The sequence below is a fragment of the Hyperoodon ampullatus genome (assembly GCF_949752795.1).
Source record: "Hyperoodon ampullatus genome assembly, chromosome: 3".
Classification (NCBI taxonomy): Eukaryota; Metazoa; Chordata; class Mammalia; order Artiodactyla; family Ziphiidae; genus Hyperoodon; species Hyperoodon ampullatus.
In genome coordinates this window covers 40,871,660-42,025,092 of record NC_136916.1, presented here as the reverse complement: position 1 = coordinate 42,025,092, position 1,153,433 = coordinate 40,871,660, and the positions used below count along the sequence as shown (strand labels likewise).

The following is a 1,153,433-nucleotide window of genomic DNA, read 5'->3' as shown; positions in this document are numbered from 1 at the left end:
TTGCAAAAGACATCCTGCTCCTTCAGTGGGCTTCCCTATCTCAGGAAAGGACAACTCAATCTTTTGCTCAAATAAAAACTCTTGGCACCATTCTGTTTTACCCTACCTCCAATCCGTGTCCAGTCCGAGCACTGCATACCACTTTATCTGCCACCACCAAGCTGGTCCAAACCAGCATCATCTCTCCTCCCCTGGGCCATCTCAGCAGCCTCCTGAAGCATTTCCCATCTCTGCTGCCTAGAGCCCAGTCTCAAAAGCAGCCAGAGGAGGCTTTTTATAATATAATCTGACTATGTCCATTGTCCCTGCAAAATCCTCCAATGGCTCCCACCTCACTCAGAATGAAGGCCAAATTCTTCACATTGGCCAACAGGCTTGACCCCATCTGGCCTGGACCACCCCTCACACTTCATCTTCCACCGCCCTGCCCCTCACTCACTCTGCTCCAGGCCCACTGACCCCCTTTTATTCTTTATAAACTTATTTACTTTATTTACTTTTGGCTGTGTTGGGTTTTGTTGCTGCATGCGGGCTTCCCTGGTGGCACAGTGGTTAAGAATCCACCTGCCAATGCAGGAGACACAGGTTCGAGCCCTGGCCCAGGAAGATCCCACATACCACAGAGCAACTAAGCCCGTGTGCCACAACTACTGAGCCTGCGCACCTAGAGCCCATGCTCCGCAACAAGAGAAGCCCCCTTCAATCAAGCCAAGCCCACTCCCACTGCGGAGGCCTCTGCTGACTCTAGCCAGGAAGCTCTTCTCCGGATGTCCACGTGGCTGTCTCCTGGCTTCCTCAAGTTTCTGCTCAGATGGTACCTTCCCTAAGGCCTCACTGGCCACCTGCTTCAAAGTAACCACATTCCCCATGCTGGCAGCTCCTAGCCCTCTCTATCTCCAAAGCACTTACTTCCACCTGAAGTTACGTATATATTATATACAGAGTGAGAGAGAGCTTGACAGAGAAGCAGCCTTGACATCTGGGAGCTGGCCCTGCACACACAGCTAGGCTTTGCTGTTTTCTCCCGTTGAATGGAAACAATTTAGTAGGACGTCACCATCAGACAAGGTCCCTCTGTGACCACGATGTGTCAAGACAAAAACAAGATCACTCCATTATCATGTCTGAATGCAGCAAAACATGAGCATTGTCCAAGCCACAAAATACCCAAATCTGTGTCTCCTGGGTAATAGGAGTGACTGCTGTTTCTTTATTAACTACAGCTTTGACCTCCATCTGGTCTCCCTCCTTTTAGATGAGATTTACTAAGATACCCTATCATAGACTCATCACTGCTTTCTGGCAGCACCCAATCCAGGTCAAAGCCTCACTTTCTTAGGCCCTCTCCCACACGACCCAGCCAAAGCCCAAATCCTGTTCTAGGTTCTTCCTGAAACCCTTGTGCTGAGGTGCCCTTAGTTCCCCTATGATGTGTGGGCTCCTTTGTTGCAACAAGTAATAAACCCAACTTGTTCATCTATAGGTATTCCTGGTTGACAGTACAAATACACAAATATTGGCAGTACAAACACACACACACACACATACACACACACACACACACTTTATTTGGTGTGGGAGGGTGTGATTGGCTGCCTGCTCTCCCAGGATGTAAGTTCCACGAGAACAAGGGTTTGTATTCACTGCTCCATTTCCAGACGTGGAACAGTGCCTGGCTCATAGGAGGCTCTCCATACATATGTATTCAATGAATTCAGAATGAATTGCAGGTAGTTTTAGGGGCAGTATTAGCCACCATTAAGTCAGTAGTTTCTGATCTCAGTGTTGGATAAATTCAATCAAATCTTCCATTTTTGGTCAAGCCCCCCCAAAATGGCGGGTCAGGTGGGGCCCGCCCAGGGCAAGGCTGTGGCAGGAAATGGCTTTGTCAGCTTTGGTTCCCAAGGGAGAGGCTGGGAGGCGAAGACTGCCCCTCTGAGGGAGCAGCTGGGATCAAGGTCACTGGTGAGTCATCACTTCAGCTCTGGGTGCACAAAGGAGCAGGGCAGGGCTGGGGCGGGCAGGGACAGAAGCTGTGGGAGGCAGGACGGTGTCCTGCCCTCGCCTGGTGGCAGTGTGGGCACTGCCTGAGGAAGAAGCTTTCCGGATTTGCTGCTCCTTCTATCCCAAGATGCTGCAGCCACTTGCCGAGCTCCATTCGGCAGTACCCATGAAGCCCCTTCCCCAAAGGCACTCTCCCCGCACTGCCAGAAACGCCACCATTAGCTCTTTACTCGACACAGGGGGACACTCATGCTACCGTACCAAGCAGTGCATCCTGGCAGTGTGGGAAGGGCAAAGAGGGTCACGGCTTTGGTCGGGCATGTGCAGAGCCGTCAGGGAGGACGTTCAGACGTCCAGGGCCCAGCAGGGATGGAGCTGGACCAAGAGGGGTGGGAATGAGCTGCAGGAAGGAAGCTAAGAGAACATCACGGAACAAAGGCCTCCTTTGAGAAATGTTGCCCGAGGCCTGCCCTACTCCCTTCCTTCCCACAAACCAGAGGCAAAACACAGTATGGAGCAATGGTTCATAAACAACTGTTGAAGATGCAAAACAGTGTGGAGAGTGTGCTACCTTTGGGGCCCGAATTGGGAGAAATCAGAAAGGACACTTGTCCATGAGTGGATGTAAATGAAGATGCCCTGGGAGGACATGGGGAAAATGAGCCCAGTGGTCCCCTGTGGGTGAGGAAGGAAGGTGGGATGAGGCGGGGCAGAGATGGAGACAGTGCTGGATAGTTAGAGAGTTTGATTTCTGAGCCGTGGGAATCTATCGCTTACCCCAAAAAAGAAAAAAATCATTTAAAAAACAATCAGACCCCATGGGGTGAGCAGGAATCCACACTTGTCTCTCACTGTCTCCGGACCAACTTCCACAATGCAAGTGGTATAGGAAAAGCTAGCACCCTTCATCACTAGGCTGTAGTCACCAGCCCAGCATCTGGAGCAGCTGAAGGAAGAGCTGCTTCACGCTGGAGCAGGTGCTGCAGGAGCTGCAGGCTGGGCTGCTGCCCCGCATCAGCATGAGAGCCGGCAGATCGGTGACTTCACATTTGAGTTGCGACAGTCCCAGAGCCCTGCACCAAACTTCCTAGCGTTAAAAAAAAAAAGGCAGCTGCTTTACTTCGGTTTTCCAAATCTTATGCAAAATGTCTCTATGGCTCACCCGAACAAGAACTAAGCAAGGAAGAAAATTCTGGAAAATAGAGACCTAAGTAGACACAGTTCAAATCCACCACAAGGTTTTAGCATCTCCTCAAAAAGCTCTTCTCCACCATCTAATCCCTGGTTAAGCTCCCTGTATCATCCTTATTCCTACATCATCTCCCCCAGTCCTCTGTTTGTTTCTTCCACTACATTTATTAAAACTTTTAATTATTGTTCTGCATGTTGATTGGCTTAATGGTTTATCATGTGTTTCCATACTACTTGTCTATCAGCTCCCTAAAAGCAAGGACTGTGGGTTACTTACTTCTGAATTCTCAGGATCTAATGATGATGATGATAAACATAATAAAGGCAGTTACTTATACAGCTCAAAAAAAAAAAAACAGTCAGAGGGGACTTCCCTGGTGGTGCAGTGGTTAAGAATCCACCTGCCAATGCAGGGGACACAGGTTCCATCCCTGGTCCAGGAAGACCCCACATGCTGCAGAGCAACGAAGCCCGTGCTCCGCCACAGGAGAAGCCACCCAGTGAGAACCCCGTGCACCACAACAAAGAGTAGCCCCTACTTGCCGCAGCTAGAGAAAGCCAGAGTGCAGCAACGAAGACCCAACACAGCCAAAAAACAAAAAGAAAACCAGTCAGAAGCTTCAAAATGAAATAAAGCCCTGTATTTCTATGCACAGATTAGGATGGGAGAAGAGGGAGGATCATAAAGATTTGTACTCTAGGTATATGGTCTGGAAGTTTAGAAAAATATATTCAGGTTTTCTTTGTATAATAAAAAATCATGTTTAACAGAAAGGGAGGAAGAAAAGAAGGGAGGGAGGGACAGAGGGAAGAAAAAAGGGCATTTGGAGACAGCACAGCCACCTGGGTTTGTATCCTGGCTCTGCCACCTACTGTGTGATCATGAGCGGGATGTTTTGCCTCATCTGAGCCTCAGTTTCTTTATCAGTAAAGTGGGGATACTGCTACTGCTACTGCTACTACTGGTACTGCTACTACGACTGCTACTACTACTGCTGCTGCTACTACTACTGCTACTAGTACTGCTGCTGCTACTACTACTGCTGCTGCTACTACTACTGCTACTACTACTGCTGCTGCTGCTACTACTACTGCTACTACTACTGCTGCTGCTACTACTACTGCTGCTGCTACTATTACTGCTGCTGCTACTACTACTGCTACTACTACTGCTGCTGCTACTACTGCTGCTGCTGCTACTATTACTACTGCTACTACTACTGCTACTACTACTGCTGCTGCTGCTGCTACTACTGCTGCTACTACTACTGCTGCTGCTACTAGTACTGCTGCTACTATTAATACCGGTACTGGTACTACTGGTGCTACTACTACTGCTGCTGCTACTACTGCTGCTGCTACTATTCCTACTGGTACTGCTACTACTGGTACTGCTATTACTACTGGTACTGCTATTACTACTGCTACTACTGCTGCTGCTACTACTATTGCTACTGCTGCTACTACTGGTACTACTACTGGTGCTACTACTGCTGCTGCTGCTACTATTACTACTGCTACTATTACTACTGCTGCTGCTACTATTACTACTGCTTCTGCTACTACTACTGCTGCTACTACTACTGCTGCTGCTACTACTGGTACTGCTACTACTGCTGCTACTACTAGTTCCTACTACATAGGGTTTTGAAAAGGTGAAATTAAGAAAAAAAATCTGTGAGGAGCACTTAACCCAGAGCCTTGGACCTAATAAACCCTAAAATATTAGCAGCTGCAAGTGCGACCAGGTGTTTGTCAAGTGCCAAGGAATGTCCCTGGGTTACTTACCCTAAGAGTTCAATTAATTGTAATTATTATTGGGGAATTCCATAACTTTACAGGCGGTCTCTGGTGACTCCCCAGCTAGAGGGGCAGGAGCCCTGTACCTCTCGCTTGCCACCCCTGAAAATCTGTCCCAATTAGGGGTCTGATCCCTTTGGGTTTTGGGGGCAGGGGCCTTCACCTCTCAGGCCCTCACCCGAGCATCCCTGAAAGCAGTGGGGGCCATGGCCAGGGCAGGACTGGAGGATTCCTGAGCCTGGCCCCTGAACGGCTTCTCCAGGAAAATAGACAGTGTGCCCTGTGGGATTTTATTCCACGCTCAGATGAGTCCATGCCTAGCCGAGTGGGAGTGGTCTCTATAAGTTGTTTAAAGGCTACAGGCTTTGTTCATTGATGTGCTGATTTAAAAAACTGTTGATTGAATGCCCAGCGGATTCTAGAACAATGCTGGGAGCTGAGTAGATCTGGAGGGAGATGGGGCACAGAGGTGAGTAAATCATAGTCCTTGGGGTGAGGAAAATTCAACACGGGTAGAGAAAGCTTCCCAAGGTATAAATAAAGAGCTGGCATGGAAAAACTGCAGAGACAGATTTCAGAAAAGAAGAGGAGCCCCGGGAGGAGTATGGTGTTTAGTGGGGAGGATGGGGAGAAGGGAGATGGGTGGTGTGGGGAGAGGAGAAAAGACCAGAAGGTAGGGAAGAGAGTGACTAACACTCGATTAGCTGTCCTGCCAACTGTTCGGCTACAGAGCCTACCCAGGCCCACAGAATAATGAAAACTTAAGACAGGAAAAACCAGGCATGGGAGTGGATAAATCGTTAATGTGTATTTACACAAAAGGTTACTGCACAGCAGTTAAAAGCAATGAGGTATCTTTATGTGTCAACATGTATACATCTGGAGAACATGATGTTGAGTGAGGAAAGCAATTTGCTAATGGATACATAGGGTACAATCACGTTTATGTATATTATAAAATCTTCCAAAGCAATACTATAAAGTATATATAGTTGTTTATATTATGTAAATATAAAAATACCTTGTATGCATAGACACACACAATATGCTTTGGGATAACAAAATATTTTGAGAACTTCAATGCTATTGAAGATTTTCTGGGAAAATATAGGTTATTAAAACTACCTCGAAGAGGTGTAGGAACCATGAAGGGCTCAATGACAATAAAAGGAGTTTAAAAAGTTATTAAAAAGGATCAATCCACCAGAAAGATAGAATGACTTTAAATGCACATAGGCCAAACAACAGACCCTCAAAATAGGTGAAGTAAAAACTGATAGAGCTGAAAGGAGAAACAGACAAATGCACAGTTATAGTTGGGGACTTCAGCACTCCCCTCTCAGCAACTTACAGAACTACTAGAGTTCTAATCAGCCTCTAAAATCAGAGATATAGGAGACCTGAACAGGATAATCAATCATCAGGCTCTAATTCATATTTATAAAACATCCCACCCAACAACAAAATATAAATTATTTTTCAAGTGCCCATGAAACATTCACCAAGATAGATTATCTCTTAGGCCATAAAATAAACCTCAACAAATTTTTTAAAAAATGAAATCAATTAAAAAATAGATAAATAAAATGAAATCATACAATGTTCTCTGACCATAATGGAATCAAACGAGGAATCAATAACAGAAAGACAATTAGAAAATTTCTAAACATGTAGGAATTAAACAACTCAGTTCCAAAAAACAATGGGTCAAAAAAGAAGTCTCAAAGAAAATAGAATACACACACACACACACACACACACACACACACACACAATCAATTTCAATAAGACATCTTTTCAATGTTAAAAGCCACAGAAGTCCAATTCCCTGAAAAGTGTTGTAAGCAGAGAACCCAAGGTCTTGCTAAGAAACTTTTTGGCATAATGAAAAGAGGATTGATTTGATGTGCACCACTTAGTAAATGCCCCATATTTTCTCCCTCACAGGAGCAGAGCAGATCTTCAGGAAATGCACACGTGGCCGGACTGACAGCGTCTGCTACACCCCCTTCTTCCCACATAAATTCTTACTGACTTTCCTCCAAGGTTATCACCATATCTTTGAATTGTTTCCAGATGCACACTTGACTTTGAGAGCGTTTCTAATTTCTGTTTGTTTGTTTTTCCTTTTTTACACCGGGCATGGCTGAGAACTGTTTGTAAACTGAAGTTCTTCATGGCATCATTTGTATAAGAGTGAATCATAGACAATGAATAAAGTACACTTCTGACAATTACTTGTTATAGAACTGAATGAAAAGAAAAAGTACAACGTATCAAAATATGTCGGGGTGACGCAAAAGTGGTGCTGAGAGGGACATTGATAGCGCTGAATGCTTATATTAGAAATGAGGAAAAGTCTCAAGTTAAAAACCTGAGTTCCTACCTCAAGAGATTAGAAAAAGAAAAGCAAAATAAACCCAAAGCAAGAAGAAGGAAGGAAGGAATACAGACAAAAGCAGAAATCAATGAAATGGAAAACAATAGAGGAAATCAATGAAACAGAAATCTGGTTCTCGGGGGAAAAAATCAATAAAATTGATAAGCCTGTAGGAATACAGATGAAGCAGAAAGATGGAAGACATAAATGACCAATAATAAGAATGAAATAGGGGACATCACTACAGGTTCTGTCAATCTTTTAACATTCAACAGAGTAACAAACTTTTTCCCCCCTTTTTGTTAAAAAAATAAGGGATGAGTTTCCAAAACTCAGTGTGGAGTGTTACAGAAATAATTAAAGGAAAGAAATGATCATCACAGAAGTTATAATTCTTGTTTGAGGCTCCAGAATAATAATAACTTTAAAAAAATCACTGATACCATGCTTACAGGGTACACACCTTGGTGTGCCTGTGAGCAGAAGTTTTAATTTTTAATACCAAACAATTCCAAGATAAAAACAATTTTGAATTATGACAGCACCATATAATACAAGGTGCTTGTTGGCATATGTCATCTTTAAACTGCATTCCACAATCTATAATTCTTTTGTAACATACAATAGAGTAGCAAACTCTTTCTCTTTTTTTTAAAAACAAGGGGCACTGTAGATCTTTTACTATGAGGATAATAAGGTTATACTATGAACAACTTTATAGTGATAAATTTGACAACTTAGAAGAAATGGATCATTTCCTCAAAAAAACCACAAACTACTCAACCAAGATGAAATAGACAATTTGACTAGTCTTGTAGCCACTAGAGTAGCCACTACAGTAATGGAATTAGAAATTTTAAAACTCCTGAAAAAGAAATCTCCAGCCTCAGATAGATTCACTGGAGAATTCGACCAAACATTTAAAGAAGAATTAATACCAATTCTACATAATTTCTTCAGAAAACAGACAAGAAGGAAGCACTTCCCTATTTGTTTTATGAAGTTAGTATTACCCTGATACCAAAAACAGTACCAAAAATGAAAACTATAGACCAGTATCTCTCATGAACTCAGACATAAAACTCTTCAACAAAATACTAGCAAGCAGAATTTAGCAAAATGTAAAAAGAATTATGTACCAGGACCAAATGGGATTCATTCCTGGTATGCAAGGCTGGTTCAACATTCAAAATCAATCAATGAAATCCACCATATCAACAAGCTAAAAAACAAAAATCATATGATTATAGCAATTGACATAAAAAGCATTTGACCAAATCCAACACCCATCTTGTGATCAAAACTTTCAGCAAGTTCAGGATAGAGGGGAAATAATACAACTTGATAAAATAGCATCTATGAAAATCCTACAGCTAACTTTAAACTTAATTGTGAAAGACTGGCTGCTTTCCCTCTAAGATCAGAAACTAGGCACGGATGTCCACTTTCACCACTCTTACTCAGCATGGTACTGGAAGTGCTAGCCACTCCACAAATCTAAGAAAAAATAGATAAAAGTCATACAGATTAGGAAGGAAGAAATAAAACTACCTTTATTTGTAGATGTCATGATTGTCTGCATAGAAAATTCCACACCCCCTCCTCCATTACAAACCCTCTGAGAACTAATAAGGATGTTCTCCGAGGATAAGAGAGCATTCATAATAATCAATTTCTATATAATAACAATGAACATGCAAAATGGAATGGAACACGATACCATTCACAGTCACTCTAATGAAAATGAAATACTTAGATTATACACTTAACCAAACATGTACAGGATCTGAATGCTGATAATTGCAAAATGCTGATGAAAAACATCAAAGAAGAATTACATAAATGGGGAGACATACTGTGTTGTCATTGATTGGAAGACTCTATACAGTAAAGATGCCAACTCTCCCCAAACTGATTGATAGGTTTAATACAACACTTATCAATATCTCACAAGGTTTTTGGTAGGCAAAGGCAAGCCTTTTCTAAAATTTATATGGAAAGCCAAAGAAAGTAGATAGCCAAAATAATTTTTTAAAAGAAGAACAAAGTGGGAAAAATCAGTTTACCTGATTTCAAGACATTATGTGGCTACAGTATTCAAGACTGTGTGTTAATGGCAGGGGGATATACTTAAGATCATAGGGAACCCAGAAATAGACCCACACAAATATGCCCAACTGTTTTTTGACAAACGTACAAAAGCCATTCAATGGAGGAAGGACGGCCTTTTTAACAGATGGTGCTAAAACTGTTGGACATCCAAAAAGAACCTCTTTCGACCTAAATCTCACACTTTATACAAAAATTAACTCAAAATGGATCATAGACTTTAAATGTGAACATAAAGCTATCAACTTTTAGGAAAAAATAGGCAAAAATCTTTAGGATTTAGAACTAGACATAGAGTTCTTAGACTTGACACAAAAAGCATGATCCATAAAAGGAAAATTTGCTAAATTGGACTTAATTGAAATTACAACTTTTGTTCTGAGAAAGTTCATGTGAAGAGGAAACATTACATACTGGGAGAAAATACTTGCAAACCATATCCAACAAAGGACAAATTTCTAGAATGTATAAAGAACTCAAAACTCAACAGTAAAAACAACAAACAATCTAATTAGAAAATGGGTAAAAGACATGAATAGACATTTCATTGAAAAGGGTATAAGATGACAAATAAGCATATGAAAACGTGTTCAACATCATCAGTCATTAGGGAAATGCAAATTAAAACGACAATGAACACCTGAAACTAATATATTATTTTATCTCAATTATATTTCAAAGGAAAATAAAAACCACATGACCTCTTATTACCTATCTATCATAATGACCAAAATAAAATATAGTGACAACACCAAATGCTGGCAGGGAAACAGAGAAACTGGATCACTCCTGCATTTGCTGGAGGGAACATAAAATGGTACCGTCACCCTGGGTAACAGTTTGGCAGTTTCTTATAAAATTGAATACGCACTTACCATACAGCCCATCAATTGAGCATTTATCCCAGAGAAATGAGAACTTACATTCTTACAAAAACCTGTATGCAAATGTTCATAGCAGCTTTATTTGTAATAGTCAAAAACTGGAAAAAACTCGGATATCCTTCAACAGATGGATGGTTAAACAAACTGTGGAACATCCATACCATAGAATACTACCAGAAATGAAAAAGGAACCAGCTGTTGCTACACACAATGACTTGAATGAATAGCCAGGAAATTATGCTAAGTGAGAAAAGCCAATCCCGAAAGGTTACACACTGTATGGTTCCATTCATGTAACATTTTTTAAGTGGAAAAAAAAAAAGAAATGGAGGACGTATTAGAGATTTCCAGGGATTAGAAAAGGGGAGAGGGAAGGGGTATCAGGAGTGTTGTGGGTCTGATTATAAAAGGGCAACGTGAGGGATCTTTGTGGTGTTGGGACTGCTGAGTAGCCTGATTGTGCTGCTGGATACACGAACACACACAGATGATAAAATTGTATAGAGCACGCACACATGCGCATGCACACACACACACACACACACACATACATACACAGAGTACAAGTAAAACTCAGGAAACCTGAATAAGACCGTGGATTACATCAATGACAATATTTTGGTTCTGGTATTATACTATAATTTTGAAAATGTTACCTGGGGTGAATTGGCCAAAGTGCACAGAGAACCTCTCTGGACTATCTCTTACAACTGCATATGAATCTACAATCACCTCAACAGAAATTTCTATTTAAAGGGTTTTCAAAAAGTTACTGACCCTTTCACTCTTCCGCCTGTTAAAAAGATCTGATATCATATGATTTTACAGAACAGATAATTTCCCATGCTATTTAAAGTGTCTCAGCAAATATGAACAGATTGAAAACCACCCAATTCATTTCACTCAAATAATGTCAACTCTAAAACCACACATGAACCCTAGTGTATAAAAAAGATTTTAAAAACGAAGCATCTCTGGTTGAGGAAGTGAGGAGAGCTTGTACTCACCTACTTGCTTTCCCCTCTTCCCCCCACCCCAATTCCTATTCCTCACCCTCAAATACATTTGGGGCCTCCGTGGAAACTAAGGGCCATACAACTCACTGTTTGAAAATCACTACTATTGTAATGCCCTAATTATTGAGAATCATAGCTGTGAAAATTCCAAACAAAACACTAACAAACTGAATTCAATTTAAAACAATTATCTGCTATGACAATGAAGTAGGGTTTATCTCAGGAGGGTGAAAATGGCATAAAAATAGAAAATATATTAATATGATATGGCATATCAGTAGATCCAATAAGAATTCCACATGCTAAGTTAAGAGATACTAAAAAATTTTAGTAAACTTAATGCTTATTGCTGATTTTTTAAATTTTTAATTTATTTATTTATGTAATTGAGGTATAGTTGATTTACAATATTGTGTTAGTTTCAGGTGTACAGCAAAGTGATGCAGTATATATACTTTCAGTATATATATATTTATATATGTATATACACATATATTACCTATACATATATACGTGTATATATATGTATACTTGTTCAGATACTTTTATAGGATATTACAAGATATTGAACATAGTTCCCGGTGCTATACAATAAATCCTTATTTCTGATTTTTAAAAATTGCTAATAGAAGAAAATTTCCTTAACCCGACAGACGATCAGGTAAGGAACTATTTCTGGCTCTTAATGACATGAACTTCGGCTTGGGAAGCATCATCTTTTGGAGTGTCTGGAAAGGACTTGTATGGATAGGGCTGCAGGTGGGGGGACCAATCTCAGGGCGAGGATTCACAGTAGTGCTTGCCGGGGAAAGGTAGTTCACTGGAGCGGTACCTGACATTGGCTTGAGCCACGAAGGTAGAAGAGATATTGAAAGTGACCGCAAGGTCAGAGGGTGAATTGAGGAGCAATTTCAGACTCAGAAATGGAGCTGAGGAGGAAGAGGAGGTTTGGTGGGTAGGGAAGAAAATTCCTGTTTTTGTCCATACTTCCACAACTCCACAGGTGATGTGAAGTGTGGAGAAATACTACTTCCTCAAAGAACAGCCATTGCTTTAGACTCAAGGTCTTCTAATACCCCAGGGAAATTTTTTTTAATCATGAGCAAAACTTGGATTAATCACATGTCCTCTAATAAATGCTAGAGTTTGAGAATATGGATTCTAAATTCCAAGTGGCTGCTGGAGAAATCTCAGATACAAAGTGCGGTCTTGCATCCCTGAAAAACAACTCTACTACACGAGGCTGCACAATCAGAACAGTGAGAAAGTTAGGACAATAATTATTAGTATCACAATTACCATTATCATCCTGTGCCCATGAACTAACGATAAGGAGAGAACATACTGCTTTTGCTGAAAAGCAAAAGTCAAAAGATAGGGAGGAAAAGGGAGAGAAACACACTTTTTCTTCAATCATGGAGGAAATTGGGAGCTAAGTATGCCAGGAACAGTTTAGGGGTAAAGGGAAGGGTTCCAGTAGGACAGATGACAATGGGCTAAGGGCACTGAGGAGACCCACTTGTCCCAAATTTGCCCCTATTAATCCTGGTTCCCAAATCTTCCTAAATCAATTGTTAATACTTTGGGCAAGGGTGGCATAATAACATTTGTGAGCCTTAGAAAAATCAAGTTTCTGTGGGGCACAAGAAATGACAGAGAAAATTTCCCTTACTTGGATTTTGTCTAGGCTCCAGTGGCAGATTTAGAGTGGGATTGGATTAGCGGGGGAAACAGGAGTAGGAGTTGGGGATGGAAGTGGCTCTGGGGAATCGTGACTCATTCTCTGATATTGGAAAAGGAGAGGATAAAAGAATGACAGAAGAGATCCTCAAAGAACCTAAAAAAATCTACTTTCAAAGTAGTTTATTTTCTGTGATCTCATTTAATCTTCAACTTGTGAAGTTCCCTGCAAGTCCACCTTGGAAATCCTGGAGGGCCATAGTATAAGACTTCACAAGTCCACTGAGCACTCCTAATTTTAGAGACAACACCTCCCCACAAAGTACATTAAAATCTATCCATGAGCCAAACAAAATGTAATTCATATAAAGCCCAGAAAGGGCTGAGGGGAGTTGAAACTAACTAGCTGCCTAGGTTCCATCTTATAGACATTTAAACACATATTCATATTGATGTTTGAGTTGCCTTTTTCTATTTTAGAGCCCATGCATTTCCCCTGGTTTCTAACATGTCAGTAGGTCCTTTAAAGCTCATCAACCTTAGTTAAGGAAACCAAAGTGCCTTGTGGATAAAATGACCAGGAGCTCTAATGTGCCAGCACAGGCTCCTGAATTCCCAGAGAATGTCCTGGCAGAATGCGACAAAAATGTGGGACCAATGGTGGCAACACCAAACTTAGAAGACTTATCTTAGGCAAACAAAAAAATGGGGCTGTTGGCAAAATGAGTGGAGGGTGAGAGGCAAGGGATTTGGGGGGTAAAGTGGGTGATGGTCCTCAAATAGCTTGCAACCAACCCCAGGGAAACTTCACCCAAATTCCTCAAAAAAATAGACAGTTTTCTTTTGCTGTGGGTGAGAAAAGCTCTTCTCCATTTTGACTGACACAGCTGTAGAGCAGATTCTCCCAACACCAGTCTGATTGGAAGGAAAGGAGGGTCAGAAGCTCCACCACTCAATTTGTAAAGTTTCTCACTTCTTCTTTCAGATTCTGGCCTCCAGGTGCACTTCCAGAGTCCAATCCCACCCAGGGAGCATCTTTGGCTTTTCCCAGGAGGCCTTCAGCATGGTAAAGCTACAGCTTTAGCTACAGCTACTAACTTTGGGTTCTGTTTGCTCTTCTTTCTCTAGTTGCTTTAGGTGTAAGGTTAGATTGTTTATTTGAGATTTTTCTTGTTTCTTAAGGTAGGCTTGTATTGCTATAAACCTCCCTCTTAGAACTGCTTTTGCTGCATCCCATAGGTTTTGGATTGTTGTGTTTTCATTGTCATTTGTCTCTAGGTATTTTTTGATTTCCTCTTTGATTTCTTCAGTGATCTCTTGGTTATTTAGTAACGTATTGTTTAGCCTCCATGTGTTTGTGTTTTTACGTTTTTTTCCCCTGTAATTGATTTCTAATCTCATAGCGTTGTGTTCAGAAAAGATGCTTGAAATGATTTCAATTTTCTTAATTTACTGAGGCTTGATTTGTGACCCAAGATGTGATCTATCCTAGAGAATGTTCCATGTGCACTTGAGAAGAAAGTGTAATCTGCTGTTTTCGGATGGAATGTCCTATAAATATCAATTAAATCTCTCTGGTCTATTATGTTATTTAAAGCTTGTGTTTCCTTATTAATATTCTGTCTGGGTGACGTGTCCATTGGTGTAAGTGAGGTGTTAACGTCCCCCACTACTATTGTGTTACTGTCGATTTCCTCTTTTATAGCTGTTAGTGGTTGCCTTATGTATTGAGGTGCTCCTATGTTGGATGCATACATATTTATAATTGTTATATCTTCTTCTTGGATTGATCCCTTGATCATTATGTAGTGTCCTTCCTTGTCTCTTATAATATTGTTTATTTTAAAGTCTAATTTATCTGATATGAGTACTGCTACTCCAGCTTTCCTTTGATTTCCATTTGCATGGAATATCTTTCTCCATCCCCTCACTTTCAGTCTGTATGTGTCCCTAGGTGTGAAGTGGGTCTCTTCTAGACACCATAAATATGGGTCTTGTTTTTGTATCCATTCAGTGAGCCTGTGTCTTTTGGTTGGAGCATTTAATCCATTCACGTTTAAGGTAATTATCGATATGTATGTTCCTATTACCATTTTCTTAATTGTTATGGGTTTGTTTTTGTAGGTCCTTTTCTTCTCTTGTGTTTCCCACTTAGAAAAGTTCCTTTAGCATTTGTTGTAGAGCTGGTTTGGTGGTGCTGAATTCTCTTAGCTTTTGCTTCTCTGTAAAGCTTTTGATTTCTCCATCAAATCTGAATGAGATCCTTGCTGGGTAGAGTAATCTTGATTGTAGTTTCTTCCCTTTCATCAGTTTAAATATGTCATGCCACTCCATTCTGGTTTGTAGAGTTTCTGCTGAGAAATCAGCTGTTAACCTTATGGGAGTTCCCTTGTATGTTATTTGTCATTTTTCCCTTGCTGCTTTCAGTAATCTTTCTCTGTGTTTAATTTTTGCCAATTTGATTACTATGTGTCTTGGCGTGTTTCTCTTTGGGTTTATCCTTCCTGGGACTCTCTGCACTTCCCGGACTTGGGTGGCTATTTCCTTTCCCATGTTAGGGAAGTTTTCGACTATAATCTCTTCAAATATTTTTTCGAGTTCTTTCTCTCTCTCTTCTCCTTCTGGGACCCCTAGAATGTGAATGTTGTTGTGTTTAATGTTGTCCCAGAGATATCATAGGCTGTCCTCATTTCTTTTCGTTCTTTTTTCTTTTTCTGCTCCACGGCAGTGAATTCCGCCAATCTGTCTTCCAGGTCACTTATCTGGTCTTCTGCCTCAGTTATTCTGCTATTGATTCCTTCTAGTGTATTTTTCATTTCAGTTATTATATTGTTCATCTCTCTTTGTTCTTTAATTCTTCTAGATCTTTGTCAACCATTTCTTGCATCTTCTCGATCTTTGCCTCCATTCTTTCCCCAGGGTCCTGGATCATCTTCACTATCATTATTCTGAATTCTTTTTCTGGAAGGTTGCCTATCTCCACTTCATTTAGTTGTTTTTCTGGGATTTTATCTTGTTCCTTCATCTGGTACATAGCCCTCTGCCTTTTCATCTTGTCTATCTTTCTGTGAATGTGGTTTTTCACAAGAAATGTTTAACAAAGATCTAGAAGAGCTGAAGAACAAAAATACAGAGATGAACAACACAATAACTGAAATGAAATATACACCAGAAGGAATAAATAACAGAATAACTGAGGCAGAAGAACAGACAAGTGACCTGGAGAATAAAATAGTGGAAATAACTACCGCAGCGCAGAATAAAGAAAAAAGAATGAAAAGAATTGAAGACAATCGCAGAGACCTCTGGGACAACTATAAATGCACCAACATTTGAATTATAGGAGTCCCAGAAGAAGAGAAAAAGAAAGGGTCTGAGAAAATATTTGAAGAGATTATACTTGAAAACTTCTCTAACATGGGAAAGGAAATAGTCCCAAGTCCAGGAAGCACAGAGAGTCCTATAGAAGATAAACCCTAGGAAAAACACATCAAGACACATATTAATCAAACTAACAAAAATTAAATTCAAAGAAAAAATATTAAAAACAGCAAGGGAAAAACAAAAACTAACATACAAAGGAATCCCCATAAGGTTATCAGCTGATTTTTCAGTGGAAACTCTTCAAGTGAGAAGGGGGTGACAGGATATACTTAAAGTGATGAGAGAGAAAAACCTACAAGCAAGATTACTCTACCCAGCAAGGATTTCATTCAGATTCGATGGAGAGGTCAAAAGCTTTTCAGACAAGCAAAAGCTAAGAGAATTCAGCACCACCAAACCAGCTTTACAACAAATGCTAAAGATACTTCTCTAAGCAGGAAAAGACCCACATAAAAGAGAAGAAAAAGACCCACATAAAACAAACCCAAAACAAGAAAATGGTAATAGAAACATACATATTGATAATAACCTTGAATATAAATGGATTAAATGACCCAACCAAAAGACACAGACTGGCTGAATGGATACAAAAACAAGACCCATATATAAGCTGTCTACAAGAGACCCACTTCAGACCTAGGGACACATACAGACTGAAAGTGAGGGGATGGAAAAAGATATTCCATGCAAGTGGAAATCAAAAGAAATCTGGAATAGCAATACACGTATCAGGTAAAATAGACTTTAAAATAAAGACTGCTACAAGAGATAAGGAGAGACACTACATAATGATCAAAGGATCAATCCAAGAGGAAGATATAAGAATTATAAATGTTTATGCACCCAACATAGGAGCACCTCAATACGTAAGGTAAATGATAACAACCATGAAAGGAGAAATAGACAATAATAATAACACAATAATAGTAGGGGACTTTAACACCCACTTACACCAATGGACAGATCATCCAAACAGAAAATAAATAAGGAAACACAAGCTTTAAATGACACAATAGACCAGATGCATCTAATTGATATTTATAGAACATTCCACCCAAAAGTGGCAGAATACACTTTCTTCTCAAGTGCACACAGAACATTCTCTAGGATAGATCACATCTTGGGTCACAAATCAAGTCTCGGAAAATTCAAGACAAGTGACATCATATCAAACATCTTTTCTGACCACAATGTCATGAGATTGGAAATCAATTACAGGAAAAAAACCTGTGAAAAACACAAATACATGGAGGCTAAACTGTGTGCTACTAAATAACCAAGATATCACTGAAGAAATCAAACAAGATATAAAAAAAATACATAGAAAGAAATGACAATGAAAACACAACGACCCAAGACCTATGGGACGCAGCAAAAGCAGTTCTAAGAGGGAAGTTTACAGCAATTCAATCTCACCTCAAGAAACAAGAAAAATCTCAAATAAACAATCTAACCCTACACTTAAAACAACTAGGGAAAGAAGAACAAAGAAAACCCAAAGTCAGTAGAAGGAAAGAAATCATAAATCAGAGCAGAAGTAAATGAAGTAGAAATGAAGAAAACAATAGCAAAGATCAATAAAACTAAAAGGTGGTTCTTTGAGAAGATAAACAAAATTGGTAAACCTTTAGTCAGACTCATCAAGAAAAGAAGGGAGAGGATGCAAATCAATAAAATTGGAAATGAAAAAGGAGAAATCACAACTGACACCTCAGAAATACTAATGATTATAAGAGACTACTACAAACAACTATATACCAATAAAATGGACAACCACAAAGGAATGGACAAATTATCGGAAAGGTACAATTTTCCGAGACTGAACCAGGAAGAATTAGAAAATATAAACAGACCTATCACAAGTAATGAAACTGAAACTGTAATTTAAAATCTTCCAACAAACAAAAGCCCAGGACCAGATGGCTTCACAGGCAAATTCTATCAAACATTTAGAGAAAAGCTAACACCGATCCTTCGCAAACTCTTTCAAAAAATTGCAGAAGGAGAAACACTCCCAAGTTCATTCTACAAAGCCACCCATCACCCTGATACCAAAACCAGAAAAAGATATCACAGAAAAAGAAAATTATTCATATTTCCTCCCTTCTTACGCAAAAGGTAACATACTCTAAACATTGCTCTGTACTTTGCTTTTCCCTCCCGTTAGCAATGTATCATGGAGATAAACTCATAGCAGTTTTTTTTTAAACTAATTAATTAATTTATTTATTTTTGGCTGTGTTGGGTCTTCGTTGTTGCGTGCGGGCTTTCTCTAGTTGCAGCGAGCAGGGGGCTGCTCTTCGTTGTGGTGTGTGGGCTTCTCATTGCAGTGGCTTCTCTTGTTGTGGAACATGGGCTATAGGTGCCTGGCTTCAGTAGTTGTGTCACACAGGCTCAGTAGTTGTGGCTCGCAGGCTCTAGAGCGCAGGCTCAGTAGTTGTGGCACATGGGCCTAGTAGCTTTGCAGCATGTGGCATCTTCCTGGACCAGGGCTCACACCCATGTCCCCTGCATTGGCAGGTGGATTCTTAACCACTGCTCCACCAGGGAAGTCCCTCATAGCAGTTTATAGGCAGTTTCCTCATTTCTCTTTATGGTTGTAAAGCTCCCCATTGTTCTGATGTACCAGTGTTTCTTCAACCCATTCCTATGGATGATATGTGGGTCCAGTCTTTTGCTATTAACAATACAGTTGCAGTGAACATCCTTGTGCATGTGTCTTCTTCATATTGTTTGGATAGATTCATGGAAGTGGACTTGCTGGTCAGAGAACAAATGCATGTGTCATTTTGCTTGGTGTTGCTAAATTCCCCTTCCTAAGGATTATACCCTTTTGCATTTCCTAGGTGAGGCTTCTCTAGGAAGATGATCAAGAGAGCTGTTGTCCATTATCCTGGGCCCTTAAATACCAGAACACAGAGTTTTTCCCCCCTGGAACATTCCATTTCTTTAAGGAGAAGTTGTCTGATTGTTTGCATGGAGGGAATATGTATTGCTTCCAGGGGTCTGTGTTTCCACATAGGTGTGTGTGAGGCAGGGTGGTCAGGAGATAGTGGCAGTGAGTCCACTGGCTCTCTATGTAATTCTTCAATAATACTCTATTTCAGCCTAACATTTCACTTGCACCAAGCATTTCTGAATCCCAAGCCTCTCTAAGTGTCTGCAAGACAGGCTGAGATCCTCTCAGAGTGTAATGCTGTCTAGGTTGCTCTTGCTTGGGACTTCTGCTCACCCAGTAGTTACTCTGGCGTCTCAGTGGGCTCACCATCTTGCAGGACTTTGCTAAGTCTCTTGTCTCTTTGTGTGCCACCTCTTAATCTCTTTTCTATTGAGTGTTTGAGTCTTCTAAATTAATTTAGTACCATCTTATTGGCTTGAGGATGGAAAGGAGATGCAGTTGTGGTATTATTTCACCACTGTGATCCAGAAGTGCACCAAAAATGTGTAGAGGGTGATGCTGAAACATTTGCAGGTTATGAGGGATAGGGTTAGGAAAAGAGAGGATTTTCTAATAAGGGCTTCTCTGGACCATACATTAAGCTGTACTTTATGGTTTCTGAGAAACACAAGTGAAGGATTTGACTTATTTTGAAATTGCTTTTGGTTGCCAGATGGGTGTATCATTGGCTGGGCCACCCGGGATCTCAACACATAAAGGATTAATGAACAACTGAGTTAATTCTGAAAATAGAGCAGATGGTATGCTTAAAATTTGGGACCTGCTGAAATGTTTGATGCAACCATCCTGTCACCTGACATACACAGGAGGCTTGAATTTTATTATAAAGCAATAAAACAACCCCCCAAACAAAAAACCACAAGGCATCTGCAGAATTCTGTTACACTTCTGACAATTTGCTTGGGCCCCTGCATATGCCATACATTTTCTCAGACAACTTGCTTCTTCTAAGACTAAGATATGAAATGAACATTTGTCATTATGGACAATGCACGCCTCATTTGCACAGTCAATGATCTAACTACTGTCTATCCAGGGTCATAGTTGTGTCAGCTTCTGTGCTAGGTACTGGGAACAAGACAGTCCTTGTTGTCAGGGAATTTACAGTCTGGTGGGGGAGGAAAGGGAGACAGGCCACAAAGAGATAATTATAAAATGTTGTGATATATGCTATTATAGTGGAATGTACAGAGGAATCCAGGATTTCATTAACACAGTTAACAATGTACATTTTTATACATGCTCACTTTGACAGTGCATCCATTAAAACTGGAGAAGTACAGAGAAAATTGGCTAGGTTCCTGAGCACAGATGACTTGGAAACTCATGAGGCACATATATTTTTGGGAAGCAGCCTGTTGTGGTGGAAACTTGTCTGTACTTAGTCTCCAAAGGTCTGGGTTTGATCCCCATTTCTACCTTTAGTTTCTATTAAACAAGTCCCTTAACTGTCTCTGGGTGTCAGTTTCCCCATTTTTAAAAACAAGGAGGAAGGTTAAATGATGACTGAGGCCCTTCCACGTTGAACATCCGAGGGATGAATTCCAACTCTTCCCTGATGTGAACCCAAAAGCCTGGTGAGGACATCACTGATTGCATCGCAGAGCTGGGCTAGATGTATCCAAATGACCAACCAGGGTCTTCGTTAGGTGTCAGTGTTAGATACACAAAGTACCTTTCTGGAGGATAAACTTGACAAGTTTAATGGCAGTGGGGTTTTGTTGCTCTTCATTTCTGAAGCCAGAGTTGCAAGGCTGTCTGGACCATACACGCAGAGCAGAGAAAGTGCACACTCCCCAATATTCATTGGCCAGGCCAGGTTACCAACTCCAGCTTAGGCTGGGGAATCAGTTGGTTGTTAAAACATCCTGATCACTCTAAATTTGTGGATGGAAGCTCAAAGAATGGTTGGGAACCTGGTACTGAATATGATTTAGCCATTTGAAAGACAAAATGTATATTTTGGTTTAAAAAATATTTTTGAAGATTGAGCATCTACCTTGCCCACATCCATGCTCAGGTTTATGGGAAACTCAGAGGTGAACCCAGGTCTATCTCATTTCAAAGTATATGCTCTTAACCATGCCTTAGTAGTCTAGTTGGGGCAGGAATTGGATGATGCTCTCAGTGGAGACTTATTTATTATTTTAAATTGTAGTAAAATACATGTGACATGAAATTTTCCATTTTAATCACTTTTAAATGTACAGTTCAGTAGTGTTTAGTGCATTCACACTGTTGTGCAAACTGTCTTCAAAAATCTTTTTATCTTGCAAAACTGAAACTCTATATCCATTAAACAATAAATGTCCATTTCTCCCTTCCTCCCAGCCCCTGACAACCACATTCTACATTCTGTCTCTGTGAATTTAACTACTCTGGTTACCTCCTGTAAGTGGCATCATGCAGTATTTGTCTTTTTGTGACTGGCCCAGTTTCCACACTGCAACAGAGAAGAGAAAAATCTGCAGAGACAAAGATTGAAGCAAGCACAGTTTTATTTGGCCACTTCTCGAGATCCCTTTTCTACAGGGCTGAATGCCGTCAATTCATCATTCCAGGCAGACAGCATGGGGTAAGGACCATCAAATTATTTACTTTATAAGATGTGCCATTATTCCTTCCAGGAACACTGGGGTCCATCTTCTCTTTGACATTGCACATTGCCAAAGTTTTCCATTGGTCAGCCTAGATTTCTGGCTTTTTAAGATTCAGTGTTCTTTCTCCATTTTTACCCCATTGACAGATATGCATGAAAATACTAAAGGACAGATGAACATGGTCCAGAGAAGCCAGTATTTCTGGAATAATGATTTAAGGGTATTTGCAGTGGACACTTGATACTCTAGAAATTCTCCTTTATCCCTCTTTCCCATGGCTACTTTGGGAGCTGCCATCCTGGTGCAATGTCACTTTCCCTGTGGCCACAGTGGATTGGTCTAGATTTATCTCCCAAGTTAAGCTGGGCCAGTTTGAGTTCTTTCCCAGAGAATTTCATTGGAGAGGCAGAAAGGACTGTCGCTCTCTCTCTCTCTCTCTCTCTCTCTCTCTCTTTTTTTCATGTGGACCATTTTTAAAGTCTTTATTGAACTTGTTACAGTATTGCTCCTGTTTTATGTTTTGGTTTTTTGGCCCTGAGGCATGTGGGATCTTAGCTCCCCGACCTACACCCCCGCCCACATTGGAAGGGAGATTGAACCCACACGCCCTGCACTGGAAGGTGAAGTCTCAACCACTGGACCACCAGGGAAGCCCCTGACTCTCTTATTTGAGGCTTGATTGACAAGTGTCCAATCTGCAAGCTATTGGCAGCTTGGTGGATTAAGGGGTAGAGGGGTTGATCTGTAGTGGCCAGAGGGAAAAGAGAAGCCAACATAAGCAAGAAGAGTAGAGGGTATATTTGTCTCCAAGGGCTGCTGTAACAAATTACTACAAACTGTGGAGCTTAAAACAATTGAAATTTATTTTTTCACAGTTGGAGGTTAGAAGTCCAAAATTGAGACGTTGACAGGGCCATACTTCATCCAAAGTTTCTAGAAGAGGATCCTTCCCTTCCTCTCTTCTAGCTTCTGTTGGCAATCCTTGGTGTGTCTTGGCTTGTAGACACATCACTCCAGTATTTCAATCTCTGTCTTCACATGGCATTCTCCACTGTGCGTCTTCACAACATCTTCTTTCTGTGTCTGTTCTCCATGTCTTCTTATAAGGACACCAGTTATTGGATTAAGGCTCACCCTAACCCAGTGTGACCTCACCTTAATTTTAATTAATCACATCTCAAAGATCTTATTTCCAAATAAGATCACATTCTGAAGTTCCAGGTAGACATGAGCTTTTGGGGACACTACTCAACCCAGTACAGAGTGGGTGGCCTGAGGGCATCTGGAACCTTGATTCCAATGTGTTCACAAGATCAAAACCACACTCCACGCTTTGGGTGTTGTCAGACAGGCCCATATTCTGACAATAAATTCTCATTTGTGTTTAAACCTTGTTCAATTTGGGTAACTGTTACATGCAACCAAAAGAATTTTTAACATGCATAAAATAATACAGACCCCCATTGTTACAATTCTATTAGCTGCCACTATAAATAAAGTAATAAGATCTTTTCTATGGGCCCCAGTAGGGGTGGGCACCATATTAATCAACTTGAACAAGCACACATAGTGTATCACACAGATGCCTGCATGCCCAACCTCAACTCAACCAGCGTAATAGGAGGGTCATAGGCAGGACAAACCCAGGGTGACACCGGGCTCCCGTTCTGCTTCTCTGTGAGTCTCTTGGCTTTGCACTTCTCCATGTGTCTGAACAGCTCCTGGGCTGGAGTCCCTACGTGGTCACAGGGCGGCTGAAGCAGGTCCAGGCATCATATTCAGGTACAAAGTTCTGAGGCAGGAAGTGGCCATCTCTCCCTTAGGTCTCTTTATAAGGCCAAGGAGAACTGTCCCAGGAGTCCCCAGCTGGGACAAGTTTCCCACCCCTGGCCTGCCCCTCCCCCAAGTGACTTCCCCCACCCCAGTCCAGAGGCCCTTGACCCAGCCCTGCAAATCACAGGAAAACTGGGCTGAGGCTCCCCCTGTAAGGACTGGGTCCAAAGGAGATTCTCTTCCTGCTGCCAGGACTCAATGGCTTCCCACAAATTGACATAACAAAGCCTGAGGTATCATTGTGGTGGCTCATTTAGAGCCTCATTTAGATGGAGACTGACCACAAAGAACAGACAGGTTTGGTGGACCTTTGCATGTAACAGCTGCTTACCACCTGATTTTATGGCGTTAAACCAACTGGCCTGATTGGAATCATCCTTTCAGGCCCTTTTGCCCAGCTGAAAAGGCAGTGAATGGGGCTTCCCTGGTGGCGCAGTGGTTAAGAATCTGCCTGTCAATGCAGGAGACACGGGTTTGAGCCCTGGTCCGGTAGGATCCCACATGCCGCAGAGCAACTAAGCCCGTGCGCCACAACTACTGAGCCTGCGCTCTAGAGCCTGTGAGCCACAACTACTGAACCCGTGCGCCCTAGAGCCCATGCTCTGCAACAAGAGAAGCCACTGCAGTGAGAAGCCCGTGCACCACAACAAAGAGTATCCCCCGCTCGCCACAACTAGAGAAAGCCCGCGTGCAGCAACGAAGACCCAACGCAGCCAAAAATAAATAAATAAACGAATTAATTTTTTTAAAAAAGGCAGTGAATGGGATTTTTCTGCTGAGGGGCCTACATGGAGGGCATCTGAGAGGATCTGGCCAAGGAAAGCAGCTGTTGAGCCCTTCAGGAGGTTAGGGGGTGCATTGTCTGGGTCCTGGTCCCTGGACTTACGGCCGGAAAGTGTGCCTCTTCTTTCATAGGTCTGCTAAAACCGTCTTTCACAAAGCCACTTCCAGAGTTATGCCACCATCAGGAAAGCTGACTGAGCTGTGTTTCATCCTTTATGCGACTGACATCAGAGGCACAGAGCAGAACACTGGTGGGACGCTACATTCTGGCACTTCCTGCCAAACCTTGCCTATGACACATGGATGGGTGTTTAGGTGTGATCTAAAAAATCTGGTGGAAGAGCCCTGCGGCCATACGGTATTTGGGGACCATAAGCTTGCCAGGTGTAGCTGATACTGCTCACTGCCCACTCGACATGCATTTCTCGCCCACCCACCTCCCCTCTGGATTCAGAACACGCATCTGTCCTCCTTCACTCAGCTTTGGGTTTCAAGGGGTGTTCATCTGAGCCCCAGCCCAAGGGGAAAATCCTGATAGGTCCAAGTCAGTCATGGGTTTCCAAACCCTTTGTTGGTGATGTGTGTGGATACGGGCATATGGCATATTTTGGGCCAAAAAGACTTGAGAGAACATCTGCTGGGGACTCCTGGGACAGTTATAAAGATGTAAAGGAGAGATGACCCCTTCCTGCCTCACACTCCATTATTGATCTCATGGAATCATCCTAACTGCCAATGATATGACCGTCCCGCCCTCAACCCCGCCCCACCAGTTTACATTTAAGGAGCCTGAGGTTCAGACAGGATGAAAGGTATACCCAGTTCACACTGCCACTGAATGAATTCAGAGCCCATGCGAGTCCTGAGGGAACGGGACATGAGAGACAATCACGTGATGGAAGAGGAAGGTCAAGGGAGACCTGGATGGCTACTTGGGAGGGCAGGCTGAGTGGTCCCCGAAGGAGAGGATAGCCTGGGGGCACAAGAGTTAGCAGGAGGCATTGCACTGGGAAGACAGAGGGACAAGGAGGTAAATGGCGCCCTCCGATGTTGGTTTCTGGGAAAACATGGCACCACCAAGGCTGAGCTCTCTCACGAGAGCAGCAGAGCTAGCTGGCTGGGATGGCAGACAGGAGGGGAACGGTTCTCGGGAAGCAGGAAAACACTAGGGGATGCTGGGGAGTGGGCGGAGTCTGGGTTGCAGTTACCTGCGGATGGGGGATGCAGTACTGGGAGGGGGAGGGGAGTCATGGCCAGGAGGAAGCCAGGCATGGTCAGGAAGATAAAAGCATGCATCAGATTTAAGGAGTGAGACAAGGACGGACTGGGAAAAGGAACAGTGAATTGGAGGCCCGGTTGAGGAAGAGTTGGGCCAGCCAAGAGGTGAAGGCTGGTCACAGGGGGCGTGGAGGCTGCTTGAAATCCCCTCAGTACCCTGAGCAGCTGGGCCTGAGGATGCTGCATGAATCAGTGAGGACCTGGGCAGCTCACAGAGGAGGGTCCCCTTTGCATGTTTAATTTGAAGAGGTCTCAGGATCTAGGGATCCAATTCTCCATTTTATAGCCAACTCTGGGGGTGTGGGAGTGGGCAATGGGGCAGGATCCCAGGGGCTCCCCCACATGGAGATTCCACATATGTACAGACGTGAGCCTGTGCTCACCCCATCCCTTCCCCCACGTGGGAACTCTAGGGAAAGCTGGTGGGGTCTTTGGGCCTAAGAAGGTAGGCTTCCCTTATGACTGAAGCGAAACAAAGAACCTCTGGGCCAGATGGAAACTCAGTTCCTTTTCTGGCATGGCCAAGGGACACCTTTAATTGCAAATTTCAAGACCAGCGCTTGATGGAAATTGCAACGAGGCCAAGGCCATATGGGAACATTTCTTGATGGAAATGAGCATCTGTTCTCTATAAGAAATGCAAATGATGCTTAATTGTGCCTTCAGAGGGATGTGTTCCGCCCCCAGCACGCTGCCCACAGGCAGGGTAATCTGGCTACCCTTCAAAGTTCTCAGCTCCTACCCACTAGACTGAGGCAGCACAAACCACACTGGACCAGGCAGCGCCCTCTGTTGATGGTCCATCCAAATACTCAGGGTACAGAAGGGGACCAATGCCTGCCGGGTTCCTACCACGTTCCAGGTTCTGGGCAAGGCGTTATTGTTTCATTTAATGTGGGCAACCCCTCGCTGTGGGATCTGCTGCTTTACAGACAAGGAATCCAAAACTCAGAAAATTTATGTAGTTTGCCTGATGTCATATACTATGTGGTGAGACAGACGCACAGGAAGGACTGACGGTGTGAAAAGCCCCACAGTGTGCTCTAATATTTACTGAGTGCCTAGGTCATGTCTTTAGCAAACGTTCTCTTAGTCTGTCTGTCTCTCTCCCCTCTCACTTTCCTGTGAATGGCTGAATAAAGGGGGTCTGCAGAGGCAAGCAGTATTCCTTCATAATGAACACCTCATTTTCTTCCCAAAACATTAGAGATGCCTTACACAAAGAGCACGTACAATAGGACAGGCAAAATGAAATAGAAAAGGGTTAAGACAAAGCAGCCATTCCCTGCAGGAAGATGAGGGATAAGAATTTCTGCATTATCATCACCATCATTAGATTTGATGGCACTGGAGTCAAGAATACTAACCTGTACTTAGCCTGTACTTCACAGGCTCCAAGGAGCTCATGGGACAGCTCAGCACAAGTCCTGGCTCCGGAGTCAGCTCATCTGTAAAATGGGATGATAGGTCCTATCTCAGGGGTTTGCTGCCAGAGTTAATGTGCTCATGTTTTTAGAAGAGCATCTGGCCCATGGTAAGTGCTTAATAAACACTAGCTGTTATTACTTTTCAAGATCTTACAGTTAGCCCTGCTCAGGGTTTGAAAACTCCCTGGAGGTCCTGGGGTGTGGTGTGGTTACTGCTCTTGCTTCTGCAACCAGAGACACCAGAGTTTTATCTTTTATACACAGCAAGATAGGCTGCCTACAAGATATTTGAAAACTACCTTGGATTATAGGGGTCATATAACCTCTTTGAGCGCCCAGAAACAGTAGGGAATTTTCCTTACTTAGGCAGTGTTATGAGCTGAATTGTATCCCCCCCCCCGCAAATTCATATGTTGAAGCTTTAACCCCCAGCATCTCAGAATGTGACCGTATTTGAAGATGAGGTTTTTAAAGAGGTGATTAAGTTAAAATGAAGCTATTAGGGTGGACCCCAATCCAATAGGACTGGTGTCCTGGAAGAGACACCAGCGTCGATTGTGCACGGGGGTGACTATGTGCAGAAGCAACCAGAAGGAGGCCGTCTGCAAGCCAAGGAGGGAGAACTCAGAGGAAACCAAACTGCCAATGCCTTGATCTTGGACTTGTAGCCTCCAGAACTGTGAGAAATGAATGTCTGTTGCTTCAGCCACCCAGTCTGTGGTATTTTTTCTGTGACAGCCTTAGCACACTAAGACATAGTACATCTTCAATACCTAGAAGATGTCTGGCACGAAGTAGATGCTCAATTAATCCACGCCGAATTGGATGCAACTCATTTTCCTTTTCTATGAAATGCAAAAGGACTCCTGTGTTCCAGGACTCGTGACCCCTATAAGAGAGACACCCTCCAGGAAAGTGTCTCATGCACATTCAGAGTCTCTGTGAAGATGCTCTGGAAAGTGGGCGTGAGACCCTCAATTGCTCCACTGTCCTGGGTTCTTCTCTACCCCCTATCCTCCCACCTTGGGCATGTTGCCTGGCTGAGGAGAGGAAACCAAGTCTTTCAGGAAAAGTAGACCCTGGTTGTGGCAAGGAAGCCAGAGGGAGTGGCAGGTGGGGCAGGAGGAGAGAGGAAGGGGCCAGTGTGCTCAGAGCGGGTAAATGGGAGCAGAACCTCCAGCTGGCTCTCAGGAGGACGGGCAGATGTCCCTGGCTGGTGCAAAATGCGATCACGCTAAAACAAGGGACTTTGTAGCAGCAGCTCCCGACCTCCCCAGCTTCATCCCACTGGCCACAGTTTGCAGGAGAAGAAATCATGGCGTTGAGGTTACTGCTCGTGATGCTACTCAGGGGTTTTCCTGGAGCTTTGAAGACTCTGTACTCAGAATGTCATTCCCCAGGGACTTCCCTGGTGGCACAGTGGTTGGGAATCCACCTGCCAATGCAGGGGACACGGGTTTGAGCCATGGTCTTGGAAGATCCCACATGCCACAGAGCAACTAAGCCCGCGTGCCACAACTACTGAGCCTGCGCTCTAGAGCCCGCGAGCCACAACTACTGAAGCCCGCGCCTAGAGCCCGTGCTCCACAACAGGAGAAGCCACAACAATGAGAAGCCCGTGCACAGCAACAAAGAGTAGCCCCCACTCACCACAGCTAGAGAAAGCCCGTGCGCAGCAACGAAGACCCAACGCAGCCAAAAATAAAGAAATAAATTAATTAATTTAAAAAAAAAGGAATGTCATTCCCCAGAGGAAGGTTGTGGGGATGTTGGAGGTCAGGGTGGATTGGATACATAGACCTCTCCTCCCCTTGTTTGCCCTGAGAAAAAGAATGCTTCTGTCTTACAGATGGAACCCAGGCTCAGAGACGTTAAGTGATTTGTCTAGGTCACACAGCTAGGAATTTCAACCAAGTCTGGATGAAACCAAAGTCTGGGCATTTTTTGTCTGGACACAACACAGCATTGTCTGCTCTCAGACCCACAGGTTTGTATTCTGTTTATCAGGCTCTCCCTTCATGGATAAAAACCACTTATAGAGTGAAGGCAAACCCTCTTCCTCCATCCTCATGGTCTGCTCTGGGGCTCCCTGGACTGCCTCATCATGTGGATTCTAGGCACTGAGCTCCCCGGCCCCAGACAGCAGAGATTCAGAGAAATACAGAACTCATGGGCCACAGGGACTCATCTGTCCACCTGTCCGTGATTGTGAAATGGGGCCACATTTACACTGATGCCCAAATGACAGAGGCCTCAGGCCGCTTATCTCCCCAAACAAGAGTGTTATCTGCTCTCTTCGCCCCGCCCCATCCAAGTGCCTTCGGTCATTTTGCAGAGACTCAAAGGGAGCTTCACTGGTGCCCAGGCTGTTGGGGGCACCGCCAGTCAGTGTCCACCCCTTTTTCCTTTCCTATTCTGGTTTCCACTTGCCCAATCCTTGCAGCTTTCCTGCTGTGAATTATTAATCATGTTATGGTTATAAGCACGTTATTACTAATCATGAAAGCAGACCACCTGAAGAGTGATGTTTGTGCGAATGTCTGTGCCACTGGGGCTCATACACTGCCTGGAAGGTCCTCGTTCATTGGCAGAATCTCACAATGACTCTCACGGGGATACTTGGAGCTCCCACCTCAAAGGTCTTGTCCAGAGGGCTAGGTGGGCACAGGTGCTCTGCCATTCTCCCATTAACCCCCAACCTCCTGATGGCATCTAGCTACAATCACACTCCCTCCCATGGCTGATCAGTGGATACAAAGAAATCTTAGGGGACACATTGTTATGGTCTACACAGGTCTCCAGAATTTTTTTAAATTGCACGTTCCTATCAGTACATCTAAGAATCATGTACCCCTCCAAGATGCAAATCTGTTTATTCACGTGTCACATACACATAGCACTGCATTTATATATAACATGCATTAAAACCATGCACAAAGTAGAAATGTACAAGGATGATGTTTCTTCATAAATTAGAAACATTTATGTATTTCTGTGCTATGTCCATGAAAACCATATGTAAAAATAGAAATGTAAAGGGAAGATGTAGAATAAATATAAAAAGAAGTTCTTATCTTTTCTTCCCCCCTACTCCCCATGCATCTGTTCCCCTCTGCACCCCAGGTGCATGCACCTCATTTTAGAGATTACACTCTGTCCACATCTGCACGCTTACCAGACGCCCATGTCACATGCACGATTCACTCGAGCTGCTGCTGCTCTCTGTTTTATGCATCAGATCAGAAGTCAGGCTCCAAGAGGCTGAGCCCTTTGGGACCCAGTGAGGAAGTTTGGAGCCTGAGGTTGACTCCTGCTCAAGCTGCTCTAACAAAATAGCTTAGACCAGGTGGCTTAAAGAACAGACATTTATTTCCCTTACTTCCGGAGGCTGCAAGTCCAAGATCAGGGTGCCAGCAGGGCTGGTTTCTGCTGAGGCTTTTCTCCTTGGCTTGTAGACAGCTGCCATCCCACTGTGTCCTCACATGGGCTTTTCTCTGTGGCTGTGCATCCCAGGTGTCTCTCCATCTTATAAGGACACCAGTCAGATTGGATTAGGGCCCCACCATTATGGCCTCATTTAACCTTATTACCTCTTTAAAGACCCCGTCTCCAAATACAGTCACATTCTAAGGCACTGGGGATCAGGGCTTCGATGTATGAATCTAGGGGCCAATTCAGTCCACAACAACTCCTAAGCCTGCGTTCTCTGAATCACTAGGCTGCCCTGCTTGACTGGTCTGGGTGTGTGACCTGGGAGCACTCATCCAGAGGGTAAGCTTGCTCTGACCCCCCAGGGGACAGCTCCAGCAGCATCTCCATGCTCCCAGTGGGAGCTCCTTCATGCCCACTTTCAGGATGCTGCTCCACCAATTCTTCTGCCTGGGATGCCCTTCCCTCTGTTCTCAACAGCCCCCTTCCACCCCACCTCCCCCATCTCCACCTATCAGTGTCCTACCTGTCCTTCCAACAGACTCGGGTGCTTCTCCTCCATGAAGCCACCCATAGAGAAGCAGGCTGAGTCCTGCACCGGGATGCCCAGCTGAGAGGATGAGGAGAAGGATGGTGTTAAAAGCCAGCTTGCTCCTTGTTTGCCAAACCCCGGGGCTGTTACGCAGTCCATCCTCCTGTGTGGCTTGCTGCACGACAGGCCGATAAATTGAGAGATGAGTTGCTGGGGCAAGGAATGGCGACTTTATTTGGAAAGCCAACTGAGAAGATGGCACACTAGTGTCCCAAAGAGCCATCTTCCCTAAGTTAGAATTCAGGCTTCTTTTATACTAAAAGGGGAGGAGGGGAAAAGTCCTGGTTCCAATGAGACTCCGGATGGCAAGGAGGGTTTGTGTTAATTTCCTCCCACCTACAGCCAATCACAGGTGGGCCTGGTCAGGAAGTTTCGTGGGAGTCAAACAAAGGTATTTTAGCTTAACACGCATTATCTGGGAGGCAGTGGTTCCCAGAGATGGGCTATTATGTATAATTCAAGCTTGTAGGCAACATCCCTGTAATAGAGTACAAAGACCCAGGGTGCTGGGCCTGTCAAGGTGGACTTCTTCCAATGTGCACCAAGACTCCTATGGGCTAGGAGGGCCCTGAAACCTTGCAAGAAATGATTTTTCTCTCTTTTTTCATTTCCATAAAATTTTATGGCACCTCTTATACACAGCTGTATCATAGGTGTTTTGCACTTGAATCATCTTCCTGTCTAGGTGAGTTCTGAGCATGCAGGGATTCTATTTGTCTTATCCGTGTCAGTACAGTAAGTCTTTTCCCTGTGTCTAGTCCAGGAAGACCCCTACATACGAACCTTCAAGCTGTGAACTTTCAAAGATGCGAACGTGCGTTCCATCAACGTCAGGCATGAGTGACATTGCAGCTTGCCCTCCGTCTCCTACTGCTGACGACCCTTCAGCTCTACCATCTCCCACCTCCTCCCCCTCCTACAGTCAGCAACTCTTCTCACCTGTTCACTCGATGCCAGCCCCTGGATGCCAGCTGTTGTACTGTACTACTGTACCTTTCAAGGTATTGTACTGTAAGATTCAAAGCGTTTACTTTTTGTGTGTGTTTATTTTTTATGTATTATTTGTGTGAAAAGTATTAGAAACCTATTACAGTTCAAGAGCCAATCTTGTTAGTTGGGTACCTAGGCTAACTGTGTTGGATTTATGAACAAATTGGACTTACAAATACGCTCTTGTAACGGAACTCGTTCGTATGTAGGGGACTGACTATACTTTGTCATTCATTCGCTCACCCACTCTATACATATTCTTGAAACTCAATTGTGTTAATTCAATTCAAGTTTGTTGAATGAACGGGTGAGTGAAATGTTTCCTCTGGAGCAGTATTCTTCCCGTGTCCCGCCTCCCCAATCCTACCTGCTCTTCCAACCTGGTCTCCAGGATTAGACCCCTCCCATAGAGCTGGCCTTAGGTGTGGGCAGGCAGGCATCTTCTGAGGTGAAAGAATGGCCATGCCCAGAGGCTCCTCTGGCCTCTTCGTGACTCTCAGGCGCAGGCTTTCCCCAAGCTGACCCGCCCTCCTCTAGGAGCACTCCGTCCCAATGCTCCACCCACCCTTCCCACCTCCTAGGGTAGGCAGTTTGGAGCAGGTGAGCTACATAAGGCCTATACAGTCCCTTGTTCCTTCAGAGGGGGGGCAGAAGCTTGTGGGAGTGGGAGCCACCCCTTAAAGAAAGGAAATAGGCAGAGACGTCTTGGGCTGGGATCCTGGCAAGGAACAGATGCACCTCAGCTATGACTGGGAGTTACTAGGAACTACCCCCAGCTGCTAGCCTTGGGGTGGGGGTTGGGGGTTGGCGGGGGAGAAAGGGGGGAGGGGGGGAGGGGGGAGAGAAGGAGAGAAGAGAATTGCACTCTGAGTTAAGAGAAGTGCGTTGAAGGTCCCCCATCACTCCCACCCTCCTCCCCAAAACCAAACAAAAAACAAACCAATAAGGAAATTGATTTTGTTCAAGCCATTGCAATAGGTAGAGTACCCCAGATCCAAAGAGAGTAGAAAAGTCCCTTAAACTTGTCTAGGAAGGAGCAGACAATTTATCCATGGGGTAATTGTACAGTCGGTGCTATGATCGGGGGGAGTGTCAGTCAACCAGACAGGAAATGTTCACTTCTGTGTCTAGCTAGTTTCAGGGGGACCAATAGTTTGGGCAATCACTTCTGAGACAAAGAACAGGAGGTTGGAGGGACTGTGTCTGGCCTCATCACAGGTAATTAGGGGGGTGTCTGCGAGTCTTATGAGGAGTCATGGGAGAGAGTGGACCGCAAGTCTTATCTAAGTCACATGGGGAAGGTGGTCCTTTGTGGTAAGCTGTTTTCCAGAATGCAAAAGGATAGACGGACTTTGGAACACATGGGTTTGTGGGGGGGGGGTTTCTTCACCATCTTTGTTGGAAGAACAGGGCTCGGGTAAATTTCAAATTGTCAAATTCTCCCAGTGACCTTGCCTGATGGGTGTTATCAGACTAATTTTATAACAGGCTTGGTAAGATTGAATAAGGCCCCCTAGATCTCTTCTCAGAAGTGCTGGGAAATCACTCTAACTGGGAAGAAGTAGGGGTGGGAAAACTTAGGTCTCAAGACACCAGTGGTCTGAGGGACTCTTTTCTCTCTGCTTCTGAGGAGAGGGTGCTGGTGGGGGGGAAAGTTCTGTGTGGTGTTGGAGATGGGGAGGGGAGGCTGTTATTAGGAGCAGACTATGAAAGAGGGAATTTGCAGACATGACGGCTTAGGTTGACTTATCTGCACATTTGTTTGAATTCTCCATTGACTTCACACTCTGTAGTCTTTTCCTTCATTAGCAAATAATTTTACGGAGAAGTGGAGTGAAATTTCTGTGCAAGAAATCATTTCTTGCCAAAGGAGCTGTAAAAAATTAATAAACAGAAACCTCAATTAAAATAGAGTCAGGAGAGCAGAGGGGAGAGCTCTCAGGCTCTGCGAAGAGAAAAGAACTCACTCTTCTTGTCTGCAGGAGCACAGCCAATGAGAGACAGTCACAACTCAGTCAATGAAAAGCCACAGACTCTGTTTACAGCCCTCCCACTTCCTTTTCCCTCTATAAAAGAGTGGTCCTGGGCTTCCCTGGTGGTGCAGTGGTTGAGGGTCCGCCTGCCGATGCAGGGGACACGGGTTCGTGCCCCGGTCCGGGAAGATCCCACATGCCGCGGAGCGGCTGGGCCCATGAGCCATGGCCGCTGAGCCTGCGCGTCCGGAGCCTGTGCTCCGCGACGGGAGAGGCCACAACAGTGAGAGGCCCGCGTACCGCAAAAAAAAAAAAAAAAAAAAGAGTGCTCCTCTCTGTTTTGCTGGGGACTTGCATGTGGCTCACCATGGTTGCAGACCCTGAACTGCAATTCTTTGATGATCCTAAATAAACCCATTTTTGCTGGAGAAATAACTGGCAGTCTATTTGTTTTACGTCAATGGGGCATAAAATCTCTGAATCTTAAATCAGACTTGAGAGAGTCTGGACTTGAGGGAGGATTCAAAGTGCATTAGAAAGAAGTTTATAAAGGCCATTTGTCAACAGGCATCAGACACCTTGGAAATCTGCACATCCTTCCACACTTTCATTTCTAGGAATTTATCTGAAGGAATTAATCAGATAATGTTCAAAGATGTTTGTAGTGAGGGAACTACCCCAGCATTGTTTATACTAATGAAGAATTAGAAGTCCAATAATAGTTTGCTAAATATATTATAGAAACATCAACGTAATAAAAATATGTGACCATTAAAAAGAGAACATGGGGCTTCCCTGGTGGCGCAGTGGTTGGGAGTCCGCCTGCCGATGCAGGGGACACAGGTTCGTGCCCCGGTCCGGGAAGATCCCACATGCCGCGGAGCGGCTGGGCCCGTGAGCCATGGCCGCTGAGCCTGCGCGTCTGGAGCCTGTGCTCCGCAACGGGAGAGGTCACAACAGTAAGAGGCCCGCGTACCGCAAAAAAAAAAAAAAAAAAAGAGAGCATGGACGTATATTTGTTTATGCAGTGTAGTGTTTATGTGTACCTCAGTTGAAAACTAGGCATTGTGTGGAGCACAGCCACCTGGGTTAGGTGATTCTGATTCTATGGGGTTCTTCACCTGTCATGGCCTTTGGGCTATTTTGTATCTCCACAACTGATAGCAATGCAAATAATTCTTTATAGACATGCAACTAAATTCTGTCTGGCGGAGCTTCATTTGACTAGCTCCTCCCCAGTGGAAGAAGCCACTTTTGTGTTCATTTGTAAATCCATTTCAGTATTCCTCCTCTCTTTTTTTTTTTTTTTTTTTTGCGGTACGCGGGCCTCTCCCGTTGCGGAGTACAGGCTCCGGAAGCGCAGGCTCAGCGGCCATGGCTCATGGGCCCAGCCGCTCCGTGGCATGTGGGATCTTCCCGGACCGGGGCACGAACCCGTGTCCCCTGCATCGGCAGGCGGACCCTCAACCACTGCGCCACCAGGGAAGCCCATTCCTCCTCTTTTGTAACCTCTTAATTGTTCCCTCGTTAATAACGAATTAAATAAAAATGTTAACATGTGTTCATTTTATACATGTAGGAGAGTCATACTTTCATCTTTAAAAAATTATCCTTTAACCATTGAAAGGTACTTGTGATCATTATTAAATAATAAAAACAAGTTACAAATAGTGTATCAAATAGTGTATCTTATATGGTTCAAAGAAAAATGGCATGTTTTAATTGATGCACAGAAATAAAAAGTTCAGTGCAATACACACCAAAATGTAGGAGTGTTTATCCCAGGATGGGTTCATGGCTGAATTTAATTGTCTTCATGCTCATCTTATTTCTTAGGCTTAACACGTACTATTGTGAATAAAAGTACTTAAACACCAAAGAAGCATTAATCAAAATCTGGGACATACCAGCCTTTCTAACCAAATTCCCGTGGGATTCAGATCTCCCCTTCTCCCAATCTGGCAAGTCTAAAGTCAGGAGGTAACTTTTCTGGCATAACCCTGCTTCCCTTCTAGGGGAGGATAAGGTGGCTGACATTTAAGAAGCCCCAAGGAACATTTAGGGCTGGGGCTCCCTGCTGGGCTACATGCCCAGAGGCTCTGGGTTGGTCTGTTGGGTGGGGACATGGGGTAGAGGCTTCTGAAGATAATATTTGAGACGTTTAGGCTGTGACTACGCAAAAAAGAAAATCTGAAGAAACTACTGGTTTGTATAGAGCGGCTTTGAATGATTATGATTGAAAAATACCGAGGGATTGATAATTTATGCCTGAATCTCTGGTGGCTAGGGTACCAGATAGTCTCAGAAAGTGCTTCTATTAGAGGGAGCTGTGGATGGTTTGAGCTGAGGAAGGGTTCAAGGTTAACACTCCCCACCCCCTTCCCCAGTCCCACAGGAAGAAGCTGGTGGGCAGATCTGCATGGAGTGGGCAGTCTCCTTGTAGATGCTGGGTGAGGTCGCCGGAAGCCACCACGAGGTGCTATCTCAGCCCAGGGGACACAGCTGCTCTGAGTCCCTTTGCTGGAGAGGGGTGGGGTAGGGAGGAAAGTTGTCCCCCGAAAAGCTGCTCTCCCCTCGGAGAACCAGGAATTCCCTGGGCAGTCTCTACCAGGAGTGAAATGTAGATCCTTTGCACTTCAACTCCTGTTCTATTTTCAGACTGATTCATAACTAAAACATGAAATAAATGATGGAAGGCATGGAGCACTGTCTGACACTTGCTCAACGCGCGTTACTTTCTTCCCTCCCTCCTTCTCTTCTTCATCAGAAGCTGCGGGGCCAGACTGTAGGCGCTGACTCTCAGACTGTCCTGTCTGAAGGGCTGTTTTCTGCAGGTAATTACAGAGACGGCGGGTCCCTGGGCTGATTCTGCTCGAGGGAAGGAACCTGGCTTCCTGCCGCGCTGTCCACGCCGCCTTTCGAGCTCAGGACGCCACGAGCCTGCCCTCTGGCGGCGACAGCTCCGCATGTTCTCAAGCGGCCAAGGCTCCGCCCCCCCGGGGCTTCACTGCAAAACTTCGTTCCTGACGCCTGGTCACTGTCACCGCACAGTGGACACATGTCCCGCTTTGGACCGAATTACTCGGCAGGACTGCAAGGTGACTTGCTAATGCCATCAGACAAGAAAGGAGAGCATGTGAAGCTGGAGAGGGAGGGGAGAAGCATTTGCAAATTCCTTAAAATACAAGTGGTACCTCTCCCCCATTCCTCAAAATTTTGTTACGAAAAGTTTTAAAGATACCTAAAAGTTCAAAGAATTTTACAGTGAAAAGACATATCTATCACCCAGATTCGTCCATTAACATTTTATTCTACTTGTTTCATCACATACCTACCCATCACCCACCCTCTCTCTCCACCCATCAAAACAGCTTATTTTTCTGATGCATTTCAAAGTAGGTTGCAGACACTTCCCTCTAAACATCTCAGCCCTCAGTTTTTAAAGAAACACATGGAAGAGGCTGATAATATTTATTTTCCTGCACAGTACATTTCTATTTTCATGTTTTGTTCTTATAACCCTGTGAATGAGTTATTTATTCATTAAACTGAGATATAATTGACGTATAACATTATTTTAGTTTCAGGTGCACAACATAATGCTTTGGCATTTGTGTATTTGTATATATTGTGAAATAATCACCACCCTAAGTCTAGTTATCATCCATTACCACACGTAGTGGTAACTTTTTTTTTTCTTGTGATGAGAACTTTTGAGATCTATTCTGGTAGCAACTTTCAAATATACAATGAGGTAGGAATTTTTAATCCCATTTTACAGGCGTGGAAACTGAGGGTCAAGATGGGTGAGTAATTTGATGGAGCTGTGATTCAATCTGTGTCTTTCACAGCAGATGTCCTCCCCTCCCTAATTTTGATGGCTTCACATTTTACTTGGAATAAAAGCAGAACTTCTCATGCACACGGCCATCCAGGACCCTGCACTGTCTGTCCCCTCCCTCCCTCACCAAAGCAGTCCAGTCTGCTTGGAGATGCACTCCCAGACCACCCTGTCTGAAGTTACCTCCCCTAGGGATGTTTTATTATCATCATATTTTATTTCTTTCTTAACACGTTTCACAATTAGGAATTACCTTGTTTTTACATTTGTTTGCTCATTATCTGATTCTCCGAGGAATGTAAGGATCTCCAGTACCTAGAACTGGACCCAGAATGAGTCAGCGCTGAAGGAATATATTCATTAAGTGGATGACTGTAGAATTCTGCTCAGCTCACTTAGTTGCTAAGTCTCTAAGATATGAGATCTTGGGACATTAGGGTGTCAGGTCTACAAGCACTGCTGCCATCTTGCTTCTGGTCTGAAGAAAGAGCTAGCCCAGGGAAGGGCAGACTCGAGCAGGAGGCCTGACTGGACCTCCTGGCCCCCACTGTCCTTCAGGACTTGCAGTTTTGTGAGAGTATTTTCAGTTATTTGCAGCTGAAGTCATCCTTTGCCGTTAGCTCACCACTCACCATGTACCCTCACTTTGCTTAGCATTTTAGAAATAGTATTTCTAGGCTTTGTAACATTGGAGGCTGGCATTAGCCCCAAGGGTGCCCTTGTGACAATTAGTAGCAGAGACCCCCTCTGAGCAGATGTAGCCGTGGGTCCCACTCACCTCCACCCAGGATGTCCCTGGTGAAGGCGCAGCCTGAACCCCATTACAAGGTAGCATAGGTGCCATTGCTCCCGTCTTGCAGTGAGGAGACCCAGGCCCAGAGCGGAAGTGACTTGCCCAACGTCACATGGTTTAGCCACAGGCAGAGCTGGGAATCAAACCATGTCTTTCAAAAGCTCATACCAACTTTTAAAAACAATGTTTAGTTTTGACTTTAAATGACACATTTGAATAGAATGAAATAAAACCAAAAAATAAACATTTAAAATTGAGCTGTGTTGGTGGATTCTTTCCTCAGGCAAAGCCTACGGAAATGTTTTCAGTATTTTGGGTTTTTTTTGGCTTCGACAATAGACAAAATATGGAATGTGTCATAGATGTGCGTGTCACTCTTGCACAGGGGCCGTGATGATGTTCCTTGTATAGTTCCAATTTTAGTATATGTGTGGCTGAAGTGAACACAGTATGTTTTTCTTTTAAAAGGCTTATTGAGATGTAAGTCACACACCATACAGCTTACTCATTCCAAGGGTACAATTCAATGGCTTTTGGTATATACACAGAGTTGTGCAACCACCACCATAGTGAATTTTAGAATTTTAGAATTTCATCACTCCAAAAATAAACTTTGTACCACTTAGCCCAGTCTTCCCTCCCCCTGGTTCCTGGCAACCACTAATCTGCTGTCTCTACGGAGTTGCCTGCTCTGGACATTTCACATAAATGGGGTCACACACCATGTGGTCCTTTGTGACTGGCATCCTTCACATAGCATAAGGATTTCAAGTTCATCTATGTGTAGCTTGTATCCATACTTCATTCCTTATCATGGCTGAATAATATTCTACTGTATGGGTATATCACATCTTATCTATTCATTCACTGGTTAGTGGGCATTTTGTGTGTTTCCACTCTTTTGGCTGTAATGAATAATGTTGCTATGAACATTCATGCCCAAGTTTCTGTATGGACATATGTTTTCATTTCTCTTGGGTACATACCTAGGAGTGAAATTGTTGGATCATATGATAAATCTATGTTTAATCATCTCAGGAACGTCCAGATGGTTTTCCAAAGTGGCTTCACCATTGTATGTTCTCACCAGCAGTGTCTCAGGGTTCCAATTTCTCCACATCCTCACCAACATTTGTTACTATCTGACTTTTTTTGGGTTTTTGTTTGTTTGTTTGTTTGTTTGTGTTTTTTGGCTGTGCCGTGCTGCTGGCAGGATCTCAGTTCCTCAACCAGGGACTGAATCCAGGTCATGACAGTGAAAGTGCAGAATCCTAACCACTAGGCCACCGGGGAATTCCCTACTATCTGACTTTTAATGACAGCCCTCCTAGTGGCTGTGAAGTGGTATCTTGTGTGGCTTTGATTTGCATTTCCCTGATGGCTAATGATGTTGAGCATCTTTTCATGTGCTTAATGGCCATTTGCATATCTTCACTGGAGAAATGTCTTTTCAGATGCTTTGCCCAGTTTTTTGTTTTTTTTTTTTTTGTGGTACGCGGGCCTCTCACTGTTGTGGCCTCTCCCGTTGCAGAGCACAGGCTCTGGACGCGCAGGCTCAGCAGCCATGGCTCACGGGCCCAGCCGCTCCGCGGCATGTGGGATCTTCCCAGACCGGGGCTTGAACCCGTGTCCCCTGCATCGGCAGGCGGACTCTCAACCACTGCGCCACCCGGGAAGCCCTTTGCCCAGTTTTTAACTGGGCTATTCATCTTTTTATTATTGTCTCAGTGTGGGTTTTATTAAGGGAATATGGGGCTGGCTGAATTAGCTCACTGTCTGAACCACCTGGATATAGTGTATTGGAGAGCACTGTCTCTCATCTTAGAAAATCAGATTTTTCACATACAGTCTCAAGTAGATCCCAGGTCAAATAAAGAAAATTGGAGTAGGATACGCCAAGCCTTGGTAACACTGAGGAAGAACGCTTTCTGGCTGTGTGATCTTGGGTAAATTACTTAACTTTCTTGAGCCTCAGGTTTGGGTCCATTTTATAGGCTGATACTCTTCCTCTCAATCTGTGCGTGTAAGATGATTAGGAAAGCAGCACCTCTCACTCAGCACTAGCCCTGCGGCAGGCAATGCGGTCAGTGCCGCTCCAGGATGGATAAATGCCGTTTCCCTTCTCTTCCTGCTTCTCAAAGCTCAGCTCCAGTTCTCAGGGCTCAGAGGCTCAGATCACTTGAAGGAAAGTCACAGTTATTTCATCAGATTAACCACAATAACTACAGCTCACAATGGTTGGAGGAGAGGATGACTATCCAGATCTGATTTGGCCATGAGAGGCACTAGGGCCCTAAGGATGTTTCAGCAACATTTTCTGAGAGAGGACACCTGGTGGGCAGAGCTTCCTGTACCAGGGTCTTTTCTTTCCACTAGAGGTAGCCTGCAGGGGATGCTGGCCGCCCTGGGGAAATGCTGGCCCCCACACCCTCCACCTAGCCTGTTGGAAGGAAGGGCAGAAGAGGAGGCCACAGGGATGTGCACAGCGTGTGGACACACGTCACCCTGTGCACTAGCACACACGACTCAGTCAATGCCCTGGAATCAGACTCAATAAGATTACCCCTTTGTGAGGAGCACTCAGGGAAGCAAGAGATGGGCAGGCATTTCCTCTGTTCCCTACAGACTGTTTCTCTCATCAACCCAGCCTGGATTAAACTCAGCATTCCTTCCTTCCTCCCTTCCTCCCTTCCTCCCTTCCTTCCTTCCTTCCTTTCTTTCTTTCTTTCTTTCTTTCTTTCTTTTCTTTCTTTCTTTCTTTCTTTCTTTCTTTCACATTTGTGTAGCATTTCCTCTGCACCAAGCATTGTTCTAGCCACTGAGGATTCAAATATCAATCCAGCTCCAATGTGCTCATCACCAAGGAAGGGAGAAGTAGATGTTTGTGTACTGAGGTACCAGGTGAGCTTGGATTTAGAAGCTGTGCCAGCATCTTCAATGTCTAGGCAGATATAAAAAATCACCTCAAGATGGGTTCTTCTGATCAGGGAAGAGCCATGGGCATAATTCCTATCGATATGCAAGGGGAGGGACAGTGGTACTCACATCCTGGGGGAAGAAGGGACAGGATGTTCATCTGACCCCCACCCCCGGTCTGCCTCCCCCTCCAAGCACAGGTCTGTGGGGGATGCAGCTGGGGCAGGGGCAGGGGCAGGAGTTGGGAAATGCACCAACTTGCCTTAGAAGCCTGGAAACCTTGCAGAAAAAGAAGGACTGACATTACAACCCTCCCTGGATTTCAAGGACAGGGAAATTGAGGAGGAGGGTCTAACAGGAGGTCCCGACCAAGGCCTGTGGAAGGAAGGACACCAAGGGTGTCAGAGTGGGAGCTCACAATGAGGGGAGGAGACACAGTGCCTAGTCCTGCCCCAGGCCCAAAGCATTTGTGAGCAGGCTCAGGCTGTCCCTGAATTGATGGTGACTGTGATCCAACCTCCCCAGTGTGTCCTTGTGCTTTGGGGGAACAGTGGTAGAGCTTGTGAGTGTGAACTAGGACAGCATGACCTTGAAGTTCAAGTGTGGAACCCCACTCTTTTTTATTTTATTTATTTTTTATTCAGCAGGTTCTTATTAGTTATCCATTTTATACATATTAGTGTATATGTCAACCCCAATCTCCCAATTCATCCCACCACCACCACCCCAGCCACTTTCCCCCCTTGGTGTCCATACATTTGTCCTCTACATCTGTGTCTCTATTTCTGCCCTGCAAACTGGTTCATCTGTACCATTTTTCTAGGTTCCACATATATGTGTTAATATACGATATTTGTTTTTCTCTTTCTGACTTTCTTCACTCTGTATGACAGTCTCTAGATCCATCCACGTCTCTACAAATGACCCAATTTCGTTCCTTTTTATGGCTGAGCATTATTCCATTGTATATATGTACCACATCTTCTTTATCCATTCGTCTGTCGATGGGCATTTAGGTTGCTTCCATGTCCTGGCCATTGTAAATGGTGCTGCAATGAACATTAGGGTGCATGTGTCTTTTTGAATTATGGTTTTCTCTGGGTGTATGCCCAGTAGTGGGATTGCTGGGTCATATGGTAATTCTATTTTTAGTTTTTTAAGGAACCTCCATACTGTTCTCCATAGTGGCTGTATCAATTTACATTCCCACCATGGAACCCCACTCTTGCTTGGACAGATCTGGGCTAGGAAGACCCTTAGCTGGAAACAGGCAAGTGTGCCTTGCAAGTGTGCACTGGGTCAGTGTCCAACAGGGACAGCAGGTGTCGGTCCAGAAGCCATTGTGCCAGTGGACCAGTCGGACTCTGCATTCTCTCCTCTCCTTTCCTCTTCTCCTTGTCCTCCTCTTATTCCTCCTCCACAATCACCTCTTTCTCCTCCCCTCTCTCTCTCTCTCCCTGGTATTAGAAGTAGAATATCCCTTTGGATCAAGTAAACCCTTAAGTCCTTGGGCAGTTTAAGCTGGGGTAAGGGGAGAATGGGGGTAAGCCTCAAAAGGAGATGTTGGAATTCCAATAGGATCAGGTGGATTCTTAAATGGGTCATTAGAAAGGCGAAAACTAAATATAACTGTTGTCCTTGTCATCTGTGAAATGATTTTGCCAGAAATCCAGGCCTATGATTGAGTAACTTGGCCACTCTATTAGTCAGGAAATGTTAATTTCCTTAACAAAAAATCCTCAAGTCAGTGGGGTTTAAAATATATATACATGTAATATATGACAATAGTGGTACAAAGAACTGGAGGTGGTTAATGGAACCATAATGTTGCAAGTTTCCCACATTTCATGTGAAACCACTAAAAATGTGGTTTTTAAAAGCCAATAGGGGAATTAAAATGGAATACTAAAAAATAATTGATTAACCCAAAAGACAGTAGGAAAGGAGGAATAGAAGATCAAAAAAGAGATGGGACAAATAGAAAACAAATAATAAAATGGTAGACCTAAACCCAACATATCAATATTTGTATTAAGTGTAAGTGGACAAAGCAGACCAATTAAAAGGCAGAGACTGGGCTTCCCTGGTGGCGCAGTGGTTGGGAGTCCGCCTGCAGATGCAGGGGACGCGGGTTCGTGCCCCGGTCTGGGAAGATCCCACATGCCGCGGAGCGGCTGGGCCCGTGAGCCATGGCCGCTGAGCCTGCGCGTCCGGAGCCTGTGCTCCACAATGGGAGAGGCCACAACAGTGAGAGGCCCGTGTACCGCCAAAAAAAAAAAAAAAAAAAAAAGGCAGAGATTGTCAGTCTGATGGAAAAGCAATATAGGTATTCCCACTTTTGGAAAGTTCACTTTACCCCATTTTGCTTTTATGAAAGCCCTGTATTAGTACATGTTTCTGCTAACTGAAAGAAAGCTGAAGAGGATTTTCGCTTTTATGAAAAAAGGCAAAAAGTGATAATAGTGCTCAGCATTTGTTCTGCAGTGAGAAGTTATAGAGGCAGCATGCACCCTGAGCAGTGAGAGGGGCACTGCCAAGCTCCTTCCCTGGAAACTACACTCAGCACCTCAGCATCAAGCTGCCACAGCTTTGAACTGTGTCTTTGAGCATCTGTGGTGGTTTTTTTTTTTTTGCGGTACGCGGGCCTCTCACTGTTATGGCCTCTCCCGTTGTGGAGCACAGGCTCCGGACGCGCAGGCTCAGCAGCCATGGCTCATGGGCCTAGCCACTCCGCAGCACGTGGGATCTTCCTGGACCAGGGCACGAACCCGTGTCCCCTGCATCGGCAGGCAGACTCTCAACCACTGCGCCACCAGGGAAGCCCAGCATCTGTGTTTTATCTCAATTTATCTTGTGCATCCGTTAGCAAGATGTGTCCTGAGGTAACTGCTTCTTTGCTTTATGCCATTTCAGCTTACAAAAGGTTTCATAGAAATGCCCTACTTTTGGATAGCAGAGGAAACCTGAATTCCTCTTTATGCTGTTTATGAGAGACACTTTTTAAATGGTTTATTACAGGGTATTAAATATAGTTCTCTATGCCATACAGTTGGGCCTTGTTGTTTATCCATTCTATATATAATCGTTTGCATCTGCTAATCCCAAACTCCCAGTCCATCCCTCCCTGACCCCTCTCCCCCTTGGCTACCACAAGTCTGTTCTCTATGTCTGTGAGTCTGTTTCTGTTTCATAGATAAGTTCAATTGTGTCATATTTTAGATTCCACATATAAGTGATATCATATGATATTTGTCTTTCTCTTTTTGACTTACTTCACTTAGTATGATAGTCTCTAGGTCCATCCATGTTGCTGCAAATGGCGTTATTTCATTCTTCTTTATGGTTGAGTAGTGTTCCATTGTATATATATACCACATCTTCATTATCTGTTCATCTGTTGATGAACATGTAGGTTGTTTCCATGTCTTGGGTATTGTAAAGAGTGCTGCTATGAACATAAAGGTGCATGTATCTTTTCTCACACTTTTAATTTAAAGAAACAGGCTGAAAGTAGAAGAATGGAAAACAATACCTTATGAAAACAGTAGTAAGTAGAAGAAAGCTGGAGTGCCTATAATAATAATAGCCAAAATAGATGTCAAGGCAAGGAGTATTACAAAAGATAACAAGGATCATTTCATAATGATTAAAGGACAAATTCATCAGGAAAACATACCCATTCTGTATGTGTATGTGCCTAATGACAGAGCATCCAAATGTATGGAACACAAACTAGTAAAATTGAAGGGAGAACTAGGCAAGTCCACAGTGACAGTTGAAGATTTTTAACACTCTTTTCTCAGTTGCTGATAGAACTAGACAAAAATATCAGTAATGATACAGAAGATTTGAACACTATTAATTGCCTTGACCTAACTGATATGTAAAGACACCACACTCAACAAGAGCAGAATACACATTCTTTTCAAATGTATCTGGAAAATTTCAATAAAAGTCAAAAGACTAGAACAAAATAAAAACTCAGCAGTGCAGGTTGCTGGGCTGATGTTCAAACAACTCACTGGGTCATGACCTCAAAGCAAGTGTGGGAGAGATATGTAATTGGAAAGGGACGTTTGCAAGTCATGAGTTGATTCAGGCAGCATTTTGCCTAAGAGATGAGTGGACATAGAAACTGGATTTGAAATAAATCCCTCATATTGTCCAGTCTGCCTGTTTCAGTCCCTGAGAATATTTGATCATTTACTTATCACTGATTTAGGAACAAAGGGGGCTTAAACTGGCCTGAACCTCAAATTTCCAGCTCTAGACTTTTCGGGGTTTTTTTTCCCCAGCGCCTGCGAAGAATACTAATTATTCATAAGGAATCAGTCACGTTGACACACAAGATTAAATAATATATGTTCTGTTGAAGGGGCACATTGGGTTATAAAATGTGACATTCCAGATCTCTCTATATGCAGACCTGATGTCTTATAACTTCTAGTCATGGTAAGCCTGCGAAGGTTAGTGATGGTTGATAACTGCCTCTCTTTCTCCCGGAGTGGGACTTATCTTCCTCAATTCCCACCCATTTCCTTATCTTTCTGTGCTTTAATATCATCATCAGTTGGACTGTGAAAAGTGCTTTGGTTGTTTTAGTAATAAAACAGCTCAGTGTGATTGAGGCCATGGAAACTAATTGTTAAGGTTACTGGAAATTCATAGGACCAGCTCCTTGGAGTAACTGTAAAGAACACTTTTATTCTGACACCTGAGCATCATATCCTGTCTTCTTTTTCTCCAAGTTTCTCTTTCTCCATCTATGCCCTTCCTACCCCCACCAGATACAGACTCCTCAGTCACTGTGATAATGTGGGAAAGTGATAGCAGGGAAAAGTAGAAGTTCAAAGATAATCTCCCACCTGGGGGTCAAGCTGTCTAGTACTGGGGAGTTTAAAAAGGTGGGAAACAAAAGGAGAGTCTGAGTGTCTAATATTTTTTTTTGCAAAAAGCTTTGGAATTTGCCTGTGGTGAGTGCAGGATAACCTCAGAATGTCAGCTCAGCTGTTCAGCCTTGGATCTCTTCTCTTAAAGATGCTTTCCCTGTAAAGTGACTCCACAGATGCCTTGTGTTTGATTCTTTGTCATTCATGGCACTGGTGTCTGAGAGGTACTTGTCTCTTCCATGACCTTTCTGAGTCTTATTCAAAGTCATTTGCAGTAGCTCTAATATGATCTATGGACTATTTCCAAATGTGCATAATTGATATCATGGTGGCCAAAGAATGACCAGGTTACCTCAATTATTCCTTTTCCACCCACACCCTTCAGGATCGTGTAGACTCTACCATTATTGCCATGTTAACCCAGACTTCAAGTATAGCTCCCTTTTGGAGGCTCCAGTAGTAGGTAGGAAACTTGCCTGTTATCACAATAATCGCCCAAACCTATTGTCCTACCTAGGCAATTTCTTATTTATTAGAATATATCACATGAACACAGGGCAAATTTTCATTATGTAAATGAAGTACGTGGCAAATGGTACAAATTAGACTATTAAATGAAATAAACTTCTCTCATTTTGTTTAAAAAAATAGCTCTCTTTTTCTGAGTTCAGGGCCAGCTTCTTAAGCTCAGATTGTTAAGGTGGTATTATCCTCATTTTACAGATGAGAAAATGGAAAGGCAGGGAGTTTAAGTGATTTGCCAAAATTCACCTAGTAAGTTATCAAGTTATCCAGACTCCTTGCTTTTTCCACCACACCATGCTGTCTCAAAGGGTTAAAGTGGGAGTTTGTAAGTTTTTTGATTATACAAGTCAGTTGACGTGGCCCTTGATGAATTATGAGTCATGAACTCTCATCTGGCAATTCAAGCCATGAAATGTTCCAAGATAAGATATGAATTGGTAGGGCCCTTACTTTGCAGTATTTGTGCATTTGATCTTCACTGATGTGCGCAGCACTGTTAACCCGTTTGTGACAAATACAATGAACCCTATTCAGTCTATGAACTCATGCTGTCCTGAACATCATTTTGATTGTTATCTGTAGATGGGGTTTCTTAAGCAGAACAGTGCAAATCCCCGAAGTTGCGTGTGATCTGACTCAGCTGCTCAGTTGACCAAGAGAATCATCCAAAGGTGCAGAGTTGTGCCTCTAAAAATGAACAGTGGTCCTTCCACTCCTTTTGCCACCTGCTTCAAAGCTTCACTGCCTTGATTCCATTTTAGTATTTAATCTTCCATCTTTCTGCATAAAGAAAATGCAAGCCAACAGTGTGATTTCCCCCAACTTCCTGCCCACTTCATCTCTACTCAAGACACATCTGCATCTCCACTCACTCATTCTTGCTTCTTTCTCTCTAGCCAAAGTGAAAGAGGTATCCCTCCTCCTCGATGCATCAGTAGGGTCCAGACAGGAAGTGGAATTCATTCAGATAGTTTAAATGAGGAGACTTTTAAGGAAGGGTCTAATTATAGAGGGCATTTGTGGACAGGGTTTAAAGGGACAAACAAAAGATGTTGAAACACCCAGAGCTAGCAAAAATGAAAGTCATCACTGCCCTAGGGTTGAAGACACCATGGGAGGAAATTTTGTTACTAGAGTCTCTGAGATCTGGAGTTCTGGGAGGGGTCATGGTCATGGAGGGATGGGGTGCTACCAGAGGGATGGGGCAGAGGCAGGTCGTGGCTGACATTGGCAGAACCCAACTGAAAGGTAGCTGTGTTAGTCAGAGGAACAGAACACTTATTTATCTACTATAGGAATTGGTTCGCACAACCATGGAGGCTGAGAAGTCCTGAGATCTATAGGTGGCAAGCTGGAGACCCAGGAAAGCTGATGGTGAAAGTTTTAGTCTGAGTGTAGGAGAGGACTGCTGTCCCAGCTCAAGCAGTCAGGCCGGAGAAGTTCCCTCTTATTCAGCCTTCTGGTTCTATTCAGGCCTTCAACTTGGATGAGGCCCACCATATTGGGGAGGGCAATCTGCTTTACTCAGTCGATTCATTCAAATGTTAATTTCATCCAAAACATACACACCCAGAATAATGTTTGACCAAAGATCTGGGCACCTCCTGGTCCAATCAAGTTGATAGAATTAAATCATCACAGTGGCCATCTTGGGAGACAATATGCTGCTCTCTGTAGGAATTAGTCTCCGGGAGCCCTGAGCAGAGCCAGGGAAAGACACAGGCTGGATCTGGGTGGAGAAGAACCAGCAAAACTGTTTTACTAAATGGATTGAACTCTGTAGACTGGTTTCTGTTCTCCTCATCACTATTTTCAGTTATGCTCCAACTGATCTTGGGCAAAACCTATTCTTTTTTAGCCACTTTGGGGTCCAATTAGCCTCATTTTCAGGTATTAAAAATCCAGTCCAATCTTAAACAGAACATTGATTTCTCAGGCTATTCAAATATTCTTCCTTCCCCTCCTGACTCAGCTTCATCAGCCACCAGGGGGAAGTGGGTTCATGCCTGTCCTTTCTCTCTCCTGTTCCATGTCACACCCTCTGCCTCATGGCTGGCTTTCCCAGGGTGGATCCCAGAGGGAAGACGAGTGGGACTCTGGTCAAAGGTCTTTTGACTTAGCTGAGCTTTTGTTCCTCCTTCTCCCTTGGCTGTTGAATGCCCTCTGTGAGTCACATAGCTTGTATGAGGCCTGTATTAGCTTCCTCTGAGACACCCCATGGTGGCCCTGGATCTACCATTTCCTGATGCAGACAATTCACCCTCTGAACTTCTTCTGACTCTCCCCAGCTCCTGTCCCCCCAGTGGTACACTCCACAGCCTCCTCTGTTGGGGTTTCCTCTCTGCAGCCGGCAGTTGATCAGAGCAGGGTCCCTTCAGCACTTCTCTGACCCAGCTCCTCCCTCCAGCCTACACCTGGCCTGGGGGAACCCATGTACCCCTGTTTCCCAAATGGTGGTGGAGAATGGGCCCCTCTGCTGCCCCCTTTCAACTGTTCCTTGGTGGGCTGCTGTAGCCAGGCCTGCAGGAGACTTCAGTCTCTTTACCCCCAAATACCGGGGCATACATGTCAAACTCTCCCTTCTACTTCCTCAGATTAAAAAAAAAAAATTCTCTCACCATAAGGAAATCCTCTTTGAATCTCAGCCCAGTCTCACACAGGCTGTTGAGGGTGATGTCAGCTGACTGGCATGTACTCTCTAGAACAGCAGCAGTCCCCTGCCTTTTTGGCACCAAGTACCAGTTTCATGGAAGACAGTTTTTCCATGAATCAGGGTAGGGGAGATTGGTTCAGGCAGTAATGCGAGCAATGGGGAGCGGCAGATGAAGCTTCACTCAGTGGTCCGCTGTCACCTCCTGCTGTACAGCATGGTTTCTAACAGGCCGTGGATGGTACTGGTCCACGGCCTGGGGGTTGGGGAACCCCTGCTTTAGAAGGTAGAGGAAGGGCTGGGGCTAGGATGAGGTGAGTGAGGCACTGTGTGGGTGTAAAATTTAAGAGAGCACCAAAAACTCGGTGATCCAGGTAAGTGATATGTTTTTATTTATTTATATATTTAAATTGAAGTATAGTTGATTTACACCATTGTGTTAATTTCTGCTGTACAGCAAAGTGATTCAGTTATACAAACATATATATATATATATATATATATATATATATATATATATACACTCTTTTTTTAAACTTTTCTTTTCCATTATACTTTATCATAGGTTATTGAATGTAGTTCCCTATGTTATACAGGAGGACCTGTCTTTTATCCATTCTGTATATAATAGCTTCAGATAGGTAATACTTTAATGCAGTTACAAAAAAATCAAAATTAATGCAAAAAATTCCATGATGAACAAAATAACAAAAATTTAAAAACAGGATCAGAATGGCTGATCTTCCCATTTGCCTCAGGCTCCAAGGTGGCTCATCAGGGCACCATAACTGATCCTGTCTTTAGTTAAAACTTTGATATTTTGGGTCTTAATTTTGAATTTTTAAATACTACCCTATTTTGATTACTTACTTATCTTGATTACTGAGTTTTGGGCACCCCCTTCAGTTTTGCCCAGAGCCAATACCTTGCTTGCTTCATCCTAGCCTCTGTTCTCTGTCCAGGGCACCTAGCACACTGCCCCGGGCTTTGAGGTTTGGTCAAATTCCTGAGAAAATGGTTAAATTTCCCTTGCATCGCCTGGTCCATGTAGCCATCCCTGCTTTAGAGCTGGGCTGCCATTCATCTTTCCAGACTCCTCTTCCAGCCTCCCCTGCCCCTGGGCCTGGTCACGCCACGGTCCTCCTAGTGTATGGGCACACCCTGCACTCCCCTGCCTCTGTGCCTGTGCTCATCCTTACCTGCTGCCTGGAATGCTGTTTGGAACTCCCCTGACTTCGAGACTTCTCCTTGGCCTTTGGGAATAGTTCAGTCACCTCCTCTGTGAGGTCTTCTGTGGCCTCCCCACAAAGAGAGACCCTCACCCTGTTCGTATTCCCTGAGTCACCCACATATTTCTGTTCCAGCAATGCTGACATGGGCGAGGGAGTGTTGATAGTTTACCACAAACTTAGGGCCTTACAACAACCCAAATTTATTCTCTCTTACAGTCTGGAGGTCAGAAATCTAAGATCGAGGTGCCAGCAAGGCTACATTCTTTCTGGAGGCTTCAGAGGAGAATCCATTTCGTTGCCTTTTCCAGCTTCTAGCAGCCACCTGCATTCCTTGGCTCACAGACCCCTCCCTGCATCCCTCTAACCTTTGTTGCTGTCATCACATTTCCTGCTACTGACTCAGACGCTCCTGCCTCCTCTCGTCACCTTTGGGATGACACTGGGCTCATCCTGATAATCCAGGATCATTTCCCATCTCAGGGTGCTAGGCTTACTCCCCCTCTGCAAAGTTGCCTTTGCCATGTACGATCACGTGGTCACAGGTTCAGGGAATTAGCAGGTGAGCATCTTTCGGGGACCCTGTTTTTCCTCCCTGAACTATCCATCCTGCCATGCTGGCCACGCCAGAATTGCAGTCATGGTTTCACCCTCCCTACTTAGCACAAGGCTGAATGTGAAGGTGGTCCTTCACGTGGTCTTGCTGCATTGAAGGGAATTCACAAAGCTGGAGCCTTCCTTCCTGGAAGCTTTGCTATTAGCGCCCAGGGGCAGCCCTGGGAGTTCTCTGCAGGCCACAGCCCAGTCCCTCTGAACTTGAGTAGATACCATCATAGAATCCTTCCCAGTTGGGGTGGCGGGCAGGGAAGCATCCCAGATTGACCATCTTCCTCCATTTTACCTCGGTTTCTTTTCCTGGGTCTAATCACTTTCATTAAAATCCACCGCACGTTTCCAGTGTTTAAATATATATTTGGTTTTATGCTGTGCGTGTCTTCAAAACCTGAGAAAAAAACCCACGTTGAACCGGTAATATGGTTTTACTTTCCCGCGGTTTGTAGGAAATCGAGTTCCCAGCAGTTCAGGGTGATTTATCCAACCTCAGAGAACAGACCTGTTCCAGAAATATCCCCATTCTGCTAGTCCTCCCCCAGCTCTCCGCATTGCCTCAGCATCTATTTACAATGCAGGGGGTGGTTTTGTCTGCCAATTTCTGAGCAGGCTGGGAGGCGGGAGCCTGAGCAGAGCATGGCCTGCCCCTTAGTCCAGGCAAGTCCTTTTGGGTCTTATATTCTGGATTTTGGATCCAGTCTTTCTGGGTAAGTGTGGAAGAAATACCGAAATGGAAGCCGCATTTAGCGATGGAGGGGTGATGAATGTTCGTGGAAGTGTTTGCATGCAGTGCCAAATGAATGTGTTTTAAAAGATTTATGGATCAGCTAAATATTTTGACAGAGAAGCAAAAATAACTGTGGAGACCCTTCCATCTGGCTCCCCCTGTTTACTGCATGAATATTTACACTGCTGCTTTGGGAGTTTCAGCAATCCGAGAATGAACGTACAGAAACAGATTCTGTCTCCTGGCCAGAGTAGGAGACAACTTTTAATCCTGTGAGTTGAGGATAAGCAGAGAAAAATACAAGCACAGGCCACCCTGAGGGGTTTTGTCTCCTCTCCCTTTCTTTTCATGCACAGGACTAATGTCACACCCTCAACCCTCCCCCCAAAATTCTTGATGCATGTGTTGCTGTTATTATCACTAGTTGCAGATGTGGTTGTACTTGTAGGGGTGTGAGTGGCTGTAACTGAAAAGCCTTGAATAGGTGTTAGAAGATAGTACCAAGGAGAGAAGATGTTGCTTGTGCTTAAGGAATTTCAGGTCTATGGATCAGAGAGGAAACATATGGAACTTTTTTTGGAATGTCAATGCAACTCACGTAGGGGACGGTGGGCCGTCAGGGAAGGCTTCCTTCCAAGGTGGAATTTTGAGGCAGGGCTGGGGTGTCCAAGAGTTGAGGATCTGGCTTGGGGTCCCGGCACACTGACTTCCCTGACATGCTGGGCTGCCCTCACCTGGGTGCCTGTACCTGGCCTCCCTCCATCTGCAAGGCTGCCACCTGGCTACCCGGCCAGCTCTCACTTCCTGATCTCACCTCAAACAAAAATTTTTCCTTTTTGATACTAAACCTCATTTGGTGGCAAATCCTTCCTGAGCTGCCATGAGGTATTTAAAGCTGTTGATCGTCTTTATTTCATTTTTACTCCTCCTGAGTTTTGCTGCAAAAATCGGTGTGGTTGACTGCGGGTGACATCCCAGACCCTGATGGAGACAGTAGGAAATATGCAACCTATAGACTGTTTACTTTCCTAATATCCAACAAATTCAGAATTCCAAACCTATCTGGCCCAAGCATTTTGATTAAGGGTTTGTGGACCTGGGTCCTCCTTACAGTAACTGCTCCGAGCATTCCTGTACTTTGTTGGAAAATCTGTCTCTCAAGGAGCCCATGGGCTTAAGAAAGGAGCCTAGTTTCTTCTTTATATACCAGGACCCCCAGATGGGTCATGCCCATAAGCATGATAAATATTGGTTGACAGATTATTAATTGGAGATATTCACTGAGGGTGTCCTTCTTTTACAGTACCACCAGGGAGGATGACAGGGCAGAGCTGTACGGGGTGAATTTGGCCATGAGATGTTGCACGGCTGGACCAGGCAGATGTAGCACGCTCTGCCTGGGGGGGTCACAGCCTGAGATGAGCAGGAAGATTGGGGTTTGGACCCTGCGGACCCAGCCCTACCCTGACCCTAGACTCAGGATAAAGTGGGGGCAGGAGATCCTGAATTTACTGATACCAACTCTCTGCTCCACGATGGGATGAGTAAGTTCATTTATAGAAAAACAGAGAAAACCTCCTTCTTGCACATCTACATTTGTGGAGTAGAAGCCACACTGGCTGAACAAATGAATAACATGATAAAGGAGGACTTGATCATTTACTTTAAATCCCCAATGAGTTTTGTTCTCCTACATGTCAGGCATTGGTTTATATATATTTGTCATTGTATGTGACATCCAAGGGACCTCCACAGCTGGTCCTGACTTATTTAGAGCTAGGTATGCGATAGTGGGGCAGAACGTCCAGAAAATGAGATGGAACGCTAGTGCCAGCTCTGACGTTGGAGTCTATTTCTGCATGTGGGAAGCAAACAGCTTCAAACAACTTGGTTGAACAAACAAACTCACAGAAAAAGAGATCAGCTCTGTGGTTACCAGAGATGGGGGTAGAGGGAGGGGGAATTAGATGAAGGTGATCAAAAGGTACAAACTCCAGTTATAGGATAAAGAAGTACAAGGGATGTAATGTACAACATGGTAAATATAATTAACACTCATGTATGTTACATAAAAGTTAAGAGAATAAATCCTAAGAGTTCTCATCACTAGGAAAGATACTTTTTTCTTTAATTTTGTTCCTATATGAGATGATGGATGATCACTACACTTATTGTAGTAATCATTTCATGATGTATGTAAGTCAACACCTTGAATTTATACAGTGCTGTATATATGTCAGTTATATCTCAAATGAAACTGGAAGGAAAAAACCCTTGGTTTAAATAGATATTGGTTTAAGAGATCTCTATAAATCTTGAAGGGGAACCCCAGATAGCTAAAAAAGAACAAATGAAAAAAGAAAAAGGAAAAAGGAAAAAAAATCATCTCTCATCCGACATTGTGGTTGGGGGACTGCAGGATAACCAGTAACCCACTAGGCGGCACTGCTGATCCACACTTGAAGCACCCTGGCGCCTGTCTCTATGGCAACAAGTTTACAAATTTATGGGGAGAATTGGCCTTGCCCTCTGGGTGTGTGCGTGTGTGTAAGAACCAGTTTTGAGTGTTCAGAAAAGTCAGCTCTGTGCAGCAGCGACTGTTGATATGTAGCTGTCAAAGAGATACAGAATCACCCTGTGCAAGGCAATGAGGAACGTGCAGAGAAATCGTTCCTTCTAATACACTTACAGCCTTTCTTACTAGCTTCCCTGACTCTGATGCTCTTTAATGCACGCAGCTAGGGAGCAGGGATCCGAGGCATGCTGGGAGCCTGGGGGTGGGCTGCAGGCTGGATTTGCTTTTGTGCAAGACAGCACTGCAGGAGCTCAGCCTGGGGAGAGCTGGGGTTGCTTGAACTGTGGGTGTTCCAGGGTGTTCTATCACATAAAATATCACATAAGGCCAGACATCCAGTTCTACGTGTTATTTTATGTCTGGGCTTTTATGATTGCTCTCTGTCGAATGTGGGTATCCCACACTCTCTGTATAAAATGTGTTTCCAGAATGCGGCTCTGCTAGCCCTCGAAACCCCTCTTGCGTGATCAAAAGCCCAGCTCCCTGATCTTTCTCTCCCTGGTACTGTACTTTATCACCGCAGAGTGCCAGGCGCTCCCTATTCACTATATGCTGTCAGGACTTCTTGGATTGTGGACCAAGATGGGGGGTGGCTCTTACACCTGCAGGGATGCAGAGATGCTTTACATGCTGACAGTGAGTAAATGCTGCTCTGGAGGAAATCCACCCACCCAAATACAGTTTCTTAGCAGCGAGGAAGTTTTTTTGGAGGTGCCTCCTGTGTGGGCCCTAACTGGTGCCCCACAGGTGACCTGCAGAGGGCTTGCTTGCCTCAGTGTAGAATTTGTGTTGGTTTTCAGCCGTAACAGCCTATTCAGTGGAGCCAAATTATTCTCTAATTTTAGTTTTCATGGAGAGAAGGGAAAGAGAAAAGAATGACAATACAGGACCTGAGCAATATTTTTGCAGACCTTTGCAAGAATATGCTCATCATTGGAGTTTTGTCTGGAGAGCTCTTTTGGATAGTTCCTAGAATATTTTTAAAATTGCAAATATTTTGAAGTAATTTCAGAGTTAGAGAAAAGTTATAACAGTACAAAGAATTGCCATATATCCTTCATCCATAGCTCCCTAAATTTGCCTACCGTCATGAAATAGATATCTAATGCATTTTTTAATACTTTTAAGGGTACGTTACAAACGTGATGTCTTTTTACCTCAGAGTTTCCTTAAAAACAAGGACATCCTCTCACATCACCACAGTACAATTATCAAAGCCAGAAATTAGCATCAATACAATAGTTATTTAATCAATGGACTTTATTCAAATTTCATCAATTGTTCCACTAGTGTTTTTCATGTCATATGGGAACATTTTTCACAGTTCAGGAGCCAATCCAGGATCGCACATACATTTAGTTGTCATGTATATATGTATCTTTAAAAATGATTAAAATTAAAAAAATGATTAAAGTTGCTTTTTACTTGAGAGTGGCGTTTGTTTTTTTCCTTCTCTTGCTATTGTGAGTCAGTGGCTTGCAGTTGAAAGTTGTCTACTTCGGGGAATCATGACCGTTTCTTAAGTGGCTGGCAGATGGAAAATACATAAATCCACACAAACCTGGATTCAAATTTCAAATCAGCCAGTTCCTAGCTGCGCTACCTGGGGAAATTTTCTTCATTTCTCTGAGCAGCAATTTCCTTTATAAAATGTAGATAATAATCTGAGTCTTGGAAAGTCAGTATAAGGATAAGTGAGATAGATAATGTCCAATAAAGACTTATCCACCACAGGTCCTGTTGGAGGAAGCTCTATATGCAATTTCCCCTATTCCCAGAGGAAATTCTTTTATATTAAAAATATTCAAGAATATTCAAAATACTTGAAGATGTGTTTTCATTTTCTTAGATTTAAACTACAAAGTAGTTTAAGTAAACTTTTTTTTTTTTTTTTTTTGCGGTACGCGGGCCTCTCACTGTTGTGGCCTCTCCCGTTGCGTGGCACAGGCTCCTGATGCGCAGGTTCAGCGGCCATGGCTCACGGGCCCAGCCGCTCCACGGCATGTGGTATCTTCCCGGACCGGGGCACGAACCCATGTCCCCTGCATCGGCAGGCGGACTCTCAACCACTGCACCACCAGGGAAGCCCTAAGTAAACTTTTAAAGACTGTTCGTTACCTCAACTTTTTCAACCATTGTAAACATCCAAAAGATCTCTAACTTTTTTTTTTTGGTATATATTAATCCCTCCCTCCTTTTCTCTTTGGTAACCATAAGTTTGTTTTCTAAGTCTGTGAGTCTTTTCTGTTTTGTAAATAAGTTCATTTGTATCATTTTTTAGATTCCACATATAAGTGATACCATATGCTATTTGTCTTTGTTTGGCTTACTTCACTTAGTATGATAATCTCTAGGTCTATCCATGTTGCTGCAAATGGCATTATTTCATTCCTTTTTATGGCTGAGTAATATTCCACTGTGTGTGTGTGTGTGTGTGTGTGTGTGTGTGTGTGTGTGTACCATTTCTTTTTTATCCATTCATCTGTTGATGGACATTTAGGTTGCTTCCTTGTCTTGGCTGTTGTAAATTGTGCTGCAATGAACATTGGGGTGCATGTATCTTTTCAAATTAGAGTTTTCTCCAGATATATGCCCAGGAGTGGGATCACTGGATTATATGGTAACTCTATTTTTAGTTTTTAAAGGAACCTCCATAGTGACACATTTTTTAAATTAAAGTTTTTATTTTGAGATAATTGTAGCTTCATGTACAGTTATAAGACATAATACAGAGAGAGCTCATGTATGCTTTACCCATGTTCCCCCATTGGGAATATCTTGCAAAACACTAGTACAACACTGCAGCCAAGATACTGGCATTGATGCAGTTGAGATGCAGAACATACCCATCACCACAAGCATCCCTCCTGTTGTGCTTCTATAGCTACACCTGCTTCCTTCCCTCCTCCATCCCCTCCTTCACACTGGTCAGCCATGAATCTATTCTCCATTTCTATAACATTATTTCAAAAATCTTATATACATGGAATCACACAGTATGTGATTTTTTGGGATTGGCTTTTTGCACTCAGCATAATTCTCTGGAGCTTCGTGTTGCATAGAGAAACAGTTGTTTCTTGTTTATTGCTTGGTAGTGTAGCATGGTGTACCACGCTCTATAGCTTCCTTTGTAGAGCTTAATTGACTTGAGTTTCATTAAGTTGGTCACACATTAAGGCACACAGACTTCTTCAGGCCAGAAAGTAGTCAGACTGGTGTGTATTTCCACCAAAAGTACAATACTTGAGAAAAAAAAATTTTTGGAAAAACTTTTCAAAATTTGAAATCAGGAATTCTAAGATGTTTATTATTTCCCAATAATGAGAGAATTAAAAATAAAAACAATTCTCAAGAAACAAGACTGTTGAAATATGAAAATTTCCCAACAATTGATGAGATATCGCTCTGGAGTGTCACCTCTAACAATATGTAACGTTGGGACATCATGATTTTTCTCAAAATTGCTGATTCTGTAAAATTAAGAAAAACAAACCTAGGGAGAATTGTTTGGCAAGTTCCACAAATCTATCTTAGGTTTTCCATTTTTGGTGCTTATACCTTGCACTTCCTTCAGCTACAGGACCTAAGAAAGACACCAACAACCCCAAGTATAAGTAGCTCTAAAGGAAGCTGTGATTGGCAGATGGATGAGTGGCCATGAAGGAGTTATGGCTCCAATTGCAGGCTTACATGATAATACATGATGTAAAAACTCCAGTTACGCCACTGCAGGACATTTAGCACCTAAGTGAATAAGTGAACTACTTGTAAATGCACATGTGACTCTTCCTTCCACATCCCTAGAAAGTTTGCATATTCAAGTTGACCCCAAACTTTTTTTTAATTAACATATTCTCATTAGGAAAATGGGAGATCACTTTGCATTTGGCTGTCAGGGAAAGGCTCCTGACCTTCTCTGCTCTGGGATAAGAATTTAACTACTTCTCCTACGGCCATTTAACTTCCAACACAGCCAAGGCAGCGCTAACAGAAATAAATGTGGAAGCAGGGCAGCAGGTTGGGAGCTGATTTACATTAGAACTTCCCTGAACACCCTGCGTTTGCAATTTTTAGGATGCCCTGAGTTGATCTGCAGGAAGGTAATTTGACTCTAGTTTGCTACCCATTCAAACCTCAGGCATGTTTAAGCTATACTTTTTTTTTTCCTCATCAGGATTCTAACAGTGTAATTTATTTTCTCCCTTAGTGTTCACTCCTGAATGCTGGTTCGGATGCTTCTTTCTCCACCCTGGGAAGATGGAGCCACTTGACAGTGTGGGTTTTGGCTTTGCCACTCATTAAATTAGTGGCCCTGGGAACCAGATGGTCTTTCTGATCATCAAGTTTTCCCATTTGTAAGAAGGAAGGTGACTGTACCCTTCAATATCACTTCAGGTGAGTGAGTTGGCGCATGTGTGGCAGGTGTGTCCTGGGCTTGAGCAGAGTCCCCAAGGGCCCATCACCTGTCCTTTGCCCGCAGACCTCTGGTCCCCACCCCGGGCTCTGTCTGGCCTTCCCTCCTGCTGAAGACTCACTGGCAGAAGGAGAAAGAGCTTATGTTTCTTAGGCCAGCCCTTTCCCAGAGTTCCCAGCAGGATGCGTGCATGCAAGGTGTGTGTGTGTGTGTGTGTGTGCGTGTGTGTGTCTAGTGGCTGTGTCCTTTCCTCAGAACCCAGTCCTCTTCTCCCCAGACTTGCAGACACTGCAGGTGCAGGTGGAGACAGTGACCATCTGGCCAGCCTCGCTGCACCTGGCCTGCCCACTCTTAGCACCCTAGCCCTGCTCTCAGCCAGACATCTGGTGCACCTGGGCTCATTTCTGCCTTGGGTCCCGAGGTCAGCCTCACCTAGGGGCACCCCCAGCCCCTACAGAAGAAGATCTGTAAGGGTCTGAACCCCAAATGTGAGACAGGCTCAAATCTTTTCCCGCAGGATGCCCAGAACTCCAAGCACATCAGGGGAGTGGCGGCCCCTGGGTTTCGTCTCCAGGGTTCAGTGAGTCCTCAGTTGACCTCTAGGGGGCAGTGTGGCCTGACTCCTCCTGCCGCCTTGTCCCCCTTGGCCCAGGCCCTCACGGCTGAATGCACTGGGTATTGCAGCTCAGATCCACAGGACAACAGCTGTGATCACAGGGGCCACAACTGCTACAGTTACTATTTCCTTCTTCTCCCTGATCCATTGCAATCACAGGTCAGAAACGCCTTCCTGCGTCTGAGCCCGGGAACCTCTCCTTCATTGGGACTCCATAGCGCTGAGCATCTGGAAATCTTGCTTGACATTTGCCATTTAGTTTTATGTCTCCGGAGGGAAGGAATGCATTTTCAGTTTTCTTTGATTCATCCCCGTCTCTGCCAGCCAACAGTCCCCCGCCGGCCGAGCAGCAGTTAGCTTGGCACTAGGTCCAAAAAGGGTCTCAATGCATATGTGTAGTGATGGGGTGATGGTGGCAGCAGCGGGATGCAGAAACTGTGAGGGCCAGGGCCTGTGCTCTGCCTGGTATTTCTGGGTACACCCAGGTATTCCTAAATCCATGGCCCTTCTGTCCTGACTCACACCTCACCTTTATTCCTCCACCCTTCTGTTTCCTCATCTATTGAATGCTAAGTGCTAAGTCATATTTGCCTCATTGCCCACAATTTGAAAAGGACATGCTTTCCCCATAACCTCTTCAGGGGCTGAAGGATTAAAAGAACAGTCAAACATAGGAGTTAGCAGTTGAGGGCCCAGGAGGCGACCAGGCATCCCTTTCGAAAGCCTCTTGCCTCCGGTATGACCACGTCGATGGGGTCATGAGCTGCGCACACAGCATGGCTCCTCGGCAAGTGTTGGGGGCTTCTCTGGATCACTGATGGTGACTGACGCCCAAGGGGCCCGTGCAGCTGCTCATGAGAGCAGGGCCCAGCAAGGATGCTGTGGGCAGCACGTTGCCCTAAACCTCCGAGCTGGGTCGTGGTTCTTTGGGCTTGCAGTGTGTCTCTGTTTTGTGATTTTCGACACCCCCTCAGATCTCTTTTTCTGTTAGCTGGTATCCAGCCTGTTGTGGCAGCTGGGAAGTTTGTCAGTGAGACCCGCCTGGAGTCACTGAGCTGACAGTGGAGGAATCAGGATGGGAATGGGAGCCTCTTGACACCTTCCATGCTCTTTCTTCTCCGTTTCACTCCCGCTCAGAAATGGACGCTGTCCTCAGGGCAGGAGGGCACAGTGTGGCAGTGCCTTGGGCACCGTAACAGTGCTGTGCCTGTGTCCCCGTCATCCACACGAGTGGCCGGTCGCTTCATCATTTGGTGCCTGCTGAACTGGCTTCAGTAACTGAAAGTGTGGTCCATGGACCAGCAGCACAGATGTCAGCTGGAGTGTGATAGAGCTGCAGGGTCCTGGCCGCATCCCAGGTCTGCGCCAGATCCTAGCCCTCCTGTGCTCACTATGCCTGCTTTTCCCAGGGATTGCCGTGCCGGCACGAGACCCGTGTCGTCAGAGCTGACTGTTGAGCGAATGGTCACCAGTCAAGGTATGCGTGTCAGTGGTCCAAGGGGCCCCCTTCCCAGGCACTCAGTGATTGAAGGGGGGACCCCCACTCAGGGCAGCCCTGTGCTCTGAGTGCAGGGGTCAGAGTCACTGCATGATACTCACCCTCCCCCAAGGGCCTCCTTAAGACCCATGGACTGACTTTAGGCCCGCATGGCAGGCACTGAAACCCAGTGGGGCCCACTGCCCTGAGGACACCGTGTCTGTGGCCTCTCCCCATTCACAAGACCACCTTTGACCCTTCGTTCTTCTGGTGACCCTGTCCTCCAGGTGGGCAGTCTTCCACAGAGCTGATCCAAGCCAGACACTCAGCTGAAAGCCTAGTCATTTCCCCTAATGCAAAGAGAAAGGAACCTGCTTTATTAATAGCATAAATTCCAGAGGGGTTCATCTTCAGGCTTAACGCCTAAGCACGGAGGGCCCAAGTGTTCTTAAAAATGCTCTCAAGAGGTGCCAGGAGTCCCTCTACCATTGGGGACATTCTCCTGTAAACACACACATGCCCAGGAATGGAAAGCATTGTCTTAGAGAAAATGGCGTCAGCTGGAACCCAAACTGAATTCAGCCTAATGCAAAATTCATGCCAAAGGATAGCAAATGAAAGATAGTTTATTAATCCGGCTTATTCAAGGCTCCTAAGAAACGCTCAGGCAGCAGGAGCAGCCCATGAATATTCTCCATGCTAATTGGAACTGTGCTTCAGGCCTCTGTTGGGCAGAGGCAGGAGCGGGCAGACGGTTCCAAATCCCCTTTGGAAGCAGAAGAGTGGCAGGCTTCTGTGCAGCCCACCTCCCGGTGTGTCCTCGCCCCGCCTGGACAACTGGATCTCGGGCCTCTGGGACACGCACTAGTCAGTCTGTCCCCTGGGCTCCCTCCTACAGCTGCTCACACGTGGGCAGGACCTGTATGGAGATGCTGTCTTGATGAGGATCAGGGACAGGTGTCCACGGCAGTGGGCTGGGCACTGGCGTCCCAGCTCTGTACCTACCAGCCATGTGGCTTCAAGGACATTGTTCCCTTGTTGGTTTTAGTTTCCTCATCCATCACAATGTTCTAAGGACTACATGAGTTAGGAGTGCAAAGTTCCTAGAAGGGGTCTGGTGAGTGCTCAGGATGTGGTAGCTGTGTCACATGAACTCCCATGATGGTTCCCACTGATTCCCTTTCTTGATGGTGGCCTAGGCTAGTCACTTGCTTTAAAACGTTTTCTTAGACTTTTTTTAAGTTTAGTTTTAAGGTCTCAGCAAAACTGAGAGGAAGGTGCAGAAATTTCCAGAGACACTCCCACCCCCCACCGCATTCATAGCCTCCCTATCAATATCCTGCACTAGAGTGGTGTATTTGTTACAACTGATGATCCTACACTGACATATCATTATCACCCAAAGTCCAGAGTATACAACAGAGTTCACTCTTGGTGTCGTACATTCTGTGGGTTTGCACAAAGGTGTAATGACATGTATCCAACATTATAGTAGCACACATGGTATTTTCCCTCCCCTAAAAATCCTCTGTGCTCCACCTATTCATCTCTCCCTCCCTCCTAACTCCTCACAACCACTGAAAGGATCTTTTTACTGTCACCATAGTTCTGCCTTTTTCCAGAATGACATACAATTGGAATAATACTGTATGTAGCCTTTTCAGATTGGCTTCTTTCACTTCGTACTATGAATTTAAGGTGCCTCCATGTCTTTTCATATCTTGATGGCTTATTTCTTTTTGGCATTGAATAATATTTCATTGTCTGGATATATCACAATTTTTTTTTATCCATTCATCTACTGAGGGACGGTCTTAGTTGCTTCCAAGTTTTGACAATTATGAACAAAGCTGCTGTAAATCTGTGTGCAGGTTTTTGTGTGAACATATGTTTTCACCTCCTTTGGATGAATGCCAAGGAGTGTGATTGCTGGATCATATGGTAAGAGTACATTTAGTTTTGTAAGAAATCACCAAACTGTCTTCCAAAGTGGCTGTACCATTTTCCATTCTTTTTTTTTTTTTTTTTTTTTTTTTTTTTGCAGTACGCGGGCCTCTCACTGTTGTGGCCTCTCCCGTGTGGAGTATAGGCTCTGGACACGCAGGCTCAGCGGCCATGGCTCACGGGCCCAGCCGCTCCGCGGCATGTGGGATCCTCCCGGACCGGGGCACGAACCCATGTCCCCTGCATTGGCAGGCGGACTCTCAACCACTGCGCCAACAGGGAAGCCCCCATTTTCCATTCTTACCAGCAATAAGGGAGAGTTCCTGTTACTCCACATCCTCCCCAGCATTTGGTGTTGTCAATGTTCTGGATTCTGGGCTTTCTAATAGGTGTGTAGTGGTCCTTTGTGTTGTTTTAGTGGCTCGATTTAATACATAGAACACCACAAAGTTGACAGGGTGCCCCTTCTGTGATTAGGTTACGAGAGACAGTGACTCCCATCTTGTTAGCTCTCTCTCTCTCTCTGGCTCTCTGTTCACCAGCTGCCCTCCAGAGAGGTCCATGTGGCAAGGACCAGGAAGGTCTCCAGGCAACAGTCAGTGAGGGACTGAGGCCCTCAGTCCAACAGCTTGAGAGGAACTGAATCCTGACATCAATCACTTGAGTGAGCTTGGAATCAGGTCCACCCCTTGGCTCAGCTACAGATGAGTGCAGCCCCAGCCATACCTTCAAGGCCGCCTGGGAGAGACCCAGACACAGAGGGTTCAGCTAAGCCACACTTGGATTCCTGACCCACAGAAACTGTGAGACAACAAATGTTTTTGAGACAGTAAGTTTGGGATAATTTGCTATGCAGCAGTAGCTAACTGACACAGTAGCCATTACAGTATGTTTATTATTATAATTGTCCTAACCCCAGTTAACGATATCAAAGGGGTGCATAAATAAATCACAGGGAAGGGGAATTTCTAGAATACTGATTCTCAGCCTCCATACTTATTTACTACACTTGGCTTGAGCCCCAGAGGAGGTTAACATGCATCCCCAGCAGAAAAAATGTTATTATATGTCACTGGCTGACTACTGAAATGAAGCAAGGAACTTTGAAAAAATGCTGAGTTCTGGGTCTCATTGGAGAAGATTCTGATTCAGTAGACTAAGAGTCAGACCAGTGACCTGAAGTTGAAAAAAATGGCCTCAGGTGTTCTTTTTTTAAAATTTTATTTATTTATATTTTTGGCTGTGTTAGGTCTTCATTGTTGCGTGCAGGCTTTCTCTAGTTGCGGTGAGCGGGGGCTACTCTTCATTGTAGTGCACGGGCTTCTCATTGATGTGGCTTCTCTTGTTGAGGAGCACGGGCTCTAGGCACAGGGTCTTTAGTAGTTGCAGCACATGGGCTCAGTAGTTGTGGCGCATGGGTTTAGTTGCTCCGCTGCATGTGTGATCTTCCCTGACCAGGGCTCGAACCCGTGTCCCCTGCATTGGCCGGCAGATTTTTAACCACTGCGCTACCAGGGAAGCCCCGGCCTCAGGTGTTTTAATGATCATTCTGGGTTGGGAACTCCTGGGTTAGGTGATATTTGCACTATTTAGCTAATGTGCACATTTCCTGAAGTGTCTGCCTCATATTAAAACAGTGGATTTTATTCCTGACTGCACATTACAATCACCAGGGGAGCTTTTAAAAAAATACTTTACCTGGGCCCCACCCCAGACCAATTAAATCAGAGTCCCTGGGGTAAGGGGGCTCTGGCACTAATATTTTTAAAAGCTCCCCTGTTGAATCTAATGTGCAGCTAGGGTTAAGAACTTCTGTGTTAAACCTTTAAAGAACACATAGAATTTACTCATCACCTGCGTTTGGAGGCTGCTTTTGATTATTGTCTGTTTTTAGTCTCTCATAGAGCTAATTTGTTATTCAGGATGTGAGTTTTTCAATCTAGCCTGATCCGTGTAAACCACTTTGGGTCTGTATCTCCCTTTGATCTGAAGGCTAGACTTCCATAAAGGTGGTTGAAGATGGCTCTTGCTTTAAAAAGGTTTTTTGGGGCAGCTTCACCCATCATTGGTTGATTCATTGGGCTTATGGAAGAACTGAGCCCTTAGGTCTTTTCTGCACACACTGCTCTTGAAATGATCTCCTCTACCAGGTGTTTTTGCTGGTGATCTTCTTGACCAGGGATGCAGTGGGCCTGGGTCCTGGAGAGCTGATGGGGTGGCCGTTTAGGGCAGGTCGATAAAACAACTGTGTCTGTTCCACTGGACTTAAGCCACCCATGCTTGGTCAGCAGAGCCCAGCTGGATTTCAGCCCCACTCACTCCCTGGACCACACACCTCTGTGTGGGGCATGAACTGTTCAACCTCCCATGGCAGGAGTGAGGCCCACATGAACCACAGGGACTGGGGTGGTGGGGAAAGAGGGGTTCCCTAAAGAGAAATTGAGATGCTGTTCCCCAGAGATGGGGACATGGGTGTTGGGTAGGCAAAACAGTGCTGTCTTAGACCTGAGCAAGAGGGGCCCACAGCCTGGTCCCTGTGCTTTAGAGGGCCCTTCTTAGGTCCTGCTTCAGGGTGGGGTTCCACAGGGTGGGGGCCAAGGGACTGCACCCTATACACCTGTGCCATACCACACTGTGCCTGCTGTCACCTGCCTGGTGGCCCAAGCCCACTTTCAGGGCCCATGTATGTCTCTTCCCTGGGGCCAGCTCCTGAGGGCAGACTGCACCTCTAGTGTGTATACCCTAGGCCTGTGGGGCTGATCTAGTGGTGACAGGTGGTAGAGGGTGCAGATGGAGCTTGGACATGTGGGCTGGGGTGTCCGCTTGCATGCATGCATGTGAGGCCCTTTGAGGAGCAGGGTGGGGCTGCGCTGAGCAGGGGTGGGCTGGGTGCTGTTGTGCAGGAGTTAGGGGCTGGATTTTCCCAGGTTGCCATATTCCAGAAACTAATCCTAATGAGTCCTGAGATTTGGAAGTCAAATCTGGCTTTCCAGTCAATATGAATGTGTATTTGTTAAGGCAGGAGGCTAGAACATGTCATTTGGTGGTTTGTTGGCTTGATTTATTTATTTTTTAAAAATATGGATCCTTTAGTATACTTTTTTTTTAGTTTATTAATTAATTAATTTAATTCAGCTGAGTTGGGTCTTTGTTGCTGTGCGTGGGCTTTCTCTAGTAGTGGTGAGTAGGGGCTACTCTTCGTTGCGGTGTGCGGGCCTCTCACTGCGATGGCTTCTCTTGTTGCGGAGCATGGGCTCTAGGCATGCAGGCTTCAGTAGTTGTGGCTCGTGGGATCTAGAGTGCAGGCTCAGTAGTTGTGGTGCACGGGCTTAGTTGCTCCGCGGCATGTGGGATCTTCCTGGACCAGGGCTCTAACCCATGTCCCCTGCACTGGCAGGCGGATACTTAACCACTGCACCACCAGGGAAGTCCATTGGCTCTTAGATATTTGTTTACATGAGGGGTGGCCTCCATTTGGACTCTGGATCCAGGTACTATACATGTGAGGGAAGGGCTTTGGCACAACCAACACATGGATCCAAAAGATGTCTATCCAGGAAGAACCCAAGGAAAGGCTATCTTGAACAGGAGGTCAGGGTAGAAATGAGGAATCATGCAGATGGTGGGTAAGTTCTTGGCTAATTTGAGGCAGGCTGCCATCTTCCTATGTATAAAACCTCCTGGAAGGAGCCTTGGCAACTGATCCTGCCAGAAACCTACAGTTTCCCTGGATTCTTGCTGATTTATTGGACCCCAAAGGACCATAGAGTTGGCCAAAAGTTTCCTTCCTTTCTCAACCCTCCAGCCTCACTCCCTAGTGAAATCAGCATTTACAAGAATTTAAGCCCTTGATATTCATCCCTATTGGCTGGCAGCTCTGGATTTCCTGTTGGGGGAAGATACAGCTGTATGCTGCATCATAAGGATGGACAGAAGGGTCTCTCATCGTGAACCATGTTTTCCTACATTCGTTTTCAGCTAAGACTGAAGTCAGAACCACTTTTCTCCTTTGGGCCTCAGGTGTAGGAAACTGGAAAAAGTTCAAAAAACAGGGATCCAGAAGGACTGTCTTGCTTTGTCTTGAAGATATGCTTCCACCAAGGAGATGGACCTGCCAAAGTTACCTTAAGTAAGACAAGCATCAGAAGAAAACTGTAGGGGGAGGTTTGACATGAACCTGGCTTTGACAGGAAGCCTCTCCCTCCTCAACCAATTAAAATGGATCTGACTATGGGCCCACGGATGGAACCTGGAGGCTGATGGTCAGTAAGGATTTCAGGGATAAATGACAGAGAGGAAAATGTACAGAACACTGAGGCAATGGGGAGGTTATCATTTATGGGTGGAACCCTCCTAGCATGTTGGAAGTGAGGCTGGATTTACAGAAGTTTTAAGAGTAGATCAGTTACCTGATGCAAGATAACTGATGTTACCACCATGGTTGTTACTTAGAGGGGCCAAATCATGTCCCCCCTGACATAGTTCTGCACATAAAACCTAACATTTTTTTGGATGCTCCCCCCCACCCCACCCTGGCCACCACCATCATTATGGAGGAGTTCTGCACCCAAATTGTCTCGGTGGCCGTCCTTTCTCCGTATCCGATAAACTGACTCTGGTTTCTCCAGATTTGCCAGCTCCTGGAAGGTGGGAACCTGCCACCTGTCTCTTTCTGCGCAAGCACAGAGTGACCTGCCAAGAGGGGTGGTCCACTTGGGATGGAGGTGAAAATACTAGTGAAGGTTAAAGGCGTGGAGACAAGTCATCTGGATGAGTAGGTCTGGGTTACACTCCTGTTTCAGGCTCCTTGGGGAAGGTGCCAGAGCTGAACCAGTCAATACTAAGTGTTTCTTCTAAGAGGCTGTGTATGAGTTTCCTTCAGCTGCTGTAACAAATGACCACAAACATAGTGGCTTAAAACAGTAGAAATTGAATGTCTCACGGTCTTGGAGGCCAGAAGTCAGAGATCAAGGTATTGGCAGGGACATGCTCCCTCTGAAGGCTCTGGAAGAGAGCTCTTCCTTGTCTCTTCCCACTTCTGGTGGTTCTTCGGGTTCCTTGTTTTGTGGAAGCATCACTCCAATCTTTACCTTTGTCTCCACATGGCTGTCTTCCCTCTGTGTATCTCTTTGTGTGTCCTTTTCTCTCCTAAGGACACTCTCATTGGATTTAGGAGCTGCTCAACCTAGTATTATCGCATCTTGGCCCTTACCTGAATTACATCGGCAAAGACCCTACTTCCAAATAAGGTCACGTTCCGAGATTCCATGTGGACATGCATTTTTGGGGGCCAGTAATCCACCCACTACATGTTGTGTAGTACCTTTAGGAAGAACTTTGCTGCATGCTCTTAGAGATGGCCTTGGTCTCAGAAATGCTTGTATCAACTCCAAGGTTGGAACAAGGGTGTGTAGGGTGGAGTGGGGTGAGATGTCAGGTAGACATTTTATTGCCTGTCAGTTTACCTGCTAGGTGTTCACCTGATATTTGTGGCGATTAATCCTTAAAACAATGGTTCCAAAAACATGGCACCAAGACCAGCAGCATCAGCATCACCTGGGAACTAGATAGAAATGCACATTCTACTACTCAGCCATAAAAAAGAATGAAATAATGCCATTTGCAGCAACATGGATGGGCCTAGAGATTATCACACTAAGTGACATAAGACAGAGAAAGACAAATACCATATGATATCATTTATATGTGGAATCTAAAATATGACACAAATGAACTTATCTATGAAACAGACTACAGACATAGAGGACAGACCTGTGGTTGCCAAGGGGAGTGGGGTGGGAGAGGGATGGATTGGGAGTTTGGGGTTAGCAGATGCAAACTATTACATATAGGATGGATAAACAACAAGGTCCTACTGTATAGCACAGGGAACTACATTCAATATCTTGTGATAAACTAAAATGGAAAAGAATATGAAAAAGAATGTATATATGTATAACTGAATCACTTTGCTGTACAGTAGCAATGAACACAACATTGTAAATCAACTATAGTTGAATAAAATACTTTAAAAAGAAGAAGAAACCACTCCTTCTTACACCTTGATCTTGGACTTCTAGCCTCCAAAACTGTGAAAAAAATAAATTTCTGTTGTTTAAGCCAAAAAAGAAAGAAATGCACATTCTTAGGCCACCTGGGATCTGGTGAATCAGAAACTATGGGGGTGGGCCCAAAGGTCCATGTTTTAACCCTCCAGGTCTTCAAGTTTGAGAAGCACTCCCTAAAACATCCTTGATCCTTTCAACAATCCTATGTGTTATCATCACCATGTGCATAACGAACCCTTAGGAAGGTAACATGTTCAAACTGACCCAAACGCAGCCTTGCAAAGCTTAAATACACACCCAAGTCATCCCAGCCCCGAAGTCCTCAGAGCTTGCACCACATTCACCCTGCCTGTAAAGAAAATCCAGAATCTACTTTTATTTCCAGCTACACCTAACACTCTTTTTTTCCAAGGCAGTCCACCCCTTCTCCCTCTCGTGGTCATCTCTCGATCAAGGGGAACCTTCCCATTCTTGTTTTCTGAGTTCTGTCTGTGAACTAGTTAAGCTTTGAAGAGGCAGTATCAAAAGTGCCCAGTATCATTTTGAGTAGCCTTCGCAAATAAGCAAACAATGCCAACAAGTCAATACAGTGTGCAAAGGGCAGTAAAATCCCACTAACTGGCTCCCTGGCTCAAGTTTTATACAATAAAATCAATGACTGAGGGGTTTCAAAATGGCGGAAGAGTAAGACACGGAGATCACCTTCCTCTCCACAAATACATCAGATATACATCTACACGTGGAACAGCTCCTACAGAACACCTACTGAACGCTGCCAGAAGACCTCAGACCTCCCCAAAGGCAAGAAACTCCCCACGTACCTGGGTAGGGCAAAAGAAAAAAGAATAAACAGAGACAAAAGGATAGGAACGGGACCTGCACCAGTGGGAGGGAGCCGTGAAGGAGGAAAGGTTTCCACACACTAGAAGACCCTTCGCGGACGGAGACTGCGGGTGGCGGAGGTGGGAAGCTTCGGAGCCCCGGAGGGGAGCACAGCAACAGGGGTGCGGAGGGCAAAACGGAGAGATTCCCGCACAGAGGATCGGTGCCGACCAGCACTCACCAGCCTGAGAGGCTTGTCTGCTCAGCCGCTGGGGCGGGTGGGGCTGGGAGCTGAGGCTCGGGCTTCGGTCAGAGCACAGGGAGAGGACTGGGGTTGGCGGCATGAACACAGCCTGAAGGGGGTTAGTGCGCCACGGCTAGCTGGGAGGGAGTCCAGGAAAAGTCTGCAGCTGCCGAAGAGGCAAGAGACTTTTTCTTCCCTCTTCGTTTCCTGGTGCGCGAGGAGAGGGGATTAAGAGCGCTGCTTAAAGGAGCCCCAGAGACGGGCGCGAGCCACCGCTAACAGCGCCGACCCCAGAGACGGGCATGAGGCGCTAAGGCTGCTGCTGCTGCCACCAAGAAGCCTGTGTGCGAGCATGGGTCACTCTCCACACCTCCCCTCCCGGGAGGCTGTGCAGCCCGCCACTGCCAGGGTCCCGTGATCCAGGGACAACTCACCCGGGAGAACGCACGGTGCGCCTCAGGCTGATGCAATGGCGCGCCTCAAGCTGATGCAACGTCATGCTGGCCTCTGCCGCCGCAGGCTCGCCCCGCACTCCGTACCCCTCCCTACCCCCGGCCTGAGTGAGCGAGAGCGCCCGAATCAGCTGCTCCTTCAACCCCCTCCTGCCTGAGCGAAGAACAGACGCCCTCAGGCGACCTACACGCAGAGGCGGGGCCAAATCCAAAGCTGAATCCCGGGAGCTGTGCGAACAAAGAACAGAAAGGAAATTTCTCCCAGCAGCCTCAGGAGCAGCGGATTAAATCTCCACAATTAACGTGATGTACATGCATCTGTGGAACACCTGAATAGACAGTGAATCATCCCAAATTGAGGAGGTGGACTTTGGGAGCAAGATAGATTATTTTTTCCCTTTTTCTCTTTTTGTGAGTGTGTATGTGTATGATTCTGTGTGTGATTTTGTCTGTATAGCTTTGCTTTTACCATTTGTCCTAGGGTTCTGTCCGTTTTTTTTTTTAATTACTTAAAAAATTTTTTCTTAATAATTATTTTTTATTTTAATAACTTTATTTTATTTTATCTTCTTCTTTCTTTCTTTCTTTCTTTCTTTCTTTCTTTTTTTCCTCCCTTTTATTCAGAGCCATGTGGATGAAAGGCTCTTGGTGCTGCAGCCAGGAGTCAGTGCTGTGCCACTGAGGTGGGTGAGCCAAGTTCAGGACACTGGTCCACAAGAGACCTCCCAGCTCCACATAATATCAAACGGCGAAAATCTCCCAGAGATCTCCATCTCAACACCAACACCCAGCTTCACTCAATGACCAGCAAGCTACAGTGCTGGACACCGTATGCCAAACAACTAGCAAGACAGGAACACAACCCCATCCATTAGCACAGAGACTGCCTCAAATCATAATAAGTCCACAGACACCCCAAAACACACCACCACACGTAGACCTGCCCACCAGAAAGAAGAGATCCAGCCTCATCCACCAGAACACAGGCACTAGTCCCCTCCACGAGGAAGCCTACACAACCCACTGAACCAACCTTACCCACTGAGGGCAGACACCAAAAACAGTGGGAACTACGAACCTGCAGCCTGCAAAAAGGAGACCCGAAACACAGTAAGTTAAGGAAAATGAGAAGACAGAGAAACACACAGCAGATGAAGGAGCAAGGCAAAAACCCACCAGACCTAACAAATGAAGAGGAAATAGACAATCTAACTGAAAAAGAATTCAGAATAATGATAGAAAAGATGATCCAAAATCTAGGAAATAGAAAGGAGAAAATACAAGAACGTTTAACAAGGACCTAGAAGAACTAAAGAGCAAACAAACAGTGATGAACAACACAATAAAAGAAATTAAAAACTCTCTAGAAGGGATCAATAGCAGAGTAACTGAGGCAGAAGAACGGATTAGTAACCTGGAAGATAAAATAGTGGAAATAACTAGTGCAAAAAAGAATAAAGAAAAAAGAATGAAAAGAATTGAGGACAGAGACCTCTGGGACAACATTAAATGCACCAACATTTGAATTATAGGGGTCCCAGAAGAAGAAGAGAAAAAGAAAGGGACTGAGAAAATATTTGAAGAGATTATAGTTGAAAACTTCCCTAATATGGGAAAGGAAATAGTTAATCAACTCCAGGAAGCACAGAGAGTCCCATACAGGATAAATCCAAGGAGAAACACTCCAAGACACATATTAATCAAACTATCAAAAATTAAATACAAAGAACAAATATTAAAAGCAGCAAGGGAAAAACAACAAATAACACATAGGGGAATCCGCATAAGGTTAACAGCTGATCTTTCAGCAGAAACTCTGCAAGCCAGAAGGGTGTGGCAGGACATATTTAAAGTGATGAAGGAGAAAAACCTACAACCAAGATTACTCTACCCAGCAAGGATCTCATTCAGATTTGAGGGAGAAATTAAAACCTTTACAGACAAGCAAAAACTAAGAGAATTCAGCACCACCAAACCAGCTCTACAACAAATGCTAAAGGAACTTCTCTAGGCAGGAAACACAAGAGGAGGAAAAGACCTACAATATTAAACCCAAAACAATTAAGAAAATGGTAATAGGAACATATATATCGATAATTACCTTAAATGTAAATGGATTAAATGCTCCAACCAAAAGACTTAGAATGGCTGAATGCATACAAAAACAAGACCCATATATATGCTGTCTACAAGAGACCTACTTCAGACCTAGGGACACATACAGACTGAAAGTGAGGGGATAGAAAAAGATATTCCATGCAAATGGAAATCAAATGAAAGCTGGAGAAGCAATTATCATATCAGACAAAATAGACTTTAAAAGAAAGACTATTACAAGAGACAAAGAAGGACACTACATAATGATCAAGGGATTGATCCAAGAAGAAGACAAAATAATTGTAAATATTTATGCACCCAACATAGGAGCAACTCAATACATAAGGCAAATATTAACAGCCATAAAAGGGGAAATTTACAGTAACACAATCATAGTAGGGGACTTTAACACCCCACTTTCACCAATGGACACATCATCCGAAATGAAAATAAATAAGGATACACAAGGTTTAAATAATACATTAAACAAGATGGACTTAATTGATATTTATAGGACATTCCATCCAAAAACAACAGAATACACATTCTTCTCAAGTGCTCATGGAACATTCTCCAGGATAGATCATATCTTGGGTCACAAATCAAGCCTTCGTAAATTTAAGAAAATTGAAATTGTATCAAATACCTTTTCTGACCAAAGCGCTATGAGACTAGATATCAATTACAGGAAAAAATCTCTCAGAAACACAAACACATGGAGGCTAAACAAAACACTATGTAATAACCAAGAGATCACTGAAGATATCAAAGAGGAAATCAAAAAATACCTAGAAACAAATGACAATTAAAACACAATGACCCAAAACCTATGGGATGCAGCAAAAGCAGTTCTAAGAGGGAAGTTTATAGCAATACAATCCTACATTAAGAAACAAGAAACATCTCAAATAAACAATGTAATCTTACACCTAAAACAATTAGAGAAAGAAGAACAAAAAAACCCCAAAGTTAGCAGAAGGAAAGAAATCATAAAGATCAGATCAGAAATAAATGAAAAAGAAATGAAGGAAACAATAGTAAAGATGAATAAAACTAAAAGCTGGTTCTTCGAGAAGATAAACAAAATTGATAAACCATTAGCCAGACTAATCAAGAAAAAGGGGAGAAGACTCAAATCAATAGAATTAGAAATGAAAAAGGAAAAGTAACAACTGACACTGCAGAAATACAAAGGATCATCAGAGATTACTACAAGCAACTCTATGCCAATAAAATGGACAGCCTGGAAGAAATGGACCAATTCTTAGAAATGCACAACCTTCTGAGACTGAACCAGGAAGAAATAGAAAATATGAACAGACCAATCACAAGCACTGAAATTGAAACTGTGATTAAAAATCTTCCAACAAACAAAAGCCCAGGACCAGATGGCTTCACAGGCAAATTCTATCAAACATTTAGAGAAGAGCTAACACCTATCCTTCTCAAAGTCTTCCAAAATATAGCAGAGGGAGGAACACTCCCAAACTCATTCTACGAGGCCACCATCACTCTGATACCAAAAGCAGACAAAGATGTCACAAAGAAAGAAAACTACAGGCCAATATCACTGATGAACATAGATGCAAAAATCCTCAACAAAATACTAGCAAACAGAATCCAACAGCACATTAAAAGGATCATACACTATGATCAAGTGGGGTTTATCTCAGGAATGCAAGGATTCTTCAATATACGCAAATCAATCAACGTGATACACCATATTAGCAAAGTGAAGGAGAAAAACCATATGATCATCTCAATAGATGCAGAGAAAGCTTTCGACAAAATTCAACACCCATTTATGATAAAAACCCTGCAGAAAATAGGCATAGAGGGAACTTTCCTCAACATAATAAAGGCCATATATGACAAACCCACATCCAACATCGTCCTCAATGGTGAAAAACTGAAACCATTTCCACTAAGATCAGGAACAAGACAAGGTTGCCCACTCTCACCACTCTTATTCAGCATAGTTTTGGAAGTTTTAGCCACAGCACTCAGAGAAGAAAAAGAAATAAAAGGAATCCAAATTGGAAAAGCAGAAGTAAAACTGTCACTGTTTGCAGATGACACGATGCTATTCATAGAGAATCCTAAAGATGCTACCAGAAAACTACTAGAGCTAATCAATGAATTTGGTAAAGTTGCAGGATACAAAATTAATGCACAGAAATCTCTGGCATTCCTATACACTAATGATGAAAAATCTGAAAGTGAAATCAAGGAAACACTCCCATTTACCATTGCAACAAAAAGAATAAAATATCTAGGAATAAACCTGCCTAAGGAGACAAAAGACCTGTATGCAGAAAATTATAAGACACTGATGAAAGAAATTAAAGATGATACAAATAGATGGAGAGATATACCATGTTCTTGGATTGGAAGCATCAACATTGTGAAAATGACTCTACTACCCAAAGCAATCTACAGATTCAATGCAATCCCTATCAAACTACCACTGGCATTTTTCACAGAACTAGAACAAAAAATCTCACAATTTGTATGGAAACATAAAAGATCCCGAATAGCCAAAGCAATCTTGAGAACGAAAAATGGAGCTGGAGGAATCAGGCTCCCTGACTTCAGACTATACTACATAGCTACAGTAATCAAGACAGTATGATACTGGCACAAAAACAGAAAGATAGATCAATGGAACAGGATAGAAAGCCCAGAGAGAAACCCACACACATATGGTCACCTTATCTTTGATAAAGGAGGCAGTAAAATACCGTGGAGAAAGGACAGCCTCTTCAATAAGTGGTGCTGGGAAAACTGGACAGCTACATGTAAAAGTATGAGATTAGAATACTCCCTAAGACCATACACAAAAATAAGCTCAAAATGGATTAAAGACCTAAATGTAAGGCCAGAAACTATCAAACTCTTAGAGAAAAACATAGGCAGAACACTCTATGACATAAAGCACAGCAAGATCCTTTTTGACCCACCTCCTAGAGAAATGGAAATAAAGACAAAAATAAACACATGGGACCTAATGAAACTTAAAAGCTTTTGCACAGCAAAGGAAACCATAAACAAGACCAAAAGACAACCCTCAGAATGGGAGAAAATATTTGCAAATGAAGCAACTGCAAAGGATTAATCTCCAAAATTTATAAGCAGCTCATGCAGCTCAATAACAAAAAAACAAGCAACCCAATCCAAAAATGGGCAGAGGACCTAAATAGACATTTCTCCAAAGAAGATAATCAGATTGCCAACAAACACATGAAAGAATGCTCAACATCATTAATCATTAGAGAAATGCAAATCAATACTACAATGAGATATCATCTCACACCAGTCAGAATGGCCATCATCAAAAAATCTAGAAACAATAAATGCTGGAGAGGGTGTGGAGAAAAGGGAACACTCTTGCCCTGCTGGTGGGAATGTGAATTGGTACAGCCACTATGGAGAACAGTATGGAGGTTCCTTAAAAAACTACAAATAGAACTACCATATGACCCAGCAATCCCACTCCTGGGCATATACCCTGAGAAAACCATAATTCAAAAAGAGTCATGTACCAAAATGTTCATTGAAGCTCTATTTACAATAACCAGGAGATGGAAGCAGCCTAAGTGTCCCTCATCAGATGAATGGATAAAGAAGATGTGGCACATATATACAATGGAATATTACTCAGCCATAAAAAGAACCGAAATTGAGTTATTTGTAGTGAGGTGGATGGACCTAGAGACTGTCATACAGAGTGAAGTAAGTCAGAAAGAGAAAGACAAATACCATATGCTAACACATATATATGGAATCTAAGAAAAAATAATGTCATGAAGAACCTAGGGGTAAGACGGGAATAAAGACACAGACCTACTAGAGAATGGACTTGAGGATATGGGGAGGGGGAAGGGTAAGCTGTGACAAAGTGAGAGAGTGCCATGGACATATATACACTTCCAAACGTAAAATAGATAGCTAGTGGGAAGCAGCCGCATAGCACGGGGAGATCAGCTCGGTGCTTTGTGACCACCTAGGGGGGTGGGATAGGGAGGGTGGGTGGGAGGGAGACGCAAGAGGGAAGAGATATGGGAACATATGTATATGTATAACTGATTCACTTTGCTATAAAGCAGAAACTAACACACCATTGTAAAGAAATTATACTCTAATAAAGATGTTAAAAAATATATAATAAAGATGGCTTCTCTCACACACACAAAAAAAATCAATGACAGTTCTGTTAGGCCTGGTAATTTTAAAGGCAAAAGACGCTGGGCATAAGGGGTTGAAGGATGGAGGTTGCGTTTCACTGGTGCTCATTCTGGAAGGAAGTTGACAGAAGTGCTTAAACCTTTAACCTCCAGCGAGTTGGCCCCCAGGAGGAGGAGCGCAGCTCATTAGCATAAGGTGACCCTGAAGGTTTGGCTTCCATCCTCTCCGCGACTCTGAGATCCACAAGATGGCAGCAGCCACTAAAACATTACACACCTTGTCCCTGCTGCTCTGGGAATTTCCAAATTAAAAAAAATCCGCAATCTGGAGAAGACCAAGAACGAGCCTTCATTCTGGTCCTGCCCCCATCCTTCCAGAACTGTCCACGTTAGAATCAATGTGAACACCCTGGTCATAGAGCTGTTAAGGAAATAAACTCCTCAGATCTCTCTTGTTTAATCAACTGATTCATTTGTTTACTTATTTCCCATCTCCCAATTTTTTATTCTAAAAAATTCAAACCTATAGACAAGCAGGAAGATTAACACCTGCTTGCTCTTCACTTGGATTGGTTGATTATTAACATTTAACTACATTTATCTTATCTCTGTCTCTGTCTGTGCCTCTGTCTCTCTCTGTTTCTCATTCTGTCTCTCTCTCACTCTCTTTTTTTGGCTGAAACATTTTAAAGTCAGTTGCAGACATCCTGCTGTTTCACCTCCCAGCAATTCAACATGCGTCTCCTAAAAATGAAGACATTTTTCCACATGAGCACGACATCATTGTCACCCTCAACAAGTTTATCACGGATACATTAATATTATGTAATATACAGTCCATATTTAAATAGCCTCTGTAATCCCAGGTATGTTCTTCGCAGGGATCTTCAAACCGCATCCAGACTCCATTCAAGAACTATGCACTGCATTTAGTGGTCATGTCTCTTTAGTCACACTTTTTTCTAGAGCTGTCCTCCAGAATTTTGAGGTTTTTTTTTTTAAACAGTCCAGTTCGTCTGTTTTGTAGAATGCCCATCACCCTGGATCAGTTTTGTTGTCTCCGTATGATTAGATTCAAGTTCAACATTTTGGCAAGAATGCAAGCTGGGTGATTTGGTGTCCTTCCTGTTGCGTCACTGCAGCTGGCACGTGTTGTCATGTGGTCCTGTTCCTGGAGATGCTGAGCTGGAACTCCTGGCTGAGGTACCACGCCTTGGACAGGGAACCCTTCCTGTGGTTCCTGCAGCTGAGCTGTACGCTTCCTAAAGTCTCTTCTCTTCCCACAGTGGTCAGGGGGATATTCTGACGGTATCAATCACGTCAGGACCTTCCTTTGCTTACCCCCTGTCCCAAGGCTTCTCATCACTCCCAGGAAATTCCAGACTCCTTGCCATGACCTTCTTAGTTCAGCACGGTCTGCCCCTGCCTACCTTCTGACCTTGTTTTGCATCACTCTCCTCCTTGCTTACTGTGCTCCAGCTGCCTGGTCATCCTTCTGCATTTTTGGAGACACCACCCCCTCTGCACCCTTGGTTCCTTCTGCCCGAGAAGCTCTGGCAGAGCTGGATCCTTCTTATCACTCAGGTTTCAGTTCAGATATCACGTTTCCATCCCTATCTTATTTTTTCTCCTTCTTTTTGTCTATGAAGCACTGATCACCATTTGAAATTATCTATTTACCTATTCATTCACTGACTAGTTTATTGTTTGCTCCATCCCACAGGCCCACAAGCCCCACGAAGTCCAATACCTGGGTTGTTTTGTTCACCACAGCCTCGCCAGCCCTGAATAAATCTCAGCACATAGTAAGTGCTCAGTTAACATTTGTGAATGGATGGATGGGTGAATGAATGAACGAATGAATGAAGTCAACATTACACCATATTGGGGCATTGTTTTAGATTCGGAGATGGAAAAATAAAGAAGATATGGTTCCTGCCCACAGGTGGCTGCTGGTTTAGTGAGGACAACTTACACGTAGAGAGACAGCTGGAGTCCTATCTGCTAAGTGCCATGTGCCCTGGGTGTACGGAGGAGAGGGTGGCTGATTATCCTCTGGGCAAGGGAAGCTTTCCAAGTATGATGACTGCAGAGCTCATTGGCATGTTTGTGGCACAGATTTTCCTCAAAAGTGCTGTGGTGGCCCCACTGGAGCATTGTGCTGGGAGGCACAAGACCCAAAGTGCGGGTCCAGCTGTGTGACTGCAGACCAGACGCTTAACCTCCTGAATGTGAGTTCTCTCCTTTGTAACGTAAAGGGCTTAGACTTGAGAATGTGTAGATTAATTTGACTCCAATGTTATCTGAAACCAAGTTCTACTGTTAGTGAGCAGCTGACCCTAAACAGACCTCTTCCCTTTGTGTCTCACTCACCGTGGCTGTAAAATGGGTCTAATAATACCTACCCCATACAATTGCTGTGAGGAGTGATGTGATGGTGAATCAAAAATAAGGGGTTGTTATGGAGAACAGTATGGAGGTTCCTCAAAAAACTAAAAATAGAGCTACCATATGATCCAGCAATCCCACTCTTGGGCATACATCCAGAGAAAACCATAATTCAAAAAGATACATGTACCCCAATGTTCACTGCAGCACTATTTACCATAGCCAGGTCATGGAAGCAACCTAAATGTCCATTGATGGAGGAGTGGATAAAGAAGATGTGGTGTACATACATACAATGGAATATTACTCAGCTATAAAAAAGAAAGAAATAATGCCATTTGCAATGACACAGATGGACCTAGAGATTGTCATACTAAGTGAAGTCAGACAGAGAAAGACAAATGATATCGCTTATATGTGAAATCTAAAAAAATGGTACAAAGGAACTTATTTACAAAACAGAAATAGAGTTGCAGATGTAGAAAACAAACTTCTGGTTACCAAGGGGAAAAGGAGGGGAGGGACAAATTGGGAGATTGGGACTGACATATACAAACTACTATATATGAAATAGATAACTAATAAGGACATACTGTATAGCACAGGGAACTCAATAATCTGTAATGACCTATATGGGAAAAGAATCTAAAAAAGAGTGGATATATGTATATGTATAACTGAGTCACTTGGCTGTACAGCAGAAACTGACACAACATTGTAAATCAACTATACTCCAAAAAATTAATTTAAAAAATAAGTAAATATGCTAACCACACACACAAAAAGAAGGGGTTGTTCTTATTCAGGGGCAGTTCTACTGAAACAAAAGAATCTCAGATTGCCTTTGTCTTCAGAACTTTCTTTCTGCAGCTGCCCCAGGAAGAAAAACTAGCATTTTAGTCCAGACTGCTTCTCTGGAAGCCTTGGCATTTTGAGCTGAAGGGTCATTAAAAGACCAGATGGCAGAGAAACCTTTTAGGCTACTGTTTCCAGAAGCTCCATGGTTCAGTTAGAAACCCTGGTGCCCTGGCAGTGCCCTGCAGAAATGAAGATCAATGATGCCACGTGCCATCAATGCATCTGTGCCTGTCCTGGACACAGCTGCCCACCTGCTTTGGAGACAAAGAGCAGAAATGAGGCTTGGACCTGTCACATGTCACCATGGCAACTGCTGTGTATGTGTGTTCCCTTGCTACCCACCAACCAGCTATGGGGCAAGAGCAGTGCCAGGGGCCTATGGAGGGGCCAATGGGGATGGCAGGGAGCTCTAGAGCAGGTGTGGGAGGGTCTGGGTGGGGAGCAGAGTGGCAACTTTTCCTTCTCTTTCTCTCTCTCTATTTTTTATTGAGACATAATTCACATAGTATAAAATCCATCCAATAAAATTCAATGATTTTTAGTATATTCAAAAGTGATGAAATCATCACCACTACCTAATTCCAGAACATTTTCGTCACGCCAAATAGAAACCCTGTACCTATTAGCAGTCGTTCTCCATTCCCACGTACCCCTCCATGGATTTCCCTACCCAGGACATTTCATATATGTGGAATCATGTAATATTTGCCCTTTTGTGCCTGGCCTCTCTTACTTAGCAAAATGTTTCTAGATTTCATCCCTATTGCAGCATGTATCAGTACCTCATTTCCTTTTTAATGGTTGAATAATATTCCATTGTATGAATATACCACACTTGTTTATCCATTTGTCCATTGATGACCATTTGGGTTGCTTCTACTTTTTGGCTCTTGTGAATAATACTGCTTTGAACACTTGTGTTCAAGTTTGTGTGTGAACATGTTTTCATTTCTCTTGGCTATACATCCAGGAGTGGAGTTGTTGGGTTCTCTTCCTTTTTTTCCTGCCACCCCACAATATTCTCATGTTTTAGCCCAGGTACATAAAGGATAAGGAGTATAAGGGGGGCATTTGGACCCTCTAACCACTGAGGGTCCTACTTAAAATATATTTTTTTATTGGGGTATAACTGATTTACAGTGTTGTGTTAGTTTCAGGTGTACAGCAAAATGAATCTGTTATACAAATACATATATCCATTCTTTTCCCACATAGGCCATTACAGAGTATTGAATAGATTTCCCTGTGCTATACAGTAGGTCCTTATTAGTTATCTATTTTATATATAATAGTGTGTATGTGTCAATCCCAATATTCCAATTTATCTCTCCCCACCCTTACCCCCTGGTAACTATAAGTTTATTTTCTATATCTGTAACAATATTTCAGCTTTGTAGATAAGTTCATTTGTAGCCTTTTTTAAGATTCCACATATAAGTGATATCATATATTTGTCTTTCTCTGTCTGACTTACTTCACTCAGTATGAGAATCTCTAGGTTGCAGCAAATGGGATTATTTTGTTCCTTTTCATGGCTGAGTAATATTCCATTGTATATATGTACCATATCTTCTTTATCCATTCCTCTGTTGATGGACATTTAGGTTGCTTCCATGTCCTGCCTACTGTAAATAGTGCTGCAATGAATACTAGGGTGCACTCATGCTTTTGAACCATGTTTTTCTCTGTATATATGCCCAGGAGTGGGATTGCTGGATCATATGGTAGCTCTATTTTCATTTTTTATAGGAATCTCAAGACTGTTCTCCATGAGGGTCCTACTTTTATGACTAATGAGTTCTGTAGGCAGAGGAGAGCTGCACAGCCAGCCAATGACCCATTTCCCATTCTGCTTTGGCTCACAGCTATATCAGCTGTATTTTCCTGCCTCCCCAAGGTTAGATTTCGGCAGGTGACTTTGATCCAGCCGGGCTTCATCACGAAGCCCACTGCCAAGCCTGGCACAGTTCTCTTCTCCTCTCCCCTTCTGTGTCTGTGACTGAGCACAGAGGACCCGGGGGGATTCTGCCCTAAAAGGTGCCAAGCCTCTCCTCAGAGGGGGGCCCATATCCCTGAATGTGGACCAGGCCCCCCCCTGCCAGCCCCCAGTGCTTTGTGATGTGAACAAGGAATAAGCATTTATCACCTTAAGCCACTGAGACTTGGGGACTGTTCGTTACCCCAGGGAGTCTATCATGCCTAGTATGGATTCTTCATGTAAGAAGTGACTGTTCAGTTTCTAGAACTGTCTGCAGAGCTTCTGGTCCTGCTTCCTACCTTAGCCCCCAGCTCACTCCGTGGTGGTGGCTTTTGTACAGGCCTCGTTGGATGTGATGTCATCTGCTAAGATGACCAACTGTCCTGGTGGTCACCTGGGACTGAGGGGTCTCCTGGGATTCGGGACTTTCAGCTTTGAAACTGATGCTCTCACCCTGTCTCTGATCTGGGACTCAGGCTGAACTCCACTAACTTTGGCCCAGCAGGACAAAATGCCATGTCTGTCGCAGGTAAAGTTTGGGAGAGTTGAGGCATATCTAGGAGATATTTGCCAGCCCTGGACCAGGGTTTAGAATCCCACCTGTACCCTCCCAGTGGTGGAATTAACCTTTCTCAGGCTGTGCTTGGGGTAAAGATGCGGGGCATGTGAGGTCAGCATGTCCTCAGCTAAGGCTGACATGTAGTGGCCCCTTAGATGTGGCAAGTGAGACTTGCTGTAAGCGGGGAGGAGGCTGATCAACATGTGGGAAATGAATCAGGAACTCTAAGAAGGGGGTGAATAGGGTAGACAGCATGTCAGCGGGAGGCATGGAGGAGGAGAGCGGGCAGGCATGAATGGAGGACCAGAAGCAGGTGCACGAAAAGGGAAGAGTCCAGACCTATGTCTGCAAATGTGTTCCACCTGCCACTGGGCATGCCTGTGGGGCTGGGGCTGTGCTCTCCTTCAGGCTGTGTATGCAGTTTTTTTTTGTGTGTGTATGGTATGCGGGCCTCTCACTGTTGTGGCCTCTCCCATTGTGGAGCACAGGCTCCGGACGTGCAGGCCCAGCGGCCATGGCTCACGGGCCCAGCTGCTCCGTGGCATGTAGGATCTTCCCGGACCGGGGCACGAGCCCACGTCCCCTGCATCGGCAGGCGGACTCTCAACCACTGCACCACCAGGGAAACCCTGTGTATGCAGTTTTGAGACTTCGGCCTTGTCCCTGCTGTGACTTCTGGGTTCAGTTTTGTTTCTAGTTCCTGAGGTCTTCCAGTGACCCCTCCCCTGCAGAATGACTCACCCTGGTTGCTTCAGCAAGTGGGACGCACACTTGTCGTCACGTGGTCAGAGCTCAGTGGGAACACACCAAGATGGCAGGCATGATCCCTGCGTGTGTGGTGTGCAGTGCAGCATCCCTGGCCTCAGCTTCCATCTGTGACCCAGGCCACCTCCTCATCAGTGCCTATCCCTGGTCATGGGGAGCCCAGAGAGCGGGTGGACTGGCCCTGGCCACCACCACGATCAAAAAACTGTCTCAAGCTTTCTTGTTCACAAGCCAATGGTACCGTTGTTGGGAATGAAGGTGAGCTTCTTGTCTGGCTCTGCTGTAAGTCAGAAAATGAGAACTAAACACTCATTAAGGTCCTCCAGGGATGGAGACAAGCTCTCTCACTGGCCATTCATTAAAGTGAATAAGCTATCCATAGAGTCAGATACTAGCCTTGAGTCCCTTTCTCTGAGTACCAAAGGGTTTTTTTTTTTCTGGATCATGAAAAATAAATGACCATTTTCCTTCAATCAAGTCAGCATGAGGGATCTGCAGGGGAGAGACTTGCTGTTCTTGTGATGGAGGATTTGCTGAATTTTCTGCAGCCAAATATTTCCAGGTTTGTTTCCACATGGCTGACTGGAGAAGACATTGCAGCTGGTGATGCAATGTGGGATTCTGTAGGAGGGCCGCCTTCTTAGTAGAATGGGCTGGTGGGGAAAGGGGGCAGGCCTGGATGGTGGTCTGGGGTAGAGGGGCCACCATAGTGCTGATTGCCACCAGGTATGTGCCTGCAATTGTGTCAGACACTTCAAATGCCTTCTTTCGTTTGAGTTCTCCTGGCAGCCCTGTGGGCCGTCTTACAAAGGAGGAAACAGAGACTCAGAAAATTAAGTATCTTGCCCCAGAATACAGACCTGAGATGCAAACACAGTTTTACCTGGTTCCAAATCCCAGCTCTGAAATGAACTGCTATTGTAGTCTGCCTCCTGGCTGTGGCGTAGTGGGTTGCTCAAAGGGATATTTTTTAGAAGCTGTCCAGTGGGGAAGAATAAAGCTAGGCTTGATTTGCGAAGTGGGTAGAGGTAAAAGGAACAGCCCTGTGGGTGCGGCCAGCCATAGGGATAGACCCAGACACAGGGAGCAGCGCTCTGTCCTGAGCACTCATTGCTTCAGAGCCGCAGCCAATGACAGGGTGGCAGAGATGGTGGAGAGGACTGGAGCAGGTGGGAAGGATGTCTGAGCACCAGCTAAGAGAGTGCAGAGCTGGGATTCCTTACCATTGGGGACTGAGAATGCTAACCAGGAAAGCATGACAGAAACTTGCTTGAGTAGACTTGTCAGCAGCACAGGGCTTATTAAAGCTGGGAATCCTGGCTCCACGAGACGCCAGGGCTTCACCTTGGCTCCCCAGACAATGGGTCTATGACTGTATGATTTGTTCCAGACAATATCCAATTATTCTCCCTGCTCTGATAAGGCCAGGCAGGGGCTAAGAGACTGAAGACAAGGGTTAGTTTTCTTCTGAATGTACTGAGAGCCAGAATTCTTGACCTTTGGTGAGCTCTGCAGGACCTTGCCATAATGATGCTCTCCCTCAGTCTTCTGTGTGGGGCCCACTGTCAAATCATGAACTTGGATCCATAACAATGATTTGAGACTGAGCTGACTCTAATGCATATGAATGGTGTGACCTTGGGTAAGTCACTCTCTCATTAGGCTTATTCATAGAAATCAACAAGCTGATTCTAAAATGCATATGGAAAAGCAAAGGAACTGGAATACCAAAAAACTCTGAAAAAAAAGCACTCAGAAAATAAATTTGGAGGACTCCCACTACGTGATTTTGAGACATACTATAAAACCACAGTAATCAACACCATGTGGTATTGGAAAAAGGATAGACACATAGATCAATGGAATAGAATAGAGTCCAGAAATAGACCACACATATATGGTCAATTGGTTTCGACAAAGATGTCAAGGAAGTGAGATGGAGAAAGGCTGACCTCTTCAACAAATGATGCTGGAAACACTGGATATCTATATGCCAAAAAATGAACTTTCAACCGTACGTTGTACCCTATGCAAAAATTAACTAAGATGAATCATAGTAATCGTAAAACCTAAAACTATAAAACTTCTAGATGAAAACATAGGAGAAAAACTTTGTGACCCAAGGTTAGGCAAAGATTTCTTATATAGGACACAAAAAGCATGAAACATAGAAGAAAAGAAATGATAAACTGGACTTCATCAGAAATAAAAACTTATGCTTTTTGAAAGACACTCTGTTTTTTGTTTGTTTGATTTTGTTTTTGGCCATGCCATGTGGCTTGTGGGGCTTGTGGGATCTTAGCTTCCCAATCAGGGATCAAACCCAGTCCCTCAGCAGTGAAAGTGTGGAGTTCTAGCCACTGGACTGCCAGGGAATTCCCAAAAGAAACTGTTTTTTTTTTTTTTTTTTGCTTTATAGCAAATTTAATCAGTTATACATATACATATGTTCCCATATCCCCTCCCTTTTGCGTCTCCCTCCCACCCTCCCTATCCCACCCCTCCAGGCGGTCACAAAGCACCGAGCTGATCTCCCTGTGCTATGCGGCTGCTTCCCACTAGCTATCTACCTTACGTTTGGTAGTGTATATATGTCCATGCCGCTCTTTCACTTTGTCACAGCTTACCCTTCCCCCTCCCCATATCCTTAAGTCCATTCTCTAGTAGGTCTGTGTCTTTATTCCTGTCTTACCCCTATGTTCTTCATGACATTTTTTTTCTTAAATTCCATATATATGTGTCATCATACAGTATTTGTCTTTCTCTTTCTGACTTGCTTCACTCTGTATGACAGACTCTAGGTCCATCCACCTCATTACAAATAGCTCAATTTCATTTCTTTTTATGGCTGAGTAATATTCCATTGTATATATGTGCCACATCTTCTTTATCCATTCATCTGATGAGGGACACTTAGGCTGCTTCCATCTCCTGGTTATTGTAAATAGAGCTTCAATGAACATTTTGGTACATGACTCTTTTTGAATTATGGTTTTCTCAGGGTATATGCCCAGGAGTGGGATTGCTGGGTCATATGGTAGTTCTATTTGTAGTTTTTTAAGGAACCTCCATATCGTTCTCCATAGTGGCTGTACCAATTCACATTCCCACCAGCAGTGCAAGAGTGTTCCCTTTTTTCCACACCCTCTCCAGCATTTATTGTTTCTAGATTTTTTGATGATGGCCATTCTGACTGGTGTGAGATGATATCTCATTGTAGTTTTGATTTGCATTTCTCTAATGAGTAAAGATGTTGAGCATCCTTTCATGTGTTTGTTGGCAGTCTGTATATCTTCTTTGGAGAAATGTCTATTTAGGTCTTCTGCCCATTTTTGGATTGGGTTGTTTGTTTTTTTGTTATTGAGCTGCATGAGCTGCTTATAAATTTTGGAGATTAATCCTTTGTCAGTTGCTTCATTTGCAAATATTTTCTCCCACTCTGAGGGTTGTCTTTTGGTCTTGTTTATGGTTTCCTTTGCTGTGCAAAAGCTTTTAAGTTTCATTAGGTCCCATGTGTTTATTTTTGTCTTTATTTCCATTTCTCTAGGAGGTGGGTCAAAAAGGATCTTGCTGTGCTTTATGTCATAGAGTGTTCTGCCTATGTTTTCCTCTAAGAGTTTGATAGTGTCTGGCCTTACATTTAGGTCTTTAATCCATTTTGAGCTTATTTTTGTGTATGGTGTTAGAGAGTGATCGAATCTCATACTTTTACATGTCCCTGTCCAGTTTTCCCAGCACCACTTATTGAAGAGACTGTCCTTTCTCCACTGTACATTCCTGCCTCCTTTATCAAAGATAAGGTGACCGTATGTCCGTGGGTTTATCTCTGGACTTTCTATCCTGTTCCATTGATCTATCTTTCTGTTTTTGTGCCAGTACCATACTGTCTTGATTACTGTAGCTTTGTAGTATAGTCTGAAGTCAGGGAGCCTGATTCCTCCAGCTCCATTTTTCGTTCTCAAGATTGCTTTGGCTATTCGGGGTCTTTTGTGTTTCCATACAAATTGTGAAATTTTTTGTTCTAGTTCTGTGAAAAATGCCAGTGGTAGTTTGATAGGGATTGCATTGAATCTGTAGATTGCTTTGGGTAGTAGAGTCATTTTCACAATGTTGATTCTTCCAATCCAAGAACGTGGTATATCTCTCCATCTACTTGTATCATCTTTAATTTCTTTCATCAGTGTCTTATAATTTTCTGCATACAGGTCTTTTGTCTCCTTAGGTAGGTTTATTCCTAGATATTTTATTCTTTTTGTTGCAATGGTAAATGGGAGTGTTTCCTTGATTTCACTTTCAGATTTTTCATCATTAGTATATAGGAATGCCAGAGATTTCTGTGCATTAATTTTGTATCCTGCAACTTTACCAAATTCATTGATTAGCTCTAGTAGTTTTCTGGTAGCATCTTTAGGATTCTCTATGTATAGTATCATGTCATCTGCAAACAGTGACAGCTTTACTTCTTCTTTTCCGATTTCGATTCCTTTTATTTCCTTTTCTTCTCTGATTGCTGTGGCTAAAACTTCCAAAACTATGTTGAATAAGAGTGGTGAGAGTGGGCAACCTTGTCTTGTTCCTGATCTTAGTGGAAATGGTTTCAGTTTTTCACCATTGAGGACGATGCTGGCTGTGGGTTTGTCATATATGGCCTTTATTATGTTGAGGAAAGTTCCCTCTATGCCTACTTTCTGCAGGGTTTTTATCATAAATGGGTGTTGAATTTTGTCGAAAGCTTTCTCTGCATCTATTGAGATGATCATATGGTTTTTCTCCTTCAATTTGTTAATATGGTGTATCACGTTGATTGATTTGCGTATATTGAAGAATCCTTGCATTCCTGGAATAAACCCCACTTGATCATAGTGTATGATCCTTTTAATGTGCTGTTGGATTCTGTTTGCTAGTATTTTGTTGAGGATTTTTGCATCTATGTTCATCAGTGATATTGGCCTGTAGTTTTCTTTCTTTGTGACATCCTTGTCTGGTTTTGGTATCAAGGTGATGGTGGCCTCGTAGAATGAGTTTGGGAGTGTTCCTCCCTCTGCTATATTTTGGAAGACTTTGAGAAGGATAGGTGTTAGCTCTTCTCTAAATGCTTGATAGAATTCGCCTCTGAAGCCATCTGGTCCTGGGCTTTTGTTTGTTGGAAGATTTTTTATCACAGTTTCAATTTCAGTGCTTGTGATTGGTCTGTTCATATTTTCTATATCTTCCTGATTCAGTCTTGGCAGGTTGTGCATTTCTAAGAATTTGTCCATTTCTTCCAGGTTGTCTATTTTATTGGCATAGAGTTGCTTATAGTAATCTCTCATGATCTTTTGTATTTCTGCAGTGTCAGTTGTTACTTCTCCTCTTTCATTTCTAATTCTATTGATTTGAGTCTTCTCCCTTTTTTTCTTGATGAGTCTGGCTAATGGTTTATCAATTTTGTTTATCTTCTCAAAGAACCAGCTTTTAGTTTTATTGATCTTTGCTATCGTTTCCTTCATTTCTTTTTCATTTATTTCTGATCTGATTTTTATGATTTCTTTCCTTCTGCTAACTTTGGGATGTTTTTGTTCTTCTTTCTCTAATTGCTTTAGGTGTAAGGTTAGGTTGTTTATTCGAGATGTTTCCTGTTTCTTAAGGTGGGACTGTATTGCTATAAACTTCCCTCTTAGAACTGCTTTTGCTGCATCCCATAGGTTTTGGGTCATCATGTCTCCATTGTCATTTGTTTCTAGGTATTTTTTAATTTCCTCTTTGATTTCTCCAGTGATCACTTCGTTATTAAGTAGTGTATTGTTTAGCCTCCATGTGTTTGTATTTTTTACAGCTCTTTTCCTGTAATTGATATCTAGTCTCATAGCATTGTGGTCGGAAAAGATACTTGATACAATTTCAATTTTCTTAAATTTACCAAGGCTTGACTTGTGACCCAAGATATGATCTATCCTGGAGAATGTTCCATGAGCACTTGATAAAAATGTGTATTCTGTTCTTTTTGGATGGAATGTCCTATAAATATCAATTAAGTCCATCTTGTTAAATGTATCATTTAAAGCTTGTGTTTCCTTATTTAGTTTCATTTTGGATGATCTGTCCAGTGGTGAAAGTGGGGTGTTAAAGTCCCCTACTATGCTTGTGTTACTGTCGATTTCTCCTTTTATGGCTGTTAGTATTTGCCTTATGTATTGCGGTGCTCCTATGTTGGGTGCATAAATATTTACAATTGTTATATCTTCTTCTTGGATCGATCCCTTGATCATTATGTAGTGTCCTTCTTTGTCTCTTCTAGTAGTCTTTATTTTAAAGTATATTTTGTCTGATATGAGAATTGCTACTCCAGCTTTCTTTTGGTTTCCATTTGCATGGAATATCTTTTTGCATCCCCTTACTTTCAATCTGTATGTGTCTCTAGGTCTGAAGTGGGTCTCTTGTAGACAGCATATATATGGGTCTTGTTTTTGTATCCATTCAGCCAATCTGTGTCTTTTGGTGGGAGCATTTAGTCCATTTACATTTAAGGTAATTATTGATATGTATGTTCCTATTCCCATTTTCTTAATTGTTTTGGGTTCGTTATTGTAGGTCTTTTCCTTCTGTTGTGTTTCTTGCCTAGAGAAGTTCCTTTAGCATTTGTTGTAAAGCTGGTTTGGTGGTGCTGAACTCTCTCAGCTTTTGCTTGTCTGTAAAGGTTTTAATTTCTGCATCAAATCTGAATGAGATCCTTGCTGGGTAGAGTAATCTTGGTTGCAGGTTTTTCTCCTTCATCACTTTAATTATGTCCTGCCACTCCCTTCTGGCTTGTAGAGTTTCTGCTGAGAGATCAGCTGTTATCCTGATGGGGATTCCCTTGTGTGTTATTTGTTGTTTTTCCCTTGCTGCTTTTAATGATTTCTTTGTGTTTAATTTTTGACAGTTTGATTAATATGTGTCTTGGCATATTTCTCCTTGGATTTATTCTGTATGGGACTCTCTGTGCCTCCTGGACTTGATTAACTATTTCCTTTCCCATATTAGGGAAGTTTTCAACTATAATCTCTTCAAATATTTTGTCCCTTTCTTTTTCTCTTCTTCTTCTGGAACCCCTATAATTCAAATGTTGGTGCGTTTAATGTTGTCCCAGAGGTCTCTGAGACTGTCCTCTGTTCTTTTCATTCTTTTTTATTTTGCTCTGCAGCCGTTATTTCCACTATTTTATCTTCCACCTCACTTGTCCGTTCTTCTGCCTCAGTTATTCTGCTATTGATCCCATCTAGAGTATTTTTCATTTCATTTATTGTGTTTTTAATCGATGCTTGATTCATCTTTAGTTCTTCTAGGTCCTTGTTAACTGTTTCTTGCATTTTGTCTATTCTATTTCCAAGATTTTGGATCTGGGAAATAGAATCTTGGATCATCTTTACTATCATTATTCTGAATTCTTTTTCAGGTAGACTGCCTATTACCTCTTCATTTGTTATGTCTGGTGGGTTTTTATCTTGCTCCTTCTCCTGCTGTGTGTTTTTCTGTCTTCTCATTTTGCTTATGTTACTGTGTTTGGGGTCTCCTTTTTGCAGGCTGCAGGTTCGTAGTTCCCGTTGTTTTTGGTGTCTGTCCCCAGTGGCTAAGGTTGGTTTAGTGGGTTGTGTAGGCTTCCTGGTGGAGGGGACTAGTGCCTGTGTTCTGGTGGATGAGGCTGGATCTTGTCTTTCTGGTGGGCAGGTCCACGTCTGGTGGTGTGTTTTGGGGTGTCTGCGGACTTTTTATGATTTTAGGCCACCTCTCTGCTAATGGGTGGCGTTGTGTTCCTGTCTTGCTAGTTGTTTGGCATAGGGTGTCCAGCACTGTAGCTTGCTGGTCGTTGAGTGAAGCTGGGTGCTGGTGTTGAGATGGAGATCTCTGGAAGATTTTCGCCATTTGATATTATGTGGAGCTGGGAGGTCTCTTGTGGACCAGTGTCCTGAAGTTGGCTCTCCCACCTCAGAGGCACAGCACTGACTCCTGGCTCCTCAATTTGGGATGATTTGTTGTCTATTCATGTATTCCACAGATGCAGGGTACATCAAGTTGATTGTGGAGCTTTAATCCACTGCTTCTGAGGCTGCTGGGAGAGGTTTCCCTTTCTCTTCTTTGTTCTCACAGCTCCTGGGTCTCAGCTTTGGATTTGGCCCCGCCTCTGCGTGTAGGTCGCCGGAGGGCGTCTGTTCTTCGCTCAGGCAGGACAGGGTTAAAGGAGCAGCCTCTTCGGGGACTCTGGCTCACTCAGGCCGGGCGGGAGGGAGGGGCACGGAGTGCGGGGCGAGCCTGCAGCGGCAGAGGTCGGCGTGACGTTGCACTAGCCCGAGGCGCGCCGTGCGTTCTCCCAGGGAAGCCGCCCCTGGATCCCGGGACCCCGGCAGTGGCGGGCTGCACAGGCTTCCGGAAGGGCGGTGTGGACAGTGACCTGCGCTCGCACACAGGCTTCTTGGCGGCGGCAGCCGCAGCCCCAGCGTCCCACGCCCGTCTCTGGGCTCCGCGCTTTCAGCCGCGACTCGCGCCCGTCTGTGGAGCCCCTTTAAGCAGCGCTCTTAATCCCCTCTCCTCGCGTACCAGGAAACCAAGAGGGAAGAAAAAGTCTCTTGCCTCTTCAGCAGCTCCAGAGTTTTCCCGGACTCCCTTCCGGCTAGCTGTGGCACATTAGCCCCCTTCAGGCTGAGTTCTCGCCGCCAGCCCCAGTCCTCTCCCTGCGCTCTGACCGAAGCCCGAGCCTCAGCTTCCAGCGCCGCCCGCCCCGGCGGGCGAGCAGACAAGCCTCTCGGGCTGGTGAGTGCCGCTCGGCACCGATCCTCTGTGAGGGAATCTCTCCGCTTTGCCCTACCCAGGTATGTGGGGAGTTTCTTGCCTTTTGGGAGGTCTGGGGTCTTCTGCCAGCGTTCAGTAGGTGTTCTGTAGGAGTTGTTCCACGTGTAGCTGTATTTCTGGTGTATCCGTGGGGAGGAAGGTGATCTCCGCGTCTTACTCTTCCGCCATCTTACCCGGAAGTCCAAGACACTGTTTTTAAGGAAATGAAAAGACAAGACAATCTTGGAGAAAATATTTGCAAAACTAATATCTGATAAGGGACTAGTATTCTGGTATTAACTTTGTGAATAAAGACCTTGAATAAAGGACTGTAACAATTCAAAATAAGAAAACAAATAACCCAGTTTTTTTTTTTTTAAATGGGCAAAAGACGTGAGCAGATACTTCACCAAAGAAAACATTTGGGTAGAAAGTGAGCACATGAAAAGTTGTTCAGCATTAGTAGTTACTAGGGAAATGTAAATTAAAGTCACAATCAGCTGCCACTCCAATACCCATTAGAATGGCTGACGATCCCCAGTCCCTGCCAGTCTGACCAAGGTTGGCGACGATGTGGGACTGGCACCCTCAGAAGCTTCTGCTGGGAATGCAAAGTGGAACAATCACTTTGGAAAATAGTTCAGCAATTTCTTATAAAGTTAAGTACACTTATTTTACCACCCTGTGACCCCTGCTAGGTATTTACCCAAGAGGAATGAAAATATTCACCCACGCAAAAACCTGTTTGCAAATGTTTATAGTGGCTTTATTTTTTTTTTTTTTTTTTTTTTTTTTTTTTTGCGGTATGCGGGCCTCTCACTGTTGTGGCCTCTCCCGTTGCAGAGCACAGGCTCCGGACGCGCAGGCTCAGCGGCCATGGCTCACGGGCCCAGCCGCTCCGCGGCATGTGGGATCTTCCCGGACCGGGGCACGAACCCGTGTCCCCTGCATCGGCAGGCGGACTCTCAACCACTGCGCCACCAGGGAAGCCCTATAGTGGCTTTATTAATAACCACCCCAAACTGGAAACAACCCAACTGTCTGTCCACTGGTGAAGGAATAAAAAATGTGGTGAATCCATACATTGGAATTCTGCTCATCAGTAAAGAGGAACAAACTGCTGATATCTGCAATGACATGGATGAATCTCAAGTGTATTATGCTAAGTCAAAGAAGGCTACCTACGTTATGACTCCATCCCTATGGCATTCTAAAGAAGGCAAATCTATAGAGATGGCAAACTGATCAGTGGTTGCAAAGGGCTGGGTGTGGGGGGAGGGGACTGATTACAAAGGGGCATCAGGGAATTTTGGAGGTTCCGACAATGTCTTATATCTTGATTGTGGGTGTGGTTATTGACTGTGCATTTGCCAAAACTTATAGAACTGTGTATAAAGAAGTTTGAATTTTACTGTGTATAAAAAAACCTGACAAGGGCTTCCCTGGTGGCACAGTGGTTGAGAATCCGCCTGCCAATGCAGGGGACACAGGTTCGAGCCCTGGTCTGGGAAGATCCCATGCCACAGAGCAACTAAGCCCGTGCGCCACAACTACTGAGCCTGCTCTGTAGAGCCCGTGAGCCACAACTACTGAGCCCACGGGCTGCAACTACTGAAGCCCGCGCGCCTAGAACCTGTGCTCTGCCACAAGAGAAGCCACTGCAATGAGAAGCCTGCGCACCACAACGAAGAGTAGCCCCCGCTCGCCGCAACTAGAGAAAGCCTGCACAGAGCAACAAAAACCCAACATAACCAAAAAATAAATAAATAAATAAATAAATAAATAAAATAAAACCTAACAAGAAATTAACACTTTTCTTGAAATTGAAGTTTTGGTGGATCAAACTAATCAAATAGCTGCAGTTTCATGTGGTCTAATAGGTAACATGATAAATCACATGGGGTGATATAAATAGCAAAGCTTCAGGTAACTGACATAGGGGAGAGTGTTATGTAGTCCATCGTATAAGAAGGATGACATGGGCAGAGCCATATGGCTGGAAGGGAATTCTCTGTTCATCAGAGTGACAGGGAAATGCTGTCCACGGCTCTGACTTTTCCTGAACTGAGTCTGGTCATGCAAACACATCTTCGAGTCCTTTCTCTGAAGTCAAGTCCCTCTCCTGGAGGTGGCCAGCCCTCACTGGAGCAGAGGCAGGAGTGTATTCTGGACAACACCGTTCCCTGTGGACTCTAAGCTTCACGTCTCAGCGCCCTTTTGTCTGCCAGCTGCCTCAGCTGCCAGTTATCACATAGCCATTTCCTCGGAGCTGACAAGTAAAAAGCCAATAATTCTCTGTCAGGCGGAGGCTATTCTCACAGCAAACCATTGAATGGTCATTTCAAAGGGGTAAAGCATAGGAACGATCCTTAAAGCTTCCCTGACAGGAGAGATTTAAGGACACGGAAGGGTATTCTTGGGCTGTCCCATTACTGGATGAACGTTCAATGACAGGTATTACATGGTTAGAGATAAAATCCCTAATATCTTCGTGCTTTACCTGCTAGTGGATTTGATTTTTCCACAGCAGACAAATTCCCTATCAAGAACTGTTTCCTTTCATGAGGGTAGGCAGCTGCAGAGAGTATGCTTTTGTCTTTAGAAAAATAGGTCCAGTTTTGAACTACTTTCTTCAACATTGATAAAGAAAAAAGCCCTTTTATCTCCCTTGAAGTCCTTTTCTGCTTCGAGCTCAGATTAGCTGGATTTGCAACATTCTCTGACCCCACCAAAACCAGGCTGCTTCCCGAGGAGTCTCCATCAGAAACTTAATATAAGGCAAAGAACAGACACAACCCAAAAAGCTCTCCCCGTCTTGAAGGAGTCTTTTTTCTAAAGTCATAAAAATATCTGATAGCCGTGGTCTCGGGAAATAGAAATCTGTTTTGGGAGAACATCAATTTTATCATATTTTAGGGAAAAATTGAGGAAGAGAAGGCATTTGCTCATTGCTTTTCTTTTCCATGGCTCTTGTTAATTTTTTACGAGGGACCTAGGACTTGAACTGATGTCTTATAGTTCTTTTTCCACCAACCTGGAAGTTCCTCTGAGGTTTATTTTTCTCTGTATTCCCACTGTACAGTGTTTGAAACGTAGTAGGGAAAGGGAAGGAAATTACTATTTATTGAGCATCCACTATACAGTTGGTTCTATGGGAGATGCTTTATGAGTGTGTGTTTATAGATACAAGTGTATCGGTTAGCTATTGCAGTAGTAATGCTGTATAACAAACCATCCCAAAGCTCAATAGCTTAAGAAAGCCTCAATCACTTATTCTTTCTTTTTTTTTTTCTGTTTCAGGGATGTTATTTATTTAGTTACTTTAACTTTTATTTTATATTGGAGTATACTTGATTTACTGTGTTGTGTTAGTTTCAGGTGTACAGCAAAGTGATTCATTTATACATATACATATATCCATTCTTTTTCAGATTCTTTTCCCATATAGCTTATTACAGAATATTGAGTAGAGTTCCCTGTGATATGCAGTAGTCCTTATTGATTATCTATTTTATATATAGTAGTGTGTAATATTACTCCCAAACTCCTAAGTTATCCCTCCCCCTCACCTTTTCCTTTTGGTAACCATAAGTTTGTTTTTGAAGTCTGTGAGTCTGTTTTTGCTTTGTAAACAAGTTTGTTTGTATCATTTTAAGATTAGATTATAAGTGATATCATATGATATTTGTCTTTGACTTACTTCACTTAGTATGATAATCTCTAGGTCCATACATGTTGCTACAAATGGCATTATTTCATTCTTTTTTATGGCTGAGTAATATTCCATTGTATATATGTACCACATCCTTTTTATCCATTCCTCTATCAATGGACATTTAGGTTGCTTCTGAGGAAGTTTACAGCAATACAATCTTACCTCAGGAAACAAGAAAAATCTCAAATAAACAACCTAACCTTACACCTAAAACAACTAGAGGGAGAAGAACAAACAAAACCCAAAGTCAATCATTTATTCTTGTTCATATTGTCTAGGGTTTGCTGATCTCAGTTGAGTGGGGCCAGGCTTGGTTGAGTGGTTTTTCTTGTTGAAGTTCTGTGAGTTAACCGGGACGGCTCTTTTCCAGGCTCTGGTCATGGGGGTGGCTCTGCTCCATGTGTCTCTCATCATCCTGGGACCAGGAGTCCAGCCAAGGCATGCTCTTCTCTTGGCTATGACAGGGGGACAAGAGGCCAAGTGGAAACACGCAGGGCCTCCATGACCTATGCTAGGAATTGGTACCCTGTCATGTTCACCTCATTCAATCTGTCAAAGCAAGTGACATGGCCAAACCCAAAGTCAAGGGGTGGGGAGTCAAGAGGAGGGGGTGGTGGGTGGATAGGGGGTGTTTCAAACTCACATGTCAAAGCATGAGGGAGAAATGAAGAATGAGGCCAGTAATGTAGTCCACAGTAATGTTTAATCCTGACATCAACCCTACATGCTAGATATGGTATTATCCCCATTTTACTGATGAGAAGACTGAAGTAGAGGGAGGCCAGACCGAGGTTTCAAAGCTTGTTCTCTTTCTGCCGTACCATGTTCCCTCTGCCTGGTGTTTCCTGGCACTCCATAAACACACGTTGCATACAGGTTAATAAATCAAAAGCCACAAGTCCAGCTGAAAGTTCAAATAGTTTAACCAAGAGCCTCTTTTCCTGAACTAAGTTCCAGTTTGTCTGCGGTTTCCCTCATGCACTTATTCTGGGTCTCTGTCATTCCCACATGGTGGTACTGTTTAGCATTTAACTGGCTGGGCTGTCTTAGATGTTCGGTCATGCCCTGCTCTCTCTGGAGCAGTCAGACCAGAAGGCACACAGATCAGGGGCTCCCACTGCAGGAGGGGTCCTCTGTCCACTTTTTTTTTGCCAAAATGACCCTGTTTGCTAGAGGACAATTTCAAGCCTGCTCTGGATGGATCTCTTAATCAAAATGGATTATGCCAACAAAAAGGAATGTATCTTTCTAGGTTAGTCCCAATCATTTCACTGAACTAGGATAGTCAGAAGTACTCCTCTGTGTCTGTCTACACCAGCTCAGCATCTCCTGGTGGCCTCTGGTGGTGGTCTCACTGAAGGGCTTGTCAGGGTCTGAGGAGGAGATTTTGGAGAGAGGCAGAGCCAGCTGGCTGGGACAGCACTGGTGACTCAGGAGGTGATATTCTCCTCTCTGAGTCACAGAGGAACTCCTTGAAGTACCCGCTGGGAGTCTGTGTTTTGCCAGATGCAGACATTGCGTTTTTCCTGCCATTGAAGTTGTTTCTCTGCCTACACGGGGTCATCAGCAGGCTGCTCTCAACCTAGATGCCCACAGAAAAGTGAACTGAAGCAAATGGTCCACAAGACAGCTCTTAAGGCTCACATCTCAGCTCAGCTCTGTGAGGGAGAAGCATATGGAAGTCAGGGGATGGAGGTACCTCACACGGTGCCCTGTCTGTTTGGGGACTTCTTGCATGTAACACTACAGCCATTGCCAAAGTTTTGAACGGTTACTTCTGACATCCTGGCTAGATCCCAGGCAAGTCATCATGTCCTACCTCTTCTGATCCTCCCCAAATCCCTGTGAATGTTGTTCCCTGTGGTGTCTTTGAGGCAGCTCAGTGGATGCCAGGTTTCTTACAGGGGGAATGGTGGAGATATCATTTCACAGATGAGCAAAATGCTTGTTTCTTGGGAGAGGGATGAAATGTGATTTTGGAAAAATTTCTGAGCAACTTTGAAAATGTTGGTGGATGAATGGGGCTATTGTAATGCCAGTCATCTTTATATACTTATTCCTCACCATTGCTTGTAATAATCCCTCGGAAGCTGAGGATGAAATTGGTTTCTCAACGATTTCTCTTTACACCCTGGATAGCTCCTATAGGATTATTTAGAAGTCCTCAAATCTTTGTCAGTTTTTTGGTGACATGCTTCTGGGGGAGGACAAATGTGGTCTTATTTCATTGCCAGTGCACTGCCTTCTAGGAGCTGGTTTGATGGAATGGGGGCAGGGAAGGAGGAAGGAAGGAGGGAGGGAAGAAAGGAAACAGCACTTTTTGATGTGGACCAGATACTTGTTACTTTTATGCCTGTTGTCCCAGTTTAATCTTCCCACAAATCTTTGGGACAGGTGCTTGGATTCCCATTTCACAGATGAGGAAACTGAGATTACATAAATGGAGCTAGTCAAAACTCGGGAAAATAACAAGAGTTGGGGTTCAAATCTAAGTGTCTCTGAATCCAAACCTGGTCCTTGCTTGCTCCCACCTGCAGAACACCTGTCCTCCTTACCAGTCTCCCTGGGCAATGTTTTCCTTCCTTCCATCATTGAAATAACCACAGCTTCGCCCCATCACCTCCCATACCAATAGCTGCGACTTTCTCTCCATCTCATCTGTGCTTTTCAATATTCCACTCACCAGATTTTCCCTGGACTTAGATTTGGCCTTAAACACACGAAAAATAATGATTTCTCACTGTAGGTGGCCAAAGGCTCTTCTTAACTAGCATCTTCCCAGCCCCTCAGATGTTTCCTTTGGCTGCTTCCAGCCCTTCATTAGTAAAATCTAAATGATGCTGTACAGTTCATGGGCTGAAACAGGGCCACACACAGCAATTTAACCCATAAGGTGGAGTACCTGACCTTGGAGAGCTTTCTGTCTGGGGCAGCATGGGTCCCTAAGCACAGGCCACAGGTAGACAACCAAAAGAAAGAGGCACAAATATGGTTACTAAATAAAACCTTTACACTATGTTCAGGTGAAGGAGTGAACCAAATGGAGTTTATTCTGGAAATAAGGTCCCAAAGCTGGTCATTCATATAGCTCTTTGTCTCAAGGGAGTATAACAATACAAAATGGAGTCATTGCATTAGAGAGTGCAGATTAAACTCCCTTGGCAAACTGGCCTTTGACCTGGCTCATTTTTCTACATACCCCATGTCCAACATCTATCTCCACTTGTTCTCTTATTCTGGATTTTTTATAATAAGAGTACCCAGAGTTCTGATTCCTGAGCTGAATCTCAGTGACTGCCAAGGTGGCCCCAGGTATCTCAAACCCTTCTCCTTTGGGCCACCTTTATGGCTGGCACCCTGAGTTCTACTGTCCTCTGTGGGTACAAGCTCTGCCTCCTCCTCCCTCCATGCTGAGACGTCAGTGCTGTCTCTTCCTCTGTCCAGCTTTCTGTTTTTCCCATCTTCCTTCTGATACTCCATTCTTATTTCAGTAGGAGACTTGAGCTGGGGGAAGGTTAGTGTTGTTCTATAGGCTACTGGGAGCCACTGAAGATTTGTGAGCATGAGACTGACTGTCAATGGGGACCTGGAGGTGGTGGGTGGAGTAGGGACCAAATCGGGGACATCATTAACCGTGCTATTGTAATAGTCGAGGAAAGGATAGTGAGGGTCCTAAGCTAGGAGGCTGGTGTTGGGAATGAAAAGGAGAGCGGGAATTGTGGACAGAGTTCCCTTCCACTTGGGATTCCTAAGTCCCCCCATGTTAGAAGGGAACCCCAGCCTTTACACTAAGAATATCCAGATTTTGGCTTTTGTATAAAGCTGCCAGCTGCCATGGAAAGGATCCACAGATGAAAGTTGTATAATTCTGGGCTGTGATGTGGGTAATGAAATAGAAGAGCTAAGAAAGGGGTCTCAGACAAAGGAAGGAGAGAAAATAACCATAATTATTATAAATGAAAGAAGTGATCTCAGAGTTAGATTAAGAAAATGGGACAAAAAGAGATGATGAAGACTCTTCAAAGGAGAGGACAGGAAGGCGGAGGGACTGTGTGCTTTAGTGGAGCAAAAACTCGTGCTAGTCATCTGTCTGTCTGTATGGTTTAGTTGACACTGGAATTACTCTTAGGAAAGAAAATATTTTATTTAGGAAAATATCCTGCTCGGTATAGAAGGTGAGATAATGAGGGCATACTCTAGTGAGAGTCAAGAGACAAATTTCTCTGCATTATAAATAAGTAGCAATTTGGTGATGGGTGGGGGCAGTGGGGGGGAAGAGGGGAGCAGAGAGAAGATAGGAGTGGGGTGAGAAGAGAGAGGAGAGAGTGTCGGGGCATCACGGTATGTTCTGAGGCTTTTAAGAATGGGGATGATGTTACTCAGTGAGAAATGATTTGCGTTTCTGAGACATATACCCCCTTTCCCAGGACATTTGGAAAGTCTGCTACTTCCAATGGGAGTTTTTTTTTTTTAAATCCACAGACACCACCAATGCGCTGGATCCCTCGTCCAGGTTCATGCTGTGGGGTTCAGGGGGCTGCATGCAAGGGTGAGTGAGGTTATCCATCTGCTGACCTGATTCAGCTACAGGAACTTGAACCTGGAAGGGATGCTGTGATTATGAACTTTTCAGGAACACTCAGAAATCTTGGGAGAGGAACCTGGATTTCTACAGGTCAAGGACTGAAGTTCTAACTGGTCATATCTGGTTCTTAAGGACAGGGAGACCCCAGCTGGATTACCTATCTTGGCTTATCTGTTTTCTTTCGGGGTCCAGCTTGCCTGAATATGTTACACTAGTTTGGATTGACCAATTACTTGATTCAGTGACCTCCACCCAGCTCAGGTGTAAAATTTGGGAATCTCAGAGTCAGCTAGGGAAGCACAAAGTTTGGATTTGATCTTTGTGGGTAAGTGTGTGTCAGGAGGCTGGAACAGCAGGAGATACAACTGTCTAGTGCCCGTGTCCTGGAACTTTCTTCCAGCAACAGTCAGGACAGCTTTCTGGAGATCCATCCATACTGCCTTGTTCCAGAATGCATAAGCTATACCCTGAATCAGTGCTGCTCAAAATTTAATGTGCCTCTCAGAGCTACCTGGATGGCTCATTCAGATGGTTTGCTGAGTCTCATCCTTAGGGTCTGGGAATGGGGCCTGACAATGTGCCTCTCACAAATTCTCAGCTGCTGCCGCTGCTGGTTTGGGAAGCAGACTTGGAGAACGGCTGTTCTCAACCAGCATTTCTCAAACTTTAATGTGCATGGGGATCCTCTGGAGATCTTGTTAAAAAGCAGGTCTGTGGTGGGTCCTGATAATTTGCATATTGACAGACTCCCAGGAGATGCTGATGCTCTTCAAGTAAGGACCACTCTTTGAGTAGCATTGCCCCTCCTCAAGCTGCCTTTAGCCTCTGACTGGCTGCAGGTCAAGGCTTCCTATCCATCTAGGAACAAATACCTCCACTCCCTGCCCAGTTGACTCCACCCCATGTCCCTGTTAGGAGCCTAGCTGCCCAATCAGCTGTTGGGACACCTGTTCCCATCCACAGCGCTAGAGGGACAGTTAAGCCTTGTCAGGCTCCAGTCTTGCTGGCTGCTGCACAGTTGCAGCCAGACGTCTGCTCCCTCTTGCTCCCCAGGGCCTGCTCTGCCCTCGCCAGTCTGGCAGAGGCCACCTCCAGTACCAGGAACCAGCCGTTCCTTTGTCCTTGAATCCAGCCCTGCTCGGCTTCTCTCTGGCTTTCCCACTGTCCTGCTCACTCCCGAATGACTCCAGCCTCCAAAACGGGCCTGCCACAGCTGCTCTGGTGAAAGGGCAGGAGGAACAGGGAGGTGATTCAAATAAGGAGAAGCTGCAAAGATAGAAACATAGGGGAGAAGGAAAGAGGAACGGGGGTTCATGCATGCCTCATATGAGTTTTGTTATTTGTAGGATTGGAATAACAAGGACTAATAAGCTAATAAGCACCATGATGGATTTAGGGAGGGTTTCTTGTAGGGTGAGGTCGTGGGAAGGGAAATGGTTTGGGGTTCAGGACACCCAAGTTCTAGTGCTTATTCTGATGCTAGTCAAGAGCCCCCTGGCCTCACTGTTCTCATTTATCAAAAGAGAGGGTTGTATGAAACCAAATCGGAGGTACCACATATCACAAAAAGTCACTTATTATGAGGATTATCTAGGGAGGCTGGGAAAGCCCTAGACTTTGGAATCAGAAAGACCTGAATTTATTTATTTATTTATTTATTTATTTAATTTATTTTCAATTTTTAAATTGAAGTATAGTTGATTACAATGTTGTGTTAACTTCTGCAATACAGCAAAGCGATTCAGTTATACATACATATTCATTCTCTTTTTTTAGACTCTTTTCCATTATGGTTTATCATAGGATATTGAATATAGTTCTCTGTGCTATACAGCAGGACTATGTTGTTTACCCATTCTATATATGAAAGCTCACATCTGCTAACCCCCAGCCTCCCATTGCATCCCTCCCCTAACCCACTCCTCCTTGGCAACCACCAGTCTGTTCTCTTACTGAGAAAGACCTGAATTTAAATCCCTGCTTGTCCTGCTCAATGTCTCAGAGCCACTGGACACATCTCAGTCACTCTGAGTTGCTTCTTTACCAGTGAGGATTAAATGAAATAACAAATAAAAAGAACCTAAAATAGCTGCAGGTATATAGTGAGTGAGCACTCAAGAAAAAGACGTTAATATTACGATAGTCACTAAAAACGTGAAAAACCTGTACCTTTCCACTGTGCTCCATTTTGTTAGACTGAAATGCTCAAACGTGTATTACTTTTTTCCCCTCTAGAAACACTTCAATTCTGTGCTTCCCATACTAACCCCTTAGGTAGTCTGTGTTTGCTCAACTCAGCCTCCAAGAAAATACATTCCAAAATCTTGCAACAAGAGGGTAACAACAATCAAAGCAGCATGTTGCCCTACTTAGCATGTTTTAGGGAATTATTTAAAACTGAATTGCAGGAAAACTGACTGAAACATAATCTGTGCCAACAGCTCCTGTGGGCCCTGTAACCTGAAGGAAATGTTTAAGAACAGGGCAGGTAGTGCAGGACAAAATGGTTTTTTATTGTCTGTTTCTCTGAAAATGGTTGTCATGGGATGCTGAACATAGTGGGTGCTCATTCGATGGTTCTTCTTTTTTTTTTTTTTTGCGGTACGTGGGCCTCTCACTGCTGTGGCCTCTCCCGCTGCGGAGCACAGGCTCCGGACGCGCAGGCTCAGCGGCCATGGCTCACGGGCCCAGCCACTCCGCGGCATGTGGGATCTTCCCGGATGGGGCACGAACCCGTGTCCCCTGCATTGGCAGGCGGACTCTCAACCACTGCGCAACCAGGGAAGCCTCAGAGGTCACTTCTGTCGGGAAACCTTCCCAGTTGGAGCGAATCTCTCCTTCCTGTCCCCTTTCATGGTATTTGTGTGTGGCTCTCTCTTACTTTTCCCATTTTAACTTTCATTCTGGATAACCTGCCAATTTTCCTCACTACATCCCAATTTTAATTTAGGTGACCAGACACTCAAGACAAGGAAATTCTGAGTTGGGGGGTTGCATTCAAAATCCCCCTTGGCATTACCTCCCTCATCCCGTCGATCAGCAAGTCTGCTATGTTACCTGTGAAATGTTTCTTGAGTTCCTCCCTTCCTCTCTGTTGTGATGATCAGGACTTAGGCCCTCATCACTGCTCTCAGAGGTCACTGCAATGGCTTTCCACCTGCGTTCCCTGCTGTGACCTGCTGGGCTCAAATCCACTGTCCTCACAGGGCTGGCAGTTGTGTGTTTCTCTCCCCTGTTAGTCCAGCAGCTTCCTCAGTAGCAACCACATCGTGGTTATGAAGACCTTGTGCCTATTAGATGCTTAATAAACACTGAGTGAATGAAGGATGAATAAGTGATGTAGTTATTGGGATTGGGGGGGGTGCCAACCAGCTCGGATGGGAGGATGCTACGTGATCATGGGTCCTTGACTTGCACAAACATCCTGCCTTCCCTCCCGGACCCCATTTTACTCATCTGTAAAATTACAGTGATGATCTTATTTCTGAGGTCCAATCATGGATCCAATTTACCCCCGATTCATTTACATCTGTCTCACAGTTAAGCAAACACCTTAAGTTAGAGTGATCTGAGGGGTACCTTGCAAGAGATCACCCTTCTCTATGAAAGAATGTTTTCCTTCTTATTTCAGCTTGTTCCTTATGTCTCTTGTGAAGTGGACATGGACTATTGCTGATGGGGCAGAATATAAGGGAAAAGCTTTCTAATCTGGTATGTGACTCCCTCTCCCTTTCATCACCTGGCTGGGTCTCTCAGGCTCCATGACTCAGATTCAAGTTAAAGAGTGTCCGAAAAATCTGCTTAGACATAAAAATCAATCAAAGAAAAGGAGGAAAGACTGATAGCTACAAATTACATAATTCAGGTGGTGGGTACACATGGCTCCCTCCCTTAAAGACTGTGGAAGGTGGAAATCTGAAGTGTTAATTCAACAGTTGAAGGAAACGACAATAATGATTATGCCAGGAAATTTCTCCCTGTGTAATGGTTGGGAAAATGTGCTCAGATCACAGATATAAAAGTTATATACTTTAACTTTTTTATGCCTAAGACCCTTCCTGAATTCAAATATTCTGTCCTCTTGCTCCCAGAAGTATATTTAATGGTCAGTTCAGTTGGGATAATATGGTCATTGCATGAACAGGTCTTGGAAAGTTTTGATAAATTCATACCAGGTTTCTCTTGCTTACAAGAATAAAGTAAGTATAATATTAATAATAATGTCTGGGACTTCTTAAATTCCTCCTATAAGCATATTTCCAGTTTCCTAATGGAAAAATCTCTGCTTGAAGGCCATCAATTATTCCAAGCTCCAAAGCCATAATTTTCCTGGAAAACAGAATCCTCTTATTTGGGATCCCATTTCTTTCTGTGTTGCATCTAAATGAGACTGGGTCATCTGAGCAGTGAGTAGCACTGGGGGAGTATTGGCTGTTGGTTAGGGTGAAACCATATAAAAATTGTTAAAGTGTGTTTGGACAAAGGGAATTGAGCTATCCATTGTTCACCTAATTATATCTGCCGGGGAAGTAAAGTGAGAGCACAGCTGTTTGGAACAGAGTAACACGGCAGACCAGGGGCTGCATGAGAAACTGTTATGGAAAGAGCATGAGTGTCATATGTGGGGATGACCCTTGAGAAGGTAGGTGGGGGTGGGAGCCTGCAGTCTATGTGTTTACTGTTTTGCAAGCTCTCTTATCTTCATTCCCTTTAGCCATTTTGTAGCTCTAGCTTCTCTGTTGCCTGTTACCATATCTTTCTTTCATTAACCAATATCTCCCCTTACCATCTTACTAATGACTATGTCATGGAGAATACTGAATAATCCATATGATGCCATACTATCCCTGCCCAAGGTGGAATGGGTGGAGAGGTTGAGGATCAGGGCAAATGAGTTGATGGAAGAAAGTCAATGATTCTGATCAGGAGGGTGGATCCATGGAGCCAGAATGTTGGGGGTCAGTGGGATGGACAGTGTCAGGCATCTATCGGGAGATGGGAGGTCAGAAAATGACTGAGGTCAGGGTAGTGTCCAGGTTAGGAAAATGCCTAAGCAACTGCCCCCTAGTGGTCAGGAGGTCAGGGGATAGCTAAGAGGTTAAGGATCCCCAACTGGGCCATCCAGAGACACGGTCTTGATGAGGTAGAGTGGGGCTCACAAGTCATTCATTGTAACAATAGTGAAAGAATCAATGCTTATCAATTTTTCAATAAATTGAACTAGATTCAAGATTATGTCTCTATGAAAACTTACTGACTTATATTCTGATGTACATTCTTGAACTGGAGAAAAATGGTCAGGGGTACAGATAACGCACCAGGAGCCGCAGGGACTATCTTACAACAGTCACTTCCCACAATGAAATTTCTTCTAATGTCTGCAAAAATAAAATATTGGGTAGCATTTTACTTCCACAAATTTTTTCTTATGATTTCATCAAAATTTGAGGGGCATGTTGTATATGGAAATAACAAATGTCGGGTGTGTAGCTGAAAGGAAAATGTTGAGAACTGCCAATTTAGTGTCCTGAACTGTGGCAGTGGAGGCAGACTGGGAGGCAGCAGGTACTTCTGCTCTTGGCTTTCAGGATTTTGGAGTTCAACATTGGTTGATATCTGGGTCATAGACCAGTCAGGAAGGTCAGCTACTGCACCACTGCCTTCTATTCCAGAACATACATCTCTCACCCTTGTCACTCTTTCATGCTGTAGACACACCTGGTTTCTGGGTTCTGTCATGCTTTCCTTCACTGTGGTCTGATGTTTTCTCTTCGCTGCCCCTTGTCCCTAAGCCTCCCACTTGAGACCAAGTCTGGAGCTTGGCCATCCCTTTCTTACAGTAGTTTCTCTACCGGCAGCCACTCCCAATTCCATTCCACCCTCCACTCTGCCGCCCTGCTAATCTTCCTGAACTGTCCCTGGCTTCCTTATGCTTCCCTGTTGAAAAAATTCAGCAAAACATGGTGAGATGGAAAAAGCCCCCACCAGGTACATCCCTGGTTTCTAACCCCTTTGCCCTCATCTTGCTGTGTCACTGAGCAAGGAGTCTCCTGTTTTGGGACCCCAGTGTTCTCCTCCATGATATGAAGTGATGCCATTAGCAGAATGTTACGAACCTTGGTTCCTCTGCTTAAAAGCTCACCGAATCTGCCCCACTGACAATTTTAATACAATATTGCCTGCAATTTTGTATACACCTTATGTGTTCATCACAGAAATTTTGGAAACGTAGATGAGCACGGGAAAAAATGAAGGTCATTGTAGTTAGAAAGGAAATGCTTGCTTTCAAACTAGGACAGGACACCATCTCTTTGTGCAAATCTCTTCCCCTCTTCTACCTTCAACTCCATTTTAGCCCTTTTGCTCTCCCCTTTGGCCTCTTGGAGGATGGTAACATATGGGAGACTGAGTAATAAAATATGGTGGTTAGAGAAACAGGCTTTCGAATCAGAGAGGTCTGGGTGATGCCTAATTTCATCGTGGCCTAGCTGACCCTTGGTGACAATGTTTCTAAGTGTATTTTACTCCTTTGTAAAATGGAGATAATAATAGTATCTTTCTCAAAGCCTGATGAGGAATTTACCATATGGCATGGCACATAGTAATATCTAAATAAGTGTTAGCTCTGAATAAGCTCAAGCTTTCTCTTTATGCATCTTTTTCTAGTCTGGTTCACAGGCCTCCCAATGACCTTACAGGGATTACTACGCTGTTTGACTTTTGGTTTTTACCTAATCCTGGGTCTTTTTTCCTGGCCAGCCAAATGCAAACTTCTTCAGTGGTGAACCCTGCTTCTATTTCTTTTGTCTTCTTAAGGAAACCAGACAAAATGCTCGCCCAATAATATTTTTGGAGCAATGAAATGTTAACACCAATTAGATGATGCTATGGCATTCTCCCAGCCATAACTAAAATCGTGGTGAAATTGTTCTTCCCAGGCTTTACCTCTTTGCCCGCTACTCTGCAGATACTTTATCTTGATAGACATCCTCTGACACCCGAGGAGCCCTGCGATTTGGGATTTGGTGAATCTTGAATTGGCTGCCTGAAATGTCAGATTTACCCCAGGCTGTCTCCCTTGGGGCCAAGAGATGTTTTCATCCTTCCAGCTCATGCTGAGTTTGGGAATGGCCATCCAGAGGCTCAGGAATGGAGATGCTGCCCTCAGAGAAGCTGGAGAGAGGTGATTTTGCAGTGTTGTCTGTGAGTTTATTTGCTGTCCATCGTTTGTCATGGCCACATGAGGGTATGATGGGCCATTTCACTGCCCTCAGCACACTGTGGGGAGATCTGTCTCCATGGGTTTTAATTTTGGAGAACAACCTCAACATCACACGTAAGGTGGAAAAGTTTTATTTATCATACCTGCTATGATAAAAAAATTCGAACTAATGTTTGTATAGAGGGTAACTATTTGGGGGCTGATACTGGAAGAAAGCATCTTCTACGCCCTCCCAGTGTGTCGAACGGACAGGGAAGAGGCTGCAACAGGAGCGGCTCGGTCTGTACTTAACTCTGCCAGCTGACGTTCTTACCCTAAAGGGAGAGGGTGGGCAAGGTGAGGGTTCAGGTGTCAGGAATGAGAGGGGAGGTTCTGGACCTGCATTCTGCAGCAGCAGCCTGAGCTCCACATTTTCTTTGCATCAGAGAAGCCTCCTCATTGGCTGTCTGCCTAAGGATCAAAATCTCCCCATGGAGATTTTCTCTTCCGTGTGCCCTTCATTTGGGTGTCCAGGCGGGAGTTGACCCCAGGCTCATCAGAACTGGAGCTGCCTCCGACTCCGATCTGGTTCTCCGACTGCACAGTTCCGCTCCACTCGGGAGGTTGGAGGGTGCCGTGCATTCATTCCACCTCATCAGATGGACTCTAGTTTGGGGGCCCATCCATCGCCCCACCTTGCTATGTGGAACCCAGAGCTCTCCAAATGCCCAGATCGCAGCTGTGACTGGGTATTTTCAACACTGCTCTGTGTGTACCGAAAATCCAGGGAGGGAAGCTACACAGAAAGCTTTGGAGAGTAACCAGAATGCACATGGAATCATTCATGTTTGAGGAGGGGATGGCGAGACTTTTGCTCAGGGTCTGAGCAGAACAGAACCAAGGGATACAAGGGATCTGGTCTCTTAGAGACCCCTCCAACTTTGTAAGGTTCTAAATCTAATTCAGAGTGAGAATGGGAAGGGGCAGGCTGACCGGGTAGAGATCTGCTCCTGTTTATTAGAAAGAACCGAAATCCACTATCATGTATGTGGAAGGAATTGTTCTCAGATCACAGTGGTCTCGCCCCATCAGGCAGGGGAAGGGGGTGCTGGGAGGCTGTGTAAGGCCTGGGGGTGCTGGGACAGGGGGGTGGCCTGGGGGTGGGCAAACCAGGGCTGACTCAAGGCTGGTGCTGCGAACAGATGTGGGCTCTGAGACACTGACACTTATTCTAGACTCCTTCACTGGAAGGTCCGAGGTCACCTGCCTACCCATGTCCTTTAGGGCTCAGCTCATGAGGCTGAGTTTCCAGGGAAGTTATCCAAGGTGGCTCTTGGCCACTGGTTTAACTCAACACTGCAGGGACGGCCACTATTCATCTTTATACAATGTTCTATTCATCCTTAACACCCCTCCAGTCCTCCTGGGTGCCACTTACAAGGTTTTCATGATCCTGTTAGATAAGATATTCATTTCCTTTCCTGACCCCCTCTTATTTGGATCATTGGATTTCCTTGCCCATAGAGAATTGTCTTGGGGTGAATGCTTGTGTCTGTTGCTTGAATGCACTACTGTCATAGACTTGGTGCGGGATGTGAGGGGCAGATTTATTTCCTTTGATATTTTGCATCAGCGGTACTGGCGTTATACAACAAAGGAAGCCTTAGAGAAGTGCTATCAGGGGAGCTTATACAAAGACACCCCCGGAATTCTGATATGTCCTCACTGAGTTGCAGTGCAGCAGTGAGGCACCATCACGGGTTGCCGAGGTGAAGAACATGGTTGGGGAATGTTGTTTAACCATCTCTGGGGTTAACTGGGTGTAAGGCCAGCCATGCATCACCCCAGATGCCTCTAGGACATGCTGCCACTGTATTTATCCCTCACAGTGTTCTCAGAGGCACAAGAACTCCAGTATCCAAATGAACATGAAGGTGGCCCAGGGCATGGATATTTTTTTTTTTTTTTTTTTGCGGTCCGCGGGCCTCTCACTGTTGTGACCTCTCCCGTTGCGGAGCACAGGCTCCGGACGCGCAGGCTCAGCGGCCATGGCTCACGAGCGCAGCCGCTCTGCGGCATGTGGGATCCTCCCGGACCGGGGCACGAACCCGTGTCCCCTGCATCGGCAGGCGGACTCTCAACCACTGTGCCACCAGGGAAGCCACATGGATATTTTTGCTGTGAGAGTAGGAAAGCTTGAACCGAGGTCTCAGGTGTCTTCAGGTGTCAGTTCCTGCCTCTCAAGTGATTAAACATTACTTTTCACGTCTTGTATATTTTTGCATAATCCTCATAATATAGGGGTCGGTATAATATTCTATAATCCTTATAAAATGTGTGACAGGTACAATTAGCCTTACTTCCTACATTCGGAGACCAAGACTCAGAGCAGAAAAGTGACTTTCTCAAGTCACAAACTTCATGCTGGCAGAGTCTTGGGCATGAGTTTCTATTTCCTGATTCTCAGGTACATGCTGTTTTTGCTAGACTCAAAGTATTAAAGAACTGAGACTCTTTATTTGGAAGTAATGAGGGATTCCAAAAATAGCCTTAGCAGTGCTTAACAGATTGGAAAGACCAAAGGAACTGAAGCCAAAGAAGATTGAGAGAGGTGAGCTGTTTCATTGTATAAATTTTCATTAACTTAGTTAATAACAATTGATGCTGCCTTTATATGTGTCTATATATTAATTAAAAATACTTGCGATTTGATACAAGGTCAAAAATGACTCATTGAATTGTTTCTCAAATTGTGCTAACCTCAAATAAGAATCTCATGGTGACCATGATTTTGCAAAATTGATTAGATAAAAAGAAATGCATCCAAGTGTCAAAGGCTACATTAGGAATGGTTGCTAATGAGCTCGATGTCTCAGAGCTGCCTGGCTGGGGGCACAGTAGGTGCTAAATGAGTGATGATGGAAGGCTCGGTTGGCCTTCCATCCCAGGGAGCATGGTGCTTTAATGTGTGAGCGAAGATGAAATTCTAAAAATGTATCAGCCTATAAATTTAAAGGCTCATTTGGAAAAATTTCAAACTTACAAAAGGTTAAGAGAAGAGTATAGTAAATCCCTACATATCCTTCCTCAGCTTCAAGACATCAATATCCTGTTATTTTCATTTTCTATCCCTTTAACACAAACACACACAGACACATACACATTCTTTTTTGGCTGGAGAGCTATACAGGAAATTCTAAGCATCATAACACTCACCTGTGAATTTATCTGTATGTATCTTCAATAGAAAAAGACTTAAAATGTATATATATATACATATATATATAACTAGAATATCATCTTCACCAAAAATAACAATTATCATATCACTTACCTGTGAATATATATGTATGTATCTTCAATAGACAAAGATTTTTAAAAAATAACCACAATATCATCATCACAACAAAAATAACAATCATTCCTTAATGTCATAGAATACCTCTTTCGTGTTTAATGCTCCATGATTGTATCAAAATGCTCTGATTCTTTTTTTAATAAATTTATTTTATTTATTTATTTATTTTTGGCGGGGTTAGGTCTTCATTGCTGTGCATGGGTTTCTCTTTGCAGTGGCTTCTCTTGTTGCAGAGCACAGGCTCTAGGCACGTGGGCTTCAGTAGTTGTGGCACGCGGGATCAGTAGTTGTGGTGCACAGGCTTAGTTGCTCCTCGGCATGTGGGATCTTCCCGGACTAGGGCTCGAACCCGTGTCCCCTGCATTGGCAGGCAGACTCCCAACCACTGCACCACCAGGGAAGTCCCAAAATGCTTCGATTCTTTTGGTTCGATTCTTCCAATTAGATTTCAAACAATGTCTTCACACTGCATTTCGTTGGTCCAGCTCTTATATCTCTTTCAATTTAGAATAGTTTCTCCTCCCTTCTAAGCAAAAGAGTTAGGTCTAGAGGCTTGACTAGATTCAGGTACTTTAACAAAAAATACTGTGGACTTCCCTGGTGGTGCAGTGGTTAAGAATCCACCTGCCAATGCAGGGGACACGCGTCCAATCCCTGGTCTGGGAAGATACCACATGCTGCGGAGCAACTAAACCTGTGTGCTCTAGAGCCCATGAGTCACAACTACTGAGCTCGCATGCCATAACTACTGAAGCCCATGCACCTAGAGCCTGTGCTCCACAACAAGAGAAGTCACCACAATGAGAAGCCCATGCACCGCAATGAAGAGTAGCCCCTGCTCTCCACAACTATAGAAAGGCTGCATGTAGTAACGAAGACCCAACGCAGCCAAAAATAAATAAGTAAAATAAATAAATTTATATAAAAAATACCGCATAGGTAAAATTTTGCACTTTCTTTAACCTACAACATTTAGAAAAAATTCTATGTTTCATTAGTATGCATTGATTCCAGGTCCTAATTCTTGGGCAAGATCGATCATGTGAGGAATGTTTTGGGAAGATGACATGGAGACATGGTCTTTTATCATACCTGATGGGTCAGACTTGTGGAAATCACAGCCATCCAGGACACGGCTGCTGGGAAAGGGAAGTAAACTACTATCCAGTATCCACCGGACATAACTGTCATAAAGTCTCTCAGGAAGGATTTTAGGGCAGAGGAGAGGCCCTAATTCAGGGCCTATTTTCTCTTGCTTTACACACAGTTCTAAGAAGTTGCATTTTATTTTGGCAACCCACAGTAAATATGAAATGGAAAATTAAAAAGAGCAGGTAGTCCAGAAACATGAAAAGAGCTGGATGACAGCTACATGATCAAGGAGAAAACAGAAGAACTAGAGAAGGCACAGAATCCAGGATAAATTGATATAGAGGCCAAAAAAGTTCATCTTCCTTTTAGTGGGTACATCATGCTTGTCTGTTTACTTGCATTGTCTATTTTAACTGTCACACTAACCTTCTGAGGTAGGTACTATTATGTTCTGTATTTCACAGATAAAAACATATTCAGAAATATTCCTCAAGTTACCCAACTGGGAAGAAAATCCCAAGGAACACTGTCTCATTGCTCTGTGATCAAGTACAAGGTGTGCATAGGTATGCCCGTGACCCTGAGAGAAGAAAAATTGAGGCCCTGTCTCTCTTGGTTAAGCAGGCAAGAAACCACATGATGTGTTTTGAAATGTACTGACCTCCCCACAAAATGGGAAAAATAAAATGTTTGTAATCACTTTAAACAGCTTCAGGTTTCTGGAAAATTTATACACACTGAAGTCCAGATATAAATGTTTAGAACTTGGCACTCCAAAAATTTTTACAAATCAGAAACACAGAGATGTTATACCAGTAGTTAAATTCATGGATCAGTTTATCTTAAAGTGTTACCTGGTAACATTTCAGTGATATTGATGTTGTCAGTTTTCTCTGTCAGCCTGGACTTTTCCTGTGGTTTTCTAGAATTTTCAGTGAGGCGTTTGACTGCCAGAGCCAGTAAGCTCTACTTGAGAATCTAATTTTGTCTTTTCTCCTCTGTAATTCAAGATTGGATTAGTTAGGACTGGGATTCCCCATCACACCCTGTAGATGATGGTGACTATTAAAGAAACGATCTCTGCAGGGGTTTCTTCTTGCAAAAAATAACATGATGGGAGCTTTTAGTTTGCATACATTCTACATGATGTACATCTTAACCAATTCTTACTGAAGATCAGGAATTTGGGGGAGGTAAATACTTCATCATCAGAAATGATACCTTGGACGTCACCCCAGCATCATGTCAACTGTCTGGGACTCAGTCTTCTAGAGCCCAACCTGAGAGTCAGGACACAGAGAATTCAGTTTTGAGGTCATCCTCGGGCACATCGGGGCAACTTAATGAAGGGACAAAAACCTTCCAATTCATAGTCCCTAGGCCTTCAGTAAATAATTTTCGGTGTTCATAGTGATGATTCTGAATGAGCAAGCCATGTTAATAGGGAAATGATTAAGATAAACAAAAAAGTTTGGTTACTTAAAGAACTTACCTTCAGGAACTTCCCTGGTGGTCCAGTGGTTAAGACTCCGCCCTTCCAATGCAGAGGGTGTGGGTTCGATCCCTGGTGGGGGAACTAAGATCCCACATGCCGCGTGGTGTGGACAAAAAAAACAAAACAAAAAACCTTGCCTTCAGCTCTCTGGACAACTTAACAATCCAGCAATGATTCATTTCCTGACCATCCCAGCTAACCAAAGTTTTATGCTATGGTGCTTTTTTTAAAAAAGCATCTTTTGTTTCACCAGCAGAGAAATTCTGAACTAGTCTCACCTGCCATGACATTTCTTCTGTGCTTTTGACAATTTTCACAGCATATGGATTCTTCATTTCATTCTCAGACACATCAGTTAGCTAATTTGGGTTTTGATTCACACGTATTAAACACCATCATTTTCGAGCACACAAAAACCCCCTTATGTGACATAAATGGCATTATGTCCAAAAGAATGGTGTTAGATTATCTTTTGCTTTGGAGGAAAAGACAGTAATTAGTTTTATATATATTTTTTCATTTGCAGACTTTAATGCCATTTTCACCACTGAAGGAAAGGTGAATGACCGTGGCCAGTCACTGCTCCTGTTTTTTGTGACTCTGACATTGTATGAAAGGAGTTTGGGGAAATGAAATGTAATAAAAGGGACTCAGTTGAATACATGGGTAAGTAGTGTTCTTAAGACTTCAACAAAATCTAAAAGAGTTTGCAATTCACATAGCTTTTCTGCCAAGAGGGATATTTTGAATAGTTGGCGGAATGAGGAATTAAATGTAGATTATTCTGGAAAAGACTGGAATTTAATATAACATTTGAACAGGTTAAATTTGTAACAATAAAATACCAGGGGGAGAATGAGACCATTTAATTTCCAGCACACAGAAGACACATAACGGTTCTAGAAAGGATGAACGCAGCATAGGCTGCTGTTTCAGGCTTCTGTGTTCATTTTCAAAAGCAGCCTGGGAAATTTCTGCCATTCTTTGGAATTCGAGGCAGTGGCAAAGCTACGGTCAGATGTGATGGATTATGCAGCCAATTTGCTTGAAGTTTGTGGTTCACTAATCCAGCTCTTTGAATTTCAAAGAACCGAGGTGATGGCATTTCGAATGTACATCACAGAAAATTAATGGGGTTCCTTGGTCAGAAGTGAGAACTAAGACAATGTGACAGGGAAAATGGGGACTGGTGTTACTAATGGCTGAGGAGTGGGACTCCTGGTTTCCAATGGGAAAGCCTGCCTAGCCATTCAGGGCCTCTCCCCGCCCCGATCCCCCTTGTAGGCTCTGAGGGAGCCCTCTTTGTGGGTCAGCCTCGCCAAGAATGAGAAAACACAAAGCACTACTTATTCAAGTGATTCCCAAGAATTCAGCAGCATCAGAAGCAGTTAAAAGTTTTAGTCTAATTCACTACAGTGGAACTGACTGGTTCCTCCCGTCTCCAGTTCCACAGCCTACCACCCCGTCTGGGTCACGTTGGCAGTGCTGGTGGGAGCCCGGGCCATCAGGGTGCTGTGCTGACATTGGATGCTTCCCACGGTGGACTGGACTTTGAAGCCTGAGGCGGAGTGGCAGAAAGGAGACTGAATAACTGCCAAAGAGGCAGGCTGGGAACGTGGGCTAGGAGGGGCTCTCAGGAAAGAATCCAATGAAATTAGTGAATGGGTAGTGAATGGCTTGCGCTCAGCCAAGATGGGTGCTAGGTACTATCACAGTTCATAGGATCATTACAGCAACTGTCTGTGATAGCAATAGAAATATAGCCCCTGGTGCAAAGTGGTTGCTCAACAATTTTATTTTTTGAATAAAAGCAAAAAAAGAAAGAAAAAAAAAGCCCAACAAAACCCAAAAAACCTAAAAACTCCCCAAAACTGTTCAGCTGGGTGATAATATTGTCCTTCCTTTTCAAATGAGAAAACTGCAATTCAGAGACTCGCTCAGATAGTAAGAGAGTTCTATTCTTTGTACCTTGTAAGCTGCAAAAATACGCTTCAAATGTTAGCTTCCATTACTGTGTCACGGAATATGCCCATTTCCTTAAAGCCTCTGCCTCTGGAAGTGCCTGAAACATCATAGCAATTCAATACCTATTTGCTGATTGAATGACTCATTGACCATTGGGCAAGAGGAGCTGATGGTATTGTAACTGGATTGTCATCTCACAGGAAAAGAGGTGAGGATTTCCACACACATATACCATCCACTGGGCAGGGTGTTTCCAACACTGTGTAAGAAAGTTGAAGCTAGATATCTATTAAGAAAGACGAGGTGAAATTTTTCAGGATGATTTTGGAAATCCTAACTCTGGCTTAGAACCCCTTGAAAACTCCATTAGGAATCAAAATGTACTAGTATTTTTATTGGGTAACGATATAATCTGAAAGAGTGAAAAATTTTCTGTTTGACAGTGCAGGTTGGGGTTCTATTTCATATTAATGGTCAAATCTAATATGGATAGTAGTTTTTGTTGCCTATATGTTTATCAACATTTGAGGGCAATTTGAACTTGATAGCATGTTTCATTGCTTCCTCAAACAGTAATTACTCTTTACTGTAAATACGTTTATGATATTACACATATATTTCAAGACATACTAAAAGTAAATTTGTTTAAAAAAATCTGAACTGCTTTGTGCATTCTTATTTCTAGCCTTTACTTCCACTTAGAGTCTGATAGTCTTGGATGTAGCCACTAAAAGTTGGTCAATAAATTGCAGCTTTTAGAATCCAGGGAGAGTAAGCTTAAAAGAGAACTCCAGGATTCTGTGTTCATTCACTCCTGGTGCCATTTTTCTGGGAGAAAACCCAGATTTTCTCTGTCCATTTTGGATTCTTATTTCCTGATTGGAGTTGGGGGTCCTCACGAGCACTGATAGGGTAGAAACTCAGCTGTAGGTAGAAAGTCTCTGTATGTTTTCAACAACAACAACAAAAAATTTAACATGGAAAATTTTGATCAGTACAAAATATAGAGAGAATAGTTAAAACATTTTTTTTTAAGTTGAAGTATAGTTGATTTACAATGTTGTGTTAATCTCTGCTATAGAGGGAATAGTTTTTTTAAACCCACACACCCTTACCCAGATCTAACAGTTATCACCATTTTGCCCATCTTGTTTTAATCTCTTTCCCCCATTTATTTTTTTCTGCATTATCTTTTTTTTTTTTTTTTTTTTTTTTTGTTTGTTTTGCGGTACGCGGGCCCCTCACTACTGCGGCCCCTCCCGTTGCGGAGCACAGGCTCCAGACGCACAGGCTCAGGGGCCATGGCTCACGGGCCCAGCCGCTCCACAGCACGTGGGATCCTCCCGGACCGGGGCACGAACCCATGTCCCCTGCATTGGCAGGCGGACTCCCAACCACTGCACCACCAGGGAAGCCCTTTCTGCATTATCTTAAAACAAATCCCATATCATTTCACCTGTAAGTAGTTCAACATAAATCTCTAACTGTTAAGGACTTTTAAAAAACTGCCTTGCAATTATCACGCCCCAAACAATTAACAATGGTTCCCTTCATACCATCTAATACCCAAATTAACATTTCCCTGATTGTCTTAAATATGTCCTTTGTGGTTGGTTGGTTTGAATCAGGATCAATCACTGAATATTTTTCCTGAAGCACAGACACCTCCCTGGGGCTACCTCCGATGTCTTTCTAGGTTGGGAGACTAAAACTGAGGTAACAAAGGTAAACTTGGGATCTAAGGCATTATGGCTCCATCTGCTAGTTGCGGCTGAGTGGAGGGAGAGTTAACTAGAAAAGACTAACCTGGCCTCTTGGGCTGCATTGGGACAGGACACCTGAATGGATTGGTCACAATCCCCAAGGGGCAGAGTGGTCTCATTCCTAATTCTAGAAGTGGACTGTGCCAGGTCATGCCATCCTGTGGCTGCAAAGACAGCAGTGGAATCCTCTAGAGCCTAGTGGGAAATAGCAGTCATTCCAGGAGAGTCACCGTAAGAAGACAACAAAATGTCAGGTCTTGTGGGTTGGGGAGGATGGCCCCAGGACCCCAGCCCAATTAGGAGTGTTTGTTGGAAGTAGAATAGCAGGCAAAAAATGAAACAGAAGGGACTGGGTTGGAGATGGTGGGTTTATCCCGTATTGGAGAGAAGAAAGAGTGTGACTGGTTCCACAGCTCTCCGAGGACACTAGCTATCAAGTGTGTTTGGAAACAAGACTATTTGGTTCATAGAGTAGGAGCCCAACAGTGGGATCTGGCCACTGGATGCCAGTTCGGGAAACAGGGCTTCATTTCATGTCCCACTGGGGGAAGGAGAAGTAGACAGGAGGCAGCCGTGCATACCCTGCCCATGCTGAGATTGGTCTGGGAGCATGTGTGAGCCTTCAGCACAAGCAGAACAGAGCACACAGGTGGAGTTCACAGAAGGTGGCATTTGGTACAGAAATACGTTTTCCAAATGACATGTTACTAATCTGAAAAAATTAGAACTTGTCTCCTCAGATACATTAAGAGATTTTGTCCATATTACTGATAATATAAGTAACATCACTAAGTGTAGAAATAATGAAAACCGGATACAGAGTGAAGTAAGTCAGAAAGAGAAAAACAAATACCATATGCTAACACATATATCTGGAATCTAAAAAAAAAAAAAAAGGTTCTGAAGAACCTAGGGGCAGGACAGGAATAAAGACGCAGACGTAGAGAATGGACTTGAGGACACGGGGAGGGGGAAGGGTAGGCTGGGATGAAGTGAAAGAGTGGCATGGACCTATATACACTATCAAATGTAAAACAGATAGCTAGTGGGAAGCAGCCAAATAGCGCAGGGAGATCATCTCGGTGCTTTGTGACCACTTAGAGAGGTGGGATAGGGAGGGTGGGAGGGAGACACAAGAGGGAGGGGATATGGGGATATATGTATATGTATAGCTGATTCACTTTGTTATAAAGCAGAAACTAACACATCATTGTAAAGCAATTATACTGCAATAAAGAAAAATAGTTGTAAAGTAGCAAAGAAAAAAAACTGGCATTTGAATAGTATTTCATAATTCTCAAAACATTTTCACAAACATTAATTCTTTCATCTTCACAAAAACCCTGTCCATTTAAAATTGGCTGATATTTACTGAGTTTTGACTATATGCCATAATCTGTGCTGGCTGATTTTTATATCTTGCATGAGCCTCTCCACCTATCCCTTTTTTAAAAGGGATTTTGCCCCTAAAGTCCCTTACTTGTTGTATTGGATGGGGTTCATCTCAAGAATCAGAATAAATAGATAATTCATGTTCTACAGGGACTACTTGGTTTATGTGATTAAAGACACTGGATAGGCCATCTCGGCAAGACTGTCTCAGTCCAGTGCTAGAACTTGAAGCCCCCAGGCAAGTGGTCAGGAAGGGGAGATCACAAGCAGGCTGGAACCCCATGTGCATAAGCTAGAATCCCATAAGGATGAACTGAATTCCACATCTGTACTTATTGCCTCTGACCTTGGTGATAAGGATATCCTGCAGGAGCCAGAGCCCTTCCTCATGGAGCTGGACAAACATATCCCCGGCCCAGGAGTCAGAGACAGGGAAGGAAAATTCAGGGGGAGAAGAGAGCAATGACAAGACCAGCTGCTGCTTCACATCAAAGAGGTGAATCAGCTGATCAGCAACAACCTCTGTGCTACAAAATAGCTGCCACTTCCCTTCTGTCTTGCAACTCTCCCTAGAGACTCTTTCTTGGAGCCCATGCTAACAGGAAACACACAAGAAAAAGGAATTCTGGGAAATGTAGTTCTGAGCAGGCACAGAGCCAGCACACCTGTTCTAAGATGTGCACAAGGTGGGGTGGTTCAGTGTTCGAGGCAGGGAGAGGGGGTTGACCTGCAGTAGGAGGGGTTGCTCTGCAGCACTCAGAGGGAAGTTAAGGTAAACTTAACCTCAGTGACCACGTTAAACCTTCCACTACTGCAACAGGAGCTTCGTGTCGTAGGACCCGCTTTCCTGATGTATTCTGCTAAATTTTGCGTGAAATGGGGCAGCGTGTCCTACACTTGAATAGTTAGCAGGGAAGCATGGAGTCCTGGCCTACTCACACTAAAGGGTCTTTCATTCATCCAGCAACTGTTTGTTGGCTCTGGTGGTGTTGTTCTGTTCCTTCTGCTTCTCAGGGGACCATCCAAGTTTACATGGAGGAACAGCTGAATCTTTTGCTGTCCCAGCTGTAAGCAGCTAATTGTCACCAATGCCTTACCCCACCAGGCCCGTGCCTGGCAGGCTGTTTGCCTCTACCAGATGGGCACCTGCCCTGTCATGGTATCTTCCCTCAGCCAAGCAGACACTTGGCTGTGGGAAGTGTCTTCCTGAGCAAATGTGGTCTCAGGTAAAGAACATAAGAGGGCCAGCCCAGCTCTCATCCAACTTGGTGCTCAGGCGATGTGCTCTTTGGGAATCTGTCACCATGCACCCTGCAGGGTGAGGGGAAGGAACTCTGTCTCAGCTGCTGTGAAAGTATGTGAGTGGGCAGTTGCTGACATCCCCTGTCTATCTTTGCTGGGATAGGCGAACTGGAGCCACCTTTGAAATCAAGAACAGAGACTAAACGGCCTGGCGGGCGTCCAGAGGGCCCCTGAAGATGCATGCAAGGACGCTTGAATCGCAGAGCCTATTACACGGCCCAGGAAGCACATCGGTGAGCTGGGCCTTGGGGGCCCAGGTGGCTCTGAGCACCTTGAGCAGGATTACAGGCCCTGCCAACATGCCTGGAGCTCGGAGTGCTGACATGGGTATGTTCCCTGGGAATTTCTTGCCATTTTTAATCTTTGTTCTTTGATCTTTGCTTAATGGAAAAGAAAGCTTCGCGTGCTCACTGGAGGGTCTGGTGTTCCAGGCTGGGAAGTGGAGCTCAGGCAGGCAAACCTGAAAGCAGCGCTGAACTGGTCCGGGGCTGCAAATTAGTATATTCTACTTTGCTGGCAGGCTTTATTGATTGGCCCAGGGTGGGTGATGATTTTCCAGGCATTTTACATAAATAAATCTAGATAATGGTATCTAATATCTCACTCTCTGTCCCTGTCACAGAGAAAGGTAGGGGGGCATTCTTAGAAGTTCAGACATATGCTTCAGTTGCTGACAAATAGGCTGAATCTTGGTGCCTGGGAAGAGGGAGCTCCAGACGCAGATGGGGCTCTTGGGAGGCAAAGGTGTCATCTTTTTAAAAAAAGGCAATTTCCTCTTTTGAGAGGATTTAGTTATTCTATGCATTACCTCTGAACTAATCAGTTGCGGCCCTGAGCACCAAGAGTTTGCATTGATCACCAGTGGGGACATTGTAGAGAATGAGTTCTTTTAGGGGACCTTGGATGGAGATGCTCTTCTAGTTCATTCCAGACAGCTCTTGTGAAGTCAAAGATGACCTGGCTTAAGGGTTTTACAGATCCTGGCCTTGTAGACCCTTTGCTGCTTCTGAGCAAGCCCACCTCTCCACCAACCAAAGACATTTCAATCCCTCAAGATCCAGTAAGTCAGATCTACTCTAAAAATGTGTGTGTGTGTGTGTGTGTGTGTGTGTGTGTGTGTGTGTGTGTGATAAACTGACCTTTCCTTTCCCTGGTGAGCAAGGAGGTTAGGACTTGGGTGTTTGGCATGGTGTTTTTAAGACCTGTGGAAGTATGCTCAAAAAGGAACACAGTGGGATGTACTCAGAGAGATGCACCTGAGTGTATTTGCCTTATCCTGCCAGCCCTGGAGATCCTGATACGGGATGTATTTTCAAAATGTGTTTTGTGAACCCACCCCAGCAGAGGGCTTTGGCTGAAGAGCCCTTGACTGTGGATCCGGTATGAGTTCCCTGTCTGCTGTGTGTCCTTCACTCTACTTTTCTCTGTGATTTAGACTTTATCTGCTCTTTCTGATGTTTGTCCTTTGCCCTTCCCCCATTTCTCACAGTTCTAGAGGCCAGAAGTCCAAACCAAGCTGTCTTCAGGATTGCTTCCTTCAGAACCTGGGAGGGAGGGATCTGTTCCAGGTCTCTCTCCTTGGCCTGTAGGTGGCCTCCGTGTGTCTCGTCACATTATGTCTTTGTGTCCAAATTTCCTCTTGTTATAAGGACGCCAGTCATATTAGGTTTATTTCAACCCTCATGACCTCATTTTAACAAGATGGCCTCCATAAAGATCTCATGTCCCAATAGGGTCATATTCTGAGATAATGTCAACATATGAATTTTTTTTGGGGGGGGACACAATTCAGCCTATAACACAGACCATGATTAGCTATCATCCCCCATCCTTTAGAGAAGGGGAGTGGGGCCCCAGAGATCTTTGAGGTAGCCTGGTTAATCAGTGGGGCCCTGGGAATGGACCTCAGGTTCCTGCTACCCTTGCAGGTACCAGGCTTCATCAGAATCCAGATGTGTGAAGGAGCTCCGAGGGCCCGGAGTGAGTGTGCTCCAAACGGGTGTAGAGTTGGTGTCAGTGTCCAGGTGTCAAGCTCAGCTCTCAAGTTTTAAAACCTCTCTGTTTTAAGAGGACACATTACTCAGATTGAAATGAGGCTGCTCCCTTCTTTCTTGTCTGCTCCGAGGGCAATAATGGTACTGACGGTCACGGTTACAACTACCACTACCACCTACATCTGGTGAGCGTCATGTACTTCTGCAAGCCTGTTCTATGCTTTACCAATTTCCATCCTTACCACCACCCCATGAAGTAGATTCAGGTTTAGAAGCCCTTCTGAAAGCCCCTGGGGCCATATGTATTTTAGAATTCAGAGCTCTGCAGACTTGAGAAAAGCAACTACAGTGCTTATCTTGCGTATGACATAACGGCCCTTGTGGGTTCAGGGGCAGCATTTGAAATCAGACAGCAAAACGTATAAATATTCACACAAAACTGGGTTAATGAGGATAAGCCATAACCTCTGATCCATTCAAGTCAGATTCTGCTGCTGTTGAGTTTGGAAAAACTTTCAGTTTTTTGCGATTCTTTAATTTCAGGTGTGTGGCTAAGGGATCACGAGCATGTTGCTATTTTGGTCCCTGTTCCCAGATGAGAAGGTGAAGTTGCCCACCTGCCTGCAGAGGTGAGCTGGCCTCGGCACTCAGCAGGAGAGGACTGATGGCAGGGCTCTGTCTAGAAGAATCTGGGTGCTAGTTCTGGGCCCCAGTGACTCATTCTGTGCCTCCAGGGCACATTGTTCACCCTCCCTGTAGCTCAGTTCCCAGTTTTGCTCTGATATGCCCACCTTGTGGCATTGCAGTGAGAATAAAACAGACTTAAGAGGGGACAGGAAGGGGTCTGGGTTTTGTGGGGCTTGAAGCTTGCGAGACTATGAAGGCACTCTTAAAGAAAAAGGACATAAAACAACAGACATAAAATTAGACACAGAGTAGATTTTTCTTTAGGATGAGAAATCACAACAGATTACACATTTTAAAAAGCTGCCAGATAAACTGGAGGTGGGAGTGTGTGAGGGGGAGCTCTCTGTGCTTTCTGTTCAATTTTTCTGTGGACCTAAAACCAAAAAAAAAGGAAAAAAAAAGGTTTATTAATTAAAAAAACAAAAGCTGCCAAATAGTTCAGACATCACACAATCTAGAAAGGGAACATGATATATTTTTTAAATCAATTATCTGCCCACTCTTTACCATACTTTTTTTCCCTACAAGTTTTGGGCTGTGGCTTCTTTGATTTCCTTTTCACATGACAATGATTTTGTAATATATTTATAGAGAGCCTTTAAAAATCTAATGTAAAGATGATGCAGTCTTCCTTCTAGCGTGGTCGATGAAGCTGGCTTTTTATAACTGAAAGCTTAGAAACGTTCCTCTCGGCTTTGCAACTGTTTATTGGTAACATGGTAAATTTTTAGGATGGTTGACCAATTTGAGATACCTTTGCCAAGTTTCTTCCAAATCTGTGCCTTTCTTTAGGCAGGAGGACAGTGTCGTGTGCCCACTGCAGGTGAGGGTTCCAAGCAGCCTGGGGTGTTAAGGGGCGAGGGGTCAGTTGCACTTTGTCTGGTTCTCACAGTAATGGTGATGCCGTGTGCCTCCCCACTGTAGGGTCAGCCCTGCTTTGGCTTCTAGAACAATCTTTAAGTAGGAGGATTTTTAGCAGCTTCGCCTTCCTGAAGCACTGGCTCTCATTTGGGTTCTAGACCCACTCCTGTTCTGCCAGCTGGGCCTCTGTTTGAATTGGGTACGTAACATTGCCTAACATCCCAGCCTTCTAAGAAGGCAGGCCAGTCTGGCTACTAAGCCCTCCCTCTCTATAGCCTCCACCTGGACACCCTCTTTGTGAAGGATGCTGTGAGCTGCCTGCCTGAATTTCTGAGTATGTTTCTCTCCCTCATATATGAACTCCTTGATGGCAGAGGTAGGTTTTTTGTGATTGCATGTTTGTGACCCCATCAACCAGAATAATATCTGGCATAAAATTGGTACTTGGAAAATGTAAAGGAATGAATGAATGAATGAATGAATGAGACATGGAGGGCCAGGCCAGCTTTACTGTCAAAGAGCATTTAGGAGCTCTTAGAGCAATAGGCATAGATGCTTCTGAGCTTGACGGGGAGGATTTGAGGGCTGAGCATGGGGTATGTGGATATCCCTGTATTTTGCTAGGGCTGCTGTAACAAAGTACCACAAATTGGGTGGCTTATGGAAAAGAAATTTATTGTTTCACAGTTCTGGAAGGTAGATTGATTTACAATGTTTGCATTGATTTACAATGTTTTGTTAATTTCTGCTGTACAGCAAAGTGATTGAGTTATACATATATATACACATATATATACATTCTTTTTAAAAAATATTCTTTTCCATTATGGTTTATCATAGGTCATTTGGGATTAGGATCCACCCTAATGACCTCATCTTAACTTGGTTAATTCTGCAAAGACCATATTTCCAAATAAGGTCATATTCTGAGTTTTACTGGGGGTTATAATTTTGATACATCATTTTTTTAAGGGGAAACAATTTAACCCATAACAAGCCCCACAAGCTCTCACCTGGGTGTTTTGGACATTTCCATGACTTTCAGGGGATGAAGTGGGGAGGGGATGTTCTCAAGGACAGGACAGCAAAGATCCTGGATGGAGTTTCTCAGTATTAGCTGGAACATAGGTTAGTGCTTATTCAATAATGGAAGAAAGAAAAAGAGAGTGAAAGAATGAATGAACACATTCTGCGGTGTACCATCCTATGGAGATATCCTTGTGACTTCCTCCTGGACACTCAGTGTCATGAGCTTGCCTGGACAGATGGTTTCTGGATGCTTTGGATATGCTGCTGCCAGGTTGAACTCTGGATGCCTACAACTGGGAACCAGATAGACCTGTGTTCAAATCCTGGCTCCACTATTTTCCCATTGTAGGTTGTAGGTCAAGTTACCTCATCTCCAAGAATCTCCGATTTCCCATGTTGAGATGAGAATGGCGATAGTAATCTTATAGAATTGTTCAGCATTAAATACGATCATATACATGATACATGTAGCTTAGAGTGGGCAGAAAGGAAATGCCTGGTAATGATGTGAAGTCTACTGTTATTGTCATATCTGGCTCTGTCTGTCTCTTCCATGGCTGCCCTCCTCTAGCTTGTTAATCTGGTTCTGGTTCCTTCCACACTGCCCCTTTCTTCTAGCTGGAGTTGATCAGGCTACGCCTGGCTATTCCCAGAAATAAGGTGATCAGATGCCCAGTCCCAAGTTAAGCAGGAAGCCTGACTTCTGGGCCAGATCTTCAATTAAGTGCCTCTATGGGGACTTCCCCGGTGGTTCAGTGGTTAAGACTTTGCCTTCCAATGCAGGGGGTGTGGGTTCGATCCCTGGTCGGGGAGCTAAGATCCCACATGCCTCGTGGCCAAAAAATCAAAACATAAAACAGAAGCACTATTGTAACAAATTCAATAAAGACTTTAAAAATGGTTCACATCAAAAAAAAATCTTCAAAAAAAAGTGCCTCTGTGGACTAAACTGTGCATTCTCTCTGTGCCCTGAGTGTCTTCATTTGTGAAATAAAATGTTGTTGGTCTAGTCCTCTCTATGACCCTATCAGTACCTAATTCATGTCCTTACAAATGCAGATGAGAACGGTTATTGGTGAGTATTTTTCTGCTGCAGGACAATATTTTTACTTGTTGTTGTTACTGGCATAAGCATGGTGTTAAGACAGCGATATAAGAACTCTTGGATTACAGCATAACCCAGAGGAAAGGGAACACAGTGTCTCAGACCCGACTGTGTTTCATGCACTCTGCTCTATGTTTTGTGTACAGTATCATATCACACACACACCAGAGCCTCTAAGGAAGGAGCAGGGAAGGAAACTGAGGTCTATGGAAGTTACATGACTTGCTGGAGGTCTCAGTGCTGGCAGGTAGGACAGCCAGAATTTGAACCTAGGATGCCTGACTGTCAGGGACCTCTGGAAAGGCAGCTGGACCCAGAAGAACTGAGAACAGCGAACAGCCACGTGTCCACACCCCCCACCCTTCCCCCGTCCCAGTCCCCGCACAGGCGCACAGGGGCGGGAGCTGCCTTGGGCTTGAGCAGTGGTCTGTTCAAATAAGTTCTTATGAAAACAACAGGCCGTGACTAAAGAACCAGACTCTCCAGTCGGCCAAGCTCCTCTGCATGAGAAAACAGGCTTTTAAGAGGATAATGAACTCAGCCTCTGAGGGAAGTGAGCAGGCAGCTGGTGGAAAATATTCCTGTGCAGATTTAGCCTTAGCTTCAAGGCCCCTTGCAGCCTGCTTCTGCTGGCAAGGAAATGGCCTCACACTAAGGAGGAAATATCCGCCTTCCTTCAACCCTAAACCCTGGGAGTCATTCTGGCCATCCAGCAAGGTTCCCAGGCCATTTTCCTTTAAGTATTTACACTAAGCAAGTGCTTTTTGCTCATGAACACTTTTTCTCTCAGAAGGATCTTAAAATGGGGCTCAACTCCTTTTCAGCTGAAGTTCAGTTAAGAAAATAAAGGCCAACTATTTCCATATTGCAAAGTGAGTTGGTAGTGGACTGACAAAGGATGTGATAGGAAACTAACTGGTTTTGGAGCCTTAAACCCATACCCACTGGAGAGCATCAAAAGGGGCATAAAGTCAGGACATGAGAAGTTGGAAAGGTGGGAAGGGAAGTGATTGGAAATTGGAGCATTTTTTGGAAAGAGCTGGGCAGTGATTTTTATCATTGATGGCAGAGGGTCAGGGGATACTTTCTGATCCCAAATCTATTGAGAGGGATGCTAGTGGGAATTCTCAAAGATCTCAGCATGCATCCCCTGGTTCTTGAAAACTACAGTGGACTGACATCTATCTCAAATTTGGGAATCTACAGAGCGAAAGGCTGTGGCTGGAGCTGTCAGCAGGTGGCTCAGTGAACAGAAGGCTGCCTTTGGGAAGTGATTCTACCCCCACTGACTGAGGGCAAATACGAGTTATTTCCTGTGTGGATCAGGGAGAGAGAGAAAAAATTGATAAGGGGCAGTCATCCAGAGGAGTGAGAAGAAAATGCTGAAGGTGTACCATGGTATGCCCAGGAGTCAAGGGAGAAATTGCAAGTGATCAGCCAGAAGAGATACATTTGTCTACATCACGGGCACTGTAGCAACTCTAAACAAGACCCTTATAATAATAATTCATACATGTATAGATCTTACTAAGGGCCGAGTGTTCTTATCACTAGTTTAGCCCTCAATAACTCTATGAAGCCCGTACTATTTTCATCTTTATTTTACAGATGAAGAAACTGAAGCACAGAGAGGTCAAGTGACTTGCCCAAGGTCACGCAGGTATAAGTGGCAGAGCTGGGATTCAAATCCAGGCAGTCTAGCTCAAGAGTTTACACTTTTAATCAATATGCTGATGCTGAATCTTCTAGTAGCAATGAAGCCATTACATAGTTCTGCTGGAGGAAAATGTTCAGTTTCTCTGCCAGGACTCCATGAAGGAAGCTGGGATCCTGGGTGAGCTCATCCTGGCTGCCCTCTACTCCCCAAGTCCCCGACTCGCCCTTCACTTGGCAACACCTCCCGCCTTCTCTCAACATGTTTCCCTAAAGGGCTGCGCTGGGGATGCTGTCCTCTCTCCTCTTGGCCCCCAGCCAACTGTAACCTCTGGGGCCTGCGGAACTCAGCACAATCTCCAGATGCTTCCTTGTGGCCCCTTCACCTACACAAGTCCAGTCTCAGTAAGAGCCCCTGGGAATTCTAGCTCCCTAACAGAGAAGCTATGGGTTCAAGTGTAATGCTTTTTGGTGCTAAAGTCAGGGGAGACTCGTAGCACTTTTCTATCAACTTTATCTCCTCTTCCACTGGCTCTGAGCCCTCAATAGCCTGAGGCAGGAGACAGCTCTGATGTAGGGGGAAAATGCTGCACCTGGAGTGGGATGATCTGGGAGAGTCCTGAGCTCTGTACCTGGTACTCAGGTGCAGGCAGATATGTCTCCCTGCACCCCCGCCGCCATGCCATGTGATGTCTGCTGGAGGTCCTCGGATAAGAGAAGTCCTTAATGAAAGTGTTTTTGAGACGACATAAAAATCTAAAAAAAATGCATATATATAGTATATACACAAAAATGTGTAAACATCTGCCTTCATATAAAGATTTATATTTATTTGTATACATGTCTATGTGTATATATATATTTATGTGTGTATATACATTCATATAACTATTTCTATATCTATCTCTATAGCTATCTTTTTTCTCTCTCCCTCCACCGCCCCCCCCCCCCATTTGCAAGATGAAACAGAGAATTTAAAGTCACGGGTGGTCCCTGAAGTTGTAATCCAACCTCTTATGAATGTGTGAGAAAACTGAGACTCAGAGATGCTAAGTGATTTACCCAACATCACACAGCCAGGCACTAGCAAGGCTGGGACTGGTCCAGGTGTCCTGTCTCCTCCCAGTGTGCTGCTCCTCCCCCTCGCCAGCTGCTTCTGTTTCCCAAGCTCTGAGTATGTTCTTGGCAAGGTACTAGGCACTTCTCCAGTGCTGCCTCAGCCAGCCTCTGTTATTTTTTTTATTCCTCTTTTTATTTTTATAAATTTAAAAAATTTTATGTTGGAGTATAGTTGATCTACAATGTTGTGTTAGTTTCAGGTGTACAACAAAGAGGTTCAGTTATACATATATATGTATCTATTCTTTTTCAAATTCTTTTCCCATTTCAGTTATTACAGAATACTCAGCAGAGTTCCCTCTGCTATACAGTAGGTCCTTGTTGGTTATCTATTTTAAATATAGCAGTGTGTGCATGTCAATCTTACACTCCCAATCTCTCCCTTCCCCCCCAACTCTTCCACCCTGGTAACCATAAGTTGGTGCTCTAAGTCTGTGAGTCTGTTTCTGTTTTGTAAATAAGTTCATTTGTATCATTTTTTTTTAGATTCCGCATATAAGCAATATCATATGATATTTGTCTTTCTCCGTCTGACTTACTTCACTTAGTATGGTAATCTCCAGGTCCATGCATGTTGCTGCACATGACATTATTTCATTCTTTTCAATGAGTTAGCCTCTGTGTTAAGAGGAGGATACTGAAGGGCAGAATGTTTAAGGAACCTAGAAATACAATGGTCTGTGATAGAGCTTCCAGGTTTTTCTAATTCTAAAGCCTGAGTGCTTCACAGGACACACAGGCCTCCACCATGTGTGCCAGCTCCAGTTGACTGGAAGTGGCTGCATGGAGTGCTTGGGGGCTGGGATCTTTCGAATGTGGCCTTTAGTCTCTGGGACCCTGGTCTGTATCCTGTTCACCCCACTCCTTGCAGGGAGCCATTTGGAATTCTCAGCTGAAAGACTGCTTTTCCGAGCCCTTGCTGCTTGGTGGGCTCTGAACTCCAACTTTACTCCTTTGAAGCCCTTAAGATGCCTACATTTTGTTCAGCCTTTCCCCTACCAGTCACTGCACTGGAATTGGCAAATGCTGCAGTGGGAGAAGAGCTCTCAAATGATGGCTCACCCTGCACTTCTCTTCACTGTGGGCTCTTGGTCCCTCAAGTCCCTGCTTCCTTGGCAGCTCTCTGATGCCTTCAAACAGGTATTTTAAATATCTTTTATTCCTCCAGTTGTTTTAGTAGGAAGGTCATTCTGCCACATGCTAATCCACTTTTACCAGAACTCCCCTACGTTAAGATGTGGAGAAAACAAACCTGGAATTTTGATGCTAATTGAGTCATTTGAGAAATTGGCCTCCTCCCAGTGACTCTTCCCTGAACTAGGCTGTACCTCTGAAACCTCTCTACCTTTCAGCTAAGTTACACTGGCACTTCCGTGGTGGAGCTCGGGACAGCTAGCATTCTCTTTACATGAAAGACAATGGACACAATTTCTCTGGTGTTGGGGCCTCTAGCCAGCAAAGTTGGGTGAGTGTTACAATGCAGTCTCCAGGCAGAGCTGGCCAACTCAGAGAGTAATTGCTTCCCCTTCTATCACGAAGCTTTACATCCCTGGTTCATAGCCAGGTGCCCAATGGCCACAGTGATGCTCACATGAAGCCTGTTAAGTCCACTTGGGCACAGTTGACCAGGCAGGAGTGTGAGCAGATCTGAGGATGGTAAATATCTGCCCCCATCATTCCACTGTCACCCTGTGAAATCTTCTGAGACACATACCATGCAAGAGGGGCTGCTGCTAGCTGTGGGCTGTGCTTCTATTTCTCAAACAGTTGGCTCTAAAAGGTCAGAGTAAGTAATGTTGTATAAAAGGAATGAAATGGTGACAAAAATGGACCCGTTTGCAAAGTTCTTGTACAGTATTTATGGCCCAGATACACCATTTAATGCTGTTTTTGGAGAATGATTGATGCTTTAGTGACCCCCAATGCTTTGCTTTGCAGGAGCTGGTGACACATAGAGAAGGCACACCCTTGTATTTGGGAGGGGCAGGATAGCCTTCTTCTCTGGGTGGCCAAGGGCAAAAGCCTCCTGGACTGTAGCCCTCACTTGTTTTTCTTGTGAATTTGCATCTTTGTATTTTTGCAGCTTCCTTTCCTTTCCTTCCAGCCCATGAAACATTCTTAGCACAGCCACTAAAGCAGAAAATCGGAGGAAGACAGATGTTGTCCGGGTGTGGTGAGGCTTTCCGGGCGTGGTGAGACTTGATGGGGCACAGATCACAGCTATGTCAATGACAAACAGGAGAAAGACCATGGTCATTGTAAAGTCAGACCTCTCTGGGTCGAATCCCAGCTCTGTGACTTTCTTGTCCTTGGCCTGTCACTTAACCTTAACAATTTATATTTGTTAATCTTGATATTAGAACATTTAAACATATCAAACTACATAAAAATATGACAAACAATATAAAATAGAAAGAAATTTGTTGACAACTTATTTCCAAAACATCACTACTTCTTATATTGCAGTTAAGCAAGAAGACAGCGTCCACAGCTCTCCAGAAAACATATAGTGTTCTTAGTGGAATGTTATCAACAAAAATCAGCACAGTCCCACACAATAATGTCTTCAATTTATTATCTTTTCCACAGTGCAAGTCTTTCACAAACCATAAATCCTTTGCAGTTATTGAGTCTATAAACAAGTGCCTGAATTCCCACATCCCCCCAGTTTAGTATATGCTTGTGAATGTTTTAAGTCTCTCCTTCATCATCTGTTAAAGGAGGGCAATCATGCCAACGCAGCAGCTTTGCTTCGAGAAGGAAATGAGAGACTGCCCATGAAGAGTGATACATCCACATTCCAGCTTCTCAATTTCTCCAGCTTCCAATCATCACCAGCCTTTTATCACATGGCATCTTAGCCAACCCTGCCTTGCTTACGCACTGCATCTTGTCACCACCAGAAAAATACCTAGAAGCAAACGACAATGAAAACACAACCCAAAACCTATGGGATGCAGCAAAAAGGAGTTCTAAGAGGAAAGTTTATAGTAATACAATCCTAACTCAAGAAAAAAGAAATATCTCAAATAAACAACCTAACCTTACACCTAAAGCAATTAGAGAAAGAAGAACAAAAAACCCCCAAAGTTAGCAGAAGGAAAGAAATCATAAAGATCAGATCAGAAATAAATGAAAAAAAAAATGAAGGAAACAATAACAAAGATCAATAAAAGTAAAACCTTGTTCTTTGAGAAGATAAACAAAATTGATAAATCACTACACAGACTCATCAAGGAAAAAAGGGAGAAGACTCAAATCAACAGAATTAGAAATGAAAAAGGAGAAGTAACACCTGACACTGCAGAAATACAAAGAATCATGAGGGATTACTACAAGCAACTATATGCCAATAAAATGGACACCTGGAAGAAATGGACAAATTCTTAGAAAAGCACAATCTTCTTAGACTGAACCAGGAAGAAGTAGAAAATATGAACAGAACAATGACAAGCACTGAAATTGAGACTGTGATTAAAAATCTTCCAACAAACAAAAGCCCATGACCAGATGGCTTCACACACAAATTCTATCAAACATTTAGAGAAAAGCTAACACTTATCCCTCTCAAACTCTTCCAGAATATAGCAGAGGAGGAACACTCCCAAACTCCTTCTATGTGGGCACCATCACAATGATACCAAAACCAGGCAAAGATCTCACAAAAAAAGAATACAGACCCATATCACTGATGAACATGATACAAAAATCCTCAATAAAATACTAGCAAATAGAATCCAACAGCACGTTAAAAGGATCATACACCATGATCAAGTGGGGTTTATCCCAGGAATGCAAGGATTCTTCAATATATGCAAATCAATCAATGTGATAAACCATATTAACAAACTGAAAGATAAAAACCACATGATAATCTCAATAGATGCAGAAAAAGCTTTCGACAAAATTCAACACACGTTTATGATAAAAACTCTCCAGAAAGTAGGCATAGAGGGAACTTACCTCAACATAATAAAGGCCATATATGACAAACCCACAGCCAACATCATTCTCAGTAGTGAAAAACTGAAACCATTTCCTCTAAAATCAGGAAAAAGACAAGGATGCCCACTCTCACCACTATTATTCAACATAGTTTTGGAAGTGTTAGCCACAGCAGTCAGAAAGAAAATGAAATAAAAGGAATCCAAATTGGAAAAGAAGTAAAACTGTTACTGTTTGCAGATGATGAGACACTATACATAGAGAATCCTAAAGATGCTACCAGAAAACTGCTAGAGCTAATCAATGAATTTGGTAAAGTAGCAGGATACAAAATTAATGCACAGAAATCTCTTGCATTCTTATACACTAATGATGAAAAATCTGAAAGAGAAATTAAGGAAACACTCCCATTTACCATTGCAACAAAAAGAATAAAACACCTAGGAATAAACCTACCTAAGTAGAAAAAAGACCTGTATGCAGAAAACTATAAGACACTGATAAAAGAAATTAAAGACTATACAGATGGAGAGATATACCATGTTCTTGGATTGGAAGAATCAACATTGTGAAAATGACTCTACTACCCAAAGCAATCTACAGATTCAATGCAATCCCTATCAAACTACAATGGCATTTTTCACAGAACTAGAACAAAAAATTTCACAATTTGTATGGAAACACAAAAAAACCCCGAATAGACAAAGCAATCTTGAGAACGAAAAATGGAGCTGGAGACATCAGGCTCTCTTACTTCAGACTTCACTACAAAGCTACAGTAAGCAAGACAGTATGGTACTGGCACAAAAACAGAAATATAGATAAATGGAACAGGATAGAAATCCCAGAGATAAGCCCAGGCACATATGGTCACCTTATCTTTGATAAGGGAGGCAAAACTGTACAATGGAGAAAAGACAGCCTCTTCAATAAGTGGTGCTGGGAAAACTGGACAGCTACATGTAAAAGAATGAAATTAGAACACTTCTTAACACCATACACAAAAATAAACTCCAAATGGATTAAAGACCTAAATGTAAGGCCAGACACTATAAAACTCTTAGAGGAAAACACAGGAAGAACACTGTCTGAGATAAATCACAACAAGATCCTTTTTGATCCACCTCCTAGAGAAATGGAAATAAAAACAAAAATTAAAAAATGGGACCTAATGAAACTTCAAAGCTTTTGCACAGCAAAGGAAACCATAAACAAGATGAGAAGACAACCCTCAGAATGGAGAAAATATTTGCAGATGAAGCAACTTACAAAGGGTTAATCTCCAAAATATACAAGCAGCTCATGCAGCTCAATATCAAATAAACAAACAACCCAATCCAAAAATGGGCAGAAGACCTAAATAGACATTTCTCCAAAGAAGATACACAGATTGCCAAACAAACACATGAAAGGATGCTCAACACCACTAATCATTAGAGAAATGCAAATCAAAACTACAATGAAGTATCACCTCACACCAGTCAAAATGGCCATCATCAAAAAATCTACAAACAGTAAATGCTGGAGAGGGTGTGGAGAAAATGGAACACTCTTGCACTCTTGGTGGGAATGTAAATTGATATAGCCACTATGGAGAACAGTATGGACATTCGTTAAAAAGCTAAAAATAGAACTATCATATTACCCAGCAATCCCACTACTGGGCATATGCCCTGACAAAACCATAATTCAGAAAGAGTCATGTATCAAAATGTTCATTGCAGCAGTATTTACAATAGCCAGGACATGGAAGCAACCTAAGTGCCCATCAACAGATGAATGCATAAAGAAGATGTGGCACATATATACAATGGAATATTACTCAGCCATAAAAAGAAATGAAATTGAGTTATTTGTAGTGAGGTGGATGGACCTAGAGTGTGTCATACAGAGTGAAGTAAATACCATATGCTAACACATATATATGGAATATAAAAAAAAAAGTTTCTGATGAACCTAGGAGCAGGACAGGAATAAAGACAGAGGAGTAGAGAGTGGACATGAGAACATGGGGAGGGAGAAGCGTAAGCTGGGACGAAGTAAGAGAGTAGCACTTACATATATACACTTCCAAATGTAAAATAGATAGCTAGCGGGAAGCAGCTACATAGGACGGGGAGATCAGCTCGGTGCTTTGTGACCACCTAGATGGTTGGGATAGGGAGTGCAGGAGGGAGACACAAGAGGGAGGGGTTATGGTGATATATTTATACGTATAGCTAATTCACTTTGTTATACAGCAGAAACTAACACAACATTGTAAAGCAATTACACTCCAATAGAGACGTTTTAAAAAATGTTAATCTCATCCTCCAAAACACCCTCCCAGAAACATCCAGAATAACGTTTGACCAAATATCTGGACACCGGGCCCGTGCCAGCTTGATATATAAAAGTAACCTTTAGAGTCGCCATGCTGAGCTTCTGAGCACAGGCAGAGGAAGTCACACGACAGCATTGCCTGGATTTACTTAAATCAGAATCTTAAAATGGCCTCTCTACAGCCTGTCCTATGTCCCAAGAAGAATGTAAACTCTCTTCTTGGACTGTCCACTCCCTTCTTCACTGTCATTCTCCCCCGGTGTGCCTACCTTGTACGTCCCGGAGGACACAGGGACTCAGATGTGAACTGGCCTCTCTGTCCACTGCCCACCTAAGTACCCACCTGTATTTGCACCAACGTCTTTGCTCTTGCAGGTGGTTACAATAAGGAAGCATCTCTCCTTTTACCAGAAGACGGTCCCCCCACTAGGGCTCTGGGTCTCCTCCCCTCTCTTCTTCTCAAGGACCTGACTCTTCTGTTGGCCCCTTCCTCTCCTCCATCATCATCAACCTCTCTCTACACAATCTTTCTCACCAATGTGCACATGGGCTTGAGGATTCCCCAATGTAAAATAGCCTCACTGGATGCCATCTCCTCCAGTTGTGCTCCATTTCTCTGCTCCCAGCATAACCAGACTTCCTGAAAAGCTTCTCTACTCACCTGTCTTCACTCCTCAACAGTTCCACTCTGGTTTCTGCCTTCACCCCTCACCCCCCCAAAAGAACTTCTCTCTGAGTCTCTAGTCATCCCCATGTCCCCATGGTGGGTGGCCTCCCTCAGCATCCTGCACAGCTCACCACCCACTCTCTTTGAAACATTTTGTTCTGGCTTTGGACTATTTTGGTTTCTTCCTACCTCACTGGCTGCTTCCCCTCCATCTCCCTTGCTCTTTTCTACCTTACCTCTAGAGTTTGGGAATTTGAGATTAGGCCTGGGTATCCTGTTCTTTCTCCCTTCAATATTTTCTTAGGTGGCATCATCTTTTCTTTTAGACTTAAATATCATCTTTCAGATGAAGATTCCCAGAAGTATATCTCCAGCCAGATCTTTCCTCTGAGCTCCAGACTCACATCCCAAACTATCCGAATTTTCATTCATATATCTCATATTTCAAACTTCATATGTCTGTATCTTGGTTTCTTCAAAGCCTGCCCCCATGCCCTAATTCTGAAAATGACACTACCAACCACCCAGTAATTGGAGTCACAAACATGTGGGGTGCTGTGATTCCTCTTTTCCCCTATTACAGCCCATCCTCCAAGTTTGTCGCATGGCTCAATTCCACTCGCTTTGCCCCATTCCAACTCCCACTACCTTAGTCCAGGAAAAGCTTCTTTGGAGGAGCCTGCAAAGCCACCACTCAGCTTGCTTCCACTCTTACCCTCTTACAGTTCATATTTAACACAGCAATGACATAGTTTTAATTATGTATATATGATCACGTCCCTCTTCTGGTAAAAATTTCCAATGACCTCCCACTGTAATGATGATAAAATTCAAATCCCTGACATAGCCTGCACAGGCTGATGCTAATCTGCCTCTCCCTGTTATCCGTGCCACTGCTTCTTATGCTCTGGCCACATTGGCTGTGTTCCCAGCTTGGGACCACAATACTTGAATCCTTTCCCAGCTCAGATTTTCTCATGCTCTTCCCCTTCTGGAAGGCTCTTTCATCGATACTTCAAATGGGTTTTTCCTTAGAGTGCAAGTCTCAGCTTAATTTTCACCTCTGCTCCTCTCTTTCCAAAGAAGACCCTACCCCTCATGGTCCTTCTTCTAACCACCTAGATTATTTCCATCATAACACCATGCTTTGTAATTTTTTATACATTTTGGGGAGTCCAAATCCTCCATTATAAAGTCATCTCTGTGAGAGCAGGGCTCTGTCTGTGTCGCTCCTTCCCGTGTTCCTGGAATCCCCGAGTGTCTGGCCCAGGGCAGGTGCTCACACATCCTTAAGAAGTTTGCAATTCAGGGCAGTGTTGGGGGTGCAGGAGGATTTGGCAGAAGGTGTGTCTTCCTCCAGGCTCTGTGCTGGAGGGCTGTGTCACCTTGGACAAACTACTTCCTTTTTCTAGGCTCAAACGTCTAAGTGTATGGCAGACACAAAACAACACATATCCTAAAGAACTGAGCAAATTGCAAGGAAGGGATGAGTTGTTCATGTGGAGAGGGGGCCTGTACTTTTTAATCTCCTTGACTTCCTTGGAATAATAGCATCTGAGAAGTTGACACATTTACTGCACTGATGCTACAGATATTCTGATATATGATATGGAAGAGATCTGTGTATCCTTGTAATACAGTCATCTGTAATCCCACTGTGTGCACTGGTGTTCTCCCTTTCTTATTATTGTAGTAAATTACAAAGATGATATTTGTGATCTTTTGGGACTGGCAGAAGCCACAAATATTTGTGCTTGTTTACTTTATCCCTGATGGTAATCAGTAGAAAACCCTTCCCAGGATTCTGGGCCCCAAATCCAAATGCACCAGGCTGTTCATATTTGTTAAAACTCTCCTCTTTAAACTTCACTAAACACAAGGTACAGAAAACTGATGGAAAGTTTTAGGGACAAGAGATCGGAAAAGCCAGAAGGACACCAAATAATATCATTGCTTAGAGAAAAGGAAGGATAATCTTCAGAAGTTTCTGAGAGACAGAATTAAGAATCAGGGAGAAAAAGACTTCGAGTGCTAAAGCAAATGATTTTAATTGAACCCTTTACTTCAGATATTCTTATTTCTGCTGGAGCTTATCAAGCTAAAGCAAGATGTTAAGCACATTCTTTAAAGTTTATGTAAGAGCTAAGCTTCCTTTTGGATTTTTTTTGGGTGTCATTCAGGATGAATGGGGTCAAGGAGAGGAGGGGTTTTGTTAAAGAGATGGGAGAGAGAGGTGTACTTGCTGAGAAAATGGGGTCAAATATCATCCCAGATTTTTTTTTGTCAGCCCAACAAAGATTTTCCCAGAGATCCTCAGCCTAGAGTTAAAAATGGGGTCACAATTTTGTTATAAAACAGTATTTCCCGGGATCTGCCTTCCTCTGCTAAATGGGAAATCCAGCCCCTCTCGAATTCCTGCAAAAGGGTATGTGGGGTGCCCACATGTGCTCTGGGAGTCGTTTGCTTGATTCCCTGATGCCTCTAGCATTTTCCTCCTCTCCCGCTGAGGCATTCTTATGGTTGCTGTACCTAAAGAAGGCTTAGACCTAAAAGCGATCCATCCGGGGAAGCCATTAGCTTTCCAAAGTCTTTCGAAGCATCCACGGTGGTTTGAGGCTGTATGTGGCCAAGACGTGGTGTTGTAGGAAGAGCACAGCTTTTGGAGTCAGATAGACCTGAGTTCAGGCTTACATCTGCCACTGACTAGTTGTATAATGACCTTGGGCAAGTGACTCAGCCTCTCTGAGACTCCATCGAACCTTGAAGGGTCTTGTCACCTCTTCCACCAAAGAGCTTCTCTGTTGCTGATTCACAGGGGTAGAAAGGAAACCCCCTCTCTCTGCCTTACACACTCCTTTATGGCAGCCCTTGTGTTCTAGGGCTCTGGCCCCCATGCGGGGGCTCGGTTACCGCACCTTCTGGTGACCAAGTCCAAGGAATATTTCAAATCATTTCCCTTTCTTTGCCTCTTTCAAGCCTGTATGCCTGCTCACTCTCTTGTCTGAGCGTGAGGTCTTCCTAGCAGGCTCCCGGCTCCTTATAAACTCTGGAGATGCTTCCTCCATTGATCTTCAAAACTCTCAAGTTCTATCTGCAACCCAAGTAAGCATCACTTCAGTTCAAGCTGAGGTCCCGCTCACACTAACACTTATATTTCTATTTCATCTTTCTAAGTGTGCTCAAAAGCTTTATTGAGCAAAGAGCAACAATGCAGGTATTGAATTAGCAGAGAGCAGCTGTGGTTACCTGAGCTGGAACTTATGTGCTCACAGGCCGATGTTGGAGATGACCTGAAGGGCAGACTAGGCCAGGTTCCCTCATAGCGCTGTTTGCTTCCTCTTCGGCGATGCTCCAATGCTGAGTTGGAAAGATCCCAAAGAGGAGGAGGGAAATTGGAGAAATGAAAGAAGAGTTTTTACATAAAATTTAAAAGATGTACAGGTACTTCAAGGCCACTCTTCATTTTCTGGATGCTCAGTGTTGAGTAGCACAAAGTCTTAAATTCTGTTGGTCCTACAGGCCAGGCAGACATAAACCTGGGAAAGGGGAAAGAGGGCCTTTCTTGTCTCAGGGCTGTCACTGAGCTACTGAGCTGGGTGATTGCACCACAGGAAAAGAGCAAGATAGGTCCCCCTTTGTACAGACCACCCTCGCACACTCCACACATTCCGTGTCCCTCCACTGCCTGTGTGGTATTGTAACCACTTCCCAACCTGGCCTCCTATTCTAGAGTATTTGGCCCCCCTGCTTTCTGCACACTCTCTCACTGCACACACAGTATCTGCAAACGTGTCCTGCTCCCTCACCTCTGTTCCCTTTATAATGACCCTGTTGTTCTTCCCTCATGGAATGAATGCCTTCCTCCTACCCTGTCTGTCAAAATCCGACTCATTCAGCAGGTGGCCCAGCTTAAGTGTGCCACAAAAGTGTGCCTCTGCGTAGCCAAAAGTGGCCTGTCATGTGTCTGTGTCCCCCCATAGCACCTTGTCCTCTTGCCAGAGAACCTGCTTCCATATGTCAGAGTTATTAGTACCATGTCTTGTCTTATCCTCTAGTTGTAAAGTCTTCGAAAGTGGCTATTTATCTTATTCATTTTTTAAAAATTGAAGTTTGGTTGATTTACAATGTAGTGTTAATTTCAGGTATACAGCAAAGGGATTCAGTTCTTCCTATCTCTCTATCTCTCTATCTATCCATCTATCATCTATCTATATCTATCTATCTATTATCTATCTATCATCATCTATATCTATCTATCTATCACCTATCTATATCTATCTATCATCTATCTATATCTATTTATCTATCTATCATCTATCTATTATCTATCTATCATCATCTATATCTATCTACCTATCTATCATCTATATCTATCTAATTATCTATCTATTATCTATTATCTATCTATTTATCATCATCATCTATATATATGTATCTATCTATCATCTATCTATCATCTATCTCTATCATCTACATATATCTATCTACCTATCTATCTATCATCTATCTATCATCTATCTATCTATTCTTTTTCAGATTCTTTTCCATTATAGGTTATTACAAGATACTGAGTATAGTTCCCTGTGCTATACAATAGGTCTTTGTTGTTTATTTTATATATAGTAGTTCGTATCTGTTAATCCCAAACTCCTAACTCCTCCCTCCCTCTCCCTTCCCCTTTGGTAATTATAAGTTTGTTTTCTATGTCTGTGAGTATATTTCTGTTTTGTAAATAAGTTCATTTGAATAATTTTTTTTAGATTCCACATATAAGTTATACCATATGATATTTATCTTTCTCTGTCAGTCTTACTTCACTTAGCATGATACTCTCTAGGTCCATCCATGTTGCTGCAAATGGCATTATTTCATTCTTTTTTATGGCTGAGTAATATTCCCTTGTATATATGTACCACATCTTCTTTATCCATTTATCTGTTGTAGACATTTAGGTTGTTTCCATGTCTTGGCTATTGTTTTTTTTTTTTTTTTTACATCTTTATTGGAGTCTAATTGCTTTACAACAGAGTGTTAGTTTCTGCTTTATAACAAAGTGAATCAGTTATACATATACATATGTTCCCATATCTCTTCCCTCTTGCGTCTCCCTCCCTCCCACCCTCCCTATCCCACCTCTCTAGGTGGTCACAAAGCATCAAGTTGATCTCCCTGTGCTATGCGGCTGCTTACTGCTAGCTATCTATTTTACGTTTGGTAGTGTATATATGTCCATGCCACTCTCTCACTTTGTCACAGCTTACCCTTCCCCCTCCCCATGTCCTCAAGTCCATTCTCTAGTAGGTCTGTGTCTTTATTCCTGTATTACCCCTAGGTTCTTCATGACATTTTTTTTCTTAGATTCCATATATATGTGTTAGCATACGGTATTTGTCTTTCTCTTTCTGACTTACTTCACTCTGTATGACAGACGGTAGGTCCATCCACCTCACTACAAATAACTCAATTTCCTTTCTTTTTATGGCTGAGTAATATTCCATTGTATATATGTGCCACATCTTCTTTATCCATTCATCCGATGATGGACACTTAGGTTGTTTCCATCTCCGGGCTATTGTGAATAGAGCTGCAATGAACATTTTGGTACATGACTCTTTTTGAATTATGGTTTTCTCAGGGTATATGCCCAGGAGTGGGATTGCTGGGTCATATGGTAGTTCTATTTGTAGTTTTTTAAGGAACCTCCATACTGTTCTCCATAGTGGCTGTACCAATTCACATTCCCACCAGCAGGGCAAGAGTGTTCCCTTTTCTCCACACCCTCTCCAGCATTTATTGTTTCTAGAATTTTTGATGATGGCCATTCTGACCGGTGTGAGATGATATCTCATTGTAGTATTGATTTGCATTTCTCTAATGATTAATAACGTTGCACATTCTTTCATGTGTTTGTTGGCAATCTGATTATCTTCTTTGGAGAAATGTCTATTTAGATCTTCTGCCCATTTTTGGATTGGATTGTTTGTTTTTTTGTTATTGAGCTGCATGAGCTGCTTGTAAATTTTGGAGATTAACGCTTTGTCAGTTGCTTCATTTGCAAATATTTTCTCCATTCTGAGGGTTGTCTTCTCATCTTGTTTATGGTTTCCTTTGCTGTGCAAAAGCTTTGAAGTTTCATTAGGTCCCATTTGTTTATCTTTGTTTTTATTTCCATTTCTCTAGGAGGTGGGTCAAAAAGGATCTTGCTGTGATTTACAACAGAGTGTTCTGCCTATGTTTTCCTCTAAGAGTTTGATAGTTTCTGGCCTTACATTTAGGTCTTTAATCCATTTTGAGCTTATTTTTGTGTATGGTCTTAGGGAGTGTTCTAATCTCATACTTTTACATGTACCTGTCCAGTTTTCCCAGCACCACTTATTGAAGAGGCTGTCCTTTCTCCACTGTACATTCCTGCCTCCTTTATCAAAGATAAGGTGACCATATGTGCATGGGTTTCTCTCTGGGCTTTCTATCCTGTTCCATTGATCTATCTTTCTGTTTTTGTGCCAGTACCATACTGTCTTGATTACTGTAGCTTTGTAGTATAGTCTGAAGTCAGGGAGCCTGATTCCTCCAGCTCCGTTTTTCATTCTCAAGATTGCTTTGGCTATTCGGGGTCTTTTGTGTTTCCATACAAATTGTGAAAGTTTTTGTTCTAGTTCTGTAAAAAATGCCAGTTGTAGTTTGATAGGGATTGCATTGAATCTGTAGATTGCTTTGGGTAGTAGAGTCATTTTCACAATGTTGATTCTTCCAACCCAAGAACATGGTATATCTCTCCATCTATTTGTATCATCTTTAATTTCTTTCATCAGTGCCTTATAATTTTCTGCATACAGGTCTTTTGTCTTCTTAGGTAGGTTAATTCCTAGATATTTTACTTTTTGTTGCAATGGTAAATGGGAGTGTTTTCTTGATTTCACTTTCAGATTTTTCATCACTAGTGTATAGGAATGCCAGAGATTTCTGTGCATTAATTTTGTATCCTGCTACTTTACCAAATTCATTGATTAGCTCTAGTAGTTTTCTGGTAGCACCTTTAGGATTCTCTATGCATAGTATCATGTCATCTGCAAACAGTGACAGCCTTACTTCTTCTTTTCCAATTTGGATTCCTTTTATTTCCTTTTCTTCTCTGATTGCTGTGGCTAAAACTTCCAAAACTATGTTAAATAAGAGTGGTGAGAGTGGGCAACCTTGTCTTGTTCCTGATCTTAGTGGAAATGGTTTCAGTTTTTCACCATTGAGGACAATGTTGGCTGTGGGTTTGTCATATATGGCCTTTATTATGTTGAGGAAAGTTCCCTCTATGCCTACTTTCTGGAGGGTTTTTATCATAAATGGGTGTTGAATTTTGTCGAAAGCTTTCTCTGCATCTATTGAGATGACCATATGGTTTTTCTCCTTCAATTTGTTAATATGGTGTATCACATTGATTGATTTGCATATATTGAAGAATCCTTGCATTCCTGGAATAAACCCCACCTGGTCATGGTGTATGATCCTCTTAATGTGCTGTTGGATTCTGTTTGCTATTATTTTGTTGAGGATTTTTGCATCTATGTTCATCAGTGATATTGGCCTGTAGTTTTCTTTCTTTTTGACATCCTGTCTGGTTTTCGTATCAGGGAGATGGTGACCTCATAGAATGAGTTTGCGAGTGTTCCTCCCTCTGCTATATTTTGGAAGACTTTGAGAAGGATAGGTGTTAGCTCTTCTCTAAATGTTTGATAGAATTCGCCTCTGAAGCCATCTGGTCCTGGGCTTTTGTTGGTTGGAAGATTTTTAATCACAGTTTCAATTTCAGTGCTTGCGATTGGTCTGTTCATATTTTCTATTTCTTCCTGGTTCAGTCTTGGCAGGTTGTGCATTTCTAAGAATTTGTCCATTTCTTCCAGGTTGTCCATTTTATTGGCATAGAGTTGCTTGTAGTAATCTCTCATGATCCTTTGTATTTCTGCAGTGTCAGTTGTTACTTCTCCTTTTTCATTTCTAATTCTATTGATTTGAGTCTTCTCCCTTTTTTTCTTGATGAGTCTGGCTAATGGTTTATCAATTTTGTTTATCTTCTCAAATAACCAGCTTTTAGTTTTATTGATCTTTGCTATCGTTTCCTTCATTTCTTTTTCATTTATATCTGATCTGATCTTTATGATTTCTTTCCTTCTGCTAACTTTGGGGTTTTTTTGTTCTTCTTTCTCTAATTGCTTTAGGTGTAAGGTTAGGTTGTTTATTTGAGATGTTTCTTGTTTCTTAAGGTAGGATTGTATTGCTATAAACTTCCCTCTTAGAACTGCTTTTGCTGCATCCCATAGGTTTTGGGTCATTGTGTTTTAATTGTCATTTGTTTCTAGGTATTTTTTGATTTCCTCTTTGATATCTTCAGTGATCTCTTGGTTATTACATAGTGTGTTGTTTAGCCTCCATGTGTTTTTGTTTCTGACAGATTTTTTTCCTGTAATTGATAACTAGTCTCATAGCATTGTGCTCAGAAAAGGTACTTGATATGATTTCTATTTTCTTAAATTTACCAAGGCTTGAATTGTGACCCAAGATATGATCTATCCTGGAGCATGTTCCATGAGCACTTGAGAAGAATGTGTAGTCTGTTTTTTTTTGGATGGAATGTCCTATAAATATCAATTAAGTCCATCCTGTTTAATGTGTCATTTGAAGCTTGTGTTTCCTTATTTATTTTCATTTTGGATGATGTGTCCATTGGTGAAAGTGGGGTGTTAAAGTCCCCTACTATGAATGTGTTACTGTTGATTTCCCATTTTATGGCTATTAGTATTTGCCTTACGTATTGAGGTGCTCCCATGTTGGGTGCATAAATATTTACAATTATTATATCTACTTCTTGGATTGATCCCTTGATCATTATGTAGTGTCCTTCTTTGTCTCTTGTAATAGTCTTTATTTTAAAGTCTATTTTGTCTGATATGAGAATTGCTACTCCAGCTTTCTTTTGGTGTCCATTTGCATGGAATATCATTTTCCAACCCCTCACCTTCAGTCTGTATGTGTCTCTAGGTCTGAAGTGGTTCTCTTGGACAGCATATATATGGGTCTTGTTTTTGTATCCATTCAGCCAGTCTGTGTCTTTTGGTGGGAGCACTTAATCCATTTACATGTAAGGAAATTATTGATACATACATTCCTATTCCCATTTTCTTGTTATTGTAGGTCTTTTCCTTCTCTTGTGTTTCTTGCTGGAGAAGGTCCTTTAGCATTTGTTGTAAAGCTGGTTTGGTGGTGCTGAACTCTCTCAGCTTTTGCTTGTCTGTAAAGCTTTTAATTTCTCCATCAAATCTGAATGAGATCCTTCCTGGTTAGAGTAATCTTGGTTGTAGGTTTTTCTCCTTCATCACTTTAAATATGTCCTGTCAGTCCCTTCTGGCTTGCAGAGTTTTTGCTGAAAGATCAGCTGTTAACCTTATGGGGCTTCCCTTTTGTGTTATTTGTTGTTTTTTCCTTGCTGCTTTTAATATGTTTTCTTTGTATTTAATTTTCGACAGTTTGATTAATATGTGTCTTGGCATGTTTCTCCTTGGATTAACCCTGTATGGGACTCACTGTGCTTCCTGGACCTGATTAACTATTTTTTTCCCCTATTAGGGAAATTTTCAACTACAATCTCTTCAAATATTTTCTCAGTCCCTTTCTTTTTCTCTTCTTCTGGAGCCCCTATGATTCGAATATTGGTGTGTTTAATGTTGTCCCAGAAGTCTCTGAGACTGTCCTCAGTTCTTTTCATTCTCTTTTCTTTATTCTGCTCTGCAGTAGTTATTTCCACTATTTTATCTTCCAGGTCACTTATCCGTTCTTCTGCCTCAGTTATTCTGCTATTGATCCCTTCTAGAGTATTTTAAATTTCATTTATTGTGTTGTTCATCATTGCTTGTTTCATCTTTAGTTCTTCTAGGTCCTTGTTAAATGTTTCTTGCATTTTCTCTATTCTATTTCCAAGATTTTGGATCATCTTTTCTGTCATTATTCTGAATTCTTTTTCAGGTAGATTGCCTATTTCCTCTTCTTTTGTTAGGTCTGGTGGGTTTTTATCTTGCTCCTTCACCTGCTGTGTGTTTTTCTGTCTTCTCATTTTGCTTATCTTACTGTGTTTGGGGTCTCCTTTTTGCAGGCTGCAGGTTTGTAGTTCCTGTTGTTTTTGGTGTCTGTCCCCAGTGGCTAAAGTTGGTTTAGTGGGTTGTGTAGGCTTCCTGGTGGAGGGGGCTAGTGCCTGTGTTCTGGCGGATGAGGCTAGATCTTGCCTTTCTGGTGGGCAGGTCCACGTCTGGTGGTGTGTTTTGGGGTGTCTGTGGACTTATTATGATTTGAGGCAGCCTCTATGCTAATGGGTGGGGTTGTGTTCCTGTCTTGCTAGTTGTTTGGCATAGGGTGTCCAGCACTGTAGCTTGCTGGTCGTTGAGTGAAGTTGGGTGTTGGTGTTGAGATGGAGATCTCTGGGAGAATTTCGCCGTTTGATATTACATGGAGCTGGGAGGTCTCTTGTGGACCAGTGTCCTGTACTTGGCTCTCCCACCTCAGAGGCACAGCACTGACTCCTGGCTGTAGCACCAAGAGCCTTTCATCCACATGGCTCAGAATTAAAGGGAGGAAAAGTAGAAAGAAAGAAAGAAAGAGGATAAAATAAAATAAAGTAAGATAAAATAAAATAGTTATTAAAATAAAAACTTATTAAGAAAAATATTTTTTTAATATTAAAAAAAAAATCGGATGGATAGAACCCTAGGACAAATGGTGAAAGCAAAGCTCTACAGACAAAATGTCACACAGAAGCATACACATACACACTCTCCAAAAGAGGAAAAGGGGAAAAAATCATAAATCTTGCTCTCAAAGTCCACCTCCTCAATTTGGGATGATTCGTTGTCTATTCAGGTATTCCACAGATGCAGGGTACATCAAGTTAATTGTGGAGATTTAATCCGCTTCTCCTGAAGCTGCTGGGAGAAATTTCCTTTCTGTTCTTTGTTCGCACAGCTGCCGGGGTCCAGCTTTGGCTTTGGACCCGCCTCTGCGTGTAGGTCGCCTGAGGGCGTCTGTTCTTCACTCAGACAGGACGGGGTTAAAGGAGCCGCTGATTCGGGCGCTCTGGCTCACTCAGGCCGGCGCGTGGGGGGGGGGGGGGGGGAGAGAGGGAGGGGCACGGAGGGCGTGGCGAGCCTGCGGCGGCAGAGGCCGGCGTGACGTTGCACCAGCCTGAGGCGCGCCGTGCGTTCTCCGGGGGAAGTTGTCCCTGGAACACGGGACCCTGGCAGTGGCGGGCTGCACAGGTTCCCGGGAGGGGAAGTTTGGAGAGTGACCTGTGCTCACACACAGGCTTCTTGGTGGTGGCAGGAGCAGTTTTAGCGTCTCATGCCCTTCTCTGGGGTCCGCGCTGTTAGCCGCGGCTCGCGCGCAACAAAGAGGGAAGAAAAAGTCTCTTGTCTCTTCGGCAGCTCCAGACTTTTCCCCGGACTCCCTCCCGGCTAGCCGTGGCGCACTAACCCCTTCAGGCTGTGTTCACGCCGCCAACCCCAGTCCTCTCCCTGGCTCCGACCGAAGCCGGAACCTCGGCTCCCAGCCCCGCCCGCCCTGGCGTGTGAACAGACAAGCTTTTCGGCCTGGTGAGTGCTGGTCGGCACTGATCCTCTGTGCGGGAATCTCTCCGCTTTGCCCTCCGCACCCCGGTGGCTGCGCTCTCCTCCGTGGTTCCGAAGCTTCCCTCCTCCGCCACCCGCAGTCTCCGCCCGCGAAAGGGCTTCCTAGTGTGTGGAAACCTTTCCTCCTTCACAGCTCCCTTCCACTGGTGCAGGTCCCGTCCCTATTCGTGTGTGTGTGTGTGTGTGTGTGTTACGCGGGCCTCTCACTGTTGTGGCCTCTCCCGTTGCGGAGCTCCAGACGCGCAGGCTCAGCGGCCATGGCTCACGGGCCCAGCCGCTCCACGGCATGTGGGATGTTCCCGGACCGGGGCACGAACCCGCGTCCCCTGCACCGGCAGGCGGACTCCCAACCACTGCGCCACCAGGGAAGCCCCCGTCCCTATTCTTTTGTCTCTGCTTTTTCTTTTTTCTTTTGCCCTACCCCGGTACGTGGGGAGTTTCTTGCCTTTTGGGAGGTCTGAGGTCTTCTGCCAGCGTTCAGTAGGTGTTCTGTAGGAGTTTTTCCACGTGTAGATGTATTTCTGATATCTGTGGGGAGGAAGGTGATCTCCGCGTCTTACTCTTCCGCCATCTTTCCCGCCCCTTCCTTGGCTATTGTTGATAGTGCTACTATGAACATTGGGGTGCATGTATCTTTTAGAATCAGACTTTTCGTCTTTTCCGGGTATATGCCTTATTCATTTTTTTGCAGGTTAACTTGTACATTGTTCCGCTCATAGTAGGTGCTTAAAACATCTATTTAGTTGAATAATTTGCCCCAGGCTATGAAAACACACTAATTAATGACTCCAGAAGGCTAGACCATGCAGTGCATCTGAATTTGCATTGTCCTAAGGGGTGGCCAAATTAGGGTGGGGACTCAGATTCTAGGGGCAGTTTAGACAGTAATACAAAATGAGTCTGGTTTGTCATAGTCACATAGAGTTAAGCTTGGATTCAATCCTTAAAAAAAAAATCAGAGAGAAGAGGAAGAAACTTTAAGATGTGTTTCAATCATTGATAAGAGTATTTGGGTTATGAATAATGATGTCCCAAATTGAATTGAAGGCTCATCTTTCATTCAATTAATCAATAAGCATGAACTGGACACATATTTAGTGGGTACCTCCTATGTGCTGTGCCTGCTGCACGTGGTTTGCAGGGATGACTGATGTGGGCACAGCCCCCGACCTCACAGGGTACACATAGGAGAATCTATAATGTACTGGGTACTTGTTGACTCTGGGCACATGACGATGATCAAAGCAAGTTCCAGCCACCTTGCTTCCTCACTTCCTGGGGGTGCCAGGGGAGAGACAGACAGATGACTTAATCTTTGATTTCACTGCAGTGTGACAAGGGCTGGGAAAAGAGTGAGCAAAGTTTGAGAAAGGGTGCTAACTGAGCCTAGGCTGTGGAGGGTCAGGGAGCTGCTCCTCAGCCTTGAGGGGCACAGGGCATTCCTGGGGGTTGATGTCCAGTGAGCTTGCAGACTGGGTAATAGAGAAAACACAGATGCAGATAAGCTTGGGTCCAAACCCCAGCTCTGTGAATGCTGGTAGCTATGACTAGTACAGTAAGTCCCCTACATACGAACCTCCAAATTGTGAACTTCTACAAGTGCTTGGGCTTTTGTGTACTTTACTGTACAGTACTGTATAGAATACAGTAGTACAGTATCTTTATTTCAAGCCCAGAATGTCTGGAAGCAAGCATCAAAGCAGCAGTGATGTAGCTGGCACTGCTAAGAAGAGATTCATGATGCAGGTAATGGCAAGGGGATTTTCTTTATTTGAGGAGGCACCGTTAGTTTGTTTTTGTTTGTTTGTTTGTTTTTTTGGTTTTTTTGCGGTACGCGGGCCTCTCACTGTTGTGGCCTCTCCCGTTGCAGAGCACAGGCTCCGGACACGCAGGCTCAGCGGCCATGGCTCACGGGCCCAGCCGCTCCGTGGCATGTGGGATCCTCCCGGACCAGGGCACGAACCCGTGTCCCCTGCATTGCCAGGTGGACTCTCAACCACTGCCCCACCAAGGAAGCCTGGCATTGTTAGTTTTTGAGGCACAGGACGCGAACATAAAATGGTACATGCAGGTTGCAGCAGCCGTTCAGAATGCAACCCAGTGTTACTGTGTCATCTATGACGAGAAAAAGAGAGTTACTGCCCAGACATCATTGGATCATTTTTTCAAGAGGGTAGATAGAATTGAATCTAGCAAGGAACCAGAACCTGTGCCATCAACGTCAGGCGTGAGTGACATTGCAGCTTGCCCTCCATCTCCTATTGCTGATAATCCTTCAGCTCTACCATCTCCCACCTCGTCTCCCCCCTCCAGTAACTCTTCTTGCCTGTTCACTCGATGCCAGCCCCTGGATGCCAGCCGTTGCACTGTACTACTGTACTTCTCAAGGTACTGTAGTATAAGATTTAAAATGTTTTCTTTATTTTTTGTGTTTGTTTTTTATGTACCTATTATTTGTGTGAAAAGTATTATAAATCTATTACAGTACAGTACTATATAGCCACTTGTGTTAGTTGGGTACCTAAGCTAACTTTGTTGGACTTAGGAACAAATTGGACTTACGAATGTGCTCTGGGAACAGAACTTGTTTGTATGTAGGGGACTTACTGTATTTTTATAACAACATGCTCAGGCGTATGAGTGAGCAGGCTACATTTGGGGAGTTCAGTTCAGCGTGATGGGGCGAAGAGTCTGAGGGGTTGGGATTGGAAATATTGCTGGAGAAATTTAGAGCTGCTAGTGTAATATTCTGCTTTTCTAACGTTTTATGGCAGTGACATCACAGTTTTGGGCCACATTGTTTTCTGTAGCATTAGCAGCATGCTGGGAAAGGCAGGTCCATCCTGTAAGAGTCCAGAACCGAGATCCCCTTGAGCCCCTGAGCTCCCATGGCTGTAACCTTGAGGAACAGTGGCCTCCCAGACTGGAGGAGGCCTCACTGAAAACACACCCCACGTGCTTCCGCTTTGTCCCTGGTCACGTGGGGCAGAAGTGATCTCTGCTTGGTGTGCCACCATCGCCTTTCAGAGCCTGGCTGTGATGGCCATCCTCAGGTGACCTTGAGGATACTGTGTTTCTCTTTAGCTGTTTTGTCTTGGCTGTTTCCTGGCTTTTGTTCCAAACTAATCTTGAGAGGGCCGGGGCTAGTATCACTGCAGGTTTCCTCCTCTCACATTACTATCTACCATAGCTCACGGGCTCTCCTCTTTTTTACACATCAGAAATCTCTTGGGGTCATTTGTTCTCTGGGGAGAGGCAGGGTGACATTGGGGTGCCAATGCCAGCCCAGGAGTACTGAAACCACAAACGAATCTCGTGGACTGAGGAGACCCCTGAGAGTTCAGGGAGGGAGTGGGGGATGGAGAAGGCAGATGCTCTTTGGTCCTGGCCACTGTGACAAAGAATTTTACATTTAGACTTTTGATGTGCTCTCCAAAGGAGGTTGTACTCATGATGATTTCTTCGGGATTAAAGTATAATCAATGTGTTGCTTAGTTTTTATTTTTTCATAGGTTTGCTCTGACCCCTCTCAGCTCCAAATGGAAGTGGCCCAAGTCTCTCCCAACCTATGCGTGGTTCCTTTTGGCTCACAGGTGGCTCTACTGAGCCTAATTCCTATCCAGGTGAGCGGTCACATGAGTACCCAGGTGAAACACCAGGAGGAACCTGATGTCAGGGTTGAAATGTTGGGTGAAGAAGAAAGGAAGAACAACCAGGATGAATGAGACATGAGGAAAAAATTTCCCATGCAGTTTTTTTCCTGCTTGTTTTTGCCTGAAGGTGCCCAGGCCATCTATCTTGGATGTCTGCCTCTGGTGTTCTCGAAGGATAGTTCTTGGGGCATCTGGTCTTTGCAGAGACCTGCTGAAGCCTAACAGAGCATTTGGCTCTTCACTAGACACTGGGTTTGGAAATCAGTGCATCTCTTAACCCTGCGTGTTGCCGAGGTCCAGCCTTGACTATGTATAGATTAAAGCTAAATATTTGAAATGGGTACAAAGTAACTATTCCACCAGCATCATTAAGAAAATGTAGTCTTGTCCCACACTGATGAACCCCGAATGCAAGTCATTCATTTTAAAAGAGTCCATCTTGGTACCAAGACAGCTAAGGGGAAGTTTGGCCTCCTCACTCTTTTGTTTGCAGGGGCTGCAGCTGGGAATGAGGATTGAGCAGCCCAGCCCTAGGATGAGAGGCCTCTCATAGTTGGCCAGAACCTAGGCTGAGGAAGGAACCAGGCTGACCAACTGTCCTGGTTTGTCTGGGACCAAGGGGGTTCTCAGTAGGCAGGACTTTCATGGTTAAATCCAGGGAAATCCCAGGCAAACCAGGACAAGTTGGTCACCCTCGGGGACTCATAGAGCCTAGTCAACTCTAGGGTGATGGGACATGACACTTGGCCACACTGGGTCTCCATTTGTAGGTGTGGGAAGTGCTTGGTTGCAAAGCATGGTGGACTCAACCCAATTTTCCAGAGAAAGTTATTTATGTCTCATACTTGAAATAGTTCTGATTGGTTTATGGAATGCATCAAGTTGCCTCCTTTGTGATTTCTTCCTCTGGTAAGATTGTTTCTGCTGACGAAATGCCTCTCTGGGCGTTTCTAAACAAGAATCCTTGTTGTTTTTCCCTGTCTGGACAGACAGGCAACCGCCTGTCATGCTCCTGCTTTCTGTCAGCCAGAATATTTCTGACTCTGTCTCCACTGACCTCCACCTTTACTGGGAAGAACATCTATTTAAGCCTTGGAGATAAAAAAATTTTTCCTTAATTTTCCTTGCCTTCCAGAGGAAAAGAGGGTGTTGAGAGAAAAATAGCTAGGAAGGGGAGTGAGAGAGAAAAGTGAGGTCAAGTTCTTCCAATGAGTGTGCACTGAGAGCCTGGCAGGACGAACACCCATGGAAGGAGGAGGCCTTTGGGAGACAGAGCCCAAATCCACATCAGAGGGTTGTTCTGGCATCCTTTCTTTGCCCTAATTCCTTCCTTCTTTCTTTTTTCCTTTCTTTCTTCTCCTTCCTTCCTTCCTTCCTCCTTCCTTCCTTCCTCCCTCCCTCCCTTCCTTCCTCCCTCCCTTCCTTCCTTCCTTCCTTCCTCCTTCCTTCCTTCTTTCTTTCTTTCTTCTTCTTTCTTTCTTTCTTTCTTTCTTTCTTTCTTTCTTTCTTTCTTTCTTTCTTTCTTTCTTTTCTTTCTCTCTCTCTCTCTCTCTCTTTCCTTCTTAGCCTTTAACTTCGACACACTTCCTCTCCCTTCCCTTTTCCTTCATTTGTCAGTTGTGAGTATTTTGGTTTGACTCAAGAGAAACAGACAGCTGGTGGAGCCCTCATTGATTCAATAACACCAGGCTGTTTATGTTCACACTTTCCATCCTGCAAGGGGAGCGGGTGTGCAGGAAAGCAGCTCCATGTTCTGAGTCTTTGTGCTTTGGTGGCTGGGCTGTGGTGCGAATGGCCTTCTCCAAGTTCAAGGTCAAATTGGTGAGCCCTAGGGAGGTGTGTGCCAGGGGTGAACAGAGTGTGTTGCAGATAAATGTATTTATGTGCCTAGTGGGGGATCCAGTATTATGAATATTAAAAACGGTGGCAATAAAAAGGGTATGTAAAATGTGTATGAAGAAAAGGTGTATAAAAATTTGCCCTTATGCACGGAACTCTCTTTCTAAATGTCAAGCACAGAAAGCTACTACATAAAATCTTTGCAGTTGTTTTCTGGGTGTTCGTTCATGTGGAAAAAGTAAGGAGCAGCTGATGTCTTTGCATTGTGCTTTACAATGAGCACAGCACTCTCATCTATTAAAAAAAAAAAAAGTTGGGGGGGAGGACATGGGGGTGGCAGACAAGCGAAATCATTTGATATCTGGGATCATGCCAGATGGCTACCTTCAGAGGAGGCCAGGCCACCATGATTCCTTAGTGTGGGTGATTAGGGAGGGTAATGATTTGGGGGAAACTTCCAACAAGGATAACGTCATTACGAAATTCACCCATCTCAGCAGCAAATCGAGACCCGGCTTTCCCCTCCTCACTATTCTCAGGACCTCTCATGACCCTTAGAGCATTGTTCTCAGCCTTGGCTACACGTTGGAATCATCTGGGAGCTTAAACAACTAGCATTGTCTGGAGTCCACCCCTGGAGGTTCTGATTTATTTGGTGTGGGGTGAGAACAGGGCATCAGGACTCTTGAAAGCTCCCCAGTTGACTGTAATGTAGAGCAGAATTTGAGAACTATTGTCTTAGAGTCTCAAAGTGTGGCCAGTCAGCCAGTACCCAGCATCACCTGGGAACTTGTTAGAAATGCAGGCTCTCAGGCCCCACCCCAGACGGAATCAGAATCTGCATTTTAATACAATTGCCAGGTGGTTCATGTGCACAGTAAAGGTTGAGAAAAGTGTCAGATCCTGTGTCTCTAGGCAGGTAGACTGGGCCAACAGCTTTGCTGAGCTGTTATATTAGTTAAAAGGTATAAAATGGTTAAAAGTGTGGGTTTTGAGGTCAGCTATACCTGGATTCAAACCCTGGGTCTTCTGCTTAATAGGTCTGAGGTATTGGGCAAGTCAGTGACCACTTGGTACCTCAGTTTCCTCACCTGTAAAATGGGGGCTATTTGCATACCTGTCTCCCAGGATGGCTATGAAGAGAAGCTACCTATGAAGTGCTTTCCATAGTGCCTGGCATGCAGCAAGGGCTGTGTGTTAGCTGTCATTGCTACTACGAAGATGTGCTGATTTGTTAGAACTGAGGATTTTTATCAAACTTAAGTTCCTTGGAAAATCATACAGTGAGTGGATCGGAGAGAGGGTCCACTTTAGTTAAGCTATAATAATATTTTGTTTTGATTTTCTGATCATTTCTGAATTTCAGACAAGTATTATCTGGGACTGGCCATTACTAAAAATGTAAACTTTCCTTCCCTGATAGTTTCAGAGATGTATTCTGGGAACTGGGTATTGGGACTTCAGAGAAAAATCACCTCCTTTGAGCTCTCCAGGTTATGGCCCCCTGGTGAGCCCATTCCCCCATCCCCAGGGCCAGCCAGCCTGCTTCTGGGAAGCTGCAGACATGCTTCTACTATATGGGAGCAGGCCCGGAACCAGCCTTGCGGTTCTTGGCCCAATAAAAAGAACGCAATCCTCAGCAGAGCCTGGCCTCAATGACTCACTGCTCTAAAAAATATAATTCATATATCTAGATGAGAGGTTCATATATTTGCTGGACACAGTTGCAATGAGTGGAGTGTTACTGACAGCCAATAAGAATCATTAGTCAAAAGTACGACCTCAATTCCAGCCAGTCAGGCTGTTCCCAGAAGACCTGGACCTTCCACAGGTTTCCTGTTATTTGTAACTCACTTGGAGGACATGGGTCAGGGACACAGGGAGAACAACCTGCTGGGGACTCTAGTTTCTTTTGCTTTGTAAACCTAGGGACATAACTGTTTGGAAAAGGGTTTTGCAAAGTGGAGCCAGGAGATACTACTTGGAAAAAGTGTTTTGTGTTTGCGGAGGTTGAGGACTGTTGCCTATTACATTCTTTTCATGGAGACCTAGCATGCAGTTAGCATATTAAAGACTTGGAGTGGTCATGCTATACAGAAAACTCTGCAGGGTTGTTTTACTCAAGTGTTTATAAAGATATGTGCTATGGATTCATATTTTAAAATAATGTTGATTGAACTTCTGGCTAATGTTTCACAGAACAAATTTTGGGAGCTGCTTAGAGAATTCTAAATTCTGCAGCAAGCAATGCCTGCTCTTTATATTGCCTTCAGTCAATCAGCCAGTCAATCACTTAAGTTAACTCTAGGTTCTGGGGTTACTTTACAGGTCGTCATTAAAGAAGGCATTTCTGAGGAGGCTACATTTAAGCTGAACCTTGAAGGATAAGAAGGAACAAGCCTTATAATGAGCTGGGAATGAGCACAGCGGCTGCAGGAACAGAGTGAGCAGGACAATGACAGGTATGTAGACAGGAACTAGAAAATGCAGGGCCTTCTGGGCTCTAGTAAAATGCCTGGGTTTCCCCCCCCTAGTGTGTTGAGAAACCATTGAAGGATTTCCAACAAGAATGTGACATGACTTGGTTAATTTTAGAAATATAATTTTGCCTACTCAACAGAAGATGGTTTATAGAGAAACAAAATTAAAAGGGAGTAGGACAGATTATGTGTTTCAACTATGGCTGCAAACAATAACTTCCATCTCACATGCTCTTCTGGATCCTTCACAGGCTCCATCAGGAGATGAAGTCTAACTGTCCCCCCTGGAACCTAGGCAGGGTTTGACTTGTTTGTAATCAACAGAATGCAGCAGAAGTCCGACTCCCGTTACCTCCCAGGCAGCCATGCTGTGAGGAAGTCAAAACACATGAGAAGCTCCATGTACGTGCTCCAGTTGGCAGCCCCAGTCTTTGAGTTCTCCCAGCCCAAATGCCAGACATATGAGTGAACAAGGTTTTAGATGATTTTAGCTTCTGGTTGTCAAGGTATCGTTGGCCTTTGCATCTTCCCAGCTGAGCCCCAGACCTCAGGGAGCAGAGACAAGTGTTCTTGCTGTGCCGTTTCCAAATTCCTGATCAACAGAACTGTGAGCAAATTAAAATGGTTGCTTTAAGCTGCTGAGTGTTGGGATAATTTGTTATGCAGCAATAGTAAGTAGAACAGGGGGCATAGGTAGGAGCCTGTTGCAATGTCTTGGGCAGGAGAAGATACTGTCTTGAATTGAGGGTTGTCAATTCTCATCAACTATAGCTCACCCCAGGAACACAGCTGTATTTTTAAAAAGTTAGATTTATTACTTGCTGCAGCAAGGGAGTCTGCACACCATGGGGAAGCATGGAGTGTCCCAAAAGAAAGCAGGTAAGGAAGGGATACTTAGAAGGTTTGGGGGGGCTAGAGTTAGTCATAGATGGTTTCAGCAGGAATTGACCAGAATTTTTTATCTTGGAAACTGCTGCAATGGTGAGTGGTCTTATCTTTAGAATTCATGAATCTGTACACAGATAGTATTAGTTTGTCTCTAAGATCAGTATCTGGTCTTAGAACATATGGGTCTGAATGGACTGGTGTTAGAAGGGTTTGTGGTTTACACAGTCTGGGATGTACATCATGGCTTGGTCTAGCACAGATTCTCTGTTTGTAAGTCAGGGTACATTTTGCAAGCTGTGGTTTCTATTTCAGTTCCAAATTCTCCTCAACATCTTTGCTGCCAGCTGTTCATTTTAAGAGTGAAATTGCAATTATGTTTAATAAGAGAAAGACTCCTGATCTTTAAGAGATACAAAGAGAAATATTGACAGTGCAAATTAGCAGTTCTCAAATGTTTTGGTCTCAGGATATCTATCTACTTAAAAGTTACTGAAGTGGTGGGATGAATTGGGAGATTGGGATTGATATATATACACTAATATGTATAAAATAAATAACTAATAAGAACCTGCTGTATAAAAAAAAAAAAGATAAAAGTTACTGAAGAACCCAAAGGGCATTGTTTTAATGTGGGTTATAGCTATTGATATTCCCTATATTGGAAATAAAAACTTAAAAAATTAAATATTTAATTAATAACATTTAATTACAGTTATTAATATATTTATAACACAAGTGACATTTTATGAAATATAATTATATTAAAAAAATTAGTGAGAAGAGTGCCATTATTTTACATTTTTTGCAAACCTTTTGATGTTCTGGTTCACAGAAGGTAGCTGCATTCTCATATCAGCTTCTGAATTTAATCGGTTGCAATATGTTGTTTTGGTTGGAATTTATGAAAAAATTTGACCTCATACAAATACAAAGTTGGCAAAGGTAGGAATATTTTAATAACCTTTTTCAGATTATTGTGTATATTCTTCTTTGATACCACATCAAATGTGGTAGTTTCTATTTGTAATCATCTCAATGAACTTTTTGTACTCTATTAACATTATAGTCCGCAGGTCTATCTTATACTGGATCTTTTATCCATGTGAGATTTTGTATTATCATTCATTGGTCCTTTGCAAATATTGCTTTACTGAATATTCAGATCTTCCAAATGTTGGTACATTTCATCATACAATATTTAAAAAATCACATTTGTTAATATCTCCTGTGATCTGGAAGCCATCAAACACATTGCTGGCAGATACATTTTTTTCTAAAATTCTAATTTTCACTTTAAGGTTTGAATTTTACTTTGGCAACAAATGCTATCTGTTGTTTGCCTTGAAATGACAGGCTCACTTTAATTTTGAGAGAAGTTGTGTTAAATACCTGAATCTGAATAACCAGTTTGTCTGTTAGTCAAACTTTCAAGTAAAAATGGTGTTCCTTGAAAAAAGTGGCTAGTTTAGCTGGTCGCTCAAGTATTTGCACAAGTGCTTTTCCTGAGACCACTATTATACTTTGGTGTGCAACATAAGCACTTTATGGGTACATGCATTTTGCCACACACAGTATTAAAAACATGTGAACTCAAAAGTTGAAGCTTAGGGCTTCCCTGGTGGCGCAGTGGTTGAGAGTGTGCCTGCCGATGCAGGGAACACGGGTTTGTGCCCCGGTCCGGGATCTGGTTTTCTTCTTTGATAAGTCATTTAGAGCTGGGTCTGGGAACTCTTGGCTGAAAGAATGGTAAGGAAGATCCAAGACCAATAAAACCAGACACTCCTAAAGCCATAAGGTCACCAGCATGAGTCACTGCTTCCTCTCTTCAGTCCATGTTACTGCTTGACATCAAGTCCACCAGACGGAGGGGCAAGGATAGAGTAAAGGGGGAAAAACTAACCAGTATTAGTCACATACTTGCTGTGTGCTAAACCCTTTGGATGCATTGCCTCAATTGTCTTCCATCCAAACCAGTGAAGAAAGTGCTTTTTTTTGTTCTCCGTATTTTTTGGTATTCTTTTTTTAAATTATTATTCTCCATTTTAGATTTGAGGAAATTAGGACTTGGAGGAGGTTAACAGTTTGCCCCAGGTCACAGGGCCAGGAAGGGGAAGAAGCAGGGATTTGAATCCAGGTTGATTGAATTCCTAGAGGTTAAGTTCTTCACCACGAGACTAGCCTCAGACATGACCACTTCTAAACTCTGGACCATTCCAGTAAATATTTTGGTGGGTGGAGTTTACAAACATTAATCAAAAGTAGGCTTAAAGAGTCTCTATGAATTTATATTTTCTTGTGATCCCTGTCCCTCCCGAGAACCCCCAGCATAACAGATGGAGAGGGAATGAGACCTTCTCAGAGCTTTTCAGGGAAATCTACAAGCTGCCTTCCTCTCCTCTGCCTTCCTAGTGCCCCCTACTCACAGGAGATAATCAGAGCACCAGGGGAAGTTGTTGAATTCCAAGGGGACAGTGCCAAGCATCCAGAGCATCCACGCAGGCTCTCAGAGTTGGAGGGATTTAGCCCAGGCTCGATCAGAGCATTGAGGGAGGCTGCTTAAATGGGCTTTCCCTTCTCCCCACACTCTTGGCCAGTGCCATGCCTTAAAACACGAGCTATATACTGGCGATTTCGTGCTCCAGAATCACATATCTAAAGTGGATACCTCACCGGCATCTCAAATGTAATGTGTCTTAAACAGAATTCTTAAATTGCCCCATCCAAACTTGTGCCTGCTCTCCAAGTCTTCCTCATTAATAAATAGCCCTATTGTCCACTCAGATACTAAAAGTAGAGTCCTAGGATTCAATCTTTTTCATCTCAACTTCTTATCACGGAAAAGTTCACATGCATACAAAAGCAGACAGATTAGTATAATGAACCCCTATGTACCCATGACCCAACTTCCACACTTACCAGTTCAAGGTCACTCTTATTTCATCATCCCTTTTCTTCCTCCTGTATTATTTTGAAGCATAGCCCAGACCTCAGAGGTTGGTCCATGGACTCTTGGGGGTTCCTAAGAAGCTTTCAGGAAATCTGAGAAGACAAAATTTTTATTATAATATTGAAACATTATTTGTCATTTTCACTGTATTGACACTCATGTTAATTGTGCAAAAGCAATGGTGAGTAAACTGCTGGTGCCTTAGCAGGATTCAAATCATCATGGCAACATTGTATTCTTTACTGAACTCACCCACATTAAAACAAACACCAGTTGCACTTAAGATGTCCTTGATGAAGTAGTAATAATTATTACTTTATTAAGCTTCAACTTTTTTTTTTTTTGCGGTACGCGGGCCTCTCACTGTTGTGGCCTCTCCCGTTGCGGAGCACAGGCTCCGGACGCGCAGGCTCAGCGGCCATGGCTCACAGGCCCAACCGTTCAGCAGCATGTGGGATCTTCCCGGACCGGGGCACGAACCCGTGTCCCCTGCATCGGCAGGCGGACTCTCAACCACTGCGCCACCAGGGGAGCCCACCTTTTAATTTTTGATTGTACCAACTCCTAGTGTACATCTTTTTGTATCTATATTTCTATTTGCTAAGAATATACTTTGTGACAGATTCTGACATAATCACTGAGAATACAAGAATGCATGTCACATTCCTGCTCTTCCAGTGTTCTCACTCTAGTGGTCTGGGCAGATAAAAGAGGGTTGTAGTAGGTGTTCCTGTTCAAATGTCTACAGGGGCCCATTAGTAACATAAGAGTGAGATGGGGCCAGTGTGAGCGATACTGTTCTCTTAACTGAAAAGGAAACAACAGTATGAGTATGGTGATGAATGCCAACTGTTTGCCCTCCTCCGTGTTAGGAGAAAATGGGGATGCCGGCACGCACCTTCTGAAACGGCAGGGAATTCACTCTGTTCTTCTTCACTCTAACAGCAGGACCCGGGGCAGGCTGGTCTATTAGAGGCACTCAATAACTTTGATCAATAAATGACCGAGTGTTTGATGGTGGTGAGCTGGAGAGCATATGCCCTGTTTAAAAGGACCTGCTGCAACTCAGCTTCAGTCCATTTTGCAGTGTAGAAATGTGGACCCAGTGTTAGCAGATCTTCTGATTTTTTTTTCCCCGAGCAAAGCCAGAAATTTTGATTTTTTTTTTTTTAGGTGAAATTGTCAGGTTAGAAAATACTGACAAAATTAAAATGTGGAAGCCGTCCAAGGGGTGGGCCAAATAAATTTGTCTGAAGGCCAAATGCAGCTTGCAGGCTGTTCTCAGGCTCTGCAGAGATACTGCTGTAACTAAAGTGCCAGCAAAAGAGGTGAGATTAAGAGCCAGACTGACAGAGGCAGGTTTGCCCCTGGCCCTGAGCTGGGGTGGGGAGCCTGGGCCAGGGTTGAGAGAAGCCAAGATCAGCTCTGGAGGACTAGGTTAGGTACAGAGACCACCCACAAGAAAATGGATCCTTTTGTATCATATGCCTTTTTTGTTTGTTTCTACATTAAGTCCCATTTTTCATGACAAAAAGACACCAGAGGTGCATTAAAAAAGTGTAATTTCTTATGATTTCAGCTTCGGGCTTATGTGTCTCAGGTGTCACTGGAGCCGAGGCAGCCTCAATGAGGCCCAAAGCATGCACTGCAAGGCTCAGATCAGATCCAGATGCATTTCTGTAGCATTTTGTAACACTCTAAGGAGGAGATCCTTAGAGATGGTGCCTGCAGGGCCGAGGTGGCAGGAAGAAAACCATAAAAATGCAAGCTGGCCCTGCTTCCAGAGCCCTTGAGTACTGAGCCCAGAGTGTGGAGCAGCTCCAAGTGGTGAAACCAAGTAGCATGTGAAGAGCAAGCTGGTAACGGGATACTGGCTCGCTGGGCTCCTCCTGGCTGCCCCAAGGGAACTATATTTACATCAGCCCTCACAAGGCAAGCTGTGCAGCACCATGGGACGAGCTGACTGAAGGGCTGTGGTGGGTGTCTGGGGTCGCTGGCCCTTAGCTGGGTTCCCAGGAAGGAGCATTTGTGCACTGCCCTCTGCTTAGCTGTCAGCCATCTGCAGGAAAGGGGGACTTGGAGAGTGTGCCCAGCCTGCAGGTACGAGAACAGAAATCAGCGCAGTGCCAGTATTCTGGGTCTAGGAGGGCTGATGACGCTGCTGGGATTTTCCTGAACGCCATGCTGTGTTAATTTCAGGTTGTGGCTTAGAATGGCGCAGCCCAGGGATGATGGAGATGTTCAAACTTGTCTCCTCTTATGGCCTAGGAAAGGGCAGCAAAGACGGGGCAGAAGCTCTCTGTGTTCTCGACAAGTCTGCAGGTGCTGCAGAGATCTCTGCATCCAGGGAGGCTGGAGGAAGGGCCCCCAGGGATGGCTCCTCTGACTGGGTTGGGCAAGGATGACAAGTTTGCAGCTGAAGTGTTGGCCCAACACCAGCAGGGAGACACGACCCTGACAATGATTCCCATCTCGATCACACCTTCTTGGGGGCTAATCTTAGATGCTCAACTACTTCCAGCCTTTTCTGCCTCAGTGCCTCAGAATCTGCCACATAGTTTTCACTCCTAAGGTGCTGAGCACAGGGTTTGCAACAATCACAGAGTGATTCTGCAACATTAAGAAAAATGGGGGCTTCCCTGGTGGCACAGTGGTTGAAAGTCCACCTGCCGATGCAGGGGACACGGGTTCGTGCCCTGGTCCGGGAGGATCCCACATGCCGTGGAGCGGCTGGGCCCGTGAGCCATGGCCGCTGAGCCTGTGCATCCGGAGCCTGTGCTCCACAGCGGGAGAGGCCACAGCAAGTGAGAGGCCCGCGTACCGCAAAAAAAAAGAAAGATGAACACAATTTAGTTTTCACCATGCAGCAGGACCTGTGGTTGGCACATGGCATCCCTTGTCTCCATGCTGCCCAACAGTCCTGGGAAGTAACTTATTCTCCCCATTTTACAGAGGAGGAAACAGAGGCTCACAGAGCTTAAACACGCTTTCATTGTGGTGAATTTTACCGATCCCTGAAAATAGCAAAGATTCAAAAGCCTCACTGCCTTGTCTCTGATTTACTGTCGGGTCAGGACACCTCCATCCATTCATCCTTGTTCATCCTACTTCCCCACACCTGGTTCTCCCCAGCCCTGTTCACTCCTCCTTATAAAAGCAAACCTCCTTCTCCTTAATCCTCGAGACATTTGCAGATCTCCTGGTTGGAATGTCCCCTCTATTGCAGTAGTCCTCCTCCTATGTCAAGAGTATCTCCACCCTCCACCCCCAAGTCCAGAGTTGTTTTATTTTGACTGTAGGTAACATTTATCAAGCACTTATTTAGGGCCAGGCCCTGAACTAAACACTTAATAAGCCATATCTTATTTTATTCCTTTTTTTTTTTTTTTTGCGGTACGCGGGCCTCTCACTGTTGTGGCCTCTCCCGTTGCGGAGCACAGGCTCCGGACGCGCAGGCTCAGCGGCCATGGCTCACGGGCCCAGCCGCTCCGCAACATGTGGGATCTTCCCAGACCGGGGCACGAACCTGCGTCCCCTGCATCAGCAGGCGGACTCTCAACCACTGTGCCACCAGGGAAGCCCTATTCTTAAAACTATGTGGTAGTTCCCCTACTGTCATTACATTTTATTTTATTTTATTTTTCTGCTTTATAACAAATTTAATCAGTTATACATATGTCCCCATATCCCCTCCCTTTTGTGTCTCCCTCCCACCCTCCCTATCCCACCCCTCCAGGCGGTCACAAAGCACCGAGCTGATCTCCCTGTGCTATGCGGCTGCTTCCCACTAACTATCTACGAAGACTAGAGCCCAAGGTGGCTCATCAGGGATTTCAGAACTGAAGTTGGTCTGGCTTTTCTATTTTACTCCATCATGCCTGCTGATAACCCACAGTGCATTCTTGGGTCCCCAGAGGGGAGGCTGATAAAGAAGAGGATGTGGCAAATAGGGGCAGGGGGGTGGTGGGTATTGTCCAAAGGTAAATTATCACTGAAATACAGGAAGTCCCCTACATATGAACGAGTTCCATTCTGATAGCACGTTCTTAAGTCCAGTTTGTTTGTAAGTCCAACAAAGTTAGCCTAGGTACCCAACTAACACAATCGGCTATATAGCGCTGTACTGTAATAGGTTTATAATACTTTTCACACAAATAATAGGTACATAGAAAACAAACAAACACAAAAAATAAAGAAAACATTTCTATTCTTACAGTACCTTGAAAAGTACAGTAGTACAGGGCTTCCCTGGTGGTGCAGTGGTTGAGAGTCCACCTGCCGATGCAGGGGACGCAGGTTCGTGCCCCGGTCCGGGAAGGTCCCACATGCCGCAGAGCGGCTGGGCCTGTGAGCCATGGCCGCTGAGCTTGCGCATCCGGAGCCTGTGCTCCACAACGGGAGAGGCCACAACAGTGAGAGGCCCGTGTACCGCAAAAAAAAAAAAAAAAAAGTACAGTAGTACAGCACAACAGCTTGCATCCAGGGGCTGGTACACATGTTTGCATCTTTGAAAGTTCACAACTTAAAGGTTCATATGTAGGGGACTTACTGTAACTCAGATCCCTAGGTGAGAGTTGTGGCATTTAATTAGCACTTAGGTGCCTCTTTGATGTAACATGACCTTGGCTGTGGGTTCGGCAGGCTTCATGAAAATTACACCCATATGACGGATATGATTTGTCCTTGATTCAACTACCTGCTGGGTCCATGTCTTCTTTTCTCCCATGACCCGTGTCATGTGGGGAACCATCTCGCCCATTTAACATGTATATGGGGAGAAGCAGGAAGCAGGAAGTTTCTGCCACTTGTGCCAGGCCAGTCCACAAGCTCTTGGAGGGGAAGAAGAGAGTTGGCCTGAGGCCAGCAGGCTGTCTGTGGCTTACCCCACTGTTCCACCAGTGCCTCAACTTGTGCAAACCAGGCACATTTCCAAGTTAGACCACAAGGCTTAGTTGAACCCTTCTGATCTCTTGGGGTCAAGGTCAGCCAGAAGCCCAACCTACCCAACAATGCTGAGTCTCCAGGGTTCATGGAGACAAGGAAGCAGGGTAGATAGCCTGAGCTTTGGGACTGAAGACCCCTGGGTTTGAAAGTTTGAATCCTAACTTGATCACAGCTATGTCCTGTAGATGAACTTGCATGAGGTGTTTAGCCTCTTTGAGCTTTATTTTCTTCATCTCTAAAATCAGGAGAGCACCACTGACATCGTGAGAGTCGATAGTTGAGTTATGTATGGCAAAGCCTGGAACACTATGCCAAACAGATGGTAGAAGCTCTGTTGGTGTTGCCTACTTCTCTGATTTGCCCACACTGGGAAGTTGGGTGTCTTTACCTGATGCCTCTTCCGTCTTTGTATAACATTTTCCTCTGAGGTTTTGGGGTCCACTCTCTATAAGCTCCCTGGTGACTGGAGCTTTCATGATTTTTTGAGTTCTTCCTATCATGTAGGCAATTGATGACATATTAATTCAAAATAAGTTTACATGGATTTAATGATTTAACCCTCCAAGTGGTAACTGCATTTTAAAAAGAAGCTACACATAGAGGAAATTTTTGAAGAGGTTCACCTGCAGAAAGCAAAGAAAATGGCCTTTCAGTATGGGAGATGCCCTCAACTTTCAACATGGGGCTCCATTGCCTCCAAGACAAAGATCTTCCCACAAGGAGATAATCCCCGTGGAAAAGCTCCATCCCGGTAGCTCGTTGAAACCTCACATCTGGTGGAAATCTCTGCAGCTCAGACAGGAGCTTATACTGTCATTCTCACTCACCCATCCTTGACAGTCACACTAACTCAAAACCTCAGTCATCTTTTAACCGATTCTCTCAGTGAGCCAATCAAACAAACCAATTAATTACTGGTTGACTCTTGCTTGGTGTGGTCCCTCACATCTATTTTTATTGCCATGAGCTTGGACTGGTTCCTTATCAATCTCATCATGCTCTCACTGGATTGAGTCCTAACTGCTCACTTTTCCAGATCAGATGCTGGGATGCTCAGCTTCAGAATCACACATGGTTTGACCCTCTATCACCAGGACACCTTGGACTCATTATTTAACCTCTCAGAGCCTCAGTTTCTTCTCTTGCACAGTGGGGATAATAATAGCATCTACCTAGCAAGGTTGTTGAGAGATTCAAATGAGGTTTGTAAAGACTGAGGAACTGTCTCAGAGTGAAGGACACTGAACAGACATGACAGCTAAATGCAGTGTGAAATTCTGAACTGGATTGATTTACTTTAAAGGGTATGGTGGGGATAACTGATGAAACTGGAATTTGGTTTGAAGACCAAGTAATGGTAATGATCAATCTTAACTTCCTGATTTTGAGAATTCTATTGTGGCTCTGTGGGAGAATGTCCTTTTGTATAGGAAATTCAATACAAAAGAATTTGGAGATGGTGGGGATTTTGATCAGCAACTTATCCTCAAATAGTTTAGGAAAAAACTGTACTTGCAACTTTTCTGTAAGTTTGTGGTTTTTTCCCAGATAAAACATTATTTAAGAAATTTAAAAAGAAGAAAGCACAAGGTCCTAAATGTAAGGCATCTGACATTGAGTTGGGACTATAGACACAGGAGCCACTTTGGTTTCATCTTCCTATACGTTCTGCACATGGAGATCATCCTCATGCACTGCTTCCTCATTTCCCTTCCTTATTTACACTCTCAGCATGGCTCCCCACAAACAAAGCCCAGACTCCCTAGCCTGGCTTTGAAGGTTCTCCATCATCATTCCTCAAACTGTTTTTCGAGTCTTTTCTCCCCCACATATCTTAGACATCCTTGCTCATCTCCATCTTGCTGCTTTTGCTCCTAATCTTGCCCTCCTGGAAAACCCTCTCCACTCGTCCTCCTCTGTCAAAAGCTTCTATCCTCTAAGGCACTGTTCCAGTGTCACCTCCTCCAGGAAGTCTTTCAGAGCTGGGTGATTGCACCTGGGATGGGTTCTAATACCTTTACCACTTGAACCTTTTGACAGACATTTAACTATTTGCTTTGGTCTATGGGGATTTCATTCTTTAGTTGTTGTCCTTTCCCAACCTGTTTTATAAGATGTCTGAGCCCAGGGCGCAGAACTATTAGAATATAGAAGCTCTATAAGGACTAGGATTTTAGTTTGTTTTGTTCACTGCTGAACCTCAGAGCCTAGAACACTAGCACATAGTAGATACTCAATAAATATTTGTTTATGAGTTTTGCATAGATGTCATACTCTTCATTGCATATCCCACAACATGGAGCACAGTGCTCTGCAAGTGGGTGCTCAGAAGGTGTGGGTTGAACCAATCAATGGATGGATTGGTCAGTATGAACATCACCAGCTACTATGGATAGTCTAGTGTCTCTGCTGCAGCAAAGTAAGATGAATAATGAGTCAGTAACCATACTTGTTTGGTAGCACTAGGATATTGACTATAAAATTCCTGCAGGAGGGTTGGTAGAACTTGTGGCTGAGGATGACAGCCCTCATTGCAGTATTCATGGGCCTCTCACATACTGTCCTTGGCAGGGTTTCCTTAGAAGTCATTTGTACATGATTAATTTCCTTTCCTTGAATAAGACATCTTCTGGCCTTAGCAGTGGCCTGCCTGATGAGATGAGATATCCATCCAGCAGGACCATGGGAGGTGAAAGGATGAGCAGGCAAGCCTAACAGGTCTATCAGTTTCCCCCAGGGCCAAGGTCAAGATAAAAGACTTTTAATACTAGACTCTGAAAGGGGGCCCTGACAAGTTGTCAGAAAGGCATCTCTGTGGAAAATGACTGATTAAATGCAAGTGAATTAAAGGAACAGGAATTTATATTTTTGAGCACCTACAATATTGAGTGCTATGACAGACCCCTTCACATACATTCTCAGAAAAACATTATAAGCCAACAATGAGCTATGAGCCATGTGAACCCCAAGCCCAGGTATTTTGTCCATACTTGCTGTCCTCACCTTCTCTTCCTCTAAGGCATTGTTCCAGTGTCACCTATCACTCTGCTCATTGTAATCAGGTTTCGTCCCTATCACTCCCTTAAACAGTCTTTATTAAGGTCACCAATGATATAACTTGCCAAGCTAACACCCCCTCCTTATGTAACTCCATTTCTCAGCTGCATCGGACCCAGCTGACAACTGCCTTCTTGAAACCCTTTCTTCCTATGCTTCTCGCTATCTCACTGGACATTTCTTTCTGAGTCTTTGTGGCTCCTCCCTTTGTTCTTAAATTCTAAATGTTGGAAACACCCCTGGGCCCTCTTCTCTCCTCTAGTTGCATTCTCTCCCCAAGGGATGTTATCCAGCTCCATCTGTTTATTGATGACTCCCAAGTTTATTTCTTCTACCCAGGCATTTCCCTTGAGCTCCAGACTTATATATTCAATTGCTACTTGACATCTCTGCTTGGACGTTGAATTGATGTCTAAAACTCAACATGGCCAAAACAGAAGTATTGGTTTCCACCTTGTTTCTGATACCCCTCCTATAGGGAATAAGAAAAGTGTTTGATCAGCTTTTACCACTTCTCTCCTGCTTCTCTTCTTCCCTTCTTCTCACTCAATTCAGTGCCATGCACTCTAAGCTTGGGGGCTTCCCTGGTGGCACAGTGGTTGAGAGTCCGCCTGCCGATGCAGGAGACATGGGTTCATGCCCCAGTCCGGGAAGATCCCACATGCCGCGGAGTGGCTGGGCCCATGAGCCATGGCCGCTGAGCCTGAGCATCCGGAGCCTGTGCTCTGCAACGGGAGAGGCCACAACAGTGAGATGCCCGCGTACCGCAAAAAAAAAAAAAAAAGAATCCTGAAATTGGAAGTTGTTTGGAGATTTGCTACTCAAATACCTTCATTTTACAGGTGAGGAAACTGAGACACAGAGAGGGGCAGTGATGGGGTCAACGTCTTACAGTTAATTGACAGCCGAGCTGAGACTGGAAGCAAGGTTTCCTGACTTGTAGTTTTCATTTTACTGACACTCTATTTTTCACTTTCTCTTTTGAGCACCTGCATGTGAGGGAAAAAATATCTTTGACTGCTTACTTGTTTAGTTGTCTTCTGGCCTCACTCATTGTCTTCTCCCCAGCCCTGCCAATTTCCAAACCTGACCTTATTTTGTAGAATCCCACAGTCTAGATCAGAGACGGTAAAGACCAGGCCCGTGTGCAGTTGCTTCCTCATCAGGGTCCATAGCAGACATCACTGATCGATCATGATACCTTATCCTGCTGAGCCCTAATACAACCTCAGAAGGCTTTGCAATATGGTGCTCCAGGCTGCTGCTATCAATTGATCAGAGTTGACTTTGAAGATGAGACCTATTTGTTATTCATCACCGGAATCTTTTCCTCTATACAACTTCAAACGTAATCCATTCCTCTCTGGTCTCATGTTTCCCCCTGAGTTTGCCTTTGGAGGCTAGGTAATTTGATCTAGGGTGTTAGAAAGTTCTAGTGAGATGTTACATTTTAGCAGTAACATCTGGAAACAATGCTGACCCAAAGATATAACAATTTAATGATAAAAATATAAGGGCCTGAGGTAGGCATTCTGTCTCTCTCCAGTAACGCCAGGCAGATGTATGGCCTCTGAGTCCAAGTTCAACCAAACTTACTAGCAGTGTGACTTTGGAGCTGAGCTAATCTCTCTGAGCTCCACTTTCTTCATTTCCTAAATGTGAATAACAGGTTATAGAAACTATTATGGTTGCTGTACATAAAGAAGGTTTAGACCCAAAAGTGATCCATCCGGGGAAGCCATTAGCTTTTCTGAGTCTTTCTAAGCATCCAGGGTGGTTTGAGGTTGTATGTGGCCAAGACGTGGTGTTGTAGGAAGAGCATAGCATTTAGAGTCAGATAGACCTGAGTTCAGTCTTGCATCTGCCATGGACTAGTTGTATAATGACCTTGGGCAAGTGACTCAGCCTCTCTCAGACTCCATCAAAACTCAGTGTCCTTAAAAGGTTTCAGTGCATAGTGGGTGGCATGTAGTAGATCCATACCAATAAATGAATAAATAAATAAATAATGAATGAATGAATAAATACATCCAAATAATATTTACTGAGCATCTACAATGGGCCTGGAATGATGTTGGTGATAAGGCAATAAATAAGGTAGATAGAAAAAGATCCTGTCCTCATGGAACTTACGAGGCAGCTTATGTTTATCTTGATGATTTAGTGATGGTCTCTCCCAGGCTGAAAGAGAACTCTTGCTTTATTTAGGGCTTCAGTCTCTCCCAGCATGCTCTGCCCCTGGGTAGGTACCACATCTGGGAGAGAAAGAACATGATATCTACTGTTCCTCTGCAGCATGTTCTCATAGAAGGATTGAGGAATTTACCCAGATGTCCTAGTGCTGGCCTGGGGCTGGGCTGCAGAGGTGCTGCCCTAGCCTGGCGAGAGGCCCAGGTCCAGCAGGCCATGTTACATCTGTGCCCAGCTTTGGCTGTTTCTTGGCTTCCTTAGAGGCACATGGCCCTGGGAATTTCTGCCAACTCGAAAGCCATCAAAGCAAAGGGCAGAACTTCCTAGGAACAACTGTAATTTCTTGGTGGGGAGCTGAATTGTGTGGCGACAGTGCAAGGTTCTGCAGAATGAATATCATGTCAATGCTATTTAATAATATGGTAACCACTGACCATTTAATTACATGGTAATTGTCACTTAGTGGCTAGGTAATTGCATAGTAAGTACCATCTAATTTCAGGGTAAAGGGTAAATATGTGATTATTTCAGGCTCCTTAGGCACAGTGTAGGTCACTCAGGAATTAGGTTTGGATTGACTAAGTATAAATTACCTAGAAATCTGTTCTTGTGTGATTGATTACTCCTGTCATCCTTGCCGACAAAGCCCCTAATGGTTACCATAAAATTAAAGAGAGATTTTGGGTCTCAGGAACTTAAAAAGACACTATTTCGTTCAAAATCAGTCATTACCTGTTGTATAAGAGATGTTGCTAGATTAGGGAGGAGAGGGAGGAGAGGGAGAGAGGGATGCTTAAAATTGGCAGCAGAATTTACTTCATTTGATGTGGGCGATTCAACACTTGGTGCTGAAACTTGGGACAAATTACATTACAAAATGTGAATCCAGTGTGTGCCTCCGTGGCCTCTTGTCAAGAGCCCTGGGCTATAAAGAGGGATGGTCTCAATTGTGGGCTAAATGGTAACTCCCCCCCAAAACATACGTCCTCATTATCATCCCCAGAACCTGTGAATGTGAACTTTCTTGGAACAGGTGTCTTTGTAGACGTGATTAAGTTAAGGATTTTTATTAAAGATAAGATCATCCTGGATTGTCCAGGTGGGCCCTAAATCCAATGACAAGTGTCCTTATAAAAGATAGAAGAGGAGGCATAGACCAGAGAGGAGAAGGCCATGTGAACATGGAGGCAGAATTGGAGTGATGCATCCACAACCCAAGAAATGCCTGGAGCCACCCGAGGCTGGAAGAGGCAAAGAATGGAACATCCCCTAGAGCCTCAGGAGGGAGTGTGGCCCTGGTGACACCCGGATTTCAAACTTCTGGCTTCCAGAACTGTGAGAGAACAAATTTCGGCTTTTTAAAGCCGCCCAGTTTGTTAAATTGTTCCAGCAGCTACAGGAAACAAATTCAGTCTCTAAGGGGCTGTGGGGAAGCAGGAGCTCCTGGCCTCACCAGCATCAGGTCCTTCTTCCAGTGCTGGTTTGGTTGGTGATGGAGAACAACCAGAGAGGAAAGAGGAGAAGTCTGAACAACTCAAGTCCTGTCTTGAGAGTGCCCACGAGAATGGGGCCACCAAAGACCCCAGGTGGCAATCAGGGCTCAACCCTAGATCTGCCTGAGGTCTCCTTTGTTCACTGAGGTGTCACGTAGGAAGGGAATTTACAAAAACAGGTTTAATGTTCATCATTATGAAAGAAATTTATGATCTTTCTGAACAAATACAAAACATTTTTTAAAATGCCCAGAATTCAGATATAATCACACCAATATATTTCCTTCTTTTTAAAAAACATATACATGTATCTATTCTTTTTCAAATTCTTTTCCCATTTAGGTAATTACAGAATATTGAGCAGATTTCCCTGTGCTGTACAGTAGGTCCTTGTTGGTTATCTATTTTTAAATATAGCAGTGTGTTCATGCCAATCCCAAACGCCCAACCTATCCCTCACCACAGCCCTTCCCCCCTGGTAACCATAAATTCGTTCTCTAAGTCTGTGAGTATGTTTCTGTTTTGTAAATCATTTCATTTGTATCATTAAAAAAATTCTGCATATAAGTGATATTATATGATGTTTGTATTTCTGATCTATTTCCTTCTAATCGTTTGTGTTGGCCATAGCTGGTTGTACTACACAGTGGGGAGAATGAAAGTGCAAGCTTTGGGGTCAGATAGGCAGAGGTGTAAATACTGGTGCTACCACTCAATCATTGGGCAAATGACTTAACTTTTCTCTCTCACTTTCCCTATCTCTCAGGTTGGGATGACATTGCTTGCACTGTAGGATGTTGGTTTGCTGAGATGATATATATAAAATAAGGAGTGGGAGTTTGTACTCAGTTAAGTGGAGCTGTTGTTTCTGTACGGAATATGCAGGGCAGTGTGGAATAAGCAATTCCCTTGTTACTATGAACTCTATAGACGTGTGTAAATGACTGCATCATAGTCAAATAGATGTGGCAGAGATCAAACTGATGTTGCCAGCTGCATAGCCTCCCCAGAGTTGCTTAATGAGCTTGCTGCTAATTGCACAGTTCTCTGCCTCTGCTACCTTCTTTCCCCACCCCTGCCATGACCTCACGATTTTGGAAGGCATAGAAATCAGCTACCTTGCCTCCACACTTTGGGTACCTTGGGCACTCAAGTTTACACAAACAAGTGCTTGGAGGCAGAGAATAAGGCCTCCAAATAGCCCATCCGAGATTGCACCTAGCTTTATGATCCTACAAGAAGGAGCTATCCAGCCAATAGAAGGATTAACCAATAAAGGATTTAAAAGACCCTCACTAAATAAAAATAACACGAACCATTCTCCAGGAGGCCTCCTGAGTCCTCACTGCATTTAAGTGCTGCAAGTGAAGTCAGGTTTATTTTTATAGGTTTTGAGTCATTTGCTCCCATAACCCTTCGCATTCTTGTAACAACAGTCTCCGCTCGGTTACATGTGGTGTTCTCCATACTTGCCCTTCTGTCTTCCAACCGGACTATGGGGAAGATGCCATTACCAAGGGCTAGTGGTCACCAGGGGACACCCACCTGTGGCACCTTGGTGGTCAATTCTAATTTGTGGTCTAGCATCTCAATGGTTCATCTTGCTATCAGCGATGGTGATGCCCTGGGATATAGTCACAGAAAAAGAGTATTTCCTAAAATAAAAGTAAGCAATGAAAAGCTTCCTTTATTGGATTTTTCTACCACACAGGCATTTTGCAAAGAGTGTCACATAGACTTTCTTGTTTCATCATCACCAAATTTATGAGGCTGGCCTTGTCATTCCCATTTCTCTAGGCCACATGCAACCTAGAGAGGTCCCCTGACTCAACTAAAAGCCACGTGGCTAATAAAGGGAAGGGTAGGGATTCAGACCAAGCCCTGAGTCCCATACTATTCCAGTTCCCTGGGCACATGGAAGGGTGGGTAATGAGTCACTTTAGCTCCAGAACACAATCTTTTGGGGGTGATCGGTTAAGTGGTTCTCTACATTTGCACACTGAAGGAACCAATAATTGGCTGGGAGTCTCACCTTGAGTTCTCTTTCATCCAAGAGTTATCAAAATCTGTACTGAGGGAAATAATGCTAATATATGAGGAGGCTTGCCTGAGGATATGCATGCTATCATCCTCTAGAAGAGTGGTCTTTAAACTTGGCTCAGCAGCAGAATTGTCCAGTGAATCAGATTCCCAGGGGTAGCGTCCAGGCATCTGTATCTTTTTAAAGGTGATCCCTGGATGATCCTGATGCATCTAGTCTGTGGACTAGCATTTGGGTACCACTGCCTAAAATATTGTAGATTTTATCTCTGGCTTAAGTTTCATCATTAGAGAGCTATAAACCAATTGACATCCATTTAGCTTTGAAAATCACAGCTTTTACCATCCTGCATAGTCATTGGTTAAAAATCAAAGATGTTATAAAATACAGCCCTATATAATTCAGAACTAGACAGTGTGTTTATGGGATGAAGGATATTGCTAAGCATATAAATTCAGTAATCAGACAAATCTTTTAATTAACTATCTCTTAGGCTTTCTATCAGAAATAACATTGTTTCTCCTGATAACTATTCTTCCGTCTGTCCATGTGGAAAGTGTGCTATGTAACTGATTGGGTTTTTTTCTTTAAATTGGTCACTAGGAAACCCAGAACAAAACTTACAATGCTTTAGCAAACCATAAAAAATCTTATGTGTTTTGTTTCTAACTTTACTTCTGGATTCTTTTTCCGCCTGTGCCTTTCTTTTTTTCTTAACATCCCCACAGTTGCCTCACCAAACATACATTTTTTTGATCTATATTTTGTGTTTGTTCACTCATGAAATGGAGCTACCTTTCACACTTTAGTTTTTCATAAATTGGGATAGGACCTGCAGTTAATGGATATATTTAATATGATAATGTGTTTGTTTCCTAGGGCTGCCGTAAGAAAGTATCCAAAACTAGGTGAAAAACTAGGTGACTTTAAAAGACGGGAATTTATTGTCTCACAGTTCTGGAGGTTAGAAGTCCAAAATCAACGTGTTGGCAGGGCCATTCACTCTGATGGCTCTGGGAAGAATCTTTCCTTTTGGCTTCTAGCTTCTGGAATTTTCTGGAAATCCTTGGCATTTTTCTGGCTGGTAGATATACCACTCCGGTCACATGGCTGTCTTCTCCCTGTGTCTTCACATGGTCTCCCTCTGTGTGAGTCCAATTTTCCCCTTTTTATAAGCACACCAGTCATTTTGGATTAGGACCCACCATCATGACCTCATTTTGACTACTGCAGTAAAGACCCAATTTCCAAATTAGGTCAGGTTCTGAGGTACTGAGAATTAGAACTTCTGTGTATCTTTTTTTGAGGGGGCACAATTTAACTCATAGCATAGTACTTCCTTTCCTTTCTATTTTTTCCTTGATCTTTTATTGACTGTTTTCCTAGTGGTCACTTGATAGGGAGAGAATGTTAAATGTCAATATCATTTTAAAACATTAAAAGGAGTTTAATTGCCCTGACTTTTCCTGGTCACCTATAGCCTGAATCATTAATTAATAATTAACTGTACACATATCAGAGGTTGGAAAGAAATCGAGTGGGTCAGGTACTTGGAGATCATCCAGAAAGGAAGATGTGACAAAATCACCAATTATTCTTGTGGCTCTTCCAGTTTTTTTTTTTTTTTTTTTTTTTTTTTTTTTTTTTGTGGTACGCGGGCCTCTCACTGTTGTGGCCTCTCCCGTTGCGGAGCACAGGCTCCGGATGCGCAGGCTCAGCAGCCATGGCTCACGGGCCCAGCCGCTCCGCGGCATATGGGATCCTCCCAGACCGGGGCACGAACCCGCATCCCCTGCATCGGCAGGCGGACTCTCAACCACTGCGCCACCAGGGAGGCCCTCTTCCAGTTTTTAATCTGTCTTAGACAGCTTGGGCTGATATAACAGAATACTATAGACTGGGTGGCTTAAACAAAAGACATATATTTTCTCACAGTCTTCGAGGCTGGGAAGTCCAAGATCAGACCTGGCTTTCAGACAGCTGCCTTCCTGGCTTTCAGACAGCTGCCTTCACACTGTGTATTCACACAGCCTTTCCTTTGTGTGTGAATGTACAGAGAGATCTCTCTCTCTCTTCCTCTTCTTATATGGACACTAAGCCCATCATGAAGGGCCCACCCTCATGACCTCATCTAATCTTGATCACCTCCCAAAGGCACCACCTCCAAACACTACCACATTGGGGGTTAAGGCTTCAACATAGGAATTTGGGGGGTGGGGCACAGACATTCATCCCATAATATTATCTTTCCAATGTTGCTTGCTTTGTGACTTCATTAGATTATCACTGTAAAGCACCCTTGTACCATTTTTACAACGAATATGTAGTTTGATTTTTTTTACAGGCTGAAGAGCTAGGCAAGAAATTGAGTTGCTTGAAAATTTTAAGTTCTCCACCCTGCATGCTTTATGATGCTAAATAAAAGTTGCCTTCATTGCTCGCTGCAGAATATAAACAAGTGTCAACCATCTTAGCAAAGAGGGATCACTTGATTTAATTGCAAATTAAAAAACATAAACCACCTTAAACGTGGAGCAAATGCTGCATCAAATCAATACAATAATTGCACCAGGGCAATTGAGAGGCGCACGGAGTTTCCGTACCTTGAATGCTAAAAGAAGCCAGTCACTAGGAGGGTTGGTAAGCTCTGCTGAATGATGGGCGATCATGGTAAATTGCACTAAACTGGCTGAGTTCTTCATTGTCTGTGGCAACACAAAGGAAGGGTCTTTGTCCTTGAAAAGCAGTTAATAGTTCTTTTTGTGTCTTGGGTTGGAGAAGTTCTTACAGTTTCATAGTGGCGGGTTGGGGGGTTGCGGGGGGAAGGAATGCTCCGGGCCCTTGCAACGCCTTGTGTTGAATGTTGATTCTCTTGGGACCCAGCAACTATTTCTTTACAGACCTGACATATTGTGGCAGCTAAATGATGCCAGTGGAATATGTCTGATTGACAGACCCCAAGTCAGTGGTGCTTTGTTGAGCCATTCAGGTGACACTGGCCCTTTGTTTAGCCCTGGAGTACAGAGCAGGCACTGGCAGACTCCATTCCAAGTTACTTTTGTTTCCTGAAAGTGGTCCTCAGTCTTATTCCAGGGACGACCTGGGATGAAAGATGGGTGAAATGGGTAATCCCCTTTGTCATGGGATTTGAAGGGTATGGAGAAGGTCTTCTGTCCCAAATAGCTCTCCTCTCGCATCCTGTCACAGTCCTGAAATAACTTCCCATAGACACACATTCCTTTGAGTGTCTGAAGTGCCAGTTAAAAGGCAGTCACCCCTGGGAAGGATGAACAAATTAAACAATTAACAGCTATTAATACTGCAACGTCAAGCTGATTCAAGAGGAAACATCCTATGTGCCCCCATGAGGTGTTCATGAAATAATGCCTGATTGTGTGTTTCAATTAATTTAACAAAGTAGCCAGTCACCTAGCAAGAACCTGAGGGAATGGGACATTCCACGTGCATGGACTGCAGGGTGCTTCGGTTGTCAGCTCCTTGGCCTTCTTTGCTTCCTGGCCTTTTGTGGGGAGATATGCTGTGTCTCTCCAGTAGACACGGAGGAGTACGTGCTTGTGGCAGCTGACTGTGCCTCCATGCCCAGGAGCCGTAGCCATTTTCCCTAGGCTCCCCTAGCGCTCTGTGCCCCAGTGTGAGCTGGGTCTGAGGTCCATTTCCCTACCTGTTCCCCATCCCTCTTTCTGCTCTCAGCTCACATGCTGTGCCAACAACTACCTAAGTAGCTTTCACCATTCTCTCCTGCAAGGGCCAGCCCCTGCTCTTTGCATTCCCAGCTATGGTTAGTGTCTGAAGAGACCCCTACCTGACCCCGGCCAGACATGCTTCCCTCCCCCCCACCAGATCGGAACCCTCCCTTCAATTCCTCAGGAGTCTAAGTGGAGTCAAATTGGTCACAAGCCTATTATTTCTAAAGATTTGATTTATTTATTGAATAGGTAATTTGTTAATATAGTACATACATCAAAAGGCACAGAGAATAGGCAGTGAAATGATGTCTTCTGGCCCAGTTGCCCAATTTCTTTTTTTTGAGGCAACCACTATTATTACTTTTTAATTTATCTTCTGGACATATTATATGCATATGTGTGTGTGTGTGTGTATGCATACAAATATACATATGTGTGTAACTTTCTTTCTTCCCTGCCATAAAAGAACACTATTCTGATCTTGCCCCTTTCTTTCTTCCTTCATTTTTTTCTTTCTTTCCTTCCTCCCTTCCTTCCTTTCCTTCCTTCCTTTCCTTCCTTTCCTTCCTTCCTTCCTTCCTTCTTTCTTCGTTTCTTTCTTTCTTTCTTTCTTTCTTCACTTATTTATTTATTTAAAAATAGACTTTACTCCTTAGAGTAGCTTTAGGTTCACAGCAAAATTGGGAGGAAGGTACAGACATTTCCCATATGCCCCCTGTACCCACACATGCATAGCCTCCCCATGATCAACAGCCCTCACCAGAGGGCACATTTGTTATGACTGATGAACCTACACTGACATGTCATTATCATCCAAAGTCCATAGTTCACATCAGGGGTCACTCGGGGTGTTATGCATTCAGTGGGTCTGGACAAATGTATAATGACATGTATCCATCATATAGTATCATACAGAGTATTGTCAGTGCCTTAAAAATCCTCTCTGTTCTGCTTATTCATCCCTCCTTCCCTAAACCATGCTTTTTCACTTAAAATTTTATCTTGGGCCTCATTCCATATCAGCATGCAGTGAGCTGCCTCATTGTTTTTAATGACTACATAGTGTTGCCTTACATGGAAGTACCATAAAGTATAGGCTGTTTTTAATCTGTTGCTTTGATAAACAATGCTGCCATGAATACCCTTTTCACATAGACCAAATGTTGGGTGAATATCTAGAAATAGAATTATTGTCCAAAGAGCATAGGTAGTTTAACTTTTTTTTTTTTTTTTTCCGGTATGCGGGCCTCTCACTGTTGCGGCCTCTCCCGTTGCGGAGCACAGGCTCCGGACGCGCAGGCTCAGTGGCCATGGCTCGGGCCCAGCCGCTTGGCGGCATGTGGGATCTTCCCGGACCGGGGCACGAACCCGCGTCCCCTGCATTGGCAGGCGGACTCCCAACCACTGTGCCACCAGGGAAGCCCAGGTAGTTTAACTTTTAATTGAAATATTGCCAAATTGTCTCCTGAACCTTATGATTTTTCAATGCTGTGCACACCAAGCCCATCCATTCCCAGACCAGATTGACATGCAGGTCATTTCCCTGCCTCTTTTGTTGTTTGGCTGTGATTGCCTCATGCCTATGGCTGAATCCATGGCTCAGCAGGCAGACAAGTGATATCTGAATAGGAGGCAAACATTTCCCCAGAGTGGGAAAGAGATGGGTCAGGAGAGGGAGGTGGGAAGGCATGAAGGGAGAGGAGAGAGGGAACTAATGTTCACTGAGCCTCCACAAGAAGCTTCCCCGTGAATCCCATCAGAGCATTACAGCAGCCATGGGAAGTAGGTCACAGGACCGTTTCCTTCTGCTGAGGAAACTGAGGCTCAGAGAGGTTAATCAAGTTAAGTAAAGTCACTCAGCTAGTGTTATGGATTGAACTGTATCCTCTCAGAAACATATGCTGAAGCCCTAGGTCTGCTCCCTCACATCCCCCAGTACCTCAGAATGTTATTCAGTTTGGAAATAGGATTGTTGCAGATATAATTAGTTAAGGTGAGTCTATCCTGAAGTAGAGTGGGCCCTAAATCCAATATGATAGCTGTCCTTATTAGAAGAGAGAGATTTGGACACAGACACAGAGGGAAGAAGGCCATGTGAAGACTGAGTCTGAGGCTTGGACTTATGCCACCACAGGTCGAAGAACCCCTGGGCTATCAGGGGCTTGAAGAGGCATAGAAGGATCCACCCCCTAGAGTTTTAAAGGGAGCCAACACCTTAATATCAGACCTCCAGCCTCCAGAACTGTGAGAGAATCCATTTCTATTGTTTGTGGGACTTTGTTGTGACAGCCCTAGGAAACTAATAGAACTAGTAAGTGGCCAAGCCAGAAATCCAACCTAAACCAATCTGCATTTAAACCCCAAGCTCACTCAAGTCTGTCACTCGGTGATTCCTGCTCACAAAACTTCAGTGGACTTGGAGGTCCAGGCCTTCCTCACAGCTGTGCCCTTCCATCCTCCATGACTCAGAAGTGGGTGAAGGGACTGGAAGCCGAGGTCCCATTCTGGCCATTTGGTGGCCCCTCAATTCATGGTGGGTGTATTTCGCAGGCTCCAGAAGAGTGGGAAGCTACTCTGTTTCAAATTCCTTCTTGGTCAGGACAGGACTCTCAATAAACAAATCCACCTGCTATGTGATGACATCAGGATTTTCAAACCTAATCCAGGCATTGCTAACATGATATGAGAACAATGAATGGGCCCTGGTTCCCACCGCCTGTCCATCAAGGGGAGGCTGTGTCCTTTACAGATGGGCTGCAGGACTGACAAGGCTGTTCTGTTACTCTTTACAAAGTTGTCAGTGGAAGAAAACAACTGCTGATTTTCTCGTTTCTGTGGCAACAGGAGGACGTGGTCTGACTTCAGAGGATGTTGCTGCCTGCAGTCATCCCTCCAGGGCTGCGGGAACAGTGAGGGGCCCTTGCTTGGGCTGCTTATTGAGAGGCAGGACTCAGCCCAGGAGGGGTCCTTGGAGGAGGGAAGGACAGGACCAGACAGAGGAGGCAAAAGAAACCAGCTTCCAGGGCTTCCCTGGTGGCGTAGTGGTTGAGAGTCCGCCTGCCGATGCAGGGGACATGGGTTCGTGCCCCGGTCCGGGAAGATCCCACATGGCGTGGAGCGGCTGGGCCCGTGAGCCATGGCCGCTGAGCCTGCGCGTCCGGAGCCTGTGCTCCGCAACAGGAGAGGCCCGCGTACCGCAAAAAAAAAAAAAAAAAAAACCAGCTTCCAAAGTCCTGGCACCTGATTTCAGCTGGCGTGGAGTTTATTGGCATATCAGAGATGACCCCAGCTTTTAAAGGGAGGGAAAATGGAGCCTTGGAGGAGAGGATCTGGGTTGGATGCACCTAGAACAGTGTTTGTAAAACAATCCTTTAGAGTGAAATAAGGAAATAATAGAACTTTGTTTTTTTTTAATTTGTTTTATTGACGTATAGTTGATTTACAATGTTGTGTTAATTTCTTCTGTATAGCAAAGTGACTCAGTTATGCATATAACATATATTCTTTTTCATATTCTTTTCCATTATGGTTTTTTTTTTATTAGTTTCTGCTTTATAACAAAGTGAATCAGTCATACATACACATCTGTTCCCACATCCCTTCCCTATTGCGTCTCCCTCCCTCCCACCCTCCCTATCCCACCCCTCCAGGCGGTCACAAAGCACCAAGCTGATCTCCCTGTGCTCTGCGGCTGCTTCCCACTATCTATCTACCTTAAGTTTGGTAGTGTATATATGTCCATGCCTCTCTTTCGCTTTGTCACAGCTTACCCTTCACCCTCCCCATATCCTCAAGTCCGTTCTCAAGTAGGTCTGTGTCTTTATTCCCGTTTTACCCCTAGGTTCTTCATGACATTTTTTTTTTTAAATTCCATATATATGTGTTAGCATACGGTATTTGTCTTTCTCTTTCTGACTTACTTCACTCTGTATGACAGACTCTAGGTCTATCCACCTCATTACAAATAGCTCAGTTTCGTTCCTTTTTATGGCTGAGTAATATTCCATTGTATATATGTGCCACATCTTCTTTATCCATTCATCCGATGATGGACACTTAGGTTGTTTCCAGCTCCGGGCTATTGTGAATAGAGCTGCAATGAACATTTTGGTACATGTCTCTTTTTGAATTATGGTTTTCTCAGGGTATATGCCTAGTAGTGGGATTGCTGGGTCATATGGTAGTTCTATTTTTAGTTTTTTAAGGAACCTCCATACTGTTCTCCATAGTGGCTGTACCAATTCACATTCCCACCAGCAGTGCAAGAGTGTTCCCTTTTCTCCACACCCTCTCCAGCATTTATTGTTTCTAGATTTCTTGATGATGGCCATTTTGACTGGTGTGAGATGATATCTCATTGTAGTTTTGATTTACATTTCTCTAATGATTAATGATGTTGAGCATTCTTTCATGTGTTTGTTGGCAGTCTGTATATCTTCTTTGGAGAAATGCCTATTTAAGTCTTCTGCCCATTTTTGGATTGGGTTGTTTGTTTTTTTGCTATTGAGCTGCATGAGCTGTTTATAAATTTTGGAGATTAATCCTTTGTCAGTTGCTTCATTTGCAAATATTTTCTCCCATTCTGAAGGTTGTCTTTTGGTCTTGTTTATCGTTTCCTTTGCTGTGCAAAAGCTTTGAAGTTTCATTAGGTCCCATTTGTTTATCTTTGTTTTTAGTTCCATTTCTCTAGGAGGTGGGTCCAAAAGGATCTTGCTGTGATTTGTGTCATAGAGTGTTCTACCTATGTTTTCCTCTAAGAGTTTGATAGTTTCTGGCCTTACATTTAGGTCTTTAATCCATTTTGAGCTTATTTTTGTGTATGGTGTTAGGGAATGATCTAATCTCATACTTTTACATGTCCCTGTCCAGTTTTCCCAGCACCACTTATTGAAGAGGCTGTCCTTTCTCCACTGTACATTCCTGCCTCCTTTATCAAAGATAAGTTGGCCATATGTGCGTGGGTTTATCTCTGGGCTTTCTATCCTGATCCACTGATCTATCTTTCTGTTTTTATGCCAGTACCACACTGTCTTAATTACTGTAGCTTTGTAGTATAGTCTGAAGTCAGGGAGCCTGATTCCTCCAGCTCCGTTTTTCGTTCTCAAGATTGCTTTGGCTATTCGGGGTCTTTTGTTTTTCCAAACAAATTTTGAAATTTTTTGTTCTAGTTCTGTGAAAAATGCCAGTGGTAGTTTGATAGGGATTGCATTGAATCTGTAGATTGCTTTGGGTAGTAGAGTCATTTTCACAATATTGATTCTTCCAATCCAGGAGCATGGTATATCTCTCCATCTATTTGTATCCTCTTTAATTTCTTTCATCAGTGTCTTATAATTTTCTGCATACAGGTCTTTTGTCTCCTTAGGTAGGTTTATTCCTAGATATTTTATTCTTTTTGTTGCAATGGTAAATGGGAGTGTTTTCTTGATTTCATTTTCAGATTTTTCATCATTAGTGTACAGGAATGCCAGAGATTTCTGTGCATTAATTTTGTATCCTGCTACTTTACCAAATTCATTGATTAGCTCTAGTAGTTTTCTGGTAGCACCTTTAGGATTCTCTATGCATAGTATCATGTCATCTGCAAACAGTGACAGCTTTACTTCTTCTTTTCCAATTTGGATTCCTTTTATTTCCTTTTCTTCTCTGAGTGCTGTGGCTAAAACTTCCAAAACTAGGTTGAATAAGAGTGGTGAGAGTGGGCAGCCTTGTCTTGTTCCTGATCTTAGTGGAAATGGTTTCAGTTTTTCACCATTGAGGACAATGTTGGCTGTGGGTTTGTCATATATGGCCTTTATTATGTTGAGGAAAGTTCCCTCTATGCCTACTTTCTGCAGGGTTTTTATCATAAATGGGTGTTGAATTTTGTCGAAAGCTTTCTCTGCATCTATTGAGATGATCATATGGTTTTTCTCCTTCAACTTGTTAATATGGTGTATCACATTGATTGATTTGCGTATATTGAAGAATCCTTGCATTCCTGGAATAAACCCCACTTGATCATGGTGTATGATCCTTTTAATGTGCTGTTGGATTCTGTTTGCTAGTATTTTGTTGAGGATTTTTGCATCTATGTTCATCAGTGATATTGGCCTGTAGTTTTCTTTCTTTGTTACATCCTTGTCTGGTTTTGGTATCAAGGTGATGGTGGCCTCGTAGAATGAGTTTGGGAGTGTTCCTTCCTCTGATATTGTTTGGAAGAGTTTGAGAAGGATGGGTGTTAGCTCTTCTCTAAATGTTTGATAGAATTCGCCTCTGAAGCCATCTGGTCCTGGGCTTTTGTTTGATGGAAGATTTTTAATCACAGTTTCAATTTCAGTGCTTGTGATTGGTCTATTCATATTTTCTATTTCTTCCTGAGTCAGTCTTGGTAGGTTGTGCATTTCTAAGAATTTGTCCATTTCTTCCAGGTTGTCCATTTTATTGGCATAGAGTTGCTTATAGTAATCTCTCATGATCTTTTGTATTTCTGCAGTGTCAGTTGTTACTTCTCCTTTTTCATTTCTAATTCTATTGATTTGAGTCTTCTCCCTTCTTTTCTTGATGAGTCTGGCTAATGGTTTATCAATTTTGTTTATCTTCTCAAAGAACCAGCTTTTAGTTTGGTTGATCTTTGCTATTGTTTCCTTCATTTCTTTTTCATTTATTTCTGATCTGATCTTTATGATTTCTTTCCTTCTGCTAACTTTGGGGGTTTTTTGTTCTTCTTTCTCTAATTGCTTTAGGTGCAGGGTCAGGTTGTTTACTCGAAATGTTTCCTGTTTCTTAAGGTGGGATTGTATTGCTATAAACTTCCCCCTTAGAACTGCTTTTGCTGCGTCCCATAGGTTTTGGGTCGTCGTGTCTCCATTGTCATTTGTTTCTAGGTATTTTTAAATTTCTTCTTTGATTTCTTCAGTGATCACTTCGTTATTGAGTAGTGTATTGTTTACCCTCCATGTGTTTGTATTTTTTACAGATCTTTTCCTGTAATTGATGTCTAGTCTCATAGCATTGTGGTCGGAAAAGATACTTGATACAATTTCAATTTTCTTAAATTTACCAAGGCTTGATTTGTGACCCAAGGTATGATCTATCCTGGAGAATGTTCCATGAGCACTTGAGAAAAATGTGTATTCTGTTGTTTTTGGATGGAATGTCCTATAAATATCAACTAAGTCCATCTTGTTTAATGTATCATTTAAAGCTTGTGTTTCCTTATTTAGTTTCATTTTGGATGATCTGTCCAGTGGTGAAAGTGGGGTGTTAAAGTCCCCTACTATGATTGTGTTACTGTCGATTTCCCCTTTTATGGCTGTTAGTATTTGCCTTATGTATTGAGGTGCTCCTATGTTGGGTGCATAAATATTTACAATTGTTATATCTTCTTCTTGGATCGATCCCTTTATCGTTATGTAGTGTCCTTCTTTGTCTCTTCTAATAGTCTTTATTTTAAAGTCTATTTTGTCTGATATAAGAATTGCTACTCCAGCTTTCTTTTGATTTCCATTTTCATGGAATATCTTTTTCCATCCCCTTACTTTCAATCTGTATGTGTCTCTAGGTCTGAAGTGGGTCTCTTGTAGACAGCATATATATGGGTCTTGTTTTTGTATCCATTCAGCCACTCTGTGTCTTTTGGTGGGAGCATTTAGTCCATTTACATTTAAGGTAATTATTGATATGTATGTTTCTATTCCCTTTTCCTTAATTGCTTTGGGTTCTTTATTGTAGGTATATTCCTTCTGTTGTGTTTCTTGCCTAGAGAAGTTCCTTTAGCATTTGTCGTAAAGCTGGTTTGGTGGTGCTGAACTCTCTCAGCTTTTGCTTGTCTGTAAATGTTTTAATTTCTCCATCAAATCTGAATGAGATCCTTGCTGGGTAGAGTAATCTTGGTTGCAGGTTTCTCTCCTTCATCACTTTAATTATGTCCTGCCACTGCCTTCTGGCTTGTAGAGTTTCTGCTGAGAGATCAGCTGTTAACCTGATGGGGATTCCCTTGTGTGTTATTTGTTGTTTTTCCCTTGCTGCTTTTAATATGATTTCTTTGTGTTTAATTTTTGACAGTTTGATTAATATGTGTCTTGGCGTATTTCTCCTTGGATTTATTCTGTATGGGACTCTCTGTGCCTCCTGGACTTGATTAACTATTTCCTTTCCCATATTAGGGAAGTTTTCAACTATAATCTCTTCAAATATTTTCTCAGTCCCTTTCTTTTTCTCTTCTTCTTCTGGAACCCCTATAATTCGAATGTTGGTGCGTTTAATGTTGTCCCAGAGGTCTCTGAGACTGTCCTCTATTCTTTTCATTCTTTTTTCTTTATTTTGCTCTGCAGCCGTTATTTCCACTATTTTATCTTCCACCTCACTTATCCGTTCTTCTGCCTCAGTTATTCTGCTATTGATCCCATCTAGAGTATTTTTCATTTCATTTATTGTGTTTTTAATCGATGCTTGATTCATCTTTAGTTCTTCTAGGTCCTTGTTAACTGTTTCTTGCATTTTGTCTATCCTATTTCCAAGATTTTGGATCATCTTTACTATCATTATTCTGAATTGTTTTTCAGGTAGACTGCCTATTACCTCTTCATTTGTTAGGTCTGGTAGGTTTTTATCTTGCTCCTTCACCTGCTGTGTGTTCTTCTGCTTTCTCATTTTGCTTATGTTACTGTGTTTGGGGTCTCCTTTTTGCAGGCTGCAGGTTCGTAGTTCCCGTTGTTTTTGGTATCTGTCCCCCGTGGCTAAGGTTGTTTCAGTAGGTTGTGTAGGCTTCCTGGTGGGGGGGACTAATGCCTGTGTTCTGGTGGTTGAGGCTCGATCTTGTCTTTCTGGTGGACAGGTCCACGTCTGGTGGTGTGTTTTGGGGTGCCTGTGGCCTTATTATGTTTTTAGGTAGCCTCTCTGCTAATGGGTGGGGTTGTGTTCCTGCCTTGCTAGTTGCTTGGCATAGGGTGACCAGCACTCTAGCTTGCTGGTCGTTGACTGAAGCTGGGTGCTGGTGTTGAGATGGAGATCCCTGGGAGATTTTCGCTGCTTGATATTATGTGGAGCTGGGAGGTCTCTTGTGGACCCGTGTCCTGAGGTTGGCTCTCCCACTTCAGAGGCACAGCACTGACTCCTGGCTGCAGCACCACGAGCCTTTCATCCACCCGGCTCAGAATAACAGTGAGAAAAAGTAGAAAGAAAGAATTAGTAGAAGAAAGAAAGAGAGAGGGAAAGAAAGGAAGAAGGGAAGAAAGGAAGGAAGAAAGAAAGAAAGGAGGGAGGGAGGGAGGGAGGATGGCAAGAAAGAAGGAAAGAAAGGAGGGAGGGAGGGAGGAATGAAAGCAAAAGGAAGAGTGAATGGAAGAAGGGAGGGACGGAGGGAGGAAGGGAAGAAAGAAAGAAAGACAGGAGGGAGGGAGGGAGGAAGGAAAGAAAAAGAAAGTGGAAAGAAGAAGGGTGGGAGGGAGGGAGGGAGGAAAGAAAAAGAAAGAAGGAAAGGAGGAGCGGAGGGAGGGAGGGAGGAAGGGAAGGTAGGGAAAAAAGAAAGAGCAGGTAAAGTAAAATAGAATAAAGTATGAAATATAGTAGCGTTATTAAAATTAAAAAGTAATTATTGAAAAAAAAAAAAAAAAAACACGGACCGATAGAACCCTGGGACATATGGTGGAAGCAAAGCTATACAGAGAGAATCTTACACAGAAGATTACACATACACATTCACAAAAAGAGAGCAGGGGGAAAAATCAAAAATCTTGCTCTCCAAGTCCACCTCCTCGATTTGGGATAATTCGTTGTAAAAAGAGGAAAAGGGCGAGAAGTCTGAAATCTTGCTAAGTCCACCTCCTTAATTTGGGATAATTCGTTGTAAAAAGGGGGGAAAGTCTTAAATCTTGTCCTCAAAGTCCACTTCCTCAATTTGGGATGATTCGCTGTCCATTCATACACTCCACAGACGCAGGGCACATCAAATGGACCGTGGAGCTTTAATCCACTGCCTCCGAGGCTACACAGAGAGATTTCCCTGTCTCTGCTCTCACAACTCCCGGGTCTCAGCCTTGGACCTGGCCCCACCTCTGCGCGTAGGTCGCCGGAGGGCGTCCGTTCTTCGCTCAGACAGGACGGGTTTAAAGGAGCTGCTGATTCGGGGGCTCTGGCTCACTCAGGCAGAGGGGAGGGAGGGGAATGCCCTCTCCTCGTGCACCAGGCAACAAAAGGGAAAAAAGTCTCTTGCCTCTCCGGTAGCTCCAGACCCTTTCCCCGGACTCCCTCCGGGCTAGCACTAACCCCTTCAGGCTCTCTTCCTGCCGCCTGCCCCAGTCCTCTCCCTGCGCTCCGACTGAAAGCCGATACCCGAGCCTCAGCTCCCAGCCCCGCCCGCCCCGTGGGCCGAGCAGACAATCCTCTCGGGCTGGTGTGTGCCTGAGGGCACCGATCCTCTGTGCCAAAATCTCTCTGCTTTGCCCTCCGCACCCCTGTTGCTGTGCTCTCCTCCGCTACTCCGAAGCTTTCCCCCTCCGCCACCTGCAGTCTCCGCCCTCGAAGGGGCTTGTAGTGTGTAGGAACCTTCCCTCCTTCACGGCTCCCTCCCACTGGTGCAGGTCCCGTCCATATCCTATTGTCTCTGTTTATTCTTTTTTTCTTTTGACCTACCCAGGTATGTGGGGAGTTTCTTGCCTTTTGGGGGGTCTGAGGTCTTCTGTCAGCGTTCAGTAGGTGTTCTGTTGGAGTTGTTCCACGTGTAGATGAATTTCTGATGTATGTGTGGGGAGGAAGGTGATCTCCGCGTCTTACTCTTCCACCATCTTCCTCTGTACCTCCTCCATTATGGTTTATCACAGGATATTGAATATAGTTCCCTGTGCTATACAGCAGGACCTTGTTGTTTATCCATCCTATATGGAATAGTTTGCATCTGCTAATCCCAAACTCCCAATCCATCCTTCTCCCACCCCCTTGGAAGTTTGAATTAGATATCTATCCTATCTCTTACTTTAAAATTTTTACTTTTTATATATTCTTTATAAAATTCATAATATAGGGCTTCCCTGGTGGCGCAGTGGTTGAGAGTCCGACTGCCGATGCAGGGGACACGGGTTCGTGCCCTGGTCCGGGAAGATCCCACATGCCGCGGAGCGGCTGGGCCCGTGAGCCATGGCCGCTGAGCCTGCGCGTCCGGAGCCTGTTGCTCCGCGGCGGGAGAGGCCACAACAGTGAGAGGCCCGCGTATCGCAAAAAAAAAAAAAAAAAAAAAAAATCATAATATATTAATAAACTCAGACATGTAGAAAATAAGCAGGTAGTATATTGGAGAACATACTCAATTTTTGAAAGCTGATAAAGGTGTATGATAAAAGGAATTTGGAGACATTATTTTAGAAGATCAAGCCATCAATCCATAGCCTGACATTCAGGGACCTTCCTCATCTTTCACACACCCCTTCCTCTCCAGTTCAAGTTCTGAGTCCACTGAGCCTCAAACTTAGCCTATGGATTTTGATTCATGCTGTTGTCCATTTGACCTGAATGTTGTACATACGTGTGCATAGTACAAAGCCTGGCTTTGGAGCAGAGATTTGAAGGAATGACTCTTGCCTCTACCACTTACTAGCTGTGGGACTTATGGAAAGTTTCCTGTTCATATCTCTGAGCCTCAGTTTTCTCATCTGAAAAGTGGGCATAATGACCTTTACCTTGTAACGTTGTTAGCAGAAGGAGATGTGATTGCAGCCAACACAAGGCAGGGCTGACTGCCAAAAGGAGATCTTCTGACATTCATTGTTTTTCTTAATCCAGCATGAGTGCTGTGTTTCCATTTGCACTGATCATTTTATTATGGTGCACATTCTGAAAGACACAGAAATGCATGCTTCAAAATGTTTGATTCTCATCATGGTGACTATAGCCATGTGTATTGGCTTTCAAATAGTAGTGATGACAACAACAAAACTAAAACCACGACCAACTTACCCTTCTATACAACCTTTCTTTTTAAATGAGCAAGGCCCTGTACCAAGCATTTTTCTATGTTAGCTCTTTTATTGCTTGTGACAATTTTACAGGGTATGTCCAATTATTAGACCCATTTTATAGATGGGGAAACTGAAGAACAGAGAATTTCAGGCTTCTCCAAGATCACAGATCACACAGTTTATAAATGATGGGTTCAGGAAAAATCCAGTCATTTGTCCAGGTGCTGAGGTGACAAGTATCTGGACATTTGAAACTGTTTGAAATTTCAGGTTCATGTACACATGTCTAGGAAATGAGAGTTATCCAGATTTGTGAAGGCCAGGACTAATTCCCTTGTAGCAAGGTCAGATCCAACCAACATGTGGCAGATACAGCTTGATGATAATGCTTCCGTGAGGCTGCAGTTTCCATAGTGCTGTTTCACTTAGCATTCTGCCTCATCCTGTATATTTTTGACTGAGAAAGCAATGCAAGTTTCAGGATCAAAAGTTATCTTGGGGCTTCCCTGGTGGCGCAGTGGTTGAGAGTCCACCTGCCGATGCAGGGGACACGGGTTCGTGCCCCGGTCCGGGAAGATCCCACGTGCCGCAGAGCGGCCTGGCCCATGAGCCATGGCCGCTGAGCCTGTGCGTCTGGAGCCTGTGCTCCACGGCGGGAGAGGCCACAACAGTGAGAGGCCCACGTACCACAAAAAAAAAAAAAAAAAAAAAGTTATCTTGCTATCTATTTGAAATGGAAATACGTGGGATGTCAGACGTAGTGATCATACCTGATCCTGTTCCAACTTTTCTCCCTCATGTTAGTTTAAAATGTCCTCTCTTTGGAGTTGTGCCCATCTTTGCAGCAATGACTGAGTTCCATGAATGATAAATGTAGGAGTTCAACCCTCTCTAAACACACTGTCTCAGGTTGACCTTTTTGATGATGGTGAGATAAAAGGGAAGTTTTGATGCTAAATAGGTGGGCCAGGGATACAGTCTGACCTTCAGACTTACTGTGTTTAGCCTGAATAGTGTTTTATATTTTAGGAATTTCACATTAAAATCTGGATTTCTGGCTTCTTTTGAAAAATCACATGAGCCAGAACTTGGGTCTGCCTCCCTGAATGAGTCTACCCCACTGTCTGAAGATGAATGGAAATAACTCTCTTAGGTGGAATCTGTAGCCTCTGGTTTCTCAGAGTCCCCACCATCCCCCCCCGCCCCCCATTCTCTTCCTCTGTGACAACTGCCTGACCCCTAGGGGCACTTGTATTTCCAATCTGTTTTAAGGAATATCTTGCGGATAGGAACTTGGTAGAAAGTTAATGAGCCCCTCATTACCCAAATAAGGCTGGAGAGGGACAACAGGGCTCTCTTAGCTCGGGCTGCTACAACAAAAATACCGTAGACTGGGTGGCTTTATGAACAACAGGAATTTAGTTCTCACAGTTGCAGAGGCTGGAAGTCTGAAATCAGGAGGCGGCATGGCCGGGATCTGGTGAGAGCCCTCTTCTGAGTGGCAAATGGCAAACTTCTTATAACCTCACATGGTGGAGAGCAGAGCAGGGGACAAATTGCTCTCATGACTCTTAGGAGGATATTAATCCCTTTCATCTCATCCTGATGACCTGGCAAAAGTCCCACCTCCTAACCTCATCACACTGGGGGTGGGGTAGGGTTTCAGTATATGAATTTTGGGGAGACACAAACATTTAATCCATACCAGGGAGCATGGGAGTGTTGGTGAGAATGTGGGGTGGTGGAGGCAGGAAAGGGGGAGAAGTGAGGAAAAAGTGGAGAGTTCTTCTTCGTGAAGCTCCTTGAAATATATTCTGCTTCAGACCAAAGAGGAGGATTTTGCACTGGGCTGTCTCCTGATGGGAACGGTAGATGAGAAGACTGATTCCAATGACAGATTTGAACTTGAGACATTCAGGGCTAGAGATGGTTAGGTTAGGTTAGGTTAGGCTGGTGAGGAGAAGATGACATGATTTCCTTGTTTCAAGGGAAATGCAGCTGTGTTCTTGAATGTTGTGAAGCAAAGGTGATAGAGCACCCACCACAAAGGTGAGGCCCCTCTCCCACGTCCCTCCCCAGCGCTTTCTGCCCATGTCCCTTCAGCAAGTTGAAAAGAGGGGAGCTGCCTCTTCTGATTGGTGTAGAGGCTGGGCGACCTCCTTGGAGTCTGGGAGCAGGGGATCTGGAAGTTTACTCTCCCCCTGCCTGGAATGAGCAACATTCCCCGCTACTCATACAGGTTCTGTTCTAAGTTTTATTTTGCTCCCTCAGATCCCAGAGACAAAGTCTTTGGAGATGCCACAGATGTAGATAAACATTGGGTTTATTTCCATGAAGGACTATCCCATGACCGGTCAGCCAAAGAGCAGCCCACACACAACGAGGACCCTTCTTATTATTACTGTCAGTGAGTCCTTCATGATACTTATAGGGCCCCATCTTAGGAGTTAGTGACCAAAGTAATTATAATATTAGAATAAGCAATGGGCATTTTTAGCTTACAGATTAGACCAAGTTTTATCAGATAGCATTTTGCCAGCAGAAAACTATATCTTGGCTCAGGCCTTTGGTCCCTTTGGAACCTGCTTAAATTAGGTTAAAATCCAACTTTGCATCCCATCCGTTTATTAGCACATTTTTCACGACTCCTTGCCACGGAACCTTTGCGTCTTGATGGCACTCTGTAGTTTGTGGGTGAAGCCGTGGTTTCTGGCATCACATTACAGCTTCTAGTTCTTTTGCTTAAATCCGCGGGAGTGGGACATTTATTTCCCTGAAATGTGTAAGGGAAGACTTTTTCTATGTAGCTTCTGGGTCTCTAAGCATGTCCTTCACTCCCTCTACAATTCTCTCCTCCATTCTGCACCAGGCTGACTCCTATTTGTCCCTCCAAAGTCCGCCCAGGTGCCCCTGCTCTATAAACCTTCCTGACCCTCCAGTGTTCCCCGCTTTCCACCCCGTGTTCCTCTAGAACCAGGTGTTTATCTCTATTTTACCATTTGTTCATCTCTAATTGTCTGAGCCTCTCCCCAACCCACCTGTCAGCCCCTGAGGGCAGGGCTGTGTCTTGTTCTTTCAAGAAAGATTTTTCTGATTGGATCCTTCCCTTCCCCACCCATTCTCTGCCTGGGTCAGATGCCTCTTCTCTGGGTTTTCCCTCAACTCTACTCACCTTGGATCAGAATCATCTGTTCAGGTTTCTCCATCCAGACCGCACTTCCTTGTATCTCTTTGTATCTGACCACCTTGTGTCCTAATGGTCAACACGTTGCTAGGTGACCAACTCATCCTGGTTTGCCTGAGACTTTCCCTGGTTTAAAATGGAAAGTCCCACAATTCCACTCCTGGGTATACACCTGAAAACATTGAAACGGGCACTCAGACACATACATGTACACCCACGTTCACAGCAGCACTACTCACAAGAGTCAAAAGGTGGAAACAGCCCAAATGCCATCAATGGATGAATGGCTAAACCACATGTGGTCTATCTATATTGTGGAATATTACTCAGCCATAAAAAGGAATGAAATACTAATACGTGCTACAGTGTGGATGAACCTCAAAAACATTCCGCTAAGTCAAAGGAGCCAGATATGAAAGATCACGTTCTGTATGATTCCATTTCTGTGACATGTCCAGAACTGGCAAAACCACAGAGATAGAACACAGTCTGGTGGTTGCTTGGGGCTGGGGGGAGGAGGGAGAATGGGGAGCGACTGCTTACTGAGGACAGAATGGCCTTTTGGGTGAAAACCTTCTGGAACCAGATGGAGGTGCTGGTTGCTCAGCGTTGTGAATATAGCGAAGGCCACTGAATTGTCCACTTGAAAATGGTGAATTTTACGTTATGTGAACGTCGTCTCGGAAAATAAAAGCCAACCAACCAATCAACCAACCAACTCTTGGAAACCCTAATTGTAGGGGTCTATCTCTTAAACAAGAGACAGGAAGGAAGGGAATTCTGCTTCCTTAGTGAAGTCAAACTCAAGACTTTTCAAAGCTTTTAAAAAATATATTTATTTTATTTATTTTTGGCCGTAATGGGTCTTTGTTGCTGCACACGGACTTTTCTCTAGTTGCGGAGATTGGGGTCTGCTCTTCGTTGCGGTGCATGGGCTTCTCACTGTGGTGGCTTCTCTTGTTGCAGAGCACAGGCTCTAGGTGCACGGGCTTCAGTAGTTGTGGCTTGTGGGCTCTAGAGCACAGGCTCGGTAGCTGTGGCGCACGGACTTAGTTGTTCCATGGCATGTGGGATTTTCCAGGACCTGGGATCAAACCCATGTCCCCTGCATTGGCAGGCAGATTCTGCACCACTGCGCCACCAGGGAAGCCCTCAAAGCTTTTCAAGTAGCATCTGCTAGTGGCGGAGGAAGGCCATGGCACCCTGACCCTCCCCATTGGGGTACCCTCCTGACAGGTGCTGTGGCCTCCATCCTGGGTCCAAGAAGCGTCAAGCCTCCTTTCACACTCAGGCCCACAGCCCAGCCAAGTAGCTTGGATCTTTAAAGACAGACGTTAGAGGATAATCAAAAGGAAACAAACCCCACGAGTACAAGAGGGATTTGTACAGCACAGGCTTCTGCTCTTATAGTTACCTCCTGGGGCAGAGTTGCAGGCTCATGCCTGCCCCATGTTATCCCAGGAAAGTAAGGACATGCCCCGAAAATTTCCAACACTGCATCCTGTAATCTAAGAATAAGCAAATTAGAAAAGCTTCCTTTTTCTGGCTGGATTTCCCCCACCTTCAGGAAGCAAGACCCCGAGGAAGACCTCCAAGGCAATTAGCATGTGTGCGGGGAGGTGGGTTGAGGGCACTGATGGCTCTTCGGACGTTTTGGAAACTCCCAGGAAGTTCCGGGGGAGGAGCCTCAGGCTCTCTTGAAAGAGATTTTACTTTACAGAATCTTACTTTCCAGCTTGTTGATTGTCTGGGAATAAGAGATAAGGACCCTGGAGTGAGGACTAGCGTGAGCCTGGTGAGTTCTAGAAGGAACCTAGTCTGCAGAGAACTGGGGTCTTGGGATTGGGGTGGCTCCTGCCTGCATGAAGGACTGTCTGGTCTTTCCGTTGCTGGTAAGGTCACAGGCATGGAGTCCTCTCTGTCCTTGATGTTGAACGAGTGCTGGCCTGGCCTGCCTTGTCAGACACCAGCCGGCAGGTGCAGCTGTCTCTCAGGGCCACCTCTGTTCAGGGCTCCGCAGCAACTCTGACTTCGGCGATCAGAGGAGGGGAAATAAGAGGGGTGGGATAGGGAGGGTGGGAGGGAGGGAGACGCAAGAGGGAAGAGATATGGGAACATATGTATATGTATAACTGATTCACTTTGTTATAAAGGAGAAACTAACACACCATTGTAAAGCAATTATACTCCAATAAAGATGTTAAAAAAAAAAAAAAGCGTATGCAAAGGAACCCAGGAGCTGGAATGGAGGCGTCTGCAAAACAAACAGAAGAGACACCTGAAATAGAAGAGGCTGGGAAGGATGATTTGAGCAAAAATTACCACCGAGTGTATTAGTTTTCAATGGCTTACATAACAAATCACCACAAACGTGGTGGCTTGAAATAATAGAAATTTATTCTCTCAGAGCTCTGGAGGCCAGAAGTTTAAAATCAAGGTGTCAGCAGGGCTGTCCTCCCTCTGAAGGATCTAGAGGAGAATCCGTTTTTGCTCCTTCGGCTTCTGGGGGCTCTTGGCAATCCTTGGTGACTTTTGGCTTTTGGAGGCATAACTCTAATCTCTCCCTTCATTGTCACATGGCCTTCTTCTATGTGCCCTCTCTCTCTCTGTCTCTCTGTCTCTCTCTCTGTTCTTTTTTTTTAATGAGGACACTAGTTCTTGGATTAGGGCCCATCCTAATCCAGTATGACTCATCCAAACTAATTATATCTGCACAGACCCTATTTCCAAATCAGGTCACATTCCGAGGTTCTGGGTGGACAGAAATTTTGGGGACACTGTTCAACCCACTAAACTATGAAGGAAGATTTTGGTATAGCAGAAAAAGACGTCTTGGCACTAAAAAAGTATAGTTTGCCAACTAAGAAATTCAAGAGATGAACTGAATGAGAAGATGAGGCCTGAATTAGTGGCCTGCGAGACCGAGAGGAAGAAATAACCTGAACAGAGCAGAAATGCAAAGAGAAGGCATTCCCATGGGACAAGATAGGAGCCATGGAGGATGGATCCAGGCACCCGATGTTAGTTCCACAAAGCAAAAGAGACACAGAGGAGAGTTAAAAAGAAAACAAATAATGCAAAAATAAAACATTGATTAAGCGAAAGCAAATTCTTTGACTCTTCAAAAGAGGTTTTGCCGTGCTCCAGAAAAGATTGTGGAACTGAAACAGACTTATGCATAATCTGGGAAAATTCCTGGTAAACTTCAAGGATAAAGAAAAAAATCCCACAAGCTAAGGGACACAGGCATTCAACTCAAGGACCATTTCCTCAGATATTTTCTATTCCTCTCTTGACTGGTTTGTTAAGCCATTGGTTGTTATATAACTTTCCATGTTTCTCTAACAAGTTTGCAAGTTCTTGATAGTAAAGATGGTGTTTTATTCATATTTCTATCTGTCTTCATATCTGACCATCCAAAAAATTGACGCACAAGACAAAGAGAACTAGGATACCCTAAAATTCAATTGACAATAGCCTAAGAGGTACATAGGCAACATTCAGAACTACAGATGGGGCTAGTGGCCTTGTGCTTTTGCAGTGGCCTAAAGGGTGTCACAGTTTGAGGCCGAGGAGTCCTAAGGTTTGGTTAGAATCTTACTGTGGAGATGGTGATGGAAGGGAAGAAACTCCTGTCTTTTTTTTTTTTTTTTTTTTTTGGTGTGGCATGCTGGATCTTAGTTCCCCAACCAGGGATTGAACACGTGCCCCCTGCATTGGGAGTGGGGAGTCTTAACCACTGGACCACCAGGGAAGTCCCGAGAAAGTCCTACATGGCAGAGCTGGGCCAGGGAAACCCACCCGCCATCCCCCAGTCTACTCAAGACTGGCTTGGAGGCGAACATTACCATGAGATACTGTATTACTGTCAGGCTTCACTCTCAAAGTCAAAGTCCAAGAGACAGGGTCCAGCCTCCTAAGAAGAGGGATTTTCAAGAGGTAGGCAGGGATGTTCAGCTTTCTGGCCTCCAAGGTATGGTCCCAGACACTGGTGTGATATGAGCTAATCAGGAAACGGGCACAAGCCCAGGCACATGGATGTGATAAAAAGTGTAAAAGGCAGGGTTTGGAAAAGACTACAGTTCAGCTGGCAAAGTAGGTATCCAGGCTCACCTCAGTTTGAGGTCAGGGCCTGGGGATCACGCAGGTCTGTGTTTGACCCCCTAGCTGCTCTGCCCACTAGCTGTGCAATACTGGGCAAGTGCCTACACACTCCAAGAATTGTCACAAGGATAAAAAAACTCGTAAATAAATAAAATATAAAATAAATCAAAGTTCTGGTGTAGTTATAGGTACATAACAAGGACTCAGTGAATGACATTGGTTTGTTCTTAGTATTTGTTTCTTCTTCTTCTTCTCCTTCTCCTTCTCCTTCTTCTTCTTTTCTCCTTCTTCTTCTTCCTCTTCTCCTTCTTTTTCTTCTTCTCAGTGACAAGGCTGTTTCTAGATCTCAGCTGGTGGGCTGGGATGACTCCTGTACCCTCCATTTGGGTTGGGGCTGACTTAGGACTGCATCTGAGGTTCAGGTTATGTGGGAGGGATTCGGGGGAGGGTCAGCAAGGTCTGACAATGGCCCATTCCTCTGAAGGCGCCCTCATGTAGCTCCATCACAGAGCAGAGAGAGGAGTTGGAATTACCACTCTTCATTTTTGGCTCTTTATTTTGAAATCACGATACTGGTCATCATCTTCTCCAAAGTTTTTATTCCCTGAAGGCCTTGGCAAACAATTCTGTCATCATGTCTCCTTTTCAAGAAAATAAATTTCAAGCTCACAAGTGATGTGAAAGTGCATGTTTTTCCCCATGCAAAATGTTAAAGGTGCCAAGTACCAATTTTAGTTTTCTTTCTTTCTTTTTTTTAAAAAAATCCATATATTCATTTAATAAATGCTGAATTTTTGCCCTGTGAAATACACTGAAGTTAGTTTTGTGGAAGACCCCAAAATGAGTAAGGCATGATCTTTACTCTCAGGGTATTCACTCACTGATTAATAGGGGGAGATAAGAAATAGAAAGAAAGTGCTGATAGATAGAGCGACTGATAGATGATAGATAGATAGATAGGAGGCTATGAAATGTACAAATATGTTGCTAAGGGACTCCAGAGGCAAAAGCCATCCCTTCCAGCTAAATAGAATCAGAGAGCTGTGTCTGATAATAATACTTGCCATATGCTTTTTGGGCTAGAGATTGGACTATTGCTGTTGTATTTATTATCCCTTTATTTATTATAGTAGCCCAAGGAGGTATGTCCTAAAACTAAGGCTTAGCGAGCTTAAGTAGCTTGCCCAAGGACACATCACTTGTGAGGTACTGATGGATTCACAGCCATGGTCATGTTCCTTCTCTCCTAAAAATCCCCCAGTTGTGTCCCTTCACACTCAAAATAGAATTAAAATCCCTCCCCCGCCCCGCCCCCAGTCTACAAGGTCTGACATGGCCAGGCCCCTCTCAAGCCTCACCTGCTCTGTCTCCTTCTAGCTTGATATGCTTCAGCCACCCTCACATCCTTCTAGTACTTCAGAATCTCCAAACTCATCCATTCCCTAAGCCTTTGCTGCCCAAGTTTTCTTTCCTTGAAATGCTTTTTCTTCAGAAGAGGAGGAGGTTGTCTCCTCGTAGGTCTCAGATGAAATCCCCCTCTCCAAGAGGCCTTTCTGGCCTGAGCTGCCCAGTTATGCTCGGTTGTCTAGACCATGTTTTATTTTCTTCCTGGCATATAGCATCCATGGATATTTTCTTTCACTACCTCCTTTTAGGATGACTGCCCCGTGAGCGCAGCACCTGGTCTGTCTTGTACACCATACTTAGGACAGTCCCAGCTCATGGTCAGCTCTGAATAAATAGATGCCAACTGAGTGAAAAAAGAAGTATCAAGTCCTAGAATTGGATGTGGAGGGCATTTAAGAGCAGAAAGAAGGGGTCGGGGGGGAGGGTGAGTAGAGACAGAGACAGAATTTACTGCAAAGATCAAATCTGCCTGGAGTACAGCAGCAGAGCTTGAAAGCTACTTTTGTTTTTTTGTTTGTTTGTTTGTTTGTTTTACGGTACGTGGGCCTCTCAGTGCCGTGGCCTCTCCCGCTGCGGAGCACAGGCTCTGGACGCACAGGCCCAGCGGCCACGGCCCACGGGCCCAGCCGGCCCACGGGCCCAGCCACCCCACGGCACGCGGGACCCTCCCGGACCGGGGCACGAACCCGCGCGTCCCCTGCATAGGCAGGCGGACTCCCAATCACTGCGCCACCAGGGAAGCCCAAAAGCTACTTTTGGAATAGGGGGTCAACTCTGCTTCTCTCTGAGCCGTAGTTTCCAATGTCAGGTTCAAGAGTTTGAACTTGATTTGCTAAAGTGCCATTTGGGCAAGGGAATTAAGCCTGTGAGGATAAGGTTTACACCATTTTGGCATGGGGTTAACTACTACCAGTGTTTAAAAATATGTTAGGAATCTTGATAGGAAGTACTGTTTTGATTTTTTAGACATTTTCATGGATCCTGCGCAATGGCTTTCTCTTGGTGGAAGAAGCAGGGCAAAGGGAAGGCCAGGCCTCCTCTAGTCCCCATGAGACAGACGGTGTGTGATGGGACCTTATGCTGCTTACGCGTGGTGCCCAGGCCAGAATTCAACTATGGAAAGCCATGCTCCAGAGAGGGCACCCAAATTTGACCTGGTTGTCCAAACCAGGGAGGGGAATCTAGAGTTTAATTAATAGGAATTAAAGTCAAGACCTGCCATGAAGAGGAGACCAGGATTATTTCTGGGGGTCATGGGACATTAAGGAAACTATTGACTTTGGAACACATACTGGTTATGGTAAAGAAAGGTGGGGCAATTCCGTGGGAGGGGAGAGGGCTTTCTTTCTTCCTTCCTCTCTTTCTTTCTTTCTTTCTTTCCTTCTTTCTTTTTTCTTTCTTTCTTTCTAAATTAGAGTATAATTGATTTACAATATTGTGTTAGTTTTAGGTATACAGAATAGTGATTCAGTATTTTTGCAGGTTATACTCCATTATAAGTTATTACAAGGTAATGCATATAATTTCTTATGCAGTAAATCCTTGTTGCTTATCTATTTTATATACAGTAGTTTGTTAATCCCATACCCCTAATTTGTCCCTCCCCACCTCCCTCTCCTCTTTGGTAACCACAAGTTTATTTTTTATATATGTGAGTCTATTGAATTAAGATGATATGGTATGTACAGATAATGGAATATTAGCCATAAAAAAGAATGAAATACTGCCATTTGCAGCAACATAGATGAACCCAGAGATGGCTTTCTTATGAGTGCAGTGGGCATTTGCTCTAAAAAGAGTCTTTCTTCCTACCTTGATTTGTATACAATTCTTCCAGGCTGTGGCAGAAAGATGGCAGCCCTGGCCTTGGAATAATTTCCCCTAAATCAGCATTTCTCAGACATTTGCACCAGAGGTACCATCCATCTACTGGGAAGAACACAATGCGGTTTGCTCGAAGCATAAAATTTCTGAGAATATTTTTGTTTAATTTGAATTTGCATTTTATAGTCATGTCGCTTTTCATATCAAATAATGTTTTAAATTATCATCGGGTAAAGCATATAACTAGCTGTGTTTTTTTCCTCACCAAATCATTGAATAAATATGCTCTGTGTGCCCAGAGGCTTTGTGACTCCATATTTCATAAGAAGAGTTGGCGTGGGGTAGCGAGAAGAATGACTCCCAGCAGCTGTTGGCTCCGGAGGTCCACAGAGCTGGGGGATTTAGGTTGCTAGGACTTGTCCATTGTGTTGATGAACAGACCCAAACTCTTCCCAGATGGAGAGGGCTCATTTCCTGGGAGTTGACAGCCGTGAAACGGCAATTGGAGAAACATTGGACTAAGTTGACTCTCGTTGGTGTCGTTGTTTATGAGTCTAGATGGGGTTGGCAGATGCCTTGCATTAGCACTATTTAGACATTAAGAGATTCTAATTGGAGACTCACATGCGTCCTCATCACCGTTGACCTTATTTATGGAGTGGCTGACATATGAATGTCAAATTTGCATCAGTGAATTCTCTCCTCTAATAACCACTTTAATATGTAAATAACTGATTTGCAGCAGGGAAAAATATAAGTAATATTCTGATGATTGCTTGGAATATGTGGCTTCCTTCCGTACACGGAGACTGAAGAGCTGGTAGGTTCCTCCCTTTAATTATGAGACATTGGTGAAAAGATGGAGCCAGAAAGAAAGATACACTTTACCTTAAATCAGCAGATATATAGAGAGTTCCTACTTTGCTGATCTCCTTGGCTAAGTATTGAGGGAGACCAAGGTGAGGGAGATAGGGTCTGTCCCCAGAAAACTTGAAGCTATTATGAGGTGGAATAAGAAAGGTGCACAAATCAGTACATTTCACAGTGTCATATGATAAATTCATAAGGAAGAAACATAAGCAACACTACTTTACCATTCTCTCATTTGCAGGGGGCTAGTAAGCGGACCTGGAAAGTTGTATTAAATAGGGATGATTAGCTCCAAAACCCAGCAAGCCCTATGACTGTGATTTAAGTGGATAGGCTGGAGTCATCTCATGCCACAAGAGGTCTTGTGTAGGTAGTCCAGGGCAGGCAACAGCTCCTTCTACCTTTTCTACTTCATCACTCTTTGTGTGAAGGTCTTAGTGCTATGTTTGTTGCCTCATGGTTGCAAAATGGCTGCTGCATCTCCAGACCTCAGGTCCACATTCTAGGCAATTAGAAGGAAGTGGGAGGGGCAAAGGGGAGAAAAAGGCCATCTCTTCAAAAGCCTTTCTTTTTTTTTTTTAATTCTGGAAGAGAAGCCCTTCTCAGCAGACTTGTGACTATGTCTTACTGACCAGAACTGTCACAGGCCAGTCCCAGTTGGAAGGTACCCAAGGAGGAGAGGATTGTGGATGAGGGTTGGGATGAACAGTGGTGTCTGCACAAGTACCTTGGAGGAAACAATGATGCTATGGTACAGGTGGAGATTTTGACAGATGTGTATGTGTGTGTGGGGAGGGGGGCGGGGATGAGCAGGAGGGAAGATAGAAAAATGTGATGAATAATTTAGAAAGAAATTGGCAGACTTAGGGATGAACTAGATGGCAGAGTAGGAGCTAGCTGACTTTGCGGTGCTCTTTGGGGGCGGAAAAGGAAGTGGGACTGCTCTCCGCTGTGTGTTGGGTGCGGGGAGAGGAGATGTGTGCAGGTGGACTGTGGAGCTGGGTCAGAGGGCCCTGGCATGGTCTGACTTGACCCCACTACAGGCAGTGTGGGCTTCTAGAAACTGTCTGCTTGGAGAGATTGATTGAGATTGCCTAGCCTGTGTGCGTGGTAGCCGGGTTCCCACTGAATTGTCACACTGTGTAGAGAGACAAAGCTCTCACCAATTTCCATCTTAAGCATCTACATTAGTAGAGACATGGGGCAGAGCTAAACAAATAGTATTAAGAGAATAACTCACATGGATCAAGGCAAGTTGACTGCTAACATATTCAGTTATTTGTTTAGCAATATTTCTGGAGTGCCTACTGTATGGACAGCACTGGACTTGGTGCTGAATAAGTGACATGAGAGGCAGGTCTCTGCCTGCCAAGGGCTGTCATTCTGATAGGGAAGACAAGACGGAATTAGGAAGCATACCGGGCAGCATGGAATAACTTCCTCAAATGGGTGGTTCAGACAGAATGTGTACACATGGGAGTTTAGAAGATTGGGTCACAGTGTCAGTCAGCACAGGTAGAAAGGCCTCGTGGAGGAGGAAGTGACATTTAATTTGTGGATCTTGAGAAGCTGGTAGACTTCGGGTGAAAAGTGGGCAGAAGGGGAGCATTCCGGGGCAAGGAACAAGGCTTAGGAAGGAGGTGATGGAGGACCAGGCCATCACCCACGTGGGGGAGTGTGAGGGACCGGTCCGGCTGAGCACTGGGAAAGGATGGGGTGGAGATAATGTGGGTGTGGAGCTCTAAGCCAGGTCTTGAAGGAAAGAGGAACATGGTGACGGGGTGGTCCTGGGATTGAATCCTGGCTCCACTTGTTACTGACCAGGGTTCTTGCCATCCTTAATCAACAGAAATTGATCAGAGGCCAGACAAGAAATTCAGGCAAGCCTTACTGGGGCCCCTGCTGCAGCAAAGGGGAGTGAGAACAAACAACAGGTTCCATTGCTTGCTGGCTCCCTGAAGGGGGACAAGCTCGTTCCTTATATGGGGTGAGGGTGGGAGTGTGTCCAGGGGTCGGGCCGGAGGGCTGGCTTAGGTGGATTGCCCACCCCTTATGTGGTGTTGTGTGCAGGGGGCATGCGCAGTACCCTGCTTTTGCTCCTGACCCATTGTTTTTTTTAAAAAAATATTTGTTTATTATTTTATTTATTTTTGGCTGCGTTGGCCTTAGTTGCGGCATGCGGGATCTTCGTGGAGGCACGCGGGATCTTTCATTGCAGCGCCGGACTTCTCTCTAGTTGTGGTGTGTAGGCTCCAGGGTGCGTGGGCTCTGTAGCTTGCTGCACGTGGGCTCTCTCATTGAGGTGAGCGAGCTCTGTAGTTGTGGCGCGCTGGCCTATTTGCCCTGCGGCATGTGGGATTCCTGACCCCCTGCTTTTGCTCCAGGATCTTCAAAAGTGGCAGTTGGGTTTTTTGGTCTCTTTGTAGCTTTTGTCCAGAATTTGCCCCAACTGCACATGCACGCAGTTATTTTTAGTCCCATACGTTTCTTTGTATTTTGTTGCTCAAGGAGAGGTGTGTCCACGTGCAAGCATTGCAGCACTACAGCAAAGGGTCCCAGGCCCCAGCCTGTCTCACACTAACCACCCACCACTTGTGTGCTCTTGACAATATGGTTGACTTTCTCAGAAGCTCGGGAGTATCTGTAAATGGAAGCAATACTGTTGACCTAGAGGGTAGTGGCATAGAAAACTGCAGCAGTGTTAAAGTAAGAGCTGGTATTCTGGGGTGAAAGGGACCTAGGTCTAATCCTGATCATTATATGACCTTGGGCAAGCAACCTAATTTCTCTGAGACTTTGTGTCCTTGTTAACAAAATGAGGATATTAACAGTATATTACATGGTATAATAATTTCATCTGCATAACTGATAGGGTTCTTAAAGTTCTTAAGAACCACAGAAATGTATTCTGGAAGTTCAGCCTAAGAGGAGTTTGTTAAAAGATATTCAGTAGCACCTGGCTTTCTCAGGAGGGCTAGAGAGCCAGGTTTGGAAGACAGGTAGAACACTGAAATAAAGAGAGATTTGAAAAAAAAAAAAAGAAAAGAAAAGAAAAAGAAAGGTCAACAAAGTAAACCACAACTTAAAATTTTAATTTTTTCATTTATGGCATTTTTTCTCCTTTGACTTGCATCATATGAAATTGATGCCATTCAACTGCTTTGACCTATAAAAAAGGAAATTTTATATATGATTCAACATAATACATTACACATTACATATAAAGTTTTATGGCCTATTCTGCATATACTGTTATATCTTAAACATTTCCCCATGTCATTAAATTTTCTTTGAAGGCACAGTTTTTACTGGCTGTCTTCTAGTAAATTGTATGTGTGGCCATAATTTCTTTAACCATTTATTTCATTGTAGGATGTTAGAATTTTTTCTCTTCCCTTCCTTCCCTCCCTCCCTCCCTCCCTTCCTTTCTTCCTTCCTTCCTTCTTTCCTTCCTTCTTCCCTCGCTCCCTCCCTCCTCCCTTCTTCTCTCTCTCTTTTGTTGCTATTATAAATAATGCTGACATAACATATTAATCTTTGTACTTATCTCTCATTATTTCCTTAGGATGCAAACTTAGAAGAGGGTCAAAGGGTTTGAGCAATTAAAAAGAATCTCAATACTTTAAAGCCAAAAGGCTTTCCCCAAATTGTGCCAATTTATCCTCTAAGTAGCAATGTATGAAAGTGCAGGTTTCACTGCAAAATTGTCACCAATGAATATTGCCTTTTATTTGTCTTTATTCTCTCCAGGTGCACTGGAGGAAAATGGTAGTGTCAGAGTGAGTTCATTTCACAATGTAAAGATTTGCATCAATGAATAGAGAGAAAAAAAATGAAATGAGATTTCTGTCTGAACCTCTATTCTGACCATCTGCCTTTGACTTCCATGCTTATTTCAAAAAGATGGGATAGAGCCCAAGTCACAGACCCATCGTCTAAAGCCATTTTGTGCCATCCCTCCACCCACAACTCACCCACCTTCCATGACTTTTCTGCCAACAATATATCAATGGGTGGCCCGAATAGGTGACTAAGCCTGTGGCCAGATGGCTGCTTATTTTTTATTTTGGCCATGATTGAGCTGAATTACTATCATTTGGTGTAGGTGACTCAGCGATGCAATCATAACTCATTGTCAGGAGCAGAAAGAACTGGTGTGGGTGGCTTGCAGGCCTTGGGCACAGGGCCCTGTCATGGTGCTCCAGCTTACTTGTTTCCATTTATTTCCAACTTCAATATATGACTTCTAGCATTGCCAAATCTGACTTTTTATTTCCACCTGTGCATTGGGCATGTGTGGGGAGGGGCAGGAGGAAAGGCAGGCAGAACAGGAAGAAAGGGACAGCAGTGTCAATCTGGGTTGGCAGAAGCAGAGTGAGAATATGGTAGGGGGTGGAGGGAGGAAGGAAAAATGAGATAATAATTCCTCCCATTCGGTTCCGATCATCAAAGCTGAAAACTCAAACTAAACGTGGGAGCCTGGTATTGCCTTGGTTCCACCACCAGTGAAGGGTATCAGCAGCTGATTGTGCAGTTAAGCCAAGAAAGGGTAGGACTGTGAGCTTTCAGTGAAGAAAGGGGTCATCCAAACCAGACTTCCCAACCCCTGATGGCCCATGGATTCATGAAAGGAATTTCTCTTTTTTGGCAATGGCCACTATAGCTTGTGTTTTCTGTTCTCTTGTCTCCAGCAGACAGTGGCAAGTGCTTGCTGTTCTATGACATAATCTGGGTGAGGACAGTCTGGCTAGACCTTGCTATGGTGACATGAGCACCTGCTGGCAGAGTCAGTCATACTGGGGGACACTAGAGACACTGGCTGGGTGAGTTAACTAATGTCTCCATAAACCAAGGGTGGTGTGACCACCTTATATGGCTTCTGTGAGGATTAAGATACCATGCTTCTTTAAAGCCTTTTGGAAATAAGGTCTAAATACATATGTTTTTTAGTGTTTGTTTATTTTTTATTGTGGTAAAATATACATTATATGAAATTTACTGTCTTAATCATTCCTGTGTCCAGTTCTATGGCATTAAGTGCATTCACATTGTTGTGCAACCATCACCACCATCTATCTCCAGAACGTTTTTTAATCATCCCAAACTGGAACTCTGTACTCATTAAACACTAATACCCTATTCCCTCCCCTTTACCGCATCCCCCCAGACTCTGGTAAAACTCTATTTTACATTCTATAAATTTGACTACTCAATGTACTTCACATCGATGGAATCATATAAAGTTTGTCCTTCTGTGCCTGGCTTATTTCATTTACTTTAATGTTTTCAAGGTTCATCCATGTTGTAGTGTGTATCAGAATTTCCTTCCCTTTTAAAGGCTGAATAATATTCCACTGTATGAATATACTCCCATCCTGTTATCCATTCATCCATCAATGAATATATGGATGTTTCCACCTTTGAGCTATTGTGAATAATGCTGCTATGAACATGGGTGTACAAATATTTATTTTGAGTTCCTGCTCTCAGTTCTTTTGGGTATATATCTAGAAGTGGAATGGTTGAATCATATGGTTATTACATGTTTATAAATACATATGTTTAAAAATGAGATGGTAGGGCAGTGTCTTAGTCTGTTTGGGCTGCTATAACAAAAATAGCATAGACTGGGTGTCTTATAAACAGAAGTTTATTTTTCAAGGTCTTGGAGGCTGGGAAGCCCAAGATCAAGATCCAGCAGGTTCAGTGTCTGACGAGAGCCTGCTTCCTCTTCCACAGACGGCTGTCTTTTCACTGTGTCCTCACAAGGTGGAAAGGGAAAGGGGGTTTTCTGGGGTCTCTTGTATAAGAACACTAATCCCATTTATGAGGAATCCCGCCTCATGACCTAATCACCTCTCAAAGGCCTCATCTCCAAATACCATCACATTGGGGATTAGGTTTCAACATATGAATTTTCATAGGGGACACAAACATTCAGTCTACTGCAGGCAGTGAAATTATTCTGTATGATACCATAATGGTAGATATGTGGAATTATATTTTTGTCCAAACCCAGAGAACTGTACAACACAAGGGTTGTAAAGAGTGAACCCTAATGTAAACTATGGACTTTAGTTAATACTGATGTCCCAATATTGACTCATTGATTGTAGCACATGTAGCACATCAAAGTGAGATGTTAGGGCTTCCCTGGTGGCGCAGTGGTTGAGAGTCCGCCTGCCGATGCAGGGGACACGTGTTCGTGCCCTGGTCCGGGAAGATCCCACATGCCGCGGAGCGGCTGGGCCCGTGAGCCATGGCCGCTGAGCCTGCGCCTCCGGAGCCTGTGCTCCGTAACGGGAGAGGCCACAACAGTGAGAGGCCCGCGTACTGAAAAAAAAAAAAAAGTGAGATGTTAATAATGGAAGAAACTGTTGTGGGGGGTGGGTGAGAGAGGTGGTGTGTGGGAATTCTCTGTACTTTGGGGTCAACTTTTCTGTAAACTCAAAACTGCTCTAAAAATAAAGTCCGTCACTTCATGGAGTCCTTCCCTGAGCAGTTCCCATGTAAATGCTTCTCCTTTTTTCTCACTCTTTCCTTTGCAGTCCCCCTGCCTTGTGGGACCATTAGGTGTCCTGGGCATGGCCCTCTTCCTAGAGGCTGTGACAGGTGCTCTTATGACAGAAGGGTGCTCCTGCTCACCCCCTCATCCTCTTGGGGTCCACTCTCTGGCACCCGGTGTCCAGTCCCTTTCCATCACTCCTAGTGTTGGACCTTTCCCCTTATTTCCAGAGACTTCTCTCAAATCCCGCCCTGTTGCTCATGTCACAGAGGGGAGGGGTTTTGCTCATTAGGGAAGAGGACATAGAGCTCTAGAGAATTCTGGAGAGCTCCTCAGGGTCCCAACGTGTGTTCAGAGCAGACCCAGGTCTAGCCCCGTCTCCAGGGCGCCAAGTGGGTGCTGGTTTCAAAGCAGACATTTTCCACTGAGCATCACTGTGAGTGAAGACGGTCACCATGGAAGATTGTAGGCCCCCTGCTTTCCTTATGAAAAAAATCAAAATGGTTTATTATGGTTTCTAAGTCTCTGTTTAGAGTTTCCAGCAAGTTGGTGCCAGTTTGTTTGCTATAAGACACATATTCTGTACAAAATAAAACAATAAAAAGTAACTGAGCTTGAAAGAAAGGAAAGGGAAACCCCCAGGTGCCATAACACAAAAAGTAGCTGAAGTCAGAATGGCAGAAAGATTTTACTGCTGGTGGTTGGCTGGGATGTTGGGCTGGACAGAGGCTCTGTGTCCTAGAGTCCCAGATGTTATTTCCTATTCAGTGATAAAAGATCTGGCTGCAGGCCTGTGAAAGCAGGAAGGGAATAGCCAGGAGCGACATCACCCCACCCCACCCTTCATAAAGCCCAGAGCCTCAAAGAGCCCCTTAGTCTACCGGACTAGGAAAGCTCTGCCCACCAGCATAAATGTTACTGAAGGAAAATTAAAACTTCAGATCTGCATCCAAACTGGGTGCAGGGTCCATATTTGCTGAAAGGCAAGGGATTCATATAAAAGTGGTCTAGACCACTGAAGCTCAAGTAGCCTAAAAAAGCAAACCCAGAGCTACACTGTAATGATGTTTTATAGTCCAGAGTACATCGAAATCCTAGAGGGTATACAGCACTTCTTGAAGATGAGCTAACAATAACAATAATAAAAAAAGACAAGCCACACAAGAAAACTAACCACTAAGGGGAAGAGTGCTGAAACAACAAACAAAAATTAGTATCCCAAGAGATAAAAATGATAGAATAAGAAGAAAGAAACCCCCAATCCTGTAAAATAATGTTTTAAATAATAAGCAAGGAAAAAAATAAGGGGTAACAGGAAGAAGAGAATCATAATAAATGAACACGACTTGCCATCTATTTTTTTCCTACCAGATGTGAGCACTTTGAGACAGGGTCTCATCTTATTTCATTTACTCTGTGCTCCCAGAGCCCAGGACCCAGTAAGACTCAGTGGACATTTGTGGAATGAATGGATGTCTCCTCCTCACTGTCTTTGGAAGAGGGTGGCTGAACACACCTGTTATGTATCTAGATCCTGCCCCATTCTATTCTGTGTGAGTCAAGGTCGGACTGGCAAGTGGTATGTAGGAAACAGTTCTAGGATCTCCGATCTGCACACCCTTGTCTTTCTCTGCCTTCAGTGGTGTAAGGGTGTCAACCACAGAATCAAGCACATGCCCATTTTGTAAGTTGGCACAAGGGTGAAAGAAACAGAGTAAAAGTAACTTCTCTAACCAGAATGACTATTGGTACCAGGAAGCCCAATTTCCTTCTCAAAAGACAAAGAACCTTGCAGAACTCTATGCCCGCATACACACAGAGCTCCCAGCTGTCTACACCTCCTTCCAGCTCATCCTGTGGGCAGCCTGTTGGTGGAAGGCCTTGGACTTGTACCAGATGACTTGGGTTAGAGTTATACCCCAGGCATCATTAACCTGGTCCTTATGTGAATTTCTCAACTTCTCTGAGCTTCAGTTTATATCACTTGTTGAATGGGGTGGATGAGACATGACCCACCCGTCTCTCGGGGCTGCTAGGAAGTTGGAATAATTGAGTGGAGACACTTTATAAAAATTAATGGTCGGGCTTCTCTGGTGGCGCAGTGGTTGAGAGTCCGCCTGCCGACACAGGAGACACGGGCTCGTGCCCCGGTCTGGGAAGATCCCACATGCCGCGGAGCGGCTAGGCCCGTGAGCCATGGCCGCTGAGCCTGCGCGTCCGGAGCCTGTGCTCTGCAACGGGAGAGGCCACAACAGTGAGAGGCCCATGTACCACAAAAAAAAAAATAAAAATAAAAATAAATTACTGGTCATGGACTTCCCTGGTGGTCCAGAGGTAAAGAATCCGCCTTCCAATGCAGGGGACATGGGTTTGATCCCTGGTCGGGGAACTAAGATCCCACATGCCATGGAGCAACTAAGCCTGCGTGCCACAACTACTGAGCTCACATGCCTCAACGAGAGAGCCCGTGTGCCACAAACGACAGAACCCACATGTCTTGTAGCCTGTGTGCCACAACTAGAGAGAGAAAACCCACGTGCCACAACTAGAGAGAAGCCCGCGTGCCGCAACGAAAGATCCCGCGTGCCTCATTGATGATCCCTCGTGCCGCAACTAAGACCTGATGCAGCCAAAAAGATAAAGAAAATAAATTAATTAATTAAAAAAAGTTAAAAGTCAATATACTTCAAGGGAGGTTGATCCCTGACACAAAGTAAATGTTTCACTCTGTAGCATCTAGTATGTGACAGTGTAAGATTGCAGCAAGGGGGTGCTATGATGTGTAGGAATGGCTCCCTGGAGGAGGTCACATCTAAGGCAAGATTAGAAGGAAGACTAGAACTAGCCAAGAAAATGGGGAAGGGGGAGAAAAACATTGCTCGTAGAGAGAAGAGCATGAAGAAAGGGCTAGAGGAGAAAGCGTATGGAATTTTGGAAAGAAGACGAGTGTGGCTGGATCATGTTCTGTTCTCCCTGGCTGCCTCCCTAAAGTCTGTGCATGGAAATTTCTAGGTCCTGTCCATGTACACTGTTGATCAATGAGTGCCCCTCCCAACCCCATTGTCTGCTTCAGGTATCCTGTACCCCTCCCAACTCAACCTCTCTGGTACTAAGCATTCTTTAACTTCACTTCAATCCTTTGTCACCTTCTTCCATTAAATTCAGATATACCCAGGCCCAGAGCTATATCTCTCCCCTTCCAATACTGCCCACTTTCTCCAGATGCCCCCAGACTTTCTATTCCTGGCTCTTTTTTGATCCTCTTCCCCATTCATTGATCTTCTTTCCACCCAGCTGCCATTTTATTTTAAATGATTGGTGAGCTAATATTAAACAATGTTATTTCACAGCCACTCACCACAACACATGTGGCAAATATCTGTGAAAGCCAGCATCTTAGGAAAGTTAAATAATGCTCAGAAAAGGACTTCCTAGGGGACATACAGTTTTTCGGGGCAGCAGCCCACTGTGTCCCCCTTTGCCTGGCAGAGCAATAAAGCTATTCTAAAAAAAAAAAAGAAAAGGACTTCCTAATATCAGGCTTGGAAGCATTGAATCTGGAAGGGGACAGAGATAACGAATCAAACCAGGACAAGAAAAATATCCTGAATTAGTCAGTCAACATGTTTTCTTACGCATAAGGCATAGCGTTGGAGGTTGAGGAAGACACTAAAATGCCTCAGATATGGTCCCTGCCAGAAGGATGTTATAATTTATTTTGGAGCAATAAGAGGAAATTAGAAAGAAAGTAGAAAGCTCAAACTGCCAACCTTTTCGACAGTTTATTAAGGTCCCTTTCATGCACTTGACTCCAAGCTAAAGAGATTATTTTCCTCAACCCTGCTGCTGAGCTTTGTTCAGGAAATAGTTGACCAGTATGTCATGGGCTGTGTTGACAATGTAGACTCACAGATGACATTGTGTATGGTGCTCAGAATGCCAGGACAAGAGGGGATTGGGTTTGCTGTGACTGGACGATCCTGCTTCTTTGGGGTTTGGTGGGTAGACCTTCTTACAGTCATCTGTGGGGAGATATTTACAGTGATAGAAACTTGGAGATTTAAGAGTCACTTGGTATAGCCTCCCACCTAAGGATGAAATCCCTTCCATGGTAACAACCCTCTCAAGGAAACTTTGGGTTTCCAAAGATAAAACTTTGGGTTTCCAAAGATAAAACTTTGGGTTTTAGAGTTACATGGATCTTGTCCAAGTCCCAGTTCTATCACTTATTATCTATGTGATCATCAGTGAGTTACTAAAATTTTCTAAGTCTGGAACTCTTGAACAATCAGAATTCTTGGCTGCAAGTAACAGGAAATCCCACTGCAATGGGTTTGCATGGTGTTTTCTTCTGACACCAAACATGAGGGTTTTTTCCATACGGACAACCGATTCTCCAATTCTCTGACACTAACTGGGTGTCCAATAATTCAATTCAATTCAATTCTGATACTAACTTCAGAATTAGTGTAGACCCCACAGATTAAGGGCTCAGTCTCACAAGACTGACATCCCACTTCAGATGCCTGTCACAACTGGCTATAAATTCAAGGGTTCCCACAACCCTCTCCAACTCAGGTTCAATAATTTGCTAGAATGATTCAGAGAACTTAGGAAAGCACTTTACTTACCACTACTGGTTTAATATAAAGGGATACAAAAATGGAACAGATGCAGTGTGTGTGTGTGTGTGTGTGTGTGTGTATAGATTCCATACCCTCTCCAGGTGTGTCATCCTCCCAGCACCCTGATGTGTTCAGCAACCCAGAAGCTCCCCCAGATCTTGTTGTTTGAGACTTGTCTTTCTTTTTTTTGAAAGAGCATAATCTCAAGCCATTTCTCCCTGAAGGTCAGTGGTGGGGCTGCAAGTTCCAGCCCTCTAATCACTTGGTCTTTCTGGTCTCCAGTCCTATCCTGAGCCCATCTAGATGTCCTACTCCAAGTTATCCCACTAGCATAAACTCAGCTATGACTAAAAGGGGTTCAGTATGGGGCATATACCCTGAGAAAACCATAATTCAAAAAGAGTCATGTACCACAATGTTCATTGCAGCACTATTTACAATAGCCAGGACATGGAACCAACCTAAGTGTCCATCGACAGATGAATGGATAAAGAAGATGTGGCACATATATACAATGGAATATTACTCAGCCATAAAAAGCAATGAAATTGAGTTATTTGTAGTGAGGTGGATGGACCTAGAGTCTGTCATACAGAGCGAAGTAAGTCAGAAAGAGAAAAACAACTACCATATGCTAACACATATGTATGGAATCTAAAAAAAAAAAAAGGTTCTGAAGAACCTAGGTGCAGGACAAGAATAAAGATGCAGATGTAGAGAATGGACTTGAGGACACGGGGACGGAGAAGGGTAAGCTGGGACGAAGTGAGAGAGTGGCATGGACGTATATATACTACCAAATGTAAAATAGATAGCTAGTGGGAAGCAGCCGCATAGCACAGGGAGATCAGCTTGGCGCTTTATGACCACCTAGAGAGGTGGCATAGGGAGGGTGGGAGGGAGGGAGACGCAAGAGGGAAGAGATATGGGAACATATGTATATGTATAACTGATGCACTTTGCTATAAAGCAGAAACACACCATTGCAAAGCAATTATACTCCAATAAAGATGTTCAAAAAAAAAAAGGGCTCAGTATGGATAACAAAAGTCACTCCTATCTCTCAAGAAATTCCAAGGATTTTCGGAGCTGTATGCTGGGAGCCAGGGACAAAGAATAAATGTATATTTTTATTATGGCACAGGGTTTAATGATGACAAAGGGTTTTGGGAATTTTTGGCTTACGTTGAATGGATATTGACATATCCATTGCTCGTGCTAGCTAGAGACTTGCCTACTTTTGGAGTTCATTTTCTCCATTTCTCAGCTTCAGCCTACCTTTGCATCGGCTACTTTCTTAGGCAGGCTCTCTACAAGAGAAAGAAAATGGATTGGTGATAGCCTGAGACTTGTCTTCTTAGAGCTTAGCAACTTCTACAGACAGAAAACTTTTCTTCCCCAATTATTTAAAAGAAAAAAAAATCTCAGAATTTCTCTCGTTGGTCTGGCATGAGCTACCTGTTTACCCCTGAGCTAATCATGTGGTCAGAGAGTAATGCACTCTGATTCAAGCATGAATCCCTGGAATTAGGCGTGGGCTCCACTCAAACTATAAGAACCAAGAGTGGAGAATAAGTGGTTTCTTGAGGAAAAGTAGAGGAATATGGTGGCTGGGCAGGAATAGCTACTCGGTCTCTTTTCATCTGTAAAGCAAGGATACTCATCTCTTCCCTCGGCTCTATAGTTTTCTGCAACTACCCTTCTACAATAATCCACACCCCTAGGACCTTCTGCAACATGCACAGGGTGTGTTCTTTGAGTCTTTGTCCAGCTATATGTGATAGAGCCTCCAGCAATTCCTTCAGGGAGATGAAACCAAAATTTAATAAACTTTCTCATTGGACAAAGTTTGTCCACATTTTTCTAGACTTAAATGTATCCCTTCCCCTCCTGGCTATACCATGAGAACTTACAGAGTGCAATATTCTTCCCAGGCCCAGATCATCTCACTACTTGATGTGTTTTTCATTTGAGCCCATGTTTCATTGGAAAATGTCAAAATACTGCCCACACATGGCCAGAGCCCAGCTGAGAAGAGAGAGTCATTTTATAAGACCTGCCAAATGGGGTTCGGTGCTTATCTGATCATGAATCATGAAAGCTTTTAGGACAGATGGTGTAATCACATCCAAGAAGAATGCCCTTTCGAGAGCGATGCTAATTGGATCACGTGGCATAAGAATTTCACATCTGTCACATGAGCAACACATGGCAGAGACGAAGCTTTCTTAAACTTTGGTTTGTTTCCGTTCTGGGAGTGGTTAGAGCTTACTTCAGGGTGTTCAGGAAACACCCGCAGGGTGCTAACTGCATTGATTGATCGATTGATTGATTCACCCAGTATATGTATTCTCAGTTCTTTCTATATGCCAGACAGTGTTTTACATGTTTTCACCCTATGAAGCTTTCCTTCTAGCTGCGGAAGGTGAGTAATCAGTAAGTAGACCAATAAATAAATAATATGAATGCAGCTAATGGTAAACACTATGAAGATAGTGTGATCTTGAGTGTGTTTGCATGTGTGGGAGATGGATGTGGGGCAGCTAATGGGGACTAGATAGTGACATTTTTGCTATGTCTGAATGATGAGAGGGAGCCATCCTGGAAGAGAGAACAGCAAAGGCAAAAGCCCTGAGCTCAAAGTGAACTTGGCTTATTTAAAGATCAAGAAGGTCATGGGACTTCCCTGGTTGTCCAGTGGTTAAGACTCTGCACTTCCACTTCAGGGGGCATGGGTTTGATCCCTGGTCGGGGAACTAAGATCATGCATGCCATGCGGGTGCAACATACATACATACATATATACATACATACATACATACATACATAGATCAAGAAAGTCAGTGTGGTAATTACCTCATGAGTGAGGGGCACACTGGATCGAAATGAGGACAGAGATATAGTCTGGGGCCACAGTAATGAGACTGGATTTTATTTTAATAAAACCTAATATCGGTGAATGTTTACCCTATGCCACTTGACATATAGTAACTCGTTTAATCCCCACTAAAATGGTATGAGATAGGTACAATTCCTGCTCATTTCACAGAGCAGGAAACAGAAGCACAGGAGAGTTAAGATTTGCACTCAGATCAGTACACAGGACGTGGCTGCAGAGCTGTGGTCTCAGCCACTATTAGTAAAGGGAAGCCGCTAAGTGGTTTAAAATAAGGATGACATATCTGCCTCCCATTTTTTCAAAAGTCTGTCTGGCTGGGATAGATTATAGAGAATCAAGAGTGGAAGCAAGGAGAACAGTCTGGAGGCTGCTGCCGCAACCCAGGTGAGGGCTGGATTTGGGGACGGCAGTGGCCCTAGAGAAGAGGTTTGGGGTGTGTTTTGGTGTCACCATTTCAGATGGACTGGATGTGTCTGGAGAGAAACAGAGAGAATCAAAAGTGACTTAGAAAAAAAAAAGTGACTTAGATTTAAGTGATGTCAGTTTAGCCCCTGCTCTCACAAAGCTTACAGTTGCATGGTCCAGACAAATGCCTATTTGTTTAGAGGGACTAATTCAGTGCTGTTCTTGGCTTATCCATTCATACAATCCTGGCAATGACTTTTCCCACAGGGAGAGGGATACATCTTCACCAAGGAGGGCTTGGGGGTAGAAACACACATGTTTATTTTACCTGATCCTTCCCTTCCAGGACTCTGGATCTCCAAATATATAGGGAAGCCATATTTATATCCTCTTCCTCTAGCCCCAGTGACCCAGAGATAATGTCCGGGACTGCATTAGAGTCTTCAGCCATGGCCCAAGTTCACAGAAGCCAGATGGAAGTCTGGCTCCCCTGTCTCCTGCATATGCCAGGCTCCTGGCCCCTCCAGCCCTCTTATCTGTGCTCTTCCCTTCCACCGAAGCCCTCTCTCCTCTGTTCTCTGCCCTCCTCCTCACTCTTTAGATCTCTACTCAGCACGTGACTCTTCTGGGGATCCCTCCTGACCTTCCCCAGAAAACTAGCTCTTAGCGCTGCTCCTCTCCTGTGTTCCCACTTTACTTTGGAGATAATTCCAGGTTAGCAATTATTTTGAATTCTAACAGTCCTCTTAGATTGCAAACTTCTCAAGGGTTGGATGTGTGTGTATGTGTGATTGTGTGTACGTGTGTGTTTGTGTAGGCACGCAAGCCCATGTGTGTGCGTGTTTGTGTGTGATCACATGGTTGTGGTTTTATGCATGTGTTTGTGTGCACTGGTGTATTTCATGTTGATATCCCTGCGTCTAGCAGAACACCTGTCATACAGGAGCAAGGGCTTCAAAGGAGGTTTTAGCTTTTGAACAAGGACGCCTAGGGAGATCAGTAAAGGAACAGAGAGGAGAGCCGTAAAGATAAAAGTTATTCTTCAGTACCTCTAAAAGGAGCTAAGACGCCTTCATTGTGCCCTTGGCTACCCAAGGAGCTAGATGTGAGGGAAACCAGAGGAAAGACATTAACCCTGATGAATCTGGCTCTTTCTCAGGGTGAAATCCCTGCATTCTGGCAGGTCAGGTCTTTGCTTCCCTAGTAGCTCACGGTGAACAGGCTTTTATAGTTGAAATGTTCAATCATTTTGCCTCCGTTATTTTTCTTTCCCCAGGCAATATACCTTCACACAATAATTACCTTTATTCAGATTCCTCCAAAATGTCATTGGGTTTGATAGCTGCAGAGTTGAATTTGCACTTCCTCATGTCAGCATCGTTGAATTCCTTCACCTGGGCAGACAGCAGGACTGTGCCAGTATTTGCTTTCCATTATACATAGTGGGCAGATTAGAGAAAAATGGGGAGAAAGTAGGTAGGCCTGGAGAAAAGAAAACTATGGTGGTTACTTGGCAAAAAGCAACACTTTTGAAGAAAAGAAAAAAGTAAGAGATTGAGTATGTTATTATTGAATAATTAGATGATTAAATCTTGTGTATTCAAATGCATTCTTCTTTTTAGCTATCTTTGTCCATTCATTCATTTATTTGTCCATCACTTTTCTCACTAGAATTTCATGGTACTTAGCCCACATGTTGTAGGAAAAAAGATCACAGACTTAGAATTCAGGAATAAGACTTTGACATTTGTGAGAACTGCATTTTTAGAAAAGAAGGGGGAGTGTGCTCACCAGCCAGCTCCCTCAAGCATGAAAAGGTCAGGCTTTCTTTTATTCCTGAGTAAAACTCAAGACTCCTTCCAAGATTTGCCTTATAATTCCTGGGAAATTGGAATCCCGTGACCATCAGGCAGGGAAGATGGAACATGAAGACACAACCCAGAGGAGAAGGAGGAGGACCTCGGGGGTCAGGAGTCAAACTTGAGAAAGAATATTTGGAAGGGGTACTGATAACCTGGATTTGGAAGAGGCCACCATATTTGTCCCATCAAATACTCATTAATAGAGTCAAGACAGTTTATAGTATTTGTGTAAAGAAAGCTATAGAAGAGTGATGGTGTTTGTCCAGGGGAATAAAGCATGACATATGACGTTCAGGATCTAGTTGCTGGTGAGATTTTTTAATTTTTATTTATTTATTTATTTTTGCGTTACGCGGGCCTCCCACTGTTGTGGCCTCTCCTGCTGCGGAGCACAGGCTCTGGACGCGCAGGCTCAGCGGCCATGGCTCACGGGCCCAGCCGCTCCGCGGCATGTGGGCTCCTCCCGGACCGGGGCACGAACCTGCGTCCCCTGCATCGGCAGGCGGACTCTCAACCACTGCGCCACCAGGGAAGCCCTGGTGAGATTTTTTTAAACTTTCCAACTAGGCAACTCAAAGGTCTAAAGTTACAGAGGGGCTCATTTTCTGGCCACATGCTCCAGCACTGTGGGAGCGTCGGAGATGATTTCAGTGGTCTCTGTCTCCCAGATGTTCCTAACCTGGTGGGGGAGACAGATGAACAAATGGACAGTGGGAGGGAAGTTATACGGTGGGAGGGAAGGAGAGAGAGGAGTGATAGAAATCACCTGTGATGGGAGGGTCTCGGGGGAATAATTTGCTTTGGCTGAGGGTATTGGGGTGTTTGCATAGAAGACACCATACCTGAGCTATGTTTTTACGGATGAGTAGGTATATTTCAGGCACATATGGATTGGTAATGGGATGGATTACCAAACAGGAAAGGATGTTCCAGTGGAAGCAATAGCACATGGAGGGCAAAGCATCAGCTCTGGGGCTGGCATGTTGGGGACCTATGAGAAATTCAAGGGTGCTGGCGTGGGGACCCAAAAGAGGGTCCCCCTGTTTTGGGGGACCATGCTGGAGGAGGTGAGGAGAACTTTGGAAGCCAAGCTAGGGCATCTGGGTTTGTTCCTACAGTCATACTAGTTAAACTGAAGATCTCCTTGGCTGTCTACCCCTCTTCCCCGTTTCCTACCTAAGTAACTGTGGGGTTTACTATCCCAAGCTGTAGCCTTCTATAGCAGTTTGCTAGGGCTGTCATAACAAAGTACTGCAAACTCGATGGCTTTCTTACTATCTCACAGTTCTGCAAATGAGAAGTCTGAGATCAACGTATTGGCTGGGGGCTTCCTTCTGAGGAATCTCTTCTAGGCTTCTCTCCTAGCTTCTGGTGGATTTCTGGCAATCTTTGACATTCCTTGGCTTGTAGAAGCATCACCTCCATCTCTGCTTTCATCTTCAAGTAGCGTTCTTTCTGTGTGTGTCTGTTTTTAAATGTCCCCTTTTATAAGGACATCAGTGACATTGGATTGGGACCCATCGTAATGACCTGGTATTTCACTGGACTTATCACTCAGGAGCAGTAGTGGATGCTGTTTGCATACCAGGCAGACCTGCACTTATATCTGGATACTCAGCTTCTAGTCTGTTTATCTTCCTGTGAGATAACCAACATCCCTTAATAATTCCTCTTCCTAAAAAAAAAAAAAAAAAAAAAAAAAAAAATTCCTCTTCCTGTTTAAATTAGCCAAAGTGGACTCTGTTGTTTGCAGCTAAAAAGCATGACTGGCACCCTGTGAGTGTAAACTACTTGATGCTAAATAAAAAGACAAAATGGAGGAAGGAAGGAAGGGAGGAAAAGAAAGGCCGACCAATGGACTGGGAATCTGGAGGCTCTGGTTTTAGAATTGGGCAGTGACTTTGGGCATGTTGTTTCCCATTCCTGATCTCTAGAGAATTCATAGTATTATGAGTGAGTTTTAAAGATCCCTTCTGGTTTAAACATCCTTTAAAACAATGTGATAGTTCAATGTTTATGTACTTACTTTTTTTTTTTTTTTTTTTTTTTTTTTGCGCGGTACACGGGCCTCTCACTGTTGTGGCCTCTCCCGTTGCGGAGCACAGGCTCCGGACGCGCAGGCTCAGCGGCCATGGCTCACGGGCCCAGCCGCTCCGCGGCATGTGGGATCCTCCCAGACTGGGGCACGAACCTGCGTCCCCTGCATCGGCAGTCGGACTCTCAACCACTGCGCCACCAGGGAAGCCCTATGTACTTACTTTTTTGAGTTTTTATTTTTTTGCCCTCAGATGGGTAGGGTAAAATAAGATTTAGACGGAACCACAGTTATTGATTTAGATCAATCTAATTTAAAAAACCCACACGCTTTCTTCTTGCTCTGGGAAACTGGCAGCAGCAGCCTCCCACTTTCCCCTGTGGCAGAGCTGAGGTTCAGGGGGCAGGCCAGGAGAGGAAGCGGGGCTGCTGCAGGCAGCGTTGCTCAAGCTCCCCATACATGGGGGAGCAAGTTTTGCACCATGAAGCAGCACAGTCCTGTTTTTCATTGTGTGATGTGAAACTCTATGAAATGAAAATATAAAGGAGCCATTTATCAAAATCCTCAGCGTGGTTAGATCCGTGAACTGTGCACCAGGCCACTTGTTCTTATTCATCATTGAAATGGCAGAATCAGTGATTGCCATTGTAACAGCCCAGCCCCATTAAAGTGGAAAAACAACAAAGTTTCCTTAAAGAAGACCACATGGGCTGGCCCACTAGGTGGTGCAGGGTGTATATCAAGATTTTGGGCCCTTGGTTTAGTTCCTTTTTCTCTGGATTAAGGTGCTGTCTCCCAGGCTGTGGATTCAACACCCTTGTTTCAGGGAGGGAGGTGGCCAGAGGAGCTGGCAGCCTTGATTGTGAAGAGAAACATTTCCTCCTGTCCAAATCCTTCCCCCAACCAGGAAGGAGAGCAGTGGTAGGCTAGAGCTGGGAGCCCAGCTGTGATGGTTAATTTTATGTGTTGACTGGGCTAATGGTTCCCAGTTCTTTGGTCAAATACTAGTCTAGATGTTGCTGTGAGGGTCCTTTAAAGATGTGATTGACATTTACATCAGTAGACTTTAGTAAAGCAGATTACCCTCTGTAATATGCATGGGCCTTATCCGCTCCCTTGAAGGCCTTAAGAGTAAAGACTGAAGTTTCCTGAAAAGGAAGGAATGCTCAAAACTGCAATATAGAAACCTGGCCAAAGTTTCCAGCCTGCTGCAACATCAACTCTTACCTGAATTTCCAGCCTGCTCTAGAGATTTCAGACTTGCCACCCCCTACAGTCTCATTAGCCAATTCCTAACATCTCTCTTTGTCTCTTTATAGATCTAATCTATATCTATATATTTCCCATTGGTTCTGTTTCTCTGGAGAACCCTTCTAATATACCAGCCCTGTTCCCCCCCACAATGAGATCATTTTCTCCCCCACTGTATTGCCAGTTTCCTCATCTGTGAAGTGGGTATACAATAACATCCCTATTATGTCCATTAAGAGTTTTTGAAAATATGTTCCATCATCTCCTGTGTTAGAATTCTCTTCCCAAGCTGCACTTCAGAATCAGCTTTGTAGCCTCTCAGTAATATGAATGCCTGAGTCCCTTCCCCTGAGATTCTGGGTCAGTAGAAGACTCACAGTGTTTAAAATGTGCCCCAGGTAAGGCTGATGCAGCTGAAGTTGAGCACCATTGGCTTGGTAATAACATCCTTAGCATCTTAATAATGTCACAGTCTGATATCTTTCACCATTTCACACCATGGTCTAGACACAAGGACCCTTCACACCTTTGTCTTCTGGTGTTTTGCATGCACTCTTACATCTGCCTGAAATCTACCCCACCATAAACGCACATCCCCTATTAAGGTTTAACTCTTAACTCCTATAAAGACTCAGTAGAAAGGCAACACTTTTCCAGGCCTCCGGATCCCCTGCCCATACGTCTAATATCTCTATTGTGATGTTGATCACATTAAATTACCATCCAACCACACTTCTCTATTTGACTGCAAACTTCAAAGCTGGGCATCACAACTTGTGTCCTCATTACCCAGCACGATCCTGACATATAGAGCTCAATAAGTTTTTGCTGAATTTAAATTACAAAACAAGCTCCTCTTGTATGGATTCCATGATCACCAAGCAACGTTTAGATACTTTGACTTCGCCAGTAGCTGCCACCGATGGAGCAAATGCATGTTCCGTCAGATGGATGTGAGCATCTGGGCCACATGACAGTGCATTCATTTCGAGCAGTAAATTAATAAATTGGAGTCCTGGTTTACACATACAGAGTCTGTTGAATAAATGGCTTGCTATGGTCATAGCTCAATTATCTAAATACAGATGATCCTCCTAGCCTATCATCTGCAGACTGGTTTTTATTTATTTTCTTGAATTTGCCCTTTTTCTGGCCCTAACTAGTCCCTTTCTCCTTCCTTGTGTGGATAGTTGAAAGCTGGCACTGAATGTGACCCCAATCAAAGAGACGATTTTATAAAGCACTGGTGGTGTTGTCATTAATGTCCCTGATGGCTTGGGCTACACATTTAGGACAGAATCAACCAGATGTTGGCCTGGTGGGTCCCCACCCCCTTCCTGATCTACTGAGGCCGCTGAAGCAAAATCTAGCTCAGGACAGCAGCTGTGTGAGTCTGTCAGGAAGACAGGGGCTCTCATTAAGCTGAGAGGTGGGTAATGGAGAGTGAGTCAGGCTGGCTTGTAAGTAGACACCGATGTGTCTTACATTTAGGTTAGACAGACACACCACCTCGTGTTTTTCGCTCTCTAGGGTAGTTCTGGCTGCTGACCTTTGCATTTTAGCCCAGGAGTACAGAGCAGGCTCTTTCTGGCAGCTGGCGAAGGCCACAGGTCCCTGGGCAGAGGACTTTTCCACGGAAGAATCCTGGAGTCAGTGTGGTACAGTAGGAGCTCTCCAACCAGAGATCAGTGCATGCGGGTCCCAGCCCTGCCTCTGCCACCACATGCCCAGAGCAAAGCAACAGGCAATCTCTGCTTCTTGTTGATTTCGCTCTGGACTGGGATTGGCTTCCCGGCCTCTGTGTGCTGGTATTTAAGGATGGGGATTAAGGATGCGGCAGCTGTCCAAAGAAAACAAGACAGGATGGGCTCAAATGGGCCTGTGGTTGGTCCCTAAAGCTACTTTCCTCAAAACTACCTCCTCCTTCAATAATTTCTTTCCTCTTTCCTGGTTCCATTCTCCACTTAGCCTGCAACAATCCTGGGATTCTGTAGAAAATTGGCATTCCCTGCCCCTCCTGTTCCAAGTCATCTTTGGACTGCTAGAGCGCTTTCTTCTGGGCCCAGGCGATGCCCCCCACCACCTGGCTGAGGGTTCTGTACCATCAGAGTGGGTCCCTGACCCCTGCCCCCATTCTGGCTTCTGTACTTTCTCATATGCTGGTCCTATGGCCCACTCCCCTTGCACACGCCACGGGCCTGCAGCCATGCTAAGCCCACCTCACAGCCTACAACTCTATACCACCTCTGGTTTTCATGTGGCTGCCACTCCGAGGAGTTACTGATCGTATGCTGGGGTCAGGGGCCAGAGCCACCAGCTTCAGGAGCTTGCTTAAGGCCACAGGATGAATTGACAGCACAGCTGCCCTGGAAACCAAGAAACTCCCTTCTAATTCTCTGCTTTCTCTTTCTGAAAGTTTGATTTTGGAGATGGGGCTGGGGTGCTGATGACTGGAACAGGCTTGAGCAGGGTCCTTCAGAAGCTGACCGTGGAGGGCTCTGCCTCCTCTGGGATGCTGAGAAGGTGAACTTGAGAAGCCAGAAGGGCTGAGAGGAATTGGGGGAAGCAGATGCAAAGCGAAGCCCAAACGCTAGATCAGGGGCATGATTGTGGGCAAAGACCAGACTGCAGAGTGAACACGCCCTGAGCTGGGTGACAGCGGGACCAGTTCCAGGACGTGTGAGGGCGGGCTGGCCACAGGGGACCACGCTGGGAAGCCATCTGCACACGGTGTTGGCAGTGAACGTGACAATCTACCATGAAGACTAGAGATGGCTCATTTGGTCCCTCAACCCTCAGGCCTCAGCCAGGGGCCGCCTCATCCGAGAAGCTTTCTTTAACTCTTCCCATAGCTCAAAGTCACAATGGAAGAGAAATAACCAGGAGAAACATCGGCTCAGTGATTCTCAAACGAAGAGCTTTATAAAATACAGATACCTGTGGCCCTGTCTACATCTACTGAATTATAATCTCCAGCAGAGGGGCCCAGGCATAGGTATTTTTTAAAAAAAGCTTTCTAAGTAATGCTCATACATCTCTCCAAGGGGGGCTTAAAAATACCATACTTTATAGCACTTTACAGCTTACCAAGAAGTCCACAGACACAGCCTCACTTTTTTTCTGGCATCACTTTGGATATAGTACATCCCCAAGCACCACATACTTTAAATAACTACCTGAGTCTTCTGTTATTTCACTCTCACCTGGGCCAGAGAAGCAGGCTTTGCTCTTTATTTACTTTTTATTGCTTATGGTACTTGCTTTCACAAACAGTGCTGGTGAAAGACCAAGAACTCTGTAAATACTTAATGATTGGTGCAAGGCTGGGGAATTAAAAGTCACAGTAAATGCACACATGGATGCACACACGCTCACACATCCTTCGTTACACAAGAGAGAAGTGTACATTGCAGGAAAATGAGAAAGTGCAAAGAAGAGTAAAAACAAAATGAAAACCACCTCTATTCACTCCCTACCATCAAACACTGTCAATTATGGTTGTGTGTGTGTATGTGTGCATGTATATGAAAATGGAATCATGCCCGTGTGGCTTTTTTATAACTACGTTTTGAAATTTAACAGGAAATCATCAACAAATTTTATTCTTTGAAAAATATTAACATAGCATTAGGTCCTAAGCAGAGATTTCACTAGGAAATCATTATCAAAAGTATCTCAAAGATGAGATCGTGGAATCCAAACTTAGAAATTTGGGGTTTTCCCCTCCCAATATATATTTAACATTTATGCACATCAGTACACATCCTCAAAATGCATCATTAGGGCTTCCCTGGTGGCACAGTGGTTAAGAATCTGCCTGCCAACGCAGGGGACACAGGTTCGAGCCCTGGTCTGGGAAGATCCCACATGCCGCGGAGCAACTAAGCCTGAGAGGCACAACTACTGAGCCTGCTCTCTAGAGCCCACGGGCCACAACTACTGAGCATGCGTGCCACAACTACTGAAGCCCATGTGCCTAGAGCCCGTACTCCGCAACAAAAGAAGCCACCATAGTGAGAAGCCTGCACACTGCAAGGAAGAGCAGCCCCCGCTTGACGCAACTAGAGGCAGCCCGTGCACAGAAACGAAGACCTAACATAGCCAAAACAAAAAGCATCATTAAAAATTAAGTATTTAGGGCCTCCCTGGTGGCGCAGTGGTTGAGAGTCCGCCTGCCGATGCAGGGGATACGGGTTCGTGCCCCGGTCTGGGAGGATCCCATATGCCGCGGAGCGGCTGGGCCCGTGAGCCATGGCTGCTGAGCCTGCGCATCCGGAGCCTGTGCTCCGCAACGGGAGAGGCCACAACAGTGAGAGGCCCGCGTACCACAAAAAAAAAAAAAAAAAAAAAAAAAAAAAAAAAAAATTAAGTATTTAATCTGAACACAGAGATCATACGTACTTTACATATATACATATGTATACATACATGTACTTGGTGTCATTTCTCTGCTCAGGGTCATGACTCTTTCTTTATGCCCTCTTTCTTCTCTGCCTATATGACTACCCCCTAATCCTATAGTAAACATTTTCCATGCCAATAAATAGGGCAGTGTTTCTGTTATGTCACTGTGCAGCAAACCTCTGCAAAACTTGGTAGCTTAAAATAACAATGTATCATTTCTCATGTTTCTTTAGATCAGCAATTCAGGCTGGGTTCTTCTGCTAAACTCACCTGTAGGGCTGTCAGATTTAGCAAATAAAAATACAAGACACCCAAGTTAAATTTGAATTGCAGATCCACAATGAATAATTTTGTAGTATAAACACATCTATGTGATATTCGAGACACAATTATGTTAAAATGCTACTCATTGTTTATCTGGAAAGAATATTTAACTGGGTATTCTGTGTTTTAGCTTTGCAACCTTACTCCCCTGGGGTCACTCATTCTGCAGTTAGGGGCCTTGTTTCTCCTCCATGTGGCCTCTTGTCCCCCAGTAAGCTGGATGCAACTTCTTCACATGGTGGGCTCAGAGTAGCACCTCAAAAGGGCAAAGGCGGAAGCTGCAAGGCCTTTTGGGACCTAGTGCTGAGCATCTTATGACATCACTTCCCCCTCATTCTATTGGTCAAACAAGTCACAGGGCCAGCCCACATTCAACAGACAGGAAATAAGCTCTAACTTTTGACGGAAGGACCAGCAACGTGGCATTGCAAAGGGGCGTGCATCCAGGGATGATTGGAATTGCTGCAGCCCTTTTGGCAAACAGAGTCAACATTCTTCTCTATCAGTTGAGAACATTGCCTTTTATTCTGTTGTACCACAATTTTTACCCATTGTCCATATTCGATGTTTAGATTATTTTCTTTTATGCTGTTACGAAGCTAGTTGCATAAAAACCAGGGAGTTTTCTGCATTTGTCCAATTTTGCATACCTTTTTCATAGGAGAGTTAGAAAGTACTGCCTTGATTCAGAACCCAACTTTATCACTTACCAGCTGTGTGGCTGGGGGAAAGTCACTTTGCATCTTTGTGCCTCGGTTTCCTCATCTGCAAAATGGAGACAAAAATATGACTCATCTCATCTCCTACTGGGAAGATTAAGTAGATTCTGAATATAAAATGATCCATAACTGTTGGTCATTGTTAAGATAAATTCCTACAAGTGAAATTATTAGGTCAAGAGGTGTAGAGATAATTAACACATTTGCTATACATATTAATAAATTGAAGGAACCATGTTTTGAATTAAGAAAAACAAGTCCAAGTTCTACAGCCTAGTGATTAAGAACCAAGATTTTAGACCAGGATTCAGAAACCTTGTTTCTATAAGTAAGGTTTTATTGGAACATGACTATGTCCTTTTGTTTATGTATCATCTGTCACTGCTTTTGAACTGCAACAGCAGAGTTGAGGAGTGTGGCAGAGATCAAATGGCCCACAGCACTACAGAGATTTACCATCTGACTCTTTATAGAAAGTTTTCCAACCTCTAATTTGGAGTAAGAGAGGCTTGGGCAGGAATCTGCCCTCTGCCCTGTGCCCTCTGTGTTGGTGGCACAGGGTTTAGTGAAAGATGGCACTTTAATTTTGATCTTCTACTACCTTGGTGGCTACTGGGCAAGGAGGCAGTCAACACTTTACCAGCACTGAACAAAAGGGCTCCGTAGAGTTGCAGCTACTTAAATACAAGGTTTTATGTGTGTATGTGCAAGAGTATGTGTGTGCCTGTGTGTGGATGTCTATCCGTATGTATGTGTATCCATGTGTATGTATATGTATACATGTATATGTGTGGGTATATGTATGTATATGTGTGTGTGTGTAGCCAGAGGACCAGGGGAGTGGTCATTGTTCATAAGCAGTTTAGAAAGTTTTCTGCATCTTAATAGTACTATTGACAGGACTGCTGCTGAGCACTGTTGAAAGCTGCCAGGGGAAGCAGTGCAAAAGCCTGACATGGGAAAGATGTAAAGAAGGTCGTCATAGGCAGGGGTCTTTCAATGTGCCTACTCACCCAACAACCAGCGGCACCAGCCCTCCCAGCTGGGCCTGACCCCTCCCAGCAGACAGCCCCACTATCTCCTCCCCACTCCTGATGCTGGAATGTACCTTCCTTCTGCACTCCTCACAATGCTCAAGTGAAATCACCACGTGCTGTCAAGTCCATGGACCATAGCAGGGGTACTTGGTAGGTTCTGCGCACTACCCTCTATGCTGAGCATGGGTAACCTTAAGAGACTCAAAGTGTGCTGGCTCCTTTCATCCCTACACCAATGCTGTCAAGTAGGTCTTATTATCTTCACTTTTTAGATTCAGACACTGAGGCTCAGAAAGGTCAAACAATTTTCATAAAGCCACACAGCCATGAAAGGACAGGAGCTGGGATTTGATCATTGTGACTCCAAAAGCTTGTTCTTTCTACTGCACTAGGGAATCAACAGTCTAGCAGAAAAGATGTTATGGTACAAATATTATAATTAAAGTCAGGATGAGATATATGCCATGTAAGTGGTAGATAAATGCTAGAAGGGTTCAGAAGAAAAAAGGGAAATCTTCTATAGATGGAAGCATTTGAACTTGATTATAATTCCATATGACTAAGAAAAAAATGTTTTTCCTTCAAATTCGAGGTTTCAGGTAAAATTAGGGGAAAAAAAAGATGTTATACTGGGTCAAAATTTGGGAGGTAATTGACAATCTTTACTTACCTGAAGAAAAGATGTTGACTTTGGGGTCCGTGAGGGGTTGGCCAGGTACAGCCTTTGCTGCAGGCCACCTCTCTGGAGGGACCCACATGTTACTGTCTTAAGTGGTGACTTTAGGAACAGATCCATCCTGGGCCCAGGAAAGTGTTTCAGGCAGATCCAGCATCACTTCCATCGGGTTCTTTTTCCTTGGTTCCCTAGTCACCTGGTCTCTGCTGCATTTGCTGATGGTGGAACCAGTTGCAGTACCAGGGTTGGGTTTTGGGAATTCCTCTGCCCGGTTCAGTCTTGTGAGGGAAGAATCGTTCCTCTGCACCACTCTTCTGAGAGGGCTTGAGAACCAGGGTCAACAGCACACCGATAGGTGTTTATAATTTGTCTGTGGACAGTGGACAGTCCCAACCTGTGCACCTGTTAGCCGAGGTCTCCCGGATCCACTTCTGTGGTTTAAATGAGAGCTAATGGGACATTTCCCCCTGAGCATCATGACAGGTGGTGAGACACAGGTCCGTGGGCCCAGGCCAGGCTCTTACTGTGGAGAAGAGCCGTGGAAGGGTCTGTTGGAGGAAGCAGAGAGTGAATACGTGAACACAGCTGAACGTTTCTGTCTTTAATTGCTGAGGTCACCACTGTGCAGATTTGAAGCATTTTATTTTCGAATTAAGATTCCCTGCTTGCTTGGGTGTTCAAACTGAAACTAGGTGAGATTCAAGACCCTTCAGCTTAGCCTCAGATAGTCTGATTTCACTGGTCTGGAAAGGAGCCTGGCAATGGTGTTTTTAAAACGTTCCCCAGTGATTCTGAAAAGCTGTCAGGACTGAGAATCACTTGGATGTAATCCAGTCTGAATTCTCCCAATTTGTATATGAGGAAACTGAGGCCCACAGACAGGCTTGCTATAGAAAGCCTTCTGCCAAAAAAGAAATTGGCAGAGGGCTTCCCTGGTGGCGCAGTGGCTGGGAGTCCGCCTGCCGATGCAGGGGACACGGGTTCGTGCCCCGGTCCAGGAAGATCCCACATGCCACGGAGCAGCTGGGCCCGTGAGCCGTGGCCGCTGAGCCTGCGCGTCCGGAGCCCGTGCTCCGCAACAGGAGAGGCCACAACAGTGAGAGGCCCGCGTACCGCAAAAAAAAGAAAGAAAGAAAGAAAGAAAGAAATTGACAGAAAATCTCCTTGGCTAACTGCATGCTTCTTTCATCTTGTGTTCCTCCTCCTCCTTCCTCCAAATGTATGAGACACAATTGAATGTGAACGTGTGGTCAGGACTAGATACCTGACCCCTACCGACCAGCTCCTTCCCTGGATCTTCTGTGACCCTGGGGCTACCTCCTGCCCACTTTCTGTTTCGCAAGTGACTTGAGTTCCATTTTGTTTTAATTGATACAATGTCCCTCCTGGAATGTCATGTCTGTTTCTTCTGTTCTTTCTCCTGGAAGCAAATGGGAAAGATTTATGGCTCCTTGTAAAACCCCAGTGTTGTTTAGAAATTGCTTGTGATTGATTAAGTAATAAAAATGCTTTTAAGACAGGGAGGTAAATCTCCCTGCTAATTGCTCTGTGCTTTACATTAGAACCTTGTTACACTGCCTCAGGCTCTCCAGGGCTGGACCACTTGGTAATTTCCATCACCCTGAAAAGTCACATTGGCATCATCGTGTGCAGCTTTTTTTCCAGGACTGATACTGTTAAAAGACGTAGACAGATAATTAATGGGCCAATAAACAATAAACAATGGGCCAGCAAAGCATTTGAAGCAAGAGAGCAAATCCCTCCTTCCCCCGGAGGGTGAGTTCCAGTGCTCATCTGGGTGTGTGGATGGGATCCAAGCCCTGGTGGAAGGGTGGTCCAGTTGGGAGATGGAAGGACTTTCCCAGCCTCCACCTGCCCCTTCCCTCTTTCTAGCAAACTAGCTTTGTGTACCTTGAAAGATGGATAGATTACTTACTGGCTTTGAGCCAGAAGGGGATGGAACTCGATCCCAGCGGGGAGGGCACATTGCTGGATGGGGAGAGAGGGCACAGACAGTGTGCAGTGTTTGGTGTAGCGAGCCTGGATTAGATGGGTGACCATCTGGTCCCTGAAGGACTACAGTGATGAAACCATTGCCAAGTTCATTCTCAGTCTCCATCAGGAGAGTTGTCATACTTTTACACAGTCCTCTGCAGCTTTCCAAACTTTTCAAACCCACAGGTAAGTGGGTATGAGATAGTTCAACAGTTCTTGCACCTCTTCTGACATGAGCAGGTTTCAATCAGTCTAGGAGGCCCAGGGAATGTTCCACGTGGAAGGCAGGAAACGGGTGGTATTATATTAAGTACGATATTTGGTCTTTGTCACCAGTTCCTGGTACAGAGCTTCTAAAATCCTTGGAGTTTCTTGAGTGAAGGGTGATAGGAATGCTTTTTGTTCTAATGGGGGTATCAGACCCTTAGAAAGCTTCAGGATGGGTAGTCAGGAATACCAAGCCTCGATTAGAAGCTTGGAACTTCTGGCCCCGCCTCCTAACTTTCTAGAAGGGGAGAGGGGCTTTAGGTTAAGTAAATCACCAATGGCGAGTAATGAAATCTGCATAAAAACCCTGGAACAGTAGGTTTGGAGAGCTTCAAAGTTGGAGAACACATCGACGGACTGGGAGGGTAGCACACCCCAACTCTAGGAAGACAAGGAATTTCTGGACCTTGTCCCAGGTACCTCTACGTCTGGCTGTTCATGTGCATCCTTTACTGTGAACAGGTAATAGCAAGAAAAGTGTTTTCCAGAGTTTTCTGAACCATTCTAGGAAATTATCAAACCTGGAAAAAGGGGTTGTAAGAACCCCCTGACTTTGTAGCCACAGAAGGGTGGATCACCTGGGGACCCGAGACTTAAACGCCTGGCATCTGAAATGAGGGCCATCTTGGAGGATGGAGCCCCTAGACCTCTGGGGTCTCTGCCAACTCTGGGTCATTAGGGTCAGAACTGAACTGAGCTGTAGGACACCCAGTCTGTGTCCAGACTGCTGGAGGATTGGTTGGTGTGAGACAAAAACTCCACACATTTGGTGTCAGAAGTGTTGTGAGTAAAACATAGCTCAGAAGGGTTTCTGAGTATGAGGGAAGAACTATCCAAGGGGCATGTGGGCCAGGAGACACTTCTTGTCTCACCCAGAGCCAAAGTGGGCTCACTCTCTCCCCCGCCCCCGCTTCTGCAGCAGCTACATTTTCAAAGCAGATTTGCCATGGGAGAGAGCTGATCACGTAGCATATTCTGCCTGACATAGATGTTACTGACAGCAAGTGATTGAAAGAAATAACCAAAGGAGGGATTCGTAATGGGTCCACAGATGAACTCAGGAGGTCCCCGAGTGCTCGAAAATTTGGCAAATTATGTGTGGTTGTGAGTATGTACTTTTCTGGGGAGGGTCCACTCCTTCATCAGAGTTTTAAGGATTCACCATGCAAAGATGATTAAAAAAAAAACCAAACAAACAACCCTAAGTTGCATTCAAATTATTAGAAAGGTGGATAGGAGAATTTATTCTGACTCAGAGGGTCCCCAGTTTTTTCTGGACCAGCTTCCATGGAAAGTCACTCTGTTGTAACAAGTTACTGAGGAATGATTGATGTCCCAGGGAAAATGTTCAGGTTTTGACTGTCACCCACTGGGAACTTCTAACTTGTCTTAAGGGCATTATGTGGGGAAAATGACAGGGACAGATCATGGGTATGAATATTTCATTATGCTTTTGTCACAGCATTTTTTAGCCATTCTATTTGGTGATGCCTAAGAGATACCCAAACTTTAAACTACAGAGAAGAGTGATTCGTTTCAGAGATGTGACTTCATTCAACCCCAGGCTTCCTGAGCATCCCGAGAAGTGGTGATCAAAGGGCCATAGCTCCTAGATCCCTCAGTGTCATAATAGGCTAATGATGAGAATACTCATTCAAGGAAAAGTCTTGGTTTTAGAAGTGCTGTCCCTTGGGTTATGCCTCAGGGTTTGTCGTGAAGAAACTCTGCTCAGGATAAGTCTTGGGATGAGCGAGAGCCTTCAAGCTTAAGACATAATTTCAAGTAGACGTGGAGCACACTTCCACCTCTGTCTACTCCTTCTGACTCATTCTGCTGGACTGGCTACCCTGAGGTCTTAGGCAGGGCTTTGAGTTCTTTCCAGGTAGTGGGTGAAGTTGTCACCACTATATCTTCCCATGGAAGGCAGAAACTGGGGAGACTTAAAGAAAGAGAAGGTCCCTGCCTTCCACGGTCCAGCTGTCAATATTTCCATGTCCAACAGAGTGAGGAATTCTAGTCTAATAAAAGAAGTAGTTAACAATTACTGAGTACATACAAGGGGTCACTGTGCTGAGTGTCCAACTGTTAGCTGGACTATCTCATTGAATCTTCCCTACCACCTTAGGGACAAGGCACTACAACTGTCCCCACTTTACTGATAAGAGAATTGAAGATTGGAGAGCAGGAGGATTACCTTGCCCAAAGTTCTACAGTTAGTGAATGAATAGTGGACCCAAGCCACCAGCCATCAGAGGACACACTCTTAGCCACTATGCAGTTTACTGCTTCCATGGTCCATTGCTGGCTGGACCAGTCTTTACTGGTACAGTCTCCTGTACATGGGGCAGGGTGGAGGAAAAAGGCTTCAGGGTGGCTATAATGTTAGATAAAAAGCGGATATAGAATAGGTACATCTGAGAGGTCAGAGTTGATGCAAGGGATAGTGGAAACATCGCAACCCATGGAGGGATGGTCTGGGCAGCAACCGGTGAGGTGCCAGGCCCCTGTCCAGGTGGCTTACATCCATCCCTGCTGCAGCCAATGAAGCTAGTCCCACGAGCTCTGCATTTCTCAGTGGATGTGTTAAAGCACAATAATGTTCCACAGCTCAAGGCCACAGCTGTTCCTTCAATTGACTTATTGCTGCTTATCTTAAAAAATAATTGTAGATGGAAATCAGTTGTGTTTGGCAGAAGAATAAATACATTTATTTGATTCTGACAGTTTAAAAACAAACAGGCCAAAAACCCAAAAACCTTGGCCAGGGCCTGGCACGCCACCCCCTCATCCTGCTTGTGCTCTGCAGTTTATTTTCAGATCTTGTTTCCTGGTAGAGAGGAAGCATCCAATTGGAGATCTAGGTCCTGTGGGCTGGGAAAGACAGGCAGTGGTTGACCACTTGGAGTGGACAATACTGTAGATTGCTGAGTGGGGCTGGAGGTGACAGAGCCCGCTTTGTTAAGGTCGTCTTCATCTGGAGGGCAGCTACTTCATCTCTTTGCCCACCTTTCTAGAATGTCAAGGAGATGCAAGGGCCCACATAGACATATAACTGTAACAACAACCACCAGCATATCAAGGAACTCATGGAAGTTTCCTTTTTTGGCCTGTATGGGTTCAGGTGAGCTCCCCCTTCCTCTCTGCCCAGATGTAGCCTGGCAGCCGAGCTGTGGTACTGGGTGAGGTTGGCACGATGGGGTGCAAATGAGTGGTAGAGTCTTCACAGCCCAACACACCCTCTGGGGCTCAACTTATTCAAGCCACCTTTGGAAGTGGCCCAACCATTGGCCTTTCCTGGAGTCCCTGAGGCCTTTCTGGGAAGAACCTCATGCCTCTTCCTTCCAAGTTCTGTCTTTGGCATCCAGTTTTGTATCAGAAAGTAAACACATCTCTCAAAAGTGTCAACTTAAAATGCATTCCAATGCAGACAAATACTGTTGGATTCTGCTTCTATGAGGTACCTACAAGAGTCAAATTCATAGAGTCAGAGAGTAATTGGTAGATGCCAGGGGCTGGGGCTGGGGCTGGGGGTGGGATGGGGAGGGGGAATGGGGAGTTAGTGTTTAAAGGGGACAGAGTTTCAGTTTAGGAAGGTGAAAAATTAGGGAGATGGATGATGGTGAGAGTTGCACAACAATGTGAATGTACTTAGTGCTGCTGAGCTGTACCATTAAATATGGTTAAAATAGTATGTTTTATATTATGTGACTTTTACCACAATAAAAAAACATTAAAAAAAAGTGTCAACTTAGAAAAGTTTAAAAGAAACGATATTACCCCTAGTGGAAAGGAAAATATGTCAGAGATATTTTTCTACTCCTCGCATGTGAGGGTGCAAAAGGTTGCACACCTGAAAGTGTGTATATGGATTGAATAATTTACAGCAAATATTTGTAACATTTCCTTTGGTAGATGGAGATCTACTGAAGGTGTGTAAGCAGGGAAATGATATGATTTGATTTGTGAATTTTTGGTCAACAACTGAGGGTTATAATTAGTGCTTTCTGCTTTATTGTGATGTCCTTGAGGGTAAGGAATGAAGCATTCTTTGCTTTTGCATCCCTAGCACTGAACATACAAGTGCCACATTCTTCCACATACTGCCACAGTAAATCTCGAATGAATGAACGAATGTGAAGGAAAGTGTCTGCAAGTGCAGGCAGGGGTGGAGTTGGCATGGGAAGTTATGATTTGGAATCTGGGAGGGCTAGAGTCAGGGGAAGAGGCCAGAGGACCTCAAACACAAGGCTGGGGGTGTGCATTATAGAAAAGGACTGTGGGAAGGGAGAAAAATGGGTGGATGCAGGATGTATTGTGCAAGCAAAATGGGCAATTATTTCTATGGTCTTGAGGGGACCTATGATGCAGAGCAGTGCTGTCCAATAGAACTTTCTTTTTTAAAAAATTTATTTTATTGAAGTACAGTTGACTTACAATGTTGTGTTAGTTTCAGGTGCACAGCAAACTGATTCAGTTGTACATACATATATACCTATTTTTTTCAGATTCTTTTCCCTTATAGGTTATTACAAAATATTGAGTAGAATTCCTTGTGCTATACAGTAAGTCCTTGTTAGTTATCTATTTTACATATAATAGTGCATATATGTTAATCCCGAAATAAGGATGGAAATGTCCCATATTTACATTGTCTAATATGGTAGCCATTAGCCATATGTGGCTACTGGGCACTTGAAATGTGTCTAAAGTGAATGAGGAACTGAATTTTTAGTTGAAAAAATTTATGATTACATTTAAATAGCCACATGTGGCTAGTAGCTATCATACTGGACAGTATAGTCTATTATCTCCATATCACAAGGAAAGGTTTTCTGGGTCCAGGAAAAAGATGGGGGAGAAATTGGAGGGAGGAATTTTTGCTATGCCAACTGGTAGTTTTGAAGACAACTGTAGCAGAACTATAGTTCTAGAAGACAACTATAGCAGACAACTGTAGCAGAAACTTCTACTGTGAAATCCCAGGTTTGTTGTAGGTGCAAACTTGGTGGAGAAGAAATAAAATGAGAGTATCCCAAAGATTCTCTCTCATATCCTGGACATATTAACTGACTCGTAGCTGGAGGCCTTTATTCATTAGTTTTATGGTCAAAACCTAAATAAAGTACCACAAATGCTCTCCGTTTGTTTGGCATCCATCCTGGTCCAGGTGAGGATGCTATCCATTTCCCCTTGCAATCCTTCACGCAGAGGTGTATGGATGAAGTAATCACAGGGGAGGGATAAGCCAAACCAGCCAAATTTAGCTGGGCTTTTCACAAGCACTTATAGCAAATTAACCCAAATTTGCTTTGGCAGGGGGAGGGTTTTATTTTGCTAGCATTATGTAGTTGTAATAAAAGTGCCCTTTTGAATAAAAATCAATGACAACTCTAAATGCCCAGTAAATGCTGTAACATTAATAAACCATACTATGCATTAAATCCAACTTTAATATGCAACGTGCACTATTTACCGCTTGCATTTCAGGTCTGATCATGCTTCCAGCGGAGAATGAAATGGCCTAAAACAGCTGCCAGATGGTGTGAAATGAACATAGATACAAGGTAAAGGAAACTCAAATGAACCCTGAATGTTCTTTCTCATCAGTGAGACCAGCCCTGGTTAATTAAGGTTGAGTGGATGTCATTCACTCTTCCTCCATCTCTCTTTCCCTCTTTTACTCCCTTGCTGTCTCTCTTCTCCTTTCTTACCACATGTGCAGAACTTGAGGAATAAAAGAAATTAAAGGTATCGCTTGCTTTCTAGGGCTTAATGTACCATTAGGAGATAATTAACTATACACATGATACAGTTCTTCACTGGCTTCCTGATGTTTCTAATTCATCATGGATATGGATTTCTAATTCATTCTGTGTGCTATTTCCTCTATGGGAATTGCCCTGCCTTGCCTTCTTCACAAAGAAAACTCCTACTTGTCCTTCAAGATCCAAACCAAATGGATCCTCCTCTGTGAAGACTTCCTTGAGCCCCCAGGCAGAGTCCATGGCTACATCTTCTGTGCTCCCACACTGTTTTTCCATTTTCCAATTATAGTGATTATCATGCACACTCTTCAGTGAAATTCCTTGTCTTTATTTCTGTGACTCCCATTGTGAGAACTTTTAAGGGCAGGAACTTGGATATGAAGAGTTTTGCAGCTTCAGTGTCTCATGTTGCCTTGCACATGGAAAGTGCAAATATTTATTTCATATGAATTTGGTAACAGATATAAGGCAATGTCAGTGTAGCTGAACTAGGTATGGGAGAATTTGGAGAAATGTGCTGATTATTCTGTCTGAAGTACTGTTCAGCCAGGAACCTTATAATGACCTCATTACTCAAAGTCATGGGCCTCTGTTGGCCAAGCTCCTTCTGTCTTGAGGCTCCATCTTAACACGTGGCTTCCAAGGTCACTGGACTTGACATTGCCTAGCTGACAGATGGGAAAGAACCTGGAGGTTTGTTAGGGGGTTGGGGTCGGGGAGAGTGGACCGAGGGACAAGTCCACACCACTTTGGCTCACATTCCACTGCCTATAATGCAGTCCCTGGCCACACTTGATTACAAGAGAGGCTGGGATCCACAGTTTAGCTGTGCGCCCAGAGGGAATGAGTTTGGTGCTCATGTAGCCTGTTTGGAGAGACACACACAGGCCTCAAATTCATGTCCAGACACTCTCCCCCTTATTCATGATGCCCAGACACACTGGCTTTCTGGATTTTCTTTGTGCCAAGCAAAGTCCCTCTTTTGCTGTTCCCTCTGCCTGGAATCTTTTTTCCCTTTGTTGTCTTTGCGGCACCTAGTACTTACTGTAGTTATATAGTCATTTACTTCCTGTAGGTTGTGAGCTCCAGGCAGGCACTGCCCTTCTTGCAATAGACCAGTGGCTGCTCCGGGTGCCTCTTGAGGTTCAACCCCTGAAGCCAGAAGCTCTGTTTCCTCTGGTGGGCAACCTGACAATCCATACTCCTTCACATTGTTGAATCTCAAAGAAGGGTCTTCCATCTTCCACTGGGTTTAGAGAACAATTGATGTGGGGCGAGGATAAGGCAGTGGAGATGTCAAAGGATCGGCCCCACCCTACATGCAAACTAAATGCGCTACATGTTCTATAAAAATGAACTTTAATAAACTCTGTCCTGAACAGTCAAATTGAAAATTGAGATTTTGGAGTCCCGCTACTTCTTAGCTTATGTGACCTCAGGAAATGACTTAACATCCTTGGATTCAGTTTTTGGTACAATGGGAATAAAGATGCCAGTGAGATCACCTTTATGAAGCAGCGGGGTAACCTCTGACTCATACTAGGAACTCAGTACATATTCCTCTTCTGCGTCCCCTTCCTCTTCCTTTTTCCTTCTACTTTATCTTTTTCTTCCTCCTCCATGATTTTTTCACAGCGAGGGGCTCGCATGAGTATCTAATCAGTTGCCTTCATTTGCTTCTCTCCATCTATCAGAACTCACAGACCCCTCTCCACTCACAGGACTCTTGCCATGACTTGATGGGCTGCACTTCCAGTCCAGACAAATCTTCCTAGGAGGCCACGTGAAAGCAAATTTCCAACACACGTAGTTAATAGGTTAATAGGTTTCAGGGGACCCAACTTGGCCCATATTTAGAAAGAAATAATGATTTGTGCTTTCATTGGTTTTCCCTCCTCTGGGGACCATGGGAACATAATTTCCTCTAATTCTCAGTAGGACCTACAGTTAGAGTAACCATTGAATTCTGCTTCAGCCAGACTGAATGTGAAAGGTCCTTCTAGGACAAAACCCAGATCTCTGTTCTTGCCCACAAGCGGGGACACAAGCAAAACTCCCCACATTCTGGCTAAACATCGAATCTGATTCTGAGGCATACTCTTTTAACTGAGCCACTGACAATTATTAGTTAGGTGTCCATGACAGAGTGTCTTTTTGGAAAATGCAAATACTATGCAAATCCCGGCATGTGGGATCCTCCTGGACCGGGGCACGAACCCGTGTCCCTTGCATTGGCAGGTGGACTCTCAACCACTGTGCCACCAGGGAAGCCCCCCAGAATTTTAAATCTGGTTACTGTAGCTTAATTTCAATGAATAGTAAAAAGATGCTCATATACAGCACTCTGGGGAGTGACATGAAGGCTTTTCTGCTTTCCAAATGGCTGAAAGGGACACAAACATAATTACTGGTTCTCGTGTGAGCATCCTCAGGGCTGGGCTGATGTCTTTTTTACCTTTGCCCCACAGAGCCACCTAACATGTAATAGATGCCCAATAGATACTTGTTGAAATAAAATGAAAAAACTCCCAGGGCATTCTTTAGGATGAGAAAAGACTGCTTGATATAAGAATACAGCTTGGATAACATTAAATACATTTTCTTTACTCCATGTCTTGGTTTGTCTTGAAATCTCTCCTCTCCTTTTCTGTGCTGATCATACCTAGATTGCATTATTTGAGTGAGATGGAGAAGGGGAACAGGGGAAGAAGATTCATGTTTTCTTTTCTTTTTGTTTTGGAGTGCCTACAGGAAACTAGTCCACTTTACCAGACACTTTTACAAATGTTGCTCTGGTTATTCTCATTTATAGATGTGGAAAACAAGGCCCAGAGAGGTTAAGAAATATGTCAATTCACACAGCTGAGCCAGCATTGAAACCATCATTACCTCCTTCAAAAATTGATGCTCTTTTCACTAAATTCACAAAGGTTGATGTGGGGATGGCAGGAGATGAGGGATAAATGGGGTACCAACTACTCAGATCCAGCATGTCACCTGGTCCGAGGTGTCTGGAAATCCTTCCAGGCTGTCTTTAATGAATGCTTATTTCTCTCCTCCCTGCCTTCTTCTGGCAGCCTCCGTGATTCACATTCCAGGTGATGTCATGGAAGGTGCAGGTAGACTTCAGCTTTTTAAATCCCCAAGAGAGCTGATAGCATAGGAAATGGATGGACCTGGTGGTTGCTCCCCTCCCACTTAGAGACCCAGGTCCTAGGAGGTCAGTGTAATTCTACTGGGATGAAGGAGGTGAGAGTTTTAGCTTCCTTTCCCCCTTAGGCAGTTGCTAAGGGACCAGAGGTGGTGATGGTAATATATGGAAGACCCATTCAAATTGTGTGTGCAGCCTCTGGCTTTAGCTCCCCAGACAGCTTGAGAATAGAGCTCCACCTTCTGTTCTCCTGAGTTCTTCCAATCCTCTTGACCAGAGGTTCTGACAGTCCTTGCACAGGAACTCATGTAACCTGCAAACCTAACGCATAGCAACCGTTCCTGCTATTCCATCAACCTTCTCTGGGCCATTAAGGTAACATCAGACCTGGACCATATGTAGCCTTCTGGGCCTGAAATCTGGTCCCTTTAGATTTATCACTGTCTTTTAGAAGAGGCAGCGTGGTTCATGGAGAAGCACATGGACTTTGGGCTCAGACAACCTGGGTTTGAATCCAATCTAGATCATGTTTTACGGAGACCTGAGATGTCTGAGTGTCAGCTTCCTCATCTGGGGAGCAGGGAGCTTGAATCCTACTCAGCAGAGTAGCAATGTCATATGTGTAAAACTTAGAGCAACACGGAAGGCCCTTGGTCAATATGATAATTTCTGAAAGACTAAAAGCCCAGGCTCTGAGGTTGGATGGACCTGTTTCGAATACTGAATCTGTTATTGACCAGTTGTTCAAGCTTGAATAAGGGTCTTAACCTCTCTGACTCTCAAATTTCTTACCTGTAGTTTAGTAATAACTACTAATCTATCCAGTAATAACTATCTTCTAGAGTCTATGTGAAGATTAAATGAAATGACGTTTGAGAGGGGTTAGCATAGAACTTGATATATGGAAGGCAGTCAATCTGTTCATTCATCAGATTATTAAATATCATTGTTATTACTATTGCAAGTATTGTTAAGGTCTTGTAACCTTTAGCAATGATGCTGTGCCATGCTGCCTAGACTCCTCATTCAGGAACGAGGATCTCAGCCCTCAGCTGCCAGGGCTATGGGCTACTGACAGCTCATGGCCGAGTCCTGCTGTCCTCCTTGGAAGGGAGCTGAGTTGTCCAAGGTGACACCTCCTCCCAGAAGCAGTTTGCAATCAGTGACTGATCCACGTGGAGGTACAAATCCCAGCCACCTCATCTCAGTTTGAGACAACTCTGCAGGGCCCTCTTGATACCGAGCAGGGCCCTATGGGGCTCCTGGGCACAAAGCCTTTCTGTGTCCCCCATTTCTTTGATTACAGGAAATAGCCTTTATTCTGCCTCCATGACCTTCCCCGGGTTCCAATGAGCAGATTCAAGGAGTTGTTAATTCAGGAAGGGAGGGGATGCCAGACAAAGGAGAAACAGTCAAGAGAAACAATAGTGCAGCCTTGGGGCAAGGTCCAGCTTCCCCATCAATACACACAACAATATCTTTGAGCTGTTTTGCAAATACTGAAACCTCCTCCAAGTAGGAGAAATTAACGATTAACGCTTCCCACAAGCACATAGACCCCAGACCAGTTGGAACCTGAAAGTTGATGATGCTGACTCCTACTTACCTCACCGTTCAGAAGTATGTCCACGAGCTGATCACGCCCTCTTTGAACCATTACTATAAAACTCCTCACCACCCCCTCCAAGTGGGGACATACAGTTTTGAGGGCATAAGTCTGCTGTGGCCCCTTTGCCTGGCAAAGCAATAAAGCTATTCTTTTCTACTTCACCTAAAACTCTGTCTCCGAGATTTAATTTGGTGTCCGGGGGCAGAGGCCAGATTTGGCTTCACTCTCAGCTCCAGAGCCTCTGTGGCTGAAGCCTCTCCTGTAACTGCAGCATAACTCCCCTCCCTACTCTGCCCATCCTGCTTTCCTCACCTTCACAAACACTGACAAAAATTCTTTCCTTGACTAAACTCTAGTCAGGCTATTCTGAATCCTCTCCCCAAGTAGGCCAGGACTTTTGGACTTCTGTGCTCATCTCTGTATTGTCCAGTTTGGGCAGGAATCCTGCTAAGGGGCTTCCCTGGTGGCGCAGTGCTTGAGAGTCCGCCTGCTGATGCAGGGGACACGGGTTCCTGCCCCAGTCCGGGAAGATCCCACATGCCGCGGAGCGGCTGGGCCCGTGAGCCATGGCCGCTGAGCCTGCGCATCCGGAGCCTGTGCTCCGCAACGGGAGAGGCCACAACAGTGAGAGGCCCACGTACCACAAAAAAAAAAAAAAAAGAATCCTGCTAAGTCAGTTTAGCCAGAATCCCGCATCCCTGATAGCTGATCACCTTTGATATCTGATCGGGTTCCTCACCCTCTACCATCCCCCAAGTGATGTCTAAACACCCTGGCCTGCCTTCAGCAAGAATCCTATGAGGTTGGTTCAGCCAGAAAACCTCCTTACCCCTCAGGTTTCCTTCCTCTGAGTAATTTTCTACCCACCAACCCCGCCCTGCTCCTTGACTGTTCTCACTTTTCCTGATTGAAACAGGAGTTGAGCCTCATCTCTCTCCCCTTTTACAAAACCCCATTGTAATAGCCCCCCTTACACAAAGTCTGTCTTACTGTTCTTTAGCAAGTGTCATGAATAATTTTTTCCTTAACAGTACCATTCTCTAGGGCACTTCCAATAAGGCTTTTGCATGAAAATCTCAGAATCTTTTTTCCCCCAAGACTTCTCGCATTTAATATTTGAAACTTCTTTTCAATAGAGTAAACCAATACCCAAGCCCTCATGAGACAAGGAACTCTCTCTACCATCTATAAGACCCAAACTCCTTTGCAGACAGTTCTAATAATTAGAAAGCTTTAAAAAATAATATCCAACATTTATGTAGCTCTTTATTCTTCACAAAGTATTTCTATAGATCTTATTTCTCCTGAGCCCCACAAAATCTTGCTAAGGCAAATCTTATTAATATCCCCATTTTACGGAAGAACGACTCCAGGAAAATCAAAGGTATTAAGCAACTTGCCCAAGATTACTTAAGAGACTGAAATTAGACACATACATCACTGAATTGGCCCACTGATAATTTTTTTGGGCTGATGCATGTTTAAGAAAACTGAGTTTGGGTAACTTTAATCTTCTTCATCATGCCACTGCATCTTTTTACTGGATTACTTCACACATTCCTATCTAGCCTTAGGAGACAATTTGAATTCAGGACAACTCACTTATAAATGGTAGAAACAGGATTCAACCTCTGGCATCCTCACTTTGGAGCCCATGGATATTTTAGTACACTGTGCCATCTGTTTTTTGATTCCTACATTTGTCCTATTTCTGGGTTAAATCACGAGTAGAAAATCTACCCTATGTATGACAACCTTTTAGTTATTCCAAAGCACCTACACCCTGCACCTTCTTTCCCCAGGTTAAACTTCCCAATCCTTCTGTTGTCCTTATGGGCTGGGTGTAATACTGTGATTTATAATAAGCAATATGTATTTGGTCTTAGTCCCCTTTCTGGCAGAGTTCCTCAAACCCTTGGAATTTCCTAAGTTATGAGAACAATAAAGGTGTCTTTTGTTATGTTAATGAGGTGACTTTTGGACCACACCTAAGGTGAGGGGCTGGTTGTCAACCCTGTGATTAGAGGATTGGAATTTCCCCAGGGGGAATGGTGGGCGGGAGGTTGAGTCAACTGCCAATGGCTAATGATGTAATCAGTCATGCCTATGTAATGAAGCCTCCAAAAAACCCCCAGAGGACAGGGTTCAGAGAGCTTCTCACTTGATGCACACAAGGAGATTCGAGAAAAGCGGAACACTCGGAGAGCACGGAAGCACCCTACCTTTCCCCCACACCTTGCCCTCTGCACCTCTTCCACTTGTCTGTTTCTGAGTTATAGCCTTTTATAACAAACTGGTAATCCAGTGAGTACATTAAAATGTTTCTCTGAATTCCGTGAGCTGCTCTAGCAAACAAATTAAACCCGAGGAAGGGGGCGTCGGAACCTCTGTTTTATAGCCAGTTGGTCAGAAGCACAGGTAGGTAACAACCTGGACTTGTTATTGGCATCTGGACTGGGGACAAGTGGGGAGAGGCTTGTGGGACAGAGCCCTGAAGGATCTGATACTATCTCCAGGTAGATAGTGTCAGAATTGAGTTGAATTGTCAAGACACCCAGCTGGCGTTGGAGAACTGTTTGGTAGTGTGGGAAAAATCCCCGCGCTTTGGAATTGGAGTCAGCATCCTACTGTGGTTATGTTTGCATATTACATTGGGTCCACTTACCTGGATGGACTCCAATTTGGTAATAATGCTCTTGAAAATGGTTCTAGAACTTGTTAAGATAGTCTAGATGTGATCTGATCAGTGCAGAGTAGTTTAACTGAAGCTTACTGAATTCCAAATTACCACAATCCAGGTTTTATGTCTGGTCACATAGCTTCACAGATCTCTGAAGTGTTTAAGAATTCTACTCAACCAGGAGAAATGAGGCTCATGCATGAGTCTCTACTTTATTATCTCTCTTAAAGTTTATGTGTTCAAATATGGTCTGGTTATGAGTTAACACTACAAGAACAATCAATACCAGACTCTGAAAAGGAGAACTCACAACATGTCTATAAAATGAAATTAGCATCATAAAACAATTATGTATTCACTTTTATTTATTTATTTTGCCTTGGCAAGGGGTGTGGTTAACTTCCTGCTCCTAAATTAAAATTGCAATGTTTTCCAAACCCATGTTACTTTGAAGGGAGGTGGGGTGTGCAGAGTTCTACCATTATTTGGGACCAGCTGCACTGGCTCTGTCTGCAGGAAGATCATAACAAGAGCTAACAAGTGTTTGGGACTTCCTGGGTGTCAGCAACTGTGCAGATACGGGTTATGGATATTTTCTCATTTTATCCTCGTGACAACCCAGAGGAGGGAGGTACAGTTACTGAGTAACTTGCCCAAGGTCACACAGCTCTTAGGAGGGACGGCCAGCAAGTGAGCCCTGGCAGTGGCCTTTCTCAATAATAAGGTGAATGTTTGCTCTTCCTCTGTCTGGTGTCTGAGCTTATCACCCAGTTGGTTCTGAACTTGAGCAGGGAACAGAAACTTTTTAGTTCCCCCAAAACTCACACTCTCAGCAGAAGAGCCTGGAGCGGAGCACGGGTTTAGGGATCTAATTCTGATTCCCCCCACCCCATACCTTTCTGCTTCCTGTCTGAGATACATTCTAAATTCCAGATGATTACGAACCCACCACCTGCTCTACTAAAGTCCCAGAATAAACATGATTAGCTGTTTTAAAAATTATAGGGAAAGAAGAGGAAGAGGGGGGCTGACTAAGGACAATGCTAGCAATCTAATTTTATCAGAATTAGTTTGTCGCTTCATTAAAATTTTTTCTTTCGAGGCACTAGTTCAAGAAATCTAGGCAGAGGCTCAATCTTATAAAGGAAAATGGCAGGGCCTTTGATTTTTAATATCCCATATATTACCTAAATCAGGTAATGACCAATTTGTCAGCTGCCTTAGAGGATGTGGCCAGGCAGACTGTTCGTGAAACTTGAAGTGATTCTTTCTGAAGTACATTTCCAAACACCTTTTTTTTTTTTTTTTTTTTTTTGCGGTAGGCGGGCCTCTCACTGTTGTGGCCTCTCCCCTTGCGGAGCACAGGCTCCGGACGCGCAGGCTCAGCGGCCATGGCTCACGGGCCCAGCAGCTCTGCGGCATGTGGGATCTTCCCAGACCGGGGCACGAACCTGTGTCCCCTGCATCGGCAGGCGGACTCTCAACCACTGCGCCACCAGGGAAGCCCCCAAACACCTTTTATAAATACCTGTCGAGGCTTCAGTGGGCTTGTCACTTGTAAATGCTTCCAATGCCATTCCTGTGGGAGGTGCCTTTTTTACTGTCTTGTGGCCCTAATGGAGAACCATTTCGAGGGATTCTTTCCCACACTTTGACAACTTGGCTTAAGGAGGAAAGGCCAGAAACCATTTAAAGCTGTTGACATACCTCTTTTTATGGAAGCAATAATACTTTTTCTTGAAATGTGATTGCACATGGTTTCCTATAGACAATAATTATACATTCAGTATGTGTACAGTTGATGTGATCTGGGGTGAAAGTCTTCACGGTGCCTCCTTCTCTTGGCCGTGGCACACTTCCTTTGGCCCTAGTTATGTTTCCAGAATGTTTGGTTATCTGTCTTCCACCTCCTGGGTCACTCTTCCTTGTGAAGTGTGACTGGGTGGGTGAGCGTTGCCTTTTATGGAGCAGAAAAGCATGTTATTCCTTTGGGTTCTTGTGTCCCTGTTCCCTGTGATCATTAGTGACTCGTTGTAGGAAAGCAGAATACGTCCTTCTTTCCCCAGGAGATTTGGGATGAAGGCAGAGGGCCCAGAATAAAGTTCAGGTGATGGAGAGAAATGAAATCTGATCGGGTCTCACTATGACTCTGCAGGAAAAAGCAGGACACGGTTTCTCTAGTGATAGCCTGATTTCTCTTGCTCCATCCACTCTTATTTCCATCATGAGAACGATTGGGAACCCATGGCCTTCTTGTCCCCGTCCAGCGATGTGGATGGGATATAAGTACCTGATCTCCTGCTCTCACCTTAGCATGCTGGGTATGTGGGTGGACCCTGGACCCGGATGGTTTGGGTTCAAATCCCATCTTCTACTTCCCTGTTGTGGCACTTCAGTCCCTTCACCTTACCCTCTCAGTTCCTTAATTTCCTTATTTGCAAAATAACAATTATAATAGGTCAAGTGTTAGAAAGTTCTAAGCCAGCAGCAGTGTAGTGAAATCAAACAGACCAGAATTTGAATTTTATCTTTGCCAGTGACTAACTTTCTGACCTCAAACGTATTTGATCTGTAAAATGGGTGTATTCATAATAACGTCCACAGGACGTTGAGGATTAATGAAGGTGAGGATTAATGAAGAATATATGCTCTGTACTTAGGACAGTGCCCAGCATATGTGCAGTCAACAAATAGTAATTTTATTTAATGATCAATATAATAGTCGTGTTTATGAATAGATAATGGGGTTCATGTTGGAAGCAGAGTCGGCAGGACCTGCTAATAGATTTGGCTAATAGATTACAAATAGTAATTTTATTTAATGATCAATATAATTGTTGTGTTTATGAATAGATAATGGAATTCATGTTGGAAGCAGAGTCGGCAGGACGTGCTAATAGATTTGGCTAATAGGTTACAAATAGTAATTTTATTTAATGATCAATGTAATTGTTGTGTTTATGAATAGATAATGGGATTTATGTTGGAAGCAGAGTCGGCAGGATCTGCTAATAGATAGTTATCCAATGTGAAGTCTAAGCTTGCCTGAATTGGGGTAAACTTCAGGTAAAACTGAGTAGACTGGTAAACGGAAGACTTCGGCTCTATATCCGGTTTGTCGTCTGTGTGGCTTTGAGCTATTATGCTACATTCTGGTCGTCAGTTTTCTCATCCATAAAATGAAAGAGTTGGTCAGGATGAATTCTGTAGTCTAGCCCAGACCTGACACCTCCTGAATCTGTGCGAGGGTTATAACTGCAAGCACATTGAACAAAGACCTTTTCAATATCTCAACATCTGGAGAACAGGTCACTTATTCTGATTCTTTCTTTTCAGAATATTTCTCTCACGGGCAGATCAGACTAAATTCGATAAAACGAAAAAATTCTGTACACCATCAAGAAAAAATATATCTATCATTGTTGTTCTAGTTTTAAGTTTTGTTTAAATCTAAGAGCATGGTGGTGGCATCCACTTTGACACCAGGGAGCTTAGTGGAGGAGGCACCACTAACCTCAGTCAAATAGAGGGGCTGCTGCCGGCCACTGTGGAAAACGGGAGTACGCAGGGAGAGGAAGGAGGCGGGGCAGCGGTCGCGGAGCTGAGCACATTCTGGGCAAGGTGCCGCCAGACCGTCTGCAAATAAGCACCTTCTGTGCGCCACCTCTAACCCAGTGACTTCTTAAAACCATAGCTGATCACACGGCTCCAGGTTGAAACGTGAGCCCAGGTTGAAACGTGAGCCCGTAGGTGTCAAGGGCATGTTCACAAGTCCCACTGGCCCCTGGCACAGGCTTGAGGTCAGAGGCAGCACAGATTTTGAGACCAGCTCGCAGGCTGTAACAAAGGCAGCTTTTTTTTTTTTCCTTTTTCAAATGCAATACCTTTTAATGCACAGTAATTAAGTACATGATACAAAGTGATTATTCTGACAGTACAGTTTCAGATGAAGACAATTCCCCATTTTTTTTTACATCTTTATTGGAGTATAATTGCTTTACAATGGTGTGTTAGTTTCTGCTTCATAACAAAGTGAATCAGTTATACATATACATATGTCCCCATATCTCTTCCCTCTTGCGTCTCCCTCCCTCCCACCCTCCCTATCCCACCCCTCTAGGTGGTCACAAAGCACCGAGCTGATCTCCCTGTGCTATGCGGCTGCTTCCCACTAGCTATCTATTTTACGTTTGGTAGTGTACATATATGTCCATGCAACTCTCTCACTTTGTCACAGCTTACCCTTCCAAGGAGCTTTAACTCCCATGGCTGCCTTTGATGCTGCAGAGCCTCCCCAGGGTCTGGGGAAAGGCAGTGTGCGTGCGCATTCGGTTATACACCGGCTCGTCTCACGTTGATAATGTGCCACCGTCTATCTTTCCAGGAGGAATGAATTAATAATATACATAAGGCATTTAATTAAAAACGTGTCATCACCTCATAAATGTCTTCTCCGAGGATGTATCATGATTCTCTTCCGCTAACAGAAGCGATGCGCCCGCCCACGCAGCCGCGCTCCGGCCTGTGGCTGCAGGTGCGGAAGGAGGGGTCTCCCGGGAGGGGGGCTGGGCTGCCCTTGTCTGACCCTTGTAGGTTCCGATCCACCGTGCTAAGGAGGACAGCCTTTTCCTCCGCTCTCCCAGTTCGGTTTCTTTCCCGTGCTCAGCCCTGTAGGGGTCTGACCTTGCCCGGCGGTGGGGAGCCAGGGTCCAGCCGCCTCTGAAGGCCGCTCGTCCTCCTGGGCAGCATCTCTCCGACTAGATCAAGAGAGGATGTGGAAGCCCCACAGCGGGACAGTCCCAGCCTCACGTTTCCTTTCAAATATAAGTACAAGGAAGCAGAAAGGGGCACAGAGGGGCCCCAGAAGAAGGGCCATGAATTATGCATCTCCTAGTCTGGGCTCACAGAGCCTCCTCTTTCGGTCCAGAAAGGCAGCCAATGAGAAAGGCACCTTATTCAGTGATTGAATTACTGCATATGAATGACTAGGGGATCCGTTTCAAAGCCGCACTTAGAATGTGCCTATTAAAAAAAAGTAGCCCAATTTGTTTCAGAAGCTACACTGGAAATGAATGAGGGCTCTTCCATCTCTGCTGGCTATTAAAAAAGCTTCACTTCTCACAGAGCAACTGTTTTAATTAAACCGATAATTATGTTTTACTGAATTCAATGCTCTTCAGCAAAAATAAGCACAGAGCCTCTCCGCCTTTAGAAAACTTAATTTAGGCCAGTAGTGGGTTGCCCGAGGGAGGGTGGCTGGGAGGAGTGAGGCTGGGGAGAGAATAGGAGAGGGAAATGGCTATTTCATCCTACCTGTTAGAATGCACCCTCCCACCCCCTCAGTCCGTCACCCCCTACCCCCTCTCCTCGGGGGGGGCCCCCCAGCCAGGGTTGAGAAAGGCACCACTGGATAACCAACAAGTACAGGGAACTCTGTTCAATATTATGTAACAACCTAAATGCGAAAAGAATTTGAAAAAGAATAGGTACATGTATATGTATAACTGAAACTAAGACAATGTTGTTAATCCACTATACTCCAATATAAAATAAAAAGTTAAAAAAGAAAAAGGCACCCCTGGGAGTCCCCCTTCAGTTCGCCGAGGAGCAGGTAGATTTCAATGCCTCAAGGCAACTAGGGAAGTGTTCCTCTCATGGCTCTTGCTGGCTCCTTCTAGCTGAATGCTGCCTCTAGCTTGTTGCTCCACATTTAATCATGGGTAGAGCCTCTGGTGTCTGCTTTTTTGTTGTTTTGTTTTTAAACTACATGCTTAGGCTAGATTAGGGATTACTGCAGTAACCCCCTAACTAGTGTTCCTCGCTCTGTTCTGGAGTCTCCTTCAACTTCAGACTCTCAAGTTAAACTGTCTGAAAAGTAGATCTGATCCCATCACCTTCCTCGTTGTCAACTGAAAAAAAAATGCACAACCTAAAAGTTAAGAGTTATGTCTTATTCGGAAGACATTCTGCAGACTTCAAGCCTGGGAGCCAGGACTGTCAGATCACTCTGAGAGCCTGCTCCGAAGAGGCAAGCGGGGAGCCAGGATATACAGGAGTTTTTGCAACAAAGACCAGGTAGTGGGGAACATCAAAAGACTACTGTTAATGAAAGAAAACTAGACGTCTCAAGTTAATGATATTGGTGCTTTTCTATGTATGGGAAGATGCAAGAGTCTGGGCTCACTGAAATTATTCCTTTGTTATGCACCTCAGCTATTTGGGGTCACTATCCTGTGTTTTCACATCCTGAGTTTCCTCAGGGCACACTGTCGGGGTGACTAGAGCGGCTGACTACTAGATGGGGAGGGGATCCTGCCTCCATCCCGAGTTTCATCAGGGCTCACCATTGGGGCGGCTGTAATGGGAGGGCTTGATGGCTGCAACATCCTTTGTTTACTGGAATGGCAGGCAACATTTTTCATTCACATCCTTCATCTCTTCAGTAACTGCCTGTTGCTTCAGGTTGCAAACTCATTGGCTTAATCCGAGCTGGGCAGGTAACATAAATGAGTGAGCAGTCAGTGTGGGAACTCTGACAAACTGGAAAGAAGCATTGCTTGGTCTAAAAGGTGTGGCTGAAGCTCAGCTCCATCTAATGGCTGCCCCGTGGAAACAGAGCCCCATGTTGCCAGCTATTTTTTTTTTTTCCAATAAAGCCTGGAAGTCTTGACTTTTTTGTGAAATCTGTGAAGTTTTAAATATTGGCTACTGTGGTAGATAAAATAATTTGTTGAAAATATTCACTACCCCTTCTTACCAGGCCCAACACATAGGAGGAACTACATTAACCAGTCCATTGACCTGGGGCTTTGTTACGTGCCATGTTTTGGCCAATGAAATGGGAGTGAAATTGACATGTACCATGGCCAAGCAGAAACTTGAAGAGCCATTGCCGGGGTTGTTCCATCGTTCTGTTCCCTCTGCTACAAGAATGCACATCCTAGACAGGCCCTGCTCCTTCAGCCTATGTGTCAGAATGAACAGGTTGTGGAGTAAAGCTGGGGTCAACCTTCAACAGACATGAACATGAGTAAGAAAGTGCAATGCTGTTGAAAGCCACTGAGATTCTGGGTCCTTTGTTTCTGTACAAAGAGTTACTGATACATTTACTAATTAAAAAATATTTTGGAAGCATGGTGAAAACTAAAAACCATAAATCTATGGGTTCATCAATTTTCAACCTCTGCTTTACAGGACAAAGTCTAATGTTCTGATAACGACACGGGGAGCACTTTCCTAGCTGTGCAATCTCAACTGCCTTGACCTTGGCTCTGCACTAGCCATTTCAACCCTCCTTGCGGGTCACTCTGTACAATGGATATTTTGCAAAAGCCTGCACACGCTGTAGCCTCTGTCTCAAATATCCTCCTTCTCTTCAGTTAAATCCTTACCTTCAAGATGCAGCTCAGTTTCGACCCTCTTTGAATCCACTTTCTTGCCCTTACTTCTCTCCACTCTTTGCTAGGTTTATGTCCCCTTGCACATACCTTCAGAACACACTGTTCAGATTTTTCTCTTCCATATCTCTTATGACCCAAGATTGTAATCACTGGGATTTTTCCCTATTTTGGGGTATATCTTTCCTGACTAGAATTGCAAGCTCCTTGATGGCAGGATCTGTGCTGCCCTTGTTTACAACTAACACTCAACAAAATGTTAAGTGAACGTGTGAAAGTTTCCCAAGAAGCAGAAAATAGACTAGTGTGTCTATCAGGGCTCTCACTGTAATTGCATATATTCCTGAATATAATAGGTAGTACCAAATCCTCAAAAGAAATCTGAGATGTTCTTAGGCATTGCAAGAATAGTACTTTAGGTCAACCCAGACGCACTTTAGGAGAGTGGATAGGATTTTAATTCAAATGGGGTACAGAGGTGTACTAAGAGTTTGAAATACATAGGTCAAGATAACATGGCTTTTATGTTCCTTCAGAAGTTCACACAAAGGACCGTGATGAATAGATCTTATAGGTGGGAGAAATATCTTATGTCCATAAAGAATGCATTACTTTTCCAGATAAAAATAAGGGTTGCTAGCGACCAGTGAGGCAGAATGAAAAATAATTTATTAAGAAGCAGATACCCCATAGGAATGGGTTAAGCCCCTTCTCAAATTTGGTGGCTCTCCTGGCTTCCATCCTGGACTCTTGATTATTGCTGTTAGGCAAGCAGATGGGACCATTCATAGTCTGTTAAAGGCTACCCCTTCCAATACCTTCAGTAATCAAAGCTGGTCCTGGAGAGGGATGGAGAGATGTATGTAAGGAACCACAGTAGTCCTCTAGGGAGAAAAAGGAAAAAGATGTGTGACTCTTCTCCTGGGAGGTTCTACAATTCTAGGTCATCTCTATTGGCTTGAGAAAGTTTCTATAGAGATTATTGGAAGGAAAACACTCGGGGTCCCTATAGAGCAGTTGATCACGAAGGCAGGGGCCAATAACCAGGGCTTAGATGTTTATTCCAGAAGGATGGGTCTTTGAAGCCTGAAGCTCTTCTGGACTTAGCCACCCTGATGGAGTGATATTATTTGGAGCTCAATGGCTGAGCATGTTCTTTAAAAAGCTGTAATCTTGGATATATAAGTCTGGGACTATTACAGAGTCTCTGGAAGGACCCAAGGACATCATTGCAACAGTGGATAAGGACACATCTTCCTGGAGAGAACCAGTTTTCAATAGTGACATTGTTCAGAAGCCATAGAAAAAATGACCACCCAAGCAAGATTGACACCTTCTAGAGAACTGACCACTGATAACTACTTCCCTCCACCTGGCATTTGGAACAGGACTGATTAAACTCTCTGGACCGAATGTGCTCCTAGTTTCTGAGCTGTTTCACAGGCAGTGGCCTGGGTGTGTGTTAAGAGATTGCTTTTCTTGTTAATATTTGCCAGACATGATTCCAGATACTTTACATGTAATTCTTATCACAATTCTTTAAGGGAGGTACCATCATAATTCCATAATTCCATAATCCCATAATTAACAGATGAGGAATTGGAGGTACAGAGAAGTTAAGTAACTTGCCCAAGATCACACAGCTGATAAGTTTTTTGCACAAGCCTTCAAATCTAGGCATTAACTGGGAAAATAGAAGTAGCAGTGTCTGTCCCTAAAGCTAATGAAAAGGGTCATGTAGGTTACATTAGATGTGAAATGCAATTCAATAATTCATCTCAATTCAATCCAGTCCAATTCAATGAACAAATTTGTACTGAGAAACAACTCTTTTTCAATTATTACAACGACTTAGGGATTCATAGAACAAACTACACAATTTTGCTTTTGGCCAAAAGCAATTCTGGGCTTTGTCTGTGTTCAGACAGCAACCTAAAACTGGTGGGGAAACTGCACTTTTTTAAAGGAAAACTGCACTGAGGAGAAGAGCAGCCCTTATGATGCCTCCTGCATAAGAAAACAAATAACAACCTCGCTGCTGACAGGCACCTGCATAAAAGGAAGCATCTGACAGGGTCGGGCCAGGCACCCCTGCAAGGAAGCACTCCACAGGGGCATGTTTAAAAGCTCCTTTCATTAAGGTGTTTTCAAACTGTGACCACTGCTGAGAGCTCTCCTGCAGCTCAGAAGCTTCCCTTGATGCTAAGTGGGTGCTCAGGAAAATCAGACTGATCCACTATTTTTATGGAGTACCATGTATATGTGTGTCTTTAGTCTGCCTGGGCTGCTTGAACAGAATATCAGAGACTGGGTGGCTTATAAACTACAGACATTTACTTCTCACAGTTCTGGAGGCTGGGAAGCCCAAGATCAAGGCGTGAGTAGATTCGGTGTCTGGTGAGAGCCCATTCCCTGGGATATAGAGAGCTGGCTTTTCACTTTGTTCTCTCATGGCTGAAAGGGTGAGGGAGCTCTCTGGGGATTCTTTTATAAGGACACTAATCCCCATTCATGAGAGCTCCAACCTCATGGCCTAATCGGCTCCCAAAGGCCCCACCTCCTAAAACCATCATATTGGGGTCAGGTTTCAACATATGAATTTTGGTGAGGGGGTGACACAAACATTCAGTCTAAGCAATGTGTGTGTGTATACTAGAGAGAGAGAGACAGAGAGATAGAGGTCTTGCTAGGGCAGCACTCTCTTACCCACAGCCAGAGGAAATCATTTAGCTTAGTTTTCCTAGAGTAGTAGCTGGTGGGGAAGGAGGGCCCAACTTACTAGGGCAGAGGTGCACAAATGTTTTCTTTAAAGGACCAGATACTAAATATTTTAGGCTTTGCAGGTCTTACAGTCTCTGTTGCAACTACTCAACTCTGCCATCGTACTGTGAAAGCAGCCATAGACAATATGTCAGTGAACTGAGCATGGCTGTGTTCCAATAAAATTTTATTTATAAACACAGGCTGTGGGCCAGATTTTGCCCGTAGCCCATAATTTACTGGTCCCTACTTTAGATCCTTCAGCTCCAGGCCCTTCAGGAGGAGGGGAAGGGGTAGAAGGGTCCAAAACTTCATGCAGTGGTGACTCAAGAAGAGTGACAATGGGAAGATGAGTGTGTTATAGAGGGTCACGTTTTATTTCTTGAATACCTGGAATTAGCCACTTAGAGGGAAGTGAAGGTATCACTTTGGACAGAGTTAGGGCAGATATGGATATATAAACAACATTTTATTTATTTATTTATTTTTTTCTTTTTTACATCTTTATTGGAGTATAATTGCTTCACAATGGTGTGTTAGTTTCTGGTTTATAACAAAGTGAATCAGTTATACATATACGTATGTTCCCATATCCCCTTCCTCTTGCGTCTCCCTCCCACCCTCCCTATCCCACCCCTCTAGGTGGTCACAAAGCACCGAGCTGACCTCCCTGTGCTATGCGGCTGCTTCCCACTATCTATCTACCTTACGTTTGGTAGTGTATATATGTCCATGCCACTCTCTCACTTTGTCACAGCTTACCCTTCCCCCTCCCCATATCCTCAAGTCCATTCTCTAGTAGGTCTGTGTCTTTATTCCCGTCTTACCCCTAGGTTCTTCATGACATTTTTTTTTCTTAGATTCCATATATATGTGTTAGCATATGGTATTTGTCTTTCTCTTTCTGACTTACTTCACTCTGTATGACAGACGGTAGGTCCATCCACCTCACTACAAATAACTCAATTTCCTTTCTTTTTATGGCTGAGTAATATTCCATTGTATATATGTGCCACATCTTCTTTATCCATTCATCCGATGATGGACACTTAGGTTGTTTCCATCTCCGGGCTATTGTAAATAGAGCTGCAATGAACATTTTGGTACATGACTCTTTTTGAATTATGGTTTTCTCAGGGTATATGCCCAGTAGTGGGATTGCTGGGTCATATGGTAGTTCTATTTGTAGTTTTTTAAGGAACCTCCATACTGTTCTCCATAGTGGCTGTACCAATTCACATTCCCACCAGCAGGGCAAGAGTGTTCCCTTTTCTCCACATCCTCTTCCAGCATTTATTGTTTCTACATTTTTTGATGATGGCCATTCTGACCAGTGTGAGATGATATCTCATTGTAGTTTTGATTTGCATGTCTCTAATGATTAATGATGTTGAGCATTCTTTCATGTGTTTGTTGGCAATCTGTATATCTTCTTTGGAGAAATGTCTATTTAAGTCTTCTGCCCATTTTTGGATTGGGTTGTTTGTTTTTTTGTTATTGAGCTGCATGAGCTGCTTATAAATTTTGGAGATTAATCCTTTGTCAGTTGCTTCATTTGGAAATATTTTCTCCCATTCTGAGGGTTGTCTTTTCGTCTTGTTTATGGTTTCCTTTGCTGTGCAAAAGCTTTTAGGTTTCATTAGGTCCCATTTGTTTATTTTTGTTTTTATTTCCATTTCTCTAGGAGGTGGGTCAAAAAGGATCTTGCTGTGATTTATGTCATAGAGTGTTCTGCCTATGTTTTCCTCTAAGAGTTTGGTAGTTTCTGGCCTTACATTTAGGTCTTTAAACCATTTTGGGCTTATTTTGTGTATGGTGTTAGGGAGTATTCTAATCTCATACTTTTACATGTCCCTGTCCAGTTTTCCCAGCACCACTTATTGAAGAGGCTGTCCTTTCTCCACTGTACATTCCTGCCTCCTTTATCAAAGAGAAGGTGACCATATGTGCATGGGTTTCTCTCTGGGCTTTCTATCCTGTTCCATTGATCTATCTTTCTGTTTTTGTGCCAGTACCATACTGTCTTGATTACTGTAGCTTTGTAGTATAGTCTGAAGTCAGGGAGCCTGATTCCTCCAGCTCCATTTTTCGTTCTCAAGGTTGCTTTGGCTATTCGGGGTCTTTTGTGTTTCCATACAAATTGTGAAATTTTTTGTTCTAGTTCTGTGAAAAATGCCAGTGGTAGTTTGATAGGGATTGCATTGAATCTGTAGATTCCTTTGGGTAGTAGAGTCATTTTCACAATGTTGATTCTTCCAATCCAAGAACATGGTACATCTCTCCATCTATTTGTATCATCTTTAATTTCTTTCATCAGTGTCTTATAATTTTCTGCATACAGGTCGTTTGTCTCCTTAGGTAGGTTTATTCCTAGATATTTTATTCTTTTTGTTGCAATGGTAAATGGGAGTGTTTTCTTGATTTCACTTTCAGATTTTTCATCATTAGTGTATAGGAATGCCAGAGATTTCTATGCATTAATTTTGTATTCTGCTACTTTACCAAATTCCTTCATTAGCTCTAGTAGTTTTCTGGTAGCATCTTTAGGATTCTCTATGCATAGTATCATGTCATCTGAAAACAGTGACAGCTTTACTTCTTCTTTTCCGATTTGGATTCCTTTTATTTCCTTTTCTTCTCTGATTGCTGTGGCTAAAACTTCCAAAACTATGTTGAATAAGAGTGGTGAGAGTGGGCAACCTTGTGTTGTTCCTGATCTTAGTGGAAATGGTTTCAGTTTTTCACCATTGAGGACGATGTTGGCTGTGGGTTTGTCATATATGGCCTTTATTATATTGAGGAGTGTTCCCTCTATGCCTACTTTCTGCAGGGTTTTTATCATAAATGGGTGTTGAATTTTGTAGAAAGCTTTCTCTGCATCTATTGAGATGATCATATGGTTTTTCTCCTTCAATTTGTTAATATGGTGTATCATGTTGATTGATTTGCATATATTGAAGAATCCTTGCATTCCTGGGATAAACCTCACTTAATTATAGTTTATGATCCTTTTAATGTGCTGTTGGATTCTGTTTGCTAGTATTTTGTTGAGGATTTTTGCATCTATATTCATCAGTGATATTGGCCTGTAGTTTTCTTTCTTTGTGACATCTTTGTCTGCTTTTGGTATCAGAGTGATGGTGGCCTCGTAGAGTGAGTTTGAGAGTGTTCCTCCCTCTGCTATGTTTTGGAAGACTTTGAGAAGCATAGGCATTAGCTCTTCTCTAAACGTTTGATAGAATTCGCCTGTGAAGCCATCTGGTCCTGGGCTTTTGTTTGTTGGAAGATTTTTAATCAGAGTTTCAATTTCAGTGCTTGTCATTGGTCTGTTCATATTTTCTATTTCTTCCAGGTTCAGTCTCAGAATGTTGTGCATTTCTAAGAATTGGTCCATTTCATCCATGTTGTCCATTTTATTGGCAAAGAGTTGCTTGTAGTAATCTCTCATGGTCCTTTGTATATCTGCAGTGTCAGTTGTTACTTTTCCTTTTTCATTCCTAATTCTATTGATTTGAGGATTCTCCCTTTTTTCTTGAGAAGCCTGGCTAATGGTTTATCAATTTTGTTTTATCTTCTCAAAGAACCAGCTTTTAGTTTTATTGATCTTTGCTATCATTTTCTTCATTTCTTTTTCATTTATTTCTGATCTGATCTTTATGATTTCTTTCCTTCTGCTAACTTTGGGGTTTTTTTGTTCTTCTTTCTCTAATTGCTTTAGGTGTAAGGTTAGGTTGTTTATTTGAGATGTTTCTTGTTTCTTAAGGTAGGATTGTATTGCTATAAACTTCCCTCTTAGAACTGCTTTTGCTGCATCCCATAGGTTTGGGTCATTGTGTTTTTGTGTTTTTTTTTGTGGTATGCGGGCCTCTCACTGTTGTGGCCTCTCCCGTTGGCGGAGCACAGCTCTGGATGCACAGGCTCAGCGGCCATAGCTCACGGGCCCAGCCGCTCCGCGGCATGCGGGATCCTCCCGGACCGGGGCACGAACCCGTGTCCTCTGCATGAGCAGGCGGACTCTCAACCACTGCGCCACCAGGGAAGCCCTGTATGTAAGTTTTGATAGTTTGATTAATATGTCTTGGAGTGTTTCTCCTTGGATTTATCCTCTACGTGACTCTCTGTCCTTCCTGGACTTGATTACCTCTTTCCTTTCCCATATTAGGGAAGTTTTCAACTATAATCTCTCCAAATATTTTCTCAGTCCCTTTCTTTTTCTCTTCTTCTGGGACCCCTATAATTCAAATGTTGGTGCATTTAATGTTGTCCCAGAGGTCTCTGATACTGTCCTCATTTCTTTTCATTCTTTTTTCTTTATTCTTCTCTGCACTAGTTTTTTCCACTATTTTGTCTTCCAGGTTACTAATCCATTCTTCTGCCTCAGTTACTCTGCTACTGATCCCTTCTAGAGAGTTTTTAGTTTCATTTATTGTGTTGTTCATTACTGTTTGTTTGCTCTTTAGTTCTTCTAGATCCTTGTTAAACGTTTCTTGTATTTTCTCCATTCTATTTCCTAGATTTTAGATAATCTTTACTACCATTATTCTGAATTCTTTTTCAGGTAGATTGCCTATCTCCTCTTCATTTGTTAGGTCTGGTGGGTTTTTGCCTTGCTCCTTCATCTGCTGTGTGTTTCTCTGTCTTCTCATTTTGATTAACTTACTGTGTTTGGGGTCTCCTTTTCGTAGGCTGCAGGTTCGTAGTTCTCATTGTTTTTGGTGTCTGCCCCCAGTGGGTAAGGTTGGTTCAGTGGGTTGTGTAGGCTTCCTGGTGGAGGGGACTAATGCCTGTGTTCTGGTGGATGAGGCTGGCTCTTGTCTTTCTGGTGGGCAGGTCCATGTCTGGTGGTGTGTTTTGGGGTGTCTGTGGACTTATTATGATTTTAGGCAGCCTCTGTGCTAATGGATGGTGTTGTGTTCCTGTCTTGGTAGTTGTCTGGCACAGGGTGTCCAGCACTGGAGCGTGCTGGTTGTTGAGTGGAGCTGGGTCTTGGCATTGAGATGGAGATCTCTGGGAGAGCTTTTGCCGTCTGATATTACGTGGAGCTGGGAGGTCTCTTGTGGACCAGTGTCCTGAACTTGGCTCACCCACCTCAATGTCACAGCACTGGCTCCTGGCTGCAGCACCAAGAGCCTGTCCTCCACACAGCTCAGAATAAAAGGGAGAAAAAAAAGAAAGAAAGGAAGGAAAGAAAGAAAGAAAGAAGATAAAATAAAGTTATTAAAATAAAAAATAATTATGAAGAAAAAAAATTTTTAAGTAATAAAAAACCAAAAACGGACAGACAGAACCCTAGGACAAATGGTAAAAGCAAAGCTATACAGACAAAATCACACACAGAAGCATACACATACACACACACAAAAAGAGAAAAAGGGAAAAAATAATCTATCTTGCTCCCAAAGTCCACTTCCTCAATTTGGGATGATTCGTTGTCTCTTCAGGTATTCCACAGATGCAGGTAATCAAGTTAATTGTGGAGATTTAATCCGCTGCTCCTGAGGCTGCTGGGAGAAATTTCCTTTCTGTTCTTTGTTCGCACAGCTGCCGGGGTTCAGCTTTGGATTTGGCCCCGCCTCTGCGTGTAGGTCGCCTGAGGGCGTCTGTTCTTCACTCAGGATGGGGTGAAAGGAGCCGCTGATTGGGTGCTCTGGCTCCCTCAGGCCTGGGGGTAGGGAGGGGCACGGAGGGCGGGGCGAGCCTGCGGCGGCAGAGGCCAGAGTGACGTTGCACCAGCCTGAGGCGCGCCGTGTGTTCTCCCGGGTAAGTTGTCCCTGGAACACGGGACCCTGTCAGTGGCGGGCTGCACAGCCTCTCGGTAGGGGAGGTGTGGATAGTGACCTGTGCTCGCACATAGGCTTCTTGGTGGCGGCAGCAGCAGCCCCAGCGTCTCATGCCCGACTCTGGGGTGCGCGCTGGGAGCCACGGCTCGAGCCCGTCTCTGGAGCCCGTCTCTGGAGCTCCTTTAAGCAGCCCTCTTAATCCCCTCTCCTCGCGCACCAGGAAACAAAGAGGGAAGAAAAAGTCTCTTGCCTCTTCGGCAGCTGCAGACTTTTCCTGGACTCCCTCCCGGCTAGCCGTGGCGCACTAATCCCTTCAGGCTGTGTTCACGCCACCAACCCCAGTCCTCTCCCTGGGATCTAAGCTCCGGAGCCCGAGCCTCAGCTCCCAGCCCCCGCTTGCCCGCCCCGGCGGGTGAGCAGACAAGCCTCTCAGGCTGGTGAGTGCTGGTCGGCACCGATCCTCTGTGCGGGAATTTCTCCGCTTTGCCCTCTACACCCCTGTTGCTGTGCTCTCCTCCGGGGCTCCGAAGCTTCCCCCCTCCGCCACCCGCAGTCTCCGCCCGCAAAGGGGCTTCTAGTGTGTGGAAACCTTTCCTCCTTCACAGCTCCCTCCCACTGGTCCGGGTCCCGTCCCTATTCTTTTGTCTCTGTTTATTCTTTTTTCTTTTGCCCTACCCAGGTACGTGGGGAGTTTCTTGCCTTTTGGGAGGTCTGAGGTCTTCTGCCAGCGTTCAGTAGGTGTTCTGTAGGAGCTGTTCCACGTGTACATGTATTTCTGGTGTATCTGTGGGGAGGAAGGTGATCTCCGTGTCTTACTCTTCCGCCATCTTCCCCCTCACTCCCAACAACATTTTATTTTGGAATAATTTTAGATTTACCAAAACATTACAGAGATGGTACAGAGAGTTCCCATATACCTGCACCCACTTTCTTTAATACCTTTTTTAAAAAACATTTTATTTTTATTTTCATTTTTTTGTTCGATAAATTTGACATATCACAGTTTGTTAATTTAAAGTATACAGCATGATACTTTGGTATATTTACATATTGTAATATGAATGCTATGGAAGCAATATTTATCCCATTATATCATTATAGTGCAATACTGTTGTCTGTATTCACTAAAGTGTGCATTAGATTTCTATAGCTTATTTACTGCTCATTATAAGTTTGTACCCTAAAACACCATCAGTCTTATTTCCCCATTCCCCACCCCCTGGTAACCACTATTTTACTCTCTGTTTTTTTTTTACGGGTTGGACTTTTTTAGATTCCACATATAAGTGATATCACATACAGAATTGGTTTTTCTCTGTCTGACTCATCTCACTTAGCATAATGTACTCAGGGTCCATCCATGTTGTTGCAGATGGCAGGATAGCCTCCTTTCTGATGGCTGAATAGTATTCTATTGTGTATATATACCACATCTTTTATATCCATTCATCTGTTGATGGGCATTTGGGTGGTTTCCATATCTTGGCTATTGTGAATAATGCTACGATAAACATGGGTGTGCATCAATCCTGTTTTCATTTCCTTGGGGTACATACTCAGAGTGGAATTGCTGGATGGCATGGTAGTTCTATTTTTAATATTTTGAGGAACCTCCATGTGGTTCTCCATGGTGGTTGGACCAGTTTGCATTCCCACCCACAGTGTATAAAATTCCCTTTCACCACATCCTTGCCAGCACTTGCTGTCTCTTATCTTCTTGATGATGGCCATTCTAACAGGTGTGAGGTGATTGCTCATTGTGGTTTTGATTTGCATTTCTGTGATGGTTAGTGATGTTAAACATCTTTTCATGTGTCCGTTGGACATTTTGAGGTCCTCTTCGGAAAAATGTTTATTTAATTCTCCTGCCCATTTTTAAAATGGGATTTTTTTTTTTTTTTTTTTTTTTGGTCATTAGGTTGTGTTAATTCTTTATGCCTTTTGGATATTAACCCCTTATCTGATATATGGGTTGCAAAAATTTACTCCTCTTCTCTGGACTGTCATTTCATTTTGTTAATTGTTTCTTTTGCTGTGCAGAAGCTTTTGGGTTTGATATAGTTCCATTTGCTGATTTTTGCTTTTGTTGCTTATGCTTTTGGTGTCATGTCCAAAAAATTATTGCCAAGACCAATATCGATGAGCTTCTTCCCTATGTTTTCCTCTAGGTGTTTTATGGTATCAGGTCTTATGTTTAAATGTTTATCCATTTTGAGTTAATTTTTGTGAGTGGTACAAGATAGGGGTCCAATTTCATTGTTTTGCATATGTTTCTCCAGTTTTCCCATAATGTTAATATCTTACATTATCATGGCATATTTGTCAAATCTAAGAAAATTATATTGGTCCATTATTGTGATATAAAAAAAAATGTATGGTTTTTGTCTTCAGTTCCTGGCACAGAGTCCCTAAAACCTTTAGAATTTCTTGAGTGATAGGAGTGTCTTTTGTAATTCATAATGAGTCCCTTTATGACCTTACCTAAGTTTATGCAAATAAGGTAGTTAATTGGTGGTGGTGGCCGGTAGCTTTAAGATGAGGCCTGTTGCCAGAGGACCTAAGCATGTGATTAAGGGATTGGGACTCCCCCCCAACTCCCCCCCACCGCAGGAGAGAGGGGGCTGGAGATTGAGTTCAGTCACCAACGGCCAGAGATTTAATCAATCATGCTTACATTATAAAACTTGGATGAAAACTCTTAAACAACAAGATTAGGGGAGTTTCTGGATTGGTGAAAAACAATGATGTGCTGGGAGAGTGACTTGCCTGGAGAGGGCATGGAAGCTATGTTCCATGCTCCCCTTGTCCCCCAAGAGTTTGCCCTATGCAGCTCTTCCATTTGGCTGTTCCCGAGTTCTGTCCTTTATCATAAACTAGCTTTTGTAAGTAAAGTGCCTTCCTGAGTTCTGTGAGTTATTCTAGTGAATTATCAAACCCGAAGGGGGGTGTTGTGGAGCCCTTGAATTTGTAGTTGGTTGGATGAGGATGTGAAGCCTGGTTACCCCATTTGCGGCTGGCATCTGAATTGGGGGGCTGTCTTGTAGGACTGAGTCTTAAACCCTCGGGGTCTGTGCTAACTCTGGGTGAATTGAAGTGAACTGAATTACAGGACACCTAGTTGGTGTTGGAGAATTGGTCATTGTTTGGAAAAAGCACACACGGTTGTTATTAAGCAAATTTCAGATTTTATTTAGATTTCACCAACTTGTCCACTAATGTCCTCTTTCTGTTCCTGGATCAAATTGAAGGTACCGTATTGCATTAGTTATCATATCTACCTAATCGTCTCTGATTTGTGACAGTTTTTCAGTCTTTCTTTGTTTTCCATGAGAGTTTTGAGGAATCAAATATTTTGTAATATGTCCCTCTACTTGGTTTTTTCTTATGTTTTCCTCATGATTAGACTGGGGTTATGAATTTTTAAAAAGAGTACTACAGAGGTGAAGTGCCCTTCTTGTCACATCATATCAGGGGGTATTTGATATCCATGTGACATCACTGGTGATGTTGTTAACTGTGACTACTTGATTAAGATAGTATTTGCCAGATTTCTCCACTGAAAAGTTATTATTTTTTCAGGTAGGCATATTTTTAAAGGACTTCTTTAAATAAAGTAAGTTGTAAAATCACAAAATAACCACCATACAGTAAGTGCTTACTGCAGTGTAAAAATTTGTAGTGTGAGTGAGAAATAGACCTTTGTGATTTAACAAACCGCCCGCCTATTGTCTATTACTGCCGCGCACCTGGGCTATCCTGCCTGAAAGAGGATAATAAGACTCAGAGAGGTTAAGCAACTTGTCTAAGACCCCACAGCTAGTAAGGGATGAAGCAAGGCTTTGGGCCTGGTCTGGTCAAAACCTGGCTTATTAGTCAGGCTAGGCTAGGTTATGCTGTAGTAACAACTTATTCCAAAATCCGAGAGGCTTAGCACAATAAAGTTTTATTTCTTACTCATATTAAATCCTCTGTGATCTGGGTGACTCTTCAGGACAGTGTCATTCACGTGGTGTCTCAGTGAAGCCGGGCCACTTTGATCTGTAGCTGTGCCATCTCATTGTGAGGCCTTCGTGTTAATTGTGGCAGGGGAACAGGGAATTACACAGAGGCTTTTCACTGCCCAAGCCTGGAGGATTACATGTCACTTCTACTCACATCTCCTTGTCCACTCTAGTCATATGGCCTCACCTAACCGCAAGGTGCAGGGAAGTGTCATTTTCTATACGTGCATTAAGGGAGAACAGATGCTGGGGATATCTTTCCACCAGGCTGTGTTGTTTCTGCTAAAAGACTCAGAACAGCCCTGAGCATGGAGGAAGGTTAAGAAGTGTGGAGTATCAGGCTTTAGAAAGGGAATTTTAATTAAGATCAAGGCATTCTTTCTCTTGGTCTTCCCCTGAGACCCCATGTGTTTGTGGGAACCACTGTGTAGCAGAAACCTTCAATTCCAGATCCCATTTCAGGACACCCAGTGGCCCTCTCCTGTTTCTTTACCAGCCTCTACCTTTCTTATTGGGCAAGTTTATCAGCAGAAATGTTCCCCTTGACTTATTCTAGCTTTAATGTTTACGAAGTAGGAATCCAGGTGTCTTGGGGCTTAAGTCATTTCACATTCAAAGATGCAGAGCCAAAGAGTGATCCTAATCGTCACTTGTGCCCTATAGGCATGAAGGGCTTCTAAGTACATAATCCGCAGTAACTCGTCTTGAAGTATCCCAACCATTCCTCTTCTTTGGGATGCAGGAGGTCCTGGGAGCCTCTCCCTTTCTGCACTGTTCTCCTGTCTACATCACGTTTGAGTTCTTGAAAGCTCCCCTCCCCTCCCTGAGCACCACTGCACATACACGATCCCATGTCACGTTCTCCCACTGCATCCAGCCCTCAGGGGTTCTGATGGCTTTACTTCCGAGAATTTGTCCAAAGTCGTTGATGTATTTTCCTCTTTAGTGGAAGGGAAGGGAATGCCACGTGCTCTTTGGGTACCAGGTTCCATGGGATGGTGTGTATCCCATTCCAGGGACTGGAGTGATCTCCCTGCCATACCTACTACCTCCCCATCCTACTCCCCCAACCCAAGACACCCAGGGTCTCCCAGATGTGACTTAGAATATAGACCCTGGTCTGGGCTTCCCACTCAAAAGATCGCTGGCATGAGCCTAGAACTGCTTTTCTCAAACTGTGTCCTGTGGGAAAAGTAGCCCAGAGAAATGTGCCATGAAAAAAAGTATTACATGGTCAAATAGATTTGGTAAAATTTGGGTTAAACAAGTTAGGTTTCCTTACTGTAGAACTTCCTAGAGCTGTTTAATAAGCAAACCTGATTGGGAAACTCCAAAAATTGATGTGGAAAACAGAGTCCCTCAACCTTGCCTGAACATATTTTTCTGAAGTGGCATATGAAGGAGTGAATGTTCCATGGATCCCACTTTGGGAAACGCTAACCCAGAAAATATCAAGCAACAAAAGAATATTTAAGAAAATTCTGCTCCTATTTTAGTAACTTTAAAAAAGGTTTTGGACTTCCCTGGTGGCACAGTGGTTAAGAATCCGCCTGCCGATGCAGGGGACACGAGTTCGAGACCTGGTCCGGGAAGATCCCACATGCCGTGGAGCAACTTAGCCCATGAGCCACAACTACTGAAGCCCGCACACCTAGAGCCCATGCTCCACAACAAGAGAAGCCACCGCAATGAGAAGCCCATGCACCGCAAAGAAGAGTAGCCCCTTCTCGCCGCAACTAGAGAAAGCCCATGTGCAGCAATGAAGACCCAACACAGCCAGAAATAATAAATAAATAAATAAATAAATTTTTAAAAAAGGTTTTCTCTCTACAAGTAATAAATAACCTTTGCATGCTTTTCAGTCCGCTAAGTCCTTCCACATTCATTAGCTCATGAGAATGATTAATTCATTTTTAATTTAATTTTTTGAAAGGTAATACATTCTCCGGGTTTAAAAACAGAGGGAATAAAACAATATTCTATTAAAAAATTCTCCCATCTCATTCTTGTCCTCCACATAGTGGGGTTCAACTCTCTTCCTCCCACCCCAGGAGCCTGCTGTTAATAGGCTATATGGTTTCCATACAGATGTTGTATATATACAAGACAATACAGTTTCTCAGCCTCCAGTTTTTTAACAGAAAAGTTTACAATACTTTAAAAAGGAGGTTTATCAAGGTATAACTTACACAGAGTAAAATTCACCTTTTTGTAGTATACAGTTCAATGAGTTTTAACAGTGTGTATTGGTGTGTAACCCCTCCCACCATCATGACATAGAACGAACAGTTCCACCCCTCCCAAATGTTCTCTCATACCCACCTCCTGTGCAGTCAAAATCCCCAGCACTTGGTACCCACCATTTTGTTCATTCTCCTAGTTTTGCCTTCTCTGTAATGTCTTGTAAATTCAATCATAAAATGTGTAGTCTTTTTTTGCCTGGCTTCTGTTACCATAATGCTCTTGAGAGGTGTGTATAAGACGTTCATCATTTTTGTTGCCTAGTCATATTCCATCATATGAATGAATGTGCCACCATTTGCTTATCCACTCACCAATGGATGGACGCCTGTGTGCTCCCAGTTACTGGTGATTGTAAGTAAAGTGGCTATGAACATTCAAGTACAGGTCTTTGTGTAGGTGTATATTTTTCTATATTCTGTGAGTTGTATCTTGCCTTTTTCCATTGAAGCAATATGTCTAAGAGATGTTTCCATATTAGTAAATGAAAAGCTTACTCATAGTTTCTGGAGCTACATAGGATTCCTTGGTGTGAATTTGATCCTGACAACAACCCCATAAGGAAGGTAACCTAATCACCTCCAGGTTAAACTAGACAGTCAGAGACTCACACAGGTTAAGTCATTTTTCCAAACTAGTAAAAAGCAGAAGAAAGAAAAATGGGCCTAGATCTGTCCAACTCCAAGTCTTATGTTGTCCGGAAAATTAAGTCTATTGTCCTTCTCTAGGGAGGCTGATGCCTTTGTCACAATTTGTCCTCAACGTTTTTAACCAACTCTTCCTTTTACCAGCCCCTCAAGAACAAATCCTCTGCGCTGGTCATGTGACTTCACATCTCTGAAGTGATCTTTTCACAGGGATTTCCATAGCCTGCAAATCTGGCTGCCCTAATAAGGCTTTCCATCTTGGAAGCAACAAGTTTCAGTGCCTCAGAGGAGGGCAGATAACTCCGAGAGCAAAGAAACCTTTGCTCAGCTTCAACTGTCAAATTAGATTTCAGTTTTAATTAGAATCAAGAAAATAAGCACCGTCCCACTGTCAGACTCCTGGCAGTTTTAACACGAGCCAGTCATGGCTGCAGTGAAGAAGAAGTAAGAAGGGTCTTGATGAGTTGGGAGAAGAAGGGGACATGCATCTTCCTAGCCTAAGGGATTTTGTAAAGAAAGAGAGAGCAGGAGGAAAAGCAGGGGTTGCGACCCTGGGTTTGGATCGCCCTAGTGGGTATGAGTTTGGATTGGAAGGGGAGCTTGGAGGGCAGCTTTGCTGTACTTCACGTTTGGGAGTGTGAAAGGACATTGCTTCCCAGGTTGCCCTGCCAGACTCTGTGAAGGAAACTCGCTTACCTAGCGCACCTAGATTTTTCTTTTTTTTTTTTTTTTTTTATTCTCTCTCTTTATTTTATTTTATTTTATTTTATTTTTTTTATTAGTTTCTGCTTTATAACAAAGTGAATCAGTCATACATATACATCTGTTCCCACATCCCTTCCCTCATGCATCTCCCTCCCTCCCACCCTCCCCATCCCACCCCTCCAGGCGGTCACAAAGCACCGAGCTGATCTCCCTGTGCTCTGCGGCTGCTTCCCACTATCTATCTACCTTACGTTTGGTAGTGTATATATGTCCATGCCTCTCTTTCCCTTTGTCACAGCTTACCCTTCCCCTTCCCCATATCCTCAAGTCCATTCTCAAGTAGGTCTGTGTCTTTATTCCCGTTTTACCCCTAGGTTCTTCATGACATTTTTTTTTTTTTTAAATTCCATATATATGTGTTAGCATACGGTATTTGTCTTTCTCTTTCTGACTTACTTCACTCTGTATGACAGACTCTAGGTCTATCCACCTCATTACAAATAGCTCAGTTTCGTTTCTTTTTATGGCTGAGTAATATTCCATTGTATATATGTGCCACATCTTCTTTATCCATTCATCCGATGATGGACACTTAGGTTGTTTCCATCTCCGGGCTATTGTAAATAGAGCTGCAATGAACATTTTGGTACATGTCTCTTTTTGAATTATGGTTTTCTCAGGGTATATGCCTAGTAGTGGGATTGCTGGGTCATATGGTAGTTCTATTTTTAGTTTTTTAAGGAACCTCCATACTGTTCTCCATAGTGGCTGTACCAATTCACATTCCCACCAGCAGTGCAAGAGTGTTCCCTTTTCTCCACACCCTCTCCAGCATTTATTGTTTCTAGATTTCTTGGTGATGGCCATTCTGACTGGTGTGAGATGATATCTCATTGTAGTTTTGATTTGCATTTCTCTAATGATTAATGATGTTGAGCATTCTTTCATGTGTTTGTTGGCAGTCTGTATATCTTCTTTGGAGAAATGCCTATTTAAGTCTTCTGCCCATTTTTGGATTGGGTTGTTTGTTTTTTTGCTATTGAGCTGCATGAGCTGTTTATAAATTTTGGAGATTGAGTTTGACTATTTTAGATTCCACATATGAGATCACACAGTAAATTTCTTTCTGTATCTGGCTAATTTCACTTAGCATAGTGCCCTTAAGTTTTATCCATGTTGTCACAAATGGTAGGATTTCCTTCTTTTTTAAGACTGAGTAATGTTCCACTATATATTTTCACCTATCTACCTGTCCATCATCTCGCACATTTCTTTATCCATTCATCTGTGGATGTACATATAGGTTGTTTCCGTATCTTAGCTGTTGTAAATAATGCTGCAATGAACATAAGAGTGCAGGTATCTCTTTGAGACCCTGAGTTATAATTCCTTTGGATCAATACCTAGAAGTAGGATTGCTGGATAATATGATATTTCTACTTTTAATTTTTCTGAGAAACCTTCATACTGTTTTCTATAATGACTATACCAATTCACTTTCTGGCCAGCAACTTTTAAGGTTATTGCTTTTGTGTGATTTTCTGAGGTATTCAACTTAGTTTCCATAGAAATAAAACCTTTTTGCACTCATATTTCATTGGTTTAGATCTTATTTAATAAAATTACTCAGTTACTATCATTGGCAAACCAGGCTTGCGAACGAATGTGGCTGACATTTGGTGACAACAGCAGTGAGTAGGCATGCCATCTGTGCGATTCAGTGGGCCTGTGGGCTCAGGATGGGTGTTTAGCAGAGGAAATGGAGAACGTCACTTAATCTGAAAAGTGATTTTCAGACCTTCCACCCTCAGTGGCAGCTAGCCCACAGACATCGTTTTGGGGCAGTGTAGCATCCTGCCATGTGCGAGGCTTGATAAATGGGTCTCCGGCAGAATTTCAGCCCCCTCTCCCTCTCTCAGTCAAAAATCCTTACGTAGAACATGACCTGAACATCCTTAGGTGGTGGCCCAGTCTATTTTATCTGTAAAATTTAGGTACTGCACCGAGATGCAAACAAGTTAAGTGAGTACCTAAAATTACCAACTGGGACTTGGACCAAAGCTGCCAAAACCTAATCTAGAGTGGACTGCACCACCTGGTCCAGATGTTTGGACACCTCATCTTGTCTTGTCTTGGTCCTAAGATAAGAGCTCCTTCAGTCTTGTCCCAGCATTTAATATACTTGGTTAAGCCATGTGCATGGCTGCTTCTGGGCCTCTGCCCACGTGGTTTTCCCACCCAATAGGATCTCAACCCCTGTACTCGTCCTTTAAAGACCTGCTCAATCCCTCCTGTCCACAAAAACCCTTTCCTTCTCAGGTCTCCTATTTCTACAGTAGTTCTCAACTCTGGATACATGTTTGGGTTGACATGTTTAAAATTCCCATGCCAGCATCCCATGCCCAACCAACTCAATCAGAATTTCCATGGATGGGACCCAGACATCACCCAGGTGATTGTAATGTGCAACCAAGTTTGAGGACCACAGAATTAGAAGGGTCTGAATTGCAAAATCCACTTCCTGATTATGTGAATAAGTGATTAATAATTCCATCTGTGTATACCTTACCATGTCAACAAGACAACTTAGAGGTTGGAGTCAGGAGCTTACTTTTCCTGCACATGAGGGATTCTTTTTTTTTTAAATTAATAAATTAATTTATTTATTTATTTTGGGCTGCGTTGGGTCTTCGTTTATGTGCGAGGGCTTTCTCTAGTTGTGGCAAATGGGGGCCACTGTTCATCACAGTGCGCGGGCCTCTCACTATCGCGGCCTCTCTTGTTGAGGAGCACAGGCTCCAGATGCGCAGGCTCAGTAGTTGTGGCTCACGGGCTTAGTTGCATGTGGGATCTTCCCAGACCAGGGCTTGAACCCGTGTCCCCTGCATTAGCAGGCAGACTCTCAACCACTGCGCCACCAGGGAAGCCCTACCAACTTCTTTATGCCTTGCTCCCTATGCCAGGGAGCCTTCCCATTTCCTCCCTGCCCACCCTGTACCCAAAGAATCTGCACCAGTATGAATTCATTCCCATCATTTGACTGAGATGGCTTCTCTTGGGAGGATCACAGGGAAGAGAGAGAGAGAGAGAGAGCTTGGAAGGGCCTTGTGCCTAGAAGGAGCTCCATAAGCCAGGAGAGGGTTGCAGGAGAGAGTACACAGTGGAGGAAGGAGTAACCAAGACAAAGATGAAGAGGAGAAAAAGGAAAATTCATTCAGGAGAAAGACATGAGACAAGCAACCCACTCTTGGTCAAGCCCAGTGGCTTGGAGGCTGGGATGGTGGACCCTCCCTGGCTGTTAAAGTACTGTCATTAACTCAGCAAGTATCTTACCTTCTCAGAGTGTCCATTTGCCCATCCTGAAGATGCTGACAGCCAAACAGCACACCTCACAGGATGATGGATTGATGCTTACAGGCAGTAAAGCTGCTGAGGTGTGGAGACACGCACATCAGAGTCAGTGGATGGATAATTTCACAAGGAAGGCAATGAAAGTCCTATTTACTGGCATCATTTAATCCTCCCATCTGCAGGGCACGTTTTTGGGGTTTTTTTTGTTTTTGCGATACGCGGGCCTCTCCCTGTTGTGGCCTCTCCCGTTGCGGAGCACAGGCTCCGGACGCGCAGGCTCAGTGGCCATGGCTCACGGGCCCAGCCGCTCCGCGGCATGTGGGATCTTCCCAGACTGGGGCACGAACCCGTGTCCCCTGCATCGGCAGGCGGACTCTCAACCACTGCGCCACCAGGGAAGCCCTGGAGGGCAGGTTTTGACAGGCTTCATAGAAGCTCTCCCAATTGTTCCCGCTCCTTCAGGAACAGGCCTCCTCCGAGGGACGTCAGGAGCAGCTGCGAGTCCACGGAGTTGGCTGCCTCCTTCGTGTGGTTTCTGAGTGTATTTATGCAGCCTCGGCTGCCCTGGGAAGACAAAGTGCACTAACCTTGTTCCCCAGATATTTTGTTCTGTTTCTTAATGACTTGGTTTGCTAGGATAATATCACACATAGTTATGGCTCTTCTGAGAGGCTGGGGGTGATGCCAAAAGCACTGGAATGGGAGTTAGGAGAAACGGATTCTTGGCTCTACAGCGGACCAGCGGGGTGACCTGTGGCAAATGACTTACCCTCTCTGGGCCTCAGACAGTTCAGACTAAATTATCTCTAAGGTCCATTTTGATCCTAGTATTTTAGGAGCCTAAGAAGACAATACTATAAGAGCAAAAGAGTGCACATTTCACAGTCAGATGGGCTGGATACAGAATTACAGCTCTGAGCCTTATTAGCTGTATGCCCTTGGGAAAGTTACTTAACTCTTCTGAGCCTCAGTTTTTTTCATATATAAAATATAATGAAGGAGATAAAAGAAAGTGCTTAGAATAATGCCAGGGACACACGTGTGTTTAATAAATGTTGGTTCCTCTCTTTACTTTCTCCTTTATGTATCTCTAGCAACTCAAGGAAGCCAGCTAATCTTCATGTAAGTTTTCCTGCCTTCCTCTCCCCCATTCCATCCTTTCTTCCTTTCTTCTACATACATTTCCTGAGCATCTCTGTTGTTCCAGGTCCTGAGTTAGGCACTGGAGATACACAGATGAGTGTGGTCTGGTCTGGGATGCTCAGCAGGGTATGGTCTGCTGTTGGAGATTGTGGTAAATTATATAATGGAGACAAGGCACACTTCTGAAGCTGCAGAGGGGAAGCAAAGCTATCTTTCCCCAGAGGAGGCCTCTGGGAATGCCTTGCACGGGTGTTGGATCTTTGGCTGGTTTCTGATGGAGCTTTGCAAAAGCAGAGGAGATGGAGAGTGTGTCCCTGGGCATGTGTGTATGTGCAAGTCGGGGAGGGGGCATTTGTGATGGGGCTTTGGGCAAAAGATTGGGGGAATGAACACAGGCACGTCTGCTGAGGCCAGAGGCTTTGCAGGAAGAGCTGGCAAGGCCAGGCTGGGGTTAAGACATTACCTTCCTAAGGCCTACTTCAATTGTTCATGTTTCCCAGGGAGGGCAATGGGGCTGCAATGGTCATAGATTAATTTCTCAGCGTAGCTAGTCCAAGTGGGGCTCCACGGGTCCCCCAAATCTCAAGCCAGACCATGGTGTCCGTGGCGCCATATCTAGTTTGGAAAATGCCTGTCATTCCCAGCAGGACAATTTAGGGGCCTGCAGAACTAGTGTCTCGAAGTCTCTTCTTTGCCTCTGCCTGGCCCTGGCCACCCTGCATAGCCTTGAGCTCTTGGAGAGGTGAACTGATGGTGTGTGTCCCCACCAAAGGTCAATGGGCATCGCAGCAAACTTGTAACCCGACCCAGGCTGGAGTGACAGAACCTGAGCCCCCAGCTGAGCCAGCGCTTTCCCTTTTATATGACATCTGAGCCACTGGCTCACTGCTAAGTAGTAGTAGCCTGAGGAGCCGGGAGGGTTCACCTGGTCCGAGTGTTTACTTTCCTCTGCTGATAGCCTCCCCTGCCTTGGGGTTGGGCACTGAGAGCTGTTCTTTTTCCCCAGTTTAATTAACTATTTTCCTCAATGATTTACACTGAGGCAGTCCCTGCTTTGGGGGGGGGGAGCATTAAGGGGGAGGGTTAATGGATTTTTTTTTTCTGCTATGAATATGCTTTGTTACCTACTTGAATGTAAGAGTGGATGAAAGCAAGCTAGAGTCATTGCCTTGAAGCAAACCGCCATTCTGCTCATTTAAGTGTTTGCCATTTTAAAGCTGGAAAATAATTTTACTTCATATGTAGGAAGCATTTCTCCTTCTCCTCCTCCTCTTTCTTCTTCCTTGTGATAAGAGGAGGAGATTTTTCTCCAGGATGGAAAGTAAGCTTTCATCTACACTTAGAGATGGTGGCTTTTCTGTTCTGGAGCAGAAGGTCACTGGGAGTGGAGGGGAGGGGAGGGGAGGGCAAGACCCAGGAACCCATCACCTGGAGCTGGAAGCAACCCAGACTCAAAGGACTCCATCTCTCAGTGGGGATTTGTGCTCTGATAGGGACAGCCGATCTCTCCCAGGACAGCGGTTCTTATTTTCCTCTGAAAATTCATGCTGCAGAAATTGATAGTTTCTCACAGCTTTCCTGACAGGTACAATTGTCGCCAGAAATGGAATAAAGAGACAATGCAAAATAGCTCCTCTTAGCTGCATTTAATTGGCTCATAAAGTCATTTTCCTGAGATGGATTAATCACATCACGACACCGTGTGCTAGTGCAACTCTTCAACCCTGTTTTTCCCGATCATTTTCCAGGGTGAGGGGGTATTCTGTGCCACTCTTGGTCCTTATATAAAATCCTGTTATTAGATTTTATAGGGGCCAGTTGATGGAGCACACCCATCCAGATTCTGGCGCTCAAAGTCCAGTGGACAGGTGTGGCCTAATCCCAGAGGCAGTCTTTCTTTCCGTTTTGAAGAGCACATCAAATTCTTTCTGCTTGTGGAAAATGACAGACTCCAAAACCACCATTCTGCCAGTCCTGGCAGGGGGTTATAGGTATTACGCAAACTCTTGCCTGGGATCTGCAGAGCTTACCATTAAAATTCTATTTCTTGGGCTTCCCTGGTGGCGCGGTGGTTAAGAATCTGCCTGCCAATGCAGGGGACACGGGTTTGAGCCCTGGTCCGGGAAGATTCCCACATGCTGTGGAACAACTAAGCCCGTGTGCCACAACTACTGAGCCTGCACTCTAGAGCCCGTGAGCCACAACTAATGAAGCCTGCGCGCCTAGAGCCCGTGCACCGCAACAAACAGTAGCCCCAGCTCTCCACGGCTAGAGAAAGCCTGAGTGTAGCAACGAAGACCCAATGCAACCAAAAATAAAATAAATTAATTTAAAAAATCTTATTTCTTATTCAAATAGGCATCTACGTGAGTATTGATGCTGCCATTTTCGTGTCAAGAGAGCATCCCAAGTGTAACTGGGCAGCCCCATTCCTCAAAGTTAGTGAATTTAAAGAAATCCATGGGATGTGGCAGGTCTTTGAATATGTTTTAAAGCTCTGTTACTTGGGGGAGAAAACGGTGGAGGCTCAGCTTCCATGAAGAATTTAAGGCTGAAATCAAATACAAACTTGCACAAGTTAATCTTAAACACTTAATGGTATGCAAATTTGAGCTCCTATTTATGTAAATTACTGTAATGAGAATTAGTTTCAACCAGCCAGATCAGATGTTGAGGTTTTTCTCTTCTTGCTTCCTTGTGTTTCTCGGTGTGAGTGATGTGCGGGCGTGCGATTTCCCTGGGATTCCTGTGAGGAAGGAGTAGATTGCTGGAGGGGCGGGGCTGAAGGACAGATGGGAGACTGGCTGGGCTGGATGGTCTGTTCACGGCCATGGCTTCCTCTACAAGACTTTGGTTTAATCCTCAGGCTGCCAGCATAACGGTGAAGAGTGCTGGGGGCTGGAGTCAGGCTTGTGGCTATGTGTCAGGGCTCTGGCTTCTTGCTGGTTGTCTGCCGGAGGCCACCCACAATTCCTTGTCACACAGGCTTCTCCACCTTGGCCACTTATGTCATCAAGCCAGCAGCAGGGAGAGTCTCTACAGCTAGTCTGCCAGCAAGGTGGAGTCATAATGTAACATGATTGTGGGAGTGCCATCTTACCATCTTTGTCATGTTCTGTTGATTAGAAGCAAGTTCTAGGTCCTGCCCACACTCAAGGAAAGGGGTTTGTTACACAAAGGCGTCACCATCAGCCGGTGGGGATCATGGATTGGGATGGGGCACCTTAGCGTCTGTCCATTCATGTCCTTATAAATTCTACTCCCAGGTATTCTAAAAGGGTTAAGCAATGTCAACTGTCATGTCACCTTGGAAGGACATCTGAAGCCATATCAAGATTACTGAGGGTTGGTCCTCCTTACCTTTTGAACATTTCCACCTGTTTAAGATGTTTAATAATTCTCTAAAATGAGCTGATGTCTTCTGTTGCTATAAGCTGATAGAAACAGAAGACCTACATTTCAGATGCTCCTCTGAGTTTACTCATGACTGAATTTAGTGATCTCAGCTGGTCACCATGGTCCTCAGGGCTAACATCAGATCATTATTTATTAGTATGGAAAGGAAATGGGGTAGAGAAAAGTTTCCACTGGATGAGGGATGGGATAAAAACTAAGAATGGGGACAAGGGACTTTGTCATTTCCATGGCTTTTGTTCCCTTCTTACAGATAGCTAAGCTGTGAGTAATGGTGTTTCGGCTCTGAACTTTTGCAAGTACAGATGGCTCAGTGAAAGCCTTGGATAATGACACAAAAGGGAAATCCATAGTCTCTGATATGTTCACAAAGTAATGGGTATCACAATATAATTCTATCAGAAGTTATTAATCAATTGTTTAACTGATAAAGAGAGCCTTTCATTGTAATGAACTTATTAGACACCAGTCTGTAAAGGTGAGAGAGGGGATTTGGAAAGGTCCCCTGAATCTCAAAAGACTTCCTTCATCTCTTAGATAGTGCCCTAGATTTTAATTGTCCCTTAGTAAACTGTAAGTTAGTTTTCTTGGTGAAGAATTGCATCATGCCTTACCAGTCATTCACAGCCTAGTGTGAATGAGAGAAGAGGAAATGAGTTTGCCGTATCCTTCACTGCATGTGGAGCCGGAGAAAGCTCACATTTCCACAGAGGGAAAAGAAATTTAAACATGAAAATGAACTTTTACCCGTGTCCCTTCCCTGTTTACAAACTTTCACTGGGATCTCACCCCGCATTATGGAAAACAGAGCTATCCTACCTGGCCTGGGTTACCTCTACGGCTTCGTTGTGAAGGCTCTGTCACTTGTACACCAACCCCTTATGATATCGAGTATCCTAAAGTCTCTTATACGGGTGTGCCTTTCACATACTCTTCTACCTAGAGTGCCCCTCTGCTCTCTTCATCCCGGAAGCCCTCTGAGGTCCAGTGCTAGGACCATACTCTTTGGGAAAATTTCCCCAACTTCTTCAAGAAGGAGAAGTTACTTTCTTTTTGGGGCTCCCATTCGGCAGCTGCATTGTAAAATCATGCTGGAAAAGGTTATATGCAGGTCAGTTTCTCCCACTATCCTAAGAGCTCTTTGAGGGCAGGGACTTAAGAATCTTTAAGATAGTTTGTCACCTTAATCTCTTTGATGCCATCCCAGGCCTGATGATAATAACTACTAACATCTATTAAGCATTTATTATATGTCAGACACTGACCTGCAAATTTTAAATGAATGACTCATTTCATCTTTACAACCGTTTGTGTTACTATCACTGTTTTAATCATGGGAGGTGCAGAAAATGTATGTAACTTGTTAGAAGTCACGTAGCTAGATTTGGCAGAACCTGCATGTGAATCTAAGTTGTCTGATTCCAGAGATTTTTGCTCTTAGCTATTATGTGATGGTATACTCCTTACTGTAGAACTCTGATGAGTACATGTTTGTGGAGTAAATGACTGAATGAATGTGTCACAATCTGGAGCATCGCCTCGTCCTCATAGCCCCTTCCCAATGAAGCCAGGCCCCTGTCCAGTTTGGCATTTGGTTCCTGTAGTCCTGGCTTGCAGTCTCCCCAGCCTTCAGTGAAGCAGAAGGAAACATCTGGACTTGTGGCTTTGATGGCTGATATCTCCATTTCTCCCCAGCCTCACTCTGGGCAGCCTGACCTTAGGAGCCCTTAGTTCCAGCTTGTTTGTGACCTGATACTTCAGCTTTGGGGCCCAGAAGCCATGAGCCTCTGGGCTGGCCCAGATGCAAGTGCCTGATGAACATTCCACACCTGTCAGCACTCCAGGTCTGGCCACTGATAGAACAAGACTGGGCAGAAGGGTGGGGATTATCTTGGCCCTCCCTGAAGAATTTTGTCAGGTGTCCATGGCAACAAAGCCTCAAGTGGATGCTGAGTAGTTGGCCCTCCACCTCATAGGACCAAGGATATGGTGACCTTTGAGCTGCCACTTGCTGACAAGGCTGGAATACTGGCATGCAACTAGTCCAGAGGTGGGCTTTCCCCTTCACTGGAGGCCACTGGAACCCAATATTTTCTGCCAACTACTATGTGCCTGGCACTGTGCTGGGTGTTATGAACATAGAGCGCTTCCCTGGCCACTGAAAGACTACAAGCCTAATGCCACAGCTGTCCACATAAACTAATTAATCTAACATATTTTCATCAGTACTATATTATATATGCATGTGCTTTGGAGACATAGAAACAGGAGTATTTAATTTTGCCAGCAGAAAGAGTGGTATTAGGGTAAGCTGCCAAAAGAAGAGATGGTATAATGTGAAATAAAGTAAGTAAAACTCCTGCACATTAGCTGGCACATAGTAGTATAAGCACAGTACTTGACAAAAAGTAGGTACTCAAGGATATCAGGTATCATTATCAGCAGCAACAGCAGTAGCATCCCTAGATCTAGAATAGGTGAGTGATCTTCAGGCACAGAAGTCAGGAAAGGGCTAGCAAACCTTTAAGAGCAGAAAATGTTATTCCCAAGGATAAATTTTTTAAAAGTATTGAAAAAGCAGTATGTTTTCAAGTTAAAAAACTGGGGAGACACTGAGCCTCAGCTCAGGGGATTTGGTTGTAGTTTCAGTTGGCCATGACTATCTGTGGGCATTGGGCAAATCATTTTTTCCCATAGATTCCTTTTTATAATTTGTAAATGCAGGAAAATGGACTACTTGTTATCCAAGAGTCCTTCTAATAGCAGAATCTACAATCTCCACAATATCTCAATGATGATGTCTTGCAGTCAGTAAAACATTACTAGACATGTATAGAAACTGAAAAATGTATTCCACAGCCAAGAGCAAGAGCAATCAATAGAAACTAATTCTGAGATATTAGCATGAGTGGACTAGGACTTTAAAGCATCTATTTTAAATATGCTTAAGAAATTAAAGAAAGACATGGTCACAATGAACAAACGGAGAATAACAGAGAAATGAAAAGTATAAAAAAAGAACCTGATGGATTCTTTACACCATAAAACTAGACTAGTTGAAATTTTAAAATGATGACAGGTAAGTGAACTTGGAAAATTAATAGAAGCCATTTAATCTGAAGGGCAGAGACAAAATGGCTTGACAAAAATGAGCAGAGCCTCAGGTGTACCATATCAGGTGATCTGATATCATATATTTAATTGGAGTCCAAGAAGGAGAATAGAAAGGAGGAAAGAAACGATATTTGAAAAAATAATGCTAAACGTGTCCAAAATTTGGTGGAAAACACAAACTTACAAATTCAAGGAACTCAAGAAATCAAGCAGGATATACATAAAGGAAGCCACATTTAGGTATTACATATTAAATCTGCCAGAAGTCAAAGAGAAAGAAGAATTCTTGAAAGCAGTCAAAGAAAAGTGACACATCACATACATGGGACATTGATACACATGATGACAAACTTCTTTAACAAGAGTGGAGGCAAGAAGACAGCAGAATGATGTGTTCAACGTGCTGAAAGAAAAGAAGAAAAACTGTCAGTCCAGTATCCCAGAATTCTATATTCTTTAAAAATGATAGCAAATAAATGCATTTTCCAATAAACAAAAATGGAGAGTATTTGTTGCCAGTAGATTACAACTTCAAAAATGCTGAAGAAATTTTTCCAAGCTGAAGGAAAATGATTCCTGAAAGAAAGTCATATCTACAAGAAAGAATAACAAGCACTGGGAATAGTAAGTGTGTGAATAAATATAAAAGACTATATATTTTTTCTTCTCGTAGTTTCTTTAATAGACTCGTGACTGTCTTAAGCAAAATAAATATTGTGTGGGATTTATAACAAATATAGAGTTACTATTTATGACAACGATATCAAAAGGATAGGCAGTGGAAGGCAAATGGAGCTATTCTGTTACATGGTTATCATATTTTACATGAAGAGGTACTATATAAACTCCAACCAGACTGTGAAAGGCCAAGGATGCATAAAGTAGTCCTTTGAACAAAAACTAAAATATAATGCACAGAGGTAGAGCTGAAAAGCCAATCACAGAACTAAATGGAATACTAAAAAATGTTTGATTAACCCAAAAGAAGGCAGAAAAGGAGGAGTGGATGAAACAAAAAGAGATGAGACAAAGAGAAAAACAATGGCATAATGATAAAACCAACTATATCAAGAATTACATGAAATGTAAATACAGTAGGTCGCTACATATGAATGAGTTCCATTCTAAGAGTGCGTTTGTAAGTCCAATTTGTTCATAAGTCCAACAAAGTTAGCCTAGGTACCCAACTAACACAATTGGCTATACAGTACTGTACTGTAATAAGTTTATCATACTTTTCACACAAATAATACATAAAAAACAAACACAAAAAAATAGTACTGTACCGTGAAGTACACAAAAGCACAACCACTTATAGAAGATGCATGCATGTGGCAATGTACACCAGACAAGTGAACTAACTTATGTGATTAGACATGCGAACGCATGTTGCCATCTTTGAAAGTTCACAACTTGGAGGTTCGTATGTAGGGGACTTACTGTAAATGGACCACTCCAGTTAAAAGGCAGAGATTGTCAGGCTGAATAAAAAAGCAAGGCACCAATATATTATTTGAATAAGAAATGATGTTAAGTGTAAACAGATAGATTGAAAATAAAGGATGAAAAAAGCTATACCAAGTAAACCATAGCATAAGAAAGCTGGAGTAACTATATTAATATCAAACAAAATAGACTTTAAGACAAAGAGTATTTCCAAAAATAGAAACATTTCATTAAGATAAAAGCGTCCATTTATCAGAAGGACATAGCAATTATAAATGTGTAGTTGCCTATTAACAGAACTTAAAAATCCATGAAGCCAAAATTTACAGAACTAAAGGTAGAGATAGATAAATCTTTAATCATAGGATATAGAAGATCTGAACAATACTGTATCTTGACCTAATTGACATTTATAGTATGCTATATCCAACAACTGCAGAATGTACATTCTTTTTATAAACAGAAAATTTTCTTCAAGATAGATCAAATGCTTGGGTCAAAAATTAAGTGTTAAAAAATTTGAAAAGACTGAAAATTTACAATCTTTTAGAATACATTTTCTCTATATACTGGAATTAACCAGAAATTAAATTTATAATAATAGAAACTCTGGTGAAGTTCCAATATTTGTATATTAAACAACACATGTCTAAATAACACATATGCCAAATATTAGAAATATTTTGAATAGAATGATAATGAACAAACATACGGAAATTTGTGGGATGTAACTAAAGCAGTACATAGAGGGAGATTTATAGATTTATATGCTTATACAAGCAAAGAAGACAAATTTAAAGTCATTGATCTAAGTTTCTACCTTAAGAAGCTAGAAAAATACAATCAATGTAAGTAAGTAGAATGAAGGACATTATAAAGAGCAGAAATTAATGAAGTAAAAAAAAAACAATAGGAACTATTACAGAGCCAATTATCCTTCTAACATTTTCTAATAGAAATAACTCAATTGAACTAGCATGTATTTGCTACTGGGACCAGTGATCCTTTTCGTGGCCATAACATCACTTTGGGGTTCTGGAATAACTTAAGAAAAGTGTCTGAGAAAACTTTGGAAGATTTTAAAAATGCTTATTATTCTTTTCTAAAAGAAAACATAATCAACATAAAACCAGGTAGTTATCCTTGAGCCTGTCTAAAAAGATCACATTGTAAAGCAAGGCTTTACCTGGTTCACAAGAAACTCCCTGTGGAAGCAGACCATTACATAGTCACCTTCCTGGGTTAGCTTACACTAAGTGTAATTATAATCCTTATCACTCCACACCAAATGGCAAAGGGATGCGGACTTGGGTGGTGGGGATGCATGGCTGGGGTGGGGGCAGGAAAAGCAGTATTAAGAGAAGGAGGATGAATCAGCTGCCAATGAAACCCTTTTCACTCTTCTAGAAAGGCAGATCCTCTAGTATGGCTTTGGTATCCCACCCTTCCCCATAGTTCCTGAAGGATCTGGATTTTGCTGCACATCAACCAGAAGGAAGGGAAGAACATTCTAAGACAATGCAGGAGAATTCAGTTATCACCTGGATGCCCTGTTTAGTAGATCAGGATTTACAGATAAGAAAAGTTAGTGATGAGTGTCTTTCAGTCTTGGACAGACAGGACTAAGGATTCTGATGATTAAGTTGAGTGAGGGGTGGTCAATGTTCTCCTAGTGCTAAGGGAAGCCATCTTATTGTTAGTTTTGAGCTTCCAATTTATGCCAGAAATATTCAGCAAGGATGGTCGTTCACCTGTTTTGTCCACTCTGGGCCCCAGAATCCAATAGCCAGATAAGAAGTGGTCCAGACTGTCAATATTTGAATAGTTCTCTGATTGTCTATGGGTTGGTGAAAAATGGCAAAATTCACGGTCAGTTGGGAACAATATACAATTTTTGACAGAGCTGTCTAGAACACTCTATACAGAGAATAGGGTAGATTCAGTTCTTCCCCATTTCAAAGGGTAGTATCTCCTTACTTGTACACCTGGGAGAACAGTCTTGATTTTGGTGCTGCCTGGAGATGTTCTCTCTGCCTCACTCTATCATGTCCTGTGCTGCTCTTGTCACCAGGTCTGGTGGTGGCTGAGATTCACCTTTAATGTCCGAATTAGTCCTTGCTCAAAGGGCAAAATACCCAGTGTTGCTGAAGCCATGTCTCCTGCAGGTTTGGCTTGCCTTGGGCCCCTGTCCATGGTAGGTGGTGCTGTGTCTCTCTGTCCCTCCAGCCAGAAGGACGCTGACATCTTGTCTGCATCTCCTTTGCTTTGTCTGGTATCTGAGCTCGGGCAGCTGCAGGCTTTTTTGGTGCCTGCTGTTGTGCAGGTGTCCTGTAGTGATGGGAGTTCATTTCAGAGATGCTTAGGGTTGATGAGAACTCAAAACAGTTTTCTTCATTGGGTGGAAATATGGGTGTCAAGTCACTTCCTCTACTCAGTACCCTTCTAAATTAGGAGTCCAGTGCATCAGTGCTTAATAATTTCCATCATTCATCACCTTACATTAATCATTTCCACATATTTTTGCTCATTTAATCCTCCTACCAATTATTTGAGGTAGGTATTATTGAATCTGTAACAAAGGTAATCATAATCATATCAATCACATCTGCATGTACAGAGGGCTTACTAGATGACACACACTGTGCTAAGAACACTGTGCTATTCCAATGAATCCTCCCAGCAACCCTATGAGGTAGGCATTATCATTCCCCCATTTAGCAGACGAGAAACCCGAGGCACGGAGAGTTTAGGTCATTTTCCCATAGTCACATAGCTAATAGGCAAGGGAGCAGAAGTTTGATCCCAGGTGTTCCATGTTTAGCGTGGAGAGAGGCTTGTCAGAGGGCTGGTCCCAGGTTGAGTGATGGAAGGAAGTCTGTTTTCAGGCCTCCGCTTCTGCCTGAGGTACCTGTATTCGTGTGCATCTAGGTCACTATGTCTTTCTAGATCAGCTAAGACTCCTGGGGGCTGCACTCACACGCTCACTGCAGGGTACGCCCTCCTCCTACCTACAGTCTCCTCTATGCTCAGGAAAGAATCCACATTCGTCATTTATGAATGTAAATTCATTGAGAACTTCCCTTCTGGGACTTCTGCACCTCCAGCCTCTCTTCTCGTTGGAGGGCAGGGCCATGGGGGCTAATGGACCCAGGATCAAATCCCTGTACAACACCCTCACGTAATTTAACCTTAGTTTTCTCATCTGGAAACTAAATCTGGAATAATGTCTGACTCAAAAGGGCTTGGACAAGGATTCCATTAGCTAATGTACACAGAACACCAGCTCTTGGACCCAGATTTCTTCTCCTCTGCCCCCACCCATCCCCCTTAGGAATTTCATGCATTAGAAGGGGAAGGAAATCTTTTGAGTGGCAGTAGGGACAATCAACTCTCTGATGTTTTGTCAAGGCAGCATTGTTCTGATTGGCAGAAGGTTGCAGACAGTGTGTGTGTCTACGTGTGCAGGCACCAGTGTGTACACACACGTGTGTGCTGGAGATAGGGCAGGAAAAATCAGGAAAGTGAAAATGAAGAAAACCAGAGCATGAACTGGAAAGCTTAAAGATAGTAACATTACATGTAAATCACCATGATAAGTAGACTGGTCACATGTGTGGGCTTGGGTAAATCTTTATATTAATCAGCTTAAAATGTGTCTGAGGAAGGAGGGTGTTAGCTATAATTTGAGGGAGATTTGGTCTCACTATAAGATTAGGGAAAAGATCATCTAAGCTGAATATTAGACAGGAAGGGTGGATCAATGTGATCCTTCTATAATTTTAGCTATTAACTTTCCTCCCTCTAGATTTTTGCTGTGTCTGAGAGCCATGTGTACTATTCCCTAAATGTTTTTCTTAACATTGACTCAGTTTAAAAAAAAATTATTGAAGTACAGTTGATTTACAATGTTGTATTAATTTCTGCTGTACAGCAGTGACTCAGTTATACATATATACATTCTTTTTCTTATTCTTTTCCATTATGGTTTATCACAGGATATTGAATATAGTTCCCTGTGCTATACAGTAGGACCTTGTTGTTTATCCATTCTCTATATACTAGTTTGCATCTGCTAATCCCAAACTCCCAATCCTTCCCTGTCCCACCCTCTTCCCCCTTGGCAACCACAAGTCTATTCTCTATGAGTCTGTTTCTGTTTTGTGGATAAATTCATTTGTGTCATGTTTTAGATTCCACATGTAAGTGATATCATAGGATATTTGTCTTTGTCTGGCTTTCTTCACTTTGTATGAGAACCTCTAGGCCCATCCATGTTGCTGCACATGGCATTATTTCATTCTTTTTTATGACTGAGTAGTATTCCATTGTGTATATATATACCGCATCTTCTTTATCTGTTCACCTGTTGATGGACATTTAGGTTGTTTCCATGTCTTGGCTATTGTAAATAGTGCTGCTATGAACATAAGGGTGCATGTATGTTTTTGAATTATAGTTTTGAACATTGACTCACTTTTAAACTTTAATCTTTATCATGAGAATGAATACCTGAGAAAACATGGTTTTATTGTGCTAATTAGATATTTCTTCCAATACAGGCTGAGATAAAACCTATCTATTGAAATGTAAACTGTTTATCCAAGTTCCACCCAAATCATTGCATGTGCCACCTGGGACAGTGGGCCACATTCTAAAGGGCAGCTTTGACGGGAGAATTAGTTCCAGCTTTACCATCTCCTGGCTGTATGACCTGGAGCCAGGGGACACCTCTCTTTCTCCTCACCCTATCAAGTCATTGAACAGAGGGCCTGTTAAAGTCACCCAGTCCTGGAATTCTCTCTGGAACCTTCTGACCAAACGGTCTCTCAGTCCCTGCTGGGCAGGGAAATAGCCCCTCGCGTCCTGAACCAGCTCAGGACAGTTCTGCACCCGCCCCAGATCAGGCTCCTCGTAGCTCCACCCTTTGCTTCTGTTTCTTGACCTCAGAACCCAGCCCTCCTCCACATCTTTTCTGGCCTTGGCGACAGCTGTCATGCATCTGGAGACCAAGCAGTGTTGAACAGGACTCGGGTCTCCTCTGTTGTGGTTATGACCCTTTTGTTGGTAATGTCCATAATAATAATAACACATAGCTCTCATTGATGGGCACTTCCTCTGTGCCAGGGACTGTGCTGAGCTCCTGCACAGGTGGGACCTCAGTGCAGCCTCACTTCCATCCTGGTTACAGATATAACGTTCATCCCCCTCTAAAGATGATGGCATTAGATTGAAAAAACACTTTGGGATAGGGGACCATGCTGACACTTATATGGTTCTCCTCTCTGGCTAAACTCCCAAGCCTTTCCTTGTTCAACACTGCTTTGCCAAGTATCTTACCTTATTTTTGCACAGTTGGTGTTGAGGATCCAGGGGAAGGAGCGTCCACCTGGCTCTGTTATATTTCATCCTGTAGGATCTGGTCCATCACTCAAGGCTGCTGAAATCTTTTTGGATCCCACTATGTAATCTGACATATTTGTATCTTTCTCAATTGGGTGTCATCAGAAAATCTGATAAGCTTGCAGTTTGTATTTTCATCCAAGTCACTGAGAAAAAATGTTGACTAGGAAGAGCCAGGGGAACTCTCTGAATGCTATTAGGAAACTCCCTCTGAATCAGCATCAATTTATTAATCACCACTCTTTGAGTACTGACATTCTACCAGCTATCTGGTCCTCCTAATTATACAGGCTGGTGCTTATTTCTCCAGCTTATTCACGAGATATTATGAGATTCTTGAGCCTGAGATTATGGGAGAAGAGGGCAGGTGTGCAGTAAAGGATTAACCTTGTGCAAATAAAGTTCTGGCTCTTGCCCAGCTCCTGAGAGGTGATCTTTAAGTCCTTGGAATGTGATGCCTAAGAAGAGTGTCTGTTTGCCTGGGGGACTTGGGCCACGCTAGATGGACTGTGTAAACAATATAATTTAGGTGGGGACCTTGGGCCACATGGTGTCAGCTTGACCTCTGGAGGGGCTGGAGACTAAGGTCAGTCATGTCTACACGACCAACCTCCAATGAAATCCCTAGACAGCCAAGCTCAGGTGAGCTTCCCTGGTTGGCAACACTCTGTGCATGCTGGAACCCACTGTTGCTGGGAGAAGTAAGCATTGTCCACACAATGTCCTGGGTGAGCATAACTGGCCACTCATGCCTGGTCTCTCTGGGACCCCGGCCTGTGTGCCTCTTCCCTTTGCTGGTTTTGATCTGTATCCTTCTGCTATAATAAATAATTAATTGTAGTATAACAGCTTTGCTGAGTTCTGTGAGTCCTTCTAGTGAATTACTGGACCAGGAGGTGGTGTTGGAGACCTCCTGAAACTGCAGCAGGAATCTCTGGACCACATTAAATGTGTCTTTCTTTGAAGCCAGAGGGCTGAGTTCTATCTGAGTTTCCCTAAATGCCTTCTTCAAAAGGTATGAAGTGAAGAAAGTAAGAAGGTCTTTCTATTCCACACAAAGTAACATCCTCCCTAAGCTTCCCTAGGGTCAGACCTTCCCCTGTTGGCTACCCCATGTGGGTAATGAGCGCTCATTTCAATCTACTCTGGATACCTGTATTGCCCAGGAGGATTCCAAGCTTGGGTATCAGCTCCTGCCTTTCAGGAAAAAGTCCCTGCTGAAATTCAAATACTAATGGGGATGTGCACGCTAAGCTACTATCACCCATTTATACTCCAGCCGGAATAAATCAGCCCACTCATGGAACTGGAGTCTCATTAAGATAGAATCCAGGAGAGGGAGGTTTGGATGGGGGCACTGCTGGGGTTTTCTCAAAGCTTGAGAGTAAAGGAGGTTGTGCTGGAGAGGGGAGCAGGGTTGCTAAGGTCTCTACGGGGCAATGATGAGGTGTAAGTGTTGGGGGAGCAAGAGAGGAATGTGCTAAAGGTATGATGGAGAGCTGAAACAAGCTAGAGGCGAGACCTAATTTTGTAAGAAAATCAGAGGGCAAAACCAACACTTTATTCCTTGTTTGGCATCCATGTGTATCCACATGGGCAAGTGGGTGATGACTCCCCAGAAGATGGAGCTTTGTCAGGGGTGATGGGGAAGTGCATCCAGGCTGGGCTTGTGAGACAGAGGGAGCCCACTCCTTATTTCTTACTGAAAATAGGGTTCATGGTGCTGCAGGGGAAAGGGGTCACTGAGTAGAAGAGAGTGATCGCTTTATGTATAAGGTTTTCACCTTGCCTCTGCTCTACACAATTCCAGCGAGCTGAACCAAGAGACCCTGTTCAAATGGGGCTGATTTTACGTCAATGCTAATATAAGGGCCTGTGACCACAAAAGTGCCTTTAGTTATGTCCTCAGAGGTTGTTTTTGTGAGTTCTCACTACAAAATGGCTTTTTTCTTCTTTTTTTTTCTAATTTTTATTGGAGTATAGTTGATTTCCAATGTTGTATTAGTTTCAGGTGTACAGCAAAGTGAATCAGTTATACATATACATATATCCACTCTTTTTTTTAAAGATTCTTTTCCCATATAGGCCATTACAGAGTACTGAGTAGAGTTGCCTGTGTTACACAGCAGGTTCTTGTTAGTTATCTACTTTATATATAGTAGTGTGTATATGTCAATCCCAATCTCCCAGTGTATCCCTCCACCCCAAGTGGCCTTTTTCTTTAAACTATTTTTGAGATATATGTTGGAAGGGAGGTTTTATTTTTCCTTCCTCCCTCTCTTTTTTCTTTACCCTGCAGCCGAGGGGCATGGATATCTGCCCTTAAGGTAATGACATGGGACAGTTCAGTCCTCCCTGCATCCCTGGACCTTAAAGGATCACAGAATGTGTGCCTTGAAAAGCTCCACACCTCACAGAAGGAAGAAAGCCTTAGGGGGCCTTTATTTCTTCCCTCCTGTCGTCAGAGGTGGTGGGAAGTGTAGGGATCAACTGCCCCCACCCCCCAAGCTCTATAAACATGAGATATTATAGTCCATTCCCTGCATGGAAGGTCTTCATATTTAAAGTCATTAAGGGTGGAAGTTTCTGGATGGCAGGAAGCACATGAATTTTGTCCTTGAATTTGAGGGCTTGCCAGGCTTAGCATTGAGAGGGAATAACTGAGATGCTGTCTGTCTCCTGACTTGGGAACATTTCAGCCAAGTAGGATCAGGAAATGTAAACTCCCTTTCCTCGGTCACCACAATGGGCTTGGGCAGCTGCCAGCTGGATGCTTTGATGCTCACAAAAGCTCCCTGAACTCTGCACGGGCGTGTTGGCTGTGAGTCCAGGCCCTCTTGCCTAGCTTGCTCTCTGTCGGTCATGAACTTCAGTGAGCTCACTCTCCAATTTCACACGCGAAAACTGTGCTTGGAGCTTGCTGGGTGCTAGGGATGGGGACAAAAATTGTCAGGCATCGAACACATGGACTGTTTGTGGCCATGTCATCAATGTGGTCAAAATCGGGGCTTCCTGAACTTTAATCCTCTAGTAATTTTGTTAACCAGCTATGGATCCCCTGGGGGTCTTGTGAAAATGCAGATTCTGATTCAGGAGCTCTGGGGTGGAGCCTAACAAGCTGCCAGGTGATGCTCCAACCACACTCTGAGAAGCCAGTACCTAAAGGACTACAAGACACCTAGGTGTTGACATGGGGAAGGGGGCTAGGTGGCCAAATAGCCACTAAAACTCTTCTGACACATTCTGAGCAGAAGACAGAGAAAGAGATGATGGATCCTGCATTGGTCTGGAGGAAATCAGCCAGGGCATCCACTCTCCCTGAAGCAGGGGACGGGGCTCCTGGCCCTCATTACTTTGATCAGTGCGTCTGCAGCAGCAAGAGGCAGGATGGTGTAATGGTCAGTGTTTGTGCCTTGGTACCAGTTCACCTATGGGAGGCCGGGCATACACTCCTAAGCTCTGCTCTTGTGGCTTAACAGCTCTGTGCCTGGGTTTTCTCATTTGTAAAAGGGGGTCAGGGGTGGTAAGAATAGTACCACCTCGATAGGGTTATTGTATAAGGGACCCAGTTAGTAGAAAACATCCAGAGCCGTTCCCTTCCTTCTCAGCCAGAGCTCCAGTCCCTAAGCCTGGGACCTCAGGGAGCCCTGGGCTCCTGTGCCCTGCAAGGCCACGGTTGTGCAAGCGCTCTCCAGGCTCTTGTTACCCGGGAGCCAGCAACACACCAAAATAAAGGAGCGGGGGACCAGCGGGGAGGGCCGAGCGAGCCTCTGCAGGGAGTCTGACCAGGTCAGCTGGGAATGCTGTCAGCCGTTCAGGGTGGCTCCTGCATGGGCCTGGAGGTGGGTCAGTGACTCACACCGGGGCCCTCTCCACCCCCGCGCCCAAATGCTCGGCCCTCCCCGGGCCGGGGCTCACCTAATCCCCACAGTGGGAGTCGGGGGGCACCCGCGCCTGGGCCGAGGGCTAGGGTTACAGTGCAGTCACTTCACACTCGGCAGCATGTGCAGCTGAGGCCTCCCCCCGTGCAGCAGTCTCCCGCCAGGCGGGCAGCGAGGTCAGCTTGGCAAGCCGCTGCCTCTCCAGCCCCGATCTGGCCTCAGGCAGCCGATTCCCCCGGACCCGAGGACGTGATGGCAGAACAAGAAGCCAGTGGGCTGCAGGTCCTGCTGCGCACGCTCCAGGTAGGAAGAGGCGGAGAGCTGCAGAACCCGGCCGGCTGGGTCTTTGCGGGCCGGGCCTGCCTCGGAGCCGGGCTCTCCCCGCAGTCCCCTCTGGCACCAGTGGCCTGGTTTGCTAAACAGCAGGAACACCGGAGTCAGCAGCAGCTCTCACCTTGAGGCTGACCTAAGTGATGCTGTGGTGTTTAAATATTAAACCTGACGGTGTTGATGAGTGCTGTGCTTCAATTATTGAACCCGGTGGGGCTAGATACTCAGGCGAAAAGATCCAGGTTTGCTCGAGATGAGAAAGATGGAGAAAAAGGCCGTTTGGCAAAAGTAAACCTGTTCAAGTTCTCCCTGAGCAGGGCAGGAGACTTGGGGGTGGGTACGTAGAACTGCCTAGGAGGGAAGGGGCAGCGGGGCAGAGGACTCCTCTGGGCTTCTGCTGAATGGCCGGTACCAAGTTCCCAAAGGGTGGTCTGAGTCGGAATTACCTAGGATGCCTGCTGACAGTGCATCTTCTCAGGCGGATCTGCCGGAAGGAACCGCAGTCACCAGGGACAGGGGCCCTGGAATCTGCCTTGCCCTCTGCGTGATTCTATTCACTCCTAATTTTTGAGAATTCCTATCCCAGAGCACGAGTTTGTGAACCTGTCTGCAGATTAGAAACTCCCGGAGGATGTTAAAAAATGCTGACGCCCACTTACCCAAATTTGGATTTAATTGATCTGGGGAGCAACCTGGGCACTGGAGTTTTGAAAACTCCCCGGGTGGTCTCAAAGTGCAACTAAAGTCAGTGAACCACTGCTCTATAGACTTGGGTAGATGCTTGCACTGAACCGGATGCAGGGAATGCCAGGGCTCAAAGGGAGCTAAGAGATCTTCTCCTCCAGGATTTTAAACCTGAAGTCCATGGACGGGTATCATAAGAGGATGGGCTTCAAGGGTCTCCATGACCCTCACCCCCTGATTTAGAATGTAAATGTTTTGCACTTATGTGCATACTTCCCAGCTTTGAAAAGCTTAGTTTTGCTCAGATTCTTAAGGAAATGTATATCCATAAAAAGTTGAAGAACCAATAAATACAACCTTCCAGTGCACAGATAAGGCAATTGAGTCTCAGAAGTGAAATAGCTTCCTAAGGTCACTTAACCACTTAATAGGGGAAATGGGACTAGCACCAAAGAACTTCAACATCCTTTGGACCTGGTGTCTTTGACTCATTCTATCTGATGCATCAGAGGCAAGAATGCCTCTGGGCTAGGAGTGTTGGGGGTGGGAGTGGACCTCAAAATTAATTTACATTTGGCCTGAAGTCACTGCAGGATGCACTCAATCTCCTGTCTTCCTACCCGTGGGGATTTCTAATTGATATTTAGAATGATTGTTCCAGGGCATTGCAAGATTCTCAATCATCAAAGAAAGATTTAATTATGTTCAATATACCCTGCTTAGTTCCCAATTAACCAGAACACTAAAATAACCAGAACATGCTTCCCCTGTGCGCTCTAGTTGATCTCAGAATCTGGTGGTGGAATTGACTTGGGTTCCTGGCTGAGCCCTGAGCCAGCCCTCTCCAAGTGCCTGCCTGAACCTGGTTTCTGTCTTGAGAGTAGAAGTCAGAGCCCTGACATAATTTTAAAAAAGAGAACCCGGAGCAGATATGCCGTGGAATGATGTTTCATGATGGGTTTCATGCCCCACTCCCATCCCCAATCCCCATGGACTAGACCCGGCAGAGTTTCTGAGAAGGGCTTAGCTGAAGTGCTTTTGATCGGGGATCCCAAAGGTCTTAGGGATTCAAGCCAGTCTTCCTTTCCTTGTGCACAAAGGTGAGAGACCGAAGGCTTTGTACTGCTACTCAAACCTCTGTGGAAGACAGTGGTTATGTCTGAGCAGAATGTGAGCTCAGGATATGAGTTTCCCATATCTTTCAGGAGCACCCCAGAACATTGCGAAGGGAAGGGAGAAAGAGATATCAGATGACCAGAAAGAGCAAGCACAGGGGTGACAATGTCCCCATGATATGATAGTAGAAATCCCCCTATTCCAGAGCATCACCACTCTGCCTCTTTGGGCCACAATGACAAAATAAACTAGATCATTAGGAAATATCAGTTTTCTGCCTATTATCTTTTCCTGTACCGATGGGAAAGGAGTAATTGATTTTTTTTTCCTACCCTGACTTAAACACAGCCTTATCTCTGTCCTGAAAGTATGAGAATCAGATTTCTACCCAGACATTTTCCAAGTCCCTGACTTTTATCATTTTAGTTGAGGGAGAAAATCAGACTGACTCATGAGGGCCTGGGTGAAGAGGGGGAGACAGCCCAGAGCACAGATGAGAGACAGGAAGAACTGGATCCCGCCCCATTTCTGGCACTTACCGGCTGTAAATCCTCAGGCAAGTCCCTCAACCTCTCTGAGCCCTCATTTCTAGATTTGTAAAAGGGGGGCAATAAAAATACTTTGCTCAGCCCTTGGTGCCAGGATTAAGAGAACCCATTTGAAAAGTGCTTGTAAACTATAAATGGCAGTTCAAATGACTCTGGTTTTTATGATTTCCCCAGTTGAGTACACAGTGGAGAGGCTGGGAACACTTGCCATCAACCTGCCCTGCTTTTTTCCTGGGTGGACTCCAATACACTTGGAAAAAAGGAAGGTGTCTCATTCGTCCTGCTCTCATTTCTCCATGTGGTTTGAGCTAATGGGGAAGATGGGAAGCTGCCAGGGTAGCAGGATGTGGGCTCCACGCCAGCCCTGATCCTGGGAGCCCTCACCCAGTGGTGTCCCACAAAATGCCAATTAAGTACCTTATCAAAACATGAAAAATGTATAATTTTCTGGTCAGCTTTGGCACACTCAGAGCTGTGATATGGGCACATTTTTGCTGCTTGCATTTGCACTTTATTATTTTATGTTATAGTTGCTCAAATTGAATCCCAGTTCTGCATCTTGGCCAAAATGTGCATAGCAAAGCTTCGTTTCTCAACTTGGGCTCCAGGAACATTATCTATTACGGATTGCCAACGAGGCTGCAGGATGTGGGGCTTCCTGTCTTGAGTTAGCATTGAGCTTACATAATAGAAAACCTGGAGGGGGTGACAGCTCCACTTTTCCCCTTGGACTTGTTCCTCCAAGGATATTTCCAAGACAACAGATGATTTCAGCCCCTGGGCTGTAAGGAGGGGATGGGCGGAAGAATGATGACTGATATGTTTCATTCATAGCACTTGAGAGTTTTGTTTTCAAAACATGTGTTTAAAAATTTCCTTTCTAGAATTTTCCACAGCGGATGTAGGATTATCCATCTATTGTACATACACGGGGCTAGGTGAAGCAGAAACTGAGCTTTCCCTTTGGACATCAACAGAAGGGTTTGGAAAAATCAAGAGAAGATTTTTCCTTTTAGATAGTAAACATTGTGCAGACCTTCTAAACATCACAGGATTCCTCTGCTGGTGAAATTTGAGGCTTTCTGAGGTTTTTATTTTTGGAGACTTCTGCCTCAACCTCAAGACAAACGTGGAAATAAACCAGGAGAGGGAGGACTTATTAAATTAAGACTGAAATCTGTCTTAATTTCAAGCACCAGTAGAAACAAAGAAAAAGAAAAACACCCAAAGGACAAGTGCCCAATGGAAAAGGGACAAAATTGGCAAGAAATAGCCTCTGTCAGTGTCTAAAGAATGACTTGGTGCCAGTCAAACTGGACGATGAAGGGGGCAATGGAGGCATGGAGCCCTGTGCTGAGCTGGGAGTGGGGAGATGACCTTATATAGTGTTTTGTTTTTTAAGACCTTGTTGCTTTCACAGTTTCTTAAACTCCTTGGTCTCAGAGATTGGAAAAAATAAACATTGATTCAGGGTCCACTCTACGCCAAATTTTCACGTTCATTACCTAACGTCACTGTCTGTGCCACCTGTGAGGGGGATGTGGCTGGTCTGTCTTATAGATGAGGACACTGACCCTCATAAGCCACTCAAGGCTCAATGGAAGAAACTTAATAAATCCCTAGAGGAGAGATGTGAAGAGGATCTTGTCACTCCAAGGTCTTTTCACTGGTCTCCGGTGCTTACATGACCTAGGGAATACCCACTCACTCTTTATTTTGAGGGTATTACCTTACCTGACTGAACCTGAAGACTGAGAGGTTATGGATTCTTCATAATAGAACTAAAATAATCTTCCACATCCTGTATTGATATTTGGGTAAATAACTCCTGATAAAGGAAGGTAACAGTTTTGATTTGGGTCAATTGGTTATTTTTAATATCTATTCTAGCCATCCATCCATCTATCTATCCATCCAACCCCTCCATAGCTATCCTATGTGCTAGAAGAGATTCAGAGTATTGGGTAGGATGATACATCAAGAAGAGCAAGGTCTTTGGATCTTGGTTCAGCCATTCAAAACTTGTGTGACTCAGGACACACTACTGAACTTCTCTTTGCTGAACTTTTTTCATTTGTAAAATGAGAATTATAGTATCTACTCATGAGCTTACTGTATGTTTGGAGAAAATGCATGTAAAAAGGTGTTATGTGCCTGACAAATAGCAATTATTATAATTAAACACAGTCCCTGCCCTCATGAAAATACAGTGTGCAAGGGATAAGGCAGGAGGATAAAAATATTTGTAGAGTAGGTTTGCATGTGATGAACGCCATGGTAAACGTAAACATCAAAAAAAACTCGGTGGAATTTGGGACAAGAGTCTCCTCCTCACTGGATATTCAGGGAAGACCTTGGAAAATGGGTCAGATTTCAGCAGAGGAAGGTGCACTTAAGAGGGTGATAAGGGTCCCCAGTGATCCTTCCTATGTCAGGAAAGTGTGGAGAGTATTCAGGGTATTTGCCATGGCACTGAGTTTGATTAAAACAGAAAATTCGTGAAGGGGAAGAAAGGAGATTGAAATGGGGGTTTGCCTAAATGCTAGAGAGCCTTGAGTGGCAAGCTTCAGATCCGATCATGCCCTTGGTGATGGCTGCCTATCCCTAAAGGTAGATGATGGGCGCTACAGGACATTCAACCAAGGTGATCGTTGCAAAGCTATTTGGAGGGGGGACGTTAGACATGACTGCATCTCTGCTTTTTATTGCCAAGGGATGTGATGTGTTCCCTGCAACCTCCCCATCCCTGACCTACCTTTTATCCTGATCCTCTTCCTATCCATTCCCAGCCTTTAGCCCTTTCCTGTCACTTAACTCTGCATCTCACTCCCCTCCCCACACCGCCTCAGCCACTGTCCATCCCTAGTCCACCTCCAGGGGGAAAGGCTGTGATGGATTAAGGCTCAGGGATTGGAGAAGCAGAACTATTTAAACTTTTTTTTTTTTAATGGAAGAAACACAAATTATTTTAGAGGCAGCATTCAAATGTCCTTGTGTCAAAGCAGCTCTCATAACATGTCTGCATTAAGATGACCAGAGTTGAGTCCAAAAGTCCCCTCCTCACTTTTGGGAATTGAGAGCACTCGGCGTTTCCGTCCCCTGAGCCCAGATTCTGGATCTGACCGCCTTGCTGAGCACCCACCTCCGCAGGGCAGCAGGTGAGGGACAGAGGCCTGCATGGCTTTGAGGTGTAATTGGAAATTTGCCAGTGCTGGGGACATGTTGAGGCAAATGGCCAACAGAGGGAATTTCTCTCTGTAGAAATTCATAACCTGGCAACATGTACTCCACAACTCAGTTGCTAAAACTGGAACTAGTCGGATGAAAGCCAAACATAGTCTGGGTTTGAGCCCTGGGAGCTCGGGAAGTACGCAACCAGGGAAGAGAAGCTGGTCTGGGTTACCAATCGCTGTACCATATCTGTAAGCATGGGACAGGCGGCTATGAATCAAACAGACAAGGTGCTTCTTCAAATTTCAGAAATAGGCACACAGAAATACATCCACTCGGATGTGACCTCCATATCCTTGTGCCAGACCTGAAATGTAGGAAGTCAAAGGTTGTGGGATCTGTACTTTTTCACAGAGTCAATACTGCATGGCTCCTTCAAAGTGATGGATTCGCAAATCAGACTCTCATTGGAGAAAAGAATGTGGTGTAGGGGGAGGAAGAGATCAACAGCAGAGATGCCAAGAATAAAAGAATGAGTAGAACAAAGAGTGTGGACGAAACAGAATGGCACAGAGTCTGCGCTCAATACATATTTTTTCCTCCCTCCCCCCTCCCTCCCTCCATCCCTCCCTCCCTGCCTTCCCCTCCCCCTTTCCCTCCCTCCCTCCTTCCTTATAAAATTTTGCAAAACGAATACACCCATGTAACCAGCACCCAGACGAAGTGAACTCCCAGCATCTCAGAGGACCCCTCACACCCCCACTTCCAGCCCTGCTCCCCCATTGTAACCACTGCCCTGATCTCTAACCCCGCAGACCAGTCTTGCATGCTTTGTGCGTCATGTGATTAGAACCCCACAGTCAATCTTCTTTTGTGTCTGGCTCCTTTCACTCAGCATTGTGCGAGTCCCCCTTTCGATACAGTTGTAGATTGTTCTCACTGTCATTGCTGAAGAGCATTTCGTTGCGTGAACGTTCCACGGTTTATTTATCCATTCTAGAGCTCATGCTATTTGGGGTAGTTTTCTTTTTTTGGCTATAACAAATATGGCTGCTGTGAACATTCCAGGGCATGTTTTTATGAAGGTAGGTACACGTGTCTGTTGGGTAAATACCTAGAGTGGAGTCGAGGGGTCATGGGATACATGTATGGTCAGCTGTAGTAGATAATGATATTTTTCAAAAATGAGTGCTCCAAAATAAACACCTATTAACCCTGTAAATACCATTAATTTATGAGCGTCTTGGGTACTCCACACCTTTGCCCTAACTTTCTTAATTCATATTTGTTAGTTGAAAGTGGCTTGAGCTGCTTTGCATGGAGGACTTTGTCATGTTTTATGTGTCTAATTCCCTCTACTTGGTCCCTTTCATAATAATGGTTCTAATGATAACTAACATTTATTAAACGGTTTCTACACGTAAGGAGCTGTGCAAAGTCCTTCACATGCATCATCTCATTTAATCCTTACAACAACCCAAGGAGGTGGGTGGTATTATTATCCTCATTTTAAAGCTCTCAAACAGAAGGTTGGAGAGGTTAACACACTTCTCAAGGTCACAAAGCGAGTTAGTGGCAAAACTGGAATTTGAGAGGAGGGAATCTGACACCAGTGGATGATTTCTCGCCAGGTGTATAAACTCTCTGAGGAAAAGGAGGGGCATTGAGAATATTCAGAACAGATTTTCCCAGGTGGTAGGTGTCTGCTGAGGAGAATGGAGACCCCCCCCTACTTGGCACATGCGGGGAAGACAGCAGCTGGCAGGACTGGCCAAGAGGGCAGAGAACAGGTGCCTAGAGCAGGGGTCAGCAAACTGTAAGGGCCTGATAGCAAATTTTTTAGGCTTTTCTGGCCACAGATCTTTGTCATACCCATTCAGCCCTGCCACTGTAGTTGTAGACAGTGTGCAAATGAATGGGTTTATGTTCCAATAAAATTGTGTACAAAAAACAGGGAGTAGGGGCTTCCCTGGTGACGCAGTGGTTGAGGGTCCGCCTGCCGAGGCAGGGGACACGGGTTCGTGCCCCAGTCCGGGAGGATCCCACATGCCGCGGAGCGGCTGGGCCCATGAGCCATGGCCGCTGAGCCTGCGTGTCCAGAGCCCGTGCTCCACAACGGGAGAGGCCACAACAGTGAGAGGCCTGAGTACCGCAAAAGCAAAACAAAACAAAACAAAAAAACAAGGAGTGGGCTGGACTTGGCTGTTGGTGGTAGATTGCAGACCCCTGGCTGGAGGTCCTTTGGGCACAGGCATGGTGTAGGGGTGGGAGATGGGACAGAAAGAGAGTGATAGAGCAGCAGGGACCTGTTGGGGCTGCCAACTGCCAAGTGGGAGCTTCCCTCATGTACCATGGGCGTCCTCCTCAACTCCCAGGCTGCCTTTCTTGCAAAGGCAGCACATCAGCTGATCTCTGAGTTCCTCTCGGGCAAGTCTTACAGAACCTGAAATGCACACTTCAGAATGTCATTTCCTGCCACTGCTACTGCCTCCAATTTTCTAAGTATCAGTGGGGGCAGTGATTGTGTCCATCAGCCCTCCAAGGTGGGATTTCAGGTCATTTTAGCAGCACTTACCAGTGTAACAGGTGATTGTCTTGCAGATATTGTCTGCATTCAACAGCGCTACCAGCACAAGACATGTTCAGTCCAACACTTCTCAAACTGGGTTCCACAGAACACCAGTGTCCCCTGGGATGCCCAGGAGTATTCTACTCACAAAGGGTCTTGTTGACAGATGGATCTGAGATGTCAGGGTAAATAAATTTACTAATTTCTTTACTGAAAAATAATCAATCTTTTAAAGGCTTTTCAAACATTTCTGTCCTACAGCTCTCAGTTTAAATGTCTTTTACTCAGAGGAATACTCTGACAGCCCAGTGAGCTACCCAGTCACTCTAAGTCCCACCTCTCTAGTTTGACTCTCTGCATAGAACTTGGCATTTCCTGCTTGTTTGTATCTTCTCTGCCTTCTTCCACCAGGGTAGGGATCTCATCTGTCTTGTTCACCTTTACCCCTACTACCTAAAGCACTATCTAGGACATAGTACGTGCTCAATAAATATTTATTGATTGAATAATAAGATGAATGTGCATGTATATTATCAAGTTGGGGATATACTATATGGCATTTCTAAACCATCTTAGAGATGGGATAATTTTTTATAGCAAAACCCCACTAGTATCCCACAGGACTCTAGGAATCCATGGAGCACATTTGGGAAACAATGGTTGTAGACCAATGCCATGTTAAATCACTGCTGGTCTGTGAGGGTTGAATTTCTCCTGATCTGGAAACTAACCTCTGGCTTGTTGAAACATTTCTGACCTGAGTTGATACAAAGTTAGATCTATTGGAGACCTAGGGTCCTTCCTTCCTCTGCTTGGTGAATTCCACAAACTGATGACTCTATGATCTATCTGTAGGCCTTGAGTTACATGAATTCTAATCCTTACTTGATTGGGAGAAAGGATAGAAGTGACAGATGTGGAGGTTTAGAAAAAGGTTCTTCCTAGAGACTCAAGAGAGCCGGTTCTGCTTCTGATCAGGAGGCCAGATGGTGATAAGAACAGCATTAGCCTCAGGTTTCAGATGAAAGGCAGGGTCAGATTTCAGAGTTGGGATATCTGATGAAACTTCCCCTAGGGAACTTGGAGAGAAGGCAGCTTCTTCAATAAATGGTCAGTAATGAATTCTCCCTCTACTCTTAAAAAAACCCAAACAAACCCAAGCTCAGTGTGTGTTAACATCTCTAATCTTCCGATCCCAGCAGTGAGTACAGCCCAATGCCCTAAATGTCTGACCCATAGGCATCCTTATCCCATTCCTCTTAACACTCAAGTTAATCCAGGAAAACCCCATGACAACGCAGGTGTTTTTTACTTTTCACAATAGGTAGATTAAGAAGTCACTATAAGAAAATTCCATTTTCTCCTTGACTTTCATTGTTAAATCATAAAATATATATCATATACCCTAAAGGAAAAAAATTCCCCAAACCACAGCTAAAATTTTAGACTAAGGAAGAGGCTAGAATGATAATATTTCAATAGGTATTACTTGAAAGTGGATATTAAAATTCAAGAAGTGTTTTTGCCATGAGCTGCTCACATTTGTTGAGCACTATGTGCCAGGAAGAAGTCGAAGCATGTGACGTGTTATCTCATGCAGTCCTCACAACAATCCTATGAGGTGGGTACAACTATTATCTGCAGTTTACAGATGAGGAACACAAGGCCCTTGTCAAGGTCACATAGCCTTTAAGTAGCAGGGTCAGGATGTGAACTCAGGCACAGACTGACTCTAGCTTGCTTATTACTCATTGCTATTACTCATCAGGCTACAGAGTCTCTTTTCCTTTTACCTGTCCTTTTCACCACTACACATTTTTTTCCTGATTAAAGAAGTAATACAAGCTTGTGATTGCAAAAATTTTATTAAAATATAGATATAGATTTTAGGAAGTAAAAATCACCCCATCAAATCTTGATCCCTAAGACAACCACACAAGTGTCTGCTGTATATTCTTTTATATGTTTACATACATATAGCAATATGTGTATTTCTATAACTATGTCTATGTGTGTATATCATTTTAACACACTAGTATTCAATTTGCTTTCCCTATATGTCAGTATAATTGCACATATTTCAAGCCAGCACATATAGACCCAGCTCAATCTTTTGTGGTATAACTTAAATAAATAGAAGTATAGTTTCTTCTAGCGTTTCACTTAAATTTGACTTGGCTTGTGTTTTATTTTCATTTTTAGATGTTTTATGTGTTGTATTTTAATAGTCAACTTTATCAAACTTTTCTTTCATGAATTATTTTTGGCCATGAAACATCTTCCCCAGGATCTAACTCTTATACTTAATGATGTTTGAATTTAACTCCATACCATTCTCTTTTTCTTAAGTGTTGTTGCTTTCATAGAACTTCCCTGCCATACCACACTTCACCAGTACATGGCAACAGTAAACAAATTTATATGCTTAAAATTTCTTTTACTGGAAGATCCCAGTTCTGTAACATCTAATAGACCTCTGCTTGATAGTGTTTGGAAATTTTACATTTGACATAAATGTTTATTTAAAATAAACATATATAGGTTTCTTGGCTGGACTTCAGGAGGCCAGAGTTGATTTTGGATGCTGCCACTGTCTTTCTGTTTGACTCGAATCCCCTGGGCCAGCATCCTCTGTTTTGATGGTTTTCAGACTTAAGTGCTAGGAACGTGCCCAGCAATATCATCTGTTTCCTTGGTATATTATGACTCTCTTGTTAATGGTTCATTCATTTATTGAATGCTTCCCTCGTGCCAGAGACTGTGCTAAGTAGTGGGTGGCAAGGTTCAAGAATCTTATTACTCAGATACTTTCCTACTGAAATTCTTCCAAATGTTAATGACTAATGTCAGGAAGAGAGAGATCCAGAATGCTGCAGTCACACCTGCCCTCCTTTGCTCCATGGACCATTTTATTCTGTGGTGACTGGCTGAGAACACAGTATTATCATTACTCCAAGTCCCTGGGGAAGATCTGAAGACTCAGCTGCTGTAATATGTTCAGCTATGCCTGTGTACTTACGTTAATTCATATGTGGTCTTTTTTTTTTTAAACAATTCTTAATCTTTTCATTCTTTTTTCTTCCAGGGAGTGGGGTGTCACAGATTCCTTTTTTTTTGGCTGCACCCTATGGCATGTGGGATCTTAGTTCCCCGACCAGGGATTGAACCCTCACCCCCTGCAGTGGAAGCGAGGTGTCTTAACCACTGGACCGCCAGGGAAGTCCCATAGATTCCTTTCTGATGCCATTGAAAGCTAAAGACACTTTCCCCAGATAAATGCTCACACAAATTTTTGTGAACAATTTCAGGGTAATAAGCCACACCATAAGATTTCACTCTCTCAAGGTATTTACTTGGGTTCTGTTTCATGGACTGGAGCTCTTTAATGTTGGAATAGTAGAGGTGAGTTCTAGTCACATAAAAGAAACCCCACAATTCTGTCCAATTGTGATATATCTTTCATGCCTCCAAACTGGTCACAATATTCTTTTTATATCCACATCCCAACTTTGCCTTGAACATCTTTCATATCTGATCTATACTTTTGAAAATTTTAAGTACCTTTGATGGAACAACTGTAATGTTACTTTTCAAAAAAAGCCTCTTTTGATAATTTGTGTAGGTGATATTTTTCTTTGTCTTTTGAAGTAGCATCTAAACATTTGTACCTTTCTCTTAAACCATCTATGCTTTGCTTTATTATAGTTGCTCTTTATTTTTCAACAAACCTTTACTGGGCAGGGAGAATCCCAAAATAAATATGACATGGTCTTTGTCCTCCCAGAGCTCACTGTATGTATCTAGAGGAACCAGATAAACATTTGAGAATCTCCTGAAAGTTACAGACACTTTCTCTAGATAATCATATATCTGCACTTTAACTAAGCACTTAAATCTTAGATTTGCCTACAGTTTGAATAAGAATCTATGCCATGTGATTGCTCGGGTTGACATATGAACAAATAATTATAAAGTATTATTATAAGTGAAGGTATGACAACATTCCCAGTGTATTCTTGGAAGAAGGGGCATCTCAAACAATCTCCAGTATTCCATGACCTTCTCTTCCTGAGTAATAGATTGATTAGATAATTCAGACCAATACTTGTGTTGGAGACAGTTTAAAATATAGATATAATATAAATAATTTTTTTCTAAAAAGCATCCATATTCTAGTGAGATAATGAACATTTAATGATCTGAGAACAGAAGAGGTGGGAAACCCAGAGAGATGAGCAAAATTCTGGCACTTCTGCTTTGGAGGCATTTACTATTTTGGAAGGTGTGGCTGGAAAGATTAAATCGTATGTTCTGTAGCTTTGCATGTCTAGAAGAAAAAGAGTTGGAATATAGGGCTTGCCAAGAATGGGGACCTTGGTAAACTACTGTCTGCTTTTGGGCTGACACCTGGAGGGATGCTCCCTAGAAATAAAGGTGAGCCATACATAAACTAATCTTTACACTGAGCCATTCTTCAACTCATCTGGGTGGCCCAGAAAATCCTAAGACTTGAATGGGCAGTCTCAGGTTCCTAGAGCTTCCAGGTGCCTGGTAGTAGCAAATTAAAATCAGTGGAATTCTACAAATTCTACAAATAATTTGGAAACCAGGGACAAGGGGAGATAAATCAATATGAGTAAACACCAGCAGAAACAGGGAATCAATAACCTGTGATAAACTATAATGGAAAAGAATATTAAAAAAATGTGTATAACTGAGTCATTTTGCTGTACTTCAGAGATTGGCACAACATTGTAAATCAACTATACTTCAATTTGCAAAAAAAAAGAAGAAAAAATGAAATAACAGATTTCTGTTGTACTCCAGAAATGAGAATTACCAGTCACAGAATGTAAGAAAGCTTTGGTTACTATGTTCAAAGAGATTAAAATCAAGTTTGAAAAATTTGGCATTGAACTATAATATATACGATGTGATATAGCAGATTTGAAAAGGAACCAAATAGAAATTCGTGAACTGAAAAATAAATAACCAAAATTAAGAACTCAATGGTTAGATTTAACTGCAGATTACACTTGGCTGAAGAAAAAAATTGAAAATCAGGTCATAAGAAACTATCTAGAATGAAGCACAGAAGGCCAAAAAGCTTAAATATGCAGAAGGGCAGGTAAGAAATACAGGGGATAGAGAAGGTCTAACATACATTTAATTGGAGTTCTGGAAGGACAGAAGAGAATGAAGCAGCAACAGTATTTCAAGAAATAATGATAGAGTCCTAACCCTTTAATATACTGCTCATTACTTGATAACAGAGGCAGTATCTTTCTCAAGCCTGTATTCTCTGAAATACTTAGCAGGACTTTATTAAGAGTTTGTTGAATTTGTTAGTTGAGGAAACTTCTGTATTATGTTCTATTCCATTTTATATTTTTAGAATCATGTCAGAAGTTCTCTTAAAATAGTATACTTTTAAAAACAATATTATAAAATTACTATCTGTTGTGGATATATATTCAAATATCTAAATCCCTGTATTTGCAGTCGTCACTTCAAAATTTAGAGCTAAATCTACAATTGACACTACAGTTGAAGATTAAGCTCTAATTTGCAATCTGATGATTCATTTTTGACCACAAAATATCCCCTTAAACTCATATATGCTACCTATGATTATACTCCATTTCTTTTCTTGTTTCGTAAGTTTTACAGCAGCCTTTGGCAACGAGTTATGAAATTCTAATCTGGTCACAACTAATTAGAATATTACATTTACTTACTTTTCCCCCATTCTCTTTAATGATACATATTCTGATAAATAACTTCATTTTTTTCCTTTAAAGTAGAGAGAAAACATGATATTTTATAGGTTCCCTGGGAAACAGATTTTGAGACAAAGATTTGCATTCAGGAAGTGTACTGGGGAGTGTCTCAGGTCCACATGCAGGGGAATGAAGGAAGCAGGATTGGGCAGTGGGAGGAGATGAAATGCAATGTAGTCACAGCAAAGGCTCAAGCTGATGGTCCTTTACCAACTGTCTCGTCCTGTGGTCAGGGGGTTGAAACTTTATACCTCCTCCCCCACACCACTGACCAGTCATTGGTTATAGGCTGCTTCCAGAGAGAGGACATGACCTTAGAGATCTTCATCTCGACAGCAGTTCCCAAAGAGGGACTCAGGTGAGAGCTGTCAGTCACTAATATTCCCTTTGGTTTGGGGGATGAGTGCCTCAGTCCTGAAGGGGAGACCCAAGAGGCACAGCTGTAGCATCCACTACAGGTGACAACTGATAAGACTGTGCATCAAGCCACCTAGGTTCAAATCCTAGTTTTGCTGCTAATTGACTCCGTGATCTTGGGCAAGCCACATAACCCCCTGGGTCACAGTTCCCTCATCTTTAAAAAGACAGGAGTAGGAATGAGATAATATTTTCCTCAAATTTAGTCATTTGTATGCTACTTTCATACTTTTTTTTCATATTTTGGATCAACGATACTATTGTTTACTTGACGTGATTTATTTCAGCAAATTTATTCATCTTAACTTAATGTAACTTAATGTGGCACTTTATATACAACCATAAATATAGTAGTAGTACTTAACAAAAATAGAAAGTAGTGACAAAAATAAATTTAATATAAACAATGCAATGCTGTTAAAGTCCAGCTAGACACTTGCCTGTAGAGTCTCTGAGCCTGCTCTGTGCTTTCTAAAAAGATTAGCAACTATTGGAAAATAATTGGAAATATACTAATAACTAAGACATTAACAGACATTCCCTAAAAGAAGAATAAACACTTTACTGGGAATAAACGTTTTTGTCTATGTGATTCAGTGAAATTCAATGCTATGTCTCCTGTGACATCTAAATCCGGGTCATATACGCTCAGTAGGAGATTTCTGACCTTCCAAGAAAATCTGGATTAGGTAGCTTTTAGGATGAAATTATGCTATTCCATGATTCTCTCCTTGTGGGAAAGGAATATTAGAGAGAAAATATTTATGAGTTATACTTTTTTTAAAGGTCATACATCTATTAGATTGAGTACCAACCAGAAGCTTGAGGAATTAAATTTATTGGATAGGGTTTCTAATATTATGAGCACACCATATCTGAATGTAGCCATGATGACTAGCAATGAGAATGCAATGCATCAGTTCTCCCAATACCCCTGGAAGAAAGAGCCTCTCATAGGTGGTAGACACTCCTTCCTTTGGTAGCCCAGCACAGCTCTACCCTACATCTAGCTTCCTCTCCTCTGGAATGACTGATCTGAAGTAGCACAATGTATGGTCCTGTCATCCTGAGACCACCAGTTTCTTGTTCAGATTCTGTTTCCATGCTGACCTGGAGTTAGCCAATTTATCCCAGGTCATTTAGGCATTAATAGGAGGCACCTTGAACATTCTTCCCGTGATATCCTCCAGATATTGGACACTGTACAGGGTTGCCCAAACCTATTGGCGTGCTTTCAGAGTTCTATCACCTCTGCCTATGTAGATCACAGTCAGGAATAGAACTCTGAGTCTTCTCTAGTATTTCAGCTGTATTCTAAGCTTAACTAGGGTTACTGTTTGGGATTCTTTACTCAGCTATGGTAATAAACAGTTCATCCTAGTCTTGGCATCCTTTCATCCCCCGATGTTAGGATTTGGCATCTCCTGTTGAATTGACCTGCAGTAGCCAACCAAAGGATGGCTGGAATTCTATGTCCATACCCATTTCCTCCATAAAAAAATCAGGAAAATTATCTTTCTTGAGGCTAGTAAAGGTGTTCACCTTAGTGGGGTCACCACCCTTCATTCAGTTAGTTCTACATTCTGAGTATTCACCAATAATTGAGACCATGAAGCCTCCTTGCTTCTATCATAAAACCAATTTATATCAATACATAAATAATGATGATAATGACATTATTATGATGAGGAGGAAGAAGGTGAGGAGGAGGTGCAAGAAGAGAAGGGGGAAGAGGAGAGAAGCAGAGGGGAGAGACCCTTATTGAGCATGTACTAGTTCCAGGCCTGATGCTCAGCCTTTCACAGAGGCAGGGCCGATACTAATCTTTGAACATAAATGCTTCCATGTGATGAATTCATCCCTTAAGTTTTAGAGCTCAGGTGCTATTGGAACAAACTAATATGTCTTATTCTCTCTGGACCAACCCAATCTTGGCTCTTTTTATGGATCTTTCTAACTCTTCTTGGTAGCAAGTCAGTTCTCGGACCCAATTCAATGAGGTCTGTGAAAGTGAGTTAGTTTTATATATACAGTTTTATTTGGTATAACTTACGAGTCTCATGGAGTATCCAAAGTTATGCTAGTATTTATAGAGTAACCTGCCAGCTCAGCCCTCCATCTCTTCAAATCTCATCTGAGAATCCCTTTTCTCTTTGCTTCCAAATGTCTTTCTTGCTCCCCATGCTGTTATTTAATTCTGAAACTGGCAGAGGCACAAAACTTATATGAATAATAATGTACAAATAAATGTGTGTTCAGCCTGATGTATGGATAACTTCTCTGCAGTATTGTAACCCAGTGTTTTTTTGTTCTTATTTATTTATTTATGGATTTACCTATGTATTTATTTATTTATTTTAACATATTTATTGGAGTGTAATTGCTTTACAGTGGTGAGTTAGTTTCAGCTTTATAACAAAGTGAATCAGCTATACATATACATATATGCTCATATCTCCTCTCTCTTGTGTTTCCCTCCCACCCTCCCTATCCCACCCCTCTAGGTGGTCACAAAGCACCAAGCTGATCTCCCTGTGCTGTGTGGCTGCTTCCCACTAGCTTTCTTTTTTCTTTTTTTTTTTTTTTTACATTTTTGCAAATCTCTTTAATGTTTGGCTTAATAAAAGAGAACTGGATTCCTAACCTGCTTCTTAATTCAATTGGCTGTGATATGCTGTTTTTTTTTTGCCCAGAGAAAATGAAATTTTTTTTAGCTCAATTTCATTTCTTTTTATGGCTGAGTAATATTCCATTGTATATATGTGCCACATCTTCTTTATCCATTCATCCAATGATGGACACTTAGGTTGTTTCCATCTCCTGGCTATTGTAAATACAGCTGCAATGAACATTTTGGTACATGACTCTTTTTGAATTATGGTTTTCTCAGGGTATATGCCCAGGAGTGGGATTGCTGGGTCATATGGTAGTTCTATTTGCAGTTTCTTAAGGAACCTCCATACTGTTCTCCATAGTGGCTGTACCAATTCACATTCCCACCAGCAGGACAAGAGTGTTCCCTTTTCTCCACACCCTCTCCAGCATTTATTGTTTCCAGATTTTTTGATGATGGCCATTCTGACTGCTGTAAGATGATATCTCATTGTAGTTTTGATTTGCATTTCTCTAATGATGAATGATGTTGAGCGTTCTTTCATGTATTTGTTGGCAGTCTGTATATCTTCTTTGGAGAAATGTCTATTTAGGTCTTCTGCCTATTTTTGGATTGGGTTGTTTGTTTTTTTGTTATTGAGCTGCATGAGCTGCTTGTCCCAGAAGTTTCTGAGAGTGTCCTCAATTCTTTTCATTCTTTTTTCTTTACTCAGCTCTGTGGTAGTTATTTCCACTATTTTATCTTCCAGGTCACTTATCCATTCTTCTGCCCCAGTTATTCTGCTTCTGATTTCTTGTAGAGAATTTTTAATTTCATTTATTGTGTTGTTCATCATTGTTTGTTTGCTCTTTAGTTCTTCTAGGTCCTTGCTAAACATTTCTTGTATTTTCTCCATTCTATTTCTGAGATTTTGGATCATCTTTACTGTCATTACTGTGAATTTTTTTCAGGTAGACTGCCTATTTCCTCTTCATTTGTTTGGTCTGGTGGGTTTTTGCCTTTCTCCTTCATCAGCTGTGTGTTTCTCTGTCTTTTCATTTTGCTTAACTTAGTGTGTTTGGGGTCTCCTTTCTGCAGGCTGCAGGTTCATAGTTCCCATTGTTTTTTGGTGTCTGCCCCCAGGGGCTAAGGTTGGTTCAGTGGGTTGTGTAGGCTTCCTGGTGGAGGGGACTGGTGCTTGTTTTCTGGTGGATGAGGCTGGATCTTGTCTTTCTGGTGTGCGGGACTGCATCCGGTGTTGTGTTTTGGGGTGTTTGTGACCTTATTATGATTTTAGGCAGCCTCTCTGCTAATGGGTGGGGTTGTGTTCCTGCCTTGCTAGTTGTTTGGCATAGGGTGTCCAGCACTGTAGCTTGCTGGTCGTTGAGTGGAGCTGGGTTTTAGCATTGAGATGGAGATCTCTGGAAGAGTTTTCACTGTTTGATATTACGTGGGGCCTGGAGGTCTCTGGTGGACCAATGTCTTGAACCCGGCTCTCCCACCTCAGAGGCACAGGCTTGACACCAGACCGGAACACCAAGACCCTGTCAGCCACACAGCTCAGAAGAAAAGGGAGAAAAAATAAATAAATAAAATAAAATAAAGTTATTAAAATAAAAAATTAAAAAGTAATATAAAAGAAAGAAAGAAAGAAAGAAGAGAGCAACCAAACCAAAAAACAAATCCACCAATGATAACAAGCGCTAAAAACTATACTAAAAAACAAAACCGAACAAAAAAATGGACACACAGAACCCTAGGAAAAATGGTAAAAGCAAAGCTATACAGAAAAAAGTCACACAAAGGAGCATACACATACACACTCACAAAAAGAGAAAAAGGAAAAAAAAAATCTATATATATAAAAAAATAGAAAAATTAGAGAAAAGGAAAAGGAAGAGAGCAACCAAATCAATAAACAAATCTACCAATGATAATAAAGTCTAAATACTAAACTAAGATAAACGTAAAGCAGAAACAATTAGATGCAGAAAGCAAACCCCAAGTCTACAGTTGCTCCCAAGTCCACCGCCTCAACTTTGGGATGATTTTTTTTGTATTCAGGTATTCCACAGATGCAGGGAACATCACGTTGATTGTGGGGATTTAATCCGCTGCTCCTGAGGCTGCTGGGGGAAATTTCTCTTTCTCTTCTTTGTTCACACAGCCACTGGGGTTCAGCTTTGGATTTGGCCCCGCTTCTGTGTGTAGGTCGTCTGAGGGCATCTCTTCCCTTTTGGGAAGTCTGAGGTCTTCTGCCAGCGTTCAGTAGGTGTTCTGTAAGAGTTGTTCCACATGTAGATGCATTTCTGATGTATCTGTGGGGAGGAAGATAATTTCCACGTCTTACTCCTCTGCCATCTTGAGGGTCTCTAACCCAGTGTTCTGTTGTGTTTGTCAAGTGCTTGGATCTACAGAGAGAACGGGATGGTTCACTATTCAGTGAATTTGGTGCTTATGTTACATGTACTTGGTCTTTGTGAGATTTGGTTCATAGAATTGTTTTCAGGAAAGCTAATTCCCCATTACTCAGGACAGAAGTGCATTTGGATGCACTCCAAGGTAACCGTGGTTAAAGCAATTTTCATACATGATATGTTAGGCTTGCATGAAGATGGAACACTGATATGATGCAGAAGACCTCTGAACCTATCTTGAGCCCTAATTAGAGTTAGGAAACCTGCATTTGATTTCGGGATAATACCTGTCTTTTCAATTGACTCCAGTGATTGTCAACTAGGGATAATTTTGCCCCTCAGGGGACATTTGGCAATGTCTGAAGACAATTTTGGTTGTCACAGTTGTGGGGGATGCCTCTGGTTAAACATCCTATAATGCTTAGCATCCTAATGCTGCTAAATGCAAAATGTCCTACAGTGCACAGAATCTGGCCCCCTCCTAAAGAATTGCCCAGTCCAAAATATCAACAGTGCCAAAATTAGGGCCCTGCTCTGTTCAATCAGTCCTTAATTCACTTTACTAATTGAGGCTGAAATTTAAGATGGCACAATACCTGATAGCACAGTGTAATTTGGTCCAAATAATACTTTCCCTGAGAAGAATAGTGATGCTGTCTTTGTTAATTCTTGGATTTGCTCATAGAAGAATCAGGCTAGTGAATCTCAGGACAGATGTTTTCTCTCCAGAGCCACCTCCTCCTCATTCCCACTGGCAGTGTGCTTTTGCACCCTGAACCAGTTGGCAGTGATCAATGCAATTTGCTTTGATGTATTCCTGAGGCTAGAGGAATTGTTGAACAATGTGAGTGACACATGCCTGGAGGCAAAGTGTATTATAATTCATAAATGGGAGAAGGAGACCAATTAGAGTTGATTAAAAACAGAACACACTGTGGGAAACATTTGGGGTCCAAAATCATTCAGCAAGCAAACTTATGCATGCCAAGATCCAGGCCTGTCAAAAATGAAGATGGCCAGTGTGCCCTATGGTTTACAAGTGCATAGGGGACCACAGGAGAAGATGAAAAAATAAAAGAGTTTTACAAACAACTTGGGTCCTCCATGACTTTTATCCTGTTCTTATTTCTTCTGCAGCATGGTTAGAGAGTGGAGAGCTTAATTTTGATCTTTAGTGGCCAGACACTGGGTTTAGCTCCAGAGAGAGCTGAATTTCAATCCTGGTTCTAGTACATATAAACTGTGTGCTCCTAGGCAAGTTATCTAGTTTCCTTAAACCTCAGTTTTCTCTTCAGTATAATGGAGAAAATGATATCTACCTGTTGTGAAGTTGAAAGGCTATTGATATCGTTTGTGAACATGCTAACACAATTTTGGCACACTTTACAAATGGTCCCTGATTTACAATGATTTGATTTATGAGTTTTCGACTTTATGATGGTTTGAAAGCAATATGCATTTAGAAGAATCCTAACTTTGAATTTTGAATTTGGATCTTTTCCTGGCTAGTGATGTATGATATGATACTCTGTCTTGATGCTGGGCAGCAGCAATGAACCTCAGCTCCCAGTCAGCCATGTGATCATGAAGGTAAACAACCGATACTTACAACCATTCTGTACCCAGACAGCCCTGCTGTTTTCACTTTCAGTACAATATTCAATAAATTACATGAGATAGTCAACACTCTATTATGAAATAGGCTTTAGATGATTTTGCCCAACAGTGGGCTAATGTAAGTGTTCTGAGCATGTTGAAGGTAGGCTAGGCTAAGCTATGGTGTTCAGTATGTTAGGTATATTTAATGCATTTTGTACTTACGATATTTTCAACTTAGAATCCCAAGATGTAACCCCATTGTAAGTTGAGGACTATCTGTATATGCTTGATGGCCATGCTTGATGGGTGAATATTCACCCATCTTCCCCCCATCCACACCTGAAGCAATGCCATGTCTCCCATCCCACTAAAATGTTGAGCTTCTCAGAAGTTCGTTTTTGGAAGAATTTTGGATGTGCTTCAGGGTGAAAGGCACACTCTAGAATTCCTCAGTGGATACAGGAGGATGGCTTACTACCATTGCTTTACTGTTCACATTTAACCAGCATTCTCTCTTCTTCTGTCACTGGTAGGGCGCAGGGATGGGAGAAAGGAGGATGACAAACACTTGGTTCAAGTCTACTCCATGGATTAGAAAATGAGAATCTCTAGGAATTGACTGGCTGTCGCTTTGCCCTCTCAATGTTTCTCAGAGCCTCATGCAACCATGTGGATTCCAATCCTGGTGGCTGTACAGTAACACCTCACTTTTTGTAGCTCAGTTCTCCAGGAAAATCAGATCTTTTGAAAAATAATTGAGAACCAAGACAATAACCAGTTAATGAATGGGAAGAGCACAAACTGATGCCGTGCTGTACAATCCATATATGGTGTTAGGAGAGCCCCATGCTACCATCACTAGAGTTGCCTTACTCTTAAATACTTTACATGCAGTTAAACACACCTTTTGATCTAATTTCAAGGCAATTGTCTCGCTGGGACCAGGTCAGAATGGCCATCATCAAATAATCTACGAACAATAAGTGCTGGAGAGGGTGTGGAGAAAAGGGAACCCTCTTGCACTGTTGGTGGGAATGTAAATTGCTACAGCCACTATGGAGAACAGTATGGAGGTTCCTTAAAAAAACTAAAAATAGAACTACCATAGGACCCAGCAACCCCACTACTGGGCATATACCCTGAGAAAACCATAATTCAAAAAGAGTCATATACCACAATGTTCATTGCAGCACTATTTACAATAGCTGGGACATGGAAACAACCTAAATGTCCAATGATAGATGAATGGATAAAGAAGATGTGGTACATGTATAGAGTAGAATATTACTCAGCCGTAAAAATGAACAAAATTGGGTCATTGCAGAGATGTGGATGGACCTAGAGTCTGTCATACAGAGTGAAGTAAGCCACAAAGAGAAAAACAAATATTATATATTAACACATATATGTGGAATCTAGAAAAATGGTACAGATGAACATATTTGCAGGGGAGGAATAGAGACATAGACGTAGAGAACGGACATGTGGACACAGCGGGGGAAGGGGAGGGTCGGACAAATTGGGAGATCAGGATTGACATATATACACTACCATGCATAAAATAGATAGCTAGTGGGAACATGGTATATAGCACAGGAAGCTCAGCTTGGTGCTCTGTGGTGATCTAGATGGGTGGGATGGGGGGAGGGGGGAGGGAGGTCCAAGAGGGAGGGTATATAGGTATACATATAGCTGATTCACTTCATTGTACAGCAGAAACTAACACAATATTGTAAAGCAATTATACTACAATTTAAAAAAAAGATTAAATTGGAAGACACTAGATATAGCTCCTTTGACACAAACAAGAAGTTGTAACTCTATGCCCAAGCAGGCCTAAGTTTACACATTGACCATAATAATTAACTTTCATGATAATGAGCATACATCCTCACCAAGATCTTCACCAAACAATTTTGTGTGTCTTCTTTTTAAAGGAGATGGGGAATTTCAAACTTTGTATATATGATGAAATAAAATGAAATAAAATGTGGCTTGAAATAAAGTGAAAAGGGATAATATACAAAATACAGCTCCTTGCTATGCTTAGTTGGTACTTGTTAAATGTTGCTATTAATATAAAATATTGTAATATGATAATCAGGAGAGGACCCAGGTTTTGTGGGGCCTGAAGCTTTTATAACTTTGGGATTCCTTGTTAAGAAAAAGAGTACAAAATTACAAATACAAAATTAAATATGAATGGGAATGTTTATTTAGAATAAGAAACCTTTACAAAGTAATGATTTTTCAGAAGCTGACAAATACCACAAGCATCACAAAACCCAGAAAAATAATGTATTTTTTAATTGACTTCCTGGCATTCCTTTGTAATCCTTTTTATCATAACTTTTTTTTGCTGACTATTCTTTGATTGCCCTATTCACATGGCATTTTATAATACCCTCTTCTATAGAGAATGAGGACAGTTCAACCTCTTCCTGGCATGGCTGATCAAAATTTATTTTTTACTATTGATAATTAAGGAAAAATTTCTTTCAGTGTCACAACTTGTTTTGGGGTCATATCAGGTAAACTTTTAGGATTATTGTCAAATTTGGGAAAACCTTTGTTGAGTTTCTTTTAAAAGAGCTGTAAGTTTTGAAAGAACATGTCATAGACCAAATTCTGGCTCTGTCCACTGATCCCTTCTTCCCCCTCCATTACCTACATCCAGGGCTGGATGCTGTAGGTGACGTTCCCATAATGACAAGACCTTCGTGTCATGATGCTGGTGAGTCTGCATAGGTAGGAACATTACTGGAAGCCATTGCTCCGCCAGGATGGCTAACAGTAACTTAACTGTACACAAGAGTTACTGTAAATCATAGGAATAAATCCAGCTAAATCTGGGTTAACTAGGTTCTCAACTCAACTCCAGTGTCATTCAATATGTGGGCAAAGTACTCGTAGGAAGTTGAAGAAGGAAGAAATAGGGGTCTTAATTGTGGTTGAAATATCTTCCTGCTGCAAATTATACAGAAACATATCGCCATGTAAACATGTAGCTAGGACACCTCTCAGGTCTTGAAAGAATCCCATGCAAATGAGGGACTCTGAAGCTTAAGCTCCATAAGATTCATGGTCAATCTCCCTCTGATAATAAAAAGCTCTGAGAAGGTAATGAGTAGACCTGGGCCACCATTTTGCTTGGGAACTAGCTATGTGAGCTTGGGTAAATCATTTCATTTTTTATGGACCTTCTTTCCCATCTTTAAAGTGAACATGGTGATGTGTAAGGTCCCGGATACCCACAGCAGTGGGCTACTCTGAGAACTGCTTCTGAGGAAGCCTAGTGGGGTCAGGGAAGATGGGAAAGAGCAAGAAGAAATAGTTATTGCATTAAGACCGTCCCTCCCTCCCTCTCTCCTCCAGCAAAATTTGCTTAGCAAACTAATCCTGAATTTTCCCAGCATAGCAGAGCTATGAAAACTGTACCACTGAGTATTGCTACAATTACTGGCTGTGACAGACCTATCTTTTATTTTCCCAGGAGTAAGACATAAGGAATGAATTGAGCTGTCTGAATGACTTACCCAGACATTCCTCTTTTGAAAGTCATCAGGGCAGGAGGAGAATTGTCTTGGAGGCAGCAGGGCTCAGGCCAATTCCCTGGGTGGTCCTGAGCAATTCTTGTTTTTGACATTGCCTTGGAGTCAGATCAGACTGTAAGTTTGGGAGGGTTCCAGTGCCTTCTGTCTTCACTTCTTGACCTTTAATCCCTCTCCTTTGATGGATGGACTGGGAGTGAGAGAAAAGTGGGTGGTGACCAGTCTTGCCTGGACAATATATACTTTGAATGTACTTTTGGTATTAAAACTCATTTTTAAAAAAACTTAAATTCATTCCAGTATTAGCCAGCTTGAACATACGTAAAACTCTTTTTCCAAGACTCCTTTTCCAGACACCTACAACTTTTTTGACATTTGTTTAGTTTTTGTCCTATGTTTTTTCTCTTTCTGGAACAACCTGTTACATTACCTACATTTTGTACACACTTGTTTCTTCTCACCCTTATTTTTCTAAGTAGTTTTAATTACAGACACAGATTGAACTTCTTAACTCTTAGAATCCTTTATTCCTAGTGAAAACTAAGAAGTAAGCAAGTGCGGGCTGTCTGTTACACTAGCATTCTGTGGACTGGCAAATGTATAAATACATTTCATAATTTCTAGAAATATATTCTTCCTCATAGTAAATTTTTCAATGTGGCACAAAACATGTTTACTAAAAGACCCAAATATCTTGTTCCTCTGTAAAAGGAAGCCAAAAGTAGATAAACCTGTGGTCAGTAATTAATGTTTCAGAATTTTATCTTATTTGTAAATGAATCAGATATTCAATGAACATCCATTATTTAACTTATCTCCATATAACTTTAAAGTTATTTTTTAAGTAGACATACCATAAAACATAATTATTGTTGAAAATTAACTTACAAACTTTTATCAAACTACATCTGTTTAATTTACTTGTTCTTAACAATTATGTTTAGATTTTTTATAAAAATTTCATGAGACATGAAAGAGCTAACATCACCTTAAGTTATCTTTCTTGCTGACGAATTCTGTAACACAGAAAACATGAGACTGTTTGACTTTTAGTAAATCTAGGTAGAATAAACATTTTATATTTAATGCTGATAATTCTAAAGACATGCCTGTTTTAATTAAGCCAAAAAACTTAAACTAGGTTTTATTAACCAAAGATTATCCTAGACCAAGTGAACTTGAAAAACATTTAGGTTAGTTTCTATATTTCTGAGAGTATACTTGATAAAATGCTTGTTTGTTTTTAAGCCAATTAAATAGAGCTCTTTACAAATTAATTTTGGCAATACAGTCTAGAGGTGGAAACAAAATCACACATCTATGACATGCATACGTAGACATCCAGGCAGATGCAAATGGAGATCTTATGGCTTTCCTTTAAAGATTTTAGTCATGGGACAGGTATGAGAATGCAAAACTGACTGGTTTATAAAAGAACAGTTGGATCCACACTATGTTTCTGGCAGATGGAATAAGTTAAGGTCACCTACTCAGATGGCTAAGCTAAAGCTTTTTACTAGTATTTGTGAAAGAGACTTTAAAGATTTTTCACAGGCTTAGTTTTCAAAATAGGCTTTCCTTTTTTTCCTCCTTCTGATAAGAATTACCTTAGTTCCTAGAGAAGACCAGGTAGATACTTGCATTTCAAAAGGCACAAAGAAAGGAGACAAGTTCTACCAAGAAGGATTTTTATTCCCTAAGTCCAGATATTTTACAATATGTGCAAGCCTTTTGAAAGAAATAGGAGAGGTCTGGGGATTGGTAGAGGGACAGGTGGATTTTGAATTTTTCTAGAGCTGCATTTCTTTTCTTGTAAAAACTCGATCTGTAAGACAAGTACAGCTGTTTTGAATTCCTCTAGGAATTGGGCTGCAATTCTTGAATGATATCAAGAAGCTGGTCCACCCTTCCAGCTATATTTTTTTCAGTTTGCTTTTTAATATCAGGGAGAAGATCTTCAACTAAGATGAAATTAAAAAGTTTTAAGTTCTAGATTTAGAATTGTTTGTCTTTGGAATGTTTCTTTGTGAATCCTTCCACAAAGCCTTCAGGATATTTTTCTTTCTCTTTGGGTACATAGTTTCATTTTGGCTTAGGGAAGAAGGCCTAAAAAAAGTTCCTATCTGGCTCTGATTATCAACTCCCAATCTGGCACACACCTCACCATAGAGCTACTTAAAAAAACAAAAACAAAAAATTCTTTCAAATATCTTGTCAGGTTTTGGCCAGGACAAACAGTAAATATTTTTGGCAGTATTGAACAATCCTGTGGATGCAAGAGGCATCCCCAAAGAGGGTGCAAAAGATACTATCATCCCAAGATCCAGAGCCACTCCCAAGGATAGCCAAAAGAAAGAAAAGAAACTCCCCTGAGAGTTGGCAGCAGTTGGTAGGACCCTAGCTAACTGCAAATGGGATGCAACCCACATTTCTGTCTGGCCATATTTTGGGGGCCCCAACCTGATAGTTGCCAAGTCAAGTTCTCAAGACACAAATGAGACAAACAAGAAGGCAATAGTTGTCCTTAGGAGAGAAAGAATCAACAACCACTGGGTACCCAAAAGCAAATTCACAAGCCACAATTGAAAGACCTAATTCTTCCACATGTTTCTTAACCTGCCAATCTGAATTTGGAAAGGAAGGGACAATGTAAAATTGTCCCTTCCTCTTTTGACCAGGCACCACAGATAGAGATCTGACTTTGGGAAGGGTTCTCACCCTTTGCCAGCTTTTGCCAGTTTTCCCACAATGCCATCTATAGGGTTTGGAGCTAGTGGGGTGTCCCAGCAGATCTCATCCTGGTCACCAGACACTGTAGAGGAAGAAAAACAATTTTCCCTCTATGCTTTATGGTGAGTGCTTGGCTGAGAACCCTTCTCTCTAGGGCACCTCCTAAGTGGATAAGCTTGTCTAGGTTAATATATTAAAAAAAAACTCCAGTAGGTTAATTAGGCTGCCAGTTGTATGAAGTAAATTTTGGTCAAGGAACAGCCAAGGTAGTAATGCAGTAATAAGTTATAAATGTGCTCACTGTGGTCTAGAGTGTCATGATTGGAATGCAAGAAATATGTGTAAGAAAAAAGACAAATGTTCAATATTAATGGTTGGATGAGCTGAATAAATTAGATGAATCTACTTTCAATTAAAATAAATAAATTAATTAATTAAATGTAAAGAATAATACCCCTCCAAAAAAAAAAAAAGATCTCCACTGTAACTCAAGATTATTTTTGGAAGGTTAACCCGCTTGCTCAGCCTCAAAACAAAATTTTATACACCTGAGGCCTCACACTCAGCCCAGTGCAGCTTAAGCCAAATCCGGTTCAACCCAGACCCAGTCCGCCCGCCCCCGCACCTATCCAGTCGGTTTCTGAGTCAGACCCCAGTCCAACACTGGCTGGTTTCCAGACCTAGTGTGGAAAAAGAAGTGTTCAAATAAAGTCTGAAGACTCGTAACCCAAAAGCTGCGAAGCTAGGATCCGAGGGGGGACTCACCCATCACCCCCAGAGGCAGCAGCGAGACTAAGGGATTCAGCAGGTACCGACACTTGCTTCCTTGTTGCTCCGGAAGACTGTCAGGCGTCTCCTTTGATTCCCTCTTCTGACACCAAAATTGTTAAAAGATAAACTGAGGTGGATTAAAAATGAGTTTATTTGAACAAAAATTGGTTTGAATTGGGCAGCATCCAATTGAGCAGATAGAAAGGAGCTCCGAGGACATGTACAAAGTGAAAGACTTTTATCGGCCCAAGGGAGAAGGAGCAAGGAAGCTAGTCTAGGCAAAAAGCAGTCTGGTTGTTGTAAAAAGTTACTTTCCTTTAGGGGGTGGCAGGGGTCTATCAGGCAGATGACCTCGCTGGTGCTGATCAAGTGATTCCTGACCGACTGGTTTAAGATGCCATTTCTGGGAGAGCTGAAACTATAATTAAGTCTTGGTTTGGTGACATGAGGCTTAGCATAACCAACTCCATTTGGGGCCTGTTGTCTTGTTTTTCACAAGTTACGTTTTGAAGACTCAGTAGAAGTTTCCTAGGAGATCAAGGCACTATAGAAGGGCAAAAGGCATGCATTGAATTGTCACAGGCAAATAAAGACTGTCCATGGCTGGAAAGGCTGAGAATAATGTATAGCTGTTTGTCATACCAGATTTTGCTCTGTGCATTTATCCATATATATATGCATGTTTAAACAAAACCCAGACATGCTACAACCATATTTTGTACATTTATTAATATAACATGAATATCTTTTTGCATTAATAAAAATGTCCTACAACAGCATCATTATCAATGATTGAATATTATTCCATTGTGTTATGGCAATTTATTTAATGTTAGACATCCAGAGTGTTTTCATTTTTTCACGATTAGCAACAGTGATGAAGTGATGAAGATCCTTGCAAATAGATGTTTGTCTCCAATCCTTAGGAATAATTGCAGTAGAATTTTGGTGTCAAAGGGTCTGTACATTTTAAAGGCTTTTGATTAAGTATTTCTAAATTGCCCATCCAGAAAAGTTGGAGCAATTTAAGCCTCTTCAGCACTGTAGAAGAATGCCCATTTCCTCTCACCCTCACTAGGGCTAGATTTTATCATGCTTCTAAATCTTTGCCCATTTGAGAGGAGAAAGATGGTAATTTGTTTTAATTTACATTTCTTTGATTACGAATGTGATTGAGCAGTTTTTTTTTATAATAAGCTTATTAGCCATTTGCATTTCTGCTTTTGTAAATTGCCAGTTTATTTCTTGCAGGCAAGAGAATCTTTTCCTTCAGGAAACTCTCCCTAAGATACTAGGATCAATTTTATAAAACATTGTTTTTCGTTCTCACACTTCAAAAACATGCCTCCCATTGGAAAAAGGAAGAGATGGTCTAAAGGAGGAAATGGTGTCCCTGTTAGCAAGTGGTGAGTCCAGCCGTGGGGTCAGGGGCAGAATTTAGCCTTCTTGCCTCAACTTTTAGCTCTTCCCTCTGACTTACTTCTTAGGTTAGTTGATTTCTTTCTTTCTTTTTTAAAAAAATTTAATTTTATTTATTCTTTTATATAGCAGGTTCTTTTTAGTTACCTATTTTATCATATTAGTGTATATATGTCAATCCCAATCTCCCAATTCATCCCACCACCACCACTACCCCCAGCTTTCCCCCCTTGGTGTCCATACATTCGTTCTCTACATCTGTGTCTCTATTTCTGCCTTGTAAACAGGTTCATCTGTACATTTTTCTAGATTCCACATATATGCGTTAATATACGATATTTGTTTTTCTCTTCTGACTTACTTCACTCTGTATGACAGTCTCTAGATCCATCCATGTCTCTACAAATGACCCAATTTCGTTCCTTTTTATGGCTGAGTAATATTCCACTGTATATATGTACCACATCTTCTTTATCCATTCGTCTGTCTGTGGGCATTCAGGTTGCTTCTATGACCTGACTGTTGTAAACAGTGCTGCAATGAACACTGGGGTGTATGTGTCTTTTTGAATTATGGTTTCTCTGGGTATATGTCCAGAGGTCAGTTGATTTCTATTCATGGCTGTATATTACGTCTCTTTTAGGAGGTAACTAAAGCCTGCCTTATAGTCTAGATATTTGAGTATCTATACCAAATAGATAAACTGATATACTGTATTATATAGTATAGCTTATATTAGGTAGTTTGTATTATGCTGTTGTGCTATATTAATTATCAAACTGATAATAGTTGGGGCATTACCCTGTCCTATCCTAGGTTATAAGCTCCTAAAAGACAAGGACAGTTTCTTCTTCAACTTTTAAGGTCCTGCCGCACCCAACACAGTGGCTTGTCCATAAAAGGTGCTCTCTAATGTGGGATGAATATGGATAATGCCACCTTCCAATAATGCCATTTTAATTCCAGCAGATTTTGAATTTTCTGGTCCTTCTGGAAACTTGCTAGGTTGTCTTAGAAAAATGACCCAACTTTATAGTGCTTCTCATTCTCCATGCCCCAAAGGAAAGACTGGTAATATTTGTTTATAAGGTTCTGTGGTTATATTGGCTCTTTGAAAATGCTGAGAATTATTAGAGTGGTAAAAAACAATTAAGAGAATTCTACACATAAGTCATTAACTACACTTGAAATAAAATATGGGAGTTACCACTGACATTTCAAGGACTATATTTGCTAATAACTGAGCCTTGACAAATTGAAATTATTTACAAGCTTGGCTGAAATGGGAATCCAATACTGCTTCTAGTCTTGTTGAACAATCCAATTAAGGAACTCTTTATATAGAACATGAGTGCCATTTTTCCATTTGAAATATTACGATAATGTTATATTTGAAATCTGAAACTTTTTTTTTTTTTGCCAGTGGTTTGATCTCTTTGGACTTGGGCTTGGTGGGGTCAGAGGAGGTGAAGGATGGGGGAAGCAAGTTCACACTCTGTCTAGGCTATGTGCATTTCTTCCAGTTCAGAAGAAAGAGCTCAGAGGCACCATTTCCAGTTGAACCTGGAGGAGGTAGCCTCCATCCTCTACCTCAGTCAGCTTGTGTGTGCTTGGTCTGCAGAAACACTCCCTGTCAATGATCCTGGAGCCCTGGGGATTCCTGGAGTGGGATTCCTGGAGTGGGATTCCTGGAGCCCTGCTTTTGTGAAAAGTCATAAGAACATAGCTCCTTATGGCTCAAAGGTTTTTTTTTTTAATTGAAGTATAGTTGATTTACAATGTTGTGTTAGTTTCATGTATACAGCAAAGTGATTCAGTTATACACACACATTTATATATTTTCATATTCTTCTCCCTTATAGGTTATTACAAAATATCAAGTACAGTTCCCTGTGATGGGCAGTAGGTCCTTTTGGCTATCTGTTGTATACATGGTAGTGTGTATATGTTAATCCCGAACTCCTAATTTATCCCCCCCTTTTCCCCTTTGGTAACCATAAGTGTTTTGTTTTAATTGAAGTATAGTTGATTTACAATGTTGTGTTTGTGTCAAGTATACAGCAAAGTGATTCAGTTATACACACACATTTATATATTTTCAGATTCTTTTCCCTTATAGGTTATTACAAAATATTGAGTACAGTTCCCTGTGCTAGACAGTAGGTCCTTGTTGTTCATCTATTTTATACATGGTAGTGTGTATATAGTAATCTCGAACTCCTAATTTATCCACCCCCCTTTTCCCGTTTGGTAACCACAAGTTTTTTTCTATACCTATCAGTCTGTTTCTGTTTTGTACATAATTTCATTTGCATCATTTTTTAAGATTCCACGGCCCAAATGTTGACTTGACCCCAATGTGGCATAGATATCTTTCTTCCATGATGAGATTTCCTTTACATGAGCTTGACTTCTGAAACAAAGAGAAAGTTGGAAGATTCCAGGAAGGGACTGTTCTTTTCACTGATGTCATGCTCAGCTTCACACATCTCGTGGACTTTGCTGGCTTAAGGATTCCACATACTGAAATATGGCCAGTAAGATACTGTGAGCTGAGTTTGGTGCAAATGGCAACTTGTGGCTCGCTTGCCCACTTCAGGATCAAGTGTCTGCCAATTTATTCTGTCACCTGTCCATACCAATGCTGGGGTCCTTCAGAAGTCCTCTTCTCAGTGAATTCACTGAGAATCTAGGCAGAGTGGCCGGAGCTTTCCAAGAATTTGTCTCTTCTTTTGAGTTCCATGATAATCTCTAGTGTTGTTACCGAGCCCAAGCTCGCTCTGTTCGCAGCACAACAGGCCAATAAATCAGGAGATGATTTGCTGGGGCAAAGGACTTTAATCGGAAAGCTAGCAGACCAAGAAGATGGCAGAGGAGAGTCTCAAAAAACCATCTTCCCTCAGTCCGAATTTGGGCTCCTTTTATACAGAGGAAGGGAAGGGGATGACTAATGGTCGCTTGCTTGGGGGAGGGGCCCACTGCAACGCCAACCAGTGGCCAAGAGGGACCGCTACTGGTCACTCACTAACAGCTGCATGCCTGCCCCATCCCTATTACAATGTGAAAAAGGGTAGGAAAAATTGCTGCCACTTTTCGGCTCACTGTTCACCATTGGGTGATGGGTAAACACCTGCCAGACATATGAAATGAGGGGAATGAGGGAGATAGAGATAATGTCTTGACTTCTAAAAAATAGCTACTTCTATCCAGAAATGACACAATGAGGCTACTTTTGCTTTCCCGAAACTACCTTTCTTGGAGGATGCTTCAGCCATTCTCTAGGTGGTGTTGTGACGTCCATCTTACTGCTAATCCCATGATCCAGATGAGCTCTGTGAGGTCACAGCAGAGGACTGAGACTGTAAAGATGGAATTTGAACAGTGGCATCTCTCTGCCCTAGTCTAGACCTGCCTGGTAAACACACTGCCACTAGGTTGTGCTAGAGTATAAACATAGCACTGATGCGCATGTCCTGGTAAATCTTCACTTCATTGGCTATTTCTTTCGTTCTTTCATTAAAAAAAAAAATTCCTTCTGCTCTTCATGGCTTGGAAGAACATATCAGAAACATAACTTTTCTTTGAAATGAAGGACTTTTGAGTGGCTCTATTGTGATTTCGTAAAAGCCTGAGGTAGTGAGATGCTCAGAATTATTTACTCTCATGCTTGGGTACCACTTAGCCACCTCCCAACATCTGGTGCTTCTCCTCAATTTTCTTACTGAATCCTCATTTTCGGCCTGACTTATCAATACTGGAAAGCTCAAGGCTCTACTTGGGTTCCTCTACCTTCTTTTCTCTGTATAGGTTATCTTCCTTAGTCACATACCACCTATATGTTGGCGATGCCCTGAGCTATAGCTCTAGTCCTGATTTTTCCACAAAACTCCAGACTCTTATATACAGGATGACCAAACATTCCAGCTTTCTGTAACAGAACCGGTTTATACTTGTTATCCTGTTATAATTATTAGTAACAACCCATCTCTCTCTCAAAAGGTACCATGTACGTCATCCTACACATCTCTGCCAATTTGACATCTTCGCTTGAATATCTTATAGGCATCCCAATTACTATGTCTGAAACTAGGCTCTTAAATTTCTATCCAATTCCCTTATATCTTCCCAGTTAATAGGCTCAACATCTACCAGTTGTTTAAGCCAGTTATCTAGTACTTTTCCTTGATCATTTAATTTCTCTGATCCAATCAGTCAATAAACTCTGTAGGCTTTCCATTTAAAATACATCCTAGACCTACCCAATTCTATCCCCTCCATTATAATTCCAGTCCACCCACAATCATCTCTTCCTTGGATAGATCTTAAAATCCATTCTCCATATGGTAGCCAGTTTGGCATGTAAATAAGATCATGTTGTTTTTTTGCCTAAAATCCTCTCACAAGAAGGGAAGTAAATAATTAGGAACAATAATAGAATTTATTATGCCACTAGAACAAGCAGGGAACATAGAATTTATTGAGCATCATTGTGCTAGGTTATTTGCATTTATTCTCTCATTTAATTTAAACTTCATCTCTTCTCTGTTTTGTGGGTATTATTCCAGTTTATTTCAGCTAAAACAAAGTAAAATAAAACAAGCAAACAAACAAAAAAGAAAAGTGAGGCTCAGAAAGACAAAAATAACTTGCTTGATGTCACACAACTGGTAAGTGTTAAAGCTGGATTTGAATCTTAGTTCTCTTCAGTATTCAAGTCCAGGGGTTATCTGTTTGTTTTTTCCAATCACTTTGTTGGCAAATAGTCATCTTCATCTGGCCTCAGGAATACTTTCTTAGAGATTTTTATATTACTTGGCCCATTTGCCTAATGATTTATCAACTCTCATCATTACAGTCTTATTGGAGATTTTCCATGGGTTACTGTATTGATTAAGATTAAATCTGACTATGCATAATAAAAACTGAAAATCACTGTTTTATTCTATCTCACATAAAGAAGTCTGGAGGTAAGTAGCCCTGAACTGCTATGGGACTCCATTCTCATCATGGCCCTGGCTTTCTTTCTGCCCTAATATTGCAATGCATGGTTGCCTTCCTTAAGATCACCCTATGTTCCAAGATGGTGGCTGGGAAATCCTACTAAAATTTGCTCTGTTACTAAGGAAGAAGGGGAGAAACCAGCAGTCTCTGCTGTGGTGACTGGCTTTGCTTTCCTTTATTTCTCATTATTTGGGATTCTTTTTTTTCTGTAGGAGTCTGAGTGTATGAAAAATAAAGTGTGGAATAAGGTTGACCTGGCTATAATTTCCAGGTTTCCCTGGGACTAACTTGCTAATTGAGCAAGTTATGTAGCTTCTCTAAGTGAGGTACTTTACACAATCATCTCATTTAAATCTTACTAAAGCCCCCATTATCTCTGTTTTACAGATAAGAAAACCAAGGCTCAGAATGTGTTAGTGCTTATCAAATAACGATCAATGTGTGATGATTAGCACTTCACATGGCACACAAGTTATTCAAAACTCTTATTTACCTTGTTTTAACCCAAAGTTTTTCTCTTGACTATCAAATAGGACTATTCGTCCTTCATTTTTCAATTTATCAAGGTTTTCACAGAAAAAAAACAACAACCAAAAAACAAGCTTAATGTGATCAGAGATAATAGGAGAATGTCATAAGATTCTATAAAAATTCATATGTCCGAAATCCAACTCTAGGGACTTCTAATTTAGTAGATCTGGATGGGCTTGAAGTATCTGTCATTTACAAAGTTGATGTGGGGGCTTCCCTGGTGGCGCAGTGGTTGAGAGCCCGCCTGCCGATGCAGGGGACACGGGTTCGTGCCCCGGTCCAGGAAGATCCCACATGCCGCGGAGCGGCTGGGCCCGTGAGCCATGGCCGCTGAGCCTGCGCGTCCGGAGCCTGTGCTCCGCAACGGGAGAGGCCACAGCAGTGAGAGGCCCGCGTACCGCAAAAAAAAAAAAAAAAAAATGTTGATGTGTATCTCAATGGGTGAGCTTCTGGCACAAGAAGAATAGCTTTCTGGAAATGTTTTGCTGGTCTTAATTTGGTGTCTTCTTCTTGGATAGAAAAGTCTTTGCCTATTCCAATGTTTGTGCTGTCATATTAAACAGCCATCTCTAAATTTCTTGTCACACTGACATTGTTATCACCCAGCTGGCAGTGTCAATATAATCTTTCATCTCAGATTTACCCTCAGGAATTCTCTTTTAGAAGACAGCTCTCACTTTTTTCTGGGTCAGGTCAGTTCTGTATTTACAGTTGCTCCCTAGGCTGTGTAAGAGTTGCTCTCATTTGAGATGCTGGGGACCCCCAGTTCATCTTGCCCCCCCCACCCCACCCTTTGCTTCTCTCTGGGGTTAAGACTGGCAGGGGAGAATGAGAAAAAAGTATAAACACTCCAAATTGGCAGGTTGGATTTCAAAGAACAAAATAATATTCAAAGCATATCTCCCCTCTGTTTATGCTGACAAAAGGCTGTCTTTGCAAGAACTCTGTGGCATCACGTACACTGTTGGCCCTCTGCAAATCAACACCAATGACAACATTATAATCATGCTTCAAAAACAAAGGCAGCGAGAAATGCATTTTAAATATCCTTTATTTGGTTGCTCTGGGGGTGCCTGTGTAAGTTCAGTGCTGGAGAGCAGGTGCAGAGATTAAAAATACACTCAGAAAAGTCTAGAACCCAGTGCCTCGCTTTCTGTCATATCCATTGTGAATGTGAATGCCTTCCTGGAGACCTGAACATTAAGGGGGGTGATGGGGCAGGACACGGGAATTCCTCTTCTCTTGGGTTCTGTTCACAATGCAGTAAAGATAAGGAAGACTAAAGCTTTTGGGGGAGCCGTGGAGCTAGAAAGCAAATTTGTACTCGTAACTAAAAATCAGTTTCTCATGTACTCAGAGAGTTAAGATTGTGTTGGAAAGGGTCTCCTATGGTAGGCATAATCGTAGCCACTCCCATTTTAGCATCCACTATTTGCAGGTAGGCTACCAGGTACTTTACTGCCATTTCTTGTTCCCACAATAAGATTGTGGGAGAATATTGTGTAATACTCTGGGAGTATCTGAGAGGGCACACAAAGGGGTGCCCAGCCAGTAAGCAGAAGAACCAAGATCCAAACCTGTAGGGTCTGAAGTCTTTGCTATTTGCTCTAGGTGGCACCTCACCTCTGGCTTGATTAGGGCTCATTTGATTGCAAGTCACTGAAGTCCAGGTCTGGATTCCATCAAACCCCAGTTAAACTACACTTTGGGTTTCATAAAATGAATTTAAACCCAACCCCAGTTTACATATAAAAGGGAATTTATTGTAGAGGTCCAGAGGTTTCTAACCAGCTGCTAAAGTGGTTCTGAGTCTCTGGAATGAACCAGAGCCAGTACTCAAATCCAGAAAGTACTCATGCTGTTCACTGTTTTTGCTTTTCTGTACCCCTCAGTTCACAGTTCACTCTTCTTTTTTTTTTTTTTTTTTTTTGCGGTACGCGGGCCTCTCACTGCTGTGGCCTCTCCCGCTGCGGAGTACAGGCTCCGGACGCGCAGGCTCAGCGGCCATGGCTCACGGGCCCAGCCGCTCCGCGGCATGTGGGATCCTCCCGGACCGGGGCACAAACCCGTGTCCCCTGCATCGGCAGGCGGACTCTCAACCACTGCACCACCAGGGAAGCCCTACTCTTCCTTCTTGCTGTTGATGGATTTCTTTCGGCTCTTTCTGCCGACTCTCCCCACATACCGCCAATAGTTCCGGAGTTTCACATGGCACAGTCATGTTACCATACAGTAACAGACACAGTCATGGCACCCGAGAGAGATACCAGCTTCAATAGCCCCCCAAAATGGATTGACTGGTCCAGCTGGGCCAGTGGGAAGGTTGAGTTGTATAAATATGGCTGAACCCACAGTGGCCAGTGGTTAGGAATCCCGTAGAAAATTGGATTAGGGTAGAGAAGATCTCAGAGGACTGTGGTGTGTGTGTGTATATATTTGTATGCACAATGCATGTATGTCTGTATGTAGCAACCGGGCAGACAGAAGTTGTCCAGTACGTCTGTACAGATTGCAGGTATCTTCTGGTTGTGGAGGTCTTGGAGGGGACGCGGTTTGCCACACTACCACTTTCAATTCTGTCCCCAAGGCTGGCTCCCCACAAGGGATAAGAGTGGAAGGGTTTGGGTGATGGTCGAAGGAAAGTCAGGGAAGAGAAGAATTTGTTCGTAATCTGTTCTCAGCATCAATTCTAAACATCCATTAACTATGAATAAACCAAGGCCAGTTTTGCAGATCATCTTTTACTTTCCCCCATGTGTACTTGGAGCTCTAGTACAAGTTGCAATGCCCTTTTGCCTTGTTTATATGATAAATGAACATAGTTGGTTTCAAGGCAAAGTTCCAGCATTACCTCCCTAACTTCTTCTCTGTAACACCCTCTCTTATATTGCCAAATGTTAGAAAATTGTTGTAGTAAGCATGCAAATATGAGCTGATTGTAATGCAGATGTATCCTTCAGACCTGAAGCCACTGAGCAGAACACAAACTGCAGGGCTGAATGCAGTGGCCACAAACCACCTTCCACTATGGAAGGAACAGCTGGAATCTATCTGCTTGCATGTCTGTCTCCACTCTTGTGCCATGAGCACAAATTATATTGCACTAATTGTGTATCCATAGTGCCTAGCAGAACTCTCAATAAATGTGTGTTGAATCAATGCAAAAGAAGTAAAGTATAAGGCATGAATGACTATAAGGCAAGAATAAGTGCTGTAGAGATATCGCTTCAGTATAGGTGTGATCCATGCCCTAAGGATATTAGAAGCTTTGGGGCCCATGTACTTCTCACTACCCACATCCCTCTCCTCTTATGTCCTCGTTTACTTTTGGCATTTTTTAATATGGAAGAAATCTATGGTCATTTTAAGAAAAGTTAGAAAATTGGATGAGCGAAAATAATTTCCAGTCCCATTGCTCAGGAATAATAATTGTTAACATCTGCTTCCCCAATGTTTTTCTGTGCAAAAAAAAAACAAACCCAAAAAATTGGTGTGGGATATTTTTAAAACAAATTTAATCATTCCTTTTAAATAGAGATTAGAGAGATATGTAAATGTGTCAGTTACAAAGAAATACCCGGACCCTAAGGATGACCTTTAAAATTAGAGTTTCAAACAGTGGTGTAAGCTGCTTTGGGAGATTCTGAGTTTCCTATCTCTGGATGTATTTAAAAAAAAAAAAAAGATGAGAAAATTTCTCATTTGTGTGTTGTATGAGTGATTTCATGCATTTGACAATAGTCAGATTAGAGAACTTCTGAAGTCTGGGATTCTGATCCATTGGGAGAATTCTCATGGATTCCAAGGGGAACCCACGTTTCTAAAAGTGTGCTGTGTTGAGAGCCAGAATGCGTAGTTTTCTGCAGCCGTGTCTCAACCAGCTTAAACCTCAAAGGCAGCCTCTCAGAGGTTAATCTTTGAATGCATTCTTAGGCTCATTTACACTTTTCAGGTTGACAGGTGAGTTTTTGTTCCACGATGTATCCTGTGATGCCTAATGTAGTCATTGCGCAATTAGCATTAAATTAGTTATAGGATAAAATGAAACAAATTTCGCTTTTTGAAAAAGGGGATTTTCATACAAAGTCCAACTTGAGAGAAAGAAAGCCAGAGAACATTTCAACTCAAAAAGCAATTAACTTTGCAAAAGGAAGTAGGAAAATTACAGCCCATCATACCTAATTACTGCACACATTTGCGTTTGAATGGGAGCTCTCCCTCCAAGGACTGTCTCCAAGTTCCTTACACTTCACATCTCAGCAGCCAGAATCCACTGCTGATGGCAAAACAGTCATTGGAGCAACATGATATTGTCCATTTCCTGACACGGTTGCAGGAGGTACTGACATTGAGTGTTGTAGAAAGTCCTGTTCCAAGCATAGTAATGGGCATGTGATTATGAAAAAGGGGTGGAAGAGGATGTAGACATTCCCATGAAAGCTGAATGCACTGAATGAATTTCTCCCTCAAGGTTAAGGATTCAAAGAATTTTTGTAGCTACTCTCCCTTCCAAGAGATAGAGCTTAATTTCACAACTTCTGCTCCAGTGTAGGCTAGACTTAGTGACTTGCTTCCCAAAAATGGAGTATAGAAAGGGAACCATAGTAACTTCCCATTGGAGAAACTTGACAAATGTCACTTTATCCAAGTGTTGAATCAAGTGATGTCATATAGGTATAATGCACCCCTCATATATTATGGGAAGACTCTGATGCACCCCCTCTGTAGACTCATAAACCTGGTCAATAATGAGAAAAAACTAAATAAAACCAGATTGAGGGGCCATTCTACAGGATACATTTTCAGTACTTCTCAAGACTGTCAAGGTCATGGGAAAAAAGGAAAGGCTGAGAAACTCACAGACCAGAGGAGACTGGGGAGACATGACAAGTAACGCAAAGTGGTACCCTAGTTGGGAACTTAGAACAGAATGAAGACATTAGTGGAAAAACTGGCAAAATCTAAGAAAATCTAGATTTTAGTTAATCATGTGCCAATGTCAGTGTCTTAGTTTTGACAAATATGCCATGCTATTATAAGATGTGGCAATGGGGCAAGAGGGTGATGGGTATCTTTACAACTTTTCTGTCAATCTAAAATTATTCTAAATTAAAGAGGTTTATGAAAAATTTCCAGGGATTTTTGTCTCTGTGCAAATTTCACTTCCATTTCACTAGTGGACTTGGTCCATGCCTTTGATACTGACCCATCAGATGGTTTTAAGAAAATCAATATATTCCTCACAAAGGGTGTCTGCATTTCCAATCCTATGGCTCAAACACCAGACTTCTGAATTGAATTTCTTAAGGCTAAAAGATTAGAGTGATCATTCAGCATCTAATGCTTGAGAATTGACCGTGGAGACTCTGAAAAGCAAGCAGAAGTAAGTCATTAATGCTTAATCTAATTATGTATAAACTTACAACAGTCTGTAGAATGGCATGACACAACTATAATTACCCTTGGTAAATGGGCATAAAACTGGTTGATGTTAAAATGGTTGACTTTATTTTGTGGAGAAATGAATAAAAGAGACTTTAGAACTAATTTGATCAAATATCCCTCCAAAGTGCAATAATGCCTTTATAGAAACTCTGATTGGAAGCTCCCTGATTTTGCTTATCCAACTAATTCTCATCGTCCTGATGAGAGAGAAAAACTTTGATTTTCAATCATGGCAAATCTGGTGCTTTACTTACATGATTGGTTGACTTCCTTCAAGATGATGAAAACCAAAACTTAAGACAGAGTCGGAAATAATTCATAAGGTTTTTAGAAGAGGTTTCCACCCTGAAATTGGAATAGTCATGGCTAACCAAAATAACTGTTGCCTCTATTTAGGAAGAACTTCCTGCTTCCTCATTGTACATCTGTATTCATTTTCTTTTCTTTTTTTAAACTTTTTATTTTATATTGGCGTAGAGCCGATTAACAATGCTGTGATAGTTTCAGGTGCACAGAAAAGTGACTCAGCCATACATAAACATGTATCCATTCTCCCCCAGACTCCCCTCCCATCCAGGCTGCCACATAACATTGAGCAGAGTTCCCTGTGCTATATAGTAGGTCCTTGTTGGTTATGCATATTAAATATAGCAGTGTGTACACGTGAAGCTCTTCACAATTAGATTTTCCTCTCTTCTCGCATACCTTTCCCTGAACTCCTGTTAATCATTCTCATATATTAAATTCAGTATGGACTTGGGTAACATGTCAGTATTTTTGTGTCATTTTTGGCTTGTTTTGCAGTTGGGTTGAGAACTCCCTCACTGGTGGCATCCTTTGGATCCTCCTCATCCATGGCTCATTGTATTAATGTATATCAAATAATTTTAATAAACAATTGATCGAATGGATGGATGGAAAGACGGATAAGTGGACATTTTGTCTAGTTATTGTTTGTGAAAGAAGTCATGACTCTGTGACTGTACTTCTCGGTGATTTTCAACCAGTAATTTTCATTTCATCCTTCTTCAACCTGGGCAGGGAGATGCGACTGCATCACTGAGTATTGGAGTACCAGCCATGTCTCTCAGGTTCATTGAAAGGATGCAGTCAAAAGCAACTTCCATTATCATGATATTTATTTGATAATTCAACATAAAGCTGAATTCCAGAAAAGCGAATTGAAACAAATATGTTCTCCTTAAGTGGGGGCATTTAACTACGAGCTTGTTGAGTATCTCCTTAGTTCTTAGAACAGCCCTGGCAATTAGAAGAGAATTGCCTGATGTCCTCTTTATGGGTTATGTGATCCTACACAGCTGCAGACACTTTTCTGGACTACTAAAATTGTAACTTAACTGGCTACTTGCCAAACATTCAGGGCTTGGTTGCTGAATCTCTTGATAGACCATTTTTCTCCCACTGTCCCATTACACTCTCTGACCCTTGAAGCCTTGATCCATAGTGGAACCATCACCTCTACCCTTTGTAGCTCTTTTTTTTTCTATTATCTTTCCCATTTATTTACCCTCTCAACTCTTATCAGTTTTATAACCCAGCCTTCTAACATCGTTTTTCTGGAATCTTCTGGTTTCTTGGACATGAGCTGTGAAAAAATAAAATATCAGTTTGTATTCAAGATTATCTTCATCTAACCTTCTCTCTCACCTGCTCCCTCTACTTCATTAAATACAGTCCGAGTGCTTGAAGAATCTCTTGTGAAAGTATCAACGACCAAGGTGAAAGTACAATACTTCAAGTAGGCACCATGTCCCTGGTAGAGTTCTAGGGTGACATTGGTGGGTCTTTATGACCCCAGTGTGGGATTTTACATTTCCAAAGAGGCCTCCAGGATATTCCATAAATAGATGGTAGAGTCTATGTGAATTTAACAATGCGTTAAACAGAAGTTCCTATTGGTGAGGAATGAACCTTCTCTGGGAGAATGGTTTGCAAAATACTCTCACCTGTACATGTTACCTAATGATTCCATTTTGAACACCTTCATTCACCAAAGAGATCAACAGGATCTGTAATAGGGATGCAGATGTAAAATATGCTATTAACTAAGTGTTTGGTCTTTGGGTGTCCTGGAAATGAAGCTATAGAGTATTTGGAAAGATAAATAGGATGACTAATTTATTTCCAAACTGCTTTTTGTTTAGCAGTTGCATTGTGGTTATAATTAATATAACAAACCTTATAACAAATTCCCATTGCAGCTGCCCACATAGCACTGAGATTCCTGGATATATTTGGTTGGGAGCATTTTGCTTCGAAGATGAGAATTACTAGGATGGAAATCACAGTTGAGGTTCCTCAGAGGTGTTCAGTATGGGCCAGCTGGTCCAATAGGCTCATGACGTGGCTTGAAATACTTCTGAGAAGTGCCTCATGAGATCAAGAGGGTATAATATTCAGACAGGATGAGTAATTGCTTTTCATAGAAACTTAAAGCTGAGTATTGACAGGCATTTTCTGAGGTGCTCACCAGCACTCCAGCCTTCAAATAAGGAGAGAACTACAGGAATTCTTAATGTTTAACCCTTGGTATTTTTGCCCTTAGATGTTGATGACTATTTTATATGAGGTAACTCACCCAGAAGTATAAGGGCTTTGTGTTTTCAACCTTGGCCATAGGTTGTGGGACATACTGACTCCTTCTTGTTCCTGTTTGTGTTTTTTCTTATATAATAATGTGCTTATTATTGAGCTTGAAATTTTGGTTCTTCGTGAAAGATGCCAGAGTAAATCTTTCATGAATGGAGTGGGTCCTCAAACAGGAAATAAGAATTGGAAAATTGCCTTAGATGGCAGGATGGTAAATCCAGTGCCTCCTGGTCTTGCTTACTTTGGCCTATAGTTTAGCAAGTCTAGACATAGTGGAGGGAACATGGCATCCCCCAGCATGAGGCCAGCCAAGGGCATGGTGGGAGATCATACCTCTTGGGAAACCCTAAATGGAGGATGAGGAGACTACTCTATGTCAGAGCCACACTAGCCATCTACCGAACCTACTTCTTCTCCTTTTAGCACAACAGCTGGAGTCATGTGCAAAGTTTATGTCCTGATTCTGGAATATGCTGTCCTAGCAGCTTTGGAGGAAGGTGAATACCCACGAGCAGAGAATTAATCTCTGAGATGCAGTTGCCCGTCTCCATGTAGTGGTTCCCCAACCCCTCCTTACAACCCAAACTTACAGGTTTGTGCGTTATTTTATTGACAGAGGCAGGAAGTTTCTATATAGTTTATGCTAACTCATCCATGTGCCTTTTTCTTATCTTTCTTTTTAGGCCAAAAGAGCTCATTTACTAGAGCTGGGGAAGCAATTTATACTTATGCAGCAGAATGAAAGGAACTGGGGCATATAACCATTATGTCTACTAATCTTACTATTACCAAACTTTAGTTAAGCAAACACTTTGTAGTCTGAGAGATCTGTGAGAATTGAGACCTTATTGGCTTGTTTACAGCTGCATCCCTGACGTGGAGTGGCCACCCAATACATATCTTCCAGTTATGTTAACTCACTGCTTTCAATAACTGAGCCAACCATGGGCAAATCAGGGAGAATACTGGAAAGAAAACAAAGAAGGAATCTTATTCATTACTTTCTAGAATGTGCTGGATGTTCTCTTTCAATATAACAGAACCAATGACTCTAGTGGGATGGTAATTAATAATCATTCAAAAACAGATGTAATGTCCCATGTTAGACCAAAGCCACACCTTTATTTTAATTCTTGGTTGGTTGATTTATTTTCAAGCAGTTGAATGGTTGGTGGAAATCATTATAGGATGAAGTCTGCTAAATTCAACTAGTTTGCTATTTAACCGTGTGTGTCTGCACATGTATGTATGAATCTGATCATATGTCTGATCCAGAAATCTAGTGCTGGCTTTGAATGAAAGAAGAAAGTAAACAGTTGTCTGGGAGAAGTAATTTGTGGGATGACTGAAAGGATCCAGGCCCCCAAAACTCTCTCTGACTTGGCTTTTCACTGATCCCTGAAACAAGGAAACATTTATTCCTTTGGTTTATGTCATTATTCTCATTAGATACACTGGGAGGGATACCGTGTTACATAGGAATTAGTCATTAATTCATTAGTATAGTGGTTCTTGACCAGTGCCAATTTTGAATTTGGCAATGTTCAGTTTTCACAACTGGGGAGCAGGGTGGGCTACGCACTGGCATCCACTGGATAGAAACCAGGGATACTGTTAAATATCCTACAATGCACAAGACAGCACTCCCACCCCACCTCAACAAATAATTATCTGGCCCCAAGTATCAATAGTACTGAGTCTGAGAAGCCCTGCCTTAGTGTAAACTAATTCACTGAAAGATCCTTTTGAGAAGATAGTTGGCAGAGTGAAAGGTTTTGAGAGAGAGTGGGCAGGATGGACAGAAAGGCATTAAAAGAAAATTGTGAAATTGGAAGTTAAATGTTGGGATATCTTCATGTCCCAGAGGTCGACATCTGTGAACTGAAAGGTAAAGAATTACTCCTTCCTGGGAAAAATGCCAAATGTAGAGCTGTTCTTTTAAAATGGCATAGCGCTGTCTTAAGTTCACAGAGGGGAGGAGAGGTCACGTGGTGAGGGCAAGAGCAGAGATCGTTGACCTGAAGTTAACACTGGCTTCTTTTACATGCCTCTCTGGATTATTCTGGATCCTGGGGGATGTCTTTGGAAGAGCATCATGCCCTATCTTAGGTCTCCAAGGGTACATCTGTCCTATGAGACTCTTGGGTGTGTTTCCAGCAAATGAACAGATACCATCTCTCTCTCTCTCTCTCTCTCTCTCATCCCTCATTTTCAGAGTCTGACTCACCTTTAAGCAGCCACTCTTGGCCCACAAGGCCAAAATTAGAAAGTTAACCTCTGAGCATGAGGATCTTCTCTTTGCCCCAGTCTGATATCATTGAATGCCACAGGATCATAAAGTTGGAAGGGACCTGAGAAATCATCTCTTCTTGTTCTCTTAGTTGAAGCATGAGGAAAGCAAATAAAGGCCAGAGAAGGTGAATAATTTATTTAAAATCATAATGGAAAAATTAGGTTAGAAGTAGGTTTACTCCTCCAAGTCTGATGTTTTCTCTGCTATCATGTAGTTTCTTGCAAAAATCAGTGAAAGAAGCTTGTAAAATCTTTGTGATGTTTTGCAATTTAAAAGGTCTAGATCCTTTTTTTAAACTGTTATACATTTCAAATTCAGATTTTAGAAATCAAATTTTCAATGCTTTCTATTGATCTACTTTTGAAATTGGTTTGCATTTCAATTAGTATTGCTGTATAACAAATGATCCCATTCTCAGTGGCTTAAAACAAACATTTAATTTTTCTCACAATTTGGAAAGGACTGTAAGGGTAGCTCTTGCTTTGTGTCTCTTGTGTGTTGCATTGCAAGTTGACTGGGGCTGCAGTTATCTGAAGGTTCAACCAGTCTGGACATCTAAGATTTCTCGCTGTTATGGTTCACAGCTGATGCTGAGTGATCCCAGTGTAGCTGAGTGCTGAATGGAAGCTGTCTGCTGGAGTATCATGTATGTCCTTCCACATGGTCTGGGCTTCCTTACATCATGGCTGCCTTAGGGTAGTCAGTACTTTCACATGGTGGGTCAGGGGTCCAGAGCCAAGATCCCAGTGGCCTAGATACTGCATCACTTTTTAAGGGCTGTCCTTGGAAGTTAAGCAGTGTCACTTCTGCTACAGTCTATTTGGTAATGAGAGTCACTTGGCCAAAATTCAAGGATATGGGCCATAAATTCCACCTGTTAGTACGTGTGATAAAGCATTAGCAGACATATTTTAAAATTGTCAGTCTGTTTTCTAGAATCAGAGAGTTTTCACTAAAGAAACATTAATTTAGTGACTTTAGAATGTCCTAAGATTTTTTTTCAAACTTACTAGCTTTCAAAACTCAATTCAGAAAATATGAAGAAAGGTTATTTTACTCTCAAGCAAATCATTCAACTTGTTTTGGCTTCAATCTCCTCACCAGGACAGTAGGAATAATGATATCAAAATTGCAAGATGGTTTTGAGGAATTCCCTGGCAGTCCAGTGGTTAGGACTGTGAGCTTCCACTGCAGGACTGCAGGGGCACAGGTTCAATCCCTGGTTGGGGGAACTAAGATCTCGCATGCCATGAGGCAGGGCCAGAAAAAAAAACCCAAATAAATATAAATAAACGTCACAAGACAGACGATGGTATCAAAAAAAATTGCAAGATAGTTATGAGGATTAAGCAAGTGATTTCTGAAACAAAGTGGGTATTCAATGGTAATATTCATAGTATTATGACCTACATGGGATGTCAATTCATAATCCAATGCCTAGTTCTTAATTTTCAAACTGCACAGAATATCTCTGAAAAGCGGCTTTTCAGAGTGGGTCGGGGAAGGCCCTTACCTACTAGATTAGAGAGGACCCAAGTGGTGGAGCAAGGCCATGAGACGATGGGGTCCCTGAAATGGGAGACACAAGGACACCAGAGTCAAACTTTTCTTGCTTCGTGATTGTGCTTTAGACCAGCTGGCTAAGAATTAGCTGGGTGGTTGACCTCGAAAAGGGCATCATCTTAGCGTTTTTGGAAACTGCTTGGTTCAGTGGCCTTGCAGAGGCAGGATGGAGCCTCCCTGACCCAGTGCTTTTAATCTTCCCTGTGTGTTTTGGAGGTTGATGCATTCAGAGAGGATCAAGGGAGTAAGTGGCAGCTGCTGATTGAACAGCAAGGCAGCAACTCACTTCCTCAGCATTGGTACTGAACCTTGGGTGGCAGACACCTGGAAGTGTTATTTACTAGCTGTGTTTAGAATTCATTCAGAAAAGTTGAAAACTGTTTGGCACTTCTTTTCAGTAATCCTTAATTCTAACCTGCAAGTTTTGTGCTGTCATTTGTCAACTGTGATTTGGAGAGACTTCACAGCCTTCCTAAAAATAGACAGTCTTCTTTCCAATGAACGTCACTTAAAAGAAATCAGAGAACATCTCAAGTATGTGATGCTGTTGATTGCTGTCATTAGTATTATGACTAAGAGTCTTTGCTGTTTACCAAGTGGCAACAAGTGTGCTGGGCATTGACAAAGGACTCCAAACTGTCTCTGCCCAGAGGACACAACCTCACCATTTTCATATGTTTTGGTTATTTTTCCCTCTTCTTTAAGAGCATCCTGCTAAATTAGGAACATCGTGATCTGGGTGGAAAATTTATCTAGGAAGATGCATTTCTAAAGATCTTCAGGTCTACTCTTATTCACCATTCATTAAGCATGGTCATGGCAATATTTATTTACCAACAGCCTATTGAACATTTATTGTGACCTGGCCAGAGAGCTAAGCATTTTACATCCATTATGGTGTTTCCAACCCAATTGTACCCATGAGCTGGGTACAGTGATTAGTCCAATAATGTGGGGAAGAAATTAAGTTGTACAGAGGTTATGGCAACCAAGGTCTATCTGAATTAAAAGTACATCCTTTAAAAGTACATCCCCCTCCCTTTCTGTACCCCAGCTTCACGGGCCTTCTTTATCTCCCTCACCTTTGCCACGTTTCTACCAGCCATACAACTGTATACTACTCTCCTTTGCCCTGTTTTGTCCTGAGCATTCTTCCCTCCAATATGCTTCTAGTTAATGCTTGCTTATTCTTCTGCTCTTGGCTTAAGTGTTACTTCTTAAGGGAATCCTTTTCTGATTCATGTCAAATAACCTTATTTTATGGTCATGTGGCGCAATAAACCTGGGCACTTATCCCCACTTGCAAGTTTACATTCCCTTGGGTGACTATTTCGATATCTGCATTTCTAACTAGCCTGAAAGTTTCATGAGGACAGGGACTGTGTATATTTATGCTACCCATGGTGTTCCTGGCACCTAACACAGTGCCTGGTACACAGAAACTACTCAACAATATTTGCCAAATGAATAAAAAATGGATCACATTCTAACTTTACCTCATGCTGGACCATGAATACCCTTTTACCCTGGAGGAAGAGTATTGGTATTCTTAACAGTTAATTATGTAAGACCCAATCTATGACTGGAGCATTTGTTAAATTCTGGGGCCCAAGAACTATGAGGAAAGATCCTAGTGGGATTGCTTATTCTTAAGGTTCCATCTAAGACAGAAAACATTACAGTACATAGCATTTTATTTTATTTTGTAATGTTCTAAAATGTTTATTTTATCTTGTAATATTATGAAACCACATCACCCAGCTTCTGTAATTACGGCAAACCTTGTCTATATGCCCCACTATTTCCAGCCCAACCTCCATCATACTGAAACAAACCTTATTTCACTTCATTCATAGGTATTTCGGTCCATACTCTTTTAAAACACCTCTCTCTTTTGAACCCATCTCAACACTGACGGGAAGTTTTTCCTTCTACCTAAACTAAATTTCTATTGATTCAGCCTCTGCCTATTTCCTCTTGTGCGAAGACAGAGAGCTGTTGGTCACGGTTTTTGGTAGAATAACCATTTTTAGTCATTGAAGTTTGTGATTAGAACCCCCTTTTGTCATTCATTACCAACTCCAAATTTAATAATGTCTTTTCTTTAGCCAATGGACCATTTCTAGAGAGTGTTCAAACTGCACAACTGAAGAACAAATTTATTTTTGGCAATATGGTTTTCTTGGGCTATGAGCTGTGTCCTGTGCTCCTGGCTCATGCATTTGGAAGAGATTCTGTCTTATTCTTTAGAGACCAAGAGTTAAAATTTCATGGGCTTGTTCTTTCCTCTGTGGGAACAGTTTAGCAGAGTGTAAGCACTCTATTTCTGTGATATCAGGGGTGTTACACAAAATGGGGTAGGGCTGGCATTTTTTTTCTGCCTGTTCAGTAAAATTGGGCCTAGACTTGAGAAAACTGGGCAGAGGGCCACAGGATGCTTATTTTCCCTCCACTTGTAAGTCTGGGATGCTATTGATGTTCCCTATTCATTAACACAGTGCTTGGCACATAATAGGCACACTATAAATGCTTGCTCAGTTGCTGGATTGGTAGAAAATTTGAGCTGCATACCTTGTAAACTTCTGTAACAATGTTCTCACTGGATTATACTTAGAGGTAAATCCTGTCATCGAAGAGAATTAGATAACAAAACTCTGGCAGATTACATATTAAGTTTCCATTCCATTCCATCTCATCCCATTTTATACCATTCAGAATGTTTACTGAATGCCTTCTTTGTGCAAGATGCCATGCTAGGATCTGGGTATACCAAGGGGAACAAGACAAAATACCTCCTCTAGAGGAGCTCACAGTCTAAAGGGAGTATGGAAGATTAAAAATGGCTGCAAATTCTTTTCTACTCCTCCAGTTGAGAGTTAGAGGTTAATTCCCTCCACTTGAATCTGGGCTATCATCGGTGACCTGATTAACCAATAGAATGCAGCAGAGGTGATGATTGGACTTCTGAGGCAAAGTCAAAAGAGGCCTTGCAACTTCCACCCAGTTCTCTTGGAATGCTTGGTCTGCCATGTAAGAAGTCCAAGTACCTTATGACTGTCATGCTGGAAAGGCCACACGAAGGCGTTCTGATCAACAGTCCATGGTGAGCTCAGTCCTTCAGCCTGCCAAGGAGACACCATCTTTGCCAGGGCATCAGACATGCAAGTGAAACCATCATAGATCCTCCAAACCAGTTGTTCCATTTGCCAGCTGAGCGCTACCCAGTGGCCTTAGTTGACACCATGGAAAGTAGAAGAATCTCCCAGCTAAGCCCTGCCCAAATTCCCTATCCACAAAATCAAGAGATATAATTAAAAGGCTGTTGTTTTAAGCCATTAGGTGTTGGGGTGGTTTGTTACCCTGCCATAGACAACCAAAACAGAGAGGCAAGAGAATAACCAGAATCTAGTAAGAATTCTAATAAAAGTATGTGCAAAGTGGATTGTGGGAAATCAAATGTTTAGAGCAAATAATTCTGTTCTTGGAGAAACTGGGCCACTGCATCACATCACTTTAGAGGGCACTGATTGTGTGATAGTCCCCGAGAATGGCACCCCCTCGAGTTATGCAGTGCCCAATGTATGCAGACATGTGGAAGTTTTGGGTAATGGGTGCCAGGAAGGCAGGTTATTTGGGAAAACTATAAAGAAAGAGAACTTGAGCTTGGAATTGAAATATAAGTAGGTTTCATGGGCTAAGGAAGAGGGAGGAGAAATAATACTCCAGCTGTGGAAGCAACGTGAGCAAAACTTTGAAGGCATAGGAACCCATGATGGACTTGGGGCATGGTGACTGGCCCTGTGTGGTCAGCATGCTTGGTACTGGGGTCGGAAGAGTGGATGGAGATGAGCCTCCAAAGGTTGAGTGATGTGCAGCGTCTTGTACCTTCACGGGGAGTCAGGAGGAGGAAGACAACAGGGAGACAAAGATTTCAAAGCAAGGGAGCAACAAATTCAAAACAATATTTGAGAAAATTGCAGTTCAAAACCCCACAGACTGTGAAAGACACTGTTTGTTCTTCCAACGGCCTGCCTCTCCCTGAAAGCTTAGGCAGACACATTTTTTTATAGGCAAGTCTTAAACAACAGGGGATTACTCAGTGATTCATTTAAAAGGATCATTAAAAGAAAATCGAGGCACGTCACATCCTGCCTTCTTTAATTGCTCATTTATTATTACTGCGGATGAGATAATGGCTTTGTGTTATTCTTCTAAATAGCGTAAAATATTTGTTGGTAAATATAGCAGTGCATATATTAGTGCCAGTTGAGATTTTGTGGAGCATTTTTTTCCCTCCACTGATAGCCATGATTTTTACTTAAAGAAATAAAATGTTGTGCTGATCCATTCTGGCTCAGAGCTGAGTGAGAACATTATGAACTCGACATTTGTATGACGGTACTGTCTCTTAGTGCTGACGGAATGGCAGGATTCCCTAGGTGGGCTGGCCCTAGAGTTTGTGAAATCAGTTTCTTTCCTGTTTATTAAGATTCTAATGCTTGGGAAGAGGGCAAGTGGAGGTGTAAAATTTTCTCTTCTCCCTCTTTGTGACAAACTACCCAACTGAAAATAGCTTTTATAAGTGAGGATATTTACTATTTCATGTATCTGAAAGTCTACAGGGAGGTGGTTTTATAGAGTTGGTTCGATGGCTTAACAATGTCACCAGTGACCCAGGGTCACGTCCTCATTCAACAATGTCCAAAACGAGGAAATAGAGTTTTTGGTTTTTTGCTTTGTTTTTATTTTTAATGTTTTCCTTTTTAAAATCCTGGAGGAAAATCTTCCCTGGAATCTCTCAGTCAACTTCTACTTGAGTTTCCTTATCCAGATCTGGGCTCATCCTCACCTCTAAACCAGTTGTTGGAAAAGGAGAAAGACTTAGAGGAGGTTAACTGAGACCCATTCCCTGGGCAGGGGAGAGTAGAAGGTGCATCTTTCATCAGCACACTGCTGCCCTGTGCTTGAAACAAATGGGGTTTTCTGGGAAGCAATTACAGAGGAACAGCTCGTGTGTGTGCAGCCAACTGTGTTGGCCACAGGTCAAACCAATTTAGGGGCAGTGATTTAGTACATTCTGTATGCCCAGATCTATATCCCTGCTGGCAGGTACAACAGAAGCCTAGAAGACAGTGCTTGTTCTCAGGGAGCATTAGTGGGCATTGTACTAAAAGCAGGCAATTCCTTAGCTGGATAAATTAATCCAATAAAATATACTGATTATCTATTACACCTTAGGAGATGGGAATGCAGAGATGAGTAAGACCTAGTTCTTGCCCACAGGCATTCGCAATTCCCTTCACCACCTGCTTCATGCTGGAAGCAATTTCATCCCCTAAGGTCGCCATGCTCCATCATGCTTCTCTCTGAGTATACAGGGCTATAACACAGCTGGAACACTCCCCCCACCCCCGTTCTGCCTGGTTTCCCAGATTTATCACTCATGAACCTGGCTGGGTTAAATGCTCCTTCCCTCGATTCTTCTAGCATCGATGCTTACCTTTATCACAGTCCTTAACCATCCTGGGTCCTAACTGTCTGCCAGCTGTTCACCTCAGCCAGGCCTGGAGCCCCATGAAGGCAGATTGTTTCCATCAGTTTGTTTCCCAGCCTGGTGACTGGAACATAGATGATTTCCAATGAACGTTTGCAGGATGAATGCATGAATAATTGAATGAAAGGAAATTAAACGTGGATCTTTCATCCCTCTTCAATCAGTTTCTACTTTATTGGTTTTTCTCTCTCCCTTTTTTCTTTCCTTCTTTCTCATCTCTCCGTTTCCTCTCTTATTTTCCCTTTCCTTGCTCATTATTCACAATTAACTAATGAATCCTGCATTTAACAAGTTACACAATATTGTGCAGCCTTGCTTTTATCGCTTATCCCCTTTTCTCTTAGAAAGAAGAGCAGTTATGGGGGGTCCTGCAGATGGATCCAGAAACATCAGTGCTGACCAGGGACACCATTCCAGGGACTTTGTTTTCTACTGTGAGCCATCCTTGGGTCCATTTTCAAAGGGCTGGAGTCCTGCTGTGATATTGTGATTTATAGTAAGAAATATATATTTGGTCTTCCTCCTGTTTCTGGCACAGAGCTCCTCAAACCCTTGGAATGTCCTAAGTGATGAGAGCAATAAAGTTGTCTTTTGTTAAGTTAATGAGTTGACTTTTGGACCACACCTAAGGGTGGGAGCTAGTTGCCAGGAGAATCAACCATGTGATTAGATGGTTGGGACTTTCAGTCTGTCCCCCTGGCTCCCCAGCACACCCCAAGTCCCCCTCACCTCCAGGATAGGTAGAAGACCCAGAAGTTGAATCTATAGACTATGTAAGGAAACCTCCATGAAAACTCAAAGGATGGGGTTTAGAGAGCTTCCAGGTTGGTGAACATGTGGAGGTGCTGGGAGAGTGGTGCTCCTGGAGAGAGCATGGAAACTCTGTGCCCATTCCCCATACCTTGCCCTGTGCATCTCTTACATCTGGCTGTTCCTGAGTTATATTATTTTATAATAAACTGGCAATCCAGAAAGTGAAATGTTTCTCTGAGTTCAGTGAGCGGCTTTAACAAACTAATCAAACCCAAGGAGGAGGTCGGTTGTGGGAATCTTTAATTTATAGCCAGTCGATCGAAGTACAGGTAAGACCCTGAGTTAGAGGGGACCATTGGAACCTCTAATATATAATGAGTTAGCTGGTCAGAAGGACAGGTAACAATCCAGATTTGCCACTGGAGTCTGAAGTGGGGGAGGGCAATCTTGCAGGACTGAACCCTTAACCAGTGGACTCTGATGTTATCTCTGGGTAGATAGTGTCAGAATGGAGTTGAATTATAGGACACCCAGATGGTGTCCAGACCATTGTTTGTTGATGCTCTGGAAATTGGAATTGGTACCAGAACCTAAGGCTAGCAAACTCCCCAGGATGATAGATCCATTGCTGCCCTGCTCCTTGGTTCCTGTTCCCAGATTTTGCGAGATGAAGGAGGGGCGGGGAGCACTGACATGGTGCACAACTAGGGATGACATTTGCTGGAGGGTGGCTCAGACTTGGGGACTCAAAGAATGTGCCTTCTCTTAGTGTCCAGTGCAGCTGTGATGGGAAGCACCAGAAAAGTATATGCTGAGCCTGCCCTCATTAGGCCACAGCTCCCAATGGAGAAGCTCTCAGAGCAAACCCAAGTCTCTTCCTGGATAAGTGTAGACATCAAGTGCCTAGGGATCCCCAGATGTCTCATCACACCTGGAAGATGAGTTAAAGTGTTAAATTTTGGTATTTTGTTCATCATGGATTTTTTTTGCCTTATTTGATGTGTAAAAATATAGCATTACACTATTATCTTAATTACTGCATTTTAAATTTAAAAATTTGTGCCCAAGCTAGTGTCTCACTTGCCTCACCCTGGCCCTGGCCTTTGCTGGGGTTTTAAAGTGTGATTTCTTGGAGGGTCTTAAGCCTGGAATTGAAGAAAGTATAAGCACCACTCTGCCTAGGGATGTGGTGTTGGACTTCATGGCTCCTTGGAGTCCTTTATGGTTCAGTTTGGTTCGATTCTGAAAAATATTTATTGCACACTTTTCTCTGGAACAGCCCCAGTTCCAGGTGCTGGGAATATAATATACACAATAATTGGGCCTTTCTTTAAGGATTAATATCTACTGAGGGTGGGGTGGGAAGCAAGATTGTACCCTGCTGCCAATGCCATGTGGTATGGATGCTGTCAGAATGGCACAGAATGATGTGGAGACAAAGCAGACTCCAAACCCAGCCTTGTGGGTGGGAATGGAATCTTATGGGAGTCATAGTGCACCTGAAGGATGAGTTGGCATTGACTAGGCTTCAGGAAAAGGGACTAGCATGATCAAAGGCACAGAGGCAAGAAATTACATGGTTTGAGTAGGAAATTATAAGTAATTCCATGTTGCTGAAGCATGTATTTGTGCAGGGGTGTTGTAATGAATAATGAAGCTGGAGCGATAACCAAGAAAAGATCATGGGGAGCTTTGGAAACCCCATCAAAACTATCAACTCTATCATGATAGAGTCATGACCTTTATCCTATATGTCATGGGGAGTTATTGAGGTCTTTGAAGCTGATGAGGAACATGAGACTTACTTATGGGAAGATTTAAAAGAAAGCTTTGCCTTAAATAAATAACATATCTAAAAAAATAGCATATTATCGTTCCTTTTTCTCCACATCTTTGCCAACATTTGTTATCTCTTGTCTTTTCCATAAAAGCCATGTAGCAGGTGTGAGGTCGTATCTCACTGTGGTTGTGATTTGCATTTCCCTGATGATTAGTGATGTTGAGCACCTTTTCATATAACTATTGGCCATTTGTATGTCTTCTTTAGGAAATGTCTATTCAGGTCTGTTGCCCATTTTTAATTGAATTATTTGCCTTTTTTGTTATTGAGTTGTATGAATTCTTAATATATTTTGGATATTAGTTCCTTATCAGACATATGGTTTGTGAATATTTCCTCCCATTCTGTTGCCTTTTCAATCTGTTGATTCTTTCCCTTGCTGTGCAAAACCTCTTCAGTTTAATGTAGTCTCACTTGTTTATTTTAGTTTTTGTTGCCAGTGCTTTTGGTGTCTTACCAAAGAAATCATTGCCAAGACTAATGTCGGGGATATTTTCCCTATAATTTCTTCTAGAAGTTTTTTTAAACATCTTTATTGGAGTATAATTGCTTTACAATGGTGTGTTAGTTTCCGTTGTGTAACAAAGTGAATCAGCTATACATACACATACATCCCCATATCTCCTCTCTCGTGTCTCAATCTCACCCTCCCTATCCCACCCCTCTAGGTGGTCACAAAGCACTGAGCTGATCCCTGTGCTATGTGCCTCCTTCCCACTAGCTTTCTATTTTACATTTGGTCATGTATATATGTCAATGCCAGCATCTCACTTCATCCCAGCTTACCTTTCTCCCTCCCCATGTCCTCAAGTCCATTCTCTATGTCTGCATCTTTATTCCTGTCCTGCCCCTAGGTTTTTCAGAACTTTTTTTTTTTTTTTAGATTCCATATGTGTTAGCATACAATGTATTTGTTTTTCTCTTTCTGACTTACTTCACTCTGTATGACAGACTCTAGGTCCATCCACCTCACTACAAATAACTCAATTTCACTTGTTTTTTATAGCTGAGTAATATTCCATTGTATATATGTGCCACATCTTCTTTATCCATTCATCTGTCGGTGGACACTTAAGTTGCTTTCATGTCCTGGCTGTTGTAAATAGAGCTTCAATGAACATAGTGGTAGCTGACTCTTTTTGAATTATGGTTTTCTCAGGGTATATGCCCAGTAGTGGGATCGCTGGGTCGTATGGTAGTTCTATTTTTAGTTTTTTAAGAAACCTCCATACTGTTCTCCATAGCGGCTGTATTAATTTACATTCCCACCAACAAGGCAAGAGGTTTCCCTTTTCTCCACACACTCTACAGGATTTATTGTTTGTAGATTTTCTGATGATAGCCATTCTGACTGGTGTGAGGTGATACCTCATTGCAGATTTGATTTACATTTCTCTAATGATTAGTGATGTTGAGCATCCTTTCAAGTGTTTGTTGGCAATCAGTATATCTTTTTAGAGAAACATCTATTTAGGTCTTCTGCCTATTTTTGGATTGGGTTGTTTGTTTTTCTGATATTGAGCTGCATGAGCTGCTTGTAAATTTTGGAGATTAATCCTTTGTCAGTTGCTACATTTGCAAATATTTTCTCCCATTCTGAGGGCTGTCTTTCCGTCTTGTTTATGGTTTCCTTTGCTATGCAAAAGCTTTTAGGTTTCATTAGGTCCCATTTGTTTATTTTTGTTTTTATTTCCCTTTCTCTAACAGGTGGGTCAAAAGGATCTTGCTGTGATTTATGTCATAGAGTGTTCTGCCTATGTTTTCCTCTAAGAGTTTTATAGTGTCTGGCCTTACATTTAGGTCCTTAATCCATTTTGAGTTTATTGTTGTGTATGGTGTTAGGTAGTGTTCTGATTTCATTCTTTTCCATGTAGCTGTCCAGTTTTCCCAGCACCACTTACTGAAGTGGCTGTCTTTTCTCCATTGTATATTCTTGCCGCCTTTATGAAAAATAAGTTGACCATATGAGCGTGGGTTTATTTCTGGGCTTTCTATCCTGTTCCATTGATTTATATTTCTGTTTTTGTGCCAGTACCATACTGTCTTGCTTACTGTAGCTTTGTAGTATAGTCTGAAGTCAGGGAGCCTGATTCCTCCAGCTCCATTTTTCTTTCTCAAGATTGCTTTGGCTATTCGGCATCTTTTGTGTTTCCATACAAATTGTGAAATTTTTTGTTCTAGTTCTGTGAAAAATGTCATTGGTAGTTTGATAGGGATTGCATTGAATCTGTAGATTGCTTTGGGTACTATCATCATTTTCACAATGTTGATTCTTCCAATCCACTAACATGGTATATCTCTCCATCTGTTTGTATCATCTTTAATTTCTTTCATCAGTGTCTTACAGTTTTCTGCATAGAGGTCTTTTGTCTCCTTAGTTAGGTTTATTCCTAAGTATTTTATTCTTTTTGTTGCAATGGTTATGGGAGTGTTTCCTTAATTTCTGTTTCAGAATTTTCATCATTAGTGTAAAGGAATGCAAGAGATTTCTGTGCATTAATTTTGTATCCTGCTACTTTATCAGATTCATTGATTAGCTCTAGTAGTTGTCTGGTGGCATCTTTAGGATTCTCTATGTATAGTACCATGTCATCTGCAAACAGTGACAACTCTACTTCTTCTTTTCCGATTTCTATTCCTTTTTTTTCTTTTTCTTCTATGAATGCTGTGGCTAAAACTTCCAAAACAATGTTGAATAATAGTGGTGAGAGTGGGCAACCTTGTCTTGTTCCTGATCTTAGAGGAAATGGTTTCAGTTTTTCACCATTGAGAGTGATGTTGGCTGTGGATTTGTCATATATGGCCTTTATTATGATGAGGTAAGTTCCCTCTATGCTTACTTTCTGGAGGGTTTTTACCATAAATGGGTGTTGAATTTTGTCAAAAGATTTTTCTGCATCTATTGAGATGATCATACGGTTTTCCTCCTTCAATTTGTTAATATGGTTTATCACACTGATTGATTTGCATGTATTGAAAAATTCTTGCATTCCTGGGATAAACCCCACTTGATCATGGTGTATGATTATGATCCTTTTAATGTGCTTGTTGGGTTCTGTTTGCTAGTATTTTGTTGAGAATTTTTGCCTCTATTTTCAGCAGTGATATTGGCCTATAGTTTTCTTTCTTTGTGACAACTTTGTCTGTTTTTGGTACAGGGTGATGTTGGCCTCATAGAATGAGTTTGAGAGAGTTCCTCCTTCTGCTATATTCTGGAAGAGTTTGAGAAGGATAGGTGTTAGCTCTTCTCTAATTGTTTGATGGAATTTGCCTGTGAAGCAGTCTAGTCCTGTGCTTTTGTTTGTTGGAAGACTTTTAATCACAGTCTCAATTTCAATGCTTGTGATTGCTCTGTTCACTTTTTCTGTTTCTTCCTGGTTCAGTCTCAGAAGGCTGTGCTTTTCTAAGAATTTGTCCATTTCTTCCAGGTTGTCCGTTTTACTGGCATATAGTTGCTTGTAGTAATCTCTCATGATCCTTTGTATTTCTGCAGTGTCAGTTGTTACTTCTCCTTTTTCATTTCTAAATCTATTGATTTGAGTCTTCTCCTTTTTTTTCTTGATGAGTCTGGCTAATGGTTTATCAATTTTGTTTATGTTCTCAAAGAACCAGCTTTTAGTTTTATTGATCTTTGCTATTGTTTCCTTCATTTCTTTTTCATTTATTTCTGATCTGAACTTTATGATTTCTTTCCTTCTGCTAAATTTGAGGTTGTTTTGTTCTTCTTTCTCTAATTGCTTTAGGTGTAAGGTTAGGTTGTTTATTTGAATGTTTCTTGTTTCTTTTTTTTTTTTTCTTTTTCTTTTAACTTTTTACTTTATATTGGAGTAGAGTTAATTAACAACGTTGTTAGCTTCAGGTGTATAGCAAAGCAATTCAGTTATACATATACATGTATCTATTATTTTTAAAATTCTTTTCCCATTTAGGCTGTTACATAATAACGAGCAGAGTTCCCTGTGCTGTACAGAAGGTCCTTGTTGGTTATCCATTTTAAATGAGAATTTTTCACCTCGGAATTGACTTACTAATACCGAAACCCACTAAGGAATGGCAGTAGTCCTTTATTTAAGATATCCGGCTAGTCTGAATCCTATTTTTCATCCAATTTTTTTTTCTTTTCTTTTCTTTTTATTAGTCTCTGCTTTACAACAAAGTGAATCAGTCATACATATACATCTGTTCCCACATCCCCTCCCTCCTGCGTCTCCCTCCCTCCCATCCTCCCCATCCCACCCCTCCAGGTGGCCACAAAGCACTGAGCCGATCATCATTAATCATTAGAGAAATGCAAATCAAAACTACAATGAGATATCATCTCACACCAGTCAGAATGGCCATCATCAAGAAATCTAGAAACAATAAATGCTGGAGAGGGTGTGGAGAAAAGGGAACACTCTTGCACTGCTGGTGGGAATGTGAATTGGTACAGCCGCTATGGAGAACAGTATGGAGGTTCCTTAAAAAACTAAAAATAGAACTACCATATGACCCAGCAATCCCACTACTAGGCATATACCCTGAGAAAACCATAATTCAAAAAGAGTCATGTACCAAAATGTTCATTGCAGCTCTATTCACAATAGCCCGGAGATGGAAACAACCTAAGTGTCCATCATCGGATGAATGGATAAAGAAGATGTGGCACATATATACAATGGAATATTACTCAGCCATAAAAAGAAACGAAACTGTTTCTTGTTTCTTAAGGTGGGATTGTATTGCTATAAAGTTCCAGCTTAGAACTGCGCTTGCTGCATCCCATAGGTTTAGCGTCATCGGGTTTTTATTGTCATTTTTTCTAGAGATTTTTTGATTTCCTCTTTGATTTCTTCCGTGATCTCTTGGATATTTAGCAGTGTATTGTTTAGCCTCCATGGGTTTGTATTTATTAGGTTTTTTCGTGTAACTGATATCTAGTCTCATAGCATTGTGGTCAGAAGAGATGCTCGATATGATTTCAATTTTCTTAAATTTACTGAGGCTTGACTTGTGACCCAAGATATGATCTATCCTGGAGAATGTTCTGTGCACACTTGAGAAGAAAGTGTAATCTGCTGTTTTTGGGTTGAATGTGCTATAAATATCAATTAAGTCCATCTTGTTTAATGTATTATATAAAGCTTGTATTTCCTTATTTATTTTCATTTTGGATGATCTGTCCATTGGTGAAAGTGGGGTGTTAAAATCCCCTAGTATGATTGTGTTACTGTTGATTTCCCCTTTTATGGCTGTTGGCATTTGCCTTATGTTTTGAGGTGCTCCTATGTTGGGTTCATAAATATTTACAATCGTTATATCTTCTTCTTGGATTGACCCCTTGATCATTATGTAGTATCCTTCTTTGTCTGTTGTAATAGTCTTTATTTTAAAGTCTATTTAGTCTGATATGAGTGTTGCTACTCCAGCTTTCTTTTGATTTCCATTTGCATGGAATATCTTTTTCCATCCCCTCACTTTTAGTCTGTATGTGTCCCTAGGTCTGATGTAGGTCTCTTGTAGACAGCCTGTATACAGGTCTTGTTTTTGTATCCATTTAGCCAGTCTATGTCTTTTGTTTGGAGTATTTACTCCATTTACCTTTAAGGTAGTTATTGATAAGTATGTTCCTATTACCATGTTCTTAATTGTTTGGGGTTGTTATTGTAGGTCTTTTCCTTCTCTTATGTTTCCTGCTTAGAGAAGTTCCTTTAGCATTTGTTGTAAAACTGGTTTGGTGGTGCCTAATTCTCTTAGCTTTTGCTTGTCTGTAAAGGTTTTAATTTCTCCGTTGAATCTGAATGAGATCCTTGCTGGTAGAGTAATCTAGGTGGTAGATTTTTCCCTTTCATCACTTTAAATATGTCCCGTGACTCCCTTCTGGCTTGCAGAGTTTCTGCTGAAAGATCAGCTGTTAACCTTATGGGGATTCCCTTTATGTTTTTGTTGTTTTTCCCTTGCTCCTTTTAATATTTTTCTTTGTATTTGATTTTTGATAGTTTGATTAATATGTGTCTTCATGTGTTTCTCTTTGGATTTATCCTGTATGGGACCCTCTATGCTTCCTGGACTTGATTGACAATTTCCTTTCCCATATTCGGGAAGTTTTCAACTATAATCTCTTCAAATATTTTCTCAGTTCCTTTCTTTTTCTCTTCTTCTTCTGGGACCCCTATAATTTGAATGTTGGTGAGTTTAATGTTTTCCCAGATGTCTCTGAGACATTTTATCTTCCAGGTCACTTATCCATTCTTCTGCTTCAGTTATTCTGCTATTGATTCCTTGTAGAGAATGTTTAATATCATTTATTATGTTGTTCATCATTGTTTGTTTGCTCTTTAGTTCTTCTAGGTCCTTATTAAACGTTTCTTGTATTTTCTCCATTCTATTTCCAAGATTTTGGATCATCTTTACTATCATTATTCTGAATTCTTTTTCAGGTAGACTGTCTATTTCCTCTTCATTTGTTTGGTCTGGTGGGTTTTTACCTTGCTCCTCCATCCACTGTGTATTTCTCTTTCTTCTCATTTTGCTAACTACTGTGTTTGAGGTCTCCTTTCGCAGGCTGCAAGTTCATAGTTCCCATTGTGTTTTTTTTTTTCCCCCCATTGTTTTTTGATGTCTGCCCCCAGTGGCTAAGGTTAGTTCAGTGGATTGGGCAGGCTTCCTGGTGGAGGGGACTGGTGCCTGTTTTCTGGTGAATGACACTGGATCTTGTCTTTCTGGTGGTAGGACCATATCCAGTGGTGTATTTTGGGGTGTCTGTGACCTTATTATGATTTTAGGCAGCCTCTCTGCTAATGGCTGGGGTTGTGTTCCTGTCTTGCTATTTGTTTGGCATAGGGTGTCCAGCACTGTAGCTTGCTGGTCGTTGGGTGGAGCTGGGTCTTAGCATTGAGATGGAGATCTCTGGGGGAGCTTTTGCCATTTGATATTACATATAGCCAGGAGGTCTCTGGTGGACCAATGTCCTGAACTCTGCTCTCCCACCTCAGAGGCATAGGCCTGACACCTGGCCAGAGCACCAAGATCCTGTCAGCCACACAGCTCAGAAAAAAAGGGATAAAAAAAGAAAGGTAAGAAAGAAAAAATATATATAATAAAGTTATTGAAATTAAAATTTAAAAAATTATTAAAAATAAAAAACTGAAAAAGTAATGAAAAAGTAAAGAAAGAAAAGGGCAACCAAAGCAAAAAACAAATCCACCAATGATAATAAGTGGAAAAACTGTACTAAGAAAAAAAAATGGACAGACAAAACCCTAGGACAAATGGTAAAAGCAAAGCTATACAGGCAAAATCACAGAGAGAAGCACACACATACACACTCACAAAAATAGAAAAAGGAAAAAACAATATATATCTATATAAAAAAAATAAGAGAGCAAAGAAATTGATAAACAAATCTACCAATGATAATAAACTCTAAATATAAAGTAGGATAAACATAAAACCGAAAACAAATTAGATGCAGAAAGCAAACCCCAAGTCTACAGTTGCTCCCAAAGTCTACCACCTCAATTTTGGGATGATACATTGTCTATTCAGGTATTCCAGAGATGCAGGGTACATCAAGTTGATTGTGGGGATTTAACCCTCTGCTCCTAAGGCTGCTGGGAGAGATTTCCCTTTCTCGTATTTGTTCGCACGGCTCCTGGGGTTCAGCTTTGGATTTGGCCTGGCCTCTGCTTGTAGGTCGCCTGAGGGCATCTGTTCTTCACTCAGACAGGACGGGATTAAAGTAGCAGCCAATTAGGGGGCTCCGGCTCACTCAGGCTGGGGGCAGGAAGAGGTACAAATGTGGGGTGAGCCTGTGGCGGCAGAGGCCGGCATGATATTGCAACAGCCTGAGGCGCACCGTGTATTCTCCTGGGGAAGTTGTCCCTGGATTATGGGACCCTGGCAGTGGTGGGCTGCACAGGCTCCCAGGAGGAGAGGTGTGGATAGTGACCTGTGCTTGTACACAGGCTTCTTGGTGGCTGCAGCAGCAGCCTTAGCATTTCATGCCCGTCTCTGGTGTCCGTGCTGAAAGTCTCGGCTCAAGCCCGTCTCTGGAGTTTGTTTGGGTAGTGCTCTGAATCCCCTCTCCTTTCACACCGTGAAACAATTGTCTCTTGCCTCTTAGGCAGTTCCAGACTTTTTCCTGGACTCCCTCCCGATTAGCTGTGGTGCACTAGCCCCCTTCAGTCTGTGTTCACGCAGCCAACCCCAGTCCTCTCCCTGGGGTCTGACCTCCGAAGCCCAAGCCTCAGCTTGCAGCCCCTGCCCGCCCTGGTGGTTGAGCAGACAAGCTTCTCGGGCTGGTGAGTGCTGGTTGGCACCAATCCTCTGTGTGGGAATCTCTCTGCTTTGCCCTCTGCACCCCTATTGCTGCGCTCTCCTCCATGGCTCCGAAGCTTCCCCTCCGCCTCCCGCAGTCTCCGCCCACAAAGGGGCTTCCTAGTGTGTGGAAACTTTTCCTCCTTCACACCTCCCTGCCACTGGTGCAAGTCCCGTCTCTATTCTTTTGTCTCTGTTTATTCTTTTTTCTTTTGCCCTACCCAGGTACGTGGGGGGGTCTCTTGCCTTTTGTGAAGTCTGAGGTCTTCTGCCAACGTTCAGTAGGTGTTCTGTAGGAGCTGTTCCACATGTAGATGTATTTCTAATGTATTTGTGGGGAGGAAGGTGATCTCCACATCTTACTCCTCCACCATCTTGAAGGTCTCCTCCCTTCTAGGAGTTTTATGGTTTCAAGTCTTAGATTTAAGTCTTTTATCTGGGACTTCCCTTGAGGTCCAGTGGTTAAGATTTCACACTTCCAATGCAGGGGCTGTGGGTTCGATCCCTGGTTGGGGAACTAGGATCCCACATGCAGTGGGACCCAAAACTAAAAAAAAAAGATATCCTTTGATCTATTTCAAGTTAATTTTTGTGAGTGGTGTAAGATAGGACTCATGGCTATATATACAAAGGAATTGAAAGCAGTGTCTGGAAGAGACATCTGCACACCCATGTTCACTGCAGCATTTTTCATAATAGCCAAGATATGGAAGCAGCCTAAGTGCCCTCAACAGATAAACGGATAAAGAAGATGCATATACATACAGTGGAGTATTATTCATCCATGGGAAAAAGCATATCCTGCCATTTGCAACAACACAGATGGATCCTGAAGGCATTAGGTGCAGTGAGATAAGTCAGATAAAGATGAACACTGTATGATATTACTGATATATGAAATCTAAAAAAGCTGAACTTGCAAAAACAGAGTAGAATGATGGTTACCAGGGGCTGGAGTGGGGGATTTGGAGAAGTGTTGTTTATGGGTACAAACTCGCAACTAGTAGATAAATAAGTTCTTGTGATCTAGAAAATTAGCATATTACAGCGTAACAAACACTGGCCTGATTTTTGGGAACCTGGCCTGGGCTGTAACTTTGGGTTTTTCTCTGTGGGTCACCATAGAGGACTTGAATAATCCTCCCTCCCTCTGAATCTCAGTGTCCTCTTCTGTATAACAAACGATAGAGTATCAAGCGTTGCAAGCATCCCATAGAGCATCTATATCATGTGATTTGGTGCTACCCTAGGTGTCTCTTGAGAAAATAAAAATTCATCCTTGTCAGTCAGGGAAGTCTTTCCATTGGAACATTTTAGTGGGTTTCTGTTTCTGCTGTTTGCCCTGCATTTAACAATAGTCTAAACCTCCTGAAATAAGTGAGAACTATGCTAACTTGGCCCACAAAGCCCCTTTCATTTGCTGTTTCTGTGTAAATTATCAATGTTTGTTCTCTTGCCCATCTTGCTGATGTTACTAAAAAAATGGGTCCCCAAAGAAGGGTCCTGAAGTCTAAATATGGTGGCAGAACCCCTGAGACCTTAACTCAGTGAATCCTCTCATAGTCATTATTTAAGGAACAACCCTTCAACCATCTCTTATGGCAGGAAATCTTTCTCAATAGTTGGAAGTACAACCCTGCCATTCCCATGTGTACCCTGACCATGCCGCCTCCTTTCTTTTGCCTGCCTTCTTTTTCTTAATTTTTATTTTATATTGGAGTATAGTTGATTTACAATGTTCTGTTAGTTTCAGGTGTACAGCAAAGTGATTCAGTTATCCACACACATTTATCTATTCTTTTTCAAATTCTTTTCCCATTTAGGTTATTACAGAATATTAAGTACAGTTCCCTGTGTTATACAGTTGGTCCTTGTTGATTACCTATTTTATATATAGTAGTGTGTACATGTCCATCCCAAACTCCCAATTTATCTTTCCCCCCACCTTTCCCCTTTGGTAACCATAAGTTTGTTTTCTATGTCTGCGAGTCTATTTCTGTTTTGTAAATAAGTTCACTTGAATAATATTTTTTAGATTCCACATACAAGTTATATCATGATATATGTCTTTCTCTGTCAGGCTTACTTCACTTAGCATGATAATCTCTAGGCCCATCCATGTTGCTGCAAATGGCATTATTTCATTCTTTTTTATGGCTGAGTAGTATTCCATTGTATATATGTACCACATCTTCTTTATCCATTCATCTGGACATTTAGGTTGCTTCCATGTCCTGGCTATTGTAAATAGTGCTGTAGGGCCTCCCTGGTGGCGCAGTGGTTGGGAGTCCGCCTGCCGATGCAGGGGGTGCGGGTTCGTGCCCCGGTCTGGGGGGATCCCATATGCCGCGGAGCGGCTGGGCCCGTGAGCCATGGCTGCTGAGCCTGCGCGTCCGGAGCCTGTGCTCCGCAGCGGGAGAGGCCACAGCAGTGAGAGGCCCGCATACCACAAAAAAAAAAAAAAAAAAAAAAAAAAAAAAAAAAAAAATAGTGCTGTAATGAACATTCGGGTGCATGTATCTTTTCAAATGAGAGTTTTCATCTTTTCTGGATATATGCCCAGGAGTGGGATCGTTGGATCATATGGTAACCTTAAGGAACCTCCATACTGTTCTCCATAGTGGCTGCACCCTCGCCTTCCTTCTTAAAAATGACTGCCTGTGCTTTCATTGCAGAGCTCCTCTGACAGGGAGTCCACCCTGACCATCCTCCAGATCCTCGGAGATCTGCTTTCCGTTGGTGAGTAAGCCATGCCCTCATCCCTTGTATGGTGGACATGGAGGCATGCAGCTGTGGTGTCTCCCAGGGACCTATGTAGCCTGGGGGTTTGCTCCAGCTCAAGTTTTCTGTGAGAGATCGAATCACCATGGGATGGTTGTACTTAGGGCTCTTCAGTCTTGTCACTCACGCTACAGTGATCCAAACTTAGGAGGGAATTAGACTCTTGGTGGTGATTCTATGATACTTCATTTCTGGGGCCAAGGACCGCCAGCCCTCAGCAATTCGACCTGTTGCCTCCCCTGCTTCCCTCATCGTGGCCCATTTAGAGAGCCAGGTATTGGCAGCTCCCTTCATATGTCCAATGGAGACAGGAAGATGAGGCAGGAGCTGGACTTAGCAGAGTGGTCAACCACTACATTTTCAGAGATAAGATGACAGAGATGACTGTATTGGCATCAACTGAGTTAACTGGGACACGCCTCTATTAGCTCATTTCCATGTGAGGGTCTTGGAAAACACAGCTTCTTGGACATTCCAACATTTACTCAGTTTTCACTTCTATGTAGCCAGTCACATTGCATTAGAAAGACGTATTATCACCAAACAGACAATACCAAAGTGAATGTCGCTCCAAAGCCACAAACCCTCAGATTACAGATTCAGGAGGAAGGGTCCACTCATTCTGAGGTTTTTCCATAGGCTGTGCTGCTCTCCAATGGCAGGGTGACTTCCCTTCTTCTGTGTGAGGTACCCTCTGTAGGTGAAGACCACTTGTGCTCTGTGATAGTTCGGCCTTCAATTTGTCCAGTGGTGTCTGGAACTCTTAGAATGAAACCTTGGAGTTCTCCTTCTGAAATAGATACTGATTATTGCCCCTTTAGTAGAGGATGAAAAATCAGAGGGTCTTCTTTGCTAATAATCTCCCACCCTGGTGGCCACCTTTGTCCAAGTGCACAGAGAGTCACGTGGGTCCCCTTCCAAGTTGAAATGTAATCACTGCTTTTGAGCTTGTCGTGGGGCAAGCTGTTTAAAACTATTCTTAGGTAGAAAGACCAATATACCTTACCCTAGCCCCAGACACTGTTCAAACTCCCTAGACATATGATTAGATGTTTGTTTCTCAAGGGATTATTCTGGTTGTTTCCATATTTACCACACATCTGTTACTGAAGGCCAGCACCAAATAATCATTAACACCATCCATGAAATTATTCCAGATAAGCTATCAAACCAAACCCTCTTGTAGATGATTCAAACCTATAGCTGAGGGGATACTGATCCCTCTTTAATTAAGTATATGATTATACATAAGCCTATATGCATATTTCTATACATGCAACACAAGTGCACACATACACTGAGACTTAATAGATTCTCAGGAAAGTAGATTTTAGGCTCCACTTATTACAGCTGCTGTAAGTTCTGAAATATTCCATTATTTCTGCATTTCACACCCCACCCCCACCCCACAACCCTGGCCCCTTACCTAATAGCACAACTTTACACAAGTTGCTTCAAGAACTCCACAGTTTTCGTTTCTGGGGTGAAATGAACCAATCCTTGCTCTGTCTCTAGCTGTGAGGTCTGCTTCCTGTTCCAAGGAAGTGAGGGTAGTTATTTGAGGCTCAGCGCTCCTCTGCTTTCCCCCTCAGGCACAGACCGGAGGATTTGCTACATGATCAGCAAGGGTGGTAGCGAAGCCCTTCTGCAGACCCTGGTGGACACAGCCAGGACGGCTTCTCCAGACTATGACATCCTCTTGCCCCTCTTCCGGCTGCTGGCCAAAGTTGGCCTACGAGGTACCACTGGGACCCAAAGATGACTGAAAGGGCATCTGGGGATGTTACCATGAGAGCAATTTGGGAAGCTTTTGTGGGGGAGTACAGGGAGGAGCAGCAGGGAGGTATAGGCACCTTGGTGGTGATGGCAGGACCAGCCTCAGCCTCACCTGGAAGGTGAGGGTCCAGGAGAGGTTTGTAGATGTCAGCAAATCCAAGGTACTTAGGTGCTTAGGAGAGGACCCAGAGCAGGCCTGGACTAATGGGGCATGAGGCATATGGGGGACAGAGGGGAGATACTCCAAGGAGGTTTTCAGTCACTTAAAAAATAAGTAGAACACTGGGCTTCCCTGGTGGCACAGTGGTTGAGAGTCCGCCTGCCGATGCAGGGGACACGGGTTCATGCCCCGGTCCGGGAAGATCCCACATGCTGCGGAGCGGCTGGGCCCGTGAGCCATGGCCGCTGAGCCTGCGCGTCTGGAGCCTGTGCTCCACAACGGGAGAGGCCACAACAGTGAGAGGCCTGCGTACCACAAAAAATAAATAAATAAATTAATTAATGGAACGTTTCTACAAATAACATCTTATATGGAGGTTCATTATGTAAATGCATTAATTTCCTAGGGCTGCCGTAACGAATTACCACAAACTGGGTGGCTTAAAACAACAGAAATTTATTTTCTCACAGTTCTGGAGGCTAAAAGTCTGAAATTAAGAGGTTAGCAAGATTGGTTCCTTCTGGAGGCTCTGAGGGAGAATCTCTTACATGTCTCTCTCCTAGATTCTGGTAATTTCCAGCATTCCTTGGTGTTTCTTGGCTTATAGACACATCACTCCAATTTCTGCATCCATCTTCACATGGCCTTCTACTCTTGGGTCTTTCTTTGTGTCGTCTCCTCTTATAAGGATGTTGGTCATTGGATTTAGGGCCCACCCAAATCTGTATGATCTTATCTTAAGTAATTAAGTCTGCAAAGACTCTATTTGCAAATATGATAACATTCTGAGGTTCCAGGCAGACATGAATTTTGGGGCATGGTTTTCAACTCACTACAGTATGTCACATAGAAGTGGAGCTTCCTTGGTTGAAGAGAAGATGGGGGTCTAGAATTCTTTCCACTTATGCCACACATCCATTTCTCTTTCCTCATAGAAGACTGAAACACCTCCCTACAACCCTAGGAATTTTTGGAGCACATTTTTTTTTTTTTTTTTTTGCTGTACGCGGGCCTCTCACTGTTGTGGCCTCTCCTGTTGCGGAGCACAGGCTTAGCACTTCACTTAGCATGATAATCTCTAGGCCCATCCATGTTGCTGCAAATGGCATTATTTCATTCTTTTTTATGGCTGAGTAGTATTCCATTGTATATAATGATTGAGACCCAGGCATCAGCCAGCACCTGCATGAGCATGTTCCAGACAAAACCAATAGAACCAATATTCACTGAATATTAACAGATTTTTACTCTATGTCTCCCAGGGCTGTGCACTGTTCTGGACACTGGGAACATCACTGTCACAAAGACAGATAAGGGGCCTCCTCACATGGGACTTACATTCAAGTGGGGAAGGGCAGAAAGTAAATAATTAACTAGATAATAGCAGACAATGATAATTAACTAGATAATAACTGGAAGGAAAAGAAAAGGTGATGTTCCTCTAAGATGGTGTGGACAGAGAGAGGTGACATTTGAGCCCAAACTTGAAAGATAAGAAGAAGTCAGCAAAACAAAGAGTGGGCCAAGTGAACTCCAAAAAAAAGACAGAAAAGACATGATATACACCCTGGTAGTAAATGGCAGAGGCTGGAACGTCAGATCTGGGTTTCAGGCCTGGCTTTCACATTTATTAGCAGTGTGACCTTGGGCAAGTTACCATTGGGCTCTCATCTACAAAATGGGTCTCAGTACATAATTCTTGGGTTGCTGTAAGGATTAAGCAAGGTTGTATGTTGCCTGCTTAGCATGTGGCACCAGAAGCTTGATGGACAAGAGTCATGTAGGTTTCATAGGAGAAAGAGAGATGAGTGATGCACCAGGGCAGTGATTTTCAAGTTATGGACCTTGATATTATTATTGTCATAATTACACCTTCTGCCATTAAAGATGGTAGTCCTTGATATTGACATTCAAGCTGTCAGGAGCTGACCTGAACAGAACAGAAATGAGATTGGCTGCTCATGAATGGAGCCAGATAGGTATCTTTCTTTTCTGATAAAGGAAATGAGTCATATGAGTTCAGTCACAATCTCTTTGCCGGTGTCTTTTGGTCCAGAGATAAATATTGGTAAATGAGGTTTAGGATGTTGTCTCTGTTTTACTTATTTCCACCTGCTATGAATCTGGTAGTGATTGTATTCTTGCAAAAACAAACATGGTGATTTGGGCATTGCAGTTTGGAAAGGACACAAACAAATGTGACAGGTGGCACAGTCACAGATTATCCTAGTGGGAGCCAGGAGCATAGAATTAAAAAATACTTTTCCCTTTATTTTTTATGCTATTACTAATTATTAAATAATATTAATAATTAATAATTATTAAAATAATAATGACTAACCCACAACACTGAATATCAGGTTATTTGGATCAATAATTTAGAGAAATTTGGGGTGAAAATTTTATTTTCTGAAATTATGTTTTCATGTTTTATTATAAAGTTCTCTACCATATAGAAAGATGACCTCTTCTATACTTATCACTTAGATCTAACCATTGTTAACATTTTGCCATATTTCCTTAACCTATTTATTTTTATTTGAAATATTCTAAGGAAAATTAGAGTTAGCATTACTCCTAAATACTTTTGAGTGCATTTCTTTGAAAAGAGATGTTTTCCTATATAATCATAATACCATGGTCATAAATCTAACAAAATTAACAATGCATACATATTTATATTCATTCCAGTTTCTTCAAATGTTCCCAGCATGCCTTTTACAGACATGTTCAGAGAAGGATCCAATCAAGGTTCACACAATGCATTTGAATGTTATGTAACTTAAGTATCCTTACTTCTGGAACTGTCTTAAAGGAAGAAATTTATACCCAGCTAAACTGTAGCTCATGTTTGAGGACAACCAGAAACATTTTTACATACAGGGGTGCAAGTCATACAACCCACAAGACTTCATGTAAATATTACTTGAAGAATAATGGACCATATGTATACCCTCAATTAGTTATTTTGAGTCATCTGGTTCCAGTGGGGACATACTTATTAGCATTTTCTACTAGACCCGAAAAGTCTCATTGGCCATGATAATCTTCACTCCACCATCTTTGCCTTCCTCTCCCCAACACATTATACAACCTTCAGAATTAATGTGAAACACAACTAAGATGGATTGATCTGTGTTCACAGATAAAAAGTTTGGACAGAAGGCACTGGAATTGGAAGCACTTGATGTGACACTGATTCTGGCGAGGAAAAACCTGTCTCACAGCCAGAACCTCCTCCACTGTCTCTGGGCTCTGCGTGTCTTTGCCTTTAGTGGTAAGCAACTCAATTGTGGCTCTCTGGGGGTGGCTTCCAGATCTGGGCTGGGACACCTGGAGACCATTTGGGGGTGTGGTTGGAAGGAGGGCATGGGTGGAGGACAGATGTAGTCCCAACAAGATAAATAAACCAGGAGGAGCCTCATGTTCTAGAGACTGTAGAGGTAAGAAGTTATTTCTTCATCTCCTTCTCAGCCATGGAGAACTCTTGAGCCAGTGCTTGAAGTGAGAGGTCCATATTGTTTTCCCTTGGGAGCTAAAACATTTTAGCACTCTACATCTCTCTGTCAGTACTACGAGATGAAAAAGACCTGTGGCAGGGGAAGGCAGACTTTATTCAGTCCTTATATCCAAGGCACAGAGCAATGTGTTACAGCTGTCAAGAGTGACCCTCACATCACAAGTCTCTCCACTATGTCCCTGAAGTCACTCATTGCTCATGACATCCTTTACCAAAGTTTATCTCCCAGTGCTTCTCAACATAGTCTTTCAGGTAACTTGATATATCATAGCAAATGGGTTGATGTTATTTGCCATCTCCTGATTTGGATTATTTCTGATAATCATAACCATCCTGTATGTAGACTCAGCATTTCATAACTAAGAAAAAAGACAATGAAGCTTAGAAGAATGAAGAAATTGCTTGAGTTCATACAGATAAGTCATGAGGACTAAGTTTCTAACTGCAAAATTCATGTTTTTTCCACTCTCCATACAGATACAGTTATTAATAGATTATATTCTGTACCACCTATTTCAGTGTAAAGAACACAGACTTTTATTGCTCCTTTCTAAGCCCCTTTCCTGCAGAACAAAAGTGACAACTATTTAGATGTAATACTCTCTAGAGAAAAGAACATGAGCTTAGAGCCGAGAAGATCTGGGCTTGACTCTGACTTCATTTCTTAAGAGTCATATGATGTGTGCACTTAACCTGTTTAACCTCAGCTTCTTCCTCTGTAAAATTACAGTTGTAATAAGAGCTCATAGACTTGGTGGTTGGGATAAGTAAGATCATGTTCACGGGTAAGCTCATCACATAATAGTTGCTAAGTAAGTGTTAGTTTTTCTTCTCTGCTCTAATCTTTTCCCTCAGTCCTTTGAAATAATAGGAATCACACACATAAGGGGAGTAAACAGGTGGTGACCTTTTTCCGTAACTATCCTCAGAACTAACAAAATAGTAGGGACATATTTCATTGGTTAACTCCATGAATAATCATGGAAGACCCATCAAAAGAAATCAAAAGAAAGTATTTCTAGGGAATAATGAGACAGATGCTTGACTCCGTGTTCACAGACAGAATCTCCACTCACACTCATGTATGTTGACCAGAAAATCAGAGAATATTTGAGAGAGGCTGAAAGAATCTGTCCAAACCCATCTCTAATAAAGGAAAATCTAAGTGAGAAGTTGTGGCTCTGTATAAAGGACAACTCTTATTAATGAGTAGGCAGAAGGTGTGTCACCCCCATTTGGAGCTTGCCAGCAGCACGAGATTTGAAGTATCTTCTTTTGGTTTCATAAAGAATAGTTAAGATGAATAACTTACTCTCATTATATACATTGATTGTAGAGATCTTAAGAATTCCTTCAGCAGGGAGCTCTGAAAAATGCTGAGATTCGCCTGTGGGTATGAGGAGGTGGCCATGTGTCTCCTATTCTGAGACAACATTTATTGTATGTTTGTATTTGTCTGTTTCATAAAATATTTAAAAAAATACGATCACTCTCTACACATTGACTTTACTGATGAGAGGCAAGCAGAGTTCATGAAGCCCATGGGTTGCTGTCGCTTTGGTGAATTGTTAGCTACTGTTGAATGTTCCAGCAAGTTTTCTAAACAGCTCCTATCTGCAGAAGGAATTGGCTGGAACCATAATGGGTCTGTGACAGCCAGCGAACCCTTCGGCAGCTCTCAGATAGCCAGTGAGGTTGCTTATAGAGGTGCCAGAGGTCTAACCTTGGGCAGGCCTCCAGCATGGAAGAACTTAGTGAGGACTTTTTATTGTTATCCTCTTTCAGTTCCAAGTCTAAAGTCTCCCATGCTAGAATTCATGCTCTTAAAACTATTTCCTCCCTAACTCTACTTAATACTAGAATTTTGCTGAATTATTTGCCAGGAGTTTACTCCAGCATGTTTTCCCAATTTAGAAGTAAGGACTGAGTTAGTAGCCATGGGAAGGGAAGATTGATGGGCAGGACTAGGATGCCAAACTCTTGAATTTTGATCCATTCAATGACTGCCTGTACTAGCCTCAGGAGGGACGAATGCATAGAGGATATTCCAGGAACATGCACTCCTGGTGATAACTAAGACATCAGCCTCAGTCTCTCTGGTGGACTGTACTGAGCTGAACTGTATTAGAGACTCCAGTTTTCCATTTTTCCTCCTTTCCTGAGGCTTGGAGCAAGCCAGTATAAGCCTCCCTTGTTTTTATCTCTTTGCTTCTCCCTGACCCCCTTGTTTCCACTCGTATTTCCTGGAACAAAGCTGGCCCAAAGCACAAGGCATTCATAGGTCTCTGTTTTACTACAACAGTACAGTGGAGGAAAGGAAAAAGAGTCACACCTTGGAAGATAACTTTCTTTCCTTCTCCCACTGAAAGTTTTGCCTTGGGCCAAGATTCCATTCTGTATCCTGGGGGTTCCTCTTATTTTTGACGTGATCAGAGCTCTTCCTAAAGTGCGCTGAGTGGAGTGAGGTGCTGGGAATATTGCAGAGTGGCTGGGGCCTCATCGGAGATGAGAGGTTTTGTATCCAAAGTACTCACCTGAAGCCACCAGGATGACCAGCTACCCCTTTTGGTCTCTTTCTATTATTCAGATCTATCACTCTGTTTTTATAGCCATCCAATTGGGCAAAAAGGCAAAAATTTCTGGTAGTTACCTCTGAGCAGGACCAACTGATTCTTCCTTTGCCATTCTAATAGATAGAGGTATAGTCAAGCCTTAGCCTTTTAGTGATGGGCGATCTGAGTGCCAAAGTTGTAGGGGAACTTGGAACCGGGGTGGAACAAAAAGGGCACTATCTTCTTTATTAGGTTGCTTCTTAAAGTTTTAAAGAAGTCAACCCAAGTTGGACTGAAACTTATCCCATCCACTTACGACTTTTCTTCATTGTGAAGTCTCCAAACAGCAAAATACGTCTAAGAAAGTGTTTTTTAAGATACTGGCTCTGTGTGTTTGTGTGTGTGTGTGTGTGTGTGTGTGCGCATGTATGTATGTGTGCATGCATGTATGTATCATATAGGAAGTCGGTGGTGGGTGGAACAGCTTGAACTTAAGTAGTTGCCAGAAACCCAAAGATCTGCTTACAGAAAAAATCTTCTGCTCGGCAATTGCCTTGGCTATTCTGATTGACTATACAGAGGAGTAGGGCAATGGGCCACCAGAAAATGAAAAACATAATTTCATGGCTTGGGACCCTTTTGAGAAAGAGATAGTGTGGGAAGATAATGTGTGCTTTTCAGATTATCTTTAACTTCCAAGCCAGGGATAAAAGACCATAGAGTTTCTCTGCTTTTAAGTTGCCTTTGGTAAGAAAAGTGACGGACCTCCCCTATCTTTTAGGCTCATTCTGTAATGCTGAAAATTACACTTGGTTCAGATGGGTCAATAACTAGAGTGCTTTTGTCTTTCTCAGTCACCACAGGAGCCATGCTGGGAATTAATGGAGCGATGGAACTGCTTCTCAAGGTCATCACCCCTTATACCCAGAAGCGCACCCGAGTAATCAGGTACAGAGCAATTTTTAGTACTTTTGCCTTCTTTGTAGTAGATACAGATATGGGAATGGTCTCAGAGATATTCGCTTGGTGCTTCCAGTTCACTTAGCGATGACTTCCCCCTTGTAGATATGGTACTATGATTTTATCCTGTCTCAACTCGCATCCCTCCCCACCCATGCATCATTTCCTCGGATTGTCACAACAACCTGAATGGATATAATATCATCTTCATTTTCAGATGAGGGAACTCAGATGTGGAGAGAGTCTTATCCAAGGTCACAATGCTAGGAAAAGGCAGAGTTGGGATTTGAATCCAGCCAGATCTGTCTGACTCAAAGGCCCTTGTTTTTTGCGTGAAGCCTTCAGGTATCTCTTTTAATCACAGACTCTACCATAGTGAGTACAGCCCTTAAAAGACAGTCCAGACATGATAGGGAAAGGTGATGCTCTCAGGGTTCCTAAATTTCTGATATGAAATTCTGATTGTGTGCTGGTTTTGAGATGTGTTTTTATGATTGGAAAGTGAAACTCAGCCTATTCTCCCTGGCCCTGCCTCCTGGAGTGGAGTGAATTGAATCACAAACTTAAAAAAAGGGAGATGGTTAAAGACGCAGGCTTCAGAGATATTTGGAACCAATGAGATCCATCATTTATGGGAGTGACTCAGCGAGGACCTTGAAAGAATATTAGAAAAAATTCAGCCAGTTTCCAAGATACATGGGGTCATTTGGCAAAGTAGCATTTCCATGACCAGCCATGAGATTTTCCGCATCCCAGCATCAATCGTTGGCTCATCTTCCACCTGATTATTTTTTTCTTGGGTCACCACAGTAATGCCATTATCATCCATTCTCACCTGCAGCTCTCTACACCAGCATTTCCTAGAGTGAAAAACATTATATCTTGGTAAAAAAAAAATTTCTCATCAAATATATTGAGAAGTACTGGGTTAAACAAAGTTAGGTATATTTCTTTAGTGTAAGACTTCTCAAAGCCTTCATAAAGCCAACACACATTCAGAATATTCAAGATGCGTATGTAGTATATACCCTTTTCCAAAACTAATTTGGTTAGGGAACTATTTTTGTTTGCAGACCACCTTTTTTTTGGGAGTCAGTGTTGCATGTGCCTCATTTGAGAAATCTCTTCTCTGAAGTGCAAATGTATTGCAAAATGGGATTCAACGAAATTCTGTCAAGGGATCCTCATTTAGTTAAGTATAAAACTTCAGAGTCACAAGCTCAGTGACCAAAAAAATTAACTTTCTTGGTTTTTCTGTATTTTATTTTATATTTTATTTTATTTATTTTATATTATATTTTATTTCCCTCTTAAACTTCCATTATTCAATTTGAATATGTTTGATTTGGATATTTCAGTTTTTATCATGGTGTGTAGGCCTTTGCTGCTGACATATGCAGTCTTAACATGTCCTTTGGTCAGCAATCCATGAGCCATATCTTTTTGCCTTACTCACCAGGACTCTTCTAATCTGCTGTTGTCTCCATGTATCTCTTTGGCAGCTCAGGAATGTTTGGTTTCTTACCCTACATCATGTGAAAATCTAGTGATGTCTCCTGGGCCCATCCACATACCAGTATCATACAGTACTCACTCGGGTACCATGTTGTTTGGAGAGCTCCTCTAGGCAAGCCCTTCCCAGCTTACCTTGGCACTAGGCCCTTCCCTTCTGGGATCCTGATAGCTTTTATTGCCTTCCCTATTCAGATTGAGCTAGGGGGAGTAAGCAACAAAGCACAGAAGCCCCCTTCTCAGAGACTCATGCTAGTTGCCATCTCTATTGCTTTTTTTCTCCTGGAAAGTAACCCCAGGGATAAACAGGGGTGGATGTTTCTGATGACAAAATGACTTTTCAGGGACCTCGGGCATATTTCTGCATTTCTGGTCTGTTCTGTAAAAGTTAGACAAGATGAGTCCCCTTCTTGATCCAAATGCCAAATTAAAACCAAACCTCCGGGCTTCCCTGGTGGCGCAGTGGTTGAGAGTCCGCCTGCCGATGCAGGGGACACGGGTTCGTGCCCCGATCTGGGAAAATCCCACGTGCCGCGGAGCGGCTGGGCCCGTGAGCCATGGCCGTTGGGCCTGCGCGCCCGGAGCCTGTGCTCCGCAACGGGAGAGGCCACAACAGTGAGAGGCCCACATACCGCAAAAAAAAAAAAAAAAAACCAAACCTCCATAGAGGAGAGGCTTTTCCACCAATCATTTTGAGAAAGCTGTCATTGCCGTGGCATTTATTATGTGCTCTGCCCCGTGCTAAGCTCTTAGCATGCATTATCTCATTTGATCCTCTCCTCTCTTCTGCGAGGCAGGTGCTATTACTCTCCCCAATTTTACAGGGAAAAAAAAAATTGAAGCTGAAAGAAGTTGAGTAACATGCTGGGATTTAAGTGAAAGAGCTGGAATTTAAACCCTGTCTGATACATGAGCCTTAGCTCTTAAACCACCACCGGAGTATCTTACACAGTCTATTTCCAGCATTTGATTTCTAAACCACCATATATAAGGCAATCACAAGCGGTTAAACTTTGTTTAAATTTCTGTTACCATCTAAACGCACATACTCATGGACCAGTTTGCTTAATGATAGAGGGAGTCTTTCTCCTCCATCGTATGGCTCTTTCCTCTCAAAGGCGAAATAAATGTCTGTTCCCTCTGCTTTTGAATTCTTTCTCAAAGCTGCCTTGTTTTCTGCCTTACCCCCAGCCTCCAGCAGCAAGACAAGAGCAAAGGTGCTAAAATCAGAAGACCTGCCTTGTCGCCCTCTTTCTAGCTGATTCCTTGGCGAGTCATTTATCCTTTCTTAACTAAACTGTTACATTTCTCAAAGTGGGAATATCAAGTCCTACCTCTTAGGTTTGTTGGGGGCATTAAGAAATATTGTGTCAAAAATCTTGGAAGCTTTGATGTGCTTTAATTATTGTTCCTCATTATGAATATAAATGCTATTGGGTACTTGGCTGCCTGCTTCAGATCTGGCAGCAAAGCTAGAGGCGAACATGCAGATGGGAAATTTCTGCCACTACTCACCTTCTCACATGAACTCCGTTTCCCAAATAGAAACTAAGTTGTACCCCAATGAGTTCTACTCAACTCCACTTGGATGCCAGAACCTGTGGGTTTGAAGGGGTCTTTCAGGGATGAAGTAACATGTCAGGGGACGTGAATAGCTTTACTGAGTGTCAGCCTCCAAATGCTAGCAAGCCCCGGGAGAGTTATTCTTGGATGCCTCTGTAGGAACAGATGCCCAGCGTTGTGTCACTATGACTCCTCCCTGCCCTGGAGATTAAACCTGCCCTATTTCTCTAGCACAAACCTAAAATTAGTTATGCAGCTGTCCTCCAATAAAACCCTGTCTCCAGATAGTATTCAGGGCAAGATTTATGACAGAGAAACAAACCGCACACCTTCTAGAGACAAGGGGCATGCAGAGCAATGTCACTCACCCTCTGTGGCCTTGTGCCAGCCCTCACTCTCAGGGGAGGTGGCTATTCCAAGCCTTCCTCACTTCCCAAATACCCACCGTGCTGGCAGAGTCTTACTGTCATAGATTTGTGTCGGCTTGCACCTGTTCCTTCATGACCATTGCTTTAGTCTGAGCAGTTTTCTTCAGACCTAGACAGCTCCTATAGCCCTCCCACTGGTATTTCGTGACTTCAAAGCAATCAAGATTGTGTCCCTATCTCCATCTCCATGCTTCCCTTTTAGTCCTCCTCTCATCTTTCTTTCTAGCCAGCTACCCCTGCACCTGGGATGCCCTGTCCTGTTCCAGATCTTTCCTCACGTGCTTCCCTCCCTCTGGACAGGCAGTCCTGCCTTATTGAATGGCAGAAGGTGCCCCCATTCTTCAGACCCCACCTTATGGTGCCTGCTCCACCTCACCAGACAAAAGGAATTTCCCCTCGTCCAGCACTTTGTTCATATTTTCCTGTAATATATATCAAATTTGACTCTGTACCATGTTGGCGTGTGTGTCTTCTCTCCCATATAAATTCTAAACCTCCTAAAGGTAGAAGTCAAATTATATTTATCTTGCTGTTATCCATTGGTCCTACCCAAGTGCTGGGACCATGGTAGGCTCTTAATTCAATTCAAAAGAAATTCTTCAATTAAAAAAGTTTTATATTTTGTGAATAACCTATCTAATGATGAATAAAAGCCAACATTTACTGAGTGGGTGCTACAGTAGGCACTTCATATTTATTATCTTATTATTCCTTGGTACCAAGCCAACTTCATATTTGAGGTTCTATCATGTCTAAACATGTCTGGGAAATGAAGTAGCTGGTCTACCCAGAACTCTCTTTCATGAGGAACTGAGGTGCCTTGCGGGAGGGGACTCATTCTAGAGAATGAGAAGCAGCAACCATCAGCTTGAAAGAGAACAAAGTCTCACTGGACAGGGTCTTTTGTCTCTTACTTAGAGTTGTCTGGGGAAACTGACTGAAATTGGCAGAAGAGAAAGATCTGCGTTTGAGGGGATGTGACGGGCAGCATTCACATTCAAATTTTGCTTCCTATTTGAGACAGCGCTAGGCCTCCAGTATTTGGTTTGATAATCCATTCGGCTGGAATTTATGGGGCTTTAGAATTTATGGGGGAGCTTTTTATAGAATCAGGGAGGGAGAAATGACACAGGGCCAGGGTGAGCTAGCTCTTGGTAGCTTGCTCTACTGTGAACAAGTTTGTTTATCTGCACCAAAGCTGTCTTTGAGCTTTCCAAATTCACTAAGTAGAAAAATTTTTTTGAGGCAAAGATGAATTGCTTGTCTGTGACTGACTCATCTTGTGACCTTAGAAGAGTCTGTGTTTGTTCCATGTCTCAACACCTTCTGTACCTTTGTGCCCTCATTTCCAGTGTGGACCTAAGGGTCTTGGTAAAAATAATGACAATTTCCACTGTCTGTCCACATAACTATTTCCAAAGCATGGCCACATTTTCACATGGTAATAGTTAACCCAACCTTTGAAGCTGAATTAGCAGCTGTTATGATTGGTTTATTGCCCAGGACTTTAAACTCTGTTGGCCTCTCTTGCCTCAAAAACATCAGAGTCAATCAGAAACGGGTTGAGTCTTCCTAGCAGAGGTTGGAGCTTGAGCTCCATTGTATTCCCTGACCATTGCACCGTCCTTTGAGAAAGGGAACTCAGGACATCCGTGAGCTGAGGTGGTTCCTTCATCCTTCACTTACAGTTTCTCTGGAGCTTTCCCAAGAAGACAGGAGGTCAGGAAATGTGTTGTTCAGGACCTTGCTGGTCTAACCCTCACAGAAGACAGCATTTCCAGTATTCACACCCCTTCAGTGTCCTCTCAGGCTTTCAGCAGGGTTCTCATGCTGTGAGTTATACTCATCAAGCTCAGGAGTTCCTGGGCGCCTGGGTTTCTTTGAGGTCATGGTGTTCAGAGGCTGTGTGCTTTACCTGGGCTCAAACACTTCGACAAGAGGAGAAGAGGGATGTGTTGGGTCTTTCGCAAGCCTCATAAGCAAATTCTTCAGCTTAGTCTCTTGTTGTCTGTGCGTAGAATAGTTTTAAGTGATCTTCTCCCTTCAGAGTCCTGATCTTAGGGCATCTCTGGCATTTGAGCTTTGCCTGAGTTCAGGATTACTAGGCCTTGCTTCGTTGACAGCTCTTTATGGTGATTTCATCTTCAGTTTGTAAGCTCTAAAATATGTCCTGCACCTCCTTTCCCTTCCCCCAAAATCCCTACTTTTTTTTTTCAGAGCCAGACCTTCTGGGCTTTCTCCGACCATCATACCATTCCACTTTTTGGATGAGTGCAGACTCAACCAAAGCTAATGCGTTCCCTGAGCTCATGAGCTATTGGGTGACTCAGCTACTTTGTCACTGAGACAAAGAAGCAAAATCTCCTGTTTTTCAAAATAGCTACTGAATTTCTCCCTGGGTGTTCATTTTCCCCTTCCCCTCCCATTAATGGCTCTGTGAATTTTGCTGCTCTCTGTTCAATATAATTAGACTCTGTGGTCTCCAGAGCAAGGGCTCACATTGGGGTTTCAGAAACCGTGTGCCCCCGATCACTTGGACTCAGATACCTTGGAACAGGAACAAAAAAATTCCACCCCAGCCCTACAAGTGCTTTTATTGGGAGTGAGCAGCACAGGCTCAACTTACTGACAGAGTGATTAGTGCGTTTGCCACCTGACTCCAAGCCTGTAGCTGATGGTGGGATGAATAGTTTCCTACATATATTAAACCTTAGTGACTAGGTTTGTTGGTTTAAATCCCTCTCATCTTTTTTGGGAAGCCAGTAATCTCTCCCTGATTAGGGCCAGTCATAGATATTCAAGTCATAGGATCTAAAGTTGGAAGGTCCTTAAGGATCTGCTGGTCCAGCTCCTTCATTTTAAGATGAGGTGACTGAAACTGAGAGATTGAACTAAGCCTTCTAACCTAATTTCAAGACACTATTCATTTCTCTAAGATGCTCTACTGTATAATGAAAATCAAACTTCCCTTGAAGTAGGATTTTTAACATTTATTTGACAACATTGTAAGTGTCTGTCTTGGTGCTAGGCATGGGGGTTTGAAAACAGCAGAAGGTGGACCCTGTCTTTCAAGTTGGTGACAGTCTGTGGCAACAATAACAGTGCAGTGTGGGAGGAACTTTCTGACCCAGTGTTGGGCTTATGAAATGGACTGACTTCCTCTTCTGTGGAAAGGTCCTCATCATGCCTTTATCTGGAAATGCCCTTAGAGCTGATTCAGAAGGGCTTCTGTTGTGGGCCCCGTTCCTTAGGAGGCCCAGGACTTTAGACAGCCTTCCTGGAAATGTGTAAAGTACTCCTTTAGGCCTGAGATGGGCTTGGGTTGGCAGTGTATCAACAGGACTCCAGTCTGTTCCTCCCCCTTCAGGGTGCTCTCTGATGCCCTAACACCTCAGTGAGGTGGACTGGATACCTTGAGGAGGAGAAGCTCTGGAACACACGCATATGGGGCTGTCCTGAGACTCCATGACCAGTCCTCGATTCAAGGGGGATGATCTGGCAAGGAGATCACTCTTGCGGTCTGGTGCAGTATTTTGTCCTCAGCATGACATGAGATGGTGCTGACATGCTGATTTTGAGTGCATCCAGTTGTTTGTATAGACAGGATCTCCAAAACAAAACTAAACTAAACTAAACTAAACTTGGGCCTGCATACCCTAGGACGGTCATACGTGCCCTGCTTTGCCCTGGCGAGGGTTCTCTACAGAAACTCCATTCCCATCTTTATCTGCTGAAGCCAGTTCTGCCCATATCTCTTCATGGATTTGCCTCCATTTCCCCTCTGTAGACTGGAGGCAGGCTCTTAAGAATTTTCACTTTCCGTAGAAATTAATCTTATAGCCCAACCTGACTCAGCAAGGAGCATTTGCAAAGAAGTTTGTATCTTCCTGTAAATCATGCCCTCTTCACAATACAGTAACTGCCCATAAATATATGGGTTAGGGAATTTGAAGAACTGGGGGGAGGTACAGAAAGACCTGTATCCGTAAAAACTCTTATGACCTTCACCCTTTGCTTTGAGGGAAGACATGCTTCTAATAGACCATTACCGAATTCTTCAGGGGTTGATTCCACACTCAGATAGTACAAATTATAAAGCACATGGGTGAAGGAAACTCACTCTGCTTTTCCTATGGGGCTGTGAGTGGGTGCTTTCTGGGGATGTGTTTATTTAGCAGAGATAAGCCAGCTCAATTAGTTGGAAAGGAAAGGGTCAAAAGGAAGCCATTAAGCAGATGTATTATCATCTAAAGCTAGCTTCTTTAAAGAATTTAGACAGAGATTGCAGGATGGGAACAGATTGGAGGCTCTCTGTCTAAGTTCAATTATAGCACTATTTTAATATTAGATTGCAAGTGATTGTTAATTATATTTAAAAGAGCCAATGAGGGAGCTTCAAGATGGTGGAGGAGTAAGATGTGGAGATCACCTTCCTCCCCACAAACAAACACATCAGAGATACATCTACATGTGGAACAACTCCTACAGAACACCTACTGAATGCTGTCAGAAGACCTCAGACCTCCCCAAAGGGAAGAAACTCCCCACATACCTGGGTAGGGCAAAAGAAAAAAGAAAAAACAGAGACAAAAGAATAGGGATGGGACCTGCACCAGTGGGAGGGAGCTGTGAAGGAGGAAAGGTTTCCACACACTAGGAAGCCCCTTCGTGGGCGGAGACTGCGGGTGGCGGGAGGTGGGGGGAAGCTTCGGAGCCGCGGAGGAGAGCGCAGCAACAGGGGTGCGGAGGGCAAAGCGGAGAGATTCCCGCACAGAGGATCGGTGCCGACCGGCACTCACCAGCCGAAGAGGCTTGTCTGCTCACCCGCCGGGGCGGGCTGGGCTGGGAGCTGAGGCTTGGGCTTCGGTCGGAGCGCAGGGAGAGGACTGGGGTTGGCGGCGTGAACACAGCCTGAAGGGGTTAGTGCGCCATGGCTAGCCGGGAGGGAGTCCCGGAAAAGGTCTGGAGCTGCCGAAGAGGCGAGAGACTTTTTCTTGCCTCTGTGTTTCCTGGTGCACGAGGAGAAGGGATTAAGAGTGCCGCTTAAAGAGCTCCAAAGACGCGTGCGAGCCATGGCTATCAGTGCAGACCCCAGAGACGGGCATGAGACACTAAGGCCGCTGTTGCCACCACCAAGAAGCCTGTGTGCGAGCACAGGTCACTATCCCCACCTCCCCTCCGGGGAGCCTGTGCAGCCCACCACTGCCAGGGTCCCGGGATCCAGGGACAACTTCTCCGGGAGAACGCATGGCACGCCTCAGGCTGGTGCAACATCATGCTGGCCTCTGCTGCCGCAGGCTGCCCCGCATCCGTACCCCTCCCTGCCCCCGGCCTGAGTGAGCCAGAGCACCCGAATCAGCTGCTCCTTTAACCCCGTCCTGTGTGAGCAAAGAACAGACGCCCTCAGGCGACCCACACATAGAGGTGGATCCAAATCCAAAGCTGAACCCCAAGAGCTGTGCAAACAAAGACGAGAAAGGGAAATCTCTACCAGCAGCCTCAGGAGCATTAAGTCTCCACAGTCAACTTGATGTGCCCTGCATCTGTGGAATACCTGAAGAGACAACGAATCATCCCAAATTGAGGAGGTGGACTTTGGGAGCAACGATATGCATATTTTTTCCCTTTTTCTCTTTTTGTGAGTGTGTATGTGTATGCTTCTGTGTGTGATTTTGTCTGTATAGCTTTGCTTTTATCATTTTCCCTAGGGTTCTGTCCGTCCTTTTTTTTTTTTTTTTTTTTTTAGTATAGTTTTTAGCTCTTGTTATCATTGGTGGACTTGTTTTTTGGTTTGGTTGCTCTCTTCTTTCTAATTAAAAAAATTTTTTTTTCTAATAAAAATTTTTTTAATAATTATTTTTTATTTTATATTTTAATAACTTTATTTTATTTTATCTTCTTTCTTTCCTTTTCTTTCTTTCATTCTTCCCTTTCTTTCTTTCTTTCCTTCCTTCCTTCCTTCCTCCCTCCCTCCCTCCCTCCCTCCCTCCCTCCATTCTTTCTCTCTTTCTTTCTTTCTTTCTTTCTTTCCTTTCTTTTCTTTTCTTTTCTTTTCTTTCTTTCCTTTTTTTCTCCCTTTTATTCTGAGCCGTGTGGTGACAGGCTCTTGGTGCTCCAGCCAGGATTCAGGGCTGTGCCTCTGAGGTGGGAGAGCCCAGTTCAGGACACTGGTCCACAAGAGACCTCCCAGCTCCACGTAATATCAGATGGGGAAAATCTCCCAGAGATCTCCATCTCAACAACAGCACCCAGCTTCACTCAACGACCAGCAAGCTACAGCGCTGGAAACCCTATGCCAAACAACAAACAAGACAGGAACACAACCCCATCTATTAGCAAAGAGGCTGCCTAAAATCATCATAAGGCCACAAACACCCCAAAACACACCACCAGATGTGGACCTGCCCAGCAGAAAGACAAGATCCAGTCTCATCCACCAAAACACAGGCATTAGTCCCCTCCACCAGGAAGCCTACACAACCCACTGAACCAACCTTAGACACTGGGGACAGACACCAAAAACACAGAAACTACAAACCTGCAGCCTGCAGAAAGGAGACTCTAAAAACAGTAATTTAAGCAAAATGAGAAGACAGAGAAACACACAGAAGATGAAGGAGCAAGGCAAAAATCCACCAGACCTAACAAATGAAGAGGAAATAAGCAGTCTACCTGAAAAAGAATTAAGAATAATGATAATAAAGATGATCCAAAATCTTGGAAACAGAATGGAGAAAATACAAGAAACGTTTAACAAGGATCTAGAAGAACTAAAGAGCAAACAAACAGTGATGAACAACACAATAAATGAAATTAAAAATTCTCGGGCTTCCTTGGTGGTGCAGTGGTTAAGAATCCATCTGCCAGTGCAGGGGACACAGTTTCAAGCCCTTGTCCGGGAAGATCCCATGTGCCGCAGAGAAACTAAGCTGGTGCACCACAACTACTGAGTCTGCACTCTGGAGCCTGTGAGCCACAACTACTGAAGCTCACGTGCCACAACTAATGAAGCCCAGGTGCCTAGAGCCTGTGCCCTGCAACGAGAGAAGCCACTGCAATGAGAAGCCCACACACCACAACAAAGAGTAGACCCCACTCGCCACAACTAGAGAAAGCCCACGCACAGCAAAGAAGACCCAGCACAGCCAAAAATAAATAAATTAATTTAAAAAATTTTTCTAAAAGGGATCAATAGCAGAATAACTGAGGCAGAAGAACAGATAAGGGAACTGCAAGGTAAAATAGTGGAAATAACAACTGCAGAGCAGAATAAAGAAAAAAGAATGAAAAGGATTGAGGACAGTCTCAGAGACCTCTGGGACAACATTAAAGGCACCAACATTCGAATTATAGGGGTCCCAGAAGAAGAAGAGAAAAACAAAGGGACTGAGAAACTATTTGAAGAGATTATAGCTGAAAATTTCCCTAACATGGGAAAGGAAATAGTTAATCAAGTCCAGGAAGCACAGAGAGTCCCATACAGGATAAATTCAAGGAGAAACACACAAAGACACAATTAATCAAACTATCAAAAATTAAATACAAAGAAAAAATATTAAAAACAGCAAGGGAAAAACAACAAATAACACACAAGGGAAGCCCCATAAGGAAAACAGCTGATCTTTCAGCAGAAACTCTGAAAGCCAGAAGGGAGTGGCAGGATATATTTAAAGTGATGAAGGAGAAAAACCTTCAACCAAGATTACTCTACCCAGCAAGGATCTCATTCAGATTTGCCGGAGAAACTAAAACCTTTGCAGACAAGCAAGAGCTAAGAGAATTCAGCACAACGAAACCAGCTTTACAACAAATGCTAAAGGAACTTCTCTAGGCAAGAAACACAAGGGAAGGAAAGGACCTACAATAACAAACCTAAAACAATTAAGAAAATGGTAATAGGAACGTACATATCGATAATTACCTTAAATGTAAATGGATAAAACACCCAAACCAAAAGACATAGACTGGCTGAATGGATACAAAAACAAGACTGGTATATATGCTGTCTACAAGAGACTCACCTCAGACCTAGGGACACATACAGACTGAAAGTGAGGGGATGGAAAAAGATATTCCATGCAAATGGAAATCAAAAGAAAGCTGGAGTAGCAATTCTCAAATCAGACAAAATAGACTTTAAAACAAAGACTATTACAAGAGACAAAGAAGGACACTACATAATGATCAAGGGATTGATCCAAGAAGAAGATATAACAGTTGTAAATATTTATGGACCCAACATAGGAGCATCTCAATACATAAGGCAAATACTAACAGCCATAAGAGGGGAAATCATTAGTAACACAATCATACTAGAGGACTTTAACACCCCACTGTCACCAATGGACAGATAATCCAAAATGAAAATAAATAAGGAAACACAAGCTTTAAATGGTACATTAAACAAGATGGACTTAATTAATATTTATAGGACATTCCATACAAAAACAACAGAATACACATTCTTCTCAAGTGCTCATAGAACATTCTCCAGGATAGATCATATCGTGGGTCACAAATCAAGCCTTGGTAAGTCTAAGAAAACTGAAATCGTATCAGGTATCTTTTCTGACCACAATGATATGAGAATAGATATCAATTATAGGAAAAAATCTGTAAAAAATACAAACACATGGAGGCTAAACAATACTATTTAATAACCAAGAGATCACTGAATAAATCAAAGAGGAAATCAAAAATACCTACAAACAAATGACAGTGAAAACACGATGATCCAAAACCTATAGGATGCAGCAAAAGCAGTTCTAAGAGGGAAGTTTATAGCAATAAAATCCTACCTTAAGAAACAAGAAACATCTCAAATAAACAACCTAACCTTACACCTAAAGCAATTAGAGAAAGAAGAACAAAAACCCCAAAAGTTAGCAGAAGGAAGGAAATCATAAAGATCAGATCAAAAATAAATGAAAAAGAAATGAAGAAAACAATAGCAAAGATCAATAAAACTAAAAGCTGGTTCTTTGAGAATATGTACAAGATTGATAAACCATTAGCCAGACTCATCAAGAAAAAAAGGAGAAAATCAATAGAATTAGAAATGAAAAAGGAGAAGTAACAACTGACACTGCAGAAATACAAAGGATCATGAGAGATTACTGCAAGCAACTCTATGCCAATAAAATGGACAACCTGGAAGAAATGGACAAATTCTTAGAAATGCACAACCTGCCAAGACTGAACCAGAAAGAAATAGAAATATGAACAGACCAATCGCAAGCACTGAAATTGAAAGTGTGATTAAAAATCTTCCCACAAACAAAAGCCCAGGACCAGATGGCTTCACAGGCGAATTCTATCAAATATTTAAAGAAGTGTTAACACCTATCCTTCTCAAGCTCTTCCAAAATATAGCAGAGGGAGGAACACTCCCAAACTCATTCTACGAGGCTACCATCACCGTGATACCAAAACCAGACAAAGATGTCACAAAGAAAGAAAACTACAGGCCAATATCAATGATGAACATAGATGCAAAAATCCTCAACAAATTACTCGCAAACAGAATCCAACAGCACATTAAAAGGATCATACACCATGATCAAGTGGGGTTTATCCCAGGAATGCAAGTATTCTTCAATATATGCAAACCAATCAATGTGGTACACCATATTAACAAGTTGAAGGAGGAAAACTATATGATCATCTTAATAGATGCAGAGAAAGCTTTTGACAAAATTCAACACCCATTTATGATAAAAACCCTCCAGAAACTAAGCAGAGAGGGAACTTTCCTCAAGATAATAAAGGCCATATATGACAAACCCACAGCCAACATTGTCCTTAATGGTGAAAAGCGGAAACCATTTTCACTACGGTCAGGAACAATACACTCTCACCACTCTTATTCAACTTAGTTTTGGAAGTTTTAGCCAGAGCAATCAGAGAAGAAAAAGAAATAAAAGGAATCCAAATCAGAAAAGAAGTAAAGCTGTCACTGTGTGTAGATGACATGATACTATACATAGAGAATCCTAAAGATGCTACCAGAAAACTACTAGAGCTAATTAATGAATATGGTAAAGTAGCAGGATAAAAAATTAGTGCACAGAAATCTCTTGAATTCCTATACACTAATGATGAAAAATATGAAAGTGAATTTAAGAAGACACTGCCATTTACCATTGCAACAAAAAGAATAAAATATCTAGGAATAAACCTATGTAATGAGACAAGAGACCTCTATGCAGAAAATTAAAATACACTGATAAAAGAAATTAAAAATGATACAAATAGATGGAGAGATATACCGTGTTGCTGGATTGGAAGAATCAACATTGGGAAAATGACTATAGTTCCCAAAGCAATCTACAGATTCAATGCAATCCCTATCAAGCTACAACTGGCATATTTCACAAGCACTGAAATTGAAATCGTATCAGGTATGTTTTCTGACCACAATGCTATGAGAACTAGAACAAAAAATTTCATAATTTGTATGGAAACACAAAAGACCCTGTGTAGCTAAATCAATCTTGAGAAAGAAAAGCGGAGCTGGAGGAATCAGGCTCCCTGACTTCAGACTATACTACAAAGCTACAGTAATCAAGACAGTATGGTACTGGCACAAAAACAGAAATATAGATCAATGGAACAGGATAGAAAGCCCAGAGAGAAACCCACGCACATATGGTCCCCTTATTTTTGTTAAAGGAGGCAAGAATATACAGTGGAGAAAAGACAACCTCTTCAATAAGTGGTGCTGGGAAAACTGGAGAGCTACATGTAAAAGAATGAATTAGAACACTCCCTAACACCATACAAAAAAATAAACTCAAAATGGATTAAAGACCTAAATGTAAGGCCAGAAACTATCAAACTCTTAGAAGAAAACATAGGCAGAACACTCTATGACATAAATCACAGCAAGATCCTTTTTGACCGACTTCCTAGAGAAATGGAAATAAAAACAAAAATAAACAAATGGGACCTAATGAACCTTAAGAGCTTTGCACAGCAAAGGAAACCATAAACAAGACGAAAAGGCAACCCTCAGAATGGGAGAAAATATTTGCAAATGAAGCAACTGACAAAGGATTAATCTCCAAAATTTACAAGCAGCTCATGCAGCTCAGTATCAAAAAAACAAACAAGCCAATCCACAAATGGGCAGAAGACCTAAATAGACATTTCTCCAAAGAAGATATACAGATTGCCATCGAACACATGAAAGAATGCTCAACATCATTAATCATTAGAGAATAGCCAATCAAAACTGCAATGAGATATCACCTCACACTGGTCAGAATGGCCATCATCAGTAAATCTAGAAACAATAAATGCTGGAGAGGGTGTGAAGAAAAAGGAACCCTCTTGCACTGTTGGTGGGAATGTAAATTGATACAGCCACTATGGAGAACAGTATGGAGGTTCCTTAAAAAACTGCAAATAGAACTACCATACGACCCAGCAATCCCACTACTGGGCATATATCCTGAGAAAAGCATAATTCAAAAAGTGTCATGTACCAAAATGTTCGTTACAGCTCTATTTACAACAGCCAGGACATGGAAGCAACCTAAGTGTCCATCATCGGATGAATGGATAAAGAAGATGTGGCACATATATACAATGGAATATTATTCAGCCATAAAAAGAAATGAAATTGAGGTATTTGTAGTGAGGTAGATGGACCTAGAGTCTGTCATACAGAGTGAAATAAGTCAGAAAAAGAAAATCAAATACCGTATGCTAACACATATATATGGAATCTAAAAAAAAAAGTGTTCGTGAAGAACAAAGGGGCAAGAAGGGAATAAAGACACAGACCTACTAGAGAATGGACTTGAGAATATGGGGAGGGGGAAGGGTAAGCTGTAACAAAGTGAGAGGGTGGCATGGAAATATATACACTACCAAACGTAAAATAGATAGCTAGTGGGAAGCAGCTGCATAGCACAGGGAGATCAGCTTGGTGGCTTGTGACCACCTAGAGGGGTGGGATAGGGAGGGTGGGAGGGAGGGAGACGCAGGAGGGAAGAGATATGGGAACATATGTATATGTATAACTGATTCACTTTGTTATAAAGCAGAAACTAACACACCATTGTAAAGCAATTATACTCCAAGAAAGATGTTTAAAAAATAAAGAAAGAAAATAAAGAAAATAAAAGAGCCAATGAGAAAATGGGTAGAAAACAATAGTCTGCCATTTATAAAATTGAGTTATTATATATAAGGTTTGAATTTCTTTCAAGTGGTACATAGTGGGTATTCAATAAATGCCAGCTGAATAAATGAGCACTGTTGTTTTAATTTGTCTGAATTGCACTCTTTTAACCATTTATTCATTCAATAAATGTCTTGGGTATTTATTATCAGCAGAGATGTGTGGGCATTGAGATGAAAATACATAGTCCTTGCCCCTTAAGGCACTTACAGATACATGCACAATAAAATAAATAATATAATGGCAGGGTGTTCAAAGAAGGAGGGTCTTAGTCTAGCCAGGAACTGTCAAGGAGGAACTCACTAAAAAGGCAGCTTTTGGTTTGAAATAGGAAAGAATTTTCAAAGACGTTAAGATTATAAAAGAAGAACCCTTGAGGCAGAGGCAGAAGCAAGTGCAAAGACAAAAAAAAGCGAGAAAAGATGGTGGGTTCATATGTGGCTGGAATATATTGCAAGAAAGTAGGGCAGGGAGCTCACCCAAATTGATTTTGAAAACTCCAATATCTTTTTTTGTTTTTAAAAATAATCCTCTATTTAAAAATTTTTTTTACAAATTTTATTTATTTATTTATTTATCTATCTATCTACCTACCTTTGGCTGCATTGGGCCCTCGTTGCTATGTGCGGGTTTCTGTAGTTGCGGTAAGTGGGGGTTGCTCCTCGTTGCGACGTGCAGGCCTCTCATTGCGGCAGCCTCTCTTGCTGTGGAGCACGGGCTCTAGGCACATGGGCCTTAGTAGTTGCGGCTTGCAGGCTCAGTAGTTGTGGTGCACGGGCTTACTTGCTCCGCGGCACGTGGGATATTCTCAGACCAGGGCTCGAACCCATGTCCCCTGCATTGGCAGGCAGACTCCCAACAACTGCGCCACCAGGGAAGCCCCCAATATCTTGATAGGAATAAAAGAATGGAAATACATAATTCACGAAGAGGAAATAGAAAAACCAATAATCTCATGAAAATATTCAATTTGCCAATAATTAGAGACAATTTAGATCAAGATACCAATTTCACAAATCAGAGTAGCAACAATTTTTAAAAATAATATTGTTGGTGAGGATTCAATAAGATGAGCACTCATATATGCTGCTAAGAATGTAGATTGATAAAACCTTCCTGAAGACAATGGGATGATGTATATCAAGTTCTTTTTTTAATTAAGTTTCCATTTTTTAAGCACTTCTTGAAATCTGTCCAGAATATCATTGAGAAAGGTGGATGAAGATTTGTGCACAAAAATATCAATCACAGTATTATTTATAATTGAAAATATTATAAACAGAAAAAGTCTGATAACATGGGATGCATAGTAAAAGTGATATATTTATACATCATAATATTATGTAACAACACAAAAAAAATAGATTACAAATGATGTTTGCCAGTGGTACTAGCTTATGACAAGAAAAAAAATAAGGTTCAAAATACAGAATGGTCTCAACTATGTAAAAAAGCATGCATACAACTTCTGTTTCAGGCCAAGATGGAAGAACTAGGATCACATTTATCTTCCCATCTGAAAAAATACTGCAGATAAAATATATTTTAAAAAATGTTTCAAAAGATACTAGATGTCAGGTAATGAATAACAGTGATCCCTGGGAGATGCACCTTAAATTATACCAGTTAATGTCTTAAGAGATTTCTGGTTTGCAGTGCAGGAAGGGGAACCTCAGGTACAGCCTGGTGGATGGCCTGAGTTGAGGAGACAGAGTTGAGGAGCTAGGGCTAGAAGTATGCAGAGACCAAGGTGCTTAGAATCATAGGCCAGAGTACTGGAAGAAAGAGAGCTGCACAAAAAGAAAGAACTCTGGAGAGCTTCAGAGGTTCTCATTCAAGTATTCAGCTGGATATTGGTCAGTATATATTATACTTGTTGGGAAACTGCTCAAAGCCAGGGAAAGACCACCTGAAAGGAATGGAGAAAACAATGCCTGGTGCTCAAACGGCTGGAAATAATGCTTGGTTTTACAAAGCAGACTGGAGAACTTCGTGATTTGTGGGGCATTGGGTAGAGTGCACAGAAGAGTATTACCTCAGTAGTGGGGAGGAGTGAGCTCTAAACTCAACACTGCTGTGACCCTACTTATCAAATATTAAAAGAAGACCTGGAAGGATAAAACTTTTTTTTAAAATTAGTTTCTGCTTTATAACAAAGTGAATCAGTCATACATATACATCTGTTCCCTCATCCCTTCCCTCTTGCGTCTCCCTCCCTCCCACCCTCCCCATCCCACCCCTCCAGGCGGTCACAAAGCAGTGAGCTGATCTCCCTGTGCTATGCGGCTGCTTCCCACTAGCTATCTACCTTATGTTTGGTACTGTATATATGTCCATGCCTCTCTTTCGCTTCGTCACAGCTTACCCTTCCCCCTCCCCATATCCTCAATTCCATTCTCAAGTAGGTCTGTGTCTTTATTCCTGTTTTACCCCTAGGTTCTTCATGACATTTTTTTTTCTTAAATTCCATATATATGTGTTAGCATACGGTATTTGTCTTTCTCTTTCTGACTTACTTCACTCTGTATGACAGACTCTAGGTCTATCCACCTCATTACAAATAGCTCAGTTTCTTTTCTTTTTATGGCTGAGTAATATTCCATTGTATATATGTGCCACATCTTCTTTATCCATTCATCCGATGATGGACACTTAGGTTGTTTCCAGCTCCGGGCTATTGTGAATAGAGCTGCAATGAACATTTTGGTACATGTCTCTTTTTGAATTATGGTTTTCTCAGGGTATATGCCCAGGAGTGGGATTGCTGGGTCATATGGTAGTTCTATTTTTAGTTTTTTAAGGAACCTCCATACTGTTCTCCATAGCGGCTGTACCAATTCACATTCCCACCAGCAGTGCAAGAGTGTTCCCTTTTCTCCACACCCTCTCCAGCATTTATTGTTTCTAGATTTCTTGATGATGGCCATTCTGACTGGTGTGAGATGATATCTCATTGTAGTTTTGATTTGCATTTCTCTAATGATTAATGATGTTGAGCATTCTTTCATGTGTTTGTTGGCAGTCTGTATATCTTCTTTGGAGAAATGCCTATTTAAGTCTTCTGCCCATTTTTGGATTGGGTTGTTTGTTTTTTTTGCTATTGAGCTGCATGAGCTGCTTATAAATTTTGGAGATTAATCCTTTATCAGTTGCTTCATTTGCAAATATTTTCTCCCATTCTGAGGGTTGTCTTTTGGTCTTGTTTATGGTTTCCTTTGCTGTGCAAAAGCTTTGAAGTTTCATTAGGTCCCATTTGTTTATCTTTGTTTTTATTTCCATTTCTCTAGGAGGTGGGTCCAAAAGGATCTTGCTGTGATTTATGTCATAGAGTGTTCTGCCTATGTTCTCCTCTAAGAGTTTGATAGTTTCTGGCCTTACATTTAGGTCTTTAATCCATTTTGAGCTTATTTTTGTGTATGGTGTTAGGGAATGATCTAATCTCATACTTTTACATGTCCCTGTCCGGTTTTCCCAGCACCACTTACTGAAGAGGCTGTCCTTTCTCCGCTGTACATTCCTGCCTCCTTTATCAAAGATAAGGTGACCATATGTGTGTTGGTTTCTCTCTGGGCTTTCTATCCTGTTCCATTGATCTTTCTGTTTTTGTGCCAGTACCACACTGTCTTGATTACTGTAGCTTTGTAGTATAGTCTGAAGTCAGGGAGCCTGATTCCTCCAGCTCCGTTTTTCATTCTCAAGATTGCTTTGGCTATTCAGGGTCTTTTGTTTTTCCAAACAAATTTTGAAATTTTTTGCTCTAGTTCTGTGAAAAATGCCAGTGGTAGTTTGATAGGGATTGCATTGAATCTGTAGATTGCTTTGGGTAGTAGAGTCATTTTCACAATATTGATTCTTCCAATCCAGGAGCATGGTATATCTCTCCATCTATTTGTATCATCTTTAATTTCTTTCATCAGTGTCTTATAATTTTCTGCATACAGGAAAAAAAAAAAGAAGACCTGGAAGGATAAAACTTTCCACGAAACTTAACTGCATCTCAGGACAAAGATTCAGAATATTTATAGGAATACAGAACTATTCAGCATTCAACAAGGTAAAGGTTATAATGTCCAGAATCCAGTAAAAAATTATCACAGGAAAATACTACTCATGGTGAAGAGATAAATCATTAAATCAAGAAACAACCCAGAACTGAGATAGATGTTAGAATTCTCAGGCAAGAACATTAAAAAGTTATTCTAACATGTTCAAATGCTAAGTAAAGATGCAGAAGATATTTAAAAAGACTCAAATTGAACTTCTAGTGATGAAAGGTACAGTTTGCAAGAGGTTAATACACTGGACTGAATTAAGGCAAATTGGACATGGCAGATGAAAAGATAAGTGAACTTGAAGATATAGCAAAAAAAGTTTCCAAAATGAAGTGCAGAAAAAAAAAAGAAGAGAGCACCAGTGAATCATGGGGCAATTTCAAGCAGCCTAATATACATATGATTGGAGTCCTTGGAGAGAGGAGAGACAGGTAAGAACAGAAAAGATATTTGAAGAAATGATGGTTTAAATCTTTTAAGTATCATGAAACTATAAAGTCAGAGATTCAAGAAACTCAATAAATCACAGGCACGAGGAACATGAAGAAAACCACTCTAAGACAAATTATAATCAAATTGCTCAAAACCAGTGATAAAGAAAAAAATCTTAAAAGGAGCCAGAAAAAAAGCGACACATTATGCACATAGGAACAAAGATAATAATGCAACTGGTTTCTCTTTGGAAACAATGCAAGTGGGGGGAAAAAATAAAGAACAGTGGAGCAGCATCTTTAAAATATAAAATTCTGTATGCCATTAAAGTATATTTCAAAAATGCAGATGAAATAGACTTTTCAAACATACAAAAACTGAAGAATTAGTCTCATGAAAAGAAATGTTTAAAAAAACCCTCATGCAGAAAGAAAATAGTACAAAGTAGAAGGATGTATTTACTCAAAAAACAGAATAGCATTGGAAATAGTAACTACATGAATAAGTATATTTGATTTTTGACTTGTTACTTTAATCTCTTTAAAAGATAGTTAAGTGCTTCAGTAAAAATAGTAATAGTGTAGTCTGGAGTTGATATACTATGTAAAGTTAAAATGTGTAACTACAGAGGCACAAAGGCCAGGATGGGAGAAATGGAAATATCCTGTGGTAATGGTCTTATAGATGAAATAGTGTAGCAACACCTGAAAGTACACTGTGATATATTAAAAATGTATACTAAAGCAACCACTAAAATAATAAAGCAAAGAGTTACAGCTACTAAGACAACCAAAATGAAAAAATGGAATAAAGATATTCAGTTTAATCCAAAAAAAGGTAGAAGAAGAGGAAAGGATGATTAAGCAACAAATGTTACATATAAAAAGCAAATAGGAAGACGATACATTTATACTTAACCACATCAATAAGATGTAAATGGTCTTAATACTCCAATTATCATACTGATAAGAAAGCAAGACTCAACAATATGCTGCATACAAGAAACACACTTTAAATAAAAAGGCACAAGTAGGTTAAAAGCAAAAGGATGAAAAAGATACACCAAGCTAATACTAATCAAAATAAAGCTAGTAGAGTGCCTATACTAATATGAGATAAAGTGGATTTCAAAGAAAGAAACAGCCAATATCTCTTATAAAATAGAGCTGCAAATATCCTTAACTCAGTTTTAGAAAACTGATATCAACAGTGTATAAAAGTATCAAGACCAATTGGGATTTATCCCAGGAAGGCAAGGTTGGTTTAACACATATAAACCATTCTCTATAATTTATCATATAAAAAAAAACCCTAATAACAGGATTATTTTACTAGACACAGAAAAAACATTTGATAAAATTCAGCATTACTTTCTGATAAAAATGCAACAAATTATGAATAGAAAGGAACTTAATAAATAACACTTAGGAAAACCGTTAGGTAGAATCATACTAAATGGTGAAAGAGTGCTGATCTGATGGTGATCTGAATGCTTTCCCACTAAGATCAGAAGCAAGACTAGAATGTCCACTCTCACCACTTCTACTCAACATTGAATTGGAGATGCTAGCCAAGGCAATGAGGCAAGAGAAGAAAATCGAGACATCCCGTTGTAAAACTCTTTATTTGCAGATGATATGATTGTCTATGTAGAAATTCTGATGGAATCTACACACACACAAAAGGTACAAGGAGTACTAACTGAGTGTACCAAAGTTCCAGGATGCAAAATCAATATACAAAATAATTCTATTTCTATAGAGTGCAACAAACCATTGGAAAGAAAAATTTTTCAAAATACAATTTATGATAGTGTCAAAAATATGAAATACTCCGGGATAAACCCAACAAAAGATGCAAAAGATCTGTACACTGCAAGCTACAAAACATTGCTGAAACAAATTTATGAAGACCTAAATAAATGGATAGAGTCCATGGCTCAGTAGACTCAATATTGTTAAGATGTCAATTTTCCTTAAGTTGATTTATAGATTGAATGCATTCCCAGTCAAAACTGTGAGGATTTTTTTGGGGTAGAAATTGACATATTGTTTCTAAAATTCATATGGAAATGCAAAGAACTTGGAGCAGCCAACACAGTTTTGTAAAAGAAGGAAAAAATTGGAGGACTAACAGTACTACATTTCAAGACTTATTATAAAGCCACAGTAATCAAGACAGTGTGATATTGATGTCAAGATTGACAGATACATTAGTGAAACAGAATAGACTGTTCAGAAATAAAGCCACGCATATAGAGACAATTGATTTTTGGCATAGGCAGATTCCATGGACAGTTAATCAGCTATTCAATATATGGTCCTTGAAAAACTTGATATCCATATGCAAAAGATGAATTTCAGCTTATACTTCACACAATAAACAAAAATTAACATAAATGGATAATATATCTAAACATGCAAACTTCAGCTGTAAAATTTGTGGGAGACAGTTGGGAAAACCTTTATGACCTTTGGATAGGCAAAAATTCTTTTAGATGCAACATTAAAAGCGCAATCCATAAAGTAACAAATGGATAAATTGGATTTCATCAATATTACCAACTTTGGTGCTCTAAAGGCACTATTAAGAGAATGAAGATACAGACTGGGAGACAATATTTGTCCATCACATATCTCAAAAAGGAGTTTTACCATGTATATAAAGAGCACTTAAAGTTCAATAAAAAGAAATGAACAATCCAACTAAAAAATGGACAAAAGATTTGAACAGACATGTCACCAAAAAAGATATACAAGAAAATATACATATAAAACATGATCAATGTTAAAATTCATCAGGTAATTGCATACTAAAACCATAATGTGATAGCACTGAATACCTGTTACAATTGTTAAAATTAAAAAGACTTACCATCACAGGGGCTGGCCAAGATCTGGGAGAACTGGAATTCACACACTTTACTGGTGAACAACTGAAAATGGTATAATCATTTTGGAAAACAGTCTGGCAGTTTCTTAAAAATTGTACATACACCTAAAATACAACTATTCCTTTTCTAGGTATTTACTCAATAGAACTGATGGTATACATCTTTACAAAGACTTGTACAAATGTTCATAGCAGCCTTATTTGTAATAGCCCCAAACTGGAAAAAATCCTAATGTCTATCAACTAATAAATAGATAACAAACTGTAATATTTCCATACAATGGGATATTACTCAGCAATAAAAAATGAACTATTGATACCTGCTACAAGATGAATAAATTTCAAAATGATTATACTGAGTGAAAGAAGCCAGACAAAAAAGTGCACGATGTATGATTCCAATTATATAAAGTTCTAGAAAATGTAAAATAAACTATAGTGACAGAAAGCAGATGAGTGGCTATCTGGAGACAAGAGTTGGGGTTAAAGAGGGATAAGAGAGAGGGATTCAAAAAACATGAGGAAACTTTGCAGGGCTACAGATTTGTTCATTATCTTGATTGTGGTGATGTTTCAAAGGGTATACAGATGTCAAATCTTATCAATTTGTGCACTTCAAAAGTGTATAATTTATTGTATGCCAATATATCTCAATATAGCAGTTAAAAACAGAAAAATGTTCTCTTTGCACAAAAATTTGCACAATAAAATCTTTAAAGAAGAATACCAATAACTGTAGCTATTTCTGAGTGGTGGGACTATACATTAACTTTAAAGTGTTTTCTGTAATTATTAGGCATTGCTATTGTAATTATGAAAACTAAAGCTAAATGAAAATAGTTGCAGTAATGTCTAGTCTGCAAAATATTTTATTGGATTCTCTGGCTACAGATACAAGCATTGAAACTAACAACACCATTATTGATCATTAGATTGTTCATTTATTCATTCGTTCAAAAAGGAATTGAAGAGGAGTTTTGACTGATGAGGAGGATTTAGTCCATTAGTATTAGGGATGGGGAATGGAGGGAACAAAGCAGAGTGTGTTTTTCTAGGTAGAGAGAAAAGCACTAGAAAATGCATAGAAGCAAGAAACAGACTAGTTTCGGTGGGGTGAACAATTAGTTGGATAGTAATATAGGTAAAGTTTGAGATGGTTGATCATGGGAAAGAAGGATATAAACCAAGGCAGGATCTTTTTTCTATATCTTGTCTTCTCTCTCACCCTTCTCTCCTCTCCCCTACCCGCCCTTTCTCACTTTAGTTTTTTTGTTTTGCCCTTTAGGGAAATTCTTTATGTTTGTATTCAACTTGAATAATTCAGTTTTCTGCTGTATCCTGTCTGCTGTTCACTGCCTCCGACAAAGTTTCACATTCATAACCATCTATTTAATATATATATATCCAATTCTTTGTATTGTTAGATTTATGGCCTTGTTCAGTTTTCTCTAGGGTTATAGACAAAAATGCTCTCTGGAATATTCTGAAGAACAGAAATCAGGTATTTTAGAATTCGTTTTCCTTTTCTATCTTATATTTACTCTGCATCATAGGGACGTAACCTATTTTTTTATCACTCTTTTTTTTAAATTTTATTGAAGTATAGTTGATATACAAGGTTATGTTAATTTCTGCTGTATAGCAAAGTAACTCAGTTATACATGTATATACATTCTTTTTTATATTCTTTACCATTATGGTTTATTCCAGGATATTGAACATAGTTCCCTGTGCTATACAGTAAGACCTTGTTGTTTATCCATTCTGTATGTAATAGTTTGCATCTACTAACTCCAAACTCCTAATCCTTTCCTCCACCACCCCCCTCCCCACTGGCAAACACGAATCTGTTCTCTATGTCTGCGAGTCTGTTTCATAGATATGCTATCATTTCATAGATAAGCTCATTTGTATCGTATTTTAGATTCCACATATAAGTGATATCATATGGTATTTGTCTTTCTCTGTCTGACTGACTTTGCTTAGTATGATAATCTCTAGGTCCATCTATGTTGCTGCAAATGGCATTAATTCATTCTTTTTTAAGGCTGAGTAATATTCCATTGTATATGTGTACCATATCTTCTTTATCCATTCATCTGTCGATGGACATTTAGGTTGTTTCCACGTCTTGGCTATTGTAAATAGTGCCGTTATGAACATAGGGTTGCATGTATCTTTTCTTTTTTTTTTTTTTTTTTTGGCGGTACGCGGGCCTCTCACTGTTGTGGCCTCTTCTGTTGTGGAGCACAGGCTCCGGACGCGCAGGCTCAGTGGCCATGGCTCATGGGCCTAGCCGCTCCATGGCATGTGGGATCCTCCCTGAGCGGGGCACGAACCCGCGTCCCCTGCATCAGCAGGCGGACTCCCAACCACTGCGCCACCAGGGAAGCCCATCTTTTCTTTTTTTAATACATCTTTATTGGAGTATAATTGCTTTGCAATGTTGTGTTAGTTTCTGAGTACAACAAAGTGAATCAGCTATATGCATACATATATCCCATATACCCTCCTTCTTTTTTTTTTTGATAGATCTTTATTGGAGTATAACTGCTTCACAATACTGTGTTAGTTTCTGTTGTACAACAAAGTGCATCAGCCATATGCATACATATATCCCCATATCCCCTCCCTCTTGAGCCTCTCTCCCACCCTCCCTATCCCACATCTCTAGGTCATTGCAAAACACCGAGTTATCTCCCTGTGCTATGCTGCTGCTTCCCACTAGCCCTTTTACATTTGGTAGTGTATATATTTCGATGCTCCTCTCACCCTCCTTCTTGAGCCTCCCTTCTAAAGTAACCTGTTAAGCAAAAGTCACCTTCTTCTTTTGAACTGACGAATAGGTTTTTCTTTTCTTTCTTCCTTTTTTTTTTCTTTTCAATTTCAGCCTTACAGAGACACTTATATTCTCTCTCAGTATTAGTTTGTAATCAGTAACCCCTGAGTGAGGACTATGCTGGAACTTGGTATAGGTCTCTACTCAAATATTTCATAGCAGGATCTTCAGGGTCAGATTAAAGAAAAAGAAAGGAAGAAAGGAGGAAGGAAGGAAGGAAGGAAGAAAGGGAAGAAGGGAGGGAGGGAGGGAGGAAGGGAGGAAGGAAGAAAGAGAGAAAGAAAGAAAGAAATCCTGGTAGTTACTATTTTGCCAGTTTAAAGATCTGGCAACCTAGAGAAGGAATGTAGTGGAACAATGCCATAGCCATAGCCACAGGTATTGCTGTTTTATTTCAGTGTCACTGAGATGATGCTCCACACCATGGCTAACTCTCCAGTGTGTCTGATCAAAAGCAGACCCTGGGGGCTTCTCACATGTGCTAGAAGGAAGGTGACCATGCTTGTGCTCATCCCAAAGATTGCCATGCTGCTTTCACCTTAAGCTCTTGCTTCTCTGGGATAGGGGCTTTCTCCAAGAGTTTACTAGGGTCTCTGTCCATTTTCTTCTGGTGCAGCTATGAGATTTTTAAAAAGTATTTTACTTTGGGAGATTCTCATTCCTGTTTCTCAGAACTGCTACAATTTTTGCAGTCTAAATATTTCTACAATATTTTTTAAAAAGGGTAAAACAATTTTAGACTCTGTGACAGCAATATTTTTAATTTCCTTAGAAGCTTTAAATGTTTTATGCAGAAGGGAAAGTAGAGGGTACTCATTCCAATACCCCCACCTGATAAACAGAGACTGTGTTCAAAATAGGTGATTTCCTGTAATTTACACAGGTAGTGAGGTAGTGGGTAGACGATGTAAGATAAAAATTCCAGTTTTCTTGATATGAATATCCAAGTCTATTTTCACCCTATCATGCTGTAGAGTGATGTTTTTTTTCCTCAATATTTAAAAGCAAAAATGTTTAAAAGACTAGAAAAAATAAATAAAATGTGCAGTGGACCATTTCACTAGAGCCTGAGGGCTCTAAAAAGGAAAGAGGGAACATCAAGTCTCTGTTTCCTTGTGGCTAAAATAATTTGTCTCTGAAAATGGCCTGCCCTAATCATAGTAATCATCATCCACATAATAAAATCCCATTCTATGTGGCATGTTTTGGGTCAAATGAATCCCCCCAAAATGCTTTTCAGAATTAATATCAGGGTCCCCCAGTTATATGATGCTCTTATGGAATTAAAGAATTCACTGGCAGAGTTATGATAATAAGGGGTAACAGGGAAAGTGGGAAATGATCAGGCAATAGCAATGGAAGAAAGCAGTGTTTCTGAAACAAGATCAAGATTCAATGAGGCAGAGAAACAGGAAAGGCAGTTCCAGACGTCAGCAACACACTAATCCTGAGCACATGTATAGCCCACCGCCATCTCTTGGTAGCCATGGGTATTACAGTTCCAAATTACCTCATCTACAAGCTGCCATGTATTTCTTAAGATATTAGGAGTATAAAGTGTTGTAATGAAATGACTTCATATTTATAGAGATGTTATTTCCAAGCCACTCAAAGAAAATAGCTTTTTGAGAAATTCAATTAATTATCTTATTTTTTCTGCTGTTTGGAAAACCTAAATGTTGCCTTCCTGAATTTTGTTTGTGCTGGCAATTAATGCTCAACCCAAGTAGTATCCTGTTAGTATTTTCTTCTGATCAGAGTTGCTAGTGAAGGCTGAAATGAGTTCATCAAACAGTTAGTCGCTGGATCAATATGAGACTGTTTTTTGAAGCAGAAGTATGAGTGTATTTTGGAAGCCAATTGTTGAATGGCTTTTGATTTTCATGGAATTTTGTACATATTCTATTTTTGTACTTTTTGTTTCAAAAGGGCAAACAGCTTAAAAAGTAGTCCTAAAATAATTTTTGGTGTCTTAAAAGGAGTTTCTAAAATAAAAATATTTTCTCTCGCTCAGGGTCAGCTTCTGTCCCTGAAAATTACCCTTTAAGGAGTCCTGTAGGGTGGGACTTCATGGCTAGAAGTGGTTTATGGCTGTCCATGCCTTGGACAATCCAAGTTCCTCAGATCTCAGACAGTTTATTTACTGAGAGGTTGGTACATTTGACACATCTCAAGATGGGTCTGAAAATATGCATACAAACACAAATCTCAACTTTGCATCATGGCCACTAAAAGGGAAAAATGGAGAAATTAATTACAGTGTAAAGATTGCTTTTTTTGTTATGGGCATTCCAAGGCTTTCCAATCCACCTCTTCAAGTGCAGGGCTAAATACGAAGGCAAACCTGCTGTGTGGATGTGTCAAAATGTTTGCTCTGGAGTAGAATTTTAATCTCAGGAGCCAATCTGATATGGAACACTGTGGCCTCCACAAAGACCTCACCAAAGTAAATCTCACAGAGAGTATCATTCCTCCAGGCTTTCAAGAATTTGAATCATTAGTATTAATAAAATGGAGAATTAATTGGGAACCTAAGATGTGTCAGAAGTTTTCATGTACATTATCTTATTTAACTTTCACAAAATCACTGTGAAGTTGGCATTTTTGCCTCCATTTTACAAATGAGGAACCGGAGTCTGAGACATGTTTAGCAACATGTCCAAGGTCGTACCAGAATGAAGATTCAGGTCAGAGTAACGGACTTTAAATCCAAAACTGTTTTCATTATACAATGCATACTGGCTTTTCAATTCTTTGAGCCCTAGTCTATGCTTATTTCCATCTATAATCTGAGGATCCCTAGGCTATTATTGATACTAATGCTGCATCTTATTGATACTAACGCTGTATCTTATTGATACTAACGCTGTATCAAATAAAGCTAAAGCACTTACACCTTCATCTACCTTTTTGCTTCTAAGCAAAAATATCTAACCTGTGCTGCAAACTCACAAGTCCCTATGAAAACCAATACATACCCACATCCACAAATTAGTTATCGAGGACTTACTTAAGATCAATTGTAAGAAAGGATATGGGGAAAGGAAAGACAATGTTTTACATTTTTCAAAGTCTGATTTCTTATGAGATTTTTCTTTTCATAAGTGAAAGATTTCCGCCCCCTTTTCCAAATGGGTTCTTACATGGAACTTCAAAATATAATACAGATAAGAGCTACCCTCTTGGCAGTGGTTGAAAACCTGGAGTTCTGCCTTCTCTTTGCATCTTAAACTTCTCTTCCTCATCACATTTCTGGGATTCCAGGACTTGAAAGAACATATATTAAAAACCCTGTAACCTATTGAAAATAACAATAGGTCAGCAGTCATGGATTAGGATTCAAGAGTTGACTCCCCTTTTTTTAGTGACCTTAAGCAAGTTTCTCAACTTGGTTGAGTCTCAATTTGCAGACTTTAAGAATGGGTATCATAGGGCTTTATCTCATGAAGCTGCTGAGAGATTTAAATGGGATAATAAACGTAAGGGCCCAGAACAATGGCTAGAACATAACAAACTTCAGTAAAGAATAGTACCCTTCATTGCTCATTGCCAGTCCCTCAAAAGTCCTTCTCTATAACCATCAAGATTATATACAGGACACATGTGACTAAAACTTTCACTGCTCAACAAATGCACTACCCCAAGGTGTATCCAATCCTGACCTTTGGTTTACAATGCAGCTATCCGTATTGTCATTTGGATTTACCATCTCCCCTAAGCATTTACTCAAAAGTGACTTCATTTTAGACTGCTCCATTTCCCTGTGACTTCAAGCATTCTTTTAGTGAGCAATTATTAGTGGTGTTGGGATTTGGGGCAAGATGACAGTTTGAGCCAGGGTGTTTACTGTGCTGCTCCAGGATCATTACTGACATGACAAAGAAATAGATAATTAAGGGAAAATGTTGCATCAGAGTTGGAAATTAGATATGGATGTCATCCACATGCTTCAAGGCATTTTTAATAAATATAGTAGAGAAGGGTCAAGATTGAGGAAAGGATGCAAAAGTCACCTCACCACTCCCATCCGCAGCAAAACTACTCTCATCCACTAATGTGGGAGGGTAGCTGCTAAAATGAAGGAGGATATGGCACAAGTGGAAATTAAACATTAAAAAAATTATTCATGGTGAAACTTTAAAATTACACACCAAAGAAATAGAGAACTAGGAGGATGTAAATTGATGTTAATTTACTCATTTTATATGTGGGAGGCATCAGTAATTACTTTTTAAAAGCCTGTTACAAGTTTTCTATTTTCTTTTAAAGAAAGTAATATATATATATATATATATATGAATATATATAATGAATATCTCCTGTAATTCTCCAGAGATAGCTTCTTTGAACATGTAAGTGCTTTCAAATTATTTTATGCATACATTAGCATGCATGTGTTTGTAACACATATTATTACTAGTATTATTTTACAAAAACAGGATTGTCCTAAAACAATCGTGCTTCTATTGCATTTTTTGTTTAATGAAACATAGTGAATGCTTTCTAAGTTACAACATAAACATCTCTTGGCATCCTTTTTTATTTTCTAATTGAGGTAAAATTCACATAACATAAAGTTAACCATTTTAAAGTTTAAAATTCATTGGAATTTAGTACATTCACAATGTATAATTATCACTTCTATTTAGTTCTAAAACATTTTCATCACTTCAAAAGGAAACCCCATACCCATTAAGCAGTTACTCTCCAGTTTGTCCTACCTCCCAGCCCTTGGCCTCCACTAAACTGCTATCTCTATGGATTTACCTATTCAGGATATTTCGTATAAATGGTATCATATAGCAAGTGACCTTTTGTGTCCTTTTTTTTTTGTTCACTTACCATAATGTTTTCAAGGTTCATCTATATTGTAGCATATATCAATACTTCCTTTTCTATGGCCAAATAATATTCCATTGTATTGGTATGCCACTTTTGTGTATTCATTCATCAGATGATGGACATTTGGATTGTTTTTCCCTTTTGGCTATTGTGAATAATGTGGCTATGAACACATGTGTTTATGTATTTGTTTGAGTATCTGTCTTTAGTTCTTTTGGGTATACACCTAGGAGTAGAATTGCTGGATTATAAAGTAATTCCATGTTTAACGTTTTAAGGAACCACTAAACTCTTTTCCATAGCAGCTGCACCCTTTTATATTCCCACCAGCCATGTATAAAAGTTCCAATAATTTCTCTTTATCCTCATCAATGCTTGTTATTTTCCACTTTAAAAATTATTATTATAGCCATCTTAATCTGTGTGAAGTGGTATGTTTTTGTGATTGTAATTTGCATTTCTCTAATGGTTAATGATGTTGAGCATCTTTTTGTGTGCTTATTGGCCATTTATATATCTTCTTTGGAGAAAGGTCTATTCAAGTTTTTTTTTAATCTATTCTGTAATTAGGTTGTCTTTTTGTTGTTGATCTTGCCAAAGTTTTAAGATGTGTGCACAGTATCCAATGATGGAATACACCCTATCTTTATTCCAATGTAAGATCAAAAGGAGGAGTAGATACTGGGTTGAAAAAACAACAAATGTCCACCATATTAGGAAAATACATAAGGCAAGAAAGATTCTCTGAGGAGCCCTAGATGACATTTCCCATAACCTTGCAGAATAATAACTCTGTAACCCAAACTCATCAGTTTTACTTAATATTTTTCTTTCTCTGGATGTGAAGTCATTATAAATGGCAGCTGGGGAGAAGTAAGTGAAGTGGAAAAAATGAACTCCTGGAGTTGATAATTTCTATTGGTTTCCATTTTCTATCAGAGGGATAATTAAAAGCTCAAATATTCTTCCTATGTGATTAATATATGCTTAGTCAAGTGTAATTAACTCTGTCACCAGATTTTTAATAAATCTCATAAGAAAGTTGACCAACCATCCTAGTTTGTGACACTCTCAATTTTTGCATTGAAAATCTGAAAATCTTGTGTCCTGTGGATCCCCTCAGTGAAATATGAAAGGTCTTGGTTTTAGGTGATGTGTGTGGAAAGTTGAGGGAAAAGTACAAAATTCATATGGTAACCCCCAAAATAGGGCCTGAAAGTAATATTGTTTTTAATGGCAATTAGATATGGTGTAGTTGGATAAATGGGTACCCTTTGTAGTCACCATTGTTTTCTCTGACCGCTGATGTTGACAATCATGATTTGTGGTTCACAATAAAGGACTATTGGGCTATTCATTATTGCACCATTCTGGATGGTGAGACTTAAGTGTGAATGTAAGGGCATTGTGACTGTGAACATTAACAGTCTGTATTTGTTAGTTTAATTGTAAACATTGTGAATAGATTTTCTGAGAGTTCGGATAACAAAATGAGAATGATCACAATACCATTGTGAGCACGACCCAGATATCACTGAGGAAGAAAGTCAAATGACCATGTAATTTTTTTGAAGTATAGCTGATTTACAATGTCATGTTAATTTCTGCTGTATAGCAAAGTGATTCAGCTCTACATATATACATTCTTTTTTTAATATTTTTTTCCATTATGGTTTATCATAGGATACTGAATATGGTTCCCTGTTCTATACAGTAGGACCTTGTTGTTTATCCATTCTGTATACAAAAGCTTACATCTGCTAACCTCCAACCTCCCGCTCCATTCCTCCCCCAATGGCAACCACAAGTCTGTTCTCTCTGTCTGTGAGTCTGTTTCTGTTTCGTAGATAGCTTCATTTGTGTCATATTTTAGATTCCACATATAAGTAATATGGTATTTTTCTTTCTCTTTCTGACTTACTTCACTTAGTATAATAAACTCTAGTTGCATCCATGTTGCTGCAAATGGCATTATTTCATTCTATTTTATGGCTGAGTATTATTCCATTGTGTGTGTGTGTGTTTGTGTGTGTGTATACACACGCTCATTTGGCAGACAGTGCTAATGTAAATTTTGACAAATCCTATTTACTCTATAAACTTTTTACCAAAGAAAATGAAAAGATCTTACCTGTTAAATGCCCTGCACACCTTGTACACAGAATTGCTAAAAAGGGGGTGATTTTCTTACCAGTGTTATTCACAATAAGAGTTTTCTTTTGTCACTTTCAAGTTTCCTCAAAACATACAGAAGCAATTAATAAAACTTTGACTTTATAGAAATGAAAGGAGATAGCATCCTACAGCAGGGTACATCTTGATACATTTTTGTTGACCATAAAAAAGTTTTTAAAATGTTGCCCTGCTATGAAATATTTTCAAGTGTGAGATAAGAAGAATCTCTTTCTCTAATTTGGAAATACCTTGAGGATAAAAATGGGGAAAAGGATTACTTTAAAAGAAAGATTTATATAGTGTTTCTTCAAAGCTTTTTGGTGATCTTTGAAGAGATATTAAGGAGCCCTAGAAAAGATGAACTGACAGCACTTGAATTGTTTTAGGCTGTAGCAAACACTTATATGGAAAAAAAAAAAAGGAAGACTCATTTTTAGGGGAGAAATAAGACTGCTTCAGAATTCATAAAAATGGGCAGCCAAATTAAACAGGACTTTCTCAGTTTATTTACTAAAACTGTAATGTATTTGGAATCCAACTTTGATTTCAAAAATTCAAACTACTTTTTTGTTTTAAAACCATTTTCCATGAAAGAGGTTTGACTTTGGATTTTTTCAAAATTATACACATTGTAGACATGGAAAATCTATTTGATAAATTTAAGGATGCAAAGGACCTGATGGACAGACAACTGGTCTACTGTAACAAGCTAGTAGATATGATATGGATGGACCTTTCTAAAGAACCGGAAACTAATTCCTACAAGTCTAAAAACCTAGTGTTGCTAGTAATTAAATCTTAAGTATTCTGTGTGCAAATGCTTTTGTGGAGAGGTTATTTAGTTTGACATCATCAAAACTAGAAACCAGTGTGATAGGGTTTTCTTTTTACAATGCATTATATCTGGGTATCTTCAGAATAGATATTAATATAGCATAATGTATGTATAGCATAACTGTTACATACAATAGTTTTAAAAGGTTTAAATAATTTCTCTATCAGAGGGCAGAAAGAAATTTTATAAAAAGATTACACATTTCTCACACATATTATTTGTTTAGACCTACTAGTAAGTACTACTAAGTGCTACTTTCTCTTATTTTTTTGTTTAAATATTAACATTTGTATAGAATAATTATTATTTCAAACATCCACTTGTCATATTTTATATTAAAATGATAACAGATATATGAATGATTATTGTATTTTATTATGATTTTTTGTTTGTTTGTTTGTTTTGATGTGGCTGTGTCCTGGTTTGGCTTTCTAAACAATTGATAATTCTACCCAGATAAATGCACTACAACTAGCTCTAGTCCCACCTGGGCTCCCCTTTCTTCTTCCTGTAGGATGCATGAAAGCAGATGTTACTGAGGCTGTGTAAAAACATATCTAACTTACAACATTCAGACCTCCAAGTGAAACTCTGAAGGGAAGCTAATCAGGTATCAAATAATGTGGGGATGGACTAATGGATAATTCAACCTCATCTTTATAGAGCAAATAAAATATACAAAAAAAGACTGTCCTAGTTAATATAAAAAGTAACAGTGTGGAGAAAAAAACCATCTAAAAGATGCAAGAAGGCAGGCATTAAAAAAAAAGAAGAAGAATCTAAGCTTAAGAAAACATGACCCAAGAAACAAATAAAAATTTCCTACAAGTGCTTTGCAGTGTAGAATTTAAAGCGAACATGAATCCAATGACTTAAGAGCTCAAAGATAAGTTGCTAAAACAACAGAGTGAGTGGAAAAGGAAGATTACTGAGGAAGAAAAGAAAAAATTAAGGGTACAAGTTCTCTTTTAAGTGAAAGAAACAGAATAGGAACAGAAAAGACATAGCAGAAAAGTGAATTCATGACAGAGCAAAGCCTTGTGATGATAACCCTGAATGAGGAAAAAAAATCAAAGGGATTAATGGAGTTAGAATGACAGTAATAGATAAAAAGGTAAGAGATGGTGTTTTTAACCAAGAATAATTGTTCTTCTTTTTTTTTAGTTTAAAAAAAAATTTATTCATTTTATTTATTTATTTTTGGCTGCATTGGGTCTTCTTTGCTGTGCGCGGGCTTTCTCTAGTTGTGGCAAGCGGGGGCTATTCTTTGTTGCAGTGTCTGGACGTCTCATTGAGGTGGCTGCTCTCGTTGCAGAGCACAGGCTCTAGGCATGCGGGCTTCAGTAGTTGTGGCTCGTGGGCTCAGTAGTTGTGGCTCGCGGGCTCTAGAGCACAGGCTCAGTAGTTGCGGCACATGGGCTTAGTTGCTCCAAGGCATGTGGGATCTTCCCAGACCAGTGCTCCATGTCCCCTAAATTGGCAGGCAGATTCTTAACCACTGCTCCACCAGGGAAGCCCAGAAACTAAAACAAATAGAATTGTTGTGAATGACAGAAAACCCTACAAGAGTGGCCTCAGAAGTCCTGGTAGAATGACAACCCATGTTATCAGGAATCAGGCTCTTTCTGTCTTTCTGCTCCACCATCTTTAGTGTGTGGCTACTGTGCCTTCATGTACTGACTCCACATTCCAGGCAGGAACATGGATGAAGGACATGGGGCCAATTGTTTCTACTAGTGAGAGTTAGTGCTTTTATTTCAGAAGGAATAAGCTCTCCCAGGGACATCTGACTATATCTCATTGGTGAAACTGTGTCACATGACTACACCCAGCTTCAAGGGAGTCTGGGAAGGTATTCTAGTTTTCCATAGTTGAGAAATGCAACACAGAGGTTAACTATGGCTTCTGGGAAACCAATCCAGAGCCATCTACCAAAACAGCAAGTCCACAGGCATTGTCTAAATTCGATAACTCAGTAAGCAACAGTGTCAGCATATTCTTTACAAGCTTGGTGGTAAATACTAGAATAAACAGCAAAAATATTTGAAGAGTTTGCTTCAGGCAGCAAGTTGTAAATATATGGAGAAGTATGGTGCTGTATAGCTATTTTCATATAAGTCCTTTAATTTTATCTGAATTTATACCCATGTACTTTTATTTTTAAGTTTTAAGAATGCAAATATCTTTGGGGAAGATATAGGGAAAAAAGGAAAATAGAGAAAAATCATTAGGTGATTTCCCTGTTCAACTCCCCATCCCTCCCCCCAAGAAAATCAAAAGTACACATACAAAAAAATTAAAAAGAAAATGTGTCTTTGTAAGTAAAATTCTTACTAAATACATTGTTAGGATATAATTATGTTCACTTAAAGTTCAAGAAAACTACTAGAAAAGTAGGAAAAAATGTCAAACTTTTAAACCATAGAGGGAAAAAAATGAAGCAAAGAAATTTTAATTAAATAAAAGGCAGGAAAGAAAATTAAAAGGAATCAAGGAGAAAGAATGCAAGTGGGGAACACAAAATAAGATGGCAGAAGTCCAACCATATCACAACAGGTGCAACAGAGATTAAAATCCAGTTATGTGATATTTACAGGAGATATTCTGAACACAAAGTGATATCTGAAACCTGAAAATAAACACATGAAAACAAGTAGATCAAGGAAATTCTAATGATGATGACTACAGGCACAGTAATAGCATCAACAGCAACCACAAAAAACAAAAAAAATAATCCCCCCCAACCAAAAAAAAACCCCAAAACCCTAGATGATGACCTGTTGACCATTTGTATGTCTTCTTTGAGAAACATCTAGTCAGGTCATTTGTCCACTTTTTAACCAGTTTTTTTAATTTTAATTTTTTTGCTCTTGAGTTATAGGACTTCCTTATATATTCTGGATATTAACCCCTTATCAGACAAATGATTTGCCAATATTTTCTCCCATTCTGTAAATTGCCTTTTCACGCTGTTGATTGTTTCCTTTGCTGTGCAGAAGCTTTTTTGTTTGATGCACTCCCATTTGTCAGTTTTTTAAAAATATTTATTTATTTATTTAGGCTGCATCAGGTCTTAGTTGCAGCATGCACGCACAACCTAGTTCCTGGACCAGGGATTGAACCCTGGCCCTCTACATCGGGAGCGCTGAGTCTTACCCACTGGACCACCAGGGAATTCCCACATTTGTCTATTTTTGCTTTTGTTGCTTGTGCCTTTGGCCTCATGGCCAAAAAATCATTGTCAAGATCAATGTCAAGAAGTTATTTTCTTTGTTTTCTTCTAGTATTTTAATGGTTTTAGGTCCTACATTTAAGTCTTTAATCCATTGTGAGTTGATTTTTTTCATTTCCCTGGAGTTCAGAATGATGCAACAGAGGCATTGAAGCATGTTTCCACATTAGAAGGTGGCAAACTGAGGCGTCACTCTGGTCTCTTATGGCTTTTTCTGATTTTGACCCACAGCTCACTTAAGGTGGGTCTACCACTCCATCCTGAGCAGCTTTTGCTTTATGGCAAAGTTGAGGTGCTCAAGACCCGCATGCAGGCACAGAGAGGGTGCCTGTCTCCATGAGCCTCTCCTGAGGGTGCTGGAAAAGCTTGACAACACAGAGAAGTAGTTAAACATCAGAATAAATCAGGGACTGTGTTTCTCAACACAGTGGGAAGACCTTTGTGCAAAGAGTGGTGCCTGGGGCTTCCCTGGTGGCGCAGTGGTTGAGAGTCCGCCTGCCGATGCAGGGGACATGGGTTCGTGCCCCGGTACGGGAAGATCCCACATGCCACAGAGCGGCTGCGTCCGTGAGCCATTGCCGCTGAGCCTGCGCGTCCGGAGCCTGTGCTCCGCAACAGGAGAGGCCACGGCAGTGAGAGGCCCGCGTACCACAAAACAAACAAACAAAAACAAAACAAAAAAAAGAATGGTGCCTGACATACTCTCTTAGGGTAAGCCAGCCTTTTAGCCACCTTTTGAAGGTTGATCAAGACCTATTAATTTTGGAATATTTTCTCTGTTTATTCTAACGACACCCCTATCATAAACATAAAAGCTGTTTGCATTCAACAATCGCACTGATTGGAAAGGACAGGGCCCTTCTGGCCAGCCAGTCAGGCCCAGAGTGGGGCATAGTAGGGAGGGGCCGGGGTCTGCTTCTAAGTCCTCTATCTGGAGATGAGGCTCCCGGGCGTGGGGAGAGATCTTTACAGAGTAACATATTTTCCTGTGAGGGATTTTGTCCTGACACTGGGTCTTGATTTCCCCGTTTTTTATTTCTTCCTTTTACTTGTATGCACATCCTGCTGAAAAAATTCCTTTTGTTCCTAACCCGCTCTGCTTCTAAGTGCAAACCAGAAGTACATCTGCACTTTCTCAGCAAACTAATCGTTTGGCTGGGTCGCTTCATAATTAGATTTTTAAAAGCTTGTCTCCTCATATATCAATGAATCCACACCCTTAATTATCCTCCTCAGTGTTCTCCATGATCCTACTCATTTGTCAAACTGTCTGGGTCTACACTTTGGCGTTTGCCGAAAAAGGAATGATAACATGCGAACAGGGTGCAGCGTCTACTTGGCTGCAGTCTTGGGATCTTTCTCCCACGTTTTTCCCCTTCTCCTTCCCATTTGCCTTGCCAGATGATAACATTGTTTTCTGTATCTGAAAAAGAAGGTCGCTCAATTAATGGGCTTTCGGACTTCTGTGAAGATGCTTTTAGAAGTAGAGCATTCTGGAAATCGATGCTCCCTTTTTATGTCCCTTTGTGTGGGAAGACCTAACTTCCTGAAGCACTAACCAGTTTTACAACTAATTAACCTATGGTAGCCTCGGTGATAACCCAACAGACAAGATGAATTATAGAACGAATTCCTGATGCCATATTGGGTAGTCGGTATGAGGGGAAGATGTGCCAGTGTGCGGGCAAAGAACAAGCAGTCCTCTGTTCCATCAGGCATGCCAGAGCCCAAAAATTCACTCCATGGCAATTTAATACTGGTCCCAACTCTGTCAAAATAGACATGAAAGGAGCAAGTAGCAAGGTCTTAGGCAAGAGACATAAATCAGGAAAGATATATATTTCTATTATTTGTCATTAAGGTTTTCTGCAGAACCTGATACGAATATACTGTCTTTGATAGACATTATTTTAAAATGGGAATGAATTTATTCTTTATGATAGTCACTAAGCATGAGGGATTCGCTTCTTCAGTTTATCTACCTGGGTTTTTAAATATCTCATTCACTGATGGATTCATCCTTTCATCACACATTTATTGAGAGCTTACTATAGGCTGAGTACTGTTAAGGTACCTGAGATGGGATGGTGAGTCGAAATAGATAATGGTCTCTGTCCTGATGGGTTTTATAAAGAAATAGAAAAAGACAGATGTTAATCATAACATCCCACAAATACTTGTAAAACAACATTAATGATAACTGGTAGTTGGAGGGTACCTCTGTGAAGGGCATGGGGATTGGATGTTCTGGGGTTCTGATTGGTTGAATAGGCTTGTGGCCATCCTGAACCAAATGAGACACACATCTTCAGATACAGCCTTCCCTGTGAGTGCTCTGAAGGTGAGGTCATGTTGCATTGTCTATTTTTTTTTTTTTTTTTGTGGTATGCGGGCCTCTCCCTGTTGTGACCTCTCTCGTTGCGGAGCACAAGCTCCGGACGCGCAGGCTCAGCGGCCATGGCTCACGGGCCCAGCCGCTCCGCGGCATGCGGGATCTTCCCGGACCGGGGCACGAACCTGTGTCCCCTGCATCGGCAGGCGGACTCCCAACCACTGCGCCACCAGGGAAGCCCGCATTGTCTATGTTTTTCAGAGGATTTGATAGTTTTTAATTGCACTTCATACATATTTAGCATTGCTTAGTTCATCAGATTCATCAGATGAAAAGTAATTCCCTCACCAAAAGGATGCATAGAAAAAATTTGTAAATATTGACCTACATGGGCAGCTTCTTGAAGGTCTGAAAATCATCTGGCTTGCCGGGATCACATGTTCTTCGGATGAAAGTGAAATTGGACTCCAAATTTGGTGGGAATTCCAGCAACCCTTTACCCCCAGCGTTCACCCATAAATGTTCACCTGGCAAGATTTACTGGAGACTTGGGGCATAAGGTGGTTGTGATGGTAATTGAACCACCGGGCAGCACAGCAGGAAAAAAACTGAATATTGGACATTCTAGATTTTAAAAGTCCCTCAAGCCTTTCCTCCCCTAGAGAATTTTTGCCCCTTTCTTCTTGAGCTCAGCTCTGTCATTTTTTCATATTGCTACATCTGTCCCAGCTATGCCCTGGGGGTGTCTTTCAACAACCGTCTTCTTTCGGTGAGGACAATAGGACTTAGGGAAGAGAAAAATAAAAGGATCCCCTTATCAAATAAATTTGGGGAGCTCCAGTTGAAATGCAATAGGACTTTTTTTAACCCTAGGATTTCTCTGAGTCTTTAATGCACCAATCTATGTTATAAATTGCTAAGAGAGTGATTTTTGAAAGTCTTTAACAAGATCTATTTTCATTATTTCTCAGAAACTGCATCATTTATGATGACTTTGGCTCCAAATAGCACAAACTCTGACTTACAATGACTTGAGCACCAAGAAATATGATCATGTCATGTGGCTGGAAGTTCAGATGTAGGATGGTTGATTTTGTGGATCAGTGATGGCACCAAGGGCTTAGATTTTTTCCCTCGTGGCCTCTGCCATCCTCAGTGTTGACTCACAGTAGTAGCACGATGGCTGCAGCAGGTACAGGCTTTAAATCTGTAGTGGCAGTATCCTTAAGAAGGGGAGTGGCCATTTCTTCCTAGGGCTTTTTCTTAGAGAGAAAAGACTTGTTCCAAAATCCCCCCATAGACTCTCTCTCACATGTCTTTGGCTGGAACGAGGTCTTAGCCTTATTCCTAAACTAACTCACAGCAAGGAGGATGGCTGAGGCTCCCTTAAGCACTTGGGTACACATGGGATGGGTAGATACCTGCACACAATTGAGGTTCTTTTTGGAAGGCGTTAGGTGGGAATAAGTGCTGGTCAGGCCATTAATAATGTCCATTAAAGAAGCACATTGCTATGGACTGAATTTTGTCCCTCCTAAAATCCATACGCTGAAGGTCTAACCCTCCATGTGACTGATTAGATTTGGGGATTGGACCTTCAGGAGTAATTAAGGTTAAATGAGGTCATAAGGGTAGAGCTCCCATCTGGTAAGACTGGTGGCCTTATAAGAAAAGGAAGAGAGAGATAGAGAGAGTACATGCACCAAGGAAAAGCCACGGGAGGACAGTGCAAGAAGGTGCTGTCTGCAAGCCAGGAGGCGAGCTCTCACCAGAAGCCAACCCTGTCAGACCTGCACCTGGGACTCCCAGTCTCCAGAACAGGGAGAAAATAAATTTCTCTGTTTAAGCCACCCAGTCTATGGTATTTTGTTACAGCAGCCTGCACTGACTAATGTACACTTCAGTGTGATAAGGAATGAAAATAATACAGAAGTTTCTGGAAAAATGATGAAATACTCCTCCTCTATGCCAACTCCATTGCCTCCCTGGAGATTGCTGCTAAAAACAATTTGTGGTATACTTTTTAACGCTTACCAAATGTATGTATATGTTCATGTGCCATAAACATACATATATCATTGTACCCACATATGTCTTTGTTGTTGACTTTTTATTTTTTAACCCTGACATTTCACTTACCATTATGCAAGCTTATTATCATTCAACAAAATATATAGCCTTAAATCATTCCTTATAAAGGTTGCATAGATATACCATCCAGATGTATCATAATTTCTTCAACCACCTCAGTATGGAAGGATGTTGTGTGAAGTGGGTCCCAAATGTATCTGAACATGGAGTATCTCCTGGGATTTGTATTCAGCACATTTGTGGATCTGCTGCTCTAGAATTACAGGTTCTCTCTGTTTCTCATCCTAAAAGAAGACAATGTCTTGAAGCTTTTACGATGTTTGACCACGGCAGAACGTAGTTGGCTGATGGTACCCAAAGGACATGATGACACAGGACGCTAATGAATGATTATGTGCTGGATAGTCCTCTTCTGGCCCCTGTGCATCAAAAATGCTAACTTCTCATTCTTTAGGTGACCAGACACTTTGTTCTTTCTTGCATGACACTGTACTGTTATGGAAATTGTGACATGACTCACCCACTGACTTATTCCATCTTGGATGAACTCTCCTTCAAGCTATGTAGCTCGAATAGAGTAAACCTGGCTAATAAATTTACAGGCAGGATTTTGGCAGCATGAAAGATTCTGGCCTCCCTGGAAAAGTTTTAAAAATTTGTCTAATGTTTATGAGGAAATTATTTTTCGTTATGTATGCTATTTGAATCTAATTTTAATAATCCACGAACACTCTGTAAATGTAGGAAACCCGCCCTAGTAAAGTCATTTAGTCTTTGAACCCATTTAATCCTACCAATGGGGTTGTTGAAGTTAACATGGGTGATTTCTAACATGACTGAGAGTTTACACAACTGCCCTGTTTGCAAGAGCTGAGATATTATTGTGTTTATCGTAGACAAAAGATGACCTTCACTTGGGGATTGGATTGAGTTCCAACAGCAGTGCCATAAAACGGTTGATGGCTTGCCTAGACTGCAAGGTGAAGAAATTCTTCTGTTTGCACAGTTTTGTTTCTTTTCCCTTTGGAATTTCTGAATCATTCATATCTTTAGTATCCTAAGCAAGTCTTTGCAGATAGGATGGATGGATACTTATCATATATAAGTATTCATACATGCTATATATAATTGAAATATACTTTAACATACTTTTGATTATTTGTTGTAGTCTAATCATACTTCTTATACCATCATTGGATGCTATGTACTTTTAAGATATAAAAGTGTTTACATGGGAGTTTGAATAAGAATATCATATTTTTTTCCAATTTAATGTATCCATGATTCTCTGAAACAACACTGTGATGGAAACTAATGAAAAAATTGGTGGCTACTACTCTAAAAAAATAATGGAATGGAACTAACAAGTGCTATAAAATAAACGCCTTTAAATAATGAAGCATGGGAACTATCTCAGCCTCCACAGTCTGAAATCTGGGTGATTTGAAAGTCACCCTTGTCTAGAAAGACACCACAGATGACAAAAATTAGGTGCTAAAGATTAAGCATATTTGGGAAAGATATTTTTTCTTATAATTCTTTTGAAATCAAGAGAGAAAATTCATTAAAAAAATATGTCTCTGATCCATCAATTTAATGACTCTAGTTCTTTTTCTTTTCCTCTACCTAAAATAAATTCAAGCCAAAACGAGGCTTTAAAAATGAAGAACGGAAAAATTAATTTGTTAGACAAACCTTCCAAAGTACTGCATGTGGACCTTCCAACAACTGAGTCAACAAACTGATATATGTGTATAACAATTACCCACAATCGTATGGGAATTAGGTTTACAGAATAATCTTTCTGTTGGAACTCAATCCAATCCCCAAGTGAAGGTCATCTTTTGTCTACGATAAACACAATAATATCTCAGCTCTTGCAAACAGGGCAGTTGTGTAAACTCTCAGTCATGTTAGAAATCACCCATGTTAACTTCAACAACCCCATTGGTAGGATTAAATGGGTTCAAAGACTAAATGACTTTACTAGGGCGGGTTTCCTACATTTACAGAGTGTTCGTGGATTATTAAAATTAGATTCAAATAGCATACATAACGAAAAATAATTTCCTCATAAACATTAGACAAATTTTTAAAACTTTTCCAGGGAGGCCAGAATCTTTCATGCTGCCAAAATCCTGCCTGTAAATTTATTAGCCAGGTTTACTCTATTCGAGCTACATAGCTTGAAGGAGAGTTCATCCAAGATGGAATAAGTCAGTGGGTGAGTCATGTCACAATTTCCATAACAGTACAGTGTCATGCAAGAAAGAACAAAGTGTCTGGTCACCTAAAGAATGAGAAGTTAGCATTTTTGATGCACAGGGGCCAGAAGAGGACTATCCAGCACATAATCATTCATTAGCGTCCTGTGTCATCATGTCCTTTGGGTACCATCAGCCAACTACGTTCTGCCGTGGTCAAACATCGTAAAAGCTTCAAGACATTGTCTTCTTTTAGGATGAGAAACAGAGAGAACCTGTAATTCTAGAGCAGCAGATCCACAAATGTGCTGAATACAAATCCCAGGAGATACTCCATGTTCAGATACATTTGGGACTCACTTCACACAACATCCTTCCATACTGAGGTGGTTGAAGAAATTATGATACATCTGGATGGTATATCTATGCAACCTTTATAAGGAATGATTTAAGGCTATATATTTTGTTGAATGATAATAAGCTTGCATAATGGTAAGTGAAATGTCAGGGTTAAAAAATAAAAAGTCAACAACAAAGACATATGTGGGTACAATGATATATGTATGTTTATGGCACATGAACATATACATACATTTGGTAAGCGTTAAAAAGTATACCACAAATTGTTTTTAGCAGCAATCTCCAGGGAGGCAATGGAGTTGGCATAGAGGAGGAGTATTTCATCATTTTTCCAGAAACTTCTGTATTATTTTCATTCCTTATCACACTGAAGTGTGCATTAGTCAGTGCAGGCTGCTGTAACAAAATACCATAGACTGGGTGGCTTAAACAGAGAAATTTATTTTCTCCCTGTTCTGGAGACTGGGAGTCCCAGGTGCAGGTCTGACAGGGTTGGCTTCTGGTGAGAGCTCGCCTCCTGGCTTGCAGACAGCACCTTCTTGCACTGTCCTCCCGTGGCTTTTCCTTGGTGCATGTACTCTCTCTATCTCTCTCTTCCTTTTCTTATAAGGCCACCAGTCTTACCAGATGGGAGCTCTACCCTTATGACCTCATTTAACCTTAATTACTCCTGAAGGTCCAATCCCCAAATCTAATCAGTCACATGGAGGGTTAGACCTTCAGCGTATGGATTTTAGGAGGGACAAAATTCAGTCCATAGCAATGTGCTTCTTTAATGGACATTATTAATGGCCTGACCAGCACTTATTCCCACCTAACGCCTTCCAAAAAGAACCTCAATTGTGTGCAGGTATCTACCCATCCCATGTGTACCCAAGTGCTTAAGGGAGCCTCAGCCATCCTCCTTGCTGTGAGTTAGTTTAGGAATAAGGCTAAGACCTCGTTCCAGCCAAAGACATGTGAGAGAGAGTCTATGGGGGGATTTTGGAACAAGTCTTTTCTCTCTAAGAAAAAGCCCTAGGAAGAAATGGCCACTCCCCTTCTTAAGGATACTGCCACTACAGATTTAAAGCCTGTACCTGCTGCAGCCATCGTGCTACTACTGTGAGTCAACACTGAGGATGGCAGAGGCCACGAGGGAAAAAATCTAAGCCCTTGGTGCCATCACTGATCCACAAAATCAACCATCCTACATCTGAACTTCCAGCCACATGACATGATCATATTTCTTGGTGCTCAAGTCATTGTAAGTCAGAGTTTGTGCTATTTGGAGCCAAAGTCATCATAAATGATGCAGTTTCTGAGAAATAATGAAAATAGATCTTGTTAAAGACTTTCAAAAATCACTCTCTTAGCAATTTATAACATAGATTGGTGCATTAAAGACTCAGAGAAATCCTAGGGTTAAAAAAAGTCCTATTGCATTTCAACTGGAGCTCCCCAAATTTATTTGATAAGGGGATCCTTTTATTTTTCTCTTCCCTAAGTCCTATTGTCCTCACCGAAAGAAGACGGTTGTTGAAAGACACCCCCAGGGCATAGCTGGGACAGATGTAGCAATATGAAAAAATGACAGAGCTGAGCTCAAGAAGAAAGGGGCAAAAATTCTCTAGGGGAGGAAAGGCTTGAGGGACTTTTAAAATCTAGAATGTCCAATATTCAGTTTTTTTCCTGCTGTGCTGCCCGGTGGTTCAATTACCATCACAACCACCTTATGCCCCAAGTCTCCAGTAAATCTTGCCAGGTGAACATTTATGGGTGAACGCTGGGGGTAAAGGGTTGCTGGAATTCCCACCAAATTTGGAGTCCAATTTCACTTTCATCCGAAGAACATGTGATCCCGGCAAGCCAGATGATTTTCAGACCTTCAAGAAGCTGCCCATGTAGGTCAATATTTACAAATTTTTTCTATGCATCCTTTTGGTGAGGGAATTACTTTTCATCTGATGAATCTGATGAACTAAGCAATGCTAAATATGTATGAAGTGCAATTAAAAACTATCAAATCCTCTGAAAGAAACAGACAGTGCAACATGACCTCACCTTCAGAGCACTCACAGGGAAGGCTGTATCTGAAGATGTGTGTCTCATTTGGTTCAGGATGACCCACACAGAGGAATCCTTGTACTGGGCCCCCCCATTCTCGGTGAAGCTGAACAGTTTGCCAGCATCATATTCCTTTCCCTCTCAGGGACTTCCTTGCTCCCTTGCCCTTCCTCCCACCATTCCAACTCACTCCTAGTAATCTATTTTGGATGACACTTACCTTGTGGTTTCTAGAGCTAGTGTGGGGTTCAGGTTGAGGTATATTTAAGTTTAGCAGAAGACTGTTGCAGCCTATTCACTTATTGACTTATTTCCCCACCAAACACATATTTAAAAATTACTATGGAGCAGGTCCTGTGATAAGTGCTCAGACTTCCAAGATCACAATATTGTTTCCATCCTCAAAGAGCTTGTAGCCTATTGTGGACTTAGATACATAAATAGATAATGTCCATGTTACTGTGAAAATGGTATAAAAAGGGAAAGTAGAAAGAGTGTTGAGAACTTGGAGAACTCAAGTAGTTGGAGAGCTGGAATTTGCGCTGGTTGCTGTAAGGTGGTTAGGAGTTTGATAGAGGGAAAAAGACAAAGGGAGGGAAGGATTTCTAGAGCATGCGAAAACTGCTTGTTTAGACCTGTAAAGAAACTCAAGACCATGATGTGTGGAGGGGAATTTCTAGTAGCATTATGGGCCTGGAGTTCTCTGGCAGATTTTGGCCTGTGTTGGGTTTTATTGGTAATAAATCCAATCCTTTAAAGAAGTGAGATTGGCATTTTTTCTCCTCTTCACTCTCACCGGAGCATTCGTGAAGATCCTGATTTCTAAAAGAGATAAACACTCCATGGATGCTGGGGATCATAGGCATACATTCTGTCAATCAAGGAATGAATACTGAGTCACAGTGAGGCTTTGAGAGAGACAAAAAGAAAAACTCCTCTGCTGTCTGGAACCTCAGACTCTGATTTGGAAAGAGTCCTCAAAATCTCATGGGTCTTTTTAAAGTTAATTTTAGTTAAGGGAGAGGGACGTTTAGGAAATCTTTGCTTGGAGGTCCATCAGTGATGATACTATGAGGAGGCATCGCTGAGAGTCTGGAGAATTTGACCTGAAAGAAAAATGGCTTAGGAGTACTCCCCACACCTCTTACTGAAAAAGCCCCTCATCCAAATCTCCTGAGTACCTCCTACCTAGCACTGCGTTTTGCAAGTGTGATTCATAGACCAGGAGCGTCAGCAGCACCTGAGAAATTGTTAAAAGTGAAATTTCTGGGGTCCCAAACTCAGGAGTTCTGGGGGTTGGCCCAGCACTCTGTGCTTTAATGAGACCCTCAGGGAGATTCTGATGCACCCGCCAGTTAAAATCACTGGTCTGGGTGGTGGGTGATGAACTTTTCTCTTGCTATTCCCATGTCCTTCCAAGTGGACAGTCTAAAGACTTTTTCACACTCTTTACCCCTCTTTCCTAAAAGACCTAAGCATTTTTTTTTTGGAAAAGAGATCACTCATCTTCAGATCTAATGACAACTTATTTCTTGGTAGTAAAATACAAATAACATAAAATTTTTCATTTTAGGATAAAGATAATGGTATATATACAATGGAATATTACTCAGCCTTAAAAAAGAATGAAATGATACCATTTGCAGCAACATGGATGAACCTAGAGATTATCATACTAAGTGAAGTAAGTCAGACAGAGAAAGACAAATACCATATGATACCACTTATATGTGGAATCTAAAAATATGATACAAATGAATTTACTTACAAAACAGAAATAGACTCACAGACATAGAAAACAAACTAATGATTACCAAAGGGGAAAAGGGGGTAGGGATAAATTAGGAGTTTGGGATTAACAGATACACACGACTATATATAAAACAGACAAACAACAAGGACCCACTGTATAGTGTAAGGAACTATACTCAGTATCTTGTAATAACCTATAATGGAAAAGAATCTGAAAAAGAATATATGTGTATATATATACATATATAAAAAACAGAATCACTTTGCTGTATGCCTGAAACATTGTAAATCAACTATATTTCAATTGAAAAAATTTACCATTTCAACCATTTTAAGTGTGCAGTTCAGTGGCACTGATTACATTCCCATTGTTATGCAACCGTCACCTCTTATTTATTTCCCAAACTTTTTCATTACTTGAAACAAAATCCTGTAACAATTAAGCAATAACTCCCCATTCCCGTTCCTCTCAGCCCCTGGTTACTTCTGATCTACTTACGTCTCTATGCATTTGCCTATTCTAGGTACCTCATATAAGTGGGAAGAATCCTACAATATTTGTCTTTTTGTGAATGACAGCCTTTGGAATTGCTGGTTGCATTCATGCTGGGGACTCTTAAGTCTTGGTACCAAGTGTGAAGCTCTGTTACATCTCAACCAAACAGGTCCAGTAATGGTCAGGCCTGTCTTTGCTCTGCCCTTCAGCAAGAGCAAAATCAGATACATTTCTGTTCATTCATTGAGTCAGCAAATATCCTCCGGGTGCCTCTTCTCTGCTATGCAATGAGATAGGATATCACAGCTTTCCTTTTGTGCTTCCAGGTATTCAAGAGTGGATGGTATAATACATGCATTAAACTTAGAAAATTTCAAGTAAATACGCAATTATTCTACTATAGTAATACAGGAGAAACTCTGTAACATTTTATTTTGCATGCATATGCATAATTATATACTGTGCTCATTATATGGTACATTTATATGTACATATTACAGTATAGGATTACAGTCACTCATCCATATATATTGTACTTTATAAATAATTTAAGGAAGCTCAAGGGTTACTGTCACATAGAGTTCTAACCCAAGAGTCACAGCCTTATGCAGAAAGAGACCGCCTTTTGTGAAAGCTTATTAGAATCCTCACTCTGCTCTCCCCTCCCCTGCATTAACCTTTCCCATCCTGGTCTTGGGGATTCTCAAAAGCTTTTTTTAAAAAAAATCTTTATTGCAGTATAATTGCTTCACAATGTTGTGTTAGTTTCTGCTGTACAACAAAGTGAATCAGCTATATGTATACATACATCACCATATCCCCTCCCTCTTGAGCCTCCCTCGTACCCTCCCTAACTCACCCCTCTAGGTGGTCACAAAGCACCAAGCTGATCTCCCTGTGCTATGCGGCTCCTTCCTACTAGCTATCTGTTTTACATTTGGTACTGTATATATGTCAATGCTACTCTCTCACTTCATCCCACCTTACCCTTCCCACTCCCCGTGTCCTCAAGTCCATTCTCTACATCTGCATCTTTATTCCTGCCCTGCCACTAGGTTCATCAGTACCATTATTTTGAGGTTCCATATATGGGTGTTAGCATATGGTATTTGTTTTTCTCTTTATGACTTACTTCACTCTGTATGACATACTCTAGGTTCCCCTACCTCATTACAAATAACTCAATTTCGTTCCTTTTTATGGCTGAGTAATATTCTATTGTATATATGTGCCACATCTTCTTTATCCATTCATCTGTTGATGGACATTTAGGTTGCTTCCAAGTCCCAGCTATTGTAAGCAGTGCTGCAGTGAACATTGGGGTGCATGTGTTTTTTTTTAAATTATGGTTTTCTCAGGGTATATGCCCAGTACTGGGACTGCTGGGTCATATGGTAGTTCTATTTTTAGTTTTTTAAGGAACCTCCATACTGTTCTCCATAGTAGCTGTATCAATTTATATTCCTACCAACAGTGCAAGAGGGTTCCCTTTTCTCCACACCCTCTCCAGCATTTATTGTTTGTAGATTTTTTGGTGATGGCCATTCTGACAGGTGTGAGGTGATACCTCACTGTAGTTTTGATTTGCATTTCTCTAATGATTAATGATGTTGAGCATCCTTTCATGTGTTTGTTGGGAATCTGTATATCTTCTTTGGAGAAATGTCTATTTAAGTCTTCTGCCCATTTGTGGATTGGCTTGTTTGTTTTTTTGATATTAAGCTGCATGAGCTTCTTATAAATTTTGGAGATTAACCCTTTGTCAGTTGCTTCATTTGCAAATATTTTCTCCCATTCTGAGGTTTGTCTTTTCGTCTTGTTTATAGTATCCTTTGCTGTGCAAAAGCTTTTAGGTTTCATTAGGTCCCATTTGTTTATTTTTGTTTTTATTTCCATTTCTCTAGGAGCTGGGTCCAAAAGGATCTTGCTGTGATTTATGTCATAGAGTGTTCTGCCTATGTTTTCCTCTAAGAGTTTTACAGTGTCTGGCCTTACATTGAGGTCTTTAATCCATTTTGAGTTTATTTTTGTGTATGGTGTTAGGGAGTGTTCTAATTTCATTCTTTTACATGTAGCTGTCCAGTTTTCCCAGCACCACTTAATGAAGAGGCTGTCTTTTCTCCATTGTATATTCTGGCCTCCTTTATCAAAAATAAGGTGACCATATGTGCGTGGGTTTATCGCTGGGCTTTCATCCTGTTCCATTGATTTATATTTCTGTTTTTTTCCAGTACCATACTGTCTTGATACCTGTAGCTTTGTAGTATAGTGTGAAGTCAGGGAGCCTGATTCCTCCAGATCCATTTTTCTTTCTCAAGATTGCTTTGGCTATTCGGGATCTTTTGTGTTTCCATACAAATTGTGAGATTTTTTGTTCTCGTTCTGTGAAAAATATCATGGTAGTTTGATAGGGATTGCATTGATCTGTAGATTGCTTTGGAGAGTATACTTATTTTCACAATGTTGATTCTTCCGATCCAAGAATATGGTATATCTCTCCATCTGTTTGTATCATCTTTAATTTCTTTCATCAGTGTCTTATAGCCTTCTGCATACAGGTCTTTTGTCTCCTTAGGTAGGTTTATTCCTAGGTATTTTATTCTTTTTATTGCAATGGTAAATGGGAGTGTTTCCTTAATTTCTGTTTCAGATTTCTCATCAGTAGTGTATAGGAATGCAAAAGATTTCTGTGCATGAATTTTGTATCCTGCTACTTTACCAGATTTATTGATTAGCCTTAGTAGTTTTCTGGTAGCATCTTTAAGATTCTCTATATATAGTGTCATGTCATCTGCAAACAGTGACAGCTTTACTTCTTCTTTTCTGATTTGAATTCCTTTTATTTCTTTTTCTTCTCTGATTGCTCTGGCTAAAACTCCCAAAAGCATGTTGAATAATAGTGGTGAGAATGGACAACCTTGTTTTGTTCCTGATCTTAGAGGAAATGGTTTCAGTTTTTCACCATTGAGAATGATGTTGGCTGTGAGTTCGTCATATATGGCTTTTATTATGTTGCGGAAAGTTTCCTCTATGCCTACTTTCTGGAGGGTTTTTATCATAAATTGGTTTTGAATTTTGTTGAAAGCTTTTCTGCATCTACTGAGATGATCATATGTTTTTTCTCCTTCATTTTGTTAAATGGTGTATCACGTCAATTGATTTGTGTATACTGAAGAAACCTTGCATTGCTGGGATAAGCCCCACTTGATCATGGTGTATGATCCTTTTAATGTGCTGTTGGATTCTGTTTCCTAGTATTTTGTTGAGGATTTTTGCATCTGTGTTCATCAGTGATATTGGCCTGTAGTTTTCTTTCTTTGTGACATCTTTGTCTGGTTTGGGTATCAGGGTGATGGTGGCCTTATAGAATGAGTTTCTGAGTGTTCCTCCCTTGGTTATATTTTGGAAGAGTTTGAGAAGGATAGGCATTAGCTCTTCTCTAAATGTTTGATAGAATTCGCCTGTGAAGCCATCTGGTCCTGGGCGTCAGTTTGTTGGAAGATTTTTAATCACAGTCTCAATTTCAGTGCTTATGATTGGTCTGTTAATATTTTCTATGTCCTCCTTGTTCAGTCTTGGAAGGTTGTGCATTTCTAAGAATTTGTCCATTTCTTCCAGGGTGTCTATTTTATTGGCATCTAGGTGCTTGTAGTAATCTCTCATAATCCTTTGTATTACTGCAGTGTCTGTTGTTCCTTCTCCTTTTTCATTTCTAATTTTATTGATTTGAGTCTTCTCCCTTTTTTTCCTGAAGAGTCTTGCTAACAGTTTATCAATTTTGTTTATCTTCTCAAACAGCCAGCTTTTAGTTTTATTGATCTTTGCTATTGTTTCCTTCATTTCTTTTTCATTTGTTTCTGGTCTGTTCTTTTTTTTTTTTTTTTTTTTGCGGTAGGCGGGCCTCTCACTGTTGTGGCCTCTCCCCTTGCGGAGCACAGGCTCCGGAGCACAGGCTCAGTGGCCATGGCTCACGGGCCCAGCCGCTCCGCGGCATGTGGGATCCTCCCAGACCGGGGCACGAACCCGTGTCCCCTGCATCGGCAGGCAGACTCTCAACCACTGCGCCACCAGGGAAGCCCTCTGGTCTGTTCTTTATGATTTCTTTCCTTCTGCTAACTTTGCCGGGTGGTGGTGGGGTTGTTCTTCTTTCATTAATTGCTTTAGGTGTGAGGTTAGGTTGTTTATTTGAGGTGTTTCTTATTTCTTGAGGTGGGATTGTATTGCTATAAACTTCCCTCTTAGAACTGCTTTTGCTGCATCCCATAGGTTTTGGGTCATCGTGTTTTCATTGTCATTTGTTTCTAGGTATTTTTTGATTCCCTTTTTGATTTCTACAGTGATCTCTTGGTTATTAAGTAGTGTACTGTGTAGCCTCCATGTGTTTGTAGTTTTTACAGTTATTTTCCTGTAATTTATATCTAGTCTCATAGTGCTGTGGTCAGAAAAGATAGTTGATACGATTTCAGTTTTCTTAAATTTACCAAGGCTTCATTTGTGACCCAAGATATGATCTATCCTGCAGAATCTTCCATGAGCACTTGAGAAGAAAGTGTATTCTGTTGTTTTTGGATGGAATGTCCTATCAATATCAATCAAGTCCATCTTGTTTAATGTATTATTTAAAGCTTGTGTTCCCTTATTTATTTTCATTTTGGATGATCTGTCCATTGGTGAAAGTGGGGTGTTAAAGTCCCCTACTGTGATTGTGTTACTGTCCATTTCCCCTCTTATGGCTGTTAGCATTTGCCTTATGTATTGAGGTGCTCCTATGTTGGGTGCATAAATATTTACAGTTGTTATATCTTCTTCTTGGACTGATCCCTTGATCATTATGTAGTGTCCTTCTTTGTCTCTTTTAATAGTCTTTATTTTAAAGTGTATTTTGTTTGATATGAGAATTGTTACTCCAGCTTTCTTTTGATTTTCATTTGCATGGAATATCTTTTTCCATCCCCTCACTTTCAGTCTGTATGTGTCCCTGGGACTGAAGTGGGTCTCTTCTAGACACCACATATTTGGATCTTGTTTTTGTATCCATTCAGCAAGCCTGTGTCTTTTGGTTGGAGTATTTAATCCATTTTCAGTTAAGGTAGTTATTGATATGTATGTTCCTATTACCATTTTCTTAATTGTCTTGGGTTTATTATTGTAGGTCTTTTCCTTCTCTTGTGTTTCCTGCCTAGAGAAGTTCCTTTAGCATTTGTTCTAAAGCTGGTTTGGTGGCGCTGAATTCTCTTAGCTTTTGCTTGTCTGTAAAAGTTTTAATTTCTCCATTGAATCTGAATGAGATCCTTGCTGGGTCGAGTAATCTTAGTTGTAGGTTTTTCTCTTTCTTCACTTTAAATATGTCCTGGCACTCCCTTCTGGCTTGCGAAGTTTTCTGCTGTAAGATCAGCTGTTAACCCTGTGGGATTCTCTTGTATGTTATTTGTTGTTTTCCCCTTGCTGCTTTTAATATTTTTCTTTGTATTTAATTTTTGATAGTTTGATTAATATGTGTCTGGGCGTGTTTCTCTTTGGATATATCCTCTATGGGACTCTCTATGGTTACTGGACTTGACTCACTATTTCCTTTCCCATGTTAGGGAAGTTTTCAACTATAATCTCTTCCAATATTTTTTCAGTCCAGTCCCTTTCTTTTTCTCTTCTTCTTCTGGGACCCCTATAATTCGATTTTTGGTGCATTTATTGTTGTCCCAGAGGTCTCTGAGACTATCCTCAATTCTTTTCATTCTTTTTTCTTTATTCTGCTCTGCAATAGTTATTTCCCCTATTTTATCTTCCAGGTCACTTATCCATTCTTCTGCCTTAGTTATTCTGCTATTGATTCCTTCTAGGTAATTTTTTATTTCATTTCCTGTGTTGTTCATGATTGTTTGTTTGCTCTTTAGTTCTTCTAGGTCCTTATTAAACATTTCTTGTATTTTCTCCATTTCTCCATTATTTCCAAAATTTTGGATCATCTTTACTATCATTACTCCGAATTTTTTTCAGGTAGACTGCATATTTCCTCTTCATTTGTTTGGTCTGGTGGGTTTTTACCTTGCTCCTTCATCTGCTTTGTATTTTTCTGTCTTCTCTTTTGCTTAACTTAGTGTGTTTGGGCTCTCCTTTTTGCAGGCTGCCGGTTCGTAGTTCCCGTTGTTTCTGGTTTCTGCCTCCAGGGGCTAAGGTTGGTTCAGTGGGTTTGGTAGGCTTCCTGGTGGAGGGGACTGGTGCCTATGTCTGGTGGATGAGGCTGCATCTTGTCTTTCTGGTGGGCAGGACGGCATCCATTGGTGTGTTTTGGGGTGTCTGTGACCTTATTATGATTTTAGGCCGTCTCTCTGCTAATGTGTGGGGTTGTGTTCCTGTCTTGCTTTTTGTTTGGCATAGGGTGTCCCACACTGTAGCTTGCTGGTCATTGAGTGGAGCTGGGTCTTAGCGTTGAGATGGAGATCACTGGGAGAGCTTTCGCCATTTGATATTATGTGGAGCCTGGAGGTCTCTGGTGGACCAGTGTCCTCAACTGAGCTCTCCCACCTCAGAGGCACAGGCTTGACACCTGGCTGGAGCACCAAGAGAAGAAAAGGGAGAAAAAAAGAAAGAAAGAAAGAAAAATAAATAAAATAAAATTATTATTAAAAATTAAAAAGTAATTTAAAAAGAAAGAAAGAAAGAATAGAGCAACCGAAGCAAAAAACAAATCCACCAGTGATAACAAGCGCTAAAAACTATACTAAAAAAAAAAAAAAAAGGACAGACAGAACCCTCAGACAAATGGTAAAAGCAAAGCTGTACAGCAAAATCACACAAAGTCCACCACCTCAATTTTGGGATGATTCATTTTCTCTTCATGTATTCCAGAGATGCATGGTACATCAAGTTGATTGTGGAGATTTAATCCGCTGCTCCTTAAGCTGCTGGGTGAAATTTCCCTTTCTCTTCTTTGTTCACACAGTTCCTGGGGTTCAGCTTTGGATTTGGCCCAGCCTCTGCGTGTAGGTCACCTGAGGGCGTCTTTTTTTTTGCTCAGACAGGACGGGGTTAAAGTAGCAGCTGATTAGGGGATCTGGCTCCCTCAGGTCGGTGGGAGGGAGGGGTATGGAATGTGGGGTGAGCCTGCGGCTGCAGAGGCAAGCATGACGTTTCACCAGCCTGAGGCACCATGTATTCTCCGCAGGCAAGCATGACGTTTCACCAGCCTGAGGCACCATGTATTCTCCGGGGGAAGTTGTCCCTGGATCACGGGACCCTGGCAGTGGCGGGCTGCACAGGCTCCTGGCAGGGGAGGTGTGGATAGTGACCTGTGCTTGTACAGAGGCTTTACGGTGGCTGCAGCAGCAGCCTTAGCATCTCATGCCCATCTCTGGTGTCTGAGCTGATAGCCGCAGCTCGTGCCCATCTCTGAAGCTGGTTTAGGCAGTGCTCTGAATCTCCTCTCCTCGCACACCCTGAAACAATGGTCTCTTCCCAATTAGGCAGTTCCAGACTTTTTCCTGAACTCCCTCCAGGCTAGCTGTGGTGCTTAACCCCCTTTAGGCTGTGTTCAAGCTGCCAACCCCAGTCCTCTCCCTGGGGTCTGACCTCCGAACCCTGAGCCTCAGCTCCCAGCCCCCACCCACCCCAGCAGTTGAGGAGAGAAGCCTCTCATGCTGGTGAGTGCTGGTCGTCAGGTGTCCTCTGTGCGGGAATCTCTCTGCTTTGCCCTCTGCACTCCTATTGCTGGGTTCTCCTCTGTGGCTCCCCACCGCCACCCACTCTCCACCAGTGACGGGGCTTCTAGTGTGTGGAAACCTTTCCTCCTTCACAGCTCCCTCCCACTGGTGCAGGTCCCATCCCTATTCTTTTGTCTCTGGTTTTTCTTTTTTCTTTTGCCCTACCCAGGTACGTGGGGGAGTTTCTTGCCTTTTGGGAAGTCTGAGGTCTTCTGCCAGCGTTCAGTAGGTGTTCTGTAGGAGCTGTTCCACATGTAGATATATTTCTGATGCATTTGTGGGGAGGAAGGTGATGTCCACGTCTTACTCCTCCGTCATCTTACCAACATCTCTCTCGCCGTTGGTTGTTTGATAGGGATTGCATTGAATCTGTAGATTGCTTTGGGTAGTATAGTCATTTTCACAATGTTGATTCTTCTAATTCAAGACAGGAATTCCATATGTTTTTATTATCTTTGATTTCTTTCATCAGTGTCTTATAGTTTTCTGCATACAGGTTTTTTTCCTCCTTAAGTAGGTTTATTCCTAGGTACTTTATCCTTTTTGTTTCAGTGGTAAATGGGAGTGTTTCCTTAATTTCTCTTTCTGAGTTTTCATTGTTATTATAGGAATGCAAGAGATTTCTGTGCATTAATTATGTATCCTGCTACTTTACCAAGTTCATGGATTAGCTCTAGTAGTTTTCTGGTGGCATCTTTAGGATTTTCTATATATAATATCATGTCATCTGCAAACAGTGACAGTGTTACTTCTTCTTTTCCAGTTTGGATTCCTTTGATTTCTTTTTCTTCTCTGTTTGCCATGGCTTAAACTTCGAAAACTATGTTGAATAATAGTAGTGAATTGGGCACCCTTGTCTTGTTCCTGGTCTTAGAAGAAATGCTTTCAGTTTTTCACCATTGAGAAATCATTCTCAGTTGGCTGTGGGTTTGTCATACATGGCTTTTATTATGTTGAGGTAGATTCCCTCTGTGCCCACCTTCTGCAGAGTTTTTATCATAAATCGGTGTTGAATTTTGTCAAAAGCTTTCTCTGCATCTATTGAGATTATCACATGGTTTTTATCCTTCAATTTGTTAATATAGTGTATCACATTGGTTGATTTGTGTATATTGAAGAATTCTTGCATTCCTGGGTTAAACCCTCTTGATCATGGTGTATGATGCTTTTAATGTTCTGTTCGATTCTGTTTGCTAGTATTTTGTTGAGGATTTTTGCACGTATATTCATCAGTGATATTGGCCTGTAATTTTCTTTTTTTGTGACATCTGTGTCTGGTGTTGGTATCAGGGTGATGGTGTCCTTGTAGAATGATTTTGGGAGCGTTCCTCCCTCTGCTACATTTTGGAAGAGTTTGCGAAGGACAGGCACTAGCTCTTCTCTAAATGTTTGATAGAATTCTCCTATGAAACCATCTGGCCCTGGGCTTTTGTTTGTTGGAAGATTTTTAACCACAGTTTCAATTTCAGTGTTTGTGATTGGTCTGTTCATATTTTCTGTTTCTTCCTGGTTTAGTCTTGGAAGGTTGTACTTTTCTAAGAATTTGTCCATTTGTTCCAGGTTGTCTATTTTATTGGCATGTAGTTGCTTGTAGTAGTCTCAAATGATCCTTTGTATTTCTGCAGTGTCTTTTCCTTTTTCGCTTCTAATTCTGTTGATATGAGTCTTCTCCCTTTTTTTCTTGATGAGTCTGGCTAATGGTTTATCAATTTTGCTTATCTTCTCAAAGAACCAGCTTTTAGTTTTATTGATTTTTGCTATTGTTTCCTTCATTTCTTTTTCATTTATTTCTGATCTGATTTTTATGATTTCTTTCCTTCTGCGAACATTGGGGTTTTTTTTCTTATCCTTTCTCTAATTGCTTTAGGTGTAAGGTTAGGTTGTTTATTTGAGATGTTTCTTGTTTCTTAAGGTAGGATGGTATTGCTATAGACTTCCCTCTTTGAACTGCTTTTGCTGCATCCCATAGGTTTTGGGTCATCATGTTTTCATTGTCATTTGTTTCTAGGTATTTTTTGCTTTCCTCTTTGATTTCTTCAGTGATCTATTGGTTGTTTAGTAGCATACTGTTTAGCCTCCATGTGTTTGTAATTTTTGCCTTTTTTTCCCCTGTAATTGATATCTAGTCTCATAGCATTGTGGTCAGAAAAGATGCTTAATATCATTTCAATTTTCTTAAATTTACTGAGGCTTGATTTGACCCAAGATGTGATTTGTCCTGGAGAATGTTCCATGTGCACTTGAGAAGAAATTGTATTTTGTTGTTTTTCAATGGAATGTCCTATAAATATCAATTAAGTCCATCTGGTCTATTGTGTCATTTAAAGTTTGTGTTTCCTTATTTATTTTCTGTTTGGATGATCGGTCCATTGGTATAAGTGGGGTGTTAAATTCCTCTACTATTATTGAAAAGCTTTTGTCTGTGTCCTTGGTCTTGATGATATTGCCCATGTATTTGGAAGTACTTCAAAACCAGCTCCCCTTTGCATAGTTTCTGCTTACAAAAAGTCAGGTTGGTGGGGTCCTCCCAGCCGTGACTGCAGTGCTGTGCTCCTGGTTCGCTGGCTCAGGCAGTAGCCACCCCTCTGTCACACTCTCTACTGAGTTTTACTAACCAAAGTAGTCTGAGGTCTGGGTTTCCATTGCTTTAGTAAAAACTTCCCACGATTGATGATGATTCCCACAAGATGTCTTTGACAGCATCTGGATAGAGTTGGGGGGAGGGGTACTTTTTCTTTTCTTTTTTTCCCAGGATAAAATGGACAAATTCCATGCTGGGCACAGGATCTGGTTCAAAGTTTGTACCATATGTCCACAGTTTTTCTTTTCTTTCACTGTGTAGGGGCCATCTCAGTTTCCATTTCTGTTTTCTCCTCTGTCTCTGAAAAATAGTGATTAGTAAGATCCATTTGTCATCCATTTTCCTTGGTAATTGGCTGTGTGTGTGTGTGTGTCTGTGTGTGTGTGTGTCTGCCTGCTTTTACCCATCCTCCTATTCCCTCTCCAGCCAGGCAGGAGGCTGGGACGGTACCAGATGGCATTCTGGGCGCCTCTGATCTGCAGGCAATGTGTTCTATCCCTTTTAAAGGTCCTCCTGCTTTATCCGCCTGTTATTTAAATAACTCCTTTTCCCTCCACTTTCTGTTTCTGCTGCTACAACTCCACATCCCATGGCCAATTCTAGAGAGGATCTAGGGTTAAATTCTAGGGCTACCTACTTCTTTTTTTCTGGAAACTGTTTTATTTATAGATGGTTTCATCTTGTATATAGAAAGTCTCATTGAATCCACTAAAAAACTATCAGAACTAATAAACATGTTCTGCAATTTGACCATGGTAAAAGATCAGTATTCAAAAATCAATTGTATTTCTGTAAACTAGCAATGAATGGGAAAGATCGCTGAGCCCAGTGCTCCAGGTTCTGCTGGGTGGCTGGCGTAATTGCCAGATGTTGGGGTCAGACAGAGTTGAGGCGAAGTTCCAGCTCTGCTGCTTTCTAATGTTACTTCAGGTGGGTTAATTTACCTTGAATAGTCCCTTCATCTATAAAATGGGAATTGTTATGGGAAATAAGTTAGCTTATGTTACTTCTCATAGCAAGTCGCCAAGAAATCCTATTATCTCCAAATTCAAGACATATCCATGTTCTTCTTGAGAAGATCCCTCTAGTTGTACCCTGAAGAACAGTTTGAAGGGACCTAGAGTGAATATGGATGCATCAGTTTTGGGGCTATAGCAGTAGTTAGGTGACTGCTGACATTTAGGTGATTTCTATTCATTTAGATTTTCTTTAATTTTTTAAAAACAGAGTTTTCTAGCTTTCAGTGTAAAAGGCTTGAGTTTCTTTTATTAAATTTATTACGAGGAATTTTATTCTTTTGCTGCCATTGTAAGTGAGATTGCCATTTTAAATCTCATTTTTGAGCTATTCATTGCTAGTTTACAGGAATACAATTGATTTTTGAATATTGATTGCAGAACTTATTATTTCTGATAGTTCTTTAGTGGATTCATTTACTTCCTACATACAAGACCCAACTGTCTATAAATAAGATAGTTTTACTCCCTCTTTTCCAATCTGCATGCCTTTCCTTCCTCCCTTCCTTCCTTCTTTCCTTCCTTCCTTCCTTCCTTCCTTCCTTCCTTCCTTTGTTCCCTCCTTCCTAAATGCCCTGGTTAGAACCTCCAGTACAATATTGAGCAGAGGTGGTGAAAATGGACATCCTTATTTTGTTCCTGTTCATAGAAGGAAAGCATTCAATCATCTTTCTCCATTAAGTATCATGTTAACTATTGGTTTTAAGTAGATCCCTTTATTAGGTGGAGGAAGTTATCTTCTATCCCTAGAGTTTGTTGAGTATTTTTATCATGAAAGCGTAATGGATTTTATCAAACGCTTTTTCTGTGTCTATTAAAATGATAATATGGTTTTTATTCTTTATTTTATTATTGCGGTGGGTTATTACATTGGTTGATTTTCAGATGTTCAACCAACCCTGCATTCCTGGGAGAAATCCCACTTGACCATTGTCTATAACATTTTTTGCTCATTGCTGTATTTGGTTTGCTCCACAAAGCTCTCTGCTGCTTTCTACTCTGGTCTGTCTCTGGTTTCTGCACTTGCTTCCTTAGAGTCCTTTTCTCTTTTGAAAAATAGAGCAGTCAGAGAAATCTTCTTAAAACATGTTAGATCATTGCTCAAAATCCTATAGTGAATCCCTCACTTGGAGTGAAAGGAAGGCCTTTAGAGTGCTTACCAGGCTCTACATGAATAGTTCCCTGTTACTCCTCACCCCAGCTCCTGCTCCTCTCCTCTCATCTGTTTTGGCTCCAGCAGCCCTGGCCAACTTGCTCTTCCTTGAACAGGTCGGGCCTATTGTCATTTTAGAGGGTCTGAACATGCTTCCTTCTGATATTCATATAGCAACTTTCTTCCCTCCTTCATGCCTTTGCTCAGAATTTCCCTTCTCCATGAAGCCTGCTGTAGCCAAACTTGCAAGCCAGCCCTGTGCATCTTATCTCTTTACCTTGTTCTTACTTTTCCTTTTTTTCCCCTCATAGCACTGACCACATTTTAGAATGCTAATTTAATGTACTCCTCAAAAATACTGATTACCTATTAACTATTTCTTTCACCCTAACCCTTTTTTTTTTTTTTTAAATTTTTTAAAAATTTTTTTTATTTTTATTAGTTTCTGCTTTATAACAAAGTGAATCAGTCATACATATACATCTGTTCCCACGTCCCTTCCCTCATGCATCTCCCTCCCTCCCACCCTCCCCATCCCACCCCTCCAGGCAGTCACAAAGCACCCAGCTGATCTCCCTGTGCTCTGCGGCTGCTTCCCACTATCTATCTACCTTACGTTTGGTAGTGTATATATGTCCATGCCTCTCTTCTGCTTTGTCACAGCTTACCCTTCCACCTCCCCATATCCTCAAGTCCATTCTCAAGTAGGTCTGTGTCTTTATTTCTGTCTTACCCCTATGTTCTTCATGACATTTTTTTTTCTTAAATTCCATATATATGTGTCAGCATACAGTATTTGTCTTTCTCTTTCTGACTTACTTCACTCTGTATGACAGACTCTAGGTCCATCCACCTCATTACAAATAGCTCAATTTCATTTCTTTTTATGGCTGAGTAATATTCCATTGTATATATGTGCCACATCTTCTTTACCCATTCATCCGATGATGGACACTTAGGTTGTTTCTATCTCCGGGCTATTGTAAATAGGGCTACTATGAACATTTTGGTACACGTCTCTTTTTGAATTATGGTTTTCTCAGGGTATATGCCCAGTAGTGGGATTGCTGGGTCATATGGTAGTTCTATTTGTAGTTTTTTAAGGAACCTCCTATATCGTTCTCCATAGTGGCTGTACCAATTCACATTCCCACCAGCAGTGCAAGAGTGTTCCCTTTTTTCCACACCCTCTCCAGCATTTATTGTTTCTAGATTTTTTGATGATGGCCATTCTGACTGGTGTGAGATGATATCTCATTGTAGTTTTGATTTGCATTTCTCTAATGAGTAAAGATGTTGAGCATCCTTTCATGTGTTTGTTGGCAGTCTGTATATCTTCTGTGGAGAAATGTCTGTTTAGGTCTTCTGCCCATTTTTGGATTGGGTTGTTTGTTTTTTTGTTATTGAGCTTCATGAGCTGCTTATAAATTTTGGAGATTAATCCTTTGTCAGTTGCTTCGTTTGCAAATATTTTCTCCCACTCTGAGGGTTGTCTTTTGGTCTTGTTTATGGTTTCCTTTGCTGTGCAAAAGCTTTTAAGTTTCATTAGGTCCCATGTGTTTATTTTTGTCTTTATTTCCATTTCTCTAGGAGGTGGGTCAAAAAGGATCTTGCTGTGATTTATGTCATAGAGTGTTCTGCCTATGTTTTCCTCTAAGAGTTTGATAGTGTCTGGCCTTACATTTAGGTCTTTAATCCATTTTGAGCTTATTTTTGTGTATGGTGTTAGGGAGTGATCTAATCTCATACTTTTATGTGTCCCTATCCAGTTTTCCCAGCACCACTTATTGAAGAGACTGTCCTTTCTCCACTGTACATTCCTGCCTCCTTTATCAAAGATAAGGTGACCATATGTCCGTGGGTTTATCTCTGGACTTTCTATCCTGTTCCATTGATCTATCTTTCTGTTTTTGTGCCAGTACCATACTGTCTTGATTACTGTAGCTTTGTAGTATAGTCTGAAGTCAGGGAGCCTGATTCCTTCAGCTCCATTTTTCGTTCTCAAGATTGCTTTGGCTAGTCGGGGTCTTTTGTGTTTCCATACAAATTGTGAAATTTTTTGTTCTAGTTCTGTGAAAAATGCCAGTGGTAGTTTGATAGGGATTGCATTGAATCTGTAGATTCCTTTGGGTAGTAGAGTCATTTTCACAATGTTGATTCTTCCAATCCAAGAACATGGTACATCTCTCCATCTATTTGTATCATCTTTAATTTCTTTCATCAGTGTCTTATAATTTTCTGCATACAGGTCTTTTGTCTCCTTAGGTAGGTTTATTCCTAGATATTTTATTCTTTTTGTTGCAATGGTAAATGGGAGTGTTTTCTTGATTTCACTTTCAGATTTTTCATCATTAGTATATAGGAATGCCACAGATTTCTGTGCATTAATTTTGTATCCTGCAACTTTACCAAATTCATTGATTAGCTCTATTAGTTTTCTGGTAGCATCTTTAGGATTCTCTATGTATAGTATCATGTCATCTGCAAACAGTGACAGCTTTACTTCTTTTCCAATTTGGATTCCTTTTATTTCCTTTTCTTCTCTGATTGCTGTGGCTAAAACTTCCAAAACTATGTTGAATAAGAGTGGTGAGAGTGGGCAACCTTGTCTTGTTCCTGATCTTAGTGGAAATGGTTTCAGTTTTTCACCATTGAGGACGATGCTGGCTGTGGGTTTGTCATATACGGCCTTTATTATGTTGAGGAAAGTTCCCTCTATGCCTACTTTCTGCAGGGTTTTTATCATAAATGGGTGTTGAATTTTGTCGAAAGCTTTCTCTGCATCTATTGAGATGATCATATGGTTTTTCTCCTTCAATTTGTTAATATGGTGTATCACGTTGATTGATTTGCGTATATTGAAGAATCCTTGCATTCCTGGAATAAACCCCACTTGATCATGGTGTATGATCCTTTTAATGTGCTGTTGGATTCTGTTTGCTAGTATTTTGTTAAGGATTTTTGCATCTATGTTCATCAGTGATATTGGCCTGTAGTTTTCTTTCTTTGTGACATCCTTGTCTGGTTTTGGTATCAGGGTGATGGTGGCCTCGTAGAATGAGTTTGGGAGTGTTCCTCCCTCTGCTATATTTTGGAAGACTTTGAGAAGGATAGGTGTTAGCTCTTCTCTAAATGCTTGATAGAATTCGCCTCTGAAGCCATCTGGCCCTGGGCTTTTGTTTGTTGGAAGATTTTTTATCACAGTTTCAATTTCAGTGCTTATGATTGGTCTGTTCATATTTTCTATTTCTTCCTGATTCAGTCTTGGCAGGTTTTGCATTTCTAAGAATTTGTCCATTTCTTCCAGGTTGTCCATTTTATTGGCATAGAGTTGCTTGTAATAATCTCTCATGATCTTTTGTATTTCTGCAGTGTCAGTTGTTACTTTTCCTTTTTCATTTCTAATTCTATTGATTTGAGTCTTCTCCCTTTTTTTCTTGATGAGTCTGGCTAATGGTTTATCAATTTTGTTTATCTTCTCAAAGAACCAGCTTTTAGTTTTATTAATCTTTGCTATCGTTTCCTTCATTTCTTTTTCATTTATTTCTGATCTGATCTTTATGATTTCTTTCCTTCTGCTAACTTCGGGATGTTTTTGTTCTTCTTTCTCTAATTGCTTTAGGTGCAAGGTTAGGTTGTTTATTCGAGATGTTTCCTGTTTCTTAAGGTGGGATTGTATTGCTATAAACTTCCCTCTTAGAACTGCTTTTGCTGCATCCCATAGGTTTTGGGTCGTCGTGTCTCCATTGTCATTTGTTTCTAGGTATTTTTTAATTTCCTCTTTGATTTCTTCAGTGATCACTTCGTTATTAAGTAGTGTATTGTTTAGCCTCCATGTGTTTGTATTTTTTACAGCTCTTTTCCTGTAATTGATATCTAGTCTCATAGCATTGTGGTCAGAAAAGATACTTGATACGATTTTAATTTTCTTAAATTTACCAAAGCTTGATTTGTGACCCAAGATATGATCTATCCTGGAGAATGTTCCATGAGCACTTGAGAAGAAAGTGTATTCTGTTGTTTTTGGATGGAATGTCCTATAAATATCAATTAAGTCCATCTTGTTTAATGTATCATTTAAAGCTTGTGTTTCCTTATTTATTTTCGTTTTGGATGATCTGTCCATTGGTGAAAGTGGGGTGTTAAAGTCCCCTACTATGATTGTGTTACTGTCGATTTCTCCTTTTATGGCTGTTAGTATTTGCCTTATGTATTGAGGTGCTCCTACGTTGGGTGCATAAATATTTACAATTGTTCTATCTTCTTCTTGGATCGATCCCTTGATCATTATGTAGTGTCCTTCTTTGTCTCTTCTAGTAGTCTTTATTTTAAAGTCTATTTTGTCTGATATGAAAATTGCTACTCCAGCTTTCTTTTGGTTTCCATTTGCATGGAATATCTTTTTCCATCCCCTTACTTTCAGTCTGTATGTGTCTCTAGGTCTGAAGTGGGTCTCTTGTAGACAGCATATATATGGGTCTTGTTTTTGTATCCATTCAGCCAATCTGTGTCTTTTGGTGGGAACATTTAGTCCATTTACATTTAAGGTAATTATTGATATGTATGTTCCTATTCCCATTTTCTTAATTGTTTTGGGTTCGTTATTGTAGGTCTTTTCCTTCTGTTGTGTTTCTTGCCTAGAGAAGTTCCTTTAGCATTTGTTGTAAAGCTGGTTTGGTGGTGCTGAACTCTCTCAGCTTTTGCTTGTCTGTAAAGGTTTTAATTTCTCCATCAAATCTGAATGAGATCCTTGCTGGGTAGAGTAGTCTTGGTTGCAGGTTTTTCTCCTTCATCACTTTAATTATGTCCTGCCACTCCCTTCTGGCTTGTAGAGTTTCTGCTGAGAGATCAGCTGTTATCCTGATGGGGATTCCCTTGTGTGTTACTTGTTGTTTTTGCCTTGCTGCTTTTAATATGATTTCTTTGTGTTTAATTTTTGACAGTTTGATTAATATGTGTCTTGGCGTATTTCTCCTTGGATTTATTCTGTATGGGACTCTCTGTGCCTCCTGGACTTGATTAACTATTTCCTTTCCCATATTAGGGAAGTTTTCAACTATAATCTCTTCAAATATTTTCTCAGTCCCTTTCTTTTTCTCTTCTTCTTCTGGAACCCCTATAATTCGAATGTTGGTGCGTTTAATGTTGTCCCAGAGGTCTCTGAGACTGTCCTCTGTTCTTTTCTTTTTTTTTTTTTTTTTTTTTTTTTTTTTTTTATCTTTTTTTTTATAGTGTTTATTTTTACTTGTTGACAGTTTGCTTTATCTATTTATTTATTTTTGGCTGTGTTGGGTCTTCGTTTCTGTGCGAGGGCTTTCTCTAGTTGTGGAGAGCGGGGGCCACTCTTCATCGCGGTGCGCGGGCCTCTCACTATTGTGGCCTCTCCTGTTGCGGAGCACAGGCTCCAGACGCGCAGGCTCAGTAATTTTGGCTCACGGGCCCAGTTGCTCCGCGGCATGTGGGATCTTCCCAGACCGGGGCACGAACCCGTGTCCCCTGCATCGGCAGGCAGACTCTCAACCACTGCGCCACCAGGGAAGCCCTGTCCTCTGTTCTTTTCATTCTTTTTTCTTTATTTTGCTCTGCAGCAGTTATTTCCACTATTTTATCTTCCACCTCACTTATCCGTTCTTCTGCCTCAGTTATTCTGCTATTGATCCCATCTAGAGTATTTTTTATTTCATTTATTGTGTTTTTAATCGATGCTTGATTCATCTTTATTTCTTCTAGGTCCTTGTTAACTGTTTCTTGCATTTTGTCTATTCTATTTCCAAGATTTTGGATCTGGGAAATAGAATCTTGGATCATCTTTACCATCATTATTCTGAATTCTTTTTCAGGTAGACTGCCCATTACCTCTTCATTTGTTAGGTCTGGTGGGTTTTTATCTTGCTCCTTCTCCTGCTGTGTGTTTTTCTGTCTTCTCATTTTGCTTATGTTACTGTGTTTGGGGTCTCCTTTTTGCAGGCTGCAGGTTCGTAGTTCCCATTGTTTTTGGTGTCTGTCCCCAGTGGCTAAGGTTGATTTAGTGGGTTGTGTAGGCTTCCTGGTGGTGGGGCCTAGTGCCTGTGTTCTGGTGGATGAGGCTGTATCTTGTCTTTCTGGTGGGCAGGTCCACGTCTGGTGGTGGGTTTTGGGGTGTCTGCGGACTTTTTATGATTTTAGGCCACCTCTCTGCTAATGGGTGGCGTTGTGTTCCTGTCTTGCTACTTGTTTGGCATAGGGTGTCCAGCACTGTAGCTTGCTGGTCGTTGAGTGAAGCTGGGTGCTGGTGTTGAGATGGAGATCTCTGGAAGATTTTCGCCGTTCGATATTATGTGGAGCTGGGAGGTCTCTTGTGGACCAGTGTCCTGAGGTTGGCTCTCCCACCTCAGAGGCACAGCACTGACTCCTGGCTCCTCAATTTGGGATGATTTGTTGTCTATTCATGTATTCCACAGATGCAGAGTACATCAAGTTGATTGTGGAGCTTTAATCCGCTGCTTCTGAGGCTGCTGGGAGAGGTTTCCCTTTCTCTTCTTTGTTCTCACAGCTCCCAGGTCTCAGCTTTGGATCTGGCCCCGCCTCTGCTGTTTGTCGCCGGAGGGCGTCTGTTCTTCGCTCAGACAGGACAGGGTTAAAGGAGCAGCCTCTTCGGGGACTCTGGCTCACTCAGGCTGGGCGGGAGGGAGGGGCACGGAGTGCGGGGCGAGCCTGCAGTGGCCAAGGTCGGCGTGACGTTGCACTAGCCCGAGGCGCGCCGTGCGTTCTCCCAGGGAAGCCGCCCCTGGATCCCGGGACCCCGGCAGTGGCGGGCTGCACAGGCTTCCGGAAGGGCGGTGTGGACAGTGACCTGCGCTCGCACACAGGCTTCTTGGCGGCCGCAGCAGCAGCCCCCCACCCTAACCCTTTTGAGTGCAGGAACCTTTGGTTTATCAGTTTCTCCCAGCACATAGTAAGTGCTCAGTAAATATTTGTTGAATGAATAGACAGTGTATATAAAGCTCCTAGGACCTGATATTTGGAAAAGGTTCAACAAATATTCGATGGTGTTCTGTTTTCAAATACTATTAAATGGTGGGGGTAGAATAAGGCAAAGCAAAATGTTTTCTCTTTTCTGGAGTTTGCAGACTGAAAGAGGAGACGGACATTAATAAAATAATCATGAAATGAGTGAAGAATTACAAACTAAATTGAGCAATTAAAAAGGGTGGGTTGCAAAGGATGAACACACCAATTAGAGGGCCTGGACCTAGGCTAGGGGTCACAGAAGTCTTTCCTAAGGAAGTGACACCTGAGTTAGGATGTGAAGGAGGAGGGGAAGGTCTAGAGCATTTTAGGCTGTGTCATTAGCAAGGACAAAGGACAAGTTATGGGAACATGTTCCAAAGCTTGGAAAAAGGCCAGAGGGGCAGAACCACAGAGAGTAAGAGGGTGGTATGAAACTAGGCTGGAGCAGGTGACAGGAGCCAGACTTTGTAGGGTCTCCTAGACCATGTTTTAGGATTTGGATTTTTATCCAAGAGTGAAAGGGGGCATGGGAGTGGCAATGTGAGGTTTCCTTAATCAGATGTTCTTGGGAAGATCACTCTAGTTGCAGCTGAAAGAACAGTTTGAAGGGGTCCTAGAGTTGATATGAAGAGATTCATTCTGGAGTTTCACAGTAGTTAGGTGAGAGATATTTGGGTGATTTTAATTTATTCCATTAACTTATGCTCAACTATATTTTCTTTTTCCTTTTAATGTTTGAATTTTATTTAATTTATTTTTATACAGCAGATTCTTATTAGTCATCAATTTTATACACATCAGTGTATACATGTCAATCCCAATCTCCCAATTCATCCCACCCCCACCCCCACCCCCACCACCCTGCCTCTTTCCCCACTTAGTGTCCATACGTTTGTTCTCTACATCTGTGTCTCAATTTCTGCCCTGCAAACCGGTTCATCTGTACCATTTTTCTAGGCTCCACATATATGCGTTAATATACGATATTTGTTTTTCTCTTTCTGACTTACTTCACTGTGTATGACAGCCTCTAGATCCATCCACGTCTCAATAATGACCCAATTTCGTTCCTTTTTATGGCTGAGCATTATTCCATTGTATATATGTACCACATCTTCTTTATCCATTCGTCTGTTAATGGGCATTTAGGTTGCTTCCATGACCTGGCTATTGTAAATAGTGCTGCAATGAACATTGAAGTGCATGTGTATTTGGAATTATGGTTTTCTCTTGGTATATGCCCAGTAGTGGGATTGCTGGATCATATGGTAATTCTATTTTCACTTTTTTAAGGAATCTTCATACAGTTCTCCATAGTGGCTGTATCAATTTAAATTCCCACCAACAGTGCAAGAGGGTTCCCTTTTCTCCACACCCTCTCCAGCATTTGTTGTTTGTAGTTTTCCTGATGATGCCCATTCTAACTGTTGTGAGGTGATACCTCATTGTAGTTTTGATTTGCATTTCTCTAATAATTAGTGATGTTGAGCAGCTTTTCATGTGCTTCTTGCCCATCTGTATGTCTTCTTCGGAGAAATGTCTATTTAGGTCTTCTGTCCATTTTTGGATAGGGTTGTTTGTTTTTTTAATATTGAGTTGCATGAGCTGTTTATATGTTTTGGAGATTAATCCTTTGTCTATTGATTCCTTTGCAAATATTTTCTCCCATTCTGAGGGTTGTCTTTTCGTCTTGCTTATGTTTTCCTTTGCTGTGCAAAAGCTTTTAAGTTTCATTAGGTCCCATTTGTTTATTTTTGTTTTTATTTCCATTACTCTAGGAGGTGGATCAGAAAAGATGTTGCTGTGATTTATGTCAAAGAGTATTCTTCCTGTGTTTTCCTCTAAGAGCTTTATAGTGTCTGGTCTTACATTTAGGTCCCTAATCCATTTTGAATTTATTTTTGTGTATGGTGTTAGGGAGTGTTCTAATTTCATTCTTTTACATGTAGCTGTCCAGTTTTCCCAGCACCACTTATTGAAGAGACTGTCTTTTCTCCATTGTATATCCTTGCCTCCTTGTCATAGATTAGTTGACCATAGGTGCATGGGTTTACCTCTGGGCTTTCTATCTTGTTCCATTGATCTATGTTTCTGTTTTAGTGCCAGTACCATATTGTCTTGATTACTGTAGCTTTGTAGTATAGTCTAAAGTCAGGGAGTCTGATTCCTCCAGCTGCGTTTTTTTCCCTCAAGACTGCTTTGGCTATTCAGGGTCTTTTGTGTCTCCATACAAATTTTAAGATTTTGTTGTTCTAGTTCTCTAAAAATTGCCATTGGTAATTTGATAGGGATTGCATTTAATCTGTAGATTGCTTTCAGTAGTATAGTCATTTTCACAATATTGATTATTCCAATCCAAGAACATGGTATATCTCTCCATCTGTTGGTATCATCTTTAATTTCTTTCATCAGTGTCTAATAGTTTTCTGCATACAGGTCTTTTGTCTCCTAGTAGTTTTATTCCTAGGTCTTTTATTCTTTTTGTTGCAATGGTAAATGGGAGTTTTCCCTTAATTTCTCTTTCAGATTTTTCATCATTAGTGTATAGGAAAACAAGAGATTTCTGTGCATTAATTTTGTATCCTGCAACTTTACCAAATTCATTGATTAGCTCTAGTAGTTTTCTGGTGGCATCTTTAGGATTCTCTATGTATAGTTTCAGGTCATCTGCAAACGGTGACAGTTTTACTTCTTCTTTTCCAATTTGTATTGTTTTTATTTGTTTTTCTTCTATGATTGCCGCGGCTAGGACTTCCAAAACTACGTTGAATAATAGTGGTGAGAGTGAACATCCTGATCTTACAAGAAATGCTTTCAGTTTTTCACCATTGAGAATGATGTTTGCTGTGGGTTTGTCATATATGGCCTTTATTATGTTGAGGTAGGTTCTCTTGAGACCCATTTGCAAGACAGACACTTCACTCAGCGTGATTTCTACATTTGTGCCCCTTTAATGGTCAGCAGTAGAATCAATGGAGTGCCTGCTACCTGGTTAATATTGGGGCAGTTAGGTGGCAGCAATGAGCCGGCCAGCTATGGGATCCATGGGCTGACAAAAAGACCATTGAACATTGACTTTTCCACTTTTCTTTCTCTTTCTCCAGGGCAGCCACTGAAGTTCTGGCAGCATTGCTGAAATCCAGTAAGTGCCTCTTTTGAAACGTGGTTATTACTTTCCCCTCTGAGTTCAGTGAAAGATGCTCTTCTGTCTCCATGGCTCATTTTCAACCTGGAAGGCAGTAGAGCCATTCCTGGATCTTTGGGGTGAGATGGAGGATATTATGGCTGTTCTAACTCAGGGCTGCAAAGAGAGAGTTAATCTGTCTCTCTGTGGAGGTGCCATTCATAATGCTGCCAGACAACTGACTCTAACTGGAGTATGTTGTCTACTGCAGACCCGAGGAACTCTCCAGCTCCTTCTAATTGGCCCAGCAGCTTTTAAGGACTGTTGGAATAAACTGCAGGTTCCAGTGGGATTGTCCTATGGAAGAAAGGTTTATGACAGTGGGTGGGAAGCATGATTCTTGCCTTTGATTCACAACTCAGCTAGTGACTATATTCTTGGGCAGATGGGGTATTGGAATCGCTTGGACAGAGTAGATGCTGGTAACAAATTTATATTAAAAAATTGGCTCTTTCCTCAGTTACTTGAGTGATTGCAAAAGAATAGCTCTGGGAGTCTGAATAATTTGAGAATTGTTTTTGTTTGTTTGCCTTGTAGCTCTGGTCTAATTACATTGGGAGTCAATTTCATGTGTGCAATATAGTAGAAGGCACCATGCACTTGGGAGTGAAGAAGTTTCAGCTTAATGTTTTTATTTTTTTCCCCTCCTTACCTCTTCATCTATTTTAATTTGGCATCTTGGAAACCAGCTGCTTCAATTGTGATATTTGTTTCTCTATAGGGAGCCCGAGGCATGTGGGTAATAGGTGAACTTTAATAAAACTTACAAATAAATAAATGAAAATCAAAACACCTTCTCCCCCAACCATGTATCTCTGTCAACTCTAAGTGCAGAGAAAGAGTCACATCACATAGTGCTTCCCTTTGTAGACTGAAAAAATAATTGAAGCTTGAATTCATTTGGTTTGTTGGAACTTGATAGAGTACACAAGTCTATCCACAGCTGCCTGACCTGCAGGGAGAGTGAAGGTGGTTAGAGCAGGTTGGGGAATGAAGAGTGAGGGGTTAGGAAGCCCTCGAGATAGGAGTGGGGGAGAAAGTGTTACCTGCGGGTTATGGGGAGAGAACGGTTCATTCTCCATACTGAACTTGACTCAGGTTTGGCGTCTGGGTTTTCATTACTTACCTGCTCACTCTGTCTGCTCACCTGATTATAACACCAGGTGTTCGAGGAAGCAAGGTGAGGAAGTTCTTGGATTGCAGGAAGTAAAGATGCTGAGAACGGCTGGGTAAGCCAGCCGGCGAGTGCTGTGCCTTAGGAAAGTAGCTTTCTCCTGGATCCTCCCTGCCCAGCTTTGGCAGTAGAGGCCTGATGTTTCATGGGGACAGAGCCCTGCTAGTGTTATCAAATGCAGGGGGTGGGGGTCCCGCTGCTTGCTGCTTACAAAATCAATTACATACTCGCAAATGTTGGTAGAAAGGAAAGATGCCTTTAATCGGAATGCTGGCAATCTGGGGAGATGGTAGACTCAGCCTCCCCCCAAAACCACCTCTGAAGATTCGTCCATGATACTTCTAAAGGGAAGGAGGGAAGTAATCTCAGTTAGTCATTGAGATAGGGGGTCAGAATCATCACCATCCCTCACTGTGTGCAGGCTTGTAGACTTCTGGTGATCTTTCTCTAAGATGTTACCTTGCTCATGAAGTTTGGTCACACAGTCCGTTCAGGAGATTACTGACGAGGAAGCTAGGGAAGAGATCTGGTCATCTGTTAATTACTTATTCTTCATTTCTACTTCTTTGATCTGTGGAAAGAACCGATGAGTTAGGCAAGGTATTGTGTTATTAAAAGATTTGAAAGGTGTACTTGGGCCGGAGATTGTAGAGAATTGGGGTGCCTGATTTAAAATTAGTTAAATGGTGCAAACGCACTTATTTACAAAAGTGATATAGAGTCACAGATGTAGAAGACCAACTTATGGTTACCAGCAGCGAAAGGGTTGGGGAGGGATAAATTGGGAGATTGGGACTGACATATACAAACTACTATATATAAAATCGATAACTAATAAGGACATACTGTATAGCACAGGGAGCTCAATAATCTGTAATGACCTATATGGGAAAAGAATCTAAAAAAGTGTGGATATATGTATATGTATAACTGATTCACTTTGCTGTACACCTGAAACTAACAACATTGTAAATCAACTGTATTCCAATAAAAATACAAAAAAAAAAAGTTAGTTACAATCTAGCTTTGCTAAAGTGAGGAGAAAGTGGCTTCCTGCTGAGAGCAGTTTCCTGCAAAGAGCTGTTTACACTAGCTGAGAAAGGCTGACTTATTTTTCTACCCATACACACACCCCCCTGAAGCTCAGAGTTGAGTGTCCTGATACACCATGTGTAAAAATCTGAATGTAGTCACATGACAGTTATTAACTATTTCTGTGTAAAACATGATGCATGGGCCCAGGAGAAACCAATAGCCAGTGCAAATACCGTCTGATTCAGGCTTAGAGTCTTACGTGGGTTTCCAACGTGCTAGTTGTGCTTAGCAAATGGAGTACACTGCACTAGGGGCTCAGTTTTAGAGTTTCTAACTTCTACTCTCCCTCCAGAGCTCAGCTCCGACCTCATTCCCTCTGAAAACACTTTCCCTGGCCACCAAGACCAGGCTGGATGCCCCTCCTCTATGCTCCCATAGGCTCTCCCAACACAACATTGATTATGCTGCATTGAATTTGCTGTTGCCCATCTCTCCCAGCAGATTGCAAACTTTTGAAGGCAAGGGTCATCTTTGCTGATTGTTGTATTACTTGCATCAGCACAATAAAAAGCCTCAAATAAATATTTGTGTACTAAATGTTTAAGTGAAGGAATGAGTTATAATATCTACATGTATAAAAAAAGGCAATACCGCCCCCTACTACCCTGTACTACTGAATCCAACGACCCATGCATAGAACCAATGATCTTAGTTCTAATCTCTGTTTAACTATACAAATGGACTGTCAGGGAAATGATAGCCTGCCATCCTCCACATATAAACCAAGTTTTATTGTCGCATTAGAAGGATGTATAGGCTTATTTGCTAATTCTGCTGAGCTGTCCACATAGACTTTTGTCTGAGTCTCAGGTTCATCCTAACACGAGAGAGCTGGATGAGAACTTCTCTTATGGTCTTTCTACCACTAAATACTCAGCCTTCATGTCTATCAGGGTTTCTCAACCTTAACACCCTTGCATTTTGAACTGGATAATTCTTAGTTGTTGAGGCCTGTCCTGTGCATTTTGGAATGTTTAGCAGCATCCCTGGCCTTTTCTCACCAGGTGACATTGCCAGTTATAATGACTAAGATTTGTCTCTAGACACTGCTAATTGTCCCCTGGGATGTGAAAATTGCCTCCTTCTGAGAATCACTGTTGCATATTTGATCACACATTAGCTGAAGCTCATTCGGGGTTTCAGATGATCCCTCCCAAATACTTTTATTGGTATTTCATTTGCATAATTGATCTTAAATTCCCCAGCACTGGTGTCATTCCTGTGGGTTCACATGAAGTAAGAATACGATGGCAGAAAGTCTTTATGAACATGCAGAAGTTACTTGGGAGGGAGGAGGTTCTAGAGATCTAGAGGATCTTAGAACAAGGACAGCAGAAATTTCCATTGCAGGGCTTCCCTGGTGACGCAGTGGTTGAGAGTCCGCCTGCCAATGCAGGGGACACGGGTTCGTGCCCCGGTCCGGGAAGATCCCACGTGCTGTGGAGCAGCTGGGCCTGTGAGCCATGGCCGCTAAGCCTGCGCATCCAGAGCCTGTGCTCCGCAAGAGGAGAGGCCTGCGAACCGCAAAAAAAAAAAAAAAAGAAAAAAAAAGAAAGTTCCATTGCAAGTGCCAACTCCCATGTGTGGGTAGGATTCTGAGATCATATTTGAGCTCAGCAGGCAAGAGGGCTGTTTTTTCTTTTTTAAGTTTATTTTTTATTGAAGTATAGTTGATGTACAGTATTATACAAGTCACAGGTATACAATATAGTGATTCACAATTTTTAAAGTTATTATGAAATATTGGCTATATTCCCTGTGTTGTACAATATATCTTTGTAGATTATTTTATACCTAAAAGTTTGTACCTCTTAATCTCATACCCCTATACTGCCCCTCCCCACTTCCCTCTCCCTACTGGTAACCACTAATTTGTTCTCTATATCTGTGAGTCTGCTTCTTTGTTTTTATATTCACTAGTTTGTTGTATTTTTTTTTTAGATTCCACATATAAGTGATAGGATACAGTATTTGTCTTTCTCTGTCTGACTTATTCATTTAGCATAATGCCCTCCAAGTCCATACAAGTTGCTGCAAATGCAAATTTTCATTCTTTTTTATGGCTGCATAGTATTCCATTGCATATGTGTATACCACATCTTCTTCATCCATTCATCTGTTGATGGACACTTAGGTTGCTTCCATATCTTGGCAATCATAAATAATGCTGCTATGAACATTGGGATGCATGTATCTTTTTGAATTAGTGTTTTGTTTTCTTTTTGGATATACACCAGGAGTGGAATGGCTGGGTCATATGGTAGTTGTATTTTTAGGTTTTTGAGAAACCTCCATACTGTTTTCCACAGTAGCTGCACCGGTTCCCACAAACAATGTAGGAAGGTTCAAGAGTGCTGTGTTTAAATAGCAAAGTCTTTCATGGATTTGGGGAGGAGCAGTTGCCATCTTTGTTCTACCAGCCTAACGAAAGTATTGTGTGACATGTAAGGTCTGGGTATGGATGGTACCACTGCACTTAGGCTGAGGTTGCTGTGGGGGAGATGAGTGTCACAGAATTCTCTAGTTGCTTCAAATGCCTTCATGCATAAGTAAGACTTGACATGGAATGTCTGTCAATTTACATCCCAGATGAGTTTGTGTCCACTGAACCTAAATGCAGGAAGTCAGTTCCTGTCTAAAATTCAAACCCTCACCATCTGGCACTGATATCTGGGAATATTTATGTGAACCTTTATCTCCTGAAAGCAAACTCTTTTTAGCTGGTGATGATTTTGGCCTTGATACTTATCAGTATAAAAGTTGGGCATTTTAGTATATCTCTATAATTGCATTACAAAAGGAGAACATTTCCCAGTTAAAATAGAGCCAGGAGGACATATCTACTACCTTGGGGGCAGTAAACATGGGTGGGCTTGTGAATCTTAGGTCAACAAGGCCCTATGACGTAGTGGGTGGTGGGAGGCAACCCTCACCAGTAACGGGGAGAGCAGGGCTGAGGGATCTGGGAGCCTTGGAGCTGCCCACCATAACAGAAAGAAAGGGAAAGAGCACCAGGTTGCATAAGAACAATTTTGTTATTTTGTCTCAGCCCTTTCTTCCATCAAGTAGCTATTGCATGAGAAGCCAATGTAGGAAAGGTAGATGGCGGACAGAGAGAAACGAACCAAAAGACAGCTCTCATCTCTTTCCTTTTCCGAGGAACAGCATGCAAAATAAAGCCTTGGAAGTCCTAGGCCTCTTTTCCAATTATTTCCGAAATTTAGGATCCTAAAAATTAAAGTCATTGCTCATTCAAGGGTCCTTTTTGTATGTATGTGGGCTAGAACGGTCTAATCCAGATTCCATACTTTTATTGTATCAGTTCCCCCTCTCTACCTACGCATGTGCAACACTAAATTTTCCTGTATTGAAAGCTTTGCCCTTTTATGCTTTATCCTGCACAAAAACATTTAGCTTTTTATTACCAAAACTTAATAAGGCTTTGAGTAATAAATAATGCTTCCATTGCAGGCAGTTTTTTCTCTAATTAATAAAAATAAGACATGGTCCTTTGCCCCTGTCCCTTTTTTTAAAAAAATTAATTTCTTTATTGAAGTATAGTTGATTTACAATGTGTTAATTTCTGGTTTACAGCAAAGTGACTCAGTTATACACATATATACATTCTTTTATTTATTCCTTTCCATTATCATTTATCCCAGGATATTGAATATAGTTCCCTGTGTAATACGGTAGGACCTTATTGTTTATCCATCCTATATGTAATAATCTGCATCTACTAACCCCAAACTCCCAGTCCATCCCTCCCCCAATGCCCCCTCCTCCTTGGTAACCACAAGTCTGCTCTCTATATCTGTGAGTCTGTTTTTGTTTCATATTTTATTTTATTTTATTTTTAAACCAAGTTATGTCTAGTTTATTTATTTTTAAACTTTTTATTGGACTATCGTTGATTTACAATGTTGTGTTAGTTTCTGCCGTACAGCAAAGTGAATCAGTTACACGTACACATATATCCATTCTCTTTTAGATTCTTTTCCCATATAGGTCATTACAGAGTATTGAGTCGAGTTCCCTGTGCTATACAGCATTTGTGTCATATTTTAGGTTCCACATATAAGTGATCTCATATGGTATCTGTCTTTCTCTTTCTGACTCATTTCACTTAGTATGATAATCTCTAGGTCCACCCATGTGCCCTTGTCCCTTTTTCTATCTGCATCCACTGTGCCTTTCTCTCTTTTATCTGTGTCTCTACCTGGACTTCTGTGTCTCTTTTTCCTTTTTTTTCCCTCATCTTCTTCTCCTTTCTCATTGGCCTCTCCACCTCTCCCTTTTTCTTTCTGCTCCCTAACACCCTTTTGTGAGCATTAGGTATAAATGCAGTTTGGAGAAGTGGTGGCCTGGCAGTGGTGCTTGGAATGAGCGTGCACCGTGGGATTCTGCCTGATCTGTACTGGCTCCAGGGATGAATCTTCACGTAACGCCTTGGTAGTAACCTTGCTGCCCAGCTTTAAAGGTCACATTCTCGCAACAAGGAAAGACCTGAAGCACTTTCTGGTTCAGGCCCTACATCTTATAATAAGAGGATGATGGGTCTACTTCAGACCACTCTCCAACTTCAGCATTAGCATTCAGAGGAGTCTGGGAGTTTGCATAAGTTGGGGCAATGGGGAGGGTGCAGGGAATGGGAAAGTGAGTTAGTAAAGGGAGGGAGACAGAGAAGAAAGAAGGGAGGGAGAGATGCAAGGGAGCTCGTGGGAAGTTCGGCAGGAAGAGGAGGTTCTCTGGTGTCTTCCTCGGTGAGCTCTGCCTGGCTGGCTCACGGGGTCAGCGCAGCCTGTTGCTGGCAGGGGTATAGGAAGGAGGGGACTTCTGGCGCCTAGAGTCCTGATCATGGACAGACACCTCAAGCTCTCAACGGTCCTCTACTATGGCCTGGCAATCAGCAGTGTAGGGACTGGAGGACTTGGTGGCCAGCTAGTTGCTCTACAGCAAAATGTCAGAGAAGGGGCCATGTTTGAAAAGCCGCAACTGAGGCTTTTGTAGGAATTCTAGGAGCTCTGAGGAGTTCTCAGAATGGCATCAGTGTTTTAGGATGGTTGGCAGTGTGATTCCTTTGAACTTCTGACATACACCAGTAGCCGTAGGGTGGCACAGACTTCACAGGGCTCACATGTACAATCTGTGTTCCCACGGGGCCTGGAATCTGTCCTCCTGGCTTCCCAGGCTGCCTGGACAAGCCTGGTGCCCCAGGGTTCTGCCCACGGAGTGTTTCCCCTTCAGTTTCCAGAGGAGGGCCATGGAGTCAGACCATCAGAGCTGGAAAAGACCTTCGAGGTTGTTTAGTGCAGTGGTGTTCAAACATTTTTTTCTTTGAGTAGAGAACTCAGAGCCCTGTCTGTCCATTTCCCAATGATTCTCCCCTAAGGTGGCCTCTGAGACACGTTCACAAAAATATAGGGCTCCCTGAGAACCCAGAAAACTACTAACCTTTCTAAAAATTGAAATATATTTGACATTTAACATTGTGTACATGTAACACATTTACGTTATAGATTTACATTCTAGATTTGCTATATCTATATTGCTATATTGCTATTATAGCAATAATTTGCACCTCTGTCACATCACATAATTATCATTTCTTTTTAGTGGTTGGAATAATTAAGATCTAGTCTCTTAGTGAGTTTGATGACTACAATACACATTGTTGTCTAGATCCCAGAAAACTGTTGGTCTTATCCACCCCTCTCTGCATTTTCACACAGGGAAAGTGAGGACCAGAGAGAGGGAGTGACCCACCCAGATCTCTGAGACTTAGAAGGTTTCCTGTCCAGCTAACACTGGTTCTTTCTTTTGTCTCAGCACAAATGTCTCTGTCAAGGGTATTGACAACCCCCCATCTCTGCCCAGGGTTAGGTTTCCAATTAAACCTTTTCACTATATTTATACTAACTATAAATATACTAAGTATAACTAAGAAGTAACTATACTGTAATCAGTGAGTCCTATATTTTTGCATTTGTTTGTGTGTATGCATTTTTGTGTACGTATGCACGTATTTTCCCTGCAGGGTCTACCTCCATGGGCACTGGGGTTCCTGTCATAGCCCGCACACCTCACATTGAGCTGTACCCAGAGAACCTCTAACACACTAACGTTAACTAAAGAAGGATTCCAGTTTCGTGACTTAAGCCTCATACATTTGCTTCCAATATGCCTTAATGAAGAGGCCAGCCCAATTCCTGTCCCCAGAAAGAATCAAACTGTGGTGTGATTATAGACCCGACGTCCTTTCTGCCATCATAACTTCTGGAGAAGCAGGCCCTATATTTCTGTGATGATCCAGAAATCTGCTTCAAGTAATATTGCTAGATTTTTGCATTTGTCACACTGGGATGGACTGCTGTGATCGACTTTGTATGAATGCAGACTAGCAAACTACATCCGTCACATGGTGGGATTGAAATGACAACACACATGTGTACCATTTATCGACTGCTTAGCGTGTCAGCCACTGTATATACCACTGCATGTACATGCCTAGTAAGGGGGTATCATCATCACCATTTCACAGGTGTAGGAACTGAGGCCTGGAGAAGTTGGGCTACAGAGCTTACCTGCTGTAGACCCTGGGACCTGAGCTCTGTGCACACCAAGGAGAGATGAACAAGGGTAGGTTTATTTAGCCCAAAGAAGATAAGATCAAAATCTGAAAGGAAGCTAAATAAATACTTTCTAAGTATTAGAAGGATTTGTGTGCGTGTGTGTGTGGTGGGAGCATCTGTCATTTAGTTTAGGAAAGAGCATCACACGGTCCATCCCATACAAGCATCTGAAGGGGACCCAGTGAGAGGTGCCAATACACCAACATGGCTGTGCAAAGGGCCAGAGTCTCTGCTGTGAGGCTGAGCATCAGGCGAGGCTGATGAATGACGGGGTGAGTGAGAGGAGAAGGGAACAGGGCCGGGAAGGATTACAGCTGCTAGTTCCCTTTCCCTGCTGGCTTTGTCCTGCCCCCGAGTTGGGGGTGGGTGCTGATGGTCCCTGGCCACAGACCGCAGCTCATGTACTTCCTCTTCCTGCCATGTGGTGGTGCTGTTCTTCTAGTTATCTTGGCCGCGCTAGTCCAATATTTATTTTCGGTGAGTAATTTGTTTATCAGGAGGTTATTTTAATCTAATTTTGGCCATATTTGCTATTCCACACTATCTGTGCTTCCCAGCGTTAGCAGCTTGCATGTCTTGAAGGAAATTAGCTGAAGATGGTCCCAGAGGCATTCGCTCAGCCATTATTTAAGGGAGCTGGGAGGAGGCAGGGTGAGCGGAGCCCAAGCCCGGTGTTGGAAAAGTTGCTGGAATTTGTTGCACTCCCAGTGAGGTTAGCGGGGTTGAGAGGGACTTACCGAGGGTAGGGAGCATCTCGCATCTCGCGCAGCTTTTTTGAGGGCTGCCTCTGGTAGAGAGCAGAGAATCCTGCAGTTACTTTTCCCCATCTCCCCTGAACCCTTGTGATAACCTGTTACCTTCTTCACCTTTGCTGCCAAGGCCAAAGGCACGACTTAAGGAAGATGCCCATCTGCCTTCCCATGGTTCACAGGCATCCCACATCCCATTTGATAATATGTTTCATGAACTGTTCTCTGCGATCCCTCAAGGAAGAGGGCAGGAAGGTGGGGAGTGATAAGAGAATTATTGTTTATGAGAGTACCTTCAGGGAATAATGATCATAACTATTAATTACAGAGCAGTGGCACTTGCCAGGCACGTTATATTCCCATTTTACATACAAGGAAGTTGTAGTTAGGAGAGGTTAATCATTTTTTCCCTAAGATCCCATGAATGGTAAGTGGAGAGCTGAAATTCAAACTCCGTTGTGACTGTCTTCAAAGCAGAAAATCTTCCTATTTCAAGGATGAGTCTCACCTTCCACATGGAGTCAGGAAACCTGGACTTGGCTGATGGGCATGGGACCTGAAATTAGTTCTTTGTCATTGTACTTGACTTCAGTTTGGTTTTCCAAAAATGGGAGGGCTGTACAGATTGAGTGGTTTGAGGATGCTTTAGTAGAAGAAACTTTTTTTTTTTTAAAGAAATCTTCTGAGGAGATGACACATGTAAAGCAGATAAAACGGGAGCAGAAGTGGGAGATCCCAGTGAATCACAGCCTGGCCTTTCCCTTTTCACCTCTTCTTTCCCTGGCTTGTGATTGATGCTGAGAAACTTCCATGGAAGTTCCTCAGGGTTCGAAAGAATCAAGTTTGAAAACCTCTGAAATAAGTATTCTCATGGGACACTTTCAGAGCTCAGTAAATTGTCAGAGATTATAATTTAAAGATGGGCTGATGCATCCTTTAGGAGGTTTGGAACACGTGCTCGTTTTTACTGTGTGGTGGTCCTAAGGAAGAGCTAGTCAAGTTTGACTCAGAGAGAGATGTAAAATTGTTATCTTCATCCTTGAGCCTTAGTCAAGTAACTTTTGAGTCTCTTGGGATTAAGACGCCTAATTAAACAATTAAACTGGACCTAATTAAATGAGAAGGGTCAGCTTCCGGTGGAAATGACAATGGTTGTTAGTATAGGCAAGATGGTGAACTACCTTCCCGAGATGGCCAGGATGTTCCCAGGCACCCACACGGGGTCTAACAGAACTGTGGGTGGTGGTGGTGTGTTTTCCTTGCCTGACATAAACTGTTGTCTGCAAAAAACATTGTTGTAATAAGGTTGCAGCCAATCCTGGTTCTCACAACTAAGCAGGCTGCTGTGTTTCAACCAGGCTCTCCTGTTTTCTGGCACTAAAGACCTGGTTCTATCTCTAGGGCTTTCCCTCTGGCCTGATTATCTATCTGCCTGTAGGTTTGGGCCATGATGTTGCTTTGACAACAGTGTGAATGTGTTCAAGGAAGCTCAGGCTCGTGTGTGAAGGTCGTGTGTGTTTGCTAAAAGCTCAAACCTCTTACTCTCTAGAAGTTTGATCCACACACACTTACGTACTTTGTTTTCATTCTGGGGAATCAGGGGTTAACATCCAGGATTGCTGAGCTCTAAATGTTCTGGGTTTCAGAATTTGTGTCACCCTGGCATAATGAATGACTGGCTATGGATTGACAAAGATAAGGTGTCACAAAGATTTAAAGAGATAGACAAAAAGATAAACATCTCAGAGCTCTGAAAGTGCCCAGTAGCTTCCTCATCCCATTCAGGATTGACTGTACAATTATTTGTTTATGTCAGGATGTAAGTCAGATGCTTCCAGCAGACTTCTAATAATAGCAGTTTGCAGAGCATTTTTTCACATATTATCTCATTTAATGCTCACCGTAGTCCTGCAAGACAGGTAAATATTTAACTCTTCTAGAGCAGCAGTTCTCAGCGTGAGTGATTTTGTCCCAAGGGAATATTTAACAAGGTCTGGAGACATTTTTCGTTGCTACATCTGCAGGGGGTGTGGGCGCTCCTGGCATCATGTGGGTAGAGGGCAGGATGCTGCTAAATATCCTACAATGCACAGGGCAGCTGCCCCCGACCCTACGACATAATATTCGGCCTCAGATGTCCATAGTTCCAGGCTGGGAAACTGTTCTATACAAAACATTGAGGTTCAGAGAGGTTGGCTGACTTGCCCAAGATTGCATGATGTGTACTTGGCACAGTGAGACTGAAATCCCACTTCATTTCACTACCAGAGGGTTTCAAATCTTTTATTTTTATTTTAAAGAAATAAATTTTAGGTATTAAACTTGAAATGAAAACCTTGGCAGAGCCATTGCATGTAAACAGCTGATGGTGGAGCTGCTCTGGTGGCAGCAGGGGTCAGAGACCCCGCTCAGCCTCTTCCTTAGCCCCTCCCCCTAATCCCAGGGACACCCAGGCTCCCTGGCAACTGCTACGCCCATACAAGGAGACCCAGAGAACATTAGGCCCCTGTTGGCATCCACAGATCTTCTGGATTTCCCTGAGCTGTTCCATTTTTCTGAGTAGAGGATGACAGCATCTGAGTGTGTGTTTTAGTGAGATGTGTTGGGCAGTGGAGGGGAGGCATGCGGGTCAAGTAGGAGGCTGCTGCTGGCACATTCCAGGCAGTAGGAAGGGGCACTCGGAGGACCACGGGGGATAGGAGTGGAGTTCAAACAAGGAAGTGCAAGGCTCACGCTTGCTTCGGGACTTTTCAGTGCTGTGCTACCGTATGACATCAGGCCAAAGGACAGCGGGCCAGGAGCACAGAGGCTGAGCTCTTTACCTTGCTCTGCGCATGCTCAAGGCCTGGAAGCATAATGCAGTGTGAACCAATTTGCACGTGATGTTTGCACGTGCAGATTTGTTTTCCTGTAGTCCACACTGCTTGTCTGCACTCTGGCCAGAAGCAGGCAACGCCACTGACGGACAGGTGTCTCCCTCATCCATTGACAGAGAAAGGCAGGCGGGGAAGTGCTCTGTTTTTCTTCTTCCAGGTATAAATCCTGGCTTTCTTCTTTAAGTGTTGCCTTCTGATGAGTAAACAGTGGAAATGGCAAAATGAAACTAGGAGGAAGGTTCTCTACAATAACCCAGAAGGGACTGGGGCTCGTCTTAGGGCTTAGCAGGTGCTTCTTTCCCTACGAAGAATCTAGACTCAAAAGAAAACTCTGGATGGATAGGAAAACTCCTGGGAAATTTTAGGTCCAGGCAAAGATGATCATTCCTAAGGGCTTTCTTGCAGAGATGTCAAAAACAAATAACAAAAAGGAGAGTGAGAAGATCTGACCGACATATCTGCCCCCGCCCCCACCTGATTTTGCACAACCCGCTGTGATGAATGTCAAAGCGGTGGGGGTCCCGCATTCTGATCTCTGCCCTACTGCTCTCCCCTCACTTTCTTCACCTGGCTTTAGCTTCCAGACTTTTTGTTATTTGCACTCAACAAATTCGGGCTTTTCTACTTGCTCTGCTCTCCAGATCTCTAGAATTTTCTGTCCCCAGATCTCTGCAGCCTGATTCTTTCCTACATTCCGGTTTCAGTGCTAATGCCCCCTCCTCAAAGAGTTGCCCCAGCCACCCAGTCTAAAGTAGCAGCCCCACCAGTCCCTCTAGAATCATTATTTGATTTTCACTGTAGCACTCGTCATTGACTGAAGTTACCTAATTTGTGTGTGTGTGTGTGTGTGCATCTATTTGGATCTGAGAGTCTCCCCAGCTCCCCCATGGGAATGCAAGCCCCTAAGAGTAGAGACTTTGTGCATCTCATTTCCTGCTCTAATATCCCCAGTGCCTACAATACTGCCTGGCACACACTAGCACGTAGTAGTTGTTAAGTGTGTTTGTTGAATGAGTGAATGGTTGTTCCTGGAGTTTAGGGGGTATGAGTATGGTTTTAGCTGATAATTCACCACATACCTAGACACAGCAAGATCTGGCTTTCAGGGCAAACTGTCTCTGCTTATTCCCATATGCTGAGCAAACCTCTCAAGGGATCATTTCTTGCTGGGAACAAGCTCCTTTTAGAGAATTTTCAAACTAAATATTGAAAAATTAATCCTACTTCCTCAAATCTAGGATGTCATTGACTATAAGATGCTCCAATTTTTATGTGCCATGAAGAGCAAAAAAATGCTGCCAGTTGTCATTGAAACATCATCATTGGTAAGAAGCATCTCAATTCTGGAAATGCTAAAATGTGAAAAAATATATGCCTTAGAATTGATAAAGTACAAGGTGAGGTTGATTCATCATATGGGATGCAGGGAAGTGGCAGGGGGTTCTGGTCTGGAGTATGTCCCTATTTGTTAGTGGTCCCTTCCCCTGTAGCACTGCAGCCTAATACCCTGGACATGGTACTCTCCAAGGACCAGAGGAAGAGCTGGGTGTGTAGAGGAAGAGGCAGATATGGCTTCTGAGGCTTTCTCAAGAGTGGAGAAACTTCTATGGCTTGGGAATGTATCTGTGGAAAGGTATCAGAAGCAGTTGGTGATTCAAAAAAACCCAACCAGCAGTAGGCGAGTCTAGATTTAAAACAATGCTATGAAGGATGGTTTCTCAGCCTTCTTAGCCACTCTTTCTGAAGCTTAGGAAAAGCATCTTTCATTTTCAAAAGGCAGTCAATGGCAAAGCAAGATTTGCTTGAAACCCAAATTTCCTTTAGAGCCAAGTTTACTGAAAAGTATCTATTTTACAAAGAGAAAAAAATACCTGCAAGCTAATTCCATATCATTATTCTTATTTGAGCTAATGATAATGGAGTGTAATTTCCATTACTGCTGACATTAAGATTAGTTATGTTTCGGTACATACAGCGCGGCTTCTCCTTTGTGAGGAGCGTCGAAGCAGCTGCCGGGGAGGCTGAGAGCGACTCCGCCTCGGCAGCCCTGCACCCACGTACTGGGCCTGACTTCCCGGCTGGCCTCAGGGGTCCCTGCCGGGCGTCAGGAGAGGTCCTGAACATCTCCTCCAGGGAGCCGAGGCACCATCGGCTGTTAATTTGGCTCTTTATTTATTTAGTTATTTATTTATTTTTGCTGTGTTGGGTCTTCGTTTCTGTGCGAGGGCTTTCTCTAGTTGCGGCAAGTGGGGGCCACTCTTCATCGCGGTGCGCGGGCCTCTCACTATCACGGCCTCTCTTGTTGCAGAGCACAGGCTCCAGACGCGCAGGCTCAGTAGTTGTGGCTCACAGGCTTAGTTGCTCTGCGGCATGTGGGATCTTCCCAGACCAGGGCTTGAACCCGTGTCCCCTGCATTGGCAGGCGGATTCTCAACCACTGCGCCACCAGGGAAGCCCTTGACTCTTTAAACCTTCTTGAGTCTCCTATTAAAAATCAACTTTCGCCACAATTTAGGGGCCTGGGAGGGAGCAGAGAAGACGGAGGAGGGCGACAGAGGGCGACTGGCCAGAGGGACGGTGCCAGGTTCCACTTGGCTGAAAGCCACGCCCCTCAAGCACCTCAGCTGTTCCGCAGACTTCATCTCCTTCAGCCTTTCGGAAACCCTCCTCAAGAAACTGGTTCTCCTGGTAACCATTAAAGGTCTTTATCTGAATGCAAAACAGTGTAATCTGTACAAACCGGCACTGGGGATAATGATGTGGGATGTCAGCTTTGGAGGCAGATGGGGGATTCCATTTGAATTCTCCACATGCCATTTATAAGCTCTCAGGACTTGAATAAGTTATTTAACTTCTCTCAGCCTCTGTGTCTTCATTTGTAAGAGGAGGCAAATAATGCTTATCTTCAAGCATTTCCATGAGATAAGTGAGATGATCATGTAAAATGATTAGCCCAATGCTGAGCACATAGGAAACATTCAGTAAATAAATACTCAGTAATTGTAACTGGTGTTACAGTGGCAAAACAGGCAGCTTATTGTTCATGTAATATGATTTAGAAGTCTTGGTAAAAGCCTGCTTTGTCCAGAAACATCTTCTAAATTGACTCCCTGAAAAGAGCACTGTTGCAGAGGCCAGTGGATTGTTTGCTGTAGTTTAGGTCACCATTATCTTGGGTTGTAGTAATGTCTCCAAAGGGAGATTTCTAGGGTGGGATATTATACAGTGCGAGTGCTGTGGCTCCAGGTGGGTATTTGCATGTGGAGTCCTGATGAAGATCAGGCAGTGTTTGTGATATAATTGCTCAGTTGAGGGATCCAGTGAGGAGAGGGTTTGGAGGCAAGCCTTGGGGAGGGGTGTTTGATAAGCCCAGCTGAGTGGTCTTCTCTTATGAGAAGGGGGCCACAGTCCTGAAAAAGGGCTAGCTGAATTGTCAGTAGTTCATATGAATGAATTTTCATGAAGTTCCTGAAACAGAAGGAAATAAATCTGTTTAATAAAACTATTTAATCTTCCTGGGCAAGAATTTCTTCAGATAGTAATGGCCCACTATGCTATGTGGCTGAAGATGATTTCTGTTCTTAAGAATGATGAGAGCCTCGAATCCTTGTATTTATTCTTACTCATGTATGTGCTTATCAAAAGCAAGGGTGAGTTATTAAACACTTAACCATTATCAATCAAGAGGCTCTTACAACACTACCCAGTCTTCTAAAAAAGCTTTAGTGTAATGGGACCCAACTCGGGTAAAGTTGGTCAGAGAGGGGAACTAAGAAGTTCTACATTATGGACATCATCTCTAAGGGCTCCTGGGATAACGTGGGGGAATGGTCCTGGTATATATGTTTGGGGTGTCTAAGGACAGATAGGCAGCTATGTAAGATGTGTGGGCATTTGGAGTGAGAAGTCGATTCCATTACATGGGGATTGAAGAACTGTGGTTATAAATTTTACTTATTTTGAAACTTTTCCTTGGGCAATTCTCACTAGTGAAGTGAATTTGAAGTTTGAATGTCATCCTTATGGGGAAGGGATTATCATTTATTGAGCACATACTTGATGCCAGCTGCTACACTATGCAATCATTCCTTATAATGGACTTGTAAGGGTGATGCTTTAGTTATCTCTCTTTTATCTTGCTTTAATATTTGCAGATGATGGAAATGTAGTCCAGAATGGCTTAGTAACTTAAACAAGGTTACACAACTGATAAATGATAGAGCCAGAATGCAGATCAGCAACTATGTGATCCTAGTGCTCCTATTCTTGTGTGAGGCTGTCCAAAGGAATCTGTTCATGTCCTGAGCATTTGGCAGTTTGTTGTCCAAAATTACAGAGGGGGAGTTGGAATAGTAAATAGATGATGCTTATCATGTTGATGATGACAATTATAGGCAACAGGTATTGAGTGCTTATTATGTTCCAGGCATCGAGCTATCTACTTTATATATATTATCTCATTTAATTTTCTCAACAGTTCCACAAGGAAGAGACTGTTATCAGTTTTGTTTGTTTGTTTGTTTTTTAGATAAAGACTTAGTGACAAGAGCTGTGAAGTAACATGCTCAAGGTCACACAGCTAGAAAGCAGTGGAGGTCACAGCCATGTGCAAGGACTCCAGAAAGAAAGCTGACAGCTGAAGGCTCTGCCCAGCAAGGCAGTGAAGGGTACACGAGAATAGTAAAGATGAGTTTGGAGGTCTGCACTAATTTATATGTCTCATTCCTAGAGCTGTGGTTGTGAAAGCATCCAGCTCATTCCTCTGCTGCAGGTTCCCACTTTTCCTCCACTTTAAGCTATCTCTTTACTCTAAAAGGGGTGATGAAATTCTCAGATATGGGAAACAAAGAGCAGTCATGGAAATTTCCTCTGGTTTTGCCCAATAAAAGTGGCAGAGCGTTGGGTTGCTTGCAGGTATTATAATCTGGGTCACCAAGCACTTCTCCACCAACCTGTCATGGGGCTGGAAATTCCCCATGAGAAATCCAATCTTTGAGTCTTGAAGGTGTCTGGGCTTTCCTGTTAAAAGACAAACATCTTTATAGAGATGATCATGCTCTCAAATACCTTCAGGGACAAGGTAGGTAATTCACTTTCGAAAGGGATGGGGTAAGGTGAATTGGTTGCTATGGCAACGTGGGGACTTCTTGCCCTGCCCACAGGCATTTACAACATGGCATGGCCTATAGACTACGGACTTCCTGTCAAAGGGTAACCTGTCTTTTTTCTACTTGATTGTCAAAGTTCATTGCAGAGGATGAGGAGAATAAAAACTACAGAAAAGTCTAAGTCTAGTCTAAAAAAACCCAAAGCAAATAGAATCATCAATCTTTTCCTCCCTCATAAGTACTATTGATATCTTGGCATATTCCCTTGCTCTTTTTATTCTTTCTTCCTGAATGTAAAAATCTGCTGCATCAGTGGGGTCTGCACTAAAGAAAACATTCGAACCTCTGTGAAGAAATACGTGGGGTAAAAATAAGGAGAGCGCGAGGTCACATTTTAGACTGAGAATTAGCTACAAGTAAGACTTCAGGAGGATAAAATCTGGAAAGGTAGGTAGAAAGAGTAGAAGTTAAGAGGATAAATTGGAGGTGAGGACAAGGATGCAGATTTGCCACCGGAAAACTGGCCAGATAAGAACTTCAGCAGGAGGCTGCCAGGGAGGGGCTGATGGAGACAAGGGGGCATGGAGAGCGCCTTTGGATGGGGAAGGGGGTGGAGGTGAGCTGTTAAATTAAAGGTCCTCAGAAGTCCTCTCTGTCCATTCCACCCCATCCGCCAACCAGTTTAACATAAACCAATCTGTTTCGGAAATTAAAAAAAAAAATTAAGGAACAGGAACTCTTTTTCCAAGGAAATCTTAGGAAGAAGCCATTTACATAAAGAGACTAAAGTACAGCTGGTCTGGGGATCTTCTCTGGCCTCCAAACCCTGAGCCCACCCAAAGGAATGTATGAAACCCCACATCTTCTCCTTCCTATTTGGCCTCCCTGGGAGAAGCACTGTCCTCCCCTCAAATCTTCTCAAACTTCTGCAAGTTGCAGATCCCAGTGACCCTCATTTCATTCTTCAGCTCCCCTCTACATTTGTTCAGCTTGATGGATCTCTTGTCGGGTTTCAGGTGCATATCGACTTTTGCAAAACCCCCAAGCCGTTCACGGAGAAAGATTGACTGACTTAGGGTAGGGGTTGGGGGAGGAGGTGTAGCTATTTTCGATGTTAGTAAACATGACAGGTTGTTGAAGATTAACAGGAAATGGTGAATAAAATCATTGGGATCTGATAAGGGATTTTTCTCTCAGACAATTAAAGACTTTTTTCTCGTTATCTCCCTCCCCCTCCCCCAGAAGCGGGAGATGAAGTCATGAGGATAACACATTATTAGTCTCATACCCTTAACATAGATAAAAGACAAAAGTTCTTAACCTCCCACTGCCCACGTGGCCTCCATGCACTTTTTTTTCCATTCTGTCTTTTTTTCAGCAGGTGATAGTTTCCTTTAGTACTTCCTACCTAATCCTCAATTTTCTTTTAAACATCAGATATTGGATAGGCTGGAACCTCATATAGGCGGTAAAGAAGTCCAGTGCTTTGTGGCTGGGACCAGCCGAGGAGAGAAATATTTTTGATACAAAAGAATAATTCATTAAAGGAGGTAATGAAGGTGATTTAAACCTTCCACAAACATATCATGGAGTAAATAAAACTCATGGCTCTCAATTTAGGGTCATGGCTGAATGAAATGTTGTAAAAAGTGAAAAAAAATATAAAACCAACTGCACAAATGGGTCAGAAATCTCAGTGGGGCTCAGTCAAGCCTGACAATTTAGAATTTGACAAACAAGTAGAAGAAAAGGAGAATTCCATTAATATTATGAGAAAACCCTTCTGGAATAAAGCACTGAATTTTCATGTTATCGTTTCACTCATGTGCACTTATATGGTCTTAGGAAAAAATCTGACTTGGAGCTGAAATTTTGCTTATCCAGTTACAGTTCAGGGGATCCCTCTCTCACATGCTCAGCCAGAAACATAGATTGTCTCATAAACCAGCATGAACGGTATGGATAATGGAGAAATGCAGTCGTGAGAGGGCAGAGCTGCAAGATGTGGGCGTTTGTTCCTGAGAGTCAGCCCGTTAGAGTTCTTCGGGGTACCTAGTCCACAGGGGTAGAGAGGACCAGGAGCCGGAGAGTATCTATCTCCCCATCTACTGGGTAGACCTGAACTGGTCTGTCCGCCAAACTTGTAGGCGAAGGAGTTTAACATGAAAAGTGGTGTATGTGGACTGTTGAGAGAGGTATCTTGGACCATTCTTCCCCCTTTCTTTCTTCATAATGGAAAAAGGAAGAAATCATTCACCCATCAGAGGGGTCTCATGGGAGGTCTCACACAGGGTCATTCAACTAACAAAGGGTAGTCATGGTGTGAAAGAGGGGAAGAGAACTGTAAGAGCATGCTATTACAGCTCCCTGTCAGACGTAAGGAAGCCCTGTCCTCACATCCCTGCTGGGTGGACTTCCAACCTCTTTCTGGATATTTTTGGTGCCACGTTACTCATTACCACATAGAGACCAGCTCCCTGTTGGGTAGCCTTGAGCCTGAGGAGTTCCTTTCCTGGACGGAACCAACCCCTTGCTGATCTGGCTTCCGTTCTCTTTAGGGAAAACACCCAACGCATCTGTTACACATGGCAGCCTTCCTGACATTATGTCTGTCACTCAGGGTCCTCTCCTTTTCAACCTAAGCCTTATAGTTTGCTCAACCCAAATGACAATATCCCAAGTCTACTGAGGCTTAGGAAAGAGGAATGGAAATCCTGTGGATTCCCCCCACCTCCTTTCTTCTCTCTCCCCACACACTATTATCCTTTTTCTGAACTATTTGAGAATGTTATAGACATTCACAATGGTGATTTTCATAAAAACAAGAATATTCACTTATGTAAACATTTAATAGTTTATCAAAATCTGACAATAAACATTTATACAATACTATGGGTTAATCTAAACACTATTCATATTTTACCAATTGCGTCACTAATGCCTTATGTAGCAAAAGAAAAAAAATTGTTTTCTGGTCCAGGATCTAAATTATAATTATATACCATACTGACATGCCATGTCTTTTTAGTCTCTGTTAGCTCAATTCCTGTTTTGTTTTTTTTTTTTTTTTCATGACCTTGACATTTTTGAAAATTATAGATTGGATATTTTGCATCATGTCCCTCATTTTGGGTTTGCTGATTTTCCTCGTAGTAACATTTAGGTTATGCATTTTGGGGCAGGAAAATCATAGAAGTGATGCTGAAAGGATGCTAAAGTGGTGCTTAAGTGATGCTAAAGTGATGGTGTGTCTTTCTCAGGGCATCTTATCTGCTGATGTCGACTTTGGTCACTTGATGAAGGTGATATCTGCCAGTTTTCTCCAATGGAAAGTTATTTTCATTCCCTTTATGATGAATTAGTATCTTGTGGGAGGTACACTGGGACATCCTCAGGCAGGTATGGCCAGCCTGTGATTGACATTGTCTTTTCCCATTGGTTTCAGAGTCTAACAGCCGCAGGGCAGTGAACAGAGGCTATGTCACCATCTTGCTCAGGCTGCATCAGGACTGGCACAGCCATGACACGACCAATTCCTACGTGCTGATCCGCAGGGCGCTTCTGCTTTGCCTCAGGCATATTGCCAACCTCCGGTCTGGCAGGGAGGCCTTCCTGGCAGCTCAGGGCATGGAGATCCTTTTCAGCACCACACAGGTAATCAGCATGGGGATTATCTTTGCAGTTGGATGACATCTGGATGATTCCTGAAGGCCGTCATTTAGGACTCACCTTCACTAAAGTTGGGAAACCTCAATACGTTTCTTGCTTCCTGCTCTGGGCAGATGTTTTGGACTCAAATCCTCATTCCTTCACTCACTCGTGTACTGATTGACTCATTTATCCAATACGTATTAGTTGGGTACACACTGGGTAGTGCAGTGATTAAGAGTGTTGATTTTCAAGCTAGAGAACCTGGCTTCAGATCCCAGCCCTAGCACCTATAGCTGTGCAACTTTAGAGAAGTCACCCACCTTCTCTGGGACTCAAGTTTCTTCTTCTTAAAAAAAATAGAAATGATAAAATCTAGGTTTTTGCGTGGCCTGAATAAGTTAACATAGACATGTCTGTGTTAGCAGGGTTCTTGCCATGACTTAACTGCTTTATGAGTGTGAGTGGTTATTGGAATAATGATTAGTTTTGGGGACCTAGTGGTGAATATGATAGACGAGACCCCTGATCTTTTGGGGCAAGCATTCCACCAGAGAGTTGGACACTAAGGAAGCAAAGAATTCAATCTGGAAGATAATTTCATATTGCTCTGTGAAATCAACAGAGGAAGGGCACAGGTCTACAGTGACTTTTACATATGCAGGGAGACTTGACCTTCTCTTAGAGAGGTCAAGTCTTCTCTGAGCAGGTGACACCTAAGCTGAGACCTGAATTATTGAAGGAGTCTGTCATGCCAAGTTTAAGAGGAAGAGCATCCCAGGCAAAGGGAGTAGCACCTATAAGGACTGTCACTTACCTGCACTCCAGTGGAATAAGTGTCTAGGGTTTCCTGGATTTCAACCAAATAATAAATTCCTTAATTTCACTTGATTAGGGCTAATTTAAACACCATCATGCGAGGCTACCTATACGTTCTCCATGGATGATGTGAGTATCTCCCAAATACCCATCATCTGCTCACCAAACCTCTCCTGGGGCCAAGGCAGCCGTGTTTCACACACATCATGTTCCTTGCTGTCTTCGTATTAGTCAGTCTCTGTACTACTTTCATTGGTCTCGTTGCTTCTCTCTGGACACTCTCCAATTTCTCTGTACCTGAGTACATCTGAGGTAATGAAGCGGTCAACGAGAGTGCCGTTTTCCAACCACGGCATCTGTAGACTAACCATTTTTTTTAAAAAGCTTTTTTCCCCTCCTCTAAACAATAACATAATACTGCACTGCAAACCAATATCTAATTTTCTGTCTGCTGTCGCCTCTGGGTTTCTCTCCATCATTACAGCTTTCAGAGCTTCTCGGTCATGAAATAGCTACATTTTCCATTCTATTCCTCTGGATGAGGAAGTGCTTTGAATTTTTTCAAGCTTCACCATCCTTTGTAAGCCTGTGTCCCCCAAATCTTGAATCTCTCCCAGCCTTTGTGAAACTCCCCCCGTATTGCTGATGCCTAGAATCCCCCAACTCTGGCTCGTGTGCTTTAGCCAGCTCCTCTGCCCCCTGCCCTCTGCATTATTGACTATTTTTCTGATCTGCATTAAAAAAAAAAAAAACAATTAAAAGAGTAATACAGGGAAAAGATGGTGATCCCAGAGGTACAGGTCTATGACAAGAAGAGAGTGGAGAAAATACCAAGTGAAGCACAGGCATGAAAGGGGCTGTGAGCCCAGAAGCAGGCTTTTAGAAGCAGTTTCTCAGCAGGACAATAAAGACCTCAACTGCTCAATTAAGCAAATTTATAATGAGCTCCCAGCCTCCAATTACTGTTGGGAATGGAAGCAGGATGTGAGCAGAGGCAGAATCTGCACTTGGTGGCCAGGTTTCTCCTGCCTGAAAAGCTTCCCAGCACCTGGGCTGAGTGCTCTGAGCACAGATGCCCTTGCAGCTGTTCTGGAGTTAGAGCTGCCCATCCATTCTCTCCCCTCTCCTGCCAGAGAAGATGCGTAAGTCACAGGATGGCCAAATGGGGAACCTTGGATCTAGTGATGTCATTTCAGTAGCTACTGCAAATTATGCTGCTTCTGCTGCTGCTGCTGCTGCTGCTGCTGCTGCTGCTGCTGCTGCTGCTGCTGCAACTGATGGAGATGACAATGAAAATGAAGGAGAAGAGGAGGAAGAAGAAGAAAATAAAGGAGGAGGAGGAAGAGGACGAGGGAATGAGATTTGTCTTGAATGCTTACTATGGCTTAGGGCTGGCATAGCAGTTCATGCAGACTTTCTGATTTCAACATTTCAAAGGATTTGAAACTGATGGTCTCATTCAACAGTCCGTATTTCTGTCCACTGGACCAGAGGTTCTCTAAGTTAACTGTGATCAAAGCCACCTACATGGCTGCAAGGGCCCCATCCTCAGAGTTTCTGATTCAGTAGGTCTGGGATGATCCTGAGAAGTTGTGTTTCTAACAAATTCCTAAGTGATGTTGATACTGCTGGTCTGGGTCACACTTTGAAAACCACTGTCCTTTACTGTTTTTATCGGTGCTTGTGGTGTAATTGCAAGCCTACTGGGCATGAGAGTGACTGAGAAAGAACTGTTTTTGAGTCCTTCCCACAGACTTCGCCCATCATATTGTTCTTTGCCTTCCTGCTGAGGCCACTGCTTGCCATGATTCTCTCTCAGTAACCCCACCTCTTTGTTTCCTGGGTCCCACAGCCTTGCACAGATCCTCTGAGCATCCTTTAAACGTTCAGAGGATCAGATTGTCTATAATGCATAATAATCCCACACCAAGTAAAACATTACACTGTTACCATCATCAGCAATAGTACCAATGGCAATCATAGACAGACCTGGCTTCCAAAATGCTGGCAGTTTTGACTGAGTTCCCTGGCTTGGACTTGGCTCACTACCTCCTAAGGTTGAAGCTTAGAGCATTATCTCTGATCAGTCATCTACCTTACCATTCTTCATCCTCCATGCTCAGTTCTCTCTTTTTCCAATACTCATACTTTTCAGTAAGCACTTAAAACTATTTGACCAGTCCCAGCGATAAAATAGCCTCAAGGAATTTATTTTCCTTGGAGAGTGCTTCCTGCTGTTGGTTCAGGATACCTGATTGGTATTATTTGAGTACATGGAAGGGGAAATAACATTCTTTTCTGGGGGGAGGAGGGGGCTAAGTAACATATTTATTTTCCTGTTTTAATAATAACATTTATTTATTTTTAACATCTTTATTGGACTATAATTGCTTTACGATGGTGTTAGTTTCTGCTTTATAACAAAGTGAATACATATACATCTATGCCCATATCTCTTCCCTCTTCCGTCTCCCTCCCTCCCACCCTCCCTATCCCACCCCTCTAGGTGGTCACAAAACACCGAGCTGATCTCCCTGTGCTATTTGGCTTCTTCCCACTAGCTATCGGTTTTACATTTGGTAGTGTATATATGTACATGACACTCTCTTACTTTGTCCCAGCTTACCCTTCCCCCTCCCCATATCCTCAAGTCCATTCTTAGTAGGTCTGCATCTTTATTTCCATCCTGCCCCTAGGTTCTTCATGACCGTTCTTTTTTTTTTTTTTAGATTCCATATATATGTGTTAGCATACAGTATTTGTTTTTCTCTTTCTCACTTACTTCACTCTGTATGACAGATTCTAGGTGCATCCACCTCACTACAAATAACTCAATTTCGTTTCTTTTTATGGCTGATTAATATTCCATTGTATATATGAGCCACATCTTCTTTAGCCATTCATCGGTCGGTGGACACTTAGGTTGCTTCCATGTCCTGGCTATTGTAAATGAAGCTGCAATGAACATTGTGATACATGATTCTCTTTGAATTATGGTTTTATTAGGGTATATGCCCAGGAGTGGGATTGCTGGGTCGTATGGTAGTTCTATTTTTAGTTTTTTGTGGATTTTTTTTTTTTTTTTTTTTTTGTGGTACGCAGACCCGTCACCGCTGCAGCCTCTCCCGCCGCAGAGCACAGTTTCCGGACACGCAGGCTCAGCGGCCATGGCCCACGGGCCCAGCCGCTCTGCGGCATGCGGAATCCTCCCGGACCGGGGCACGAACCCGTGTCCCTTGCATCAGCAGGCGGACTCTCAACCACTGCGCCACCAGGGTAGCCCTGTTTGTAGATTTTTTGATGATGGCCGTTCTGACAGGAGTGAGGTGATATCTCATTGTAGTTTTGATTTGCATTTCTCTAGTGATTAATGACATTGAGCATTCTTTCATGTGTTTGTTGGCAATCTGTATATCTTCTTTGGAGAAACATCTACTTAGGTCTCCTGCCCATTTTTGGATGGGTTGTTTGTTTTTTTGATATTGAGCTTCATGAGCTGCTTGTCAATTTTGGAGATTGATCGTTTGTCAGTTGCTTCATTTGCAAATATTTTCTCCCATTCTGAGGGCTGTCCTTTCATCTTGCTTATGGTTTCCTTTGGTGTGCAAAAGCTTTAAAGTTTCATTAGGTCCCATTTGTTTATTTTTGCTTTTATTTCCATTTCTCTAGGAGGTGGGTCAAAAAGGATCTTGCTGTGATTTATGTCATAGAGTGTTCTGCCTATGTTTTCCTCTAAGAGTTTTACAGTGTCTGGCCTTACATTGAGGTCTTTAATCCATTTTGAGTTTATTTTTGTGTATGGTGTTAGGGAGTGTTCTAATTTCATTCTTTCACACATAGATGTCCTGTTTTCCTAGCATTACTTAGAGGCTGTCTTTTCTCCATTGTATATTCTGGCCTCCTTTATCAAAAATAAGGTGACCATATGTACATGGGTTTATCTCTGGGCTTTCATCCTGTTCCATTGATTTATATTTCTGTTTTTCTGCCAGTACCATACTATCTTGATACCTGTAGCTTTGTAGTATAGTGTGAAGTCACGGAGCCAGATTCTTCCAGATCCGTTTTTCTTTCCCAAGATTACTTTGGCTATTTGGGTTTTTTTGTGTTTCCATACAAATTGTGAAATTTTTTGTTCTAGTTCTGTGAAAACTGCCAGTGGTAGTTTGATAGGGATTGCACTGAATCTGTAGATTGCTTTGGATAGTATAGTCATTTTCACAATGTTGATTCTTCCAGTCCAAGAATATGGTATATCTCTCCATCTGTTTGTATCATCTTTAATTTCTTTCATCAGTGTCTTATAGCTTTCTGCATACAGGTCTTTTGTCTCCTTAGGTAGGTTTATTCCTAGGTGTTTTATTCTTTTTGTTGCAATGGTAAATGGGAGTGTTTTCTTAATTTCTCTTTCAGATTTTTCATCATTAGTGTATAGGAATGCAAGAGATTTCTGTGCATTAATTTTGTATCCTGCTACTTTACCACATTCATTGATTAGCTCTAGTAGTTTTCTGGTAGCATCTTTAGGACTCTTTATGTAGAGTATCATGTCATCTGCAAACAGTGACAGCTTTACTTCTTCTTTTCCGGTTTGGATTCCTTTTCTTTGCTTTTCTTCTCTGATTGCTGTGGCTAACACTTCCAAAACTATGCTGAATAAGAGTGGTGAGAGTGGGCAACCTTGTCTTCTTTCTGATCTTAGAGGAAATGGTTTCAGTTTTTCACCATTGAGGACGATGTTGGCTGTGGGTTTGTCATATATGGCCTTTATTATGTTGAGGTAAGTTCCCTCTCTGCCTACTTTCTGGAGGGTTTTTATCATAAATGGATGTTGAATTTTGTCAAAAGCTTTTTCTGCATGTATAGAGATGATCATGTGGTTTTTATTCTTCAATTTATTAATATGGTGTATCACATTGATTTATTTGTGTATATTGAAGAATCCTTGCATTAGTGGGATAAACCTCACTTGATCATGGTGTATGATCCTTTTAATGTGCTGTTTGGTTCTGTTGGGTAGTATTTTGTTGAGGATTTTTGCATCTGTGTTCATCAGTGATATTGGCCTGTAGTTTTCTTTCTTTGTGACATCTTTGTCTGGTTTTGGTATCAGGGTGATGGTAGCCTCGTAGAATGAGTTTGGGAGTGTTCCTCCCTCTGCTATATTTTGGAAGAGCTTGAGAAGCATAGGTGTTAACTCTTCTCTAAATGTTTGATAGAATTTGCCTGTGAAGCCATCTGGTCCTGGGCTTTTGTTTGTGGAAGATTTTTAATCTGCTTGTCATTGGTCTGTTTATATTTTCTATTTCTTCCTGGTTCAGTCTTGGAAGGTTGTGCATTTCTAAGAATTTGTCCATTTCTTCCAGGTTGTCCATTTTATCGGCATATAGTTGCTTATAGTAATCTCTCATGATCCTTTGTATTTCTGCAGTGTCAGTTGTTACTTCTCCTTTTTCATTTCTAATTTTATTGATTTGAGTCTTCTACCTTTTTTTCTTGATGAGTCTGGCTAATGGTTTATCAATTTTGTTTATATTCTCAAAGAACCAGCTTTTAGTTTTATTGACCTTTGCTATTGTTTCCTTCATTTCTTTTTCTGATCTGATCTTTTTGATTTCTTTCCTTCTGCTAACTCTGGGGTTTTTTTGTTCTTCTTTCTCTAATTGCTTTAGGCGTTAGGTTAGGTGGTTTATTTGAGATGTTTCTTGTTTCTTAAGGTAGGATTGTATTGCTCTAAACTTCCCTCTTAGAACTGCTTTTGCTTCATCCCATAGGTTTTGGGTTGTCGTGTTTTCATTGTCATTTGTTTCTAGGTTTTTTTTGATTTCCTCTTTGATCGTTTCAGTGATCTCTTGGTTATTAAGTACTGTATTGTTTAGCCTCCATGTGTTTGTACTTTGTACAGATTTTTTCCTGTAATTGATATCTACTCTCATACCATTGTGGTCAGAAAAGATACTTGATACGATTTTAATTTTCTTAAATTTACCAAGGCTTGATTTGTGACCCAAGATATGATCTATCCTGGAGAATGTTCCATGAGCACTTGAGAAGAAAGTGTATTCTGTTGTTTTTGGATGTAATGTCCTATAAATATCAATTAAGTCCATCTTGTTTTATGTATCATTTAAAGCCTGTGTTTCCTTATTTATTTTCATTTTGGATGATCTGTCCATTGGTGATAGTGGGATGCTAAAGTCCCCTAATGTGATTGTGTTACTGTCCATTTCCCCTTTTATGGCTGTTAGTATTTGCCTTATGTATTGAGGTGCTCCTATGTTGGGTGCAGAAATATTTACAATTTTTATGTCTTCTTTTTGGACTGATCCCTTGGTCATTATGTAGTGTCCTTCTTTGTCTCTTGTAATTGTCTTTGTTTTAAAGTCTATTTAGTCTTATATGAGAATTGCTACTCCAGCTTTCTTTTGATTTTCTTTTACATGGAATATCTTTTTCCATCCCCTCACTTTCCATCTGTATGTGACCCTAGGTCTGAAGTGGGTCTCTTGTAGACAGCATATATATGGGTCTTGTTTTTGTATCCATTCAGCCATTCTATGTCTTTTGGTTGAGCATTTAATCCGTTTACATTTTAGGTAGTTACCTATATGTATGTTCCTTTTACCATTTTCTTGGGGTTGTTTTTGTAGGTCTTTTCCTTTTCTTGTGTTTCTTGCCTCTAGAAGTTCCTTTAGCATTTGCTGTAATGCTGGTTTTGTGCTGCTGAATTCTCATAGCTTTTGCTTGTCTGTAAAGGTTTTAATTTCTCCTTTGAATCTGAATGACATCCTTGCCAGGTAGTGTAATCATGGTTGTAGGTTTTTCCCTTTCATCGCTTTAATTATGTCGTGCCACTCCCTTTGGGCTTGCAGAGTTTCTGATGAAAGATCAGCTGTTAACCTTATGAGGATTCCCTTGTATGTTATTTTTCCCTTGCTGCTTTTAATATTTTTTCCTTGTATTTAATTTTTGCAGGTTTGATTAATATGTGTCTTGGCATGTTTCTCCTTGGATTTAACCTGTATGGGACTCTCTGTGCTTCCTGGACTTGATTAATTATTTCCTTTCCCATATTAGGGAAGTTTTCAACTATAATCTGTTCAAATATTTTCACAGTCTAGTCCCTTTATTTTCTCTTCTTCTTCTGGGACCCATATAATTTGAATGTTGGTGCCTTTAATGTTGTCCCAGAGGTCTCTGAGATTGTCGTCAATTCTTTTCATTCTTTTTTCTTTATTCTGCTCTGCAGTAGTTATTTCCACTATTTTATCTTCCAGGTCACTTATCCATACTTCTGCCTAAGTTATTCTGCTGTTGATCCCTTCTAGAGAATTTTTAGTTTCACTTATTGTGTTGTTCATGATTGTTTGTTTGCTCTTTAGTTCTTCTAGTTCCTTTTTAAACGTTTCTTGTATTTTCTCCATTCTATTGCCACAATGTTGGATTATCTTTACTATCCTTATTCTGAATTCCTTTTCCAGTAGGCTGCCTATTTCCTCTTCAGTTGTTAGGTCTGGGGGGGTTTTATCTTGCTCCTTCATCTGCTGTGTGTTTCTTTGTCTTCTTATTTTGCTTAACTTACTATGTTTCGGGTTTCCTTCTCACAGGCTTCAGTTTCATAGTTCCCGTTGTTTTTGGTGTCTGCCCCCAGTGGGTAAGGTTGGTTCAGTTGGTTGTGTAGGCTTCCTGGTGGAGGGGACTAGTGCCTGTGTTCTGGTGGATGAGGCTGTATCTTGCTTTTCTGGTGGGCAGGTCTGCATCTGGTGGTGTGTTTTGGTGTGTCTGTGACCTTATTATGATTTTAGGCCGCCTCTCTGCTAATGTGTGGGGTTGTGGTCCTGTCTTGCTTGTTGTTTGGCATAGGGTGTACAGCACTGTTGCTTGCTGGTCATTGAGTGGAGCTGGGTCTTGGTGTTGAGATGGAGATCTCTTGGAGATCTTCGCCATTTGATATCATGTGGAGCTGGGAGGTCTTTGCTGGACCAATGTCCTGAACTCGGCTCTCCCACCTCAGAGGCACAGGCCTGATGCCCGGCCGGAACACCAAGACCCTGTCATCCACACTGCTCAGAATAAAAGGGAGAAAAAGAGAAAGAAAGAAAGAAAAAATAAAATAAAATAAAGTAAAAGAAAGTTATTAAAATAAAAAATAAGAAATATTAAAAATAAGAAAAAAAATTTTAAAATAATTAAAAAGAAAGAAGAGAGCAACCAAACCAAAAAACAAATCCACCAATGATAACAAGCACCAAAAAGTATACCAAAACACACACACACACACACCAAAAAATGGACAGACAGGGCCTCCCTGGTGGCGCAGTGGTTGAGAGTCCGCCTGCCGATGCAGGGGATACGGGTTCGTGCCCCGGTTTGGGAGGATCCCATATGCTGCGGAGCGGCTGGGCCCGTGAGCCATGGCCGCTGAGCCTGCGCATCCGGAGCCTGTGCTCCGCAACGGGAGAGACCACAACAGTGAGAGGCCCGCGTACCGCAAAAAAAAAAAAAAAAAAAAATGGACAGACAGAACCCTAGGACAAATGGTAAAAGCAAAGCTATAGTGACAAATTCACACACAGAAGCATACACATACACACTCAGAAAAATAGAAAAAGTAAAAAAAAAAAAAAATATATATATATATATATATATATATATATATATATATCATGGCTCCCAAAGTCCACTGCCTCAATTTGGGGTGATTTGTTGTCTATTCAGGTATTCCAGAGATGCAGGGTACATCAAGTTGATTGTGAATATTTAATCTGCTGATGCCGAGGCTGCTGGGAGAGATTTCCCTTTCTCTTCTTTGTTCGCACAGCTCCCAGGCTTCAGCTTTGGATTTGTCCCCGCCTCTGTGTGTAGGTCGCCTAAGGGCGTCTTTTCTTCGCTCAGACAGGACAGGGTTAAAGGAGCAGCTGATTCGGGGGCTCTGGCTCACTCCAGCCGTGGGGGGAGGCAAGGGTACGGAATGTGGGGCGAGCCTGCGGCGGCAGAGGCTGGCATGACGTTGCACCAGCCTGAGGCGCGCCGTGCATTCTCCTGGGGAAGTTGTCCCTGGATCACAGGACACTGGCAGTGGCGGGCTGCACAGGCTCCCCGGAGGGGAGGTGTGGAGAGTGACCTGTGCTCGCACACAGGCTTCTTGGTGGCGGCAACAGCAGCCTTAGCATCTCAAGTCCGTCTCTGGTGTCTGTGCTGTTAGCCGTGGCTCACACCCATCTGTGGAGCTCCTTTAAACAGCGCTCTTAATCCCCTCTCCTCGCGCACCAAGAAATAAAGAGGCAAGAAAAAGTCTCTTGCGTCTTTGGCAGCTCCAGACCTTTTCCCGGATTCCCTCCCGGCTAGCTGTGGCACACTAGCCCCCTTCAGGCTGTTCATGCAGCGAACCCCAGTCCTCTCCCTGGGATCTGACCTCCGAAGCCGGAGCTTCAGCTCCCTGCCCCCGCCCGCCCCAGAAGAGGAGCAGACAAGCCTCTCAGGCTGGTGAGTGCTGGTCGGCACTGATCCTTTGTGCGGGAATCTCTCCGCTTTGCCCTCTGCACCCCTATTGGCTGCGCCCTCCTCCACGGCTCCGAAGCTTCCCCCCTCCGCCACCCGCAGTCTCCGCCCGCGAAGGGGCTTCCTAGTGTGTGGAAACCTTTCCTCCTTCACAGCTCCCTCCCACTGGTGCAGGTCCCGTCCCTATTCTTCTGTTTTCTTTATTCTTTTGCCCTACCCAGGTACGTGGGGAGTTTCTTGCCTTTTGGGAGGTCTGAGTTCTTCTGCCAGCGTTCAGTAGGTGTTCTGTAGGAGCTGTTCCACGTGTAGATGTATTTCTGATGTATTTGTGGGGAGGAAGGTGATCTCTGCGTCTTACTCTTCCACCATTTTGAAGCTCCTCCTCGGAAATAGCATTGTTGATTTTATTAAGAAATTTCTGTTTTGAAAGTTGGCTTACATTTTTTTTACTTTGGAGTCATTTGGGTAGCTTGAATCCATGGCTTAAATTTTATGAAATGTTTTTCCTCCATGTTCTTTCCTGTGGAGCAGCCCATAATGTGGGCCTGGAGGTACCATGCATGGCATAATTGTAGACAGTCACTGCCCTGTGGCATGTTCTAAGCATCCTCCATATCTCCTACTATGACTTCTTGGCCTTAGAGCTTAGTGGAAACCCCTTAGGAATACCAAACTGGAGGCTTACATTAGTCAACTTTCTGTATCAAGTCAGTAGACAAAACATTTACTAAGAGACTGCAGAAAATGGCCATATTTTTGCCAAAGACATACTGACTACTCCCAACTCTCTGTCTCTCAATTTAGTAAACTTGTTCTTACATTTTTCACAGTGTCTGAAAAGAAGGGTCTTGTCATGTTCCATCAGTATCAAAATGTTACATCTGCAAACCCAATTTTTCTTTGCTTTGTGTAGATACCAAGAGAGATCACCACTGTGGGCTTTGAGAAGAAGCATGTTATTTGATTTAGGTACTTGGGATTCTCTTAGTCTTTCTTCTGATTTCATATTTTATCTTTTTCCTTGATATTTTTCTCTTCAGATCATAGCTAAAAGAGAAAAGTAAGACTTCTATCAATTTAGCTACTCATTCTCTAATTTAGGCAATAATTCACAACAACACATGGATGGTTGAAGGAAGATGCCATTACCTCCTCTTCCCTCAGCTATTCTGGACAATGTTTTACCTTAGGTGCAGCATCCCTTGAAAGTCTCTGAAGTCTATTTTCAGACTAAATTCATTCCAGTAATATATTAGCTGTAAAAGAGAAATAAAAATGTAGATTACACACTGGACCAAAGCAGATCCTGTGTTAGACAAAATTCTACATTAGAATGTTCAGATTAGAAGTTCTACATTAACGCTATTACTGTCCATTTAGGCTGCGTGTAATCCATTACTTAAAATAACATTATAGCAAAGGGACTCCACACAAGATGTCAGTGTCTGATATGATCTTCTCTTTGTTCAGAACTGCCTGGATGACAAAAGTCTGGAGCCTGTCATCTCCCTTGTGCTTCAGATCCTGAGGCAATGCTACCCTAAGAGTCCACTTCCCTTGGTCACAGCCAGCAGTGCTTATTCCTTCCCAGCCCCTGGGAGCACCACCTCTGAACCTCCACGTGTTCTAACTGAAGGTAAAGTATGTGGGTAGTTCTTCTGTACTTATTTTGCTCATAGTTATGAGCTTTATGATGAACTTTCGCATTTGGATAATATTCCAGAGGAATGTGGATGAAAGTAGAAACAATTTTTTTAACAGATCAACTGTGATTATCTAATAAGTAATTAGAGACATGTATGAGAAAGCTAGTTTTTCATAATACCAAGCTTATTAATTTTGTCCTTAATTATTAACTGTTGGCACTTTGCCTGGTAGCTATGGAATGCCTGTAGAGTCATCTCAGCTGATTTTAAAAAATCTATTTGCAATCCCATGGTGGAGTCCCTCCACCATACAGACTGGTTCTGGAATTAATTTGCCCTCAGGATGAAATTGAAATCAAACTTTTGCTGTTTTGCTACCCCATGCAAGTCATTTTAGAATACTTGAAAGTATGATTATCCAATCTCCGAGAAGGTTTTGTTGTCAGAAGATACTAGTGCTTTTCAACCTTGTCCTCCTTCCAGGGAACAGATTTTCCATAGGCATCATCTTGTCACAATGACACTGGGTGCTTTCTGTGGACTTTTGTTTTAAATCAGTTCCTTCGTATTAAAATTAGGGAATCAATCAAAGTGCTGTCTACATTACAACAGCTTTGGCATCTATGTGATCACTAAACTCTGGCAATGTTAGTTGCGTAAATACTTCTACATTGGGTGAAGGAAGCCAGAATGGTATTCATGTGTCATTTTATTCTGCACTCATTTTGCATTCAGTGTGGGACAGCAGTTTAGACATCATGATATAGTGCTCTCACGTACCTATGTGCGCATGATTTACACATCTGATAAGTGTAAGCGTGTGTTGGGATCCTGTACACTTAATAATGGCCCCTTACTTGTGGGAAGTACTAAGCATTGGGTGGCAAGAATCTCAATCCAAGGCAAAGGGGAAGCCTCATCCATTTCACCTCTGTTTTTTTTTTTTCCCACTCAGAAGATTTTGAAGATGATGGAGACGAAGAAGAGGACAAAGACTCAGATTCTGAAGATGTGAAAGAGGAAGTAGGTACACTAGCCCTTGCTTCTAATGATCTCTACATTCATAATTCTACAAAGGAAAATGTCCCTTTCTATGTTCAGCTAAGCCCAGGGTAAAATTTTTTTTAGAATTTTTTATTTATTTATTTATTTATTTTTGGTTGCTTTGGGTCTTTGTTGCTGCCCGTGGGCTTTCTCTAATTGCAGTGAGCGGGGGCTACTCTTCATTGTGGTGCATGGACTTCTCATTGTGGTGGCTTCTCTTGTTGCAGAGCACGGGCTCTAGGCACGCGAGCTTCAGTAATTGTGGCATGCAGGCTCAGTAGTTGTGGCTCGCGGGTTCTAGAGTGCAGGCTCAGTAGTTGTGGTGCATGGGCTTAGTTGCTCCACGGCATGTGAGATCTTCCCGGGCCATGTCCCCTGGATTGGCAGGCAGGTTCTTAACCACTGTGCCACCAGGGAAATCCCGCCCAGGGTAAATTTTAAGGATGGACTTTTGCGTTTCCACTTTAAGTCCTGGCAGATACTGATGCTCACTAAATGATGGCTACTGTTACTGATTTCCAAGTTGTCATTTTTGTCTTGGTAGGCCCAGTACAATCCCATCGTCAAGTCAGAGGCTATCTATTATCAAGGCACTAATATTCCATCAGGATAAGCCTGAGGTAGACATTTAGGGTTGGTGTATTTAATGAATGTGAAGGATACTCAGGCAAAGAGACCATGGAAAGACTTCCTAGGAAACTTTTTCTAGTAGATCTCCACTGTCTTTGTAAGTCACTCTTCTTATCTACCCAATCTATACACAGGACCACTGCGTTGTACAATTCCATTTACCCTGGAGTATGTGAACTGTGCTCCTTTGGGTTGTATGGCACGTATCCTGGCCAGCAAGGAAGTAGTGCCTTTTAGTCTCTATCAATAATAACCTATGCTATAGAATGGAGATAAGCCAACTCTCTATGAAAGGTCAGATAATCATTACTCTACGCTTTGTGGACCATACAGTTTCTGTCACAACAACTCAACTTTGATGGTGTAGCACAAAAGCAGCCATAGACAATGTGTAAACAATAGGGCATGACCGTGTTCCACAAAAGCAGACAGTGGGGCATAGTTTACTGACAGCATTTCTAGAAAAAGGTTTCTAAACCTTGGCATTTTGGCTGGATAATTCTTTGTCATGGGGGGTTGTCCTGTGCATTATATGATGTTTAGCAGCAGTCCTGACCTCAATCCACAAGATGCTGGTGACATCCACCCCTTTGCCCCCCAGCCATGAATCAAAACTATCTCTAGGACTTGCCAAATATCCCTGCGGGGCAAAAATCACCCTGTGGTTAAGAACCACTGCTCTAGAATAATGATAATTTATCTATGAGCTATAATTCTGTCTCCATCTCTGTTGGTGGACATCGACTTGGACAAGTCCCTTCAAGTTATAGTTCCTTAGTTTTGACATCTGCAAAATAAGACTGAGAAGTAAATGCTACCTTTTATGACATTCCTGGAGATGAAATCTGGATTAAAAAATCTACCTGTCTATCTATCTATCTACTTGTCTATTTATCTATCTACTATCCATCCATCCATCCTCCTCTCCCCCTCCCTCTCTTCCTTTCTTTTTACATACCATTCCATCTACACATCTGCCTAGGGAGAAAGAGACTTTTTGCGTTCTCTGTCATAATAATCACTCACCTTGCTAATGGTAGTAGCAGACATAGAGGGACTACCTCTTAGCCAGGTCTCTAGGTTAAGGCTGCTGTTGCTATTCTGGTGTGCTCAGGGTTTTGTTGATAAATAGAATCATTTCTGAAGTCATCAGTAGCAAATTGGCTCTTTGCTGTGACTTGCCGATGCAGGCCTATGGAGAACGTGCTGAATTATTTGAATAATACTGTGCTGGTGCAGTCATTCGTCAATGCCACTTTCCCACCCCTCTTGCTGGCTCTTTGATAACTGAATGTTTGATGTGTAGCATCAGTCACCTCTTGTATCTGATGTGGAGGGACAAGCTGCAGGCTGGTGCTCGACTTCACACAGCATGGGGTCGGGGGAGAGCTTTCAGACCGTCTCCTTACCCCCACTCTGCAGGTGATGGTGGGTTGGGGTGGAGAGGAATCTAAACAAATAAATCAATCCAGCTGGGAAGGAAGCATAAGACAAATACGTGAGGGCCTGGAAATAATTCGTCAAGAGCCTTCGAGCTGAGGAGAAGGTGAGAAGTAAGTGTGCGAGCATGCCTTATAGAGAAACAGAGGAACATCAGAGTAAGGGCTTGATTCTGGGGTATAGCAGGAGACAGGGAACCGGGTTTTCCCTTGGAGAACCCAACAGCATTTGCTGCAAGTTATGTGGGCAAGAAGCCAAGAGTATTTATTTCTGGTCAGAGAATGGACGCAGGCCTTTAACTTGTGGCCTTTTCCTTTGAAAATCTTAGTTAACAATTGGGAGAAGCCTCTTAGAAAGAATGATTAAAAGGAACTTATATCTGTAAAGCGTCTTGAGAGTGTATAGTTGGGTGCTGTTCTTTGATTGAAAACTGTGAATGTCATCATAAGGAAAGAAACTTACAACGTATATAGACTAGAGGTTGTCCATGTTTGTTTGTTTTTTTCTTAATGAACACAAACATTAGATTTGGACAGACTCTGAAGAAGAGGAGGACAGAAAGGGTGAATTCAAGCTCTTCCTTGCTTTCTTCCCTCCTTTCCTCCTCTTAAACTTTTTATTTCTTTCAGGTATTTTCTTGGATATGATCCATATGTGAGGCAGCATGCTAAGTTCTTAGGGATGTTAATGTGATACAAAAGCAAATAAGACATAGTTTTTATCTTCAAAGAATTCAGTCTAGTAAACTTGGGGATTGTCTCTACCAGAGTTTGAATTGGCACCTTCAAAAGGGTGTTGAACTCAAATCTAAGGCTGGGGAAAGTCAATATTGGAAGGGTCGAACCTGAGGAGGGAGGGAGTTATCTGGGTTAGATGGGTACCAAAATCCTAAATGATGAAGCTTCTCTGGGTTGCTGTGAGGACAGAGAAGCTGGTCCACTCCTAAATAAATATAAGGGTATTTCTAAAAGGGTATTTATAAAATACAGAAGTAGTTGACAACCTGCTTGAGTGCCTGGAGATTCAGAGGCCAAGATTCAAGCTTTGAGGACCAGAGATGGTCTCTGTTACAAGTACTCCACTTTGCTGTTATACTGAGAAAGCCATCGCAGGCAGTATATAAATGAATGGGCATGACTGTGATCCGATAAAACTTTATTTACGAAAACAAGCAGTGGGCTATAGTTTGCTAACACCTGCTCTAGGGCTGAGTAGGTCACCTAGATAGGCTGAAGCTCATGGGTTACCTGACGCTCCTCATTCCAGACGTACCAACCTTACTTGCTGGTGGGGAGATGCTTCTCAATGCCTGGCAGGTTGCATTTCTATTGGTGCCACCTTGGGGCATGGCTGAGGCTGTAGCAGAGATGGTGAAAGGAAGGAAGATCTGACAGATGAAGCTGGAAAGGATAAGTGTTGGGATCTCCAATATCAGGCTAAGGAGTTTGGGCCTGGTATGCGCTGTATCTGAAAATATCATTATATCAACCTCATGGGATCTATATTTCTTTTAATTTAAAGCTTGGAGGAAAATTGCAGAAGATGGATGGAATATTGCACTCTATCCCCTGAATCAGGAATATAACATTTTTTTAAATGATTTTTAAAAAAATTTATGTTAACCCTCTTATTTATTTTTTTGGCTGCGTTGGGTCTTCGTTGCTGTGTGCGGGCTTTCTCTAGTTGCGGTGAGCGGGGGCTACTCTTCGTTGCAGTGCACGAGCTTCTCATTGTGGTGGCTTCTCTTGTTGAGGAGCACAGGTTCTAAGTGTGCGGGCTTCAGTAGCTGTGGCTCACAGGCTCTAGAGCACAGGCTCAGTAGTTGTGGCGCACAGACTTAGTTGCTCCGGGGCATGTGGTATATTCCCGGACCAGGGCTCGAACCCATGTCCCCTGCACTGGCAGGCGGATTCTTAACCACTGCGCCACCAGGAAGCCCAGGAATATAACATTTATTTTCCACATTTATTTGATTTCAGGAAGAATAAGCCAGGCTTTCAGGACTATCAGGTTTTTCCTTAACTAACAAAATAGATTCCTAAAATATAGGGTGGATTCCCCCCCCCCATTTTATTAGGGAAACTTGATCTGGGAGAGGCACAGAAAGATGAAGAGATGGAACTATGTCCTTTCTCTGTAACATTCTATAACCTTTGAAAAATACAGAAGTGTTTGGAGGAGAGTCACCATCACTGTTAAACTATTATGAAATGATGATCTAGAAGAAATAAAAGGTCTGGTATTATTCATCCCAGTGAAGAAAAGGCTGGTGGTGACTCGGTAAACTTTTATTTTTTTAATTTAAAAAAATTTTTTTGCGGTACGCGGGACTCTCACTGCTGTGGCCTCTCCCGTTGCGGAGCACAGGCCCCGGACGTGCAGGCCCAGCGGCCATGGCCCACGGGCCCAGCCGCTCCGTGGCATGTGGGATCCTCCCGGACCGGGGCATGAACCCGTGTCCCCTGCATCGGCAGGCGGACTCTCAACCACTGCGCCACCAGGGAAGCCCTCGGTAAACTTTTAAATGTACAAAGGGATACAGGTATAGTAGGAGGTTACGACCTCCTCCCCAGAGCCTGGAAGGCTCAGCATCATCCCTGCGTATGGAATCTTGACTCCTACAGTCTTCCTCTTATTCTTTATGCATCAGCCACTTTCTACTTAAAAAAATTTTTTTTAATTTATTTTATTGAAGTATAATTGATTTATAATGTGTTAATTTCTGCTATACAACAGTGATTCAGTTATATGTATGAATTCTTGTATATGAGTGTATACATTCAGCCACCTTCTTTCTGTAAGCAAATTTAAGTTGCTTTTTTTTTTTCTTTTTCTGTTAGTAATTTCTTCCCCCAAGTCTTTGCCTTTTTGGCCGTTATTGTTAAAATGTGTCCTCCGGGCTTCCCTGGTGGCTCAGTGGTTGAGAGTCCGCCTGCCGATGCAGGGGACACGGGTTCGTGCCCTGGTCCAGGAATATCCCACATGCCGCGGAGCGGCTGGGCCCGTGAACCATGGCCGCTGAGCCTGCGCGTCCAGAGCCTGTGCTCCGCAATGGGAGAGGCCACAACAGTGAGAGATGCGTGTACCGCAAAAAAAAAGAAAAAAAAAAGGGACCTCCTTAGCTTCTTTGTACCCCAGCCTCACTCACAATCACTTCACCACCTCTCATTCTTCCCATGACATTTATCACTGTTCGAAGTTACCTTGCTCATTTGTTTGCTTTCTTACTGTCTTCCTTTTCTCACTAGAAGGCAAGTTCTATGGAATCATGGACCTTGGTCTGTTCAATTATCAATGAGTCTTTAGTACCTAGGAGAGTGCCCACTCATAGTAGGGGCTCATTAAACGTTTGTGAAAAGAGTGACCTAAATAGGTAGATAGATGAATAGGTACAACAGTTACAGTTATGGCAAAGACAGTGGTGATGAGATAAAAACAATTCTTTGGTATTGTGCTTCATTGTTTACATAGTTCATCTCATTTTACGTAAATTATTTATGATGAAGGCTGATAAATACTAACATGAACACTGAGAAAAATTATAATCTTTCTTAGTATTTAAAAAATACAACCTTACATATTAAATTATCCTTGACTAGGCTAGCACTATAACTTGGAGGCAAGGAAACCATGTCCCAGGATTCTGAAAAGTCCCATCTGTAGCTTGTCTCGATATTTCTCAGGATGGCTCTCCTGATTGTAACATATTTTTTGAATGTGCCATTGTAGGATGATGACTTGGAAACAGATGTGAACAAGCTGAGCTCCAAACCTGGTCTTGATCGACCTGAAGAGGAACTGATGCAATATGAGGCGATGTGTCTTGAGCTCTCCTGCAGTTTTGAGGTAGAATGTATGCCGTGGTTCTACTCCTCGGTGATGCTAATGGGTTCTTTGCAGACCCTGGGCATCCAAACTGGCCTCCAGATGGAAAGCATTGCTCATCTTTAGCATTCTGCTTCTGGGATCTTTCTGAGAGGGAAGTAAAAGGCTAAACAAAAATATGAGAAGGTGGCAGAGATAGGATGCATGCAAGGGTCCTATCAATACAATCTGACACCCATCACCTCGGAAGGAAGTAGGATGAAGGTTCACATTGCTGCCTGTTGTCTGGTGGGCAAGGTGCCTTACTCTCATGTCCTGGGAAAGCAAGTGAAAATTCATGGTGATTTAATCGTTCTCTTGTGAGAGTGGGATGGTTGTATGAGATGGCTTTCTGAAGGTGACCAGCCTGATTCTAGGGTTTCGTTGTTAGCAGAAACAAATCAAGCACCTTATACCTGGTCATGTTAATCCAGTGGTTGGTTGCTGCTGCTTCTTCTGCTGTTGCTCCCACCAAAATTTAGACCTGCTTTTGGACCTCCATTATTTTCTTATGATTCTTAATAAACCATGAATTTGGCCCTATCTAAGGGTACACGCTAAGTCACTTATAGAAGGGAGCTGACATATTGTATTTCACTCTAGAAAGCAGAAAGGCATTGGTGGGTAAAAGTTTCAGGGAAGGAAATTTTAATTCCGAGTAAAAAAGAATTTTTCTTAAACAATCAGAATGATCCTCAAATAAAAGGAACCACCTTGGGATACAGGGAAGTTTCTGTAAATGAGTCATTCAACCAGGCTGTAAATGTTTGGGGGTGTTGTAGGAGGCTTTCATGTACTGCATAGACTCATACTAGACCCACCAAATGCCCCTTCCAAGTGTGCGTTTCTAGGATTCTGCCATTTCTTTGACTCTTGAAGCTTAGTCTTTCCTTGACTGACTTTGGAAAAAGTTTTCCAGTGCACAGGATTTATGCTTAGCTCTGTGCCCAGAGAGTGAGGACAGGGATCAGATTGTATTCTCTACTTGGAAAGAAACACTGACGTATTCTTTTCCACTTTTAACCTGAAGGAACTGGAGTCCAAACCTGGAGATGGTTTGAACTTTGACGAGACTCGGTATGCCAGTCACCACCACATTCTGACTGCTGCCTCCCCAAAAGGGCTTTGCTTGAATAAGGACCAAATCTCCTGGGGACAAGAAAGAGAAGTCCCTGTCCAGACCTCCCTTCTGAGCAGAGTGAAGATGGGGAGGTCCAACATACATCTAACCTCCGAAAAAGGACCTGGAATGAACCCATACCGAAATGCACAATCCAATGGTCTTGGGATAGGTTCTTCCGGAAGTGAAATCTCAGACGTTCAGGCATCCTTCAAAGAGGATGCTTGGGACATAGATGCGATTTCCTGCCCAAGGATAAGTGCCTCCTTTTCCAATTCCACTAGACCTAGAGAAACTGCTGAATTAATAGATAAGCTCCTGCAGACACATCGGACGCATATCGCCTTCCATGACCCCTATCTTTATATGGCCAAAGCTAGAAGAACCAGATCTGTGTCTGACTTCACAGTGATGGCATTTCCTGATTTCTGGGGGCATTGTCCACCTCTCTCTGCCCAGTCCATGTTGGAACGTAAATGTGGAGTCCAAAGGTGATGGTGCTACTAACTTGGGAGCTATATATATTTTTTCTTCTTTAGTGCTTTTGTAGGTGGAATGATTTGTACAGATAATTCTGTTATCTTCAGGAAAGTGAGCATTAGTCAGGAGCATGTTAAAAGCCTTATGGAGGGCTTCCCCGGTGGCGCAGTGGTTGAGAGTCTGCCTGCTGATGCAGGGGACACGGGTTCATGCCCCGGTCCGGGAAGATCCCACATGCTGCGGAGCAGCTGGGCCCGTGAGCCATGGCTGCTGGGCCTGCACGTCCGGAGCCTGTGCTCCGCAAAGGGAGAGGCCACAACAGTGAGAGGCCCACGTACCCCCCCACCAAAAAAAAAAAAAAACCTTAAGGAAATTTTCGCCAAATATACAAACTTGCCTCCCTACTAGGACATTTCAGAGCCAAGGATAGGGTGGTGGTAGACATGTGTTTCCACAAAAAGAATTTCTTAGACGATTCTAATGCAACCCCTTACCCTGTATCCATTGCAAATCCTACAAAAGGGAAAGATTATCCAGTTTCTCCAAATACTGGGATCATTCCTTAAGGGAAGGTTCTCAGGAAAAAACAAGTATGGATTATTTGGGATCACTTTTCTCATTTACTGCGAACTGGGATCTGATCTCTTGTTAATGAGAGGAGGTGGTGGACCTCCATCCCACAGTCCCAACCTTATAGAACCTGACTTGGCTTGGGGAATAGTTTTACTGCATCACTGAGGATTGTAAGGAAAAAAAAATGCATCCTGCAGGGAAGAAATGTTGTGTGATGGATTATTCCCAGGATGCATGAAACGGAGCTTTGCCTTTGGATAGGCATAGCGAGATTAAAAAGAAAATTACTGAACTCAAGGAGAAAACTATTTTCCCAGAAAATATACTAAGTATGCATACACTAAGTCTATGGAGCAAAGTGTGCATAGCAGTAAGTTTTCTTAACTGTTAGCAAGTTCATCAGCAAATTGATGGTGGATCCCAAGAACTGCTTCCACTTGGTCTCCTGGCTGACATCTCTAACCTCACCCCTCTGACCTTATCTCCATGCTCAAGTTCCTGAGAGACACACCACAGGGGCTGGCCCAGCAACAGCTCCCCACTGGACAGGACATCTTTCCCCTGAGTCTAGGCCTCATTTTGACCTTCCCTCTCCCTTCTCCTACCCCTCCCCGCCCCAGAGACCTGGATCAGAAATTCAAGGAGGGAATCTGAAATATCCCTTAGGTATTCTTCCTCCCTCTTACTTAAGTCTCCCAGATATTGGTGTTTCTCAGAGAGAAGATTGACCATAGTCTTCTGGAGCAAACAGAACCAAGGACTATAAATGACACAAGAATTCAAAGGCTTATTGGAGCCTCCCAGACCATCAGCAATCCTAATGTCTCCTTCAAAAGTGTCTTAGTGCAGAGGGCCCTCTTATTCACACAACCAGAGGCTTCAAAGTCCCTCAGCCCAAATGCTCTTGACAAAACTCCTTTGAGTAGAGAATCCTCCTAAAACGAAAATCTGGCATCACTGCTTCCTACATTCCTACTGCTCAGTGTAGTTTTATTTTTTGATAAAGAAGAAAAGGAAGGAGGGGTGGTGCTTTTTGTACTCATTCAGCTCAAGGTTGGATCATGATTACATTTTTCTTTCATAATTCTCTGATGAGTCCCAAGGCCCTTCCCACATGACCATAGGATGAGTGGGGTAAGGAGTGAGGGCCAACCCTTAAAATGTTTTCAATTTTCCTTTCCAGGATCAAAATATTTGAGGATGTCCGGAGGCTCATCCAGCCAAGCGATATTATAAATAAAGTTGTCTTCAGTCTAGATGAGCCTTGGTAGGTGGTCTTGAACATGAGTGGAATGAGGGGGGTGGGAGTATAGAATATCCTTTTAATGGCACGAGCATAAGAATATTTTAAGTTAATAATCCATTCCTTCTCCTAAAATCAACACAGTGAAAATTCGGGTTAAAGATCTGTAAGAGAAAGCTTACCTCTAAGAAATGTTAAACTGTGCCCAAGAATAGCAATAAGTCCTATGTTCAAAGGTTCTCTATTTCATTACAGGCCTTTGCAAGACACCACTTCTGACTGCTTACGGTTCTTCTCCAAGTTTGAGTCTGGAAATCTTCGCAAAGCCATCCAAGTGCGTGAGTAAGTAAGGAAAGCTGCAGGGGCCATACTCAGTATGGCTCAGCCCTGTTTTGTATCCCCCTCCAAGGAGACATTTTCGAAGTTTTCCCCTTTTGGGACGTGGTGAGTGGTAAGTCATTTTTTTTGGTACGTGAAATATTTCAAGGAAGCCCTACATATAACAAATACAAGTGGAGCTGTTTAGGATGGAGAAGGGAAAGGCAGGCATGTTAAGATTCCTCCTCAGCCTCCTTCTCTTTCTTGTTTGCTATCTCAGCTTCTTCTTCCTACAGCTCCCGCTTTTATTATTTATTCTCTTCATTTATCATGTTCCAAGAATCCAGGAGGGAAGACCTGATTAGGAATCTCCTAGTGGGAAAATGAGCAGTCCAGGACGTGCCTAAGCTCCTGGCCTTACTCAGGTCTTTCTCTTTATATCTGCCTTTGTCCAGAGTGTAGAATCCTAAACTCATCAGTTGTGGTCTGGGTGACAGAGTCAAATGACAGAAAACAAACCTACTTACAGGCGAGGATTTTTTATGATCACTTTTTAGCGAGAGCATTGTGGGCATAGCAGACAATTGGAGGGTCATAGACTTCCTGGAATTGTTCTCATGGGTGTCCCTATGGTGCCAACTATAGCTTCATTCATTGTATGGTGAGTTCAGTGGTTAGAGTGTGTTGCTTATAGTGACGGTGCGAGGGGTGGGACACCATCTGCTCTGCTACGGCTTCAACAAAGCTCTCCCCTTCCACAAATCTCACTATACACTGCCATTTAATCAGAGGGCCATAGTAGGAGAGTATGAACGAATCAGGGCAAAACCATTGCCCTTTCTAGAAGAGCAACTCAAAGAGCATGCCAAGGGGATGGGATAAGAATATTTTTGAAAATGAAATATCCTGATGATAATGTTTAAGTCAAAGCTTTATTGCTAATTCTGTTGCTCAAGCTTGAAAAAGTAATTTTTTGGAGACATAGTGATTGGGTGGGGACACATAAGGACTTTCTGGGGTGCTGGAACTGTTCTACATATTGATCCAGGGAGTTGTCACACAGGTGTATCCAGATGAATTTGCTTAAACTCGTTGAGCTGTACATTTAAGATCTGTGTACTTTACTTCATGTAAACTAAATCAGTTAAAAAGGGAAAAAACAAATAGACAAATCTTTCATTGCTAGTCTAATTCATGTTTGTTGCCTTGCTGGGGATTTACGTATATTATACTACTCAATCTTTACAAACAGTACTGCAAGTTTAGGCACCATTTCTTTTTTTTTTAATTAATTTATTTATTTACAGCTGTGTTGGATCTTTGTTGCTGCGTGCGGGCTTTCTCTAGTTGCGGCCAGTGGGGGATTACACTTCATTTCAGTGTGCGGGCTTCTCATTGCGGTGGCTTCTCTTTGTTGTGGAGCATGGGCTCTAGGCGCACGGGCTTCAGTAGTTGTGGCACGCAGGCACAGTAGTTGTGGCTCGCAGGCTTTAGAGCACAGGCTCAGTAGTTGTGGCGCGTGGTCTTAGTTGTTCTGTGGCATGTGGGATCTTCCCCAACCAGGGCTCGAACCCATGTCCCCTGCATTGGCAGGCGGATTTTTAACCACTGTGCCACCAGGAAAGTCCCTAGACACTATTTCTGTTTTTCATTTGAGGAGACTGATGCTCAAAACTCATGTCTAACATCAAATAGTAATGGCATATCCAACCAGATGTGACCTCATTTTCTCTGGGATATAGCACACTTGCATTTTTCCAGCTGGACAGAAACTTCATTACCATTTAATAAAAAGATAGGCTATAGTTGTATAACTGACTCTTCTAATACCAGGACACTGCTCCCCCCTCCTTAAGTTTCCAAAGCCTCTGTCCAACATTGTGAGATAAGGATGATAACTATAACTTACCAGCCAACCAAGATCCTGGATCTTACATCTATCATCCAGAACCTGAGATGTGTAGATTTCGCAGTATTGGAAGTTCTCTTAAAGGCTTTTAACCCTCTGATCTTGCTTCTGACTTTGCAGGTTGGAGTACGACTTACTGATCAATGCTGATGTGAATAGCACGCAGCACCAGCAGTGGTTCTACTTCAAGGTGAGCGGTATGAGGGATGCGGTCCCTTATCGCTTCAACATTATCAACTGTGAGAAGGCCAACAGCCAATTCAATTACGGTATGAGCTCTTGGGAAATAGAGACTTTCTCAATAACACCAAAAATGATGTCACTTTTGAGTGCTTGAATTATTATCAGAAGCCCTGCTTGGGTTGCAGAGGGTTTGAAGTTGGGCTGACATGTTTTGGTTGCCAGGTATGGCAAGACAGCCGCCAACCTATGGTAAATTGCTACTATGGGAGGGGAAGCTTGAAACTCTCCCTGTGCTATGAAATGTTAATACCTCACATAACTTTCCGCCGCTTCCTGCCTCCCTTGCCCCACCTTGAACTTTTTGAGGCCAGTGAGCCCTCTCATTTATTCCTTCTCTCCACCTCCTAAATCCCATAGAAGCAAATGTACTGATCTGTTGGTATTTGTCACAGACAGGCAAACGGCACAATTCCATTGGACAACACTGAGTTACACTCTCAGAAAACTCTGGAGAAAGTTTAAATTCTCCTGAATACCTGTGGCACTTTTAGAGGGGGCGTTCAAGGGACAGTGACTGACTAGTAGCCCATATTTATTTTGAATGTTTCTAGAAATGGGAAATTCTGTGTGTTATTGCTGGCTCACATACTAATGTATTAATGGCTCTGAGTAAGGAAAAAATATTCCCCGTAGCTCCAGGTCCGAGCATAGGACATTACCTCTATTTTGTACTGATTAAATAGACTCTTGCTGGTATAGAAAGAGAAAAGGTGAGCCTTGGCTCTTGTATTCACTTGATGCAGTGGCTGTAACAAATTGTCACACATTTTGTGGCTTCAAAGAAGACAAATATATTCTCTTACAGTTCTGGAGTCCACAAGTCCCAAATCAGTTTCACTGGTCTTAAGTCAAGGCGTTGGAAAGGCCATGCTTCCTCTGGACATTCTAGGGGATTATTTGTTTCCTTTCCTTTTCCAGCTTTTAGAGGTATGTTCCTCACATTCCTTGGCTCATGGCCCTTTCCTCCATCTTCAAAGTCAGCTGCATAACATCTTCAAATCTCTCTGCTTCGGCCACATTGCTTTTCCTCTGTAGTCAAACCTCCCTCTACCTCCCTCTTGGAAAGACATGTGTGATTGAATTTAGGGCCCACCAGGATAATCTCCCCATCTCAAGATACTTAATTTAACCATATCTACAAAGTCCCTTTTGTCATATAAGGTTGATATACAGCTTCCGTGGATTAAGACCTGGGTATCTTTGAGGGCCATTATTCAACCTACCACAGCTCTCCTTTTCTATTCCCCCCACCCCCCACCTAATGGATTAATCCTGCCTTTATTTTGTGTAGGGATGCAGCCAACTCTGTATTCTGTGAAGGAGGCTCTTCTTGGTAGACCTGCCTGGGTACGGACAGGCTATGAAATCTGTTATTACAAGTAAGTTAGAGTGTTGTTAGCTTCCTTTGCTCTTCTGTTCTCTCTCAGTTTCCTGCTTCTCCATGTTAATCTTACAAACCTGAGCAATCTGTGCTTGTCTGCTGTACGTGTCACTCTTCCAGTGGCAAACGCTCTGTCCTTCAGAAGTCTAAGCGTGTTAAATGGCACCCACAGTAGACCTCAAGAAATATCTTTTGGTTTTCTGAAAAGTCATCTATTCTTATTTAAACACCTTAAAACCTTTAGACCTTACTGTTGGATATTATTATATAGACTCAACCTATGATTAGTGCATCAAGCTTCAGTTCTTTTCCTGTTTCCATTGGTCCCAGTGAACAAAAAGTGTGAGATATTCTAACTTATTCTTATCCATCCCATGCTTCAGTTTTCCAAAGCAGATAAACATGAATATGTGAGAAATATACTTAAGTAACTGTTGCTCCACAGAAAGATACATTTTGGAAAAAATAGAAGAGAAAGGTATTTTCAGAATTCATCTTCAACTCTTGATCAGTAGCCACTTTCATCAATGTATCCTGTAAAGGTGTAATGAAATTTGAATTATCCATATATTTTGATTAAAAAAATGCATGCATTCCAGACCCATGAATTGCTTATTTGTGCACTTTCCTTTGCTAGAAAATAAAATACAAATTCATAAGACAAAAAAAGGATAGGGAGTGTGGACAGGTAGAAGCTATGTAGCTAATTATTATCTTGTTGCTGGTTTCTTATAAAAAACTGATATGCTAGTACTTATTTTCTTGGATAAAGTAATTTATATCTCTTTCTGAGATGACAGGAGGCCCCTAAAAATATTATCAGGCATTCTTGAGTTCAGGATAGTTGCAAATATCAAAAAGAAAGAGTAAAAATGCTTATGCCTCTTGGCTTTTGAGACTATAAGGACAGGAGCATTGACAGATAAGAAGGTCAAGAATCTTGTTGCTCTATCAGACACAAGGGCAATCATCACCATAGAAGTAAGGATAGTCTATAAAGCACAGAGATGGGCTAACAGTTTGTAATGAAAGAGTCAGCAGTCTTTAGTCTTGGATGTATTAGAATATGGACCTGGGTAGTATTTTCATTATATTCTTCAGAACAATAGCAAAGCCATACAATGTTGTTGGTTTTCCATAGCAATGACTTTCTGACCCACCTATCTACAGACTCTCAGGATCCTCTTATGGTCCAAAGAGATTGAGACTAAAATCATCTCAAGGTGACAGGGGCCACAGCTGTAGGGGAAAATAATGGAAGCATAAATTTGGACTTTGGTGTGTCAAGAATAACTTTCAGTGTCCTCGAGAAATAGTAATTCTAAATAAACATGAAAGACCCAGCTTGCAGTGGGCTTGGATCTGGAGGTTAGTAAGAGATTGGACAAACATAACATTCAGCATCCTTTGGTGGGGGGGGCAGCTGTCGCTGGAGGCTGCTTCCTTGGAGGTGGGGGATAAGGCGTGGGTGGGCTTAAGGGGATTTAGAATCTGCCAAGAGGAAAAGGAAGATATCAAACATCCCAAAGCGGAGCCTTGGCCTAAAGAATGACAGTGTTAATGTTAATAGCTTTTAGATTCATGAACAAGACAATTGTTATGTGATTAAAGAGTAACAGAGGGGTAACATGAAAACCATGAATGTGTAATGTAATTCGTTTTTCATCTTCTAGCCATGAATACAACAGAGATGAATGGATAAGATTGCTACATTATAACATAGTTTGTTTTACACCAATTCACCGCATTGTGTTAACATATTTCCAATAATGTGATCTAACAACAGGATAGATATGTTATGTGTATCTCTATTCAACTGCAAATCCGAGTGCCTTTCCCTACCGTAGAATGCTTTAGATTATACAATGTATTTATTTCTCTCTTTTACCCATCACAGTCTTTGAGTTGATCTGCTTTTGAAGATTTTTTGGCTTCATCCCTGACTTTATGCTCTCTAATGTATTAATTTGGGAGAACTTTACCTCCTATTTCTTTGTCTCCAATATGTCACCAGGAACTTAGAAGTCTTATTTCTATTACATTCTTATATTTAGTACCATGTTCTAAAGGGGGTGCCAGGGTGCTTATTGTGGAGAGAACCATGAGCCATGGTACCTGAGTATATCTATGGGAGGGTGAAAGAAAAGAGTACTCAGAAAGAATGGGGTATCCATTTCCTTCAAAAAGTGATAGCAACAGTGATCAGTTAAGGAGGTGGGCCAACTGCTTTGTGGGTCGGAGCATCATCACTTAGAAAGTGATCTCCTAACTATTTTGATAAGATATACTAATCCATGTACTTTTAATATAGAATTGTTCATAATTTAAAAAAATCAATTATACATGCCTTACTATACTAATATATTATGCATACTAGAAAACATGCAGAAAGTTTAGAATTTTTAGACATGGGGGAAAGATGAGAAAAATAATTTTCAATTTAAATCTTTAAATGTAAAATTGTTATATATTTTTTTACTATTGGTAACTCAGGGCATCCTATACCCTTAAGGTTTACCATGAAAAATATAGTTGTAAATTGCCTTTTGGCTAATTTTGAAAAATTGTGGTTAACTTCTCCAATCTAATTAGATAACTTTTACACAAATAAGAATTCTTGAGAAAGAGCTAATATTAAGGTAGGAAGTAGGCCATGTCAGTTCTTTCATTTTCTCGGTCATTTGTATTTAAAATGTAATATTATTATCAATCTCTGAATTCCAAGCAGAATTTAGAAAATACTAATTATCTATATTGCAGGGTTTAGTTTAATTTAGATAATATAATCTGTAAATCCACTAGAGAAGTCTTCTGCAAGTTTAAATACCTTGCCAGAAGCTGAAATCTAAAGAATGAGAGAGATGGTGAGCTATTCTCATCCCTCCCTCAGGAAGCCTACTGTACAGCAGTCGATACTAAACTACCTGACATATGAAAACCATAGATATAAAATGTAATGTATTTTTCATATTCCAGCCCTGGAAAACAACAGAGAAGAATGGATAAGACTGCTATCGTGTAATCTAGCTTGTTTTATAATTATTCATCATAGTAGCTTGACTTGGACAGCATAGGGGCAGCGTTGTCCATCCCCATATTAAACCTTAGACAACTTTCTTTCTTCCTTATTAGATCATAATAAATTTAAAGAGAAATTCTAATATCTTCTCCCTGTGTTCAGTAGATCTGATCTTCTTGCCCCTCCCCTGGGGTACCTGCTCCCCCCCATCCCACCCCCACGCCCACCCACCTGGCAGATCCCTAAGCCGGAAAATCAAAAGGGATCCTCCAGAGGGAAGAACAGAAATGGGCAGGCTTATTTTTCCATGCCTCTTGTAAAAGTAAGCAAGGACTGTTTTAGTTCCTGCTTTATTTACTTCCCTGCGGTCTGCTTCTCCCTCTAATGTACACAGCCTCACACCTTTTTGAATTTTCTCCCAGCTCTGGTCTAAAGTAATTTTGGTGCTGAAGGGCAGAGGGAGGGAAGCTGCATGCTCAGCGTGGCCATGTAATACACAACAGCTGATCTCTTCTGACATTTATCTCTGCTCGTGAGAGGAGATGGAACAGCTCACTCATGAAGATGAATGTCATACAAGAGCTCTGCCATCATGCATCCTTCCCAGGGATCTCAGGAGAGAGATTTGGTGCTATACAGAATATTAGAAACTCTGTAGACACAGGGTAGCCTGGTGACTTGACTGCCCTGCCTTATTAGATCCTGTTAAGTGAAATGATGCTCCCATGTTAAACAGAGCCATCGTCATTATAAGTTTATCTAATTCACTGTCTATCTTGGCATTTGCTTCTTTCATGCACACACAGAAAAAAAAAGATAAAATTAAAAGATAAAATTTTAAAAAATGACTTCCCAGCATATTTTAACGTACAAATGGAAGGAGACTGAGTTCATAACCATGCATTTGTGTACTTTGCTCCTTGCTTCATTGAAAGCTTTATGATTTTAAAATTGCAGACCCTTCCGAGGATAAATTGTTCAGAGAATGGAAAAGCAAAGGGGAGCCTTTTAACTGTGGAATGGCTGATCTATCCATATCATCTTTGACCCAACATGCATCTAGGATCTGGCATATTTGAGAGCACACTTGATTTTCACCAGGCTTCTTCTCCGCCTAGAAGAGCAGATCAAGGAGAGAAAGTTTCTGGAGTGAAACTTCTACCACTCATTAATGTGACCTTGGGGCAAATTATTCCAGCCTCTCTCAACTTCAGATTCCTCATCAGTAAAAGGGGATAATAATGGTATCTACTTGATAAATCTGTGCTGAGGATGAAGTGAAATGAGATAAAGCACATGGAAATCTTACAACAGTGTCTGGTGCATAGTGGATGTTCAGTGAGTGTTAGCAATTATTAGTAATTAGTAGAAGCTTCTTAGTGGCATCAAATACCAGCGACATAAAGAATCATAGTGGTATGAATAATTTTCTCACTAGCTATCATCTGGATTATTTTACATTCCTTCTGTTTTTTTTTTTTTTTTTTTTTTTTGTGGTACGCGGGCCTGTCACTGCTGTGGCCTCTCCCGTTGCGGAGCACAGGCTCCGGACGCGCAGGCTCAGCGGCCATGGCTCACGGGCCCAGCCGCTCCGCGGCATGTGGGATCTCCCCGGACCGGGGCACGAACCCGTGTCCCGTCCCCTGCATCGGCAGGCGGACTCTCAACCACTGCGCCACCAGGGAAGCCCCCCTTCTGTTATTTTAGACTTCAGGTTTATAGGTATCTCTGATTTATGAAAACCGAAAATTCTTACTTGCTGAATTAAACCAAAAGACCTCTTGTCCTTTTATCCATTCTTATGAGACAGGTGATAAAATAAAAAATAATCTTGTTTTTGGGGTAAGCCCACACCTAGGGTTGAATCCTGTTTATTGTGCTTGTTGCATGGAGTTCCTCAAGACACTTAACATCTCAATTTTCCCAGTCTGTAAAGTGTGCATAATAATACCTTGAAAGGATATAATTAGGATTAGAGATAAGATATGCCAAGTATTCTAATGATTACTTCTAGAGTCTTAGGTCCATTTATTCTACAGGCCTTAGTTGAACAGCTGCTAAGTCCAGGTACTGTGCCAAGCGTGAAGATATACAGACAAATAAGCATAATCTCTGCCATAAAGCATGGGCAGTGAGGGAGAGGCACAATGTGATAAGAATTATGTAAAAGGGTGGATATTGGGGAAGACTTCCTGAAAGAGGAAACACTTGTGTTGAGTCTTGAAGGAGGAAGAAGAGTTGGCTAAATGAGGAAGAAGGAAAGCATTTCCATACAAAGGAAGAACATGGGAACCATTTGAAATATAAAGGATGAATGTTACTGCCTTGCAAACATCCCTCAGTATGTTCATATCATAATTGGGAAAACAAAAAGAACTTGATAGGATCTCACTTCATCATGGACAGATCTAATTGTAGCAAGCCAAGTGTATGTTCATATCATAATTGGGAAAACAAAAAACTTGATAGGATCTCACTTCATCATGGACAGATCTAATTGTAGCAAGCCAAGTGTTTCAGTTTGGAGATTTATGGAACACTTCACTTTGAAGAAGGTGATCTTGGGAAAGTTTAAAGGTTTCTGAAGAGGAACACTTTGCTAGAGGTGGAGTCATCTCCGGGACTCTCCCACTACAGTGTAGCCACCAGGAGACTCCAGTGGGGAAGCCTGACATTTGCTTTAGTTTCACCTACAGCGTAGACCCTGGATTAGGGTAGCAAGTGAATCTCCTTTAGCTGAAACTCATCCTAAATGAGGTGATTTTCATTTTTCTTAAATTCCAGCCATCAGCAACCATCCTGAAGAGGGCTGGATTATTAGTGGGGAGCTTTTAGTCTTGCCCACGACAATATTGCCCATGAAGCTACAGCAAGGGTGTGTGTACAACAGGCGTGTGTGTGTGTGTGTGTGTGTGTGTGTGTGTGTTTTGGGAGGGTGAGGAGGTAGATTTTATAGCCCAAACTACCAACTTTCCTTAAATCACTAGAACCTTGGTCCACAGAAGCTCAAAAGCTAAAAATTATTCTATTTTATTTCTCTCTCTATTTCACTGTAGCTGTTCCCTGCCTGGAGTCCAGTTTTGGTTTGAATGGTGGAAAGAGCCTAGGGATGGGAATTTCATATCCTTTTTTTTTTTTTTTCAGAGAGAGCAGCAACTAGGGTGCATTTATTTCCTCCTGGGCCTGGCAGGCTGGGAGCAGAATACAGACAAAGGCACTGGGGCATGTGGCCTGTTATGGCCTGGAGTTCAGCTGCCTGGGTGGTAACTGAATGGGTGTGCCAGGGTGTGTAGAGACTGGAGTGATCCTCCCAGAACTGAGAGAAAGGCCCTTGGGGTATGAAAGCAACACCAACGTTGGGCTTGGCACAGATGCAAGAGAGGGGTTATGGAGTAGATGTGAGATGGGTGTGCTAGGGCAGGGTGTGTTGAAGCATGTTGGGCCCTGGCTGTTGACTGAGAATCTGGGTGCCAAGGGCTAGGAGTACAGAAAGGCCTGTGGGTCCGCAGGAGCCATGAAGATGTGACTGCAAACAGGATCAACCCTGGGGGAGACCGAAGAGTCCAAGGTGACTCCTACAGTGAGGCGATGAGGGGGCAGGTCTGGGACTCCCATTCAGGAATACATGGTCAGCTATAGCCACTCCTGGGTGTTCACCTGGATTTGTCCAGTGCCATCTTTGTCAAGAGATTTGAAGGCACGGAACATGGCATCCGGTCTGACCAGGCAGCTGATGAAGTTGTCAAAATCCATGTTCCCTCCCTCATCTGAGTAGTGTCGGATGATCATGTTGTAGAGATGCTCATTCAGGCGGAATCCTGCTGCCTCAAAGGCCCCTGGGAGTTCACTGCTGCCAATGGTCCCTGAACGGTCAATGTCAAATTGTTTGTATATGGCCTGCCACTTTTTTTTTTTTTTTTTTTTTTTGCGGTACGCGGGCCTCTCACTGCTGTGGCCTCTCCCGCTGCGGAGCACAGGCTCCAGACGCGCAGGCTCAGCGGCCATGGCTCACGGGCCCAGCCTCTCCGCGGCATGTGGGATCCTCCCGGACCGGGGCATGAACCCGTGTCCCCTGCATCAGCAGGCGGACTGTCAACCACTGCGCCCTCGGGGAAGCCCAGCCTGCCACTTTTTGATGTTCCACAAGTACGTGAATTCCTCGAAGCCCAGCTTGCCGGTCGTGTCACCACCATGCTGCGACATGTGTCAATGCCAATACCATCAGTCTTCAGATCAGGATGTCGGGTCACGACTTTGTTGAGAATGTTCATGAGTTCTGTGGCACTGACCTCCATGTCCTCTCCAGACAGCTGCGCAAAGAGCCTCCGGAACTTCCGTGCCTTCTCACTCTCATTGGCCTCGATGTTGGAGTAATGGGTGCGAGGGGGTGGGGGCTCTGGGTTGTACTGCGCAGCCGCCTCACTAAAGGCGCTAACGACCCCGCCCAGTATGCGCCCGGCAGTTCCGCAGCCGCCGCTTCCTTCTCTTCTCCCGCCGCCGCCGCCTCGGGCCCACTGACCAGGCCTCCGAGCACATTCCCTAAGGCCCCCGCCCAGGCCCCCGCCTCCCCCGCCGCCTCTTCCACCCTTCCAGACCGAGTTAACCAGGAACATGGCTGTGACTCAAGATTCTGCCTCGCTCGCGCGTCGGCCGGTCAGCTAGTCTCCATATTCTTATTTTTACTCTCTCTCTTGTTCTCTGTGGTGGCTGGTGGGTAGCATAGAATTTGCTTAGGATGAATGTGCCTGTGATGTGACTTCAGTGTACTTAGTACAGTGGGAAGCCTAGAACTAAGCAAGGCTCATGTCAGATGAGACCACCCCCACTGGCCTCGGGGGTATCTTATTAATCTTGAGGAAAGATGCAGGCTCTGTCTCCACTGCATGTAGGTGAAAAACTTGGGGATGGCAAGGCACTAGATGTATGTTTCCACCTGCTTTTACCTTCATGAATATATATGTATGGTGTGTGTGTTTTCACACTCATGCATGTGAAGCTCAATTCCACATTCTGATTGGTTGTCAAAATGTTGACCATTTGACCAAAATGTTGACTGGCTCATTTCACTTAGAAGAGAGGTGTAATTGACTAGGTTCAGCTAGGTGTAAACTGAATGTGTGCTTGCAGTGGAGCCTTGAAATCAGAATGAATAAAGGTAGAGCATATGTGGTTTGCATGCTTTCTGAGTTACCATCTGCTGCTTTACATACTTGCTAATAATCAGAGCCTTAGCTCCGGAGAAACTATAGAACTTTGGGGAAATCTGGAGAAAATAGACTGAATTAGGTAGCAAGATCCAGATGGCACCATGGGTAAAGATGCCTTTTTGGGGACTTCCCTGGTGATCCAGTGGTTAAGACTCTGCTTCCACTGAAGCGGGTGCAGGTTCAGTCCCTGGTCAGGGAACTAATACCCTGCATGCAGAGCAGTGCGGTCAAGGAAAAACCAAAAAAAAATTGCCTTTTTGAAGTTTCTAGTCCTGTAGTCGCAAAGGATATGGGTCCTATTAATAGGATGCTGAAAAGCTGGTTCATCGTTGGGGATCTCCTTCTTTCCCTAGGATGCCCAAGGATCCAGGGTGCCATATTGGCAGAAGCTGATGCAAGAGAAATGTATAGCCTGATAGGTCATAGTCCATGGAACGACCAATTTCTCTTACTCCCATTCTTAGTTTTATGAATATTGAAAAAACCCACAAAACCAGGCAGTAGATTTTCTGTTTTGTCCTTTCTTGCTCACTTGATCTTTTTGCTTTGGTGGCAGGTGTCATGAAGGTAGCAAAAAAGAATAATCCATATTTTTTATATTTGCAAGAACGCACAGAATAATTATCTGCTATTTCTTCCCTCTCCCCACCCTTTCCCCCAATGAAACCCCAAAGCACAATGGACAAGAAAGCCAACGTTGTAAATGTTCAAAGGTGGAATTACATCTTTTGGTGTCCTGGTGTATTTTGCATTATAATGCAGCCTTGACGATAACATTTCTCAGGAAAGCCTGCACAGCTGTCTCAGCATCAAGAGGCAAGGAGGGAGCGTAACTGGCAGCGTATGGGGAAAATATTGCTTGGAATGTACTTCTGGGTGCAAATTACTTTGATACTGTTCTCTGAAGTATCAGCATTGGTGCTTCATCTTTGACAAAGGAAAATGTAGATTGTCAGGCTGTAAGAAGCTGAACCACATTTGGGGTGACAAATGTATTCCTTTGGGAAGAAAGTCTTGTGTAGTGGAAAGAACAAAGGCCTTGCAGGCAGATCTGGGTTTGAGTCCTGTATTGGCCACTTATTAGCCTTTTGACCTCTGACAAATGGATTTTTCTAAGCTTTTGTTCTTTCATCCACACAATGGGTTGTTACAGTGATAACAAGATGACATACATTGTGTTGAGTTGGAACTCTGTATAGGGTAATGATTGCTAAGAAACCGTCTGGCAGGCTGAAAGGAAAGGAGGAGCTGGACTCTGTGTTATCTGGAGAGAGGCAGGGGTTGAGGCACCCAGATTTGGGTAATAAAATATATGTCTCTCATAAAATCCCAGGAAGAACAGAATTATTCACATTTTCCTCTGTTTTCTAGTTCAGTGACTCTATAGCCTTCATTTTCAGACACAGCAAGGAAAGGCCTATGGCATAGATGCCACAATTAGGAGACAGATGGATTAGCCTAGATGTTGGTGATTTGGGCTCATGACCTGGCAGTAAGCTCACTTCTCTATTTCTCCGTTTTCTAAATTTTGCACACCAGGTGTTTCAAGTGGAGGACGTTTTGCTAGTATATAACACCAAAGGTTTATGGCATCTCGAACCCTAAATGACTGTTTTCCCCACCTTTCCCTCATTCTCGTCTCTTCTCCTTTCTCTTGTAGAAATCATTATCGCCAGAGCGCAGCCATCACAGGGGCAGAGTCTGGGAAGTGCTATTACACCCTCACCTTTGCCGTCACCTTCCCGCATGCCGAGGATGTCTGCTACCTGGCCTACCACTATCCCTTCACCTACACCACCCTCATGGTAACTTCCTCTCTACAGCCTTATGGAGGCCCAACTGAAGGGGCTCTTGGAGGTTTTCCTGGAAACATTCAGGAGACCCTGTCATCCTGGTGGGGACTTCAGCCTTCCAAGGGATCCAGGGTTTGTTGTCACTAACTTGGTGGCTTTCTATTTGTCCCTTTTCCTTCCTTGGACAGAGTTCGAGGCTGAGGTCATGACCAGTGACGTTCTGGAGGCCCCAGTGGCATATAGTGCTCTTCATCTGTAGGTTGAGTGTGGGAGGTGGAGGGCAGGGGGACATTTCTTAGGGGCTCTATCTTTAAAAAGCCCTCAAATTAAGCAAGGATAAATGAGATTGGAATGAGATCATTCCATTGAAATGGGGTAAAACCATGCAGGTCAGCTGAGATGCAGATTTAAAGGACATAGACACATTGAGAGGAGTGAAGCAGAGGCTGAGGAGGTGAAGCTTGGAAAAACTCCCTGAGTTCACCTGACAGCTGCTTCCCCATTTCCAGTGGTTCCCACGGCCACGGGCTGGAGGCTGTTAGCAGGATCCAGGGCAGACAAGAAGGGTGGAACAATAAAGTATTGAATCACTGCAAATGAGGGTCACAATCTTTTTATGAGAGGAGGGTAGTGTCAACCTGTCCAAACTCAAAGTCAGCATTCCGATGTCCTATCAGACCCTGCACAGGGCTCATTTGACCAACCTGAGCAAACTGCTTAAACCATGCAGTTTCCTGTCATTTGAGAAAGTTGGCAAACCATCCCTTTTCCCCTAGCTATTTCATGAATATCCTGAGGATTAATGAGCTAAAGTATCTCTTATAAAATACTTTTACTCTCTGCATTAATGCAAAATGTTATTAGCATATTTATAATAATATGTGTATAAGCAAACAGATATATCACTTAGCCTGAAGGATGAGCATTTTCATTGCAAGTCTGTGATAGGAGTTGGAAAAGACGATAACCAAGAACATCTTTCCCCTCAGAAGGAATGTTCAAATATAAATACAATTTTTTCTGCATTGAGAAGGCGTACCTTAAACCACTTGGCTAACTGCTTCATAAAAGGACATCTGCCCTTCTCTCCATAGGTTGGTTTGTCTAAAGAGAGATTCTTTTTATTTTATTCTTTTTTTTTTTTTTTTTTTTTACTATTTCCCAGACTGCAAAAGATATACAACTAGTATTATTTGCGTACTGCACTTAGAGATCTCAAGAACTTAATCCAAGAAATGTGCATCACAACCTTTGCTGTAACAAGGCATGTTTGTTTTAAAACATGCTCAGTGCCTTTAGGGACTTACAACAGGCAAGATTCATGATCCCCTTCAACAGCTGTTCTTATTGTCTCGCCTGTGAAACCCTGCACGTGAAAAGTCTATTGGGGAAGGGGATTCCTTTTTGAATGCGTGTTTGCCTTTTCCGTCCGGGGGAATGATCCATGGTTCCAAGACACTATTCTTTACTCTTGTTAGAATATCTTTGACCTCCTGGAGAGTCTCGGTGGCAATTAGTATAAAAGTTTAGAATACAAAGGGGCTTGGGGAATTGTCTAATTCACCTTTATCATTTATAGATGGAAAAACTGAAGCCTAGAAATCTCACATTTAGCTAGTGGCCAAGCAGGGAACAGAGTACTGGCCTTTGACATCTATTCCTGTCTGAATAGAAAGTCTGAAACTCCTTCAGCCGGCCTTGACTGCATCTGGCTTCTTACTTTGAATTTCAGACTTTGAATCAACTTGTAGGCACTTAGCAAGGACCCATCAAAGCATCTTGGAATAAAAATGGGATCATGTTTGGGGAACAACACTCTTCTCACCTGAACCACATCCATAGCACCCAGAGATATAGACAAAAATCTTGGGTTGATGACTTGAACTCAACCTTTCGAGGTTATATAATCACACAACCTGATGATTATATGCACCTATAAAAGTGGGCTGCCATTGCCGTAACTACTGTATGTCATAGCTTTTGTCTTTGGGACCACTCAGTACTCTTGTCAGACTAAAGCACAAGGTCTAAAGTTTACAATCAACAAATAGTTTAGGAGCCACTGAGGTCAAGTTGGGGATAATTTCATATTGAGGGGGGACAAAAATTCAAGAAAAGAAGACCCCACCATCACTTGATCTCAGTGAGAGGAAGAGAGAGGGCTTGTTCATTGATGCTTATTGGCTTGTTACTTTGCCTACTGACTGAACCTCTTCCCACTAGGAAGAGGAGAGTTAATGAGAAAGAGAGACAGGAAAAGGGTAGCTTTTCATTTCTTCTAAATGAGCAGAACAGAATAAGAAAGACGATTTGTTCCTTGAAGTAAAAAATGTATATACTCAAATTTTAGGTTTTACATTTCCGGTAATGCATGGGCTTTGTCTTCTCCAGGTTTAAGACAATAATTGACTCTGTGACTTCTCTTAAAAAACTCTTCCTCCCATCATGAACAAAATAAGTACATTCTGTAATGCACAGTGGTCATTTTTATTTTTGGACATGTCCTAAGGAGAAACAGTTTTCTTCCAACAGATCAGTGATAAATGTGAATGATACCCCAAGGGCAGAATTAACTGGATGTTACTTGGGGGTTATGCTGAGGGGTGGAAAATATATTTCTGTGTGGAATTCACAATTGTGTAAATCACTTATAATATGGATTACACTTACTAATTATAGACATTTTTATAGCAGAGGACATGTATTTTGGAGGTTTTTCAACATGAATATAATTTTGCAACCTTAAAAGTTTTATTATTCTCTTGTAATAAGGGAATTAGTATTTGGATCTTTCAAATTGCTATCTTCCAGATGCTTGCCAGGAACTCTGTTGGATAATTGTCCAAATTATAGTATTAAAATAAAGCTGAAAGAAAGAAATACAATATTATTGTAATTATGAAGCAAGCAAAAGGAGTTCTATTTAATCATCCATCTCAAGGTATCAGTAATTGCAGTGATTGTTAAAGTGTTGTTAGCAATACTTGTTAAAGTATTTGGATTATGTTCTGGATTGCCCCTAGGTAGCCAGGAGTATTGGTTGAAAATGGCACCCCAAGAGAGTTTCTGATGGACATTTTAGAGAGTACGAAAATGGGACCTCACTGAGAACTTATAACTACATGAGTTGGCAAGAGATAAGAAAAGTGATCAGAAGTAGGATCCATGTGTTGGGAGAGCTTAAGGCTTTTGGAGGGTAGAGTAGGGTTTTCACCAGACGCATATACCCACTGTGGTAGATGCTACCAGCATGATCTTTAGAGATAAAATGGAGTGTACTGTGGGGAGAGTAAGGGAGGGGAGGGGGAGAGAGGGAGAGAAAAAGAAAGAATTGAGAATTAGAATGCCATATTCACAATCTCTTCTAAAGGGCTCACGTTTAAAATGTGTCCAGTAGGAAATATCGACTTACATGTGGTAGATCAAAGATGCAATGAGCAAGTCATAAATCAGTGTTGCCACTTAATCAATAGACAGACACCTGTCTTTGTATGGGCCAAAAGAAAGGACGGGCACCAGTAAGGGGTCCTGATGTTGAGGAGTTGAACACAAAGAGCCATTCTGGAGGAGCTGAGGTGTGTGTGGATGGTGAAGTCACTGACCACAGGAACCCCTGAATTCCAGGGTTTTGAGCACAATGTAAGAACAAGTTTTGGAGTCAGACAGGCCTGGATTTGGGTCTAAGCTCTGTATTGTCTTGCAGTGTAGTCATGGACAAGCTATTTAACTTCTTTCAGCCTCAGTTTTCACATCTGTAAAATTGGAACCATTGAAGTAGTTATTCTACAGGTTATCAAGATTACATGACTTGATACATAGCAAGTGTTAGCCAAGTGCCTACAACTAGTAAACAATATTAGGTGGTGACCATTAGAACGTTTATTCTCTCTTTTTTTTAAATTAATTTATTTTTATTAATTAATTTATTCTTTTGGCTGCATTGGGTCTTTGCTGCTGCGCACGGGCTTTCTCTAGTTGCGGCGAGCGGGAGTTACTCTTCATTGTGGTGCATGGGCTTCTCACTGCGGTAGCTTCTCTTGTTGCAGAGCATGGGCTCTAGGTGTGCGGGCTTCAGTAGTTGTGGCTCGCAGGCTCTAGAGAGCAAGCTCAGTAGTTGTAGTGCACAGGCTTAGTTGCTCTGCGACATGTGGGATCTTCGTGGACCAGGGATCAAACCCATGTCACCTGCACTGGCAGGTGGATTATTAACCACTGCACAACCAGCGAAGTCCCTATTATTCTCTTTTTTATGATGATGTGTGATTATTTTCTCTGTTGGACAGATTGGAAGATACCTATTCACAATACATAATAAAATTAAAATTATGTAAAAAAAAATATCCCAATAAAGGACCAAAAGAAATAAATACAAAATCTACTGATGGTTTTCTTAGGGTGGTTGATTATAATTATTTTTTCTTTGTTCTCTTTTCCAAATCATCAGCAATATAACTTGGTTTATTTTTAGTGGAAAAAGGGTATTAAAGTCACTAATCAGCAAATCTGTGAATACACATCTAGAGACTAATCACTTCTCTCAGTCTCAAAGTCAATCTATGTAACTTAGGGAGAATGGTATTGGCAGACTGGGGCAGTTTGAGAAAGCTCATTAGAACCTGCTTACAGGATGTTCTCTTGCTTTTTATTTAACTTAAAGGTGTCATTTGTTCTCTTGTGATGAGAAGCCTTCGATTCTCTGATGAGTGTGTTTAAGTGACAGTGGAGAACTAGGCAGTACGCAAATAAAATAGGCCATCTCCTTAGGGGTGAGCTTTCTTCTGAATTAGTGGGGACAGGGAGTGTAGCAGTTTAGGGGATAACAATGAGAAACAAAACGATTTTTGAGTGTATAGTGCTTCTTACTTTATCAGTAGCCACCAGCAGGGTAACCTGCTGAGGTCAAGTGAAGCCTTTTATGGAAGTTTTAAGGGAGTAGCTGATAAAGCAGAGGGGGCAGAAGACTCCTGCCGAGAGGCACCCGTGAGGCTGCGGGCTGAGTTATCAGCCGGATGTCTTTCATGGGTAGGTAGGATTTTCTTTTAAGACAGCCTGTCTGGGGGTTTCCATAATTGCCTTGAACTCATTCCCATTTTTATAAAGAAACCCACCCCTGTGGCTTCGCAGGGCTGTTATTACGGTTGGTTGTTGGCACACACATTCAGAAGCCCTGCTTCTCTCATCAGTGATCCCAACAATATCCAATTAGACACGGCCTTGCTGGACCTGAGATGGGGGCGTTCACCTAAAAATCATCTTCAGGAGAACACTACAAAGCCATTTTCGCAAAAGGCAAACCAACGGAAGTTTATAATTGGTTTACTTCTGGAAGTTGTCTGTGTGACTGGAGCTAGAATAATGCACTAAGCACAGAGGTGTCATGTATTCGGTGGCAGGTGGAATGGTCAAAGGGACAGAGATTTCATTGAGGGGCACAGGGAGATGGCTGCATGAACAAATTACAGAAAATGGGCTTAAGCTAAAAGATATTAGGCATTTGTTGAATTGTAATATTTATAGTAATCATGAAAAGTGTCATAATAAGAAATTAATAAAGAGCTCATAGGAGAAGAAAACTTTCAAACTTTGCTTCCTCCAGCATTGCCCGTTAACGTGACAGTGTTTTAAAGCAGTGGTCCCCAACCTTTTTGGCGCCAGGGACCAGTTTCGTGGGAAACAATTTTTCAATGGGCTGGGGGCGTGGGGATGGTTTCGGGATGATTCAAGCGCATTACATTTATTGTGCACTTTATTTCTATTATTATTACATTGTAATATATAATGAAATAATTATACAGCTCACCACAATGCTGACAGGAGGAGGAGCTCAGGCTGTAATGCAAGCGATGGGGAGCTGTTTTAATACAGATGGAAGCTTTGCTGGCTCGCCCTGCCGCTCACCTCCTGCTGTGTGGCCCGGTTCCTACCAGGCCACAGACCGGTAGCGGTCCATGGCCCTGGGGTTGGGGACCCTTGTTTTAAAGGATAATGTACGTGGGCAAAAGATGGTTTTTCTTTCTTTTTTTTTTTTTACTTTTTTCTTTTGTATCTAATTGTGTTGGATGACTTCTACAGACAAAACTGCTTCCAAGCCTCCTCCCCTTATCTGATTTATAGAATGTAGATTTTATTTTTTTTCAAGATTTGGCAAGAAGAGCTACGGCCTGTTTGTAACTTCTGTGACATCACAGAATGATGGCCAGTACTTTTCTGGAGAAGCGTCTCTATCTCTCCCCCATCTCCCCCACATCTTGTAGCCATAATAAAATGTGAAACAACTAGCTTTGATGGCAAGAACAAAACAAACAAAACAAAGCAAAACCCCTCCATTCAGCAGACAGTGTTTCCCAAAGCGTATTCTGCAACACTCCACGATCGATCCTGAGATCTTTAGAGAAAGAGGGTTGAAGAGTCACGTAAATTCTTGAAACACTGTTTGCTCGTTTTTCTTCTAAGAGTTCAAAATGTGTATTGGCATGTTAAAGAATCTGAACAATTCTGCAGCCATGAAAATGTTTTCATTTTCTTTAATTCACCATATTCCAGGTGCCTTGGCTATGAATCTCCACCCCTCTATACCTCAGCACTTAATAACATCCTGAAGATTACATTTTGGGAAATGCTTCAGGAAAGGGTATTGATTTCCTAGTTTGGGGGCCTGGAATCTTGATAGTAATTGTGAGGCAGAGTCTACTCAGTTCAGATTTCAATAATTAATATTGGGAGCAACTTTCACCCAGAAATGTATGAAAGTGATTAAAATAATTTGTTTACGATCACAGAGTATCATTTAAATCCAGGGTGATCTTGACTCTTTATGAGGGTGCTGGAATTTCCTTTTACCAGCGTGGCTGAGACGGGCCGACTTTCTGAAGGGATCATTTTCATTCTTGTCCTGTGCCTTCTCTCCTGGGATGCCAGATGGACACTTCTTCTATTAGCGCTTTCATTACACTGATTTAATATTTATTTTCTTTTTAATATATGAATTTCTTTCATGAGCTTCTTTTAGGAGGATGTTTTTCTATTCCTTAATGGTTTTATTTTTCCTGTTTTTAAAACCATTTTAAGTCTAATTTCATTCAATTATTGTCAGAAAATGTGGCTTGTATAATATCTGCTTTTTCAAAAAATTTTAGTGAATATTTTTTATAGTCCTGCATATGATTAATTTTTGTTATAGTTCCCTGAATGTTTGAGAAAAAATAAAGGATGCTCTCTGTAAAGACAGCTTGACATATATCTATAAAAAACAATATTGTTCCAATACTCTATATCATTTTTTTTGCAATTGGTTTATTCAAGACTGAGGTACTGTTTTAAAGCCTCCCACTCTTAGTACAATTATTTCCCTTTCTGCCATTTTTGTGCTGTACATTTCAATTCTGTGTTATTTGATTCTTAAGATTTATGAGCTTTTTATGTTCATTGTGAATTGTGCCCTTTATCAAAATAAGATTTTAAATCCCATTTAATGCACTTGGTCTTGAATATGACTTTGTCGTATATCACTATTGCCAGGCCTGCTTTAATTTATGTTTGCTTAACCATTTAGTTTCAATATTTCTCTTTTAAAATATTTTAGTGGAGGCAAACAGAACAAGAAGATAATTTAGGAGTGTTTTTCATACACATCATGGGTCTTTTTTTAATTCTCTTTGAAAGTTCCTTTTATATACAATAGGCAGTGGGATTTTAAAAAAACTAATCTGAAAGTTTTTGTCATTTAATAAGGCTGTTTAACCTATTTATACTCAAGACAATTTTTGGTGTTACTTCTGTCATTTTGGTTTTGTGCTATTTTCCATGCTTCACTGCTTTTCTTTCTTTTTTTCTCTCCCCCTTCCCCCATCCCTCCCTTCTTTCCTTCCTTCCTTCTTTCTTTCCTTCCTTCCCTTTCTCTCTCTCTTTCTTTCTTTCTCTTTTATGCAACATGGAGTGACCATATTTTCTTTGATTTATTTTTCTACAGTGTTTATAATTCTACTAGTGTTTCCCTTTTAGTTCTTAAAAAAATTTTGAACCTACATTTCCTCATCAAAAATAACAGCTAATATTGAGTGTTTCCTGTATGACAGGCACTTCTCATACACAATAAACTGCTAAATTATAGCAATCATTGAATGACATAGGTAATGCCATTTTATATACATTTTAAAGATGAGAAAACTGAGTTACAGAGAGGTTAAGTACAGAGTTTCCACGACTCTTCTAGAATCCACAACCAAACTTTGAACCCAGGCAGTCTGATTCCAGAGCCTGCCCACTTAGTCATCTTGCTATTCTGCCTTTCCATTTTCAAGAATTAAATAATATTATGTTCATGTAAGTTGAAAAGTTAGAATTTTGTTTTACTTTATTCCTTACTTACACATTTCTTTTTACTTTCATTTTAGAACCAGATGATGAGATTAACATTTGATAATATGTGTTTTCTCCCTCAAAAATTATTTTTTATATTTGTATTATGTAGTAACTGTGTTTTCCAATAGTCATTTAGACAAAACTTGTTTAACTGAACTGTCCCTTGATACCATTCTTTAGTTTGATTTGGGGCAGCTGAAATTTGTCTTCAAGTTATTATTGTCAATAAAGATAAGAAGATATGTTTTCTGAGCTCTTGCCTTAACTGAGCATGTATGAGCAGAAACTCATGAGCAAAACCTTGGCTGGTTATAGGTTTACTTGATTATAATCCTGTGTACTTTCAAACTCTAAGCAGGGCCTTTGTGTTTGTGTGTATACCATTAGTTAGCCTCCTTGTCTCCTCAGGGGTGTGAGACTACCACCTCATCTCCACTGCTGGTGCATCACAACAATGTGTGGCATTCATTAGCACTTGACAAACAACCAGAAGACTGAAGTACAAAGGTTTGGTCAGATAAATGGGCCTTTGCTGAATCTCATCTTGAACCTGGGGTAGCCATGATCCTTCTAATTCCTTTTCTTAGTATTGTGTCAAATGCTGGCTCCAAGAAATACCACCAGAACAACCTGTTTCTAACACAGACCTAAGTGTATTGTGTACCTTGGTGTTTTAGATAGAATAGTGCCCACCGCCCACACCAAGATGTTCCTATTCTAATCCCTGGAACCTGTGAGGATGTTACTTTATGTGGCACAAAGGACTTTGCAGATGTGATTAAGTTAAGCCTCTTGAGATGGGGAGATTATGTTGAACTATTAGACTGGGTCCAATGTAATCACAAGGGTCCTTAGCCATGAACGAGTGAGACAAAAGAGTCAGAGTCAGAGAAGGAGATTTGACCACGGAAGCCAGGGTAGGAATGATGTGATTGCTGGCTTTGAATGTGGAGGCAGACACCATGGGATAAGGAAAGCAGCTGACCTCCAGAAGCTGGAAAAGGCAAGGAAATGAATTACCTTATAGAGCCTCCAGAAGGAGCGCAGTCCTGCCAAGACCTTGATTTTTTGCACACTAAAACCCATTTTGGACTTTTGACCTCTGGAACTGTAATACAATAAACTCGTGGTGTCTCCATCCACCAAATTTGTGGTAATTTGTTACAGAAGTGATAGGAAACTAATCTATTTGATAAGGGAGAATGTGACAGAGTCTTGATAGTGTCTCAAAGGGGGAAGGGCAAAGCTGGAGTATTTGTTAAGACTTTAAAGTTTTGTTAAGGTCAGGTATTTTAATGTAGAGGCTTGATTAGCATTGGGTAAAGATCATGATAGAATGGTTGAAGATTGGTGGACACTGTAAGGCAAGAATCTTGAGGAGAGGGGTTCAGAGGGTCTTGGATCAATTCATTGATACTTTCTATTGAAGAGTTGATGAGATGTTCCTGAAAAATAATAAATTTATGAAAAATAGATTTATTTGTAATTTCTATTTTCCTGGGCAAGAGTTTCCTAGGACATTAAACTTATGTTGATGCAGACAGGGAATAATAAATTCATATTAATCTAGGAAACAGGCTGTGTGGAGGCAGATGATTTGGGGTCTCAGTGTACGGAGGATATGATTCAGGGTCAAATTTTCAGGTATCCCTGAAGCTGTAGGAAAGGCCACAGAATCATCTGGTAATCTTTTCTTTCCTTGGAACTTTTTCGTTTTCCTTGTAAGTCAAATGTTTCAATAGCATACAAGTAGATTTTAGTCTATTCCTACCCAGATGCTAAGATTTTTACTTAACTTAGGAAATTCTTTCTCTTATTTCCCAGTGTATTGGTTTTCTATTGCTGCGGTAACAAATTATCACAAATTTGGTAGCTTAAACAATTAAAAAAATTAACTTACAGCTCTTTTGGTGAGAAGTTCAACATGGATAAAAATCACTGGGCAAAAATCAAGGTATTGGGGCTGTATTCCTTCTGGAGGATGGTGGAGGAGAATCTATTTCCTTGCCTTTTCCAGCTTTTAGAGGACACCTCATTCCTCAACTTTTTACCCCTTTACCCCCCAGCATGGCAGGCTGAGTCCTTTGCATGTAGTTCTGGTCCTTTGTGGCTGGGGAATGTTCTCTGCTTTTAAGTACTTTTGATTAGATTGGCCCCAACTGGTTAATGCAGGATAATCCCCCCACCTCAGATAGACCTCAGTCTTAAACATATCTGTGAAGTCCCTTTTGCCATGTAAGGTAACATATTGACAGGGTCTGAAGATTAGGGCATGGACATCTTTGGGGGAGCCATTTATTCTGCCTAGCACCTCTGTAGTACATCTTTTTCACATGTAAACACTTCCTCTACCTTTTGAAGGCATTACTCCATTTGTCATAAAATATATTATGAATCTTTTATAAATATTTTCATAGGAGTCATGTTTGTTTCATTTGTCTAGCAGACATGTTATTTGTTAAATAACAAGGTGGGCAGTTTTTCCTCGGCCCTCTTAATACCTATTTGAATGTGTTAATACCTATTTGATCTTTAGCTGGAAGGACTATTGTGTGCACTGGCGTTCTTGTGTTAGAGAAGGACCGCTTCCCTTTCACTGGTTACTGAAGTCACCGAGTCCCTGTTGTTAGGCAACGCAGTGTGGTTGGGAGGCAATCTCTTAACACCTTTATGACTAATTCCACTGTTTGGGTTATGGAAAGTATCTTCAGAGGTCTTAAAGATTGTTGACCAAGAACCCTATTTTCAGTGGTTACCCCATTTTGGTATCTTTCTGCATTTTAAATGAGTGTTTAAATGGGAAGGTAGGGTAGGGAAAATCAGTTGCTACCAGTTAGTGGTTCTCTTTCCTTAGCATTCTCCCTGGATCAGTTGCTTTCTATTTTCCTTCAATATGCTCCCAGCTCTCCTTATATTGCTTGATTCTAAAGTAATCTGCACTGCTGAAGCTCTGTCTCATGTTCCCGAGTGTCCTGCGTGTACTCTGTCTTCATGGTAACAGCATTCTTTACATGCAACTGTCATGGGAAGAATGTTGTCTGCCCCTGTTCTTTTGCTTTCAGTGCAACTTGAAAACAGATATTCTACTGTGCAGACATAGGCAGGCATGATGCTTCCTGTTCAGCCTCACTGAACTTCTTCCGGGGAGTAGGAAGAGCACCCTTTTAAATCACTTAATGCCCACGGTCAGGCAGATTAGGTTAACAAAAATACTTCTAGGGGCTTCCCTGGTGGCGCAGTGGTTGAGAGTCTGCCTGCCGATGCAGGGGACACAGGTTCATACCCTGGTCCGGGAAGATCCCACATGCCGCGGAGCGGCTGGGCCCGTGAGTCATGGCCGCTGAGCCTGCGCGTCCGGAGCCTGTGCTCCGCAGCGGGAGAGGCCACAACAGTGAGAGGCCCGCGTACGGCAAAAAACAAACAAACAAACAAACTTCTAAACTATAAGGAGTTAAATGAATATAAGCTTTGTTGCTGGTTTCACCTATTGTTATTATCAAAAATCTTAATATGCACTTCTGTTTCATCTCTGCTCCAGACTCACCTTGACGTTCTGGAAAAAAGCGTGAACCCCAAGCAGGTCTACTTCCGTCAGGAGGTTCTCTGCCAGACACTAGGAGGGAATTCATGTCCATTGGTGACCATCACTGCCATGCCCGAGTCTAACAGCACTGACCACCTGGAGCAGCTCCGTGAGTAAACGGCAGACCCTCTTCTTTGAAGATTTGGTGGTGAGGGTGGGGGTCCTCAGAGTCTTGGAAGCACTCTGTCCCTTGGAGATCAGAAGCTCTATAAAGCATTGGGGACTGGTCTACCTTTATAGAAACCCAACTCTTCTTGATATGACAAAAGGGTAAATATTCATGTTGCTCTGTTATCAAAGGGAGAAAACAATAAATTGCAAATTGTCAGAAAGATGAAATGACTTGTTGGAATTGAGAGCAGTTTACAAGTGACAGTCACTTCTGCTAAAACAGAACCAGGACTGGAAAATGAATCACATTTTGCAACTTCTAATCCAGGGACTTTTCTCACCATGCTCACTCCCGTTATACTACACTCACGGTCAGTCAAGGTTAGGAAAGGAAGGAAGTTGAGGGTTGGAGGACTGGCTGAAGAATTCCCTTGATGACCTGGATTACAGTTTGGATCAGAAGAGCTGACAGTGTGGAGGAGGCTCTAGCCAAGAACTGTAAAACCAAACCAAAACACACAGGCATACACACACACACAGACACACTCTCACAGACACACAAATGCCCATTTAATATTAGAGTCCTGAGCACAAATGTGATTTGCTTGTAACCAACCAGCTTTTTCTTTTTTTAAAACATCTTTATTGGAGTAAAATTACTTTACAATGTTGTGTTAGTTTCTGCTGTATAACAAAGTGAATCAGCTATATGTATACATATATCCCCATATCCCCTCCCTCTTGCGTCTCCCTCCCACACTCCCTATCCCACCCCTCTAGGTGGTCATAAAGCACCGAGCTGCTCTCCCTGTGCTATGCAGCTGCTTCCCACTAGCTATCTGTTTTACATTTCATAGTGTATATATGACAGTGCTACTCTCTCACTTCGTCCCAGCTTACCCTTCTCCCTCCCCGTGTCCTCAAGTCCATTCTCTACGTCTGTGTCTTTATTCCTGTCCTGCCCCTAGGTTCATCAGAACCAGGTGGGGTTTTTTTGTTTTTTTTATTGCAGATATATGTGTTAGCATACGGTACTTGTTTTTCTCTTTCTGGCTTACTTCACTCTGTATGACAGACTCTCAGTCCATCCACCTCACTACAGATAGTTCAATTTTGTTTCTTTGTATGGATGAGTAATATTCCATTGTATATATGTACCACATCTTCTTTATCCATTCATATGTTGATGGACACTTAGGTTGCTTCCATATCCTGGATATTGTAAATAGTGCTGCAATGAACATTGTGGAACATGTCTCTTTTTGAATTATGGTATTCTCAGAGTATATGCCCAGTAGTGGGATTGCTGGATCATATGGTAGTTCTATTTTTAGTTTTTTAAGGAACCTCCATACTGTTCTCCATAGTGGCTATATCAATTTACATTCCTACCAACAGTGCAAGAGGGTTCCCTTTTCTCCACACCCTCTCCAGCAATTATTGTTTGTAGATTTTTTGATGATGACCATTCTGACCGGTGTGAGGTGATACCTCATTGTAGTTTTGATTTGCATTTCTCTAATGATTAGTGATGTTGAGCATCCTTTCATGTGTTTGTTGGCAATCTGTATATCTTCTTTGGAGAAATGTCTATTTAGGTCTTCTGCCCACTTTTGGATTGTCTTGTTTGCTTTTTGATATTGAGCTGCATGAGCTGCTTCTATATTTTGGAGATTAATCCTTTGTCAGTTGCTTCGTTTGCAAATATTATCTCCCATTCTGAAGGTTGTCTTTTGGTCTTGTTTATGGTTTCCTTTGCTGTGCAAAAACTTTTAAGTTTCATTAGGTCCCATTTGTTTATTTTTGTCTTTATTTCAATTTCTCTAGGAGGTGGGTCAAAAAGGATCTTGCTGTGATTTATGTCACACAGTGTTCTACCTATGTTCTCCGCTAAGAGTTTGATAGTGTCTGGCCTTACATTTAGGTCTTTAATCCATTTTGACTTTATTTTTGTATCCGTGTCAGGGAGTGTTCTAATTTCATTCTTTTACATGTAGCTGTACCGTTTTCCCAACACCAGTTATTGAAGAGGCTGTCTTTTGTCCATTGTATATTCTTGCCTCCTTTATCAAAGATAAGGTGACCATATGTGTGTAGGTTTATCTCTGGGCTTTCTGTCCTGTTCCATTGATCTATATTTCTGTTTTTGTGCCAGTACCATACTGTCTTGATACCTGTAGCTTTGTAGTATAGTCTGAAGTCAGGGAACCTGATTCCACCAGCTCCGTTTTTCTTTCTCAAGATTGCTTTGGCTATTCAGAGTCTTTTATGTTCCCATACAAATTGTGAAATTTTTTGTTCTAGTTCTGTGAAAAATGCCATTGATAATTTGATAGGGATTGCATTGAATCTGTAGATTGATTTGTGTAGTATAGTCATTTTCACAATGTTGATTCTTCCAATCCAAGAACATGGTATATCTCTCCATCTGTTTGTATCATCTTTAATTTCTTTCATCAGTGTCTTGTAGTTTTCTGCATGCAGGTCTTTTGTCTCCTTAGGTAGGTTTATTCCTAGATATTTTATTCTTTTTGTTGGAATGGTAAATGGGGGTGTTTCCTTAATTTCTCTGTCAGATTTTTCATCATTAGTGTATAGGGATTCGAGAGATTTCTGTGCATTTATTTTGTATCCTGCTACTTTACCAAATTCATTGATTAGCTCTAGTAGTTTTCTGGTAACATCTTTAGGATTCTCTATGTATAGTACCATGTCATCTGCAAACAGTGACAATTTAACTTCTTTCACGATTTGGATTCCTTTTTTTTCTTTTTCTTCTCTGATTGCTGTGGCTATAACTTCCAAAACTAGTTGAATAATAGAAGTGAGAATGGGCAACCTAGTTCCTGATTTTATAGTAAATGGTTTCAGTTTTTCACAATTGAGAACAATGTTGGCTGTGGGTTTGTCATATATGGCCTGTATTATGTTGAGGTAGGTTCCCTCTATGCCTACTTTGTGGAGAGTTTTTATCATAAATAGGTGTTGATTTTTGTCAAAAGCTTTCTCTGCATCTATTGAGATGATCACATGGTTGTTATCCTGTAGTGTATTAATATGGTGTATCACATTGATTGATTTGCATATTGAAGAATCCTTGCATTTTGGGGATAAACCCCACTTTATCATGGTGTATGATCCTTTCAATGTGCTGTTGCATTCTATTTGCTTGTGTTTTGTTGAGGATATTTACATCTATATTCATTAATGATATTGGCCTGTAGTTTTCTTTTTTGTGACATCTTTGTCCCGTTTTGGTGTCAGGGTGATGGTGGCCTCGTAGATGAGTTCGGGGTGTTCCTCCCTCTGCTATATTTTGGAAGAGTTTGAGAAGGGTAGGTGTTAACTCTTCTCTGAATGTTTGATAGAATTTGCCTGTGAAGCCTCTGGACCTGTTCTTTTGTTCGTTGGAAAATTTTAAATCCCAGTTTCCATTTCACTGCTTGTGATTGATCTATTTATATTTTCTATTTCTTCCTGGTTCAGTGGGAAGGTTGTGCTTTTCTAAGAATTTGTCCATTTCTTCCAGGTTGTCCATTTTATTGGCATATAGTTGCTTGTAGTAATCTCTCATGATCCTTTGTATTTCTTCAGTGTCAGTTGTTACTTCTCCTTTTTCATTTCTAATTCTGTTGATTTGAGTCTTCTCCCTTTTTTTCTTGATGAGTCTGGCTAATGGTTTATCAATTTTGTTTATATTCTCAAAGAACCAGCTTTTGGATTTATGGAACTTTGCTGTTGTTTCCTTCATTTCTTTCTCATTTATTTCTGATCTGATCTTTATGATTTCTTCCCTTCTGCTAACTTTGGGGTTGTTTTGTTCTTTCTCTAATTGCTTTAGATGTAAGGTTAGATTGTTTATTTCAGATGTTTCTTGTTTCCTGAGGTAGAATTGTATTGCTATAAACTTCCCTCTTAGAACTGCTTTTGCTGCATCCCATAGGTTTTGGGTTGTCATGTTTTCATTGTCATTTGTTTCTTGGTATTTTTTGATTTCCCCTTTGATTTCTTCAATAATCACTTGGTTAATAAGTAGCATATTGTTTAGCCTCCACGTGTCTGTATTTTTTACAGATGTTTTCCTGGAATTGATATCTAGTCTTATAGTGTTGTGTTTGGAAAAGATACTTGCTATGATTTCAGTTTTCTTAAATTTACCATGGCTTGATTTATGACCCAAGATATGATCTATCCTGGAGAATGTTCCATGAGCACTTGAGAAGAATGTGTATTCTGTTGTTTTTGGATGGAATGTCCTATAAATATCAATTAAGTCCATCATGTTTAATGTATCATTTAAAGCTTGTTTTTTTCTTATTTATTTTCATTTTGGATGATCTGTCCATTGGTGAAAGTGGGTTGTTAAAGTCCCCTACTATGATTGTGTTACTGTCAATGTTCCCTTTTATGGCTGTTAGCATTTGCTTTATGTGCTGAGGTGCTCCTATGTTGGGTGCAGAAATATTTACAATTGTTATATCTTCTTCGTAGTTTGATCTCTTGATCGTTATGTGGTGTCCTTCTTTGTCTCTTGTAATAGTCTTTATTTTAAAGTCTGTTTAGTCTGATATAAGAATTGCTACTCCAGCTTTCTTTTGATTTCCATTTCCGTGGAATATCTTTTGCCATCCCCTCCCTTTCAGTGTGTACGTGTCCCTAGGTCTGAAGTGGGTCTCTTGTAGGCAGCATATATATGGGTCTTGTTTTTGTATTCATTCAACCAGTCTGTGTCTTTGGATTGGAGCATTTAATCCTTTTACATTTAAGGTAATTATCTACATGTATGTTACTATTATGATTTTCTTAATTGTTTTGGGTTTGTTATTGTAGGTCTTTTCCTTCTCTTGTGTTTCCTGCCTAGAGAAGTTCCTTTATTATTTGTTGTAAACCTGGTTTGGTGGTGCTGAATTCTCCTAACTTTTGCTTGTCTGTAAAGGTTTTAATTTCTCTGTTGAGTCTGAATGACATCCTTGCTGGGTAGGGTAATCTTGGTTGTAGATTTTTCCCTTTCATCACTTTAAATATGTCCTGCCACTCCCTTCTGGCTTGCAGAGTTACTGCTTAAAGATCAGCTGTTAACCTTATGGGGATTCCCTTGTATGTTATTTGTTGCTGTTCCCTTGCTGCTTTTAATATTTTTTCTTTGTATTTAATTTTTGATAGCTTGATGAATATGTGTCTTGACATGTTTCTTCTTGGATTTATCCTGTATGGGACTCTCTGCGCTTCTTGGACTTGATTGACTATTTCCTTTCCCATGTTAGTGAAGTTTTCAACTATAATCTCTTCAAATATTTTCTCAGACTCTTTTTGTGTTCTTTTTCTGGGACCCCTATAATTTGAATGTTGGTATTTTTTTTTTTTTTTTTTTTGGTATGCAGGCCTCTCACTGTTGTGGCCTCCCCCGTTGCGGAGCACAGGCTCCGGACGCACAGGCTCAGCGGCCATGGCCCATGGGCCCAGCCGCCCTGCGGCATGTGGGATCTTCCCAGACCGGGGCACAAACCCGTGTCCCCTGCATTGGCAAGCAGACTCCCAACCACTGTGCCACCAGGGAAGCCCAGTTGGTGTGTTTAATGTTGTCCCAGAGGTCTCCGAGACTGTCCTCAATTCTTTTCATTCTTTTTTCTTTATTCTGCTCTGCAGTGGTTATTTCCACTATTTTCTCTTCTACGTCACTTATCCGTTCCCCTGCCTCAGTTATTCTGCTATTAATTCCTTCTAGAGAATTTTTTATTTCATTTATTGTGTTGTTCATCATTGTTTATTTGCTCTTTAGTTCTTCTAGGTCCTTGTTAAACATTTCTTGTATTTTCCGCATTCTATTTCCAAGATTTTGTATCCTCTTTACTATCATTACTCTGAATTCTTTTTCAGGTAGGCTGCCTATTTCCTCTTCATTTGTTTGTTCTGGTGGGTTTTTACCTTGGTCCTTCATCTGCTGCATATTTCCTTGTCTTGTCATTTTGTTTAATTTACTGTGTTTGGGGTCTCCTTTTCGCAGGTTGCAGGGTCTTAGTTTCCATTGTTTTCTGTGTCTGACCTCAGTGGGTGAAGTTGGTTCAGTGGCTTGTGTAGGCTTCCTGGTGGAGGGGACTGATGCCTGTGTTCTGATGGGTGGGGCTGGATCTTGTTTGTCTGGTGGGCAGAGCCACATCTTGTGATGTGTTTTGGGGTGTCTGTGAACTTAGTATGATTTTAGGCTGCATCTTTGCTAATGGCTGGGCTTGTGTTCCTGTCTTGCTAGTTGAGTGTCATGGGGTGTCCAGCACTGTAATTTGCTGGCGTTTGGGTGGAGCTGGGTCTTAGCGTTGAGATGGAGATCTCTGGGAGAGCTTTCACGGATTGATATTACATGGGGCTGGGATGTCTCTGGTAGTCCAATGTACTGTACTCCGCTCTCCCACCTTAGAGGCTCAGGCCTGACATCAAACCGGAGCACCAAGACCCTGTCAGACACACGGCTCAGAAGGAAAGGGAGAAAAAAAGAAAAAAATAATAATTAAAAAAAAATAATAAAAATTAAAAAAAGGAGAGAGCAACCAAACCAATAAACAAATCCACCAGTGATAACAAGCACTAAAAACTATAGTAAGATAAACATAAAAATCAGGAACAAATCAGTCATAGACAGCAGACCCCAAGTCTGCAGTTGCTCCGAAAGTCTACCGCCTCAATTTTGGGATGATTTGTTGTCCATTCATGTCTTCCACAGATGCAGGGTATATCAAGTTGATTGTGGGGATTTAATCTGCTGCTTCTAAGGCTGCACGGAGAAATTTCCCTTTTTCTTCTTTGTTCACACAGCTCCTGGGGTTCAGCTTTGGTTTGCCCCAACCTCTGCACGTAGGTCACCCTCAGGCATCTATTCCCACCCATACAGAATGGGATTAAAACAGCGGCTGACTATGGGGCTCTGGCTCACTTATGCCAGGGTGAAGGAGGGGTATGGTATTTATACTTGTTATGTGGGGCGAGCCTGCGGCAACAAAGGCCAGCATGATGTGGCAACAGCCTGAGGCGCAGTGTGTGTTCTGCTGGGGAAGTTGTCCCTTGATCATGGGACCTTGGCAGTGGCGGGCTGCACAGGCTCCTGGGGTGGGGGTGGGGGCGTGTGGATAGTGACCTGTGCTTGCACACAGGATTCTTGGTGGCTGCAGCAGCAGTGTTAGCATTTCATGCCCGTCTCTGGGGTCCAAGCTGATAGCCACAGCTTGCGCCCACCTCTGGATCTCATTTAGGTGGTGCTCTGCCTTCTGTGGGCAGACAGGTAAGGAATCCCCTGTCCTTGCGCACCCCGAAAGAATGGTCTCTTGCCTCTTAGGCAGTTCCAGGCTTTTTCCCAGACTCCCTCCCGGCTAGCTGTGGCGCACTAGCCCCCTTCAGGCTGTGTTCACCCAGCCAACCCCAGTCCTGTCCCCAGGATCTGACCTCCGAAGACTGAGCCTCAGCTCTCAGCCCCCACCCACCCCAGCAGGTGAGCAGACAAGCCTCTCGGACTGGTGAGTGCTGGTCAGCCCCGATCCTCTATGCGGGAATCTCTCCGCTTTGCTCTCTGCACCCCTGTTGCTGCACTCTCCTCCATGGCTCCAAAGCTTCCCCCCACCGCCACCCCCTGTCTCCGCCAGTGAAGGGGCTTCCTACTGTGTGGAAACTTTTCCTCCTTCTAGCTCTCTCCCAGAGGTGCAGGTCCCATCCCTATTCTTTTGTCTCTGTTTTTTCTTTTTTCTTTTTTCCTACCGAGGTACATGGGGATTTTCTTGCCTTTTGTGACGTCTGAGGTCTTCTGCCAGCGTTCAGTAGGTGTTCTGTAGGAGTTGTTCCACATGTAGATGTATTTCTGATGTATTTGTGGGGAGGGTGGTGATCTCTGCATCTTACTCCTCCATGTTGAAGGTCCCCCTGCTAGCCAGCTTTTAAAGTTGGCTCCTGATGTAGTTTTCAACCAAGCAGAATAAGGAATACTTTTCATTAAGGAAAAGTTTGGGAGATGAAAGGAAAGACTGGGGAATAAAAATCTAGCTAATTTATCCAGATGCAGCCTTACCTGATGAAGTGCTAACTGCATTAGGTGAGTCTTTGGTGGATAGGAAATGTAATTTCTCACAGTTCATCAGCATATGACAATGAATGCTTAACTATCTGGCTAATCAACAACCGATTATCCCATCTGAATTAATAAGGCCTTAAAATACTTTAATGAATGATATGGGATTTTCTAAAAATTCTCTTATGTGTTTTATGCTTCTGAGAGCAATTTCTGTAATCGTTGCCAAGTCCTTCCCTTGCAAATGAGAAGTTCTTGGAAGTTAGAGACAGTAATCCTTCCAGGGCAATCTTCATAGAACAGTAATTTATTTAAGAAAGTAGATTTATGTATGTCTTCATTGTGCAGGCTCAGTTTCTGAATAGGAGCTGAGTGGTACCCAATGTGTAATTATGACATGGAGCTGCCTCTGCTTTTGCATTTTTATTTATACTGACAGTGGTGCTTTTGTTGATATTATAACCACAGAGATCATTCTTACTATAAGGAGAGGACTTGAAACATAGTAAAAGCCCCTAAATAATTTGGCACTCCAAAATAGTTCACTTAAAAAAAAGAGAAAAAATATCTCTTAGCACACCTTCATATGAATCAAAGGAGGCTGTTTTCTGCTTATGGTCTAAGATTGGTAATAATAAATGTATACTCTTGATTCTGGTGTGGTGATTCTGGGTGGTGGTGGTGAGGTGGCTGGAAGCAGGACCTTGGTTCTTGTCATCTTTGAAGAAATGATTCAGTAAAGAGACCAAGATTGTGAAACAGATAAAGCACTTATTAGAAGCAAACCACACGGGCAAACTCGAGGAGTGAGTTGCTCCCAATAATGGTGGCTTAGATCGCTTATATGGGGGCAGTCTTCTGGGTTTGTCTCTGGCCAACCATCTTGTTTGTGCCCATATTTGGCCCGACTCGGGGTCCTTCCTGGTGGCATACACATCTCTCAGCCAAGATGGATTCCAGCATGAAGGTTTCTGGGGGGTTTGACAGGAGATGTTGTGGACTGGTGTTTCTTTCTCCCTTTGACCCCTTCGCTAGACTGAGGACCTTCTCTGTGCATGTGCAGGCTGGGAAATCCCCTTGACCACAAGAATGAAAAAAATGTGGTCGATTTGTCTTTCACCCAATCAAGACCTGATGCTCCTGCTAGTATCTTATCTCGAAGTGTCAACAGGGGACCGGTTGCAGCTGCTCAGCCTGGGGCCCACCTATCTTCTACCTCCCTCTCATGAATCATTACAGTGTTCTGTCTTAAACGTGTGCCAACATGTCAGCAGTTGTTCATCTCAAGATGGGCAGGCATGGAGAGGACCCAGAAAGTGGTGAAATGAATGCTGTTCATTTTCTTTTTGGCATAATTGACTTGCAAGTGACAATCGTTGAGCTGAATCCTGAGGAGAAAAGACTAATGAGGGATGTCATTATAGGTGTGTCAACTGTACAGTTGCACAGGTCCCATGCTTAGAAGGGCCTTGAACTTCGTTTAATGTTCTTCTGTCACCAACTTGAAAATCTTGAAAAGTTTTGAAGGAGGCTTTGCATTTTCATTTTGCATTGGCCCCTCACATTGAGTAGCCGGTCCTGGGACTAATCCAAGGTCATTTAGCTAAAAAGTGAAAAGGCTAGTGTCCTTCCCATGCTACTATCCTTTACTGCTAAGTATACAAGAAGAGTTCCAACCTATTTTGCACATACTCTGGAAGTCTTAATGTGTTATCGGTTATGTAGCTGATTGGTATCTTTCATAATGGGGCTGAATTCAGGACTCTCCGTTTTTACAAATGAGGTAAGTGGGGCTCAGGGAGGTTAAATACCACAGTCAGTGGTGGTGCCTGATTTCTGATTTTCTTTTTCTGATTCCTGGGTCCATACACACAAGAAATGTGCTAACGCAATCATCAGAACAAGTATTCAGCATCACTATTCAGGCTCCTCTGTGATCCAGAACTTCCTCTCCTCCCTGTTCTGTGTCCTCACACTATTGCAAGCTAGTTTAGTTGTTAAAGCAACTCACACTAAATTGACCACAAATGAATGTATTACCCTCTTCTTGCTCACGGTGAATTTTCTTTTCCTCTCCTAACCCAAAGGGAGCATTTTCATGGTGGATGTTTCAGACACTGTGGCAGGAAGGAAAGAGGGAGGGAAGGTTCAGAACCTCCAGACCCCTCAGATCCCAGCACAGAGCTGAGATTGCATGTCTTGGCCCTCAGTGCTGGGAACATAGTCCCAGACGGGCTGCAGAATCAAAAATTTGTTTAGCAGGTTTCAATACATACCTGAACCCAGGCCATTGCTGTGTTTCTTAAAAATAAATAAATAAATAAATAAATAAATAAAAATAAAAAAACACACAACATGAACATCACCTACCCTCCAAAATGCAATTATACATGCCTATAAATCAGAAATGAAACCACTTAACTTTCTTCGAACTGCAAAATATGACACATTGTTTTAGGATAAGAAAATAGCAAATGAGCCAGCAGCTCAAGACTCTCCTGCCTCCAAGATTCCCTGCAGGTGAACTTCAATTGTCTTACCCACTTCTTCCCTCCCAGGGACCAGGCCAGCTTCAGTTTGCAGTTGTATTTAGCTGTGATTTGGCTAGTTTCCGACCCAGTGACTGCCACTCACCCCTCATAAGGAGGTTTTGTTCACTGAAAGACTTTCTTTCCACTGTGCAGGATTATCACTTCAGTTTTATTTTAGAACCCCAGGAGATAAGAGCATGGCTACGGGGCCCTGGGAGAAAGCCCCTGCTGGAGACTGATTCCCTAGTGGTCTGGCCTAAAGTCTGACCAGGGGATTGTTCAGAACAGTTTATTGATTACTTTTAGTCCTTCCTAGGGTCTGGGCTCCAGAGAGTCTCCTGGAAGGATTCATTTGGTTTGATTTATTTTTCAAAAACATTTTTTAAAAAAGATATTTTCCTGGAAACATTTAGCCTTACCTTCTTGATAAATATATTTCCGGTTCAGTAGTACCCAGATTTGCCTGGCGTATGCTTTATCGTTCTCCCGAGAATTGAGGACGGGTACCTTCTCACAATGGTCCCAAGAGAGAAGGCGCAGTGTACACTTGGAGATCTGAGCCCTCAGCGCCAAAATGCTGGCAGGTCACCAAGAGCAGAGTGACTTTCTGCCCTTTTCAGTGGGACAGTGAAAAGGGAATTTCTCTGAGAGATCGTCATTGATGCCATAATGGAAGAAACATGATAAAAGGGAGATGTTACCAAAGGATAAACGGCTCATCCTAGCATCAGAGACTCTCAGTGGATGAGGCGTTGAGGAATTAGAAAGTCCAGGCCCTTCTTAACCGGTAGGATTCCAGAGGTCAAAGGAACCCTGGACTTTTGAAGTTTGCCGAGCAGAGAGTAAGTGAGGAGTGAATAGAATCCAGGAAGATGGGATACAGGCTCCAACAGGTTGGAATAGAAGGCAACGGATGAGCAGGTCTGGGGGTAGGTTTGGTGGGCAAGATGCATCCAGGATGTGGATTCTAGTGCTTTCTGAGACTACTCTCCATTGGTTAATGGTGTTCTGGCATAACTGCACTTAGCCTAGTTAAATCCTTTCACACGTTGTATGTCAAGAGGTACTTTGATTAGCAGAGCCTTTGAATATGCAACTTCCAAGTAAAGAGTTGAGAAGTCATATTTTCTTTAGTTTGTGTACTCTTCAGGAATGGTGTATGTTTGTGTGTGTGTGTATGCACGTGTGTGCTTTTTGGATTTGAACTGAGAAAAGATACTGAATTTACGCAGAACTAGAGAACAATTCAGAAAGAAAAAAAAGCCTTGGAGTGGGGAGCATTGTTTCCTTAAACCCTAGTGGAGGTGGATGAAAACCCTAGAAGGGAGAGTAGTTCTACCTTTACCAAGGCTCAGCCATTCTCCAACTCAGGCCTGCTTCCTGCTTTTGGCACAAGTGCTGCCTTTGCTGTCATGGGCCTCCATGTACTTGTCACTATCTCCAGTTTGCACGTGGCCAAGGTAAGCTTCACTAAGGGTAAATAACCAGCCTGAGGCCCCATGGTAAGTGATTACTCAAGGAGGAGACCCCAGGTCTCCACCCCACAGTTCCAGAATGTCCCCCTCCTTAGGGTCTGCTCTCACTGGGAAATTCCCCAGAAATGCACACAGTGCAAACACACAGCTTATTAAAGACCATCATTATTTTGTTAAATTTTCTATTTTTTCCACATTTCCCCCATCACCTCACATTTTCTGGTTTTTTTTTTTTAATCTTTTAAAAATTTTGGTTTGTTTTTTTGGCCACGCTCTGCGGCATGCAGGATTCTAGTTCCCCGAACAGGGATGAAACCTGCGCCCCCTGCAGTGGAAGCATGGAGTCTTAACCCCTGGACCACCAGCGAGGTCCTTCACAATTTCAGTAACCATTTCAGTCCAGGGAAAGTTGAGTTCCTTTTTAGTTTGGGGAACTATATCTCTGTGATGGATGCTTCATTTTTTTCTCAGGAGCATTTTTTGCTCATTCTTTTCCCCTTTGGATATCTATCCATACAGACCCTGTAGCAGTATTGTCTTGACCATCCTCAAGAACGACCTGAGAGGGGAGCTAATTTGTGGGAATTTTCTGACGGCAAATGTCATTCTCTTGTTAGAAACTCTCATTCTCCAGGTGAAGAGTGGCTGACCGACTCACTGACTGGTGAGAAGCCAAGAAACCACAAAGGTGGATGGAAGGGGGCTGCGTCTGCTGCTTTTGCCCTCATAGACACCTCCACCCTGCATTTATTGTAACCTGAAGGAGCAGAGTCTAACCTTCCTGTGTCTCAGGAGGTGAGGTGATCTCATGGCACTGCCTCAGCCTCCTATGGCTCACATGCTGTTCTTTCCAGGGGGCCTGAGGTGGAGGAAGCAAGAGGCTGCGTTTGCAGTTGTGAAAGAATACCTTTCTCTTGTTCTTTTTCTTAAAAATATTCTTACGAAAGCAGTGTTCTATTCAGCTTGACATTATGCTAAAAGCTTTTCCTTGGAAGACAATAGCTGTTCTCAGAAAAAAAGATTTACACGGAGTCCCGAGGGTGTAATGAGCTACCCCACGGCACCTGCCTCGGAGTAGGAGTTGTCACTTGTAAGTGGTTTTAAATTAAAACGGAATGGAAAAATACACAGTTACAGAATTCCCCTTTTGGCTTCTTTACGAATCATTTTCCATCCTCTCTGGCCTTTGTCTGTTTCTGAGACACCTGATCAGGTATGAAGAACAGAGCTTTCCCGTGGCGAGAGGGTGAAGGGACAGTAGTGATCCAAGGAAAACAGAAACCCAAAGTGGAAACCGCTCACTCGTGGGAATTCCTGTTTCTTTTATGCCCCCACCCCCAGAGGCACGTGGAGCCAAGTATTATTAAGGGATCATTGAATTCTAGAGCTTAAACATCCGTAAAGACTATGGAGTCCAGATTCCTCAATTGCTAGTGAGGGATTGAAGGTCAGGAGCATGAACTGACCTGTCTCGGTCACCTTGCTGATTGATGGCAGATGGGGTTCTAGACCTCAGACCTCTCATCTCCTGGTTAAATCATGTGCTTCTCTTTTTTTTGTAAAGCACTGCTTCTGAGAAATGTTAGAACTAAAAAAAAAAAAAAAACTACAAGAGTATGAAAATACCTCTGTATGGAAATTTTTAATAAAAGGATTTAGAATTAGAAAAACTGAATTGTACCCCTTTCTTGTTTTGAGATTTCCATCTCTTCAGGCAACCAGGGCTAGGAACCATGGTAGATATTAGGAATACAGAGATGAATAGTATGTGATCCTAGTCATTGAGACACCCATGATTGACATTGCATGTGTGTGTGTATTTGTGTGTGACAGTCATGTTAACAGGTCATTATGGTACAGCAAGTTATACCAGAACAAAGTTCAGTGGAAGCACAGAAAAGAGAGCATTTGTCTTCATGGTGGAATCAAAGGGGAACTGGTAACCATGAGGGGAAGCTGTGTAAATCCCATGTGCACAATGATCCTATATTGACAGCTTTGCTTTCAGAGAAACCTCAGTGGAGAATCCCAAAACCACTTAAAGAACTATTTGAATCTTTCTTCAGAAAACATGAAAGGGGGAGTATGTAAAACCAATTGAAACCATCGTAAATTCATCTTTCCTCCTCCTCTATCTTACTGTTATCCATCTGCACACACAAATAGTGGTTCACAGTAATCCCACCTTTTTTCAGTACAAACCCTCAGAGCTATGACATTTAGACCAGTTGAGTACCTCCTTTTTATTTCCCATTTTGGCCCAGTCACTCCAAGAAAAGGAAGGTTAAGAATTCTTTCTCCTTCCAAGGCTGGTTGGAGGGGATGGGAAAAACTGTAAAACCTTACAGTTGAATAGGTTTGCTTATACCCAATCACGTAGTTTACTCTTACAAAGTTTTTACATAATATATCATTTTGTCATTATAGTTCCCTTGTGAGTTGAGGAAGAGTGTAATTATGACGCCCATTTTATAATGGTGATACTGAGATTCAGTGCCAATGCCATATGATCTTCTTCTTGAAGTCAGACTGCTACGTGCAGAGAAATGGAGGAGTGTCTTTTCAAGTAGGAAAATAGCTTTTGCAGAGACAGGGAGACCTGGAAATGATGCTGTGAACATCTCAGCGTGCCAGGACTACAGGATGGTAGATTGATTATAGGGTCAGACCATAAGGTGGGAAAGGTAATTTGGGCTGAGTGGTAAAGAACCTTATTTTTCATGTTACTTTCTCCTGAAGGCAGTGATGAGCTAACAGGATGTTATTAAAAGGAGAGAAATGACAAGATCAGATTTGTTTTGGAGGAAGATTTTATGGCAGTAATGTGGGGGAAGTCTGGAGTGAGAACATGGTGACATGTTGCCCAGCACAGAGGAGTTCTTAAGTGCTTAGCCCCTAGATTCAGACTCACTGGGGTTCTAATCTTGACTCTGCCATTTAGCAGCTTCATGACCTTGGAAAAGATGCTTCAATACTCCACACCTAGGTTTCCCCATTTATAAATTGCAGATAACAGTAGTACCTTCTTCATGGGGCAATCTGAAGCTTGTAGAGGACTTAGAACAGTGCCTGGCACATAGCTGATTCACTTTGTTACACAGCAGAAACTAACACAACACTGTAAAGCAATTATACTCCAATAAAGGTGTTAAAAAAAAGAAAAAAATGATAACAACTGTTAGTCCTCTATCTGGACGATGAGGTTCCCAAGGAAGATAAGTCTATGGAAATGGGAGGGAAGGGTCTAAATATAGGTGGCATGTCTAAGTTACAAGTGAGAGGTGTTGGCGATTGATTGGGAGTACGGATAAAGGGGAAGGAGTTGAAGTATTTCTCCTTTGGGTGATGGGTGCATGGTTTCATGCCAACAGAAGAATATATGAGAGAGTAAGACTGTGGTGGATGGATACTGAGTTCAGTTTCGGTAATGTTCATTTCCAGAGGCCTGCAAATTATATAAGAACTCAGGCTAAACATAAAGCCAATATTCTATAAAATATAATCTATTTCAGAGGGAAATAAAACAAAGTTTGCATTACCTGAATAATTTTCTCAATTAACAAGGATACTAAGAATTGACTATAAGTGGTTACTGTAGCAGAAACATGTAATATATTTCATCAGAATCAATGCCAAACCTTCTGTCCTATAAATATGTTCATGAGATATAACAATTTATATCTTTTTAAGGGAATTAACTGTTTACAGAGTGTTTACATGTGATTAACTGTTCCACACAACAACTCTGAGGTAAAGAAAAAAAAAAGAACTGCGTTTATGGTCTCCAATTTTTGATGATAAAATTGAGGCCCTAAAAATTCCTATGGTTAGTAAGAGGAAAGCTCAGATTTATCCCCAAACTCTCTGAATCTTAAGCCTCATAATCCTAACCTAGGACCTCTTTCAGCTGTGTAGTAATGAGAGAAAATCCTTTATCTTTGAGATGCAATTCCCCATATGTAAAAATATTTCTTTAGGGCTTCCCTGGTGGCGCACTGGTTGAGAGTCCGCCTGCCGCTGCAGGGGACATGGGTTCGTGTCCCGGTCTGGGAGGATCCCACATGCCGCGGAGCGGCTGGGCCCGTGAGCCATGGCTGCTGAGCCTGCGCGTCCGGAGCCTGTGTTCCGCAGCGGGAGAGGCCACAGCAGTGAGAGGCCCGTGTACCGCAAAAAAAAAAAAAAAATTATTTATACTACAAGTAATACGTTCTAGGCTTCTCCAATGTGTGAGTACACATGTGGTCATGTTAGTATTAATAACCCTTGTAATTTTAGTAAAATCTAAATCTTACTGCCTCTGCAAGACCCTGCATGCCCCTCTGTTTTGTATCTTACCCCTTTACCACTTTGTACCCTCAACCACACTAATCTTCTTTCTATTCCTTGAACATAGCAACTTTATTATATCCCCTGGGCCTCTGCATTTGCTGTTCCCTCGAGTGGAATACTTGTCTTCCATAACTTGGCATGGTTGATTTCTTCTTGTCGTATATTATCCTAGCTCAGATTGAGGAAGCCTTCCCGGGTCACCATATGTAATGTTCCCTCACTCAGAACCTCATTATCACATACCTTGTTCTGTTTTCTTCATAGCCCCTATTACTGGTCTCCATGAGGGCACAGATTATATGCTGTATTTTTTCACTCTTGTATCTCTGGGAACGAACAGTTCCTGTGCAAAACTGGTGCACACTCAATATTTATTGAGGAAATAAATGAAAACTTTGCATCTATTCTTGCTTCTACTCACAATTCAGGGCCTTTAAACCTCTCTTGAAAAGTTACTTCTTTCCTAGGTATCTCTTGGGGTACCCACGCGTAGCCTCAATTGTACTCATAAAGTAGCCATTGGTTACAGTCACCCTTATGGGCCAGTCCATTCTTCCCTGACGCTTAGGCTTCTTTTGGTGGTTGTCTGCTGTCCTTGCAGCTACTAAAAGGACTCTTGCTACTGCCATTGCTGGGTTTTCAGAGAGTTGCTGGATTTCATGCAAAGATGGGGGGGGGGGATGGATTAGCATTCTCCAAAACCCTGTACCACACCTCAGTGTTGCTTGGCACCAAAGCTCCCTAAGTTTCCGATGAAAGAAGCTCCTTCTTCACAGCCTGGGCAGGGACCAGATGACAACCCATGTCTCCATTATTCAGATGTTTTTCTCTCTCAGAGTCCCTACAACTAAGACATGAAAACCTAACCCAAACTCCTCACTTGTCTTCTAGCCTCAGATGCAAAGGCTTCTCTACCTACCAACACATGCTCTCAAGTGTGGGTCACCACCAACCTGCCAGTTCCCAAAATAGTCAAACTCAGATTACCAGGCTGCGCTAACCAGATTGTACTCTGATTCATATATTTCATGGAAGCCTCACAACATGACCATGAATTTGTTATTAAAATTACCTATCATTTTAATATAACAGGACAATACATTTTCTTGTTTATGGATATTTAACGTGTATAGAAAAAGTATAAAACCGTGCTGAAAAAAGATAACACCAGATTCAAAATAGTGATTCTGTCTGAAGATGGAGGAGCAGAAAGGGAAATGGGTTTTAAATCTTTTGGGGAGTTTGTATTTCTTAAAGAAAAAGAGTTCTAGGGAAAATATAACCAAAAGTTAACAACGTTTAAATCTGGATGGGTAGGAACCTGAGTCTGTCCTATTATTTTTTGAGTGTCTCCAACTATATTCGTAATTCATGAGTCTTCCTACCCATGAACATGATATACCTCTCCATTTATTTAGGCCTTATTTAATTTTTCCCTTTAGTGTTATGCAGTGTTTAGTGTAAACTTCTTATATGTAATCTTTAGATGTATCCCATGTATTTCACTATTTATTTATTTATTTGGTTGCATGGGGTCTTAGTTGCAACACGTGGCCTCCTTAGTTGCAGCAGGCAGGCTCCTTAGTTGCGGCTCATGGGCTCCTTAGTTGTAGGTCACCAGCCCCTTAGTTATGGCACGCAAACTCTGAGCTGCAGCATGCATGTGGGATCTAGTTCCCGGACCAGGGATCGAACCCAGGCCTCCTGCATTGGGAGCAAGGGGTCTTTTCTTTTTTGAATTTTATTTTATTTATTTTTTATACAGCAGGTTCTTATTAGTTATCCATTTTATACATATTAGTGTATACATGTCAGTCCCAATCTCCCAATTCATCACACCACCACCACCACCCCCGCCACTTTCCCCCCTTGGTGTCCATACGTTTGTTCTCTACATGTGTATCTCTATTTCTGCCCTGCAAACTGGTTCGTCTGTACCATTTTTCTAGGTTCCACATGTATGCATTAATATACGATGTTTGTTTTTCTCTTTCTGACTTACTTCACTCTTATGACAGTCTCTAGATTCATCCACCTCTCTACAAATGACCCAGTTTCGTTCCTTTTTATGGCTGAGTACTATTCCATTGTATATATGTACCACATCTTCTTTATCCATTCGTCTGTCGATGGGCATTTAGATTGCGTCCATGACCCGGCTATTTGTAAATAGTGCTGCAATGAGCATTGCGGGGAGCATGGGGTCTTAACCATTGTGCCACCAGGGAAGTCCCCCATGTATTTTACTTTCTGATGCTGTGGTAAATGATAATTTTTAAATTTCATTTGTTTATTGCTAGTATATGAAAATACAATTGATTTTTGTGTTATCAACTTTGAGTCCCATGACTTTGCTGTAATTTTTACTTCTAGTAGCTTTTCTCGTGTTTCTTTCTTTTTCTTTCTTAATTTTAGCAAATAACTTATGCAAGTTGTCTGTGAATAAAGACAGGGATTTTTGCTTGTTAGTTTTACATTTTGTATCTTTTTCTTTTTTTGCCTTATAATACTACCCAAGAACTCTAATATAATATTGAATAGAAGTGGTAAGAGGAGATATTATTTACCCTGTTCTTGATTGTCCGGGAAATTATTTAGTTTTTACTATTAACTATGGTGTTATTTGTAGGTTTTTATAGATGTCCTTGAGAAAGTTGTGTTTGATTTTTAGTTTGCTGAGAATTTTTTATCATAAATGTATTATCCCATGATTTTTCCTTTTCAACCTGTTTGTATGATGAATTGTATTTGATTTTCAATTGTTGACCCAATCTTAGCATTTCTAGCTCCAGGGGCCAAGCTCTTAACCACTACCCCCCATTGCCTTGCCTCCAATCTTGGCATTTCTGAGAGAAACTCCCTTTGGTCAGGATCCATTTTGCCCTATGTTTATGAGGGATATTGGTCAGTGGTTTTCTTTTCTTGCAATATCTTTGTATGATTTCAATTCAGGATAAAGCTGGCCTCAAAAAATGAGTTGGGAAGTGTTTCTATGCTGTGGTAGACTGAATAATCGCTGCTCAAGATGTTCATACCCTAATCCCTGAAATCTGTGAATGGATACCTTATATGGCCAAGACTTTGCAGACGTGATTAAGTTAAGGGTCTCTAGATGAGGAGATTATCCTAGATTACCTGGGTGGGGCCTAAATGACATCACAACATCTTTATAAGGGAGAGGCAGACAGAGATTGCAAGTAGAAGACATCATGGGGCAGAAGCAAAGGCACAAAGAGAAGAAGTTACACTATTGTCTTTCAAGAAGGAGGAAAGGTTCATGATCCAAGGAATGTAAGGAATGCAACTCTAGATGCTAGAAAAGGCAAGGAAGAGGACTCTTTTCTAGAGCCTCCTCTAGGGCATCATCTTGGCAACATCTTGGTTTTGCCCCAGTGAAACTGATTTCGTACTCTGGACTCCAGTGCTGTGTAAGAGAGTAAATTTGTATTGCTTTAAACCACCGAGTTTGTGGTAATATGTTACAGTAACCATAAGAAACTAATGCATATTATCACTTACTTTTACCTTTTCTGGTCTATTTTATTTATTTATTTTAGATCCAATGTTTTACTTGGAATTTTTTGGGGGGAGGTTTGAACTTTAATATTTCTTGTATTAATAGCAGGTATGCAGGTAATAAATAAACTCTCTAAGCTTTTATTTTTATGAAAAAGTCTTTATAGTTTCTTTTATTTGGAAGACATTTTTTCCTGAGTATAGAATTCTAGGTTGACAGATTTTTTTCCTTTCAGTGTATTAAAAGATGTTTCTACAATGTCTTCTGGCTTGCACAGTTGCCAAGAAGAAGAATGCTATAATTCTTATGTTTGCTTTTACCTGTGTAATGTTTCATTTGTTTCTGGTTGCTCTCAAGATTGTCTCATTATCTTTGGTTTTCAGCAGTTTGACTATAATCTATGTAGGTGTGATGTATGTATGCATGTAAGTATGTATGTATGTATCATTTATTCTGCTTAGAATTTTGTGAGCTACTTGCATCTGTGATTTGTTCTTTTTCATTAATTTCTGAAAAATTTCAGCCTTTATCTCTTTAAACATTTCTTCTGCCTTGTTCTCTCTTCTCATTCAGAGACCCCAATTATATGCATGGGGTCCTTTTTGTATTGTCCCATAGCTCTTGAATGCTTTGTTCTGTTTTTCTTTCATTCTTTTTTTCCTGCTTGTTTAACTTTGTATAATTTTATTGATCTTTCTTCAGATTCACTGATTGTGCTGTTACCTGTCCAGTCTTCCAGTATGCCCGCCAAGAGAATTCATATCTAATATTATTTTTAAACATTTATAGCATTACCATTTGGCTCTTTTTTGTAGTTTCCTCCTTCCTGCTGAAATCCCCCAGCTGTTCATTTATGTTTTCTTTCTTTTGCATGAGATCCTTTAACATATCATATTTATTTAAAAGTCCCTACTTGATCATTTCCAACATTTGAATCTTCTCTGAGCCTGGTCCAGCCTAGTGGGTTTTTTTTTTTTTTTGATTGAATGGTGGATATTCCATATGTATAGAAGAATATCAGAGAATGAGATCAAGACTACTTATACTTCTTCTGTCAGTGTAGGGTGTAGTGAGTCTGGTCGAGAGTGGGTTTTGTTCTTCTCATACTCTTATTGAGCCACAGGCTTCAATTCCTTCCAGTGCTGCCTGCTGTTAGCACGTAATTAGTGTAGGGTCTAGGGTGCAGGGGGCAGTGGTTCTCAGTGTTCCTGCTCCACCATAAGCTTTCAACAGCATGTTTGCATTACAGAGGGCATATGTCTCCATGTTCATTTCTGCCCACAGGGGCAGACAACTTTTGCCTCTACTCCTACCCCAGAAACACGAGATATTAGTCTGGGTCCCGAGGGTGAGAGGGTTTGGTGCTCCTCCAACAGCAGTTTAAGGTTTTGTTATGTGTGAGGGGAGCTAAAGAAAGAGGTGCTGTTTTTGCCTGTCCATCAGCAGCAACTGAGCACCTTCTGCTAGCCTCTGCCTCTGTGTGTGTGTTTGTGGCCTTTCCTATGGCCAAGTTCTGCAACTGATCCAAGGAGAAGAGTTTCCAGAGTGTGAAATCTCCTTTTATATGATGGATTCTAGTTGATATACTATTGTTACCGAACACAAGTTCGTGTGCCTGACGCACAGTGAGGCCAAGCACAGTGAGTCCAAACAAACCGAAAGGTCAGAGTTTGGAGCAGAGAAAGGTTTATTACAGTGCCAGGCAAAGAGAACAGGTGGCTCATGCTTTAAAAAACTCCAAACTCCCCGGTGGTTTGGGGGGAGAAGTTTTTACAGGCAAAGTTTGGAGTGAGGGCTGGAGGGTATGTGACTTTCTTCTGATTGGTTGGTAAGGTAACAGGGTGGTGCTCCAGGAATCTTGTGTTCAGCCTGAAGTTACCATCCTCCACCTGGGTGGAGCCCTTAGTTCCTGCAGAAGAACTCAAAGATACCGTTATGTATATCCCTTGAGGAGGAACCATGATCCTGAATTAATTGCTGCACTATAGTTTCCTGGTTGTTCCTCCTTTGTTTCTGCATTCCCTTACTTCCCTGATTAGCAACTGTTTGAATCTGCTCTTTGGAATTCTGGGAAGGTCTAGGAGGCTGAAGCCTTTATCCTCCAAATAGGAAACGGGAAAGGCTTTTTTGTCCAGGAAGGGCCCCACAGGGTCCTGCTCAGTTTCACTATCCCACACAGGGCTTTCAGGGATTTCTTAAAATTTTAACTGCTTCTACAGCATCCCTTTCTCTCATACTCCACCAAAGTAGAAAAGTTTGTGTGTCTCTCCTTTTGGGACATACCACTCTTTGGAATTCGGTTCAGTCAGCTGCTTTGTGATACTAACCTCTGATAGGTTCAAGGAAAGTTATGATGGATATGAAACTGTGCAACTCAGATTGGGACTTGAACCCATGGCCTTTTAATTGAAATCACTCACCTGGTCTCAGGACTAATGAAGCTCAGTTTCTATCTATCTATCTATCTATTTATTCATTCATTCATTCATTCATTCGGGCTGTGTTGGGTCTTCGTTTCCGTGCGTGGGCTTTCTCTAGTTGCAGTGAGTGGGGGCCACTCTTCATCGCGGTGCGCAGGCCTCTCACTGTTGCAGCCTCTCTTGTTGCGGAGCACGAGCTCCAGACGCGCAGGCTCAGTAGTTGTGGTTCACGGACCTAGTTGCTCCACGGCATGTGGGATCTTCCCAGACCAGGGCTCGAACCCGTGTCCCCTGCATTGGCAGGCAGATTCTCAACCACTGCGCCACCAGGGAAGCCCAAGCTCAGTTTCTTGATGTCTCATCACAGAAAGAATTCAGTGAGAGACAAAAAGAGACAGGTAAGAAGTGGATTTATTTAGAGAGAAACACACTCCACAGACAGAGTGTGGGCCATCTCAGAAGGGGAGAGACCTCAAAATATGGGTTGGTTAGCTTTTATGGGCTGGGTAATTTCATAGGCTAATGAGTGGGAGGAGTATTCCAACTATTTTGGGGAAGGGGTGGGGATTTCCAGGAATTGGGCCCCACCCACTTTTTGATCTTTGATGATCGCCCTCAGAACTGTCATCGCGCTGGTGCCCGTGTCATTTAGCTTATGCTAATGTATTAAAGTGAGTGTATAATGAGGCTCAAGATCCACTGGAAGTCCAATCTTCCGCCATCTTGGACCTAGTTGGTTCTAACCAGTTTTTGTCACGTCCTATGGCTGTGCCATTCTTTCAAAGGCTGTGTTCTGCCCCCTTCCTATCTCAGGTAGATTATTATTCCGCTTTTTTTTTTCTCAGTTAAGATAAGAGCAACATTCTCCAGTGGGCTTCTACATATTTTCTTCAAGAAAGCTGTTAAAAGTATTTAGTCTCTTATTCTTCTATTAATGGAAATTCTCACCTCTTGAGCTCTCCATTCACATCCCTTTCTCTGTTGACTTTTTAGTTTCAATTGTTAGATTTTTCACTTCCAGAAATTTATTCCATCCTCTCCACATCAGCGTTTTGCTTTTAGAGGCTCATTCCTTGCTCATATCTCAAATTTCTCTTTCATTTCTTTAAACACTATCATTTATTTTCATATTGTTATTTTATATTGTTTCCCATAAATCTAATATCTCATGTCTCTGCTACTCTGGTGCTCCTTCCTATCTCTGCTGCCTTTCACTCATGGGACCTTGTTTCCTGGTTTGTTCTATAATTGTTGACACTAAGTCACTCATTTTACTTGGAATTTTATCTCTGGAAAACCTTTGAGGTCAGAATTGAGGCTGCTTTACTTAAGAAAGCATTTGAATTTGCTTTTGCTAGTTATCTGAGGATGATAGCAAATTGATATGACTGTATTACCTCCCTTAAACTCCGGGGACTACAGATGGATCATGAATTCAAATGTATGTGAAAATTTGCTTATAGTTATATACTTCTAGGGAAATTTTGAAATAAAAAGTTATTCTCGCTTTTCCTTTCTGTGAATCAAGAGTGAAGACTTTTGGGGGGGTGGTCTCAGCTTTACGTAAGAATCTCCTATTTGATGTCCCACCATGGGTGAGCCCCATGCTTCACTTCCCTGCATCTCCTGCAGCCTTCAAAGCAAAAGCTCAGAGACTCCAAGGCTTAGTAGAAACCCTTGGGTGAAAAGTATGCTTTGATGCTTGCTTACCTTCCAAGGTTTCTTTGGTCTCACTTTGTTTTTGGCATCTACAGATTTCTTTTTAGACCAGCTCAGCAATGCATTGAAAATGATTTTTGAAAAAGTTTATTTTAGCATTCTGGTTGTTTCATTTGGGGGATTTTTCAGAATATTTAGTCTATTATTCTGTTGAAAATGGAAGTTTTTCCACTCCTTGATCTTTCTACTTTACATGCTACTTCTTTCCATTAGAAAGAAAAATGACAGTCTATTTTTTGTTTACTAGTGTGGATAATATGAATTTGAAAGTCTGTTTGTGAATCTGAAATAGTATATCCGCTATTCTATATTTAGAATTTGACATTAGTCCTTCTGAAAGATGCTCTTTCTTTTCTCATTCTTGGGATACTTTTTTCTCCCCCTAGCAGAAAGTAGGGATTTTAGTGAAGAAGTATTTTGAAATTTTTAAATTAAGAATCCAACCAAAGACCAGGTTTGCTCCAATGCCTCCTGCTTATTTTGTTTGACATCCTGAATATCAGCAGAAGAGTGGTTTTTATTTGGTTTTGTTTTGCTCTTTGCCTTTAAGATGACTGGTGCACCTAGAGGAACCTTCTTTTCTCATTTCACTCCCCCGTTACTAACATCAACACCAGAAACCTCCAAAAGACAGGTTATTTAATCCCTCCCAGCTGTTCTGCTCTATGAAACTAACTTTAGGGACCTCCAGCTGTGGGAGGGATTGGTGGACAGTCTCTTGGTCCCCATAATGGGGTTTCTAAATTGCAATTTGCAGGGCAGGTATATTTAATGTAATTGGGGGAGGGAATGATTCTCAGCACAGATGATCAATGTTACGCATGCTCTCAAGAAGCCAGGATAGAGTGATGCGGTAGAAGCTGGGGATGGATCCTAGCTGTTCTTTCAATAACTAATGTTCATAGACCTACTGGGATCCTTCATTCCACTCCATTAGAGGTGAGTGATGAGTGATTGTGACAGCAGGGACTCCCTCCCACCCCAAAACAAAACATAAACAGTCACATTGCAAGCCTGACTTACAGAATGCTAAGATTGTGTTATAATACCCTTTCTTCTTCTTGAAAGTAGGGATTGAATTTAGTGGAGGAACACTGATGCGAATGATATGGCATTATCCAATTTGTTTGTGGTGGTTTGCTACTCCCATTCTCCAAAGTTAGAAAAAAAAGTAGTTTGGCCAGACAGGCTTTTGTAAACAAGAGCCTCTTGAGGCCATAGCTGAGATATCACTCCACTGATTCCAGTCGCAGGAGAGATTCAGGAACACAGACTTACGGGCTGAATCACTGGGCATATTAACTGCCTGAAATGTGATAATTGAAATGTATGTCCATAGCCACCCCGATAATGATCTCTTGATGGAGTTCTGCCCTCAAGCTGGTATGTGCGGTGCTGCCTTTACCAAGCAACAGATGAATGCGTCAAGAGCCTGCATGCCATAACTCAGAGGCAACTGGTGGTGCCCCAGTGTTGTCTGTGCACCTTCCCTGTAGCTGATTTTCTGTGGCTCATTGAGTATTGAGTCCAGGTGGCAGCTGTGGGTTTTGACATTCCAGAATTTTATAGGGCAAGGGCATCCTCAAAATGTAATGGTGCACATTGGGTTGGAAATGGCTATTCATGAAACTGACAGGGTAAAACCCTAATTAGAAAAACCAGCAGGCTCCCTGTACCCTGGGAGGATTCGACAGAGCTGTCACTGTCTCCCCTCAGGCAGGATCATCGGGCTGGAACACTGAGCAAAAAACATTTTGTTCAATGTTCAACATAAATAACTCCCATCATTAGCAACGTGACAAGCGAAAGGAGGACCTGCATGTCAAGAGACAAGGATTTATGCATTGTGGTTGTGATGGGTGATTCTGAAAACTTTTAGCTGCTGGGCAAGTAGCTTTCACCTTCTGAAAGATGCTACTGGAAACTCATAGAGTCAAATGGGTATGCCCCTCTGGTCTTCAGCAGACTGAAGCTTAATTCGAGGTTTTGGAAACACTTTAGGCTGGGAAAGGGATGGGGTGGGACTTGAATTTGAAGCACGATTCATCCCAGTATTTTGTAGGGGTTTTTCATTTCTTTAAAGCTCTGTTTCTTGGTCTTTAAAATGGAGGGTTGTAAGCAACTCTCCCCTTTGTTTAGGCATATAATGTAGCCCTGTTTATTAAGATTCTGAATTCTTTGGGAAAAAAAATCCTACACACCATATTGCACTCTGAATACACTTGTGCAAACAGCCTTTACTCTTACAGTTGAAAAGATATATTGCCAGATCGTATGGTAGTTTCTTAAGCTGTTATGAAAAGCAAGAATCCTTATCTTAAGTTCTTTTCAGTCAATAACAATTTGTAATTCAGTGGGAAGAGGAATAGAAACTGTACTCCTTTGAAGGAAGCTGTGATATGATTTGGTGGGCACCTTACATAGTTTAATTAAGCATCCTGATTAAATCAATATGTATCCAACAGTTCAGCCTGGCAATCAGCTTAATCTCATTAAATGTTGTTCAGGCCCCAATAATTGGTTAATAGTACATTATCGTTTATGAATTATTGGCTTCAAATTATTATAATTGTGCCTGCTTTTTTCACTGCACCTGCTGCCACATGTTAATTATGAAATGCTGAAGCACTTTTCTTGGAATAACTTTAGAGATAAAGCTGATGGGGCTTTTAATGAAGTAAGATTATCTTTCGTTCAGAGCTAGCCTCTCTCAACCCTGTATTGTTTAATAAAAGGGAGCAGACATTTGCCTTTTTAAGAGCCAGTGCTTTAAGAATTGAAAGACAGAGTTGGAAGGCATCATGCCCGAGTTGGATGGTGAGCCCTACTAAATAAGGCGGGTGATGTCAACCTCATAAACCAGTGGATTCTACTTATTGAGCAAGACCTTTCCTCACCCAGTAGGGGGTGGATTTCACCTGGAAGAGATGGGTGCCCCCATTGTCAGTCATCTGGGGGAAAAAATAGGACCTCAGAGAGGAAGACAGAATTGGCAGTGTGAAAGATGATCCTTAGAGCTTGGGAGAGGAGCAACTCTTTGGAACTTCTAACACCAAGGAAATGTATTAGTCAATCATCAGTTGACATTGGGGACAACCTTCTTTTTCAGCTGAGATCATACCAAAAAAGTTATTCCCCAAAACGACACCTATTATATGCCACTGACTGGAACAGGCACTGGATATATAGGCATCATTCTTGTTCTCCTGGAGTTTACTGATTCTGTCTTTGAAGTTTGGATATGCCCAAGGGTGTTTGAGGATTCTGGAGGAAGGAGCAGACATTTCCTGGCTAGAGATAGGAAGCGTGGGAGCTCTTCAGGGAAATGCCCTTTAGAGGGATCTTGGACTGAAAAAGAGGAGTTATCCCACTTAAACCGGGTTAGTTCCTTGCATACTATTTCTCTCTCCTAGCTCCACTTTTTTTTTTTTTCTTTTTTTGGCTGGTTAGCAAAATCTTGCTTCAGAGCCCCAGCCTGCTCTCAGCTATGCCAGAGGAATCAAGACAGGAGTTGAGAATGAGTTCACACTTGAAGTCAAGCATAAAAGGAGAGGACATGGTCAACTTGGTCATGTTTGATGCTCAAGGGGAAAGTAAAATTTTGGTGGGTGAGACCCAATTTGGCAAAGTCCCATGGCCCCTTCCTACATTGGGAGTCTCTTTCCATAGCCTTCCTTGAAGGACTGGGGCTTGATTTTATTGAAGACATCCTGGAAGGCATCACTATTGCCGCCTCTGGTTCTTAGCTCTGTAGGACCCTTTCACTCCAGGCTGAACACATCTGGCCCTCCTGAGATGTTCCTTCCCCAGTGAGATGCCTCTTTGATCTCCAAAACCTGGCCCAGAGTCCAGCAGAGTAAGAAATAACATCTGATTTCAGGCTCCATTTTTTCCTTTTTGTGAATGCCATTAAAAGCCTCATGTTTTCAAGTGCACATTTTCCAGGAAAGAAGATTTTGATAGAGTGGGAAAGCATAGCTTCATCATCAGACCTGGGCTGGCATCCTGGATTTTCTGCATGAATTTTGGAAAGTGGCTTAAATTCTCTGAGCTTCAGTTTCCTTATCTGTAGAATGGGGATGGTATTATCGCCCTCATAAGGGTGGTGAGGATTAGTGCAGTAAGGTATATTTTCCTAACAATGTCTAAGAGAGGGTACTTGTTAAATGGTCACATACATATTCTCTCACTCTGCCAGCCTTGATATCCTAAACTGAAGTGTCATCACCCATCTTACTTGGTGCCATTTTAACACTCAGGTTAACACACAGCCTTTTTTTTTTTTTTGTGGCACGCAGGCCTCTCACTGTTGTGGCCTCTCCCGTTGCGGAGCACAGGCTCCGGACGTGCAGGCTCAGCGGCCATGGCTCACAGGCCCAGCCGCTCCGCAGCATGTGGGATCTTCCTGGACCGGGGCACGAACCCGCGTCCCCTGCATCGGCAGGTGGACTCTCAACCACTGCGCCACCAGGGAAGCCCAACACACAGCCTTCTGAATTGAGGGGAAGGGGGTGAGACTCAGGTGGACAGACAAGCCACCCAAATGTAATATCAAGAGCTGCAGCCCAAGCACAGGTTTTGGAGCCATTGTGATCTGCACTCAACTTTGAACTTTCCCTCATGGTAGTTAGGTAGACTATTGTAAAACCAATGACTGTTGGGCAACCTCTGAATTGAACCAGCCTCAGTTTCTTCATCTGTACAATGACACCAGTAATATTTTTTCATATAACTGAGATAAAGTTGAAAAGAGTTAGTGCATACAAAGCACAATGCCCAGCATTAGGTAGGTGCTCAGTAAAAAGTAGTGCTCCATCCCCCCTTACTCGTTTTGTGTAGGCATTACTATAGCTAGTGTTTACTTCAAAGTGGCATTGGTCAAAGAGGAGAGTATAACCTTTCCCATCTGCAATCTCAGACAATACCACTAGGCAGGATGTAGCAAGCATTACCAAACAGCTCTTGGGGTGGAGGTTGGGGAAACTTGTCTATTTTTCATACACCAAATTAAGGAAAACTTTTGGCAGGGACTGAAGCACTATCTATGTTACTTATGTTTTCTGAATGAACCCAAATGTATCCAATTTTAGCATAGACCATGGATGTCCTTCTATCCCTTACTCCTTTCTTTATACCCTGCTGTCTACCATGAGTAGACCCATGGAGAGTGCCTGAAATCGTACTATTATGTTAGCATAAAGAGTTTAGACAAAATTACAGGGAAGAAGTGTCCTGAGTACTGAATTGTGTGGAAGAAATCTCTTACTAGATTCAACTGCTGTTCCTGCGTTGAAATAAATCCCAGTTCATCTTGAAGTGAAGTGCTCCTCCAGAGACCCCAGATAATTCCCTAGAACTTTTTTTTTTTTTGAGTCTTGCTTGATTCATTTTGGTTAGATTCTCCTTTCCCTCTCACTCAGTTTTTACTAAATAACTACACCTCTCTGTTCTGCAGGTGCATAGGCACAAGGATTAAAACGACTGCCCTGGTTCTCACACAGGTGTGACACTTTGGAATTTGAGCATCTGTCAGAGGTGACCCCAATTCAGAGGATTTGAAAATTGGGAATCAGTGGGTCCCTTACTTTCTGCGGGCCAATCTGCTCTTCCTATCTGACTAGATAGGGATTTTATCTGTGAAGTTGGGAGCCTGATCCTGGAAAGTAGGTAGCAGATCAGAGGATGTAGAGATGACAACGTTACATTGTCCATCTCGTTCTGCTTCTTGTCTTCCTTTACTCCACTGATAGTGCAGCTCTACCTTGTGAAGCTTGATTTGTCCCAGTCACTGTGCACTCACTCATCTCAGTTGGGTACTAGGTCCTGATCTCTGGCTTTATCTTCTTCCCTTGGAGGGAGCGACTGATCCTTGCTAGGATGATGTAGTCCCGAGAGAAGCAGTTCTCTCCTGTAGGATGATGACAGAAGCTTATACTGGGACTTTCAGGGCTATGAGCTGTCCTATGGACAAACAGAAAATGTCAGCCTCCGTGCCTGCCAGTCTGGCATCCTTCACTGTTGCCTTGTTCATTCACGATATTTATAAACATGCAATGTGGTACTTCCTGCATCTTATCTGTTTTCTGCTTCTCCTTCCCCTTAATTATTTCTTTCCAAGGAGATATGCATCAATTCAGGCTCTCAGTAGTTAAAGAAGTGTCCCTAAAACATGTGAAATCAACCTAGTTTCTAGTTCATTTGTTTCCATAGCAGCCAATCATGATGTCACAAACAGAAGGTGATGACCTGAGGGAGGAATTAGGTGGCAAGATGGCAGATAGGCTTTTTTTTTTAATCTTCTGGTTTTTATTGTTTGTAAGAGACCCATTTTTTTTTAACATCTTTATTGGAGTATAATTGCTTTACAATGTTGTGTTAGTTTCTGCTGTATAACCAAGTGAATCAGCTATACGTATACATATATCCCCATATCTCCTCCCTCTTACGTCTCCCTCCCACCCCTCTAAGTGTTCACAAAGCACCGAGCTGATCTCCCTGTGCTATGTGGCTGCTTCCCACTAGCTATCTGTTTTACAGTTGGTAATGTATATGTATCAATGCCACTCTCTCACTTTGTCCCAGCTTATCCTTCCCCCTCCCCGTATCCTCAAGTCCATTCTCTACGTCTGTGTCTTTATTCCTGTCTTGCCCCTAGGTTCTTCAGAACATTTTTTTTTTTTTTTAGATTCCATATATATGTGTTAGCATACGGTATTTGTTTTTCTCTTTCTGGCTTACTTCACTCTGTATGACAGACTCTAGGTCCATCCACCTCACTACAAATAACTCCATTTCTTTTTATGGCTGAGTAATATTCCATTGTATATATGTGCCACATCTTTATCCATTCATGCAGATAGGCTTTTGGAAAAAAGAAAAGGAAAACAAGATCCTCTTCACAGTTTTCCTTGGTAATAAAGAACAAGGGAAAGATAAATCAAAAAGCAGTAAGAGAAAAGAAGAACCATTTCCAAACAGTGTCAGAGAAAGGGGTGGAAATTAGCAACACTTGCGAGCAGTGTGTTTCCTTTCAGGCATTATGAATGATGAATCTGCACAACTCCCTTGGGATGATGAACTACATGCAAAATGAGGAAATTAAAACTTTGGGAGATTAGGGAACTTGCCAGAGGCTGTGAAACACAGGGACAAGCTTTGAGAGGAGGGTTGAGTTTGTAATCATAATGAAATAGAGCAGGGATAGGCATACTTTTTCTGTAAAGAGTCAAACAGTAAATATTTTAGGCTTTGTGAGCCATGTGGTCTTTGTTTTAACTTCTCAATTCTGACTTTGTGATGCAGAAGTAGGCTTAGCCAATACATAAACAAATGGGCGTGGTTGTGTTCCAATAAAGCTTTATTTATAAAAATAGGTTGTGGGCTGGATTTGGCCCAAGAAATTCTTGAAATAGAGGATTATAGAATATAAGTGCCACATTTAAATGGAAAGGGCCTTGATGGTAGTACTGACACCAGACTTCCTCCTGAGATTTATTGGTTCATGCATTATGGTATCATGAGTGGAAAGAATAGATGGGTATTGAATAGATAGGTCCCAGCTCCTCCGTTTATTCCACAAACTTTTGTTGTGGATCTGCCTCATGAAATACACTGTGCTGGTATTGGGAATACAGCAGCGCACAAATCTCTGTCATTGAAAGATTTTATGTTCTAATTAGTTGTGCTAGCTTGGGCAAGCCACTTCAACAGCATCAGCCCTGGTTTTTCTCATTTGGAAATCTAATTTTTTAAAATCATGAGCCATATTATGTGTACAATATAATCTATAATATGTATATGTAGAATATAAAAATTAAAACAAACATCTATTTGCCCACCACCCATGTTAAAAAAAAAATAGAATGCTATCAGTACCTAAGAAGTTTTCTGTGTGTCTTTCCTAAGTCTCATTATGCTTCTCTTTCCCAGAGAATTCTGTGCTACTTATTTCCTTGATTTTCTTTATAGTTTTGCTGCATATGTATGTTTCATTTAAAATTATATAGCCTAACTTTTTGCCTCTTTGATTTTTAAAATTATTAGAACCATACTGTTGTACTCTCCTTTGACATGCATTTTAAAATTAGGAGTGTTTTTTTTTGGGGGAGGGGTGAGTGGATTTGTCCACACAGATGTGTGTAGCTATTGATAAAATCTGGGGCCCAAAGAGCAGTAGAGCCAGACTTGTAGTCAAATAATGTTAGATTTATGAATTGCTATAGCGCAGGAGAATGGAGAATCATTGGGCATTTCAGAAGGGGATTTGCGGGAGGCTATTTATAGGTTTTGGTGGCTAGAGTTGGCCATAGATTATCTTGGTAGGGATTGGTCAGAATTTGTAAACCTTGTTGCTAGAAGAGTCAGTGATTGTATCTTTAGAACAAAACACATGAGTTCATGTAGTGACACTGTTAGATCAGTTTGTGGTTTTATCTTTTAATGTATGGATCTGAATAAATGGGTATTAAAAGAGTTTGAGCTTATGTGAGCTGGGTGCATGCTGCCAGTCATGGTTTCCAAATTATCAGTTTTCCCCTTAAAACCGTGATGCCAGAAAAGGCATTAAAAAAACTTTATCACTGTAGTTTATTTTTATTGCAATATAACATTCCATTGTATGAATACAGCCACGTTTACTTATCTCTTCTACTCTTGATACATTTGGATTGTTCCTGGGCATTTTCTGTTACAAGCAATGCTGCTATGAACATTCTTGATGTGTATAAAAGTTTCCCCAGGCTGGGTATATACCTGGAAGAGAAGTCATTGTATGCATCCCTACACAGATATTTAACTTTAGTAGGAAATGGAAAACTGGTTTCTGAAGTGGTTACACAGTTCTCTTCCTTACCAATTACCAGTTACCAGTTGTAGGTAAGAGTTACTGTTGCTGCACATCCTGGCTAATACTTGGAGTTGTTAAACTTTATGATTTTTGCCAATCTGATGAGTATGTGATGATATTTCATTGTAGTTTTAATTCGTATTTCTTTGATTATAAACAAGATGAAACATGTTTTCAAATGTTCCTTACGCCCTTTGGATTTCCTCTTTCGTGAAGTGTCTTGTTCGTTTTTTCCCTCCATTTTGCTATTGGTTTGTCTTTCTCCCACATTCTATAAGGAATAGTACTTTAAATAAATCTTGATATCTAATAGGGAAGTCCTGCACTTAGTTTTTCTTCTTCAAGAATATTTTAACTATCCTGGGCCTTTTTCATGTCTAAATAAATTTTAGTATCAGATTGTCTAATTGCAAAACAAAAATATAAAAGCACTTACTGGGATTTTTGTTGGAATTTTATCAAATTACATACATATCAGGGAAAAATGATATAAAAAATGATAGGAAATGCTCCTATGCATGAAGGCTCCAAGAGCATGTGTATTTCTCCATTTAGGTAAGGTTCTTCAGTAATTTTCATAAAATTTTATGTTTTTTGTATAAAGAGCTTGTTTATACATCATAATTTTATTCTTGATTATTTATATACTTGTGGGCTATTGTAAATGATATATTCTTTAAAAATTCCTTTTAAAAATGATTGCTACTGGTAAAGAGAGATAAGATTGACTTTTATATATCATTTTTGTATTTAGAAAATGGAATACTTTTAAAATTTTAATAATTTTTCTGCCCATTATCTAGGGTTTTCTTTATGGATAATCATATCATTTGTAAATGATAGGATTTTTTTCCTTCATTTCTAAGTGTTGTACCTTTTATTTATTGTCTCTTGCTTTTAATACATTGGCTTGAACTTTCAGAACAATAATAGTATAAATGGTGATAGTGAATATCTTTGTATTGCTCTTGATCTTAAAAGAAATGCTTTCAGCATTTTACCATTAAGTATGACATTAACTGAAGGGTGTGTGTGTGTGTGTATGTATGTGTGTGCACGTGCGCTCATGTTTGAATGTATTTCATTTATGAGGTTAAGGAAGTGCCTTTTTATCCCCCATTTGCTATAAGATTTTTAATATGAATGGATGTTGAATTGTATTAGATGTTTCTTTCCACCTTTATTACGATTATCAGATAATTTTTCCATTTTAATCTGGTATTGAGATAAATTACATTAATTGATTTTCTAATATTAACCTAAACTTGCAGTCCTAAGATAAACCTATTTGTCATAATATATTACCTTTTTATACATTACTTGTTTAACTTTGCTCTTATTTTATTTCGGATTTGCATGTATGTCCATGGTGCTACAGACTTGTAATTTTTCTCTCTTTTGCTGTCTTTGCTTTTGGTATGAAGTCTGTGCTTATTCCTTAAAATGAGATGAGGACATATTCCATTTTGTTTGGTTGGTTTTTTATTTGTTGTTCTTTCCCCTAGTCTCTGGAAGAGTTTGTATAACATTAGAATGAACTCTTTCTTAAATGTTTGGGAGAATTTTCCTCTACATTTCTCTGGGTCTGGTGCTTTCTTGCAAGAAGTTTTTAACCTATTGATTCAATTCCTTTTTTGATTCATTAGTGTTTTTGGTTTCCCTATTACCTTTTGAGACAACTTTGGTAACCTTTTAATCTTTTTATTTAATTCTTGTAATGTGTCTATTTAATCTAAGTTTTAAAAATTGCTGGCATAACTGTGATTATATGTCCAATTATTAATCTGTAAAATTTTCAGCTTGTGTAGTTGTCTTTCTTTTCATTGTTAAAATTTTTTATACCTCATTCTTTTCTGATATAAGCATTTAAAGCAACCCATTTCTCTTTAAATACCACTTTAGCTCTATACCACTGACATTTCTATGTCATATTTTCATTTTCTCTTAGTACTAAAATTTTTCTAAAGTCTATTATGATTCATTTTTGACTCATCAGTTGCTTAGTAGTTTAAAATTTTTTTCAAACATATAGAGTTTTTCTAGTTATCTATTTGATATTGATATTAAATTAACATTATTATGAACAGATAATGCCATCTGCTTATTATTCATCATTTGATAATTGTTGGGGCTATCTTTTATGGCTTGGTGTATAGTTAAGTTTTGTAAATATCTATACAAAAGGAATGTGTTTTCTTCAACTAGTAGGTGTGTAATTCTTTTTTTTTTTTTTTTTTTTTTTTTTTTTTTGCGGTACGTGGGCCTCTCACTGTTGTGGCCTCTCACGTTGCGGAGCACAGGCTCCGGACGTGCAGGCTCAGCGGCCATGGCTCACAGGCCCAGCCGCTCTGCGGCATGTGGGGTCTTCCCAGACCGGGGCACAAGCCCGTGTCCCCTGCATCAGCAGGTGGACTCTCAACCACTGCGCCACCAGGGAAGCCCTGTGTAATTCTTTATATATGCTTTAGATTGAACATGTTTTTTTTGTTTTGTTCGAATCTCCTATATCTTTAATAACTCCTGTTTTGACTGCTTGACCTGTCAATATTTGAGAGAATTGTGTTAAGATTTCCAGTTATAGAATTGTTAATTTTTCCTTGTTTAGTTAAAAAAGTTTTTGCTTTACCTATTTTGAGGCTATGTTGTTAGTTGCATATAAATTTAGAATTATATTGCATTTTCCTAATTAATTGAAACATTGCTCATTATGTAGTGATCTTTTTTTATCTCAAGTTCCTTAAAGAGAATTTTGTTTGATATTAATATATATACTTTAAGTTTTCAGGTTCATATTTGTCTGATATCTATTTTGATTAGTGTATGTATTGGGAATCTATTTTTCTTTAAGTCAGTTGCTTCTGTTGGTTTTCATCTATAGTATCTCATTTCTAGTATGCTTTATAAATATTCACTGTAAGATGGCCTTTTACTTAGAACTGCATCTGGGGGAGCACTTTGTAATTTGGGTTGAGTTTCCTCCTGAGAGAATTTCTTCTAGTCACCAAGCAGCACTCTCAACATAGATCCACTTTAAGTTAAATCCTGGGTTTAATGGCTTTCAAACTAGATAGGTAGTATAAATTTGAACACCAGCTATACATGGACACTTTCCCAGAGTAGCAGCAGAATCAAATCAGATATTTTTCTTGCTGTCTCCTTTGCAAAAGGACTTTGTTTCTGGTTCAATTTTTTAAAATTAATTAATTAATTAAGCTGCATCAGGTCTTTAGTTGCAGCATGCAGGATTTTTCATTGCAGCGTGCAGGCTTCTCTCTAGTTGTGGTGTGCAGGCTTAGTTGCCCCGTGGCATGTGGAATCTTAGTTCCCCGACCAGGGCTAGAACTCACATCCCCTGCATTAGAAGATGGAGTCTCAACCAGTGGACCACAAGAGAAGTCCCTTTTCTGGTTCAATTTTATACTATGTGTATAGCCCTTTAGAGTACCACATTTTTACAGTGGTCTCCTATTAAATTCTCTGTGTTGGCCAGACCTTAGGCTTCTTCTGTCTCCTGGGTTCTATGCAGTTTTCAAAGCAGAAACTCAAGTTCTTTAGGGATTGGCAGGAAACGTTGAAGGATGGCTTTACTTATTCTCATGGTTTTCTGGTTTTACTTTGCTTTGGAGCATAGCACATATCTTTTCTTCGGCCAGCATGGTGATGCTTTGTATTTTTAACCACCATTTTTTTTTTCTTTGGAATCCACCATTTCAGTTGCTTCTGTGGGGAAGTTGAATGAAAATATGTATCCCGTTTATCATGTTGCCAGAAATAGAAGTATACTTAACAAATATTTGTTGTGTATTATTCTCAGGTGGCTGTGGGGCTCAAGAAAGTAATATGTACCAAATAGCTTTAGAAACAACAAAGTATTTGGGTTTTCCATAGTTAGGTAACACTGAATGACATTAGTAACTGATGTAAAACATATAAAGTAGACTTCATGCTTAGAAAAAGAAATCAGATCAACTCACTTCATTGTGAGGCAGTTGTATGAACCTTGGTATTGACTACAGTTATGTTAAAGAACCATATGATAAAGCTCCACCTACTGTCAAGAAAGAGAATCATTTGATTGGCAGATGATGCTAAAGGTAATCTGACTAGAGGCAAGGGCATCAGAAGTTAAAGAACTGTGAGTGCAAAATCCTGATTGGATCTTTGTCCTAAATGTGTTTGCTCTCTGGGTTTAATAGTGATACTCCTTATCCAGGCATGGACTTAATGTCTAAAAGGCTAATGCCTCTGACTCCACCTTGCTGAGCAGTCTCTATGTTCAACACTGTCAGTGTGACCTCTGAAATTCTTTCTTTTTTTTTTTTTTTGTGGTATGCGGGCCTCTCACTGTTGTGGCCTCTCCCATTGCAGAGCACAGGCTCCGGACGCGCAGGCTCAGCGGCCATGGCTTACGGGCCGAGCCGCTCTGCAGCATGTGGAATCTTCCCAGACCGGGGCACGAACCTGTGTCCCCTGCATCGGCAGGCGGACTCTCAACCACTGCACCACTAGGGAAGCCCTGAAATTATTTCTTTTACTTGACTAGGATCATGGACCATAGGTGCTCAGTTTTGCACAGTATTTTGCAAATTAATGAACTTACTACTGACCTCTCTTCATGGTGTTTCTCCTTTTCTCTGCCCAACCTGACATGTCTTGCTTTTTGGAAAGGATGTAATTTACTAGGCATTAACCTGTATGTTGCACTATTGTACATCTTAGCGCTCCAGGTAATGGATGGTAATATGCACAGAGAAGAGCCTCTGATAATTTCTATGGTGGGATGTTTCATATGTTTAAAAAATAGAATCATAGCATGTCTCATTCTGTTTAGTGTCAGGCACTCTGCTAGGTATCAAGTTTACAATGATGATTAAAACATAGTCCCTATCCTTAAGAAATTAATGAGTTTTCTTAAGAGGAACACACAAATAGTACATTTAAGTGTTACAGGTACTATGATAGAAGCTGATACAAATTTGAGGTAAGGTATAAAGGGGGAGTTGAAAATTATATCTGGGAGGGAAGGGAGGAAGTCAGATGATATTTGAAGGAGCTAATGATGCTAGTGCTAAGGCATGGATGCAGTGTGGGTGTTCCTCAGGATGCTAAAGTGGACAAAGGGATGTCTCTAAGATGAGAGATCATTGTAGTAAAGGTCCACTTGTGTGAGGCTGCTGTGAACATCTCATAGCTTGCATTCATTCATTAATTCATTCATCATTTATTCAACCAATTTGTATCAGGCATCTGCTAGGTGCCAGGGACTATATCAGGTGTTAAGTATATAGATGTGGTCTCTGACCTTTTGGAGCTTTCAGACTAAGGGGAGACAGTCAATAAACCAGGAAACAAATAAGAGAATAGTCACATAATGTGATAATAGCCATAAGGAAAATAAGTAGGTACAGGGATAAAAAATAAGGTGGGATGGTTGTGGTAGTATATAATTTAGATAAGGATGGCCTCTTTGAAGAGACATTTAAGCCAACACCCTAACAAGAATTTTCCATTTGAGAACACGGGATGAGGTGGGATGGAGTTTGGGGAAAGGGTTAGAGGGTTACAGGCAGAGAGAACAGCCTGTGAGAAGCCATGTAGCAGGAATGAGCTTAGTGTGTTCCAGGAATGAACAGGAAGCCAGGGTGACTGCAATAAAGGGGGGAAGAGGGAGAGTAGCAGTAAATGACATTGGACAAGTAGGCAGGTGACAGATCTTGGGGGACACAGTAGACCAGGATAAGAAGTATTAGTGTGGAGCCTTTGAAGGGTTTTGAATAAAAAAAGTTAATGACAACTAGGATTTTAGCAATGCCATCTGCCACTTGTGGACAGGATAGGTTGGAGGGTTAGCTCATCAGAGAGAGAGGTAGGGAGGTCACTCGGTGATTTTTGTGAGAGTGTGAGTAGAAGCTAATGAGTATAAATGGGAACAGAGAAGAAGAAATGTTTGCGTAGGGAAAGAGGAGAGATGGCAAATGACATCCCTGGGTAGATGATGGTGGTGCTATTTTTTAAACCTCTAAATTCAGCAAGAGTAGCATGTATTTGGGGGAAGGCAAATGAATTACTATTAGGTGTTAAACCTATTAGGTATAACCTTTGAGGTCCTGAGAGTGTGTGGGAAGAGGATAGCATTTAGTGGACTTGCAGATCTGTTTGGAGCTTGTGACAGCAGCCAGGGCTTCTATGAGAGATGGACACCGGTTGTTGCCAGCCTGGCATTGCTTTGTTGCTGAGTTGGCCAGTCCCACAGTCCAATCTTTGCTGAACAGCCATCTCCCAACCTCCTAGCAAGATGAACACAGATGAGTTAATGTCCTTTTTCTTAGTACCTCCTGGTTCATTTCACCAGGCAAAACACTGGATTATAGTGGAAATGTAGGATGATATTTTTCTAATAGACTATATAGATCTCACAGAGTTACAAGGTGTGTGTTGGGGGAAGGGAGGAGATGTTGCTGTTTCATCTGGTTTAGTTGCTCTCCTGCATCCAGTCCAGATGGGAAACACCTGATGTAGATGTAGGTCTTTGACAGGATGGTGCCTCACATGAATACTTTCTTTCTTCAATTATCACTTCTTAATTTCTTCCATTTTTCTCCTGAATCTTTTACACTCAAGCCCCCGAAGGTAGTATCCCACTTTCTCCTTGAGAAAATTCCAGGCCTTCCTACCTGAGCAAGAAGTTTTGCTCCCTGAACTCCTGTATCTTCCAAACTTAATCACATAGGGTTCAGGTAGGTGCTAGAGAGTTTTTCTGAAATCCAAATGAGAAAACTGCGGTCTCACGGTTGAAAGCAGCTTGATGCTCCGATTTCCATTCATTCTCTCCACCAGCAAGTGCTATAGTTGATTTCCTCACTATTACATAGGAAGCTAGCACACTTTGTCAAGGTGAGCAGTTTTTCTTTTTTTTTTTTTTTTGGTCAGGGCAACACAGTTCAGTCTTATATGAACAATGGAAACCCCTTCTATTGAGAAGATAGTTTCCTGTCTCCTTGTGAAGCAAGAAACACAGAATTATTGGGTTACACCATCTATGAGTGTCTCTAGCTTAGACATCTAGGGCTAGTGAAAAAAAGTTCTGTGAAATTTATTTTTAGTTATGTATTTTCTTCCAAATAGAAGGGAGGGGGATATAGAGAATAGTTTTTGGTTTACTCTGCAACATAAAGTTATCAAATATTGCAGTGAAGCCAAGTTAAAGTTGAAGATGCAAGAGAAGAAAAGATTTGTTTCCTTGGTTAGGGAAGTTTGGCCAGTGGGAAAGAAGAAAATGGGTGTCGTCTTCTTTTGAGAAACTTGATTGTTAAAGGAAAGAGACCATTAAGGCAATAGAGAGGAGTGGTATACACTGACTTTTTGTTTTTGATTTTTCTTTTTTTTTGCTTGTTTCATTTAAAGGAGGAAGTGTTTGAGAAACTTCTAAAACACTTTTGGGTGGAGAAGAACCCAGTTTTGAGATAAACAAGATTTAAAGCACAGCCTAAACTTGGAATGAAATATTCCAGAGAAGCTAGAAATGGATTAGGATAGATTAATCATGAACGATTGGCAAGGAACCTCTGCCTTTAGACTGAAGGGAAGAAGGTGGGTTTTAGGAGCAAATGAAAATAAGTTTATGGATATGGGAAGTAAGAAGTTGGAGGAGGTCACTCCCCATAGCCCTGATAGTCTATGTGGAGTAATATGAGGCCATCCACTGATGGCTTGTAAGATGGGAGAATAATTTGAGGAGATTGGTCAAAGTGGAAATGGTCATTCAAGGGAATGGGAGAAAAAACTGACCAATGATAGAGAGGTGGATGACAGAGAGGGGCTTAAAGACCAGTGATAAGGGAGATCACGGGTTTCTGGGGCTTCAGTCTATGTGGATGGGTACTTCTCCCCAGCAGTACTCAGCAGGTCTCCTGGAGTTAAGAAAGTCAGTGGATGGACTGACCTAACATTGAGGGTGGTAGGACAAGGAAGTGGAAAGACTGGGGGATAAATGGAGACTTATGTCATAAACTTTTTGTTTCATGGAGCTAGAACCCACTGAGTTCTTATCTAACAGATTTGTGACATTCCAAACACTAAATTTGCCCTTAATATGTGATAGCTAGATGTGTTGTACTTTACTCAGGAAGCTGAAGTTTACAACACCTCTGACTCATTCTCTGATGATAAATTTTACTCTTCGGATGCAGAAATTCTGGTCTGAATGCAAATGTCACTGGAAATTAGTTTGGCTTTGCTTATTTATTCTGAGCAGTGATGGAATCCCCATAAGAGAAGATAATCTTAGGCATATGCACTCAGTAGAAATGTTTGTATACTAAGTGTTTGCTTATGTTTTCCTAGACCTGTCAACTGCTTTTTCTATACCAGTACCTTTATTGAACATATGGCATTTTGAGGTGAGTCATAGAAAATTCAGCTGAGTCTGTTAATTGCCAAAGAGACAGGTATAAAATTCAGAAAGGAGCCAGAATAATGTATCTACAAACGAACCTCAGGCAGGTGTGACTTGCCTAATTACTTGCTGATGGAAAAAGCACACCTATTCTCATTTATGTACACTCTGGTCATATGATAGGAGTCTTGGCAACTGTCAGATGTGGCGTGCTTCAGATGGGGTGTGTTGTGATTTGGCTCTCTGAGAATTCAGGCAATCCCAAAGAAAGAGGGATCTGGGTAGAATCCTGGCTTCATACTTACATGTACTTTATAGCTATGTGAACTTGAACAAGTGTTTACTTTTAACCTCATTTTTTTCTCTTTCTTAAAATTGAGGCTCATAATACATGATGTTTTATTATTCTGTAGACCAAGTATTTGAAGCACTGAGCTGAGCTCCTGGCTTGTGGATATTTGTACTCCTCATTTCCTCCCTCCAACCCTTACCCGTAGAACTTCTAGCCCTAAATATGGGAGACCAAGTTAATGCTTATTGTGGTTCTTCTCCAGAACAAGAACTAAAACAATGGTATCAAAATATCACAACTTAATAATCATATGTATATAGAGAGTAATAAAACAAGTGTGGTAAGATATTAAGAATTAGGGGAATCTAAGTGAAGAGTACCCAGGAATCTTTTGAACTATTTTGCAACTTTTCTATAAGTCTGACATTTTTTCGAAATATAAGTTTTAAAAAATCATAATTTAAAAGGAAAACAAATCCAAGCATGTGACAGAAATAAAGAAGAAATAGTTGGCCTGTTTGACTGTCTGGGGGTCAGCTTGTGAGAGATGTATGGATGTAAGAACAGAACTGGATTTACAAGTGGAGATCTATAGAGATGGGCGATGCACCCTGTGTTTGTGTGCAGTAAAGGCAAGTGTAGAGGCTGGTATATAAATAGGATGTGAGGCTGGTAGGGATGTTTCCCTCACTGACAGCACAAGTAGAAGGACCTGCCTTCTAGCTTAGAGAAGCAAAAAGGAAGATTCTCTCTCTTAGAGCTTAGTGGGGAAGAAAATAGTCTCCTGAGACACACTGAAGCCCCAGACTTCTGCTGCAAGTGTACAATACCAGCTAGGTATGAAGGAAGTACATAAATTAATTTAAAGACAGGTCCTGGTGAAACTCATTTTCTACCCAGAAGAAAGCAATGCAGAAGCACTCTGTTGTTGTTGGGTTTTTTTGAATTCTTTTTTTTGGCTGTGTTGGGTCTTCGTTGCCGTGGGAGGGCTTTCTCTAGTTGTGAAAAGTGGGGGCTACTCTTCGTTGTGGTGTGCGGGTTTCTCATTGCGGTGGTTTATTGTTGCAGAGCACGGGCTCTAGGGCATGCGTGCTTCAGTAGTTGTGGTGCGCAGGCTCAGTAGTTGTGACACATGGGCTTTGTTGCTCCATGGCATGTGGGATCCTTCCGGACCAAGGATCAAACCCATGTTCCCTGCAGTGGCAGGTGGGTTCTTAACATTGCAGCACCAGGGAAGTCCCAGAAGCACTCTTGAGCAATACTTTCATAACCCGGGAACACTGGACTTCTGCTGCTGCTGCTGCTAACATGTATACCCTACACAAGGAAATGATGCACCATGAAGGAAATCAAAATTCCAATAATCAGGACTGTTAGCCCATAAAAAATTTGAGATGATAGAACAATCTGAAAGATGCCTAAAATTATGGAGCTTTAAAATGACCAAAAATGAAAAAAAGAATCAAAACATGAAAATAGAATAGGAAACTATGAAAATCAACAGGTATATTTAAGAAAAAAAAGCAAATACATCTTTTAGAAATTCAAAAGAAAACATATCTATTGAAATGAAAACCACAGTAAGCAAGCTAAGCAGCAGTTTTGGACACAGTTGATGAATTTAAGAAAATTGGAAACATACTTGAGGACATAACCTAGGATACATGACTTAGAGAAAAGTGGACACCACAAAAGAAAGGCTGAGAGACATGGAAGATAAAAGTGGGAAGATCTAAGAAATTTCAGAAAGCAAACAGAGAGTTGGATGAGCCAATGTTCTAAACATATTGGCTGGTAATCTTCCAGAATTATGGAAGAAAGGAATCTTTAAATTGAGGATAATAATAACTTTGTATCCACTAAACTTTGGATCCACTAAAGTGAAACTGCAGAACACTAAATAGCAAGGGAAATACTTAAAAGCAACTGAAGAAAAAAATACATAAAATAATATAGCGCTTGATAATTTTTTAAAATTCAAAAGCAAAATAAAATAATATTATGAGAAAGTTAGAGAAAACTATAGAGGAAAGGGGTGAAAGAGAGAGAGAGAGAGAGAGGGAGGGAAGAAAAATGTAAGAAATAAAAGAGAGGGACAGCTACAAGGGTATTAAAAAGAGGATCTCCACAGGACTTAGATTCAGGAGACCCTATTCCAGGTCTGTTGCTGTGAAAATTTAGCTAAGTTACCTAACTTCTCTGATTAAGAACATACATGGGATATTTTCTGGGTTTGTTTTAACAAGCCTCAACCGTCAGCCATCAACTCATTTCACACAGTATTGTTATTTTTCAGCACAGAGCCCAGTGTGCCTCTGTTGTGAAAGTTGACATAGAGAAGTGGAAAAGTATGAGGTCAGCTCGCTATACAGGGAGGAGAAAGGGTGGAGAATCTGAGGAGCCAAGGAAGAGGTAAAAAACCAGTCTCTGCATGCTGCTTCCAAGGGCCGCACATGTTAGGGCCAACTGAAGCTTTGGGGTCCGTGGAGTTAGTTTGTACAGAGTGGCAGTGCCTTGGTGATCTCTCACTCCTTTTGCTCTGTCTCTTCATCTGCTCCAGGTTCTTTCCTCAGAGCTGCATTTTGCCTCGTGGAGTTGGGTTCTGTTTCTGGACGTCTCAAACATGCTTCTATTTTTTAGTTGCTGATCATCACTCTCTGTAACTTGTAAGAGACACCCCTGAGGTTTCGTGGGCTCAAGTAGAACAGAATCTAAACTTATTATGGAGAATAAAATGCGAGAGAATCAAGCTGAAACAAGTTCAGACAATAAATTGCATTTAGAGCTAAATGAATAATGTTTCCCACTTCTTGGGCTGACTGGAACAAGGTACTTGCCTGGAATAACAACTCTTGCCTGTGAGTTGGCATTTGACTATGCTTTTATTACCCAGCAGTCTGGCTTCAGCATGAAGAGAAGTTAGGGGTGTTCAGTTAGTACAGGACTGCTGGATTGGCTGGACATACTCCAGCTCTGATCCATGATTTATACCAAGATGGGAGCAGCAGGCAAGACTATCTTTGCAGATGGGTGAAAACCTATCCCCTTACACCCATGGGGCAGAGACTTAATGGGAACTTTTCATAGTTCTGAAAGCAGGGGTTTGAAAGCAAACATCAGACTGGCCTCTGCCTTCAGAGAGAGTCAGATGAAAGAGGGACCCGAGAAAAGCTCCTATTGTGACACATGATTTGTGAAAACTCATGACCTAAGTAAGAATTACTCGGCCACCTACCTCTCCATAGTCTTCTTGCACAGAGAAATTGTCTGAGGGTGGGGAGTCATGTACCCTCTATTTCTAGGCTGTTAGGAGGCATTCCTGAGGACTCTAGCTGTCAGGGAAAGGAGACAAGAATTATCATCACTCTCAAGAGTAAAGCATTACGTGGACATGCAAAATAATCAATTTAGAAATCTTGGGAGCTTTTGTGTTCCTGATGCCTCTCTGTTCCTTTCCTCTGCTCTTTTTTTTTTTTTTGCGGTACGTGGGCCTCTCACTGTTGTGGCCTCTCCCGTTGCGGAGCACAGGCTCCGGACACACAGGCTCCGTGGCCATGGCTCACGGGCCCAGCCGCTCCATGGCATGTGGGATCTTCCCAGACCGGGGCACGAACTCGTGTCCCCTGCATCGGCAGGCGGACTCTCAACCACTACGCCACCAGGGAAGCCCTCCTCTGCTCATTTTTATAGAAACTTGCACAGATTTAGAAACTTTTGTAAACTGAGTTGCTGTCTGCTTCTCATGTGATATTTTGTTTACAGGCCTGGATATTTGCAGAAAACTGACCTATTCACCCATATTTTGCAAGAATCCAGTGTTCTCCCCTGCATGACCAGTAGGCATTTTCACATTTATTTAAGAAGGGAAAGAAAAAAAGTACAGAAGAAAAGAAGGAAGGAAGGAAGAAAAGGAGAAAGGAAGGAAGGAAAGAACGAAGGTAGGAAGGAAGGAAGGAGAAAGACATATGTAAGGTATTATTTTAACTTATTTGTTTATTTAGCTAATGTTTACAAGTGTTTGGTACGTTCCAGACACTCTTCTAGGCAGTAGAGACAGAGCTGGGATTAGCAAACAGAACAGATAAGGTCCTGCCCTCTGAGAACTTACATTTTAAAGAGGGGACACAGATGATCAGTATGTAGCCTGGGATAAATGATGTGTTGGATGGTTCTAAGGGACATGGAGGAAAGGAAAGCAGAGTGGGGCATGGGATGTGCCAGGCGGACATGGGCTGTATATTTTAAGAGGTGGTCCGTGAAGTCTCCTTAAGAAGGTGCCAGCTGGAGGCTTGCAGACCCATTCCCGGCAGAGGAAATAGCAAATGAAAAGAGCCTTAGAAAAAAACATGTTTTAAAGCCCCAAGACAGGAGTGTGCTTGGTGGGTTCTAATCAGGATGGCCAGTGTGGCTGAGTGAAGTGAACAAGGTGATGAGTCAGGCAAGGTGTAAGAGGTGATGGGGGCCAGTTCCTGCAGGTCCCTGGAGTAGTTGTAAGAATTCTGGCTTTTCCTTTGAGTGATGTGGCACCATAGGAGAGTTGAATGATGTGGTCTGATTTATACATTAAAAGAATCACTTTGGCTTCTAAGGGGTAAAGGTGAAGGAGGGCCCCACTGGGGAATCTATTGCCTTGGTCTGGGAGGAAATAGTGGTAACTTTGAACAGAACAGTGGAGGTAGGGAGGTGGTTGTGTTTTGGATCCGTTTTGAAGGCAGAGCAACAGATTTTGCTATTGGATTGGATAAAGATGTACAAAAAAGAAAATCATCAAGGATGCTTCTCCAGGTAAACAATTTGGATAGGCTTCCAAGACTGGAGCCAAGGAGAGCAGGATAGAGGCTACTCTCAGTCACTGAGGTAGAGCTGGAGTTTCCAGCACTATGTTGAATAAGAGTGGTGAGAGTTGATATCCTTGCTTTGTTCCCAGTCTTAGGAGGAAAGCATTTGGTCTTTCACCATCATAGATAGTGTTAGCTGTGACTGTATTGTAGATTATTGTTAACTTGAGGATGTGACCTTCTGTTATTATTTTTCTGAGAGTTTTTATCCTGCTTGGATGTTGAATTTTATCAAAAATTTTTTTCCACCTTACTTTATAGAATCATATGATTTTTCTTCTTCTTCTTCTTTTTTTTTTTTTTTTTTTTTTTGCGGTACGCGGGCTTCTCACTGCTGTGGCCTCTCCCATTGTGGAGCACAGGCTCTGGACGCACAGGCTCAGCGGCCATGGCTCACTGGCCTAGCCCCTCCGTGGCATGATCTTCCCGGACCAGGGCACGAACCCGTGTCCCCTGCATCGGCAGGCGGACTCTCAACCACTGTGCCACAAGGGAAGCCCGATTTTTCTTCTTTATCCTATTAATACGGTGAATTACATCATTTGATCAATCTTTCTGAAAGATATCTTCACTAGGTGTAGGATTCTACTTGACAATGCTTGCTTTTAGTACTTGGAAAATATTGTGCTTCTCCCTTTTGGCCTCTGTAGTTTTTAAATAAGAGATCCACTATCATTCAAAATGCTTTTCCCCTATAGGTAAGTTATTGTTTCTCTCTCGTTGCTGTCAAGATTTTCTTCTTCCTTCAGTTTTCGGAAGTTTGACTATGAAATGTCTTGCTATGGATTTCTTTGGGTTTATCCTGTTTGGAGTTTGCTCAGCTTCTTAAATCTATAGGATGCTGTCCATTGCCAAATTTAGGAAGTTTTCAGCTATTATTTCTTCTAATATTTTTTCAGCCCTGCATTTTTTTCTCTTCTAATTCCGGGACTCCAATTATATGATCGTTGGGTTATTGGAAATCTTGTATTATTGTCTTACAGATCTTTAAGGATCTGTTCACCTTTTTCTTTTCAGTCTGTTTTCTTTCTGTTGTTCAAATTGGGTAATTTCTATTGTTCTATTATCAAGTTCATTGATTCTTTCCCTGTACCCTCCATTCTGCCGTTTAGCTCATCCACTGTTTTTTTTGTTTCGATAACTGTATTTTTCAGTTCTAAAGTTTCTATTTGGTTCTTCTTTATATCTTGTTTGTTGAGGTTTTAAATTTTTCATTGCTTTGAGTATGTTCATAATTGCTTACTGAAGGATTTTTATGATGATTTAAAAAAATCTTAGTCATAAAATTCTAATACCTGTGTTTTCTTGGTGTTATCTATGGATTGCCCTTTTTCAGGACAATCTTCCTGGTTTTCTGTATGATGATTAATTTTTGACTGAAACCTGGACATTTTGAGGTATTATGTTATAAGACAGTGAATCTTATTTAAACTTTCTGTTTTAGTTGATATAATAGGTCGAATAATGTCCCCCCCAAATTCATGTCGGTCTGGAACCTCAGAATGTGACCTTATTTGGAAATGGAGTTTTTGCAGATGTAACTAATTAAGAATATTGAGATTAAATCATCTTGGACTTAGCGTGGGTCCTGAATCCAATGATGCTCTCCTTATCAATAGAGGAGAGGATACAAAGAGACACACAGAAGAAAGCTGTGTGAAGACAGAGCCAGAGATTGGAGTTACATTGTCATAAGTCAAAGAACATATGGAGCCACCAGAAGCCACAAAAGGCAAGGAAGGATTACCCTCTATAGTGAGCCTTTATAGTGAGTGTAGCTCTGCTGGCAACTTGGTTTCAGATTTCTGGCCTCCAAAAGTGTGAGAGAGTAAGTCCCTGTCATTTTAAGCTACTAAATTTGTGGTCGTTTGTTATGGTAGTCCTAGGAAACAAATGAAACGGTTCCCTTTGGTATTGCTCTGGCAGGGGAAGGGGTGTGGGTACCACTTTGTAACTACTATATTAGTGAAGAAGTCCTAGTTCCCCACTTGGCTTTTGTTGACCCCTGAGGGCAGAAACCCTCCGCATTCCTGCTGATTGCAGATGGGAGTTCTGACTACACTAGGCATCCACTGATACTGTTTTGGCTGGGAGGGGTCAAAGTGCCTCATTACTGCTCCTGACATGGCTTCTTCTGCTACCTTGGGCGGCGAGGGTGACCGCATTACTCCTGGGCAGTGGTGAAAGTCCTGACTCTTATTAGGCTTCCACTAATGCCACCCGGGTGGGGCAGGATCAGGACATCTCATTACTGCTGGGGTAGGAGTGCAAGTCCAGTCTCCCCGTGTGGTCTCCCCGACTCTGCAGGTTCCCTACCTGGCCCTCTCTGACACACCACTGTGTGGGTGAAAGACAGGGGATTGGGGTGCCTTGTTAGGACCTGTCCAAGGTGGAAATCTAGGCTCCCCACTCAGCATTTGCTGGTGTGGGTGGGGCCTCAGTTTTTTCTGTGGTGTTTGACTGGAGCAGAGTGGTTATTATCTAAAAGTTTTCTGATCTGCTGAGCTCCACTTTTTCTGATCCTTTGACTAGACAAAGCAGGTTTTTGTTGGGGCTTTTTTTGTCTGTGCTTGTTGGCTTTCTGAGTTGCTGACTTTTTTGGCTCTAGGATTGGGAAGCATGAGGCAACCCCCCCCACAAAAACCCCAAAACCCAAGACCAAAAACCAAACCAAAACAAAAAAACAGAGAACTTACTCCTGTGTCACTCCTTTTTTTTTTTTTTTTTTTTAGTTTCTGCTTTATAACAAAGTGAATCAGTCATACATATACATCTGTTCCCACATCCCCTCCCTCATGCATCTCCCTCCCTCCCACCCTCCCCATCCCACCCCTCCAGGCGGTCACAAAGCACCAAGCTGATCTCCCTGTGCTCTGCGGCTGCTTCCCACTATCTATCTACCTTACGTTTGGTAGTGTATATATGTCCATGCCTCTCTTTCCCTTTGTCACAGCTTACCCTTCCCCTTCCCCATATCCTCAAGTCCATTCTCAAGTAGGTCTGTGTCTTTATTCCCGTTTTACCCCCAGGTTCTTCATGACATTTTTTTTTTTTTAATTCCATATATATGTGTTAGCATACGGTATTTGTCTTTCTCTTTCTGACTTACTTCACTCTGTATGACAGACTCTAGGTCTATCCACCTCATTACAAATAGCTCAGTTTCGTTTCTTTTTATGGCTGAGTAATATTCCATTGTATATATGTGCCACATCTTCTTTATCCATTCATCCGATGATGGACACTTAGGTTGTTTCCAGCTCCGGGCTATTGTGAATAGAGCTGCAATGAACATTTTGGTACATGTCTCTTTTTGAATTATGGTTTTCTCAGGGTATATGCCTAGTAGTGGGATTGCTGGGTCATATGGTAGTTCTATTTTTAGTTTTTTAAGGAACCTCCATACTGTTCTCCATAGTGGCTGTACCAATTCACATTCCCACCAGCAGTGCAAGAGTGTTCCCTTTTCTCCACACCCTCTCCAGCATTTATTGTTTCTAGATTTCTTGATGATGGCCATTCTGACTGGTGTGAGATGATATCTCATTGTAGTTTTGATTTGCATTTCTCTAATGATTAATGATGTTGAGCATTCTTTCATGTGTTTGTTGGCAGTCTGTATATCTTCTTTGGAGAAATGCCTATTTAAGTCTTCTGCCCATTTTTGGATTGGGTTGTTTGTTTTTTTGCTGTTGAGCTGCATGAGCTGTTTATAAATTTTGGAGATTAATCCTTTGTCAGTTGCTTCATTTGCAAATATTTTCTCCCATTCTGAGGGTTGTCTTTTGGTCTTGTTTATGGTTTCCTTTGCTGTGCAAAAGCTTTGAAGTTTCATTAGGTCCCATTTGTTTATCTTTTTTTTTTTTTTTTTTTTTTTTTTGCGGTATGTGGGCCTCTCACTGTTGTGGCCTCTCCCGTTGCGGAGCACAGGCTCCGGACGCACAGGCCCAGCGGCCATGGCTCACGGGCCCAGCCGCTCCGCGGCATGTGGGATCCTCCCAGACCGGGGCACGAACCCGTTTCCCCTGCACCGGCAGGCGGACTCTCAACCACTGCGCCACCAGGGAAGCCCCCATTTGTTTATCTTTGTTTTTAGTTCCATTTCTCTAGGAGGTGGGTCCAAAAGGATCTTGCTGTGATTTATGTCATAGAGTGTTCTACCTATGTTTTCCTCTAAGAGTTTGATAGTTTCTGGCCTTACATTTAGGTCTTTAATCCATTTTGAGCTTATTTTTGTGTATGGTGTTAGGGAATGATCTAATCTCATACTTTTACATGTCCCTGTCCAGTTTTCCCAGCACCACTTATTGAAGAGGCTGTCCTTTCTCCACTGTACATTCCTGCCTCCTTTATCAAAGATAAGTTGGCCATATGTGCGTGGGTTTATCTCTGGGCTTTCTATCCTGATCCACTGATCTATCTTTCTGTTTTTATGCCAGTACCACACTGTCTTAATTACTGTAGCTTTGTAGTATAGTCTGAAGTCAGGCAGCCTGATTCCTCCAGCTCCGTTTTTCGTTCTCAAGATTGCTTTGGCTATTCGGGGTCTTTTGTTTTTCCAAACAAATTTTGAAATTTTTTGTTCTAGTTCTGTGAAAAATGCCAGTGGTAGTTTGATAGGGATTGCATTGAATCTGTAGATTGCTTTGGGTAGTAGAGTCATTTTCACAATATTGATTCTTCCAATCCAGGAGCATGGTATATCTCTCCATCTATTTATATCATCTTTAATTTCTTTCATCAGTGTCTTATAATTTTCTGCATACAGGTCTTTTGTCTCCTTAGGTAGGTTTATTCCTAGATATTTTATTCTTTTTGTTGCAATGGTAAATGGGAGTGTTTTCTTGATTTCATTTTCAGATTTTTCATCATTAGTGTACAGGAATGCCAGAGATTTCTGTGCATTAATTTTGTATCCTGCTACTTTACCAAATTCATTGATTAGCTCTAGTAGTTTTTCGGTAGCATCTTTAGGATTCTCTATGTATAGTATCATGTCATCTGCAAACAGTGACAGCTTTACTTCTTCTTTTCCAATTTGGATTCCTTTTATTTCCTTTTCTTCTCTGATTGCTGTGGCTAAAACTTCCAAAACTAGGTTGAATAAGAGTGGTGAGAGTGGGCAGCCTTGTCTTGTTCCTGATCTTAGTGGAAATGGTTTCAGTTTTTCACCGTTGAGGACAATGTTGGCTGTGGGTTTGTCATATATGGCCTTTATTATGTTGAGGAAAGTTCCCTCTATGCCTACTTTCTGCAGGGTTTTTATCATAAATGGGTGTTGAATTTTGTCGAAAGCTTTCTCTGCATCTATTGAGATGATCATATGGTTTTTCTCCTTCAACTTGTTAATATGGTGTATCACATTGATTGATTTGCGTATATTGAAGAATCCTTGCATTCCTGGAATAAACCCCACTTGATCATGGTGTATGATCCTTTTAATGTGCTGTTGGATTCTGTTTGCTAGTATTTTGTTGAGGATTTTTGCATCTATGTTCATCAGTGATATTGGCCTGTAGTTTTCTTTCTTTGTGACATCCTTGCCTGGTTTTGGTATCAAGGTGATGGTGGCCTCGTAGAATGAGTTTGGGAGTGTTCCTTCCTCTGATATTGTTTGGAAGAGTTTGAGAAGGATGGGTGTTAGCTCTTCTCTAAATGTTTGATAGAATTCGCCTGTGAAGCCATCTGGTCCTGGGCTTTTGTTTGATGGAAGATTTTTAATCACAGTTTCAATTTCAGTGCTTGTGATTGGTCTATTCATATTTTCTATTTCTTCCTGAGTCAGTCTTGGTAGGTTGTGCATTTCTAAGAATTTGTCCATTTCTTCCAGGTTGTCCATTTTATTGGCATAGATTTGCTTATAGTAATCTCTCATGATCTTTTGTATTTCTGCAGTGTCAGTTGTTACTTCTCCTTTTTCATTTCTAATTCTACTGATTTGAGTCTTCTCCCTTCTTTTCTTGATGAGTCTGGCTAATGGTTTGTCAATTTTGTTTATCTTCTCAAAGAACCAGCTTTTAGTTTGGTTGATCTTTGCTATCGTTTCCTTCATTTCTTTTTCATTTATTTCTGATCTGATCTTTATGATTTCTTTCCTTCTGCTAACTTTGGGGGTTTTTTGTTCTTCTTTCTCTAATTGCTTTAGGTGCAGGGTCAGGTTGTTTACTCGAAATGTTTCCTGTTTCTTAAGGTGGGATTGCATTGCTATAAACTTCCCCCTTAGAACTGCTTTTCCTGCGTCCCATAGGTTTTGGGTCCTCGTGTCTCCATTGTCATTTGTTTCTAAGTATTTGTTAATTTCCTCTTTGATTTCTTCAGTGATCACTTCATTATTGAGTAGTGTATTGTTTAGCCTCCATGTGTTTGTATTTTTTACAGATCTTTTCCTGTAATTGATGTCTAGTCTCATAGCATTGTGGTCGGAAAAGATACTTGATACAATTTCAATTTTCTTAAATTTACCAAGGCTTGATTTGTGACCCAAGATATGATCTATCCTGGAGAATGTTCCATGAGCACTTGAGAAAAATGTGTATTCTGTTGTTTTTGGGTGGAATGTCCTATAAATATCAATTAAGTCCATCTTGTTTAATGTATCATTTAAAGCTTGTGTTTCCTTATTTATTTTCATTTTGGATGATCTGTCCATTGGTGAAAGTGGGGTGTTAAAGTCCCCTACTATGATTGTGTTACTGTCGATTTCCCCTTTTATGGCTGTTAGTATTTGCCTTATGTATTGAGGTGCTCCTATGTTGGGTGCATAAATATTTACAATTGTTATATCTTCTTCTTGGATCGATCCCTTTATCGTTATGTAGTGTCCTTCTTTGTCTCTTCTAATAGTCTTTATTTTAAAGTCTATTTTGTCTGATATAAGAATTGCTACTCCAGCTTTCTTTTGATTTCCATTTGCATGGAATATCTTTTTCCATCCCCTTACTTTCAATCTGTATGTGTCTCTAGGTCTGAAGTGGGTCTCTTGTAGACAGCATATATATGGGTCTTGTTTTTGTATCCATTCAGCCACTCTGTGTCTTTTGGTGGGAGCATTTAGTCCATTTACATTTAAGGTAATTATTGATATGTATGTTCCTATTCCCATTTCCTTAATGGCTTTGGGTTCGTTATTGTAGGTATAGTCTTTCTGTTGTGTTTCTTGCCTAGAGAAGTTCCTTTAGCATTTGTTGTAAAGCTGGTTTGGTGGTGCTGAACTCTCTCAGCTTTTGCTTGTCTGTAAACATTTTAATTTCTCCATCAAATCTGAATGAGATCCTTGCTGGGTAGAGTAATCTTGGTTGCAGGTTTCTCTCCTTCATCACTTTAATTATGTCCTGCCACTCCCTTCTGGCTTGTAGAGTTTCTGCTGAGAGATCAGCTGTTAACCTGATGGGGATTCCCTTGTGTGTTATTTGTTGTTTTTCCCTTGCTGCTTTTAATATGATTTCTTTGTGTTTAATTTTTGACAGTTTGATTAATATGTGTCTTGGCGTATTTCTCCTTGGATTTATTCTGTATGGGACTCTCTGTGCCTCCTGGACTTGATTAACTATTTCCTTTCCCATATTAGGGAAGTTTTCAACTATAATCTCTTCAAATATTTTCTCAGTCCCTTTCTTTTTCTCTTCTTCTTCTGGAACCCCTATAATTAGAATGTTGGTGCGTTTAATGTTGTCCCAGAGGTCTCTGAGACTGTCCTCTATTCTTTTCATTCTTTTTTCTTTATTTTTCTCTGCATCAGTTATTTCCACTATTTTATCTTCCACCTCACTTATCCGTTCTTCTGCCTCAGTTATTCTGCTATTGATCCCATCTAGAGTATTTTTCATTTCATTTATTGTGTTTTTAATTGATGCTTGATTCATCTTTAGTTCTTCTAGGTCCTTGTTAACTGTTTCTTGCATATTGTCTATTCTATTTCCAAGATTTTGGATCTGGGAAATAGAATCTTGGATCAGCTTTACTATCATTATTCTGAATTCTTTTTCAGGTAGACTGCCTATTACCTCTTCATTTGTTAGGTCTGGTAGGTTTTTATCTTGCTCCTTCACCTGCTGTGTGTTCTTCTGCTTTCTCATTTTGCTTATGTTACTGTGTTTGGGGTCTCCTTTTTGCAGGCTGCAGATTCGTAGTTCCCGTTGTTTTTGGTGTCTGTCCCCCGTGGCTAAGGTTGTTTCAGTAGGTTGTGTAGGCTTCCTGGTGGTGGGGACTAATGCCTGTGTTCTGGTGGTTGAAGCTCGATCTTGTCTTTCTGGTGGACAGGTCCACGTCTGGTGGTGTGTTTTGGGGTGCCTGTGGCCTTATTATGTTTTTAGGTATCCTCTCTGCTAATGGGTGGGGTTGTGTTCCTGCCTTGCTAGTTGCTTGGCATAGGGTGACCAGCACTGTAGCTTGCTGGTCGTTGACTGAAGCTGGGTGCTGGTGTTGAGATGGAGATCCCTGGGAGATTTTCGCTGCTTGATATTATGTGGAGCTGGGAGGTCTCTTGTGGACCCGTGTCCTGAAGTTGGCTCTCCCACTTCAGAGGCACAGCACTAACTCCTGGCTGCAGCACCAAGAGCCTTTCATCCACCCGGCTCAGAATAACAGTGAGAAAAAGTAGAAAGAAATAATTAGTAGAAGAAAGAAAGAGAGATTGAAAGAAAGGAAGAAGGGAAGTAAGGAAGGAAGGAAGGAAGAAAGAAAGAAAGGAGGGAGGGAGGAAGGATGGAAAGAAAGGAAAGAAAGGAGGGAGGGAGGGAGGAATGAAAGCAAAAGGAAGAGTGAATGGAAGAAGAGAGGGAGGGAGGGAGGAAGGAAAGAAAGAAAGAAAGACAGGAGGGAGGGAGGGAGGGAGGAAGGAAAGAAAAAGAAAGTGGAAAGAAGAAGGGTGGGAGGGAGGGAGGGATGGAGGAAAGAAAAAGAAAGAAGGAAAGGAGGAGCGGAGGGAGGGAGGGAGGAAGGGAAGGGAGGAAAAAAAGAAAGAGCAGGTAAAGTAAAATAGAATAAAGTATGAAATATAGTAGCGTTATTAAAATTAAAAAGTAATTATTGAAAAAAAACACGGACCGAAAGAACCCTGGGACATATGGTGGAAGCAAAGCTATACAGAGAGAATCTTACACAGAAGATTACACATACACATTCACAAAAAGAGAGCAGGGGGAAAAATCAAAAATCTTGCTCTCCAAGTCCACCTCCTCGATTTGGGATAATTCGTTGTAAAAAGAGGAAAAGGGCGAAAAGTCTGAAATCTTGCTAAGTCCACCTCCTTAATTTGAGATAATTCGTTGTAAAAAGAGGGAAAAAAAAGGGGGGAAAGTCTTAAATCTTGTCCTCAAGGTCCACTTCCTCAATTTGGGATGATTCGCTGTCCATTCATGCACTCCACAGACGCAGGGCACATCAAATGGACCGTGGAGCTTTAATCCGCTGCCTCGGAGGCTGCACAGAGAGATTTCCCTGTCTCTGCTCTCACAGCTCCCGGGTCTCAGCTTTGGACCTGGCCCCGCCTCTGCGCGTAGGTCGCCGGAGGGCGTCCGTTCTTCGCTCAGACAGGACGGGTTTAAAGGAGCCGCTGATTCGGGGGCTCTGGCTCACTCAGGCAGAGGGGAGGGAGGGGAATGCCCTCTCCTCGCGCACCAGGCAACAAAAGGGAAAAAAGTCTCTTGCCTCTCCAGTAGCTCCAGACCCTTTCCCCGGACTCCCTCCGGGCTAGCACTAACCCCTTCAGGGTCTCTTCCTGCCGCCAGCCCCAGACCTCTCCCTGCGCTCCGACTGAAAGCCGATACCCGAGCCTCAGCTCCCAGCCCCGGCCGCCCTGGCGGCCGAGCAGACAAGTCTCTCGGGCTGGTGTGTGCCTGAGGGCACCGATCCTCTGTGCCAAAATCTCTCTGCTTTGCCCTCCACACCCCTGTTGCTGTGCTCTCCTCCGCTACTCCGAAGCTTTCCCCCTCCGCCACCTGCAGTCTCCGCCCTCGAAGGGGCTTGTAGTGTGTAGAAACCTTCCCTCCTTCACGGCTCCCTCCCACTGGTGCAGGTCCCGTCCATATCCTATTGTCTCTGTTTATTCTTTTTTTCTTTTGACCTACCCAGGTATGTGGGGAGTTTCTTGCCTTTTGGGGGGTCTGAGGTCTTCTGTCAGCGTTCAGTAGGTGTTCTGTTGGAGTTGTTCCACGTGTAGATGAATTTCTGATGTATGTGTGGGGAGGAAGGTGATCTCCGCGTCTTACTCTTCCGCCATCTTCCTCCGGCTCCCTGTGTCACTCCTTGAGTCCTGAGGTTGCTAGCTGGTCCACCTTCCCCTCTTCCTTTCTCAGAATCATCTTATGTTTGTTTTAAACATCATGACCAGGTGGGAGGAAAAAGAAAGATACATCTGCTGTATACTGTACTCCCAGAAGTGGAAATCCTTATGTGCCTTTTAAAGATTTTTCATACCTTTACTCTTGTCAGATTGTAGAATTTATATTCTATGTCCTTTCTGGGTAAGTATCATCCTCAGACCTTATGGAGATCTAGGGAATCCTGTTAGAACTTTAATTATGAGCCCATACACCAATCAAGTCCCCCAGACTTAGGAGAGCCATGGACCTTAATATGATTTTGGTCAGAAATTTCCTTTGTCCTTTGCCTTTACTTGTGAGTTAGCCACTTGAGTCATTGCTTTAAGGAGTAAGGGAAATTGATAGTAACTCATTTTTTTTAAAGAGAGTGTCTTCATTTTAGAATTTTCTTAACCATAGAATTTCTCAGAAAAGCTATTCTTTCAAGAGTGAATGAAGTATTATTTAGTTTACATGAATGTTTTCATGAACACAAATGTTAAAATCAGTAATTGCTTATTGAATTCCTGGTTTGTGAAAGGCAGTGGGCCAGTGCCCTCCTCCTATGTGCATTTCTCATAGTAATAAAGGCTACCACCTTAAAACAGTCCCTTTCCCAATTTTATTCTCATCTTGTTATCTAATATCCTTTCTTTAATGCCAGTTCTCTGACTGCCCAGCACTTACTATGATTTTGAGCATTGCTTAAGTTTTTCTCAGCATGAGCATTTGGGAAATAGCTGAATTCTGGTCATTCTCTATATGTTATACATAGTTGTTTGATTATGAACTCAGTTCAAAACAACTCTTGACCTGTATGTGTTGCTTTTCTCAGAAATATAATAAACTGTGTGAGACCCAGGGCTACATTTCTTGTTTCTTTTTTACCTTTTTGGGGTGATTAAGAAAGCACAGGCCCAAAAATTGACTGTGAAATGAATTAATGAAGGAGATCAAGAGAATCTGGCTTAGGGGATAGTGATGGAGACTGAGAATTATGCTTTTATTCCATCAGACTATGTTCATCCATTCATCCAACAAACATACAGAGGCGTGCTGTGTATGAGGCACCTTAACTAAGGATTATAGGGATTTCAAAAATGAATGAGACAGTCTGACAAGGTAGCTAAAAGTTGAACTTCAGAGTCAGAAAGAATTGAGTTTAGATCTCTGATCTGCCCCATGTTAGCTGCGTCACGTTGTGAAACTTAGCTTCTCTGAGCTTTGATTTCCTCATCTATGTGTTTGTTATGATGATTAAATGAAATAACAAATAGAAAGGATACCCACCCACTGTAAGTAGGTACTCAGATTATGTTGGTTATTAACAAATCACATCTTTCTGTCTCAAAGGAGTTTATATTATAATAGTGAAGGAAGCATATACTCGAAGAAATTAGAACATTTTTAGAATTTGCCACAAGAGCAGCATTTTGTGAATTCAAAGGAGAAAGCTCACTTTAAACTGGCAATGTGTGAAGAACTTAAATTTAGTGTACTCTGCACACCACCCAGACTGATGCACCAGACAAATGGTCTTCAGTAAATTAGGGGGAGAACTGGGGGTCAAGGATACAGGAGGGTTTTCAGAATTTTCCTGGTGTACTAGACGTTTTAAAGTTATCCTTCCCAGCACCCCATATCTACTCTCTAACCCTAGAGAGTGACTTGAGAATTGGGAGGCTGATCTTTACGGTCTATACCAATGGGGTCCTTTGATGGAATGGCTTTGGTTTGGGTTGACCAATGGGGGACAGTACAAAAGATTGGAAAATGGAGAGAGCAAGATCTAACTATTTATTCTCCCAGCTTCCTCCTTGGTTGTGGGTTGGCTACATCCCTCCTCTGAAGGTCACAACTCCTGACAGGCTCCTCTCTCCATACCACTGCCCTTTTTGGGTACCAGTAATGGCTCCCTTCCCTTTTGCCTTCCGGCCTAGGAATGGTCACAGCTGGCCCTAGGATCCTGGACCTTGCCTTGCTAATCCCCCCAGATTCTTGTGCTGTTTCTTGCCAATGCCCTGGTACCCTGGTCTTCTTAGAAATTATCCTTGCCTCTGCATCTCCTCAAAGTTATATCTGAGCTCAGAAAAGCATGGAGTAAATGGACTTTCATAGATTATCATGGAGGAACAAAAGATTAGAAAAAGAAGGGAGAGATTAGGAAACAAGATGGTGGAGTAGAAGGACGTGCTCTCACTCCCACTTGTGAGAACACCAGAATCACAACTAGCTGCTGGACAGTCATCGACAGGAAGACACTGGAACTCACCAAAAAAGATACCCCACATTCAAAGACAAAGGAGAAGCCACAGTGAGACGGTAGGAGGGTTGCAATCACAGTAAAATCAAATCCCATAACTGCTGGGTGGGTGACTCACAGACTGGAAAACACTTATACCACAGAAGTCCACCCACTGGTGTGAAGGTTCTGAGCCCCATGTCAGGCTTCCCAACCTGGGGGTCCGGCAACGGGAGGAGGAATTCCTAGAGAGTCAGACTTTGAAGGCTAGTGAGATTTGATTGCAGGACTTGGACAGGACTGGGAGAAACACAGACTCCACTCTTGGAGGGCACACACAAAGTAGTGTGCTCATCGGGACCCAGGGGAAGGAGCAGTGACCTCAGGGGAGACTGAACCAGAACTACTAGTGTAGGTCTAGTGTTGGAGGGTCTCCTGCGGAGGCGGGAGGTGGCTGTGGCTCACCATGGGGAAAAGAACACTGACAGCAGAAGTTCTGGGAAGTACTCCATGGCATGAGCCCTCGCAGAATCTGCCAGTAGCCCCACCAAAGAGCCCAGGTAGGCTCCAGTGTTGGGTTGCCTCAGGCCAAACAAGCAAGAGGAAGGGAACCCAGCCCCACACATCAGCAGTCAAGCAGATTAAAGTTTTACTGAGCTCTGCCCACCAGAGCAACAGTCTGCTCTACACACCACCAGTCCCTCCCATCAGGGAACTTGCACAAGCCTCATAGATAGCCTCATCCACCACAGGGCAGAGAGCAGAAACAAGAACTACAGTCCTGCAGCCTTTGGAACAAAAACTACATTCGCAGAAAGATAGACAAGATGAAAAGGCAGAGGCCTATGTACCAGATGAAGGAACAAGATAAAACCCCAGAAAAACAACTAAATGAAGTGGACATAGGCAACCTTCTAGAAAAAGAATAAAGACTAATGATAGTGAAGATGATCCAGGACCTCAGAAAAAGAATGGAGGCAAAGATTGAAAAGATGCAAGAAATGTTTAACAAAGACTTAGAAGAATTAAAGAACAAACAAACAGAGGTGGCCAATACAATAACTGAAATGAAAACTACACTAGAAGGAATCAATAGCAGAATAACTGAGGCAGAAGAATGGATAAGTGACCTGGAAGACAGAATGGTGGAATTCACAGCTGCGGAACAGTATAAAGGAAAGAGAATGAAACGAAATGAAGACAGCCTAGAGACCTCTGGGACAACATTAAACGCAACAACATTCCTATTATAGGGGTCCCAGAAGGAGAAGAGAGAGAGAAAGGACCCGAGAAAATACTTGAAGAGATTATAGTTGAAAACTTCCCTAACATGAGAAAGGAAATAGCCACCCAAGTCTAGGAAGCGCAGAGAGTCCCATACAGGATAAGCCCAAGGAGAAACATGCCGAGACACATAGTAATCAACTTCGCAAAAAATTAAAGACAAAGAAAAATTATTGAAAGCAGCAAGGGAAAAATGACAAAAAAACATACAAGGGAACTCCCATAAGGTTAACAACTGATTTCTCAGCAGAAGCTGTACAAGCCAGAAGAGAGTGGCATGATATATTTAAAGTGATGAAAGGGAAGAACCTGCAACAAAGATTACTCTACCCGGCAAGGATCTCATTCAGATTTGATGGCGAAATCAAAAGCTTTACAGACAAGCAAAAGCTAAGAGAATTCAGCAACACCAAACCAGCTCTACAACAAATGCTAAAGGAACTTCTCTAAGTGGGAAACAGAAGAGAAGAAACGGACCTACAAAAACAAACCCAAAACAATTAAGAAAATGGTTATAGGAACATACATATTGATAATTACCTTAAACATGAATGGAATAGATGCTCCAACCAAAAGGCACAGGCTTGCTGAATGGATAAAAAAACAAGACCCATGTATATGCTGTCTGCAAGAGACCGACTTCAGACCTGGGGACACATACAGACTGAAAGTGAGGGGATGGAAAAAGATACTCTGTGCAAATGGAAATCAAAAGAAAGCTGGAATAGCAATACTCATATCAGATAAAATAGACTTTAAAATAAAGAATGTTACAAGAGACAAGGAAGGACACTACATAATGATCAAGGGATCAATTCAAGAAGAAGATATAACAATTATAAAAATATATGCACCCAACATAGGAGCACCTCAGTACATAAGGCAACTGCTAACAGCTATAAAAGAGGAAATCGACAGTAACACAATACTAGTGGGGGACTTTAACAACTCACTTACACCAATGGGCAGATTATCCAAAATGAAAATAAATAAGGAAACAGAAGCTTTAAATGACACAATAGACCAGATAGATTTCATTGGTATTTATAGGACATTCCATCCAGAAGCAGCAGATTACATTTTCTTCTCAAGTGCACATGGAACATTCTCCAGGATAGATCACATCTTGGGTCACATATCAAGCCACAGTAAATATAAGAAAATTGAAATCCTATCAAGCATCTTTTCTGACCACAACGCTGTGAGATTAGAAATGAATTACCGGGGAAAAAATGTAAAAAACACAAACACATGGAGGCTAAACAATATGTTACTAAATGACCAAGAGATCACTGAAGAAATCAAGAGGAAATCAAAAATTACCTAGAGACAAATGACAATGAAAACACGACGATCCAAAACCTGTGGGATGCAGCAAAAGCAGTTCTAAGAGGGAAGTTTATAGCTATACAAGCCTACCTCAAGAAACAAGAAAAATCTCAAATAAACAATCTAACCTTACACCCTAAAGGAACTAGAGAAAGAAGAACAAACAAAACCCAAAGTTAGCAGAAGGAAAAAAATCATAAAGATCAGAGCAGAAATAAATGAAATAGAAACAAAGAAAACAATAGCAAAGATCAATAAAACTAAAAGCTGGTTCTTTGAGAAGATAAACAAAATTGATAAACCATTAGCCAGACTCATCAAGAAAAAGAGGGAGAGGACTCAAATCAATAAAATTAGAAATGAAAAAGGAGAAGTTACAACAGACACGTAGAAATACAAAACATCCTAAGAGACTACTACAAGCAACTCTATGCCAATAAAATGGACAACCTGGAAGAAATGGACAAATTTTTAGAGAGGTATAACCTTCCAAGACTGAACCAGGAAGAAATAGAAAATATGAACAGACCAATCACAAGTAATGAAATTGAAACTGTGATTAAAAATCTTCCAACATACAAAAGTCCAGGACCAGATGGCTGCACAGGTGAATTCTACCAAGCATTTAGAGAAGAGCTAACACCTATCCCTCTCAAACTCTTCCAAAAAATTGCAGAAGAAGGAACAGTCCCAAACTCATTCTGTGAGGCCACCATCACCCTGATACCAAAGCCAGATAAAGATATCACAAAAAAACAAAATTGCAGACTGATATCAGTGATGAATATAGATGCAAAAATCCTCAACAAAATACTAGCAAATAGAATCCAACAGCACATTAAAAGGATCATACACCATGATCAAGTGGGATTTACCCCAGGGATGCCAGGATTCTTCAATATACGTAAATCAACCAGTGTGATACACCATATTGACAAATTGAAGAATAAAAACCATATGATCGGGCTTCCCTGGTGGCGCAGTGGTTGAGAGTCCGCCTGCCGATGCAGGGGACACGGGTTTGTGCCCCAGTCCGGGAGGATCCCACATGCCGCGGAGTGGCTAGGCCCGTGAGCCATGGCTCCTAAGCCTGCATGTCCGGAGCCTGTGCTCCACAACGGGAGAGGCCACAACAGTGAGAGGCCCACGTACCACAAAAAAAAAAAAAAAAAAAAAAAAATATGATCATCTTAATAGATGCAGAAAAAGCTTTTGACATAATTCAACACCCATTTATGATAAAAACTCTCCAGAAAGTGGGCATAGAGGGAACCTACTTCAACATAATAAAGGCCATAGAGGACAAACCCACAGGAAACATCATTCTCAATGGTGAAAAACTGAAAGCATTTCCTCTAAGATCAGGAACAAGACAAGGATGTCCACTCTTACCACTGTTATTCAACATAGTTTTGGAAGTCCTAGCCATGGCAATCAGAGAAGAAAAAGAAATAAAAGGAACACAAATTGGAAAAGAAGTGAAACTGTCACTGTTTGCAGATGACATGATGCTATACACAGAATCCTAAAGATGCCACCAGAAAACTACTAGAGCTAATCAATAAGTTTGGTAAAGTTGCAGGACACAAAATTAATGCACAGAAATCTCTTGCATTCCTATACACTAATGATGAAAAATCTGACAGAGAAATTAAGGAAACACTCCCATTTACCATTGCAACAAAAGGAATAAAATACCTGGGAATAAACCTACCTAGGAGACAAAAGACCTGTATGCAGAAAACTATAAGACACTGATGAAAGAAATTAAAGATGATACCAACAGATGGAGAGATATAACATGTTCTTGGGCTGGAAGCATCAATATTGTGAAAATGACTATAATACCCAAAGCAATCTACAGTTCAATGCAATCCCTATCAAATTACCATGGCATTTTTTATGGAACTAGAACAAAAAAATCTTAAAATTTGTATGGAGACACAAAAGACCCTGAATAGCCAAAGCAGTCTCAAGGAAAAAAAACGCAGCTGGAGGAATCAGACTTCCTGACTTCAGGCTATACTACAAAGCTACAGTAATCAAGACAATATTGTACTGGCACAAAAACAGAAATTTAGATCAATGGAACAAGATAACTTCAGCTAATCTATGACAAAGGAGGCAAGGATATACAATGGAGAAGAGACAATCTCTTCAATAAGTGGTGCTGGGAAAACTGGACCGCTACATGTAAAAGAATGAAATTAGAACACTCCCTAACACCATACACAAAAATAAACTCAAAATGGATTAGAGACCTACATGTATGATCAGACACTATAAAACTCTTTGAGGAAAATATAGGAAGAACACTCTTTGACATAAATCACAGCAAGATCTTTTTTGATCCACATCGTAGAGTAGTGGAAATAAAAACAAAAAGAAACAAATGGGACCTAATGAAACTTCAAAGCTTTTGCACAGCAAAGGAAACCATAAACAAGACAAAAAGACAATCCCTCAGAATGGGAGGAAATATTTGCAAATGAATCAACGGACAAAGGATCAATCTCCAAAATATATAAACAGCTCATGCAACTCAATATTAAAAAAACAAACAACCCATTCCAAAAATGGGCAGAAGACCTAAGTAGACATTTCTCCGAAGAAGACATATAGATGGCCAAGAAGCACATGAAAAGCTGCTCAACATTACTAATTATTAGAGAAATGCAAATCAAAACTACAATGAGTTATCACTTCACACCAGTTAGAATGGGCATCATCAGACAATCTACAAACAACAAACGCTGGAGAGGGTGTGGAGAAAAGGGAACCCTCTTGCACTGTTGGTCGGAACGTAAATTGATACAGCCACTATGGAGAACAGTATGGAGGTTCCTTAAGAAACTAAAAATAGAATTACCGTACAACGCAGCAATCCCACTACTGGGCATATACTCAGAGGAAACCATAATTCTAAAAGACACATGCACCCCAATGTTCATTGCAGCACTACTTACAATAGCCAGGTCATGGAAGCAACCTAAATGCCCATCGACAGACGAATGGATAAAGAAGATGTGGTACATATATACAATGGAATATTACTCAGCCATAAAAAGGAATGAAATTGGGTCATTTGTAGAGATGTGGATGTATGCATATATGTGGAACCTAGAAAAATGGTACAGATGAACTGGTTTGCAGGGCAGAAATTGAGACACAGATGTAGAGAACAAACATATGGACACCAAGGGGGGAAAGCAGTGGGGCTGGGGTCGGGGTGGTGTTGGGATGAATTGGGAGATTGGGATTGACATGTATACACTAATATGTATAAAATGGATGACTAAGAAGAACCTGCTGTATAAAAAATAAAATAGAAAATTTAAGAAGAAGAAGGGAAAGTTTGGGAAATTTTTCTTCTCAACTGCATTCACTAGCGAAATTTGTACCAACTTTTCCAGTGCCTGTGGGTTCTTAAGTTTCTTCCTTTTCAAAGAAATCCATCTCTTTCTCTAGAATGTGACCAGAAGGCCCTGCAGTGGCTGCTGCTTGCAGGGCGTTTAATCACCTGTGTGAACATTTGATAGGTCTATGAAATATGGCCCCTGAAGGCCCCCGCACTGCCTTTTCCCTTCCTCAGATGGTGAATAATCATTGAACTGCTCCACAGTTTCTGATATAACGTTCAAATCAAGCCATGAAAAAACCCATATTTCACAAGGTAGCATATTTTTGGTTCCTGGCAGTAAATTTTCCTCTATCTCACTGTACCGTGGGACATATTTGGAAAGGTCAGTTTGGCACTGTGTAAATTAACCAGGGGACCATTGGAGTTGAGTGAAATCTATTGTAAATGTGTATTGATGGGCATAGCACAGAGTGGGGGACATGGCTCCGGTGCCAGAGTGATTTGCTCAGAAAAGCAAAATTGTAACTTGGGCCTTAGAACCATTGTTATTGTCATGCTGAGTAACCACTGGAATGGAGTGATGACACAATGGCAGGGACGCTCTTTCCAAAGCTTCCTTTGGGAAGCGAGGGTTGAGCTTCTGCCAAGGAGTGAGCTGATCACTTGGTGTCCTGCGGGTGTATCACTTCAAGTGTGAGCACTACTGCCATATTGCACAAATCCAGTGGGCACTGGTCACGTTGTCATCCATTTGAATAGAGCACCCTGGTGTTGTGCAGTGTGCAGGCTGTGCATCCAGGCAGGGTGGCACGGGGTTTATAACACCCTGGGTCTAGGAGGCAGCATAGTCCAGTGGCTAAGACCTGGATGGAAGCACAGATCTTTTACTTGCTAGCTGTATGTTCTGGAGCATGTCTTTTGCATTTTCTGAGCCTCAGGATCTTCGCTTTAAATACAGTGATAATAACAACACCTTCCTGTGTGGTTTTGATTGTGAAATCAGATAATGTGAGTAAGGCACTTTGCTCAGCATGATAAGCAATTCCTAAATGGTAGCCATTATTGCTCTTATTATTTAAAATATAGGCCCTGACTGGGAGCCTAGATCCCAATACGGCAAGAAATGATAATGGTTAACGGGAGAACATGGAAGGGAACCTGATCTGCCACATGCCCTGTTCAGAGTCCTTAGTTCCTGCTTGACTCCTTTTCTTCCCTCAGTCACATAACGTCATCGGCGAACAGAGAGGAGCATGACTTTTCCATAATCAGTTAATTATTTAATCAACCTATTCATTCATTTATTCAAAATTAATTGAGTGCCTGCTCTTTCTCAGCACTGTTTTAGGCTCTGGGGAGCAGCAGTGAACACAGAAACAGAGAAGACAATACATAGGTCATGTCCAAAGCTCTTGACACAGCTTCTACTTGTCTGCCTGAGCATCTTATTAACTGTCTCCAGTGGCTCTGCTCACATTTTTACCTATGGGGAGACAGCTGATTAGGGGAGAGAGAGAGGGAGAGGGAGAGGGAGAGGGAGAGAGAGAGAGAGAGAGAGAGAAGAAAGAGGATGCGGAGGAGGGGGAAGACGACATTTAGAGAAGACATTTTATGGATAGTAAAGCCAGAACTATTAGTCAAAGGCCTTGACTCCTCCCTTTCAAAAGACTGCTGCTGACAAGCCATCCAGTTAGTGGTTGCCTCCTACAACCAACAGTGGCACCAACAGTCAATCAATCAGCCACAATTAATTGCATACCTACTATGTACCAGGCACTGTGCTAGGCATGGGGAATACCATGGTGAACACATTAGAAATGTACAGTTTAGTAATGAATACGGATACTAAAGAGGTTTGAAAGTAAGTACTTAAAAGATAGCAAATGTGCAAAGAAATACAGAAGGCTATGGCACTTATAACTTGGAGGAAACAGTCAAGGGAGGCTTTTCTGAGGAAGTGATATTTAATCTGAGACTTGAAGGTTGACTTTGAGTAGCCAACAAAAAGCTGGTACAGGGAGAGAAGTTTGTGAAATCTTTAACCATTCCTAAAAGAATCCTAAAAGAATAAAGATGTAGGGCTCTTTTTCAAAGTTGTCTTTCCCCACCCCCTCCTTTTAAAAAGCGCTCAATTGATGCAGGATGTGATCTCATTTTTTACGATTCAGTGAATAGCAACATCACTGACCTAACAAGCTTGCATGCTGAAAAGGAGTAAGCAGGAACTTCTGAAAAATGGACCTTGTTCAGTTAGTCGTGGTTCACCAGCCAGCAAGAAGCTTGTGTAAATGGTGTCATTTCCACTACTAGTGGAAGCTTTGAGAATCAGTGCTAACGATGGACCATACAGCGAAACTCTGCCTTTGGTTCTGAGCACTCGCTGTTTTGCCTTGCTCTATTGTGGGCCAAGTTAGAAGGCAATGAAAAATTACCCTATTTGGTAGCTCGTTTACACAATATGGATCCTGGTGGAGCTTTGAGAACTTCATTAAGAATAGCATCTGATGGTTTATTGGACATGTAGTGCCCAATTACGGGATTTGACAGTACAACGTATATATTAATGACTTATTAGGGTGGACCTGACTGGTAATTGATCACTAATGAGGCAGACTAGCTTGCATCTAGGCAAAATAAGATTTTGAAACTCTTTTAGCAAACCCTGCATGAATGCCTTAGGAGAAGTGATCTACTAAATGGGTGATAAATATTTCATGGCAAATATTTTACATCACCCATTTTACTAATTTTTTTTAAGGATAACTAGACGGTTGCCAGAGAGTCCCAGTTGCTGGTTGCCTTTGGTGTTCAAACTTCTTGATGTGCAAGATTCGCACAGAGTAATTGCAGACATTACTGACTTTATCTTGCTACCTATGATGACAGGGCCATGTCCAAGTGACTGAGAGTGTTTTTCTGGACTAAGTTCCTGGCAAGCTTTGTTTTGGGTTCACAAAGACAAAGCATAGTTTATGCATGTTTCTCAAATGTCATAAGAAGTGAACCATTTCAAGCTACAACTATGACTGCTCACTGATATGAAAGTGAAATATTTTCTTTCCTTTTAGACCCTGAATTAAATAAATACTTGCTTTCCTAAAGATGGTGCATGTATATTTTCCATAAAAATGCTCTGGATCTGTTTTACAAATTCCCATTTTCCATCTGACCCTTTTCCTCTTTATATTCATGAATTTCACCTAATTGAATCAGATGCCACAACTGACAAGTGCTCATTCTGAATTTGAGCTTCATCTCCCGAAGTAGGCATTTCCTCAGTAACACTTAGCAAAATTATATCTATCAAAAATCACTGGTGCAGTTAGAATTTAATTTGCTCTATCAGCTGCCATTGTCATGCTACTTAACCTTAAAAAAAGTAATTTTCCTCAAGACTTCATAATTCTTTTTACATTTCTCCTTTTTCTCACTGAATGAATTTAATAAACTCTTGAAAGAGAAAAGACTGGATAAGAGCCCTTCTTCACAGGGTGACAGGGGAAGTGAGCCTGTTGTGTCCCCTTTATTTCCAAGTCACCCCTACCAGCTGGCATTGGATACCTTTAATGGCATCTTTCATCCTGATGCTAGCCTACAGAGTCCTCTTGGGGAAGGGGAGAAGTCGGTCATGGCAGGGAATGGGAGAAAGTGGGGGGGATGGAGAAAAGGAGAGGCAATGAAGGTAAGAAAATGAGGAAAGAAAGAGGAGGAAGGAAGTAGCAATGTTGTTGGAAGAGAAATCAAGAGGGAGAAACAGCAGTGCAAAGCCAGAGATACCAGGCTCCCTTGACCCCTCCCTGTTCTCTTGAAACCTTTACTGAGTACTCAGCTCACATTAATGTTTTCCTTTTCTGATCTCTGTGGAGCAGTGGTTCTCAACTACAGGTGATAATTTCCCCCCAAGAGGGCACTTGGCAATACCTGGAGATATTTTCAATTGTCATAACTTGTTGGGGGGAGGGCAGTGTAGTGGATAGAGCACAGCTGTGCTGGTTTGAATCCTGTTCCTCAAAATTCATGTCTACCTGGAAACAATAAATGTGACATTTTTGGAAACAAGACCTTTGCGGATGTAATTGAGTTAACATGAGGTTACACTGGATTAAACTGGGTCCTATTCCAATGACTGGTGCCCATATAAGAAGAGGGAAATTGGAACACAGAGATACGGACACAGAGGAAAGACAGCCATGGGATGATGGAGGCAGAGATTGGAGTTATGCTGCCATGAGCCAAGCAAAGCCAAGGTTGCTGGGAACCACCAGAAGCTGGAAGAGGCAAGGAAGGATTCTTCCCTAGAAACTTTGGAGGAAACATGTCCTACCAACACCTTGGTTTCAGACTTCTAGCCTCCAGAAATGTGAGATAATAAGTTTCTGTTGCTTTAAGCTACCCAGTTTGCAGCCCTTTGTGACAGAAGCCCTAGGGTTGCCACTCAACTTCCTACAACACACAGGACAGCCCACCACAACAATGAATTATACAGTCCAATTGTTGGTAGTGTCAAGATTGAGAAAATCTGCTGTAGAGCTTAAGTCTGTAATTCTCATTAAACACTTTATTATATATGCTTTGAGGCAGCTTCTATGCTTGCAATTTTTCTTTTTTACCTGCTCCTTATTCTTTATTTAACTTTTTGTGCATTTGTGTGTCAGTACATCCACTAAGTACACTCTTGGATGGCAGGGGACATGTGTTTGCATCTTTGATGTCCTTCTTTGCTTAAGTGATATGCATATAATAGGAGCTCAACAAATGCTTTTTTTTTAAACAATTAATTAATTAATTTTTGGCTGCGTTGGGTCTTTGTTGCTACGTGCGGGCTTTCTCTAGTTGAGGCGAGCGGGGGCTACTCTTTTTTTTTTTTTTTTTTTTACATCTTTATTGGAGTATAATTGCTTTACAATGGTGTGTTAGTTTCTGCTTTATAACAAAGTGAATCAGTTATACATATGTTCCCATATCTCTTCCCTCTTGCATCTCCCTCCCTCCCACCCTCCCTATCCCACCCCTCTAGGTAGTCACAAAGCATCGAGCTGATCTCCCTGTGCTATGTGGCATGGACATATATACACTACCAAACGTAAAATAGGTAGCTAGTGGGAACAAATGCTTTTTGAATAAGTGAACAAAGGTTATCAGCCCACGATCTAGTTACAGTGGCACCTGTCCCCAGCCATGTCAGTAGAACATATTCTAAGGCCTTGAGGTTGTGCTTTCCCAAGTTTTGACTAATGTCCCTTAAGTCAGAGGAGTCTGGGTGGAACCAGTCAACCCAGTAAGGAAGGCCTGATGTGGATGAGATGTAGAGGAAGTATGGTCTTTCGGAAAGAGCTCCAGAATGGTGGATAGGAGAAGGGTTCAATTTCTAACTCCTGGGGCATCTCACATGTTCTCTCTGAACTATGTTTTCCCCACCTATAAAATGAGAATAGCAATACCTAGCATATAGAGTTGCTGTGAGAATCAAGCAGGTTACAATAGAAAGAGCCTGACAAAGGTATTAAATAAATAATTGATTTTTTATCCATGTAAAAACCAGGACAAGCATCTTTTCCTGTTTCAGGAAAATGGCGCAACCAGGAGATATCAATACATGCACGATGGGCCTGTGAGTTTTGCCTGAGAAGCAGAAAACAGGGAAGAGAGTAATGCTTAACGTTGGTGACCTCCTATGTGCCAGGCATTTTCACGCTTTCTCATTTAGTCCTTAGGACAACCCTCTAAGGTAGCAATTGCTATTCTCAGTTTGAAGTGAGGGAAGTAAGACTCACAAAGAGCTGAAGCCAGTAGGGATAGACTCAGATTTGATCTTAAAGCCCACAGTATTTCAGCTGTACTTGCTGCCTGCCAAACTTATATGAAAGGTCCTATTTCGTTGTTTGGTAAATCAAAGAAAGGTGAGGATCCAGCGTAGCACTGGAACAGAAGACATCCTGTAGAAGTCATGTGAAGTGAGCATGTGTTTATAGGGTATCATCTCTGTACAAAGACCGTGTTCCTGGATCACGCTTGCCTGGCTGTGTATCTGGGCTGTTTTTCTCTAGTTAGTCAGTTAGTGCTGACTATAGCTTGGTCTCCAGCATGTTCCTACAGTATGTCAGGTGAAGGTTAATAGTATTGTCCATGGCCACAGAATAAAGAGAAGGTGATGGGCCATGGCTTCAGGAGCTCCACAGGACACTCTGCTGATTTGGTTGGTCTCAGAAGTATCACTGTCAGAGCTAGAGTATGACAAGGTTAAAGGTCTGGGAAGAGATATTGAATAAGAATTGGCAATCCAAAAGAAGATTCCAAACTTTTGAGTTTAGGCTCATATGAGGAATTTATACCAGGCAACTCCTCTGAGAAAATGTCCATGTCCTAGTGGGCTATGCCCTGACAGAAAAATATGTAGATCCATGGGCAAGTTTACTGTGGAACATTTCAAAGAAAAAACAAATTTAACAAGTACATTTAAGTGATAGCTAAGTGAATAATTTTTTTATATGAGACCAGAATCATGGCAAGGGAAAACTTCACACCTTTCCTGATGAAAAAAAAGCCAGTTTTATATTTTACTTATATGAGCTAAGCATATTCTGTGTAGTTACACCATATCTGCTATCCAGGAAATTCATGTTGGAAGCCATGTGGATGGGAAGCACGGTCTTCCTGTACCATAGATAGAATGCCAGTAGTACCTGTGGTTGAAGGTCACTGTGGACTCACATGATGCTGTAAATCTCGCCTTTGGAAGACCCAACTTTCATCCCTCGGTTCATGTGGGGTCTGTAAACCTGATCATGTGTGGATATTGAGGATGACACTTGCACACTGATGAAGAATGGGCTCATTTTATGGTGATCATCATTGAGAGTTTTTATTAGTGTTTTTCTTTTGCCATGGTGCTACAGGAGCAGATATTTGATCATTAGAGGGAAAAAGGTTAACTTCCTACTACGCTATTATCAAATTAATTTAACCCTTGATGTCTTAACTGCAAAATTTTCACATTTCTGGATTTTTATAAGTTTATATTCAAAAGGGTCAAATATAAAACATGTTTTTAAATGTTCTTCCATTAGGGATAAGTGGCTTTTGTATTCTCCGTTTCTCTGTTATACCTTCTGCCTTCTATCCAAGCTGAGGCCATTGATTTCTATATGAGGGGTGACATCAGAAATATTTTCATTCTTTCTGGTTCATCTGGTTTTGACAAAGCACACACCAAAGGTGTTCTTTGAGTCTTTTAACTCATATTAGAAGTCAATTCCATTGTATTAGGCACAGGACTTTTCTTAGACATTCCTCTTTCTTCCTATAAGAGGCACTGTCCACCTCCTGCACAGTATTGCAGCCAGCAGGGGCTGACCAGTCACTTTCTCTGGGAAGGCCAATCCCTCCTTCTTACTGCTCCTGAGAAGGTAGTCTGACCAGTAGCAAGCCTGGAGTTTCTGGTTCTTCCAGCAATTTCTGGACTTGGATGAAAGCTCACAGTGAAGGTGTGGGTTGTGGCATTTCAAACCACTAAAGGAACCCAGCTATGAAGGAAGGTTTAATACCCCGTGAAGTGAACTCTCACCAGCTACAAACAGGAGACAGGAAGGAGGTGGTCAAACAGATTATCTCCCATTCTTCCCTTTCATTGACTCCTTGGACATAGAGTTTCTCTTTACAGCTTGTCTTTAGTTAGCTCACATGCTGAGTAACCTGGTCTATCTGTTCATTGAAGGCTGTGAGTCAACATGGCTGTTATGAACTGAATTGTGTTCCCCACCCACAATCACCCCAATTCATATGTTGAAGCCCTAATTGTCGATGTGACTGTATTTGGAAATAGGTCCTTTAGGGAAGTAGTTAAGATTAAATGAGATCATAAGGGTGGGGCTCTAATCCAGTAGGAGTGATGTCCTTACAATCAGTGTTTGCATGAGTAAGTGCAGAGGAAAGGCCATGTGTGGACACAGTGGAGGGTGGCCATCTACAGGCGAGGAAGAGAGCCCTCATCAGAAAGTGAATTTGTAGGCACCTTAATCAGGGACTTGTAGCCTCCAGAGTAATAAGAAAGTAAATGTCTATTGTTCAATCCATCCAGTCTTTGGTATTTTATTATGGCAGCCCAAAGCAGACTAATACAATGGTAATGCTATATTCTCATTGCTTCACACCTTTCCTGATGAAAAAAACTTTAATTCTCATCTGAGGCTCTGTTTTCCAAACCTCAGGCTAAGACAAACATCTTACATTGGAAAGAAAGTGCCTTAATAGTCATAAGAAGATGATGCATTGAACTCTGTTCTATAAATATGTCAGAAAAAATGTAAAGTTTTTATTTTATTTATAAAAAAGAGATGTTAAAAGTCTTCTCTTGGGGAGTGTGTCATTCTTTTAATGAAGCATCTGTTGCAGTATATGTCAGTTGAAAGAAACTCAGGGAGATGGAGAGATGGTTGGCCAAAAAGTTTCAGATATGATTTTTCAGTTATTGCTCCTTGGTCCGACAATACGTTATCCACTGTCGCTTTTCTACCATGCTTTGCAGAAGAGCTGAGTGTGGGAAATCAGTTGGCTTGGCAATGGGCTATTTGAAAATATGCAGGCTGTTGCCAGGACAGGAGTAAGACAGAGTTTCACAAAACTCTATTTGTGAAATTAAATTGGCCGGGATCAGGACAGTCTTGCAGCTGCAGTCTGGTTGCATGCCTCTAAACAAAGTCCACCAATACAAAGCCATGTTCTTTACTGTGAGGACGTATCTAATGGGCTGCCACTGAGGTCAGCTCTAGGTCAAGCTTCCTTTACTCATGAAAAAAAAAGAAGTGTGGAGAACGTTAATGAAACCCATCCTGGTTCTAAAGTGGAAGGCCCTGCCGTGCCAGGAGAATGAAATAAATGTCACTCTTATTTCTTCACATTTAGCAAGCTTTGCCAATTATTTTGCAGTGTATGAGATCTTATGATAAAATCATTTGAAGGGTAAGTGAAATATGAAACTGGCAGAGGAGTGCAGGTAGAAGAGAGGTTTATCTTGGAAATGACAAGACAAATCATTTGGATGAAAGCCATTGGAGTTCAGTTTTGAGTGGGAGGGAGAAATATATTAACAGTCACAGAGGAAAGATTTGATAGAATATCTAAACCGAGACCAGAGTTTTAGGGCAGGTTGGAAGTAAAATTAGAAGCCAGGGACCAGATGTCCCAACACATACCTGAAAGATGAGAGTCATATGAGAACCAGACCTTGAAGTTGTATTGGCGAGGAGATATTACAGTAGTGGTAGTTGTTGTAATAAACGTTGCACTCTTGACAAAGCAGCTGCTTTTTTTTTTTCGTTCATGCATGGCTCAAGACAAGAGTATACTGATTATATCACAGAGTGATACTTATATTCCAGAGTGTAGCTCTGTGAAGGACTCCAATGAGGCAGGTGATCTGCACTTAACTTCTCCATAGAGGCAGATGCTAAAGCGGATGGTTGTCACAACTTCCATATGCTTGAGTAGGGGGTATGCCCAGACCTGGCCTGTGGAACAACCAAATCTGTCCCTTATCCCAGAAGCTGGTTCCTGAGCAGCATCCAAGTATACTGAGGTAAAATTAGTCTAAGGTGTGGTTCAGGGAAGCATAAGTAAGAAGGATGTTCATTTGGTAATTTGGAAAAATATAGGGAGTACCCAGGGGAGGCCTGATACAGCCATCTGATTGACAGTATGATGATTCTGAGGCATTAGATAAGTCATGGTTGGATCTTTCCTAGTAGATGAGGTATAGGATATGTTGTCAATGTCCTGGATGAGAGGTAGACCAATGGCCACAGCCCACTCATGTTGGTTAAGTTGTAGCACAGGTCTGTGGTCTTTGCCATTGTCAGAAATGGTTTAGGAATTGAATGGGGCTGAGGGGAAGTCATTAGTAGGTAGGATGACCAAGGTTAAGTGGATTTAGAAACGTGAAATATGCTAACAAAGAGAAGATGCATTTTAAAGACCTTTTTAAACATTAATTAATTTATTTATTTTTGGCTGTGTTGGGTCTTCATTGCTGTGCAGGGTTTCTCTAGTTGCGGCGAGCTGGGGCTACTCTTCGTTGTGGTGCGCAGGCTTCTCATTGTGGTGGCTTCTCTTGTTGTGGAGCACGGGCTCTAGGTGTGCGGGCTTCAGTAGTTGCAGAACGCAGGCTCAGTAGTTGTGGCTCGCGGGCTCTAGAGCACAGGCTTAGTAGTTGTGGTGCACAGGCTTAGTTGCTCCACAGCATGTGGGATCTTCCCATACCAGGGATCAAACCCGTGTCCCCTGCATTGGCAGGCAGATTCTTAACCACTGCGCCATCAGGGAAGCCCCAGGAGACGCATTTTAGAGTGAAGTATTGATGTGTAGCTCTGGACAGTCAGCTAATATTCCTGAAATGTCAGTTGAAGTTTAGTATAAATAGGAATTTAGAGGCTAGATTCACTGTGGTAGGCCAGATAATGGCTCCTCCAAGATGTCTTTGCCCTAATCCCTTGATCCTGTGAATAGGTTACTTTACATGGCAAAGGAACCCTGCAGATATAATTAAGGTTATAGACCTTGAAATAGGGAGATTATCCTGGATTATTAGAATGGGCCAAATCTGTTCACATGAACCGTTGAACACAGAGAACTTTCAGTGGCTGGAATTAGATATGGTGGAAAAGGAGGCAGAAGAGACGTGTCATGAGGGAAAATCAGAAAGACTAGAAACATGAACAGAACTCAATGGACTGTTGTTGACTTTGAAGATGGAGGAAGGAAGCAGACAGCAGCTCCTAGATGATTGCCGGCAAGGAAATGGGGATCTTTGCCCTAAAACAGCAAGGAACATACTTCTGCTGACAACCTGAGTAAACTTGGAAATGGATTCTTTCCCAGAGCCTCCAGACAAGAGCACTGGACAGGTGACACCTTGATATTTGCCTGGTGAAACTTGTGTTGAGTTTCTAATCTATGGAACTGTGAGATAAATTGTTTTTGCTTTAAGTCTCTAAGTTTGTGGCAATTTGCTAGGTAGCAAAGGAAAAATAATACATTGTCATATCTGTGTTTCCATAGATATATGTATCATTATTTAAAAATTTTTTTTTTATTTTTGGCGGCGTTGGGTCTTCGTTGCTGCGTGTGGACTTTCTCTAGTTGCGGAGAGCAGGGGCTACTCTTCATTATGGTGCACAGACTTCTCATTGCGGTGGCTTCTCTTGTTACGGAGCATGGGCTCTAGGCGTGTGGGCTTCAGTAGTTGTGGCTCACGGGCTCTAGAGCGTGGGCTGTAGAGCGTAGGCTCAGTAGTTGTGGTGCACGGGCTTAGTTGCTCCGCGGCATGTGGGATCTTCCAGGACCAGGGATCGAACCTGTGTCCCCTGCATTGGCAGGCAGATTCTTAACCACTGCGCCACCAGGGAAGTCCTTTATCATTATTTTAATGTGTGTACACACACATATCTGAGCAAAAGTCCCATACACTATATAGCATACTGGAATAAATAGAGTTCATGGGAATATGCAGCCTTATGGTTGTTGCTTCTGGCACTCACTACTGAGAGCTGGTCTGGGAGCATGTGGCCTACAACTATTTTTAACTTCTTCCATGATTTATTAAAGAGAGAGACTCCATGTGGGAAATTATTGTAACTTCTGCTTTTGAGAGCTGCTGCTTCGCAAAGATTATCAGAAATTCAAACTCAGCTCCAGCCTTCCCCCACACCTTTGTCAAATTTGATAACTTTTCCAGACAATATACGTGTATGTGTGTATGGGTGTGTGTCTAGGGTATGTGTCGACTACATATAGGCAGATATATAACTCTCATTTCCAAAGCAATTTTCTAATGTGTTAAGAATAGAACTGGAAACCAGCCTTGCTGAAACATGTAGCTGGTGAAGGAGGATGGGGAGATTTGCTTTTTGTCAACACTGAACATGTCCTTTTCTCACAGTGACATCTCTCGCAGGATTCCCTTATTTGTGATTCCCTGTGTTTTGAAAACTCACCCATAAGTTTATGCAGAAACAAACATCTTCTGTTTCTTTCTTCTCAAACACCCTGATCATAAGAATTTAATGGAACTCTCACTGGAGCTACCACTCTGCTTGCCTGTCTCCTCTTCAGCACCAGCCTGGGATGGACAGCTTCCCTAGGAGGCTAGGTGGTTTGTGTGCATTTCTTACACAGTCAACAGAGCTACCCTCTGTGTTTTAAATCTAAGTATGGATACTGAAAAATGCTAATTTATGATAAGCAAGAGCTGGATTGACAGGAAGCACAATAGCAGAGGGAGAGGCTGTTTGGTGAGACTCGGAAGGGGGAAAGGGAAGGGAGTGAAAAAAATACAGACTGGGGCTTCCCTGGTGGCGCAGTGGTTGAGAGTCCGCCTGCCGATGCAGGGGACACGGGTTCATGCCCTGGTCCGGGAAGATCCCACATGCCGTGGAGAGGCTGGGCCCGTGAGCCATGGCCGCTGAGCCTGCGCGTCCGGAGCCTGTGCTCCGCAACGGGAGAGGCCACAACAGTGAGAGGCCCATGTACCTCAAAAAAAAAAAAAAATACAGACTGATTGGGAATAAAACCAAGGAGGTTAAAACAGAATTTTTTTGGAGTTAACCCAGAGAGGGACTGCAATAGAATAACTTGGAAAAAAAGACCATGTCAATTTATATCTAGGAAAATAGACTAAACATATTTTTCTTAGTCAGATAATAGTGATAAGGAAAAAAATATATTAGTTCAGGGAGTCACACACCTTCCTGGAAGATCAACTAATGTCCAAACCTTGGGTTTATGTCTTCTCGCCTTTGTTTTTCTGAAGGTGAGTGGCAACAAGAGGCCAGCTTGCTGGCTGTAAGCTAGAACCTAGGTGGAACTAAAAAGCTGAACCCAAGTTGTCTTGTAGGGTGAATCAGATGGACTCAGCACTGATGCTATACTGTGTCCCATGATGTTGATGATCTGCAGAGACTTTTTACCCTGGGAGTTTCACTGGAAGGATGTGAAAAGCAGGGCTACAGTTCTCATGAGCAAGACTTTCAGTCTGAGCAAGAGTCGGGGCTGACTTTACCCCAGGTCACATGAGGAGGTGTTCCTTCTGTCGCTTTCTCTGGCATTTTGTTTTGCATCCTCTCTTGCAGAGCATGATGGAGAAGTAAGGTGGAATAGAGTCTCACTTTACATTTGAGGCAGCTGAGTGCCAGATGGGTACCACAGTTGCCCAGCATCAAACAGCAGCATCCACACCAACTCATCCAAATACTCTTAATTTTTCTTGATTCCTAAAACCCTATTTCTACTCTGGTATTCCCTGAGGATAACCTTGTTTCATGTTTCTCTGCAAACAAACACTGAGACTATCAGTGTAGAGCTTATTCATGGCTGAGAGAACCTTTGAGAACTCAGGAAATATTTTAGCTAGAACCAGGTAACTCAGTTGGGGCATGATTGTTATCTTCGGATATTTGTCAGGGAGTCAGGTAAAAGCGGGATTTACCTAAACCCCTGCGGTCCCAGAGGGCAGATGCAAGAGTGAGGTGTAGTAGTTCCAAGAAAGCAGATTTCAATCTAGGATAATGAAGAACTTCCTTCCAAAATGTTCAAAAATGGAATTAACTAATTTATGCAATAGTGAGTTCTCTGCCTCCTGAGGTAATTAAATAAAGACTGAATGTTTGTCAAGGATGCTGTACAGAAAATTACAGAACTGGCATGAGAGTGGAGTGGGCTTGTGCTTGATAGCTCACATCTTGAAATTCAATGTTTCCATCAAAATTAAAATTACTCTACCTGAGCTTCTTTACCTTCCTTTCCCTATTTTTCAAATTTACTTTTTTATTTTTAAAAAAGGTTATTATTTTTTATTTTCATTGAGGTACAGTTGATGTACAATATTATATACATTTCAGGTGTACACCATAGTGATTCACACATTTTAAAGATTATATTTAAATTTATATATTTTAATTTAATAAAACTTATTTTAAATTAAAATATATTTATATATTATATTTAAATAATATTTAAATTTACTCTTGATTTCTACTCTTCATCTAAACTTTTGTCCCCACGTAGGTTTAGCAGAGACCACCTCATCTTTCTGGACTCACTCCTCTTTCTCCCATTTCCTTCTCAGTGTACTCATCAGTTTATCCCTTTCTCTGATTTAGTTGTCTATCTTCTTTGCCAGTGGCACTTTCTTTCCTTAACATACCACATGCTCCTTTACCCTAAAACGATATTCCCTTACCTGTACTACCCCTCATATTTCCATTCTGAACCTTTTCGTGAAATAATATTTTGTTGGTGCCAATTCACTTACCAATTCATGCTCACTCCATAAACTCTTGATGACTCTTGTCTTATCATTCTGCTCAGTGGTGGGTATGGAGGTGTTTGTTCCAATATTCTTTTTTAAAAGGCAGAACGGCAGAAATAGAGACAGATGTAGAGAACAAATGTATGGGCACCAAGGGGGGAAAGTGGCGGGGGTGGGGGGAGTGTGGTGGTGGTGGGATGAATTGGGGGATTGGGGTTGACATATATACACTAATATGTATAAAATAGGTAACTAATAAGAACCTGTTGTATAAAAAAATTAATTAAATAAAATTAAAAAAATAGTTAACGTATGAGTGTTTACTCTGGGCTAGGCATTGTGTTAAGTGATTTTAATAACCCTATGAAGTAGGTACTCATATTGTAATTTAATTAATTTGCCAGGGGTCACAGTTAGTAAGTATTTGAGCCTGGGAGGGGTGATTCTAGAACCTTTAACCATTCTGATGTCCTGTTGGCTTATCCTCTATTTATACCATATGTAGCTTTCATCTGAAATTTGAATGCATCTGCCCTACCTCCCTCTGATTGAAATGTTTTTCTACATATTTTGTTTTAGAAACTATCTATTCTCCTAAGGACTCTTTACTGATTCCTGCCCCCTACTTGAAATCCCACATTATTTATTTTGTACTTTTATGTACAACTTCTTTAAAAATTTTTTATACTAGTGTATATCCATAGCTTCTTAGCTCTGATATTTATCATCTCCTTAAAGGCAGGGACCATTTGTCAATCACGTTTTTTATTAAGTTACTTAGCAGAGCACACCTTCCCTACAACATAGTAGGATCTTTGTCTAAATTGAATTAACTCACAGCACATTAACTATATATAAGAGCTTGTCCTAATTCAGTACAGTGACCCCTTTCATGCTTTTATGATTATTACTCCTAGCTTTAGGGTTTAGACAACCAGAAGTAGCATCAATGATTTATATGTCACTGATATACATAGCACTGATTTATTTACACTTCAAGAATTGCCCTTCTAAGTGAAGGAAAGAAAAGTCTCATTTCTACAAGAGACAAGTGATAATATCTGAAACAAGGGCCACATCAATGTCCAAATGGATGGAAAAAATGCATTAATTAGAATTAATAGCCTAATTTTGACCTCTTAAAACAGAAAAGATTCATCTAAGCTATTCTAGTTGACATATAATGGTCTGAACTTTTTGACAGAGGAGTTCATTTTGAGTTCTCTGAATCCTTCTGATCCCCTTGAGTGGGAAAAGCTGGGAAAGAGGATGTGATGAGCACTTAGTACTTGTGGTAGATCTGTGTCTCTGTTACCCAGGATGGAGGGATGTGGTTGTCTCAGCAACCGTCTGCATGAGTGAATTGAAATTGACCATTTGGGTAGCCCTGTTTCAGAGAGTGGGTGATGGAATTTTTGCCTCTCATATGTGAAACTCATCCTTACAGTCTCTCTCTACACCCATTTTTCTCTTTGCAGCACTGCCTGAGATTATTCATATTTCTGATTTTTTTCTTTATCCCCTTTTCTCATTCAATCCTTCGATTTTCTCTCAGTCACACCTGTTATTTGTCAGTTCTGCTTTCCAAGAGCCTTTACGTTTGTTTGGTGTGTGATGAATAATTTTTTTTTAATGTTTTGAGACAGAACCTTTCTGGGGTAAAGGAGTGATAAATATCAAATCAAGTGGAGGCCAGAAATTTAATTTTCCCTATCAGGGCCAATCTGTGCTTCATTTTATCCTGACAAAAATTGATATTTTATCCCTGTGATAATGGAAGACTCTGATTGCAATGCCTTTTCATAATTTAAAAAAGAAAAACCTTTTTCTTCCCCCAGAGAAGCTTGAATCAAAGCAGAGCAGATTCCATGTACATTGTGAAGAAAGTCACCTTATATTCCTGCCCTTTGTGTCCCCCTGCCTGGCAGCAAGTATTTCCATAAAGTTGCTCAAGCTCTTGATGTAATGTGTGGCTTTCAGGTTTTCTCTCTGGTTCTTCTCAAGAAATTTATTTAGCCATGGCAGAGACAGAAGCCTCCCCCACTTTCTTTATCCAGCCCCACTTCATAAATTCAGGAGGATTTAAGAGCTCTGAGATTATGTCTGAGAACTGTCCTTTCCAGTTAACTCATTAGAAGATGATAGAGTGGGACAAAGCAGTACTTATTTAACAAACACTCATATGTCTGGATCAGACAGCATTCCAGGGGCTCTTTAAATATTAATTCATTTAATGGTCATAACAACCCTATGATGTCGATCCAGTTTTTTACACATTTCACAGATGGATAAACTGAGGCACAGACAAGTGAGTTAACAGGACCACAGTTACTAGCATGTAGTGGAGCCAGGATTCAGATGTGGCTGGCTACCAGGATCCATGCCCTTAATCATTTTACTGTGCTGCCACCACATTAAATTGTTCAGTTTGCTTTGTGTCTTCCCTAGCATCATCCTTCTCTCACAGACACTTTTCCACTTCTTCTTTGGTGAGTCCCTGGATTACTCCTTTAAAAAATGTTGCACACTACATTCCTTCACGTTTTCCAAACTATGCCAGAAGCATTCAGGAAATGTCCAGATTCCCAAATCTTAGAATAACTTCTTCCTGAGAGATGCAGTCTCAGTTCTGTCAGAAACTAACTATATGGTACTGGGGAAAACAGCTACTCTCTTACCCATCTGTAAAATAAGGTGAGGCTGGGCTACGCAATTGCTTCTGTTCTAACAGTGAAGTGTTAGGATCCTAAACTTGACCCATATTCTTTGGGGGCACCCAGGCTGTGTGGACTATGCTTAGAAATTGATCTCAGATTCAAAATCTATCTTCTAGGGGGCTGGAGTCAGATTAAAAACTTTGCCCCAAGGCTGCTCTGTAGAACCTATTAGTATTAGTACACTGCCCTGGTTTTGCAGCGTTTTAGGCTATTCCTTATGTCCTTTCGACAGCCTCTGTTATGATGCATAGGTACAAATGATAGCATATTCCATGAGGACAAAGAGATAAATGCTTTATGCAGTCAACAGAGACTAAATTAGCATGAGACATGGAAGTCTTCTGGGGGAAGCCACTAATAAGTTTTTTTTATTCTCTAATTTGGACAAAATACATGGTATGCAGGATGGTCTTAAAACATAAGTACCTTTTTAAAAAATTAATTAATTTTTATTTTTGGCTGCGTTGGGTCTTCATTGCTGTGCCTGGGCTTTCTCTAGTTGTGGCGAGCAGTGGCTACTCTTCATTGTGGTGCATGGGCTTCCCATTGCAGTGGCTTCTCTTGCCGTGGAACATGGGCTCTAGGCAAGCAGGCTTCAGTAGTTGTAGCTCACGGGCTCTAGAGCACAGGCTCAGTAGTTGTGGCATATAGGCTTAGTTGCTCCGCAGCATGTGTGATCTTCCTGGTCCAGGGCTCAAACCCATATCCCCTGCATTGGCAGGCAGATTCTTTACCACTGCACCACTAGGTAAGTCCCCAAACATAAGCACCTTGAATGGGTACTTCAAGTGTTTTTTGTGTAAGAACTATGTAGGTCTGAGGTTCATAGCATACAGCTTACGCTATGCCCCCTGGTGGCATTTTCTGAGGGATCCCCACCCACATAACTTCGTATTTATAGGCTTTATAATCTGGAGTAGGACTTATGAAGAGAAAATATGTTCTTAAGACTCATGACTCCTCATTTCTGATTCCTATGCCACATTCTCATAGATCTAAGGGTCCTTATGCTAGAGATTTTAGATCAATGGGGACCATGGTTGGGCTTCATTCATCTGTGAGTGCCTGGAAATTATATATATATATACTGGGGACTTGCACATGGTGGTGTACATATAGTAGTGTACAGGCTGAGTACCAAGTTGATCGTGAAGGCATGTACACATTATCCCTCTTGTAAAGAATTTTGGGTCTGTTGGTCTGGAATTCAGAGCAGAGGTCAAGGCTGGAGACATGATCTTGAGCATCATTAGCGTTCAAATGGTATTGAAAACACGGGGATGGGATAAGATCATTTTGGCACTGACTAGTGTGGGCAGAGGAGAAAGCCTGAGAAATGACATATGGTGCGGGGGATTAGGAGGGCTGAAGTGGAGCAGCCAGAGAGGCAGGAGGAAAATGAGCGTGGTATCTGCAAACTGGAAAAGAGCGTGCCTTAAGGAGAGGTGAATTGTGCCAGATGATGCTGGCAGGTAAAGAACAATGAGGCCTGAATAGATTCCACTGGAGTAAAAGCAATGGGTGTCATTGGGGACCTTAAGAAAGGTCAGTTTTTAGGAAGTGGTGTAGCAGGATGCTAGACTGGAGTGAGCTGTCTGCATGACTTCCCCCTGGAGTTGCTCGACCTGGAGTGCCTTTTCCTCCACTCTCTAGACTGGCTCACAGTAGCCCATCCTCTGTATGTACTTCATATGTTAAATATTTGCATATATTTCATATATATGTAACATCTGTATGTGTATAATCTTCATTGCATTGCACATCTGATATGCATAAGATATACACACATATGTGTGTGCATATATATGTTGAATACATATATATGTGTGTGTATATCTATCTATCTATATATATACTCCAACACTTATCACATTGTATCATAATTATTTATATATTTAACTCCCACACATCATCCTTGCCAGGAATCTGAGAATTTGGGTCAAGGACTACTTTTTTTTTCCTTTGTGTCCCAGGTTCCAACACCGTGTGGAGTCATCTGGCTCTGCAGTGTGTAATCTTTCACCCAGTAATAGAAAAGCTTTTTGTGCAGGTGATGCCATTCCAGGCAGGGGATGCAGAAGGGAGGTGGTGTGGAAGGGAGGAGAGGTGAAAGCAGTGGATGCTGCCTCTTTCCACCCTTCCCCAGTTTCAGCCTATAAATCTGATTTAGCGTGACCTTGGTTGGGTGTGTGGGAGAAGCAGACAGGGTCTGAGTGTATGCAGAGTGGTAAGAGGATAGGGGCGCAGAGCCTCTTTGTTGGAGTACCACCTACCTACACACCTGGCAGTGACCCTTTCCACTAAGGGAAAGAGTCCCAAGCATCCTTCAGACAGTACCTATGCTGGGCCCGTGAGCCATGGCCGCTGAGCCTGCGCGTCCGGAGCCTGTGCTCCGCAACGGGAGAGGCCACAACAGTGAGAGGCCCGCGTAACGTGAAAAAAAAAAAAAGAAATAAAAAAGAGTGGCACCCACTCGATTTGCCTGCTTCTTGGCCTCAAGTGAGGCATAAGCCAAGGACAAATGTAAATTTTCTTTGTTCTTTTATCCCTCCTTCCCTCCCGCCCTCCTTCATTCTCTCCTTCCATTTCTCCCTCTGTATCTTCTCTTTCTTTGAGTGTCTATCTTCTTTCTATCTCTTTCTCTCTCTCATTCATCTTCTATCCATTTCTCCCCATTTACATGTATGCGCACACTTTATAAATGCAGCTATATGCATGAGGAGTTCACTCAGCTTTGGAAGTATAGACCTTTGGCTCTTTCTCTCATGATTGTAATTTTCCTGGCTACCCCTGCACTGTCAGCTGGGACCAGATCTGAGAACCTGTCTCCACAGGGGAGGCTGCTCTCTGCTCACCACACTCAGACTGGCAGGCTGGTTTCTAGATGCTGCAGAGGCTTCTTTGGAGAAATTACAAAGCCGAGCACTAGGGTCCACAGGGTTCTGAGCAGAGAGTAGCAAGGTAGTAATGGTGGGAGAGGGCCCTCCTGTCCCTAGGGCCCCCGCAGACCCAGGAATCCGGTTGCCATTGGGTGGTGAGAGTGAGGCTGAGAGCCCAGAAGAGCAGATTTTGGTCAAAGTACTGGCGTGACTGACCTAAACCTTCTAACCCCTCTTTCTCTTCTTTCTTTTCTTCTTTTTTTCTTTTCTTTCCTTTTCTTGTCATGTCTTTTCTTCTTATTATTTATTTATTTATTCTGGTTAAAAGTCTCTGGCATGTCATTTAATAGTCCAAGTTTTGAAACAGGTCCCACATCCATTTCAAATAGCATGCAGCCTAAAGGATCATTACCTTTATAAATATACCCTATCAACCCTCATCTAATTAAGTCAGTGTGGTTTAGTCCACACATCCTGAGGAAAAGTTTGGTGATATTCTGCTTAAAATTCTCTGGGCTGAATTTCCACGTGCAATTTGCTTTGAGAGTGTGTGTCCCTTATAACGTGATTACTTACTTCCTCCAGGGAGGCCTTGGCACCCTTCCAGCATTTGGAAGCCCTGCTGCTGTGGACAGAGAAAATAACCTTGACATGCTGGGGCATGAAGAGTGACAGAACAGAAATGGCCCAGAGGGGGGATGGAGGTGGGGATGGTAATAAGCTTGCCCCCAAAGGCCAGGGCCAGTGGTTTGGCTGTATGGATTGGGGTGTCAGGAAGTCCTGTGTGTCAGAGATGAAATATAAGACACTTCACAGTGCTGAGAGGGGGCTTCAGGTAGACAGGTGGACAGTGACGCAAGGATTGCTGTAAGCAGAACAGGATTTTAGGCCAGAAGACCAGGCACAAAAATTTAAGACACAGGTGGGGATTCTCGGCATTACAAAGTCAGGAGCCTTCAGTCGAAAATGTTGGTAACAGGAAAATCCCTAGATGAGGCACAGCATGGCATGGAAAGACCAGAGGCTGCTAGGTTTCACAATCAGGTCTGGGTTTAAATTCTTCTTGTGCTATTTATGAGAAGTCTGTCCATGAGCATAATTAACATCGGTCAGCCATTTATTTTACTTAAAGTGGTGCCAGTAAAACTCTTTTGCTTTGTTGTGGTGAGAATTAAGTGAAATGATGTGTGCAAAGTGCTTAGTACAGGGCTTGCTGCAGAGAAGCTCTGAATAAATGAACGTTACCTCCCTCCTGACATAGGCAAGGCCCTCTGGCATGAGCTGTTAGAATGGAACTTGACTCCCCATCAAAGGTTTGCACGGGAATAAGAGTAGGGTCTCCTACTCAAGCTTGACTTGATTTCAGATTAGGACAGAGACTATAGTCCACGGTGGTTACTTGACTTGGTGAAGGTCCCAACAGTTCTTAGAAGCAAAGCCAGAAATATAACTCAGCATTTCTAAATTCTAACCCATAGGCATCTCCAGTTAAGCATGTAAACACTTACTGATACCAACAGAAATTTGGGGTGAAATAAGATTTGCATCTTAGCGAGGAAACTTTTGTTGATTTATTACAAAGCCTATGAAGATAAGTGTAATTTTATGCTTCATGGATCCATTTTTATGAATGCCCTGGGGGTCTGCATATTTGACTTTAATGCTTGCATTTATCTAAATGTCCTAAAAGTAATAGTAAGAACATATAAAGGAGACAGTGTGATCCAGGCAGCACCTTCGTCAGGGCATGTGACTTGTTTATGCACTGCTGGTGATGGATTGTTCTGATTTATCCACTTTTCCATCCTAGACCCTCTGGCAATGACAATAATGATTGGAGTTTGAGAACAGTCTGATGTGGACTGGAGTGAGCTGGGCAGTCTTAAACCTATAAGCTGGGGTCACCAATCATAATCAGTTGCCTCTTGCATCTGTCTGGTCAAAAAAGAGACCCTCAGAGTCCTTGACTCTCTTCAATTCCTGCCTTGCTCCTATGGCAGTGTACCCTCAATCATGGGTATACCTCTCACGAGACTATTCCTTTGGAACTGGACTTGCACCTAATATGTAGCAGAGCTTAATTAAGAACATGGGCTCAGGAGCCAGTCTGCCTGAGTTGAAATCCAGCCTCTGTTACTTGCTTTCTGAATGACCTTGGGCCAGTCATTTAATTATCCTGATCCGTAGGATGGTGATTACAATAGCACCTTTATTCTGAGATACTTTTTGAGGAAAATGTGTGTTAAAATAAGCAAAGTGCATAGTCAGTCATGGATAAATATTTAATACTCCTTAGTCTACTATTATTATCTGGTTCCAAAGCTACTTATTCTTGGTTTCCCTTCATGGAATCAGCCATACCCTCCTGCTACTCAGCCACTTGGGATTCAACCCTTGCTCTTGTCTTTTGGCCAAATCTGAGGCAACCTGTTCTACTCCTGATGAGATCAAAGTTGGGCAGGTGTTTGCCTTGAAAGGTATGGAACTTGTAATGATGATTTATAGAATCATGTTGAGTTCCCTGAACTCCACCATTCCCAGCTCGTGTCATCCTTTTCACTAGTCTATCTGTAGAGCCCTGCACGGTGCCTGATGTAGGGAGAGTAGTACGTGTGTGCTGACCACAGGAAGGAGAACATATGTGTCACTATTCAGTAAAGAAATGCAGTCTCTTGTGCAGCCCTGAGCTGGTCCTAAGACAGTGTACTCAGCATTCTGGCTTATTCTCTGTGTTACCCCCCTATTTTATAGCTTATAATGTGACAGGAAAGGGTAGAAGACTTATGTATAGGGGTTATAAGTGAAGGGGAAGGGGAAGAACACCATAATCAACAAGGAAGTGTGCTAGTTTGAGCCCTGGCCAATGGTAAGGTCAAGTGCATGTTGGGAACAGAAGGGTGGAGTCTTCTCTGTTCAGAGAAGGACTCATCACATTCTGAGTATGATTACATGAGGTGGCTACACTGCCTGGGACAAGGTGGTGGGTCCTGCATCAGGTTGGATCTGGGCAGGTTTTAATCTAAGGTGACCAACAGCTATGTGAGCAGATGGAGAATAGAATTATGCTAGAGAGGTGCCATGGTTTTACCTGAGGATATGGTATGTGTTTTAAACTTAGATGCTGAGCTAGGAACTCAGTGGGGCAAAAGATAAGGAGAATGGATGTCAGAATGAGGGAGTGTTATAAACAGGATGGGAAGTGGGTCAGTGCTTGGTGAATGTCATCACTCAGAGTTAGTGCAACTTCCAAGTCTTGAGGAATAGTCCCCACAAAGCTGTTCTCACTTCTGACACCAACTGCAAGTTTGGGGTTTCTCCAAAACCACCTTCAGTTTTGATAATTTGCTGGAGGACTGAAAGAACTCACTGAAAGCTACTTCCTGTGATAGTTTATTACAGGGAAAGGATATAAGTTGGAACCAGCTGAAGGAAGAGACACATCAGGCAGAGTCCAGAATGGGTTCAAATGCAGAGACTCTGCTGGTCTTGGCCCCATGGAGTCATGGACAGCAGTACCTTCCCCCCAGCCAAGATGTATGAAATACACAGGAAGGACTGCCCACCTGGGAAACTCACCCAAGACTTAAGTGTCCTGAGTTTTTACCGGGGTTTGATAATGTACTGTACATTAGGCTGACCTGTAATCTCAGTTCCTCTGAAAGTAGGAAGTGATTCAATGTGGCCCAAAGCCCCCATCATAAATCATATTGTTAGACTGTCCAAAAGGCAAAATCCCAGGGCAAACAAAGACACTCTTATCAGGAAGTACATTCCAGGAGCCTAGGGATGACCTCCATGTAGCCAAGGGAAAAGACCAGACTCTCTTCAGGTAAAGTTAATTTTTCATTTCATAGTTATTAAGTCTTGAGTTGCCCTATTCTGAACTTACCTTGTGGATGGTGACAAAAGGACGGGAGTAGGTTATAGATGATAGAAGAACTAGGCCACAGGTAACTTGTAATCATCTCAGTACGGGAAAGCCAGATAGGGTGGGCCTGGTCCTTAGAGTAAGAATTATAATTATTATGTTATAAGAATTATACTGGCTGGGTTTTTCTGGTTGAGCCTAATGGGCTAATTCCACTCTATCCATTCATCTAGTTGGATGGGATTTTATGGACCAAAGTCCCAAGAAATGGATTTTAAAAAACCACTATCAAATTTACTAATTTATAATTAAATATACACACTCATGTATTTGTGCATACTTCTAAGCACCAGAAGAGGTCATCACCCTGAGGGGGTCACAGTGCTGGTGAATCATCCACTCAGGACACCAAAATATACCCTAGAAGGCAGCTTGGTCAGCACAGAATTGGAGCAAACAGAGCTGGGCTTTAAAGATATGGCAGTTCTCACAGCCTGATGGACTGGCCTTTTCTCTCCAGCAGCATTTTCAGTATAAATCACTGCACCAGACTACTAAAATGTGAGCAAAATTTCTCGTGGTCAGTGCTGACAAGTCCTGAATTTCCAAGTCTCCATTTTCATTATTTCTTATCGGGTTCCAAAGGCTTCTCTCATTACATTATTTTATATTACAATTTACAAGCTTATTTTATACAGGTGACATTTCAGAGTAACTGGTTCCTGGAATGTTAATCTCACTGATGAGCCAGCTCTAAATCACCACGTGCAGTGTACTCGTGCTGCATTTCCTCTAGCGGGAGGCTGCCAGGCTTGCTAGTTCCAAGGAGCTACTTTCCCACCCTCTCCAGATTTCAGGACTTGGTGATTTGGGGTCCAACTTTGAGCCCTCCATCCTCATCCTCCTTAGATACCCTGGCAGGTGAATGCTTTGTGTAATTGCCTGGGGGAGGAACTCACACTCAAAACCCCTCTCTTCCTTCCTATGGTAGAAAAGAGGCCATGAAAAAAATAATAATGGTAGAAAAAAAAAAAAGATGGTTATTTGTGGGTGAGAATTTCAAATTCTCACGTAATATCTAGGCTTTATATACCTAGGCTTCACGCTTCACTTTTCCTACAGACAGACTTTTCATTTAAATGGGGTTCACACCACAGTGTGTACATATGTATGGATAAATAAATACTTAGTGCTGTACATAATACAGCAAAGAAACAGGGCAAATTTCAGAGTTTAAAATACAGTATTGTCATATTTTTAGAGCCGGAGTCACCTTAATGTGCTGTCTGCCTCACTCAGGCAAACTTTAAAATAATATCATATTTCATAAAACCCTATTAAACTGTCACATAAATTCCCCTTATTTCCTTTTCCCGTCAGTGCTGATTACCACAGAAGATATTTCTGTGTCAGTGGAAATTCTCTCTTTTCCCATCAGCCTCCTCCTCTTGCCTTGTTCTTTTGGGGGTCTGTCTCCAGGGAGCAGTCTCCTAGGGACCACTTTGCTTCTCCAGAACAGAGGGAAATGCAACCTGGTGACCCAGTGCCGGGTTTCTCATAAGCTGTAAGCAGTTTGAACTTCCAGCTGGGCTGTGTTGAGAGAAATGGCTGACTTCACAGGGGCTTACAATAGTTATCATTTATCGAGGGCTTACTAGGGGTCTGGCTCAGGCTAAGCTGTTTATGTCACCTCCTCTAATTCTCACAAAAACATAATGAGGTGGGATTATTATTATTCTCCTCTTTTGACCACTAAAGAAATTGAGGCTGGCTGTAAATAACTTATACAAGGTCAAGTTAGAGGTGAAGTGGCAGGATTAGAATTTAGGGTGACCAGTTGTTCTTGTTTGCCCGATTCTGAGGGATTCATTGGACTTTCAGTGCTAAAACTGGAACAGTCCTGGGCAAATCACTATGGTTGATCACCCTAGTTCAGATCCTAGTTCATCTGACTGGCTGAAAGCCCTTCATCTTAACCATTATGGTCACTACCCCACCTGCATGGAGAAGAATATAATACAATAATATCACATGAATTAATACAATGTTACTCACACTTCTCTATTCCCATCTTTCTATATTGTGTTTTAGACAAAAGTTTTAAAAGTCAAATCTGGATGGTTCTCATTCAAACTAGATGTGGCTACTCCAACACTTTATTCATTCATTTGATTTACTATAGCCTGAATAATACTATAATGCTCCTTAATTAATAATTATACAATTTAATTAATTACATTTACTGAGCAATTAATGTGTGCCTTTTACTTTGCAAAAATGCTTTACTTGAATTATCATATTTAATTTGGACAACAATCCTATGAGATAGGTACTATTTATTTTCAGTTTTATTGAGGTATAATTGACATAGAACATTGTGTGGGTTTAAGGTGTGCAACATTATGATCTGATACATGTTGCAAAATGATAACCACAATAGATCAGTTAACACAGCCATCATACAGTACTATTTTTTTCCCCAGTTTTGCAAATAAGGCCTCAGAGAACTGAAGTGATTGACCACAAAGAGCATGCAGAGCTGCCACGCTAACCCATTTCTGAGGCCAGAGAGCTGGCTGATTCAGGACGTAGGGGAGCACGGTTTATCTGCCCTACTCCATACAGCCTTAGGGCTGTCTTCAAGTGCTTTGCAGCAGTCCAATCTTAACCCATGTAGCTGTGTCTCACTTCAAAAAATAACTGCAGGGGGCTTCCCTGGTGGCACAGTGGTTGAGAGTCCGCCTGCTGATGCAGGGGACACGGGTTCGTGCCCCAGTCCCGGAAGATCCCACATGCCCCAGAGTGGCTGGGCCTGTGAGCCGTGGCCGCTGAGCCTGCACGTCCGGAGCCTGTGCTCTGCAACGGGAGAGGCCACAACAGTGAGAGGCCTGCGTACCGCAAAAAAAAAAAAAAAGAAAGAAAAAATAACTGCAGGAATTCTAACTTTTCAAAAAGATTCATAGCAGTGGGCTTCAAAATTGAGAGCTCTCCAAGTAAATTTAAATGATGACTTGATTTTTAAAATATCCATTTACATGCAATCTGTAGGGCCCATCTCTGACACAGTTCCTTGGCATGGCCTAAGGGATTGTTTGAAAGCAGAACACTAGTGGGATGTCATTTGGCTTATGTTAAATGGCTTTCTGGGGGAACTTTAACTCTATACACTGCTCAGGAATAACTGATGACCAAAGACTCTCACATGATAGAAGCTTTATACTATGGGCACTTGGTCGCCTCCCTCCCTCCTGTCCATCTGTCTATGTCTTTCTCTCTGTTTCTTTGAGTGTCTGTCTTTCTTTCTGTCTCTAAACCCCCAAAGAGGAAAAGAAGTATTTCATTAACTTCCTCTTAATTTACAAGGCCATGCATGTGAATGCATGGTTTAGAAATCTATTTTATAAGCCTCACCTTTCAAACTGTGTCCTTTTAAGGCTACACATCCTCATCTAGTTCTGCTTCGAAGGCATGTCTCAAAGGATACCCAGTAGAACTTTAAAAATTCTTGCTTTTAGTCCTTATGTGACTTTCAGACAGGATGATGTTCCTCTCACTAGGCTTTGTTCTTCTAACCCATGTTTTTTTAAAGTATGTGTATGTGTGTGTGCACGCGCACATGTGCACGCACACACACACACACACCCCAGTCACTATGCTGATTCCTAGTTTCTGGGGAAACAAAATTGAATGAAATATACATACTCAGGGCCATTTTAAGATCTTTTAAGCCGAGGCACTTAAAGAGTTTGAGGCCCATCATCATATATCGTATTAAACATAATAAAATGCCCTCATATCCCACCTTATCTTTTTTTAACTGAATTTGAAATAATTTCATGTTTGTTTTTGCAATTATTTGGCTATGGGTGATACTTAATTTATGGTTGTCTGTTACGCCTTAGCCATCATTGTCAGCAATCGAGAATTCCTGCCAAGTGAGGAAATCTTACCTACCAATTACTTTCAAAGATAATAAAGTTTTTATGAATACTAAATTTACCCATTAATGAAGTTGACATTCTATTTTTGGGGCAATTAAACATTTATTTCCATAAATTATTTCTTTTCATATTTTGGAGCCAGTATATATCTTTTTTTTCAGGTCTCAAATACTTTTCTGAGTTTTACAAAGCCTGTTGGCTCCAGGCACCGTGGCTAGGGGCCCATGGGGTAAAGGATTGTGCACGTCCTCCCTGCCTTGAAGTGTGTTCCAGCTCGAGACAGAGAAGAAAAGCAAGAAGTGCAAGGCAGGGTGGACTCAAAGCTTTGATGCCATGGTAGAAATATGAGCCAGATGGCAGAGGAGCACAGGCTCCAGAGTATTTAATTCAGACTCAGAAGGAGGTAAGAAGGAAGGTTACCCTGAAATGAGTGAAACTTGAGCTGAACTTGAAGTTCAGTGGAGCCAGTCAAGCAGAGAGGGCGTGAGAGGGCATTCCATCAGAAGAAAGAGCCAAAGTCGTGGAGCAGAACAGAGCCTGTTGAACCAGGAGGCTACTCTGTGTGGGTACCTGTGGAGTGCCAGTGCAGGTGTGGCATGGGGGGAACGTCCCTCCCTTGGGAAGGCCCATTATGAAGGGCCTTGTGCCCCAAAAAGAAGTCTTTTTTTTTTTTTTTTTAGTTTGGCAGTTTGTTTATTTATGTATTTGTATTTATTCGTTTGTTTATTTTTATTACAGTATAGTTGATTTACAATGCTGTGTTAGTTTCAGGTGTACAGCAAAGTGATTCGGTTATACATATAGATACATATATGTATATAACTATATTTTCTTTTTGCTGATCCTTTTCCATTATAACTTATGACAAGATATTGACTGTAGTTCCCTGTGCTGTACTGTAAATCCTTGTTGTTTAAGAAGTCTTAATTTTATCCTAAGGGCAGTGGGGAGGGGGCACTGAATATTTTGTATGAACAGTGATGGGGAGGTCGTAAAATACCCAAAAAGGTATTTTGGAGGCAGAAAAGACAGGACTTGGTAACTCTCTGCAGGTGGGGTAACTCGCTGTGATGTGGGCGTCCGGTGAGACCTCCCTCGTTCCGGTTGAGTTGCCTGGAGGGACCGGGATGCCCTGCACCTTCACCATCTCAGGCCACACAGGGCAGGGCGGGGCCGGGGCAGCTGAGCTCGAAGGCCCGAGTGCGTGGGGACTTGTCCGTGGGCAGTTGTCTCAGGCACCTGCTGCCCATGCCACAAACACTGGCAGGAGGGTGTCAGGAAGGCAGAAGGAAACATGAGAAAGATGGGCCACAAATAAGTCTTTGATCCTGATAGCAGCCTGGTTTGGAAGCAGCGAAAGATTTTGTATGCTGAGCTCAATTTCTCATGTTCAGGCCTAAATGTGTCACTAATACTCTGCGAGGCTCACCGACCAGACCCACTCCACCCCACGCTGTTGATTCCACACATCCTGGGAGCTCTTGGCCTGCCAGGGGCTCTTTCTTATTGCTCAGTCGTCTGTGAATGTACCTAATTCAAAAGGTGAATACATTTAAATGGCTTAAACGTAAAAGCCAGGTTGCCAGGCAACTGGGAATCCGAAATACCCTTGTCAGGTTATGTAAGTGAGGAACTGGCAGGTCACCACTGTAGTTGTTTTGATGGGAACAGCAGCAATAATAATCCTTTCTTTCTTTCTCTCGTATTTCTTCTCGCGCTCCCTCCTTTCATCTCTTACTGTAAATCAGCAGCTGAGCCTTAGTTTTGAGGTATACTAGCTCTATTCCGACCAAAGTGTGCCTGGGAACAGCTCTGGGTTCTGTTTGTGGAGTAACTAAGCAGCAAGGTTACTTTCCTATTGCCGACTTCCCCTGGTTCCTCAAACACCCCCAGGTTCTTGAAACAACCTGTACCACACCAACCATTGCGAGAGTAAAAATTTCCACATCTCAAAGCAAGTAACGCAGCTATTGAAATTTCCTGGCACGATTTCCGTTTTAAACTGCTCTCCTCCAGTGTCAGGTGGTGACATATGTTTTGGGCTTAAGACTCTTAAATTTTCTCCTCCTACCTTAATGGTCCTTATGACTCAGGCCTGTAATTTATTCATCGTGTAGTTTTCACTTGGTTGTTTCACTTGGTGTCTTAAATAGCTGGAACTAGCAAGGGTTTGGGGACAGTCTAAGATTCCTGAAAGGTACTGCAGGAAAGAGAGCAGGCTTTCAGTTTGTACTTTATAATTTAAAAAGAAAATCATCCTATTTGCCTATTTTAAAATGTCCATTGCACAGGAGATCACATTTCCTTCCCACCCCTCACTCTTACCATTTCCCTTCCCTTCGTCATGGATACCTAATAATATCCTGCAATAAGATTACCCAGCAGCCCATGGTAACACAGGCGTACTTTGCTTATGGAGGAAACTTTGGCTTTGGAACTGAGAGCCTGTGCCCTCGGGGACTTTGGATTCTTTTCTCGTTCAGATATGGTCAGGCAAATAATGTGGGTAAGAGCAAAGCGAGAGACCCATTGTATGTGATCTGGGAGCAGAATTATTCACTAGGATATTTCAGCGTTTTCTGAGCAAAGCCAAAAGCTCTTTAATCTCTTACTTCAAGATTCATATCTGTATCTTTCACTGCCTTATAATATGCCTCAACTTGGTGAAATGTAATCTAGCGTAACAAGGTGAGCTGTGTTGGGTGAGTCTTCATGGAGCCTGAAAAGGTCTCCTTCCAACTCACTTCGGTTATTTTACGTTTCTCGAGGTTACTGTGATGCACGGCTATGCCGCGATTGTACTCAGGCCAGGAGCTCTGGCAGGAGGTGGTTGGAGCCTTGGTTTTGTAGTGAAACACACAGAAACAGCTGGTAGCGATTTAGCCCCACCCTCATGGTCTGTAGGTGACAGAGCCCTCCTGGGGACTTCTGGAGCTTGAGGGAATTATAGTGCTTTCCTCGGCCAGAATTAATTCTAATAGGGAGGCCAGGGGTAAAGGAGCCAGTGCCCTGGGGTACCAGTGAGCCAGCAGATCCCAGGCAGAATTGCGAGCATCCCTAACCAAGATCAGCTGATGGGTTCGTGGGGGGGTGGAGTGGGGGCTGCAGCAGCATCTGTCTGCAATTTTCCTGATGCGATTACACGCTTCTCCCAAGTGACTGTCGTTTCTGTGTGTAGTAAATCTCTCAAACCCAATCCAAATACTCTATTATGATACTGTATATATTATGTATCATTATAGCACAGAAGTATTATTTTTATTTTCAGCATATTAAACAAAATCTCCAGAAAAGTCTGTACAGTTTGATGCAGATGAGGAAATGCAGATGCCTTTGCTCTTATTTATGCAGAGTCTAAAATTGTTGTCTCAGCCTCGACTACACCACTTCCTCATAGTTATCTGAAAATCAGGAATAGATTTCCTGATTTTCTTTTCATTTATACCTATTATCCAAACCCACTTTCTTATAGTCAGAGATAGATAGGAACAAAATAAGAAGGCGAGATTGCCCTTTGCAAAGAAATATGAGTTTGTAATATTTCAAAATTGGATTGTTTCATGAGAAAGAAGGCAATGAAACAGAATGTTTTGTTTGGAGGGGGCTATTATTTTATTCATTTTCTTAATGCCTTGACTATATTACATTGGAGTGTAGTAAACTTTTATCATTGAGTATGGTGAAGGGTTTCAGTTAGAGACTTGAAAGAGGGTCTAGGGCTGTATTGATCAAGTTAGTAGTCACGAGTCACATGAGGCTATTGAGCAGTTAAAGCAGTCCGAATTGAGGTGTGCTGAAAGTGTAAAATACACACCAGACTTCTGATGACTAAGTACAAAAAAATGTAAAATATCATATTAATCGTTTTTTGTATTGATTACATATTGGAATGGTAATGTTTTGAATCTTTGGGGTTAAATACAATTTACTATTAAAATTAATTTTTTAAATTTAAAAAATGTAGCTACTAGAAAAATCTAAAATTTTGCATAATATTTCTGTGGCTTGCATTATATTTCCGTGGGACAGGGAGAGCTTTGCTGCTCAAAGTGTGATCTTTGGACTAGCAATCTTGGCATCACTTGGGAGCTTGGTAGAGATGCAGGACCTCAGGCCCAGACCCCAGAGTCACTGAAACAGAATCTGCATTTTAACAAGTTCTCCGGAGGATTCACATGTAAAACACAGTTTGAGAAACACTGCTTTAGTTGAGGGAATTTCCTAAAAGGCCAAAATTCTTTCACTCCCAATAAATAATCTATTTCCCATGGGGAAACTGGGAGTTCTTTTAGGACAGGGACTCTGCCTAAAACTGCTTTTTTACCCTCAGTGTTTGATACGTCCTTGGCACATAGAAGATAATAAATGTTGAATAAATGAATGGGCACATAATCGTCTCTACCACTTTATGGATGTAAACTTTCATAATGGTCACGTAAAGTGGAAAAGCCTGGTGAGTGACCACTGTTGAGGGCAAATAGTTTAAAGTGGTCGGTCTTCTATGGCATCATTTTGGTATCAGAAACACAGAATAATGTGCTATTGTCACATGTGATGAACTTAATTGGCTTCCCTTCTGGACTTTGAAAACCTTATCCTGATTGTGGTACAGAAAATTATCTTAAATGGAGCAGAAGTGCAAATTAGATCATGGTACTGCCCTGCTCAAACCTCCGTGATTTTTCATTACAACCCAATCTTTCTCTGTAAGACTCATAGAATCTGGCTCTTGTCCATTCTGTCCACTTCACACACTCTATTCCAGCTCTATTTAACTTTATTTCTTTTTTATTTCTTTTTTTTTTTTTTTTGCGGTACGCGGGGCTCTCACTGTTGTGGCCTCTCCCATTGTGGAGCACAGGCTCCGGACGCGCAGGCTCAGCGGCCATGGCTCACGGGCCCAGCCACTCCGCGGCATGTGGGATCTTCCCAGATCGGGGCACGAACCCACGTCCCCTGCATCGGCAGGCGGACTCTCAACCACTGCGCCACCAGGGAAGCCCTAACTTTATTTCTTGAACTGGCTAAATTTCCTCAATGCAAGGAGGTCTCTGCTTAGATGCCAACTCCTCAGAGAGACTTCTCTTCATCATCTTTTCTAAAATGATGACCTCCACCCCTCCTTTGAATTCTCTGCTGCGTCTCTGCTTTATTTTTCTTCACAGTACTTACATGATGATACTGTTTGCCTTCCCCACTAGAAGGTAAGCTCCTGATGGCAGGGACTTTGACTCTTTCCCTGTTACAGCTCCAATTTGTAACACAGTGCCTGGTGCGTCTTAAGCACTCAATAAATACTTGTTGAATGAATGAACAAATGAATGAATGGATTCTGAAAAAATTAGTGAATTTGTATGTTGTGACACAGCTGGGCATGGAGAGGTTAATTAGAGGTTAATTACAGTTAATTACACGCATCTACTCAGCAAATATTTTCTGAAAACCCCCAATGTACACCGCTTTAGGAACAGAGAATTAAGGTATAGGAAGCAGGCTGGATAGTGGAAGAAAGCGACCAAATGATAAAATGGATGATAAGTTTACTTGGGGAGTTGTGTACAGATGTATGGCTAATGTGCATCTGGATAATACTAGAAATCCACATATGTCGTAAGACCTAGGAGACGGAGACTACTCCCTCTTCCTAGGTTGGTGGGGGTGGGGGGGATCAAGAAAAGCTTCAGGGTGAAGGGCAATAAGAATTTTCCAGGCACGGAAGTGGGGAAAGACTTCTAAACAGAGGGAAGAGTGTGGGCAGCACCACAGCCAAGGAAGGGAAAGGACATGTATTTTGGGAACAGTAAAAAGCAGAGCGAATACTATTTGGTTCAGGAGGAACAGGGATTGAGACCAGACAGTCTGGCTGAGGCCAGCTGGTGAGGACTTTCAACTCTATAAGAAGTATAGATTCTACTATATTTATTATGTGGAAGGTGATGCAGTCAGATCTTTTTTTTTTTTTTTTTTTCTGTTTGTTTTGGATCTCTTGGGATGCTGTGTGGCTGGAACAGATGGTGAGGAAGAGGTTGTATGCATGCGGTGAAGAAGCAGGAGGGATGTATGATGGAGAGAGGAGGAATTAGAGAGGGTAGGGCCTTTCTGGTCCTGGGCATTTCCCTCCCTGTTATGTGTATTGCTTACAATTCGTGAAGAAGTTTTAAAGAGTTAAGAAAATGATCATGGGCTGCCAATACATGATCATGATCCTCCAGTCAATTTCTATAGCTCATCAGCTGTGTAGGGTATAAGGTCAGCCTTTGCTCCACAGCTACCTCCCTGCTGCCCCCGCGAATCCTCAGAGAGGCAAGTGGGGGCCGTGAGCATCCTCTCTCTTCCTTCTGTCAGTGCAGGAGCCCCTATATATCTGGTGAAAATTAAGTAATCTCTTTACAGAGAGAAGTCAGAGCTTCTCAGGCTGTATGCCATTCTGGGGTATGGAGGTCATTTCTCAAGCTTTGAAAGGAAGGTAGATTACAAAGTTCTGGGAGGGACAAGATCTGAGGCCACTTCTTGCCTCTTCCAGTGGGAGTGAAGATGATCAATTTGGGGTGAACTGAGGTTTTTAACCTCACCATTTGGAGCAACCCCAAATGAGACTAGTTCGGAAACTGCAATCTGGTCAATTTCTTATTCTCATGGCATATGGGCCAGAAAGCTCATAGCTTAAGAGTTTGTAAAAGAGGGCATGTGAACAGAAGACCCTGCTCATCTGGAAAGGAATTGTGCCCCAGCTGTCAGGAGAAGCAAGAGAGATCCAGGCTACACTTGATTGTTCAGAAGCTGATTACGTACCTGCACTACTTTCTTCTGCCGCCACCTGGCTTTTGACTTCTCTACTTATTAGCACTTGCACCTGAATATTGGAAAAAGAGAAAAAAAGAGATGAAGCCCCATGTAATTTTGCTTCTTCTTAGATGCTCTATTAAAAGAATACAGAAGAATATAATAGAATCAAGGGGGATTGAAACCACTGGCTAAAAAGTTTTATTTTTATCTACTGTATTTCACATTGCCATTGATAATCATTGAATTTAGTCCTGCAAAGACCTGAGAGAGCCTGATTTTCTAGGTCAGGAACTGAGGTTTCAAAAGAGTTTAATTTCCCCAAATACATTCAGTTAGTATGAAGCAGAACCGGGCCTCAAACCCTGCTTCCCTGATTCAGAATTTACATGGTGCTTGTTTTACCCTCAATGTATCATCATGGTTTATCTCAAGAGGATTAATTTTAGCCGACCTCTTAAGTATACATACAAAATAGTACATGGTCAAATGAAAAGAACATTGGATTTTGTTTCAGAACACCTAAATTTTCCTCTTGCTTTCTCTCCTTTCTAGCTTTATGAGTGAGAAGAGAATAATACTTGTCTTACCTACTTTACCATTTACTTTGAGAACTAAAAGGATAATGTAGGTGAAAGTGCCTTCTCAGCTGCAAGTTTCTATAGAAATGTCATGAATGTGTTTACATGTAATCCCACACATTTTAACAGAGCTGGCACAAATTATTGGTTAATCTGTCAGAGAGCCACCAGCTGAGATAACATTGAATTGCATTAAAGGACTCTTATTTCACATCAGTGAGGAAATTCTAAGAAATTAGAAAGGTATGCGGAATAAGTGATATAGACTTTGGAGAGAAAGAAATGTTTCATTCTTTGTAGATGTTAGGATTGTCTGCCTGGAAATTTCAATATAATCAACAGAAATTTTTAAAAGACGAGTATAAGAAAGTTCAAGAACTTGGAAATTCCATTGAAGACATTCTCCCTTGTTTTGGAAACCGCATAAAAAAAACATGTATGATAGAAAACAAAACACATATTCCTATTTCTGGAAAATGAGGAGACAGACTTCTAAGTACTTGTAAGGGGTGTTGAAAGCAGCCAAGTTCTAACAGGATCTTGGTGGAAGGAACATGGAAAGAAATGGAAAACAGAGTTCAGCACCAGGGGTGAGATACGATCCAATACTCAGCAAAAGTAACTTTTAAACCTGAAGTTGGGATGAATTCATTTTTAGACAAATGAAGAAAATACAAAAAGGGAGAGTATTCACTGCTAGCAGACCCATGGTAGAAGAAATAATGATGGGTGATTTTTCAGGCAGAAGGAAAATGAAACCTGATGGATGCTTGTAGATGGAGTAAGGAATGAAGAAGAATTAAAAGGGTAAATATATAATTTAATTTAAATTAACATCAACTTTATAACACAATAAATGTGTTTTGTGAGTTTTAAGATTTATGGTATGATAGATCAAAATGTAGTAGATTATATTTACTATGATAAGTTAAATGTACATACTTTAATCTTGAAAGTAACTAATTAAAGAAGAATAAAAGGATGTGTAACTACTAAACTAATAGAGCAGAAAAAAGGAACAATAGTAAAAAAAACTACCCAATCATTCTAAATGAAGACAAGACAGGAAAGAAAATAGATTATACAAAAGTTAAAATGAATGGAGAACAAAAAATAAAATGATAGCATTAAACACACATATGTCATTAGTTGCATCAAATGTAAGTTGACTAAATACTCCATTTAAAAGAGATAGAGAATCAGAACCAAGATGGCAGAGTAAAAGGACATGATCTCACTCCCTCTTGCGAGAACACCAGAATCACAACTAGCTGCTGGACAGTCATCGACAGAAAGACACTGGAACTCACCAAAAAAGATACCCCACATCCAGAGACAAAGGAGAAGCCACAATGAGAAGGTAGGAGGGGTGCAACCACAGTACAGTCAAATCCCATAACTGCTGGCTGGGTGGGTGACTCACAGACTGGAGAACACTTATACCACAGAAGTCCACCCACTGGAGTGGAGGTTCTGAGCCCCACATCAGGGTTCCCAACCTGGGGGTCCAGCAATGGGAGGAGGAATTCCTAGAGAACCAGACTTTGAAGGCTAGTGGGATTTGATTGCAGGACTTGGACAGGACTGGGAGAAACACAGACGTCACGCTTGGAGGGCACACACAAAGAAGTGTGCCCATCGGGACCCAGGGGAGGAAGCAGTGAACCCATGGGAGACTGAACCAGACCTACCTGCTACTGTTGGAGGGTCTCCTGCAGAGGTGGGAGGTGGCTGTGGCTCACCGTGGGGACAAGGACACTGGCAGCAGAAGTTCTGGGAAGTACTCCTTGGCATGAGCCCTCCCAGACTCTGTCATTAGCCCCACCAAAGAGCCCAAGTAGGCTCCAGTGTTGGGTTGCCTCAGGCCAAAGAACCAACAGGGAGAAGGGTACCCAGCCCTACCCATCAGCAGTCAAACGGATCAAAGTTTTACTGAGCTCTGCCCACCAGAGCAACAGTCAGCTCTACCCACCACCAGTCCCTCCCATCAGGGAATTTGCACAAGCCTCATAGATAGCCTCATCCACCACAGGTCACAGAGCAGAAACAAGAAGAACTACAATCATGCAGCCTGTGGAGCAAAAGCCACATTCACAGAAAGATAGACAAGATGAAAAGGCAGAGGCCTATGTACCAGATGGAGGAACAAGATAAAACCCCAGAAAAACAACTAAATGAAGTGGACATAGGCAATCTTCCAGAAAAAGAATTCAGAATAATGATAGTGAAGATGATCTAGGACCTCGGAAAAAGAATGGAGGCAAAGATCGAGACGATGCAAGAAATGTTTAACAAAGACTGAGAAGAATTAAGGAACCAACAAACAGAGATGAAAAATACAATAACTGAAATGAAAACTACACTAGAAGGAATCAATAGCAGAATAACTGAGGCAGAAGAACGGATAAGTGACCTGGAAGACAGAATGGTGGAATTCACTGCTGTGAAACAGAATAAAGAAAAAAGAATAAAAAGAAATGAGCAGCCTAAGAGAACTCTGGGACAACATTAAATGAAATGACATTCGCATTATAGGGGTCCCAGAAGGAGAAGAGAGAGAGAAAGGACCTGAGAAAATATTTGAAGAGATTTTAATCGAAAACTTCCCTAACATGGGAAAGGAAATAGCCAACCAAGTCCAGGAAGTGCAGAGAGTCCCAGGCAGGATAAAAGAAAGGAGAAAGACACTGAGACACATAGTAATCAAACTGGCAAAAATTAAAGGCAAAGAAAAATTATTGAAAGCAGCAAGGGAAAAACGACAAATAACATACAAGGGAACTCCCATAAGATTAACAGCTGATTTCGTAGCAGAAACTCTGCAAGCCAGAAGGGAGTGGCATGATACACTTAAAGTGATGAAAGGGAAGAAACTACAACCGAGATTACCCTACCTGGCAAGGATCTCATTCAGATTCGATGGCGAAATCAAAAGCTTTACAGACAAGCAAAAGTTAAGAGAATTCAGCACCACCAAACCAGCTCTACAACAAATGCTAAAGGAACTTCTCTAGGTGGGAAACAGAAGAGAAGAAACGGACCTACAAAAACAAACCCAAAACAATTAAGAAAATGGTCATAGGATCATACATATCGATAATTACCTTAAACGTGAATGGAATAAATGCTCCAAACAAAAGACACAGGCTCGCTGAATGGATACAAAAACAAGACCCATGTATATGCTGTCTACAAGAGACCCACTTCAGACCTAGGGACACATACAGACTGCAAGTAAGGGTAGGGAAAAAGATATTCCATGCAAATGGAAATCAAAAGAAGCTGGAGTAACAATACTCATATCACATAAAATAGACTTTAAAATAAAGAATGTTACAAGAGACAAGGAAGGGCACTAGTAATGATCAAGGGACCCATCCAAGAAGAAGATATAACAATTATAAATATATATGCACCCAACATAGGAACACCTCAATACATAAGGCAACTGCTAACAGCTCTAAAACAGGAAGTCAGCGGTAACACAATACTAGTGGGGGACTTTAACACCTCACTTACACCAATGGACAGATCATCCAAAATGAAAATAAGGAAACAGAAGCTTTAAATGACACAATAGACAAGATAGATTTAATTGATATTTATAGGACATTCCATCCAAAAACAGCAGATTACACTCTGAAATGTGCACAGAACATTCTCCAGGATAGATCACATCTTGAGTCACAAGTCAAGCCTCAGTAAATCTAAGAAAATTGAAATCATATAAAGCATCTTTTCTGACCACAACTCTATGAGATTAGAAATGAATTACAGGGGAAAAAACATAAAAAACACAAATACATGGAGGCTAAACAATATGTTACTAAATAACCAAGAGATCACTGAAGAAATCAAGGAGGAAATAAAAAAATACTTAGAGACAAATGACAATGAAAAAATGATGATCCAAATCCTATGGGATGCAGCAAAAGAAGTTATAAGAGGGACGTTTATAGCTATACAAGCCTACATCAAGAAACAAGAAAAATCTCAAATAAACAATCTGACCTTACACCTAAAGGAACTAGAGAAAGAAGAACAAACAAAACCCAAAGTTAACAGAAGGAAAGAAATCATAAAGATCAGAGCAGAAATAAATGAAATAGAAACAAAAGAGTAGCAAAGATCAATAAGACTAAAAGCTGATTCTTTGAGAAGATAAACAAAATTGTTGACCATTAGCCAGACTCCTCAAGAAAAAGAGGGAGAGGACTCAAATCAGTAAAATTAGAAATGAAGAAGGATAAGTTACAACAGACACCGCAGAAATACAAAGCATCCTAAGAGACTACTACAAGCAACTCTATGCCAATAAAATGGACATCCTGGAAGAAATGGACAAATTCTTAGAAAGATATAACGTTCCAAGACAACCAAGAAGAAATAGAAAATATGAACAAACCAATCACAAGTAATGAAATTGAAACTGTGATTAAAAATCTTCCAACAAACACAAGTCCAGGACCAGATGCCTTCACAGGTTAATTCTATCAAACATTTAGAGAAGAGCTAACACCAATCCTTCTGAAACTCTTCCAAAAAATTGTAGAGGAACGAACAGTCTCAAACTCATTCTGTGAGCCCACCATCACCCTGATACCAAAACCAGACAAAGATACTACAAAAAAAGGAAAATTAGAGACCAATATCACTGATGAATATAGATGCAAAAATCATCAACAAAATACTAGCAAACAGAATCCAACAACACATTAAAAGGATCATACACCATGATCACGTGGAATTTATCCCAGAGATGCAAGGATTCTTCAATATATGCAAATCAATCAATGTGATACACCTTATTAACAAATTGAAGAATAAAAACCATATGATCATCTCAATAGATGCAGAAAAAGCTTTTGACAAAATTCAACACCCATTTATGATAAAAACTCTCCAGAAAATGGGCACAGAGGGAACCTACCTCAACACAATAAAGGCCATATACGACAAACCCACAGCAAACCTCATTCTCAATGGTGAAAAACTGAAAGCATTTCCTCTAAGATCAGGAACAAGACAAGGATGTCCACTCTCACCACTGTTATTCAACATAGTTTTGGAAGTCCTAGCCACAGCAATCAGAGAAGAAAATGAAGTAAAAAGAGTACAAATTGCAAAGCAAGAAGTGAAACTGTCACTGTTTGCAGATGACATGATACTATACATAGAGAATCCTAAAGATGCCACCAGAAAACTACTAGAGCTAATCAATGAATTTGGTAAAGTTGCAGGATAGAAAACTAATGCACAGAAATATCTTGCATTCCTATACACTAATGATGAAAAATATGAAAGAGAAATTAATGGAACACTCCCATTTACCACTGCAACAAAAAGAATAAAATACCTAGGAATAAACCTATCTAGGGAGATAAAAGACCTGTATGCAGAAAACTATAAGACACTGATGAAAGAAATTAAAGATGATACCAACAGATGGAGAGATATACCATGTTCTTGGATTGGAATAATCAATATTGTGAAAATGACTATATTGCCCAAAGCTACCTGCAGATTGAATGCAATCCCTATCAAATTACCACTGGCATTTTTTACAGAACCAAAACAAAAAATCTTAAAATTTGTATGGAGACACAAAGGACCCTGAACAGCCAAAGCAGTCTTGAGGGAAAAAAACACAGCTGGAGGAATCAGACTCCCTGACTTTAGACTATACTACAAAGCTACAGTAATCAAGACAATATGGTACTGGCACAAAAACAGAAATTTAGATCAACAGAACAAGATAGAAAGCCCAGAGATAAACCCATGCTCCTATGGTCAACTAATCTATGACAAATGAGGCAAGGATATACAATGGAGAAGAGACAGTCTCTTCAATAAGTGGTGCTGGGAAAATTGGACAGCTTCATGTAAAAGAATGAAATTAGAACACTCCCTAACACCATACACAAAAATAAACTCAAAATGGATTAGAGACCTAAATGTGAGGACAGAGACTATAAAACTCTTAGAAGAAAACATAGGAAGAACATTCTTTGACATAAATCACAGCAAGATCTTTTTTGACCTACCTCCTAGAGTAATGGAAATAAAAACAAAAATAAACAACTGAGACCTAATGAAACTTCAAAGCTTTTGCACCACAAAGGAAACCATAAACAAGACGAAATGAGAACCCCCAGAATTCGAGAAAATATTTGCCAATGAGTCAATGGACAAAGGATTAATCTCCAAAATATATAAACCGCTTACGCAGCTCAATATGAAATAACAAGAACCCAATCCAGAAATGGGCAGGAGACCTAAGTAGACATTTCTCTAAAGAAGACATACAAATGGCTAAGAAGCACATGAAAAGCTGCTCAACATGACTTATTATTAGAGAAATGCGAATCAAAACTACAATTAGGTATCACCTCACACCAGTTAGAATAGGCATCATCAGAAAATCTACAAACAACAAATGCTGGTGAGGGTGTGGAGAAAAGGGAGCCCTCTTGCACTCTTGGTGGGAATGTAAACTGATACAGCCACTATGGAGAACAGTATGGAGGTTCCTTAAAAAACTAAAAATAGAATTACCATATGACCCAGCAATCCTACTACTGGGCATATACCCAGAGAAGACCATAATTCAAAAAGACCCATGCACCCCAATGTTCATTGCAGCACTGTTTACAATAGCCAGGTCATGGAAGCAACCTAAATGCCCATCGACAGACAAATGGATAAAGAAGATGTGGTACATATATACAATGGAATATTACTCAGCCATAAAAAGGAACGATATTGGGTCATTTGTTGAGACATGGTTGGATGAAGAGACTGTCATACAGAGTGAATAAGTCAGAAAGAGAAAAACAAATATCGTATATTAATGCATATATGTGGAACCTAGAAAAATGGTACAGATGAACCGGTTTTCAGGGCAGAAATTGAGACACAGATGTAGAGAACAAACGTATGGACACCAAGGGGGGAAAGTGGCTTGGGGGTGGGGTTGTTGGTGTGATGAATTGGGCAATTGACATTGACATATATACACTGATGTGTATAAAATTGATGACTAATAAGAATCTGCTGTATAAAAAAATAAAATTAAAAAATTAAAAAAATTAAAACAAAAAATAAAAGAGAATAAAGTTTGCTAGACTGAATAAAATATAATAGTCAATTATATGATACATCCAAGAAATGAATACCTACTGAAAAATTATAGAAAGTTTGAAAGTAAAGGGATGGGAAATGATACACATTGTAAATACTAACCTAAAGAAATCCAGCAAAGGTATATTAATACAGCCAAAGGAGAAGCTAAGGAGGAATGTTTTAGTAGAAATAGAGAAATACCTTATAACAATAAAATGTCCTGTTAGGACAACATAGCGATGCTAAATCTGTTTTCATTTAAAACATAGCTTTAAAATAAAGAAATAATTGACAACATTATAAGAAGAAATAGAGAAATCTAAAAGAGTCTTTGGAGACTTTTAATATACCTCTCTCAGTAACTCATAGAGTAAGGAGACATAATATCAAGCAAAAATATAGAAAATATGAAGAATATAACTAGCAAATCTGATCTAATTGGTATATATGGAACGTTGCACTCAGTGGCATTCTTTTAAACACATGGATAACATTTATAAAATTCCATCATACACTGGGCCAATGATGTAAATACCATTTTAAGTTCTTTGTAAAAGAACAAAAATATTGACACCAAAGAAAGTAGAAGGAAGGAAAAATGAAATTTAGGAGCAGAAATAAATGAAAGAGAAAACAACTATAAAATAAAGAGTTCATTTTTGGAAAAGACTAAAAATGATATGCTCTCTTTGAGAATGATTAAGAATAAAGAACTCTATATCAGAAATAAAAATAAGGACCATCACTAGAGACTCTTAAATATAATAAGGGGGACTTTAAAATAACTTTACACCAACATATTTGAAAATATACCTTTAAATGTAAAATTATTGAAAAGTAGAATTACCAAACCGACAAAGGAAGAAATAGAAATTCTAAGTGGTTGGATTTTTTTATTACATGAAATGAATGCTTTTTAATATTTTGATTTTGTTATTATGTAATTTGGGTTGTTATTAAAATCTTCAGAGAAAATAATTCTATGCTCAGATGGCTTCACTAGGAAATTTTACCATAAATTTAAGGAGGAAATATTTCTAATTTTCAAAAATCTTCCACAGAAAAGAAGTGGTAATGATTTCCAACTCATCATAACCTTGATATAAAAGTCTGAAAAGGACATTACAAGAAAGAAAAATTATAGACCAACTTCTCTCATGGGACATAGGTGCAAAATTCCTGAGAAAACAACCAAATCCAGAATTACATAAAATGATATATGATATATCATAATCAATGTATTTCAGGAATGTAATGTTGATACAACTTTCAAAAATTCAATGTTAAAGTGATGCCTAAGACTTGTTTCAAAATAATCTTGAGAGAGGTAGAGAGAGGGAGTATAAATAAAACAAAAATGGCTGGGAATTGATAATTGTTGTAGCTGGGCAGTAAATATATTTGTGTATATTCAAAGTTTTCTATAAAGGAAATAAAAATAAATAAATCCATGTAATTCATCACATTTACAGAATAAAGGAGAAAATTATGTATTCATTTCAATAGAAGCAAAATATCACTTGAAATAATTTGACATAATTTAAGATCAAAAGCTCTTAGCAAGTAGGAATAGAAGAAAACTTTCTTAATTTGATAAACGGTAGTTTCAAAAGCCTTAATGGGGAAATGTTGAAAGCTTGCCTTCTGAGACTGGAAACAAAAAAAAAGATTGCCACTATCACCAGTTCTATTTAATATTGTATTGTAGAGTATAAGCCAGAGTTTTTCATTCTCCTCTCTGTTGACATTTTGAACCAGATAATTTTTTGTTATGGGAGTCTGTTCTGTGCATTACAGAATGTTTAGTAGCATCCTGGGCCCCTATCCAATAGAGACCAGTAGATGCGAGTAGCATCCCACCTTCCAGTTGAAATAGATGCTTTCAGGTTTGGAGAGGAAAAAATAAAGCTTGTTATTTGCAGAAGATAAGACTGAATGTGTAGAAAATCCTAAAGGATATCATAGGAAGAAAAACATGAATCTCAACCCTTATATCATATCATAATCCAAAATTAACTCACTAGACCTAATATTGATTGACTTAAATGTAAAACTTAAGACTATAAATCTTGCAGAAGAAAATCATGGTCACATTGAGTTAGGCAAAGATTTCTTAGATGGAACACCAAATACTCAAACTATGAAAGAAGAAGAATGGAGAAGTTTGACTTTATCAAATAAAAAATGTTTTTGCTTCAAAATACATTTTCAAGAAAATGAAAAAGTAAGCCAAAGAGTGGGAGAATTTACTAAACCTATGTCTGTTAAACTGTTGTATTTAGAATATATAAAGAACACTTCAAACTCAATAATAAGACAAACAACCTGATTTTAAAATAAGCAAAAGATCTGAAAAGATACTTCCATTAAGAAAGTATGAAAATGGCTTAAAAGCACATACAAAGGTTCCCAACATCATCTGTCATCAGGGAAATGCAAATGAAAACAACAATTAGACACCACTACCTCCCCATTAGAATGACTAAAATTAAAAAGTCTTGACAATACTAAGGGTCGGTTGTTCTCTGGATTAACTGGAACCCTCAGACACTGCTGGTGGACATGCAGAATAGTACAGACTCTTTGGGAAACAGTTTGGCAGCATCTCATAAAAACCTACCATAATATTAACCCTACCAAAGTATGCAGAAATTCTGTTCCCCCAAGTATTCACTTTGAAGAAAAATGTATACACAAATGACTATAGCAGCTTATTTCATAGTATCCCTAAACTGGAAATAATACAAATGCTTATCAACAGGTGAGGGAATAAACAAATCGTGGCATGTCCATTGCTCTGTGGTACACTGGAATGTAAGTCAGTGGCTAAAAGGAACACATTATTGATTTATGTAGCAACATGGATGACTCTCAAAAGCATTACACTAAGGGAAAGAGGCCAGACAAAAAGGTTATATGCTGTATGAATCAATTATTATGAATTTCCAGAGAAGACAGCCCCACAGAGCCAAAAAGCAGATCAGTGGTTGCCAGAGGGTAGGGATGGGGTGAGGCAACTGCCTGCAAAGGGGAGTGAGGGGAATTTTTGTGATGATAATCATGATCTTAGTGGTTTTACAGCACTGCATACATTTGTCAAAATTCATTGAATTGTAAAATTAAAATTGGTAAAATTTATTGTATGTAAATTGTACCCTAAATACAACTAATTAAAAAAGAGAGATGGAAGAATCTTTATATATTGATGTGGAAAGACCACCAAGATATATTAGTAAATGAAAAACACACAGTGCAGAAAATTTTCATAGCATGCTACCTTTGGTGGTAAACATTAGTATCGTGTATATTATATAATGTATAAATTTTTTTCCCAGCACACATCTTTTCAAATTTTCTCTTTCTCAGAATCTTCTTTCATTGACATTTTCTTTTCCATTTCTGTTTCCTGGTCTCCTTCCTCACTCCTTGCCCTTCAGTCAGGCCATTTTTATCCACTCTCTTCCAGAGTTAAGGTCAAGTTAGCTGACTGGACCTTAAAATCACAATATGCTCTTTTGGCCATTTCTCCTATCTTCAGCTCCAACAAGAAGCCCCATCTGATCACACTCTTGCAAAATGATTTTCCATGGTGCTTCCACAGCCTATAAGATTGTTTCCAAACTCCTTAGCGTGGGCTAAAAGGCCTGTTTAAAAGAAACAGGTACAGACTTAGCTTGTAGCATCACTCCCCTTCTTACCTTCCATATAGCTAGTGTTCTAGTCACATAAAATCACATCACTCTTCTTCAGACACTCTGTGCTTTATGACCTCATTATCTAGCAATTACATCGACTTACCCCTTTCCATCATCTCCCTCCTTTCTTTTCTTCATCTGGCAAACTCAAACTCCAGTGGGACAAACCAGATCATATGTCATGTCTTCTGTGAAAAAAACTTTTTTTTAATCTTTCTCTTCTGTGGTTTACTACTCCTGGAAAATATTTTGCCTTTATGAAAACTGACATATGATTGTTATTTTCTGGAGACACAAACATGCTAGATCAGGATAAAGACATAGAAATGACCCAGGTAGCCTCCACTAGCAGATGTGTCTCTGTGTATAGATACCTTTAAGTATCTACAGTGACACAAATGGGATCCATTATGATGCAGTGCTCTTGCCTACATTGTTTTCACTCATCACTGTGTGACAGATATCTTCCAGTGTGAGATCTATGTGCCATTTTTAATGGTTGCATAGTATTCTGTTTTACGTATCATTTCTTTAATGTCCTGTGGATGTATGTTTAAGTCACTTCCATTTGCTCGCATTACCATAAATAACGTAATGAGCATTCCACTGTGCTTTGAAAAATGTCTTGACAAATGTCCCTGATCATTGGATCATAATTATCTGTGTGCCTGTCTTTCTCACCAGACTATTATTAGTTCCCTGAGGGCAAAAATCATTATTTCTTTTGGAATTTCCAGAACCTTACAGAGTGCCAGTAGGAGCTTAATATATATTGTTAAAAGAAAGAAGGAATAAATGAATGGATGTTTATATAGTTGGGCGTACATGTGTATCATCACACATGTCTTCTGTTCTTACTCAGCTTTTCATTGTCCCTGAGCCTGATATCTCTCAGGCATTATACCACCCCCTACTTGTTTCTAATACAGATGTCATTACCACTGACATAAATTCAATATGTTGCTTTCAGAATTACAATATTGCCAAACCATGACTCCCCCATAGATTTTGGTGGCCTCTGGAATAGATTTTATAAATTACAGAGGAAAAAAAAAAGACATATACTTGATACTCTTTGCCCTACCCTAAGCAAAGATGAGTTATTAAAACTGAAATTGTCAATTACAAGAAAAAACACATAGTATGTATGTTGCATACTATTTACAGCTGTTGTCTGTTATGGGTTCTCTGGAGCACCATTTGCTGCTACAACTGAATGGTCCCATAAGTTTAACTCACCAATACGACTGCAAAATTGCCTTAAATCACGGAGAGGAAGGAGGAAAATCAACTAGAAATGGCTAAAATTCTGCTTACACTTATTTCTTCATGAGAATCCACAGTTTTCCCTGTTTGCTACTTCAGGATGCTCAGAACAGCCTGGCAGGTTTTGTGGTGTATTACAGTCTAGCAGATTATCAACCTGACTCTCCAAAGGGAAGAAACATCATTGACATTTCTTTGCAAGAGCTGCATTTGGCTTATTGAGTAATGCACTGCATTGCACTGGTTACCAGGCAATGGGACTCAAATGGCCCAGACAATGAGAGTGTTTAGTTGGTGCTGAAAATTTACATGAGCTTAAGCTACCTTTTTTTTTTTTTTTTTTTTAATCTTGCTGGGCTGGGAGCACTTACTATTGTTGTTCAATATGCTGTAAATGAACATAGTTCAAAAACCACAAAGAGAGTGATATGGAATTATAGTACTGAAAATAAGCCACTGATTGGGTACAAATTCGTCAAGCCTCTTTATTACTCAACAAGCTTTTTATTGGCGTGCCAATACAGCTTGCTTTGGAAGGAGTGAAAAGTAATTGTGAGCAAATGATATAGTGGGAAAGTTTACCTTCAACTAATTTCAACTGTGCTCAGCTAGCTAACTATATACCACCCCCCACCAATACTTAGTAAGTTCCAGTTAGCAAATCACTAGGCTTACATGCAGAACATCCAACCCAATACTCAATTTCTTCAGAAACTTACATAATTCATCTCAGGTAGAACATGGTGGGGCTGGAATTTGAACTCTGGAAATATGGCTCTAAAAGTTGTTCTCTGCTCTATAACCCCACCACTGTCTATGGTTAAACAAATGTACTGTCTTCATAAATGTCAGAATTTTTTTGAAGCAGTCTTTGGCATGTCTTTCTCCTGTTGAAAAGCCATCATTTACTTTCTATTTCTTAAAGTAGACATTCTCAACTGTTGTTTTCTGGGACACACATAACAAATATTCTTACTACAACTCTCTGCCATTCTTTTCTCCCCAGTCCAGAAAGCACACTTGGGTGCATGTTATTCAAAGTAACCTTATTTTAAGGATGACCTTAAACCTGCTCTTATATCATATAAGTTAAACTAGAGTCTAATAAGATATAACAGAAACATGATTACATTTGCCCAGTCAAATAGTGGTTTATTGGTCTCAAACATCCGGAAGCATTGAAGAAGCTAGTGAAGGTGCAGGGTAGCTGCTTAAGGGATTTTTCAAGAACCTGTAGGCTCTTTCTACCTTTACGGTAACATCTTATCATGTGACTTTGATTCTCAAGTTGGCTTCTTCACCTGAAAGTATCAAATCTATGTTCACGGAAGGAACAAGAGACAAAGATGAGAGATAAGGGACAAAAACCAAGAAGGCATTTGCCAGGTGAAACAGTGCCCTTTGATCAGTTTTCCAGAAAGACCCACCCCAGGCTGCCATTTACATCTCATTGGTCTCGACCCTGTCACATGGTCACTCCTACCTACAAGAGGATCCACAAAGCTGGGTGTTTTGATCTGGGCACTTTTTAAACCCCCCAAAATCAGGGGTCTGGTAGTAAGAAAGAAGGGGAGAAAAGCTATTGGGAGGGTAGCCAGCATTTTGTGTGATATGTGTATGTGTGTGTGTATATACATGTATATGTCTATGTATGTATATTTATAAAGTATATGTATACATATATAGTGTAGTGTATATGTGTGTGTGTGTATATATATACACATACATATATATATATATATATAACAAGCATTTACACTTTTATTACTAACCAATGATTCTTCAGTAGATCTCATCACAGATCATAGCGTATCAGGGAGACACTGACTCCATGGTTGAGAACTTCTGATCTACAGAATAAAGTCCAAATCCCTAAACAAAATATATGAGGAAGGATCTTAACAGTTTGACACCAAACTGCTTTTCTAAATTCACAAGCTACTACCTCTAGTCCTTTGCTTCAGCCATTCACAACTTTTCTTTATTCTTGAATGCACCAGTTTTTCTCTTCTGTGTTCTTTGCCATGTATCTTTTTCTTTGCTTAGAAGGCCCCTCCTCACGTTCTTTCTCTAGTTAGCTGATACTTATCCTGCAGCACCCAGTCTAAACAACATCACATCGCTGGAAATGTCCTTTCCTCTCTGACTCAGATCTATGTTTGGTGCTTTATATACACCTCCACTAGCTCACTTGTCATTATTTGCTTGCATGTTTGTCACTACCGACAAATGCTTTGGCCTGTTACAGAACAAGAACTATAATATATTCAACTTTTTCTACCCAATGCCTCCTGCAGTTTCTGGAATATGTTCAAAATACCTGCTTAAGCAAAAACATAACTGAATATTATCCACAATATATAAAGGATCTACAAGAGAAGTAACATGCTCTCACCATAGTCAGTAAAAATGTACCAGTATATGCCCCTTAAACCTGCGTCTCATTGGCTGTTGACAGAGGGTATTTTGTTTGTTTTAATTAATGATAATAGTAATATAATTAGGGAATTAATAGTTTATTTCTCTGTATCTTCCATTACTTGTTATTTAGCTGTAATTGAGAGTTATTCAGTTTTGTCTTTCTTTGTACAGAATTAGAGACACAGTTTATTCCCTCAAAAAGATTACTGCTAAAGGGAAGAAAAGCCATATTTAACTCACGATTTGAATGATCAGGAAGAAAATGACTGGTTTAACTTTTAGGCTGTTTAGTGGCTAAGGTATTGATACTTGGCAAATATTTAGTTCTCATCATTAGAATGGGTTTAGGAGCAATAAGGAATTGGGTGAGGATACAGACAGAAGAGTCAAAAAACCCACACCAAATTAAACAAGGGCTTAGAGCAGACACGGTGAATTGCTTGTATGATACCACATGTTCCCCACTTCTTCCTCAAGTGTATGGGGACAGACATCACCAATCAATCAAAAGACATTTACCACCTGAGCTCACATGTGGTCTAAGAATACGTCTCAACACTACGATACTCCATGTGTCTTCTGTCAGCAAAGAAAGGATGATAAGTCTCTCTTTCATCAATGCATTCTTCATAAGATCTATTCATGTCAATACACTCCCTGTGATTGGCAGAGAGTGTGTTCCTGATTTCTTCTGCAAAGTGAAGGAAGTATTGCAACTCCAAGATTGAGCTTCCAGGTGCTTCCCTCTTTTGTGAAATCTCTCCAGGATTGGCTTCAGTGTCATAAAGTCAGTCATAAATTTCCCAATTCAGTTTCTGTACCTGACTCCTGTTGCTACTGGGGAATGTGAGGCACCATCCTAACCACAGACTTTATAATTGAGAAGGGAAAGAGCTAACAGGTACATACTGAACAGCAAGCAATATGCCAAGTTCTCTATAATCACATCCTTTAGTTTTGTTTTTTTTTTTTTTTTTTGCGGTACGCGGGCCTCTCACTGTTGTGGCCTCTCCTGTTGCGGAGCACAGGCTCCGGACACGCAGGCTCAGCGGCCATGGCTCACGGGCCCAGCCGCTCCGTGGCATGTGGGATCTTCCTGGACCGGGGCACGAACCCATGTCCCCTGCATCAGCAGGCAAACTCTCAACCACTGCGCCACCAGGGAAGCCCAACATCCTTTAGTTTTTATAACAGCTGCAGGAGGTCAGTATTATTGTCCTCATTTTACAGATGAGAAAGCAGCCTTGGAGAAATTAAGTCATTTGGCTGAGGTCTTACAACTGGTAAATGATGAAGATAAGATTCAATCTCAGATCTGGGACACCCATCATCATGCTGTTAGACTCTGAAGAGTAAATTATTTCTTTGGTGGTCTTGCTAAAATCTGATTCTTGGTTGGTTTTGATGCCACTAAGTACTTATGCTTTGGATAACAGCCTTGAGCTTTAACTTTATACTCTCTTGAGTCTTGCAGACCATAGAGGAAGATGGAAAATGGATACATGTACATTAGATGTGTATTAGAAACAATCAACCTATTTCAGGCTTCATGCCAGTCAGGTGTAATACTGGCAGCCTGGAGATTATCTGGGTGGAAATCGAAAATGTACTTAGGTTTAATTTTCTTGTGTCTCTTTTTCTGCAGGGCAGCGCCCATACCAGGTGATTACTGCTCGAGTTCACCCAGGAGAGAGCAATGCCAGCTGGGTGATGAAGGGGACCTTGGAGTTCCTGGTCAGCAGTGACCCTGTGGCTAAGCTCTTGAGGGAAAACTTCATTTTCAAGATCATCCCCATGCTGAACCCAGATGGTGTCATCAATGGCAAGTATGTCTGGCACCTGGCTCAACCTAGCCCGCATTCATGTTATCATGGTAACATGTTGTTGTTTTCCTCAATGGGCTTGACTGGAGGGGTCTTGGTACTCCGGCAGGAAAAACTTCTCTTGGGTTCTGTTACCTGGTACAAATAACAGGGTAATCTCCATATACATTAATGTCAATCTCATAGTTCCTTTGAATAGAAAGGTATAGACTCATTGGCAGTTAATAACAGAGGAATCCTTAGAAATAATGTCATCTAACACTCTCCTTTTTAAAAGGAGGGAATTGGTGTCCACAATAATCCAATGACTCCCCCTGGTTACTTGGTTAGTGACAAAGTCAGGGCTCAAATTGTGATTTCCTTGAAGTTAAGACCAATGCTTCACAAAAATAATCTCAAAATGGATTAAAGACCTAAATGTAAAACCAGACGCTATAAAACTCTTAGGGGAAAACATAGGAAGAACACTCTTTGACATAAATCACAGCAAGATCTTTTTTGACCCACCTCCTAGAGTAATGGAAATAAAAACAAAGATAAACAAATGGGACCTAATGAAACTTAAAAGCTTTTGCACAGCAAAAGAAAACATAAACAAGATGAAAAGACAACCCTCAAAATGGGAGAAAATATTTGCAAATGAAGCAACTGACAAAGGATTAATCTCCAAAAGTTACAAGCAACTCATGCATCTCAGTATCAAAAAAACAAACAACCCAATCCAAAAATGGGCAGAAGACCTAAATAGACATTTTTCCAAAGAATTTGTACAGATTGCCAAAAAACACATGAAAGGATGCTCAACATCACTAATCAGTAGAGAAGTGCAAATCAAAACTACAGTGAGGTATCACTTCACACCAGTTAGAATGGGCATCATCAGAAAATCTACAAACAACAAATGCTGGAGAGGGTGTGGAGAAAAGGGAACCCTCTTGCACTGTTGGTGGGAATGTAAATTGATACAGCCACTGCGGAAAACAGTATGGATGTTCCTAAAAAAACTAAAAATAGAATTATCATATGACCCAACAATCCCACTACTGGGCATATACCCAGAGAAAACCATAATTCAAAAAGTCACATGAACCTCACTGTTCAATGCAGCACTATTTACAATAGCCAGGTCATGGAAGCAACCTAAATGCCCATCGACAGACAAATGGGTAAAAAAGATGTGGTACATATATATAATGGAATATTACTCAGCCATAAAAAGGAATGAAATTGGGTCATTTGTAGAGATGTGGATGGACCTAGAGACTGTCATACAGAGTGAAGTAAATCAGAAAGAGAAAAACAAATATATTTGTCATATATTAATGCATATATGTGGAATCTAGAAGAATGGTACAGATGAACCGGTTTGCAAGGCAGAAATAGAGACACAGATGTAGAGAACAAATGTATGGACACCAATGGGGGAAAGCTGTGGGGGAGGGTGGTGGGATGGATTGGGAGATTGGGATTGACAAATATACACTAATATGTGTAAAATAGATAACTGATAAGAACCTTCTGTGTAAAAAAAAAAGATTAAAAGAAATAAAAGAAAACAAAACGAACAAACAAACAAAAAAAGACCAGTGCTTTGATTTGCTTCTATTTCCTGCAGATAAATCTTTATTCTCAGTTGTATTTTACTGGATTCTGGATACAGCTATAATAAAGGTGTCACTTTATCTAAATGGAATGGCTGAAATGGTTGAAAAATGGCTGTGGAATGGCTAAAATTGAAACGACTGAAAAATGGTTGCCTGCAAGAGGGAAGATTGGGGTGGTGCTTCTCCTGGCCTAGCTCCTCCATGCCTTTCAGAATGTATAATAGGAAAGGTGAATTCCAGTGTCATAAGGGGTCAGCATTTGCAGAGTTGTGAGCTGAGGCCCAGATAGAAGAGCAGGTTCCCAAGATCACTCAGTCAGTGGGTGGGGGTGAGAGGATTAACATTCATACATACTGCCTCAAACTGTGGAAAAAGACTTAAAGCCCCTTCCTATGGTAATAAATGATTCTTTTTTACTATAGGATTAGACATTGGTATCCTATGGAAATAAACAATACAAGATAAACAGAAAAATTGAAAGGAAAAATAATTTTAAAAGCTAAAAATAAAAATGCAGAAGAAGTTATAATTTAAAATATCAGTTTTAAAGAGGCAAAAGCATACATTTAGAAACTGGGAAAATAGAGCAATACTGAAAAGGTGAAATGAGGTAAAATGAGAATTATAAAGAAATTTAAAAAGAAAACAAAAATTTCAGAGATAAAATTACAATGACTTAAACTTAATAAGATAATGTTTTAAGAAATATAAAATAATAATTTCTTTCAGGAAATAAAAACCCAAAATAAATGTTAAAAGGCTGAGAACAGACTAGCTTCAAAGGAGAAGCACTAAAAGAATATTGTTAAGTTAAAAAGGTTAAAATTTTAAAGATGATAAACTAGAAAAAGAGGATGAGAATAAATTCCAATGATAAAGTATGTTAAATTATGCCAAAATGCAAGCAAGTTAGAGCTAAAGGCTGTAAAACTAAAATTTCAATAGATAGTACCCCCCCAAAAAAAAAAAAAAAAGATAAGTAGGTAAGGAAAGCATCCATGTGTTCTAACAAGATTCCTAGTTTTGTAGCTTCCAGATTTCTTTTTTTTTTGATGGAAGTTTTTGGTGGGCAGAGAGGAGGGTCCTTCCTCTTTGCATATGGTGACTGGTTGGTCTTCAAGCACATGTGAGGCTTGGGAGGCCAAGTCCTTCAGGAGGTGGCATCAGTCAGGCCTCTGGCAGCAATCAGGCTTCCTAGATCTCAAGCTGGACAAAGCACTAAAGCAGTGTCCTTCCCTGGTCCAACAGAACTCAGCTGGCTCCTACCACATGTTCCTTTAACTCTGGAGATCAGCTCCAGGGCCTCAGTGCATGGCTCCTCCCTGCTTGAGGGGCTAAGAGTTTTACTAGCAGGCTTACTGAGCCTAAATGGATGGAAAACAGCTCTGCAAGCCATCTTGAGAGACATGACCTCTTTTCAACATTTTCTCATCCAGGCTGGCTCTCTCCTGAAGTTACATGTTGCATTGAATTGTCTGGGGTCTGATAGAGGATGGAAAGAGCATGGGGTTCAGAGTCATAACTCTAGTCTGGAATTCTGGCTCTTCCCCTGACCTACTCAATTTTTTCTTCTGTTGGAAGAGGAAGCTCCCTATTGACCTGTGTTGGTAGAGGTCTTATAAGTCCAAAGTAACATTCACACTCTGGAATAAATACTGTAGTTTTTTCCATTTCAGATGCTCACACCTCTGAATCAGAGGCTGGATCCAGGTCTTTGGTTGAAAGGTTAACATGGTCTCAGTCACTGAATATCCTCCTGGCCTGGGCACACATTATTTCCAGCTCACAGCTGGTTGCTTTAGGCTCCTTAATGGCAGGGCAGCTTCACTGTGACACCACCATCCATCGTCATTACCGTTATTTATTATGACTAAATTACCCTTTTTATTTATATAGCATCTTTCATCATGGAACTCAAGGCACTTTGTAGGTTACTTGGATCACCCAAACAATTTTGGCTGAAAGGGATTTGGAAATCATAGCATTGTTCTACTGAAAAAAAAATCCCCAGGTCGTTGCACATCATTACCAGAAGACTTGAGGCTGCCATGGAATCTTAACATCTTACAATAAGTGGGCTTAAAAGTTTCAGCTCAGGGCTTCCCTGGTGGCGCAGTGGTTGAGAGTCCCCCTGCCGATGCAGGGGACACGGGTTCGTGCCCCGGTCCGGGAAGATCCCACATGCTGCGGAGTGGCTAGGCCTGTAAGCCATGGCCACTGAGCCTGCGCATCTGGAGCCTGTGCTCCACAACGGGAGAGGCCACAGCAGTGAGAGGCCCGAGTACTGCAAAAAAAAAAAAAAAAAAGTTTCAGCTCACGAACCCTTAGAACACACCTAACATATGGTTTATCTAACTTCCACTTAAATGCTTCGTTGACATTCCGTTTCAGGACATACGCATTCCATAGTGTATAATTAGGTGGATTTGTTTTTCTTTGTTTTGATCTTTGCCTTGTGAAATGTGTAGAAACAAGGATAAGATCTAATCACCGTTTTACATGCCTTAACTTCCTCAGGTGAAGCCCAATGTTCACCTAAACATTGCTTATGTGGTATTGTTTCTGATGTTCTGATTGTCATTGATTTTCTTTGGACACATTCCTATTCATAGGCTTCTAAACATTAACAAAACTGCCCCGTGTGTGGTCTGACCAGGAAAGAGGCAAGCTTTTTGCCTAAAGATTAGAGAGCCTGAACCTGAACTTGGCTCTTAACCTACCACAAGATGCTTTTCTTTCTCTCCCTGCTAGTATCATGCAAAAGAACTTATGAAAAAATCCATAATATTTCTGTGTACCTATCATTATGTACTGTATTTTAAAATCATAGCTGCCTTCATTTAAATGCTATGACTGAAAGTTAAAGGTATCACAGAAGGCCTTACAAAGGAATTCAGGTTTCATACTTTGAAAATTATTTGAAACTTCAGGAAATCACTGTATTAGAAGACTCAGCTTTTAAATAAAAAAGATTCTACCAGCCTCAAAAAAAAAAAAAAAAAGAAAAGAAAAGAAAGCATGGACCCCTGTGGAGTTTGCAAAACTGTGTAAAGGTGGAGTAGTTTCCTTGTGTGGTGATGTTAATGAGCCTCTGAGGATGGCTGGGAGGTTTTGATAGCAGTGGTCAGGGAGACAAAGCCAGGATTTTCTAGCAAAGATATAGTGGGTCTTGCCAAGCCAAAGATTTCTTAGCAACAGATGTCTGTAACAGGAAAACAAAATACAAAGATGGTTTCCAAAAGAAACAATTTACCATCTTGTTGGCCTGGTAGTTTGTATTGAACTGGTCTGAGTTCAAAGTAATCCAGGAGGACTGATGCAGTGATCCCTTGTTTCTTATATTTCTTTCCAACATGGGATAAAAGGACAAGGAGAGGGCTTCCCTGGTGGTGCAGTGGTTGAGAGGCCGCCTGCCGATGCAGGGGACGCAGGTTCGTGCCCCGGTCCGGGAAGATCCCACATGCTGCAGAGCGGCTGGGCCCGTGAGCCATGGCCGCTGAGCCTGCGCGTCCGGAGCCTGTGCTCCGCAGCGGGAGAGGCCACAGCAGTGAGAGGCCCGCGTACCGCAAAAAACAAAAACAAAAACAAAAACAAAAAAGAACAAGGAGATAACAAGTTGGGTTAGAGCAGAAGTGATAATGGCTGCTTGATTAGAGTGGGGAGTGGGGAGAAGACAAGTGATGACTTAAAAGGTCAACATGACAAGTAAGTGAAGGAGAGGAAGAAATATAGCATGATTCCCAATTTTTGGACTTTGGTTTTTGGGTGGAGGCTAGTGACAAATAATTTTTATAAAATCAACACCCAGGCCAACATTTTATTCCCAGGAGAATCAGAGTATATTTATTCTTAGTATATATACAATGCTGCAAACGATTACTTTTTTCCAAGGCCATTGTGGAAGAGAAGTAAACAACCATAAAGAGCAAAAGACATGCTATAAGTAAACACACCAAGGTATTAAGAAGTAATAGGCTGAATGCTCTAGTGGAAACACATGAAACTATAAAAATCAGATAAAAATCTTGACAGTTTTAACTATCTGGGACCATTAAAGTTTAGTATCGATAGTCTTTTACTCTGTGGATTGTGAAGGCTTTATTTTACTACAATAAGAGCACTCACAGACTTTATCAAAAAAATATTTAGCACATTTTATAAGCCAAGAAAGAACCTTGCTCTTTTACAATATATTTTCTTATCTAATAGTAACTATGGCCCAACCAAGGTAGATTTTCCATATAATTTTCAGGTGCAAAAACTTGAGTATACAGGGGTGAAGTCTTCAGTGCAGTTTAAATAGCTCGTATTACAGAGCCAGGACTAAAACTTCTGTCTATTCTACATTCCTTTTCTATAGAGATTTAAGGGAATTAGAATAAAAGAATCTTAAAATGTTGTAGCTGGGTGGGTTATTGTATATTATTTAGTCCCAGTCCTTCAAATGATAAGGAAATTGAGACTAAAGAGATAAAATGAGTTATCACATAGCCTAGTTCAAGGCAGAAATGGCATGAAAAATTGTCTAGATAATTAAAACACTCAAGCAAATACACAGACACACACAGGCACATACACACACACACACACACTTTGGCACACACATACCCATGTCTACCTCCAGAGCCCATGTTGATTTTAATCTATCAGCTCTTCCCAAACTTGAATGGAGATGCAAGTAAAGCCTCAGCCCCATCAGCAGATGGTCTCTGAAATTAGTCTTGTTGACCTCAATCTTCACATCCAGTGTGACAGGGATGAAAGAAGGCATAGCCTTCCCTGCTTTCTGCAGTCTTGGCCCAGGATGAATGAATTAGTTCATCCTCAGTTTACCTTCATGGAATTTGAATTCCTGGCGTGGCTTGGGCCTCAACACTCTACCGCGTCCTGCCAGCTTTCTCCTCTGGAGAAGACATACTTCCTGTTGATGCCAACTTCTGGCTGTAAACAGCACCCAGCTGACTTTGAACAGTTTGGCCACAGGGCTGCCATTCCACTGCCCATTCTATTGTACGTTTTCACTCAAGTAACTATTCAGGATCACAAAATGCTTATTATGATTTATCCCCATTGGGTTCACTTCACCTTTGGGCTGGGCTATGCCTCTTTCCTCCTTTTTTGATATGTTCAGGGCTTCCCTCTTTTTTTTTTTTTTTTTTTTTTTTTTTGCAGTACACGGGCCTCTCACTGTTGTGGCCTCTCCTGTTGCGGAGTACAGGCTCCGGACACGCAGGCTCAGCAGCCATGGCTCACGGGCCCAGCCGCTCTGCAGCATGTGGGATCTTCCCGGACCGGGGCACGAACCCGTGTCCCCTGCATCGGCAGGCGGACTCTCAACCACTGCGCCACCAGGGAAGCCCTGGGCTTCCCTCTTATGTGACCTCAGCTCTAACTTTTAATGTATTTCAAATCTCTTCAATAAAAAAACATGGAGCAGTGATTCTCAGACTTTCGGATTTCTCAGATCAGTTACATTTGAAAAAAAATGGACTGTAATAAGTATATAATTTTTAAAAATTATGCTCAAGGGGCTTCCCTGGTGGCGCAGTGGTTGAGAGTCCGCCTGCCAATGCAGGGGACATGGGTTCGTGCCCCGGTCTGGGAGGATCCGACATGCTGCAGAGCGGCTGGACCTGTGAGCCATGGCCGCTGAGCCTGCGTGTCCGGAGCCTGTGCTCCTCAACGGGAGAGGCCACAGCAGTGAGAGGCCCGCGTACCGCAAAAAAAAAAAAAAAAAAAAAGTATGCTCAAGAAAGAATGGAAGATACTCTCTGAGCTCCCAAACAACAGACTGGTGAGAAATTCAACATTAGTTGTTTCTTGGGCTGCCTCCTCACCTACCTGCAATCATACAAGCAACTCAGGGGTTTTTGATGCTAGATCTTTAGATCATGGCAGTAAGCATTCTTGCCCTTCATACTATGATGCATTTACTACTGGCCTTGAAGACTTCCCTGTGGGCAGAGAGCAGTGTAGTCATTGAATGAATTTGTTATTCCCATTGTCAATCTTCCTGGAAAGGAGTAGATCCTGGAACAAGAAAAGATGCCTGACAGATGGACCTTTAGAGGGAAGAGATACTTCTCTGGAGCTCGAAAGTGAAGAAACTCTGGCCTAACCAGAGGGTCCCCCTAGGTCACTGAGGAAAGGTGGCATCTGCTATGTGGAAGAGGCTGGAAGAAGCAGTCCCTCACATGGCTGCTTGAGAATGAGAACAGCTATAGCAATAATCAGTTTTAAATTTTCTGTGAGTAGTTATCATCTGTTATATCATTTATTCTTAGTAAATCGTTAATAAGCCTTTTCGTCTTGTTTCAGCTGTGTTATTGAGATTGAAAGAAAATGTCTGTGCCTCAGATTGGTGAAGAGGGTCAGTAGCAGTCATAGTTGGAGAAATTTCTAAGGGAACAGTGAATAATAAGTACAATGGCTAATATGTTTTAAGAGTCGTGCTCCGTATAACTGGGACATTTAAAAAATAAAATAGCTTCATTGTCTTCTAATTATAAAAATGCTACATGATACAGTCAAGATAATAGGTGTTAAAGAAGAAGAGATTTGATTCACACTGGTGGTAGAAGTCTGAAAGTTCAAAAAGGGGATGCAGAAGAAGCCAGGAGATTTAACATTTGCAGAGGCGGGCTCTGCCTACAAGCACGGGGAAGCAAAGGGAAGAGGTGGAGTTACCAGAACCCAGGGGTGGAAAGGCTCCATGATGCTGGTGTGTGGAACTCTGAGAAGGGAGTCTGACTTGGCAAGGGCTTCAGTGGACCAAAGGGCGCAGTTGAAAGGGTGAAGGAATGAAAATATCCAGATGGCAAGGGGATGCATCCCGCCTGCTGCTGGTACCCGTGAGAAGATGCAGTGATGCTAGTGCTGTGCGTCTTAAGATGGAGGAGTTCAGCCAGTCCCCTGCTGCTGCCCTAGTCTCATTAACTGGAACTGGGAACCATAAAGGGTATCCTTTTCTTCCTCTTCCTGCCTTCCTATCTCCTTCTAGTGCCTCTCGTTGGCAGAACTTAGCAGGAAGCCAACTGGCAAGGGAGTCTGAGCGTTGCGATCTGCAGAGTTTTAGCTGCAGTGTGACAGAGCAGAGGATAGAATTGTGGGCTGAGAGCTCAGAGACAATTGGTGAAAAACAAGCACAAAGCATTGGTTTACCGAGTCTCCAACACGCACTTGCATCAGGCTTATTATTGTTTATATGTGACTTCTTTGTTTCCAAAAAATAAAATGGTTTTATTGTTTCCAATGGGGGAAAAAATGAGACATCATTATTGTAGAAAATCCTAGTGTAGAGAAAAAGCTTAAAGAAGAAATTAAAAAGCACCCAAATTTTGGGCTAATACATTACGTTAATCCAAGGGGCATTGTACACATTATCATCCATGATAATTACATTTTGCCCACAGAATTTTGTAACCTGGAGGTCCTCCCTGGATCAGGCTGCCCAGAGAGAAACACTATTAGCAAGCTGAAGAAGGTCCATTAGCCATTTGTTTGTAAATTGACAGCTTCAGGTATATCAGCTATTTCCTTAAATATATTTCTATATTCATACCCATGTTAACTTTCATAAGGTAATGTATTTTGTAGTATAGTTTATAAACAGATAGCTTCTTCCTACAACAAAGAATACAAACGGCATTTATAGTTTTTAAAACAGCAATCTCATGGTCTTGATGGGCCATAATTGATTTAAACAATTCTCCATTATAAACAACAGACAGGTGAAGAGTCTTGTTAGTCTCTGGGCAAATTTCTCCAGTCACTTCCTTAAGATAAATTCTTAAAAGTAATCTGTTGAGTCAAATGTTATGCATATTTTTTATTTGATGTATGTTATTGCCAGATTACTCTCTATAGAAGATACACAGATGTATAGTCCTACCACTGATGGATGAAAGGGCCTGGTCCCCATACCTTGCTAACACTGCACATTATCACTCTTTTTATTCCTTGTCAATGTAATAGGATAAAAATATTTTAAATTTAAGTTTTTTATACTTATGAAAAAAGTAAATATTTTACTCCCATTTTGCAAATGAAAATAAAAATCTGAGGCAAAAGACTGGGTGACATATGTAAGGTCAGCCACACAGCTGAGTCAGGAATTAAACTCAGGTTTGTCAGGTTGCAAAGCTCGTGTTCTTTCCACTTGACTGTGCAGCCCCACTTATGTCAAAGCTTCCAGAGAGTCATCTGGTGACTCTCCTTTTGAATGTTGTTAGCGTAGAACTTGGGAAGTGGTAAGTGCCTAACACATATTTGTTGAGTCTAACTCGGGGTGCCTGACCTTTCTAAATTCTTTTTAACGTGTGACCCTCCAGGTATATCATCCCAGGCCAGAACAAGGGCTCTAAGGGGCCTTGAGTTACCTCCATCAGAAATGAGCTTTTGGATACATCTTCAGTTAAATATTAGCACTTAAGTATTGGTGTACCATCGACACAATGTTTTACTACAGGTTTGCTTGGAAGGGAAAATTTGTATCCTGTCCATTTGAGGTATGATTTTTGTTGAACCTGTGGGCATGATACTTAACCTTCTCCATGTCCTTCTCCTCCTTTTAGCCACTGTCTTGAAAGAATGACAGAGGACACATCAGGGAGTGTGATTTTATGTCTGGGTAGTCTCCAACAGGCTAAGGTTTAATAAGTATCTTTCAAGCTGGGAAGATTTGTGCCCTTAGGTCTCCTGCTGGATCACATAGGGAAGTGATTGGCTTTTCTATGGACTCACCATCCATGTCTGGCTTCTGAAGCATAGAATTTCTGTATGCCTGTGGATGAGTTCTGCAGTACATCCTGAAAAGCAAGAACAGCAGAGCACACTCCTTCATAGTGGGGAGAAGGAGAAGCAGGAAAAATCAGGGGAGACCAGCAAAGGCAGAGGGATATTGGCTGTCAGATAGTCAGCCTCCCCATGGGTCTCTTTCTCTTTCTCTCTCTCACTCAGCAAGGCACTGTGTCCTCCTGTACAAAGGCCAAAATGTCACAGGCTGAAGAGCCTATAAGGAGAAAGTTTTACATTCTCTGTGGCCTTTGGGAAGATGAATGATTGAGTCCACGATGTCTGTAGAAATGGTGCTGATGGTCATTATGACATGACATGACATGATACAACATGAGGATGATACTCCCCTTTGAACTCTCATTCCAAAACTTCAGCTCTAAATTTTCCTTTCAGTGAGGCCAGGCAATCCAGTGGTCCTGCTGTGGAATCTCTCTGTGTAATGTTTGCTGGCCAAAGGTCATATTTCTTAGCAGTTAAAGCTTAGCCTACAGCAGTCATCTGTCCTTCAATATAGAACCCAACTGCTCTGCCTGGGAGCTGACAAAGGAACTTAAACTTGGCAGTCATGGACTTTTGAAATTTAGATTGTTTTGCTATTTTGTACTCTTTGGAACAGAGTTATCAATGGATGGATATTTGTGCTTTATTCGTTTTTAGGAAATTTTTAATTTTTTGGACATGGAGCAAAGGTTGGCTATTTGGATGGAAATGTCATTCTGGGTCTGGTTCTACCCTGTTTGCGGGTCTCTGTGTTAAGGGGCTCTGGGAAGAGGTAGGCAAGGGGTATTTAATCTCTTTCTCTTTGCTTTCCTTTCCTTATATTTGAAAATGGGGGAGAATGTTATTCTGATCCAGAAGGAAGAACTATGATTCGATAGGAAGAACTATAATTTTCTCCATTTACCTCCTGCCCTCACAGAAAAAAAGGAAGAATGGAAGTCTTAGTCCATTTTGAATGCTAAGATACTCTCTTAGGCACAAAAAGGGAACATTTACAGGAATATTTTAACCTCACAGGTTTTGAAGATAACTACAAAATAAAAGACAAACATGCATTTGAAATTGTTTTAAAAGATGCAAACGTAACTGTTTTCTGTCTTAAATACTTTCCTTGCAAATGTCTGTCAGTAATTCTCAAATCATGGTCTATAGAGATTTTGCAGGACATCAGTGATGTTCCTTCTAAGAGATGGAAGGAGGTAAAGAGATCCGTGAAGAGTGTAGCATTTGGTACAACTGTCCAAACCTCTGTGCATACCCCGTAGGAAGAGTGTGAGCTCAGGGAACATTGAGGGTCTTGGTTCTAGAGGGAAATGTGACATGAACTTGTTCTTAGAGATCAAAATGAAAATTATTTGCTCTGGGAACTGTTAAGGTCCTGCTGCTAAGTCATTTGCATAGTGTTAAATGATGCATAGTGCTGGGTGGAGAGTTTTGGGAGCACGTTCCCAAGGGCTCCCTTGCTCACACCCGTTCCTACCACAGCCTGCACACCGAGAGGGAGTCAGGAGCTTGACTACTCCATTTGCCTTCTTCAGACATTGCAGTGCTGAATAAATATCACCATTTATTATTCCTAAATTTAGGGTCATTAATTATATCAGCATAAACCTAATTTATGCCATCATAAACAGTGATAATAAATGCTACCAAATGCTAATACCCAGCTCTTGCCAACTGTGCCTGTAGTTGATGGGTTCCCCCCTTTCTTCCCAGAAGCATTAAATTAAAAATGATTCAATGTTGCAGAATCATTGATCAAGTTGGAGCTGAGGCTCTTGGGGAAATGCGTTTGTTTTGTTAAATGCTTTTCTCCCTCGTTGGCTGGGCAACTTTTGATATCTGTCTGCACTCCAGTTTTTCTCTGTTCCTTCCCCTATACGAGGAAGAAATGGGGTCAAGGATGCAGGCAAGGAGGGAGACAGATGGGCATCTATTCTTCTTTCTTGATTTCCCCTTTAGACATCTCTCTTTTTATTGTCCCCACTCTTAACACCTTCTTTCAACATGCACTTAGAAGTCTTTATAAAGCAAACCCTTGAGTATAATATAGATATGTTATTTCACAATTCCCATCACATCTACCACATATTTAATGATGTATGTCACATGGCTCCCTAAAATTCATGAAAGTTTATAACTGGAAAATAGGAAGCACAGACCTGACAGCTCCTGCCAATACTGAGGGTGCTTTTTCTTTTGCCATTTACTCTTGGGGAGACTCTGCTTTTATGAAGGAAGAGGGAGAGCCTGTTCCCTTGTTATCAGAGCTATAAGAAGATCTCATTGCTTTGCTCAAAGGAAACTATTTTGTACTTTTTCTGCCTTCTCCCTGGCTCTTTCTTCTTTTCCCATCTGGGATGACTGTGATTGTGGTGTAGTACAAGGAATTCCCATCAAGCGATCAGAAGACTCTGGTTTAGGTCAGAATTGTGTTCTTTCCATCCATGTGGCTTTGGACAAGTTACTTAACCTCTCCACTCCTGTTTCTTCAAAGTATTAAGGGGCTAGTAAACTCTAACCAGTGCGCCTCACCTAATTATTATCATGGTCAAATACCATAGTACTTTTTTTTTTTTTTTTTTGCAGTACGCGGGCCTCTCACTGTTGTGGCCTCTCCCGTTGCGGAGCACAGGCTCCGGACGCGCAGGCTCAGCGGCCATGGCTCACGGGCCCAGCCGCTCCGTGGCATGTGGGATCTTCCCGGACCAGGGCACGAACCCGTGTCCCCTGCATCAGCAGGCGGACTCTCAACCACTGCGCCACCAGGGAAGCCCACCATAGTACTTTGAAACTGTTAAACACTGTATGGAATTATAAAAGTAAGGGTTCCTCTCATGGTGTTCTTTCTTTTTTTTTTTTTAACTGGAGGAAAGAATATTTCTTTTTTTTTTTTTTTTTTTTGTGTGTGTGGTACGTGGACCTCTCACTGTTGTGGCCTCTCCTGTTGTGGAGCACAGGCTCTGGACGCACAGGCTCAGCGGCCATGGCTCACAGGCCCAGCCACTCCGTGGGAATATTATTCGTTTCAGTTATTGTATTCTTCAGTTCTGATTTGTTCTTTTTTATATTTTCTATTTCTTACTCTTTGTTGAAGTTCTTGCCAAGTTCATCTGTTCTTCTCCCAAGTTCATGAGCATCTTTATGATTATTTTTTTAAACTCTTCATCTGGTAAATTGCTTACCTCTTTTTTGTTTAGTTCTTTTCCTGAGGTTTCGTCTTGTTCTTTCATTTGGAAGGTATTCCTTTGTCTCTTCACTTTGCCTAACTCTCTGTGTTTGTTTCTGTTTATTAGGTTTATCAGCTACATTTCCTGGTCTTGAAAGAGTGATCTTATGTAGAAGTGATCACCACACAGGTGCTCCTGTGTAGGTGGTGTGTGCCCTCCTCTCATGGTTGGGCTGCAAGCACACTGGTGAGTGGGGTAGGCCCCCAGCCTAGCTATCTGCAAGGCCCGGCTGTGACTGTTGCAGGTGCCCTGGTGGGCAGGGCTGCTCCTTGGCAGGTCTGTTTCTGAGGCCTGGCTGAGACTACTTCAGGTGTGCTGGTGGGCAGGTCTGGTCTCCCAGAGAAGGAACCACTTTGGAGGGGCTGGCTTGGGTGGGTGGGTTGGGTGTGGAGCATCCTCAGGGGAATGCTGGGGCAGTGTGCATGGTATTAACTAAATTGACGGAGAGGGGCGGAGATAGTGCCCACCAGCACCAGGCCAGCTAGGTGGAAGGAGAATAAAAAATAAAATAAAATGGCGTCCACCAGCACTTCTTTCCCCAGAGAAAGTTCCACTCGGTCCCAGCCCCTTCAGCACATACTATAAAATTAGTTGATGAATCTCCTTGTAAGACCCAGGCACTTTTCAAGCTGATGACTCTGCACTGGGACTTGGAGTGGGTGAGTTTTTGCAAGGTCTTCAGGAGTGGAGTCTTGGGTTGCCACAGCCCTCTGGCTTTCCTGAATGTAAGCCGACCTGATCTTCAGAGGCAGACATTATGGTCATTCATCTTCCTGGTGCACGTCCCACAGGCTGGAAAGCCCAGCACTGGGCTTGGACCCTCACTTCTCAGGGGGGATCTCCATAATTGTGATACCCCTCCCATTTGTGAGTCACCCCATGGGGGTGCGGTAGGCTCTGGCTGGGTGACATCTCTGCTACTCCTGCCTTTCTTGATATGATATTTTCTTTATGTCCTTAGTTGTAGAAAATCTGTTCTGCTAGTCTTTAGGTCATTCTCAGACAGATTTGCTCATATGTGGTTATAGTTTTGGTGTATCTGTGGGAGGACGTAAGCTCAGGATCTTCCTACTCTACCATTTTGATCTGAACCTTCTTGTTTTCTGTTGCCTGAATTTCAGTGGTGGGACATGCAAAGTTCTTCTCAATGGCCAAGCCAAGCAGGCTCTTTCCTGCTTCCATTTCTCAGTTTCTCAAAGAGATCCAGGATAAGATTTGGCAGGGATAGATGAGATAGGTATTCTGCAGAGAATGGGATAAGGTCAAAGGTGAGAAAACCTCCTTTAATATATATATATTTAAATATATATATATACAATTACATGTATATGTATACAATTTATTCAATCCTACATGCACTCCATAATTTTAAAATCACAGTCACAAGGACAACAACCTCTTTAGTTAGAGCTTTGGTTGTCCTTGTGATTATGACTTAAAAATTATGGACTGGGTATAGGGTTGAATAAACTGTATAAAATATACAGCAGTAGAGAAGTTTAGAGCTGGAGGAATTCAGCTAATGCCCGTTTTTCTCCTCATGCTTACTCTTTTTTTTTTTTTTTTTGCGGTGTGTGGGCCTCTCACTGCTGTGGCCTCTCCCGTTGCAGAGCACAGGCTCCGGACGAGCAGGCTCTGTGGCCATGGCTCACGGGCCCAGCTGCTCCGCGACGTGTGGGATCTTCCTGGACCGGGGCACGAACCCGTGTCCCCTGCATCGGCAGGCAGACTCTCAACCATTGCGCCACCAGGGAAGCCCCATGCTTACTCTTTAAATAAATTTAGTTGTCCCATTGGAATGGACAAAAATCTGGCTTCTTGTCTTTCAGAAGCCAGCCTATAATCAGCCTCAGCCTCCATCAGGGCATCTCCAAGGGCGTTTCAGGATGTCTGTAATGAGCAGTGTCTGTGGTTGGTGGAGTCTGTCTCCCCCAGCCTAGGGACTGCCTCTTTGGTATATCCAGTCTCAGCATCACAGCCTCATTGCCCACCACCCACAGAAGCCTGGATTCCTAGGAAAGTGCACCCAATCAAGAACCAGAAAGAATTGCACCTCTAAGTATGGCATTGGGGAATTGCCGGGAGGCTTATGCTTTTAGATTCTGGGTCCTTCTTCCTGGCTAGCCAGAATTTATAAACAGGAAAGTCAAAGGCAGCACATAAACCTTGGTAATGCGGATCCACCCTCCTTGCCCTGATTTCCAGGTTGTCTTTTCCTTGCAAAAGGTTATTTATCTCTCTGAGCCACCTAGCCCTTTTGAATTATTAGTCTTATTCCTTTATTGCCCTGCTTCCTTCTTACAAATATGCTCCTATACATCTGCACTGCGCAGGAAACTCTTTTGTATTTACAGCTTCTCTCTGTTCCTCACCCCTCCCCCTGGCCCGATAACAGCCAAGGAGATAAATAAGAAACATAACTCTTTTTGGCTATTATTTTTTTTTCTTACCCTGCACAGTAATATATATATAATAACAAGAAAACAAATCTTATTACTAAAGTAATTACAATAAATAAAAAATAACCGAGAGTAGGGCTTAAGAAAGGGGGCATGTCACGGGAGTGATTGCAACAGGATTTTTAAAATTTAATTTACTAGCTCCAGTCTCACTGTTCTGTTGATGCCTCACATAGGAGATTGTGTCTAATTAGAGAGTGTTGTTATTGCTCTTTGAATACACCCGCCCCTATCTGACTTGTACCTTGGGTCTTTAAAGGGGAAATTTGGCTCAAGGAATTCCTCGAGAAATTTCCTTGTTGGCAGCCCTATGTTGAGAACAGCAGCATTTTGCATGCTAAGTTGTATAATCTTCTAAACTTGGGAACTGCAAAGAATTGCATGGCATCTTTCCCTCTGACTGTAGATAATCTGCAAAGAATTGCATGGCATCTTTCCCTCTGACTGTAGATAATCTCCCCCTTAATCACCCAAATAGATGGGTATTTACCCTGTCATTTTGAATTTCTGAGTAGAGGTCACAGTGCCTCCCTTAGTAAAATGTGCTGGTGCTGACCAGTTCTTAGAGTTAAAATGTTTTTTTTGTTGTAGCCAATCTAATTTTATCTGAAAGCAATTTATGTCCCTTTGTTCTTGTATGGTCCAGAGTGGAAATGGGGAACAGTTATTTTCCTTCATTAATTATGGCTATTATCTCATTTATGATAGCCATCTTTCCAAGTACTTTTGGCATTTGAATCACTTCTCTTCTTTAACCTAAGTCCTTGTATGGGCTGCACTTAGTATCTTTTAACTATAATGTCATTGTCACTGTTGGGTTTCCTTAGCCTTCTTCAAGTTACTCGTGGGTGTGGAAGGCAGATTAGGCACGGCATAATAGCTTTATCATGCCTCTTGGCATCATTCTTCAACATCAACGTCACAAGAACAACAATCACGTTTATTAATCCATTATGTGTGCATGTGATCTTCTAACTTACTCTGGCTGATTGGTCTTAGTCATCCACACAGTTGAAATCCAGGAAAAATGAACAGTTTAAACACATAATATACCACCTTCTCTCTCAACCATCACTGCTACCACCATCATCCCTATAAACACAGCCAACATCAATGATAAGAAGATAACAATTATATTGAGCATTTAACATGTGCTTGACAATGCTAAACATTTTACATGCATTATCTCTTTTAATCTTCACAACAATCCTCTGTGATAAGTACTGCCAGTATGACTTAATCATGACAAAACTAATATTTTAGGAGCAAAAGGGCATACAGAACACAGATAATAATTGAGTGAAGAGGATGTAGAATCTAGGTTTCTGTACGAGTGTGTGTGTGTGTGTATGTGTGTGTGTGTCTGTGTGATTCTAGAACCTGCCTACTTAACACTACATTATACATTAAATTGAAAGTTAAGAAACCCTATAATGTTAGCATTGGAAAGGCTCTTGCATTTCAACAAATCTAGCCCTGCTCTCACTTTATAGAAGAGAAAAAAGATGCCTGGTCAAGTTCAGTAGGTTTTTAAATCCATACAGTATTAGACCTGAGTTTACAGGCTAGGTTTAAAATTTCCCCCACTGAATGGCCATTTCGTGCTAGGATAACGCATTTGCAACCTATGCGGACATTCGTTAATAACCTCATGTGTAATCTTATGACATTTAGGCATGTAAAGCAAAGGTAAGTACTTTCTTAAGGCAGAAAATGCAAAGAGTTTTGCACAGAAAAGGACTAAATGCTAGAACTCCCTCGGCCTGCCTAAGATGGCATCCCAGAAATAAAGAGACAGCAAAGGGAGTTTAAAAAGGGGAAGCAGAAGTTTCTTAGAAGAAAAATGAAGGTTTTTTTCAGGCCAGCATTTCCCAAACTGGGTCTGAAGGACACTAGCAGATTGGTGCTAATAGATATTTCATAAAATAGGGTGTTATGGTTGGAAAACATATTGCAAATTTCATGTAAAAAGATTTCTTTGTTGCAGAACCTACCAGTTCTACTGGAATATTAACATGCATGGAGACTATCCAATAGGGGGCAAATTACATGGCATTTACTGAATTTATTCAAACAGGGTCAGTTTTGTTGATATATACCTAGAAGACCTAGAGGAGTATTAGTTATCCCTCAACTTGGGAAGTGTGGCTCCAGGCTTTTAACTGAGATGCAGACATAAAATTAAGCTTATTACTTATAAAGAAGTGTATTAGTATAGTGGCTGAGAATATGCATTCTGGAGCTGGATTGCTTGGGTTTGCCACTTACTGGCTGTGTGATCTTGGACAAGGAACTTTCATAGGTTGGATTATGTGGGAAACATATTCTGAGATGGAGATTTGCTACAGGAGGTTTATTGTAGCATGTTCTTGTGAATAACACCTGTGAGGGAACAGGGGTAGCTGGATCAGGACTAGGGTAGAGATGAATTGTGATGCAGTTATGACAGAAGCCTCAGATGGTGAATGGGAAACTTTACAGCTGGGGTAGCCTTTGAATATCCTGAGTTAAAGCAAGTGGACTGAGCCTTTCCTTTGTGTACCTGACTAATGACTAATCACTGAACGTGGGCTGCCTCTGGGGAGTGGGTGCAACCTTGGGCAAAGAAGATCCCTTTGCCTGAGGACAATTCCTAGAGGAGGTGCTCAACCATGAACCAGTAGCCAACAGCAGCTGAGAAATGAGTTTTTCAGCCCTAGACGGGTACTCTGAGGGACACACCACAGTATCCACTGTGCTTCACTTGTCTCATCTGTAAAAAGGACAAAATAGTTGTACCTTCTTAATAAGATCATTTTGAGTTAAATGAGTTGTACAATGTGCCTAATATTTACTAGGGCTAAACAAATGTTCAAATAATTAAGATAACAAATAATACTTAAGATACATACCAGTTGTTTATCATGGAATTCATAGTTAGAGTTAAGCCCATGAAAACCAAAAGAAAAAAAAGAGAATATATTTTTTACTCCGAGTGAATTAAAAACAATTTTAGTCCCTCTGTGTTATCATATATTCACACCAGTGGGCCTCTGTATAGCTTTCTTAGGTTGGGACGGAAAGGCATCTTCCGGTGTGTTCTTCCTCTAGTAATGTAGGTCTCTGTGATGAGAGCAGTCTACTCCTTCAGAAGCCATTCCCTTGGATAGTTCATGTATTAGGCAAACAACAAACAAAAACAAAAAATTTTAAACCAGACCAAGAAGTAAGTTGAATAGAGATCACTAGATATTGACTAGTACCTAGGAAGTTGATTGTGGTGTTGACTTGATCTAAAAGGAACTATATCCATGGAAGAGATGGCCTATCCTAAAATGATGTCCAGAGATTTGATACTAGATAAGCTGAGGTCTTTCTCTAAATGCAGTGTTAAGTGAAAATGTCCAAAGCTTGGGCTGGACTTTCCAATGTCAGGGCAAAGAATTACAGTGTTTGAAGTCCTGATTAGGCTGGGCCTCTCTCCAGAAGGAGACTGCAGCACATTAAAGCCCATCATTTGTGGTAGTAATTCTGGAAATTCAGACAGCAAGACTCCCTTCAAGAGTAATCGAGGCCATTGAAGTCCATCTGATCTAATGTGGGGCAGAGTTTTAAAAAAATGGAATATGACATATAGCTATTAATCTAGCCATCTTGACAGTGAATTATTGGGTGTTCTAACTCAGTGGTTTTGGCCAGTGAGAGACTTAGCATATGATGCATGCAATATAATGGATATTCTCTGAAAAAAAACAAACAAACTTATTCTCCTTGGGTAGGGCATTTAAAGGTGATTAATAGCATTATTATATATATATTAATAGCATTATTATATATATATACTATATATATATCTGGAAGAGTTCAGAATTATTGGTTCAACCATTTAAAGTCATTGAATAGCATAAAATAGCATATATATATCCACACAATATATATATATATATGTGTGTGTGTATCTGGAAAAGTATTCAGAATTACTTGGTTTAACCCAGGATTCCATTCTACTGATAAAAAAAAAAATAAGCTTGGAGATTTTATGTTACTTATAAAAGTTTACCCAGTTCTCCAGCATAGATAAGATCAAGTCAAAAGACAATTGAGGGGCTTCCCTGGTGGCGCAGTGGTTGAGAGTCCCCCTGCCGATGCAGGGGACACGGGTTCATGCCTCGGTCTGGGAAGATCCCACATGCCGCAGAGTGGCTGGGCCCGTGAGCCATGGCCGCTGAGCCTGCATGTCCGGAGCCTGTGCTCCGCAACGGGAGAGGCCGCAGCAGTGAGAGGCCCACGTACCACAAAAAAAAAAAAAAGAGAGAAAAAAAAAAAAAAAGACAATTGAATTCCATTCTGCTGATATTTCCATGAATGTAATTTCTCTCCGACAAACATCTTATTCCTGATGGATTAATTCACAGAGGAGGATAGTGTGAATTATAGATGAATATATTTCTGTGACTTAATCATCCAACCATGGAATATTAAGGAACTTAGCACTTAGTCCAGCTTCCCATCTCGTGTTTGATATTCCTTTACGGCCTTCCTGCCATGTAGCCAAACATTCTGTGCTTTAGCAGGTCTGTAGTGTATGAACTTATTTTATCTCATGGGAATTTATTTTACTGCTATATTCCTTTAGCAAGTCATTTCTTGAACCATTGCTAAAATCTCTCCTTGAAACTTCTGTTCTCGATGCCATGTAGAATAAGCTGAATCAATCCTCTTCAGACCGTTACCTCATTGAAAACTGCCCTCATATCACTCCCATGAGGCTTCCTTTCTCCGGGGTAAGCATCTTTAGTTCCTTCTAGTTCTCCTGTGATGTGTGTTTTTATTCTTCCACTATCCTGATTACTCTCTGAATTACCTCACTCATCAATTCACTAAAAGTTTATTGAACATCTGGTAAACCTGTGATGTAACAATGAGCAGAGTAAGCTGTTCATGGTGTAGAGGTGGAAAAAGACAATTAAACACAGTATAATTCAGTGTTAGATCTGATAGCTGTTAGCTGTAGGGATGCTCAGAGGAAGGGGGCGTAACTTAATCTCGGGGTCAGGGACAACTTCCTTTGGCATCTACATTGAGAGCTGAAGGAAGAGTTAGCCAGGAGCAAAGCATGTGTGGGACAGTAGAGGTAGGAGAGTGTGAGAGCTTTCTATAGGAGAAGCCAACATGCTTAGAGTCTAGGAATATTTAGGTCTCTATTACAGTGGGATTCCCGGATAACCACCATTATCATTCTGAAAACCCAACTGCCATTAAAGAAGTCTGAAGCATGAAGTCTTAAGGTCTTTTGATGGCCTAATCATATTGCTAACTCATTTTCAACTTAGTGTCAAGTAGAGTCTCCAACTCCTTTTTTATACTAATTGCCATTAGCATGAATGCTTCCAGCTACAACACCGTGTAGTGGATCTGGATGGACCAAGTGCTTGAACTCACACTTTTTCCAGTTTCATCTGATTAGATTCCATTCTTACGAAACCACTTTGGATCTTGAACCTGCCATCCATTTCATTTGCCTCTGTTCTAATTTACATGGAGCCTTCAGTGCCGACAAGAATTTCTTTTATCTTTTTACCAGCTATTGATACATTTGTTGAACTTGAGTGAATACATATCACCCAAAACATAGATCCATTTAGTTACGATCATTCAACCACATTCTCATCTATTTGAGCGCTGCCATTGAACCTATCTTTCTTTATATAACGTGCAAGGGTATCTTGAGAGACTCTTGCAAATTCCTCACTGAAGGCCTCTTAAACTCTGTCTCCTTACCTAATAACCTGTCAAAGTGTGAAATGAAGTTGGGCTGGCACAGCTGGAATAATTTCCTAAGTTGTTCTTGGTGATAGGCTCTGGTTTCTATGATTTCTGCTTCCTTTTCTGGGCAGCCCCAAACTTCCTTGTTAATGTGTCCCAGAAGTTTGCTGAAGATAAAGTGTCAGGCTCGCTGACTTCATCTGCCATTTTCTCCTTTTCACAAATGGAAGGGCACTTGTCCATCTTTGGTTTTGTTCAGAATTCTCCATAGATCACTGTCATTGTCTCAGGCTAAAGGTGGGCTCAGCCAGAGCCTTTGAAAAGTGAAGAGGGGACCTCAGCTCCTCTTGACTTAGGGTAACTCAAACTTAGAGGCATCTCTAGGTACTGCAGTTATTTGTTTTCCCTGTCCCCAGAACAGACCATGCACTATGCTTATCAGGATGATTATTTAGTCTAAGGGCATGAAAACTGCAATTCTTTTGACCTTAGGTCACTGAACTGAATGATACACATGGGTCAAAAGCATTGTGGCTTCAGGTATTTTAATCTAGAAAATTCTTTATTTTACTTCTATTGACTTAATGCTCTTTAGTACCAATAGAGCTCCTTCTTGGATACGATTAGATCATAGACTGTAAAGATTGTCTGAACATTTTTTGATGTGTGACATGTTATAAAATATATGTCCTGCATATCTTAGGCACTTTTTTTTTTTTTTTTTTTGCGGTACGCGGGCCTCTCACTGTTGTGGCCTCTCCCGTTGTGGAGCACAGGCTCCGGACGCGCAGGCTCAGCGGCCATGGCTCACGGGCCCAGCCGCTCCGCGGCATGTGGGATCTTCCCAGACCAGGGCACGAACCCGTGTCCCCTGCATCGGCAGGTGGACTCTCAACCACTGCGCCACCAGGGAATCCCATCTTAGGCACTTTTTAATATGAAAATGTTGACTACGTGTGGTAAGCTTGAGGGAGGTAAACAGCAAAATTCCAGACCATTAATATAACTTGGGAAGCAACTTAAAATCAATGATTAAAGTCATCGTGTGAGAGACTTTTTCTACCAAAAGTGTTTCCTACTCCAGTTAAAATTCTGGTAATTTATATCAGTGATTTAAAAATGTGGTTGATCATCAGAATGCCTTGAGGAGCTCTCTAAAAGCACAGAGTCCAGGGTCACCTCTTTAGAGTTTCTGATTTCTGATTCAGGAAGCATAGGTGGGGCCTAGGAGTTTGTGCTTTTAATAAATTAGATAATTCTGAAAATAGGTCAGTAGTATGCTACTTGTCTATATAACCTTTGTGACGGTCATACTATCAGAGGATTATGGAGAGAGGTTATGAGTATGGGCATATATACGTGTGTGTGTGTGTGAGAGAGAGAGAGAGAGAGAGAACAGAAACATAAAAATAATATATATGACGAGAACTCACCAAAAGAGACAGGAAGAAGCCATCTCCATGTGAGAGGCAGCAAACATTTTTTTCAAAGCATCCACTAGAGGTGAATTTGACCACATCTCTAGTATCCAGTAGAACATATGTAGCAGAACAGATGTAGTAGAAAATAGGAGCCAATATAGAAATAAAGCTAAGACTTTGTACTTAGAGCTTGAACATTGAAGATTTGTAACCAGAAAGACTGAGAAATCTCTGAAGTTAATGTCAAAGACATCATATAAGGGAATATCAGTTTTGCCACAGGTGGGTGGGGGACAAATCAGCATGGGGTCCAAAAAAGTTCAGTGGACAATCTAGGGCCAACTTCAGCTTCACCAAGGAAGGGGATTCTGAGAGATCCAGGGCAAAGAAAATATCCTTAACCAGACCTGTCAAAGGATTTTACTTATTCCTTTGGAAAACTGTCTGGAAGTCATCTTAATTAGAGAACTATATCATTGTGCTTGTGTGTGTGTGTGTGTGTGTGTGTGTGTATTAGATCATAGATTGTAAAGGATGCCTGAGCAGTTTTTTTTAATTTATATCATTTCTTTTAAGGAATAGTAAATTATCCAAAAATGGGAACGGAATAATGCTTACAGATTATTTGTATCCCATATATAAAGATAGAACACAAAATCAAAATTTATATTATGGCAAACATAAAGATTCTAAAAGAATTTTGTTGAAGTATAGAAGTAATTCATTTGTTAACAGAAGTCATAATTTTTTTTGTTATTCAAACAGAAAGTCACAAAAATTATAATCATCCTCATCAGTTCACTCAGTCCCATGTAATTAATTTTTTTTATCTTGATCTTTCGCTAGCACTTTTATGAATTCATCAGTTTTCCATTAGAGTTCTGAAAATGCTTATTCATTCAGTTCAGCAATATAGTCAGTTACCAGAAACCTGTGCTTGTCAGAGTCTTTTCCATGAATTCCTTGAAGATGAAACCCTTTTGTAGGAACATTTTTTCAAAAGCATCAGAGTACACCTAGAACTGTAAATGTCTGTAAATGACAAAAGACTTAAAAATGACCATGGTTAAAGATGCCTGAGTATTTTTGATAGTGACATGTTATGAAAAATGTATCCTGTATATCTTAGGCAGTTTTTGGCTGTTATATATATATATATATATATATATATATATATATATATATATATATATATATATATATATAGTCAGCCATTTGCTTAAGTAAACCCAAAAGTAAATTGCATGTGGTTCCATAGTATGGGTTCATCCACACATGAACAACATTGTATACCTTCCTTTAGTCCTAATTAAAAGGATTCCTTCAGGTAACTTCAACCTCAGCCAGCTGGACCAGCTGACAACTGAAGCCTCAGATATGGTAGCCAGAGCGAGCAGTGGGAATGAGTTATACCCCTGCTAAACGCGGCCTGAAGGAGGCCTGTTCTGCTCGGAGAATGCAATACAATATAAATGCACACATCAGTTGAAATCCTCATGGATCCCGTACTAAAGCTGCCCAAGTGGGGCTACTCAGTTATTTGTTTTGTCTGTTTTGCTATGTTCTTTGTATTTATTTCATTTACTTTGGGTCACATGGTGATCGTTTAAGGAAAGAAATGTACTTCATGTTTTCCTTGTCACTGTATTACTCTGTTTTTGACTGAATTGATAAATCCTTCCTGGGGTAGATACTCCATAGAAATATTTTTCATGGGAAGAAGGAAAAAGAGGAACAGTTCATGGAATGAAATTATAAAAGCTTCATTTTATAAGGGTGATGACAAATGTGCTAGACCTTTTTGTAATATCCATAACCAAGAAGCAGAAATTGTACAGGGATGAATATTAGTGTCTTTCATAAGATATATTTGTACATACTGGATGTCATTAATTGGGCAATATTTCTATGAGTTTCAAACCAGGACATCTCCAGAGCCCTAAATGACATTTCCAGCTTTATACTGCCATTCAGTGTCTTTTAGTTTGTTTTACTTTTTTTTCAATACATGTTAAACATTTAGACCCATCATTTATTATAAAATATGCTCTGCAATTTTTGTGCATGGTTTTAAGAAAACCCCCATTAGCATTTAGCAAGGGTAACTATTTATATGGTTTTGACAATTTATACCAGTTTTCCAGGGCAATCCCTGTTTATACCTGATTTCCCAGTGTGATTACTCAACAGTATACCTTTTTACTCTCAAAAGTACGGATGACATATTTTGTGGCCACATAAAAGGGGCTAATAGAGTCACAACTTATTAGACTTTAGCACTGGCAGTTTCTGCGTTTGATTGGGCCAATTCTTACTAGCTGAGTCTTCTCCAAGAGTTGAAACTCACATTCCTAAACTTTCCTTGGGATCCAAACATGGTGAACATAATAATAGAAGTTGGCAAAGCATAAGGACAAAGACCGTCTCCCTTTTCCCTTCTTATTCCTGACCTTATAGACAGAAGTAAAATACAAAGTAGAAGGGGTCTGAAATACTCCAGGGATCTCTGTCCTCCATTTTATGGGTGATGATACTGGGATCCAGTGTTGCCAGTAGCCATTGGATAGCTTGTCCCCTAGACCAGCATACTTTTCAATTCTATCAGCATAAAAGGGGTCCTAGATAAACTCATTAAAAGGGAGGGATCTGAAAAACTGAGCTAACATGAAGGTAGAATTGTCCACAAATCCAAATGAAACTCTGGGCATTTGGAACTCTCATCAAGGGCAGCTTTGGGTAGAAAACTGTACAACAGAGTCGCACAAAGAGGAAGCTTTTGGTGCCCCTCAGTGCCAACAGCAATACCTTGGCTTGAGGGGCCGTATCCATTACGATTAACCTCAAAGTAGGGCGGAAAATGTTAAAGAGAAATACTCTACGGAAGGTCAGATCTAAATCTTCCTTTTAACATTCTCCATTTTCCTTCTCATCTTTTTTCTATATACACTGAGTGCTTAAACTGCTATACTTGGAAATAATCTACTGCTTAGTGTCCTGTTCAGGGACAGTGTTGAGTAGAAGATACACTTTGTGTTTTTAATATGTGCTTAATTGTTGTTCAATGCATTGATTTGAATTCTACCTTTTCTCTGAGAAAATGAAGCAAGAGAAAATCTGAAATGGGGAAGATTATGACTGGAACTAAGGACTCATATATTCACCATAGGCATTGCCACTCATGAGGATGGGTTAATAGCAGAGTTCACAGAATAACAGCTGAAGGTCTTCAAGAGTACTTTGGATTTCTACCTGCCTGGGATGTTAGGGATGAACTAAGTCTTTCTAAAAGCAGCAAGGTACATGAAGCCCTTTCTTTTTTCTACATTTTTAAATTTTTAATTTTTTATTGAGATATAATTGATTTACAATGTTTCAGACATGCAACAAAGTGATTCAGTTATACATACACACACATATATGTGTGTATATATATATTCCTTTTTCAGATTATTTTCCCTTATGGGTTATTACAAAGTATTGAATATAGTTCCCTGGACTATACAGTAGGTCCTTGTTTTTTATCTATATAGTGGTGTGTATCTGTTAATCCCAAATTCCTAATTTATTCCTCTTCCCTTTTGGTAACCACTAGTTTTTTTCTATGTCTGTGAGTCTATTTCTGTTTTGTAAATAAGTTCATTTGTATCATTTTTTAAAATTCCACATATAAGTGATATCATACGATATTTGTCTTTCTCTGACTTACTTCACTTAGTATGATAATCTCTAGGTCCATCCATATTGCTGCAAATGGCATTATTTCATTCTTTTTTATGGCTGAATAATATTCCATTGTGTGCGTGTGTGTGTATACACACATATAAAACAACTTTATCCATTCATCTGTCAATGGACATTCAGCTTGAATGAAGCCCTTTCTTGCCTTGTGATTAAATGACTTTGCACATTTGGAGGCTCATGTTCTCAGTGATCACTGAAAGAAAAAAGCATAATTGAAAGATTTATCTTCCTGATTTTCTTAGTGTATTCCAGAGCAGGTAGTCTCAGAGAATGAAGCCATGGACAAGTGAAGACTGAGAAACAGAACAGACCTAGGAGGGGAACTATGGCTGCTGACTTCACAGAGGGTTAAGTGTTCTTCTGCTTCACTTTGCCCCCTCACAAAGGCATTAACAAGGATACTCATTCCCTGGGTCACTAGGTCGTGAGAACCTTAGGTCTGGAATAGAAGGCAGGGTAGTCTCTTTTGGGAGGTTTCTGTTGTACTCCAGAGCCATGGGAAAATAGACATGTACTTGTATCTCTAGTGCTGTCAAACTTGGGAGCTTTGCCTCTGCCTTCCTCCAGGGCCAGCCTTGTGGCAGAGCTGTATGGAGTGGGTTATTCTACCCCACTGAAATTGAAAAAAAATTCTAAAACTTTACCTTGAAAATATATGTATGATAAATAGAAAAGAGTAAGAAAGCTGTGATTTTTCTTTGAAAGTAAAAGTTTAAAAAAATGCATTGAGCATAATAGACTGTCAACCACACTATCAAACTGAAAATTATAGCTAGACTCAGCAGACTTACAACGTAAATTTGACAGATAGGGCAACAGCCAAGTGTTGCACAAATGCTGCCTGGGATCGTAACTTCAATTCATCTCTGAGGAATCAACATGAAAGGTTTACTCTCCCAGATACTCATAGCCCTATAATTTCAGGGTCTGTTCTCACTATGTGGGTGAATGCAACCTTGAACTATGTCTACATTTTTCATTTTATTTCAGGCAAATGAATTCCTCACAGGACATGTTGTTTGTGCAATCAGGCATCCTTCTTTTTTTTTTTTTTTTTTTTTTTTTTTTTTTTTTTTGTGGTACGCGGGCCTCTCACCGTTGTGGCCTCTCCCGTTGCGGAGCACAGGCTCCGGACGCGCAGGCTCAGCAGCCATGGCTCACGGGCCCAGCCGCTCCGCGGCATATGGGATCCTCCCAGACCGGGGCACGAACCCGTATCCCCTGCATCGGCAGGCGGACTCTCAACCACTGCGCCACCAGGGAGGCCCAGGCATCCTTCTTATCATTGCCTTTGCGCTTTGCTGTGAATAATGCCAAGATAGCCAGAGACATAAATAAAATGGAACCTAAGAAAAATCCATGTTGCAACAAATAACAATACTGACTTTGATGAATATTCTTTCCTCTTGCCCACACTGGCCTGGAGTTCAGTCAACTCTTTAGCCTTCAATGACTGAGTTTGGGGTTGTTTTTCTGGGAGATCAGTGCAATGAAATCTAGCCTATTTTGATTCCAGCATTTCTTTCTTGGAAATAGAGTGTCTGCTTTGACTTACCAAATCTTGGAATTTGTAAGACTCTGAAAACTAAAGCATAATATTTACGTTGTTGCATATTGGGAGAATGCCCACAAAATGCAGGTCATTATTTCAGTGCATAGGTTTTAGTTGTGATATATTGGATTTTCTTGACTCAGGATTTGCTCAGCACCCCAAGGCAGAATTTAGAGATTGAAGAAACATATATATATATATTTTTTTCAAGTGCTAGACACTGGTCTAGATCTTAGGGAAGCACAGACATAATCTAGTCCTAAAAAGCACATAATCAAGCTTGAGAGACAGACCTAGAAGAGCTAATCATTAATAACCACACATCATAATACACATTTTAATGTCTGCATCAGTAAGTTGTTGTGGAAGCAGAAAAGAGGCACATAGAATTAATTTTGTTTAAGAGGAACAACAGAAGTATCACAGGCAGCAATTAGGGTTTCAAGCTGGACTTTGAAAGAATAAGGATTTTATAGGATTTGTGAGGAAGTAAGGTTGGATTATAGTTTAACTTTGAGTTACATATTTTTAAAAAAGGATTCTTTTATTTTTTAATTTTTTTATTGAAGTATAGTTGACTTACAATATTGTGTTAGTTTCAGGTATACAGCAAAGTGATTCAGTTTTATATATATATAATACATATATATTCTTTTTCAGATTATTTTCCATTATAGGTTATCATAAGATATTGAATATAGTTCCATGTGCTATACAGTAAGTCCTTGTTATTTATCTATTTTATATATAGTCGTGTGTATCTGTTAATCCCAATCTCCTAATTTATTCCCCCCACCCTTTCCCCTTTGGTAACTATAAGTTTGTTTTCGATGTCTGTGAATCTATTTCTGTTAAAAAAGGACTCTTGGGCCTCCCTGGTGGCGCAGTGGTTGGGGGTCCGCCTGCCGATGCAGGGGATACGGGTTCGTGTCCCGGTCTGGGGGGGTCCCATATGCCGCGGAGCGGCTGGGCCCGTGGGCCATGGCCGCTGGGCCTGCGCGTCCGGAGCCTGTGCTCCGCAGCGGGAGAGGCCGCAGCGGTGAGAGGCCCGCGTACCGCAAAAAAAAAAAAAAAAAAAAAAGGACTCTTAATGTCAGTGTTTATTATGTGACAGGAATAGTGCTGGACATTTAATATTATAAAAGCCTATTTAATTATGATAACAACCCTATGGGAGAAGTAATATTAAAATCCTCTGTGCAGGTAAGGAAATTGAGATCCAGAGAGGTTAAGTTACTCCAGGTCACCCAGCTACCAAGTAGTGAAGCTGGGATTTGAACCTGGTCTGTTTGACTCCAGCATCCCAGTTTGTAATGACAGCTCTGCAATGAAGACAGAGTTATTTCAGTCAACATATTTAAATTATCAGTATTTTAATGGGACCTATTTGCTTACAAACCATGAGACCCTGCTATGAACCCACTTGCCTGAACTGGGCCTGGCACAGAGTCAGCACAGTTGGTATCCAACTTGGACTCTGGGACTCTCAGTTTCAGTGTCAGCTTCACTACTCAAGTGATCTTGGAAAAGTTACATAAAACCAGGTAGCCCTGTCTCCTAGTCTGTAAAATGAATATACCAGCTCCTCCATTATGCAGTATTTGGTAGGATGAAAGGAAATGGCACATGTGGATGGCTTAGCACAGTGCTGGCATGTAATGAGTCATTCATGAAGGTATGGTTACCATATATTTACATTTCTCAGTAATTTGTGATCTAGCAATTCCAACTCTCCCCATCTTTACATCAAGACCATGCTCAAAGTTTGCTTTCTACTCAGTATTAGAAAGTAAAACAACTGCATGTAAAACTTTCTGTAACTCAGACTGACTTTCATCCTAATTAGTATTAACTAATAAGATTTTGTTTTACTTTATTACTAATCCTGGGTGTTTATGTGGTGTCTGACAGGCCGTAGGAACCCACATGCATTTTATCTTATTTTAATTTAATTTAATTTAATTTTACTTTATTTTATTTTTTATTCAATGTTTTTAAACTAAAAAAAAAAAAAAAAAGTTCACACATTTCTCCCTCCCCACGCCCACCCCTTATCTCTTGCAACCACCAATCTTTTCTCTGTGTCTATGAGCTTGGGTATTTGTTTGTTTGTTTGTTTGGGTTTTGTTTGTTTTGTGTTTTTAGATTCTACAGACAGGAGAGATCATATGGTATTTTCTTTTTCTGTCTGACTTATTTCATTTAGCATAATGCCCTTGAGGTCCATCTGTGTTGTTGCAAATGGCAAGATTCTTTTTTATGGCTTAATAATATTCCATTATGTGTGTGTGTGTGTGTGTGTGTATATATATATATATATATATATATACACACACACATATACATATAAAATTTCTTTATTCATTCATCCATCAACACACTTTGGTTGTTTCCACATCTTGGCTGTTGTAAATAATGCTACAAAGAATATGGGGGTGCATATATCTTTTAGAATAAGTTTTAATTTTCTTTGAATAAACACCAAGAAGTGGGATTACTGGATCATATGGCAGTTCTATTTTTAATTTTTTGATGAACCTCCATACTGTTTTCCATAGTGGCTGCACCAATTTATATTCTCACCAACAGTGCACAAGGGCTCCCTTTTCTCCACAATCCTCACCAATATTTCTTACTTGTTGTCTTTTTGATAATAGCCATTCTAACAGGTGTGAGTTGTTATCTCACTGTGATTTTGATTTGCATTTCCCTGATGATTAATATGTTGTGCATCTTTTCATGTACCTGTTGGCCATCTGTGTGTTTTTTGGACAAATGTCTATCCACATCTTCTGCCCATTTTTTATACTCTTTTTGTTTGTTTGTTTGTTTTCCTACTAAGTTGTACAAGTTCTTTATATATTTTTGTTACTAGCCCATTATCAGATATATTATTTACAATTATTTTATCCTATTCAGTAGGTTACCTTTTTATTTTGTTGATGGTTTTCTTTGCTGTGCAGAAGCACTTCAGTTTTAGTTTGTTTATTTTTGTTTTTGTTGCCTTTGCTTTTGGTGTCAGGTTAAAAAAAAATCCTTGCCAACACCTATGTCAAGGAACTTACTGCCTTTGTTTTCTTCTTCTTCTAGGAGTTTTGTTGTTTAAAGTCTTACATTCAAATCTATAATCTATTTTGAGTTAATTTTTGTGTATGATGTAAGATAGTGGTCCAGTTTCACTCTTTTGCTTGTGCCCAATTTTCACATTCACCATTTATTGAAGAGACTGTTCTTTCCCCACCATATGTTCTTGGCTCCTTTGTCAAAAATTAATTGACCATATATGCATGGGTTTATTTCTGGACTCTCTATTCTAGTCCATTGATCTATGTGTCTGTTTTTATGTCAATGCCATACCTGTTTTAATTACCAAAGCTTTGTAATGTAGTTTGAAATCAGTGAGCTTGATGCCTCTAGCTTTGTTTATCTTTCTCAAGATTGCTTTTGTGGTTCCATACAAATTTTAGGATTGTTTGTTCTATAACTATGAAAAATGCCATCGGAATTTTGATAGGGATTGCATTGAATTTGTATATTTCTTTGGGTAGTATGGACATTTTAACAATATTAATTGTTATAATCAATGGGTATGGACTATCCTTCCATTTATTTGTGTCCTTCAGTTTCTTTCATTAATGTCTTGTAGTTTCAATACACAAAACTTTCACCTCCTTGGTGATGTTTATTCCTAGGTATTTTATTCTTTTTGATGCAGTTGCAAATGGATTTGTTTTCTTAATTTCTCTTTCTGATAGTTTGTTATTAGCGTAAAGAAACACAACAGGGGCTTCCCTGGCGGCACAGTGGTTGAGAGTCCACCTGCTGATGCAGGGGACGCGGGTTTGTGCCCCGGTCTGGGAAGATCCCACATGCCGCGGAGCCGCTGGGCCCCGTGAGCCATGGCCGCTGAGCCTGCGCGTCCGGAGCCTGTGCTCCGCAACGGGAGAGGCCACAACGGTGAGAGGCCCGCGTACCGCAAAAAAAAAAAAAAAGGAAAGAGAAACACAACAGATTGTCTGCTGATTTTTATCCTGCAACTTTACTGCATTTGTTTATTAGTTTTAACAGTTTTTTGATGGAGTCTTTAAGGTTTTCTATATACAGTGTCATGTCATCTGCAAATAGTGGCAGTTTTATTTCTTCCTTTCTAATACAATTTCCATGTGCATTTAAAAATGTTAGTGCTTACCTAATAGACTATATCAGCTTGGAGACTGAATTGTAATAATTACATTAGAACCCTACTGTGGTGCTGGTCGATGTGATCTCCCTTTTTGACTTTCTGGAGCCTACCTTTTATCATATCTTCCGTTGAGACTTCTGGTTGCCCTGACATGGGGCAGGCAGTTTAAAATAACCTCAAATGCTTCCCCTTCTTTCAGCAGAGCTGAATATCCTGGGGCTCTAGGACTGTGCACTGAAATCCACAACAGTTCTGAATCTCCTTTCCCATCATACAGCCCTGGAGCCCAGGGACTCACCTCTTATCCTCCCCACCTTCTCCCAAGTTGGGGTCTTCAGTGTTGTTCACCTCCCAGAACTGAGCTTCAGCTTGTGGCTCAAGATTCTGTTTGTCTAGGACCCAGCTGAGGGGCTTGTGAGTAGCTTGCCCTGGCATCCAATCTCATGACAAACAACTATGCATGCGTCAAATTACAATTAATATAACCCAATATTAATACATTATTATTAACCAAAACCTACTTTATTCAGATGTCTTTAGCTTTTACTTAATGTACTTTTTTTTTTGGTCCCAGGACCCCATCCATGACATTGCATTATATTTAGCTGTCATATCTCCTATGAGTTTCTTGGACTTTGTTTTTCATGACCTTTATAGTTGTAAGGAGTACTGGTCAGGTATGTTGCAGAATGTCCCTTAATTGGGATTTGTCTGGTATTTTTCTCATGATTAGATTGGGGTTATGGGTAAAATCCATAAAAAGTCATTTTCATGGGTAAAGGTCATGGGTAAAAAGTCATTTTCATCACATCATACTAAAGGTAATTCTATTAACTGACATCCTGCTATTGATGTTGACCCGGCTGAGTTGGTGTTTTTCAGGTTCCTCCACTGTAGAGTTACTATCTTTTTTCCCCCATTTCTATACTGTACTCTTTCTGACCAATGTCATTCACTTAAATAATATCAGGTCACCACCAAAGATTGCAGAGATAAAGAAGAGCTTAGTTAGATAAAAGCCTGAAGGAGGTCAGGAGATCTAAGGCCTGAGACTATTCTGTTTTGGGTTTAATTTGTTCCTGGGTCTGGTGGCAGGAAAAATTGAAAGAATTTTCTTTGAGAACAATGAGGAGAGGGCTTCTGGCAGATGTAAGCCAATATGTCAGCATAGGGACAGGCCCCACTGATGGGAATGACCCCTTTCCCCACACTCCCTCAGGGTGCTGGCGAGGGGCCAGGCTGCAGGGCCACCAGGGGCCACGCTGGAGGTCTGTCCTTGTGCTCTCATCAAGGCTGACTTTGACAATGTGCAGAACAAAATGGCCAAGGGTGGCTCACGCCAAGGGAAGTCTGACAGGCACCAGCTAAAGCTGATGGTCAGCAGCCTGGTAGCACTGAGGTGGAGTGACCCAGCTGGACTTGGAGAGATGAGGATTCTGAGTGACTTCCTTGAAAGGAAATGCATTTCCTTTCACTTTCTTTTTGGCCATTGGCCACTCTTTAATGGATGGTTAGAGGACTTTTATACAGAGTCAGGATGGATAGCATCTTTCTAAATAGGCCTGTTTAGCTCCTTCTAGAAGGGGATGGTGGCAGATCCTGCTCAGAAATGTTCCATGGAAATTAAATCAGTGTTAGATTGGGAGCGAGTCTCAGGGAAACATTAAATGGAATATATTTATCTGAGGAAACCAGTTACTCCAAAATCCTCCCCTTGACACATAGATGTGTGAAGCACTTTTCTTGGAGAGAGAAGTTTCACCCTGTGTAGGGGTCTGACCTGTGAAAACTCTGGCATATGCTCTGTGGTCACTGGCACCTCCAGGAGGGCATCCCTTAGCCTATGCTGCCAGGAACAACACACACTCAAGTCTCTGAGCTTCAGCCTTTCTCTGTTAGATTTGATGAATTCACTAACATATATACTAGGACATCCAAAAACCAATATTGAGGGAGTGGGGAAGGAGGGGATGGGGATATAGAGAACATCTTTCCTGGATAACTCTCTTCTTTCCCTTTCTGGTACCTTGAATTTATCTCTGCAGCCCTTTCCCCTAGGGACAATGCTTTATGAAGCCTAAGCTATGAGACTCAGTTTGTAAGACTTTCCTGGCTATTCCATCATCCCAAGCTGGGGCAAATGCAAAGAATTCTAGTTGATCCAGACAGTGGAGGAATCTACAGGCATCTGAAGACCTGTCTACACATCCAGCCAGTCTTTTTACTGCAGCTGAAACATTTGATCCTTCACTTACCTAGTCATTCCAGCTTTTAAACAAAATGGAGTCTAGGTAGTTACCTGACCAAATTAACCTTTTTGATGACAGTACTAACCATCTGGGTTAATCACCCCTGTGAAGCCAGTTGTCCACCCAAGTGGAGTTTTATGACTCTTATTTTCTTTGACCTTTATTCTAACTGTCCAGTTATCTGACAACATGTGTCCAAAAAGTGAAAAAGATCCACTTGCTTTACCCTGAATTCAATAGCTGACCTTGCTCCTCAGCTGTCGAGTATATTGTTTAGATCATGAAATTGATGAGGTGAGGAGAATCGATGCTGAGAGGAGAATAAGCGAAGTGCAGTAGGAGCACAGGAAAGACCTCACAGTGCAGTTTGCTTACATTTAAATTAACTCATGCTAATTTATTTACTTATTATATTTATGGGATACACCCACTGCTTATTAGCCCCTGGATACATTTTAAGAGGATCATAAAAAGAGACACTTCTTGTCATTATGGCTAATTAACATTCAAACTGACTAACTAACATTTAAGCGCTAAGAATAAAATCAGTCATGGGCCAGTCAACATTTTCATCAAATGTTCTTAAATAGAATTCATTAGTTGATTCTCTCTCCTCTACTTTTCTACCTGCTGCCAAAATATCTGGCATCAGAAAATGTTGGAATTGAACAGGGGAACTATATTGTTACCTCTGTGACAATTAATATCTGATGTGTTTCTGGGCTCATACAAGGTAGTATGCAAAGCTTGATTAAATGGACAAGGCTTCCTCCCAGTAGTGGTTTATAATCCAGCTATAATAGATACAGAAGAAAGGAACACGTAACACTCAGTCCTGTTGTTCTGGATTTATTTTTCTCACACAGCCACAACAATTACTGAAGCTTATAAATTAGGGTGTGTGTCCAATAGTAAGCATTCTTGATTGAATATGTGTGCTGAAAGACCCTTGAGCTACCGTAAATCCATTCGGTTGAAACATATGAAGCACAGGGAAAAATACTGATTGGACAACTCAGATGGTTATTCTTGTAATTTCTAGGGGAAGAGAAAGGGAAGAAAATTCATTTTTTTGGTCATTAATCTACCCAAGTAAATCTCTATATAAGCACATATGAGTCCCACATTAAAAACATGTTGACATTAAAATTTTCATCCCTGTTTTCTTTTTTTTTTTTTTTAGAAACTGTCCTACATGTTTTGTAAACAGATGACATTTTTGCCACTGGAGGGGAAGGGGGAATGGAGAGTTAGTTTTTAATGAGTACACAGTTTCAGTTTGGGAAGATGAAAACATTCTAGACATGGTCGGTGGTGATGGTCGCACAACAGTGTGAATGTATTTAATGCCACTGAATTGTCCACTTAAAAATGGTAAATTTGGGCTTCCCTGGTGGCGCAGTGGTTGAGAGTCCGCCTGCCAATGCAGGGGACACAGGTTCGTGCCCCGGTCTGGGAAGATCCCACATGCCGTGGAGCGGCTGGGCCCGTGGGCCATGGCCGCTGAGCCTGCATGTCCGGAGCCTGTGCTCCGCAACGGGAGAGGCCACAACAGTGAGAGGCCCACGTACCGCAAAAAAAAAAAAAAAAAAAAAAAGGTAAATTTTATGGGAGTTCCCTGGTGGTCTAGTGGTTAGGACTCAGTGCTTTCACTGCTGTGGCCTGTATATCTTCTTTGGAGAAATGTCTGTTTAGGTCTTCTGCCCATTTTTAGATTGGGGTTTTGTTTTTTTTTTTTGATATTGAGCTGCATGAGCTGCTTGTATATTTTAGAGATTAATCCTTTGTCAGTTGCTTCATTTGCAAATATTTTCTCCCATTCTGAGGGTTGCCTTTTCATCTTGTTTATGTTTTCCTTCGCTGTGCAAAAGCTTTTAAGTTTCATTAGATACCATTTGTTTATTTTTGATTTTATTTCCATTTCTCTAGGAGGTGGGTCAAAAAGGATCTTGCTGTGATTTATGTCATAGAGTGTTCTGCCTACATTTTCCTCTAAGAGTTTTATAGTGTCTGGCCTTACATTTAGGTCTTTAATCCATTTTGAGTTTATTTTTGGGTATGGTGTTAGGAAGTGTTCTAGTTTCATTCTTTTACATGTAGCTATCCAGTTTTTCCAGCACCACTTATTGAAGAGGCTGTCTTTTCTCCATTGTATATTCTTGCCTCCTTTATCAAAGATAAGGTGACCATATGTGTGTGGGTTTATCTCTGGGCTTTCTATCCTGTTCCATTGATCTATATTTCTGTTTTAGTGCCAGTACCATACTGTCTTGATACCTGTAGCTTTGTAGTAGAGTCTGAAGTCAGGGAGTCTGATTCCTCCAGCTCCATTTTTCTTTCTCAAGATTGCTTTGGCTATTTGGGATTTTTTATGTTTCCATACAAACTGTGAAATTTTTTGTTCTAGATCTGTGAAAAATGCCATTGATAGTTTGATAGGGATTGCACTGAATCTGTAGATTGCTTTGGGGAGTATAGTCATTTTCACAATATTTATTCCTCCGATCCAAGAACATGGTATATCTCTCCATCTGTTTGTATCATCTTTAATTGCTTTCATGAGTGACTTATAGATTTCTGCATACAGGTCTTTTGTCTCCTTACGTAGGTTTATTCCTAGGTATTTTATTCTTTTTGTTACCGTGGTAAATGAGAGTGTTTCCTTAATTTCTCTTTCAGATTTTTCATCATTAGTGTATAGGGATGCAAGAGATTTCTGTGCATTAATTTTTTATCCTGCAACCTTACCAAATTCACTGATATGTTCTAGTAGTTTTCTGGTGGCATCTTTAGTATTCCTTGTGTATAGTGTCATGTCATCTGCAAACAGTGACAGTTTTACTTCTTTTCCAGTTTGGATTCCTTTTATTTCTTTTTCTTTTCCAATTTCCATGACTAAAACTTCCAAAACTATGTTGAATAATAGTGGTGAGAGTGGGCAACCTTGTCTTTTTCCTGATCTTAGAGGAAATAGTTTCAGTTTTTCACCATTGAGAATGATGTTGGCTGTGGGTTTGTCATATATGGCCTTTATTATGTTGGGGTAAGTTCCCTCTATGCCTACTTTCTGGAGGGTTTTTTATCATAAATAGGTGTTGAATTTTGTCAAAAGCTTTTTCTGCATCTATTGAGATGATCATATGGTTTTTCTCCTTCAATTTGTTAATATGGTTTATCACGTTGATTGATTTGCATATATTGAAGAATCCTTGCATTCCTGAGATAAAACCCACTTGATCATGGTGTATGATCCTTTTAATGTGCTGTTGCATTCTGTTTGCTAGTATTTTGTTGAGGATTTTTGCATCTATGTTCATCAGTGATATTGGCCTGTAGTTTTATTTCTTTGTGACATTTTTGTCTGCTTTTGGTATCAGGGTGATGGTGGCCTCGTAGAATGAGTTTGGGAGTGTTCCTTCCTCTGCTATAGTTCGGAAGAGTTCGACAAGGATAGGTGTTAGCTCTTCTCTAAATGTTTGATAGAATTCGCCTTTGAAGCCATCTGGTCCTGGGCTTTTGTTTGTTGGAAGATTTTTAATCACAGTTTCAATTTCATTGCTTGTGATTGGTCTATTCATATTTTCTATTTCTTCCTGGTTCAGTCTCGGTAGGTTGTGCATTTCTAAGAATTTGTCCATTTCTTCCAGGTTGTCCATTTTATTGGCATAGAGTTGCCTGTAGTAGACTCTCATGATCCTTTGTATTTCTGCAGTGTCAGTTGTTACTTCTCCTTTTTCATTTCTAATTCTGTTGATTTGAGTCTTCTCCCTTTTTTTCTTATGAGTCTGGCTAATGGTTTATCAATTTTGATTATCTTCTCAAAGAACCAGCTTTTAGTTTTATTGATTTTGCTGTTGTTTCCTCCGTTTCTTTTTCATTTATTTCTGACCTGATATTTTTTATTTCTTTCCTTCTGCTAACTTTGGGGTTTTGTTCTTTATCTAATTGCTTTAGGTGTAAGATTGGGTTATTTATTTGAGATTTTTCTTGTTTTTTGAGGTAGGATTGTATTGCTATAAAATTCCCTTAAATCTGCTTTTGCTGCATCCCATAGGTTTTGGGTCGTCATGTTTTCATTGTCATTTGTTTCTAGGTATTTTTTGATTTCCTCTTTGATTTCTTCAGTGATCTCTTGGTTCTTTAGTAGTGTATTGTTTAGCCTCCATGTGTTTGTATTTTTTACAGCTTTTTTCCTGTAATTAATATCTAGTCTGATAGCACTGTGGTCAGAAAAGATAATTGATACGATTCCAGTTTTCTTAAATTTACCAAGGCTTGATTTGTGACCCAAGATATGATCTTTCCTAGAGAATGTTCCATGTGCACTTGAGAAGAAAATGTATTCTGTTGTTTTTGGATGGAAAGTCCTATAAATATCAGTTAAGTGCATCTGGTCTAATGTGTCATTTAAAGCTTGTGTTTCCTTATTTATTTTCATTTTGGATGATCTGATGATCTGTCTATTTGTGAAAGTGGGGTGTTTAAGTCCCCTAGTATTATTGTGCTGCTGTCAATTTCCTCTTTTATGACTGTTAGCATTTGCCTTATATATTGAGGTGCTCCTATGTTGGGTGCATAAATATTTACAACTGTTATATCTTCTTCCTGGATTGATCCCTTGATCATTATGTAGTGTTCTTCTTTGTCTCTTATAATAGTCTTTATCTTAAACTCTCTTTTGTCTGATATGAGAATTGCTACTCCAGCTTTCTTTTGATTTCCATTCACATGGAATATCTTTTTCCCTACCCTCACTTTCAGTCTGTATGTGTCCCTAGGTCTGAAGTAGGTCTCTTGTAGGCATCATATATACAGGTCTTGTTTTTGTATCCATTCAGCCAGTCTGTGTCTTTTGGTTGGAACATTTAATCCATTTACATTTAAGGTAATTATCGATATGTATGTTTGTATTACCATTTTCTTAATTGTTTGGGGTTTGTTATTGTAGGTCTTTTTCTTCTCTTGTGTTTCCTGCCTAGGGAAGTTCCTTTAGCATTTGTTGTAGAGCTGGTTTGGTGGTGCTGAATTCTCTTAGCTTTTGCTTGTCTGTAAAGGTTTTAATTCCTACATCGAATCTGAATGAGATCCTTGCTGGGTAGAGTAATCTTGGTTGTGGGTTTTTCCCTTTCATCACTTTAAATATGTCCTGCCACTCCCTTCTGGCTTGCAGAGTTTCTGCTGAAAGATCAGTTGTTAGCCTCATAGGGATTCCCTTGTATGTTATGTTATTTGTTGCTTTTCCCTTGCTGCTTTTAATATTTTTTCTTCGTATTTAATTTTTGATAATTTGTTTAATATATGTCTTGGCATGTTTCTTCTTTGAATTTATCCTGTATAGGATTCTCTATGCTTCCTGGACTTGATTGACTATTTCCTTTCCTATTAGGGAAGTTTTCAACTGTAATTTCTTCAAATATTTTCTCAGACCCTTTCTTTTTTCTTCTTCTTCTGGGGCGCCTATAATTTGAATGTTGGTGCATTTAATATTGTCCCAGAACTCTCTGAAACTGTCCTCAATTCTTTTCATTGTTTTTTTCTTTATTCTGCTCTCTGACAGTTATTTCAACTATTTTATCTTCCAGGTCACTTATTTGTTCTTTTGCCTCAATTATTCTGCTATTTATTTCTTCCAGAGAATTTTTAATTTCATTTATTGTGTTGCTCTTCATTGTTTACTCTTTAGTTCTTCTAGGTCTTTGTTAATGATTTCTTCTGTTTTCTCCATTCTATTTCTGAGATTTTGGATCATCTTTACTATCATTACTCTGAATTCTTTTTCAGGTAGACTGCCTATTTCTTCTTCATTTGTTTGGTCTGGTATGTTTTTACCTTGCTCCTTCATCTGCTTTGTGTTTCTCTGTCTTCTCATTTTGCTTACCTTTCTGTGTTTGGGGTCTCCTTTTCGCATGGTGCAATTTCGTAGTTCCTGTTGTTTTTGGTGTCTGCCCCTTGTGGGTGAGGTTGGTTTAGTGGCTTGTGTAGGCTTCCTGGTACAGGGCGCTGGTGCCTATGTTCTAGTGGGTGAGGCTGGACCTTGTCCTTCTGGTTGGCAGAGCTGCGTCCAGTGGTATGTTTTGGGGTGTTTGTGAACTTAGTATGACTTTAGGCAGCCTCTCTGCTAATGGGTGGGTTTGTGTTCCTGTCTTGCTAGTTGTTTGGCATGGGGTGTCCAGCACTGGAGCTTGCTGGCTGTTGGCTGGAGCTGGGTCTTTGTGTTGAGACAGAGATCTCTGGGAGAGCTCTTGCCGATTGTTATTACGTTGGGCCAGGAGGTCTCTGGTGGTCCAATATCCTGGACTAGGCTCTCCCACCACGGAGGCTCAGGCACAACACCTGGCCAGAGCACCAAGACCCTGTCAGCTTCATGGCTCAGAAGAAAAGAAAAAAAAGAACAGATAGAACCCCCAAAAAAATGTTATAAGAAAACTAAACAGACAAAATCACACAAAGAAACATACACACACACACTCACAAAAGAGGAAAAAGGAAGAGAGCAAACAAACCAATAAACAATCCACCAATGATAATAAGTGCTAAAAACTAAACTAAGATAAACATAGAACCAAAAACAAATCAGATACAGAAAGCAAACCCCAAGTCTACAGTTGCTCCCAAAGTCCATCGCCTCAATTTTGGGAACATTCGTTGTCTATTCTGATATTCCACAGATGCAGGGTTTATCAAGTTGATTGTAGGGATTTAATCTGCTGCTCCTGAGGCTGCACGGAAAGAATTCCCTTTCTCTTCTTTGTTCACACAGCTCCTGGGGTTCAGCTTTGGTTTTGGCCCTGCCTCTTTGTAGGCCAACCTCAGGCATCTGTTCCCCTCCCAGACAGGAGGGGGTTAAAGCAGCAGCTGATTAGTGCTCTCTTTCTCACTCAGGTCGGGGAGAGGGAGGGGTACAGTAGTCATAATTGGAATGCGGTACGAGCCTGTGGTGGCAGAGGCTGGCATGACATTGCAGCTGCCTGAGGCATGCCATGTGTTCTCCCAGGGAAGTTGTCCCTGATCATGGGACCCTGTCAGTGGAGTGCTGCACAGGTTCCCAGGGGGGCATGGGTAGTGATCTGTGCTTGCACACAGGATTCTTGGTGGCAGCAGCAGCAGTGTTAACAGTCCACGCCCGTTTCTGGAGTCCAAGATGATAGCTGCAGGTCGCGCCCATCTCTGGAGCTTGCTTAGGTGGTACTCTGCGTTCTGTGGGCACATGGAGTAGGAAGCCCCTCTCCTCGTGCACCCCGAAACAATGGCCTCTTGCCTCTCAGGCAGGTCCAGACCTTTTCCCGGACTCCATCCCAGCTAGCTGTGGTGCACTAACCCCTTCAGGCTGTGTTCATGCAGCCAACCCCAGTCCTCTCCCTGGAGTCTGACCTCCGAAGCCAGAGCCTCAGTTCCCAGCCCCCATCCGCCCTGGCAGGTGAGCAGACAAGCGTCTCAGGCTGGTGAGTGCTGGTCGGCACCGATCCTCTGTGCGGGAATCTCTCCACTTTGCCCACTGCACCTCTCTTGCTGCGCTCTCCTCTGTGGCTCCGAAGCTTCCCCACCACCACCCCCCACCACCCCCATCTCTGCCAGTGAAGGGGCTTCCTAGAGTGTGGAAACTTTTCCCCCTTCACCTCCCTCCCAGAGTTGCAGGTCCCATCCGAATTCTTTTGTCTCTGTTTTTCCTTTTTTCTTTTGCCCTACCCAGGTATGTGGGGATTTTCTTGCCTTTTGGGAAGTCTGAGGTCTTCTGCCAGCGTTCAGTAGGTGTTCTGTAGGGGTTGTTCCACATGTAGATGTATTTTTTGATGTATTTGTGGGGAGGAAGGTGATCTCCATGTCTTCCTACTCTGCCATCTGGAAGGTGACCTCAGTTTCTTTCTCTAGGATGGTATTCAGAGTTTCCCTGGGGTAACTGCTATGGATACTTCTTAATTTTTTCTTCCAACCCTTTCCTCTCTCCCCTTTGCTGGCCCATTTCTTATTGAACGCCTTAATTCTGAGCCTTATATGCATATAGATGACTCTTGACTTACCCCTCTCTGTAGTGGTAGGAAGAGTGGGTGTAGGAGGGGTCTAGTGTCATCCTGTTGTGACTAAGCTTAGTGGAAGTTCCATCTCTGGCCCAAACTATGCATCACTAGAGTCAGATGGAGTGGAAGAGAAAGGGGAAGCCAGCCACATAGGACAAGCCAAAGCGACATTCAAAATAAGTAATAAAATAGGCAAATATGGAGTATCAGAAATTTAAGAAAAAAAGTAGACATAAAATGGAATAAATGTGTCCATTGGGTTTGTGAGAGCAAGTTCCTTGGTGAGAAAGATGGTCTGGTCCAGGGTTGGCTTTTTGTGCAAGAAGAGTTTGGAAGCAAAGAAATTCTAGCTATTTTGCATCCATTCAGTAGATAATTGGCGTGCTCCCACTAAGTGACAAGTGCTGGGCTAAGCCTTGTATAGAGTGACAAACACCAGAGACGTGGCCTTTGCTCCAATGGCAGTTACACTAAGTTAATAGGAAGAATTATATTATAAATTAATATTAGTTGACAACCATGATCTCAAAATTATTATTTTACAAATAAAGAACATCAGTGGTGTTAATACAGAGTAGGTACCCAAAGTTAATTATTTGGATCAGCTAAAGAAAGACTGAGGAAAGAAGGTATGAATAACATTCAGAGACACTGAGGATCTGCTTATGTTTCTGGAAAGTAACTATGGGGGAATAAAGTATAGGTTATCGCCAAAGTTAGGACTTCTAATCTTTTTCAAGACTCTGCAAGTCCACAAAATAAAACAAACCGGCTTTGCCAAATCTTGAAAATCCATCAATCTGCAGAGAGATCTGAACAAGTTGGTTTTTAAAGAAAATTTTGTTTATATCAAATGACTCTGGACTTCTTAGGAATTTTCCTCAAAACCATTTTTCCCCTAGTTACTATTGCCAGAAAGAGGAGTTCTGAATGGACTATGGTTTTCATAATTTTATAAATTATCTCAATTTGATGATACTGAGTATGTGTATTATGGCATGTTCTAGAGAAGTTAAGTGAGAAACATTGATAGTAGATGTTGATGTCAAATACAGAATTCTAAGTATTCGGTGCTTTGACCTAATCTCTCCTCTTCAAGGCCTGGTATTTATAAAAATAGTATTAGCTTTTTGTGGAGCACTAGCCCAGTGATCTGCTACTTCCTTTCTCCAACAGAGACAGGAGAGGGGGCTGTAAATCAGATGGCGGCACCATTACTTCTGCTCCAGGGCTGCAGTGGGTTGTCATTTTGAGACATTTACTGAGCACCATAGTTTCAAGAAACAGGTTGAGATGCAGTCCCTTCTCCACAGTCCTGTGCCTTCATGGAACCGCCTTATTCTGTCCTTTCAATTCCTTTTTCTCCCAGTATTCATGTAATTCCCCCAACTTAGCTGGGTCCTGCTACCTATTCTGGCACAGCTTAGATGATCTCAATCCTGGTAAGTGACTTATGTGGCTGCTCACTTTACAAGAACATCAGTAATAATTTCAATTATTACTAACTGAGCACTGTGGGGTAGAGCTTAGGGGTCAGGTGGTGAAAAGTTGAAAAAAGTACAAATCCTACTCTTAAGAATTCCCAGTCTCTCTGACTGTCTCCTTCTACCCTTCCATTCTTATCATGGGTGGCTGTAGATGAGCTTGAGACATCTGTGGTCAAATCTGGCCTCTCCCAATCACCAGGTGTCATTGAACAAAGTATATAATTCAGCCACGTCTCACTTATAGATGGGTTGTGGGGAAAACATAAGCTAATCTAGGTAAACTGTTTTGCATGGGATCTAGCCCCAAATGCCCAATATAATGCCCAGTATAACAAAGGTCTTATTTTTTTTATCTCACTATCTCCCAGTACTCCCTAGTCACATGCTCTGAGCAGATTGGAACACTCCTTCACTCAGGGACTTGCTTTGTCCCTTTCCCTACTTTTTTATACCATTCACTTTATCAAGAATGACCTCCCCAGCCCCCCTTACTCCACTCAAGTCATCCAGGGTTACCAGATTTAGCAAGTAAAAATACAGGACACCCAGTTAATTGAATTTCAGAAAAGCAACAGATAATGTTTTAGGATAAGTATTTCCCATGCAATATTTACTGGGATATATTTCTTCTAAAATTTTATCTATTTGTCTAAAAGTTAAATTTAACTGACTCTATGTTTTATCCAACAACTCTCTCCCTCCCTCACTGCCTTTTACCTACCAAACCTTATGTGTTATTTAAGTCTTGCTTAGGAGTGGCACCCTGAAATGTCTGTAGTGGCCAGGCTGGGAATGCTGATAGGTGAAAGGGGCCTAGTGAGGATGCTGTAACTGGAAAGCACATGTAGGGCAGTGGCATCTCACCTCCAGCCGGTTGTTTCTATGTGTGATGTGGAACTCATGTTGCTAGATGTTACTAATTTCCAAGAGTAGCTGGAAATTTAAAAAAGGAAGCATGTGTGATCTGCTAATATTTAAATGTTGGAACTAGTTAAATATCTTAATAATTATCCATGGGTCACAAATTTGAAAACTCTGGCCAGGATAATTACCTTTTGTTTCCTCCATGCAGACTTTCTCTGAAAACCCACACTAGATATGGCATCCCTTTCAGATGAACTCCATGAGTGGCTTCATTCTGATGGCTCAGTATTTATGGCCCTGTATGGCTGATCTTGATTTTTTTCCAAGAAGACTATCAACTCCAAGAAAGTGGGGAAATGTTCATCTTTTCTTCTCTAGGGTTTAGTATTTAATGCATTATCAGTTGAAAGAATGAATGAATAAGTGAATACATGAATGAATGAGTAAATTTCAGTGTAGCCAGATTCAACTAAGATTATCAACAAGACCAAGAATAGGAGTTAAAAACCAGCAACACTGAGGAAAGCACAGACATCTATAGATTTTCAAACTACGACCAGACTTTACTACGTACACATTCTTTTCAGGCATCATGAAATGAGTTGCATTCCTCATGCCTTATTCATTAAAGCAGCCATGGCAGAGAGGTTGTATAAACAGAAGCAAGTCCAGTTTACATAGGGAGGATTTTTACATCGGTGCACACAGCCCAGGTGAGAACAGTCAATGGGACACTGAAGGGGCCTCTAATAGGTGCCCTAGCCAGCTTTATCTCTGGAGTTTCAGCAGTAAATCTTGCTTTAGAAAGAATTTAATTTTAAGTTCCTCAGTATTAATAAAAGCATTAAGGACTGGTATAATAAAAGTTTATTGACTCATTTTCCGCCATAATTTGCCCGTGATTCCTGTGTAGCCATATTATATTTTTATGAAATGGAAACACTGTGTTCCTAGGCTGCATAATAATGACAGTAAAAGAGCAAAAGATACTTTGAAAATCACTCATCAGGATCTGAGGCATTTTGGGTGAGGAAATTTAATACTCTTTTCATGGGGGATGCATAGGGTAATTTAAAAAAATAATAAGGGAATTTGCCCAATTGCGGAAATGCTAAGAAGAACATAATACACTCATGATTGGTTCATATATTATTTGGTTATGCACAAAAGTAGATCTCTTTGTAAAAGTCTTCTTGATCACTAAGAAAGGAGAAATTTAGATTATGGTCAATAACCTGTCATCAAGGGCTGAATTGACATGTGTGATTGTCCTACCCCTGCTGTGGGATGGAGAATTATAAAAATAATGATAACAGGACTCATAATAGTGAATGAGAGTTAAACGTTTACATTATTTCAGTCAGTGTGTGAAGCATTTTATAGACCATGATCTCATTTATTCCTCATGACCACCCTGTAAGATTGGTTTTCTTATTAGTGAGGAAATGGGTCCAGTATATTGCCCCAAGACACAAAACTAGTGAACAGCATCATTAATACTCTAAACCAAGATGGAGACCCTACTCACCATGTATTTAACATGGCCTTTTGCTATAACACCATAGCATGGATGCCTTAGGAATGGACCCAGGGAGCAGCAACCAACCTCCAAAACACTTTCATGTGTGAGAATGAAACCAAGGGGTTTTGGAATAAAGTACCTTTCATCAGGACATGAGATGCCAAGAGTTAAGTGGAATAATCAGGTATGGGAAACAAGCTCAAGAAACATCATGATCAACACAGTGATGGGAATGGACAACAGAGTCAGAGTTGTACATTAGAGTGTGGGTCAGGAACAGATGGAGTAAAGCCCTAACCTTTACAATTAGAGATATAATTGATGACCAAGGCCAGCCACCATCTGACTACATGAACTCAAGAAAGATGATGTGCTCCAATCTAGCAGATGGAGGCTTGCTGGCATGGACTTGTTTTGTAAAGGGCTATCAATGTGGTCACTGTGTCATGTGACTGTATTAAGTAGCTTTGAGACTGATGGTTGTTTATATAGGTTATTGGGATATTTGAATATGGATGCCACTGATCATTGATCCTTTAAACAACTGAAGTCAAAATCTGACTTTTTTTTCATATTGACCTAGTATTTTATCTTTGGAGCTAAAATTTTTGACATCTCATGCTACAAAAAGGAAAAAAAAAAATCCAACCACTCTCTCCAGTTTCTGCCCAAATAAGGTTTATGGCCTTTGGAGCAGAGACAGGCACATAGAGTCGACTCCTTCCAATGGCTAGTTCTGTTTAATTAATGATTTGAGAACCATAGAAGATGATAGGAGGGTAGGTGTGCCAATAATGTAGCTTGTAGGAGACTATCCAGGTACCTGTGCCAACAGGCTCCATCATAAACCCTGAAAGGACCAAATGACTAAATGGCAAGGTTCACACTTGTTAGAGGGGCATTGTATCTCTGTCATTGGAAGAGATGGGGCAGCTTCCCTTCCCCAGAATATAAACATGGCAGTTGTCCAACCAAAGGGTCAGCTCACTGTATTGAACACCTCATGGTGGAATTGGCAGGGGGAGTTAAGCCAGCCTCTTCTGCCTGTGGAGAGACACGCCCAGCAGGGCAGCAGCCCAGCAGCCAAGTGTCCAGCAGATGGTGGTGAGATCAGTCCTTGGAGAGGGGCAAGATCAGAAGAGGTTAAGGAAAAGCTCAGGTCATGCTCTGAAGAGCTCTGAGCATCAAAAGGAAAACAGTCAAATCCACAGGATCAGGGACAGATGATAACATGACAGATGAAGCTTGGAACATTCCAGTAGCCTCAGGAACTGAGAAGGGAACAAAGAGCAAAGGTAATGGGGCGCAAAACCTAGTTTAAGACAATTGGTGGCATGAAGCCAGGAGGCTCTGCCTGGTTTTAATTGGGTACCGCCCATGTAGTGTGTAATACTCAGCTGGATTTAAAAGCACATGGTCAGGTCAAGGGAAAAAAAAAAAATCTATCTTTGAATAGGCAGGAGCAGACTGGGCCAGCACCAGAGCCATCATGCTTTAGTTGATACAAGCAGCCCACACTTATGGATCCAGCCAGCCCTCTGCAGCCCAGGGACTGAAACAAGATCAGAGGCCCTTTGCTCCCTATGCCTTCATGGTCCCCCGATAACCAGATTCCATCCTGGGGAAAGGAGAGGGGAGGGAAAGAGCTCTCGTATAGAGTTAAATTCTGAATTGATTGAGTTTTTTCCCCAACAGAGTTGTTTTTAACCCCTCCCCCAAAAGATAATTTAAACCAGAAAAATTTGAGATACCCCAACTTGAAAATTTAAGCCCAGGGAGATCAGCTCGGTGCTTTGTGACCGCCTGGAGGGGTGAGATAGGGAGGGTGGGAGGGAGACGCAAAAGGGAGGGGATATGGGAACATATGTGTATGTATAACTGATTAAATTTGTTATAAAGCAGAAAAAAAAATAAAGTGCTTTTCTCAGTGCTGTTTAATTTCAGTGAGTCAAAGACAGCAGGTGAGTGAAGATGATGAGAGAGAGAAAAAAAACATTTAAGATTTTCCTTATCCAGTGTGATGGCAGGGAGTTGGGGGGGGCAGGTGTCTTTTTAGGAGCAATGTCTGAGCTGAAGGGTGAGCTAATTTGTGACTCTGCTCTGTGAGTGTTATTGTTACTGTGGGGATCATCCTGTCTGCTTCCCATGGGGGTGGGTGGGAATCAAAGGCCTGGGAGATCAGGAACAATCACACTGGTGCTCCTCCTGACTTGAAGCCCATCACTCTGGGGAGATGTGATCCCTGGCAAGCCGACAGAGTAGCAAGTCCACCATGGGGATCTGGAGAGAAAGAAATCCATAAAGCGTGTGAACTTGTGATAGCCTTTGGTGCTTGCAAAGATGTGACTTGTTGCTATGGCGATACTTCTGGGATGAATGCATTATAACAGGAAATACCTCAAAACCCTTTTGCTTCAGCCAAAGCAGGAGCATCCATAAGTGGAGGCTTGGTCAGGGGAACTTCCCTTCTGGCTGATGCAGTAAACTCTCTTCCCTTTGGGGACACAGCAGGGTACTCCCATGTCAGTTGGATTTATAGTTCTTCACCACTGAAAGCTACTCATTGTCAAGCATGGCAGACAACCTATTCCATAGAAAGTAAGCAAGAGCCTGCCAGGGAGTGTGGTAATATACTACAGGGTGCATTTTCTGCCTCCCACTCCAGACCGACTTCCCTTTTTCTTCCAACCTGGTGCACAATTTTGTGGTCAGTTTTCTCCTCTGCCTGGCCTCAGATGAGTCCCCTCACCCATTTATCAGGATCAGGAGCCAGTTGAAACAAATAAATAAGGTGGAAAGGAAAAGGACCTCAGCATCCCAAACCCTTCCACTGAGTTGTGACTCAGGAATTATAACACACTGTATTAAACCATTTCTCCTTGATGCATTGGGACCACTCAAAAGCTGACAGTGACATATGGGAAAGGCCCTGTTAGTGGGATCGGGGCTGTTGTGTGATTAATGACACAATATGTCAAAGAACATCTGTTATCCATCATGCCGGCTTCCTCAGAACACTTGGATAGAGAGAGAGAGAGAGAGGGGCTGGTGGGGAGGGGACTGAGAGGTGGGTGAATTAGGAGGAAGCAGGACTCTACACAGCTGGAAGAAGATAGGAAACGAGCCCCCTAACCTTGGGAGAGCAAAAGTGATTCAGGAAGATGAGCGAGCCAGTGAGTCCCTCCAGCAACCCGCCACTCTCCCTGTCCCTTTCATCTCCTTTCCCTTGATTTTATTTTTAAAAAATGTAATCGGTTGAGGGCTGAGTGTATTAAACCATCATGCAGGCAGGTGAGGGATTGGAGCTGGCTGTACCATTGTTCTGTTCCTTTCATTCTCCAGATGCACCGCTCTGGAGGTGGGTTGGATTTCTCAGGGGCCAGACAGACTCAGTCGAGCATTCTGCAACTTCATTGGCATGACAAGCTGTACTAGAATTGTCCAAGTGAATGCTCTGAAGCCCGTGTGTGAGAGCAGGTTTTGTGCCAGGAGGGATCTTTCATTTTGGATTTCTTCACATTTCATCCATCTAACGTTCCTATCATAGTAATGCAAATGCCTGTCTTCCCTATCTGGATGCAAAGTTTCTGATTATTTTGTGTCAGGAGAGAAAACTTCCATTTGTTTTGGATTGCTCTTTGTGATATTATTAGTGCAACTTTTCCAGGATGAGACCAGGGGCACCCAGGAGGATAAATGGATTTCTCACTCCCTTCAAAGATGCAACTGCTCATCATGTTATCTAAAAGAATAAATCTGTATTAGTGAGTCCAATAGATCAGGACCAGACATCCCTGGAGCTCATCTGCTTTTATTTTAGATGAGATTGGAGGCAGAAATGCTTGTTGAAAATAATTACACTTTCATATTTACAGAGTCACTTTCCTTGGTACTCATATTTCTTTCTAAGTGTTATTTTATATCTCTTTAATATATATCTGGATTACTTTCCTGTGTGTTAGAGGTAAGGAAAGGCACAGACAGGAGTAAGATACTTGATCCCCTTACCTGGGATCACTGGAGGAGGTTTCATAAAATGCATTTCCCAGGCTCCGTTTGGAACTTTTTAGATAAGGTTCATAAATCTGAAATTTAAAAAAATGTATCCAGTTGATTCTGATGATCAATATAGTGAACAAATCAGTTGCAATCTAAATATCAGTTTTCCCCTTTTCCTATTACTAGTACCCAAATTTCCCTCTGTGTATTTATCTCAGCCACTTCTCCATCACGCAATTATTTTGTGACATAGACCTACCCTTATACCATTCAGGCCAGTGGGAGAGAGTGAATCTTAAGACCTAGAACTATTACAAAAGACCCTTTTCCTCTGCAGCAGTGGGTGAAGATGTGGGCCCTGGAATTGCAGTAGGATTGCAGTTTCGTTTGCTCTAGCCAGGGAAAGCCTAGAGCTGCTGGAGCTACTATGTACATCCTGAGAATGAAGCTGATACCATGGAAAGCAGGCAGAGAGATGGAGAGAAAGTTGTATCAATTGAGTTTCTTGATCAGGCCTGTCTGACTTGCCATCTATGTCTAGATGTTTCTGTAACATCAACCAAAGTGTTTAAGCCAATATGAGTTGGGTTTTAAATCACTCAACACCAAAAGAGTTCTACCTGATTCAAATGGCCAAATTTAGGAAAACCTGCTCTAAATCTCCTTCCAGATAGGTAGAGAATCCAAAATTAACGTCAACCACACACTTGATCCTAATAATACTTACCGAGTACCTGCCAGGGCCAAGCATGATACATGTAAAATTCAGGATGGAATACCCAGAGTGGTGAAGCTGAGTTCTTATCTTCAAGAGGACGACTGAAGGGAAGAGAGGAAGGTACGCCTTAAGAAAGAGCTAATGATATGAGACAATATAAAATTGTCAAAAGAGAAGTACAATCAGCCAGCATAAGGATGTCCAAGGTGGAAGAGCTCTCTCTGAACCAGTGAGTTGAAAGCTACACACAGGAAGTACAATTTGAACTTCTTATTCTTGGCTCCCAAGGACCATTCAGCCAGTGTTGTTTACTTAAAAGGGTTTCTGACTTCTTTCTCCATCACACTTGGGTAACTTCTGTGACCAAAGAGAGGATAAGGGAAAGCTCAACTCCATTTCAGCAGGCACCACCACTCTTGAGTTAAGCGAGCTGACACAATTGAGGGCATGACCATGGTTTGGTAACTGGTACGAGGATGAAGGTAGTTAATTACTCATCTGAATTACTGAATTTAAACACCCAACCTCCCACACTTTGGCCATTCAGGAGCAACACTGAGGATATTTACCCATGGAGTGATGTCCTGGTGTATCTGAGAATAAGAATGTGGCAGTTGTGTCTATGGTGTATTAGAGAAAGTGAATCTTTCAGAAGAAAGGAAGTTCCACCAAGTGTCTAGGCTAAAATCTCTACAGTATCTGATTAAATGTGGGAGCAATCACATGCAACTCAATAACAAAAAAACAAGCAACCGAATCAAAAAATGGGCAGAAGAACTAAATAGAAATTTCTCCAAAGACGTACGGAAGGCCAATAGGCACATGAAAAGATACTCAACATCAGTAATTATTAGAGAAATGGAAATCAAAACTACAATGAGGTATACAATGAGGATACAGTGAGGTATCACCTCACACCAGTTAGAATGGGCATCATCAGAAAATCTACAAACAACAAATGCTGGAGAGGGTGTGGAGGAAAGAGAACCCTCCTATACTGTTTGTGGGAATGTAAATTGGTGCAGCCACTATGGAAAACAGTGTGGAGATTCCTTAAAAAACTAAAAATAGAACTACCATATGATCCAGCAATCCCACTCCTGGGCATATATCCTGAGGAAACTCTAATTCAAAAAGATACATGCACCCCAATATTCATAGCAGCACTATTTACAATAGCCAAGACATGGAAACAACCTAAATATCCATTGACAGATGAATGGATAAAGAAGATGTGGTACATATATATATACAAGAACACTACTCAGTCATGAAAAGAAGAATGAAATAATGCCATGTGCAGCAACATGAATGGACCTAGAGATTATCATACTAAGTGAAGTAAGTTAAAAAGAGAAAGACAAATACCAAATGTGGGAGCAATCAGGTTGGTAGCGAGGGGCTTGGGGTCAAATAGACACAAGAGTAGTTAGCAATTGATTGGTTGTGGAGTGTAAGAGGGAGAAGGAAGCCAGTTGTGATTCTGAAGTTTTTAACCTGAGTGAATAGGGAACTGACTGTTTAAAATTTAACTCAGAAGCAAACACAAAAAAAGTTAGGAGAAGCTGATTTTTGGAGGACTAGAATACTTTCAATTTCAAATATTTTGAATTTAATTGGCTGGCAAGTCATTTGTGTGGAGACATTTCTGGCAGGTACATGGGAAATGAGGGGGTGGTAAAGCAAAGTGAAATTGAGGCTACAGATGCAGCTTTTGGAGAAACACACAACGTTAAAACTGTGGGAATAGATTTAAAGTCCAATAAAGAGAATATACAGAGAGAAGATATGAAGGTCAATGACAAAATATGAGCAAATTTCTGGAGTAAAAGGAATAAATGGACTCAAAAATAAAGATGAGTTAGTCAGTGATGTAGTAGTCATAACAGAAATAACAACCATAGTGATAATAACTAGTTGCCAGATGCAAGGCTATAAGCTCTACATAAATATATTTTTTAAAAATCAACAGCATCTTTTCATTCAAGCAAAGAAGAAAGTGTCAGAGGACAGATCTAATTATAGAAAAATCTAAGGCAACTGTATTGACTGTCTTTGAAGGAGGTGTGAGATCTTTCACTGGTAGAGTAGAGGTTCTGTTCTTCAGAAGCCTGTGCTAAGGAGCCAGAAAGACCTGGGATTGAATCCCTGCTCTGTACTTACTAGCCACGTGTTCTTGGACAAGTGGTCTAGTTTCTTCTTCTATAAAAATGTGGAGAATATTTATTGTTATGGACTGAATGTTTGTCTGCCCCATCCCTCAGATTCATATGTTGAAGCTTCAACCCCCAATGTGAGGATACTAGGTTAGGATATGGGGCCTTTGGGAAATAATTAGATTTAGATGAGGTCACGAGGGTGGATCCCCCAAGGTAGGATAAGTGCCCTTGTTTAAAGAGGAAGAGAGAGCAGAGACACCTCTCTGGCATATGAGGACACAGTGAGAAGGCAGCTGTCTGCAAGCCAGGAGGAGAGGCCTCACCAGACACCAAATCTGCTGACACCTTGATCTTGGACTTTCTAGCCTGCAGAACTGTGATAAATAAATGTCTATTGTTTAAGCCATCCAATCTATGGTATTTGTTAAAGCAGTCCAAGCGGACTAAGACATTTACCTACCCCACAGGCTCATAGCAAGGATTAAATAATGAATACTTGGTACAATGCTCGATATAAGACATCTATTCAGAGTGTGGAAAAGGTGAGAGACCCCAGCTGAGACTAGGCAGAGTCGCCATGTTGTGTATCCAGTTAAGGCAGCCTCCTGGTCCTCAGAGAGGCAGATTCCAGGATGCTGTACACATGCCTATGAGGGGAGCTGCTGAGAAAAGGAATACCTGTCCTCACACGTGGGAGAGCTGTACTTTGGTTTGCTGCCATGGTCAGGGACATCTATGGCTTCATCTGCAGAATGCTAAGCTGCAAATAACTCCCTTTCTCTTACATTGGCCTGTTACAAAACAACAACAACAAAACAATCCAGAGGAAACCTGGCGTATAGTGTGCCTTTTTGTGCACCATCTCGTCACCTATCTGTGATCCTCAATGTCATCTTACCCCAGCAGCTCACAAATACTGTGGCTGTGGGTCCCTAGTGCACCTCTGACTCCATGAACTTTGGCCTGATCAAAGTCAGCTCTTCTCCATGGCTAGACAAATGGATTGTGATGTGACAGCCACTCGGTTCAGCCACCTCCTGATACCTGGGGCCCATTTTCATGATGGATTTGACTGTTGTATGTCTAAGTTATCAGTGCTCATCTTTGTCCAGGAGAGTCTCCCTGGTTTTTTTTTTTTTTTTTTTTTTTTTGAATTTTATTTATTTTTTTATACAGCAGGTTCTTATTAGTTATCCATTTTATACATATTAGTGTGTGTATGTCAATCCCAATCTCCCAATTCATCCCACCACCACCACGCCCCCCGCCACATTCCCCCATTGGTGTCCATATGTTTGTTCTCTACATCTGTTTCTCTGTTTCTGCCCTGCAAACCGGTTTATCTGTACCATTTTTCTAGGTTCCACATAAATGCGTTAATATACGATATTTGTTTTTCTCTTTCTGACTTATTCACTCTGTATGACAGATTCTAGGTCCATCCACATCTCTACAAATGACCCAATTTCATTCCTTTTTATGGCTGAGTAATATTCCATTGTATATATGTACCACATCTTCTTTACCCATTCATCTGTCGTTGGGCATTTAGGTTGCTTCCATGACCTGGCTATTGTAAACAGTGCTGCAATGAACATTGGGGTGCATGGGTCTTTTTGAATTATGGTCTTCTCTGGGTATATGCCCAGTAGTGGGATTGCTGGGTAATATGGTAGTTCTATTTTTCATTTTTTAAGGAACCTCCATACTGTTCTCCATAGTGGCTGTATCGATTTACATTCCCACCAACAGTGCAAGAGGGTTCCCTTTTCTCCACACCCTCTCCAGCATTTGTTGTTTGTAGATTTTCTGATGACACCCATTCTAACTGGTGTGCTGATTTTTTTTTTTTAACTACACAATTTTTCCTTTTTGTTAAATCTCTATCCTAGACCCAATGCATGTGAATGTCTAGGGATGGGGTTGAGTCGTGTGTACTTTTACAAAGCTCCTTGGATGATTCTGTGGAGAAGTCACATATTTAAGGAGAGAAACCTTTGAAAAATTGAACTGGATTTGATTTTTTTTTTGGTTGTTTGTTCTGGAATGAAACGTTTGGGGCCACATGTTTCTTGTCTCCTAGATTAAACAAACATTAATTTTAAACATTATTTGTCCTTTTATTAAGAGTTTTTATTAAGACTGGAGGGTGACTCCTTGCTTATCTAAAACTTAACTTTTTGATTACAATTATTTTAGAATAGAATTAAATAGAATAGAATTAAAATGATAGATTTTGGGTTAGGGACACCTGGGTTCAAATTTCAGTACAGCTGTGTACTAACTGTGACTTTGGGACATTATGTCACCTCTTTGAGCCTCAACTGTAAAATGAAGGTGATGTCCACCTCACAAGTTAGGTTTAAAGAAGATACTGCACACAAATTCCCCAGCTCAGTACCTGGACATGGAAATGTACTTTAAACCATAGCTATTATTATTAATAATTTAATTATCTTAAGTAGTTACTGATTAATCAATAGATATTCTTACTGCACTATCCTCATAATATCCCATATATTTGTAAATTCAAATTGGTATTTTTCACCTGGGACTTGTCAGAAAATAATAAGATCTTCTAGGACATGTTTTAATGAATAGCCATCATTTCGTTGAAAACATTCATTTACAGACATGTACATGTATGCACAGACTAGTCATAGCTATTAGTAATTGACTACCTAGAGGCTCATCACTGAATATTTTTTACCTGTTTTGAGATTGTGTTTCTGTACTCTAACTCAACTGGTTGGATGCTTTCTTTCCTACCCACTTTGACTTTCTTAGCACTTTTTTGGTGTCTTGCTTTTAAAAAATACTTGTTGAATTGAAATTATGTTAGACTTTCCTTTTACCAAAATCCCTTGAAAAACAGCCTTCCTAGGTTTCTGAATCTTTAATTGGTTAATCCTTGGTCACACATGTGGGTATCTCTCAACCTTTGGCCAGGGAGGGCTTGGAATTTTAAGAATTGTGTTAAGATTGCATACCAGGCAGTAGAAGTAATTCCTCCAAAGGAGGATCCAGATGCAGTGGTAGAGGCAAAATAATTCATGTCTCCTCTTCCTCTTCCATTACTTACCAAAAATTGCCTTCTTAATGTCTTTCATGTTTCCCATTGTCTCTAGGCTTTGGTCTCTGTTCTAATATAGTTTCCTAACTACTTCTGCTTTCTCCCAATTTTAATATGTTTTGCACACGTCTATAAGATTAAACACTTTTACCATATATTGAAACCTTCAACGACTTCTAATCCTCACTTTACAAAGTTTGAACTCCTCTGCCTGACATCCAATGCCCTACAAAATCTGTGTCTTAACTAATATTTATGATTTTATCACTTAGAAATCTCTATGTGGACTAACCTTTCAATGAATTTGCTCTTTTATCCTGAAGATGGCCTCTGTCTATTGGCGGAGGAGCACTATCCCAGCCAGGGTAGCTTTCCTGAACACATCATATAGATTCATTAGATTTCTTAGGAATGATCTGAGCATGATCTCCAGACTCATCTCCTACCATTCCTGGAATTCTCCCTTACGCTCCATCCCCACCCTATACACCCATCATGCTAAAAATCTTACAGGTCTCTGGGCTGGGCAAGTTGTACTGACTGTTCCCTCTGCCTGGAATGCTCTTCCCCCTAATATCTACATAGCTTCTTCTGCTCAGATGTTTTCACTCAAATGTCATCTTATTAGACAGGGCTTCCCTGACCAATTGCTGTCGTGATGCATGCCCCGCATGGCCCTCTCTCTCTGCCTTATCCTTCTCAATTGTTTCTACAGCCCTTAGCATCATCTGACATGATACATGTTCAGTGGTGTGTTTATTACGTGTCTTCCCCTCCATATGGTAGTTCCATGAGGATAGGGACTTTGTCTTGGCCACTGTCTATCACCAACTTCTGGAAGGGCACCTAGGTGCTCAATTACTATTTGTTAAATAAATGAATATGTGCTAAAGACTTGCAAAGACATAAGGGACCACAAAGCATGTAAAATGACTGTGCTCAGTGTGATCAAATATAGGCAAATGTTCCCACCAGCCATTCATATTGTCCTTTCCACATCAACAGACAGACACCTAAATTAAATACAGATGCATGTTCCTGAATCTTCAAATCCAATATGGGCACAATGGTATTCATAATACAAAATCCATCATGTCTGGCATCGCTTTAAGGAGATCGGGAGAGGAGAAGGCCTGAGCGTTTCTCCCTGCAGCAATTCCATACCCCTCTTAATGATATTTTGGTAGCTTGATAGAGGCATTTTATCCCAGAAAGCAGTCTGACATTTATCCCGGATAGCCTGAATTTACTGCTGCAGTTACCAGCAAAAAGCCGTCAGGTTTTAGAGTTTTCTCATCCGTGGGAAGCTGGTCAATTTATTTTATTAGAATCTTTTCCAGTGCCTGACCCTAAAATAACCGATTTCAGTGTTTACATTCTTAGAGGCAAGCTAATGAAGAGCCCTTGGCAGCTACGGCCAAGCCCTAGATGTCTGAGCAAAACCTAGTAATAACGGCAACAAAAACCTCCCAGTGGAATCCACTGGAAAAAGATCTCTTATCTGGTTTTTTTTTTTTTTTATATCTTATTGTTTTGTGAATAGACTATTGATGAAAACAATTCTGTAAATGTGGAGCTTTGCTTTCCACCCTCTGCTCCACATTGCTACTTGATAGCTACAACTTGCCTTTTTTCTAAGATAGTCTATTTCTCACTCTTCTTTTCCTCACTTTCTTCCTCCAATCTATGTGTCATTTGCTTGCTTTCTTCACTTAGTCCTGAAGGCTCTTTGGGATTTTTGAGTCTATGGGGAAAACCTTAGCAAAGTTACAGGCACACACAGAGAAAGGATCCTGAGGGCATCTGAGAGTCCTATGTATGTGCCCATGGAGATCCCTTCAGCCTTGTCACCAACAATTCTGCCCATTAAAAGTGAACCCAAGTTTGGGCAAGAATGTAGAGCGGTTCAGACTCTCCTAGGCGTCTGGTGGGAGTGCCACTTTGGAAGACATTTTTGAACTTTCTTTCAATTAAACACACTTCTATGATTCAGTAATCCCATTCATAGATATTTACCCTAGAGAAATGAAAACACATGTGCACATGATTGCTCATAGCAGCTCTAGTCATAATTGCCCCAAACGAAAATCATCCAAATGTTTATCAACAGATGAATAGAAAAGCAAACTGAGGCATATCCATATGGTGGAATACTATTCAACAATACAAAGGAAAAAATATGACACGTGCTGTAATATGGATGAATCTCAAAAATGTGCTTAGTGAAGGAATCCAGACACAAGAAGACTACATGCAGTGTGATTCTACTTTATGAAATTATTGAACAGGCAAAACTAATCTGAAATGAAATAAAGTAAATTGATAGTTGCCTGGGGACAGGGGTGGGACTACTGACTGCAAACAGGTATGAGGGAACGTTTTTAGGTGATGAAAGTGTTCTATATTTTGATTGAAGTGGTATTAATGTGGTTATATACACTTGTGAAAATGCATCAAACAGTTCCCTTCAAATAGGTGCATTTTGTTGATTTAGAATAAAAACAGAACAAAATGAAAACAAAATGGACTCATGTTTAAAGTCTGTTCTCATTCACATCCTTCACCCGCCAAACCCTCTGTCCAAAAAGAACTCTTGCCTCCCTGAAACTCTACTGACCATTTACCCATTAGGAGAGCTTTAGAACACTTCATTAAGTTATTATAAAAAAAAACAAGCTCTGAATTCAAGATCTGGTTCTGCTAGCCTCTTCCTGTGATATCTCAGAGACAGCAACTAATGATAAAGACAATGAACATGATTAAAATGTATTGACTGCTTGCAATGCCTGGCATTTGTAGTGCTCTACCTCCTTGTATCAAGTTCTTAGCACAGTGCCTGGTGCGTAAGAGGCACACTGTAAATATTTATTGAATAACAGGACAAACCTTATAACAATGTTATAAATATGTCATCATTTTGTCATCATTTTATAGATAAGGAAACTGAAGTTAGAGAGGTTAAGTGACTTTTCCAAAATCTCTGAGTTAACTAATTGGCAAAGCCAGGTTTTGAGTCCAGGTCTCTAGCATTTGTTTTTCCATTAAGTTAGTCTGATTTAATACAGGGTATATTACCTCCCAGTTGGTTGCTCTTATGTAAAATTGTTATTATATCTACATCTTATATCTGAGTCACGTGCCTGTACTGATGATCAAACAATTTAAAATATGTGAACAATCTTTGTAAACTCTAAAGCTTTGTAGAAATACAAGAAATAAGCAATATGATTTAATGTAGAATTTGGCTTTCTTTTTATCTATCACAAGAAAAGCTAACATTTCTTGAGTGCTTACAAGGTACCACATGTTATTTTAAGTGCTGTATAGCATGTTTAATCACTCAGTTCTCACCAAAACTCTATGGGGTAGATATACTATCACCATCATCATCATTATCATCAACTCCATTTTATAGATGAGAAAACGGAGGTTCATGCAGGGCTTCCCGGTCACAGAGGCAGTAAGTGGCAGAGCTAAGATATGAATCCAAATAATCTGTATACAGATATCTCATAATCATTACCTTGTACTCTCTCATCCATCCATCTGTCCATCCATCTCCAAAACAATGGTTCTCAGCATTTTTCCTCGAAACATATCTGACAATTAATGTTCATTCAGTGATATTCTCACATCATTGTCATTCATGTCAGTTCACCACATAGATTAACAGACTGCAAGTTATGCAGTTTTCTGTGAATCAGTTGAAATTTTCACTTTTTTTCTTATTCAGGATGAAAACTGATGCTCTAGATTAAAGCAACAACAGCAAACAAATAAACAGTGGCAGGGCATAAATTCAGCATTAGTAATTCATGACATATTTATCTGGATAATGTCATCTTAAATTGAAAAAACACAAAGGGCTAACTCCTCCAAAAAGCTATCCTGCTTATTCCGTCTATAATGTCTTTTTTTCCCTGCTATTGTAAATCTGTTGGCCAAGTCTGGCATGTGATGGCTGAATTTTGACTCTTCAGCTGAACGGTGAAAGGGCTTACGCCCAGCCGTTTGTTAGCATTCTTTCCAAGGACTGTACAGTGCTGGGCACAGTAGGTGATGGTGATGGTGTCTTCCAGAGCAACTTACCAGTGTGGTATTCAGAGGAGAAGCCCTCATAGGAGCTGAGTGGTTTATTCTTCAGTTTGCCATCCATGTCTGTAGGCTGGATCTCACATTTGGGACAAGAGACCTGGATAAAAATAAGTTCAGAGGAGGTCTGGTCAAAGCCACAGTTGGATTAAGATGTTTCAGGGAGCTGGATTTCCCTGGCCGTCCAATGGTTAAGACTCCACGCTTCCAATGCAGGGGGCGTGGGTTCGATCCCTGGTTGGGGAACTAAGATCCCACATGCTGCGTAGTATGGCCAAAAAAAAAAAAAAGATGTTTCAGGGAGAGAACTGTGATAAACCATGCCTCTAGAGCAAATAAAATTTAATCTGTTTCATGACTGTTTTGATGCTTCAGTTTAAGAAAGGAATTGTCGCATTACTAAATGGATGTCAGTTTTACCCGATTGGTTTTATAAAACGGAGCCTATCTAAAGTGCTTTAACGTTCAGTCTTTATAACCTTTGCTATTGTATTGACTGAGGTGGTACAGGCAACATTTGAACGTCTCAAAAAAGGACTGCCTGCACTCTGCAGACTGATACATTTATTAGCTATTCATTACTGATTTATTAAATATATATACAAAGAGAGAGAGAGCACACACTATATTTTGTCTAGTTAATAAACTAAGTAGACAAAATCCCTTTCATCAGGGAGCCAAGCCAAAATTACTTTTTTTTTTTTTCTGGAAAGCTGTGCGACGGGACAGAATGAAATATCTCTCTATAGCTCCATCTCTATTATTTATTGTTACTTAAATACATTTTTGTTAATTTTTTCCATTATAAAATTAACTTCTTCCTTATAGGCGAAAAACCAGAATAATCATTTTATCTATTAGATATGCAAGAAACTTTGATCTTTTGTGGGTGTGCACAGAGAGCTTCTTATTTGTAATGGGGTTATAGTTGACACACTAGGTTTTTGATTCTATCAGGTGAAGAGGAGGGTTACTCAACAGGTTTGTGGCAGTCTCCTTACTTAAGATCCTTCTGGGAACAATTCCAACAGCTGAAATCTTTACTTTCTGAAGAGGACAGGACACCCAGGGCATACTCAACATAAAAGGGATCATTATAAAGATTTGTCTTAACTCATTCAGGAGAATTCTAGAATCAGGAATGTATGATTAGGGTATCATGTCTAGGGGAAATTATCTCTACTATGCTTCAAACTTCAAATCTTATAGAAAGACTTAAAACCAGTTTTGAAACCAAACAAGATTAGAAGCCTTCTGGGGACCACCTGCAGGATATGTCTGCCTGGCAGTCATATTATGCAGGTTATGCAGGTTTGTTGGCTTAAAGGGTGTCAAAGGATTATATAAGTCATCCTCTTTCATCAAGTTCAAAATAAAATTTATTTTCTGCCAGTAGAGTAGAAAAAGGACAATGTTAGAAACACATACTATGATCATCAGTTCTCCTAATACCTCTGAGATTTTCTGGGTCTGGGATGAGTGGGGATCCCAGATTTGTCCACGTAGGGTTCTTGGTCTCTTTCAACTTTCAGTGCCTTCAATCACATGAGTAGTCTGGTGTAAAGGGAATAGAAGTGTAATAGAAGTGGAAAGAATGAGAGATAAATAGTAGAAAAAATAGTCCTGCTTTTCTTGTTGGAAAGCAAATCGACTGCCCCCTTCTATTACCACTTTAAAAAATGAGTTAAATCAACCCAATAACAAGGCTCAGCAGCCTGGCTGAAATGAAGTCAACTGGTACGACTAGAGACCAATCTGAAGAAACATGAAGATCAAGCCAGTTTTCCCCAACACTTAGAGGATGGGTTTCTTTAAAAAAATCAAAACTTTAAGAAGTAGATGACTGAGACTTCCGGGGAAGATGGCGGAAGAGTAAGACGCGGAGATCACCTTCCTCCCCACAGATACACCAGAAATATAGCTACACGTGGAACAACTCCTACAGAACACCTACTGTACGCTGGCAGAAGACCTCAGACCTCCCAAAAGGCAAGAAACTCCCCACGTACCTGGGTAGGGCAAAGCGGAGAGATTCCTGCACAGAGGATCGGTGCCAACCGGCACTCACCAACCCGAGAGGCTTGTCTGCTCGCCCGCCGGGGCGGGCGGTGCTGGGAGCTGAGGCTCAGGCTTCAGTCAGAGCGCAGGGAGAGGACTGGGGTTGGCGGCGTGAACACAGCCTGAAGGGGCTAATGCGCCACAGCTAGCCGGGAGGGAGTCCGGGAAAAAGTTTGGACCTGCCGAAGATGCAAGAGACTTTTTCTTCCCTCTTTGTTTCCTGGTGCTCGAGGAGAGGGGATCAAGAGCGCTGCTTAGAGGAGCTCCAGAGACGGGCGCGAGTCGCGGCTGAAAGCGCGGACCCCAGAGACGAGCGTGGGACGCTGGGGCTGCTGCCGCCGCCGCGAGGCCTGTGTGCGAGCACAGGTCACTGTCCACGCCCCCCTTCCGGGGAGCCTGTGCAGCCCGTCACTGCCGGGGTCCCAGGATCCAGGGACAGCTTCCCTGGGAGAACGCACGGCGCGCCTCGGGCTGGTGCAACATCACGCCGGCCTCTGCCGCTGCAGGCTCCACCCGCACTCCGTGCCCCTCCCTGCCCCGCGGCGTGAGTGAGCCAGAGTCCCCGAAGCGGCTGCTCCTTTAACCCTGTCCTGTCTGAGTCCGGCGACCTACACGGAGAGGTGGGGCCAAATCCAAAGCTGAGACCCGGGAGCTGTGAGAACAAAGAAGAGAAAGGGAAATCTCTCCCAGCAGCCTCAGAAGCAGCGGATTAAAGCTCCGCAATCAACTTGATGTACCCTGCATCTGTGGAATACATGAATAGACAACAAATCATCCCAAATTGAGGAGCCAGGAGTCAGTGCTATGCCTCTGAGGTGGGAGAGCCAACTTCAGGACACTGGTCCACAAGAGACCTCCCACCTCCACATAATATCAAATGGCGAAAATCTTCCAGGGATCTCCATCTCAACACCAGCACCCAGCTTCACTCAACGACCAGCAAGCTACAGTGCTGGACACCCTATGCCAAACAAGTAGCAAGACAGGAACACAACGCCACCCATTAGCAGAGAGGCTGCCTAAAATCATTAAAAGTCCACAGACACCCCAAAATACACCACCATACGTGGACCTGTCCACCAGAAAGACAAGAGCCAGCCTCATCCACCAGAACACAGGCACTAGTCCCCTCCACCAGGAAGCCTACACAACCCACTGAACCAACCTTAGCCACTGGGGACAGACACCAAAAACAACGGGAACTACGAACCTGCAGCCTGCAAAAAGGAGACCCCAAACACAGTAACATAAGCAAAATGAGAAGACAGAAAAACACACAGCAGGAGAAGGAGCAAGATAAAAACCCACCAGACCTAACAAATGAAGAGGAAATAGGCAGTCTACCAGAAAAAGAATTCAGAATAATGATAGTAAAGATGATCCAAGATTCTATTTCCAAGATCCAAAATCTTGGAAATAGAATAGACAAAATGCAAGAAACAGTTAACAAGGACCTAGAAGAACTAAAGATGAATCAAGCATCGATTAAAAACACAATAAATGAAATGAAAAATACTCTAGATGGGATCAATAGCAGAATAACTGAGGCAGAAGAACGGATAAGTGAGGTGGAAGATAAAATAGTGGAAATAACTGCTGCAGAGCAAAATAAAGAAAAAAGAATGAAAAGAACAGAGGACAGTCTCAGACACCTCTGTGACAACATTAAATGCACCAACATTCGAATTATAGGGGTTCCAGAAGAGGAAGGGAAAAAGAAAGGGACTGAGAAAATATTTGAAGAGATTATAGTTGAAAACTTCCCTAATATGGGAAAGGAAATAGTTAATCAAGTCCAAGAGGCACAGAGAGTCCCGTACAGAATAAATCCAAGGAGAAATATGCCAAGACACATATTAATCAAACTGTCAAAAATTAAACACAAAGAAATCATATTAAAAGCAGCAAGGGAAAAACAACAAATAACACACAAGGGAATCCCCACCAGGTTAACAGCTGACCTCTCAGCAGAAACTCTACAAGCCAGAAGGGAGTGGCAGGACATAATTAAAGTGATGAAGGAGAAAAACCTGCAACCAAGATTACTCTACCCAGCAAGGATCTCATTCAGATTTGATGGAGAAATTAAAACGTTTACAGACAAGCAAAAGCTGAGAGAGTTCAGCACCACCAAACCAGCTTTACAACAAATGCTAAAGGAACTTCTCTAGGCAAGAAACACAACAGAAGGAAAAGACCTACAATAACGAACCCAAAACAATTAAGGAAATGGGAATAGGAACATACATATCAATAATTACCTTAAATGTAAATGGACTAAATGCTCCCACCAAAAGACACAGATTGGCTGAATGGATACAAAAACAAGACCCATATATATGCTGTCTACAAGAGACCCACTTCAGACCTAGAGACACATACAGATTGAAAGTAAGGGGATGGAAAAAGATATTCCATGCAAATGGAAACCAAAAGAAAGCTGGAGTAGCAATTCTTATATCAGACAAAATAGACTTTAAAATAAAGACTATTAGAAGAGGCAAAGAGGGACACTACATAATGATAAAGGGATCGATCCAAGAAGAAGATATAAGAGTTGTAAATATTTCTGCACCCCACATAGGAGCACCTCAAAACATAAGGCAAATACTAACAGCCATAAAAGGGGAAATCGACAGTAACACACTCATAGTAGGGGACTTTAACACCCCACTTTCACCACTGGACAGATCATCCAAAATGAAAATAAATAAGGAAACACAAGCTTTAAATGATACATTAAACAAGATGGACTTAATTGATATTTATAGGACATTCCATCCAAAAAGAACAGAATACACATTTTTCTCAAGTGCTCATGGAACATTCTCCAGGATAGATCATATCTTGGGTCACAAAACAAGCCTTGGTAAACTTAAGGAAATTGAAATTGTATCAAGTATCCTTTCCAACCACAACGCTATGAGACTAGACATCAATTACAGGAAAAGATCTTTAAAAAATACAGACACATGGAGGCTAAACAATACACTACTCAATAACGAAGTGATCACTGAAGAAATCAAAGAGGAAATAAAAAATACCTAGAAACAAATGACAATGGAGACACGACGACCCAAAACCTATAGGACGCAGCAAAAGCAGTTCTAAGGGGGAAGTTTATAGCAATACAATCCCACCTTAAGAAACAGGAAACATCTCGAGTAAACAACCTGACCCTGCACCTAAAGCAATTAGAGAAAGAAGAACAAAAAACCCCCAAAGTTAGCAGAAGGAAAGAAATCATAAAGATCAGATCAGAAATAAATGGAAAAGAAATGAAGGAAACGATAGCAAAGATCAATAAAACTAAAAGCTGGTTCTTTGAGAAGATAAACAAAATTGATAAACCATTAGCCAGACTCATCAAGAAAAAAAGGGAGAAGACTCAATAGAATTAGAAAAGAAAAAGGAGAAGTAACAACTGACACTGCAGAAATACAAAAGATCATGAGAGATTACTACTAGAAACTCTATGCCAATAAAATGGACAACCTGGAAGAAATGGACAAATTCTTAGAAATGCACAACCTGCCAAGACTGAATCAGGAAGAAATAGAAAACATGAACAGACCAGTCACAAGCGCTGAAATTGACACTGTGATTAAAAATCTTCCAACTAACAAAAGCCCAGGACCAGATGGCTTCAAAGGCGAATTCTATCAAGCATTTAGAGAAGAGCTAACACCTATCCTTCTCAAACTCTTCCAAAATATAGCAGAGGGAGGAGCACTCCCAAACTCATTCTACGAGGCCACCATCACCTTGATACCAAAACCAGGCAAGGATGTCACAAAGAAGTAAAACTACAGGCCAATATCACTGATGAACATAGATGCAAAAATCCTCAACAAAATACTAGCAAAGAGAATCCAACAGCACATTAAAAGGATCATACACCATGATCAAGTGGGGTTTATTCCAGGAATGCAAGGATTCTTCAATATACGCAAATCAATCAATGTGATACACCATATTAACAAATTGAAGAAGAAAAACCATATGATCATCTCAATAGATGCAGAGAAAGCTTTCGACAAAATTCAACACCCATTTATGATAAAAACCCTGCAGAAAGTAGGCATAGAGCAAACTTTCCTCAACATACTAAAGGCCATATATGACAAACCCACAGCCAACATCGTCCTCAATGGTGAAAAACTGAAACCATTTCCACTAAGATCAGGAACAAGACAAGGCTGCCCACTCTCACCACTCTTATTCAACTTAGTTTTGGAAGTTTTAGCCACAGCAATCAGAGAAGAAAAGGAATCCAAATTGGAAAAGAAGAAGTAAAGCTGTCACTGTTTGCAGATGAGATGATACTATACATAGAGAATCCTAAAGATGCTACCAGAAAACTACTAGAGCTAATCAATGAATTTGGTAAAGTAGCAGGATACAAAATTAATGCACAGAAATCTCTGGCATTCCTGTACACTAATGATGAAAAATCTGAAAGTGAAATCAAGAAAACACTCCCATTTACCATTGCAACAAAAAGAATAAAATATCTAGGATTAAACCTACCTAAGGAGACAAAAGACCTGTATGCAGAAAATTATAAGACACTGATGAAAGAAATTAAAGGTGATACAAATAGATGGAGAGATATACCATGCACCTGGATTGGAAGAATCAATATTGTGAAAATGACTCTACTACCGAAAGCAATCTACAGATTCAATGCAATCCGTATCAAACTACCACTGGCATTTTTCACAGAACTAGAACAAAAAATTTCAAAATTTGTTTGGAAAAACAAAAGACCCCGAATAGCCAAAGCAATCTTGAGAACGAAAAACGGATCTGGAGGAATCAGGCTCCCTGACTTCAGACTATACTACAAAGCTACAGTAATCAAGACAGTGTGGTACTGGCACAAAAACAGAAAGATAGATCAATGGAACAGGATAGAAAGCCCAGAGATAAACCCACGCACATATGGTCAACTTATCTTTGATAAAGGAGGCAGGAATGTACAGTGGAGAAAGGACAGCCTCTTCAATAAGTGGTGCTGGGAAAACTGGACAGGGACATGTAAAAGTATGAGATTAGATCATTCCCTAACACCATACACAAAAATAAGCTCAAAATGGATTAAAGACCTAAATGTAAGGCCAGAAACGATCAAACTCTTAGAGGAAAACATAGGCAGAACACTCTATGACATAAATCAGAGCAAGATCCTCTTGGACCCACCTCCTAGAGAAATGGAAATAAAAACAAAGATAAACAAATGGGACCTAATGAAACTTCAAAGCTTTTGCACAGCAAAGGAAACCATAAACAAGACCAAAAGACAACCCTCAGAATGGGAGAAAATATTTGCAAATGAAGCAACTGACAAAGGATTAATCTCCAAAATTTATAAGCAGCTGATGCAGCTCAATAGCAAAAAAACAAACAACCCAATCCAAAAATGGGCAGAAGACTTAAATAGGCATTTCTCCAAAGAAGATATACAGACTGCCAACAAACACATGAAAGAATGCTCAACATCATTAATCATTAGAGAAATGCAAATCAATACTACAATGAGATATCATCTCACACCAGTCAGAATGGCCATCATCAAGAAATCTAGAAACAATAAATGCTGGAGAGGGTGTGGAGAAAAGGGAACCTTCTTGCACTGCTGGTAGGAATGTAAATTGATACAGCCACTATGGAGAACAGTATGGAGGTTCCTTAAAAAACTATAAATAGAAGTACCATATGACCCAGCAATCCCACTACTAGGCATATACCCTGAGAAAACCATAATTCAAAAAGAGACATGTACCAAAATGTTCATTGCAGCTCTATTCAGAATAGCCCGGAGATGGAAACAATCTAAGTGTCCATCATCGGATGAATGGATAAAGAAGATGTGGCACATATATACAATGGAATATTACTCAACCATAAAAAGAAACGAAACTGAGCTATTTGTAATGAAGTGGATAGACCTAGAGTCTGTCATACAGAGTGAAGTAAGTCAGACAGAGAAAGATAAATACCGTATGCTAACACATATATATGGAATTTAAGAAAAAACAATGTCATGAAGAACCTAGTGGTAAAACAGGAATAAAGACACAGACCTACTTGAGAATGGACTTGAGGATATGGGGAGGGGGAAGGGTAAGCTGTGACAAAGCGAAAGAGAGGCATGGACATATATACCCTACCAAACGTAAGGTAGATAGATAGTGGGAAGCAGTCGCAGAGCATAGGGAGATCAGCTCCGTGCTTTGTGACCGCCTGGAGGGGTGGGATAGGGAGGGTGGGAGGGAGGGAGATGCAAGAGGGAAGGGATGGTGGAACTTATGTATATGTATAACTGATTCACTTTGTTATAAAGCAGAAACTAATAAAAAAGAATGGTTTATCTTTCAAAAAAAAAAGTAGAGGACAAAATAAAAATAATTATAATTACCTTTAGTACGTGAAATACAATGTCATAATTAGTATACTATGTCCTATATAATATTCCATATTATGCTGTATGGTAGTAAGTTCCATTTATGTGCCAGGCATTGGACTATTCATTTTGCATCGGTTTTCTATTTCTCCCAATAATTGTATGTGAACCATAGTCTTATTGTCCCTTTTAAGAAATGAGAACGTTGAATCAGAGAGAGGTTAAGAGCTCATCCTAGGACACACCAGCACTAAGTTCCTGTTGCAGGTTGATTATCCTAGCTTGCAGACCTTGGGGAGAATTTTTAGGTTTATAGTAGGCTATCCCATGTATTTCAGCATTATAAGGAAAGTGAGGTTGGTAAGAAAATAGATGGGAAATTGCAGTTGATTTGTGGTAGAGGCAAATAGACATCTCAAAGTCCCACTGAGGGCTTCCCTGGTGGCGCAGTGGTTGAGAGTCTGCCTGCCGATGCAGGGGACACGGGTTTGTGCCCCGGTCCGGGAAGATCCCACATGCCACGGAGCGGCTGGGCCCGTGAGCCATGGCCACTGAGCCTGCGCATCCGGAGCCTGTGCTCTGCAACAGGAGAGGCCACAACAGTGAGAGGCCCGTGTACCACAAAAAAAAAAAAAAAAAAAAAAAGTCCCGTTGAGCACTGCTCAGTTAAAACCTTTATGAACTAATTATGTTACAGAATTAGTTAATCATGAACTTATAACTGTTTTTTGTTTTGCCTTAAATGCTTAGTAAAGTCTCATACATATCCCTAAGTGAACTATTACTCCTCAGTATGCTTGCTCATAAATGATAGTTTGACTCCAAAAAAGTGGAACTTTCTACTTCTTTCTGAGTTGTATTCATTTATTTTGGTACATAGCTTTGCCTTCTTAGCCTACATATATACAATAATCACGTGAGTATAATAGGCACCCTGTGAAAGCGCCCACCTCGAGGAGCTGTTCTCAAGATCAGACCTATTATTACTGTTTTCACCGAAGGTTCACATTTTTTGGAGCTTGCTGCCAATTCGGTAAGATGAATAGTAATTGCATTTCTTCTCTTCTTCTGATTTTCCTCTGGTCTCATTTCATTTTGACCAGGGGGCATGCACTCAAATACATGGAGGAAACAGAAGCTACAGTTGGTGCAAGTGTTCATTTGTCCCCAAGATCTATTCTCCGTAGTCTTAGTTTGCCTGAAAGTATGTAGCAATGGAATCTTCATTCACTATGCTTGTATCAAACCTTGAAAGTAAATTTCTCAATTCTCGTTCTTGTACTTAATTGGGGTGAGAAGAAAGACAGACGTGGGGATATAAATTTGAGATCCTATGAAATTTTGCCCCAATTTAAGCCTTGATGTTATTATATAATTTTGATCTTCTTCCTTAGGAAGCAATCCTTATATTGGAATCAGCTTACATAGCTACATTGCCTAGTGACTTGCTACATGTTTGAAACCCTAGAGGATTTCAAAATGAGGAAAGAATTTAGAATCAAGGCTTGAGCATAAATTGATGACAAAAGATTCCTGCTTCTGCAGAAGGTAGAGGAAAGAACTCAAAAGGTGGACTATTGTGTCAAGGTCAGGCCAGAGTGACTCAGAGATACAGGAGTATTTACTGGACACTCAGTTCAACTTGGTCTCCTTGTCTTGGCTATCAGTTGCAGCTGCTTAGACATAAGTGGACAAATTGTGCATTAAAAACCATAAATGGGAGCTTTTGAACATAGAGCTTCCCAGGTATCTCCCTTGGAGACTGGGATTCAGAGCGTCTGAGATGTTGTTTGGGAATTAATATGTTTAACAAATATCCTAGCAGATCCTTACTATTAGAGAAGTTTGAGATAATCTGCTGAGGGAAGAAAGATGTAGGCCAGCAGAATTAATTGTACTACCCTACAACTTTTCCTTGACACTTCCCCCGGATTTCCTGGGTCCTTACTGCTGGTTCTGCATCACTGACTTTAGCTCAGCTCTGCCTTCATGGGGCTCCCAGCATCTTCTCGGGCTCTCGTCTGCCCACCATCCTGCCTCTTCTGTCACAGCCATTTGCTATTTCTACTACTAACCCTAAGTTTTATCCCTGTCATTGCGACCCTGTGAGAGATTTGGTGGTTTAGTGCCCAAAAAAACCATTTCCAGCCCAAGAGGTTAAAAGATGATATGATCTTATTTTCTTATTTGTTTGTTTTTGGATTAGTGTGCTAGGTAGATGTATTCTGGGTCAGAGGACCTCAGCCTGAAATGGGGTTCCCCTGGAGAGCTTTACAGATCATACCCCTGCCCTTTTTAAGGCCCCAGGTACCTTTAATGTGTCTCCAGAGTAGAAACCCACTGCTCTAGGAAGACTTGCAACTCTTGCACTGGCCCACAGAGGAGTGGAAATGGGTTTTTAACGAACTTCACTTTAACGATAGAAGCTTCTAAAGGAATCAACCAAAGTAGCATCTTGCTCACCCAAACTCTCTTTTCTAGGAGAGAAGAATTTTCAATGCACCCTGTTTATGCCTAGCCACACTCATCCCCAAGCCCCATCTGAGAAGAACTTGTTACAATATCCAGTATTTATATAGTACTTGTCTCCCTGGAGCACACATGTCAGGCAGATTTGTTTTAAGATCTCATTAATCCTCACAGATTTTTTATTTAGGATTTCACAGGAGTTTCGTATCAATATATAAATGGTGAAAACACTATTTAAAATATATATAAGTGCCGTATGATTTTTTAATTTAATATTTACGTCCCATAACCATTCATGCATACATGTGTGTCTATATGTGTATATAAACATAAAATATATGGGGCATATATTAAACACAATCCCTCCCCCACAGTGTACTTAATATTTATTAGCATTGTTTTCAAAGCCTTCTTTTAATCTTTAGTGCCCCAGTTTTTCTTTCCCTTCCCTTTGCAGGAGTTTTCATCTCTCTTTATTACTGAAATTCCCATGGCTGCACTTCCGGGTAGCTCACTCATTGTGAATGATTATTTCTCATGCGCTCCTAGGGGCAAAGTTGTTTCATAGTGATCACATGATTGCAGCATCCACTGCTTGAAATCTCCCATCCAGTCCCTCCCCGCCTCACTCAGTCCATACACAGTCTTTCCCGTCTGGGATTCCTTTTCTTTAGTCAATTGCCTGCAAAGTCTGAGTTGCTCCATTATTTGAGAAATAGATATCGGTAGCCCTCATTGCCAGCATCTATTTCAAAAGGCAGTGCCACATAGGAGTTGAGAATATACAATGAAAGGTCAGACAGATCTGGGTTCAACTTCTACCATTTTCTAACTATATGACCATTCTGAGACTCTTTTGTTGGGTGGTTGTGAGGATGAGTTGAGATAATCATGCATTGTGTGGAGTGCAGTGTGTCTGGTGCATGATAGGTGATCAATAAATGGTGACATTCTTATTATCATCATTGATTCTGCCAAGCCTTCAAGTTTCAGCTCAAGCTTTTCCTCTTTTTAAAGATCTTTTCTGACTCCTGTAGGGAGACTTCATGACTTGTTTCCCTATCGTATCATTTCCACTTGTTTATACCACCTTTATGAACATTCCTTGATATTGGTTTTTGTTTTGTTTTTTTTTTTGCTAGGATTTCTCTACCCCACCCCCACCCCTAGACTGTAAACTCTTGAGGGTAAAGATGTGACTTAAATCACTGTATCCTACTGCCAGACACAAGTATATCATGAGAGGAGGGGGACAGGCAGGGAACTTGCTACCTACAAATACTTTGATAAAAACTGCTTGTGAATTTCTTCACTGGCTGTGTGAGAAGAAAGCATTAGACACAGCATTCAGGGCCTTTTTCCAACTGGTCTTAAATTGGACTTTCACACAAGCCTTGCTAGGTCTGGCGTTTAGAATGGAAATCTAGAAACTCTGTTCATGGCAAAAATTTTGGCATTCTGAAGCTCAAATTGCTGAGTTCCTCTAGAGAATAAGGAACACAGTTAAGCAGATGGTGTAGCTTCTCAGATTCACCGCCAGAATCTGTACTCCAGGCAGCTGGCCTCCCTGCTTTGGTTCAGGTTAATTTCAGGGGCAGGTCACTTTCCACAGAGGGGCTTGAAAACATCTATATGGACATCACTGCGGGTTTGCTTGCTTTTTCTCCACTAAGGAGAGAATCATTTCATGTGACCGGTAAAAAGTCTTAAACCGTCTCATTATCAGCCTTTGCAGGCCCTTTAGTAGCACAGCTTCCATTCTGATGGAAGCTTCCATTCTGAATTGGGCTGAAACTCTTACTAATAAGACTCCTGTACTTACTTCTTCTAAATTGCAGGTTCATGTTTATGGCTGTTCCCTTCATCACCAAGGAATAATGAGCAGGGTTTGCAAATTCCTTAGCTAATAATTCAGTGATCATAGTTATTAAAAGAGTGTTGTGTTCAATAGATGTGAGAAGGGCATGGGGGAATTAGGAAAGATTATTTATCAATCTTGAGACTGAATGAGAACAGAATTTTTGGTCTCCCCTCCTTGAATCTAATTTGCCTAAATGAAGCGGGGAAGGCAGAGTGGATTGTGATTGATATTTTAAAATCATGTTTCCAATCCTTGATGAGGACAGAAGGGTTACAGTGCTGGTGGCTTCTCTGTGTAAACTTTGCCCTCTTCAGGGCATCCCACTGCTTCTATTTTAAAGAGTGGAGCACAGAGAAAAACTGGGGAGCATTTTAAGGGTGATATATAGTGTTGAATGGAGACCTGCCGAAAGAGATATGTGTATGTCTTAACCTTAAGAGCCCACGATTGTTTGGAAAGAGGGTCTTTGTAGATATAATTAAGGATCTGGAGATGAGATCATATTGGATTATGATCTCAAGGAATGCCAGGAGTCACCAGAAGCTGGAAGAGGCAAGGACGGATTCTCCCCCAGAACCTCGAGGAGGAACACAGCTCTGCCCAACTTGATTTTGACATTGTGGCCTCCAGAACTGCGAGAGAATAAATTTCTGTTGTTTTAAGTAACCAGGTTTGTGGTAATTTTTTATGGCGGCCACAGAAGATGAATACGGGTGACTAGGATTTATATCAGGGAGGCAGATCTAAAAGACTGGTCAAGCTGTAAGTTCTCTTACTACTTATTAGGTTGTATGGCATTGGGCAAAGATATTCTCTGATATCTGATTGGTTGGTTCACTGATACATTCATTTATTCATTCATCATGTACTCAGTAATCTATTCAATAAATACATACTGACTTCCTCCTGTGCTCTAGCCACTGTGGTAGACATTGTGGTGAGTGGAGGTGTTTCCTAACATTAAAAAATATTACATCTAATGAAAAGAAATCAGCTATTACAGTATATGTTTGTGAAATTTGCTTTATCTGATTATACATATTCTAATGGGAGAAAATGCTAATTGGAGAACATTTAGAAAATGTAGATGGGCAAAAATAAAAGTAACCCATTATGCCAACACCAAGGGATTAATCACAGTTAACATTTTAATAGATTTACTTCCACCCATTTTATAAACAGTTGTACTTCTATGATAATTTGAATAGTGTTCCTACTTTAACACTACATCAAGTATTTCACCATGATATGAAATATTACTTTAAAATATCATTGTAATGACTTTACAAAGTCCTTTGTATTGTCCCCTGATAGGGTAGCATTTAGTTTTCACCTGAATTTTTTATATGCACAAAGGTTTGTACCCTGGGAGTTAGCTCTAGGACCCCGGAAAAGGGACCCTTGACCCAGCTTGAAAGACATCAAGGAAGGACTGAATGTGATGGGCATAATGAAGCCACCTCACAGGGCCATTGTAAGGATCCAGGCAAAGCCTTCTTGTTTGGTGCTTGGTGCTCAGGTGAATTTCTGTCTGTCTTTCCCTTAGCTTTGATTTTCAGTAAATAAAAAGTAAAAAAGAAAACCTGAGTGCCTATAGTATCACTTCTGTGGGATAACCACTGTTAATATTTTGGTGAATAAACTTTCATCATTTTGTATGTGTATGTAATACACATACACATATATATTTACATATATGTTTCCACATATATAAAAAATATGGAAGTGAATGTATACATATAATATTGTATATTGTAATATTGCAATATAATATATATATTAGCTTCCCTGTATTTTTTTTTTAGAAAAAAGATTATGTAGTACACACTTTGTGTTACTCTCTTTCTTTTCCTCATGCCAAAACTATTCTTCTGAGACATCATTTTTAATAACCCGATTGTAAATATTTTGTTCCAAAGATGGAAAATAATTTATTTGACCACTATGCTGTCACTGGAATTTCAGTTAGTTCCACGAATGCTATTGTTAGCAATCTTTACCATACCATTAATTATTACCTAAGGATTAATTCCCATACGGGAACTGCCGGGTCAAGCATCTTACCATTTTTCTTGCTTGTACTAAGTTGGGGCAAATTGCTCTTGGAGAAGTGTCCCAACTTGTACTTTTACTTGAAGTGTGCGAGGGTGCCCATGTCCTGAGTCTGTTCTGAATGTCATGAGGAAGGTCGTGTGTTGCCAACATTCAAAGTTGTTTTCCTCTTTGAGTGCTTATGTCAGAGTTCAGGTTGGTGGTCATCTTTATCAGGCTAATGGACATTTATAAAGAAAAATCTCATTAAAAGAACTTGTGGCGGAAATGATTCCATGAAATTCTGTTAAGCAAACATCTATTAAGCATCCATTATGAGCATGATACTTTTGTTGTGTCTGGTACTATGCAAAGATGAATGAAATATGATTCATTTAAAAAGCACATAGAGGGGTAGAACTTACACATTCTTATAAATGAATACACATACGTATGACAAGGAAGAAGGTGATACATACACTAATATGGATGCAAGCAAAAGGGGAGATGGAAGTCAAGTTTTCTTGGACGATATGACATGGACGTGAGCCACCAAGGCAAGGCAGGATTTTAAAAGATGGAGATTAGAAGGCCATAAGATCAGCAGGAACAAAGGTCATAAAAGGCTAGGAATATTTAAGTAATGGTCAGAAATCTAGTTGGAGCCTAGAAAGAACGTGAAGGACTTTAACCAACATTGAAACCAACTTTGAAACTTATTGTAATGGCAAAAGTACTGTCTGGGTATTCCTGCTTTTTTTTTTTTTTTTCCGTCATTAAGTGCTGGAGACTGTTTCAATGGGTAGGATTTATCAGTCCAAAGTCCATATTATGAAAGATGAAGAGGAAGAAAAAAGAGTATAATATTTTTTGGTGAAATGGAACTTGAACATTACAGCTGAAGGACAGAGGAAGAAAGAAAACGCCATTCTCCTGTCTTGGTCCTTTGACACATTTAGAGAACTTCTTGATGGTTTTGTGACAATAACAATAACCATCATTTATCAAGGACTTATTATGTGCTAGATGCATTTTGAGCCATTGATTGACTCTCCATAACAATTCAGGTATGTATTTTAAGCCACATTTATGGATAAGGAAGCCAAAGTCTAGTAAGGTCATGTGCCTTGCCCAAGATCACACAATCTGTATATTATAGCACTGGGAATAAAGCTTACATTGGTTTTTTCCAGATCCCATGCTCTTACTACTTCCCTCTTCTGAATATGTAGAATCCATGGGCAGGACTTTCTTGGTTCTCTTATTAAGTCATATCTCTGCACCCTAGGGCATAGAGAACTTGTGTTATCATATGCAATGAATGTCCAGCAGATTACCTGTTTTCATATTACAATATTTTCTGCAGATTCTGCCAAACCATCATCTTAGAACTACAAATCTTATGATACATCCTGATAAACCCATCTTAGTTGAAAATATAGTTTAGTAGAAAGTGCACTTAATACCCCTAAGCTACTTAACATTATAGCTTAGCCTAACCTACCTTGAAAGTGCTCAGAACACTTACATTAGCCCACAGTTGGGCAAGATCCTCTAGCACAAAGACTGTTTTCTAATAAAATGTTGAATATCTCATGTAATTTATTGAATACTATACTGAAAAACAGCATAGTTGTATGGGTACAGCATGGTTGTAAGTGTATCAGTTTTTACCCTCGTGATTGCCTTGCTGACCAGGAGCTGCGTCTCATTGCCGCTGCCCAGCCTCAAGAGAGAGTACTGTACTGTATATCTCTAGCTCAGGAAAATATCACAATCTGAAATGTGAAATACCCTTTCTATTGAATGTGTAGTGCTTTCACACCACCATAAAATCAAAGAATCATAAGATGAACCATTGTTAAGTTGGGGACCATCTGCAGATTGAAATTCAGTGGTCATCTGGTTCACCGTCCACTCTACTGAAATCCCCATTTGGCATCTCAGATAGATATTTTCTGCTTCAAAACTTTACTGCATTACATTGGAATGACTCATTTAATATAGTTGAGAAGTGGAATGAAGGAAAGTCACGTTTACTTCTAGAGAGGTTAAACATTGAATAGAAAAAGTAATGGTTAGATGCTGCTAGAGATAATGTCCAAGAGTCTGCAGTGTTGATTTCAGCCTTACCCACCTTTCACAGTGTAGGAACTCCTGTGCTAACAAGAAAGAAGAGATGTATTCCTGACCCATAACTGTGATGAGTTAACCTACTTTGGTAATATATTTATAATCCTTTTGAGCTCCTTGGAGGAAAGATGCAATATGAATATAAAATAATAACAGCGCTAACCTTCAAGCACTTCCTGAATGCCCAGGTGTGGTTTGAAGCTTAATGAATTTGTGTTAGTAAAAATATTCTGAGATCCCAGTTGAAGGGAGCTAGAGAACACAAGTGGTTATTAATTATTATTTTTATCAACTCCTGCCCAGAGTTATGGAGATTGATGGTCTCTGCCATGTTTTATCCCCAGGAGTGTAGCTGCAGGTATCAGTCCAGGGCACAATAAATGTCTAATCCCTTAGAAGGATTTAAAGAAATAATGATTCTCCATAATCTATTCTGAATGAACTGCTTCTTCCCCCTCCTATTTCATTTGGTGACTCTTGGTATTTATAATGGAAACAGACTACACTAAAATCCAGGCTGGACCCTTTGTGTTTTATATTGCGTAACAGTGCAAAGAAACCTCACGGATTTTTATTACCTCTGTAATATGAGAAGAAGAAAAAGGGGAAAAGAGTTTTGTTTTATCTATGGCATATTTTTCAACCCTTGTGTCATGTGGGCCAGTTCTTGTGACCCAGGACATCTGCACTAGGTCTAATAACAGTCCACCTTGACCAGAGGTTTTCTTTTATCAGTCCTCTTATTTGCAGTAGTCTTAACCATTGTACAAAGCTTCAGCAGCCAAGCCAAAATTTGTTTCCTGTTTCACGCTTGCCCCAAGGAGGCACGGGGAAAAGTTGGTGGCTGAGTAATTCTGCCTTAATCACTGTCTATTGTCGCTGATTGAGAAACACAATGGAAAGATTTGGGCAAATGGAATGGTTCAAGTGCCTCTCAGAAGTGATTACAGAAAAGTTTCACTGGTTTTCCAGATACAAACATGTAGCTGTGAAAATAAACAAACTTCTGCATCCCTACAATTATTGCTTACCAATGCAGATGCAGCTTCAGTGAATCCCAGCTCATCTTGAATGCTCTGATGATGTCTCCAAACGAAACTTCTTGCTATCTTAGCCAGAGAGGGAGCAGTCGGGATTCAGCTAAACAATCTCGTGAAAATGTCCTCCTTGTTTTCCAGTGGAAATTTGAAGGACATTTCCAATCAGGTTAACGAGGACCTGCTGATTCAGTGCTGAAATGGGTTTATTTACATCTTTCCACTTATCTATCCATGAAGAGCCATTCTCCTTTATCTCCCAGCCAATCGCAGCCTGCCAGTGTAACATCTGGCTTGAACAGCTGCCAAGAGAGGAAACACACGTTCTGTCCCTTCCAGCAAGTAGCAAGTGTAACTGAGAACCTGTAATTGCAAGAGTGCACAGAATTTGGGCAGAAATCGTGAGGTGAGATGAGAGAGGAGATGGAGGGTGCAGAACCAGCCCCTGTGTAACTTCCAAGGGAGTCCCAGGTGGAATGAACCACAGAGGAGAGTAATGATTCATTTTCATCTGTGCAGATGTGAACATGTATCCGATGATGCCCATGCCACTTTTTGATTAGACAAAAGTAAGGAAACAATATTTTCCCAAATTGAAAATGCAAGGGATCATTTATGAATCTGGGAGGCATTGTTTTGATTCTATGACTAAGTCTCCCCCGAGCCCAAATGTATTCTTAAGGAGGCATGGGCAAGTTAAGATAGAAACTGGTTTGCTTCTGCATTTCCCAGCAAGATCACTCCCCATGGCACACTGATACGCTATTGCCTGAGTAGGAGATGCACTGAAAGGACAGCCTGTTATCAATTTATTCCATATCTTGTCACGGACTTCCAAAACTTTTCTCCCCTCTTTTAGGGTCTATTTCCTCCAGACTCTATGACTGTGGTACTCAGTGAAAATGTATGCTATAAAGTTGCTCTGAGAACATTTTCAAAGCTTTTTATGACACCAGATAAGAATCACTGGAGGTAACTGAAAAAGTTTGAAAAGTTTCCTAGATTGTTCTAATCTGCCTTCCTTTCTCCACACCCTCACACCTTCCTTAGAACCACTGTGTTCATGAGTTTCCACCTGCTTATGGCTTATAAAGCTCTTGGGCAACTAACTTGGAAGCTCAGGGATGTTCTGAGAGCTCCTGGCAAAGAGCAGAGCAGAGCCCAGGTGAGGCCACGTGCAGAGTAACAGGCAAAGTGAACTGTGCCAAGTACTACAGTCAAAGCATACTGAGCGAGGTGTTGGCTAGTATATTGATGACCCTGCCAAACTCTTGGCTGGGCCTGATGACAACATGCCCAGGACAAGGACAAGAAAATAATATTATTCTAGAAAATTGAGATTTCAGTTTAGCATTTCATAATACGTTGTTTTTAATGTGGTGTTTAGGTCCAGGTATCCAACAAATGTTTACTAAATGCCAGGGACTTTGCTATGAATTGAGGATACAATGGTGAAAAAAGCAGACGTAGTCTTCATGCAAAATAAAATGTGTTCTGAGGTTAATAGCAATGATTTCTGATGGAGAATAACCTCTCCCAGGAGGGGATATGTGAACTGACGTGGAGGATGACGAGGCAGGGCAGGCATGTACGGTCCCATTTCATAGAATAGCATGTTCAAAGGCCCTGAGGTGGGAAGAGAATGCAGCATGTTTGAAGAACTAAAGAAGACAAGAGTGGTCTTCAAGCAGCAGGTGTCTTAGGTTGGGTTCCCTGAGAAGCGGACTGTGGGACAGAGCTTTGTGGGCAGGAAGTTTACTGGTGAATGTGCTCAGAATCAACACGTGGTGGGGGAGTAAAGACAGTAGGAATGGACAAAGGGAGGAGGGGAATGAACTCTGAGGCACTAGCAACAGAGACCTCAGCTAGTCCCTTAGATTGTTCTGCAGCTGAGATACTCTCCAGAGCCCCGAGACTAGCGGGGCAAACCTTTATACTCCTGCATGAACAGATCTTGTAAGTTGCTCCCAAAAAAGAGAAAGGTCCTTGGATAGGGTTGATTTTTTTTTTTTTTTTTTTTGTGCGGTACGCGGGCCTCTCACTGCTGTGGCCTCTCCCGTTGCGGAGCACAGGCTCTGGACATGCAGGCTCAGCGGCCACGGCCCACGGGCCCAGCCGCTCCGCGGCATGCAGGATCCTCCCGGACCGGGGCATGAACCCGCATCCCCTGCATCGGCAGGCAGACCCCCAACCACTGCGCCACCAGGGAAGCCCCAGGGTTGATGTTTTGGGTGGAAAATAATTCCCAGAGAAGAACCCAACTAAGAGCTGTCAGCCACCAAGACTCCCATCATCTGGGGGCATGACGGCCTCAGTGCTGAAAGGGGGATCTGGGTGAAGTACCACAGTACACACTACAGCAGGCGAAAGGGAAAAGGGCATGATTGGAGGTTGGAGTGGGTGGCAAAGGCTGCCATGCAGCAGCTTATGGGTCATGGGAAGGAGTTTGGGTTTTATTTTAAGGGCAGTGGAAAGACATTAGACGCGGTTTAAGCAGGGTTTTAATGACTAAACGTGGCTTTTCAGTGTGTTCTCCTTTGATATTTACACACGACAGAGAACATAAGAAAAAGAGGGGATAGCACTATGTCGCCATTTATAGAATAGAATATTAGAATTTATAAGCTTGGTTATATTTGCCAAGGTAGCATAGTTAATAAGTGAGAAAGAAGGGTTCAGGTCCATGCCTGTTTGGGTCTAAGATTTAAAATCTTTCCACCACATCATGCTGAAGATTTAAACTTTGTTATAACAGAAACTATGGAGCATCTGTAGTTTTTGTCCACTGTGTGCATGTGTGTCTGTTTAATGATGAACAGACTCTAGGAAATTTCACGTTTAATCTGGAAGCACTAGAAAAGGTGACAAAGCACTTTCCTGGTGACAAATTAACAAGAACACAGGAGGACAGAATCCGAGGGAAGAAAGTGATGCCGTGCTTAAACCTTGGAAACCATTCCCTCATCCAGATTCTAAGATCTGTCTGTATTGTTTGATTTCCTTTAGTAGTTTTGAAGTTTGAAGGTTGGGGTTGGTGAAGGGTTTTAGGAGAAAGGATACTTTAGCCGCTAAGGAAGAAGGCTAGGCAGTAGCAAGGTAGAGATTACCCTCTCTTCTCCATCACAGAGCAAAAATAACAAGTGGCTCACCTAGAAAAAAGTAGATGAGGTACAGGATCCCTTGGGAAGATCTACTTACCTGTATGTTCTGTTTAAAGGAATCTCTCTGCAATTCTTGGTTTATGTCATTTGTGCTCTAGAAAGGTACCTCTGAAGGGGTTATTGTATTCCCTAAAGAATTCAGAGACAGAGTCAATGTAAAGACAGAGTCAGAATCAATTTTGTATGAATGAATCTGCATATAGAATGAAAGCTAAATACAGTTTATCATGTAACATACAGGTTTATTGTGTAGGGCTGATAAACTCTGGTTCAAGGGCCAAATCTGACCCATAATTTGGTTTTGTGTAGCCCACAAGCTGAGAATAGTTTTTACATTTTTTTACAGGGTTGAAAACAATTGGAATAAGAAGAATATTTTGTGATATGTGAAAATTATATGAAGCTTAAATTTTAGTGTTCATAAATCCAGTTTTATTGGAACATAGCCATACCCATTTGTTTAGATACTGTCTGTGCTTGCTTTTGCCCTGCAATAGCAGAGCTGAAGAGTTATAACAGAGACTGTATTGCCCTCAGAGCTTCAAATATTTACTAACTGGCTCTTGACAGAAAGAGTTTGTTAATGCCTTTTCTTATTCAGATGTGGCTTTGAGTAGTGCTCCTCAAGCTTTGTCCAAAGATGGCTGGGGATTTTGTTAAAATGCAGATTTGAATTCAGTGGGTCTGGGGTGAGACCTAACAAACTTCAGGTGATGCTGATGCTACAGGCGCACAGACTACACTTTGAGTCATGACAGCTTCGAGGATGCTCTATGCCCTTTGATTCTGGTATCATCTAGGTCAGGGGTGCCCAACCCCAAGGCCTCAGACCAGTACTGGTCTGTGGCCTGTTAGGAACCGGGACACACAGCAGGAGGTGAGTGGTGGGTGAGTGAGCAAAGCTTCATCTGGAGCTCCCCATTGCTCACATTACTGCCTGAACTATCCCCCTGCCCCCCCGTCCGTGGAAAAATTGTCTTCCATGAAACCGGTCCCTAATGCCAAAAAGGTTGGGGACTGCTGATCTAGATCATTCATGGATTGATGCTGCTTCGCCCTGTGTCATTTTTGTTCTAGGGCTTGCAGTACAGGGATGTGGTAGAGCAAATGTAGGCTCTAGAGTCATCATTCTGGGTACAAATCCTAGTTGTTTCACCTCCTAGCTGGGTAACTTTGGGCATGCTCTTTAAACCATCTGTGCCTCAGTGTACTCGCTGAGAATATTGAAACAAATTAAGTTCTTATTTTCAAGTGTAGTTGTGAGGATTTAAAGAGAAAAATCCACGGGAATTCCCTGGCGGTCCAGTGGTTAGGACTCTGCGCCCAGGTTCAGCCTCTGGTCTGGGAACTAAGATCCCACAAGCCCTGTGGCATGGCCAAAAAAAAAAAAAAAAAGAGAGAGAGAAATCCATGTAAGGTGCTAACAATAGTGCCTGACACATAAGACATACTCAATTATTGTTTACTCTGTTTGAACAATTGATACTCAAAAAATATAATTCTTATTCCCTTAATTTGCAATTGCTAAAAAATCTTATTTTTAAGTTTAAAGTTTTAATTTTATATCCAAGGACAATTTTTTCTGTCCTTCATTCTGCTCTGTAAAATTTCCATTACTTTCTTTATGGAATTGTCTATTTTCCCATCATTTCTGTGTAGCTCTGTTTTGGTTCTCTGTTTCATTTGCCTCTTCTCTACTGCTTTGCCAAAGAGGATTTATAATTCGCTGTTTTAACTTCCAGGTTGAACAAAACTGTAAGAGTATGTCTTTGAGAAGCCATCAAGATGATAACGGTGCCACTTCAGTAAACTTGCTGAAGTCACAGGTTTTGCTCTTTAATATTTGACATTCATTTTCATGCAAGATGGCACAAACAACTCACAAGTATATGTGCAATATTTTGTCATCTATTACAATGCATGAACAAGAAACATATTATTATTTTTCACACTGCCAGGTCTTAAATCTGTGGTCCTTAATTTCTTTTGGATCTTGGATCTCTTTGAGGATCTGATGAAATCATCTCACCCAAGATAAATGCATATACACAAGCATTTTTATACACAAAACTTCTGGAGTCTGTTACCCAACATGGACGCTCCATGAACCTCAAGAACCCCTGACTTGTCACTTTTCACCGGCAGAGATTAGATCTTATCTTTATACTTATATCACATCTTTACAGAGCCTGGCACAGAGATACCCAATTAATACCTGTCTATTTGAACTTGACTTCTATGAAGGTGACTTCAAAAGGTCTCCCTTCAGCCAGGAGCTTTATTTTAAGGACCAGATACGTATACCCAACTGTCTTTCCATCTCAACCCAGTTCTCTCTTACCTATCTCTACCTCAGAATATCTAAAATGCCAATCTGCTTTCTCTATGAGAGAGTATGGCTTTGGAGACAGAAATCAGTCCATCTAACTCAGCTGACATTGAGTATCATGCATGCATCTCTGTTTCCTTATCTGTCAAGCAATGGTAATAATGTCTTCCCCAAGGAAGTGTTAGGAACTGGAATCTCCTGCTCAGGATCTATCAGTCTGATACTTCTAACCCTAAACTTCTCAGAGAAGATTTCCTTTCCTTTATGAGACTCAGAATAATATTAAAGATTCTTCCTGGGCTTCCCTGGTGGCGCAGTGGTTGAGAGTCCACCTGCCGATGCAGGGGACACGGGTTCGTGCCCTGGTCCGGGAAGATCCCACATGCCGCGGAGCGGCTGGGCCCGTGAGCCATGGCCACTGAGCCTGCGCGTCCGGAGCCTGTGCCCCACAACGGGAGAGGCCACAACAGTGAGAGGCCTGCGTACCGCAAAAAAAAAAAAAAAAAAAAAGATTCTTCCTCTGGAAACACCCCCTTGAACCTCCAGCCTGGCTCAGTCTCCTCTTCTGAGCTCCCACTGTGCTGTGGACACATCAATCTCACCTGTTTATCTGTCTGTCTGCCCTCTCCTCAAGCAAGGAGAGTAGGAACTCTTCACCTTCATACTCTCAAGGTCTTGCCTAATTTCCGGTTCATAATAACATCTATTAAATACAAGGTAGCATTTACAAAATGCGTTATGCTGTCTGACCTCTACTGAGTGCATTCCCATCTCCTGACGGCATTAGCCTATATCCGTGAATCCAAGTTGGAAACCTTAGTGTCATTTTCAACTCCTTGTTTCCGTTATCCCTATTTTAATTAATTATCGAGCCTTAGTGATTCTACCTCTTTCATATCCTTTCTTTCATTTTCATTCTTGCCTGGTTTAAATTTTCCCCGTCTATTGCTTAAATTTTAATACCACTCTTCTAATCAGCTGGGGTTTTTTGCCCCTGGTTTTCCATTCTGTCTTTCCACCAGAGGTTATTTTCCTTTGATCCTAAAACACAGATATGAATGCATTACTCCCTTGTTTAATGGTTATCAACCCATAGGTTTAATATAAATATTCATGAGCCTAACCCAGACCTATTGAAAGAATCTGAATCCCAGGACTCTGTATATTTACCAAGGTTCCTATGTAGTTTGGTACATCCTCAGATTGAGGAAGTCCTGACCTAACCTACTGTTTCTCAAACTTTCCCTCAGATCCCTCAGTAGTGTTTCTTCAAATGTAAATTCCTGGGCTTCCTCCCAAAGGTAGGATTCAGGAGATTTGAGGGAGGCCTGAGGATCTGCCCAGTAACCCCTTCCCCAAGTGGTTCTGATTCAGGTAGTCTATAGAATTACCCTTGAGCAGCCCTGGCTGATAGGTCTAAAACTTGGAATCACACACAAAGCTCTTCACAAACCTTGGCTTCATTTCCTCCTTCCCCTTTCCCCCGCCCCCATATATTAGACCCTCAGGAAGGCAGAATTGCATAGCAGCTAAGAGGCTGAGCACCAGCGTCACACTTCCCTGGGTTCAAATCTAGGCTTTTCTATTTACTAGGTATGTGAGCTAGTAAAGTGCTTAACCTCTATACACCTTAGCCTCCTCATCTTTAATTTGGAGGTAATTATATAATTGCTGCCTGACATTTTTGTGCCAAATGTTAAATGAAGATAAAATATACAGAGTTCTTCATATAATGTAATGCACATTATACATCCTCCATAAGGGCATCTGTTATTATTCACCAGTCCTGATCTACACTGTGGATTTGGATGTCTGTCTTTCTTTGCTTATACTGTTTCTTCTAACCAGTTTGCCTTCTCCCCATTCTTTCCCTTCTGTTTCCATACCCTTCTAGGCCCAGGATATACATGACTCTTAACATCTTTCTTAACCCATTCCACTTCTTCAGTCCCCTACTTAGGTAATAGTCCTTATTCACTACCTGTGCTTTGTTAATCACGTCATCATAATTGCTCTCACATTTCATTACGGTCATGTGTATGTTTCCCTCACTGGCAGGATGGTGAGACCCTTAGACGTGAACTTTGTCTCATTCAACTTTGTAACCCAGGCACCTAGCACAGTCAGTTTCCCAGAGTGGGCATGCAACAACTGTTTGCTGCACGAATGAAAGTGATGAATATATGGCGAATATAGTTGTTATGAGTAAAGAACTTGAGGATAGCTATGAGAATACATTTTTAATATTATTTGGAATCTTTATTACAATTTGTTTTCAACTTCATTCCTATAAGTGAGATGTTGGTCAATACAGTTCATCTCCATGTGTCATTTGGAATTCAAACATTCTTCTTCTCTCCTTATGTCTCCCTGCTTGTGGGTACTTGGGTCTCAGCTCTGCCTGTCTCTATTGACCCTACTCCTTCCTGTGTACTTTTATTCAACTTGGCTACTGCACACTGAATGCTGGTGACCTTTGACATCTTTACTGGGTGGTCGAGTTCCCAGCTCAAGTCTAGAAAGCCTCCCTTTATAGCTTTCCATATTTTCTCTTCACATAACCTTCTAGATGTTTATCTTCATTTCATTTCAGCCCATAGGACTCAAATAATAGTGCACACCCCTTCCATGGAACTGGCCAGGATCTGCAGATGCCCTGTGCTCTGTGGTTTTAACCACTCTTCTAGCCCTTGGGGCTGCCTGCTCTTTCTTGCTCCGATCTGTAGTCCTTCCTGACCTTTTAGAACTGTCACCAGAGGGTATTCTATAATCAGAAATGAAAGAGTGGAAAGGTCAGGTCACAGGGGGATGGCAACAAGGTGCAACATTTATCCAGAAACACATTTACTCCACCTAAAATCGTCTCCCTTCCTGTTATAGCTCTTTGCTTGAAAAAGGAACTTCCTTCCTCCAAAGGCAGCTGCTCCTCAGCCCCAGGACAGCTGAAGTGAAGTCCCAGTCCTGTGGTTCTGACAGTGCAGTTGACACCGTTGCCAGGAAACAGAATGATGATGGAAATAATAATTAATAAATGATGTGACATTATGGACTCATCAGAGACATTTTGTACTAAGCTGGATGGATGAAGAATATGGGTCCCATAAAGACTTTTTAGAAACCCAGAGGCCCTTGTTAATGACATAAGCTAAAAATTTGAATAGGAAAGGCCCCTTATTTCTTTTAAAAGGAAAGTGGCTTCAGTTTAAAGGGAGATGAAGGCTCAGTTAGCAAGGAATCCCAGACCCATGCCAGAGTGCAAGGCTAATGCATTTAGGTAGCCCCTCCATCTCATCTGTAAAGGACCTAACTGCTGGATTAATATGATTTTTCCTGCAGTTGTCCAAAGACTCATCCAACAACACTACCCTAAATGTTGTATATTGAATGCATTCTTTCTCTAAGCAGCCGAACTTATTTGTTTGGAATTAAGTCTCTGAACTGGTAACCCCAGGAAAGTGAGAAAAACCAGAAACCTGCCTAATCGGATGGCACGTGTTGGACTTGAATAATCACTGGGAGAACACTTGTTTGCAGAGCCAGTCTGTTTCATATAAAGGATTCTCAAAAGTTTCTGGATGAGTTTCAAGTCCCCTCCTCTGCTTTCTTCTAAATGAGTGGGTTTCACCTGGTCGAAGCAAAGAATTAGACTAAACATCGTTCACTAATCCTGAACATTTTTTTTTTTTTTTTTTTTTTTTTTTTTTTTTTTTTGCGGTACGCGGGCCTCTCACTGCTGTGGTCTCTCCCGTTGCGGAGCACAGGCTCCGGATGCGCAGGCTCAGCGGCCATGGCTCACGGGCCCAGCCGCTCCGCGGCATATGGGATCCTCCCAGACCGGGGCACGAACCCGTATCCCCTGCATCGGCAGGCGGACTCTCAACCACTGCGCCACCAGGGAGGCCCCTGAACATTTTTATTCGCTCCCAATTTGGTTTCCGGTCATATTTGCCCACAATTTTAGCTGTGGCGTTTCAGCTAAACAACAGCTGGGGGTTGACAGCAAGCCAGCTGCAGCCTGCTAGAGCAAACACTTGAGCTCCTAAATGTATAAAAATGATGAAATGACTAGACGTATAGGTTTCTAATTGCAGCCAGGAGTCTGCAGCTGGGAAGTCACCAGAAGATATATATTCTGCGCTGTAATCCAGCAATCATGCACTCCACCCCAACTGAAAAGCACTTCCCTTTCTCCCACCCCCAAGGTTGCAGCCCAAATGTGAAATCTAGTTCCAGCTTGCAAACGATGTTCACTTCTTATTAAGGACCTGACCTAGCTCTAGACTTGTAAATCCAGCCAAGGATTGAGCCAGGATGATAGATCAGTTGAAGTTTGAGAGGGACATGATGATAAGGTGATGCTGGAAAATAAGACTCAGATGCAGGCCTAAGATGAGATCTATGGGATCACAAAGGTAGCCCCCCAATTCAATACTACCTGCAACAAACAGCATATAAAAGATTCAGAGCACAGCCTGTTGTTTCCTCTCTTCGACTTTCCATCGTATCTCCTTCCCTCCCCTTTCCTCTTCTCCCTCCCCACCCTTATCCCTGGTCTCCACAGACATGCCCTCCTTTCTTCAAACAACTGCTGTAACTTACCACCCTTCTCTGTCAGCCCTGGCCCAATGATGGGGGAACATTCATCTTACTTGAACTTCTCTCCAAGCATTGAGAGGGCAAACACTTCCCTTATGTCAAACATCCTTCCATCTCTAGAGTTAACCTTCCAAGCATTTGTTCTTGATTTTGGGAAAAAATAACCAAACTTTTATAGTTAGTTTCCTTCTGCTTGAAATTTAGCTTTCAAGACAGTCATTTCACTGTGGATTTAAAAAGCTGAGCAATTTCTTTGTTTTCTCCTTCCCTGGAGTACTGATCTTCAGCCTGTTGGACTAACTAGTCTTAACAGCAGAAAGGCTGCAGGGCAGGGGGAAGAGGATGCGTGTGTGACAAAGAGGCCAAGAAAAGAAAGTGCATCTGGGATATTCTAGAACATTTTCTGGCTATGTTGTTGGGCCCATGGCTCTACACTGTCCTGGCTTGTTTGCTTTTTGTACCAGGGCAAAAGCACTTTAAAAGAAGGGGTCTTCTATTTTCCTTTGTATCTTTGGGGTTTTACACAGTACCTGGTCTCTGACATATACTTAGAAAGAACGCTTATGGATTGAACAGTGAATGAATGAACTCTAGTCAAATCTGGTTGGATCTGTTTGTGCTAATAGTAACGCCCCACATTTGTAAGATTTTCCGAAGTGTTTCCACATATATCATTATTCTTGCTGTGACTGTTAGCAAGTTGTCACTTTTCTCTGCACTTCCATGAGTAAGCCAGAAAGCATACAAATAAGCAACCGATTTGAAGCTGAGAATTTAACCAGAAGAAGCCATGGCACGGAGGATTGGATAGAAACACCTCCTATCTAGCCTTGGGGTCTAGATCAGAACCACAATCTGTGAGGCAAATCTGGCCTGTGGACCACTGTTGTAAATAAAGATTTATCAGAACCACAGCCATGCTCACTCATGACCTCATGTCTTTGACAGCTTTCTCACTACCAGACAAGAGGTGGGAAGTGTGAGAGATGATCAGGCCCTCAAGGCCTAGGATATTTACTCTCTGGGACTTGGCAGAAAAAGTATGTTGACCTCTGGTCTAGATTTCAATAATAGCAGGGTGCACAAGTCACTTTGAAAGATGTCAGAGAAGGTAGGGAAAATTCTATCCACCTTTGGAACCCCTCTTGATTGTTGGGTGGTATTTTCTGATCTATGATCTAAGTAATATGCTTAAAAAGAAAGATCAGGGGGTAAGCATGGGAAAGTAAAGAAATAATAGCATGGAATCATCCTTTTCAGCCAACACATGGGTAAAGACAGTCTGGAATACCCAGTGTTTTTTACTCAAGTTTGTTGTGAAATCTCAAAAAGCTCAGTGTAAGGCACTTCTGAGGGCCCACTGTTCTACAAGGCAGCTGTGATATCCCATTAAGCCATCCCAGTTCCCTCCTTATCTTACACTTTCTGTTATCTTTACACTTGAGAAGTCACTCCAGATGCAGCTCTGCTGAAAGTAACATAATTAGGTATGGGTGTCTCCTCTCTCCCCTTGCATCATCTGTGGAGTGGGTGCAAGCTGCCTTCACTCTGAGAACTTAATTTTTTTCCCAGTGGATTCCTGAGTAGACTGAACATATGGTACCTCTTACACCTGTAGGCATTTTAGCAATTTCCTCTGATGAATCCATTTGTAACCCTCTGTTCAGTTACACCAAAGGGTTCCTCTTCATTTTTTTGCAGCCTCTGAAAGATTTTGCCACTTGCAGGGCTGGGAAGTCATGAGCTATCTGGCTAGCTCTGGGGAAACTTCTGCATTTGGATGATGTTTTTTACTTTGATAAATCGCGATGGATTTTTCCACAGGCAGATGCTTTACATTTATCTGCATGACAACACCAATATTCTAGAACAAATCCAACGTGAGAGTTTGCAATTTACCTCTTTATCTTGGCAGCTATCATTTAGCCTTACTGGCTTTTTTAAAATTTTAATCACTGAATTATAGATAAAGAAACTGATTGCAAACTGATTAAGTGACTTCCAGATCAGAGTGAAATCCTGCAAATAGAATACTGAAATATCCTGTTTCTCAGAGGCATCTGCTATATTAAAATAGCATAGACTTTGGAATAAGAGGGCCTGGGTTTTAAGCACAGCTCCACCACTTACAAGCCCCAAGACTGTGGTTGATTTACTCTGTAACTTCTCTGAGCCTCGGTTTCCTCTTGTATGAAATCTGGGTGATCACAGTATCGTGCTCCTCATGGAATTTAACTCCGCTCCATTCAGTTTAACAACACTTTATTGAGCATTTACTCTTTCGAGGCTCTTGGCCTAACACTGTGGTTATACATCAATATAATCCTCTCTCCTTACCAGTTTAATGTGTATTGGGGATTCAGATACATATGAGGATGGCTTCAATATAATTTGGTATGAATCATATGGGATATGGTCTGGGTTCTATAGAGATATTTTGCTCAGCCTGAGTGTCCAGGAAAACTTCCTCTGAGACATAGTACCTGAGCTGTGATTGAATTAGTGTTGTCATGCTAAGGTAGAAAAGAAGGGTTATTTAGATGGAGATCCTAGCATGAGAGAAAGCAGGGGAACCTGAAACCACCTTGTTTATGTGGAAAACTTTAAGAGATTTGGTAGGATTTGATCACAGAAAGAACATTTGTGGCAGGACATGTGGCTGGAGGTACATTTAGGAACCAGGCCACTAAGGGCCTTGTAAGCCTTGCCAAGAAGTCCCAATTTTACCCAGAGAGCTCTGGGGAGCCAGTGAAGCTTTCAGGCAGGGATGTGACACGATAGTGCATATTTGATTAAACACTTTGGTTAATATGTGTGGGTACTACTCCAAGGGGAGCAAGTTTTAAAGCTAAGTGATAACATTTTCAGCTTCCAGTGAAAGGGATACAGCAGATCTGTGGCAGAAGAGACAGAGAGAAGGGCGGTGGTTTCCAGAAGTCATAAATATAATTGTTAGGGGGAGAGAGGTTGATTGGATGTGGTCGGTGAAGAAAAGGGATATGCTTATACTAGTGATAAACTCAACTAACGTGAGTAAAAGCATTCTGCAAACTATAAAGCACTAGATAACGTTAACTTTGGGGGCATCATTCAGAAAACATTTAATGAGGAGTTTCTAGGCTCTAGGCTAGTTTCTGGGTATATGTGGGAGATAGGAGTACAGAAAAGAGAAGAGAAATAATATTTGCAAAAAATATTATATTCTAGGCCCTGACCAAATACCATATATTCATGAATTTTCTTTGTTTTCACAATAGCCCTTTGAGGTGGATTTTATTTCCATTTATGCCTGAGGGATGGAGACTTAGAGATGATTCCATGTTCTCAAAATGCTCATGGAAATTTGTGTAAGTGGAATTATAACTCACAGTGAAAGAAGTCAAGACAAAGACATACATGGAGTGATGCAAGTGTACAGAAGAAGAGTGCTGAGCTGTATTTGGAGAAACTTCACAGAGGAGGTCATGCCTGTGAAGAGGAGTAGAAACTGTCCAGGAGGCAGGAGGGGGCAGCAAAAGGAACCACAAGTAGAAAATGTGAAGGACTGTGTTCTGGGAACTGCAAATGGTTCAGTCTGGCTGGTGAAGTGTAGAGGGGAGTGGCATGGGATGAGACTCTATGACATGCTAAGTGTGGGCTTTATGATAAAAGCAATGGGAAAGCATCCATGAGCTTTAAGCAAGTGTGGGTCAAGATAAAATATGTATTTTAGAAAAATCATTTTGGTGGCCCTGTAGAGAGGATGAAGAAGATTGGAAGAAGGCAATTTCTAGATAAGAGTTGGTGGAAGCTTGGACTAGCATGGTAGAAGTGGAGATGAAGCAGGACTAACATTCAGGAGACTAGAGACAGCATGCTGACCAGGGGTTATAAGGAAAGAAGGATATAAGCAGTCACTGAGTTTTCTGTTTGGGGGCTGGGTAGAGAGTAGAACTAAACAAAGATGGAGACTACAAGAAGAAGAGTTTGTGGGGAGGAAAGAGCTTTGAGGGAAGGCTATCGAGAGACATTTAGAAGGCACATGGAAGACGATAGATGGGTAGAATATGACTGGTGAGCAAGAGAGCAAAACTGAGGACGCCTTGAGTATGGCGCAGGATGACGGCATCATTTAAAGAGCAGGGTAACCTTTTGTCAGGTGGAGTCTCCTAGCTCCTTGAGAATCAGAAAAGTGCCTTGAGCCCCCTTTCCTAACTTGCGGAAGTTTTAAAGTCCCCCAGTATTTCCAAGATTTCATGGCGCTTTAAGTTCTCATGATTTCTTGAGTCTACACACTTTCTTCTATAGTGCTGTGGATTTTTTTTTTTTTTTTTTTTTTTTTGCGGTACGCGGGCCTCTCACCGCTGTGGCCCTTCCCGCCACGGAGCACAGGCCCCGGACGCGCAGGCTCAGCGGCCACGGCCCACGGGCCCAGCCGCTCCGCGGCATGTGGGATCTTCCCGGACCGGGGCACGAACCCTTGTCCCCTGCATCGGCAGGCGGACCCTCAACCACTGCGTCACCAGGGAAGCCCAGTGCTGTGGATTTTTAACACAATATTTAAACATATGTGAAACTGTTCCTTTCACTGGTTCTTGCAAAACACATACTCCCCCATGGCCTCTCCCACACGCAGGCAGAGCGCTTGTTCCTTATTCTCAGAACCCTTGGTGCTTACTGACAGCCAGCCCTTTGTGACTCTGGGACAGTGGGTGAAGGGTGGGGAAACATCACCTTTTACTCAGTGTGTATCAAGTATTTTCTTCCAAAGATAGATTAGGTACTGGCTGTAAAGGGATTATAGTTTACCCACTTCCTTGCGTGGTAAATACAGGATGAGTTTGGGGGAGGGGTCATGTTTGTAACAGAGAATGACAGATTTTATTTTAAGCAAATTTCATTTGACATGCCTCTGGGACATCAAGGTTACTCTCATGGTTTCAGGTAATCTCACTTCTCCTAGAAGATGCTTCCTATAAAGAGTAGAATTTTGTAGGTCATTCTGTCCTTTCCCTTATATTCACACCTAAAGAAAGTTGACTGTTGAGTATGGTCATTTCCCTTCCTCCACTGGCTTTTTCCATGCTGTTTTTTTTTCAGTTCTGCAGGACAGTAGTGTGCTAGAGTGTTTGTGTCTCAGTTCTGGGCTGAGGATCTAAGCTTGTCCTAGTGAGAATGAGACTGTGGGTCTAATATGCAGGGTAGGTAGTTCACGCAATTAAAAATCCCAGTTCCACTGCCACAGGCTGCACTTTCATCCTGCTAGCTGTCTCAGAGTTCTATGCCACTGATCACAAAGTTAAACAGGTATGACCCTGAGAAATCTATCACCGCCATGGGAATGTCAGCCTGCTTCTGCATCAGTGCATTCATTAGCCATGAAAATTCTTGAGTTTTGGTCTGATTCTTGTGGCTGGGATAATAGGGTCAGGAACCTTTTACTCATAACAAAAACTCATGAAAACTAGTTTAAGTTAAAATGAGACTCAATGCTCATTTATCAGAAAAATACAAGGGGACATGGGACTTCCTCTCCTCTCTCATCCCTCTGTTTAATCCTCTCCCCTCTCTCTTTCCTAGTTATGCTTCCTAGATGGTAGAAGATGATCACCACAAGCTTCAACTATACATAAACTTTTGGTACTCATGATTTCCAGATAGGGTTCCTCTTCCTTGACAATTTCAACAGCAGTCCTGAGGAAAGCTTTGATTGACATAGCCTGAGTCGTTTGCATATCCATAAACCAGTCGGTGTGGATGAGGGAACATGACACTCTGATTGGTTGTACCCAGGTCAGGTGTGCAGCCTTGGGAGCTGAATGTGATATGAGCCTCTCCTGAAGCATCAGGATTGACCATGAAGAAATAATGGTTCACCCAACACATACTGGATTTATGCTTGGTATTCTGATAAGCAGGATACAGTCCTGGTAGAGGTGGGACCAAATACTCAGCTTCTGTAACATCTTGTCTTAGGCAGTGAACCCTGATACCATATCCCCAAGTAGCTGAATGGGATCCAGAAATGAGACTGTGTACAGATACTGTAGTGTCATAGCTACCTGAGTATAGACATCCACACTGCATGACTGCTGCTGTAGGATCTCATCATCCCACTCAGTTAATTAGTTTATTTGGAACTATCCTTGCTTTTAAAAAATACATACTTTGTTCTTTACTCTGGTGCACTTTTAAAAAGTAAGTCTCAGTAATTCTCATTTCATGTAAATATAGCAGAAGCCACAATTACTCATGTGTTTGTTTTATTTGTTTTAGAAAATTCAAACATAAGTAGTGCACAGAAAATGATGTAAGGAACGCACTTCAAGCTAATGTTACTATTTAATGAATTTTAGCACTTTTACATATTTGCTTCACGGTTTTATTTTTAAACAAAGGCAATATTGTGGATAAGGGTTAAAGCCCTCCTGTATCCAGTCAAAATCTAATTTCCATCCTTTCTTCTCCAAAATTACAACTAGTGTTGGTCTATCTATCTATCTATCTGTCTATCTATCTTATCTGTCTATATCTATCTATCTATCTGCTTATGCTTTAGGGTTTTCTCTTTGCTTTCTTTGGTTAATTTTTCTATATCTGTGTATGGCTAATTTACAGTGTTTTTATAGAAAGTGTTAATTAAAGTTCCCTATTAATTAAAAGCAACCACACACACACACACACACCCTGCCCAGAAAAACACCCTAAAATTAAAAATTAAAAACAAAACACCTGTATTATAATTTTTTTCAGGTTGAGCTACAGCTTTTGTGAGATGTTTGTTTAAAAAAATACCTCCACTGTGATTGAGATCTATCAGTTTCTGCTTTTAAGTATTTTTGCTTTTGTATTTGAAGTGATGTTGTCAGAGGTACACACATTCATGGTTGTGAGAATTTCTCAGTGCAGTGTTCCTTTAAGGATTATATTGTGTTTCTCTTCATCTTGATTAATAATTTTGCTATGAATAATTTTTCATGTAGTAGTTAGAGATTTGTCTAATTTATTAGTCATTTTTTTCCTATGTAATTTTGGGTTTGCTGATCATTTTTCTTTACCCATTTCATTATTTTTTTTCTTGTTTTTTTGTGTGTATTCTGTTCATCTTCTTTCTTTGGACTTATTCCATACTCCCCTACCCCCTTGACCCTTGATTTCAACAAAAGTCTTTTTATTATTTTTTTTTATTTATTTATTTTTTTTTTTTGCGGTATGCGGGCCTCTCGCTGTTGTGGCCTCTCCCGTTGCGGAGCACAGGCTCCGGACGCGCAGGCTCAGCGGCCATGGCTCACAGGCCCAGCCGCTCCGCGGCATGTGGGATCCTCCCAGACCAGGGCACGAACCCGTGTCCCCTGCATCGGCAGGCAGACTCTCAACCACTGCGCCACCAGGGAAGCCCAAGTCTTTTTATTTTAATTCACCTTGTTTTTTAATACAAAAGATATTTGATAAGCATTATTATATTTGTATATAGTTTAAAATTTACATCATTATTTCTTTAACCCGTGAACTGATTAGATTCTGTTTTTGGGTGCCAGACAGTGGTAGAGGTGGTTATCACTGTTGGAATAATTGTTTTTGTAAATTTTAAGCTGACCCTTTTTTCTATTTCATTCTCACTCAATTCCATGGTGGTCAGGGAACCTGGACTCCGTGGGGATAATTCTTTTTTTTTTTTTTTTAACATCTTTATTGGAGTATAATCGCTTTACACTGGTGTGTTAGTTTCTGCTTTATAACAAAGTGAATCAGTTTGTGGGGGTTATTCTTTAATATTTATTGAGTCTTCTTTATGACATAGTCCTTGACAAATTTTTATAAATATTCAATATATGGTATAAAGATGGGCATATTTTCTGTTGGGAACATAATTATTTAATTAAGAAGCTTTTTGATCATGCTATTTAAATTTTATTCAACTTTCTCTTTTCTCTTTTACTATTTGATCTAACAGTTTTTTTTAAAGTTTGTTTAAAAAAAACAATATTAATTTTCCTTGGAACTCTTTTGTCCTGTCCAGTGTTTTTGCCTTAAATTCTCCCCCCCCCCATATTAGTATTGCTAAATCAGATAAAAATAGGTTTAGTGATTTTTTTCACTAAATTTTTGTTTTTAATTTTTCTCTGGTAATTTGTTTTAAGTGTTCATTTTCTAAAGATTATATAGCAGCGTTTTTTGGTTGCTTGTTTTTAGAAAATTCAATAATAGTACTGCCTTTTAGTAGATTACTTAATTTTATATTTATTGTGAGCATTGATCACTTTGGATTAATTCCTTCCATCTTATTTTGTGCTATTTATTAAACATTTTTCCTTTGCTTCCGTTTTTTTAATCCCACATTTCCTACCTCTGTTGGCTTAGCAATTTTAAAATATTCCTTTGTTTTCCCCCTTCACCAGTCTGAAAACTACTAGTTATCTTTTTACTGTGTTTGTAAATTTCTCCTAATTAAAAAATATTGAAGTTCAGTATACATACAGAAAATTGCACACAACAAAAATGAAATTATCACAAAATTAACATTCATGTAACTGCCATACAAGAAATAAACATTTCCAATATTTCAGAATTACAAAGCATTAATGCCTTTAAAGTTAATTAAGTTTCTTACATCAGCTAAAGTTATGCCGTATCTCTGTACTTTCTCAAATGAGGTGAGGACATTAGCAAACTTAACTAGTCATTAAACACTCTTTCCCACCTTCATTTATGTTGTTTTAACTTTAGTTTTACTCACTTGAGACAGAGAAAGTCAGCTGTTTTATATCTGCAGTTACATAAATTTTCCAAATGCATCTTACTTCCTTATCTGTGTGCTTGTTTTGTTGTTGTTTTGCACTAAAATACAGCCTTTAGTGGTTCTTTCAGTACTGATTTATGAGAACTAAACTCTCAACTTCGTTTTAGGTCTGAAAATGTCTTCATTTCATCTTCACTTGAATGATACTTTATCCAAATATAAAATTCTAACTTGACAGTTGTTTTCCCTTAGCATTTTTAAATTTTTTCTCTGTTGCCTTCAGGTTTTCATTATTAATCATGTTAAATTTACTCACAATATAATTACCATTCCTTTGAAGGAAATTTGGCTTTTTTATTTGATAGTTTCAAGAATATTTCTTTTTATTTTCACTGCATGAAATAGCAGTGTCCTCTGGTTTTTAGTATGGCATTGCACCCTACCGCTAGCTGTGCCTGATGTCCCTATGTTTGGGGCCTGTATAGTTTAATCATTTGAGAATAAATCTCTAGTCTTCAGACATAAAGGAGTAAGGAAAATTGCTTAGTCATATAACCTGGGGCATGGATCTGAGGGCCTGATTACTTTTTTTTTTTTTTTTTTTTTGCGGTACACGGGCCTCTCACTGCTCTGGCCTCCCCCGTTGCGGAGCACAGGCTCCGGACGCGCAGGCTCAGCGGCCATCGCTCACGGGCCCAGCCGCTCCGCGGCATGTGGGACTCTCCCGGACCGGGGCACGAACCCATGTCCCCTACATCGGCAGGCGGACCCCCAACCACTGCACCACCAGGGAAGCCCCTGATTACTTTTTATAAAGACTTTCAACCAATACTGTGTTTAGACATTTTCTGTATGTCTCACAGGAAGAGATACTTTTTGCACACAGTTTCTGATTTTTTTCTCTTGTAAATTGGCTTGCATCCTTTTGGTATATAAGTTTGAGGGATCTCTGATCTGTTAAATCACATACCACTAGACCATCTGCTTTCCATCTCTCAATATTTAGATATTTCTTGTCTGTCATCTCTCCTACTTTCTGTATGTTTGAAGATTTATAAATATTTTCAAATCCTTTACAGTAATTTTTTTTGGGGGGGAGGTTCTTGGAGATATAATGGATGACTGCGTATATTCAGTCTAATGTGTCTAAACGAAAATCCTTTCCATTAAGATTTTGCAGACACTGGAAATTCTATTAACAGAAGATAGAGTCCTTCATTTCATAATTAGAAATATCCCAGGGAGACATAGCACATTAACTTATAATTATAAATGGCTGTTATGCTTTCGTCTTTATAATTGACCCCTGATTCAGAATTAATTGCTTCCATATCCCTGTTATATCTCCTTCACGTATTTATGGTTTTTGGTAGGCAGGCCTCAGTAACTAGACTGTGAACTAGTTAGGATTATGTTTAAGGCACTTTTGCATTTGAGTATCATTAGTACCTATCACAGTACTTGGTACAAAGAGATTGCTTCATAAATGCCTCTTCAATAACACTGAATAATTTAGAATCAGAATTAACACAAAAAACTTTCAGCTATGACAAGAATATTTCTCACCCATTGACAAGAAATTTTTTTTTTTTTTTTTTTTTTTTTTTTTTTTTTTTTTTTGCGGTATGCGGGCCTCTCACTGTTGTGGCTTCTCCCCTTGCGGACGCGCAGGCTCTGGACGCGCAGGCTTAGCGGCCATGGCTCATGGGCCCAGCCGCTCCACGGCATGTGGGATCCTCCCAGACTGGGGCACGAACCCGTGTCCCCTGCATCGGCAGGCGGACTCTCAACTACTGCGCCACCAGGGAAGCCCTGATGAGAAATATGAACCAGATGATCCCAGACTTTTCTTCCAGATTTCTCCCACGATTTGATTGATTATTTGGTTTAGAAACTGGTATTGTGAGGAGATTAAACCTTCAAGTAATGATAAAATAACAGTATTATTTTATGTTTATATAATTTGTTTATTGTTTAAGGCACTTCCATACCCATATATATTTTTCTAACCCTCACACATCCCTGAAATATTGGAGAATTGCAAGGTGTATTTTACTTTTATTTATTCTTTCAAAGAATACAAGATACTGGTGGGGGAATTATAATCAATTTGGGATAATTCAAGAATATCCCCTTATTTAACATCATTTTCTGTAAAACTATCAGAAACAAAGGAACCGAGGAAGAGCTTCTTAAAGGGATAATAAAGCATGGAGCAAATGTCGATTGTCAAAGTAGAACCTGTAGTTTTTCTTTCCATATTACTCTGCCCCTAGGGAGTGCTTTTGTCAAATAATCACTATAAAGGCCGCAAAGAACAAAGAGCTTTATTTGGGGTCTTGAGAATTGCAACTCAGGAGACACAGACTCAGGTAAAGCTGGAAGTGTATTCCAGAGAAGAGAAAGAATCAGGGGTTTATAAAGGCAAAAACCACAAGGCTGTAGTCTGACATAAGAAAGGAAATATTTGTTCTTAAGGGATAAGCTGTCACGAGTAATTTTAGACTAAGGATCCAACAAGTATCTGGAATTTCTGGAACTTTGGGTAGATGTTCTAGATGCCTGTATTAGGACAATAAGCGGTCAAAAGGTCAGATTCCATGCGGGCTGAGATGTGCATAAATCACACTTCCTCAATGGCCTCCTGGCTCCATTTTAGAGAACTCCCTTAGCAATACTGACTCTATTTTGATTTTCCTTTTACAACACCACCATGAGGCAGCTCATACCCTCTGTTTTTTGAATGGAAATAGGAAAAGACTTGGACCAACATGTCTTCATCCTCAGAAATGCTCTCCTGGAGCCCCCGCCCACACAGACACAGACACACCTCTTCACCCAAGCCCCTCATTCCCACCAGAAAAATGACTCCAACTTTGAGCTTCTCTTCTCTAATTTTTTAAAGGGAGAAGGTAAAGGGACCACTATTTTTTTTTTTTTTTTTTTTTTTGTGGTACGCGGGCCTCTCACTGTTGTGGCCTCTCCCGTTGCGGAGCACAGGCTCCGGATGCGCAGGCTCAGCAGCCATGGCTCACGGGCCCAGCCGCTCCGCGGCATATGGGATCCTCCCAGACCGGGGCACGAACCCGTATCCCCTGCATCGGCAGGCGGACTCTCAACCACTGCGCCACCAGGGAGGCCCCACTATTTATTTTTATACATAGCAAACAAAGTTCTTATTTAGTACAAACATTTAAACACAATTATAGGAATCCTAGAAATTCTTGCCCACGGAATAGTTGACAGTGAAAAGGAGTAATGATCATTTTTGCCTAGAGTAGAAAGACTTACCCTTGTTAGTTCTGAGAATTGTCTAATCTACTCTAAAAGAAGCAGGAGATCTGGGGATATGGGGTGGGCTGGGATTCCAGGAGAGAGGAATGGTATAGGTTTTAGAAGGGTTGAGGTCTCTGGCTATACAATTTAGAACAAAGTGAAATGGAAGTGTGAAGCCGAGATTAGACAAGGGAATGTTTTAAAAATTGAGGAAAAGGTCCCAGTGCAAGATTTCTGGGTAGAAGCTTTAAACAGTGCTGCTTCAGAGTAAAAAGAAGGAGTGCACATTGAATGGAAGCGCATTTATTGTGAAATGTCAGACATAAAATGCAACCTCCACTAACTGGTATTGTAGTTCATTTCTTGACTAGTCCCATAGAATGAGTTTTTTTGTTTGTTTGTTTGTTTCTTCATTTAACTTATTATTAGAAAATAATTATAAACTCACAGAAAGTTGCAAAAATAGTACCCTTCACCCAGTTTCCCCCAGTCATCATCTTACATAGCTATAGTGTAATGAAACACACATAAACAATTTACCAGACAAAGAGTTCAGAACACTGGTAACTACAGTGTGATATCAAAACCAGGAAGTTGCACTCGTGTGTGTGTTTGTGTGTGTGTGTGTATAGTTTTATGAAATTTTATCACCTGTGTAGATTCATATAATCACTACCACAATACACAAGATACAAAACTGTTTCATCACCATCAAGAAACTCCCTCATGCTACTTCTTTTTAGTTGCACTCACCCGTCTCTAACCCTTGGTTACCGTCAATATAATTTTGTCCTTTTGAGAATATTATGGAAATAGAATCATGCTGTATGTAACCTATTGAGGTTAGCTTTTTATTTATTTATTTTTTACATCTTTATTGGAGTAAAATTGCTTTACAGTGGTGTGTTAGTTTCTGCTTTATAACAAAGTGAATCAGTTATACATATACATGTGTTCCCATATCTCTTCCCTCTGGCATCTCCCTCCCTCCTACCCTCCCTATCCCACCCCTCCAGGCGGTCACAAAGCACCAAGCTGATCTCCCTGTGCTATGCGCTGCTTCCCACAAGCTATCTACCTTACGTTTGGTAGTGTATATATGTCCATGCCTCTCTCTCGCTTTGTCACAGCTTACCCTTCCCCCTCCCCATATCCTCAAGTCCATTCTCTAGTAGGTCTGTGTCTTTATTCCTGTCTTACTCCTAGTTTCTTCATGACATTTTTTTTCTTAAATTCCATATATATGTGTTAGCATACAGTATTTGTCCTTCTCTGTCTGACTTACTTCACTCTGTATGACAGACTCTAGGTCTATCCACCTCATTAAAAATAGCTCAATTTCATTCCTTTTTTAGGGCTGAGTAATATTCCATTGTATATATGTGCCACATCTTCTTTATCCATTTATCCGATGATGGACACTTAGGTTGTTTCCATCTCTGGGCTATTGTAAATAGAGCTGCAATGAACATTTTGGTACATGACTCTTTTTGAATTATGGTTTTCTCAGGGTATATGCCCAGTAGTGGGATTGCTGGGTCGTATGGTAGTTCTATTTGTAGTTTTTTAAGGAACCTCCATACTCTTCTCCATAGTGGCTGTACCAATTCACATTCCCACCAGCAGTGCAAGAGTGTTCCCCTTTCTCCACACCCTCTCCAGCATTTACTGTTTCCAGATTTTTTGATGATGGCCATTCTGACTGGTGTGAGATGATATCTCATTGTAGTTTTGATTTGCATTTCTCTAATGATTAATGATGTTGAGCATTCTTTCATGTGTTTGTTGGCAGTCTGTATATCTTCTTTGGAGAAATGCCTATTTAAGTCTTCTGCCCATTTTTGGATTGGGTTGTTTGTTTTTTTGCTATTGAGCTGCATGAGCTGTTTATAAATTTTGGAGATTAATCCTTTGTCAGTTGCTTCATTTGCAAATATTTTCTCCCATTCTGAGGGTTGTCTTTTGGTCTTGTTTATGGTTTCCTTTGCTGTGCAAAAGCTTTGAAGTTTCATTAGGTCCCATTTGTTTATCTTTGTTTTTAATTCCATTTCTCTAGGAGGTGGGTCCAAAAGGATCTTGCTGTGATTTATGTCATAGAGTGTTTTACCTATGTTTTCCTCTAAGAGTTTGATAGTTTCTGGCCTTACATTTAGGTCTTTAATCCATTTTGAGCTTATTTTTGTGTATGGTGTTAGGGGACTGATCTAATCTCATACTTTTACATGTATGTGTCCAGTTTTCCCAGCACCACTTATTGAAGAGGCTGTCCTTTCTCCACTGTACATTCCTGCCTCCTTTATCAAAGATAAGGTGACCATATGTGTGTGGGTTTATCTCTGGACTTTCTATCCTGTTCCATTGATCTATCTTTCTGTTTTTGTACTGTCTTGATTACTGTAGCTTTGTAGTATAGTCTGAAGTCAGGGAGCCTGATTCCTCCAGCTCCGTTTTTTGTCCTCAAGATTGCTTTGGCTATTCTGGGTCTTTTGTGTTTCCATAAAAATTGTGAAATTTTTTGTTCTAGTTCTGTGAAAAATGCCAGTGGTAGTTTGATAGGGATTGCATTGAATCTGTAGATTGCTTTGGGTAGTAGAGTCATTTTCACAATGTTGATTCTTCCAATCCAAGAACATGGTATATCTCTCCATCTATTTGTATCATCTTTCATTTCTTTCATCAGTGTCTTATAATTTTCTGCATACAGGTCATTTATCTCCTTAGGTAGGTTTATTCCTAGATATTTTATTCTTTTTGTTGCAGTGGTAAATGGGAGTGTTTTCTTGATTTCACTTGCAGATTTTTCAAATGGAAAATGGGAGTGTTTTCTTGATTTCACTTTCAGATTTTTCATCACTAGTGTATAGGAATGCCAGAGATTTCTGTGCATTGATTTTGTATCCTGCTACTTTACCAAATTCATTGATTAGCTCTAGTAGTTTTCTGGTAGCATCTTTAGGATTCTCTATGTATAGTATCATGTCATCTGCAAACAGTGACAGCTTTACTTCTTCTTTTCCGATTTGGATTCCTTTTATTTCCTTTTCTTCTCTGATTGCTGTGGCTAAAACTTCCAAAACTATGTTGAATAAGAGTGGTGAGAGTGGGCAACCTTGTCTTGTTTCTGATCTTAGAGGAAATGGTTTCAGTTTTTCACCATTGAGGACGATGTTGGCTGTGGGTTTGTCATATATGGCCTTTATTATGTTGAGAAAGTTCCCTCTATGCCTACTTTCTGCAGGGTTTTTATCATAAATGGGTGTTGAATTTTGTCGAAAGCTTTCTCTGCATCTACTGAGATGATCATATGGTTTTTCTCCTTCAGTTTGTTAATATGGTGTATCACATTGATTGATTTGCGTACATTGAAGAATCCTTGCATTCCTAGAATAAACCCCACTTGATCATAGTGTATGATCCTTTTAATGTGCTGTTGGATTCTGTTTGCTAGTATTTTGTTGAGGATTTTTGCATCTATGTTCATCAGTGATATTGGCCTGTAGTTTTCTTTCTTTGTGACATCCTTGTCTGGTTTTGGTATCAAGGTGATGGTGGCCTCGTAGAATGAGTTTGGGAGTGTTCCTCCCTCTGCTATATTTTGGAAGACTTTGAGAAGCATAGGTGTTAACTCTTCTCTAAATGTTTGATAGAATTCGCCTATGAAGCCATGTGGTCCTGGGCTTTTGTTTGTTGGAAGATTTTTAATCACAGTGTCAATTTCATTGCTTGTGATTGGTCTGTTCATATTTTCTATTTCTTCCTGATTCAGTCTTGGCAGGTTGTGCATTTCTAAGAATTTGTTCATTTCTTCCAGGTTGTCCATTTTATTGGCATAGAGTTGCTTGTAGTAATTTCTCATGATCTTTTGTATTTCTGCAGTGTCAGTTGTTACTTCTCCTTTTTCTTTTCTAATTCTATTGATTTGAGTCTTCTCCTTTTTTTTCTTGATAAGTCTGGCTAATGGTTTATCAATTTTGTTTATCTTCTCAAAGAACCAGCTTTTAGTTTTATTGATCTTTGCTATCATTTCCTTCATTTCTTTTTCATTTATTTCTGATCTGATCTTTATGATTTCTTTCCTTCTGCTAACTTTGGGGTTTTTTAGTTCTTCTTTTGCTAATTGCTTTAGGTGCAAGGTTAGGTTGTTTGTTCGAGATGTTTCCTGTTTCTTAAGGTGGGCTTGTATAGCTATAAACTTCCCTCTTAGAACTGCTTTTGCTGCATCCCATAGGTTTTGGGTCGTCGTGTCTCTATTGTCATTTGTTTCTAGGTATTTTTTAATTTCCTCTTTGATTTCTTCAGTGATTACTTCGTTACTGAGTAGTGTATTGTTTAGCCTCCATGTGTTTGTATTTTTTACAGCTCTTTTCCTGTAATTGATATCTAGTCTCATAGCATTGTGGTCAGAAAAGATACTTGATACGATTTTAATTTTCTTAAATTTACCAAGGCTTGTTTTGTGACCCAAGGTATGATCTATCCTGGAGAATGTTCCATGAGCACTTGAGAAAAATATGTATTCTGTTGTTTTTGGATGGAATGTCCTATAAATATCAATTAAGTCCATCTTGTTTAATGTATCATTTAAAGCTTGTGTTTCCATATTTATTTTCATTTTGGATGGTCTGTCCATTGGTGAAAGTGGGGTGTTAAAGTCCCCTACTATGAATGTGTTACTGTCGATTTCCCCTTTTATGGCTGTTAGTATTTGCCTTATGGATTGAGGTGCTCCTATGTTGGGTGTATAAATATTTACAATTGTTATACCTTCTTCTTGGATTGATCCTTTGATCATTATGTAGTGTCCTTCTTTGTCTCTTCTAATAGTCTTCATTTTAAAGTCTATTTTGTCTTATATAAGAATTGCTACTCCAGCTTTCTTTTGGTTTCCTTTTGCATGGAATATCTTTTTCCATCCCCTTACTTTCAGTTTGTATGTGTCTCTAGGTCTGAAGTGGGTCTCTTGTAGACAGCATATATATGGGTCTTGTTTTTGTATCCATTCAGCCAATCTGTGTCTTTTGGTGGGAGCATTTAGTCCACTTACATTTAAGGTAATTATTGATATGTATGTTCCTATTCCCATTTTCTTAATTGTTTTGGGTTCGTTATTGTAGGTATTTTCCTTCTGTTGTGTTTCTTGCCTAGAGAAGTTCCTTTAGCATTTGTCGTAAAGCTGGTTTGGTGGTGCTGAACTCTCTCAGCTTTTGCTTGTCTGTAAAGGTTTTAATTTCTCCATCAAATCTGAATGAGATCCTTGCTGGGTAGAGTAATCTTGTTTGTAGGTTTTTCTCCTTCATCACTTTAAATACGTCCTGCCAGTCCTTTCTGGCTTGCAGAGTTTCTGCTGAAAGATCAACTGTTAACCTTATGGGGATTCCCTTGTGTGTTACTTGTTGTTTTTCCCTTGCTGCTTTTAATATGTTTTCTTTGTGTTTAATTTTTGACAGTTTGATTAATATGTGTCTTGGCATATCTCCTTGGATTTATCCTGTATGGGACTCTCTGTGCTTCCTGGACTTGATTAACTATTTCCTTTCCCATATTAGGGAAGTTTTCAACTATAATCTCTTCAAGTATTTTCTCAGTCCCTTTCTTTTTCTCTTCTTCTTCTGGAACCCCTATAATTCGAATGTTGGTTTGTTTAATGTTGTCCCAGAGGTCTCTGAGACTGTCCTCAGTTCTTTTCATTCTTTTTTCTTTATTCTGCTCTGCAGTAGTTGTTTCCACTATTTTATCTTCCAGGTCACTTATCCGTTTTTCTGCCTCAGTTATTCTGCTATTGATACCATCTAGAGTATTTTTAATTTCATTTATTGTGTTGGTCATCATTGTTTGTTTCATCTTTAGTTCTTCTAGGTCCTTGTTAAATGTTTCTTGCATTTTGTCTGTTCTATTTCCAAGATTTTGGATCATCTTTACTATCATTATTCTGAATTCTTTTTCAGGTAGACTGCCTATTTCCTCTTCATTTGTTAGGGCTGGTGGGTTTTATCTTGCTCCTTCATGTGCTGTGTGTTTTTCTGTCTTCTCATTTTGCTTATCTTACTGTGTTTGGGGTCTCCTTTTTGCAGGCTGCAGGTTCGTAGTTCCCGTTGTTTTTGGTGTCTGTCCCCAGTGGCTAAGGTTGGTTCAGTGGGTTGTGTAGGCTTCCTGGTGGAGGGGACTAATGCCTGTGTTCTGGTGGATGAGGCTGGATCTTGTCTTTCTGGTGGGCAGGTCCACGTCTGGTGGTGTGTTTTGGTGTGTCTGTGGACTTATTATGATTTTAGGCAGCCTCTATGCTAACGGGGGAGGATTGTGTTCCTGTTTTGCTAGTTGTTTGTCATAGGGTGTCCAGCACTGTAGCTTGCTGGTCGTTGAGTGAAGCTGGGTGCTGGTGTTGAGATGGAGATCTCTGAGAGATTTTTGCCGTTTGATATTACGTGGAGCTGGGAGGTCTCTTGTGGACCAGTGTCCTGAAGTTGGCTCTCCCACCTCAGAGGCACAGCACTGACTCCTGGCTGCAGCACCAAGAGCCTTTCATCCACACGGCTCCTCAATTTGGGATGATTCGTTGTCTCTTCAGGTATTCCACAGATGCAGGTACATCACGTTGATTGTAGATCTTTAATCCACTGCCTCTGAGGCTGCTGGGAGAGATTTCCCTTTCTCTTCTTTGTTCTCACTGCTCCCGGGGCTCAGCTTTGGATTTGGCCCCGCCTCTGTGTGTAGGTCGCTGGAGGGCGTCTGTTCTTCGCTCAGACAGGACAGGGTTAAAGGAGCAGCTGATTCGGGCGCTCTGGCTCACTCAGGCCTGGGGGAGGGAGGTGCACAGAGTGCGGGGCGAGCCTGCGGCGGCAGAGGCCGGCGTGACGTTGCACCAGCCTGAGGCGCGCCGCGCCGTGCATTCTCCGGGGTAAGTTGTCCCTCGGTCCTGGGACCCTGGCAGTGACGAGCTGCACAGGCTCCCTGGAAGGGGGGTGTGGATAGTGACCTGTGCTCGCACATAGGCTTCTTGGTGGCGGCAGCAGCAGCCTTAGCGTCTTATGCCCGTCTCTGGTGTCCGCGCTTTTAGCTGCGGCTCGCGGCCGTCTCTGCAGCTCCTTTAAGGGGCGCTCTTAATCCCCTCTCCTTGCGCACCAGGAAACAAAGAGGGAAGAAAAAGTCTCTTGCCTCTTCGGCAGGTCCAGACTTTTCCCCGGACTCCCTCCCGGCAAGTTGTGATGCACTAACCCCCTGCAGGCTGTGTTCACGCCGCCAACCCCAGTCCTCCTCTCCCTGCGCTCCGACCGAAGCCCGAGCCTCAGCTCCCAGCCCCGCGTGCCCCAGCGGCCGAGCAGACAAGCCTCTCGGGCTGGTGAGTGCTGGTCAGCACCGATCCTCTGTGCGGGAATCTCTCCTCTTTGCCCTCCGCACCCCCATTGCTGTGCTCTCCTCCGTGGCCCCGAAGCTTCCCCTTTTGCTACCCGCAGTCTCCGCCCGCGAAGTGGCTTCCTAGTGTGTGGAAACCTTTCCTACTTCACGGCTCCCTCCCACTGGTGCAGGTCCCGTCCCTATCCTTTTGTCTCTGTTTATTCTTTTTTCTTTTGCCCTACCCAGGTACGTGGGGAGTTTCTTGCCTTTTGGGAGGTCTGAGGTCTTCTGCCGGCGTTCAGTAGGTGTTCTGTAGGAGCTGTTCCACGTGTAGATGTATTTCTGGTGTATCTGTGGGGAGGAAGTTTATCTCCGCGTCTTACTCTTCCGCCATCTTCCCCTCGTCCCTCTAGAATGAGGTTTTGAGCTTGGATTTAGCTAGTAGGAAGTGTGCATCTTAAATGCATTGAAGGAAGCTAAAATTGTAAATAAATCATTCTGCCATGTTAAACTGACAACAAGGTGTTCAGTGAAAGTAGTGATCTGGTTAGCAGCGGAAACAATTCAATTGTTATGTAAATCATGCGGAGCAGGGGTATGTTCCTTGTTCTTCTGAGAGATCAAATTAATTCACATCATATCACAGCACCAGGGATATCATCTGCTAATACCTAGCAGCTTTTCAGGTGTAACTCCCTAGGTGATCTCAAGAGTTTGTCAGTCGCCACTCTGAGCAGTTTTTCTGTTAGTCATGAGAAAGCTGGATAATTAAGAAGTTTGGGGCCGTGCAGACTGGCCAAGCAAAATGGACGACTGAAGAAAGTGACATTGTTTTCTTCTCTGAAGAATAAACAGATAAACGTCCATCACGCAGGTGGGACTTAAGAGCTTTATGGAGCTGGCTGATGGAAAATCCTTTTATGATACATAGGTTTGTGGAGGGAAGCTTTGTCTTTGTCTCATAGCTTCCTGATGGTCATTAGGTTTCAAAAAACTTACCAACACATTGTGATTGACCTCTGAAAATGAAAGTTGGAGATTCACATAACAGCCAATAAATTTGAGGGCAAGTCGAAACACCTGACATAATTAAAGCAAGACCCTCAGTAATAAACAGGTAGAAATAAGATATACAAAATTGATGTCATTCTTAAAATAACTGTATTCAGTATGTTAGATGTATTGAAAAGCATCATCACTATGACTTTGGTATATATGAGAAAATTTGGAAAGCAAGCTGTAGTTAAGAATTTCTAACATTATTCATAAGGCTCCTCTATATTTAGTTTTCAAATAGATTATTAATAAATTTTAAAAGGACAGGTTATTCCAAGTTTCAGTATGTAAATACATAGACATAGGCTGATAGAGTAAAACCTCAGTGATTAAGGAACTAATTAATGGAGTATCTACAATACGTAATACATTTTTCCACAATTTTTATAATTGCATTTTAAAAATTGGGAAATAATTCACATATACAATTCAGCCATTTCAAGTGTACAATTAAATGATTTTTAATATATTCACAAAGTGGTACAACCATCACCACTATCTTAGTCCAGTACATTTTCGTTACCCCATCAGCGGTCACTCCCCATTCTCCCCTCCCTGTGGTCCCTGGAAATCACTAATATAATTTCTGTATCTATGAATTTGCCTATTCTAGGCGTTTCATGAAAATGGTGTCATATGATATGTGGTCTTTTATATGTGGATCTTTCACTTAACCTAGTGTTCTCAAGGTTCATTCATTCGTTCCTTTTTAGCACTTCATTCCATTTTATATCTCAGTATTTTTCCATTGTATGGATATATGACATTTGTTTATCCATTCATTCACTGATAGGTATTTGCCTTGTTTCCAGTGTTTGGCTGTTACTTATAACACTGCTATGAATATCCACGTACAAGATTTTATGTGGAGATATTTTTTCAGTTCTCTTGGGTGTATACTTAGGAGTGAAACTGCTGGGTCATATGGGGAATTTATAACATTTTAAGTAACTACAAGACTACTGCACAATAGGTAAAAAAAATTTATTGCCCTAGAATGTGTAAGAGTTTCAATTTGTACACATTCTCTAACATTTTTAAACTTGTTAATTTTAGCCATCCTTTTTAATTTAGTGTGTGAAATGGTATCTTATTGTGGTTTGGGATTGCATTTACCTAATGACTAATGATGGTGAATATATTTTCATGTACTCATCGGTCATTTGTGTATCTGTTTTGGAGAAATGTCTATTCAAATACTTTGCCCAATTTTTAATGGGTTTGTCTTATCAGATATATATGATTTGTGAAATTTTCTCCTATTCTGTTGGTTGTTTTTTTACTTTCTTGATGGTGTCCTTTGATACTCAAGAATTTTAAATTTTGATGAAATACAATTTATTTTTCTTTTGTCACTTTTGCTTTTGATAATATAGCTATGAAACCATTCCCTAACCCAAGGTCACAAAGATGTAATCCAGTGTTTCTTTCTAGTTTTGTGATTCAGTTCTAGTATTTAGGCCTATGACCCATTGTGAGTTAATTTTTGTGTCATATGAGATAGGGGTCCAAAATCATTCTTTTGCATTTAGGTATTCAGTTTTCCTAGCACTATTTCTTGAAAAGACTTTTTTTTTTTTTTCTCATTTGTAGTTATTTTGAAATTGGGAAGTGTGAGTCCTTCAACTTGGTTCTTCTTCTCTTTCAAGAGTGTCTAGTCTATTCTGTGTCCTGAGGATTTGCATGTGAATTCTAAGTTCAGGTTGTCAAATTCTGAAAAAAAAAAAAAAAAAGTAAGCTAGAATTTTGATAGATATTGTATTGAATCTTTGGATCTATCTGATGAGTATTGCCATTTTGACAATATTAAGTCTTCAAATCCATGAACAGAGGATGTTGTTCCATGTATTTAGGTGTTCTTTAATTTCTTTCAATAATGTTTTGTAGTTTGCAGTGTATGAGTCTTGCACTTCTTTGGATAAATTTGTTCCTAAGTGTTTTATTCTTTTTGATGCTATTCCATTATAAATGGAATTGTTTTAATATTTTATTTTCAGATCATTCATTGCTAGTGTATAGAAATACAGTCAATGTTTGCGCATTGATCTTGTATCCTGTGTCTTTGCTGAACTGTTTTATTAGCTCTATTTTTTTTTTTTTTTTTGTAGATTCTTGAGGATTTTCTATATACAGGATTATTTCATCTGCCAGTAAGGGTAATTTTACTTCTTTTCCAATCTGGATGCTTTTTATTTCTTCTCACCTAATTTCTCTGGCTAGCATTCCTTGTACAATGTTGAGAACATGTGGTGAGAGCAAACATCCTTGGTTCATTATAGAGCTTTGGGGAAATATTTCAGTCTTTCACTGTTAAGTATGATAACAGTTGTGGGATTTTAATAGATATTCTTTATTATGTTGAAGAATTTCCCTTCTATCCTTAGTTTTTTGAGTGTTTTCTATCATGAAAGGATGATGGATTTTGTAAAATGGTTTTGTGCATCTACAAAGATGATAATGTATTTTTTTTGTCTCTTATTTTATTAATATGGTGTATTACATTGATTGATTTTTAACATTGATTTTCCAAGATCAATGTACATTTTCCAAGAATCAGCTTTTAGTTCACTGAGTTCTCTGTTGTTTTTCCATTCTTTATTTCATTGATTTCTGTTTTAATCTTTATTATTTCATTCCTTCTTTTTGCTTTGGGTTTAATTTTATTTTCTTTTCTAGTTTCTTAAGATGGAAGTTTGAATTATTGACTTGAAATATTTATTTATTTATTTATTTATTTATTTATTTATTTTAATATAGGCACTTGCAACTATATTTCCTCTGAGCAATGCTTTTAGTTTATCCCATAATTTTGGTACATTTTGTTTTCATTTCTTTTAATGATTTTTCTGATTTCCCATGTGATTTCTGCTTTGACTGAAATAATGAGTACATCATTTAATTTTCACATGTTTGTGAATTTCCTCAAATTTCCCTTTGCTATTGATTTCTAATTTCATCTGCTTTTGATCATAGAACATACTTTGCATGATTTGAATCTTTTAAATTTATTGAAACTTATTTTGTGGCCTATCATGTGATCTGTTTTGGAGTATACTCCATGTGCACTTCAGTAGAATGTGTACAGTTTGCTGTATTGGACCAAGTGTTCTATAGTTGTCTGTGAGTCTAATTGGTTTATAGTTTTATGCATGTCTTATGTGTTCTTGTTGATATTCTGTGTAGTTGTCCTATCCATTACTGAAAGTGAGGAATTGAAATCTCTAAGTATTATTATAGAATTGTCTGTTTCTCATTTTGGTTCTTTCAGTTGTTTTTTTTTTTCATATATTATGCCACTCCTTTATTTCGTGCATGTGTGTTTACAAGTTATATCTTATTGATGAATTGACTCTTTATCATTATATAATATTCCTTTTTGTCTCTTGTAACTGTTTTTGAGTTTAACTCTATTTTGTTTGATACTAGTATAGCCACTCAGTCTCTCTTTTGATTACTATTTCCATGGCATATCTTCTTCCATCCTTTTACTTTTAACCCATTGTGTCTTTGAATCTAAAGTATGTCTCTTGTAGACAAGTTATAACTGTAACATTTATTTAAAAAACAATCCACTGTACTCATCTCTACCTTTGGATTGAATGGTTTAATTCATTTATATTTAATGCAATTACTGATAGAGAAAATTTATATCTGCCTTGTTGCTATTTGTTTTCTATATTTCTATGTCCTTTTAAAAATTCTTCCATTCTTCCATTACTGCTGCCTTTTGTGTTAAATAAATGCTATCTACTGTAACATTTAAATTAATCTGTTATTGCTTTCATAATTTTTTTTGTTCTTTTCTAAGTTTTTGCCCTGGGGATTATAATTAATATCTTGGTTTTTAACAATGTAGTTAAGATTAATACAGACTGAATTACAACAGTACATAAAATTTTTCTCTTAAAGAACTTCATTTCCTCCCCCTTTCTTCATGCTGTTATTATACAAATTATATCTTTATACATTGTTCACACATCAACACAGTTTGTAATTATTACTTATGCAGTTGTCTTTTAAATTAGATATGAGAAAAAAAGTTAAACTAAAAATAGGTTTATACTATCTTTTGTATTTATCTATGTAGTTACCTTTAACAGTGTATTTTCCTTTTTTGTGTGTGTGTATTCTTGTTGTTATCTAATCTGCTTCCATTTCAGCCTGAAGATCATCCTTTAGAATTTTAGAATTTCTTGTAGGGTGCATTAGTTAGCAATTAATTCTCTCAGTTTTTGTTTATCTGGTACTGTCTTAATCTCTCCTAAATTTTTTAAAGGATAGTTTTGTTAGATATAGGATTCTGCTTGGCAGTCTCTTTCAGCATGAGCATGTTTTCTCATGGCCTTCTGACCTTCATTGTTTCTGATAAGAGTAATCAGTTTTTAATCTCACTGTGGATCTCTTGTATAAGATTAGTCACTTCTCTATTGCTGCTTTCAAAACTTTTTTTATCTTTTGACATTTTGACTATAACTGTCTAGGACTGTCTAGGTGTGGCCTTCAAGTTACCTGTCCTGGAGTTTGATGAATTTTTTTTTTTTTTAATATCTTTATTGGAGTATAATTGCTTCACAATGGTGTGTTAGTTTCTGCTTTATAACAAAGTGAATCAGCTATGCATATACATATATCCCCATATCTCATCCCTCTTGCATCTCTCTCCCACCCTCCCTATCCCGCCCCTCTAGGTGGTCACAGAGCACCGAGCTGATCTCCCTGTGCTATGTGGCTGCTTCCCACTAGCTATCTATTTTACATTTGGTAGTATATTAAGTCCATGCCACTCTCTCACTTCATCCCAGCTTCCCCTTCCCCTTCCCCGTGTCCTCAAATCCATTCTCCATGTCTGCATTTTTATTCCTGTCCTGCCCCTAGGTTCTTCAGAACCATTTTTTTTTTTTTTTTTTTTTTTTTAGATTTCATATATATGTGTTAGCATACTGTATTTGTTTTTCTCTTTCTGACTTACGTCACTCTGTATGACAGACCCTAGGTCCATCCACCTCACTACAAATAATTCAATTTCATTTCTTTTTATGGCTGAGTAATTTCCATTCATCTGTCAATGGACACTTAGGTTGCTTCCATGTCCTGGCTATTGTAAATAGAGCTGCAGTGAACATTGTGGTACATGACTCTTTTGGTACATGACTCTTTTTTTTTTTTTTTTTTTTTTTTTTTTTTTTTTTTTTTTTTTTTTTTTTTTTTTTTGTGGTATGCGGGCCTCTCACTGTTGTGGCCTCTCCCGTTGCGGAGCACAGGCTCCGGATGCGCAGGCTCAGCAGCCATGGCTCACGGGCCCAGCCGCTCCGCGGCATATGGGATCCTCCCAGACCGGGGCACGAACCCGTATCCCCTGCATCGGCAGGCGGACTCTCAACCACTGCGCCACCAGGGAGGCCCCATGACTCTTTTTGAATTATGGTTTTCTCAGAGTATATGCCCAGTAGTGGGATTGCTGTGTTTTATGGTAGTTCTATTTTTAGTTTTTTAAGGAATCTCCATACTGTTCTCCATAGTGGCTGTATCAATTTACATTCCCACTAACAGTACAAGAGTGTTCCCTTTTCTCCACACTCTCTCCAGCATTTATTGTTTGTAAATTTTTTGTTGTTTTTTTTTTTTTGTGGTACGCAGGCCTCTCACTGTTGTGGCCTCTCCCGTTGCGGAGCACAGGCTCCGGACGCGCAGGCCCAGCGGCCATGGCTCACGGGCCCAGCCGCTCCGTGGCATGTGGGATCTTCCCAGACCGGGGCACGAACTCACGTCCCCTGCATCGGCAGGCAGACTCCCAACCACTGCGCCACCAGGGAAGCCCTGTAGATTTTTTGATTGATGAGTTTCTTGAATGTGTAAATTAATGTTTTTCATCAAATTTAGGAAGGTTTTGGTCATTATTTCTTTAATCATTCTTTCTACTTCTTTGTCTTTCTCTTTCCTCTCTTTCTGGGACTCCTGTTATATGTATATTGGTGTGCTTGTGGTGTCCTAATCGTTTTTGAGACTGTTCATTTTTTAAATTCTTTTTTATTTTTGTTCCTGAGATTGTATAATTTCAGTTTAACTATCTTCAATTTCACTGAATATTTCTCCTGTCTGCTCAAATTTTCTACTGAACACCTTTAGTGAGTTTTTCATTTCAGTTATTATACTTTTCAACTCCAGACATTTTATTTGCTTCTTTTATGTAATTTCTGTGTCTTTATTGATAATATCTCTGTGTTGAGACACAGATCTCATACTTTCCTTTAGTTCTTCAGATCCAGTGGACTGTTTTCCTTAGTCCTTTAAACATGTATACATACATATAATAGCTGATTTGAATCTTTCTCAGAAAGTCTGATATTTGGGCTTCCACAGGGACAGTTTCTATTAACTGCTTAATTTCCTGTGTATTAGGCATACTTTTATCTTTCTTTTCTTTCTTTTTTCTTTCTTTTTTTTTTGCATGACTCACAAAAAGGAGAAATTTTAAATAGCATTAGTTATGCTTCAATTCTGGAAATCAGGTTCATCCTCTATGCCAGGGTTTGTTATCATTTATTTAGCAACTTTTTTGAATTAATTTTGTAAAGCCTATATTATTTGTAATATGTGGTCACTGAAATCTCTGCTTGGCTAGCTTAGTGGTCATTTAATTATTAGGTAGAGATGTTCTTATTTGCCTGGAACTAATAAGTCCCATAGCGTCTGCTGGGGGGCTTGTGGGCATGTTGGGGCGTGCCATCAATACTCAAGCTAACAACTCTGCTTTACTCTTTACTTCCTGCTTGTGTAGAACCTCAAGGTTAGTCACAGGTGAGAACCCAGTGCCTTTTTAGGTCTTTTCTGAGTGTGAACACTGGGATGCACAGAGGCCTGGGTATTCACACAATCCTTTGCATTTATATACCCAGAATAGGTTGGAGATTTTTTTCAAATTCCCCTATGGACATTTCTTTCCCCAGCTTTTAGTTTTAGATTTTGTGGTTAGTTCACTGTTTACCCAACTGCTGTCCACTGCCTCAGACAGCCATGATGTTCAGCAATTGCCTCTGGTTGTTTTTTAGAAATACCCCTGGGAAAAAGGCTGTTTCCACAGGACAAGCTCTGAATTAGGTAAAATAAAGACCAGTGCTACTTATTCCTTTTGCCTATCATCAGGAAACAGAGCTAACACTCCTCCAATGGCTTTTCTACAAAACAGCCTTATTGAAGAATCTTGACACAACTTTCAAGACATCACTAATTAGATTTCACTTGCCATCTGCTACACTATCCTTGTCAGAGACCAGTAAAATGTAAATTAAGAACAGATGACAGAATGAAAGGAGAAAATGACACCTTCCTGTTGATTGTGGCTACCCAATCTGGATCCTGGGGAAGCGATGCAATATTATCCAAAGGATTGCTTCTTGTCTTAGGCTAACAGAATTGGCACTGAATGAATAAATGTGTCCATTTTATTTCTTTAAGTTTTATTTGAGGTTTTCTTACCTTGGAAGAGCGGTGAGGAAGAAGGAGAGCAAATATTATCTTATATAGGAGAATTTTTCTTATAAAATATAATTTTGATAATTATTCTCTTTGATAAAGAGATGTAAAAGTTATATTAACTATGTTTAGCTTGAAGTGTATGTTTTAGTTTAAAATATACAGTAGATCAAAGATAACTTTTTTTTTCTGGTCCATGAGACCTAGCTATAAAGATATTTTGAATTTTCATATTGCTAAAATAACTCCCTGAATAAAAGGATGAAGTCAAGCTACTAATGAGAAACCTGTCTGATTTTATTCTGCATCTTAATGGAAATAAGCCAAAGTAAAGTAACTTCAAACTTTTTATGAAATATCTTTGAGGGAACTAATGGTGAGTTGTAGTCAAATTCTGTATATACATTTTAAGGCAGAGTCTGTACAGTTTGCTGATAAGTGGGATTAGGGGTATGAAATGAGGAGGCATCAAAGATGACTATAAGATATTTGGATTGAGAAGCCAAAGAAATGGGGGAGCCATTTACTGAGGATAGTGAGAAAGTAGTTGGTATTTCCTCCTGCTTTGTTTATAAAGTCTAATAAATAGTTCCTTTGCCTTTCTAAGTTCCTGGCATGGTATGTGTGTGTAATTTAGCTGAACAATATACAGTAGTCCCCTCATCTGTTTTTTCTTTTCCCCCCACGGTTTCAGTTACCTGAGGTTAACCACAGTCAGAAATTATTAAATGGAAAATTTCAGAAATAAAAAATTCATAAAATTTAAATTGTGTGCCATTCTGAGCAGTGTGAAGAAATCTCAAGCCGTCCCATGCCTACCCTCTTGGGACGTGAATGATCCCTTTGTCCAGCTGCTCCACAGTGAACACGCTACCTGCCCATTAGTCATTTAAGTAGCCATATCTGTTATCAGATCAACCATCACAATATCACAGTGCTACGTTCAAATAACACTTTTTTTACTTAAAAATTGCCCCAAAGCACAAGAGCAGTGATGCTAGAAAAAACATAGTATATATTGGGTTCAGTACTACCCATGGTTTCAGGCATCCATGGGGGTCTTGGAAAGTGTCCCCTGTGGATAAGGCAGAAGCTACTGTAAATGGCCTGCAGAGGAGCAGGATAAGAGTCAAGCCAGCACCAAACCTTTCTGCATGAAAATAGAGCATGTGAAGTGAAAATGAGGACAAATTACAATGAGGTATCACCTCACACCCATTAGAATGGGCATCATCAGAAAATCTACAAACAACAAATGCTGGAGAGGGTGTGGAGAAAAGGGAACCCTCTTGCACTGTTGGTGGGAATGTAAATTGATACAGCCACTATGGAGAACAGGACGGAGGTTCCTTAGAAAACTAAAAATAGAATTTCCATATGACCCAGCAATCCCACTACTGGGCATATACCCAGAGAAAACCATAATTCAAAAAGACACATGCGGGGCTTCCCTGGTGGCGCAGTGGTTGAGAGTCCACCTGCCGATGCATGGGACACGGGTTCGTGCCCCGGTCCGGGAAGATCCCACAGGCCGCGGAGCGGCTAGGCCCGTGAGCCATGGCCGCTGAGCCTGCGTGTCCAGAGCCTGTGCTCTGCAACGGGAGAGGCCACACCAGTGAGAGGCCCGTGTACCGCAAAAAAAAAAAAAAAAAAAAAAAAAGACACACGCATCCCAGTGTTCACTGCAGCACTGTTTACAATAGCCAGGTCATGGAAGCAACCTAAATGCCCATCGACAGACGAATGGATAAAGAAGATATGGTACATATATACAATGGAATATTACTCAGCCATAAAAGGGAACGAAATTGGGCCATTTGTAGAGATGTGGATGGGCCTAGAGACTGTCATACCGAGTGAAGCAAGTCAGAAAGAGAAAATCAAATATTGTATATTAACGCATATATGTGGAATCTAGAAAGACATTACAGACGAACTGGTTTGCAAGGCAGAAATAGAGACACAGATGTAGAGAACAAACGTATGGACACCAAGGGGGGATAGTGGGCTGGGGGGTGGTGGAGGTGGGATGAATTGGGAGATTGGGGTTGACATATACACACTAATACGTATAAAATAGATAACCAATAAGAACCTGCTGTATAAAAAAATAAAATAAAATAAAAATTAAAAAAAGAGAAAATGAGGGCAAACAATAAAGAAGAAGATATCAGAAGATTGTGCTTTAGGTAGATGAATTTCCAGACTTCCTCTGTGCCACCTATTATTCAATTTGGTGAAAAACCTTGGTTCAAATTCCAGCTTGAAATATGTGACTATGGATAGTTATGTAAACCTTCTGAACTGCAGTTTCTTCAGATATGAAATGGAGACTGTTCTGAGGATTAAGTGAAAAATATAGTTTTTTTCCCCTGTTTTTTTTTTTTTTCTTCTCATGCTTTACTGAAAATCTAAAAGAAAAAGTAAGGAGAACAGTCCTATATTTATAGTCTAATTTGTCTCTAAGCTTTTATATAACAAGTAGTTACTGAGACCCATTGAATGTAGGGCACAATGGTAAGGATTGAAGCAGATTTATTAAACACACAAAGTATAGTTCATCCCCCAGTGATTTATAATCTAAGTACAAGCACACATAGCTTAGTTAAATGAAAGTTCAGGACAGTATTTGAGGTTGATGCAAACATGAACGCTGTAAGTAATTGTTTTAAAAATTTTAAACTGAGCATTTACTAAGTATTTTGCTAAGTGCCTTCAGTATGTTATGTTGCTTAATTCTAAGAGACAAACAACAATCTGTGAGTTGGATACTACTACTTCCTTTAGGTAGAGATTGAGAGGCAGGAATACTTCTTATCTGATATTATGGAGTCTTAAATTTAGCAAGGTTAAATAATTTAGCTAAATTTACCCAGCAAGTTGCAGAACCAGACCTGACTCTTATTGACTATACACATAAACTTTTCACTATTTTGTTTTCCTACGGGAGTTTAGAGGTTGGAGAAATTGTTGCTATACATTGGAGCAGTCAAAAAAAGTCTCATGAAAGGGGCAGGGTTTGAAAAGTTTCCTGAAGGGTGGGTAGACTAAGAAAAAAAAGAAAAGCATCCGATTTCAGACAGGATTCCATCAGCAGTTGAGAGGATTTGATAGTTGGGAACGCACAAACTATTTTGGAAACAACAAGGACATCTGCCTTGATTATAGCACTGGCTTTGTGTTGCACAGTAATAAAATTACTGAGAATAAGGATGGAAGCAAATTTTTAAAAAAAAGTTTATCCTTAAATGATTTATAATCTAAGTATGTAGTTTAGTTAAGTAAAAGTTCAGGACAGTATTTGCTGATGATGCAAACAGGAATGCTCACCAAGAGTTGGATTGGTGAACCGAGACCAGTTTGTAGAAGATCTTGAATGCCAGAGTAGTTTATACATCCTCTTGTAGGTAATGGTAAGCCACTGGAAGAATTTGAATATCAGTTTGGAATTATGTCAAGTTGGGAGAGAAATGTTATGAGAAAAAGAAGATAAGAAAGCCATTGTGGAGGCAATTGCTCCTATCCATGTATTAGGTGATAAATCTTGGACAATTTTTCTCCTTAGGAATCTGTTTCAAAGAGTAAAACCATATAGCTCTCCTCTCTACCCTCCTCTCCTCTTGTGTATCTCTTTTTCTCTCTTTCCCTTTTCTTAGAAGTCTTTACTTAGAGTAATGGATTTTTAAAGGAGAGTTTCCTTGGCTAAATATCATGTGTCCTAATTTGTTTTAAACAAATGACAACTCTGATTCAACAAAATTAAGGAGCTTGTCTAAGATCATATGAAAGCAAGTATCAAAGCCAAGACTAAAACTCAGTTTTCTGACTTTCTCTTCAGCACTGTAAGTGGTATCATTCCTATCTTTTTACTTTCTCCTGCGAGGACTTCAAGAAGAAGAAACACCAGATTTCCTGGATGGTATCCTTCATTCCTTTATCTAGGATGGTACTGGCAGTCAGTATTGCTTTCAGGGGATGAGGTGAATGTTTCCTAACTACTGAAACTCCCAATCAGCAGAAATTATTTTTCTACATCTCTGTTTCTTTCCCCAAGAGACTCATCTGGATTTTATTATACACCAGAATTAAACACATTGACATCCTCTGGAGAAAGCAGAGAATCGCTTTTCTTGCTACCTCTAATAGTTAGCTGGAAAGGGAAGAGTTTTACTCTCTAGAGAAATCTTTTGGCTTACAGAACACCAAGGAATTGTAAATGTCCAGTATACCTTCTGGTCCATAAAGAAAAATTACCTTAATATGAAAGAAGCCTCAGAGGCATAGAAAAAGGGAACAAGTAAAGAGCTATGATTTTATTCCATTCAGGAAGAGAAACATGGGGTGTTATTTGGTGTTACAGTCCAATAAAGGTCCCTAATTTCTGGGCTTCTTTGGGAGATCGCAGCTGTAAACTTACCAACTCTCGCATTAAGGATAAGAGAATGAAACTCACATTGCAATTTTAGAAAAAGAATTTAAAAAATTTTTCTCAATGTTAATGGTTTTGAGCTTTACATGGAATTTTTTCATCAAATGTTTCTCTCTAAGAAGGAAAGTACAGAGATTTTTAGACTGTAGCAGTATGGAGACCCCTACCAAGACAGAGATGATCAGGAAAAATCAATATCCCATAATTAAATCTGTTGAATTAACAGTTTAAAAAAAAAGTTGCAGTTTTAATTTAGATATTGGCTGCCCAGAGAAGAAATATTTTTCAGCAGTAGAATGGAGAGTTCCTTGGATCATGATGAATTATTTGCCTACCATGTGCTGGTCACTGTGCTGAGTTGGTGCTGAAAAATTAACAAACAAAATGGGCATATGTCTGTCTTTAATTACCATGCGATGATAATCCCCAGAATGCAGATTCCTAGTAGGGCTTGTTCACTGCTCTATTCCTCAGGATAAGAATAGTATCTGACACACAGTAGATGTTGTAACAATAAATATATGGTGAATTAATTACTAATATATGTTTTTATACAATGCTTTTGTCTTCTGAATATAATTTTATACCTTACACCAACTGGTCAAGTATGCAGGGGAGTATTAATTTTACATATGAGAAAACTGGAGACTAAATTGTCAAAAGACTTCTAAGGCTAGGTCGAGTAATGGCACTGGACTCACAGGCCATCAATTATGAACATATTAAACGTTGTAATCCTTTCTTCAAAGTTTGACTCTAAAGTTCAATGTGCAAATCAGATGGAAGCTGAGACACACTGGTTCATGTAGGTATGGGAGGCAAAGGTCATCCATTTCTGTAGGTTTCTTCCCCATCTTTCATCCCTTGAGGACATTGGGTTGATATGTCTGTATGGTGGTTAAGACTTTTAGGCATCTTGTAAGTAACCTGCTTCTGTATTATGCAGTCTGCTCTGGATTCAGAAGCTAATCTACTCGTGCTAATTTAGACAAATTACTTAACCTCTCTAAACTTCTATTTCCTCATCTGCAAAGTGGCAGTTATAATAACAAATGCCTGTAGGGTTATTGTGAAGATTAGTGGAGATAATGCATAGAAGCAGTTACCAAAAGACTGGCACTCAATGAATGTTAGTTATGATGGTGATGAGGAGAAAAAACAGCTTTTATAATCATCTGGCCTGGTGTAAAAAGATGAGGTGGACCTTATTTGTTTTTCATGTAGTGATGGGATCTTTCAATATTAAATGAAATATAAGTATTCATTTTATTTAACATCACAGACATGACAACTAAGATAAAAATAAACACTGGGAACAATGTGTTTTTGCTTTTGTGGTGTCAGAAAGCATTTGAAGGTCTTAAAACTGTTTTGCTTTGCAATTGATTTTGCTTTAATAAACATTTATTTAAGCATACTTTATTTAGGACATTAGAAATTCAATTTAAATTACATTTTATTCACATTAATATACATTCATTAAATAATTTCTGTAGGCCAGGTGCTCTTCCGGGTTCTAGAGACTCAGAGATGTGATAAGACCCAATCTTATCTTCAAAGGGATGAACTTCTGGTGGAGTGAACTATTATAATCATGTAAAACAAATTCTGTGGCATTGGTATCCACAGGTTACTTTACAAAAATTGAAAATGTCCATATCTCTCTGGTCGTTTTGGTTATCGGAGTTTGTTGTCTAATATATTTCTCAGGACAGGATCATGGGAATCATATTCCCTGGGTTCTTGAATATTAATAACAATGTGTCTGTCCCTCTTTGTATTTGAAGATCAGTTTTGTTGGATACAAACATCTCTGTCTCATATTTTCTTTCCTTAAATGTCTTATTTAATTCTTTGAATATCACTATTCAATTTTCTTCTGATGCATTGCTGTCAAAAAGGGATAACCTAATTTTCCCTTTTTAAGTCCCCTGCTTTTATTGCCTAGCTCCCCAATGAGTTTTTTTTTTTCTTTAATATCCAGTAATATTACTAGGTTATGTCTTGATGTTGATTCTGGATCAAGATTATGTATCTCAGACACATAATAAATTATTTCAATATGTAGTTTTACTTTTTGATTATTTTATGTGAGTTTTCTCAGTATAGGTTTTTTAGTATTTTTAGTATAGTATTTGTTCTGATCCTTAGCTTTGTTTTCTTTCTTACCTGCTCGTATTACATTGGTCACTGTTTGCCTATCTTCAGTGTGTCATTATGTGTCATTTTCTCTTAAATCCTTTTCATCTCTGTTTCCTTAGGATTAAAACTTTTTCTTTTCACATTTTTCTCATAAGGCATGATTTGTATTGATTCACTCATATTCTTTCTAGTCTAGGTTTCATTTACAAAATTATATTTTCTTTTTCTAACTGTTTATTGAGTTACCTCATTTCTGAGTTTTTAAAATTGTTACATGTATTTTTTTTCATGAAGTATAGAACTTCTTCCCTTTTAAAATTTTAACTTTTAAAAATCTTTTAAGTGTTTATTTTGAAATAATGGGCATCTGTCTGAATAGTTCTAATAATTGTACCAAAAAACCCTGTATAGTTTTTACCCATCTTCCCCAGATGCTAACGTCTCTCATATCCACAGTATAATGATGAAAATAACATCAAGACACTAGTATTAACTACTCTACAGACATTATTCATATTTCGCCAATTGTGCCAATAAAGTCCCTTTCCCCAATCATAACAATGCATTTAGTATTCATGTCTTCTTAATCTACTCCAATCTAGAAGAGCTTCTCATCCTTTTTTTTTTTTCTTGATCTGGACATGTTTTATGAGTTCTGGTCTGTTATTTGGAGAATACACCTTAATTTGTGTTTGTCTGATGAGTAAATTCATATCCTGTATTTTTGGTGAAAGCATCACATAGGTGATGCTCTGCCCTTCTCAGTGCACCGTATCATTGGATATTTGACGTTGCTATGTATTTCTAATGGTGATGTTATCTTTGATCAGTTGATTACAGCAGTATCTGCTGTGTTTCTTCACCATAAATTTGGTATTTTTTTCCCTTTGAAATTAAGAAGTATCTTATGGGGAGATATTCCAAGTCTATGTAAATATTCTGTTACTTATAATACTTTCACCCACTAATTTTAGCATCCATTGATGATTCTTGCTTGCAACAATTGCTATTATGATATTTACCAAATAATAACTTTATTTTCCTTCACTCCTTCTGTATTTACTAATTGGAATTCTACTCAAATGAAGAGCTATTCCTTTATTTATTTATATCAGTACAAACTTATAAATATTTACTTTATTAATGGATAATAATATATTATTATTACTTTTATTATTATTGATTTTATTGTTCAAATCTTACCACATTTGGTCATTGGGATTCCCTTAAAATTGATTCCTCTGTCATTTCAACATGTTCCCATTATTTTTGAGTACTTTTAAAATTTCAGGCATCATAATACATTCTAGACTTATATTCTTTTTGGTACGCGGGCCTCTCACTGTTGTGGCCTCTCCCGTTGCGGAGCACAGGCTCCGGACGCGCAGGCTCAGTGGCCATGGCTCACGGGCCCAGCCGCTCCGCGGCATGTGGGATCTTCCCAGACCGGGGCACGAACCCGTGTCCTCTGCATCGGCAGGCAGACTCTCAACTACTGCGCCACCAGGGAAGCCCTAGACTTATATTCTTCTTTCCTCACCCAGGCATTACTTCAAGAAGCCCTGATTTCTTTGATTAAATAATGATACTTAGAAAATGTGATCTGAGCATTTTATATGTTCATTGCTACTAGGAGGTTATTGTTTCTAGGTTCTTCTAGTAGACGGAGCTAGGAAATAAATGCATGAACACACACACACACACACACACACACACACAATACACATACTTTTGTATCTATTTCTTTATCTACCTGTCTCTCTATGTGAAACCATGAGTTCATGCTGATACTTCTGATTCCAGTACAACACCACAGGGTTAATTCTTTATTTATAACTCCTTTTTGTGACTATGAGAAAACTGATTGTTATTACTCATAATTAACTTACTTGTTTACTCAGTTCTAGAATACATCCAAAGCAGTCTTAGAATTGGTAGCTCAGAATTGAATACTGCTGTGAAAAACACACTTGTGTACTATTGTTTTTGTCTTTAGCTTTAGAGTATATAGCAACAATATTTTTTTCTAAAGTTACTTGAGTCAGTTATTTCCTTCCTACTTCCATAAGTGTTATTTATTTGCCATAGAGTTTATTTGTAACTAATCCATTTGGAGTTCTATTCCTGGTTTTCTCATTATATTTATTTATTCATATAAGTATATGATACATTAACATGATTCTGAAAGTTGGAACAATACAGAAATGTATGATCAGAGAGGTGTCACTTGCCCTTTATTCCTCCTACACCATTCCCATTCATCCATACTTTATATCCTATTTCCATCTGCCTTCTGTAAGTAATCAATCTTATTAGTTTCTGATTTATCTTGTATTTTTTGCACAAACGAATAGATGTATGTGTATTGTCTTATGTCTCCTTCATTCTTAACTATGCTTTTATATTTTACATAACTTTTTATCATTTAACTTTATACCATGAAAATCACCATTCCATATTAGTTCATAGATACCTTCCTCTTCATTTAATAGCTGCACAATACTTCATTTTTTAAATGCACCAAATTATTCAACCACTCTCTTATATGAGCATTTTCTTCTGTATTGTAATATTATATCCTGTTACCTTACTGAATTATTTGAGTTAATCATTGGTTTTCTAGGTCATAATATAAAAAATATGTTATTATATTCATATATATATGTAGAAGCAGAATTGATGCATACTTTTTTTTTTTTTTTTTTTTTTTTGCGGTACGCGGGCCTCTCACTGCTGTGGCCTCTCCCGTTGCGGAGCACAGGCTCAGCAGCCATGGCTCACGGGCCCAGCTGCTCCGCGGCATGTGGGATCTTCCCGGCCCGGGGCACGAACCCGTGTCCCTTGCATCGGCAGGGGGACTCTCAACCACTGCGCCACCAGGGAAGCCCAATGCATACTTTTTAAACACATACGTATGACACAGAAAGTATCCACCAATTCCTATTTTCTGATTGTCTTTCTCAGGAATGAGTGTTGGATTTTTTCAAAAGATTATTTTTTAATTTTTTAACATTGTGGAGATAATCATTAGTTCTTGGTTTTTGGAAATGCTTTTTATAATTTCCCATTCTGACAACTTTTTGTGAAGATTATTAATGTATTTAAAATTTCATAAATTAAATAAATTATTCTTACTCATATCTGGTAAATAATATTATGTGGTCCAAAATGTCAGCCAGTTGCAATAGGTGACCTCAAGTGATTACTGACACCCTGGCTGGTCTCAGAATTGTTGGCACAGACAAAGGTCTCAAGACATAGCTTTAGAAACTTTAACCTTAGAGTATTAACTGTTTCAGTGGGAGTGATACCTATTTTTATTGAGTCAGTTGTATATGGGATCAAGTGCTATGTAGAAATGTGAATTAACTGGTTACATATTCCTGATTTATACAAGTGATAGTGTAGGGCTCACCTATATTTGCCCACCCCTTAATCCGGTCTGACCTGATTTCAGCTTGTCCTCACCTTGTTATCTTTTGAATTGTTCCATTGGATGTTTGAATGGTATTATGAAACCAGACTTGTCAAAATAACTTGGAGAAAACACATTTTCATCTTAACGCTATATTGGTTTTCAAATCAAAACATGGAAAAGACTAATAGTGGGGAAAATGAGGTGGGAAGGTAGGGGGGATGTCTCTTCAAACATTTGGAGCTAGCGCTGCTGTAGGTCAGATGCTAGTGATTCTAAATAGCATATGTTCTAGGTTCTTGGAAGTGTGGTGGCAATAAAGTCCTTTATAAAGTACATGTTCCTATGTAAGTGTTAATTTTCTTTCTTTCCTTAAAGTATAGTATAAGGCACTTTCTTTTTGTTTATTGCTGTTGGCTTTTTAAAATAAATTTATATTGGAGTATAGGTGATTTACAATGTTGAGTTACTTTCAGGTGTACAGCAAAGTGATTCAGTTATACATATATATGTATCTATTCTTTTTCAGATTCTTCGAGTAGAGTTCCCTGTGCTATACAGTAGGTCCTTGTTGATTATCTATTTTATATATAGTAGTGTGTGTATGTTAATCCCAAACTCCTAATTTATCCCTTTCCCCAACCTTTCCCCTTTGGTAACCATAACTTTGTTTTCTAAGTCCATGAACCTGTTTCTATTTCATAAATAAGTTCATTTGTATCATTTTTTAGATTCCACATATAAGTGATATCATATGATATTTGCCTTTCTCCGTCTGACTTACTTCACTTAGTATCATAATTATCTAGGTCTGTCCATGTTGCTGCAAATGGCATTATTTCATTCTTTTTTATGGCTGAGTTATATTCCATTGTACATATGTACCACATCTTCTTTATCTATTCACCTGCTGATGGACATTTAGGTTGTTTCCATGTCTTGGCTGTTGTAAGTAGTGCTGCTATGAACATAGCGGTGCATGTATCTTTTCTAATTATGGTTTTCTCCAGATATGTGCCCAGGAGTGGGATTGCTGGATCATTAGGTAACTCTATTTTTAGTTTCTTACGGAACCTCTACTGGTGTCCGTAGTGTCTGTACCAATTTACATTCCCACCAACAGCGTAGGAGGGGTCACTAAATGTGCGTACAGATTCCCTCGAGCTCTTGTTAAAATGCAGATTCTGGGCTGGGACCCAGGTTTCTACTTATCTAACAAGCCCCTGAATGAGGCTAATGCTGTGGGTTTGTGACCATACTTTGAGGAACAAGGGCATGAAAATGACTAGTTTAGGTTTGAACTAACCTAGGTTCAAATGTCAGCTCTGGATAATTTATTTAACAAAGTTGACATTTGAACCCTGGTCAGTTCTCCGGGCCCATCTTTTAAAGACCTCAGCTTTCCTCTACCTGAGCTCTGGGGTGACCAGTCCTCTGGTGTCACATTGCTGGGTTCTTGGAGGGGTTGAGGGACCCCTGGGTTTGATCTCTTCTATTCCCCTTCTCCCTAGATTATTGCCTCTCTGAGCATTTTGCATGACAAAAATATTTTGAACTTAATAATATGTCTCTGGTAACCCTGATCGTTTGAGTTGTATTAACAACTGTGGCCTTAAGATGAAACTGCCTTTTGTTTCTCCCTCTTTCCTCCCTTTCCTGATCCAAGTGATCTTTATTTGGAAAGCTTTGGGTGCAGTGTCTGGCCCATAGTGGCCCGTGCTGTTCTGTCGTGTTCTTCCATGCATCTCTTTACCTTGATAGTCTCCTCCTGCATCCATGCCACCTCCTGTTAATAGGATGTGCAGTGCGTGGTGACGCACTTACTAAGTCTCAAGCACGCTACCTCTCTTTAGACTTCAGAACTTGCTGTGCCTCAGGCACTTGTATCAGCAAGCCTGGCATCACTCATTCAGTCTGATGGGCCCCATCTCTCCTTTTATCAGGCACGGATGGATGGGAGATTTTTGAATCATTTTATTGTCTGACTGCAGCTTTATAGATGATCTTTCAGGAAACAACTCACTTTTCCTCTTTCTTCCTCTGACTTATGGTTCTTTCTTTGTTTCAGGGGTCCTGGTAGGTCAGGGTGTGCTTGTCAAGGCCTTTGGTTATATGGTTTATTTCCCATTCTCTGGTCAGGATAAGCCCTGTTCTTAGCAGATACATAAAATCCACACTTAGTCTTAAGAGACTGGTTTACAGTGACATCATTTCCCTTTAGACTGTCTGACCTTTAAGGGTATCCTTAGGTTACCATGAAGTTGGTGGCTTTTATTCAGTGACCTCTTAGGACTGGCCCTTCTGATTCATTTTTTATAATTTTGACTGAGATTTTTTTATATTTCAGGAAATGAAAAACCTTTTTTTTTTTTTAAGGGAAGGAATTTGTCCTACCAAAACCTGCAGGTTTAATGGTTAGAGAGACATCCTAGACACGGGCTGCAAATACCTAGAAAAAGCAGGCTCATAATATGTACATAAAACACTCAGAGGTAAAAATAGGGAGTGAAGGTGCCTGAGGTGGGGAGAGTGTACCCCAACTAAAACATTCAAAGTCAATTAAAACAATCAAACCCAACTGTGGTCAGGGATCCTACCTTTGAAACCCCTCCGTTCACCAGGAATTGAGGGGTTTCTTGGGAAATATAGGAATTTCAGGGCTGTAACTGCAACATTCCAGGACAAACTGGATGGTTGGTCACCTTAGACCTGGCATGCTTTGTGCATCTAAGCTTTATCTTAAACTAGACTGTAGTTAAACCAAAGCTTTTCTTCTAAGAAATGAGGACTATTTGGATCAAATGACTTACCCCTGTGAAAACCAAAAGGAAGTGCTTTTTTCCCCTGCTCTGTAAGTTTGCAATTTTCAGTGGGGAAAAAAATAGCAATGCTCACCATTTTATTCTCCTTGTAAGCAAAGCAGGACTTCAAACTCTATTTGAGGGATGACCCCTTTTCAGAAATTAGAGGCACTGAATTTATTGCCAACCAGTCATAGCTGTCCATCTGCTAATTCTCTCCACATAGAGGGAGCAGCTGTCATTTCAGAAATGCTACAGTAGATAATAAGATGGGGTGCATTTCCTCTTCAAATGCTTAAAACAAATCCCCAGGAAGAGTGGCAGCAGTTCCCCTGACTGCATGCATCTCTGATATTATTAACACAAAATGCCAAATTGATTTGGAGATTGGAAGAAAATGTATTTGCTTTAAAAGGAAAAGCACTCAAGTTAGGTGTAGTACATATTGTAATAATCTACAATTGCCGAGATCTAGGAACTGCAGAAGCCATAGGCACACACAGAGATACTCTCAAAATCATAGCCACGCACAGAGCGCTGAATACAAATACACATATATGGGTTTCCCAAGTTCATACAATCTACATATACCAAAGGAATGCATTGTTGTCTCCACCACTGTGAAACAAACAAAATTTATCCCCAACTAAGAGCTTGCCTAAGTCTCACATTGGCCCAATTTCTCTCCAAATCCATGTACCTAGTCAATCTTAGATGCCATCCTCCTCTTGGTACTATTTAATGGCCTGCTTGGTATATTAAATAGTCCATTCAGCAATTTATATTGTTATATCCTTGCATTTTTTCCTTAGATAACTTCTTTTCTCTTCAGTCTCATTGCTTCCACCATTAAAAGTGCTCAAGTCGACTTGAACTTAAAACTAACCACAACCTCTGGTTTGGGGTTCCTAGCCAAGATTCTACTCCCCTCCAATCGACCTGCATATAGCTCTCTGATTATTATTCATAAGGAAAAATATTAGGATGAGATAAGGAACTAATGAACATAGTCCAAGTGGTGCTATGTGTCCCTGAGTATTGTAGATGTGGATGAGGATGTAGATACAGCTATAGATGGAGACGTGCATGTGTATATAGGTGTGGACATGACATGGACATAGACAAGGGTGATGATAGAGTTATGTAGGTATTTCTCCATGGAGATATCTAAAATAGAGATCATTTAATTTAACCCTCAAAATAGTCCTGGGAGATAGGTTATACTTATATTCTTCTGCATATGACAATATTGACTCTCAAAGGGGCCCCCAACCCCATATCTGGTGGCAGAGCTGGGAGTTGAGACTTGATCCCCTTAACCAACACTCAGGCTCATTCTGATTGCAACACAAAACTTTTTCTTTCCTATTTTTTGAAGAACTGTAATCTAGAACAGTATATCTGCTGTTTGGTAACTTCTGAGTCTTTTCCATGTGGACATTGCTCTTGGACTTGGTCTTTGTGGAACATACGGAAAGAAGAGGTAGAGAGAGTTGCATGGAATTGCTGGCTATTGCACACATATAATGCTTGCATTTTCATTTCTACAAACAGAAATGCTTTTAAGGGGCCTTCACTGATTTCATTACTTTTGATGTTACAAAGAAAAAAGAAATCTCCAGTGTTGATGAGAATCCAGGTCAAGGCAAAGAGAATCACAGAGCAGTTAAAGAAAATCCTGAGGCTCTGGGATTTTGTGCCTGCAAGTACCTTGATTTGAGAAAAGAAATTCATTTAAACTCAGCAAATAAGCTCAGGAGAAAGTCTGGGACACTGGCTTCTTTCCATTGTTATTTGCTTCTTTCCAAAAATCTGCTTTGTATTTTACCTTCATCCTTGGTCGTCAGGCAGAAACCGTATTTCTAGATGTCATTGCTATTAAAAAGAGGAAGTGGGGGGTGGAAAGCAAGAAAAGAACAAAAAAGTCAGAGAGGTAGATGCAAAAACCCTCCCATTTCTCAAGTCAAAATATGTTAATGGTGAAATCGGGATAAATGATTAATCTAATGATTTTCAGTTTCCAGTGAGCTGTAAGAGGGGCTAGCAAGCAGCAGGAAACTAATATTTAAAGATAATTTCAGAAACATGAGATGAAAAAGTGGTGAAAGGAGGAGGCTGAACCTCCAAGGTTTATTGAAAATAGCGTTTTTTCTTTAAACAGAAAACGTATGTGATTCTACATTTAAATCTAGTACATTTTTTTTCACTCCAAATTATTTACTGAATACTAACTCTGACACAGTTACTATATTAAGGTTTTGATGGTAACAAAGAAACTGTTTCTGCCTCCGGGAAGCTTACAGTCTAACTGCAAATGTAAGAGAAATAAAAAGAAATTTTTAAAAAAATCTAAAAAGGTTGAAGAGTTGAAGAACTCTGATGAAGGTTGTCCCAGGATGCTATTGCAACAGATAGGAGCAGAATGTAATGGCCTGGTGATCAGGGAAAGTTTCCCTGCAGGGCTGATTGTTGAATAGGTGGGAAGGGATAGAGCTTTGGATAGTCCTGGAAATAAGACCAGTAGGCACAATTGCTCAGAGAACTGTGTGCAGTTTGATCAAGCTGAAGTATGGACAGACAAGAGCGGCAGGAGGTGGCGATAGGGATTAGGGTAGGGGGTTGGGAGGACTAGGCGATGGAAGTACTGTACTGCTTCCTCCTTATCTGTGGTACCTTGATCCTTAGCCCTATTGAATAAACAATGTCTCAGCAGGACTTCTGGTTGCCTCCCTGGAGAATGGGCTGTGCTTGGTAATTTCTGGTCGTCCTTGGCTTTTAGGATGACCTTACCTGTCACTCAGCAACTCAGCTTCCTTCCCTCTGAATTGCAGTCACCGTTCTCACTCACCATCTGTGTCACCTTTGTAAAGCGACTTGATTCTTTCAAACATGAACATCCCCTTTTCCCAGATGAGGAGATGTATGATTTTAAGCTCATTTCTAGAGCTAATATTCCATGATGATGTCTCTGAAAATGATAGTCTGGCTCTCTGAGTAAATGTCAAGCTTTCTGTGTCATCTATATGGACAGGGCGGGCAGAAGCAATGTGATAGGAGGAAGAGCCTTATGCTTTTTTTCAGAGGGAAACAGACCTGGATGAACAGCCTAACTCTAAATTATGTGACCTTGGGCCATTTATTTAACCATTTCTAAGTGTCAGTCTCTTCATTGGGATGCAGTAATATCCAGAGTTATTGGGCCAGCTAGAAATATCATATGTAATATGCCCAGCATGATAGATTGAGCTCAACTTAATTATTTGTAGAACTGAAGGTCCCAGAGCCTAGAGAAATTTATTGAATTTGTTCTCCGTGGATGTGTTGTGTAGCGGGGAACATTTCTCAAACTTTGCCTTCAAACTCTGGTAACCCCAAATCAAGTTAAATATGGTTTCTAAGTTCTTTTAGGGGCTGTGAATAATCACGACACATTGGGAGATTAGAGGCCAGATATGCATCTTTCTGGACAACTTCAATTGATGTCAATTGAGAAGAAAACGGAAGGAAGTTAGATTCATTAGTTTAATTGTTTGTCTTGTCGAGCTTTATTTTCTCAAGTTATTTTCTTCTAAACGTGTATTTATTTGCTTGTTGTTTGTTCCTGCAGTCACAGATGCTCACTGAGAGGAGGGGATTTGAACAGACAGTGGCTCTCTCCTAGTGCTCATCTCCAGCCCACAATTTACCACGCCAAAGGGCTCCTCCACTACCTGGGCAGCATCGGCCGACGTCCCATGGTGAGTTACTTCCTTCACTTCCTTCTGCTTCTACACTCTTGCTTGGTTCCTTCCACCTTCCAGGAGGCAGAAGACATTCTGTCCAGGCAGGAAGACCAGACACAAGCCAAAGACCTGTGTGTGACAAGCTGTAAAGTGTGTGTGTGTGTGTGTGTGTGTGTGTGTGTGTGTGTGTGTGTGTATTCAGTTCCTAAGGCTGCCATAACGAAGTACCACAAACTGGGTGGCTTAAAACAACAAAAACATATTCTCTCACGTTTCTGGAGGCTAGAAGTCTGGAGATTAAAGTGTCAGCAGGCCCTGATCTCTCTGAAGGCTATGGGAAATAACCCTTCATTGCCTCTTCCTAGCTTCTGGTGATTGCCAGCAATCCTTAGCATCCCTTGGCTTGCGGGGGTGGGGCACAATTCCAATCTCTGCCTCTGTCTTCACATGGCCATCTTTGCCCTCTGTGTGTCTGTGCAGAAATTTCCCTTTTCTTATCAGGATAGCAGACACTGGACTAGGGCCCACCCTAATTCAGTATGGTCTCCTCTTAACTTGATTACATCTGTAAAGAATCTTTTTCCAAATAAGGTCACATTCCTAAGGACTGGGAATTAGAGCTTCAACATATCTTTTTGGGAAACAATTTAACCAACAATAGGAGCAAAGCAGTAGTTCAATACTCATTGGTGAAAACTGGGCAAAAAATTGCATTTCATCCCATTTCCTGGGTCTTTTTTTTTTTTTCAGTTATTGTTCAAGAAAGGAAATGGTATTTTTTCCAAATGGTACTTTTTCCAAATATTATTTGAAAAAAACCCTCTAGATGTTCAGATTGACATTCAACTAGTACTTATTAAATTCCAACGATGATTCTGGCACTATGCTAGGCACTTTCATGTGTAGGCTTTTCTCCCAAGCCTATAGTAACTTAGCAATTGATGAAAAACAGACTATATGGATCCAGAGGCTTAGGCTCAAGATAAGATAGGAGGCAGTACTAGCTAAGTAACTGTATGAAACTGATCATTTATTTTATTTTTATTTTTTTAACATCTTTATTGGAGTATAATTGCTTTACTGATCATTTATTGACTACAAACTGTGAACATATCTGTCTGCAAAAGTGCAGAGGAGCATATGTCCAAATTTAGAGTGCTTACCTAACCTAAGGAACTTAAACTAATGTGGAAAAGCTCACGGAGGAACCAACTCAGACAGTTCCCTCTACCATTAGCCAAATTTTGACCATGTACTATGTCATCAAAACAGTGTCACATTCAATGACTATCTGGTGAAACAATGGGTGAATATCTAATATAGAAGCTTATTTAACTCTCAAAAAGATTAAGAGGTCAAGTGATTCCCTTGGCATCACCAGGAAGCGTGCGGCAGAGTTGAGATTCAGTTCTGATCTGGTTTTCCACCCAGAACCCCATCTTTCTTCAACACTTACTCTTTTTTTTTTTTTTTTTTTGCGGTACGCGGGCCTCTCACCGCCGTGGCCTCTCCCGTTGCGGAGCACAGGCTCCGGATACGCAGGCTCAGCGACCATGGCTCACGGGCCCAGCCGCTCCGCACCATGTGGGATCCTCCCAGACCGGGGCACGAACCCGCGTCCCCTGCATTGGCAGGTGGACTCTCAACCACTGCGCTACCAGGGAAGCCCAACACTTACTCTTTGAGAGGATGTGTTGGCGTGTCCCCAAGACTACCTTCAGGTTCGGTGATTCCCTGGAAAGACTCACAGAACCCAGAATAGTTTTTCTGCTCATAATTACAGTTTATTACAGTGAAAGGATACAGATTATAATCAGCAAAGGTAAAAAGCACTGAGGACGGAGTCAAGGAGAGACAGGTGTAAGTCCAGGTGTCTGCTCCCAGGGGAGTTGTATGGACCGTGCTTAATTCTCCAGCAATGATGTGTAATAACAGGTAGAGTGTTGCTAACCGGGGAAGCTCCCCTGAGCCTCAGTGTCCAGGACTTTTTATCAGGGGTTATTTTGTAGCCATGGTGTCCCACATGGCTGATCTTAGTTACTCAGTCTCCAGACCCTTCAGAGGTCAAACTGACACTTTGCGGCACAAGAACCCCACCATATATCACATTGTCAGCATCAACCTTCTCACATTGCCTGAGACCCAGGTAAAGAAAGACACTTTGATCTAGCAGAATATTCCAAAGATGTCAAGGTGTTCTCCCAGGAGTCAGTCAAGGGCCAGACCTTTCTCTGGAGTGTACAGGGTTTAAACACTTCAGACTTGCTGAGTCAACACTTTATTGCAAAGAGGACAAAGCACATCCTTTTCCCTTAAGAATGCTTTTTCTACACTGGTCAAAATGTGCAATATTTTCATGCTAGCTCCCACCCCACCCCACCCCCCCTTCCAAGGAGATGCTGTAATCTATGCTGTCTACCCTGTAGAAGCAAGTTCATGGCCTACATAGCAGAGCACCAATATCACAGTCAAGATCTTGAAAAGTATGTCTCCCTGAATAGAAGGCCTAAGAGTATGTCTCTCTGAATAGAAGTATGCCTCTCTGAATAGAAGGCTAAGCCTCTGGGAGGAGAGAGAAAGACTTACAGAGAAAAAGGTTCCAACCTGATACACAGTTCAGCATACACACATTCAACCCGCAACAAACAGGATTCCTCTCTGTTCTGACAGTCTCTAATTGAAGAGCAGAACATTTATTTTAAAGCGTGACAGGTGAAAGCCTTGTTTAAAAATATAAATAAACATTAATTAACTGTAAACACGACAGCCACAGACTTGTTTCCTGCTGGGACCATCTGAGAGGTGGGTGAGAAACAGCTGAGCCCTAGATGCAATTCACAGTGTCACAAAGCTCTCCTACAGGCTCAACATCACCTTTCAGCTACCTATGCAACTGTATTTAACTGGCCTCCTGCTGACAGCAGAAGCACTGTCACTCATTCAGTACCCAGGCCTGTCCTGTGCCGGGAAGATTTCCACTGAGTCAAGATTACCTCTTGGGCTAGTTGTAGGTTAACTGTGACTCCACTCAAACTCTGACTCTTATGAAGATATTTCTTAAAACATTAGGAAGCCAGTTTCTGGTGGCTAGAAGATTTCACCTGTTCTAGATGATACTGAGACATTTGCCTATTGGCAGGTAGAATAATATAAACTCCCAGAACCAATGAGAATGCAAGACAGTGAGAGAAAGCAATGCCATGATACTTCTGGGGGTTGCTAAAGACCAGATAATTCATTCAGTTTATAAGCAATATGGCATTATTCACAAATTGTTTCATCCATCCACCCATTCATTCATCCATCCTTCCATCCATCCATCTGTCCATCCATCCATCTATCCATCTATCCACCCATCCATCTGGGCAGTCATCCACTTGTCTACTCATTTACACCCTGTGTGTAATCACTGTGCTAGATGCCAGAAGGTACGTTTTCTCTGAGGAGTCCGTAGTTTCCTTGGTAGAAAGTAGAGTCAGGTCTGCAAAGAAACCAATGTAGTAAAAGATGGTAAAAACTGAAACCAAGGCTCGTGGGAGTTGTAAGAACACAAACGAGAGGTTGAGCCACTTTCCCTCAAGGTTATGGAAAAGCTAGAGACTGGAGATGCCATTTGAGCTAGACTTGAAAGATGAGTAAGAGTTTTTCTTGTACTAGTAGTAAAGTAGAGACGTAGTCTTTTTTTATTGTAGTAAAGTAGAGAAATATTCTTTCTTCAGAGGTCTACAGGCCTGATTATGGACTTTTAGATCTTCTGCCTTGTGAAATTGATTAACTAATGGCATAGTTCTCACATCACACTGATCTTATGGTCTCTTTCCCATCTTCTTGAACTTCCATTTTCTGTCTCTCTTGTTTGTTAGAAGATCAGGAAATCTGCTCCAGATGTTGGAGCCAAAAGCCCAGAAACTTACAAAATATTGGCATATTCATACATTGGAATACTATTCAGCAATAAAAAATTAAAGACAGATCTTCCCTGGTGGCGCAGTGGTTGAGAGTCCACCTGCCGATGCAGGGGACACGGGTTCATGCCCCGGTCCGGGAGGATCCCACATGCCGCGGAGCAGCTGGGCCCATCAGCCATGGCCGCTGAGCCTGCGCGTCCAGAGCCTGTGCTCCGCAACGGGAGAGGCCACAACAGTGAGAGGCCCGCCTACCACAAAAAAAAAAAAAAAAAAAGATAAAAAAATAAAGACAATAACAATAAACTACAGATATACTCAGCAACATGGACCAATTTCAGGAACATGTTTAGTGGAATAAGCTAGACACTGAGAAGCACATATTCTGTGTTTCTATTTATGCAAAGTTTAAGTAAACCAGAACAGTGGTTGCCTCTAGAAGGGGATTAAATAAAAGGGGCCAAGAGGGAACTTTCTAGGTTAGTGGAAATGTTCTATATTTTGAATGAAGAGTCAGTTACACCAAAACTCATTGACTCAAAACTCATTCAAGTTCTGTTCATGTACGCATTTACATTTATATTTACTTAGAATTAAAGAGAAATCAAAGCAAAGTCACAGAGCTTTGAAATGCAGCTAGGAGGTAAAGGGGGCTGTCCCAAATTAAATTGACCAGCATGGAAGCATGCAAGTCAAGCCAAGGAAGATTATCTTTGCCAGAACACAGAGAAAGACTGAGAAGATTTATTAGAAATCAGTAAGCTCTGGCCAGAGAAAATGTATGTAAGCGGAGAAGCCCAGAGGAGCAGACAGGCTTGACAGTCAGTGAGTAGCAAGCGTTGAAGTGTTCCTCTTTGCGGAGCGAGTGCCCCATAAGGGCCAGGAGGCACAAGGCTCAGGGGCAGTAGGGCATGGCTTGGGGGAGTGGGTGAAAGCTCTCAGGCTCTAGCAGGCTCCCAGGAAGCCAGATCAGCAGTCTCTTCTGAGCTGCTGGGTTGTAGCTACCTGGCCCCTGTGTCGCTGCAAAGGGTCTGGGCTTCACAATTAGGAGAGGTATGGATTCCCATCCCCTTGGCTCTTGCTCTGTGAGTGCGTGTTGGTAAAGGGATTGCAGTGCTCTCTGAGCAGCTCATTGATTTCCGTTTACCACTCACAAAAACTAGGGCGCCTTCTGCCAGGGGCCAGGGAGGGCATATTTTGGTTTCATCTTTCTCTGGGGCCCAAAGGAACAGAACTTTTAGCTGCTTAAATGATTTTCCTGGTCTTTTCTGTCCCTCTGGCATATGTTTTTAGTTAATCAGCTTCTTTTTGAAAAAAAGGCATGAAAGGAGAGGGGGAAAAAGGAATGGTATGTCCCTTCCTGAAATCTTGTCTCCAAGGACCTCAAGATACTCTATACACATAATTTATTTTATCTCCACTTTACTCCTCAGAAGTGTTAGAAGAACAGGTGTTATTGTTACTTATTTTCATTGACTCAGGCTAAGGTACTGAATCTAGAATTCTCCCCTTTTTGTATTTGAGGATATAGTAGGGAAAAAAAAGAAAAAAATCCCCAAACCAAAAAAAAAAAACAAAAACCATGGAGGTCCTGGGTAAAAATAATAATAATTTGATTCCATATTTTTTTATTTAAAATTGTTCCCATGCTATCAGAATAAAGATTGAACAATGCTTCTTTAACATACCAGAAACCATGTTTTGTAGGTGTTTTTTTAAATGATAAAAAGAGAATGCATACAATTTGTAATTTTTATTTTTTTAATTAATTTTTATTGGAGTCTAGTTGATTTACAATGTTGTGTTAGTTTCTGCTGTACAGCAAAGTGAATCAGTTATACATATATTGACTCTTTATTTTTATTTTAAAATTTTTAAAAATAAATTTATTTATTTATTTATTTATTTTTGTCTGCATTGGGTCTTCATTGCTGCACGTGGGCTTTCTCTAGTTGCAGCGAGTGGGGGCTACTCTTTTTTTTTTGCGGTACACGGGCCTCTCACTGTTGTGGCCTCTCCCGTTGCGGAGCACAGGCTCCGGACGCGCAGGCTCAGCGGCCATGGCTCATGGGCCCAGCCGCTCCGCAGCATGTGGGATCTTCCCGGACCGGGGCACGAATCCGTGTCCCCTGCATCGGCAGGCGGACTCTCAACCACTGCGCCACCAGGGAAGCCCGGGGAGGGGGCTACTCTTAATTGCGTTTCATGGGCTTTTCATTGCGTTGGCTTCTCTTGTTGCGGAGCACGGACTCTAGGCGCACAGGCTTCAGTAGTTGTGGTGTGTGGGCTCAGTAGTTGTGGCACACGGGCCCTAGAGCACAGGCTCAGTAGCTGTGGCACACGGACTCTAGAGCATAGGCTCAGTAGTTGTGGCACACAAGCTTAGTTGCTCCGTGGCACGTGGGATCTTCCTGGACCAGGGCTCGAACATGTGTCCCCTGCATTGGCAGGCAGATTCGTAACCACTGCACCACCAGGGAAGTCCTTCACTCTTTTTTAGATTCTCTTCCCATATAGGTCATTACAGAGTATTGAGTAGAGTTCCCTGTGTTATATAGTAGGTTCTTATTAGTTATATATTTTATATATAGTAGTGTGTTATGTCAATCCTGTAGGTGTTTTTACAGATGTAAATACTCTACATTTAAGTGAATCGCTAAGGTTTCTTGGATAAACTTATGTTGGAAAGTAAACGGAATATTCCCTTCTCTCTGACTAGTATCTCCAATGAAATTTCTATGTATCACAGGGACTGGAAACCTGGGGTTCCCCATATGCTACAGGGAAGGCCAGTTAGATTTTTCAAAGAAGTCTGAGAAAATTCCCTCTTCTTCATTTTTTGCAAAATGGACTGAGGTTAGGAGGTGAGGTATAGGGGAAAATTGGAGGATGTTTGCCTGGATCAGTGTTTCCCTTCAGCCTAGTTGAAGGTGCCTCTGCTCCGCACTGGTGGAAATGGGATGAAGGCAAAAGACAGGACCAGATGGACTAGTTTTGCTATAAAGGTATTCTCTGTGAGGGTGGGCTGCAAGTCAGAACAGGCTTCAGATGAAGACATGGCGAGACCTGTGCTTCATCTGCTAAATATCTATGTCCAAGGAAGACTCTAGTGAGAGAGCAAGGCAGGGATGATCATGGCCAATGGCACTGGGCATAGAGCTCAAAGTTCTAGTCCCAGAAAGTAGGGTTTGCCAAGACTAAAGCACAGTCCAGCCTAGGGTCCAAGACAACTAACAGTCCTCCAAGATAGGATTGCAAATCAGGAAATGGAGGCAAGCTTCCTTTTATTGACTGGCTAGGCATGGTGGTGGGTCAGTGTTCATACCCCATTCCCTAGGTTTATCCAGACAATTTGGAAATCTGCCATGGGTCAAAAAGACTAGTCTAGATCCCACCTTCTGGTGAAGACAGGGTTCCCGATAAGCTATCTACCCTAACTGACATTGTCACACAAAGTGGGTAGGTTAATCCTTCTACCTTGAGAGCTTTAGTGCCTGCAACTGAGTGAGATGGATGGCAGAGGCCTCACCCAGGCTGATAGGTTGCAGGCACTGTGTCCAAAGGTGGCGGCCAGACTGCTGCTTCTCTCCCTTCAATGTCTAGAGCTGGAGAAAAAGAGCAGTTTTAACTGCTGGGGAGCCTGCCAAGGCCTCACTGCACAAGTACCCTCTTGGGGTGTTAAGCTCCCTCCTCACGTAGGGGCAGCTGGCCAGAGAAAGCGAGTAGAAATCAGTTTAGGCAAGAGCTCAGGGTAAGCCTGGTTATTCACTCTTAATTTTGCTAATTGACAGACTTGTTATACTGTGCTTTATCATTGTTAAATCCAATGTTTTATAATATTTTGTTCTGGAAAATCTTTGGAGCCAGACCAATTAGAGTTTGAGATAAACCACATGGGTTTTCAATGGGAGGCCATGTGCAAATCACTTAACTTCCTTTAACCTTAGTAAAAGTTGAGCCTCATATGTAAATGTGAATGATAGCCTCCTTTCAGGAATTTTATACTGATTAAACATGTATGTAAAACCTTAGCAGTGTGACAGGTACGTATCAAGCATTTAAATAAACAGCAGAGATTAAAATTATTATTACTGGGCGGAAGAGGAAGATGGCGGAACAGTAAGACGCGGAGATCACCTTCCTCCCCACAGATACATCAGAAATTCATCTACACGTGGAACAACTCCAACAGAACACCTACTGAACGCTGACAGAAGACCTCAGACCCCCCAAAAGGCAAGAAACTCCCCACATACCTGGGTAGGTCAAAAGAAAAAAAGAATAAACAGAGACAATAGGATATGGACGGGACCTGCACCAGTGGGAGGGAGCCGTGAAGGAGGGAAGGTTTCTACACACTACAAGCCCCTTCGCGGGCGGAGACTGCAGGTGGCGGAGGGGGAAAGCTTCGGAGTAGCGGAGGAGAGCACAGCAACAGGGGTGCGGAGGGCAAAGCGGAGAGATTTTGGCACAGAGGATCGGTGCCCTCAGGCACACACCAGCCCGAGAGGCTTGTCTGCTCGGCCACCGGGCGGGCGGGGCTGGGAACTGAGGCTCGGGTATCGGCTTTCAGTCGGAGCGCAGGGAGAGGACTGGGGCTGGCGGCAGGAAGAGGACTGGGGCTGGCGGCAGGAAGAGAGCCTGAAGGGGTTAGTGCTAGCCCGGAGGGAGTCCGGGGAAAGGGTCTGGAGCTACCGGAGAGGCAAGAGACTTTTTTCCCTTTTGTTGCCTGGTGCGCGAGGAGAGGGCATTCCCCTCCCTCCCCTCTGCCTGAGTGAGCCAGAGCCCCCGAATCAGCAGCTCCTTTAAACCCGTCCTGTCTGAGCGAAGAACGGACGCCCTCCGGCGACCTACGCGCAGAGGCGGGGCCAGGTCCAAGGCTGAGACCCGGGAGTTGTGAGAGCAGAGACAGGGAAATCTCTCTGTGTAGCCTCGGAGGCAGTGGATTAAAGCTCCACGGTCCATTTGATGTGCCCTGCGTCTGTGGAGTGTATGAATGGACAGCGAATCATCCCAAATTGAGGAAGTGGACTTTGAGGACAAGATTTAAGACTTTCCCCCCTTTTTACAACGAATTATCCCAAATTAAGGAGGTGGACTTAGCAAGATTTCAGACTTCTCGCCCTTTTCCTCTTTTTACAACGAATTATCCCAAATCGAGGAGGTGGACTTGGAGAGCAAGATTTTTGATTTTTCCCCCTGCTCTCTTTTTGTGAATGTGTATGTGTAATCTTCTGTGTAAGATTCTCTCTGTATAGCTTTGCTTCCACCATATGTCCCAGGGTTCTATCGGTCCGTGTTTTTTTTTTCAATAATTACTTTTTAATTTTAATAACGCTACTATATTTCATACTTTATTCTATTTTACTTTACCTGCTCTTTCTTTTTTTCCTCCCTTCCCTTCCTCCCTCCCTCCCTCCGCTCCTCCTTTCCTTCTTTCTTTTTCTTTCCTCCCTCCCTCCCTCCCACCCTTCTTCTTTCCACTTTCTTTTTCTTTCCTCCCTCCCTCCCTCCCTCCTGTCTTTCTTTCTTTCTTCCCTTCCTCCCTCCCTCCCTCCCTTCTTCCATTCACTCTTCCTTTTGCTTTCATTCCCCCCTCCCTCCCTCCTTTCTTTCCTTCTTTCCATCCTGCCTCCCTCCCTCCCTCCTTTCTTTCTTTCTTCCTTCCTTTCCTCCCTTCTTCCTTTCTTTCCCTCTCTCTTTCTTTCTTCTACTAATTCTTTCTTTCTACTTTTTCTCACTGTTATTCTGAGCCGGGTGGATGAAAGGCTCGTGGTGCTGCAGCCAGGAGTCAGTGCTGTGCCTCTGAAGTGGGGGAGCCAACCTTAGGACACGGGTCCACAAGAGACCTCCCAGCTCCACATAATATCAAGCAGCGAAAATCTCCCAGGGATCTCCATCTCAACACCAGCACCCAACTTCAGTCAACGACCAGCAAACTACAGTGCTGGTCACCCTATGCCAAGCAACTAGCAAGGCAGGAACACAACCCCACCCATTAGCAGAGAGACTACCTAAAAACATAATAAGGCCACAGGCACCCCAAAACACACCACCAGACGTGGACCTGTCCACCAGAAAGACAAGATCGAGCCTCAGCCACCAGAACACAGGCATTAGTCCCCCCCACCAGGAAGCCTACACAACCTACTGAAACAACCTTAGCCACGGGGGACAGATACCAAAAACAATGGGAACTACGAATCTGCAGCCTGCAAAAAGGAGACCCCAAACACAGTAACATAAGCAAAATGAGAAAGCAGAAAAACACGCAGCAGGTGAAGGAGCAAGATAAAAACCTACCAGACCTAACAAATGAAGAGGTAATAGGCAGCCTACCTGAAAAAGAATTCAGAATAATGATAGTAAAGATGATCCAAAATCTTGGAAATAAGATAGACAAAATGCAAGAAACAGTTAACAAGGACCTAGAAGAACTAAAGATGAATCAAGCATCGATTAAAAACACAATAAATGAAATGAAAAATACTCTAGATGGGATCAATAGCAGAATAACTGAGGCAGAAGAACGGATAAGTGAGGTGGAAGATAAAATAGTGGAAATAACTGCTGCAGAGCAAAATAAAGAAAAAAGAATGAAAAGAATAGAGGACAGTCTCAGAGACCTCTGGGACAACATTAAACACACCAACATTCGAATTATAGGGGTTCCAGAAGAAGAAGAGAAAAAGAAAGGGACTGAGAAAATATTTGAAGAGATTATAGTTGAAAACTTCCCTAATATGGGAAAGGAAATAGTTAATCAAGTCCAGGAGGCACAGAGAGTCCCATACAGAATAAATCCAAGGAGAAATACGCCAAGACACATATTAATCAAACTGTCAAAAATTAAACACAAAGAAATCATATTAAAAGCAGCAAGGGAAAAACAACAAATAACACACAAGGGAATCCCCATCAGGTTAACAGCTGATCTCTCAGCAGAAACTCTACAAGCCAGAAGGGAGTGGCAGGACATAATTAAAGTGATGAAGGAGAGAAACCTGCAACCAAGATTACTCTACCCAGCAAGGATCTTATTCAGATTTGATGGAGAAATTAAAACCTTTACAGACAAGCAAAAGCTGAGAGAGTTCAGCACCACCAAACCAGCTTTACAACAAATGCTAAAGGAACTTCTCTAGGCAAGAAACACAACAGAAGGAATATACCTACAATAACGAACCCAAAGCAATTAAGGAAATGGGAATAGAAACATACATATCAATAATTACCTTAAATGTAAATGGAGTAAATGCTCCCACCAAAAGACACAGAGTGGCTGAATGGATACAAAAACAAGACCCATATATATGCTGTCTACAAGAGACCCACTTCAGACCTAGAGACACATACAGATTGAAAGTAAGGGGATGGAAAAAGATATTCCATGCAAATGGAAATCAAAAGAAAGCTGGAGTAGCAATTCTTATATAAGACAAAATAGACTTTAAAATAAAGACTATTAGAAGAGACAAAGAAGGACACTACATAACGATAAAGGGATCGATCCAAGAAGAAGATATAACAATTGTAAATATTTATGCACCCAACATAGGAGCACCTCAATACATAAGGCAAATACTAACAGCCATAAAAGGGGAAATCGACAGTAACACAATCATAGTAGGGGACTTTAACACCCCACTTTCACCAATGGACAGATCATCCAAAATGAAAATAAATAAGGAAACACAAGCTTTAAATGATACATTAAACAAGATAGACTTAGTTGATATTTATAGGACATTCCATCCAAAAACAACAGAATACACATTTTTCTCAAGTGCTCATGGAACATTCTCCAGGATAGATCATATCTTGGGTCACAAATCAAGCCTTGGTAAATTTAAGAAAATTGAAATTGTATCAAGTATCTTTTCCGACCACAATGCTATGAGACTAGACATCAATTACAGGAAAAGATCTGTAAAAAATACAAACACATGGAGGCTAAACAATACACTACTCAATAACGAAGTGATCACTGAAGAAATCAAAGAGGAAATTAAAAAATACCTAGAAACAAATGACAATGGAGACACGACGACCCAAAACCTATGGGACGCAGCAAAAGCAGTTCTAAGGGGGAAGTTTATAGCAATACAATCCCACCTTAAGAAACAGGAAACATTTCGAGTAAACAACCTGACCCTGCACCTAAAGCAATTAGAGAAAGAAGAACAAAAAACCCCCAAAGTTAGCAGAAGGAAAGAAATCATAAAGATCAGATCAGAAATAAATGAAAAAGAAATGAAGGAAACAATAGCAAAGATCAACCAAACTAAAAGCTGGTTCTTTGAGAAGATAAACAAAATTGACAAACCATTAGCCAGACTCATCAAGAAAAGAAGGGAGAAGACTCAAATCAATAGAATTAGAAATGAAAAAGGAGAAGTAACAACTGACACTGCAGAAATACAAAAGATCATGAGAGATTACTATAAGCAACTCTATGCCAATAAAATGGACAACCTGGAAGAAATGGACAAATTCTTAGAAATGCACAACCTACCAAGACTGACTCAGGAAGAAATAGAAAATATGAATAGACCAATCACAAGCACTGAAATTGAAACTGTGATTAAAAATCTTCCATCAAACAAAAGCCCAGGACCAGATGGCTTCACAGGCGAATTCTATCAAACATTTAGAGAAGAGCTAACACCCATCCTTCTCAAACTCTTCCAAACAATATCAGAGGAAGGAACACTCCCAAACTCATTCTACGAGGCCACCATCACCTTGATACCAAAACCAGGCAAGGATGGCACAAAGAAAGAAAACTACAGGCCAATATCACTGATGAACATAGATGCAAAAATCCTCAACAAAATACTAGCAAACAGAATCCAACAGCACATTAAAAGGATCATACACCATGATCAAGTGGGGTTTATTCCAGGAATGCAAGGATTCTTCAATATACGCAAATCAATCAATGTGATACACCATATTAACAAGTTGAAGGAGAAAAACCATATGATCATCTCAATAGATGCAGAGAAAGCTTTCGACAAAATTCAACACCCATTTATGATAAAAACCCTGCAGAAAGTAGGCATAGAGGGAACTTTCCTCAACATAATAAAGGCCATATATGACAAACCCACAGCCAACATTGTCCTCAACGGTGAAAAACTGAAACCATTTCCACTAAGATCAGGAACAAGACAAGGCTGCCCACTCTCGCCACTCTTATTCAACCTAGTTTTGGAAGTTTTAGCCACAGCAATCAGAGAAGAAAAGGAATCCAAATTGGAAAAGAAGAAGTAAAGCTGTCACTGTTTGCAGATGACATGATACTATACATAGAGAATCCTAAAGATGCTACCGAAAAACTACTAGAGCTAATCAATGAATTTGGTAAAGTAGCAGGATACAAAATTAATGCACAGAAATCTCTGGCATTCCTGTACACTAATGATGAAAAATCTGAAAATGAAATCAAGAAAACACTCCCATTTACCATTGCAACAAAAAGAATAAAATATCTAGGAATAAACCTACCTAAGGAGACAAAAGACCTGTATGCAGAAAATTATAAGACACTGATGAAAGAAATTAAAGATGATATAAATAGATGGAGAGATATACCATGCTCCTGGATTGGAAGAATCAATATTGTGAAAATGACTCTACTACCCAAAGCAATCTACAGATTCAATGCAATCCCTATCAAACTACCACTGGCATTTTTCACAGAACTAGAACAAAAAATTTCAAAATTTGTTTGGAAAAACAAAAGACCCCGAATAGCCAAAGCAATCTTGAGAACGAAAAACGGAGCTGGAGGAATCAGGCTCCCTGACTTCAGACTATACTACAAAGCTACAGTAATTAAGACAGTGTGGTACTGGCATAAAAACAGAAAGATAGATCAGTGGATCAGGATAGAAAGCCCAGAGATAAACCCACGCACATATGGCCAACTTATCTTTGATAAAGGAGGCAGGAATGTACAGTGGAGAAAGGACAGCCTCTTCAATAAGTGGTGCTGGGAAAACTGGACAGGGACATGTAAAAGTATGAGATTAGATCATTCCCTAACACCATACACAAAAATAAGCTCAAAATGGATTAAAGACCTAAATGTAAGGCCAGAAACTATCAAACTCTTAGAGGAAAACATAGGTAAAACACTCTATGACATAAATCACAGCAAGATCCTTTTGGACCCACCTCCTAGAGAAATGGAATTAAAAACAAAGATAAACAAATGGGACCTAATGAAACTTCAAAGCTTTTGCACAGCAAAGGAAACCATAAACAAGACCAAAAGACAACCCTCAGAATGGGAGAAAATATTTGCAAATGAAGCAACTGACAAAGGATTAATCTCCAAAATTTATAAACAGCTCATGCAGCTCAATAGCAAAAAAACAAACAACCCAATCCAAAAATGGGCAGAAGACTTAAATAGGCATTTCTCCAAAGAAGATATACAGACTGCCAACAAACACATGAAAGAATGCTCAACATCATTAATCATTAGAGAAATGCAAATCAAAACTACAATGAGATATCATCTCACACCAGTCAGAATGGCCATCATCAAGAAATCTAGAAACAATAAATGCTGGAGAGGGTGTGGAGAAAAGGGAACACTCTTGCACTGCTGGTGGGAATGTGAATTGGTACAGCCACTATGGAGAACAGTATGGAGGTTCCTTAAAAAACTAAAAATAGAACTACCATATGACCCAGCAATCCCACTACTAGGCATATACCCTGAGAAAACCATAATTCAAAAAGAGACATGTACCAAAATGTTCATTGCAGCTCTATTCACAATAGCCCGGAGCTGGAAACAACCTAAGTGTCCATCATCGGATGAATGGATAAAGAAGATGTGGCACATATATACAATGGAATATTACTCAGCCATAAAAAGGAACGAAACTGAGCTATTTGTAATGAGGTGGATAGACCTAGAGTCTGTCATACAGAGTGAAGTAAGTCAGAAAGAGAAAGACAAATACCGTATGCTAACACATATATATGGAATTTAAAAAAAAAAAAATTGTCATGAAGAACCTAGGGGTAAAACGGGAATAAAGACACAGACCTACTTGAGAATGGACTTGAGGATATGGGGAGGGTGAAGGGTAAGCTGTGACAAAGCGAAAGAGAGGCATGGACATATATACACTACCAAACGTAAGGTAGATAGATAGTGGGAAGCAGCCGCAGAGCACAGGGAGATCAGCTCGGTGCTTTGTGACCACCTGGAGGGGTGGGATGGGGAGGGTGGGAGGGAGGGAGACGCAATAGGGAAGGGATGTGGGAACAGATGTGTATGTATGACTGATTCACTTTGTTATAAAGCAGAAACTAATAAAAAAAAAAAAGAAAAAAAAATTATTATTACTTCCCAGGAGGGTGCTACATAGAAAACAAAGCCTCATACTAGACTGCGTGATTTTGCATTAAGGTACATGTGCTCTTTCAATGTAATTGAAATATTTTGGAAGGCAGGCCATTATATTATAATACATAACACTGGAATGGCAGAAAACCTCCTCCAGCATTTTGTAACATGTAATAAAGGGTCCCACTGTGAGAAATCTCCTAACCGGTTAGTTACTAATACCTTCTGCTGAGTGAAATGTGAAAAATTTCACCCCAAATTAGACATTGGAGGGGGACAAAACTGATTTGTAAGTAAAGGCTGCTTTTCTGAGGCCATGTTGGAACTTTGGCCCACAATGATGCGATTTAAGTGAAAGTCTTTCACTTTAGGAAAGGGAAAGCAGCATCAACTCTTCTTTCAGGTAGTTTTAGGAATAAGTGCTGCACATGCCCTCTGTGGTTAGCCTCAACCATGACTGATGTTGCTGATAACTCAGATGAAACACTAGCTAAGAAGAGAGCATGACTGTCAATAAAAGGACTGGGAAATGTGGTCTTGCAAACAGGGTTCTTGGATAATTGAACATGCCACCCATAGCATTTCCCTCATAGAAAGGTTTACGCTACTCAAGAGCTTGGGCTGAATGTTGTCTGCAAAATATTGTGCACAGGCTGGCATCTCCAGGGCTTTAGTGAGACTTGGTTGGTTTAATTGGAAGCATTGCTGTTTTGGGTTTCCATCACATTCCCCAGAATTAGCCTCCTTTGAGCTCCAGCCTCGCCTTCATTTTCTTGTGGCGATGGAATAAATAAATGCAGAGGTCTTGCTGCCGGGAAGCAGGAACAAGACCCAGATGTCAGGAATGGAAAACACAGCAGCAGCTTAAAGCTGGCAAAGCAGAGCAGTAAACAATCAGGAATAGGTGAGCTGTGGGAACGGGCGAATGGCTAGGGGAGGTGTGTTTGAGATGGGGGTGGGTAACCTCTTGAACAAGGTGCCCAATTAGCTTACAGAGGAACCAGGATGGGACCAAAGAATGGAGGGGAAAGATGGTGAATGCATGTGAGTAGCATAGTAATGTGGCCCTGAACGGTCTCTTTGCTGAGCAAGAAATGATGGAACTCATGTTTGCGTGAATTAAATTAACCTTGCGATTTAACTCAGACAGTAATTCACTGGGAAAGGCACTAGGGAGATGCATGAGAGCCTGATTTCAAAATCGTAATCCAATCCACACTATACACCTCGCTGATGAAGAAAGTGAGACACAGGGGAATCAGTTTAGCTCAGGGTGAACAAGTTCAAAACTAACCACTCCAGCTCAAACAAAACAAAACTTAACTGAACTAAACCTTCAAATCTGCATCTCTTCCCATGTGCCTTGCCTTGGGGAAAAGCACATCATATTGTCTATTCACTTAATCCGGAAATCTAGGTATTATTCCTAACCTCTTCCTCACTGAGCCCCTACATCCATAGATGTTACTTCCTTACTCTCTCACCAAAAGTCCTTTCTCTCCATACTTACATTTGCTGACTTAAACTAGGCCCTTGTCATTTCTCTTGCCTGGTCTCAGTCCTTGTAATCCATTCTTAACACTCCTGTTCTGGTGATCTGATCATGCCAGTCCTCTTTGCTCCAATACTTTGATGGCTGCTTCACCACCTTCGGGGAAATGTCCAGACATCCTGGAATGGTGTGCACGTGCATTAATGATGTGACCACTGTCCACTTCTGCCTACACCTAAGGCCCACTCTCTTTCCCTCTGTAGTCTTATTCTAAATTATTGCAATTCTTCATATCCATAGTCCTTTCTTCCTCATTTTCCGTTTGCTTGGACAGCCCTCACTCAGCAAGACTCATCTTAGGCATCATCCCCTAGAGAACCCCAGGACCACCACATCATACACCTTCAGGGGTGCCATTCCTTAGAGTGCAGTGTGAATGATGCCCCATGAGTTGTGCAGCGTGTCTGTGTGTCCTTATCTGTGTGTCTCTCTCCTCTCACTGCAATATGATCACCTATTCACTTGTGGGATCGTCCCAACAAAACAGCTCCTGGAAGATGCAACATAGACCCAAAAAGTGTTTTAAAACATGGAGTCTGGATGAGAGCAAACTCAGGTTCAATTACTTGCTCACATACTTAATAGCAGTGCAAACTTAAGCAAGCCTAGGCAAGTTACTTATTTATTTTTTTTGCTATTAAGTTTTCTCAGCTGCAAAACGGGGGATAATTATAGCACCTACTTCATCATGAGATAATCTACATTAAGTGTTTAGCACAGTATCTGAAGCATCGTAAGTCTTCAATAAATTAACTACTGTTGTTCTTGTCATTGTTATTGAGGGCAGTACTGCCTTATATTAAAATTTTAATTTCTCCTGCCACACCACAGGCACCCAGCGAATATTTGTTGACTCGATGAATAAGCAAGATAGGGCCATTGATTAACCCACGGGTGTTAGAGTGCCATGACTGGGCACACTTCCTATTACAGAATTTTACCGAAAGGAAGTAGACAAGTGTAAAGTCATCCGTAGGAAAGAGAAAGTTTCCTCAGCTGAAATAACTTGATAATTTGTCTTGTAATTGCCCCCTGCAATTTAGAGGAACACATGTTTCTTATAACAGGCATTTATTTTTATGGATGTCATTTGAGCAACAAGTAGAACAATGCCTCCTTTACTTTGAATTTTCAGAGGCCTCTAGAACTCCTAAGCCTTCTTCCCACAGTTGGGGATGTCTATAATTTGTTGTTTACCTCAGCTTTCAGAATCTGTTAAGAGTCAGAAAACAATCAAATCTTTTTTTCCAGTTGAATTTGGCAGCTAAGGAGCACCTGTCACCACGTAGGCCTAGCTTCTGGCTTTATTGAGGAATCTGTTGCTAAGACACAGTCTTAATTTGTTTGCGCAGTTTTCATAAGAATATGGGTGTTTATTCACAGAGAGAAACTGAGGCATGAGAGATAAAGGTTGGTGGAAAATTCATGATGGTAGAGGATTAAACCTCAAACAATGATTTGATTGGTCCCTTTAGAGGCTTTCAATGCATGGTCCCGGGCCCAGGGGCATCAGCGTCACCTGGGATTGTTGAAAATGCACATTCCTGGACCTCACCCAGACTTGCTTGCATCACAGAATTGCTGGGGAGTGGCCCACAGTCTGTGATTTAACAAGTCCTCTAGGTTATTCTGATGTTTGATAACATGTCAGATCCACTGCTCTAGACCCTAGACCCATACAAGTGGGTTTCAACCCTGGCTGTACATTTAGAATCACCTGGAAAACTTTAAAAAATCCCGTCAGCCTGGTGTCACTGCAGACCAATTAAATCAAAATCTGTGGAGATGGGTTCTAGGGATTGATATTTTAAAAATCTCCTCAGGAGATTCTAATGCACAGACAGGATGGAGAAGCACTGGCCTAGGGTATATTTTTGTTGCACATAACAGAAACCTGCTAAAGTAACCCAAGGTGGACATTTTGAAGGAAAAAATTCAAATAAGTTCTAACCAGAGCTGGAAAGCACCAAAACCCCAGACACTTCTTCTGTCCATCTCGCATTTTTCTCCTTCTGCGGCCATATTTTCTGTTTTCTGCTTTTCTCTGCACATTTAATTATCTCACCCTTTACAAAACAACTTCTTTTTCTCATTCACTGTTTCTGCTCTGCTTTTTCATTATTTGTCTTGTCATTGGACCAACTCCCTCCTCCCAACTCTGTGTGACCTTTTGGCTTGAATACCCACAGCTCTAGATTCCAGAGAGATTTATTTTCTCATAAGATTTTTAACTTTAAACTATGAACTAAGGATTCCCCCCACCAAAAAAACACTTTTTTTTTTTGAAGAGAAAAAAAATACTTTTCTGCTAACAGGAAATTTGCAATGTAATTTAAAAATCTCCCCACCCACCCAATAAAATAGTAGCTTTCTATTATTGACAAGAGAGAGGGGGAGGAAAAGAAGGGTAAATTTATGGAGAACAGTTTCAATTCCTTTAGTTCTTAAAACTTTCATCTCACAGATGTTTGTCTGACAACCACCTTGATTCCAGAAATTAGTCTTGACATCGCTGAATTCTTCCCTGCTTGCATAGCCCAAGCAACACACCTATCAGTTCTAACCTGCTATTCAAGAGTTTTCATCTTCTCCCATTATGACCGGGCAGACCATCTACCTATTTACCCTTTTTAATTTTTCTTACACATATGTGTTTATTTATGGCTCCATGCGTGCACCTTGCGTATCCCGGGACATTCCTGCTGTCAGTGGATTCCTATTCAATCAATGAACTATAGGACTTCATCAGATACCAGAAAGTAGCCTCAGCCATCATCTCATCTAACTTCTCAACCAACAACATCGTTGATAACAATTTATTTGGCTTTTGCTGAAGTATTTCCAGAAAACGGAAACTTTTAAAAGTGTGACACAGCACTGCAAGACAGCTATAATCATCGAAAGTTATTTCTTGCTGGTAATAAATATTCAACAACTGAATTTAATATGGAGCTGGAATCTACGTCCATGGTACGTATCCTCCTTCCTTTTGCCTTCCTCTGCTCTTTGAAATGATAGCAAATATATTTATTCATGTTTCAAATGGGAAAATTTGTAAATTTGGAGGGCTGCTATCAAGACCCCACTGAGCCTTCCTTTTTTTCTAGGATAAGCATCTCCAGTATCTTTAGGCAATCTGTGTTTATAAACATTCCCATTTCCTTGGCCTTCTGATTCCTCTCTACTGAGGTACACTAGCTTGTTTTAAAAGGCCACACTCAGAATTAAAAAACACTATATGAGATATAAGTTGACCAGTATGAGGTACATTGGACTCATTGTTCTCCTTATGTATGACCACTTTACTTCTCCAGAAGCAATTTATGATTAATTTTGACATCCATGGCTACTGAGTCATTCTGACAAACTGTCATCTAAAACCTCCAAATCTCTCATTCAAAACCTACTTCTTAGCTAAATGTCACTTTTACTTTTGCCACTGTTAGAATCTAATTGTAGGAGCTGCGTATTCCAATTTAAGCTTTTCTATTTCCAAGAATTCTGCTCTTTTTGGCCCTTATAATTTCTGCTCTTAACTTGTTTACTCTGCTATCAGTTGTCCTCAATTCTGTATCATTAGCAAATTTGACAAACACCTTCAGTTACCTACCCTGTGGGCTTAACTAACTACACAAAGACTACATTTCTACAGACTAAGGAACAAATGTGAGGAAATACCAGGACTTCTATCTCTTTGAAACACACAAATGTGTATGTATCATATATTAATTTTAAGTACACAGATCACACCTCTACAGCTTGATAAATTCTCATGAAATGAACACACCATGTAACCATCAACCAAATCGAGAGACAGAACACCACGGGCAACCCAGACGTCAGACCATAATGCAATGTCCCCCTTCCCCCGAACATAGACATTATCCTAATTTCTATCACTGCATTAGTTTTGCCTGTTTTTGAATGTCATATCAAGGAAATCATATGGATGTACTCTTTTGTATCTAGCTTGTTCTTTCATTCTTAATGCTGGACAGTATTCTGTTGAACGATTATACTACAATTTATTAATCAATTCTACTGTTTACAGATTTAGGCTACTAAAAATAGTGTTGCTGTGTATTCTTGATATCTTCTGGTGCCCAGTATATGCATTTCTGTTGGGCAGGTTCTAGAATATGTGTATATTCAGCTTTAGAAGACACTCCAAAATTGTTTTCTACAGTAGTGGTATAGATATAGTCCCACAAGCTGGGTTCAAGAGTTTCACTTGCTCCATATCCCAGCCAACGTTTGGTGTTGTCTTTTTTTTTTTTTTTTTTTTTGCTGTACGCGGGCCTCTCACTGCTGTGGCCTCTCCCGTTGCGGAGCACAGACTCCGGACATGCAGACTCAGCGGCCATGGCTCACGGGCCCAGCCACTCCGTGGCATGTGGGATCTTCCCGGACTGGGGCACGAACCTGTGTCCCCTGCATCGTCAGGCGGACTCTCAACCACTGCGCCACCAGGGAAGCCCCTGGTGTTGTCTTTTCATGATGTTAGGAGTCCTGATAACCCATTAGATGCAGGGGCATCTCACTGTGGTGTTTAAATTATATTTCCTTGATATTGATGAGGTTGAGTACATTTTCATTTGCTTAATAGCCATTTGGAACTTCTCTTTTGTGAAATATCGATTCAAGTTTTTGCCCATTTAAAAATTGAGTTGCTTCTTTTTTTCTTATTGATGTATGTGTACATTCTCTCTATGAATCATTTGTTGGATATATGTACTGCACATATGTTATTTCACTCTTTGGTTTGCCTTTTCACGTTCTTCCTGGTGTCTTTGGATCAAAAGAAATTCTTAAATGAAATATATCTAGTTTTTAAATATTTTCATTTATTTTTAGTTCTTTTTTTAAAGAGGTTTTTTTAAAATTAATTATTTATTTTTCTTTGGCTGTGTTGGGCCTTCGTTGCTGAGCACAGGCTTTCTCTAGTTGTGGTGAGTGGGAGCTACTCTTTGTTGCAGCACACGGGCTTCTTACTGGGGTGGCTTCTCTTGTTGTGGAGCACGGCCTCTAGGCACGCAAGCTTCAGTAGCTGTGGCACATGGGCTCAGTAGTTGTGGCACATGGGCTTAGTTGCTTCGCGACATGCGGGATCTTCCCGGACCAGGGATCAAACCCATTTCCCCTGCATTGGCAGGCGGATTCTTAACCACTGCGCCACCAGGGAAGTCCCAAGATTGTGTATTATTTTTTAATCCATTATGGCTATTGAATTTTATCAAACGTTTTAATGCATCTATTATGATTATCATATTCGTTCTTTCTTTAGTCTGTAAATGGAATGAATCACATTGAATTATTTTTGACGTTGAAACAACCCAACTTTGCATTCCGATTTTAACTAAATATTATGATGCATACTTGTTTCATTTTTATGAAACAATTTTAGAAAAGTTCCAAAAATAGCACAGAGTACCCATATATACTTCATCCAGTTTCCCCTAATGCTAATGTTTTGCACAATTATGGTACAATTATCAAAGCTGAAAAATAATATTAAAGCAATAGCATAAATGATACTAGACTTCATATGGATTTTACTAGCTTTTCTACCAGAGTTTTTTTATTTGTTTCAGAATCTAATCCATGATCCCCATTGTATTTAGATTTCATGTTTTCTTAGTTTCTCCTCTATGAGAGTCCCTCAGACATTCTCTGTCTTTCATGACCATGATGATTTTTAAAATATTGGTCATATTTTTACTTTTCTTCAATATGAATTTTGTCAATGTGTCTGTTACTGGTGATGTTTACCTTGATCACTTGGTTAAGGGTGATGTCTGCTGGGTTTCTCCATTGTAAAGTTACTATTTTTCCTTCTGCAGTTAACAACATCTTGGTGGAGATATTCTGACACTATGCAAATAATCCTTTTTCTCCACAAATCTTTCTCACTAATTTTGGCATGCATCAGTGGATCTTGCCAGCAACAATTATTACAGAGGCGTTCTAATGGTGATTTTCTATTTACTTCATTTCTCCTGTATTTATTAACTGGAGTCTGTCTGTAAGGAAGAACTATTAAAGCCTATTTCTTATTTCCCCTTCCAGTTTTGGCCCTGTGTCCTCCCCTGTCAGAAGTAAACTTGTCAGAAGAGCTACATGTGACTCATATTTCCTTTTATCCTGTTCAACCCTAAGCACCTTCCAATCTACCTTCCTTCCTGATAATTCTACCAACAGAACTCTTGCTAAAGTCCCCAGTGGTCTTCGTGTGCCTGGTTCTGCCAAGTAAACAGTATCTACCTAAGAAAGTTGACATTTTAAACATGTAAGAAACCAATAGATTTAGTTTCTCCTTTGTTTGGCCATTGTAGGTCTTCTGTGATTTCCATGGTCACTCCCAAAAGAGGAATGTGTTCCTTTACGGTTGTAGCATCAAAGAGACTTTGTGGCAGTCAGAGTCCACTGTGAGCACATCCAATCTCTTGGAAGATGTCAGCTACAGGGTAAGTCATTATGGTGGATGATACCAGATATTTTGTGTCCATATGCTTGCCTTTGAGACATGCTTCAACCATTATTTTCCTAAATAGGCATTTTGATTATCTTAACTATAGGATTATAGTACAAGCAGGTTGAAGGCGTGTGTAACCTCTCCATGTTTTTGATGAATAATGGCTTCTTGCCTGGTTACTCTGAATTTGTTTTTTCTATATGATATGATATGATACAGTGCATAGGACGTGAGAATTGGAGACAGGAAACCTCATCTTAATACCTAACTTTATAATGATCAACTGTGTGACTATGAGCCATTAACACTCCCTCTCTGAACCCCCATTCTTCACCTGTAAAACGAGGATAGTGAAAATACCGTCCTTGTTAGGTATTATATTTATGGAAGGAACAAAATGATGCCTGATTGGAAAGGATCTTCAATAAATATGAAGTGATGAAAAAAATGTAAGGCATTAGACCATCCACATTCCTCTGCTTGAGCATACTATAAAAAGTAGAACAGTGACCCGCTGAACCTAATTCTATTATTTCTGGGTTCCAGTAGTTGGAGCTCTGCTATCCCCACACTGAACCCAAGAGGAGATTAGGGAGAGGTAAGGAAGGAAGGACTCCTTCCTGTCAGGATAAAGTAAACAGGCTGTTGCTTGCTGAATATTAGGAAGAGGTAGAAGACGTCAAGTTATCCAACCACAGAATAAAAACTGGCCTTTGTTTCAAATTTATATAGGAAAAAGAGAAAAATCATTGTGTTGGAAAAACCTAGTTCTCCTCCTGTGTCTTTCTCTTTTACTTTTACACAGAACACTTCATTTATGACACTTCTGGGGACCAAATATTTGGATTTTTCCCTCCACCAAGCAATTCTTTGACACCAGCTGGATATCTTACAATTTAACTCAGTTCTGACACTATCTACCTGGAGATAACATCAGATCCCTCAGGTTAAGGGCTCAGTCCCAGGAGACATGCCCCCATTTCAGATGCCAACTGCAAGTAGTAGGTCCTCAGGTTACCCACAGCTTCTGTCTGACTTGGCTACAAATCAGAGGTTCCCATGATCTCCTCCCCGTTGGGTTCGATTATTTGCTAGAACAGCTTACTGTACTCAAGGGAACACTTACTTACATTTACCAATTTATTAAATGATGTGATAAAGGATACAGATGAACTGTATGGAAGCTTCTTATGGAAGCTTCCTCACATGGGCATGATCATTTATCAACTCCACTTCCAGCCCCTCTCTCTTTCCTAGAGAAGTGATGATCTGCCCTGATCCAGGAACCATTCAGGAGCCCACCCAGAGTCACCTTATTAGAACAAAAGATGCTCCTACCACTCTTATCACATAGGAATTTGCAAATGTTTTAGGAATCTCATGTCAGAGCTGGGGGTGAAGAACCAATATATATTTCTTACTACAAATCACGATATCACAGTTATGATGTTACCAACCTCTTCTAAATCCCTTATTTTTCTGGATATATGAATTTACTGTGTGTGAAATACCTTCATTTACAGGGTTAGTGAGTATTAAAAGAGGTAAAAACCCACCTATTTCACCTACTATTTCACCTGGAATTACTTCCCCTGTGTCCTGAATTTTTTTTCACCCTCTTCATTCATGTCTATTAGAAGCATGACTGCTACTGATCAGTAGAGTTCCCCCAAGGCTATTAAAGCTGAACCAACAGCTTATCCTCAGTGTCCTTAATGTCCTGTTTACACTAAGGCTCAGCTAGAGTACTGGCAGTAAACCTCAAGAAGCTTAACTGCTTTATCTTACTTAGGAAACTAGTTTAGTAAATTAAAACTTTCATCTGGGCAGGTCATGATGACCTTTATAAAATTATCTATTATGAGTGGTACATCTTAAACTAAAAGAATCTATACTATCCAATCTTAAATATAGAGTCACCATGAGTTTTAGCTCTCTTTTTCCAAAAGAAAGTTAACAATATTCATAGATAATAATAAAGCTTACCCCAAAGACTTGTGATGATTAAATGAATTAATGCATGCAAAATACATAGTAAGCATTCAGTGAAAAGATATCTATTATAATCTTAATATTTGGGAAACTGAAATTAAGTTTAAGGTACAGAGCAAGTGTCAGGGGAAGAGTTGAATGTCCCAAGCCTTCTTGCCCCACCCAAACCGGGCGACCCCAGGAAACATTGAAGCAGGTCTCCAGTGGATCAATTCATATGTAGAGTTCATCAATTTCCTATTCATTTACAAAACAAAACGTAACAAACAAACAACCTCCAGTTATCACAGCTATTATCATCTTCATTGCTCACTCTGACATAGATGTATTTGTGTGAAATCAAAAGGGAAATGCAATGAGGACTTTACTGTAAATGAGATAGTTTGGAGCCCATTATTTAATGAATGGATAAATTGCCGCTATGGAGGTGTAAGAGGGTACTGCCACTGCACTTTGTAAATCTCACCTCCTCCAGGCTCCAGTGAAGGGATCATAGCTCATAGAGCTCTCCAAGATGCACGCCATTAATTTGAGTGTGTGGTTATTTGGAGAGGGGCCGTACTAGCTAAGAAAACAAGGTTCACCTAAGTAAGAAAGCAAAGATCATTTAAATTATGTCAGATTAAGTTTTCACAACAAGGTAAAACATTGATAAATTATAATTACATTCATGTATTCTTGATCATATTATATATATATATATATAGCAACTAAAAAATATATATATTTACTTATATATATATATATATATATATATATTCTATTTATGTCTGTTTAAGCAGTTCTCTAAAGGCCTGGACTAGCAGATTCCATTTATTTCAGTGAATAGTTATGAAGTACCCTCTACAAGCAGCATAGATTCATGTGCAGAGATTTTCCTGTGAACAAGACACAAACTTCTAGGCTGCAGAGGAGATAGAAAATAAACAACAAATTACAGACACAATAATTTAACTGTAATTGTGATGAGTACTCTGAAGGAGAAAAATGGGGAGAGGGATCGCAGGGAGAGAGGGACAAGAGTGGATAGATAAAATCAATTAGGAGGCAATTGGAGAAACTCTGAGGATAACATTAGCATTTCATTTCCCTTAAAATTATGATGCTTTAGGTCTGGAGGCTATGTAAGAACTTAGAGCTCATAGTAGGTTATGTTAATAATTACATTAATATATATTTATATCATATATCATATAATAATTATATTAATCCTTATATTAATATAGTTAATGGTTATGTTAAACATGACAGTAAGAACCACAGATACAATATTAAAAGATTTGCTCTATGTTCTAGAAATGAACAAAACTGCATTTCCTTAACAATAATTCCTTAATTTATGTTCTCATCAATTTGTTCTGCTTCTCCATCTTGTCCCTATAATTTGTCCAAAGACCCGATGCTATACTGTTTCTTATCTAATGTATATAGTTTTATATTATGTTCTGGTTTTTGGAGATTCTGTCAACACTGAAGTGAGAGAACCCTTCTCGTTCATGTCACAGAAGTTCTGAGCTAAGTGTAGTATTTCAGCTGTCCCAAAGACTTGGTGTACTTTCAACTCTGAGACATCATCTTTGGGGGATGGAAGGGTCCAGTGACTAGAAGTCCCCTCTCTGTCAATCGGAGAGTGGCAAGGGTCTACTGATGCCTTCTAAATGGAAATTAAGTGATCTCACATAAAGCTTTTCTACCCTAGGAAAAGATGGTATATATGAATCCAGAGAGTGTGAATTTTTAGAAGTTTTATAATTGGTCCAGCTTCAGATTTATGGATCAGAGAATGAGACTGAAGTGTTCATTTTGGCAGTTCCAGTCCCTCAGGAAACAATATGTGCTCCTGCTCAAGAATCATCAATGGCCTGTATGTCTGAGATAAGGAAAGTTCAGCTAGAAAACAGTGAGGCTTGATGGAGCTACTCTCTAAATTTCAGTTCCCTGTGAAGTCTGTGGCTTTCCATGAGACTCAACTCAGCAATGTATGAGGCTGAATGTATGTTGCAACCTTGGTCCACTGTGATGCAGGAAGATGGGATTGAAAGATCATACTCTTTGGAGTTGGCCATATTGGCATTTGGATCCCATTCCAGTCACTTTGTAGTTGGACTTGAACTATTTCTTTCTAACTTTTCTAAGCCTCAGTTTCCTCATCTTTAAAAGTATTAAAAAAAATTGGTGTCCATTACTCAGGATAGATAGAAGATTTATAGTTGCACATATTAAGTGTTTAATGTATTGAGATGCTTAATACATACTGAGAAGTTGTTTTTTATGATGCATAGCCCCAATCACCGGCAACTCATCATAATTTGATTTTTTTTAATTGTAGACTCTTCCCAAAATCCTTGATAAACTAGCACCAGCATTCACCTTAAGCAGCTGCAGCTTCCTCGTGGAGAAATCCCGAGCCTCCACAGCACGGGTAGTGGTGTGGAGAGAGATGGGGGTGTCCAGAAGCTACACCATGGAGAGCAGCTACTGTGGCTGCAACCAGGGCCCCTATCAGGTATGTGAGGCTGCGAAATATCCATGCTTTCTGTCTGGCAGCAGTACACTGTGATGCGGAGCTATCACACACCTCTTGTTCCTGCTCTCTAGCCTGAAAGAGGAAGGAGTCTCTAGGTAGAGTCTGGCCCAGCTCCCTGATCTTGCCGAAAAACTAGTTCAGTGATTGTCTTCCCTGGCAGCACAATCTGCGTTGATCCTGGAAGCAATTTGTGCATGCCTGCTGATTTGGTTTCTCAATCATCTGCCCTCGCCAGCAAGTGTCAGGGGAGCCTCCCTCAGACAGGCACCCCCCCACCCCGGCTTTTATGGAACCTCTGCCTGGCCCTGTTTTATGCATGAGAACATTTTCTTTCCTTTTGCAACAACTGGGACCAGTCCCCTATACATCGTAAAAAAGACATAGGTCAGCATGTAGATATTATCAAGACGTAGATTGTGTTTCTCTGTCTTCTGTGCTTATCTAAATTAGCGGCTCTCTGTTATCCTGCTATCACCAGAGCAAACAGAAGCATGTGCATGACGTGGGTCTCCCCAAGATGAGTGGGGCTAGGACTCAAGTTCTAACATCGAGGGAAATGGCTCATATAAATCGTTTTCTTTCTACAGTTATATTAGCTCTTACAGTGGGCTGTTCTAGCTGCTTGTCCCACTCCCTCACTAGAGGAGCATAAATAAGGGACATTGTGACAGTGCCAGGGTAATAGACTCTTTTAAATTCATTAGGCAAACTGACAGACTACTCCTTGGTGACTTCTATTCAACCTCAAGAATACCTGGACCTCACCAGCCTTAAAGCTCATTGTGTTGGCTTTGATACTTTCCTGGAACTGCTAGGAAGTGCTTGGCATCTCCATAATCTGGCGCTTGCGGAAATCTGTTAACTATCAAAGGCAGTCCAGGGAGTGACAGGTGATAAACATTATCTAACTTCCCACCTGGTCCAAGAGATTTTTCGACACAGGGTTACTGAACCACCCATTTTGACCTATTAATTCTGTTAAATAGCCAGTTAGTTTGTCTACACAGTGGCTTGAAAGAATTGTTTTTATTACTGAATTAATAAACTGTTAGACTGAATTAATCCATATTTATCCACATTAATCCAATGCAGAGTAAGAAGAGTGAGCTTGTTGGAGAGACATGGGATTGGGCATCCAAAGACCTCACTCTTCCACTTACCAGCCGTGCTGCAAAGTGCTTACCTCTATTGAACCTATACATTTCATATATCAAACGCAGATATTAATAAGGATTCGTCTCCTTCCTACTAGACAAAATTTTTGTAAAGGCCAAAAGAAAATACGTATACAAATATAATTGGAGGTTATATCATCAGGAATCTGTTCATTCTCTTGACATTCAAAACCCATAGGACTGGAAAAAAAATAAGCCTGGAATATTGTGACTCTAAGACCTTATGGCTATAGACTTGTGCCTCTCTAGCTGTATGCTTCTTGGAGACAACGCCACACATCCCTCACAGATTTACTGGATTTGTGACTTTCATTGACTTTGTTTCTCCAAGCACCAATTCAGGCTAACAGCTTCTAGTCACATAAGTATCAGTGCCATTCACAGTAAATCAATCAGACACTCAAAGGCCCTTGAAGCTGTCATTTGAAAACTAAATGACTCATAGGTTCAGGCCCTCACCAACTCTTCGTCTTCCATGCAACATACATACTGGCTGTTGGAAATGACAGTGAAAGAGGCTTGTCCAGTGGGACAGCTTTCAGATATGGGCTCAGCATTTGCCCTGGGAAATTTTCCACATGGCCTTTGCATGGGGTCTCTATAAGGAAGAATGGAGAAGAAACTGACTAGAGAAAAGCCCTAACAGTGCCAGATCTGGCTTTGCTTTAAAAATCCTATTCTCTATATGAAACACCTCTCTGAACCGGATAGGTTTTCCCCTTCCCTTTGTTTTTCTCTCCTTACAAACATTGTCGAGTAACTGAGCAGAATTGCAGACAGTGACCAAGAGGATGGTGAGTAATTTTATATATGGGGGTTGGAGGGGCACCCTGGGGAAATGAAACCAGCCCAGAGTTGGATGTTTTGGTGATTTTTGTTTGAGGTATATAATGAAGACTACAAGCTATAAAGCAGTATAGAAATTTCCATCCTCAACATACTGCAAATGATTTTTGTACATTGAGAAGCTGAGTCCCAGTTGGGTCCTGAGGTTATTATTCTAAGGTCATCTTTCCATTTTTTGTTTAGCATTACCATTTATACAAAAGATGGAAAATACTTAAATATACCCACGAGGGGCATTCCTTCCTGCCTTCACAAGAATATAAACATTTTTGCAGTTTCTCTGGTTAATGCAGCTTTAACGTAGTTCCGATCATTTCTCCCAGCACACTAAGTACCTGATCTGTTAGTACTGAAATGAAATAGCATTTCTTACAGTGACATTTATGTTGGAACTGCATTAAAGAATATAAGCTATCAACTTCAAATAATTATTGTTAATATGATATTTTCCCTTCTGTTTTCCAGTCTATAGTTGGCTAATTAAAAAAAAAAAACTTCTCAGCTTTTGTTGTTTGGAAGATATAGTCTCTACTGCTAGGTTATATGCTTTGATCCATAATTTGTGTTTAATGTGCAAGTCCCATCTGCTGAGAGATTTACTTTCTGTATTAGGGACTGGCCCAAAGCTTTGGAGGCTGTTGAAGGGAAAAGCCAAAATGGAATGATGTGTCCTTTGGGGGCTCATTTTTTAGAGTCATTTTTCAGACTCTACGTGGACAGCTGTGTGCTTCGCACTGAGTTGAGTGTTTGCGACCTGGAGTCACATGCATGGTGTGTTTGCACATGCGAAGGCATGTGACTGGCTCCCGTGGGCTGCTTGTGGCTTAGGAGGATAATGTAAAAGCTGCCACCCAAGCAGGCTGTTAACATGCTCCTTGACAGTGCTGCTGACTCATGGGACGGCAAAGAGGGTCTTAGAGGAAGGACAGAAGATGGGTGACTCAGCTGAGGTTTGAAGAGTGACTCAACTGGGTGTTAATATTCTCTACCTGCAACTGCTTGCCTTGTATTGTGGACCCTCAAGCAATCCATCCTCTTTACCACCAACAGACGGATCTTTCAGTAACCCAAACCTATTCAAGTCAAGTACTGCCCATAACCCTCATTATGTCTAGAGAAAATCCAACTCCTCATCTTGACGTGTAAGGCCTTTGACAATCTCCTCATTCATTTTTCTGTACTCAGTGCCTTCTTTAGTATAGAATAGTTGTTAGGTATCTGTGTTGACTGACCAATGACTGAATGGATAAGTGAGCAAATGAATGGTGATTTCCGGGTAGGGTCAGATGATTTTCCTCTGTCCATGGATAATTAGAAAAAGGAGAAGAAATCACCATGGTCCAAATATGACTAGAAGCCATTCTAAAATGGAGATTTTTAAGAGTTGCTGTAATTGGTGGAAATGGAAAATACATGGGTGAGAGAGAGAAATGAGTAAGAATGCAACTCTGAGACCTCTTAGGCCGGTCACTATATACATGATTTGAGAGCATCTAATGGATTCTTTCCCCGAGTAAGGTGACTCCAGTCCAGGTGTGGAATTTCACATGGCCACATTCTAATAACAGATGATGATTAGAAAGGAAGACATCCGCCGTGCATGTGAGAGATGCTGGGATGTACCTCCTAGATCCCCCTGAAGAGGTGCTCATTTCCCCAGTGGCTCACAGCTGTGTCCATCACCAGAAATTACTTGTAGCTGGCAGAAACTGCCTTGACCAAAGCCATGGCTCCTCTGTGTGAGCCTGCATCCAATGGCTGGTCTATATGGGGTTACAATGGCCTGGCCTCCTAGCCTTAGTTGGGAAAACTCCAAAGTGGGTGCCATTCCAGCTCCAGAACTCCCTGTAGGATCGGTGGGGACCTCTGTTGCAATTGCACTGAGGTTCAACCTCCTCCTCTGCCCAATTCTGCTTTCCTCACCACTCATAGGTGTTGTTATGGTGAGAGCTCCCCCAAAACCCTTCTGCAAAACAAATTATAACAGTATTTCACAAAGGCTTAACTTAGAAAACATAAATGTTGGAACTAAGCACTTGAGCTATTAAAGATGGTTTGATAGGGACAAATTCATAGAAGAAATTAAATCATCTCAACTTGGCTTTCAAGCCTCCCGGTGCCCTCTCATTCACATTCTGCTCCCCTTAGCTGTTTTGGGAACACGGCCCACACAGAATGAGAGACTGCAGCTAGGTACAGGGCCTCTTGCACTGGTGCTCTACTGCTGTTGTGGTCCAGAAGAGAGATTGAGTGTATTAGTTTCCCACGGCTACCATACAAATTACCACAAATTAGGTGGCTTAAAATTACTCTGTAATGGTTCTGGAGGCTAGAAGTCCAACATTAAGGTGTTGGTAGCACCACATACTCTCTAAAGGCTCTAGGGGAGAATCTGGTCCAGGGCTTTCTCTTAGCTTCTGATGTGTCCTGGCTTGTAGATGCATCACTCCAATCCCTTCCCTTTGTCATCACATGGCCATCTCCACTTGTCTGCCTCTGTCTCTGTGTCTTCTCTCCTCTTCTTATAAGGACACCAGTCATATTGCATTTGGGACCCACCTATTCCAGTATGGCCTCATCTTAACTAATTATATCTTCAACACCCCTACTTCCGAATAAGGTCAAATTATGAAGTTCTTGGAAGGACACTAATTTTGGGGAGACCTATTCAACCTAGTACTCTGGTCCAGGCAAGAAAGTACAGAACATTTAGATCCAAGAACCAAAAAGAGGTTTTTATTTCTGTCTCCATATTTCTGTGCTGTGAATCCCCAAACAAATGATAACTACTCTTGTTTTCTCTCTACCTCATGATCAAGAAATTAAGAAGTTTAGATTTTCTTGGAACATTTTGGAAGACAAATTGGAGAGTCATGCCGTAATTAATGAATGCTGATTAGCGCTGCTTGAGTATTATAACATGCAGTGCCCCTAAATAAGCAATAGTAACAAATACGTCTATGGTATTTACTGTGTGTTAAACCTTTTGCAGCTATAAACTTATTCCATTTTTTGCTACCACAGGACAAAAAACTGCAAAGTTGTTTTTATCATCATCATCATCATCCTTATTTTACAAATTGGGATACTTAGGCAGAGAGGTTAAATAACTTACTCAGTGCCACATGGCTAGTAAATTTTAGAACCAGGGTTTGAATACAGGCACATCTGACCCCTCCTGCCCCTGTTTTCTGCCTAGTTGAATGTCATTGGTGAAAGGAGCCCTGGGCTTTGGAAACAGGAGACCCAGCTTCTGCTTTTGGCTACCACTAAGTAAATCTGCAACAAGGGGTTTCTTGACTCTAATAAGAATGCATAATTAGAGCTGAGAAATGGGCATAGTCTCTGGTAAATTATGTTTGAAATAAGCTGCCTATTTGGGTATCCATGGGGCTTATGGGCTACCTAGATCAGGGTTAACTGGCATGATTCTGAAACCCCTAAAAATCTTCTGCAGCCACTGCTGGGTATGTGGTTTTTCCAAGGAGAATGTGCTCTGCTTTTAGCACCAATTAGCTAGTTGTCAGGAGGCTTTGTTCATCCATCCCATCTTGTCACACCCCTTCATCCAACTTGACCTGTTTCTTTTTTGACCTTTCCAGAGTAAACAAAGAAGGATTGGAGGAATGTAATACTATCAAGTAGAGGCTTTCTAGCAGCAGGGAAAATGGGGGGAGCGAGCGGAGCTGGTCTTCAGTGAAACAACCTATTGAAGTTTGAATTAGGCAAGTTCCTACACTGTTTCCTACACTCATTTCACTTCCTAGTGACATCTCTCCTTTTCCCCTTAGAGAGCTATTGCTCTCACACAGCTCTTTGGACTTGACCAGTCTTTATTTGAGGACACTTCTCTTCCTCAAATGTCCCAAGTTGCAAAATTGCCCTTCTGCCAGGGTCTACACACACATTCTTTGACCACACACACATTTTATATGTGTGTATCACACATGTATGCACAAACATATGTACCTACCAACAGTTCTCCATAGATTTATACAGGAAGTACGGTTTATTGTTTAGTGTGGGTGTCTGTGTCAGACATAGAGTTCCAGGGAGAGCTCTGCACTTAGCAGTCATCACTTTGAGACCTGACCTCTATGAGTTTTAGTTGTAGTAGTGGTTTCCTCACAATTCCTGCCTATGGAGATGCTGTTAAGACTGAGTGAGCAACTGCCTGTAAAACATTTATCATTATGTTCATAATAAACACTCATACTTACTTATTGTTTGTACCATTATTGATGGTATATAAGAATTTTCAATGGTTGTTTTCTTTTTTCATTTTAAATAAAGACACTGAGACTCCAACTTTTATCTATAATTGTCTTACTCAGATCTTCTTAATTAGAACCTTTGGGGTTAGAGTTTAGGTATCTGTGATTTTATTAACTTTACTATGAAGACAGCGTTGAGAATGATAGACTTTGACTTTTACTGAGGCTGATATCCATATATCTGTATTTATAAATTTAGCTATATCAAAACAGCTTCTGTCTGTATTATCTAGACGTTTCCTCTATTATCTACCCTTTATTCTATCAAACTTCGTATGCAGTCTAAGCTATATAATAGTCAATTAATAGCTGAGGTTCTAGAGAAAGGGAAGGGGAATTTGTGAGCCTGCTTCTAGGGGAAGAGTGAGGTGTGGAAGACAGGACAGGAAACAGATTTAAATTCCTCCAAAATTGCTGAATTTAAAAGCCTATTCTGATCACAAGCACAACTCAAGAATATATTTTGGATCATTATTCGCTTGGAAGTCATTTTCCTGTTTTATGGGCAGCCTCATATTGGAATATAACTCTTTCTGAGCTCTGAATGGGAGTTGGGGGTATCTTAATTTCATTAATGTAAACTGAGGAATAGTATTTCTCAAATGTTAATGTGAGTAAGAACTACCTAGGGATCTTATATAATGCAGATTTCTGAACCATGTCTCCATTTGACCTGGGGGATGGCCCAGGAATCTGCATTTCATCAAGCACCCCTGGAAATTCACATTCTAAGTCACTGAGAGATGAGGCAGGATACCCAGAGGTAAAAGGCGAGATGGTTTTGAAACTAGTTTTTGTGGTTTCTGTTTTTGTTCTCTTTCTCCTGATTTGCTCTGGCCTATGGAGAATTTTCCATGGCTTTTATTGTAAAGTCTCAAATTCTCTGCCTCCCCCCAACCTTTAAAATTTTTTTTTGGTGTGTGCGTGTGCGTGTGTGTGTGTGTGTGTTTCATCTGTACTTTTAGGTAACTGACTTAGTTCTCCCACAGAAGTTGTATTTAATAAATGTCTAATATCCCAGTGAGAGTTGAAAGACATTTTTGGTTTTGTTTGTTCATTCGTTTTTCTAGCTTCTGAGACACCACCAGGTTAAAGTTTCTTAAATTGCCTGTATAACAAAAGTGTCTAGGAACTGATATAATTATATACAAAATCTTTTGCCTATGTGTACACTTTTCTGGGGAGAGTGGCTACAGTTTTTAAGATATTTTTAAAGGGTGGGCAACCAACCCAAAAGATTAAGAGCTCATGCTTTAGTTTATTGAATCCAAGATCTCCAGACGGCCCATCACAGCTTCCCAGTGTCTGCTCTTAAATCAGCTCTAGAAGTGCTTGGCTTGACTTTGTGAAAATCAAGTAGAGTCTGAATCGCTATTTCTTCTACTTATCAATTAGCACAAGAACAGTGATGCATCTCATTAAGTGTGTATTGGAGTAACTTCAGTCTAAATCTTCTGTGATTGCACATAGGACACTAATCTTTTCAGGATGTTGCTTCTCACAGGTGGTCATTTAGACTGAGGAGCAGCTGCCTCAGCTTCACCTGGGATCTATGCAGAGTCTCAGGCCCTACCTATTGCTTCAGGATATGCATTGTAATAGGATCCCCAGGTGATCCGTGTTCCCAGGAAAGCACTGATTTAGAGCATCCTTGGTCGGCAGGGAGGTGAGAAAGGATTAGGGGTGAAGAAAGGGAAAAGTTAGGGAGTTTTAACTTTTCTGGTAGGCAAGGACATAGTTCCCAGAATTTTTGTGCGCTAGACTGAGATGCTGTATGTGGATGTGATTTAAAAGGTGAAAGTAATCCCCAATATGAGACCTTTTGTTGATCCGTGGCAACATTTTAATGCTAGATGAGTTTGTTGTTTTTTCCCCCTGCATCTCTATTCTTTAACAACCGTCCCCATTCTAGGGCTTAGAAAAGAGGACCATTTCCCAAACGCCTGCTTTACCATTGAAATGCAGCTTCAGTCCTTTGTTGATACAAATATGAAATCCAGATGCTAAGGTATCATTTTAGTATGAACCTCTATTTGAATCATTCATGTCAGTCCCCTTTTTCTTATTAACTGTGATTCAACAAGTGTTGCCTTAGTGTTCCGTTTTTGTTTTTGTTTTTTAACCTCTTTGTATATCTCAAAGCACATGATGAGCCATTTATTAACCTACTGCAGGCTTAATGATGTAGTGAAATATTGTCCTCATTCTGTAGCCCTCCATTCCAAAAAGTCTGTCAGCATTATGATAAAATGTTAAAAGGAATTAAATAAAAATCAAGAGGCAGAGATGCTAATAAGATTGCCAGCAGGGGCCTTTCCTGGGATTTCTAAAACCCTGGGAGCAGTGAATTTTATATGCCCGTTGTAGAAAATGGTTTATTGTATCAAAAATAAGAACAACATCTGGCACGTGGGATAATCCAGTGAGCCTCTGATGACCTCTGTTCATTAAAAATAATTTGGCTTCAAAGGACAAGGGAGAAGAAAAGATGGTTTATCTCTAAATCTTACTCTCTTCATGTGATTAATGTAAATGCAATAAGCCAGATGCCCTAAGGGAGCAGCTATAAAACCAAAGAAAGGATTCATTTAATATAGGGTTTTTTTTGGTTTTGTTTTCATTTTGCGTTTTTTTTTTTTGTTTGTTTGTTTGTTTTTAGCTTGTAACATAGAGGAAAAGGATTGGCCAAGCCCGAGATGCATTTCTTTGGTTCTTGGTACATGACTGAGTTCTTTGGACTAGCATCTCCTTATAAATGTGCTGAGAAGGGAGGGTTCAGGCTATGAAAGTATTATCCACAGGGCATTCTCTACGAAATGGAGTGGACCCCAGACCACAGTACCCTCCTTGACTAGGAGGGGCAGGTAATGGTTCTGTTCCTCCAGCCAGTTTTTTGATATTCTCTACCATGACTTCACTTCAATGGAGCAGCCTCAGAAATTTCTATTTATAAAACTAAGCAGTGATTCTCTTTATACACCTGCGTTCCCTGAATGTAAATGAGAAGAGAACATTTTAGAATACTTTGAACCGTGTTGTCAGAAGGTAGGCATTAGATATTTTTATATAAATTTATCATTGTTTCATCAATTACTTAACACATATTTATTAGGTATCTACTTTGTTTTAAGCTGAAGTTTGGGACTTGGGGATATATATAGAAAACTAAAAACACTTAGCCAAAGTCAAATACATGGTCAATTCATCTTCATTCTTCATTCATTCTTTCTTTCTTTCATTCATCATTCAATAAGCATTTAAAAAAATCCAGACAGTATGTTAGGTGCTAAGAATATGACAGAGAGTGGAACTGACAGCTTCCTACCCTCCCAGAGTTTATAGTCCAGCCAGAAAGGAAGTTAATTAAGTAAGCAATAACAACAGAGAGTAATATAAAACAACTGGGTGCTATAAGGGAACACAGAAGGAGATAATTTAGGCCTTCCTTCAATTTTGGTTGAGTTGAATATAAATTATCCACAAGTTAATTTTTTGTGAAATTGGGGAGGATAACTTATGTGACAAGGTAGAAGATAATAGTTTGAAAGTAGGGTAGGGTCAGGGAGTGCTTGACTTTTCTTTCATCCTAGTTTCCTTTCATGCTACTTTTTTCTCATTTCATATTTCTAAATCTCCATGGAATTCCATGCTGGGGGTGTGCATTAGGCTAGACCCGGGTACACTGGAGCACTCAAGTATAATATCCTACTCCTTTCTCTAGCACGCCTGCCTTCAGGAAGCACCTGAAATGTTCTGCAGGTGTTTCTATGGAGCTCATAGTTTACTACACCTCCCTAAAGGCACACGTCAAATCAGAAAGATCAAAAATATCTCAAAATCCTTTTTAGACTGATAATAAATGATGGAATGTAAATAAGGGTAATCTTGATTATTTTATGAAATGAATTTCTGTATACCCCCAAGTATTCCTGAAAGCAATAAAAATCACAGCAATAAAAATACCCTCCCTTTGCATAGTCGTTTATAATTTGTAAAACACTTTCATAAACTTTATTATCTCAGAGAGCCAGAAAACCACCGTAGACCAAGTGTGAGAGAAAATGAAAGTGGGAGATAAGAAATGTGAGCCAGGAATGAGATGGAAAGTAATGCAAAGTGTTGCATTTCTGGTCAAAGCAGGCAGGTAGGTTTGCTCAGCTATGTGGGGTGCGTCTGGATAGGCTTGTGCAGAACAATTTCCCAGAGGGGTTGTGGAGAAGGAAGAAGGAGAGATTTATCTGCCTGCTGCACACAGCTCCCCTTCCTGTTTCCCATTAGTCAAAGTGTGAGCCCAGAGAGTTGAACCATGTGGCCCTCTTTGCAGCCACTCATACAAGTCCAGAGATGGTGAGAGAAGCCAGAAATTCAGGGTGTGAGGCTGGTGGGCCTGGCTGTATAGTAGCAGCAGTGAAGGAAGTTCTCCTAGGAATGTAACTGGTCCACCCCAGGGTGTGGAGCTGTGAGGGCCCAAACAGACCTGGGGGCACTTAAGGCAAAGTTTGCTCACTACTGAGGGTCCAGCAGCTCATGTCACCAATGGAATCTGAGGAGGCACCTAAGATATGTCCTATATAATTCCCAAGAAAATCTTTTTATATTTTCAATCATAAACATTATAAAATACAAATTGACAATATTCAATAAAAATATTCATAACCTTTGATCCTAAAGTTTCACTTCCAGAAATTTAATTCCAGAAGTGCACAAAGATACCACATACGAGGATATCACTACTTGTTAATAGTGAGAAAATGGAAACAACCTTAATTCCCATCCGTAGAGGACTGATGAAATAAACAATTGTCTGTTTAACAATGGATGACTCAGACAAAAGAAAGAAGATAATTACATTCACATGGCCTTTAGCATGTCTATACACTAGCTCCATCATGTATTGATTGTTTTTTGGGTGCATTATTTATTCCTTTTAACCTTTAGTGTACTCATCAGAAAAACGGAGATAATGATTATACCTTCTTCAGCATATTTGTATGTAAAGCGCTTAGTAGACACAAAATACTAACTAATCTTTGTCTTCACTGTCATCCTCCTAACTAACTTCTCCCATAAATATATATAATATATATAATATATAAGTGTAATAAATATAATAAATATATGTATATGTACACACACACACACATATATATATTTAGATATATATAAAATATAGGACTTCCCTGGTGGCGCAGTGGTTGAGAGTCTGCCTGCTGATGCAGGGGACACGGGTTCATGCCCCAGTCCGGGAGGATCCCGTATGCCGCGGAGCGGCTGGGCCCATGAGCCATGGCCGCTGGGCCTGCGCGTCCGGAGTCTGTGCTCCGCAACGGGAGAGGCCACAACAGTGAGAGGCCCACGTACCGCAAAAAAAAAAAAAAATATATATATATATATATATATATAAAATATATATATATAATATATATATAATATATATTTTATAATATATATTATATATATTATATATATATTTTTTCAGGTTGGCCAAAAAGTTCGTTCAGGTTTTTTGGAACATCTTATGGAAAAACCCAGAATGAACATTTTGGCCAACCCTATATAGATAGAGAGCAGATAAAGGTTTACTGCAGGAGCCAAGTAAGGAGAACAGGTGGCTCATGCTCAAAAGACTTGAACAGCCCAATGGGTCTCAGGGAAGAGTTTTCAAGGGGAAGGTGAGGTCACCTCCCTTATATATTGCTAGACTCAACCTACTGACATGAAAACAAAGATGAAGAAAATTTAAGTGGCATTCCAAGTGCTTGATAACTTGTCAGTGGTGGAATTAGAATTTAGGCTGTGTTCTAATTAGAATTAGAATACACTAAATCCTGTGTTCTTTAATTATACCATGTTGCCTCACTTTGAAGAAATTTTCAGGTGTCACAAAGCTGGGATAAGCAGTTATTGAGTTACAGGGCAAAATTTGTGTCTAAAAAGATCTTAGCAAAATGGAATCTTGGGCATAATATCAAAAGAGGAACTTAACATGGATAATTGGGAAGTCCAGCATTTGGTTAAAACCAAAAGAAATCACTCCAGTACAAGAAAGTTTATAAAAAAATATTTAGGGATTTTACTTACTGGTAATGTAATATGATTAAAATATGAACTATGACTGTTAAAAATGTGAATATGATATTCAATTGCATTAAAATTATCATAATGCTTAGAATGAGAAAGCTGATATTTCTGCTTTCTCTAACTCGGTCTAATTGCGCTGAGAAAAATGTGTTCCATTCAGTAATATGACTTGATTTTCAGACACTTAAGGGAGAATTGTAGTAGAAGTATGCAGTGGTCAGGTAGTTTTACTTTCAAAGTAAAGTTTGAGTTTACTTTCAAAGATAAAAGGTGTCCATCAGTATGATTTAAGAAGAGAAGTAATGGGATCATATCTGTTCTTTAACAGCTGTGTGCTGACTGGGACTGGGGACAGGGAGACTAGTCAGGCTATTGTAACCGTCCATGGCTGGAAGGAGGGCAGAGGTCTTGGAAACAAACAGGAGAGACAAATTCAAGAAATATTCAGGAGGTGGACTTGACCAGAGCTGATAATCGGCTGAATGAGGTAGTGAGGGGTGAAGAAGTGGGAAGACTCTAGGATGACTCCCGGGTTTCTGGACTGGATTCAAGATAGGAAATGTAGGAAGGGAAATCATCTTGTGGGCATGTGTGAGAGAGAAAGGATGATCATATACATAGGCAAGGGAACTCACTACTACTTTGGATATTACAAAAGAAACTAAAGAAACAGAGTTTGGCTTGATGGATAAACTCTATAGCCAATTCCCTTTGTGAAGTTCTTGATCTTGTGATCAGACTATTAATGGAAAAGAATGCGAAATTGCTGTATTGACTTTATGAGAAACTTTCTAACATACACTCATTACTGCTTCAACACCACTGACCTTACCCTCATTGTGGCTTAATTTAGATTCTAATGTTTATTCCTCTATATACTCCAAAATTCTTAGTATAGTTTTCCTTATTGCTACTAACTTCCTAATGTAAATCTATATGTTTGGTATTATTTTGACTGAAGAAAAGAGCCCTGGGTCAAATTTAACTATATATACTTTTTTTTTTTTCTAACCATATTATAGAAAAGTTTACGGGAACAAAATAAGAAAAGTAGTATGGCTCATAAATATATGAACCTGTGTCTATGTCTTCCATTTGTTTTGTCACTTTGATATTTCTTTCTAGACTTTGATCATATGCACATATTTACGGACTTGTTATCAATCAGTACATATATTTGTGAATTATTTATTTTTAATTAACATTGTATCATAAGAATTTCCCACATTTCTCTGAAAACATCGTGCTTCTAACAACTGCATTTTTTCCAATATTACATCTATTACACTACAATTTACTTAGAATTGTTAGACATTTAGTTTGCTTCCAAAATTTTGGCTGTTTTATGCAACTCTAAGAAGAAGATATTAATCTATAAACTTTTCCCTACTCACCACCAATATTTTCAACTAATAGTTTAGAGTTCCAAAGCAGAATTTCTAGGTCTAAGTGCTTAAAAAAAACTTGTTTAATTGGATATTACAAAATATCTTTACCAAGTTAAAACCTGGCTTGGCCTTGACTCCTTGCTTATGGTCAGAGTGAGAAGTTGTATTTCCACTTGGGCTTTTTAATTTAACCATGTATATAGCACATTTAAGCTGAATGCACAGTCAACTCGGCATAGGAGGGAAGGCAGAATAGAAATATAATGACCACTTTTATTTTTTAAAAAATTCTCAAATTCTTGCATCTCACAATTTTGATAGGCTCCTTCTTACTTTTTTTCCCCCAGACCAGCTAATGGGAAGATCAAGTGGCAACATTTCTTACGTTTTCTCATTCAGATATATTGTCATAGAAAGGAATTCATAGGATTGTTTGTCAATTTATTTTTTTAGCTTTTGTGAAATGATGTCCTAAAAGAGGCCATTGAAACAACCATAAGGTTGACTTCCAGATTGGATCATCATTTTATCATTCAATTGAAATCTCATTTACCACTGAAAAGCATTGCCAGTTACCATAACAAATCAATTTTTGTGTCCTAACACTCCTCAGACTCTCCTCCGTCACTCATGAATGGGTTGAGTACAGCTGTTCATGATCAACCCCAAAATATAATCCAGAAATAAAATATTTCTCCCCCCAAATCTCCTTGATATAGATACCTCCTCACTGGCTCAACATTGGCACAGAAATAAGACCATTTGTAGTCTCAGGAAACATTAAAGAGATTGCCAAAGAAAGTGGTGAAATGGAAACCAGAAGGCTTCATCAAGGACACAGGATATGAGTTTAATTTGGATTATGAGTTTCTTAGGAAATGATTCTGGATATATGTTAGCGTGAGACATTAGACAGATTACTGAGGCAGCAATCTCTCTAGCTCAGAGTTTCTCAGCCTCAGTACTACTGACACTTAGGGCTGGGTTATTCTTTGTCGAGGGGCTGTCCTGTGCATTGTAGGATGTTTAGCAGCATCCCTGGCCTTTCCCACTAGATGCCTGTAACAGATTCTAGTTGTGACAACCAAAAATGTATCCAGACATTGCCAGTTGTCCCCTTGTGGGTCAAAACCACCCATAATTGAGAACTATTGCTTACCTGCAGTTGTTTAGTTTCCCGTGTCCCCTCTTTGAATCTCAGATTCCTTACCTACAAAATCAGAAAATTGAACTAGATGATATCCAGTTATCCTCTAACTCTACAGGTGTTTGAACATGCCACAGCCAGAGAAACAGATTTACTGTCTATATGATCTTTCAAACCCTAGACTTCTGTGATTCCTGAAGTTTAAAAATTGCCACAATGTTCTGAAAGTGTTTTAAAAGAAACACTATGGTGTTATCAGTTGGGGAATGTAAACAAGATGGGCTACTATTTTCTCTAAGAAGAAAAAAAATTGTTAGAGACCAGAACTAGAAATTTTATTTGTGCTAATGTCCTAAAGTTTCGAGATTAGAAGCAAGCTGGAGTATGATGGAACTGGAAGACAGGAGAAAAGTGACCAAATCTAACGATAAAATAGAAGTGAAGGCAAAACCAATAAATTTCAAGTCTGAAAATACCCACATCACTTCTTTTAAACATAAAATAATCAGATAATAAGAGGAAAAAGCTTCAAGGAATCCAGGAACTGATTTCCTAAGAGCATCTGTTTCCACTGGAAGGCTTCTTTCATCACTCGGTTACTTAAGTTTCATGGGAGACTAGGTGTGAAATCCATTAATTGCTTTTCGAGTAGATTGAAAGGAATCACTAGTAATTATAATACTAGTACTATAACACTAGTAAATATAATAGTAGTATAATACTAGTACTATAACACTAGTAATTATAATAGTAATTATAATACATTCAGAACACTGGTAAGAAACAGAAATTCCGAAGTTCTAGAATGGCTGTGAGGGTGGAGCAGGAAGGAGGTGATGAAGAATAGCAAGCCATGCTCCACATTTCACTACCGTCACCATGGAAAGAGCTTTTGTGATGCTCGATGTCTATTTGGACACACAAGCATGCTGCCTGTCAGCACGCCCCATGTGCCGAATAGAACCAATGGATTTGGGTCCAGCTTCACAGGCAAGAACATTCTCATCTGAGAGATAACACTGGACAAAATTCACTCAGAAAGAAGAAGAGGAAGTGATATTAAATCTCTCTCTTTTGCTTGGTCTCTCACTCTCTCTCTCTTTCTCTCCTAACCCTGCACTTCCAAACTATCTAGCAGGGCAACTTTCACAGTCATACAGTAAGCATTCATGACTTTGAAGGATAACTAGTAATGTTATTTAAGTGCTTGCCATGAACTTGAAACCTGACTTGGCCTTGACTTCATAATACATCATGATACTTATTAGGGCTTACTATGTACTCTTATGTTTGCATGTGTTAGATTAACTGTCAATATAAACCTTTAAGGTCGTTGTTTTTTCACCTACCTCTTTAGATAAGGAAATTTGAGCAGAGAGTAGTAGTTGGGTAACGTGTCCAAAGCCACACAGAGAGTAAGTTGACAGAGCTGGGATCTGAACCCAGTCAGACTCGCTCCTTGAGCCTCTGCTCCTTGCTACCATGTCCTACCACTTCCCTGGGTGTGTTATAGCATGGTCTTCATTCTAACTGCCACCTTATGAGTAGTTATTATTTTTATCTTTTTTCCACAGATGAGGAAACTGAGGTACAGGGAGGTTGAGTCATTTGTCAAAAGTCACATAGAAACGAAGTAAGGAATTCCAATCCAGTTGGCCAGCTCTCAGTCTTTGCCCTTGCCTCTGTGCCTTCTGCCCCCTGTGGAGGAGCTACAAGGACGTGTGCTAAGCTACTGCCCAGTGAGGTAGATGTCATCGGAGTCACACATAGGGTGACATACTTTCCTTGTTCAGAGAAGGAGGATGTTACATTTTGCTGCTCGGAAAGGGGTGTCCAAGAAGACTTCATGGAAGGGGTGGTATTCGCTAGGGCTTGGGGAAATGGGCTAACTTTACAGGCAGAAGTTGAAGGGAGGGAGTTCTAGGAAGGTAAAACAGCATAAACAAAGGCACAGAGGTTGAGTTTTGCAGGGTGTTCCTGAAAATGTTCTTCAGTTGGTCATGGAGAAGTTGAGGGCAGTGAAAAGGGTGTCGCCTTTCCTGAAACAGATAAGCTGTAACTTTCTTGAAGATTTGCTTGAAAGTACAGCAATTCAGGGAAACTCAGAACTCAGAAAAAAAAATTGGGGGTTAGAAAGAGATATGGGCACACTGACGAAAGCGAGTACCAAGGAACAGCCTTAGAAAATGACCAAGAACAAGGCAGATGCTGCCATGGGGACGTCTGTGGTAATCACCCAGCAGTGCCTGGGCTGGGTTACCTTTAGAAGTGGGGATCATTCCAAAAAATCACAAGACGAGAATCACAGCCCAGTAGGAAACTTCTTACTCTTCCACAGGCCCTGAGGACTCACTAGAAATCCAGTTATCTTTCAACACCATCCTTTTTCTGAGACAAATTACTAGTGTGTAAATGTATCGATATGGAAAGTGTTACGAACAACTAACATACGTATGCTGGGCACTGTTGCCAGTGATTCTAAATATTAACTCCTTTAAAGGTATCAATAATGTTTAAGTAACTGCACAATTAGCAAATTACACTTACAGTAAGAATAAGGTTTATGAAGAGAATTTTAAAAGTCTGCATTATACCTTCATTAATTGAATACTGTTATATTTGAGATCACAGTGAGTCTGAGTTGACTACTCTACTGACAGGCAATACAGTTTCTTTAATGAAAGTGAATAAAGAATCTAAGCTTAGGGGGCCTCAGGCTCTTAACCATGTTACCAAAGACTCTGATGCAGTTGGTCTCCTCCAGTTATCACCAAGAAGAGGATACAGCCAACAGGAACCCTGCCGGCCCAAACAATGGGGCGTGTCTGGGTAGAAGAACATTGACAGCAGTAGCTATTGAGGACAATTCTGTCTCCTGTGCCCTGCATGGGGGAAGTTACTGCAGGGAGGGCTGAGATCTGTCAGATTCAGCTTTTCAACATTTTTAATAAGGCTGAAGCTCACATAGACCTAGATCTCATTTGCCTGGGGTCAGGCACCACGGCAAGCAAATCTGATCAAATTCAGCCCCTGGAGCGTCAGGCCCACTGAGATGGAGCACAGCGGGCTCATCTCCAAAGCAGAGAAATACTACTCCTGTAGTATTCTGTTTGCAGTCCAAATAAGCTTTGTTTTTTGTTCTCCTTCTCAGGCAAAATTTTCACCTGACACTAGGCAGCATAACTGAACAAAGACCCATATTTGTTGCGAGTGGCTCCTCCCTAGAGAAAACTAGAGCGAGTGTCTTTTACTTTTTGTTAAACCTTTATTAATTTTTGATTGTGAATAATATGTGTTATCAATGTTCACTGAGATAACTGAGAAAATACTGATTGGGGAACAATATAAAAAATATTAAACATCCCTCATGCACTTTTACCATTTTCATGTATATCTTTCCAGAATCTTTATGCATATATTTGTATGCTAAGTACATAAGCACATATAAACAAGTATTTTCAAAAATATGAATAACCTGTAATTGTTGTTGTGAAATCTATCATTTGGGGATATCTGTTTTATTCTGAAATTATTTCACTTACAGAAATGTTGCAAGAACAGTATAAACTACTGATCACCCAGATTTACCAACAGTGTGCATTTTACCCAATCTGCTTTATAATTCTCCCTTCCTTTCTTCCCTCCTTCCCTCCTCTTTCCTTCCTTCCTATCATCTATCAATCTACCTTTTTATTTCTCTAATCTATCCTCTATCTATCTGTCCATGTATTATTCTGAATCATTTGAGAGTAATTTGGAGACATCATGCCCTTTTGGTTTGTGTTTCCTGAAAACAAAGACAATCTCTTATATAGCCACAGTAAAATATTCTCTTACATACTATTATAAATTATGAAATCAAAAAATAAACCTTGATGCAGTACTATATCTAACCAGAGTCCATCTTCAATTATCCCAATAATGTATTTTATAGCTCTTTTCCCCTTGTTTTGGATCCAGCCCAGGATCACATATTACATTTAGCTGTCATGTCTCTTTCATTTACTTTAATCTAGAACAGTTTCTCATCCTTTATCTCTCTTAACCTTGACATTTTTGAAGGAAATGTCCCTCACGTGGATCTGTCTGATTTTTCTCCCATTGTTAGATTCAGTGTATGCATCTTTGACAGGTATATCACAAAAATGATGCTGCATCCTTTTTGGTGCATATCAGGAGGTACATAGAGTATGTTTATCCCAGTATCAATGATGCTAAATTTTATCACTTGATTAGGTGTTGTCTTCCAGGTTTATCCATTGTAAACTTACAATTTACTCCCATTGTATTAAATAGTTTTCCCATGGGGAGATATTTTGGGACCAGGGAAATGCCCCCTAATAGGCTATTTCTCAACAAACCACTAGCTTAAGATCTACTTAGGTTTTTCTCACTGCATCATTATTTTTTGTCTACTAGTTAGCTTTCTATGACAAGAAAAAACTTTCCCTTCCTATCTATCTGTGTATCTGTCTGTCAGTTTGGTAGGGATTCATGGATTTGTCAATGAATTATAGGCCATCAGTGTCATTTATTTTGTAGCTCAAATTTCTCCACATGTGGTAACAGGGAGCCCCTTCATGCCGTCTTCTTCCTTTTTGGATATATTCTCATCGTTCTCTGAACACTTTGTTAGCTTCTGGCACCACAAAGTATTCCTTGCTAATTTTGTACTTTCTCCATCCTGGCTGTGGGATCCAGCTTTTCCTTCATGAAACAATGGCTATTTTCACAGAAGAAAAGCATTTAGAAACCACTGTCTGTGGACTAGGTATGCTCATTGCTACTGAAGTTTCTCATCAGACAGACCTAGGAGCTAGGAGATATATATATATAGCATATAGATAGACAGGAGGACATACAGATTTCTCCAGTGCAACACCAAAGAATATATTCTAATCTTTCTTTTTTTCATATTTTTAGTTGTCTTTTCCAACAGTGAGAAACCTGATGAGATAATTGAAGAAATTTCTGCATTATTCAGCTAACATATGAATTGCACTGACTAATTTTAAAATCAACTTTATTGATATTTAGTTTATATACAATAAAATGCACCCATTTTACCTGTCCTGTTTGAAAAGTTTTGTCAGTGTATATACCACTGAAACCACCAACCACAATCAGGATGTAGAATATTTCTTTTTTTTTTTTAAACATCTGTATTGGAGTATAATTACTTTACAATGTTGTGTTAGTTTCTGCTGTATAACAAAGTGAATCAGCTATATGTATACATATATCCCCATATCCCCTCCCTCTTGAGCCTCCCTCCCACCCTCCCTATCCCACCCCTCTAGGTGATCACAGAGCACCAAGCTGATCTCCCTGTGCTATGCAGCTGCTTCCCACTAGCTATCTAATTTACATTTGGTAGTGTATATATGTCCATGCCACTCTCTCACTTCGTCCTAGCTTCCCCTTCCTCCCACCCCATGTCATCAAGTCCATTCTCTATGTCTGTGTCTTTATTCCTGTCCTGCCCCTGGGTTCATCAGAACCATTTTTTTTTATAGATTCCATATATACGTGTTAGCATACTGTATTTGTTTTTCTCTTTCTGACTTACTTCACTCTGTATGACAGACTCTAGGTCCATCCACCTCACTACAAATAACTCAATTTCGTTTCTTTTTATGGCTGAGTCACTATAAAACCCTTAGAGGAAAACATAGGCAGAACACTCGATGACATAAATCACAGCAAGGTCCTTTTTGACTCACCTCCTAGAGTAATGGAAATAAAAACAAAAATAAACAAATGGGACCTAATGAAACTTAAAAGGTTTTGCACAGCAAAGGAAACCATAAACAAGACAAAAAGACAACCTTCAGAGTGGGAGAAAATATTTGCAAACGAAGCAACTGACAAAGGATTAATCTGCAAAATATACAAGTAGCTCATGCAGCTCAGTATCAAAAAAAACCAACAACCCAATCCAAAAATGGGTAGAAGACCTAAATAGACATTTCTCCAAAGGGTACAGAATATTTCTAACACCCCCCCAAAGTTTCCTCATACTGCTTTGTAATTAATCCTCCACTACAGAGATCAGCTCTAGGCAAACACTGAGCTCCTTTTTGTCACTGAAGATCATACTTCCCATTTCTAGAATTTCATATAAATTGAATCATAAAATAAGTGCTCCTGTTTCTGCTTCTTTTACTCAGTATGATGTTTTTGAGGTTCTTCATCTATGTGACACTGATTTTTGAATGATAAAGCAACCTTGCATTCCTAGGATAAACCATATTTGTTCATAATTTGTTAACTTTTTATATGCTTCTAGAGTCATTTTGTAAATATTTTGTTAAAGATATGTGCATGTGTGCTTTTGCAGTATATTTGTTTTGAATCTTCTTCCTTATACTGTTTTTGTTCAGTTTTGCACACAAGGTAATGTTGGTCTCCTAAAATGTGGTGGAAAATGTTCTTTCTTCCTATACTTTATTAAATAGCCTGGAGAATATTGGTACTATGCGTTCATCAAATATTTGATAAAATTCACCAGTGAAATCATCTGGTCCTGGGATTTTCTTTGTGGGAATGTTTTTTTGTAATGATATAAGGCTTTGGTCACACTCTAGTAGCTTCAAATATGTATATATTTAATTTAGTCCAATACTGAAATTTATAATCTGGGGGCAGGTTAGTATGACACATAATGCTTGCTCATTACCAGAAGTACAACAAAGTAAAATATAATTTTTTAAACTCAATGATATATTGGGGCAAATTTCTACATCAACGAATACACACAAGTACTGTAGAGTATTTCATTTCGTGCATGTATTGCAATTTTTTTACCTGATTTTTCCACTTGTGTATTCACACTCATTTTCTTTAAACCCACTCTTTTGAGGCCTTTTTTACTCCAATGACATTGCTAATGCCAAGCTAATGAATTACCTCCATGTTGCTAAATCCAATAAGTTTTTAGCCCCCATGTCACTTGACCCATCAGCAGTGTTTGACTAAGTTGATCACTCTCTCCTCAGTATACTTTCTTCACTTAGCTTTAAGGACACCACCCTTTCTTGGCTTTCCCTTACCTCACTGGTTCTAGTTTTTTGTTTTTTTTTTTTGCGGTACGCGGGCCTCTCACTGTTGTGGCCTCTCCCGTTGCGGAGCACAGGCTTCAGACGCGCAGGCTCAGCGGCCATGGCTCACGGGCCCAGCCGCTCCACGGCGTGTGGGATCCTCCTGGACCAGGGCACGAACCCGTGTCCCCTGCATCAGCAGGCGGACTCTCAACCACTGCGCCACCAGGGAAGCCCCAGTTGCTACATTTTGATGTGTTTTGATGGTTGCATTTCCTGTGGAAATTCCTGTCCACTTCCTGAACTCTTAATGTTAAAATGATCCAAAGCTCTGTTCTTAGTCATCTTCTCATCTCCTTATACCTTAAATCCCTTGATAATCTCAACCAGACTTATAGCCTGAAATACCATTGCTGCTGATTATTCCAAATTTATGTCTTCAGCTCAGATCTGTCTTATAACCTCAGACTCAGAAGTCAGACAGACATTTCAATCTCATGTTCTACACTAAATTCTCCAAAACCTGCTCTGCCCCCAGCCTTTCTTATTTCACTTGATGTCAATTCTATCTTTCTGGTTATTCAGTTCCAAATACTTGGATTCAGTTGTGACTCATATTTCTCTTATATTTGAACAAACTCCAGATCATACTGGCTTTACTTTTCTCATACATCCAGAATCTTATTACTTTTCACCATGTCATTGCATTATCTATTATTACTGCCGCTCATTCCTCCTATCTCGCCCACCCCTTTCAGAGTGTGAGCCACCATCATCTCTCCCCTGGATTACTCTATAAATCTTCCAACTTTACAGCTATTCCCAACACACTCATAATAGGATCACATTAATCACTGGACTTTTAAAATTTAAGTTTAATTATGTCATTCCTCTACTCAAAGCACTTCAGTGTTTCCCCAATTTACTCATTCTACAATCTAAAGCCCTTACAACAGTTTATAATTTCCTACGCTCCCTGCTCCCTGGTGTGTCTCCTCCTTATTCCCTGCTCCAGACACTGTGGTTTCCTTACAATTCTTTGAAATCTCCCGGTGCATTCCTGCCCAAGGGCTTTGTCCTAACCACTCCCTCTTTTTCTGGAGATCTACACAGCTAACCACCACCTTCAAGTCAGCACTCAGCTCTCATCGTCCCAAGGCTGCCTACCTTGACTGTCCTTACCCTCAGAGCTCCCAGTTCCATTTACCCAGTTTTCCTTTTTCTTTTTCCTGTATCACACATCACCTTCTAATATAAAATGTACTTACTTGTTATCTTTACTCTTTATTGTCTGTACTCTGTTAAAATTTAATCTTCTTAAGAGCAGAGATCTTTGTTTTGTTCACTAATATACTGCGCACCAGAAAGAAGAAGCAACACATCGTAGATATTTAATTAATTTATCTTGAATGAGTGATTTAGGCAGGTTGTTCCCATTTTCCAAAACAAGGTGGATCTAGCTATCACATATCTATCTGTCTGCTGTCCATTCAATCAGTAATCCATCTATCATTTATCTATATCTATAGCTATAGCTATATCTACATCTATATCCATAGCTATATCTACCATTTTTCTATCCATTTGTTTTTTTAATATTTACCTGTTTTGGACAGTGTTAGATACTGTGGGAAAAAATAGATAAATATACACTGATGATGGGGCTTCCCTGGTGGCTCAGTGGTTAAGAATCTGCCTGGCAGTACAGGGGACACAGGTTCGAGCCCTCGTCAGGGAAGATCCCACATGCCGTGAAACAACTAAGCCCATACACCACAACCACTGAGCTTGCGAGCTAGAGCCCATGAGCCACAACTACTGAGCCCGCATGCCACAACTACTGAAGCCCATGCAACTAGAGCCCGTGCTCCGCAACAAGAGAAGCCCCCGCTTGCCTCAACTAGAGAAAGCCTGCATGCAGCAACAAAGACCCAATGCAGCCAAAAAATAAATAAATTAAATAAATAAATAAAGAAACACTGATGCACTGGAGCCACTCACATTAGCTTGCTAGAACTGATTGTTAAATATTCAGGAATTTTACAATCCGGTTGTTAAAACAGTGGTAGCTTGAAATTGGCCATGGTGAGAGCTTTTACATTATATAAATTGGAAAATGCTACAAACCAGGGCTTTTCTCATCACCCCTCAGCCTCAGAGCCCATTTATCGGTGTCATTGGAAGTACAAGGCTTATTCTTTACCATCAAGCAGTTAAATTCCTAAGCATACAATTCTTAAATATAGTATGTAATAGAACATAACGGTACTTAAAATTGACTCTTGCCATACTTGTGTTTTGTGGAAATAAATGAGAACAGAGAAGCAATTTATTCAGAGCTTGCTATAGGAAAGGAATCAGGCACCATCACTTGTGTTTAGCAGAGACTCAGAGGCAATCAGGTAGTTGAAAAAGCTTTATAGTGAGAAAAGGGGAAAGCTTCAAGTTGGAGGTTGTTGGCTTGGGGAAAGTGGATAAATAGCAGAGGGGCACCTTATGTGATTGGTTTGGGAAGAATATTTGGCTTTCTCTAGTTTGTCCTGAATTGGATGAGAGAGGGGTGACAGCTGGGGGAGCTGGTCATCATTGACCCAGTTCTGGCCATTCTGGCTGATTGCTGCAGAGGTCGCAGTTGGGTATTCTAGGCTTCATATGTGGATCAGAGTCCTATTGTCATATATGGTCTGGCCATTGTCTGTTTGTATATTCAGTCTCCCAAGCCTCTGTTTTGGTCATTCCCTTGCTTGTGAGAGACTGACCAATTCAGAGAAGGCTCAAATTCCAGATCTTCATTTCTCAGTGATTGTCACCATTGTCAACTGTATTGTGAGATCTTCTTGACCTGGTTGTTGTATCATGGTGGTTATCATTGGGTGAGAGAATATCTTTGCAGAAGCATTTAAAAATCTGGACAGGGCTTCCCTGGTGGCGCAGTGGTTGAGAGTCCGCCTGCCGATGCAGGGAACACAGGTTCGTGCCCCGGTCCGGGAAGATCCCACATACCGCGAAGCGGCTGGGCCCGTGAACCATGGCCGCTGAGCCTGCGCGTTGCGTACCGCAAAAAAAAAAAAAAAAAAAAAAAAAAAAAAAAAAAAAAAAAAAAATCTGGACAGAATGCACTGGACCAGTGTCATTACTACTGTGATAAAGACAACAATTACTGGTTCCTGTAATATGCTTCGGGCTCAAGAACCCCAATTGCCAAGAGTACAAATCCCAGAGGTTATGGGGATCAACCTTGTAGATCTAAGTAGTCTTTTCCATAATGCAAGGTATAGCCTGTTCTACCTTGCCTGTTTGATCCAAGTACAAAAAAGTATTAGCAATGACACAGATGCCACCATGAGCCCACAAGAAATGTAGAGCAAGGCGATTGTACATCACTATTCATGTCAATGAGTGAGACTGATCTATATTTCACCTAAGGCAGAGTAGTATGCATAATGACTTCTGTCAGAGTCAGTGATAAGTTTTTTACTTCCACTGTTTGGAATACTGCTCTGACTGTTCTCATATACGATGAGTCAGTTTAAAACATGGCAGCATCTATTCTAAGGATATTATATTGAGATAACTTATTTAGACATGTTAATGTATTTACATGTAAAAATTCAACTTAGACTTTGTTGCTTTTGGGCAGTAAAACTACGGGGTCCATTGTTGAAAGTCAATATAAGGATGAATTTGGTATTAATAAGAACTGTGAAAATGGAGCAGACTGTCTTGAGAATGTAGTGGACTTCTTGCTATTTAATGCTTTCAGGCAGTGGTTCTAGCTTTGAATGGGAGTTTGAAATAGATTAACTTTAATGTCTCTTTCAATGCTAAGGGTCTGTGACTCAGAATGATTCTTGAGAGATGCAGATTAATGACTAACTGCTATAAGAAAAAGAGAATGACTGATTTTAGGGTAATCACATAGAGGAAACAGAGATTTGTTTCACACTGAACTGAGTTTTGCTTAGTTTCTGAGTCAGAGTTATAAAGGGAAATTTACTAGCTTTATGTTGTTTCATCTGCCATACAGAGTATTCTATAGTCAGATGTTCTTCTCCTAATAATTTGGTGTCTTTTCTCCTTAAAGACTATGTGGATCATGTAACTGAAGATGTTCCCATTTTTATTTTAGTGGCATGAAATCCAGGGGCAAATTTTCAGTTAAACATTTTAACTGCATATGTTCAGATTGCCTCTATATTTATGGTTTTTCTTCCTGGTCTCAATCTCCTATTCTAAATGATATTGTGTTGGCTCTTTATTTTTATGTTTGGTATTTACATACATCATACATTCTTCTAAGTACCTTAAATTCTTTGTGCAATGAGATGGAAAATGGATGAATGGATGGATAAGTGGATGTAAGGATAATGATTTGGCAAATCGGTGTTCTTTCTGGTAAGTTCCAGTAAGTAGTGATGTCGTCATGTTCCATAATGATGGAGGAAACTGTCAATCACTATCATTACCAGCAGTTTCCTCCATTACCCAACATCCAAGTATCTTTTTTCCCCAATAGGTTCCCATTTTGATAACCACCAGCCCTAACCTAATACTTACTTGGAATAGTGGTGATATACAATGGGATCAAGTTGGCTAATAACAAATTGATTGATGATGTTTTAGGATTTATTTTGCATAGCGTTATTAGGGTTCAGTATATGCTAGATATATATGAGAAGGCTTCTCATAAGTCCCATATTGAAAGTAAAACAAAATAACAGCTGACTTTTATATAAGCTATTTTTGGGACCCCAAATGGTGGTACATTTGATCTGTCATCTTTGTTAGATTGAACTTTGAAGTACTTCTGTTGTACAGTAGTAAAAAGTGATTGCTTCTCTATAATTATTACTGATCTGAGCAGGTCTAGAATGCTGTATTCAGTTCTGGGCCACATCCTTGGGAAGGACACCAAAAACCTGAAATGGGTTCAGAGGAAGTTAACAAATTGATGAGGGGTTTTGGAAGCACCTCACGTCACACTGCTGGAACTGCGAATGCTTAACCTGGAAAAGTGATTACTCTAAATTCATATGGTTACTTCTTTCTGATATCAGACTTGAATTTGTCCACTGTTTAATAAACTTTGTACATAAATGGAAGTCTTCCAGAAATACAAATATACCTATGCATTATGGCATATGTTCATTGTACTACAGTGTACTTCATGAAGTACCCACAAGATGCTAAAAGATCTTGCAAAAGGTCTGTATGATGTGGTTTTCTGCTTACTGCTACGTGGAAACCTATCTGTCAAGAGCCCTTTGTACATGCCTCCTGGACCACGTTCTGGGGAAAGTCACCCACTGGCAGTACTGGAGAGGATTTCGTCTGTCACTCAGTCTGCTTTTTGTTTCTTGCCGAAGGCAGCTGAGACGGATAGATTCGGAGAGATGCCTGCAGCCTGGCAACTGGTTTCTAGGACAGGAAGCTGAATCCAAAAGATCCTTGGAGGGGTGCACTGCTTTTCCTACGCTTGCCTTTACCCCTAAAGTAACTCCTGAATCTACTTTTATCAGTAAGCAGTATCATAATGAGCAAATGTAAGAGAGTAATTGGGCTGACTTGCTCTTTCAGTGGCATAGAGTCTCAAGGAATTTTATATCTTAGACATTCTGGACACTCCTGTAGTAGATAGAGCAGGGCAGGCTGATGCTAATTTAATCAGGGTAGAAGAGGAAGTCTCTAACCAGTATTCCCTGTAAGCTCTGACACTCTCCAGGGGTCCAGAGCCTGCTTGACTTCATTTGTAATTTTTGCAGACCTCCTTTAGTGAAACTCTACTGGATATTAAAATGTCCTAGGATTCGTGGTAACTGAAACCATTTTTTCCCATTTGCTTATTTGCGTTAAGCTTCAGACAGAACCCAGGGAGCAAACAGCCTAGCAGGAAAGCCTGTTGTCAAAGGAGATGGTGGGGATAATATGGGGACCAGGTCTGATCACTGACAGTCATTTGATTGAAAGAGAGGTTGCATAGATTTGATTATTAATGAACAGATTCTTCTGTAGACAGCCAGCTGAGGATTTGAGGGATATCAAATCCTTAAGCCAGGTATTGTGAAAATTGTTGGACAATACATTATTTGATTTTGTTTTTAGTATATTTACCTTTCGAATTATGCATCGCTTATGTCAATAATACAATTAATTTGCATTTCTTGACATTTGCATTACTTGCATTAGAGTTGAGGGATTGAAAACCTGAAGTACATTGGACAGAAATTTTGCTGTGACGTTAAGCATCAGTCACGCTTTTTAGTTGGGTGTAAGTGGATTAAGTAATACAATGAGAGAATAAATGAATGATCAAATACAGAATTTTTTTGAAAAAACACATGATTAAGGTGCTTTCTGTGTCTGGAAAGATAGACAAATGTTTTGCCAGGCCAGTTAGGAAGAAGTCATGAATGGTGTGCTGTGGGAACAAAAGGAAAGAAAGAGAGGCATTTTTACTGGTATTTTAAGCAGAATCATCAGTAATAACATATTCTACTTAATAACAGTTTTAATTTCCCAAAGCCCTCTACATTCACCATATCATTTTATTTTGAGGTAATTTAGGCAAATTATCATTATTATCCCATTCAATAGATAAAGAAATGGAGATAGGCAGGGTAAATAATGTGCTTAAAATAACACAGCTGGTTAATAAATGGATTGAAGCCAGGACCCAGGCCTCTTAGCTTAGCCACTTAACTCTTTCCACTTGATCACTTTGCCTCTCAAAATTTACAAATGATCTCCATCCAATTTAAGCCTCCAGTGGCTGACTATACCTTGATTCTTTCCTTCCGTCCTTCCTCCCTCCCCTCCTTTATTCCTTCTTTCCTTCCTTCCTTCCTTCTTGTTTTCCCGTCTTCCCACTTCCTTCCCTCCCTTACTTGCTTTCTGTTTTTCTTCATCTGTAACACCATGGCATTAGTAGACATTAGCAATCTCTTTGTTTAGGACCTCTAAAACCTTTTCATCCCTCCTTTCTCATTCTGAATGGCAGCATGGCTACCTAGCAGAGGCCTTAAGTTATTTATGTATATAAACACACACACATATATTTGGCTTTGAATACCAAACTCCTAAACCCACTTACTCATAGTAACCCTGAGCTTTACATTCTTAATTCATCTCATGAGGTATGGTGGGAGTTGTTATAAAATAACTCCTTTATAGAATTATTTTGATGATTAAGCTTGATCATCATGTGAAGCGCTTAGCTCAACTTCTGTTACACTGTGAGATGTATGTACTCAATAAATGGTAGCTGTTGCTGTTGGGTTGTTTTGCTCACGAAGCAACAGTGAAACTGAAATTTTAAGAAAAGACAAAAAGCCATCCTCATTTCAAAGAATGGGGATGGAGTCACAGAATACACAGCACTGATTTGAGATCAAACCCAGGTATTGTATCAGTTGGTTTAGGGCCTTTTCTGGCTAAATCCCAGTCAACTTTCATATTTTCTTTGCATATGAAAGATATATAATGGGTTGAAAAAATGCACAGCCAGTGGGGAATGCATGAATGATGGAGTTTACAATATGTTTGTGGAGTCATAATCACAATTTACCAGAACGGGTAGCCTCTATATTATCAACAGGTGGGAAATTATTCAAAGATCAGGACTTGACCGGAGAAACGTCTTAGAATTTGCAAGTAAGAATGCTAAGTCAAATGCATTAGTAGGAAAAAGAAACAAGGTCCTGAGGGGGCGGGAGACTTTAGTCATGGTTTGGTCTCTTGGAGTCAACATCAAAAGTGTTCCTTCTAAGAGGAATTCTAGGATCTCTGCTCCTCCAGCCATGGACCAGTGCAGGCCCTATTCACAGCAGTGACACATCTTAAATCAGGCCTCTCACCCTGGCTGTTGACACATTGCTGGGTGTGGACCGGCCGAGTAATTGGATATGAAGCCCCATGCCAAATGGTTCCATTACAGTTCAGTAAAAAGCAGTGTGACAGGGTGAACGCAGGAGAGGTCAACAGCCATTTCCTTCCAAACACAGGTTTCCTAAGTTACAGCATAAATCCTCCCCTCTAAAAGATCCAACATCTGATGTGCATTTTAACATCTCACTTCTATATGTTAATTATCTTACTCAGGAAATAGTTGGAAGCCGACTTAGTAGTCAGCTTAGACTTAGGGATATAAAATCCATTTAAGATTTCTCCTAATGTTGTCATTTCCCCCAGCCTTCAGAATCTGGGCACTTGGCTAAGGGCTTAGTGTAATATTGCAGCGATGTGTGCTGCCTCTCTCTGTTAGCCAGTGCCCCCCACCCCGCCCCCAGTTTCCCATGCCCAACCATTTTGCTTCCAAGATGGACATCCTGCCTAAGAATGGGATCAGGCTGGCACAGTACCTACCAGAGGAGGAATCGCTGCTTTCAGAGGGAAGCACTGAATCAAATCTCTCAGAAGGGGAGCCTGACCCCTTCCCTCTCTTCCCACCTCCTCCATCTGGAAGAGAAGAGATTTGGAAGTTGCCAAAGTTTAATTACTTCTACTGAAAGTGACAAAAAAAATGTGAAAGCTTATCCTTTAGTGAAAGTAACTCAGAGGGCCCTACGGACATTTGCAGCAGTCTGTTTGCCATTTGTTTTTTCTCTTTTCTTCTTTAGCCGCGCCCCCCCCACCCCGAGGAGCAAATTTCCATTTTTCCTTTCCAAGAAGAAAGAGGACAGATTGTCCCTTAGAGACTTCAAAGGGGTGTTTTGGATTCTGCCACCAGAGACAGAGCTGTTGAGACGTCCTCAAATACTTCTGCATTAAGATTCACACAACGTGAAACTCAGGAGAGCATTTACTTACACCATTAGCTCATTGTGTCATCTATCCACCCAGGCAAATTGTATTAAAATGACATCCATCTCTAACTAACCCATAGGGGGCCACATCAGCAGATATTAAAAGAGATGATTTTGAATTTTTGTGTGGGAAGGGGGGCAACAAAAACTTAAACAACACAGGAACAACAATTAGAAAATTGTAATATGAAAGTGTAGGCAATTAGATAACAATTAACATTCTCATTAAACCCCAGTTATCAAGTGTTTACCATATGTCAAATCTATACACTTTCATGGGTATTATAATTATTTCTTACAACATCCCTGTGAAAAAAAGCTAATATTTTCACTTAATAGATTCAAAGAAAGCTAAATTGTCAGTGAAGATAGGGAATTTGGCCAGTCACCCAACTAATAAGGGGCAGGGCTGCAGTTTCAATTCATGTCTTCTGATCCCAAGACCAGTGAAGTCTTAATTAGGCAAAGGCTGATCAAGCTTGCAGATTGCCTGCACTTGATTTATCTGCCTTTTCTCTCCCTGTGGCATATTTTCTGTATGTTTTACCTTTTAGCAATACTTGTACACTTGGATTGACATTTACCAACCCAAAGGCAAAATTTTCTCTGCTACTTGTGAGGAGGTTGAGGGGTAAGTGATCGTATCAAGTAATTAAAATTATGTAAAAATAATCAGTGAATCACAATGATTGTTATTTTCTAGCTTTTATATCAAGAAGTCGAAACTGGTGACATGCAGAGAATAAGTTTATTTCAAAGAACAAATTAGGAGATTGAAGACAGTAAACAACATTGCTTGAAAGAAATAAAGCTAATGCTCTTTCAGCTTTTAACAGTAAGTCTTTTCTTACGAAGGAAAGTCCTTTTCATTACAAATGGGACATTGTAATATTTCCATCTTGTTGGTGACCCTTTAAAGAGCCAAAGAAAATCTCACATCTTTCTCTGTTTTCTGTGAAATCAGCGTGATTTGCTTTTTGATTAATTCTGTCTCTTTCTTATAAATCTTTTCCTTGTGGATTTATTGCACAAATCTGTGTAGCATCTAAAAATCATCTTTTAATACAAATGCAGGCACTAAGCACTAAATTCTACATTTGAGGAAATTTGTATGGAAGATCATGGCGCAACTGGGGACTTTCTATTTCAACTCCTTTTTTCTTTTCAAATCTTTGATGTACCCGATCCCTTCCTAACATCACATGGAATATAGAAATTGCCCTTAGAAGGTAGGACATGGGTTTTGCTAGTCCAGTATTAGTCTCTAGTTGAAGCTCAGGTCTTAATTTTTCAACATGTGTCAGATAATTCATATTGTACTGAACTGGGCTCAGAGGTTACGTGTGTGATGGCTGGGATTGGGAAGACAACATGAATGGTAAGAATAAGAGAAAAGAAATCAACTGATAGCTTTATAGGGGTTCCTTTGTAACTAACTCTATGTTTTTCTCTTGCTGCCTTTAGAATCTTTATATTTAAATTTTGCCATTTTAATTATAACATGTCGTGGGTTTGGACAAATGTATGCAACATTACAGTATCATACAGGATAGTTTCATTGCCCTAAAAATCCTCTGTTCTCTGTCTATTCATCTCTCCCTTGGCAACCACTGATCTTTTTACCGTTTCCATAGTTTTGCCTTTTTCAGAATGTTATATTGTTGGAATCATACAGTATGTATTCTCTTCAGGGCAGTTTTTTTCACTTAGAAATATGCATTTAAGGTATCTCCCTCCATGTCTTTTCATGGCTTGATAGCCCATGTCTTTTTAGTGTTGAATAATATTCCATTGTCTGGATTTACCACAGTTTCTTATTCATTCACCTACCGAAGGATATCTTGATTGCTTCCAAGTTTTGGCAATTGTGAATATAGCTGCTATAAACATCCATGTTCAGGTTCCTGGGTGGATAAAATGTTCAACTCCTTTGGGTAAATACCAAGAGCATGACTGCTGGATAGTATGGTAAGGCTATGTTTAGTTTTGTAAGGAATCGTCAAACTGTCTTCCAAAGTGGCTGTACCAATTTGCGTTCCCACCAGCAATGAACGAGAGTTCATGTTGCTCCACATCCTTGTCAGCATTTAGTGTTGTCAGTGCTTTGAATTTTGGCTATTTTTGTACGTGAGGAGTAGTATCTCATTGTTTTAATTGTAACTCTCTAAGGACATAGGATATGGAGCATCTTTTCATATGCTTTTTTGCCATCTGTATATCTTCTTTGGTGAGGTGTCTGTTTAAATTTTTGCCCCCACCCCCTTTTTAAGATTGGGTTGTTTTCTTATTGATGAGTTTTAAGATGTGCTTTGCTTTTGATATCTGATGTCTCAAAGGGAAAATCTTATAGAGAAATAGTTGCTATTATGCAAATTTCATGTTTTTCCAATGGAGATAAGAAAAATCGAGGCAGTACATGGATATACTTTCAGAGGCTTACAAATTATTATGATATTTGAGATTATGTCTGTAAAGAGAAGCATGAAGTGGATAAGGTGGAGGACCAGCTTATAACCAAGTGCTATCATTCACGTTTGGTACCTGCATTTCCATTGGTATTTACAATTGCTTTAACACCAATGACATAATTCATTTTTTTTTTAAAAGAATTGTATTGCATTCTTTTTAAAAATTATTTATTTATTTATTTATTTATTTTTGGCTGTGTTGGGTCTTCGTTTCTGTGCGAGGGCTTTCTCTAGTTGGGGCAAGTGGGGGCCACTCTTCATCGCGGTGCACGGGCCTCTCACTATCGCGGCCTCTCTTGTTGCGGAGCACAGGCTCCAGACGCACAGGCTCAGTAGTTGTGGCTCACGGGCCTAGCTGCTCCGCGGCATGTGGGATCTTCCCAGACCAGGGCTCGAACCCATGTCCCCTGCATTGGCAGGCAGACTCTCAACCACTGCGCCACCAGGGAAGCCCCCCATAATTCGTTTTTAATGCAGTACTTTTGAAACCAAGGTCAGTAGATGCCTGCTAATCTGTGGATATATTATCTGGAATCCAGAAGAGTTTTAACCCTTTATTCAGTAATGAGGAACACCAGAAATATCACTACATGTCTTTGATCCCAAACTACAATAATTTCCTCGATGCTATCAGAAGACTTTTTTTGCTTTGGCTAGAGACAGGCTTGGGCAGGTGAGGGGCCCAGCTCCTTGTCCTTTCCCTCTAATTCACTTCTCAATCTCAGATTTTTACATCAGGGATGCAAGAACAGGGAAAAGTGTGTGTCCAAACACAACCTTGTCTTTTTCCCTATTGACAAGACGACCTAGAAATGTGGCTCAAAGTCTGTGGTCTTGTAACTTCTCACTGGGAAGTAAAGTGCTTGCGTACTGAGAAATATAAAGGAGATGGAAGAAAAGCAAAGAAGACCTTCAGCTGCCTTCCCAATATATGACCTGAGGCTGAACTGCAGGATTCATAGAAGGCACCTGGTAGGTATTCAAGCAGGTGATGGTAGCAAACTGGATAGTATTGCCCACTGGCAAGGGCAGCTTGGTCATTGCATGCTGGAATGGAGACCTGAGTCAAATCTGATTTTTCAAGGGAAGCTGTGAATCTGATTTTAATGTGAAATCTCGTAGTTTTCAAATATTGGCAGTGAATTCATATCTGTTTTAAAGCCCTGTGACCTTAATGAAATATATCTGTGGATGAGATCTGGCCCACTACAGGGCTTCCAGCTGGTGACGTGTGCTCTATGTGGGTTCACTTTGCTGGTGATTTGCTGATGAGAAATTGCACTTTGACAAACACAAGGTGGCTATATAGAAAAATACACAGAAAGGACCCTTAGTTTAATTTTGTAAGCACATTACTTTGTTTTCAAACATATTCACGCTAAAACATCTTGGTTTCCTCTCCTGAATGTGTAAGGTTATGCTCCCTTTCTGCATGCTGCCTGATCCAACACTCACCCACATGGAGAGATACATTCTTGAAGTGGTTGCAGTCTTTACCGAGGTAAAGATGTATAAAACTGGCGTTCCTCATGTGGATGACTAGATCTCAGGCTTTGCGCAGCAGGCACAGGTGTAAGGAGTAGAATTATAAAGAGAGCGAGGTGGAGGAGGGGCTAAGAACAGAAATCCCAGGAAGCAGAGTTGCTAGGTTGCAGAGACCTGAAGGTTAGCCATCAAATGATGTTACAGATTTTCGAAGCTCTGTAGAAGATAAATGTGGTCACCTGAGAAACATTCCCTGGTCAGAAAAGTCTGGTGCCTGGGCTTACACATACTTCGTTTATACGTAAGTAGCTGTAGTAGGGAATATAGATGCCTATGGGGGCAGGGGTGCATGGAATTGATTTGTATTTACCCACTCTTGGGCTTAATACTGCTTCAGTGGTCCCAGGTTACAGAATTCATGGAGCATGCTGTATGGTCTCCTCCAAACACCTCATCCTCATGCAAAGCTTCTTGTTTAAAAAAATCCATGTGTTTCCGGCAGGGGGCCCGGCGGCAGGCAGCTGCCCAGCACTAGCGGGGCCCTGGGCCGGGGCGGGGGTCGTCCAAGATGGCGGCCGGCAGCGCGGAGGGCGGCTCGGGCCGGGCCCCGGCGCTGCCATGGGGGGTTGTGCGGAGGTCAAGTCGCAGTTCCGCAGCCGCGAGGGCTTCTACAAGCTGCTCCCCGGCGACGGCGCCCCTCGCAGGTCGGGTCCGGCTTCCTCCCAGACCCCGGCGCCGCCCCAGCCGCCGCAGCAGCCCCTGCCCGGCACTGCCTCCACCTCCGGCCCCGGTGCTGCGGGCGCCGCGCCGTCCCCTCCGCCCGCAGGCCCAGGGCCCGGGCCCGCGCTGCCTGCGGTGCGCCTCAGCCTCGTGCGCCTCGGGGAGCCCGACGGCGCCAGGGCCGGGGAGCCTCCCGCCACGCCCGCAGGGCTGGGCGCTGGGGGAGACCGCGTCTGCTTCAACTTGGGCCACGAGCTCTGTTTCTACCTGGGCTGCTGTCGCCGCGGGAGCCAACGGGTGAGTGGCCCGCATCGTGGGGCCCTGGGTGCTGGCTGAGAGGATGGGGATCCCTGAGGTGATAAACAGGTGACAGGAGAGTCCCTGAATGATAAGGGGCCCTGAGATAGGCATCCTACATGTGACGGCCATCTTAAGGGGAAAGGATTCTTGGCGGTAATACAGGATTCTAAAAGGTGATGGGAGGCTCCCTGGGTGCTGGACACCCTGGAGGTGACGGGAGACCTCGAGATCATGTGAGATCCCGAGGTTATGCGTGGGGGTCCTGGGATGGTGACTATTCTGGAGGTGATGGGGAGTCCGAGATGGTATGGGGTGCTCCAAGGTGCTGGCTGGCAGGCATTTTGCAGGTGATGGGAAATGCAGGCTCAGAAGTGATGGAGAGCCCAGGGGTATTGCTGTCTGGGGGTGTTGGGGGGACTTGGGGAGCCCAGAGGTGAGGAGGATTCTGGAAGTGATGGGGGCTTAGAGGTAATAGGGATCCTGAAGGTGACTGGGATCCTAGAGAAACTTGGGGTTCTGGAGGTAGTAAGGGTGCTGGAGGAAATGAGAATCTCGGAGCTGATGGGAGATCTGGAGATAACGAGATCCCAGAGGGAACATCCTCAGGTGTGATGGGTGTCTCTAAGTGATGTCAGTCCCAGAGGACATGAGACCCTTGGGGGAAAAAAAAATCCATGTATTCTAATAAATGACTGAATAGTAAACAGGACTCACGTGAGAATCTTCATCACGATAGTAGCCATGTGAACAAATCTTACTCTCAGGACAGCGGGGAAGAGGATTTTTAAGTGGCCTACTTTTGTAGAAAAAAAACAAAGCAAAGCAAAACAACAACCTACCTCTAGTGGAGACCGTAACGACGTATCTAGATTTACCCCAACTACTTATTAAATGCCAACAATATGCTGGTGTTTGTGTTGTGTTTAACAAACCCTATCTCAAATGTTTACTTTAACTTTGATTATACCCATTTTATAGATGAGATCAAGCATCAGTGAACACGCAACTTGTACAAGTTCACAGAGCAAATAAGTGACAGAGCTATAGATCAGAAAAGACCGTGTGCTCCCTCTTTCCTCCAGTGGTGCACCAAACCTTTCATGTCCCTTTGGGGCACACTGATTTTTTTTCCTATTAGAAACTTAGAGTACTGGTTTAATAACCAGGTGATCTCTCCTTTCTTTAGCATAGTCAATTAACTGAAGACAGTCATTGCATCTCTTTTGCCACAATAAAACTGTGGTTATGAAAAGTGTGGGTAACCGGATTTCACCAGGGCCATGCTGTCAGGTTAACACTGTGTGAAAAATGGTCCAGCACAACTGCCGGGAAAGAAGAAAACTTAGTCAACCAACTGGTTCTTTGGTCCACGTGATACTACACAAAAGTTTAAGATCAAGCAACCTTGAATGCTTAAAAAAACCCCAGAATATTCAATATGTAGCAGGTGGGTTTGAAATGTCTACCTTTGGGTCCTCAGTCATGAAGACACACTTTCTTGGATGGGAATGAAAAATGTAGCCTGGTAATAGCTAAGAAAACTAGCTTGTTCTGCCCCAGAGGGAAATAGATAAACTAACAATGTTTCCTAGACTAAGTCATGCAGTTCTTGAAAATTTCTGCCTCTCAGAGTGAATCCTGGTCTTTCCACCACCCTCCCCCGCTCCCATTTGCTGTCAGTCAGTGTTTAAAATGGGAAACACTCGAATCTGGTTCCTAAACCATTTCCAGCAAATCTGTGAGGGAAAGAAAAGGATCTCTGATTTATACTTGACTCTAAAGTTCCATTTCGCACTCTTCTGAGACATCCCAAGAGGCCTCCAAAGTCAGCTCTTATCCCATTTCCATAAGCACACTTTTTTATTTTTCTTCTTCCTTCTCTTCCTTCCATTCTCTTGCTTTTTGCCTTTCATTATGTATTTGTAGAGGTCATGATATAAAAGAGACACTGTACTATGCTCTAGACCAGTGGTTCTCAAAGTGTAGCCCCTGCACCAGCAGCAACAGCATCATCTGGGACCTTGTTAGACATTTAGATTCTCAGGCCCACTCCAGAGAATGAGTAGGCCTCATTCTGACTCATTTGCTGAATCGGAAACTCAGGGGTGTGGCCCAGCAATCCGTGTTCTAACATGACCTCAGGTGATGCTGATACATAACGCTCAAATTTGAGGACTACTAATCCAGACTACAAAATTGCATGGGACTAGTATCTGCCCTTGGCAGCTTCCAGTTTGGTGATGGGAACAGCATGAAAATTAATGGTTATGATGAATTATGATATAGATATGCACAAAGTATGGGGGAGAAAAGGAAGGACAAAGTTAAAATTAATATTTTGAGAGAAACTCCAATGCACTCTCTTTTTATTGTCCAGAGATTGTTGTCTGTACATTCACATATTTTCAGTATGTGGTCCTTCCTAAATTAGTAGGCACCCAGCCATTGCTTATCTGTAACACCAAACCAGGAGAAAATCCTAACTCCCTTTTGAGGATTTTTTAATATAGAGGATACAAAACACACCTTTGATGTTTGTATCCATTTGGAAGCCATTCAGTTTTTCTTGGGCAGAGAATCTGAACCCAAGTAAAAATCAAAAGAGAGCTAGAAAGAGGAATATTCAACAACATGGTGGCAAAAGGCTAATCTCAGATGCTGCAAGTTACAGTGTAATGCACAAGGGAATGTGGAAATCTCTGCAGATTTGTTGCAGCCCCTTCTGCCAAGGGGTTCCTCCCCACCATCCTGTAATCTAATCAGAAGGCGGAAAGCCAATTTACATTTCTGTGGGGGTTTTCCTGTCATTATGTTATTTTTAAAGTATGGTATTCAGCAGGCTACAGCAGCCAAAGAAGTGGCTCTTATTAAGAGAGGCAGCCCATTTGCAAGATACTGTGAAAGCAGCAGCTACATGAAAAAAAGGCTCAGAGGCAGAAGTTTACTGTAAATTCAGGGTGAGTCAACAGAATGACAAGATTGTCAAGAAATTTAATTTGATCTTGTGCTGCCTCAGTTTGTAAGCAGCTTGTATTTAGAATGAGGGGCAGACTGGGGGTGCTGTCCTCTACAGGGGTCAGAACACACCTGGACTATTGTGAGCCTTGTCCTCTAAAAGAATATACCAAAAGTAAACCCCAAATCCCAAACCCGAATTAGATTCTTGCTGCTCTGCCTTCGAGTGTGAGGGATAAAATCTTCACCCTGCTCTTTACCTCTTAGAAAGTTGTGTGGGGAGGGGAGAAGGCAGAGCCTGGAGACAATGTATCTTGACCAGAAGGAGACCAAGTCACCTGCAAGGGTCTTTGAATATGCAAATAGAAGCCCCCAGAGCTGAGTCTGAGAGAAGGAGCTGAAACAGTCTTTGCTCAAGTCTCTGCCCAAACATCTCTCCCCAGGAGGTCTTCCCAGATCTTCTGATTTTAAAGAACATCCACCTCCCCCCACATTCTACCTCCTCCACTTTTCTTCAATTTATTTTTTAATTGAGATAATAACCTTGAGGTTTATAACATTCTATAAGTTTCACGTGTACAACATTATATTTCTACTTCTATCTACCCTACTGCGTGCTTATCACCAAAAATTTAGTTTCTACCTGTCACCACACAGCTTATCCCCTTTACCTATTTTGCCTTCTCTCCTGCCTCTTCTGCCTGGGTAACCACTACTCCTTTCTTGGTATCTACATGTTTGTTTTTGTTTGGCTTGGTGTGTTTATTTATTTTGTTTTTGTTTGTTTAGATTATTCCACATGAGTGAAATCACACAGTATTTGTCTTTCTCCATCTGACCTAACTCTACCCTTTTACTAGCTTTAGTGTTCTTCTTAACACATAACAGTACTTGACAACACGTATTTATTTGTTTCCTGTTTGTCTCCTCACCTGGGCAGGGGCTTGCCTACTGCCTTCATTGCCTTATTTCCTCCTAGAGCTGTGTTTGACACAACCCAGGGATGTGGAAGGTAAACCAGAGAAGAATTTCAGGAGGTGGGAACAGGGAGATTGTGATCTTGGGAGGCCTCGGCCTGCAGCAGCTTGAAGCAGGATTTCGGTTCCCAGCCAGAGATTGAAGTCAGGCCACGGCAGTGAGAGCGCTGAATCCTAGCCGCTAGATCCGTGGCCAGTGACAAGGCCCTGGCCTGTCAGCTTTGGAGAAATGAATTTCCACAGAGAGACAGAAAGTAGTGAAGCAAGTAAAGTGTTTATTAGGAGGAAAAAGAGTACATGTGGATAGACACACAGGTGGGCTCAGAGAGAGAGTCGCACTGTTGTGGTAGTTTGGATCACTTTTATGGGGCATTTCTTCCAGGTTTCCTTTGGCCAGTCATCTTGCTTTGCCTGGTCCTGAGTCCATATTTGGTTTATCTCAGGGTCCTCCCATGTATGTGAATGCATCTCTTAGCCAAGATGGATTCTAGTGAAGAGGCCTACGGGTAGGTTGACATCACTTAACTATGCGGTGGCGCCTCCTCCCTTTTTGACCTCCAAGGAGCCTTTTTGCACATGTGTAGTCTGGAAGGTCTCCTTGACTTTGAGAATGAGGAATACGTGGTCTTCTATCTCTTATTTGGGCAAGGCTCAGCTTCTCCTCCCTCCTGCTATTTTGGAGTATCTGTCCACAGAGGACAAACTCCAGCTCTTCAGCCTGGGGCTCATCTATCTCCTGCCTCAGTTGCATTGATTAGAGTATCAATTACCACAATATAATAAGAGCAAAAAGAAAACTAGTCATTGGATTGAATTGGTGGTCACCGTGAGATGTTTCTGTGAAGGTTGGGAATGTGCAGATTGCAGAGGGTTAAGTGATAAATGGGAGACGAGACAGGAGTGGGCAAGTAGAGGACAGTGTCTCAAAAATGCCTGACTGACGGGTGAATTCAGAACTCATACCTCTTGTCTCATTTTTTTATTGACTTGACTTGCTGTTGACCCTGGGAAAGCTATATCATATGTTTCCATAATGCCAAGTCATTTATTATTTCTCCAAATTCATAGATTTAGGAACATTACCGTGCTTGACTTTATATAGACAAAAATAATCAGTTGATTAATGAATTTTTACCCTTCACTCGTAAATGTGTCAGATTTTAGACATTTACATTGGCTGTCTACCTCCACCCCAATTTTCCCACATTCTTGTAAATTATACTTAAAGTTGATTTAAGAAGGAGAAAAAGAAATCTAAAGGGCTAGTCATATATCTTTAGATCTTAATTGTCAGAAACGACTATCTCTTCTGTCTCCTCCATCATCAGGAACAATTGCTAGCTGGTAGGAATTTGTGTTGTAATACTTTACTATTAATAAATATTATAATCACTTTCTAAGTTAAGCATTGCTTCATTTAATCTGTCTCTGCTCAAATGTGAGATTAGCTCAGTCCCTTCTTAGCCTTGGCAAGCTGCCTTTGGCCTGCCCTGCCCTTTGATCTGTAATTTCTAATTGCATTTCATAAGGGGTCCTGCTTTTACACAATTTATTGACCTTTGACAGGAATTTGGGTAGTGTCATTTGACAGAATGGACGTTTCTTGCAATTTGACAGCTGTTTGGATTTCAGTCGATAGCTGAGAACAATATTCCTGTGACCTTTCAGAGCCACTTTTTTCTTTTGCTTTAAGGACCAGGCACAAGAGGTTTGAAAAAACTGCCCAAACTGACTTTGACAGCTGGAAAAATGTTGCCTCTGACTAAAGTATGAAGGACTTTATGTTCAAAATCTAAAACTCTCTAGAAAGTTGAGGTTGAGAAACTGCATGGAATTCTCATCTACTAATTGTATAAGTGTTGATACCCCATAATTTATGGTAAAGTCTGACAATTGGAGGTCCAATTAGTAATGTAAAATTTCAGTTGGGTTGATGAGAATATGGTGTCATCGAAATCATAACTGTAGATATTTTATACATTAAGTGAAATTGTATGAAATTTTTGTTTTCAAAGATTGAAATGATTGATAACATCAATTGTATATGGTTCAACTTTATATCACACACATGTGAGCCTGGGGTGGGGTGGGGAGAAAGAGAGAGAGAGAGACTGTGGAAGAAATTAATTTACTGTTTCAAAATGCAAGTACTTGGCAACAGAACTTTGATAGTAAAGTGTTGTTTTGCCACTTAAAGCATGTTATTGCTATTGGATCCATGATTATACAATATTAGTGGAACTAATATTTACTGAGGACTTCCTATGGGTCAAATATTTTAAACATTTCATTTAATCACAATATTTCTGGGAGGTAGGTCTTTATATCCTCATTCTGAAGATGCAGCTCAAAGAGAGGGAACAAGTGTCACAAAGCTACAAATTGATGAAGCAGGGCTTACCCTACAGGATGCTTCCACCTAAGACTGACTCTCCCTCATGCACATCTTGGAAACTGGTCTTGATAGAAATTCAATCGAGGGAGCAGATTATGAACCACAGAATCACTCTTCAGTTCCAAACTGTTCAGGAGGCTAAGTTTGATGCCAGAGAGGAGAATTTAAATAAAAAAGCAAGAGATTAAAAAAAAAGTTTGCATTGTCTTGCCTTTAAATAACTGCAAAACAGGATTAGGCTAAGGTGATTTAAAAGACCCTTCCCCACTCTGGATATGATTTATTGACTCTAAGATGACATGCCAGATCTATTAAGGTCATGAAACAGATGGAACTAAAACATCTTCCTCCAGGTTTGGTTCCAGGACCACCCTCATTAGAAGCACGTGGGTCTTTTATTAAAAATATAGATTTCTGGGCTCCAGCTCCAGACCTACAGAATGAGAATCCTTAGGGATAGAGCTAGAGAATCTATATTTTGACTATCTTTTCCAAAAGCCTGGCATTGAGTAACTGCTGTATAAATGAGTATTAATACTATAATATGAATACTGCTAATGATTCTTAGACACCTTACATTTGAGAACCACTAAACCAAAGAGTGTAAAGAATACATTCAGGTGTATTTGATACAGAACACCTGTCCTTAATCAGAAAACGGTAAGTGGATCACATCTTGATCTGATGTAATCTCTGGCAGAGAGTTCAGAGTTTATTCTAAGAGCTCTTATTTTGTTCTCCATGGATTCTGCTGCATCTTGCACTTCTCTGTTTCACTGAACCTCTGACATTAACGCTTTCCCTTGGGCTATAAGTACTGCCCTTATTTTATAATTACTCCTCCCCTTGGACCTGAGAACAAATGCAGGCAGTAAATGTCATTAGAAACCATTTAGAGGAGTGGTCCCCAACCTCTTTGGCACCAGGGACTGGTTTCGTGGAAGAAAATTTTTCCATGGACTGGAACAGGGGCGTGGGGATGGTTTTGGGATGATTCAAGCACATTACATTTATTGTGCACTTTATTTCTATTATTATTACATTGTAATATATAATGAAATAAGTATACAGCTCACCACAATGCTGACAGGAGGCAGAGCTCAGGTGGTTATGCGAGCGATGGGGAGCTGCTGTAAATACAGATGAAGCTTCCCTCACTCTCCCACTGCACACCTCCTGGTTATGCGGCCCGGTTCCTAACAGGCCATGGATGGGTACCGGTCCGTGGCCCAGGGGTTGGGGACCCCTGATTTAGAGCTTCAAAGATTAAAAAATATGACTTCAAGAGTCAAAAATTTTGTGGACCCTTCTGTTATTAGGGCCCAGATATCTGTGGCCAGGGAAAGCCCTGATCTAGTTCAGACCTCTTCATTCATTCATTTATTCATTGCAAGGCCAATATATATTGAGTGCTACCATGAGCAAGGCACCACGATAGGACCAAGAGATATTTATTATCAGTTATAGTGTCAAGCACATAATAAGTACTCAGTATATCTTTTTAAAGAGATGTGACATCTGTCTTCAGCAAACCTACACTGTCTTCCGTGTATAAAGACTTGACTATACTTTATGTCTGGCCTAATATCAAAGATCACCTGTGAATGGAATGGAAGAGCCTCTTAAGATCTAACTAACTCCTGACTTCCAGTTTTTCCCTTTCTCCATGCTTCTCTCTCTTTTAATATACTAAAACAGAATGAAAAGTTAAGTGGAAAATGATAAAGTTCAGATTTCATTAGCTTTTGATATCACTATTTCTTGAGGAGAAAAGTCACATTTTTGGGTGACCGTTTTAGTTAATTCACAGCTGGGAGAAAATCATCCTTAGTGTCTTTGCTATTTGTAGGTAATTAGACTCTGCTGGTAAGCATGGTCCTATGCGGTGGGCTGTGCTATGGGGGTGAACGGAGGTGGAATATGGCTCTCATCCTTTTGACCTCTGATTCCCAGACCCTGGGCCACAGCAGCTAGTAGAAGAATGACAGCAGACTGTGACAAGCACCAAAATAGCATCCAGAGGAGAGAGGGCTTACTGCTGACCTGAGAATCAGGGAAGGCTTCTCAGGGTAGGAAACATTTGGATTAAGCCTTATATTTTATATGATCAGGACTTTGACAAATGGAGCAATGGAGGCCATTTCAGGTGGCAGATGCCACATATGCAAAGCAACTGAGATGTAGACTCAGATGCACATGCAGAGAAAATGGGCAAACTCTTGATTTCTACAAGGGTCTACTCCTGGGTAGTTCTGTACAGAGTTAAGTCGCTTTTATTTGATCAGAACCCAGTCTTTCCTGATCGAGGGTTTTCCAGACTCAGCAGTCTTGGCCACATAACTATTCTTCCAGACAAGCAGGGTCACAACTGACCTTAGAGTGTTTTTATTAAAACAGTGTGGTCTCCAGGAATATCACTTATTTGTGAATTTCCCAGATGGAAAGGGCACACCAAATTGGTGGTGTCAGGTAAAATTCCCATCAACAGAAGATGAAAAGAAAGGTCCACGAGGTCACATGCAGTCTGTCTCTTGAGGATCAGGGCAGGAGGATTCCGGAATGTATTCAATTTCTTGCACTCTGTTCAGCGCAGACTTACGTGTTTACATTTGTATAGCACCTTTCCTCAAAGGAAATGACTTCACTTGTGGAATGGCAAAAGGTCACTTGGAATCTGAGTTATGTGGAGACGCAGTAAACTTCATGCTGTCAGGAAGTTTTCCCTGAGGCTCCTCTATGGTTTCCTCCCACTTAGCCACTTGCCTGCGTGGGATTATTCTAAGCAATCTCACCCTTGCCTCCACGCTGGCCTCTCCCCCGCTCCCCCCCCCCCCCAACCCCGTTTCCTCCCAGGGCTTCCCCAGTGACCTTAATTATCACCTCGTCAAGTGCACACATTTATCGCTTTTCATCTGTCCTCAGAAATCAATCCATCCGCTGCACTAGCCCCTTGGTTTAACCCTTTCGTCAGTTTCCTACCTCGCGCTGGTGCATTTCCACGTCCTAGTTTGAAAGGACTCGAGAAAATAATCTATCCTCACATTAGATCCTTGTAAAAAGGGACTTCGCAACCTACCAGCTGTGTGATTTTTCCACTTCTGAAGCTGAACTTCGAAATATAAGCTCTTTTTTTCCCTCCCTGCTACAGCATTGCATGACCAGTCGAAATCCCACTAGCTGCCCGTGCCCATGTGTCTCTTCTCATGATTCTTGATTCTTTTTCAAGTTTGCTTTGTGCTTTGAATATTTCTTTTCAAAGGCAGCCGCTGCTCTTTCCCTCCAGTTAAGTCTCCTTTTATTCTACTCTGCTCTCTGGTTGCTCTTGCTGCTAAGTTCCCCTGCCTGCCTCTTCTTTCCTTCCTGGCATTTGCAACCCTTTCAGTTTGGAACCACCGGAGAATTTCCTTCGTGTGAGGTCATCTTTTGCACGTAGGGTATGAATATAGATGATAATACGACTAAGGGTAGCAACCATACTTGCAGATTTTATTTAGTTATGGGGCTCTGCTTTTAAATCTTTCTCTATTGTTACGCTGTGCTCAGCAAGGATGGCGCTCTGTTGTAGGATTCAGGGAAGTCAACTGGGCTGCTGGGGCAAGTGCAGGATTTGGTTTCACCAGATCCAGGTTCAAATCCTTGCTCTGCCACTTACCGCCCAGGGTTTCGTGTTAGTTAAACAGGTTACAAACGATCAAAAACTGGACAGCTTAAAATTGTTAGCGTAAGTTCGTGTGCCCAACACACAGCGAGGCCAAACAAACCGAAACGCCAGTTTGGAGCAGGGAGAGATTTATTGCAGGGCCAAGCCAGGAAACGGGTGGCTCATGCCCAAAAAACCCCCGAGGTCCCTGAAGGGTTTCTGCAAAGCATTTTTAAAAGCCAGATGAGGGAGGAGGGTCACAGGGCATGTGATCAGCTCATGCACAGTTCTCTGATTGGCTGAGGGTGAGATAACAGGGCCGGGTCAGAGGGGTTAACGTTATCAGTCCTTAGGCTCCAGGAGGCCTGGGACTCTGTGCTCATGGTCATCAAGTAGTTAACATCTTCCATTGGAGGGGGGGTTTCACATCTGTAAAACAACTCAGGAAATATGCATGGAATACTGTTTTCTGGACACTTCAGGTAGGAGCTAAAGCAGAGGATATGGGAGAAGGGCCTGTCCCCCCCCCCCAAAAAAAAGAGCCCCATAGAGTCCTGCTTGGTTACAAAATGAAAGAAGTGTATTCTCTCATAGTTCTGGAGGATAGAAGTCCCAACATCAAGGATTGGTTCCTTCTGGAGTCTGGGAGGGGAAATCTCTGCCACGCCTGCCTCTTTCCCAGCTTCTGGTGGTTACCAGCAATCCTTAGCCTTCCTTGGTTTGTAGACACATGACTCCAGTCTCTACCTTCATCTTTTCATGGCTGTGTCTCTGTGTTCTCCCTTCTTATTGTAAGAATGTCAGTCATTGGATTTAGAGCCCATGCTAAATCCAGTATGATATCATCTTAAGACTTAATTACATCTGACAGGACCCTATTTCTGAATAAGATGACACTCACAGGTACCTGTGGTTAGAACTTGGGCATGTCTTTTTAGGGGACACTGTTCAACCCACTATAACCTTAGTCAAGCTTTTAAATCTCAAACAGTTTTGAGCCTGTTTCCTCATCTATAAAATACGGATAATACTGCCAACCAGAAGAGTTGTTGAGGGAAGTAAATCATAAAATGTCTGGAAATCTCCTAGCGTTATAGTGGGCATATAGTAAGTCATCAGTAAATATTAATTTCCTTTTCTAAAATTCCAATAACTCTTTTGGTATGGCATGTTAGAAAACATATGTGATCTTATTTTACAGATTGAAAAATTAGTTGTCTCAGATCTAGTGCTATATGACTATAAGAAATTGAGAAATAAGTTTCCCTCTAATAATTCATCTGCAAGACAAAGTTGGAAATTTGGGGGAAGAAGAGGTTCAGACAAAAGCCAGGGAGGCCTAATTCTTTCAGTCAATAAATATTTATTGAGCACCTACTAAGTACTAAACACTGACTAAAAGAGACAAGAGCACAGGCATCATGGAAAAAATGGTAATAAAGAATAACACAATAAATATGCAATGCAAGGTAACTCCAGGTTACTATAAATAAATAGAGAAAATAAAGCAGGACAAAGGGATGGAGCATGGTGGAGGGCAGAGGGGAAGGTGAGTTTTGAAAAGGTAACAATGAAGGCAAGTTCTGAATGAAACGAGGAGTCATTCCATGCAAGGGGTTGGGGGGACACACGTTCTCAGCAGAGGGAATAGCAAGTGCAAAGGACCTGTGGCAGAAGGAGGAAACAGACAGCCAGGACATCTGACGCCGCAGGAGGTGGGGTAGAATTTGGAGGAGGAAGATTACATAGAGCCTAGGAGGACAGGGTTGAGACTGGACCTGTCACAGGTGCTGAGTAAGATCCAGTATGGCTGGCAGCACAGTGTCCAAGGGCAACAGCTACCATTGGCTGCAGTTTGGAAAGATAGCCAGCAGTGTGGACGGAAACCACCAGAGCTGGTTCTCCTGGCATTGGGTCATTGTCTAAGTTACATAGAACTCTGCCCTCCTTCTCCAACTCTAGTCTCTCTCCTGTCCAAACTGTTATCCAACTGTGGGAATATCACCATCTCTGGATCATTGTTCATGTTCTTTTTATTTTATTTTAATCTGATAGAGGTAGACGGTAATACTCCAAGACACTTGGAGAAACCAGCATAGAACAAAAGATGCTTTTCAGACTGTCAGTTCCTCCAGTACAAGCGACATGATATAGTGCCTTTCTAAATAAAGAATTACAAATCCTGTTAAGTGAGTTTACTTACACTGGTAGCTGTTGTGTCTCTCTGCCTGAAGCTGCACTCTGTTGTGTTTTGTTGTGTACTTCACCGGGAAGAGGCCAGAGTTAGAGTTAATCCCATTCCAGCCTCATGTCCTGCGGTACTCAATTATTTAATAAAAAATACTTTCTCAAAAGATAAAAGCAAGCATGAAAAGATAAAATTGGAAGTAGAGGTCTTTCCAGAAGGGAAAGAAAGGACACTGTGAGTATTGGGAGGAAGAAGAGAGAGTGAAGGAAAGCTGAACAAAGGCAGGGCGAGTCTAGGAAAGCACACAGGTATGTGAGTAGTGAATAGCACTGTCTCCTTGTGGTCTAATGAAATTTCCTGCATCAGTGCACACAGGTGAAATCCTGTCTTCTAAACTTCTCTAGAAAGGCACTGAGAGGTAGGGTTCCTTGTTCCTGCTGTTGGAGACTGACTATATAGCAAGAGCAAGTCAAACTGTAATTGTATTTTATTTTATTTTATTTATTTATTTTTTAATTGTATTTATTTTTTATTAGTTTCTGCTTTATAACAAAGTGAATCAGTCATACATATACATCTGTTCCCACATCCCTTCCCTCATGCATCTCCCTCCCTCCCACCCTCCCCATCCCACCCCTCCAGGCGGTCACAAAGCACCGAGCTGATCTCCCTGTGCTCTGCGGCTGCTTCCCACTATCTGTCTACCTTACGTTTGGTAGTGTATATATGTCCATGCCTCTCTTTCGCTTTGTCACAGCTTACCCTTCCCCCTCCCCATATCCTCAGGTCCATTCTCAGGTAGGTCTGTGTCTTTATTCCCGTTTTACCCCTAGGTTCTTCATGACATTTTTTTTTTTTTAATTCCATATATATGTGTTAGCATACGGTATTTGTCTTTCTCTTTCTGAGTTACTTCACTCTGTATGACAGACTCTAGGTCTATCCACCTCATTACAAATAGCTCAGTTTCGTTTCTTTTTATGGCTGAGTAATATTCCATTGTATATATGTGCCACATCTTCTTTATCCATTCATCCGATGATGGACACTTAGGTTGTTTCCATCTCCGGGCTATTGTGAATAGAGCTGCAATGAACATTTTGGTACATGTCTCTTTTTGAATTATGGTTTTCTCACGGTATATGCCTAGTACTGGGATTGCTGGATCATATGGTAGTTCTATTTGTAGTTTTTTAAGGAACCTCCATACTGTTCTCCATAGTGGCTGTACCAATTCACATTCCCACCAGCAGTGCAAGACTGTTCCCTTTTCTCCACACCCTCTCCAGCATTTATTGTTTCTAGATTTCTTGATGATGGCCATTCTGACTGGTTGTAATTGTATTTTAAAAGTATGAGATTAACTTGTATTGATAGATCAGATCTAATACAATAGCACAGTTATTAGCCCTTGATCAAGCTGTTGGACATGGCCATATTCAACATTCGGTAACATTTATAGAGCACCTACAGTATACAGTGAGCTTGATGGGCTGGGTAGGGAGCTATGGAGAGAAGGACATTGGCCCCTGCCGACTGGAGGCATTAAGTACTGATTCTGAGTCATTTCCTGTGGTTTTCACCTCTTTGGTTCTTTTCATCTCCTCTCTCTTGGGGGGTGTTCTGGATTAACACCAAAAGGCCAAAAAATCTAACTGGGGTGGAAGTGGGGCTGGGCATTGGAGGAATACTGAGCATGAGCTGAAGTCAGAAGGCTGAATGTTCCACAAACTCAGGCCAGCAGCTCTCACTCCGCCTGTACCTACTCCCACACGCTCTTGGTTTTACTAAGGGACACTCTGCTGTGATGAGCCAGCCTGGCCACAGGGTGTCACAACTGCCCCAGAGACTCCCAGACATACTCAGGAGAGAAGGTCTGAAAGGTCAGACTGCAGCTGCCTGTAGCCCCAACGCCTGCTACATGAGTCAGCCCTGAGTCCGCCAGCTGCTGCAGAAACCATGCAAAACGTTTCTTATTGCTGCCAGGGCCCTGCCAAAATGGCTCCAAAATTGCTCCCTAGGCCTTGAGAGGCTCCCTGTATAACAAGAGGAGGGGATCTAAATGCTGGCTTCCCCCATGGGTGGGGTGAGGGTATGGGACCAGCCCAAGGCCTGCTTAGGACTGTCTCCCTCATTGGCCTGCAGTTAATCAGACCCAGTTGACCCCTGGAGGGATTTGCATCATTTACCTGGAGAAGATCTGGCAGGGAGCCAAGAGACAACAATTTCAGGGTTGACTCTGCTTCCTTCAAGCTGGTGATCACAGAGCCGGGCCTTGGTTTCTTTATCTGTAAAATGAAAGCAAATCTTTTCAATTCCAAAGCATTAGAGAATGACTTGTCATGTGTTAACGTTGTTAGATGTTTCAATTTCGTTTTCTTATTTGGCCTTGATAGCTTCTAAGGTAAGAAGAATTAGAGTAGCCCCTTTCTACAGACACAGAAACTGAATTTCTGAGAGACTAGAAAAAGGTAATGGAAAGGTCATATAGGGGAGACATTTCATCCAGATCTGCCTGGGTTTATTCCACCATAATTAAGATATTAGTCGACAAACCATATCCAAACCTCTTATGAATTCTGGGAACCAAATGTAAGACATGATGAAATAAAAGGCACGGAGGATAAATTTGAATTAGGCTCTGTAAGAGGTAAATTCTGGATCTTTGGGATAGAAGCTAAATTTGATTTGTGAATCAGATGTTAAGAACAAAACAGGATTATGTGTGTAAAGGAGAAACGGGCGAAAGGAAACTAATTTCAATTACATTCCACCAATACTTAATGAGTTTCTCTCCTGAGAAACTTACTGGTTAGGGCAGCAAAAGACATGCATCTCTTGAGGGCAGGTGATAATCCAGCCACACCAATATCCAGGTTCAAAGGAGAGTAACAAAGGGCTGGCGAAGAACAAGCAAGGCATTTTGGGAATTCGACGGAGAAGGAAACCATACCCATTGGTAGAACTAGGTCAGCACCATGGAGAAGGTGTTACTTCAGTTGGACCCTAAAGAAGAGCAGGATAGAGCAGGTACAAAGGATGAACTAACTGAAAGTTTAAAAAAAAAAAAAAAGCTTGCATTTGGAAAAGTTTTATTGGTGGTCTCTTTTTTTTTTTCTTTTTTTTTCCTCGGTACGTGGGCCTCTCACTGTTGTGGCCTCTCCCGTTGCAGAGCACAGGCTCCGGACGAGCAGGCTCAGCGGCCATGGCTCACGGGCCCAGCCGCTCTGCGGCATGTGGGATCTTCCCGGACCGGGGCACGAACCCGTGTCCCCTGCATCACCAGCGGACTCTCAACCACTGCACCACCAGGGAAGCCCCCGGTGGTCTCTTTTATTGAAGTTATTGGGCACATAGGGGAGATAGACCTGGAAGAGCTAATTTGGAATCATATTGTAGCAAGTCTTCTTAAAAGACGATTTTGACCATAGTGGATGGATTCTGGAGGCTGGAGATGAGGCGGCCAGATAAATGTTTAGTGAAATAACCTTTGTTAGAGATAAGGAGAGGTTGAACTAATTTCGTGGCAGTGGGAGTGAAAATGAGATGTTAGATTCACCAAGGTATGAACTTGAGGACTTGGCTTCTGATTAAATACAGGTTGGGATATTGGAGAAAGGGTAAAAAGAGGCTGAGGTTTTGAGCTTCCGTGGAAAATGAAGTTGCTGTTAAGAGAGAAAAGTCAGGAGGAGTGAGAATCTTCGAGAAAACTAACAGGAGGAAGTATATAAAGAGAAAAGATGGATACAAATGAAACACTAGGGAGAACTTATATGATGGAATGAACGTGAGACAGTAACGCTAATGGAAAAGACAGAAACCACCAGCTGAGGCACAGAGTTACAAAAGAAGAGAATTCCTAAGCAAGGAAGAAGCAAGGTCAGTAGTGTCAGGTGCCTCGGGGATTCAGGAGGACTGAGGCGAAGCCCCTAGATGCGCTCATGAGAAAATCACAGTGGCTTTCGATGAGGGTTGTTCTAGCACCACTGCCATTCTCTCTGAACATAGAGAAGCTCTGTTTGAGGGTTTACATTGATAACATCCTACGCAGCATCCCGCCCATCGAATGCGTTCAATGAATGCTGAATGGAGAAAGGAAAACACACAAACACAGTGCTGTGTAAGAAAGCTGTAGGCATGGATATGAAGTTGTTAGGGAGGGAGTGGCTTCTGTGTAAGAGAGGGCAGTGGGCCTCCTCTGTCTTTCCAAATAGTTCTGAAGGGGGAGACAGAGGCAGCTTGGGCTAGCACAGTCCTTGAACTTGACAACAAATTGCCTGTGGGGTTGTCACATGGACTGCTGGCTCCCACCTCCAGAGCTTCTGACTCAATAGGTCTGGGATGAGTTGCCCAAAATTTCATTCTGACAAATTCCTGGATGATGCTGATGCTGCTGGTCCAGCTCCCACTTTTCGAGAAGCACTGAGCTACTGAGAAGATCCCTGGATACTTAGTTAAAAGACCTAGAGTAAATCCCAATTCTTCTCTTATTTGCTGTTTGATGTTAGACACGTCTCTGCTGATTTCCTCCTATGCAAGATGAAGATCTTGCCTGCAACGTAGGGCTAATAGGAGTGTTAAGTGAGATCTGTCTCAGAGTATGTACTTAAAACAGATTTGCTGAACTCAAATTATGAGCAGTTTTTGGGCTTCCCTGGTGGTGCAGTGGTTGAGAGTCCGCCTGCCGATGCAAGGGACACGGGTTCGTGCCCCGGTCTGGGAAGATCCCACATGCCGCGGAGCGGCTGGGCCCGTGAGCCATGGCCGCTGAGCCTGCGCATCCAGAGCCTGTGCTCCACAACGGGAGAGGCCACAACAGCTAGAGGCCCGCGTACCGCAAAAAAAAAAAAAAAAAAAAAAAATTATGAGCAATTTTTAATAAGAGACTCGCTGGAGCTTAAGGAGGCAGCATAGAGGAGAAAAATATTTTTATTTTGCTTATTTAAAAAGAAATGGAGAGATCTGTGCATGTTTGTGGGCAAAAGATTTCGTCTGAATCAACTTATCTCTTTGAAATAGCAGGTGATTTCAGAGCTGGCATGAATCTTGCATCAGTCTGTCTGTGTGAGCAGGACGTATAAGCCTGAAGGCAGCTGTATAGTTTCGCTGGTTCAAAGTTAACTGAAGCGCCTGAACTACACACATTCAGAAGGGGAAGGATAAAAGGAAGCACCCTCTGAGTCATACATAGATGTGTAATTTGTTTCCAATAAAAATGGAGATGAGGCTGGAGCTGGATAACCATTAGCTTGGTCCAAGGTACAAAGGTTTAATTTTTTTATGTTTGTATTTAGTCATTTTTATGATACTGACTTCCCAGCTCACTTCTGGATAAATCCGTGCAGCACTGAAACAAATGCCAAAGAAACAAAAAACCCTCTTAGAATTTCCCGTCCATATTTATAGTGAGTTGACAGATATTACGTTTGCTTCCTTTCAGGCCCTAATCAGTTCATTGTTAAAAGGAAAAAAAAAAAAAAAAAAGAGAGATAGAGAAAAGAAAACAGATGAAGAATAATTTGTATGGGGCTTCTGGTCATTACCCTCCTGTTATAACTCTCATTAGTAGAATGAATTAGCATTGCATTAATACATAAAGCGATAGAGGATGCTGCCCCACACACACACACAAAGATGCTTATTCTGCTTGCAGATACATTGCTACCATTTGCTTGCTAAATTCAGCTTCTTTACTTTTTTTTTAAATTTAGTGCTTTTAAGAGACTAAAAGGCTCTCCTTTGATGGATTCTCTTTCTGTGTGGTCAGGATGCAGGCCCCAGGGTAAGAGAGTGGCTGTAGGTCTGTCCAGCTGTGTTGTGTGTAAGGGGTATTCTGTGCTTGCTTGTGCACTTTGGGTATTACAAATCCAAATCCTTCACACCCTTTCCTTGTTCTTCTCTTGGCTGTTGACAAGATAGTGGCCCAAGCGCAGACAGAGAGAACCAGCCTGTTCCTTGAGAGTTTTGGTGTAATTCAGCTCTGATGGATTGTGTCACTGAACTACCAGGGACTCCTGAATGGCTCTGCCATGGATAATGGATTGAAATGGAGACTGAGGGCAAAACAGAAGCTCCCCACACTCCATCCTCTACTGAGACGAGGGAAGTTAGAGGCAACAGTGCCAAGGTGGAAGAGAGGGTGTGCTGTGTTTCTCAAACATTCATCTGGGTACACCTGAGATATTGTTACAAAGCAGATCTGCTTCCACAGGCTCCCATGGATACGGATGCTGTTGGTCCGCGAAACACTTGGAGTCACCCTGACCAGTGATGGATTTCAGCTCCTTCGATTTAACTCTCTGTCTTCTGTGACAAAAACAACTAGAATTTTGCTCAGATAGCTCCAGAGGGCCATGTAGTTTTTCTATCAAAGAAAATGAATCAACAGGGTTGAAATCATATAGGAAAATCCCCTTGATAGTTTCCCCCCAAGGTGTAGAGGTAAGTGAGAGCATGAGGTAGTGAGAACTGTGTAGAGATAGCAGTGGAGTTTGCCTCAGTTTTCATTCTAACCCTAGTTATTAATTTTTAGGAAGGGTATCCTTATGTCACAAGTTCCTGAAAGGAAGCGGGAGCAGACCTGGGTTTGGGAGAAGAAAAAAAGTCACATTTATCAGCACTCTTTGTGCTAATCTTAACAAACATTTCAGGTTTTAATCTTAGCAACAGCCTTAATGAGTAGGTAATGTCATATATCAAAGATAAGGAGCTCAGAGGGGCTTAGAGAGATTCAGAGAGATTGAGTGACTTGCCCAGAGCCAAGTTACTAGGAAGACCTATAGCCCATGTTCCTTTATTTATAAAAAATACTGCTTCTGACTTATTCTTTGAGACCTGTAGTTTGGTTTGAGGGCTACTAGTATCTTTTATTTATGGCTTGCATCATTTCCCATGAGACATGTGTGGCAGCCTGAGTGCCAAAACTTCCTGGAAGGCTAAGCACACATCCCTCATAGGATGCTGGGAGGTTTCCTAGTCTCACAAGAGTCCCCAGGAAGATGTACAAAAAGGCTTGGAGCTAGGGGCTCAAGTGGCTCCTCCCACCTGCCCCCAGCTCCTGGACCTCTTCCTCTCTGAACTGCTGTCCTTCCACAGAGCTGATGGCCTCCTTCTACTGCTTCTGCCTCCACCCACTCCTGTTCTTTCTTTTGCTGAGGATTTCCAGAAACTAGCAGTCTTCCCTTGTTTCCATTGGGTTCCCTGCTTTTCTAGTAGTTTTGAAAGTTAATGGGGTCCATTTGAATTACATAGTTGCCACTCAGGACAAAGGAAGGAATTTACCTGGATCTCACAAATCATTCAGATTGCTCAGATCTTGCTCCTGGATGTCAAGATTCCCCCACGTCCATCCTCAGAACCGTGGCAATAACTACATCTCATCATATTTGTTTGCACAAGGGCTGCCTTCATTGTGAGTTCAACTAGCCTGTGATATTTAGGTGAGGTTGCCTACAAGTTACAGGATCTGAACAAGTGTATTAGTTACCTCTACTCTAAAGATGCATGCATAATATTGGGGTTGTTCTCCACCAGCATCATTTTGTTTTCACAGTTACTTTAAAATTATTTTATTTTATTTTATTTGCTAATGTTATTGCTGATTTCTTTCTTATCCTTCTTGTCATTATGGAGATGATTTTGATTCAAACTAACCATTCTCTGCTCACTTGCATTGTTCAGTTGTTAACCAAAAAGCCTACAAAAAAACCAAAAGCAATATTTGAAGACAATACAGATGAGAACTTTCTATATTTGATAAACATAGTGAAACTTAACAGTAGGTAGACACAGTCAGTCCTTCACACAATAAGTAAAAATAAATCTTAACACATTGTACTTAAACACATTGTACTTAAACACATTGTAGTAAAAATTCCAAACAATTAAGAGGAAAAAAAATATCTTGAAGACAACTAGAGAGAAAAGATAGCAAACACCAGTTAATACTTATAGAGAAGAGGTACATATGTACGGAAGGAGAGCTAGGTTGTGTAACACTAAGTTGATGAAATTTAGGTGAATCATTACCTTTCATAGCTTCTTACATACCCATTAATTATTGTCTGTATTATTAAGATATGCCAGATTGGTTTCACTGTGTTTGATTGCACCATGAATTATTGTTTATGTAATCTGGTCACATGCTCCAAATTTAAAAGAAAGAAATATATATCAAGAGAAACTTGGTTATGGAATAAATTAGACTGTGACATCTGACATCATGGACATTCTTCTATGTTCTTTATATCCTGGAAAGTACTTAGCAGAATGCTTCACATGTAGTGAGTTCTCAATAAATAAACACTGCTGAAAGAACGTTAGAATCCTTGATCTTCAGCAAAATTCTTATTTTAAATTTCCCTCATCTTTAGATAGATAGTTTCCAAGTGGGTTGTATTAACCCCAGGAAAGTAAAAAGAACCATTCTGTGACACCTTGGAAGAAAGTCTTAGGACTTCTTTCTCGTATTTAAAACATATTTTTAGTGGATGTTTTATACAATATATCCTACATTTGTACTGTACTGTATGTAAACAACTTCATAAATAATCCATTACACTTAAAATAGGTGAAAGTGCAAATGCTAATATGTATGCAAAAGCAAAAGTATTTGGAATGCAAATCAGTACCACCAGGAGATAGCACTTCACGCTCATTAAGATAACTAAAATAAAAAAGACAGACAATAACAAATGTTGACAAGGATGTGGAGAAATTGGACCCCTGGTATACTGTTGGTGAGAATGTAAAATGATACAGCCACTTTGGAAAACAATCTGACAATTCTTTATTTTTTTAAATTTTTATTTATTTATTTATTTTGTGGTACGCGGGCCTCTCACTGCTGTGGCCTCTCCCGTTGCGGAGCACAGACTCCAGACGCGCAGGCCCAGCGGCCAGGGCGCACGGGCCCAGCCGCTCAACGGCATGTGGGATTCTCCCGGACCGGGGCACAAACCCATGTCCCCTGCATCAGCAGGCGGACTCTCAACCACTGCGCCACCAGGGAAGCCCATGACAATTCTTTAAATTGTTAAAAATAGAGTTACCATATGACCCAGTGATTCCACCTCTGGGGATATATGCAAAAGAAATGAAAACATATGTCCACACAAAAACTTGTACATGGATATTTATAGCAGCATTATTCATAAGAGCCAAAAGGTAGAAACAATCTAAAAGCCCAACAACTGATGAAAGAATAAATAGAATGAGATATATCCATCCATACAGTGGATATCATGACGAGGAATGAAGTACTGACACATGCTACAACACAGATAAACCTTGAAAACTTTATGCTACATGAAAGAAGCCAGACACAAAAGGCCACATATTTTATTATTCCATTTATTTGTTATATCCAGAATGGTCAAATCCACAGAGACAGAAAGTAGATTAGTTTTTGCCTGGAGCCGGGGGGAATGGAAAAATGGGTAGCAGCTGCTAATGGTTGTGAAGTTTCTTTTTGGGGTGATGAAAGTGTTCTAACATTAGATAATGATGAGGGTTGTACAATTCTGTGAAAAACAAAACACTAAAAAACGGTTAAAAAAACAAAAAAGAAAAAATGTTTGAAAACCACTGCTGTAGATAAACTCACACAAACTGGTTGAAGCCAGTATAACTTAGAAAATCATGAGAGTAAAAATATTCAATTCTATTTACATTAGGTTGCCACATTTTTTCTCTTTTTAAATAGCCCAATCTCTAAAAGATGTTTTTCTTTAAATTATCCCTATAAGCTTTGATTTAACAAGAGATGTCATGTTTCATTTTGTGTATGCTCACAGTGGTCTAAAAGGAACCCCACTGGATGTACATTGAGGAATTAGGACATGCTGCATAAAATTGTTCTGTGAATTAGAAGAAAAACAATTTTATTAGATTTGTAATCTGTTCTCATTTAAGGGACTGTGGAGAATAGAGAAGAATGAGTTCTTCATATTTTCTTCTATTTAAGGCTGGAAGGCTCAGAGTTTACCCATTATTCCACTTCTTGACCTGTTTTTGGATGGCAGGGAGTTCCCCCCCACCCCTTTTTTCTCATTTCTGAGTAATTATCAAGGGCAAAGTACTGTTGGCTTGAATTGTCATTCAGATTGCTGTAGATGGCACTGTTTTAGCTCCCTGGTTGGAGGCTAATCTAATAAATAAATCCAGTCTAATATCTGGTATTCTTTCCAGAGAGATTACTTAAGGATCCTGATGTGTTTGACAGTTACCTTGGGTTCTTACTCTGGGAAAAGTAGTTCTGTAGGTATGCTGGTGCTGGAAGTAAATCCAGCTTTTGTGGGGACTTCAGTTGAATTTGGGAGATCCTCTATAAGAAAAAGATTACAAATTTTAAATATAAAAATACTTACAAAAGTGAATTTCTGTTTAGAGAGACAAAAGACATAACAAATCACACAGGTAGAATGCTGCCAAACCCCACCAACATGAAATCTAAAAAAACCCAACTCATTTCAAACTTTATGTCTCTCCCCTCCTTCCCAACTCTCACTGCCAGCTGCTGTAGGATGTATTTGGAACACAGTAGAATTCCTGGCCCAACTTTCATGTCACATCATTGGGTGAGTCAGCAAGTTGGAAGTAGGAGAGTTATTGGAAGCTCTTTCTACACCAGGATGGTAGCTATGACTTAACTATACAAGGGATTCACTATGAACCTTATAAATGGGTACCACTAACCAGAAAGTAAATATATCCCAACTCAACCCCTCCTGAGTGTGATGCCCAAAATGCCATGGGCACCACCTTACCACACCACAGAAGGGGAAGTGTGATGGAGGGAAGTGGGAAGGTGACATTATCAGAAAGGAGACAGAAGGCAGTGTTAACTCATGGCTATTAAAATTCCCAGTTCTGTAAATTTTATGACAATAGGGCTGTGGAAGGAGTCTGTTAATGAGAGGTTTGAAGCTTAAGCTTCTTTAGCTTCATGGTAAATACGTCTCCGCTGATCTCTCCTTTTCAGAGACATTTTGCAGATATCCATTTATTTTTTTTAATTTTAATTTTTAAAATATTTATTTATTTATTTATTTATTTTGTTGCACCAGGTCTTAGTTGTGGCAGGTGGTCTCCTTAGTTGCGGCTTTCAGGCTCCTTAGTTGTGGCTTGCTGGCTCCTCAGTTGTGGCACATGAGCTCCTTAGTTGTGGCATGCAAACTCTTAGTTGTGGCATGCGTGTGGGATCTAGTTCCCTGATCAGGGATCGAACCTGGGCCCCCTGCATTGGGAGTGCAGAGTCTCAACCACTGTGCCACCAGGGAAGTCCCCAGATATCCATTTAAATGAATCTGTTTTCCCCATTTTATCTGGGCAATTTCATAGCAATAACAAGTTCATAGGACACTTTGAAACATTACAGTTTAAAATTGAGGGACTACAGAAAAAGAGGCAGCATGAGAAAAGTATTCTTTAATATATCAAGATATATTTTCCTAGAATATCTCCCATTTGTAGTACAGAGATGAAAACTTTCTTTCCCCTCATAAAATACATTTAAGAAAATCCCAAATCCTTTGTAATGCCCTCACTATGGGAGTATTATTAGATTACTGAGTCATTATGAGTCAGCAAATCTAAATCTTATCATACTGGCTTACAGCATCCCATGGAACCATCACTATTATATATTTAAAAAGACAGGAAAAGATCACATTCTTTAATATATTTAACCAGAACGCTGTAAAACCATCTCTAATGACTCATAGGCACAATTCAGTTGTTTCATCTGTTTAAGACATATATATTAGTGCCAACTACATGTAGGTCTTTGCTAGGCCTGAGGTGAATTTAGAGATTTATAAGACACAGACTCTGTCCTCGAGGAGCTCCTAATTCTTTTTAAGCAGAACAAGGCATATATTCAGGTAACTATAATAAAATGCTGGGTAGTAGGCAGATATGAAAAAACAAATAAACAAAAAACAAAACCCTGTGGAAATTCCTAAGAGGGAGAATATCATCCATTTATTTGAAGATGGAGGGGTGAACAGAATACATCTGGTCCCTGACCTCCCAGAGTTTATAATCTAGTGGGGAAGACGTGCACTAAATAACTCCACACGCTCATGACTATCTCACTGTAAACTGCAGTGTGTTATGAAAAAATAGATTTGGGAGACAATGAAAGAGGACCCTGGTTAAGATTGGAGCGTCATAAAATCTGAGAAGGTGACACATCAGAGAGAGCTGAGTGCTGAGTGTGAGTGACTGAGGTAGAGGGGGTAGAATATTCTGGGCAGAGGGATGCACAAGTGAGAACTGTTCTAAGGCGGGGAAAGCTTGGTTAGTTTAAGGAACTGAAAGAAGGTGAGTGTGGCTGGATTACAGTGCCTGGGCGAGAGCAGCATGAGGTGGTTCAGAGAGCAGGAGTAGAAGCTAAATTCTGAAGGGCCTTACAGGCATGTTAACAGTTCTGTGCTATGGGAATCCTTTGGCGATATTAAACAAAACAAAACAACAACTCGTGAATGATACAGAGAGTGGATTGGAAGCAGAAAAAGTACTGGCAAGAGGTTGCTGGAGTCATTCAGGGAGAGACTGTGGTGACTTGGACTAGTGCAGAAGCAACAAGGTGGAGGGTAAGAAGTCATCGATTTTGCCGGTGAAGTTGAAAAGACTTGGGTATGGATTGGGTGGGGAGTGAAAGAGAAGGATCATACTAGACTGCTTGTTTTAATATTATAATCTTTTTAAATTAAAAAGATTTCATTGAAGTATAGTTAATTTACAATATTGCATTAGTTTCAGGTATACAGCAAAGTAATTCAGATATATATGTGTATATATATAAATATATACATATATATACACATATATACATATATATACATCTGAAAATATTTTTCAAATTCTTTTCCATTATAGGTTTCTGCAAGACATTGAGTGTTATTCCGTGTGCTATGCAGTAGGTCCTTGTTATTTATCTGTTTTATCTACAGTAATGTGTATATATTAATCCCAAACTCCAAATTTATGTCCTCCTCCCCCACCCCCTCACCTGCCTTCCATCCCCTTTGATAACCATAAGTTTGTTTTCTATGTCTGTGAGTCTGTTTCTGCTTTGTAAATAAGTTCATTTGTATAATTTCTTAAGAGTCTACATATAAGTGATATATGATATATATTTCTCTGTCTGACTTACTGCACTTAGTATGATGATCTCTAGGTCCATCCATGTTGCTGCAAATGGCATTATTTCCTTCTTTTTTATGGCTGACTAGTATTCCATTGTATAAATGTACCACGTCTTCTTTATCCATTCATCTGTCGATAGACATTTAGGTGGCTCCCATGTCTTGGCTATTGTAATTAGTGCTGCTATCAACATTGGGGTGCATGTATCTTTTCAAATTAGTTTTCTCTGGATATATGCCCAGGAGTGAGATTGCAGGATCATATGGTATATATTATAATCTTAACTTTGTGACAAGACTGTGAGTACATTTAGTCAGTAGACATGTTTTCTGCTGATTTGTAATCTCTACAGCATCAAGATTGTAGAAGGTGATTAAGAAATATGATTTTCCATTTGTTGTACTGGGTAGAGAATCTGGTTCCCCTCGCCTTCTGCTTCTTAGGGTTTTCTTGTCTTCTTTCCATTACTGTGTATTTGCTTCTTGCTCCTGACCTTGGAGGAAGAACAGGAAAACCTGTCCCTCACACCTTGCATTTCAGGGCTACTTACCATCCTCTTTCAACGTAGCACAGGCTAGAGACACAGAGCTGTTCTTGCTCTTTTGGATAAATACTGCTGGGACGGCCACTCTAGAAGGGCTATCCAGCATAGCAGCTGGTAGCCCAGCTGAGATAAAGAAATGTGATGCAGCAGTCAATATTTACTCTGTTTTTTGCATGGTTACCAGAGGAACATGGTTTTAAAATGTCCTTATATGCATCTTAATCATTTCTATGCATACTTCAATGAAAATGGTGTGGGATCTGGCACTTTTAAATGATCTTCAAAGGAAGTGATGCCCTGGATTTTCACGGGCATCTGCATCTCCTGGCCTTTCTTGGAATTAGGAGGGTTGAAATAGGGCTGTAGTCATTTTGTTTCTTCATCTTGTGGGGAAGCGGGTATAGGTAATGAGCTCTGGGGGCAGAGCAGTTGCTCTGGAGGGTTTGTTGGACTTGGTGGGTGGCCATCACCGACATGGCCTTTTCCTCTACCTTGGAGGCCTATTTCAGCCTGACACATTGTTTCTCACATTCAGCTTTAGTGTCTAAGCAATCTGAATGGGAAACTTGCATTAGAAAGAGGATCAGGATTTGGAGGAGATTTGATTTGGAGTAGAGATGAAAAATGTCTGAGAGAAAGAACAAAATGAAGGAAGAGGTAGATAGATGACTGGCTTAATCATCTATTGCTGAGTTACAAATGACCACCAAATTTAGAGGCTTAAAACTACACACATATATTACCTTAGTTTCTGTGGGTCAGAATCGGGGCATGGATGACTGGACCCAGTGCTTCAGGGGTCTCTCACAGGCTACAATCAAGGGGTCAGTTGGTCTGTAGCCATCTTGAGGCTCAACTTGGTAAGGCAACGCCTCCAAGCTCACTCAGTGGCTGTTGGCAGGATTTAGTTTCTCACTGCTGTTGGCTGCCCTGTGTTCCTTGCCATGTGGGTCTCTTGCTTTACTGATGTTGCAGCTGTACTATATGTATGTGACTGTGTGAGAAGGCAGTAGAGAGCATGCAAGCAAGGTAGGAGTCACTGTCTTTTGTAACCTAGTCATAGAATTATTATCTCGTCACCTTCGCTGTATTCTATCGATGAGAAGCAAGTCACTAGTCTCAGCTTACGCTCAAGAAGAGGGTATTATACAAGGGCACAAATACCGGAGATGGAGCTCATGGTGGGGGGTCATCTTAGAAGTCCACCTACCTCTCTGACCTCGAATTAGAATCTGTTGCAAATATTGAAACTGTCACGGCAGAGGGAGGGAAGAGGAGTTTCTTTGGTAAGTACTTTCCCCTCTACATAGAAAGGACTCCAAAGTGTTACTCTAATATTGAGCTCAGATCTAGGCTCAGATTAATGTGGTGGTTAAAGAAACAGTCTGGTAGCCAAAAACGATTTCTCCTTGACTCAAGTTAATGTTTATTACAGTTTCTCAAACATCACGGAGGACAGGCATCTTCTACACTACACCATCTCTGAAAATCCCAGTTTTTTCTTCCACCCACTTAACTCATACACAACACCATGGTTGTGCTAAACTTGCTCTCTTCCCATCTCTCTAAACAATCTCCCAGATGGTTTATCTTTTCTTCCAGTTCTAGGTTTACAAAAGTCCAGAAAAAAGATTCAGCTACAGCATAGAAATGTCTGGCAATCACTGAACCCTCTTTGGAGAGTGGAGAAGGGGAATAAACAAAGCAGGCAAAGCATGTTCTCTTTAGCAGGCAGGGGAGGAGAGAAGCTGGAAAACCCACATATATTAATATTTTCAGTCTCATCACATAGCATTTATTGGGTGCAGGTTTTATTTCTTTAATCAGACTGCAAACTCCTTGAAAGCATGTTCTTATCTTCTACTTTCTTGTTTTCCCCCATAGCAAATGTTGGGCTGGGGTGGGACAAATGGATGGTATGTGTGCTGGGCTGTGACAATTTTTCCATTAGACTGAGAGATTAAAAGAGATAATGTGCCTGAAAGTGCTGTGTAAATGGTAACACTCTGTCTACATGTCACTGTTATTTTTGTTACTGTCATCACCATCATCATCATCCTCTAGCACATCTTTTAGGCACCATATGCAAAAATAGACGCTTTCCTGGATAGATGCTCCATCTTGACCATTAGAATTTGAGCTCAGCAGAAGAAACAAATCCCTTCCAAAGATAAATTTGTGCATCAATTCTCTGCTTTAAAACTTAGGATGATAAACATTATAGAGTGGGACTGTCACATATAATGTCAGTCAGGTTTCTAAATATTATATTTTTCTGATTATAAAAGCAATCAGGTTTATTGTATAGAATTTAGAAATAAAATGACAACATAAAATAGAAGACACCACTGTTAGCATTTTACCGTATTTCTTTTCAGCCTTTTGTATAAATGTGTGTATATGTACGCACCTAGATACGTGTGTGCATAGCTATCTGTACACATACAGGTTTTATATCTTGCTGAATTTATAGTCTATTTTGAGAAATTTCTTTATTATTAATTATACTTCTAAATATCAATTTATGGGTGACATTATTCCATTAAAATTTTAGTTATAACATGTGTAACCATTTCTATACATTTTAGAGATTTAAGTTTCTTTCCTAATATGAATAATGTTCCAGGTATTATTTGGTAATATGCCATCATCTACAACTCTAGTTATTTCCTCTGGAGTCTTAAAAGTTGAATTACTGGGTCAATGGCATGACCTTTTAAAATATTTTTTCTAAATTTGGCAAAGCATTCTTCTGGAAAGAGTTTGCCAGTTTATATTCCTCCAGGAGTCTAGAACATTCTTACCCTCAACTGCATCAAATAATATCATTTGAAAATTTCTGCTGATTTTATAGAAATATACTTGCATTTTACTTTAATTGTATTTTTTAATTACTGAGGTGGTTTTTTTCCTGTTTTTTTTTGTATTTATTCTTCTGTGAATGGTTTATTCATGACTTTTGTCCACTTGACTTTGATGGGTCTTAACATTTTCCTTCTCGATTGATAAAGTACCTTTGATAGCTTACTTTAACGTTTTGACTGTTGTATTGCAATCATTTTTAAGATGTCCTTTGCTGTTAAGATTTTGTATATGATGTTTTTGGCATCTAAATAAATTTATTCCTTCTGTATACCTAGTGCACCATAGTCAACTGTTTTTCCAAAACTATTAATCATGTCACTTATTTACTTTTGTTTTAAGATATTTTCTATGCACATAAGAATATATAAAACATATTCACAAAGAATGTGTAAAATGTATGTGAACTGTTTAAAGAATAATGATAAACACTCTAGTCTCCACCACTCAGTTTAAGAAAAGGAACCAAGGCCACTACTTGGCCACCCAAGTGTGACTTCCCTAATCACACAGCTCTCCCCCACTCCCCAAGGTAACCAGCCTTTTGACTCTGGTGATCGTCACTTTCTTCCTCTTCTTTGCAAGTTTGCAAATATGTGTGTATTCCTAATCAATACATTGTTTAGTTTTTCTCGTACTTGAACTTTATGTAAGTGTCAAACCACACTGTGCTTTTTTGTCATTAATTTCTTTCATTCAACAATATTGTAGTTTTAAATTATAATGACAGGTGGATGCATATCATAATTCTTTTGCTCTGCGGTATAGTGAGTATTCCATACTTTATCTGTTCATTATATCCTTAATGACTGTTTGGGTTGTTTTCAGGGTTTTTGTGGTCGTTTTGCAATTACAGGCAATATTGCTTTGAACATTCTTGTAGATGACAAGTCTCCTAGAACAAATGTGTAAAAATGTCTCTAGGGAATATATTGAGAAGTCAGGTTGTTGAGTATTGGGATACGGATGTATTCAGTTTTACTAGATAAACACCAAACTGTTTCCCAAAGTATTTATTCTAGGCTTCTTCCCCTCCAGCAGTGAACAAAGTTTTCTATTTCTTTCCTTGCACAGCACTTAGGATTTCTGACTTTTTAAGTTTTACTTACAGCGTGAATATTAAATATTATTTCAATGTGATTTTAATTATAACTTTGCTCATTACTAAGTGAGGTAAAGCACTTTTCACACGTTTAGAGGTTATTCATGTTTTCTGAAAAACATTCAAATTCTTTGCTCATTTTTCTGTTTTTTAGGAAAGCTTTTTCTCATTGAATCACAGGTGCTCTTTTTTTTATTCTACTTTTTGTCATTATAAATGTTGCAAATATATTCTTCCTATTTATGGTATGACTTTTTACTCTCTTTGTGATGTATTTTCATTGATGAACTCAAGTTGTTAATTTCACATAGGTTTATCAATCTTTGGCTTTATGGTCCATTATTTTTGTGTTTTATTTTTTTAAATCTTTCATTATTTTCTGAAAGGAGAAACTCTATTTCTTCTACACACTGACACCACTCCACTTCTGATACCAGATGCGTGTTTTTTTTCTCACACCAACAAATTCTCTGACACCAGCTGGGTGTCCTACAATTCAGTTCAATTTTGACACCATCTACCTGGAGTTAGCGTCAGATCCCACAGGTTAAGGGCTGAGTCCCATAAGACTGCCCCCAGCTTCAGATGCCAATTCTAAGTCTGGGCCTCCAGTATTTGTAATTGACCAGGTGTAAATCAGGAGTTCCCACAACCCCCTCCTCAGGTTGTATTATTTGCTGTGATGGCACACAGATCTCAAGAAAATACTTACATTTACTAGTTCACATAATAAAGCATATAATGAAAGATATGAGTGAATGAACAGCCACAGGAAGAGATACATACTGTGATGTCTGGAAGGGTCCCGTCCATGTGGAGTTTGGGTGTGCCATCCTTCCGGCAAGGAGATGTATTCACCAACTCACTAAGGGATTTAACCAGCATTCAATTTTTGTCTTTAAAATTACTGTGGTGATTAGCTTTTAAAATTTTACTTATAGTCATGAAATATTATATTAATACATTACTAAAAGTAAACCATCTTTATAATCTTAGCCTAGGTCCCATTTAGCCTTAGTGAATTATCCTTTACACCATATTGAAATCTATTTGGTAATATTTTATTTAGGGTTTTGCATTCTACATTAGCAATTTCAATTTGTTTTCTTTATTCAGTTTTATAATTAGGGTTGTACTACCTTCACCAGAAATGCTGAGTAGCTACCATCTTTCTCTGTACTCTAGGAGAATGATTTTTATCTTATTTTTTTATATTACACACAACAGGAAAACTGACAATGTTTTGTTCTGTTTTATTAATAGATGTGTTTATGTGCTTATATACAGGAATGGTAAGGAGGATGGGTGGATTTGGGGCTTGCTTTGATTCACAATGATTTGGTTTCTTTTCACTTCTCCACTCTGCATTCTGGGGTGACAAACTTTTCAAGCTGGCTCCCTGCATGGCATCACATCTTTACAGTTCAGAAGAGAGGGGGCTGGCTTCTATAAGTTCTCATAAGATGGAGGTATCTTCTTTGAGAATTTCATAGAAAAACTGTCTGCTTTATGTTTCATTGTCTTGAATTGAGTCAGTTGTACTTTCTGGCCATGCAAATACCATGAATTGATGGGCTTTTAGATGGGTCACCTGATCCACTCATGGTAGTAAAGGAACTTTTGCCTTGATTAGTTAAAATAGAGTCCCACCCTGGATATACTGGATAAGCCACTCCTCAGGGCTGTTGATAGTGAGGGAGGGAAAGATAAGATGTTGGTGAGACAACCTCAGTATTCACTAAAAAGACATCCTTTAATAAATTATCTAACTTTAAAACCATTTAGGGTTCTATGTTTCAAACATCTTTTTCCTATTTTTCTATTGATCTGTTTTGGTTTCCTATGTCTTATTGAGTCCATTTTGTAATTTGTTCCAAGTGTATCATTCATTTTGTCCTATCTTAAAAATATGTTAGCCAACATTTTGTATAGTGTTGCCATATTTTTAATCTCCTATGTGCCCCTATATCTATTACCATAGCCTTGATTTTCTTTTTGAATAATAATAATAATAGTGATGACAGCTTAGGTACTGTGCAAAGAGTTTTATATATATTATCTTTTTTCTAATTGCTCTCATAAGACTTGTTACAATTTTTTTTTGTTTTTATCTATTTCTTTTTAAAGAACTAGCTCTTAGATTTGCTTATGTCTGCTGTTTCTCAGTTTTCAATAATTAATTTTTGCTGCATTTTATCATTTCCTCCTATTTTCCTTAAGACTGCTTCTATATTCTTTTTCTAAATTCTTGATAATTAAAAATTGTTTTTCATCATTTAATAACAAAGTATTAAGGATCCAGATTTATGTATGCTTATATTTATTATGTGGATTTATAATACTTTTATTTAAGAGAGTTTCTAAGTAGTTTAGTATTTTATTATGTATTTAAACTTTGACTCAATGGGCTCTTAGAATAGCAGCTTTCAATTTCTGTGGTTAGGGCTTTGTAAAGTTATTTTTGAAATTTCTACTCTCTGAATCTTTTTTTTTTTAATTTATAAATTTATTTATTTTTGGCTGCATTGGGTCTTCGTTGCTGCGTGTGGGCTTCCTCTAGTTTCGGTGAGCAGGGGCTGCACTTCATTGCTGTGCCCACGGGCTTCTCATTGCGGTGGCTTCTCTTGTTGTGGAGCACAGGGTCTAGGCACACGGGCTTCAGTAGTTGTGGCTCGCGGGCTCTAGAGCACAGGCTCAGTAGTTGTGGCGCACGGGCTTAGTTGCTCCACGGCATGTGGGATCTTCCCAGACCAGGGCTTGAACCCGTGTCCCCCGCATTGGCAGGCGGATTCTTAACCCCTGCACCACCAGGGAAGCCCCTCTCACTGAATCTTGAACAAATAATGTTGGTCTGTACAGTGACTAATTTGCAGACCTTAATGCAGGTTTGTGTCCCAATAGACACAATTTTTAAGCCATTCCTTTCAGGCTTAAAAAGAAAGACTCATTTTTTAATTTGTGGTATATAAAATTAAATATATGTCTATTCACACACTTTTGTTAATTATGTTAATCCAGTCATTACTATTCATATATATTTTTGACTACTTCATTCATTATACAGTGAAGGTAGGGAGTTAAAGCAACTCCATTATATTTCTTTCTATTTCTTAATTAATTTTATAAATTATAATTTATAAATTAATTTTAATTAATTTATTTTAAAATTTAAAATAAATTTTAATTTATTAATGACAAATAATTGCTTAGTTAAATAATTGATTTCCTAAGTAACATGTGAACACACACTTATATAATTAGCACCCAGGTCAAGAAATTGAACATTGATAACTCAGTCTCATGTTTCCTTTTAGTCACTAACCCCTACAGGTAACTGCTGTCCTTAATGCTAACAGCAGAGATAGGTTTTGTCTGTTTTTGTACTGTCTCATGTCTGGCATCTTTCACTCAACATTGTATTTGTGAGATTTGTTCATATTTTTTGTGTGGAATGTTTTATAATACCATTGACTTGAATGCTTAAAAAAAAAAGTCAATATCATGAGGCACTAGAGAAGCAAACAGACACAAAACTGAAGGATTATTTTAGAGTAAAGGAGAGTCAGTAGCTATGGCAACCAAATGTATGATTAAACTGGAGAGTTTTGAATATGCACTGTATATTAGTTAATACTATTTTATCAATGTTAAATTTTTTGAGTGTGCAGTGGTCTTATGGTTATATAGAAGAATGTCTCCTTGCTCTTAGGAGATGATGTGATGATATATTTGAGTCAAATATTATAGGGTCTGCAAGTTACTTTAAAATGGTTCAGTAAAAGTAATATACATACACATATATTTTGTGTGTGTGTGTATGAAAATAGCAAGGACATGTGGTAGGATGTTAAACATTGGTGAAGGATGTAACAGTGTCATATTATTCTGTCAACTTTTCTATGGAGTTGAATTTTTCAAAACTAAAAAAAAAATGTGAAAAGATAAGCGTGCGTTATGATTTAATCCTAACTTTTAAAATCTGAGAAGTACCTTTTCCACTGTGATTCCTTTTCACATATGGGGAAACTGAGGCTCAGGAGAGTTTGGTAGATTGCCTAAAGTATGCTCTTTCCACGAAAGCCACAAGGATACTGTTGACTGACAGTTCAGAAAAATGAAAGCTACAAAACATCCTGGGATTTTATAGAAGATATGAACCTGTCTACTCAGATACTCTAATCTTAGAAATGATGTTGAGAGAGTTTAAGTATTTGGTTCAGGGGTGTCAGAGCCTGTGTTAAAATCTTGGTTTTCTGATTTTTAGGTCAGTGTTATTTTCACTGCACCACCGAAAACTGAAAGTATTTGCAGGAAGAATTCTGGGCCGTGACAACAAAGTTTTAAAAAAGAAAAAGAAAAAGAAAAAAACCCCTCAAATTCCTCCAATTGCATTTCAGGTTTATGTTTGACATGTGACCACATGTCAGTCAGGTGTTTCTATTGCTTGAGTCAGGAACGTTTTGTCTAACTCCTCTGAATGTGTAAGATCCTCGCTTTCTTTCCCTGGCCAGGTTGGGAACGTATCTTGGCATGTAGCAGAATTCCTGGATGTTTATTTTCCTGTCTTATGTAACAACAGTTTGCTGAATCATTTACTTTTTCCCTTTGACAGAGTTTCAATGCTGTCAGTAGAGTATGCATCAGGGCAGAAGGGAATTTATCATGGTGTCAAGCATTATGGGCAATTCCAAAGTAAATAGTTCTGCAGAGAGCCATGCTGACTTGCCTGAAGGCAGTAAAAAATCCAAAGGGAGGGCTTCCTTCTGTCTGGCTTTGTTAATTTCAGTTTAGTGTCTATTAGCAGGCTTCTTGGAAATAGGTATGTTGGACCCTTGACAGTCCTCTTGAATTTGAGAGCCCTATCCAGTCTCCTTCATCCTTTTCTCACAGAAAAGGTTTTGTTTTCAATTTCTTAGTTTCCATTATCCACATCTTTCTGTTTACTTTTCCTTGGCCCCAGCCTTCCCTGAGAGGAAAGAGATGTTTCTGTTGTTTCCTTTCCACACTGAAACTCAGAGCCCAGAGTTTGGGTTAGTCATTTTTTTTTTTTTTTTTTTTTTTTTAATGAAAGACCATCCACAAAAATATAGCTAATCTCACCAATGAGAAATTTCCCCCATAAAGTCCTGTGTGATGTTATAGGAATCCGGGGATCACCATCTCAGTTTTGAGATTAGTCAGTGCTATGACCTGATCATACCATTTTTCATCACTAAATAAGTAACAGTGAAAAACATGAAAAGATTCTGCCTTAATGTGTGCTTGATAGGTGTCAAGAAATTAGATTTTACTTGTTCATTCTTAAAATATAAAAATACATTCTAAAAGAGACATTTAAAAAAACCAAACCTTAATTATCCAGTAGTTGGATACAGATACAGTTTATATATTTGAACATTGCTTTGTTGCCTTTTCTTACATGATCTTCTTCAGCTCAGATAACCAAAACTAATACCCTTAAAAGATAAAAACTAAGTGAGATAAGTTAATTGATTTATCTAATATTAAAAGTCTAGTATTTGATTGAGCTAGAAGTAAAACTAAGAATTTAAATATCTCAATGTCAATATGCCATTTTTTTCACTATATAGATAACAAAATGATGCATTAAAGATAATTTGTAAAGTAGAAAATATTTAAAATATGAAAACATTACAAAAATATCACCCATGTCTCATATTTGTTAATTCCCTAACTATATGCCAGCCATTGTTTTAAGGGTCAAAACTGCATCAATGAACAAAATAGAAAAAAATCCTTATTCTCATGCAGCTGACATTATAATTTGTTCAATTTTCAATATACATTGTATATTATATACATGAATATGTGTAATATAGGAATCATATTGATTATATAAAGGTGATAAATGTTATTAAAATAAGTGAAGGGAAAGAGGGTTTGGGATTATCTGGGGAGAAGTAGGTGGGGGGTACTGTTGAGAAGGTGATATTTGGGTGATGATTTGAAGACGTGAGATAGTGAGACATGCAGATATGTGATGGAAGAACATTCCAGAAAGAAGAAGAGTCAGTGCAGTGGTGAGAGCATGTCTGGAATTCCTGAGGAACGCTAAGGTGGCCAGAGTGACTGGAGGGGGTTTGGTAGAGTGACGGGGTTGCTAGAATAAAATAGGAATTGGAGTTTTGTTGCAAAGAGGAACAGAAAAATGGGAGCATAGTCTGGGTCCTTTTTTTTTTTTTTAAGGTGACACCAAGAAATCTTTTATTTTTATTTATTTATTTATTTTAAAAATTTATTTATTTTATTTATTTATTTTTGGCTGCGTTGGGTCTTCGTTGCTGTGCGCGGGCTTTCTCTAGTTGCGGTGAGCGGGGGCTACTCTTCATTGCGGTGTGCGAGCTTCTCATTGAGGTGGCTTCTCTTGTTACAGACCACGGGCTCTAAGCACGCCGGCTTCAGTAGTTGTGGCTCACGGGCTTAGTTGCTCCATGGCATGTGGGATCTTCCCGGACCAGGGCTCGAACCCATGTCCCCTGCATTGGCAGGTGGATTCTTAACCACTGCACCACCAGGGAAGTCCGAAATCTTTTATTTTTTAAGACAGAGTAATAATATCATTTTTATGCTGATAGGAATGATCTAGTAAAGAGGAAAAACTGAGAATGTAGAAGAGGGGCAAGAATTGTTGGATGGATGTCTTTGCATGGGGGTGAAGACAGGGAATCTAATGCATCCATGGAGGGATTAGCCTGAGGCAGGGTCATGGAGAGTTCATTCATAGTAACACGAGGAAAGCAGCATGCATGAAGATAGATTCTGGAAGATGGGTAGAAGGGATCCTGAGGATTTTTGGAAGATTGCCTTTGATTGCTTCCATTTTGTCAGTGAAATTGGTAGAAAGATTATCAGCTGTGAGTGAGGATGGGGAAGACTTGTTGGAGGTTTCAGGTGAAAGGAAAAGGTGAGAAATGGTTCAACAGGAGTCTGAAGGAATAAATGGGCAAGAGAAACATACTCTGATCATTTGGCAGCATTTCAGCACTCATGAAAGTTTTGGTCATGAGTTGAAAGTAATACCGGACAGAAGGGTGATGTGTTTTCCCTTCCTACGTTCAGTGACTTGGAAGGAAGCAGGTGGGGAAGAGGTGGTAAGGAAAGCAGAGCTGAAAACATCTGCAAGTGAGTGATTATAATGGTTGGTCATAGGATTTAGACTCAATAAGGAAAAATAGATATATTCAGAAAATTGACACTTTGTTACATTTCCTTCTATCTTTTTTTTTTTTTTTTTTTTTTTTTGTGGTACATGGGCCTCTCACCGCTGTGGCCTCCCCTGTTGTGGAGCACAGGCTCTGGACGCGCAGGCTCAGCGGCCACGGCTCACAGGCCCAGCCGCTCCGCGGCATGTGGGATCTTCCCGGACCGGGGCATGAACCCATGTCCCCTGCATCGGCAGGCGGACTCTGAACCACTGCGCCACCAGGGAAGCCCTCCCTCTATCTTTTTAATGTACAGTATACATCAGATTTTTAAAAGTTACAACAGTTATTCTGGACTGTGTTTTTTCAACATATTTTTCATGGGCATTTTAACATACTCTGGTTTCCCAATAGACTAGAGCAGGGGTCCCCGACCCCTGGGCCGCAGACTGGTACCAGTCCGCAGCCTGTTAGGAACCAAGCCGCACAGCAGGAGGTGAGCGGCAGGTGAGCCAGCGAAGCTTCATCTGCCGCTCCCCACTGCTCCCCATCACTCGCATTACCGCCTGAACCACCCCCCCACCCCCACCCCATGGAAAAAATTGTCTTCCACGAAACTGGTCCGTGGTGCCACAAAGGTTGGGGACCACTGGGCTAGAGTATATGTACAATTTCTCTTTTGGGGGCATTGAGTTTTGTGAAAAAGACTGCTAGTTTTCCTTAAATATTCTCCTATTCTTTAATAGTAATAGAATCCCTTCTCCCACTTTGAGCTTGGTACACAGCCACAGGAATAAAAACTGTTTGCCAGCTTCCTTCTAATTAAGTATGGCCATGTGACCATCTTTGGATAATCAAATGAATGTGCAGGGCATGTGTCAATCATCTGGGACCATAACCTTGACAGTGGACGCTACATGCATTTATGTTATTGAGAACCTGGGTCTCTGTGACACCATGGAGGTAATACCTTTAGCTAGAATAATTATGAAAGGGAATTAACTTTTTGTAAACCAATGTCATTATGAGATATTTGGAAACAGATGAATTGCAGCCTCCCCAGAGTATGAAAAGGCAACATACCTTTTTTCCAGCTTGAGCATCCTGTTTCTTGTTTCTCTTTATTCCACATGAGATTATCTGAAAACAAAAGCAAAACAAAAGGCCACTACTTTAAAAAGGGCAAAGAAAAAAAGCACCTGAATTTAAAAACTCTAAGGCAAGATGCCTGTAAAGTTCAGATTTATGGCCCACCAATAGTTAACATTGAGTCACAGATTGGCAGGCGTATGGATCAGCACACTATCTGGATTCTTCTTTCCCAAGTCCCCTCATCTTTCAGACCTATGGATTCCGAATACAAGTGTCATCTAGTTTTCTGTAGCCTTCCGTTAGTCTTACCCATACTGCTATCTGCCAAGGACAAATCCCAAGTAAGTCAGATTTGCGGATTTTATTGACTTCACAGTTCATTGGCAACACAGTGATTCGTGAAAAACCTTGTAGTTAGTGAATCCCCTAGCACTTCTTGGTTCAAATCCTCAAATCGGCTTGCTTCTGGGAAGGAAATTCTGATATTATTCACTCAAGTATCTTCAAGATTCCCTTTCCTATCTTTGCTATGTCTCTCCAACCTACAACCCAATTAAGTAGCTTTCACATTTTAATGAGCATAAAATTATCTTGGTAAAAATGCATCTCATCAGACCACAGTGTTGGGGTTCCTGATTTGGTGGATCTGGTGGTGAGGCCCAGGATTATTTATTTTTAACCAGTGTCATCCCATGGCTCTGGTGTGGGCTCTGTGTGGATCACATTTGGAGAATTTTGTAGACACCTTCATGGAAATTGACATTCTCTGACTCAGTTGTACTCTAATTGCTTAGAACAGTTTCATTGTGTGAGATAGTCTAATAAATGGCTGATCTTCACTATCTTTCCCCATTTTTTCCCCTATATGATAAAAGAGAAACCTCTGCCATAAGAGTAACTTGGACATCTGTGCTTAAACCAAAGTGCACTTCCAGTTTAAATGTTATTTTGAGGTCAAAAGATTGGCAGAAAATATTTAGAGGAAACCAGTTTCCTCACGTGTCTTGTTCAACTCAAGCAACCCGGGAGATTTAGTAGCTGTGACATGACTCCACTTAGTGAAAAAGGGGACAAAATCAATGCCCACTTCTGTGGTTCTTACAGAGAAACGTAAGGGGCTCTGCCTCCTAATTTTGTTGTTGTTGAAGTTCTGAAGATATGAACCAAGCTTTAATGTAAGGCAAAATGAAAACAAAAACAAAAATGTTTTCTGGCTCCTGGAGGTTTTTATCCTTCTTGGCTTAGAACTTCTAGAAAGATGTTGTCTCGGGATCAGTGTAAACACCCTGGGATGCAGTGTAAGTGCTTCGTATTTCACAGCTCAGGTTGCAGATGGAAGCCCTTTTTGGGGTAAGATTTACCTACAGCTAGAGCTCTATTGACTGCTTATTTGCTTTCCTTTCTTAAAAATCTCCCAACTTTAATTTCTGGGACCCCATTCTGAGACTCATTTTGATGGAATTAATTATAATTCTTGTGTTTGGAGTTTTCTCTCTGAATTTTATGAGTAACTGCATTAAATCTCCCCAACATGTGCACACGCACGCACACACACACACTTTAGTTTGTATAAAGCAGAAGTCTAAACAGGGTAAAATTTTGCCCCTCACCTGACTCTTCAACGCCAAGGACATTTGGCCCTATCTAGAGACATTTGGGGCTGTCCTCACTAGGTAGGCATATTACTGGCATCTAGCAGGTGGAGGCCAGAGATGTTGCTAAACACCTTGCAATGTACAGGACAGTCCTCACAACAAAGAATTTTCCAGCCCACATGTCAAAAGTGCTGAGGTAGAGAATCCTTGGTGTAGAACCTACAGAAGTTTATCCATGAGAATGTATTTTCATTTTATTTTTATTAAAGGCTCGTTCCCCCATCAACCAATTGGAATATTGCCCAGTGGCCTTTTCACATGCTCCTTCCATAATCCCCCTCAGTTGCAAACCAAATGAGTTAAATCATCACAAATATCCCAGGGGTCCATGATTCACAAATAAGGAATAGTTAGCACTGGCTTGGTGGGCTCCCTCCCCGTCTGTTCAGTGACCTCATCTTAAATTATGGTCCATACACAGTGCACTTTAGCGACTGCTCATTTCTCCTTTCCCTGCCACCCAGAGCGTTGCCACCTACCACTTGTTCCCACATTCTGTAATACCACAAAGCCCCTTCTCTCTATATTATTCTCAAGGCCTAGCAGGACTTTTGGTGTTCAGGCAAATAAACACCCTACCAATAATCCAATAAAACTTTTACAGACATCGGATATAAAACATAGCGAGAAGCAGTACACAATCTCTAACTGCTTGCTTCTTTTTTATAAACCCTGCACTTGAGCCCTGGAAGCAACACAAATCAAAGCTAATAAAAGTGCCAAGGTTTTACCCTTATTGTTCCTAATGGGTTGATTCACCCTTCCTGTGCTGCTCCCCTAGTGACCACAGGCTGCCTGGGTTCCCAGATGGAAGAGATGCATGCTGGCATGTCGAGTATGAGGGAGGAGGAACTAATTTCAAACACTTCTTTCATCAGGTTGATTTTCCTTTTTTTTTTTTCTTTTCGCGGTACGCGGGCCTCTCACTGCTGTGGCCTCTCCCGTTGCGGAGCACAGGCTCCGGACGCGCAGGCTCAGCGGCCATGGCTCACGGGCCGAGCCGCTCCGCGGCATGTGGTATCTTCCCGGACCGGGGCACGAACCCGTGTCTCCTGCATCGGCAGGCGGACTCTGAACCACTGCGCCACCAGGGAAGCCCGATTTTCCCTTTTGATGGTCATCAGTTGCAGATGAATAAGTGCCATCACCTTGAGCCAGAACTAGCCAGTGTCTGAGGCTCCCAGAGACAGAACGCAAAACAAAACTAAATCCTGGAGCTTATTTTTTTTTTCAGCTGCATTTCCCAACTCTTACTTTATGAGGGAGCTGCAATTAGTCTATGCTATAAATGAAAACAGATTAGAACCGATAAATGTGAGCTGTTTGATAAAAAGCTTGTCCCAAAGCGGAGGTAAGAGGAAACCACAGTTAGAATATTAGTCCTTTCATAGGGAAAAGTTTATCATTGGCAGAATGACTGCTGGGTTTTGCTGATAATCCAAACGCCAACATTTTCTTCGGAGCCACAGCTCAGATGTCTCTAGGGGCCAAGTAGATGACATGAATGAGTGAAAAGGAGGGGATAAGGGGAAATGTTGTGTAGGGGTCTTTGGTCATCTAGATATATGCCTTTCTTGCAGTCTCCAGCCCTCTGCCAACAGCTCAGCCAAATTGTTGGCAAGGAGACATGCGTTTTCAGATCTTCCCATTTTTCAAATATATAAGATAAATATCTATTTTAACGTAAAGTCTTCAAATTTTTATTACATGAGTAAGTAATTTCATTTAGGAAAAAAATGTGTGGGCCAAAACACAAACGAAAACATATCAGTGGGCTGGCTTCCCATGATCTTGTATTCAAAGTTTCTTCCTTGAAAAGAAATCGCTTATGACGTTTGGTGTTCATTAGTCCCAGGACCCTGATCGAGGCTTTATAGAGCACATCATAGGGTTTTAGTTTTGTTTTTGTTTTTGTTTTTGTATTGGCTTTTTTTTTTTGCTTTCACTGTAGGACCCACTTACATTCTTAGAGGGCAGGAGATGGTATGGGTCAGGGTAACCTTTTGGTGACCCCTTCCATTTCAAGCCTTCTCCTCTAGGTGTCACTGCAGCTCTCCTTTGGGGGGGGGGTGGACAGTGGTCTTTGACCTCCTGGTCCCCTTCACGGTAAGGCTTTCCTAATGACCTGGCCTTGCCAAGTCAGCCAGCCATGGAGAAATAAACATTACACACAGCCTTCCCTTGACTAAAGATGCCAGTAACCATCAGAATCAGACAGGAGCTTCATATAGCCACGGGCACCAAGAGATTGCCACTCTTGAATCTCTTTCATCTGGTTTTGCTCTGTTGGAATGTAACATCTTTTCAACAGCTTTTCCATTTCAGAGCAGCATTATAGTAAAGCAGTTGACGGTGGCTTGTGTTAACCAAAACTCCCACTAACAGCCTGCCAGGAGAGGTGATACCTTCATCCATAAGGGAAGGTGCAGGCAGGGTGCAGAGGCAAGGGCTTACTGGATCAATTGACAGTCATTCCGGATGTATCTGGTGGGACAAATCTGGGGCTGATCCCAACTCTGAAATGCATTCTTCCCTGGAAAAATCATGAGCCAGCAGGTATAGGTGTTCAGAGAATGCAAACAAACCTTCCTTTCATATTTCTTTGAACTGTGAGCACCTATTAGCAGCTTGCCCTCCCACTGTTTCCCAGCAGTTGGAGCATAACTGAATACACATTTGGAAGACAGAAACCAGAGTAGCCACCTGACTCTGGATTCTAAGTACCAGTATAGGCAATTACATCTTCACTAGTAAGTATTCAGTGGAAAATATACAAACATTAAAATAAAGAATGTTCAGGTTTCTTCAAACTAACATTGAGAGGTACATAATCAATATTCCCCCCCGCTTTTGTTTTCTTTTTTCCTCCTCTTCTCCCCCCCCACCCCCCGTATTTGTGAAGCATCTTCTACTGTGTACAGTTCTGGACACATCTAACTTTTATCTTTTTTTTTTTTTTTTTTTTTTTTTTTTTTTTTTTTTGCGTTACGCGGGCCTCTCACTGTTGTGGCCTCTCCCGTTACGGAGCACAGGCTCTGGATGCGCAGGCTCAGCAGCCATGGCTCACAGGCCCAGCCGCTCCGCAGCATGTGGGATCCTCCCGGACCGGGGCACGAACCCGCGTCCCCTGCATCGGCAGGCGGACTCTCAACCACTGCGCCACCAGGGAAGCCCCACATCTAACTTTTAGGAGGTGCTGTCTTACCATCAAGTCCATATATATGTTGAGAAAAAGAACATACACCATTTGGAAAGTTAGAAAGGGCACTTGTGTTCTTAGATATTCAGGAAATGCAGTTGCTGCTGCTGTGATGGTCATTCTTGTTCCTGGGGAGAGGGAAAGTCATCGTTACCTTGTAGTGGTCAGGAAATACTGCAAGAAGGTGTACCATTTGGACAGTTAGGAGGAGAGGTCATTGAGTAGGGAGCTGCGGCTCGGGTTGAGATAAACATCACGAGGAACCTATGGCTTAGGTGTCGTGTGACTGGAGCAAGAGATTCCTATAGGCCCTAAGTATTATATGGAAGAAAGATGAGGGGACAATTCAAATAATGGACAAGTCGGTTCACCTTCCTGAGCATCCATAAAATGGGCACAAAATGCTTACCCCCATTGGGCTGCTGTAAATATAAATATATGTTATATAATGTGTTATACATCATATATAATGTATAATAGATCATGTATATCGTGTTATATATTATGGATACAACTAAGGTAAGTAGTGGAATATCGTACAGAGCATGAAGCTTGGTGCCTGGCCCGTTTTTGCACTCTCAGTGTAATAGATCAAATCACGGAGGTCTTTGTTTGATGAGTTTGGGTATTTTTCTGCTAGTTTTTGTTGGTTGCCTGAACCTTAAGTTGTTTCTTTTGAAGATCACTTGATTCCTCTCATACCAACTGTTGCTGCTTCTGAGACCGTCACCTTCCTCATTTGTCAGTTTGATTTCTTTTGCTGATACGCTCAACTATCCATCCTAGCCCTTCCACTAAGGCCTAGGTAGCCTTTTCTCTGGTCCCCAGAAGTATTTCGAGAAAGGGAAGCTGAGCTAGGACACAGACAACTGCACAAGCCCCAAAGGCCAACTGAGTTCCTCTGGCCAATTGGTTTTCCAGCCTCAGTAAATGCTGGTTTCCTCCTGCTTCTTGACACAAGCTTCTCTCATTTCATGAGACTTTGTGATTAGTATTCAACAAGAACCTTCTCTGACAGCATTTGTGGGAAACCAGACTGTCAATTTATTTATAGCCAGCCTCAGGGCAGAACCACAATGCCTGTGTAAAGCTATTGAGATGCATAAAATACGGTGTGTGTGCATATATATATATATATACGTATTGACTAGAGGTGACATTTAGAGTGGAAATCCATTGCCCCATGGGTTGGAAAAGTGACTAACAGTAGGATATAAAAATGCCAAAGAAAGACTTGGTGTTATTGCTAAATGGAGGTCACTTTTTCAAATTCATGGTTAATAGTTTCCTCCAGTAATACTCCATTATATATGGGTAAGTACAGTGTCATCTGCGTGTGGTCTTGTTCTGCCCAAACTGAAGTTGGTGACCTGGACTTCATATCATAGAAGAAAACACATCTTTGTTAGATCTCCTACTTCTGGGATTATAAAATGGGCCAGTGACCTGGGGCATATAACACAAAGGGAAATAGGGAGCAAAGGCCTCCAGTGAGCTAGCAGCTATGATGTCCTGGTGGGAAGCATCCTAGGCGTAGGGTCAGGGGACCTGGTTATTGAGGGTTCAGAGATAATCTTACCTTAACCTTCTTTAGAATTGTTTAAGATTAAACTTTATCACTATTACTATTTCTATGTCATTTCTATCTATCTATCTATCTATCTATCTAGTTTATAAATGTAAATAGCATATATATGTCTATAGTATATTTATAGATATAAGAGAACATCAGTATAATTATTCAGGTTGGGTTAGAGTCCCTTTAATGTATTCTCATAGAATTCTGCATTTTTTGGTCACAGCACTTTCAAAACTATAATAAAGCAATTATTAACATAACTTCTCTACACTAGGTTCCCTGAGGGGGGCGGGGCTGTGTCCTCAGCCTGAGAACAATGTAACAATGTCTGGCACTGGGAAGGAATTTACTATACATTTTTGAATGAATTACTGTTAAATCTTAGCATTTGTTAAGTCTGAGTATGAATGACCCTAGTAGTGTTTTTTTTGTTTTGTTTTTGTTTTTAATGACTAACGTATACTGACATGTCTATTGGTCTGTTCTGATCCTGGACTAAGTAATATGATTCAATAATATCCCAGATGCTTCTATCACTAATTATTCTTATCTCATTTGAGTTTTTACAGCTTCTCACAAAATGAGATTATGAGTCCCATTTTATAACTGTAACTCTTGAGGCCTCCTGGAATTTGGTTCTAGTCAGTGTTTCTCATTTGTTGACTTACTCTTACCTTGAATCATAAGTCTTGACCTTATCCAGGATTGTTTAATTCAGAGTTTATGTGGGTGTGTGGTTACAGAAACTCCATAGATAGAGGTCAGAGGCTGAAGTATATTTCTGACTTCTGCCTTATCACCCCCACTAATAATCTAATCATTTGGCCATGGGTTTGGGGTTTGATTTTTTAAATGTGGTCATAGAAACACTAAGGAGAGCAATTTTCCATGTGGGCAGGGCGAGGTGACTCCTGGAATGTTAGAATGGGGAGGAGTATTAATTAGAATTGGCCATTAGAACTCAACTTCCAGCTGTATCTTACAGATGTGGTAACTGAAGTCTAAAGAGAAAGTAGAAATGCCTCAAATCACCCAGGAAGGTTTTGATGGGACCAGAATTATAATCCAGTTCTTCTTATTGCTAGTGTAACAGAATTTTGATTGGGACTTCCGTCTGAGAATTGGAGCTAGCAGATTGCAGTACAAGTCATTCCACACTCCATATCCAAAAAAAAAAAAAAAAAAAAAAAAAAAAAGCCCCCATTGAGCAGGTAAGTTCCCAGGGCTTACTAAGAAAAGTCAGATTTGAGCCTACTATGCCTTGCACCACACCCCACTTCAACATATAGGAAGAGAGACTGGAGCAGGAGGTGGGGAAATAGTCACCAATAGCTTCACGCAAGGCCGTGCTCATGGTGAGAGGGCTTCCTGCTTTCTCTGTCCTCAGTAGCTAGGGTAGCTAAGAGCTCCAAAGTAGTTGGTGGTAGACACTGAAGATGGCTCTAAGCAAGGAAAACCAGCCTTTTATTTTTCCAGCTGGATGGATGCTTGCTGAGATGTAGAGGGTGTAGCTGCAACCTGCAGTGAGGCATCTGGGAGGCAAGAATTGGTCAGTGGTTGGAGACTGGGCTGACCAAAAGAGTATGCCATCCCCCACCCTGTCCCTTAAACCTCCCTCCGAAGAGAGAATACACATCTTGCCTCCGTCTTGACATCTAATTCTTACTCTGTTAGGCAGAAATTTCATATTTCACCTCCGAACTGCATGTCTTGCAGTTAACATCATTTCACAGGAAGACTGCTCTTTTCTTCACTGCCTATTTCATAACATTTTTTCTTATTATTTGTGCAGTGTCTAAGTAGGAAGGGATACATTAGGGTTACAGACCTTCTGGTAAAAGAGATCTCAAGACTATGCCTAAGCTGACAATAAGTGCCTTTATTGTGTGGGATTGGACCCTAAATAATCTGCCACAGTGCTCACTAACAGTATGATGAAGGTCTAAAAGAGTAAACAGTGAATGAACAAATGAATAAATGAATGAACCCAACAGGAACACTCCTTGTTACCGAACTCAGGTTCGGCTGCTCACTGCTGGCAAGTCCATACTTGAGAGACAAGTGTTGGTAGGAAAGGAAAGCTTACTTTATTCAGGAGGCCAGCAACCTGGGGAGAAGGTGGACTTGTGTCCAAGAACCAACTCCTAACTGCCAGTCAGTGGGCAAGAGCTTTTAAAGGGGAGTGTCAGGGGTGCACAGGCAGGGGGAGGGGGCCACGTGCAGAACAGCACAGTCAGCTCTAACAATCACCTTGAAGTTGGGTCACATGTTAGTCTGATCAGTGTTATCTTGATTATTTTAAGTACAGTTAGTCTTCAGTTCCAAGGTCAGTTTGTTCCCATTTCCTTGAGGCTAGTTCTTACGTCATGGCTACAGGTTGGTCATTATGTAGTTAACTTCTTCCACCAGGGGGTTGGGGAGAGGGTTTCAGTATCTACAAAACAGCTCACAGGATATGGCTCCGAATGTTATCTATAGCCCTTGAGGAGGAACTAAAGGTTATTTACTTTGTTTAATGACTAAACTATTATTATTTTGTCTTGTTTGACTATTTTCCTTTGTTTCTGCATTTTCTTACTTCTCTGATTGAATTTTCTCTTTGGCTAAAGTTTTTCTATAGACAAGAGGCAGGCAGAGGACATGGGGGTGTCTGTCCCAGGAAGACCCCACAGGGTCCTGCTCGGTTGCAATCCTACAGTGTTTCTGTCAGTGAAGAACCTAATACCTAAATTGACCATGAAAGGTATTGTTGTTGTTACACTTGGCTTCAGAGTCAGACAATTATGGGTTGAAATCCCAGGTCTGCTACTACCAACTGTGTGATTTTTGGCTGGATATGTGATTGCTCTGTGCTCTAGTCTTGGTAGTAAAATGGAGATGTTAACACCATCGTTTATGCGGTTGTGATGAGAATTGGAGATAATACCTAGAAGGTTCTCAGCAAAATGCCTGATAGAAGATGTTCAGTAGAAGCCTCACTTTTTACTCAGCAAATATTGATCAGTGTCTAATCAGTCCCAGAGTCTGAGTGAGGGGCCAGGCACAGACACATTCATAGGGTATAACCCCTTTCCCAAGAAGGTCACAGTTTATCTGAGTAGGGAAAGAACGAGCTGGTCCTACCTAAGGAACTTAGTTTGGAGACCAAGGGAATGATTACTAAGCCTTCTCTTTTGAGGTGATCAAAGTGCTCTACATTGTCTTTGCATGGAGGCTTTAAAATGTAATATTTACACATATATTTGTCCACACAATTATCATTGTTTAAAAAAACACTCAACCTTTTATTATATGAGATAAAGAGAGTAAAAGGAGAATTAAAATGAGCTACATCTGCAAGTGCTCTGTAGACTGGGGTTTGTCTGCACAATCGTTTAGTCAATGGCTAGAGGAATAGAGATAAGCAATTGTTTGTCCAGTCATCCTGAAAAATCATAATCTTGCTTCCATTTGATCAGAGACTGCGGTCTTCAATATCATTAAATACTACATTTTTTATAAATAAGTTTGTGCAAGAGACTGGGAAAATCAGTGCAAAGCCCTTTCTGTACTCTTGTGTAGAAAATACAAAGTATTAGAGTGGATCCATTGTGTAATTGGGTGTGAAAATTACCTCTGAAGTTTCCAGGTATATATACTACCCAGTGCTAAAAAGAGTGGCTGAAAAAAATAGGAATTTTCAAAGGAAATATTTACCATCCTATCCATGACTTTTGATCCCGTTAGCCAGATCAAGAATGTAGAAAGAGGGGCTTCCCTGGTGGCGCAGTGGTTGAGAGTCCGCCTGCCGATGCAGGGGACACGGGTTCGTGCCCCGGTCTGGGAAGATCCCACATGCCGTGGAGCGGCTGGGCCCGTGAGCCATGGCCGCTGGGCCTGTGCGTCCGGAGCCTGTGCTCCGCAACGGGAGAGGCCACAACAGTGAGAGGCCCACATAACGCAAAAAAAAAAAAAAAAAAAAAAAAAAAAAAAAAAAAAAAAGAATGTAGAAAGAGGCCAGAGTAGAAAGAGAGTTGATCTGGATAAAATCACATGGACTGCATCCCATTTCCCTTTACCTGCCTCAAGCCTGGAGGAGTAGCTTCATTGAGACCACTGGGATAGCCTGATATGTGACCCCTGGAGTTTGGGAGCCATAGTGCATTGGGGTTGTATTCCCATAATCTAGAGGAAAAGCAATATGCTGAATAACTATTTGATGGTGAGTCAGAAACCCAGTTAGGTTGGGATCATTTCTCTGGGCAAAGGATGCATATGTGTTTCCTCAGAGATGAGTGGCTTGTGCAAGAGGGAGACAGTAAAGGGCCGTCTCAGGCCACATCCAACTGAGCCATCCGGAACAGTAGAGAAACACCAGCCACCATGTGGGAAAGGAAATGCTCTCTAGGGACTGTGCAGCAGGCTCTCAAGCAACCACCTGGAATGGAGACCTATCTGTCAAGAAAGTGAGAAGACCCCCTGATAGGAAAATCCAAAGAACAGCAATTGTACATCTGCCCCCAGATGGCCTCCACATCAGAGGGTAACTGCACCCACCATATGAGGCTGGATCTTTCTCCTGTATGACCTTTCCTTGCATCTAACACTGGAGGTACCCAAAATAGCAGTAAATGAGTTGGAAGGAAGCAATGCTTTGTACCTCCCTCTCCAAGTTCCAGCCTCATTCGAGTTTCCAATCCACTACCAACCTCAACTAGAAAAAGACTTGCCTTTGAGTAAAGATTAAAATATCTATTTACATATTTCACAGGATATTTCTGATTTGAACTTCTATGGCCTAAGAGCCAGAAGTCATGAGATCTGCCTAGTTCATTGCATTCAATGAATAAATCTGGAGGAAGGTGTTTGGGATGTAATCCCAATTATCGTGTGGATTCAATGAATGGGTTATGGTAACGTTCCTTTTGTACAAGCAGGACAGGTAGGCAGTTTATACTACACAGAAAGCAAAGGAGAATGTGTATAAAGGCAGAAGGAAGTCAGGATTTTTCTTTTTCTTTTTCTTTTCTTTTTTTTTTTGCGGTACGCGGGCCTCTCACTGTTGTGGCCTCTCCCGTTGCGGAGCACAGGCTCCGGACACGCAGGCTTAGTGGCCATGGCTCATGGGCCCAGCTGCTCCGTGGCATGTGGGATCTTCCCGGACCGGGGCACGAACCCGCGTCCCCTGCATCGGCAGGCGGACTCTCAACCACTGTGCCACCAGGGAAGCCCAGGATTTTTCTTTTTTAATTAAGAAAATTCCTGGGCCTCCCTGGTGGCGCAGTGGTTGAGAGTCCGCCTGCCAATGCAGGGGATACGGGTTCGTGCCCCGGTCCGGGAGGATCCCATATGCCGCGGAGCGGCTGGGCCCGTGAGCCATGGCCGCTGAGCCTGCGCGTCCGGAGCCTGTGCTCCGCAACGGGAGAGGCCACAACAGTGAGAGGCCCGCATACCACAAAAAAAAAAAAAAAAAAAAAAAGAAAATTCCTTGCCTCATTTATTGCCAATCCCTCCTACCAACTCCTGCCCTCAAGAGGCTCAGAGAAAACCTGAAGATTTCCAGATTTCTGATTCTTTTTCCAGAATTGACCTGCTCTGTATCTTATTCCTGTCAGCCCCAAACCTCCACTGAATGGCCAGATAGCAGTGAGGCATTCATAAGCAATGTTAAGACTTGGTGTTATTTTATGTATGAATGGATATTATTTTAAAGTTATTAATAAGAGGCATCTGAGTAATTGTCAGATTGATGGAGATGATTTGAAGCAGGGAGACTTTTAGTTTTCTTAAAATAAGACCCTGCTGAAGTCCAGGACTCTGTGATCTAGTCCTGAAGGTGGATGTGGTATATATCCTCAGCTACATGCCTAATATGTGTTCTCTCTCCTGAGTATGGCATCTGCCGCCTTCTCTGTGGAATTTTAGCAGCACGCGCCCATCTCCTGCTACCTGCTGCTGCATCTTGAACTTGTAAGTCTCTCTGCCTGAGGACACATCCCAGTTCTTTTGCCATCAACGGGCTGTAACCTGAACACTCCCCCTCATGCAAGAACGAGATGGCTGTAGGAGGTTGGAGGCAGGAAGGAAGAAGACAAGACTGACAGGAAGAGTTCCATTAAAAAAAATAAAACATTTCTCCCCGTTTGAAGTGAACAAAGTCTGCTAACATGTAGGCTGCTTGCTGGGATTTCCAGCTGTTCCCTCCTGAGCAGTTGGGTATCAAAGCCGCATGGGCCGACGGGAGGACTGTTGGCTCTGATGCCAGAGCAATTATAGCCTGATGGTGCTCAGCTCTGTTACTGTTTTTATTGCTCTTATTATTACTTCTCTGCTCATGGATTCTGAAGGCCTTTCTACACAGACGCGAACCCTGGGGAATCACAAAGCCACAGGCACACCGTTTGCAGTCACCGCTCGGCAGCTCTTGGATTGATGTGGTTTTAGCATCTTCCCTTTATCTGGTGAGCAGAACCAGAGATGTTTAGACTTACACCCACAGGAAAGAGAGGATTCCCTGCAGAAAATGTCAGTCTCTACTCTAGGCAGCGAGCAGGATAGAAGGAGAGTGGCTTCTTAATTTTCATCTAAAAAGATCTCCAAGTATCAGTAGACTAGGCGCTTCCCGCCTGCCTCTGGGCCAAGAGGCATATTCAGGCCAAACTGTCTGGGGCCTAGACTTGAAGCTTTGGACAACGGATTCTGTCAATGCTTTGCACACAGCAAAAAGAATTTTCTTGAATAAATTTACCAAAGAAACAAATCTCTCCATGCATTCTCATTATGTACATGTTTTAAAAAACAACATTTGCACATATCAGCTTTTCAAATATATTTGCAATTGGGTGGGTGTCATTTGCTGAAAAACAGTGAAATTCTAGAAGGATGAAGACATAATCTTTTTTCTTTTTCCTTTAAGGTTAATTGTATTAATAATCCAATGCTGTCAATAAAATTTTCTTACTGATTTTTTAGTTAAAACATTCTAATATTAACCATTATTAATTTACTGATTGACTCAATATGAGAGTTTTACACAGCAATCTCACTTCTTTTAAGCCCTAAATGATGATTTTTCTCTGCATTTGGTCAGGCTTCATTTGCTGAGTTGAATGTAAAGTTGTTATATTACTTTTGGTCATATGATATCTTTTGGATGATAACATCAACTTCTAGCCACACATAAATCTTCAGGCCCTAATGGATATTAACCCCTTTCTCTGCTTATATTGGTTTTCTCCCTACCCTGTCTCTCCTGAAGTATTCAGTCAAGCAAAACTTGAAGGGGAATAATAAAAAAATAATCAAAGAAGGACTGTTAGTGACTAGAATTGCTCAGAACTTGAGTGTTACAGGAGCCAAGCAGGTAACATAAATGCATGGGGCTGGGAAAGTGTAAAACTGTGCATTTAGCTGCTTATGTTGCTACACTTGTTTTGTTAGACCACCTTTAAAATGCTGTACAAGGCACACAAAGTCCGTCCAAAGCCAGAGCAGTTATTTTTTCCTCTGAACATTCAAAATGTTTCTCATTACTATAAGTTGTGCCTTTTCTAGTAGGCTGTAAGATCCTCGAGGGTTGACATCTTCTTTGAACTCTTTTGATCTTCTGATTGGCCACCCTGCACTCTAAAATGATACCTTGCATCATACTCTCTGCTAGAGATATAGAAATGGAGGTGGTCTTTTGGAGGTGGCAGGCACATAAGTCACCGTTGAGGTGGGATCATACCTCTTTTTTCATGACTCCCAGCACAGCATCACATACTTAGTGAGAGTTAAATAAATTTCCATTACAGGTGTGAGTGGACAGCTGACTCTCCTAGTTATTTGGTGATGATGAATGCTGACCAAACCCAGTTGCCAGCCTTCGGAAAACCCTATAATTCTTCATGAAGCCAACAGCACCTCCTAAAAGATCCCCCCGCCCCAAGCACACAAATCTGCATGCAAATTGAGGGGAATAATCAACTGTCTCCGGATCGCTATTGTTCAGTGAAACCCAGTTAGAAACCTCTTGGCTGGAACAAGTAGACGGTCCCCACATAAACTGTGGTCTAGGGTTCTGGGAGATGGTGTTAAGAATGGTGATGGTGCTAAGGTCTCATCAGGGTGTAGGGTTCCCCAAGAATTCACTCTGGTCCCCCAGACTGTCACATTGTTTCAGGTCACTTTCTGATCAGTGTGCTTGATTCGTCAAATGAAGCTTTCTTTGGGGATGATTACTCTCTTTTTCTGCTCAAGATCTGAATTTCTTTTTTCAACTTCCACTTTGTGTAAGAATTGTATACCAGCATATTTCATTTTATGGCACTTTGCTAATATTGTGTTGTTTACAAATTGAAGGTTTGTGGCAACCCTGTGTAAAGTAAGTTTATCAGTGTCATTTTCCCAACAGCATTTACTCACTTTGTGTATGTATGTCACATTTTGGTAATTCTCAAAATATTTCAAACTTTTTCATTATTATATTTGTTATCTCCGTGATCAGAGATCTTTGATGTTACTATGGCAAAAAGACTCACTGAAGGCTCAGATGATGGTTAGCATTTTTTAGCATAAAATATTTTTTTCTTTCTTTTAAATTTTATTTTATTTATATATCTATTTTATACAGCAGGTTCTTACTTGTTATCTATTTTATACACATCAGTGTATACCTGTCAATCCCAGTCACCCAATTCATCCCCCCACCCCACCCCTGCTTTCCCCCCTTGGTGTCCATACGTTTGTTCTCTACATCTATGTCTCTATTTCTGCCTTGCAAACCAGTTCATCTGTACCATTTTTTGAGATTCCACATATATGCATTAATATATGATATTTGTTTTTCTCTTTCTGACTTACTTCCCTCTGCATGACAGACAGTCTCTAGGTCCATCCATGTCTCTACAAGTGTCCCAATTTCGTTCCTTTTTATGGCTGAGTAATATTCCACTGTATATGGGTACCACATCTTCTTTATCCATTCGTCTGTCAGTGGGCATTTAGGTTGCTTCCATGACCTGACTATTGTAAATAGAGCTGCAGTGAACATTGGGGTTCATGTGTCTTTTTGAATTATGGTTTTCTCTGTGTATATGCCCAGTAGTGGGATGGCTGGGTCATATGGTAAGTCTATTTTTAGTTATTTATTTATTTATGTATTTATTTATTTTGCGGTACGTGGGCCTCTCACTGCTGCGGCCTCTCCCGTTGTGGAGCGCAGGCTCCGGACGTGCAGGCTCAGCGGCCATGGCTCACGGGCCCAGCCGCCCCACGGCATGTGGGATCTTCCCGGACCGGGGCACGAACCCGCGTCCCCTGCATCAGCAGGCAGACTCTCAACCCCTGCGCCACCCGGGAAGCCCTATTTTTAGTTTTTTAAGGAACCTCCATACTGTTCTCCAGAGTGGCTGTATCAATTTACATTCCCACCAACAGTACAAGAGGGTTCCCTTTTCTCCACACCCTCTCCAGCATTTGTTGTTTGTAGATTTTCTGATGATGCCCATTCTAACCGGTGTGAGGTGGTACCTCTCTGTAGTTTTGATTTACATTTCTCTAGCATAAAGTATTTTTAAATTAAGGTATGCACATTTGTTTTTTTAAAGACATAATGCCATTGCACTCTGTTGGGGCCCAGGGAAGTCCACCCCAAAATATGACTCAATGGCATATTGATTATTTTGAATTAAAGTAACTTGGGAAACACCCTGTGGAGGTAAAAAGATATTAAAAAACATTCTGATCCCCGTCTTTCTCCCTAAAAGCAGGAAATAAGTCTCCCATGTGAAGGTATTTTCCCTATACCAGGAGTATAGAAAGCATCCTTATCACCAGAGTTAGGGAATTCAATGCTAAGAAAACTGTGTAAACAAACTTTGTTACGCCTTGATTAGTCTGATACTCCAAGTACAAGCCCCTTTGTTTTCTTAAATCTTCACATATAATTGTTTCTTTGTCTAACAATGACACACAAACAGCCCGTGTTGGTCACTTTCAGGGGTCCCGTTTTCTTGAGCCCTCTGTGCATACAAACTTTTTTTTTCCTCCTGTTAGTCTGTCTGTGTCAATTTAATCATTAGACCAACCAAAGGAACTCCAGAAGGGTAAGGAAGAAATTTCACCTCCCCCAAACACATGATAGACAACACTACAGTGTAAACATAACTTTTTTTTTTTTAAAGGAGATGTTAGGGGTAGGAGTTTACTAATTTATTTATTTATTTTTGCTGTGTTGAGTCTTTGTTTCTGTGCGAGGGCTTTCTCTAGTTGTGACAAGCGGGGGCCACTCTTCATCGTGGTGCGCTGGCCTCTCACTATCGCGGCCTCTCTTGTTGCGGAGCACAGGCTCCAGACGCACAGGCTCAGTAGTTGTGGCCCACGGGCCTAGCTGCTCCGCGGCATGTGGGATCTTCCCAGACCAGGGCTTGAACCCATGTCCCCTGCATTAGCAGGCAGATTCTCAGTGACTGCGCCACCAGGGAAGCCCTAAACATAACTTTTATATGCACTGGGAAACAAAATAATTTGTGTGATTCACTTTATCTTGATATTCACTTCATTGCAGTGGTCTGGAACTGGACCTGCAGTATCTCTGAGGTGTTTCTGTACACGAGGAATATGATTCTTCTCTCTCAGTTCATTCAAAACTTTACTTATATAGATGGATAAAAGCTCTAGCTTCTCTTGAATGCCAGTGCTCAATACTTTGCCTCTTTGTTTCTTATCCGCATCAAATTGACCAGGTTAAATTGGAAGAAAAAGAAGAAAGAGAATGAAAATTGATCAAAGATGAGTGGCATTTATATATGCATACATACGTACATTTTTAAAAATTAAAGTATAGTTCATTTACAATGTTGTGTTATTTTCAGGTGTACAGCAAAATGATTCAGTTATCTATAACTAAATCACTTTATATATATATATGTGTGTGTATATATATATATATATATAAAATTGTTTTTCAGATTCTTTTCCCTTATAGATTATTACAAGATAATGACTATAGTTCAGTATACTATACCTACCTATACAGTAGGCCCTTGTTGGTTATCTATTTTATATATAATAGTATGTATCTGTTAATCCCAAACTCCTAATTTATCCTTTCTCCACCTTTCCCCTTTGGTAACTACAAGTTTGTTTTCTATTTCTGTGAGTCTATTTCTGTTTTGTAAGTAAGTTCAATTGTATCATTTAAAAAAATTCTATATATAAGTGATATCACATGGTATTTGTCTTTCTCTTTCTGACTTCCTTCACTCAGTATGACAATCTCTAGGTCCATTCATGTTGCTGCAAATGGCAATATTTCATTCTTTTTTTGTGACTGAGTAATATTCCATTATATATTTATTTATATATATATATATATATATATATATATATATATATATATATATATATATATCACGTCTTCTTTATTCAGTCACCTGTCAATGGACATTTAGGTAGCTTCCAATGTCTTGGCTATTGTAAATAGTTCTTCCAAGAACACTGGGGTGCATGTATCTTTTCAAAATAGAGTTTCCTCCAGATACATGCCCAGGAGTGGGATCACTGGATCATATGGTAACTCTATTTTTAGGTTTTAAGGACATACATACATTTACATGTTATGTATAAATGTGATTTATACAGATTTCTAGGCCCGTGTGTGTAATAGTGCATGTAGAAAAAAACGCCTGAAATTCGCATTTATGGAGCATCTACTCTGTGCATCTGTATGGTACATGTGCACATTATATTTCATTTAATATTCATAGAAACACTTACGTGATATATAATATTTTCCCATTTTAAGGAAGAAGACCTTGAACTCAAAGAGGTTACATAACTTGAACATGGTCATTGGGATAAGAAGTGGCAGAATTGAGATTCAGATCCCAGAGAGTTGGCTCCCAAAATATTCTTTTTGCATTGTTCAAAGCCGAGGCCTTGTTGGGGAGTTTATTCTAGAGCAGTACTACACAAACTATCTGGTCCCTGAACTGTTGATTCATCGGTTGCTGCAAAGGTATAGGAAACTTGTACCAGAATATAAATAAACACAATCACAGTGCTCCCTTCCTTGGAAAAAAACAATCAGATGAACTAAACATGTGTACTTAGTCACATGATTGATTTATATTCAGTCCCAGCTCTCTTATTTCATCACAGATAAGTGTTCCAAACATTTCACAGGCAAACACTAATCTGGGGACCATGCTTTGGGAAGTGCTGGACTTGAATATTGTTATGGTGCTCTTACCCTCCCAAAGCCACTGGCCATCCAACGTGACTAGTGAAGGCAGGTCTGGTGGGCCACTCTCCTGGGAGAAGCTATATTTATGGAAAGTTGGGGGCTGCAGCTTCATCTTAATGTTATTTCACCTTTTGAAAATAGTTTTGGTTGGTGTCCCATCCCCCTCACCAGACAGGGAGACTGGGTGTACTTGGACGGACTCGTGTGGAGACTGGAGACCTGGATAAGGGTTAGGATTGGTATTCCACTGTGTAGGGAATTGAAATACTTTCACATCTGTGCGTTAATAGCCACTGCTTATGCCCTCCAAGTGAAACTCCCACCCACCCCTTCACTATCCTGTTCTCCCTCACTCCTCTTCCATATTCCTCCAGGACCATATCAAGATTCAGAAACCACAGGATACAAACCTGGCAAAGCAGAACTCTGCTCCATTGCTATGACCGGCATCTGTTCTGATTGGTCATTGTCTTTTTCAGACAAGTTTCTCAAAATATTGTATATAACTCTTTTTTTTTTTTTTTTTTTTTTTGCGGTATGCGGGCCTCTCACTGTTGTGGCCTCTCCCGTTGCAGAGCACAGGCTCCGGACGTGCAGGCCCAGCGGCCATGGCTCACGGGCCCAGCCGCTCCGCGGCATGTGGGATCTTCCCAGACCAGGGCACGAACCCGTGTCCCCTGCATCGGCAGGCGGACTCTCAACCACTGCGCCACCAGGGAAGCCCTGTAGACAGAGGCAGGGGACCTTCTCCCACCCTCCCCGCCAATCTGTGACACTGGAAGGAAAGTTCAAAACTAGATCTCAGAGCACCTCTGGGGACCCAGGGCTAGAGAGATCGCTGCAGCTAGTCATCATAAGGCGGGCTAGGGCAGGTTTCAGGAACCAAGGGCAGAGCTAAGGGATCAAAGGGCCAGGGAAGAGGAGTGCCAGGGACAGTGGGTGGAAATAGAGAAGGAAGGTGACAACCTAATTGCTTATGATTGAGCTTGTGCTTGTTCCTGCTGAAAGGTAAGACTTATGGAGGCACATAACCTCTAAGAAAAGATGAACTCCAAATCTTTTATTAAACAGGAATGTGAAGTTTGAAGCCTTGTGTATTGACATGGACATTTGATTAGTGTCAAGGGAACATTTATTGTAAGCACGTTTCTACTGGCACTTAGCTACATAACTTTGTATAAGGCATTGTCAGTTTATGCATCTATAAAACGGAGAGTTAAGCTTGCTAAGATTCCTCTCTGCTCAAATTCTAGGCTGTCTAAGATACAGTCTCTGATTCATATTTACTCTCATATGCGTGGTCCAGAAAGACATGGAAATGCAATCACAGAGGACTTAGCTGTCTGCTGTGTCATTCATGGCTTAAGCACACATTTACCAATAAAAGACCCAGGGAAGGTCCAGCATAGAAATAAAGGACACATTTGAAATCCAGCCCTGCTGTTTCCATGAATATAGGGCCTTTTTGCAGTTACTAAGGAAACAATTGTCAGTAATGGATTAGGAAGCCGGGGCTGAAAGGATGGATACAGAGGGGCTTTGTACACAGGAGCCCATCAGATGGAGTCTGGCAGAGACATCAACATGCTTCGCGATTGATTTGGTCTTCAGTGTGAAAGCATTAGAGTCCATCTGATGGGGTCGATAAGCAAGGAAGCCGAGGAGCCCCGTCCACCGGCTTTCTCGCTTTCTTCTCTGCCACCTATTAGAGTTCACAGATCTGCATGGCTGGATTGGCTCAGTTTTAACTTCTCTGCTGGGTGCATGTCAGGACAAAGGATGTACAAACTTAATTCATCTCACAACCTCTCCAAACTCATTTAAAACTCTAAAAGTCACTGTCTCTCAACTCACGCTGGCAGTTTGTAAAGATTCTGAGAATGTTTCTGGGGACAATACCAAGGGAGTAGATTTCTTGTTACTATATTTTTACTAGACCTTAAGATGTTTAACCCCAAAATGAAAATAGGCACAGGCTCAGTGACCCAAAGGAATTAAGGAGAATCTAGAGGATACCAGGTAATGTGTGTGAAGGAAGAAACAGGTACTCAAGAAAGTTGATGTGACTAACCAGCTTTATTCTTTGCCTTTTGTCCTGATTAAATATTTAAATTCAAATATTTGATTTAATTTTAACTTAACTAAGGAATTATTAAAATGAATTTTAATTTTACTTATAAATTTAAAATCACATATAAAATAATATTCATTCAGATATACTACTCTTTCCAGGCTTAGGTGCATTGCTTAAGGAAATATGAGTGAAAAAGCAATTACTTATTTTTATGACTAAAAATAAAATAAGGAAAACGAACAAAGAAAAAAAATTAAAGTGGGTACCCTCATCATCATGCATTTCTAACTACTTTTAACATTTTTGTACATGTAAATTGTTTAAAAAATTTTAAATAAAATTAGGATCACAATGGATATACTACACTGTAGTGGATTTATTTGTAATACTATATTGAATTAAATAATGCCATTTGCAGCAACATGGATGGACCTAGAGTTTATCATACTAAGTGAAGTAAGTCAGACAGTGAAATACGAATGTCCTATGATATCACTTATATGTGGAATCTTAAAAAATGATACAAATGAACTTATTTATAAAACAGAAACAGGGGCTTCCCTGGTGGCGCAGTGGTTGAGAGTCCGCCTGCCGATGCAGGGGACACGGGTTCGTGCCCCGGTCTGGGAAGATCCCACATGCCGCGGAGCGGCTAGGCCCGTGAGCCATGGCTGCTGGGCCTGCGCGTCCAGAGCCTGTGCTCCGCAACGGGAGAGGCCACAGCAGTGAGAAGCCCACGTAATGCAAAAAAAAAAAAAAAAAAAAAAAAAACCAGAAACAGACTCACAGGCTTAGAGAACAAATTTATGCTTAACAAAGGGGAAAGGTTGTGAGAGGAGGGATAAATTAGGAGGTTGGGATTAACATACACACACTACTATGTATAACATAGTTAATCAACAAGGACCTACCTTATAGCACAGGGAACTCTACTCAATATTTAGTAATACAGTAACCTATATGGGAAAAGAATCTGGAAAAGAATAGATGTATGTATATGTATAACTGATTCACTTTGCTGTACGCCTGAAACTAACACAACATTGTAAATCAACTATACTCTAATATAAAAAATTAAGGCTTCCCTGGTGGCGCAGTGGTTGAGAGTCCGCCTGCCGATGCAGGGGACACGGGTTCGTGCCCCGGTCCGGGAGGATCCCACATGCCGCGGAGCGGCTGGGCCCGTGAGCCATGGCCGCTGAGCCTGCGCGTCCAGAACCTGTGCTCCACAATGGGAGAGGCCACAACAGTGAGAGGCCTGCATACCGCAAAAAAAAAAAAAAAAAAAAATTAAAACAAAGAAATTAAAGCATTCCACAGATAATTAAAACAATACTATATTGTGAAATTATCCCCATGGTGTTGTCTCTTCAAAGCCCATCATAATATTAATATTCCATGATGTGAATATACTCAAGCTTATTTGACTAGTAATATACTGGTGCACATTTAGGACTTTCTTGTTCATCTTACGATTATTTTCTTAATAATGATTTCTGGAATTTGAATGAACTCCAAGAACTTAAACATTCTTAAGGCTTTTGAAATATATTTTCAAATTGTCCTTTGGAAATACTGCAACTATATGTACTTCCATTGGTAACAGACTATGATAGTGCCTTTTTATAGCTTTGGACCAGCTGGTCAGTACAATTTAGTGATCAAGGCTAAACCTGAATTGAGAAGCAAATCATGATATTTTATTGTTATAGTAATTTGCACTTTATATCAAGTGAGGTTATTTGTCCCTTTATTAAAATTATGTTTAGTTTGTTTTTTCATTTGTAATATTTTAGGCAATTTAGATATATTTATATTTTATTTATCCACTCATTAATATTTTCCTTTATGGTTTCTTCTTTGGGGATATGCATTGAAAGACCTCCTGGTTTGGAGATGATAAAACATATAAATCTGTATTTTGTCCTTTATTATTGCTTGATTTTTAAATATTTAACCCTTTAATCAAAATTAAATAATTTTGTATTTGTGTTAAGAGTTTTACCTCAAATATTAACCCATTGTTTTTGTTTTAGCTCCATCATAATCCATTTCTTGGTGAATTGAAAGGCGTTTTTATCATATGCAAACTTTCACATATTCGAGGGTTTTGGTGCTTTTTGTAGTCTTCCCTTGATCTGCTGCCATATTTTGCATCAGTACCATAATAGCAAATTATTGTAAATGTGTAAGATCTTTTGCCTATTTGTAAAGGAAAACCCTCATTATTTTTACTCTTCATTCCAAAATTATTCTGGGATATTTTTGCCATGTATTCTTCTAAAGTGGATTTAGTTTGCCAAGTCTGAAAATCCCCATTGCTGTTTTTTTTTTTTTTTTTTTTTTTGCGGTTCGCGGGCCTCTCACTGTTGTGGCCTCTCCCATTGCGGAGCATAGGCTCCGGATGCGCAGGCTCACCGGCCATGGCTCACGGGCCCAGCCGCTCCGTGGCATGTGGGATCTTCCCAGACCGGGGCACGAGCCCGTGTCCCCTGCATCGGCAGGCGGACTCTCAACCACTGCGCCACCAGGGAAGCTCCCCCATTGCTGTTTTGATTTCTATGCTTTTATAGACTGATATGAGGAGAATTGATATTGCATGCTATTGGTCGCTGCTTTCCCAGAATTCAGCATATTTCTTCATTTATTTAAATTTTACCTGTTATCTCTTGGTAAAGTCCTGGGATTTATCATATAACCCTTAGAGTACTTTTTTTTTTTTTTTTTTTTTTTTTTTTTTGCGGTACGCGGGCCTCTCACCGTTGTGGCCTCTCCCGTTGCGGAGCACAGGCTCCGGACGCGCAGGCTCAGCGGCCATGGCTCACGAGCCCAGCCGCTCCGCGGAATGTGGGATCCTCCCGGACCGGGGCACAAACCCATGTCCCCTGTATCGGCAAGGGGACTCTCAACCACTGTGCCACCAGGGAAGCCTGGAGTACTTATTATTAATTCCATTTCTAAATATTTTAGAGTTGTGTTGCTATTGTAAATGGAATTTTTATTATACTTAATTTATCTTGCTGGTTCATAGAAAGAAAATTGATTTTTGCATATTTAATTTGTTACCTGTCTACTTACTCAATTCTTGCCTTATATCTAATAGATTTTCTGTTTCAGTTGATTCCTTTGGTTTGTTTTAGTACATAGTCAGTTTTCAGATAATGATAATGTGATTCCTTCTTTCCATATGTATGACTCATTTTTTCTTATCTTATTGAATTGTTTGGAACCTGCCAAATAATGGTAAATAACAGTAGTGAGAGTATACCATAGTTTTAGTAAGGATTGGGTATGCCAAGTATAATTTTGACTTTTGGTTTTATATAGGCATTTGCTATTATTATTGATAATAATAAATACTTGTATAACGTGAAATGGGCCACGTACTAAATTAAATTTTTATATATGTTAACTCACTGATTAGCTCAGCAGCTCCATGAGTTAGATAGTTGTATTATTATTATTATTATTATTATTGTTATTATTATTATTATTCCCACTCTACAGATAAGACAATTGAGGCACTGATACGTCAAATGATTTCCCCGATGGCCATACAGTTAGCACAGCACTGGGATTGAAACCCTAGCAATCTGGGCTCCAGGACTGTGTTTACACCTACCATGCCATGCTGCCCTCTCAGGTTTAGTAAGTTCTTTGTGGGCTCACATACTAAGACTTGTATCAGAAATGGATGCATACAGAAGGTCCTGGTTTTTTTTGTTGTTGTTCTCTTTTCTCTTCTGCCTTTTGATCTCTATGTGTTAACATTTGTATTAGTAGATTTCCTAATAAAACCAACCCCATGTCATTCTTAGAAAAATACTCTCTAGACCATGCTGTATAATTATTTGTCTTGCTGCTTTATTTATGTGCTATAATGATCAGTTTTTTGGTTTTAGGGTTATGCTAATATTTTCCCACTTTTTATTGAGTTATAATTGGCATATAACATTACATTAGTTTCAGCTATACAACATAGTGATCTGATAAATGTATATATTGAGAAATGATCATCATGTTTTGTTAATATTCATCACCACACATAGTTACAACTTTTTTTGTGATGAGAACCTTTAAGATTTACTACCTTAGCAACTTTCAAATATACAATACCCTATTATTAACTATAGTGACTATGCTGCACATTACATCCCCAGCACTTATTTTACAGTTGTAAGTTTGTAACTTTTGACCACCTTCACCCATTTTGCCCACCTTCCACCCGCCCGCCTCTAGCAACCACCAATCTGTTCTCTGTATCAATGTTTGTTTTTTTCAGATTCCACATACAAGTAAGATCATACAGTATTTGTCTTTCCCTGATTTATTTCACTTAGCGTAATGCACTCAAGGTCTTTCCATGTTGTTGCAAATGGCAGGATTTCCTTCTATTTTATGGTTGACCACTGTCCTAATACATCTATCTATATCTATACCTATATCACATTTTCTTTATCAATTCGTTCATTGATAGATACTTAGGTTGTTTCCATGTATTGGTTATTATAAATAATAGGGTTACAACAATATTTTAAAAGAAATTCTGAAATTTTCCTTCTCAACGTGTTGTCTGTGTTTAATTCTTTCTCTTCCTTGGGTTTATCTTCCTAAGGCCCTCACACATAAACAACATTTTTCAGGCACAGTATTTTCTCCTCAATTCTGTAAGTTGTTGCTTCGTTGTCTTTGGTATTTAGTGGTGTGAGCAAATTTTACTATTTAATTTTGATTATTTATAGGGCTCTTTATACTTTTTTTGTTCCTTTTCATTAATTATAACACATGTATTTGATTAGCTTGTTTGATCTGCAGACTCAGATTTTTTTTTTTTTTTTTTTTGCGGTACATGGCCCTCTCACTGTTGTGGCCTCTCCCGTTGTGGCCTCTCCCGTTGCGGAGCACAGGCTCCGGACACGCAGGCCCAGCGCCCATGGCTCACGGGCCCAGCCGCTCCACGGCATGTGGGATCTTCCCGGACCGGGGCACGAACCCATGTCCCCTGCATCGGCAGGTGGACTCTCAACCACTGCGCCACGAGGGAAGCCCAGATTTTTTTTTAATGTAAGGAATTTCTTTCTTCTTTTCATCATGCTTTTTCCCCTCTTTTTTCCCTCTTTTTCTTTTTCTTGACTTCTGTTATGACTCCCATACTACCTAGTCTGAAAGTCCAAGAAAGTCCAAGATCAAGTGCCTGAATCTGTTCTGCAGTTCTTATTTATGTATTTAGCTTGTCTTGTTTATCTAGTTTTCCCTTGAGATACTGGAAAATTTCTCAGAGCTGTCCTATACAAAATGAATTTTATTTTCTGCATCAAACAGTTTGTTAACTCTTTCCAATGGCTTTTAACTTAGAAATTGTACTTTCCATCTCAATAGTACAATTTCTTCTGTGCTCTTATTCTCTCGTCATGCCTTTTGCTACACTTTCACCAATGCAGTATACTCTTGATTCTTTCCAAGAATATAAACAAGAAATGTCCCAGATTTTTCTCATTTCTAGTAGTAAATGTACTTGTTTGGTGTCCTTTGAGTGCCACCCTTTTTAACTGCAGTATTTCTACATAGGTGTAACGTCTTCCCTCTGTGTATGTTTATAGAGGGTGTTCAATGAAGCCTAGTTTTGTTAAAAAGATAGGCTTTGCCAGACATTGTTGTAGGTCTTTGGGCCAGATATTAATCCCTATCCACGTATGACTTGGGTTTTGGGACACAAAGAGAGGCCCATGCAAGATGTGAGGACTAATTGAAGACTTAATCACACAAAGCCAGAACCTCCAAAAATGACATTTGCAGTCAGTAAACCAGTGAAACCACAATCTGTGAAGCAAGTAAGTGGGTTTGCCTGACTGTCTTGGCCATTGCTTTGGGTAGAGCAGGAAAAAAATGGAAAAGTCTTTTATTCATAATTTCTCAACACAAACCCTCCTTCAAGCAGATTTGGAGTCATATTTCAGTGGTACAGTGTAACCCAAAAGGCCTCAAGCCAAAACTTAAGCCTATAATGGTCGTTGATTTGTTGTCCCCAAGTGCCCAGGGGAGGAAAACACACTTTCTTTCTGGAGGCAAGAGCATTAAAATCAATCCACAAAGACTTTCTTTGAGTGAAAAGAAATATAAATTTAGAATTTTTGAAAAACCATAAAATATTTGAGCAAACAAGCCTACATTATTGACATTAAACAGAAAAATCAAACCAACAAATGATGCACGCAAAGACTATATTCAAGAATAACCAGGTAGAGAATATAAATAACTGTGTTTTTAGTGTTTTAGAGACAGTTTTTGAGATGGATGAGTTAAAGAGATGGTTCAATGAAGCTGGAGAGAGAATTATTAAAGTGGAATATTTATATAAAATATTCAGAATCACAGTGATAGAAAGAAATAAAAATATGAAAGTAGAGCTAAGAGTTATTGAGGAGATAGGGAATGGGGGTGATAAATTATTCCAAGAGATAATGGGTGACACTTTTCTAGAACTAATGAAAGACACCAATCTTCAGTGTCACTGAATTACACATAAAAGAAATAAATCTAAATATACTTCAGAATATAAAAGATAAAGAGAAGATCTTACAGCTGCTAAATGGAATTACAATAGTTTATTGGCATACTACATATAGCTTTTTAAACATTTTTCTAGGGAGCAATAACTTTAAAAAATATTTCTTACATGGATGTTTTATTGATATTATAGAGCCCCCTCCCCCAAATGTTTGTGTAATATTGGCAAATCATAGCAATGGTGTCTGAAAGTGTATGTGAGGGTTTTTTTTTTAATGGCTTTTTTTAACTTTTTATTTTATATTGGAGTGTAGCTGATTAACAATGTTGTGTTAGTTTCAGGTATACAGCAAAGTGATTCAGTTATACATATTCATGTATCTGTTCTTTTTCAAATTCTTTTCCCATTTAGGCTGTAACATAATATTGAGCAAAGTTCCCTGTGCTATACAGTAGGTCCTTGTTGATTATCTCTTTTAAAGATAGCAGTGTGTGCATGTCAATCCCAAACTCCCAATCTATCCCTTCCCCTGGTAAAATAAAATATGGAATGCTTCACGTATTTGCATGTCATCCTTTTGCAGGGACCATGCTAATCTTCTCTGTATTGTTCCAATTTTAGTATATGTGCTGCCAAAGCGAGCATGAGGAATTTTCATTTCTAAGTCTTCACCAGAAATCACATCATTATGTGCTTTGGATTTTGCTTTTCACACCTATCATTAAATCATAAACATATTCCATATTGTTAAATTGTTCTAATTATCATTTTAGTGACTTCATTATATGTCATAAAATTTATTCCATTATAATTTCCGTAGTCATTTTTTCCTTATTAGATATTTAGACTTTTATTTCTCTCAAATTTTAATTATTATATATAACCTTGATATAATATACAGTTTGTGCATATGGCTTCACTTTTATTTAGAATCAGTTCCTTAGGAAAAGTTCCCAGAAGTGATATTATCATGTCACATAGTCAATGCATTTTGATATGTGCCAGCTTTTATCATGAGTCAGCACTAAATATTACAGATCTGAATATATATATCTACCAATATGCTGGGTGTAAGAGGCATTTTTACTTAGGTAATAAGATAGAACATTTTTCCATGTTTGTTTTTAAATTATTTTTCCTCTTTTGCTCACCAGTTATCAGTATTCATGCTTTATAAACTTATCTTTTGTGGATTCTATGTATATCTTACCAATATGTAATTTTCTGCAATAACATAAATATTAAAATAAGTAATTTTCTGTAATAACACAAATATTCTTCCCATATTAATATTTAAAAATTAAGTGAGGATGAGGTTGGTAGGCAATTTTGGGTTCAAATGTACTTATGAATTTGACTTATTTTGGGGTAGATTATCAAGAAAAGTTAATGTGTGTGTATATATATATAAAGAACTGTGCTAGTGAGTTTTGCTTACCAATGTGATGAAAAGATAGGCACCTATACTTTCTGACAGCATTGGTAACTGAATATTGATATGACAGACATTGTTGGCTCACCCAACGCTTGTTTCTAACACTCTTCTGTCTTACATGTCTTTATTAAAGAGGATGAACAAGCTAAAATGTTCAGTTACCAGACCATTTAAAGCTGGAGTTTGCTTTATTATAATACACAGTTCTGGCCAGTAAAGTGTAAGCAAGAGTATGCTGTCGCCTCCTCCCCCTCACTTTCTCTTTCTCCTTCCTTGAATGATGATGTGCTGGCTGGAGCTACAGCAGCCATCTTGTAGTCATGTTGAGAAAACCAGGAGAATGGCAGATAAAGTGACCCTGATTTTGTTAAGACACTGAAATAATGCCACAAACTTCATACCCACCAAAACTTTTAATATGCAAAAAATAAAGCTCTATTTATGTTTAAGCCACTATAGTCAGGCTTTCTGTCATCGGCTGTGAAAAGCAAATCCGAATTAACACAACTAAGCTGGGGGAGAGGAAAATTGGGTCTCTGTTTTATTAAGATGCGCTTTTAAACTAACCCAAAGCCTTGCTGCTGTGAGTATATGGTAACTAACCAAAGTATATAACAGAATTTCTAAATTTTATCTACCCGTTTTCCCAAACATATCCAGGGAGTGAATGCACTTCCTGGAGCAAAAATAAAATAAGAATTTAAAAAATGCTCATGACCTTTAACAATGGGAGAACATAATTTAAAGGCATTCCTCTATTCATTACTCAGAGAAATGAAGTTTCACTTAACAAATACAATAAGTATCCAAGAGACACTCCATCCATGCCTTTCTATACCCACCCATTTATAACCATTACTTATCCATTTTTAATATATGGACGACATGCCATATGACAGGCTATGTATTCCATGCCAGGGATGTAAAAAAAACAGATACTGCTCAGTCCTTGCCTTTGAGGATTTCACTCCAGGCTGGGTGTGGGAGGTAAGAGGAGGCCGTTTGGATAAACAAATGTTTTTGATAACTGTGTGAGAGTAAAAAGTATAGAGTACTCAAGTGAGATTCATAGTAGAGGGTGAAATAGAATAAGCGTTACCCAAGACCCCACAGCCAATAAATGGTATAAGTTCCTTTATTCAAGGTCTTCTGGAATAGTCGTTTTATAATACCAACCATTGGCTGAAATAAACAAAGCAATATCGGAGATATGGGACTATTTTTGCATTATGAAAACGCTATCATTTTGTCTGCTGTTGTACAGAAGTTGACTTGTATGAAGAAATTGCCCCTGACCTGGCAATATGGTGCATGCTGTGAGATTTATTTCCCCCAGGACTCTTGCTTCTTTTGGCCTGTTGTCTGTTCAGCGGGATGCTGGGGTAACACATGTAAGAGGAGGCCTCCTGCTTCTGACTGAGGAGGAGGGTGTGACCCAAGACAGCCCTTCCAGAATGAAGAAAAGCAGCCAGGAAAATGGGCAGAGGAAAAGTATCAGCCCTCAGAGCTGTGGCACATGGAAAGAGACTGAGATTCTTCTCTCTCTGTAAAAAGTGATCTTTTCCATTGACCTAAGGAAAATAACTTGTTAAACACGTCTTTCCCTTCCCACTGCCGTTGTTTATGGAACAACAGACTTCCCTTAACTCTAAAGTAATGTCTCCTTTCTTCAGGAAAACAGGTGTCCAAACATGCAGCAAATCACATTTTTAAACAGCTAAAACAAGCTGGGACAAAGAGAGAGTGGCATGGACATATATACACTACCAAAGGTGAAATAGATAGCTAGTGGGAAGCAGCTGCGTAGCACAGGGAGATCAGCTTGGTGCTTTGTGACCACCTAGAGGGGTGGGATAGGGAGGGTGGGAGGGAGATGCAAGAGGGAGGAGATATGGGGATATATGTATATGTATAGCTGATTCACTTTGTTATACAACAGAAACTAACACATCATTGTAAAGCAATTATACTCTAATTAAAAAAACAAAAAAAATTAATAAAATAAAATAAACTTGAGGACTTTACACATTTCTGTATCCTTTTACGTAGAAATTCTTTTGTGACACTTACAATTTCCCGGCTTGGAATTTTTTTTGCCTTGGGATACTTTTGGCCAATCTTTTCAAATTTTTACTATCACATCCCTGTCTTCTTGATCACTATTCTTTGGATGGAAAATCTATTTCTTAAAATATAATATTCAACAATTGATTCTTTTTCATTTAAGTCAAATGTACTTTATAAACATGAAGACCTCAGGACCACATTGAATTCTGTCATATTAGATATCTTTATAGGATGAAGGAAAGAAAAATTGAGCTATTACTGATCAATATTGGGGGACTTTGAAATATTCCTATCATGACTTGTCTAAGTATATGGAGGGAAGAATTATAATCCTTTTTTATGAATGAGAAAATCAAGGTGAATGTTCATATATCTAAGATCACACAGAAAATAGTAAAATCAGGATTCAAATCCAATTTTTATCTGACTTCAAAAACCATGCACTTTCTACCTCACCATGTAACGGAGTTCCTCCTAGACTACATAAAGCACTTTGTTGAGTAGTTAAGTCAGAAGTGATTTATGAGGCTCTATTATGTACTAGCTGGGAGGGCATGGATAAAGTATCAGTTCTATGGGTCTAAATCCCCTTCTCTGTGGAATGGATACAGTAACAATATCTACCTCATAGGATTTTGTTAAGGATTCACTGAGTTAATGCATGTAAAAGGGCTCAGAACAGTACTGGATATAGTAAATGCTCAATAAAGTTGTTTGTTCATTGTTATTATTATCTGTTAACTTCGTGAATAATAGCATAGCATGAATGTCATGACTTTGCTTTCATGTGTCGTCTTAGTACAGCTGAATAGGTGGTTCTAAATAAATGGTGAATGAGTTGGTTTTTTTTAAGTTTTTAGTGTTTGTATGTGAGAGATCGCCCTCATTCTTCTCCGTTGGTTGGCAAATTTATGGGAGAAAAAGGGTATCTCTTAGTAATATTGTTTACAGACTTTTGTTTCAGCTGTGAAACCCTTTTGTAAAATACAGATAGAAGTACTGCTGCTTTACCTAAAGTGGGGGGAAGTGACTCCTGGATCTCCACGCACACCTCCTGCCCTCTAGTACCCCTACCCGGTCATTGCTGTCTTGGGAGTACTTCTGGGAAATCCTGAAGGTTGAAGTAATGCAGACTGAGAACCACTAAGCCACAAATCCCACAACAAAACACATTGGGCAGTTACTGATAAATACTATTAATTCTTAATTTCTGTGATAGGCCTATGTCCAGGTGTCCTTCCTCTTAATCTCAGATTGTCTTCACTTGGTTTCCATCCTATACTCACTGTTGAGTGCTTTGTTTAATTGACAGGGTCTACAGTTTGGTACCAGTGAACTGGAGGAGATGGGATCTATGTTCTGCTTGGGCCTCCTCATCTTGGAACTCAAATCTGTAAGCTGCAGCCATCAGCTGCTGACCTGTGCAGCAGCTCTGCTGAATGCTGAGGAGTCGTCTCTGGAACAGCACCTCCAGCGGTAAGTTGCTCACTATTTGAACCTTTGTGTTTCTACTGGAGAATATCTGGGAAATGAAAGTCAGGCGGACCTATGGGTCTTTGACAAAGAGAAAATATGGAGAAGCTGCCAGATCAAGGTAAGGTAGTAGTGCTCCACTGGAACCAGCCTCGGGGCATCCTTACTTCCTGCTGAAGACAAGGAGGATGTTGCTTACTTGTACATAAATGCATATATAAAGCTACATACGTTTATAAATATGTATTTTTATTAAGTTTTGCTCATGGCAAAGAAGATGCAGCTTAGCGACACACGTGCACATTTACCTATGCTTATGTTTGCCAGTTATGTGTTTATATGTATACTGATGTCACTTTGGAGTCATTAGTCAGCTAAAATTGGGCAATCTCACTGCTAATACCCAGGCACTTGGGGACAAGAAATGTTTTAATCTTCCCATTCTTAAAAAGCAATGTTCTATCTCAGAATACATGATGGTGATGAATACGCTGGCCCAGAGAAATTGACTCACAGACATGGCAGGGAAAGGATGGATCTCTGAGAACAGTGAGGATCTTTAAAGAGTCAGGAGAGGGAGAACTGTTATCCACAGAAGCCCTTTTGATGCCCTGTACTGTAGACAAGTTGTATTCGGGGGCAAGAAGGGAACATACAAAGGCCATGGGAGAGAAGAGAGATCAGGAAACGTCAGAGGAGTCAAAGAACGCTAAGTCATTGCCCACATTTTGAGCAGAGCATTGGAGCGGGGGATTGTGCTGTTGGGTGAGGAAGTATGTGCCGGTAGATGAGGAAACATCTTGTCATGCACTTCATGTCCCAAGGCAGAGAGAAAACCGCTAATACTGGGGCCTCCTATTGCTAGCTCACTTTTGTTAATTTTCCTCCTGCCACTGTTAGGCTGCCGTTCCAGTGTGACTTCTCACCAAATGGCCAATCAAGCCTAGAAAGATCTGGCAGTGTAAATTAATACTGCTTTGGAAGGCACTGGTTTCTCTGAGACTTAATTACCTAAGTGCAATATTTAACGTGCTCATCACACGATGCTATAGATCATAGACTATGGAGACTTAAGTAAATCCAGACTTCTTCCCTCCCTAAAGTCACTGTGCCAATCTCGTTTTGACATCACAACCATTTCCGTCTGTCCCAGCTCCTTCAACACCCCTCAGAGCCCGAAGGCTTGGTGTGCTTGGCATCATGGTTGGTGTTTCAGCTTCTCCCTCTGACAGCAAGCGCTTCCATCTGCCAGGATATATATTTCAACTTGTCTTTTCATCTTTGCCTTTGCTAAGCTATCCTGGGTGAAGGCATGCCTGCATTTTCTTTCTTTCCATCTCCCCACCCCCCCAACTCCTCTGCTGCTCATTGAGGGAAGACTGAGCAGACCTGGCATTGCTTGCTTTCCCTGAATTGATTGTGCCCGTCTGTTTGATCCAGTGCAGTGAGGATTAGTTGCCTGTAAACTGGAACAAGAAGAAATCTGTCAAAGAAGTGCCTTTTCTAATTCAAGTCTAAAGAATTTGGTGTCAGGCTCCAAATGCAGTGGCCGCTGTGTGGGTTCTCATAAGAACATAGTATTACCTGCCCTCCAGGCCATCCCACACAACTGACTAGTAATTTTTCAGTTACAACCAGTCCGAGGATACTGAAGGTTGAAGTCTTCCCGTGACCTCTGACCCTTCTTAGGCTGGTACAGCTTCTTAAGGGCAGGATACCTACAAAGGGTGTGATTAATCTGTGTGTTTTGAAAAGATTTCAATTAAATTTGAGAGGCGTGGAGCTTGGTGGAGAGCAGCAGGGTGAAAACTGCCTATTTCACCCAAACGTTTGTATCATAATACATTTTTCTACTCATGGAGGCAGGTGATCCAAACAAATCATGGTTCCTGCCCAAAGGACCTGAGAACTAATGGTTGAGAGGGAAATTACGCTGAAAATGTCTTGACCCAGAAAATATTCCTGCCAGTAAGTGTATAATCATTAAAGGCTGGCAGAGGGAAACTTAATAAAATGATATTTATTGGTTTGAAACCAGCAGCAAGCTGTTTGAGTACCTTTGATTCGTTTCTGATGAATAGAACTAAATCATGAGATATAATAATCAGCAGAGTGAATCCTAAGAATTGTGTTAGCAACAGGGGTTCTTACTATAATACAAAGGATGTAACTAATGTTTGTCAGTACAACTCTCCATAAGCTTTAGAGAGGAGACCTCTGCTACCCTCCCCCCGACTCTTGCCTCTTTTCCTTGGGCGTGTGGCCTTTATTTGACATAACAGGGTTATATACTTGAGGAAAATTCTTCTCTTCTTGCAGAGAAGGAAATACTAGAGAAAAAAGGGGGGCTCTGACCTGAAAGTCTGCCTTAAAGAAATGCGAGCACATGTTATTTTGAGGGTCCCTCCGCCAACATTAACCCCTGGGAGTGATCTACTGGGAAGATAAAGGCTGGCTGTACGCCATGGACATCATGTTTTTTGACAATAGGTTTTATGCCTCACTTACCACAAAAACAATTAGAGTGTAGTCAGCATCCACAGAGCACGTCACCATTTTTCATGAGCAGAGAAAGTGCAGAATGGTGGTGGTTTGCCCAGTGGCTGAAGCTGAAAATGAAGTACTTACACTCTTTGTTTTGGTTTTTCTTCTATAGCTCTCTTCTTCCCAGTTGCTCACTTAAGAAATGTCTGCAGACCCATTAAGGCGTCTTTAGACCTTCTTGCCGTTCCTCTTTCTTTCTCCTTCCTGTCAGTCTCATCCCTGGAAATAATTGTGTGTGCACTGCAGGAATGCTAAGCTGCTTCTTCAGGAGGGGCCGTTTATCCATTGTGACAGGTCTTTTGCAAAGTCATTTAACAGTTTTGCCGAGTCAGCCACCTTTCATCTTGATTTGTATCTCTCCAGTGCCTTTCCGCTCTTCAGCTCAGCTCCCCTCTCTGCATTTGTCCTTCCATTAATAACAACAGAAAGCTCAGAGTTTCCGACCTGAGCCTTAGCAGTAGCTTAATATCTCGCCTATTCTCCCAAATTACAGTCCCATTGCCTTAACCAGGGCTCCCCTTAGCATCAAGATAAATTAGTTTAATCCTCTTTTCAGTTTGATGAAACAACACAGAAAACATAAAAATCTTTCATAGACTTTAGAAAACCTAATTAGACTTTTTAATAATTAAAGACACTTGATTTTCCTTTAAAACATATACACTTTTGTCTTTCTGAATAAGAAAATATAATTTGGAAATCAAACAACAAAAACACACCCCTACTCCTGTCTTCAGTCACACATCATCCATCTACCTGTGGATAACCATTGTCAACATTTTGGTGAAATTAGATTACTTTTTCACCTATGAATAAATAGATTAAAAACCCCTCAAAACCATGTATAGGAGTTGCTTTCCTTGAAACTTTATAAACACTTTTTTCAAAATAGACTTTACTTTTTAGAGAAGTTTTAGCTCTCAACAAGATTGAGAGGAAGGTAGAGATTTTCCATATACACCCTTCTCCCACACATGCATAGCCTTCCCCATTATCAATATCCTCTGCTAGACTGGTAGATTTGTGACAATTGATGGACTGACATTGACACATCATTCTTACCCAAAGTCCACAGTTTACATTAGGTTTCACTCATGGTGTTATACATTTAATGGGTTTGGACAAATGTAAAATGACATGTATCCATCATTATAGTCTCATACAGAGTAGTTCCACTGCCCTAAAAATCCTCTGCACTCCCTTTATTCATCACTTCCTCTCTGCTAACCTTTGTTAACCACTGACCCTTTTACTACCTCCATAGTTTTGCCTTTTCCAAAATGTCCTATAGTTGGAATCATATAGTATGTAGCCTGTACAGATTGGCTGTTTCTCTCTTAGAAATATATGTTTAAGTTTCTTCCATGTCTTTTCATAGCTTGATAGCTCATTTCTTTTTATCACTGAATAATACTCCATTGTCTGGATGTATCACAGTTTATTTATCCGTCCACCTACTGAAGGACATCCTGGTTGCTTCCAAGTTTGGGCAATAATAAAGCTGCTATGAACATATGTGTGCAGGTTTTTGCGTGGACATAAATGTTTAACTCCTTTGGGTAAATACCAAGAGCATGATCACTGGATTGTATGGTAAGCGTATGTTTAGTTCTGTAAGAAACTGTCAGACCGTCTTCTGTAGTGGCTGTGCCATTTTGCATTCCCACCAGCAATGAACGAGAGTTCGTGTTGTTCTGCATCCTTGTCAGCATTTGGTGTTGTCAGTGTTCTGGATTTCGGCCATTCTAATAGATGTGTAGTTGTATCTCGTTTTAATTTGCATTTCCCTGATGACATAGAGTGTGGAGCATCTTTTCATATGCTTATTTGCCATCTGTATATCATTTTTTAGTGAGGTGTCTTTTAAGTTGTAGATCCATTTTTTAATCAGGTTGTTTCCCTATTTTGATTTTGAAGAGTTCTTTGCATATTTTGGTTAACAGTCTTTTATTATATGTGCTTTTTCAAATATTTTCTCCCAGTCTGTGGCTTGTCTTTTCATGCTCTTCATAGTACCTTTCACAGAGCAAAAATCTTTAATTTTTATGAAGTCTACCTTAACAATTCTTTCTTTCATGGATTATGCCTTTGGTGTTGTATCTAAGAAAATAATTGCCAGAGGAACCTAGGGGCAGAACAGGAATAAAGATGCAGACATAGAGAATGGACTTGAGGACACGGGGAGGGGGAAGGGTAAGCTGGGACGAAGTGGCATGGACATATATACACTACCAAAAGTAAAATAGATAGCTAGTGGGAAGCAGCCACATAGCACAGGGAGATCAGCTTGGTGCTTTGTGACCACCTAGAGGGGTGGGATAGGGAAGGTGGGAGGGAGACGCAAGAGGGAGGAGATGTGGGGATGTATGTATATGTATAGCTGATTCACTTTGTTATACAGCAGAAACTAACACAGCTTTGTAAAGCAATTATACTCCAATAAAGACGTTAAAAAAAAAAATAATTGCCAAAACCAAGGTTGTCTATATTTTCTCCTACCTCATCTTCTAGATACAATGATTGTTTTTGCATTAAAAGCTTTGCAATTTATGGGTGAAAATGGGGTGCTGTTTTAATTTATACTTTGACCTTTTCTGAAATGGGTTACATGCTTCTATTTCATTAGTATTCTTTTTTAAAATAAATTTCCAAATAATATCTTTTCTTTATTTTTTAATAATCATTTTAAAATTTACATTTAAGTTTAATTTCAATTTCTATATTAAAGATATTCTACTTCTGTTTGTCTTGAATATTTTGAATATTTTCCCATTAACCTTTCATGTTTTTTACATAGTTTATTGACTTTGGATGTATTTGTTTTTACATAGATATGTTTCTCAGTCTTCTTCTTTGTTTCTTTTACCTTTGTTAAAATTATCTGCCTCAGTCTAATAACAAATTATTCACATGCACTGTAAGAACGTGTTAATTCAACTGAAGTAGGTAAGTTTATAATGAGTATATTTACATATTGTAATTCCTCTACATTTTTTCACTATTGAATAAGTCTGTATTTCTAAATTGTTAACCATTTGCTATAGCAATTACTTAATAATCCATCCTTTAACACTGATTAATAATTTCAGCTTATTATGCAGTATTTACATGTTCATGTACCTGGTATATACGTATATATATATATTTTTTTGGTTTTATATTCTGTTCCATTAATCTATCTGCCAGGAACATATAGTTTTAATGTTGTAACTGTGTAATTTAAACCTATGATGTTGCAAGCACCACCTCATTAGTACTGTTTAACACACATATACATTTACATATACTTAATTTGCCACTTAATGTATTTATGTGTGTATTTGTTTAAAAATGTGCTTTGCTATTTTCCTTTTTAAATTTTCACCAATAAACTCTATAATGAGTTGTTACCTGCCCAAAGTGAAAGCACTGGGATTTTAACTCAAGTTGCACTAAAATTATAGGTTTTTTTCATCTATTGACTATTTGCCTATATGACTTTTTCAAAACCTGATATTTTGTTCCACTTATTCAGATCTTCTTTGATGTTCACAAAGTATTGTAGGGGTTCTTTTGTAACTTTTTTTTTCTTCATGTACTTCCTTGATGTATTATCATGAACTTTTAATCTTAACATTTAAAATTTTCTTGTTACTCAAAAAGAATCTTTTTCATATTTTTGTAAGTGGTTGTCTTAGTTATACAGGAACATTCTTGATTATTGATATGCTTATTAGTAACTTCACTGATCTCTGTAGTTATACCTAAGTGTTCACCTAGATTTTTCTGTTTTTCTAGATAAATCATAGTATCATTTATAAATTTTGACAATTAGCTTTGCTTACTTTTTTTCTTTTTTTTTTTTTTTGCGGTACGTGGGCCTCTCACTGCTGTGGCCTCTCCCCTTCCGGAGCACAGGCTCTGGACGCGCAGGCTCAGCGGCCATGGCTCACGGGCCCAGCCACTCCGCGGCATGTGGGATCCTCCCAGACCGGGGCACGAACTCGTGTCCCCTGCATCGGCAGGCGGATTCCCAACCACTGCGCCACCAGGGAAGCCCAGCTTTGCTTACTTTTTATTCTTTTCTATAACCTGCTCAGTTTTGAGAACATAGTTTAAAGATCATGATGATGATTTTATGGGCAACTTCATTGTGAATCTTGCTTCAAAATGAGAATGACTCTAAGTATTTAAGAATTAAGTAAAATGTCTGTTGGTTTGGTATTAACATTCAATGTCTTCTTTATTAATTATTCATTTTTCTTAGCTTAGTAACTAAAAAATCAGGATTGGATGATGAGTTTTTTTGGTATCTAAAAAAATGATTATTACTTTAAACTAATAGTCTTAAATTATGTTAATAGGTTTTCTAATATTCACCCATCCTTGAAAATCAAAGGAAAATGTATTTGGCTATGATCTAAAATATTATTTTATTATAGATATTGATGGTATTTACTGTGAATATAGGAGCTTTTTTCCTATGTTTGTGAGTGAGTGAAGTGTGTACTTGGTCTGTATTGTTCAATCATCCACAACACTTTACATTTCCTAGGATTTTTCCTGGAACATATACATTTTGAAATACACATATTGCTGATCCAACCATCTGTGTCTCATTTATTTTAAACAAAAATATTGTTTTCCACTTCTTATTTTCTCACATAAGACATATCTGTGGCATTTGGATTGTCTAAGAGTCATAGTCAGATCATTTTAAAATTCAGTTTTATGTTTAATTACTTGCATTGCTTATCTCTTTCCACTGTGTGCAGTCATGTCCTCATTCTTATTTTTATGTTGATTCATCTCACATTTTTGTTAGAGAACACCTTAATTTTTTTTTTTTGGTAAAGTAAATCAGTGGTGTACTTTTGGTATATTAGTATACATGTGGATATCTTCCTCTTTCCTTTACGTCGGAGTTCCACTTTGCCTACCTAGAGATTTCATTAAAACAATATAGGCTTGGTTCAGTTTTCTCTGATATTTAAGCCAGTAGTAATCAGCCTAACTTTTCTTTCTTTGTATGTACCTTGTTTATTTCTGCCTTAACAGTTTTTCCTCTTTCATTAACACAAATATTCTTTTTCTCCTACATCAAAATTATTTCTTTTCTTTTTTCTTTTTAGGTTTAGGTCCTTTTGATTCATTTGGAATTTGAATACCCCATCCTTTTCTGACATGTCTTTCAATTATACGACAGCAGTGTTTCCATTCTAACTCTTCATTCTCTTTCTCTGGAGTGTTTGATATCTGCTTTCCAGCCTCCATACCTGTCATGTCTTCTCCTCTCATCACTTCTACTTTGTAACTCTTTTTTTCATATTTAAAAAATATTTTATTTTGTAGTGCAGCATAGTTGATTAACAATGTTGTGTTAGTTTCCAAAAAAGTAATACAAATGAACTTACTTACAAAACAGAAACAGACTCACAGACTTAGAGAACTAATTTATGGTTACCAAGCAGGAATGATCGGGGGGAGGGATAGATTGGAAGTGTGGGATTGACATGCACACACTGCTATATTTAAAATAGATAACCAACAAGGACCTACTGTGTAACAGAGGGAAAGCTGCTCAATATTCTGTAGTACCTTGTAACTCTTAACACTAGATTCTGGAAGTGCATCTAACGTTTGTCCTCATAGATTCAGTTTTCTGCAGCGTGGACTGTCCTCTTTGCTGATGTGTTTTATTTTCAGCCATTTTACATTTAGGTTTTATTGCACCTATTTCTTTCTCTCTCATCAGTTTTTCTTTTATTCATGCTTGCTTGCAATATAGTCAGCTCTCTTTCCATTTGGATATGCTGTCTTTTCATGTACTGTTTCACGGATGTCATTTTTCTTAAATTTTCCTGATACCTGAACAGGGGCTACCTAACGCTGGCTTCTGTTTCCTGTGCCTAATCATTTCCCAAAGAGCACCATTGCTCTGTGGATTGAGTAAGGCATTCATCTCCTTATACACTGCAGAACGTTTCACCTTCTGGGTTGTTAAGACTCTTTCGTCCTCCTCTTTCAACTTCTGTTTCATCATTGTTTTGTTTATTCGTCTTTGAATCATGAGAGCTCTATTAAGGCTTAAAATTGCTCAATAACCCAGGGTTTAGATGCTCTTTAAACCTGTTTGTAGTCTAGCTGGATGCAGATAACTCCTCCTGTTTTAGTGTGAAGTAACTTGATTTAGATGGTGCTTTTTCTTCAAGAATTCATTATACTTTGGCTTTGACCTCAAAGTATAGATCTGATTGCACTGGGGAAGTTAAGGAGAAAGGAAGAGTTATATCTCTCTCTCTGGAGACTCTCTGAGTCCCTCAAGATGGTCGGTTAATATTTACTAAATGAATATGTGAATTACTTGAGATATAATATTATCAATGAACTTGTGTTCAAAATAAGTTTTGGAATCCTGTAGGGGGAAATTAATGACAGTTATGATGATGGTGATGGTGATGACAGCAAATATTTATATCAGTGACATGCAATCTCCTAAGTATTAATTTACTTGTATAATCTCATTTAAGCCTCTCAATAACCTTATGCACTAGATATTATTATCTTCGTATTGCAGATGAGTACATTGTGATTCAAAAAAAAATATGTGGCTTGCCTAAGATGACAGAATTGATAAGTTGTAGAGCTGAGATTTGAACCTATACAGTTTTGCTAAAGAATCAGTACTGTTAATCACTATGATGCACTACCTCATAATAGATAACGATAATAAGAGCTAACACATAGTAAGAATTTACTCTTTGTCATGTCCAGTGCTCTGTGTTTTGTATGCATACCTCATTTCTTGCTTTATCTTTTAAACCAGGGGTTGACAGACTTTTTCTGTAAAGGGACAGATAGAAAATATTTTAGTCTCTATGGGCCATATGGTCTCTTTTACAACTACTTAGCTCTGCTGTTGCAGCGTGCAAGTAGCCATAGCCAATATGCAAATATATGGGCATGGGTACATTTCAGTAAAATTTTATTTACAAAAATAAAGAGTGGGCTAGATGTGTCCCAGAGAGCCAAAGTTTGCCAACTCCTGCTTTAAACAATTCTTTGAGGTATGTACTATTATTATCTCCCTTATACAGATAATGAAACTGGAGGTCAGAGAAGCTATATAACTTGTCTTTCACCCAGCTAATAAGAATCACATAGGAGTTGAACCAAGCAGTATGACTTTGTATCCTTGATGTTTAGTGACTACAGATACTAAGCTGGGTGGGGTTTTATATGACCAATGAATGACACTTTTTTCTTCTCTTCATGAATTCTAAACCAAATAAGAAATAGAACACAGGAGCTGGATAGGTTGAATGGAACATACCTGTTTTTTTACTGGTTATAAAGAATTAGAGTGCATGGACCCACCAGAATTGAACTTCCTTAACTAGAACTGTAGGAGCAGAGCTGGCCTTGCTAAGCTTATCATGCAGAGGAGCAATGAGGGCATCTTGAGTTCAGGGAGAGAATGAACACAGGGGGCCACCAGCAGCTCATGCTCACTCGGCATCTCCCCCTGAATCATCAACTTCATGACACTCTTCCTCCCTTAGGGAGAAGCAGATGAGGGCAGGAAGTGGAGTACCAATGTCTGTGGGCCAAAATGAGACATATGGGAATGGGGAGAATTGTTCCCCAAAAGGTGCATCGTATCAAAACAAAAGATGGAAACTCAGTGTTTCAGATTGCAAATTACACTCTGTTTCCAACAATTCCAACTGTTGCTACATAGCAATTATGACAGTATTTCTTTTTGCTTGTCTTTGGTCACCCTAATTTTATTTAAATTAAAAAAATTAGCCCACAATATCTAATATTCGAGAATAGTCTTAGCTTCACTCCGTAGTTGCAGGCAAAGAAATGTCCAGTGGCTATGAGGAGGGAAATGTTGGAACGGAACTCAGCCTGGGGATCTTTTGAGACTATAAGTTATCACATGTAGCTTTTTTTTTTTTTTTTTTTGCGGTACGCGGGCCTCTCACTGCTGTGGCCTCTCCCATTGCGGAGCACAGGCTCTGGATGCGCAGGCCCAGCGGCCACGGCTCACGGGCCCAGCCGCTCCACGGCACGTGGTATCTTCCCGGACCGGGGCACGAACCCGCGTCCCCTGCATCGGCAGGCGGACTCCCAACCACTGCGCCACCAGGGAAGCCCTCACATGTAGCTTTAAAACATTAAATGGCTCTCTAACGGATCAGGGAAAATGAGTTGATTAGCCAGGAAGAAGTGCTAATCTTAGCGGGAAACAATAACAACAAAAAACCCTGGTCCATTAGTAAAGAAAGGCTAATTCAAATATTTTTGGTATGATTCTATGCTGATTCTTCTACAATAAGCGAATAAAAATAATGAAAACTCAGTGTTAGTGCATCTATGAAGAAAGAAGTTTAATAATATCATACTCTGTAAATTGGTTTACTTTCCTCTGGAGAAGAATTTGGCAACTTTTAAGAATGTCCGTAAAAGCCTCCCGTTTAATTTTGTTTCCAGCTAGAATATCCCTCAAGAAAATAAACTTATCAGAAAACAGAATTTACTATGTAGATATTTATAGCAATGAGACTTATATCCCCAAATAAATTTAACCCAAATTCCTAGTAGTAAATAGAGAAAAAAGAAAGAACATGGTTGATTAATTTTCTAGAATACCATGAAACCATGAAAATAATGTGTCAATGCGTATATGAGATGATAATAAGAGCAGACATTCATTAGAACCTTACCATGAACTCGATGCTATGCTAAGCATTTTGTTAGTATTATTTTACTTTATCATGTAAATAATCTTGTGTGATAGATACTATTATCAGAGTCCCCTTTTACAAAGAAATTGTTCTATAGAGGTTAAGAAGTCTGCCAAATGCCATGAATCTTATAGAAGAACTGCTAGCTTTTGAATTCACTTCTGTTTCATTACAAGGCTCAATTTCTTCTCCTTTATGATGTTCAGACTTTCAAGTAATAAATGGGAAAAAATCAGGATAATTAATACTCTACACATGCTGATTGTGACTTTGCAGAACCACTGACAGAGGTGAGGGCCATTAAATGGATAATCTAAAACTTATTTAATCATCTTAGTTTCTTTTTCTCTTCAGTCCCTAAAAGTATGTGTTGGGTGAATGTACGTCTGTGTGTGTTTATGTGTAAGTTTTAAAATCTTAACGTCATGTACATATTTTGGCCCAGAAATATCCCTTGATTGTTTTAATACTATTCAGGGAAGATTAATGTATATCATCATAGGTGGAATGTGTGTCACCATGGGTTGAATATATTGCAATTCATGGGGATAAGAATTCAAAAGAGAGAGGTGATAGAGATTGCAGACAGAAAGGAGTTAAAGTGAATTTTCTTCATATTGCATATTTGTTACTTGTAAAATATTCCTACCTAATAACAACCATGAATGTTAACCTAAAAGAATACCTATTTTACAAATGATTCCACGGGAGCCCAGGGAGTCTAAGTGACCACTAGGTGTGGTTAAGTGTTTTACCCATTTCCAGTCTACACTGGGGATCTCATTCACTTCTGCCTCAGGCTCAACCAAATGAAAGGCTGGTCTCTTGCCTATGAATCTATAAATACCTGGAAACAGAATAGGCTGTCAGGCCCTGGAAAAAATTTTCAATCAAGAAAACTCACTCTTTCCACTCTCTATTATCAACAGCAGCCTTTCGCAGCCTTGTCTTTTGTTGTTGTTAATTCTAAAAATGGAAGACAAAAATCTTCGAAGTTTTCCCAAACAGGAGAGGCTATCTTTATATAGGAACGCTTCAGATAGCCTGGTATGGGTGGTCTAAGTTAATTCAATAGCATTTCATTAATTTTTAGAGTAATACCTTTTTCTCTTTATTTCTTAATACTGGTTTTCTCTTTATTAAGAAACCCCATGAGCCCCTGTGGCTCTTACAAAGAGCTAACCCGCTAGTATTATGGTTCAAACCATTTTACCTATAAGAGTTAGTCTACCAGATGGTATAGAGGAAAGCAAAACTATGGATGTGACAACAAAGGCAAAAAAAAAAAAAAAAAAAAAGGAAAGAAGGAAAGCTGTTTTACAAGAGAAGAAATCAAGGTCATAATATTCAAACTAGAGTAGCCTTATGATGATAAAAAGAAACAAAGTTTATGTTTTTGGTTTGTAAGCTTCTGAATTTAGATGACTCTGTTGTAGAAGAGAAATGCGAGGTGAGTTTCTGTGAACATTTCCATGTTTTGTCCTTTTTCTTTATTCTGGCCATTTGTCCAATTCCCCCCTCTTAGAAGGGAATCAAGTAAAGAAATCTAGACACATCCACTGCATCCAAGATGAAATAATCTGTCATGGTTTTTTCTGTTCCACAAATTTCCATGAAGCCCTCACTTTGGTACCCAGCACAGTTTTTACCAAGGACATGTGGCTTAGTTTCACGGAAGCTCAGTTCTGGTTCAGAATATTACTGCTGACAACTGGCTCTGTGACTATGGGGAGGTGGCTTAACTTGTTTACTCTCAGATTTTTTAGCTTTAAAATTAAAGATCTTTAAATTCCTTTCATCTCGAATAGCCTATGTTTATTCTCAAGGCTACAGCCATTGACATCCTCTCATTTCAACATGGGCAGTAAGGTTGCAACACGGCATTCAAGATATAAAAGGCAAGGCAGTTGAATTATGCTAAGTGGCACAAAGCTCGTATTTGGTTGAATGAAAATTAAATTTTATCTCCATGCCTACTGAGTAGATAATAAAGGGACAGAAGCTTAACAGTACTTAGGTAACAGAAAGGAGTTATAAATAAATGAGAAGAAAAGGAGAGGATAAAATGAAGAGGTTTGTTCAGAAGTGGATGTCACAAATTTAGGGGCAAAACATGGTGAGGAATGATGCGTTTATGATGACTTGGTATTCATCATTTCATTATGTGGTTTTGAATCAGGGAAGCTGACTAGTTCCTTGTGTTTTGCCAGTGTGTGACAAAATAAATACAATGAGGAGTAGAATGGTGACAGGTCATAGGGCTGGAAGTGTGATAAAGGTTTGATATGTGTTATCTTAAATCAAGCAAACCCTAGGAAATCTTTATTATTATTAGGAACTCTTTATTACTATTATTAATTGTCACCTTATAGATGCACTAAATGGAGGCTTAGGATGCTAAATGTTTGGTAAAACCCAAGCTACTACTACATGGCTGATCTGTGATTCAAACACAGATCACTGATTCCAAATTTCTTATTTTTTTCCTGAAATGTACTGCAAATAATTCTTTAAAATTTTATTTATAAAGCAGTTTCCAACACAAAGGGGAAAGCTTAGACCATGAAAAATAACCTATATAAGTTGATGTTCTTAACCAAAGAGCTGGTTCCTCTACATTCAGTGCAAAGATCACAACATCCTCCATGATAAGGAAACATACATGCAAATAAGTCTCAACATTCTAAACCTTTCACTCACTGAATGTTCAAGACCATGAAGGAAAACCAGTCAATCTAACTTTGTTGTTTTTCTTGTTATTCATATATTTAAATATTACTTGGGAATAACCTAGGAAAAGTCAAAGGAACTTCTTCTTTGTATTCTAAGGAAAAGATGTAAAATTATCTTTTAGGTCTACTTAGGTATTGAAGGTTTGCCTTAGAAAGGATGGATCTGACTTTTGGAAAGAGGGCCTGAAGAAGCTGAATTGACTCTGTCTCTTATCAGTGAAGCACTGAGGGCATAGAGATGATTTGCATTCCAGTCTGAGCTACAGTTTAACCACTCAGCCATTAATATTGTGGGAAAATAGACACTGGGGAATTGAGTATACTCATCAGAAAAGCAGGAGTTAAGGACACCACTGATGATAATAACCAATGTTTATTTATTGCTTAACAAATGCCAAACACTATTCTAAGTTTTTATTCATATAAGCCTTTTTAAAAAAAATTTATTTTATTTTATTTATTTACTTTTTTTTGCTATGTTGGGTCTTAGTTGCTGCGCGCGGGCTTCCTCTAGTTGCGGCGGTGGGGGGCTACTCTTTGTTGTGGTGCGTGGGCTTCTCATTGCGGTGGCTTCTCTTGTTGCGGAGCACAGGCTTTAGGCACACAGGCTTCAGTAGTTGTGGCACTCAGGCTCAGTAGTTTTGGCTCACAGGCTCTAGAGCACAGGCTCAGTAGTTGTGGTTCACGGGCTTAGTTGCTCCGCAGCATGTGGGATCTTCCCGGACCAGGGCTCGAACCTGTGTCCCCTGCATTGGTAGGCGGATTCTTAACCACTGCACCACCAGGGAAGCCCCATATAAGCTTTTTAAATTCCCTCAAATAGTCCTAAGAGGTAAAAAAATATTTTGCCCCCATTTTAAAGAGATGAAACCGAGATACAGGGAATTTAAATAACTTGCCTAAAGTTACTCGTAAGTGATGGAGCAGGAATTTGAACCCCGGAAGCCCTCTCCAGGACCAGCATGTTTAACCACGATACCAGTTTGAACAGCAGAGGTGGTTTTGTAAAATCACAAATCTCTTGTTTCTAACTGGATCATATGTGTGTCTATACTTGTTTACCTTGTCAGGAAAACAAGTTGCTCTTTATGAATTCCAGGTCAGAATGTTGTGTAAAGGGAAGGAGAGGCTTATTAAACCATTGGAAAGACTGTGGGGGGGCAAAGGCAAGGACTCTGTGGCAGATTAACATTTAGTGCCAAAGTTAGTGGTTTTCAAGAGCCCAGTCAGAAGCTGCTTTGAATCTCAAGATTTTCTAGGACACCCCCTCCATGCATCTCCATCTGCTGGAGTCCTCCTGAAGGAACTGCCCTCAACTACATCTGAGGTCTGTAGGCACAAAGAAGGTGGCTGGCTAAGGTTTGCCTGAAAGCTGATGATGTCTGATGTCTCCCCATCCATCTACCACAAATGCTTGCCCGGGGATAATGGTCTCTCCCCTTCTGCCTCCAAATCTGATAAACAGATTGGCAGAATCTAACCCAGAACCTTAAGAAGAACTAGAGAGAAATGACGGAATTATTATACCGCTAAATACCAAGTCATGTTTTTAATATAATCATGAGTGATTTTGAAAAATCATGGCCTGCAAGTAAACAAATCTGTGGCTCCAAAGCAGAGGTATGAGTGCCATCAGAATTAAGCAGAAGCTAAGTCGGTTTCACTAGTCCCCATGGAGTAGAATGATGGTAATTCTTAAATCTGTACATTTTTGTTGAGTTCCCAATGTATACATGAAGATTACAATAATTTTAATTTGTAAAATTCATATTTTAGGTGTTCCTTTTTATGCTTATAACAACTCTATGAAGGCCCCCAGGTAGAAACTGGAATGGTGAGAGGGTGAGAGGTGCGTGCACCCAGGCAGCCAGGTCTGCACAGTCACCTCTTTGGATTTGTACAGATATTCCAGGCAGAGTTCTCGTATATCCAATGGCATAACTGTTAACTAACTCCATCAACAACACAGAGTTTGTGTCTTCCCTAAGACCCCAGTTTTTGTTAGCAGCGGTAATAAGCATAGGGTCAGGGACACTGAATTTCCTAAAGAGGTTGGAATTTATAAAACCAAAGGAGAAACAAAAACATACCTAGTTATATTTCAGGCAGGAATGCAGCTAAAGGGAAGGCACAGCGGGGAAACCTTTGTTCCATGGCATGTTTTGTCTTCACTACGTAAAGAATGATATTCAGCCTGAGAAGGAAGAAGAGGAGGAGGCAGAGGAGGAGGAAAATAGAATAAAACCTGCCAAGAAGGAACAGATGTCAAACGTGGGAGAGGGAATTTTAAAAAAATATATGTATTAGTCTAAATGAATTCAGGGTTTCTGGATTGGCTGTATTAAAAGGCAATTCTGAAATAATACCCATATGATATTATCTAATTCCTGTCCAAGATCTTTGAGGAGGCATGTTTGCAAACTGAAGTTGGAAAAATATCCTTTTACTCTCCAAAACCTAGAAAGAGAGTCTCTCAAACTTAGGCAAATGAGTGTGATGTAGATATCAGGAAAGCACAGGTTGAATTATTGAGGAAGGTTTATTAAGTATTTAGAAAATGAACTGGGCATGACTGGAAACTACTAAATATTCCCTGTAAAAGAAAATGCTCAAACAAACCTGATTTTATTATAGCTTAATTGAGGCATTATTGATGTACAATCAACTGCACATATTTAAAATATGCAATTTGATTGGTTTTGGCATTTATACATACAGTCATGATACCATTACCACAATAAAAATTACAACTATTCCCATCATCCCCCCGCAGACATCTTTGAGTCCCTTTGTAGTACATTTCTCACTGAGACAACCACTGATTTGCTTTCAGTCCCTAAATTTTTGTCTGTATTTTTAGAATTTTATATAAATGAAATCATATAGTATGTACTCTTTTCCCCCCCTTTGGCATTTTCACTCAGCATAATTATCTTGTGATTTTTCCATGTCCTAATCTGATTATATTTTATTTTTATAAGGTTAGTAGCTAGTAGATCAAATAAATGTAGAAGAAATTGTTTACCTGGACTTCAACCACACATTTCTGTTTCTCTAACAGTCTGAGATAGATCAATCCTAACTCAAAATTTTTTCACTGGTTGTTCCCTCAGACTGATATGCATTTCCTACAGATCATTGCATAGCTGGCTCCTTCTTGACATTCAAGTCTCAGCTTAAATGTCATAATCTCAGCAACATTTGTCATGACCACCTTGCCTAGAGTAGCATTCCTGGTCTCTACTACTATGACACCTTTAATTTAATATCATCTGTCTTTCCCAGCTAGCATGTACAACCCATGAGAGAAGGAACTTTATCTGTCTTGTTCAAAGCTGTATTCCTAGCACCCAGAACAGTGCGTGATGCATAGGAGGTAATCAATAAATAAGTGAACAAATAAATCTTTGCCAAGCCTTTCATCTCTGTTTATGGGAAATTACGGAGACCTATGGGCTGAATAATGGTATAATTCAATGTAATTGTTATTAGTTGAAGTAATATATTCTAAGTATGCTGATTAATGGATATTTTTCAGTCTGACTTGGGATTTATATTCACAGCTTTGCCTTAAGTCCTGTCCTATTCCACAATTTTTACACATTAAAAAATAAAGCACTTAGCTGTAACTATAGAAACAGTGGCATTTCTTTCTGTATAATGTGAAGTTACAACACATAATAATGATGTAATTGATATTCTAGAATATATTTACAGATGGAAATGATAGATGGTGCTGAAAAGATGAAAGTAGATAAGGATAAATTCTGCTCCCAGACAAGGACACACCCCCTTGGAAGAGTACACAGCTGTCTATGTGGGGTTGTAATTGACAGTGAGCTTAATAAAGCTCAGTGTGCTAAACCTGCCAAAGTTCTAATGACAACTTAGTGGCTTTAATGGAGTTATAAAATACAGAATTGGAGAGGCATGAGTTTCCTTTTGCTTTGCCCTTGACAACACAAAACCTAGAGTATTATAATTTGTTCCTGAACCACAAAAATGGAAATGGTTTCAATGGATTGCATACATAATAGAAAGATGAGTAATGTAAAAATAGTACATATAATGAATAGTAGAAGAAATGGGCAGTGTTTATTTTGTCGGCTGTCTTTATATATTTCCCTAATGAAAACAAATTAAGGCTAGTCTTGGTCTGACATCAACAGTGAACTAATATCTATTAACATCTGATACTACCTGGTTTGCTCAGTCAGAGGTGCCCACAGATGGAGTGACTTCAGGCTCTTACAGCACTTGAAAAAGGCTTTGTAGGTCAGACTTAAGACTGTGAATTGTTACTTGGATGATAGCATATTTAGAATCTGTACTAACTCTGACTTATAAATTAAACTGTATCACAATATTAATAAAGCTGTTCATTTTCATTTAGTTTATTTGGTATGAGATGTAGTCCATTCACTTTTTAAAAATAGATGAAACCACGAATTCTTCCCTTAATTCCTTATTGATATGAATAATCCACTGCAGAGGTAAGTTTGAGGAGTGGCTGCTTGGCACTCTTGTTTGAAATTTTATCTTGCGCTATTAGGGGACAAAAAAGTGTTTGTTTTGTTTTCGCATTTTACTTAAACCAGAGAATAGCAGTTTTTAATAGGGTGTGGGGGGGATATTGAAAGCTTTGGTTTCTAGGTCTTAGTCACCACACAAAATCATTTTATATTCCTCAATTTCCATTCAATTGGATGGTTTTGTGTAGATGCTTGCTGAGGTGGTACTGTCCAACGGTGTGGGTGCTGAATTGTAGGGCTCTCGAGGGGAAATTTTCTCAGCAGTCTCATTAGTAAAATGAGACTGCAGGCAAAAAGATAAGCCTGCCCAATTTATTTACTTAGGCATTCTATTTTTCAAAATTGTATTATTACCCAGGGAAAAGCATTAGTTATTGCTGTATCTTTCTTTTATGTAGACATTTATTTCAAATTGTAAGAAGTACAAAATATAGTAATCCATATTAAGTTGCGGGTTGCATTTTTCCTGGACAATTTTCTCTATTAACAAGAAGTGGAGACAAAGGAAGAACAGAGACATATTTATTACGTGATGTGGAAACAAAACTGTTTCTAAATGATACTGTTGTGTGGTGTATTCCTAGAGGTACTGACAGCTCCTTATAAGGCAAATGAACATTTCAGCTGAAGTTTGCAAGCAACACACGAGGCTAATTACAAAATATTTTTCTGTCTCTCAGCAAACTGCAGGGGGCAAGAGTGAGCTTGTGTAAGCCCTAAGAACCTAGATTTCCCTGGGTGCTGTCTTCTCACATGTGTTTTTAAATCTTCCAACTTGTGATTATTATTTTTCAGAACTGAATTAGTGAATCATTTTACATAGTACCATTATGTAAAATAAAATGATACTTTGTTTCTCTGCATTCACCAACTACTGGGTGGAGAAAATTGGACTCCTAAAAGACACATGTGTATATAGTTTGCCAGATTACAGGAAAGCCTTGTAAAATGCTCCCAGATGTTTGATGTAAGAGAGAGAAAATGCCAGGAACAAGGAACAAATTGAGGTGGGTTTCAGATATTATACAATCTATTGAAGTAAAAGCTAAGAAAATAAATAAGATCATAGACATGAAATCCCTCTGGGAGGTCAATACTCATAGAGTTTAACTATATTAAACCCATTTTCTCCTTACCTTTCTCCCCTTTTGCCTGATACTATTGTAGAAAATATTAAGGCATATTATTGCTAATCCTTAATAGTACATTAAGCATGAATTACCTTATCTTTTCAGCACAGAGGCCACAGGACTGAAAATGAACAAAATCTGGACTGTTTTATTTTTCAGGGACCAGACCCCCATATCCAATCATCAAGATTGCCTTTCATTTAAGGGTTGGTTAGGTGGTTCTTGATAAGAATTTTGCTGTGAAAGAGTTGAAGCATCGTAACTAGAGTCTCCTTTCAACCTCAAAGAGCAAATGGAGAGCCTGTCTGTCCCTTGGTATGAAGTTTCTTAAACTTGGCTATAGCAGAGCCAGATGAAGTAAGGATTGTAAAACTGGCCTTCTTCGAATGTCAGGATTGTTCTTGAATCAGTCTATGTTCTAGCAGCAAACAGCTGGAAGATGGCAAAGGGGTAATTGAGAAGATATCAGTGAAGGGACTGTTTTTGAAGGCAAGATTAAGGGAACCATTAAAGGATGGTGAAGCACTCTGGAAAGGGCAATAGTGGGAAGGTATTATCACCTTAGTGAGGTAGAGGGGTAGAACCAAGGAAGAGTTGCCCTAGTCTGTGAGAGATGTATCTGCATGGTAAGGAGTGTCCGACAGGGAAGAATATTGGAGCCACTGCCAAACAATGTTTTCATAGGGAGGGACATGAAGGAATAAATGCCATACCTTTTTCTCTTACTAACTCCTGATCTCCTGAATATGCCACAGTTTGTCCAAACCCAACCAAGGCAAGAAAGCTTGGTTAAACCAGTCTTTGAGGTCAGTTTCCTAGGACACAGAGCAGGATGGAGCAAGATGAAGAAGACCTGGAGGGGAAAATGGAGAATATATAGCACATTCCACATTTTAGCTTACTTATTTTTGGAAATATACCCCAAAATTATTAGTTTCCATGTTTTCATAGATAAGTATACTAAGATTAAAGTCCTTAAATAATTTCCCCCAATTTAAATAAGGATCTCTCTGACTTCAAACTCTTCAACCTCTTTCTGCTATACCATGCTGCTACTTTTCCTTTGTTTCCAGAGATCATCTTTGGGGGAAGATAATCCACAAAAGGAGAAAAATATATCGTTATATCACATCTCCTCTTTATTGTAATTCTACTATATATAAAGTGCTGATCCTTGTTTTCCAAAGAGACCAGCAGGATTAACAAAAGTAACTCATCAGAATTTCTCTAGCAGGGAATCTCAATCTTACTGTTTTCCATCTTGCCCTTTATCCATGGCTGTAGTTTCTCTGGGTGCTTAACAGGAAAATTTGAGCCAAGTGTTCTGGGCAAGCCCTAAAATGCCATTCTGGGAACTTGCTGCCATTAGTAGTAAAATGGATCTCGAAGGCACATTGTAAAGTTTGAAGACAGACCACTGTCGCCAAATTACAGATTTATTTAATGTGTTTGTTTTGTTGTGTATGTAATTTAGAGTTCTTGTGGATTCCTTTTAGTAAGATGAGACAGAATCTCAGTTTTTAGACTTCACCAAAAGACTGTAAAATTTTCTTTTAAAATAATAAAGTTGGGGAGGTCAAATAATCGAATCTTTAAAAGCAGGAAAATACAGTATCGTCAATCTCATGTGACATACCTTTCATATATATTTTTAACTTTTTTATTTTTAAGCTTTTATCTTTAAATAATTTCAACTTTATTAAAAAGTTGCAAAAACTATCCAAATACCTTCACTGAGAGTCCTCAAATGTCAATATTTTACACATCTGCTCCCTCTTTTCCTCCCTCCGTCTCTCACACACACACACATGCACACAGACACACACTATTTCTTTTTCTGAGCTATTGGAGAGTAAGTTGCTGACATAATGCAAACTTACCTTTAAATATCTCAGTGTACATTTCCTAAAAACAATGGTATTCCTGTATATAACTACAGTACAATTATAAAAATCAATAATAATTGATACAGTAAAACGATCTACAGGTCTTATTAAAAAATGTTTGATTCAGTAATGCCCTTTAAAACAAAAAGATCTGAATTGACTGTAAGATCCAATTCAGAACAATACGTTTCATTTAGTTGTCAAATCTCGAGTCTTCTTTAATCTAGAACAATTCCTTGATCATGCTTTACGTTTCATGACCTTTACATTTTTTAATGTAAATTATTTTATTAAAATTAATTTGACCTGTTTCTTTTTACTTTTTTTTTAACATCTTTATTGGAGTATAATTGCTTTACAATGCTGTGTTACTTTCTGCTTTACAACAAAGTGAATCAGTTATACATATACATATGTCCCCATATCTCTTCCCTCTTGCATCTCCCTCCCTCCCACCCTCCCTATCCCACCCCTCTACGTGGTCACAAACCACCTAGCTGATCTCCCTGTGCTATGTGGCTGCTTCCCACTAGCTATCTATTTTAATTTGGTAGTGTATATATGTCCATGCCACTCTCTTACTTTGTCCCAGCTTACCCTTCCCCCTCCCCGTATCCTCAAGTCCATTCCCTAGTAGGTCTGTGTCTTTATTCCCATCTTGCCCCTAGGTTCTTCATGACCACTTTTTTTTTTATTCCATATATATGTGTTAGCATACGGTATTTGTTTTTCTCTTTCTGACTTACTTCACTCTGTATGACAGACTCTAGGTCCATCCACCTCACTACAGACAATTCAGTTTCGTTCCTTTCTATCGCTGAGTAATATTCCATTGTATATATGTGCCACATCTTCTTTATCCATTCATCTGTTGATGGACACTTAGGTTGCTTCCATATCCTGGCTATTGTAAATAGAGCTGCAATGAACATTTTGGTACATGACTCTTTTTGAATTATGGTTTTCTCAGGGTATATGCCCAGTAGTGGGATTGCTGGGCATGACCTTTACATTTAAAAAAATTTCAGGCCAGTTATTTTGGAGAATGTCTCTCTCAATCTAAGTCTGCCTGATGTCTTCTCATGATTAAATTTAGGTTGTGTACTTTTGGCAAGAATACTACAGAAATGATGGTTTTTTTTTCTTTCTCAGTGCTTCATTTTAAGAACTATATAATATGTATTTGTCCCATTACTGATGATGTTACACTTTGATCACTTGTTTAAGGTGGTGCCTGCCAAGTTTCTCTACTATAAAGTTACATTTTTCCTTTTTAATTAACAAGTATCTAGTGGAAATATGTCCTGAGACTATATAAGTGTTGTGTTTTTCATCAAACATTCATCTATCAGTGCTAGCATCCATTGATGATATTTTGCCTGGAACATTTATTATTATGGTACTATTATGGTGGAAGCCAAATGGTTATTTCCCAATTCTGTTATTTCTTCTACATTTATTAGTTGGCATTCCATTGTAAGGAAGAACTATTCTTTCTGATTGATTTAAATCTCTATGGATTCATTGATTAGTTTTTTCATTGAGTTATAATTAATTACCATTATTATTTATTTTGATGCTAAAATTGTCCTTAATTTGGATAGTGGAAATTCCTTCATACTGGCTCATCTATCCCATAGCCACATCCCCATCATTCTTTGAGCATGTCATTATTTCGGGTACCGCTATATGTTCTAAGTTTGTTTTGTACTGTACCTGATTCATCTTTAAAATCATCCTTTCTTCCCAAAGAGATCTGATCTTATTTGAAGGTGGTATTAGAAACTAAGATCTAAGTGTCAGGTGTGCATATTACTTTTTTAGCAAACTGAACTAATATACACACACACACACCTTTCTTGAAGTGGTCTTACTGTCGAAAAAGAATAGTTTAAACAATAATATAGAGCTTTTCTTTAGGAAAAACATAGACTTTTGGCATTAAGAGTCTTTGAGTTATAATTAGAACTGGCAGTTTTCAGCTGGGGGAATTTAGGACCAAGAAAAAACGAATGACACACCATGGGTATAGGCAAAGTTTTTGCTGCCTTGATATTTCATAGTCTCTCAAGTACTACTAACTTTCCTTCTCTCCTGATTCATTGTTTTCAGATAAATTTCTCCATGAGGTCTAGTTCATCACCAAGAAACTTGATGTTATTTGATGTCAACAAACTTCCTATTAGGTTTAGGTTAAATGGGTTTTTCCAAGTGAACACATTAGTGTTTGAGATAGTGTTTTATCAGCCACCACATAAAACCCCAAGAGACATTCAGAGTCAGCAGGCTTAGGAATCATGTGGGATACTGTGATTCTGAGTGCCCACCCCCATCCTCACCAAGGGAATAAGGTGCTAGAAGAGCTGCTCCATAACTGGTCCATTGCTCATTCCCCAGATGATTCCAGGTGCATATTAACAGTTTAACTTTGTTAAGAAGGTGTCAGCCTTGGCATCATTTGCATTCTGTTACCCACAATGCCTTTTAATTTAGTGCCTGCTTTGAAAAGCAAATGATGACATTCTGCTGGGAAAATTTCAGCCCGTGTGTGCTCTTTATAAAGTAAGGAAGTGGAATAATTATCACTGATAAGGAGGAAAGAGAATGTTTTTCACATTTGGTGTCTTAGAGAATGTGGGGTGTGTGTGGGGGCGGGGTGGTCTGTGTGTACTGGGAGGTTGCATTGGGGAGAAGAGATGGAAGATGGGGAAATAGTGATTCTGGTTCCCTGTACTAGTAATAGTGAACCAAGAGTCGTCAGTAATTCTGAAAATCCTTCTAAGTAGGAGGAAATCCAAATTTATTGTTAAAAATGATCAAGCAGACTTGTGCTGAGTGTGTGCTAAGGTACATGTCATCAGAATCCTGGGTAAACCAAGATTAGATCATGAAACAAGAGGCTTAGACTCAAGGGTTGAAATTTCCTTGGTCTCATGAATGGTCCAAAGATGAGATGGGGGAGGAAAGCAGTTGAAGGAAACCAGGTAGAATGATAAAACACAAGTCTCTTCTCCCCTCCCCTCTTTCCCGTTTTTTCTCATTCCTTTTTTTTTCTTTTTCTGTTTGATCTACCACAACAAATGATCAACAGAATCCTATTATTTCTTCCTCCAATACATATTTTATATTAAATAAAGTCAAATATCAGAGTGTATTGGAAAGAGATATAGAAATGAATAAAATAAATAAAGTGAGGTTTTTTTTTTTTAATTTTGGGAACTTAAATTGTAGTAAATAAGCTAGGACAGATATAAAACTAGTACAATAGAAGTAGGAGTTAACAAGCTGTATGCATTTTACATACAATATCCTTCATAGACTAATAGCAATATTTACTTTTATCTGTCCATCAGAATGGAACTCTAGGAAGATAGGGCTTGTCTTTTGTTTTGTTCACTGCTGTGTACCCAGTTCCTTGAATAGTTCCAGGCATATAGTAGATTCTCATTAAATACTGAATGGATAGATGAATGGTAGTGTTCACATCTTTTATCATCATTTATTCCCTTCTCCTCTCTTTTGCAAAATTACAGTGGACTCCACCTCCTCCTTTACCATAAACTCCTTAACTCACTCTACCATACTCTGGGAACTTCTTGCAGCAGGGATGACACACTGCTGTCAAATCCACTTTTCCCCTTTTCGTCCTCACTGCATTTTCTGCTTTGCATCAAGTGCAGTGGCTCATTGCTTCCTCTACTTTTAAACTCTCCTCTTCCTTTACTTTTCTCCCACACTTTACTTTTTTTGCATCTCCTCTGGCTTTCCTCCTATGAGTCTGAGTTGTCAGTAATATCCATTCATTTGGTCTTCTTCTTTTTTTTTTAGTTTTTAAATAAGAATTTAGATCTTTAAGGTATACATGATGATTTAATATACATAACACACTGAAATGATTACTACAGTCAACTAACTAACATAACATCTCACACAGATTTCAGGTACTCTTATCTCATATACACACACACATCATTTGGTCTTTTTTTTTTTGGCTGAGCTGGGCGGCTTGTGGGATCTTAGTTCCCTGACCAGGGATTGAACCCAGGCCCTTGGCTGTGAGAGCACAGAGTCTTAACCACTTAGCCTCCAGGGATTTCCCTGGTCTTCTTCATCTCCTAGTTTTTCCAGTTCTTTAGCTGCCTTTTCTTTTCTTTTTCTGCCTGTTCCTCTGAGGTGATCACATCAAGCTCCATGACTTCGATTATGATCTTCATGCTTAAAAAAAAAGAAAACCTTTAAGGAAGTGAGTGTAGAAAGAAAAGTAACCCCAGCCTGAGTCCTGGGGTGCTCCATCTTTTAAAAGGCAGGGAGATGAGGAGAAATTACCAAAGAGCAGTGAGAATTTGTGGCCAGAGGTGTTGGAGGAAAATCAGGTGGTTTTAGTGTCCTAGAAGCCAAGAGAAGTAAGCATTTTAAGGAGGAATATTGAAAGGCTCTTACCAACTGAGTGACAATGGATTGGTGTTTCCAACCATGATTGCAGTGTTCTGGTAAGTTCACACTAGTGTAAGTGGTAATAGCATTTTTGTTTCATTTGTTATTTTTTTAAATGCATAGATAAATGGATAGATAGATATCCATTAAACAAAGGTTTGGATAAACCTGATATGAATACTGGTTCTGCCTTCTATGAATATAGCATGGCTGTAAGAACTTGGACTCTGAAGTGAGATGGCCTGACTTTGGCTGTTTTTATCAGCAGATCATATGATTTTAGATGAGTACACTGCTTAAGTCTCAGTTCCCTTATTCATAAAATGGGAATAATAATAGTACCTATTTCATTAGGTTGCTCTAAGGATTAAATAAGAAGACATATTTAAACAACTGAGAATCTGAGTACCACAGAGTAAGCCCTCAGTGACTATTGTTCCATGAGCTTGTGTTTCCTTGTCTGTTGAATGGGCATCATGCGTAGTTCCAAACTCATAGAATTACTGTGAAAATCAAACTAGACTATCCATGTGAAGTATTTTGTGCATAGTAAGCTCTCCATACATGTTGATGGAATCACTGTTGAATATGTTCATCATTTGGTATGAATTAAATGACCCAGCCACCCAGTTTATCCCTCACTTGAGCACTGCTAGTGGTTATGGGGATGGAAGCATTACACAGCTTTAAATTGTTTTATTCTAAGTCATATGTTGTTTAATTCATGCTTATAAAGTGCTGCTGGTTGAAGACAGGAAGCGTGAGCATCACTGATGCGCATGCAGTTTCACAGGATTTTAAAGATGCATTCATCTGATCAAAATTCTCATAGAGCACATCAAGGTGATTCTAGTGCTTTGAAAACCAATGTTAAAAAGAGAAAATTTAGTGATGATTAAATCCAATTTGACTTTCATATTGGGGGAATAAACAGAATCCTCACGAACATGTTATATGTGAAGTGCTTTCAATTGGAATACTGAAACCACCTCTTTTAGCTCATCTTTTGGAAACAAATTTAAAAATAAATAAATTGTTTTTTAAGTAGGAAATGCAATAATTCCACACATTAGGTCTGAAAATCAATGTTTAATTTCATGGCTTCATTTCAATCTAAAATCAAATATTAAGTAACCCATGTCAGTTATTAAATGGGACAGTAAAATTTGTCTGTATGGTTTATGAGTATTCTTGGAGGCTATGATAAATTAACTTTATATTATAGTATATCATACATCATTGGTCAGATATAAAATGCTGCTTTTACCTCAATCTACTTTTTTTTTCTTTTTTTTTTTATTAGTTTCTGCTTTATAACAAAGTGAATCAGTCATACATATACATCTGTTCCCACATCCCTTCCCTCATGCATCTCCCTCCCTCCCACCCTCCCCATCCCACCCCTCCAGGTGGTCACAAAGCACCGAGCTGATCTCCCTGTGCTCTGCGGCTGCTTCCCACTATCTATCTACCTTACGTTTGGTAGTGTATATATGTCCATGCCTCTCTTTCGCTTTGTCACAGCTTACCCTTCCCCCTCCCCATATCCTCAAGTCCATTCTCAAGTAGGTCTGTGTCTTTATTCCCGTTTTACCCCTAGGTTCTTCATGACATTTTTTTTTTAATTCCATATATATGTGTTAGCATACGGTATTTGTCTTTCTCTTTCTGACTTACTTCACTCTGTATGACAGACTCTAGGTCTATCCACCTCATTACAAATAGCTCAGTTTCGTTTCTTTTTATGGCTGAGTAATATTCCATTGTATATATGTGCCACATCTTCTTTATCCATTCATCCGATGATGGACACTTAGGTTGTTTCCAGCTCCGGGCTATTGTGAATAGAGCTGCAATGAACATTTTGGTACATGTCTCTTTTTGAATTATGGTTTTCTCAGGGTATATGCCTAGTAGTGGGATTGCTGGGTCATATGGTAGTTCTATTTTTAGTTTTTTAAGGAACCTCCATACTGTTCTCCATAGTGGCTGTACCAATTCACATTCCCACCAGCAGTGCAAGAGAGTTCCCTTTTCTCCATGCCCTCTCCAGCATTTATTGTTTCTAGATTTCTTGATGATGGCCATTCTGACTGGTGTGAGATGATATCTCATTGTAGTTTTGATTTGCGTTTCTCTAATGATTAATGATGTTGAGCATTCTTTCATGTGTTTGTTGGCAGTCTGTATATCTTCTTTGGAGAAATGCCTATTTAAGTCTTCTGCCCATTTTTGGATTGGGTTGTTTGTTTTTTTGCTATTGAGCTGCATGAGCTGTTTATAAATTTTGGAGATTAATCCTTTGTCAGTTGCTTCATTTGCAAATATTTTCTCCCATTCTGAGGGTTGTCTTTTGGTCTTGTTTATGGTTTCCTTTGCTGTGCAAAAGCTTTGAAGTTTCATTAGGTCCCATTTGTTTATCTTTGTTTTTAGTTCCATTTCTCTAGGAGGTGGGTCCAAAAGGATCTTGCTGTGATTTATGTCATAGAGTGTTCTACCTATGTTTTCCTCTAAGAGTTTGATAGTTTCTGGCCTTACATTTAGGTCTTTAATCCATTTTGAGCTTATTTTTGTGTATGGTGTTAGGGAATGATCTAATCTCAAACTTTTACATGTCCCTGTCCAGTTTTCCCAGCACCACTTATTGAAGAGGCTGTCCTTTCTCCACTGTACATTCCTGCCTCCTTTATCAAAGATAAGTTGGCCATATGTGCGTGGGTTTATCTCTGGGCTTTCTATCCTGATCCACTGATCTATCTTTCTGTTTTTATGCCAGTACCACACTGTCTTAATTACTGTAGCTTTGTAGTATAGTCTGAAGTCAGGGAGCCTGATTCCTCCAGCTCCGTTTTTCGTTCTCAAGATTGCTTTGGCTATTCGGGGTCTTTTGTTTTTCCAAACAAATTTTGAAATTTTTTGTTCTACTTCTGTGAAAAATGCCAGTGGTAGTTTGATAGGGATTGCATTGAATCTGTAGATTGCTTTGGGTAGTAGAGTCATTTTCACAATATTGATTCTTCCAATCCAGGAGCATGATATATCTCTCCATCTATTTGTATCCTCTTTAATTTCTTTCATCAGTGTCTTATAATTTTCTGCATAAAGGTCTTTTGTCTCCTTAGGTAGGTTTATTCCTAGATATTTTATTCTTTTTGTTGCAATGGTAAATGGGAGTGTTTTCTTGATTTCATTTTCAGATTTTTCATCATTAGGGTACAGGAATGCCAGAGATTTCTGTACATTAATTTTGTATCCTGCTACTTTACCGAATTCATTGATTAGCTCTAGTAGTTTTTCGGTAGCATCTTTAGGATTCTCTATGTATAGTATCATGTCATCTGCAAACAGTGACAGCTTTACTTCTTCTTTTCCAATTTGGATTCCTTTTATTTCCTTTTCTTCTCTGATTGCTGTGGCTAAAACTTCCAAAACTAGGTTGAATAAGAGTGGTGAGAGTGGGCAGCCTTGTCTTGTTCCTGATCTTAGTGGAAATGGTTTCAGTTTTTCACCATTGAGGACAATGTTGGCTGTGGGTTTGTCATATATGGCCTTTATTATGTTGAGGAAAGTTCCCTCTATGCCTACTTTCTGCAGGGTTTTTATCATCAATGGGTGTTGAATTTTGTCGAAAGCTTTCTCTGCATCTATTGAGATGATCATATGGTTTTTCTCCTTCAACTTGTTAATATGGTGTATCACATTGATTGATTTGTGTATATTGAAGAATCCTTGCATTCCTGGAATAAACCCCACTTGATCATGGTGTATGATCCTTTTAATGTGCTGTTGGTCAGTCCACTTTTTATTGCCACAACAAAAAAGTACAAAATATTTTGAAAAATCTTGAGTTTTTACAAAATTGTATATGATTATGAAATGAGTGCCTGAGGGGAAAAAGCTCTATTTAATCAATAATTGTAGAGGAAGGACTCAGATTCTTAGAACTGAGACGTTAACTTGGGGGAAAATTTAGAGTATAAATATTATGTGTTTGATTATAGCACTTAATTATGAAAATCACCGCTAAAACTCTCCCTCCACCGCATGCTCATCTCCTAGATAATATCCTCTTCAGGGGAACCTGAAGTTTGTTATGTACAACTTACTATTACATGCTATTAATCGCAATTCCTTAAGCCTCATTTATTCTTTAGTAAAGAGTCTTAAAACTTTAACGTGTGGTTCACATATTCAGTTAACACACTTACCACCTCCCTACTGGGCATCCCCAAACCTTGCTTTTCTCCTCTGGACAAACACATCTCAATGTGTGTTCCAAAATTTTCTGGTATATTTTGTTACAATCTGTTTTGAGGATTTCACAAAATAAGCATATTCAGTGGAATATGCATTTCAACTAGTCCCAATTCGAATCCAGCACTTGTACTAATTTGTTGTGAGACATGAGAAAAACCTACTTAATTGACTTGACTTTTCTTAACCTCAGGCACTTGATCTCTAAAATTATATATTTCCTGCAGAGAGAAAAAAGGATAAGAGTGGAAAATGTAGTGAGGGGGATAAATGAGTAGACACAAAAGAGAGGGACCTTGCACGCAACAGTGAGAATAATGCACCATGAAGCAAGGAATGTGGTTAACTTAATTATCTGTCCTTGAGCTTTAAATCTCTCCATCTGTCCATCTCTCTAGCTTTGCTAACTATCTGCTAGAGCCTAGAACGGTAATTCTAACAGGTAGGTACATAATATATGGGAGTTCCTTTTTCTCCTTCCCCAGCTCCATCTTTCTACTCACACCACCAAATCACCTTTACATCTGTGCACACCACTGGAATAGGGAACAACGATTCACTCCCACCAGTGAATTAAAAAATGAGAATAAAAATTAATACACATGTACAGCAAGTTATCATTTTCTAAATTGTGTATGGAAATGATTCCTTCTTTATAAGTTGGCAGTGTCCCTAAAATTATTACTTCCCACTTAAGCAAAGAGGAAAGACTAGGTTTTCATGAAATCACATAACTCTGCTCTTTTTTTCTACCTGCTCTGTATGGAGGAATCATTAAACAAAATGTGGGCATGTGCGTGCACACGTGCACGCACACACACACACACACACCACACCCCTCGTAAACTCTAAACATAATACATTGTAAAAATGTAATAGGATATTACATGCCTTCCTCCAATAACTTTTTCAAAATTTGGAAAAGATGCGAAGTCAAATGGATAGAATTTATAGGAACCTCACTAAAGAAAAGATAGTCCCAAGAGGTCAATGAAAAGCTCTTTTCTGGACTTTCTGTATAAAATATTGAAGAAATATTGAATAAGAAAATAAGCATGTCAAATTTCTTTCACAACAAAAAAATATTACCTGAAAGAATATCATGAGTTCCTCTGAGAAGTTTCCTGGAAGTAGAGGTCAAAATTGACTTTTCTTTTTTAATGGAAATGAAGAGCTAGAAATGTGTGATCAGTTTTAAAGGGTCATACATGATGAGACCATGAATGATTGTTCCTTTAGAAACTGAAGTTGGGGGCTTCTCTGGTGGCGCAGTGCTTGAGAGTCCGCCTGCCGATGCAGGGGACACGGGTTCATGCCCCGGTTTGGGAAGATCCCACATGCCACGGAGCGGCTGGCCCCGTGAGCCATGGCCGCTGAGCCTGCACGTCCGGAGCCTGTGCTCCGCAACGGGAGAGGCCACAACAGTGAGAGGCCCGCGTACCGCAAAAAAAAAGAAACTGAAGTTGGATGAGGAGGGTTAATAGACAGAGATAGGAAGCATTGTTCTGACATAGACCACAATCCCTCTAGCCACTCGTGTTCAAAACTTCGACATTCCATTTATTTTGTCCCCTTTCTTCATTTTCCTTCTCTGGTTAGTGGCTACATCTGGCCAATTTCCATTCTCAATATTTTCCATGCCAATTCTTTCAATGTCGTGGGCACAAACACACATAGGCTGCTGTGGACTGAATTGTGTCCCTCCAAAATTCATATGTTGAAGCCCTATTCCCCAATGTGATTTTATTTGGAGATAGGGACTTTATGAAAGTAATTAAGGTATAGGATTTGTGTCCTTATAAGAAGAGACACCAGAGAGCTTGTTCTCTCTCACACACATGCACTTAGGAAAGGCAACGTGAGGGCACAGTAAGAAAGATGTCTGCAAACCAGAAAGAGAGCCCTCAACAGAAGCTGAATGCTGTCGCACCTTGATCTTGGACTTTCCTGCCTCCAGAACTGTGAGAAAATAAATCTCTGTTGCTTAAGCCATTTAGTCTATGGTATTTGTTATGGCATCCCAAACTAAGATATAGATTAATTACAGTATTCCAGAATCAGTGCTACTAAACCTTGTCTCAGGTTTAAATAAATCCTCACAAAAACCTTATGAATGAGGTTTTTTTTTTTTTTAAACATCCAGCTTATTTATTTATTTATTTATTTATTTAGATGTTGGGGGTAGCAGTTTATTAATCAATTTATTTATTTTTGCTGTGTTGGGTCTTCGTTTCTGTGCGAGGGCCTTCCCTAGTTGTGGCAAGCGGGGGCCACTCTTCATCGCGGTGCGCGGGCCTCTCAGTATTGCGGCCTCTCTCGTTGCAGAGCGCAGGCTCCAGACGTGCAGGCTCAGTACTTGTGGCTCACGGGCCTAGTCGCTCCGCAGCATGTGGGATCCTCCCAGACCAGGGCTCAAACCCATGTCCCCTGCATTAGCAGGCAGACTCTCAACCACTGCGCCACCAGGGAAGCCCCATGAATGAGGTTTTATACAGATGAGCACTTCAATTTTCTAAGAGGTTAAATTATTTTCCCCAGTACACAGAGCTAAAGATGACAGCAAACGATTAGAGCCCTGTTTTATTTTTAAAGTGTGTTTCTTCCATGCTAGTACCAATATCATTACCGTAAGCCAGGCCTTCCTTGTTTAGGTTTCCAGCATCTCCCAGAGCTATCCAGCACCTGTGCTAATTTTGTATACTTATCAAGTCAAAGGCATCTATTTTGTTATTTCACCTTCACCTTGTGCTCATTTAATGCACCTCTAAGAGTTGCCAAGACAAGCCCCAAATCCTTAACCTGTCTTCTCAGGTGTGTTCAAAATCTGAGCCTGCTAAATTAAAATGTATCACTGCTTTCAAGCTCATGTGTCCAATCTCTGATTCGCCATACTATACTGGAATACACCACATTCAACTTTGTCTTTATGATCTTATTATTTGTGGCATTCCCTCTCCTGGGAAACAGTTTCCTCTCCCATATACATACAAAAATTCTACTCATCATTTGAGGCTAAACTCAATCCAACTACTTGTATACATTTTTCTTATGTCAGTCTGTATTATCCCCCTGCTTGGAACTCTTCTAGTTTGTGTGTGTGTGCTTTGCCATGTATTTTTTTTTTTTTTTTTACTATTTGGTTATGTATTCTTCCATTGTTGTCTTATGTTTATGAGAATTTTTTTCAAAAAAAAAGAAACAAGAAGTAGTTACTGATCAGTTACTATATGATCTAGGCTTTGCAAAAACTAAAATGGCATTGCATAAGAATATACTTTATTCTTCCTCTGTAGTGTATTTCATATCTAAGCCTAGTGCTCCAAAGATACTCAACAAATAGTAGATCGATTGATTGAATGAGTGATGGTATTACTGCTATGTGCTCTAAAACTCAAAGAATATCCAACACAATCTCATCTTTGCTCACCAATAATACTGAAAAGGGATCACGAATGGAGTGGCTGTTTAATAGACAGAAAGACAGCATGGTGTGATGGAAGCTGTATGGACTTTGTACAGAACTGAGTTTGAATCCTATCTCCATCCACTTCCTTATTTTATTACTAAGGAAATTACTTAACTTTTCTCAGCCATACTTTCCTTATTTAAAGCCCCCATCACAGAACCTGGCTTATAATAAAAATGGCGGAATCTCCTAATTGCTATTTGTGGCCGTTGGAAATCACTGTGTAGAGAATTTTGTTATTCCTTCATCCACACTCTTTCTATGCCTATTGCTGCTTCAACTTTACCCTGCTTCAAAGATGAGCAATATGTATAAGTAGGTCTAAAACATAGCCAGATTCCTGGACTGGCTTTGAATGGGGGCAAAGGGAAACGTTTAGAGGAGCGTACTATAGCAAAGTTATTAGTAAAGAGAAATAGTTATGTACAATCACATTTCATCATAGTCATCTTCCCTTGCAGGAAGCAATATATTTGCTCAACTTAAAAAGAAAACATAAAACAGTCAGTCCTATAGATGCATTACAATGCTCTAGAAAGGATATAATTAGACAAAACACCTTGTATCGATGGATTGCCTCTTGGGGGGATGCACCTGATTAGAGAATCCATCATTTCACTTAGTAACACCTGTTATATACCTGTTTTAGAAGTAAATTATAAGATATAATGAATAATTATAAAATTGAAAATAACATCCCATTATTTTCAGTAAAGAATGAATGACTGTGGACCAACGTAATTCTGTTATTTCTAATGGGAGGATAGTTTGAGCTGATACTTAAGGCTCTGCTCAGCATTACATTTGGAAAAGTGCAATTTAATTGGTATGAGGCAGCATGGGTTTGGGAAAATAAATCGTGTCAAACACAGTTGATTACTTTTAAAAATTAAATTGCTATTGGACTAGATAGAAGAGAAAACAAGTAAATTCAATACGACTGGATTTTTTAAAAAGCCGCCTGACAACATTCTTTTTTAGTGTTAAACACATAGATTAGTTTCAGGTAGGTTTATGAGTAAAAAGTAAAGTGGTGATGGACAACGGCTGCTGGGGTTGAAGATCTAGAAAGAAACATAGCTGTTCTTTGGAACAGTTTGAAAAGTACAAAATGCCAGAAGTGGAGGGCTTTAGAGGCAGACAGATTTGAGGTCAAATATTGGCACTGCTAACTACTGGCTTTGTGATAAGTCACAACCTTTCTGAACTTCAATTTTCTCATCTATAAAAATAAATCATAATAGTTACCTTCCAGGCTCTGTTGAGAAGAGCAAATTTGAGGTTTTTAAAGTGTGCAGCTCAGGGCCTGGCATGTAGCAGGTGTTCATGTGATATTTCCCACCTACTTCTAGACCCCTTATGCCACAGTGGCTTCCCCTAATCACACAAAACTCTAAGAAATTTAGGGAGAGAACTGCTTCAATATTCAGTCAAGACTCTGGGTAATATTAAGATCCAAGCTCTATTGTGTCCTTGATCTCTTGATACCTTATATATGTTTTAACTATTTCCCCCTATGTAAACACCTATTTAAGAGATCAGTACTGTAAAGCCCAGCTTAGTTCTTTGGAAATAAGAAACTCGAGAAACTTGAAAATCTTTGCAAAAATTCTAAGATAAAAGCTTCAACAAAATCAGTGAAAGCCTTTTAGGAAAGTCCTTCTTAGTACTTTATGCTCCATGGTGGGATGTGACAAGAAGCCCCATGTATCCACCAAGCCACTGTCTTCTGTTAATAATTCTCTGCATAGTCTACATACTATCGGAGGCTTTTCTCATTTACTTCCTCTGTGTTCCTGCTTATTCATTGCCTCCTCTCCCAGGAATGTAGGTAGGCCATATGAAAATAACATTTTTTTCCTATCCTGTTTATTGCTCTATTCTGTGAGTCGTAAACCCTTCGAGTTGCTAGTCCTGTTAGAGTTGCTAATCTACCATAGGCACCCAAATAAATATTTTTTTAATGAATTAATAGTTCGTCTAAAACAAATGGTTCTGAAGAACCTAGGGGCAGGACAGGAATAAAGACGCAGATGTAGAGAATGGACTTGAGGACACGGGGAGGGGGAAGGGTAAGCTGGGACGAAGTGAGAGAGGGCATGGACATATATACACTACCAAATGTAAAATAGATAGCTAGTGGGAAGCAGCCACATAGCACAGGGAGATCAGCTGGGTGCTTTGTGACCACCTAGAGAGGTGGGATAGGGAGGGTGGGAGGGAGGGAGGGAGACGCAAGAGGGAAGAGGTATGGGAACATATGTATATGTATAGCTGATTCACTTTGTTATACAGCAGAATCTAGCACAACAATGTAAAGCAATTATACTCCAATAAAGATGTTAAAACAATAAAATTAAAAATAAAAAAACATTAATAGCTGATGGCAAGAAGAGGAGTCGGCACACTGTGGCCACCAGTCAGGTGCAGCCGGCCACCAGTCAGGTGCAGCCTGCCACCTGCTTTGAACAGCCTACAAAAAACACAGCTATACTTATCATTCATGTGTTTCCTATGTCTGCTTTTATGCTGTAGTTGCAGAATGTGTGGCCGGGTGACCTACAAAGTCTAAATAGTTACTATCTGGAATTTTAGAGAAAAAGATTGCCCACACCTGGTTTAGAAGATAGGCATCAACAATGTGATATCATCACCATCAGCATCATCAACATCATCCTCATCGTAGCTCTCAAAAATGTTTTAATTGGACTAGACATTTTAGGTGCCATTATTTGGTCTCTTAACAGCATTTGCAAGGTGGGTCTTATTTCCTCTGTCTTGCACATGAGGAAACTGGCACTCAGAAAAGTCACAGCTAAGGATATGGATGGAGCTCAACAGTGTCTGAGCTCAGACTCACCCCTCCCCAACCTCAACCTGTCTGACTCCAGAGCCTTTGATCTTCATACTATACTAAGCTACTCATATTTTTACCACAGGCATTTTTTTTTTTTTTTTTTTTTTTGCGGTACGCGGGCCTCTCACCGTTGTGGCCTCTCCCGTTGCGGAGCACAGGCTCTGGGTGCGCAGGCTCAGCGGCCATGGCTCACAGGCCCAGCCGCTCCGCGGCATGTGGGATCTTCCCGGACCGGGGCACGAACCCGTGTCCCCTGCATCGGCAGGCGGACTCTCAACCACTGCTCCACCAGGGAAGCCCCACAGGCATTTTAAGTAACCATGAGAAGTCATTTAAATTCTCAGTGTCTCCATTTCCTTTTCTTTCATGGGTTTTGGGTCTAAATGATTTTTTAAAAACCACCGAACAAAACAAAAAAATAAACAAAGTTTCTGAGCCTTGTTTTATAAGTTTGGTTGCCATGAACTGTCACTTTCTCTTCATTATATTTCTTTCTTGGTTTGCTTGTTTTTAATGGAAGGGATTACAGAGGTGACGTGCATTATTTTTTACACTCACTGCTGACATTGAAATAGAGGAAATGTTAAGAAACCAAGATAGAACCATTTCACAGGATAAACTCTGAGAGATTAGGCAAATGGGCTTCAAAGTGGAATAGGAAATTTAATGTGACTAAGTGATGCACTTGGGTAGAAATAATGCCCAGGCTAAGTACAGTTTAAATGGCGCTTAATTCGTTAATATGGCAGAGAAAAAAGATCCATGTGTACTCAGAGAATGAGCATTTGCATTCCGGGTTCAGTGTGCAGCAGAGATGGAGTGAGCTAATGTGCTGTCAGCTGGTGTGCAGAGGTCCACTCTATTAGTCCTGGGATGCCAGGCCTTTTGTAAAGTGCTGATTAGAACACACCAAAGCATCTGGTCTAATTCTAGACTCATTAAGTAACAAAAGAGATGGGAAGTCTATTTCCAGGAACTAGAAATGACTGCCAAGATTTTGAAGCCTCTTTGGTAGTGAAGAGGGCCAGTGCAAGGGCCAGAGCTGAAGCTGAGTCTCCTGGACGAAAGCCCCAAAGATCCAGTGGGATGGGGCCTCCTGCCCCCTTCAGCCTCCTTCCATGCTGCAGCCCTGCGCTCATCACATGAGTTCAGTCACATTTGCAGGATTCTAACAGATACTGCCCTCCAGTGTAATAATGCTGTGTATGATAGCCCATCATACAGACAGGACAAATATGCTTGCGTTTCTGTCTGTCCATTAGAAAGTAGCTCGTTGAGGTCGCGGGGTCTCTGTCTCATTTACTTGTGCATTATTGGACCCTACACTTCCCCTCCTGCTACACAGAGTCTTATTTTTGCCCTCTGCTTTCTCCTTTTCTTTCTCTTTGGGAGGGAGGGAGGCTAAGTATAGCTACATCATTAATTATGAAAGAGATTGCAGAAGGGCAAAGACAGAAAATTCAGGCAGCATGTTGATAGAGAGTTTTTATTGGGGAAAACGTGTGGGGGGAGGAGCAGAAGAGAACACTGGAATGAAAGAGAAGTGTATGTGATGAAGCATTGTGGTGGATTATGAATGGGGCTTTCCTAATTTCTAAAGTATATAAACACAGAGGTTAAGCTGCTTTTTACTTAATTATGACTATTGAAATGCATTTCTTTAAGCGTCATCCCACTCCGGGTCTGGACTGGATGAATGATTAGAATTATAAGCATTACCTTGGTATCCTTGGTGCCCCGTAATGTGCTAGACAAGTTGTGGAGATTAAAGAATGTCTTGAATAAACGAATGAGGGAGAGGGAAGTGATGACAGCTGCAGAGTGATCTGATAGGAGATAGAACTGTGCTCCAGTACTCTTCAGTGTGTTTCAGGTCAACATAATAAATTAGTTGTGGACACTTAAAGCACCTTCAGAGTATATATAGCTCACCAGGACATGATCCGGAAGCTCATTCAGCCCTAGAATAAGGCAAACACTAAGGTGAGCAGGGTGGAGACTGAATTTTTCTTTTTGCTTTTTTCTCTTTCTCTCTCTCTCTTTTTTTTAATGCTTGTTACTTAGCTATTTTTAAAAAATTAATTTATTTATTTATTTTTGGCTGCATTAGGTCTTCATTGCTGTGCCCGGGCTTTCTCTAGTTGCGGGCGGGTGGGGGCTACTCTTTGTTGCGTTGCACGGGCTTCTCATTGCGGTGGCTTCTCTTGTTGTGGAGCATGGGGTCTAGAGCGCAGGCTCAGTAGTTGTGGCATGCGGGCTCAGTAGTTGTGGCTCACGGGCTCTAGAGTGCAGGCTCAGTAATTGTGGCGCAAGGGCTTACTAGTTGTTCCGCAGCATGTGGGATCTTCCCCGACCAGGGCTCAAACCCGTGTCCCCTGCATTGGCAGGTAGATTCTTAACCACTGCGCCACCAGGGAAGTCCCCTTCCTTCCTTCCTTCCTTCCTTCCTTCCTTCCTTCCTTCCTTCCTCCCTCCCTCCCTCCCTCCCTCCCTCCCTCCCTCCCTCTCTCTCTCTCTTTCCTTCCTTCCTTCCTCCCTCCCTCCCTCCCTCCCTCTCTCTCTCTCTTTCCTTCCTTCCTTCCTTCCTTCCTTCCTCCCTCCCTTCCTTTCCTTCCTTCCTTCCATGAAACTACTAAAAGAAATCCACTAGAATTAAATTAATCATGAAAGAGCTACAAAGTACACACAGATTACTGGAGAGTTTACTAATTAATTAGCCTGCATTCAGCAGGCCCTTGTTAGAGCAAATTATGCAATGTATATACACTGTGTCTCTCCTCTAGCACACACACAAAAGCTGGAGGCATGGGCAACAGAAGAGAAGAATAACCTATGCCAGTAGCTGGGTTTTTACTCTTTCTAGTCACAGAATTTATACTGAACACCGGTTAGAACGCATAGGAGTTATAAATATTGCTGTGACTTCCTCAGAGGCACATAGAGTGTTGAGGGAGGGGTGTATGCAAACATCGTATTAATTATGAGACAACAATAGGGGGCCCAATAAATACAACACATGTGCCATTGAGTTTCAGAGGAGAGTCAAGACACGTTTCACTGGTGACAGGGATAAAGGAGTTCAAGACTTAGGCGATATCTGAATCAGACCCTGAAGTGTAGTTGAATGTCAGTTGGCTGAAATGAGGGGGGAAAGAAGCAGTGTGAGCAGAAGACAGGATGAGAAGCACAGCATAGATTCCAACCCATAATACAAGTAAGTTATATGTGGGGAATTAGACTAGAAGAGAAAAGTTGAAGTAGTTTAAGCTCTGGGGAATTTGGGGCAAAGGCTGCCTTATGAAAGTCATCAGTGGGTATAGATAACCAGGGGCCTGAGAGTTAATACCAATAGCGGATCTAGATTGATGTGAGACAGTAGGGATTGGCAGGGTCTGTAAAGAAACTGGAACTACTAAGATTCAAGTGTTAAAAAAAACCATAGTGTACAGATCCTGAATACAAACAATGTACTGAGTTATATGGCATGCTTATCAACTTCTGCTTGACATAGCAAAGCACAGTGTCTCCATTAATACGTGAGAGAGTCATGGCCACAGGATAATGCTTGGAGAAGCCGGGGCTAGATATCTGGTTTTCTGATCCACTGGTCAGTGCTAGATGCAAGTTCTGGAAAATGCATTGTGCTTTAGCAACAAGAAAGCCAGGGCTCATTTTGGCTGCATTATAGAGTTGGCTTCCCAGCATGGAACAGTTAGAGGAGAGTAGGTATTGAGTCTAAATCTCAGTGCTGGTTACTTAATTTGTTTGACCTTGAGCAAGTTAGCACACTTCTGTGAGGATCAGCTCCTCCATCTATATCAGGAAGACAATTACAACCGAAGCATGATGAAGCTTTAACTTAGGATCATGCATAAACATGTATAGTGCTAGGCTCAATAGTAGGTACTCAGAATTGGTGCGTACTACACACTATTATGATCACTAGATGCACCATGTTTAGTAGCAGTTGATTGGTGACAGGGTGCAACAATGAATGGTGGGAATGTGGTTTTTTCTCATTGGTAAGTTGCACATGGGGCACTTTTACTTTCTATGCTTTGGCACAAATTAAAAATGTACTTGGAGAAAAGGGATATGAAAGTGTAGACCATGTTTTCCCTCCCTTCTAGATTGTGTTGAGTCAAAGAGAAGGAAGAGAAAGAGTCAAGCAGGACTCGGAATGATGGGGACGCTCATGATAATGACACTAAATCAAAAGGTGCAGCTTGGTGTTTTGTGACCACCTAGAGGGGTGGGGTAGGGAGGGTGGGAGGGAGGGAGACGCAAGAGGGAAGAGATATGGGAACATATGTATATGTATAACTGATTCACTTGGTTATAAAGCAGAAACTAACACGCCATTGTAAAGCAATTATACTCCAATAAAGATGTTAAAAAAAAAAAGGTGCAACCTTGATGAAACAATGGCCTGAGAGGGACTGTGATTGCATTATTCAAATATTTACCAAACGAAAACATAGGGAAGTGTGAGACATCCTGCCATAATCAGGGACCTTCCATACCACAGTGGGGACGCTGAGATTAAGACTTAAGGGGCTTCCCTGGTGGCGTAGTGGTTGAGAGTCCACCTGCCGATGCAGGGGACACGGGTTCATGCCCCAGTCCGGGAAGATCCCACGTGCCGCGGAGCGGCTGGGCCCGTGAGTCATGGCCGCTGAGCCTGCGCGTCCGGAGCCTGTGCTCCACAACGGGAGAGGCCACAACAGTGAGAGGCCCGTGTACCGCACAAAAAAAAAAAAAAAAAAAAAAAAGTCTTAAGACTCTCGTGGCATTGAGACTGGCTGAACTTGTGAATTCAGAAGTGTCAGCTGAGGTGTCAAGCGTGGACTGGCAAAGACTATGTCACTCTGCCGGAGGTACCTTGGGAAGGAGATGTCACTTTAAAAAATGTTTTGAATTTCAGTTTAGTTCCCATGTGTTAAGGCCCCCAAAATAGACTCTCCAATAAGCAGAAGGGTCTTTACTGGATAAGAGAAAAGCATGGGGATAGTACTTCTCAAGACCCTATTTTCATTTCTCATCACAAACTCGCTGTCTTTAGATTCATTGTCTCTCCATACTAAACTGTAAAGAAAGGTAGAGCTGAGTGCAACTGAAACTGGAAAATATATTAAAAAAAAAGAATTTAATAATAAAATGGGATATTTTCCATGGGACAGGAGCTTGATTCTGATTTCCCAGTTTGAGACACTAAGGAGCCATGGGTTGATATGCTTGGAGAATCATTGAACACTAAGCTGCAAAGACCCCACTGATGATCAGGTCTAAACACTTATTGTATAAATGAAAGAACCAAGGTTCACAGAGGTTCAGTGACCTGCCCAAGGTTATCTAGTGAGTTTCCTGTGTAACATCAGAACAGGTGCACTTAGGATGAGAATACCTGGATTTAGACTTAGCTCCTACACAGGCTTACCCTGTACTCATAAGCAAAACTTCTGTAATAGGCAAATTCCTCACTTTCCCTGTATGAAAATGGAATACAGGGAGATTTTGTTTAGACTTGACTTCAAAAACATGCACTGAACCTCGACAAAATGTACTGTGTTCTTGGTTCTAAACTCATTGTATAAAGGCAAGGGGATGTCCTTTTCCTTTCTGGGAGACCTCAGATGGGCAAGTTTGTCAGGGTCTGACAGTCATTGAACTGGGAAGGATGTGCCTCTTTTACAGATGTGATAAGTGTCCTGAAAAAATAAGTAAATACAGCACAGTTACATAGGAAATAAATGGCACTGAAGGACCGGGGTCCTTAGCTTCTTGCTGTAGGGCTTTTCTCATTTTCTCATGTGACATCATCTATGTATAAACAAACCAGAGTTGACACAATTGGCTCTTCTCCTTTTGCATGAGGAGCTGCACTTCTAAAGCAATTCCATCTTGCAACAAGGTTCTTCTAAGCTGGTGGCTTATCTGCAACTGCCGAGACTTATAGGCGGTACATTCAGGGCCTCAGCCAGACACGTGGCCCTGTAAGTACTGGCACAGCTATCTTCTCACCTCTAGCCTCTTTTCAGCCTCTTTTCCTGTTGAGCCTTAAGGAAGTTAAAGACAAAAACCTTGCCTTTCTTTAAAATTTTGACACTATGATCATTATGAATTTTTTGCATTAATTTTGATTTTTAAAAATACTGCATTAACATATTATTTACCTTGATTACTGAGGTTTTCTTACACCTCCTTAAGTTTTGCACCTGGGATTTTAGATTGGATAGAATTCCATGCTTCCCTTGACTTTCTGTAGCCTTTGGGTTCACTGTGTCAAAATTAAGATAAAAATGGATAGATTCCACCCATTTTCCAGAGGACTCTAACCTACACATTCAGATTCAGATTGCATTAAGAAATAGACATATGCAGTCATAGAATGTAGTTCCATGCAGGAGACGTTTTGTGTGTTTTGTTCTCTGATATATCCACAAAGCTTAGCATAGCACTTAGCAAAATGTAGGAGCTCAGTTAATATTTGTTGATCAGATAAGTAAATGCAGTAACACTCTATTGTTCTTGGTGTTTATAATCTGCTAACATTTTGTCTAAATTCCCTCCAACAGAGTCTTACAGGACCATAACTAAGCTCTAGTAGTTCTTTGAGACTTGGCCTCTCTGTATTGGCTGGCCACTTAAACGATTCTAAGCAGATGAAAAGGATGATGGTGATTGTAAAACAGTTCACTAGTAATGCTAGATTTTAACTACAGAGTAGCTCAGAAGCTACCATTTGCTCTTTTGGTAGCCTTAGCCAGGTCTCCCCATGTTTCTGGACATAAAATTCGTCATTTGGCAATAATAAAAAGGTATCACAAACGGTTTGGTAAGGATTAAGAAAGAATACATGGAAGTGAGTTTTATAAGTGGTAAAGATAATGTAAATTTAAGAATGTATGATTACTAATTCCTTGCAGAAGCAAGAATCTTTGGATTTGTACTTGTATATAAACAAAATTGTACTTATATACCAACAAGCAGAGAAAAGGCATGATTATATATGCCCCAAATTGTTGAATTATGCTTCTGGCCTTTCTGGACTGATACTAGGCTCAGCTGGGTTTTTCTTTTCTACAACTAACTGACCTAGAAAGAAGATTCATGTGCCCAAGAAATCATTTCATGGGTGGGGATATTGGGGCACTGTCTGATTCTCTCACTCTGATATTCACATTCAGCTTTCTCAGATCCTAAGGCTGGAGATTTCCCCTCCATTACTGAAAGCATCGAATGCCGCCAGGGATCCCCAAATCATGCTGTGATCTTTCTGCCTCTTACATTATCACCAGCAATAAATATTCTGCAACGAGATTTGAGCTGACAGTTCAGGTGATTGATTTACCAAGCAGCAAAGTCTCCAGCTTGGTTCTTCTGGGTTTCTATCAGATCCTGCAGGGCTAACAGGAAGGAAATCATGTTGGTTTTCTTTCCACCTTCTGCCATGCTGGCAGATGAAACTTGAAAGCAAGCAAGAAGCAAAGAGATAGAGGAGGAAGTAATCAATGTCACATACCGCCCCCCCCAAACTGATTTTGGGGTTGCAGGGTAAATCACTGGCCTGAGGCAACCTAGAGGAGCTGGAGGTTTTCTGGATGCTTTTGAAATAAAGGTTGCTTGTGGGTAAGGCAGCAGGTTTAGAAGTCTGGAACCTGGAAATCTTGGGGAGCAGGAGGCTTAGAAATGTGTTCAGGGCACTGGCTTAGTCATTGGAACTGAATATGGAAAAATCCCAGCCTATGACCATCTTATTTCCAGGTCATTCTTCCCTCCCACATTTACAGAAGTGGCATTTCTCCAGGGCATTGGTTGGCAGCCACTCTGCTTGCCTGGTTATCATATGAAGATTGAGAGGAAGGTTTTGCATAATAGTCTTATGAGGTGGGTCTTATAATAATCCCCATTTTACAGATGCAACTACTGAGGCACAGCAAGGTTAATTGGCTTGTTCAAGACTATGCAGCCAGTAAATGGTAGAGTCAAGTTTTGGTTGCAGGCAATGGGGCTCCAGAGTCTATGCATTTAATCTAATTTCTTGAAATATATGTTTGTGTGTGTGTGTGTGTGTGTGTGTGTGTGTGTGTGAGAGAGAGAGAGAGAGAGAGAAAGAGGGAGAGAGAGAGTTTATCCAGGTTTATAGTTGTTCTCAGTAAGAGGTTGGTCTGATACAATCTACTCCATCAGAGCTGGAGATAGAAATTTCATATGATGTGATTTTCAAGCATCTTTTACTGTGTAGGTGCTATTGTCAGTACCTTTTTTTTTTTTTTTTTTTTTTTGCGGTACGCGGGCCTCTCACTGTTGTGGCCTCTCCCGTTGCGGAGCACAGGCTCAGCGGCCATGGCTCACGGGCCTAGCCACTCCGCAGCATTTGGGATCTTCCCAGACCGGGGCACGAACCCGTGTCCCCTGCATCGGCAGGCAGACTCTCAACCACCGTGCCGCCAGGGAAGCCCAGTACCTCTTTTTTGATCCTTGTTCTCCAGTATTCCTGTTCATACTGTGAATTCCTCAATATTTCTTCTATGTATCCCTAAATCAGACGGATTTGGTTTCAGTTCCTTGCACTTAAAAATCATGATTGATGTAAATTATTATAGAGATTATGAAAAGTAGTACTTTTTTGAAAACTACATTCTCAAATACAGGGTACGTGGCCAGGAGTTCATTTTTCTGCATTTTTGAGACAGTCGAGTGGAGTCCTTAGTAGAACAGACAGACTCTGAGGCTAGACTGCTTAGAATGGAGAACTGGGTTCCAGGATTTGCCGTGTATTAACTGTGTGCCTTAGGCAAGCCAGGGGATGTATCTGTGTCAGTTTCCTCACCTTAACATAGAAAAATGACCTTTGAACAGTGTGGGAGTTAGGGGCACAGACTTTCCATGCAGCTTAAAATCCACATACAACTTACAGCTGCCTCTCCAAATACAGGGCTCCTCCATGTACGGAGTTCCTTTCTGTACACAGTTCCTTCTTATCCACAGATTCAACCAACCTCGGATCGTGTAGTACTGTAGTATTTACTATTGAAGAAAAACTGCAAATAAATGGACCTGCACAGTTCCAACCATGTTGTTCAAAGGTCAACTGTATATCTCATATTTTTTTGTGAGCATTAGGTGAGAAATTCAGTCACTGTTTAGAATACTGCCTGATACATAGTAACTACAGTAAAAAAAAAAATTAACTACTATTATTAAAAGCCTAGGAATTTTTTTGGGGAAATATAACTAACACATATTGCCTGCTTGCTATGTAGAAGGCATGGTACTAATCATTCTCTATGAGCTCACAACAGTCTTGAAGAGGGCTGTGTTAGCAAAATTTTATAGGTGAAGAAACTGATGCTCAGGAAGGTCAAAGATCTCTTCTAGAATCTCACAACCAGAAATCGGCAAGTTTAGTACTTGGGTTTATCTGTATCTAATTGCAAGGCTCTTTATCCTCCATGTCTGTGAGATCTCATTTGGGAAGAAGAGAGGTCATTTGCATGGGGCACATGTATCTAGAGAATTCCCCATTCATACACTTACTGGTAATAAGAATAGGTACTCTTCACCATCTGTAACTAAACTCCTTCCACTTACCCTAGGTCTGTGACATCTCCAGTGACCCCTTACATGGGTTGAGTTTGACCCCCTCTGATGTCATGGTAAGAAGGGAGGTGACCTTCACTGAAGTCAAGCTTTATGCAAGACACTGGTCTAAGCAGTTTGCATATTATTATTATTTTTTCATTTTTCAAATGCTTAGACTCTAAGCAACCCTGGGACCTACATACAGTATATTCATTTTTGACCCAAGAAACTTAGCTTCTCAGAGGTTAGGAAACTTGCTCAAGGTCACACAGTTATCTAGAAGTATAGTTAGGATTGAAAACCAGGACTGTTTGACTCAAAATATGTATTGCTGATGTAACATGACCATGACCAAGTTTCCCCATGAAGAAAGATGACTGGAGTGGTAATAAAATCATAATTCAAGTTGTAGTGAGAAGTATGGCATAATGGGTTTCATGCAGTTTATGGCAGGGAGTGACAAGGAGATCTGTAGTTGGAAAAGATGCAGAGGGCTTCCCTGGTGACTCAGTGGTTGAGCGAGTCCACCTGCCGATGCAGGGAACACGGGTTCATGCCCCGGTTTGGGAAGATCCCACATGCCACGGAGCGGCTGGGACCGTGAGCCATGGCCGCTGAGCCTGCATGTCCGGAGCCTGTGCTCTGCAACGGGAGAGGCCACAACAGTGAGAGGCCCGTGTACCGCAAAAAAAAAAAAAAAAAAAAAAAAGATGCAGAGACTCAGAACCATTGTAGGAAAAGAAGTGATGAGTAGATGATTTAGGCAAAGAGAGATGTGGACCATGCCTCAGGTCCACAAGGGGTGGGGGCTGAGGGATGGAAGGGAAGCTGTGTAAAAATAGACGCCTTTGGTTCGCAGAAGTCTCACGTTGATGCTGGCTCTCCCTCCTGCTCACAGGCACAGCCAGCCCCTTCCCTGGCGAGGAGTCAATGTCACTATTGATCTCTTTGCTTCCCCATCGCAACGAAGCAATGAAGTCACTTCAGGAAAAAAGGAGCAGAGACAGCACTGGCTCTCTCCATGATGGGGCTGACACTCCTTCCCACTGGCTGCTTCCTCTTACATGATCCTCTGTAGACAAACAAAAATGAGGACCAAAGAGCAAGACTTTCCTCCCCCTCCTGCCATTGTCCCGTGGTGAGTGAGCTAATGAGGGCTGCACTCCTGGTGGGTGAGGCAAACACTCAGGGAAGGTAAAGAGACCCCATAGCACCCCCGTCACAGGCTCAGGATGTCTCCATCCAGGTTTCCTTTTTCTTTGGTGCTCCTGCTTTCCTGTATCTATAGTCATCACATTCAATGTGAAGTCACGACATTGTTCCTTGGCTTAGAAAGCTGTTTCACACACATGGCTTAAAAAATACATATATATATTAATGCTGAGTGGGCAAACTTAAAAGAAAAAAGTATGTATATAATAAAATATATATTGAAAATACTTAGGACAATATATATTTTTATATAATACATATCTCTCTACCCCTTTTTATATTTCTCCATAAGGGAAAGTATAATTTTTTTTTTTATTTTTTATGCGGTATGCGGGCCTCTCACTGTTGTGGCCTCTCCCGTTGCGGAGCACAGGCTCCAGACGCACAGGCTCAGCGGCCATGGCTCACAGGCCCAGCCGCTCTGCGGCATGTGGGATCTTCCCAGACGGGGGCACGGACCCATGTTCCCTGCATCGGCAGACAGACTCTCAACCACTGTGCCACCAGGGAAGCCCGGGAAAGTATAATTTTATTTCTAACTTCATGGGGTCTTCTGACTCCCCTCACCAAGGCAGTATTTGGCATGCATCACTATCCAAGATGTGTCCCTGGCAATAGAATGCTGTGAAATGGGGTTCTGAAGTCAAATGAATTTCGGACTATGAGTTATGTAAGAAAAGCAAACATCACTACTGCAGACTTTCTCAGTGCCTTTAATGTACTAGAGTGCATTGTGAAGCTCCAAAAGGCAGAAGTTATAGGCAGATAATTTGACCATGAAGTCCCCCTTCCCTACCTTTTATAATAATTTCCTACAGGATCAATCAAGATTAGTGTTCCTTGGGGAGGAGATATTAGGAGTCATAGTAACAGGTTAAAATCATGGTGCAGGTATCAAAAGATCTAGGTTCAAATCCCACTAACTTGCTTTGTCATTTCTCATGAGTAACGTATCCACCCTTAGGATAATAGACTCACCTTTGCACTTGAAAAGTGGTAGGAAATGGTGATTACCGTTACTATTTTTATCATTATCGCTTTCAAAACCCTAATGCACTTACGATAAGGAAGGACAGAGACATAATGTTCGTCCTTAAACTGTTCATCTGTACAGCAGGATGCCCAGAGGGCTGGACACCTCAAGGGTTCTAGACACTAAGTTTATAAAGACCCTCCCCCTGCAGCAGGGTGGTCTTATGAATAATTGAGCCCTGCTAGGAAGGGACAGGTTTATGGTTTTCTGATACTGTGTGTGTTTGCAGCTGGCTAGTTCTGATAACACTCTTAAATAACCCCCTTCACCTTTAAGCCTGATATATTCGCCTCCTGTTTACAGTTCCAGGAGTTCTATTGCTATAAAAATAACCCAGCTTTAAAAAGGCAATGCTATTTTTTAAAGAGAATAAAAGTGCCCTGGCTAGAGCCTTAGTAATTTAGAGATGAGAAGCCCTGTCAGTGTGTTTCACTGTGGCCTAGATGGTCTTCTATCAGTGGAAAGCTGGGTAGTTTTGTCCCTTTTGTTATAAAGTATAAAGAATAAAACTTCTGTCTGGATCATCCATATTTGGATCACCCCAGACCTTCCAGATGAGAGAGTTCATGCTGAATCTTATTAGCTGACTGACCATTAACTGGTCTGAGCTTCTACATATGCAAATTAAAGAGATTATTGTATTATCAATGCAGCCTGCCACCCAGGAAGTTCTATGATTCTGTGCAAAAGTGTTGCTAGGTATAATCCACACTATTGTTTTCTTTTACTTTGAGGATATGATGGAAGGAATAGGATTGGGGGTTCTGCTAACGTTCAAGCTGCGCCAAAATTATCCCTAATGTTTTAGGGGGTTGCTGTCTATCTAGGGATATAAGACTAAAATAGAAAACAGATAGTGTGAAGTTGAGTGGTTATTATGGAACACATATTACAAGTGATGGAAGGAATACGATTGGGGGTTCTGCTAACATTCAAGCTGAGCCAAAATTGTCCCTAATTTTTTAGGGGGTTGCTGTCTAACTGGGGACATAAGACTAAAATGGAAAATAATTAGTCAGTGTAAAGTTGAGTGGTAATTATAGAACACATATTACAAGTGCTTGTAGATTAGTAGAGAGATTGCATTAGTTCAGGAATGACTTTAAGGGGAGGTGGGTAGACGGATGGGTGAGTGTTGGATGTGTCAAGAAAAGGAAAGTATTCTGACAGGGTTCTTTAATTTGCAAGGAAAAAGGATTTGACTTAAGGTATCGCATGTGAAAAATACAGTTTTAATACAAGGATAAGGTAATTTTGCAAATTCCAGTTAGGAGAGGAAATTCAACCAAATTTTAGGTGAATAGAAATTGAGAAATAAAATGCTTTAGGATCCAGAGTTGACACTCTCTCCAGACCTTAAAGGACTCTCAGAGGCCTGTTAAGAATGCCTGCTCAGTCTCTTTCCTCTTGCAGGACAGAATGCTTGTTCCTTATCTTGCCTACAGCTCCACCCAAATGCAGCTTCTGCTTTCCATTGGCAAAGCTCCTTTCTGTGTGGGTAGAACCCTACATGTCCTTTGCCACTAGCCAGCCTATTGATTGTTTTCTCCAGAGTTAGGGGCCTATAATCGTCCAAGTCAGCCATGCGCAGGGATAGGGTCACATAATATATAGGACATTCTGTCCCAGGGGCTGGAGTCAGGACTGTTTATATTAGCAGGGAAGCATTCCCTAACAAGGAAGATAAGGGACACTGCTAATGCAAAATGCCATGCCAGGTTAAAGAAAGGGAGGGGCAGAAACACTGAGAGTGGGAAGAGAATTGCCTGGTTAGAGTGGACAGTGGTCTAAGGCAAAACTAAAAAGGAAGAATTCAGCCAGAGGACGCATGGCTTTGAAATTCAAGAAAACGATTCGAAAAAAAAAAAGCACTGAAGATATAAAAGAATGGGATGATGAATTGTTGACCGTGATGATGGGGACAATGTTTAAGTCTTAAAGTGTGATAAAACATCACAGTTCTGGGGCTTCCCTGGTAGCGCAGTGGTTGAGAGTCCGCCTGCCAATGCAGGGGACACGGGTTTGTGCCTCGGTCCGGGAGGATCCCACATGCCGCGGAGCGGCTGGGCCCGTGAGCCATGGCCGCTGAGCCTGCGTGTCCGGAACCTGTGCTCCATCGCAACGGGAGAGGCCACAACAGTGAGAGGCCCGCGTACCGTGCAAAAAAAAAAAAAAAAAAATCACAGTTCTGCATGTTGATGGAACTTCTTAAGTTTTAGATCAGCAGGCAATCAAGCAGAAAAGGGAAAGAAACTTCATATATTCTGCTAATTGACCTTCAAGAAAAGAATTTGGTCCTTTATTGACTTTTGAAATACCACAGCTGGACAGAAAAGAGGCCAGGCTCAAGTTTCAAGTTTGGCTTTAATGTTTGCTAGAACGCATTTATCTAACTTCTTGCTTTAGTTATTCAGTCTGTAGAGCAGAAGAGCAATGCTTACATCTAAGGTTTGTTTTGAGGGTTAATGCAATGGGTGTAATACAGTATTCAGCATATAGTAGATGTTTTATAAATGTAAATTCCCTGTTTTCCCTCTAATCTTTGTTAGATCTAGGTCCCTATTAATTCTCCTTATCTACTGGGAATTTTTTTAAACTATGGGTGGTTCAAAACTCATGTCAGGCTAAACATGATGAAAAGGAAGGTTAAGGCTCTTTGAATGGAGAGGAAGGCAGAGAGGCTGGTGATGACTTAGATAAGCAGCAGTAAAGCATTGAGCCGTCTGTGCTTGCTGATGACAAGGGCATTCTTTTCATTGCATAGAAATAAAGGGAAGTGACCCAGACCACACAGCACCAATTGTCAGAGTTCCTTTCCTCGAGGATTTCCATTTTGCACTTGTTATGAGCCCCTACAAATGGAATCAGACTGTATGGCTTTTCTAGACACCTCGAAAGGGAAGATTGATTTAAATTAGTTACAAATGAAGCAATGCCCTCTGCTTTGGTGGAGTCCCTTTGTAAAGAAATAAATGGCAAGAGTGACTAGACCCTTCTTTACTTAAATTTTTGCAAAAGCCGGAAGTTGTTACTCTGGTAATCTAAATTTGTACTTATTTGCCAAAGATGTTTTCTTTGGCTTGTTGTTTCCATGGGCTTGGGAGGATCATGAGATCTAATTATGGGATGCAGGGAAGGAAGGGGAAACACCTGCCCCCCTTCATCTTCTGCTGTCCCTAGGTGGTGCCAATGGCCCCCGCCTGTCCAAATCCTCTCCCTGTAGGTCACTCTTGGAGCTGTGTCGTTCCCAGGGATTTGCCCCGATTGTCACAGAGAGGGAGCTGGAGGCTGACATTCATGCCATTGGCAGTGTCATAAAAAGAAGCCCTTCCTGCAGGGCCCCCTTTGTTCCTCTGGTAGAAAGAATCACGGTAAATACAAGTCTCCTTATGCGGATTAAATGGTTCCCACCGCTCTCTCTGCTTTGGTCTGTTAGTCACCAAATTAAATTCTGCATTGGAAAGAGCCAGAAGCCTACAGGTAGCTTGGTTCAGCAAATAACGAGGAAATCAACATACTTCAGTGCTTGTTATAGGGACACATTCCCTGGAAACTGAGGGGGGGGGCAATAGTTAGCATATACAGTTTATTTAAAGATTTTAAAATTTTATTTCGCAGCACCTAGTCTTAAATTGTGCCTAGAGCAGGACTCAGCAACTATCAGCTGGATGAACATATGAATTCTGAAGCATTTTGCTGTGGAGATATTACAGGCTTGTACACTTCAGCTCCCAAAGGCACTCACACTCAAGTTACATTCATTTTTGTTTTCAATTGTTTTTAAATCTTTATTTATTTTAACAGCTTTATGGAGGTATAGTTTACATATTGTAATATCCACCCATTTAAGTACATTATCATTGACGTTGCATTTATTCTTGACCCAACTTTTGCTTTAATGAGAGGAAGGAAGAGTGCTTCTCTGATTGACCTGTAGGGCAACCTAAGGAGGTTAAAGGTTATCACCAAAACTGTAATCCACTAGGACCCCAGGGCACAGTGCTTTCTTGCAAACCCATTTGGTCTCAGAACCGCGGGGCCTGTTTTTCCTCTTAGAAGCCTGGGCTTCTGGCAGGAGAGCTCCCCCTACTGGCAGGTTGTGGGATGAAGGATTGGCTGTGGCCTTAGTGTATGTAGGCCCTGCACCTACATACCCACTTGAGAGTTCTTATCTGAATAGCCTAGTGGATCTCAATCAGGAGTGTTTAAAGTGCAGATTCCTGGGTTCCACCCCTAAAATTCCTGGCTCAGGAGGGCTGATGTGGGCCCAAGGAAACTGTATTTTAGACAAGCTCCCAAGAGGATTCTGGTGTAGGTGGTCCCAGAGACCATTTCATTCTGAGACTATTTTGAGAGACACTGAGTGAATTTACAGCAACGTCAGAATGGTTATGGGTTGGAAATGTTGACTTCATTGGTCTAAACAGATCTAGTTTTATCTACCTAACGTGGCCCTTCTGGTGCATCTAATTAAAGACACACATACACACATGCACAAAAGAAAAGGCAAGCTAATATGGATACATAAGTAAAAGTCATTTAGAAGTTAAATATATATAGTTTTCTTGTGAAAATAATTTTTTAGAACGATGCCATATCTTGTTTAAATATATCTTGAAACTGTTAGCTGAGCCTAAGTCCCTGCTGGGAAATGAATGGAATGGGAAATTCAAGCCTAGTCTAAAAAAAAAAAAAAAAAATTTCCAAAGACTAATGGTTTCCAGCCACCTTAGTTAAGGCAGGACTTCTTTTTTTTTTTTTTTTTTTTTTTTTTTTTAAGGCAGGACTTCTTATTGACAGGGATACTTAGCTTTGGAAATAACAGTTGAAATAGAAATTGAGGACACTAGCTGATGAGCCTGCTTTGCGTATTTATATATCCTGCCAGATCTTTGCATTGAGCTTTCTGCCTAGGAATAAATGTGCTTTTATTGTTTGTCCCAGCCTCCCCTTTTCTCACAGAGCTCCTGCCGTGCCAAGAGAGATATGAAAAAAGGCCAAGTGATCTGCTATTGAAGCTGGAAGAAATATCTCCCTTCCAGTGACCTTCTGAGATAATGAGCAGATATGGTTTTCTAATATAAAGGGAATAAATCAAGGGACCTTTCAGGGAACCCGGGCAATAACAGTGGAGTCCAAGACCATCAATTCCAACAGCAAAGGACAGAGGCACCTTTCCCTACAGATCAATGTTAGACTACAACAAAGTGGGAGACATGTCCCCACCAGAGTGGGGAGGGTTTAAAATAGATCCTCTTCCTCCCTCCCTCCCCCATTCCCAACTTGCTCTGAGTCCTGGAACTAATCTGGGAGAAAATCACACCTTCACAGGATGTTTCTCTAGCCATTATTTTCTGTCGATTGGGCTGATACATAGTTTTGAGAGATGGATTGTTTGTCTTTGTCTTTAGCTTATTTTAATTTTTTGCTGTGAATTCATTGCTAGACACAGTTGCATATCAGAGTTATTTCAAAGGCTTCTGTTGATCTGCAGAGCAGCTCTGGTCTTCATCTGCAGCCGTTAGTCCCGCTGCAGAGGCACATTTAGGGACAGGGCTAGAAGTGGAGCCACCAAGTGTAAAGGTCCTACTAGACCTTTGGATGAAGATAGTTCATGGGGCATCTCTGCCCTAGACCTATTGCTGTACACATGACAGCAAATGATTGTTATTTATGTAGTATCATAATACACCAATGAGAACAAAGAGGAGATGTATGTTCAATTTAGGAAGAATGTCTAGTATGTTAAGAATCATCACATAGATAATTTTGATAATTGATGTTTACTGACATCTAGGTGTTAGGCATTGTGCCACATCTTTCTAAATACTGTATATGAACCCTTAAAGAGGGTCTGTTATTAGGCCCATTTTACAAATGATGTTATAGAGGCTCAGTACATTTAAGTGACTTGCTCTGGGTCACACAAATGGAAGATACTAAGTGAAGCATATTTAAGTGAAGCATATTTTACTTAGGGCTGTGTGACCCAAAGTCCATTCTTTGAAGCATGCTTTTCTGCCTCAGGAAAAGACCATAAATGGTCTATAAAAGGAGCTTGGGAGAATTGGGAACTATCCCTCTGAGGAAGCCCAGTTTTTCCTGGACCTTGTGTAGGCAAACATCTGGACAAATATCTTGTTCCAAGTGAGATGGCATAGAAAGCTTAGAATTGTAATGTACTATGTGGTCCATGTAACATTTCAGAAATCACATTAGGTTTTCCCTCCCTTCCCCTCATTTTATCTATGAGAAAACTGAGATCTAAAGAGACAAGCGACATGTTCAAGGCTGAGCCAAAGCTGTAACCCAGGTCTGGGATCTTTCTAAGCCTTTTCCTTTAATTGGTGGCCAGCCATATTTTATTTGGGATGGATAAAATATCTTGTTGAAGACATGGCAGTCCACTTAGGTCATCTTTCCTGTAAGACCTGCAGAACTCCAGGCTCCTTGGTCTCATCCTGCCAGCAGTCAGCAATAGATTTGGGACAGGAGCCCATGACCCATGCTGGGCACCAGAAGACAGCTCCTTACTTCTTCTTTCCCAGATATTCTGCTGTTTGCTGTTTCTTTTTTTTTTTTTTTTTTGCGGTACGCAGGCCTCTCCCTGTTGTGGCCTCTCCCGTTGCGGAGCACAGGCTCCCGACGCACAGGCTCAGCCGCCATGGTTCACGGGCCCAGCCGCTCCGCGGCATGTGGGATCCTCCTGGACTGGGGCACGAACCCGTGTCCCCTGCATCGGCAGGCGGACTCTCAACCGCTGCGCCACCAGGGAAGCCCTGTATTTACTTTTAATGCAAAAAAGGAGTCACACCATCCACATATGTTTGTATGTACTTTTTCGTTGAGCAATGTATCTCCTGATAATTTTTCTATAACAACACACACAGAATAATCTTGTTCATTTTTTCAGCTGTGTAGTATTTCCCTTTATGGCTATAATGTCATTTACGTAACTCCCACTGATGGACCTTTGGATGGTTTCCCAGTTGTGTTTGTTGTTGTTGCCATTGTTTTTGTTTTCAAAGTCAGTGTTGTCAGGGACATTCATTGGCATTCTCCTCCTAGTGCAACTCCAAAATAAATATTAGATAGTGAGATTGCTGGTAAGGCTTACAAGCATTTTACATTTGGAAAGATTTTGCTAAATTATCCTCCAAGTCACATTGATCAGTGTAGGAACAGAGTCATTTCCTGCAGCCACACTAGCAGTGCAGTATCCTAGCAGTTTCTTACTCTGATAGGTGAAAAAGTACATATCAGTTTTGTATTTAAATATCATTTTTATAAGTGAGATTGCACATCTTTTCTTGTTAATGTGGTAGGTATGTATCTTGGGATGCTGCCTTAAAATCAGTTAGAAACAATAGCTTTTTTTTAAAAAGCAAATCATAAACACAGACAGGATTACACAGACCTTTTCAAAGAAAAGCGTGTTTTAATCACAGGTCCTAAAATTTTGGACATGCTTATTTGACGTGAAAGGACTGATATTCTATTTACAAACCACCCTCATGTATTTATCTATAATGATCTAACACTTTTATTACCTTGGTTCAATGTGTGATATGTATGGAATAAATTAACTTTCACCTTATGCTATTCTGTGAATCACACTCCCATCCCAGTGACCCATCTTAGTGAGGAGTTAATGTACCATAGGCAGACATTCTGGAAACTTCACTAATCTCTGTGTATAGCGTTGCCATGATGGAGACCAAAAAGCTAAATGAAGCCTTCAGGTTTTGTAGCAGTTATTCCATTAGCTCACAGCTCAGCCCCAATGCCTTCTCTATTCCAGTTTTCCTGGGTTTCTGCTTATCTATCTTTCCAGTCTCATTGGAACCAGCATGGTTTAGCCTGTGGGTTTGTGGTATGCTGGGTACTGAAGCAAAACAGATGTGTTTCTGAAATGAGTCTTAATCCGTCTAGGTTTTTAGGACAAGATCATTCACCTTGTGTCTGATATAAGAGGGATCTCCAAGTACTTCCCCAGGTAATGCGTTTGATTCAAATGATGTTATGATGGGAGAGGTAGACAGATTCTTCCCTTGTCACCACCTTGCAGGATCCCATGCTCTAGGGAGAATATAAGAACTCAGCACCTCAGCCCTGTTCCTCCTCCCATTTCCAGGCTCAGAGATCAGGCAGAAAGGGTCCCTATGCCCTCTTTACTGTTACATATATATATGTATGTATGTATATTTTAAGACTGACATTAAAGGTGACAGCCTTTCCCCACCCTCCCAGGAATAGATACACTGGGAACTATATTTGGAAAGAAAGGAAATGAGATGAAAGCAAACTCTGTAGCCCAACCCTTATATGTTTTATGAGGAGTGATTATATTTGGGCTATTTTTTTCAGTGAGTGCATTTCTCAACCAAACATCAAGGACAAATGATTTAGATAAGGGACAGTGAATCGGAAGAATTAATGGACCAGAATATTGCAATATTCTCACACAAAATTTTGCAGTATTCACATATAAAATCACCTAAGTACAGAACAACCCGTCTCTCTTTCCTTCTTCCCCCGTTGTCTCCCCCTCTTCTTCCTTCCCTTCTTTCCTTCAGTCCTTCCAAAATCAAGGCACTGTTTATAAGAGACTATCCTATCTGCTTCTCCCCGACAACTCCTTCCTTTTATTTTTTAATTTTATTTTTTAAAAATTTTTATTGGAGTATGGCTGCTTTACAATGTTGTGTTAGCCTCCACTGCACGACTAAATGAATCAGCCGTACACATACAGATATCCCCTCCCTTTTGGATCCTTCCTTTTAAAATCACATTGTTCCATGAACTTTTTGCCTTTCTGTATATATATATGTGAAGAGCAGAGACTAAATACATTTAGAGAATGCATAGCTATGTTATATAGATGATATGTATATTATTATATTATATAGTCTCCATGTGGCCCTGGGTCGCCCCAGAACAGGACTCCTTCTCAATCTCCATTCTAGCTGTGCTTGCCAAGGAGTCTGACCAACGATGAGGCACCAGATGAATGTTTAGGTCAGTTCCAGGGAGTTTCATTTTCCACAAACCTGTTTAGGGACACAAGAGAATAATCCAAGGCAAGAATAAAGGCTGTCATTTTTTCAAAATTTTATGGAAGTACAGTTGATTTATAATGTGTTAATTTCTACTGTACAGCAAAGTGATTCAGTTATACATAAATATTCTTTTTCATATTCTTTTCCATTATGCTTTATGCTGGGATATTGAATATAGTTCCCTGTGCTGTACAGTAGGACCTTGTTTATCCATCCTATATATAATAGTTTGCATCTGCTAATCCCAAACTCCCAATCCTTCCCTCCCCCACCCCCTTCCCCCTTGGCAACCAGAAGTCTGTTCTCTATGTCTGTGAGTTTGTTTCTATCTCATAGATATGTTCATTTGTGTTGTATTTTAGAGTCCACATATAAGTGATATTATACAGTATTTGTCTTTCTCTTTCTGACTTAACTTCACTTAGTATGATAATCTCTAGGTCCACCCATGTTGCTTCAAATGGCATTATTTCATTCTTTTTTACGGCTGAGTAGTATTCCATTGTATATCTAGCACATCTTCTTTATCCATTCATCTGTCAATGGACATTTAGGTTGTTTCCATGTCTTGGCTATTGTAAATAGTGCTGCTATGAACATAAGAGTGCATGTGTCTTTTCCAATTATAGTTTTGTCTGGGTATATGCTCAGGAGTGGGATAGCTGGGTCATATGGCAACTCTAGTTTTAGTTTTTTGAGGAACCTCCATACTGTTCTCTATAGTGGCTGCACCAATTTATATTCCCACCAACAGTGTAAGAGGGTTTCTAAAGCCTTTATTTCTAATTGTAGATCATGTCTGGTGAGACTATAAGCATAAACAACTTGAGAGCAAGGACTTCTGTCTTTCCACCTCTCCTGGGCTCTAAACTACAAGTTCTTACTAAAATCTTGTTGAGAATCTTACTAAACATGCTGTTGTTCACTTCAGTGCAAGGGAAACCTCATCACAAAAATTGCATCACAAATTTACTTTTAGTAAAACAACATCTATCACACAAAATTATAAAGATGCATTCAAATTTTATTAGTTTTATAGTGTAAGAGCTCTAAATATAATATCATGTTTGGTGTTTGTGCAGATTTAAACACTATTAGTTTTTAAATGAAGTCAACAGCTTGAAGAGGACATTTGTCTTTAAAGGGCATTTGTGCTTACTTCAAGTTTGAGAAACAGCCTTAATTAATATCGTCATCCATTTTTTTTCATGTGTGTATGGCTTGCTTGCCTAGCTAGATTACAAGATTCTTGAGGGCATGTCCCATGAATCACATGGTTTTTGAAATCCCAGCGTACCAAGGAACTTATGTGATGCTCAAACAATATTGATTGGTTAATGGTACTGTCTCCACGTGTGTGCTGAGGTCTGGGTTTTCCCTTTACTCTGTAGTGGTTCAAGGATTGAGGGATCTGTGCGGGGAGTGGTAGGAAGAGAGCACACATTTCAACTCTGTTGTGTCTGTTCTTGGGTCCAAAGGGCTCCTCCTCAAGCTTCCTGCAGGGCTTTGATGTCTACACCCCTCTCAACTGGATGAGTGCCCCGCACATCCTGAAAGCATTAGCTGGGCCTCTCCCCAGTGTCATCTTACATTCTGATGTTCGATTGTGGCTATGCAGTTTTATTGCTGCTGATAGCACTAATATCTCTGCATAAAGTGGTTTCTTTGTTCCCATCCTTTTAGCCTTGTAGCAGCACTGACCTTTCAGGTTGCCCGCTTTGCCAGGCTCCAGAGAAAAACCCAAACTCTTCCTCTTTTTACTTGGCAATGGTGGCTCTCCCCCATTCCTCTCCTCCTCTCCCTTGTCTCTTAGATCTTTTTTTTTCTCTCACTTAACCTTTTGATTGTATTTTCTTCTCTGTGGGTCATTTGGAGCCTTCCTGGCCAAAGAGAAGAAGAAGACATATGACACTAAGTTTGAGATTGATCAGAAAACCTTTACTGCCAAATGATGGCATGAGAAATTTCATAGCCCATATATTTGTCTCAGGAAGAGACAACAGATGGAGAAAATATTTATGTATTGATGGACTTTTATACTGGTGTCTGCTGTAAGGAAAAGACAAAAGTGAAAAAGGAAAGGAAGGAAAAAGATAAAGGAAGGCAAGTAAAAGTGAGGGTGGGGCCTCCCTGGTGGCGCAGTGGTTGAGAGTCCGCCTGCCGATGCAGGGGATACGGGTTCGTGCCCCGGTCTGGGAGGATCCCATATGCCACGGAGAGGCTGGGCCCATGAGCCATGGCTGCTGAGCCTGCGCATCCGGAGCCTGTGCTCCGCAACAGGAGAGGCCACAACAGTGAGAGGCCCGCGTACCACAAAAAAAAAAAAAAAGTGAGGGTGGATGGCCTCGGGCTTTAGGTTTGGCTGAAGGCAGCTTTGGCTGTCTCTCTAGGAAATATAGAAGAAGCCGGTTCTTCCTGCCCCTTCAAAACAGAATGAAAACATTCATTACACCGTAAAGTAAGCAGTACAGAAAATTCTATCCTATGTTTCATGTCAAGTCTGGGTTTTCATGATAGCTGAGGAGCAGGGAAACTGGTAGCACTGAGAGTCCCTGAGAAAACAGGCCTCTACTTTTGGGTTTAGAGTGAGCAAGAAAATACAGGAAAATGACCCAGAAAAGATCACAATCCTGGAACAAATACGGTTGACCGCCTTCTTCAAGGGGCCATGGGCACCAATGCCATTTCTTAAAGATCTTTTATTCTTTTCAGTGGTAGAGTATCATTCATTTCAGACTGGCCCCCAATTCCCTTCTTCTGGGTGCTCTTCCCTGATTGACTGCCCTCCCCTCTGTACACAGATATGCTTACTTGCCCCTTACTTTTGTGTTCATGTCAACTTCTCTTATGCCTCTATTTCTTTACACGCCTTCCCACCTGGCTGTTGAAGGTGGATACTGTGTGCTTGATTTTAGCTTTTTATCTCTCACCTGCTCACAGCTACTGCTTGACTCCATGTTGTCCATGCTGGCTTTTCACTGTTAATTGACTTCTCTCCAGCATGGAACTTCTTGCTTTGCCCCGACTAAGGAGGAGAGAGGCAGCAAGGGGGAAAAGGACCTACCAGGACAATCAGCCAGTCCTGACACACACGGTCTTGTTTCCTGAGAGATGGCCCCTACACAAAGATATCCATTGAAATGACAGTGAAAGATGGTGGCCTGAGGCTGGGATTTCCCCATACCAGTTAGCCTTGAGTCCAGATGCCTTGGATGCTTGCTCTTCTTCCTCATTGGGAGCAGCACATCCCCCAAGAGCATCTGGACACATCGTGATGGTGGTAGGGTCAGTTGTAAGTTTTCATGAACACTAGAGGGTGGAATGGATAATATTAGCTTTTAATGCCAGGGTCTAGGAATGACAAATGCCCTGAAATATGCAGAAAAAAGGCCCCCACAAAGAGATGTGTCCCTCACAAAATTCCATTAGTTCCCCATTAAAAAAATGCACACACACACCAGAAACAAGACTACATAGCCATTTTCTCACAAAATTCCCAGGCTTCAGGTGAGGTTTGCTCTGAAATCTTCCAATCCCTTTTCTAGAGTCCATTTATGCACCCACGGATTTTCTAGGGGAACCCCTGTGTGTGAGCCCAGGGGATGTGGTAAGATGGATAAAAGTAGATAAAGCCCCCTGCCCTTCTAGGCTCTTGTCCAGTGACAGATGTAAACTAAGCAGAGACCCTGCAGTTCCATGTTATGAGTGTTTTAAGTACTTCCCAAATGAAGACGTGAGGATGAGCAGGAGTTCAGAAGTGAGAGAGGGAGGGCGCAGGGTGGTACCTCATGTGGAAGAGCCCTGTAAGAGGCAGAGGGAGCGGCACATGTGAACACCTGGAGGTGACTGATCCAAGGGCCTTCAGGAAGAGCTGCTCCATATGGCTGGGTCTTGGAGAGCAGACAGAATAAGGTAAGGGAGTTGTTGACGCTGGGCAAAGAGGCTGAGCCAGTCTTCTAAATAATGAGTTTAGGCTTTATCAGGAGCATACTTGGAAGTCACTTAAGGGTTTTAAAAGCAAGAACATCGGCAGTTCAGATACTCCCTCTGTCTGTAGTTTGGTCCAAGGTGAGCTGACCAAAGTTGAATCCAGTTAGCATGTCTTTTTGCTTCCTGTCCTCCGCTCGTTCCACTTGGAAGTAATTAAGCAACAGCAGCTTCCAGAGTGCTGTGCCTTAGCTTGGGTTTGGAAATTTGTTCATTAGGCAGAGAATTTATTGATAACTATTAACAGCATGAGATATGCCCTGCATTTATAAATTCATATCCTCTCTGGATGTCTAGGCAAATTTATTCACAGTTAACCTTAGATGCTGCCTCCTGAAGCTGCATAGAGAAAGCAAGGTCCTCTTTGCAGATTTCTTGTAAAGCTTGATGCTGCTGTTCTTGCTGAATCTAAGCAACCAGAGCTCCTCCACATTCTCTCATTTTAATCTCATAGCAGGAGTACAGGTGAGATGAGTGGGTAGTATTTGTATTCTCCTTCTCACAGATAAGGGAATGGATTACCTCCTTAGCTATCAGCTTGAATGCCCTGCTGTGAACTAGAAGAGTGACCTAACTTTTACTGAGCAACTGCTAAAGTGAAAAGTGCTTTTCATGGCCATTTCTTTTGATCCCCTCAATGACACTGTTGGGAAAGATTTATCCACTCTGATTTTACGAAGGAGAAACCAAGGCTCAGTGGGGTTAAGTGTTCACATAGCTCTGGAATACCCTTGGAAAACAAAAGAAAGTGGATGTGTTTGGTTTCAGTGACAAATGGTCTTGTCTCTCCACACCTTTTTGGGTCATTATCTCCATTCTCAAAAGTTGTCTTGGCTATGTCCTTCTAGTCCCTCAGGCTTCCCATTTTTCTTTTCTCCCTGCAGTCTTCTTATCTGGCCCATTATGCCTCTCTAAGCTCATTTGTAGTTTCTAGTCTTGAACCGTGAGTGCGTCTGCCGCCGATGGCTCTTTGCTCTTTTACTGTAGTGTAGCAGGTAATAAATGCAGATCTGAATTTCGGAAACCCAGATTCTCTTCCTGACTCTGATCTTGAAATGTAAGATGAGTGATTCTGGGTATTTCATTCTACTTTGTGGAGGCTTTCACAGCCCCATCTCTGATGCAGGGATTAGCATTCTTCCTCTTTACTTAAAACAAAGGGACATCTTAAGACAAGCAATCAACAGGGCTTCTGAAGTGCTATCCCTGTATTTATTTGGACTCTGAGTTAGTATCCACATGGCTTCCAGGTGTTCTTATGATTAAAACCAAAATCTATGGGCTTCCCTGGTGGCACAGTGGTTAAGAATCCGCCTGCCAATGCAGGGGACATGGGTTCGATCCCTGGTCCGGGAAGATCCCACGTGCCGCAAAGCAACTAAGCCTGTGTGCCGCAACTACTGAGCCTGTGCTGTAGAACCTGCGAGCCACAAGTATGGAAGCCCACACGCCTAGAGCCTGTGCTCCGCAACAAGAGAAGCCCCCGCTCGCTGCAACTAGAGAAAGCCTGCGTGCAGCAATGAAGGAAGACCCAACACAGCCATAAATAAAAAATAATAATAAACAAAAAAACCTCCAATAACTATGCTATGGCCTCCAAGGCTCATCATGGTCCACGCCCCTGCACCCCACCCCCACCACGCTCACCTCATTTGGTATCTTAAGACCCTTTGTTTCTTGTGCTCCATTCCTACTGGTTTCCTTGGTTTCCTTTTGTTTCTCAAACACTCCAAACTCCCTCCTGTTAAAAGGTTTTTATATAGTCTCTCTTTGCCCAGACACCTCTTACCACCCTCTAATTAACATTTACTCATTCTTTTTATCTCAATCAGTGACCACTTCCTCAAGGAAGCACTTCCTAGCCCCTAGAATAGCTCCGGCTACTATGTGCTCCCAGAGTACCATGAATCTTTCCTTTGTAACAGTGGTCATAGTTATTTGCATTTAGCATTGTGATTAATTCTTATCTGTCTCATTCAATGGATTATAAACCTCATGATGGAGATCAAATCTGCTTTTGCACACCATTGTAATCTCAGTAGCTGGCACTTGGGTGCTCCATGGTACCTGCTGAAAGTTTGAATGAGTGCTCTGGATTATATGATGGGTGATTTAATTACCTTTTAAATTATTCTGATTCTGGTGTCAAGGATCCACTTTTGTTAGAATTTAAACTAATACTGCATGAGGCTAGAGAGTATGATCAGGTTTGATATAGATTTATGTGAATTGAAGGAGTTTTAAGTTGTATCTTCATATGGAACTCTGTTCTTATTCAGATTAGTCCAGAACCCTGTACATAATCCAAAATATTGCGGGATTTATGTTTAGTTCAGAATTCCCGAATACTATGGGATTAATTTATATTTATTAAAGTTAGTTGGCCAGTGGAAAGTGAATGTTACAGGAGAAAGCATGTGAAGAATTAGTTTGCTATAGTGGCTATAAGCCCAGGTTCTAACATCAGACCTCTTCAGATCAAATACTGCATAGTCATATGTGACTTTGTGTAACTTATTTAGTTTCCCTCTGTTTCCTTACTTGAGAAATAGAAAAAAATAATAGCAACTTCCACCTAAGATTGATAAGAATAAAACAAAATAATCTTTGCAAACTGCATAGCACAGTACTGGGCATCAAGTAAGGGTCCAGTGAATGTTAGCTCATATAAATAAGGGGTTAATACATATTATTAAATTATTAAGGAATTAATAAATATTAATTGACATGCTTTGGCTTTCTTCCGAAAATCACAGACCCCATCTCCTTTTGCAACACTCCCATTAGAAAGTCTTGATTTTTAGATGATATCTAGACACTCATTGAAAATATCAATATAGAATCTTGAAAGATGTTAAAATCTTTGACAGAAAACAAGCAAGTATATTCTTTTAGGGAAGGAAAGATCTTGATGACTCCACATTCTTTTTGGTGATCTTCACATGATTCTAATTTCTCTTTGCCCACCGTGGTAACATTTTTTTCATCACTTTTTAAAATCACAAACATTCCCACGTTATGTCTGGGTTCTTAGGGTAACCTTATAACTTTTCCTAAAGGAGTAAAGGCAGAGACTCTGACATTTGGAAAAATGAGGTGTGCAGTTATTTTTAGACTGCCTCAAATAGCAGCAGCAGGTTTCCATTTATAGGAACTGTGGGAACCTTCTCCTGTGTCTGGGGCAAGGTAATGACTTCTGTGGAGTAATGAGTTTGCCATCGTAAACTTTATCCCGCTGATGATTACTTACCTCTTTAGTGGTCTTTGAATTATGCTATTTTGTCTTTTTAGTATTAAGAGAATGAGGCCCTGGTTGTTCTTTGCATTTTATCATTTCTCTCTTCTTGGGCTGGAAGAAAATGAGAAGCAGGGGCAGACTGCCTCTCATGGCTAAATCGTTCCTGCTAATAAAACTGCAGGAACTGTACGTTAGGGTGTCTTTCATAAATCAGCCTTGGGGAGAATTAGGTGCTGAGAGACGGAGGAACGATGTTTAATCATCACTTGTAGGAATCATTAGCTGCACACCCTCATTCTGCTACTTGCCCATTCGTCATTCCCCAATCGCCAGTTTTCCCCCAGACCATTAACATTTCTCAGTGACTTTCTAAATGCAGAGAAAAACCACAGAAGGGGTGAAGGATGGGGGGCCCTTATGGAAACACGCAACTGAGAGATGTTTCTGCTGCTTGCCTCCTGCTCCTGTGAATGTAAATGGGCCGACATAAGAGCAAGATGATTGATACCTCGGCCAGCCAGATGCTGCCGCGAGAGCTAAAGAAGATTTTGCCTCCTGTTCTCCTCTTCCCTCTGTACAAATAAATAGCCTAGGTGCCTTTCCTTTGGCGATGTGTAAGACAGCTCTGTCTTTTCTCCATTACCATAACCTCATGATGGACAAAGAAAATGAAGAGTTTGAATGGGTAGTGGAGGAGTGACAGCTTGGGAAATTAATTGGATCTCCCCAAATTTGCTTCCCCTGTCCTAGAGAGAGGAAGCCACAGACTTCCTGCAGAAGATGCTGTAGAGTCTTCAAATGAGTGATGTGGGAAGTATAATCAAACTGAACTGCCTCATTGACTGAAGGACTGGTGAATGCCCTCAAAGGAATGACCCAGTAGTGATGCGTAGACAGTGCCATTCAGGAATTTTCAAGAGGAAACAGTATTCTAGCCTTGAATACTGCATGTTCCTGGAATGCACTTTTTGATGCTACGACACGTATACAAAGTGATTTTAGGAGCTTTTTTCTGAGGCAAGTACCCCAGGTCTGTACTTCTGATTGTTTGCCTAATTAATTTTGATCATGGATCTCAGAAGCTCTTAGCTACAATTTACTGTCTTCCAGGTGAGACTAAAAGTTCAGTAATAATCAGAACATGTTCACTGAGGACTTACTACATGTCAAACCCTAGAATAAGTAACCCAACATACACTAAAAGAGTTGAATTGCACAACTGCACTACAAAGTAAAGATTATCGTCCTAATTTTGTTTGTGAAAAATCTGATGTTAGTAATAATGATTTTCCTAAGTTCATGAAGCTTAGGGAAGATCCAAGTTCTTTGGGGCCTGAAAATTATACTGTTTGCAGAACCCTTTTGGAAAAAAATTACTACAAATTTAGGTATAGGGTTGCAGAAAGGGCTTGTGGAAGAGAAGAGTGCTATGGCTGCAGGTTCATCAACTCTGGGGGAGCTCTGCTTCCATTCAGTTGGTGGTGGAAGAGGCTGATCTGATGCAGGTCCACCTGAGATCACAAATGCCGTGATTGTCTGCATATGGAAAGTTGAGTGCCCTAAGAAAATAAATCCAGGTGTGAGACAGCGAAGAGATTTTAGAAAGCTTAGGGGAGGGTAAAAAGTTAATCCTGGAGATACCCATCTGGTTCAGGAATCATTACTGGTTATCATAAAACTCTGAGAGAGGAAACCATGACTGGAGGGCCCTGAACAACTCTATGAGACAACAAAGTCCATTGAGAAGGCATAGAAATGGGAGTCAGGAGGCCTGTGTTCTAGTCTCAGTACTATCTTTCCTGAGCCCTGTGACATTAGAGAAGCTAAGTTTGGTTCTTCAGCTGTGAAACCAGAGTTTTACTGTAGCTTTGGAATTCTGTGATTCTGACTCAAAAAAATGTATTAACTTCCCCATTTCTTTGGTGTTCCTTCTTGTTGAATATTTATGGCAGAGTTGAGCATGTTTTAAAGAGACTGCATCCAGGTCAGATGCAGACGTGGAGAGGGTAAAGATTATTTTGGTGCTGATGCCTGAGGGCAGGAAAAGATGATGTCCCAGCTCAAGCAAAAAGAGCAAATTCTCCCTTCCTCCATATTTTTTTTTGTTCTTCCAACCCTCAAAGGATTGGGTGATGCCACTTGCACTGGTGAGGTTGATATTTACTTGGTCTACCCATTCAAATGCTAAGCTCGTATGGAAAGACCTTCATAGACATACCCAGAAATAATGTTTTACCAGCTACCTGGGCATCACTTAGCTGAGTCAAGTTAACATACAAAATTAATCCACATGGAGCATATTCCACGTAGTAGCAGCAGTACTTTCAAATCCCTGGAGCTGTAAGGGGCTGAGGTATGGTAGAAAACATTCTAAGTACAGACTGTAGTCATGACATGATGTTGAAGTGTTTTGAGGTGGTAATGATTAGACTTCTGTTTTAAAAATAAAATCCCTCTCATAGCAGTGTAGATGCTGCCCTATGGGAAGATGAGTCTGAAGACAAAAATATATCTGTGGCTGGGAGATACTTTATAGCTAAGGGAGCGATAAAAAGTAAATGAAATTAACCAGAATTATAGGGATCTCATGTGGCCCTCTGGCTTCTTGGTGTTTTCGGTAGACTGAACTAGATAGAGTCTTTAGGCTGTTTATAAGAAAGGAAGAGTAGAACCTAGTTTAGTGAGAAATTGCTTGCTTTAAAGTACTTTAGCTCTTTAACACCCAGGTTTGTTGAAATGTCTCATAATGGTAATAATGATAATAACAAAAACAACCAACACTTACTGAATTCTTTCTATGTGCCAGTCATTGTTCTAAAGTTCATGTGTATTTGCTCACTGAACTCTCACTACAACCCAATGAAATAGGTTGCAGTTCTTCTCTCATTTAACAGACAAAGCCCAGATCTTGCACTGGGCAAGATTTTCCCCAGATCACGTGGCTAGCCAGTGAGTGTAGCCGGGTGTCAAACCCAGATGGTCTGGCTCCAGAAACCATGCCCTTACTCCCATGCTATACCACCTCCTATAGTAAAACTATTTTATGTTTTCATGTACAAAGCCCTTTCACTGTTCTTGCTTGTTTAATTGTTTACATGTTATTTAGAATATGTTTTCTTTAGACCAGACACTGGTCTTTTGACAAAGGTGATATAACCTAACCTGGTGATTTTGTACTTCTGACTCTGTGTCCTAGACAAGTTAATAATTGGTGTCATCATTAAACTCATTGGTAATGAAATTATTTCATTTAACCTTTTTATTTTAATCTAGACCCATCAATTATAAGAGATACACAATTTATATGAAAAGATAGATGGTCATATAAAAATGTTTCTAGTATAGAAGAACAAGTCATAGTGATTTATATTTCAGTGTGGAGATTCCCTTATTCATCCTTCCATCCATTTGTCAAATATCTATTGAGTGCTAACTATACACTGGATGCTGCTCGTGTACTAGGGATATAAAGTCAAGTAGACACGGTCCTTACCCTCCAAGATCTCTCAGTCAACTGGGCCTAATCAAATTCTTACTTCTGCTGCTGTCTATAATGGGAGAGACAGGGCAATGAGAATCAGGAAGGCTTCTATTTAGTGAAGCCAAGAAATCAAATGATCAGAGATGATAAGAATTTTTTTTTAAATAATCTTTTTTTAAGAAAAATCTTGGCAAAAGAATCTCAACACACACACACACACACACATATACACACAACTCTGCTCTGAGAAGCTACTGACAAACTACAGAGCCCTCTTTTAAAATCTGGATGGAGAAGAGGAAGAAACGATAGCCCTGACATAATGATTTGGGGTAAATTAGTAAATAGTGCTATATTACAATTTAAGTAGGAAATTTATGTTGTATTAAATAGTAATTTTGTTTAAGAATTAATGGCGAAGTATCCGGTTTCATCTAGTGTTTACTTCCCTTGAACTATTTTTTAAAGAAGTATCAATCTTTTTAAAACATAATTAGCAATAGGTGAAGTTCCGATTGTTAAATATATTTTAAAGAGTGATTGACTGTGAAGAGGTGAGTCTTGAAAATCTAGGGCAATAGATACCCCCAGATTAACCTTTGGTCATCAAGTGTAGCAGCAAGGCAGACATTCTGGTGATGCATCTGTGAAAGCAGAAAGCAGAGACATAGACTACTCAGCCTGTGTCTTGTGAGCTTATAAACTATTCTAAAATAGGTAAAGCTAAGCTACGGAAAGATAGTTTCCACCTCCTCACCCCTTACTTGTTTGTATTCCTCTTACTATAAGTACTTCAACATGCCTCTTGTTATTATTAGATTCCCTAATAATAAATGCAGAGGAGACTTGTTTCCAAAAGCATGGTCTGAGATTCAGAGGGTAGCAAATATTCCAGAGGCAAACAGACACAGAATCCCTATCTTGAACGGAAGAAAACAATATAGCATTCGTTGAGCTCCAAACAGTTTTTCGTTAACTCATTTGACTTAACAGCTCTCAACTTGTCTTGAATTTCGTAACATTTCCATTTTAGAGTTGAGAAAACTGAGCCTTGCTTCTGAGGTTTTTCCTGAGATCACACAGTCCATCAGAGTAAGAACAGTGGTTTTAAAGTCAGATTTTCTGATGTCACGACCAGTGCTATTTCCTCTTCTTGATGTCCTTACTAGTAGTATTCTGGAAAACATGCCACTGTCTCTCTGATGGCATAAGATGCTAAAGTTGAGAAGTCAGGCAAACTTGTATTCTATTCAAATGTGAGATTTTGCAGAACTCAAACCAAGGGGTGTAAAGGTACAGACCTCTCCTTCCCCTCACCAGAGAATATTTGCTTATATTCTAGAGTGAAAATAGAATTTATTTCCCCTGCCCTCAACTCCAACCTCCATCTCTCTCTCTCTGGAGGGGAGGGCGGACAACCCACCAGCAGCTCTGCATTCAGGGCCCTCGCCTGTAATATACCCACTGCATGTGCAGGAGCCATCAAGCCCTCACTGAATCTGGGGATTGGACACTGGGAATTGATGTAACAAATTGCTCTGGCAGCTGCTTTTGCTGTGAGTAATAAGCTGTCTTTATCTCTGACCTGGAGGTCTCATGTTATCCGGCAAGTAGGTTACAGTCCCATACTCTTCACAATGTCTGACCTAGCACCATGTTTTCAATGTTTAATCTCTCCAGCTATGCACTCATCCAACAGCTTTTTAAAAGAGCACTTACTATACATAAGAGATTCCTTTAAGCCCTTGGGATATAGAATAGAAGAGGCCCCTGACCTATGGGGCTTACATTCCAGGGCCTGAGTAAACACTAAACAAATTAAACAGCTAATTTTTATCTGGTGATAACTTCTGTGAAGGAAATCTAATAGTACAATGTGGTAGAGAGACTTGATTTGGGACACAGGCCAGCCTGGACAGGTGGTCAGACATGGTATGTCTAGATTGGTGAGATAATTATAATAAGACAGTGGTTCTTACACAGGGTTGACTTTGTCTCCTCAGGAGACATTTGGCAATGTCTGGACACACCTGTGATTGTCAAGACTGAGGGAAGGTGGAATTACTACCAGCATCTACTGGACAGAGACCAGGGATGCTGCTAACCATTCTGCAGTTCATAAGCCTATCTTCCACAGCAAAGCATTACCCCATCCAAAATGTCAATAGGGCTGAGATTTAGAAACCTTATAATAGGGTAACAGCGCTACATCAGAAGTAAGAAAGACACTATGACTGCACATTTAGGGGGTTAATAACTCCCTGAAGGATGGCCAGAGAAGCCTTGACTGAAGAACTGTGTTTTGAGATGAATTGTAAAGATAACTAGGGGTTTTTCAAGTAGATGTGATGGGCATTATAGGAGTAGGTTCTCTCAAAGGCTGGGGTATATGGCACAGTTTTCCCACCACAGAACTTCCCGATCCCCAAGGATACTGGGGACCCCCTTGTGGTAGGACATTAGAAGTAGTCAGGGTAAGGGGAGAGATCTGTTCTCTCTTGAAACTTTTGAAAGGACTTGGTCTGAGATTCACTGTCAGTGTATGTTTGCACAGAGCCATAACATACCTGCCATGTTCAGACATCCTGTCTGTGTTAGGGACAAGGGGGCAGACTGGCCAGCTCTTCTCATATCTGTTTCCGTTCATCTTGGGCACACAACTAGATTACGTATCTCACCTCCACTCTCAGGAAGATGTAGCCATCTGACTGGGTGCCGGCGTGAGGAGGGAGGTGTCCACCTCCAGGCCCTACTCATAAAGCCTCCCAGGTGTGTTCCTCACTCTCTTTCCCATCCACTGGTTGAAAGCAAAGGACTTTAAGGCTCTGAGGATGGAGGCCTCACAAGATAGAAGGGGGCTGGACCCTGAATCACTGCATGAAACACATTGTGCTGGAATTTACTTTGGCAAAAACTAAGTGTTTATGGTATTAAGCTACTGGGATTTCAGCGTTGATCTATTATAGCAGGAAGTGCTACCATGATTAGTATAGATAGAGCTAAGGACTTTAAGTCCATTACCCCTAATCCTTTCAATGACCTTGCAATACAGGTGATATTACTTGTATTTTAAACATAGGAGAAAGGGCTCCAAGTGGTTAAGTAACATAAAGTAGTAAGTGGAGAGAATTAGGAATCAAATGCATGATCTTTCCAATATGCTAAATAACTATGCACTGTCCTTCTGCAAGGAGTAGCTTTGAATGACTGGATAACTTTTTCAAGGGAGAGCTTCTCTACAGAGATTTGCATCTTTCCTTATCTTTCCCTATTTCTTCTGGTGCAGAGGGGGAACAAATAGCTTTCTTCCAAGTTCCCGTGCCTGGCATAGTATACCGATGCAGCATTCTCATCATCTAAAATATTTGACCCAGTACAAGAGGTAACATGATTGGTGAATAGAAACCGCTCTTGCGTACGTGGTACTGTGCTTGTCAGACCGTCACGGATGAAAAAAAAAAAACCTTCACAAACAGTGTTGCTTGTAATTTTCCATATTTTTCTTCTTCAACGAATTGAGAATGTACACGAAGCAAAGGATCTTCTCCCTCTCTCAGCTGCTGGAAGTTGCATTTCATTTCCTAGTAAGAGAGTTTATGGCTCTCCAAGGCTGCTGGAAGGAGGAGTTACCAGTAATCAGACAGAGTCATAAAGGAAACGGGTGTTTACATGAACGAGCTCTGGGAAATCCTAAGGACCTTTCTATGGACAGGGATGAGGTCAGGGCCTGAGACGGGTAGCCTTTATATCTTTGATGTGACACATCTGAAAAAAAAAAAAGACCAGCATCGCTGGGTCTCAGAGTGTAAGAAATGAGGCTGGGGAAACACATGAGGCCTTGGTTTTTCAGTCTGTCCAGCATCTTTGGGAAACTATCACTCCTCTATTCTTAGTCCTTGAAATTTAGTTGGGGCTGAGCACTACCTTCTACTTCCAGGATTGGGCAACTGACCCAACCTTGACCTGTTACTTATTTCTCTTTCTATCTCCCGCCTCTGTCTGCAGCCACAATGATTGTTATGGGAACAGCTATATCACCTAAGCAGCACCAGTAAAAACCATCCTTAGGATGGTTCAGGTGCTGTCATGGGAAAGTTCTTTCTGATTATAGATATATCTAATTAGCTGGGCCTGGTAACCCTTGGGGTATCAGGGATATTCCTTAAGGAGAGCCTAAGAATGCAACCTCACGGAAGAAAGCATTATTAGAAGATTTGGAAAAAAAAAAAAAAAAAGTAAAACACACCCAGGTGATATTATTAGGGATTGTGTCTAGGGATATAGTCATAAATGAAATCAACCAAATGCTTAAGTTTTCCATTTTAGGAGCCTTGCATTTTCTTGTTTTGTGTAAGTTAGTCTGAGTTGGACTGTTCTCATTTGCAACCTAAAGGAGTACATATAGGGCATGTTCCTCTAGGCCAGGGTAAGAATATGAACCTTTTTCCCAACAGCAATGAGAAATTATTGAAGGGTTTAAGCAAGAGACATGCTCAGGTTTGTGTTTCAAAGAGATCATGCTGGCTGCACAGTTGGAGAGCATATGTCAGAGGGCCAGCAATGGTGAGAGTAACAGGTGATTAGGTAATCTAGATGATAGAGGTGAGTAGCATGGATTTGAGTAGTGGAGCTCACATTGGAGAAAATAACACACATTAGAGAGATCTTTAGGGTATATGATTGGTATATTAATGAACTAAGGATGGAAATTAAGAAGGAGAGAGTTGTTAAGAATCACTCCCAAGTTTCTGGCTTGGGAAAGTGGTTGAATTAGAGAATTGCTCAAGGAAAAATAGAGCAACCTTTAAGAAAAACAAGTGTGGAAGTGATAGATCATGAGTTCACTTTTTAATACACTCTATTTGTGGCGCCTTTATCACATTCACATGGAAATTTCAGTTAGGTAGCTGGAAAGTTGGACCCAAATTTCAGTGAAGAGCTCTGGACGGGAGATGTACATTTGCAAGTCATCTGTGAATTGATGGGAATTTAATTCATGGGCACTTATAAGATCAGAGAGTAAAAGGTTAAGAGTGAGTAGAGAAGAGGCCTGGGGCTAGGCCTTGGGGGTATATTGGGCCCAATATTTAATGGTTAAGTAGAAAAGAATGAGTCTGCAAATGAAGATAGCGAAAGGGCAACCAGAGAGGTAGGAGGAAATCAAGGAGGCCTTTATAACAACTAAGGCAGGAGAAAAGTGTTTCAGGATCCTGTGGTCAGCATTGCTGATGGCTGCTGACAGGTCTAGGAAGCTGAGAACTGAGAAATACTAATCAGATTTAGCAACATGCATGCCACTGGTGACCTTAGGACTCATTTCAGTAATGTGATCGGAGCAAGAGTCAGATGGGGTGGGTTGAGGAGTGAATGAGGAGTAAGGAAATGGAGACAGCTTATCATAAATAATGCTTTCAATCCAGTAAGCCCTTCACATGCAGTAGTGAACTACCAGAAGCTAAATACATGCTTGGCAAATGAGATTTGGGGTTAGATCTGCCTAAATCTCTCAGAATCGAGAGCACAGGTATGCCTGGCTCTCTGTCCATGGTACACTTATGTTCAGTCAACATTTATTAAGCATATACCCCATGTTAGGCTCTGGGTTATAAAGGTGCATAAGATTTGGGTCTTGGCTTTGAAGAACTGTCATATAGATGGGGAGATAGTCTTGCAAAGACAGTGGTCTAATTCAACGTGGTAATGCAGTGAAGGTATACAGAGGAGATAGTCCTGAGGGGGAGCAGCAAAGGCCTCCTGAAGGAGGTGACAGCTGAACCAAGTCTTGAAGTATATGTGGGATTTAAGTTTATCCTTGTGGAAATACAACTCTTCCATACATGGAGCCAATCCATAAAATATGGACATCAATACAATTAGCCTTCGTGCACCCAAGGAATAAGTGTATAGAAAACCAGAAGTCAGTTTGCTTACACTCATCACATGGCCTAACCACCACTAGTTGGCTCTATATGCACTGAAAAAAGGAAAAAGCAGAGCTGTTAGGTGTATATTGAAAAGAATCTCTCCTAGATTTCTTATCTCCATGGGGTTTCAGAATGAAATATATCAGCTCCACAGGGAAGCCCCTGACAGATGGGAACCTATTTAACAAGCCATGGAAAATGAATAGTTTGGCTCTGAAAAGGACCACATAGTCAGAGAAAAATCTATTCTCAGCGATGTGGGTGTTGGCAGGACCCAATGACCCACATTCAGAAAAATTTGTCTATTAATTAGGGCAGGTGGTTCCATCCCAGAAGGCTCTGCCTAGCAACTGTAACCAAGAGCATCTGCAACTTCAGTCCTATGAAAGAACTTCAGTGTGAGGAATCATAGTGGAGTGGATAGTAGCAAGAGAAGTCTCTGAACGTGAGCCTGATTGCTCTATCTGTGCCCCTATTTTTTTTTTTTTTTTTTGCAGTACACGGGCCTCTCACTGTTGTGGCCTCTCCCGTTGCGGAGCACAGGCTCCGGACGCGCAGGCTCAGCGGCCATGGCTCACGGGCCCAGCCGCTCCGCGGCATGTGGGACCTTCCCGGATCGGGACACGAACTGTGTCCCCAGCATCGGCAGGCGGACTCTCAACCACTGCGCCACCAGGGAAGCCCTGTGCCCCTATTTTTGCTTCACCCAGATGAGTAGTTTCTGATAGCTCAACAGATCCCCAAGACGGAATCTCTCTCCCCCAATAAACTTAAACTCTGTGTGGCCTTTTCATCTGGCCCTTGAATACCAGCGATGGATGGTTTCAAATAAGGATATTAAAACAATGTTTGAGGGTCATTACAGGATGGTTGAGACATGGAACAGGTACAATGGAGATTTTCATACACTCTTGGTTTACCATTTGTTTCATTCAATTCATTCATTCATTACACAAATATTTATTTCACATATTTCATAGACGAGGGGCACAATATTGAACAAAACAGAGTACCTGTGCTCAAAAACTTAAAATCTATGTGAGGAAATCAATAAAGTCATTTCAGTGCATTGAGATAATTGCTACCATACGGAGCCTTAAATGTAGGGGTTGTAAGTACAGGGAGCCCTGGGAAGAGGTAGGCAACCCAATCTTTGAAGAATCCTGGAAGGCTGATGGGGGAGTTAACTGTAAGAAAAATTAAGATTCATGCTGCGGAAAAAGGAGACGGTGGTGTTCTGTGAAGTGCTAACAACATGTATCAAGGCAACAGACATGAGCAGGGCATCTTTGTTGAATGACTAATGGCTTGAGATTGAGAGAGCTAAAATAGGAGTATAAGAATTGAGATGGAGAGGTTAGCAGGGGCTAGATCATGTAGGGTCTAAAATGCCATGCTAAGGAGCTACGGTGTTACCCTCTAGGTAGTCAAAGAACAGTTGTTTTTGTTTTTGTTTTTTCTTTCATTTTTTTAATTGAAGTATAGTTGATTTACAATGTCATGTTAGTTTCAGGTTTATAGCACACTGATTCAGCTATACATACATACATATATTCATATCTATGCATATATGAATATATATATGTATATTTTTTCAGATTATTTTCCCTTATAGGTCATTACAAAATATTGAGTACAGTTCCCTGTGCTATATGGTAGGTCCTTGTTGGTTATCTTATCTGTTTCATTTATAGTAGTGTGTATGTTAATCCCAAACTTCTAATTTATACCACCCCCTCCCACTTTAGCAACCATAAGTTTGTTTTCTATATCTGTGGGTCTATTTCTGTTTTGTAAATAAGTTCATTTGTATCCTTTTTTTTTTTTTCAGATTCCACATGTAAGCGATATCATGTAATGTTTGTATTTCTCTGTCTGGCTTACTTCACTTAGTGTGATAATCTCTATGTCCATAGAACGGTTTTAACTGGAAAGGAAACATGCTCATGTTTGTACTTTGGAAAATATTCCCTAATCACTAATTCATTCATATTAAGAAAAGACATATGAAGCCTCTGTTTAGGCCAGGCACTGGGCTGAGCTCTGGGACTTACAGTGGTGTGCAAAGCAGGCATAATCCCTGCCCTTGTAGAATTTATAAGTAAGATAGACATTACACAAATGATTTAAAGTGTTGATAACATATCAGTGTGAGACATGAAGAGATGGAGGATTGAGGCAGGGAGGCAACTTAGAGTCCACTTGTAGTAAATCAGACGGAAGATGGTGGTGGCTTACACCAAGGCAGAAAGTGGAGTTGGGAGGGATGGATTGATTCCAGAGATTGTTGCAGAGGTAGATGTCATAAGACAGCTGAGATCTCCTGGTGACCATAACTTCCCCTGATGGAACGACATGACAGGGCTCAGTCTGTTCCATGGAGAAAAAGGAACCTATTCAAATTTGGCAAATCAATTTGGAGAGATCTGTCAATATATCACACCCCCGGGCAGAAGATCACTCGTCATAGCCAGTTTCTGGGCAGCTAATATGAAGAAGGATTAGTACAGGTTGAGATGCAAAAGTCTGTTTACAATTTCATATTTGTGTTCTTTCATGGGCCAGAGCTCCTGCAGTTGTAGATTTTTCTTCTATTTTTAACTCATGGCAGGAGATTTTTTTCCCCCAAGATAGTGCTATATTTTAAATTAAATATTTAATTATGAATATCTCAAACACATAAAAACAGGCAGAAAATAATGTAACAGACCTATGGAGCCATCACTAATATTTCAAAAAGTTAACTTTGTGTCATATTTGCTTTAGGTATCTTTCTTAAACAGTTAAGATGTAATTAAATCATGATTGCTCTCTTCAACATCCTGAATATCTCAGAGGAAACAATCACTGCAAGTTGGTGAATGTCATTCCATATACTTCACCATTTACTTGACATGGATGTATCCACAAACAACACATAGTCTGTTTTAAAATCTTACAGAAATTGTATCATACTTGATCATTTTTCTGCCTTGTCTTCTTCAATCAAAATGTTGCTCTTGAGATTTCTCTTTATTGATAAAAGTGGATTCTGTTCATTTATTCTAATAACAGTATATATCCCACTGCTCTGATAATCAGAGTTTATAGATCTGTTTCCTTTACTGAGACACAGTAAATTTCTCCCTGTTCTTTCACTTGCATGAAAGTTTCTCTGTGATAGCTTTCGAGAATCGGAATTGCTGGTCTGCATCCTCATCAATACTTGGTGATCTGTGTAGTTACTTTTTTTTTTTAACATCTTTATTGGAGTATAATTGCTTTACAATGGTGTGTTGGTTGCTGCTGTATAACAAAGGGAATCAGCTGTATGTGTATATACATCACCATATCTCCTCCCTCTAGCGTCTCCCTCCAACCCTCCCTATCCCACCCCTCTAGGTGGTCACAAAGCACTGAGGTGCTCTCCCTGTGCTATGTGGCTGCTTCCCACTAGCTATCTATTTTACATTTGGTAGTGTATATATGTCCATGCCACTCTCTCACTTCGTCCCAGCTTACCCTTCCCCCTCCCTGTGTCCTCAAGTCCATTTTCTACATCTGAGTCTTTATTCCTGTCCTGCCCCTAGGTTCTTCATAACAATTTTTTTTTTTTAGATTCCATATATATGTGTTAGCATGCTGTATTTGTTTTTCTCCTTCTGACTTACTTCACTCTGTATGACAGACTCTAAGTCCATCCACCTCACTACAAATAACTCAATTTCATTTCCTTTTATGGCTGAGAAATATTCCATTGTATATATGTGCCACATCTTCTTTATGCATTCATCTGTCAGTGGATACTTAGGTTGCTTCCATGACCTCGCTATTGTAAATAGAGCTACAATGAACATTGTGGTACATGGCTCTTTTTGAATTATGGTTCTCTCAGGCTATATGTCCAGTAGTGGGATTGCTGGGTCATATGGTAGCTCTATTTTTAGGTGGTTTTTTTTGTTGTTTTTTTTTTGCGGTACGCGGGCCTCTCACTGCTGTGGCCTCCCCCGTTGTGGAGCACAGGCTCTGGACGTGCAGGCTCAGTGGCCATGGCCCACGGGCCCAGCCGCTCCGCGGCATGTGGGATCTTCCCAGACTGGGGCATGAACCCATGTCCCCTGCATCGGCAGGCGGACTCCCAACCACTGCGCCACCAGGGAAGCCCCCTATTTTTAGTTTTTTAACAAACCTCCATACTGTTCTCCATAGTGGCTGTATCAATTTACATTCCCACCAACAGTGCAAGAGGGTTCCCTTTTCTCTACACCCTCTCTGGCATTTATCGTTTGTAGGTTTTTTGATGATGACCATTCTGACTGGTGTGAGGTGATACCTCATTGTAGTTTTGATTAGCATTTCTATAATGATTAGTGATGTTGAGCATTCTTTCATGTGTTTGTTGGCTATCTGTATATCTTCTGTGGACAGATGACTATTTAGGTCTTCTGCCCATTTTTGGATTGGGTTGTTGTTTTCTTTGATATTGAGCTGAATGAGCTCCTTGTATATTTTGGGGATTAATCCTGTGTCCGTTGCTTCATTTGCAAATATTTTCTCCCATACTAAGGGTTGTCTTTTTGTCTTGTTTATGGTTTCCTTTGCTGTGCAAAAGCTTTTAAGTTTCATTAGGTCCCATTTGTTTATTTTTGTTTTTATTTCCATTTCTCTAGGAGGTGGGTCAAAAAGGATCTTGCTGTGATTAATGTCATAGATTGTTCTGCCTATGTTTTCCTCTAAGAGTTTTACAGTGTCTGGCCTTACATTTAGGTCTTTAATCCATTTTGAGTTTATTTTTGTGTATGGTGTTAGGGAGTGTTCTAATTTCATTCTTTTACATGTAGCTGTCCAGTTTTCCCAGAACCACTTATTGAAGAGGCTGTCTTTTCTCCATTGTATATTCTTGCCTCCTTTATCAAAATTAAGGTGACCATATGTGTGTGGGTTTATCTCTGGGCTTTCATCCTGTTCCATTGATCTATATTTCTGTTTTTGTGCCAGTACCATAATGTCTTGATTACTGTAGCTTTGTAGTATAGTCTGAAGTCCAGGAGCCGTATTCCTCCAGCTCTATTTTTCTTTCTCAAGATTGCTTTGGCTATTCAGGGTCTTTTGTGTTTCCATACAAATTCTTAAATTTGTTGTTCTAGTTCTGTGAAAAATGCCGTTGGTAGTTTGATAGGGATTGCATTCAATCTGTAGATTGCTTTGGGTAGTATAGTCATTTTCACAATGTTGATTCTTCCAGTCCAGGAACATGGTATATCTCTCCATCTGTTTGTATCATTTTTACTTTCTTTCATCAGTATCTTATATATTTCTGTATACAGGTCTTTTGTCTCCTTAGGTAGGTTTATTCCTAGGTATTTTATTCTTTTTGTTGCAGTGGTAAATGGGAGTGTTTCCTTAAATTCTTTCTGATTTTTCATCATTAGTGTTTAGGAATGCAACAGATTTCTGTGCATTAATTTTGTATCCTGCTACTTTACCAAATTCATTGATTAGCTCTAGTAGTTTTCTGATAGCATCTTTAAGATTCTCTATGTATGTATCATGTCATCTGCAAACAGTGACAGCTTTACTTCTGTTCCAATTTGGATTCCTTTTATTTCTTTTCTTCTCTGATTGCTGTGGCTAAAACTTCCAAACCTATGTTGAATAACAGTGGTGAGAGTGGGCAACCTTGTCTAGTTCCTGATCTTAGTGGAAATGGTTTCAGTTTTTCACCATTGAGAATGATGTTGGCTGTGGATTTGTCGTATATGGCCTTTATTATTGTTGAGGTTAGTTCCCTCTATGCCTACTTTCTGGAAAGTTTTTATCATAAATTGGTGTTGAATTTTGTTGAAAGCTTTTTCTGCCCCTATTGATGTGATCATATGGTTTTTATTATTCAGTTTGTTAATACGGTGTATCACATTGATTGATTTGTATATATTGAAGAATCCTTGCATTCCTGGAATAAACCACACTTGATCATGGGGTATGATCCTTTTACTGTGCTATTGGATTCTGTTTGCTAGTAGTTTGTTGAGGATTTTTGCATCTATGTTCATCAGTGAGGTTGACCTGTAGTTTTCTTTCTTTGTGACATCTTTGTCTGGTTTTGGTATAAGGGTGATGGTGGACTCATAGAATGAATTTTGGAGTGTTCCTCCCTCTGCTATATTTTGGAAGAGTTTGAGAAGGATAGGTGTTAGCTATTCTCTAAATGTTTGATAGAATTCGCCTGTGAAGCCATCTGGTCCTGGGCTTTTGTTTGTTGGAAGATTTTTAATCACAGTCTCAATTTCAGTGCTTGTGATTGGTCCGTTTATATTTTCTGTTTCTTCCTGGTTCAGTATCAGAAGGTTGTGCTTTTCTAAGAATTCGTCCATTTCTTCCAGGTTGTTCATTTTATTGGCATAGAGTTTCTTGTAGTAATCTCTCATGATCCTTTGTATTTCTGCAGTGTCAGTTGTTACTGCTCCTTTTTCATTTCTAATTCTGTTGATTTGAGTCTTCTCCCTTTCTTTCTTGAGGAGTCTGTCTAATAGTTTATCAATTTTGTTTATCTTCTCAAAGAACCAGCTTTTAGTTTTATTGATCTTTGCTATTGTTTCCTGTGTTTCTTTTTCATTTATTTCTGGTCTGATCTTTATGATTTCTTTCCTTCTGCTAACTTTGGGGTTTTTTTCTTCTTTCTCTAATTGCTTTAGGTGTAAGGTTAGGTTGTTTATTTGAGATGTTTCTTGTTCTTAAGGTAGGATTGTATTGCTATAAACTTCCCTCTTAGAACTGCTTTTGCTGCATCCCATGAGTTTTGGGTCGTTGTGTTTTCATTGTCATTTGTTTTTAGGTATTTTTTGATTTCCTCTTTGATTCCTTCAGTGATCTCTTGGTTATTGAGTAGTGTACTGTTTAGCCTCCATGTATTTGTATTTTTTACAGATTTTTTTCCTGTAATTGTTATCTAGTTTCATAGCATTGTGGTCAGAAAAGATACTTGATACAATTTCAGTTTTCTTAAATTTACCAAGGCTTGATTTGTGACCCAAGATATGATCTATCCTGGAGAATGTTCCATGAGCACTTGAGAAGAAGGTGTATTCTGTCATTTTTCAATGGAATGTCTGATAAATATCAATTAAGTCCATCTTGTTTAATGAATCATTTAAAGTTTGTGTTTCCTTATTTATTTTCATTTTGGATGATCTGTCCATTGGTGAAAGTGTGGTGTTAAAATCCTCTACTATGATTGTGTAACTGTCGATTTCCCTATTATGGCTGTTAGCATTTGCCTTATGTATTGAGGTGCTCCTATGTTCGGTGCATACATATTTACAATTGTTATATCTTCTTCTTGGATTGATCCATTGATCATTAGGTAGTGTTCTTCTTTGTCTCTTGTAATAGTCTTTATTTTAAAGTCTATTTTGTCTGATATGAGAATTGCTACTCCAGCTTTCTTTTGATTTCCATATGCATGGAATATCATTTTCCATCCCCTAACTTTCAGTCTGTATGTGTCCCTAGGTCTGAAGTGGGTCTCTTGTAGACAGCATATGTATGGTTCTTGTTTTTTTTTTTAATCAATTCAGCCAGTCTATGTCTTTTTTTTGGAGCAATTAGTCCATTTACTTTTAAGGTAATTATCGATATGTATGTTCCTCTTCCCATTTTCTTAATTGTTTTGGGTTTGTTATTGTAGGTCTTTTCCTTCTCTTGTGTTTCTTGCCTAGAGAAGTTCCTTTAGCATTTGTTGTAGAGCTAGTTTGGTGGTGCTGAATTCTCTTAGCTTTTGCTTGTCTGTAAAGGTTTTAATTTCTCCATGAAATCTGAATGAGATCCTTGCTGGGTAGAGTAATCTTGGTTGTAGGTTTTTCTCCTTCATCACTTTAAATATGTCCTGCCAGTCCCTTCTGGCTTGCAGTTTCTGCTGAAAGATCAGCTGTTAACCTTATGGAGATTCCCTTGTGTGTTATTTGTTGTTTTTCCCTTGCTGCTTTTAATATGTTTTCTTTGTATTTAATTTTTGATAGTTTGATTAATATGTGTCTTGGCATGTTTCTCCTTGAATTTATCCTGTATGGGACTCTCTGTGCTTCCTGGACTTGATTAATTATTTCCTTTCCCATATTAGGGAAGTTTTCAACTATAATCTCTTCAAATATTTTCTCAGTCCCTTTCTTTTTCTCTTCTTCTGGGACCCCTATAATTTGAATGTTGGTGCATTTAATGTTGTCCCAGAGCTCTCTGAGACTGTCCTCAATTATTTTCATTCTTTTTTCTATATTCTGCTCTGCAGTAGTTATTTTCACTACTTTATCTTCCAGGTCACTTATCCGTTCTTCTGCCTCAGTTATTCTGCTATTGATTCCTTCCAGAGAATTTTAATTTCACTTATTGTGTTGTTCATCATTGTTTGTTTGCTCTTTAGTTCTTCTAGGTCCTTGTTAAACATTTCTTTTATTTTCTCCATTCTATTTCCCAGATTTTGCATCATCTTTACTCACATTATCTGAATTCTTTTTCAGATAGACTGCCTATTTCCTCTTCATTTGTTAGGTCTGGTGGGTTTTCGCCTTGCTCCTTCATCTTCTATATGTTTCTCTGTCTTCTCATTTTCCTGAACTTACTGTGTTTGGGGTCTCCTTTTCACAGGCTGCAGGTTCATAGTTCCCATTGTTTTCGGTGTCTGCCCCCAGTCGGTAAGATTGGTTCAGTGGGTTGTGTAGGCTTACTGGTGGAGGGGACTAATGCCTGTGTTCTGGAGGATAGGGCTGAATCTTTTCTTTATGGTGGCAGGACCGTGTCTGGTGGTGTGTTTTGGGGTGTCTGTTACCTTATTATGATTTTAGGCAGCCTCTCTGCTAATGTGTGGGATTGTGTTCCTGTCTTGCTAGTTGTTTGGCATAGGGTGTCCAGCACTGTAGCTTGCTGGTCATTGAGTAGAGCTGGGTCTTAGTGTTGAGATGGAGATCTCTGGGAGAGCTTTTGCCATTTGATATTACGTGGAGCTGGGAAGTCTCTGGTTGACCAATGTCCTAAACTCGGGTCTCCCACCTCAGAGGCACAGGCCCAACACTTGGCTGGAGCAACAAGACCCTGTCAGCCACATGGCTCAGAAGAAAAGGGAGGAAAAAAAAGAAACAAACAAAAAATAAAATAAAGTTATTAAAATAAAAAATAATTATTAAAAATAAAAAAGTTAAAAAGTGATTAAAAAAAAGAAAAAAAATAGAAAGAAGGAAAGAAAGACGAGAGCAACCAAACCAAAAAACAAATCCACCAATGATAACAAGCGCTGAAAATTATACTAAAAAAATAAAATTAAATTAAAAAACCAAAAAAAAAAAAAGGACAGAGAGAACCCTAGGACGAATGGTAAAAGCAAAGCTCTACAGACAAAATCATGCAAAGAAGCATATACATACACACTTACAAAAAGAGAAAATGGAAAATATATATATCTTTGCTCCCAAGTCCACCGCCTAAATTTGGGATGATTCATTGTCTATTCAGGTCTTCCACAGATGCAGGGTACATCAAGTTGATTGTGGAGATTTAATCCGCTGCTCCTGAGGCTGCTGGGAGAGTTTTCCCTTTCTCTTCTTTGTTTGCACAGCTCTTGGGGTTCAGCTTTGGATTTGGCCCCGCCTCTGCATGTAGGTCACCTGAGGGCGTCTGTTCTTCTCTCAGACAAGACGGGTGTAAAGGAGCAGCTGATTCGGGGGCTCTGGCTCACTCAGGCCGGGGGGAGGGAGGGGCACGGAGTGCGGGGCAAGCCTGCGGCAGCCGAGGCCAGCATGACGTTGCAACAGCCTGAGGCACCCCGTGTGTTCTCCTGGGGAAATTGTCCCTGGATCACGGGACCCTGGCAGTGGCAGGCTGCACAGGCTCCCGGGAGGGGAGGTGGGGATAGTGACCTGTGCTCGCACACAGGCTTCTTGTTGGCTGCAGCAGCAGCCTTAGCGTGTCATGCCCGTCTCTGGGGTCCGCGCTGTTAGCTGTGGCTCGCGCCCATCCCTGGAGCTCGTTTAGGTGGCCACGCTCTGAATCCCCTCTCCTCGCACACCCCGAAACAATGGTCTCTTGCCTCTTGGGCAGCTCCAGACTTTTTCCCGGACTCCCTCCCGGCTAGCTGTGGTACACTAGCCCTTTCAGGCTGTGTTCATGCAGCGAACCCCAGTCTTCTCCCTGGGATCTGACCTCTGAAGCCGGAGCCTCAGCTTCCAGCCCCCACCCGCCCCAGCAGGGGAGCAGATAAGCCTCTTGGGCTGGTGAGTGCTGGTCGGCACCGATCCTCTGTGCGGGAATCTCTCCGCTTTGCCCTCTGCACCCCTGTTGCTGTGCTCTCCTCTGTGGCTCCGAAGCTTCCCCACCACCACCCCCTGTCTCTGCCAGTAAAGTGGCTTCCTAGTGTGTGGAAACTTTTCCTCCTTCACAGCTCCCTCCCAGAGGTTCAGGTCTGTCCCTATTCTTTTGTCTCTGTTTTTTCTTTTTTCTTTTGCCCTACCCAGGTATGTGGGGAGTTTCTTGCCTTTTGGGAAGTCTGAGTTCTTCTGCCGGCGTTCAGTAGGTGTTCTGTAGGAGTTGTTCCACATGTAGCTGTATTTCTGATGTATTTGTGGAGAGGAAGGCAATCTCCACATCTCACTCCTCCACCATCTTGAAGGTCTCCTCTGTGTAGTTATTTATGAACAGTCTCAAAGTGAAACGATATATCATTATTGTTTTAACATACATTTTTCTAGTTAGTGAGGTTGAGCTTTTTCCCTCACAATTTATTAGCCATTTGATTTTCTTCTGTTGTGAGTCACCAATTAATATGCTTTATCCATTTTTCTATTTGCTGTTTCTCTTTCTGTTATATTCTTATTGATTTGGAGAAATTCATTCTGTATCCTGAATACTTGGTCCTTTGTTTGGTCCAAGGGTTAAAATTATTTTCACCCAGTCTGCGACTTTGTTTTTTCAATTTTCTGCTACTTTAATTTCCTTTATGGAAAATTTTCTCTTTTGTTTTTTGTTTGTGTGTGTTATTTAATATGTTTTGAAATAATTGTATGATTCTTTCCTTTATGACTGCTATGTCTTTTGTACTGTTTGGGAAATTGTTGCCTAATCTCACAATAAAATTATTCATTTTCCTGTATTTTCTTCTAAAAGTTTTATATGATTGCTTCTCACATGTCTTTTATCCACCTGAAAATTTTTTTCACACATAAATAGAGGTAGAGTTCTAATTTTGTCTTTTTCCATAGGGGCAGCCAGTTAACGGTCTCAGCACCACCACCAAAGTCTTTATAATGTCACCTCTGTCACGTGCCAAGCTCTCATATATGCAAGGGTCTGTTTCTTTGCTCTATAACCTGTTCCCTTGGACTGTTTTCTATTCCTGTATCCTATATCACCCAGATTAAAATACAAACTACTATATAAAATATATATAAAATACTTAAGCTGCAAGGATATGTTTTACAGTGCAAGGAATATAGACAATATTTTATGATAACTTTAAATGGAATATTATCTATAAAATGTTGAATTGCTATGTTGTACACCTGAAACTAATATAATTTGGTAAATTAACTATACCTCAATAAAATATATTATTTTAATTAATATTACTACTGTGAATATTTATAATTATTTATATATGATATATTTATATTAAATAAAATATCCCTATATCAATCCATACTCCTTCTTCTGTGCCCTCCTTTTTTCTTCCTCCTCCTCTTCAGTTGCCTCCTTCAGCTATTTTTTCTTTTTCAACATCACCTTAGCTATTATTCAATTTTCAGTTTTCATAAGAATTTTAGAATCTGCTTATCAAGGTTCATGAAAAATTCTGTTGAAATTTTGACTGGAATTACACTGACTTTGTAGATTAATTTTGGGAGAATCAGGGTCTTTATGATATTGATAATTACCATCCCTGTAGATGTATCTATGTTCATTTATAGGATTTCTTTTTAGTATTTCCGTAAAATTTTACATTCTGGCCATTAAGGTTTTATACATCAAATATATATATATATTTATATATATGTTTGTAATATGTTTTGTCATTAAAACAAGTGCCCATTTGCACTTGTCAACACTTCTGTTACCTCTTCTCTGCTTTTTTCCTTTCAATTTTTTTGACTTGTCACATAGATACAGAAAAGTGAACAAATTATAACTGGAAGGCTTGATTACAAAGTGATCATGATCAAGAAACTGTCACCCAGATCAACAAAGAGAATATCATGTGCATCCCAGGAGGCCTTTTGTGTCTTCTTTGAGTCATTACCCTTCCTAGAGATCTTTCACTATCTTTATTATCAAGTACCATTAAATAGTTTCCCTATTAAAAAAAAGTTATATAAACAGAAACATACACTATGCATTCTTTTAGGTTTGACTTGCTTTTACTCAACATAGAGTTTGTAAAATTCATCCATATTGCTGCATAAAATTGTAGACTATTCTTTTTCATTGCTGTATAATATTGCATTGTGTGAATACTATTTAACCATTGCATTTATTTTTCCACTAAAACCTTGATGGGCATTTAGGTAGTTTCTAGTGGGGAGCCATTGTAAATACTGTTGCAATGAACATTATTGTATCTGTCTTTCAATGAATGTATGCCTGCAGTTATTTGGGTATAAATTAAAGTGTGGACTTATCAAGTCATAGGTACACATATATTCAGCTTGTAGTAAATACTGACAGAGTTTTTCAGCATTTATGAAGAATTCTGATGCTCCATATTACCATTTATGGGAGTTGTCTTTCCTTATCATTGATTCATTCTAATGGAGAATAGTGATATCTAGTTGCGGTTTAATTTGCTTTTTTTCAGATGACTAATGAAATGTAGCCTTTAATTTTTATACTTCATGAACCATTTGAATATGCTCATTTGTGAGGAGGCTGTTCCAATTTTTGCTCATTGTCCTATTGAGTTGGTTATGTTTTCCTGATTGATTTGGACACAAACACACACAATAAACTTTTCACTCTCTTACCACAGTATTTTGGAAAATACATATTCTTAATTTAGTGTGATACGATTTACTTTTCCCTTTATAGCTATTGTTGTTTGTGTCCTGTTCAAGAAATCTTTGCCTCCTTCAAGGTCATAAAGCGATACTTTTCTGTGTTCTTCTTAAAGCTTTATTATCTACCTTTCACATGTAGGTCTATGATCCACATTTAGTAAATTTTTGTATATAACATGATGTAGTGATCAAGATACATTTACTTCCTATGTGGATATCCAATTGACACAGTACTATTTATTGAAAAGACCATCCTTGCCCTCACTACACTGCAGTGTCACCATGTCATAAATCAGGTGACTGTGTATGTAATAAACTATTTCTGGACTCTAGTCTGTTCCACTGATCTATTTGTCTGTCATTAGACCAAGATCACAGTGCCTTAATTATTATAGCTTGATAATAGGCCTTTCTTTCTTGTTGGGTATGTCCTTCAATTTTGTTTTTCTTCTTCAAGATTACCTTGCCTATTCTTGGGCATTTGAATTTTCATGTAAAGATTTAGAATCAACTTATAAACCTCCACAAAAAGTATGTTTGCAGCCTGACAACATGAAATTTTCCATTCTATGACCAGAGAATATCCTTCCAATTAATTACTTCTTTTTAAGCACCTCTCAATACTTTAAAAAATGTCTTATTTTGGAAGTCTTGCACAACTTTCATTAATTTATTTTATTCCTAGGTATTTGACATTTTATGACAAATAGTATCTTTTAAAATATATTTGTTTGTTAATGCTGTGTTATGTTTCATATATCTTTTAAATAACATAAAGCTGATTTTCTTCAAGCTGACCATTTCTGTATTTACTGACAAGTTTAGTCCACTCACATAATGATATGTGGTCATTTATTTCCTCTTATCTATTTTGAATTTTCTAATCAGTTTTGTCTTTGCTTTTATCTCCATATTTTCTGCTTTCTATAGGAGTGATCAATTTTATTTATTCCCAGCCTCTTTACTGTTTTGGAAGATGCACATTATGCTTTTATTCTTTTATTGGTTTCCCTTAATATTTCAATATAATACCTCTTCTGTGGGAGTTGATTTGAGAATTTAGTAGCAAGAATGAGGCAGCATATTCAGCGTGCATGGCCATGATATACATGTGCTCAAAAAATGGTAATTATCATTATGAGCATTCCTCTGACTCAGAAATATTATCAAGGTACAAAAATCATCATCTTCCCTCATTCCCTCTCCTTTTATATCTCTTTGCATCACTCTCTCTATATCTTTCTAGGACTGGACATTAAACCTATGCTAACTAAAGGACTTTGATGTCTGAGTTTTTAATCATAAGAACAAAATCAAGTCACTAAAAACACCAGGGATGTCTCTACATAGAAAGGCTTCCAAAGACAGTACACGTCTGGGTAGTGGAGTCTTAACTTAAGGCTTATGAGACAACAAGCTGACATGTGCTTTTTCCATCCAGCCTAAATGTGGCTTGTTAAACGTAGATACAGTGACACTCTGATCATCCACTGGGAAGAACAAGCACAAAGGGTTTCTGCCCTAAAAAAAAAAAAAAAAAGTTTTTAATTGGGGTGCTTGAGTTAATTAACAGAATTGTGCCTTTTCATTTCCACTAACGAGTTTCTCCTGGCTCTTCTGGATCTGTCTCAATCACAACTCATGGGTCTTCTGGCTCTGAGACCCAGTTCTGGGCCTTGGGCTTCAGGATCTTCCTAATCTGCAAAAATTCGGTCTATAAAGTCACCACCTCACAACCTCATTCATTCAAATACCAGTCCTGACGTAATCCGGTACTACATCTATCAAAGAGCCTTGACCCATTTCAAAATCTTCATTATCATTTATTTTTAATTTGAGGATTATCTGACAGTAACACTTATATACGTTTTGGATGTAATGTCTGACTCATTATTAGACCCAGTGCTAAGTGGTAGATGTGATCTCTTACTCCAAAATATATATTTTTTTCCTGCAAAGGCAGACAGGACAATTCAGTTGTAAACTCTGTAAGAGAGACAGTAGGATTTTATTGCTTCCCATTAAAAAAAATATGTTTGAAATACTACCCAGTCCATTCTGCTCTTGTTTGAGGAGTTGGACGCAAGATCCAGAAACAAGCATTTCCTACCTTGGTGTGGGGTTTTGAAAGATGGGATGAGACTAGTGGTTAGAAAGTAATTTGTGAGCAAAGCTGATCTTGGATCATGCTTTTAACACTTGCATGAATCTCTGCTTCAAGTTGACCTTGTAGTTTGAGTATATCAAGCAAATTCAGGGTTGACCAAGAGAGGGAGATGGCCATTGGGGAAGGAATAAGAGCCAAGCTTGAGCCCTAGAAAGCATTTTTATAAATGTTGAAATCACCCAAAATTCTGTCTCACAGCAGTAAAGCAGGTATTTAATTCTCACGGAGGTCAGCAGTGAACTGTTTTAAGAATTATAGACAGTGGATATCTTGGCTAAATTTGCTAAAAGCCCCAAAGCTAACTACTTTCCATGCCTGCTTTTGATTGAAGTGAAATTAGTTTCAACTTGCAGTAACCAGACTCTTTCGCCACTTTTTCTTGTTTGTTTCTTTTAAGTGATGCTGTCTCTCTCCAGTGGCATACATAATTAGTTAAAAGGCTGAGAAGAACAGCTGGATCTCGGGGGACTCCACGTCCGTGAAATTGCTTCATTCCTTCGAAACTGCTTATGCTTTCCAGTTGTTTTGAGGAAGTTCTTCCACTAATGAAATTATTTCGTTATACCCCCTGCCCCCTCACCATGTTCTCACTGTTCCTTTCCCTTTTTGTTAATCCATTTGGATGCATGTACATTATCCTGTCATGCTTCAGTCCATAGACTAAGTTCTTGTCCGCTCCTCTGTTTTCTTTCTCATCTCTTCAAAGGCATCCACCTCCTTTGTATTCATGTTGATCAGCTACTATGGAATTTTATAAAGCCTGGAGCTCTCTGGAAATATATTCTATCATTCGAAGCAAAGGTTTCTATTTATTTTTACCTTCCCTTTTGGAGTAGGAATAGTCTTGCTTTCCTTTGCAACATGTGCGCTGGCAGAGCCTGTCATCCTTGTGGGTGAGAGAGTCTTTTTCCATGGCAGCCTGGTCCTGTCTCTGAGCTACAAGGCTCCCTGCCAACAGCTTTCTTAGCATCTGATTTTAAATTACATACAGAGACTGTGGGGAGATGCTGGTCAAATGCTACACAGTTTCAGTTATGCAGGATGAATAAGTTCTGAAGATCTTATGTATAGCATGGTGACTATAGTTAATAATATTGTGTTGTATACTTGAAATGTGCTAAGAGAGAGGTCTTAAGAATTCTTACTACACACCAAAAATCCCAACCCTGTGAGTTGGATATGTTAATTAGCTTCATTGTGGTAATCACTTCATAATGCCTATGTATGGCAGAACATCATGTTGTATATACAATTTTTATTTGTTAATTTTACCTCATTAAAGCTTTTTTTTTTTAAGCTGAAAAAATTATATTAGAAGAACCACTGTGAGGTTCTGTGGGGCTCTGACCCATTCACTAAGAAAATTAGACTTCTGGTTTGGGGCAAGGACAGTGTTGGACCAGAGATGAGAATACAGATTTTGAAGTCTGAGTGACATGAGTTTAAGCACCTGACCCAATCTTTACTTGCTGTGCACCTTTGCACGACCTCTTAACCTCAGTTCTCCATCCTGTAACTTGTGAGTAGTAATACTACTGTCCATAAATGGGTGTTGTTAAGTTTAAATGAGGTAACCTATATAAAGTGTTTGGGACAGAGTTGGCACATTATAAGCTCCTATATGCCATGTTAAATATTAATAGTGATATTAACAGTGTTGGAGCATAGAGAGCACCATTCCCCACAGAGGCGACCTACTGATGGAACTCAGGAAAAATAGAGCCAGAAAGTTAATTAATTTGCTTTGTGAACGGGTTGACTGCAAACTGGAGATGCGGTTATGCAAATTCCGGAAATAATAGCTAACGTTTATTTCAGCCTTCCAGAGTGTATTTACTGCCCCAGTGGTTTTCAAATCTTACTGTGAATAAAAATCCCTGGGAAGCTTGTTGCAAATGCAGAAGCCCAGGTTCCATCCTTAGAGGTTTTTGTTAAGTTGCCCTGAAGTTCAGGATTCTACTTTAAAGAAGTAACCTAGATGTTTCTGTTGACTGTACATTAAAGACAGCCATACTGGACTTGGAGTTAGGCTAATTATAATGCTTAATAAAGTTTACTTTCTTAAATGTTTTCCCACTATTACCTGAGCCAAGTTTCAAAGGTAACTGTGACTTCTGATACTTGATAGAATTATCCTTGGAGTCACATTAGTCAGCCTGCCTTAGCCTACAGAATATTCTGGAATATATAGTCTTAAGTAGATATAGGTTGAGTTCCTTCAAGGCATTAGAATCCTTCTAGTTTAAAGTTCATTGTCCAAATGAAGTCTGCCATTATTGGAATAGGACCTATTTTCAATTTTTCTGGAATCTAAAGTTATGCCAAAAGAAAAAGTTTATTTAAAAAATTAGCTTATGAATTTCTTAGTTTCCCAAGTACCCTTTTAACTCCCAGTCTTACAAGTAAGAGTCATTTTCTTACATTAAGAGGTTTGGTGTGCTTTTTTCAGGAAAGGTCCCACAATACAGAGGAACTGGTGTTATTCTGGAAGGAACCTCCTTTCCTAAAGGGTACTAGCAGCTCTTTTGCATTCCTGAGACCCACAGAAGAGAAAGAGGGCCAGGGACTGGCTGTAGAGAAGTGCGCGCAGGCTGCTCTTAGTAAGGGGATTAGGTGATTGGGTGGGAGATGGAAAGATTAGGAGGAAGTATCATTCGGGTCAGTGTTTTGCAGGCTGACCAGCAGAATCCCTTAGGATGCTTGCTGATTCAAAAGCTCTAGGACAAGGTACAGGAATCTGCAGATTTTAAAGGGTCATTAGTGATTATGATGACTGGCCAAGTTTGGAAACCATAGATAGCAGTAAAAAATCAGAAGCTAGAAAAAAATCACCAGTTGTGTATTGAGATAATTGGACTCCAGGGGACCTAAGTTATGTGCAACTGAGTGTTCTGAGAGCTCTCCCCAGGGGAGCTGGTATCTCATTGCCGACACTCAGACAGGAGAGCCAGGACTACAACAGACGCAAGGTCATCGCTATGATTGGAGGTAGGGAATGATTTGAGTGTTCTAGGCTAGGGCTGGCACCACGCTAAGATACAGGAGAGTAGAGGTGATTGGTGCACAAACACCACTGGATAAATAGTTGTGGATGGGTTTGGTTTCTCTTCATATACTTTGCACTTTTCTGGATTTTCTCTGAGGGTTAATCACTGGTTCTTCTGGGACTTACTTCTGTGTCAGAGCCTTGGTTCTGGAAGTTCGTGACTGCCAGGCATCTGAGTTGTAGGAAACAAGTATGGCATGATATGGCTTGTGCCAAGCAATCCCACATACTTGTCCTCTTCTGGGTATATTGTCACGAGGGAGGCAGTATCTCCACATTGGTGCTGGGAAAAGCCTAGAGCCAGGCAGATGTCAGAGTCCCTTAGTCTCCTGGACAGAACCACTGTGCCAGTGGCCAAAAGGTGCAAAAGACAGCAGGTACAATGATTTTCAGTGAAATATTTAGGTCACATAAACATATATAGAAAAATATAACACACACGAACTCAGTTTCAAGCTTAAAAATAAGACATCACAAATAAAAGGGATTCCCTATTTACACCTGTGCTATAATGTATCTTTCTCTTTACAATCTAAGGTAACTACTCTTCTGAGTTTAGCTTTTACCGTTCCAAGACCTGTCTTATACCATTACTACTTCAGTATGTATTTGTAAACTATACTTATATTATTTTTAATCACATTTTAACTTCTATATAATTGTTGTCATGCTTTATTTATCTCCCTCCTACTTTCTTTTTTTAAATTCGCCATATATTTTTGAGACTTATGCATGTTAAGTATGTAGATCTAGCCCTTCAATTTAATTTTCTTGTGGTGTAAATGCATCACAATTTATCCATTTACTATTAAACACTGTGTTTGCATATATCTCCTGTACCTCATACAATTATTTCTCCAAGAATGGAGATTGTTGGGCCATAATGTATGCACATCGTCTAGATGCTCCAAGGGTTGCACCCATTTACACGCCCACCAACAGTATTTGAGGGCTCCCAATGAGCCACCCCTTTGTCAATACTTGCTATTATCTGTCTTTTTCATTTCTACCAATTGAATATTTGGTGTTATCTGATGATGGTTTTAATTTGCATTTTCTTAATTATTACTGAGAGTGGACCACTCAGGCTTTCTCCTCCAAGAATTTCCTATCCATATTTTATACTTATTTTCCTGTGAGTTTTTTTTTCTTTTTTAAATGTTGATTTCAAGGAGTCATTTACATATTCTGGACACTAATTCTTGATATATAATTGCACTGAAAATTCCCTTAAACTGTGGGATATTTTTTAGGTGGGGTCACCTTTTTGAAAGTAAAATGTCAAGTAGAGGGACAAGGAAGCATACGTCACATTTTTGGAAAATAGGAGGTGTGGCAATGAGTTACCAAGGCCAGAAGGAAGGGATCAGGATCCAGAAGTTATGGAGTCTAAGCCAGTGGTTCTGCCTGACCTTCACATGAGGCTGAGGTTTTGAAAGAACCTGGAATTTTCTTTTCTTTTTTTTTTTTTTGGTCTCTTGCTATGGACTCAAGCAGCTCTGTTGTCACAGAACCACATGTGAATCAAGGGAAGAATAAATAATTCAGTTGTTATTTTATCTAGCAAACACTTAATGAACTCATACCATGTGCCAGGCTGTGCACCAGTTTCCTATGTATAATGTGTGAGGATGACACAGTCCTTGAGGAACTCTCAGTATTGTCAGAGGGACCCACCTCTAAGGAAGCCCTTGGATAGCAATGTGACAAGAGCCGTAACACAGCTTAGGACAGGAGCCATTGATTTCTTCATTCATTGGTGAAATAGTTATGGAGCATCTACTATGGGGACTAGGGATACAGCTGTGAACAAGGGAGACAAGATCTCCTGGAGCATATATTTTTAAAGGTGTGAGATAATCAACAAGGAATCTGCACGTAAATTGACAAATCACTGCCATAAATGTCATCCTTAACTAAGTAAGTTCATAAGCAAGAAAATTCAGGCAGTGCTACATGTCACGCCAAACATATTTTTAAACGGATAACATGATAAAAATTGTTGAAGAGTGGGTCTACCGCAGCTGGTGTGGCCAGAGAAGGCCTTTCTGAGGAGCAAATGTTTGAGCTGAGAGGTATGTGATGAGCAGGAGTTAGCCCTATGAAATCTACGAAGAGCAAGAATAGAGCAAGTGCAAGTCTGCAAGGCAAGAATGAAGTTGGGATTCACAAATAAACAGAAATCACAGAAAAGGGAGTAGTGGAATCTGCTGTCAGGCAGGGGACTTTGGGGAGGAAGGCAAGTTTTGCAGAGGAGGTCACATTAGGCAAAGTCAGGAAGGATGGAGAATAAAGAATATTCAGGCCACAGGAAGTCATATGACCAGGTATTAGGAGAGTAAATACTCTGTGCAAGGCCAAAGCTTCAGCATCTAAATCCATTAACCTATGCAATCACAGAGTCAAACACAAGGCCACTCACTGCATGCAGCTCTTCCTAGAGTCTGGGCTCAACCCAGTTGCTGGCACACTTGCGTCTCCTAATCCTGGAACTTCCATGGGCTCCATCTTTAGGCAAAAACCATCAGATGATCCAGCAAAGGGAGATTTTTCTCTCAGAGATGTGAATGTAACAGAACTCAGGTTGTGATTTTTAACTAGGGGTGAGAGGGTTAGGTAGAGATCATCAAAGGCAAGTTTCAAATTCCCATCTCTGAAGCTTCTACTTTGAACTAGGTCATTGCTGCTGGGTTGTTTAAATTTTCTTTGCCAAATATTTCATGTGGGTATATAGATGATCCCATTGTTTGGGATGAACAGGTGAATACAAATGGACTTAACTCCATCCTCTCAGAAAGCTAGCATGGAGCAAGCAATGAGCCTTTAAATTATACCTCCTGGACAATGATCCAGGTCTATACAAAACTAATCCAGCCCCTATCACCTGAATTTCCACAGTGCCCATCTCAGTAGCTCTCAGCATCACTCACTGCAGGGGATAGTTTTAAAACACACACAAGTTTTAGCAGTCTTCATAAGACTTAGAGAACCCCCCTTTGTTTTTGAAAGAATAGAAATATTCACTTGACCAAGTAAATGCTGTTTGATGACAGGGCACATAGGATAGGTCATCCTTCTCTGGAGATAGCTCTGGGCAGTCTTCTCAGATCTATCTCTATGTCTCTTAGCTCTGCTTAAGTGATTGCAATCACTTAAATAGTCTCTGGTGATAAAAGTAGTCACTGGAAGCCTCGGAGACACTACTCATTTTCATTGGAACCATTCCAGATTTTCACTAGCTTCACTTCCTCTTTTATCTGCTTTCTTAAATTTAGACATTAGTTAAAAATAACGGTGTTTTTCTTGTTGTTATTTTCAGTACACACTGGTGCATTCTTATGACTTAAGAATAAGCGTTCCCAGGGAATGCAGAGCATTCTGGAGAAGGCACAGAGAGCTGCATTTTGTACTTGGCAATTATTTTTTAATCGCAAAGCTCAAAGAAACTTCATTGGGGGGCAGGGGACACTATTTCTCTAGAAGAAAGATGCTATAGATGTTATCCCATCAAGGCATTTGGGTAACACTGTCAACCTAGGAAAGGAACTCACACAGTGTATTAATTTCACCAGTTGAATAGAAAAGGAGCCCCTCCCAGAGAGAGAGAGAGAGAGAGAGAGAAAGAGATTGAGAGAATGCTGTATCTTGTACAAGTGTTTGCTGATCTCTACATTTCTTCAGCTTCTGCTCTCTAAATTTTTCTCAAGGCTTGGTAGACAGCTGAAGGGTCTGCAGGCTAGTGCCCTGGGGCAAACATGCCTTTTTTCTAGACTATTAAGTCATAAAAGATCACTATTTGGACTCATTTTTTTGGATCTTGTTATTTTTATTGTGTGGCTTTGGGAAATGGTTTCCATTGGAATGCCAGTGAAGAGAGGGCAGCAAGAAATACATGACAGAACCTAGGAATTTATCAATTCACTTTCATGATTTCTCTTTCTTAATCTTAAACAGCTAAAGCTCTCTCCTGTTATAAAGATCAACATGCTTTTAATTTAATTCAACAAGTATTTAGGAAATGTATATCTATTCCATGTGGTCACAGCTCCTGCAACATACTGTGACATCTGTAACCCACAGGAAGCAATTTCATGAAAGGAGTTGTAATAAGTCCCAAATGCCAAAACAATACAGAAAAATGGGTAAAATGCAAAATCCATAGACAAAATAATTAAAGAAACCATGTTACAAGGTAACAAGAAGGAGAAAGATCAGTCTCCATCAGAATTTTCAGATGATCAGTAATCGTGTAGAGAGAGGTAGTCCTGGAATATAAGGAAAATTTGGAAGTATGTAAAGACCCAGCCCTTAAACTCATATCATCATCCTAGTCTGGAAAACACATGAACCCAACATGAACTTCTGCTGAGGACGAACCCCTCCGATCAACTGCCATTTGACTGGATGGCCTGTTCACTCTAGTGAACTACTGAGGTCAGAAGATTGAGTCCTGATAAGGCTGACCCTAAAATGTCTCAGTAGGTTAGTGCCAGATGTGGATCATCTATGAATCTCAATCCTTCCATTGATTATTTGTATGATTTTGGTAAGTAAACTCCCTAACTTTCCACATTTGCTAGTTAGGGATGCTTTTAATTAATAAGATTATCTCAAGGGACTTCCCTGGTGACACAGTGGTTAAGAATCAGCCTGCCAATGCAAGGGACATGGGTTCGAGCCCTGGTCCGTGAAGATCTGACATGCCGCGGAGCAGCAAAGCCCATGCGCACCACAACTACTGAGCCTGCGCTCTAGCCTGCAAGCTGCAACTACTGAGCCTGCGTGCCACAACAACTGAAGCCTGCGCACCTAGAGCCTGCGCTCTGCAACAAGAGAAGCCACCACAATGAGAAGCCCACGTACCACAACATAGCCCCTTCACCACAATGTAGCCCCCTCTCACCGCAGCTAGAGAGCCTACATGCAGCAACGAAGACCCAACACAGCCAAAAAATAAATAAAATTAATTAATTTTAAAAAAAGGATTGGGCTTCCCTGGTGGTGCAGTGGTTGCCTGCTAGTGCAGGGGACACGGGTTCGTGCCCTGGTCCGGGAAGATCCCACGTGGCGCGGAGCGGCTGGGCCCGTGAGCCATGGCCGCTGAGCCTGCGCGTCCAGAGCCTGTGCTCCGCAACGGGAGAGGCCACAACAGTGAGAGGCCCGCGTACCGCAAAAAAAAAAAAAAAGTGAACTCTCTAAAACCTGAAGTAGTTGGTCTCAGTCTATCCTTTGGCATCAAATAAGTGTAAGGGTCAAAGGTAAAAATCATATTGCTTGCCTCTTGTGTAGCAGCGTCCAGAATGCCACTGCCCACATGTAACTCATACCCAGGACATGATAAGCATCTTTAAGAATGGCCAGGGATTTAGCTATGGCTTCAGGGGTATAAAGTCACCTGCTTCATACCACTTAGCAACTCCTGCAACACTGAAAGGCTTTGGTTTTAGAGCAAAGGTCAGCAAACTATGGCTCAAGGGCAAAATTCAGTCATCTGACTGCTATTTTGTAAATAAACTTTTATTGGAACACAACCACGCCCATTCATTTACCAGTTATCTATGGCTGCTTGTGCTATAAGACTGAGCTGAGTAGTTACATCAGAGATTGTGTGGTCCCGAAAGCCTAAAATATTTACTATTTGGCCCTTTACAGAGAAAGAAAGGTTTTCAAATCCTGTTAATGGTTCAGGAGGGAAGGGCTTTCTAGTACTTTCTCACTACAAAGTATTCCTGGTGTTAATAAAAGTGAATTGTGCAAGGCTGAGTTGCCTGTGATGCCTCTGAAAGGCAGTGCAGTGGTCCAAAACATGGACTCCGGAAATCAGAAAACATTGACTTCAAACTGAAACAACTTTTTGGCTGTGCACTCTTTCGGGTAGTCGCTCAACTACTGAATTTCCTCATCTGTGAAATACACGTAATCATTCTGACCTTGTGGGTTGTTTGAAGATTGAATTAGATTGGGATATTTGTAGAACCTAGCCTAGTGCCAGGCACAAGTGCCTCATTAAATGATATTTCCTATGTGGCTCTCAAAAGATTGTACCTCCACGTCATGAAGGCCTCAGTTAAACTGGCATTTTGGAGGTACATGCATTAGCTCATACTATCTCTGGGCTGCTCCATGATGGCAGGTTGCTTTGTACATCCCAATGATGCATGGCGTATAGGAGGCTGAGTGCCTTGAAGCTCTTGAAGAATGGAATGCAAAAGCAGAGTCATTTCAAAAAAGTAGCAGAACTATCTCTTCTCTCCTTTCCTTCCTTTGTCTTTCTCATGCCAGAGACCTGCTATCCTGCAGGCATCTCAACTTGCCTACTCTGATGAATAAGAAAATGCACCAGGCAATTGCTAATTGCTGATAGCTACCTCCCTATTGATCTCTTTCTTTGGCTCGACCATCTCAGGTTCTGAGTGACCCTTCTAGCTAATTATTATTGAGATGGGTCAGGACAAAGAAGCCCCGTTTAAATATTTCTATGTCAGAATGGCAGTGTCTGTCTGCAGGAGACACACACACACACACACACATACACATACGTACACACACACACACAGAACCAGTGCAGATGCATTTTTAGAGGCATGGAACTTAAAGTTTCACATATTTAAGCAGAGGAAGGGGAAAAAATCCATCGGCAAAATGGATTGAGACCAAACCTGAACTAACCTGTTATGGGAAGAAGGCAGCCAGTGGAGGTGGAGGGCTCAGGATAAGATCAGAAGTTGGATGTGAGACAAAGGTTCTTTTTTTTTTTTTTTTTTTTTAATTAATTAATTAATTAATTTATAGCTGTGTTGGGTCTTCGTTTCTGTGCGAGGGCTTTCTCTAGTTGCGGCAAGCGGGGACCACTCTTCACTGCGGTGCGCGGGCCTCTCACTATCGCGGCCTCTCTTGTTGCGGAGCACAGGCTCCAGACGCGCAGGCTCAGTAGTTGTGGCTCACGGGCCCAGTTGCTCCGCGGCATGTGGGATCCTCCCAGACCAGGGCTCGAACCCGTGACCCCTGCATTGGCAGGCAGATTCCCAACGAATGCACCACCAGGGAAGCCCCAAAGCTTCTTTTTTTGATATGACCTTTTTGTCAAAAGATATTCTGTTACTGTATCAGTCAGGGTTTTAGTTTAAGCAGAAAGAGATTTATTAGGGACAGTTATTATACAGAATTTCTTGTAGGTTCATGTAGCTAAGCTTGGGTGCTACCCAGCTATACGCAATGCAGTCAGGAGAAATGCCTAACCAACCAGTGAGACTGTCCCAGTTGAAATCCCATGGTTGTCACTGAAGTCCTTTGGAAGCCGTTAGACTGCCAATCACAAAATCAAACTGTCACTATTTCTACAGTAAACCAAACCAAACCAAACCAAACAAAACCAAAACAATTGCCTCAACCACATGCTTCAGAAGAGCCAGGCAGCCACTGCCTCACCGTGCTCCCTTCTTTCTTCAAAGTCTTGAGTGAGACTGTTTGCTTTCAGAAGCCAGATTACTCCTGAAATCCTAACTGTGAGGGAGTCAGGGAAATTTAGACTTTAGCTTCCCAGCATTAGGTAAACTTATGGTGCATGCTACAAAGCAGTTGGAATAGAGTCCAGTGAGTCAATCTATAATGTCTGTAAAAGCTGAATTATACTTTAAAGATTGCATAAAAAATACATGGGATGCTCAAACAGTCTTTTTCTTCATCCCAGGAGAATTATTAATCCATGGACATTCTTAGAAGTTTGAATCAAGAGGACCCTGCTTTCCTTTGTTACTAAGATTAGTTTCTACCCACTGAATGGACAACTACTCTGTAATAGCAGTAAGCTAGACACTTTACATGCCATGCTTTAGTGCTATAACAACCATAGGTGATAAATATTATTTTTCACATTTAGCCCTTGGAAAATTGAAGGATAGCCAATTTAAGTAACTTGTCCTATTTATACCACATATATGCTAGGTAATATGACTAGATATCTAAGGAATGCACTTAGATTCCTAGGTTGTGAAGCCCAGAGTCTCATATTTATTGAAGAGTTGAAAGAAAAAAACAGGAGACCAGATATTGCATTGTTGTTGGTGGTGCTTTTTTGTTTGTTGTTTTGTTCTTTTTAAATTGTTGTTGTTTTAAGCAGACCTCCTGAATGGGAGACTTTGACGAGTTTATGAGGAGTTTGGCAAGAAGCTTGTTTGCTTGGCAATCTTCATTTGGGCATCTGGGGAAATGTAAAAAAATAAACGTATTTATCTGAGGTGAGTCTTCCTTTTGGGAAATCTTTCTTCTACACTAGGGTTCTTTCCTAACACTCAGTGTCTGGATAGTAGCCAGACTGTGGATTCAGAGTCCTGTCTAGCTTGAATATCACCTTTACTTCCTTTTGTTTGCATCTGAATGTAATTATAACTTTCTGGGGCCTCTTGTTATGGGCAGAAGTCCTTAGACCATTTTCTTCTTCTGTATTAAATAAATGTAACTCTGCTTTCCTCAAAAATGCATAAGCACATGGAAATTGGCCAGTCCAAAGGGCGAGTGTTAAGAGAGTAATCCAGACTAAGCAATTGCACAAAAGGTAACATTCTCTTCTATTTACATCAGTATAGTTCATGTACTCAGTCAATCCACAAACACCAATTTCTTAACACTTTCACTTGTTTTCAGAGTAGCTCATCCAATTAAAAAAAAAATCTTCAGATGTTGTGATTGAATTAACTAGGTTCTAGAATTCTTGCTCTAGGGGAACTCTGTAGGCTCAAGGCAGTTGGGGAAATGGAATAAGCACTTTGACATTCACTTCTATTTTTTGTTGACTTTGGACAAAAAAATGAAGCCCCAATATCTTCATCTTGAATCTGTAAGACGTTTTGATTCTTAGCTGAAAAATGCAAGGGAATTGCATATAAAACTAATCATTACCTTATAATGAAATGGTTCTGCAAATTACTGCTTAATAATACTTGAAGTCATCAAAAAGCTCAAAGATTAATTACCATATAACTGGCAGTGTTTAGATTGGAAAATTAAGATTCCAGTGAGGAACAGAAAAATATCCACATAATTACCCAGGTATAAAATGCAGCTTAATACATTCAGGTATATTGGGCTTCTCAAAATAGCAGATTCCTTTTGAGAACACAAGTAATTTTTCATTATTCTTATTTCTTGCTATATAGTAACCAATATCATGCTTGTTTACTAATCTGTATCTGATAGACAACAGTTTCTCTTTAGCAAATACCTGCACCACCATGAAATAATCTGAGTGATATCATTTGATAGAATATTATTCTTTTTGTCATGGATCCTGACAATTAATAAGCACATGTTATTTACACATACTATTTGGGGACATTTTTTATGGGCCTTAGGTAGCAAAAAAATATGCCACAGAACTATAAAATGTTTGAAACCATGTAGAGATACTTTTGAGTTTATTGGTGTACCATTTGAATCAAGGATTTTTAAACTTATTTTTATTTTATCTTTCTATCTTTTCCGTATCTTTGCAAATAGTACACCCTTGAAGAGGAATGGTTTGATAGGGCCAGTATTTCCTTTAAGAGCTTCTAGGAGAGAGAAATACCTGAAATCTGGAACCCAGGAACAAGCCTTCCATATGTATGTTTGGTATTCAGAGCTTTCCCTCATGAATCAGACTATGCTATTCCTACTCCACTTAACCTGATTTAAACATTTGGCTTAGAAAACTGGCCACTTATGTTTTTAGGGGATTTTTAAGAAGTGAGACATAATTTAAAGATGGAATTTCGCAAGCTCTGCCAGGTTCAAGCAGGAGCCATATGCTAGCAACTGCCTCCTGGCAAACTAGTTTCTGAACACGTTTGGCATGCTGTCTACCCCATTTGAAAATATTTCCTCTACACTTACCTGGCTGATGGTAATAAAGAAGGTCACTTACAAAGAGGGAAGTGGAATATAAGGGAATGGAAGCAGGAAGACTGGCCAGAGAGTGAGAAGTGAAGGATCTGGTAGGAGACAATAACTTTTATCAGAAGCAGCAGTTGCTGAATTAAGTTAAAGCAGGTGACATTTTATAGGGCAAGATAAGTGAAATATCAGCTAAAGATGTGTTGGGGAGCTTTTTTTTTTAAAGCAACTTTCTCCAGCAAAGGGCCATTGAGTGTGAAATAGATGTCTCTTCTTGGTACCTGCTTGTCTTCAGACAAAAAAAAAAAAAAAAATTTGAACTTTTATGTGTGATGCTTCTTTCGGGCCTATCTTCAAAGTGACCCTCACATTCACCATCTCACAGCTTCAAAGACTGCTTCTTCCTGTAGTAACAACCATCACAGATCTCTTAGTTCTTCTCAGTTCCTTTACTAAATTCTATCTGGGAGCAAAACTCTTTCTTGGAAAAATGTTGGGGAGAAGCAGAAAAGAAATGTGCGTTTTTTTCTTACCTTAAAACCATTCATTATTTCCCCTTAGTTACATAAACATATACAAAAACCTGTTATAACCCTCACAAATGAACTCATATCCTGCTATTCCGAATCTGCTACCATGTTGTTTCATGATAAGCCATTTCTAGTTTGTTTGATCTGCCTACAGATGCCAGGACCCGTGCACTTTATGCCGTGCCTTATTTTCCATTGAAAGATATGTTCCTTTTCTAACAACTTTCATAATGGAAGGTCTACATTCCCAAGAACATTTCCTGCATATATCTATATCTCTTTTTACCTCTATCTATTATCTATCTATCTATCTATCTATAGAGAGAAAGGGAGTTTTTTTTAGTCTTTAATCATTGTGTAGGTCTCTCATCACAGCAGAGATTTAAAGTCTCTACCAATACGTGCCAGATGAAGATCTGATGGATTTATGATTAAAGTGGCTGAGGTGCTCTGGGAAAAAAATACAAGAACCAAGAAATAGGTCATTGCTGTTGTTATTCCACATGCCCTCCGGAGAGAGCCACAGAGGAACTTAGAGATCCTACAGACTTAAAGGGAACGAGACTTGTAATTTGGTCCGTTTATGCTAAAGATGAGAAATACTTAAGCCCTGTCAACAACGCATGGATGCTATTAAGCTCTGGAAGAATTAAGCTTTATTTCCTTTGGAGATTCAACAGCTCCTTAGATGATAGGAATAAATCCTGAAAATATTTTTGATGATAGAGAGGGATTTAAATTTGTCAAGTTCTTTTTTGTTGTTGTTGAGGGATGCTAAGTTTATAAGTCTCCTTGAATGGTTCCATATACAGACCCAGTGGGCAGAACTTTTTCTTTTCTCAAGTTCCAACTCACCAGCTCTCAATCTCAAATCATATATATATATATATATATATATATATATATATATATATATATATATATATATATTTTTTTTTTTGCTTGGGACAACTATTCCTATTCTCAAATTAATCAGATGCTTTTTGAATGAGTTTTTTCAAATCTTTCAGTGTTCAACAGACAGAAATTCATGATGGCAAAGGCTACTTCTACTAATTCACCATTGGATCCCAGTTTCTAGCACAGAGCCGGGCACTGGGCAGGGCCTCAGTAATATCTCTTGCCTGATGTACCTTCAGTGAGTAAATGCCCAGGCTTAGCCACACATCTGTAGCATCTATTCCTTAAATCACAAAATAAAGCCACATTTCAGTGTTAGAGAATGCAAGATAGTGATATCATTCTACCTGATTTCCCTTAAGCCTAACATATACTTAGCGCTTAATATGTCAACTTAGCACATGAAAACTAATCAAGAGATTGTTTCTCTGTCTTAGGTAGGAACTGGGACTATACATATGATTGTTCCTGGCCTCAAGTTGCTCACAGTCTAATGGGAGGGACAGATAAATAAGCAGATTATCTCAGTGTTGTGCTATAAATGTAATTCATGGAGAGATCTGACATACAGGCTGGGTGAGGATTAAGGATTAAGCATTTGTAGCAAGACAGGCCTGTGTTTCAATTGCAGCTCAATTAGTTGCTATTGTCCTTAACCTTTCTGAGCTTTGATTTCTTCATCTGTAAAAAGGATATAGTAAAGCACTTAGCACAGAGCTATTGTAAGGTTTTGATGATATAAGATATAAAGTAATTATTACTGTATTTGTCAAATTATTTGCATTATTAACAGTTACTCCAAAATCAGGGAAAGTGTCCCTAGAGAAGTGAATTTTCTTTTGTAATTTCTTTGTAGGAACTCCAGCTATGTGAAGGGGCAAAATACAATGATAAGGAATTTAGATTTGTTGAACATAATAAGCATCATATGTAGCACTGACCTGTACATGAATGAATGTTTATCCTGTGTCATTTCAGAAAAGTTTAGAGGAAACTCTGGCACCTCATGGGTGATCCATTTGAACCGTGTAAGGCCACTGGCATCTCTCTTTTCCCTCAGCTTTTAGCTGTTTGGAATTTTCTAAACAATGTGGCAATATCGCTTCTGCTTCTTGGTTAGGAGCGCATTTATTTTGGAATTCTTGGAGGACAGAGAATGGGAAGGGCATGGTGCAGTGGGTCTCAATCCAGGGTGATTATGCCCTTGAAGAAACATTTGGCAGTGCATAGGAACATTTGGGGTTGTCACAGCTGGGGAGGGGAGGGAGGGTGATGCTACTGGCATCTAGTGGGTAGAGTCAGGGATGCTGCTAAACATCTTACAATGCACAGGACAGCCCCACAACAAAGAATTATCTGACCTCACATGTCAATAGTGCTACAGTTGAGGACCACAGGCATAGGGAAACAGTTTGGTCTAGTAGTGGTCAGTCACCCAGTGGTTTGTTGAGGATATCTCAGGGAAAGAGACAGGAAAGAAGCTACTCCTAAGAAAATAAAGTCAACTGTGGGCCAGAAGACCAAGAGGTTTAGACAACGGGAAGGGGCAGAAAATTCAGCACTATAAATTTGTAATTAACTTTGTGTATTTAAAATTAATAAAAAGTGTTAAGTGAGTCAAAAGAATCACAATAATTTCCAAAATGAGTTATTTACATGTTAGATAATCTGAGGAAGGGGCAAGGAGACTGCCATCTGTTAAGTGTACGCTCTGTAACAAGCTTTAGGTATATCTCATGTTAGTCATCATAAAAAACAACTCCCAGTAAGTAACATTATTTGCCATTTTGAAATTGGGTTCACAAACACACAACTGGTTAATGACAGAATCGGGATTTAATAGAGAACATTCTGACCCATTTCTAAGTCACCACGTTTCCCCTTTTGCTAGTTTCCTGCATCAAGCCAATGGTGGAGGCAAGAACACAACAAAAAACCCAAATGAAAAATAATAACAGTCGCCACCACCACCACAAATCTGGCAGCGGGAAAGATGCAAAACGAAAGGAAGCAAAGCCAAATGTGAAGGCTGTGCATGTGTCCTGATTGCAATTTAATGTGATCTTAAACTGGAACACAAGCAATACCTGTTCTCTAGGCTCTGGCCCAAGACACACCTCAAACAACCTGGGTCGCACTGTTCTCTCTTGCACAGAAATAGCTCCTAACTGTTCCTGGGAAAGGCATCACAGGGGGCATGCAGGGAACATGGAGGAGTGAGGTGGAGGGCACAATCCTGAGTTTTTATGTCCACATGGAAGGAAAGTCCTAGAGGATTTTAGTATCTAAGGACCAAAGCCACATTGGAAGGATTATTTTCCAAGCTCACTATCCACAGAGAAAAGAAGCATTGGCAGCCAGAAACCATGGAATACGAAAAGGGCTCGAAGCTACAGCAGCAAAAGTTTGGATTAGCCAACGAGGGAAATGTTGTTGAGACAGAGCCATCGGGGAGGGAGGAGGGTCCCACGGCAAGGGGCTGAGGGACTGACTCCCAGTGCCAGGCTTCTAGAGCACATTAGATAAAATGATTGCAAAGACTCGAGTGGTCTTTTCTGGCCTCGGAGATAATTGGTGAATTGAGCAGAGCCGTCTCACTCATGGGCCAATGTCAAATTAGAACAATCCATTATTTTAACAAGAAAAAAGGAAAACGAATGTTCCACCACCACCACCACCACCTTTTTCTCAAAATGAATTTTATGTCTATAAGGAGCACCAGAAAAATAGACCCCAGAGGCTGAAGTTTTCTATTAACTCACAGGATAGTGACTTAACAGAGCAAAAGCAGTACATGATCCTCCCCTGTGAATTCTCCCAGCATTTCCCAGACCTACTTCAGGACCCCAGTTCCTCTGCTCACCTTATCCACTACATAGCACCTCTTGGCATGAGTCTGAGGCCCTTAGTCTGAGGGCCATCTGACCTCCTCTGCTGAACCTGCCAATAAGTTAGTTAAAATGGGTAGGGCTCGGGGCTTCCCTGGTGGCGCAGTGGTTGAGAGTCCGCCTGCTGATGCAGGGGACACGGGTTCGTGCCCCGGTCCAGGAAGATCCCGCATGCCGCGGAGCGGCTGGGCCCGTGAGCCATGGCCGCTGGGCCTGTGCATCTAGAGCCTGTGCTCTGCAACGGGAGAGGCCACAACAGTGAGAGGCCCGCGTACCGCAAAAAAAAAAAAAAAAAAAAAAAAGTGAGTAAGGACTCGGATGTGGACATGTGCTCATTAGAAGCAGGCTGGACATGTATCTCATAGAAGACAAAATCAGGAATTGCTTGGAATGACTTTTAGCTGTTTTGAAGATATCAAGAACCTAATATGGCCCCTTGGGTTTGGTGTGACAAGCTCACTGGTTTTCTCACTGTTCTCTGAAATGCCTACCCCATTCTACCCTCCCCCCCCAAAACACACAATATTTCAAAGGAAAGAAGTATGTTCTTCTAAATGAAATGCTAATTTTGCTCTAAATGCAGGGGAAAGGAATTGAAAGACTTTCCATAACCAACTATAGCACTGAGCCCTTTATAACCCATTTATAATTCCCCAAAGTCCATTCACACTATACTCATCCTAATTAATTCTTGACAGGCACATCAGCTGGGAAAATCAAAACAGCCTATAATGCTGGAGTTAGGGCTCGGCAGCATCTCAAACTCTGGAAAACACCACTAGAGTCTACACTGAGCTCAGGGCCTCCTTCTCCAGAGAATTCTTCCTGGCAGAACTCATCAGAGCTCAAGGCCCAGTATATTTATACCTTAGCTCTACTGATTGGGGGCCTGTTGGGGATTAGGGATTGGAAGGAATGGTGGGTGGCCTCTGGAAACACGAAGCTATATTCCAGAGACTTAGAACTAGCTCTTCCTCCAGAGACAATATATTGTAATACCATTTGGCTTCCGTGACTCAGGCAATGACAACGTAATTACGTTCTAAGTGGGGGTCAAGCTGTAACCTGGAGCCATCTTCACCACCGCAGATGGACCCTACCAGATCAATCTTAAGGAGGCCAGAGGGGGTGGGGCACGACACTCTAAACAAGAAGGGGAAATGTGACCTGGGAGAGAAAAATTAGGGAGAGGTTTCACTTAAGAAGTGACTGAACAAGACTGAAGCTCCCCAAAGAAGAATCAGGTTGTTAGTACTGTATAAAATATGTGTCCTGGGCCTGGAAATTCCAAGAAATACACCTCAGGTTACTTTCACAGGCCACAATGGTGTAACAGTTAAAAATAAGGACTCTGGAGCTGGCTGTGTCCAATTTCTAGCTCTAATACTTGCTAGCTATGTGGACTTAAGCAAGGCACATAACCTCTCTGTGCCTCCCCTTCCCTACTTGTAAAATGGGAATAACAACATCTATTTTGTAGGATTGCTGTGAGGGTGAATTGAGTTAAATTACATTTGAAAGGACTTACAACAGTGCTGATACATAGAAAATAATATATAAGTGTTTGTTATTGTTGTATTGTTAGTATTCTATATTTATTATATTATACATAGTTTATATAACATTTAATTATATGAATTGTAATTTATAATTTATAACGTATGGTTAATGATTATTATATATAGCTATAGATTACATTATGTTATATTACATACTATATGTTATATAGCATATATCATGTATTGTATATTATTCTTTATTAGTGTCTATATCTGCACTGAATCTCTGAACATACATTGATGTCCATTTTTTCCTCAAAATTTGTAATTGCTTTCTATGTTTTCTGAGACAAATCCCATGTAATCTGCCTCAAAGCCAGCTCCAACACGTATTAGTTGTGGAACCTTGATAATCCTTCCTAAGTCCCAGTTTCTTGAACTTGAAAATAGGTCTTGGTGAGAATTTAAATAAGTTAGAACAGAGTGGTCCAGCCAGAGTCCTCTGCACAGTTAACTGGGTTAAATAGTGAGCACTTTAGCCTTGTAGATGGGCAGCAAATTCTGGGAAAATTGTAGCACTTGACTGGTTGTTTCTGACAACTTGTCCTTTTATTTCAGTGTGCCCTATAACTATCACCATTTTCTCTGAATTCATAATAGAAAACCTATTGGGGAGCACTGAGAAAGATGTTGGATTTGAAGTGTTGAGTATGAGGCCTGGTACATAGTAGGTGCACCAACAATATTAACTCTTGTGCTTGTGCTGATGGCAGTGGTGACAGTAAAGGAGAAAAGGAAGAGCAACTTTGCTGTAGTTTTGCGTTTTTTTGAAGAGTGGATTTGGAGCCTCCCATAATTTTACTACTTCAAGCCAAGAGGCCACAGTCTACCAGTGTTGTCTCTGTACCTTGGAAGTCCTGAGTATTGTGAAATATATGTTGACCTTGAAGCCATGGATGATAGGGTGACCAACTATCCCAGTTTGGGTGGAATGAGAGGGTTTCCAAGCTGTGGAACTTCCAGTGCTTTTAAGTGAATCCTCACTTTGAATATGTGAGTTGGACTTTTTCTTATTGTCACATGACGAAAATAAAACCTGACTGATAGGGCCTTTGTTATCAAATAAGAAACTATATATGAAGTATGTGCCATAGAGTAGACGTAAGACAAATGTTACTCCTGTTATGCTCCACAGACATCAGAGTGTGGGTATAAGCTCCACAACTTGGTAGCTGTGTAAAGCTGGACAAACTGTGGAAATTTTCAGAGCTTCAATTTTATCATCTATATAATAATAATAATAATAATAATAATAATAATATTGACCTTTATAGGTTAGAGGGGGATTAAATGAAGAAAAGACAGTTACTCCAAGGGAACAATATTAAGTGATATTTCCCTTCTTATTCCCTTCTTTTCTTTCAGTGGATTTTCAATCCATAAATCTTAAACAGAATGACCATCTTGAGAAATAAGGCTTCCAAACACTGGTTGACCCATGGTATTATCTGCATTTCTAAGCTGAGAGAATTCCAGAAGCAGTTCTGCTCTGTGCCACCCATGCCCTTCCCATGGAGAAGATGGTGTTCTCTGTGAAGTGTCTGCATGAGGTGTTTCAGAGCACAAAACAGCTTTCAGAAACACTGAGGAGCTGGCCAGGATTTTAACAGCAAGGCACCGACTTGGTGTAACAGACGAGTTTTCGTTTCTAAATCCCATTGGTTTTCTTTCATCCTTAATAATGCCCCATAGGAACCAAAAGAGGAATAAAAAATGGTATAAACCTATTCAGCACCTGCTAACATGAAAAACTGATTGTTTATACTCAATTTCATGATTTCCCCTTCCTTTCTTTCTTCTTTCCTCCCTTTCTTCTTTTCTCCTTCCTTCCATCTTTCCAACTTTTCCATTGTTTCTTTAGTTGTTCCATTCTCATGTGAATCATAGTTTCTTTACCTCCCTTAATTCTTCTTGACTTCCATTTTAGTTGTCACTGTCATTTCTTTATCACCACTAATCATGGATGAATCTTCTCTTTTTTCTTTAGGCAATTCATTTAATAATATACTCAGTGAATATTTATTGATCGCCTCCAGTTGGGCCAGACACCGTGTGAGACACTGATGAGGTGAACAGAGGTGTAATCTTATGGTTTCTTTAATGAATCACTCTTTTCTATTCAAAAAATTACACATGAGTACATAGAGAAGGAGAAGCTTATTACATACATTGTCTCATTTTATTCTCGTCCATGTAAGGATTAAGGAAAATAATTAACTTGCCTAAGTTCACTAGCTAGAAAATAATAGATTCATGATTCAATCCAAGATCTGTTTCACTAAAGAACAGTGGTTCATTCTAATTTGGCTGTGTGTGAAATAATTCACATTGGTCTTCTCATTTTTCTCCTTTTAGAACTGGTGACTTGAAAGTTTTTACTACTAAGTTCTTCCCTAGACAAAATATGAGATTAAGGGAGTTTTAGTTTGGTGATTCCTTCTACCCCAAGCAGTCCCTGTCCTCATCATGTCAAAGGATAACACCTTTAAAATCCACTCCCACCATAACCAGGATTTTTTTTTCCCTATCGAACTGTGTTTGGTGTTTATCCCATTCGTTCGTATTCTTACTTGGGAACTAGCTAATTTGATGCACTAACTCTGTGTGCAACTTGTAAGTAGCAATTACAGTCAGTGCTACTTCATCTGGCTGGACCATTCTGGGGACATTGCTCTAACCCACAAGATTAGTGGCTGAGAGAGTCAGGCAGTGCCTGGGAATTAAGAAAGGAACATGTGGACTTGGGGAACTTCCAGTCACTTCTAGCCGGATCATTTTCTAAAGACATTTAGGTCTACTTGACTTAAATTAACAGTACTTAACAGGCCCAGTAATCTACAGCAGTTTGGTAGACCACACATTCTCAAAGTAATATTGAAATTCAGGCTACCCAGAGTGGAAAATTTCTAACAGGACAAATAATGACAAATCTAGCTTTGTGTTTCCTTGGTATGAGTTTTGCATATTGTTTGATTTGTCAAGTTTCTGTTGGATCAGTAGATTTTTAACAAGATAAATAAATGATTACCTCAAACAAAAAATACTTGGCATGGAAACATTGGGTTCCAGTTTTTTTTTGTTTTGTTTTTTGTTTTTAAAGCCCATGAAAACACCACATTGATTCAGCTCTGGGTTTGCTCCATCTTGAAGCGAGAGATTTGGCAGTCCGGTTGGTTGTGTCTCAAATGAGTTCAAATGCGGGAAGGTTTTGTAAAAATACACCAGTTCTCCTTTCCTTAAGACTAAGTAGATTTTCACTTCTGCTGCAATGAAAGAGAAAGAGAGAGAAAAACACACACTACATGTAATACAATCTTCTTGGGCATTTGACTAATAGCTAGTCCTTTTGAGTGAGTAGGGGTTTTCTCATCTGTCATTTAGCTGCAATACAACCAAAGGTTTTCTTGCCTGTCTCCAGCACACACAGCCTATAGGGAATGACCGTTTCACCTTCTAGACTCAAAGACATCACATTGCCCATCTCTCTCTCCGTGTCGAGCAGCTTTCCTCTTGCAGTCTTTCTTTAAACCCTATTAATCAGCACCTCTGAAAGGCCCCATTACTGAGAATATTTAAAGTGTGACAGGATAATACACTAGGAAATATACTGTGGGGGATATTATAGTCCTGGCAGGACTAAATGACCTAAAGTCATCTCACTCTCTAGTGTTGCTTTGATTAATTAGCCCCATTTCTCAGAATCCTTGAGTCCAAATTTCTCTGTATTGAAGCTTGTCAGGAGCCAGCTCAGAGGAGGGGTTTTTTTCCTCTCTTTTTTTTTCTCTCACTGGTGTTCTTTCTTTGCTGGAGGTGTGTATTTACTCCTAAACTCCAGCTTGTCTCTAAAATGTTCATTTGATCAGCAAATATGATTATACTTCCAATATGTGCTAGACATGGCACGTGGGGCTGGTGAGGACCAAGTTGAGTGATACCTGGACCTCACTGCAAGAAACTCTTAGTCTCAAAAGGGAAATTGATCAGAATGAGGCCTTTTGGACACACAGAAGAGAAAGTGCTTAACTTTTGTCTACAGTACCAGAGAAGGCAACACATGCACCAGATCTTACGGGGTTGGTTATTGTTGGCCAAGCAGATGGACCAAGGAAGTTTATTATAAGCAAAGGAAAAGATAATGTGCAAATATATGGGTAATTCTTGAAGGATTAATTGAAGTTGAACTTATCCAGTCTGTCTAGATTATGAGGGTCAGGTGAGGTGATAGAAAAAGGTAAGCATCAAAAGTAGCTAGAAAAAGAAATGTCATGTGCGCTCTGCCCAGGAGCTTGGTCCTTGTCCTACAGGTAGTGGGGACAATTGAAGATATTTTTAGTGGAGGTGAGTTTTTAAAAATCGCTCCAGTAGAATAAAAGCATGGAAGCCAGACGGGGCTAAAAGATGGGCAGAACAGGCAGGAAGCTACTGGGAAGTTTAGATATGAGATAACTGGAGTAGTGGGATCTGGGGCTATAAATGTGACTCTGATTCTTTCTCCAGATACATTTCTCTTGCATGGCCCTGTAACATTTTCTTTCATTTGAAGTTAAAATCAGCTCTCTATGATGGACAAATATATTCTCTGTGTTCTAATAGGCTTTCTGTGCCCTTTTAGGCCCTTTATAAAAAACTCTCCAGATTCTTTTTTTGTTTTATATAAATACAGTTGAATATTTAAATGTGTGGCATTTCTGTCAGTCAATGATCATGGGATAATCTTAGACTCCTATGGCCTTAATGGGGTTAGTTCCAAATTCCATGATGTTGGAAATATCTATTGGAAGCACAATAGCAAAAAGAAAGTATAGGCCAATATAAGCTGTGAGAGCTATTTTCTTTTTATAAATTTATTTATTTTATTTTCGGCTGCGTTGGTCTTCGTTGCTGTGCACGGGCTTTCTCTAGTTGAGGTGAGCGGGGGCTACTCTTCGTTGCGGTGCGTGGGCTTCTCATTGCAGTGGCTTCTCTTGTTGTGGAGCACGGGCTCTAGGGGTACAGGCTTCAGTAGCAGCGCCACCAGGGAAGCCCCGTGACAAGTATTTTAAGTGAGTCTTTTTAAACTAACACGGTAATACTTGTCATTGTGTTTGGTAGGAATTATAGAAAACATATAGTTTAAGTTTCTGACTTAGAGTCAATTCCATCTCTGTCATGTATACTAATTCATATTAATTAGCCATACCCATGTTCAGGCTACTTATCCACTCCAAGGCTTATTATTTTTCAACTCTGAAAGCATGGGAAAATAGCTGTCTTGCTTGCTTCTCAGATCAATCAACATATGGAAAAACACTTTGTAAACTTTAATGTACTCTCAGAATAAATGGCTTTGATTATAATTCTAAGGGCAAATAGCTAATTAGTGACAGAGCCAGGATGAAAACTCGGGTCTCCTGACTTTTAGCCTAAGCATATGACAATTTGTTCACTTTTATGTTGAATTTTTTTCTGTATACACTTCACTCAGTTTCAAAAAGAATGTAGTCCAGATGCTTTCTTTTCCCATAGCAAATTAACTTTGTCATATATAATATATATATATACACACATGTGCATGCACACACACGCACACACACACACCATCTCTCTTCCTAATTCTAACCACTCTATTTGGTACTTAGAAAAATCCACTGAAGCAGTGGGCTGAAATTTATCTTAAAATAATCTACAAAGAGAAAAAAGGGTTTGTCTTTGAAATGATTAATAGAATTCTCAACTTTGCCTTAGCATTAGAATCACCCATGGAGTTCTTAAAAAAGTTTTGGTGTCCAAGCCTCATCAAATCAGGATATCCTGAATTTCCCTAAGTGATTGAACCCAAACCCATGGATTTAGCTAAACAGCCAGAGGTGATTCTGATATGTGCATGAGTCAGTTGGTTCCCCCAGTCTCAGATTTATAAATTCATTCATCACAATTGATCTTTGCATATAAATGTATCCCCTTGACTTACCTTCTCCCTCACAGCTACTCCTCGCTATATGGTTGGAAATGCACACCATGCAAACCCTTTTGGATCCACAGTTACTGCATGTGTCCAGCCACTATGCTGGATACAGAGATGAAAGAACACAATTGCTGCCCATGATACCCCAGGGGTATGCATGCCCGGCCATAAAGAAATGAACCTAATAAGAGTGTGATATTTGCAGTGATATACATATGTAAAAGTCCAGAAATATTAAGGAGCAGGGAATGCTTGGTTGGAGAGGGGAAGCAGAAAGAAAAGTCTTCACAGGTGAGGCAAACTTTGGGCAGGATTTAAAGGATAAGTGAGAACTTTCCAATGAGTCAAACCAGTGAAAACAGAGAACAGGGAGCCTGTAGGAGAGGAGAGAAGGAAGGAAGATACTCTTGAAAGGGGTGGGGGCATGTTTAGGGAGTCACAAATAGCCTTGAGGCATGTGGGATCTTCATAAAGATAGGACTGAGAATGGGGGGGCCTTAGTGGATGAGAATGGAGAGGTCTGTAGGGAGCAGTCAAAAGGGCCTTAGATGTTTTGCTATGAAGTTCTACTCTGATGTTCTCAAAACACAGAATGGGGGCTTACCTGGTGGCGCAGTGGTTGAGAGTCCACCTGCCGATGCAGGGGACACGGGTTTGTGCCCCGGTCTGGGAAGATCCCACATGCTGCGGAGCGGCTGGGCCCGTGAGCCATGGCCACTGAGCCTGCGCGTCCAGAGCCTGTGCTCTGCAATGGGAGAGGCCACAACAGTGAGAGGCCCACGTACCACAAAAAAACAAAAACAAAAACAAAAAGAAAAAACACAGAATGGCTCTCCATTGTTCTTTTTCTAATGCTGTAAACTCAACTAACTAGATATCCCTAATAATATTTCTGAACTGGAAGAGATGTTTTGATGAAAGTGGCTCTATCTTCCATCTCCTTTCTGTAAAGGAGTCACAGATTTTTTTTGGAACCTCTGTCCATTTCTCTGTTGTCTTCCAAGGCAGGTTAACACTGAAGAGCCTTATCCTAAAGGCCCCTCTTCCCTCCATCCCTTCCATGCCAACACACAAGGTCTCTGGAATCCTCGCCCAGCTCTCATTTCTTGTGGGTGACAGCATCTTTGTTCTGAGGAGATCTGTTGAGATTGAAACAGGCTCTCCACCAGTTATTGGACAAGGAACAACATTCCAGAGAAAGAGAGGGGGCTTGGAATAAATAGGAAGAGGTTTTAAGGTTAGTCAAACCCCAGAAGACTCAGGACTGAGCTCCAGTTCCAGAGAAAACTAATGATCTGAGTTGAGATCATCAACCCAACTCAACCCTATGAGCAATGCACCTGCTGTAAGAGATGGGCAGAAACAGCCTCTCTTTCCATGTGTGATTGGCCCTGGGACCTGACTGCAAGTGAGTGGATATCAGACGTAGGATTGTGGAATTGAGTCTAGATCCCTGTTTGACCTGCCAACTATTACAGCCTGCCTTGGCTGTAGACTTGGCAGAAGACAGGTGTAGACTGATGGGAAGGGGTGGGGTGGCCAGACAGAGGCTGAACCCACATAGGAAGATCAAAATGAACCTGGACTGTTAATGTGCTACAGATACACACAGGTGCTCACCCAAGAAGTGTCCAGGTCACAGAAATAAGTTCTCTGGAGCTTGCAGGAGACACTTCTTCATATTCCAGGAAGTGAAAGAAGAATGGAAAAGGAGACATTGTTACTTAGAGTAGGGGTTAGGACTCTGGTGTCTGGCTGATTTGATTCAAATCTGAATTATTTTATCACTGTTAATATCTATATCCCTCCAGGGCAAAGGCTGTGTCTATCTTAATCATCCTGATATCCCAACAACCACCACAGAAAACAATCAATTTCTGTTGACTTACTTTATTTTGTTTTATTTTATTTTTTAGTGAAATATAGTTGATTTACAGTGTTGTGTTAGTTTCAGGTGTACAGCAAAGTGATTCAGTCATACATACCTACATACACATATATTTATATACACACATATATCTCTTCCTTTTTAGGTTCTTTTCCATTATAGGTTATTACAAGTTATTGAGTATAGTTCCCTGTGCTATACCATAGGTTTTTTTTGTTGGTTATCTATTTAACATATAGTTGTGTGTATATTTTAATCCCAAGCTTCTGTTTTATCGCTCCCCTCTCTTTCCCCTTTGATAACAATAAGTTTCTTTTCTATGTCTGTGAGTCTATTTCTGTTAGGTAAATAAGTTCATTTATATCATTTTTTTTAGATCCCACATATAAGCAATATTATATGATATTTGTCTTTCTCTGTCTGACTTACTTCACTTGGTAAGTAAGTGAAGTTCCATCCATGTTGCCGCATTGTTGACTTGTTTTAGAAGTTAATTCTTGGAGATTTTTATTGTCTTCAGACATTCCTTTCCTTCTCTGTAAAATGGAAGTGGAAAATGCTTACCACACTCATGTGAAGATTACCTGATTAAATGCATTAAAGTCCCTAACAGAGTGCCTACCTCTTAGTAGTGGTAATGTGCAAACAAATGTTGTTTGACTTCTCTCTTTCACCTTCTTGCATTCCTGCGTAATTTATGTAGAATAGTCAGGGAATCAGGTTGTTTGTTATATGACAATTGACCACCATGTGTATCTCCTGGGAAAGATTATGGGACAGTATAATAATCTGTGTTCTGGTAAATAACTGACATTCATTTGTGAGGTAGTTGACTGAGAAACTGCCTTATACTTTAATCTCCGCTCAGTAATGATCTAAGTACCTTGCATTTAGCAGAGACTCAAATTTTTATGGATTGAATGGTTTAGGAGATCTTTGAAATTTTTACTCTTTTGTTTTTAGAATTGAGCATATTTGAGTAAATGAGTTTGCAAGTATTAGGTGAGCTGGGTTAGGTGAGTGGACAGGAATTAATAAGGCTCATTCCCAATTTCTAGTATGGTGTTGGTATTCTTTTTTTCCAAAACATTCTATGATATTCCTTCTGACTGCAAGGATTTGGGGAAAAAATTCTGTTTTAAGCGAGATTAAAAAGACTAACAACTTCTGGCAAGGTGTTCATGTTTACAAAGTCATGAAAAAAACTTAAGAAATTAGTCAAGATCACACATTGATGAAAACTGCTAGTTATCAGGAGTGACTGAAGCAGAGAGGCAACTAATTGCACTTTTAGCAAGAATAGTCAGAGCAAAGAGGGAAAACAGTCCCCCAGGAGATGTGTTATAATTCAGATTTTGGTGGGTACAGTTTGTGGACCGAGGAGGGGATAACAGATCTCAAGGATCCGGGAAGGATTTGGAGAGAGAAGCAAATAGTATGGAGTCAAAGATGATTCCAGAGATGTGACATTAAAAGAACATCTATAGTAATGAGGAGTTTAGTGAAGATTGCTTTGGTGAAGGGAAGGGTGAGGAAGCGAAAAGGAAGTTTGTCGTTTATGTTTTAGACCCATGGACTCTGAGTAAGTTGCAGAGGCAGCATGCAAGTATGTCAAGTGCTGGTGAGGAGTTTCCATTTTCAGCCAGAAATATGGGATGGGTCCACAGCCAGAAGGAAGTGCGGGAAGATGAATAGTAGGTGTTAGTCGAAGCCATCAAAAGTCTTCCAGAGAAATTAAATAAAGGACACGTTATGGAAGTCTGAGAACTGGGAACACCCATCTACAGGACAGAGAGGAAAAGCTCTCTGTGTAGAAGCAATAGGATTGAGAGGTCTTATTCACAGAGGCAAGAGGACCAAGTCTTCTATCATATCACAGAAGTCAAAATAAAGAGAACATCCAGAAGGAGGGGTGGCCAGTTGGGATACCAACGGAATTGTCAAGAGGCCTAGAGACCAAGAGACCAAGAAAAGATGCATTGGCACCCAGCCAGTTGCTTTCAATACCAAGATTCTTAAATGCCATTGTGACTTTCATAAAGGCGGCTCAGTTGACAGGTGACATGGATGCCAAAGAAATATCAGGAGAATCAGTTAAAAGGAAATGGGAACACAGTCAAAAACATCTCTCTAGCAGTTTGGCTGTGAAGGGAAGGAGACAAGCAAAAGTAGTGAGTAGGGCCACTTAAAAATCATTTCAGGATTAGAAAAAGCAACATATTTGAAGACAGTTCAAATTGAGGGGAAAACGTGGAGATACTAAAATTAAGAAGTACCATAAAGAAGAAAAATCCTTCAAGAGCCAGACAACAGACTCAGGGAAGAGGAAAACTGGCCCCTTCCTGAGATCAGTGACCAGAAGAGGTAAAAGTTATATTATTTAACCTTTGAAAATACCGTACATCCTTCAGGGTCTGTATAAACAGTTTTTCATTTCAATATTTTTCCTTAGGTTATTAGACCTTCATAGGGACTCTGTAAAAAAAAAAAAAAGAAAATTTATTATTTCCATCCTACATTGTATAAACAAAGTCTTAGATCAGGTAGGTAAATTAATCAAAATCCTATACCTGGAAAGTGGTAGGGTTAGGCCAGAATCTCAGATCTCCTCATCTAAGACAGTAGACAAGAGCCAAGTCTTCTCCCTGTGCCTCACATATGTCTGCACTTACGCTGAAATGTACATCAAAGATGAGAGTGATATGGTTGGATGGCCTCGAGCTGTTAAATAAGATGGGGTGTGTGTGTGTGTGTGTGTGTGTGTGTGTGCGCTCATTGGAGGATGATATAGATGGAATTGTGTCCCCACCCACCCAAAGACATGTTGAAGCCCTAACCCCTTGCTACCTGGAATGTGGACTTATTGGAAATAGGATCTTTGCACATGTAACGAAGATGTAAATTAAATGATGGCATAGTGGAGTAGAGTGGGCCCTTAATCTAATCTAAGTGGAGTCCTTAGAAGAGAAGAGACACACAGGAAGAAGACAGCCATATGTGATGATGGAGGTAGAGGTCAGAGTGATACGTCTACAAGCAAGGAATGCCAAGGACTTAACAGCAAATACCAGAAGCTAAAAGAAGCAAGGAATCATAATTCCCTGTAGGCTTCTGAGGGACCATAGCCCTGCTGGCACCTTGATTTCAGACTTCTGGTCTCCAGAAGAATGAGACAAGAAATTTCTGTTGTTTTCAGCTACCCAGTTTATGAGACTTTGTTATTATATCCCTAGGAAACTAATATGGAGGGATTTAACTTAGATGGGTTTGGTGAAAACCTGAGCAGAAAAGAGAAAGTGTGAGTGACTGAAGTGGAGGTTAAGTGTGGGATTTCGCAGAGGAGTGTAGGTAGTCCTGGGGTGAGTATTTACCATGGGCCAAGCCTGGCAGTCTAGCACTGTGGCTGAGCAGAGTGATTTTGTAACCAGACACAGATGGGTTCTGCCTCTCTTTAGCTGGGAGACACTGAAATGTTATTTAACGTTGCTAAGGCTCTGTTTACTTATTTGCAAAATAGACATAATAATCCCTACAGCATGGAATTATTATGAAAAATAAATGGCATGAGACATGGAAGGTGTTCACCACAGTGCCTTTTAGTGCTCAATAACTTTAGGTGAGTTGGTTGTAATAGTGTGAGTTATTGTTTATGTTGTTACCAGCATAACAACATATGTTGTTTATATGCCTTTTTCTAGCACCGTTTTTATGTGGAACTACAGAGAGTAGAGGCAGAAAACATTGAGAACAAATTCAAGCATTGAAGTATATTTGTCCATCAAAGGTATCATGATGCTAAGGGCAGTTGTGGTGTTAGTAATAGCAGCAATAGCAGAAGCAGCAGCGCTAATAGTAGTAGCAGTAGTAATACAAGGAAGAAGATGAGGAGGAAGAGGAACGGTGCTTTTAGATTACTATGTTCCAGACATTCTTCCATGTGCTTTGCATATATTAGCAAGAACGTGAAATGTTGTAGAGTGGAGAACGTTGACATTTGGAATCCAAGACTGAGAACAAACTCAGTTGTAACAAAGGGCAGTGTTTTGGTCTCAAGTAGAAAAACTGAAAGTAATTCCAGGTAACAGGGATGAGATGGAGGACAAGATCAAACATAAAAAATGGTAATGAATAAAAAGGTAATCGTTGAAGATAAGACACACAAAGTGCATCATTTGTGTAACACAGCAATGTATTATGTTGACGATTTTTTCCTATTATGTGATGGCTATGGATGCCTGTGGATGGTGTAAAAAATGTCAAGTATATCATTATTACTAATGATAAGAGTGATAGGTGCTATTTTTTGAGCACTGACTATTTTCTTGTTGTAGCATTAAGGATATTGTGAGTATTCTTGTGAGTATTTTCTTGTTGTAGTATTAAGGATATTGTGAGTACAGTTCTTAAACCAACCCTCTGAGCTAGTGTTTTGTGCCCCAAAGATGCTGCCTCAGATCTGCTCAGCCTCACGCATCTCCAGAGCCCTTGGTTACTGATTCTACCCTGGTTGCCTCTGCAGTGACCATTCATTGGCTCCAACCAACATCACAGTGGCACAACCCAACAGCACCTGAGCTGCTTCCTGTGCTGCTCACTCTTCACCTCCTACCCTAGCACTTCCTAATAATCCCTGAGATGTGTAGTGTCATAGAACCGGATCGGTGTCCATGTGTGACAGTCCTGAAGTCTAGAGGATTTAATGCCATGTAGAATGAACCTATAACCGTTTGGGAACGGGAGTCAGCGAATGTATTTGTCTCCCTTCCTATCTGTTGAGTGATTTTCCTGTGAACCAATTGCTTCATAAAGACTTTTCAGTAGTCTTCTTGGGAAATAAGAATCTCCCAATTTAGAGCAGTTGGTTGCTCTTGATCACAAGTAGTGGCTAGTGACACACCCTCATATTGTTTCTCTATCCTTCTCTGTCCCACAACCTTTTCTCTCACTTCTCTTCTGCTCCCCTGTTATTTATCTTCCCAATAAATTAGTAGTGCATAGGCATTTACCTTTCTAGAGAACCCAGACTAAGATAATGGTACCAGGATGGGATGGTTATAATGTCTGTTGTGTAGGAGTATCCCTGTCTTATGGCCTTCACCTGTGCATAATTGGGATGAGCTGCAGGTGGAAGGTGACACATGGATTATGCAGTGGTTGTGGTGATGGGCCAGAATGGACACAATGACACTTATAAGGATTGTAGAGTATTATGGCTTCTGTTAACAACACTGGTAGCCTTGACAACAGAAAATGATAGGCTAAGGGCAATCTACTGCTTGCGTAAGTCGTGCTATAAAACCTGGAATGCCTTTATAGCATCTTTTAATGAGACTCTCATCTTCTGTAACTACAAGGCATATGTTACTGAAAATCAGGCAGAGTCTACTATAAGGATAACAAAACTGTACATAAACCTGAATATTCCCCTTCAATAAATCACCTTTGAGAATTAGGCCTTGATAGAAGAAGAATCGACAGTGAAACCTAGGATATGGGCATTTGGATAGACATGCCTGGGAGTCTTTAATCTTCAAAGTTCCCTGGATTCTTCACGCTAGCAGAAGTAACCCTCCTTCCACCTGCTGCAGGAGAACAGACTCTTCTTGCCTAGAAACTTCCAATCTCTTCATCTGAAGAAGAAGCCTTGCAAGATAATGCTTATCCTCCTCAAGATCTCGCCCTTTCCCTCTGTTGCCTCCAGATCAATAATTAGAGTTTGGTTTTAGCACAGCTGGATTAGGGAAGTACAGTCTTGCTCCAGGACAGTATGGTCTACATGTGAAAGGATTTGCAGGACCTTCCTATTGTGTTTGAATGTAAGAACTGAGGGAATCTGTGTGGGAGTCCGTTTTGAGTAGGTGAGTTTGGGGTAGGGACAGACATTTAAAACTGGATAGGGGAGAATGTATTGACTTGGAAGCACTCACATGAGACTCTGAGTTTAATATTCTGTTAAAAACACATAGAGTAGGGCTTCCCTGGTGGCACAGTGGTTGAGAGTCTGCCTGCTAATGCAGGGGACACGGGTTCGAGCCCTGGTCTGGGAAGATCCCACATGCCGCGGAGCAACTGGGCCCGTGAGCCACAACTACTGAGCCTGCGCGTCTGGAGCCTGTGCTCCGCAACAAGAGAGGCCGTGATAGTGAGAGGCCCGCACACTGTGATGAAGAGTGGCCCCCGCTTGCCACAACTAGAGAAAGCCCTTGCACAGAAATGAAGACCCAACACAGCAGAAACATAAATTAATTAATTAATTAAAAACTCCTATCCCCAACATCTTCTTTAAAAAAACAAACAGACAAAAACACACATAGAGCAGATTCTAAAAGTTTGCTGTATGCACCCTGTCAACAGGCCAAAGATGAAAAGTCATATGAACAGACACAATTGATGCAGAAAAAGCACTTGGCACCATCCAACAGCCACCCATGATAAAAACTCTCAGAAAGTTAGCAATGGAGAATTAGTTCAACTTGATCGAGGGCATCTACCTAAAATGTATAGCTAATATAATATCATAAATAATGACAAAAGACTGAAAGCTTTCCCCTAAAACTGGGAATAAGGCTAGGATGTCTGCTTTCACTGTTATTATTTAGCATAAAACTGGAAGCTCTAGCAAGCACAGTAAGGCAAGAATGGCAAGAACAGACATATAGATTGGAAAGAAAGGAAATTTTTCCTATTTGCAGATGCCTGATTATCTACATAGAAAAATTCCATATAATCTGCTCCCCCCCTCCAGTAAATCCTCCAAGAACTAACAAATGAGGTCAACAAGATTGCAGGATACAAGGTTAACACATGAAAAGAAATCACATTTCTATATACTAAAAACGAGCCTGCTGAAACTGAACTTAAAAATATAGTGCCAATTATAATTACTCCAAAGAAAATAAAACACTTAGGTAGACACTTAACAAAACATATACAAAACCTGAATGAACATGCTGATGGTAGAAATCAAAGAAGATCTAAAATGGAGAGACATACTGTGTTCATGGATTGGAAAACAATTCCAATTGTAAAGATGACAATATTCCCCAAATTGATCTACAGGTTTAATGAAACACCCATCAAAATCTTAGCAAAGGTTTTTTGTAGTTATTGAAAAAGGCCATTGTAAAATTTGTATGGAAAGGCATAGGTCCTAGAGTAGCTAAAACAATCTTTTTTTTAAAATTTATTTTTTATTTTTGGCTATGTTGGGTCTTCATTGCTGCGTGTGGGCTTTCTCTAGTTCCAGCAAGTGGGGAACACTCTTTGTTGCAGTGTGCAGGCTTCTCATTGCAGTGGCTTCTCTTGTTGTGGAGCACAGGCTTTAGGCACGCGGGCTTCAGTAGTAGTGGCAGGTGGGCTCAGTAGTTGGGGCTCGTGGGTTCTAGAGCACAGGCTCTGTAGTTGTGGAGCACGGGCTTAGGTGATCCGCAGCACGTGGGATCTTCCCAGACCAGGGCTTGAACCCGTGTCCCCTGCATTGGCAGGCGGATTCTTAACCACTGCACCACGAGTGAAGTCCAGCTAAAACAATCTTGATGAAAAGAATAAAATGGGAGGAATCACTCTAGCCACTTTAAGACTTATAGTTACAGTAATCAAGACAGTGCGATTTTGGCGGAGGGATAGATGCATAGATCAGTGGAACAGAATAGAGAACCCAGAAACAGACCCACATAAATATGCTTAACTGATTTTGACAAGGTACAAAAGCAATTCAATGTAGGAAACCTTTTTAACAAGTGGTGCCAGAGCGATTGGACATCCATAGGCAAGAAAATGAACTTTAACCTATACCCCACACCTTATTCAAAAATTAACTGAGTTTTTAGCCTTGGCATCAAAAGCATGAGCCATAAAAGGAAAAAATGATGAACTAGACTGCATTAAAACTAAAAACTTTTGCTCTGTAAAAGATTATATGAAGGGGATGACAAGACAAGGTGTAAACCGGGAGAAAATATTTGCAAACTACATATCTGACAAAGGACTTTAATCTAGAAGAACACTCACAACTCAATAGTAAAAACAAACAAACAAAATCAAACTATCCAGTTAGAAAATGGTCAAAAGACATAAAAGACACTTAACTGAAAGGGATATACATATGGTAAATAAGGACATGAAAATATTGTCAGCATCATTAGCCATCAGAGAAATGCAAAACAAACAAAAACCCACAATGGGATATCTCAACATACTGAATGGCTAAAATAAAAAATAGTGACAACACCAAACGCTGATGAAGATGAGGAGAAATTGGATCACTTAGTCAATGCTGATAGTAATGCAAAATATAGATGATAGATAGATAGATAGATAGATAGATAAAAGGTAAGTAATTGTAGTAGACACCTGCAGTTTTAAGAAATAATACAGAGAAATCCCATGTATGCTTTACCCAGTTCTTCCTTGTGGTAACTTCTTGCAAAACAATAGTCCAATATCACAATCAGAATATTCACACTTATGTAATCCACTGATCTCAGATTTCTTCAGTTTTACTTGTACTCATTTGTGTGTGTGCAAACAAAAAGTAAAAATCTGCAGAGTAGATCCTTACAGCTTCTGCACATCAAAGGCCTACACTAATGAGATAGAAATGCCTTTGCTGAATATTGAGGATGGACTCAGAAGACTCAGGACAGTACAAATATTAGGATGAGTGGTGTCCCAGAGGACACTCCTTTCATTGTCAGTGGTTTTCAAACTTAACCCTGCACAGAATCTTTAGGTAGGTTTGTTAAACATCAATTTCTGGGCCCCATCTCCAAAGTGTGATTAAGTATGCCATCAAATCAGGGGTCCTAAAATTTATATTTCTAAAAAGCTCCCACATGATGTCAACGCGACGGTTCTGAGGTTCACACTTTGAGAGAACGCTACACTAAGGTGATAAGAAATGCATTGGGGACGGGGCGGCTCCAGGATCTTTGAGAAGTTCAGTGGTGGTTGTCCTCTGTAGGGTGGGTTGGACAGTGGGAGACATGAACATAGAAGTAAGCACCCTAGTATCAATGCTGCTGATGAGATTCCAGAATGACTGAGGCTAGGTGGCAGCACTTAACCATCAGAGGCAAGGAAGACGTACCTGATATAATTACTATAATGTGTAGGAAGGCTGGAGTGGCGATCATGGTGCCTTGACCTGCAGTGGTTTGTAGCAATGGCTAAGAGATCATGGGGCTTTTTGATTAAAGGAGAAGGTCTGCCCCATGAGTAGGACCCGTCAATGTCAGTACAAGTAGATGGGGTAAAGACCCGTCTGATCTTTCCCAAAGAGACTTAAAATAGGGCTGCTACGCATACAAAGACAAGGAAATGCCAGAACATTTAAGGATTATTAGACAGGGTTCCAAACACTAATATCAGGAGACCTGAAATACCTTCACACTCCTCCAGTTAGAGGTGGGTTGTAAGAAAACCAGGTATTAAATAGAATTTGACCCAAGTCCATCTCATAGTGGGTTCAGTGGGTATATGAAATTGGCCTGTGATTATTTCTTTGAATCCTGAATGTATAATTGGCATAGACTTATTAAGTAGCTTCCCAAATTGGTTACCTTTTCTGGAGAGCAAGGGCTCTTATGGTAAGAAGAGCTAAGTGGAAGACGCTGAAACTCCTCCTCCCAGCCAAGATAGTATCTCGGAAGCAACATTGCCATCTGTGAAGAACCTCAGAGATCTCTACTGTCCTTAAAATTTTTAATTATGCAGAGGTGGTATAATCCCTTTCCCTTATGAATACTTCTAGACCCTGCAAAAGCCAAATGAATTCTAGTAGATTATGGTGGCTACCAGAAATGTAACAGGTGGTAGCCATACCTGCATCTGTCTTACTGGATGTGTTATTTTTACTGACCATCAGTAGAGCCTCTGGTACTTGATGTGTGGCTTTTTTATACGGCATTTTATTCGATACTCTGGTACGTTGAATAATGGCCCCCAAATATGTCCATGTCTTAATCCCAGAAATCTATGAATGTTAATACATATGGAAAAAGGGACTTTGCAGATGTAATTAAGTGAAGGACCTTGAGATGGGAAGATTATCCTGGATTATCCAGGCCCAATCATGACAGCCCTTACAAAAGGAATGCAGGAGGAGTTGTAGTCAGAAAAGAAGGCCATGTGATGACTGAAGCAGAGATTGGAGTAAGTCACTTTGAAGATGGAGGAAGGGGCCACATACTAAGAAACACAGGAGTCCTCTGGAGACTAGAAGCTAAAAAGTCTAGAAAAGGCAGAGAAACAGATTCTCTTCTAAATCCCCCAGAAGGAATTAGCCCTTCTGACAACTTACCTTTAGCTCAGTGAAACTAATTACAGACTTACTTCTGGTCTCCAGAACTTTGAGAGAATAAATTTGCATTGTTTTAAGCCACCAAATTTGTGGTAATTTGTTACAGCAACCACAAGAAACTAATACAACCCCATTAGCAGGAAGGATTAAAGCAGCATAAATTATCCATTGTCTTGTCCCAGGGTTATGATAAATCTCCTGCCCTTGGTAATAATATAAAGTCCAAAATTAGATATATTGATAGATGGGAGATAGAGAGCTAGATAGCTAGGGACTGAGATATAAATAATTCAATATACTATTACATTGAATTGTCCTTAAGTTGAAGACATAATTTTGGTTAGACATAGTGAGTAGGAAATGGCAAATATTCTTGATGTTCTAGAGAGTTAAATATGTGACAGAATAGGAGGTGGTCTCAATAAAGATTTGGAGGGTGATGTATCAGTGAAGTTTTGGGGGATCTAGTGCTCTGCCACATGCTGGGACATCCTTCTAATTAGGATCAAGGGTAAGATGTCAGACCACTCACCTTCTACCACTAAAAGGCACGACACTTAGTCGGCTTTATAGGATTTTGGAAGCAGCGTAGTTCCATGTGTGAGAACACTGCTCTGTTTGGGAAACTGCAGGGTTCAAGTGGAGCCCTGATAGATAAAAAGTTCTGCAAGAGGTTTACTGTGCAGTGCAAGTCTCCCTTCCACTCGTGACATTTAACCCCAGAAATCTGATGGTGTCAGTTGTTTCTGTGCTAAAGAATGATGCTGCATTGTTTCTGTGGCAAGCCCTATTAAGAGAGTCACTGTTCACACCTCAGGATTTTGAATGGCAGAGAAATACTTGCCATTTGGAAAACAATTCCTTCCATGTAACTGAGATCTAGTGGAGACTGAGCATCTGATTACAGGACACCAGTGAGGTGTGACTGGAGCTGCCCATTATGAGCTAGGAATTATCAGATACATCAATTCACATAGTTGGTAGGAATCATTTACATGGTGCAAATGGCACACTTGGGATTGGGGATTGGCTGGTCCAGAAGCCATGAGTAAATTACATAAATGTTTGGATCAGAGCCTCACATCACCTGCTTCTGTTGTATTAGCACCTCTCCCTGACTCATACCCATGCCCTCCTGGCCAGCTTCCTACCCTTAGCCAACAGAAGAGAATAGGACTTGGGCTTTGTTCACAGATGGGTTAGCACAGCATGTTGTTGCTGGCTGAAAACAAACTGTTGCCCCACAATAGCTTCACTATAAATGATCAGGGGATAAAATTAGTTACTAATTTTTTTTAGAATGCGTACAGATAATTAGAAGGGGGGAAAAAACGATCAGGGGAATAAGATGATGGTTAGTCAATGGAATTAAAAAGCCAATGCCTTCTCATGTCGAGTAGACCAGCATAGGAAACATATTCTCACTATGAGAGTAATGTAGAAAAAGCATTCTGTAAGAGAAATGCAAGGTGACTTTGGTAGACAGGTTGAAGAAAGTGAGAAGAAAGAAGATAAGGAAGAAGAAGAGGAAGGAAAAATTAAGAAATGATTACTTAGAACCATTAGGAATTTCCCTAACATACTGGTGGCTGAAATATACAGTGCGGGTAGAAGTTATGAATAGGTAGGGTATGAACTGAAAGTTTGTGAGAATTGGGATGTAAATGACTACGATGAGAGACCTGGGCAGGGAGTAAACATGTGGAGCATTAGCTTGCAAAGAGGTAGGTGTAGAGCTGTTATCAGAAGCTGGACCCGAGTTCATTCACAGACATATATCTTATCCACTTGGTATCTGGATCATATCAAGAAAAGTCCACCATCTTGCACAGAGGCATATGAGCCAGATCCCACCCACCAAGTGAAGGAAAAACAATTTCTTACCTTTGAGTCTGCTATTGAGCAGAAACATGCTGCTTCTAGCTTATTTCTTGGCTAAACTATTTTCATTTTATTCTGCCGTCTTCCAGAGGACACCATTCATACCCTCAAATACATGAGAAACAGGAGTTCAGTTTTATGCTGCTAAACGAGATTGCCTGTTTAAAATCTATAACATCGTACCAGATTAAAAGTATATTCACTGACTAAAATATTGAAGATCGTGTTCTGAAATCCCATAGCTAATTTGTACAATAAGTCACATAGATGACCCTTAAAATAGAAACTGATGAAATCAAGGGTGTTTATATAGAATATAACAGAAGACCAGTACTCAATAGACGCAGACCTTGGTTCTGTTGGTAGAAGTAAATTCTTTAAAGGTAATAGAGCTTAAAATATCAATTTCCACCAAGGTCTCAATTACAAATAAATTAACAAAATGGAAATGAAAGGAAAAAAGAAAACTCTCCAAACCAAGCCACCATCATGCAAGAGTTTCCTAATTTATTTCCTGGTTACCACTGTCCCTTAACCCCTCAAAGAGTCCACTCTCACACCCCAGTAAGAGCTACCCTTTAAAGAATCTGGTTAGAATATGTATCTCCTCCTTCAAACCATGCAATTCTTTCCCTTCACATTAGAAATAACATTCAAACTCTTAAACCTGGTCCCAAGTCATGACCTGGCTCCAGCCTACCTCTCTCACCTCATAGTTGGTACCCTTCCCCTCACTCCAACCATACGTTCCAACTATACCGATGTTTCTTTTCTTATTTCTTTCTTTAAATCCTTTTTTAGGAAACTTATCACCCTTAGGTCTCAGCTTAAAGGATCATCTCAGAAAAGCCTTGTCCAACTTCCCAAACTATAGTAGTAACTATTCCACTGATAGCTGGTCCATATAATATCATGTTTTTATTTCCTTATTGGAATTTTCATTATCTGAAATTATCTTCCCTGTGTATTTATCTGTTTATTGTCTGCCTCCTAGTACTAGAATATGATCTCCAAAAGCGCAAAAGCCATTTTGTTCTTGTTCTCCATTATATTCCTAGAACCTAGAAAAGCTTTCAGAACAGATAGCCACACAAATATTGTTGAGTGAGTAAAAGAATGAACAAATGAATGAAACTAAGTATGTTTTATGCATTTCCCAGACTCTCTACTCCCAGGATTCCTACATTCATTACTGCTTTTTATTATTGGCTGGTCCAAAAGTCTTCTTAGCTATCAGAGGAAAGTGCCATTTAGTACAGAATGACCACCATATCTTTCAAGAAATGAAGGAAGTTATTGTATGCTGGTCATTTATTTTAATTATTACCTTGCTTTACGTGTTTTTTTGTTTGTTTGTTTGTTTGTTTTTGCTGTACGTGGGCCTCTCACTGCTGTGGCCTCTCCCGTTGCAGAGCACAGGCTCTGGACGCGCAGGCTCAGTGGCCATGGCTCACGGGCCCAGCCGCTCTGTGGCATGTGGGATCTTCCCAGACCGGGGCACGAACCCGTGTCCCCTGCATCGGCAGGCGAGCTCTCAACCACTGCGCCACCAGGGAAGCCCTACATGTTATTTTAATTATTATTATATATATGGAACTAGGGTCAGCAAACTGTAGCCCCTGGGCCAAATTTGACCCACCACCTATTTTTTGTAAATGAAGTTTTATTGGAACACAGCCAAACTCATTTGTTTATACATTTTCCGTGGCTGCTTTTGGGACACAGCGGCAGACTTGAAGAGCTGCAAAAGACAGTGTGACCCCCAAAGCTCAAAATATTGGCAACTTGGCCCTTGATACAAAGCAATATGGGCTCAAAGATAGAAATGGCATGAGAAAAAGACCTGTAAAACATCAGGGGAAAACTGAGAGCACTGACTAATGTTTGCTTTGGATAAAATCCAGGAAATTTGATAGTGATCACATTAGAAGTGTATCCTCGACATGGTCTTGGATTAGAGCGTGAGAGAGAAGCCTGCATTTCAGTTGTTGAGTCAGAAACCAGAACTATACTGGATAAAGACCAAGCTCCCCATTCAGGCTAGTCCTGCGTTCTCTTATTAGGAGATGTACACTCTCCTCAGGTTTGCATCAGGCCCCTGATTCCTACCTTTGTTAGCGTCTTCTCTGCACAGTCTTTAATGTAGGGAACATTGCCATCTTTGTGATGAATGGTCTCCCCCGTTGAATTGCAATTACAGGTTTTAATAGGTTCATTATTCCACCTAGTTTTTGGGTCCTGACAGCTATGCTGCGGAAACTCGTTGAATTGGCTTTACCTCAAGGCAGTCCCATAAGATCTTACCTTGCCATTCGGGAATCTTTTTGGCTGACTGACCAACTTAGCCCTAATTTCCATATTCTAACCTAAAAAAACAATAGTTTCATATATCCCTTTTGAAACATTTCACATTTTTTTCTACTTTGAATAAGATACTCTTCATATGAAAAGACAAAGACATGAGCCTATAAGTAAGTGTAGTGTACACTGAGCTTCTTATAAAAGAGGCTATAGAGTCATTGCAAAGTTAACCTTTACTATTTCCCTTAGCCTCTCTTTAGATCAATGAGGGAAGAAAGTGTGGAAGATCTTGGATATTACATTAATTCCTTTCAACCCTTTGTTCTTCTTGGTGCTGCAATTTTTAGGCTATGAAAGCAATAGTGCCCAGGGATAACATTTGGCTGCCTGCCTGTGATGGCATTATCTTAGTAAGGTCACCATGGTCTATGGCTAGGGACTTAGGTCTCTGGATGTCTCCCACAGGACTGACTCACACCAAATTCCCAAAGTTTTATCTGATAAAGAGATCAAAATGCCAATTCATCAAATTAGTATGAGAGATATAACAGCCAAGGAGACCAGAATAATCTTATCTCTTTGGTCAGCTTATTATCTTCCTGTAGGAGGAACTAAATGAGAAGACAAACAATAATCAGAAGATTGTTTGGTGAGTGTAGGATGAAAGCAGAGGGAGGAGAGATGCTGTTTAGAAGATTACATATTTGGCATTGGATACCCAGCTTCATCTATCTGTCACTGGGAGCTGCACCATCAGAGGACAAGAAAACCACATTGTGGGTCAAAGCAGCTTATCCTCTGAAAAGTCCTAGATGGATACCTCCAGTAATGGCCTCTAGAAAGCTGATTTTCTACACACATTTATTGAAATATTCTTGCTTTGGATATCGTCACTTAATTACTACATTAAATCCTACTCTTTCTGACATAGGGATGCTCATCCTCTGAAGGTGATATCTCTGTATTTTTTATTTGATTCATTGCATATTAAATTTATGAGCTTGACCCACAAAGTTCATGGATATCTCATTGCAGTCTTTTTATACTAACAATATATAGCATATAGCAGGGTCCTCCAACTTTAGCACTACTGACATTTTAGGCTGGGTAATATTTTGTTGTGAGGGGCTGTTCTGCACATTATAGGATGTTTAGCAGCATCCCTGTCCTCTGCTCACTAGTTGTTGATAGCAAGCCCCCTCCCTCAGTTGTGACAACCAAAAATGTTCCCCATGATTTCAAAATGTCTCTTGGGGCTCAAATCATTCCTAGTTGAGAACCGCTGGTATATAGGATAGATGGATGAAAGGAAAAGAAGTTAGCTTCTAACTCTTTTCCATAATCTGGAGCAAAAAGCCTTCAACCCAGCCAAGACAGATTCCAACTTCATACAATTGACCATTCAACTTTATTCCTCTGAGGTTGCCCTTACCATAATCAAGGTGTTTATAAAAAGCAAATCTTAACTCAGACCTTTTTTCCATAAAATTACTGTGTTTAACTATCTTTCCAAGCAAGTCACAATTTTCTCATATCTTCTTGGGAAGAAAATTTATAGCACCTTAGTAGACTTTTGCTCAGTTACACAGATCATCCTTTTTTTTTTTTTTTTTTTTTTTTTCAGTACGCGGGCCTCTCACTGCTGTGGCCTCTACCGTTGTGGAGCATAGGCCCTGGATGCACAGGCTCAGTGGCCATGGCCCACGGGCCCAGCCGCTCCGTGGTATGTGGGATCTTCCCAGACCGGGGCATGAACCCATGTCCCCTGCATCGGCAGGCGGACCCTCAACCACTGCGCCACCAGGGAAGCCCCAGATCATCCTATTTTTACTGGGAGAGAACAATATTTCAAAACATGAGATCTGTACAGTATCTATCAAAAAGCCCACAACTGCTTCAACTCTGAAACCTAACTAATGTGCATTTTAATTTCCTTTTATTGGAAAGCTGGGTCATAGAGCCTGGGATAGAAGAGATCTTCTAGTCCAACAACTTAATTTTCAAATAAGGAAAATAAATCTCAGAAGTAAATTGATGTGCCTCAAAACAATAATAAAAGGATGATTTGAGCTCAGGTTTTCTGACAACAGAATATGGTTTTATACTATATAATTCCACACTTCCACATATGTGCATAGGAGGTATTTGGGGGTTTCTACTTCAAGCAAAATAGAAATGATGGTTCATAGATTACGTATGTCTCCTACTCCTCTGCCCCGTAACCATACCTTGTTGTGCTTTTATAACATATTTCAATACATTTCTCCTGCCCATGATCAGTCCCCTGGCTGTATCTACTATGAGCATGAAGTGCATTGGGTTTGGATCAGGACCTTAAAGTTTTCTGGCCCAGACAAGTACTGTCATCTTAGGACATGAAGACTACCTCATCCATCAACTTATTGGAATTCTATGCCCAACATTAAAGAACTATTTCTTTGGCTTATGTCCTTGCAACTTGTTAAAATGGGAACAGTTTCTTATGAATGGCCCTGGTCTACAAAGCTTTAGTTCCTAAAAGATACACCCCTAGATCTCCTACCCAAATGCATGACCTAGTCTTAGACAGAAGTATTATCTCATTCTCATCCTCTATTTTAAAATATATCTCCCCATCCTTCGTTTCATCATATTTTTTTTTTTTTTTTTTTTTTTTGTGGTATGCGGGCCTCTCACTGTTGTGGCCTCTCCCGTTGCGGAGCACAGGCTCCGGATGCGCAGGCTCAGCAGCCATGGCTCACGGGCCCAGCCGCTCCGCGGCACATGGGATCCTCCCAGACCGGGACACGAACCCGTATCCCCTGCATCGGCAGGCGGACTCTCAACCACTGCGCCACCAGGGAGGCCCCGTTTCATCATATTTAAATCATCTATATCCCTGCCCTTTTTTTCTCTAAGCTATGCCCCAACCCTGTTAGTTCTCCAGAATTACAAAAAGAGTAGTCTTTCCAACAGAAGGTGTACATTATTTTCACTGCAAATTACCAACAGCAGCCAAAAGCCCTTTGCCAAAAGAGCTATCTTCTGAAAGTAGGACTACAAGATCGTTTTTTTTTTTTCCAGAAATGATTAGATTTTCCCTACCAATCAAAAAGTCCTAAAGCAAGCCCAGTGATGCTTATATTTGGGGAGAATTGAGCAACCTGGATGGGGCATTGTATTTACCTGCATTCAAGCCCTAGGAGCAGTTCTGCATTTCTATGTCAGTTTCCCTTTTACAGGAAGGAAGAGGGCAATTAGCCAGATAAAATATAATTATTGCTGAGGTATATATCATTCATCTTGAGCTAACGAGATCATTTCCAGAAAGATTTTGTTAGCAAAAGTGAGAAAAGGGAAGGACTGTAAGGAGAAAGGTCAGAAAAGGAAAATAACGCAGTGCATGGAAAATTCTATGTGTGAAAATACAAGCTGTGTAAGCACATACTGAATTCAGGTGAGAATTTCAGAGAATGTTTTGCTGTGATGTTAGCAGTTTGAAGGGCCAATGAATGCTCTTTTTAAATGTATTTGTTAATTTATTATTTTAAAATTTATTTTTAATCAATCTGACTTTGAAACTTGGCATTTCCACCATCCATATTAGGATTTGGTCTCTAGAGTCAGGAAAATCAGGTTTTAAAATACCAGCTCCACTCCTTATTAGATATGGGACTGGTACAATTTCTTTAATTATTCTAAAATTGCATTTCCTCATCTATAAAATGGAACCAATCCATTAACAGAGTCTGGCTTAGATACTCAATAAAGGCAAAAAAGATGAATAAATGGATATGTGGGTGGGTGGGTGGAAGAATCTGAAACTCTGGGCCCATCAGAAGAAAAAAAATATCATCTGAATTCTTACATAAAGAAAGCAGCTTTGTTTTGTTCGCTCTCATCGACAGTGAGAAAGAACTAAGAGTTCATTCTTCAGGAAGGGCATGAGACCTTAGCTATCAGTATTGAAGAAAGTACAAGTTCACCTGTCTTGAGTGTTTTTGCTCTAAGGAAGTGGAAGGCTTTTATTGAAGTTGTGGCACACGAATTGCCTAAGAACTTTGTTCTGGATTCTGAGCACCTCAAATAGATTGATTTTCTCTCTAAAGAAGCAAGCCCTTGAAACTTGCTATGTGATACTACAGACACCTCTTCCTGAGCTCAGTGGCCAGGCAGAGCCCAGTCTAGCCATGGAGCTGGCCTTCCATATCCATTTCAACAAAATTAGAAGGCTTTCTTTTTCTGAATCAGTAACTGGCTGGCAGAAGACATGGCACAGGGACATCTCGCAGGGTACTTTGGAGGAGCAGGCAATCTAACTGTTGATGAAGGGGCCACAGCAGCTCATTATGTAGAGGAATTTTCCTCTCTGCAGCAGGAAGGTAAGGAGTTGTGCTTCATGCTGGTGAGCTGATTGTTCAGCTCATTCCAGTTAGTACTGTATCCAAATGGAATAATGTATTTTTCCTTAATTCTTCCAATTATCCAAATACTCAGTGGGAGAATGCATTCTTTCCTTCCAAATGGAAGCACAGAATTCCTCTTTGCTGTGAGGCCTGGTGATTAGTGCTACCAGATTAACGCTGCCTGCAATTCTGCTGGAGGTGTAGCATTGGTTGCCAGCGTGCAATTGCCCATCAGTATCACTAATTAAAGAGGGGCTGCACTCCCTCTCCCTTGCTTCCTTAACGACCTCACTACACAGTGAATCCCATCTGGAAGATGCTTACAAGTCCCCTAGCACATATAGTTGTACCCAAGATAGGGTTTAGGGCTCCTGCCAATAGGTCAGATGTCACACCTTGGGGTGGAGAGGGCACCCTGATTGGAAGGGAGGTAGGGAGAGTGGATTTGGAGGCAGTTTTCCAAGCAAAGAACAACAAGTATTGACTGTGTGCCTCTGATTCAGTGCTACAGATGAGTAAACAATAAGTGTCCTTAAGGGGCAACAACAAAAAAAGCAGGTCAGCCAAAGAGCATACATCTCTATCCACCACAGCCCGATGGTTCTGACAGGGGTCTCTGAAGGAGGTAGTACATTGAATCAGCAAAACTTCACTTAACCCTGACAGTTTGATGGCCCTGCTGTGGAGAGAGTGACAGATGTTGCAACAGTAAGAGCAGTATACTTTAAATGCAGGCAACATGGGGCTGTTTTTTGTTTGTTTTGAGTTGCAAATCCCAAGGCAAAAGAGGCAGGGGTGTGAGAAAAAGAGGTAGGGATTAGATTTGAAGAGTCTCCACGGTAAAAATATTTGATGAGAATTTAACACTGGAAAATTAACCAAACCAAAAAAACTAACCAACCAACTAGGGTTTTTGTTTGTTCCCTTTTATGAAGTGATCTACAGAGAAGCTTAGCTGGGAAGGAGGGACCTCAAACAATGTCCCCAAGGCAGGGGAATAGGGAATAAGGCAACCCAGAATGATTGAATGTTTAGCTTTTGCATTTAACCCTAATTGCATGAATGAATTAAAGTCTTCTAACTGAACTTTGTGGATGGACCCCTGACCTCAAGAATCTTACACTAAAGAATTTTTTTAACAGCTTTATTGAGATATAATTTACATCCCATGAATTTCATTCATGGTGAGTATAAGATTCAAGGATTTTTAGTACATGTGTACAGTCCACCATCACCACCACAATCCAGTTTTGGAATATTACCATCATCCCAATTTCCTCATGTCCACCTAGAATCAACCTTCCCACACCTCCTCCCAGCCCCAGTCCAGGCAACCACTAATCTTCTTTCTTTTTTTATAGATTTTGGACAATTCATATAAGTAGTACCATGTAATATGTAGTCTTCTACATCCGACTTATTTTACTTAGCGTAGTGTTTTTGAGATTCATTCATCTTACAGCATGTCAATTCTTTTTTCTTATCTTATGGTGGAATAGTGTTCTGTTGCATGGATATACCACACTTTGTTTATCCATTCATTAGTCGATAAACATTAAGATTGTTTCCAGTTTGGTGATATTATTCATAAAGCTGCCACCCTCAGATCTGCAGTTCTAGGGACCATCCATATCTTCTTGTACATGGGCCATTATTATATTTTTCAACTCCAGAATTTACATTTGGCTCTTTTCATAATTCCCAATGCTTTGTTGAGATTTTCTATTTGTTGATTCTCTGTCATCATGTTTAATCTTTTAAACATAGTTTTCTTTAGTCCTTTGAACATATTTTTAATAGCTACTCTGAAGTCTTTGTCTACTAATTCCAACATATGGGTCCACTCAAAAAGATTTTCTAGTGACTTCTTAAAATTTTTCTGTGTTACATTTTCCCTTTTTTTTTGCATGTCTCATAATTTTTATTGAAAGTGGGAATATTTTAGACAATGGATGACAGTAATCGAATTGAATTCTGATATGTCCTACCTATGCAGAAATTTTTGTTTCTTTAGTCTTTTTGTTTTTTTTTTAATTTCATTTTGTTTTTAGTAACTTGCTATGAATAAATCTACCAAATCTATTTCCCTTGTGTGACTTCTGTTTCTACTCAATTTTTTTTTTTTTTTTTTTTTTTTTTGCGGTACGCGGGCCTCTCACTGTTGTGGCCTCTCCCTTAGCAGAGCGCAGGCTCAGCGGCCATGGCTCACGGGCCTAGCCGCTCCGCGGCATGTGTGATCTTCCCGGACCGGGGCATGAACCCGCGTCCCCTGCATCGGCAGGCAGACTCTCAACCACTGCGCCACCAGGGATGCCCTCTACTCAATTTTTTTAAATTTAAATTTTATTTTATTCATGGCTTCCTAGGGGTCACACTATTCTGCATAATTTACTGATCAAACAATGACATTTGAAAAGCTGTGCTAAACACCTCAATTCAGTAAGTCTCTACCCTCTGACAATGGATTTGTGTATATGTGGGGGAGGACATTCACATTCATACAGTTTTTAAGCCAGCTCCAGCTTTTACTTTCTGCAGGTCCTGTTGCACATGTGTGAGGACAGAGTCAGACACCAGCATGTAGACAATTTAGATTCTCTTTGGTCTGTTTTGCATGTGGGCACAGCTTTCTTTTCAACTAGGGACCAGTGGGAAAGTTATCAAGACCCCTTTTTGCTGTGTCATTTCTCAGATTTCTAAGTTTCTGTCTACTCTGCCACTTTCTTACTTGCCCAACTAGGTCTACACCTCTGATTAACTGAACAACTAGTCTTTCATTCTTTTGTGACAGAAATAGCTAACATTACTGACAAAGCTGTTAGTATAGGGTATTTTTTTTTTTCCTGCTTGCTGCAAATAAAGTCAACCCTCTCCATCAGTGAAGCTTCTGGTTTTTATGAACTGGCCCATTCTGGTGGAAAAAATGGCACAGGCTTTCAATTTTTACCCAAAATTCAGTATTTTTTCCATGAATAATTTCTTCCCAACTTGGTGTATGCATTTGGTTAATTTCCAAAGCCCTGAAATTGTGTGTGTGTGTGTGTGTGTGTGTGTGTGTGTGTGTGTGTGTGTGTTTTACAATTTTGTCCAGCGTCATAGCTGATTTTGGGGGAGAAGATTTGCTGAGAGGATTTGCCATATTAGAAGTTTTGTCTCAAAAAGTTATTTTTGAGAGAAGGAATGAATGAATCATCAGTAAAAATGTAGCTATCATAGATCCCCCATTTAAAGAAATTGACTTGCTCATCCTTTTTATTATGTGATATCAAGTCCCCTCATGACTTTAATTCACATCTTGGAGTACTAACACCCCTTTTAATATTTAGTCCCCCAAACTGGATGCAGTATTGCGGGCATGGTCTCACTCATTCAGGTAGTTGTAACTTACCCATATAGAATGGATTTACTGAGAATCTGTCATTCAATAGTAGTAAATAAGAAACAATAAAAGTTAATCTTTTCAATAGATTTCAATAGATTCATTTGGGCTCAGGCAGAGGATCCATGATGGGAAAGTAGTTAAACACTAGATTAAGTTTCCATAGGAGAAATTTGGGATTGATATTTTAACTATCTTTATCCTTAATCTTTAATGGTGGCAATAGAAACCTCCACAGGGGAAAAAGGAGAGTGTAATAATGTTGATAAAAGCCAGCATTTCCTGAGAACTTTTCATGTTTCAGGCATGATTTTAGGTGTTTTACAGGTAATAGCTTTTTGATCTCTGCAACCCTGCTGATGAAAAAACTGAAATCAGCTGGAGTAATCAACCTGGCTGAAATCACAGAGCTAGTAAAGTTTGACTGTGGATATTCTGGGATCCAGATCTGGGCACTTATTGAGTATGTGGTGAGGCTCACTACCTAGTAAAGGGAGCTTTCTCATTGGAAGCTAATCTGGGAATGCCTTGCTTTATATCCTTGCCAGTTCTGAAAGAGATTGAAAGATTACTGGTGTAAAATTTTAGAATCCAGCTTACAACACATTTTAGTGGCGCAAGTTTCCAGTTTATGTAAATTTCTCTGCTTTGCCTCCAAAAATTGCCAGTCCCTAGGAAAGGTGGCTAAGAAGCCGGCCCCCTGGCTGCTGAAGCATCCAGACTGCTATGCACATCAGGAGTACATTCTGCATAATAAGTAGCCGTCCCTCCCACTAGAACAATTGCACACAAATCAGGACGGAACAGGGGAATTCAAATCAGCATTGCTGGCAGCCACTGAATCTGAGGCCATTAGACAAATGGAACAAGGCGTTCTGAAAATAAGGTGGTACTTTCTAATGATTTTTTTTTTTTGGCCAATCTTATGCAAAAGAATCAGAATAACAAGTCACATGAAAATAATTTTTTTTTTTTTTTTTTTTTTTTTTTTTTTGTGGTATGCGGGCCTCTCACTGTTGTGGCCTCTCCCGTTGCGGAGCACAGGCTCCGGATGCGCAGGCTCAGCAGCCATGGCTCACAGGCCCAGCCGCTCCGCGGCATATGGGATCCTCCCAGACCGGGGCACGAACCCGTATCCCCTGCATCGGCAGGCGGACTCTCAACCACTGCGCCACCAGGGAGGCCCACATGAAAATAATATTGCTGAAATCCTGATAGACCTTATAACGGATGAAAATGGAATCATGTCTGGAATGGAGAAAGTGGCAGCTCTGGCCAATTTTATCCCCAAGTCCCGGAAGTGACAGACACAGCTCAGGCTATGTCAGGCTTAGCCTCTAGGACCCGTTGGGACCATTTCCAATAACTCTGAGGCCAAATCCTCATCCTAGGAAAGCAAAACTTCTCCTGCCTTAGCAGCACCATGCTTGCCTTACGAGTAGAGTAGGGCCTCTGTCAACGATATGCTTGAATTTTAACGGGAGGTTATAGAAGGAGCTGCCCTTTTTGATCTTTTTACACTTCTGAAAATAAAGAAGGATTTGTAACTCTTCCCACTGCTTCTCCAGCCAATCATTTTGGCCTAGGAGACTTCAGTGCTATTGCCTTGTGGTTTCCATAGCATAAACTGATCCACCTATGTGGTGGTGTGACGCTCTATCTCTTTCAACCCAGTTGAACACAATGGGAAGGATAAGAAGACTTTGTTAGTCTATATCCCGACACTGTTTAGCACAGGCTGAAATGCACTGATACCTGGATTCAAAAGGAGAGTCGTTTTCAAGGCTTGGGAAGTAGCAAGATGTCACCTGCCTTAGGCTATGGACATTACTTATTCATTCCTTCATCCATAATTTTATTAAATAGTGTCTGTACATGGCATGGATTAAATATCGGAGGAATTACCACTATGCAGAGGACATGTTCATTGCCGATCTGTCTCTGTCAGTTCCACTCCCTCCCCCATCCTATTTTTCACTCAGGTCCTATAACACCTATGACATGTCATTTTTGTTAATAGGACTAAGCTGAACTTCACCAAAGAACCAAGTACCCAACTGCCCTCATAACACAGGTGCCCCACCTGCCATGTTGCCTCTCTCTGTTTTGTTTACTCTGTTTTAGATTATTCTTTCTCCATCAAGATCCATCTTTTTTTTCTCTCTCTCTCATTTTCTCTGGAATCTTCCAAACATTTTTATTAACACAGAGAAGATTTATTGGTATTGGCACTTAAATTCTCGGTGGTAATTTCCCTCAACTATAAAGTGGGAAGGATAAGATTACCTATTTGATATATTGCCGTAAGACTTAAATGAGATAAGTAGCATGCTTACAATAATACATACCACATGGCAAATGCTCATTAATTACTCTTCATATCATGTGATCATTCCAAAAACGTTTAAAAATTACACAAAAATTTCCTTCTGGTCACCAACAATATAAATAATAGGTAACATTTGTAAATTAGATACTATGTGAAGCACTTTCTCACATTAATTATTGCCATGTCCATTTTATTGATAAGGGTACCAGACTGTAGAAAATCAGTAGTAGTTCTCTGACATCACCTCTAAAATGTGTTTGGAGGGGCTTTTTGATCAACTGTTGAATGGACTAGATATATAAGGTACTTTAGACCATCTGATTAAGGATGAGTGATACCACAAATCACAGCAGTGGAAGGATCACCCATGCTTATCCCTTCTAAGTGCTTTCCTGATAGCATCACCATCATTTACTATTTTGGGAAAGAGGGCAAGAAGTGGAAGAAAGAAGTGCAGATATAAAGCCTGGAGAGAAAACTGGGAGCTGGACCTGTGGGCCCTCTTGTTCCTGAGAATAGAAGTCAGGATTTGGGGCAGGTGCTGATCCTATCTTGCAGCTAAGTCTGCCAGGACTGGCTCACCCTGCCCACCTGACCCTGTAGGATGGGGCCACAAATGACTCTGATGGGGGCAAACAGTGAAGACAGGTCCATCATATGGTCAAGGACAAGACATCACTTCTCAGCCGTAATCCTTGAGAACTGGAAATGTGGATGAAGTGACAAAATATGTATTGAACCTGTACAGTGAGTGAACCTTTCTGTCTTCCCAGGATTTTCTGAAAACTCTTTTATAAGAGCAAGCATTTCTGACCAAATCTGCCAGTCTTAGTTCTACCTGACTCACAGAACCCCCCAATTCTCCCATCCTCAAGGTCTCTAGGGTGGTAACTGGCTTGATAAAGAATCTGGGTCTGGACAGGGGTAGTAGCCAGAAAGAAAGGCAAGGCATCAATCTGAGCCTGAATCAGGGAGGAATGAGAATAATAATCAGTGGGGTAGGCAACAAGGGATGCAGGAGCCGTTCTGGACGAGTGACAGGGTGACCAACAGAGATTTGGGTTTAATACAAGATGACGGAGATGGTGGTAAGTTCAGACTCATTTTAGTGAATGGATTGACTTCAGCAGAGGGAGGTTTGTATTTTTATTAAGTTCTGAATAGGCTGCTATGCCTACCTTGCTCACCATTGTCACAGCACCTACCATAGTGGAGCAACTCCATTCACATTTGTGGAATGGATGAATGGATGGCTGATCATTTCCTGAGAGTCTCCTAAACACCTCATGACCTCCTCCACTTCCTGGAAAGTCTGTTCTCACCAACCTCTAATCTCCTTGCACTACGTGGACCATGAGACTTGAAGAACACTCAGCTACTCTGCCAATGCCCCTTTTGAGTTAGCATTGGTTATCCTCCTTATTAAAAATATTCTTCCTACATTCCTGGGATTACTAAAAACCCCAGGGCTTGCTTCATTGCAGCAGGCCTAAGATCTGAGGTCATAGTCTAACAGGTAATAATAGGAAGTGCCCACCATACCATCCCGTGAACCCTTTTCTTGGAAGCAAGGGAGAGGAATGAGGGGAGGGGCTGCAGAGTAGATCCCCTACCCATAAGGCATCCTGCTTATCAAGGTTTGAAGAAGTGATTCTCAGTACGAGCTGCACATTAGAATCACCTGGGAAACTTTTAACATGCCCATACCCCATCCTGGATTCTATCAGAATCTTGGGGTGTGAGGCTCAGGCTTGGGGTTTTTTTTAAGCTCCCCAGGAGGATTGTATCGTAGTCAGAATCAAAACCCAATGAGTTATAGTTCTCTAACTTTGCTGCAGTTAGAATCACATGGAGAGATTTCAAAAATCCCAATGCCCAGGCCATGCTCCGTACCAGATTTAAATCAGATTCTCACATATATTTGGAATCTAAAAAAAAACAAAAAACAAAAATGGTTCTGAAGAACCTAGGGGCAGGACAGGAATAAAGACGCAGACGTAGAGAATGGACTTGAGGACATGGGGTAGGGGAAGGGTAAGCTGGGACAAAGTGAGAGAGCGGCATGGACATATATACACTACCAAACGTAAGATAGATAGCTAGTGGGAAGCAGCCACATAGCACAGGGAGATCAGCTCGGTGCTTTGTGACCACCTAGAGGGGTGGGATAGGGAGGGTGGGAGGGAGATGCAAGAGGGAGGGGATATGGAGATATATGTATAGCTGATTCACTTTGTTATAAAGCAGAAACTAACACACCATTGTAAAGCAATTGTACTCCAATAAAGTTGTTAAAAAAAAACATCACATTCTCTGGGGCAGGGTCTGGGCATCCACATTCTTAAAACTCTCCAGTTTATCCCAGTGAGCAGCCAAGTTTGAGAGTGAACAGTTTAGGAGAAGGTGGGGTGTATATGCCCTTGGTATGCTGAGCCATTGTTACTTGCTAGTTGAGTGACAGTGAAAAGTACTGATTTGGGGCTTTGATCAAAACAATATCATATGCCTGATACTCATACAAGATTCAGCCTTGATATGAAAAAGGATTATTGGTTAAGCAAGCAGTGAAGAGCTAATTATTTTTTATATCATGATTCCTAGGCATCAGAAATAACAGAAATAAAATTAGATATTATTGCTTTAGTGCCAGATCCTCACAGCAATCTTGAGAAGTGGATAATATTACTCTAATTGTAGCGATGAAGAAATGGATGTGTAAAGAAATTAAGGAACTTGTGCAAGGTTGCCCAGGGCTTAAGAGTTGGAATTAGGATCTGAACCATGGTATAATGACACCAAAGCTCAGGCCCTGCTTACTACACTTGTTTGCTTTTATTTTTTAAGAGCTGATTATAATGTAATTTACATACCATAAAGTTCATCTATTTTAAGTGCACAATGATTTCTAGAAAATTTACAGAGTTGTGCAACCATCACCACTTCTAGTTTTAAAACATTTCCAACGTCCTTAAAAGATCCCTTATGCCCATTTACTTGACTGACTTTTAAAGAACATTGGACTAGAAGGCTGAATACCTGGGCTTTACTCCCAACCCTATCATTTACATAGTCCTCTGACCTTGAAGAGTTCCTTAACTTCTGAGTCTCCTTTTTTAAATTAGTCACTTAGAGGTAATAATCCCTGCTATAGGATAAAGGTCAATTAAATATCACATAGAGAAGTGCTTGGTAACTAAGAAGAGCTAAGGAAGTGGAAGGTACTGCACTTTTTTTTTTTAACATGCTGAAAACCATTTTGCACCTTCCAAATGCCTTAGATCTGAAACTGACCTCAGAGAATTGCAATTAACTGCAAGACCAGCTGTTTTCCCCTCTTGCCCATTGTTCTCCTGTACCAACACCCTCACTCCACTGAGGTTTGCATAACTACACTCCTTTGGGAGTTAAAACCTGCACCAGCCATCATAGCTGGTGAGAGTGTACACCCCTCCTGAGCACTAGTATGGCTCAGAGCTCTGGGGTCTTCAGGGGGCTTTGCTGTCCCTGGCAGAAGCCTGGGGTGCCCATACACTCCTGTAATGACTAGCTGTCAGGGAGATGCATGGTGTCCTTTTAGCAGGAGAACAAGAACAGATGAGGTGGATGGTGGTATTTCTCCAGCCTTTTAATTAGCACTCTGATGGGTGAAGAGAAGCCCAACTGAGATGCATTCCATCATGGCTACTGGGGAGTGAGGCTAAAGGTTTATGATATTCCTCTGTCCCAAATAAGCAGTCAGCGTGGAGCTCAGCATTAATGCCCCCAACCTTCTTTTATTTACATTGCTTTAATTCTTTGCCTGAGCTGTTTTCCTACTTTCATATAGCTTAGACTATGAACATCCTGAGGGCATATCTTCTTTAGCCGTATGATTTATTCTAGCTACCAGCATTGATAAGTGTTCACTGTAATATAAATAGAGCTTGAATCTTCATGCAATTTCTTATCTGTCTTTATTTCCTCCAGCTTGCAGTATTTGGAAGTCTTATCTTCCATATAGCTAAAACACCTAGAAATTCACAGACTTTTCACCTAGCATCTCAAAGATATTCATCACTGCCTTCTGATGACTCCTGTGATATTTTACCTAGTTGTGATTTTTCACCCATCTCCCAAACTGTGTCTGTGTTTAATGGCCCATCCAGCACATAGAGAAGATGAGAACCTTCTAGGGCCAGACGGAGTGATAGTTGGGACACTTAGCCCCCTAACTCTTTTGAAAAGGCCAATTGAGAAGACCTGCATATATTGTTCAGGTCCTGGAATGCTGTCACATTTCTAAGAGTGCCCCAGAGCTCCTGTTCTACCTCCCGGACGAGGCACCCATGTGAGAGCAGTGGGGCTTCCTCCTGAGCATCAGGCAGATTTCAGTGTCCCCAGCCACAGTGTGAAGCAGGAACAGACAGCTGCACAGGGAAAGGCAATGGTGATATAAATACATGTTTAATTGCACATCAATTACAATTACTAGGCTGCATTTATTTAACTGCAGTATAATTAGAGCAAAAGCCTTGATTCAATCATAACCTTATCAAACACAGATCCTGTCATCTTCCTGTGCTTGCACGGTCTGTGTTTCCCTTTGTGCCAACTGCCAAGGGGAAGGGTGATGGCAGTACCCAATTAGGGCAGGAGGCCTCCGCCAAGGATTCTGTCCGCATTGGGGACCCCTGATCAGAAGCTGTAGAGCGGTTCATCTTGTCTCTTCTTTAGCAGCTCACCGTGAGAGGGCCTGATTAGCTAGAATGACTTATTGAAAATATAACTCATCCTTGATGGCAGGCTTCATAACCCGGGAGCCCAAGATTAGTAAGGACATTACATAGGTTCAGCCTCCAGAGATGAATCACTCCTTGGAATGTACCCTCTCATAGTCCCTATATCTGATTTCTCATCAACGTGGATGGGCCCTGACTTGACATTGCCGCAGAGGGGTGGCAGCAGGCAGGCAAACTATCTTTCACTGTTAGCTCCAGGCTGAGTCTTTGTCCACCTCCCTCTCTCTTTCATTATCTCTTGGCTTTTCTGTCCCTGGCTCCCTGGCGGCTGAAATGCTGTTTTTTAAGTTTTCTGAAGGAGAATGCCCTCTTGCTGAGAGTGTGCTTAAAATCAGTCATCTGTTGTACCCTGCCCAGCACAAGCATCCCAGGTGGACAGAGCGGTCCTTTCTTCAATGACCTTCTGCATGGTGACCGGGAGGTGAAGTGGAAACAAACTTCATCTCCATTTTACGGATTGGAATGTGAAGGTCTAGTTCCAAAAGCGAACCCTAGCAGAGACAGACACGAACGAAAACAGGCAACTGTCTTAATGTTTGCTCTTGGCTAATTTTCTCCTTCATGCACTTATTTCCTACTCTTCCAGCCAAACAGAAGGCAGGTACATTTCTGGAACTTTAATATTAATAAGTAATGTGTATTGAGTACCCACTCTGTGACAGGCAGTGTTGATGCATTATCCTTCACAGCAAAATGCTGTGTAGTAATAATAGTGTAGCCACTATTATTATTTCCGTTCCACAGATGAGAAAAGAGGTTAATTGTCTGGCTTGAGATCACAAAGTTAGTAATGCAGTGACCACTGTTGTGGAATGCAAGATTAGGGCCAACACTGCATTGCACACTTTTTGTATTTTGTCTCATCTTATTCTTATAATGTTATGGACGAGGCATTATTCTCACATTGCAAATAAGGAACATGAGCTCTGAGAGGTGAAGCAAATGCAGGAATTTTCATGACTAGAGATTGATGAAGCCGTGTTTTGGACCCAAACAACTACGTGCTCTTCTCCATGCCCACTTGGTTCTCACCCAGTGGCCCTGTGTTCCAGCAGGTGGCACCCCCAGCCATCTAGCTGTACAATCCAGAAACCCAGAAACCAAACTAGAAACTTCCCTCCCCTACCACATTGGACCCATTATCAATTCCTGTCAATTTTATATTCTCAGTACATCTCGAATATACATGCCCCCATTCCTCCTCAACCCATGGTTGGCATGCTGGTCCAAGCCATCATCTCTTATTTGGATTCTGACAGTTACTGTCCAACTGGGCATCCTGTTTCTGTTTCTTCCATCCAGGCCATTTCCTTCGTATTAACCAGAGTCAACTTGAAAAGTGCAAATGTGTCCTAGCACTCTTTGGCTTAAATCCCTCTAATGGCTTCCTATCCTTCTAATGGTGAAGGTCATAATCCCTTCTGTGGCCTTCGTTCCTCTTCAGTGTGGGATTTCTGCCCTTCTCTCTGATCTCTTCTCAGGAGGACCTCCTTGCCTCTGTGCCCTGGCCACTTGGTCTCTTTTCATTTCCTCTTACACATTCTCTCCCAAAACAGAAACCCTGCACATATTATCCCCTCTCCTTCGAATCCCCTTCAACTCCTCTCATCTTCCTTTGTCTAGTTAACTGTTCCCAGCTTTGAATCTCAACTCAAGAATGACCTCTTTGGGGAAAGCTTTCCTGACCGTTCCAGATAGAAGAGAACCTCCTGTCACACACTCACAGGACTCATCAGCTATTCATTATACACTTATGTGACTATCTCATCCATACATAACTCCCCACTAGGGTCTAAGATGTAACAGGGCAGGGACTGTGTCCCTGGCACCCAGTATGGCAGCAGATACCTAGAAAGTAATCAATAAGTATAGATTGAAATAAAGACTGAATATACTCAATTCAGTCTAGACTCTCTTTCTTTCTTTATTTCTGTCTGGCTTCCTCTTATTCCACAACCTCTTTACCACATCCCACAGCTGAGTTTCTTCTTTCACAATTTTTTTTTTTTTTTTGCGTTATAGTCTTGGGCTCTTGCCTTCACTATGAGCCCTAGCCAGAATTTTTCTTTCATTCCAGAATAATCTTTCCAGGTCCCCTTCTTCATTTTGCCCAAGTAACAGCTTCGAGTCACTATACAAAGGTTGGGCTCCCTTGATACCACTTTGGCAAGTATTATAGAAGCCCATGCTGGTGACACACTATCTGTAGCACAGAGGTCAACATAAATCCCCAGGAGGGAGACATGTTGTTTAGTGGTATATGAGGATATAACAAGGAAAAAGGCAAAAACTCAGAATGAAAATGGAGAAATAATTGCTCAGAAGGAAGTACTAGCGTGAAGAAAAGCATTGAAAAATCAGATTTAATAGAGCCTCTTAAAACTCAGTGAGGTGGGGCCCTGGAGAACATCCTTGGGAGACGGTTTACCAGCCCAAACCAGTGTTCCTTTAAGGCTGTGCCAGTCACTGTCCTAAATCCTGGAGCCAGCGAGAAACACAAAACGGATTCTGACCTCAAGGCAGTCTCAGGTCAAAGCCTGCTGGTGTGCAAGTTCATGGATATGCATGTGTGTTTTGTGGGCGTGTGTGTGTGTGTACATGCAGGTATGTGTGTGTAAAGGAGGTGGAGACTGACTAAATTACAATGTGGTAAGATTCATTCATTCATTTACTCATTCATCAAATATTCATTGAGAACCTACTATGTGCAGGACACTGTTCTAGGCCTTGGGGTACAACAGTAAACAAAGGGTCAAAGGCCTCCTGTGCTCTGAGAGCTTATAGAGCTGATACATGGGTTTAACTTTGAAAAATCCATGAATAGATGTTTCTAGCATTGCCAGTCACCCTGGATACCTGGAGCAGCTTTGGTCACACCCAGGCAGGGTCTTCCTTTACAGGCAGTGGTGGCTCAGACATTCCCAACCCACACAAAGAACTTTCGTGGGCACTAATTGAGCATTATTGTGCCAGATACTAGGGTAGAAAAATGAACAGGACAGGGATTCTGCAATAATGGCACATCTTTCTTTTTATAAAACAGAGTTGTCCTCACCCAGAGGTGGTATATGGATGAGAGGGACTTTTAGCCCCTTCCTCCCACCCCAAATCATCTCCTATGAACAGCTACTGTGTCATAAGTTCATACTGCTTGAGAAGCAGTCCTATGAATTCAAACTTTGCTGCTAACAAAGCTGTTTGGTTTTGGTAAAATATTCTGAAATCTAGACAAGCTCTATCCTGTGAGGGTGCTAAGGGCATATGTCCTGAGAGGGTCAACTAACCATACCAGGTCTGGAGAAAGTCAGCTTAGAAGCAGAAAGGACACTTGGCAGAAAATGTACAAGAAGGGGTACATAGGTGATGGTGAGCATTTGAAGGCAGGGATGCAAGTGTGGAAGAAAACTCACACCTCCATCCTCTTGATGTTCTAGGGCTGATAAGCCTTTGGAGTCAGACACACTTGATTCGAAATTCCACTTCAGCACTTACCAGATGTGACCTTGGATGTGTTACAGACATACTCTGAGCTCAGTGTTGCTATCTGTAAAATGTGATGATGAGACCTCCCATCCAGGATTGTCAGAGAGAGAATTGAATCTGGAGTGGAAACTTGTAATACATGGTGTGTGTGTCTGCCTCTGAATTTTACCTAGGTCGGGTCTTTTTGCTGTACCTTAATGATTGATTTGGGGGCTGGATACCCCAAAGCCCTACAGATCAACTGTGAACTCTGGGCAAATTACTAAGCCTCTCTGAACCTCTGTTTGGCATCCTTAAAAGGAAATATGGCACAGCCCACCCCTATGCCATATTTTAGAACTATAGAGGATGCATATGCAGCTCTGAGCTCACTACTCAGAACATGGTGAGTTCTCAGTGCAGTAGAGGCATTATTACTATTAATTATCACAACTATGGCAAGACAGCTGCTTTCCCTTCATTTCCTTTTTGCAAGTGAAATTGTTAGGAATAGGGTTTTCCTCTTTCTTCTTAGTATATTTTTATGTATTCCTGTTTCCTACCAGCGGAGAAGTGAGAAAGAGTTAAACGCAGTTATAAAGCACAGAGGCTGTCCATTAGGGTCTGATTTATAAATGTTTTACACTGTCATCCAGGCATATTGGCGCTACATGACTACAAATTATGCTTTGGTACCTGGTTCTGCAGCAGGAGTTGCTGTTCAACAATCAGTCCCAGGGATCTTGGATTTTGCTAGCCTCCACCATCACTGATTGTTCTTTTCCTCTATAAATGTGTGTCCATTTATGCATGTAGATATACACGTGTTCTGATGAACACATTCTCCTGTGCTTCTGAACATGTAATAGGCCTGCCATCTGCCATAGGTAAATCTAGGCTCTGCTGGTGTCTCTTCTGGGCAGAAGGCAATATTGAGGTTAAAGCAGTTGATTGAGAGGCTCTTTGATTACCTGTTCCTTGGCATTGGCTGCTCTTGCCCCTGCAGCTAGCCCATTCAGGGGGGCAGTTGAGGATAGGAAGCTGTGTCCGTCTTGCTCCTGCTCTTAGGGAAGACAGTAGAATTCTAAGAGATGGGGCTTCTTGAGAAGGTTGTGGAGTTCACTTATTTTATTGCATGGATGGAGAGGGACTTACAAAGTAACCCTACCTTTCCCCAAGCCCCCAGAAACTCCTGAAGGCCACTGCTCTTGGATTCCTCCTGGGAGATTCTGATTCCCATTGACTGAGCCCCATTCTCTGTTCAGTTTCATTCAAAGGCATTTATTATGCACCAACCATAGACAACAATACAGTGTCTGGGTGCTGTGGGGGAAATGAAAATGAACTAGACATGATATTTGTACACAGGGAGCTTGAAATCTAGTAGCTACTAACGATAATGCTTGATATATATTGAGCTCACACTTCAGAGTGCCAAGGACTGTCTCAAGAGCACAGTATCTCACTTAATTCTCATAACCCTGTGAGTTAGCTGATATTATTACCCCTATTGGTACTTGAAATGAAGCTTCAAGAGGTGTAGTGACTAGCTCAATTATAAGGAGGCTTTGGAGACAGAATGCCAGGGTTCAAACCCTAGCTTAAACAGTTACTATAATTGTAATTTTGGGCAAATTACTTAAATTTCTCTGTTACTTATTTTCTTCATTTATACAGTTGGGGTAATGCTGTTATCTACCTCATAGGCTTGTTGTAAAAAACAAATAATATATATTATTTAGTATTTTCTGTTGGTATATAGCAAGCACACCAAAAATGTTAGCTATTTTTTTTTATTATAGCTTCACCAGTGTTGTCGATATGCCATCAGTATTTCTGAGAAGAGATGGATGTGTTTGAAACTTAAAGCATTCATTTGCATTTATGAGTTACTGTCAGGTTTATCCACAGGGTCAAACCAACTATATGATCATTAAATATCACAAGAATGGGAATATAACTTAACTCCAAAGATAGCAGTAACTCGTAGATGCCAAGTCAAAACTACAGAGCCAGGCACTGTCCTAGGTGCTGAGAATACAGTAATTAAAAGTGTATCTGTTCTTCTTTCTCTAATTGCTTTAGGTGCAAGGTTAGGTTGTTTATTTGAGATGTTTCCTGTTTCTTAAGGTAGGATTGTATTGCTATAAACTTCCCTCTTAGAACTGCTTTTGCTGCATCCATAGGTTTTGGGTCGTCGTGTGTCCATTGTCATTTGTTCCTAGGTATTTTTTGATTTCCTCTTTGATATATTCAGTCATCACTTCGTTATTAAGTAGTGTACTGTTTAGCCTCCATGTGTTTGTATTTTTTACAATTTTTTTCCTGTAATTGATATCTAGTCTCATAGCATTGTGATCGGAAAAGATACTTGATACGATTTCAGTTTTCTTAAATTTACCAAGGCTTGATTTGTAACACAAGATATGATCTGCCCTGGAGAATGTTCCATGAGCACTTGAGAAAAATGTGTATTCTGTTGTTTTTGGATGGAATGTCCTATAAATATCAATTAAGTCCATCTTGTTTAATGTATCATTTAAAGCTTGTGTTGCCTTATTTATTTTCATTTTGGAAAGAAGAACAAAAAACCCCAAAACTTAGCAGAAGGAAAGAAATCATAAAGATCGGATCAGAAATAAATGAAAAAGAAATGAAGGAAATGATAGCAAAGATCAATAAAACTAAATGCTGGTTCTTTGAGAAGATAAACAAAATTGATAAACCATTAGCCAGACTCATCAAGAAAAAAACAAGAGAAGACTCAAATCAACAGAATTAGAAATGAAAAAGGAGAAGTAACAACTGACACTGCAGAAATACAAAGGATCATGAGAGATTACTACAGGCAACTCTATGCCAATAAAATGGACAACCTGGAAGAAATGGACAAGTTCTTAGAAATGCACAACCTGCCGAGACTGAACCAGGAAGAAATAGAAAATATGAACAGACCAATCACAAGCAATGAAATTGAAACTGTGATTAAAAATCTTCCAACAAACAAAAGCCCAGGACCAGATGGCTTCACAGGCGAATTCTATCAAACATTTAGAGAAGAGCTAACACCTATCCTTGTCAAACTCTTCCAAACTATAGCAGAGGGAGGAACACTCCCAAACGCATTCTATGGAGCCACCATCACCCTGATACCAAAAGCAGACAAAGATGTCACAAAGAAAGAAAACTACAGGCCAATATCACTGATGAACATAGATTCAAAAATCCTCAACAGAATACTAGCAAACAGAATCCAACAGCACATTAAAAGGATCATACACCATGATCAAGTGTGGTTTATTCCAGGAATGCAAGGATTCTTCAATATATGCAAATCAATCAACGTGATACACCATATTAACAAATTGAAGGAGAAAAACCATATGATCATCTCAATAGATGCAGAGAAAGCTTTTGACAAAATTCAACACCCATTTATGATAAAAACCCTGCAGAAAATAGGCATAGAGGGAACTTTCCTCAACATAGTAAAGGCCATATATGACAAACCAACAGCCAACATCATCCTCAATGGTGAAAAACTGAAATCATTTCCACTAAGATCAGGAACAAGACAAGGTTTCCCACTCGCACCACTCTTATTCAACATAGTTTTGGAAGTTTTAGCCACAGCAATCAGAGAAGAAAAGGAAATAAAAGGAATCCAAATCAGAAAAGAAGAATTAAAGCTGTCACTGTTTGCAGATGATATGATACTATACATACATAGAGACTCCTAAAGATGCTACCAGAAAACTACTAGAGCTAATCAATGAATTTGGTAAAGTAGCAGGATACAAAATTAATGCACAGAAATCTCTGACATTCTTATACACTAATGATGAAAACTCTGAAAGTGAAATTAAGAAAACACTCCCATTTACCATCGCAACAAAAAGAATAAAATATCTAGGAATAAACCTACCTAAGGAGACAAAAGACCTATATGCAGAAAATTATAAGACACTCATGAAAGAAATTAAAGATGATACAAATAGATGGAGAGATGTACCACGTTCTTGGATTGGAAGAATCAACATTGTGAAAATAACTCTACTCCCCAAAGCAATCTACAGATTTAATGCAATCCCTATCAAACTACCACTGGCATTTTTCACAGAACTAGAACAAAAAATTTCAAAATTTGTATGGAAACACAAAAGACCCCGAACAGCCAAAGCAATCTTGAGAACGAAAAATGGAGCTGGAGGAATCAGGCTCCCTGACTTCAGACTGTACTACAAAGCTACAGTAATCAAGACAGTATGGTACTGGCACAAAAACAGAAAGATAGATCAATGGAACAGAATAGAAAGCCCAGAGATAAACCCATGCACATATGGTCACCTTATCTTTGATAAAGGAGGCAAGAATATACAGTGGGGAAAAGACAGCCTCTTCAATAAGTGGTGCAGGGAAAACTGGACAGGTACATGTAAAAGTATGAAATTAGAACACTCCCTAACACCTACACAAAAATAAACTAAAAATGGATTAAAGACCTAAATGTAAGGCCAGACACTATAAAACTCTTAGAGGAAAACATAGGCAGAACACTCTATGACATAAATCATAGCAAGACGGGCTTCCCTGGTGGCACAGTGGTTGAGAGTCCGCCTGCCGATGCAGGGGACACGCGTTCGTGCCCCAGTCCAGGAGGATCCCACGTGCCGCGGAGCGGCTGAGCCCGTGAGCCATGGCTGCTGGGCCTGCGTGTCCGGAGCCTGTGCTCCGCAGCAGGAGAGGCCACAACAGTGAGAGGTCCGCATATCGCAAAAAAAAAAAAAAAAAAAAAAAAAATCATAGCAAGATCCTTTTTGACCCACCTCCTAGAGAAATCGAAATAAAAACAAAAATAAACAAATGGGACCTAATGAAACTTCAAAGCTTTTGCACAGCAAAGGAAACCATAAACAAGACCAAAAGACAACCCTCAGAATGGGAGAAAATATTTGCAAATGAAGCAACTGACAAAGGATTAATCTCCAAAATTTACAAGCAGCTCATGCAGCTCAATATCAAAAAACCAAACAACGCAATCCAAAAATGGGCAGAAGACCTAAATAGACATTTCTCCAAAGAAGATATACAGATTGCCAACAAACACATGAAAGGATGCTCAACATCATTAATCATTAGAGAAATGCAAATCAAAATTACAATGAGATATCATCTCACACTGGTTAGAATGGCCATCATCAAAAAATCTAGAAACAGTAAATGCTGGAGAGGGTGTGGAGAAAAGGTAACCCTCTTGTACTGTTGGTGGGAATGTAAATTGATACAGCCACTATGGAAAACAGTATGGAGGTTCCTTAAAAAACTACAAATAGAACTACCATACGACCCAGCAATCCCACTACTGGGCATATACCCTGAGAAAACCATCATTCAAAAAGAGTCATGTACCAGAATGTTCATTCCAGCTCTATTTACAGTAGCCAGGACATGGAAGCAACCTAAGTGTCCATCAACAGATGAATGGATAAAGAAGATGTGGCACATATATACAATGGAATATTACTCAGCCATACAAAGAAATGAAATTGAGTTATTTGTAGTGAGGTGGATGGACCTAGAGTCTGTCATACAGAGTGAGGTAAGTCAGAAAGAGAAAAACAAATACCATATGCTAACACATATATATGGAATCTAAGAAAAAAAAAGTCATGAAGTACCTAGGGGTAAGACGGGAATAAAGATACAGACCTACTAGAGAATGGACTTGAGAATACGGGGAGGGGGAAGGGTAAGCTGGGACAAAGTGAGAGAGTGGCATGGACATATATACACTTCCAAACGTAAGATAGATAGCTAGTGGGAAGCAGCCGCATAGCACAGGGAAATCAGCTCTGTGTTTTGTGACCACCTAGAGGAGTGGGATAGGGAGGGAGAGTGGGAGGGAAGGAGACGCAAGAGGGAAGAGATATGGGAACATATGTATACGTATAAGTGATTCACTTTGTTAGAAAGCAGAAACTAACACACCATTGTAAAGCAATTATGCTCCAATAAAGATGTTAAAAAAAAAAAGTAAAGTGTATGTGGCAGTTTGGGTTCAGAAAAACAAGGACTAGAACCTTGCTCCTCCTTCTCTTAGTTGTGTGTTGTTGTGCACGTTACCAACCTCGATGGCAATCAGTTTCCTCCTGTTATGAAATTGGAATAACAACAGTATCTACCTCTTAGACTTATTCGAAGATAGTGAGTTGAAAGATACAAACCATAGTCGCTGCACAGAGTAAGTGCTAAACAAATGTTATTTATGCAAATCCGTTCTTAGGAAGGTCTGTTGCACATTTACAGGCAAATGTTGTAACTTATAACTTAGCCTCCAAGAAAAAAAAATACTGTAAGATTAGTATTACTAATCAGGTCCTACAGATGAAGAGACTTAAATAGTTTACAGAATTAGCCTGAAGTGGAACAGTCATAAAATTGAGTACTTGCTTTGAGTTCACATCACCATAATCCAAAGCAGATGTTCTTTTCACCATTTTGGCCACAAGCATTGGGTAACAGTAATCGGTTTTGCTGAGGATGTACATACGTGCAGACACTCATGAAAGGGTCAGAAGAAGAAGCCAGTGAAAAGCTGGATGGGGAAAATGCATTGCATAAGGAAAAGAACACCACATTGATTAGGCCAGACATTGTAGATAGAAACAAATGTAGTTGCTGGTTGATGTGGTGAGAAACTATGAATGAACAGACAAATGATTTGCCGATAGGTTTACTGTGGGTAGAATTTGAAGTCATGGAGAAGCACGTACTGCCATCTGGCAGGAGGTGAATTACTGTACCCACTATTTAGAGACCTGAGAACAATTAGAGAGATAGATTCCATGCATATAAATAGAAAGAGCATGTGGAATATGAGTGCTATGTGGTGATAGATAATGCCACAGATAAATATTGGAGCTGGAAAGGCACATAGAGACTCTGGATAAATGATTCCTATATATAAGTATTGCTCATAGATATTTCAGATGCCTTTCTATTTATGAACATTTCACATCCACCCCTAAGGAATTGTATATTTCCTCATCAAAAGGAAAAGCAACTGTGTAGCCAGTGACTGGATGTCTGATTAGAGCTTTAAACATTTACACCGTGCTAGCTGCTGCAACCACTGCTCAGACTCTAGCTCTGAGCTCTTGGGGTATAATAGATATCTCATTTATGACAAGACCAGGAAGCCATAGTAATTACTACTGATGGAAGCTCACCACCAATGCCTGTTACTGAAAAAATGTCCTTATTTTCCCTAACTGTGATAAGTAAGGGATGTCACCATCCCTTACTCAAGGCAAAGGGTTTGGTCTGTGTAGGTGTTGGGAGGTCTTCATGTTGTTTATGAGACATTATACCCCTTATGAGTGACAAGACTCTGGTATTTTAAATTTTAGAAAGCTCTGTATGGATCATGGGAATGGCACAATAATAACCTTAGAAAGGTGATGATGTCTATGCAATGTCTTCTAGAGAAAAACACATGGGCTTTAAGATCAGATGGACCCAAAACTCACTGTGTGATACTAAACAAGTTCCATAACTGCTTCTCCTCAAACTTAAAGTGTGATGATAAGTATTTCATATATTTGTTGTGAGAATTAAATGTTATATATAAACTACTTAGCCTAGGGACTGGTATATGGTAGGGCTTCAACAAAAGGTAATTGTTACAATTATTCCCAATAATCAGAACAGCAAAGTACTACCTGTTTGTCCCCAGTGCGGGCATCTTGGTGTATAGAGCATTTCTCACTAGTTAGATTACATAGCTTTTCATGAAGACAGAAATCAAAGTATCCATGAAATAGACAGCTGCCGGAGGTTCAGAGGTTCTTTTTTTTTTTTTTTTAGCATCTTTATTGGAGTATAATTGCTTTACATTTTTGTGTTAGTTTCTGCTGTATAACAAAGTGAATCAGCTATACGTATACATATATCCCTATATCCCCTCCCTCTTGCATCTCCCTCCCACCCTCCCTATGTTCAGAGGTTCTTTCATCTTGAGTTGTGTAGGAGAGAAGATCTACTTTGCTCTAGCCTGATCCATTTGAAAAAAATAATCCAAGCCCAGAGGGGCATCTGAGCCTATGGCTGTGAGTTGTAGTAGAAGGAAATACCAAGCAGCACATTGATTTCTAGTTGTTTTTCCACTAACTTGCTTTGATTTATGGAAAAGTAACTTGAAGACTTTAGTTTTCCCATTGACAAAAGAAAGAAAGGAAGGAAGGGAGGGAGGAAGAGAGGAAAGACGGAAGGAAGGAAGAAAAACTATAGTAGCCAACATGCATCGAAGGCTCAGTATACTCAGGAACCATTCTAAGTACTTTTTGCATTAGTTTATATCACACTATCAACAACCCTATAACTTAAGGTACTTCTACTACCCCCATTTTATAGTTGAGAAAAGGGGTATGCAAAGAGTTTCCGTAGCTTGGCCATGGTAATTGGTATGAGCTGAGAGTCAGTCCTGGGCCATCTTACTCAGGAATTTGCCCTCATGCTACTGCACTAACCTATCTACAGTAACATCAAGGTATTGCAATCACTGAAGCTGTAAGTTACCTTTTAAATCCAAATGCCATAACTCCTTTGTAAATATTTCATGACAAGAGGGCATCAGGAAATTATTAGTCACTGTCACCCCCTTAGTGGGGCATTCAACAAGCATGTGTTCAATGTGCCTCCCACATGCCAGGTGTCAGGGGTTACAATGGGCTCTCAACAGTGCAGCAAATCACCCTGGATTCCATACCATTGTGGTAGGGATGTTTAGAAGAGACAGTTTATTAGACTAATTATTCTGTAATCAATCAATGCTAGTGGTTGGAATATGGTATAGCAAGACAACTGAAAATATCTCTATATTTTGATTTTTATAGCACTTACCAGACTCTCAAATGATTAAATTTGTTTACTTATTTATTGCCATTCTTCCCTTTACCACTCCCTATGAATATTTATTCTCCCTGGAGCAGAGAACTTGCCAACTTGTTCACCATACAATCTCCAGCACACGTAACAGATTTGGTGCACTGTAGGAGTTACGTAAACAGCTGTTGAGTGAATGGTGAATGAACACAACAATGATAGATCCTGGTATAACACTTTACATCATCTCCCTGAAGTTCAGGAAACGCTCACCAGTATAATATTCCATTTGATATTCGTCAACAGCCCCAGGAGAGAGCTAAAATTGCACTCCTCATTTTACAGAAGAGAAATCAGAGAATCAAAAGGGTTCTTTGAATTACCCAAAGTCCTACAAAATGTAAGACTCCAACTCCTTTGATTCAGAGCTCCAGACTTTTTATTATGCCACGTTGCAAAGGAACCTATGATAACATTTTGGACGTACCACTTAACTGAGCATTTCACCAGTAGGCACATGATATAATTGGACCAGAGATGTGAATATAGGCAAATGCAATCAATTTCTACCTTCTCAGTTCCATGATGGTCCTAAGGAAAAATGTAGAGTGCAAAGGGTTGAGGTGGACGACTAAGGTTAGATAAACTGTATTTAGGTTTCTTTACTCAATAGAACTAAGAGAAAAATCCCATGTGCCCAGAGCTAATTATTGCATTTCTTTCCCAAAGCAAAACTTCAGCTTCATCCATTAAAACCTTATGTCACAGCATGTCCTACTCATCAGAGTCCTATGCTCTATGTACATCTGTACCTCCCTTTTCCCTAGTCCCTCATGTGTAGTATTTGCAGTCTATAGTTACCTTGTCCAGGCTCAAACTCTAGCTCTGCCTCTTTCTTTCTGTGCAGCTTTGGGGCTAGTTTGCTGGGTTACTTTGGGTTACCTGGGTTGCTGGGGTTACTTTGGGGTGAGTAGCTGCTCTGTGCTTCACATCTTCCCATGGTTACAAGAAGATTAAATTAGTTAATATATATGAAGTACTTAGTTCTAGGCCTAGCATGTAACGCAAGTGTTTGGGAACTCAGCCATAATCATTGTAATCATTTTTATTTTCATGGTTGTTGTTTGACATCCAGATGACCTTGCCTCAGCCATCTTCCCCTCCCCCAGGTTTGCACTGTAAGAAACATCTCTTCCTACTCCGCCATTCTCTTTACCTCCCTTCTAAACTTTCAAACCACAGTTTCCTTTCATTATAGCTCTAAATATACGAACAAGACCGTTTACCTTCTCATAGCTGGAATATGGCTCAAAATAAACATTCCATTAAATGAATTAGAAGAGTCATCTTGTCAAATGAAGGACAATAGATTTTTCTTATAGTGCCAGTGATCAATGCCTGTCTATCACTTCCTCATGTACTATTTCTGAATTGTTTGTTGAACCTCAGTCCCAAATGCCATTCCCTTGATAGCCGGAGAAATGCTAATTCCACATCAATATGGCATTGATCACACACTTAAAGGAGCTGTGTAAATTGGGCTCTTTCTTCTGCAAGCAAAACCAGGTAGGGGGAATGGTGGTTAATCCAACCACCGTTCACTTCTTTCATGAGTCTTTCAGCAAACAATTATGGAGCACTTACTGTTTGCCAAAGAAGGCATTGTGCTAAACACTGGTGAATCAGCAATAAATTGGATGCTATACCTGACATCAAGGAACTCACTGAGAAAGGATTTATTGCAGAGAAAAGACATACAGAGCATTACACAAGGCAAAAATTCTATAATAGAGTTATGCTTGATCCAGTGTGTTCCCATGAAGCTTGGGCTGCAGAATCAGGAAAGCTTCTCAGAGAAGGGCTATAAGAAGAGAATTTGGAAGGATGAATAAAAGTAAGGCAAGGTGGAGAACAGAGCTATCATTTGATGAAATAACATCTAACCGTATGAATATATATTCATAATATATAAATACGTGAATGCCTAAATATGCAAAGGCATGAGGTAAGAGGGCAAAGCACACTCGGGAAATATCTACTGTATCAGTGTGGCTGTGATGTGGGGTTTGGGAGTGCATGGAGTGATACAGAGAGAGAAGGGTCATCTTATAAAACACTTCCGCATCATGCTGTAAGGATTTCGGTTTTGTCCATTTCTTAGGAGTGGGCAAATTCTATTTCATAATCACAAATGGTCATTACAATTATAGAATTAATTGAAGTTTTTCTCAGCCCTCGATTTTTCTTTGGCCATGTTGGTTCTAGTCTGAATAATCCTAGCCTAGCACTTCTTTCAAGGCTGTGCAGAAAGTGCTGGCACTTCAATTTTCCTCTCACCCAGAGTTGGCAGCCTGCTAGCTCTACATTTTACAGATCAACTCTTCTACCGGGTAGGTGAGAATAACTTTCTGAATTCTATGGTATGCATTTCAGTTTATGGGCCACCCCAGGAATGAAGCATTCTGTATTGTGTCAGTAATAAAAACAATAGTTAAAAAAATGTAAGCGCTCAATTACATTTGACATTTTAAATTTTATTTTCAGTGATGGTCTTTGATATTTTAGTGAAGGGATATAGTGCTTTGCTTGAGAGAGGACCATTTCAAATGAGGAAACTTATGAGGCGGAGGCCAGACTCTATAAAAAACAGAACAATAAAATGGCAAAATGTATGTGGACTAAGTGGGGCTTTTGTGCCAGGTGTTTTTGGTTCAATTTTATTATTTATGGCATTGAACAAATAAATAGGCATTCAAAAAATAGGATATACATTGAATAAAAGCAGGGGTAAACAAATTAGCAGATATAATTTAAGGCAGAGGATATGGATAGGATTGAGTTTAAAGATTTAAGGCACTGATCTCTCCCTTACATGAAAATTTCTAAGCTTTGTTGCAAGTGCCAAATATATAGATCTCAATGAATCTAGAGCTATTTATAATGGGGAAAAGGGGAAATCACAGCCATCACAGAAAGGTAAGCACATATCTTAGTGTCTCACAGTGTCTGGATCTAGATCATGCTCTTAGGGCACTATCCATGGGATGTAAGATAGTGTATGTTTTACAGTTTGTCAGAATGATGAATTGTCAATGTGGCTAATCCAGTATATGATCAAAAAGGGAAGCCAAGATGTAACACAGGCATCAGGTGAGGTTGAAAAAATAAACATACACACACACAGAGTTAAAAACAAAGGAACAGGTATAGAAGTGGACTGTAGATGATTTTGTTCAGTAGGTCATAAGAGGAGCTTAAAGCACTCTGAGGTCACCAGAGGGCATTCATATGTGGCACCAGCTTCATGGTGCAAGACTCTCATACAGCCACCTAAGGCACACGAGACTGCAACTTCTTGGGTCTTTCCAGATGTGAAGTCTTGTTAGTAAAGCAATTAGCAGACCTTTTATGACATTCTTCATAGCACCAAGCCAAGGGAATTCTTTCAGATTTAGTAGCTAGAAGCCATGGAAGAAGAGGCCAGTTTCCTAAAAGTGTGTTACACATGGAACACATTCAGCTATGACAGAATTCTAAATACTTTAAGATCTAGTTAGCATTAAGTGAAATAAGTCAGACAGAAAAAGGCAAATACTGTATGATATCTGTATGTGGAATCTAAAAAATATAACAAGCTAGTGACTATAACATATGATATCTGTATGTGGAATCTAAAAAATATAACAAGCTAGTGACTATAACAAAAAAGAAGCAAAATCACAGATACAGAGAGCAAACTAGTGGTTACCAGTGGGGGGGAAGGGGGAGTAGGAGGCACAAACTATTGGGTGTAAGATAGACTCAAGGATGTGTTGTATAGCACGGGGAAAATAGCCAATATTTTATAATAACTCTAAATGGAAAATAAGCTTTAAAAATTGTATAAAAAATTTTAAAAATGTTTAAATAAATACAAATTTTAAAAAGAAAAAATAAAGTACAATAACTTTAAACATAACTTAAAAAGATCTAGTTAGCATTAATGCTTAAGAAATACAGATGTGTAAGGAATCGTGAATGGGATGTTGTAACGAAATATAACTGTCTAGAACCATATTAAATTGATTTCTACTCACCCTGGGAGTTCATTAAAAAGAGAAGAGTTTCGTTCTGTGACATCACACTGTCTGGTTTGTATCTGAGCTTATATACAACAAAACTACTAAAAAGTAGGGCCTGTGAATCATTAGTAGATATGAGTGGGTGACACAAATTAATGGAATGGTGACAGGAAACAGATGTTGAGAAATAAGCAATCTGGAAAAGGAAGAAGAAGAATAGAATAAATACTTCCTAATGAAATGGCCTGTGCTTTTAATAGAGGAGAATGAAAGAAAGTGGCACGCCTACCTTGGCCCACAGTTTAGCATGTTCCACATGCAAGGCCTTTAAAATCACACAGTCTCAAGGACCAAGCAAAGGCACCATTTGGAAAGAATTTTTAGGTATTTGTATCCTAGCTGTCAACTGCCTTGGTGGCAGGGTGATAAATGCTTCTGAATTTGAGTTAAACAGACTAAACTCTACAAAACTGTACTTGAACGACTGATGGACTTTCTAATAGTCAGTTCCCCAAACTCCCTACTGGGGGAGTCAGAGTAGTGCACCATGGGAAAAACAGAGCAGAAGTGGGGGAACAGGGCACAGCTATCAAAAGGGCACCTGCGGCAACTTCCCAGTGGTCATTGTGATGGTCGCCCCTGAAGCCCCTGTGGTGTTGCTGCATCTGCTCATCACGAAGATTCTAGCAACAGGCCTCTTCTCCTCTTGCTTCAGAGCCTCTGAACACCATTAGTAATCATGGCCACTTTCTCTGCTTTAGCTTCCTTCTTTAGAAATGAATTGGTAGACCTTTCCATCTAAGATATGACAGAGTTGAATGGGATAGTCTGTAGTGTAGTGTTCAACTATTTTGGAGAAGAAATTGGGGTATAGACCAAAAATCACAAGAGACACACTTCATAGGATATCTGTTTAAGTTTTATAGATCTTATATATAGGTAGAGCCTGGAGACAGAAAAAAAGTGCTACCAAACCTTGCCTCGATTTGATTTCAGACAAATATTTTTCTAACGATAACAATAACAACCTCCTCTTCTACCTCAACTATTAAAGATGCTGACCAGAAATGCCATGTACCAAGCAGTTTGCACGTTTTATCTCAGTTGGTCAAAGTCTAAGCTCAGTCATCTCTTGAGATCCTTCCCAGCTATAGACCCATATTAAATTGATTTCCCACTTTCTCAGGAAATTCATAAAGAAGAGACCAGCATCATTTCTTGATTTGGCAGTCTTCTCTGGGCTTACATCCAGAAGAGCTGGAAAACAGGCCATTTCACTGCCCACAAGTTCCTGCTTTGAAACAAAGGCAGCAAAGTAACATTTCCCCCTTTTCTTCTACTGTGCTCACCCACTCCTGTTCAGACTGCAGTGCTTTGGAGAACCCCTATTCTAACACACAGATATCTTTCATTATTAAGAGATTCAAGTTTATAATTGAACAACATGAGCTTAAATTGTCTTAAAAGAGTATAATCAGAAAAGGAAGGGAAAGGAAATCAATTTATAACCACTATATCCAGTGCTTTTTATGGACTAAATGCAATACTCTTGCTCTATCTTCTTTTTCATCTTCAGTTTACAAGGAAGAAATCGGAGGCTTATAGAATTTAAGTCACAGGTTGAAGGTCAAATAGGCAGAGCCAGGATTTAAGCTTTTCCATTACCTTCTTTTGCTTCAGAAAGGACATTGAAAAGAGGATCCATAGCCTGCATCTAACTGGTAAGAAAGAGGTAAAGCATATCTGCCAAAAACAGAGAAGAAAACAAAACACAATGAAAGTCCTCTTTCCCTTTGGAATTTAAACACTGCTTGTGTGAAAGCATGAGGGTGGAAGTTATACACATGCTTACCTGAGCAGAAATATTCTTAGGAGTCTTTGGATTTATTTCAGACATATTTTGAATGGATATATTAAAAGAAAGAAAAGAGAGGGGGTGACAAAAAAGCATCTGATGAATAAGTGAGTGGGAGAAATCATGAGGGATAAAGATGCAGTGTAATCCTAGCCCAATTTCTTCTGGGGTAAACTAGCATGCTGGTGCTGTCTGTATCATAGGGAATATATCAGATGTACTGAGATTACTGTTTCATCAAAAACAATATTGGTTCTGATCTTTCAGTTTGGCCAGTTGGCTGCAGAAACAACACTGAAGTTTCCAAACTTTTTAGCTCAAGTGAATATTAAATATGGATTCCCTTAGATGCCTTGACAGAGAGACTGGATAAGTTGCCTTTGGAACCCAGCAGCTAATTGTCTAGGTGTAGTGTTTTATATCTTACACCTAGCAACCCACGTGATGGTTTGCTATTGGAATCATTTCGTTAAATCAGACAGACTTCTTTGACTGACTTAACAAGGAAGTCAGCTCAAGAATTGAAACCAAGGAAAGCCATTGTCTTTTTTTTTTTTTTTTTTGCATGACCTGTGAATAGGAATTGGGAACAGACAATAAAGTGTTCGCAGTGTCCATTGTCCCTAAGGACACCCATCTATCAGATATGTGGTCAGTATCTCCAAAGAGTGTCTGTGTGCTGAGACACTCAAAAGCATCCAGCTTAACCTCAACCTGTCAACCAGACAAGTCCAGCTATTGGAACATTGAACATTCGTAAAACAAGTCTTCATGAACTCCTTGGCTGGCCATAACTAGTGGAATTATTAAATTTCTGTAGACAGAACAAACTGACTCCCCACACTGCTTTCTTCCTTCCCATAGGCTCCTTGGAAAGAGGCTGCCATGCTTGTGATCTGGGTCCTCAGGGACTCCTATCCTTCTATCCACTCTCTACTTCCTCTCTTGTTTGCTAAACTGTGGGGTCTCTTACTGCCTCAGTGATCACACTTAGGGCATCTTGGCCTCTTCCAGGGGTTGGTCCTTTAGTCCACCTTCAGGTTTTCACTCTATTACACAGGGCTGTTGGATACTCTTTATCTTCATGCTCTTCAAAATAATCACCAGCCCTGACTTTCTTCCATGCCTAAGATCCTAGCTCCCAGAACTCATTCCCTAAACTGAGCTCCAGAACTTTCCCCACCCCCTTGTGTCAAAAGAGATTTTGATCACCTGTAGTTTGTCTTTCTATGGAAAGACTTTCTGTTTTCTATGGAAAAATGATTGGTCAGATTGTTTATCTGAATGATTGCCACATGACACATGTACCTTTAAAATGCAACTACAGTTATTAAGCACTTCGGTACATATTTTTCACATCTGATACAACAAACAACCTTGTGATACTCGTACCCCGATGTCCTCATTCAGATGAGAGAATGGTTTAAGTGATATTGAAATGGATTTCTCAAATTAATATTGATCAACAGAGGCATATCTAGAAGTCAAAGAGCAGATTCCAAAGCTGTCATGAAATCCAAAACTCAGACACTCTTATCAGGACAACTGCAATAATTAGATTCCTGGGACAGAAGAGCTGCTTATTTGAATCACAAACAGTACCTATGAATTCCTACAAAGTCCCCTTGCATGCCTCTTTTTAATATATTTTCTGAAGTCAAAAGAGGAAAGTATTTCCATTTCCCACCTTTTCAGATGGAGAAAACTGAGACACGAACTGATGGACTAAAAGGACTCAATTGGAGAACTGAATATCAAAGCCTCAAGTCCGGGCTTCCCTGGTGGTGCAGTGGTTGAGAGTCTGCCTGCCGATGCAGGGGACACGGGTTCGTGCCCCAGTCCAGGAAGATCCCACATGCCGCGGAGCAGCTGGGCCCGTGAGCCATGGCCACTGAGCCTGCGCATCTGGAGCCTGTGCTCCGCAATGGGAGAGGCCACAACATGAGAGGCCCGCGTACCACACACAAAAAAAAGCCTCAAGTCCTGGACCCTGGTCAGCAGAAACCACTAGGCCAAATTTACCTCATTCATGAATTAATGTATTGGATTTTGCTACTAGTTGTATTGTGAGCTCATCTACTATTATTGCAGACAAAATAGAAAGATACATAGAAGTGCTTCCTATGCCAGAAGTATTGTTTATTTAATTTTCAATACTCACTTAGCAGTTCAATGGGCAGACCTAGTTATATAAATGCAGACCATGTGAAGATAATCATTCTCAAACATGCAAATATTATACACCTCATCTCATTTCCCCTCTATCTACAGTCATCCTTTAACCACAGTGTCTAACAGACTATCCACTTCCTAATTAGGAAGGGATCTGGTATTTGTCTTTGTGACTATTCTGTGTAAGTTCCAATTTTCTGCCAAACCCTCGGTCTCCGCAGGTGGGAACAGAAGAATAAAGCATTTTGCACTGGTTTCTTTTCCAGTGTAAAGTTTTCATCTCTGCAGGAGCAATTAATTTTCCCTTTTTAAAAGTACAGAGAAAAGCTTTATCTTTTGCTTTTCATTCTAAGAGCTTGGCAGATGCAGTACGGGGGCAAAGGCATGTTGGTCTTTCCTGTTTCCCTGCTGAGTCAGATGAGTTGATTTCTGAACAAAATTCTCAGTATTCTATGAAGGAGTTGGTAATCTGGTTAGTTTTCGCTGAGTGCTGGGAGAGAATAAAATGTAATGAGAATAACAATGTTAAAAATCTACTTGTGTTCAGTGCATTTAAAGATGTTTTAAAACTCTCCAGTCCCTAGTTTTAGTAATGTGGGTTTTCTTCCTCTTTTTGTAATGTTATTTTTTTTTTGCCTCAGCATAATAAAAACTATAGAATGCAACTCAAGACACAAGGGTCTTTATGAAGTCATAATAATAGTGGTTATGGTTCAAAGAACAGTGGACTTGAAAGCAAGATTTGACTCCATCTCCTCCTATTAAGTTTGTGAATCATTTGCCATCTCTGTTTTCATTTCCCAATCTCTACAATGGGAAGAATACTCCCCTACCCATCTGATGGATATGTGGTGAGGGACATAGACTCTGTCAAACAAGAAGACTGTGATGTGCTTTGTTCATTGTAAAGCCTGATGTACCTACATACATTATTTCCTATAAAATAACATAAAGTGCCTTTATGGAGAGCCACAATTTTGCCAATATTTCCCAATCTTTTTCACAGGGCATGGTAACAGTCCCAGGGATTATTTAAATAAAAGGAAAAATAATATATCTTTTTATTTTGTATACAATTTTTAAAGGTTACTTTTCATTTACAGTTATTACAAAATATTGGCTATATTCCCCGTGTTGTACAATACATCCTCATAGCCTATCTTACACCCAATAGTTTGTATCTCCCTCTCTTCCACTCCTGTTTCCCCTTCCCCGACACTGGTAACCACTCATTTGTTCTCTATATCTGTGAGTGTGCTTCTTTTCTGTTATATTGACTACTTCGTTGTATTTTTTAGATTCCACACATAAGTGATATCACACAGTATTTGTCTTTCTCTCTCTCTCTCTGACTTAGTTCACTTAACACAATGCCCTCAATTAAAAAATGATTTAGATAGTAAAGTCTTTTGGAAAAATCATGGTGCTGTGTCTCTCAACTTCTATTTCCTTATGTGCAAAAGTAAGTAAAATACCTGCCCTAGGATTGTTGTGAAGTTTATATTTTTTAATGTTTTGGTGCCAGTAACCAACACATAATAAGTACTAAATTACGGTTAGTTCTTTCTCCCTACACTGGTCATTCAATCCATCTTGCTCCTGATTTCAGAAAAGCTCCTGGTCCTTACTGAAGGGGAATCAGAGTGGATGAATGGGCCCTGATTAGAGGGGCTGGGAAATACCAGCTGCCACTTAAGAGCCAATGACCCAGGATCAGGAAGATCCCTCTCTGTGGGATGAACCACAGGGAGAAGGAATGGTGTATTTTCTCCCCTTCACTGACCTAAGGTCACCCTTTAGAACAGAGTTTTTCAATTTTTTTTTAATGCAACCCACATAGTATAGTACATTTTGTGCAGTGAACTGAGTATGCACAAACGTACATACATACAGACATAGACAAAATTTAATGAAACAATCCCTACTTTTACTTTTATTGGCAGTATATGCTGCTTTCTAGTCTATTCATTCTGTGATCTTTAAAAATAAGATTTTATGACACCCTAATTGGTAGCAATCCAACAGTTTAAAAATGTTTTTCAGCGTATCTCCAAGTATGACCTCCAACATCACAACTTCATTTGGCACTCCCTACTATGTCCCTGTCTGATAAGTAACAGAGCCAACTGTTATTGTTTTGCAAATCAGAAAACTAAGAGATTATAACCAGGACTTTAAATCTAGAAGAGATCAAAAATACGAAACAGAAAAAATATATATATATATATATATACCTTTTTCTTTCTTGGAGTTTTTGTTCATAATTCCCAGAGAAAATGTCCTACAGTTCCCCTCAACCTAAATGCTAAGGATCTTTTAATAACAATAAAATCATGAAATCAGTCCTGGGCCTCCCCAGTCTCTGCTCAGGGCACCCACTCCATCAAGCTCTGCCACTGCCATCATCAATAAGATATAGGTCTTGCAAGCGTACCTGCTTCATGGGACAAGCCCAGAGCCAGGTCACATTTCTGTATCCAGACTGTGGTTGAGAAATGTGCCATTTCCCTTAGACACACAGCATGACCTTTGGCATCATTTAATTGGAGTTTATTATGTTACTTATTTTTTTATAGAAGATTCCATAGAAGAGTAGGTGATGAATTAGTGGTTGGGATTAGCAGTGAGCCTCATAGCTTTCTCTATAGTGTCTGACTTGCATCTGTGCAAGTCAGTTTGTTTTATTAATGCCTAGTGGCCTAAAGCTACTGCCATGACGTTAAAGATGCAATGTTAGCAGAGAACTGACATAAAGATTTGTTTTCTATGGGAAAGAAATTAACAATCACATAGCATATTGAACCCCTGGCTTTCCTCCAACTTTCTGGCCTCTATGGTCAAAGGCTGGACTAAAGGTAGAGATTAGAAAGGGGATCCTGAGGGGGTTACCATTAAGAACTGGGTAGAGATCAGGGAAATCTAGGCTGGAGGATCAAGGTTGAGATATCACCTTACTTCAGCATGAGACCTGACTTCCTCCTCATCACTCATCCTCCACCAACAGGCAATTCACATGGACCATCAGGCAATTGGTAAAGAAGGAAGCAGAGTGGTCCCTTGGCTACTGAATCATCATAGAAGCTTTGTCAGGCAGAATACAGAGTTTTATTTGTCGTAAATATTGGAACCTCTTCTGTCACCAAATATAAGAGAGTGCAGTGAACTCCCGTCTGATCCAGGCCAGCATTTATACTCAAAACATTGAAGAGTGGAACATGAAGTTTCAGTTTCTAGGGAGCTGCCATCTTGGACTCAAGTCATAACCTGGGAGGCCCATCCAAGCAGATGAGAGCAATGAGAGAGGCAGGGCTCAACCATAGGGGAAGGCACCATGGGGGACAGGTGGAAAGATTGAATCTAGTAACCTGGTCCATGATTCAGGGCAGGACTTCAGGCGTAACAGGGAATCAGAGTGGAGATGCTGCTGCCTTGGGGGTCCCAGAACAATGTTCAGATCAGGTGCTCCCAATGTAAGGAAATTGACTCCTGGATCCTCCTTTCTTGTAGGAGAAAGTCCCTCTTGGGAATGGTTGCTGTTGGTTCTGGGCCAAAGAGAGAGTCCGTGGCTGACCAGGTTTCATCTGCTACGTCCTATAAGCATGCTTTGGGCTCCCTGAGCTTCAGTTTCCTCCCTTCTAGAATGTAATAATAACCCCTGCCTCTAAGGCTAGGGTTTTTGAGAGGTTTGAATGAGTAGATGGATGCTAATTACGTGGTGTAGGGTCAGGCACAGTGATAACAATAGCAGTAGTGATGTATCTCATTATTAATATCACTTTTCAGTTTCTGGGATAGGAAGAGGCATTTAAGGTGTAATTCTATCCACTTATCTCACTCACTGGGCTTAAGAAAATCTTCCCAGTCCATACGAGTAGTGTACGTGGGTCAATTATCAAATGTCAAATTTTATGTGTTCAAATATATGAAAGCCCATAACCAGTCTTCACCCCCATGTCCCCATGCTCACTGAGGGCTCACCTAGCTTACCACCCTTCAGTCATCCTGAGTGCCACCCAACAGTGGACTAGCTGAGAAAACCTGCGTCACAACTCCTGGAGGAAAGTAGGTGGCAGGTGCCCAGCTCTGTGCCATTTTCTAAGTGGATAGTACAAAAGGTGCTTATAATCAATGGAAGAGATTGCTAAAATGTATGTCACCAGACCTGGCTGGCATGCTCTTCCATGAAGAAGAGACTAGGCAGATAACCATCTCTTCTGTAGGAAATTAGGTAATGTTCTTGGAGGTGGGAAATAAAACCAGTGACCTCTGATGATGGACCTTCTTGTTAAAAGATACTTGGAAACTCTCCTTCTTGTCAGTATTGGGAAAGGGACAAGTAGAAAGTGCTAAGGCATGAGCCCCGCCCATGGGAGAACAACATGAGTCTGCATCTCCAAGTCCAGTTAGACATGTGCCATCCTTACTGGGAGGCCATATGCTCTGAACCCGGAAGACTGTGAACATTTATCTAACTTCTGTAACTTTCAGCTATTAGAAACATACCCAAGCAAAGGGACCTGAGGGCCACTTTGTGCTCCATGGTTTAGCAACTTCTCTCTGGTCACTTCTTTGGATTACTTATTGAGCATTATTTATTCCATGATACCTACGCCCCCTCCCCTCCCCCCGCCCCATTGCAGGCAGTGTGGTTACCAACCCATGTCTCTTTTCTCACATTCATTCTCCCCAAGGTCAAAGCTGAAAATGGTGTTTCTAATGACATGTGTCTGTATTTTAAATGGAGCCATCCCCATCATGGTGAGCCCTTCTTCACCTCTCCTCCATGTTGATGGGGAAAAACAAAGAACACTGGAAAGGGTAAACTGTCTCTCTCCTGGAGCAGAAAATAGCCCCAAGATTTCAACATGGAGCTCAGTAGCTTAGCCCACAGATCATCATTTTCATGAAGCCCTGGAGAAAGAATGAACACACGCTCTTGTGCATAGAGTGTGCTTTTGTGATTAGGGTTTTGTTCTAGAGCAGGGCTTGGCAAACTTGTTCTGTCAGTAAATATCTCAGGCTTTGCATACAGTCTCTTGGAACTATTCAGCTCTGCTCTTGTAACACAAAAGCATCCACAGACAATGCCTGCTACAGAGAATGTGCTCCATAAATGTTAACTAATAAGCCCATTAAATTGGGACATCTTGCTCATTCTTTTCCTGACTCCCCATACCTGGTCTTCCATCCACAACCTCCACAGCACTCTTTATCAGGGGCACCTTATTACCTCTATGGTTGGACCTCTCAGCTTGGGGGACAGCCCCTGAGTGGGGACGTCTGAGTCCCAGGACCTTCAGCAGCCATCTCCCCCAACCCAACACCCGAAGAGCCATTGTGCTGCTCCAGCTCAAGGCAGAGGCATGAGTAAGACAGAGAGGGGGCAAGAGTCTTTTGTCCAGGATCATGAAGAACAGAAGGCCATCCGCCAGGCTCTAGAGGGGGGTGTTCAGCCAGAGAGTATGTCTGGCAGGAGGCAGCTTCCTTCCTGCATCCTTGCCCCATTCATCCTGTCTCTGCCCCTCATCTCTTCCTGGAGAAGGGCCCCTTCCTCCTGTTTTACAAAATGAGTGATTTTTAATTATGCCAGTCTTCTTGGCCTGATCAGTATCAAGGTGGGGTTGAGGTAGGTGTCTGACTTCACAAGACCCCAGGGGCTCACTCCTCTAATTGCTAACGAGCCTCTCAGGTGCCCCCATATGGCCTTTTGGGGGGAAAGAACTCACCAGCTGAGTGTACAGTCTTAGATGCCTGCTGCAATTTTGACTCCAGGGAAGGTGTTGCCTGGGGCTTGGTGTGAGGCCAACCTACTCCTCAACTCTTAGGTGAGACACTTCCTCCTCCCACTTCTGCTTGGCCACTTATTAATTCCACTGATGCACCAAAGCTTCTCATTTTTAATCTGGCCAAATCAATTACAAATGTTACAGGTTGTAATTACCCAAGGAGTTCCTGAAAACTAATTAATACGCAATCCCCACAATGAATTACCCCTTTCCTTTGGCCTTATGAAAAGAAAACTCTTTTCTGAGGATGAAGAGAAGGAGTTTTTCTCTGCTCTGCCAGGGACAATCTGAAGATGATCTTTATTTGGCTCTGACATGTGTTTTGGGGTGTTTGTCAGAGGTGGCCCAGAGTGGCTCTGCTTGGCAGCCACATCACCTTTTACACTTTGGGGGAAGTTACCAGGTTATCCATGGGCCCTGGACTGTCCTTCCACCACAGGGAGGAACTTCAGTTTACTTGGGAAAAATACGGGGACGGGCAACAGAAAGCAGACAGCAGATGCCGGGGGAAATCTAGAAGGGAAAGCAGAGCAGCATGATAAACTTGGCCCTGGCAGTGGTCAGAGCCTCCTCCAGCAAGGGAGCCTGTCAGAAGAAACTCAAAGCACAAAGCTTTTGGGTTTTTTCCCGGTAACAGCAGGCAAGGGAATCTCAGAGTTTGCCGAATCTCAGCTTTAGGTACCAATAAAGGCTTTCCTTACTGAAGTAACATTGGAAAGCAGACTCTAGAAGTATATCAATAATAAAAACAGTAAATCAGCCCATGTACAGGACTCACATCCTCCCAGTTGAAGCTCCTTCACCTGGAACTGCTGTTTATGGGAACTGTTATTTAGAACTGTTAATATAATTATCAGGACAAAAGGAGAAACAGGGAAGCAAAGTTGTAACCATTCCAAGCATGGAGTCAGAGGATGGAGAAATTTAGGAATGATTTATATGTGTCAGGAGGACCAAGGGTGGCTGACAGGAGGAAAAAAGTTCTTTGAATCTGAACAGTAGTGAGAAGCTTCCTCTTCAGAGTACCCTGGGAGTGGTAGTTGGTCATGTGTGTTTCTCTGTCCACAAGCGTGGCATCTGTGTATGTGTGTAGGTTGGAGTTGTGTGCATGTGTGTATCCATGTGTGTATATATGGGTGTGCATGTAGGTATAAGCGTATGTGAACATGAGTGTGTGGTAACGTGCATTTGTGTGTGCACTTGTGTGTGTATGGGTGTGCATGTGTAGGTATGAGTGTGTGTACATGTGTGCATTTGTATATGTGTAGTGCGTATGGGTGTGTGCACGCACGTGAGTGTACGTGTGCCTGTGTGTGTGTGTGATACCAACGCACACTAGATCAGATAAGACCCCTTTTACTGTTCTTCTCTAGCCTGTACTCCTCCATTGCCCATCACAGTCTGCATCCTTCACACTGCATTTGCACAGTGAACTGACAGCCTCCCAGACAAGGCAGGACAGGGGAGGAGAGAGACGGAGTGTGCTTCACCCCACACCTGGCACCTGGCCCTGAGCCTGGCTCCGGGTAGGAGCTGATTAACATCTGCTGAGCTGAGCTGTTGAATGCACACCGGCGCTGATGAGCCTGGGGGATGGTGCGTGTGTGTGGCAGGCAGGCTTCTCAGGTCCTTTCCTCACCAGCAATGCTGCATTCAATTTTGCAACTTTGGGAATCTGTCACTTTTTCTTTGCATGTTTACTTCTAAAACAGAAAGGTATGTATATCTTGAATTAGCACGGACGCAAACATGAAATATAGAATAAACTCTATAGAAAGAGGAGGAAAATCTCTTGTAAAATAATTCTTTGTGGTGGGAGGAGCCTTAGCTCATATGATGGTCCCAGCTTCTTTTACTGAAAATCTCAGCATCCTGATGATTTGAACTCTCTCACTCCTCATCTCCACTTGGTTATCTGTTAGTTTAGTTTGCAGAGGATTCTAACCTCTCCCTTAGACACGGCTTTTATGAAAACAGTCATTCTTTCTCACCTGGATCACTGCAAGGACATTCAAACTTGTCTTCCTGTTCCATTTCCCCCACTCCATGCTATACACCTTGCCGAGGAGACCTTTCAATGGGAAGATCTAATAGCATTAAGTTCAAACATATGAAGTTGCTGATATTGGACCTCTCTTGACCTGCAAAAAATAGCAGTTTAATATAATTCAACCGATACCATCATCTAGCTCACAAACCTTTGTTGGCATCCCATAAACAGTAGTTTTCTGAGAGGAATGTGCTGTACTCCATTTCCTAATCACTCTACCAGAATTAAATAAGCCAGAGTGGTACCCCGGAGCCCCATTTCCCATAGATGCTACTTGCTAGATAACAGACAGCAAAGAACAGCCATATATCATTCAAATGCAATGTTCAAATCAAATAATAATAATATATGCTCATGTTCACAGTTAATGACTTCCTGTATTTGCAACTGAACTGTAGCCTTTCTGATGACAATACACAATGTCTCCCAGTATAGAATTGTCAGCAAAACCTCAGGGCGCATCCTGCCACTACTAATTATTAGCTGAATGACCTTGGGCAAATCACCTAACTTTTTACTCTTCTCATATAAAAATTAAGCATATTAATAGTACTTAACCCATTGGGCTTTCCTGAAAATTAAAGGAATAGTGAATATGATGTGCTAAACATGGTGACTGGCCCCTATTAAGTAGTCCATGATGTTGGTCCTTCTTTACTCCTCTCGATCAATGCAAGGCCAGCTCTTTTAGGATCAGGCTTCTCTTGGGCCCTTGTGGTAATCTACAGCTAGATGGCAACTTTCTGGGGGCATTTTCTCTAAGTCCTCCTAAGTCTGAAAGGAGGAAGAGGCTTTTTTAAATTTACATGTACCCAGTGGGAATCTCCCCTGCCCCTGTTTTTTTATTTACCTGTTGCTTATGAAAATGTGCCTCCTTTTTTTTTAATATTTACTTGAGTTTGTATGGAGAAATTTAAAATAGTTTTTCTAAATATGAGTGATTATTGCCAGGAATGTGAATTCCAAAATGAATTTAATCAAGGAGCTAAGGTGCTTTGTAGTTAATTTTTGCTTCATTTGATGAGAAAATATCAGTTGCGCACTGTTTTTAAATAGCACATATAATTATACCCTCATTAATGATGTCAAATATTATTATTTAATACATTGCTCCAATTAATTATGTTTTTAAAACTAAACAACTAATCGCTAACAAGTTATGTTTAAATAATTATATCTAATGCTAATGGAGTAGGGAGTTCATTCCAGCATCTTCTTTATAAATACAAAATGAAATGACCTATACAGTTAAGTCTGGTTTCTTCTCCTTGGCTAAGCAGCCCTGCAGCTTCTTGCCCCACCACTAACCACACACAGTTTATGCTTCCAACTCCGTAAAAGGCTCACAGTTGCTGTGTGTGGTATGTTTTCCCAGGATTTTGTACCTACTACTTTTCATCCTGGGGTGTCCTTTCCTCTAGTCTTTGCCCAGATCAAAGCTCATATGTTCCCTGTTTGAGGACACCTTCCTGACCCCTCTGACCAAATTACTTGTTTCATCCACTGAGCTCCCAGCCTGCACTGCTAGCCCCTCTGCTAGAATGTTCAGTGAAAAACACTGCAAATGATCTCTCAGTATGTCTGTCCCCCACTCCACACCCCAGCTCTTCTGTATTCTCTTCTGTAGCAATAGCCCTCAACACATGGAAGGTAGATAAAAGCTGGCTTTTCTTTCCTTCTTTTCCCAAATTAATGAATAGATAAATTAAGAAAAGAAAATTCATAGACAATCAGTAAATGGTTATTGAATGAATACATGGATTAAATGAGTTAGTAACTCCAAGAATTTTAGTGAGTTTGGGATTTGTATGGCTAAGGCACAAGAAAAAAAAATCAGAAACAGAATACTTATATTTTGAGATCAGAAGTGACAAAGTATAAAGCAATACCGTGGAGTTAAATGAGGTAATTTATTTAAAGTATCTAGCAAAATGCTTCTCAGTAAGCTTTCAGATACAGTAGATGCATTTTGTTGTGCTTCTTATGGTTGTTATTGCTATGTTACTCAGTAATTAGTAAATGGAAAAAGCTACCTAATATAGCAGATGCTACCAGATGATGCTAAAGCATATATTTAACAATGCTATTTTCATTTTTATTAGACACTTCTGAAATAAATTATAGTAATCATAGTTTAACATATATAATAGTTTATATTATTATATATAAACTATATATATAGTTTTATATAATATGTAAAATAACTTTACTATATATATATATATATATACATACATACTACCCTTTGTTATAATTCTTATAATACAGTATCACGACTTTGCTAAGTGATACTATTTACTTCTGCCTATGCTGAATTGCTGTGGCATGTTTTACATCATATCAAAAGTTACTATAATATATTGCATAATATGTTTTATCATGATGCTTATAACAAATTATCCCAGCCCCTCCTAGAAGGATATTTATTTTTTGACTCCATATAACAAACTGTCTCTGATCTGCTTCTGACAGGATATTTGCAGTCTTTTATGTCCTGTCACAGTTATGATCCTCAGAGTCTGTCTATTGAGTTCAGATTTGGATATTTTTTTTAAAAGGCCATAATTGTCACTTACAATTATAACTATTTTTTCATTAACCCAACTCAAGCTGTGCCTAGTTAACTGCTCAAATCAAAATACTTCCTTGAAGGTCAACAGTCATGTTTATAGTAAAATTGATTCTACTGTTAATACCCTGTTAATTACGTTCCCTTAGAACTGAGTGTGGGATAAATTAAAATTGGCTTGTTGGAGTTAGGGTAACCTCCATCTGAAGGTACTGACAGTTTGCTCTCCCACACTTTGTGAAAAGACTTGATTTCTCCATAGTCTGTACAACATAGGAGTCTATTCTCCACACTTCACATCTCTTCAAATGTCATGTGTTGATTATTTATCTACTTCATGGCAAAAAGGATCACCTCTCTACAACATATAGTTTCTGACAAACATACCTACTTCATTCTTATTCCACTTATCCAGTGGTTTTTCCCAAAGATGCTTATGGTACTCAAATCATGGCCAGTGTGCCTGGCTATCATGTAACTTCAATGTCAGGAAAAACGTGTGTGATAAAAGTGATAATCCATAGATTAAATGTGTTACTCGTAACCAGAAATAGAATAAGACATCCACAAAATGTCGGGTTTTGCCCCAAACTCAGTGGGAGGTGGTGTGGACATAGATCTATGTTCTGGAACCAAGAGCCATCTGGTTTTTTTCCTACAACTGAGATCAGAATTCATTGCTCTGTAAACTCCTTGCAATCCCTGGGTGTTTCAGAAGGCAAGGAGATTTGATTTTGTTCTTACAACAAAAAGGCCTGTGTAAAGAATTCTTTTAGTCTGTGTAACAGTAGCAACACAAAATCCTTTTATCTGAAACCTGAGAGCCTGATAGAAACATAGAATTTGGGAGACAGTTTCCAAGATAACAAGATACATCCCGATCTTGTTTTTTCATATAGGCTCTCCAAATTCTTACCCCCCATCCTGCAAATTTTGGATGTCTATCCATTTATGCCTTTTTCATCTTAGCTGTAAACCTCTTATTCTAGTACTTCTTAATTTCCTAGGACAGAGAACACAAATATCAGCCTATGGCAAGCAAACTAGAATCTCACAGAAGAACACTGATTAACTTGAAGTTTTAGCAAACGTTCTTGTAAAGAAATGGCCCATTCTAGCACTGTCTCTTCTATAGTTTCAAATTTTAAAGTATGAATCCTCTTGAACACCTCACCTCTTCAATTTCTGTGTGTGGCCAGTAGAAATCAGGAGAGACATAGGAATATCCTTAATCTGGAGGCAGAGTCCATTTTTCTTGTGTTAAAAAAGTGAGGTTTTATGCTATTTCTGAATTTAGTGTATGCTTTGAGCATTTTCTATGTATACAGCAAGTGCTAAAAACTATTAGAATTGATACAGCCACTATGGAGAACAGTAGGGAGGTTCCTTAAAAAACTAAAAATAGAATTATCATATGGCCCAGCAGTCCCACTACTGGGCATATACCCTGAGAAAACCGTAATTCAAAAAGACACATGCACCCCGATGTTTGTTTCAGCACTATTTACAATAGCCAGGTCGTGGAAGCAACCTAAATGCCCATCAACAGACTAATGGATAAGGAAGATGTGGTCCATATATACAATGGAATATTACTCAGCCATAAAAAGGAACAAAATTGGGTCATTTGTAGAGATGTGTATGGATCTAGAGACTGTCATACAGAGTGAAGTAAGTCAGAAAGAAAAACAAATATCATATATTAGCTCATATATGTGGAACCTAGAACAATTGTACAGATGATCCGGTTTGCAGGGCAGAAATAGAGACAAAGATACAGAGAACAAACGTATGGACACCAAGCAGGGGAAAGTAGCAGGGGGTGGTGGTGGTGGGATGAATTGGGAAACTGGGATTGACATGTATGCACTGCTGTGTATAAAATGGATAACTAATAGGAGCCTGCTGCATAAAAAGATAAATAAAATTCCAAAAAAATTAAAAATATTTTTTTAAATGAAGAAAAAAGTTAAAAAAAATAAAAAATAAATAAATTAAATTTTAAAAAGATACTGGTACTAAGTCAATTTAAATTAAACTGTTTATGTGAAGATCCTGCTCCATAAAATAATTTATTGAAATAAATAGAAATAGAAAGTTACATCTGTGGAAAGTATATATGTGTAGCTATATGTCTATCTATCTATCTATCTTGGTTTAAATATTTCCATCATTTGAACCATAAATCTCAGCCTTTTTTTGAACTATCTTTGACATATGATGTTGTGCACATTTAAGGCATACATGTTAATTTGACACATTTATATATTGTAATGTGATTGAAAAACCTCCTTTAGCACTTTCCTACCTAACCACTTAAAGTCACCTACCTGACCTCAAACTTCACCTTCACTGTACCTTTGGTTCAGTTATGATCTGCTCCTCCAATAGTCCTTTAAGCATCTCCCTCGAGCTGTATTCTGCTGTGTTCTACTATTAGGTTGTTAATTCCTAGTATGTCCAGGCATTCTGTGTCTGGAGAGGGGGAAGTGTTTGTGGAAATGAGACTACAACGTGAATCACAGCTGTACAAGTCATTCGAACACAGTCCCTATGGAAATGAGTTCCTGACATTGTACTTTACAACTGCTATTTCCTTTCCTTTTAATTCCCTGTCATTGTTCCAGGCAACCACCACAGATTCTTCTAGCTACAGATCACATAATTTAGAGTAGGTACCTCACAAGATACAGTGAGTTTTACGAAGCTCTTTATAATGTCAAAGGACTTTCATAAATCTCCAGTTGAGTTAGCATGAATGGGGGGAAAAAAAAGAAAGAAAACATTCCTCCCTTCAGGATAAAGGGATCTCAACAGAGAGACATAGATTCACAAGGATGTGTATAAACCCCAGCAAGCTTCCATTTTCCTTCCATTTACTCTAAACCCCCTGGGGAAGAATGGGAAGGAAATGTAATAAAGAAGAAGACTTTAGGGCTGCAAACTTTCACCACTCCCACTGCCTCTACATGCCAAAGATAGGGCACATCTTTGTGAGAACCTCCAGATTTGGGAAAGCTGAATGATTTTTCTTTGGGCCCAAGAAGGTACAGAATTTCAGTCCCTGGGACCAGCAGGGGGAAGGCAGCATCATGGACCATGACCCATTCTACTGCCAGTGGCCACTTTGGGGCTACCTCATCAAAAGGGACTGGGCTGTCCAGCGGAAACTAAACATTCAGGAGAGTGAAACTCTCTGTCCAAACAAAAACAAACAAACAAAACCAAAATACGCACTCACCCATCCATCTAAAATATAGAGCTAAAATTAAACATATATTTACATTTTAAAGATAATATTAATGCTGAAATTCAAACTGTTGGTTCTTTGTAAGTTCCATCAGCTTATAGATGTCAACAATTTGGGGAGACAGGTTGATAACCAAAGAAGTTCTAGATACAAAATGAATTTCCTGGGGGTGGGAGAGAGTGCGGTGGTTCTAAATCCTAGTAAAAGGAGATTTGCTCAGTGACGTCCATGGGGACACCAATTGGCTTTGGTCATTTACCAGCTGTTTCCTTACCCTTTAATTCCTTAAATGTGCTCATGGCCTCAAACTAGCATTCACTGTCTGCACCTCCAGCACTATTATTTGCATGTCTTTTGTGAGCCATTATGGGTCAAAACCGTTCACCAGAACATAAAATCATGTCAGAAAGAGAAAACTGTAGAGGAGTTAAAAAATGAATACTTTTTGAAATAAGGAAAGCACAGGTTGTCATGTTACATTCATTGGCTGAGCAATAGATGGTTTTCATTCCTGGAGTGAGACTAATATATAAACATTTAAAACACTAAGAGTTGTATAACAAATAAGTGCAGAGCAGTACTTAAGGAGCTATGTCTATAAATTGTGAGTCAGAAAATAAATGCATAGATTGATTATCTTTTAACTTTTTGAAGGATCAAAACTTTATGTCCATATTTATTTATTTTTTTAACATCTTTACTGGAGTATAATTGCTTTACAATGGTGTGTTAGTTTCTGCTTTATAACAAAGTGAATCAATTATACATATGTTCCCATATCTCTTCCCTCTTGGGTCTCTCTCCCTCCCACCCTCCCTATCCCACTCCTCTAGGTGGTCACAAACCACCTAGCTTATCTCCCTATGCTATGCGGCTGCTTCCCACTAGCTATCTATTTTACATTTGGTAGTGCATATATGTCCATGCCACTCTCTCACTTTGTCCCAGCTTACCCTTCCCCCTCCCCATATCCTCAAGTCCATGCTCTAGTAGGTCTGTGTCTTTATTCTCATCTTGCCCCTAGGTTCTTCATGACCTTTATTTTTTATTTTTCTTAAATTCCATATATATGTGTTAGCATACGGTATTTGTTTTTCTCTTTCTGACTTACTTCACTCTGTATGACAGACTCTAGGTCCATCCACTTCACTAAAAATAACTCAATTTCATTTCTTTTTATGGCTGAGTAATATTCCATTGTATATATGTGCCACATCATCTTTATCCATTCATCTGCTGATGGACATTTAGGTTGCTTCCATGTCCTGGCTATTGTAAATAGTGCTTCAATGAACATTTTGGTACATGACTCTTTTTTAAGTATGGTTTTCTCAGAGTATATGCCCAGTAGTGGGATTGCTGGGTCATATGGTAGTTCTATTTTTAGTTTCTTAAGGAACATCCATATTGTTCTCCATAGTGGCTGTATCAATTTACATTCCCAAGCAACTGACAAAGGATTAATCTCCAAAATTTACAAGCAGCTCATGCAGCTCAATATCAAAAAAACAAACAACACAATCCACAAATGGGCAGAAGATCTAAATAGACATTTCTCCAAAGAAGATATACAGATTGCCAACAAACACATGAAAGAATGCCCAACATCATTAATCATTAGAGAAATGCAAATTAAAACTACAGTGAGATATCTTCTCACACCGGTCAGAATGACCATCATCAAAAAATCTATGTCCAGATTTTAAATTGTCTTAATTTGTTTTGCTGTTGCTGAGAAATCACTCCTGACCTTTCTCATAACACAGTTCTCTTTTTGTTGCTTACTTTATATGTAGTAATCAAGTTTATTGGTTTTGAAGAATATAAGAAAGGAAAGTCCTTTTAATATACAACTGGAGTGGTGATACCACTTAGCATGGAAAGGTGGAACAAAAGTTAACAAAAAATCTAAGTGTTTTCAAGAAACATGTGTTGATACTTCTCTCAGATGCTCTGATTTCTTTGCAGACAATGCGGAATTGTTCTTTTACATGTTTTTGAAAGATGATGAGTTTTACAGCAGTGAAGTTGAGTGAGACACAACCACAGTTTTTTTGGTGTCACTGTAAAGTGTTTTTGTTTTCATTGAAGTATAGTTGATTTACAATATAATGTTAGGTTCAGATATATAACACATATATATTCAGTCATATATATAGCTTTATGTATATATATATATATATATATATATATATATATATATATATATATATATACACTTCAGATTCTCTTCCCTTATAGGTTATTACAAAATATTGTGTATAGTTCCCTGTGCTATGCAGTTAGTACATGTTGGTTATCTATTTTATATATGGTAGTGTGTATCTCTTAATTCTAAAGTGCTTTTGTTTTTGTTTTTGATCCACTGAAACTTACCTTGTACTATGTGTTCCACTGTTGGAGGGACCGTATCAAATGGTAAAGTATTTTACCTGTACCCAATTATGCCGTAGCCAAAGAGTAATGACCCATAGATATTTAATAGAATGGAATTTCAGTGAGAAAACATGGTGAGAATGGTGGGAAGCAGACATTGTATCTTTCTGGCTTTGGAAAGGGTATCTTTTGGACACTGTAATAGTGGTAGCCTGGGCAAGACCATCATCATTCATTTCTAAAGTGACAAACTGACTTGCCCTAAAACACCCTGTCTGGTCATTTGGCATCGAGTAGGTCATCATGATCCTTATTTGGATCCTTATTTGGATTAGTTATGAAGTAGTTATTAGTTAACTTCTTTAGGTCCCTTAGCCACAGAGTATAGCCAGCCTTGTAACCCAGACCCCAATTCTATAACCACCCAGTGCATTTCTAGAGGGAAGGACTCAGCAAGTGACTATGATTTGGCTCAGTGGTATTTCATCAGCTATACTAGATAAATAATTCACAGCACATGTCTGAAACATTAATGGAACACTCAAAGATCTTCTCTCATACAATTGCCATTTTTTTAGTCATTGACTATTCTCCACAATGAACCAGCATCTTACACTTACATACCTTTTCCTTCAAGCCACTTATGTCAACTCATTTATCATACACGTTATCAGAACTTAAGGGTAAAGCTCTTGATGACAAGTTGGTTGGACAAGTTTCACTAAACTCTCCTCTCTCTCTCCTTCTTTCATTCTCTTTCCCCTCCCCATCTCTTTTGTTCTCATTCTTTTCTCATTAACTCCCCCCTCCCACTCTCACCCTCTTTTATTCTATATTTCTATTTTCATGAAGAATATGGACCACATCCTTACACCGTCATGGATTAACTTGTTCAATCACAAGTGGGATGATGGCCAAGAGGTCACATGAAAAGATGCTCAACATCACTAATTAGAGAAATGCAAATCAAAACTACAATGAGGTATCACCTCACACCAGTTAGAAGGACCATCATCAAAAAAATCTACAGACAATAAATGCTGGAGAGGGTGTGGAGAAAAGGGAACCCTCCTACACTGTTGGTGGGAATGTAAATTGGTACAGCCACTATGGAGAACAGTATGGAGACTCCTTGAAAGACTAAAAATAGAGCTACCATATGATATAGCAATGCCACTCCTGGGCATATATCCAGAGAAAACCATAATTCAAAAGGATACATGCACCCCAATGTTCATTGAAGCACTATTTACAATAGCCAGGACATGGAAGCAACCTAAATGTCCATCAACAGAGGAATGGATAAAGAAGATGTGGTACATATATACCATGGAATATTACTCAGCCACGAAAAAGAATGAAATAATGCCATTTGCAGCAACATGGATGGACCTAGAGATTGTCATACTGAGTGAAGTAAGTCAGATGGAGAAAGACAAATATCATGATATAGCTTATATGTAGAGTCTAAAAAATGGTACAAATGAACCTATTTACAAAACAGAAATTGAGTCACAGATGTAGAAAACAAACTTCTGGTTACCAAGGGGGAAAAGGGAGGATACATTGGGAGATTGGGATTGACATATACACAGTACTATATATAAAAGATAACTAATAAGAACCTACTGTATAGCACAGGGAACTCTATTTGATGCTCTATAATGACCTATATGGGAATGGAGTCTAGAAGAGAGTAGATATATGTATATGTATGGCTGATTCACTTTGCTGTACAGTGGAAACTAACACAACATTGTCAATCAACTATACTTCAATTAAAAATTAATTTAAAAACCATTAAATAAAAAGAAGTGGGACATTTGTTTCCATAGTTTTTTGAGTGAAAATGGCATTGGACTTTTTCTAGACCTCTAAACCACATGATAGAGTTTATGACTTTGATTTTGGCTGAATTACAATTTCACTCCAGTTCTTCCTCAGATAAAGTAGGTTTTATATATCAATATTTGTTGAATGAATTGAGTCATTCAACTCATTTGGGATACAGAAGCCCTTGGTCTTGTCTAATTATCATACATCTTCTATGCCATGCATAACTTTAAAATACTGAGAAAATTAACTACCCAAGGTCTCTCTTTTCCCAACTGTAAAACAGGAATGATAATATCACACTATAGATTTATTTGTTTTTTTATGTTTTAAATGAAATGAGAGCAAATGCAAAACACCTGACACACAGTAGGTGATTAACAATGTTATTGATTTTTTTTTTCCTTTACCAATAGTGCCTAGTGCTGTTTTCTGTACACTTGAAATGCTCCATTACTGGAGTTAACTCAAAACAAGACAAAAAAAACAAACAAACAGGGAAATAATAAATCATGCCCTTCCTCTTACAAGTGTTGAATCAGTGACAGACTTTGTGATGATGTGAAGAACTTGGCAAATAGGAAGCACTAGGGAACCACGCTAATTGTTTTGGGTGATGATGGTGAGATATTCATAGCGGAAATAATTTGTATGTCTTTAGATATTTATGAGTTGTCTAATAGGCTGCTGGTACCTCCTCAGTGGGACACAGCATTCACACAGCTTTGCTCCCAAAGGTCAAAGAGGAACAGCATGGTGTGAACAACGCGTCCAAATACTCCTCTGGGAATTCAGACTTACTCCTTCTCTTCTATAAAAGCCAAGATGCAGCAGGGCTGCATTGTATTGCGAAGAGGCATTTGGTGGGGCTCAGCTTTTTCAGGAGGGAGATAGGTGATAAGTAGGCTGCAGAGAACATGTTGGATGAGTCTGAGTGTCTAGAATTTAAAGAGCGTTCTATTGCTTCTCAGTGGGTGGCTGCCTCTTGAGGTCTGGCATTCACCCAAGTCCTGAGCATTACCTCAGCACTTAAAGAGAAAACAAGTGAAAAGAAAATCCACGAAGTTGCGTTCTAAGCAGCATCAACATCAAGGAATGCCACGGGCTAAGTTATGTTCACCCTGTTAGCATGCAGAATTATTTTGCACTACAGAAAGCTGCCTTTCCCAACCAAGAAAACAAACAAACACACACAAAAAAGAACTAATTAAGATCGTCATATCTCAATAAATATGCAAATGAAAAATCAAAACAAAGAAATTCTATTTATCACATCGTAAAGTTGCAAATTGCTGTACAGGCTGGCTTGGAAGAATTGCAAAGGATAGAATCTTCTTAATGGCTTTGCCCAGAAACTGTGTTCAAAAGCTGCATTTATGGGTTTGTATTTGAGGATGAAAGATGATGAACTTGCCAAAATAAAAATATTTTCGTGCCTTATCTCCAACACTATGGAAAGGAAAGAGGAATACAAATTCAGTTGAGTAACTATGTGTCAGGTCTTGTGCTAGGAAATTTGCTTCCTTTATATCATTTCAAGAAGAAAGCTAGTAAGATACTCATTTTATAGATGAAGACAATGAAGCTCAGAGAAGGTAAATTCCTGTTTGTCACTTGGTCTTTGAAACCAGTATTCTTACCTCCACTCACATGTATGACTCTATGTTTTCTTTTGACTTTTTAATGTGTTTTTATAGGATATCAAAGCATTCAGAGGGAAATGAAATCAATTTTCAGATATTTTCTCCATATATTTTCCACAACTGGGTATTAAGGACCACCCCATCAATGGAAGCAGAATTTGATTTCTGCATAATGTTATTTCCTTTTATTTATATTTGATTTAATTTGCATATGGTGATGTCTTCTTCTTGAATTTATCATCTTTGAAAAACAGAGAGAGAAAGACCAAAAGGGAGAATTATGGATACCATAATATTGCTGACAATACTGTTTCTCTGCCTTACCATATATATTTATTTTGTCCTGTGAGAGCTGAATCTATAAGCTGCAGAGAGAGCATCTCCTTATGACATTGGCAGCTTTGTTTTAGAAACTTGAACCTGCCCTCTGCCACGTAGAATGCTGCCCTTAGAAGAAGGCTCTCCCTGGACACCAGGGCTATATTTGCTATTCTGGTCTGCTGGGCTAACATTAGGGTGAGGTTTTTTATGAGTATGTGGAGTTGCCTGGAATGAGCAAGCAGCTAATGAGATGGGGCCAGCCGGGTACCTATTAGGTATTCCTCACTGCCCTGGTCATGAGGGCAGTGCAACCAGCAGTCTTGCAACTAGCAGAAGGTCAACACACATGGAATTGCTTATTAACACTGACAGTAATATTAGACAACAATATAAATAAAATGTCAAAGAGAATGGTCAAGCTAAGTGCTTGAACAAGTAAAAGAAGGAGGGCAGTTTGCTACTGTTCTCAGCAGAAGATTTCAAAGAAGAAGTGAGATGCAGGCTTTGCCTTCAAGATGGGATAGATTGGCAAGAGTGTCAAGGACAATTTTATTGTATTTTTTTAGACTTGAGCAATTTTGTTCAAAGGACATAAGATGATGGTCTGAATGGTAGCAGGATATATATAGCAACCCTGTCCCCTGACCAGGGACACCTGCCACCAGCAGTTTATCTTCTGTATCCATTCCCTTTTCTTCCTTCCTTCCTTCCTCCCTCTTCTTTCTTTTCTTTTTCTTTTTTTTTTTTTTTGAACTTTTACCCTTTATTAGTAACTTTATATTATAAAATTGTAGGGTATAGTTTTTTATTTTTTAATATTTTAATTGGCGTACAGTTGCTTTACAATGTTGTGTTGGTTTCTGCTGTACAGCAAAGTGAATCAGCTATATGTATACATATATCCCCTCCTTTTTGGATTTCCTTCCTATTTAGGTCATCACAGAGCACTGAGTAGAGTTCCCTGTGCTATATAGTAGGTTCTCATTAGTTATCTATGTTATACCTAGTAGTGTATGTTTGTCGATCCCAGTCTCTTCCTCTTTCTTTTTTTCTTTGTTTTCTTTCTTTCTGTACCTCTTTTCCTTCCTTTGTCCTCCCAGCCTTTCTTTTATCATCTTAGATTTAAAACATTTTAGTATTGGGCTTCCCTGGTGGCACAGTGGTTGAGAGTCCGCCTGCTGATGCAGGGGACATGGGTTCGTGCCCCGGTCCGGGAAGATCCCACATGCCGCAGAGTGGCTGGGCCCGTGAGCCATGGCCACTGAGCCTGTGCTCCACAACGGGAGAGGCCACAACAGTGAGAGGCCCGTGTACCGCAAAAAAAAAAAAAAAAAAAAAAATTTAGTATTATTTTCCCACTAAAATCATTATTTTATGGCATATACATTTATTTATATATTATATATGATATATGATATATATGATACGTGTGTGTGTGTGTGTGTGTGTGTGTGTGTGTGTGTGTGTGTTTTGGCCGCGCCTCACCACATGTGGCATCTTAGTTCCCCAACCAGGGAATGAACCCGTGCCCCTGCAGTGGAAGCTTGGAGTGCTAACCACTGAACTGCCAGGGAATTCCCATATGTGTATATATTTTTAAAGAACCTATGGAGGATTGCTTAGGGCACTGCTGGAGGAAGGTGGCAAAATCAATTCTGCCTACATTCTCTTGGTCAGAGAATATTTTAAATCACTCTATTCTCACTGTCTATATATGAGTCCTCTCAGTCTATAGGAATATATTTTCCAAATTGTTCAACATACTTAGTATTTTTTAACAAAACCATTTCTTGTGATCTTGTTACTTTTTATGAGTTCAGTTTCTTTCTTACTGAAGTATATATTTTAGTAGTCCTTTCAGTGATGGTCCATGTGTGGGAAAACATATTTATTTCACTCTCATTCAAGAAAAATAAAGTTTTTTGTTTTTATTTTAGTATGTAATTCTAGTTCGGGATTTATTTTCCCTTAGCATCTTTAAGACATTCATTTTTTTTTTCTGACTAGCTTTAACATTATTATTACTTTTTAAGCATTCTAAAATTAAACTTTCAATTTGGAATAACTTTATATTCACAGAAATGTTGCAGAGATAGCACAGAAAGTTCCCTTCACCTAGTTTCCCCTATTTTTTTGTTTAATGGGAAATCTGTTGATCTAAATGTCATTCATTTAAGGGTAGTTTGTCTTTTCTCTCTCAATTTCTCTAAGATTTCTCTTTTTTTATTGGTGTCCACTCTGATGTATCTAATTATGGACTTGTTTTTTTTTAAATTTTCCTACTTGCCAGAGTATTTCTTCAGTTTGAGGACTATCACCTTTCAGCTATTATCTTCTTGAATATTGCCTCTCTACTTCTAGACATATTTCTTATTGTTTATTAATTCTCTATTTAACTGTGTCTTTTGTGCCATTTAACTGTTCCATTGAGCTGTTTATTGTATTTTTTTTTTTACTTTTAGAGAGAAACTGTTTAATTTTCAAATTCATCTTTTCTTTATCAAAAGTACCTTATCTTTTATTATGCATCCAGAACTTATTCTAATTTCTTAATCATTGTAAACATACTTATTCTACAGTCTTTTCCAGATTGTCATAGGGTTTCAAGTTTGTGGGTGTCTGTTTCTGCTGCTTTATTTCATATGTATAAGAGGAAGTTTCCTTCTGTTACTATCTTACCTGAGAGGTTTTATCTTTAATGGGTGTTAATTTTGTCAAATATGTTTTTTGCATAAATGTCTGTGGTCATATGATTTTTCTTCATTAGCTTGTAAATATAGTGGATTACACTGATTATTTTTTAAATATTGAACCAATCTTACTTTCCTGGTGTTAACTCCACTTGGTCAGGGTGTATAGTTCTTTTTATAGAATAGTGAATTCAATTTGCTAATAGTTTGTTATGAATGTTACATTTATATTCATGAGAGATATTGGTCTGTAGTTATTCTCCTTTCTTTTTACTGTCTTTGTCTGGCCTTAATATTAGAATAATACTTGACTCATAATGTGAATGGAAAGTCTTCCCTCCTCTTTTATTTTCTGAAGGAGAGTGAATAGAATTGGTGTTAATTCTTCTTGAATTGAATTCTCCAGTGAAAATATCTGGGTCTGGAAAACTCTTTTTCAAGATGTGTTAAACTATGAATTCAATTTCTTTACTAGCTATAGGGCTATTCAAATTATCTATAGTTGTGGTAGTTTTTGCTTTTGGAGGAATTGAACCATATCGTATAAATTGTCAAATTTATGTGTGTAGAGTTTTTTTGTGTGTGTGGCATCACCTTATCATTTTGATACTTGCAGAGTCTATAATCTATAGTTCCTCTTTTATTCCTGATATTAGTAATCAGTGCCTTTCTTCTTTTTTTCTTTTTCAGTATAGTTAGGGGTTGGTCTTGGTATAGATCTTTTCAAACAGTCAGTTCTAGGTTTCATTGATTTTCTCTGTTGTTTTTCTGTTTCAATTACATTGGTTTCTGCCCTTTATTGTTTCCTTTCTTTTACTTGCTCTGGGATTATTTTGCTCTTATTTTTCTACTTTCTGGAGGTGTAGTTTAGGTTTATGATTTCAGATTTTTCTAAGGTAAGCATTTTATTGCTATAACTTTTCCTCTCACCATGGATTTATCTGTGTGCCACAAATTTTGATATGTTATATTTCATTTTCATTAAGTTCAATGTATGTTTTTCTTTCCCTTAAAACATCTTCTTTGACCTCCTAAATTATTTAGAAGTGTTTTTATCTATTTTCCAAATGTTTGGAAATGTTCTTTTCATCTTTATGTTTTGGATCTCCAGCTTGACTCCTTTGGTCAGAGAACACAGTCTGCACTGTTTCAATTATTTTAAATTTGTTGAAGCTTGTTTATGGCTCAGGATATGGTCTGTCTTGATATATATTTTACCAGCATTGGAAAATAGTATGTATTCTGCTGTTAATAGATGGGGAGTATTTTATAAATGTCAATTCTGTGTTGTTGGTTGATGGTGTTGTTGAACTCTTCAGTGTCTTGGCTGCTTTTCTGTCTAGTTGTTTAATCAGCTGTTCAGAAAGGAGTGTTGAAACCTTGAATTATAATTATAGTTTTGTCTAATTCTCCTTTCAGATCTATCAGTTTTTCTTCACATAGTTTGCAGTTCTGTTGTTTGATACATACGTGTACACGAGTGCTATGATTTTTTGATGTATTAACATTTTTATCATTGTATCCCTCTATGTCCCTGGTTATTAACCTTCCTTCAATTACTACTTTATCTGATATTGTTAATATAGACACTCCTGCTTTCTTTCAATTAATATATGCATGGTATATCTTTTCCATCTTTTGAGTTTATATCTACCATATTCATTATATTTTAAGTGAGTTATTATGAACAGCCTACAGTTGGGTTACATTTTTTTAATCCACTCTGACCATCTTTCTTTTAATTAGTATATACGACAATTATATAACATTTAATGTTATTGATAAGTTAGGGCTAACTCTTCCATTTTATTGTTTGTTCTTGCTCCCTTTTTTAATCTCTGTTTTGTTTTTCATGTCTCCTTGTTAGTGGATTTGTTTTAGAATTCTATTTTTATTTCTTTATAAGATCTTGAGTGTATCTCTATGTATATATTTTTTCATGTTGTAGGTATTACATTTTATATACATAACTTATTATAATCTACTGGTGTCACATTTTTACCAGTTCAAACGAAGTATAGAAAACTTACCTCCCTGTACATCCGTTTACCTTCTCATTTATTATAAAATTAGCTTAAATATTTACATGAAGCATAACACACAATTGTATAATTTTTGATTCAACTCTCAAACATAATTTTAATAATTCAAGAGGAAAAGAAAAATCTATTGTCTATATCTATATTTTTACTCTTTTGTTGTTCTTTCTCCCTTTCTTATATTTCAGCATTCCTTATTTCATTAGCTCATTTGTTTTTAGAGGATTTCCTTTAGCCATCCTTTTAAGGTAGGTCTGGTGGCAACAAATTCTGAAAATTTTGCTTCCTATAAGAATGTCTTTATTTTCCCTTCATTCTTGAAGGCTATTTTTTCTGGATTTAGAGTATTAGGTTGGTAGTTCTTTTTTTTTCAAACTTGAAGAATGGTGTTCTGTTTTATTATGTCCCCTATTGTTTTTGATGAGATCTCTGCTGCCAGTAGAATTATTTTTCCACTATAGTGCTGTTACCCTAAAGTTTCTCTCACACCAGTTTCAAGATTTTTAATTTGTCTTTAGTTTTCAGAAAGCTTGTTATTATCTGTCTGGTTAGGTTTCCTTGGGTTTAGCTATTTGAGATTTGCTCAGCTTATTGTATTTGTAGATTAATGTCTTTTGCAACGTTTAAGGCATTTTCAGCCATTACTTCTTTGAATACTTTTTCAGGTTCTCTTCTTTTCGGACTCTGCTGAAATGAATATTAGATCTTTTGTTATAATCCCACAGGGTCTTGATGTTCTGTTCATTGTTTTAATCTATTTTCACTCTGTTATTCAGACTGAATAATTTCTGTTGTTCTGTTTTCAAGTTCACTGATTCTTTCCCATGTTCCTTCCATTCTGCTGTTGAGCCCATCTGTTGAATTTTTTATTTAGATTTTTTTGTGTACTTATTAGTTCTAAACTTTCCATTTGGCTCTTCTTTATATGTTGTTTCCTTGTTGAGACTTTTCTGTTTCTTCATCAAGTTTTATAAGTTTTTAAGTTTTATTCCATTATTGTATTTCTCACTTCTACAGTTTCCTTTGATTCTTCTTTATACTCCTTATTTTTTTGCTGAGATTTTCCATTTCTTTATTGAGACATTCAATTATTTTTGTCATGTGTGTCCATAATTACTTAGTGGAACACTTACATGGTATCTGCTTTCAAATCCTTGTCAGATAATTCTAACATCTGTGTCATTTTGCTGTTGGCATCTATCAATTTTCTTGGTTCTTGGTAAAATGAGTGATTATCTATTGAAATCTGAACATTTGGGATAATATACTATGAGATATGGGTCTTATTAAAATCTTCTGTTTGAACTGGGCTCCTATGACACCACTCAGAGAGGAGAAGAAGGAATCTTGTTACTGCCACATGTGGGTGAAAGTCTAGCATCCCTCTTGGGCTCCATTGACACCCATGGCGCTGAGGGCTCCTTGTTACTTCTGGGCATTGGTAAGTGTTTTAGCTTCCTGCTAGGCCTTCACTAGTACTGCTCTGGGTGGAAGCAGCATGGGTACCTCGTTATTGGTCTTCACAAAAACTGGTAAGGAGTCGTCTTGTTACCAAGAGTTGTGTTTGGAAGTCCAGACTCCCTACATGGTCCCCACTGGTATCAATGGGTAGGAGACCTCATTATTGTACATTGGAGATGAAAGTTCAGGCTTTATTCTGCCTTCCCTGATGCTTCCTTAGCATGAGAGAAAGAAGGGGATTTCGGACATCACAATTAGGTCTTATGAGAGTAAAAATCTGTTGGCAAAATGAGGGTAGGACTACTGTTTTTTCTGTGGGGTTTGGTTGGAATAGAGCTATTATAATTTAAAACTTGTCTTTTTTTGTGAGATTGCTCCTTGTCTCATCATTTGGATAAAGAGAACAAACTCTTGTTAGGGACTTTTTGTCTGCACTTATTAGCATTTCCAGGCTGTCAGCTTCTCCAGCTCCAAGACTAGAGAATATGAGGCCAAAAGAAAACCCAGGGAACATACCACCATATTGGCCATTAGGTCCCGATCTGGTCTGGCTTCTTCTCTCCATATTTTATCCACATTTTCTTATGTTTCTTTAATATATAATATCCAGGGAGAACTATGAAGAGGAAAAGGGAGAAATAGTTCCATATCTCTCCAGAAGTGGGAGTCCCTGAATATGCATTTTGATTCTCTAACTCAACAGAACTCCTACACATTTGGGCAAATAAGTGAGAGATATAATTAAACTATTGTAAGCCTTCTTAATTGATAAAAAAATATATGTAAGTGTACATAACATAAATATGTAACATATTAATATGTATAATATATAATTTTATAATATATTATGCATTGTATATTATGTATTAATTTTATATTATATTTATATTATACTTTACATTTATTTATAAATATGAATAACAAAGGAAATGTTATTTGTTTAAAATTATTAAAATGTACTGACATGATAATTATGATTTAATTCATATATAAAACTTTTGAATGGGAGACCAACATGGCGGGATAGGAAGATTCTAAACCCACCTCCTCTCATGGACACACCAAATCTATAGCTATATGTGGATCATTTCTCTCTGAAAAAGATTTGAAAACTAGATGACTGGCTTCACCACAACAAAAGATTAAAGGACCACATCGAGAAGGGCAGGGAAGTTTGAGACAGAGTCTTGGCAAGAACTCTCCCTGACCACCAGCATGGCAACACACGATAAGGAGGGAATCTCATCAGTCCAGTGTTTCTACAGGAGTGAGGGGTTGGTGCTCCACATCATGTACCCATCACCTGGGATCTACACCAGAGACACAAGCCCTTAAAATGTCTGGCTTAGAAAACCAACAGGGCTTATGTCTAAGGGACCCATAGTGCTATAGGAATCTGAACCTTCCCTTTTAAAGGGCTCACATACGGTCTTACCCACCCTGAGACCCAGAGAAAAAATAGCAGCTTGAAATGTGCCTAGAATACATGCGAAAGAGACCCATTTGCTAATCTAAAAGCATGTGCTGGAGGAGCAGGGGTCAGTTGAAACTCACCCCAGAGATGGAGGTGCTGGCAGATGCCATTACTGCCCTCTCCACATACCCTGCTAGCACAGGCAGTTAAGCTTAGAAGCATCACCCTCCTGCTGCCTTGCTAAGATGGACAGGGGCAAGTGGTCATGGCACTATCCCCACCCTGCTGAAGCCAGAGAGCACAGGCAGTTGCAACACTCTCCTGCACCCTGGCTGGGGCTGGCACGTGAGAGTGGTCCAGGCGTTCTCCCACTCCCAGCCTAACTTCAGCACATGCACACGAGCAACACACTCTACTGCTGCATTGCTGAAACGCACGGGCGTGCACAGTCAAGACATTTTTCTGCCGCCTTTTGGAAGCCAGAGAGGGTGCCCTGCTTCCTACACCCTACAGCTGCCTTGCTAAAGCCAGTGGGTGTATGTGATTTACGCAGGGAACAGTTTATTGATTGATTGATTGATTGATTTCTGCTATATTCTCTGCACATTCTAGATGTTCTATACAATAATATAAATATGAATCAGACAGATGCATGGGCCTCATTCACAATATAAGACTAACACTATTAAGGATCAAAGCAAATTAAATGAATATGCGAAGATTTATATTTAGGGAAGAAATTTCAGTAAGAGATAGAGTTATCAAAATAGTCATTTGCTGGAAGTTAAGACGAGCTTTTAAAATTGATCTATCTTATTTGGTTGGATGTTGAGGAGTTGGAAGATGATTTTAGATATAGGAAATTTCTTGTATGAATAAAGACTTGGAGACACATTTAGCCTGGTACGTTTGAATGGTCACAACAAGAACAGCCTGACAACTTGACTGTAGTAGGAAAGTTCCAAGTCTGTGAGTGACTGGAGCAGACTCTACAGTGAAGGGAAGGCAGGGCCTTATTAGGGGAAGACTGACCCTGTTGTTTACTCCTGGACTCCTGCCAACTGGACCCTTTAAGAATGTCCCATCCACCAATACTCACATTGCATTAATAAGCAAGGGCGAGTTCTTGCAAGCTACTGAATTTGAAATGGAATAGTAAAAATTATGTTTTAGAGAAACTGTTAGCATTGCCAATTTGGATGGTTTTGCAATAGAGATTGCAGCAACCCAGGTGTGAAGCAACCTATCTCAGTTCGTGCTCACTTTTACCACGTTTCACCGTCTTTTTCAGTATCCACAATAAAGTGGAATTAAAATTTGTTGATTGCTTTTATTTTGCAGTCCATTCTGCTAGATTGCATCCATGTGTTTTCTCATTTGATATTCACAACCTCACAACAACTCTTGAGATATTATTATTGTCATTATGTGAGGTGAAGGGGATATTCCAAGGTCCCCTGGTCAGGATTAAAACTCAGGCTCTTGACATTGTACAGCATGGTCACCTCAGTACCTACCATGGTGACAGCAGAGTCAAAGGCACTTGGTGTTCTTGCTGACTTGAGCTTGTGTTATGACTGGGCAGCTCTTACCTTCCTTTATTCAACTGCTTTATCACCCACCATTCAGCCTGTAAAATATAACAATTTAATGCTGTGCTGCTGTGGAATCAAGATTCATATTTCTTCTCTTTCCTTTCCATTCATGCTACGTCCCACCAGACCTGCAGCTTAGGGTACTGAGAGCCTGAAGAGCGTGGAGCAGCTCGTAACAGTTAGTGGACAATTAAGAAACTGGCCTCTGATTCATGTCCCAAGCTAAAACGTAACCACGCTGCTGATTACCCATTTTCATTGTTTATGGCGAGGCAGGTGGATGAACAGCTCTGCCTGATTTATGAAGTGCTTGCCTTCTATAAATCACAGAGTAGAAACCCAGCACGCTGCTAATCCTAATTGGTTAAGTCCTAAGTAGGGAGTGATTAGGAAGTCTTCAGGAAAGAAGGCACCTCATGCAAATGAGAAAGATACACAGTTCCTTGAGAGGAAATTTCTCCTGCTCACAATATATGGTCCAGGTTTGAGGTTCATTTCTATTGCCCCCTTTTGTCTCTCATTGGTCAACCCCCTGTGATCTTCCACTTGTGAATAAACTGGAGGGAGGTAGGGGAGATGATGAGGGAGTACAAACATGGTAGAAAGAGTACTATTTTCCCGCTTACTGTCTCCGTTCATGTGCACCTGGATTAATTTTTTAATTTTTTTAATTAATAAAGCATTCACCGTGGTGAAGGGGAGCTATGTAATATGACTTATTGTGCTGTTAGAGTGGGAAACATTAGGGATTTTGAATCTTACCTACCTGAATTCCGTCCCCACTCTTCCCTGGGCATAACTGACCTGACATTCTCAGATAGTCAATGACAGCCATCTCTGATTTTTCACTTTGAGCTTAAAGGACCTTGACGGTGTTAAATATATGAGGCTGTCCCTATCCTGTGATTGGAAATCTTCCAGTGGACTTAGAAATGCAGACTCTGCTGGCCAAGGAAGAAGGGAGCCCACAGATTTTACAGATTTTCTTCCCCATCTCAAGGTAGTGGTTGAGAACACAGGGTGCTATGTCTGCAACACGTTGAAAGGAACAGGGGCTCTTGAGATTAAAACTCAGTGAAGATAACCTCCACCCTCCTTTTCCAACCAATTGTAAATGTTCCTTTCTTTGGGTAACTTCTTTTCTTTTCTTTGGGTAACTTCTTTTCTTATCTCCCTCTCCTTTCTCTTCACCTCCTTGTTTCTACTTCCCTTCTCCCCCTTTTCCCCCCTTTTTCCTTCCCTCCTTCCCTCTCTTTCCTTTCTTCTCCATGTTTTCTGGGAACTCGTGGCAGATGCAGCAGCAGCAGCAGCATCACTTCAGAACTGGATGATGAGCCTCCCTGCCTGGAGGAGATTGACTATGGTACCGACAGCAGCTCAGACCAGGAAGGGAGCTTCTCCGAGCTGGACCGGCAGATCCAGGAATGTGCTTTCCACAAGGATGAAGGAGAGGAAGAAGAGGAGGGACCAGGGCAGGGAAGAAAAGCCATCCCAGAACCCTGAGGTTCATAGCAAGTTCTGTGCCTCTAACCATCAGATTAGCTGCCATGTTGTTGCTTTACCATCACACACACACAATGTTGGCACAGAAAGCCAGTCCATGTGAGGTCAGCATCCCTACATCCAGATTTTCTTCTAGCTTCACTATGCATAGAGAGTGGCTACGTCTTTTTTTTTTTATTAATTAATTAGTTTTATTTTTGGCTGTGTTGGGTCTTCACTGCTGCGTGCGGGCTCTCTTAAGTTGCAGTGAGCGGGGGCTACTCTCTGTTGCAGTGTGTGGGCTTCTCACTGTGGTGGCTTCTCTTGTTGCGGAGCACAGGCTTTAGGCACGCGGGCTCAGTAGTTGTGGCTCGCAGGCTCAAGAGCGCAGGCTCAGTCAGTAGTTGTGTCCCATGGGCTTAGTTACTCTGGCATGTGGGATCTTCCCGGACCAGGGCTTGAACCCGTGTCTCCTGCATTGGCAGGAGGATTCTTAACCACTGTGCCACCAGGGAAGTCCCCAGAGTGGCTACTTCTTCATTACAGCATTTTATATATATAGATAGGTGGCTGCATGCATGCTGTCATTATGATAGAATGGGAGATACTCAAGATGACTATGGATCCTCTGAAGACTGTTCCGAGCTCTTCTCCATTCCTGTGCTTGAACCTGGAGTGGACTGGAAGTAGTAGGAGTTGGACTTTCTTCGTGTCTTCTCAGCCAGAATTCTAAGTGGTTGTTTAAGTCGTTCTCTATATGAGGGTTATCACTTCCTGTTGTCTCCCACTTATAGCATCTGAGCCTCTCAGCCCAAACCATGAGCCCCACTGAGACTCTGAGGGTCCTGGCAGGGTCTTCCCTTGCTGGGTGATTGAACATAAAAGGCTGTACAACCAAGCAATCATCCTCGGTCTGTTGGAACAGTATACATTTTGCAGATAGAGAATCTGCAGAAGATCCCCTTCTAAGGGAAGGGGGACAGTGGTGAATAAGACATGGCCACTGGCCTTTACAAATTTGAAAATCTATGAAATTCATAATCTTGGGAGGCAGCAATTCATTCATTTCAGACTCAGATAGATGTGGCTCATATCCCGGATCTGGCTGTTACTTATTATGAGAACGGAGGAAAGTAATTAAATCTCCCTAAACCACAGTTCAGTGGAGATGAGCATATCTATATCATAGAGTTATTATGAAGATGAAACAAGATAACATGTAAAAGTATACCGTTTGGCACACTGAAGACAATAATATTGGCTTATTTTTTTCCATAACGCAGGCAGAACATTCTATGGAGTTATTCTCACAGTTAACATTCTGTGGAGTCACATGGTTGAGAAATACTCTCTCTTCCTAGAGGGGATCAGGGCAGGAGGCTCTAGGGGGCTGGCATAGCTTAGACCAAGTGAAAATGGAGCAAGGCCCTTCAACAGACAGATGGAAACAGTTTGAAAGTGTGAAGGATGATATACATGTACAGGGCCCAGGCAGAAAGGATGAGAAGAAGCATGGAAGGCAGATTAGAATGGAAGATAAAATGGAGATAATATGTTAAAGCAGATGTATGTTGGTCCAGATGCCCTGTGTATTTAGTTAGAATTAGGTTTGGCTATGAGAGATGGAAAATCCAAAACAGCAGTAGCCTTTGTAAGATAGAAGTCTGTTCATCTTTCATGTGGAATTCCAGATATAGGCAGAGCAGAGCAGGTATCACGAGTGCCTGATGTCAGGTACTCAGCTTCAGCAGCTTTCTAGCCACCCCCCACCCCCGTGTGTTACTTCTACTCTTGCTCTAAGAGAGTTGCTGAAGCATCAGGTTTTGCATCTACATCCCAGTCAGCAGTAAGCAGGACAGAAATAGAAGATCATGTTCTCCATATTTCCAAAAAATGCATACTGCTTCTGCTTAATCCCGCCATCCAGAAAGTGGTCCTGTGAGCACAGGTAGCTGCAAGGGAGGATGGAAAATGTGGTCTTTATTTCAGGTAGGCAAGGCTAAAGATTTGACATTTTAATCCTAAGGGAAAAGAAAATAATGCATATTGAGGTTCAAAAACATGCCAAAGAGACTTTTCCTGATGTACCTACCACCACCAAGAGATCTTGGAAACAGAATAATTTCAGAGAAAACTCAGCAGAAAGAATTTAGCCTCAGAAAAAAATGTTTTGCCATAATTTAGCCCCAAGGCATACAAGAAAGTTATATGTGCTGTGATTTGGAAGTTGACATTATTATTATTGTTGTTGTTGTTATTGTTATTGTTATTGATAGTCCCTTATTTTTCAACTCCTTTTCAAATTTCTTTGCTATCATTCAGAAATCACAATTCATTCTTTGTATTAAGGCATTCAGATTTCTGTAACATAATAAGAGTTTTGAGGGAAATAACAAAGACACTGAATTCAAATCCAGGCTGAAAGCATCTCTTAACTTCTCCCATATTCAACATTTCCATTCTTAAATAGAGGATGGCATAATGCTTCTGTGTTTTTTTTTTTCATTGTCTTGAGGCTCAAGAAGATAATATTGTTGAAAATGTAGATGGTGAGAAGAATGGAAATAATACTAACTCATCATCAATTTGCATTTCAGCTCAAAATTGCTTATTTACCATGTTTCTGAGAATGTGACCAGGGCAGGTAAATTTCTATGTGCTGTGCTCAGGAAAAGCCAGAAACATGGACTATTTATTGATTTATCTGTGTAACAAATATATATTAAGTACCTGCTATGTGTCATGCTCTTTACTAAGCCCTAAAGCTGCAGAGAAATAAGACTCACTGTGTCCTGAAGTTGCTCAAAGTTCAGCGGGAGAGATGAACAATAAACATTTTATTTTAACACAGTGGCACACAGCTTTATGGAGCTGTGCAGAGGATGATACAGAATCACCTCATCTAATGGAGGCAGCGGTGGTGGGAAAAGTCTACCAAAAGAAAATGGTAACTTACGTGATTTTGGAAGGATATGTAATTTTCCTGGTTAACAAGAAGAGGACAGACTTGCTAAGAAGTGGGAAGAGTTTATGCAAAGACCCTGGGGTAGGGTGATAGCTTGAAATAAAATGTTCAGCGTGAACTGATTTAAAACATGTGCTTGTATGTGGGGAAAGGAGGAGAGTGACAGAGTGACAGAAGATGAAATTGACATGATAGACATCCATCAGATCAACAACACTTGTCATGTGTTGATGAAAGGTTGAACTTTATTCTGAATGTGCTGGGAGGAGACAAAGATTTTCAGCAGAGGCATAGCCAGGACTGAGGTCGGCATGTATGCATCAATCCTGCTGCACCACATGTGTATGACTGATTGATTGGCACCCTTGCTATGCTGGTTGTTCAGTGGTCTGAGAAGTACACTGGGTATAAAATTACCATATTTGAAGAGCAGCAGGTTTGGGGTGAGGTGAGAGATAAGGAGTGTAGTTGAATACTGGGGTCTATGAGATGTCCAGTTGGAAAGGACTCCTAGAATCCAGAAGTATATCAGGAAAGGAAGTAGAAGAAGATGAGCTCCACCCAGCAAGCTTGGGGACCTGGGTGCAAGTCCTGAGCCACTGAGCCCAGGCACCAGCCAACTATGCTTGGAGGGAACAGAAGAGTGGGGGGGGAGCAGACTTTCCTCTCTTCTTGCTACAGAAGGCCCTTCTGCGTCACACCTCACCGATCTCCAGTCTGGGGGTGGGGGAGGCTCATCACAGGTCACCTACAGATAGTCACAGGAGCAGTTCTTCCAGCCCAGCCGGACATGTCTCTCGCTGGCCAAAGCACTATGGTCAATTTTCCTGCAAAACGTTCTACCCAGCTCCGAGCCAAATGTTATTACTCAAGAATTCCAGGGAGTTGTAAGCTCTAATGGGAAGCAGTTGTGCTTCAAAATGTGCAAAGGAAGTGCGTCTAGAGAGGTGATGTGGGGTCCAGGCCACGTGCACGGCTGTCCTATGCCGGCTGTTGTCCGATGCTCTGCATAGCAGGGCTAGAACAGGGGGCCATTTTCACACCCAGGATAATCTTTCATGGGTAGAGAAGCACAAGGCTTCTCATGATCCCCTAAGGACCGTGCTTCCATGATCCTTTAAGGATGGAATCTGCTGTCTCTCCATGACACTTCCCTGTGCTAGAGACTCTTTGGTTCCTTGATAGATTCAAATCCTGCCCATCTGCAGTCTCTACAGTTTGCCATGGGACATAACCTCATTTTATCTCATCATACTGGTGAGTGTGGATGAACACGCACAAAAATCCATGCACACACACACCACTTCTTGAGCCACACATCTACCTAAGTGCCCTTTTTGATTTTTCGAACCCGTTGACACTTTCCCTCTGTCTCTGATAAGCTTCTCCCATTATCTCATTTGGGGGTGTCAAGACCCAATTCAGATATCACTTTTCTTATGTAAAACCTTTCCTAGTCACCCCAAGTCAAGTTATATAATTTCTTTTCTGTGCCCCAATACACCGTTAATACATTCCTTTTATAGCATGCTTATGCTTGCCATTTACAACTTTATTTATGTATTTTTTACAGCTCCAACCCCACTAGCCAATGAATAGAGAATTCTAAGATGCATGGAGCTGCCTGTTATCTTTCTATGTCTCCCCTCACCTGACATATTAAAGTTTCTCAAAAATGTATCTTCCACCTAGCCTCAAAACTGGACATCCAACGTCTCAATGAAATTCCATATATTTCCCTTAAATTCCTCCATTTTCCATCTCATATCAGAGCTTGTGTTGTAGGAAGGGAAATTGGTTTCATTAAAATGGCACCTAGCACAAGTATAGCCTAGCCTCGGAAGACTGTTTCCCGTGTGAGGCAAGCTTCTTAAGGAGCAGGGTGGCCTTGTCCTTGTCTAGACTGTGCAAGTATTTAGATAGAGAAGTGAGAATAGAGGAACAGAATCTCTGAGAGTCTATGCCTTCAGTATTCATCAAGGTGCTGTGGACACACAGGCTCACTTTGTTGAGAACTGGCACATGACTCCATGGGCATTGTACCAACTTGGCTGCCTGGGTGCTTCTTTCAGCACCATCCATTGGCTCCACTTTCCTCTGGGTTTCCAGTAAAAGGATTCAGAGCCACAAAGAACAATTGAACATACCTGATCCTTGAGTTACAAGCTCGCATTGAGCCTTGCCAACATAAGTAAGGTCACATTACATCCCGAGGGGAGGAGTTCTCACCCACGGCTTCCATCGTCCAGCCTGAGCAACTGACCTGTAGAGTCAATTTCATATTCCAAGGGGAGCCTCTGCCAAGAAAAGGAGCTTCCATGAACTGTCTGACACGAGTCATCCTTGTTAGGGACTCAGGACAGAGACCTGCGTGGTGGACCCAGACATTTGCATCCTCATCAGAGTTGATGGACTCATTTGGCCCTGTTGGTACAACCCGCCCCTGCCCCCTAAAGGCTCTAGTCTTGGAAAGACACACGACAGTGTAACCTGGGTACTAACCATGCGAGCTTTTTTAGACAAAGATAATTCATGAGGTCTGGAGTCTGCTGCTGTCTCCCTAACAGATGTCCTCTTCTGTTTGTGTTGTAATTTGGTTCCATGTGTGCTGCATACCCAACTGATTCTTGATAAAAAGTGCTGTTTAGAAAAAAGGAACTGCTAAAAGGAAATTTTTAGGTAAAAATGGATTATATTATAGCCTTTCTGTGCCTAATAATAAAAAAGATTCAACTGTATACAACTTAAAATTATCTATTACATGCATTTCAACACAATAGAGCTGAAATTGAGCTTGATTCACACACACACACACACACACACACACACACACACACACAATATAGGTCCAGGGCTTTCAGAAAGAAAACAGAGTGAGGAAAGGTTTGTCATCAGGCACTTGTTTCTAAAGGCAAGGGGTAGCTAGGTGATGATTTTACGCCGTGCTGTCACACAGAAATGGAAGTGAAGGCCTTTGGGGTAGAATGTGAGAACCTCTCTCATCGACATATGGCATAGACTGGCCTTCTCGCATGTGTGTATTTTGAGCCTGTTCAGGTCATGAAGAAAAATGGATCCAGTTCTCTTTGGAAGAGAATGCATATTTGGGAGAAAATTACCGATTTAATCACACTCACCTCTTACGACAAGTAGCTAAACAGAGAAGAGCAATGAACTGTTAAAATGCATGGAGTATACTGGTTATTCTGACTAGGAGCTTTTATTGATCTTTTAGAGTCTTTTGTAGGGCCTTATAGGGTTAAAATGATTTCTTAAGAGCAGGCATGTATCATGACCATTCCCTTGACAAAATAATAATATTTAAGCACAGTTCTTTGGAGCAGTTCAGTTGAGGTGTCTGAGTGTGGCCTTGGTCTTTGGAGGTCAGGGCAAGGAGTAACACTGAGATCCATTCTGGAATGGCTGTGGGGCAGGGTGAGGAAGCAAAGAGGCCCACAGCCCTGTCCTCGAGGGTGTGGGCGTTAAATGAATGGATGATCTTGGATAGAATAATATCGACCAGGCCCCACCCACATTTCATTCTGAAGAGGAAGTTATTTTAGGAGGCATCAGGGGAGGAACTGCCTGCCTGTGCTCCTACTCTGTTCATAGTCACTCATTGAACTTCTCACGACCACTCTGGGTGATAAATGGGCATTACTAATGCCATTTTCGAGAAGAAGTTGGCCCTATATAAAGGGACACTTTTAGTGAGTGATGGAACGGGGATCTACTTCCCAAGAAGTCTGACTTCCCAACCCATGCTCCTTTTTACTTCCTTAGAAGGGATGGACGGTAACAGTACACAACAACCAACAGCTGCCACTAACGTGGGCTGAATATGAATTCTTGCCACATACAGTACTCTGAGTCCGTTGCATTTGTTATCATGTCTAAGCCTCACAACCCAAACCTACAAGGTAGGCTCTCTTCTTATGTTCATTCCATAGGTGAGGATGCTGAGGCCAAAAGAAGATCAGGATTTGCCTAAGATTACACAGTTAGTAAGTAGCAAGATGGTGAATTTAACCCAGGCAGTCTGACACCTGAGCTGCACTGCAAGGAAAAGTGCCACTTCAAAGACTCTTCAGGGCCTTTCAGAGGCCAAGGAGCAATTCTCTCTCTCTAGGAAGATGTATTATTGTTATTTTTGTTGGTTTCAATATTTGAGTCAAATATAAACAACTCATGCTGGACAGCCCTGCATAATATCCCCTTTAACCTCAAACTGCACAAGTTCCATGTCAGAGCCTCCTTATCTCCTCCCAGAAAAGTCTCTACCTCCCAGTTTCCTAAACTGGATCATCTCGATGAGAATCTGTTTCAGTGTGTGCCTGATGCACGGCTCAGTGTCTGACTGAGGCAGGCACTCAATGGGTGAATTCACCAGTCTTGTCAAGCCTACTCTTAGCTTTGCTTAGAATCTGCTGCTCTTACTTCTTGGTCCATTTCTCACCTGGATTTCATCAATGGTCTCCTCACTACTGTCCTCATCTTTGGAGGCTCTGCCTTCCTCTCCAGCCCTTTATTCTCATGTAGACATAACATTTGGAATGAAAATCTGTTTCTATTTCTGCTGTGTACAACCTTTCACTGGCCTCCTATTGTCCTAAGGATAAAATGCTAATGGAACTTGGCACTTGAGCCCTTCCCGATCCAGCCACTGGCTTACTGTCCGGTCTCCTCTCTTAAGCCCATGCTCAGATCCTAAAAAATCACTTCCGGTTTCCAGAAAGCACTTTATTCTCTCTGCTTGCACCTACGTGTGTTCATTCACTGTGTGCTTAAATGTATTCTCCTCCAAGTAGTCTTCCATGATCTGATTCTGAGTTCCCATAGTGCCTTGGAGGAACCCTATCATAGCTTTTGTTGCAAGGTTTTGCCTGTGGAGTTTTCTGTTCCCCCCACCAGACTAGAGATTCCTGGAGGACAGGGATGATTTTGTTCACTGCTGTATCCTGAGGGCCTAGCACCCTGCCCAAGATACTGTGGACCTTCATTAAATACGCGTTGAATGATCAAGTTCTTCATTTCCATTCCAAACGTCTCCCAGGAATGACCTCCTACCCGTTGCCTCAGTAACCTATTAAACATGGATAGCAGAGCTGCAGGAAAGTAGGGCACACATGTGTCCAGCAAACTCAGAGCAGCATCGAGGAAGCATCCAGGAAAAATCTCCCTCAGCCCCTGGTCCGCGGGGCCTCTTGCTCTGTAATTTTCCAGAAGCAGCTTCCTTTTTTCCTCCAATGGCCTGTAGAGGTCAGAAAAGGGCCTTGGTTTCCAATCGCGGACTGTCCTCTGCCTCAATTAGCATTCACCCCGGGTATCTATAATTAAGCAAACCTAGGCGCTGCACATAGGAGCGGAAATGCATTGAGTTTAATAAAACAGAGTGTAAGGCAACTTTAGATTGACTCCAGCCTTGTTTGTTCTTGCACACTTGTAATTCTGCTTCGGTATATTCCCAGTCAAAGAGACCATTGTCCTGGGAACTGAAGCGTGTCCCTTCTTAGCTACCGCAGCCCATCCGAGGAGGCGAGCAGTACCAGCTTACTGCTCACGGCTCATGGCAAAAAAATATATCTATATATTTGTATTTCTTAAAGCAAAACAATAACAAACTGGAGAGTGTGTGAGTACCATGAGAGGATCTCCCACTGATGTTCTAGCTTTTTGGTATTTTTCATGGATGTAAGTGCATTCAGAGTCCAGAAAAAAATATATATAAATATAAAATAAAAATGGAGAAGGCACTCTGATCACTACTAGCATTTAGGAACCACTGATTTTGTTCCATAAATTTGTTCCCTAGTGCATAAGGAAGAGCATGAGACTGAAAAGAGTCCATGGTTTGGGGTCCAACTCTGTCACTTTCATGGGGGACTTTGGGGCTGATCCTTTAGTTCTCTGGGTCTCTGTTTCTCCACTGAAGAGTGAGGGGCTGGACCAGGTGAAATCTAAGGTCATGTCTATCTCTAATATTCATTGCCACTGTGCCAGCTGACCCGTGGGGAATGCAGCAGCCCCTGCGCTGGCCAGGAGGGTGAAGAGGCAGTGTGACGTGGCTCACACTAGGGCTGTGTCCCCAGAGGGCCCGAGGCCAGGCTTGCACAATGATCTTTTCAGAGCCCAGAATGATGCAGTTGATACCCTGCCAATGCCCGGCAGAGTAAAAGCTTCCGAAATCGGGGCTAAAAATAAATAATGAAACAAAGTGACAACATAAAGAGGAAGACCTAGAAGTGGTGGGGGATGAATTGAGTCAGCAAACTTGGGGGCGGCATGGGGAGGAATCTAATTTGTTCTCCTCTGCAAGGATGGGCCTGCTAGAGGCTCCAGAGGTGAAAGTGCTCTTGAGAATGGGGGTGTGATGCCACCTGGGAGAGGATGCAGACCATGGAGCAGAGGTGTGACTCCTTCCTCAGGCTCATTTCCTCTTGGCTGCACAATTGATCCGCCCACTCGTCCCTGACTCTTTGTTGGCTGTTGAAAGAGCGAGCTCTTTAACAGTGCCCCTCCTGTCCCTGGACCTCTGCTTGGGCCAGGGCCAGCTGCCCTCATTGACCTTGTCTCTCAGCCTTTGGGGCCCTGCTTCCTCTTTGCACACACTCGGTATTTCAATCAAAGTGGCTTTCCTATCTGGTGATTCAGGGCGAGATGTGTGCAGGAGGGTTAGGTAGGGAAAGGGTACTACTAGTTTTTTTTAAGTACATTTCACGTTCCAGCCACGGGGATAGGTGCATTCATGCAACATACAAGGAGACAGGGAGGGGTCTCAGAATAACTACAGGGCAAGTCAGCATGTGAAAATCACCTCTGCACACTTTATTTGGCCACTTCTAGTTCTCACAGATGCTAAGGGTAAAGATCCAGATCAGAGGGAAATTTTATCAGAAAAAGGTGCCTTAATGAATTGAGGGGATATGCAAATGTGAACATTGTCAGGGTGAAGGACGAAGAGCTGTCCTTCTGTGCATAGATACTAATGGAAATTTGGGGCTTGTGCACTGGCAGAAAAGAAGAGGGAGGGAGAGAACTCCCCAACATGGCCAGAGGCCCAAATCCATGGAGAAAAGAAGGCTCGTGAGAAATCTTGACTCATAAAAAAAGTGATGTCTAGTGTTTGATTTTAATCCATTTCCTGTTCTGTGAGGTCTAATTTTACTCCATCCCTATGCTCTCAAATCTTTAGTAAAAGATGACTATCCCACACAGCAATATTTTGAGTAAATGGAAGATGAGATTGTTCATTTTGGATAAAAAGACTATGGGTAGAGGTTGTCCAGGAGAATTCAGTGGAAGCAGGAAATCTGCAAAATTTGCTTCTAGGGCAAATTACAGTTCCCACACTCCAGCTTGGAAGCTTCAGCCATTTTATTTGTCTATGAAAATGGTGATGATAATAGTGATCATTAGAAAAAACAAATTATCATGGTCCCTTACCATGCACCATTTCTTAGGCTGAGTGTAACACGACATCCCTGTTAGGTAAGTAACTATCATTATCCCTATTTTGTAGATGAAGACACAAAGTCCTAGCGAGTGTGTACAAAGTAAGTACCTAGGACAGAGATCAAGTTAGGGTGTGAGCTGAGTGTTCCCTTCCCTCCCATGTTCTCCGTGGTATAAAATCACCATAAAGGAAGTGATGCTCCTTGGCAGTGTGGCGTCCTTCTTCTTTTATCATCTTGAGGCAAGCTTGTCTTTGTGCTTTCTTCCTCAAATTCAATTAGGAGTGTATCTGTCATTTTCAGCATCTTATTTTTCAAACTTCATAAAGACATTCTTTCCCCATGTACCTATTAACCTTAATTTTGCTCCGCCTCCCTTCCATATTTCTAGATGAAAATGCGGTGTGACCTTCTGAAGGAATCTCCCAATGGGTTGATGGTGGTGGGTGATGATGTGTATGTGGAATACATGAGGCACATTCTAATGTTCAGAGCAGTGTTTTTAAAGGCAAAGAACATGAATTTCAAACAGAGGTTAAGTGAACATCAAAGATGAATATGGTCCCATCCAAACAAAATTAGGTTGGGTTTGGGTTTAGCAGGGTTTTCCTTAAGGTGTCTGCTGTGGTTAGGAAATGATTATTCAGGTCTCTATCACACTTATGAGGGTTCTGAACAATGTAAGTTGTTCCCAGTGGCTATATTTTTGTAAGAGCTCTATTTTGCAAGCCACCCTGGAATAAGGGTGTTGGGGTTCATTGTGAACTTAACATTCCAAGATCTCTGAGCACCATATAACCATTACCTCATTTCAAGTGATACTCAATTTACTTGATTAGGCCAGAATCTCTGATCTCCAAACCTTAAACTATCTCTGCACCAACCCAGCCCTTCACTTAACTTCTACTTACCAATGCCCTGAGGGAGTCAGCCACCTCAGCAGAGCGACTCAGCAAAGAGCAACAGCAGAAACTGTCCTTGCCCTCTTACCTTGCCCACCTCTGTTGGAAATGGATTTCCATGTCTTTTGGTGTAAGCCAATGATATTCCACAAAGAAAGTTTACTTGAGACTTCCTGCTCTCTTCTGAATGTTTTTGTTTTTGTTGGTTGGCTGGTTGGTTTTTTTCTCATCTGAAGTGACTATATGATGATAGGACCAGAGACACTTAGGCAAGGAAAATCATGACCCTGAAAGTTAAAAGAAAGTCAACACTCAAATCCCAGGATGGTCAGTTACTGGCTGCCCAACCCCTGTTGCCACACACACACACACACACACACACACACACACACACACAAGCACACTACACTTCCTAAGGAAAAACTATTATATGGATCAAGAACAAGATGGAGACTTCAAGGACACTAATTTGGTGACCGTTGCAGAGAGTAGAGTTTCTGTGGTAAGAGAAAGAAGTTTATAAATAGAAGTAATTGAGGTGACTTCTCTCACAGTGTTTTATAAATGATGTCACAGTATCTTTTGCCAGAATGGTGTAACAGGGATGTCTCCAGCTTAGGAAGCGCCCTCACTGCCAGAAGTCCCAGTGGGATCAGAGTGGGACAAAGGTAAAGCAGATAGGGGCTGCCTCACCCACTCTGCTGTGGGCTTCAGGAGTAAAGGGAAACCTCATGGGTGATGTCAATAACTGCACCTTAGTTTTATGTTGCTGCAAAATAAATGACGACAAATTTAGAAGTGTAAATCAACATCCGTTTATTACCTCACAATTCTCTACCGGTTATTACCTCACAATTCTCTAGGTCAGAAGTACAGGAGAACTGTACTGGGTTCTCTACTCAAGGTGCCTCAAAGCTGAAAACCCAAGGGTCAGCCAGCCTGGGGTCTTATCTGGAGGCTCAGGAAAAGAATCTGCTTCCAAACGTGGTCGAGTGGTTGGTCGAACTCATTTCCTGTGGTTGTACGACTGAGATCCCCAGTTGCTTGCTGACTGTCACCTGGGGTTATTCTCAGCTCAGCTGCCTTTGTGCCTTGGCGTGTGGCACCTCAAAACCAGTAACAGTGTGTTGAACCCCATTCATGCATTGACTCTCTGATGTCTTCTTCTGCAACCAGCTGGAGGAAGCTCTATGCTTTCAAAAAACTTCTGTGATTAAAATAGACCCACCCTGATCATCTCCCTTTTGTCTTATGACATAGAATAATCACAGAAGTGAAATCTCATCATATTCACAGGTTGCACCCATGATTAAAGTGGGAGAGAATTATATAAGGGCAGATTCATTGGCCTTCATTTTTATAAGGCTGTTTACTACAAAAAGTACTAATAACAAATATTATATGACACTTTCCCTGTGCCAGGAACAGTCTAAGCATCTACCTACATTAACTCACTGGATTTTCACAATAACCTTATGAGGTAGGTACTTTCATTGTCCTCATTTTACATTTGAGGAAACTAAGGCATGGAGTGTTGATGTAGTATACATGGCTAGTACACTATATACAGCATCAATGGTTGAGCTGAGATTTGAACCTAAGCAGTATGGCTCCAGGTTTGTGACAGATTTCTTAACCACAACGCCATAGACCTATCTAAAAATGTGTTCTCTTAGACATAGTTTTTTCCTTCTTCCATCCAAGTTGTACAAACATGGGACCTGGAGTTGTTTAGTGGGATGGGATAGGATACAGGTGGAAGGTAGCACAGCATGGTTTAGACTGCCCATGACCTGGTCTTCAGTGAAGGTTTACATGTAACATTCTCTTCTGTGCTCTCCGTCTGGTAGTCAACATCTTAGCCAGTTACAAAGAGCAACTATCTTCTGAGAGTGCTCCCTCCCCATGCATCCTTCAAGAGCAATGGATCTAGCAATGTCTGCTAAGGGGTTTGAGGTACAGTGAAATCTTTATGAAATAGACTTACACTCTCATGTCCCTGGGGCTCTTTTTTCCACCTGAATTGAAGGTTGTGCTGTGCAAGTGCTCAGGTCTATATGGAAAAGTAACTTAACAAACCCATGCTTACTCAATATGGGCTTCTTTGAAAGCATCTATGCTCAGTCGCAAGGGGGAACTGAGGTAATTTTATACGTTTTCAATCTTCCACTGATTGGGTTACATTATTTTGGCTTAGATAGGAGGGAAGATAAAGCCTTAAAGACACAATAATTAGTTTATAATTAGAAATTAGTAAAGACAAAGGTTAATAATTATGAAATAAAGTTGATTTTAAGAATAGTATTTTATTTTTGAATGCCTTAATATCGTACGTAGTAGTATTAACATTGGAAATCCACCAATAAAATCACAGTGAAAGAGTATAGTTCATATAACAAAAGACATTACAAGAAAACAAAACCAAGAAATTAAAAAAAAAAAACAGAAAGCAGAAGACTGACAACATTTAATAATTGTAGTTATAAATGTCAATGATATAAATTATAGCACGAAGTGACACAGAATATCAGCTATGATCAAAAAGGGAATCTAAAACTATTTTTTATTCATTATACAAAACTAAATAAAAAGATTCATAGTGAAACAATCTAGAGTGGAAAAGAGGTAATGAGTAAAGATTTCTAGGGAGCCATTACCAACGAGAAGAATTATAAATGCAAAAGCTGAAGTTTGGAATAAACAGTTGAGATGGGGGACTGGTTTAGGGAATTACGAGAAATATTAATGAGTTTATTATCAGAGCCATGAGAGAAGGCCTGGATGAAAAGGAGGAGACTTTCCAATCTCTGACTGGGGAAATTTAACCAAAGTATGTGAAAAGTAAAAAGACAGAAAACACAAAAGGATTCCTACCCAGAGCACTGGAGCGGGAAGGAGACACAGGCTTCAGGCCTGAGGGGTGATGAACAAAGTAATATGCCCATAGCTTATCTCTTGCCCCTTGTTTCCCTCTTATACAAGGTAACTTTGAAAACATGATAAATAGGTAGAAGGGCTAACTTAGGTCTGTTGAATTATGTGGGTTTAGGACAGATTAAAATGAATTGGAACACCAGTCTCCTTCAGTTGTCCATATGATGCATTAGCTTGACATTCAAAGCCCTCTTAGCCCACTCCAGCCTGCCTTTCTAGGCTTATCTTCAAATACACATGGCCCCAGAGCCAGCTTTTTAGCCAAAGTGGGCTAGCCACCATCTCCTAAACTTATCCTGCATGTTATCACCTGCTCACCTTGTCTTGCTCTTCCTCCCTCCCTTCAAGGCCTAGTTCAAATTGCCCCTGATCTGAAAATCTTCTCCTATAACTCCTGCTCTCTCTGTTCCTCCATCTATGACCCTTAAAGCATTTATTATGCAATTAGCCATATCCTTTCACGCTCTACTGATTGGCCATTTATCTCTTTTATCACGGTGTGATGCTTCACATGTGTCTGTCATTTCTCCGCAAGTACACTATTTGATTCTTGAGAGCCAGGCCACATCTTTTTATCATATCATTCATCATTTAGCACCCTCTAATTTCAATTTATTTATCGATATTATCTCATGAAATGCTCACTATAAAACTTAAGGTTAAATATCACTTCCCTCATTGTACAGACTAGATCACTGAGGCTTAGAGAAGTTCAAAAACCTACCCTGTGTCGTGCAGCTAATAAGTGACAGAACCAAAATTTGAAATCATGTGAGTTGAGGAAAAACCCTCTGCTTTCCCCAATAAGACCATGATATCATTATACCTACCTGGAGCTATCACTCCAGATGATGCCTCACAATAAAATACTCATAACATTTACACATACAAAAGAGATTTTCCATAAGTATATTTCAGTCATTGTAGGTGATTTGCATGCAATTTGTATGTTTGTAGCAGGGGTATAGAATTCCCAGATTAAATCTAATGCCTAGACAGAATGTCTATTCACAGGTACATGCACACACACCTGTGCACACACATACATGGATGCACACACATACAAAGATGTTTGCACCATGATAGATTAGCTGATAAGTGCTGCACACAGGTCTGCCTGGAAGGACATTGCTTTCCCAATGGCACAATGAATGGCCTTCATTGGCAAGGACATGGAAAAGTTTTAATCCCATTTAAGTTAGAAAGGCATATAATCTTAGCAGGATGCTTCAAGCCTCAATTTTATTGCAAGGGTGCCCAGAGCTTATTGATTAGGTTTATGGCTAGCATATTACTTTAAAGTAGAGACCTGTTCATTGTGATATTAGCTTTGAAGAGCTCCTCTGTTAAAAAGCCCTGTGTCAACTCATCTGTTTTCATGTTCCCAGAAAATCTAATGAATGGAAAGGGTGCTCAGCAGGCTGGTTCTATTTTCAGGTTCCTGGTTTGTTCCCTATTTAGGAGAGAGAGGCATAATATCTCTGAAACCTATTAGTGTTCAGAAGTGGGAAGAAGCATGGCAAGTAGAGAGAACTGTGGAAGGGAAGAAACCAGAGCCTAATTGTTCAGAGGTTCCCTGGATACTTGACTTCACCTCTTGACATCAGATATTCGCCATGTGCATAATGAGAAAAATCATAACATTTCCCTCTTTGTAGATCTCACACTCCAGCCACATAAAAGTCACCTGGATGGCTGGTTGAAACACAGAGTGCTGAGCTCTAATTCTGGAGATTCTGATTCAGTTGGTATACCATGGGGTAAAATAATTTGCATTTCTAACAAGTTCCCAGGTGATACTGATACTGCTGGTCCCGGGAACGCATTTTGAGAACCACTGTCCTAACAGACATGGTGTGTGATCATAGAACACACCAGGTAATCATAGGAACATCAGGTCCCTTCAAGAAAATGTATTATAATGCTAATAGTTATGAAACTTTTCCTAACACCAAACCTAAATATTTTCTCTACAGCAGTGCCAATATTCTCTCACTTATCCCAGAGCATGTAGAGAACTTTGCTATGTTATACGTACATTGATGCTATCGCATGCCTTGTTCTTACGAAGGCTAAGTTGCTGTCCACCAAATAGGTGCTGATGGCTTGCTGTCATTTATGGGATCTTTTCTTCTCTTCTTGAGAGAAGAGTCGGTTGTTACTGGACAAGGAAGAATAGAAGAACTCTAACCATACAAGGGAAGGAAAACACTAATATCTGCTTCTTCTCTCCTCTTTTCCTTCTATTTCTCTTTTCCTCTACTTTCCCTCTACCGTCACTTTCCCCTCATGCTTCTCTTCTGTTAGTTTGTCCCCTTTCACTTTCTCTAGGTATGTGAGTCTTCCTCTATCCTCCTCTTTCTCCTACAGAAGTTATTGTGAATGAGTTCATCATGGTCTGGCCTGCCAACTTCCATCTCCATGACTTTATTTCCTCTTACTTTATCCTCAGTATATAAATCATTTTCTGAACAAAATGAAGACCACTAGTTCTGAACCTAGAAACTTGTCCAGACTTTGAAACTTTCAGGCCAGGCAAGATGTTTGATGGTTATAATGACCTTTTCTGAATAGCTTAGTACACCTGCCATGTACACAACCTCTTTCCAGGAGTCTCCATATGTGTAGATTGCTATATTTGTGCCCAGTGACACCATGACCCTGAATACAATGGATTTGACTCCTGACCCAAAAGGAGCCTGTTCATAGGCCTTCCTTAGACTCATGAAGTGTGACCTGGTGTGAAAGCTCTATCCAACACCAACAAGAGTACCTTCTGCTGGATGGTCATTTTCCAAGTCAATCAGATTTTTCTTTGTTGAAGAGTTTGAGACACATGCAGGATCATCATACAAAAGCAGTGCTAATACTAGAAGTTGAGGTAAAGAATTGCCAAGACACCAAAGCAATAGTCTGAAGGATAGTATGCCACGGGGCAACTGCTAAAATTTCTTTGCATCATCACTTTTTGAACTATTGCCAAGACCTGAACAAAACTTCTATCTCTAGGAAGCCTGGTTGTGTATCTTTATAGCAAACTGTTTGAGATAAGCTAAGAATCTGTGTTCCTTGTGCCTCAAAGAAGCTTAATTTACAAACAACAGGAAAAGTTATTTTAGACTAAGATCTAGGCAGAAGGCTATAATAAATAGATGAGCAGTCAATAATAGAATCCAGGATTGATAATCATGATCGGTAGCAGTCATTGAAAAAAATATTTCAAAGTCTCAGTGTACTAGAAAATTAAATCATTGTTATCTGTCTGCCTATGATAGGACTCTAGGGCAATTGCTCCTCTTAAAGCCACTGATGGAAAGCCAAACCTAATTGTGTATTACTTGACCTTGACATCATTAGACCAAAGGTGAGCAACTACTTCAAAAGATGCAGATTCCTGTACATATATATATAATTTTATGTACCTTATTCTATGTAATTATAGCTCATGAAATAAAAAAAATAAAAATAATCTTTAAAAAAATGACCTAGGCCAATCAGATCCCTGTGCGGGCCATTTAAACTAAGAGTATTGAGGTAATGACTTAATTACCTCAAGGAACTGCTGTTTTGAAGAGTCACAAGGCAAAATTGAGGTCAGGAAGGATGGTATGCAAACTGAAGATGTAAGGATGTTGAACCCCATGTTGGCAGAATCTGCGATGCAGAAGAAAGAGAGATATAGAGCAGAGACATAGAACCAAAGGCAGAGAAAGCACACAGCACATGCAGGAGGGTAAGAGAGGACCTGGTCCAAGAGCTGTCTCTCTTGTAGAAAGATTTTCCTGGCCCAGTTGTAGTCCATGTCAATCCTGACAGTAAATCTGGTTGTCCTTGAGACTCAGAGATATGAAGTCGCTTGCCTGAGGTTATTCAGTGAACACAGAGGGGAGCAGGTATTTGAATCCAGGCTGGCTTGATCCATTGCTTTTGCTTTTTCCAGGACATGTTAGTGTGTTCTGGAGTCTTTACAAATGTGGAAGAAGGTATGAGTCTTAACGACCAGTGTGCTCCATCTCTCAATCTTTTTCTTTTGTTTTCATGTACCATGATGTTGTGTGCTTGTGTGTGTGAATTACAGGCTTCTTTTGACAATTTATCTCTTTATCTCTTCTATCCCAACCTCTTCTAATCACAAAGTTTCTGACAATAAAATATTTCATTGGAATAAATGAACTTAGTAAAGTTTTCACTTATATTTTACACGTTTATTTTTATATTAGAAGTTGCTTGATGTTAATTTAAGCTCGGTTAATTTATGAGTTATTTACAATTTTTTTCCAATGTCTACCATTTCCTTCTCCCCATTTCACCATTCACTTATATTCTTTATTATTTCATTTTCATTTACCACTACTCAGTCTTCGTACATCAGGTCTTGAACCATTTTTTTAATAAGAAAATATCTAATATAAATAGTAACAGTAGGGAAACATGGTCTAGCATTTTTTGAGTAGGAAAGACAAAATGTTGAGACACTCTTTCAAGATCTGCCCTTGGTGGCTCTGGACAAAAAGAATATCAACATCATGGTCAAGGAAGGAGTTCTATACTACCTTTTCATAGGCTTCTGGACAATACAGAGAATGGGATGGTTGAGTGTCATAATCCTGGCAACTGATCACATCCTCAAATACCAACTCAGACGTCTGACTCCATCCATGAATTTCCACCACCTTTGCATGCGTGTCCCCCGTCTCAGGGAGAAGCATCTGTGAAACATCAATGCTCAGGAGTGAAGAGATTCCCAGTCTAAAAAGTCACAAAATTATATGAGAGCAGAGTCCAGAGGTTCCTTTCAGATAACTAGCTCAATACTCGAGAGCTTCTAAACTCCAAGAACTACTTGGTATTACCAATCAGCCTGGTGATCTTTGAAGGAATCCAGGTTTCCAGAGAGCCAGTATTCCAGCTTTAAATAAAACTGGCAAACTCCCAATAATAGCCATCTTTATGCTCATCAACATTCATCTCTGGTGTTCAACTGAAGCCCTATATATCATATCCATAGATACACAGAGCATTATCTCTGGACTCTGTAAACCAGGAGATGCCTCTGCCTTGAGATCACCTACATGCCTTTCCCCAATTTTATAAACAACCTTTAGCTAGGTAATACTTTGGCAAACAGATAGGCAAAGGTATGTATGATTTGGCTGTCTTGAATCTGAATAATCTATTATGCTGTACCCTTTCCACTTCTCTATCATGCTTGCAAGGAACTATACCATCAACCTTGTATTTGTCTTGCCTCAAAATCTAATAAAAAATCACAAATAAATGACAATAATATAATCAATGTTTCACTCCTTTCCATCCCACAGAATACACGGCAAACACTCTGGGATATGAATTAGGAGATGTCGTTTCTTGTTCCAGTTTAATTGCTGAGAGTGTGACTTTAGACAAGTAATTTAGTCTCTGGAAAACCCTCTAGAGTGAAAATAAAAACCCTGTCTTGCCTTTCACTTAGGACGACGCTGAACAGATGAAATGATGCATAGGGCAACATACTTAACACTATTATATAAGTAGAAGAGGTCAGCCTAGGAATGTAGGAGGAGAGTCAGGTTAGCTATTTAGCAGTGAAGAGGAGGAGACCCACTGTATTGGGGCACTGTTGTAAGAGATTTGTTTATTTTATAATTGCCAAAAAGCAAGGGAGGGTTTCAAAATGTTTACTTAGAGGTAATCAGTTCAGTCTGACCCCTTTGTTTAATACATAGTTTCTCTTGTAGATAAATCTCTTCAAAAAATAAGCAATTATTACAGTATCATTTTTGGCATCTTTTTTTTTTTTGCGGTACGCGGGCCTCTCACTGTTGTGGCCTCATCCGGTTGTGGAGCACATGCTCCGGACGCGCAGGCTCAGCGGCCATGGCTCACGGGCCCAGCCACTCCGCGGCATGTGGGATCTTCCCGGACCGGGGCACGAACCCGTGTCCCCTGCATCGGCAGGCGGACGCTCAACCACTGCGCCACCAGGGAAGCCCAATTTTTGGCATCTTAGTGAAAAGAAGCACATTCACCTGCTATGACATCAAACTGGTGTTAGCTTTGCATTTCAGGTTTTTGGAATCTAGGAAATAAAATGCTAACAAAGGAACTACCCATGATAACTCAACAATTATTTTCACAGGCATCTGCATATAAAAGTGTAAAATTCTTTAATGGAAAAAAATACACCAGCAAAATGACTAGCAGTGTTTTTTGATGTTGTTGTTTTGTTGTATTCTCTCCATGCTAACATGACTTTTTTTTTTAACGTTTTACACATTTTAAAACTTTACGTTATGTGTGTGTGTGGTTGAGGGGGAGGACTTTGGGGGGAAACACTTTGAATTCTATTGGGACACATTTTCCTGGAGTTATTTGCTTCTTAAGACAAGTCAGTACCATCATTTATAACCATAACCCTGAAGGCATCATAGTTGTCTGAATATATAAATGAAATGAAATGTGCAATTTGCAGAATCTTTAGCTGAGTACTTTAAAATATGGTTTGGGGAAAGACATACAAGTAAAAAAATCGTATCTGATACTATCTAGGAATGTTTATTAAATGCCTATTTGTGGTTGTGTTTGGCATTCTAAAGGACAAGATAAATGTAATTGTGGAATCATAGAATTATAAAGCTGGAAGGAATTTAAAATGAGTCTTATCTAGCTTGTATACTTTACTGATGGAGAAAGTGAGGTCAAAGAATATGAGTCCTGAGGCCACTGAGCTAGCAAGAAATAGGACTCACACCCAGGTTTCCCAAGACCTAGTTCAAAGCTCCTTCCAACACACTCCCCTTAAGAGCCCTTTTATATCCACTACTGCTAATGTATCATGGGAATTTCCCTAACATGCCTATAAACAACCAAGCAATTTTCTAAACATGGTGTTACAGCAAGAACAGAACCAACAGTCAACTTTAGGCTCTGTTGACACATTTAAAAGTGGGTAGGAGATACTTGTCCATTACCAAATCATTTGATTAATGTCAACAACAGTCCAGATCTTCCAGGTTCTGAGATGGATGGCTGTGTGAACAGTGAGCTGATTGGACAGTGTACAGGGCCCATGTGAAAAGGGTTTATGGAAAAGCGTCCCTTTCCTTCTTGCTGTGTAGATTTGCTTGAGAGTAGAGGCCAGAGAATTTTTAGGAAAGAGAATTCCTGAGAATAAATCAAATCACAAGTCTTTAGAGAAAAACAATCAATTAGGTCACATATAGTCCACCCCATGTGGCAAGGGTAGGACTGCTTTTCAGGGGCTGGACCTGAGTGTTGTGTTTTCTCCCCAAATTGCTTCGCAATGACATCAACCCTGCACACTCCCCATTCTTCTGTTCCACTGTTCACCATATAATGGCCCATCATGAAGTTTTTGCTGAAGGCAGAAATTAACCTTTTGGAGAAATTTCCTTCCATTAAGTCTAGTTACATGAATCCAGACTGATCTTCTTTCTGACAGGAAGATTTTTTTTAGCCAGTATTTAGGTGCTCTGGGCTTGACTAAGAGAGAATTCCTGGTGGAAACGAAATTGTTAGTCAGCTATGGTTTCCATGGTGATTTTTTTTTAAGACCAAGTTTGAATCAATCTTCTAAATATTGAGGCATAATTTGTGAATGCAATTGAATGAATAATAGAATTATCAACAATACAGCATTACCTTTAATTCTGGTATTTGAGACTTTCCACAGACTAGCTCATAACTAGTCTTCAAATTGGTCTCTGAGCATGACCTTAAGGGTTGCCTTTTCTCAGTCATGATGTTCTTGCCAGGCATCTGTGTTTTTTTTTTTCACTGCATCTGTATATCTGGTTCCTTTACAGAGCAGCTCTATTCCTCCCATTCCTGAGTTCTTTCCTTAATACTGTTTCATTGTAATCCTGCTTACTTTATGCAATTCATATAGCACAGGCTCCCTTACCCTAGGAACTGATACATTGGAAAGAACTCTGGTTTGAATATCAGGAGACCTCAGTTTTAACTGTCAAAGCAAATTCTATGGCCTGACTTAAATTTCTTGATCTAAAAACCCAGCAAGTTGGGCAAGATCATTTCCAATGTCCTTCATCTGTAGATTCTATGATGAATCTCAGTCATAGAAACAAAATAATACAGTCATCAGACAGCACTGTTTTCCTGCTCTGTCTTTTTAATAGAGTGTTTTTCATCCATTATCTTTTCAAATTTGTACTTAAGGTTCAGAAATATGAAATGCAACCAAAAGCTGCGCTGCTGTGAGCTAATGAGAGGGAGAAGTGAATTCACCTCTCCGAGGAGACTCATGCTCTGATAAACCTGCAAAATGTGTCTGCAGGCTGGGAGTGCTATTAACAAAATGCTTCCAGTGGCAAAGTGGAGACATCACATGATTTATTGTTGATTACCTTTCTCTAAGTGTCCAGAAAGCTGTTAAAACAGGAAAAAACTAAAATTCGAATACCTCTTCGTTGGCCAAGAATAAGCAATTTTGGGTGTCATCCGTTTAGGACAATAGACCAGAGTGTGTGACTCCTCTAATTGACCAAAGTGGTGGGGGCGGGGGCGAAGAATGAAGCAGCTAGTGTGTTCTGTGCTTTTAATGGGTTTTCTCTCCATTACATGTTCCTCCAGGTTAAGCTATACATAGGTAAAAAGAAGGTAAACAGAAGCAAACTACCCCCAAAAGCTCTTGGAATTTGCTCCCTTAAGTCATGCATAGCTAAAATAAATATTTGTTGAATGCCTACTATGTTATATCTATAAGGTACAGGGTCAATATAGTGTAGTGGGTAAGATTACAGACCCTGGAACCAGTTAGTACAGTACTTAAAGCACTGCATGTCTCATAGGTAACCCACAATAAATGTTTGATAGTGTTAGTGGTTGTTATTGCTGTTTGCTGGGTACTAGATACAAAATGAAGGAAATAATAACGTTTCTGCTTTCACAGACAACCAAAGTAAACCCTACCAAATCAATAAAGACTTTTAAAACACTGTGTTTGAGAAAATGTGGCTGGAAGAATAAAATGTACTCCAATATTCTGGACGGTTCTTCCCTTGCATACAGCCAACCACATTTCCCAAGCTTGTGTTTTAATAAACTGGACAACCATAGGGTTTAAGTTAAAATATAAAAGGCATAGAATACATTTGCACTGCAATCTGGGTCCCATTGGTCTTGCCCTATTTTGTAATCCTCCAGGCTGAAAAAGATTTCTTTATTATGGGTGTGAAAATGAACTCAGCTGGCTTTCTCCCAGACTCGTCTCCCTTCCCACGTTCCAGTCCCCTCCATCCTATCCTTTTGTCCATTGAGCCCCTCCTCACGTCTTGTGTGACACCAGAGAGGAATTAGAGGGTCTTGCCGTGTTTAAGTTACTTGGCTTAGACAACAACGCGGGTGCTGTGAGTTACCTCGGGGGAGAATGCGGTTGGACATGCGACATTAAATTTACGTGTACGCTTGAATCCATCGGTTGTGCTGTAAGACAGCGGATCTGCTCAGAGAAAGGCATGGCTCAGGAGAAGGCAGAGAAAGCAAGGCACATTCTCGGCCTGGAGGCAAGCTAGCTGATGGCAGAAACTTCTCGGCTGCTACCATAAGGCTGGTAGCAGAGACAGTGAACTCTTCCAGTGGCCACCCCAGCTGGCCACCCCATCGCGGCAGCACAGTGCTCTCTAACCGGACCACGTTTCTGAGTTGCCAGTGCTCCATGGACAGCTCGGTAAAGAGAGAGTTTATGAAAACATGAAGAGCGTTTGTGTTTAGCCTGGCGTCAGGTCTGACTGCAAATGAAATCTTGTTTCTGTTGTGCTGTGGGATTGCAGAGGAGCCACACGGAGACCGGAAAGCAGAGGAACTTACGGCGATGATTTTATGTGGGTTTTAAAAGGGAGGTATGATCAGAAATGTGACTGTTAAAAGGCATTTCAGTGTTCCAGATTTATTCCCCCTTGGTGACTCCCATGTCACATCCACTTAGGTTACAAATATAAACAAAAGAGTCCCAACTGCAGCAGCGGGAAGCTCAGAAAGACACTTGACTAAAGCATCATCATGTCCTGTCCTTTTAGGCGTTTGAAGAGCCCTGCCCACCGGCTGGTGGAAGGTGGTGGGAAGCCTGCTGAGCAGGCGGAAGCGGTGATGGATGGTGATGGGTGCGTCTGAATCTCCACCGCTCCGCTGAGCAGGTGCTCCCACCTCGGGCTCCTGCCACGCTGATTAATCCAGAGCATCTCAGCCACCCTCGCTGTAGCCCCGCTTTGTCAACAAGTGCTTCTGAAAGGACAACACAGGACTTCCAAACAGTAAACAGAACAACTCGTTTTAAAAAATGACAAAAAAGAAAAAAAGAAAAAAGAAGCAGCAAATTCCTCACTGTGTGCCAAGCCTTGTATTAGGGGGCGGAAATTCTAGACATCTTTATTCTTGTGGCAAACTGGTCATTATCTGGTGCATTCTGACAAGTTCTCTGATCTGGACGTCCAAGGAATCCAGATTCAGCACCATACCGAATGCTAGGCTTTGTGCCAGCACTTTCATATAAGTATAGGAGGAATGTTAGCAGACTATTAACATTTTTCTTTCAACCTGTGAAGTATCGCATGCCATCTACTACCTGTCACACAGCTCCATGGGGGATGAGGGGGTCATTCCTTCTACAGCCTGGTCCCTGGACACAAAACCAAAGCATCCAGGGACCTCAAGGACACATTGCAAGATGGGAGGCTGCAGAGCAAAAAGAGGCAGAGTAGGTGAATTTAATTAATCAGGAGGTGTGGCCAATTCAGTCCATTGCCCAGGAAGTATTTAGTCTCCCAGCATTCCTTGCTCTGAGAAACTCAACTTTTGGGGGGTGCCAACTAAGGGCAAGTTTATTCAAAGACAATCCCGACAGACCTGATTCCCAATTTCCCAGCACCTATGGGAAGACTTGCAACCCAGATCTGGTCAATAAAATTGAAGTGGAAGCCTGCTGGGAAGGGGGTGGGAAGAGGTGGTCTATAAAATGCTTGCTTTCCTGATTAACAAAAATGGATGTGGCTGCCAATACCTCTTCCTCCTTCCATAGACTTCCTGTCTTGTACTCAGATATGATGGCTGGAGCTGCAGCAGCCTTCCTGTGATCAGAAGAGGAAGGCTATAAGAATGGCAGAGACACTAGACCTACAATGGCTGAGTCACTGAAATGATTGTAATTGCCTACTTCTGCTATTGTTGTGGAAGAAAAGCAAAGCCTTGTTTCTGAAAGCCTGAGTAATCACATTTTATATTACAGACAGCCAAACCTTTCCTAACTAGTAATATGGTGGAAAGGGATGGGACCATTGCATATCTCTGGAGAGAGACTCAGCAATTGCAAATACCTAGTCTAAGGTGCATAACAAAATTGAGATTGACCCAAGTGATTATCACCATGTGGGAATTTGGGCAAGGAGATGTGAAGTCTTGAAGCAGCTGCTGGAGTTCTCCGGATGGGTGGAGATCAAAGTTGAAGCACCACAAAGCCTTTTAGGGATACTGTGACCGCTTAGGTCAGGCCATATAAAAGCAGACTCTGTCCCTGGTAGAGATTAACAGACCCAAGGAGGAAGACTGAGCTTCTACACTGATTTGGTTTCATTTTTCTAGGGAACTGCACTAAAACAAAACAAAACAAAACAGAAAATCTGTCTTCCCTCAGGACCTTATGGCATGAGTCATTTTCATGCAAAAGAGGAACTCCAGCATTGTTCTGCTATAAAGAGCCAGGTTGTAAACCCCACTCCTTGTGCCATCCCTTATCCCTCTCTCTCTCCATCTTGCTCTAGCTTCTTGCCACTTCTGACACACAATTCTCCTGTTTGCATTTCTACATAGCCTTTCTATGAACTTATTTCTCCCCTCAAGCCTTATTTAGTGTCTCCCTGCAGATGTGTGGCCTCAATGCTTTTAGTAAGCACCTATCTCTACCTAGGTGGGAAACAAACCAAAGCCCAGAACAAGGAATAAAGCCAACCAAATGCACTGGTCATTCAGGCTGAATCCTGATGGCCATAGGGAGAGAGTAGGTGCAGCATTTTATTTTATTTTATTTTATTTTATTTATTTTTTTGACAATTTGTTGTTTCTTGCTTATTATATTCTGACACTTAACTAAGGGAAACCTTTTCCAGGTACTGATTTCTTAAGTAGATTTTTTTTTCAACTTTATTGGAGTATAATTGCTTCACAATGGTGTGTTAGTTTCTGCTTTATAACAAAGTGAATCAGTTATACATATGTTCCCATATCCCTTCCCTCCTGCATCTCCCTCCCTCCCACCCTCCCTATCCCACCCCTCCAGGTGGTCACAAAGCACCGATCTGATCTCCCTGTGCTATGCGGCTAGGTGCAGCATTTTAATGGAGGACTTTGGATTTGGTCTTTCTTGTTTTGAAATGCATTTTTCTTTAGAGAAACTTACTTAACCTTTCAGAGTTCCTTAACTTGTTGATATGTGAAGTGGGGATAATAGTAATATAGACCTCATAGGGTTGTTGTTTTAGCTGAGATGATTTATCAAAGCATTTAGAATAGTGCCTGATACACAGTAAGTATCCGAGAAACCTAACCTGTCTGAGCGAGGAGTAGATCATTTTATCAACAGATATTTATTAAGTGTAGTTTCTATGCTGGGCACCTGGAGTACAATAATGACCAGTAAGCTTTAGTCCCTACCTTCAGGGATTGTCCATATAAGAGAAAGTCAGTTGATAATCCCCATTCTTTGGTGTCACAAGTGCTGTGATATGGAGTGAAAAACAAGGTACTAAATAACCTACCTGCAAAGAAGATTGGGAAACATATAGGGTTCCAAGATATATTTGAGGAGCACAAACTCTTCACCACAGTAAGTCCGTCTGGTCACTAAGTAACTGGATGTTCCCTTCTCCCAGGTGTGGAATATATTTACCCCTCCCAAGGGAGACAACAACCCAGAGTTCAACCCAGTCATTGCATTGTATTGTCTGGTCCAATCAAGGGCAAGAAACCACATGGTAGTCATAACAGGGAAACTTTAATATAAAGAACTATTCACTGTAAGAGGGGATTAGGTTAACAAGAGATTCGCTAGTTAGAAGTCAAGAGAACTCTAAAGAATATGGGAACAGAAGATATAAGGAGCAGTTAGGACTTGGGGCTGAGATATCACACCCAAGGAGGAGGCTTATATGGTGTCCACTCCCCACCCCCAGTGGCCAGGGCTGAGATCCAACACGGTTGGAGATTCATTGCATGGCTCTCTGATGGCAGAGAAGTCACTGTGGTGCCATGCTGGGAGACCTTACTGGAAATCTACCCTCTGGAATTTGCTGGAAAACTGTCCTCTAGAAAAGCTATTCTCGAAGAGATGTCTCACTCGAGGCACTCCACCGCAGTATGCTCACAGAGGGGATGCCAAGCAACCTGCTGGCCTCGAGGAGCTGCGGGCCACCATGCACTGCAGGAACCTCACGATGGTGAGGCCGCAGGCACTGTGGGAGCGTGCCTCAAGAGCACACCAGAAGCAGGGAGCAGACCCCTTCTTCTCCTGGAATCTCTCTCCATTGCCCTGCGCTGCATCCGTGCAAGCTGGTGAAGGGAAAATAGTTAAGAGTGCAGCTCCATTTTCACAGGACGGTCAAAAAGAGTGAATTGGAGCTGTGAGGCAATAGACTGATAAACAGCACAAATGTCGAACTCAAACTAGGCAATGTACCATGTTCTTTTTATTAAGACAACAGTGTCATCTCTGGGTCCAGAGAATTGGGAAATAAATTCTACATTCCTCCTTAAGCCCCTCCCCACTAAACACACACACACAGACACACACACACACACTCACTCACTCAGAACACAATGGTGTAGCCAGAATAGGATGACTGTAGTGAACACTCCCACTTGGAAAAGGGAAGGTGAGGGTGGCAGCAGATACTGATCATAGTGATTCTGCTTGTAAAACTGTGAAGCTTTTTAACCGCAGATGGAGTAGAGTTCTAGATCAGACCGTGCACGTGCTCTCTGGAAGGGCTCATTTATCCACTTCCTCTCTAGTCCCTGGCTCTGCTCTCTGAGGGTGTCATCAGACATCCTAGAATTGATTAAAATTTCAAACAAGGACGTTTTACAGTCTTGTGACTTCTTAGGTTCATTCCCTTGAAGACTTAGCTGGATTCTGATTCATTGACTTTCACTCAGCTCCACGTGCTAGTGATTGTGCCCTGATAGCTTCAGAGATATTATATATTAGAGCAATTATATTACTCCTTGTTTTTGCCCTCACACTTCTCTCTCAGCTTAATTAAAACTCCCTTAAAGCTCTCAGACTCAATCTGATCTTTGCGCTGAATCACTTTATCCTTCTGCGAGGTTATTCTGGACATTTGTCATTCAAAGCCTTGTCCGATTTCTTCTCTTACAGTTTGGGCTTCAGAAACAGTTTTCCAGCCCTGCAAGGCCCCAAATTTCCAGACTCTTTTTTTTTTTTTTTTTTTTTTTGCGGTACGCGGGCCTCTCACTGTCGTGGCCTCTCCCGTTGCGGAGCACAGGCTCCGGATGCGCAGGCTCAGTGGCCATGGCTCATGGGCCCAGCCGCTCTGCAGCATGTGGGATCTTCCCGGACCGGGGCACGAACCCGTGTCCCCTGCATCGGCAGGCGGACTCTCAACCACTGCGCCACCAGGGAAGCCTGAGAGAAAGTTTTAATATTACATATTTCTAAAGTTAAAATCAATTTTATTAAATATTCATTGTGGTTAAGATATTTTAAAATTCTAAGAAAAATTAGCAAGTCCTTAAAATTGAATCACGGAATCAAATGAAAACCCTACAGGTTAAAACAAATGGGTTACTAACAAAACAGCATTTAAAGTGAATTCTACAACTCTAACTACACTTCCAGCAAACAAATTACTAGTCAGAAACAAAGGAACTAAGAATTCAACTCAAGGAGTAAGAAATAGAAATGAGTAAACCCAAATAAAGAAGCAGTAATTAGTGCTAAAAATAATGAGAAAAAAATGAAAACATATTGAATAAAAGATTTAAACACAAAACTAAAGGCTAGTTTCTAAAAGGACACTATAGACAAAACTCTAAGAAGTATGATTAAGAAAAAGAAAGATGAAAATAAATACTGAATATAAAATAGATATAATGACAAAATTAACAGAGGCTTTAAAAGTGTTGAAAGGGTACGATGAAATATACATGATTAAATGCATCAAATTATATCAAATGAATTAATTTCTCAAAATATGTTAACCACTAGATTTTGAAGGGGAAAATTTAAAAATCTATTAGATTATATTTTTAATATATTGAAATGGAATTCCAAGCCTTCCCCCCATCACCCTAACAAATAAAGTAAAAAAACAATTAACTTTAATAATATAGATATTACTGTGGCTGTGGAGAAACAGGTACCTTCATGTTGGAAATGAGACCCAGAAATGAGACCTGGAAGCCATGGTTTTAGAAAACAATCTATTATAATGGAATAAAATTAAGTACATAGTTAACAGTTAAAAGGCAGTGGAGTGAGGGATACTTAAGATTTCAAATGTGTGATGCTCAGTCTCTCAACTTATCAGGTTACATCAGGGTTTTTCAGCATTGGTACTTCTGACGTTTTTGGACCAGATAATTCTTTGTCGTGGGCAACTGTCCTATGCACTATAGGATGTTTATCAGCATCCTTGGCTTCTACTTCTGCAGTTATGACAACCAAAGATGTCTCCAGACATTGCCAAATGTCCCCTGTGGGGAAAATCACCCCTGGTTGAGGACCACTGAGTTAGAATAATTAAAACCATTTTTGATACTAGCATAGGTGTAGACAAGTAGACTAATTACAAAGAGGAAAGAAATAAGAATCAGACCAGCATGAATGGGAATTTGGCATATATAAAAGTTCTATTACAAACTAATGGGGAAAATTTAGTAGAGAATCCTGCAACAATTAGCTGTTTATAGAAAATGATAAATCACATAGATTTCTACCTTATACACAAAATAAATCCCCAATTGATTAAAAAACTAAATGCAAAGATCGGAATGCAAAATTAAAGCAGTACACAAATTTAACCAGTATTTTCATTTCTATAAAGCGATCTTAGAAAAACTTCAGACATATATTCAAGAAGATATTTTAAAAGATAGTTATTTTGGCACAGTCTGTAATTGCAAAATTATGCAAACAATTTTACTCTGCATCATTAAGATAAATAAACTTTATGTTTAATTCAATACCATGTATCTGTTAAAATGAGCTAACTGGATCTAAAATTATCACCATGAATAAACCTCAAAAATATATAACACCAAGAACAGAAAGCAAGTTGCAAAGTGATACTTACAGTAAGACATTATATATTTAAAATGTTAAAACACTCAAAACAATAATATATATTGTTTATCATTGCCGGCAAATGTATTAAATATATAGAACCTCTTAAGAGAAATTTCTTACCTTTCTAAAAAGGGAGGGAGGGCAATGAGATGTTATGGGATTTTAATTACAGGTTTATGTAAATTTGTAATTTAAAAAAAAAAGAGTTCTGAGGAAAATGTGGCAACATTTTAATATTTGTTAGTACTTGAGATCAAACATAAAAATATATGTGTTTCTATATATGAAAATGTGCTATTAATAAAAATAAAAGTGATTCTTGGTTATGTCTGGCCCATTGATTAAAGATACTTTTAATGTGTAGGGATAAAATTAAACCTACCTATAAATACAACAATTTCATCAAAATGAGTGGTTCAGGGCTTCCCTGGTGGCACCGTGGTTGAGAGTCCGCCTGCCGATGCAGGGGACACGGGTTCGTGCCCCGGTCCGGGAAGATCCCACATGCCGTGGAGTGGCTGGGGCCATGAGCCACGGCCACTGAGCCTGCGCGTCCGGAGCCTGTGCTCCGCAACGGGAAAGGCCACAACAGTGAGAGGCCCGCGTACCGCAAAAAAAAAAACAAAAAGAGTGGTTCAAAGGCCATTCGTGACCTCCAATGCAGGCTTTCCATCTGCATTCTTCCCCTATAAAAATGTCCTTGCATGGAGGAAGGATGTTCTCTGGTTTTACCTGTAGACTTTCCACGTTCCTCAGTGTGGACTGACTTGACGTATGGATTTTCTCCTTCTTGCTTCGAAGAGATTTGCTTATGAGATCATTATTACAACATCTGCACTTGAAGCCTTTTTCTGTTTTGCTTTGTGACTCTTCGGCAGGGATGAGTTAAAATTTAAGTTCCACATTACAGAAAACTGATAAGTCAATGCTATTTTTCTTCCCTGTTTATTAATGAGCTTCCCCTCTCTTCTCTTTCTCCTCACTGTTTCCTTCTTTTTCTCACCTCAGTACATTCATCTCTGTTCTCATGTGCTTTAATGTCCTTTCACCAGCCTTATCGTTTTCTTCCAAAGCCAAAGATGCACATTATTCTTATCTGGGTCTCTCCCCACTTCTCTATTTCAAGAACAGATTTAGCTTAACCAGTGGATCATTGATTAGATGGTAACATAGCCACACTGGATCTTTATTTCTCTGTTCATTTGTCTTATTCAGGAGAAATGGGATTAATTCTACTGTAATTGTGTCATCTGTAAAGATACACAAGAACTCTTTTAAAGTTTTGGGGAAACACATAGTGGATAATATTTCAAAATATATTTTTTTAAATATTTCAGCAGGAGACCTCCTATTTCTTTAACTTTTCTATGTTGAACTGAAAACAAAATAAAACAAAATAAGAAAATACAGAGTACTATTTATCTTGCTTTCTACAGAGTCTGAGTCAACACCTCCTTATTCATTAAGTAGATGCAGACACAGGACTCTAGTTGATGTCTCCTGTTTGTGTTGTTGTTGTTGTTGTTGTTTTCCTATTCAGGCACCTCTTCTAAATCTCATATCTACTCAAATTGTTGTCACTCTGTTTCTGAGTTTCTCTTTCCTTATATTATTTACCCACTCAGATCTATAAACAATAGGCAATGCCGTATCACTTACAAGTATGAACAATCTGATTGAAATGAACCAAATTCACCACTCACTTAGGAAATCAGAGGTGCTTTGTTTCCATATGGTACAGATCAGGTTCTAGTTGGGTTTGACAATGAGACAGTCATTGCCATGGCCTCTGTGAGAGTACTTGTAAAACCACCCAGAGGTTGAATTGCCTTTTTCTCTCTCAGAAGCAAAAAGGAGCCAATGAGTGTCTGCACTGCAGCTCTCTCTAGGATTCCTGACAAATAGAGCTCTATCATTATGGAGACCAAGGTTTCAACTCAGTGTTCCTAAAGACAGCAGCAGAGACAGTCAAAGAGCCATGGCCATTGAGAAAGATATGATGCCAGCCTTACAGTGGAATGTCCAGAAAGCCTGGATGTGAGGATAAGTCAATTGTGTGCTTCATTTCTCCCCATAAAACATCGAAGAAACTTCTTGTGATGTGTTGTTGAGTCCTTATTTGCAGTCAGAGGATGTTACCATTTTCTATCACAAATTGCAAATTCAGTTTTTAAATTCAATTATCCCAGAGATAGCCAACCAATAAGCTTAGAAGTGTTTGAAAAGAAAGACAAGTAGCACCCAGGTTTATAAACACATATATAGATACAAAACCTTTTACCATAAGCCTTGGCAATATTGACAGTTTCCAGCTCTGGGCTGGGGTAGGAGTTGGGGGAGAGGATTTTGGGTAATCAGACATATGACAGACTCCTAGATTTGTGTGAGCTCTGGAACAGTATCCAAAATGATCCTCCATGACGGACACTTTTTAAAAATGGCCAGTTAGGCTTGGGAAACAATGCATAATGCATCTCATTCCTACAGATTCATCAGGCATATTGACAGATGCAAGATTCCTAAAATAATTACATCTTTTACTTTGTTTGCTTAGCACTCCCCATATTTGACCACAAAACACTTTTCTTGAGAATCCTCATTAGCAGTTCTCAAAACTTTTGTTTCATGCAGCTCACAAAGATGCAGAATAAACATACTTCAAATTGTGGAGAACATACCACTGAAGATAAGACTCATCTCAAGCTAAGCTCTTCCCATGAAAATCCACAGACATTTACAAAACATATTTTGAGGCAGGCCTATTTAGGACCTTCCTATTCCAAGTGTGTTTCTTAGAACAGTAACATGGAACCACCATTAAGCTTGTTAGAAATGCAGAGCTCTGGCTGTACCCCAGAGCTATTGAATCAGAATCTCACGTCGTCTGCAGGAGCCCCAGGAGATTCCTGTTCACAAAACAAGTTTGAGGAAGACTATTTTAGGAGATATTCTTTCTAAAATACCTGAATTTTAGGCCTTTCTGCATAAAGATTGGAAAACACAAGCTAGAATTTTGTAATTAAGGTTCATGACACTTATATTTTAAAAGTTGAGCATTGAGCAATTTTAGAGAGAAAAATATGTTAAAATATTATGTCAGGGCTTCCCTGGTGGCGCAGTGGTTGAGAGTCCGCCTGCCAATGCAGGGGAAACGGGTTCGTGCCCCGGTCTGGGAAGATCCCACATGCCGTGGAGCAGCTGGGCCCGTGAGCCATGGCCGCTGGGCCTGTGTGTCCGGAGCCTGTGCTCCGCAACGGGAGAGGCCACAACAGTGAGAGGCCCACATACCAAAAAAAAAAAAAAAAAAAAAAAAATATTATGTCAAATTTAAGTAGGGGACCAGTTCAAATTAACACATACCAGCTTTGGATCTGGATCAAAATAACTGGGTCAGTGTGTATTATGAAAGCAGGAGGTTGGCAGAAGACATGGCAAAAGCAGAGCAAAGCCTCAACTCTCACCTGTTTAGGACTTAAAACAATTTACTTGTCAGAAAGGAAAAGTATTTAACAGCATACATGCACTATGGTCATATTGACATATTATTTGCAGAATCCACATTTCTTTTTTTAAAATTTTCATTGAAATATAGTTAATTTACAATGTTGTATTAGCTTCAGGTATACAGCAAAGTGATTCATATATATATCTTCATACATATATTCATATATATATATATATATTCTTTTTTAGATTCTTTTCCATTATAGGTTATTACAAGATATTGAGTAGAGTTCCCTGTGCTACACAATCGATCTTGGTTATCTGTTTTATACATAATAGTGTGTATATTTTAATACCAAACTCCTAATTTATCCTTCCCCCCTTTTTCCTTTGGAAACCAAAAGTTTGTTTTCTATTTCTGTGAGGCTATTTGTGTTTTGTAATGAAGTTATTTGTATGATTTTTTTAGATTCACATATAAGTGATATCATATGATATTTGTCTTTCTTTATCTGACTTACTTCACTTAGTATGATAATCTCCAGGTTGCAGAATCCTCATTTCATTCACATTTTTGTAAGAGGACAAGAATTCCTGGTTTAGAAATATTTTAATTATTTGAAAATAACTGTCTTAACATTTATTCAGTTACTCATTCGCTGGTTCATTAATTCATTTTACAAGTACATTCTTTGGATCTATCACTATCCTCAGACCAAGAAGACATTAACTTTCCTTAAAGACAAAAATAAACAAATGGGACCTAATGAAAATTAAAAGCTTTTTCACAGCAAAGGAAACCATAAACAAGACGAAAAGACAGCCCTCAGAATGGGAGAAAATATTTGCAAATGAAGCAACTGACAAAGGATTAATCTCCAGAATTTACAAGCAGCTCATGCAGCTCAATATCAAAAAAACAAACAACGCAATCCAAAAATGGGCAGAAGACCTAAACAGACATTTCTCCAAAGAAGATATACAGATTGCCAACAAACACATGAAAGAATGCTCAACATCATTAATCATTAGAGAAATGCAAATCAAAACTACAATGAGATATCATCTCACACCAGTTAGAATGGCCATCATCAAAAAATCTACAAACAATAAATGCTGGAGAGGGTGTGGAGAAAAGGGAACCCTCTTGCACTGTTGGTGGGAATATAAATTGATACAGCCACTATGAAGAACAGTATGGAGGTTCCTTAAAAAACTAAAAATAGAACTACCATACAACCCAGCAATCTCACTACTGGGCATATACCCAGAGAAAACCATAAATCAAAAAGAGTCATGTACCACAACGTTCATTGCAGCACTATTTACAGTAGCCAGGACATGGAAGCAACCTAAGTGTCCATCGACAGATGAATGGATAAAGAAGATGTGGCACATATATACAATGGAATATTACTCAGCCATAAAAAGAAATGAAATTGAGTTATTTTTAGTGAGGTGGATGGACTTAGACTCTGTCATACAGAGTGAAGTAAGTCAAAAAGAAAAAAACAAATACCGTATGCTAACACATATATATGGAATCTAAAAAAAAAAAAAAAAGAGTCATGAAGAACCTAGGGGCAAGACAGGAATAAAGAAGCAGACCTACTAGAGAATGGACTTGAGGACATGGGGAGTGGGAAGGGTAAGCTGGGACAAAGTGAGAGAGTGGCATATATACACTTCCAAAGTAAAATAGATAGCTAGTGGGAAGCAGCCGCATAGCGCAGGGAGATCAGCTCGGTGCTTTGTGACCATCTAGAGGGGTAGGATAGGGAGGGTGGGAGGGAGGGAGACACAAGAGGGAAGAGATATGGGGATATATATATATGTATAACTGATTCACTTTGTTATAAAGCAGAAACTACCACACCATTGTAAAGCAACTATACTCCAATAAAGATGCTAAAAAAAAAAAAGAAGACATTAACTTTCCTGTAGCAGGACACACAATCCAGCATATTAGATGGATTATAAACAATCTACCATTTTGAAAACACGTATACTGCAAGGTTATAGCAACAAGTTCCATAAATCAGAAATATACATGATAAATGTTAGGTACCAGAGTAGGATTAAGGATCTGAAAAAATCCCCGTGTCGTTTTTTTTGTTTTGTTTTGTTTTGTTTTGCAGTACATGGGCCTCTCCCTGCTGTGGCCTCTCTCGTTGCGGAGCACAGGCTCCAGATGCGCAGGCCCAGCGGCCATGGCTCACGGGCCCAGGCGCTCTGCGGCCTGTGGGATCTTCCTAGACCGGGGCACGAACCCGTGTCCCCTGCATCGGCAGGCGGACTCTCAACCACTGCGCCACCAGGGAAGCACCCCCATGTCGTTTTTTGTCTGTGCATCTTCATATTACTTGGAGTTAGTAGAGAATTAGTGTAGTATGTAGGTTACAGGGCAAGTAAGATTCTCTTTCTCCCAAGTATCTGTTACTGGTCATTTTTGACTTAACTCTTTCTTCGTTAAACTACTGTTCAATGATTTTCTGAACAATGGTTCTCTGAAGATGGTAGCTTCCCAGTGGAAGCTGGGAAGCACAACCTAGTATAGGGCTGGACTCAAAGTTCTTACCTGTAAAGTCAGGGATAAGAGATCTTGGAGAAATAGTTATGAGTGATTCAAGGGTAAAGCATTGTCATAATTTAAGAAAAGAAAGTCATCTTTGCAAGCAATCACGTTAATGCAATGTCTGAGCCAGGAAACTTACTGCATGTGCGTGCGTGTGTGTGTATATGTGTTACTTCAAACAATTTAGAAGACTCAATGTTATTATGCTGATTTTACAGTTGAGAGAAGATATACCCAGAGAGGTTAAGTTCAAAGCTAGTCAGCAGCAGCATAAGGAATCAAACATGTAAAACTAGACTCTTAATCTTCACTCTATTCCAGGGTTTCTTAACCTCAGCACTTCCGACATTTGGGGCAGGCTAATTCCTCACTGTGGGAGATTATTCTATGCACTGTAAGATGTTTAGAAACATTTTTGACCTCTACCCACTGAATACCAGTACATATCTGCCCCCTCCCATCTATCTCCAGATAACCAAAAATATCTCCAGACATTGCCAAGTACCCTCTGGGGGAAAATCATCCCTGGTTGAAAACTACTGTTCTAGTCATGGTAGGTCCCTAGGATCCTGAATGTGAGCATTTTATAGTAAATCATCTGCGGAACATGGACCACTGATACAACGTCATTAATGTAGATGGCTTAGCAGGTTTGCCTATGGTATGCTTCCATTTTTTTTTTTTAGGAAACTGGTTTGCCCTCATTTTTACCCATGTAATTCTGGTGAAGATAAATAAATATATATTTTTTTGTCCCCTGACATCTCCAGGTCTGAAATATGACCAAAGATAGGAGAATCAGGGTCTTTTCTGATTCCTTTCCCTCTCAGGTGAAGACGGTTGGGGTGTGAGCTAAGGATCAACCTGGGAAATAGTTGACTAAACAATGATGTCAGTGGGCAGAAACAAGAGCTTATGGCTTCCATATCTCAGGTCTCCAGAACCATCCCTCTTCCTAACACCCTGCAGCTTTGTGGTTTATCTCCATCTTGACTCTGTAGGTTACTCAGATGTTTTTCCAATAAAACTTAATTTATACTTAAAGTAGTTCCAGTTTGCTTTCTGTCACATGTAACCAAAGAATCCTAGCCAACAGAATTTGAGACAAGGAATCTAAAAGCTTAAGGAAGAAATACTTTCCCCTTCTCAAATTCCACCCCAATCCCTCCCCCACCCAATATAAACACTTAGACCTGAGAATCAACTAAGAGTCAGATGTTTCCTGCTTTAAAAATAATCCCATGTCACCCAAGGAAGTCTTACAAAAATCCCTCAGTTTTGGTTTAAGAGCTGCTCCCTAGATTAGAGATAAGCCAAATATAAGGAAAGGGTCATTTTAAATAAATTTGACTGATGATATGTGTTAATTAAAGAAAACATCTTTTTATTTTTAAAAAGAAGACTAGTATAATCATATTTGTTAGGATTTAGGAAAAGATAACAGGTAATTCTATCAAGAATGACCCAAAATATGCAGAATATGATGTCTTACACATAGAGAATAGACAGTGTCAATAACCCAGTGGGAGATGATTAGGGTATAAATCAAGGCACTTTGCATGGAGATAAAGTAGCAGGGTGATGGGAAGGACAGTATTTAAGTACACGGGGAATAAATGGCATCATGGGGTGGAGTGAATAACCCCTGCTGGAGCAGTAGTGCAGGGAAGTGGTTATATATACAAGGTGGCAATAATGGTGCATAGGAGAAGTTTCTTAAGTTTTGGGGGGATAGAAAAACTATTTTGTCACATTCATTTTAAGGGCTTGACATGACTTCTGTGTTGGAAAAACCCTTAATTCTGGAAAATCGAGAGAGTACTCCAACATAATTCCCCCAAAAAGGAGCCAGGAGACCAATTGTTTTGTCTTCTTGAACTAGGCTGGAGTTCATGATACGGAAGTGCAAGGGTTCTCAATTTTCCTTCCACATGTTGCAGCTTTGTTTTCAGGAACAGGCAGGAAATCACGTCAGGATAGGCAGGAATAAAGATTAAATATTTAGTATGAGAAATGTCAGTACTATATCCCTTTAGAACCAACACATGATTGGTAGGGTAAACAAGTAGAAAGGAGGGGGGAAAAGAAGGAAGATAAAGAGGAATAGGAAGAATAAGGAGGAAGACAAAGAAGAGGAAAAGGAGGAGACAGAAGAGTAAGAAATGGGAAGCTCCCATCATGTGTGATGTACTTATGGTACTTATGTGTGCCGGCCCAAGGAACCATAATGGAGCTTTTTGTTCTTGAAACGTGAACATACTTTTCCTTACCTCTCAGCTCCATCTTTTTGCTGTCTATGCTCTAGGACACCCTCCCATTCTTCACCTCTTTGCATAATAACCCTTCCCCCCTTCCTGCTCCCTTCCTAAAAGACACCAGAGATCAAATTAAAATTGCCATTTCCTTGGAGCCCAGCAACTGAGCCCTAAGTTGGAAATATAGGGCCTTCTGAGTTTGGCTGGAGATGTTTTGAAAGAAAAGACGATATGCTCTTCATCTAAGCAAACCCATCCTGATTGCCTTGCTATTTTGGACCTCATCTGGTATGGATCTGATCCTTCTAATGAGAGCCACCATTGGGATCCTATGAATACCAACACGAGAACTGCTTTTCCATACAAAGCGGTGATAATAACAATGAAAAGATTTTCTTAGGCAGATTGTTTCCAAGGTCACCTGCAATCAAGTGAAAGCCTTGTAATGGGAGGAAGCATGTTCATAAAGTCACCAGTTGACATAAATGCTGAATCCTGCCTCACTTAATGCTATTCCTACTAACCCAGGTGTGTGGAAGTGGGGGAGAGGGCTGTGCTTTTTAACTGAATAGGTTCAAGCCAAAAAAACCTGACTAACTCCTGGGTTAGGAAACAAAAAAAAAAGGAGAGAAATTACTGGCTTCTCAGCATTTAGTGTCACTGAGAAAGTCAAATATATGGCCTAACTTAAATTACTTAGGTTATTAAACTTCCAGCTTAATTCAGAGATAACAAATATCTAGACACTTGCCAGCCCCCTCCCTTTGCACTCTTTGGCCAATTGCACTAACTGATCATAATAGTTTTCTCTTCACCTTGGATAAGACCTCAGAATCCTTCTTAACACAGTATGTCATAAAGCTGCTATTGATAGATGATTATCACTGTATGAACCCTACTTGTCAACTCTGTCATGCTGAGGAGAGAAGAAAGTAGTTTCACAGGTACAATAGTTAGCATCCTTGAAATTGGCTGACTTGGCTTACCACATGGTGAAGAGGTGAAATTCTGGCAGCTCCCACAAAGTAGTGACATCTTTTGGTGTAGTTCTAGAACAAGACTTAGCTTGTTCCACCAGACTTAGCTGATTAATGGTCTATCAGAAATAAAGATACTTATTTCAATTAAAGCATTTTACTTACGTTATTAAATGCATAATCTCTGACTTGAAATAGGGATTTTTGTCCACTGTACTTTTACCATATCATGTTATTGTCCAGGCTATCCTCATTTTATACATGGATACCCAGAGCTTTTGGCCACATGCCATTAAGTATTTGAATTATGACTCATTTGCATTTCTCTGATTCATGATCGCCAAACATTTGCATATTTCTTTGCTTCCCCTTTCCCTATTGGGAAAAAAATGCCCTGGTCTTGCTAATGTAAGTATTCTGATTTACAAAAGCTAGGCTTCTCACTTGTATTCTACACTGACATATTGAAATTCTAATTCTTTTCATTCCGTTACAACTGAATTTTGCACAGCCTTATAAGTAATTTCCCTGATGCCCTTTCTTTTTCCTGATAATTGTAGATCCAGTGTCTCAATAACCAGAATCAGCTTTCCAGAGCAGTCATCTGTTCCTTTCATTATAATAGGCATAAACAGAATAGCCGAGTGATTAAGCAAAGAATTTGGATCAGACAAATTAGAATTTGCAACTTCTTTTTTTTTTAACATTTTTATTGAAGTATAATTGCTTTACAATGGTGTGTAAGTTTCTGACTGTGTGACCTTTGATGAACTTCAAAACCTTTCTAAGACAGTTCATGCTTGTGAAATAGTAATAATAGTGTTTATTAGTGCTGTAAGCTTCTTGTAAAGATTAACTAAAACGATGAAGAGATGTACTTAGGAGTCTCATTAGTTAGTACTCAATGTATAATAGCTATTGTCATAATTCCTTCTTTCTAATTCCAGTGGCATTAAATTACCACATGGAGAATATGGTGACGTGTGCATAGCATCAGGGTCCCTAATAATGTTATACCCATGAGACCTAAACTTACTTTTTTGACTTAATCAACTATTGTTCATTGCTATCCCATCAACAGTTGAAGCTTCTTGATGGTGAGAAATCTATTTTCCATATAATTACTTAAAAGGACATTTTAACTATGGTAGCAATTTCAACTGACTTCATGTCATTTCTTAGTCACTCAGTGTCAGAAAGCCTAGCTGATCTTCTGGGAACTAGTGCCTCCCAAGCTTTCTCATGTCAGGTTGGCCTACCACAATCACAGGGAAAAAAAAATCACAGGTTGGCTATCAATCATTCAAAGACCTTTCTTAGGCACCTAAAAGAGCATAATTCTCTGCTAACTATTGTGCAAAGTGAATTACACAGACATAGCCCCAGCAATCTAGGACCTCATATTGAACAAACACGTCTCCAAAGAGAATGAGAGAGGGTTTTGGCACATTATAAGAAGGGGTGTGTTACACTGGAAGGGGTGTTCACTCAAGTATCAAGAGACCTACCTTTCCCAGGTTTGTCCTTCAGCAATTCACTTTACATCTCTGAATCTGCTTCCTCACTGAAAGGTAGAATTATAAAATCCACCTATCTCCCAGGGTTCTTAATACTTTGAAAACATCTGCAGTGTGCCATGAATTTTTATATAACACTTTCTGCAAAAATAAAATAATAATAACAAACTGATCAGAACAGAGAGGAGATGAGCATAGTAGATAATTATAGGTATCATTTTTTGAATTTCCTCTCTGGGCCAGATCGAAAACAGAATCTCAGGCAAGTTAGTTGGGGATTGGGGTGGAAATTACTCCACGTTGGTTAGCAGTAACAATCTAATGAGTTGAAAACTGGGAAATCATACTTCTAGATAGTTGTTTTGTATTAACTGAGCAGGGATCTGAAATAAAAGAATTTTTATGGGAAAATGGGCCTTTTCAAGGTGTTAGGGAGATTTGGCAAGGGAATAAGAGGTCTCTAGAAGAAGTGATTCTTGGAAGACTCCAGATATTCATTTGTCATCAGCTCTGAGGCTCTAGAGGCAGGACCAAGAATATGCTGCCCTCCCCTCCCAAGGAGCCTTTGACAGGGGCATTAAGATAAAAATCGCCAGTGGTTTCTGACTGCTCTTAAGGTACAGCTGCAGTCTGTCTTGTTTTATAACTTGAGACTATCTACAAATATCCCCGTTGCTCTCCTCGCTCCAGCTTCAACAGCAACATTTTTGTAATTTTTCTAATGGACCAGGCTCCCTCCTGCTATAAGGCTGTTGCAAATGATGGCCCCTCTGTCTAAGACCCTCTTTCTCTACCTCTTTGCTTAGTTAAGCCGCTCTCACTCAGCCTTTAGCCTTCAGGCCTCAGGAGGACATCCTCTGAGTCTCTAGACTAACTCAGATCCCTGTTACAAGTTCTCAAGGGCACCCAGTCAGTTCTTTCCCTGTATAGTCAAAGTGTTTGAAGTCTTGGAAATTTCTGTATGGTTAGTTGGCTTGCCTCCCCTTTACTTGCATTACTTTCATTACTGTGCAAGCCCCACAGAAGAGGGAATTTTACTCGATGCCTTTGGTACCTAATAAAAGGTGTGCAGCTGTTCAATAATAATTGCTAAATGTGTTCATTAATAAATGAAACTGCATACTTTAAAATTATAAAATATATTTTATTATTATATTGTTTACACATATTTGATACAGAAAATTTCAAAAATACAAAATTATAAATGGGACAACATATTTTATTTCTATTACATAGGACTGACAATTTATTAAAATTTTATTCATTTATTATTTTACCTATCTTTTATTAATGTATCAATAAATTATATTGTTTACGTTATTATAATTCCTTCCAGTTAAATATGAATGCATACATATAATATATGCGTGTGGATAGAGATATAATTTTGGATTATTGGGCATACATTGCTTATAATTTAGCAATACCATGAAAATTTTTCAAAATCATTAAACATTCTCCACCAAAATCATTCTTAATAGCTACGTAGCACCACTGCTTTTTGTCAAGTAATTTATTTAACTAATAGCTTATTATTGGTATTTAGAATATTTTAAATATTTTATTATAAACAGTGGTGGAATAAACAGTTGTTTTACTAATTTTCTCATGCCTTTTTCTAGGATAATTTTCTAAATATGGAATTATTCAGTCTAATATTTTGATGCATACTGCCAAGTTGTTTTAAAAGGAAAATGATTACAAAGCTCTCTCACACCAGTGGGATGTAAGAATATCTAGTCATACTCATCTCAACAATATTATTTCTATTCTTTTAAACTCTTCCAAGTTGATAGACATTTGTATTTTATTTTAATTTGTACCTCTTTGATTACAGATAGGGTTGAATTTATTCATAAACACATGCATACATATATATGCATATTTACCATTTATAAACCTCATATATTATTCATTTTATAAGCATCTGTTGAGTTTTTACATATACATTTATACATATATTTGCTATTTTCTAAATATTTTATTTTGTTCCTATTTTGTACATATCTGTTGATTTTTCACACTCAAGATGTTTATTATTTTTCTCAGAGGTGTATAAATATATATTTTTTCAGGATCCTTATACTACATTTGCAGCATATTACATTTTCTCAATTGGTTGATTCTTTTTAATTTTGCATTATGGGTTTGCTATCATGTGACACATTTTGATATATTGAAAATTACATCTTCCTTTATTGTTTTCTTCAGATATGTATACTGTGCATGTGTATGCACATGTGTATCTTTTTTTTATTTTTATTTTTTGTGGTACACGGGCCTCTCACTGTTGTGGCCTCTCCCATTGCGGAGCACAGGCTCCAGATGCACAGGCTCAGCGGCCATGGCTCACGGGCCCAGCCGCTCCGCGGCATGTGGGATCTTCCCGGACCGGGGCACTAACCCGTGTCCCCTGCATCGGCAGGTGGATTCTCAACCACTGCGCCACCAGGGAAGCCCCACATGTGTATCTTTTACATCTTAAAATAGATTTCATATTTCTGTTTCTCTAAGTTGTAAGGTAAGTTTTTTTCCATATTTTTTCCAAATAAATTTCCAGTTGTTCCATCTAATACCACTTACACAAAAATTCATTCCTTTCTTGATAGGCCACTCTTAACACATAACAATTTCGATATGTATTTGATTTTGGCACTGGATTTTCTATTCAGTTTCAGTGATCTGTTATTCTAATGCCAGAAAACTACTTTTATCCATGTAATTGTATGGTGTATTGTAATATGTGGTTAAGTCCTCTTTATTTTTCTTTATTAAAGCTTTCAAAAATTTGTTATTGTGATGCATTTCTTTTTATAGACAAAAAGGAGAATTTGTCTCCTTTTCGTTGGGATTGTCATTGCATGTTAAAATTAGAGTTGATTATTGTTCCTTTATTCATACTTATTTTTTATCTTTCAAAAAACTTTTCATTTTCCTTCTTAGTCCCTACACATTGTTTGTCAGTTTTATTCCTAAGCATCAATCTTTGTTTTGCAATTAAGAATAAGATTTTTTGGTGTCATTACATTTCTCTAACTGTTTATACAGAGATAGGACAATTATTGGCTTTTATGAATTTAGTGTATAATCAATTAATTAATTCTACTAAATTTTATTTTACTGCAAATAGATGATGAATTTCTATACTATTTTTCTATGATTATTTCTTATGTTATTTTCTGTTTAAGAGCTCTCAGATCAATATTGATTAATAAGTGATCATATATATCTTAATCTTCAAATTTAAAGGTAATGCCTCTTATGCTTCTCTATTAAGTTTTGCTTGGACCCCAGATATATACTTTTTGTCATAATTTAGAAGCACCATTGTATTTCTGATTTACTAAAAGAATTCAGATTAGAAATAGATGTTAAAACTTATCAAGATTATTTTCTATGTTTCTAAGACTATCATGTAGTCACCTTTTCTAAAATTATTTTTCTAAAAAAGTTGTATTTAAAAAAAATGTTAACTTTTCTGATTTAGTGACGTATATCTTTGAGTCATTCCGTTAACCAATTTCATAGGCTATTACCAAACCACTTTTGGCTACTTGCCTTACATGCTAGGCTAACACTTAGAAGGAAGTATTCGTATTGGAAATGTCGTAGGCTAGTAAAACAGGCTAAAGTTCTGAGAATAGATCCTCTCCTCTACCTCTTTTCTCAGGTGGGACAGGTAGTAGTGTTAAAAGAATTGACCAGACAGAGAGAACAAAGGGATGGTAAATTTCATTTGTGGCGTACATGTCAATGGTGGTTATAAATATCAGCAAGTGCTAAAATTAGGAAAAAGGCCAAATTGAGTGATAAGGAATTCAGACAAACAACTTCTGGGAGGTGGCTGTGAGCGGCAGAGCCTGATTTTCTAGTTTGAGGGTTTAAGGAGCAGGTCCAGCCCTAGAGCAAAGGAATACGAGAAGAAATAATCCTTAAAGGGATAGGGATAACTCAGAAGTGACTGATCTAGAACCAGACTATAGACAGAGCAGAAAACAAGCACCAAGAATGGATCCCAGGTGAGGGAGTAGACAAAAGCAACTTTAGGGTCAGACTGTCACTCAGGCATCAGGGAAGGACTCAGCAATTAGCTCTGGGTCACTGCTGGTCACCTAAGGTAATAAATACTCATAAGGCCTCTCGGGCTAGCAGGGATATCATGCCTCTTAACATTTCCAGTCTTCAATCTGTTTTCTCCTTGCAAACAAATCTGAACTTGCATAGACCAAAAGGTTCAGTGAGGGGGACCCCATGAGAGGTGAAAAATTGAGGCAGAAGAATGAGAGAAATTAGTGAGTTCTTGCTTTCAAGTTCACACTCACACTGAGGGAAAGTATTGCTGCCTCTGTGTTGAGCATTCTGGAATCAGTGCAGGCATTACTGATTGCAGAACATCTTTATCCTATACATTGGCCTGAAACATTGTGAGCAGAAAAATCCTACTTGTAATGGTTGGTGTTATTTTCATCTAACTTGTCATTAAAACCAGACAATTTCTATCAATTTTGGCCACTTGCCCTTGAACTATTAAAATACTAAAATATATCTACCCGAATAATTAAAACATAAACCATGAAGAACAGACCTCTCTTTAAGAAAAATCCATTTTGGCAACATGCAAAATGCTGGAAGATGTTCAAAATGCAAACATAGCTACAGATGTACCTTATTTCAAATATAATATGAGTATCCACAATCATAAAGCACATGCATTTCCCCCAAATATCTTCAAATTACAAAGTCTCCTTACTATATTTAATATATGAGGCAATACTAGAGTGATTGTATACACATGGTTATTTGCAAACGCACAGGTGAGTGAGCCAATAATTAAAAGGAACATAATGCAGTAAGTCCCCTACATATGACGAGTTCCATTCCGAGAGCATGTTCGTAAGTCCAATTTGTTCATAAGTCCAACAAAGTTAGCCTAGGTACCCAACTAACACAATCGGCTATAAAGTACTATAGTGTAATAGGTTTATAGTAATACTTTTCACACAAATATAAAAACAAACACAAAAAAATAAAGAAAACATTTTTAATGTTACAGTACAGTACCTTGAGAAGTACAGTAGTACAGTACAACAGCTGGCATCCAGGGGGGTGGCATCGAGTGAACAGGCAAGAAGAGTTTCTGACTGGAGGAGGGAGAGGAGGTGGGAGATGGTAGAGCTGATGGACCGTCAGCAATAGGAGACGGAGGGCAAGCTGCAATGTCACTCATGCCTGACGTCGATGGCACAGGTTCTGGTTCCTTGCTGGAGCCAGATGCATTGCTCTTATTTTTTAAAGTTTGCAACCTGAAGGTTCCTATGTAGGGGACTTACTGTAGTATTTCGCTGAGGAACTTGAATCTTAGAGAGAAGGACCCCCCCACTCCTCCTGCCTCCATCCAATGCACACCCTTCTTTTCCCCTCTCCCATCCCATGCAACAGAGATCACCACTAAGGGATTTTTGCTGGGATCCATTTGTTGGGATTGAAGTCCAAGAAGAGGTTTCTTAAAAGAAAGAAACCTTTAATATGTTAACTGTATTTACCCTACGTCTTGAATTTCTTACCCTCTTAGAGCAGCTCAACTCAATAATAAGATCCTAGTCTTAAACCACAAGTGGGATTTTAGCCAATATCCTTTGATAAATTGGTTGCTACAAGAATTTAACCACCTGTTTATAGGGGGTGTCCAGGAGTTAGAGCTGCATGCCAATTGCTTTTATTGTGTTATTGTGATTTTAAACTATATTTAATGGGCTATTTGAACGGGAGGTTTTGCCACCCAGGAGAACATTCCAGAAAACTGCATAGGTCACTCGGTATATGAAGTCAAAGTCAGTTTCACACTTCCATGGAGCTGCAAAAATTGTGAAGGGGAAATGACCCAGAAAATCCAGCTAAGGCAACTTCCCCTTAAGTCTAATCCTCTGACACTGATATTTAAAAAGCAACTTCCATGTCTTCTCTGAGGTCACAAACTTCTCTCCTACATTAGCTATGAAATAGCTGTTAGACTGATTTGTTGAGAAGACATGCCTCCTGTATTTGTTTCATATATGGACAGATGTGCATATTCTGCCACTCACATAATATTGATAGAATACTAGTGCATAATAATAGTGTATTATGATTTTTCATTAAATATTTTGTATCCTTACTTATTCCCCTTGCCATTAATATTATTTTAAAAATGCAAAATTATGTGTAATATACTATTTAAAAAACATGACTGTATGGGCTTCCCTGGTGGCGCAGTGGTTGAAGGTCTGCCTGCCGATGCAGGGGACGCGGGTTTGTGCCCCGGTCCGGGAAGATCCCACATGCCGTGGAGCGGCTGGGCCCGTGAGCCATGGCTGCTGAGCCTGCGTGTCTGGAGCCTGTGCTCCGCAACGGGAGAGGCCACAACAGTGAGAGGCCCGCGTACCACAAAAAAAAAAAAAAAAAAAAACATGACTGTGTAAACATAATTTATTTTTCTTATGAACATTTAAGCTTTCTCTAATGATTAAATATAAATCATGCTTCAAATATGTCTTTGTAAATATTGTTCTCCATTTCTTTTTGAATATTTACCTGCAAAGTGGGAGCCCTTTTTGAATATCTTTGTTTATCCCCAACTAGCCCTCTTCTGCATTTTCCTAAACATTTCCTTCAAATATATCCATGATTTTTTAAAGCATAGAACGCGTAAGTTAGGCTCAAAAGCAAATAAACCTTTATTCACACCTCTTACTGTCTCCTTAGGAAACATTCCACAAAATTAATGGTTGACCAGAACACAGGAAAAAATTTTAATTATTAATATATTTTAACAAAGTGCTTTCCAGAAAATTTTTATAATTTTTTATTCTCCTTAGCTGCATCAGAGAGTGTCATTCTAACTGCACTCTGTTTGCCTTTTTTTTTTTTTTTTTTTTGCGGTACGCGGGCCTCTCACTGCTGTGGCCTCTCCCGCTGCGGAGCACAGGCTCCGGACGCACAGGCTCAGCGACCATGGCTCACGGGCCCAGCCGCTCTGCGGCATGTGGGATCCTCCCGGACCGGGGCACGAACCTGTGTCCCCTGCATCGGCAGGCGGACTCCCAACCACTGCGCCACCAGGGAAGCCCTGTTTGCCTTTTTGATTGGACAGAAAAGCTGCCTTTTTTAAAATTTGCAATGCATTAACTACTTATAATAAATGATTTAAATGTTTCTCAGCTCTTTGAGTCTATTTTATGAGTATTTTGTTCATGATTTTTTTTGTCTATGTATCTTCTTGGCATTAGTTTTGTCTCTATGACTTGTAAGGTTCTTTACATAATTATAGTATAAACCTTTGTCATGGTTTATACATCAAAATTCTGTGTTACTAGGCACATAAATGTAGGATACTTTCAAAAGTACAGTAGAGCTGTACTTTTGTGAATCTGATATGATTGTCCTTACGTGATTTAACAGCTTTTAGTTTGAATCCCCACATAATACACCTGCTTCCTATGAAGACCAGCTTCTGTGCCCAGGAGAACTGAAGTTGTCATGGGACAAAACAGGATCCATCACCATTCTAAACCACTTGTCCTATAGAGCTAGGTGAGCTGAGTTATGTTAAGGGGAGGCAGAGTTTAAACATCTTGTCCATGAGAATTCTGCTCCCTGGGACAATTCCCCACATCTTCCATTACCTTCATAATAAACACTCATGTAATGAATACATATAGAAGGCTTAAAATATAATAAAACAAAAACCCTTGTATTGAACACACATCCCATCATCTGGTAATAAAAATATTACCAGTGCCTTTGAAGTCCCCTGGATGCCCTATGTTAACCCCACTTTTGAATTTTTTAAACTCACCTTTATTGAGATATATTTACATACAGTAAAATGTACACATTTTAAGTGTACAGTTTGATCCTTCAAGAATATATGTCTATAATCCAGATATACATCATGTTCATTACCTCCAAGGTTCCCCTTTGCTCTTTTGCAATCATTAGCCATTCTCCTAACCCCATGCCCCCAATATAACCAATATAAACTGTCACTAAAGATTAGTTTTGAATGTTCTAGAATTTTATATAATGTACATTATATACGTACTTGATGTTTCTGGCTTTTTTTGCATGGCAATATATTTGAGATTTATCTATGTTGTGGCGTGTGTGGATATAGGAAGTTACTTTTTAGTTCTGGGTAGTATCCCATTGTATACCACAGTTTGCATCCCCACTCTCCTGTTGAGGGACAGTTGAGTTGCTTCTATTATATTTAGTTATTAATATAGCTACTACAATATTTACGTACAAGTATGGGCATATACTTTGGGTGGACATTTGCTGTTATTTGTCTTGGATACATGTAGAGGAGAAATTGTTGGGTTGTATGTAAAAATTATATGTAAGTCTGAGTTTTTCTTAACATTTCCAAAGTGTTTGCACTATGATACATTCATATCAGAAATGCGTGTTTCAGTTAATCCATAACCACTAGGTAAGTTTAGTTTAGTTTAGTGGTTTTGTTTTTGTTTGTTTGTTTAGTTTTAATTTTAGCTACTGTGATTTTAATATGTATTCCTTGAGGACTAATGCTGTTGAGCATCTTCTCTTCCTCTTACTGGTCATCCCTATATCTTCTTTGTAATGTGTCTGTTGACATTTTTTGTCATTTTAATTTTCAAATTAGGTTGTCTTTTAATTGTTGAGTTAAAAGTGTCCATATATTTTGGATACACGAATTTTGTGTATATATGTGATACGTCATTCCTATTATATATATATTTCTAATATATATGTATATATTAAATATTTATATTAAAATATATCTATCAATATAGTATAATTATATTTATATATTAGAAATATCTTTTACCAGTCAAGTGTCATGCCTTCACATTTTCTTAATGATGTCATTTTTTGTCAAATTTATTACAGTATAATTTGTATACAATAAACAGCATCCATTTAAAGTGCACATGTGATGAGTTTTAAAGATGCATACAATAAATATACAGAAAGAACACTTCCGTCACGCCAAAAATTTTTCTCTTCCCCTTTGCAGTCCATCACTACCTCCACCCCTGGCTGATCACAGACAACTGCCGATCTGCCTTCTGCCAAAACAGGTTAGTTTACATTTTCTAGATTTTATATAAATGGAAACATACAGCATTTATATCTGACTGCTTTCACTCAGCATCATATTCATCCATGACATGTTTTAGTAGCTTATTACTTTTTATTGTGAAATAGTACTCCACTGCATAGATATGCTGCATTGTGTTTATCCATCCTCTTGTTGATGGGCATTTGGATTGCACCTGGTTTTGTTTATTGTGAATATAGCTGTTATGAATATATGTGTATGAGTTTTTGTGTGGGCATCTATTTTCATTTTACTTAGGTAAATATCTAGGAATGGAATGGCTGGTCCATACGGTTGTTTATGTTTAACTCAGAAACTGCCTAATGATTTTCTAACAGCTGTGTCATTTTACACTCCTTCCAGCAATAAATGTGAGAACTTAAGTTGTCCCTTATCTCACCAGCATTTGGCACTATCAGCCCTTTTAATTCTAGCATGCTAATGTGTATACTGTGACATCTTATTATGGTTTTAATTTGCTTTTCCCCAATGACTGAAGCTGCGAAGCATCTTTCCATATGCTTATATGACATCTCTAAAACTTTTTGGTGATGTGTCTTTTCAAGAGTTTGCCCAATTTATAGAGTCAATTGTGTTCTCATTTTGGGTTTGTAAGTTTTTTCTCTTTATTTTGGATACAATTCTTTATCAGATATATCTTTTTTTCCATGCACACTGATATCCCTTTGTGGTTTTATTTGTTGGTAAACAAACACTAACATTTCCTGGGTACATTTTTTGCTTACTCTTGATTCTTGTTTCTCTTTGAAATACCTGCTCATGTTTGTTTAATGTAGACTCCAGTGGCATTAAGTTTTAAGGATTAATTCGGAGAAAATTATATTTTTAAAATATTGAGTATACCTATTAAAAATCCTTTACTTTTGCCTTCCTTAATGCCATGAAATAAAAATTTATCATTTTCTCCATATATCTCTTTGTTAGATTTATCCCAAGCTTGTTAAGTTTTTAATATTTTGACAATGCAGCTAGTATGTTAAAATTATACTTTATAACTCTGTATTGCTTGTGTATAAGAATTCACTTTATTTTTTATTTTGGCTTTATATCCAGAAGCCTAGCTATACTTTTAAAATTATTAATTTTAATAAATTGTGGATCCCCATACTTCTTTTATGTAGATACTAATATTCTCCTTTATGACCAGTATTTAGTTGTTTGTTTTTTCTTACTTTATGGGTTAAGACTTCCAATTAAATTTTGAATGGAAATGGTGATTGTCAACATCATTTTTGTCTCTGATTTTTAAAAAAGTGCTTCTAAGCATTTACTGTAGAGTTTGATGGGCTTTTGGTAGATACTTTAGTTAGTATAAGAGAGTTTCCTTCTACTGTAAGTCTGAAGAGAGTTTTACTATTATTGTTTTAAATAGAAGCTAAATTTTATCAATCTTTCCCCTTCTATTGAAGAGATTATAAAGATTTTCCCCTTTAATCTGAACATATGAGAAACCATTAAAATATTTTCTATGTTGAATTTGCTTCTCTGCTCAACCAATATTCATTAAATCCTACTTTGTGCCAGGTATTTTGTTTGGATTTGGAGATAAGTATATAACAATGAAGAAACAAAGAATAATAATTAAAGCCTTTATTATATTTTTAAAAAGCAAATAAATATATAATGTATAAATATATAAATATATAATATGGCATGTGGCAATAAGTGCTTTAAATGCAAATAAAACAAGATAGAGATTGGTAGGTGCTTATCTTAGTTTTTTCAGGCTGGTATAACAAAATACCAGCCTGGTAGCTTATAAACAACGGAATTTTATTTCTCACAGTTCTGGAGGCTGAGAAGTTCAAGCTCAAAGTGCCAGAATGGTGAGAGCCTTCTTCCTGGTTCACAGCTGGGGCCTTCTTGCTATGTCCTCAAAGGGTAGAAGGGGCTAACGAGCTCTATTTCTTTTCTAAGGCACTAATCCACTCATGAGGGCTCCACCCTCATAACTTAAGCACCTCCCAAAGGTCCCACCTCCTAATATCATCATCTTTGCAAGTTGGGATGTCAACATATGAGTTTTGAGGGGACAAAAATATTCAGACTGTAGCATTTCACCCTGATTCCCTATCTTAAAGAAGATGTTTAAGAAAGTCCTATCTGATTTTTAAAAAAATGGCATTTAAGCAGAGACTAGAAGGGAGTAAGAAAAGGAACTATGTGGATACATGCAGGAAGAGCTTTCCTGGAAAAGGAAATGGCAAGTGCAGAGGTCCTGCAGCACAACCACAGAGAACTAATTGGTTGGTATGACTGGGAAGCAGCAAGTAGCTGTGTGAGAGGTAGTAAATAGCCAAAAAGGCAGAAGCATGTCAGATTATGTAGGTTCCAAATAATCAGATGCTTCATTATGGGGTCTTGATGAACATGGTCAGAACACAGTTTTTCTTCTGAAGCAAATAATACCCTGGAGACTTTGAGCATGACTTCCTTGTAAATAGAATACTCTAGCTCCTTTGTAGAAGATAGAGAGAAAGCAAGAGGGCAAAGGTAAAAGCAAGCAGGCAGTTAGAAGGCTGATGCGAAACTCCAGATGAGAGAGAATGGTGGCTTGAGTGAATAAGAAAGGTTATGATTCTGTACATATACTGAATATCCATGATGATAGCAAATACAATTATTCACAACACTTAGGATTTGCCAAGCACTCTAAGGGATGTATAAATATGTACTTGTTTCATTCACTCATAAGAGCTTCAGAAGATAACTACTATTATTACTTCCATTTCACATGAAGAAACTGAGGTACAGAAAGGTGAAATACCTGGGTATGTTTAAAAAGGGTCAAGGGATAGATTGGTAGCCTTGACACAATGAAATCTACCTCTAAAGATGGCACCAGGAAGGTATCCAAGGCACCCAAGAACAAGGGCAGGGGGTTTCCTTGACATATAGTAACTCAATAGAGGGAGGTTTACTGGCTGCCTGAGACCCCACTGGAGAGTTTCAGAGACACTTTAGTTGTCTATGATTCTAGGATGTGTTGCTTAGGATAGAAATCTTCGTTCTTGAGAAGGATACAAGAGGATTCCCTTATTGAAGCTAGTGCAGGAGGAGAAGACTTATATAACTTATTTTTTTTGTTACTGTTACTACTACATTTAAAAGGGATATGTATTTTCCCTGAGTCTGAGAGCCACAGTGAACTTTTGTGTTAACAGACAAAAGGACAAAAAGTAGAGGGTCTTAGATTCTTGCTGTAGTCACCTAACCTGCTTACACTGAATGGCCATTCCTTAATATTCAGGAGGTGAATCAGAATTTTCTTGGCTTAAAGGTAGAAAAGTCCTTTTCTTCTTGTTCTTTCTTTTTTTTCTTTTTTAAAATAAAGCCCTATGCATTGTTAGTGTGATGGCACAGAAGACCAAGTTATTATTCCTTGCAGAAAACTGTCAATCATATGCGTCTGAGAGTCCCTCAGCATCCTAGCTGGTTACACATGCTTGGTCATTTCCATCATTTCCCAGGGGTGAAATCCCCCAAGCCCCTTAGGTACTTTTTGTTCACCTTAGATTTATCTTTTGTTAGTTTTTAAACAATTGGTTTTCAAAATGCTTAGGAAACCAAAGTTTAGGAGAGAATAAGAGAGAACAGGAAGTAAAGAAGAAAATTGCATGTATATGAAATTACATGTGTATAAAATTAATGTACATGTGAATGAAAATATTGTATGTGTACAAACCATATATTTTTGCATATATGTATACATATAAATATGTACATGTGACATATATAAGTATACTATGTAACTATAAGTATACTATGTATGCATACATTTATATAATGTAATATATTTGTATTATATGATGATGTATATCTATAATACATATAATTACATACAATATTATGCATTTTAAGTGATTATATATAATCTAGCATATGATGCAATATATAATATATATGAAGGTTGAGCATTTTTCAAAGACCTGAAGAACATATATTAGATAGCCACATCTCTGAATCTTGGTGTGTAATTATGATTTGTGGGACTTAGATCTGGTTGGGAGCCTGGAAAATCACATCTAAATGGTCTGAAAGGACTAGGTCAGAATGTGGAGCAGACAAACCCAGGCATTAGGGCATCAGATTTACAAATTTATAAATATTTATAGAATACCCTTTATGGGTAGAGAACTATGTTATATGTTGTGAGGGGTAAATAGTGTTATAATAAATGGTCCCTGATTTGTAGGAGTTTACAGTAAGATTAGCAAGACATGGTACCCATATACAGTGGCAGACCAAGGCAACCTAGCACACATTCCATAAGAATGATCTAGGTAATAAGATATTATTTTAGAGGAAGGAAAAATGACTTTTGACCAAAAGACCAGGGAGGACTTTAAAGAACAGCTAAGATTTGAACTTGAATATGAATACTGTATTTTTTTTGCATGAAAAATCCTTTATTTTTAAAAAATTTTTATTGAAGTATAGTTAATTTACCATGTTGTGTTAGTTTCTGGTGTACCGCAAAATGATTCAGTTATACTAAAATACTCAGAATATTTCATATTCTTTTCCATTGTAGTTTATTACATGATATTGAATATAGTTCCCTGTGCTATACAGTAGGACCTTGTTGTTTATCTATGTTATATATAGTAGTGTGCATCTGTTAGTCCCAAACTCCTAATTTATCCCTCCCCCTACCTTTCCCCTTGAAAACTATAAGTTTGTTTTCTATGTCTGTGAGTCTGTTTCTGTTTTGTAGGTAAGTTCATTTGTATCATATTTCAGATTCCACATATAAGTGATATCATACAATATTTATCTTTCTCTGTCTGACTTACATGGTATATGTTTTATACAATATTTATAAACAGGGATGAGGATGCATGCCTGTTTAGACCTGCATCAGTTCTCTACACTTAGCTCACAAATTTGTCTACTTATGGTTCCCCCATACATTCTGGTCCATAGCAATTCCTCCATAATTATCAGGGAGATCCAGAATCCCATTTTCAGTTTTACTTGCTCCAGGCACTTGGAATCAACTTTTAACTGAAAAACTCTTATGATCTGAGTATATACAGGCCAAGACTATCAACTCTGTTTGTCTCTGCATCTTTGCTCTACCAGTAAGATATCTATCTTACTGGTAGAAATATCTATCTACATATTAGATACTCAGCAAATGTTTGGTTAATGCAAGAATAGTTTTCTTTTTAACTTTAAATCTTTTGAACTCTACTCCCCGTCTCCCAGCAAACCACAGTTATGTCCTATTATGCTAAACATAGAACTGGATATATTAGATTTATTTCCCATTGACCAAAAACCTGCTAGAAATACAGTCCTTTACTGAATTCCTGCCTATTGGACAGGTATGGGTACTGCACTTAGCTTAAGTGTCACCTCTCTCATCCAGGGTCGCCATGAATGGCCAGATTACCATGAGGACAGGGCTACAGTCTGTCTCAGTTTGAATATTCCTTGCCAAGCAGGCTTGCCTTCTTTTGTGCTCTGTGTAGTGATTTTTCACTGACATCCCTAATTCTAAGCCTGTCTGATATCAGCGACAACTTGAGCGATGCCTAAACTGCTAAATATTGTACAATGGCTGTATGACACACATTTTAGTACAGCTTCTGTCCCACCTTGGTTTTTCAAATATGTTTTTACACAGTCATAGTTTTTCCTCCCTGACTGTTCCAAAAGGAAGTAATGGCTTGAGCAATGCGAAGAGGCATGAACATTCCAAAAGTGTTCCAAGCAAGGTGAGTGGGAGGAGCAATTTAAATAGAGCAACAGTGCTTAACCCAGTGAGAGTGAACATCCATTTTTTAATGATAAATATCTGTAATATCTTATTATCCCGAAATGAAAAGCAAAGGTGATATAACATCCTACATGGTTTCAAAATATCAACATTATGCCCTAACTGTAATATCAAGCAGAAGCATATTAAACTGGTATGAATTAACAGTGTTAATGCTCAGACACATTTCACTGAATACAAACTGTCTTAAGTACCTGGTCTCTATTTTCTCGCCTCCAAATCACTGTTTATTCCCAAGACGTTTTGTCTATTAACTCTTTTTTTTTTTTGCATGTTCACAATGGCATTATTTTTATTTTATTTATTTATTTATTCTCGGTTTCAATATTCAATGATTTTTTTAACATCTTTATTGGAGTATAATTGCTTTACAATGGTGTGTTAGTTTCTGCTTTATAACAAAGTGAATCAGTTATACATATACACATGTTCCCATATCTCTTCCCTCCTGCATCTCCCTCCCTCGCACCCTCCCTATCCCACCCCTCTAGGCGGTCACAAACCACCTAGCTGATCTCCCTGTGCTATGCAGCTGCTTCCCACTAGCTATCCACTTTACGCTTAGTAGTGTATATATGTCCATGCCACTCTCTCACCTCGTCACAGCCTCCCCCTCCCCCTCCCCATATCCTCAAGTCCATGCTCTAGTAGGTCTGTGTCTTTATTCCCGTGTTACCCCTAGGTTCTTCATGACCTTTTTTTTCTTAGATTCCATATATATGTGTTAGCATATGGTATTTGTTTTTCTCTTTCTGACTTACTTCGCTCTGTATGACAGACTCTACGTCCATCCACCTCACCACAAATAACTCAATGGCTGAGTAATATTCCATTGTATATATGTGCCACATCTTCTTTATCCATTCACCTGTTGATGGACACTTAACTCTTGTTTTCCTTTTAAATCTTTATTCCAATTCGTTGTTGAGCACCAACTAGGTACCCGGCAGTATGCTCGGCAATAACAGAGGTATTAATCCCCCTGCCCCCCACCCATGGCAGATGAGGAAATCAACAAGTTAATCAAATATCCCTGAACCTAATTGTTGGGACACAATGGAACAAAGTTGCAAAAGTAAATCTGCCTGTTACTTCTGCTACAGCAAGCAGGAGAGCTGTTGTATGTTGGGTTGATGTAGTCATTTGAAGGGAGTCTGGTGGGGGAGGTCAAGGGACAGAGTTAGTGTTCTGTTTTTGCTCTGGGTGCTGATTACATGGTTATGCTCAGTTTGTGAACTTTTGTGAATCTTTACAATTATGATCTGTGCTATGCACACTTTTCTCTATGTACATTATTATTCAGTGAAACCTTGGGCGGGGGAGGGGGGAAGAAAAGTAGAGCTATCTGAATCCAAACAGAAAAAAAGCAGAACTATCTGAATCTAAAACAGTTTCCTTTGTCTGAAGTCAGACTCTCAATGAATCCCACTCCAAATGTCAGATCTTCTTCTCAGTGTGCTTTTTATTATTTTATTAGCACTGGTCTGCCTTTCAAAGGTACCTCTACCTTCTTTATTGAGAAACCATAATTCCTTTGGAGAGGTGATTTTGGAGATATTGATCCAAACATGAGCTGTACATGAGTTCCGTTCAAACCTACCAAAACTCAATCTCCCTTTTCCATCAAACTTTCTATAATATGGGTTCTGAAAAAGAACTAAAGTTTGGGCCAGTGTAAACCACCAAATGAGGAAGCTCACTGTATCCAGCAAGTAGCCAGAAGTGAGTTTTGTGTGGGAAACTGAAACTTGTCCTCCACGTACAAAATAGTGCATTAGATTGTTTATTGGTGACCCAGTTTTAGGACTAAGCTGACCCTCAGGAATTAGGGCACTGAATTTCACTTGAGTGATGCTGAAAGATCTAAACAATAAAGAAGTTACAATCAATTTGCATGTAATTAAATTCAATTATAAATTGTCAGAAAAGAGAGAAAAAAAAAAGATAAAGAACTAAAACACTGTCTGGCATACTGTTCTACCTCAAGCATGGAAACAGCCAAATCTGAAGTGCTCAGTGGTCACTCAGAACAGGCTAATGACCGTAAAGTTTTTCTAGCTACTGGAAAAGTGAAACATTTATTACTAGGCAACTATTTGTTTGCTTCTTCATCATAGAAGAGCTTAAAAAAATTAAATGAGAATCAAAAAGAAAATGACTAAAGAAAAGTTGCTTACAAAGTAGTATTCAAATATCAGGTATCCCTTCTATATTTTATAAGCCATTAAAAGGTTTTCTAAGGGCTTCCCTGGTGGCGCAGTGGTTGAGGGTCCGCCTGCCGATGCAGGGGACATGGGTTCGTGCCCCGGTCTGGGAGGATCCCATGTGCCGCGGAGCGGCTGGGCCCGTGAGCCACGGCCGCTGAGCCTGTGCGTCCAGGGCCTGTGCTCCGCAACGGGGGAGGCCACAGCGGTGGGAGGCCTGCGTACTGCAAACAAAACAAAACAAAACAAAAAAGGTTTTCTAAGTATAAATTTAAATATTCTAATTGGTCACCTTGCAAGCTGACTTTACAACACAGTGTCCATGTATGATTTAACTTTATTTCTTAACCTTATAATCAAAAGCAACTGATATTTCCAGATGAAATAAAAATCTGTGACCTATACAAAAAGGAGAGAAGACTATAATGAACTATTTTTTTTTTAAACCTGGTGTTTACCAAGCACAAAACTAAATATTTTGGTGGCAAGGTGGTTTTATATTTTTTGTTTTTTGTTTTTTTGGCCAGGCACTATGATGAAGACTTTATTGTATTATTTCCTTTAATCCATACTACAATCCTGTGAGGTAGATATTATACTTTGCTTTAAAAATAAAGATATTGAGACATATAGAAGGCAACTAAAGTTACCTTTAGTTAGGTCTGCTAAAGTTGATGATTCTACAGCTCACACTCAAAGGGATCCAATTTTGTTCCAGTGAGACTCCTGAGATGAGCGCATTGTAGGAGACAGAGATGTGTGTAAAACTTCAAAAAGTTCTAAATATCATTTTCACAAAGAGAGAACAGAGGAGAGAGGAGAAAATATTTGAAGATATAATAGAAGAAAATTCCCCTGACCTGAAAGATGGCATGTTGCCAATAATGTCTCGAGTATATTAATAGTACTTTGCTGTGGTAATTTTTCTTCTTTAAATTTTAATTACTTTTCCTCCTGAGTTTGAATGTTGTGTGTTTGTTTCAATGCTTCTTCTCACAGGAGTAGATTGCTTTACATGTTTGGGGATTCTTAATCATCTTTATATATTTATAAATAAGAATCTGTATGATCAATCTTGGTAGCAGGAGTACATTTTCTGCAGCCCCAGGTTCTGACCTTATGACATCACTGTTTATTACCTTGAAATTATCCTGAACTCTAATGAAAAAAACAAATTTAGAAATCCTCTTCTTCACCTGCACGTGTTTGCAATTTTCTCAGCTTCATTGCATTTTGTTGCCTTTTAAGCTCTTTCCATCCGCTTTACACCTTTTACAAACTCTACAATGATCTTGTGGGCTGAGGGCACCCCTACCAGCTTTCCAGCCGTGCTATTGATTATTTATTTATTCATTTGTTCACATACCCAATTATTTTATTAAAGCATATACATACAGAAAAATTCACATATTATAAAGATATAACTTGATTATATTTTTAGGAAGAGTGCACTTGTATAATCAACACCCAGGTCAAGAAGTAGATGCCTATTAAATATCTCAGAAACCCACCCTCTGTGCCTTTCCTGTCACTAAGCTCCCTCCCAGAAGCAATCTACTATTCTGACCTATAAATCATACTAGTTTTGCCTGTTTCTGTGTGTGCTTTATATAAGCAGGTTTCTAGTTTTGTGTCTGACTTCTTTTACTCAATCTGGTGTTTGGAAATTCACCCACGTTTTTGCAAGCATTTGTACTTTATTTGTTCTCATTTGTGTATATAATATCAAGATGCAACTATTACCCAATTTATTTATACTTTGTATTGCTGCTGGACATTCGGATAGCTTCCAGGTTTGAAATATTATAAATAGGGCTGGTATGAATTTACTGTGAATATATGTATGCATTTTTGTTAGGTGTATACGTCGCAGTAGAATTGTTGGTTTTGATTTATTTTGCTATTCAATATATGTTGTCATTTCAATAGATTTTAGAACAGATGAAAATAAATGCATTGAATCAGTCTGCCATCTTTTACTTGAAACACAAATGCATGATTTTGACTGACAGAATTATTTTCAATCCAAAATTAATGATATTGTTCACACATTTTTGAATTTATATAACCCAGAATGAGGAAATTTCAGAGTTCAACACTATTTTAAAAAAACACACAAAAACTTGCAAACACTGAATATTCCTGTTTATTCCCTCTTAATACTTCAATGTACATTTAGCTTTTAACATTATTTAAGAAAGTCATGTATAGAAAATAACCATTATTAAACCTGCTTTTTCTAAAATCCTGATCTTATTATCTCTATAAGGCTGCAATTGAGAGCAAAAATAAAAAGAAGGAAAAAAGAATTCCATAGACAATTTTTTTTTTGCTTGCTGTTTTGATTCGTATTTGTTCAGTTATGCATCTCTGAATGAAACTAGTCCCTCAACCACTAACCTTCTTCTGAACTTAAATGATTTGTATGTGGTCTAATCATATTTCCTGGTCCCATGGTACTCCAGAGTCTAACTGTGCATACCTCCCTCTCATTTCCATACATTGTATCTCAGAGATAACCAAATGCATGGCCAACTTTCCCTAATTAGGTTTGCCGGGTCCTGGAGACCTCCCAGCAGTGCCCTCTTTTCCCTTCATTCTTTAAGTTATTTTTTTTTCTCTCCCTCTCTCTCTCCCTGAAGTATCCTCTCCTTCAATTTCCCCATCCCTAAGGAGCCTGCTTCAACATTTGTTTATATATCAAAATAATTGAAAGCTAAATTAGTTCTCAGCTTCAATTTATCAAGCCTCTTTTCAACTGTTGTAGCTTTTCCCTCCTTCAGAATCTGGACTTTGGTGACTAGAAAAGGCTTTGAAAACAGAAAGCACACAATAGATATTGATTGGTCAGCTAATAGACTGTCTCCTTCAATCCTGGAGTCTATGATTTTATGACTAATTGATTTACTGTATTTTTTTTCTCATGGGTTCTCAAAACTTGTTAAATTACACAGAGAGAGCCACCAACCATGTTTGTAAATCCCACATCCTTAACATCTGTTAAAAGAGGCTTAATAAAATAAAAAATAAAAAAAAAGCTAATTTAAACCCTGGACTGTGAGTTCTTTAATGACAGGGAAATATATTTCCTATCTCTTTATGTACTAAATTCTCAGTATATTGGGCAAGGCATAGTAGAATCTCAATATAGATCTCTCTTGCTATCATTTAAGGAAAAATATGATTGGGAAGTGTGTCAGGCCGCTTCTATGTTGATCCCCAGTGATCTCTACCTCCTGATATTCATACTTGGTGTAATCCCCTCCCCATGAGGCTGGGCTAGTCTAGTGACTTGCTTTTAAGTAATATAATATAGCAAAGGTGATGGGATGTTGCCTTACTGATTGGTTATAAGAGATTGCAACCTCCATATTTCTAGCAGATTCTCTTGATTGACTGTGTCCCATGCTGGCTTTGATAAAAAAAATTGTCACCTTGAGGAGGCAAGGAATTGAGGGCAGCCTCTAACAGCCATCTAGGAACTGAGGCCAGCAAGCCAACAGTCCTTGAAGAACTGAATTCTGTCAATAACTACATCAGCTTGGAAATGGATCCTTCTCCAGTTATGCCTTCACATGAGATTCCAGCCCTGACTGACACCTTAATCATGGCCTCCTAGAGACCCTGCAAAAGGACCCAATTAAGCCACACCCTGACCCCAATTCACAGAAACTATAAGATAATAAATCTGTATTAATTTAAGCCCCTGTTTGTTATAGTTTGTCATGTAGCCATAGATAATTTATACATTTGTGGAGTTGGAGTGCCAACTCTGTACTGGACATTGGAAGAGAGGGACCTGATGCAAAGAACCTTATTTGGTCTTAGCATCCATTTTGCAAGGCATGTTTTTGGTTGGTACATAGGGATGACTCTAAATTGCAAAGTTATAGGGAAAAAAAATGTCAGAGAATTTAACCCAACCTGCCCAAGATCACACACAGCCAAGATTCCAAGACCCAGACTAGATCTTGTGAAGAATGGGAATGGGAAGAAAAAAAGAAAGGGCCAGATATGAATCTTGGTTTCATGGGTCAGGAATGAGATAGGGGACTGAGCTTTAGGTAGACTGGATGTTGGTGGCCCCCAAATACAAGAGGAAATGACTCAAAGTGAGGAAGAACTAAGTCATGATCTATAGAAATAAAACTCTAGGGAAGGTAGAAAATTAAATTCTCTTGAATTGTGTAAGAATCAGTTGACGAATGAGAGCCACGGAGATTATGCCCATTTTTAATTAAAAAAAAGCTAATGTGGGAAATGTTTTTAGTAGTCATCTAAAACGTGTAGCAAATTTTTCCAGGAAGGCCATGCTTTGCTTTTCTACCAGGTTCTAAGCTAGCTAGAAATATATATATATATATAACAATAATGCAGCTGAAACACTCACGTTTGTAATGAAAATACAGAATACCAGACTCTAGAAATGACAACATATTTGACAACAACAGCCAAATGAACCCCAATAAGGTAGAAAAATAAACTGCTTAACTAAATTATTTCTTCAAGAAAATCAGTTTTAATGGAAAATTTGTGGGGATTCTGGGCTTTTGTAAGAGCTTTAAAAATTGATACCACTAGCTTTATATTATTTATGATATCTTTACAAAACAACATACTTTTTCTTGATATAAATATATTGCTATCACTAGTTTTGTTCATAATAGTCATGAATAGGGGCACAGAGAGGGTGAGGTGATTTTGCTCAGAAATAACTAGATAAGAAGTTGGAAAGGTGAGTACAAACAACAAAAGAATTAAGAAAATTACTGGATACAAAAAAAAAACGTAAAATGCTTGCTGGTGAAAGAATCAGCTCAGTTAGATATACAAGTAAATGCATCCCATGATCAAATAGAAATGCTGAGTTGACAAATCACTTCTTATGTATGCTTAGTCAATTCCTGGGCCTCAGTTTTCTCATCTTAAAACAAATTATAATGCTTCTTTCTATTTCAAATGGCCTAACACAGACAGTAATGCCTTGCATCAAGCCTGCCATGTAGTAGACTCTGAATGATGTTTGTTGAATCTGAAACTGAATGTGTTACCTTCATAAAGAGAAAGAATAGAAGTCATAAAGAAGAAAATTTAGATTATCATCTCCCCATGATAGATTAATTTGGCAAAAGAAGGAAAGCCAGGAAGGGAGGAAGAAAAGGTCAAACAGAAGCAAAGCCTAGAAAAAATTGCAAAGGCTGGCTAGATACCTACTAAACCCGTTTCCTCTTCCTGTAAGTGCAGAGAAACTGTTTTCTGACCCCCTTACACATAAGGGAGACCATGTGAGCAGTTCTCACCAATGGATAGTGAGTGGAAGTTGTCATTTACAGTTAAGTAACAGAAGTTATACATAAATGCACTTTCCCCATGCCTTCCCTCCCTCCTGTCTGCCAGTTGGATTATGTCAGTGGGACTTCCCTGGTGGTCCAGTGGTTAAGACCCTGTACAGGGGGCAAGGGTTTGATCCCTGGTTGGGGAACTAATATCCTACATGCCGAGTGGTGCGACCAAAAAAACCCTGAACTGTGTACTGAAAAAAAAACATCACATAGTAGGAGCCTGAGTCCCTGAACGATTGCCTGACACAGAGGCCCACCTCCACACTGCCTCTATTGGTCTGGAAATGAATGAAAAGAAACCTTTACTGTGTTAATCCATTGAGAATACTAAACTGTGACTGTAGTTGGCATTATTTACAAATAGAGCCTAAATGGAAGCAAAAGGGGGCATTATGTAGCTGACTTTATGTGTGTTTAGGAAGCGAAAGTCTAGATTTAGAGAACAGACAAATGACTTGGTAATTCTCTGCATCACAGAAATATTCCCCTTAGATTCCTATCAGTGGCCAAATTCTCCTGTCCATTTATAATGATTGTGTTTACAGCGTAATTTTGTGTGTATAGCCATTATATATGAAAGGGGTAACAGCATGCTGTCTGAATTGTAATGGACACCCAGAGGAGGTGAGACATCTCTCCACTGGAGAGGCCTCTATTTTGGAGCCATTGCAGTGCAAGAGTGCAAATATCTGAAATATTTGCTTAGGAGCTCAGAATTTAAACTTGCAACATTGGCTCGTTTAAGGTAATAAAAGTTGCTTTCATTGGAGATATAATATTCAGAATACCCATTGTGTATATTTTTCCAATTAATTGGACTTTAATTACTTTGCAGAAAATCTATAAAAGAGTTATCAAACTTTTCAAGATGAGAATAAACTGGTGCATATTCCAGTTACTTCCCATAGAACTATTTCACCATGAAACTTAAAAAAAAAAATAGCCAATTTTATTTTCTTCTGTTGAGGTTTATAAAAGACCCGATAGAGGCTACTATCTCTAATTTTTACAGAGATAGCTCTATTTAGAGATATAAATGCTGAGAAAGAGAACAGGCTCAGGAATGCTGTTTTAAATCAAAGTAACCCTTTATATTAGTTTCTTACAGTGCCTGTGTGTGTGTGTGTGTGTGTGTGTATACACATTTATATATCTAAATACTTTTATGACTGCAGCAGTATTCAGCACAAGCAAGGTAAAAAAAAAAAAAAAAATCCAGCAAGAATGTGGTAACATAAAGCTAATTTCTTGATTTTTCTCATTTCCATATCAACTATTTTTCCGGGGTATTTTCTTCCCATTGGAGGGGGAAGAAAAATGATTATACATGTGAAAAATATTTAATAAAATATGTTTAACCTCAATTACTGAATATATGTTTAGTGGGGTAGAGGGTAGAGATACACATTTGAATAAGAAATAATGGCTTAACTTGAAGAAAATTGTTTTACTGTCAACCGGTAAGAAGGATTTAGGTACTAATGATGCACAAGGGAAGGATGAAGCCTTGAGAAGCAAGGAAAGCCATGCTGAATGTGAGCTGGGGCTGTATCCTGCAATTTCCTCTGTTACAATATCAGTGTTAAAGTGGGGAGGAGACACTTTTAAATCCTATCCCAAGCATGTCCAGTGTGGTCAATTAAAAAAAATATATTTTTGGCATTTGGATCAGGAGAGCAGACTAGATGGGAAGCTAGAATCTAAATAAAAAGTGAAACCTGAAATTAAAAACACATCAAAATCCATCAGTTCAGTAAGACGGAAAAATATTCTTACCTAGAGGGAGCTGATTACCCCTTGAGGGTGTCTCAGATCTCTTCCCATCCCTGCACTTTGATGCTGTAAGATGCTGAGCTGGGAGTTAATTGGCTGAATATTTTGCCTTTGATTTTGGAATTTCTAATCTTCAACCCCAGTCCTGTATGCTGCTGCTACACTGTTTATTTGCCGACCAGGGCCACTTAGACTTTCTTCATGTTACTGTCAGGTACTTTCCTATAGCCTGAATTAGTTTAGTGTTTCTGACAATGAATTTCCAGGTAATTTCAATGGCTTCACTCCATGATCTGTCTCTTAGGGCACTCTTGAAAATTAAATGTTAGTTCTCACCAGTTATTTGCTAACTTCATCCTCATTTTATTAAATAATCATTTTAAAAAATCCTTTCAGATTTAAATATGCATGCTTTATTATCTGAAAGGCTTGGCAAGATGGAGAGTCTGGGTGAAACTAAGCCAACCTCATGCTCTCTTCATTCTTCCTCAATGGATTTTCCATTGGTGTTCAGTGTATCTTAAGTTGTGGGCTTTATGGAGCAACCTGTTCTGTGCCTACTGGGGTCCTGCTTTAATTGCAACAACTATAGCAGAAATTTCTGCTGTTTAGAGGTGGCTTGAACCTTTCAACAACATTGAAAATACTGCAATCCAGTTATAGCAAAGGAGTAAGGTGATTTTACATTTGTGTTGGAGGAATTTTCTACTAGATTTCTGAGGATTTATTTTGATTGAAGAAATAGATAAGCAGGGTCCCAAGACACATGCATTGTCGTGTGATGATGATTGCACACTTTATCTGGGTCCAGTGGATAACAGTGATTTTCCATTTGTGTTGGAGGAATTTTCTACTAGATTTCTGAGGATTTATTTTGATTGAAGAAATAGATAAGCAGGGTCCCAAGACACATGCATTGTCGTGTGATGATGATTGCACACTTTATCTGGGTCCAGTGGATAACAAGGGCTTGTCCCTCATTCTAGGAGTGTTTCCCTTCTAGAGGAGTTGCATGAAGTTATCCTCCTGTAGAATTTGGAGGGGAGGATGTTATATTTAGTTAAAGAATTTCACTCAATGAGATAAGAAGTGACTTGTTCAAATTCAACAAAATAGGGTTCTGCTTAATTCCCAGTTCAAGTAATCCAGAACAGCATAGAGTAGCAAAGAGGTCTTGAGCTTTGGACATAGAGACACATGAGTTGAATTTTAGAAGCCACTCTTTACTAGCTGTATGACCTTCCATATAAAAATAGCATCTGAGCTTCCGGTCCCTAAAGAGAAAATTAAAGTCTACTTTACAGGGGTTATTTTCAGTCTTAAAAAATGCCTTTAATCTACCCCAAATATAAGACATAATAGTAGATAGTCTTATCATTATTTCTCTCATTACTGTTTCCAACAGGCTGCTTGGTCTAAGGCTGACACTTGTGATATGAGTCATGATATAGTCATAGTCCAGAAATTATGTTTTGAAAAGCTTAAGTTTTATTCCCCTTACTGGAAATTTACTCGGCCACATGACATGGTAGATTCTTGTTCAACAAAAGCACAATATACAGATCTGATATTTTCATAAAGTAAGGCTACATGTATTAGCTAATGAAAAAGAGAGTATTTGCATTCTTATTCCAATATTCCCTGTCTAATTCTACTGTGTGATCTTAAACAAGCAAGTACATTTTTCCATCTCTTTGGGGAGGAAGAGCAGAGGGCTTTATCTGTAGTATCAAGGCTATATCTGTGTAAATTATTTCCAAGAGACAAGTGAGAGAGACTGCAATATTGTCCCTCAAGTACTTGGCATTCCTTGGAAGAAAATATGATGTAATTGGAACTTAATAACTTAGATGAAAATGTATCCTAGGGCCATAAAATGTTTCTCTATGACATTAGATCTGGGCGAGTTATTATGATTACCTCTTAAGAAGAGTTCAGATTAACAGATATGTGATTATAAAGTCTATTACAAAGGCAGAATCAGGAAAAAGAAGAGCTACAGAAAAGCACCCTGATATTTCAATGCTTCTCACTTCTGAACATTTCAGGAGAGAAGTTTTTTTATCACTTGCATTGCCAGGCTCAGTGGGGAAATAGCTGAACGAGGAGGCCTGCCCTTAATATCGTTTCCACCTTCCTACTTCCCTTGTATCACATGTTAGAAACCTGCTTAAAGGAGCTTCCCTCTTTGCAGTGTATAGGTGAGCACTATGATATGGGAATCAAAACACTTGGGTCTACCAGCTCAGCCCCCACCTAGCTATGTGATTCATACAACATCCATTATGCAGACACCAAGCACCTCTTGTACAAGGAGTTATAAATACAAAAATAAATACAACATGATCCTTGACCTCAGTTAAAAATGGTCTAGTGGAGGAAACCAGCTGTTGTATACAAATGCATCCATTAATAGATTTCTAAAGCATTTTACAGCTGATTTCCTCACAGTAGATTATTCTTAACCAGTTATGGTAATCTCATCCCTGCCACCACTTTGTTATTGATGGGTTCAGGGATGGAGTTGTGGATCCAAGCCAGTTTGGGGTATTGAAACACTAGGAGTGACTTTACAGAGCTTTCTAGGAAAATAAAAGGAAACAAGAATCCAAATAACCTCTTGGTTTTAAGAGACCATTTAATACCCATAAGGGAGACCAGCCTAAAGATGAAGTTAAGGTTGTTTACATCAGGGCAGAGAGAGGGAAGAAAACTGTCCTGGATGGCACAGTAACAACTGGTTGAATCAAACCGAGGTCTTCTCGCTCTTCGTTTCATGATACGTGAGCTAATAAATGACTTTTTTGCTGAAGCCAGCCTAAATTAAATTAAATATTCACTTACTTGAAACCAAAAGCATTCCAACTGCCATTGGTTTAATGCAACACTTTCCATATTTCATATCGTGACAGTCCCCTCGGATTTTTGTTTAAAACACAGACTGGGTATCACCTCACACCAGTTAGAATGGGCATCATCAGAAAATCTACAAACAACAAATGCTGGAGAGGGTGTGGAGAAAAGGGAACCCTCTTGCACTGTTGGTGGGAATGTAAATGGATACAGCCACTATGGAGAACAGTATGGAGGTTCCTTAAAAAACTATAAATAGACCTACCATATGATCCAGCCATCCCACTACTGGGCATATACCCAGAGGAAACCATAATTCAAAAAGACACATGCACCCCAATGTTCATTGCAGCACTGTTTACAGCAGCCAGGTCATGGAAGCAACCTAAATGCCCATCGACAGACAAATGGATAAAGAAGATGTGGTACATATATACAATGGAATATTACTCAGCCGTAAAAAGGAACAAAACTGGGTCATTTTTTGAGACGTGGGTGGGTCTAGAGACTGTCATACAGAGTGAAGTAAGTCAGAAAGAGAAAAACAAATATTGAATATTAACGCATATGTGTGGAACCTAGAAAAATGGTACAGATGAACCGGTTTACAGAGCAGAAATTGAGACATAGATGTAGAGGACAAACGTATGGATACCAAGGGGGGAAAGCAGTGGTGGTGTGATGAACTGGGAGATTGGGATTGACCTGTATACACTGCTGTGTATAAAATTGATGACTAATAAGAACCTGCTTTATAAAAAGATAAATAAAATTCAAAAATTCAAAAAAATAAATAAATAACACAGTCTTGTAAATAAGCTCACTTGTATTATTTTTTTAGATTCCACATATAAGTGATATCATATGATATTTGTCTTTCTCTGACTTATTTCACTTAGTATGATAATCTCTAGGTCCATCCATGTTGCTGCAAATGGCATTATTTCATTCTTTTTTTATGGCTGACTGGGAACTCTACTGAATATTGTGCAATAACCTAAATGGGAAAAGAATCTGAAAAAGAATAGATATATGTATATGTATAACCGAATCACTTTGCTGTACACCTGAAACTAACACAACATTGTAAATCAACTATACTCCAATATAAAATAAAAATTAAAAAAGAAAACCAGACTGTCAGGTAATACATATGAAGAATCAGAATCTCTGATGTACTTGTAGGGAGATGGGTCCCATGGGTCTGGGGTTTTAGTAGGTGCACCAGGTGATTCTTATGTTCAGGCAAATTTCAGATGACTGTTCTAATTGCTATAATAGAGCAAAGAATGAAGTGCAGGCTTGGCAACCAACTCAGCCTGAAGGAGTTAGGAATGGTTTCTTGCAGAAACATTTGATCTGTGCCTTAAAGAATGAATGGGGCTTGCCAGGCTGAGAAGAGGTAGAAAAATGGTCCCCACAAAGGGAATCTTAACAAAATTCGTATCTTTAAGGTCTTGCCTCATCTATAAAATGAGGACATTAAAAAGCATGCCTTCTCATCTGACACCTTCTGTTTCACTGATAACTTTGGAAACTGGGCAATTTCTTTTGCTTCTCAATCCACCTCAAAATGTTCAATGTAGTAACTTGTGAGATTTTCTTTATGAGAACTTCTCTCTACTGGAAAAATGGAAATATTTGGTAAGCTCTATTATAATATAACTGCCTTGCAGGTAGAGATTCTCTTTCTTATTCACTTTTGTATCCATATTGCCTTTCAGAGTATCTGGCCCATTTGCACTCAAATGTGGTTATTGTATAACTGAATTGAATTAATTGTATTCAAGTGTTCAAATTCAGGTAGGACTGTTAAAGGTGAATTTCATATGTAAACTA

The 1,153,433-nt window shown here is 41.0% G+C and overlaps 1 protein-coding gene and 1 pseudogene across 2 annotated transcripts; one reads left to right on the top strand and one right to left on the bottom strand.

Annotated features, from left to right (window-relative positions):
• Positions 1-287,934: 287,934 nt before the first annotated feature.
• Positions 287,935-886,966, top strand: AGBL1 (AGBL carboxypeptidase 1; the record flags this gene model as incomplete). The annotated part of the gene is made up of 22 exons (XM_079699372.1): positions 287,935-287,985; positions 353,941-354,004; positions 355,639-355,785; positions 359,128-359,259; positions 362,909-363,002; positions 433,826-433,863; positions 454,985-455,193; positions 466,978-467,143; positions 468,109-468,176; positions 473,997-474,113; positions 475,162-475,742; positions 477,488-477,571; positions 477,803-477,889; positions 479,895-480,043; positions 481,309-481,396; positions 491,285-491,429; positions 503,317-503,470; positions 619,615-619,795; positions 753,033-753,162; positions 776,308-776,439; positions 780,769-780,945; positions 886,799-886,966. The coding sequence occupies 22 exons, from the start codon at positions 287,935-287,937 to the stop codon at positions 886,964-886,966; spliced, it is 3,162 nt and encodes a 1,053-aa protein (XP_079555498.1).
• LOC307050678 (calpain small subunit 1-like) lies at positions 488,033-489,030 on the bottom strand (annotated as a pseudogene). Its single transcript has 2 exons — positions 488,540-489,030; positions 488,033-488,314 (listed from the first exon to the last, which is right to left on the bottom strand). The product of its transcript is annotated as a calpain small subunit 1-like (transcript).
• Positions 886,967-1,153,433: the final 266,467 nt, after the last annotated feature.